Source organism: Hippocampus zosterae, chromosome 18, assembly GCF_025434085.1.
Source record: "Hippocampus zosterae strain Florida chromosome 18, ASM2543408v3, whole genome shotgun sequence".
Taxonomy (NCBI): domain Eukaryota; kingdom Metazoa; phylum Chordata; class Actinopteri; order Syngnathiformes; family Syngnathidae; genus Hippocampus; species Hippocampus zosterae.
This window is the reverse complement of record NC_067468.1, coordinates 8,969,326-9,896,431: the sequence shown is the minus strand read 5'-3', so window position 1 is coordinate 9,896,431 and position 927,106 is coordinate 8,969,326. Positions and strand designations below refer to the sequence as shown.

At 44.8% G+C, this 927,106-nt stretch overlaps 105 protein-coding genes, 13 long non-coding RNA genes and 2 other non-coding genes across 226 annotated transcripts; 50 read left to right on the top strand and 70 right to left on the bottom strand.

Annotated features, from left to right (window-relative positions):
* Nucleotides 1–16,530: 16,530 nt before the first annotated feature.
* LOC127591150 (uncharacterized) lies at nucleotides 16,531–20,082 on the bottom strand. Its single transcript, XR_007959822.1, has 3 exons — nucleotides 19,978–20,082; nucleotides 18,125–18,280; nucleotides 16,531–18,040 (listed from the first exon to the last, which is right to left on the bottom strand). It is a non-coding gene; the product is annotated as an uncharacterized LOC127591150 (long non-coding RNA).
* On the top strand, nucleotides 19,217–22,704 carry abraxas1 (abraxas 1, BRCA1 A complex subunit). Its single transcript, XM_052050823.1, is given in 9 exon segments — nucleotides 19,217–19,254; nucleotides 19,256–19,346; nucleotides 20,434–20,524; nucleotides 20,773–20,809; nucleotides 20,910–21,173; nucleotides 21,237–21,347; nucleotides 21,406–21,490; nucleotides 21,659–21,770; nucleotides 22,058–22,704. Coding segments are annotated over 9 exon segments (1,050 nt in total). The 5' UTR covers nucleotides 19,217–19,231; the 3' UTR covers nucleotides 22,294–22,704.
* mrps18c (mitochondrial ribosomal protein S18C) lies at nucleotides 22,325–23,622 on the bottom strand. Its single transcript, XM_052050959.1, has 6 exons — nucleotides 23,491–23,622; nucleotides 23,368–23,405; nucleotides 23,199–23,282; nucleotides 22,967–23,024; nucleotides 22,817–22,876; nucleotides 22,325–22,460 (listed from the first exon to the last, which is right to left on the bottom strand). Exons 1-6 carry the CDS (start codon nucleotides 23,615–23,617, stop codon nucleotides 22,384–22,386), a joined length of 444 nt encoding a protein of 147 aa, XP_051906919.1. The 5' UTR covers nucleotides 23,618–23,622; the 3' UTR covers nucleotides 22,325–22,383.
* Nucleotides 23,623–23,913: 291 nt separating this feature from the next.
* Nucleotides 23,914–29,903, top strand: helq (helicase, POLQ like). Of its 3 annotated transcripts, none has more exons than XM_052050610.1 (18): nucleotides 23,914–24,440; nucleotides 24,759–25,252; nucleotides 25,663–25,841; nucleotides 25,921–26,121; nucleotides 26,299–26,371; nucleotides 26,457–26,554; nucleotides 26,653–26,751; nucleotides 26,837–26,982; nucleotides 27,053–27,292; nucleotides 27,398–27,539; nucleotides 27,611–27,715; nucleotides 27,914–28,103; nucleotides 28,269–28,426; nucleotides 28,559–28,657; nucleotides 28,899–29,072; nucleotides 29,143–29,256; nucleotides 29,382–29,516; nucleotides 29,589–29,903. In XM_052050610.1, the coding sequence occupies exons 1-18, from the start codon at nucleotides 24,421–24,423 to the stop codon at nucleotides 29,667–29,669; spliced, it is 2,748 nt and encodes a 915-aa protein (XP_051906570.1). In that variant the 5' UTR covers nucleotides 23,914–24,420; the 3' UTR covers nucleotides 29,670–29,903. The 3 variants fall into 3 exon arrangements, with proteins under 3 accessions (XP_051906570.1, XP_051906569.1, XP_051906571.1); XM_052050609.1 differs by having other exon boundaries at nucleotides 24,754–25,252; nucleotides 29,589–29,902; XM_052050611.1 differs by lacking the exons at nucleotides 28,899–29,072; nucleotides 29,143–29,256; nucleotides 29,382–29,516; nucleotides 29,589–29,903 and having other exon boundaries at nucleotides 24,754–25,252; nucleotides 28,269–28,489; nucleotides 28,543–28,675.
* A 398-nt stretch (nucleotides 29,904–30,301) lies between these two features.
* On the top strand, nucleotides 30,302–34,985 carry hpse (heparanase). Its single transcript, XM_052050707.1, has 12 exons — nucleotides 30,302–30,562; nucleotides 30,987–31,099; nucleotides 31,314–31,436; nucleotides 31,515–31,688; nucleotides 31,882–32,053; nucleotides 32,128–32,175; nucleotides 32,515–32,608; nucleotides 32,692–32,798; nucleotides 33,698–33,812; nucleotides 33,901–34,025; nucleotides 34,093–34,242; nucleotides 34,643–34,985. Exons 1-12 carry the CDS (start codon nucleotides 30,366–30,368, stop codon nucleotides 34,800–34,802), a joined length of 1,578 nt encoding a protein of 525 aa, XP_051906667.1. The 5' UTR covers nucleotides 30,302–30,365; the 3' UTR covers nucleotides 34,803–34,985.
* Nucleotides 34,986–35,454: 469 nt separating this feature from the next.
* LOC127591142 (uncharacterized) lies at nucleotides 35,455–37,783 on the bottom strand. The gene is made up of 3 exons (XR_007959812.1): nucleotides 37,673–37,783; nucleotides 36,431–37,575; nucleotides 35,455–35,677 (listed from the first exon to the last, which is right to left on the bottom strand). It is a non-coding gene; the product is annotated as an uncharacterized LOC127591142 (long non-coding RNA).
* LOC127590959 (fibroblast growth factor receptor 1-like) lies at nucleotides 36,787–41,936 on the top strand. Its single transcript, XM_052050637.1, has 16 exons — nucleotides 36,787–36,933; nucleotides 37,303–37,428; nucleotides 37,715–37,896; nucleotides 37,964–38,087; nucleotides 38,179–38,366; nucleotides 38,470–38,602; nucleotides 38,688–38,869; nucleotides 39,048–39,199; nucleotides 39,480–39,601; nucleotides 39,660–39,770; nucleotides 39,928–40,118; nucleotides 40,228–40,350; nucleotides 40,868–40,938; nucleotides 41,052–41,189; nucleotides 41,413–41,518; nucleotides 41,757–41,936. Exons 1-16 carry the CDS (start codon nucleotides 36,831–36,833, stop codon nucleotides 41,829–41,831), a joined length of 2,127 nt encoding a protein of 708 aa, XP_051906597.1. The 5' UTR covers nucleotides 36,787–36,830; the 3' UTR covers nucleotides 41,832–41,936.
* Nucleotides 41,937–42,253: 317 nt separating this feature from the next.
* On the bottom strand, nucleotides 42,254–44,873 carry LOC127591070 (stanniocalcin-like). Its single transcript, XM_052050879.1, has 4 exons — nucleotides 44,283–44,873; nucleotides 44,045–44,187; nucleotides 42,999–43,210; nucleotides 42,254–42,685 (listed from the first exon to the last, which is right to left on the bottom strand). The coding sequence occupies exons 1-4, from the start codon at nucleotides 44,410–44,412 to the stop codon at nucleotides 42,385–42,387; spliced, it is 786 nt and encodes a 261-aa protein (XP_051906839.1). The 5' UTR covers nucleotides 44,413–44,873; the 3' UTR covers nucleotides 42,254–42,384.
* A 701-nt stretch (nucleotides 44,874–45,574) lies between these two features.
* LOC127591132 (multidrug resistance-associated protein 1-like) lies at nucleotides 45,575–57,346 on the bottom strand. The gene is made up of 30 exons (XM_052050975.1): nucleotides 57,101–57,346; nucleotides 56,529–56,654; nucleotides 56,318–56,455; nucleotides 55,546–55,665; nucleotides 55,393–55,454; nucleotides 55,053–55,181; nucleotides 54,183–54,359; nucleotides 53,359–53,536; nucleotides 52,945–53,106; nucleotides 52,736–52,828; nucleotides 52,448–52,651; nucleotides 52,220–52,366; nucleotides 52,059–52,146; nucleotides 51,898–51,980; nucleotides 51,462–51,575; nucleotides 51,172–51,348; nucleotides 50,943–51,110; nucleotides 50,457–50,643; nucleotides 50,306–50,378; nucleotides 50,104–50,209; nucleotides 49,745–49,952; nucleotides 48,596–48,906; nucleotides 48,336–48,535; nucleotides 48,133–48,259; nucleotides 47,946–48,047; nucleotides 47,724–47,870; nucleotides 47,401–47,559; nucleotides 47,024–47,190; nucleotides 46,546–46,740; nucleotides 45,575–46,105 (listed from the first exon to the last, which is right to left on the bottom strand). Exons 1-30 carry the CDS (start codon nucleotides 57,314–57,316, stop codon nucleotides 45,997–45,999), a joined length of 4,473 nt encoding a protein of 1,490 aa, XP_051906935.1. The 5' UTR covers nucleotides 57,317–57,346; the 3' UTR covers nucleotides 45,575–45,996.
* A 1,134-nt stretch (nucleotides 57,347–58,480) lies between these two features.
* Nucleotides 58,481–65,584, bottom strand: ythdc1 (YTH N6-methyladenosine RNA binding protein C1). Its single transcript, XM_052050646.1, has 17 exons — nucleotides 65,386–65,584; nucleotides 64,758–64,859; nucleotides 64,342–64,643; nucleotides 63,747–64,134; nucleotides 63,619–63,666; nucleotides 63,438–63,532; nucleotides 62,781–62,889; nucleotides 62,573–62,690; nucleotides 62,403–62,487; nucleotides 61,947–62,101; nucleotides 60,194–60,270; nucleotides 60,014–60,050; nucleotides 59,888–59,927; nucleotides 59,286–59,348; nucleotides 59,026–59,211; nucleotides 58,785–58,955; nucleotides 58,481–58,668 (listed from the first exon to the last, which is right to left on the bottom strand). Exons 1-16 carry the CDS (start codon nucleotides 65,411–65,413, stop codon nucleotides 58,785–58,787), a joined length of 2,004 nt encoding a protein of 667 aa, XP_051906606.1. The 5' UTR covers nucleotides 65,414–65,584; the 3' UTR covers nucleotides 58,481–58,668.
* A 687-nt stretch (nucleotides 65,585–66,271) lies between these two features.
* ufc1 (ubiquitin-fold modifier conjugating enzyme 1) lies at nucleotides 66,272–67,436 on the top strand. The gene has a single exon (XM_052050940.1). The coding sequence runs from the start codon at nucleotides 66,399–66,401 to the stop codon at nucleotides 66,906–66,908; it is 510 nt and encodes a 169-aa protein (XP_051906900.1). The 5' UTR covers nucleotides 66,272–66,398; the 3' UTR covers nucleotides 66,909–67,436.
* Nucleotides 67,437–67,579: 143 nt separating this feature from the next.
* On the bottom strand, nucleotides 67,580–72,323 carry prpf4 (PRP4 pre-mRNA processing factor 4 homolog (yeast)). 2 transcript variants are annotated; one of them, XM_052050725.1, is made up of 15 exons: nucleotides 72,113–72,323; nucleotides 71,278–71,457; nucleotides 71,017–71,203; nucleotides 70,825–70,912; nucleotides 70,635–70,714; nucleotides 70,439–70,532; nucleotides 70,256–70,350; nucleotides 70,128–70,186; nucleotides 69,802–69,925; nucleotides 69,636–69,725; nucleotides 69,067–69,189; nucleotides 68,754–68,861; nucleotides 68,257–68,375; nucleotides 67,932–68,038; nucleotides 67,580–67,724 (listed from the first exon to the last, which is right to left on the bottom strand). In XM_052050725.1, exons 2-15 carry the CDS (start codon nucleotides 71,447–71,449, stop codon nucleotides 67,638–67,640), a joined length of 1,533 nt encoding a protein of 510 aa, XP_051906685.1. In that variant the 5' UTR covers nucleotides 71,450–71,457; nucleotides 72,113–72,323; the 3' UTR covers nucleotides 67,580–67,637. The 2 variants fall into 2 exon arrangements, with proteins under 2 accessions (XP_051906685.1, XP_051906686.1); XM_052050726.1 differs by having other exon boundaries at nucleotides 72,189–72,323.
* A 26-nt stretch (nucleotides 72,324–72,349) lies between these two features.
* cdc26 (cell division cycle 26 homolog) lies at nucleotides 72,350–73,811 on the top strand. Its single transcript, XM_052050971.1, has 3 exons — nucleotides 72,350–72,399; nucleotides 73,264–73,371; nucleotides 73,457–73,811. Exons 2-3 carry the CDS (start codon nucleotides 73,291–73,293, stop codon nucleotides 73,652–73,654), a joined length of 279 nt encoding a protein of 92 aa, XP_051906931.1. The 5' UTR covers nucleotides 72,350–72,399; nucleotides 73,264–73,290; the 3' UTR covers nucleotides 73,655–73,811.
* fer (fer (fps/fes related) tyrosine kinase) lies at nucleotides 73,734–80,801 on the bottom strand. Of its 2 annotated transcripts, none has more exons than XM_052050623.1 (20): nucleotides 80,633–80,801; nucleotides 79,944–80,066; nucleotides 79,270–79,401; nucleotides 79,010–79,183; nucleotides 78,761–78,860; nucleotides 78,496–78,679; nucleotides 78,210–78,347; nucleotides 78,014–78,133; nucleotides 77,607–77,729; nucleotides 77,324–77,522; nucleotides 77,140–77,238; nucleotides 76,807–77,013; nucleotides 76,612–76,734; nucleotides 76,455–76,511; nucleotides 75,973–76,091; nucleotides 75,547–75,641; nucleotides 75,346–75,469; nucleotides 75,120–75,274; nucleotides 74,569–74,691; nucleotides 73,734–74,511 (listed from the first exon to the last, which is right to left on the bottom strand). In XM_052050623.1, exons 2-20 carry the CDS (start codon nucleotides 80,013–80,015, stop codon nucleotides 74,375–74,377), a joined length of 2,481 nt encoding a protein of 826 aa, XP_051906583.1. In that variant the 5' UTR covers nucleotides 80,016–80,066; nucleotides 80,633–80,801; the 3' UTR covers nucleotides 73,734–74,374. The 2 variants fall into 2 exon arrangements, with proteins under 2 accessions (XP_051906583.1, XP_051906585.1); XM_052050625.1 differs by having other exon boundaries at nucleotides 76,807–77,010.
* A 5,707-nt stretch (nucleotides 80,802–86,508) lies between these two features.
* On the top strand, nucleotides 86,509–88,119 carry rnf224 (ring finger protein 224). The gene is made up of 3 exons (XM_052050948.1): nucleotides 86,509–86,878; nucleotides 87,101–87,268; nucleotides 87,447–88,119. Exons 2-3 carry the CDS (start codon nucleotides 87,101–87,103, stop codon nucleotides 87,768–87,770), a joined length of 492 nt encoding a protein of 163 aa, XP_051906908.1. The 5' UTR covers nucleotides 86,509–86,878; the 3' UTR covers nucleotides 87,771–88,119.
* Nucleotides 88,120–88,914: 795 nt separating this feature from the next.
* Nucleotides 88,915–93,922, bottom strand: pisd (phosphatidylserine decarboxylase). Of its 3 annotated transcripts, XM_052050789.1 has the most exons (9): nucleotides 93,845–93,922; nucleotides 92,943–92,986; nucleotides 92,706–92,839; nucleotides 91,285–91,419; nucleotides 91,048–91,149; nucleotides 90,827–90,950; nucleotides 90,202–90,381; nucleotides 89,975–90,135; nucleotides 88,915–89,291 (listed from the first exon to the last, which is right to left on the bottom strand). In XM_052050789.1, exons 1-9 carry the CDS (start codon nucleotides 93,886–93,888, stop codon nucleotides 89,061–89,063), a joined length of 1,155 nt encoding a protein of 384 aa, XP_051906749.1. In that variant the 5' UTR covers nucleotides 93,889–93,922; the 3' UTR covers nucleotides 88,915–89,060. The 3 variants fall into 3 exon arrangements, with proteins under 3 accessions (XP_051906749.1, XP_051906748.1, XP_051906750.1); XM_052050788.1 differs by lacking the exons at nucleotides 92,706–92,839; nucleotides 92,943–92,986; nucleotides 93,845–93,922 and adding exons at nucleotides 91,507–91,648; nucleotides 92,506–92,696; XM_052050790.1 differs by lacking the exons at nucleotides 92,706–92,839; nucleotides 92,943–92,986; nucleotides 93,845–93,922 and adding an exon at nucleotides 91,507–92,479.
* Nucleotides 93,923–94,332: 410 nt separating this feature from the next.
* On the bottom strand, nucleotides 94,333–100,001 carry wdr36 (WD repeat domain 36). The gene is made up of 22 exons (XM_052050616.1): nucleotides 99,703–100,001; nucleotides 99,410–99,437; nucleotides 99,220–99,320; nucleotides 99,023–99,140; nucleotides 98,732–98,864; nucleotides 98,479–98,533; nucleotides 97,832–97,964; nucleotides 97,584–97,756; nucleotides 97,385–97,505; nucleotides 97,234–97,299; nucleotides 97,068–97,157; nucleotides 96,840–96,982; nucleotides 96,636–96,753; nucleotides 96,395–96,560; nucleotides 96,212–96,320; nucleotides 95,896–95,975; nucleotides 95,716–95,823; nucleotides 95,401–95,641; nucleotides 95,176–95,286; nucleotides 95,021–95,102; nucleotides 94,754–94,941; nucleotides 94,333–94,549 (listed from the first exon to the last, which is right to left on the bottom strand). Exons 1-22 carry the CDS (start codon nucleotides 99,850–99,852, stop codon nucleotides 94,400–94,402), a joined length of 2,664 nt encoding a protein of 887 aa, XP_051906576.1. The 5' UTR covers nucleotides 99,853–100,001; the 3' UTR covers nucleotides 94,333–94,399.
* Nucleotides 100,002–100,294: 293 nt separating this feature from the next.
* Nucleotides 100,295–103,634, bottom strand: LOC127591062 (E3 ubiquitin-protein ligase MARCHF5-like). The gene is made up of 7 exons (XM_052050866.1): nucleotides 103,479–103,634; nucleotides 102,798–102,883; nucleotides 102,171–102,391; nucleotides 101,907–102,037; nucleotides 101,672–101,837; nucleotides 101,433–101,587; nucleotides 100,295–101,141 (listed from the first exon to the last, which is right to left on the bottom strand). The coding sequence occupies exons 2-7, from the start codon at nucleotides 102,839–102,841 to the stop codon at nucleotides 101,013–101,015; spliced, it is 846 nt and encodes a 281-aa protein (XP_051906826.1). The 5' UTR covers nucleotides 102,842–102,883; nucleotides 103,479–103,634; the 3' UTR covers nucleotides 100,295–101,012.
* Nucleotides 103,635–104,595: 961 nt separating this feature from the next.
* Nucleotides 104,596–109,456, top strand: actr1b (actin related protein 1B). Its single transcript, XM_052050809.1, has 11 exons — nucleotides 104,596–104,747; nucleotides 105,864–105,928; nucleotides 106,020–106,095; nucleotides 106,165–106,290; nucleotides 106,367–106,491; nucleotides 106,612–106,828; nucleotides 107,285–107,377; nucleotides 107,451–107,625; nucleotides 107,697–107,758; nucleotides 107,823–107,863; nucleotides 108,409–109,456. The coding sequence occupies exons 1-11, from the start codon at nucleotides 104,700–104,702 to the stop codon at nucleotides 108,509–108,511; spliced, it is 1,131 nt and encodes a 376-aa protein (XP_051906769.1). The 5' UTR covers nucleotides 104,596–104,699; the 3' UTR covers nucleotides 108,512–109,456.
* On the bottom strand, nucleotides 104,636–119,427 carry LOC127591022 (oocyte zinc finger protein XlCOF6.1-like). Its single transcript, XM_052050787.1, has 4 exons — nucleotides 119,055–119,427; nucleotides 116,185–118,068; nucleotides 106,575–106,904; nucleotides 104,636–106,310 (listed from the first exon to the last, which is right to left on the bottom strand). Exons 1-2 carry the CDS (start codon nucleotides 119,125–119,127, stop codon nucleotides 116,894–116,896), a joined length of 1,248 nt encoding a protein of 415 aa, XP_051906747.1. The 5' UTR covers nucleotides 119,128–119,427; the 3' UTR covers nucleotides 104,636–106,310; nucleotides 106,575–106,904; nucleotides 116,185–116,893.
* Nucleotides 111,452–112,657, top strand: LOC127591046 (radial spoke head protein 3 homolog). The gene has a single exon (XM_052050828.1). The coding sequence runs from the start codon at nucleotides 111,529–111,531 to the stop codon at nucleotides 112,525–112,527; it is 999 nt and encodes a 332-aa protein (XP_051906788.1). The 5' UTR covers nucleotides 111,452–111,528; the 3' UTR covers nucleotides 112,528–112,657.
* On the top strand, nucleotides 113,096–115,223 carry LOC127591035 (zinc finger protein 239-like). The gene is made up of 2 exons (XM_052050812.1): nucleotides 113,096–113,478; nucleotides 113,945–115,223. Exons 1-2 carry the CDS (start codon nucleotides 113,376–113,378, stop codon nucleotides 114,961–114,963), a joined length of 1,122 nt encoding a protein of 373 aa, XP_051906772.1. The 5' UTR covers nucleotides 113,096–113,375; the 3' UTR covers nucleotides 114,964–115,223.
* A 631-nt stretch (nucleotides 119,428–120,058) lies between the features above and the next one.
* On the bottom strand, nucleotides 120,059–122,601 carry LOC127591030 (gastrula zinc finger protein XlCGF8.2DB-like). The gene is made up of 2 exons (XM_052050800.1): nucleotides 122,162–122,601; nucleotides 120,059–121,387 (listed from the first exon to the last, which is right to left on the bottom strand). The coding sequence occupies exons 1-2, from the start codon at nucleotides 122,292–122,294 to the stop codon at nucleotides 120,363–120,365; spliced, it is 1,158 nt and encodes a 385-aa protein (XP_051906760.1). The 5' UTR covers nucleotides 122,295–122,601; the 3' UTR covers nucleotides 120,059–120,362.
* Nucleotides 122,602–122,651: 50 nt separating this feature from the next.
* LOC127590993 (gastrula zinc finger protein XlCGF57.1-like) lies at nucleotides 122,652–125,216 on the top strand. Its single transcript, XM_052050724.1, has 2 exons — nucleotides 122,652–123,067; nucleotides 123,356–125,216. Exon 2 carries the CDS (start codon nucleotides 123,358–123,360, stop codon nucleotides 124,891–124,893), a length of 1,536 nt encoding a protein of 511 aa, XP_051906684.1. The 5' UTR covers nucleotides 122,652–123,067; nucleotides 123,356–123,357; the 3' UTR covers nucleotides 124,894–125,216.
* Nucleotides 125,217–127,316: 2,100 nt separating this feature from the next.
* On the top strand, nucleotides 127,317–136,335 carry grk5 (G protein-coupled receptor kinase 5). Its single transcript, XM_052050648.1, has 16 exons — nucleotides 127,317–127,459; nucleotides 128,933–129,022; nucleotides 129,118–129,230; nucleotides 129,671–129,748; nucleotides 129,840–129,937; nucleotides 130,018–130,110; nucleotides 130,193–130,256; nucleotides 130,757–130,897; nucleotides 131,265–131,455; nucleotides 132,847–132,884; nucleotides 133,119–133,208; nucleotides 133,454–133,662; nucleotides 134,959–135,096; nucleotides 135,173–135,310; nucleotides 135,397–135,528; nucleotides 136,013–136,335. The coding sequence occupies exons 1-16, from the start codon at nucleotides 127,408–127,410 to the stop codon at nucleotides 136,097–136,099; spliced, it is 1,752 nt and encodes a 583-aa protein (XP_051906608.1). The 5' UTR covers nucleotides 127,317–127,407; the 3' UTR covers nucleotides 136,100–136,335.
* A 233-nt stretch (nucleotides 136,336–136,568) lies between these two features.
* Nucleotides 136,569–144,882, bottom strand: ash2l (ash2 like, histone lysine methyltransferase complex subunit). Of its 2 annotated transcripts, XM_052050671.1 has the most exons (17): nucleotides 144,732–144,882; nucleotides 144,000–144,066; nucleotides 143,788–143,933; nucleotides 143,567–143,655; nucleotides 143,394–143,488; nucleotides 143,201–143,296; nucleotides 143,005–143,100; nucleotides 142,659–142,734; nucleotides 142,559–142,576; nucleotides 140,627–140,732; nucleotides 139,866–140,083; nucleotides 139,183–139,350; nucleotides 138,845–139,038; nucleotides 138,675–138,767; nucleotides 137,804–137,902; nucleotides 137,320–137,379; nucleotides 136,569–137,257 (listed from the first exon to the last, which is right to left on the bottom strand). In XM_052050671.1, exons 1-17 carry the CDS (start codon nucleotides 144,788–144,790, stop codon nucleotides 137,150–137,152), a joined length of 1,788 nt encoding a protein of 595 aa, XP_051906631.1. In that variant the 5' UTR covers nucleotides 144,791–144,882; the 3' UTR covers nucleotides 136,569–137,149. The 2 variants fall into 2 exon arrangements, with proteins under 2 accessions (XP_051906631.1, XP_051906632.1); XM_052050672.1 differs by lacking the exon at nucleotides 142,559–142,576.
* Nucleotides 144,883–146,873: 1,991 nt separating this feature from the next.
* pnx (posterior neuron-specific homeobox) lies at nucleotides 146,874–148,240 on the top strand. The gene is made up of 2 exons (XM_052050925.1): nucleotides 146,874–147,054; nucleotides 147,596–148,240. The coding sequence occupies exons 1-2, from the start codon at nucleotides 146,928–146,930 to the stop codon at nucleotides 148,030–148,032; spliced, it is 564 nt and encodes a 187-aa protein (XP_051906885.1). The 5' UTR covers nucleotides 146,874–146,927; the 3' UTR covers nucleotides 148,033–148,240.
* Nucleotides 148,241–149,024: 784 nt separating this feature from the next.
* On the top strand, nucleotides 149,025–158,332 carry aebp1a (AE binding protein 1a). The gene is given in 21 exon segments (XM_052050600.1): nucleotides 149,025–149,245; nucleotides 149,247–149,670; nucleotides 150,823–151,056; nucleotides 151,135–151,197; nucleotides 151,446–151,496; nucleotides 151,574–151,633; nucleotides 151,720–151,788; nucleotides 152,021–152,098; nucleotides 152,172–152,281; nucleotides 152,662–152,801; nucleotides 152,954–153,038; nucleotides 153,107–153,251; nucleotides 153,391–153,470; nucleotides 153,650–153,773; nucleotides 153,861–154,057; nucleotides 154,149–154,322; nucleotides 154,461–154,586; nucleotides 155,373–155,619; nucleotides 156,523–156,662; nucleotides 156,912–157,011; nucleotides 157,622–158,332. Coding segments are annotated over 21 exon segments (3,261 nt in total). The 5' UTR covers nucleotides 149,025–149,191; the 3' UTR covers nucleotides 158,182–158,332.
* Nucleotides 158,333–159,237: 905 nt separating this feature from the next.
* Nucleotides 159,238–164,416, bottom strand: ddx56 (DEAD (Asp-Glu-Ala-Asp) box helicase 56). Its single transcript, XM_052050689.1, has 14 exons — nucleotides 164,276–164,416; nucleotides 163,563–163,724; nucleotides 163,331–163,485; nucleotides 162,891–163,061; nucleotides 162,246–162,336; nucleotides 161,552–161,793; nucleotides 161,104–161,229; nucleotides 160,903–161,016; nucleotides 160,743–160,837; nucleotides 160,596–160,669; nucleotides 159,947–160,036; nucleotides 159,747–159,852; nucleotides 159,553–159,659; nucleotides 159,238–159,459 (listed from the first exon to the last, which is right to left on the bottom strand). The coding sequence occupies exons 1-14, from the start codon at nucleotides 164,330–164,332 to the stop codon at nucleotides 159,376–159,378; spliced, it is 1,674 nt and encodes a 557-aa protein (XP_051906649.1). The 5' UTR covers nucleotides 164,333–164,416; the 3' UTR covers nucleotides 159,238–159,375.
* A 175-nt stretch (nucleotides 164,417–164,591) lies between these two features.
* On the top strand, nucleotides 164,592–167,460 carry zcchc9 (zinc finger, CCHC domain containing 9). The gene is made up of 6 exons (XM_052050874.1): nucleotides 164,592–164,726; nucleotides 165,245–165,635; nucleotides 165,962–166,112; nucleotides 166,203–166,295; nucleotides 166,898–166,966; nucleotides 167,246–167,460. The coding sequence occupies exons 2-6, from the start codon at nucleotides 165,270–165,272 to the stop codon at nucleotides 167,356–167,358; spliced, it is 792 nt and encodes a 263-aa protein (XP_051906834.1). The 5' UTR covers nucleotides 164,592–164,726; nucleotides 165,245–165,269; the 3' UTR covers nucleotides 167,359–167,460.
* A 3,559-nt stretch (nucleotides 167,461–171,019) lies between these two features.
* Nucleotides 171,020–179,142, top strand: LOC127591047 (DNA repair protein XRCC4-like). The gene is made up of 8 exons (XM_052050829.1): nucleotides 171,020–171,185; nucleotides 171,869–172,009; nucleotides 172,248–172,438; nucleotides 173,610–173,776; nucleotides 174,388–174,519; nucleotides 174,594–174,724; nucleotides 176,126–176,255; nucleotides 178,356–179,142. The coding sequence occupies exons 2-8, from the start codon at nucleotides 171,871–171,873 to the stop codon at nucleotides 178,453–178,455; spliced, it is 990 nt and encodes a 329-aa protein (XP_051906789.1). The 5' UTR covers nucleotides 171,020–171,185; nucleotides 171,869–171,870; the 3' UTR covers nucleotides 178,456–179,142.
* A 160-nt stretch (nucleotides 179,143–179,302) lies between these two features.
* LOC127590932 (versican core protein-like) lies at nucleotides 179,303–189,558 on the top strand. Its single transcript, XM_052050576.1, has 16 exons — nucleotides 179,303–179,442; nucleotides 180,679–180,762; nucleotides 180,873–181,241; nucleotides 181,421–181,595; nucleotides 181,689–181,816; nucleotides 182,735–183,031; nucleotides 184,733–185,230; nucleotides 185,382–185,548; nucleotides 185,760–186,543; nucleotides 186,804–186,917; nucleotides 187,008–187,121; nucleotides 187,848–188,006; nucleotides 188,075–188,157; nucleotides 188,522–188,666; nucleotides 188,738–188,920; nucleotides 189,069–189,558. The coding sequence occupies exons 2-16, from the start codon at nucleotides 180,690–180,692 to the stop codon at nucleotides 189,203–189,205; spliced, it is 3,426 nt and encodes a 1,141-aa protein (XP_051906536.1). The 5' UTR covers nucleotides 179,303–179,442; nucleotides 180,679–180,689; the 3' UTR covers nucleotides 189,206–189,558.
* Nucleotides 189,559–189,932: 374 nt separating this feature from the next.
* LOC127591040 (hyaluronan and proteoglycan link protein 1-like) lies at nucleotides 189,933–196,695 on the bottom strand. The gene is made up of 6 exons (XM_052050820.1): nucleotides 196,620–196,695; nucleotides 192,565–192,701; nucleotides 191,822–191,985; nucleotides 191,495–191,693; nucleotides 191,075–191,377; nucleotides 189,933–190,905 (listed from the first exon to the last, which is right to left on the bottom strand). Exons 2-6 carry the CDS (start codon nucleotides 192,674–192,676, stop codon nucleotides 190,616–190,618), a joined length of 1,068 nt encoding a protein of 355 aa, XP_051906780.1. The 5' UTR covers nucleotides 192,677–192,701; nucleotides 196,620–196,695; the 3' UTR covers nucleotides 189,933–190,615.
* Nucleotides 196,696–199,763: 3,068 nt separating this feature from the next.
* Nucleotides 199,764–202,434, top strand: cetn3 (centrin 3). 6 transcript variants are annotated; one of them, XM_052050935.1, is made up of 5 exons: nucleotides 199,764–199,931; nucleotides 200,875–201,010; nucleotides 201,225–201,339; nucleotides 201,426–201,617; nucleotides 202,197–202,434. In XM_052050935.1, the coding sequence occupies exons 1-5, from the start codon at nucleotides 199,918–199,920 to the stop codon at nucleotides 202,238–202,240; spliced, it is 501 nt and encodes a 166-aa protein (XP_051906895.1). In that variant the 5' UTR covers nucleotides 199,764–199,917; the 3' UTR covers nucleotides 202,241–202,434. The 6 variants fall into 6 exon arrangements, with proteins under 6 accessions (XP_051906895.1, XP_051906894.1, XP_051906893.1 ...); XM_052050934.1 differs by having other exon boundaries at nucleotides 199,769–199,931; nucleotides 200,872–201,010; XM_052050933.1 differs by having other exon boundaries at nucleotides 199,777–199,931; nucleotides 200,869–201,010.
* Nucleotides 202,435–202,485: 51 nt separating this feature from the next.
* On the top strand, nucleotides 202,486–202,559 carry trnat-agu (transfer RNA threonine (anticodon AGU)). Its single transcript has one exon. It is a non-coding gene; the product is annotated as a tRNA-Thr (tRNA).
* A 2,759-nt stretch (nucleotides 202,560–205,318) lies between these two features.
* LOC127591013 (myocyte-specific enhancer factor 2C-like) lies at nucleotides 205,319–220,347 on the top strand. 6 transcript variants are annotated; one of them, XM_052050763.1, is made up of 13 exons: nucleotides 205,319–205,458; nucleotides 207,486–207,593; nucleotides 207,675–207,867; nucleotides 210,869–211,005; nucleotides 211,834–212,037; nucleotides 215,314–215,457; nucleotides 215,642–215,810; nucleotides 215,989–216,027; nucleotides 216,097–216,254; nucleotides 216,346–216,369; nucleotides 217,291–217,420; nucleotides 217,496–217,646; nucleotides 218,393–220,347. In XM_052050763.1, the coding sequence occupies exons 4-13, from the start codon at nucleotides 210,952–210,954 to the stop codon at nucleotides 218,682–218,684; spliced, it is 1,365 nt and encodes a 454-aa protein (XP_051906723.1). In that variant the 5' UTR covers nucleotides 205,319–205,458; nucleotides 207,486–207,593; nucleotides 207,675–207,867; nucleotides 210,869–210,951; the 3' UTR covers nucleotides 218,685–220,347. The 6 variants fall into 6 exon arrangements, with proteins under 6 accessions (XP_051906723.1, XP_051906726.1, XP_051906722.1 ...); XM_052050766.1 differs by lacking the exon at nucleotides 207,675–207,867 and having other exon boundaries at nucleotides 216,100–216,254; XM_052050762.1 differs by lacking the exon at nucleotides 207,675–207,867.
* A 1,152-nt stretch (nucleotides 220,348–221,499) lies between these two features.
* On the bottom strand, nucleotides 221,500–228,193 carry LOC127591011 (arrestin domain-containing protein 3-like). 3 transcript variants are annotated; one of them, XM_052050760.1, is made up of 8 exons: nucleotides 227,576–228,188; nucleotides 225,233–225,314; nucleotides 224,848–224,995; nucleotides 224,204–224,306; nucleotides 223,697–223,953; nucleotides 222,721–222,874; nucleotides 222,402–222,645; nucleotides 221,500–222,327 (listed from the first exon to the last, which is right to left on the bottom strand). In XM_052050760.1, the coding sequence occupies exons 1-8, from the start codon at nucleotides 227,853–227,855 to the stop codon at nucleotides 222,228–222,230; spliced, it is 1,368 nt and encodes a 455-aa protein (XP_051906720.1). In that variant the 5' UTR covers nucleotides 227,856–228,188; the 3' UTR covers nucleotides 221,500–222,227. The 3 variants fall into 3 exon arrangements, 2 of the variants coding, with proteins under 2 accessions (XP_051906720.1, XP_051906721.1); XM_052050761.1 differs by having other exon boundaries at nucleotides 222,494–222,645; nucleotides 227,576–228,184; XR_007959806.1 differs by lacking the exon at nucleotides 221,500–222,327 and having other exon boundaries at nucleotides 222,494–222,645; nucleotides 223,623–223,953; nucleotides 227,576–228,193.
* A 3,427-nt stretch (nucleotides 228,194–231,620) lies between these two features.
* Nucleotides 231,621–232,563, top strand: LOC127591144 (uncharacterized). Its single transcript, XR_007959814.1, has 4 exons — nucleotides 231,621–231,761; nucleotides 232,193–232,249; nucleotides 232,353–232,432; nucleotides 232,498–232,563. It is a non-coding gene; the product is annotated as an uncharacterized LOC127591144 (long non-coding RNA).
* A 594-nt stretch (nucleotides 232,564–233,157) lies between these two features.
* LOC127591004 (multiple C2 and transmembrane domain-containing protein 1-like) lies at nucleotides 233,158–238,364 on the top strand. Of its 2 annotated transcripts, XM_052050751.1 has the most exons (15): nucleotides 233,158–233,302; nucleotides 233,711–233,845; nucleotides 234,145–234,319; nucleotides 234,387–234,480; nucleotides 234,556–234,658; nucleotides 234,746–234,848; nucleotides 234,924–235,025; nucleotides 235,105–235,179; nucleotides 235,270–235,389; nucleotides 235,454–235,564; nucleotides 236,004–236,045; nucleotides 236,116–236,225; nucleotides 237,147–237,256; nucleotides 237,319–237,416; nucleotides 237,772–238,364. In XM_052050751.1, the coding sequence occupies exons 2-15, from the start codon at nucleotides 233,781–233,783 to the stop codon at nucleotides 237,841–237,843; spliced, it is 1,380 nt and encodes a 459-aa protein (XP_051906711.1). In that variant the 5' UTR covers nucleotides 233,158–233,302; nucleotides 233,711–233,780; the 3' UTR covers nucleotides 237,844–238,364. The 2 variants fall into 2 exon arrangements, with proteins under 2 accessions (XP_051906711.1, XP_051906710.1); XM_052050750.1 differs by having other exon boundaries at nucleotides 234,387–234,658.
* Nucleotides 238,365–238,938: 574 nt separating this feature from the next.
* acads (acyl-CoA dehydrogenase short chain) lies at nucleotides 238,939–242,257 on the bottom strand. Its single transcript, XM_052050793.1, has 10 exons — nucleotides 242,154–242,257; nucleotides 241,174–241,334; nucleotides 240,949–241,098; nucleotides 240,599–240,710; nucleotides 240,369–240,520; nucleotides 240,125–240,295; nucleotides 239,768–239,905; nucleotides 239,565–239,660; nucleotides 239,442–239,498; nucleotides 238,939–239,265 (listed from the first exon to the last, which is right to left on the bottom strand). Exons 1-10 carry the CDS (start codon nucleotides 242,182–242,184, stop codon nucleotides 239,113–239,115), a joined length of 1,221 nt encoding a protein of 406 aa, XP_051906753.1. The 5' UTR covers nucleotides 242,185–242,257; the 3' UTR covers nucleotides 238,939–239,112.
* A 346-nt stretch (nucleotides 242,258–242,603) lies between these two features.
* LOC127591007 (zinc finger protein OZF-like) lies at nucleotides 242,604–245,381 on the top strand. Its single transcript, XM_052050756.1, has one exon. The coding sequence runs from the start codon at nucleotides 243,726–243,728 to the stop codon at nucleotides 245,151–245,153; it is 1,428 nt and encodes a 475-aa protein (XP_051906716.1). The 5' UTR covers nucleotides 242,604–243,725; the 3' UTR covers nucleotides 245,154–245,381.
* A 3,059-nt stretch (nucleotides 245,382–248,440) lies between these two features.
* Nucleotides 248,441–259,539, top strand: LOC127591090 (dual specificity protein phosphatase 26-like). The gene is made up of 4 exons (XM_052050916.1): nucleotides 248,441–248,682; nucleotides 248,934–249,108; nucleotides 256,798–257,009; nucleotides 257,421–259,539. The coding sequence occupies exons 2-4, from the start codon at nucleotides 248,939–248,941 to the stop codon at nucleotides 257,636–257,638; spliced, it is 600 nt and encodes a 199-aa protein (XP_051906876.1). The 5' UTR covers nucleotides 248,441–248,682; nucleotides 248,934–248,938; the 3' UTR covers nucleotides 257,639–259,539.
* A 23-nt stretch (nucleotides 259,540–259,562) lies between these two features.
* Nucleotides 259,563–261,599, bottom strand: ppiab (peptidylprolyl isomerase Ab (cyclophilin A)). The gene is made up of 5 exons (XM_052050946.1): nucleotides 261,443–261,599; nucleotides 261,125–261,155; nucleotides 260,724–260,812; nucleotides 260,297–260,469; nucleotides 259,563–260,015 (listed from the first exon to the last, which is right to left on the bottom strand). The coding sequence occupies exons 1-5, from the start codon at nucleotides 261,509–261,511 to the stop codon at nucleotides 259,880–259,882; spliced, it is 498 nt and encodes a 165-aa protein (XP_051906906.1). The 5' UTR covers nucleotides 261,512–261,599; the 3' UTR covers nucleotides 259,563–259,879.
* zmiz2 (zinc finger, MIZ-type containing 2) lies at nucleotides 261,513–276,494 on the bottom strand. 7 transcript variants are annotated; one of them, XR_007959800.1, is made up of 20 exons: nucleotides 276,155–276,494; nucleotides 274,122–274,203; nucleotides 273,272–273,389; nucleotides 272,726–272,943; nucleotides 271,906–272,062; nucleotides 271,322–271,555; nucleotides 270,928–271,140; nucleotides 270,703–270,786; nucleotides 270,013–270,190; nucleotides 269,726–269,867; nucleotides 269,323–269,533; nucleotides 269,122–269,227; nucleotides 268,206–268,363; nucleotides 267,605–267,672; nucleotides 266,989–267,057; nucleotides 266,671–266,921; nucleotides 265,797–265,912; nucleotides 264,690–264,848; nucleotides 263,504–264,504; nucleotides 261,513–261,692 (listed from the first exon to the last, which is right to left on the bottom strand). XR_007959800.1 is itself a non-coding variant. In XM_052050617.1 (19 exons), the coding sequence occupies exons 2-19, from the start codon at nucleotides 274,169–274,171 to the stop codon at nucleotides 264,397–264,399; spliced, it is 2,640 nt and encodes an 879-aa protein (XP_051906577.1). In that variant the 5' UTR covers nucleotides 274,172–274,203; nucleotides 276,155–276,494; the 3' UTR covers nucleotides 262,213–264,396. The 7 variants fall into 7 exon arrangements, 4 of the variants coding, with proteins under 4 accessions (XP_051906577.1, XP_051906579.1, XP_051906578.1 ...); XR_007959801.1 differs by having other exon boundaries at nucleotides 261,513–261,663; XR_007959802.1 differs by lacking the exon at nucleotides 261,513–261,692 and adding an exon at nucleotides 264,944–264,983 and having other exon boundaries at nucleotides 262,213–264,504.
* Nucleotides 276,495–278,488: 1,994 nt separating this feature from the next.
* Nucleotides 278,489–288,671, bottom strand: ogdhb (oxoglutarate dehydrogenase b). Of its 5 annotated transcripts, none has more exons than XM_052050586.1 (23): nucleotides 288,572–288,671; nucleotides 287,756–288,029; nucleotides 286,227–286,373; nucleotides 286,049–286,142; nucleotides 284,328–284,443; nucleotides 284,096–284,250; nucleotides 283,881–284,027; nucleotides 283,721–283,811; nucleotides 283,465–283,644; nucleotides 283,265–283,393; nucleotides 282,866–283,045; nucleotides 282,635–282,787; nucleotides 282,242–282,344; nucleotides 281,994–282,122; nucleotides 281,526–281,676; nucleotides 281,326–281,453; nucleotides 280,888–281,066; nucleotides 280,732–280,803; nucleotides 280,534–280,659; nucleotides 280,152–280,224; nucleotides 279,626–279,789; nucleotides 279,395–279,549; nucleotides 278,489–279,179 (listed from the first exon to the last, which is right to left on the bottom strand). In XM_052050586.1, exons 2-23 carry the CDS (start codon nucleotides 287,954–287,956, stop codon nucleotides 279,056–279,058), a joined length of 2,997 nt encoding a protein of 998 aa, XP_051906546.1. In that variant the 5' UTR covers nucleotides 287,957–288,029; nucleotides 288,572–288,671; the 3' UTR covers nucleotides 278,489–279,055. The 5 variants fall into 5 exon arrangements, with proteins under 5 accessions (XP_051906546.1, XP_051906547.1, XP_051906548.1 ...); XM_052050587.1 differs by having other exon boundaries at nucleotides 287,756–288,026; nucleotides 288,572–288,610; XM_052050588.1 differs by lacking the exon at nucleotides 288,572–288,671 and adding an exon at nucleotides 288,146–288,507 and having other exon boundaries at nucleotides 287,756–288,022.
* A 2,808-nt stretch (nucleotides 288,672–291,479) lies between these two features.
* Nucleotides 291,480–292,297, top strand: LOC127591149 (uncharacterized). The gene is made up of 2 exons (XR_007959821.1): nucleotides 291,480–291,621; nucleotides 291,964–292,297. It is a non-coding gene; the product is annotated as an uncharacterized LOC127591149 (long non-coding RNA).
* Nucleotides 292,298–292,760: 463 nt separating this feature from the next.
* Nucleotides 292,761–308,941, bottom strand: LOC127590984 (calcium/calmodulin-dependent protein kinase type II subunit beta). Of its 4 annotated transcripts, none has more exons than XM_052050698.1 (21): nucleotides 308,697–308,941; nucleotides 307,452–307,546; nucleotides 306,868–306,927; nucleotides 306,367–306,421; nucleotides 306,007–306,072; nucleotides 304,504–304,576; nucleotides 302,827–302,929; nucleotides 302,670–302,753; nucleotides 302,499–302,593; nucleotides 302,308–302,430; nucleotides 302,071–302,154; nucleotides 301,946–301,988; nucleotides 301,346–301,417; nucleotides 300,421–300,455; nucleotides 298,168–298,245; nucleotides 297,731–297,775; nucleotides 297,463–297,511; nucleotides 296,597–296,672; nucleotides 296,089–296,183; nucleotides 295,044–295,280; nucleotides 292,761–294,203 (listed from the first exon to the last, which is right to left on the bottom strand). In XM_052050698.1, exons 1-20 carry the CDS (start codon nucleotides 308,768–308,770, stop codon nucleotides 295,045–295,047), a joined length of 1,641 nt encoding a protein of 546 aa, XP_051906658.1. In that variant the 5' UTR covers nucleotides 308,771–308,941; the 3' UTR covers nucleotides 292,761–294,203; nucleotide 295,044. The 4 variants fall into 4 exon arrangements, with proteins under 4 accessions (XP_051906658.1, XP_051906657.1, XP_051906660.1 ...); XM_052050697.1 differs by lacking the exon at nucleotides 304,504–304,576 and adding an exon at nucleotides 304,054–304,126 and having other exon boundaries at nucleotides 308,697–308,939; XM_052050700.1 differs by lacking the exons at nucleotides 297,731–297,775; nucleotides 298,168–298,245; nucleotides 304,504–304,576 and adding an exon at nucleotides 304,054–304,126 and having other exon boundaries at nucleotides 308,697–308,939.
* Nucleotides 308,942–309,169: 228 nt separating this feature from the next.
* trnak-cuu (transfer RNA lysine (anticodon CUU)) lies at nucleotides 309,170–309,242 on the bottom strand. Its single transcript has one exon. It is a non-coding gene; the product is annotated as a tRNA-Lys (tRNA).
* A 206-nt stretch (nucleotides 309,243–309,448) lies between these two features.
* nudcd3 (NudC domain containing 3) lies at nucleotides 309,449–312,150 on the bottom strand. The gene is made up of 6 exons (XM_052050825.1): nucleotides 311,765–312,150; nucleotides 311,190–311,437; nucleotides 310,656–310,791; nucleotides 310,443–310,586; nucleotides 310,151–310,339; nucleotides 309,449–309,817 (listed from the first exon to the last, which is right to left on the bottom strand). Exons 1-6 carry the CDS (start codon nucleotides 311,960–311,962, stop codon nucleotides 309,707–309,709), a joined length of 1,026 nt encoding a protein of 341 aa, XP_051906785.1. The 5' UTR covers nucleotides 311,963–312,150; the 3' UTR covers nucleotides 309,449–309,706.
* On the top strand, nucleotides 311,357–313,981 carry mrps24 (mitochondrial ribosomal protein S24). 2 transcript variants are annotated; one of them, XM_052050942.1, is made up of 4 exons: nucleotides 311,357–311,493; nucleotides 313,017–313,082; nucleotides 313,171–313,282; nucleotides 313,549–313,981. In XM_052050942.1, the coding sequence occupies exons 1-4, from the start codon at nucleotides 311,467–311,469 to the stop codon at nucleotides 313,830–313,832; spliced, it is 489 nt and encodes a 162-aa protein (XP_051906902.1). In that variant the 5' UTR covers nucleotides 311,357–311,466; the 3' UTR covers nucleotides 313,833–313,981. The 2 variants fall into 2 exon arrangements, with proteins under 2 accessions (XP_051906902.1, XP_051906901.1); XM_052050941.1 differs by lacking the exon at nucleotides 311,357–311,493 and adding an exon at nucleotides 312,396–312,609.
* Nucleotides 313,982–314,325: 344 nt separating this feature from the next.
* gnsb (glucosamine (N-acetyl)-6-sulfatase (Sanfilippo disease IIID), b) lies at nucleotides 314,326–321,021 on the bottom strand. Its single transcript, XM_052050728.1, has 13 exons — nucleotides 320,629–321,021; nucleotides 319,897–319,956; nucleotides 319,620–319,823; nucleotides 319,212–319,277; nucleotides 319,031–319,129; nucleotides 318,782–318,949; nucleotides 318,629–318,711; nucleotides 317,325–317,443; nucleotides 317,097–317,200; nucleotides 316,813–316,914; nucleotides 316,635–316,745; nucleotides 315,934–316,044; nucleotides 314,326–315,369 (listed from the first exon to the last, which is right to left on the bottom strand). Exons 1-13 carry the CDS (start codon nucleotides 320,764–320,766, stop codon nucleotides 315,217–315,219), a joined length of 1,518 nt encoding a protein of 505 aa, XP_051906688.1. The 5' UTR covers nucleotides 320,767–321,021; the 3' UTR covers nucleotides 314,326–315,216.
* A 986-nt stretch (nucleotides 321,022–322,007) lies between these two features.
* Nucleotides 322,008–324,405, bottom strand: ved (ventrally expressed dharma/bozozok antagonist). Its single transcript, XM_052050870.1, has 3 exons — nucleotides 324,065–324,405; nucleotides 322,941–323,185; nucleotides 322,008–322,516 (listed from the first exon to the last, which is right to left on the bottom strand). The coding sequence occupies exons 1-3, from the start codon at nucleotides 324,276–324,278 to the stop codon at nucleotides 322,163–322,165; spliced, it is 813 nt and encodes a 270-aa protein (XP_051906830.1). The 5' UTR covers nucleotides 324,279–324,405; the 3' UTR covers nucleotides 322,008–322,162.
* A 2,171-nt stretch (nucleotides 324,406–326,576) lies between these two features.
* On the bottom strand, nucleotides 326,577–335,312 carry polm (polymerase (DNA directed), mu). Of its 2 annotated transcripts, XR_007959805.1 has the most exons (12): nucleotides 333,772–335,312; nucleotides 333,288–333,459; nucleotides 333,056–333,157; nucleotides 332,321–332,491; nucleotides 332,163–332,234; nucleotides 331,456–331,576; nucleotides 331,243–331,375; nucleotides 331,067–331,169; nucleotides 330,062–330,322; nucleotides 329,909–329,992; nucleotides 329,332–329,523; nucleotides 326,577–326,839 (listed from the first exon to the last, which is right to left on the bottom strand). XR_007959805.1 is itself a non-coding variant. In XM_052050731.1 (11 exons), exons 1-11 carry the CDS (start codon nucleotides 333,960–333,962, stop codon nucleotides 329,437–329,439), a joined length of 1,497 nt encoding a protein of 498 aa, XP_051906691.1. In that variant the 5' UTR covers nucleotides 333,963–335,312; the 3' UTR covers nucleotides 328,819–329,436. The 2 variants fall into 2 exon arrangements, 1 of the variants encoding a protein (XP_051906691.1); XM_052050731.1 differs by lacking the exon at nucleotides 326,577–326,839 and having other exon boundaries at nucleotides 328,819–329,523.
* An 8-nt stretch (nucleotides 335,313–335,320) lies between these two features.
* Nucleotides 335,321–336,881, top strand: LOC127591056 (transcriptional activator protein Pur-beta-like). Its single transcript, XM_052050856.1, has one exon. It carries the CDS (start codon nucleotides 335,405–335,407, stop codon nucleotides 336,293–336,295), a length of 891 nt encoding a protein of 296 aa, XP_051906816.1. The 5' UTR covers nucleotides 335,321–335,404; the 3' UTR covers nucleotides 336,296–336,881.
* Nucleotides 336,882–340,531: 3,650 nt separating this feature from the next.
* Nucleotides 340,532–348,163, bottom strand: LOC127590957 (metal transporter CNNM3). Of its 2 annotated transcripts, XM_052050634.1 has the most exons (12): nucleotides 347,417–348,143; nucleotides 346,341–346,675; nucleotides 346,072–346,248; nucleotides 344,685–344,842; nucleotides 344,468–344,611; nucleotides 344,230–344,388; nucleotides 343,915–344,084; nucleotides 343,682–343,778; nucleotides 343,420–343,550; nucleotides 343,139–343,280; nucleotides 342,912–342,964; nucleotides 340,532–342,107 (listed from the first exon to the last, which is right to left on the bottom strand). In XM_052050634.1, exons 1-11 carry the CDS (start codon nucleotides 348,110–348,112, stop codon nucleotides 342,921–342,923), a joined length of 2,253 nt encoding a protein of 750 aa, XP_051906594.1. In that variant the 5' UTR covers nucleotides 348,113–348,143; the 3' UTR covers nucleotides 340,532–342,107; nucleotides 342,912–342,920. The 2 variants fall into 2 exon arrangements, with proteins under 2 accessions (XP_051906594.1, XP_051906592.1); XM_052050632.1 differs by lacking the exon at nucleotides 342,912–342,964 and having other exon boundaries at nucleotides 347,417–348,163.
* Nucleotides 348,164–349,587: 1,424 nt separating this feature from the next.
* LOC127590947 (metal transporter CNNM4) lies at nucleotides 349,588–361,778 on the bottom strand. 3 transcript variants are annotated; one of them, XM_052050614.1, is made up of 11 exons: nucleotides 361,184–361,778; nucleotides 359,849–360,404; nucleotides 358,829–359,434; nucleotides 357,980–358,220; nucleotides 357,475–357,618; nucleotides 357,172–357,306; nucleotides 356,308–356,477; nucleotides 356,000–356,096; nucleotides 355,482–355,571; nucleotides 354,145–354,326; nucleotides 349,588–354,071 (listed from the first exon to the last, which is right to left on the bottom strand). In XM_052050614.1, the coding sequence occupies exons 1-11, from the start codon at nucleotides 361,210–361,212 to the stop codon at nucleotides 353,655–353,657; spliced, it is 2,667 nt and encodes an 888-aa protein (XP_051906574.1). In that variant the 5' UTR covers nucleotides 361,213–361,778; the 3' UTR covers nucleotides 349,588–353,654. The 3 variants fall into 3 exon arrangements, with proteins under 3 accessions (XP_051906574.1, XP_051906573.1, XP_051906575.1); XM_052050613.1 differs by lacking the exon at nucleotides 361,184–361,778 and having other exon boundaries at nucleotides 359,849–361,157; XM_052050615.1 differs by lacking the exons at nucleotides 355,482–355,571; nucleotides 361,184–361,778 and having other exon boundaries at nucleotides 359,849–361,158.
* Nucleotides 361,779–361,910: 132 nt separating this feature from the next.
* sec14l7 (SEC14-like lipid binding 7) lies at nucleotides 361,911–366,655 on the bottom strand. 3 transcript variants are annotated; one of them, XM_052050796.1, is made up of 12 exons: nucleotides 366,371–366,655; nucleotides 365,621–365,696; nucleotides 364,679–364,722; nucleotides 364,530–364,592; nucleotides 364,249–364,437; nucleotides 364,038–364,133; nucleotides 363,901–363,961; nucleotides 363,750–363,833; nucleotides 363,123–363,229; nucleotides 362,917–363,056; nucleotides 362,531–362,700; nucleotides 361,911–362,338 (listed from the first exon to the last, which is right to left on the bottom strand). In XM_052050796.1, exons 1-12 carry the CDS (start codon nucleotides 366,422–366,424, stop codon nucleotides 362,253–362,255), a joined length of 1,170 nt encoding a protein of 389 aa, XP_051906756.1. In that variant the 5' UTR covers nucleotides 366,425–366,655; the 3' UTR covers nucleotides 361,911–362,252. The 3 variants fall into 3 exon arrangements, with proteins under 3 accessions (XP_051906756.1, XP_051906757.1, XP_051906758.1); XM_052050797.1 differs by having other exon boundaries at nucleotides 362,531–362,795; nucleotides 366,371–366,580; XM_052050798.1 differs by lacking the exon at nucleotides 366,371–366,655 and having other exon boundaries at nucleotides 364,679–364,718.
* Nucleotides 366,656–366,726: 71 nt separating this feature from the next.
* On the bottom strand, nucleotides 366,727–379,748 carry zfyve16 (zinc finger, FYVE domain containing 16). The gene is made up of 18 exons (XM_052050557.1): nucleotides 379,531–379,748; nucleotides 378,664–378,759; nucleotides 376,609–378,347; nucleotides 375,660–375,756; nucleotides 373,265–373,441; nucleotides 373,040–373,176; nucleotides 372,759–372,966; nucleotides 372,476–372,598; nucleotides 371,886–372,041; nucleotides 371,591–371,815; nucleotides 371,302–371,384; nucleotides 371,113–371,217; nucleotides 370,845–370,995; nucleotides 370,669–370,749; nucleotides 369,735–369,897; nucleotides 369,003–369,108; nucleotides 368,750–368,926; nucleotides 366,727–368,642 (listed from the first exon to the last, which is right to left on the bottom strand). The coding sequence occupies exons 2-18, from the start codon at nucleotides 378,731–378,733 to the stop codon at nucleotides 368,484–368,486; spliced, it is 3,957 nt and encodes a 1,318-aa protein (XP_051906517.1). The 5' UTR covers nucleotides 378,734–378,759; nucleotides 379,531–379,748; the 3' UTR covers nucleotides 366,727–368,483.
* A 192-nt stretch (nucleotides 379,749–379,940) lies between these two features.
* ube2l3a (ubiquitin-conjugating enzyme E2L 3a) lies at nucleotides 379,941–382,535 on the top strand. Of its 2 annotated transcripts, none has more exons than XM_052050956.1 (5): nucleotides 379,941–380,071; nucleotides 380,246–380,338; nucleotides 381,240–381,335; nucleotides 381,416–381,602; nucleotides 382,014–382,535. In XM_052050956.1, exons 2-5 carry the CDS (start codon nucleotides 380,312–380,314, stop codon nucleotides 382,166–382,168), a joined length of 465 nt encoding a protein of 154 aa, XP_051906916.1. In that variant the 5' UTR covers nucleotides 379,941–380,071; nucleotides 380,246–380,311; the 3' UTR covers nucleotides 382,169–382,535. The 2 variants fall into 2 exon arrangements, with proteins under 2 accessions (XP_051906916.1, XP_051906917.1); XM_052050957.1 differs by having other exon boundaries at nucleotides 379,961–380,080.
* Nucleotides 382,536–383,106: 571 nt separating this feature from the next.
* On the bottom strand, nucleotides 383,107–388,590 carry ckmt2a (creatine kinase, mitochondrial 2a (sarcomeric)). 2 transcript variants are annotated; one of them, XM_052050783.1, is made up of 10 exons: nucleotides 388,497–388,590; nucleotides 387,131–387,312; nucleotides 386,502–386,700; nucleotides 385,844–385,939; nucleotides 385,533–385,754; nucleotides 385,085–385,170; nucleotides 384,574–384,697; nucleotides 384,267–384,401; nucleotides 383,723–383,848; nucleotides 383,107–383,272 (listed from the first exon to the last, which is right to left on the bottom strand). In XM_052050783.1, the coding sequence occupies exons 2-10, from the start codon at nucleotides 387,277–387,279 to the stop codon at nucleotides 383,156–383,158; spliced, it is 1,254 nt and encodes a 417-aa protein (XP_051906743.1). In that variant the 5' UTR covers nucleotides 387,280–387,312; nucleotides 388,497–388,590; the 3' UTR covers nucleotides 383,107–383,155. The 2 variants fall into 2 exon arrangements, with proteins under 2 accessions (XP_051906743.1, XP_051906742.1); XM_052050782.1 differs by lacking the exon at nucleotides 385,085–385,170 and adding an exon at nucleotides 384,828–384,913.
* Nucleotides 388,591–388,691: 101 nt separating this feature from the next.
* On the bottom strand, nucleotides 388,692–403,593 carry rasgrf2a (Ras protein-specific guanine nucleotide-releasing factor 2a). Of its 4 annotated transcripts, XM_052050550.1 has the most exons (29): nucleotides 402,863–403,592; nucleotides 401,714–401,820; nucleotides 400,976–401,123; nucleotides 400,608–400,697; nucleotides 400,016–400,269; nucleotides 398,640–398,719; nucleotides 398,378–398,571; nucleotides 397,505–397,614; nucleotides 397,294–397,412; nucleotides 397,041–397,204; nucleotides 396,310–396,376; nucleotides 396,097–396,233; nucleotides 395,942–396,024; nucleotides 395,626–395,874; nucleotides 394,702–394,794; nucleotides 394,148–394,614; nucleotides 393,879–394,019; nucleotides 393,714–393,803; nucleotides 393,338–393,444; nucleotides 392,907–393,019; nucleotides 392,774–392,834; nucleotides 392,652–392,681; nucleotides 392,478–392,581; nucleotides 391,577–391,661; nucleotides 391,275–391,472; nucleotides 390,411–390,490; nucleotides 390,222–390,339; nucleotides 390,077–390,145; nucleotides 388,694–389,973 (listed from the first exon to the last, which is right to left on the bottom strand). In XM_052050550.1, exons 1-29 carry the CDS (start codon nucleotides 403,145–403,147, stop codon nucleotides 389,878–389,880), a joined length of 3,939 nt encoding a protein of 1,312 aa, XP_051906510.1. In that variant the 5' UTR covers nucleotides 403,148–403,592; the 3' UTR covers nucleotides 388,694–389,877. The 4 variants fall into 4 exon arrangements, with proteins under 4 accessions (XP_051906509.1, XP_051906513.1, XP_051906510.1 ...); XM_052050549.1 differs by having other exon boundaries at nucleotides 388,692–389,973; nucleotides 392,774–393,019; nucleotides 402,863–403,593; XM_052050554.1 differs by lacking the exon at nucleotides 394,702–394,794.
* A 1,568-nt stretch (nucleotides 403,594–405,161) lies between these two features.
* Nucleotides 405,162–410,988, bottom strand: oclna (occludin a). Its single transcript, XM_052050735.1, has 9 exons — nucleotides 410,858–410,988; nucleotides 409,901–409,974; nucleotides 409,027–409,681; nucleotides 408,479–408,646; nucleotides 407,505–407,647; nucleotides 407,096–407,248; nucleotides 406,857–407,028; nucleotides 405,887–405,928; nucleotides 405,162–405,672 (listed from the first exon to the last, which is right to left on the bottom strand). Exons 2-9 carry the CDS (start codon nucleotides 409,948–409,950, stop codon nucleotides 405,574–405,576), a joined length of 1,482 nt encoding a protein of 493 aa, XP_051906695.1. The 5' UTR covers nucleotides 409,951–409,974; nucleotides 410,858–410,988; the 3' UTR covers nucleotides 405,162–405,573.
* Nucleotides 410,989–412,158: 1,170 nt separating this feature from the next.
* On the bottom strand, nucleotides 412,159–418,032 carry marveld2a (MARVEL domain containing 2a). 3 transcript variants are annotated; one of them, XM_052050687.1, is made up of 11 exons: nucleotides 417,891–418,032; nucleotides 416,041–416,090; nucleotides 415,850–415,947; nucleotides 415,169–415,404; nucleotides 414,330–415,063; nucleotides 413,439–413,659; nucleotides 413,240–413,275; nucleotides 412,998–413,158; nucleotides 412,714–412,885; nucleotides 412,589–412,639; nucleotides 412,159–412,491 (listed from the first exon to the last, which is right to left on the bottom strand). In XM_052050687.1, exons 4-11 carry the CDS (start codon nucleotides 415,384–415,386, stop codon nucleotides 412,372–412,374), a joined length of 1,713 nt encoding a protein of 570 aa, XP_051906647.1. In that variant the 5' UTR covers nucleotides 415,387–415,404; nucleotides 415,850–415,947; nucleotides 416,041–416,090; nucleotides 417,891–418,032; the 3' UTR covers nucleotides 412,159–412,371. The 3 variants fall into 3 exon arrangements, with proteins under 3 accessions (XP_051906647.1, XP_051906646.1, XP_051906648.1); XM_052050686.1 differs by lacking the exon at nucleotides 415,850–415,947 and having other exon boundaries at nucleotides 416,008–416,090; XM_052050688.1 differs by lacking the exon at nucleotides 415,850–415,947.
* Nucleotides 418,033–419,609: 1,577 nt separating this feature from the next.
* On the bottom strand, nucleotides 419,610–441,383 carry pi4kaa (phosphatidylinositol 4-kinase, catalytic, alpha a). 3 transcript variants are annotated; one of them, XM_052050525.1, is made up of 54 exons: nucleotides 441,181–441,383; nucleotides 440,339–440,455; nucleotides 440,171–440,264; nucleotides 439,972–440,060; nucleotides 439,790–439,862; nucleotides 439,439–439,716; nucleotides 439,127–439,193; nucleotides 438,893–439,041; nucleotides 438,737–438,802; nucleotides 438,320–438,416; nucleotides 437,887–438,078; nucleotides 437,700–437,800; nucleotides 436,728–436,857; nucleotides 436,508–436,640; nucleotides 436,273–436,368; nucleotides 436,003–436,186; nucleotides 435,817–435,917; nucleotides 434,989–435,157; nucleotides 434,776–434,826; nucleotides 433,877–433,985; nucleotides 433,668–433,804; nucleotides 433,451–433,584; nucleotides 432,989–433,071; nucleotides 432,832–432,902; nucleotides 432,592–432,716; nucleotides 432,436–432,517; nucleotides 432,229–432,312; nucleotides 431,480–431,569; nucleotides 431,263–431,382; nucleotides 429,929–430,021; nucleotides 429,694–429,850; nucleotides 429,265–429,392; nucleotides 428,826–428,984; nucleotides 428,587–428,738; nucleotides 428,331–428,438; nucleotides 427,817–428,037; nucleotides 426,128–426,283; nucleotides 425,935–426,014; nucleotides 425,655–425,854; nucleotides 425,106–425,193; nucleotides 424,747–424,914; nucleotides 424,627–424,680; nucleotides 424,109–424,229; nucleotides 423,893–424,022; nucleotides 423,424–423,494; nucleotides 423,253–423,325; nucleotides 422,726–422,906; nucleotides 422,519–422,623; nucleotides 421,993–422,118; nucleotides 421,734–421,854; nucleotides 420,809–420,968; nucleotides 420,640–420,729; nucleotides 420,342–420,425; nucleotides 419,610–420,073 (listed from the first exon to the last, which is right to left on the bottom strand). In XM_052050525.1, the coding sequence occupies exons 1-54, from the start codon at nucleotides 441,277–441,279 to the stop codon at nucleotides 420,022–420,024; spliced, it is 6,399 nt and encodes a 2,132-aa protein (XP_051906485.1). In that variant the 5' UTR covers nucleotides 441,280–441,383; the 3' UTR covers nucleotides 419,610–420,021. The 3 variants fall into 3 exon arrangements, 2 of the variants coding, with proteins under 2 accessions (XP_051906485.1, XP_051906486.1); XM_052050526.1 differs by having other exon boundaries at nucleotides 427,910–428,037; XR_007959797.1 differs by lacking the exons at nucleotides 419,610–420,073; nucleotides 420,342–420,425; nucleotides 420,640–420,729; ... (6 more) ...; nucleotides 423,424–423,494; nucleotides 423,893–424,022 and adding an exon at nucleotides 424,460–424,555.
* A 101-nt stretch (nucleotides 441,384–441,484) lies between these two features.
* slc25a1b (slc25a1 solute carrier family 25 member 1b) lies at nucleotides 441,485–449,878 on the bottom strand. Its single transcript, XM_052050831.1, has 9 exons — nucleotides 449,432–449,878; nucleotides 446,569–446,676; nucleotides 446,368–446,467; nucleotides 445,210–445,348; nucleotides 445,057–445,141; nucleotides 444,760–444,864; nucleotides 443,516–443,631; nucleotides 443,362–443,435; nucleotides 441,485–443,007 (listed from the first exon to the last, which is right to left on the bottom strand). Exons 1-9 carry the CDS (start codon nucleotides 449,547–449,549, stop codon nucleotides 442,893–442,895), a joined length of 960 nt encoding a protein of 319 aa, XP_051906791.1. The 5' UTR covers nucleotides 449,550–449,878; the 3' UTR covers nucleotides 441,485–442,892.
* Nucleotides 449,879–450,859: 981 nt separating this feature from the next.
* On the top strand, nucleotides 450,860–455,004 carry zgc:56235 (Voltage-dependent anion-selective channel protein 2-like). 2 transcript variants are annotated; one of them, XM_052050865.1, is made up of 9 exons: nucleotides 450,860–451,182; nucleotides 451,592–451,662; nucleotides 452,488–452,537; nucleotides 453,035–453,187; nucleotides 453,268–453,320; nucleotides 453,398–453,619; nucleotides 453,969–454,119; nucleotides 454,218–454,275; nucleotides 454,451–455,004. In XM_052050865.1, exons 2-9 carry the CDS (start codon nucleotides 451,596–451,598, stop codon nucleotides 454,540–454,542), a joined length of 846 nt encoding a protein of 281 aa, XP_051906825.1. In that variant the 5' UTR covers nucleotides 450,860–451,182; nucleotides 451,592–451,595; the 3' UTR covers nucleotides 454,543–455,004. The 2 variants fall into 2 exon arrangements, with proteins under 2 accessions (XP_051906825.1, XP_051906824.1); XM_052050864.1 differs by having other exon boundaries at nucleotides 450,866–451,087.
* A 183-nt stretch (nucleotides 455,005–455,187) lies between these two features.
* On the bottom strand, nucleotides 455,188–459,530 carry tor4aa (torsin family 4, member Aa). Of its 13 annotated transcripts, none has more exons than XM_052050737.1 (5): nucleotides 459,181–459,530; nucleotides 459,034–459,076; nucleotides 457,827–457,873; nucleotides 457,273–457,698; nucleotides 455,188–456,759 (listed from the first exon to the last, which is right to left on the bottom strand). In XM_052050737.1, the coding sequence occupies exons 1-5, from the start codon at nucleotides 459,289–459,291 to the stop codon at nucleotides 455,920–455,922; spliced, it is 1,467 nt and encodes a 488-aa protein (XP_051906697.1). In that variant the 5' UTR covers nucleotides 459,292–459,530; the 3' UTR covers nucleotides 455,188–455,919. The 13 variants fall into 13 exon arrangements, with proteins under 13 accessions (XP_051906697.1, XP_051906696.1, XP_051906700.1 ...); XM_052050736.1 differs by having other exon boundaries at nucleotides 457,273–457,702; nucleotides 457,828–457,873; XM_052050740.1 differs by having other exon boundaries at nucleotides 457,273–457,726; nucleotides 459,181–459,279.
* A 3,075-nt stretch (nucleotides 459,531–462,605) lies between these two features.
* On the bottom strand, nucleotides 462,606–468,209 carry brap (BRCA1 associated protein). Of its 2 annotated transcripts, none has more exons than XM_052050673.1 (13): nucleotides 467,860–468,209; nucleotides 467,302–467,463; nucleotides 466,753–466,945; nucleotides 466,314–466,503; nucleotides 465,524–465,637; nucleotides 465,292–465,440; nucleotides 465,136–465,211; nucleotides 464,910–465,048; nucleotides 464,296–464,405; nucleotides 464,124–464,213; nucleotides 463,916–464,019; nucleotides 463,292–463,431; nucleotides 462,606–463,161 (listed from the first exon to the last, which is right to left on the bottom strand). In XM_052050673.1, exons 1-13 carry the CDS (start codon nucleotides 467,936–467,938, stop codon nucleotides 462,923–462,925), a joined length of 1,785 nt encoding a protein of 594 aa, XP_051906633.1. In that variant the 5' UTR covers nucleotides 467,939–468,209; the 3' UTR covers nucleotides 462,606–462,922. The 2 variants fall into 2 exon arrangements, with proteins under 2 accessions (XP_051906633.1, XP_051906635.1); XM_052050675.1 differs by having other exon boundaries at nucleotides 466,753–466,924; nucleotides 467,860–468,208.
* Nucleotides 468,210–469,197: 988 nt separating this feature from the next.
* naa25 (N-alpha-acetyltransferase 25, NatB auxiliary subunit) lies at nucleotides 469,198–481,708 on the bottom strand. Its single transcript, XM_052050606.1, has 23 exons — nucleotides 481,575–481,708; nucleotides 479,389–479,474; nucleotides 479,154–479,292; nucleotides 478,955–479,073; nucleotides 478,675–478,749; nucleotides 478,439–478,546; nucleotides 477,725–477,803; nucleotides 477,537–477,648; nucleotides 476,450–476,539; nucleotides 476,164–476,336; nucleotides 475,707–475,819; nucleotides 475,422–475,629; nucleotides 474,986–475,075; nucleotides 474,636–474,916; nucleotides 474,377–474,528; nucleotides 474,114–474,239; nucleotides 473,483–473,726; nucleotides 473,128–473,251; nucleotides 472,298–472,363; nucleotides 472,118–472,215; nucleotides 471,930–472,040; nucleotides 471,499–471,639; nucleotides 469,198–471,153 (listed from the first exon to the last, which is right to left on the bottom strand). The coding sequence occupies exons 1-23, from the start codon at nucleotides 481,630–481,632 to the stop codon at nucleotides 471,031–471,033; spliced, it is 2,916 nt and encodes a 971-aa protein (XP_051906566.1). The 5' UTR covers nucleotides 481,633–481,708; the 3' UTR covers nucleotides 469,198–471,030.
* Nucleotides 481,709–482,458: 750 nt separating this feature from the next.
* On the bottom strand, nucleotides 482,459–484,851 carry LOC127591139 (uncharacterized). The gene is made up of 2 exons (XR_007959809.1): nucleotides 484,040–484,851; nucleotides 482,459–483,999 (listed from the first exon to the last, which is right to left on the bottom strand). It is a non-coding gene; the product is annotated as an uncharacterized LOC127591139 (long non-coding RNA).
* A 346-nt stretch (nucleotides 484,852–485,197) lies between these two features.
* pitpnb (phosphatidylinositol transfer protein, beta) lies at nucleotides 485,198–492,689 on the bottom strand. Its single transcript, XM_052050981.1, has 11 exons — nucleotides 492,635–492,689; nucleotides 490,318–490,348; nucleotides 489,718–489,863; nucleotides 489,537–489,628; nucleotides 488,550–488,557; nucleotides 488,182–488,256; nucleotides 487,987–488,070; nucleotides 486,839–486,916; nucleotides 486,644–486,748; nucleotides 486,359–486,481; nucleotides 485,198–485,510 (listed from the first exon to the last, which is right to left on the bottom strand). Exons 1-11 carry the CDS (start codon nucleotides 492,658–492,660, stop codon nucleotides 485,460–485,462), a joined length of 819 nt encoding a protein of 272 aa, XP_051906941.1. The 5' UTR covers nucleotides 492,661–492,689; the 3' UTR covers nucleotides 485,198–485,459.
* A 116-nt stretch (nucleotides 492,690–492,805) lies between these two features.
* On the bottom strand, nucleotides 492,806–512,132 carry ttc28 (tetratricopeptide repeat domain 28). Its single transcript, XM_052050506.1, has 32 exons — nucleotides 511,361–512,132; nucleotides 509,750–510,096; nucleotides 506,879–507,026; nucleotides 506,531–506,803; nucleotides 506,083–506,213; nucleotides 505,648–505,869; nucleotides 505,278–505,466; nucleotides 504,806–504,902; nucleotides 504,259–504,455; nucleotides 504,040–504,193; nucleotides 503,791–503,962; nucleotides 503,293–503,461; nucleotides 503,053–503,213; nucleotides 502,479–502,967; nucleotides 502,198–502,390; nucleotides 501,724–502,057; nucleotides 501,433–501,542; nucleotides 501,220–501,349; nucleotides 500,846–501,073; nucleotides 500,619–500,766; nucleotides 499,766–499,906; nucleotides 499,376–499,511; nucleotides 498,591–499,273; nucleotides 498,236–498,483; nucleotides 497,859–497,983; nucleotides 497,682–497,759; nucleotides 497,420–497,573; nucleotides 496,937–497,013; nucleotides 496,373–496,502; nucleotides 496,192–496,299; nucleotides 494,883–495,402; nucleotides 492,806–494,758 (listed from the first exon to the last, which is right to left on the bottom strand). The coding sequence occupies exons 2-32, from the start codon at nucleotides 510,008–510,010 to the stop codon at nucleotides 493,519–493,521; spliced, it is 7,446 nt and encodes a 2,481-aa protein (XP_051906466.1). The 5' UTR covers nucleotides 510,011–510,096; nucleotides 511,361–512,132; the 3' UTR covers nucleotides 492,806–493,518.
* Nucleotides 512,133–512,250: 118 nt separating this feature from the next.
* On the bottom strand, nucleotides 512,251–526,138 carry rph3aa (rabphilin 3A homolog (mouse), a). Of its 2 annotated transcripts, none has more exons than XM_052050696.1 (15): nucleotides 523,183–526,138; nucleotides 517,128–517,268; nucleotides 516,468–516,597; nucleotides 516,208–516,285; nucleotides 515,981–516,122; nucleotides 515,191–515,406; nucleotides 514,951–515,030; nucleotides 514,663–514,737; nucleotides 514,205–514,314; nucleotides 513,890–514,016; nucleotides 513,413–513,466; nucleotides 513,160–513,311; nucleotides 512,791–512,872; nucleotides 512,629–512,725; nucleotides 512,251–512,557 (listed from the first exon to the last, which is right to left on the bottom strand). In XM_052050696.1, exons 2-15 carry the CDS (start codon nucleotides 517,256–517,258, stop codon nucleotides 512,421–512,423), a joined length of 1,611 nt encoding a protein of 536 aa, XP_051906656.1. In that variant the 5' UTR covers nucleotides 517,259–517,268; nucleotides 523,183–526,138; the 3' UTR covers nucleotides 512,251–512,420. The 2 variants fall into 2 exon arrangements, with proteins under 2 accessions (XP_051906656.1, XP_051906655.1); XM_052050695.1 differs by lacking the exon at nucleotides 523,183–526,138 and adding an exon at nucleotides 523,064–523,101.
* A 120-nt stretch (nucleotides 526,139–526,258) lies between these two features.
* Nucleotides 526,259–536,514, bottom strand: ptpn11a (protein tyrosine phosphatase non-receptor type 11a). Its single transcript, XM_052050670.1, has 16 exons — nucleotides 536,123–536,514; nucleotides 535,008–535,130; nucleotides 533,908–534,102; nucleotides 533,250–533,442; nucleotides 532,793–532,912; nucleotides 531,692–531,805; nucleotides 531,499–531,595; nucleotides 531,166–531,263; nucleotides 530,912–531,070; nucleotides 530,157–530,288; nucleotides 529,899–530,053; nucleotides 529,763–529,830; nucleotides 529,525–529,676; nucleotides 529,087–529,205; nucleotides 528,920–529,007; nucleotides 526,259–528,859 (listed from the first exon to the last, which is right to left on the bottom strand). The coding sequence occupies exons 1-15, from the start codon at nucleotides 536,134–536,136 to the stop codon at nucleotides 528,938–528,940; spliced, it is 1,809 nt and encodes a 602-aa protein (XP_051906630.1). The 5' UTR covers nucleotides 536,137–536,514; the 3' UTR covers nucleotides 526,259–528,859; nucleotides 528,920–528,937.
* Nucleotides 536,515–537,396: 882 nt separating this feature from the next.
* Nucleotides 537,397–542,235, top strand: tmed2 (transmembrane p24 trafficking protein 2). The gene is made up of 4 exons (XM_052050915.1): nucleotides 537,397–537,763; nucleotides 540,179–540,371; nucleotides 540,985–541,092; nucleotides 541,240–542,235. The coding sequence occupies exons 1-4, from the start codon at nucleotides 537,584–537,586 to the stop codon at nucleotides 541,362–541,364; spliced, it is 606 nt and encodes a 201-aa protein (XP_051906875.1). The 5' UTR covers nucleotides 537,397–537,583; the 3' UTR covers nucleotides 541,365–542,235.
* A 357-nt stretch (nucleotides 542,236–542,592) lies between these two features.
* On the top strand, nucleotides 542,593–547,498 carry ddx55 (DEAD (Asp-Glu-Ala-Asp) box polypeptide 55). 2 transcript variants are annotated; one of them, XM_052050666.1, is made up of 15 exons: nucleotides 542,593–542,795; nucleotides 542,998–543,106; nucleotides 543,214–543,264; nucleotides 543,528–543,614; nucleotides 543,992–544,083; nucleotides 544,171–544,233; nucleotides 544,383–544,532; nucleotides 545,183–545,372; nucleotides 545,439–545,521; nucleotides 545,773–545,904; nucleotides 545,976–546,068; nucleotides 546,169–546,283; nucleotides 546,622–546,790; nucleotides 546,871–547,169; nucleotides 547,353–547,498. In XM_052050666.1, the coding sequence occupies exons 1-15, from the start codon at nucleotides 542,743–542,745 to the stop codon at nucleotides 547,479–547,481; spliced, it is 1,815 nt and encodes a 604-aa protein (XP_051906626.1). In that variant the 5' UTR covers nucleotides 542,593–542,742; the 3' UTR covers nucleotides 547,482–547,498. The 2 variants fall into 2 exon arrangements, with proteins under 2 accessions (XP_051906626.1, XP_051906627.1); XM_052050667.1 differs by having other exon boundaries at nucleotides 542,615–542,795; nucleotides 542,975–543,106.
* On the bottom strand, nucleotides 547,495–551,862 carry LOC127591054 (translation initiation factor eIF-2B subunit alpha-like). Of its 3 annotated transcripts, none has more exons than XM_052050849.1 (9): nucleotides 551,702–551,862; nucleotides 549,893–549,994; nucleotides 549,676–549,812; nucleotides 549,311–549,427; nucleotides 548,737–548,849; nucleotides 548,592–548,660; nucleotides 548,189–548,264; nucleotides 547,984–548,109; nucleotides 547,495–547,675 (listed from the first exon to the last, which is right to left on the bottom strand). In XM_052050849.1, the coding sequence occupies exons 1-9, from the start codon at nucleotides 551,835–551,837 to the stop codon at nucleotides 547,520–547,522; spliced, it is 1,032 nt and encodes a 343-aa protein (XP_051906809.1). In that variant the 5' UTR covers nucleotides 551,838–551,862; the 3' UTR covers nucleotides 547,495–547,519. The 3 variants fall into 3 exon arrangements, with proteins under 3 accessions (XP_051906809.1, XP_051906807.1, XP_051906808.1); XM_052050847.1 differs by lacking the exon at nucleotides 551,702–551,862 and adding an exon at nucleotides 550,258–550,505; XM_052050848.1 differs by lacking the exons at nucleotides 547,495–547,675; nucleotides 547,984–548,109; nucleotides 548,189–548,264; ... (3 more) ...; nucleotides 549,676–549,812; nucleotides 549,893–549,994 and adding an exon at nucleotides 551,165–551,476 and having other exon boundaries at nucleotides 551,667–551,839.
* Nucleotides 551,863–552,337: 475 nt separating this feature from the next.
* ap3b1a (adaptor related protein complex 3 subunit beta 1a) lies at nucleotides 552,338–580,326 on the top strand. Of its 3 annotated transcripts, none has more exons than XM_052050578.1 (27): nucleotides 552,339–552,679; nucleotides 555,242–555,317; nucleotides 555,401–555,475; nucleotides 555,700–555,795; nucleotides 555,946–556,106; nucleotides 556,481–556,547; nucleotides 559,033–559,215; nucleotides 560,344–560,499; nucleotides 561,260–561,357; nucleotides 561,429–561,483; nucleotides 561,567–561,638; nucleotides 561,707–561,769; nucleotides 561,834–561,966; nucleotides 562,239–562,348; nucleotides 562,431–562,607; nucleotides 562,689–562,875; nucleotides 562,996–563,126; nucleotides 563,908–564,064; nucleotides 564,188–564,383; nucleotides 566,223–566,367; nucleotides 566,471–566,519; nucleotides 566,763–566,869; nucleotides 571,527–571,755; nucleotides 572,817–572,901; nucleotides 573,695–573,792; nucleotides 573,922–574,060; nucleotides 580,003–580,326. In XM_052050578.1, exons 1-27 carry the CDS (start codon nucleotides 552,552–552,554, stop codon nucleotides 580,160–580,162), a joined length of 3,333 nt encoding a protein of 1,110 aa, XP_051906538.1. In that variant the 5' UTR covers nucleotides 552,339–552,551; the 3' UTR covers nucleotides 580,163–580,326. The 3 variants fall into 3 exon arrangements, with proteins under 3 accessions (XP_051906539.1, XP_051906538.1, XP_051906537.1); XM_052050577.1 differs by having other exon boundaries at nucleotides 563,908–564,070; XM_052050579.1 differs by lacking the exons at nucleotides 572,817–572,901; nucleotides 573,695–573,792; nucleotides 573,922–574,060; nucleotides 580,003–580,326 and adding an exon at nucleotides 572,622–572,806 and having other exon boundaries at nucleotides 552,338–552,679; nucleotides 563,908–564,070.
* LOC127591157 (uncharacterized) lies at nucleotides 568,056–568,553 on the bottom strand. The gene is made up of 3 exons (XR_007959829.1): nucleotides 568,470–568,553; nucleotides 568,229–568,331; nucleotides 568,056–568,144 (listed from the first exon to the last, which is right to left on the bottom strand). It is a non-coding gene; the product is annotated as an uncharacterized LOC127591157 (long non-coding RNA).
* A 4,639-nt stretch (nucleotides 580,327–584,965) lies between the features above and the next one.
* LOC127591159 (uncharacterized) lies at nucleotides 584,966–588,707 on the top strand. Its single transcript, XR_007959831.1, has 2 exons — nucleotides 584,966–586,952; nucleotides 587,316–588,707. It is a non-coding gene; the product is annotated as an uncharacterized LOC127591159 (long non-coding RNA).
* A 2,705-nt stretch (nucleotides 588,708–591,412) lies between these two features.
* tbca (tubulin cofactor a) lies at nucleotides 591,413–595,795 on the top strand. Its single transcript, XM_052050967.1, has 4 exons — nucleotides 591,413–591,585; nucleotides 594,120–594,225; nucleotides 595,176–595,262; nucleotides 595,483–595,795. The coding sequence occupies exons 1-4, from the start codon at nucleotides 591,533–591,535 to the stop codon at nucleotides 595,561–595,563; spliced, it is 327 nt and encodes a 108-aa protein (XP_051906927.1). The 5' UTR covers nucleotides 591,413–591,532; the 3' UTR covers nucleotides 595,564–595,795.
* Nucleotides 595,796–597,220: 1,425 nt separating this feature from the next.
* otpa (orthopedia homeobox a) lies at nucleotides 597,221–603,234 on the top strand. Of its 2 annotated transcripts, none has more exons than XM_052050822.1 (3): nucleotides 597,221–597,880; nucleotides 598,714–599,156; nucleotides 601,521–603,234. In XM_052050822.1, the coding sequence occupies exons 1-3, from the start codon at nucleotides 597,844–597,846 to the stop codon at nucleotides 602,055–602,057; spliced, it is 1,017 nt and encodes a 338-aa protein (XP_051906782.1). In that variant the 5' UTR covers nucleotides 597,221–597,843; the 3' UTR covers nucleotides 602,058–603,234. The 2 variants fall into 2 exon arrangements, with proteins under 2 accessions (XP_051906782.1, XP_051906781.1); XM_052050821.1 differs by having other exon boundaries at nucleotides 597,221–597,919.
* Nucleotides 603,235–603,978: 744 nt separating this feature from the next.
* wdr41 (WD repeat domain 41) lies at nucleotides 603,979–611,126 on the top strand. Of its 2 annotated transcripts, XM_052050776.1 has the most exons (15): nucleotides 603,994–604,691; nucleotides 604,838–604,915; nucleotides 605,210–605,325; nucleotides 605,879–605,927; nucleotides 606,275–606,388; nucleotides 606,461–606,523; nucleotides 606,930–607,041; nucleotides 607,122–607,184; nucleotides 607,861–607,962; nucleotides 608,034–608,221; nucleotides 608,309–608,430; nucleotides 608,512–608,597; nucleotides 609,376–609,509; nucleotides 609,654–610,670; nucleotides 610,717–611,126. In XM_052050776.1, exons 2-14 carry the CDS (start codon nucleotides 604,868–604,870, stop codon nucleotides 609,792–609,794), a joined length of 1,338 nt encoding a protein of 445 aa, XP_051906736.1. In that variant the 5' UTR covers nucleotides 603,994–604,691; nucleotides 604,838–604,867; the 3' UTR covers nucleotides 609,795–610,670; nucleotides 610,717–611,126. The 2 variants fall into 2 exon arrangements, with proteins under 2 accessions (XP_051906737.1, XP_051906736.1); XM_052050777.1 differs by lacking the exon at nucleotides 610,717–611,126 and having other exon boundaries at nucleotides 603,979–604,691; nucleotides 608,512–608,661; nucleotides 609,358–609,509; nucleotides 609,654–609,800.
* Nucleotides 611,127–611,307: 181 nt separating this feature from the next.
* LOC127591148 (uncharacterized) lies at nucleotides 611,308–613,856 on the bottom strand. The gene is made up of 4 exons (XR_007959820.1): nucleotides 613,761–613,856; nucleotides 612,664–612,732; nucleotides 611,870–611,938; nucleotides 611,308–611,518 (listed from the first exon to the last, which is right to left on the bottom strand). It is a non-coding gene; the product is annotated as an uncharacterized LOC127591148 (long non-coding RNA).
* Nucleotides 613,857–615,069: 1,213 nt separating this feature from the next.
* Nucleotides 615,070–619,533, bottom strand: plrg1 (pleiotropic regulator 1). Its single transcript, XM_052050723.1, has 15 exons — nucleotides 619,362–619,533; nucleotides 619,078–619,184; nucleotides 618,323–618,459; nucleotides 618,176–618,232; nucleotides 617,787–617,880; nucleotides 617,026–617,116; nucleotides 616,821–616,919; nucleotides 616,649–616,741; nucleotides 616,372–616,521; nucleotides 616,196–616,297; nucleotides 616,010–616,112; nucleotides 615,812–615,920; nucleotides 615,580–615,719; nucleotides 615,296–615,489; nucleotides 615,070–615,168 (listed from the first exon to the last, which is right to left on the bottom strand). Exons 1-15 carry the CDS (start codon nucleotides 619,368–619,370, stop codon nucleotides 615,109–615,111), a joined length of 1,545 nt encoding a protein of 514 aa, XP_051906683.1. The 5' UTR covers nucleotides 619,371–619,533; the 3' UTR covers nucleotides 615,070–615,108.
* A 535-nt stretch (nucleotides 619,534–620,068) lies between these two features.
* Nucleotides 620,069–637,374, bottom strand: setd1ba (SET domain containing 1B, histone lysine methyltransferase a). 6 transcript variants are annotated; one of them, XM_052050539.1, is made up of 19 exons: nucleotides 634,278–636,159; nucleotides 633,909–634,054; nucleotides 633,617–633,715; nucleotides 632,897–633,167; nucleotides 630,846–630,967; nucleotides 629,304–630,398; nucleotides 627,633–628,376; nucleotides 626,970–627,143; nucleotides 626,791–626,884; nucleotides 626,268–626,476; nucleotides 626,082–626,148; nucleotides 625,662–626,000; nucleotides 625,079–625,492; nucleotides 624,279–624,817; nucleotides 623,832–623,999; nucleotides 623,068–623,193; nucleotides 622,863–622,982; nucleotides 622,064–622,201; nucleotides 620,069–621,681 (listed from the first exon to the last, which is right to left on the bottom strand). In XM_052050539.1, the coding sequence occupies exons 1-19, from the start codon at nucleotides 634,336–634,338 to the stop codon at nucleotides 621,508–621,510; spliced, it is 5,100 nt and encodes a 1,699-aa protein (XP_051906499.1). In that variant the 5' UTR covers nucleotides 634,339–636,159; the 3' UTR covers nucleotides 620,069–621,507. The 6 variants fall into 6 exon arrangements, with proteins under 6 accessions (XP_051906499.1, XP_051906496.1, XP_051906497.1 ...); XM_052050536.1 differs by having other exon boundaries at nucleotides 624,279–625,237; nucleotides 625,370–625,492; XM_052050537.1 differs by having other exon boundaries at nucleotides 624,279–625,234; nucleotides 625,370–625,492.
* A 129-nt stretch (nucleotides 637,375–637,503) lies between these two features.
* Nucleotides 637,504–648,505, top strand: rhof (ras homolog family member F). 5 transcript variants are annotated; one of them, XM_052050890.1, is made up of 7 exons: nucleotides 637,504–637,636; nucleotides 641,636–641,774; nucleotides 641,906–641,993; nucleotides 643,556–643,665; nucleotides 646,166–646,300; nucleotides 647,282–648,314; nucleotides 648,345–648,505. In XM_052050890.1, exons 2-6 carry the CDS (start codon nucleotides 641,637–641,639, stop codon nucleotides 647,492–647,494), a joined length of 684 nt encoding a protein of 227 aa, XP_051906850.1. In that variant the 5' UTR covers nucleotides 637,504–637,636; nucleotide 641,636; the 3' UTR covers nucleotides 647,495–648,314; nucleotides 648,345–648,505. The 5 variants fall into 5 exon arrangements, with proteins under 5 accessions (XP_051906850.1, XP_051906851.1, XP_051906848.1 ...); XM_052050891.1 differs by lacking the exon at nucleotides 637,504–637,636 and adding an exon at nucleotides 640,709–640,820; XM_052050888.1 differs by lacking the exon at nucleotides 637,504–637,636 and adding an exon at nucleotides 641,341–641,486.
* On the bottom strand, nucleotides 641,634–645,319 carry LOC127591156 (uncharacterized). The gene is made up of 2 exons (XR_007959828.1): nucleotides 645,194–645,319; nucleotides 641,634–643,872 (listed from the first exon to the last, which is right to left on the bottom strand). It is a non-coding gene; the product is annotated as an uncharacterized LOC127591156 (long non-coding RNA).
* On the bottom strand, nucleotides 646,168–647,330 carry LOC127591158 (uncharacterized). The gene is made up of 2 exons (XR_007959830.1): nucleotides 647,183–647,330; nucleotides 646,168–646,330 (listed from the first exon to the last, which is right to left on the bottom strand). It is a non-coding gene; the product is annotated as an uncharacterized LOC127591158 (long non-coding RNA).
* A 1,189-nt stretch (nucleotides 648,506–649,694) lies between the features above and the next one.
* On the bottom strand, nucleotides 649,695–655,004 carry tmem120b (transmembrane protein 120B). Its single transcript, XM_052050912.1, has 12 exons — nucleotides 654,802–655,004; nucleotides 653,962–654,080; nucleotides 653,748–653,864; nucleotides 652,993–653,052; nucleotides 652,801–652,896; nucleotides 652,354–652,443; nucleotides 652,207–652,272; nucleotides 651,791–651,852; nucleotides 651,370–651,462; nucleotides 651,202–651,266; nucleotides 651,050–651,118; nucleotides 649,695–650,561 (listed from the first exon to the last, which is right to left on the bottom strand). Exons 1-12 carry the CDS (start codon nucleotides 654,991–654,993, stop codon nucleotides 650,445–650,447), a joined length of 1,146 nt encoding a protein of 381 aa, XP_051906872.1. The 5' UTR covers nucleotides 654,994–655,004; the 3' UTR covers nucleotides 649,695–650,444.
* A 223-nt stretch (nucleotides 655,005–655,227) lies between these two features.
* On the top strand, nucleotides 655,228–657,395 carry morn3 (MORN repeat containing 3). Its single transcript, XM_052050898.1, has 6 exons — nucleotides 655,228–655,287; nucleotides 655,897–656,063; nucleotides 656,141–656,298; nucleotides 656,444–656,603; nucleotides 656,939–657,111; nucleotides 657,274–657,395. Exons 2-6 carry the CDS (start codon nucleotides 655,919–655,921, stop codon nucleotides 657,331–657,333), a joined length of 696 nt encoding a protein of 231 aa, XP_051906858.1. The 5' UTR covers nucleotides 655,228–655,287; nucleotides 655,897–655,918; the 3' UTR covers nucleotides 657,334–657,395.
* A 6-nt stretch (nucleotides 657,396–657,401) lies between these two features.
* orai1b (ORAI calcium release-activated calcium modulator 1b) lies at nucleotides 657,402–659,791 on the bottom strand. Of its 2 annotated transcripts, none has more exons than XM_052050899.1 (2): nucleotides 659,322–659,791; nucleotides 657,402–658,918 (listed from the first exon to the last, which is right to left on the bottom strand). In XM_052050899.1, exons 1-2 carry the CDS (start codon nucleotides 659,442–659,444, stop codon nucleotides 658,364–658,366), a joined length of 678 nt encoding a protein of 225 aa, XP_051906859.1. In that variant the 5' UTR covers nucleotides 659,445–659,791; the 3' UTR covers nucleotides 657,402–658,363. The 2 variants fall into 2 exon arrangements, with proteins under 2 accessions (XP_051906859.1, XP_051906860.1); XM_052050900.1 differs by having other exon boundaries at nucleotides 657,402–658,956; nucleotides 659,322–659,453.
* A 283-nt stretch (nucleotides 659,792–660,074) lies between these two features.
* On the bottom strand, nucleotides 660,075–671,538 carry dgcr2 (DiGeorge syndrome critical region gene 2). 2 transcript variants are annotated; one of them, XM_052050701.1, is made up of 11 exons: nucleotides 671,138–671,538; nucleotides 667,403–667,435; nucleotides 665,464–665,586; nucleotides 665,223–665,309; nucleotides 664,910–665,120; nucleotides 664,262–664,338; nucleotides 663,794–663,970; nucleotides 663,460–663,663; nucleotides 663,186–663,338; nucleotides 662,579–662,815; nucleotides 660,075–661,858 (listed from the first exon to the last, which is right to left on the bottom strand). In XM_052050701.1, exons 1-11 carry the CDS (start codon nucleotides 671,217–671,219, stop codon nucleotides 661,614–661,616), a joined length of 1,629 nt encoding a protein of 542 aa, XP_051906661.1. In that variant the 5' UTR covers nucleotides 671,220–671,538; the 3' UTR covers nucleotides 660,075–661,613. The 2 variants fall into 2 exon arrangements, with proteins under 2 accessions (XP_051906661.1, XP_051906663.1); XM_052050703.1 differs by lacking the exon at nucleotides 667,403–667,435.
* Nucleotides 671,539–671,823: 285 nt separating this feature from the next.
* On the bottom strand, nucleotides 671,824–675,976 carry ess2 (ess-2 splicing factor homolog). Its single transcript, XM_052050757.1, has 10 exons — nucleotides 675,600–675,976; nucleotides 675,119–675,281; nucleotides 674,968–675,045; nucleotides 674,716–674,888; nucleotides 674,443–674,560; nucleotides 674,015–674,148; nucleotides 673,347–673,449; nucleotides 673,155–673,264; nucleotides 672,964–673,079; nucleotides 671,824–672,373 (listed from the first exon to the last, which is right to left on the bottom strand). Exons 1-10 carry the CDS (start codon nucleotides 675,744–675,746, stop codon nucleotides 672,094–672,096), a joined length of 1,422 nt encoding a protein of 473 aa, XP_051906717.1. The 5' UTR covers nucleotides 675,747–675,976; the 3' UTR covers nucleotides 671,824–672,093.
* A 385-nt stretch (nucleotides 675,977–676,361) lies between these two features.
* LOC127591095 (homeobox protein goosecoid-2) lies at nucleotides 676,362–678,243 on the bottom strand. 4 transcript variants are annotated; one of them, XM_052050920.1, is made up of 4 exons: nucleotides 678,103–678,243; nucleotides 677,806–677,988; nucleotides 677,405–677,697; nucleotides 676,362–676,634 (listed from the first exon to the last, which is right to left on the bottom strand). In XM_052050920.1, exons 1-4 carry the CDS (start codon nucleotides 678,110–678,112, stop codon nucleotides 676,557–676,559), a joined length of 564 nt encoding a protein of 187 aa, XP_051906880.1. In that variant the 5' UTR covers nucleotides 678,113–678,243; the 3' UTR covers nucleotides 676,362–676,556. The 4 variants fall into 4 exon arrangements, with proteins under 4 accessions (XP_051906880.1, XP_051906882.1, XP_051906884.1 ...); XM_052050922.1 differs by having other exon boundaries at nucleotides 677,405–677,673; XM_052050924.1 differs by having other exon boundaries at nucleotides 677,405–677,613.
* A 1,214-nt stretch (nucleotides 678,244–679,457) lies between these two features.
* Nucleotides 679,458–682,269, bottom strand: rnf185 (ring finger protein 185). Of its 2 annotated transcripts, none has more exons than XM_052050914.1 (6): nucleotides 681,678–682,269; nucleotides 681,013–681,031; nucleotides 680,774–680,886; nucleotides 680,639–680,693; nucleotides 680,174–680,282; nucleotides 679,458–680,103 (listed from the first exon to the last, which is right to left on the bottom strand). In XM_052050914.1, the coding sequence occupies exons 1-6, from the start codon at nucleotides 681,881–681,883 to the stop codon at nucleotides 680,006–680,008; spliced, it is 600 nt and encodes a 199-aa protein (XP_051906874.1). In that variant the 5' UTR covers nucleotides 681,884–682,269; the 3' UTR covers nucleotides 679,458–680,005. The 2 variants fall into 2 exon arrangements, with proteins under 2 accessions (XP_051906874.1, XP_051906873.1); XM_052050913.1 differs by having other exon boundaries at nucleotides 680,174–680,291; nucleotides 681,678–682,268.
* A 798-nt stretch (nucleotides 682,270–683,067) lies between these two features.
* Nucleotides 683,068–685,851, bottom strand: LOC127591045 (chemerin-like receptor 1). The gene is made up of 3 exons (XM_052050827.1): nucleotides 685,695–685,851; nucleotides 684,328–685,032; nucleotides 683,068–683,452 (listed from the first exon to the last, which is right to left on the bottom strand). Exons 2-3 carry the CDS (start codon nucleotides 685,017–685,019, stop codon nucleotides 683,140–683,142), a joined length of 1,005 nt encoding a protein of 334 aa, XP_051906787.1. The 5' UTR covers nucleotides 685,020–685,032; nucleotides 685,695–685,851; the 3' UTR covers nucleotides 683,068–683,139.
* Nucleotides 685,852–686,405: 554 nt separating this feature from the next.
* LOC127591108 (iron-sulfur cluster assembly scaffold protein IscU-like) lies at nucleotides 686,406–689,340 on the top strand. The gene is made up of 5 exons (XM_052050947.1): nucleotides 686,406–686,579; nucleotides 687,864–687,977; nucleotides 688,193–688,303; nucleotides 688,389–688,467; nucleotides 689,024–689,340. Exons 1-5 carry the CDS (start codon nucleotides 686,478–686,480, stop codon nucleotides 689,113–689,115), a joined length of 498 nt encoding a protein of 165 aa, XP_051906907.1. The 5' UTR covers nucleotides 686,406–686,477; the 3' UTR covers nucleotides 689,116–689,340.
* Nucleotides 689,341–690,290: 950 nt separating this feature from the next.
* tmem119b (transmembrane protein 119b) lies at nucleotides 690,291–696,230 on the bottom strand. Its single transcript, XM_052050901.1, has 3 exons — nucleotides 696,129–696,230; nucleotides 692,652–692,869; nucleotides 690,291–691,390 (listed from the first exon to the last, which is right to left on the bottom strand). The coding sequence occupies exon 3, from the start codon at nucleotides 691,375–691,377 to the stop codon at nucleotides 690,715–690,717; it is 663 nt and encodes a 220-aa protein (XP_051906861.1). The 5' UTR covers nucleotides 691,378–691,390; nucleotides 692,652–692,869; nucleotides 696,129–696,230; the 3' UTR covers nucleotides 690,291–690,714.
* selplg (selectin P ligand) lies at nucleotides 694,353–698,473 on the bottom strand. The gene is made up of 2 exons (XM_052050684.1): nucleotides 698,195–698,473; nucleotides 694,353–697,765 (listed from the first exon to the last, which is right to left on the bottom strand). Exons 1-2 carry the CDS (start codon nucleotides 698,285–698,287, stop codon nucleotides 696,119–696,121), a joined length of 1,740 nt encoding a protein of 579 aa, XP_051906644.1. The 5' UTR covers nucleotides 698,288–698,473; the 3' UTR covers nucleotides 694,353–696,118.
* A 405-nt stretch (nucleotides 698,474–698,878) lies between these two features.
* Nucleotides 698,879–709,385, bottom strand: coro1cb (coronin, actin binding protein, 1Cb). Of its 3 annotated transcripts, none has more exons than XM_052050581.1 (11): nucleotides 707,789–709,385; nucleotides 705,015–705,214; nucleotides 704,311–704,433; nucleotides 704,056–704,185; nucleotides 703,314–703,495; nucleotides 702,408–702,527; nucleotides 701,201–701,305; nucleotides 700,969–701,114; nucleotides 700,736–700,793; nucleotides 700,335–700,598; nucleotides 698,879–699,721 (listed from the first exon to the last, which is right to left on the bottom strand). In XM_052050581.1, the coding sequence occupies exons 1-11, from the start codon at nucleotides 709,332–709,334 to the stop codon at nucleotides 699,599–699,601; spliced, it is 2,997 nt and encodes a 998-aa protein (XP_051906541.1). In that variant the 5' UTR covers nucleotides 709,335–709,385; the 3' UTR covers nucleotides 698,879–699,598. The 3 variants fall into 3 exon arrangements, with proteins under 3 accessions (XP_051906541.1, XP_051906542.1, XP_051906543.1); XM_052050582.1 differs by lacking the exon at nucleotides 707,789–709,385 and adding an exon at nucleotides 707,119–707,479; XM_052050583.1 differs by lacking the exon at nucleotides 707,789–709,385 and adding an exon at nucleotides 706,659–706,950.
* A 3,084-nt stretch (nucleotides 709,386–712,469) lies between these two features.
* ssh1b (slingshot protein phosphatase 1b) lies at nucleotides 712,470–721,546 on the bottom strand. Of its 2 annotated transcripts, none has more exons than XM_052050636.1 (15): nucleotides 721,055–721,546; nucleotides 720,054–720,091; nucleotides 719,568–719,732; nucleotides 719,421–719,485; nucleotides 718,743–718,864; nucleotides 718,600–718,662; nucleotides 717,995–718,060; nucleotides 717,552–717,746; nucleotides 717,338–717,431; nucleotides 717,139–717,267; nucleotides 717,002–717,048; nucleotides 716,547–716,693; nucleotides 716,026–716,226; nucleotides 714,549–715,143; nucleotides 712,470–713,783 (listed from the first exon to the last, which is right to left on the bottom strand). In XM_052050636.1, exons 2-15 carry the CDS (start codon nucleotides 720,076–720,078, stop codon nucleotides 713,397–713,399), a joined length of 2,301 nt encoding a protein of 766 aa, XP_051906596.1. In that variant the 5' UTR covers nucleotides 720,079–720,091; nucleotides 721,055–721,546; the 3' UTR covers nucleotides 712,470–713,396. The 2 variants fall into 2 exon arrangements, with proteins under 2 accessions (XP_051906596.1, XP_051906595.1); XM_052050635.1 differs by having other exon boundaries at nucleotides 719,568–719,668; nucleotides 721,055–721,543.
* Nucleotides 721,547–722,254: 708 nt separating this feature from the next.
* On the bottom strand, nucleotides 722,255–733,777 carry LOC127591135 (synaptic vesicle 2-related protein-like). The gene is given in 21 exon segments (XM_052050979.1): nucleotides 722,255–723,153; nucleotides 723,318–723,407; nucleotides 723,481–723,562; nucleotides 723,869–723,980; nucleotides 724,333–724,437; nucleotides 724,514–724,590; nucleotides 724,693–724,769; nucleotides 724,848–724,976; nucleotides 725,839–725,966; nucleotides 726,089–726,195; nucleotides 727,501–727,625; nucleotides 727,729–727,800; nucleotides 728,836–728,934; nucleotides 729,077–729,162; nucleotides 729,301–729,428; nucleotides 729,820–730,007; nucleotides 730,139–730,174; nucleotides 730,176–730,275; nucleotides 730,926–732,299; nucleotides 733,529–733,629; nucleotides 733,731–733,777. Coding segments are annotated over 19 exon segments (2,031 nt in total). The 5' UTR covers nucleotides 731,054–732,299; nucleotides 733,529–733,629; nucleotides 733,731–733,777; the 3' UTR covers nucleotides 722,255–722,991.
* Nucleotides 733,763–744,547, top strand: myo1hb (myosin IHb). Its single transcript, XM_052050976.1, has 31 exons — nucleotides 733,763–733,933; nucleotides 734,706–734,821; nucleotides 734,916–735,114; nucleotides 735,196–735,276; nucleotides 735,958–736,137; nucleotides 736,256–736,354; nucleotides 736,550–736,663; nucleotides 736,742–736,813; nucleotides 736,986–737,105; nucleotides 737,194–737,261; nucleotides 737,714–737,819; nucleotides 737,899–737,979; nucleotides 738,043–738,134; nucleotides 738,223–738,317; nucleotides 738,724–738,770; nucleotides 738,934–739,014; nucleotides 739,084–739,189; nucleotides 739,305–739,422; nucleotides 739,820–739,933; nucleotides 740,007–740,083; nucleotides 740,254–740,322; nucleotides 740,395–740,479; nucleotides 740,899–741,061; nucleotides 741,600–741,683; nucleotides 741,764–741,857; nucleotides 742,160–742,215; nucleotides 742,317–742,452; nucleotides 742,539–742,609; nucleotides 743,706–743,803; nucleotides 744,071–744,170; nucleotides 744,245–744,547. Exons 1-31 carry the CDS (start codon nucleotides 733,763–733,765, stop codon nucleotides 744,269–744,271), a joined length of 3,120 nt encoding a protein of 1,039 aa, XP_051906936.1. The 3' UTR covers nucleotides 744,272–744,547.
* Nucleotides 744,548–745,019: 472 nt separating this feature from the next.
* susd2 (sushi domain containing 2) lies at nucleotides 745,020–753,900 on the top strand. The gene is made up of 16 exons (XM_052050626.1): nucleotides 745,020–745,134; nucleotides 745,210–745,408; nucleotides 745,613–745,764; nucleotides 745,918–746,085; nucleotides 746,749–746,920; nucleotides 747,667–747,868; nucleotides 748,660–748,745; nucleotides 749,062–749,330; nucleotides 751,009–751,143; nucleotides 751,204–751,353; nucleotides 751,699–751,947; nucleotides 752,075–752,258; nucleotides 752,576–752,670; nucleotides 753,109–753,294; nucleotides 753,493–753,592; nucleotides 753,687–753,900. Exons 1-16 carry the CDS (start codon nucleotides 745,080–745,082, stop codon nucleotides 753,715–753,717), a joined length of 2,433 nt encoding a protein of 810 aa, XP_051906586.1. The 5' UTR covers nucleotides 745,020–745,079; the 3' UTR covers nucleotides 753,718–753,900.
* Nucleotides 753,168–755,429, bottom strand: LOC127591140 (uncharacterized). The gene is made up of 3 exons (XR_007959810.1): nucleotides 755,284–755,429; nucleotides 754,965–755,136; nucleotides 753,168–753,235 (listed from the first exon to the last, which is right to left on the bottom strand). It is a non-coding gene; the product is annotated as an uncharacterized LOC127591140 (long non-coding RNA).
* taok3b (TAO kinase 3b) lies at nucleotides 755,300–762,712 on the top strand. The gene is made up of 8 exons (XM_052050778.1): nucleotides 755,300–755,706; nucleotides 756,523–756,759; nucleotides 757,516–757,644; nucleotides 758,142–758,345; nucleotides 758,523–758,762; nucleotides 758,926–759,138; nucleotides 760,016–760,198; nucleotides 760,621–762,712. The coding sequence occupies exons 2-8, from the start codon at nucleotides 756,574–756,576 to the stop codon at nucleotides 760,783–760,785; spliced, it is 1,320 nt and encodes a 439-aa protein (XP_051906738.1). The 5' UTR covers nucleotides 755,300–755,706; nucleotides 756,523–756,573; the 3' UTR covers nucleotides 760,786–762,712.
* A 5,292-nt stretch (nucleotides 762,713–768,004) lies between these two features.
* On the top strand, nucleotides 768,005–769,587 carry m17 (IL-6 subfamily cytokine M17). Its single transcript, XM_052050882.1, has 3 exons — nucleotides 768,005–768,185; nucleotides 768,712–768,854; nucleotides 768,943–769,587. The coding sequence occupies exons 1-3, from the start codon at nucleotides 768,005–768,007 to the stop codon at nucleotides 769,399–769,401; spliced, it is 783 nt and encodes a 260-aa protein (XP_051906842.1). The 3' UTR covers nucleotides 769,402–769,587.
* Nucleotides 769,588–772,988: 3,401 nt separating this feature from the next.
* Nucleotides 772,989–776,365, bottom strand: tescb (tescalcin b). The gene is made up of 8 exons (XM_052050903.1): nucleotides 776,070–776,365; nucleotides 775,157–775,226; nucleotides 774,907–774,987; nucleotides 774,684–774,823; nucleotides 774,544–774,605; nucleotides 774,137–774,244; nucleotides 774,011–774,058; nucleotides 772,989–773,803 (listed from the first exon to the last, which is right to left on the bottom strand). Exons 1-8 carry the CDS (start codon nucleotides 776,131–776,133, stop codon nucleotides 773,726–773,728), a joined length of 651 nt encoding a protein of 216 aa, XP_051906863.1. The 5' UTR covers nucleotides 776,134–776,365; the 3' UTR covers nucleotides 772,989–773,725.
* Nucleotides 776,366–776,623: 258 nt separating this feature from the next.
* cabp7b (calcium binding protein 7b) lies at nucleotides 776,624–815,558 on the top strand. 4 transcript variants are annotated; one of them, XM_052050907.1, is made up of 11 exons: nucleotides 776,624–777,994; nucleotides 784,537–784,627; nucleotides 790,763–790,905; nucleotides 798,968–799,139; nucleotides 799,885–800,034; nucleotides 803,873–803,928; nucleotides 806,963–807,312; nucleotides 814,083–814,226; nucleotides 814,301–814,413; nucleotides 814,515–814,662; nucleotides 814,741–815,558. In XM_052050907.1, exons 7-11 carry the CDS (start codon nucleotides 807,204–807,206, stop codon nucleotides 814,866–814,868), a joined length of 642 nt encoding a protein of 213 aa, XP_051906867.1. In that variant the 5' UTR covers nucleotides 776,624–777,994; nucleotides 784,537–784,627; nucleotides 790,763–790,905; nucleotides 798,968–799,139; nucleotides 799,885–800,034; nucleotides 803,873–803,928; nucleotides 806,963–807,203; the 3' UTR covers nucleotides 814,869–815,558. The 4 variants fall into 4 exon arrangements, with proteins under 4 accessions (XP_051906867.1, XP_051906869.1, XP_051906866.1 ...); XM_052050909.1 differs by lacking the exon at nucleotides 790,763–790,905 and having other exon boundaries at nucleotides 798,968–799,127; XM_052050906.1 differs by lacking the exon at nucleotides 790,763–790,905.
* On the bottom strand, nucleotides 810,356–812,121 carry LOC127591154 (uncharacterized). Its single transcript, XR_007959826.1, has 2 exons — nucleotides 811,772–812,121; nucleotides 810,356–811,516 (listed from the first exon to the last, which is right to left on the bottom strand). It is a non-coding gene; the product is annotated as an uncharacterized LOC127591154 (long non-coding RNA).
* A 1,660-nt stretch (nucleotides 815,559–817,218) lies between the features above and the next one.
* On the bottom strand, nucleotides 817,219–820,018 carry zmat5 (zinc finger, matrin-type 5). 2 transcript variants are annotated; one of them, XM_052050938.1, is made up of 6 exons: nucleotides 819,866–820,018; nucleotides 819,004–819,197; nucleotides 818,841–818,903; nucleotides 818,660–818,740; nucleotides 817,720–817,828; nucleotides 817,219–817,650 (listed from the first exon to the last, which is right to left on the bottom strand). In XM_052050938.1, the coding sequence occupies exons 2-6, from the start codon at nucleotides 819,128–819,130 to the stop codon at nucleotides 817,512–817,514; spliced, it is 519 nt and encodes a 172-aa protein (XP_051906898.1). In that variant the 5' UTR covers nucleotides 819,131–819,197; nucleotides 819,866–820,018; the 3' UTR covers nucleotides 817,219–817,511. The 2 variants fall into 2 exon arrangements, with proteins under 2 accessions (XP_051906898.1, XP_051906899.1); XM_052050939.1 differs by having other exon boundaries at nucleotides 819,004–819,135; nucleotides 819,866–820,014.
* ttc33 (tetratricopeptide repeat domain 33) lies at nucleotides 819,873–825,533 on the top strand. The gene is made up of 4 exons (XM_052050869.1): nucleotides 819,873–820,105; nucleotides 822,185–822,266; nucleotides 822,820–822,951; nucleotides 824,802–825,533. Exons 1-4 carry the CDS (start codon nucleotides 819,873–819,875, stop codon nucleotides 825,168–825,170), a joined length of 816 nt encoding a protein of 271 aa, XP_051906829.1. The 3' UTR covers nucleotides 825,171–825,533.
* Nucleotides 825,534–829,090: 3,557 nt separating this feature from the next.
* ptger4b (prostaglandin E receptor 4 (subtype EP4) b) lies at nucleotides 829,091–832,139 on the bottom strand. Its single transcript, XM_052050769.1, has 2 exons — nucleotides 830,984–832,139; nucleotides 829,091–829,875 (listed from the first exon to the last, which is right to left on the bottom strand). The coding sequence occupies exons 1-2, from the start codon at nucleotides 831,791–831,793 to the stop codon at nucleotides 829,330–829,332; spliced, it is 1,356 nt and encodes a 451-aa protein (XP_051906729.1). The 5' UTR covers nucleotides 831,794–832,139; the 3' UTR covers nucleotides 829,091–829,329.
* A 10,919-nt stretch (nucleotides 832,140–843,058) lies between these two features.
* On the top strand, nucleotides 843,059–856,328 carry map1b (microtubule-associated protein 1B). 2 transcript variants are annotated; one of them, XM_052050528.1, is made up of 7 exons: nucleotides 843,059–843,502; nucleotides 845,028–845,129; nucleotides 847,421–847,503; nucleotides 847,678–847,818; nucleotides 847,893–851,952; nucleotides 852,115–853,298; nucleotides 853,817–856,328. In XM_052050528.1, exons 1-7 carry the CDS (start codon nucleotides 843,292–843,294, stop codon nucleotides 853,970–853,972), a joined length of 5,937 nt encoding a protein of 1,978 aa, XP_051906488.1. In that variant the 5' UTR covers nucleotides 843,059–843,291; the 3' UTR covers nucleotides 853,973–856,328. The 2 variants fall into 2 exon arrangements, with proteins under 2 accessions (XP_051906488.1, XP_051906487.1); XM_052050527.1 differs by having other exon boundaries at nucleotides 847,893–853,298.
* Nucleotides 856,329–858,148: 1,820 nt separating this feature from the next.
* ptcd2 (pentatricopeptide repeat domain 2) lies at nucleotides 858,149–862,041 on the top strand. Its single transcript, XM_052050786.1, is given in 11 exon segments — nucleotides 858,149–858,333; nucleotides 858,335–858,461; nucleotides 858,617–858,709; nucleotides 859,144–859,273; nucleotides 859,349–859,466; nucleotides 859,995–860,073; nucleotides 860,147–860,238; nucleotides 860,895–861,008; nucleotides 861,386–861,460; nucleotides 861,544–861,660; nucleotides 861,738–862,041. Coding segments are annotated over 11 exon segments (1,251 nt in total). The 5' UTR covers nucleotides 858,149–858,249; the 3' UTR covers nucleotides 861,960–862,041.
* A 132-nt stretch (nucleotides 862,042–862,173) lies between these two features.
* Nucleotides 862,174–866,379, top strand: cacfd1 (calcium channel flower domain containing 1). Of its 3 annotated transcripts, none has more exons than XM_052050949.1 (5): nucleotides 862,174–862,890; nucleotides 863,667–863,739; nucleotides 863,916–864,041; nucleotides 864,254–864,361; nucleotides 864,999–866,379. In XM_052050949.1, exons 1-5 carry the CDS (start codon nucleotides 862,788–862,790, stop codon nucleotides 865,075–865,077), a joined length of 489 nt encoding a protein of 162 aa, XP_051906909.1. In that variant the 5' UTR covers nucleotides 862,174–862,787; the 3' UTR covers nucleotides 865,078–866,379. The 3 variants fall into 3 exon arrangements, with proteins under 3 accessions (XP_051906909.1, XP_051906911.1, XP_051906910.1); XM_052050951.1 differs by lacking the exon at nucleotides 864,999–866,379 and adding an exon at nucleotides 864,452–864,820; XM_052050950.1 differs by lacking the exon at nucleotides 864,999–866,379 and adding an exon at nucleotides 864,449–864,820.
* A 139-nt stretch (nucleotides 866,380–866,518) lies between these two features.
* On the top strand, nucleotides 866,519–886,424 carry si:dkey-34e4.1 (carboxyl-terminal PDZ ligand of neuronal nitric oxide synthase protein). 4 transcript variants are annotated; one of them, XM_052050663.1, is made up of 11 exons: nucleotides 866,519–867,249; nucleotides 868,604–868,675; nucleotides 876,244–876,336; nucleotides 876,408–876,466; nucleotides 876,706–876,814; nucleotides 876,894–877,014; nucleotides 877,346–877,521; nucleotides 878,575–878,733; nucleotides 879,845–880,049; nucleotides 880,447–880,699; nucleotides 884,965–886,424. In XM_052050663.1, the coding sequence occupies exons 1-11, from the start codon at nucleotides 867,142–867,144 to the stop codon at nucleotides 885,431–885,433; spliced, it is 1,824 nt and encodes a 607-aa protein (XP_051906623.1). In that variant the 5' UTR covers nucleotides 866,519–867,141; the 3' UTR covers nucleotides 885,434–886,424. The 4 variants fall into 4 exon arrangements, with proteins under 4 accessions (XP_051906623.1, XP_051906622.1, XP_051906625.1 ...); XM_052050662.1 differs by having other exon boundaries at nucleotides 877,343–877,521; XM_052050665.1 differs by lacking the exon at nucleotides 884,965–886,424 and adding an exon at nucleotides 882,587–882,645 and having other exon boundaries at nucleotides 877,343–877,521.
* A 488-nt stretch (nucleotides 886,425–886,912) lies between these two features.
* Nucleotides 886,913–924,947, top strand: garnl3 (GTPase activating Rap/RanGAP domain like 3). 8 transcript variants are annotated; one of them, XM_052050595.1, is made up of 31 exons: nucleotides 886,913–887,283; nucleotides 893,783–893,986; nucleotides 904,987–905,056; nucleotides 910,652–910,726; nucleotides 910,976–911,075; nucleotides 911,397–911,515; nucleotides 912,014–912,078; nucleotides 912,447–912,510; nucleotides 912,791–912,817; nucleotides 912,909–912,984; nucleotides 913,078–913,176; nucleotides 913,563–913,666; nucleotides 914,034–914,142; nucleotides 914,224–914,269; nucleotides 914,346–914,452; nucleotides 915,010–915,125; nucleotides 915,471–915,575; nucleotides 915,688–915,762; nucleotides 915,871–915,985; nucleotides 916,954–917,091; nucleotides 918,259–918,375; nucleotides 918,469–918,626; nucleotides 919,245–919,403; nucleotides 919,711–919,777; nucleotides 920,244–920,351; nucleotides 921,015–921,133; nucleotides 921,716–921,851; nucleotides 922,451–922,510; nucleotides 923,883–924,104; nucleotides 924,279–924,402; nucleotides 924,521–924,947. In XM_052050595.1, the coding sequence occupies exons 1-31, from the start codon at nucleotides 887,279–887,281 to the stop codon at nucleotides 924,675–924,677; spliced, it is 3,246 nt and encodes a 1,081-aa protein (XP_051906555.1). In that variant the 5' UTR covers nucleotides 886,913–887,278; the 3' UTR covers nucleotides 924,678–924,947. The 8 variants fall into 8 exon arrangements, with proteins under 8 accessions (XP_051906555.1, XP_051906553.1, XP_051906554.1 ...); XM_052050593.1 differs by having other exon boundaries at nucleotides 915,453–915,575; XM_052050594.1 differs by having other exon boundaries at nucleotides 910,973–911,075.
* LOC127591143 (uncharacterized) lies at nucleotides 891,875–893,782 on the bottom strand. The gene is made up of 3 exons (XR_007959813.1): nucleotides 893,518–893,782; nucleotides 893,158–893,445; nucleotides 891,875–893,059 (listed from the first exon to the last, which is right to left on the bottom strand). It is a non-coding gene; the product is annotated as an uncharacterized LOC127591143 (long non-coding RNA).
* Nucleotides 924,948–927,106: the final 2,159 nt, after the last annotated feature.

Sequence of the window (927,106 nt, the reverse complement as noted above, 5' to 3'; positions counted from 1 at the left end):
GTTCAGACCTGCATAAAAAAGCATGTTTGCCTCAGTTGAAGAACACGCTTGCGTTCATACTTTTATTTTCGCAGGAAGTCATGTGACCACAACTCATGGTGTCTCCTAATATGTTGATGACACGTTGCCATGGTTACAAGGTGATACATGGTGGCAGTTGGCGTTGCCGCTGAGTGGGGTGGGCTGTAGGGGCGGCTTGACGTGGAGGGCTGAGTGTAGCGAGTAAAAGGATGTCGGGGTTCAGAGGTCACAGCGTGCGTGTGAGTGAAAAAGGCAATGAATAAATGAGTGCTGCTAACAGGTTGTGTGTGTGTGTGTGTGTGTGTTTGAATAGTGGTGGGTGGGTGCTGGTGGGGCGGGACCCGCAGCTGCCTGCACAAAAGAGCAAGCACAGATGGCGGCCGGTGAGTTAAAGGAAGTGGGCGGCGGCTTAGTTAAAGGAAGCCAGTGCGGGAGTTAAGGCAGATGGTCCGGTTGGTCCTTGGTGGTCCCAGCGGTCCCGATGACACGCTCTTCCCGGGGTGGCGGGGCGGGGGTCCGACGTGGCAATGTTTACAAACGAGCCGAGAAGACAAAGTGGTGGAGGCACGTCGCCGTGACAACGTTGCTAATCGAGGCTAATTGAGGCTAATGGATGCTAATTGCGCCGATGTCGCACTCGTCAATCACGTCACATGACTGCCGCCTCCTCTCATTGGCTGATGAGCACTTCTCGTTGTTTTGTACAACAAAAGTAACTTCAATAATTTGTCCTTTATGAGGGGGACACTTAAAAATGATTTTTTTTTTCAGAAGTTTCTTTTTTTAATAACGTTCTCCTTATCTCAAAACTTTTTTAACGTCTTCGTAAGAGTCTGCCTTATTTTTTAGTGTATGTCCATCAGTTGATTAAAAAAAAAAGAAGTTGTGATGTCATCACATGACGTTGGGAATGTTGAAGCTCTGCTAGCGTTAGCATCGCGCTAGCCTTGGAGGACACTCGCTGAAGGTCGGTCGCCACAGACGGAGAAACTGGCGTTAGCGAACTGTTAGCAACGGCACTTTTAAGTCAATTAGCTTGGCGCAATGTGATTAAGAGAAGCCCCCCCCCCCCTAACGACATGCAGAGCGCGGCGTCACTTAGGGATTAGCCACCGTGCGGCGATTGTCATTAGCGTGGCAATTGGATTTGAAAACATTTTGTCCCGGCGTCCTCATTTGCATCCAACATCTGCGTCCGAAGGTTATCTTTGAGGCGACAAATGTTTGTTTGTCGTCCTGTTTTCATCCACTTTCTCTTTCTCAACATCAACACAAGCTACCTCGACTTTGATAGGCTAACATAAAAAGATGCAGTTAAACTTTCAGTGTGTCCCACAAGGTGGCACAATGATGACAAAGTTCCTTTTGATCATATAGCTGTCGTTTCAATATTTGACTTTTTAGATTTCATGTTGACCGCCGAGATCCCCAAGCTAGCTGACTGGACGGCGCACCGTTTGGAAAAAAGCTAACTCAGCATATTTGGTGTGTCCCTAATAAAATTAATCACACAATCATTACTGTATAAACAAAATCGAGAATTATGATGTGACTAAACTCTTGTCTTTCCAAGGCCGGAGCTGCCCAAGCAGGTGCCTGACCTAAAATACAACAACGTGAACCCGAACATGCCCCAAAATAAAATCGATAAGCTTTAAATAAAAAAAATAGAGCCTTTGAAGTGATTGTGTAACGCATGTAGCATGAACGCGTACGCGCTTCGCGCGTTGCATCGCAAACGTACAAAGAGTCGCGAAAAGGCAGCAGGTGTCATTGTTTCGCTAACAGAGCAATCAGATGAGCAAAGGATGGGAGGGGGCTTTGTGATGTGTTGTCTGGGAGACAACCCCCCACCCCCCTTCCCCACTCCCACCCAAACTTTCTCCCCCTCCTCCGCCGGGTCACGAGGAAGCACAGATGGGTCGTCAGTCGGTCTCACGCCTGGCCGACGCTCGCCGATGCGTGCGGCGAGCACGCGCCTCCAATTTGGGCGCCATCTTTTCATTAGCGAGCGCCGCTCGTTCGCCGCCGCTCACTTGATTAAAGATCACATGCCGTGACTGCGGCCACACGCCGACAGGCCCGACACGTCGACGCCGCGTGACCGCCACCGCTATTATTAATGGCCGCACTCGCTAGCGGCACCCTCGTGTCGCTCGCCTGTCAGCGTGGCCATAGTGGAGGGGGCGGGAACCCCCCCGCCCCCCCATTAAGGACCATCCGTCACTGTCAGCCCCCCTAAGTGATGAATGGACCCACCGCGCGCGCGTGTATTTGTGCATGTGCGTCATTGACAGACGTTTCACGCCGGACGAGCGTAGCCCACAGGGGGCAGCACTGGCTCGTACCGCGCCAACGCTTAATTAATCGCCCGGTCGCCACGGCGACGCGCCGATTTATATGCAAACAAAGCATCTGCCCGCAAAGGTGGCGCGTACGCCGTCGGGTCGGAACACACATCGGCGCCTCTTAATTAACACGCCTGTTAAGCGGCACGCGCTAATTAAGGAGCATGTGTTAATGACGGCGTGTTAATGGACGAGTCACCCGAGGCAGACTCAAAAATGTCTTGTCATGAAAAATAACGTCAACTCTTTGGAATGAGATGGATTTTGTAAACGATGCCGAACCGACTAGTTGACGACTCGAAACTCCAAATTGACACGCGCACATTGTCGAATATAGCTTGAAGTCAATTAGTCAACACCACGGATGCTGCTTTGAATTCGACCGGTGGCCGGTCCGTGCGGCGCGGGAACCGACGGGTCGTGATGCCTCAAGCAAGGCGCAATCCACATCGAGGTTTCACAAGGAGTGGGAACTTCGAAAGAGTCTTGCAACAAATCCACGTGGCGACATATTTTGTTGCCAATGTAATTATGATGGAGGGAGGCCTCATGCTTTGGGAGCGCTTTGCTCCCTCAGTGATTGGACGCGTTGCTTTGATTGGTGGGGGACCTGAATTCACGGAGACATTTCAGAACTTTGGCGGACATTTGAAGCTGCCCGTATGCTGTTGGTGGATCGGGGGGCATTTTACGAGCATGTTGCGTTGCGCACCAGGGCGGGACTGAGAGCATAATGTAGGCATTTACACACGTGCGTTGGGGAGCGTGTGGATGTTTACATTTGCATTACGTGCAACATGTTAGCGAGCCATCAAACATTCATGTGACAATCTTCTTCATCATCGCCAAGGCTATGCGTGTGCGTGTGCGTGTGTGTGTGTGTGTGTGTGTGCGCGCGCTCGCTCGCATTTAGATTCCGTCTTTAGTGAAAGTTCAATTATTCATCACACACACACACACATAGGCACGCATGAGCACACATCAGGTTGATGTTCCTCATCACCATAACCTCTGACCTCTGACCCGAGAAGGGTCCTCCTCCTCATCTTCATCATGGAGGGATTGATTTGAATCATACAACTGCAATTCAGTCAAATGTTTGAAGCGTGGTTTTGTTTTTTGTTTTAAATGGAACGAATTATAATTGATAATCGAATTTTTTCAAAAATGTATTTGGTTTATTGTAATTATACAAGTATAATTTACTCAAATTGGTAGTCATATTATTCATGATTGGATTAGTTAAGTAATAAATCTGTTATTTGATTCATAAAATTGCTGATTAAAAATAAAAATATAGGAAAGTTCTTTAAAAAAATAATTTTGTGATGACGCTATTTTTAGTTATCACCTATTACATGAAATTCATCAAATTGCTCCCAATGTGAAAACATGGATGTAAAAATGAAGCGCTGAAGAGAAAGTTGATTCTAACATTGGAATTGTAAATTATTGTAATTGTATCATCCAAAATGATATTTTAATTAAAGAACTAATTATTTCATGAAATAAAAAACAAATTAATATGCAGTGTAGCTAACCATGTTTGTTTTATTATTTGACTAACAATTGAGATCAAGAAATAAGATACAAATAATAAAATACATACATATAAAAAATACATTTTAACTGACCAGTTTTCAGAAAACAAATAAAATGTAACATATATTTATATATACATAGCAATGAAAAATTAATACATTGTACTACATAAAATAGAATGCATAGCTACAGTATGGTATGTCTCAGTCAAAAGTGAGTCTCGGGTGGTGACTTTTTTTTCGGGATGTAGGTCGCGTAGTTTGTGTGATGAATGTGCAATTAAGGAAACGTTGATGTACGTGGCGTGGGTCGCCATGGTAATTGTAAAGGAAGTCATATGCATAAAATTAATTATGCGGTGCAATAAGGCTCATAAATCAGCACGCCGTCAATTCCGGCGGGAAAGCTCAGGGGCGCGGTGCGACATCAAGCGCCGCGTTGGGGGGGGTCCCACTCGCTCGCTTGGGTTCAAGGAAAAACGTGTGGGATTTTTCGCTTTTTTTTCAGGAACCCAACCCAATCAGGAAAGTCATCACTCGTCTTCAAACAGGAAATGATCTTTTCTTCATTTGGATTCATACGTGGCGTCACTTTTCCTGTTTCCTGGTTGCCGCCACGGGACCGCCCGGGCACCAACAATCCGCCGTTGTCGGTGTCACAACGGTGTAACAACTTAATGAAGGTCGTTAGCGCATCGTAAATCCAAGAACGACTCAGCGGCTTTTTCACAGCTGCTCCATAAACATCATCGTTACCTTTTATTTTGGCCAAGACGAGCCTCCGACTTTCCTCGTTAATCTTCAACACGCTGACGCCGCTAACATGCGAGTAGCGCCAGGTCAATGACTTCACGGGCAATTGTAACCTGGCGCATGCAACAGATGCGAAACAACATCAGTGATCAATGATCACGCCACCTTAGCGCAATGCTAACACAACAAGGACAAAACATTCCTATAATGCTAACACAATTTCAACCAGTGCTAGCATAACATTGGCGCAATGATAATTTAACATTGGCACAACGCAAACACAACGTTAGCACAAATCTGTCACATTAGCAAACTGAAAACACACGATTATCAAAATTTTGGCACATCATGAGTAACACGCGCACGCTAAATTAGCACAATACTCATGCGTGCGACATTGCCACGATGCTAACACACTAGTGTCACCATGCTAAAGCAACTTTACGACAATACTTACAATGGCACGTTCAGAAATAGGCTCCAAACGCGCATTTGTTCACTCTGACAATGCCCAAACTCAGTACTTTGCCGTTCGGAAATTCACTATTCATCAAAAAAATGAGTGCCAGGCCCTCCAGATCAAAACAGTTGAAGTTCGGCCGGCTGATTGGTTTAGAACATAGGCTGCGTTCCGAAATTAATGGGAGGGCAGCTCGCTCTGCCTCTCCTCTCTAAGAGTAGTACACGTAATTTCCAAACCTTCCAAACATTAACACAAGGTTGACGCAACATAAGCCAAATGCTAACATATTAGGCGAGGGGCGGACCGGTAGTCCAGTGGTTAGCACGTCGGCTTCACAGTGCAGAGGTACCGGGTTCGATTCCAGCTCCGGCCTCCCTGTGTGGAGTTTGCATGTTCTCCCCGGGCCTGCGTGGGTTTTCTCCGGGTGCTCCGGTTTCCTCCCACATTCCAAAAATATGCATGGCAGGCTGATTGAACACTCTAAATTGTCCCTAGGTGTGAGTGTGAGCGTGGATGGTTGTTCGTCTATGTGTGCCCTGCGATTGGCTGGCAACCGATTCAGGGTGTCCCCCGCCTACTGCCCGGAGACGGCTGGGATGGGCTCCAGCACCCCCCGCGACCCTAGTGAGGATCAAGCGGTACTGAAGATGAATGAATGAATGAATGAATAACATATTAGTATCATGCTAATAGAACACCATCAAAATACTACCAACATACAGTGTTAACAGGACATTGGCACAATACTAGCACAACGGCAGTATAATTGTATCATACCATTAGCCTAATGCTAATGCCATTTTTTGCAAAATTCAACAACGTTAACACAATGCTAAAATGTTATGTTACTATGAGCAAAATGCTAGCCCAATACCTGTTATGCATGATGAGCAGCACAACAGGGGTTTAATTTCAAGTGCAAGGCGACCAATCCTTCTTCAAATATGTAAAAGTTGAACTGAAGAGCGTGTTGTAGCGAGGCTGGGAACCATCCGAAACGTCCTTGTGACCCGCCGCTGACCCACCAAGCGTGACGCGGGCGGCGTGTCGGGAAATGACACGCGTGTAAAGACATGGCCTGCTTGCCCCGACACCCCCCCCCCCCTCACCCTCATTTTGGGTCTTTGATGTCAACACGCTGTGTCACTTCCTGTCTGCGTCTTGCCAAAACTTTGAAAACTTGTCCAAATATTACAATTGGCCTTCAGCGCTGCCATGGGCTTCGACACCATGTGTGCCGCCAAGCTGTGTAAACCGCGCACACACACGCATGCAAAGACACACTCACGCATGCGGACACACAAACACAGTCACACGCACACAACTTCACGCATATACACACGCACACACGCGTGTACGTGGGAAAAGTAGCGAGGCCAACGTGAGAATGCGGCTAACGCGCTTCATGTGCTGAGCGTCATGTGACACGCAGCAACTTTCTCAGCGTCCATCACTATGGACGTGGGAGGTCGCGACCCCCCCGTCGCCCGCCCCCCCGTCGGCTGCCATAAAGCGTGTCATCATCAAACGCTAGCACAACATTCGCGCTAACCACGCTAACACTAGCGCTTGTTGTGGTTTGCACCAAAGACGGCAAGAAGAAAAAAACAAGACGAAACGTTTCGCGGGCAGCTCACAAACACATTTAGCCAACAGCGTGCCAGTGATACTGTGTGTGTGTGTGTGTGTGTGTGTGTGTGTGTGGGGCTTAGTTGTAAGTGCGGTTTGTCGGGTTCGAAACCCGGCTATGACACACACGCACACATAAACGCACACTAGGGTTTTTCATTGCAGTTTAAAATTTTGTTTTGCCTTTTTTTCCCCCGTTCAGTTAGTTCTAATTAATTTTTAGAAAAAAACATTATTTGAATTTGTTTTTCTATTTTTAATTCCTTAGTTTTAGTTTTTTTTTTAATTCATGGACTGTCTGTAGAGTGGAAGATAAACCAAAAAGGTCTTTTGTAATAAACTACAATCCTCCAATTCTGTTAGTTTTCGTTAAGTATAATAACCTTGATATACACACACACATACACACACACACGCACGCACACACACACACACACGCGCACACACACACACTTATGATTGCCGTTGTGTCCTTGACAGAAGTGAGTGTGACTGACAGGCAGGATGCCCCTCCCACTCAATTCTGTAATGTGGGGGGGTGTCAAAGTGTCTCGGGTGGATTGCCTCCCTTGAAGCCCCCATGGGGGCTCGTGAGTAAGACGGACGGCCCCCCCCGGGCGCTCGGCGGCTAATGTACTGAAGGACGGCGGCGATCAGCGGAGGATGCTCACGGCGATTAGTGAGCGCTTTGGCCGTTAACGGACGTTTGGCGACAAGGCTGGGCCGGGAGGTCTCGTGTTTATGATGTCATCGCGCCGCCGGGGGGGGCCATTAGCCCCCAAAGTTGGACGCTTGATGGAGGCCAGACTCTGCGCTTTCTCGCGCCCTTGTTCTCCGAATGGCCGCCGGAGTGCCTCTTTAGAGGCCTTGCTGCCAACGCCACCAATTCTGTCACTTTACCCAAAACCCGCACAAACTTTGTGCGTGCGTGGGACCACGTGCGCGTCCATATGTGTGAATATAGTGAGCGAACATGGTGTGCGCGTGCGCATGTGTAATGTGGGAGTGTATTTGTGCGTGCATGTGTGCACATTTGTGTGTGCTGTGTGATTGCCGTGAAGTACGTTTGTGTGGGCCTGTGACCTTCAGGTGAGCGCGTAGGTCAGAGGTGTGTGTTTGTGACGCACGGTGCCACCATGTGTGATAGTGATTGTGAGTGTGTGTGTGTGTGTGTGTGTGTGATGGCGATGAGAACGGAGCAGGGCTCCCGACGGACGCCAGCCCGATGGGGCCGACCTGTCCAACGCGGTGTCCAAGTTCATTGGCTTGGCAGGAAGCGGCCTCGGTGGGCGCCGGCCCGGCTCGGTGGCCATTAGCGTGAAGACGCCTCATTGATGGCGCCGACCTTCACACGCCAGAACGGGGGGGCGCGACATCAACGCAGCACCGCCTTCCGATTGGCGCTTGGTCACACGACATCGCACCCTGTGACGTTGTGGCGCGGCTCGTGTACCTAATGATTTGTCCATCATGTGTTTCATCCCGGTTAGCATGTGGCCGCTCAAAAGTCATTCAGTGAAGAGACATGTAAGTGATGACGTCGTTGTCAAACAGGGCAGACATGTGACCCCCCCCCCCCACACACACACACACACACAAACACGTGAAGAGAGACAGTTAGATGGCTGTTTAGTATGTGTTGAGGATGCTGTTGAGTGTGTGGGCAATGTGTGCGTGTGTGTAGATGGCGCGTGCGTTTCTCGTGTGTGTATTCCTCGCTGTCGATGGAGTGTGCGAGTCAGAGGTTGCGTGTTGTGTATTCTGTGTAGTCAATAATAAAGTTAACGCTTGTGCTCACAGAAAGTTAATGAGCGACCTTGCAAAGTCGTTAGCATCCACGCGCGCACACATACACACACACACACACACTCACACGCATCCTCACTGTCACCGCAGCTTGGGACCCCAAGGGACTCCTGGAGATCAGGTGACAGCACAAAGCAGCTGACCACAGAGCATCACCCCCCATGTTTTTTCTCTTTACATGATGAACAACTGAATGTACACTTGTGCATGCGCACACACACACACACACACACACACACACACACACAACAGATACAAGCACCGATCCAGCATATGCACATGGACACATTTGCAGAAAATGGACACATATACTGTACAGTGAAATACATTTGTGTGCACACAAACACACATGATGCACACATAAGTACATGTACCCTCAACTACACTTGTATGCGCATCTATGCAAATAACACACACATAGTTACATACACACACACACATTCACCTGCGCACGAATTAACAGCTGGCGAGTGGCTAACATGTTGATGATGAGGATCATTAAAAGCCCGTCACATGACAAACAAACCAACAGGAAGAAAGTACAAGAAGAAGAAGTGCAGGAAGTAGTTGTGTCGAGGAACGAGCGCGCGCGGGTCTCGGCCTGTGCGCGTGTGTTGTGTCGCGTTGTGAAGGAGACAAATGTCGTATTGAAATGGGCCTGGCGCAGATTGTGCAGGAAGTAATGAATTCCTGCGCGGCGGCAGCGGCGGCGCGTGCGTGTGCGAGGAGGCGAGCGAGCGAGCGAGCGAGGATGAAAATGAAATTAAATGTTGCCTTCATCTCCACAACGGCGCATAAATCAAAATGTGGATTAGCATGAGCGCCGACAACACGGCAAGAACACACCAACGCACGCCCCCTAACGGCAGACAAACCCACAAGTAGAAGCACGACATACATGGCGTGTGTGTATGTGTGTGTGTGTGTATAAAATGTTTACTGACATGATTAATGACAATTAATTGACACGCTCAGTATTAATCTTTCATTAATCAATACCCTCAAACGCACGCTCACACGCTGACGCACGTGCAGAAACATGCGCGCAAACATACTCTTCACATTCGTGCACTAATGCAATCGCTCTCACCCCAAAATACACACACGAACGGACACACGCACAGACATGTGCACACACACATGCATGCACCCATGTGCACACATACACTCGCGCGCACACACGCATTCTCACACACAAAACAACAATCACACTTATTTTGACACGCACACACACACCTGTGACCTACACATTTTATATATATCTATATATATGTATATGTACATATTCTACCCAGTATACATCAAAAACAAACTTTTCTAGTATACACGAAGCACTACACTAAATACTACATAGGATTCTATCCTACATACTACATTGAAAATGGCAGCCAGTATATCGGGACACCCTTGCCTAATGGCCAACAATGGACAAGATAACAAAATGTTGCCGAGGTCATCAATCAGTCGTGTTGCCATGTAGTCGCACAAAGACGAACACATGTTGATTGACGGCCCTTTGTCCAGTCAACTCGACCCCCCCCGACCCCACAATAACTTCCCTCCCACAGCAATAAAAATGGCCGTCGACCAACAGTGTCGTTTGTTATCCCGTTAGGGGGCTAATTAGCCGCGACAACAAGTGCATTGTGGGCAAACGGCGGGACACGCCCCCGCTAAACGCCTGCGCAGTGCTGATAAACTTGTTGTTAGTGCGTCGCCACGGTAACAGCGCAGCAACAAGCTTCAACGATGTAGTAGTATTCAAACGGTAGCAATACACACTCGGGTATAACTCAATGTGTTTAATGTGTGTAGTCTTTAGTGTGTATGGAGTGTTTTGTGTCTGTTCAGGGTACAGGTTTGTCCAGAGCACTGGGTGTGTATTCATGTAGTGTTTTGTGTGTGTGTGTGTGTATGTGTGCATGCGTAATTGCTAAATGTGTAGACCATTAATGAGGATCTTAATGGCAGCAGATTGTCCGCCATGACACTTTCTGGATTGAGATAACTTCGGGCCTCGGTGGTGCTGTGCAGATTCCGGGCGATAAAAGGGGCGGGGCCGGGCAGGAGGAGTGGGGGTGGGGCAGAGTGGCAGCAGGCTCGTTAGCAAGCGTACAAACGAGGACGACAAACAGCTGCTGCCAAAAAACAGGAAGCGCTCAAGGCGGCGTAAGCGACGTTTAGCGGGGTTATCTCTCCCATGCGGCGGCGGCAGCAACCCCCCTCCCCCCCCGCCCGCCCACCCACACGGCCATGTCTACATCTTCACATCTCCATGCTGACAATGATGGACGTGTCCTATTAAGCGTCTCTCCAGCTGCTGTTGTGGTCTTCTTCGTTTCATTATTATCACGAGCACAGCATTAAACGCTTGGTCCAGTTTTGTCAAACATTAACACTTGATTTTTTTTGTGTCTTTGTGATCTTTTCACAATTCCGCCGCCACTGCCACGGCCCCAATAGTGCCTCCTAATTCTTTACACATAGCTCACATCACCTTCGAGCAACTGTTGTTTTTACGTCGTGGTAATGCGAACATATCTTGAGCACAACATTAGCTAATGTTGTGCTTTATTAACTTCGCTAATTTGCAAAATGCTAACATTATATTCGGTCCCTGTAAACATAAAGTTCGCACTAATACGAATGCATACTGTATATCGGTATAATGTAAGCCCAATGCAAACATGAAATTAGAACAATGCCAACATAAAATTAGCATATTAAATTGACAGCTATATTTTAGCAAAACATTATCACTATGGTAGCACAGTGGTAACACAACATTAGAACAACAATAAAACCATCAAACTAATAATACAAATGTTTGCACCAAACTCCGGCAATATTAGCACTATGTGAGCATAATAGACAATAACTTTAAAATAATGCTTAGACAGCAGCTCGTGACAAATGTCTAACAACAGGACGGCACCATCACCGCACCGACAGACCGTATCTGCCAGCTAAACATGCTAACATGTAGTCTTGTGCTAATTCTCCTCTGGCATCGTGTTATCATAGGGTGAATATCTTGGTAACGATGCCGATATTGTGCTACTGTAGAGGTAATGTTTTGATGTGTTTAGCATTATATTAACACTGTGCTAATACTGTGTTAGCATTCTGCTAATGTTTTGGTATATGTTGGTAGCAATGCTAGTATCATGCTAGTTTTGTGCAAATGTAATGTTAGCATATTAGCCAATGTGGTGTTAGCATATTGCCAATCTTGTGATAGCATTGGGCTAATTTTATATTAGCATTGTGCTAATGTTGCATTGGACTCTGATTGGCTGGACTGCCCCTTCTTGCTCTGTTCATGTAGTCTGCCAACCCTCCAACACGAAAGGTCGAGTGTGGCGTGGCGTTCGCTTTTAGCAAGCAGATGAAGCAGAAGACGAATTAGCTTTTAAGCTTAGCGCTGTAGTTGCATTAAGGCTCCGTCCATCTTCATTAGCGCTCCACTTGTTCATTAGCTTGTTCATTAGCACCTCCGCGCCGCCCCGTCAAGGTTGAAGTAGACGTGGCGGGACAACCAATCACGGACGACCGTCACGGACGACCATCAGCTCTCGGCGGAGGCGCGCCGCTCCAAGTCGTCGTTGGCGTTAATCGACCTATTAAAGATGAAACATTTCCACGAGTAGGACGTTAACCTTAGGCCACGCCCACTCAACTCTGCTCGTCACCATTAAGCAAAATGGAGCTTGATGACCACCTTGTCACCTTTGATCCCAAGACACCACGTTCTTAAAGGGATAATGCAATCACACGTTGTTATGGCGACTAACACACACACACACTTGTCCTTTTCTTAGTTGGTTTCCTGTTATTTTGAAACAACCACAAATGTAGATGCATGCTAACAAACACTAGCATGTTAGCAACAGAGGCTAATAAAAACATGTCTGACTTCTATTGTGACCATGTGGCCATGATGATGATGAACTGCTCACCAGTCGAGGTCAAAGCACATCCAGAAAAACAATAGACTGGTCGCCATCCAATCATAGGCGACAAAGCCAAATTGCAGATTGCCAGTCAGTGTCCAAGTATATCCTATAAAGACAAACAATTGATTGGTCGTCAATTTATATCAGTGCATGTACAAACAATGGATTGGACATCCAGCCAATCAAAGGCCACAAACAAAAATGACCAGCTGGTCGCCACTTAACGTCAGGGCACATATCGACAAACAAACACGTTTGTTTTTTCCATGTGGAAGAAGAAAAAAAATAACGAGCACACATTAACTATCCAGAGGGCATGTGAAGCTGAGAATCAAACCCAGAACCTCCCGACTGCGAGCCAGTCATGCTCACCACGGGTCACCATGCTTAGTCATAGACAAAGATGGTTTATTTGAGTTTGTGTTCTTGTTAAACACCATCTTACACACAGACACACACTCACACACACACACACAAAAGCATGCGGACACGCACACACACACACACACGCGACACCATAGTGTTGGTCAAATAAACTTCTTTTGTGTCTTTTGCATGTCTGACGTCAAACTTGGCGTGAATGAGCTGAGCAGAGTCAACAGAACACACACATTCGCCGTTGCCCCCCCACCACACACACACACATACACACACACACACACACACACACGCTCGCCGCCCACAAGCACTCGCTCCCATGCTGGCCACCGCCGCTGCCAGTCATGCGCGTCTCAACAGGCCTCATGGAGTGATGGACACGTGTTGTCAAACACACACACACACACACACAGTGTACTCTTTGAGTTCCCATTGGGTTATTGTAGTTTTATGGTAAAAGGACACATTAACAATCTGTCAGAGTCCAGATGGACCAATCATAACACACACGAAGAAAATCAGAGATGTGCCAAAAATCAACACGCGCCCACACACGCGCACACACACACACCTCTGACTTACACACATACTTGAAGGTCACTCGCGCACACACACAGACTCACACCCCTATGATTGCATACACACAATCACGTCGACACAATACGTATTCACATGCATACATACGTCTGTGCACACACCGTATGTATGGACACCCACTCACATTCTCTCACAAACACATTGAAATTGAATATGAACGTAAACATGTAATCTATTCAGTTGCAAATAAATGCAAAAAAATAGGAACATTTTAAACGTTTTTATTTTAATGTTTACATGTTGGAGTATTAGCATATTTTCTGTGTATATTAAGGAAGTGAGATGAGTGTGTATGCATGGCGTGGTCACATCGCAATCGAGGGCGTTGCATTGTGGGTAAGCCAAGCAGGAATGCGAGATGATGTCATGGCGAAGTGGCGGCGCGGCGCTCGTTAGCGGCCATCAATCAATTAAGAAGCACTTAGCGTGATTTAATAACATTTGCCTGCTTGGTTAGCGCTCTAATCTCATTAGCCATTAGCTTCTGGGAAGCTTGGAGGTCGATGCTCACCATTGGCCGACCGCTCACGTGACCTGAGTCGAACTCTCACCTTTGCTGACCTCAAAGATATGCAACACGTAGCGCCGCCCCTTGCTTGGTTGTCCTGGCAACCAGATTGTCCTTTGGCATGCAGACACTCGGCGGTGGCGAACATGGTGCTAATGTTGTATTAGCATTGTGCTATCCATGCTCTAATATTGTGATACAATTGTGCTAACAGTGCTAATGTTGTGTCAGTGTTAGGCTCGTGAATTTTTACTATGCTAACATAGTACTAATGTTGCATCAGCACTGTTATAGCATTTTGCTTTGTGTTAGACTTCATGTAACTGCACTAAACTTAAAAAACTTAAAAATATGTGGTATGTTGCCCTGCCACAGTGCCGGTTGTCCTGGTGACCGAATGATTCAATTAGCCATTGATTAGCCATCACATGAGTGGGCCTGATGATCTATAGTGCGGCTAATGCGAATGTGGCTAATGCTAAACCGCTATGTTTGACAGCAATCAATTAATCAATCAATCAATCATGCATCAATCAATGGGGACACCCGGACCGGGATCCCTATGGAAGGAAGCGTTAGCGTGTTAGCCATCGATTTGAAAGCGGACACACAAGGCTTTTATTGTGGCGATGGGCGGGGGGCAATGATGGGATGACCCAGCGGTGGTCTCGGGGGGCAACATGTCTGCTGGCAGACGCTAAGCGATTAGCGTGCTAGAAAAGCAATAAGGTCATAAAAATTGCATCTCGCTCCGGAACGCTGCCGTAAATCCGCGCCAGGTGGGGCAACTGAGGGGTGGGGGCCTTGGGGGCGGGATGGGGGGTGAGGGGTAGAGGGGGTTAGTCGGAGAAATGACTTTGGAGAGCTCGTCATCTTCAATCTATTTTCCCGCCGCCGCATGTCGCCGCATAGCCGCACTTCATTACGGCCCGCGGGCGGCGTGGCGCGGCGCGGCACGGCCCCGCCCTTGGGCTCCCCCTCGGGCCCCCGGGGGCCCAGGCGGCTTAAGACCTCATCAGAAGCTTCATTGAACGCTCAAGTCTCCTCATCGATCGGCCCTCCAAATTAAAAGCACCATTTGCGCTGATCTGTGCTCTAAATGTGCCGCACTAAGCCCCGCCCCCAAGACATACGCACAAATTAGTTGCACATAATCAGGACATACACACACACAAGATGGGCAAACACACAGTGTCAGATAGAAGAAAGAATAAATATGTTATGAGGGGCTCTGCTCGCGCGCATGAACACACACACACACACACACACACACACACACACAGTTGCAGAGTGATGGAGTGGGTGAGGTGGGGGGGGGGTGTAAAATGAAATGTTCCAGGCTGCATCAAATTCAATTACATGCTGCTCACTCCCAACTACACCGACACCACCGCAGACACACAAGTGCAACAACGACAGTGACATGCCAGCAGCGCAGACACAACGCAACAGCACAACGACGCGTCGACGGCACAGTACGCTTATATGTCACAAAAACACACAACAGACACTGATGCATAAGCAACACAACTACAATCAGCTGTTGGCAGACCCCAAAATATGCACAACCACAAAAGCAGCAAACAACACAACAATTACACTCATATAGCAGCAGAGACAACGCATCAGCCACACTGACTCAAGCGTCGATGCACAAGCACAACACGATTGCTAATATGTTAGCAGACTCGCAACGACACGTCAACAAAATCAAACCAAAAATGAACGACACAGCAACACTGACATGCTGGCAGACATACTACCGTACATAAACACGCTGCTACACCGAGGCCACCACAGGCGCATGACTACACAACTACAACGCAGTCACAACACAATTAGGATGACAGCGACCGCAGTCACAGTGATTCTGTGTGTGTGGTGTTTAATCTTTCTGTGTGCGTGTGTTTTGCAGAAGCAATCTAAAATGTCACCCGAGTGCGGATGGATGCCGTATAGCGGGTGTTTGATGGCAGCGGCCTGGTTGCGTTGGTGGAGCGACAGGCGGGCAGACGGGCAGGCGGCCAGATCCGATCTACAAGGCGCTCCAATTTCCTCCGCCACTTTGTCCACTTGACGTCGGCGGAAGGAAGCATCCGTGAAAGCGTCTCGTCGGCGGGCGAGGTGAGTGTCTTTCCCGCCGTACGCTGACCCCTCCCTTTTTAATATGAGACACCTCGTTTCACTTCCTGTTTGCGCCGCTCTGCTTCCTGTTTTGCGCCGCGTCTCATCCATCACCCCCGCCACGCATTTGAGGTGATTACAGCTACTTGACCCCCAAGGTGTGGCGCTCGTCGAGGAACCAATCGCCGCCGCCATAGGGAGCGATGACGTCATCACTTGTAAACAGACAACACTAGTGAAGTCTAATCATGCCATGAAACTACACATGGCTATTATTACACTGTTACAACACCATAACACTTGTTTCCTTGTTATAATACATTGACACGTATTATACAAATAGTACTTCACACAACACAATTATGACACTTGTTATCTGCATGTATCACTCTGATCATATTTGCTGACCCGAGTCACAACGTTACAACACGCAACAGACTTTTTACATTCTTATTACACGAGAACACTTCTTCCTACATACTGTATGTACTATACTATTCTGCAATCTAAGATGTGTAACCAAGCTGTCACACGCGCAACACTGTTAACTTGCTGCAAACACTTGTAACACTTGTACTCCCCATGTAACACACCAATAACACTGTTACCACATGCTAACAATTATTACATTGGTCCGTCACTCTTAACACAGCCATGTTACTATCAAGTAACAAATGGTACACAGTCATTACATTGTACACAAATACTTGTGACAGTGTTATTAGACGTTAATACTTGTTATATTGCCACTACGTGCAATCAACGTTTCTATGTAATGACACACATATTACACAGTTATTGCAAATGTAATACTCGTAGCCCTGTTACTACATTGTAGCAACAGTAGACAGCTCTACAAGGTTAGCACCTTTTACAGTGTAAATAGGCTGTAACCTTTGTTGCACTGCTATTATATACTAAAATATGGAACTCTCTTACCACACATGTAACTGACGAACTCCACTGTCACAACATGCTAATACCGGTAATGATATTACTACTTAGTAACACTTAACACACTGTTACACACATCTAAACTTGTCACAATGTTAATACATGGTCTAAGCGCTATTCTGTTATGACTCATTAGTACATGCTAACATTTGTTAGACTTTTAAGATTCACTATTACACATGGTATGGTAGACAAATGTAAGATGGTTACACTTTTGCTACTATATTACTACAAGTAACAAATGTAACACTGCTACGCCACTCCAGCAAATGTCACTTTTATGTCGGCTTGACTGGTGTGTGATCAGAAGATGTGGTGTACAGATGAAAGTGAAGCGGGTAACTATGGTTACGGCAATCACTTTTGGTGTGGCCAACGCGCGTCGCGCGCCGTCTTTTGTGTTGTCGTTTTCACCTTCCTGTCCGTAAGTGCGGGTTGTGTCGGGCGGCGCCCCCTAACCCGGCGGCAGTGTGCCAACACGATTGCTTTTGTTCTGTCAAGAATATTTAAAGCGTGTTCATAAAAGGCGAAGCACGGGTCGGGTTCGGGTTAACAAAGCGGGTTAAGCGTCTCGGCGACGAAGCCCCCGTCTTGCCGACCTTACACGCCGGCAGCCGTATAGCGGTGGGTCGCCGGGGTCACGTTCAATTTCCACTCGCGCCGGCGGAAAATGAAAAGTCGTCATTTGCACAAATCTGAATAATTCACTCGGGCCGCTGCTGATGAAAACATGCTGGCCGGGATAAAGGACGCACCACCTCCCCCATAACGCCCCCACTGCACCCCCCGCCCACGGCTAATGATGAATCTGGCGCAAAAATGAAAGAAGCATCCTCCCGGTCACCGCCACTTCCTGCAGACATCTCAAGTGATCACCAATCATTTAAGATGGCCGACAGCGAACGTCTTGTTAGTGTCCGATTGGACCACTTAATTCACCCCGAGGGGCGGCGGTGTCTCACCTGCGGGAAGGGAGGTGGGAGGTTGAGGGGGGCCTTAGGGGAAGGGCGCTCATTATGCAAATGCAGCAAGCAAGTGAAACCAACCAATGAATGAACGAATGAATCCTTTGAGCAGCATTAAAACTTCATCCATCAGAAGGGCCTGTGGGGCCGGGGGGTGGGAGGGGTGTCATGCTGTGAAATGAAAAGACGCCAAAGCTGATGTTTCCTGGGCCGTGACATCACCACACGGCGCCGTGCCTGGAAGACCAGGATGAAAATGAATTGGAGGCAAGATAAAGAAAAACAGCAGACCGGTCGCCAGGCATTGTCAAGGCACACATTGACAAACAATGGAATGGTCACCTGTCAATGTCTCAAAGCCCGTACTGGTAACCATCCGATGCGTAGGAAGGTATAAACACCCAAACAAACACACTCACACTCAAGGACTCTAAATTTTACTCTTCAGTGAAGCCAATTTACTAATATACGTTTTTTCTAGGTACCCCAGCAATCATGTCAAGTCCACACGTTATTGCCATGTAGTAAGTGTGTTATGCCCATAGTAGGAATTGATGATCCAATCACTGCAGAATAGACTCAAAACTTATTCTGGGATGAAAATTCAAGACCGCCACACAATCATTTGTCATGTTCACGCAAGCAGACGTCATGTGACCCATGTGTGGTGTTGTGGCGCCATCTGCTGAACCTAAAGCGCTCAAACGCAGTGAGTTTCAAAGAGAATAATTCTGTATTTTTATGTTATTTTCCTTTTTTTTCGACTGTATTGAGTCATTTTCAGTTTTTCTTTCATTTATATCATTAAATAATTGCTTGGTTGAGTTTTATTTGTACACATACATATTTAATTCGGGAAATTAACAAATATACGGATAGAGGTATTTACTTATTTGACGTTTATATTTTTTACTATTATTTATAGTATTTATATTTTAAAAGTTAGTTTTAACATTGTAATATATTTATGAGTCTATTTCTTGTCGTTCTTTTTTTACGTTAGAGCTGAGGTTACAGCTGCGGTTTTTGTGAACGTGCCGCATGAATAGTGTTGAAGACGTGATTATTTTATTCGAAAAATAAACTTCTTTTATAGAGGGTACACGGCTTCTTCTACGACAGACGGCTTATTTGTAAAAACATACTGTATACGTAGTGCAGCGTTGACTGCGTTTCTCTTGCGGTTCAATGACGCACTTGAATGATCCCAACCCACAAGAAGATGGCGGAGCCCACAGTTCGGATCTCCGGAATAGTTTTGACTTCTTTAATGTTTCAGCACGTCAATAAGGACTCGGACGTGGTGAGTAAACAGCCGAACATTTGTCATCCTAGGGTCGGAGCTTCTCGCAGCGTCCAAGCCGAGATAGCATCAGTGTTTACCCGGTTGGCACCATAGTAGCTAGTTAGCATCAGCATGTTTAATTTCAGTTAGGTTTGCTCTTAAGACTAGTGATGGGAATTCCGGCTCTTTTGGCTCGGCTCACTAAAAAGAGCCGGCTCTTTCGGCTCCCAATTGGCTCCTCAGTTTTTTTTTGTTGCTTAAATTAATCTACGACCAAAAATAATGTAAAATTATGTGTAAAATGAATTACTTATGTAAAAAATATACAGAATATCAAATATTTATTATTTATATGGCTTTATTTATATTCTTCTGAGCATACTCAACATGGAGTGCTACAAAAAATAAATTAGTAAGACCCATCTCAAAACAAGGTCAACAAAAAGTTCCAATCTCTGTGTATATTTATAAGCTTTTAACTATTTACAGTAAAACGACATAAGTAAGCTTTGATTACCACACAACAAATCATAAATTAAAATTTGATATTGGATATTTTAACCTTGTACAGTCTACACGCTGCCTTTGAACTATCAAATAAGTTGAAATTAGTCCAAATTTCACTGCGTTTCCCCATCCATTTTCTCACCTTTCCACTTTCCACTGTGTTGTTTTTTCTCTGTAGCGCAAACGAGCTCTCTCTCGTCTCCCTGTCTCTCCTGTTCGTGTGCTGCTCACAGTGTGCTGCTGTTATGTCTCTTCACTGCAGCGTGTGTGTGTGTGTGTGTGTGTGTGTGTGTGTGTGTGTGTGTGTGTGTAACCCTCCCCTCCCTCTTCTACCACGGATCTTGACCAATCACGTGCGGCTTTAACCGAAAGGGGGGGGAAAAAGTCAGCTCCTATTATGAGCGACTCCCTATTAGGAGCCGGCTCTAGAGCCGGTTCGTTCGCGAACTACACATCACTAGACACAAAGAGCCCCCCCTGGTCCCTCACACTTCATTGCATCTTTACTCGCAATGGCGTGTTTTAATATTGTATATGAAACTGAAGAGCATTTGTTAGCATCGGGGCGAGCTGAATTTGGTGTCGGTCTGTTGAGCAGGAAGGTTTGATCCTGGGCGAGAACCACGTCGAAGAGTACGTGACTATCAGCGACAACCGAGACGACAACGTCCACCTCCGACAAACTTCCAGTAAGCACAACCCCATGAACGCGTGCTGAGCTCTGCTCAGACCACAATGTATTCTTTACGGTCGTGGTAATGCTGCATTTCTTCCAGTAAAATTCAATGCTGCCCTGGCATGTTGTGGCACAAAGTGTTATTGCACTCATTGTGCAAAACTTATTTTTTATGGCTTAAAATGAGTACCGGTACTTTTGAAATCAGAATATATCCACTTTCTCCTCACGTGACGTCATAGTTCATCTGATGTGTTGCAGGCATCCACAAACACGTGTGTTGCCACAAACTCCACACGTGAGTTCTAATTGTCATATCACATGACTGGGGCCAGAAAAAAAACACATGACATGATGAGAGTGTGTGTGTCTTTATATGTGTGTATGCATGCGCATAGCTGGTATGATGCAGCAGGAAGGGTGAACATGGAGGCGATCCACAGGCTCCTGGGGGGCAACAATCCTGAGCGTGTGATTGGCTGGTACCGCCAACGCAGGAACTCGGAGCAGCGAATGACGATGCGCGAGAAGGCGGTGCACGAGAACTTGAAGAAGGCGCTGCGCATGCCACACGCCATCTTCCTGCTGGTGACGCCCGCCGCTCTGACAGAGGCCGGCTCTACCCACCGCACGGAATACGCCGCGTTCCTCTCCGCTGACAGGTGATGATGTCACAGTGGTGTGAAGATGTCATTCTGATGTGATGTCATCATTGTGGCGTGAAGGCAGGTCGCCGTGGTTGTCACCAACATGGCGTCGCTGGACCATCAGGCCTATTGGACGGCCTCCCCACCGTACTCGGCGCCAGGCTACCGGCGTGCTATTGGCCGGCACAGGTAATGCAGGCTCACATACGCTTGCATGCGGAGCTTGTGAGTTTGTTTTCTTTCCAAGTTCTAAGTTGTTGGACGCCAGTGGTCAGTTGGCATACGTGGACGCCGTCAACGCCATGAACAAGTCGCTGCAGGACGAGCTTCAGGTGAGCTGTTGATTTTAGAAAGTAGGTCTGGAGCCACCAGATTAAAATTGACCTCAAACGTTCAGACAAATCCTGACATAGTTAAAACCGAACCAGGAACTATTCCAAAGCTGATTTCTGTCCATCACTTTCTCACCCTCCCACTTCCTTTCTCCCTGGACCAATTAGAGGGCATGTGGTGCCGTGATGGACAGCGAGCACGCCGTGCAGAAGACGCTCGCCGATGTTTGCGCACTCAGGAAGAAGCTCAGCGACAGCAAGTCGGCCATAACCAGCAAAGGTAAATAAATAAAAAAACGAGAGCGGGAAAGATTGCAAAAAAATACTGCATTCCATTCATTTCTGAACGGATGCACCATGTCCCTGCTTGGCGCACGCATCGGCACTCTGAACAACCGAGCGGCACATTTAAACAACCCGTCTGAAAGCCGTGCGCACTCGGAGAATTTATGAAGTCATCCCAAGATCTCATTCGCACCGTTTTCCCCTCAAACCTTAACCTTCATCCTGAATGTGGCGATGAAGAAAATGTGGTCAACGTGAACATGATGCACTTCCTGTCCCCAGCAGAGGGCGAGCCTGTCGTGAAAAGGAATGCCCGCCTCCAGCTGGCCATCCACGCACTCTCGGCCCGCTCGCCGCTCTTCGGCTCCTGCACGTTAACATTGGATGCCTTCCCCGTGCCGGACGCCGCGTGTGCCGAGATGAAGCTCCGCCCTCAGCGACCAATTGCGGCTGGGAAAAGGACAGCCGTCGCGCTGCTGGCCAGCAGGAGGAAGCGGCGCAAGGGTGATGCCACATAATGATGACGTGCCAGCAAGAAAGATGGCACTGTCAGGAGTTTTGGACTTTATTTACATTTATTGGCTAGTGATGGACAAAAGGAGGCGGGGTTAATCCACATGTTTGATGCTGCAGATGTTGGGGTCTCGCATCAAGTCGGGATGTTTGTGTGTCACCGACATGAAACCTAAACACACACACACACACACACACACACTAATTAGAAACCAAATTGCTTTGTTAGGGCCTCTGGTGGTAATCTTGATGCTGAGCAACTATGTTGAAGTGACCTTTGTGTTATGCCTAGGCGCCATCTTGTAGCATTTACACTAGTGCCTTAAGATAAAACTTGAATTCCATCGGTGACTTTCCAGAAAAGAACATGGTGATAGGGTTTTAATGAGAAAATTGCGCTATATATATATATAAAATGACATATTTTGCATCAATTCGATGGAGATTGTGCGCCTTTGCAGTCTTGGGGCTGTCAAGTGCTTTGCAATAAAATTAGTTGTTATACGAAACATTGTGTTGTAGTGTTACCCATCGCGTGCGCCTTCTTGATGGCTTTAGAGATTTCTCTTTGTTTGCGCCCGCACAAGCCTGAAATTAACACATTCGGATGTTGGTTCCTGATCAAATCACATCCAGTCAGATGTTGGTAGGTTCCTGTGACTTGTGGGCGGGGCTTACCTGTGATGTGGCGGCCGTAGATCCTTCCCGTGTGCGGCGAGATGAATTGAGAGAGAAGCTGCACACAAAGGCCACGTTTAGATTTTCGCGGGGAAAATGATGATCATCTACCTTATGCTTTCGGCAGAATACCGATACGAAATATGGATGTGCGTCGCAGGTGCTATTTTTGCCCACTTGGGGTCGCAATACTCACATTCTACACTACACAAGAACCAAATTGAGAACCTACCTGGATGTTCTTGAAGTCAACAGTGACGTTGCAGAGGATGCACCCTTTTTGCGGCTCCTTGTAGGGATTGTCCATCTTGACGAACTACGATAGTAGATGACAAGGGGAGCGTGTTGTCATGTCTCGAATATTGTCGAAAGAGAGACGAAAGAGCCAGTGGGCAACTCACCGGGTCATGTTTGACTTGGTCTTGGCAAATGGTCAAAGCTGCAGCACATAACACGGAAGGTTATCATTAGCATTGGAGCGAACACAACAAACATTGACATTTTCCATGAGTTACAATGCTAACCTGTCGGTTTGGTTGCGTTTCGGAGGCGTGAAAAGAGACTAAATAATGAACGCGATTGCTTTAGATGGAACATTTTGACCGAATGCGACCCGGAAGTTTTACTCATATACTTCCTGTATGGTCCCATTTCAAACTTTTGTTTTTCCTACTAATTAAAAAAATCCTATAGATATGTATTTTACTATCCGATAATGAATTTTTAATGGTCCATCGGATATATTTAAGTCCGTGTTATTTTTTTTCGTTACTTTAGATTTTTTTCAAGTTCCCATCGGATTATTTTTTTCATATTCATACTGGTACTTTTTAGTCCCTGATATTTTACCTCTTTCCTTCTTTTTTTATTTATTATTCTTTCATCATTTATTCGAAATTATTTCTTGAAATATATTTTTCTACCGTCTGGTTTGTCGAGTGAGGCACCACATGACCATCGCGAAACGAGACCGGAAGTGAGCCCTGACTTCATTCATTTGTCAACAATAACTCGATACATTTCACGAAAACCTCCAGTTTACCACCTGCCACGGGAATATGTGCATATTTTACGAAGGTTCTTGCGGCTTTCGGACAGAATTGTGGTGTGGGTGTTTTGTGAGTTCAACAACAGCAAAGTGGTGTTACCTAAGACTCGTTTAAACCCGTGATGGTGTCTTTTTTTAAAATTCAAATTTCAAGATAAAAATTACTAGCTTATCAATTGTGTGTCTGCACGATGTTAGGCTTCGCTGCACAATGAGGTCTAGCACGTATAATGATGGTAACGAATACGTTTCCGCTGACTTTGTAGCATGCGGGTACCGGCGGCTCGCGTGCACAGCAAGAAAACGAAATGATGAACTTAATTTTTGACAAAAACAAATTGAAGAAAGGAAAGACGGCTTTAAAGTAAGAAGGGCTTCATCATCATCATCATCATCATCATCATGGATGACAAGCAACAGCTGGAGGTAATTCTGTTTGGTCTTGAATGAATATCAATGTATTGATCAAATCCTGTATGTCTTAATGGAACAAGTGAGAAGGTTAGTAAACAATAAGAAGGAGACAGGAAAGTAAATGACTGAACTGCAACCACGACAAAAACTTTTGGTCGTTTTCCGCCCCAAAAATCAAACCAGCAGAATCGACAGCTGAGGTAAGTGGATGTCACAAAAAGTGCTTCAGAGAAGATGACAAGACTGCCTGCGCTTCTTGGCATGCTCAGTGTGGGGTGTCCATAAAACTGAAATTGTCTTGACATGTTGTTGTTACGTCCATCAGTACAGCGACAGCGAGGATTTGTTTGGCGACTACGACAGTTTCCTGGACGACGAGTCCCTGCTGGCCAAGCTGGAGCAGGCCGACAAGATGGTGGCTGTTGGACCCGCCGGAGAAGACTGCTTCCTCGCCGCGGACGCGCCGGACACAGACGCGGCGCGGGAGAATTCGCCGCACGGTTGTCAGAAAGCCAAGAGGCGCAAAGTACACGGAAGCTCCACCCCTCACGGAAGCCCAGAGGACAGGAAGCGGCACGGCGGCGCGATGAGGAGAAGCATAAGCGAGCGCGTGAAGATGATGCTGCGAAGCAACGCGACGGCGCCCGCCGGCCCCTCCCGTTCTGCGGCCATGAAGGAGGCGGCGCTGAGTCACGAGATCGGCGGCGCCGTTCGGGCCGTGGAGGCCGCTCGTGCGGACGCCAACGACTTGGGACCTTTTTTTGGACTCCCCGCCAAAGTCAAAGACCTCCTCTTCACGCTCAGGGGAATCCGCAGCCTCTACGGTGACACGGCATTGAGTCACTGCTCGCACCGTGTGTCATGACATCACACAACACATAACCTAATGTCACATCACAACAAATGGCCTGGTGACATCACATCGACGACTGATGACATCGCACCTTGCGCTACGCCGCATGCCATCATCACACATGATGTCACAGGATCATACATCACATGTAGAACATCCGATACGACATCACGCAAAACGGGATTACATTCCGTGACACGACACACTTCACATGACGTGTAAGACAAAAATGAAGTCGCATACTATATCGCATGATGTCATCAAGCACATGACATCATCACCCCACGCGACATGACATCATCGTAAACGACGTGAATGACCGCAATCATTTGTGGAATGATGTCATCGGGCCATAATGTGTATTTGCGTGTGCGTTGGCAGCATGGCAGGAGACGTGTTTGGGTCTGGATTGCGTGTCGGCAAGGAGGAACCTGATCTACACGCTTCCCACCAGCGGCGGCAAAACCTTGGTGGCCGAGCTGCTTATGATCCGCGAGCTGCTGTGCAGGAATAACAACTGCATCTTCGTCCTGCCGTATGTGGCCCTCGTCCAAGAGAAGGTAAAGGTCACAAGCGCAGCTACTGGTTCGGCGGGATGTCTAAAAAAGATCCCGATGTACACGGCCCCGCCCCCTGGAGGTTCGCGGGCTGGCGGGCTTGGGTCTGGAGCTGGACTTCCTGGTGGAGGAGTACGCCGGGAGCAAGGGGAGGTTCCCGCCCGTCAAGAGGAGGGGGAAGCGCTCGCTCTATGTGGCCACCATCGAGAAGGCGCACGCTCTGGTCAATGCGCTCATCGAGGAGGACGCGCTGTCACGCGTCGGCCTCCTGGTGGTGGACGAGGTGAGTTGCGGCCACGTCTTCAAAGCTTGGAAAGAAAGGAGCAAGGTCCTAAATTTTGGGTTTTGAAGGTCCACATACAGTTGATTGTCTGTACTTTTAATTTCACTTGATTGAGATAAATTTTTTTTTTCCAAATGTGTATTTTTGACCCGTCGCACTCCTTTTGTGTCCGTTTAGCTGCACATGCTCGGCGAGGGGAGTCGAGGCGCTTTGCTGGAAATCACCCTGGCCAAAGTGTTGCATCTCAGCCGTAAGTGCGCCATCGCCGCCGTCGCTGCTGCGTCGACGATGACGTCACATAAAAAATTTTTTTTTTTTTGGGGGGGTCACGACAGAAGACACGCAGATCATCGGCATGAGCGCCACCTTGGGGAACATCGCTGAGCTGCAAACCTTCCTCAAGGCTGAAAACTACCACGACGACTTTCGACCTGTGAGTCGATTCCGAAATTTTCTTGAAAGAAAAGAAGTCCAATATCATTTCACTTTTATCGCGCCGATGTCATGCGATGTCTTCCGTGCTGCATTCAGGTGCGTCTGAAAGAGTACGTGAAACTGGGCGACGGCATCTATGAGGTGGACCCCAAGGAGGAGGAGTGTTTCCGCTTGTGTCGTCGTGTGGAGTTGAAGGTATGTGCCGCACGCTTTTGCGTGTTGCTCTCGGGTGTGTAAAAGTTTTCTTTTTGTGTGTGTGTGTGTGTGTGTGTGTACGAAGTACTCGAGCGCCATGCAGAAGGTGGACCCGGACCACATCATCGCGCTTGTGACGGAGGTGATCCCCAAACATTCTTGTCTGGTCTTCTGTCCCACGAAGAAGAACTGCGAGAACGTGGCTGTCATGATTTGCAAATACCTCCGACGGTGAGGCCGCCGCCGCCGCCATCTTTGCCGCCATCTTTGCCGCCTCCGTCATGTCGTCCGTCCCCCACAGGGACTTCCTGCAGCACCGGCAGGAGGACAAGGAAGCGCTCCTGCGCGATCTGAAGGGGTGCGGAAACGGTCAGCTATGCCCGATTCTGAGGAGGACGGTCCCTCTGGGCGTGGCCTACCATCACAGCGGCCTGACGGGCGACGAGAGGAAACTGCTGGAGGACGCCTACTCCGCCGGCGTCCTCTGCCTCATCGCGTGCACGTCCACGCTGGCCGCCGGCATCAACTTGCCTGCGCGAAGGTCAATTTCTGCCCTCCCGATTTCAAACGACGTCCTACTTTTCAATCAAGGGATGGAAATTGTTCCACGCTCATCGCGAAGTGACGACGACGTTGTCGCACGCAGAGTGATCGTACGCTCGCCGCTGGTGGCGCGGGACGCGGTCAAGACCAGTCAGTACAAGCAGATGGCAGGTCGCGCCGGGCGGGCGGGGCTGGACAGCGAGGGCGAAAGCATCCTCATCCTGCAAGAGGCGCAGCGGGAACAGGTTCGCCCGCGGCTTCCCCTCGGGTTGACGTCCTCGTTCCCTGTCACCTCACACTGCGGGTGCGCTTTCAGGCCAAGGCGCTGTTGTGCGCCCCCGTGGAGAATTGTTACAGCTGCCTCCTCGCCGACGACCGCAAAAGCCTGCTCAGCCTCATCCTCTCCCTCGTGGGCTTAAAAGTAACGTCCGCATGTTACGCCTGTGCGTATATATGTGTGTGTGTGTGTGTGTGGGTGGGGGAGTATGCCGTATATTCTGTCGATGTATAAATGCTTAACTCATTCACGCCCAAAGACGTTTTGAAACGTCTTTTCAGACTTGCTCCAGAATTGGCTGGTACTGAATGAGTTTTAAATACAAACGTCCTTGCGCGCCAGGTGGCGTCGCGCGTGGAGGATCTGGAGGACTTTGCGCGCGGGACGCTGCTGTTTGTGCAGCGCGAGCGGGCCGGCCTGTGTCTGGAGGATGTCCTGCGGGAGAGCGTCGACCTTCTCAAGATCAAAGGTCTTCTGCATGTGCAAGGCCACGCCTTACAAGTCACGCATTTGGGCCGGGCCACTTTTAAAGGTTCGTCGTTTTCAGCGGATGCGTCGCACGTGCTCGTGATGCCGTTCGTTAGCCCCTCTATGGCGTTTTGCATTGTGTGTTATCATTAAGCTCAAAGATTTTCTGGCGATGTGGTTCTGTTTGTATGCGTGTATGTGTGCGTGTGGTCTGTATGTGCCCGCTCAGGTTGCGTGGACGTGAGTCACAGTGAAATTCTGTACCAGGACCTCCAGCAAGGCCTGGAGGGCCTTCTGCTCAGCAGTTTTCTTCACCTGATCTTCCTGGTGACCCCGTATGACCTCGCCGCCGCCTGCACACCGGACTGGATGACTTTCTACACGCAGGTCACACACACATGCAAAAAACTTCTAAGGTCACCCAGATGTCGCTTGGAGATTACTTAAATTGTAAATTTCACCAGTGTGGGACGAATAAAGGATACCTTATCTTATCTTAAGAGGCGCTTTGTGTGGCAGATGTCGTTGTTGTCATCGTCGGAGCTGAAAATGTGCGCGATGGTGGGTGTTCCGGAAAGTTTGGTGGCCAGGAAGGCGGCTGGACAAAGCGTCAACAAGGTCAAGTTTGCCAAATGATAGGCATGCAATCACTAACACGGCCAGCAGGAGGCACCCACGTGCATACTGTGATATATGTGTGTGTGGGTGTGTTTTTTTGTGCGTGTTTGTGCATGAATGAATGTGTGTCTATGTATAAGTGTATGTTTTTGCTTTTTTTTGTGTGTGGATGTAAATGTAAGCATGTGTGAGTGTGTTTATAAGTTTCTGTGTATGTATAAGTGTCTTCATTTGTGTACAGAGTGCCAACATGTGGGTGGTGAAGCGCGTGTATTTGTCGTTGGTTCTGATGTCACTGCTGAAGGACGGTGACGTTTGGGGCGTGGCCCAAAAGTTCCAGCTCACTCGCGGCTTCATCCAGTCGCTGCTCAACTCGGCCGCCGCCTTCTGCTCATGCGTGCTGCACTTCACGCAGGTCGAGCGCACACACACACAAACATAGAAACACACTAAAAGCTCACACGCGTGAGTTTCTGTGTGTGTAGGAGCTGGAAACCTTGTGGCCTTACTGTTCCCTGTTGGAAACGCTGACGCGTCGTCTCAGCTACTGCGTGAAGGCGGAGCTTATCCCACTGATGGAGGTGGCGGGGGTCATGGAGGTCATCACACGCTCGGCATACGCACACGACCACAAAAGCCGAAAGCTCTTTTGTCACGTGTGTGTGTGTGTTGTTGCACTGGTGTGTTGTTGTTGGTGCGTGTTTCTGTGAACGTGTGCGGATAGGCTCGCGCCAAGCAGCTCCATGCCGCCGGATACACGACACTGTCGCACTTGGCCAACACCGACGCCACCCTGCTGGTCAGGGCGGTGGAGCGCCTCAGCAGGAAACAGGCCACCCTCATCGTGGCCTCAGCCAAAGTGGGTGTGGCCTGAGCACATGCTTCGGCCTTCATCGGAGGACGACGTGCGTAACCACCGTTTGCGTTTCAGATGTTGCTCATTGAGAAGGCGGCCGCGCTGCAACAAGAAGTGGATCATCTGCTCGCCGCGCCGCCTGACCTGCCTGACTGAACAACATGTTGCAGGACAACCATCGATGTTTACGTCTTCAAGTTAGCTTAGCGTAGCCAATATGTCCTCTTGTCAGGTTAGCGTAGCCACTAATGCACCAAGATTTTCCTACGATTGGAAGAAAACAGCACACCCACAAGTCTTATTTTTTATATTTCACTTTTTTAAAACACATGTACACTTATGAAATATGTCGATGACAAAATAAATGTCTGTTAAAAAAAACTGTGCGTGTGTGTGCGAGCGCAAATGAGAATCTTTTAATCTTGAATCTTTATCTCCTATCACCAGTCCTTGTGTTGCAGGACCAGATACAAAAGAAGCAATCGCACCCCCCCCCCCCCCAAAAAAATTGAGTTTTTATACAATGTAAAGTCATGAAAGAATCGATGAATATATGTTGTTGGGGTCACTTTTGAAATGTAGACCAATTAGTAGTATGTTTGGACCATATTCCCTCAACAAAGCTCTTGCTTTTCTGGGTTTTTTTTCAATTTTTGTTGGAAAAAAGTATGTTCTTTCTTCATGCTTCTCGATGTTAATTTTGTCTATTTGTGAATCGTTAATGAAAAACTGTGGAAGTTGCCTAATTATGTTTGCTGTGTGACGCAAGGGGCGGGGCTATGAGCCTCAGTCAGGCTAACGCGCTCAAAAACATGCCCACACAGATAACAGGCGGGCAGGACGTGAGCAACTATGCCGGAAGTGGCGGCCAACTTGCGACCGTTATGGGCGATGTGTGTGCTATGCACCATTTCGGGTTCCATCGAGGCGCGCGTCCGACTGAGGGGACAAGGACCGGGTCGACTGTTGCACCGAGTGGACCCAAACTTCGTGTCCGTCACTATAGACTCCAGCCTCGCTGAAGACCCGCTGTTCATGCGCATGCTCAGGTCGGAGTAGCCCACGTGACTCGAGCCCACCAATCGTAGCTCGTCTTGTGTTTAGCGCGTTCATTGACGAGGCTTTCTGTTGATGGGGTGTCTCGGTCGTGTTGATAATGTACCCTTTGATCATCAATTATTATTTATTGGCATCTATTGTGGATTTTTGTGCGCAGATTAAAAAATATTTTTGTATAAGCCAATTGATAACACTTGTTATAATAGTTTTGAGTTTTGATGTTTATTACTGTTTTGACTGAGTGTGTGTGTGCGTGTGTGTGTGTGTGTGTGATGGGTAGTGTGCATTCGTTTCTCTCAGTTAGTGATTGTATTGTAGCGGTTGCTGACCTCTGGCGAAGATTGATTCATGTTCATGTTTCTTCGCATGCGTGTTGCTGTGAATGTAGAAAGTAATTGAGTGTTTTTGCCTCAGCTCTCCCAAAGTACGCGTCTTGGCCAAGGCGTTATCTCCGGCGTTCGTCCGCTTCGGAGGAACCCGGCAGGACTTCATGGAGTTCCAGCCCCAGGGCAAATCCAGAGGCCCGAGTGGGTTGAGTCAAAATCAAATTATTCAGTCAGAAGGCATCTGTCAAAGCGACGGAGTTTAGTTGGAAGAGGTTAACATCTATGCTAACATAGGAACAGTTGTTTTCCTTATCATGAAAATTTTCAAAGATTATGCACGTTAGCTTAGTTTAGAAAATGAACAGAAGGTATTTGCTGATGTCATTGCTAGCATGCTATGCTAACTGCGTTACAGAGTCACAGCCCAAACCTCTTTCGGGTTGGTGGGAGGAGCATCTGCTGGCGCTCTGGCGCAAACAGAAACAGCGGCTCACCGAAGAAGACGCCAGCAGGAAGTACCGGCAGGTCAAGTTCACAGGTAGCGTCGGTGGGGGGGCTACTTCTTGTGTGACCAGGCACATCACTTCATGTTGTTGTCGTCGTTTGTGCTGGCCAGAGAGCACGCTGGACGAGCTTTACACCTTCGCCAATGTGTCCGGCTTGGATCTCATCTTCGGCCTCAATGCATTGCTCAGGAACGACGACAACAGCTGGAACAGCAGCAACGCGCAAGCTCTGCTGCGCTACTGCGAGGAACGGCGCTATCGACTCTCATGGGAGCTCGGCAACGGTATAATTCCTGCCGTCGCCACTCATTGCTTCCAGCTCATCCCTTCCTGTTGCTGCTAATAATTTCCCGACCTCACTTTTCTGTACCTGTTCCTCTTGGTACCTGATACAGCAGCCAGTTAGCTTGGCTTATATTAGCACAGGAAGCTAACGAAAAGCCCTTGTGACCTTGTGAACTCACGTGTGACCTTAAGAACCAAACAGCTTTGAGAAGAAGGCGGGGTTTCACGTGAACGGTGACCAGCTGGGTCGGGACTTTACGCGTCTGCGGGAAATTATGTCACAGTCGCCGTGGCACCGCTCCGCTCGCCTCTACGGGCCTGACGTCGGCCAGCCCAGAGGACGTACAGTGGACTTGCTAGATGGGTCAGAACAATTCCAAACTTTGGTGAATCGATTCAATCGACTTGACTTGTCGTGACTCCTTTGCCTCATCGCAGGTTCCTGCACAGCGGGGCCGACGCTATCGACGCCTGCACATGGCACCAGTGAGTATGTGTGACATGTCACGTTACTTGACACACCATGTGACGAATGACATGTTACTCCACCTGTTATATATTACACAAAATGTTAGACTATTAACTCATTCAGTACCAGCCAATTCTAGACCAAGTCTGAAAAGACGTTTAAAAACGTCTTTGGGAGTGAAGGAGTCAAACAACTGCCCATGACAAACAGGTCACATGACATCGACAATGACCCATAATGGGACACGTTACATTTATTCCAAGATGATGCATCACCTGTCCTCTGACATGACATATGATGTGACTCGGCACATAAAATGACGTAACACACCACACACCTGTCGCCGTATGTGCTAGTTACTATGTGAACGGTCGAGACACATCGTTGGACGACTTCTTAGATCCTAAAGTTCTGGATTCACTGGTGGCAAAGACCAAACGAGTCATCAAGGTGAGTTGCTACATGCCACGCGTGTGCGCGCGCGTCGCGTGTACCAACACGTCTTGACGTGCATCATCTTCCCATGTGCACAGGAAGTGAGGACCGTGTCTCCGGGCAAGCCCGTGTGGCTGGGAGAGACCAGCTCAGCGTACGGAGGTGGCGCTGTGGGCCTCTCTGACACCTTTGCGGCAGGATTCATGTGAGTCGCACGCACAAATATGAAATGCAGTCATGCTAATGAGTACCAGAACCAAATGTTTGCCTGAAATTCAGATCATTATTGTTGTAGGCGTTAAGGGACCACGATATAGTATTGTAATCAAGCGGCCAATTCGTTACTGTAATTTTACTCTGCCAAATATCGGCATCAACTTAAAAAACAATCCACCATGTTCATTTAGCCCAAAAAAACTACATGGTCGTTTTTTTGGGCTAAAAATGCCTTACTATACATGGTCGTTTCTTTCGGCTAAAAATGCCTTACTATACATGGTAGTTTTTTTTGGCTAAAAACGCCTCATTATACATGGTCGTTTCTTTCGGCTAAAAACGCCTTACTATACATGGTTGTTTTTTTAGGTTAAAAACGCCTTACTATTCATGGTCGTCTTTTTTGGCTAAAAACGCCTTACTTTACATGGTCGTTTTTTTCTGCCAAAAACGCCTTACTATACTATGTCGTTTTTTTCGGGCCAAAAACGCCTTACTATACATGGTCGTTTTTTTCGGTTAAAAATGCCGTCCTATACATGGTCGTTTTTTGGGGGCTAAAAACGCCTTACTATACATGGTCGTTTTTTTTTCGGGCTAAAACGCCTTCCTATACATGATCGTTTTTTTCCTGCTAAAAACACCTGACAACACATGGTATTTTTTTTCGGCTAAAAACGCCTTATTATACTATGTCGTTTTTTCGGCTCAAAAACGCTTTACTATGTCTTTTTTTCAGGCCAAAAACGCCTTACTATACATGGTCTTTTTTTTTGGACTAAAAACGGCATACTATAAATGGTCGTTTTTTGGGCTAAAAACGCCTTACTATACATGGTCGTTTTTTTCTACACCTGTGGTTTCATATGTCACCCGTCGGTTGGTCAGGTGGTTGGACAAATTAGGAGTGGCGGCCAAAGAAGGCGTGTCCGTGGTGATGCGGCAGGTTCTGATAGGCACAGGAGTGTATCATCTTCTGGACGACCATCTGGATCCTCTTCCTGTAAATGCTCTTCTCCATCGTTGCTCTTTTTGCCTCCGACCCCACTCACCTTGAGCGCCTGCCATCCCTGACCTTGTTTTTTTTTTAGGACTTTTGGCTTACACTACTTTACAAACGTGTGGTGGGCTGCGGCGTCCTTCGCCCCGCTGGCTTTTTGGCACGGGCAGGACGCGGCCGCGTTCGTCTGTACCTGCACTGCGCCAAAGCCCCCAGGTAGCTCGCCTTTGATGGAATGGCGCCATCGCCTCTTCACGCTCAAGTTGTTGTATGTTTCCTCCAGGTACACAGAGGGCGCTGTCACGCTGATTGCCCTCAACCTCAATGAAATACCCGTTAGCGTGAGCATCCCGAGGTGGCTGGCGAGGAGCGGGGACGTCGACGCCTTTGTGCTGCAGTCGGACCAACCGGGCCGGGATGGACTTTTGTCCAGGTGATTTCACGCGAGGGATGCACTCTTGCCGACATGTGCATGCTTTTTTTTTTTTTTTTACTGGTGCACTTGGGGGACAGTTTCGGGCAAACACCTTTTGTTAGAGGGGTTACACTCTCAGAACAGTTGGCTTATTTCATTAGCTGAAATAACCCAAACATAGAAAAAAAAAGCTCAAATGCTCAAATTCACAAGGACAGGAGACTCGTGTTAAGTTCAGGTCAGGTTTAGAGACATTCGTCTGCATAATTGTACATGAAACACTTTTTTGCACTTATCAATCAGTCAAAAGTATGTGTTCGATGAGTCGGTTAGTTCTGCATCAATGATTCTTTTTCCAAGCTCTGTTGTGACTTTATTTTGCAACTTTTTGAGCGTATTTTGTGCTTTGCGTGGGAAGCCGGGTGACGCTGAACGGCGTCCCGCTGAAGCTGTCCGGTTTGAGCCTTCCCGAGCTGGAAGGACGCCCCCTTGTGGCTTCGGAGCGCGTGGACCTTCCCGCCTTCTCGCTCGCCTTCTTCGTCTTCGCGGACGCGCGACAGACCGCTTGCGTCACCTGACCTTTCATCGCCGCCATCATCATCATCAGCAGCAGCAGCAACTCCTGCTTCATGTGATGCAAAGCATCCCAGTTCAAGCTGGAATGGGCGAAACCTGTAATTTGAGATTTGATTGTCTGCACTGCTTTTTTCTTTTTTACATTTGCAAGGCGCCTATTGGAATAAAAGAATCTTTCACAATGATCTATTCTGGGATAGACAACCGCGGTCTGTGTCCATAAAAGCCACGCACGCTAAGAATCCAAGTCACCGTTCTGTCAAATAGTTTGTAATTTATGTCGCTCAGTTCAGCCCCTGGAGTATTTTGTATCCATCCATCCATTATTCAGTGACAAATTTATTTATCGCGTAAGGGATTTGTAGCTTCCCAGGGTGTGTGTGTCATTATGTTTGTCAGAAAAGCACGCACAGACACACTCGGCAGCCTCCTCCCTCCGCGCACTCCCACACCACAAACTTTGGAATGTTATCGCGCACGCGCATGCTGTCTTAATTTGGATTCGGCCACACAAGCACGCGCACACAAAGCTCATGTGATTCTGTAGGGAGTCAATTGATGTTTTCCAGTCGCCCCCCCCCCCCCCCCTATCAGTTTGCGTTTTTTTCATTTCGCCGAGATTGACATTTGGCCGCTCTTTTTTCCTCAAAACGCAAGTCAAGAATTTAGTGGCGAGGCCAAAACAGTACGTGGACTCTCTGGATCAGGAAGAAATGCTCCAACGCTTGCATGCTCTCGAATGAGCTTGGCGGTGAGCAAAACAGGAAGTGTTGGTCAGGGTTTGGTGAGCTGGAATGTTCCAGATGTGTCCACATTGTGGTGCGGGAGTGACCCACCCACCCTTGGCGGTGACGACCTCACGTGCGCGAGCTGTTAACTGCAAAGTCAAGCAAAGGGCATTTAGAATAAAAAAAGAAATTCACAATGTGCCATCACAAGTAAACTATTTCAAAACATTGCTGCAGGCTACTCATTTAGCATGGACGATTTGGGGAAAAAGATCGGGTATGGAAATGAATGGCAATTTTTTTTTCATCGAAAAATGCAGAACCACAACAAAAATCGTAAAAAGCAAAGTGAGACTGCAACAGACTGAGGGGCGGAGCTGGAACAATGTATAAATTGCATCAAGTTGGGGAAAACAATGACAAAAATACATGATTTTTTTTTTCCAAATCGGAGGAAAAAGTAGTTGCGATATCAGAACTCATGAAAAAATATTGGTGCATAGGCGAATAAATAAATGTGTATCAATATTTTTTAACCAATTCTGATTTAGTTTATTAGTCTATACATTTAAAAACTATGTCGAAGGAGTAGAACTAAAAATTGTCATTCCTTGCAACTACTTTTTGCCTGGTTATTCTTTTCTCGTGTCACTTCCACACGTTCGAAATAAATCATTCATTCAAACTTGGATGGTTTGACAGACCGACAGATAGCCCCTCCCCCGAAGATTGGGGGGGGGGCACTCTTGCGCGCCACATGCGCATGCCCGCCGTGTGTGTGTGTGTGTGTGTGTGTGTGTGTGTGTGTGTGTGTCTCTCTCTCTCTCTCTCTCTCTCTCTCTCTGACGATGAGGACGAACCCCGTCCCGCACAAGTGAAGCAAGACGAGAAAAAGAAGAAACCCGAGTGGATGTTTTGTCGTCCGGCGCGCGCTTGGCATCGTGGCAGCTGATTGGACGACGGTCAGGTACGTCTCTGAACCTAAAAATAACTTAAAACGACTAAGAAACAAGATTCAACTGCATTTTTTTTGTTTGGTTTGGCGTGACGTCATCCACGCAGCGAATGTTTAACATTCTTGAGAGTCAAAAAAAATGTGAGGTGCGCGCACATACTTTGGCGTGTGCGCGTCAGTCCTTCGCATCTTGATGTCTCCGCCCACCGCCTTTCTATTGGGTGTTCGGCATGATATGGGCGTGGCCGGACCTGTATTCGTTCTATTTCGTGAAAATGTGAATCTGCTGTCTTGATTTGGAGTTTGTGGGCACGGGAAGTGACAACCGCACGCTGGTTTGACACAAGATGGCGCTGTGGGGCCGCCTGCTGCTGCTGCCGTTGGTGCTCATGGTTCTACTTCCGGTGGCCCGGCCACGCCCCTCCGCCGCTCACCACCGCCCACCCGCAGGTGAGACCACTCCGTTTGGTTCATTGTGGCTTGACACGGATTGGCGGGTAGTCCGTTCTTTACATGACGTGGACAGGTGACCAGTCCATTGTTTGTCTCCACGTGTCCTGGAAAATGTATGGCGACCAATCCAGGGATAGATTGCAGGCCTAGCAAAGAAACTTCTTGAAAGTACTCATAAGAATTCTTTGTCAGTAGGGTGTTGGCCCACTGAGACTTCCTGTCCAGACACATGAACAATGTGCGCGCCGCCGTGTCCATTTTGAAAGCGAAGACGCCTTATGAGCAACGATTGGTCATCACGGTCACATGAGAGAAGCGGACAAACAGCTGGAAACAAGTGCTGACACTTGAATTTTGTCCTCTCAGTCGATCCGGAGACGGTATCGTCTGAGGATGAGGAGGATGATGACGAAGACGAAGATGAGTCGTCATCGGAGGAAAATGAGCACGCCGACGATGTGACAAGCAGCAAGGAAAACTGGCAGCAGCAGTGTGAGTGTTGACACCTGACGTTCCTGTTCCTGTATCTTTTTGCTCATCCTCTTCAAAATCTTCATCTTCGTCCCCGCACATCCGTCAAAATTCTTAACGGCCTCCGTTGGCATTCAAATGTCTTCAATCACTCTTTCAAAAGTGTTGCTAGCGTGAAAAAGTCAAACGAGCCGGTCAACACAAAGATGACGTCACGGCTATTTCAGAACAAACGACGTTGCTTCACTTCAAAAGTCAAACTTACCGCGGCGTGCGCCAAGACGTCCTCTCTGTCCTTTTTCCGTAGCGTCGTCGTTAGCGTCGCCGCCCGGCTGGTCGTCTCCCGGCATGGCGAGGACGATCTACTCCCTTCCCGCCAGCCACGTGGCCAAATTCCGTTGCCGGGCAACGGGAAGCCCCACCCCTACGCTGGACTGGTACAAGAACGGAAAAGATGTCAGACAACTGCAAAGACTCGGCGGCTTCAAGGTGAGTCGACGCGTGCGTGCGGACGTGCGGACGGCTGCCGACTGACTGACTGACGGACTCACCTCAGATCAAACAACGCGCGTGGACACTCACCCTGGAGACGGTGTTGCCCTCAGACGAAGGAAACTACACGTGTGTGGCACACAACACGCATGGACGCATTGAACGGCTCTTCGTGCTGGACGTCGTGGGTAAGATCACATGACCAAGAGGCCGCCTGATCACGTGATCATCTGATGATGAGCGTATCCGAGTAACGCGGTGGCGGCGGTCCGTCCTCAGAGCGCCACGTTCACAGGCCCCTCCTCAAGCCCGGCCTTCCGGCCAATCAGACGGCGGTGGCGGGCGCCCGCGTGGAGTTCGCCTGCAGCGTCTTCAGCGACCTGCAGCCTCACGTGAAGTGGATCAAAGTGGACAACCCGAGCCGCCTCGTCGGACCCCACGAAGCGCCCGATGGCCCCGTCGTCAAGGTGCCGTCCGCGCTGCCGCTCCCTTTCAGTTTTGTCCGTTTCCCTTCAACCTCGTCGTATGACCGACTCGGCTCCGAGGTCAGTTGCGTTTGTGTTCCTTCAGGATGCGTGGGACCAAGACCCGCAGCTCCTGACGCTGACCGAAGTGAGCGCCGCCGACGCCGGCGAGTACGCGTGCGTAGCCGAAAACGACATAGGCATCTCGTACCAGTCGGCCTGGCTCACCGTGCTGGAGAGTAAGCGAAACTCGCCGCCAAAAGCAAGATGGCGCCTCTGGTCTGTCTTCCCTCCAGTGTTTTGATTTATGGCTCTGTTCTCCAGGCCCGCAACTTTCCCACAGCTACGCTCAGATCTTCTTCTACTGCATGGGCTTCTTCATCGCCGTCACGGTGACCTTCACCGCCGTCATCTGCAAGCTGTGCGCCGCCCCGGGGAAGGCCGTCGCCGCTGGCAACCAGCTGGCCGTCCACAAGCTGGCCAAGAGGGTGGCGCTCAAGAGACAGGTGACCGCCGCCGTCGGCGCCAATCACATGCGGGAGTCTCAATTCTGAACTTTCAAGATTCACGAAATTTTAAGCTAGTCTGTGTAAGCTAGCTTTAGCACGAGTCAGACATACTGCAATTGTTCAAAATTAGCCACGTACCCGGCGCCATGCTAACAGCCGAAAACGCTCTTCGCAGGTGTCTCTGGTGTCTTCGTCGTCCATCTGCTCCAAGAAGTCTTCCGTGCGTCCGTCTTGTCCTTCCAGCGGGACCACCACCGCCGGCACGGCCGCCGCGTCCGCCGACTACCAGCTGCCGTACGACCTTCAATGGGAACTTCCTCGTGATAGGTGAGTGACGGGTACGCTGCTTCCTGTGGGCAGTTTGCATGAAATCTTCAGGCACGTTCCAAACACTTGTTGGCATTAGCGCATAAGCTAAATTGAAGATTCTCAATGTGAACACCAGATGGCGCCAAATTGTTACCTATTGCGATTTATGCGTTTCCTACTTGTGAGGAGTCATTCACTTAATTATTAGTCAAACAATTTTCGCTGCAATCAGTAAGAGAATTGTTTTTACCTAAATTTTGGGTGTGGAATCCAAAACTGATCTCGTTCTTGTCCGCAGGCTGACGCTGGGCAAGCCACTGGGCGAGGGTTGCTTCGGCCAGGTGACCTTGGCCGAAGCCATCGGCCTGGACAAGGAACGTCCGACATGTGTCACTAAGGTGGCGGTGAAGATGCTGAAAGGTGAGCGCCGGCCTTACGCTGGTGTGCGTGGTCCCGTCCTGACTTGCGCTTACCACAGCGGACGCCAGCGACAAGGACCTGATGGACCTCATCTCCGAGATGGAGTTGATGAAGATGATCGGTCGCCACAAGAACATCATCAACCTGATTGGCGCCTGCACGCGCGACGGTGAGCCGGTCGTCAAGCCCAACGGCGTTTGGCAGAGACGGGGACACCAAGCGTTGACTGAAGTCCACTTGAGATAACCTGACCGCAAGGGGACTTGTCTTGGGTCTTGGTGGAGATGGGATCAGGTCTGTGTGTTTTGTGGTGTTCCACTGGTCAGGGCCGCTGTACGTGGTGGTGGAGTACGCCGCCCGGGGGAACCTCAGGGAGCATCTCCGCGCACATCGCCCGCCCGATTCCGAGTACTGGCGCCATTCAGCCGAGATGCCGCGGGGTAGCCTGGATCTCCAAGATCTGGTGTCTGCGGCGTACCAGGTGGGCCGCGGAATGGCCTACCTGGCATCAATGAAGGTGATTTGATGACATCATCAATGCAGAGCCAAGAGTGGCAGGAACTGGTTTCATCAGGAACGCTCGCGAAATCAGGAGAGAGATTCAAAAACATAACTTCTTTGTTCAGTGCGTCCACAGAGACTTGGCGGCCCGTAACGTTTTGGTCACGCAAGACCTCGTCATGAAGATCGCAGACTTTGGCCTGGCCAGAGACGTGCACCACTTGGACTACTACAAGAAGACCACCAATGTGAGAAGTCTGCGACACACCAGAACAGAACAGAATAGTCCAGACTACAACAAGCCGAGCCAAGTCAAGACTAGAGCATTCTGAACAAGGACAGTCTAGATGAGACAAGAACAGATCAGAACAATCCAAACCTGAAGAGTCTAGCCACAGCAGACTGATCCAGCACCAGAACGGAAACAATCCAGCACAGACCGGACATGACAGTCATTCCTGGGACAATCCAGATGAAACAAGAGTAGACTAGATCAGTCCAAACTGGAGTAGTCCAGACCAGAACTTAATAAAACAAAACACAAACAGTTTAATCCCGATCAGGTCAGTCAAGTCCATTGCAGACCAGACCAGAACAATGCAAACTTGAACAGTCCAGACAAAACCACTGAGGAGCAGAACCCTCCAGATCAGATAGAACTGCTCCAAAACAGCCAAGAAGAGACCTGCAGAGTCCAACTAAAACCACTCCAGACTCGACCACAACAACCAAAACCAATTTGATTCTTGTGTTTTTGTTGTCCAGGGTCCTTTGCCTGTCAAGTGGATGGCGCCCGAAGCTTTGTTTGACCGCATCTACACGCACCAAAGTGACGTGTGAGTTCAACATTAGCAAGCATGCTAATCAGCCAGCACACGCGAGCATTTCAAAGCTTGGGAGACATGAAGTCGACTGAATGGCGTTCAACTGGGCTTTTCTTGTGGCTCAGGTGGTCTTTCGGCGTCCTGATGTGGGAAATCTTCACGCTGGGAGCGTCTCCGTATCCTGGCGTCCCAGTGGAGGATCTCTTCAAACTTTTGAAGGAAGGCCACCGGATGGACAAGCCAAATGGCTGCACACCACTACTGTGAGTAGCCGCCAGCAAACGTACGCACCTGCTATTTACATGAGATCTTGTCATTAGTGCCTGTGAGAGGTTTCCAGTTGAATCTGAGCGTGTTTAGCTAGGTTCAGTTGCCTGTGTTGAATTTCTGAATACGTCCATGAAGGCCTCTCTCTTCCACGCTCACATAGTTGCTCTCTATTGTATATTAAAACGAGGCTAAAAGCACTTTTTTGTGGTCTGTCAGCTATGAGATGATGCAAGACTGCTGGCACGCAGTCCCCTCCCACCGGCCCACCTTCCCGACACTCGTCCAGCGATTGGACATGGTGCTAACGTCGCTAGCCAAGCAGGTAATTGCCGTCGCTGCCGCGAAGCCCGTGATGCTAGTGTTGCAAGTGGCTAGCACTACTAAGCAACAGCTCATGATGATGGTGCTGATTTAAGAGCTAATGATGCTAACAGCTAGTATTGCTAAGTAACAGCTAATATTGCTAACAGGATCGCAGATGCCCTTCCACTTCTGTTGTTGCATTGCTGGGTAGTTAGTCTTTATCATCATCATGGTGATCAACTTGACTTTTCCCCCAGGACTACCTTGACCTTTCCGCCCCCCGCACGCACAATTCTCTGCTGGTCTCCTGCCCTTCCTGTACCCCCACATAGATGTGCCCCTGGATCATCATCATCATCATCCAGGAGGTGGAGCTTTAAAGCAGGAAGTACTCTGTGCTGTTTTTTGTTGATAACGTGTAAATATTGTCAATACTTAATTAATAAAATATATATATATATATATATATATATATATATATATATATATATATATATATATATATATATATATATATTACTGATCGAATTTTCTTTTGAAATATTTCAAGTTGCAAAGATGCAAATAATCCAACCAAGGAACATTCATTTTCCGCAGGCGGTACAGATGCCTGAGAGACCAATCCACAATTTTTCAGAATGTGCCCAGCCATTGAGCGGTCCCGCCATATTGTGTGATCCATGGATCGCACAATATGTTTGTCACCCTCCGGTGGCTAGTTTGGGTAGTACACCTGCATCACGCCAAGGCCATCTGAATGCGTCAACATTTTTATTTGGCAGACAAAGGTAGCATTACGACGCTTCGTGACCGGCACGAAGACGCTGTCCGATGCATAAATTAGCGGAAAGAGGAAAGGAAATATCAGGCCGTGGGTGGGAGTGTCTACTGGTGGTCTACTGGTGGTACTGCCGCCTCCTGGTCGTCCAGCGAGCGCTTGCGGGCAAAGAGGTGGGTGGGATCGCGACCCCGGAAGCCGGGCTGCACATTGAATACGGGCACGTTCCTCCAGGCGGATGGGTCATCGAATGGGGCGGCGGCCTGCCCCGCGTTGCACTCTTTGGTCTGGACCATCTGCAGGAAGGTCTCCATATCGGGCCCCAAACGACCCAGCAGGCCCGAACGCACCGCCGCCACGGTCTGCTCGTCGCACGCCTGCAGCGTCTGCAGCAGCGTGCTGTAGTACCTGCGTAAAACACACCGATACATTATATTTTATCATCGTAACATACTACAGGCAACGGGGGAAAAAAAATAGCATAAAATTAGTGCACTTGAACGCATCACAAACAAGGGGAAGCTCCCTCCACGCCAGCAGGGGGCGACACACTTTACATCTTGCCATGACGACGTCTGCACAGCAAGATGTGACGGTACGCAGATAACGCTTTGCTTGTCACATTACAGGTTACGAAAAAAACATTTGTGATCACGAGTGACATGGAACAAGAAACGGTTTTACAAGTTATAAGCATGTTAGGTGAAGGAAGCGTGGCAACCTGTTGGGGAAGTGCGTGGGCACTTGCACGACATCTGCGAAGGCCTGCGGGTTTTCACGAGCCACGCTGCATATGTCGTGTGTGATGAAGCATTCCTCCTGCACTTCGGCGATCATCCTCTGGAAGATGTTGCAGCGGCGGATGGTTTGGAAAACTTTACTGCCGATGCCCTGGGCCACGCAGTGCAAACTCTTCTTCACGAACATCTTGCCCTAAACGCCAACAACGCAACAGACGTGTGGCCGTCAGCCACGGACGGCGCTGCTTGCACGACTTGCAGTGTTGCGTTGCGCCGCTCACGAGAGTTAGGCTTTCAATTGAGGGTTTAAAAAGAAAAGGAAAAAAAACTTGGGATAGGGTTTCAAACAGAGGGTGGGGTTTCAAATTAGGGTTTGAGAATTAGGGGAGAGTTTTTAATAGGGGACTGTTGTAAATTAGGGTTGGGAATTCAACGTAGCGTTTTAATTTAGGGTTAAGGTTTCAAATTTAGGGTAGGGTTTCACTTTATGGTTTCAAGTAGGATTTGAAATTTAGGGTAGGGTTTCAAATTAAGTTTAGGGTTTGAACTTTGACTTAGCTTTACAAACCTAACAGTGGCGTTTCAATCCAAGGTTTTAAACGAGGGTTTTGGTTCTGAATTAGGGTTTGAAGGTAGGATTCGTGTTTGAAATTAGGGTTTCAAACTAAGGTTAGGAATTCAAAGTAGGGTTTTGAAATCAGATCTATGGTTTCAAATTCTGGTGCTTCCAAATTCAGGCTAGTGTTTCAAATGGGCGTTCGGGTTTCGAATTCAGAGTAGGATATCGATTCAAATTACGGTTTCAAACTCAGGTTCGGGTTCCAGAGTAGGATTAGTTCTTGAAAGTGGGGTCAGGTTGTCAAAAAAATAATAATTTAGATTTTAATGTAAGATCAAGTTCTCGAAATTGTCAGTTCAATCTATGGTTAGCATTTCAAATGAGGGTTTTTAAAAATCAGGTTAGGGTTTCAAACTTTGCAATTAAGGTTTCAAGGTGGAGTTGGGGCTTGAAATGAGGATTTGTCACCTCGGTGTTGAAGGTGGCGGCGGCCTGCAGGAAAAGCTCGCAGATCTCGTGCATCCCGTCCGTGTCACACGTGGAGTTTTCCAGGCACGAGAAGAAGCCGCAGCCCACCGCCACCGCGCCGTTCAAGCAACGCGCCACCTCCGCTGCCAAACAAAACGCGCCGCACGCCACCTTACTCGCATCAAATCCAAAAAGCAACTCCCCATTCATTCACAGGACACGAGAAGGTGTGGCTCACCGGGGCTGTTGGAGGAGAAGCGGGCGCGGCGCGTCGCCGCCTCTTCGGCCAGCGGCTCCGAGCACCACGCCGAGGTCGCCACCACCGCCACCGTGATCAACAGACGACAACACCACGACGAGTGCCACATTTTCAACCAGGACTGGGACCCGAGACCAGAATGAAGGTTTGCCGGCCACGCGGCCCCTCCCTTTATAGGACGCCGGCTCCAGCCCGGTGACGGACGGCCAAAGGCTCCTTGGTGACGTCGCGGGAAGAATGTTCCGTTGGGTGGCCGTCACATCCCGGCCATTTGCATTCTGCTCACGTTCGTCTCGGGAGAGGGGTGGGGGGTGCGTGGCTTTGGTCCGCTGGAGTGCAACCACATCGGGGGCCTTGCACGCACGCACGTTCTCACACACAATAAAACTCACATATACTGTACATCACTAAAATGATCCACACACACTCCCAACAAAAACAAAATAGTCTTGAAAGACGCACTCACGGTCAAACGACAGGCGTTCATATACCCACAAACGCAAACTGAAACAGTCCCATTCGCCCGTACAAACACACACACACACACACACACACACACACACACACACACGGATATTCATTCATCTTCCTAACCGCTTGATCCTCACTAGGGTCGCGGGGGGTGCTGGAGCCTATCCCAGCTGTCTCCGGGCAGTAGGCGGGGGACACCCTGAATCGGTTGCCAGCCAATCGCAGGGCACACAGAGACGAACAACCATTCGCACTCACACTCACACCTATGGACAATTTAGAGTGTTCAATCAGCACTGCCACGCATGTTTTTGGAATGTGGGAGGAAACCGGAGCACCCGGAGAAAACCCACGCAGGCCCGGGGAGAACATGCAAACTCCACACAGGGAGGCCGGAGCTGGAATCGAACCCGGTACCTCTGCACTGTGAAGCCGACGTGCTAACCACTGGACTACCGGGCCGCCCTTCACACACGGATACATCAACAAAAATACACAAAGGCACTTTTAACGATTTGCTAAAGGCTAAAAAGAAAAATGCACACGACGCAGCAAACGTGCACCCACAAACCAGTGGCGTGCGTTGAGGTTTATGGTGGGTGAGGCACCGACTCCTTTAGTGTCAGATTTACAAATATATAGAGCAAAAAGTGTAGCTCGTTCAATCGGCTAAACATTATATTTGCGACATGCAGATAATACGGCAAGCAACACGAGCCAGTTGCATGTATCGACCCAGTTTGTGAGGATTGCGCAATGCAATGCGCATTCAGAGGTGAGGCTCTGCCTCGCCCGCCTCCCCTGCCACAAACAGTCCTATAGACCTAAACACACACAAAAAGGTGGAGATTCTCTCCCAAATGCATTCACGGCCAAGGCACTTTGGATCTTCACACATTTATCGCTTTATTTTGATCGCTAATAGAGGTTGTTCCGAATATTTTTGACTGATGTAAAAACGATCCACCCAAGGCACGAATCGTCAAGAGAGATCGAGCGTACCTAATGAAGGGGCCGCTGAGAGAACACGCAACAAACGTGGTCAGAGTTCAAGATCGGTCGTGCTCCGTTGTCATGTGAGCGTGGAAAAAGTGCTGTGTCTTATCAGCGGCGCCAACAGGAAGCGGCGACCTGTGCCGGTCAAGGGTCGACGCACCGCGCGCTAACGGCAACGCGCGCTAACGGCAACGCGCGTCTTCACAAGCACACATCTCATGCGCCGTCAGACTAATCCGGCCTGGTGGCACATTTGGTAGAAGTGTCCTTGTTGCTGGATGAGCCGGGCGGGGGCGTCCACCTCCACGATGGCGCCGCGCTCCATCACCATGATCCTACGGTCAGAACGGAGGCTCAACACTCTTCGCTTTGCATAGCACCAAGTCATCACAATGCAGCATTGCTCGGGTAGCAAAACCGTCATGGCTCACCGGTTTTCTGGCTCTGGTCGTGGGACGTTCACAAGCAAGTTCAGCAATTGTTTCGAAAGGGGATTTTTATTTTTATTTTTTTCATGATTTGCAACATTTTCTGAAGACATGAATGGCATTGTTGGATATTCAGAAATGTTCTCCGATTTCCCATGAAAACAAAGCCCAATCCATCTTTGTGTCTTTTTTTTAGTTTTTTTTTGTGGTTTTGTTGGCCATATCACTCAAGCTGTCCGTAGCGTGAAAGCCACCGGAGGAAGTTTTTGCTACCTTGCTGCAATACGCTATTTTTTTTTTCTATCGCATGTTGTCTGTGTCTGCATTTCGGAGTGTCTTCTCCTGACCTGTTGCAGTCCATGACGGTGTTGAGTCGGTGGGCGATGGTGAGGACGGTGCAGTGGTTGAAGTGAGTCCGGATGGTGGACTGGATCAGCTGGTCCATCTCCAGGTCCACAGCGGCCGTGGCTTCGTCCAGGAGGAGGATTTTGCTTTTCCTCAGCAGAGCTCTCGCTAAACACAACAGCTGCCGCTGACCGACACTACCCCCCGCCCCACACACACACATACACACAGTTTGAAAACAATTTTTTAAGCACTCAAAATGGATGCTCTGGTCATTATAATTTTGCAGGTTTTGTCATGGTGTTCGGATAAGAAAGGAGTGCCCATTCCGTTGTTTCTCAATTCATGGATCGATGTCCTTTTAAGACTTTTGAAAGATTGGCAGGAACCTTGGGCAAAGTATCATCAGCTCCGTTGCCGGAGCGCCAGGTTGCCGTTGGGTTTTGGCGTGTTGCGGCCACGGTTACGAACGGTTCGTACCTGAGGTTCTCGCCTCCTTCGCAGCACTGATGCTGCAGCTTGTCGGGTAGCGCCCGCACAAAGGCGCTGAGATGAGCGAGTTCCAACGCTCGCCACAGCTCCTCGTCGGAACAGTCGTCGAAAGGGTCCAGGTTCATCCTGAGGGAGCCGGAAAACAGCACCGGATCCTGGTGAGGGGGGTGTTGGGGGCGGGGTCACAAAAATCAGCGGTCAAGATTCATCAATAGCTTATTGGTATTTTCGTTAGGAGCATGACCACGGAACAAATTGCTCGTATCTCAGGGCCACGAGGCAATAAATGAGGAGCATCAGGGTAAAAAAGTCTTTGGCCGCCGTGAAATTTGCTGGCGAGTTGAGTCGTCCATATGGAGGCTCACCTGAGGAATGATGGTGATCCTGGAGCGAAGATCCCGTAGGCCGAGCTGAGCAATATCCACTTCATCGATGTAGATGCGCCCACTGGCCGCTTCCAGAATACGAAAAATTGCCAAAGCCAAAGACGACTTCCCCGCTCCCGTCCTACCGACGATCCCCACCTTGTCGGCGGCAATGGCAAGAGCATTAGCGTTAGCGTTAGCACTTGAGCCGGGATGACGCCGCCGAAGGAAGCGCCAAATGAACAATCACATTGAACACATTTGACCGGCGATGACGACTCAAGCACATTCCAAAAGTGGTTCGCCGTCTTCCGCTCCGTCACCTTCTCTTTGTCTTGGATATTGACGGAGATCCCCTTCAAGGCCCAGTCCAGACCTTTCCGATACTGCAACCCGTAGTCCTCAAACTGGATGCTCCCCGTCGTCGGCCAATCACCCGTGAGGTGATTGTTCTCCGTCAGCCAAGCTGCCTGAAGAGTCGCAAGCCAGTTGGGGACAGTTTTGGGACCGCATGCGGCGCAGATCGGCGCGGTGCAGAAGCAAACCTCTTTGGGCGTGTTTGCGTACTCCTGGACTCGCTCCACCGACACGATGTTGTTCTCCACGTCAGTCCAGGACCGAACGATCCAGCTCAGGATCCCGGTCACCTGCATCGCAAAAGCAAATGGATAGAAACTTTTGGGGGATTTGGTGAAACGGCGAGTGTCTTATCAAGCAGTTGCGTGTCCGAACCTGAAGCGAGTGAGACAGCGCCAAACCCACCACGCCAGGACTGAGCTCGTCCCGACTTCGCACCGACAAGATAGCGGCAGCCAGAACCAGAAGATTGCCCAGAAACTCCAGATTGACCGCCAGCCATCTGACGGACAGAAATGACTTTTCGGAAAACCAACAGAGTGGACCTTTTTCAAAATGCAAGTTGTAGTGCAATGTACCTGGTCGCCACGAATCGCGGGAAATAAGCTTCTTGGTTCTTGTCGATGCGACGCTGGGCCTGCTGCACAAAACGTTTCTGCTCGCCGAAGGCTCGGATGACACAGACGCCCTGCACCGTTTCGTTGAAGTGACTGTAGATGGGAGAGCGACTGACCGCCTCCAGTCGCCGCAGCTGACAGGACGCCGCCACGTAGAAGCTCTGCAAAGCCGCACAGTGAAAAACGGCGTCCTCCTCGACGAGGCGCGAAAAGAAGGTCACCTGGATGAAGACGTAGAGGCAGGCGAGCGGGAGCAGCACCAGGCCGCTGAAGGGCGTGGCCACCAGGACGATGATGCACACTTCCAGGAGCTTGAACAGGTAGCCCAGCATCATCTTGAGGCCTTCGGGAATCATGCAGTCAATGGCGTCGATCTCCTTGGAGAAGCGGTTGAGGAGGTTCCCGCTGGGCGTCGTCTCAAAAAAGGACATGGGCGAACGCAGGACGTTGTAGAGCAGATCGGCGTGAAGGTGGCGCGAGGCGACGATCCCGCCCAGCGCCACGGCCAGCGTCGTCCCAAACATGGCCAGACCTGAACAACCGGCTGACTGTCAAACTTGGAAATGATGTCAGGAAATTTTCGATTTGCAAACAAAACAGCCATGGCTGATTTTGTGTCTTGAACCCTTTCATGCACCCTGTAACCTGAGATAACACGACAAGCTGTACACTGTACAGTGAAACTCCTCTACAACGAAAACCTACATGGGCGGAAATACCCCCTAGTGTGAAAAAATCTTCATGCATTATTAACACCATTCCCATTTTCATGCCCCCCATACAACGAAAAAAAACCCTGTTGCGCTATACGAAATATTTTTCTCTGCTCTTGCCTCGCGACGAGAATCAATACAACAAAGTGTAATCCAACAGCGTCCTCTACTGCTTCGTTCGGAAACGGCAACAGCAACCACCAGCTAAGAAAAAGAAGAGCTCTGATGATGGAAGAGAGGAGAAAAGTGATCAAAATGAAAGACGGAGTAAGCAAAATATTATTATCCAAGAAATTGATGTCAGTGAAAGTGAATGCTGATCGTAAATTTCGCAATTTCTTCCCCTTTTTTTCTTTCTACACCGACTATATGATGTGTCAAATAATATAACAATAAAATAAAGAGTACACTTAGGTTTGTGTGGGCGTGTACACATACGTGTGTGTGTGTGTTTACATCTGAGATCAAATTTGCTACAGTGAAAAACTCCCTGTTCTGAAAAATTTCTTGCTGCAAACATGATTTTGTTGTAGAGGAGTTTCACTGCAGTAAGCGCTGTGCCTGAAAGTGTTAAGTCAGAAAGGCATTTTTGCCCAATGCTGAGATCTTGCAAACGTTGTTCCTCCCGACATTCTTGAATATGCGACACATCAGAACCTTGAGTCAAGCCCAGAGCTCCAAACACGCCGAGTCTGAGCATATGATCCATCTGGGTGCCGTTGACGGGGCGGTCGTCGGCCCACAGGCTGAGCCAGTAGCTGTACGCCAACGAGGCGGCCTGCTGGAAGGCGCACAGGAAAACGATGGTCATGATGAAGGACAGGCCCACGGTTCGGAAGTAGTCGCCATATACTTGCAGCTTCACCTGACAACAGAAGGCAGACGTGTCCGTTTTGTCGATGTTAACTTCCCATCTGCCTCTTGACGTTTACGCGTGGCTCCTAAATGGTTTAGTGTGCTTTTTTTTTTTTTGCGAATGACAGACGTTGCGCTTTTGTGACTTGAAAACGACTCACTCTCCCAACGTGAGCCTTGTCGGGCTGGGTGAGTTTGCCGGAACAATCCGAAGGCAAGTCTTCGTGGAGTCCCACCACCTGAACGCTGGCGCCGCTCATGTCGCAGCTGAAAGCAGGGCAAGCGTGGGGACGAGTTAGGGACGGACATACAAATGCCATACGCATGTTGTCTAAACTGTAAAAGGATCTAATACGTTGTTACCTGATGAGCTGCTCCTGAGAAAGATCAATCGAGTAGTCGGTGAAACTCAGGCGGGACAACGACTTCCTGCTGACTGCAAAGACAAAAAAAAAAAATTTTTAAGAAGCAGCTCCCTGTTTCACCAAAGCCACGTTCCGTCGTGCTTTCATACCGCGCTTGTAGGCGGAGCTTTCTCTGGGCTGATTCCCGCTAAAATTGTCAATCAATTTGGCAAAAGCTCCTTTGCGTTCCAACAGCTGCGAGTACGAGCCCATCTCGGAGACGCGGCCGTCCTCCATCACCAGCACCAAGTCGGCCCTGGACAACAGGCTGAGGCTGTGGGTGACCAGCACTCGTGTCTAAAGCAAAACAAAAAGGCAAAAACGCTGTTCCCACGTGACGGCTCGAGCCTGCTGGTCCATAAACGTGAATTTCATCTAATTTCACAGACCCTGGTGACCGATTTGTTTCAGCACTTGTTGAGTAATTCAAATCAACAAAACTTGGCTTTTATTTTGCTCTCTCTGACATCACCAAAATGATTGCAGCCATGATTGCGTAACTTAACTACTTTGCCTTCCACTTCCACTTCCAACGGTTGCTTTCTGTTAGAGCGAACGTAAACTCGAGGGTGTGAGTAAATCAGGCCTTGCTCCACCTTGCTCTTCAGAAGTCCTTTGGGTCCAATGACTCGATCGAAGATGTGCTGGCCCACGTGCGCGTCGACGGCGGACAGCGGGTCGTCCAGCAGGTACACGTCGGACTTCCTGTACACTGCTCGGGCCAAGCTTATCCTCTGCTTCTGACCTCCGGACAAGTTCAAGCCCTGCGTCGCGGCTAAAGTGTCATCCTCACCCGTCCTGCGCAGACGCAACGCGGCTTTCTACCTTTTCCCCGATCTCGGTGGCGTCGCCGGCCGGGAGTAGTTCCAGATCCGGCAACAGAGCGCAGGCTTCCAGGACGCGGTGATACCAGCTTTCCTTCCTCTCCAGGCCGAATAAAATGTTCTCCTCCAGCGTGGCGTTTTGAATCCAGGCCTGCTGAGGAACGTACGCCACGGAACCCTGCGGAGACAGCCAAGAGAAAATTGGCCCGATTTTAGACAAACTACAAATGGTGATGCAAGCTCATTCCATAGCACCGCCCACTTTTTTGGGGGGAGGGGGGCAAAACTCACCCTGATCAGGACGGAGCCCCTCCTCCTCGCCATCTCTCCCAAGATGGCCGAGAGCAACGAAGACTTTCCCGATCCCACGTGGCCCACCACGGCCACCAGTGTGTTGCTTTTCACCTTCGTAAAAGATTGAAACATTTCCGGCGACGATGCTTTGGGGGCGAGTTACCCACCGACACACGAGAACGTATATCACGCATGTGCATTGGTGTCCATGTGGCTCATTCACCAAATTCAAACAAATAATAGAACCGGAATGTATTACAATGGTCATCCTTGGGGAAAAACACAAAGTGCCCGAGTACACACAAATTCATCGAAATTGCGTTGACTCACTCGAATAAATCGTGCATATTGATGATGGAAAAAAAGCAAAAGCTGAAAATGTCTGGGTGACCCTCCTCGTGATGGCGGCTTGGAGCAAAGAATGTAAACCAACCTTCAAGTTGATTCCCTGCAAGCACGGCGCTCCGTCATGGCACCAAGCGAAGTGCCCGTCTTGGATCAGAACTGCGTCGCCGTCTGAAGAGGACAAAGTGCGTTTGTGTCGCGGTGAGATCCGAAGACGGGCAAGGAGCAGACGAGCGAGTGGCTCCGTACCGTCGGAAAGGGGAAGTTTTTCCACATTGTCCGAATTCAGTTCGTCTTGGCACAGGAAGTTCCCCAAACGTCGGAGTGAAACGAAAGCCTGATGGCCCCACAGAGTCAGAAACGACTTGGCCGGGGAAGGGGGGGGGGCACTTTTGCGTTTGCCAACTTGCCTGCAATGTGGTGCTCATGGCGAAAGGCAGCTGACTCAAAGGAGTTTTCAGGATATTGATGAGAGCGACCGACACAAAAATCTTCTGCGCGTCCAGAACGTTGCGCTCATCAATCAGCACGTAAACGGCGAACACGGCAAAGGCGATCTTGGAAGAGACGGCAGATTCACCACGACTCCAAAACCAAAAGCCACTTGTCGTCGGACTCATACTGGCAAGGAAGCTCACCAGGAAGGAGGACGAGTTGAAGGAGGCAAGCGAGACCGAATAGAGGACTTGCGACTTCTTCAGGGCCTCCAGTTCGCCGTCTCGCAGGATGCCGACGCGACGCAAGAAGGCGTTCTCCCAGGCGTAGAACTTGAGGATCTTCACCCCGCTCACGATCTCGTTCATCAGCTTGATGCGGCCGTCCATGAAGTCCAACTGCACTTCCTGAGGGCAGCGCTTTCCCGTCAGACTGCGTCGCCGCGGTAATAACGCCCCCCCCCCCCCCCCCCGTCTGCCCGGCGACCTCACCTGCAGCTTGCTCCGCAACTTCGCGATGAGTCCGTTCAGAGGGAAGATCAGGATGACGGCGCCGATGCCGGCCAACGCGGACAAACCCAGCAGCTGCCGATCAGCCGACAAAACTTGTTGGTTCCTCGGATGGGGACTTGTGGCTCGGAAATCTATTTTGACCCCCCCTCCCAATACTGTACAACAACCGCGAGGGCGATTTCGCTTACGTTGGACAGGAAGTAGAAACACAAAGCGATCTCGATGGGCGCCACCCACACACTGTTTACGTAAACCACAAAGTCCATCATCTTCTGGGTGTCCACGGAAATCAGGTTGATGACTTCTCCCACCGTGCACTGCCGGCGAGCGGCGCTGCTCATCACCAGACACTGACGCCACATAAACACATTGCGGCAGTTTGCATCGCTTCCCAAAAGGTCAAAAGGTGTACACAAGGCGCAGAGAATGAATAGAAGCCACAATAGCGGTTGCAGTTGCGTCATGCATCCACTAGATGGAGCTACGCTAAAGGGAATACAATACAATACGGCTTTATTTCTAATGCGGTGCATTCCGTCAACTCACACTCCGGTGGCGCTGGCAGGGTCCTGCCAACTCGAGGCCGATGAGCCGCCGCTTACCTTCCTGTAGACGAGGGCCATGACGGCGCTCTTGAGCCTCATTCCGAGCGTGAAGCATCGGTACATGTACTGATGGTTTAGCAGCGACTGGAGGCAAGACAAGAGGAAGAGCAGGCCGGCGAACAGGAAGCCCTTCCACATGGCCGGGTCCTCGTCCCGCATGAAGCCCAGCAGAAGACTGCGCCCAAATAGCATTAGCATTAGCAATTACGCCGCCTTTCACATTTATTAAACCAGGGGTGTCCAAACTTTTTGCCAAGGGGGCCAGATTTTATGTGGTAAAATGTCGGGGGGCCAACCTTGGCTGACATTCTTTACATTGAACAACAATATTGTTCAACAAATTTTAGTAAGCCAGTCTGTTTCACATTTCCATCTTTATTTTAATTTCAACAATCTTAAGAATTTCTTTTGGTTCATTTGAAACAGGAATTTGAAATATGACATATCAGTCAATATAAACACAGAGTGATGTCTTGTTAACTCGTGAGTGATGCCCTCTAATGTCTAAATGCTATTACTCATTTAGTGAATGCTATTACTCATTTAGCCACTAGAGGGAAGCAGTACTCTATGAAACATCACTCACCAGTCTACGAGACCTCAGTCAATGCAACACGTGTTCCATTGCGCCCAACCTGCGGGCCAGACGGCACTGATTTTATGACAGGGGCCGAGGGCCGGATGAAATTCGACCGCGGGCCGGATTTGGCCCCCGGGCCGGACTTTGGACATGGCTGTATTAAACTGAATGTTACAGCCATGGCAGTAAATTGTCTTATAACTGCTGTAACATTGATATAGATAGATCTCCGCCGACCAACCTGAGCACCTGCGGGACAGCAAACATGAAGGCGTCGTGCAGGAGGAGGCACAAGGTCCCCGTCAGGAAGTAGGGCCCGAAGCTCCGCCCCAGGGCACGCAGGAACGAGGAAATATAGCTGCGCTTTTTGGGGGGCTTCTTCAGCAGCCAGCTTTTCTCCGACGTCGCCGACGGCCTTCTGATGATCATGATGAAAAGCCATTTGACAGGAAAATTGCAAACTGATCCTTGAAGGATGCCAGCAGTTGACTCGTCCGGCAAATTTCATTAACCAAGTAGTTCGTGATATTGAAAAGTGTTACAAACTTATTTGAGGTCAACATTTTTTTTCTCAATTTGAAAGTGGGCGGCCCGGTAGTCCAGTGGTTAGCACGTCGGCTTCACAGTGCAGAGGTACCGGGTTCGATTCCAGCTCCGGCCTCCCTGTGTGGAGTTTGCATGTTCTCCCCGGGCCTGCGTGGGTTTTCTCCGGGTGCTGCGGTTTCCTCCCACATTCCAAAAAAATGCGTGGCAGGCTGATTGAACCCTCTAAATTGTCCCTAGGTGTGAGTGTGAGCGTGGATGGTTGTTCGTCTCTGTGTGCCCTGCGATTGGCTGGCAACCGATTTAGGGTGTCCCCCGCCTACTGCCCGGAGACGGCTGGAATGGGTTCCAGCACCCCCCGCGACCCTAGTGAGGATCAAGCGGCTCGGAAGATGATGAATGAATGAATTTGAAAGTGTACCCTGGGCCGAACTTTGTTCATACTTTCTTCACTCCAAATCATCCCTTTGTTCAACTATTCATTTCAGCAACAATCTGTCAATTCAAATCGTGACTTCCTTTTTTTTTAAGTGCGTGTCAAAGTTAGTTTCAAGAGTTAATTTCTTACCGCTGCTCGGCACGTTTTTGCGTCCAGGCGGCTTCGAGCTCACTCATGATCCGCTCCGACGAGTCCTGGTCACGCAGCGTCCACAAGTCGTCTGCCTGCAGGGGGCGCCGGAAGCCCCGAATCACCAGACTGCTCGGAGGAAAACGATGTTTTTCAGATCGCGCGCAATCATTCGTCAAATTCAATTCGGCATTGGGATACAAGGTTGTGGTGCTAAAGCCATATATTTATTGACATTATTGTTGTCATCCGATTGATGTTTCTAGCACACAAACAAGCATTGGCTTTCACACGGAACACACCCCACGGGAATCGCGACAACCGTCTGTGATTTTCCTACCCGCTGAACCAAAAAAAGAAAAAGTTGGAAAGGAAGGAGGCATCTTCTTCAGGACATGGGTTCTGAAATGAGAAAGCCAAACAAAACTAGAAAACATCAGCGGGAATCTGCCACCAATAGAAATAATAAAAACCCAATCGCCCTTTTAGCTACCTCAACGCGGCGGGCGCCGAGCGGTCGCCGGTCCGAGAAGCCGCTCAGCACCACTTGGATGACTTGAAGGGAAAAACAGATGAAAAAGGCCACAAAACGGACGCCGTCTGACCAAAAGCTCTGAAAAAAAAGAGCGCATGTTAGCATGGCCGAAAGAAATGGCTTCACCAAGATTGAATTTTGATTTCTATTTTGCGAGCATGTGTAGCCACGTGCGTGCCAGACTTGGCAGCCAAATGTCAAGCGCACATGAAGGTTTTCGGAGCCCCGCGTGAAATGAACATGGAAAATTGCCCGTCGGGCTTCTGTGACTTTTGGCAGCTGACAAAAGGGAAAGTCAGCGTATCACAACTGTTGCTATGAATGAGGCACTCCCAGTTGGCAAACGAAACCAAAAACAAAGCGGATTGAACGTAACCACATACAGCTTTGGCAAAAGCCTTTAGCTTGATGCTAACAAACAATGAAAAACATCATAGCCAAGCTAACAAAACTAGCATTGATGTCACAGGAGCTCTCGTTTCGAAGTTAAAAACGAATATTTTAACACAAACTGTCGCAATTGTCAAAATATGTATTTGTCATTTTCTGCACAACAACTCGCTGCGGCTAACTGTAAGTGAATACACGCGCATTGGCACGTCGCAATTATACTGCCCCCTGGAGGTCACGATGCGTACACACAGGAGCAACACATTGTAGATTCAGTTTGTCAAATTAAAGCAAAAAAAAAAAAAAGGGAGAACGTGTCAATTTGAAAACTCTTCCAGACCTGATCAAGAATCTGCTCCACGATAACCTTGAGAGGAGGGACAGTGCAAAGAACCAGAAGAGTCCAGAAGAGGAAAAGCAGGACTGACGAGCGGGTGCCTTTTCTCCTCTCCACGTGGACAACGACGACGGACAGCACCTGGCGCGCACACAACGTTTTCAAATGCCGTTTTGGAGCATGGTGGCGTCGGCCGGCGACGGACGTGACCCACGAAAGTGAAGGATCGGACGAGCGGGCCAAGCAAGAAGACGGCGTGAGTGTGGAGTTCGTCGTTCTTCTTCACCAGGAGGTAGAAAATCTCCAGGAGACTCAACGACGCCAGACTCAAGCTTAGCAGCTGCAAACAGACGTCACGTACTTACGCGGGAAAAATTCATGTGATGGAGCCTTGCGTATTCGCCTAATTGTTGATTTTATTTAATTGTTTTGAACTCATTCAACATTATTCGTGGATTTTTTTTTTCTTACCCAATCGGCCGCCTATTAACTTTTTTCCATTAAAAAAAGATTTCCATTCTGCGGCTATTAGAAGGGTTCATACGTTGTTGTCGGATTGTCAATATCTGTACTTTTTGACCCTGAATCGCTTTCTTGCTTCATGATTTTTTTTTAAAAAGAGGCATTAATTGTTCGGAGATTTTCACCATGCGCGTTCTTTGGGCCCAAACTGACTGTTAATTCAGACGGACACCCCGTCCCCATTTTAGCTACCTATTTACAATACAACATGCCGAAATTTGGAAAGCCCCCACAGCTGCTTTTCAAACTAGGCGGCCATCTTACTGTCTTGGTGCAGCACAGTAATGAGAGCGGGAGGGGCTGTCGCCGGGGTCGAAGATGCAGGTAAAGCAGGTAGAGGGGACAGAAGGTCCACAGGAAAACGCATGGCAAGCAAACCAGGACGGTGTGTTGGAAGCACTGCGTCAGGTCGGGCTTGCTGGTGTACCAAGTCACGTTCCAGTCCTGACAACAAAAACAAAAAAAAGCACCGTTACACATGATTTCACAAACGCTGTTCAAAAAGTATCACCGCAAGTCATGCAAACAAAGAGCGTCACAACTATTGGAAATTACCGAATAAATCTTCCTTTGCAATGGATGATGAAAATCTGCCTGTGAGTAATCTGATGTGTGTCTATGCACTGTTTGTGTTCAAATATCAGTTTCATAGCAACGTCAATGCTAGTTTCGTTAGCCTGTCTATGGCACATTTCATTGCCGTCAGCATTAAGCCAAACTTAAAACGGTGTCAAACTTTTAAGCTTTTTTTTTAAACAATTGTTTACAAGTCTTTGTTGTTCAAATTTACTCTGACCATGACCCCCACATGCCAAAAACTTTTGCCGTGTTTAACTTACCCACAAGGGATCCAAACCGCCCAGCCGACACAAATCCTCCATGACTCTGGTGTCGTCCCAACGGATTCCGCAACAATTTCTCAGCAGCCGCAGCTTCGACTTTTGCTTTTCAGCACTTTTTTTGTCACACCGTCGTGCCAAATAACATGCGTGTGTCACATATGTGACACATGCACGCACACATATATAAACGTACGTGCGCGTGCACCCCCACACGCACTTACCCTAATTTCCTCAGTGTGTTCAGGGAAAAGCAATCAAGTCTTACTATGGCACCATCTTGTGGTGTCTGTCAGCTAATTACATTAAAGTGAGTTACAGGAATTTATTTTAGGGAAAAAAATGACACCATCTGTGATTTGAAGCCATCTTGTGGCATTTGGGTGTCAAGGAACGTTGTTGAAGTGAGTTGAGGGGTTCCAGTTAAGAATGAACGGTGCCTGTGATGGTCTTGAAAGAATTTGTTGCAAAGGAACTGTTGGGAGTGAGTGGAGTTTCAGACAAAATTATTTCACTTTTGAAAATGTTGACTCTCGGGAATTCCAGTGCCGAGGAACTAAGTTGGAGTGAGGAGTTTCAGTCAAACAAAAACGGTGTGTTATGACCATCCGCTGACATCTCAAGTCAAAACTTTTATGGAGAGGGGTGTCGGTTGCTGGTGGATGTTGTCACTTTACACTAAACGTAGACTTTCGAGACTGCAACCACTCCCATTCAAGTCACATGACTTGGTATGGAGCTACGTTTCGCCATAGCGAGGGAGGACTTAAGACGTGTGCTGGAAACAAAGCAAAAGAGCACAATATTTTAATGAAAGAACACAAGTTATTTATTTGGTTTTTGTGGGACATTTCACAAAAAAAAAAAAGTGGAGACTAGTCTATTTCCTGTTGGCCTGAAATACTGACAAACATGTTTTCTGTGGAGAGCAGCAGAGAGGATTCCTGGAAGAGAATGTGCCTCTTTTTTTTTCCTTTCGTGATGTCACTTCTCCTACATGGGATCGTCAAAATAAGAGGGAGGAAATAATCACAATCTATTTCCCACGAAAAGAATAAATGCTGTCGCGGCAGTCAAATAAAAGCCCGAAGAGGAAGCGATGTGCTCACTCATCTGCGGTAGCGCCCCCTCTCCTTCTCCCGGTCTCGGTCCCTGGGCCGCTCTCGTTCTCGTCTCGGTCCGACTCGTTCCCGCTCGCGCTGACGCTCGCGTTCCCGCCGACTGCTCACCACTGCCTGCGTCCGCCGCAGGAAGTCGTCCACGCGCATGTCGTAGTCGTGCTGCCCGAGCAAGTCGACGCCAATCAGTCCTAAAGGTCAGTCCAAGCGTGCCCCCCGCCCCGAGACTCACCGGACTGGACGCGAAGGCGCGATGTGGCGGCGCCGCAACTCGTTGTTTGTCTCTGAAGCGAGGGGGCGGCCCCTCGTGCGGCGGCATAGGATGGTGGTGGTACGCCTGGTGCGGGGGTGGCGGGGGATGGTTGTGGTGGTAGTAGGGAGGGTGGTGGGGCGCCGGCTGCTCCACGGGGTATGCGGCCTGAACACACAGAAACATGATCAGTTCCCGGCGGAGGATTCGAAAGGGGAGCCTGAGGAACAAATGAGGCTTACCAACGTCTGCCAAGGAGGCGGAGGTCCCACGTTGTGGTGATAGTCTCGCATGTAGTCGTAGGACTGGCGAGAAACAGGAAGCCATGATACCGGTCAAGACAAAAAGCAACCAACTTCATTAATAGTACAATTTGTGTCAGAGCTTTTGAGATTGCTCATCGCCAGGAAAAACTGTACTTTTTTTAATATCGTCCTAGGACTGCGACATTTTATCAGTTCTCTGTATCGCCGGTAAAAAGCAGGAAATGATTGGTTCTCAGTATTGGTTGAAATTTCTTCTATCGTGCATTACTTGCTAATGCTCTGCTGACTGCTCGTAACTCATTCAGTCCCAAAGACGTTTTTAGACGTCTTTTCAGACTTGGTCCAGAATGAGTTGTCGCTTATTTCGGACAACAGTAAATGGATTTGAAATTCTGCAGAGGCTTTTTGGGTGGACGGATCCGACTTGGTATACGCAGGCATCAGTTTTGTCCCAAAATGTGGAATTTTTGACTGCCCGTTAAATCTGCCATTCTAAAGGAGTTGCCCATGGCCGCACGGCTCGGCTGACGTGGCTCGCTGTGCGGCGGGAAAGTCTTGCGCCTGAGCGGGATACTCACCCCATTGAGGAAAATGTCCCGTCTCACATTGGAGAAACGCCTGCAAAAGGGCCAAAAAAACAACAGAGAGAAGTGAAATTTTTTCCCCCTCATCATTTGCTATGTTTTTTTTTTTTTGGTCCTCACCTCTCCACCGGCTGGTTACGCAGGTCTGGGATAAAGCCTGCAAAGAAAACCAAATGAGATTGTTCCGTGAGCGCGAGCGCATATGAGCGAGCGTCCCGAGGACATGCTGATGGTCACTGGAAAATCCAAAAAAAAAGACAACATTTGCAGCTTCTTCTCTTGGACTTTCATTTCCACAACCTGATCGTTGGTTGAAGTCCGGACATTCTGCCCGAGGTCGCTTCCTGCCGTGAAGGTCGTACTCTTCGAGACGACGCCTACGTGGACAAGTTGACACGTAAGACAAACGGATGCTCGCTAGTACATGCGAGGCTGGTGGTAGCAGTAACACACTTTAAAAAAAAGAAATACTCAACCTTCAAACCACTTTGACAAGCCTTGGCACGAAAAAGACTTTGTCCAACTGATGCTCAGATCTACAAAATTGGTCGGCCGAGTCACCTCAGTTTGTAATACCCGTCCTCAAGTCTGCTTAGGTGGTCCCACAGTCTCCCATCTGTGTCTCAGTTTTTATTATTTTTTTGCTCAGTCTCTTGAGTTTTATCAATTTGCCCAACTGGTCCTAGTATCTACCAAGATGGTCCAAAAGTCTTTCCAGTTTATCCCACTAGTTCTAAAGTACACCTAGTTAATCCCCGAGATTCCCCCGTTTTTCCTACTTGTCCTAAAATCTACTCGGTCGCTCCTCAAGTCTTTCTGGGCTGTCCCATTGGTCGTGAAGTCCACTTAGTTGGGCTCAAAGTCTCCCTGGTATTTCGTTCTGATGCTTGAGTCAATTTTGTTGGTGCGTGAGTCTTCCTGGTTTGTCCAGTCAGTTCCCAAATCAACTTACTTCATCTCTCCGTTTTCCAGGATTGTTTCACTGTTGCTGAAATCTATTTTGTCGATTGCTAAGTCTTTGTCCCACTTGTCCCTCATGTCTAGCAAGTTGGTCCCACTGGTGCTACATGTCTACTTGGTTGGTCCCTCGGTCGACAATCCAGCGTATGTAAAAGCTTCCAAATTCACGTGATCAAAAAAAAACAAAAAGTAATAGTAGATGTACAAACTTTGAAAGATATCAAAGGCTGGGGGGTCAACATACCGCTTGTGATGTAAAAGTGGACTTTGGATTCTACAAAGTTTGTTTCCACATCTGCGTCCATGATAAAAGGCTTTTTCAAACAAACTCTCTTACTTTGAAAGGGCGGAGGGGTCATGATGGTGCTGGTGGTGCAGTCCTCTCAGTCACCAAAGAAAAGCCCCAACCCCTCCAGACATTTTTTGAGTCCATCAAACACGCACTTAAGAGTTCATTCAAGAGCAACACACACACACACCGCAACAAAACGTCCTCGTTCAGTGCGTGTGTGTCTGTCTCAAGACTTTTTCAAGTGTCCGCCCAAGGGGTGGACGCAGGGTCATTTGATCAGTTCCATCTTTTACCTGATTGGACAAATTGTCCCCCCCGCCACCATTCATGGGACAGTCCAGTGATTTCCCCCCCTCCCCATCAAATGATCACCCTGCACCACCTTGGAAAAAAAAAACAAAAACAAAAGAGTCCATGTGGAGATCACAGTCCCTCTCTCTTTCTTTCTCTCTTTTCCCTTCAAGCTCCCTCGCCCCTTCCTGCTTCCATCAGTCCAGCCAATGCATTTATTTTGAAAAGTCCATCTAGATTTGGCTAGCTTCAACTCGCTACGAGTGAACCTCCTGCAAAGAGAGAAAGTCAAACAAATATGAAACCATGTCAACTCCCCCCCCCCCCCACAGAGCAACCTTCACGGTGGCACTCCAGCGGGAATACTCCAGAGCGAGTGGCAAGAGCAACGACAAGCTCGAGCGGATTAGCCGCGGCGCTCGTTGTCTCAGACGTCCGGCGGCAGGTGGCGCCGCGGTGGGAGCGGAAGAACAACAGGAAGTGGGAGGAGGAGCTTGGCGATTGGCTAACCTTCCCGGTTCGCGCAGCGGCGGACGGCCGCGGGGTCGCGTTTCCGAAGGGGTCTCACGCTTGTGACGAACGCGCCGGGCCACCTGGTGGATGTCCACGCTCTCGTCCAAAGGGAAGAGCGCACAGAGCTGAGCGCCGACATCCGGCTGGATTTCCTGACAAAAGGGCAACCGCACACAAATAGCTCAACACGGAAACGAGCGCAAAATGTGTTTGGCACGGCTCATCTTTTTGCATGACCCACTGCTCAATTCATTCAAGTTTGTAATATTTGAAGTGTGTTTAAAGACTATTAAAAAAATCTAAATAAAATGCCATAAATGCTTTTAGTACATACCTACTGTAGGTTCCATAATTACACACAGGGTTTGCAAGTTCCTACAGCATCGATTTCACCGATTGTGGGTTAAGGTGTCACTTGATTTAAAAAAAAGCAATGTAGAATGAAAATCTCACTTGTCCGTCACGGCCGATCTTGACGGGCTTGTGCTCGTTCCAGGGGTTGGAAAGGTGAGCCGTCTTTGTGAAGGAGAGCTCCCGCCTGCGGAGAGCCATCCAAAGAAGTGAGGTGAAGTGGGTGGCCAACCCGATGTCAGGGGGTTGGGGGGGGGGGGGGGGGGGCTCACCTGCAGAGCCAATCGATTTTGAAAACGCCACCCAGCATCTTGGCGTTCATGCCGGCAGGAAGCACCCAGTGGATGGGAGAGCCGCCGTGAAGAGACTCGGAAGCCAAGCGGGCAAAACCTAGCACAAGTGTGAGGTATGGCTTTAAGTCATGTGGCTGATGAGCAACTTGACCCCCGGCCCCCCGAACCCCTTGCCTCATCCTCTCACCTTGGAATTTCCCGCTCTCCCGGACAGAGAAGACCAGGATGACGCTGCGAGCCGCGCGGAAGGCCGCGTTCAGCTTCTTCTCGTTGACGGGCAGCGTGGACCACACGCCCTGAACGACAACGACGAGGAGATGAGGTGGAGTTCAGCTCAGACCAAGAAAGAAAGAAAGAGAGTAACAAAAGGAAGCAAGGAAAGGACAGAAAGAAAAGAAAGAGCGATATGGCTAAATAGTCGTCAAGGAGGCTTCCTTTCATAACTTCGCAGCTATACATTGGGAATTTTGCCATTTTGAGACGAATAAAGGTATTATTATTATTATTATGGAGCCAAGATATGGCAAAGATATTTAAATTGCTTCTGGGTAACTTGGGTCTTAGTTTTTGGGATGTTGATATTTTTGACAATGCATTAATTGATAGTTAATGTGCTTTGACTTTTTCCAAAATGTTCTTCGATGGTTACTAAAAGTTGTTTGTGCTTTGACCTCACCTGTTCATATTGCCTAACAGGAGGGGAAAGGAAAGAAAGTGGGAAGAAAAGAAAGAAAGGAAGAGAAAAGGGAGGCAGCCGGGCAGGAAGAAGGAATAGAAAAAGGAATGTGCAAGCGAGGAAGGCCAACCTTTGCCTTCCTCGCTTGCCAGCCGGCAGGTGACGTACTTTGGCTTTGGCCAGTGAGACATTCTCGTGGTTGTTGCTCTTAATGACGAAGAAGCGCGACTCGCGCAGGATGTAGCGAAGGTTACTGGTGGGATCTGCAAGAAAAATGGATGCACGGTTGGCCAAAACGAGAAGCGCGGTCGACTGACTGACGTGGCCCAACGGTGGAAGGCGGACTTACTGACGGCTCGCACCGACGACGAAAGCTTCTCCCGCTTCTTCTCGGAACCTGTTTGGACAACAACATGAGGCAGTCACAAGTATGAACTGGCAGCGCCGCCAGGCGACGCAAACGGGAGCAGTTCCTACCCGAGACGTCGGAGCCCGAGGCCGAGTGCGCCGACTCGCCTTCATCTGAGAAACTGACGGAGGAGGCCGAGCGTGAATCTCCCGCCTCGCTGCGCGTGTCGTAGTCATTGCCCTCAACGCGATGCTCGTACTCCTCCTCCTCCTCTTCACCTTCGTCTTCCTTCTCTCCTTCCTCTTCATCTTCTTCTTCCTCCTCCTCCTCCTCACCTTCATCCTCTTCCTCCTCCTCCCCCTCTTCTTCTTCTTCTTCTTCCTCTTCTTGTTGGTCATCATCACGTGAAGCAGCGGGGGAGGAGCTTCCAGAGAGCTGCTCTGACACATACTCTGGCGCTGCGTCCTCGTCTGATTGGTTGTCCTCTCGATGGTGGGAGGGACTGCTCTGCCGTTTCTGCGTGCGCATAAATAAATAAATAGTTGGAAAAAAAACAGTGACACTTTTTGAGTGCATGTTTCATGGTTTTGCCAAAAAAAAAATCCTCATTGCAGCAAACTGAATGAATGTCTGCTTATGGAGAAATAGAATGTCCGCCACCCCACGTCTGCCACGACGCGTTAATGGCAGCGGCGTCATACAAAGCTGTGAAATTTGGCACACCTGCTTGGTGGCGTCGCTGCTCCTGGGAGAGCGTCTCCGTCTGGCTCTTTCGCCTCCACTGCTACGGCCGACGTCTCTCGTCCCCCGGCGGCTCTTTCTTTCATCGTAGTCGTCGCCGCCGCGATAGCTGCTCACGTGGCGTCTGTGAGGACTGGTAGCTGACCTCTTAGAGGACGATGATGACAGGGGGGCGCCTGAGCCTCTCTTATTGGCCGAAGATGATCTAGAAGGGGGGTGACCAGAGGAGCTCCGTAGCCGCTTGCGATCATGGCACTCTGAATGGTCGCTCTTCCGCTTTGTTCCTACCACACAAATATGTCCAAGTGTCTCAAAGAATGTCAGGAAGGTAAAGACAGCAAAGTGAGGAATGGAAAATAAGAAAAGATGGATCGAGGACACAATGTTACAGGTGCTACCTTTCTTATCAATGATGTGTCGCTCCGTCTGAGGATTGTACAGCTCGTCATCCTGATCCGGCGCTTCGGTCAAAATGTCTTCCAGAACGGTGAGTTCGCCATCTATCACATCATAAAATCAACTTGAGCAACATAACCAAGGGATTCTCAGATGAACATGTTAGACAATCCAGGTGACTGGCCGCCATTTTTTCCCAGAGCTCATTTTCGTCGCGTTTCAGATCTCAACACATTGATATCTGTACTCTAATATATAGTTCAATTTGTCCATTAATTATAAGAACATATTAAAGTTACTACGACTACTAATTTATAACTTGTTCGAGTGTGAAATGTTTTTTTCTGAACAGATATATAGGTTTGTTGTATAAACAACAACATCATTAGCACGCATGCTGGTAGGTCCCATCATTCCTTCCTTGAAACGAGTCCAAGTGCGGTTAAGGCAACAAAATTGAGGAAATTGTCCTAATCACCCGCTGCCGTTAGGCTTGGGGACGCGTACCGACGAGCGACCAAGAAGAAATCAATAACCTGATTAGCAAGATTGGCGACACAAAAGGCTCCACATAACAAAGACAAGCTAACTGGCGAACCAAGCTATCGAGCTAGCCAAGCTCACTTGTACCTTTATCCTCGCGACGGTCGGCCGCCATCTTAGCGCCGGGGCGACTGTGCTCCTGACGCGGTCGACGGAGAAAGTGTTTAACTATTGACGAAGATTAGCGATAATGTCAACGATTCACAAAATTGAGAGCAACGACGAGAAGCAAAATATGCTAAGATGGCTGTCTGGACCGGAAGTTCTTCCGGTGTAATGGTGACAGCTTCCGTGAAGTGATAGGCGCTGCTGTGACGTGTTCAATACTTTACTGCTACTGACGTACGTAAAATTGGTACTGTGACGATATTGTTCAAAAACGAAATGTCCCATCAATAATAAACAAATCCGGAAATGTAGACGTTACTCTTTTTCCCCACTTTGTTTTGAAATGAAACGTGGCCTTTCCGACATGTTGGATGTGACAGTAAGGTAATGAATATAAATGGATATTCATTCACATAGTGTACTGTACATCGGAAACGGGCAAACGAAATTACAAATGTTACGTTGCATTTGATGATTATAAATGTTTAAATGATGAGGGTTTTACTTTCAAACATTGTTGGACTTTGAAGTTGAAATTCTTTGAATCGGTCAAAATATATATAGAAATCAAAAAACAAAGTTGCGACAGTTGAATTGGTCAAGAAAATACGTAATTCTGAGCTTTTATTTTGGAAAGTTTTGGAGTCGGATGAGCTGTTTAACGTTGGAATTGTTTGAATCGGTCACACAAGGAGAAAATAAAGCCATTAAATTTAAATTCTTCATTTGGGGTTTTTATTTTGAATCGTGTTGCAGTTAGACTGAGGTGAACGTTTGTCAACTCATAATTACTAGTTTTCAACGCTCTCATTTCATGCACAGCCCTGTCCGGTAGGTGGCGGTAATGCACTCTAAAGCAGCAAGCCAAAGAAGAGAGGGAGAAGCCGGAAGCCCGTCAACGCAGCGGATGTCTGGTCCACGTCAGCAAGTGTCGCCAACGATCGCCCCGTTTCAACTGGCCCACGAGTTTGTCCGCCGGTCCACTCGTCTCGATGGCGGACGAGAGCACGCGCAAAGCGGTGTCTCAGATCCCGCTTCTTAAGACACAGGCCGGTCCGCGGGAGCGAACTCTGTGGCCGCAGCGCCTCAAGGAGGAGTACCTGGCCCTCATCCGCTTCGTGGAGAACAACAAGGCTGCCGACAACGACTGGTTTCGCCTCGAGTCCAACGCGGACGGCACGCGTTGGACCGGCACGTGCTGGTTCGTGCACGAGCTCCTGCGCTACGAGTTCCGCCTGGAGTTCGACATCCCCGTGACGTACCCGGACACGGCGCCGGAAGTGGCACTGCCGGAGCTGGATGGCAAAACGGCTAAGATGTACCGCGGCGGCAAGATCTGCCTGACCGAACACTTCGCGCCGCTGTGGGCCCGGAACGCGCCGCGCTTCGGCCTGGCCCACCTTATGGCGCTCGGGCTCGGCCCTTGGCTCGCCGTCGAGGTCCCGGACCTGATCGATAAAGGTCTCGTGGTACACGTGGAGCAGCAGAAGGCGCCGCAGTAACTCGCGCGCCACTGATGGCGTGTAAACATTTGCATCGCAGGGAGCGCTGCCCTGCAATCATGTTCGCGACTAAAATCAAACCAGGAACTATTCCTCTGTCAATACACGAAAAAAAATGAGTAACACGTATTTTGATGAGTGGAAAAACGCTACTTTATAAAGACATTAACAATTAATCTTTCTTTTTCGACACTTTGTTCTGAAATGCACATTGTGTTGCTCCTTCTGATGGGTTTGCCTCAGTCAACTGTGGGTACTAGACGAATACACTGATCATTGAGTAGCTTATCTGACATCAATATGGCACAAATTAGTCTTTCTCTGCAGAGGATAAAGTATATTTGGGGGCACCTCCAATGAGATGCTAATTGTTAAACCTTGTGGCTATGAAGTTTTCATTTGGTGGGAAATGGAGGGAAACTGAAATCTGAGATGTCCGCTGGGCAGATATTAAGTGAGGTGTATTGCATACATTTTGCTGTCAAGTTATATTCAAAAAAAGTTTAAAGTTCACACTGAAAAACTGGTGATTTGACTTGTTTCTAATTTCCTGATTAACAGCACAAACATGCTCAAACCTAAACCTGGAAGCCCCTTGAATAAACATTGTTAAATGGTCTATAGTCAAAGTCGCCAAATCGTAACGTTAGCAGAGATGCTAATATGAAAACTTTTTGCTAAAAGACCATTTTATTGAATAAAGAATGAGGTGAGCTGAAACAAACCGTCTCATTCCGTCACCCAAAGTTTAAAGGTTCTGTCGTAGGAGCATGTGGCGATGAATTTGCCATCTGGAGACACGTCCACACCCATCACCTGACAACAAAAAAAAAAGGCGTCATGATTTTGGTTTTTTTCCGCTATATGGTGGACCTTGATAGTTCTGCAGAAATCCCAACAGAGTGAACAGGGAATGCTGAAGAAATCATTCGGCATCCCCGAACAAAAGACTTGAATTGAAAACTCGATCATCGCTATGTCCCGATTTGTGCAACTATCAGAAATGTAGAAAAAAAGGTCTACCTTCCCCTCGTGGCCGGCGAGTGTCTTCAGCGGCATCCAGCCAGGGTGACTCCAAACCTTCGCCATGTTGTCGTATGCGCACGTCAACAGGAATTGACCGTCCGTCGCTGTACACGCACAGACATATACGTGCGCGTCGAGTAAATTCAGTCTTGGAATGCCACTGAGCGCAAATACTTCAATAGCGTCATCATGTCTCGGCACACACAGACGAAAAAAAATATTCGCAATCGCACTCGATGAACAAATTAGAGCGTTCCATTAGCCTGTTGTGCGTAATTTTAGGATTAAGAGCTTTTGCAAAAGAAAGGCAAAGCGTGCTTACGTTGGAATCTGACACCTGACAACAGGTTATGGTGGGCGGGGATTGTGTAAAGACACTTCCTGTTCCTCAGCTCCCAAACTTTGCAGGTGTTGTCTCCACTTCCTGTCGCCAGGTGGTAACTGAGTGAGAAAACAATCACAATTTAGGGATTTTTTTGTTTTTTAATGTAGTGGACCTAGACACCCGTGGCTCCTAAAAAAACAATCTAAAAATGGCTTTGTCGTGATTAGGCAAATGGGACTCCTTCTCTTTTCGTCTTTTAATAAGAAAATCAAAAGGTTATGAGGAAAAAGTAGATGTGTTGAAAGATAGAAAACCCATTTTTGAAATTGACGAGATGTCTGTCGACCTCCAGCATCGCAAATTGCTTTTAGCACGTTACCTAAAAACAAGGCATAGGTGACTCCGTGACCTTTTTCCATTTTGTATAAGTGGCACTCAATAGAAGTCTGGACTCGCATCCCGATTCTACAGGTGCTGTCGCGTGACTGACTGACCCGTTAGGTGAGAAATGCACGCTGTAGATCTCCTTCAGGTGTCCTTCCAGGAAGACCACGCAGCGTCCTGTGCGAAGATCCCAAACTCTTCCAAAGGAATCCAGGCCACTGGTTAGTAAGAAAAAGTTCACTTGAGCGTACGGGCGACATATTACAGTGCAACCTCTGTTAGCAAAGTTCAATTGGTTCGCGAAGATCAATTGGTCCCCCAAGCGAAGCAATATTTTCCGCTATGCTTTACTCCAGTGACGACAATGTGTATCGTATTCCAGTGTAGTCGTACGCTGTTGTTTTGTAGCATAGTAGCGCTTACCCAGTGACAGCCAGCGATCCGTCAGGATGAAAATGAAGGTCATGAACACCTTTGCTGTGACCTTCTTGATGTAGAATCTCCTCCTGCACCTCCATGTCCCAAAGACGCCACGAGTGATCGTAGCTACACAGTTTTAGCACACGTGTTATTCGGCGTCACTGGTCTGGGGCCCGACCGATATGGATTTGATGACGGCCATGTCAATTCGGATTTGGCAGAGTAGGATTCCAATCAGCGATCAATTAAAATAAATAAAAAACCTACACAGTTTCAATACCGAAAACAATACAACAATAAAGATAATTATTGGACAAACGTTTGACTGTCTTACAGTACCGAGCAATTAAGGATTCATCTAACATTAATGATAGAGATAAAAATTGCCCCAAAATTATTTTTTTGAAAGGGGTGGGGGGAACTGCAGCAAACATTTGAATGTTATAATCTTTGTCTCATGCTGTAATGCTAATGTGCTAAAAATCAGAGCTAATATTGGCCAATCAATCGGTCGGGCCTCAGTCGATAGCATGTGTGCTAGTTGTGTGTTTTGAGCGTGTGCGCCGGTTTACCATGTAGATCCCAGGAACCTTCCAGACGGATGCCAACAAACACGAGAAACTCGCTCGGTGTGGTCGTCTATGCTCACCACCGGCTCGTCGCTACGACGACCACAAAAAAGGGTTTGTTACTTTTCACTTTGATTGCTCCTCTTTGGCTCCGCCTCCTTTACTATACCTGAGGAGGTTCCAGAGCTTCACGGACCCATCCGCGGCACATGAGGCCAAACTGACGTCCGATTGGTCGAGAGACAAGCCGGCCTGCGGGCGGAAGACCACCGCGCCCACGTTGGTGTTGTGACCTGCAATTCAACAAGCGCCACAGTTTTTTTTCCCCCCTCAATTGGATTTGCGTGTGTTGAAGCCAGGACTTGTCGGCGGTTTGGACATGGCCCTAAAAACTTCAAAGAGAATATTTTTTTTATCCAAAAAGAGAATATTTTTTTTGTCCAACCAGGTGAAGTATCATAAGTCAAGGTACGAGAAATTGAAGGCTCCGCCCACCTCTTAGAGTACGAATCGGGTTGCAGTCGGGAATGGACCACAGCTTACACAAACCGCTCCTGTGGGGTACACGTCACGTTAGTGTCGCACGAGCTGTTTGCACGCTTGCGTTTGTGCGCGAGCATCACCAGGAGGCAGTGGCCAGCATTTTGGAATCGGGGCTGAAGTGGCAGAAGCTGATTGGTCGATCGTCACCGATCTGACTGCAGAAGTTGTTCAAATTCTAAAAGAGGAGGTGTGACACTTTTCTTAAATCATCCAAATCATTTAAAAATAATTTCATCACGCTGCCAATACTAATTTGTGCTCACTCTCAGGCTCTTGTTCAGCTCCTGTTGGCGGATGGTTCTGGTCGCCTCGCAAATTTCCTTTTGAGCCCGGGCTACCTCGAGACGCTTCATCGACCTGACACAGCAATCACAGCACATGGCAGGCGCGCACACACACACCCACTCCGGGTTTCTTGACTTCACATTGGACTCATTGGTCCAGTCGGCGGGCACTCACCTGGGCAGAGAGTAACGGGCCAGCCAGAGACGTGCATCCTTGAGAGAGGTGGGCCCTTCGTGGTACCACGTCTGATGGCACTGTAATTGGTCGGGAAGAAAAAATTAAAATTCAGGCACTTTATCGTCATGTGTAACTACGGAACACATGGACACGCGCGTGTGTGTGTGTTGTCATGCCAATTGCCAACCTCCTCCTGTGAACGCTTTGCTCGCTCTTCATCTCTCCTAGACTTCTTCAGGGCATCTGGACCCACCACGGACAAAATGCCACGCAGCCTGAAAAGTGGACAAGACTGAGGTAAAAGCAGACGAGATAAAAGTAAAAGTAAACAAGACAGAAGTAAAAGAGGACAAGATGAAAATTACAGGGCGCAGCCTACCGCTCTCGCCGATCGGCCGGCCCCTCCCCAAATAAGGTGATTGGCTCCCCGAGCGCTCGCAGCCCCGCCTTGACCTCGGTGTCATCGGTAGACACGGTGATCTGTCGTGCTCGCCGCCTCCTCTCAAATTCGGCGAGCGCTTCCTGTTGCCTCTCGTTTATGTGCTCTTCCAGTTCCAGGGTCTCGGCTGCAAAGTATCGCGGGACATCGGTCAGGTGGCGGGCGTGATGCGGAGCCCGTCTTCAAAAATGTGTCACCCACAAGACGAGATGTTTATGTTTCCTGCTTCGATTCCTGCCTTGACGCCATCACTTCCGAGGGGCAGGCCGCCGGCAATCTCTGCATTGAGGCGCTCGCGCTCTTTTTCTTCCAGGCTTCCATAGAACACGCGACCTTTCTTCGGGGCCGGAGCCAAGTCCTCGTCGTCTGACATCCTGGTACCTGGGCCAACAGGAAGCACTTCACAATAAATTGATTTATACAACCGGGCTAACAGGTCACACTTCACAATGTGTTCTGTAGTATTTTTGTTATTTATGTTATTGATTCTGTAAAATTATTGCGAAAGGATATAAGATGACACTCGTGATGATAATCACACAGATGGATACATAACCTGTCACAAACGAGTCATGTTAAAGCCATGTGATCATTTGTTCGTGATGGATGTTTTTTGATCATGAAAACATAAGGAGCCCTGAACGAAGGTCCCGACATACGAGTAAGTGGAGCAATTTGCTGGTCGTCACACTTAGTCAGTGCGGTATTTACCGTTGATCATTGGATTGTTTTTAATTTTGCATTCCTGTGAATAAAAATACTCAGTGCAAATTTGGCTCGTGTTTAACTATGAACGTATTCCGTTTTGTAGCCGCCGCAGGAACGTAACTCAAACGTAAACCGAGGACCACAGGGTGTATAATCCTAAAAGAAACCCCATCAATAACAAGACTCATATATTTGTAGAGCACCAATGATGGCAATAATGAAACGCGAGTCTACAAATCAAACGTGCCGCCGCTACTATTCGCGGCTAGCGTTTTTATCACAAACGAGCGTCCAGGTAGTAACAAACTATGACTTTGCCACACGTTACATTTCTTTGGGCTTGTAGCCACCAAAACAATGGACGGTAATCGCTATAATGAAGATTTAAAAGTGATAAAACTCACACTGGTACAAGAGCAATTCGGCGATGTTTGAATGAGGAAAAGACCCGGATGTAAAACAACCCGGATGTAAATGACGTTTTCCGCGTACAGGGGTTGTATTTCCTGTCCACTCTGTAACGCCCCGGAACAACTACACTTCGCACTACAGAACAGTCAAAAGACGACAAAACTAATTCCAGAGGACACAACGCAACTTGAAATCAGCTGGCAGGTAAATGTTTGCATATTATTGGCATCTAAGGTGAGAACCTCCATAGAAACATTGATCGCCGTCTTTTTAGTCGCATAGCTTTTAGCATTAGAGTCTTGTTGAATGCACACTTAAACGCTACAAATTGCGCGTTCATTCAAAGCATTACAATATCAGCTACTTACCAAGTCAACAAATCGGTTGACGGTCGGTTACTCAAATAATCGAGTACTAAAAATAAAGTTCAGTAAAGACTGCAGAAAATACTGCCAATATCCATTTCATTGCGTTTCTTTCCTGGCTAAATGACAAGCGTCAAGATTAGACACGTGAATAAGCGCAATATACGTAAAATATATAACGTAAGGATAACGTACACAAATGTATTCAGCCTAACAGATAAATCCCTTGAAATTTCACTCCATCAATGATCATGAGTGGATAAAAACATAGACTGAAACTTGATAATTGATTACTTTTCTGATTAATCGAATAGGCTATGTAAAAAAAACAACCCACCCACCGCTCGTAAAAACAGGAAGCCATTTCAAATTTAGTTTTAGGAAACGAACAAAGGGAAATAACGATTCACTTATTGTTTTGGTAACATATGTCAGAAAACAGGCAAAAAATGTTTCCCCAAAGTAAAAGACGCTTGCACATATTGCAACGATATTCAGTGTGAGAGCATTTCATTTTTGAGAGGGTGAAATTCTGAGGATTTTGACAATTTCAAGTTAAACAAGGTATCTAAACATGACCGTAGTTTTTGTCGATTAAATCGATTGTTGGAAAAGGAAGGTCACTGTAACAAATTGTATTTTTTGGAGGGGTATACTTTTCAACTTGTGCAGAATTTGTGTGTGTGGGGGTATTGTTTTTCAGCCTCTCAGTGAATGTGTCTAAGAGAAGATGTTGAGGAGGAAACCTACTCGTCTGGAGCTGAAGATCGATGACACTGATGAATTTGAAAGCATCAAAAAGGAGCTTGAGGTTATTTTTCAATTTTATCATCTGGCTGTCATTGGGTAAAATACTGGTCCAAGATTTATATTCCCTGGCTCTCGTTTTCTTTCAGGCACGGAAACGTCAACGAGAACAGGTGGAGTCGGGAGGTGGAGACTCTGTGGTCGGCAGCGAAGTGATTGGGGGAGAAACTCTACCCTCATGTTCAACCACTGCGTCGAGGGCGGAGCTTATTAACGAGCGAATCGGCTACAAGCCAAACCCCAAACCTACCACCTTGCCCACACTATTTGGAAGTTTACAATTTTAATAAATTAACTTAATTCATGTGTGTAAAGATGATGGAATCATTTCGTATTAGCAGGGCCTAGCAAATAAATTAGATTAAAAAAAAAAGATTACTTTTGGGGGTTGTCTTCCATAATTCAAAACCAAGCAGTAAATTCCACACAGTCATGACAAGAAAATGTTGTCTGGTGTTTTATTTTCATTATAAATGCATCAACTGTCTTATAAAGGGTTTCATCAATGGTACTATCAAAGTGATTTATGTACAAAAAGGAACCAGCGGGTGGGCCTAAAGAAACTCCACTCACGCAGGCGCATCTTATCTTTCCACAAATAAATAACATTGTTACTGATTGTCTAAAAAAAAAAAAAAACAAGAAAAAAAGTTTATTTTAAGATGCTGGATTTGCTGAGAAATAAAAAGTATAAATACAAATAAAAAGTCAAGCTATAATGTACATATATAAGGATATTAGTCCGGTTGCTATGGTTACGGGATTAGAAGTGAAATCGATGCGTTTCATGTGGGAATAACATACTGGTTCTTTTTTCTTTTTAATTAGTAATGCAAGCATGCACATTTCCTGTTTGACCGCCGTTTTTTACGTTTGCTTGACGCTGAGCTAAGGCAGCGAGCGACGCCAACGCCCTTTTGTGGATGAGTAGCCGCGAGACACGTTTTTAGTGTTCAAATGCCAAGCCCCCAAAAAATTAAATTAAAAAAACCGACCACGCTTCCCCGTCACTTCTTTTTGATGGCGGCGAGGTCTCGCTGCAGTTCGGCAAATTTGGGTCGCTCCTCCGGGCTGTACTGCCAACAGCGCTGCATCACCTTGTACACGTCATCCGGGCAACGTTGAGGACACGCCATCCGGTAACCTAGCAACCACAGCGTCACCGGTTGTCGTGCATGCGTGCGTGGCTGGGCGCGCTTACCTTTCTCCACCTGCTCACGGGCCTGCTGATTGGTCATCCCCGGGTAAGGACACACCCCCAGACTGAAGGTTTCCCACAGCAAGATGCCGTAACTCCACACGTCGCTCTCCGACGTGTATCGACCTGTTAGATGAAAGGAGTGCCACTCACATTTGTTATGTACTCAAGCTCAGAACACTTTTTTTTAAACAAAGTAAAATATAAAAATAAGATAAGATAAGAAACCTTTATTAGTCTCACAATGGAGAAATTCCCAATTCACTACCACTATATATATACATATATAACTACCGGTAACTTAATCTTTTTTTAAATTCAAGATACAACTCCATTGTTGCATCATTTTAAAAGCACTTAAAAGCATTTTAAAAGCTATGGCATGACAAAAAGCACAACACAGATTGCACGTTGAAATAACACATACGGCAAACCGCCACTGCTACTGTGTATTCCGTTCGCTTTTAAACGTGTGTTGTGTATTTATATATGCAACGTGTGTCTATTTTAGAGATTTCAATGACTGTGACAGCAGGCATCTTATTCATCCTTACCGTAGTTGAGAGCTTCTGGAGCGGTCCATTTAATGGGAATCTGCTTGAGTCCGGACGACGAATAAACGCCGTCGTCTTCCTGACGACTCATGCCGAAATCGCTAATCTTCAACAAGCTGCATTCTCCCACCAGGCAGTTCCTGGCTGCCAGGTCCCTGACACACACGTGCACGCAAGCGTGAGCTCGAGCCCGCGGCGACCCGCATAGGTCCTCGCCGCAACTCACCTGTGGATGCAGTTCTTACTCTCCAAGTAGGCCATGCCCGCGGCCGCGTCCACGGCGAAGCGCAGCAGCTGCTTGGTCTTCAGCTCGTCTTTCTTCTTCCTCAGGAAGGACAAGAAGTCGCCGCCTAACGGGTCGGACAGACGCGAGCCAGGCTCAGGAACGACGGGAGTCAACAGAGGCGCGCATGCGGTGCCCGCTTACCGGGAACCAGCTCCATGACGATGTAGATGGGCTGCCTCTGAGTGCACACGCCGATCAGTTTCACGATGTTGGGGTGATCGTACTGTTTCAGGATTCTGAACACACACGTGAATGCTCAGCACATTAGGCCTGCAAAATTAAACTAGGAGGATAAATTAGGAATCCCACAAATTCAAACTTGGGCCTCAGTATTTTTTCTTTAATAACCTAAACTCATTTGATCTGATTTGCAAAATAATTTGGGGTTGGAAATACAGTAGGGACGCCACCTTTTTTCAAGGTTCATTTTATTTGTATTAGGTCAAAATTGCCCTTTATTTTGAAAGGGTAATTTTCTCCGGAATACTGTACGTAATATGTAAATAAATCTTTCGGAAACACCGAGTTGCCTCACCACCAACTGGGGGCAATTATGGCGATGCCCACCTGGCCTCCGAAAGGAAGCGGATCTTGAGTTCTGGAGGCAAATCTTCTTTGCAGGTTTTGACGGCCACCGCTGTTTTGTCTCGCAGCAACGTCCCCTTGAACACCTCGCCAAAGTTGCCCTGGAAGAAGAGGCAGCACAACATGATGAATAGGGCCCGTCCCACTTCATTGTTCAATATTAGGCTTTTGAAAAATGATTCCTTTCATTAAAAGAGGCTTGCGGGCTGATCGGCACGGTGGTCTGACACACGTAAGAGAACGAAGAAGACACTCGAGGGAAAAAGCAAAAATAAATAAATAAAATGTAGCCAAGTCTGTCTATTTAAGTAGAAAGTATTGTAACATGGTAAAATGTTCTGTCTGCAATTCATATTTTTATTGTGGAGGGGACCCCAAAAAAACGAAAATATTTTATTCACAATATATTTTCTTAATTCATCACTTATGGCAATTTTACTCTGACAAACAGGAAGTGAGCTCACCTTGCCCAGCAGCTCGCCCAGCGCCACATCCTCATGGTTGAGGATCCACTTTTTGTCCTGCACACGTGAGGGGAAACACACACACACACACACACACACACACACATGACAGACAGGAAAACTCTGCAACGTCATCAAGCCGTTTGCAATTGCTTGCCTTGACAACGGGGTTGAGGAGCACCACGCCAGACTTTTTCGTGATGAGCTGCTTGGTGGAAAAGTGGTGCTCGATGAGCTGCGGGATGGTGGTGAAGCCCGTCCCCTCGAAGCGGTACTGATTCTAACGGAAGAGAGAGACGGCCGACGTCAAAGGAGGGGCGCGGTGTGCTGTGGTGCGTCCTAGAGCACGTACGTCGGCAAACTGGATGATGAAGTGTCGCCGCTGCTCGTCCGAGAACACGGACAGGACGTATTCGCCCGGTTTGCCGTGACTCTCCCTCACCAGGAAGTCGCCCTGCTGCCGAAGTAGCTCTTGAGCCTCCGTGCGAGGAATGGCACCGTGGTACCACTCCTGGTCTGCCAGAGGGCGCTCCGATGATGGAATGACGTCAAAGAACTGCTGTCAAATTGTTAATTTTGGTCTTTTATTCTGAAAGTTTGGCAACGGGTATTGTGATGACCATTTTCAAGATGTATTGGTCAATCGGTCGAGAAATGTGGAAAAGCCACAGGTGAAACGGCTCACCGAGGACGACGAGCCCAACATGGCTTTTGGCGAGCGGATCATTCCAGCCAGCGAGTGTCGCAGCGTGTCCAAGCGAGAGCTCTTCTCCTTGCCTTTCTCCTGAAAACACAAGACAAAACAGGAAGGGCAGGCTTTTATTTTGATGGGCTCCGCGCCAGCCCAACCCTCCGCCGACAGTTCTTACGGTGGAGCTGACGGAGCGAGTGTCGTCCTCGTAGGGCATCGCAAGCGGCGGTGGCGGGGGAGGCGGAGACGGGGCCTCCGCCATTTTGGTGTCCAACAAGGCTTTCTGGGAGGAGAGGCGAGCCTCGGAGCTGCGCAGGGACTGGACGGTTTGGCGCAGCTCCAGGAGAGACAGTTTCTGACTGAGGAGGAGCACGCAGCTGAGGACAGATGGACAGACAGACTTGGATCAGCGAGACAAATGACGCCGGTAGAGAGACGGAGGCGGAGAGGGCGACACCAACTCGGACTTCCTGTCTGCGTTCTGCTGGCTACTGATGATCTTGGCATCGAGGTCGACCACCAGAGCCTCTTTGGTCCTCAGATTCTGCTGAGTCAGTGCCAACTCCTCTGTGGCCGACGACAACCTGAACATGAGACGATACACAAAATTCTGGATGATTTTTTTTTAAATTGACTGTATAGTCGATTCTAGGTAGGCCTAAAAAGATTAAGTAAAAATTTGCTTATGATTCGACAGTTAGATAAAAGATGATTTTTCCACACGCCTCTGGAGGTGTGAACGATTGATTACGTGGCAGGAATGGCCATTTTCCTCGCAAATGAGTCGGAATGACAGTGAGACCAATCACAGAAGCTTGCTAAGGGGTATATTTGCGCAACAGGTGAGTTCCAGGGGGCGCGTCCTCACATGGCCTGAAGACTGTCGGCCGTCAGCGTGTTCCACAGGATCTCATTGGCCGACAGGTTGTCTGTCTCGTCCAGCAGGGAGGTGTCGAACTCCACGTTGGCCTCGGGGCTCTCCGGAGACCTGCTTCACGCAAATGCAACAAGTCAGCGGACTAACCGGGAAGCCGAAAAAAAACCTCCGCTGTCACCACGGCGACCTGTAGGCGTCGATGAAGTGCTGGTATTCCACCAGCGGGTCGATCTGCTGGACCGCCGCAGAAATCTCTTGATGGACTTTTACCACTTCGTCAGTCAGCAGACTGCTGATCTCGCAGTACTCTTCCAAAATGTTCTTCCTGCACAGACGTAGGCATTGATGAGCAATCGTCCCTCAGCTCTCTTATCCCACGACTAGCATGGCACATTCCCCCCCCCCATTTTTGAATGGATTGGGTCGTGATTATGAGTAATATTTGGGTCAACATTTGTCTCCGCGTTACTCACAGAGCGAGCGTCATGTCCTCCTGCATCCTTTGGAGGGCGTCGAGTAGCGCAGGCGCCGCGCACCGCCGATGTTCTTCCTGCGCGGTCTGCGCTCCGCACACGGCCACCACGTACTGGTTGTGCAGGTTGTGGAGCTTGGCGGTGGCTTTGTCGTAACGTTCGTGAGCGCGCTCGGCCTCACGGCCTGGTGCGTTGCGCGCAAAGTTAGGGAAGGTTTTTAGGGCGGCTGCGATAACTTCTCAACCTGAGGGTGCCCGAGTCAAACCTTTGCTGAGAGCTTCTCGGTATTTGTCCTTGGCGTTGTTGGCGTCGCGGCTCAGCTGGCGATATGTCGACTTCAGCTTGTCCAGGTCACTCCGAGTCACCTAGCAACGAATACAAGGTCAGGGTGACAATAATAATAATAAAAATAATAAGGGTGGTGGTCGACTGGTGAGGACGTTGTGATAATTAGTTAGTTCTATAAATGTAAGTTTCAGTGCGCGCGTGTGCCCATCGCTCGTCAGCAGCAGACCTTGTGCTTGTGGCTCTCCAGCTGCTGATGAAGACTCTGGTAGCTCTTCTTCACCTGCTGCTTGTCTCTGATGAGCGTGGCGAGGCGGTGCAGCGGACCCGAGTTCAGGTCGTCGGCGTGACCCCTCATGACGCGACCAAGCGCCTCCGTCTGACGCACCACCTGCGACCACGACTGACACAACACGCGCGCAAGTGCGGCCATCATGAGAAGAAAGCGCGCTAGCGAGGAGCAACGGCGACGCAAGTGGCAGCGCTCACCTTACTGACGGTGCTGACGTAATCGGCCGCTTCCTGTTTCTCCATCTGCTGCGTCATGTTGAGAAGCAGGGCGGCGTATTCTTTGTCGCTCTTCACGCGCAGTGTCATGAAACGCTTCACAGTCTCCAGCAGCTGCCAGACCCACACAACATTCAGTTGCCATTATTCAGCAGCAACACCAATATGCCAGTGAGGCGCAGGCATAATATTTGTCCAGTAGGGGCCGCCATAATCGCGTTCAGCACTGTAGTAAGCATGACGTTGACTTGGAAATGTCAAAATAAATGATCAGTTATCAAATTAACAACTATTTTGATCATCAGGTCATCATTTAAAAATGTTAGGCCCGACCAATGAGGAGTTTTTTTCGGGTGGTATTTGAAAGAACAAAATTCACACAATCAACCAGACGAAGATTTTTTTTTGTTCAATTAATAAAATACTTTTTTCTTGGGTCCCTCAACACTTAAATGTATTCTCAAGGATTTGTTTTTGTTGGTTTTGGTACATTTCGACGGGCTGAATGCACAATTTTAAAAAAAGTGTGCATTCTTTACACACTTGTTTCCATGCCAGTCTGCAGGAACATTCAGACATTTCGCTTGGATTTGTTGTTGAAATCACAGACCTAATTTCTGCTTCCAAGAAGGAAATGGAGAATGCAAAAGGAGTACCTTTAATTCCCAATCCTGTAGTTTCAGTAATCCCTCATGGGAATTCCTCAGATCCCGACCGAAACCCATCATGTGTCAGGCGGCGTAACGGCGAAGTCGACAGAGGAAAGTTTGCATGATCCACTGTGGAGGAACAGGAGAACAAAAATGAATAACAACAAAAACAATACTCACATTTACTTTACTTTCTGGGCTGTACTTGGAATTGACTTCCAGTGGTTTTGAGGACATGAACACACCCTTCATTCTTCATATATGTGTCAACGTTACGTTTGTGTAAATTGTTATCTAACGTCCAGTTATACAAATTTATAAACCATGCAAAACCAAATTACAAGAAAAACCCTTGGATAAACTCACAATAGCTGCGTGTACAAAGTAACGCTAACATAAAGCAGCCGTAGCCCATTCAAGTAAACGGAAAATCGAAGCTAGCTTGCTAAGAAACATTGGAGCGGACAAAACATCCTAAAGTGCTGCTGGCAAACTCTGGTAAAAGCCAAAAGGCACACGAGCGGTGACCGCCGGAAGTCTTCTTTGGCATGTCCGCACTTTTATCGATTAATTGAGCGCAAATTCAGGCGAGAGAAGAGAAGGCGACCGAGGAGCGAGTGGAGTCCCCGGGTGGGACTGGAGGGTCTTCGAGGATTAACGACGTATTTTGGCTTTTTTGTGCCCCACGAACCCACCCGAGAGGCGACTAGTGGAAACGACACACTCGGTGTCCGGTCACCGCGGTTCTCTATGGTCCATGTCCGCGCTCATTTCGCCCTGGGACCAACTTTTCTACTCCGTTTTCCACTTTCTCCCAGTCCCGTCCTACGGAGAGCTAACAGCTAAGGCTAACAGGGAGGGGCTTTCACCGGAAAAGGAAGCACGATAGGAAGACGCCATTTTGCGTTCTCTGGAGCCGCGAGCAAAAACTTTTAAAAAACAAACACAACTTTAAAAAAAGCTCTTAGACATATTAAGGCCGTACAACACGTAGACACGCCCAGATATAGTGCAGGTAAACGATTGAGAAACGACCTGAAATACAATATTCATGATTGCACCCATACATACGGAGACATCACCACCATATTGAATGTGTCAAGTGAAAGCCTCATTAACCGTTTTATACTCATGTGGTCAACGCAACAATTACTTTTGACTGTAAATAGCCTTTGTAACATACTTTTTACTGTCATTTTGCCAATTTTGTGGGATTTTTTGCAGGTTGTTTGCATAGGCGATAAAAGGCAAAGTTTTGCATCAGACATTCATCACACATCAGGGTGCTTAATGGGCGACTGCAAAGTTGTTCGGTGGGCTTTGAAAAAAAAGGGTTTCCTCCAGCGCAAGCAGGCTGCTGGGGTACAATTCCCACTGAATTTCCAAAACAAGCGACACGGTGGCCGCAAGCCGCAGCCATTTTTGCAGTTACCAATCAGAGGAAAAACGTTTTCCACCTCCAATTAAGGAGAAACAGCCACCCAATCAGAGTGAAGCTTATTTATATATTGCATATTCATGAGTTAAAAATGAAACGCCTATAAGAACAACCGAAAATAGCTTGAACAATGACATTCCGGGCATTTCAAAGCTAAGTTATCTCGTGAACCCGACAAAGGACATTAAATATGATTTTGTGGTCTGGAACCTTGTAATTGTTCATTTTGTCAACATTCCAACTGTTCAACAAAAGGGGGCGGGACCGGAGGGCGTGTCATCCAGTTGAACAGGTTTGGGCAGTCAAGCGAGCTTCAAGAACGCTGAAAAAAAAAGACAGAGAGGGAGAGCAGTTGTGAGTTTTCCATTGTTTTGACCACAGCTCAACTTTTGTCCTCAAGACAAGTTAGCTTCAACAGGCAAGTCACATTTTTCTCCTTCAAATCGCGTCTTTTTCTCAACTGATTTTGAAAAGCGAGGTCACACCACGACTCGGCCAAGCGTACCGTTAGACAACAATGTGCTGATCAAATCTGAGGCCAGATTTGCCCAGTTGTTGTTTGAGCAATGGTATCATGGTGCTTCAGGACCAGGAGGTCACTAATCAGAGACCTCGGCCAAGGCGCAACTTTTACAATTCATTGAGCATTAGTGTATTTGGGTTTGTTTGTTTATCCTTTTGTTTGTTCGTTAACAGACTACTTTCTGATTATTGGGAATAAAATATCCAATTGTAACCGAGTTGCATTCAGTCCACCTTTACCAGACATATATATTTTTTAACGATTCCGGGAATACTGTTATATTCCGCAGGGACGTGCGGTCAGGGGAGGCAGGTGAGGCAGTGCCGCACCTCTCAACGCGCATTGCATTGCGCAATCATCACAAACTGGGTTGATACATGCAACTGGCACGTCCTGCTTGCCGTACATCTGCACATCAGCAATATAACATTTGCAGATACATTTATTTGATCTGCTTTTCCTAAGTCTGGCTAATGTTTTTAAACCATTAAAGTTTAATGTTTTTTTGTGACATATTTAGATTTGCTGATGGGAAATAAAACCGCAGTGAAAAGGCATAGGTTGCGGCAGATCGTTCTCTGCCGCAATTAAGAGGGCGTACGTGAGCAAACAGGTACGTTGCGCTCTTCTTCTGTGCAGAGGCGCCAGGCGAGTCAAGTGCGATCCTTTTTTAAATTTGCTACGTCGGACAGCCAAAATGGAAGAAAAGGATTATATATCGAAGCTTAAAAACTTCTCAAAACTGGACTTTCAGTCAAAAGTGGACGTGATTAACACAGGTAGACCAACGCCGGAGTGAAAAGGTTTGCTTCAAACTACGGGACAGCCCGGACAACTTTTCAAACGGAGTGGTAAAGCCGAAAAGAACGGTGATGTGGCTGTCCTTCGAAAACGCGTCTTTACTGTTTTCCCTGCCTTTTGTTCTCAATTTGTCTCGATATTGTGATATAAAAAGCGCAAGGATCGATTTGGCATTGAACGAACAGTGGAGGTTCAACGTTAGCATCCGCAATGCCAAGGTAAGGGAAAAGCGAGAGATTGTGAAAGACCTCATTCATGCAACCTGCTTTTTCGCTAAACGGGAGTTGGCATTTCGTGGTCACGACGAGAGGGCAAGCTCTTCTAATCGTGGCGATTATGTAGAAGTATCACTTGCTTTTGATGAGAAAGATGAGAGGTTAGCTAGACATTTGGACTCATCCAGTGTGCTTTCTGGCTTGTCCAATAGAATACAGAACGATATAATTGAAGCTTTCGGTGATGTGATAATAAATGATCTAAAAAGGGAGATCAATGCTGCCCCATTTGTTTCCATAGAGTTGGACGAGACTACGGATCTCACAAACAAAGCACAGATCTGTTATTTTGCGCTATGTTGCCAAAAGTGAAGTGGACTGTGGTGGTGGAAGCGTTTTTAGGATTTGATGATGTAAGTGATGATAGGTGAGCCCCTGCTGTAGCTGCGTATGTCTTGGAAGTGTTGGAGAAAACAGCTGTGTTAAAAAACTAGTAGCGCAAACCTATGATCCAGATCGCTGGGACAATGATACTCAAATGATGGTCACTGGATATGATCGATGGCTGTCAGAAGCATCGACATGCTTTTTAATGATGGCATATGAGGGCATTTTCAGTGAAACTGATGCACTTTTTAGAGTGCTGCAAAACAAAGTCATGGACATTGGATATTGTTGTGCGCGACCCACGACACCATCGGAGTTGTTGAACGCATGAGACGGGACTTTAACACACTGTATGAGCGATTTGAGCAGAAATGCAGCACACTTGGCCGAAACAACAGTGGAAGAAATCAGTCGGTCAGAGACGAGAGAAAACTAATGTTCGACAAGATTATGGTCAACATCAGTGTTCAGATGAAAGCTAGGTTTGATCATTTTGTGAGCTAGCTTTCCTCGGTTTGGTCGACTGTACAAAATTTAATGACATGTCACAACATTTTGATGACACCAAACTGCAGAGGCTGTCAAAATCTTATAACAAAATAAATTAGTCTAAGAAAAATACAATAGAATATTGTATTTTTACCCATGGGGTCAAATTTTGGATATGAAATAACCAGTAGCCAATTGAATAAGCTACTGTTTTTGGTTGATACATTTGTAAATCTGACACTAAACGAGTCGGTGCCTCACCAACCATGAACCTCACCGCACGCCACTGATATTCCGGGTATTGTTGTGTAAAAATGAGGAGAGTCGGGAATGGGGATCAAGATTTTAGGCGTAACATTTTTTAAATGTGTATGTTTTAACATTCTTTACATTCTTAATCTCTGATCCTTTATTCCAAAAGTTGGTATCATCAGAGAGGTTTCAAAACACAGAAACCTACTAATGATATTAATTGTTTTCAATGAATTCAGTAGAAAGTTAAATTACAAACACGCAATAAGTTTTTACAATGTTCAACATTTTTGGACTAAACAAATCCAGTAACTGAATCCTGATTGAAATTGAACTGAAAAAAATAATTGCCAGCTTGATTATTAAAATTAGGTATAGCAAGTCCAGATACCAGGTATCGGTGTTAGGCCGATACCGGTCTCATTCCAATGTATCGGTACTCGAAGAGGCTGCCAATACCTGCTGCTGATACTTAAAGCAAAAAAAGAAAAAAATCGGACACTATTAGTCCTCCTCGACAGCAGACATTTTTAAAATTTTCATTCATTGTCTAAACACAAGGAGTTATTATGATCTCATTTACAATTCCATTCATATCACAATTTATGTTTGTGAATGAATCGTTACACCCGTACGAAACCCACTTGAGCTTTATTGAACTTTTTAGCACAATACTCTAAAGAACTGTGATTTTCTGCTGACGTATTGTTTATTACTGACATTTTTCCTCCCTTTTCTGATTGGCCGTCAGATATCCAGGCGGCGCAATGTCGTCCAACATCCACGTGTCGCTGGACAACCCGTACGGTCAGGTGACCATCCCCCGTGCCCACCTGCGTACGTCGACAGACGGCGCCACGGTGATCGCCAATCCGGCGGTAGTCAACGGAAACGACCACAACCCCTATGTGTCTCCGCCGCCGTATTTGGTGAAGGAAGTGGAGGACGAGGGAAGCGGGGGGCGCTGCGCCTGCTGCTACAGATGCAGGAGGAGGAAGTGATGTCACAGCCGGGACACTGCGCCGTGACTGATTGGCTCCGAGAAAGGAAGATGTTGACTGAAGAGAAATGGAATGGAATTGTTAGGGTGACCTTCTCGTAGTTAGCCGCAAGCGACGAGTCGCTAACGGCTAGCCACTAATGACTTGTCACTACGAGCTAGCCGATAACAGCTAGCTACTAACAACTAACCGCTCTCAGCTAGCCACAAGCGACTATCCGCTATCAGCTAGCCTCACACAACCGACAAGCCTCCCGTTTAACACTTGGAAAACTGAAAATGAAAGACTGAAGGTGTCAATTGTTAAAAAAAACCAAAACAACTAATGAAGGAACTTGCCATCTGTGGTTTTCTTTTATTTTGTCAACTGTGAGTGTTTTTATCAGGGCTTGACCGATGAATCGGCGATTGAATTAATATTAGACCTTTTCAAATTGTCCCCACCCCCCGCCCAAAAAAAAGGATGCTTTTTTGGGCTTTTAAAAAAATCTGCCTTCACCACCTCTCCCCCCAAGAAATATGTTTTTGGGCTTAATTTGGGGGGGGGGCAGATTTTTTTTCCGACATTAATACCTCACATCATAACACCAAGATAATGCCATCTGCTGTAAATACTAAAACGCAAAAACATTCTGCAAAAGATAATTGGCGGTTTAATTCATTATTCAAATTAAGGCTAGCGAGTACTGATATCGGGTATTGGTGTTAGACCTTATTTCAGTGAATCAAGTACTTGGATTGGCCTCCAAAAGAGTTCATATCGGTCGTGTCCTCGTTTTTTTTTTTTTTAATCCTTCAAGATGTTGAAACATTCATCAAACTTTGACCCGAACTGCAACAGAGCTGAGGTCAAGCAAGGTTAATGAAGGTCAACGGAGAGTGCAGGAGGCCACGCAAGGCAACAACTAACTAACTTGTTGCGTTTCGAGGAATGTTTTCTATGATCAAACGTTATCTTATAGTCCGTATGGAAAATGACAATATCTGATTTGTACATGAATACAGTTTTTTAACAGCACAAGCCAAATTGTGTTTCTTTCTAATAACCTCTTCTAACACACATCTGTAAACATTTATGTTGACACTGGCATATATAAATACCTGATTAAAATGATTGAATGTTGCCCTTTTCATCACTGGGGTATTACAACTTGGGGGCAGTGTGGCTCAGTGTTCTTCTTCCAACAAAGTTGCAGGTTCCATTCCCAAATGTCCTTGAGCAAGATACTGCGCCGGATGCTGCGTCATCAGGAGATGCATGATGAGATGGTCGGTGTATAAGTCCTGCGATGACCTTGACGGGAGTAAAGATGGAATGGTACCACACGATTTTTAAATGTAAAAAAGCAAAAAATTTATGTGAATAAATTAAACACACACACACACATAATTTGTGAACTATATTTTTCATAAAAAATATGAAACATTATTGAAAAAAAATGTTTTAAATGACACTATTTTAAACTATTTAAAATATCAAATGAAATGTGTAAAAACTAAATAGAAGCCTTTTTTGGGGGGTAAAATGAAGGTGAAAAATGATCAACTTCCACATGAGGCCCGCATGAAAGTGACACTAAACAAAAGCGTCCAATCACCATTGACATCAGCCCAGCGTGGATTCCTGTTGCTAGGCAACCGCCGGTGCAACCTGATCAGCGACAGCGGCAGCCAATAGAAAAAGACGTGTTGAATATTTCATCCAAATCCGACAAAAGTACCTTGAAGGCGAGCAGGAAGTGACGCCGAAGACGACCACAAGCGGCGGGCAACCAAGACGCTGCCGTGGCATAAAGAAGCGCAAAGTCCAAAACAGACAGGATGTGACATCATCAGGTAAGTTTGAAGCAAGCCCCTCCCTCATCGCCGTTTGCTTTTTAATGTTTACTTGGGTTATCTTTGTTTGACGATCATCTTCAGCATTCAAGTGGGGAAACTATGCAAACAAAATTTGAGAAGGGGGAAAATGTTTTTTTTGACGTGGGAATTATTTATTGAGCTTTGTAGGGGACTTTCTCTGCCTCTTGCACTTAATGCCACTGGCTTGTGCGTGTGCAGATGAAAATGTCCCATGAAGCGGAAGCCTCGATGGCGGCGGCATCCCTGCGTTGCATCGTGTGCTTCGGCCGCTACGATCTGGCAGCGCGGTTGCCGCGGCAACTTCACTGCGGCCACACCTTCTGCCAGGCGTGCATCAAGCGACTGGACATCGTCATCAACGAGCAGGTGACCTCCTGACCCCGACATAGGAAGTCGTGCCACCAGCTGGCCACTCGCCCAAGTCAATTCGATTTTATTCGCAGTACACGTACACATACGTGGTTTCATATTTTTGAGATGCTACTTAGTGTGCAAAGAAGGATTGCGTGTCAACCAACCTTACTTCCCGTTTGGTCTTGGTCAGGTGTGGATCCCGTGTCCTCAATGCCGCCAGAACACGCCTCGTCCCCGCGGGGGCGCTGCCGCGCTAGACCTCAACTTGACCTGCTTCTTGGCACTCAAGACGCACGCTGGCTCCGCCCCCTGCATTGCTGAGGCGGGGTCAAACGGCGAGGGGGCAGTGGCCGGGAACGGGAAGAAGACCACATGGGCGACCAAGGACGTGGCCTGTGAGGAAGCGTGGTCGCACGGGGGGCTCGCAGAACCTCGCTTTCATCGCCACGCCAACTGCTGTAAGCCGCTCTCCTATTGGTTGTGTTGCTGCTGTTGCTGCCCGGGGCGGGGATAAAATAAGGGGCGGTGTCTAATCACTATTGAAGCATCAAATAGTTTAAATGGACCTGATATTTTCCCATGGTGCCTTGACCTGAAATCCCGAGTAACCAACTTTCCTCATTGGCACAGAGAAGTCGGGTTTCCATGGAGCCATGTTTAAAATAAAATCCTGCAATAAAAATGTCAAAACAATCGCAACTAGTGCACAATAGATGACTGAGGTCCATCTTTAGAAATCGTGTGACGTTTAAATTAGATCAGAATGGGTCACGACCAAAGATGTCAAGATGTCTCTGCTTAAAGCCAGCTTGTGAAATTCAGTTACAGTGGAGCCCCGCTCTTCGCAGAGGATAAGGACCCGGCTAGCAGCGAAAATCTGCAAATAATTGATGTTCATTGTAATTGGCAATTTCTTAAAGCATTTTCTTGAAATGTTTTTGTGAAATAAAATGAAAAAATAACCATTAAACCAACGGCAATAATCAGGGATGGGAGTGGGCCACTCTCCCCCCAAAAAATCCAAGAATAATTGATGCAATTTGATGTTCATTATTTTTCAAATTGCAAATAAGAAGGGCATTCATTCATTCATTCATCTTCCTAACCGCTTGATCCTCACTAGGGTCGCGGGGAGTGCTTGAGCCCATCCCAGCTGTCTTCGGGCAGTAGGCGGGGGACACCCTGAATCGGTTGCCAGCCAATCGCAGGGCACACAGAGACGAACAACCATACGCACTCACACTCACACCTAGGGACAATTTAGAGTGTTCAATCAGCCTGCCACGCATGTTTTTGGAATGTGGGAGGAAAACGGAGCACCCGGAGAAAACCCACGCAGGCCCGGGGAGAACATGCAAACTCCACACAGGGAGGCCGGAGCTGGAATCGAACCCGGTACCTCTGCACTGTGAAGCCGACGTGCTAACCACTGGACTACCGGGCCACGCAATTAATTTAAAATGCAAACAGGCGAATTTGTTACACACCAAACAACAAAGGGTTTCACCCCCCAAAAATCTGCAAATGTGCGGGGGTCCACTGTACAACTCAAACAAACAGCCGCTGATTATTGGAGTCTTTTAAGGGCGAGGCTTAAATCAGAAACGGTTGAAACATAACTTTCCTCCACCTCTTAAAAAAAACTAAAAAACAAGGACTTGATTTGACATGATTATTTCCAAGATTTCCAATACAGCAGCTGCAAGGCATTGTGGGATATGTCCTCAATGTTTCCCCACGGGCAAGTGTCCCCTCTTGCCCCCCCCCCCCCCAAGTTCAAGTTCAACCCAGCTGGCTCAGCCAATCAGAGGCTGCCCAGCCCCTCGCCCACTCTGACAGTTTGTCCCGGCTTGACGCTGAAGGCAAAACTTTTGGGGGCTTCGAAGAGTACCACCACTGTAGAGCCTAAATTAAACTCGCCCACCGCCTCCCCCCGCTGCAGGGCCACACCCTCTTTGGCCAGCTCCGCCCCCGCAGCATAACGCAGGTCGTGGAAATGGCCTTTTTTGTCGCCCGGCGCGTTCGTCTGCAGCTCCTGAAAGCGGCACCAATAGCACATAGCAAACAACACATTAGCTTTGGGTCTCCCCTATGCTTCTTGTAATTTTTTAGTACGCGTTAGATGTTTGCCTTTAAGGGGCGTGACCTAGCGAGCGACGTACGCAAGTCAAAGCGGTGGCGTTGGGTGTTTACCATGCGGCTAGTTCAGCGTTCAAGTGTATTTATTTTGCATTGGTGTGTTTCAAGAAACGAATGAAAGTGCATGAGCGGCCGTGGCTCTCCTTGCCCACTTGGCAGGGCATTGGAGTGCATTCTATGCATATTTATTTTCCACTGCCCTCGAGCGATGGCATAACTGAAGGAGTCATGACCGGCAACCCTTGGAAAGTATCACCTATTTGATTCATTGTAAGAGTCTTTTTTGGAAACATGTGGGGAGTCAAATTTGATCAGAATCACTTTGGGAGTCGCTGCTGGAGTCACTTTGAAAGAGACTACTGGAGAGACTATTACTGTCAGTTTGAGAAGGTTTCTTGAACTGATAGGAGTCACTGCGGGAGTCACGCCTGGAGTCGATTTGTGAACCATTTTAGGATTTTCTACGAGAGTCACAATTGGAGTTGGGTCACCATTGGAGTCAATGGGAATCACTTCAGGGGTGACTTTGAGAATCATGCGTGTGTATGCGAGTGTGTGTGCGCGCGACCGTCGACTGACTTGGTCAAAGTAGATGCGGATGGATCCCACGTTGGTGGCGCCGACGGCCGTCAATGAAAAGAAGCCATGTCGCCATCGTCCGCTCAGAGCCACGCGCTCATTCAGGCAAAACAGCGCTTTCACCCGGCCCGCTACGCCCGGACTCACCGACAGCAGCGAACCTGACCACCATGCAGTTTCATTTAATTAACGTCGCACACACACAAGTGGTAGCCGTGCGCGCTGACCTGTGAAGTGTCGCCTGAGCGCCACCGTCCAGTCGGCGGGCGAATGGAAGCGATGATAGTCACCGGGGGCTAAGTAAACAACAGCGTGGAACAGGTCGTTGTCGGGATTCGTCAGGAGTCCGTCCCGGAAGGACGACGACGACGATGATGGCGACGACTCTGTGCTCATGGCCGGGGTCACTAAGGGAGTCACATTCGGAGTCAGTTTTAAAGAGTCACTTTGGTAGTCACTTCAGGAGTCATGCTGTGAGTCACTGAATACGTCATTACAGGAATCATTATTGGAGTCAGTTCAAGAGTCACTACTAGAATCATTTTGAAGGTCACTTTTGGCATCACTTGGTCAGTCACTTCCACTTTGGGAGTAACTTCTGCAGTTTCCACGGAAGTCCTTTCACAGGTCACATTGGGAGTCATTTTACGAATCAATACAGGAGTCACGATAGGACTTGTTACTGGAGTCAATTTGGGAGTGAGTTTGAGGGTCACTTTCATTAGACATCCTAAAGTGAATTTTGTAGTCCCAGAGTCAAATTTGTTTTGACAGGAATCGATATGGTGATCTGTTTTGGGAGTCAGAAGTGGAGTGACATGTGTGCTCTGATGCGGGTGTTGTTTTTCTCACGGTCGCCGTGTCCATCTTGCGGCCCCAAGAAGTGTTCCAGACTATACGTGACCCCCTTCACTTGCTCCACCTCTGAACTCAACACGCGACCCAAGTGGACAATCCTGCCATCTGCTGGAGACACCTGACATCACATGTCAACAGTCATTCGCCACAGTGACATCATCATCATATTTATAAGAAAGTGGGGAAAAAGGAGGAGCTTGTTAAGGAAGTCTTACCAGACAGGAGGCGGAGCAAAGCGGCCGCGCCGACTCTTTGAGAGGGCGCCGGAAAAACTCTCCGAGATTGCGGTAGAGACGCAAGTCCTCCACTGCTGCTTCCTATTGGACGAAACAGCACGGTGACCACAAGGTGGCTCCGGTCCAATCAACACAAACTCCCCAAATAACGATGCCGATTTTATAGCGCCGTGAGATATTCGATTGTGTGCGTGTGTGTATGTTCTTTGTCCTGACCTGCATGTTGACTCCAAAGGTCCAGATGTAGAGCGAGTAGACGGGTTTGCGTAGCCATGTCGGAAGCTCCACCCCGTTGACGCGACCCCAAGCTCGAGATAGCAGGCGGGTGGGGAAGGAGCGATATAGCGCCACCTGTGAGACGCACACGACACTGCACGTGAACAGGAGGAGGGCGAGCGGTCAGATGCGGTCTGGCTCCAATAAGAATGAGGCCCTCACGCGATTGGCCAGTGGCTGCAGCGTGCGGACAGGCAGGAAGTAGCAGAGGAATGACATTGGCCAGCGACGCCAAGAGGCGGAGCCACGCACGCGTGCGCTGAGCGCACTCAGATGACGACGCGCCAAATGCGGCAGCTGCAGTCTGATTCGTTCATTCATTTGATGAGGAAGAGGACAGGAAGGAAGCGAAACCTTAGAAAACGTCCAAAAACTACAGTCGTCCCTCGTCACATCGCGGTTCACTTTGGGCGGACAAATGGTACAGCAGATTTTTTTATGTCTGCCTGCCTCATTTCATGTCGCGGATATTTTTTTGCTTCTAAAAATGCATCACAAGCACATTGATGCTCCATTCGCATGGCCGTAACAAAGTCAGTGTGGCTAACGGTTAGTAGCCCCTAGTGCAGGCTCTCATCCGTTGACACCCACGTCACTCACCGCCATTTTAAGCCACAAGCATTCAAAAGCACTGATACTACAGTGTAGAACATGAGGATAGCAACCCAAAGCGGACAAAAATAATAACACCTCACATACTGTATATATTTTGGCTTGGTACAGTATTAAGCATCAAACTTTCAAATAAATTGAAAAATAAAGCTAGATGTCCCAACGTTGAAGAATTTTGTCAATGGCGGGGTGTTCGGTAACCTACATGATAAATGAGGGACTACTGTAATCATCTTATTTACTTAAAAACTAACTCATGAGCTGGTCTCTCACACACCCTCACGCAAACATCCATGAAGGGGATAATTCTGAGGGCGTGTGTGTGTGTGCTAAGTGGGTTAACACAGGATCAAGCAGAATTAGGATCTCATGCTCCAACTGCGCTCGCACACACACACACACACACACACAACGCAAATATCACACACTGTATAGGCAGAATTATTTCACACCCAAAATATGCCAATTACACACCAACCATCTCTCACACACACACACACACACACACACACACACACACACACACACACACACAAGTTTTTATATTACCTGAGTCGAGCTGCTGCTCGCTTCACCCTTCCACCTGCTCCCCCTCTTTCTCCCTCCCTTGTTCTGCCAACACGTCGCAGCGGGTCACGCTTACCACACCCTGCATCACGCCTACTACACACCCCGCGGTGGTGGTGACAAGAGCTGCCGCTCACCATGCGGCCGTTGTTTGATTTCGCTCGCGGGCAGCAACTTCTCACCTGAGTGGGCGTGGCCAGTGCCGGTGGGGTTTCATCTTCCCGGTTCCGCCTCTTGTAATGTTGGTAACCATAGTAACCACCGCCTGTCACCACCAGGAGAGGGAGGGGCCGGGGACGCAAAAGGAAGCCGCGCCCTGACAGAAAGGAGACAGTTGATTGGTCCTCAGTAGGCCCCGCCTCCTTTTAAAGGTTTTCAAATAAAAATAACTTTTTAATACGTTTTTTTTTTCAACTTACCAGAGTTGAAGAAACGTCGCTGGCTACAGTTCACAGGGCGAAATCTGAAACATCCAAATGAATATCAGCACTAGCAAAGTGACACCCACGTTTGTTTGGTACCGATCATTTCTGCTAGCTCGTCTATGGCACTTCCAATTGTATGATGGCTTTAGTGTAGCACAGGAGAAAACAACTTTGTGTTTCATGAGTGATTTGTGTGCGCTCGATGTTGTGAATGAACTAAAACACCCTTCATGGACAGAGGTGTTTTGCAGTTTATTCCCCTTCAGTGCCAAAGTGAAAGATTCGGTGCATTATGATTGGCTATAATTTTTACAGTGGCCACATTGTGTTGTTGCGATTCAAATTTGGTATTTTCAGAAAATTATGAAAGGGAAATTTTATGGCAGAACCCCCGTGCGCTGCTTGAATGTTGAGTAAGAGCTACCAAGAGCACAAAAGAAGGGGTTTGGCCTCTCGTCAGACCGAGCTTGATCACTTAATGCAACAACGTTTAGGATTGCAGCAGAATGAGCTCGTGAGGTTGACGACACCTGTTCACGTAACAATCACAGGAAGTTGAGAGAAGAACCAAACATTTCGAATGTGTAATTACTACTCAAGGTCCCTTCAGTTTTTATGCCATTTTGTCACAAAGTACACTAAGGTAAAGTTCTGACTGTAAATCTGCCGATTGCGGGACAAATAAAGGATATCTTAATCTTAAACAAGCTCTAACGACAATATTGATCGATAGCGTGATCATCATGAAATTGGTCACACTGTGCACGTCATATGTCCACACGTACACAATGGAAGCGTCGCGTTTCAAAAACGTCACAACTTTAATCGCACTGTTGTCATGTTGACACGTGTTTCAAGTTTTCAAAAGTATAAAAATCCCCCGAAATTCAAAATACCTGCAAATCTTCCGGCCGCACACGGTCCACAAGGACGCCGCCATCTTGTGTGTACGGAAATGACGTTTAATGACGTAATGTGTTTGCGTTGTTGTGAACATGTTAAATCAAATACTAACAAATCATTTTCAATTATATCCTCTTCTGAATTTAAAACTTTTATTTCATTCATCGTTCCATGTTGGTTTTTTGGCATACATGATAAAAGTAATTGTCAATCCCCTCGGTTTTCCTTGACGTTTGCCATTGACTGAAGCAAATGAATTCAAAATAAACGTAATGAAAATAGCAATGCTCTTAATGTCTTTCTTCACCTTGTTTCTCCAAAACGCACCATTCTTATGCACTCTTGCTGTCTACTGATTAATGACTTGTCTATAAAAGTTCTTGCACACATTAAACCTCTTGACAATACTCATGCTTGAAGTTCAACATTAGCATAAAGCCATTTGTCAGGTGTTCATGGGGTTTAATAAAATACATTGAAGTCAAAAACAAGCTTTTTTTATTGTGAACAAAGGAAAACATGGACATGTACTATGCCTGAGTGTGTGTTCACAAAAGTGCACTCTTGGCATACGTCAACAAACAAAGCGATTGATTGAAGGATGCCCGGAGATCCGCCCACCCCGCCTCCAGCCGTGAGGAGAGACCGACCAACGCTTCCATAGCGACGGCATCCTGAGCCAGCGAGCGGAGGTGAAGCTGTCAAACAGGAAGTCAAAATGTATCATATCCGATCATCCCTTCCTACATGCCACATAAATATCTATTGTGATTAGGTATGATTCAATTCATCGTTCTGACCTGAGAGTCAACTACATAGTTCGCCGCATCATAATACATATATATGTAGAGTGATTGGGGAGCAGGAAATGAGGGAATGATTCTGAACGCAGTGTCTGTTACCTTGAGAAATAGTGACAGATAGGCATGTGCCAGATCAAAGTCTCGCCCACTGGCCAGCATGCTGTCAATCATGCGAATGAAGGCCAAAAAGAGGCTGCTGGCTCCACCCCCTTCAGGTGACAGACCCGCAAGCTCAACTGACACAGCAGATGGACCGAAACTCTTCAAAAGCTCCATGGGAACTGCGACTGAATGGACCAAACAAAAAAAAAATCTTCATGATGGAATTATAATAGATGTAATCCGGTTTTGAGTGAATGCACTCACACGACCCTGCGTCAAGACCCGCCTCCAGAGCAGAACTGAACTTTGACCTCTGAGAGGGCAGACTGCAGCTCAGCACTTTTGACTGAAACAAACACGCGATTATTAATACGACTGTGATGAATGTAAAGGTGTAAAATGGTGCGATGGATGCTAACCTGCGTTTCATCCTGCGGTAGGGAGAAGCGCGGTGTGAGGCCTGGCACAGTGGGCAGGAAGAAGGGCGCTGACGCTCCTGACACGGGCGGAGTCACTGCTTTGTTCCTCCTCTGAAAATATTCTGCCATCATTTGTTACTTGTTCAACATATGACCACCACCTGATTCACATGAGCGTGTGCTTTTGGTCATGACATCGTGCGTCACATGACACCATCCGTGTACCTTGATGGTGTCCAGGCACAGCAGATGTTTCCATCTCGACTCGGGTAGCTGCGACAGCGTCACAAGCTCCGCCCCCAGCTGCTCTGCCGAGCTGTACGCATCGTCAGGCCCCTCCTCTTCCTCCTCTATCACTTCCTGCTCGGCTTCCAGTGCCCCTCCGCCTGGCAGAGTCTCCGCCTCTGGCTGGTAGTCGGCCGGGAGTGGACGGAGCCCGACAGGCCCGCACAGGCTTTTATTGGTCCTGAGGAGGAGAGCCCGCTTTGTGATTGGCTGCTGTCAATTGCGCAAAGAGAAAGTGAAAATGTGTCGGCTGACCATAAACAAATGCCCAGGCTGTCCACATGTGACGTTGCCAGGAAATCTCCAGTCGGGGACATGGACACACCCACTGGCGTCATGGAAATCAGGAAGCAGTCCACCAGGCTGCACACGCAACAAGATTTTTAGTTTTGTTAGCACTTCTAGTTTTGTAACGGGGAGAAATTAGGCTCTGACCTTCCTGAAGGGAGGTCCCACGTACGAATGGTGCAATCCATCCCAGCGGTGATCAACCAGCGACCGTCTGGGCTGAAAGTCTGACAACAAACAATATCAAAGGATCAATGGAAAGCCCAATGGCTGTTTGAGCACCTTTATTTCTTGTACGAGGCACAATGTACATTATTGCCCATTTGACTTTTTGTTTTGTTGTTGTCAATGCTATGGTTCAAAGGTGAGATCACAAATGACTTGATCTGGTGCTATTTATTTTTTTCCGCCCAAACTTTGAAGGATGTGTACGGGGTTCATCATTTGATCGCAAGTCACTTACCATGTCGTTGGTGTTGCCGTGGTGACCCGCAAACTTGCGGACCACTCGCTTGGTTTCAACGTCAACGATCAGCAGCGTGAAGTCATCCAGAGCCACTGCCAGCATACCGCTGAGAGGAAGACACTTGTAAGTGTGTGTGTGTGTGTGTGTGTGTGGGGCGGGGGGGGGGTTGCATGTGGTTACCTGTCCCTGTGTAGCTTCATGGTCGAGGGCGCCGCACTTAGCTTGATCTGGTCTTCTTGTTTGCGGGTCTTGAAGCGCCAGAACTTGAGCAGGCAATCAGACGCGGTGGTGAAAGTCCGCTGATTGAGGCCATCAGTGGCCACGCCTCGCACTGCGCCGATGTGAGCTTTTGGGAAAAGGCGGAGTTACCGGGAGGGAGACTGGGGGGGGGGGGGGGGGGTTGAAGAGTGGCGGGAATCACCTTTGTGCTCGTCTCCATAACAACCGCGATGAAATCCGGACTGCAAGTTGTAAATGTCAACGCGGCCGCACGAAGACCCCACAATTGCAAAGTTTCCACAGGAAGTGATGTCAACCGCCTGGGATATGACACGGGAAGTGGCGTAAGTGTGCAAAGGCCGGCAGCGCGTCGCTGTTAGGTGAGTGTTGTGAGTGCCGCCATTACCGCGGCGACGGCGTTGCTGCCGCTTTCCGGCGGTCTGAAGTGGTGCGCCCCCATGGTACAGCGCTGGTAGTTCCAAGTGGTGGTTGCCAGGCGACCGCGGTGACATGCTACGATGCCGTCCCAGTCTGATTGGCGGGCTGTAGCTGTCAATAAACATGGCGAACAGCGACGTCACGTCGGCACATCTTGACTCTGAGAGGATTTGTCAATGTGTGTGCGAGCGCCAACCGCAGGAGAAGGCAGTGATTGCGGGCAGCCGCAGTTCCTCATACGACAAGCCCTTCTTCTTCTTCTGCTCTTTCTTTTTACTGATGGAGCCTAAACACACACACGCACATATACATTTGAAGAACCAATCAAGTGATGACAGAGTTATGTGTAATTGGAGTCAGACCGTGTCCAAGGTTCTTGTGGAATCTCTCATGGACGGTGGAAAAGGACTGCAGTGTCCCATCTTGCCCTGAAGGGGGAGACATTTTCTTTTGACCACCAGAATGGAAAACAGAACCTCCTGCCGTCCTGATTCTTCCTCATTTTTTGCTTACCTGCACTGAGGATGTTTTTGCCGTCATTACCATAGTGACAGATGGTGGTGGGTGGAGCACTGTGACCCTGGCGATTTCTCAGCAACCTGGCTCCTCCCCCTTCCTGGTCCAGGATCCAGACCTGAAGAAAAGCCAAACGAAAAGGTGTGAAGCGGTCGGACGTCCGGTTGGCGCTAACCACGGCGGCGGCGGCAGCAACCTTGATCGCGTTGTCGCCGGCGCTGGTGATGAGAAGCGGTTCATTGTGCAGAAAGCTGGCGTTGACCGCTGTCTTGTGGGCGTGTCTTAGCTGAGCCGCCAGCTGCTGCCGCTCCAGGTCCCACAAGGCCACGTGACCTTGAGGGCTTCCCGCCGCTAGTGTGGGTGGCCCATCTGCGGGGGAAGGCAGAGTCCCACGTCACCCAAAAAACAAATTCACATAGAAACCACACACACTCGCACACTCACCTGTCCGGAAAGCCAGCGAGGTGATCGGTCCCCAGTCCTGCATGAAGGACATCAGCGTCTCATCCAGTCGGATGTTGTGAATGACGATGCGGCCCGTTGCCGTGCCTACGCCCACCACATCCACCGCCGGGCTCTGTCCAGTTCAAAATAAACAAGTACAGGGAACCCCCGCTAAGTTGCAGACCTTTTTAATGTAGGATAGTCTGAAAGTCCAGTAGTTGGACTCCTTCAGTGTAGTACCACTTTGAGCCACAAAAGGCAGCACTGAGCACTGAGCTCTTCTTGAAGATAAACTGAAGCAGCAGTTGTTTGAAGGTTTGGAATAACACCAAAAAGCCATGCTCATTTCCCTTAACTTGTCTGTGACATTTGATTGAAACACGAGCAATGAGATAAAAGACCGTTTTGTTTAAACATTTTTAAAGGGGACAAAACATTTTTTTTCAAAAATGTTTAATGAGTTCTTTAAATATGGCAGATTTTCTTGTGGGTCTTGAATGCATCCTGCACAACTTGTGGGGGTTCACTGCATCACTACACAACAACAAGCAGGCCTCTCTCACACACTCACACACATATACACTGTATACAAATATCTAGCACATAGAGTATACACAAATCGCTCACACGCAAACGCACAAACTCACCTGTTGCAGCACAGTGACACCTGCCGACCAGCCGGCAAATGTGTACAACAACTTGCTGGACGCCGCAAGACACAAGTGGAACACAACACAAAAGACACACACACACACAAAAGTTAGCGTGATGATTCAAAAACGTGCAAAGCATCAATATTCATTGCTACATTTTTTTGTGGAGCACACGTTGCAGATTTGTATTTGCAGGTGGTCTCGCCCATCCTCGGTTGGATGGTGGGTTGGCGTGCTCGTAGCTAACCTGGTCTTGAGGTTCCAGAGCTGCAAAGCACCCTGGGAACTTCCCAGCAGGACTTTGTTTAGGTACGTGCTGGGGTGCATCATGGCCGACATGTCGAATGTGGCGGGGTCAAAGTTCAGCTCCACATACACGTCTGCCGGAGGAAGCAGAAAACGTGTCATACAAATCACACCCATGGAAACATACAGAAAGACAAACTAACACGCATGCACATACACACAAGCACAAACACACACCCTTATAAACATAGACACACACATAGGTACACGAAAGATGGACGGAGGACCTCACCACCACAATGAACGTCCCAGACGATGACGAGCCCACTGCCATCAGCAGAGATCAGCTGGTCACCGAAAGGAAGCAGCAGGCGCACTTCGTGTTTGTGTCCACGGTAACACATCACCACCTGTCTCACAGAGAATATTCAAGGCCCCGCCCATCGCATATTCTAAGCTCCACCCTCTCCCACAGCCATGTCATCTGACCTCTTTGTTCTTGGCGAAGGCGTACACAAGCGAGCCCGCGGCGGCGAATGTCAACATCCTGTCTGCCGCCAAGCAAGTGATGTCATCCTGGAGGCTGTTACCTATTTGACCCCATCGCAGATCATCATCAATCGGGGTCCACGGGGCACGCTTCACTTTGTGGTCAAGCAAAACAAAGACAAATACTCACTGACGGCGACGATGCCCAAACGATTGACCTGGAACACAGAAAAAAATGAAAATGATGTCAGTGCACCAATGAGGTCCTTCACGACATTTTTGTTACATTGGAAAGTTGTATAGAGAACGTCCAAGGACAATATGGATTTTTTTTCATACAGTTGTACATACATAACAAACATACAGCCCTACACGTCCAGTTGCAGACAGGATACAATGCAAAATATAGACATTACAAAACGGTCAACTCAGAAACACTTTCTCAATTTGATCAGGGGTAACAGCCAAAGTTTTGTTTCTTACGTTGTACGTGTGCAAACATTTCCCGACTGACGTCACTATGTAGAACTCCCGATGCTTGCGATGATAGCGAAGCACGTGCGGCACATGGTTGCAATAAAGCCCTAAAATCCGGAAGCCGCTAAACAAACAACTTCCGCCTGACCCCGCCATCAACGCCGACAAGATCAGAACTCAAGCCGAAAAAGACGACGACAATGGAAAAGAAGAGACCAAGACAACAAATCGGCCGAGACGGCCGAGACGAGCGAGAGGAAGAGGCAAATTGAGTGGGACGCAACAAAAAGGCTCCGTGTGGAAAACTGCAACACCAAACGAAAGTTCCGCACGCGCAAAAAGAAAACGCTGCCCCCTTCCTTCAAACCTCGCACAATTTTTCTACGGGGGAACGATAGGCACGTATTTTGTCAATTTTTAATACGGACAAAAATTTTGTCCATTTTTAATATTGACAAAATCCCTCACCCCCAGCCCAAAAAAAACACTGAAGTACATTGGGAAAATTGTGTGTGCTTCCGTCCGTTTGCCACAAACAATTGGGATTGCTCCCTCCGTAAAAAACACGACACCAAAACCACGAAAAGAAAGACGCACGAAAGAACAAACCAATTTAATGAAATGAATATTGGAAAATTCCATAGACAGGTTCATCTGTGGTTTTATTGTATAAATCCAACTCAAATAAAACTTTGGAGAAAGGCACAATTCCAAATAGAAGGCACAAAAAAAAGTCCCGTCATATTCATCTACTTTCAACATCAAAGAACAGAAACTATATCTTCAGATGCTGAATAACGATTTCACATTTTGACTTCATGCCTTATTTCATAAAACAAACCTCAAACATGATTTTAAACAAATGTACATTTAACCTGATGTACATCCATTGTTAAATGTATTTTCATGGAATGAAGTTCACCTACAAATGTGCAATTTGGGTCACTCTGAAAATTCCACACCCGACGTTGGGTGAGTAAATCCATACAGCGGAATTTGTATACCAAACCTTTCCTATGATGATTTGAGACAAGTTGGTCCAATCAAATGCTGTTTCAGTTTTTGGAATTCTGACAATAGGCTGACCCGTCTGCTCAATAACAATGTGGCAGCATATGCTGTCAAAAGTCAACTTAAAATGCTGCATAAAAACACTGCCAATTTTGCCGCAACTTGTCTGAGTGTTGCCGAATGGACCGAGAGGCTTGTTATTGCCTTGAGTCGGATTGTGTAATACACCTTTCAGTTTCTTGAACCTGTTTTACGCAACGCAACACGACTTGGGAGGAATTTTCTCATTTCAGTCGGCGGTCTTGTCACGGACTGGTGGCGGTGTCGCGGGTGTCCGGGTAGTTGAGGATGTCTCGCTTGGTATGCGTGACGTGCTGCCGATGTTTGACGTAGACCTTCAGCGACCCCTTCAGCAGCACAAAGGTAGCGCCCCCCTGTGGACGGAGGACAATATACATCTTGTTTCTCTTGCTTGTCCTTGAACGTGTTCAGCAAACGAGGTTTGGAAATTCACAACTTCACCTGTGGTCTTTATTTTGTCAAAAATTGAGGATAAAGCGGTTCAGATAACAGATAAAAACAACAAATAGAGTCACTGAGTCACTATTAGCAGTTGTGCAATTCCTTTTCGTTTGCGTATGACTGTATTATACTGCTTTCGATTCTGTTAGCACTACAGTATATGCTTCTAAGTACTGTCACTGAATCGATCGCAGCGAGCTCACCAGGAGGCTCTGCCTCAGGTTGGAGGACACACGTCGGAAAAGAAGACGTCCCAGCAGGCTGGAGATCCACGGGAGGACCAGAGCGCCGCAGAGGATCCGCGACATTGACACGTGGTTTCCCTCCGCCGGTAGGGGAGGCATGTAGCCTCTCACAGCTAACGACGCACAACAACAACACACCAATGACAACGCAGCCTGACACTGCATGCGCACGTGTATGTATGCATGTGTGCGTGTACCGTATTGGCGCTGGTAGGAATATCGGAACCACAGGCGCACCAGGAAATCTTCCCAGTGGACCATCTTCCCCAAGACCAGGATGACAGGGATGGCAGGGAGACCCATGAGCAGGAAAAGAGGGTTGGTATGTTCCATCATGTTCAGACCCTTCTTGTGTCCGACCACCTGAACGCCACGACATACACACACTGTGAGACCACACACACAAAAGCACACGCACACTTCCTAACTCACCTGCATGACGGCCACGGCGCCGTAGGTGACGGCGGACCAGTATGCTGTGCCCACCAGCACCCCAAAGGCAGCCAGCGGACTGGCCCGAGATAGCACGCGGTCCACCTGCTGCAGAAAGTACACCAGCGGACCTGGCAGAAGATGACAATGAATCAACGCTCATATTTATTACAACAGGCATACTCTGTGAGACAGTTGAAACAATTTGTCCAAAGCGACAGCCGTCTGTCCCTATGTTGTGTGCTGAAAGAAAATTTGTCGTACCCATTTTAGGAAAGACAATGTGGTAGTGCGTGCCGCATTGAGGGCAGCTGACGCCCACGCCGCTCCTATCACCATCGGGCCCGCTTCCTCTCTGCCTCTCGTCCAGCCAGCGCTGGAGACACGACTGATGGATCCATTTGGTGCAGCCTTTACACCGGCATGGACTCAGCCACTGGGCGCTGTGATCGTCGCTCTCCGAGGCAAAACACACCCAGCAGTGCCTGACATACATGCGCACAAACATACACGCAAGCACACATACACACAACATTAAAGCTTGATGTGTAACTTATGGTATTTTATGACAGGCACCTTGTTGGCCAGCTAAGGGGTCTTCAGAAAGATGTGTGGTGATCACTCATGGCATTTATGTTTTTTCTTTACACAGTAATCAATTTAGGATTATTTTCTGATGTAGACAAACTGGAGACAAGTGACTACGTGCCACCACTTTGCTCGGTAAAATGTGTCATTTCCAGTCTGTCAGAACAGTCTGCGGCAAACTTTTAATTGTATATTGCCAACAAGCGCTTTTGATGAGGTACAGTAAAGGGTGGTGGCTCCTGCCAAACTGAAAACATAAAGAAAAATGGAATGGATGTTTGTGGGGGTCGGTGGTGGATTTACTTCTCCGACTGCTCAGGCTGCTCCTCATCCAGTGCGGCGGCCATGATGCCTTCCTTCTTCACATTAGCATGAATCCATCAGAGAATCTGTGGGAACGTCACATTAAGCAGGTGAGGTTACATTAAGCTGGATAAGGTCAGGCCAGCCTAACCAAGGTATCAGTAACCAATGTTTCATGACACTTTCGCGACGTCACACACGCACATTCAGCAGACACTTCATTAAGTAAACCCTTTAGAGACATTAGTTGGAGTAAAGTAAATCAAACCCATAATCAAAACTTGCCTTGACAGAGTTAATAATGTACAATTATAAAAACATCAGTGTCACAGTTTAACTATAACTCTAAAATATTTACTCAATTTTTTGGGGGGGGCGCAGACAAACTAAAAGTGAAACGCTAAGAAATTTCTGAGAAATGAAAGCAAGTGGCTTCATATGTGGCAAAATCCGTAAGTTGATATTAGGTCAAAACTAAGTGACAGCGCGAACAACCATTAACTTTATATGGGCCACAATCACAAGTGGTTTCCCCTCCACAAGTTTTAACTTTCAAGTGCGAACAATTTACAGCTAAGCTATTTTAGCTAGCTCGGGTCAACGACGAGGTCTAAGCAAACTCACAAACAGCACGAATAAAACACAGTCGATGGACAAACACACCCCGACCACAAAACCTACCTTGAAGCAACGATACATTCAGTTCTACACTCTTTGGGTTTTGTTTGTCTATTTATTTATTTGTTTTGTTTGTTTCGAAATCTCCTGAGCTAGTTTTACAGTGTTTGGGCTTGACGGTATCTCTCCTGAGACACGCCCCCTTTTGGAAATCTTACACTGATTGGTCGGCCGGTACATTCAGGACACAAAATGAGTGTGGGAAGTGGGAGCACCGACCACGAGGAACAAAACACTGGGAAATCTAGTTGAGATTTGATTTTAAAAAGTATACATTAATAAATGGATAGAAGAAAACAAAAATAAAAGCAACATTTCCGCCAGTAGCATATAGCAAAGTATTGAACTGTGTCAAGGTTCAAAAAGATGTTATCCGCACAGGTAGAAAACAAAAACAAGGTGGTCAGGCTGTTGAAGGGATCCTGGATGATTTTAGTCACGAAATCAATACAACACAAGGAAAGAATGAAAAAGGAACAGAGCACAAAATGCGTGTCATGATGATATTAACTTGTACCCGCAAAATATCCTATGTGTCACAAATGATGCTTTCATTAGGAATGCTGTATGTGAGTATCCGTTTTGAGTGAACGCTGGCGCGTCTGGCTGCCCCTGCTCACCCGTAATTTTTTGTATCAAATCCAAGACTTCTTATCTGCGGTTTTCTTGTTTTTGTTCTTGATTATAAAGTGTCCTGTAGTGTTTTGAAAGGCGCTTATAAATAAAGCGTATTATTATTATTATTAAATCACTCGTAGTTCGGAGTTAAAGCTACCATACGTTTAAGAAACAAATCTTTATCTCCATTAGGCCTCGAAGAAAAGTACATAGTCAAGTTAAGAACAGACGCCTGAAAAAAAAATCTACTTAACGACAGGAAATTTCCCCCCCCAGTTCCCTGGGCGGAATCCAAACACTGGCTGTAAATTGGACCTAATTCCAATTGGTTCAGACTCCCGTCTGTCATCAAATGCTTTGTTGTGACTCGCCAGAGCAGCTGTCAGCCACCGTGCTGACATATAGCGTGGCCGGAGGGCGGGACGTGACAGGAGAGGCGCGGCGGAGCGGACTGCAGCGGCGGATGCGGTCGCTCTGCTCATCGGCGCAGCGAACGAACGAACGAACGAACCGACGGGCGGACGTCTTTTTCCCCTCACGCCTTGGACGTCATTCAGCACCGAAAGTGGACGCCGACAGACGCGCGCCTCAACATTCTCGTCCGTCATGGAGTCCTATGACATTTTAGCTAATCAGCCCGTAGTGATCGATAACGTGAGTATGTTGACGTCATTCAACCCCACACCCAAACTGAGGCCGTCGCGGACTAGCTCTTAGCTTAGCTGCGCTTTTGTCTTGGTGCTAGTCGCAGCCTTTTGCTTATCCAGACCGCCACCTTATTATTATTTTCAGCTATTATACGTACCGATAACTGACGGCGAACAGAAACGGAAGATCGACGGGGATTTATTTTTTATTCAGCCAGTTAGCATTAATGAGAGCTAGCAACAAATGCTAGCTGACCCGGCTGCTAATGAACCTGCAAAATGACAGATGGCAAATGCTGCCTAGCTGCACACTTACCACTTTAAAAAATATATATATTCAAAATAAAATGTTGAATATATATATTTTTTAATTAGATTCATCATCACAATACTTTGCAGTTGTATATGCCGCTTTTAATTCGCCTACATCAGGGCTGGGCAACCTTAAATGCTCAGAAATGTCGTCTTCCACAATAGGAAAAACATTCCATGGCATGTATCGTTTTTCTTTTAAAACAAAACTAACAACCAAAACCTGGATAAGAAACTAGAGTAGAAAATGTAAGGAATCCAAACAACCCAAAATGTTGTTTCTGCATTTTACAAAAAAAAAAAAAAAATGTTGAACTCTGAAAAAAGTTGCTTGGTTGAAGCTTACTTTCAAATAATTAAGTCGGTGTCTATGAGGAGTGCCCTTAGTCATGAAATTAGAGCCAAATTTACCGTAAGTTATCCACCAACCGCAAACTAAAAACCATCGGTCCGTATATTTATTAAAATAATGGTTGGTTGCAGCCCTATTTCTTATAAATCACACTTGAGTGCCCCTCACACAAAGTGATGAATTGAAATGTAATTGTGGAGGAGAATATTGCAATGTATTTATTTATCAATATTTTTGCACACGCCTTAATATGACGACTGTATGGAATAATCGTGGAGAAGAACCAATCATGTGTATGTGACAATTGCACCGGGGTGGTGATCCAGCACAGATGGCCTGATGTTCGTGAAACAAAGTAGTTGATTGTTGTTTTGCGTGTCCTGAAGCCCCTGTCTCATGAGCTTCCTCAAAACTCTTCATGTTGAATCACGCTGCTGCTTTTTATAATTGTGTGTGCAGGGTTCAGGGGTCATCAAGGCTGGTTTCGCTGGAGACCAGATCCCCAAATATTGTTTTCCCAACTAGTAAGTCGTGCCGGTGGCTCTTCTTCAGGTTTGATCAAAAGCGTGCACTGATTGTGAAGCAACAATTAATATTGTTGTGTGTGTGGTGCAGTGTTGGGCGTCCTAAACATGTGCGTGTCATGGCGGGTGCCTTGGAGGGAGATCTTTTTATCGGGCCCAAAGCAGAGGTAAGCGCCGACGTGAGGGTGTCTTGAGTACATGTACGCATGTTACATATATTTGCTTACGTGTGCCAGGAGCACCGCGGTCTGCTGTCAGTTCGCTACCCGATGGAGCACGGCATCGTGAAGGACTGGAATGACATGGAGAGGATCTGGCAGTACGTTTACTCCAAGGAGCAGCTGCAGACCTTCTCTGAGGAGGTGGGCTCGTCGTGCTCTTCCTGACGAACAAGAAGAAAGTGGCGTTTGTCAAGCGGTTTCTGTTTGTGCTCCTCAGCATCCTGTTCTTCTAACCGAAGCGCCTCTCAACCCCAGCAAGAACCGTGAGAAGGCCGCCGAGGTTTTCTTTGAGACCTTTAACGTTCCCGCGCTCTTCATCTCCATGCAGGCGGTGCTTAGTTTGTAAGTGCGCCATTTAATGCGCTCTTCACTAAATTGAGATGGTCGTAAAGTTCAGCGTGGAGCGGAAAGGATTCGTGGAGTACCTGTGGTGGAGATTGACAGGGTTGTCGTCCTGCTCAGGTACGCCACTGGACGCACCACGGGTGTGGTGCTGGATTCGGGCGACGGCGTGACGCACGTGGTGCCTATCTACGAGGGCTTTGCCATCCCGCACTCCATCATGCGCGTGGACATCGCCGGCAGGGATGTGTCGCGTTACCTGCGCCTGCTCCTGCGCAAGGAAGGCTACAATTTCAACACCTCGGCCGAGTTCGAGGTGGTGCGCACCATCAAGGAGGTGAGGCGGCGTGTTGGTGGCTTGATTGATATTCGGCCCGTTTGTGGTGTCCAAAAATTAAGAACAAGATCATTTTCTGAAAAAACAAACCGTATAGGTATAATTAAATATAATGTGAGCAATTCAACCATTTTGGCAGTAGTCACATGAACATTGTCAGTAAGCTGCAGTAATATTACCTGGTCTTTCCAGAGGATAAAGAATATGTGCTTGACTACAATTACATTATCTGTCAAAAAGTTGGCGCGTCATCAGATCGTCTCTTGAGAAACCCAAAAGATGAGTCACTCGTATCTCAAGGCACCACAGTATGTACATAAACACGTCTTTACAAAAACGTTTTGCAAAACTGCTACTTTAACAATGAAACTTGTCAGAATTTTGAGTTCGACGCAAACAATTGGATAAATAGTAGTCCAATGCCCATGATGACGTAGTGCTCGTGTTCGCCACCAGAGGGCGTGCTACTTGTCGCTGAACCCTCAGAAGGACGAGACTCTGGAGACTGAGAAGGCTCAGTACGTCCTCCCCGACGGGAGCGCCTTAAATGTGAGTAGGCCCCTGTCTGCCGTCGAATCAACGCCCCCTTCCGACGCTTGACCAATCCCGCCGTTGCGTACAGATTGGGCCCGCCCGCTTCCGTGCCCCCGAGCTGCTGTTCCGGCCCGACCTGGTGGGCGACGAGAGCTCGGGCATCCACGAGGTTCTGGCCTACGCCATCCAGAAGTCAGATTTGGATCTGAGGCGCACGCTCTTCTCCACTATCGTGTTGTGCGGGGGGTCCACACTTATCAAAGGTGCGAGCGCTCGCCACCTGTCCGTCTGTCGCCAAACGCCGTGTGACTCACTTTCACCCCCCCACCCGCAGGCTTTGGAGAGCGATTACTGACTGAAGTGAAGAAGCTTGCGCCCAAAGATGTCAAAATCAAGGTTAGACTTCTCCTTCTTCTCCTTCCCTGCTAACGTATTTTGACTAATGCGTGTGTTTGTGCAGATTTCGGCCCCCCAGGAGAGACTGTACTCCACGTGGATCGGGTAATTTTGGTTTATTTCTTGTTCTTTTTAACTCGTGGGCTGCCAGACATTTTCAAAGCAGAGTTCTGTTGGCACTACTCACATCTAGTAACAATACAAATAATATAATTTAAGCTATGGCAAAAGAGTTTATACACACATTTATAAAACGTTGACGTTTTTGTCAATTCATATCATACGTGTGCTTTCGGGGTTAATTTGAAATGCATTTAGTTCTGTAGGTCCAACGGTTGTTTACGTTATTGCACAACACCTGACTTTTTTCTCCATCTTGCACTCAACAAATACGCCACAAATATATATATATTTTTTAAAAATCCCATCTGAAGTGATGCAACACCGCCATCTACTGGCGTTTGCTTGTAAGTACAATCACGTAGAAGCTCGAATTTCTCATACAAACTGAGCAGGACTCTCTTCCTTGGTCTAGCCGCTGAAAAAATGTTCTGGAGGAACATAAACGTGCGCTGTAGTCAATGAGTTAAGATTAGTTGCATTCATGCTGCAAGTAACACACGTGACTGTGTGGCCCCGCACACCCGCAGAGGCTCCATCTTGGCGTCGTTGGACACCTTCAAGAAGATGTGGGTGTCCAAGCGGGAGTATGAGGAAGACAGAGCACGTGCCATCCACAGGAAGACCTTCTAGGACAGCGTCGCCCTAAAAAAACCCAGAACTGCCCCCAGCCCCCACCTTCCCTCCAGCCCCGCACCCTCCGCGCGCTAAGGACTGCTCCCGCCACATGAAGGCGCACATGACATCATGTGTCAATAAAAATCCTTTTTTTTTTATTCGCTACGGTTTCATTCCAAAGTTTTCTATGTCACAAAATGGCTGCCACGACCAGTGCCACTTTTGGCCCACTCGTTCAACCGAAAGATAACTACCAAGGATAGCAATGAAACGGCTGCACAAATGGCCTTAAAGTTGACATCCTTGATACCCAGTTCAAAGTCCATGGACTAGCACTCCCATTGGACTCACTAGTAAGACTCATGAAATTCTCCGCTCCTACAAAAAAGAAAATTAGCGCACTAGTAGAATGACTCGCTTGCTATTCATTTCTTTTTTCTTGTATGGAAAGCATTTGGAGTATTTATTCAACCAGTACGCACTTTATCCGCAGCAGTAGAAAAACGTACTGGTTATTTCTTTCTGATACTAGTCTTTGTTTTTCAACCTACGAGTACAACCTTGATGTTGAATGAGTGCTGCTTAAAGATTGACTGTATTATTGGATGGTCAAGGGGGCCAGAAATGGTACAGATGGGAGCGGGGAAGCAGACACATCAGATGTCCACTGTTAATTACAAAAAAAAAATTCTGAGACAGTTGAAGATTATCGACAGGTCCCTGGCCAATCAAAACAAATAATGCAGCAGTCGTCACCTGTTAGCAATTAGCATTAACTGTCAAGATGGTGGCCAGCGAGGCTTCTGGACCTTTTTGAAATATCGATGACAAAAGATTAACACAAAGAAAAAAAATACTGTTTGTGTTTGCTAACATTTTTGTTGCTCTGGTCGATATCAGCGTTGTTATTATCATAAGAACCCTGATAATTATATGAAATAAATAAGTCTGCTGCTCAAATGCTTCTGTTTTACTTTACTTGTCAGCGTCAACTGATTTTTTGAGAAGAAATATATGCACTCACATGGAGGACTGAGAGTGCCGAGATTAAAGAGTTAAATGTGTCATCAAGAACTATTTCAGAATTAATTTCAATTTTGAAATATTCGATATTAGTTTTATTGCAATGTAACCAATCATTTATGTATTTGTTAATTTGATGCCAAGACCTCCGTGTGGGACAAGTGACCAAAAAAAATAAAAATTAAATATTGAAATACATTGATAATATTGAAATACATGCCAATATAATTCGACACAGACAAGTGAATATTGAAATCAAAAATGTCAACAATAAACAAATAATTCCATACTTACTAAAATAGTTAAAATGCTTAAAAGAGACATTGAATGATTTCGTTTTGGCACTTTTTGCAATCGTTGATTAAAAAAAAAAAAAAAAAAACGATGAAATACTTCATGTTCCAGGTCTGGCCTGCAGAGGGCGCTTATTTCAACTACAGAGCTGTAATTGTTTTTCATCCATTTTGTCTTTTACAGGATTACTCACCCAAAAAGAATGCATCATGATGTAAGACTAACATTACATCATATATTTTTAACACGTCAACATCACAATAACAAAATCACCAATGATTTGGCTTAGCCCACACTGTGGAAGCTAACGACGTTAGTGTTTTGCTTTTACACTACAGTAATGAAGTACTTTTTTTTTTAACTGGTGGTTTGAACATAGGGTCAATGGCAAAAAAAAAAAAATGACCGAGCTCGTTGTTTGGAAATTGTATATGTGACTGATCAGAAATGATGTCACAAGGCCTTGCAGTTTATGACCCTGCTTGCAATCAAATGATGTCACAAGGTTTGGATTAGCGATAACGTCAGTCGCGTAAAAAAGAGCTAATCATCCTCGTGAAGCGTGTTGCTATCAAAGCGTCGGGTTGGGAAGACTACGACCAACTGAGATGAATAGAGCTAAAAGCAAAGCAATTGGGGGATGCTGCCGGTATGTGATGACTATTTTTGAAGTCTTAGGTAGATGAAAACTATACTGATACTGGCTTGTTAGTCATTCGGGTCAAGATAAACTGTCCAAGGTTGAATCAAGGCAACTGGACTGTTTTTTGTTAAAGATGTTTCACCTTTAAATGCAAAAGGCTTTGTCAGTTCTAAATTCGAGATGGGGAGTGTCCCCCGTTAATGCCTCGCCGGACTGGTCAACAAAAGTGTGCATATCAGTCGTCGTTCATTCGTGTTAAGAACCACTCTTTCGATAAAATGAGGTCATCTTTATGTTGAATTTTTTTTAGGCAGACAGAAAATCTAGCCAAATTGATTTATGATAGCCCTTAGTCACAGAAAAGTCCCGCAGGAGGTTCAAGGGAAAAACTCACAAAACCTCACTTGGGGAAAATGAGATAAGCCTTGAGAAGGGGCCACAGGTGGGGCATGCCCCTTCCAGGATGAGCGGGCTCCCATGGAGGCCAAGTGGGCATTATTGAACACAAGATGGCGCTATAAAAAGATAATTAGAATCATGCAAGAGTCCATTTCATAAAATGAACGCTGCGCCATCTTAACACCTCTACCCCAAAAAAGGTATTTTACCGCAAGACAAGTGAACTAAGCGGTATGCCGCACAGTCATTTCACAAAGCACACCGGGCAACAACAACAGATTATTTTTGACCACTGCAAACTGTTGTATACCGAGCATTGGACCAAGTCTTAAGTAATCATTTCTCCTTTGACCGTTTCAGGTACAGCGATTACTACACTGGACATCTTACCGTGTTATCGGGTCAAAGGGGTTGTCAACTCCTGTAAGGAGTTCAAACACAAACTAAAGCTCAAGAAAACGAATGGCGGTGAAGAAGCGTCCAAGACGACTATCTCAGCCTCAAGCAAGCTCCGATCAGAAGCAGAACTTGACCATCGTGATCGTTTGTATTGAATTTGATCGTTCGCCACATTCCATCCCCCGATGAGCCGAGTCCTGGTATGAAAAACTGAGAAAGTCGCCACAAGAACAAAGTGTTAACGCAGATCGGCTAGTGTCCCCCATTTGCCACGATGACTTCAGTCAGTCAACGGGATAAAAATGCAACGTACGTGTTCGCCAGTCGGCCCAGGCCGGTCGAGAGCCGCTCAAAGTTCAGCGGGTCCCCCACGGAAAGTCCCCAGTATGGAAATATTATGTACGACCGACGGGTCATCCGCGGGAACGTTCACGGTCAACACATGTTGCCGGCGAAGACAACGATGCAGGGGGCCGATATTCAACAGCAACACCGATTCCGGAGGAGGTCGGTGGAGTTCATGAGGTCCAGGGACCACGTCTGGTTCAAGACTCACGACAACCTGCCCGGTAGAAAACACATTGACGTGCAAACCGACTCCTATCTGGAGGAGCTGAGTAACATCCTGGTGACGAAAGATATCGACTCGCAAACGGATCGTTTCTTGGACAGGCCGGCAACGCCGCTATTCATCCCCGCCAAATCTGGCGAAGATGTCGCCACGCAAATCGAAGAGGGGGAGTTGTTTGACTTTGACAGGGAGGTGCAACCGGTGTTGGAGGTCCTGGTGGGCAAAACCATCGAGCAGTCTCTCCTGGAGGTGATGGAAGAGGAAGAGCTGGCTTGTTTGCGAGCCCAGCAGAGGGCCTTCGAGCAGCTAAGAAACGCCGAGTTGGCCGAAGTGCAGCGACTGCAGGAGCAGGAGCGCCGCCGCAACGAGGAAAAGGAGTGCCGCATTGCCCAGCAGAAGGAGGCGGTGAGGAAAGAGAAAGAAACGGCCGAGATGATCGCCGCCCAAGCGTGCGCGCAGCAGTTCCTCTCCAAACTTTTCCCCGCCGTCTTCGCCTCGCTGAGGAGACACGGTTACTTCTATGATCCGGTGGAGCGAGATATCGAGGTGAATTTCTTCCAGTGGCTGATGGCCGAGGTGAACAACACCCTGGAGAAGAGGAACTCGGCCAGGCTGCTGCTGGACACCATCATCCACGACATCGCCCTGGAGAGGCGGGATTTCTTCAAGGATTTGGAGGCCGAACTGGTCCAATCGGACTAGGAGAGAAAGTGGCCAGGCTAGTCTGCCGGGTCGGGCCTGCGATTGATTGACCGATCCAATTCAATAACCTTCAGAGTGGGGCCGACTATTTTGTTTTTGGCTCGTCATGTTTTGCTGCCTGCCGCAGCCTGCTTGGGGTTGCTTCATGAGACTCCAGTTTGGACTGGAAAACGGACCAATGGGAAATCAATGGAGACATTTAACAGACTTGGTAAAATTAATAGAAGCATGTATTCTCCCCAGTCTGCGAAAAAAAAGAATCCTATATCGGTTGTTGGTGTGTTTTTGTAAAATAGAGACAACGGATAGTCGTTGTCCATGACTGGAAAAGTAAGTCGCCCCCTCACCCCACGGACAGAACAGACAACATACACAAAAATCTGCACTAGAGCAGACAATGCACGGAAATCCCACATGGGTAATTAAAACGCGAACTGACGCGTAAAAATTCAATAAAATAAGTTTATTGCATTTTTATTTGCTCTTACGCGAATTCATTTAAGTGGTTTTGTTTGACTGTCCTGGCGATTCGCGCGTGGTATTAAATTTGTTCAAATTGTGTTGCCGTAGTTGCCCGCTATCGTTCGACTTTTTTTTTTCCCTTTTCAGGCTCTGCATTGGATTTGCCCCAAATTTGGACCGACCTCGTTGAAACCTCGACATAAGACACCCAGCATTACCGTATCAAACTAAAACGATTTTCGTGTCCGATTAAAGTCATCCCTGGGCACCTGTTGAAGCTTCACGGGCTACTTTAGCTTAGCTCGCTCGCCGCCGACAAAGAGAAGCGGTTGCTCGCGACACGTCGCTCCGTCGACATCGACTATGTGTGAGCCTGAAGTTTCGTGATGATCGCGCGAACGAATATGTACGCAAGTCGGACAGAGTCCGAGGAGGAATTTTGTGGCCCAAAACACAACGAGAAGCTTCGAGATGAGTTACGCACCGCAGGTTTGTTGACGGCCATCCTACTGTTTGTGCCATCAGGAGTGCAACCAGATTTTATTCAGTGGCTTGGCCAAGGTGACAAAACGCCTCGTTGAGGTGTTGACGTGCCTGAGTCCATCATTTTTTGTCATACCATCCACAGTCCACACAGTTCATTAAATAAAATCTATAATTTCGTGAAAGCATGACTGGATGGTATAATAATGACTTCTCAGCCATCGTATTTGGGTGCTGTGGTGTGAAAGTCATGATGACGACTGTCAGAATTGAATCTTGTGTTGTGTACTGAATTATTTGACACTTTTTACGATCATTTACTTGTCAAATTGTCTATTTTCTTATTGATCTTTACCGGCTATTAACTTAATCTGGCCGCCCTCATGACCCTCCATTTATAGACAAACAGCAAAGTTGCGACAGGGGAACCGATTTTACAAAGTCATGTGTTTTGTCTTCTTGTCTATGAAAGGCGCCAGTGAAGACCTTGGTCCCGGGCGACAGGAGGCCCCTCCTATTAAAGAGGAACCCCTTGACAAGAAAGACGAAGAAGAGCTGCCGCATATTAAAGATGAGGAAGAAAAGCTGCCGTGCATTCCGGGGGAAGAGCAGTGCCAACCCCCTCGCATCAAAGAGGAAGATGTGGAGGAGGACATCAAGTCGCCATCCACTGGTGTTCCCCTGAAGAGTGAAGGTTCAAGGTCGGCAAGCGGAAGGGCGGAGCCTCTGAGCAGCAGCCGCAACTCACGTCAACACGTGACAACAGAATGTGATGGACAATCACCAGCAGATAACCTCTTGGCGCCACTCTCGGATAGTGACGACGTGATGTCACAATCTACATGCACTGATGATGATGATGGAGGTCATATTACAGGCCACACAGACGGCAAATGCTGGAAATGTTATCAGTGCGGGAAGACGTTTGCTTTTAAGAGCATTTTAAAATGTCATATGACGACGCACACCGGAGAGAAACCTTTTGCCTGCTCCGATTGCGGTCAACGATTTGGTGACAATACAAAGTTAAGGCGGCACAGCAGGACACACACCGGGGAGAAACCTTTTGCCTGCTCAGTTTGCGGACAAAGATTCTCTCAGCAGGGAGACGTGAAAAGACACACGAGAACACACAATGGAAAGAAGCCCTTTTCCTGCTCCGTTTGTGGTCAGGGATTCTCTCAGAAAGTTCACTTACAAGCACACCTGAGAGCACACACCGGTGAGAAACCTTTTGCCTGCTCGGTGTGTGGTCAAAGTTTCTCTGTGAAGGGAACTTTAATCTATCACACTCGAACGCACACTGGTGAGAAGCCCTTTCTCTGCTCCGTGTGCGGTCGAAGATTCCCGAGGAAGGCCAACTTGAACTTACACACAAGAACGCACACTGGTGAGAAACTGTTCTCCTGCTCAGTGTGTGGCCAAAGATTTTCTCGCAAGGATTATGTCAAGCGGCACAAGTGTGCTGGCGAGAATAGAAACGACCGCTGATGGTTTCGTTGCTCCTCTGAACAGACTTCATGTGGCAATGACAATTATGCCTTCCGAAAGTCCTCCCATTGCAAATGGGAATCTGCTCTCACTACTCTTACCTGGACAAATAACAGCTTGAAAATCCAAACAATCAATGAAATTGCTGAATAACTTTGAGAATGAGTCAGGAAGCTACACGAGCAGCTGACTCAAAGAAGGAATGGTCGTTGTTGGATACTGCCTGTTGCTTCATGGCCAATAAACCTTTTTTTCCACCATTTTGTGTGACCTTAACTCGTGTGTCGAGATTGAATTGTCAATGAAGGGATGTGCTCCATACGCTGCATGCTTTGATTGCGTTTTGACTTATGAATTTATTCAAAACAGTAAATTTTTCAGGCAGTTTATTTCTAGTTTAGAGGGTGTTTTAATTTTTCCAAATTGTTTCATTCTCGTTTGGTTTTCATTCGATTTTGTATTAATTGTAGTCCTTTTGTTTTTTGATGACTTAAAAGTAACCAAGTGTTGTGTAATAAAGTAAACTAGAATTCTCAAAACAGCTGACTTTGTTGGACAACAATTCTTAAATCAATATATTTAAAATCAACTCTGATATTGAGACAAAGACAAAAATGAAAGACATTTTCGCTCCAATTGGTCAGTTTTGTAAACCTAAACTGTAATTTCGTTTAATTTTCATTAAAAAAAGTATTTTCTTTATTTTATTTCATTAACTTTTGTTTTCAGTCTGAGTTATTTCGTTAATTTTAGTTCACTATGATAAGCGTAGTCAAAACGCAAGTCACCCTTAGTCAACCCTTCGCAGGTGAAGTAAATTAACGGCTAAATTCAAACGACGCAAATAAAGCACAGAATGACAAGGAACCAAAGCCAGGGAAAAGGGACCACATAAACAGCGTGTAGGAATATTATATAAATAAAAAAAGACTTCCAGATATACACACTCATGTTATTTTTGTGAGTTTAAAACTGTTTAAATGCGCTTTTCGTAGGTGACTCTCACGCGAGACCCTCTTTCAGCAACATCGCATGAAGTGAGAGGCTAGCAGTTAGCATGCTAATACAAACGCCCCAATTTACTTTTTTTCTCTTCGTCAGTCGTGAGCGGCAACAAAAATGGCAGAGTCGCGTACGAGTTGACACAATTTCAGCGAATGCAGACATTAGGAAGAAAAAAACAAACAATAAAACGCGACATTAAAAAAAATCCCTACATACCTGCGGCCAGCCCCCAAGAGACGCCGGAGGTGAACGGAAATGACGTAACACGTTACCTGCAATGACGTTTGACGCTCCGACGGTAATGTCGCTTTATTTCACACTGTCGTCTGTTTGCCGAGAGGAAGAGATGAAGGGGAATATCGAACACAAAATATTACTAAAGTATTCTAATTATGTACTATAATTAAGTGTTATGTATAATACCGGTACTGGAATACACGCACACACATATTCACACGAATACACTGAGCCTCACTCAAGTTTTATTTTATTCAGGATCCCATTGACACTTTTCCATCTTTCCACCATTTCTTCAGTTTATCTACTTCTTGCACTTCTTTGTTTCGTGATTGTTTTATTCGAAGTTTCATTTATCTGAAGTGTTTTGCCGCAGTTGCCGACATGAGGCTTTGAAGAAAGTCCAGAGACTACAAGAACATATTGGCGATAGGATTACGAGGCTGCTCAGAATCAAATGTCCCCATCGTTAGTTTTACGGTTAAACGTCAATGCCGGAGAATTTGAAGCTCGCTCGGATGAGAGGCAAAACTTTTTTTTCAGAATTTTAAACTTGTACAAAATGTCAGAAAGGGAAAAAAGCAGCGGGGAAAAAAAAGACAGGTCTAATCCATAGTATGTGATTCCTTGTTGTAAATACACCATCCAATGTGAGGGACAGCGGGAACCGAGCAGGCCCCGACGTTCCCTAGCGTGTATGCGTTCTTATGTGGCTTGCCAAATGGTCCCTTCGAGTGAACGTTTGCCCACAATCCGAGCAAGCAAAAGGTCTCTCCCCAGCGTGTATTCTGGTGTGCGTTGTCAAATGGCCCTTGTTTAGGAAACTGTTACCGCAAACTGTGCACGCGTAAGGTTTTTCGCCCGTGTGCGTCCTTGCGTGCTGCTGCAAATCTTCCTCTTGAGAGAATCGTTGACCACAATCTAAGCAGGCAAAAGGCTTCTCTCTTGCATGCATTCTCGTGTGCGTTGTCAAATTTCCCTTATTGAAGAAACCTTTACCGCACACTGTGCACGCGTACGGCTTCTCGCCGGTGTGTGTCGTTGAGTGCTCTCTCAAATATTTGTTGGCGGTAAAACTTTTACCGCAAATGGTGCATAAATATGGTTTCCAATTAACGTGCGTCCTTGTGTGGACTTTTAAATCTTCCTTGCCAGAGAATCTTTGACCACAAACTGAGCAGACAAAAGCGGTCCCGGCGGTGTGTGTTCTCGTGTGCAGTTTTAAGCTTCCCTTCTCAGAAAATCTCTTATTGCAAACCAAGCAGGCAAAGGGTTTCTCACCAGTGTGCGTTCTAGTGTGTATTGTTAAGCCCCCCTTCTGAGAGAACCTTTTCTCGCAAAGTGAACAGGCAAAAGGTTTCTCTCCAGTGTGCATTCTCGTGTGTTGTTTCAAACTGCTCTTAGAGGCATACGTTTTGCCGCACTCTGAACATTTCCAACGTTTGCCGTCTGTGTGAACTGTTGTATGACTGTCATCATCATCATCGTCGTCATCATCATGAGTGTAAGGAGAGCATGACAACGGGTCATCACTGTCTGACAGTGGCGCCAAGAGTCTGTGCGCTGGTGATTGTCCATCGCCTTCTGTTGACACGTGTTGACTTGACTTACAGCTGCCGTGAGGCCCCGCCCCTCCGCTGCCCTCACTTGGACCTTCATCTTCTTCCTCTTCACATTCACTTTTGAGAGGGACGCCAGCGCACGGTGACCTGGTGATGTCCTCCTCTTGCTCTTCCTCCTTAATGTGAAGAGGCCCTTGTTTGTCCTCTTCTTCCTTAATAAGTGAGGGCTCCTGCTCCTCCCGTTCCTCTCGAACGGGAAGGGTCTTTTGGTGGCCAGAATCAGGATATTTTCCACTGATGTCTGCAGGACACACAAAGACAAATACCCGGTTCGCTCAAGTTCATGCTCACATGAAATTGATGTTGTGTGATTTTGTTTCTCTAGTAACAGTTATGGTAGGTATTGTTATGTCGCTGAATCAGAAAATGACAGTTTTCCCTAATTGGCTCTTGCAATTCATTCATTCATTCATCTTCCAAACCACTTTTATCCTCACTCGTTTCGCAGGGGATGCTGGAGCCGATCCCAGCTGTCTTCGGGCAGTAGGCTGGGGACACCCTGAATTGGTTGCCAGCCAATCGCAGGGCACACAGAGACGAACAACCATGAACGCCCACACTCACACCTATGGACAATTTAGAGTGCTCAATCAGCCTGCCATGCATGTTTTTGGAATGTGGGAGGAAACCGGAGCACCCGGAGAAAACCCACGCAGCCCCGGGGAGAACATGCAAACTCCATACAGGGAGGCCGGAGCTGGAATCGAACCCGGTACCTCTGCACTGTGAAGTCAATGTGCTAACCACTGGACGACCGTGCCGCCTTTTTGCAATTCAGATATTCCTTTTGAAAAGGAACGTTATAATAAGACGCAAGCTATGACATCGATGTTGTCTTCATGCTGCAACTTGGATGAGGCTGCAAGTGTCTTTTATCAGCATGTCCATAGAGTATTTCTCTTTTTTTTCCCGATATTGTGAAAGATGGAAAATCGCTCGTCTCGAGAGCCTTTGTGATACAAATGTTTCATGTGAAAAGCAAAAAAACAAAAACAAACAAGCAGTGTAGTGGCTAAATCCAAAATATAGCCACCAAGCGTGAATAGAAATGTATTGACGCGCTTGTGAAATAAGTCCTTCGACATTGCGTTGAAAGTTTAAGTAGCTTTTAAGCGGTGTCTCTCTCACATGTTGTTGCCCTCGTGGCGATAATTATACAACTCGTGAATGAAAACCGAAAGAGAAGCATGTGCGAAAAGAATGAGCTTCAGACAACAATCAACAAACCTGCTGTCTTCTCGGTGTCGGCTTTTTCTCCCCAAAGTTCCTCCTCGCACTCTGCTGTTCTTCTTGCGCACATTTTCACACGACAATCACAACACTTGATCACTCCTGAGCGATCACCAATACCTCTCTTTGTTAGCGGGTATCCAGCTATATTAAGCTAGGCTAGGCTAAAATAAGATAAGGCGCTCACATTAACGTGCAATTCTTAAGCGGACATGAAGACTGAACGAATGAGGTCTTAACGGGCGTCCAGTAACGAGGGTTCGGTACGTCCGCGAAGTAGTCGTTCACCAATTTTACGAAAGTTTGGTGAAGCGTGTGTGGTTTACGAGAAGTTGGTCAGTACACGTCATAACTGCAGTGGACGTTGTACGGCAAAGTCTTTTGGACAAATTTGTTCTGTCAACAAAACGCCATACTACGGTGGCCCATAAGCGCGGAAGAAATTGACGATAAACTAAACACAAAGTCAGAATATGTGACACCATGACAGTCCAAACACATAAGTACAACAAGGGGCTATACGATATATGTTAAGTGGCTTCAATAACGATAATAAACGTCTATTTTTATTAGTAAAGCGAAAGACATCCGTCAAGTACAATGCAGTATAATTTCAGTGTAGGCTTAAAAAATAAATCAGCGGCACTTGCTATGACGTCACTTCAAGGCGACACACGACAAAAGAACTACAATTCCCAAGTGACTTTTGGAACCCGGCTTTGCAGAAAGGCCGATTAGATGTCGTAAAACAGCACAGTCTAGATCAAATTAACCTTTCAAGCTCACGCACGGAAATAATTGACGAAGACTAAAAAGTCCTTTTGGCTATGACAGCAGGATCAAAAGCATGATTTTGATGCCGTATTTTTTAACCATTCCAATCTGGCAGGGTTTTTGCAGTCTTACCGATGAAGTTCCAAATTTAGGAAGACATTTACTTTCACTTTTCAGACACGTTCACAATGTAAGATTACAGTATTAATATAGTGAGTGAGTCCCAATGCGTGAAGAGGTGTATTTTATTCAGGATGACATTCACATCTTGCCACAAAGGGTCCAAATTTCCTGCCGCCTATTGTGTCAATCATCATCCCGTATTTGAAGTGCATTTAATTTGTTTAGTATGAAGCCTTTCACCATGAGTGCTCATTCTCTGCTCTTGTCTGCAGGAAGCTTGGGAGAAGGTCCGGAGAATATAAGAAGTTATCACACTAAGTAGGGCCAAATTTTCTCAAGCGTGTATGTGTGCGTTCTTGTGTGGGTGCCCAAATGGTTTCTTCGAGTGAATGTTTGCTCAGAATCCCATCAGGCAAAAGGTCTCTCCCCGGCGTGTATTCTGGTGTGTGTTGTCAAATTTCCCTTATTAAAGAAACTGTTCCCACAAACTGTGCATGTATAAAGTTTCTCAACAATATGTGTCCTTGTGTGTTGTTTTAAATCTTCCTTTTGAGAGAACCTTTGACCACAATTCGAGCAGCCAAAAGATCTCTCTCTAGTGTGTGTTCTTGTGTGACGTTTTAAGCTTCCCTTCTCAGGAAATCTTTTACCACAAACCGAACAGGGAAACGGTTTCTCTCCCGTGTGCGTTCTCGTGTGTGTTGTCAAGCTTCGCTTGTGAGAGAAACTTTTGCCGCAAAAGGAGCATGCAAAAGGTTTCTCTCCAGTGTGTATTCTGGTGTGACTGCTTAAACTTCCCTTCTGAGAAAATCGTTGCCCGCAGACCGTGCATGCAAAAGGTTTCTCTCCGGTGTGTGTTCTTGTATGTAGTTTCAAGATTCTCGCCTTTGAAAATCTTTTACCACAAACTGCGCACGCATAAGGTTTTTCTCCAGTGTGCGTTCGCATGTGTTGTTTCAAACTTCCCTTATAAGCATATGTTTTCCCACACTCGGAACATTCCCAGCGTTTGTTGTCAGTGTGACATGTCACATGACCTTCAAACTCTTCCTCCTCGTCATCATCTTGATCATGGGTAGAGTTTGCCATTGCGTCGTCATTATCTGACAGTGGCGCCAAGAGTCCATCTGCTGGTGATTGTCCGTCAGCTCCTGTTGTCGTGTGTTGACTTGACTTCCTGCTGCTGGGAGGCTCCGCCTCTCCTCTGGCCTCACTGGGACCGTCCTCTTCATCTTCAGTCTTGAGAGAAATACCAGGGCATGGGAACTTTGTGACGTCCTCTTCTTGCTCTTCCTCCTTCATGTAAGGAGGCCCTGGTTTCTCCTCCTCTTCTTCTTCTTTCACGTGAGGGGACTCCTGCTCCTCTTTTTCACCTCCAATGGGAAAGGGCGGAGTCTCCTGGTGGCTAGGATCAGGGTACTTTTCACCAACGTCTACAGGACACACAAGGAAGAATACAAGTTATGTTGTTACTTTGATGTGGTGTGATTTTAATTATATTGACGTAGGGCTGCATGACATTGGAAAAATAACATTGCACCCCCCCCACCCAATAGCGGCTCGTATTGCAATTTGACAAAAAAAAATACAGGAAAAACACCAGCTCACATTTCTCTTTTGTACTCTCTGGTGATTATTTGGCTATTTGGCTTGAGTGGGAGAAAAAGCATGCACAATAGAATATGCTTTTAAAATCTTAATGAAGTTCAATTTTTACGGAACTTTCGCATGCAATACAGTTTAAATTTAACCATTTAAGTAGTGGGTGTATTTTTAAAGCCTCGTGTTAATGTTATAAACAATTATTAGGGAAAAAAAATCAGGTTTTAGATGAACACTTGGGCCTACTATGTGACTGTATTGTGGTGGTAAATGAACCAAGCACATTTTGATTGGGTACTCGGTGTAAAAAGTCTAGGACCACTACACTCGTGCAAATTGCACGTCGCTCACCCTAACCCGAAACTGATGCCCCTTCGTCAACAATTGGCGACGGACGTGTTCTGAAACATTTTCAAGCAACGGCTGCGGCTGCCCTGTGGATGCCGCAATCCAGGAAGATACTCTGTGCACGTCCGTGTGACAAATAAATTAAGCTGCTTTGCTTTCTTTATTTCCCTAAAAAGACAACAAATAAAAAAATCGTAAACCTAACATTAGAAAGTACCGCAGTTAGTACACACGTGAGAGGAAGAAATGGAGCAAACCTGCTGTACGAAGCACAACTCTCGGATGCTGCGTTTCGCAAACGGCTTCGAGTCGTTTGCAACGTCGTCGCTCCTTGTCGTCTTTTGCCCAACAAAGTTCCTCCTCGTACCCCGCTGTCCGCCCCGCTGACATTTTTACACGATTTTCACTGCTGAGCGATCACAAAGCGTCTCTTTGTTAGCGGCTAGCGAGCCAACCTAGGCTAGGCTAAACCAAGCTAGGCCGACAAGCGTCAAAATGCACCGAGACGACCTCAACCAAAGACGAACCACATTTCCCCAATGCGGTCCAGTCGAGTAGTGATAGTCGTCCCGCGTCCAGATTACACCGCGTTCATTTGACTTCTGAATGAAGGCTCGATAAACTGTCTGCAGCTGTCATGATATCAATTTCTTCATGATCAGGCTCCCTGCTCACTTCTGTATCCCGTCGCCTTATTTATGCGTTGGATAGGTGCATGAGTTTTAAATTTGTCCAAGTGTATTTGCCGTACATTTTATGTGTTTTTTTTCTTTTGACGCAACCGCACACGCTCTACAAATATTTTTTTTTTAATTTTGTGTCGAACGAACGTGTTGAAGACTTGACGCAAATGTCTTCTATCGCCACTTAACTGAACTAAAACGGCATCTAGCAAATCTTGGTGTCTCGGTGCGCCGATGACCCTTCACGGCCTAGCTTAGCCTAGCTTGCCAGCCGCTAAGCACACAGAGACGCGTTTGTAATCGCTCAACGGAAGTCAAATATTAGCGAAAAGTTTGGTGATGATCGTTTGAAAATATTTGCAAGGAGGACAACGGAGTACACTTCGGAACTTCACGGAGCAAAAGACGACAACTAGCGACAACTTCATCAAGTACGCGACGCTGCTTGTGAGAAGCTTCGAGTTTGCTTAAACTCAGCAGGTTTGTTCACTTCTTCCTCTCCCTCGCAGACTCGGTTCGTGTGCTGGATTGTTTTTGTCGCTAAACTGCCAGTGACAGTTGACGTGGGGATCATGGGACTTATGCTGTATAAAGCAAGTCATTATGTTGCGGGAAGGGGCAGACCTTCACGTTACAAATCTATCTTAACTTGTTCTTTGACTATTTTGGCTCGCCCAACCATGTTAAATCGAGGCAGAATTGCAAACGTGGAAGTCACAACCTACTTGATGTGCCCAAAACACACTGTTGTCTTCTTGTGTCTTGCAGACATGAGCAAAACGTACCTTGGTGTCTTCGGGCAGCAGCAGCAGGGGGATGAGAGAGGTGACGGACAAAAAGAGGATGAGCTGGAGCGCCCTTCCATGAAAGAGGAGGAAGAAGAAGAAGAAGCCACTCAGATTCAAGCCAGTGAGATGTCCAAGCATCCGCACATCAAAGAGGAAGAAGATGAAGACATCATCACCTTGCAATTTACAGGTGCTCCTTTGAAAAGTGAAGATTCCGAGGATCAAAGTGAGGCCAGCGAAGGGGTGGAGCGTCCCAGCAGCAACAGCTCAAGTCAGCATGAGACGACAGAAGGTGAAGGACAATCACCGACAGACGGACTCATAGCGCCACTGTCAGATAGTGACGACGCGATGTCATACTCTCCTCACACTGATGATGATGAAGAATACGAAGGTCACGTTGACAACCAACACTGGAAATGCTCTCAATGCGGGAAAACATTTGTCTACAAGTGTCTTTTGAAAAAACACCTGATGACGCACACTGGAGAGAAACCTTTTGCCTGCTCAGTTTGTGGTCAAAGATTCACGCAAGAGGGACATTTAAGAAGACACACAAGAATACACACTGGAGAGAAACCGTTTGTCTGTTCCATTTGTGGCCAGACATTTGCTCAAAGAAATAGTCTGACAACACACACGAGAACACACACTGGAGAGAAGCCGTTTGTCTGCTCGTTTTGCGGCCAGAGATTTGCTCAAAGAAACCATTTGACTGCCCACACTAAAACGCACACTGGAGAGAAACCTTTTGTCTGCTCAGTTTGTGGTCAGAGATTCTCTGAAAAAGGGAGCCTGACGAGTCACACAAGAACGCACACAGGAGATAAACCCTTTTCCTGCTCAGTTTGCGGGAAAAGATTTTCTCAGAAGGGACATTTAGGAATTCACAGAAGAACGCACACTGGTGAGGAACCTTTTTCCTGCTCTGTTTGCGGTAAAAGATTTTCTCAGAAGGGACATTTAGGAATTCATAAAAGAACGCACACTGGCGAAAAGCCTTTTGCCTGCTCAGTGTGTGGTCAAAGATTCTCCGTTAAGGGACATTTGAAAGCACATACAAGAATCCACACTGGGGAGAAGCCTTTTGCCTGTTCAGTTTGTAACCAAAGGTTTACTACGAAGGGATATTTGAAAATACACACAAGAACCCACACTAGCGGGAAAGCTTTTGCCTGCTCAGTTTGTGGCCAGACATTTATTGTGAAGGGGTATTTAAAAATCCACATGAGAATCCACACCGGAGAGAAACCCTTCGCATGCTCAGCTTGCTCGAAAAGATTCGCTACAAAGGAACATTTAAAATCCCACACAAGAACGCACACTGGAGAGAAACCTTTTGCATGCACCGTTTGTGGCCAAGCGTTCTCTCTAAAAGGAAACTTGAGAAGCCACAGCCAAACGCACACCGGAGAAAAACCTTTTGCTTGCTCAGTTTGCGGTCAGAGATTCTCTCGAAAGGGAAACTTAAAGATACATACAAGAACACACAGTGGAGGGAAAGCATTTGCCTGCTGAGTTTTTTTGGCATTGAGCAATAAAGATTGAAAATGAAAGTGTTAAATATTGAAACCAATTTCTGTGGGAGTTGAATTCGTCTGCCTTCTTGTGTTGGATCAACTTTCTGGTATTTCCTGTATATTCGTGCATTCTACTTGATCTCGTGTGGACAAACGATGACAATTAAAGCAAAGCACTGGACCGCTATGTCAAATATTTTATGATGTGCATGTTAAATGAGCGAGTGACCAATTGAAATAGATGGCCCAAAAACTTTTGACCTGCGCCGGTGGAATGGAAACGTCCACACGAGATAGTGAATAAAAGCTGATGGAACCTTGGATGAGTTTGACTGATCTTTTAAAAGCCTCAGATTATTGTGATCGGCTAAACTTACCAAAAGCAAGAGTCGAGTTGGTAAAGGCTTTGGCGAAGCAAAACATTTAGTGGTTGCGGCTGTCCTGTCGCCAATAAATTTGCGTCTTCAATCCCGGGTTACATGTTCCCCGCTGCCGCTCAGCAGTTTGGACGGCTACTCGAAATTCTGTTAAGGTAAAAAAAAAAAAAGAAAAATTAACGTGTTTTGTCTTGGCTAGTGATGTCAAACTCGAGTGCCCATAATTGAACACCATGTTCCCTCTGCCTTTTAACACTTAATTTTAAATCGTAAATTAGTTTCTTGTCTCCGTGTGCTGGGGTGAAAAAAAGAAAAAAAATTCCAATCACCAAAGACGGACTATAGTCGTATTTCGCCAGCAGATGGCGTCCGAAACACTTCCAAAGCGTGGACATGACTCAAGTGTCCGCATGTTTTTCATTGTAACCGCAATCATACAAAATGAAATGACATTTAAACAAAAACGCTTTCCTGTAAATTGCCACAATTACAGCAATCCAGTCGTTGAAACGCGAAGCGACGTTGTGACGTCCGAAAGAGGCGAAAGACGTTCGAGCCTTTTTATACCAGTCTTTGTTCTCGCTTGTAAGACTGAACCTAATTAAAATTAATGAAATTTTCTTTCTGCCGACGTCATAGTCGCGAAGCAAAACTGTGCACTATTTGAACTTTGCACACGAGTATCAAACGCCTGGAATGAACTGTTGGTCAAACGAGAGAATCTTGAAATGACATGAAACGGACAGAAGTGAAATAAATAAATACAAAGACGTAAAAAGATCAAACTTCCTGATACTTGACGGCACGCCCCACTACCTCGAAAGCTTCGACGTTTCATTTACATCCTCGTCTGCATGGATTCAAGGCACGCTGTGCCAGATGTAGCAAAGCAGTCTCAATTTATTTTCATCGTTTCCGACTTTCAGCTAAATTATTTCAGTGAATTGGGGTCTTTTCTTCCTTTAGCGCATTAGCGCATTCCGAGCTACAAATCTGCTGACACCACCAGGTAATAAAATAAACACTCCAGCCCAAAAAAACAAACATTAAAATCGTTTAGTCAAGTTCAGGGACTGACTCCGGTTCTTAAGGGCACCTGTCCTCTCCTCCAACACACCTGATTCAAAATGTTCAGGATTTGAATCAGGTGTGTTGGAGGAGGGAGACACCTAAAACAAACAGTGAACAATTTTGTATCTGTGAAGCACTTGGTAACTGTGTGTTTCAAAAAGTATCACAAAAATAAAAGTTTACTTACTTCATTTTGCACATGCATAGTAGAATCCTACTACAGTACTTGCATTTCACTGGTAGTGACACACACACACACACACACACACACACAAACGCATGAAAAGTTATATAGGTGTGTTGAATTGTCTTACTACCAAGTAGAAAGAGCCGACTAGTATATCACTAATGTGAGGCGAAATCCTCGTACCCTGCAAAATATTCACTTTTCAGGACACCCCCACCAAAAAGTGCAATAACATGTTTGGAAAGCCTTCTCGAACATGCGAATGTGATTTAGAGCACTCTGTTCCCAAGTATCTGTATGTGAGTGGTTCATTTCCAAGTGCCACATTGGCAATTATGAGGGTGTGCGCACTTATGAAACCACGTCACAACATCGCCTTTCTCTCACGAAAATATGCAAATGTTTGTGTACAGGTCAGAGTTCACATTACTGGTGAAAACCTTTTGGGGATGATTCATCTTGGCTTTGTTTTGGGGTTTTTTGGGATGTTGGAAACACTGCATTCGAACAGGGGTGTGTAGACTTTTGATAGCCGACGTTTGTCATCTCCACTTGCCAATCTGTCCCAAGGTGTACAGTACACGATGAGAACAATGGGCTGCGCGTCAAGTGTTGTACAAATTTAAAACAAATAGATGGAAAATCCCACCAGCGTTTCCGGTGGAATGTTCTATAAATAACTCGGAAAGCAAACTCGGAGGTCGCCCGTTTCACACAAGATGAGATAAGAACGACAATGAACAAAACAAGAAAAACATTCCACGGCCGAGGACGGCACGGGGCGGGCGTGGTCTACCTGCACAAACTCCTCCCCTTCCCTGGTGGAGGTATTTCAGTGCGATGTGTATTACATTTTCACGCACACGCATATGCTTTGATGGAGATTGACAGTCTGGTGGCCAACAGGGCTCTTGTGAGGGCCAGAGAAGGTACGCACGTCATTTGGTCGATTGGTCTTCTGGTTGCGATGCTAATGCTAAGCTAAGCTTTACTGGAGGCTTCACAGAACTGTGTGAAGTTCCCCCACGTTTGCGATTGCGTTTGACAAAGAGCGATGAGCGTTTGCCGCCTCGGGGGGTCACGACCTCGCGGGGTCCAGATCTCAGTGACCTTTCACCTTGTTTCGTTTCACACGGTGCTCAAAGGATATATTTGCATTTTAACGTTTGCCAGGAGAGGACGTCAAACGACACTAAAATGTGGTAATGCAGGCTCGACCTGAGAGGCTAAAAATAGGATGGGCACAGCCAAAATTTTGTGTGTGTGTGTCTGTGTGCACTTAAGCGTAGATACTTACACATAAATATGTTAGTGTGTGTGCTTTTATCCTGAGTGTATTCACGTTTGTAATTTAGATTTGATGTGCATTTTTACTGTGTGCACGCGCATTCGTGTCTATTGAAGTGCGTACGTTTACACACACACACGCCTCACAAAATGTTCGGGATATTTGGCTTTCGGATGAAATTTCAGAACTAACCTGAAATGTATTCAAATATTTACAGGTGAACTTAATGTGAGCTTCTCTCAGCTTTTGAATGCACATGTCCAATTGTTAAACGTTTCAGTACATTTTGCACAAGTTGCTGTTCCCCAACGAGGAGCTGGGCGGCAAAACTCACGACACCCTCGAATCGACCAATAAGTGTCGTGGTTCAATTCGAGCTGGTGTTGAACCAGTCGTCCTCATCATGCCGTTTCAATTCTTGATATCATGAGACCAAGACGACGGCTAACGGTGACTCAACATTATGTCGCCATGGCGATGCTTCAAACGGGGACGTTCTCAGACGGAAGCGGGCACTGAGCTTAGGGTGTCGCAGAGTGTCATCGGCGGGTTGCAATAGAGACACAGAGAGACTGGAAGAGTCACAGAAAGATGTAGGAGTGGACGCGCTTTGGCCACATCCCATGCTGATGACCGCTATATTGGGAACAATGCCCCCGAGTAAACGGACGATGAACGCCAATCAACTCCGGGCACGTTGTGAGAGACACAAGTGTCATGTCAGACCAGTCGAAAGAGTTTACATCAGCACGGTCCGAGTGCTCGTCGACCCGGATGTGCAATGACATCATCAGGCAACGGCTGTGGCGGACATTGGTGTACCTCAACCTGCACTTTCTCCAGACCTGAATCCTATTGAAAACTTTTTCGGATCAGCCGAGTCGCCGGGTAGAAAGGCGACTGAAAGCCAAATATCCCTCACATCCGTATACACGTGAGCGCACATGTAGCCATGTCTTTGTGGGCATGTATACATATATAAATACATATGAATACATTTTTGTGTGCATCTGGTTTTGTGTACCAGCGGCGTGAAGTGTGCGCGCACTTCAACTTGTGTGTACGTGTTTCATTATGTTCATAAGGGTGTGTGTGTGTGTGCGTGTCCACGTAGGAGGCGGGACCAAAGGCCGAAGCTGGAAATGGCAAGAGATGCTTCGCTTCCCGCACATCAGCCGATGCAGCAACTTGGCCGCCAACATAGGTGCGTGCGCCTCGGCTGCGTCGGCGTGTGAGAAGTGTGCGTGTGATGTGACCGAGAGACTCTGTGTGTGTGTGTGTGTGTGTGTGTGTGTTCAGTGCGGGACTTCTGGGACATATGCGTGGTGCAGCCCATCGGCCGAAAGCTCTTTGACCAGTTCTGTTACAGCCAAGACAAACTACGAAAGTACGGGGAGCTGCGTCAGGCTCTGGTACCACATATACATGCACGCACGCACAACATTCACACACACTTACTATTCTCACTTCCACAAACAAGGGTTTGAAATCACAATTTTAAACGTCTTAGGATAAGGATTTCAAGCCGAGTTGATTACAATACTGTAGTCGCACTCTAATTTGATTTCAACTTTTATTTTTTGGGGGGGAAAAATGTTCTCCATCCAATTTTCGGCCTGGCGCTGACATTTGTCTGTCGCGTTCCAGTGTGGGCGTGTATACATCGTGTAGAGCACAACACTTTTGTGCTGCCACTTGGACGCGTTTCTAATGATTTGGGCTTGTTACATAATCACACATCAGCAACAAATGATTCTTCTTCATCCTCCTTGGCACCGATTGAATCCCTTTTGTCAAAGCCACACAACAAGTTCCTTGGTGGAGGTAATTTGATATGCTGTTTTGTCTTCAGGACGAATTTGAGATGCAGCGAGATGAGGACAGGCGAGCGGTTGGACTACACATCGTTCAAGAGTTCTTCACCATTAATGTGTGTGTGTGTAAGCGCGTGCACATGGCCTCACTTTGTATGTATGTGTGTGTTTGTGTGTGTGTGTGTCCTCACCTATTTGTGTGTTCAGACGTCACAGTTTATCCCCGAGGTGTCCAAACACAAGCGAGGCTGCATGTGGAGTCTAGATCGCGAACCCTGGACTGATATCTTCAAGAACTGCAGAGAGTACGTTCCAGCATGCACCGCTGCTGCCCAGAGGAGGCGGGGCTTCGGGCTGTGATTGACAGCTGCGTTGTTGTGTTTAGTGATCTTCACACATTCCTCAGCGGAGAACCTTTTGAGCAGTACCAGTGCAGCATGTACTTTGACCGCTTCCTGCAGTGGAAGATGCTAGAAAGGTTAGTGATCGATTTGGTGAATTGATCGATTGACATGTGTCAGTCGCCTGGCTCGTAAACTTCCTCCATATTTGTCCTTCAGGAGGCCGGTCACCAAGAACGAGTTCCGACAATACCGAGTGTTAGGCAAAGGAGGCTTTGGGGAGGTGACTTCATTGTTTTTCCCTTCATTTTCAAAACTCTGCTCAACGTTGGCTGAAAATTAAGCGTCATACTTGGTGATACCAAAAACCCTTAAAAGGTTTTGGGTTTAAAAAAAAGGCCTACAGGTTAGAGTTTGTAGACTGGGTTTTCAAGGAAGGGGTTTGAAGCCAGGTTTAGGCTATAAATACAAAAGGACCAAGAATAGATTCCTGAGGAATCTCAAGAGTCCTGAATCAAAGTCTCGTTGAAGCTTTCAACAACTGTGACCAGAACCTTGAAGAACCATACGAGTCCTTAGTGCGCTTCGTGTAGATAAGCCCAAACGTCGCTGTTTATCAGAACACCCCCACCCTCCCCGATCAAATATTATAGATATATGTAATGTCTTTGGAACCCCCCCCCCCCAAAAAAAAAATCTAACTGTGAAGGACCAAGAACAGAACCCTGAGGATTGCCACACACGTCCTGGGAAGATGTTTCCAATGGTTTGCTTCCCGACCAGGTATGGGCGTGTCAGGTGCGGGCCACGGGGATGATGTACGCCTGCAAGAAGCTGCAGAAGACGCATGTGAAGAAGCGGCGAGGTGAGGAAATGGCGCTCAATGAGAAGGAGATCCTGGAGAGCGTGAACAGTCGCTTTGTGGTGAGAAACCTTTCCCTGTCGCGGACAACATAGTAAAGGTTCGCTTATCACGGAGAAACCACATCTAGGTTCCTTACGTATTGAGCCAAGTTTGTTTCAGTTCAGAATGGGTACAACAGCGGTTCTTCCTTGTTATACGCGAAAACAATGTGAAAAATTATTTGGCTCATGTCTGGTTCCTCGCGGAAAGTTATTAGTTTCTTTTGTTGAAAAACGGTGGCTCGAGCAGTCTGACAAGTTGCTAAATATAGCCCCAGCGAACAGTAAAGTTGTCAACACTGCGTTTGTGTTATCGAACGTATCTCCTGTGCGACAAAGTTAGCGACTTCAAACTTGAGACTCTGACGCAGCTGCTGTCATGCCTTAGGTGAATCTAGCATACGCCTACGAGACCAAACACGACCTGTGCTTGGTTCTCACCATGATGAGCGGGGGAGACCTCAAGTTTCACATTTACAACATGGGCCCGGCCGGATTGGACGATAAACGAGTGCGATTGTACGCCGCCGAGGTCTGTTGCGGTCTCATGCACCTGCACGAGAAGTCTATCATTTACAGGTGAGCCACACCAACATGTCAGACAAAGTCACATTTGTCAGTTGCAGACCTGGTAATAAGCTGGGAGGTGGGTAAGGGGGGTGGAGGGTGAGGGTCTGTTTCCCAAGCTCCTTTTCCAGTTGCCATGGATCATGGACTCGCTAGTTGTAGCTAATATGCCCTTCGGCAGGGAGAGTGGGTGGGTCCGACGGTCAGATCCATCGAGTTCTGTATAGCCAAGTCCCCCCCCCCACCCAGTGTGGCCACCCTGGCATAACACGAAGCCTTTTCGAGGTATGGGAATGTGGTGCCAATATGAGCTAGGTTGTTGTGGCCCTCTCAGAACCGGTTCACGTACTGCATACTGTATATTCGTGGCATAATCTGCTAAATTCCGATAATTATTTCAGATATGGCATCTTCACACTCGTTTTTTGAAGCCTTTGAGAAAATATTACGACAGAATGACACGTAACCTGAAATATCAGGCTTCTGAAATGATCTTCTCTCCTTTCCTCAATCTGCTTCTTCCTTGACAACGGTCCAGTTTAGTGTTTGTGAAGCCTGAAAACCCGAGACTGTGTCACAGTTTTTCCATTGCAGCAAGCCTGCGGATGCGCGGCGCATATTCGCTTGGGGTGTGTTGCAGTCGGCAACCAATTATCATTTTATTGAGGATGGTCCACTTCTGTCGCGTCGCTCGGTGTGTGCGGCGAGCCTAATGTGTATGGAGGATAGCATTGGTTTACAAGCGTGCTTTGAGAGACACGCCCATGGGATTCGGTTGCTCGGCGTGGGGCCACTCCCTAACGACTAGACGCGACTTTGGGAACTGCTCGCACTCATTTCTACAGGTGTTTGGGCACTGCGTATCGCTGGGAAAAAAAAAAAAACATTCAGAGCCTTGCATCAGGGGTGTAACAAAAACAATTCAAATTGGAAAAATCGATTTTCAATTGAACAGAATCAACGATACGACTCACTGTATCCGGGAATATCACACACTGCACAGATCGAGAAACGTATCGAATCTTCTCATCTCTCATCTTTTGTTGATGACTGACTTGACTATATGTAGAACCCGTCTCCTCTGTAAGTGTCATATACTGTTGAGACTACAGTGACCCCCCCCCTCCTTATACACAAAGACTGGGCCAGCCTGCAAAAAGGAAAGATTCGCCAATAATTCACCGTCATTATAACTGAACTGGAAAAAATAAACTGCCTTGGTTTTAATGCATTCATGCACCCTTTAACTTGATAACATTTAATCATGAACACATCGTTACGGGGTCTGGGGGGGAAAAACAAACAACTTTTTTTGGGGGGGGGGACACCCGCCTCCACATCCCCATGACATGCTTATGTCCATTCCACCACTCTCTGACATCAAAGGCCATCTTGTCTTTCAGGGACCTGAAGCCGGAGAACATATTGTTGGACGAACACGGTATGCAAACACAAAACTATTTTTAGCCTCGACGACACAACGGGTTGTGTTGCCTTTTTTTTTTTTTAATTTTAAATCACCGCTTAAATGGTCCAGCCGGGCGTGGTGGCCTACTCTGTTTAATGTGTGAGCTCGAAAACACCCTACACATGAATTCCTGGTTAATTACAGTTTTACGCCCTGTCTCCAAAAAAGAAACCAAAACAAAACGTCTCATGTGTTTTGTTGGCACAGGACACATCAGGATCTCCGACCTGGGCCTCGCCATTCGCGTGTCCGAGAGCGGGGTGGTGCGAGGCCGCGTGGGCACGCTGGGATACATGGGTCAGTATCCAACAAGATCGGAATCCACTTTCTTTCAAGAAGCCTTCTCTCTATCTTCAAACTAACACTAATCCATTTTTTCTTCCTAACACAACTTCAATTCAGGCAAAATAGCTGGTCAACTGAGCGTTTGCACTCGTTGTGAGCGCCTGGTACCAAATGATTATCGGCCTTTTTTTTTTGTGACAGCAGAACCTGATTTTTTTTCTCCCCTCACCAAAATCTTCCTTCGATCCCGTGCACAGCCCCGGAGGTGATCGCCCATGAATATTACGGCGTGAGTGCCGACTGGTGGGGTCTGGGTTGCCTCATCTACGAGATGACGGCGGGCCAGCCCGTCCTCAGAATGAAGGGCGAGCATCCCAAAAAGGTCGACATGGAGGAAAGGATCAAGACCAAGCAAGAGGAGTATGGCGAGCGCTTCACACCACAAGCCAAAGATATCTGCTCGCAGGTTCAAGGCCATCACTCTTGTTCTCATGGGAACCATAGATGCAAAAGTTGAACGGTGGCAAGGGTAGTTGGAAAAAAAATCCTTCTTCAATTTTCAGCTGAAAGGGGACAGTGAGTAAAAATGTGCTCATCTCTTAACATTATTTAATTTCAATAATATGGAGAAAAAAATCTGTTCTGCTACATCAACATAAATGTTGTCATGTAATTATAGGTGACGTAATGGCGAATTATATTCCATAAAATGCGCCTCCCCTACAGGAGGCTGCAATGTTTCGCCGCCATCTTTCTGCTACGGATACCTGACAGAGACAAACTTAGCGAACAGCGTTCCTCGGCATCGTGACTTAGAGCATCACGTAACAGATGCTATGCACGTACTCCGCCACTTGAGGAAATGCAAGAAAGTCGTCTGGGATGACACTTTGCTTGCACCTCTGCTGAAGAAATCGGTATCAAAGTGTGGGCTCTCTGAGGCGCCGTAGTCTGCGTGTTTTAAAATGCGTGCCCTTCATCGCATTCTATTGGCTCGCCACTAGATGGCCCTCAATTCTACACACTGTACTTTTAATCAATATAACTGAACCTAATCAACAATTAACCTATGAATCAAGTGACTAACCAGCTGATTGTATGACCAAAACGCCAAGCAAAGTAACAATTAACCTCCCAACCATTTGACCGATTGACTTACCGACCAATTGACTAATCAACACTATCAAACCATCCTATCAATTTATCAAATTCCCTAACCACACCGCAACCAATCAAATGATCAGCCAACCAATCAACTAACCAACCATGCGACGAACCATCCCACAAAACCAACCAACCAATTGATCACTCAACTAACCAACCGGCCACTCAACTAACCAACCATTCAATTTACCCAACTAGTTAGTTGATTAGTTGAGAGGACGGTTGGTGAGTTGATTGATAGGTTAACCAATTGTCCAATTGATTGGTCAAATGGTTTGATAGGATGTTCAAATGACTGGTTGCTTGATAAGTCAAATAATTAGATTGTTGGTTAGTTGGTTGAGCAACTGGTTGGTTGTTAAGCGTGAATGACAACCGGTTGTTCTGTCCAGTGGCAAAATGACACATTAGCAGCCACTTTTCCCAAAATCTTTGGGGGAGTGCCATCAGGACGTTGTCAGCGACAATATTTGGATTCATGGTGAAACAATCAAGAAGTTCAGTTGCCTCCACTCAACATTTGTGGGTTGCCATGACCTGAATGACTGAATCTTCACAGATGAAACACAAGATGTTGACTTTGATGTCTTGTCAAAAGCTGCTGGTCAAAGACCCCAACAGGAGGCTAGGCTGTCAGACGTCAGGAGGCCGAGACGTTCAGGCACATCCTTTCTTTAAAGAAATCAACTTCCGCATGCTGGAGGCGGGGCTTCTGGGGGCGCCCTTTAAACCTGACGTGAGCCACAATTTTTTTCAAAAATTGTTTAGTTTGTTGCCCAGTTGTGACCGCGTCCGTTTGCGGCGCTGTGCAGCCCAGGCTGGTTTACTGCAGCGACGTTCAGGACATCGAGGAGTTTGCTTCTGTGAAGGGCGTCACCCTCAACCAAGACGACAGCAGCTTCTACGCCAAATTCAACACGGGAAGCGTTCCCATCACCTGGCAGAACGAGGCCAGTCACCTTTGACTCGCGAGCCACACAGCAATCAGTCCAGCCCCACCTAAAGTTTCCTCTTCGTTTTCGGTTTTCTCCTGCAGCTCATTGAGACGGGCTGCTTCAATGAGCTCAACGTTTTTGGACCCAACGGTTCTCGACCTCAAGACCTGCAGTGGATGGAAGCGCCCGAAAGTCCAAAGAACGGCCTGTTTAACAAGATCTTCCGCAGATTTGTGAGTTCATATTTAGTTTTTTTTTTTTATTTAATCAGGCATATTGTAACAATAATGAACGATTTGTATTGTTGAACTATTGTGAGGTTGGACCCGGCCAAGGCTGCCCTTTGCCACTTTTGTGGACAGAATTTCTAGGTGCAGCTCAGGTGTTGAGTGGGGTCCAGTTTGGTGGCCTCAGTCATGCATCTCTGCTTTTTGCAGATGATGTAGTTTTGTTGGGCTTCAGTGATCTCCAACGCACACTGAAGCTGTTCCCAGCCAAATGTAAAGCGGTCGGGACGAGAATTAGCATCTCCAAATCTGTTGGACCCAGGGCATGTTGAATTGTCCAAAAGTGTCCCAAACTCCTTCTCAATTTCTGGAACAGTGTCTTATCAAGATCAGCAATGGTGTTACTGTGTCAATTTGAAAAAAGATTCATGCAGATCGGTACCACGTTGCTTCGTCGCATCCATGCTAAACTTGCGCTCTGGTCCCACAGCACCCCTCTGAGGCGAACGAGGACGGGGGACGGAGCCCCCTGCCCAACAACTTCATCACGTCAGGAATTCTGTCTGCGCCGAACTGAAGACTGCCAATCGCACGCTGTTTTCTGTTTTGTAAATGTACTGTACAGTGAACCCTCCCCGTTCCGCCGGGGGTTAGGGACCAATACCCGCCGCATAAACATTTTTTTGTTGTCATGAATTGCTTACATTCATTTTTAAAACCCTAAGCATACCCAAACTGATCCCCAAACGTTTTGATATCATTTCAATCTCGTCTCACTAAATTACCTTGACAAATAAAGGATTTGGATTCCAAGTGCGAGGACGCTGGCATTTACAATTGTTCACACGTGACTACATTCCTTCCATTTTTGTAAATATTTGATTCATGGTCCAACAGTGAGGAAATGTCTGTCTGCTACAATGTAAAGTAGCCAGTTGAGCAGTTTAATAAAGGCGATGGACTGGCCAAGCATATCTCCAGACCTAAATCCGATTGAGCGTTTGTCATTTGTCGATGATGGCAAGAACAGCCTGATGAACCAAATGTCATCCACGTAGCCTATTTTTATTTCAGTCCGTTAAAAGAAAAATAAACTGTGTACAGGAGACGACGCGGCGGGTGCGGTGGAATGAAGCACCACGTGGCACTCTAATGCGACAAACAAACTGGCGTTCAGAGTGTCGTGCGGTGTCGCCTGTCAATCAATAATCAAAATGATGACAAACGTTGGCCAAATTGAGGAATGCTTGCTCTGCATCATTTGTTTCAAGTTTGAACTGGGATAGAACTCAGTGATGCCCGACCGATGCACTTCGCCCAGGAAGTGTGTGGAAAATGATCCAATTTCACTAAATTGATCTTAAAGTATCAACTACATAAAAAGGGGATCCTTGTTCATTAATCTATGCAAATGACATATAACGATAGGTAGAAAATCTCTTCCATGATAATAATAATAATAATAATAATAATAATAATTAACCCGCTAATTGACTTTTAGTGGACATTGTTGTTAAGATTGGGGGGCACTGACCACTGTTGACTTGATCTTCCCGTGCCCTACCGCGTGTCAAAAGTCCAAATAAAGACAAGAAGCTGCCTGTTTCCACGGATGCATGCGGGCGGCTCATCCCTCCCAGGGCGGGCTGCGGCGTCCGTCCACCTCCGTCTCCACGTGGTACAGTGCGTCAGCCAGCGTATGCTCGATGACGGCACCCCAGCCCATGTCGCTCATCTGCGGACCAACAGCAAGCGTCAAAAAATGCACGACGGCGAGGGCGTCGGCGAGGCGCTTACCGGCTGGAAGGCGACATCCTTGGGGGCGTGTTTGAAGTGTGGCCCGAAGTTAACGGACACCTGGAGGCATGGCAAGGACCACGTGAACGGTCATTTTTATTGACAAAAAATAAACCAAGTATTCCATTTAAGAATGTTTTTGTGTTCTTGGAAAACAATTTGATGGTTTTTACAGCAACAACAAAAAAAAAAAAACCTACAAAAATGTAAAATATTCATTTCAATTGTTTATTTTAGCAATATTTATAAAAATAATATACGACGTAAGTAAGTTAACCGACTGTTTATTGAGATAAATGAACCATTTTAACATACCGGTACCCAATTTTAGGAGAACAAAATCTAATGATGTCAATTAGCGGGCCATACTATGCCCAGGCGTTACTGAAAAGAAGGAAGGAAGGGAGGAAGAAAGGAAGGAAGGAAGGAAGAAAGCGTGTAAAAAGTGAACGCCGGCAGCCGCGGCGGCAGAGGCGGCACTCACCGTGCAGCTCTTGTAGAGGGAGATGGCCGGGAAATAGATTCCTTCAAACAGGTTCTCGAAGGCCACGCCTTGGCTCGCGCCGTTCTTGTAGAACACCATCTACCAGCGGGCACATCAGAAGCATCAGTGAGAGTTCCTCAAACAGATACTGGCTCGCCAATGATAGACGCCGCACCCCGAATATTAGCCGGGTTCTGTCGTCGGCTTACTGTAAATTCAATAGACGGACGGCTATCATTTCTCAAACTTCTTGGAAGTCATTATCTTAGAAATGACACATCATTGGCGTGTACGCCAGACAACACGCGGCCTCAACTATGTCCCTATGGCAGATGTGAAGCTAACATTTTGCGTACGATTAAAAAATATGACCGTATTAAAATGACAGCTCAAAAACATTATTTTTGAACACACTCCATTTTATTCCTCAACAAAATCGACTATTTGGTGAATGAAGAAACATGTTGGATATAACATGAATATGAACATTCTTTGCTTGCCGCTTTGAGTGTGCCTTTCGTTTTTTGCTCCTTCCCCCTTTCTCCTCCTCTTTGCATAGCAGCTCTGCTCTCTCCTCGCGGAGGAGGAGGAAGAGGAAAACAAAGGTGATTGGCGCGATTCATTACAAACTCCGCAGAAGCAGCCAATCATCCTGTGCCCCGCTTCGACGTCCTCTCCAAAAATAGCTCGTTACCGGTGACAGACAGTATTCCTGCTTACTGAAACCTGGACTTTCAGACTTTGGACTTAACCGTCCGCCAAATCGAGGTTCCACTGTGTGTGTTTGCCTTGTGATGAACCGGGTGGACTGAATTCCATCTCCTCACTCCTGTCCATGTGTAATTGCCCATTGTTTCAGGCTCGTTCTCACCCTGCTGGGGCTCATGGTCTTCAGGCTCTTCTCGGCTTTGTCCACATAGTCCTTCTCCTCAAAGTACAAGTAGCTCTTGAACTTGATGAGCGCCTGCAAACAACACCAGCAAGCCGTCAGATTGTAGGTGAGGCGGCCAGGGGGCGCTCCGCTCCGGCTGGGTGCGTCACCTTGTCCTTGTAGGTGTCCGGCAGCGCTCGAGCCGTCTCGGTGCGGTCGGGCAGCTCGATGAGGAAGCCCAGAGTGTCCCCTTGGCCGTAGCCTGTGGAGTAGTGCTTGCCCATGGACTGGTGGAAGCGGGTGCCCTTCTTGCTACGCCACGAGTAGCTGAACTTGTCGTAGCCCAACGGCGCCTGCAGGTTACCTGGAAAGGGCGCACGGGACGCCGCAGCGCAATTCAAAAACACAATTAATACGTTCGCAACTGCCACACCTTATTCCAATGAGGAAATGTTGCACGTTCACAGTAAATGCGTGGTGCTCAAGTTGGCAGAGTGACAAAACTCACCGAGAGGTTGGGACCAGCCGAGCCGGGCGGCCGTGTCGGGAGGCATGTCTTCCACGGAAACCTCAAAGTACCAGCAGCCCTTACGCACGCCGTGGGAGGCGCGCACCATGGAGTAGCCCTTCTCGCCCGTCACCGTCAGACGGTCGTCGGAGATCTTCAGTTGGGGTGCTACGTGCAAGGCGAGTACATGTACACAAAATCAAGTCCCTGCATGACACCCAACAGATAAGAGGGGGAAGAATATACCACACGAGTAGAAATTCGGTCACTGGGTTTTACACTCCGCTAGCCACGGCCGTCGCGTGAATGGAATCTTGGTGACAAAGGAATTGAGTTGAAGTGAATTAGGGAACTTCTTTCAGACAAAAAGTCAGGCTTTGTCGCCATCTTTTGGCATCTTGAGGGCAAAGGAACTACATCAAAGTGGGGTCAAGAGCTTCGCTTGGACAAAAGTAGGACATTGGCAGCTTCATTTTTGACAAAACTAGTGCTTTGCTACCTTCCTGTCGCATCTCGGTGACAAGGAACTATGTTGAAATGAATCGAAGAGTTCCATTTAGACAAAAGCAGTACTTTGTCGGCATCTCGGTGCCAGGCAAACAGACTGAATATTCCAAAAGCATACCGCATGTACATAAAATTGAGTTTTCGTTGTTGTTCTAAGTTGAAGTTTGCATGCCGACCTCGGTCGTGCAGAGCCAGCAGAACGCGCTCGTAGAGACAGGCCCGGTACAAGTCGCCGGGGATGGGCTTGCCGGCCCAGCAATCCAGCTCCAGCTTCTCGGGGTCGGGGGCGTGCGGGTCCGGCTCGGCCAGGATGTAGCGGTAGCCGTCTTTGTTGAAGGGGTGCTCCAGAGGGTAGCCGTGGGGGGGCAGCCGCTGTGCCGAGAACAACGGGTCGCTGCGGTGGGGGGGAGGCACCAAAGTCATGTCACATTCAAAGGGCTACAGTCCACCACCGCAGACTTGCGGTTCAGCACCCATAGACTCACAGATTTTTTTTGGGGGGGGGGGGGGTTGTGCATATTTTCCGGGATATCCCCCAAGTTTGTCATAAAAAAAGTACGCTGAATGTTTGTCATCAATTGCGGCTTGTTTGCCTTATAGTAAATAAGTTGATTCCAATTCTAAATGTTGTTTGTGTATGCAGTTGCCTGACGGAAAATGTTTTTTTTTTTCCTCATTGATTTCGTAATATTCACATACGCCTTTTAATCAAAATAGAATTGAAATGCCAAACATTTTTTACGGTATCATTTTATTTCTTTGATTGATGAGAGAGAAATTAATATAGCCTGGAATTAATCCCAATGCAGTTTAAAAAGTCCTACCTGGGCTCAATTCATCTTTGTAACCTTCATCGCTTCAAAGCATTTTGTGATTTTTTTTTACGCTTCCATTTCTCACGGTAATATCACAAGCTGAAATTTCCACCGCACTGTACCTGCGTGTCCTCTTGGTAGCACCGGCGGTGGCACCCTCTTGCTGTTGCTGCTGCTGCTGCTTACGCTTGGCTCCTCTTCCTTTGCCCGCCACGGGCGCCAGAGCACCTTGGATGGAGGACAGCACAAGTCACAACACTTGCATTTCCAAATGCGGGATTTGCTTCCCCCCCAAAAAAAAGTCATACGTAGGAGGCCTCCGCCATTCACAAATTAATTTTGACTTGATTTGTCAGGATGATTTTCAAGGATCGTGATTTGACGAAAGCAACACTTTCAAATTGTGCCTTAACCTGTGAGTTTTGCCAGGTACAAGTGGATGCTCGGCTGATTATTTTTGTTTTTTTTTGTCTTGCAGTGTGGGCGCTTCAAAGCCCTTCCAGCACACGTCACAACTTCTGGCCATCGTCAATTCACATTGGTTTCCTTGCACACGCACGCAGAGTATAAAGCAGGGTATCGGGCACTATGTGAACAGGGGCGAGGCTCGAACGCGCACGCACGCACAGCGTAAAGCAGGGTATCAGGCATTGTGTGAACAGGGGGCGAGACAGGTAAGAATTAGTCAGTAAAGCATCTTCCAAACGCTACAAGCCTTTCGAGCTCATTATTTGGAACATCAGGAATGCAGCTCAACCAACGAGGCACACGAAGAGGCTGATAGGCGTTGGAGGGCGGCAAACAGGAAGTGCCACGTGAAAAACCATCGCGGCCCGACGTGGACTTTGAAAAGAAAAGGGGTCAAGGGACGCCGTAAGCAGCAGCGGGCCACACAAAAGGAGGCTGAGCGAGCAAAGCTGGACACACACGACAGTGAGCACAATCAAGGAGCGGCCATTTTCTTTCCACTAAGGATGGGCATTGGGCGATGTGGGAACAACGTAGACATAAAACCTGTCTTGCAACCCCTCCACCCCTCAAAATCTAACTCCGACTGTATTTTAACCATGTACCTGTACGTAATTGCACTTTGTGAGTCATCTCTTTATCATTTTTGCTACCTGCGGACTTCAAACAATACCAACACGGGACAATCTCCTGTGGAGCATTTTCTTTTCAAAGTGAGAGCGACTTGGATTCCAATGAATGCAAAGAACTACTAGTTCAATACACACCTAATGTAATCGAGTCATATTTGGCTATGTCGCAGTTCATTTCTACCTGATTTAGTGCCATCCGGATATTTTATTGTTGAGTACACCACAGCACAACTACTCATGTGATACAGATACAGTCAGAAGAGGGTGGAAACAGCCGCGGGTGATTGTTTGCTAATTAAATAAACGTTAACAAACAAAAGCACATTCTTGGCACGGCTATTGATAGCCTCAACTCACACCGTCAATGAACGCCAGAGTGGCTTCAGCTCTAGCCAGGAAAGAGCCTGTGAAAAGTACTGCACATCCTCCTCACTTCCTCGTCAAAAGGCGCTCATAGTCAGCATGACTATCGTTAAGAATATAAACGACAGCGACCCCAAGTGGACAAAAAAATAAAATCTATTGTTCGACCATTGTTGCCATATCATCCAGTCCTCCATTCAATTAACTGAGAATCTGTATTTGTTCTCTGTCTTTTACAAACTCTTTCTTCCTGGCTCACGCTTTTTGCTGCGCCAGTTTAAACCGACATGGCTCAGTGTGGTACAACGAAAAAAAATCGTCAAGATAAAATTAGATATGCAAGATTTTAAAATGGTCGCTCAAGTGAAACCACTTCGAGCGAAGCCTGATATGGCGAGGGACGACGATAGCAAGTCCACATGCGCTTTTTTCCTTATCAAAAATTAATTTTTCATGCCCATCCCTAGTTGGCTTGGAATCGAACTGAAACCAACTTCGATCCAGCCGGTCACATGACACCACCATCCACAACAACAACAACAAGAGCAGCAGCAATAGCAGCTGTCTGCCGCCACAAAAGCGAGTGTTCACCTGAGTAAGAGGATCCACCTGGAAGACACAACGCCAATCACGGTCAACTGCGTCGTCTCGCGTCCGACCTTAAGTGAGCTAAAAGGAAACTTTTACTGACCGTTGAGGCCTCCGGCGGTGGGCGTGACGGCCGACTGCTTTTGGGAGTCGTACGAGGGGCCGATGGTCCCCAGGTCCTGCACAATGATTTGATGTTTTTCATGAAACCACACCGTCGTATACATATCGTACCATTCCAGTGTTTGTGAGTCGCTAAGAAATGAATAATCTTTTTTTTCCTTTTAGGAAAAGCACAGAGTCTTGAATGTTTCTAATTAATTAAATGTTGGATTCTTTGAGGAAGAAAACCCCTGGTGTTGTTCTTCAGACGACCTGGCCCATTTATCAGTTTTCAAAATCAAATGTGACTCTTGTGCGCAAAGGTTTGCCCAGCCCAAGGTTAATACCTGGTCCAGCAGGCCAAACTTGGGGTAGTCCTCCTCAGAGTCTTTGCTGCCGGGGTCGGGGTGTTCCTTCACCAGGAAAACGTCGCGCTCTTTGCTCTGGGAGTAGGTGGGTGAGAGGTAGGGGGCGGGGGGTAGCAGTGTGAGATCACGAAGCAGCCGATGTGGGCTGCGGTGTGTCCGGGTGGCGACGCGCTACCATGGTCTTCACAATGTTGTTGGGCCACGTCAGCTTGCCGGGTCTCTGGCGGGTGGTCATGCACTCCCAGTACTTGTCGATGAATGGAATGATGTCCTGCACCCAAGGAGCCAGACCTCAATTATTTTAATCAATTAATCCATCAATTATTTTGACAATTAATCTGTACCCAGACGTTTGTGTCGCTGCTCACCTTGTCTTTGGAGAACATGGTCTTGGGATGCTCGTCTTGGCTCCTGGATCTCCAGGTTAGGTTCGCCAGCGCTGTCAGACACATCTCTTTCAAGTCTACAATCACAAAACCCAAAAAAACGGATGAGGACAGCATCGAACTGGATTGGAATGCAGCGGCGCATGGACACATACTGGCTTGTTTCCTGAGGAAGTAGGTGTTGCCGCTATGGTGGCAGACATTGCAGTGGAACACGTAGTTGGTCATGAAGGGCAGACAAGTCCTACAGAACAGACAGCGGATCGTAATTTTCAGTCGAGAGCAAGTGTCGGTACAAAACAAAATGGCCGCCCAGCCTGTGAGATAGACATCATTCATATTCCACAAACGCAATGCCGCGCCGTGGTTTACATACGCGGTATTGATGGCAAAGGTGTCAGCGGTGAACCACTTGGTACACAAGGCGCACTGCAGCTCCACCTCACCCAGCTGCCGCCCATTGTCCTCATCCCCGGAGCCGGTCAGCGTGTCGGCAGCTTCCGATGCTTCACCTGCCGCCTCCTGCAGCATCACAGCACTTCATCACGTGACATCATCGCAACACGGTGATCATCGTTCGATACTTGCCAGGCCCTCCTTGCCGCTGGAAGACTCTGTGTCCATGCTGACAGGAAGCTCAGTCAACACCGCCTCGCTACGTAGTAACAGTTTTCATTAAGAGTTGAACAATGAATGAAAATGTATTACTTTGGACATTGTGCAATAATTAACACAAAAAAATCATTAATTTGTACAAAAAGTAGGACAGAAGAACTTCGAAAAATTATCTAATTACAATTTTTCCTCCCTCAATATTGTAAATTATTAGCAATATTTTTAATCAAGGTCCTTGTATTTTTTTAACAAACAATAAATCCATCTGTATTCCAAAAAACAATATTTATTATACATGAATGTTCACGTGATATGAAGAAATATAGTATTTGAGTTTTGCAGAATATTTATTATCGTAATACTACGACTTCAGATTAACTTTTGGTCTTTTTATGTCTATCCTACATTATGCCACAATGATTTACACGTTGAGTTTTGCTAAATCTAGCGTCAACTTTACTAATATTGCCTGAAATATATCTGGCCTCTCAAGACGAATAAATAGGAAACGTGAACGTGTTTGCCGAAAACAAAGCTTGCCCCTTTCTCGCCAACCCTTCTGCACTACGACTGGCTCTACTCGCCAGTTCGCGGGCAGCTTTTGTGGCCAAACAGCGTCGAGCCTGCTTCAGAAGTATACCGTCAGAAAAGTTACATGTTTTCCTCATTAAGAGTGTTCTAATGTGTAAAAACAAGACCACTTACGTTCCGGCTGGGTCTGCTTCAGCCACAACGGTGCTACCCGCCTCTTCTTCTGACGCCATGTTTGAATTCGTTCCAAAGGAAATATCGCGAGAGCCCACCGGGGGACTGGAGCCCCACCCGGCTCCACAGCGACACTGTTGGCACGGAGGCCAACTGACCCTTTTTCTTTTGTCAAAATCTTTATTGAGAATTGATGTAGAACAAAATATGTAAACGTGATTAAACAATAAATAAACAATAAACAAATAAGCAACGCACAACAAAAACAACAAAAAATAGCATAGTAGGCTTTCATTCAAGGTCTATTAGACATAATTTACTAATCCATTGCAACGTACAAATACGTTTCTTGTTCTTTGTTAATTCAAAATTTTAGCATACAGATTAAATTTGACAAGAAATATCTGGAAGAGATTTGGAAAATCTTCACGTTCAAGACACTTAAGAGCATGAAATGGATCACAAAGGAAAAAGACATAATTTTATGCACAAAATGTGTAATTAATGATATCCTTCATCAAAATTGCAATAGTATGACAACTCACGTTTTCATTCCTCGAGGCCTCTAAATGATATCATCATTGTCATCAGAGCCAGTCAATTGTTCGTGTCTTTTGACTGTTAACAACATTGCATGTGCTGCCCAAAATTCACATATTCATCATTATTATCTATACATTTGGCTCTTCCTTAAATTGACTCCTGCATTGTCCTCCTTTGTAGCAGAGTCCATTCTGCTCCGCTGGTCTCCATCTGCTGTCAAACAAAAAGAAATCAACATTTTTAATGGAGAGCTCCTCCATTCTCAGTGACCGTTCAAAATGTCCTCTTTCAATAGCACTGAGATAGAAATGGTCCCCGACTGCAAGCATTTTTTAGGTACTATATATCATTTGACACACACACATAAACACCTTGCTCACACTGCTCAAATCGCAAATTGTTTTTCTTTACAGGAACAAATTGTCCTGAACACATTCTGTAAAACATTTGTTTAAAATGACAATTATGCCAATTTTTGAGGCCGATGACATGATCTATAGGTTTGCATTCAAGTCTCTCCTTCAGCAATTAGATGTCCTGTTTTACATTTTGTGACTACAACTGTCAAAATGTCATCAACAAGCTACTTGCCTGAAAAGCACAAAAGTAAACCATGAAAGGCATCAAACAAATGTGATTGCCATCAATTGATTTTTTAAACATGCTTGATGACTGTGAGTATTGTTCACGACGCGTGCCCGTGCAAGACCACCGGAGCGTCATGCATTTGAAGGGTCTTGCAGGTGCACAAAGGAGCAGGGCAATGAGCAAGACCCCCTGGGGGAGACCATCAATGGCTGAGGGCTATTGTTTAGCCACATAAGAGCGAGACGTTCTCCTCCCCTTCATCTCTGAATGGATGCACATCTGTGACACTCCATCAACAACAAAAAAACTTTACCACCAACTCATCCATCCACCCAAATTCTTTTGGGCTTTGTCGAGTTGAGGCCGAGACTGTGCCAATTCCTGCTGATTTTTTGCTATATCAGAAAAAAAGGCATAAGGAATTGACTTATTTTATTTCATCAAGTGGTTGCACAAAATAAAATCATCTGGATCCAGATACTCATCTACTTAAAATATGCATCTGGATCCAGGTGATATATAATTTTGTGTAACTACTTGACCAAATAAAGTTGAGTAAATCAACACAAACCTTTTTCAATGAGATGCAAAGACATCGCAGTACAGGTGTCACTCCAATGGTTGTTGTTTTTGTTTTTTTTGTTGTTTTTGCCCAATACATCCCTCTCATTATCCTTGATGATTGCTTGGAATGACCTGTGCCCATCAGATGATTGCAGTTAAGTTTTGTGGCAGAAAAGGACAATTGTTTCCCATTTGCAAAGGGACAATGGTGACACACTTTCCCTTTGACGAGTCCATCAATTAGCATTACAAGCTAAGACATTAGCATAAGAAGCGACTAAGAATAGTCGGACGTCAGTCGGGACAAACTGAAGCACAAAACGTGACACGCACTTCAAGAAAAGGCAACATTTCAAGCAGATGTCCCACAATAAATAACTGAGCTCAGCGCCCTCCACGGAGAGGAAGGCTTCTGTGACGTCACGCGCAAACGTAGGGTGGCCTGTTTAAACGGCGGCGGAGGCCGGGAGCGTTCTCAGCCCTCACTTCAGCCCGCACGACATGGAGCCTCCCGCCCGTAGAGTGACGTTCAGCAGCCGCAAAAACGAAAAGGGGAACACCGCCTTCTCCGTGGAGGACATCCTGCACCCCCGAAAGTTCAACGGGGCCGCCGAGAAGGCCGCCGCAGGTCAGTCGCTCCATTAGGGACGCCGTCCCATGACGTCATCGCGCCTACGTATCATCAAGATAATATTCGAGCACCACAATAATACACGTTTGCTTCATTTAATATATTGACAAAAATATTTAGTAGATTGAGGAGTTTTTAGATAACTTCGGGAGTGTCTTCACGTTTTTAAGACTATTTAGTTTACTTTTAATAAGTATTTGAGTACATCTAAGAGTGTTTAGGTGACATTTATGAAACATTTGAGTGCACCTGGTAATCAGGCCACTTGTACTTTAGTAGAGTTAAGAGTATTTAGGTCATTTTTAAGACATTTCAGGAGAGCAAAATATTTCAGTAACTTTTGTGAGTATTTCGGTAGGTTTATAAAACGTTTGGGCAATCTACAAAACATTCCGGTATCTCGAGAATTCCATGTTACTTGTGAGACTTTATGACTTGGTTAATTGTGTATTTGTAACTTTTAGCGAGTTACGTTTCGAGCGTCACTACTTCAATTTCGACATGTGTGACGAGAGTTTTGACTCTTTTCCTTTCCCAGGTCCCAACACGAAGCAATATCTTTCAGCAGGCATCCGTAGACCACTGCCTACAAAGCTGACCAAAAAGCCAGCAAACTCAAAGTGCGGCGTCCGCCGCGTGCGAACAGCCTTCACGCTGGACCAGCTTCGGGTTCTGGAGTTGAGCTTTCATCGCTGCCACTACTTGAGTCCGGTGGAGCGCCACGCCCTTGCCGGCGCACTCTGCCTGACCCACACGCAGGTCAAGATCTGGTTCCAGAACCGGCGCACCAAGTGGAAGAAGGAGGAGGGCATGCGGGTGCAGGAGCACCACATTGCCCACCCCACCCACCGCTCCACCGTGTTCAACGTCTCCACCTGGTGGCCGTCGCCTGCAATCGCCTTCAATCGTCAAATCATCTGCGGGCAATTCCGCCCCTTAGCGTCGCGTATGACACAACCACTTTTTTATCGCTGAAGTCGAGCTGAATAATCGACTAATCAATAGAAAAACTAATCACCCACATGAAGAACAATAATCAAGTGATCACATGGACATGATCGACAAGCTGATCAAGCGACAACCAGGGATGACAACCTGAATGCAGATGTGCAGTCAACAGTTTTAGAACTGTAATGATGTAAAATAAGTTATTTTTAATAAAGAGAAATATTAATATTTTGAACTCTTGCTTGTTTGCCCTTATTGTGCACCACATTTGACTGGCTAACTTGGAAATGATGACTATGCGAGTGTGTGTTATTTTTCTTTTTTTAAAGATAAATAATTTCTAATGGACAACATTTTTAAAACAGGCAAATATTCTACCCGTTAGTCATATTTTTATGAAAGTCAAGGTAGCGCTGTAGTTAAATCCATCCATTCTGAGCTGAGACAAACAGAACCATGACAATTTAGACCTACGTTTTTTTTAAAGCTGCAATTAAAGACTTTAAAATGTGTTGTTATTATGAGAAATAGAATATTTGTGTATGTGCGAGTTGTGCAATGTTGCTCAGATTTTTTTTTTCCTCTGGCATAGTCAGAAAAAGTCTGCAACGAGAAACAGATGAACGCCAAAGTAAACGAAGACGCTGACTGGCTGCAAGACAAGATGTGAGCGGCCAAGAAAAAGGAAAAAAAAAGAAAACGATTGCACGCACAAGTCAAATGTTCACTTTACATTTGCCATTAAAAAAAAATAAAAAGCTTTCTTGTCCTTTCGTTGAGCAGACGTGCACCAATAGAATCCAACAAAAACCATCCCCAGTGTAACACACACATCCATATTTGGGCTAAACCTCATTTCAAACCCTAATCCTAACTTGAAACCCTACCCCGGTCTAAAAAGGCTAACCCAGAGTAGAGACACCTTGCCTCAAAAGCCTAAAATAGGCTTCAAGCCCGAATTTGAAGCCTTAATTTAGAATTGAGGGCATCTTTTTTTAACCTTCACCCTCTTCATTTGTCTGTCTTTTTTTTGTGATGTGCTGTTGAATAATAACAGGAAAACTTCCAGATGAGGCTCGCAGTCCGTTAACGAGAAAAGCTGCTCATCACATAACTCATTGAAAATGGCTTTCCCTTTTCCAGATGACTCAGCAGCTTTTTTTTTTTGTTCTTCTTCCCGGCTGGAATGTCTCATGTGTCTCCACAAGCTCCACCCTTGGCCAGGACAGAGAAAAAAATGTGCTGAAGAACAAGAAGAGGAGGAGGAGGTGGAGGAGGGAGCTCTCAGACTTATAAACAATCAGCAGCAGTCTGGATCCCCCTGCGAGGGCCTCACGTCTGCCTTGTCAGGGGAGCACATCTGGGCCCTGCCTGGGACGCAGTTCGCTCGCTCAGCTTCTTTCTTTGCTTTTCTTCCTGCAGCCATGAGGAGCCTTTTGGTGGCGACCTGCTTGCTTCTGGCGATGTTGGGCATCCTGCTGTGCGGCGCCCAGACCGACGGGGGAAAGGGGGCTCAGGTGAGGGAGGCCCAGGGGCTAGCAGAGCTGTCTGACCCCTGGGGCGACCCCCGGGGAGATCCCCAAGGCCAGGCGGCAGACGATCCGTCAGTGGAGGTGAACAAGCCAAAAGCCAAGAAAAAGAAAACGCCACAGGAGGTGGAGGCAGGTGAGCACCCTCAAGTCCCCAAAATAGGAAGTTAATTTGCATTTTCAAAATAAAAGCCACGCTAGCTCGTGAAGGCTCAACGCAACATGAGCTTTGGCCACAGAACCAACCTGGACTGTCCACCAGTAGGTTGGGAATAGTTTGGCATTTTTCATTAAAGCTTGTTTTGATTTCATTTTGACTTTTTAAAAAATTCAATTAGCTGGAATTCATTTTTAGAGAAAGCAAGTTTAAAATTTCTTCCCCCACAAATGTTAGTTTTAGGTTTTTTTTGTGTCACATATGGATTATTTGTTGTGCTTGAGGGGGAAAGAACTCACTAAGTATTGTGTAATGAACTGGAGTTAAGAAAAATTCTCAAACCATTCACAATCCTTCTTCTGTAGCTACGGAAATAAATTTACACGTTAGGGATTTTGGAGCCAATCATTCATTCATTCATCTTCCGAACCGCTTGATCCTCACAAGGGTCGCGGGGGGTGCTGGAGCCTATCCCAGCTGTCTCCGGGCAGTAGGCGGGGGACACCCTGAATCGGTTGCCAGCCAATCGCAGGGCACACAGAGACGAACAACCATCCACGCTCACATTCACACCTAGGGACAATTTAGAGCGTCCAATCAGCCTACCATGCATGTTTTTGGAACGTGGGAGGAAACCGGAGTACCCGGAGAAAACCCACGCAGGCCCGGGGAGAACATGCAAACTCCACACAGGGAGGCCGGAGCTGGATTCGAACCTGGTACCTCTGCACTGTGAAGCCGACGTGCTAACCACTGGACTACCGGGCCGCCGGAGCCAATCACTGATTAAAAAAAAAAAAAAAAGGCGTTAGGGGAGGCGTTAAGCGCGGGTGAGTGCCAAACACTAAAAGTCCAGATAAGTTTGCTGGCCTGTGAACAGGAGAAAATGTTTGCTTTTCCGCAAGGCGCAGACGGTTTGTGGTTTGCTTGATGGAATAACACTTTCCACTGCATTTGAAACTCGATGTCTGAAGGCCTTACTCTTGCTAAAACCCTTAACCATACCTTGAAACCCTGATTTGAGCAAGCATTGCCAGTGACTTGCTTCTAACAAAAAAATGAACTCCTTACTTCCCAAGTACGTAAGTAGCCCGTTTGACGTGATCGGCCGCGTGTTGTGCTTCTCTCAAGCCAAAGTCAGGAAGGCTGCGGAGAGGGAGGCCAAGGCCAAGAAGCAGAAGATGCCCAGACCCACCAAGAAGCCCAAAGGTCCCAAACCTACCAAGAGGCCCAAACAGCCCAAAGCCACCAAGAAGCCTAAAGCGCCCAAAAAACCGAAAGTCAGCGCCACCCCGACCGCCGCCCCAACCACCACAACACCTTTGCCAGACACCAAAGCGCTGACTCAACCCGCCACAGAGACAAGTGTGTGGTTTTCAATTTGGTTTTTCCATTGAAACGGAGGAGTGGTGACGCGGAACAAAATTCTTCTCGTCTCCATAGCAACCACCTTGCTGCCCAAGTGGGAGGAGCCAGAAGAACCAGACCTGGTCAGAAGGATCCCGGGTCAGTTGGAACATAGTTGTTTCTTCTTTCTACATACATTCTTGCTGCTGGAGGCTGTAAATTTCTCCAGTGTGGGACGAATAAAGGATATCTTATCTTATCTTATCTTATCTTAAGTCAACTGTTTTGCTTTCTAGCAGGACAAATACAAAGATCGATGAAATCGAAGTAAAAAATAAATAAATAGTCCACTCGCTTGTTGTTTTGCGATCCTGAGACATAATTTAGATGTTGTTTGTGAATTTCAGGCATAGACAAAAATCAGCTGACCACTCCGGAGGTGATCATGTACATCCCAGGTATTCCCCGCATCCCGCTCTCACGCCACTTTCTGGACTCGTGGTTCCTTTGGAAGAAACTTTTCCTTATCTCGCAGAGGAGACCACGGACGTCCCCGTCGTGATCCCCTGGTACGAGGAGTACGACTACGACGACCGTACGTCCTGCGCCGGCGCCAGCATGTGTCTGCAAGCGCTGAGGCACAAGTAGACATCATCAGCTTATGGTTTTTTTTTTCTGCAGTTGCCAAAAAGAAGCAAGAGCAAGAGGAGGAGCAAGCGCGAAGAGAAAAGGCAGAAAAGGCGGAAAAAGGTTTGGAACGATCCACCCAAACAGAACCATTTGCGTTTCGTCCTGAAATTTCACATCCCGCGTTTTGTTGAGTCTATGCACCTTGACTCTATCAGAAGTTGGAAAAACTGAAAACACATGGCCTCATCACATGACTCTCACAGATAGAATGCGGCGTGGGTGTTTGTACATCTGAAAGTACTTTGTGGAAACGGTGATGCTGACACGTCTTTGTGTTGTGGTTCCGTCGAAGCCGAGCGTCAGAGGAAGTTATGGGAGGAGGAAGAAGAAGAGAGACTGAAAAACATGGTAGAGCCACCAGAACCCAAAAGTAAGATGACGACACTAAAACACGGTGGTTGTCTTCCGGCGTGGAACTATCTGAAGCGTGTCTTTGCATCCAGAATGTCCTCCACTGGGATTGGAATCTCACCGGGTGCAAGACGACCAGCTGCTGGCCTCGTCGCAGTCCCAACACGGATTCGCGGTTCAGCGGGGAAGACTCAACATGCAGGTAACATTCGCGTCATTATTCGTCATTCCGCACCATCGTACCAAAGTGGAACGGCAGATTACAGCAGACTGGAAGACCACAACCCAATGAACTGCCTGGATCCACACCGGACTTCGATGGACTGAAAAATACTGGACCTCCAGACTATACAAGACTGGATGACCAGATTACGCCAGATAAAACTGGACCTTACTGGATTCAGATGACAGTGGACAACCAGAATCTAGAGGAATGACCGGCGGCCACACTGGACTACAATGGACCGAACCAGACTGGACCACGACACCACATTGGACTTTATTGGAACTTCAGACAACTTTAGACCACCAAAATCCACACTTGACTGCACCAGACTGGACTAACTGTTGTTCTACGTCCAGGGTTCAACCAACGATGAAGATCTGTATGGGGGTGCGTGGTGCGCAGAGCCCGAGGAGACCAACAGCTGGTTTGAGGTGGACGCCAGACGCGAGGTGGAGTTCTCAGGTGTCATCACACAGGGAAGAAACTCCGAACAGATGTGGGTCTCCCAAACATTTTTTTGGAGCCTCAACATCAAAAATAACTCTAAAATTGAGCTCCCGTTTAGCATGGGGATGCATTCCAGATGCAATAAACACAATTTGTTCGTTTTTTATGTTGTACAATTGTTCTATTTGTGTCTTCTTGTAGTGAGGACTTTGTGTCGTCTTACTACGTGGCCTTCAGCAACGACAGCCGCGATTGGACGATTCTTCACGATGGCTATGCCGAGTGGGTGAGTAGTGGGACCTCCAACTCGTACAAAAGTGACACCCAAAAAAACCCCAAAATATTTCCTTCCAGTTGTTCTACGGGAATGTGGATAAAGACACTCCGGTTCTGAACCAGTTTTCTTGGCCAGTAGTGGCGCGCTACATCCGAATCTTGCCGCAAAGCTGGAACGGCAGTTTGTGTCTCCGGGCAGAGATTTTGGCCTGTCAACTTCCCAGTCAGTATGCCAAGAACATTCCCGCACGGCCGCATTTGGGCTTTCCTCCTTACACCGGATCATGATCCAGATGTATTCTCCCAGAATTGAAGGATGTCAGATTTTTTGAAGCTGTAATCCCGTGACTGTCACCTTCCAGGTAGCCACAACGGCGAGAACGAAGTGAAGTCTTCCGATGAGCTCGACTTCCGACATCACAACTACAAGGACATGAGACAGGTCACTTGCTTTGATGTTGTAGCTCAACAGAAAGATCGGAAACACCTGAAACACTGAGCTGTCGGGCATGTTCTTTCAAAATGTTTACAGAAGATCAGATTGAGTTCACTTGAACAGGTTCTACTGCATTCTAAGGCCATTTTGAAAAATAGTTTTCAATATCTTCTCGTCGGCTCCAGATGATGAAGGTGATTAATGAGGAGTGTCCCAACATCACCAGAATCTACAACATCGGTAAAAGCTCTCAGGGTCTGAAGATGTACGCCATGGAGATCTCCGACAACCCTGGGGAACACGAGATGGGTAAGGGAATGCTTTTGAGTTCATCTGTGGTCAAAAAATGTAAACAAATAAATTGATTGAGGTGTGTGGGTTTTTTTTTTCGTCCAGGTGAACCAGAATTCCGATACACGGCAGGTCTCCACGGTAATGAGGTGCTGGGCCGGGAGCTCCTCCTCTTATTGATGCAGTTCCTATGCAAAGAGTACAAGGATGAAAACCCTCGTGTGCGCCGCCTGGTGGACGGAGTGAGGATCCATCTGGTGCCATCCCTCAACCCCGACGCATACGAGCTGGCCTTTGAGGCGGTACGACGTCCAAGAAAAAGCCACCCTGTGCCACTTTTGGGTCAGGTTGAAGATTTGACACCATTGTCTTTCCGTCCTTATTGTCCTTTAGGGGTCTGAGATGGGAAACTGGGTTTTGGGCCACTGGACTGAGGAGGGTTATGACATTTTCCAAAATTTTCCGGATCTCAACAGTATTTTGTGGGGGGCGGAGGACCGTGGCTGGGTGCCACGCTTTGTTCCCAACCATCACATTCCTATGCCGGAGAACTTCCTCAATGGATCCGTGAGTTGGATGCGCTTTCCGTTGCATTTTGGTCAATGGGAATGGACCCGCAAAGATGGCCTTTTGGACACTCACTGCTCACTTCTGCCAACACAAACTACAAAAACTAAAACTCTCTGCTTTCTTTTCGGCCATTAGATGGCTGTGGAGACCAAAGCCATCATATCCTGGATGGAGCGCAACCCTTTTGTGTTGGGAGCGAACTTCCAAGGTGGCGAGAAATTGGTCACGTTCCCTTTCGACATGCAGCGGCCGCAGATTTCGGTAAGGCTGCCCACCGGGAAAGCAGAGACTGGGACTCAAGTCACATGGCTCGACTCAAGACAGTCTAGTGAAGGACTCTAGTTGTCTTTGACTTGATACTCACGAGATTCGACTTGACCTCTACTTGAACTACTTTACTTGACGAGTCTTGCCTGTTTGCGTATTAAATCAGATATTTCAAGGTAGTGTTGTTTTTGAAATCAAATGTATTTAACCCGGGCGGCCCGGTAGTCCAGTGGTTAGCACGTCGGCTTCACAGTGCAGAGGTACCGGGTTCGATTCCAGCTCCGGCCTCCCTGTGTGGAGTTTGCATGTTCTCCCCGGGCCTGCGTGGGTTTTCTCCGGGTGCTCCGGTTTCCTCCCGCATTCCAAAAACATGCGTGGCAGGCTGATTGAACACTCTAAATTGTCCCCTAGGTGTGAGTGTGAGTGCGAATGGACGGTCCCATTTAGCTCACCACGAGATGGTCAATCATGAAATAAGATTCGTGTCGGTCATACGGACAATTGACAAGAACATGTACAGTCATAGAAAGACTTGTTTTGGGACCATTAGAAAACGGCGGGTGCAGTTCACTAGCGAACAAATACTGACTGGAAAGGAGCTCATTTGCTCTCGATATTCTAAATGAGCAAGACTTTGGGTCAACTCTACTTTTTATTGCAATAGTGACTCGGGACTTGCTTGACGGCTAAAACTTGCACATGTGACTTCATCAAAGCTCTATGTCAGGAAAGAGAGCCATATCATGACTTTGGTATCCTGACGGGCTTGTGTTATCCAAGATGAGTGATAACCGCCGCTGGAGGGCCAACGACGAGATGAGTGAGGACACATGGGCGCGCATCCAGCGTCAGAACGAGGGCGCCTTGCGGGAGACGCCTGACGAGGTCATGTTCCGCTGGCTGGCCATGTCGTACGCCCACAGTCACCTGACCATGACCGAGGTCCAGCGCGGATCCTGCCACGGTGACGATGTCACCAGGGGGCAGGGCATCACCAACGGCGCCAGTTGGAAGCCCATGGTGGGAAGTACGTGTCCACGTCGATTTGAATATTACCCTGTGTCCATTCTCAGTCTTGGGAATCCACAAAAATTGAACGAAGAGAATTAGACTTCCTGTTTGTTGAAATACAGCGGTCCCCAACCTTTTTTGCCCCACGGACCGGTTTAATGTCAGACAATATTTTCAGGGACCAGCCTTTAAGGTGTGACGAATAAATACAACAAAATAATATGATGCGACCCGTATGAAAACTGGTATTTTCGAAACATAATCATAAACACAAATCATGACACAAGGAACGTCCTATCTGGCCGCGCTATAGTCACATTTAAACGTGCCTTCAAAATAAGATACACCGTAAATACAAAGTGCATGAAAAATACGACTCACCATCGCCGCATATAATGCAGAGTGGGCTCGGCGCGTGGGAATCTCCCGTTGTGATGAATCCGTATTTTAACTCGGACTCCTGACACTGTCTAGTAAATGTAGTCTTGTTTTTCTTGAAAGTCGTAGGATCTTCTTCCGTCTCCTGGCCGGGCCTTTTTTCTCTTCCCATAGAAACCTTCCAAAGACGCTTGTTTTTTTTTACTAATTTTGCTAGCTCCTGGGTTTCGTTTTCGCGCGAACCTATCATGTGACCGAGAAGTGCTTGCATCAAGAATGACACACTGTAGACGGATGTAAGAGAATCAAGTAATTTTTCAAAATAAAACATCGCTCAGATTTCAAAATAAATAAATGAGGTCAAATGAGGGTGTACAAATTAGAGACGCATAAGGCCGCTGTTTTGAAAGAGGTATGAAAGAAACCATAGATGTCAAATTAGAGAAAACCGAGACTTCTTGCCTGCCGACGTCTTGACACCTTCCCCCACAAGATTGTCTCATTCCAAACCCAGCTGCTTAATGTGACCACTCTTCCGTAGGCATGAATGACTTCAGCTATCTGCACACCAACTGCTTGGAGATCTCCATCTTCCTGGGCTGCGACAAGTTTCCGCACGAGAGCGAACTTCCTCTGGAATGGGAGAACAACCGAGAGGCTCTGCTGTCGTTCATTGAGCAGGTCAGAACCACGGTGACACCTTGAGGCCGCCGATGGACACGCAAATCAGCTTCATCTCTGCCGTGGGCAGCCAGGTCGGCATTGTAAATGACAATCACGACGATAATCACACAGCTCATAACGAGCTGCTCCGAACTGGGAATGTTGGGACTGGAAATCAACGCTGATATATGTTGGCTGAATAAAGTTTGGGAAAGAACTGATCCTCCCGATTGTCATTCCAGTTCTGGTTTCTGTCTTGTGTCCCAGGTGCATCGTGGGATAAAGGGTGTGGTCAAAGACACAGAGGGAAACGCACTGGCCAACGCCACCATATCCGTGGAAGGGATACGCCACGACGTCATCACCGGTAAACAGACACCTGCCGTGAATACTAAAAAAATCATCCGGAATTGACAGTCCCTCCATGATGTTTGGAAATGCCCATATTAACTCTTTCATTCCACAAGACGTATTTGTACGTCATTTTAAAATTAGGCCCCCCCTACCAAGGACGTACTTGTACGTCAAAGCCTTTTTTTTTTTGCATCACAGAGAGGAGGTTCTGATGCAATCTGTGAATGAGAATAAGCCTTTTCCATTGTAAATCATTTTAAAAAGCGACCAGTAGGTGGCAGCGATGCCTCATGTGCTTGAACTGCATGCTTTTACAAAAAGCTCTTTCTCAGTTTTTTGCCCATTGTCATGAAACTTAGCCATTTTGTAATGTAGATTGCTGAAGAATGGAAAAATAAATAGAAGAAGAGAGTCCAAATTTTATTTTGGTAGGCTCCATGTTTATATAATATGAGAACCAAATATTCTGTGGGCCTTGCAAGATCAGTCAAAATCCAGTAAAACGCTGGCATTTAAGGGGTTTCTCCAGTGAAAATGGCTGGGATTGAATGAGTTAATAGTTTCAATGGTAACTACACAGATTGTTTGATTCGGAAAAAAATGCTAAGTGTCTCTATCTGCAGCCTCGGGCGGTGACTATTGGCGCCTTCTGAATCCCGGCGAGTACCGCGTGACGGCTAAGGCCGACGGCTACACGCCGCAGACCCGGCTGTGCATGGTGGGCTACGACTCGGGCGCCACGTCCTGCAGCTTCACCTTGGCCAAGTCCAACTGGGACCGAATTAAGCAGATCATGGCGCTCAATGGCAACCGGCCCATCCGCGTGGTCACCAAGCCCAAAGCCACGCCGCCCGGCGCCACCGCCGCCAGCACCCTCTCCCCGGAAGAGCAGCACGCCGCCGCCCAGCGGGCGGAGCGGCTGCGCCGGTTGAGGATCCTGCGGATGCGCCGGCTGCGTCTTCAGAAGCAACGCGCCGGCCTCAGGACCACACCCGCGACCACCGCCGCCACCACTACGACCACCACCACAGCCACCACCACCACACGGAAACCCCAGACCACCACTTCCTGGTATGACTCCTGGTTCCCTGTGGACAACTTGTCCACCGAGAATCCGTTTGACAGCATCATCTTTGACTCTGTGCCCACTGAGGACTACCCCTTTCACTTCACCATCGACTGACACGTGCAGGAGCATCTAGAGAGAAGGCCAACCACGTGCCCCTTCCAAGGGACAAGATGACCTCTTAAAGAGGAACTTGATGAAAATATGTCATTTGTAATAATGTGTTCTATGTGACACCCCCCACCCCCCGTCCCCACTGCGTTCATGGAATGAGAATGAAGCAGATTTTATCCAAGGAAGGCACTTTGAAGTCAACGGGCGCCCCGTTACCATTTAATGAATGGGACAAAGAGTCAAACACAGAAATACGACACGAGAACACTCACAAGGAGCGGTTGTAGGCCACAACCCACAGCCAGATTCTCACCATCAGACTGACTGACTCCAAGAGGCCACGCATCTCGCACTCAAATATTACACTAGACAGTAATTATATTCATAAAAAAATAAAACGTTTTTTGTAATCTCGTGTTTTATACAAACCAGTGCTATTGTGCATTATTAAAAAAACTAAAACATTGTTGTGCTTTTTTTGGTGGGGGGTTGGAATGGATTAACGGCAATTCAATTCAACGGGAATAATTCTAGATTACAGAGGAATGCCCAATATTTTTGTGTGATATTCGATGATGAAAAATATGTCCGGGTTTCTGTACCAAAAAAAATAAATAAAATAGCCTCATTCCACTCAGAATCAATGCATTTAAACTTTGACTAACAACCTCAAAAATGAGACCTTCAAAATAAAAGCATGCAGTAAAATAAGACATTTTAGCAGTTTCTTCTTATTGAACAGTCACAATCAATGAGCAAGCACAAAATAGTTTGAATCCGACTGCTAAATATAGTATGGTGCAACTCTTTTTTCCTGATTACTGCTTATTAATCAATAACTGTTATTGGTTGTTTAGTGATGAAAAAGACTACTTTAAAACATCCACTGGTACAATTTGGCTTTAGTCTAAAAGCACAATAAAATGTCAAATGTATTCAATTCTGCTGCAGTGCCCAAGTAAAAACAAATTCACAAGGTTGCTAATTGTTTCAGAATGTTCTTTGTGTACAAAGTAAAAGCGCTTCAATTAAAAAATAAATAAATTACAAACAAATTGATTTGGGGAATTGGGTAGAAACATTTTTATTATGAATGGAAATATACAAGAAAAAAAGGCAATGTATGATATTATTGTCTTTTTTGGAGAAGTCGAAGTTAATATAGGTTCATTTTTGATCGCCTTTCATCCAAACTTATTATGAACAGCTTTGCTTTTTGTTGCTTTGCTTTTTGTTCCGGTCCCTTTTTGTGTACTGGAAACTCCTTAACGGATTCTTCCCCTTGAACAAAAACATCATTATGCACTTTTAGTTTAAAAAAGACTTCCTGAGGTTGTGACGTGCCAGGATGGAGCAAACGCGGGTGTGTCTTACCTTGAAGCTGGTTTTGGTGACTCCGTGTGGTTTGGGCTTTTGGTTTGTCCTTTTCAACCTCCTCTTATTGGTCAGCGGGTTGAATCTACCCCTCAGATCTTCAGGGACTGCGCGAGGTCACAAAGTCAACTTTTAGTCAGCGAGAAGAAGTAGATGCTAGAATGCTACAATGCTAACGAGCTAACGTGACTGACTGAGGTAATCTGGGATGTTCTTAAGGTGAGGCTTGATGACGGCAGGGTGAAGGTCTTGGTCATGTCTAAGGAGCTGCAGATCTCTGGGATTGTCCTCAAAGTATGTCTGATTGATAAGCAGAGGCGACCAAACATGACCTTCGCACATTACCTCAAAAAACAAACAAAAAAAATCTCTCGTTGAGCAGGCTGTGGATTACCTTTAGCTTCTCCGAGTTGAGCAGCTCCTGCTTGATCTCCTTCAGTCGGGCTTCTCTCACCGCCTGCTTGGTGACCGATCGCATTGCGTCCTTTGGATGGAGAAAAAAAATCCCCAATTAACAACACTCCAATAACACGGAACAAACAGACGCAGAGCTGCTCTTCATTCAGAAGACACGGCAACAGATTTAAAAAAAAAAAGGTTTTCAAAAGTTGTTTCTTCCATGAAATTTGGAATGTTTTTGTTTGGCTTAAGTTGTGAGGTTCCTCATGCTCATATTACAAGGCCTACGTAGTCTTCTGGCACTTTTGTTGTGCACCAACACAAGCAAAAGACAAAGCATCCATCCACAGTATGAATGGGGTACTTCAGGGATCTCTACCCGGGCCCTGATATTTATTTTTTTGTGGCTTTTTTTTTTACAAAGGATATCATTAATTAATTGAGCCAACTAGTCTTTCTTTCTTTTCTATTTTGTGTATTTTATGCCTTTTTTGCAGGAAGACAAGCATAAAAAATAAAACATCCCTCAAACGTGTCAATGACTTGTGGGGTTCCTGAGTAATACGAGCAGAAAAATCTGTCCCAAGTGTCTATGTGTCGATGTATATTTCAGGCGCTGTTGGGGGGGGAAAAAAAAGACTCACCCTGCACCTGTACCTGAAGCCCTCAATGGTTTCCATCTTGAACTGGTAGGGTTTCAGGGACGATTCCGCATTATCTGCAGATAACAAAGAGATTGTTACACAACCAATCAAACGAGGAAATGTGCACAAGTGATCACTCATCTTGACCTCCTGTCAGCATCTCCTCCACTTCAGAGAGCAAAGCGGTTTCCGTATGAGATACAAAGGACAAAGCCGTGCCCCGTTTGTCAGCTCTCGCCGTCCTAAATGAAACCTAAACATCAACTTTGGGTCCTTGAGACCTCTGGTGTGAAGAGCGTTTGTTTACCTTCCCACCCGATGGATGTACGACTCCACGGTGGCGGGGAAATCAAAGTTGATGACGTTGACAACATCTTGGAAATCCACACCTCTGGAGACGCTGTATTCTTTCTCTTTAGCCCTAGCAACACAGCAAAAGCCCCATTTGATGACATTCGGCCCAGATTCCAAAAGATTGACTTCAAGTCCCGTTTGAATGAGGACTCACTTTCCCCCCTTATTTTTTATTTTTCCTGCAGCCTTCGAAGTGGCGGTGGGGTCGGCCATATTGCACTCGTCCGTGGCGATGATGCAGTCGTAGAATCCCTGATTGAACTGCGTGATGATGTGACTCCTGCAGTAAGAACAACATCGGTCATGGCGACTTGACTTTGGTACCCAAACTTTCGGTATTGTGGAATAGTTTTGTGGTCAATCAGATTCAAACTTAGTAAAATCCGTGTAAAAGCTCTACAAATTTTTTAAAGTGGATCTAATGGCCCTGACAAGGATGTGCCTCAAGGGTCAGTTCTTGGACCCCCTTTGTTTAACTGGTAAATGTTACAATAAGGTCAAATTCCCTAGAAAAGCAGATGACATCAGGTTATATATACCTAAATAGAGTATGTTTTCCTAAAAATGTCACTTGAGAAGGGTGTTGAGGTCTGGAGTCTGACCTGGACTGGATGGGTAGCTCCGAGTTGAGCACGCATGCGGGAATACCGAATTGCTCCAGGAAGAGCTTGAGGCGGTAGCATCGGTCCACGGCTCCCACAAAAATGAGCGTCTTGCCCTTCACCAGCTGCAGCTTTATCAGCGTGTAGATCAGCAGGAATTTGTCCTCCTCCTCGCATTGAATGCTGAACTGATGCAATTGGCTGCTGTCTGGCAGCTGGGAACCTTCTAGCTTCAGCGTCACCTGTGGGGGGGTGGGCACATATGCCATCACAACCACATATTGTGATTTCCGCCACTCCCTGCTTCATCGTTCATTTCTTCGCTATAACAGACTTCTTGGTGAGTGCTTTTTATGGGTTTTAAAAGTAGACAGGCAAGTTCGCATATAGAGTAGCACAACTTCAGTGCACTGCCAAATTGTGCCACAACATGTGGGGCAGCATTGAGATCGACTGATAGACATACAGGGAAATTACAACAAGAAGAAGAGACAAAGAAGATACCGTAATAATTTCTAGTAATATTTGTTGTTCCTCCAGAATGGAAAGAATAAATGCATGTGTTGAACGCTCTGTTTGTATCCATTGTTGCTCCCGGTGTGTTTGCACAGCAGTTGATTGAATTCAAAGGTTTAAATGACTAAAACCATCTACTATAGGTACAACATGGTGAAGGAGGTGCAAAGGACTTTACGGGATTGTGCAGCAGAAGCTCCTTTAAGGCCTGAACGTCATCACTGAGGGTGGCTGACATGAGGAAGGACTGGTAGATCTTTGGCAGGTGGCTGCAGGACGGTCGGATACAAGATTTGCATTTAGCACACGCAACAATACAGTGAAATGATCACAGATGGATATCGCCAGGGCTCGATAATAATAAAAGGGGGGAAAAAAAGCAACTTGCAAAAATCTCAATTTGTAGAAAAATTAAATGACCATAAAACAAAGCAAAATTTTTCTTCTGATATCAAATAATCTTTGAAACTGTTTTTGGGAGCATTTTGCTTTCAATCATTAACATCGACCCAAAAAAAAAATAGAATTTTTTTTTCATTTACAGAATAATTTCAAAGGCGGGGCCTAGCCTTGTGAGAGACGTGGGCATCAGTGTATAAATGTAGACTTGACTGTTGTGAGCTCAGGGTCGCGTCTTGCTGTTAACAGTTTAACCAGTTGGCGTATTGTTAATGCCTGGAGAGGCAGGGTCAAAAAAACACCTCGATCTAAGGAAGCCACTAAAAAAGTTCAAGTTGAAATCAAGTCAAGTCTCTTTGCGTGCGAACAGATTCGTCTGGGAGTCCGGGGGTAACCAACACAAAGCTCTCATGCCCTCTCTCACCATAGCAGATTCTTCAGGTCGTCCTCGAAACCGAAGGAAAAAACCAGGTCGGCCTCGTCCACCACCAGCATCTGCAGTGAGGTTTGCAAGCTCAGGTTGCGCGCGTTGAGGTGGGCCAGCACACGGGACGGCGTGCCCACCACCACGTCTGGTTTCTCCATCAGGATGGGCCTGCGGGCCAAGGAGGAAAGAACCGCTTCAGTCACTCAAAACTACTCATCTTGCACTGGAACACTATTTAGCAACTGCTGGGACACAAAATAAAGACTGAATGCACATCCCACTTTGGACTTTGATTTTTCTTTTACTTTAAATGTAAAACATCCGAAATGTGCAGCAGACAAAATGTTCCTGACTATAATAAGATAAGTATGATAATATCAGAGTACTAAAGCTTCCTAATTCTGAACATGCGCTTCTTTTGAAGACACCAAAGTGACCTCTGTGCAGACACGTCGGCTTTCCCGGAGATGTCCGCCATGCGGACGTCCCTAGAGCAGTACGCAGTCAGCTGCCTCAGCATGGTCTGGACCTGCCGCCCCAGTTCCTTGGTAGGCACCAGTATCAGAGCTCTCACGTCCTGCTCGCTAACACTCTGAAGATGACAACAAGAAACAAGTAGTCACAGCTGTTCTGCTCGGTTATTAGGGGCTGGATGTTTGCATCTGTCACCTGTTTGGAAGCCAGGATGCGTTGGATGACAGGTATGGCGTAAGCGGCAGTTTTTCCAGAGCCGGTCCGGGCTCGAGCCAGGAGGTCTTTGCCCTCCAGAGCCAGGGGGATGGCCTTCTCCTGGATCAAGGTGGGCTGGGACCAACCCAGATCTGCCACCGCCTAAACAGATCATCCATTGTGTGAACTGGGAACACTTCAACCCTCTGAAGACCCTTACCACGGGTGCTTTTTGATAGAACTTGACTAAAAAGCCATTTAACATCAGGTTAGGTGTCATGTAGTAGTTTTATTACACTTGTTTCATATTGTATTTTATTTACAGGTTATCACACGTCATTGAACCTTTTTATGTTGTGTCCGATGTAAACTGTTCCCTATACACTGAAAATGGTCGTGAAAAAATAGAATTGTGCCGAATCTGACGTACTTAGGACAAAGTCTTGCTATTTAATTATGCATTGCCCTAACAAATCAACTTTTTGGACGGGCTGCAACCGTGAAGGTAAATTTCTTGGGTGTTTTACATATTTGGTCAATAAATCCGATTCTGATTGAGGAGGATAAGTAAATCGTCGCGTTATTTTCGTAACACGTTTACGAATGACAAGGGGACCGCGATACACATAGAAAAGTACATTTACATCACTCTGCAGTTTAACTCTTCCGCTTGAGTGTAATACGCACTAAAAGACACCGCGAAGGTTTGTTACCTTTAAAAGACGGTCGTCAAGGCCCATTTGGTGGAATTGAAGCCGCTCGGTCGCCATTTCTACAGCTCCACTACACGCACACGCGCGTCGCACAAACTACACTGTGCTGCGCTCGCGTCGCAGTTTGTTGTCGTCATGCTACGCTAACGTAATTCGTCTCGAGCGACGTAATTGATGAAGACAATTTGAAATGTGGAAAAGGGACATTTTGTTAGGACAATGCGCATATAAAACTGCCATATCCATTTATGAATGGTTTAATTAAAATTAATTCTGAACAATAATTCGCCGATAATCTTTTATTTTATTCGGAGGAAAGTAATCACTGCGCGTAACGTCCCCCGAACCAGAGGGTGGCGATGGAACGCCATTTTTGCCTCTTTTCTTTAAACAAGGAAAAAAAACTTCCGGGAAAGCAGCAACACATGGATGGAGCTTCAACTTTTTAAAGGTAATCTTGTATTTTTTTTTATGCTTGGCCAAAGGATGAATCAAACCGTCAATAATTGGTGTTTAATCTAAAGTAGTTGGTTGTAGTTGACAGCGGGGATGTGTCACGTTGCTGAATTCATGATAATGATGCGCGCTAACCGTCGAGCTAATATGGTAACAAACAGGGAACAGAGGTGGTCAGAATGTTATTTGAAATCGCCGTGAATGTGGTTATAACTTGACAAAACTGCACATTACATCGACAAACCATTCAGTGATTTGAGTAAAAACTTCAAGCACACAAACCTATTCGTACATTTGCTAACTCATTACTTGCCAAATTATCTTAAATTGGCTTGTATCTTAAAATTTAGCTTCCAACTCAAAGTCGGATGTTGGCGTCTCGTAACTCGAAAAAACACAAAGTGCTGCACTCGAACGTCAAGGCACCACTCGTCAAGGCACCACTATATGGGGGTCAGATGAGTTGTGTCAGCACGTCGACTCCTTTAATGAAGTTTGTTCTGTTTTGCTCAGCCCTTGACAGTTTGACGACGTCACCATGACGAGGTGGGCGCGGGCCAACAATGTCCACAAGCACAAGGAGGCCGAGGCCACCCCGTGGAGTCAGCTGAGGGCAGGAGGAAGAGGAGGACGAGGAGGAAGAGGGGGACCACCTCAAAGTAGCCACTCTCGAGGAACCCAACTGGGTGGCTCTGCGGTGAAGAAGGCCAACAGGAAGAAGAAGGAATACACAGACCAAGACGTCAATGGATTCCTCGAATTTCTGCAACAGAGCGGACAAACTCCAGCAACGACGACTTCCGGGCAGCAGGAGCTGCGTCGGGCGGTGGAGGTGGCCTTGAAGAAGGACCACAGGAGAGAAAACAGGAGGGTCAAGAGGCAGACAGATAAGAAGAACAAAATGGTGAGAGAAGTCAGAAAGGAACATGTTTGCATTGTTGTGACTAAAGGGCCTTTACTTCCCAAGATGAAGCACTTTCTGTATTTTCACGTTAGTTGTAAAGAAAATTCTGGAGAAGGAGATGCAAGTTAATGGTGTGAAAAAATTATGTCATGATCATTTGCTTCTTCTATAATAAGCAAAGCAGGTGCGAAATGCTAAAATAGTAAAAAATAAAGATTTTGGTGACGATTTGGAGGGTTTTATTCTACTTTTTACTCTCAGGTCATACCGCCCAGCTTTTTGTAACTCTGTGTTGTTCAATCAAGTTGTTTGATTTTTCTTTGCAGCTGTGCTTCAACTGCAGGAAGCCCGGCCACGGCCTGGCCGACTGTCCCGAAGCCGAGCACGACCATGAGATGGGTCGTGATATCTGCTACCGATGTGGCTCCACCGAGCACGAGATCCAGCGCTGCCGGGCCAAAGTGGACCCCGCCGTTGGTCAGGACACGCCCTCCCCGTCTCCTCCTCTTTCCTCTTAGTCCTCCTTTGGTAAATAACAAAAGTTGAATGCAACTTTTATTTTTGCAGGCGACTACCCCTACGCCAAGTGCTTCATTTGTGGCCAGACAGGACATTTGTCACGCTCCTGCCCTGACAATCCCAAAGGCCTCTACGCCCAAGGTACGGTTTTTACCCCGCTATGTCATGGTTCGACATACTCATCCTCTGTGTAGTGTAGAAGTTTAAGTTATTGTATTTGAGGAGTTTTTATCTGCTAACTGGGACATTGTATTTTTTTGTTGTTGTTGTTACTGTTTATATATATTTTTATTTTGGATGTTATTTCACTGTCAGCCACCAGATGGAAGCACAGTACTACATTAACAGTGGTCATCAACCTTTTAAACACTGAGAGATACTTTGTGGGTACTGATTAAAACGCAAAAGGTTAACGGTTTGATACACTCTGGTGAAATGCGTTCAAATTACCTTGATCGGTCTCGTATTAATAAAGAGTGAAATTCATCTATGTGAAGACACTGCACAAGATAATGATTTCTCAACATAATTACCAAAATGCATTCTGTATTGCATACCTTTGATGCATAACCGAGGTGAATGAAAATTAGTCTGTGACATGGTTGAAATTTGACATCTGTGCACAGTTGCGTTCATGCGATGACCTACATATGACACTCATTCGGTTTTTGAATTCTATCGCAGCTGGCCCTCATCGGGTCTCTGTGCGGACTCCCATTTTGACTTTCTTACTTGGTTCCCAGGTGGTAGCTGTCGAGTCTGCGGATCGGTGGAACATTTCCAGAAGGACTGTCCAGAACATCAAGCTTCCAGTGAGTCCAAAGCCGCCACCTAGTGGACTTTGGAACCTTACACGCTATTGTTCTCTGGGCTGGGGAAAAAGTTTGCTTTCAGGCAAGAGATGGGGGCGGGGTGGAAAGGAAGGAAAAATGGAACATGGGTGCAAGAGAAGAAAAAGGCTTTCATGCATATAGTCTTTTTTTAAACTACGCTACACAGTTTACACACAGTTCAGCAGCATTTAAAAATGCAGCTAGTGTTGAAATGTTGATTTGCAAAAGTGCTTCTCATTAAAATATTTTTTTTTGCAGGTCATACCCTAACTTTGGGCTGGTTGTCCAACAATATGAGCGCCGACCACGAGGACGTCCACGTTCCCATCATCAAGACCAAACCCAAGCAAAGCAAAGTGGTGGTCTTCTGATCATGCCGCCAAGGGAACGCTCCCCTTTTCTTCTCGGCTACTTTTTTCTCCCTCTGTCATTTTCTTTTCTTTGATTATGTGACGTAAATAATCTTTTCAATTAAAAAAAAAACATACGTTGTTTTTCTACCTCCTTTTGTAACGATTGTATTTATTTGATATCCATTGACTTGATCCTTAACTTTGTCTTGCTGTTGTAACATGAGAACTGTGTCACATGGCGGCGCTATCGTGCAGCCTGAAGTGAAAGTACTGAGAATTCAGGTTCAAGGTCATCGGGTGACATTGAAATGACATTAAAGTGTAATTTTAAGGATTAGGATTTAAATTGTGTTAGAGGTATGGTCTTGGATTATAATTAGCATTTAAGAGTAACGTTTTCCCGGGTGTGGACCCTGACGACAGGCCGGAGTTGAAGGCTCCGGGAAGCTTCACCCATCTCTTTTGGGTCAGTGTCAGTTTCAAAAAATTGGAATGGAATTGAAGATTATTATTAACAGTTGGGGTTAACGGCTAGGGTAAGTCTTAAGAATTAGGGTAAAAGGACATGACAGGGATTAGTGTAAGGGTTAGCTAGGCTTTAAGAGTTAAGGTGTGGTGAACTCTTGGTCATGCTACAATTAAGGTTGGGGGTACATGTTGAAGGGTCAGGTAAGGGTTATTTTTAGGTCTTGATGAGTGTCACTTTAAGGTTGAGGGGCACAAACATGCCATGTGTCTAAACACACACCAAGCAGTCCAAACAATGAAGAGTGAGCTGAACACTTTCATTTTCCAGAAATTTCCATGTGTGTTTGTTTGTGTGTGTTAGCATTTCGAAACAGAAGTTGTGACATCATTGATGATATGACGCTCAGACCTCCTGACAAGACTTTCCCAAACATAATTTAGTGCAGACGTTTACGTCTCATGAATGCTCACAAGAACAATAAGAACCTTGTGAAGTCAACTCAGGAAACAAAACTTCAGACTCCTGCTTCCAAATGATTACTGCGTGCGTGCGTGTGTGTGTGTGTGTGTGTGTGTGGTAAGACTAGCACAGAGGCTTCATTCACTGATGCCACCTGGTTGCACTTGGACATAAAAGAGGAAAAATTACCAGAAGAAAAAAAAAATGAGCGATGATGACGAGCATATTTTCTCAATGCAGCTATTGTATCACAATCAATATTGGCAACGCATGTTCAGGGACCCCACGAAGAAATTTGACCCTGATGTCACGTACTCTTGCAGGTAGCAACACTCCTAAACAAACTCTTATGTCACTTGACCTTGGGAGAGCCGTTGAGAAAACTGCGAAAAGGCCTGCAATGGTGACTTTAGCCTTCTTTTCTAGCATGCTCTGAAGTCTCTGCAGAAAGTAAAACATTACTTGAGTTAAATTGGTTCTAAGGGAGACAAAGCCCCGGCCGTTATTTACAAAGTAGAATGTTTAAGGGCATTTCAAAACTATACACGGTTAACATTTTGATGTCAAGGTTGTGACATTTAAACTAAAAAATGAATAAAAAAGACTTATTCTCTGTTACCAGGCAGTCTTGCAGTTTGACTTTCAGGATGATAAATATTTGGTTAAAATAATGTTAGTCGCCGGGGGGAGGGGGGGTGGTCAAATTGGGGAAATGTATGCATTTTCTCAAAGGATCTCAAATGGAAAAAAAATACACATAGACAGACAGTTCAAGAACCACAGCAACCACTTGATGAAATAAATTGGAGTAAATTCGATTAAATCTTTTTCAGGATACGATGGCCTATTTTGGATTTCCTGAAAACTAGGGATTTTGGACATGTGAGGATTTCGCCAACGAAATATGATGAAAACCGTACATTGTGAAAGTTTGTTACCGAAAAGCGATGGTGTAAATTTCCGATTCAATACTTTGCACAGATTAGGAAGAAAGTTGCAATTTCATGCAGACGACATTGCCACGACAACGCAACCTGCCAGTCTCTTTTTGGATTTTGAGAATTCTAATAAAAACACACTCCATGGACACTTTATTAGGTACACACAACTGTTTCTAAGACTTGTATTTTGACCAGCCAGGGGGTCCGAATGAGGAACTTGCCGAGACATGTCATCAGGCTGGGTTCCATAACAAACATCACTTAATCCTCACTCATCAGCAAGACCTCCCCCCAGCTGCAACCCCCAAGCGGTTCATGGACAAAACTAGGCCACCGCTGCTAGTAAACGCCAACATCCACCTTTATGGACTCGACTTTACAGGGAACTTTTCTGCTTTTTCAGCAGCGCTCTGCCAACATGTTGCTCAACTCAGGGAGATGAAAATGGAAAACCTCAGCTACTGACAGAGAGCAGAAACTGAAGGAGGTTCTGTTGGACCCGACAAGGCCTCGCGGGGAACTCCCGAGGTTCTAGTGACATTTCCCAGCTTGGCTTCTGTGTTCCATCATCCAAAGGTTAGAAGCCCAAAGAGAAACACTTTAATAATTGTCTTGCATCATAATAGCAATTGATTTCATTTTTCAATTTGATACTTTTGGGATGGTTAATAATGGACATGTTGGACTTTTTACTTGGGCACTATACTGCTTTTTCTGCGTGATCTATGTGCACTAATAGCCACTCACGGCCAACAACGAGGCGCTCTAGAGTTGCCATGCCAGCCTGAAGCTCATCTACATCTTTGATAATGGCCACAACTTGACCCTGGATCATAGTATTTCTTTTCCCATTATATTTTATAGGGGAAACAAGTTTTGTGATGGAAGCATTTGGACCTTGGAATGCATAGTTTTTATTTCCATTATTTGCTACGGGGGAAATGGTTTTGTAATAAATCAGAGGTTTGTGAACACATTTTTGACTTCTGGTCCCCCGAGTGTCGTCTCTGTGCAGAGTGGGCTTTTCCTTGCAGTCCCTGTCCATCTTTCCCCATTTTTGTGTAAATAATCACAATTTGCTGTCAGATTCTTGGACCCCACCATGAAAATGTGCTGCAATCCATCCGTGCTGTTGACAAGGGGCCTCCTGTGAGTGGCAATCACACATGTATTGCAAATGTGTGTGTTAACTTCATAGAGAGCAATAAAACGCAAGCAAGGATTCCTGGAAGGGACGCGTGTTTGCTCGAGTCTAGTCCCGAGCTGGTCCTGAGCTCATCCTAATCCCTTCATTTCCCTTCACAACGACATGTGGTAGGCAGCTTGTTGCCTTGGCCTCTAGGAGCAGGAAGTGAAACAAAACAACACATAGGAAGAATTCCCATCACTTATCGACTCATCATGTTCAACTTGTACTTCTGAATCACTGCAGTATTTTACGCAATAAGGAGACGTACAAGTAGCTTCTGCTGCTTTGTTTATGATCATGACTTTTGCTTTAGATGATTAATTAACAGAACACTCAAATACATTTAGACTTGTGTTGATGGTAAAAGACAATAGTCCTGTGATCATAACAAACTGAATACTATTTTATTTATTGTTATATTCTTATCTCACATTATGTTATTGTTTTTTTTAAACTTTATTAACAGATTGTACATGCGTATGAGAGAAATACAAATTAGATATCATATTCACCAAAAACATATTTTAAAGAAACATGATAATATGAACTATATTATATTCCTTTTCAAGTGATGTGACATTGCGTTATAGTTGTTGCTGATTTAAAGTATTGATGACGTAATGCGTTGTTTGTCGCTTGGCGATGACGTAATTTTGACTACCACAGCTGCGGAGTTATCGACCAGAAAAGACAAACGCGAAAGTTTTTTTCTCCATATACTGTAGACCAGAAACGTCACTTTTTGCCAGTTGGCAACGCGGAAACACAGACGAGTACGCTATAACAGGTACAAACTATTTAATGATGTGTGTCGGTGTTTTATTCGCTCATCTCACGGCACGCGGGCGTCGAAGCTGGCGGTGTTTACGTCTGCAAGCTAACAGCTTTAGCATCCAGCCAACAGCTGATAAAAGTCATTTTAAACAGCCCACAAACTGCTTCTCGTCAATTAGCAACAAGCTACCCGCTGTCAGCGGTTAGGTAGCGAAGACTCGTGCTAACAGCATAGCCAGGGAAAAGCTAAAGCTCTCCCACGAGTCCAACCGCTGGCGCGCTGGTGTTCTTATAAATACAGTAAATGTCACAAATTTACGCAGTGGAATGTCTCAGCGCGTGTTATGATAACGAGATTAACGTTTTGTCTTTCGCTTGACTGCTGCTGCTGTCATGTTTCCCTCCCTTTTTTCTAACTTGCCAGCTGCCGGATGTGACGTTTCATGAGGCACACGGGAAACAACAAATTTACCTTTAACAGTTTTATGTTATTAATAATCACTGAAAACTGATCGTCTTAATTATTTACCACAATTATTAGGAGACAGATACATATCAATATGCGACAGTTTGTCGAATTGATGATGTGCACTGTCTGATAGGCTGTCCTGACACCATAATAATAACACACACACACAAAAAAAAACAAGTGTTTCGTCTGGAACATGACAAATATATGACATATTCTGCCTACAGTGATGCACTCGACCATTAGGGAAATCCTCGTCTCATCGGAACCAGGCTCGTACTTCCTGCGTGTGGATGGGACTGGGCAGGGTTTGGCGTCTGGGTTCCACCTGCTGCTCAGCGATGGACGACGTGCTTGGAGAGGTGAAGGTAAAAATCATCAGTACTCAAAACGTTCACAAGTCTAGAACCTTATGAATTGTGAACTGTTCTACTCAAAAGCTCCACTGATCTCAAATCCAAAGCGATGCAAAGCTGACATCTGCAGGGATCTGTTAGTCATTACAACACTTTCAAAAGCTCGGTTTCAAGAGACAAGCTGAGCCGGCCTTTTGATAAACTGCAACGAACCGGTTGACGATTTTGACGACGACGGCGTTTGTTGCAGTGAGCGAGGCGTGTGTGTGCCAGGAGGCGGATGAGCTGGAGATGTCCAAGGACGAGTATGTCCACGACCTCCATGAGGCGCTGACGGCGATGGGAAACGCCGACTTGTACCGCTTCGCCCTGGTGCCGGCGTCACCCGATGATGGCGCAGCTCTCACGCTGACCTACGACAAAGTGCAGAAGGACATCTCGGTGAGCCCGGACTCCTGTGAGCGTCTGTGAATAAAGTTAATGAAAACGCTGCACTGGACAAATGGAGATATATATTAAAAAAAAAAGAAGCAAAATACAAACTAATAATGAAGACAGCATCAATCAAAAGTCAGCGTCTGTTTTATGACTGGATGCCATTGGATGGCGTTGCTCATGAGGCACTGGCTGCGTACGAATGGAAACAAGCGAGTTACTCCGTCGTCAGGCGACGTAAAACACAGCTGGGACGGTCTTGCGCTTCAGCGGACATCTGATGACGGACTACAAGTGGATCAAGACGTTACCAATGATTAAGAGGTCGAAGCTCTGTCCTTCCAAGTGACTTGCAACATAATGGAAAGTGCGGAGCGTCTTCTTGCTCCACAACAACAACAACAACAAACCCGTCGAGTCAGTCAGCGGCCGTGACCAAAGGTCTTTAGCAGTTTATGCAGCATTATGTAGGGATTTTTTATTGAAGTACATTATGTATTTGATGATATAAATATCCCTCTTCAATGGTACCATGAGATATGAGTGACCGAACTTTACATCATTCAGCCGATTTTTCAAAATTTAGGTTTTGACTTGCAAGCATAGTTTTTGATGAGCTGTGGCAGTGAATCAATTCACTTTGCAGCAAGCAACAATTCTGCCAAAAGAACTTTCAAGGTGCCGTTTATTTATTTATTTTAATTTTGCTACTCCCAGTAAAAAAGACACAAAGATAGCTCTTCCCTAATTAAGGCACTTTAGCTCAGTGTTAAACAATGCAAACGCTATAGCTGACCTGGCAAAATAACATCTGTGGCACAATACTTTACGCAGTCGACTATTTGACTTTGAATGGTCAGGCGACGTGTCAAGTCAGATGATGTTACAATATTCACATGCATTGATTATTCATCCTCTGCAAAGAACAACCATGATCACTACGAATGGCTACGTTTTGATTGGCAGCCCATTATCTATGCATGTCACGATCAAATATATTTTTTCCCGGATGATGAATTTTCCCAGAAACTATTGTGATCAATACAATACATTACAATATAATTCATCTTTATTTATATCGTGCTTTCACAACAGCCGCAGCTGTAACAAAGCGCTTTAGAGAACAGTTAACATAAAAAAACAAGGTACTAAATGTCTTCCTGTTTCCACGCTCCAGTTCAGGCTGGGCTCGGTGTCGCTGAGGCCTGTCCCGGAGCCGTCGGAGGCCGTCAGGGCTTTGTTGACTCACAGTCTGGAGAGAGGAACTTCTCTGGAGCAGCACAACCAGGAACTCCAGGAGCACAACCAACGGCTCCGACAAGAACATCAACGCATTATCGCAGAGTAAATAGGTGTCTTTGGTCAAACATATTGGACTGTCTCGAATCACCACGATAGTAATGAGCGCGTGAGCTGTTCATAAGCTCTGCAATACACCCGTCCGTGCTTGGGTTACTCACAGAGGACATCACAAGCAAGTGTTTGCCAACTAGGCTAACAAGCCTAGCTACACACGTAGATATAAGGTCATTGTTTTTCCCACGCTGGTTTCAGAAATTTGACACTACTCGGAAGCTAATCTGGCTGGAGGTTTTTTTTGCCACACGTAGATGATGATCTGTCACCAGCGGAATCAAGTGGTGTTAGTTTCAGTTCCTTTTGAAGTTGCAAATGTTGGCCAACAAAGTGACCACGCTAGCGTAACCAGGATGTCCACCTTAGCCGCTCAATGACCTGCTCGCGTCAGCATCACGAGAAACTTGGTGTTTCGTAGCTTAGTATGAAATAGTGAACTCCATCTATTGCGGTTGTGGGAAGTGGGAGTGCGCGTGTGTTCACATATTTTCAAGCTGAAACAATTAACCGCTTAACAACTCGTCAATTAGCAAATAAATCATCAATAAATAATTTTTTCGATTGTGTACTTTATTTATTGCTGATGTTTTGTTTTTCAGGCTAAAGCGCTACGCTAACGGGAAGGAGGACCTGGAGTCGGAGCTTTACTCTCGTTTCGTTCTGGTCCTCAACGAGAAGAAAGCCAAGATCCGCAGCCTACAGGAAACGCTGAAGGAGCTCCAGGAAGTCGGGTATGCTGATCTTTTCAAGTGCTCCGCACATTGTCACGAACAATCAGTGACTTTCGCTTTTGGGGCATGAGCAGTGAGACGCGCAAGAAGAATGACCCAGTCGAAGGAAACGAAGCGACCGAGGTGGAGGAGGAAGACGAGTATGGTGGCAGCACTGATGACGAGGGTGCCACGCCCACCCCGGATACCGTTGCACCTTCTCACGGTACAGTAGCTCAGTATTCATCTGAAGCTTTTCTCTGTTCATTACTACACTTAACTTCAAAATGACAATAATAGTGTTAGCCCGCTCTGGTTCTCAGTGGCACAATTAAAACTGACCATAATGGAGTGAAGGGCTTGGTAAATGTTTGGATGAACAAGTCACTAAATTCAAATCGACATTGCAATGTAGCAGAATGCAATTTTTGGAAAAAAAAAGTTTGCTCCATTGCGGTCACTCGGCCCTGCTTTATTTGTTTATTTTTGCTTGTACATCGTTGTCCACATAGCAAAATTGCTAAAGTCATTTTTCTGTATTTTTGGAAGACAATAATTTTTTTTTTTACAGCATACACTATTTTTTTAAATTAATATTGTAACAAAAACTTAAACGAGATGGGTGAACAAGTAAGAGAAAGGAAAAAGACCTGATTTAAAAAAAAATACTAATGTGTGTTCTAAAAATCTTGTTTTTTCTTGTTTTTCCAAAAATAGCGAGAAATGACGTGTGTGTGTGTGTGTGTGTGTGTGTGCGTGTGTGTGTGTGTGTGTGTGTGTGTGTGTGTGTTGGTGAAAAACAGGCGACATGACATACCTGCGCAATGATGTAAGTCGTCATGGCCGCCGGGCCTTGGCTGTTTACGCTGACGTCACGCCCCATGCAGTTGTAGACATTTTCCCCTTGTTTACCTTGTACGCAAACTTACACAACTCCGGCATACCTGTCATGAGCATGTTGAGCCCCTCCACACTTTTTCCACTTTCTCACACAGCACCCGACCCCCCCCCCCCCCCCCCCCCCCCCCGCCACTTGTCAGCCATGTTGGGCAAGACGTGTTGGTGGTGGAGTTGCCACGGTGACCAGAGCAAGGCCACTCGGACACATAGGAGGACATTTGTTCTTCTTTTTTTTTTTTTTTTTTATTGGTGTGCCAAAGAAAGACATCAGACTAAACATGCCAGACGAGCTGCTGGTGAAGATACACCAAAGATAGGTCGTCCTTAGCAGCCATGTCTGCTCAACGTTTTTTCCACCTGCAAGTTTAAATAAACACATGTATGGCTGGAGACCACCATATCATCATGCTTGAGGTCCAGGATGCTTTTTATTTTTTAATTTTTTATTTTTTTCTGTGATTTGGCTGTTTCTGTACGTCGGTAAAAGTGCCGCATGAAGCTACGAACAGGAAAACTCCTAGTTGGTTTTTCAACAAGAAATGAGGTGAAATGATAAACAGAGATGCATTTGTCAATGCATGGATAAAAGATGCGGTGTCCAACAGCAAAGGGTTTGAAAAATAAAAAAATAAGCACATACTGTGATTCCCAAATGACGCCCCCCCGTTCTCCTTTTCGTGACATGATTGACAGTATAAAAATGTGATGATGTGTCTGCTCTTTTCAGAGGTACGGCCGTGCTCTCCTAGCCCATTGGACGACAGCCTGAGTGACCTCACGGATGTGGCGCCCAGTCGAAAACGGCGTTTGCGTCACCTGGGAGCCTCGGATGCGGCCTTAAAGCGAGCGCACGCAAGGTAGAGGCGTTTTGGGGGGGGGGCTCATAATAAGCAGCTTTTGGCACCAGGTCAACTTGTGCCATTGCACGAGAAGCCTAAGTGTCCTCATCAAACACTTTATGAGGAACGTTTAAATGTAAGGCGATGTGCTCGCTGATCCCTCTGCAACGTTCAACTCAAACGAGGCATTTTACAAGCTTGAAACCTCTCAAATGTGCCTGAAAGCTTTTCTTTGAAAAACATCTGAACCACCGCCATCCAACAGCAGCCCCTAGCAAATAAATTGTCAATCAATTATTCAGCTGTATCATTTTAATCATATGCACAGGAAACACAAAATACCTCAACCAACCCAGATGCTGTTCAGTCCATCTGGTCTGGTTCTGGCTTGTGTCTCTGACCTGTCTGTTGTCCGCTTCAGATGTTATGTAAGACGCTGTCGCGGACCTCCTGATATTCTCATAGAGGAAGCGGCCGTGACAGCCCCTTCAAAGATGGCTTCCGGCCGCGGCAGATAATCACTACAAGACGCGAGAGCTCGCCTTCACCGTGCAAAATCTCTGATTTTGTTACTGGTACGCTGGTGCCATTCTTATATCAAATCAAGTTTCCTCATTTAAATGAATTGAAATGCCATGAGTCCGTTCCAGCCACACGTTCTGTTAGTAATTCTTCGCTACCTGCCGTTTTCAGTGTATATGGACAGCAGTTTTTGAGTATTTTGACTAGAGACTGAAAAAATGTTTGTCTGCAAACCCCACACACACACACACCATCCGATACCGTTTCCAGTGGCAGTATAACACACTTTCAAATTGATCTCTCATCAGCGGTCAGAATTTTAAAAAAGGCCGATGCAAATATGCTTCAAAATAACAACTATAACAAGTGCCCCGGTCGATAATCGGTCCATCCCTAATACACACTACAGCATATTGTGACCAATAGTCATATAGAGAATGAGGGACAAATGGCAAAAACATGCATCTCATTGTCCCCCATTATAATTACATTGGAAATGTGAGCATCTGCACCTTGCCAGCGTTTTCATTTTCGATTGGCGTTTGTCTGTTCTTCACGTTCTGTAACAATTACAAATAACCCATTACTTCATAAAAGGACTTAAGAACGCAGGTTACCGCTTTAGTTCTTCTAGTTTCTTTTCTGGTCAGTTACGTTTGACGCGGAAGAACAAGCCCATCATAACGCTTTTTGTTTGTATTATTATTATTATTAAGTTTTGGAAAGTCTTCCCAAGACTTATTGTGTCAGTGGAAGATCGAGTAAATTGAATACAGTCACACTGCTTTGTGTTGACTTGGATGTGCGTGTGTGTGGTCAATACAGAGAGGGAAAAATGCATTTGGCTTGCAGAACCCTCGGAACCATCCAGATGGTTTCGGTGGGCGGGTGACTGGCTTGAGTTTTTAAGTGCGTAATTGCGCAACGTGGTGGGGGGGCTTCCCAGTGTCCCTGACTGGGCTTAACCTCATCCCTCGCCTGCCCCCCGGTGAACACATCTCCTGTTTCCTGCTAACTGGTCCCAGCAGCGAGCTGATGTTCTGCTTGTTCGACCACACTGCAAGTTGCCACGGCGCTCGATTGCCGATTTTGCTAATCAGCGATGATGTCATCAACTAGCGAGGGACCATGGGGGTTATTGTCATGAGTTTGCAGCCGTCCACTGTGTACTACTTTCTGAGTGTGATACCCTCACATTTGGGAAAGGCGGGCCACAGTCTCCAATGTACTTTTATCAAACGCCACATGAAGACACTTCTTACCCAGCCCTGCTGTCGGCCACAGCTCACCGCCAGACGCTCCCGTGCCCGCTCATCAGTGTCGTGCAGAATGCCACCGGGCCCCCGCCTCTTAGAGGCACATGCATCCTAACTATAGTGTGTTCGCTGAACAAGCGCGCGTAGTGCATTCATCCATCCATCTGCTCCTGGTTCATTAGTCGCTGGCGCACACTCGCCAGGTCTCCAGTTGTCCATGTGTTTGCAGTTTTGCCACTTGTGAACCACATGATCCACTTCCTGTCTCAACAGGAAATGGCTGTTGTAAACTGGACTCATTAGTCCACTGATCTGCTCTCTTTGCGTGTGTGCGTGGCAGGAGTGATTCCCCGGCAGCAACCAATCAGCAAAAGTCGCCACCGCAGCGGCGGCGGGATGTGTCGGCATCGGAAGCCGATGACCTTTTCGAGGACTTCTGACTCCTACAAGATGAAGAAAAAGACACAATTTTGGTGACATCCATCCAGGGCATTGCCCTGCTGTTTGACTAGGGTGGGGCGCGGTTCCACAGAAGATGGGCCCTGGGACTGTGTGGACCAGAGGAAAGGCATCTCCAGCATGCTTGTCCTAACTTCTTCCACCATCCAGGATGATTGCCGCAACATCCACGCTTTAAAACTTGAAGCAACATAATGCCACACGGCTCACGCAGAGTCAAAAAGAGGCGGAGTTTTGTCTTTTTCTCAGACTCTTTGCAACACTTACAACTGATTCATCATGCGTAAAAGTAACAAACGATGTCCGAAATGTGAAGTTGACAAAATTGCCTTTGCAACATTGTTATCAACACGTTTTTTTATCAACACATTTTTGCCAAATTGTGAAGAACAACCCCATTTAGCAAAGAAACACAATAGACACACTGTATTTTAATCCCTTATATTAATCGTTGAAAGTGTATCAACGATGATCCCAAAATGTTGGAACATCATAAAAATTCATCCATTGACATGAAGAAGAAATTATTATCACTTCAACATACTTCCTTGACACCAATTACTACTTTTGTGTTTATCAGGACTTTGGCACCATCTTGGGGCAAAAGAGCAAAATGTGTATTGTATTTTAGTGAACATACATAAACATGATCCTGGATCCCCCTTGAGTGGCTACACAGTAGTGTTTTTTTTTGGGGGGGGGGGGGTTGAACTGTGATGTCTCCATAGTAATAAAATAAAAAGTGGAATGGCCCTTTAACCTGTTTTCATCACCACCCTCTCACTTGTTCGTCCCGCCTCCATTGACTGGGTGGTGCTTGCGTGCTCCTCCTGTGGCTCACTTGTGGTCTTGAAGTTCATTAGGAGTCGCTGCGGCTCTCAGCGGACGAAGACTTGGTCAGCGTCCTCGCTCCTGACCGCATCTACTCTACCACATTGTGGACCAAACTGCTTGTCAACCTCCTGAAGGTGAGTCCGCTTGGGATCCTTCTGCTTTTTTGGAGGCATCCTCAACTGGGCTCCTTTTGGGTCTCCTTTTCAATTGAAGAACTTGAGTATCATTTTTGAGCTGAACCCAACAAATGTGAACATTTAAACAGCAATTTTTTTTCCTACCTTGATTTTGCTTAATGTGTTGTACTGTATTTGGCGGGATGAACTTTTCCAGCCCACATGCAGCAACTCCCCAAAGATGCATTTGGCACCCTAGCAGAACGCAAAAAATTGGCCGGACCAGGAAAACATAGAAAGTGCCAGATGTACGCACTGCAACATGAATTTGGTGCATATTTTTGTAGAATGGCCTGCACTGGAGTCAAGTGTTCCCTCAGATTCTCACCTTCTGAGGACTTGTTCATCCATGAATAATAAAATAATGTTGAGGGAGCTCCCACCTATTCGGCATTCAACTTTTGCAATATTGTTTTTCTTGGGGGGTTGATAACGTGTCTTCCATCATTTGCTGACAACTCACCTTTTCGATGTTTATCTGCTCAGGACAAAGCAATAAAAATAGTAATTTGGTGTTTGGTGTCATGGAACTATGTTGAGGTGAATCAAGGGGGTTAATTTCGATACAAAGTAGGCGGTTTGATACCAGCTTGCAGCAGCTTTGTGCCAAGGAATCGTGTTGACATGAGTTGAGGAGCTTCAATTGGACAAAAATTAATGCTTTGCTACCATCTTGAGGCAGCCTGTTGCTATGGAACTATTTTGGAGTGAGTCCAGTTAATGCTTTTTTTTGCCATCTTGTGGAATCTTGGAGTCCAGTCCAAACTGGTCTTTTGCAACTATTTTCTGGCATCTTGGTGCCAAGGAGTTATGTTTATGTGAATTGAGGCGCTTCAGTTTGTGAAAGTAGAACCTTGCTTTGCTGCCATCTTGCAGCATTATGATGTCCAGGAGCTAAGTTGAAGTTGTTTAATTTAGACAAAAGTAGTTTATTTATTGCAATCTTGTGATTTCTATTATGTGTAGCTAAAAAAGGTTTGTATATATTTATAGATCCCACAAGGTAGGGTTAAGCCCTTTTTTTACATTAAACAAGGCTATGGCCTGACTATATGAAGCTCCTCCACTAACTTCAAAATAGTTCCTGCTCCCCAAGATGGTGGCAATTTTTAAAAATGTATTTATTTTTTACATTAGACCGACCCATCTAGCAACCAAAAGTACAACGTGGTTCTTTCAACTGTGTGTTTTCAGGGTGGTTGGAAATGGTTCTGCGCGCTTCAGTCCTGACCATCCTGCTGCCTCTGTTGTGCGCGTCTTCTGCTTGGCCGCAAGCAGGTGACGTTTGTTTTCATATTAATGGGAACAATAACTGAGTGTGGAAAGTCACTAGCCTTTGTTATTGACGCCACACTAATTCTTAGTAAAAGTGCGTGTTGGCGTTGCAGCGGCTTCCCACGCAGGAATGGACAAGATGGAGGACACCTGGCGGGTGGAAGGCTCATTGGCGGACACGGCCTTGCTGCCCTGCAAATTGCCAATGGCGCTGTCTGCGCCCGCCGCCGATGAGCAGCTGAGGGTAAAGTGGACTCGCGTCGAGGCCGGCACAGAGAAGGTGGTACTGGTGGCCCAAGGCGGCGCCGTCAAGGTGGGCCAGGACTTCATGGGCCGCGTGTCGTTGCCCAGTGATGCGCCTGAGATGGGCGAGGCAGCACTCGCCGTCACTGGGCTGCGGGCGAGTGACGCCGGACGCTACAAATGCGAGGTCACGCAAGGGATGGAGGACAGACGCAGCAGCGCCATCCTCAGCGTCAGAGGTGAGTCTGTGTGACCATCCCAAAGTGTTTCATCCTTGTGATTTGAAAATTACAGTCTACTCCATCCCGATTTTGATCAATTGTTCAGAGTACAATGTATCCATTTTTTAAACTCAAATGTGGGCCTTAGTACAAAAGTGTGCACACCCTTTGGTGTGTGGTTGTGTGGCGTCCATCAGGTGTGGTGTTCCATTACCGGGCCAACACCAGCCGCTATTCCTTGGACTTCTCGGCCGCAGCGGAAGCTTGTCTCTCGGTGGACGCCGCCATCGCCACGCCGGAGCAGCTGACGGCCGCCTTCCACGACGGGCTGGACCACTGCGATGCGGGCTGGCTCGCCGACCGCAGTGTCAGGTGGCCCGCTGATGGCGTGCTGGCAAATTGTTGATGCAAGCGGACCATCTACGATGTAGGCCGCAATATAATGTGCGTGCATTGTTCTTCCAGATATCCAATCACACAACCTCGTCCGGGCTGCGAAGGCGATTTGAAGAGTCGACCCGGCGTGAGGACGTACGGCGTCCAATTAGCCACTGAGAAATATGACGTCTTTTGCTACGTTGAGAAGCTAGACGGTAATGCAACTGAATATGTTTGAAACCCTTTCAAACCTGAGTATTCGTACTAAATGTGGATATATCCCCAGCCGAAGACCATAATCATCTTTGTCATTTTTCAACAGTAGCAACGTCTTGGTAACTCGTAAAGTTATATTTCCAATATAGGTTCAACCAGTTTACGAAATATAAAGTACATTAAAGTACAGTAAATGAGCTCAGCTTCCTGTTGTATTTTTTTCAGGGGTATGTTTTTGAATCAAAACGAGATTTTGCAAACATTCGCTTTTATTTTGAAAAACAATAATCCTCATCTTTGCCCAATTTCTGACGGATGTTGAAAACATGACCAAACCGGTGACTGAATCAAAATCAATTTGTTAATTTAAAATAATTTCCTGAGCTTGAACAAACGGATGGAAATTAAAACGTGTTCTTTTTGGTCCCATTCATGTATTGAAAAAAAAATATTATATTAAAATATTTAATTGTAGCCCTGTTGTATTGAAACAAAAACCCCAACCTAAATCCATTTGATGACTGTACCAAGTAAAAAAATGACAATTTCAGTTCTGTTCAATTGTCAAGCAATAATAAGACTTCCGTCATTTGTTAGTTGTTCTACTTTTCTGTTGTCCACGCAGCGTAACAAAAACCCAAAACTTGCAGCCAAGACGCTCCGTAACGGCATACAAAGATGCTGGATGGAATGGAATGCCAATGGAAATGTATGCCAGCAACGTATTTTCTCAGCATCAATTACTACTTTGGCGGCATTTTGTGGCGTTACAGAAAGAGCGACGCTTCACTCTGTTTATACGTAGCTGAAGTATAGCCGACGTTAATAATCAGCGGATGTTCAAATCCGTAGGTGTAAATGTCACGTTTGATACCTCTTGACTGATCTGGTGTTGTTGGTGTTTACACGACCATCAGGGGAAGTCTTCTACCCGCCGTCCATCAGCGGCAAGCTAACCCTGCAGGAGGCGGCGGCCGAGTGTCGGAAACACGACGCGGTGCTGGCGTCGCCCGGGCAATTGTTCGCCGCTTGGGCGGCGGGGCTGAACCAATGCGACTTCGGCTGGCTGTCGGACGGCAGCGTCCGCTACCCCATCAATACCCCCTTGCCGCAGTGCGGCGGAGGCCAGCTGGGGGTCCGCACGCTCTACAAGTACGAGAACCAGACGGGGTACCCGGACCCAGAGGACAGGCACGGAGGGTACTGCTTCAAAGGTCAGCATTTCACTTCTTTCAGCTCTTCAGCAGATGTCACATTCTCACTTGTTGTCCATTTAGTCTTTTGTGTGTCTAAAGTCGGAATACGCTGCGTCACAACTGGTGAACGTTTTTGCTTTCTCTGTCAAAAAGTTAAAGCATTGAATGCTAAAACGATTTTAGCGTTGTCGCAGATTGGTGTGACAAAACGTGTCGCTTTGTGTGTCAAGTTGTAGCTAAATGGCAGGGTGCGACGTTAATGATGGCCTGATGGCCTAGCGCCGCACGTGACTGCTGATGCCGGTACAACAAATGTCATTAATAAGTGTGATGAAAATATGTTTTTGCTTTTTGAATAACTGATATCCATTTTTTTTTGTTTTATCCCCTTACATCGATCAATCATATTTGCTCTTTTTACCACGCTGTGGACATTCCATGGCAATTGGAAGCTTTGCATGTCGGAAATCAGCTTTGTGTGTCACGAGTCAAAGCAGCTTTGCGCGACACGTTTGCGTAACAAGACAACGCAACATCTGCGCCGCGCGGTTTGAAAGTGACAAAAAAGAGCGAAGAGTAAAAAGGTTAGTGTGTTTGTATGCGCTGGCGGTGTTTGAGAGGGGAAAACCCAAATGTTTCTCGCTAAGACAAACACAACGTGTCTCTAATGGGTCACAGCTGGACGGGGCCCAGACACACAGAGCAGAACGGAATTGGCGCTGCGTCACTGACAAGCTATGAAAGTTGTGACGTCGCAAGTGGTAATTGTAACCAGTCGCTCACATCCAGGACCCGCTGAACCAAGTGACAGGTTCCGCTTCTGGTTCTGGGCCTGAATGCGACGCGGCAACGCGAGAGGAGACTTGGCCTGCCAAACGCATGACATCATAGCTGGGCGGGTCTGCTCGCGACATCCTCGGTCAGCTCAAGAGCAGAATTTGAAGCGCACAGCAGGTCACAAGTCCGAAAGGATCACATGACACAACTCTAAAATCACTCATCACGGCCACCTTTGACCTTTACTCAAATACTACATGACAATGTCGCTCATCAGCAATTCTTTGGATACCCACTTGAACCCTTCCAGGGACGACGGTTATTACAGTGGACAGATTCTCATGTTATCGGGTTACAGGGCGTGCGAAAGCGTTAATTCAACGTAACTCATCTCTATTTAGTTTCACTCAATTTATTTTCATTTCACCTAATGCAAACAGCTTTCCATTTTTGTCCTTTTACGGACCGACTGCAAGCAGCAGCACGGTGACGTTAGCGTTACTAAGAAAGCAACGCTAGTCGTTTTTGTTTTCGCCTTCAGTTTGATATGAGAGTCCTGCGTAAAAGCCAAAACTTGTCAGCCTCGATTCTTAACGGGACCCGTCATGACGTTATTTCTTCCAGCAGAAACATGCGGCCAGCCTGCTGGCAGCCATCTTTGCTATCGTTCATCAACACTGTTAAGGTGAACGTGAGCTAACGTGTCAGGAACATAAACATTCCAGTTGACTTTGACTGATGTCATCGGGGGTTCTGGTCCTGGCCAACGTCACGGCTTTTCAACACCTTTTTCCAATTTCTCTTTTGCGGATATTTTAGTTTTTTTTGTAAATATTTTCGCATGAAATCAAACGATCACTTGGTAAACAAATAAGCGCAGCATACATCACATTTGGGTTTATTTTGAAGTTGCATTCCCCTGTTCCTCTTGCTCTTCTGCAGTCAAGCTTCCAGAAGCGACGCTAACGAGTCCAACCAGCACCGGAGTGGTACTGCAACCCAGCGCTACTAACGCTCAGCACACTTCACCCGCATCCCACCCAGTGACATCCGAGCTTCAAACCAATCCCGTCACTCCTCCAGCGTCGCACGATGATGATGTCATCACAGAGAAGCATCCGACACAGCTGGAGTCGTCGTTTTTCACCACCGCGTCGGCCCTCCACACTACACACGGGATATCGGGCGGCGGCGAGTCTGACAGCAGCGACGAAGACTCGCCGAGCGGCGCCGACCCAGAAGCAAAAGGCGTCACTCCAGCGCCGCTTTTCCCCGACGGGAGCGTCACACATAAAACAGCCTTGGTTTTTAAAGAGGAAGCTTCGCCCGGGAGCTTCAGTGTCGACCAATCGGTGGCTCTACCCGCCGGCGAGGGCGGGTCCACGGCCAGGCCGCCGCTCCACGTCATCATCGTCAACGTGCATGACAAAAATCAATCAGGTACACCTTGATGACTAAACTAATCTTTCTTTTCTTTTTTTTTCGATCAGCAAAGTGGGAAAAATAGATTAGCAGTAAACTAAACAATAACTTTCAATGTCCATGAGCAACATTGGCAACTCAGTTTCCCGGTTTCCTGCTTTCCTTTCAGTCGATCGCATCCTTCAGCTCCTCAACTCGCCCGCGGGCGATGCTGTCGTCTTCCCGCAAATCACCGACCTCACTCAGTCGATCGGCGAGCTAGTCCACGGCAGCGGGGACCCCGATGCCGCAGAAGCGCCGTTGCAGGCCATCAGCTTCATCAACGGGAAACACAAAGTAGGAATGTCACTTGTGTTTTGAGATTTGGCCTTCAAATAAACTCTTTTTGTTCACCCCCACAAAACTTGATTTTAGCCATTTTTTTACCCCCTTTGCGTATTCAAAAATGCAAGTGACAATTACATGTTGGTTTTTCAAGTTTTTTTCCTCCAGGCTCATTTCTTGTCATCACTTGACAGTGTTTTGAAGTCGAGATTTCTTACATCAGGTGACGTTGGACGCGCGGCCGCCGGAGGAGGCGCGAGGGGATCAGTTTGAGACCGCCGCCCCCATTCGGGTGTCGGAGGAAGAGGCAAGCGTGATGCCGTTTGACTACGACGCCTTTGGGGAGGAGCCCGCTGGGGGTCCAGTGACGGACGGTCGCCATCGAGACTTTCTTTCTTACTTCTCAACGCCAGCATCACCGACAAGGACCCCCAGCCCCTCCCCCTCGTCCAGGGACACCACCAGGGAAGACAACGGCCTTGCCGGCACCCTCGACGCGTCGCCCGTCAGTACCAACGAGATGGAACTCGGAGGCTCCGAGGGTCCCTCGTTCGCCTCGGAAACTGAGACACGGGAAGCCAATGTCCCCACAAAGGATGACGAGGGGTCCACATCCGGCCGAGACCACGGCGAGATGGAGGAGGAGCCAGCCGCGCTGGCACCCATGCCCCCCGCCCCTGGCGGCTTGAGTGGCGAGCAGCTGTCAGGAAACGGGGAGGCTCAGCCGAACCCTCAGCCCGCCAACCTGCACCAAGAGGAGTCCACGCCATCCTTTACGGCCCAACAAAAACTCTCCACCGTCACTCCACCCTCGCACACCGTCAGTAACCACGCCGTCCCCCAGTGGGCGCTGAGCCTTGACTCGGCCGCCAACCCAACCCTGCCGGAAGACTTCCTGGACCACGACAGCAAGATGACTCCCCAGCTGGTGGAGTCGCAGCTCCCCTGGCCCGAAGAGACCATGGACCAGCCTGACCTGCTGGAGGCCACTTTTATCAATGTCACAGGTACAGCGACCCTCAATTATTTTAACGCCCCCCATTTCCATGACAGGATTATCATGTCTAAAGAGTCAAAATCTGTAAATAAACTTTTTGGGAGGGCCTCCTTCAAAATAATGTGCCAGTCGAAACTTAGGATGACTTTTTGCAACGGTGCTAAATGTAGCATCAGGAAGAATCGTTCAAATATTTTGTCGTGTCTCCATCGTACCTCGTGGCGATGACATGTCATGATGCCACGTTATGATGATGTCACACAACCACAGACATCCAGCCGTGCTCTGTGAACGTCTGTCAAAATGGCGGCTCCTGCTACCGGAGAGGCTCAGAGAGGGTGTGCGCGTGTGCACCGGGATACACCGGGGGGCGCTGTCAAACAGGTGAGCCTTTTTAACCTGGGGATGACGGGCCGACCCCAAGGCCAATCGGCGGCCTATGGGAATAACAATAATGTTCTTTTTGTCTCTCAGACGTTGACGAGTGCCAGTCCAACCCATGTCTCAACGGCGCCACCTGCCTGGACGCAGTCAACGGCTTCTCCTGCCTGTGCCTGCCAAGCTATACCGGAAAGCTGTGCGAACAAGGTCAGCTCTAGCATTAGCATTAGCATTAGCACGTGAGGACAACAAGGCAGAGCATGTACTGTGTATATGTGTGTGTGGGGGTGGGGGGGGGTATGTATGCATGTGAGAGACAGAGAGATCCTTAGAAAGTATCGTGCTGTACAAGTAGGTGTATGCGTGTGTTCAGCGCAATTGGCGAGGGTCTTGGGGTGTTTTGCTCGTCAGCTGCGGTCAGGCGTGGTCCCCTCGAAGATGGCTCCCGCCTCCATTTTTGGAGTGTGAGTCAACAGCACCGACGTCCTCTCAGGGCTCACGTTTCCCTCTATATGAACTCTAAATATCTGAAGCCCCCGACTCCCAAGAATCCAATCCAATATATCCTGGTTTATGTAGCGCTTTCACAACGGGAAAAGAAGTCGAAACATCGAAAGCCCCCCAACTTCATGTTTAATCAATCGTGACAGTCCTTTGAAGAACTTGTCCAGCTGATTATTGTCTTTCACAGTGATTCACTCTGGTGGAATGCGATGGGAACAAGATAGCTCAAACTTTGTGCGCATGTGACAAACCCTAATTGATCTCGTCTAGATTGCATTTATTCAACGAGAGGTGTTAAATTGAATGGATGCTGGCTTTAAAAGTTAGACAAACACAAACCGGATACTGTGAGCTCAGGGTGCTTGGGTGGCATTGAGGGCGTGAACGTTTCCTCGCGGTTCCTCATCACGTCTTGTCCCGCTCCCGCAGACACGGCGTCGTGCAGCTCAGGCTGGCACAAGTTCCACTCTCACTGCTACAAACATTTCCCCCAACGTCGCACTTGGGACGCGGCCGAGCGGGAGTGCCGCCTTCATGGCGCTCACCTGGCAAGCATCCTGTCACTGGAAGAGCAACTCTTCGTCAATCGTGAGTCACGCCGGCCCACACTAAAACTTTTTACGCTCCGTCCCGGAACTTGGACTTGATGTGTGCAGGTTTGGTCGACGACTACCAGTGGATCGGCCTCAACGACAAAATGTTTGAGGGAGACTTCCGCTGGAGCGACCACAATCCGATGGTGAGTTTCGTCAGCATGTGGCGGCTCCTAGATGGAAATCCGCGGGATAAGTTGCGTTGTTCCTCTTACAAGACGGAGTTGAAACAAAGCAAGTGATGCTCTCATCATGCCTGAATGTCTCACTAGTGCCATCCTATGTTTACTCGGCGTACTGCAAGTTGTCGAGTGACGTTCAAGGTTGCCCACTTTGACTCCAGGTCAAAAATGGATTATCATGCCCTCTGCTTTGATCGGTACCTTAGTTGTCATTCATGTTAAAAACAAGTCATGGTGTGTGAAAGGCTGAATGACGCACATGAAATTATTAGGAACTGCTGAGCAAGGATGACAATGATGCCGATGGCGTTGAACTGTGCGTGCGCAGCAATACGAGCACTGGCGTCCCTACCAGCCCGACAGTTTCTTTGAGAGGGGCGAAGACTGCGTAGTCCTCATCTGGCACGCCGGCGGCCAGTGGAACGACGTCCCGTGCAATTACCACCTGGGCTTCACCTGCAAGAAAGGCACAGGTGGGACGTCTCCGCCTTTCGCTATCCTCCGCCAACCCCGCCTCACCATCTCAATTAACTCTCCCTCGCAGTGTCATGCGGGCCGCCACCAGCCGTGAGGGACGCCCGCGTGTTCGGCGCCCCGCGCTCCCGCTACGAGGTCAACGCCTTGACGCGCTACCACTGCAAGGCGGGCTTCATCCAGAAGCAGACGCCCACCATCCGCTGCCGTCCCGATGGGCGATGGGACGTCCCCAAAGTCATCTGCATCAGCCGTGAGTTACCCCCTCCCCCGCCGACCGCCTTCTCAGCCTGTTTCCTGCCTCAACTTCAAAAAATGCACCCACCTCCACATTTTCGATTTTGGAAATATCCTGCATTCTCGTTGTCTTAGCAACAGCGGTCATTTGTACTTCCTCTTAGCGGCCACCTATCGCTTGCAACTTTCGGCCGTCACCCACCGCCACGTCCACCACGCAACCAGTCACCATGGCGATCGGCGGCAGAACTACGACGGCCAGCAGAGCTTCTTGAACCCTCTGCTGGATCTGGAACGATGACTTTTCACACATGGCTCCTTTGAGAGGCTCGCTCCAGTGCACTTCGGGATGGCGCCTTTTGCGACTTTGATTTTGACTCCCAGGAATCCTGCGAGGCGCGAGACGAGCCACCCGAGGCCCCACGTCAACCAATCAGCCGCCGCCGAGGAGACAGCCCACTCACGCGCCTGCTGTGTAAATTTCATTTGAAAGTTGCCGACAATGTTTTGTTTTGTGATATAAAGGATATGAAGCCATCCAAATTTAACTTATTATGACTGTGACATGTGAATAATGATGCAAGATGTTAACCTTTCACTGAGATGCATGGCTAGAAATCTGCAAGTGCGACGTCAATAAAGTTATAACATGAATTTCTGGCTCTGCTTTTCATTACCACACAAATTGGGAAGAAGAACCGCCATTATCAGAATATTCATAGAATCGGTTATTCTATTGGATAATCACACACCATTTTATTGGGCTTTAAAGGATACTGCAAAGCCATTTTTTCCATGACAATTATTTGTTTTTTTTTGCTATTCTTTTGTAATTTAAAACCATTGTGCAACTAAACAATTGTGCAATATGACATGAGAGGGATAGACTGATGTGCTCACCAAATTGTAATTTGTAAAATATCAGATTCAATGCATAAGTGGCGTTTCGCAGATATCTGACGGGGCTCTAGCGCCCCCTACCATCAGTGTAGCGCCACGCCCGCTACTCAAATGCACACACACTTGAGTCCCGCTTGCATCTTTATTCCGAAGAAAGTCCTAACAGACTTTTGTTCCCTCCGGACGCTTCGTCACAACCCAAAAAATGACAAAAACAGCATATGGACATTAAAACGAAGAAAACATTACTACATTCTAACATGTATCCAAAAAATTAGCATAAATAAGAGAGAAACATGACATCGTTGTACCTGAAGTAACAACAACACACAATGAAAGGGGAAAATAAAGAGAATGTAACTGTTCTTGTGGCATTTGACTCCAAGCAGGTAAGTGCCCAAGAGGAAGAGTTGCGAGAAAGCCAACGTGCTCCTGTTTTGTTTTGTTTTTTGTTTTTTTGTCTCGCACGTGTGTATCTTGTGTCGTGAGAGTGTTGGTCGTTGCTTTTATTTGTGTGTTTACTTTGTGGTTGTTTTGTGTCATATGAGTCATGGCTGCGCGTATATTGTGCTTTTGAGCATGTGAGTTTTGTATACGAGTTTTTTGTAATTCTTTTGTGTGTGTGTGTGTGTGTGTGTGTGTGTAACCCACCCAGGACCAGACATCTTTTGGACATTGGATTTTGGAGCTAAATGTGGCGCGTTCGTTTTAGATTTGCTGTTACACAGAAAATTGTGTTGTGTTTTGGTCGACGAAATAGTCATCGAAAATCGGCTAGTGTTATGTGTGTGTGTTTGCGTTGGATGGGCGCTCAGCGTGCGGGCCCGAAACAGTAAACGCCGTACAATTTGTGCTTCTTGTCTGGGAATCCTAGAAAGCCGACGGCAGGACGGGTGGGGCTGCAGCGTGGGCGGGGCCTAGCGACGGGGTAACGGACGCTGCCGTCGGCCAGCCAGCCGGCGTCGCAGCGGTCATAGCCGGACAACTTCCAGGCGGCGTACATGTGGCCCACCGTGGCCATTCGGGCCCCGTCCCGCTTGCACGCCGCCGCTGCCTCGTCGTACGTCAACTTGGTCACGTGCGGCAGGAAGTAGAAATGACCTGAAGGGCGGGGCCACGGCAAAAAGTTGAGGACAGTACCCCATATGTTTTTCTTCCTCTTTTTCTTTTTTTTAAATTAATTAAACGGAATTTAATTTTAAACATAAAATAAAATAATTAACTAATAATTTAAATGTTTTTTTAAGGTGGGGCGCAATACATATCTCACCATTGTAGTGCGACGTGAAGCAGAAGACGTCGTAGTGGTTCGTGTTTTTGTTCCTCAGGCCGTAGGTGCGCACGCCCGCCGGTGTGTTCTGGCCACCGCAGGGCTCCCTGGGGGAGGTAATGGGGTACTGCACGGAACCGTCGCTCAGCCAGCCGGCGTTGCACCAGTCCATGCCCCCTCGCCAGGCCTCGCGCAGCTGCTGCGGGGACGCCACCACGCCGTCCTGCTCCCGGCAGGCCCGCTCGGCGTCCTGGAAGTTGAAGTTGTAGCGCCCCAAGCGGGGCGAGTACGGGAACACCACCCCTAAAATATGTCAATTTTGTCATTTTCACGACTCTTGAAGAATGTTATGAAAATTCAGCCCCTGAAACTAATTTGACACGGCGACATGTAATTTCACGGCCTACGTGAGCAACTCACCTTCCAGGTCGAGCGACACGACCACCGTGGCGTCCTCCAGGCCGTCGATGACCTCACATTTGTATCTCCCGTAATCATCCAGGGTGATGTCTTCGATAACCAGCGAGGCGTCCGAGGGGGAGGAGCCACACAGGTGCACGCGGCCGTGGTAACTTCCATAGCTTCTCTTGTGATAATCCATGACCGCCAAAACATCCACCTGCCGTCAAACATGTACTAACGGTCACGTGACCGACCGTGACAAGCCACAAACAACGAGAAAATGGGTCGCTACAGAGAGACGGAAGAGTCACGGATAGGCAAAGTGGCATTTGGCAACACATGAACCTCTGTCAGCAAGTCGAAAGTCAGCTTGGTCCACTTGATCCTCATCTTTCGATTGGGCTCCAGCGACTGGTCCCGGTGGATGGTGCAGGGTAAGGTGACGTTGCCGCCGCTCCGCGATAACACTCGGGAAGGATGTGACGTCACTGACAGCCTGTGCCCGTTTTCTACCATGCACAAATATATAATTTGTACACATTCTTGCAAACATGCCACAGTTAGTTCGGTGGCATAATGAAGCCTTAAGTATGCCTTCGCCCCCTGGTGGTTAGCTCGATTGGACTCCCAAATCACGTGATGTAATCATGGTCGCCAAAATCATGATTTCCATCAAATTGAATAATAATAATAATACATTTTATTTATAAGCGCCTTTCAAGACACCCAAAGACAGCCTAGTTTCGTTCCAGTACTCTTTTTCTCGATGTTAAAAAAAAACAAAAAAAAACCTTGTTGCTTTGCACTTTGGCTCTTTCATTTGGTTAGCAATGTTGAAAGAAAAATCATAATTCAGATTCATTCGAGCATCGCCCTTTTATCTGAACAGCAACATGACGCAATTCATCTCTTTTCTCAGGGTAAAGTTAATTTCGGGAGTGTTTGAAATGTTGAACCAGAGCTTCATTTGAGAGATAAGATAAGCGCGCTGGCTCCCCACTTAGCGCGTTTATCGGCATGCCGGCTGATAACGTGCAAACGAAGACATCGCGCAGGAACGTGTCAAAGCCAACTCAGGAATGGCTTACCTGTTTCCTGCAAGTTTCGAGAAACTTCAAGCTCGGAATGAAATGTTTTGAAGCTGTCGGCCGCGTCTAGCGACATCAGGGCGAACATCAGCCCAGGAATCGCACCAAACATCTTTGCCACTTGCAGATTTCGTTAACTGCAAAAATAATCAAGTCAAAGTTTCATGGAGTTAGCTGTGCCCCCCCCCAAAAAACATTTCACTTGTTTTCTGTGACTTGCGAAAACTTTTCCTTTCTGTATTTTTTGTTTTTCACGTGTTCTGTAGGTGGCTGCTGGCGGTCGAGGGCGCACTTGGATTCTAATTGCAAGCTACCACTCTGCGCAAGATGCTTTTCGAGTAAACGGCAAACAGTCCCCCATTCACGTTGAGATTTTAGCCCTTTCGCTTTCCCAAAAACCAGCTGATACGGTTTGTCTCCCCCTTGTGGTCACGCCACACATCACCACAAACACAAATGTGAGAAATCCAAATCAGACGTCCCTGGAGGAACTTCGTCCTCACGTCAAGCCCACAATGATGCAAAGGTGGCACAGACACGCACACATCAAATAACACACAAGAACGCGCTGTGAAAGAGAACACAATTCCAAAATTCAGAAGAGACACACACACACACACAGGCACACACACACGAAAGCACAAAAATGCAAAAACAATCTCCCACACAATTCAAACACACGCAGCAGCACACAAACTCTCACACACACAAAAAAAAACGTGCAACCATGCTAGCACACGAGCGCTTATGAACACCCGCGTTTTATTTTATTTTATTTTTAAATGTCTGCTCTCGTCATGAATATTTGCTACTGATGTTGAGTCATGGTTGAGTTGGATTTATGCACACAAATTACTTTTTGCTGATGTGCTCCTGCTGCTGCCAGTTGGACACACTGACATCAGCACAAACACTGCACTGCGCATTCACGCCCCCCCCGCCCCCCACACACATAATAACAATACTTAGTCATTTTCAGTGTGAACTGAATCTGTCCTTTGAAGAGGTCACAATGTATGGGAAAAGGTTGGCGTGGTGGGGGGTGCAACTATGACATCATCAGTGTGTGCGCGTGACACGCACACACAAGGACTACTCGTTGTCCATCCGTGCAGAGGTAATCTTCACAACCCCGGTGTGTGTGTGTGTGATAGTGCGTGTGTGTGCGTGTCCTTATGTGAGTGTTGAAGGTTGTGTTCATCGGTGTGAAACGCCCTCTGCATGATATCTACACTAACACACTCACGGAGGTCCACTGAAAGATGACACAACTCGTAAGGCAAACCTCACGCAGTAACACGGCAACATTTCCAAGACGCAAGACAATAACCTCGACAACAACCTCTTTAGTGTGACACAACAACGCGATTTGTGCGTTTTTACAGGCTGACAGGAAAAGCGACCGAAGGGTTTCCTCTCCTTATTTGGTTTCTTTTCTTCTTCTTTGCTTTGTTTACTTTAAGGTTTCTTCAAGTCAGCGCTCTTCGTGGCAAACGTAAACTTCCGTCGTTGGCCGTATGTGACTGCGTAAATGTGTGTTAAATATATGTGTGTGTGTGTGTGTGTGGACATTATGTGAATGTGTGTTCGGTAAACATATGTTGTGTATTACACACAGCGTGACACCGACGCCGAGTCAGTGCAAAAGCAGCCGAACAGAAAATTTGTCGCTTCTGTTTGTACGTTAAGACTTTCATTAGAGGCAACGACTTGATTTGGTTGAATATTTTGCCAACAATGACGTAGCACAACAAGGTGGTGATGTCACAGGAAGGCACGGTGGAACACCTGCTCTCAGACCTCAAACTATTTCTACCACATCGGGCACAAATATTCACCAGGGTGTGTGTGTGTGTGTGTGTGTCTGTGTGTGTGTGTGTGCGCGCATATGTGAGTGTGTCCCTTCGATGGTGGCTTCCGAGCGGCAGCCAATTAGGAAGCTACGCCTGGCCTTGGAGTAATGTGACATCGCCAACAAAGAAAGAACGTTAAAGGTGGGAAGAACCTCAGCACAACATTCATGTCAGCGTAATCCACACGCTTTACTCCTCTTCCTGTTTGAACTCACGATGACCTTCAGTCAGACTGGACCAGATTAGGCTGGTTTGAAGAGATCCGAAATGAGCTCGGGGAGGATTGGAATGGAGTGAACTGGATGAGAATGAACTCAATGGGACAAGAAATGAACTTGATCAGACGAAACAAGATGAGGACGGACTAAATTGAAGTGGACTAGACTGGACTGGAGCAAACGAAATGGGACTGCAATGAACTGGATGAGACAGGATTTGACTGGACTAGACTGGATTGAACTAGAATAGACTAGACTGGACTAATTGGAGGTTATTGGACTGAATTCCACCAGAATAGATGCGATTGCAGTAAACTGATCTGGATTTCACTGGACTGGACCGAAAAACTGAATTTGACTAGACTGGATTAAAATAATTCGACTGGACTGAACAGAAGCGAACTCATTTGAACTGGAACGAACTGCACCCATCTGAGTCCACATCTACGACGACACTCCAAAATTGTGACATTAGCATTAGCGTTAGCAAAGGAGGCTAAATCAACTAGCCACCACCTCGACTATTGCTGAACCCTCCCTGCAGCGCCGCCAATGGCTGCCGTCGGTGATGTCATAGTAGTCACGTGACGCAGGCTCAGCCTCTGCGTGCTGACATGTGGAAACAGCTGGAAGAAAGGCCGCGTTGGTTCATGCAAACTGAGCACACACACACACACACAGGTCACACAAGCGTTCTTTGGTGATGTGGATATAACATCTCAATTCTCCAAAGTTCCTCAGAAGAGAAAAAAATCAAACACTTTCCACCTGTTGTTTCCTGCACGCGGCAATTACACAAAGTCAATCGGGCTAGTGTGTGTGTTACGGACGGAAATGGGGTGGGGGCTAGGGTGGAGCCACAAAGTCTCGGGGGCAGTATACAGAGACTTCTTGTTGCCTGTCAAGAACTCTCACTTGACTTCTTTAAGTTTCATGTACCCCCATTGCTACTCTTCCATCTTCTTCCGAAACATTCTCATGTCTAAATGGTGATGATGTCTCCAATTTTACAGTGTTGTCCTGAAACTCAGACGTTGCCAGAAAAGTTGTTTTCCTGAAATTGCAATGTCTCAAAATTCTGACGATCTCTAATTTCCGATAATGAATTTGGATGCCGCCTCAAAAGTGTTTGTTGTTATCTTTGCCTACGATTGATAAATTGCCTGTAAATTCCGATATTCTGTCCAAACGGCCACGCCGTCAAATTCTGACGTTGCCTCTGAATTTTGACATTGCCTCAAAATTGCGACACTATCTACGAATTTCAACATTGTATCTGAATCTCGATATTGTCTGAAAATTTCGATAATCTATCCAAATGCTCAAGTTTTCTCTTATGTTTTGTGAAGCATCTTCCTTCTTTTTCAACCAACTGATCGTGACATTTTTTTTTCTGAAATTCAGATTTTCCTTTTCAATGACGATGATTGCCTTGAGTAGAGATTTAAATCTCGATGTTGCCCCTGACGTTTGACGATGAGACAGCATGACCACGGAAAGCACGGCATTTCCCAAACGCGGTTAATAACAAATGACATCGAAATGATCGTTAGAAAATGTGCATTAGCGGACAAAAAATTTCTTTCAATACTTCTGATACTTCTGAAAACCGCAGTCCAAAAGGGGCCCGCGGCCCCACGAAGCCCCCCACATCTCTATACGCGGCCCTGCACGCGCAAGCCAAACTAGACGACGCACACCAAAAATCGGAATACTTTGCCATTTGATTCATTTTGAGTGACAGCAATCAAAAATACGGAAGCAACGCTTACATGAACTGTCACGACAACTTTGGTTGGAAGGTTTACCGCCATCGTTTAGTTCACGAGTCATCTCTTTGTGACACACGTCGATCAATGCCTTAATGCGCCGGTTCCGTTCTATCTACATCTGTACTCACGCCCACACACACACATTCAGAGGTCGTCGTCAAGTCAGCATCAAATAAAGTAATGAAATCGCCCTTTTTTTTTTTTTTTGTTACCTGGGGAGTGTGTGAAGAACCTGCAGCTTCCTCTGTGGTGGCCAAGACGCGACTGAATGCCAAGCCAGTGAGGCGCAGATGGGAGGGGGAGGAGGAGAAAGAGTTGGAGGAGGAGAGTGAGAGGGTGGGGGTAGCTGCAAACGCAGTGAAGGTGTGCAAATGGACTAAGCATTATGACAGTGGTTTTATTACATTACAAAGAAGTTGACTAATGAGAGTTCTGGCGGTTTCTCATCAAACTTCACCATCCTACTCCGACCACACACGGTAACAAAAACTCCAGAAGTCTTCAATTTATCGTCATCCGCCTCTCTTGTATGTGGTTGACGTTTGGTCCCAATTGCACAAAATCTCTTTTCTTTTTCTATCTTTGATGTTTTTGAAAGTCTACAATCAGCCAATGGGCAGATTGGAAGCAAAATGCCAGATTTTTTTTTTGTAGGTCTTTTAGGGGAAAAGCTTCTTGAAACTTTTTTGGTGCGTCTACACATGTCTACTCATTTTTCATGTTGCTAAGTTACTGGCTTTGGGGATTTTAATTTATTTTTTAATTGTGGGACCAATTCATTTTTGAAGAGCCCCTCGAACTGTCCAAATTGGCCCTAAAATGGCATATTTGATCCAACTTGGGAGACTTCCTGTCTCGTTCTTAGGACAGCGCTTTTTGAAGCTTTGTTTGCGGGTCTACTCATGATCAACATGCCTACCAGTCCTTTCATCACTAAAGAGTGCTGGGGTGGCACTTTAGGGTAGTGCAGTTAAAGGATAAAAAAAATCTGAAGAGCTGTCAACAGGTCCCAAAAAATAAAAATGAAAATAAAAGATTGGGAGGTGTTAACTGTGCGGAAAAGCAGCAATTTGACATATGCATTATAATGATAAAAGCCAAAGAGCCCAAATGAAAAAAAGATAAACATGTCAAGTCGTCGTCGTCGTCCCTGAACAAAATCAACAACGCTGCTATCAGACAAACGTAAAAAACAAATGAGGCCTTGCTTGTGCAGTGACCTTTACAGCAGAAGGTCAAGCCAGCAGTTTTGAAAAAGGTCAGCTATCGGGAGGCCGTCTTGGATTTAACGACGACGAGCCTCGCAAACGAAGGCACGGCGACGCACGTGCACTGCTCGCAACAAGGTCAACCAGGGTGGAGCACCCGATAGAATAAAACAGATCAGGACAACAAGGAACGGAATAAAACAAGGAAAGAATAAAATGAGGGAAGATAAAACAAGATCAAATACGCTTAGAAATGCATATTAAAAAAAAAACGAAGTGAATAGAAGCAGCCATAAGTTCCAAACGGAGCCAAAAGGGCCGCCGATGGAGCACAGTAGAAGTTTGTGGAAGCACAAAGACCACGTTGTCACCTTTCGACACATTTGATTTGTTTTTGTTACGTGCGCGCATGTGTGTGTGTGTGTGTGTGTACAGGGGGTCTTTGTGCACACTCAGGGTGGAGTTTGGTAAGGAAGGATACAAGCGCACACACCCAACAACTAAAAGGTATGTTTCATTTGGGACTAATTGGAATTAGTTTGGATTTTAATCATGTTTGTCATGTTTCTACGTCAAGTGTGAGCATGGGGGGGCGAGTTGTTGGCATGTGATATACGCTAAAATGTGTATAGCACGCATGTAGGTAAAGAACAGCAAGCAGAAAATCATTTGTTGCTACACGCTGAGAAAAGCATTGTGAGCTAACAATGCACGTCAATGCTAAGGACGTTTGGAATGCTAACATTAGCTTCCAATGTTAGCTTCAGGGCATACTTTTGAAATTAGAGTGACAAAACGTATTTAGCCTGGACATGTCCACATGTTTATACCCTATACAGGACGTCCGGACAAGTTTTATAAATTCATGAAAATATTACTGGGATGTGTGACGAAGAAATTGACGGGGGAAGAACCTGGAAAAGAAGGCAGCGGTAGTTAGCTGTAGCTGTTAGCTGTTAGTTAGTTGAAGTCACTGGACAGAATAGTGCGTTAGTGAAGACAGGCCGACTGAAACTAGGCACTGCTGGCTTTATTTTGTTCTTGTTCATTTTCTTGTAAAAAGAACAAAAAAACGAATTAGCATTGTTTTTCAGAAATATGTTTTGGGGCTATGAGATGTTGAGCAACATTTGCGTCACCAAAACACACATGTGCAAAAAGGATCCCACCCCGGGACTTTATAAACCGCTTGAGTGCACCCCAGGGAGCTCATCCTTCATCTTGGGCGTGCGTGTTTTGTGTTACAGTTGTGTACCATTTTTTTAAAAGCCCTGAAATAATCACTTATCGTTTTTATCAATCCTCAACTTTTGAGTTTTATCAGCACAAAGATAGTCTGGGTGCCGCTCTGGAAACAGGAAGTGAGCGACAAGCGGGGAGACTTTGAGGAGTCTTTCCTGAGCTGCCGCTTCCTGCATCTATCTGGTGACACACGCATGCGACGCAGGACGGAGGTGATAAGCGTCAGTGGGAACGTCATCCCAGTGGAAATCCATAACAATGATCGAGATCAATGCAAGGCCGTTCCATCCACGCGTGTGTGTTTGTCCGTGTGTGCGCGCGTAGTGTGTTTGTGTGTGTGTGTGCGCTAGCGCACGCCATGGCCACCTGGGGGCACTATAATACAGACATACTGACTGATAAATATACAGTACACTCATGGCCTTTCAGTAAATTGCAGTAATATTAGTCGTTTCATCAGTCTATAAAGAATATATGGCGGTGAGTTTTGCTACATTACATACAAATTTATATCAACACATACTGGGTGTATTACATCCCCAAATTGAATTGCAACAGTCAGTGACAATAAAGGCTTTCTGTTCAATTATAATTTAGAATTATAGATCACTGTTAATAATTATGTATTCCATAAAATACCAACATCTCTCCACTTTGCACTCATTATAGAAATATTACTGAGGGATAATTGTACAGCATTTTATTGTAGCTGCGTTTGCTTGCTATAAGTCCTTCACAAAAATATAAATACTGTATATCTATTATTTACCCTCTGTTATTATTTATTTTGTTTTAAATGTATTTAAATCCCAACTCAAGGGTAATAATATATCGCGTCATATGCTGTTAATGTAAAAACAACAACAATGCCACCGACCAATCAGATCCCTTCGTATTGTTGCCTAGTGACTTGTCGGCCAATAGGAAGCCTCCAATCGAGCGCGGACAAATGGTTTTCTGGCTCGTCGCTCAATGGCGATGCTTGTGTCGCTTTTTGTTTGTGAGAATGTTTCAAGTTTAAACGCGACGTGGCCTCGCGAGCGTCACCAAAGCCGCCAGCATGAGCGACTCCAGGTAGGTCAACGTGACGCCACATGTTGTGCGGTGACGTTAAGTGAAGCTAAGGTAAGCGCGTCTGTTTGACGCCACTGACGGAAGCTAAAGTTAGCCTAGCCTGCTAGCTCGCGATATCTGGCTGACGTCAGCCACACGTTGCCGGACGAGACAAATGTCTTGTTAATGTCACAATTAAATGGCGTGACGTCGAGGGAAGGGTGGACGATTTGTTGTCGACCTACACCACAAAACAATATTAGAAAACCTCGAAGTTGACTTGTTGGCAGGACGATGAGTGAAGAAAACGAAGACGCAGACATATCGCAAACGTGAGATAAGACTGACAGACAACAAGGCTAAATTATGCTTATGTTGCACACGCACCATTTTTTTATTCGGAACAATTGTCCATTTGGGGCGGATTTGTGTCTTCGTGATGCGGGTCAAATGTTGCAGTACAACTGGAAACTGCCGGGGGCGCTGTTGACGATGCGAAACTTAAAAATCTAATGGACGTGATGGGTTTACAGTGAGCTTGTGATTGGAGCTACATATATTTCCGTGACGTCACTTGTATTTCCCGGTGGCAAAAGCTCGAATATTTTCATAGTAGACAAAATATTTGGATGTCATTTGACGTATTCCTAACTTTGAGCCAAAACCTGTCATGTTACAATTTGGTAAAGTTGGGATTTTTCTCCACAAATCCATGCTATTGGGTCATTAAACACGCGCGTGTGTGTGTGTGTAAAATTATTTTTCGAATTATTGACCAATTTAAAGTGTTGTAAATGGCAGCCTCTGATTGGATTGGTCTTCTCCTTCAGAAATAGTTTAAAATTGATTGTTGCAATTAAATTAGAGGCATGAGAATGGGGCCAGAGAAATGTTTTTTCAAAAGTCTATTTCAATAATATCTGACTGCCAGTTTCAACATATATTTCCTATTGTTTAGCAGCAGCAGTGACGTTTCAGCAGACAAAAGCAAACGGAAGAAGAGGAAGGAGCTGAGCGATGAGCAAAAACACGAAATACGGGAAGCCTTTGAGCTCTTCGACACCGACAAAGACAATGAAATTGACTACCACGAGTTGAAGGTGACTTGACGCCACAAAATTTCATCCTCAAGTAGTGCAGGGGTTGTACTAGTCTCTCAAGTGGGTGATATAATGTTGAAACACACACTTAAAAAAAAAAAGAAAAGATGGTGCAGTGGTTTTGATAATCAGCTCCTAGGGCAAAACATTGATCACTTGTCGACATTCCCTGCTCTGGTGGACTCTCACTGGTTATTATTTGTTTGGTCATCAGGTGGCGATGCGAGCGCTGGGCTTCGAGGTGAAGAAGGTGGACGTCATGCAGATCCTGAAGGACTATGACACACAAGGAACGGGCAAAATAGCCTTTGAGGACTTTAGCGAAGTGGGTGAGTAACCACCAACCATCCCTCAACATGCGTACAAGGGGTACCCACTGACTTGTGACGTTGGGCCGGGGGCACCGTGTGTGCAGTCAGTGATCTGATCCTGGAGCGTGACCCCAAGGAGGAGATCCTGAAGGCTTTCCGGCTCTTTGACGACGACGAGTCGGGAACCATTAGCCTGAGGAACCTGAAGCGCGTGGCCAGGGAGCTCGGCGAGAACACCAGCGACGAAGAACTGCGCAGTATGATTGACGCCTTCGACGGCGATGGAGACGGCGAAAGTAAGTCTCGCCCGTTGCGTTTTCCGCGCATTATTTAGCCGCGTTTGACTGCCTGGTGACTTGGTCTCCTCCCATGTCAACTTTCACAAGCTGGTTAAGCTTTTCATTTCCTACGTCGAGATGAACGAATTGTTGTTTCAGGGTTATTGCGCTCAAGTCTGCATGAAAAATGGAAATACAAATGGCAAGAACACTGACAACATTAAACATCGAAAATCAAGGCTAAATATATTTGGCCCTTAACTCCCGACTAATTTCTTCGTACCGGGCCAGTCCAAGAATATCTCTTCCTTCAGCATGTTTCTGTGTAACTACTTTAAGGTATTATATCTTTTTACTGTGATCGCCAACTGTTTAATTCAAAATAAGGAAGTACCACAATTGTCTATTAACTTGACCAGAGTTCTTACATGGCTACATGAGAGAGTCGATGTTTTCAAACTGACAAGAGTCAAACAAGCGTGCCTTTTTCGCAACTGAACGTGGTTCCATGGTGTACCTAATGATGCGGCCGGCGGGTGTTGCATTGGATGGCAATGAGTTCGAAACAGGAAGTGACGGCGTGCGTTTGTCCAACAGTTAACCAGGAGGAGTTCTTGTCCATCATGAGCGGAGCGTCGTGAAGATGTTATCCGGCCGCAATTCCCCCCTCAAGGTTGCACGCTGATGAACTTTGCATGTGATGATGTCACAAGCCTAACATTGTCATCCTTGTGGGAGGAAATCTTTGTGCGGTTTCGTTTTGTGTGCTCGGACGGTAGTGACTTGTTTTATTTATTGAAGTGAAGTGAATAAATGATCCTTGTCAGTGACTGAACCCACTCTTGAATCGCTGTACCATTCGAATTCGTGCTCCGACTTCACAGGTGGCGCTGTGGCTTAGTTGGTTAAAGCGCCTGTCTAGTAAACAGGAGATCCTGGGTTCGAATCCCAGCAGTGCCTTTTTGTTTTTATTTTTTTTTTAAATAACCACACATAAATATTAATTACAGTCATGTTTAATTCTTAGTGATTCCACAGTAGATGTGAAAAAAGTACTGAAGCATTTAAAACGTTTTTATTTGGGTTTGTGCAGACCAGTTAAACCTGCTGCATCAGAAATGTCATTTTTCATCGTTATTTTAACGTATTCCCGGTGAAATATTAAAAACTAATTCATACCTAAATGAATTGCAACAAGTGTTTGCTTGAGCAGAGTTTCCCAAACTTAATTGAACCAAGGTGCATAAAATTCACAAAAAAACTGGAAATAGTTTTTCATCCAAATTAACCGATAATGGATAATTTGCGTCAAACTGTTATGCCATGGCACACACTGGTTGGGAATCCCTGCTCGAGAGTTTGCCAAAAGCTTGCTTACCATGTTAACCCCCGCCCCACCCAATACACCCATGATAAATGTGAAATTCGGTCCGTGTCCCTGGTGGGGCGCTGTGGAGCCCCCCTCCGTGGCACCTCGCCATGGCAACTAGCCCTTGTGGTGCTGAAGGTCAGCGGCCGTGTTTTGCGTCGGTCGGGACTTGCCCTCACACATGCTCAGCTGTCAGAGGCTAAGGCCAGAAATAAACCCGGCCTTCAGTTCCTCCCCGGCTACGACCTCTAAGAACCCCCCTCAAAGGCCCCCCCCCAACTTTCCACGCAATGACTCCACACACTTGCAAGTTATTTGACCCAGCTTCAGCTTCTTGTACGAGTACGTTCTTTGCCCTCACGAGTAAGAAAATTCAGCACACTGGTGATATTACTTTATTCAAAATAACACGATAAAAATTGTCCTTTCTAAAAACAGAAATAATATAATCCCATAAAATGTAAAAAAAAAAAAACTGTGTATCATGATTTTAATGCTGCAATCCAGCCCGTTGTGCTGCTCCTTCTAAACATATTTAGCCATTTTCAGGCTCAGCTTGCGAATATCACACGAGCCGTGATTGGTTGTTACCTGAGGCCTGAGCACATGTGATTTTGTGCGCGCTAGACGCCACACAAACCATACTAGTGACTCCCTACTAACACAGCCCAAAACAAAATCCGCACAAATGCACGTTGTGGGACACACAGTTTGTATATGTGAGCAGCTGGCAGTAAATAGTTTGAGCTATGCCAAACCATGTGACGACACTTGCCCTTTGACCTTGAGTGGGGCAAACTTGGCGAGGTTGACATCGCCATCAAAGCGAGCCTCGATTGGGGGGGGCGTGGCCTGTGGCATTCTGTTCAGTGACGATTGGCTCATGAGACGAAGGTGACCACAAAGTAGAAGAGAGGCAGCAGACAAATGAGGTAGGCGACGCATCACTTGCAGCCATGTTCAGTGAAGGGCCTGACCCTCTTAAGCTGGCCTCTAACCTCAATATCACTGGCAGTGACATCACATCTCAAGTCTTGTCGAGTTTATTTGTACAGCTCTTAATCACCAAGGAGTCCCAAAGGGCCTCTTAGGGCGCACAGTTGGCACACATTGGTGACGTCCCCGGAGCAAACCCCCAAAAGGGACAGGGAAAAGTTCCAAACCCCATTTGAGGAATTGAGGAAAATTTTAAGAAGTGATGGACGAGCCGCCTTCTTGGATGTAGATGCCTTTGGAAGTGCTTCGTCAGGAGAGGAGGGGGGAGGGAAAGGAGAAGTGACAGTAAACAGGCCTGCAGGTGGTTTGATTATAAGCAAGAGTGTAAAAATAAGTCTTGAGTCAAGATTTAAGCATTTTTTTCCACAGGACATATGCTTAAAATGTCTTCCTGGCAGCTCATCAAAACGTAATGTGTAAATGTGGCTTTAAAAGGAAGCCTGCCGGCTGAGCTTTATTATGAAATGTAGCAAGTGGATCCCATCAAAATAAAAGGCAAGGAAGCCAACTGTGCTTTATTTTGAATGTCTAAAGTGGATTTGTCAGGAAAATTAAAGTCTGCATCGAACTTCAAGAAGTCGGCTGGGCTTTGTTTCATGTTAAACCAAAACAAAAGCAAATGTCGTCCGGCCATTGGCGGCCAAGTCTGAGAGTTTTCGGATTGCCAGCCACGCACGGCACTCGTCCCCCCGTCCAGATTGGTTTACGCCGGACGCGCGGCTGTCAGCGCAACTCGAAACCGTGGACCACATGATTGGTCCAAAAATCCGCAGAATTCTTCTGGTGATAATCCTTCAATCACCCGTTGAAGTGCTGAATGCCATTATAGCCTGCAAAACTTGCTCATGGCTGCCATGTCACTCAAAAGCAACACAACTCTCGAGATTTCCTCTTGTTTTGCCAAATGAGATTTGGGGCTTTGCTGGGTTGGGGGTGGAGTGTCGCGAAACTTTGTGGGCGTGTGAAGCCGTTTGAGATATTTTTGTGATATCAAGGAAAATAAATTGATGTGATTCTCCTGTCCCAAAGCCTTTCAAAATAAAATCGGGCTCTTGCTGGCGTCCAGCTGATCATGATTGATCGCAATGCTCACATTCATTTAAAAAAATTCCTTCGATCTTGGCCACCTCAACTGTTAAAAGTCGTTTAAAATCAACTGAGATTCAACACGCACACACACAGCATCAATGACGACTCAGCTAAATTTAGAAAGAGTGACCACGACAGGTGAGCTTCTGTCAGGGAGGGTGAGGGTTCATGTGTGTGCGGAGGGGTACTTTGGGGTGGGAGGGGTGGGTCACAGGGTGTGTTGTTCAGGGAGGGGCGGCGGGTTTGGACTACATCTGACGACTGGGCTCGGAACGCTGACCACTTGTGCATCGTGCCTCCTCAAGCCAGCTGGTCTGGCTTGCCCACTTGTTTGAGACGAGGAATCGAACAGGGAACCCACAGCTGGACCTGGTGGCACCTCTTCCTGGTGAAGACCACACAGCGGTGAGTCCATGTGCCAAACTCCTCATCTGTACAGGAAGTGACCCAAAAAAAGGTCTTTTAATGTCATCACGATAACATGCTAGCATAGTTAGCAATTAGCCAAAAATGCTCCTAGTGCCAGCTAGTCCGCCATTTTGTGTTACGAACACATACATACAAAGGATGCCATTGTTACAGTTTGACTATATATGGTAACATGATGTCACTCAAGTTTGGATCTGATGTTTTTTTGTTTTTTTTGATGGTGGAAGTGAATTCTGTGGACTGTCTCGTCAACTAGCTTTCTTAAACAAGTATTTGCGATGAACTCTTGCTTTAAGAGAACAGGTTTACTAGTTAACTGCAAGCGACTACTGCACACCGTCTCTTTAAGATGGTTGAGTAAAAGTCATGAGCTACTTAGCTAAATTTCGTATCATATTGTCCATGTAGGAAGACTATTCTCGCAGGTAACGAACAAAGTAATTAGCTGACTTCTTGTGATGACAGCATATATTCTCTGATCATGTCTACTCAAGTTAAACAAAGAGACACGGGTAACTAAACTTTTTATGATTTACCATCTCATTACTCTGCTCAAGATAAATGAGCAAGAAAATTAGCTTACTTCTACCACTTTTGATGTACTTTAATTATTAGTTTCTTTTTTGGATCATTTCCTGTTATTTGGATGGCTGTTTTGGCTAAATGAACAAGCTAACTACAAATGCAGCTCAATGTGATGCACATCAACCCAGATGGGAACACATGGCCAAGGAGTGAGAAGGGGTGGGTATGGCCACCTGTGGCCACCACATACAGTAGTTCCGCCCCTGGAAATGTGAACCTATTTACTGTTGAAAAAGCTGGAATTCTGTGGTATTGTTAATCAAATAAAAATATCCAAATAATTAATCGGTGTTTAATAATTATTATTTAATTAGTTATTGATTCATCGTAGTTGGCATTTCATGTACAGATGTGTGATTCAGTGGGAAGCCCAGAGGCAGATTACATTGACATGGCAACACGTCAAAGCTGCTATCCAATGAGCATTAAATTGAACAGAACACGACGAATGATAATTAGCAAATACTTCAATGATTGGCTTCCAGCCCCTTGGTGTACCTAATGAAATGTCTAGTAAATGCATCTGTGGGTCGAATGTGTCCACTGAGTGGCGCCAGTGCACCAATCAAAAGTGTTGATCACTGACAGTTGACAGTTCACTATCCTTTCACTCCCACATCAATAACATTACCCGGTCCGCTCATTTCCACCTTCGCAATATAAACCGCCTCCGTCCCTCACTCACTCCGCACACCACCGCTATCCTTGTTCACAGTCTCGTCACTTCCCGTATTGACTACTGCAACTCACTCCTCTTCGGTGTCCATCAAAAATTCCTCCATAAACTTCAACTTGTTCAGAATTCAGCAGCCCGGATCATCACGAGAACCCCCTCCTTCCATCATATCACCCCCATCCTCCGACAGCTCCACTGGCTTCCTGTCAAACTTAGAATCAACTTCAAAATACTTCTCTATACATTCAAAGCCATCCATAACCTTGCGCCCCCCTATCTGTCAGATCTTCTTCAAATCTCCATTCCCTCTCGCTCACTCAGGTCCTCATCCTCCCTCCACCTTTTTCTACCCTCTGCCCGTCTCAGTACAATGGGGTGCAGAGCCTTCAGTCGCTCTGCCCCCAAACTCTGGAACTCACTTCCTCCCAACATTCGTAATATTGACTCTCTTTCCTTATTCAAAACCCAGCTCAAAACCCACCTATTCAGACTTGCCTACCCGCCTTAAATCTTTCTTTCTTTATTTATTATTTTATCTGTGTTTTATTATTGGTCTTGGCTGTACAGTGTCCTTGAGTGTTGTGAAAGGCGCTTACAAATGTGATGTATTATTATTATTATTATTATCAGTTTCACTTGTTGAAACTTGTTTTCTCCCGCAACTTGAGTGACGTCCCTGATCTTGTGCGTGCGTGTGCTCATTTCCTGGATGTGTGTGGCCGTGCGTGCGTGTGTTGTCCAGGTGGTTGCGCGCGCGTGTGCCCGGGCTGGATCGCCGCTGGACGGACACTCGGGAACGAGCAAAGACTTGTGGCGGGAAAGTCATGCTGCACTAAAACACGCGTCAGAGGTGAGCCCGTCGAGCGCGTGCACGTGATTATACTCCCACGCGCGCGCCTCATCAAGGCTAATCCGTCGTTGCGTTCGAGAGGTCCGCGAACGCATCGCGTGTTGTGTTGAAGCGCGTCCGTCCGTGGAGCTCATTCGTTTGGTGGAGTGTTGGGACTTTTTGCGTCCCGATTGCGGAGCTCTCCAGCCCGGCTTTGCGCGGACCTACGGCTGGGATCGGAACCCTCGGTTCCGGCACGACTCGGACACATGCCGACCGGAACAAGTTTGACTCGGTGAGTCGACTGCAAGTCAGTTATTCAGGAGACGCAATCATTATCAATAATCAAGTTGAAACAGTTTGCCTGCTTAAAAAAGGAGATATATGTAATGCTATTGTTGATGTTGTCATTTTCAGTAGCGTACTTAAGTGGTTTGGGGAAAACTCGAGCAAGATCCCCCCCGCCCCGCCACCACCACACACACACGTTTGACATTTTTCATGGAATATTAGTGAAGTCCCTCCAAAGGCATTCAAAGCAAAAGTTATTTGGATGATGATTATTATTACTTGCATGTACTGTATATGATGACTGCACTGCTGATGACATGACACTATCTTGTCCTTTCCCTCTATGGTTCACCAAATGTGCTTTACGGGCAACTGAATGACTTCAAAAATGTACATCATCATCATCATCATCATGAAGATGATGAAGAGTACTGGTGTTCAATCAGGCTTGCTGAAGTTGTTAGCGTGGTTAGCCTTTAGCCGGGTATTCCTGAAACACGTGTGTGAGGATGACGCTTGAGGTTGCCAGTCATCTTAGACAGGCACACACACACACACACACACACACACACACACACACGTGTCACTGGTGTCTGTTGTACATGCGGTGTGCACATGTTCCATGGCCGTCACTCTCGTGGTGTCAATCAACTTCTGAGTTGCGCTGACTATTCAGAGAATTTTATTTTTGTAAATTGAGTGACCGTGTGAAAGTGTACGCTTATCATCTGTATGTAACCTGCTATTGAGTGGCGACCAGTCCGTGTGCTCGATGCAATACGCATAGCGGACGGAGTAAAACGAGCAAAGATGAACAACAGTAAAACTCAAAATAGTGAATAGTGGTAGTTCGACTCTTGGCCCAATCGGGTCAGCATCAGTGAACTGCAGGGTGGCCCGACCGTTATGTGGTGGCCCCAGGCCATTGGGCCACCGTTAATGTCAGACCCCGAATGGAGTCCCTGACTCTGACTGGTGACCATCAATTGTCAATATGTATGTTTTCATTGATTGGTGACCAGTCCATGGTGTATTATTCATTTGAATAGGCTATGGCATGCATTGACACAATCTGCAGCTATGTCTGGTCCTCAGATGATGCTGTCATCATCATCAGGAGGTCTGATTGGTGACTGGTCGCCGGGCGAGAGTAAACATGCCACATGTCAGGAATATGTGAAGCATGAGTCCCCTGCGTAAATCAATTGAGCACCACTTGATCATCGTCCATGACAGCCAAGCAAGGCAGCTTGTGAGCTATTTTTAGACACCTCCCGAAATAAAAAGTGAACTTTTTACCCCAAATCACGACGACGCAACAAAGCGTTTTCAAAAGAAAAAAAGAAAAGATTGCCGGTGCTCCTTCCTTGGACATGCCACCTTAATGTGTTTACAAACCATAGAAGACGTCATTTGAGGACACGTGACTGTGTTACGTGTGCTGACACATTCAAGCCAAACAGGAAGTCGATGCAGGCCGCTTGCTCTTTTATCCACAACTACGCCATTGTCATTTAGGCCTGAACTGAACGGTGATTTCAATAATCACTTCATTTGCAGATTGCTATATTGATTTTCCGATGAATGTGGAAAAAAAATGTTAACCCTTTATTTAAAAAACAGGATATTATCTCAAATTTATCATGTAGAAAATGCACAAACTTAAATGTATTAAGTTTTTATCACGGGGTTGGTCTGTAACAGCCATCAGACAATCAGCAAAAATGTTGATTGTTTTTCAAAGTAAAAGTAGATTTTAGACATATTTTGTTTTATTTGTTGAACAACAACAATCTCAGTTTGGGCTATGTTTTAAGTTTTAATTTTCCCAAAACCATCTTTCGCACATTTCACAAAAAATAATAAAAAACCTTGAATTGAAAACCAATTTTCAGATACTGTAGAAGACAAAGAAAATTGATTTGGAGCAAATAACTTGCTTGCATTTTTGTGCACTCTGATTATTGTTGCCATAAATATCAATCATATTGTAAACTTTTCCCAACTGAAACTGCTGTTTTCAGCCCAAAAAGGTTTTGTTTTGTTTTGTTATTCCAGTGGAGGCGCTGAACCACGAGCAGTATTTTATCAAACAAAAAAATATTCTTCAGTCTTTTTTTTTTCCCCTCAACCTGTGCCGACCTTTGCGATAAAACTGAAATTGGAAGAGCTGAAACGTATGAACACGAATGGATGTTTGATACAAATGACAAAAAGTGACGTGAATCCGCAACTTGATTTTGTTGTTGCTTGTTTGTACTTTGGCGAGTTTGGCGAGAAGCAAAGAGGCCAGGTTTGGTGGCGGCTGCCAAGTAAAGCTGCTCCTGCGTGTTTGTGCTGGTGTGTGTACATCCTGTTAACCTGGCGACCGAGCGCTTAAGAGACGTGCATGGACGCCGCTCACATGGCGTGCGCACGCTCAGACGACCATGGAGCTTCATTTCAGTCACGCGTTTATTTTTATTGACAATTTTCAAGATGTAACATTTTTCTGCCTAATTCCTGCGTGGGTTGTCTACGGGTACTCTGGTTTCTTCCCACCTTCCAAAAAACATGCACGGTAGATTCAGGGAACACTCTAAATCACGGGTAGCTGAACTCTGGTGCCATATCCTGCCTGTTTCAGAACTCTCTCTACTTCAACATTAGGTGTATTCCATTTTTCCTCATTTTTTAATAGGACTAAAATGGAATACATTCATTTTTCCCCATCATAATTCTACACACAGCACCCCAAGCAGGAAATCTTCTAAATTTCCTGGTTGAATCTGAATTATTTTCATTCTTTCTGCTGCTACTGTCATATTTTCTGTTTTCCAAACGCCCCCAAAACTGAGGCGTGTCTCTGAAAGTGTGCCAATATAACCTCAGAAGACGATCGGAGGCAGTAAGATGGGGGCGTGTCCCCAGGATGAGTGGCAGCTTGTCCAAGCGTGCGGTGGCAACAGCGTCTTCACTTTTGCCCGGGTGTACTATGATTGTAACTCATGGTTGTTGTGTTTCAGACGTGTGAGGTGGCAGAGTCAAAAGTAAGACGCGACGACAACAAAGAAAGACAAATAGAAGAAGAAGAGAGAAAACACCCAAAATGGGCAGGAAGAAGATTCAGATCGCCCGCATTGTGGACGAACGCAACAGACACGTAAGCACAAACACAACTACCCCACACTGTAGCGTATCTGTGACGCCACACACGCAGTCAAAACAACGCGAGGTAGCGCCACTATCATCGCACAGTAATAAAAAAAAATAACTAGAACGCAACACTCATCACACTTTAACTCAAGACAACTACAATACCCACAATGCTCCAGAATGCCCGCAACCCTTGTGTGTCAGGTTTCAATTAAATAATTACCACTGTCAGATCATACAAGCATTTTCGACACATAGGACAGGATGTTGGGGTTTTATAATCACTGCAAACTTTACCTTAAGTCAATGTAAACTCTTGAATGAGAGTACACGTGTGTGTGTGTGTGTGTGTGCGTGTGTGTGTGTGTGTGTGTGTGTGGTCCCCACAGACATGAGTGACTTCTGGCTGTTGTGAATGGTTTTTCCCTTCCTGTTATGACAGGAAATGCAGGCACATGTGCTTCCTGATGGCGGGGCAGCACTGACCCTGCTGCAACCCCCCCCCCCGCCAACACACACAACATGCCAAGTGTGTGTGTGTGTTTTCCCGACTACGCTTGTCACACGTCAATCAATAGTTTCGTGACTGTCGTTCTAGTCGCTTGATGTACCTTGATGCCCTGGTATATGGGCAAGGAGAGCCAAATAAATGGACACATGCAAAATGGCAACACTCACTATAGGTACTGGTATAGACCACAACTCACACTAAAACGCACACGCGCAGCTCCGCACTAAGCAGGCGTCTAACGGTTATGACTCATGGCCGACCCACCTCCTATATGATTGTTAGCATTAGCCGCAATTCCGCTAACGGCTGCGTCGTTCCTCTCAGGTGACCTTCACCAAGCGCAAGTTCGGTCTGATGAAGAAGGCGTACGAGCTGAGTGTGCTGTGCGACTGCGAGATCGCGCTCATCATCTTCAACAGCACCAACAAACTCTTCCAGTACGCCAGCACCGATATGGACAAAGTGCTGCTCAAGTACACCGAGTACAACGAGCCCCACGAGAGCAGGACCAACGCCGACATCGTCGATGTGAGTCGCACCTTTACGCACGCACGGGGCCCACTTCATTAGGCACACCTGCAGGACAGCGCTGCCATATTCCGATATTCATGTTCTGATGCCGCATCATAACACTCATCTCTGTAAAACGACGCCATAGTATGACACACCAGTCACGCAGCGCTGGAACATAATCATCACAATGTAACACAACATTGTAACACAACAGGCATCACAGAGTAACACAAGTCCAAAATCCAACACACAACATCACGCTGCTTACACGACACCGTAACGTAATACTCAACACAACACGCTGTAACACGTCACAGTATCACACAACACTAACGCCACTCCCATCACGTAGTAATTCAACACAAGCATGTAACACTCACCACGACTGTAACACAACAGCACTCGGGACACTGTAACGCGACACACATGAACACAACAATCGTCACACTCTACCACCACATAGTATTTATTAGACACTAAAATAACAGAGATTGTAAAATAAAACCCATTACTCGTCTTTGCACTGTAACACAACAATCAACTCCTTGCAACAGTAACGCAACAAACACATTGTAACACGATTTTAGGAAAGCACTCGCCGCACTGTAACAACAACACACTGCTACACAACAATGGTCACGTTCGCGTCATGATGACAATTTGACAGTGGTTGTGTGCAGGTTTGGAGTGATTTGACACAATGTTGGGACAATGTGTGTGCACACGTGTCCTATGTGCAGGTGTGTGTTTCCACGCGGCCCACCTCATGGCCCGACACACTTGGGCATCTTTCGGGGGCTGCGTAATCTGCCTTAATTTTGCCTAATCCCGCCTAATCGGGACTAATCTGACGCTATCCGATTGCATCTTGTTAGCGTAATCCGGGATGGGTGCCGCCTCAGGGCCACACTTCCAGACCGCCAGAGTGCACTTCTCCACTTGTCCAGCAAGGCAACGACGTTGCGTTGCCGCGGTTTGGGTTTGGTGCCGTGTTGTATTCTCGTGTGTGTATATTCTCAATTTGCGTTGTGTAGTATTGTCTTGTGTTGTGCGCTTTTCTGTTGTGTTTCTGGCATTGCCTCCCGGTGTGCTGTTTTAAATTGTGTTATTGTATGATGGCTTGTGTTGCGTTGTCTTCTGTTGTGTTATGTTTTGAGTTGTGTTTTCTTCAATCGCGTGCTGTGTTTTTTTTTGGTTCTCGTGTTGTGGTCTGTTGGGTTGTCTGTTATTGTTTTGTTGTCTCGTGTAATCTTAAATGTGCTGTACATTTAAAAGTCGCTGACTGACGACATGAAGCAATGACGGTCAAGAATTTGGTGTGCCTCTTGTTTTGCCTTGTGTGACTCACACACACGCGCACACACACACACACACACACACGCGCCAAGTGTAGCTGGTTTGTGTTGGCGGCGCTCCCTCCCTCCTGCTAAATGGCTGGAAAGCAGCGCACTGCTAAAAATAGAACACAACGCCTAAGAATAGCACTCGTGGCTGTGGCGTCAATGTGTGTGTGTGTGTGTGTGTACATGCCAACGGAAAGAATAAAGACAAGAAACAATGAAGGCGTACCACTTTTCTTTGATTGCTGACCAACCAAAAAATATTTTAGTTCCTTGTAAAGTTCCTGAACTTGTTTCATCTGCACCTAAATTCCGTAATTTTCAACTCTCAGTACTTCCTTTCATATATTCCCAGACATTTTCAAAGCATTATACTTCCGTCACATAAGTTTGTTGTTGTTGTTTTTTCCCTTGATGAATTACTCCAGAACTAACGTGGCCAATAGTTCTTGCAGTCCTTCAAAAGTTTGGAGTTGAACGAACTATTCTAGTTCCCGGCACTTCCTGTTTGTACTTGAAAGTACAACCCCATTTGGAATACCTATTGTTTTCAACCCTGAGAAATGACCCCAGAACTAAATTGAACAGTAGTCCAAACACACAAATGTTCTCCATTAAACTTCTCCTTCGTCATTTATTCAGCGTTCCTTAGTCTTTTTCGGTTGCTCGTGGGTACCGAGCCAGTCTCACGTTATCGCATACAAACCAGCCACCGACCACCAGCGCAAGCGTGTCCTCCATCGACTAAACGACAGCTGCGCATGTCACCCAGGAGTGGCATTACTGTGTGTGCCTGTGTGTGTGTGTGCGTGAGTATTTGTATGCTTTTAAATTCGTCTATGTTGTGTATTTGTGTTTCTATGATCAGTGACCGCCTGATGACATACATGGAAAATTCAATGACTTCATGTGATTTCGTTCAGACAAAAATGTTCCAAAAGCTTCCAAATGAAAAGTAGCGGGGAGGGGGGGGGGTCGTTTGAAGAGTTTATTATGTGTAACGATTGCGCCCTCTCGTGGGCAGACTAGTCATTGGAGCCATATTTTTTATGTTACTTTCAGCCTTATGAAACTTGCATCCACCCATCCAGTATTCGAGTGTGCTAGAGTCACAAATATTTCACACTCATAGTCACATCTATGGACAATTTAGGGTGTTCAATTAATGTACCATCCATGTTCTTCGAATGTGGGAGGAATATGTGAATATATATATTTTTTAACCGTACATTTCAAGTAAAAAATAGACTCATAAGAAAACATTTGAATTTTTTTTTCGAAAAGAAAGTTGGGGTGTATTTTTAACAAAAAAATAGATTTGTGTATTACACTGTATATTGGATAGAAAGTTTTAAAAAAACGATATTTCCAAAAGAGTTGCATATTGTAAGGGGCAAAAAATAAAATGTAATGAAAAAAAATTCTACCCCAAAAATATTTCCAAGAAAAAAATGTTTAGCTGTGGTTCATGAAAAAAGTTTAATATTTTCCTGCAAGGGCGGCCCGGTAGTCCAGTGGTTAGCACGTCGGCTTCACAGTGCAGAGGTACCGGGTTCGATTCCAGCTCCGGCCTCCCTGTGTGGAGTTTGCATGTTCTCCCCGGGCCTGCGTGGGTTTTCTCCGGGTGCTCCGGTTTCCTCCCACATTCCAAAAACATGCATGGCAGGCTGATTGGACGCTCTAAATTGTCCCAAGGTGTGATTGTGAGCGTGGATGGTTGTTCGTCTCTGTGTGCCCTGCGATTGGCTGGCAACTGATCCAGGGTGTCCCCCGCCTACTGCCCGAAGACGGCTGGGATAGGCTCCAGCACCCCCCGCGACCCTAGTGAGGATTAAGCGGTTCAGAAAATGGATGGATGGATGGATGGATTTTCCTGCAAAAAGTTGTGTATTGTCAACGAGCTTGTTGAAGGTGTGATCCTCCAATTTAGTGCATGTGAATGTATTTCCAGACGTTGCGGAAGAAAGGCCTAAGTGGCAGTGAGAGTCCCGACATGGAGGCGGACGACTCTGCCGGTCAGAGCCCCGAGACGGATGACAAGTACCCTAAAATCAGCGACGACATTGACCTGATGCTCAACAGGCAGCGGATCTGCGTGAGTTGCCATCGCCATGACGACAAGCCATCAGTGCTGACAGCAGTTCTCATTTGCCGACAAAAATCCCCCCCTTTTTTTTAAACAAAGAAATTATTTTTCCAAAAATTAACTTGCTTGAAAAAAACCTTCACTAAAGGGCAACTTAAAAAAAAAATGTTACCCCGCCCATCCCGACCTGCAGGGTCTGCCCGCATCCAGCTACGACATCGGCCTGAATGCCTCTCCGCTGCTGTACTCGCACCCTGGCATAGGGGGCGCCGCAGCCAACCACAACCTGCTGCCCATCCACCACGCTTCAATGCAGAGGAACGCCATGTCCCCCCAGCGCCCCCCCAGCGGCGAAGATGCAGGTCTGTGACCGCATGTGAATCATTACCAAAATCCAGGACCACTCCCAAAGCCTATTCGATTTAGCAACATGAAATTTGATTGACATGACTGTCATAAGTAGAGCCACAAAAAAACCTCACAACTTAACCATTTGTTTCAGCAACGTGACATTTTGAAAATTAAAAATTGTATTTTCAGGCCTGTTGGGCTCCGAGCTGACGAGCACTGTTAGTGTGGGTAAGTCGTAATCATCATCATCATCATCACAGTGGAACAACAAACAATGCAAAAATGTTTCCCCTCAAGCAGGAAACGGCGTCTACAGCAACCAGTGCCCCTCTCCTCCCATGATGTCACCGGGGGGTGCGTCTAAGAGCAAAAGTCCGCCAATGATCATGAGCCGCAAGTCCGACCTACGACCCCTGATGCCGCCCGCCAACAAGTGCAGCAACATGCCGACCATCGTGAGTGTTTTGACACATTGCATCCACTGGAGTAAAAGGTGTCTTTAACCGACTAATGCCAGTCTGCACCTGACTTGCTGCTGCCCTCTAGTGTGAGGACTTTGACCTGATGTTGGTAAGTCTCACACGTTGACGTTGTGTTGTTCTTTGTGTGGTAGCTAGTTCTCGGTGACATCCTCACAACTTCAACACTGCATTTAAATCAAGTATCAGGAAATTTTGACCAATGCAAAGAGGTTTATGATTCATTTTTTAACTCTCCAAAATATTCTTGAAATCACCATCAGACTTTGATGCCAAGCTCCGCCCACATTTGGTGGCCTGAGCAATAAAGCTACCAAATTCAGCCTTGTCAATCAAGTATTCCGGCGTCAGAATAGACCACTTCCTCTTCATTTTGATGCTTTTAGTCCTTCAGATGAAAAACTACTTTCTGTGAACTCGCCCGTCATTCTCAAAGTTTTCTAGAAGGATGCTGAAGTACAACTTTATTTCTTGTAAAATGTAGATTTTATTTATTTATTTGGGGGGTAAAAAAAATATATATGTGTACACCCCCCCCAAAAAAGTGTTGTTTTTTTGAAAATATAGCATTTATAAATAAACATGTTTAATACAATATAATGCAAAATAATATAGTATATAAACATTTTATTTTTTAAACTAACCACTCTCCATTGCAGATTCCGGGTTTGCAGTCCTGCTATGTCAGTTTTTTGGGAGGAGGGGGTTTCAGTTCAGTTTCTATTTAGTTCTATCTCTTCTGTTCTGTCTAGTACTGTCTTGTTTTGTGTGTAATTCCACTGTGGGCCAGTAGTGGGTGGCACAGCATTACATTGGACACTGTACATTTGGAAGAGTTAAAAGAGGACATAGTTCAAGTTCACCCTAGTTTTTGCTGAAGATGACTGAATGTCAACTCTTCCTTGCTTCTGCTTTTAACAGCCACAGGACATGTCGGCTTCATTTTTCTAACACTGTGTCCCAGCAATCAGGATGAAGATCGTTTTTTGGGGGGTTTTTTGTGCTTCTCTAGAACGCTCGGATCAATCACTCCCAGACGGCACAGACGCTGTCCAGTCCCTCTGCATGTGTATCCGCCGCCGCATCTCTTCCCAGCTCCGCTATGGGAGGCTACCCATCCTCTCTGAGCTCCTTCAGCACAGGTGAGTCTGCTCATCCTGGACAAGATGGCACCAGCGCGAGCCAAAGCTGAAGCGGAACCTTTGTGTACTCCTCAGAGTTCTCGCTGGGTGGCGAGGTGGCCTCCCTGATGGCTTTCGGGTCAGCCGGGCTGGGCTCCGTTGGTGGCTGGCAGCAGCAGCAGCAGCACCAGCAGCAGCACGTCCACGACTTGCACAACCTGCACAGTGTGCCACTTGCTCACATGGGGTGAGCAAAACTAAAAAGACACTTTATTCTGTTCATACTGCAATTAGTTTCCAGAACAAAATGCCTATTTTTCTACTTATAAGCAGTTTAATCTCGTAGCATTACAATCTTAAGAAACTGGTCAACTTTACTAGCCTTGACAGAACTCATGGAAAGCATTACGGACTGCATAGACTACAAGAATGACAATAGGGCTGTTTATTAACCTGCAAAAAGCATTTGATACTCTAAATCATGACAGATTGGCCAGTGAATATGACTAATTGCCTGAGGAGTTCTTGGAGAAAAAAAAGATAGCAGTTTATAAAGCTGAGTATGTCGAACTGTGATTGCTTGGACATTGTATATGGTGTCCCCCAGGGGTCACTGTTAGAGCCAAAGTCATTTATCCTAAATTAACAACTATTAAGTTTGTGACACAAAAATTCTAGTTTCCGTTGAAAAAAATTGTGTAAATTTTATCACTCCCCCAGAATTAAGGAAGGTAAAAACATAGTTTGATGAAAACAAGTTAGCAATGAAGACATTTTATCTTGATAACTGTAAATGGAAATATCAACCCCCCCCCCAAAAAAAAAGATCGTAGTGATTGTAAATATGTATAGAGAGAGTAAATGAAATCAAGTCTCTTGGGGAAGCACTTGTAAAACCAAATTACAACCATTGTACATACTGCAAAAAAAAGCAATGACAATCGTTCATAATGTCAGATTACATCACCACACATGGTTGTCTGTGTCTTGCAGCAACTTGTGTCAGAACACCAACCTGCACTTCCCATCGGGCCACCAAAACCTCCAGATCAAGTCAGAGCCAGCCTCGCCCCCTCGAGAACGTCCTGGGTCCAGCGTGGTGGGTGCACGTCCGGGCCGCTCGCCCGCCGGCAGCGCCTCCAGCTGCGGGAGCTCATACGACGGCGGTGAGGAGCATGACGCCGCCGGTTGCGGCGACTTCCTCCTGCGGCCGCCGTCCAATCAGGATGAACGCCGGAGCCCATCCGTCAAGCGCATGCGGCTGACGGAGGGCTGGGCCACATGATGCTGAGGGGGCGGGGCTTGTCACACAGGTTACCTTGGAGTGTTTATTCAAGAATCATCTCATTGGCTGTGTTGGGAATGTATCACTGGTCATTACAGGGGATTTTTAGTGGCACTATCTCGGTCTGTTATTTCCAAATCTGTATGCGCTGTAGCGATTAAGGAGTCTGCAGTGAGCAAATGATTGATGATGGAATCTTTCACTTATTCTCGACTCCCTAATCACTACATTTGCATTTCTAGTGGACTTTTTAGGAAATATCTAGGTTCACAACCTAAAGATCCCGTTATAATGATGAGGTCATGAGTAAATTCTAAACACAGTCCATGAGCATATTCCTAATCCCGTTATGCTTTTGTGTTTGTGAGGGTGCCGGTGACAAAACGGCCAACAAGCGGTCAAGCACTTGTGAGTCGAAGCTCATTTGTAAAAATCGACAATCGCTGAGAAGAATGTCCCCCAAAAATGACTGGTTAAGTGCCAGCTGAGTAGAGCTAATGCTTATTTGTAGTGTATGCACCAATCAAAGCAAAATTCCAACAGAGGAACCCCAACCATCAAATGTGACTTTATGAAGGGGAAATTTGAAAACTAATCCCGAGAAGTTATTAATTTATTTATTACACTGTAATTCAAATTCTATACAACAATTTTTTTACAAACAAATTTGGACTCGAAAGACTTTAATCAACCACAATTTAGGACACATTGCCAGAGACAAAAATATATATATACTTTTACTACTTACAATGAACTTATTTTTCTTACCTGATAAATAAGTTCACAATTATTTGGGATCTAATTATATTTCGACTTTCCGATGAGTTTGACGTTTCCACCTCATGCAGATTTGCGGCCATTTTGTGGGTGGTGGTCACATTTAGTTTTGTTTGTTTTTGTTTTAAAACCAACAAATATGAAAACCAAAACGAGGTCCAACTTAGGACATTCGCTACCACTTCATTCATAAAAGTCTATTAAACGTCAATTAAGATGGAACAACGTTGAGACGAGAAGAGAGCGAAGGTCAATGAGCTGACAGGAAGTGAGAGAGTGACAGGAAGAGGAAGCACATTCGGGTTCGCAAGAAGGTTGCCAGGAAAATGGGAAAAAGTGACAAGTGAAGGGGCGGGGCCAGGCTGGATGCAGGAGCCAATGGGCAGCCGGCTGTGTGTGACGGCAGCGTTGCAAGCGAGGCCTATTTATGCAGTGTGTGAGCTTTTAGCTATTAGCTTGTCGTGCATTAGCCTTTAGCTTCGTATAGGAGGACTGCGGGACAGTGACGACTTGAAATGTTTTTTTTTTCTGTGTCCTGGAGTCAGAGCCCACGCGTTTGCCATGGTGACGCCACAAGTAACGCCATTGGGTGAGGTCGTCCTTAATTGATAATTCAAGTGTCCGCGTGCGTATTCATGGTAACTGCAAGAGATTCTGACTCGTGCTTCTGCTTAGCTTTTTGTTTTCTTATTTTGTTTTGTTGAAGCTGAGGGTTGTTGAAATTTGAATATTTTGCTGATCAAAAATGTATATTTGGAGGCCCAACCCTGTTTTCAAGTCGCCAGGACCCGACCGGTTAAGAGGTAGAACCCAACCGCGTTACGGGTCGCAATGTCGCTTGACGTTCAAGAGAAGATTAAGGGCAGAGCCCGCCAGTTTACCCTCCCCCCCTAAAAAAAAAAAGTTGAAAAAAATATGTTTTGGATCAGAACTTGCTGGGATCACACACAGAACAGACGCACACACATGCATACATACGAAAAAATAAAATATTACCGCTCTGCTCAAAATCTTGCTGTTTTGTTTCGTTTGTGCCAACGAGGTCGTCCAGGCAGCTGCAATCAGTCGCCACCAGGTAGAGACAAAGTTCAGCAGTCACGATGCAACATTTTGGACTTCGTGGGTTTCGATCGATTTTTAGGGTCTTTGTTTACCTTAAGGTGACATTTGATGTGTTAATAAACCGCACTTATATGACTTCAAAACAAAGAACTTTGGTGACATTCATGACAACATTTATGACTTTTTATTGTCTTAACATTTAATTGCTTTTGAAGAACTTATATTTTTATGACCGAATTAGCTGTTATGACTTAATGACATCTATTAACGTTTTCGTGATTTCTAAACATTTAATGTACAAATAATTTTTAATCAATTTATCACATTCTAATAACTTGATAAACTTTGCAGGCCACACATAGACATACAATAATTTACACGATTTAGCGTTCGATTAACCTACAGTGCACGAAGGAAACCGGAGTGTCGGACAAAAACGTCACCGTGATGCGGCTTGATGACGTCATAAGCAGTCCACCGTGCCGCCCACGTGACAAAGTTGTCAAATACTGTATATTGCATTTAATCAGAAAAAAACAACATCGTTAAGAGTTTAAAACAACTTTTCTGGCTCTTTAAGACATTTCAAACCACAACAATTTATTATAGTTTTATTCATACTCGTGCCGCCTTATCAGTAATAGATATAAATGTTTTTAGAGCTATCTAAATGTATTTAATGCTTTTAAAACACTTCTGTAATATCTGAAGCATATATTCCAAACACTTTTCAGTATTTATTTCGGAACTGCGAATCTTTGAGGGCCGTCAAGGGAACATCTTACATGTTAGCCGCATTAGTAAAATGCTAATAAACATCTTAGCCGCGCTATTGGAACGCGAATAGGAAGTGTTCCAATGCTGAGGGAAATGCTCATAAACATGTTAACATGTTGGCCGTGCTAGTGAAATGCTAATAGAGAATGTTGGCCACATTTATAAAATGCAAATTGACATAATACACAGGCGAAAGACATTTTTTCTTAAAATAAACTTTTATTTTTCTTTATCAAAAGTTATTCGTGACAGCAAGTAGATCATCATATTATAATCATAACAATAATAAAGCACAAAGATGGAAAGAGCAACAGATATGGAAAAGTCGTGCTCAAAGGACAAATATAAAAATATGAAAAAATATTGCACTTTAGTCATCTTCCAAACATTCAAGGACGTTTGACCAAATTTTCCTGTAAACATTTCTTACATTTTTTTCGTCGTATTTCGGCGTTCTTTGGACATGGAACGCCCTCGTAAAAAAAGTATTCTCATTATTATGAATAATAATATTTAGCTCTGAGCAAACATCAAAACAGGCGACTTGTGGTTCTTTGAAGTTGGTCGTTTGTGCTTTTAGCTCTGCACACACACACACACACACTTTCGCATTCTTGTTTCCCAACACACACACACACACACACTCATGATGAAGTTTAAGTGCTTCGGGTGACATTCCGTCAAGTCTTTTTTCACTGCCAACTTCCAAACTCTCCCACATGTGACTTCACATGTGAGCATGGACATGCGCATATTTGTTTGGTGGTTTCGGGTGGTGTGTTTACAGACGTGTCCAAAAAGTTCGGAGGAAGAAGGAAGGTGGCAAGCGGGTGGCGACGTCTTGTCCCGTCCCAGGAATCTCCACCCATCAATGAAACAAGCGGTCATGTGATCCTGGCTCGGCTGGATATGGGGAGGAGCAGAGTGTCACGTTGGTACAGCAGATGAGCTCCAGGTTTTCACCTTTTCAGCGTGACGGACACGTGTCAGGGCGGCCGGGCTCCACCGGCTCAGGATATGGGTCCACCTGATGAGTGGCGATAAGTTACACACTTGCAACCAAAAACACACTTGAGTTTCCGAACAAGCATGCACACGCACGATATAATTAGTCCGCTGAACAACACGCTGCACAAAAAGTGGAGCATGCCGTCAATCCTTTGAACGGAAGCAGGAAGTGTATTTGTGTTCACCTCGGCGTACAGTGGAGGCGGCAGATATCGGAATTCCGTGATGTACGTGAGCAACGCCGCGCTAGCATGTTCTTGTTCGTGCTCGTGGACGCCGTGCAGGAAGTGGCGGCGGTGCGACTCCGGGATGGCCAGTTCACTGTAGCTGGGCGGAGCTAAAACCATTCAAATAATTAGACATTCAAACGCACATATAAATATACACACACGCACACACATTGCCATCTTACCCTCAGGGTGCTCTGGCACGCCCAGCCAGCCAGCAGCACTGCCATGGCTGCTGATGCTAGAGGTGCGGGAGGCGGCGGTGTGTAGCGGGATGGTCCCGATTACCAAAGGCAACGACAGCGACAAGTTGAGACCGCCGGGAATGTCCACATACACCTAATAGAAGAAAAAAAGCCCTGATATAATTCAAAATTATATTTTCAGCTAATCTATCCCTGTGAGTTTTGTTGTTAGCTCATCTATGGCGTTTCACATTACACTTCAGCAATAAGCTAGCAGACATGCCTACAATACCTCTGATGATCTGTTTGAAATGTTTTGATGTTCAGCTGTATCATGTTTTATTCTTGTTTTACAATCAATTTCAATTAAGAGTGCCAAAAAAAAAAAGCTTACTAAGCTAACATTGCTAACCGATTAGATTCCACTGAATCCTATTTTTTTACACCAGGATTCATATGCTAATAGCTAATAAATGTATGTAATTAGAAGTTAGGCTAAGCTCGTTTACAGGTTTGCACACATTGACGGATGAATTATGACAATGTAAATCTTTCGTCCAAAGACAGCTGGGATAGGCTCCAGCACTCCCGCGACCCTCGTGAGGAGAAGCGGCTTATAAAATTGATGCATCGTAATGGGTCATTTGCGTACGAAGCTAAGGTGACTAGCGGGTTAGCGCACTCATGGCTCAAATCCAAATAGATGTCTGTGATTTGTGACATTGACGTCAACGCGCTCGTCCTACGGACAATGGCGGTGTGTCATTAGCATCCGATGTTAATGTTGCTTATGGGTTATAACGCACTTTGATGGCTGAATTGTAAAACGATTCAAACAAATCATGATGGCGCTGGGTTTACTAATATTACTGATTGACTTGTGAAAAGAGATGGTTTCTGACCTTGACGTCATTAGCGTGCTAATGGGTGGTGGTGGGAGGGGGATTGGGTGGGGGGTGGAGGTTGCGGGGCTCACCACAAGGGCGTACTCCACGCGTATAATGGGGCAGTCGAGGATGGACGGCGACACGGGCGGGATCCTGAGCATCTTGCCCTCCCAGCTTTGACTCTTGCCCTGAGCCAAGGCTTCCCCTCGCAGGTTGGACACCAGCTGCTGGATCTCTTTGCCTTTGCCCTTGGCAAAGAAGGTCTGCGTCTGGTACAGCGCCGCCTTGGGCACCACCACACGGGTGGAGCAGTTCTCCACCTCGGCGAAAATCTGGATGGAGTCGCCTGAGGGAGAGGCAGGAGGCGTCAGTCTGTCAGGAGACCAGGCGGGGGATGAAGAGAGGACAAGCGGACGGGGAAGACGTGAGGTGAGGAAGGCTTAGAGGTCGGGAAGGACGTCGAGTGAGAAGGACGCGAGGATGGGAAGGATGTGAGGGGAGACCCGCTGAGAGGATGCAGAGGAGGTTGGGTGAAGACGTGAAGTGACGAGGACGGAGAGGACGCAAGGTGAGGACGGCCGGGCATCCAGCGCTACCTGGCGTGTAGCCTTTGCGAGCCACTTTGACGCTGAGCGAGATGGGACCGGACGCGCAGAACCAACAGCACAAAGTCTTCTCCTTGCTGCCCGCCTGAGGAGCCTGAAAACACAACCGACACAAACTTGAAACCCTACCCCAGGCTTGAAATAACTTGAAACCCCGACAGTCTTAAAAGCCTACTTCAAAACCATAATGATGGCTTGAAACCCTAATTTCAAACCTACTCTTGAAATCCAAACCCTTCTAACCGTTGCCTGAAATTAAAAATTCAAAACCTCAATCCTTGTTTGAACCCCTAATATGAAAGACTAAACCCCGTTTAAAAACATATCCCAAGATGGAAACCTCAACATGAAACCCGAATCATGGCATGAAACCCCAATACTGCCTTGAAATCCTAACTTGAAACCCTAACCTTAGTTTGAAACCAAAACTCAAAACCCAAACCCTAATATAAAATATAATCTGACCTAACCGACTTTAAAACTCCAACCATTGCTTAAAAACCACTTAAGATGGAGACCCCAACATAAAAAAGCCCCAATTTGTGTAAAGCCCCCAAGACATTACTCAAAATTGAAACCCTATCACTCACTGCGGCAGTGGAAAGTCAAGGTTGGGGGTAGGGGGCGTGGCCTACCAGCAGCAGGGGCGTGTTGATGTCGATGTGCTCGAAGACGACGAACTCCTTCTTAACCTTGACGGGAAGCATCCAAGGTCGCTGGAGCTCCGCCTTCACCCAGTACCTCACGCTGCCGTGTTTGCCCTCGAACGACGTCGCCAACGCCCTGAACGCGCACACCCGCACACAAGCGCACGAGTTAAGTGTCAAATATCAACTCGACGATGGCGAAAATCAAGCAAGTCAAAACGGGCCAGCGGCCTTCCGGTTCATTTTTTATTGATTTGATTGACTATTGATTGACTTTGAGGCCTCTCGACGCGCGATGTGACGTGACAACCAGCGCGGAGTGACGTGATATCACGTGATGTGGCCCGACGTGAGGTGACGCGGCGTGACTCACATCTGCGGCAGGTGGAAGCTGAAGGCAAACTCATGCAAGCCGCTGTGCAGCACGGTGATGCCTTCGTCTGCCATGTCATCATCTGTCAAAAAAAACAAAAACAAAAGACAACTCAAACAGTGAAAACCCGACTCGATACCTAACTTCAGTTTACAACCTTCATTATTTAAGATGGTTTGAAACAAACATTTTAAAAAAGCCTAATTAGAAACCTTAAGTCTTGCTTCAAATTCCAATTAGAAAAATTAACTCTTAAAAAGTTTAAAACCCTACCCTGAATGAAACCCTAATTTGAAACTAGAATGGTGATTGTCTGGGTACTGCAAATTAAATCAGGGTAATTTGAAACTCGAACTTTTGTTATTAAATGCCAACCTGTATCCCCAATTTGAAACCCAAAGTTTGACTTAAAACCCTAATATTGAAAGGTACGACACTACCTCCAAACATTAATTTAAAAACCTTACTACTTGATTAAAACCGTAACCATAGGCAAGAAACCCACATGTAAAATCAAAATGAATTGAACCCCGATTTTGAAACCATGATGACGGACTCCCGAAACACTTTGCTCAGAACCTCAACCGTGGCTTGAAGCCCTCATTTGACGCCATAATCATTTGCGTGAAACGCGAACCCAAGCTTGGAATAGACTTTTAAAACCACCCGATTTCAAGCCCTACCCTTGCCTGCCACATGACCCACAAAACAACTTTCAACCAAATTTCAAACCAGTTCCCCCTTCAAAAGCAACCACTTGTTTACATTTGCTGCCCGTCCCTCTTCCCAAACACGTGCACGCGCGCGACTATGTAACAGGAAGTCTCCGTGAGGGTCACGCGCATCTCTCACACACACACACACACACACACACACACACACACACACACACACACACACTCTCCTTCTTCCTCGAGCAGACCCGTGCGCGCGCACACGCACGCGGCGGGTGCGGCCCAGTCTGCAGTAGACCAGTTTGAACCAGCCGGAGCAGCCTCTCGCCGAACCAGCCAGGTCCCGCCCCCCGCATCGGCAACTCGCCCCGCCGTTGGCTGCGGGGCTGGTAGTGCTCACTCCTGATTGGTGCAAAGCCTTCGAGAGCCCTCCCCCCCACCCTCACGGCCATGTGGCACGAGAAGGAGGAACCCTTGAGTAAACTAAACTCGCTGCCAAAAGTGTCACGCAAGGACGTCCGCTGATAACGCGACACACACAAAAAAAAAAACAACAACCTAAAAAAAGTTATCAAGAAGAACAAGTGAAGACATTGGAACCATAACCTTGCAAGTTTGCCGCCTAAATACGACAAGAAATACTCAAATGTAGCGAACAAGTGTCCTGAGCAAAACAGCCCCCCGCGACATTCTTGTTTTTCATCCAAACAGCGGTTGCTCTCCCATCTCGTCAGCCTCCAAAACGTCGATACGACACGGGCCGAAACAAGGCCAAGCTTGTTTGGAATGTAATATTCCAACATTGGACGCGACATTCTTATTTTTTTGGTCGTGTTTTCTCAGTCTGCCGTTTCTGTTGCACACTTGTCATCAGGAGGGTGCAAATAATGCAGGGGACCTTTCTGACCATCGTCAACCTGTTTGACTAAACGGAGAAAAAACGATAATCCCAAAATATCCCCCGAAATAATGCAATTCAAACGTATAACTAAATGCAGGGAAAGTGTGCGTGCCTGATGCTGACGAGAGGAGCAAATGGAGGACATTGATGATATTTAGCAATATTTCAAATATGTTGGCAAAACGAGTAAGAGGACGATGAGGAGAGTTTTAGCCCACATTCTGCCAGACGTCAACGTTGTTTGTCCTTCACAGCTCGGTAAGCACACATTTCATGCTTAAGACTTTCTAACGTCATTTCTGGCCGTGATTTCTAAAGTTCTGTGTGCTGTTGATACATGTTGCACACGTCGTTCTCACCTTGAAAGGCATCCGCCTGCCAGAAATTCCAAGTTTGTGTCTGCGTGTTAATTTGCGCCAACGTTCGACAATGCAGCCTTTGTGATTTAAAAACACTTTGGAATTCGAGTGAAATGAATTCGTTTTGGTTTTTTTACGAGATTAGCAGCCCCCCCCCCCCCAGTTCCCCCCAGCGTGATCAGGTTTGAACCGCTTCGAGCAGACAAAAGGGAGTTGCTTCCTCCTGCCTTGTTGTTGATGTCATATAACTTGTGTTTGTGGAACGTTTGCGTGGTCCAAAAAGTCGCCTGCAAAGTCGCACGCAACCACTTCGGTTGGCAAAATTTTGGGTGTGACGATGAGGATGTCACATCCCAAGGTAGTTTGTATGCGAGTTGTTTGGTGATGATGATGATGATGACCGCCTCACCTCGCTCTTCGCCGATGAGCGTATCCCGGTGGTGCAGGTACTCAACCTCCTCTGTGTAGTTCTGCGTGTAGGCCGTGTTGGCTCCTGCGTTGCGAGACTCGGTCCAACGGACCTTGGCGACCCCGCGCGCAGTCACGTCCAGGCTGCGGACGCGCACATCCCCGGCCACCTCCACCACCACGCGACCGGACACCAACTCCCCGCCGGAGAACACCGGCAGGTTGCTCTCATTCAGAGTGTCGAAGCACACCGCCAGCGCCCGAACTTTACCCCGAACCATGTCGACGACCGAGACGACGAGCCAAAGTCCCCCGCGGAAGAGTGTTCGCGGCCGGGCATTCAAGAGCGGAGCCGAGTGGCCCCTAGCTCCCGTGTGGCCCGGACGGAGCCCGCCCGCCGTCGGTGCTGGCTCATCGGGGTTTGGGTCCCGCTCGTCTGATGCTCTCGCTCCGGTTCGGTTCGAGCGAGTGCTGCCGCGTGCGGGCTGGCACGCTCGTCTTAAAAGGCTCCGTGCGCAAAAATAACCTCACTGAGCATGTGCGTGCCGCGCGAGAGTGCGTGGGGAGGGGGGGCGTGCGCACTCACGCGGGCAAAGGAGGACGGCTGCGACGCTCCAACGACCAGCCGTCATCAGAGGACCGCTCGACTGTGACGTCACCCGACAAAGACGCGCTTTTCGTTATTCGCGTGCGAATACCCGGAAGTCAACCTTGCGGTGCATTCCACATACACGTACGTGCACACGCGCGAATCAGAATTCAAGAACCGAACAATATCTGGGGGGTCATTGTTAGTACAAAATAACTTATTGCCGCTCATTTCATTTTCCTGCATGAAAACATGTATTTCTTTTATTACATAATAAAAACGTCATTTCTTTAAGAACATGCTAAACATCTCAATAACATCAAAATTGCAGTATTCAACGCCAATATTGAATATCACGTGTTTTCAATATCGTGCAGCCCTAATATTTTTGGATTTCAGCACCAATGCAACAAATTATTCCTCGCTACTGTTCAAAAAAGTGTCATCTTCCGCCAACAAAAGTCTCTGTGTATTTTATCGTTTCATCAGCAACTTGGGGCTGCCTGCCCCCCCCCCCCCCGCCCATGCATATTATACAGTCATAGCGGATACCAGCGTTACCTTCTGTGCTCACCAACTTCTTACCTCTTCATAAGGCATGCAAACTAGCTTCCATTGAAAACACATTAATGGGTAGAGATGTGTTTGTCTATTATGTGTTTCAGTAGCGCGTGATATTTAAATGCCTTAGTCAAATGTGAAATTTCAATAACTCAACAAGCCTCATATTTACTTTAGCGGCAGGCTGGACAAACAGCCGCAGGATCCGTCTGTAGCCTCTCAGTAGGGCTACAACACAGATATAACGCAAGCTTACAGACGCCGCGATGAGCACAGAATCGTACATTGACCTCTTCACCATTTTCGATGTGGCAGGGCGCAGCGATGGGTGGGAAAAGGACAACAAAGTGCCTCATTCATTTGCTGACACCATTTTACACTCAAAGCCAGATCTCGCGGGATTAAGGCTGATTCAGATTCAGAAAACTTTATTTATCCCCGTGGGGCAATTAGAACAATGAGTTAATTGTATTTGGCATTTTTAACATGTTATGATTTGATTTTGCTATATTTGCAGCTAATAATAGGTACTGCGTGTGGATAATACTGTAAATTACTACAGTGACACCAGCTCCTGAAACAAAGAAGTCAAATTTGTGATTGCAGCAGTGTGGTAAACTGGTGGTCGTTAGCAGTACTGCAAGAGCTTTCACTTTTTAAAAGATTGTTGAGCCCTGGCATATATGACATTCAACATTTTTGTTTCCTTTCAGTACTGAAACACATTTCACAGTGTGCACTTTTAAAAAAAGAAACATTTATTTGAGTAGTGTACCAGCGTTTTGATTCTGTACACCTACTTCACTACTGCACTGTAAAAGGGAAAAAAAGGGCGAACTCAAAATTTCAAGGCAACACACTTTGACATATTTTAAGTTGGGCAAGTCCACAAAATATTTTAAAGTTTTGCTGATGTAGAAATTAGCTTTCAACACAGAAATGTGAGTTTACAGAACTAATTATCTCTTCTATTTTCGCCCAGTAGAAAGATAGTTCATAACAACTCAACAAATTCATTTTGGAGATAACAACTCACTTGCTTTTTTTGTGCTAACTAACATTGTTGTCACTAATTTATATTTGAATGTGGTTCTAATTTAAGTTACAGTCTTATCGCTCCCCTCCCCCAACACACAGACCACCAGCCCAACCCTCAAAATACAGGTTTATTTTTTTTCCAATGTAAATATCAGTACTGGTATCAGTCCGAGGCAGGTCAGCCACATCCAATATGGCGGAGGGGGGGCTGACGTATAGCATCAACTGGTCAATCGTCGCTATGTACATATGTCTACGGGTCCCAACGTTGAGTTGGGGAGATAAAATGGTGAGGGGATGATAGGAGGCGTGGTTTACACTTTTCAGCAATCGGTCAAAATGCTGCTAACTTTTGCTAGGCACCGGCTCGAACGAAGAATCTCGTCACGGGCCGCGTCGTGAGCGGATGTGAGACACCGAGAGAGCTGACACTTGGCGTCCGTTCATCCGCTGCATGTTCCGCAGGATTAAGCGGAGGGGAAACCCCGTTTTGGACCGAGTCTTCTCGTCCTCGCAGCCAGACCTCGTCTGCTCCACCCGCCGGGATGAGGAGCCCTCGGCGCGGGCGCGCTGCGCCAAACAGCCCGCTGCCGATGGAGACCACCACGCAGGAGTGGTTCCGACCTATAACAAGAGTTCTTCGCTTGGTTCTGCCGGTCTGGACCCCATGGAGCGAATTTGTGGAAGTGGCGGAGAAGAGCAGGCGAGTAAAATAACTGGAGCACAATTGCATGAGTAATGTGGGCCAGTAAGGATGCTCGTATTGTCGACATCGATCCCAGAAAATTAATCAATCATTTAATGTACAATACATGAAGTTGACTCATCTATCTATCGAGACAGAAAGAGAGAGAGAGAACACATACAAGACTTATTAAAAATAAAATATAAATAAAAATGTAAAAATACTTTCCTAATATATGTTACTAATTTCACCAATGTCGCACTCCTGTACACCAAAATTTCACCCCATTGTATGTAAACATGTATACTTGGGCTGCAACCAGCTATTATTTTAATAATCGATTAATCTGTCAATCATTTTGCCGGATCAAAACCTTTTTTTTTCAATTGTAATTCCCATTCTTTTATTTCTGAAAGGCGAGTTGGCCAATTTGAAATCAAACTATGTCTCGAAACGATTGATCAAAAATGATGTTTGATTCATGCGTGTGTAACATTTTAAAAGAATGATGAAATATTTCTTATTTTAATATTTTGTGTGACCACACGAACGGGAAAAGTTGTCGTACATTTTGGATTAGTTGTGTGGGCATGTGTGAGTGTGTGTGTGTGTGGGTGTGATGGGATTGTGTGTAACCCGATTCAATTTGGACACCGCCGCTTCACTTCCTGTCGCGCAATCTGGTTGACAAATGGACAACAACAGTTGTGTTGTTTCAATACAGCACAACCACATGCCAGTGTTGTTCTCTGGCGTCTGCCGCGTGGCAGCAAGTTAACCTGTGTCATAACATTTCCGTTTCGCCACCGGTTGCGGGTGTTGCACCGACGCTGGTGTGCAACATTTCGCAGTAGCTAGCACGCTAACAGGCTAGTGCAGTGGAGCATCATGGAGCATCATCCCTCCCACGCTTTTGGTGTTATTAATTGGAAAATGCTCCCATCTGGCAGGGTTCGGGCGGAGCACAAGAGCGCGCTGGGAAGTACGAGCTGGAGGTAGAGCTGAAGCGAGGGCGCAACCTGGCGGTCCGAGACAAACGAGGTAGAGTTGTTTCGCTTGCCATTTCTCTGGGCAGGATAACCGGATAAACGATTTCTTTACAGAGGAACAGTACCATGTACGCTGATATTCATTTGTGCGCGTTTTTTTGTTTGCTTGTTCTTTTAAGCGGGAAGCAGCGACCCGTATGTGAGATTCGAGATGGCGGGGAGGGACGTGTTCAGAAGCAGAACCGTACACAAGAACCTCAACCCCGTCTGGAACCACAAGACCACCCTCGTCACGCACAACCTTGGTGAACCGCTCCACGTCAAGGTATGTACACACGTACACACATTTCATAAGATGTAACACTACTGCGGATGATCACAATTGTTTTTGGTAAGCCATGGTGATATCACTCATTTTCCAGAGAGGATAAAGAATACATGCCACTGAGTATAGTTATATTGTCCGTTTGTATTAAGGATATTCATTAACACCAAAGCACTGCTGCTATTTATTTTCTTGGCTATGATGTTTAGCATTGTTTGTTATCATTAAGCTAAGCAGACTCTCATCTAAGTATTCGTCACCAGCTGAAATACTGACAATTTGCCAAACTCGTGCCTTTGAAAAGTGAGTCCGTTTCACATCTTGACCGTCCGCATACAGCGCTCCGATCTAGATTATTGTCAGCCAAAGAAAAAAATTGCATCTCTAGGCGCCGCTGTGTGTTTGGATTGTACTGGTATGTTTAAATTCAGAGTCACATCTTGGTGCCGAGAACTACATCGAACTGAGTCGAGGAGCTTCATGTTCAGGTAGTGCTTTGCCGCTATGGTCCCTTAGAAGTGTAGGGGGACTGCACAAGGCGGCGCGCTCGCGTGTCTTTGATGTGTGCTTGTTGTTGTGGTGTTGTCGTAGGTGTTTGACTACGACTTTGGTCTTCAGGATGACTTCATCGGCTCAGCCGTCCTCCACCTGGACTCTCTGGAGCTACACAGGTACGATCCGCACCTTATTTAGGTCACATGACAGATGCGTTATAATTCGTGCCTTTGCGCGTCAGGCTAACCCTGGTGACCTTGGTTCTGGAGGACCCGCAACACCCCGAGCAGGACCTGGGCTCGCTGGAGCTGAGCGTGAAGCTCACGAACAAAAACCGACCAGCCGAGCAGTGCAGGGACTCGATGGTACGAGGGCATCGTGAGCGTAGAACGCTTTCCAATTTTTTCAGCTTTCCCACTTATTATTAGCAAGCAAGCTAACTTGTTTTTGCTGTTCCTGTCAGTTGTTTTGGTCTTTTAGCATTAGCACACAGGCTAACACTGCTGTGTTGTTGCTTTCATCTGCTTGACGGAAGCTAACTGCTGTGCTCATTTTGTCAGCTAGTTTTCACCGTTTTGCGTGCTACCCCCCCCCCCCCCCCCTCAAGATAAACACATCTTGTGGTCCATCAGGAAGACAAAGTCATGTTCTCTGCTTCATTTTTGGTCCATATTTGTTTCTCAAATTTATAATGTCAAACACAACCATGTGCCACCGCCTACTGTCCAAAGGTGAAATTGCACCCCAAAATAAAAACACATAGGGTTATAGCTGGAGAAAATGTGAAATAGCAGGACCAAGAGCTCTGAACTCGTAATGGAGGAGGATGTGCCAGATCCATCCAAGAACTTTAATCACAAATTCATTCTTTGCCCCAGCACTATTCATCTCCTCATCTGCCCGAGGTCCTGGGGGCGTCCCAGCGGTGGCGGGGTGTCATCAGCGTGGCTCTCATTGAGGGGCGCGACCTGATACCCATGGACCCCAACGGACTGAGCGACCCCTACGTCAAGTTCCGCCTGGGGGCACAGAAGTACCGTAGCAAGGTAACCGACCGACACGTCAGAGCGCCACCGCTATCGCTAACAGCAGGCAAGCACCGAGTCCCATTGACCGCTAGCATTAGCACAGGCGAAGTCTGTCAAACAAAGTATGTCTTGGATTTAAAAGTGTGTGTTTAATGTGACGGTCAACTCTAACAATTTCAAGCTCGCTCAGGTTTATAACGTTTATAAAGTTGTGAAAACCCAGTTTTGAAATCACCAATCGATTTCAATCGATTGCTCAGCCCTGTAGCTAAAACTGCACCAAACTGAATTTGCTCAACGGCGTATTTATAGCTCAAATATCCGGTCGGAAAAAACAGAATTCAAGTCGGAGCCCTCGTAAATCAAGCTAGCTGTGCGTTTCAGAGACAAGCAGGCAGTGAAAACTTTTCATCCCCCGTGGCGCAGACGCTTACAAAGACGCTGAGTCCGCAGTGGCGGGAACAGTTTGTCCTTCAACTGCCGGAGGACACGGCGGATGTGCTGGAGGCCACCGTGTGGGACCACGACACCGGACTCAGGGACGACTTCATTGGGCGGCGAGTACAAACTTTTCCTTCTTGGGAGTCTTGTCGGATCTTGAATAATCTTTCCCAGCAGTGCATTGAGATATGAGCTTCAGTTCTTTCAATTAATTAAAAATTGACGTGAGAAGAAAATGTTAGGCGGGGAAGCTCCTGAAACGTGACGGCGTTGGGTTTTGGGGCTCCATTCAAAATGGCTCCTGTCCCGGTCTGTTAAATCAAGCGTTGACTGCACTGTCCACCAAACGTTTTACCCCATTTCTATCCATAAAAGCGCATCGATTTAGCATGATGCTAATGAAATTGTTTTGGTTTCAGTTGCCAGCTGGACCTGTCCACGCTAACCAAAGAGCAAACTCACCACCTGGAGCTTCCGTTGGAGGAGTCCCGGGGCCACCTGGTGCTGCTGGTCACACTGACGGGCTCCGCGGCCAACCCGACCACCTTGCCGCCTGACGACTTGCAGGACGGTGGCGAGATCCTCAAGAGTTATGTGAGCGCTACGTCAGGGATGAGTTCAGACCCTAACAAGCGAATCGCTAATGAGTGGTGTCCCAAAGGGGGTGCTGAAGTCCTTCTCGGACATGAAGGACGTGGGGGTGGTGCAGGTAAAGGTTCTGCGAGCAGAGGGCCTCATAGCGGCCGACGTGACTGGTGAGAAAGAAACAAGACTCAAATCAAAGAAGGAACGGATGTTAGTATTTTTTACGCGTTTGTTGTCCTGCTCAGGAAAGAGCGACCCCTTTTGTGTGGTGGAGCTCGACAATGAACGCCGACAGACGCAAACTGTCTACAAGAACCTCAACCCACATTGGAACAAAGTCTTCACTTTGTGAGTAGAGCAACTTTTTACGTATAATAGCATGTTATTACATAGTAATACCTGTGTTGTGGTATAACGTGGGTGTGTTGGTGTCAGTCAGGTGAAGGACATTCACTCGGTGTTGGAAGTCACTGTGCTGGACGAGGACAGAGACCGCAGTGCCGACTTCCTGGGAAAAGTTGCCATCCCGTTGTTGCACGTGAGTCTGGCGTGTCGTTCGGAAGGCTCATGACGCCTGGGTCTCGTGTGTCACAGATGTGTGTGCGGGTTATAGGCGCGAGGTGGCGAGCAGAAGAGGTACGTGCTGAAGAACAAAGAGTTGAAAGGTCGCAGTCAAGGAGTCATCTTCCTGGAGGTCTACGTCGTCTTCAACCCCGTGAGTCGGCCATGTTTCTTTGATGTCAAATGGCCCCGTCATCTCTTTGGAGTCACTTGACCCGGTTGTCTGCGGACAGGTGAAGGCGGCGTTGAGGACACTGTTGCCCGCTGAGCAGAAGTTGATCGAAGATGAACCCAAAGTGTCCAAAGATGTACGTCAACATTTGACGGGCCTGATGATGATCGCTTGCATGACCTGGAACATGCTAACGCCCATGTCGTTGTCATACGCGTGCGCTCAGCTGCTGTATCAGAACATCGTCCGCGTGAGGAGATGCGTCACCGTGCTCTTCAACTTCACCTCGTTTATCAATAGCTGCTTCCAGTGGGAATCCACGCAACGTAGCCTCATCGCGTTCCTGGTAAGCGCACGCACAGATGCGCGTACGCTAGCATGATTTGGTGCTCACTCGACCTTGCGTTCAGGTCTTTGTGGCGGTTGTATGGAACTTCCAAGTCTTCATGATACCGCTGGCGCTCCTGCTACTGCTCGTCTGGAATTTATTCCTCTCGCGGACCCGCGAGACTACCGACACGGTGAGACAAAATGTGACATCCATCCATTTTCTTATGTTTATCTGGAGTGGGGTCGTGGTGGCGACAGCTTTAGCAGGGAAGCCCAAATATTCTTCTCTCCACCCACTTCCTCCAGGGGAGGGGGGGGTGAGGGGGCAACCCAAGGCTGAGAGGGGCCGCTTTGAGTGGCAATGACTTGAGTTGATTGTGTTCACACCCACAGTAGCGCAGAATGCCCTCCTGTCGGATCCATGGAATTACCAAAACCCGGCGTTGTCAAGGCGCATAATTGCTGCGCCGGTCGCACCACATTTCACAGCGTACAAGAATCTAAAGTCGCAAATGTCAATCCCAAACGCCACACGTCAAACACGTGACATTCTGCGTGACATCACATCAAACACCTGTCAAGCACTTGAAATCACACTCCGTGTCCGTATACGCTTGTGTCTGCCCGCAGTCGATGGAGGCCATGTTGGAGTGGGACGAGGACGACAAAGAGGTGACGCCGTCACACACTTTGGCTGGAAACGTTGACACATGCAATGATCTGTGTGTTGCGTTCCCGCCAGGAGACGGAGTCCCGTGGCTTTCTCGACAAACTTAACGCCATCCAAGACGTCTTCATCAGCGTGCAGAACGCTTTGGACCAGGTGGCGTCCTACGGCGAGAGGTTGAAAAAGTAAGTGTCGCCTCGGGTGTGGAGGATGCTTAGAGTGGGCCCCGAATTTGTTTGTTTTTTTTTCAAATCAACCAATTTCATGATGCAAATGTTTGTTACCGTGAACAAGTCACCGAGAGTTGTCGAAGAGACACGCAAGCAGGTTCAGTGGAAAAGGGAGGAATTAAGGTACAGTTGTGCTCTGGACCGTGAGCAAGGAGAGCCCCAATTTATTGAACTGAACAGTCAAAACACATAAATGCAAAATGAGAAGACTTGCAAGGGCTGCTGTAGGCCACTAGTCACACCCAGACACTCACGCAGAGAATTACCAGCCATGTTTTTGATTTCATTCACTAAGTCACACCCCTGTACACAAATACTGCTTTATAAAAACAGTATTTCTTAACATTCTCTTATCTTTTTTTTCAAATTCAAGTTTGTGGTATTTTCTGTATTAAAAACAACTGTTGATGTTTTATGGGTGGATTAATGGGATAAATGGTAATGCCTCTCCAGCTGCCCTCCCTCCAAATTTTTATGGGGTTTTAAATGACGACAAAAGTATTCTGTAATATTCTACTTTAGAAACACAAGTAGTAATGACATAATTGAATACAATGGAAAAAACTAAACGTTTTTTGTCACCCTTGTTGCTTCATTTCAATGGACACTGTGCTGCTGCATTTGCTGTATGCACATTGGCCAGCAGGGGGCAGCGTAAAACAGACATAAAGCTTAATGCGCAGATAGCCTCAGTAATCATTTTTGTTCTTTGCAGAGGATGAAGAATATGTAACTTTGAGTAATTTTATATCCGTTATATTTATCAGTCTGCGTGTGCAAACACACCTCTAAAAAAACTTCATAGATCCAGACCTACTCATATCTTCTATCTTTTTCATATCTCGAATGATTTCACTTTTGTTTTTTTTTTCTCAGTGTGCTAAACTGGACAGTGCCTTTCCTGAGCTGCTTGGCCGTGGCCATCTTGTGCCTTCTGGCCTTCCTGCTTTACCTCGTGCCGTTGCGCTACCTCGTGCTTGCTTGGGGTGAGCGCACACAACCGTGCATGCGTGCACACACGGTGTTATACAACTTGATGCCCCTACAGGTATCAACAAGTTCACCAAGAAATTACGCGACCCGTACGCTGTGGACAGCAATGAGCTCGTGAACTTCCTGTCACGCGTGCCGTCCGACATTCAGGTGGTGAGTTGAGTGGCAAATTTTATTAATTCAGAGTTAGAACTGAAGATGATTGGATAACTTATTTAGCATGTGCCTCAAGGCAGGGTCCTGGCTCCCCTCTTTTCTACCTTAACTGTTGATGAAAATCATAAGGAGAAGCTAATTAAGAATAGTACATGTTTCTATATTTTATGTTAAAATAAAATGAGTCCTAATATCATAGCGTAACATTGCACGTTAGCATAACATTGTGCAGGACCAGTTGGACTCAAATTCCTAACGTTTTGTCAACATCGTGTCACATGATGCTATTTGGCACAATCTGCAGGTATGTTGGGTAATGCTAATGCTAGCTTACTGCGCATGTGTGCGGCAGATGCAGTATCGCGAGCTGGTGGTGGACGTGGGTCAAACTCCGAGCAAGCGCAAGAGGACCGACCCCAGCTAGTATTCTAACATGCGACCCAATGCAACAATAACAAAACAAAATCAAAATACTATTTCCAATTGATGACTTTGTTGGCCAAGAACCTTGTTGCTCTGCATCCTGCCTAAGAAAATAGAAGTTACTTTTTTTTTTTTCACTTGATGGATCAATGTATTTGTATGTGCCTAACGGAATATTTTTACTTTCACATTTTTATGTCACTTCATTTTATTCACGTTATATTCCCACGTGAGCATGTGTCAACATGTTAGCTTGCACAAAGAAAGAAACCTTTCCCAGTGTTGTCTTAGCAACCAACCTTCCAGCTGTCAATCACCAGGCAGCTGCTGCTGCTGCTGCTGCTGCGCATGACTGAATTGACATACGTGTGCGATATATGCAGGATATTTATAAAAACGTATACGTGAATACATGTTAACTTTTGTACACGCTTCTCCAAGTCATGTTAGCCCCCCCGTATAAAGTTGCATTTTTGAGATTTTATGACGTAAATATGCATTAAACGTGAGAGAATGTTTTGACGTCGCCGTTCGTCACTTATCCTGTGCTTTACTGTCACCTAGCGGACATATCCGGCACTGCAGACATTCAATTCACTTGTGATGTGCTTTGCTGCTACCTGGCGGACATTTCCGGCACTACAGACATTCAAACAGGCATCCTTTCGGATTCTCGCTTGTAATGTACCACGGGGCCAGCTGTGAATGATGGAAACGCCTGAAGCATCGCGATAAACTTTTTTGTTGTTGTTGGGCGTGATTCTTTCCAGGTGGGCGCGCTGGTGTCTCTCAGCAGCTGTTTGGCTTCGTCATCAACAGTCGATTTCTCGAGCTAGCCTCGGACTCTACCACGCCGTTGACATTCTCCCGACTAGTTTGTACTTTAACATACTCTGTAAGTTTGTTTTTTTCTTCCAAAAATATGCAAGGTAGTTTAATTGAACACTTTAGATTGCTCTTAGGTGTGAATGTGAATGGTTGTTTATCCGTGTGTGCCCTGCGTTGGCTGGCCCCCAGTTCAGGGTGTCACACCTGACCTCCCCAGTCATAATTGGTGTTTCCCCAAAAAGTCAAAAAGAGGCGATTTTCACAAATGTATATTTCTACTTCATTTAATTTTGCACGTTCACAATCATGATTGTGGTTGAGGCACACATCACTTGTCCAAGTGGTCAGGATGAGCAGAGCTTGCATGGTCTCAGTTATGGCAAGTGCTCATGTTTTGTTGCCGTTGTTCATGTTCGAGTCAGCGGCTGGGGTGGGGGCGGGGCTAGGTCGTGTAGTCCTTGAGTAGCTGTCCCGCGATGACCAGTCTCTGGATCTCGCTGGTGCCCTCGTAGATTTCCGTGATACGAGCGTCGCGGTAGTGGCGCTCGGCGGGCATATCCGTTACGTAGCCCATCCCGCCCAGAATCTGGATGGCCTGATGGGCGCCACACCACAATTAAACAATTTGGGGACGTTTACACAGATTTCATGACTAATGATTGCGCTCAAAAAACAGTTGGAACAAACATAATACAAATTGGGTGATTTTTCTTTTTTGTCAGTGACATCAGTCCTGCAAGGAGTTCAACTGCTAAGTTTTAGCGGCCTCACCTGGTGGGAGCAGAAGGTGGCGGCCTCGGAGGCGGCAAGTTTGGCCATTGCGGCTTCCTGGAGACGAGGGTTTTAGTGTGAAAGGGCTCAGGACAGGAAGTTGTAGTGACGGCTTTTGCCTACCTTAGTGAAAGGTCTCTTGGCGTCGCGCAGGAGGGCCGCCTTCCATGTGAGCAGGCGAGCGCTCTCGATGGCTACCGCCATGTCAGCCAGTTTGAACTACGCCACAAACAAATCACGCGAAGCCAAACGCTCAACTGTGAGTGCAACACGTTTTAAAATCGCATTATACTTTTTCACCACTGGGGGCCCCCCAAACCGGTTACCTGTATGGCTTGCAGTTTTCCGATGGGTGCTCCGAAGGCTTCACGCTTGTGCGCGTAATCGGCGGCGCAGTCCAGCGACGCCTGAGCGATACCTAGCGCCTGAGCCGCGATGCCGATGCGCCCACTGTCCAGAGTTTGCTAAGGTGCGCAAACGCCGCGTTAGCTAACCCACAGTCGATTGAGCACACAAGCACACCCCAAAAAACTCCCCACAAAAGTATGATTCTTAAGCAGTTGTTGATATTTTTTTACTGGGCTATGTTCCATTAACCTGTCTTTGGTATTTTGAATGACATGTTAGCATTAAGCTAATGGACTTGATAAAAAGTACACAAGAGATGGTGGCGATCTGGTTACCATAGCAATCTTGAATCCGGCGCCGCGGGGGCCCAGCATGTTTTCTAACGGGATCCTGCAGTCCTCCAGGATGATGTTGGCTGTGGACGACGCCTTGATGCCCAGTTTGTCCTCCTTCTTGCCAAGCGACAGGCCCGGGTGGGGCATGGGCACCACAAAGGCGCTGATGCCCTAAGAGGTGCGACGGAACAGGCTAGCGTTAGCACCACGTGAACCAGCTCCGAAACGAGCGCCGGCCTCTTACCTTGTGTTTGAGCTTCCTGTCAGTGGTGGCGAAGATAACGGCGGCGGCAGCGTCCCAGCTGTTGGTGATCCACGCTTTGGTGCCATTCAGGACCCAATGGTCGCCGTCCTGGTGCGCCACCGTAGACGCGGCACCTGCGTCGCTGCCGTTGCCTGAGGGGCGTAGCCGCGTCACAGGAAGTCAAATCGTCAGGAGGCGGGCTCACGTGTGCAACTGGTGGCTGGCTTTACCTGGCTCGCTTAGGGCGAAGCAGCCCACCTGATGGCCGCTGGTGAAAGGCATGATCCACTTCTGCTTCTGGACCTCGGTACCAAATTTCAGGATCGGACCCAAGTAGAGAGACTAACGCACAGTCGATAAGAGGAAAGACACGTGCGACATATGGACCCATGACCATGACATAGATGAAGAATCATGACGCAAGATTCGACTAGAGTCGTGATACATGACTGGACGAATGTCATGACGAGTCATTTGGTAATTCCGACGAGACATGACACGTATAGCCTAACAGTCATGACGTCATCAAGACAGCATGTTGCGTCTGGTGGGTCCTGCACTAACACAGAAAACGCCTCACGTTATTGACAGAGACGACCACGCCGGTGCTGGCGCAGCCGCGACTGATTTCCTCCATGGCCACACTGTACGCCAAGTAGTCCATTCCGGCGCCGCCCAGCTCCTCGGGGATCTCCATGGCCATCACGCCCATGGCGCCCAGTTCCAAGATCTAAACACGCATGAGCCACCATTGCCAAGATGACCAGTGCGGCGAGCTCACCCGCAGAGTGACCGATCAACATACCTGCTGAGCCGGGTACGTCTGCTCTTTGTCCAGCCGGGCGGCGATGGGTGTGAGTTCCCGGTCGGCAAAGTCGCGACACGTCCGACGCAGCATATCATGAGTTTCCGGAAGCTCGGCCAGCTGAGACAGGCCGCGACAGCCACGCATGCACCCGCCAATGGCTACATGGAAGTCAATGCCAGTCAAAAGGTAATGGTTTGAATGATCCATTTGATGGGAATCATTCCGTCTTATTTGTCAGGACTTATTTTAATCAATTTTTTGAATAGCATCTGTGATGCATTTTTAAAAGTTTGTGGTGGCAGTTGTGTCAGTGTTGCCAAACTTTTGGGGCCGCCCGAGCAACAAATGAGTGGAACTACTTCAACATTGTTGCATTTGACTACAAATGGGAGATTTTATTTGAAGGCTAAAGCACAATCCCAAGTTTTATTAGTAGTACAAATAGTACAGTGACACTGTAAATCTAACGTTGCTTTAGCGTAAGATTGGAGTCTCGTTAGCTAGAAAACCTCAGATTGTGGCCATTAGCTCAACAAATAGCTTCATGCTAACTAGGTGAAAGGTCGAACATGGTCACTTTGGCGAGCCTTAGTATGACACTTGAAATAAATATTACAAATATTCATGCTATGTCATACTAAATACACTTGACGTCACAGTCTCCATTGTAAACTAAGTTTAAAAGTTGAAGCTATGTGACTGCAACAAGGCCAAAATGTGTACACCAATCAGTCAACGCTTGAAACGAGGGATAGGGCCACGAAGGCTTAAGTTGCAGAGAAAGTTGCCTTTTTTTTATTTTGTTAGTTAATAGTTGGACTTAATTGTGAATAAACATGGCCTGGATGTGCGAAGCCTCGCACCTAAACGTGGGCTCGGCTAACAGGCGATAAGTATACCACACATCGTTGAGGCACACCTAACTCGCGAAGTCTTGTTTTCGTTACGGTGAGCCTTGAAGGCGGAATACGGCTCACCTTTGGTCGCTCTGCAGAGAATCGACGCCATATTTGCTTCCACGCTTTGCTGCGTTCAGGCAGCGTCAGAATCGGGAAACACGCCTTACAAAACGCCAATAACTCGGAGAATGACGGGCTGATGAATGCGCTGAATGTGCAACGTGATTTATTTAGGTAGGGTTGCTTTGGGTGTTTACATAATCACTCTTATGATCACAACTTTTGGTTGTAGATTTTAGGTGATTTTTTTAAGCATTTCTAAAGCTTACGAAGCCTTGTGAACATAAACGCAGCGGCCGATTTCTGACGCCGGAAGTGACATTATTTCGTAACTCCTAAATATGATTATGATGAAAATATATATACTGTATATATATTTATAAATTACAAGAAAAAAACAATTGCTAGTAAGCGTGAAAAAAAAATACGAAAAAATATTTAAATATCACATGAAAAACTGATATAACAACTCTCAATTGAATCGATTCTTCAAGCTTGAATGTACTGTATAAGGGTTTTGGCCAGAATGTTTTATTTTTACTTTTTATACTCAATGTCCACGAATAGGTAATTGATCAACATTTTCTTTTCAAATGTTTTATTGCATAAAAATGTTACGTGGCATTCGAACGTCGCCTAACAAAACATATTACATTTGTTAATTCACCAGACGCGCTTTGATGACGTAAAATGAAACGGACGCGCTGTACCATCGACGCATGACGCCCAACACTACTTAACTGGTAATTTTGGGCTTTGGGTGAAGTCGTTTCGGTTCAATTTGACGCTTCCCTCCATAGCCCATCTCATTTTAGCCTAGTTTAACGTAGCCTGGCTTGCTCGCCGCTAACAAAGAAACGCGTTTGTGATCGCTCAGCAATGGAAATGGTGTGAAAATGTGCGCAAGAAGTACAACAGGGTACGAGGAGGAACTTGGGACAAAAGACAACAAAGGGCGACAATGTCACCAACGACTCGACACCGTTTGCGAGATGCAGCAGCCAAGAATTGTGCTTGGCACTGCAGGTTTGCTCACTTTTATCCTCTCACGTGTTTCCTAACTGCACTACTTTCTGTTGTTCGCAATATTCCTGTGTTGTTTTTAATGGGACTGGTCCTCCAGCATTTTTTTTAAAGGCAGCCGGTTTTGTCAAGCGCATTCCAAACGCAAGGTAACGGTTTGAGTTTAGCATGATCACAAACACAACATTTCAAAGGAAAACCAAATGGAAAAAAAGAAAATCCACTTATTTGTTTACGCTGGTAAAATTTTGTAAGCGGAAGTGATTTATTACACAGTATAAATGGAAACCGTGCATGGTCATGGTACATATCGTAACATAGATGTAAGTGCGCAAATGTAATAATGCAAGCCTTTCTGAATGCATTGTATGCCCCTTTAGCAAAACTAAATTATTTTTTAATATTATTTAAAGGTTTTGATGAATGATTGTCAAATTGATAACCCTGACAAATAGAATTTTGAGAGCATTTGCTGTGTGTTGCTCTGATGATACAGAGCTTTATGTTGCAGTGTCTCCTGACGACACTGGGGCTATTGATACCCTTTTAAATTATATTCTTTAAGTCATGCATGGCACAGTATTTCCATCAGCCAAATTCCTCATATGGTTTCTCTATACTTTGCCCCGTCTTTTTAAATATAGTTCATCGGGGTGTGCAGAGGACCAGAAAGATGGGCCTCCTTGCATGAAGGAGGAAGAGCAAGAAGAGAACGTCACCAAGCCGCCATGCGTTCGTGTCCCCCTTAAGAGTGAAGATGAATATGAAGATCCCAGTGGGGCCAGCGGAGGGGCGGAGCCTCCCATCAGCAGGAAGTCAAGCAAACGCATGACAACAGAAGGTGACGGACAATCACCAGCAGGCGGACTACTTGCGCCTCTGTCAGATAATGACGACGCAACGTCACACTCTCCTTGCACTCATGATAATGTAGAGTCTGAAGGCCAAATGACATGTCATGTAGACAGCAAGCACTGTGAACGTTCTCAGAATGGGAAAACTTTTGGGTCCACATCTCGTTTGAAAACGCATCCGATGTTGCTCAACGATGAGAAACCTTACGCATGCACGGTTTGTGATGAAGCGTTTTCTCAGAGCGCAGTCTTATTGATACACAAAAGAATGCACAGTGTAGAGAAACCTTTTACCTGCTCCGTTTGTGGCAAAAGGTTTTCTGTGAGGGAAAAATTAGAACAACACACAAGAACACACAGTGGAGAGACAGCTTTTGTGTGCTCGTATTGTGGACAAAGATTCTCTCAGAAGGCAGATCTAGAACAGCACGCAAGCGCACACACTGGTTCGAAACCCTACTCATGCACATTTTGTGGTAAATTGTTCTCTCACAAGGCAATTTTAACGATACACACACGAACACACACTGGAGAGAAACCGTTTGCATGCTCAGTTTGTGGCAAAAGCTTCACTCAAAAGGGAAACTTAACCGCGCACACAAGGACACACACTGGAGAGAAACCATTTGTCTGCTCGGTCTGTGGTAAAAGGTTTTCAGTGAAAGGAAAATTAGCAATACACACAAGAACACATACTGGAGCTTTTGTCTGCTCATATTGCGGTCAAAAATTCCCTCGCAAGGAAGATTTAAAACTCCACACGATGACCCACGTGGGTTGGAAACCTTATTTGTGTACAGTTTGTGGTAAAAGCTTCACTGCAAACAAATATTTGAGAGAGCACTCCGCAACACACATTGGTGAGAAACCTTATACATGCCTAGTTTGTGGTAAAGGTTTCCTTAATAAGGGAAATTTGACAACGCACACATTTATCCACTCTGGGGAGAGACCTTTTGCCTGCTCAGCATGCGGGCAAACATTCACTCGGCGAGACCATTTGGCAAACCACACAAGGACGCACACTTCTGAGAAACTTTATACGTGCGCAGTTTGTGGTAACCATTTCTTTAATAAAGGACATTTGACAACACACACCAGAATACACGCTGGAGAGAGACCCTTTGCCATGTTAATGTAGACGTTTACATGTCAGGGCGTTGAACTGTAAGTGGATGTTTCTAGGTGTCTTCGAGAAGGGTTTGCCTGAGCACTTGTACTGAAACATGTAAAGCAATGCATCTGTTTTGTGCAATGTTTTCCTTACACGCAAATCAAAAACTTGGACTCTTGATGTCAATGAATAAAATGCAACTCTGTAAACAGTGAGTCACTAATTCGCTGGGCGCCATCTGTTTTGTCAAATAGTTATTCTGTTTGTGTCTATTCTTGAATAGTTTTTGCATGCATACGTTTTCGTCTTGAAAACAGGACACTCTGCTCCATCCAAGTAAAAGTCGTTTTGAACAAGATGTGCTGCTGTCCTTCAAGGAAATAAGAATTTCTAACCATCTCCCCCGTCCATCTCACTAAAAGTTGAATAGAAATGAATTGTACTCGACGTATCTCGTTTGCGTATCTTAAACCCGCAAAAACGTCATAAACAACAATGGTATTTGCCCTCTTCTTTACTTTTGTAAAATTAATGACGTTGTGGCCTGCACTCGAGGGCCACCGTAGAATCGCGCGTTGGTGACCTTATAAAATGTTCCAGTGAATTTGCCGTACATTGTGCGGATCTGTCAACCGCACGCGCTTAACAACCCTTCACGAACGTACCGAAGCCTCAACGGTTGGCGTCCTTTCGGTCTTCGTGACTGCTCAAAGTCGTCTGGGTGCACGTTGGAGCTGCTCGGTTTCGCTTATTTTAGCCTAGCCTAGCTTAGTTTAGCTGGTTCACCGTAACCGCTCAGCAGTGATCCAATGTTGTGATTGGGCGTGTGAAAATGCGTGCAAGAAGTACAGCAAAGTACGAGGAGCAACTTGGTGGAACGAAAGACGACAGCGAGAAGCCACCTCGTAACACAGGTTTGTTTGTTCCATTCCCTACGCTCACTTGTTTGCCACCTGCTTCTCATTTTGATGCTTATTTATGACTTTTTTTTAACTCAGCGGTTGACGACCCCATTACAAAATGAGCCTTATTACTTTATAGTTCTAATAGCCTTAAATGACAACAAGCCTTAAGTTTCAGTCCAAACAATAATATGCAACATGAAAATGGACATGACCAAAGCATGTGCATTTGTTTCCTTGTGTCTTGAAGACATCAATAACGATCTTATTCCTGGGCGGCAGGACACTCCTTCCATGAAAAAGGAAGTGGCTGAGGAAGAGCCCGCCCACAACGACGATGTGGAGGAGCCAGAGCCGCCTCACGTCAAAGAGGAGGAAGAAGAGGTGCCAAGCACGAAAGAGGAGGCGGAGGAGAAAATCATCAAGGTTCCGTTGACTGTTGACTTTCTGAAGAGTGAAGATGAAGGGCGCAGCCTCCCAGCAGCAACACCTTAAATCAAAACACAGCAACAGAAGGTGATGGACCATCATCAGCATACGACTTCTTCGGCCAATGTCTGACAGTGACGACACAATGTCACACTCTCCTCAAATTGATGAAGGTGATAATGATGATGAGGGGGAGGAGTCTGAAGGTGACATGAGATGTCATACTGAAGACAAACGCAGGAAATGTTCCCGGTGTGACAAAACCTTTGGCTACAGTTCCGATTTGAAAAGGCATATGATGATACACACTGGAGAGAAACATTTTGCCTGCTCTGTTTGTTGTAAAAGATTTTCTCAGAAGGGAAACTTAACAAAACACACAAGAACTCACACTGGGGAGAAACCGTTTGCCTGCTCCAATTGTGAGAAAAGGTTCTTCACAAGGGAAAAATTAACCAAACACAAAAGAACTCACACGGGTGAGAAACCATTTGACTGCTCAGTTTGCGGAAAACGATTCTCACAGAAGGGAGACTTAACAAATCACACGAGGACACACACTGTCGATAAACCTTTTGCCTGCACCGTGTGTGGTAAAAGCTTCTCTCAGAAGAGACATTTAAACATTCACACAAGAATACATACTAGCGAGAAACCTTTTGCCTGCTCAGTTTGTGTCCAAAGATTCACTACGAAGGCCTATCTCAACATTCACGCAAGATCACACACTGAGGAGAAACCGTTTGCCTGTTCCAATTGTGGTCGACGATTACTTCAGAAGGGAAGCTTAACAAAACACACCAGAACACACAATAGAGGGGAACTTTTTTCTTGCTTGGTGTGTGATAAAAAATCTCTCATAATCTCTCCTTGAAAATACACAGCAGGGCACACACCGGTGAGACACCTTTTTGCTGCTCGGTTTGCAGTCGACGCTTCTGGGGAGAGACCTTTTGCCTGCTCAGTTTATGACCATAGATTCTCTCATAAAGGAACTTTAATATATCACACAAGAACACACACAGGTGAGAAACCTTTTGTCTGCTCAGTGTGTGGCAGAAGCGTCCCGAAAAAGGCTAATTTAAGTGCGCACACAAGAACCCATACGGGAGAGAAACCTTTTCCTTGCTCAGTCTGTGGTAAAAGATTCTCACGGAAAGACGTGCTCAAGAGACACAAGTGTGCTGGCGAGAGTAGCAATGAGCACTGAAGCTTTCATGTCTCATACGAGCAGGCTTCTTCAATTTGGTGCACCAAATGGGCTGTTCTTGGGAACTTTGTAGTGCAAAAAGAGCGACGAGGAGATCAACTGCTCGACGCTCTCCGCATGACGCAGTCGGCAGGTGGCCTCCCAGTTTCACAGATGAATCAATAAGAGGTCAGACCAACATCAGAAAAATAATTTCAAGTGAGGGCCAAAGCGAAGAATGTTCGTTTCGACGATGTACAATGACTCCACGCACAAACAGAGACACTGAGAACTCGTTTCGACGACTGTTTTTCCATTTCCGAGCTCTTCCGTTGGTCTCGTCGTTTCCTCGATAGTACGCATGCATCATCAGGACCGACGGGGTTGCAAAAAAAAAAAATGTCCGCTCGTGAATGACAGCTATCATAACAGTATTGTTAATCGACGCAACTCCAGTTTGAAGCGTACATTTTGATTTCTATCAGTCCTTATTCTAGTTAGGTAATTAGTGAGTTGCATTGTTATGGTTTCGTAAGGTTTTGTTTTCCTTATCTGTTTTGTTGTTACAGTCGTATTTTTCTTAATATATGTGGTTTTGAAGAATTTGTCTTATTTATTTTTGCTTTTTGTATGTTTTCATCTTCTGTTGGATTTTTTTGTTACTCTATCGTCGTTTTTTTCTTCTCACATTCAGTTTCGTTTTTTCTTTAGCTATTTTTTTTTCAAAAGGATTCGATGCGATTGTTTTTGGTCACTTCTCATAACTGTACGCCAGGGGGAGCCAGCGCGCAGCAAGCCTCCGCCAACGTCATTTATTGCAGATGATGCTGCGCCTCGCCGAACGGAAGCCATATTGTGATGTTGGGAGGACTTGTGGACCAGAAACAGATGAAGATGATGACGCCAATGATGAAGATGATGAACACAAGATGGCGGCAATGTGGATTTGCTAGTGTGGTTTCCGGCCTGCAGGTGTGAATCCGTTCCTGTGACACAACAGGACGACGTCGACGCTAGCTAACAAACGTATATGCAGGTGACACACGCACGCACTCACGCTCACACATCTACATGTACGTGCTCACCCACGCACACGTTCACACATTTATTCGTCCAGATTAGTCGCTAGTAGGGTTATGAAATCAATGCATTTTGTAAACGGTCATTGGGAGGGCCGTCTCTCACCCAGTGGAAGAGACCCCCCCCCCCCCCACACACACACACACGTTCACAGGTACATGCACATTGACTAGTATGTCTGCCATTTTGGCGTGTGCGTGTTCTCAGGCGGGATGGCGTTCATGTGCGGCTTCTCACGCTCGCGCAGCAGCTCGCGTTCGCCTGCTCGCCAGGATTCCCGCGAGCGCGTCAGCGTATCGGAGCTGGAACGACTTTTAAGCAGCGGCAAGACGGCCTGCAACCACGCCGATCAAGTCTGGCCAGGACTCTACATCGGAGACCAGTCAGTTCGCACATGCACACGCATTCACTTCACCCTGAAAACAATGGCTGCATTGTGTGAAGTTTGCTTGTTCTCCCCGTGTCTGTTTGGGTTTTCTCCGGGTACTCTGGTTTCCTCCCACATGCCAAAAACAAGACTCTAAATCAGGGGTGGGCAATCCCAGTCTTGGAGGGCCGCAATCTGCATGTTTTCCAACTCTCCCTGCTGAAACACACCTGATCTAAGTGATCAGCTCATCAACAAACTCTTTTGGCGCCTGATTATCAGGTGTGTTGCAGCAGGGAGACATGGAAAACATGCAGGTACTATACATGACCATGTAGTAAGGCGTTTTTAGCCCCCCAAAAACGACCATGTATAGTAAGCCATTTTTAGCCCAAAAAACAACCATGTATAGTAAGGCGTTATTAGCCTCCAAAAAACGACCATTTATAGTAAGGTGTTTCTAGCCGAAAAAAACCGACCATGTATAGTAAGGCGTTTTTAGCCAGGAAAGAAAACGACCATGGATAGTAAGCCGTTTTCAGCCGAAAAAACCGACCATGTATAGTAAGGCGTTTTTAGCCCCAAAAAAACCGACCATGTAAGGCGTTTTTAGCCGAAAAAACCGACCATGTATAGTAAGGCGTTTTTAGCCCCAAAAAACAACCATGTATAGTAAGGCGTTTTTAGCCCCCTCAAAAAAACGACCCTGTATAGTAAGGCGTTTTTAGCCCCCCCAAAAAACGACCATGTATAGTAAGGCGTTTTTAGCTAAAAAAAAACGACCATGTAAGGCGTTTTTAGCCGAAAAAACCGACCATGTATAGTAAGCCATTTTTAACCGAGAAAAACGACCATATATAGTAAGGCGTTTTTAGCCCCAAAAAACCGACCATGTATAGTAAGGCGTTTTTAGCCCCAAAAAAACCGACCATGTAAGGCGTTTTTAGCCGAAAAAACCGACCATGTATAGTAAGGCGTTTTTAGCCCCAAAAAACAACCATGTATAGTAAGGCGTTTTTAGCCCCCTCAAAAAAACGACCCTGTATAGTAAGGCGTTTTTAGCCCAAAAAAAACCGACCATATAAGGCGTTTTTAGCCGAAAAAACCGACAATGTATAGTAGGGCGTTTTTAGCCCAAAAAAACAACCATGTATAGTAAGGCGTTTTTAGCCCCCCCAAAAAACGACCATGTATAGTAAGGCATTTTTAGCCCAAAAAAAACGACCATGTATAGTGAGGCGTTTTTAGCCCCAAAAAAACGACCATGTATAGTAAGCCGTTTTTAACCGAGAAAAACGACCATATATAGTAAGGCGTTTTTAGACCCCCAAAAAAACGACCATGTATAGTAAGGCGTTTTTAGACCCCAAAAGAACGACCATGTAAGGCGTTTTTAGACCCCCAAAAAACGACCATGTATAGTAAGGCGTTTTTAGCCCCAAAAACGACCATGTATAGTAAGGCATTTTTAGCCCAAAAAAACTGACCATGTATAGTAAGGCGTTTTTAACCGAGAAAAACGACCATATATAGTAAGGCGTTTTTAGACCCCAAAAAAAGACCATGTATAGTAAGGTGTTTTCAGCCCCCCCAAAAAACGACCCTGTAAAGTAAGGCATTTTTAGCCGAAAAAAACGACCATGTATATATAGTAAGGCGTTTTTAGCCGAAAAAAACGACATAGTATAGTAAGGCGTTTTTAGCCGAAAAAAACGACCATGTATATTAAGACGTTTTTAGCCGAAGAAAAAGACCATGTATAGTAAGGCGTTTTTAGTCAAAAAAGACGACCATGTATAGCAAGGCGTTTTTAACCGAAAAAAACCAACCATGTATAGTAAGGCGTTTTTGGCCGAAAAAAACGACCATGTATAGTAAGGCGTTTTTAGCCGAATGAAACGGCCATGTATAGTAAGCCGTTTTTGGCCGAAAGAAACGACCATGTATAGTAAGCCATTTTTAACCGAGAAAAACGACCATATATAGTAAGGCGTTTTTAGCCCCAAAAAACCGACCATGTAAGGCGTTTTTACCCGAAAAAACCGACCATGTATAGTAAGGCGTTTTTAGCCCAAAAAAACAACCATGTATAGTAAGGCGTTTTTAGCCCCCCCCCCCAAAAAACGACCCTGTATAGTAAGGCGTTTTTAGCCCAAAAAACGACCATGTATAGTAAGGCGTTTTTAGCCCAAAAAACAACCATGTATAGTAAGGCGTTTTTAGCCCCCCCCCAAAAAACGACCCTGTATAGTAAGGCGTTTTTAGCCCAAAAAACGACCATGTATAGTAAGGCGTTTTTAGCCCAAAAAACAACCATGTATAGTAAGCCGTTTTTAGCCAAACGAAACGACCATGTATATATAGTAAGGCGTTTTTAGCCCCCCCAAAAAACGACCATGTATAGTAAGGTGTTTTTAGCTAAAAAAAACGACCATGTAAGGCGTTTTTAGCCGAAAAAACCAACCATGTATAGTAAGCCATTTTTAACCGAGAAAAACGACCATATATAGTAAGGCGTTTTTAGCCCAAAAAACGACCATGTATAGTAAGGCGTTTTTAGCCCAAAAAACAACCATGTATAGTAAGGTGTTTTTAGCCGAATGAAACGGCCATGTATAGTAAGCCGTTTTTGGCCGAAAGAAACGACCATGTATAGTAAGCCATTTTTAACCGAGAAAAACGACCATATATAGTAAGGCGTTTTTAGCCCCAAAAAACCGACCATGTAAGGCGTTTTTACCCGAAAAAACCGACCATGTATAGTAAGGCGTTTTTAGCCCAAAAAAACAACCATGTATAGTAAGGCGTTTTTAGCCCCCCCCCCAAAAAACGACCCTGTATAGTAAGGCGTTTTTAGCCCAAAAAACGACCATGTATAGTAAGGCGTTTTTAGCCCAAAAAACAACCATGTATAGTAAGGCGTTTTTAGCCCCCCCCCAAAAAACGACCCTGTATAGTAAGGCGTTTTTAGCCCAAAAAACGACCATGTATAGTAAGGCGTTTTTAGCCCAAAAAACAACCATGTATAGTAAGCCGTTTTTAGCCAAACGAAACGACCATGTATATATAGTAAGGCGTTTTTAGCCCCCCCAAAAAACGACCATGTATAGTAAGGTGTTTTTAGCTAAAAAAAACGACCATGTAAGGCGTTTTTAGCCGAAAAAACCAACCATGTATAGTAAGCCATTTTTAACCGAGAAAAACGACCATATATAGTAAGGCGTTTTTAGCCCAAAAAACGACCATGTATAGTAAGGCGTTTTTAGCCCAAAAAACAACCATGTATAGTAAGGTGTTTTTAGCCCCCAAAAAACGACCATGTATAGTAAGTCGTTTTTAGCCAAAAAAAACGACCATATATAGTAAGGCGTTTTTAGCCCAAAAAAAACGACCATGTATAGTAAGGCGTTTTTAGCCCCAAAAAAACGACCATGTAAGGCGTTTTTAGCCGAAAAAACCGACAATGTATAGTAAGGCGTTTTTAGCCCAAAAAAACAACCATGTATAGTAAGGCGTTTTTAGCCCCCCAAAAAAACGACCATGTATAGTAAGGCGTTTTTAGCCCAAAAAAAACGACCATGTATAGTAAGCCGTTTTTAACCGAGAAAAACGACCATATATAGTAAGGCGTTTTTAGACCCCAAAAGAACGACCATGTAAGGCGTTTTTAGACCCCCAAAAAACGACCATGTATAGTAAGGCGTTTTTAGACCCCCAAAAAACGACCATGTATAGTAAGGTGTTTTCAGCCCCCCCAAAAAACGACCCTGTAAAGTAAGGCATTTTTAGCCGAAAAAACGACCATGTATATATAGTAAGGCGTTTTTATCCGAAAAAAACGACCATGTATATATAGTAAGGCGTTTTTAGCCGAAAAAAACGACATAGTATAGTAAGGCGTTTTTAGCTGAAAAAAACGACCATGTATATTAAGACGTTTTTAGCCGAAAAAAAAGACCATGTATAGTAAGGCGTTTTTAGCCGAATGAAACGGCCATGTATAGTAAGCCGTTTTTGGCCGAAAGAAACGACCATGTATAGTAAGCCGTTTTTAGCCAAACGAAATGACCATGTATATATAGTAAGGCGTTTTTAGCCCCCCCAAAAAACGACCATGTATAGTAAAGCGTTTTTAGCTAAAAAAAACGACCATGTAAGGCGTTTTTAGCCGAAAAAAACGACCATGTATAGTAAACCATTTTTAACCGAGAAAAACGACCATATATAGTAAGGCGTTTTTAGCCCCAAAAAAACGACCATGTATAGTAAGGCGTTTTTCCCCCAAAAAACCGACCATGTAAGGCGTTTTTAGCCGAAAAAACCGACCATGTATAGTAAGGCGTTTTTAGCCCCAAAAAACAACCATGTATAGTAAGGCGTTTTTCGCCCCCTCAAAAAAACGACCCTGTATAGTAAGGCGTTTTTAGCCCAAAAAAAACGACCATGTAAGGCGTTTTTAGCCGAAAAAACCGACAATGTATAGTAGGGCGTTTTTAGCCCAAAAAAACAACCATGTATAGTAAGGCATTTTTAGCCCAAAAAACGACCATGTATAGTAAGGCGTTTTTAGCCCAAAAAACAACCATGTATAGTAAGCCGTTTTTAGCCAAACGAAACGACCATGTATATATAGTAAGGCGTTTTTAGCCCCCCCAAAAAACGACCATGTATAGTAAGGTGTTTTTAGCTAAAAAAAACGACCATGTAAGGCGTTTTTAGCCGAAAAAACCAACCATGTATAGTAAGCCATTTTTAACCGAGAAAAACGACCATATATAGTAAGGCGTTTTTAGCCCAAAAAACGACCATGTATAGTAAGGCGTTTTTAGCCCAAAAAACAACCATGTATAGTAAGGTGTTTTTAGCCCCCAAAAAACGACCATGTATAGTAAGTCGTTTTTAGCCAAAAAAACCGACCATATATAGTAAGGCGTTTTTAGCCCAAAAAAAACGACCATGTATAGTAAGGCGTTTTTAGCCCCAAAAAAACGACCATGTAAGGCGTTTTTAGCCGAAAAAACCGACAATGTATAGTAAGGCGTTTTTAGCCCAAAAAAACAACCATGTATAGTAAGGCGTTTTTAGCCCCCCAAAAAAACGACCATGTATAGTAAGGCGTTTTTAGCCCAAAAAAAACGACCATGTATAGTAAGCCGTTTTTAACCGAGAAAAACGACCATATATAGTAAGGCGTTTTTAGACCCCAAAAGAACGACCATGTAAGGCGTTTTTAGACCCCCAAAAAACGACCATGTATAGTAAGGCGTTTTTAGACCCCCAAAAAACGACCATGTATAGTAAGGTGTTTTCAGCCCCCCCAAAAAACGACCCTGTAAAGTAAGGCGTTTTTAGCCGAAAAAACGACCATGTATATATAGTAAGGCGTTTTTAGCCGAAAAAAACGACCATGTATATATAGTAAGGCGTTTTTAGCCGAAAAAAACGACATAGTATAGTAAGGCGTTTTTAGCTGAAAAAAACGACCATGTATATTAAGACGTTTTTAGCCGAAAAAAAAGACCATGTATAGTAAGGCGTTTTTAGCCGAATGAAACGGCCATGTATAGTAAGCCGTTTTTGGCCGAAAGAAACGACCATGTATAGTAAGCCGTTTTTAGCCAAACGAAATGACCATGTATATATAGTAAGGCGTTTTTAGCCCCCCCAAAAAACGACCATGTATAGTAAAGCGTTTTTAGCTAAAAAAAACGACCATGTAAGGCGTTTTTAGCCGAAAAAAACGACCATGTATAGTAAACCATTTTTAACCGAGAAAAACGACCATATATAGTAAGGCGTTTTTAGCCCCAAAAAAACGACCATGTATAGTAAGGCGTTTTTCCCCCAAAAAACCGACCATGTAAGGCGTTTTTAGCCGAAAAAACCGACCATGTATAGTAAGGCGTTTTTAGCCCCAAAAAACAACCATGTATAGTAAGGCGTTTTTCGCCCCCTCAAAAAAACGACCCTGTATAGTAAGGCGTTTTTAGCCCAAAAAAAAACGACCATGTAAGGCGTTTTTAGCCGAAAAAACCGACAATGTATAGTAGGGCGTTTTTAGCCCAAAAAAACAACCATGTATAGTAAGGCATTTTTAGCCCAAAAAAAACGACCATGTATAGTGAGGCGTTTTTAGCCCCAAAAAAACGACCATGTATAGTAAGCCGTTTTTAACCGAGAAAAACGACCATATATAGTAAGGCGTTTTTAGACCCCCAAAAAACGACCCTGTAAAGTAAGGCGTTTTTAGCCGAAAAAAAACGACATAGAATAGTAAGGCGTTTTTAGCCGAAAAAAACGACCATGTATAGTAAGGCGTTTTTAGCCGAATGAAACGGCCATGTATAGTAAGCCGTTTTTGGCCCGAAAGAAACGACCATGTATAGTAAGCCGTTTTTAGCCAAATGAAACGACCATGTATATATAGTAAGGCGTTTTTACCCGAAAAAAATGACATAGTATAATAAGGCGTTTTTGGCCCGAAAAAAACGACAGTATAGTAAGGCGTTTTTGAGCCGAAAAAAACGACCATGTATAGTAAGCGTTTTTAGCCAAAAAAAACGACCATGTATAGTAAGGCATTTTTAGCCAAAAAAAACGACCATGTATAGTAAGGCGTTTTTAGCCGGAAAAAAAAACGACCATGTATAATAAGGTGTTTTTAGCCAAAAAAAACGACCATGTATATAAAGGCGTTTTTAGCCCAAAAAACGACCATGTATAGTAAGCCGTTTTTAGCCGAGAAAAACGACCATATATAGTAAGGCGTTTTTAGCCGAAAAAAAACGACCGGCACGACATGGTCGTTTTTTTCGGCTAAATACGCCTCACTATACATGGTCGTTTAAAAACGCCTTAATATATATGGTCGTTTTTTTGGGGGTCTAAAAACGCCTTACTATATATGGTCGTTTTTCTCGGCTAAAAACGGCTCACTATACATGGTCGTTTTTTTCGGCTAAAAACGCCTTACTATCCATGGTCGTTTTTTTCACCAAAAAACGCCTTACTACACATGGTCGCTTTTTTTGGGCTAAAAACGGCTTACTACACATGGTCGTTTTTTTGGCTAAAAACGCCTTACTATACATGGTCGTTTTTTTGGGCTAAAAACGCCTTACTATACATGGTCGGTTTTTTTTCGGCTAAAAACGCCTTACTATACATGGTCGTTTTTTTGGGCTAAAAATGCCTTACTATACATGGTCGTTTTTTTGGCTAAAAACGCCTTACTATACATGGTCGTTTTTTTCGGCTAAAAACGCCTTACTATACATGGTTGTTTTTTGGGGCTAAAAACGCCTTACTAAACATGGTCGGTTATTTTCGGCTATAAACCCCTTACTAAAGTCGTCTTTTCATTGTTTTTTATACCAGGTATATAGTCAGTCTTTTTTCTTTTCATGACCAGGTTGTCATGTTTTACATGTTTTAATGAGGTTTAAAGGTATTTTTTTACTGTATATTTGGCTGGCAACCAGTTCAGAAAGTACCCCTGCCTCCTGCCCTCGTGAGGATATGCGGATTTGAAAGTGGACGGATGGATGGAAATTGTAAAGCATCCACTTCAATACTTATCAACAATTTAACCCTTTCATCCACCAACCTTGAAGCAAAAAACATGATAAGCTGTCCACTTCAGTCACTGCTGTCCACTGTAGTCACTGCTGTCCCTGAAAGATTTATACATTTTACCTTTTGTAGAAACATGGCATCGGACCGCAGGGAGCTGGTGCGCGTGGGTATCACTCACATCGTAAACTGCGCGCAGAGCCGGTGGCGCGGCGCCGCCGACTGCTACGCTGGCATGAACGTGACATACCTCGGCATCGAGGCGCACGACTCGCCCGCCTTCGACATGAGCAAAAACTTCTATCCTGCCGCCGAATTCATACACAAAGCGCTCACTGGAGGAGGTATGTAGTTTGTGTGAACTGTGCTTGTGTTTGTGCGTGTGTATTTGTGATCCCCCTATTATTCGTTTTCAAATCTTTAAATGGCCTCACCCAACTTACCTCTCTGAGCCCCTCCGCCACAACGCGTCTGCCTCGGTGCCTCAGGTCTGACCAGACTTTATTAGAAGTACCGAAAACTTAGCGAAGGCTCACAGCGATCGAGCCTTTTTCCATTGCTGGTTCCTTTCTTTGGAATGACCTCCGACGGTGCGTTCGGCAAACCATCTCGCTGCCCATCTTTAAAACGTGTGTTTGTGTGAGTGTGTATACACGTCATGTATGTGTGCCATGTTTATATTGCTACTGTGTGGAGGTGTATGAGTGTGTGTGCGTCGTGACTGACAGTTGTGTTGTGGTTCTGGTGGCGCACAGGTAAGGTTTTGGTCCACTGTGCAGTGGGCCTGAGCCGGTCGGCCACGTTGGTCCTGGCCTACCTGATGATCCGGCAGAACTTAACCCTGGTGGAGGCCATCAAGACCGTCAAGGACCACCGCGGGGTCACACCCAACCGAGGATTCCTACGTCAGCTCAGCGGCCTGGACGGCATCCTGCGTGAGAGCCGTCGCGCGGCCGCCGCGCAGACCGGCTAATGCTAAGATAATTCTAATGGCTAACGTCACAGCATGCATACACACGACTGAAAATGAAACAGCTAAAAACTGCCCAGATGATGACAGTTGAATGACCAAGCTCAGTCAGATTACCGCTAAAGGCTAATGTTAAGGAAAATAAAAGACGCCTGAGCTAATTTTTTTTCATCAGTTCGACAGAAAAATTGATCTCACAATTACCTCCAGGATCATGTTGATAAGACGGTTTTCTATTGTGAGATGCGAACAAACAAAGAGCTGGATTTTTCAAATTTGTCTAGATCATGTTGAATACTAATGTGTCACTGTTTTGGTTCACATGCTATTTTATAAGAAAAAATGTGGGTCAACAAATGTGTCAACAAACAACACGAAAACAAGCAATGTTAAATGTTAGCAGAATAACAAAGTGCTTTGAAGAGGCCTGCAGGTCTGTTCGCGAGGAAATGTTCACAGCTAATTGGTCCGCCGGTTAACGTTGCGACATCAAAATAGACCAGATGAATGAATTAGCCATCATGTAAGCAAATAGCTGGATCTGTACAGTATAATCAATGCTAATAGAGTGAAATCTTCATTTGATTGTTGTTGACCCCCAGAAGATTCACGTGGTCAAGTTCGGCGCCGATGTTTACTCGAACATAGCGCAGCGCAAGCTAACCTTATTTCTTGCTAAAACTTACATTACGTTGTCATTCATTCAGGCGAACGTGTCACAGATATGAACAAATTTAACGTGGAATGCTAGCTCTAAACCTAGCAAGAACCATTCAAGCGTTTTTAAGAGGAAAGAGTAGGGCAAGGCGATAAGGCAAAAATATATTTCCGATACACTTTTGAATATCATTTGAATGCAATTATCAGGTTTTTTTTTTCAATATTGTTCAATTCAGTTAATCTCTATTGAAAACGAAACTGAAGAGTACTTAAACATTTTACTACTACATGAAGCACTGTAAAAAAAAATTCAATTTTTACTCAAGGTTTCATCAGAACAATGACACAAAAGGGTCAAAAAAATATTATGGGGTAATGTCCGACTCGAACCAGCAGGGGTCAGTGTTCAAAAAGTTACGAGAAACCAAAGGAGTAGCTCGCATTCTAAAAGCAAATGTTTGAACAGAGGCGTGAGGGCAAATTTGTTCGAAACAAATTTAACAATTTGGGGGGGAGGGGGGGGGGGTTTACACACTCACATTTCGAGAAATATGCCCATAACTGAAATTCAACGCTATCGCTAATTGCCTGAGGACAGATTGTACGTTAGCAAGTTAACTAGTTAGCTCATTAGCTTTCCTGCTTTATTGGGGAACTTAAAACTGCCGAGATTGATGTTTGTATTAGCTGGCCACTTGGGGACCAACATATGTTCTTTTTGTACACACGAGTAAATGTTCATATTTGTAAAATGAAAATGTGGTGCTCCACTGTGTCACACAGTTTTGTCATGTTTCAACTTTAGCCTGAAAAGCAAATGTGCTTGTCTTGATCTGTGGATGTCAAACGTGTTGTGTTTGGTTCTGTACCGTGATAAAATGTCACTTTAAATCTGATTTCCTTTTTTTTGTTTGTTTGTTTGTTTGTTTCATTTTGATGCTTTTATGGTGAACATTTTTTTTTAATTCCAAACTGCCTGCTGTCAATAAACAGTTCCCGCTCGTCACAAAATGACATTTTGTTGACTCTCTTTTCCATGATGGCAAGTAGGCCGTGTTCGTTTTACAAATAAATATTTTCAATACAATTGTATTTTTATACGATAAATGTCTTGACACTTTTTTGTTGAAAATCCTGACCTTTTGGGGTATAAAATCATGACCTCAAAATTTTGTCTTGACATATATAACTGTCAAGTGGTAGTGAGTTTAAAGTTGTTGTTTTTGTGTGTGCAGATTTTTTTTTTTTAAATCTTCCTAAGGTCCAATTTTGGGGCACCTGAAACTTTTATTTGGCAAGTCATCTCTTTAGAAGGAAATTTTTAAAAATTCCAGTGGAGTCAAAATTTCTTAGCAGAGAAAGAATTTTTTTGAAGGCAATTTTTTTCTGGAAAAAAAATCTTGAACTGAAAAAAAAAAACTCGGCAAAACAACATCCCATTTGCCACCTTTTGGCGAGCATTTTTTTTTGCTTGGCAAGACTGAGGAGAAAAGCATTCCCAAGTCTAGTGGCGAAGAAGACATGATGCAAAAGCGCTGACGTGATTTTGTGGAAACGCAACGGCGGGCAGGGGGCATTCTGGAGCTACTTGAGTTCGCCACACTTATCGATAGCCACCTTGGCTTTGGGGCTTCCGTTTTTGGTGCCTTGCTTCTCCATCGCCTTCAATACGTCGCCGCCTTCCAGAAGCTTCCCAAACACCACATGCTTACCGTTCAGCCTGCACGCAAATTGACACAAAAACATTAGAGTCTTCATTTAGGAGAAAAGTATGCGATTTTGTTTTTCAACAAAAAGCCGGAACTGTGAGGTGGCTTCCAAGGATAGTAATATTTTGTAACCACGTCACATTACAAATAAAGATTGATATAATTTCAGATATGTTTTCTTTGTTCCTAAAAATAGAGATTTTTCCTGAAAAACATTTTAAACAGGAATTTGCCTTTTTTTTTTTCTTTTCGATGGCCTGTGTGTGTACTTGTGTGGGCATCGGATACTCACCAGTCGGTGTCATCTGTGCAGAGGAAGAACTGCGAGCCGTTGGTGTTGGGTCCGGCGTTGGCCATGGAAAGTGTCCCAAAGCCAGAGTGCTTCAGCTTGAAGTTCTCATCATCGAAGGCATCACCATAGATGGACTTCCCTCCCGTCCCGTTGTGTTTGGTAAAGTCGCCGCCCTGCAGCGCCCCAAAATGTTAGCATTAGCCGCATCTTGAAGAGAGGGGCTGCAAACTACATAGGCGCGTCATGAAAAGAGGAACATGCCCTATTAAAAACAAACAAAAACATGAATGTCACATAAGGCGGCATGCACTTTTGAAACACAGGCACAGTAGCGAGCCATGAAAAGAGGGTTACATTTGAAGGCTCCTGTGACAGTCTTCACTCAAGGACCTTTAAATGCAGCCTGAAGTTCCCCAAGAGTGTATACCTGGCACATGAACCCGGGAATGATGCGGTGGAAGCTGGAACCCTCGTACCCGAAACCTTTCTCGCCAGTACACAGGGCCCGGAAGTTCTCTGTCAATCAAAAAGCGTCCATCAACACGGTGGCTATTTTGTGTCTTCATTCTTTTCTGACAGCCCAAACATGGAATCTTGCTCCATGAAATTGTATTAATTTACTCTCAACTTGGCTAAACTGCTTCCACTCTGGTGTGGGTTTTTTTTTCAATCAGATTTGAGCCTCATCGTGTTGCCATGTTTGTCTAATCTGCAGCAACAACATTACAGAATGATGTTAATCGCTAAGGATAGTTCATAGATGGATATTGCCCCCACCCCACCCGTCTTGATTGACAGTCGGTCATGCAGAGGAATACGTTTACCTACCAGCAGTTTTTGGAACTACGTCCGCGAAAAGCTGCAACACAAAACACACAGTCGCTATTATTGTCATTCTTATTGTTGTAACGATCAAAACGTGTTGTTTTTCTTAACGAACATTGTTTTCTTCACTGGGAACACATTACGTCACCTATTCACGTTGATGACACTGAATAAATCTTCTAGATGCTTCCATATTTCTTCCAGCTGCTACATTTTCTGTTTTTTTATCCATTTGATTTACGGTCTGTGCACGACGCTAACACGAGCGACTTTAGACAAACAATCAATAAAATACGTAAGATAATAACTTTAATTAATTACCTCCATTGTGATCCTCCCCGCCTTGGCGTCAGCAATGGTGATGTCGAAGAAAACTACGGGGTTTGGCATCTTTTAATTGGGAAAATAAGATGATTTTATCTTTAATAAATTTGAACCACAACAGACGTCTGATGACAGAATCGATGCAGGACTAATTTTATCCTAACCTGATCAACGTCACTGTCATCAGAGGCCAATCACAGCCGGGTCCTAGGAGAGAACTAACCAATAGCGGCAAGAGATGGGCGGGCTTTAAGGGTAAAAACGTGAAGATGAGATTTGGCAGTCACAGCAATCCGTGCGGGCGGATGCTGGCAACTGCACAGCCTGTTGTCCCATTTGTATTGGCGGCGTCACTAGGTGAATGAATCAAACGTACCCGTTCAAGTTTTAACGTTTTCACTTTAAAAAAAAGGCTAGTGTTGCATTTTATGTTCCGTATTAAAAGGATTTATGGCAAAACAAAGAAACAAAGCTAACTTTTCTTTTTAAGAAGTACAAAACTCAAATGATAAAACATCGGATTCAATTTTGATTATATCTACCTTGATCTCACCAATGTCATAGTCTTTACCTTCTTCAAGCAAGAAACGTAAAAATACGTTAAATGCATTCTCTTTTCTCTCTCTCTCATGCAAACGCGGGCGCGCACACACACACACACACACACTGCAGTGTTGCGCTGGCATCTGTGGTCAAAAGTATTCGCTGTCTTAATGTGCTCTATTCTGATTACTCAAGCGGGCGGTGCAGTCAACAAATATTAGATGTTTGTTGAAATAATGTGGTTTTAATCCTCATCTTCCAGCTCCAGCAAATGAACAAAGCAATCGCAGGTACAATCAATGATAATAATGATTATAAAATAAATAGAAAACAATGGCAATTAAAATGTGTTACAAAATATGTGCAATAGTTTACATCTTAAAAACGTGTTTCCTAGTAAATTTGCAGTTCAATAGTCACTTTTTTTTTAAAACCCCAAATAAAAGCCAACATTTATGTTGCCGTTTTGGGAACCTCAAAGTGTCTGTTAGGGGAATAAAAAATAGATTGGGAGGTTCAACACGGACAATAATGAACAGGAGGAAGAAGAACAAGAGCACACGTAATGCGATGAAAATAGGGAAATATTCACATGAGGCGACATTGCCAAACAGGAATGATGGAATGTGGGCGTTGTCTCAGCGGTTCAACAAGTTCGCCTCCAACATGGGAAGCCGTTTGAGCTTTTTTTTTTTCCTTGGCCATGTACTACCAAGGCTGAATAACTGGAAGGACAACTCCATGTTACTCGTGAGACAAACTGTGCTCTACTTACCTTCTGTACTTGACTAGTACAACCAGTGAAGTGCTGGATGTCACTACTCTACAGTATATAGTACGGAATTTAGAAATGGAAATGTGACGTCACTGGGTGTGCTTGTCGTCTGCAATTGTCAACCGGTGCAGAATTTTGCCTTACTAGAAGCATGTAGTTATCCAACTAGTATGCCAAAGTTGCTCCCCTTGTGAGGACAAACTGCATACTAGTACGTGAACCTTAAGATGGATATCAAGTCATAAATTGTCATACGGCTTTCATGCAACAAATTTGGTACAATGGTAGGACAAGCTACTTCTGACACACAATTGGACATTTCGTTACAGATTTTAGCAAGGATCATGCAAATTGACACATATGATTTCTTTTCGTGGGCCACATAAAATGATCTGGTGGGCCACATCTGGCCCCCGGGCTTTGAGTTTGACACCTGTGCTCTAGCTGGTTACGAGAAGAATTTTCTCATGTTACTAGTAATATTAGAGTGGTGCACTTCAGTGTAGTACTTTGACACATTTGTGCTACATTAACGTAGTTACCGTAAAATTTTCATTAGCTAAAGCATTTTGCATTTTGTTTCATTTCAAAGATCCTTGAAAGCCATTGGAGCACCGAGTCAGTATCGGCGATATCCCAGTTGTGAACTAGTGAACAGTTTTGCCTCACGAGTAACATGCAGCTGTCCTCCCAATGAGCCAAAGTTGTCCTACTTGTGATGACAAAGAGTGTACATGGACCTCAAGATTTCCGCAGCTAACTCGAGGCACAGAAGATTATCGATGACCTTTGGCACGATGGCAATCCAATTTCTTAGGAGATAAAAGTTATTGTGATGGCTATTTTGCTAACCCGGAAGTCAGTCGCCTGGCTCACTGAAACCCCGCCTCTCGCCATGTGGCTGCCCGCCCCTTTCTTAACATTGTCCTTCAACCGGCCCACAAAGCAGGAAATGGTAAGAAAGTCGCCGCGTAGGGCGCCTCGGCTGAAGTGGCTGCTCATAAAGACTCTGCCGGAGACGCTTGTCGGGCGTCTCACTGGCTGCTCGAGAAAGCGAGCATGTGTTTACTCAGCGGGAGTGGTACGGGGGGGGGGGGGGGGGCTCCTTAATCTTATATATACAGGATTGAGGAGCTAACCGTTTTCTTAGATTGGGCGATGCTGAGAGCAGGAACTGCTCAAACATGTGTGAATGGAAGAGAACACCTCTTTAGGGACATTTTTGGGTGAGGAATTATTCGCAATTTAACATGGTGAAAAGATATTTTAACTAAACTGAATTAAATTTAATTGTCCACATCCAGCGAGTAACCCGCCACCTCTTCTGTGGTCCCCGAAGGACCGAGTAGTGTTACTACTGCAGGACAGCGGTTAGTTACTACAACGGTTTCAATGTATATTAGCAGCCCAAAGATGTTACTACGAGTGGAAAATGCTACTCGTAATATAATGGTTGTGCTGCGCAATCTGGACTGGGAACGCCGCAGTCTTCCAATGTTACGTGAAAAATTCGGATTCGAGTGACAAATTGAGAGGGAGGAGACGACGACATCGAAGACAAAACAAAGATGACGACGACAAAGATGACAAAGAAGGAGAAGATGAAGAGGAAGAGGAAGGCGGGGAGAGACGCTCAGTTGTTCTCAAAGAGCGACAAAAGGTCGTCGCTGCTGTTGCTGGGCAGGTCGGGCGGACCCAAGTACGACAACAGCTCATCCGGGTTGGTCAGCTCGGGCAGAAGCTACAACAAATATTTGGGGAAAAAGTCACCCAAAGAAGAAAATAAAAATGCAGTACATCAATCAATCAGTTAATTTGTATTCGAGGACAGCAATTTGTTTCAGATGAGGTTGTTTTTAAAGTGCTCTAGAAAACCAAATTGCGACTCAACCTCATCAATGCATTGAATGAAAAGAAATGGCTCACATCTAGCGAGTGATCGGCCGCCTCTCCCTGGGGGGCCCCCAGACCGAAGGAGCCCTCGGCGTGCAGCCGTGCATTATGGGAAGCGGCCCCGCTCCTCTCCTCGCCGAGGTTCTGGTTGGCGTGCTGCGGGAGCAAGGCATTGTGGGAAGGGTGCGCCGCCTGGCCGTGTGGAAAGAGGAAGCGCAATGAAGGATGGCGGGTGAGAGGAAGCACGACAGTTGGCCAGCAGCTGCGCGCGACAATCGGAAACTCACGAAACGGGGATGAATGCTTGCTTAATGGCTCTCGGCGGCACTAACGAGGCAGCAGGGAGAGACAGTCAGCTGTTCAATTTGTAAGAGAGTCAAATCTCGCTGTAACACAGATTTTGCCGCTTTTTTTAAAAAATAGATTTTTACAGGCGAGTCTGAACTCAGAGCCGCGCGCCTTCAGTGCAATACCATGCCATGAAACAACAACTGCATTAGAATGACGATGCTAATTTCTGTTATCCAGTCTATGGCAATTCACATTTCATGTTAGCATTGAGCTAGCAGAAGTTCATTTTGAAAATTTACAAACTTGTAAAGTGAAAATCCATCCATCCATCCATTCATTCATTTTCTAATCCGCTTATTCTCACGAGGGTCACGGGCATGCTGGAGCCCAACCCAGCTGTCCTCGGGCAGCAGGCGGGGGGGGGGGGGGACACACCCTGAACTGGTTTTCCAGCCAATCACATGGCACACATAGACGAACCATTCGCGCTCACAGTCACACATAGGGAGTGTGTTCCATGAACCTGCCATGCATGTTTTTGGAATGTGGGAGGAAAACAAGGCAGGCACAAGGAGAAAATGCAAATTCCAACCAAGATGGCTGGGAATCAAAGACACTATTTCAATCCGTCTTCACTTAACAGTTCTGAGTGTCCATTTCCTCATAATAATAAGAAAACGCTAATATACGAGCATGCAGGAACGTGTCTGGACCGCTGGCAGTAAAAACCGTGATGGTTACACAACACCGGGCAAGGCTTTTAAGCACTTGGAAGAAAGAGTCCGGCACCGCCCGAAGCGTCAACATTGATGATGTGCGTATTACGTAAGACCGCTTCGTCTGGCTCACCTGCTCGTGCTGGTAAGATAGCGGCGGGCCGGAGGAAGGGTACTCCCCCAGGGTCGGCGTGCCGGGAGTGTTAGGGAATTCGGGGAAACCCGACTGGCTGGCAAAGCCTCGGCTCCCTGAGGAAAAACAGCAACAATGTCAGAAGAAAGAGAAAAGAAGAAAGAAAACGTTCCGGGTCACGTAGCATCAAACGGCGGATCGTGCTACTTAACTTGAAAGCTTCCTTTCTTTTAATTCATCGATGTTCCGACTACATGATGACGCTTGTTCACACATTTTTTCCCCCCAATGTGAAAATAAGCAAATTCTTATGAGAATGAGTTGACTGTTCACAAAAAGATATACTAGTCGAAAAAAAAAAAAAAACTTTTAAAAAATGAGAAAAAATATCTATTAACTCATTCACTCCCAAAGACGTTTTTAACGTCTTTTCAGACTTGGGCCAGAATTGGCTGGTACTAAATGAGTTAAAAGCGTTTTTAAGATTAGTCATCTTTCTCCAGAATAAATAAAAAAATATGCAACAATATACATTTAAAAAATTCCAAGAAAAAGAAATCATTTGTTTCAAGAAAAAAAAAGATTTGATTGTTTTTGTTCTAAAAATATTTAATGGAATTTCCCAAAGAAAAAACATTCTGAAAAGTGTTTTATTTTTACAGCAGTCTTTGAGGGGGAAAAAATATTTTAGTTGCTCGATTTGCCTCGACTTTCACTGAAAACAAATAATGCAAATTAAGGACTTTTATGAGATGGGAGTGGTTTTCTGGCAAAAAGAAAAAAATTCTGAACTACATTTTAAGAAAGCCACAACCCCTCCCACCCAAAAAAAGCGAAAAAAGTGGGTAAAAGCTGCTGGTTGCAGTTCTCTCACCAGGTCTGTTGTAGTCTGGGCTGCCTCTGTTGCCCCCAGCCGGTGCCCCGGCACTGGCGTACGGCGAGGAGGCGGGCCCCAGCGCGGCGATCATCTCCATGACGTTGGGCATCAGCATGTGACTGGGGCTGACGGTGCGACAACGTTTGAGCGCCGGCCCGTCAGATTCCTCCTTCACGTGCAGGTCAGGCTTGACCGGCACCGGCCTCCAGCCGCACAACGGGTCAATGGTGATCTCCTCGTAATCGGAACTGGCGGACCGACATCGCAAATGAGCGCACGGCAAAGCGGCAATCCCGGAGCGGGATGAGGACTTACTTCTGTATATAGACCAGGATCCCCAGCATATACTGGTCTACCTCCAGACCCTCCAGCAGAGCCGTCTTACTGAAAAGACAGCACCGCGCTCCATTACATCATCATCGGTCCGTTCAGTTTTCCTACCGGCTTCACCTAATTCTGGGCCACCTTTGATTTAAAATCTCAGACATTATGGAAAAAAAAATTCCCGGACCCGGCAGATAAATCTGTCAAGCTCTTTTAACGCCTTTCATTCATGCACCCTGCAACCTGATAAGCTGTCCACTGCAGTAACTGCTGTCCCCAAAAGGGTTAAATCCGTTTTGGTTTTTTTGTTTTGCTTGCACATTAAAGCATACGACAAACAATGATGTTCAATCATTACCACAGCCACCTAAAATACGAATTGGTTGATTTTTCTTTTTGTTGTAAAGTTTTGCAGGGTATTGAAAAACAGTCAACCGTTCCACCTGTCACTCCGATTTTTTATTATTGTACGCATTAAGAGATCAAAAAGAAGGTAGTTTAGGCATTATATTTTACCATATCAGTGGGGCACGAACATATTAGCCTCAATTTGAGCCCAGAAAAACCCTGGTCATCATCATCATCATCATGCTCCATGGGCACCTACTTGCAGACGGGACACCTCCACGTTCCTCGTTCACAGTTGAGCTGCAGGTACGACTCCAGGTCAAAACACTACAAAGAAGAGTTTAAAAAACTGAGAATAAATAAATAACCTTGCAATTTTTTCATCTTTAAAGTTGCACTTTTTTCATTCACTGGACACTATACTTCTTCCATGGCCGTATGTAGGCGGTATGATACAAACGAGATGTACTTCACAGCTCCTCATGACGCTGAAGTAATATTTGTTTTTCCACACAGAAGAAAGAATATGCACCGAGGTGTTTTTATTCTCCGTTTACCTGTGTTGCCCCACCGTTTGTGTTCAAATATCCATATCTTAAAAGGTTGTAACACTGCAACACCTCAGCTATTATTTGAACCCATAGGTGGTTTATGCCTTGTTTGCTAGCATTAAGCTAAGTAGACTTGGCTTTTTTTTTTTTTTAAACACAAGATGCAAAATGTTTCATGTGATGTTTAGCTTGATTTCAACTGTTAGTAGTATCAAACGGTTTGTTGCCTAATTTTTTTCAATCATTGTCTCCTATTTGCCAAGCTACGTGTTCGCACGTGTGAATCAGGCATTTGAGCCGTGTCCGAACCTGTATGTGGCGGCAGTCGTGTCCTCGTGCCGGCAGCTGGATGCGCCGGAAAGTGATTGGACACTTGAGCGACACTTTGATGGCCGTTTGCTCCACACCGTCCTCTCCGTTTAGGCCGGGAGTCCCGGGGATGGTGCCACTGCTGAAGTTTCTCTTGACTGAAACATACGAACGACCCCTTCACAATGACATCCGCCATTTTTAATCTGACATTGAACAGAATGCAAAAGAGATCATTTCTGACACTGAGCGCTGGTTGGTACTGTGCCACTCCAGTCCTGTAGGTGGCACTAATGCTCATTTTAACCTTTTACATCATAGGTTAACAAATCAAAAGGGATAGTACTATCTGTAACGAAAAAGTACTTTTTTAATGTAATTGGAAAGACACTGGGATGAACTATAGCCTCCTGGCCTGTAGGTGGCAGTATGAAAAATTGTGAACTTGGGTAGGCCACAGCTAATATTTTAAAGTTAGTTTTTTTCCATCAATCATTGCGAGACAATTTGATTTCTGATGATAAACAAAGTTAAACAAAACATTTTGTGAAGGAAAGCACATTGAAATGAGAGTGAATTGTATTTTCCTGACCTGTAGGTGCCAGCAATAGAAGTTTTAAAAACTTAAAGGACACAGCTACAATTTCATCACAAATATTTACCCCAAAAAAAAATATGCTAGGACAAAAAGCACATTTTCCTCAACAAATGTGCATGAGATGAAAACCAAATATCCGTAGAATTAGTTTGTATTTGACTTAAATATAGAAATATGTATTCTGGCTCTGTTTGTAATGACATTCAAGAAAATCCTGCACTGGTTTAGGACATGAAAACATACCAAAAATGTAATTTTGTCACAACTTCAACTTTAAATTTGGCGGTATATGAATGTAGTGTTGAGTGTGCATCTCACTCTTAGTGATGCAGTGCTCTGCGGGCAGCAGCCGCTTCTTCATGAGTCCTTGCAGCACCGACCTAACGGAGGGCCGATGGACCAGCTGCAGCACGAACAAATGGGACTGCGGAAACAAACGTGCTCTTAGAGAAAATCAACGTGTAGATGATTGAACACGAGTTGAATTGTGATTTGGCGGCGGCGCTTCGACAAACTTACGCAGCAGCAGGCGGTGACGGTGATCTGGACCGTGTTGCGGCCGGGCTGGCACACTTGCTTGAGGTACAAGGCCTTGTGGGAGGTCTTGTTGTCGCCGCGCTCGATGGACAAAGGCGTGGCGTTGACGCTCACCTGCACCGAGGCTGGCCAGTTGGTGTTCATCTGCCGGTCCTCATGGTGGTAGCATTTGAACTGCAGCTCCAGATCGGGCCTGCGTTGGGCGGCGAACACAAAACAGCACTCAAGTCGCACATTGCATCGAATCGGAAATGGAGTCAAACATATTTCCCGTCGAGATGGCAATTCTCTCGCGCAGCAACGTCGGAGAGGGAATCACATCGTATTCGGAGCGTCACGACGGAATGGTGGCATCGGAGTTGAAAAAGTGAATTCGGCGCCTCACCTCATCATGAGCGTTTTGTAGACGGAGTCTCGAAGCTGGAAGGCGTGGTTACTGACCGCCAAGTTGTGCTCCAGTCTGAAAGGCTCCAAAACCACGCCGTCACGCACCGGGAAGGTCAGGCGCAGATCGTCACTAGGGTTACCTTCATCAGGAAGAAACAACGCAAGAACACTTGTTGGTCTGATGACATCTACGCTATTGGAGGGGTGGGGCGGGGGGATAAGTGATGATAATATAATGAAAAATCCCCAACTGCTGCCATGTGCAGGCTAACTGTAACGCCTCACCTGTGGCAGTCTGCGGGCCACCCATGTTGCTTTTTACATCGGGTGGCATGTAGGGAGATTTGGTCTCCTGGCCTGGGGAGAGGTAAGGCGGCATGGAGGTGCCAGGTGTCATGGGAGGTGTGGGATTGCCGCCCATGGGGGAGCTGGGGTACACGGGCATTCCTCCGCCCCGCCCGGGCTGTGAAGTGGAGACAACGGCTGAGAGTTATGGATCAATGACTAGAAAGCGTTCACGTGCAAACATGGCACTCCGGCAGGGCAAGTAAACCATTTCATCTATTAATTTGAGATTTTTTTTGTTCTTCGTTATGAGGCTCTTTTTTTTTTTTTTTTTGTAAACAGAAGTCTGCGGTTAAAAGCATGTCTTATCCTGATGTGCATGATTTACACTAACAACATTGCTGCAAACAGAGGAGTTAGTTTGCAAACTCACAATCACAGTTGGGACTTTGCTGATACATCTTGGAGGGAGGAATAAAAAAAAAACAACTTGGGTGCACTCAAAATATTTAGCTCAGGTAACGAGCTGTTCAGAAGAAGACTACTGGAGGCGCAAAGAGTATAGTACTATGAAGACATTTTTGGGTTGACTACTACTTTAAATTTTTATTTTAGAGCCATATTGCCCAGCCCCCAGGACAGCATCAAGAATTCTTTTGAATTTTGTATTGAGCATTTCGCGCCACTCACCCCGCTGGCCGCTGCTTGAGTGAAGGCGTTGTATCCTCCTGGGCCTGCAGGGGGCAGTCCTGTCTGCCCATTAAACACTTCAGACTGAAGACCAGCCCCCCAAAAAAAGGGTCGTAACATAACCATCAGTATTTATGTATTTTAGTACTTATAAGATTGCTTATTGATCATTCATTTGTTGTCGTGAGCATTGGAAACATTCCTCCATTTTTTTGGGGTGTTTACCTTGTAGTACTGCGGTGGGTTGGGCTGTCCGGCGCCGGCGGGGAACGGCGGCGGGTTGCTGTGTGACCCAGAGGCGTACTGGCCCATGGGGGGCATACGGCCGGCAGAGTACGAGGGCGAGGGGGCGCACCTTTGCGGCGGTCCGGGGGGGTACTGCAGAGGCTGTTGAGGATACGCTGACATGGACGACATCCCACCGCCGTTGCCGCCGAACTGCCCGTCACAAGTCAAAACAAACTTAGGCAGGGGTAGGGCTGCAAACAAGTGTTCAGCTTTGAAACTAGTTTCAAAGTTTACGGTTTCAAATGATACTATGAGGGCAAGATTAAGGGTTTTAGTTGAGGATGTCAAGCCTGTATTAAGTTTTTGAATCAGGTTTTGGTAGGGTTCGTACCTCAGAGTGGAAAGTGCGTTTGAGTCCCTGCGTTCCACCAGGATATCCCCCGCCTGCTCCTCCTCCGCCGTGCATCTTCTGTGTATGTCCAGGGTGAGAGGGGTACAAGCCCCCGCCAGAGGGTGGCACCAGTCCCGACCTGCTTGAGACCATACCTCCTTGGTTCATGGCCGGGGGTCCACGAGGGCCCCCGTGTGACATGAACTGGGGGCTGTACGAGGAGGGTCCGCCCATCTGCCAGGGAAACAACAACAACAGATAAAATAAGTGAAGAACGGTAGCGGGGTCATGCTGCCCTCTGGTGGCCATTACTTGAACAAGGCTTGAGAGCTACCGTCAAGATTAAGGTTTCAAATTAGACTTTCAAGCAAGGGTGACGGTTTTTAACATGGGTTTGGGTTTCACGTTTGATCTGATATCAAGAGTTAGAGTTTCAAATTAGGGCTTAATCTCAGGATTTAAACAAGGTATTCAAAGTACGGCTTCGGGTTAGGGTTTCAACAAATTTGTTATGGTTTTGAACAAGGTTTCAATTTAGGATTTGAAGCACCAGTTTCATATTTTGGCTTGAAGTGTCCGAGTACCTGCGCGTAGCTAATGTCCTGGTGCTGTTTCTCTTGTATGGCCGCCACGGTTGCGGTGGCAGTGGCGGTAGCTGTAGCGGCGGCCACAGCGGCGGCGGCGGCGGTGGTGAAGTCTGAGGGGGGGCGCACACCCATCCCACCGCTGTTACCCGAGTAACTGCACAGAGGGGAAAAGTTATATTTACAGACACAAATCTACTTAAACAACATTAAGCTTACGAAGACTGCAAGTCTCTCATGTTAGCTTCAATGGAAACCTTGCAGGTTAGCTTTTGAAGGCAGCTTCTAACATTTCCTGTGACGTGAGATTGCCGTTATCTTTGCGTGAATTTACAGAATTATCTTCGGACATTAGATTTCACTCTTAACTTCTAAAAATAGCTTCCGACATTACCGCTATTGGATGACCAATATTTGCGTGTGACGTTAGCGTCAACGGTTTTCATAAGAGCTAAAAGAGACTGTTAGCTCCCACTGCTAGCTTACAATGTAAGTTTCAACTTTAGCTAATGAAGTTACCTCCCTATAATAGCTTTTATGTGAGCTTGACGTTGGCTTGGAACATTTTCGCTAACGTTCGCGCAAGGGAAAAACATTTAACATTAGCTTCCAATAATAGCTTCCAATGTTTGCTTTCTAATGAGTCACCTTCTAACATTCGAGCTAAAAGAAGACTTAGCTCGCAGCGTTAGCATCCAATGTCGCCTCCAAACATTATTTTCAGTTAGCTAGTTAGCTTCAACCTTTGTTAAAATTGTGCTTGTAAGACAGCATTCAACCACATTACAGGGAACCCCCCATTTATTGGCAGGAACGGTACCTGCTGCCGTAGGTCGCTGCAGGGTTATACCCTGCATTGGGGCGGCCATACATGAGCGGCTGGCCGTAACCTTTGGATATGGCGTCGCCGTACCCCTGCTGGCTCATGAACTGCGGCCCCATGGCACCAGCCATGCCGGGGCCGCCGCCTCCGCCACCGCCGGGCATCATGTGACCACCAGTGCTGTCACCAGGACCCATGGGTGGCGCTCCGATTACCTGCGCAGAAAACAGGGTTACATTCCCAGGTCACTTTATTACTTTATTAGGTACACATACATTGCAACGACACTTTCGTGGTGTTGGGTAAAAAAAAAAAATGGTGCTCAAGGACATCACTTTCAACGTTGTCCGACATTTGTTTCCAATGCTAGCTTTAAACATTCGCGTCAACATTAGCATTTCTTCACTGGTTTGCCACATTGCTTTCTTTGTAGGAGGCCCACGGGCTCCATTTTGCCAAACTTCATTAGTATATCGTAAAAATGCATTTGGTCGTAGCTTTTCCTTTCCTTTCCTATTTTGATGAAGCGATGCCACATGTTACCTGGCTGTGCGTGGGATTGGTCACGCCCCACACTGTGGTTACTACAGAGAGAGATCCTGCGTGTTGATTGGCTGCTGGTTGCCAGGAGACTGGCTCATGGAGGAAGGCTCCGTCACCGCTGCCGAGGGGGAGAGAAAGAGAGAGAGAGAGAGAGAAAAAAAAAAAAGGGCCATGAAGGTGGCCTTAGTGCTTCTTTCACACCAGGACCTCCTCACAGTTTCCCCACTAGCTGTGTTCAAGTGCAATTATGAAATTATTAATGAACAATCAGCAGCCGGTTATGACCCATTTGTACGGAAACGGGCAGGGGTTGACAGTCATTCTCTCCTTGTAACCATCAACAGGAAATGGACACATCACTTTTTGGGGCGCAATAATAAACAACATTCTTGCTGCTGGAGGCGGTAAATTTCCCCAGTGTGGGACAAATAAAGGATATCTTATTTTATTTTTGTGCCATGTTTATTTCACTTGTTTCAATGAGCATCTGTTTAGCTCTTTCATTGCTAAATGCTAAGCTAATGCTAAGCTACGTCCACCAGCCAGTCACCTTTTTAGACCTCTCATTTTGAAAACGGCCACGTAGCAAATTAACCAAGAGGAAGTCAACACTTCCTTCCTTCTCATGGATGAATAGAATACAATCTTCCTCGGGAAATGGTGCCCCCTGGCGGCTTGGAGTATCAAAGAATGCGCTGAATGAGTTACAATTTGAACCTCTGAACAGTTTTGACAAAAGATTTATGGCCATGTCGAGAAGACCCAATGCCAAAATGAAGGTGTACAAAGTGTTTGTGACCTAAATGAGGATTGTTGCGGGTCGCCTGCGTGTGTGCGCGTGTGCACATACCTTTGAGGAGTGGGATGCGGGGCTCGTTTCATGGAGTTGAGGGGTTTCATTGGAGGAGCATGGGGGTGACTGGGGAGCGCCCCTGAGAGAGACGAACACACAGAGGAAGAAGCTCAGTCAGCCACTTTGGCGTCGCCATGGTCACCGTCGGCTTCAGCGACACCACTGCCTTTCATGTGTGACTGTACGCGGACACGACGAGTGCTCGCCTCCTCACACGGGGACCGCGAGGGCCTGAGGGGAGGTGGGGAGGGGATGATGTATGGAGCTAGATTTATCTTGTTGATTTCAAAAGGAAACACTTTCTGATTTAATGTTGACATTTCTTCCTGTAATTTTTGCAGGGATGCATTCATAGCAATACCAGAATCAATATCCGGGCATCTCGTACTTGAAAAATGCTACAGATACCAGAGAAGACATTTTACCAACCTAATGAACACACCAAACAGACTGGTGGAGTAGAGGCCATGTCTGCCATGTGGAGATATCGAGCAGGCCGCGCTATCGTCACAAACAAAGCAATGATAATATACCACAAAAACACACAGAGGGAACAAGACATTTGTATTCCTTCTTGTGTAGCCATCAGACTCTTCTTCGTCTCTCATTTTAGTACACTTTTTGCATCGTGCCCCTAGTGTTCAATCTGGCATAGCACATAACTGGAGCAGCGTGCGTTATCGACAAGATTTCCATTCACTGACATTCATGGCCAAAAAAAATGTCAAATATGCATTGGAACTGGGTCGGAGTTCAGTGAATGAAGTGAAACGTGCAACGTGAAACGTGCAAGACTATTAGATGTTAAAATGTCAACGTTACTCAAAAAGGTGAAGCGAGAATAAGTTATACCGTGATTAAGGAAAGTTTGTGCTTTGTGTTTTTAACAACACTGAAAATCGAGTGTTGTTAAAAAAACATTTTCGTCACAATTGCAAGATGTAACAGCGCTTCGAAGCATCAAACGATGCCAAGTGTCGCGAACTCGTTTATGGTGGTTTGCATTATATGTTAGCATGACTGGCAGAGTTACCAGGTTTGGTTCAACAATTTGTGTTAAAATAAATAATCATGAATCTCATGTTCTATGCGTGAGTTTTACAATAAACGTCAACTGAGACGACAGAAGACGGCGCCAGCTGTGAGGGCGCGACCGCACAACTTCCAGTTGACACAACTTAGGGTGCCATGCCAAGGTCGGGGTTTCAAGCGCAGGTTAGGATGTCAAAGAAATGTTCAGATATTACAGATTTCAATGCAAAGTTGAAGAACCATGTGAGATAACTATCCTCAGCAGCAGGTGGCGCTCTGCTTTCAAAAAAGAGGAAAACAGAAGCAATTGAATGACCGTGATCATCAATTACAATTAATAGCTCAAAAGTCATATTTGAAATCAACACGGTGGAATATCTTCAGGTGAATGTATGTGCGCGAACCTGCACATGGAAACGAAGCAAAAGTCTACTCCTCACGCGCACAACATCACCCGTGGAAGGCGCTACAGGTGCCGCATGCCAACGCACACAATAAAGAGCCATAAAAAAACAACACAAAGAATTCCCGAAAACAAAAACAACACGAACCTGCTCCACTGACAAACACACTTGTGCACGCGCACGACCCGGCCAGACATGAATCCGTCAGACAATGAGAAAGTGTGTGCACGCGCCTGCTTAGAGCCTATTACCTATGTCTGCGCGTGTGTTTGTGCGTGACGCCCGCGACAACAGTCTGCACAACCCGCACACGCACGCACGCACACCTCCTGGCTTTCCAGCCACGGGCGCTCACGGCTTTCGGCGGCACAACGGAACAAAGCGGCGTGCACGCGACTTTTCGCGACCAACGCAAGAGACGCGTTCGGTACCGCCTACCTGGCTGGTGCGACCGTGCCGTTCGTACGTGCGCGCGACCCCGGTAACGGCGCGTGCATCTGTGCGCGTGTTCGCGCAACGCGCGAACGCGGCGTTGGGTTGAGCGGGGACCCCAATGCCGCCGTGCTCGCGTCGTGACATTCTCACGCATCTTACCTGTCTGTACGCGGGCGTCCAAGTCCCGAAGCCAGACGCCTCGGTGAGCTAGCTTAGCTTAGCTCGGCATAGCAAGATAGCTAGCTCGTGTGGTGTCGCAGTCGGCTAACGCCGGACTAGCTGTCAAGTTTGGCCGTAAAGTCTCCCCTTTCGGCGCTCATTGTGTCCACAAGGAGGAGCCGGGCGGCGCAATCCCAAGTGTTTAAAATCGGGGCGACTTCCGGTCGGCGTCACGTTTAATTACGCTAAGTCGGCGAACCAATTACAGATAGCTCGTCGAGGACGCGGAGCTCACTTTAGTAAAGACAGACCATTGCACAATGACAAGCTATAATGAATTCATGACGTCACCCCCACTCGCCTGCCCCTCCTACTCCAAGCGAGCATGGCGTCACGAGGAAGCGTACAGGTACTGGCCGTGCGTCTTTACGTCCGCCATCTTGGAAAGGTACTGACAGTTTGGGGAAGAGAATAAAAAAATATGTTGAAAATGTTTACGATTCTGTGTGCGTGCGTGCGTATTCTCTAGTCTTTACTTCTAGTCAAGTGTGTGTGTGTGTGTGTTGTAGTACAGTACTCACAAAAATGTGTCTTGTAAAGATGTGTATCGCATGTAGGTTTGCGTTATAGCGTGTTTTGTGTGAGCATTCGTATTGTAGTCCTTACTGTTGTGTGCATGTCCTGTTGTACAGGATTGAGAGTGTTTCCAAGTGTGCGATATACCTGCAAATCAGTCTTGTTGACGTCTGTGTGTGTCGTTACAAATCTGTGTCTTTCGGTCTGTCCTTTGTTGAAGTATGTGTCGCTTGTTTTTGTCCTTACAAGTGTGTCTTGCTTTTGAGGAGTGTCCGTGTAAATGTCTTTGTAAATGTGTGTGTTCTTTAGTCCTTGCAACTGTCATGTTGTTGAAGTGTGTATTTTTGGTGCTCACAAGGGTGTTTGTAGAAGTATGTGTGAAAGTGTGCTTCTTTTTGTGGACGTGTACGTTGTAGTTTGTGCAAGTGTGTGTGTGAGAGAGAGACAAAGAGAGAGAGAGAGAGAGCAATGTCGCAACCCATTGTTTTTTTTCCATAGCCGGGTTGCCGTGGAAACAGGTGCAGAGATTTCCCATTTCTTCATTTTCCTCTCCACACTATCATATCAGCCCCCCACCCCCCAACGACCTGCCGCATAGTGGCGACCTACTGCAGTCATTACACAATGTCACTTACAGCACAACAGCAGTGAGAAAGGGGTGGAGGCGACGGAGGAAGGGGGAGCGACTCATTGGGCTGAACCTCCATCAGGGAAGGGGAGGAGAAAGGTGGAACATTTGGGGGTGGTTTTTCGAAATTTGTCACAACTAAGTACACACACGGCAACTGCGCACACGCGTGAAGCAGCCGGTTGCCATGGTGAGAAGCGCACACGCCTGCTTCCTGAGCTTGAGTGTATGTGCGTGTGTGTGTGTGTCCATGTGTGTGTGCGTGCATTCCAATAGGGAGGCTTTGGCAAGCGCAGGAACATTCCAGGGAAATGGCTGCTGCTCATGACCTAGAATAACACACAACATGACTGACTACGAGTGGAGGGGGGCGGGGGTGCAAAGGATGGGGGAGCGGAGTAAGGGAGCAATAGATTTGGAGTAAGAAAGGTTACAAGGGGGCCAGGTGAGGGAATGAGGAAGCAAGACGGGAGGCTAAAAGGGAAGGAGGCAAGGAAGGATGAAGGGACTGAACTTAATGACCTCTCATGACATCACCACATCAACAAGTGTGTGCATGTGGTCATGAGAGGATATAAAAACCTTAAAAGTAGAGTAAACTATCCTGTGAAATATAAACAAGACAAAAAAAGTAAAGAAATCAAAAGCTTTTATAAAGTGTAACTAAACCAAAATGTATTTGGGTGTGCCTTTAAGGGGTGTGGCCTTGTGAGTGACTTGAACGAGTTTCAGATAAGGCATATCTGGACACTCGATTGTATTCCAATTTTGGCTCGCAACACAAAGAAAAAAACATTTAAAAATCCAGCAAGCGTCTGCCTTTGTGTCATGTTTTCCTGCTACATGCTCAATTGATGAGCCTCAAATTGACGCATGATGCCCTCTAGTGCCAGAAAAAAGAAATTACATCGCTGCGACCTTGAACCATCGCTGGAGTCGATATCCAGGATGATTCTGTGCGAAAAGTGGGGTTCGCCCTGGCATTCACACTTAAAGACAATTTACGTCTTCATTATACAGAAATTGAATTTTGGTGAGCAAACCCTGGACTGATTGGTAGCCAATCACAATTAAGCGCATTAGCATTCACAACATGTACAATGGGCTAGGATCACATCACACCTCTGACATTTATCAATACCATTCTTTAATTAGTGACGCCAAATGTGAAACATTCTAAATAAATACCTGACATTTCAGTTGTCTTTGCATCAAAAGTCAAACTTGTATTTATTTTGCTAATGTATCACAAAATGTCCATCCTATGAGGTAATGACACTTTGGCATCATTAGTCACATCATCAATGGTTAAAAATAAGTTTAAAATCCCTGAGAAATGTCCCTTGGACTACAGTTAAGACTGTGAAAAATGATTTCACTTTCATATTGATCACAAAGTATCAAAATATCTATTGCTAATTTACGCTAGCCCGTTGATGGTGACATTATAGAGTAGCATTAAGATAGCAGCCCTCGTTAGGCTAACTGACATGCTTGGTTGGCAAATTTGGCTTGACTGATTTCTGTTTTGTCGTAACTGTGAGTCACAACCAGCTTCCGTCCCTTTTTTGCCTCATATTTACAGTCTTCTTTAGATTTGGATGAACAGATTTGTGCGTATGGGTTTCCATGTTTACGGCGATGCTACAGGGCCGTGATGGCGGACCCTGTGAGCGGCTCAAGGTCCTTGGAGGTGGTCACCTATGGTTTACTGAAAAAGCGTTGAGGTCAAAGGTGGTGTTGAGGAGGCGTTGCAATTCCGCCAGGTGGGTTTGTTTGTTTCCCGTCGCTGGGGCGGCTGCAGGATCGCGGCCGGCGTACCTGACAGAATACACACAACCAAGCGGTTAGCCTTGGGGTTCCAATTAGGGATTGGGTCAGGTTCAGAGTTAGGTTGCTTACAGGTTGGGATTTAGAGTTATGGTGAGTAGTTAGTGGTATGGATTGGCTTTGGGGTTAATGTTCGGTGTTTGGGGTAAAAGTAAGGGGTTGGGAGAGGGTAACAGATCAGGTTACGGGTTAGGTTGCCCTCTCACCAAATGGGCCGGGCGTGGCCAACAGTGGTCTGGAGGCGGGGCATGACGTAGTCGTAGTAGCCCTGATTCTTGTGCTCTTCCTGACACCAGACCAAATCCGCCTGTGCGTAGCGCTCAGTCTCGGTCCGCACCAGGTCAAACGGAAACGGCGACAGCTGCGATGACCAGTCACGTTAGAAACCCTGACTCGTGAATGGCCGAGGTGACGTGCTAGACCGGGTGCGGCTGTACCTGCTCCACACGGACCAGCGCCACGGTGGTGTCCAGGTCTCGCTTGTTACGCTCGCGATGCAGGTCGTAGTAAATCTTTCCACTGCAGAACACAATTCGCTTCACGCTGGTGGGCTGGGTGGACGCTGGACCTTCATCTGGGATCAAACGCCTGAAGTGCGTTCCTGTGGAAGGGGGCAGAGTAAGGGTCCCTAATCACTCTGCGGGGTTACTGTAAATAGTGGGACTATATAGTTGACGAAATGAAGAAGGGTAGGTGTGAATGATTCTGATCAAGGGACTGCGTTCGGAATGTTTAACTCATTCACATCTCCCGAATTAATACATCGGGATATATTGAACTGTTCAGTCAATTAATCCTTTCAGGTACAGCGATTACTATCGTGCACAGCTTATGTTATCATCTTACAGGATGCATGAAAGTATTAAAAAAAATTTAAAAATGTCACGCCACAGCTCAGTAATTGCTGTCACGACAAAAATCAAACAAAACCCCAGAAACGGAACATTTTGTATTTGTGCTCACCTGGCAGCATGAGGTCAAAACTGGACCGAGCCTCCGGGTGGCGCAGTAGTGACTTGGGAGTGAACACGATCAGCTGTCATGACAGAAGAAGAAGTTGATGTTCCGATAGGGTTTCAGGTTTGGCTATGGATTGATGTTTGGGTTCAGGGGATTATTAATCTGGGGTTACGTTAAGGGTCAGGGTTGGAGGATTATGGTTCATCTTTCAGGGGTAGGTTTAGGAAGTCACAGTTCAGGATTAGGCTTTGGGTAGGGGGTTTGGGTTCAAGGTTAATTTTAGGGTTAGGGAATATGGTTCGCGGGTTGTGGTCCAGGGATCTTCATAGGGTTCCGGGGTTCCTGATTTGGGTTCAAGGTAGAGCAAAGTAACGCAGCCACTGACCGGCTTCCTGAAGGGCAATAGGATCTGTCGGCGAAGAACGTGGAAATAGTTGGCGGGAGTGGAGCAGTTGACTACCATCCAGTTGCAGTCGTACAGCTGCTGAACGGCAAAGTCGTCGTGCTGTTTCTGAGAAGTTAGGCGAGATGAAAACTTGACATTTACTGAAGTCAACGAGGCGACAGCAGGACAGAAACTCACCGGAAACACATCCGGATCATCCTTGCACATCTGAAGGAATCTTTCTGGGCGGGCTGACGAGTGTTCGGGACCCTGAGCCGCCATCATGTCGCATCAAAAAGGATAGTATTCCTTATACCGTACACAAGAGCCGCGAGTTGCGAAATTGGAACGTACCATTCCCTCCATCCCGTGGGGAAGCAGCAACACGATGCCATTCTGTCTGACCCACTTGGCCTGACCCGAGCTGATGAATTGGTCGATGATGCACTGAGCCGTATTGTGGAAGTCTCCAAACTGGGCTTCCCACAGAATCAGCGCGTTGGGGTTGGCCATGGCGAAGCCTAATTCGAAACCTGACCGCATACAGGAGAACAAGGATACAGCGGAGGTTCAGGTCGATTCAATTTTGGAGGATTGCTGTTCAGGGTTCGTTGTTTGTGGTTAGCGATTCGAGTTAGGGCTCAGGGTGATGATTGGGGTTCAGAGTTAATGTGAGTATTGCAGGATGTTGGGTTTGGTTTTAGGTTTAGGGTTAGGTGGTCTGGGTTTTTGTGGATAGAGATTCGAGTTTGGATAAGGCTTGGGTGTTAGGAATATTTGTGCACCGCTTACCCAGGACTCCATATTCTGACAGTGAGCTGTTGCAGACGGTATATGTGGCCTGGTCGCTGGAGATGTGGTTCATGGGGATGCAAACCTTTTTGTCTATGTTTTGGTCGTGAAGAACGTGATGTCGATGGCTGAGATGCAAATGAAACCAGTCAGATGGTGACGGTGGAAACGTTTTTTTGAGATTATGTAGTTACACCGACCTGAAGGTTCCCCTCTCGACGTCCTGACCACTGAGACGAACGTGGACGCCTTGTTTGAGCAGAGAGCCAAAGGCCATGTATTCACCCAGCGACCAGTCGCACACGCGCTGCTTCACCATGTCCGCTCGGCCCTTCAGGATGCGACTCAGACCTGAAACGCCACCAGACTTAAACCTAATACACAACATGACCCAAATCTAAAACATGACAAAACACAAACCTGAAACATGTCAAAACTTGAACCTGAAACACATCCAGACTCAAACCTGAGCCACTTAAACCTGATAAAATACAAACCTGGAACAGGACAAGATGCAAACCTAAAATCACATCAAGGCACAAACCTGGAACATGATCATTCTTATCTAAAATGCAAAAAACTCAAAGCCTGCGAGAGCCAAACCTGAAACCGATTTGAAACATGATCAGAATTAAAATCATGTAAACATTCGAAAAGAAGGCCAATACCTGGATGGATAGTGAAGTCTTCCACAGGGACTGAAGCGGCCACCTGTCCAATGTGGCCAAGCTCGTCCTCAGTCAGGCCAGTGGACTGACAGCTCATCGTTTTGGGACGGCCATCGTCAGTGAAAAAATCTAGCGAGAAGTTGAGAAAACAGCCTCTTGACTTATATGTTGTGAGGGTTAAATAAACATTAATAACAGTCATCGAGGGATGCTGTCGGTGTGAAACCGGTCCTGAATGTTGGTCTCACCAGGCCAGGGCGAGTCCAGCCAGTGTTTGATGTGCAGGATCTTCTCATCTTTTGACCGAGCATAAGCTCGCTCGCAGATGTTGTCGTACTTAGCCACTTCCTCCTGAGACACAAAATGGCCCCTTGTGGGTTAGGTGCTTAACTGGGAAGAGAATAAAGTCATCAAGAGAACACAGACCGGTTTGGGATCGGTAATAGTCAGGTGATTGTGGATGTCACAGAGGTACAGATTTGGATGGTGAATGTGTATGTTGTGATTGAGCAAGATCGTATGACTGCACTCGACCTGCTCGATTTTTGCCACAGGAACACGTAACTGGCTTTAAACCTGAAGGCTAAGACTGGAAACCCGATTCAAAAGTGAAACGTTTACTTTCCGTGGAAGACATTGACCTCGTACTCCTGCACGGTGACCACCCCCTCTCCGATGAGCTTCTGCGCCAATTTGTGCAGGACGCTCTTCTGCTTCTTGATCTGCTTGTACATCAGCGGTTGCGTGAACATGGGCTCGTCCATCTCATTGTGACCGTTCCGCCGGTAGCAAACCTAAAGACACACCGCTTCCAGTATTGAAATCTAAACGTTTTGGACACCGGAGCGATCCGGAGGGCGCGGGTCACCCACCAGGTCCACCACCACGTCTTTGTGGAAGGTGTTCCTCCATTCGGCCGCCACGTTGCACACGTACATGACCGCCTCGGGGTCGTCGGCGTTAACGTGGAAGATGGGAGCGTTGACCACGCGAGCCACGTCTGTGGGATACGCGGACGAGCGAGCCATCCTGGGATCTGTGGTGAAACCGACCTGTGCCGAGACATGCTGGTCAGCTAAAGCGCAGGTTTCTAACGCCTGCGAGCCAGATCCCGCCCTCCGGCTCATTTTATGTCGGTGTAGGAATACAAAAGTCGCATATATTTTGCAGCACTGTCAACTGAACCGTTCCTTTGAATCCGAAACTGGTTTACCACCCTCGAGCTAAGGACTCCCCCAATAAATGTTGGAGGCAAGGCGTGAATCTGGCACCTGGTTGTTGACCACCACGTGCACGGTACCATGCGTGGTGTAAGACGGCAGGTCCGACAAGTGGAAGGTCTCGTAGACGATCCCCTGACCGGCAAATGCGGCGTCGCCATGAATGAGGATGGACATCACCTAAAGGACACGCCAAAGGATAACAAAAAGCCTTGCCGGACGGTGGCGATCACGCATGGGGTGACACTTGCCTTCTTGCCCTCCGTGTCTCCGCTGTAGAACTGCTCGGCTTTGGTCTTGCCCTGGACCACAGGATCCACCGCCTCCAGGTGGGACGGGTTGGCCACGAGAGACAAGGTGACCATCTTGTTGCTGATACGGTTTGTCCTCCTGTGGAACATTCCCAGGTGGTATTTGACGTCACCGGAGCCCTGACAGCAACGCGAGGGGAGGGGTCAATGTCAGTTTGGCGAGAGCATTCACAATGACAACGCTTTGGTCCCAGACCTCATCTGCTGACTCCAATTTGGGATCAAACTGGCAGAAGATCTGGTCCAGTTCCTTGCGAATGACGTTTGCAAGAACATTGAGCCTCCCTCTGGACAAAAACAACAAGCGTCAAAGACCTCATGAAGATCCGATGAAGAATTTTGCCTTCTTTCAGAACCTGTGCGGCATTCCCATGATGACGCTCTCCACGCCACTGGCGCTCGACTTGTCAATGATGGTCTTGAGAGCCGGGATGAGCGACTCGCATCCTTCCAAGCCGAAACGTTTCTCAGACGACCACTTCCTCTGGAGGAACTCTTCAAACCTGTCAAGAGATACAGAAGCTGCATCCTCTGCTTGCGTCATGCTCTCCCGACCTCATCGTCCTCACACCTGGTGGATTGGATCATCCGGGTCAGCATGATCCGCTTCTCCTCCGCGCTAAACTGCAAGATTCCGGGAGTCTCGAACCTTTTTCGGATCCACTGGCACTGCTGCACGTCATTGATGAACATGAACTCCACGCCAATGTGCTGGCAGTATGCCTCCTACACGACGGGGAGGTTTGAAGCTCAGAACCCTGGCGTTGTGGTGCAGGGTCTTATCGGCCGTGTTTATACAGCACCTCGAGGCGTCGAATGATCTCCCTGAGGGGTAACGCATCCTCGTTGCCGCCGATGAAAGTGGTTTTGGGAAGGCGGAACATCTTATCCAAGTCTGAATGATCCAGACCATAAAAACCTGTTGGTGAGAGGCAGGATCATTATAGTGAAATATCCTCCAGGAAAATGAATGAAGATGCCATCCATTTTCTCATTTCCGACCACCAACGTCAAACCACCGAGGAGGCAGTAGGAGATTAACGTGGAGAGTTGGAACCTATGAGGGTGGGATATGTGAAGTCGGTCAACAAAGTTAGGAACCGTATGAAGCAGGGACACGTCTGTTTGTCTGTGTTCTTGCTGGAGGCCAGCTTGCGATTATCACAATGTTGCGTGAGCACCTCAGATAAGAAACTTGCACTGCCAGCACGTGAGGGGGGGATAGTACAATATGGCTGCGTCAACTTGTGTTATTTAAAACGACGTTTAGACTTTAACCCGCGCTTCTCTCATTCCACCCATCCCGCCCCGTCATCATAGAAGCAATGCAATTGCATTACAGTACATCCAAGGAGACGCTGATAAGCAACCTTTGAACCTGATGCTGATTAGGCCTCATGGGGTCCACCTCACATACATACAGTCACAACTCACAGGAAAAGTTATGACTGAATCACAACACAGATAAATGAGACAGTGCAGTCGAGTTGGGACTTAGTCATGTACTGTGCCTGCGAGTCATCTGTCTAAAGTTTTAACTTTCAAGTTTCAAGCATGTCCAAAGTGTCAAGCCAAGAGTCGCCATAAAAATTCAAATCAAGTTGATTTTCTCCCCCCCAAGAACCTCATACTTAAACAGGACTTGAGTCATATAGTTCAAGTGTAAGACATATCGAGTCTTTACGAAGTTTTCACCAAGCAAGTCCCAGGTCCTAAAAGTAATTACTGAAATCAGACATGTCAAGACGTGGTGTTCAGACCACAGTCAGGTGGCTAGCACGCTAATGACTTCAAACATGTCAACTCTTTCGTACTTTCTAAAACTGGTGTGGAAAGTCAATTGTTATCTCTCCCAGGGACACCGTGGTTAACATTCCGCGTTAATCGCATTATTGTGTTGTTATTGTTAGCGTAGCAAAGGGGGCCCCGCCTTTAGTGGCGCTAAGCGCTTTGTGTCTATTGGGGCGCACAAATGCACAATTTGCCCCCAACACTGGAAGGAGTGTTCACATCCAAAAATGTCATATAACATTTCCAGTAGATTAGCTCAACCCACTAGCTTCCCGCTAATTTTGGCTGCCTTGCCGTAACAGCATTACGTTAACTGAATTGAATATAACTTTATTGTCAAATGTGCTGTATGTGTAGCTAGGCACTGATTAGCTACATGGGCTCAAGATTTATTAGTAGGCTAGCTAATAGGAAAGCTAATGGCTGCGTAACGAGGTCATTGAACAGCAAATAGCATGTTTATATTTCATTAGCAAGAATCGCAGTGTTTGGTTAGCAGGCTCAGGCTAGCGGCAGATAAAAATGCAAGTGAGTGGAGAACATGATGTGCGGTTGCACAATGAAAAGTGGACCAATACAATGTTTTTATTCACTTCAATTCAATGATGTAAAGAAGAAACTATGGAAATAGATAGATGAAACTACAAGTATAAAATATAATATGATTACAGGATAAGCGGTGGGTTGCCGAAAACGGATGAATGCCATAAAAACAAGAAAAAAGTTCCCTCACCCACTTTCTGGGAGCCAATGCTACAGGGGGAATCATCCAGGTCCACGCAGCTGATTTCAAGAGGGTCCAACTTGGCAATGTGATGGCCTCGCAGCTGCAACAACATCAAAGACCCATTGTGATCAACACTTAAAAGTCACTGTCCAAGCGAAATATAGCCAAATCGGGCACAGGTTACCTGGTAGGTGCGTATGAGCGTGTGGACCGTCAGATGATCCCGCACCAACTTCTCCACGTCGGGCTCGGTGCTCAGCGGAAGGGTCCCTCGAAGAGGCGGTGGGCTTTGGTGGGCGGCATGCGCGTTACGGAAAAAAACATCCCACGACTGCACGGAGGGGCAAAGGATAGGCTTTCACATACTTTTATGAAAAAAAAAATCAATCTTTGCAAGTTTCTAGAAGATGTATAATCCCGAGGGCCTTCAGAGAACTGCTTTAGAGCGCCTCATTGTCGGTAGTGAGTGTGCGCATGTCAAGGCGGAATGGTAAGAAGCGGTGAGTTTTTAAACATTTTTCTTTTGATGTCCAACATGAGTCTCCAGTGCATGGACAGAGGCTCTACGCTGAATTGGCTGCTTTAGAGCGCCTCGTTGTCACGGCATGGAAAAACCTGACGGGATACTTACCAGCCACCCGAGGCTTTGATTACAGCTGACGTGGCGTGATTTCGGCACATTTAGCAGTCTAGCCCAAAGCATTTCAGAGCAGAAAAATGGCTTCGATTGTCACAATTTTCAAGCCTCATTTTATAGACCTGGGGCGGCTCCGTAGTCCAGTGGTTAGCACGTACACTTCACAGTGCAGAGGTACCGGGTTCAATTCCAGCTCCGCCCTCCCTGTGTGGAGTTTGCATGTTCTCCCCGGGCCTGCGTGGGTTTTCTCTGGGTACTCTGGTTTCCTCCCACATCCCAAAAACATGCATTGGAAGCTAATTGAACACTCCAAATTGTCCCTAGGTGTGACTGTGAGCATGAATGGTTGTTTGTCTCTGTGTGCCCTGCGATTGGCTAGCAACTAGTTCAGGGTGTCCCCTGCCTACTGCCCGAAGACAGCTGGGATGGGCTCCAACACCCTCCGCGACCCTAGTAAGGATATAAGCAGTTAGGAAGATGAATGAATGAATTAATTTTATAGACCTGTCCATTTTAATCAATCAAACTTGGCAGGGTTGTTCATAACACCCTTTTCTATTGTGTCAAATTTACAAGATCTTTTTTTCCACTTTACAAAGACCGTGCTATCTTCTTGTTTTCCACGGGAGAGTGTTTTATTGTCTAACAAGACATGGCAGAGGTTGCTCTTATCAGTTTCAAAGGGCTGATGTTTACAAGGCTTCCATTCATGATTGTCTACTGGGGGGGGGGGGGCATGAGATGGTTGTCTGTGAGGTGGATGCACAAACAAGGGCCAAAATAAACCAGAAAAATTAAAATATATATACATTTATAATTGTGGAAAAGAGTTGACCAAAGAGGCTGATGTGTTATAATGTCAATGCACATCACTGCCACCTGTAGGACTGGAGTGGAAATACATCGACTGCAATTTTGTTGTGAGATTTTTGGTTGATGAAGATTTCAGTAATAATTCATCATGAATAAATGTCAATATTTGTCTACTGCGAGAAGTTGCAATATTGTGTCAGCGGTGGTATTAGAGTTGGAGTAAGTCGGCTAAGTCCCAACGGAACGTGACGAAGTTTGTGTACCTTGTGTACGCTGGCGGGCTCCTGCAGCCACGCCTGGTACATTTCCTCCATGTAGGTTCCATTGGTGCCGTTGACAAAAGTTTCTGCCGCAGCTGCCGACTTTGTCCTGCGTCCTCTCTGGACCGGCCCAAAACAGCACTTCCATGGGGCCACCGTCAAGGGCGGGAGCCTGGCCATCGCTGAACTCATCAAACGATGCATCCTGGCTCCTCCTTTGGATGAAGAATGAGGTGTCAACTGGCGACCAGTCGACTCGCCCTCCAGATGCTGCCTGCTACAAACACAAAAGTTACACTTCCGTAGACGCCGCATGTGGAAATGCCATCGATCGCTATTTATGTAATATCAATATTTAGAGATACATTGAAAAATTAATCATGTTACATGCACTTGCCTGACTCCGCCCTTTAAATGACGTCACACAACTATGGGGTCCGTTCCTGATGACGACTGTAACGAGTTACACCGCCCCTTCCCCAATCTCCGAATACCCCCCCCCCCAACCAAGGCCGGCGGGGCCCTGCGTCACGTGACGTTGAAGGCGCAACGTCCAGGTGGGGAAAATACTCAGTATTTGTAAGCGGAGGGAACGCAAACAAACTTTAAATGTTTCAAAGTTGCCCAAGGCGCGACTAAGACATTCTTTTAACGACACCTACCCACACTGACAACAAACAGGGCGTCCTTAAGTGCACTTAAAATGCATCCACACGTGAGCGGTTCGCTCCACGCACGCACTGTACGTCATCAACATTTTTAGCAACAAGCTAACTGGTCTAGAATGGAAATATTTGAATGGAACGTTCATTGACTTACCTCTGTATCTGTGTGTTTGCGTGAGTCCCGTCGCGTCTGGTGCGTGAGTGTGTGTGCGCGCTCACCGCATGGTTGGGGCGGGGGCGGGGGGGGGGGGGGTTGTTCACGAACGCATGACTGACAACAAAACAAATCGATGATTTGTTGTCAGTCATCCTCCTTTGGGAGGAGTGAGTCAGAGACATTTCAACATTTGTTTTGTATATGGACCATGTCATCAAAATTTAGGATGGATTTTGAAAAATATGTGTGTGGAAAAACTTTGGTCTAATGACGAGTTTTGTACATATCTTTCCAGTCTTTTTCGGCTGTTAACTGGCAAATTTTACTGACACAAAATTAGGATTTCAAATTCTCTTCCAAATATTGAAATATTTCTTGTAGAAAGTTATGGGTTATTTTTTTTCTTTCTTTGATTCGTCTTTTCTTTGTTTTATTCGGGGTTTGGTTACAGTATTTGTTTTTTTCCTAATACAATTTTTTTTTTTTTTTGGCCACGACATTCATCAAGGAGGAGACTCTGTGCTTGGTGGTTGCGCCTTCTCGGCAGCATGGGTATACCAGCACTGTTTTTGACTGGAGGAATGTCGGCGACATTTGACTGTCGTTGCTGGACAGTCCCGGGGCGCTTGTGTCTTGCGCCTGTAATGGGCAGCATTTTTCACAGCCCCGCTTTGTTCAGCGGAGAGATCGGTGCTGTTGAACGGTCTGCGGCTGGATGGATGGAGGTCTTGAGGAGCCGACAATGAGAAGAAAGGAGCGTTGGCGCGGAGTGCCGATGCGGATTTGGAGCTGGGAGTCGCGGCTTGGAGTTTGAAGCGGATTACGTGGGACAGGAGAAGTGAACTAATCTCTTTTCGTCAATGGATGCTACAGCTTTGTGTTTGCTTTCAAAACTTAGCTTGTAGCAGACGTGTGCACATTTTCAGCATGATGTCTCTGATCCACTGGTGAAAGGACACTTTGATCCTCTCCTCTTTCATCTATAACTGCTTCAGACAACAAAGTGTATGCAGAAAAGTGGTGAAGATTGCACGACCGTCTCTGTCCTATGTGTTGTCTTGTGTTATTTTTGTTATTTTTGACTTAAAAATGGCGCCGCGAGAGTGGCTGCCTTTCCAGCAGCTCCTATTTTTTTTGTTGTTCTACTTCTTCCTTTCATAACTTTGCTGCTGTGAATCTGGAATTTCTCCATTGCGAGACTAATAAAGGTTTTCTTAATGACTCTTAACAATATACCTTGAAAAATATTGATGTTCCTGTATTATATACTAACATACAATTTGCAGATTTTCAAGTATGCTCACACCAAAGGCTCATTAAAAGTGTCGGGGGGGGGCAAAAAAAAAAAAAAAACACGAGCAAATACCAAAATTAAAGCATTTGTGGCGCCGACGACGAAGAGAAAGGAGTGTCGGCGCAGAGCGCAGATGCCTTTGTGGAACTGGAAGTCACCGCTCAGAATTGAAGCAGATTTACATGGGACAGGAGATGAGAGCCAATCCCTTTTTTTTTTTTTTGCTTTTCCCCCTCACATTTTGGGTTGAATTTGTCTCACTATGAAATCCCTAGCCTGGAATATGAATTTAAATCGCTTGTTTAAAGTTTGCCAGAATGTGAAAGCCACTTCAAGTATTTCCGCTTGAATCTTTTTTTGTGCTAATGCTGTTAGCTGCCAAGCTAACAAAGTCATTTAAAATATGAACCTGCTGATGAAGCTTTCAATGAGCCTTCAGCCATCCACCTGCAACACTGTGCTTTGAATAATATGTGCCACTTCTGGCATGAACGAGGAGCTGGCATTTTATTTACATGACAACTGGTTGTGCGAGTCCGCTTTTTATGGCAGCTACAGACTTTAACAATGTGGCAATGCCTGTTGTTGCAGTCGAGAAAAGAACATTTCAATCCTGCTAACTCCATGCTAATCTAATTTCTCTCATTATAGTCGTTGACCGTTATGATCGGCGTGTTATTCGTTACGTTCTATGTGACCATTCTCGTGTTATTAGATATACTTGATGACAGCGTGTTTTGAATGTCGCGTTATTTGGTTATTGATTTCTTCTTCCGGTTGTCGAAGCCGTCGACCTTCTTGATCGACGGCTGACTTTTTTTTTTCGTAAACAATGAGCCAACGTGTCGGGTCTGGTCGGACCCATGATGTCACCACACTGACACTTTATTGATCGAATAGCACAGGTTAATATAAGTCCTGTTTTTAATACATATCATTCCTCCGTCATCATTAGTAAACAAAACACTTGGCATACTTCTGGGATGCTTTAGAGTTCATCAACAACATGACATCAAGATGTGTGTGCGTGTCGTACCGTGAAAGTCGCATGTAAATCATTTCAACACAAAATTAGCCAAAGCCATAGGAATATTACATCAAATAAAAGACATTCTGAAGCAGTATTCCCTACAACTGTTATTCAGTTGATTCTTCGTCCCATACACGAGTTAACTTGTAGCAGTCTGGGAACACACTTAAACAATAACAAATGCCATTCTTATGCTACAAAAGAGGGCAATGAGGAGTAATAAACATTTCGTATTATCGTGCACCCATCAATCTATTCGTAAAATCACTTATCTTTAAATTGTACAATCTGGTGGACTTTAAAACTGCTCAGTTCATGTTCAAAGTAAATAACAATATGCTCCCTTACCCCTTTCATGCACCCTGTAACCTGATAACCTGACAAGCTGTCCACTGTGGTAACCGTTGTCCCTGAAAGACACAGTTATAATGAACTGAGAGGAAGATTTGTTTTGGAAAACAAAAAATAAACAGAATTAATGTCAAACAGAGATGTAGCTCAGTAAAAGAAGTCAACTTTTGGGATAACTTGGACTATAAATTGAAAAGGTGTCATTCAATCAAATTATTTCAATACATGTCCAAAAACACATCGACAGTAATCCCTCGTTTATCGTGGGGGTTACATTCCAAAAAAGAACCCGTGATAAGTGAAATCTGCTAAATAATCATCTTTATTATATATACAGTATATATATATATATTTTTAATTATTTCATATAGAGTACTAGCTGGTTCGCCGCCCTCCGGGCGGCTCATCAGCTAGTTCCTGCGGAAGGCTGGTAAGGTGGACCTTTGGCCCACAAAAGTGTTGTTGCTTGGTTCAACTTTTTGTTCATCTTCATTGCTTATCGCGAAAATAAAGAGATGTTTAGCTGTACTAAATAACTAACAATTTCATTGCAATGCTTGTGGGTAGACAACATTTTTTCGCTAAGATGCCCGCGCGATCGTAGTGAGCCACTGCCCTTAGCGGCGCGCACCGGCGCGGTGAAGTAGGTACGTTTTGAAAAGGGACAGACGGAAGGACAGACCGCGAGCGGGACGACGCGCAATATATATATAGAAGATTGTATTGAATGACACCAACGACTAAACTGTTTTTCAGGCATAAAAAAAAAATGCTTTCTTAAAAACAATTTACTCGGTAACTGGTATTGTATTTAGACATACTGTACGTTTCGTCAACATTGCGTGTTTTGTCATGGAGAAAATTTGGCAAGCTCTATAGTGATGCGACGCGAAAACTGTTTAGTCTACACTTTGCCAATCAGGATGCAGAACAAAATGCACTGGCCCCATAAATAAATATATAAATACATAAGAAATAAATTGCAGGAAAAAAATCCTGAAAAGATGAAGCGTGTTATAGCGAGGGATTACTGTCTACTGCAGTTATATATAAAAAAAAAAAACTATAATGACCGTAGCTAAATTATTGATGAAATTATGTGTCTATTAAGTTGTGTAAACATGTATCCATCTATAAAATGTCGAGGAAAAATTGCAGACATTAAATAGATATACTGTATATGGCAATATTTGTAGCATGATATTTTGGTAGTCTGCTCGTTTTAGATTGTGGACATTTTGAGATGGGAGACAGGATAAGATTCTACACCTTTTGTTCTTTGGTTTTTATGTAAACTTTGCATTTTGATTGCTGATTTGATTTAACCCCGCCCCCACCAAAAAAAGACCAATAAAAATAAAAAACAGTATGTTGATTTTGCGTAGGTGGGACATTAGTGACATGAGCGCCCTCTTTGGGGGAATTGGGGGATTATGACTATGTCACTAAACTAAAATTGGAAAAAATATATAATACGTCTCCTTCTTCTTGATCCAAAAGGAAAGAATGACTCAAATGTATTTTTTTTAATACAAACAATGCCAGCGAAGCATTGTGGTCGATGTCGTACTTTTACAGGGATTCTCTGAATGCTGTCTTGTTCTTCAGCTACACAAAATTATCAGCTGCAACTTGCCCCAGAAAAACCTCGACTTAATACACTTCAACTCATTTTCATTCACGCGTGAGCACTCACACACACACACGCGCACACACACACACACACACACACGCACCAACTGTCGTCATGATGACAACACCACACAAGTGTAGAGGAGATGATGACGTCACACAGCAGCCGTGCAGGAAGAGAAGCCATGCTGGTCACAGGAAACACCATAGTGGCTATACGTCAGTGTGTCGGCCATATTGGATGTGGGAAACCTGCTTGTGAACTCATGCAAGTCAGTTGACTGAACTCGTATGTCACTTTTAATCAGATGATTTTAAATAATTTCCGATTATGTTTTTTATATATATATATATATATATATATTATATATACACATACTGTATATAACGGTAATAAACAATGAGAGATGGTTTTAGTCCCAAGATCATGTTCTCGCCCCAAGAGAAGGTTTAGTCTCTGGGGACGTATGAAGGCCCAAGAGAATGGTCTACCTCTGAGGAAAGGTTTTTGTCCTAAGAGGAGTTCCTTGTCCTGAGAGAAGGTTCCAGTTCAGATGGAAGATTTTCATCCAAATGGGAAGGTTCTCGTCCTCTGAGAAATTCTACTCCGAGATAAATTTCTCAACCCAAGAGAAGGTCTCAAGAGAATGGTCATGTCCCAAATGAAGGTCCGGAGAGAAAGTACTCGTCTCTCCTCACAAGGGAAAGTTTTCAACCGAAAAAAAGGTTCTATGATGGAGAGAAGGTTTTAATCTAGAGTGAGGCACGAGTGTCAAGAGAAAGTACTCGTCCCAAGGGAATCATCTAGTCCCAAGAGGAGGTCGTAGTCACAAGAGAAGCTTCAAGAATCCCCTTGTCCCTATAAAGCGAGTTTCCTTTTCTGAGAGAAGGCTATCGTCTCTAGAGAATGTTCGAGTCCCGAGAAAAAGCTCCATACACTAAAGAAGGTTCTCGTCAGAGATAAATCAAGATGTAGTCCCGAGGGAAGGTTCTATTCCAAATTGAAGGTTATATTCTAGGGAGAAGGTTTGAGCGCATAGAGTAAATTCAAGTCCTTCTGATCGCTCCGCTTTTCCACATCCAATATGGTGTCTACGTGGGGATGTAAATGCACAAGAGCACCAAAGAGAGGCGTAAACATCAACAAGTCCGTTGGGGGAGGGGGGGGGGCTGAGACGGGAACAAAACAGACAAGCGGGGGTGGCGAGGTGGGACCGGGGCGGCTCGTCAGTCGGCAGTGTCCCATCCGAGAAAGAAGTCTGGTGGGTGTCGAGAGGTGATTCCAGAGGTACCCCGCCACTCCCCATCTCCAAAATGTGATACTGAGAAGCACAGAAAGGGGAGTGGGGGGGGCACTGTCAGGCCACTTCAGCAGGTGGCGCTATAACCCCAAACTGGAAGACAGTGAGAAGTTGAACACCCCGAGTCTTGCTGGCTACGCCCCTTTTTGAAAGGGACCAACATGCCTCCAATAAAATGTTAACTATGTTACCATGTATGGAATTCTCTCATTGTGCAAAGCCGCAACACGTGTTTCAGTGTCTGTCCCTTCAATTATTTGGTTAACTTGACAACCAAATGAAGAATGTTCAAAAATCAGCTGATTTTCAGGGTTATAATAGTTCTGCATTTCTCATTATAGTTTTTTTTAATTCGATTTTGCTTCGTATTAGTTCCATTCATATTAGATTTAGTATTAGTTTTGGTTTTAATTTAATCTATGGAGATTTTCTTGGGTGCAAGATGTAATTTTTTGTTTTTAAATAGCTAAGTAGTGTGGAGTAAAATTCTCAAATAGCTGAGCATCCTTCTGTAGCTACATATGTAAGCAATACCCAAATAAATAACATGAAATAATGAATGAAAAAAAAGATATTTTGTAATACTTTTAAAATTTTATTATTTCAAAATTTTAAAGCATTTTCATTTATTTTATTTCATGACCAAAAATGTTTTTTACTTTTAGTTATGTTTTTCATAACCCTGCAGATTTTCTTCCCTTTTTTAGGGGTTGAATGCCATTATCTTTATCTTATATCGAAAAGTGTTCATGCGTGAAAAAAAATGATTTTGGCCTATTTCAAAAGCTGGTGTAAACGCAGACAGTGCAAACGGTGTTTGACATGCAGCGTGTGGAAAGGGCGCGGGTGGCGGTGGGATACCTCAAGCCTCCAGGGGTGCAGCGTGCGCTCCGGAGCAGTGGAAGTGAACGTTGTGCCAGCGTCCATCGCGGCGCTGCCACACCCTGGTCTCCTCCGATTGGCTGGAGCGCGGGCGACCGCCGGCGTCCACAAACTGCGTCAGGCGGATATACGCCATGCAGGCTGCGTCTTCGCCCATCATGTGAACGTGTGGGTTGAGGATGGTCGTGTGGATGGGCTTCACGTTCTTTGACAGCACTGTTGGCAGAGGTGCCGGATTGTTATGCTTCGGAGGAACTATCGTTCGTTTCGTTGATGGTTATGAGAGCTGCGATTGTTTCGATTATGGTGGATGTTGCTTGGATAATTCGTGTTTGAGTATGTTTGTTAAAGTAGAAATTGTGACTCTGTATGCTAGTTATGTTTCATTTTTATGATCGTTCTGATCACTGCGTTTGATTGTTATGGGTGCTGTGTTTGAGTTGGATAAGTGCCGTTTCATTGCTATGATCATTTTGTTCGATCGCGGCGATTTATGTATTATTTGATCTCTATGATCGTTCCGTTTGATTGTTAGGATTTTTGCATTTGGTTATTATGATTGTCATGTTTGGTGGTTGCGATTGTTACGTTTAACTGTTTGATGGTTGTAATGAATGTTACAAGCCTATTTTTTGTTTGACTGTCATGTTTGTCAAAGTTGTGTTTCACTGTCATGACGGTTGTGGTTGACTTTTACAAAACTGGTTTCATTATGTTCGTCGTGCTTGATTGTTATGACTGTTGTGTTTGAGTGGTATGATTGTTATGTGTCATTGCTGATTGTTGTTCTCATTGTATTTGGTTATTGTCGTTTGATTTTTATAATTCTTGTTTTATTGTTTAATTGTTGTGTCTGATGTTCCAAGGATAAGATGCGTTTGATTTAGCGGAAGTGGTGTCCGATTGTTACGGTAGTTGTGTTGCATTCTGTGGTCAAATCAGAAGGAGTCGTGTTTGGGAGTTGCGGCTGTGGTTACAAAAGTGCACAGCTGCGTTTGTCCGAACGTAGCCGTTTTCTTCTCACGGTTGTCAAAGTAGAAGCGGTGGAAGTCCATCCCCTCCACCAGGTTGCCGAGGCCCTCGGGCTCGAAGGATGTCAGGCCAGGATCGCAAATCTTTCTGTAGACGCACACACACAAATAACCCAGAAAATGAAGAACAGCAGCAGCAGAAGCATCAACATGGCCGCAAATAAAAAAGCTCAGTCTAATAAGGTTATCGCAAACAACAAGTAAGACGCCACTCGAAATAATACACCCTTTCCATCTGTTGGTGTCTTTTGATGCATTCCAATGTTCACCTTTCATATTTTGACGTGACTTTGTGGGGATTTGTGTGTGACTTTGAACGCAGCACAAAGAACAGGCACACATTCACAAAGCCGGCCTGTAATTACTCCTTAATCTTCTGAGGACAAATACATTTGCACGTCAATCCCGCTAATGCTTCTGCGCTAATGGTGCTCGAATCCCCCTCCCCCGATCGACCCCCGCCCCACACCCCCAACCCAACCCGTCAATCTCACAACTCACGCGTAGGCTTCGAAGTCGCCGTTGTTGACGGCTTCGATGAGCTGCTCCGTCATCTTGATGATCTCCTGCTTGCGAGCTGCAAAAGCACGAGAAAGGTTGCTGAAAATCATGAAGATGAAGTCATGAGGCCATCATACACCATCATTTCGAGGAAACGAAAAGACGCGCTTCTCCAAAATAAGATGCGCGGCGTATTTGCTTTAAGTTGCTCTTTTGTCATCCCTCCGGTGTGTTGCGACGACAAAAACTTGTTCGACTTAAGAGTTGCAAACTGATTTACGATTTGACAAAAGCCACAAAAAAAAACGCGGTGTCAACTCACCCGAGAGCTTGTGAGCCATTTTTACGTTTCAAGTGAGTGACTTGTACCCTCCTCCATGGAAGGACTCCGCTCCCTGCTTCTACACTCAAACGCTCCTCACCCTCATCTTCATCACCCCGCTCGGGTTATCCTGCGCCAGCGCTCGCTCGCATGTGTGGTCGCCATGCCGGCGGAGGAGCCTTCCTGCCTCCTCGCCACTCCCAGGGAGGCTGAGCTCACTCAGCTCCTCCCTCGCAAGGGGCGTGGCCTCCGGGGGGGGGGCGGTACCACCCTTGCATTATCAATCACAGAACTCTTTTGACATGTCGGAAGCATTCAATGACAACCAGAGTGGCTTTCCGAACATCCGTCAATTCAAGATTCATTCATACAGTGTCGCCTTGAGAAAAATGTTCAGAGTGTGTTTTGTAATGAGGAAAACGGCACTCGAGTTTTCGAGGAAAAAAAAAACAACAACTAAATGACATATGGGTAATTACTTTGTACGTCAATGATTATAACATTTTTGCATTTTGGATGTAGCGGTTAGCATAGCATCTCTCACCTTTCACATCTTCATCCTCGATTGTTGTGTTACTGCTGTCTGACGATTCCTGCAAGCAACACACATGTTAACGAGGACAAGAACACCCCCAAACACACCCACACAACATGAGTCTACAACGACAAAGTCTCTCCCAAATCACGACACAGCTGGCAAGCGAGCGAGGAAGGCAGGGCAGAGATCCTGAAAAAAAGTCCTCGCAGACGCACACACAAAAAAAAAAAAAAATGGCAAGCGGCGACTACGACATGGCGGGAAAATGCAGTACCTTGATCCCATCTACCGGATTATGGATTACGGTAGTCTGAGGCTCCTGAAGGAACGATGACCAGGAACAAGATAAGGATGAAAAGGGGAAGAAGAGGAAGAAGATGAGGATGAGCAGTGGAGTGTTGTAATGAATTGGAAAGAGGGAGAAATTTGTGAAAGATTAATTTGGATGAGGAAGAAGCATTGATTAGTCATGCTAATGCTAATGAGCACAAGGTGACTGTATAGGGACTCGTCACATGAGCGAACTGCCGCTCAAATGTTCAAATCAATGATTGACACAATAGATGGGATGTTTAGGAACCGTTTGCAACACCCCCAAAAAAACTCAAGGGCAGTGTCCTCCCAAAATACATGCACGCATTCATACAACACACGCACACGGTCTCCTTATCTCTCTTCTTCCACATACTCTCACACACGCACAGGGCATACCAGTGCAGCAGATGTAACCGAGTTGGTGACTTTGTTTGTGTTGTTGTTGTTGTTCCTGCTGCTGCTGCTGCTGTTGCTCTGCAGGAAACACAAAAAAGTGGCAAAGGGCTTTTTCGACTAACTCGCATCCACGACTGGTCCCGTTCGGTCCCGCCCACTAACTTCCTCACATCAACCCCAGCCATGGTAACAAGGCAGCAGCATCAGGTGTGACACAACAACACACTGAACACGCGCCACGCAAAAACCACAACTCATGCCGAGCGTGCAATATCACTTGTGGAGCAATTTGGAACGCTGTGGCTAACGGGGGAAAAAAAAAACAGGACAGTCTGTGGGTAGTCTACGATTTAAATTAAAAATGTTTTGTGTAGATGCCAAAGTAGTAAAAAAAATAACTAAATAAACCAATCAAAACAAAAATAAACTCGTCTGCCAGGCCACTAGTGAGCGATGTCATACAAATAGTGAGTTAGTCATGTGACATTGAAGTCTGTCTGAAACCAGAGAGCAGCCATCTTGTGTTGCCGCTGATTCCTGAAAACTTTTTTTCCCGCCTTGCTATCAGCGGTGTTTCACGCTAGCATTGCTCTCTAGAGTACCGAGAGACTCTCAAAGTCCATTGAGAGTTTTGTCCTGACAGGTGAAATCAAAGTATAAGTTACACAGGCTTCGCGAGTGGCAACGTAAAATGGCTGCCAGTGGCAAACACAAAGCAGTGTTAGTCCATTCATATATTGCCGTGCCTTTTATTAAAAATCATGAAAACGACAAAAGAGAGGTGTCATCTGCACACCTGGCCACAAATTGCTGGTCATTAAAAAAAGAACACCACATGCTTAATTAATATATTATATACTGTATGTGAGTTGAAGACATGTCACATACTGTGTGGAAGTCATGTGACTTTCAAACAGAGTCCAGCAAAGCAGGACATTCCTGTGTGTGTGCGCGTGCGTGCGTATGTACTGATGACGTAACGTTAGATTAATCATCTGGAGGCAAATAATCTGAGATTAGCACCACTCTCCAAAGGTTGGGTGATGTTGGGGGAATGACTGGGGGTGGGGGGCTGTTTTGGGCTATGATGAGGGGATGAAGTCAAAGCGGGACGAAAGAGAAGAAGGAGGTTAATGAAAGGGAGGCGCAGAATTCCCAACTGGGCGAGGAAAAGTATGTCACCTTAATACAGTACGCTAAAAATAAACTACCTTCAAATTCGAAATGCAACCATGTCATCGTTTGTGTGGCAAAAAGTATGAGTGTCAAAGTTTGTGTGCGTGTGTCGAAAACTTTGAGTCTCTTGTTAAAATGTGTGTGTGTGTCCCTTACAATGCGTGTTTCAAATTGAGTGTGCAAAAATGTAAAAGCGTGACGGTCAAAGTATTTGTGCTTCCAAGAATCATGTGTCAAAATGTGTGTGTGTGTGTGTGTGTGTCGGTGCTCGCGTGCGTGTGTTTAAATAAGTATGTCAAGAAATGTGCATGCTAAAGTGTCTGTCATTTTAAGGGGAACTTTGAGTACCATAAATTTCAAAATTAAAAGGGAGAAATGCCCCCCCGCAAAAAAAAATTATATATGACAAAACAGCAATTACATTTTGTGGCACTGAATAACGAAAATGAAAAATAACCCTTCAACTCGTTTGCATTGAAGACAATGTGCGTGCAATGACAACCATAATGAAAACGACCACAACGAAAACAACAGAACTTTTCACACCAACACACACACACACACACACGGGCGAGGCGATAAATGCGTCGTCGTCATGAAAAGCACATTTTTATTGTCGTTGCTGATTTGCACCGCTGACACTCGCAACATGATTCGTTCATCATTTCCTGCTTGGCACCAATCAAAAAATGATAAAAATAAATAAAGGTGACGAGCAAATACTACTTCTGCAAAGCTTTTGTGTTGAAGGGAAATGAAGCAAATCCCAGAGATGGAACAAAGATCAACTTGCTTGGTTTGTTTTTTTTTTCTTTCCAAGTGTAAATGTTAAAAATGCATTTAACATTTTAATTTTCCAATTTTCTTTTTTTTTTAAGGCCATAGCCCCCAGCCCTGACACAAAAGCACACACACAACTCCAAACTAATTTAATCTAATCTGCCTTCACAGAGGACGCCACGGATGGGAGAGTTCAGTTCAAACGACTCGTCGGCGATCAAATTCATTGCTGATCATTTGATCACCGACGAGTCGTCCATGACGCGCTGCACCTGTAAAAGACGTGTGACGTCCTACCTTGGCGTCGGCCTTCTTGTTGAGGAGGCTCTTGGCTGCTGCGGAGAGGCAAAAAGACACACCCTCAGCTGGGAGCGTGCACATGGCGCAACCTGCTCACACCCTACTCGCTCGGCACACACCAAGTGTCCATCTATGCGCATCGGTGGCGCTCTTTTAAAAGAAAAAAGAAAAAAAAAGAAAAAAGAAATCCCTCCCCCCCCTGATCTCCTCCCTCACATGAAAGTGGCACACGAGCACGCACATGAAAGATCCTTCCATCACATAACGTGAGATCAGCGCCAGGATCAGCAGGAAGTCATTTGCCATATAATCCCAAATAGTGCCGCCGGCGCACTTTACAGTCAAGATGAGATGACAGCGGTCACCCTCATTGGCATTGGACACCGCATAACGGCAAGAATTTGGACACATGGGGGGGGGGGGGGGTGTTTGCCGGTTGTCACACCTGGACGCCCAAAAAGTTTGAATATCTTTTACAAGAGTTTACAAAACTCAAAGTTTGCCTGTAGAAAAACAGACAATTTTTTGTGCTTGTTCAAAGAGATTAAAACACTTTTGTTGCCACAAAAATAGATTTTGATAACAAAGACGGCATGTGAGTTTCTTTAAAAAGAGAGTTTCTTGACAAAAGAGTGGGTTTATTTTACAACAAGTGTTTAAATCATAAAAAGATCATTTTTTGTAAAACCGCTCGTGCACAGAATGACTGTTTCACAATTTGGTCTACAAAAATTGTTTTTTTTCTACTACAATGACTTCATTCCAACTTGTAATACTCGTCATACGGTTGTAGTGAAGGCGAAGGCTGCTTACCTTGGCAAGCGCGGCGGTCATGAAAGGTGGCGGCACAGAAAGAAAGGAGGAGACAAAGGTTAGACGAGGGAGGCCGAGAGCAAGATGGCCACGCAGGCGCCGTCCGGACCTTGTTCTACGATGCCGGCGCCACTTGCTGGCAGGTTGCTAACCGACGCCGGAGCCGTGGTCTGACGGCCAACTGGAAGCACATAAAAAGGTCCAGAACCAGAGTGTTGTGCATCTCATTCATTTGTTAATTGACTTTTTGTCACAAAATGCACAAGTCCATTTTTGTCGTGACGTTATTTCATCAAATAATTGGTTCATTGATTTTCTGTAAATAAAACAACTCAAAAAGTCATTACAAATTAATGGATCAAATGATTTTTTAAGAGTATCATCATATATAAATAATTGTAAAAACATTTAAGTGCGTTTCATGAATTATGCGAATGTCAAAGAACAAAAATGTTCAGTCAAATGGGTGAGCATGCATCGCTCTGATGACGCAATTTATCCTATTAAAAAAACCGGGCCACTTTGAAAATCAATTGTCTCCCTCTGGTGGATAAATGGGAGAGGTACAACAACACGCCAGCTTTTGATCGATTCAAATCAACTTAAATACTGTACAATAATTAAAACACAAATCAACCACAACATTCAGTATATTCAGAGTAAACGATAGATATTCACTGTAAGTATAAATATAAATCTGAGGTCTCACCCGAGAAGTTCCTGGAGACAAGCATGGTGGTCAAGATGGCGCCCTGCCCACGTGGAGGAAGAGGAAGTTGAGAAGATTGCACGCTTACGAGGTTGCAAGGTTAGCGCTGCGTGCTGATCGCTCACCTTCAGCTTCCTCCTGGCGTTGAACTTCTTCAAGCATTCCACCGTCTCCTGCCGGTGCATCATGGACGCCACCGTGGAGCGTTGCTGTTGACACAACGCCAGCGTCAGCGCGCCAAGAACCACATCGTCAGAAAGTCACCAACCACTAACTAGCAACTAGTAGTAGTCGCTCCCAGGAATGGAACTTCATTACGGTCATTGCACGCGTGTACGTGCATGAGTGGGCAGCATACGTACGCAGACCCACGGGTGCTTGAGGGCCTCCTGGGCAGTGATCCTCTTGGCCGGATTGATGGTCAACATCTGGTTGATCAGATTTTTGGCTTCGGGCGTCACCGTGTCCCATTCCGGAGACGGGAACTACGCACACGCACGAGTGTTAGAAGGGCGAGGATGAGGAGGTCACGGGGGTCACGATGAAGGCTCACATCATAGGCTCCTGCTTTGATCTGCTGGTAGAGTTTGTGCTGGTCTTCGTCCCAGAAAGGAGGGTAACCCACCAGGAGGATGTACAGGATCACGCCTATGCAAGCGCACGAACACGTCATGCAGCACGAATGAACCACTCCTGGCCGTGTCGCTGTGAACGCGGCTCTCACCACACGCCCAGATGTCCACCGGCTTCCCGTACGCTTCCTTCCTCAGAACCTCCGGAGACAAATAGCCAGGCGTCCCCGCAAAGCCTAAACACACCCAAAAAAAAAATAAATGTCACAACGCCAACCACAGAACGGCAAACGGACAGGTGCAACGTACCGAACCAGGCCTGCTGGTCTCCTTGGACCTCGATGGCCAGGCCGAAGTCAGCAAGCTTCACAGCCGCGTTTTTACACTTGCTGGCTAGCAGAAGATTCTCAGGCTGCAACAGAAAGAAAGAAAAACACTTTACATCAAATTAAGCTAACAGTAGCGGCTCATTAGTTTTTGTTAGCATTACAAGTTGACGCTAGGAGTGCTACCTCACAACTGTACACGCTACTAATGACACACCACGACAACATTCGAGTAGAACGCTCGTAGAATAGCTCTGTATTGCTGAGCTTTATGATAGAAGCTAATTAGCATGGCTCGTAAAAAATAAACAAACAGAATTTTAATAGTTAATGAAAGCTTCCTATGAAAGGACGCATGAGGGAGATTAAACTGGATACTGTCCATTTATCTTGCTCCAGTTTGGCAAGAAGACACATTTTAAAGACACTTTCCAGCACATGAAGCTAATGCTAGTGGCCCATTAGCCAATGCTAGCGTTAAGACAGTTAGCTCACTAACCAATCGCAAAATCTTCAACGGTGCCCAAAGTTTTGGAACTCTCAAGCTAATGCTAACAGCTTCTTAAGGACTCGGGACTTTGGCAGCTAATTAGCTTCTCATAATATAAAGCAGGGGTGCCCAAACATTTTGGATCGAAGATGTACTTTTTGATCAACTAACCTCATGGGATCTACCCGTACCTGCGCGCGCATGCACACACACACACACACACACACACACACACACAAATTTAAGATTTACCTGCTTTATTTTATTTAATTTTTTTTTGGGTGAAAATGAGACTGATTAGTGTGCAGTGTATATTAACACAAAAATATATTACTAACATGTACAAAGACACAGAAATGGTTGTTCGTTTTTTTTCTTCTCGACACTCCTCGGATCTACTTGGGACCTGTCTTAGATCTACCGGTAGATCAGGATCTACCTAATGGGCACCCCTGATATAAAGAGACACAAACGCTTCCTTAGAATTTCATCATTAATCCGTGTACGATGTTATCAACAGGCGAGCGATATCAGAACTATTGTGTCGGTTTCATACCCCGATAGAGCTTGTTCACACAATAAATTCAACTCATAGATCAAGGAGGCACATTGAAACTCGTGCACGGCCATGCCAAAATGCCGACGACAACCAGGTCCTCACTCACCTGTCGGTCTGTCTGTCTGTCTGCTAATCACCTGACCTGTCAAGTGACAACTCACCTTGAGGTCTCGGTGGACCACACCCATCTGATGGCAGTGAAGCACCGCCTCCAGGATCTGCTGGATGCAATGGCTGCATGCAGACAGCAGGGGGGGGCAGCGGGTTAGTCATGCTTGGGCGCCACCAGCCACTTCTGTGTATATGTGCGTGAGTTTGTGCGTGATTGTGTGTTATGTTTGCTTGGATGTGTGTGTTTTGCATTTGTGTGGTGTGTTAAGGTGTTTTGTGTAACATGTTCACCACTGTGTTGATTTGTGCAGCGTGTTTAAGTGTATGTATGCGTGTTGTGTTTGCTTAAGTGTTTGTGTTGGTTAGCCCACCCCCACCCTCCACCAGTCATTCACATGCTCTCGTTCTCTTTCTGGTGGCAAGCAGGTCCAAAAGTGAAGGGTGACGACGTACAAACACACACATATACGTCAATGTACATATGAGTGACGTGAACACACCTTGAGGTCCCTGTGCACTATGTCATGTTGGTGTGTGTGTGACACGCTGTCTAGAATCTGATGGATACAATCACTGTAGAGACAAGACCGCATGGTGAAGGTGGGGTGGGGTGGGGGCACATTCACATTGGCACACTCCATACTAATAATCCATTGATTGATTTCTACACTGTGATAAAAGTCAATATAGATGCCGCTTAACATGAACCAATAACAACCGTAGTCTACAGCAAACAGTAATAAGAGATGTGATCTATGTACATATATATATATAACAGACATGCCCGGAGCTTTTTTTTTTTTAAATTTCTCAGGAGGTGCGACTGAGTGACCTTTTCAAGTTTTGTATTATCTGAGCCCTAAAAATCCTATTTGAATGTAAAAAAAAAAATCAGCAGAACTGAAGCGCACAGATGGGATAACGAGAGGAAGGTGTCAATGAGAAACACGCACGCGAACTAACACAAATGAGCACAAGCAGTAAATTTATGCACAGACGAACGCAAGAAACGAGGGTCGAAAATGCATTGGAAGCATTTTGGGACATTTACTGATTATTATTTTTTTTCCCCGCCTGCTAATCCGCCATGAATATGGTGGTCAATTCATTAGGTACACCTGCACACTGGCTAACAATGACCTAATTATTAGGAGCAGCCCTCACTGTATTGCAATGCACCACAATGATGACAAGCATATTGTTAAATAAATACCTTTGAATATTATTTTTATTATTACTATTATTTTACTGCAAGATAATTGGATTTTTCTTATGGTGCACCCAAAGAGGGGAAGTTGATTCCTCGCAAATTCTCACAACTCATTGCAGGGTTTATGAAAGTCCATTTAGCTTTACGCCATGAACAGGCTAGCCAATCGCACCGGCGTCACGGTATTGGCAGCAGTGGATATTCTAACACTAACGGTGGTGCAACACATGTAGACAAAACATGATGAATGCATTTATTTTAAGATTTTTTGAGTTATAAGCTTGGTCATGGAACAAATATAACAACGTGCATCTCAAAGGCAACATTGTCGGCAGTTTTCGAAAGATTTATGAATTCGAGCGAATGACCACAACGCCCCCTGTTGGAACAGGGTGCTCAAACAGGGAGAGGGTTAACATCTTGGTGTAATTCGCCTTATGCTTACTGGCCTGCTCCAACAGCTGTCAATCATCCTGGCGCAGATGCGTTTTCAGCCTCGCAGCATTTTTTTTTTTTTTTTTTTTTGCTTCCACCTCCTCTTCTTCCTTCCTGGCTGGCTCGCCAACGCAAACGCAGTCGAATTGATTTACGCGCACCTCCCGGGGGCATCCGTCTCAATGTCTGGACGACGGAAAAAGTCCTCCAACCGCCGCCATGATCATCATTTTCAATTGTATCGCAGAGCAAGTTGTCAATAGAAATTTACAGGAAAACTGCAGAGGCACCCCCGCAAATGCGTGCGCGCGTGTATGTGAAAGGGGAGGGGGGGGGGGCATTGGTGTTGGGGGTATACCTGGCGTCTGCTTCACTGTAGTACTCCCTCGCCACGATGTCCTCAAAGAGCTCACCCCCTGTCACCCTGACAACGCACACACCGAGAGGGTTACATCTGCACCACCCACACGCGCGCACGCACACACACACACAGTGGAGGGGGATGTCCTACTGAGGGGGGAAACCCCGAGCGCACCGCTGAACGGGGCCGTGTTGCCATGGCGACTGACTCCGGCGATGCGGGGGAGTTTATGCTAAAGCGGCAAAGGAGGGATGGAGCGGGTGCAGGGGTGGGAGGGGGTCGTTATGTAATTGAGGGGGGGTGATAAGCAGCGATGCAGACTAACAAATATGGGGTAGAAGGAGAGGAGGAACTCACAGATCAAAAAGGAGGTAGTGGAAGCCCTCCTCCGAGATGCTGTCATGGAGACGCACTGCCGCAGCAGCGCACGCACACACACACACACACACACACACCAACTTTGAGCGCCAAAATGTGACTTTACATTGGAGTGCAGTATTAGAGTCAGTTTGAATGTCATTACACAAGTCACCACACACAAACACAAGCCAATTAACATACATACAGAGACACACACACGATATCACACACGCGTGTACGCGGCAACACAAACAAGCAGACACACAAAGACATAGACGCACAAACAACAGTAGCACAGTCACGGTATAACACGGATGTACAAAAAAAAAAACAGTAAAAACACATGCACGGTAACTCACGAATACACAGCGAAACACACACAAATGGGAAGACAAACAGTAATACACACACACACACACACACACAAGCGCACACACACACACACACACAAACTGGCATGTGATGTCATACGTAATTGCGAATAATGAAACTTCTGACCAATGTTGGAGTGTTTGAGCAGCCGGCAGATGCGAGCCTCCCGCTCCAGCTTCTGGTGATCTGCGCTCACAAACGACAACAACAACATCAACAAAGATAACACTCATCAACAACAATGTCGAGGTCATTCCATCACCATTTTCTGACATCAAATCAGGCCTCCCGGGTAAGAAACGAGCAGAAGAGAGGAAAGGAAGGAAAGAAAGGAGACGAGAAAAAGACAACAAAGGACACGAGGAAGAAGGAAACAAGGAGAGAAAAGAGGAGGCAAGGAACGAATGTAAAAAAGGACACATGATAAGAGGAAAGGAAGCACGTCGATGTGAATACCGAAAGGAACAGTCGAGTGTGGTGGATTTTTGATTGACAACAGTGCTGACATCAAGACTCCTGACCTTTCAACCCAACAACAACACCAAGATTCTGTGTGAGCATATAAAACCTGAACCTTGGCTTGAAAACCAAATTTAAGCCTAACCCTTGTTTGAAGCCTAAATTCTGCTCAAACCAAAGCACGGTTCGAAACCCCAACTTGAAATACGAACGCTGGTTTGAAACCCAACCTCAGGGAGCTTTAGTCTCACCTCTGGCTGACAGCTTCTTGGTGTTGATGATCTTGGCGGCATATTCTTGCCCTGAGCACACTTTGACGCAGCGTCGCACCACTGAAAAGGCTCCCCTGGCGAAGCAAACGGGACAAGAAGACGGCTTAGCTGGCTCAGCATTTCAAGTCAAGTACAACTTTATTGTCAAATGCGCAACATACAGCGCAGATGAAATTTCTTCCCTCTCAACCAGATAACAAAATGGCCGCCCGGGGCTTCCATGTATAGTGATTGAGGAGCCGTGAAGGACGGCAATCATTCACTCATTCCCTACTAAACGATACATTGAGGAGTTTTACATAGCAGACAGTAAAGTTGACGCTTGGGTTGAAACGATTCATTGAATTATCCCCAATCACTCTCACATTCTTGGAAGGTAAAACAAGCTTTTAAAAAAAATCGTATGCAGGAAGTAACTTCATTCAATGCTCTCAAAGCGACGTTACGCAATAAGAGCCTCTCAGCGGTCCTTGAACGCATCACGACAGACACAACGAGTGGGCTTCACTCCCCCTGGGGTCACTTGGGGGGGGGCAACAACTTTATTAGCACACGCACTCGAAAATATCTAAAATTCCTCCATTTGAAACCCAAACGCTGATTTGAAGCCTTTCTTTGAAACCCTAACACTGACTTAAAACCTTCTTTTGAAATCCTACGTCAGATTCGAATCGCAAACTTGAAACCACGATGACATCATCATTGCGAGCCCCAAAGTGGTGAAGTTTGCCAGCTGACTGTCGTTTATCATTTGCTAAACATTCTCGGTGGGGCTGTAGCTTAGTCAGAAATTCGTGTAGCTCCAGTTACGGCCCTCTAGCATTTCATTCAATATATCTACAAATTACTTTCTCACACACCTGACATATCGTCTACCCTTTAGCGCCGGGAGACAAAAAATCCTAGAGCCGTCCCGGAGCCGACATTGTACACTCATTAGGGTAAATACACGATACAGCCCGCCGCACACACACAAAGATGGACACGCTAATCACCAAAGACAAATTTACACCCGCGCGCACTGACGAGGGGGAAGAGTGGGACAGTCACACGTGTTCCCGTGAGGTCCCACACATGCCCACGCACAACCTGGCGTTCACTTTTTCCAGGCCAAAGTGCATGCGCACGTGCGCGTCATTGGGGGGGGGGGGGGGGGGAGAAAGTCCTGACATATTACATCTATACAGCAAGTGTGCCAAAAAAAGACAAAGCGCGTGCACGTACTTGCCCAGCTCCTCGTACAACTGGTACTCGTCGGTGAAGCGCGTGCACGTGGTGGTGGCGGTGGTGGTGGCCATGGTGGGATGTTCAGCTGATGTCTCCGGTTCCGAATGAAGTCAGCGAGCGGCGCGTCGCAGCGGACTGGAGAGGACTTGGAGAGCAAGACTCCGCCCACTGGCGTTTTCCTTGAAACGCGTGCGCGTTTACGCATGCACGCCCGCCCGTGCGCACTCTGTGAGGTTTGTCAGGCAACACCCCCCCGCACGGCTTCTCTAGGGAAGACAGCACAAGCACGCGCACACACACACAACGTTATTTCTTCGATATGACGCTGAAGTGTTTATTTAAAATAAATGTTAGGAAATTCGTAAAGATCTTAGATTTAGCAGCTAGCATGATAGATAATTATTTTCGTCCAGACTTAACTGACGGGTATTGGCCCACAGTATTACAGCAAACTCCGAGCAAAAATATCTCGCCCAACGTGGGGCTCGAACCCACGACCCTGAGATTAAGAGTCTCATGCTCTACCGACTGAGCTAGCCGGGCTTGATACAAAATGTAATTTATGAAGAAAGTATTTATCTGTTTTGTACACAGCGCTAAAATGCAAACCCGAATTTCCTAATTTTTCTTGACATTTTCTTGAAATTTAAAACTGAGTCGGTGCTAACTCCCTGGGATGCTGAAATTGGTAACCAAGATTTTAAGCAACCTTATATGGAATTTATCAGTGAGGACAAAGGACACAAGTGTGAAGTTTAGATTTTATTTAATTTCAGAAAGAAATTTGTCCATCAGGGTACCAGGAGCAGTGTTTGGCTACCAAAACGGACAGAGATAAACAGTGCAGTCTTTTGATTGGTACTTTTTTTTCCATCCACAAGGAAAAAGACATCCTCCGTTTAGTTGAAAGTGTCACCTTTGTACTTCTGCTTGGATTGATTGACGGCACATGATGTTACCAACAAACAGGAAATCGTCGACAAGTTGCAGTGGGTGGCGCTGAAAATTCAAAACTGCACGGCGCTAGGCGGGATGTCGAACATGGACGGGTCAAACTGCTGACCCTTGAACGGCGAGCCCTCCGCCTCCCAACCCTTCTTCAGCATTTCATGCACCTTCTGCGTGGGCGCACGCGTACACACACACACACACACAAACACACACACACGCAAAAACACTCCATTAAAAAAGCAGACACGCAGTGAACAGCTATGAGGTACAATAGCGCCATCCTGTGGCGAATTGACACAAATCACGCAGCCACTTAATTGGGTACAGGACTATCCAATAAAAGCATATTGTGAAAAAAGACTTTACAAAGAGAACAGCGAATTGGGTCATTATTAGGTGTTCCTAATGAAGTGACAAGTAAGTGTGTGAGCCCCTTTCACGCTCTGACAAAGTTTACCCGCCGCCCCGTGTTGCTGTTCTGTGTGAATGTGCACACCAACCATCTCGTGACTCTGTGGCTTTCCCTGCAGCTTCTGGTGGTAGTCGAAGGTGAGGCGGTCAAGGACGGCGTGCTCCTCTTCATCCACGGTGGCCATGGAGCGCTCACGGTTCAGCTTGTCCACGTCGATCTCCTCCTCGCCCTCCAGGATGCACTTCCACCACACCTCTGACGACTTGTTCAGGGACAGCTGAAATAGTAGTGAGAATCTGGAGCCATGAAGAGTTCTGCTGGGCAGGTGAAAAGTTGCAAGGTAAGGCATGAAGTGAATAAGGTCCAAAGTGGTCCGTTACCACAACGCATTTTCCCGGTTCGAGGCTCCAAAGGGAATTCTCCGTGTTGATCTTGTGCGAGAATTTGCCCTCCACCAGCGTCTGCTCTTCAGGGCCCACGCGCACGCAAACCCGCATGCCGCCGCTGTGCAGGCTCACATTCACCTGAGTAGGCGCACGTACACACGTCATTACTGCTGTTGCCACCGCCACTGTCACCGCTGCCGCGCTCACCTGCTTGCCTTTGACCACCTCCTTGGGCACAAAGACCCGCACTTCCACGTCATTGTAGTCCTGAGACCACTGGTACTTATCCCGCACGGCGCCGTTGTAGCTATCTGAGTCCAACGCTGATAGATTTTGGCTTGGCCTGAAATAAAAAAACACCCAAATGTCAAATCCATGCTGCATTCGGGGACACTGGAAACATCAAAAGACCAACGAAGGTCACACAATCCAGTTGAGTTGATCAACATGTTGCATTCAGGGGCAGTGGGAAATGTGGTATCTCGAACTAAAGTCATACAATTCAGTCACAAAATATGTTGTGTTCAGGGATACACGGAAACATCACAACTGTAAATAAAGGCACACAATCACCAACAGATGCTATCATAAATGACGTAAAGAAAAGGCACAACTCCACCCCAAGTCATCCTGTGAACCAACACATGGTGCATTCAGGGACATTGTGAAACATAACTCCAACTAAAGTTGTGCAATCGCAATTCCTATCTTGTCTCTATTCAACTTTGATTAAAAACTGACTTTGCTGGGTGGGATGCTGCAGCTTCCTGGTCGCCTGGCACCATGGCGACATCACTGCCATCAGACTGAGGTTTGGCAGAGGGTTCAGACTCTGCAACGGTATCCGTAGACGGCGAACCGCTTGCCGCCTGCGTGGCTTCCGACGTGACTTCCAGCTCCTGGACCGCCGCGGGAACTGCCGCCATCCCGTCCTGTTGCTTCTGAAGCTCGCGGATCTCCTTGGAATACTTCTCAAACATCTTGAACGTCTGCGCAGGCGAAGAGTTTTAACGACAAAATGCCACAGAGAAACCAACTGACCAAAGTAAATTGCATTTACAAGCAATTTTTAAAAATAACTTCCAAAGTAACAACCTTTGTTTGACTCATTTAACTGTAGAGGCTCGCTTTGTCAAGAAAGTTAGTATGAACGTAATTACAATATTCAAATATCGCCAGAAATATTGATTAAATGTAATAGCTTTGTGACAACATGGAAAACGGAATCACCGGAGCCGAATAGAGAACAAATCGAAAGACATTTATAACAACTTGAAGGCATTACAAAGCTTTTATTGGGTCGAAAGTAGGCGCACCTGTAGGACCATCTTCTCGGCGACACCTGGCGGGAAGCCCATCTTGTCGCCGGGACCGGTGAGGAGTCGATAAAAGTCAGTCTTGCGGTACAAAAAGCCAAAGTAGACTTGCAGAAAGTCCTGAATGTTTCCGACGTGCTGCAGAATGCCAAGCAGCGCGTTGTCATACATTTCCGTCATCTCGAGCGGCGACGACATGGCTATGCTTTCTGCGTTGCTCCTTCAAATATGCTCCTAAGTGCCTTATCAAGCCGTTAGCGTGTATAAAAAAAAACAGAAGCGGACTTTCAGAAGAAAACGATCAATGTTTACGCCAAATACGTTGCATTTCTTTAGTGTGTGTGGTGGTGCTTCCAGAACAAAGCCACGCATCCGGTTAGACACCTTCAAAGTAAGTTGACCTACCGTTGAGTGTAAAAGGAAAAAACTCCAAACTGACACTACAAATCAATTAAAACACATATGAAAAATAGATACGGCGATTATATATTTGACATCTGAATAGCACGTGTTTATTCATCTTTAAAAATATATATAATACTTTATTTTGTAGATATCTGGTTGTTTCATGTATAGTCTTTTCAGGACCGGGAACAAGAGTTCCGGACAGAGAGTTCCGCATCAACTGCTACCTTTAATTACAATATTCTAAATCATAGATCAAATATATTAGTTCTTTTGTTCTATTAAATTACTATATTATTTTTTTTCATTTGTGATTTGAATGCTTTACCATCACGGGGGACCGCAATGAGGACGTAGTGAATATAAATTATGTTTGTGTCGTAAACGGTGAAAGCAAGATGGCGGCGCCCTTGAGCACCACAGGATGCTGGAGGTTCCTCGTGAGTAAAGAGATTTAAACGCATTTCGGCTAACATACAGTATTATTAGGGTTTTTGTATGGAAACAGCCTGTGGCAAACTAACGTGAAGGCAGAAGTTTGGTGCTGGGAGCTGTGGTGCAATTAGTCTCATCTCGAATTAGTTCGTAGTGCTAGCTGTCACTGGCAATATACAAATACAATCGCAAAGAACGTTTTTCAAATATAACAACTGAAAAAAATTTCCAAAATGCTTATTTTTTCATTACCTTTCCTGTCACCTTCATAACTAGATACATCCAGAATGTTACCAGTGCAATTAAGAGGGCTTTTCTTTTATTGGGGTGGCATCTTCCAAAAGGGAAATGTTGCAGGAATTTTGCAACACCGCTGAACTGCTCATAATGAAACGATTTGTTTTGTGTGCAGGCCGCACTGAGCAGGTCAAGTCCGCCCCGAAACAGAGCTCTTCACGTCACTGCAGTTTGCTGTAAGGTCAGGACAGCTGTGACGTCACACCCACTTTTGTCCACGTCCAAGCAACACGATGAACGTTAAAAGTATTTGTTGTTTTACTGGGCAGAACCGAGCCGCTCGCATCAGAGTGGGGAAAGGCGACCGTCCTCTGACCTATGAAGAGGCCCTGAAACCTCACCACATCGGCCACCACAAAGGATGGCTGTCACAGCACACCAGTGAGTCTTGAACCAAGACCTCCGCCAAGGTCACTGTTCATTCCGGGAAGCTGTAAATCGAAAGAACCTGTACCCAAAATCCAACTGTCAACATTCCTAACTGTCGTATGAGTGACAAAAGACATCAATGGGAATTGGTGTAGCACTTGTTATATAGGTGTTATTTTTTCCCCATAATATCACAACTTTATCATACATTTTTGCCTCGTTATACAATGTATGATTTTACATTTTTCAAATTTGGACATTGTCTGCGACTCTGCCAGGTAACCTAAAAGGCGAGCAGGGCGCAGCGGAGCGCGCCATTGAGGACACCTTCATCCGCCGTTTTATGTTCGGCACTTTTCACGGCTGCCTCGCCAATGAGCTGGTGATCAAGCGGACCGGCAATGTGCTGACAGTGTGCGCCCTCATGCTGCAAAAGATGCCGCCGCACAAGTTCTACTTCCTGATTGGATACACAGAGTCGCTGCTGTCTCACTTCTACAAATGTCCCGTCAAGCTTGACGTGCAGACGCTGCAGGAGAAGCAAGTGTATAAATATCTGTGACGGCCAATTCGCCTTCAACTTCCCAGTTTCCTGTCACGGCAGCCCGGCAGTTCCTTTTCTCCAATGTCTTTTTAAAACGGTCGACGAGGGACGCTCACGAGGTTGTTTGCGTTGGCCTACTTGAAAAATAAAGGGAGAAAAAAAATGAAGTTGCTCACTTGCTGATTGTAACCATCAGTATTTTCCCCTTTTCATGTAATCAAATTGAACATATTTGACATGCCGTTCTCCATCTTTTCTTCCAACTGACTTCGGAACCACCCGTCACAACACAAATTTGCTTGAGGCACACAGTTCCAATGTGAGGTTCTGTACTTAGATGAAATCTGCTTACCGGTACTTTAGTTAGCCTGAAGCTAAAATATGTTTCCGGTTCAGCGCCAACATTCCATTTCCTAATCTTCCATTTCCTGCATTCCTGATCAATTGTCGAAAGATTACTTTAGCGCAACGGAAAATGATGGTTCCCCCCACCAACCCCCCCAAAAAAAGATGAGAAAGCTACTATCGATTTATTTTCATTTTTCATAGTGCAAACTTTCACAGTGATGCCGGCAGGCAGTTGCAATACATAACAGCAAAACTATTTAAAATGAGACCGTTTCATCTCTTTGTAAATATTTCATTGAAAATATGATTTAAAAAAAAAAAGCAACCGTGGTATGGAGATGACAAAATCATTTGGAAAAGGAACATTTCATTGCAGTCGACACGCTAAATTAGCTGGCCTAGCATGAAGATGTAATTCAAGTGATTTTGAGAGGTCATCTTCACAAGTTGGATTTCTCATTTGAAAAAAAAAGGCGCAGAGTAATCAATGAAAAGGACTCTAAAGAAGTCTCATTTCGTATGACGACCATTCACAGAGTTGTGAGTGTTGTCCAGAACCCTCCGGCCCCACACGCACATTGGTGATTTATTTTTGGCAGATTTTCTGAGTGAACCTATTCTCCGTTAACTGCTGAAAAACTAATCGATTCTCATTTTTTGTGCTTAGGACGAAACTGTCCCATAAAAAAAAAATAATAATAATAATGCTTTTGGTGACAGGCAACCATATTGAAATGAGAAGCTATCGCTAAGTTTGCTATCTTGTGGGGGTTCATGGTGACAACTTTAATTCTAAATTGTCAAAGAAAAAAAATGGAAAAAAGTGATTTGGGGGGTTTCCATCTTGTGACTAAACAGGAAGTGGAGCACAGGTTTAGACAATGAAACGCAGGAAGTCGGTCTTCGTGGCCGGTGCTAATCAAAATGGCAGCTTTGGTTTCGATGCTTTTCAGGTGGAAAAAAAAAAAAAAAAAAAAAAGAAGAGGCGTCTCACCGACGTGTTCACCGCCGAGTCCAAGCATGACAAGACGGCTTGCTTGGCCGCGAGTGGCCTTCACGTGGACAAGGCGCGGCATCCGGCGCCCTGGCAAGACTGCAGCTTGATGAGCCGCTGGTTCATGGTCTGAAGCACGGCCGGGTCCACCTTCTTCACAATGTTCTCCAGCTGGTGGGGGTCTGAGCCCAGGTTGTACACCTCCACAAATGACTAGGCGGGAGGGGGCAGAAAAAAATAAATAAAGGCGACACGCTTAGCTCACTTCCTGCCTGTGGAGATTTCGTCAACTTTCAGCAAATGAAGAATACATGAGGGGTGCAACAAATATCACCTTCATAGCAACCTGGTGTCAAGGAACTACATTGGAGTGATTTCAGCAGTTTCATCTTCACAAAAGTAGTATTTTGCTCCAATTTTGTGGCATCCTGATGCAACCAAACTATGTTGAAATGCACTGAGGAGCCACATTTAGACAAAAGGTGTGGTTTTCCGCCACTTTGTGGCATCTTGGTGCCAAGGAACTATGCTGAAGTGCGCTGAAGAGCTTCGATTCCACAAAAGTAGCACTGTGCCACTTCTCGTGGCAGGTGTGGGCAATTCTAACCCTTTCTAGGGGTTGTGGCCGAGGAACTCCATAGTCAGCTATTTGGTGTCAGACATGCGACACACAATTTGATGTCTACACGGTAATTCTGATGCTCATCTGCCAAGTAGTGCTAAAGCACATTTGTTGGCTAATTGGTGTGAGAAGTAGGATCCAAGTAAGGAAATTACCTCACTGTCCGCGAACTCGCAGTACTGCATGTTGTCGTGTCCATCCAGCGTCCGGACGCAGGCGTACGTGTTGTTGAAAGAGTCCTCGCACACGCAGTTAGGGAAACATTCCTGACCAACGACAAGCAAGGAAATTCAAACATATCAAATGACAAATTCAAGTAAATATTGGACATATCCATCCATCCATTTTCTAATCCGCTCATCCTCGTGAGGTTTCGCGGCGGGTGCTGGAGCCTATCACAGCTGTCATCGGGCAGGAGGCGGGGTACACCCTGAATTGGTTGCTAGCCAATCACAAGCCACACATAGACAGATCAGCACTCACACTCGCACCTTGGGACAATTTAGAGTGCTCCATTAATCTGCCACGCATGTTTCTGGAATGTGGGAGGAAACCGAAGTACCCGGAGAAAACACAAACAGGCACGGGGGAGAACATGCACACACAGGAAGGCCGGAGCTGGAATCAAACCCTGCGCCACTGCACCGTGAAACCAATGTGCTAAACACTTGACACCGTGCTGCCCACATTGTAACATATAAAACACAAAATGATCAACCAAATCGTATAATTGAATCCTGGAAAGACTCTGCTAGCTTAATGCTAACGCAAAATGGGAAACACCACAGACAGGCTAAAAGAAATTAGCATCAATCTTCAAGTAACCCGACACCCACATGCATATCAGTCTACTCACAGCCAGGCCGGGGCCCGTCTTGGGGCAGCCGGGGTCTCCGCTGGACAGCCCCTCGCCCATGTGCTCCACCAGGAAGTAAGGGCGCGCAGAGCCCTTGCGCAACGCCGGTGCCTGACGCATAACAAAAAAAGATGTTAGCTCACGTTGACGCTTAAGGAGGGCGACGTCGTCAGCGGACCATCAGAGGCAGGAAGGACTGTCCGTCCGCGTTTGCGGCCGACACGTTGATGCCGGCGATGTCCAGAATGGTCGGCGCAAGGTCAATGTTCAGCACGGGAGCCTGAAGAACAACAACAAAATGAAATTGAACATCTTTGATGCGATCAACCGTGGAGCTTTGTTCTTTCCACTTTCAATGAGCTATCGGGAAAGCAGCAAAAGAACCAATCGTTTTTTTCATGCGTTTAGTTTTTCCCGACTGCCAACCCAAAGCGGAAAAAACTTTTGCACTTCTTTTATCACCTTGACCGTGGTGTTGGCTTTCACGCCGGGGCCGCGCACCAGCAGCGGCGTGCGGATGTCAAACTCATACAACTGACGCTTGTCGATCGGCAGAGAGAACTGACCTGCCGGCAAAACAAAAACAAAACCCCACTTGCCGCCGCATTGGGAACCCGCTGGCGTGCTCGGGGGACCGCGCTGAGCAAAGTCCGCAAGTTAGTCGGTGCGGGCGTGTCGAGTCGCGCTGACCTGTGTGGTAGCCGTTGTCTGAGGTGAAGAGCACGTACGTGTTGTTGAGCTCCTTCAGCTCCTCCAGCTTCCTCACAAGTGTCTCCACCAGGTCGTCCACCGACAGCAGCGTTTGCCATCTGGGGTGGGTGGAGAAGGGGGGGGAGGTTCATATCATCGGATTCATCATTGTCGACATCATGCTCGTTTTCACGTCATCATCATCGTCGTAAGCGGCATAATTGTCCTAATAGTCGCCATTGTCATCATTATCATCTTCCTCATCGTCGCCGGCATCGCGGGTGCTGTCGTTATTGTCATCGTCCTTAACCCTCGTAGTGCACCGCTTGCGATAAATGTAAAATAATGTCTTTGAATCAAAGGCAAAGGCATTCAGAAAAACACGAGAGAGCTGAAACTTATGGAGGGATTCTAAAATGGCCTAAATTTCATGACGTCACCGGCTGATCATGATGATTCTCAGGCATTGCAGCAATAATAAAAAAACGTTTTGATAACTTAATCTTCACAATTTACATATTTTGCACCATAGAGACCCATTATAATTCATATTTTTGAATGCATCGTAAACCTAATGTGTAAACATGCATTTCACGTGATTTTTACGTCAATCGCTTTGTTTTCGCTTGGACAGACGTAAGCATGCCACATTGTTGGGTTGAGGTCATTCCAATTTTGCAACTTTAGGTGGCGTCAGAGGATCGCAAATGAGTTTGCCTTTTTGCAGGAGGCTTCAAACCAATGCATTTTACATGAACACGTCCGCTCAGGATTGTTAGTAGGGTTTGGTTGGGACCTCCAGACACAATTTTTTTTTCCCTTTTGCAAAAGATAAAGAATAAAAAATCCCAAAGAACTAATAAAAACTACCGTATATATGTATGGATAGCACAGATGCCTCTGAACATTTTGAGTGTTTGAAAAAAAAAATGTTTTTATAACACAAAATACATAATTACAAAAATTGTAAAATGCGTAAGTTAAGGCCTTTTTAATTTGGAGCACACAAGGGTTAATGTTGTCATCTCTGTCGGAATTTTTCACCACATTCACCAACGTCATCATCAAATTCATCGTTTGCCATCGAGGCCGAAATCCATATCATGCTCATTATTGTTGCCAGAAGCATCATCACGCCTGTCGTCCGAATTATCATTGCGTCATCATCACCTTTATCATAATCATCATTCTCGTTTTCGTCGTGGTGGTTTGTGGTGGTTGGACTCGTTACCGTCATAATGATGGTCACCCTCATTATGGTCAAACCGGTTATCACGCAAACGGCGGCGGCGGCGCCACGTCACCTCTTTCGATACGCATCATCCAGGTAGGCGAGCGAGCTGTTGGGCATGGGGTTGACGGGCTGGCGCAGCAGCCAGTGCTTGTCCTGCAAGGCGGGCAAACGAGGATTAGACGGGGGGGGGGGGGGGTGTCACCCGGCCTCGGTTTCGCCTCACCTTGGCCGACTTGTCGAAGCTTCCATCTCTGGGCGCTTTGACGTCGGCGAAATGGCGGCGGTACTGCGGCGCGGTGGTCCAGGGCGAGTGCGGTGCGGGCGGGGTCAGCATCAGGAAGAACGGACGCTGAGGGCTTCGGTTGGCCAGGAACTGAAGAGAGCGATTGGCCTGCGGGGTGTGTGGGGGGAGGAGCCAAGGCATGTTAGCGTAGCACCAACGAGGCACCGTCAACGCCCACGCGAGACTTACAATGAGGTCGGTGAGGTAGTCTTCCGTGTAGTTGTCGCCATGCTTCTCCTCCACCCCGTTTCTGGACAGGGTGTAGTTGTAGTAGCGGGAGTTGCCCACCTGGACATACGCGGAATGTTGACACGCGAGCGTCAAAAGGAGCCCGCGCACGTGCGCGGGTGCGCGCCCGCGTGCCACTGACCAGCGCGTGCCACTGGTCCCACCCCGGCGGAACGTGGCCGACACCGCCCGCTTTTTGGTCGCCGTACTGTTGACAGACAAAACCGGCATTCAAGTGTACATCCAGGAACGGTCTCGAGATCAGAAGTTCCTTGTTCGATTCCCTGGCGTGTCTGTATTACGGTTCAACATCCACCAGGGATATCGTCCGGCTATGCTAAGTGTTAGCATCCGCTCTGGCCCATGCGATTGTGAAGCTACTTGGTTTTAAATCAAAAATCAAGAGACAGAAACAAAAAAACTAAGCTCAACAGGGGGGGGGGGTGTTGAGAGGGGAAAAAAAAACCAACCCCAGACTAAGCTCTTATCTGGTCATTTTATGGCACGCCTACGCAACGAGTGTGCGCAAGTCGGAGGACGGGATCCCCACCTGGTTGAGGTACTTGCCGGCGAAGAAGGTTTGGTAGCCGCTCTTGCTGAGGAAAACGGGGAAGGCTTCCGACTCGCCTCGGCTCTGCCATGCCGCGCTGGAACAGTTCCCGGACAGCGAGTTGTTCCTGACCAGGTGATTGTGAGGGTAGCGACCGGTCAGGATGCTGCAGCGGCTCGGGCAGCACAGCGGCGTCACCGTAAACTGAGAGAGAGAGAGAGGAAGAAGGAGGTCGCGGCGACCAATCGGCGGAGGAGCCGAGTCACGGAGTGCTCACCGAGTTGATGAAGGTGGCGCCCGCGTCTCCGATCAGTGATTTGGTCTTCTTCATTGGTGTCTGAGGGACAGGAAGTGAAAGTCAAGGAAAGGCAACACTCAAACACGCGCAGAAAATCCATCATGGGATGGTTTTTTGCATTGGCAAATGAAATCCTCAAAATGAACGAGTGCAGTTATCGAATGAGGATGTGACCATTAGAAAAAAGAAAAAAAAAAGAGAATGAGGTTATGAATTAGATGTCAAACGGCAGGCAAGTAGAAGTGCGACTAAATCGAACTGGACCTCGGCAAACCAGCGAAATTTCAATTTGTGTCAAAAGTGCAGATTGGAATACAGCTGAATCATTTATAGAATTCAAATCGACATCAAAGTAGTAAAATGAAATTCCCAAATAGCAAAGTGTGTCATTTGGAAAAAAAAAAACCCAAACTGTTTCACTTTGGCCATTCGGTAGGCAGGTTTTTTTTTTTTGTATATTTTATTTAGTAATTTCGGATTGCAAGGGGGTCAAGTTTCAAACTTTTGAGAGAGTGTTTACAATAAAACAATAGATGCTGATGACGAAAAAAAGACAAACATAAAAGAGTGATATCGAGAATGAGATCAAAGGCAGCAACAAAGACCAACTGCCAAGTGAAATTTCGCTGGGAAAAGTCGCAAACGAGACAAGCGATAGGAACAGTGAGCAAAGTAAATGAGTGCAAAAGTCACGTGAGAGCGTACACTCACCATGCCCCCCAGAATTTCATCTTGGTCGTCGGTGACGATGAGTAGGACGTTGCTGGTGAGCCCCCCGCCGAGTACGCGCCTCGCGCCGCAGGTGAGCAGGGCGGCCAGCGCGAACACGCGCAAGAGTCCCGCGAGCATCACCGCGGCAAAAACTAAAAAAAAAAGATCAAACAATGGACAAAAGTGACAACGACAGTATCCAAAAACAGCACGACAGATAACTCGCAGAGAGGAGACGTTCAAGCGCGTGCTTGCAGCGGTTTGAGGAAGTGTCTCTGGTCACGTGGGTGCCAGTCGGTGGGCGTGAAGAACACGCGGTGTGCCGGGTGGACTTTCAACTAAATATTCACACTAGTCAGCTGATTTTTTTTTTTAACTACCAACAAACGCCATTTTTATACCACCAGTGCCGGTGCGTAGAAATGTTGTATTTAAAAAATAAATAAATAAAATATATATGGATGTATACGGAGCAGTAACGGAATGTCGAATTTTAAGCAACTTAAATACATTTCCGAATGAACCCCCCCCAAAAAAAAATCCGACATGAAAACCTTGCGGACTTTATGACAATTACTTTGGTGCCGTTTGTCCGTGTATGCCTTCCCTTACAAAGATTTTAAACAATGTGTTTTGAATCTAAACATGACAGGGGTGAATGGCAATATTGATTTTACTACAATGATTTCACAACCTGTCAACTCACACGGTTTAGCCATAGTTCAGACGTATTTTGTGTTGAATCTTGCGTATATGGCCGTATCGCACAAATCATACGGATTCTGAAAATTTCCGGTTTTTTTTCACCAACTCCAAATCATTTGGAGATGGTGAAAAAAGTAACGCAGGAAATACAACTCTGAACACAGTAATGCCACTAAGTAGTAATGATGATTAGACATTAACCAGACATTGTATTATGGAGATCTACAATAAATATCATAGAAAATTTCGTGGTTTTTTTTCTGCCGTTATTTTGACATATAAAATGCTTTGGTATGTTATAAGGATTTTTTGCTCTTTATAAGGATTTTTTTTTGGTAGTTTATACCGGTTGGCGCTCCGAAAAGTTGACAGGTAGGCAAGCTGGCCACATTAATAATAATAATTAGGACTGCGGCGAGCAATCATTCAAATACTTTTCATTATATTGTTGAGGAATTGATTGATGACTCACGATGCTCGCAGAAAGTTTGGAAACGATTTATCTTAGTCTTCTTTTCTTTTGAAATCACAAAAACCTGATATTTGAGCATGGGGGGTGGGTAGACTTTTACAGCCACTCCATATGCACCCTTATATTGATTGGTGACCTGTTCATCACTTGTCTTGCAGTGATTGGGCGGCAACCGGTCACCCTAATACGGACAAGCACTAGGAAAAAAATTGATTGGATTTTATTGGAATTAAATGAGAAATACAGAATTTATCATCTCACACACACACGCACTCACACACACAAACCCCCCATTGCACACAAGCCTTCACAGAAACAACGCAAAGATTCAATGAGCAAACCAAGACAGAGTGGCTGTCAGTAGTATTGGGGGTATGCCGGGTAGGCTGCCATTAGAGGAGGAGGGGCAGGGGGAGGCGGCGTGGCGGCGGACAACATAGCTCCAGCCACATTGCCGTATTGGTAGAGCGAGTCCAGAGGCGAGGCGTACTGGAGGTTGTGCGGCGGCTGAGCCAAGGCGGCGGTGGCGCCGCTGGCGTCCTGAAGCGTCAATGGCATCGGGTGGTAGCGTGGGTACGGAGCTGGCCGGTACGCTTGCAGCTCGGGGTAGGGCGCAAAGTGCGACGCGGCGCTGGCTTGGCAGGCATGCGCCAGAGCGTCTTGCACCGTCCGCTTCAGCTTCATGCGCCGGTTTTGGAACCAGTTTCGGATCTGTGCCGTCACGGAGAAGAAGGAAGAGGGGGAATAAAGTGATTTTCAGAAAAAAGTACAAAGTAAAATAAATTTCACTTCAAATTTTGACATTTTTCTTGAAAGATTCGCAGCGTTTTGTGGAAAAAAAGGGGACGGTTGTCATTTAGCAAAAATAAGTCCTGATGTTATTAAAATAGAGTCTGAATTTGAGTAATTTTTCCGAGTATAAATCTGAATTATTGTTGGAATGTGTTTCGATGCCACCAGATGGCAGCAAAGCACTGACAGCATCCTTGTATCAGGCACACAATCATCAGTCCATGTTCCATCAACTCAAGTATTTGATAGTTCAAATCTTGGCCTCCTTCAGGTAAGGCTCATCGCGAGCATAAACTCGCAAACTGGGCTAACTAACACGCTAGTAAACGGAGATGCTAGCGACCTGTTTGTCGGACAAGTTGAGTTTTCGGCAGAGCTGCGCCTTGTCCTGCGTGCCCAGGTAGGCGTTCCTCTTGAAAGCTCGCTCCAGGCTGCCGATTTGCTCCACCGTGAAGGCCGTGCGCGGCCTCCTCCCCGACGGCGGGGTCAGCGGCGAGGCGCACGCGGTGGCGGCGTCATCGGCGGGGCCCAGCGGCGAGAGGGAACGCTCGCTTTCATAGCCCGACGTCTCCTCCTCCGCCTCTGAAGCTGTCGGCACAACAAAAACAATTTTCAGTTGTTGTCAACAATCACATTTGTTCATATTGGAATGATTTGATCATATCAGTTACAGTGTTCATTAAGTTTATAGAATAATTTAATTACATAATTTGATGTTGAAAGTCTTGTGTTATTCATTTCGATAGTTTAAATTTTTTTCCATGTACTTGACATCATTCATTATTTGCTAAAAAAAAAACCTTGAAAATTACCAACACAATTATTTTCAAGTACCGTAATGACATCAATATATATAGTATTTTTTTTCAATGTCCATATTCTATTTGTAATTATAAAATGATTATTAAAGATCTGATGTTGAAGTCCAACAATACGTGATTTTACCAAGCTTTTTTTCATTCATTCATCTTCCGAGCCGCTTGATCCTCACTAGGGTCGCGGGGGGTGCTGGAGCCCATCCCAGCTGTCTTCTGGCAGTAGGCAGGGGACACCCTGAACTACTTGCTAGCCAATCGCAGGGCACACAGAGACAAACAACCATTCGCACTCACACTCACACCTAGGGACAATTTAGAGAGTTCAATCAGCCTGCCATGCATGTTTTTGGAATGTGGGAGGAAACCGGAGCACCCGGAGAAAACCCACGCAGGCCCGGGGAGAACATGCAAACTCCACACAGGGAGGCCGGAGCTGGAATCGAACCCGGTACCTCTGCACTGTGAAGCCGACGTGCTAACCACTGGACTACCGGGCCGCCTTCAAGCTTTTTTTTTCCTTCTAAAAAGATTTAACATTTTAATCATTTGTTAAAATATTTGCTGGTATACGTGAACAATATTCCACTTGTTTTCTGAAATAACAACGTCAGTTATATTTTGTGCGCGCGCGTGTGTGTGTCTGACTCACCAATTTTGCTGTTGTCGCCAGAGTCCATCTTGGGCCTCTTGCCCGGGACTCCTCCACCGTCATGGTCAGGCCTCCGGCAGAATCCTGGCAGGCTCTCTGCGTGGGTGCCGGCAAGCCCGGGCGCCGCCAACCTGGCAGTGCCCCCACCGCTAATGCTAGCGGGCCGCTGCCGGCTGCTTTGCGCCATCCACTCGATGGAAAAGTGTCCCCTCATGACGTCAAACCCGGTTCAGGTAAGTGAGCTTCCTCTGGGTGGGGCGGCGGGGCGGTACGCTCCGCTGTATTTATAGATCGCGGGCCGCCCCTATGCACATCAAAGGGCACACCCCTTCCCACCCCGAACCCCCCCCCCGCACCCTCCCCTTCGCCCTTACAAGTGCAGTCATTAAAGCGTCTCATTCAGTCTCAATGAGGCTGTTACACAGAGGCTCCAGTGAGTCTGCCCCCCCCAAAGCTCCCCCCCAACTACCTTCCTGCTGCCTCCTAAAAGATAATAGACACACCTCAGATACGCACCTCTATGGAAATTATACAGTTCCCACATCATCACACAAAAGCAAACCATCATCACTGCCAAAGAAGAGTTCAGTTATCTTGAACTTTTTCTTTGCTTTACTTTATATGAGCGTCTGTAGCAATTACTAGCTAAATGCATGAACATTCGCAATATTAGGAAGTGAGAAATTAGTTAATGATAACACACAGTGAATTATAGAAAAAAAAATTGACATAGCTCAGTTAGAGTAAACTTTTTTTCCAGTTTTTTTTAAACACTGGGCTCCATAGCTAACGAAAAAGTCTAGTGATTTTTGTGAGTTACATCTTCCATTACGTCAATCCAGAAGCACCAACAGAACACCTCTAGCACGTACACTATCATCAATGCATGTTACATAAACTACAAACTATGAGTATTCACTACAATATTCAGCATAAAGACACACAAAAAGGCCTCCACATGAGGCTCATTGAGAGTACGAGCTGCCATACAAGCCTAAATTACGCGCTAGCACCAACTGTCTTGGGAAACGCCATTCAAACGAGCAACAGCAAAGTGGTAGACGGGAAATGAGAGAATGATTGTGAATGCATCACGACTAAGTGTATTTTTAGTGAGCTTTTATTTCTACTACATAAAAAGTAGCAGCCTAAAAGTGAAATCACAGCCAAATGAAAAATGGACGCCGGGGAGTGAGTCCAGATTTGCGAGTGGGCTAATCCCAGGATGATCCCAGATGAAAGCAATTTAAAGTGGATTAAAAGCATGCCAAACATTCAATCAATAAATGATCAGCAATCATTTACATTCAATGAGGTGTGGGGGAGGGGTGACGCAGAATTAATATAGCTGACTATGCACTTTTAGAGTGCTGTAAGTAATAACCCCTTTTATTGTATATTTTTAAAATTAAAACCACTTCAGAGATTAAGTGATAGTTTCCATTAAATCTTTTATTAACGTTTATAGAATCAACTTACCAACTAAAAAAATTGATGAAGGGATTTCATGTGGTGAAAATTATTTTATAGCCTAAAGAATTATACGACCTTTAAATGACTAAACTTGTTTTTAAAATGAGGACATGTTGAATTGGAGTATAATATCTTGTTAAAATAACCCATCGTGTCATTAAAACTAATTACAAACTACGAAACAATTGTTTCAAGTGACACTGTTCCCCCCACACCCCCCACTCCATCGTGTCCCCAAACGCAAAGCCACCACGTGACCGGAAGTGCAACAATTTCACCCCGTTGGCGGCAAATCATTATAAAAAAGCGGATGAGCGACGACTGGTGTTGTGACGTCACACGCCATCTTTGAAATCGCAAATCGATGAAGACTTGCTGGCGCACACGCACAGCAGACGGGGGGCGTCTGCTTTTTTTTGGGGGGGGGGGGGGTTATCATGGCTTCTTTGTCTTATCAAAGCGAGCGCGCAGCCATTATTTAACCCTTTCAGGGGAGGCCTGCCTTTCTTCCTGAGCGCCATTTGCACACTGAGGCACCTCGTGCGCGTGCACGCCAGCGACTCGACGCTGTCGATACACGCAAAGACAATTTAATGCTGAGATATTATAATGAGGGAAAAAAACAACCCAAAGCATTTATTTCCCAAAAATATAAAATAACTAAATAAGTAAATTACTTTTCAAATGTATCTCCATTTCAATGTTGTAAAATAAGGACTTTAATACTGTATTTTAATTCTCACAATATTTAAATTACTATTTCCAAATTCTAAACAGCTGATGTTAGTCTACTATTTCATTCATCTTATGCAGCACATTAGGATTTTCTTTCAATTCACTCAACATTAATTTCCTAAAAGAATCACGTTTGAGTTTTCACCATAATTTAGTTTCTAAAATAATGACTTTAATAATATTTTAGTTCAATTGTAACAATATTATCCCTCAGTTATCTAATAAAAGTTTTTTTTTAATTACTACTATAAAATATTTTGAACTTTTCTCACCCCCAAAATTACTTTTAAATTTTTGTTTCAAATCTTAACAAACCAAACCGGATCAAATCGAGAAAGATTTTATCAACACATTTCGAAAACCATTTTGTCGGCAGGGCTTGATGTTTCCAATGAGATGATGTGAGAAGCGTACTTCGGACTAATCAATGAACTCTCGTGACATGGCGGACCCCACGTCTGCGTGAAGAAGGCGGGAAACGCCAACGTCACTTTGAACTCCCGCGAGAGAGCAACCGGCCGCCGTCCGTGGCTTCGCTTGGGACAAGTCGGAGCGGCTCGTCTGCTTCTGTGAGGACATCAAAGGACGCTCAATTTTATTGGCTCCATTCGCTCAAGTCACGCTTCTGAATAATGTTTGTCTTGACGAAAACCAATTCACTCGTCTAAACGTTGTTTGTTTTTAATGCTCTACCGGCCCTTTAAATGTGACACTTGGCTCGGTTTCATCTGTTTCTTTACCATCGGCCAATTTGTTCATGTGGTGCAGGAGCATACGGGACCCCTTGCATAGACTAAATTGGCTGCCAAACACACACACACACCCACACACACACACTGAGCCATCCTTTGAGTGGCTCCATTCGGGGTCTTTCATCTCTTAAATGGGCCTGTTTGCTACTCTGTTATGGACACAAACAATAACCCACCCCCAAGTGTCACCATACAGCCACACACAAACACACGCATGCTGATACGCTTACACACAAACTTAGATACACAAAGACACACTCGCACATTCACACACACTCAACGCACGTAGGCATTGACATACATCCAAGCACACAGCCACATGTTTACAAGCAGCAATTCAGGCATGATGATGCACTCGCGGGTGCTCAATCATTGAGTGAGGATAAAAACTAAATCTAATACTAAAGCTAACAAGTCAACTCAAACGAAGCATTTGGAAAAAAAAAACTAAAAACATCCAGACTTGCTCTAAAAACTAAGTGCAACTATCTGGATTTACAAAAATCAAAAGGAAATAAAAACGAACGAGAATAAAAATCCCAAACTATTAACCCTGACTCACGGTCAGTCGGTCAGTCAGTTGAACTTTGCTCGCGTGGTTAATTAAGCTGACATGGGAGCTTTCGTTTGTTGCTAAAACGACAACAGTCGGCGGCACTGATGGTGCCGGGCAGACGCGCGAGAGTGGATTGGGTAACACCGATGATTGGTGTCAATGCGTCCCCCCCCCCCTGCCCCTGCCCCTCCCGCTTGTGGACCAGCTCCCGCCCCGTCTGTAAAGACCTCCGTTAGGAGCGCTTCCCCTCTCCTATTGATCACTATCAGGTCATCAAAGGCTCCCCTGGGCTTTGATGGGGCCGGCGCGACTCGGCGCAATGGACGAACTGGCTCGGCAACCCCCCCCCAATAGACCCCCTGTGTCCCCCCAGTCACTTGTCAGGTCTCCACACTGAACATGGACTTTAGGCAACATCATTTGTGGGGATTTGATTTCATTATGTAGTGATTGCACTCGTTATGTGTGTTGTTAGGCGGTTTCTCAGGCGTAGCAAAAATGTTCCTGGGTCCATTTGACCTTTGACCCTCAACCCAGTTCAACATTTACTCCACAATATAAAAAAGAAAAAAAATTAATTAGAAAGACAGAGGAAGCGTGAACGTATTTTATAATCTTTACTGACATTGACGATTCCTACGTAAAACTGAGTAGACCCCCCGAACTTAAAAAAAAAAAGCGAAATGTTGCCATTAATTGATCACGCTGACTGTTATTATTATTATTATTATGATGAGGGTGTAATGCTAAAATGAAGTTGAGAGCGTGCCACGTACTCGGCGCCGCGTGAAGTCAAAGTCACTCCAATTCCCACATTTAGCCTGCGGACGGGAAAGACGGACGGACGGACAGACAGAAAGACAGAGTGACAGACGCAGAGTCTCCGCCAAGCGTCTGCGTGTGTTGCCACTTTGGGGCGTGAAATGACAAGACGACGGCTGGACGACGTGGGAGCACGCCGTCTCGTCTGCGGTGACGTAGTATCGTGGATGATTTTGGGGTTTGTTTGTTTTTTGGGGAATGTGACAAGTTTCAATTCTGTAGGTAATACTTAAAAAAAAAAGCTGAAAAGTAACATCCTGATGGGAGGACGAGTGGGGCTTGATGCCACTTTGATGTGGAGCTGCAATTTTCAGGTTAATGAGGCCGTTAGCACCAGGGCTTGCAAACCACTCACACTTGACACACACACACTCACACACTCACACAAAACAGCATGCACGCACACACAGGCCAAATCTTTACCCAAAACTTGCAATTTATGGAGTACGAGAGCCACAATTAACAATTATTGTGATAATCAATTCATCTGTCAAATTTTTTTAATCAATTGGATTTTAAAAAATTACAATAATAAATACATTAGATTTTTTCAATTTGCCAGAGTAGAAAATGCACCAAAAAAAAAGAGTAACCGATTTGTTGTTCATTGTTTTTCCAAAGACAAATTAGATGTTTGCAATTTTTTTTTTAATCATTCTGCTATCATGAGGATTGGCAGAAATGAGACAATACGGACTTTTGAGAGGAAGAAATTAGGAGGATTTGAAGATCTACATTGAGCAAGGTCTCCAAACGATCCGTTGATGATCAAAATAGTCAGTGAGTAATATGTTAATGAATTCCGTTGTCGCCGGACTATCAAGTGAACCAGAAACCTTTTCGCTACCATAACTCCAAGTGCATTTCTTTACCCCGGAAGTAGGAACGAACAAATTATAAGGAGCAAAATGTGGAGAAAAAAAAGTCACCTTCATCTGGATGACTTCTTTGCCAGGCCATTCGACCACTTTCTTGACTTTTGTGATTTTTTTTGCCGTCCATGACAGTGCAGTCCGGCAGGCGGCGGTGCTTCTTCAGGCGTTCCTCTGTGAAGGCGGGATGTAGTCCAGTGAGAGATGTGCAAAGATCTCCTCCTCTGTCTCGGCTTTCAGGTATTCACGCTGCGATCAAAAGAAAAAAAACAGTTTTTTCAAAAGGATGGTGTAGAAAATGCACACATCAGTTCGTTCTTGGTTTGGGGTCCGGAACATCAGAAAATAGGCAAACATTTTCATCATTGTTTTCTAAATTAACCCTTTGAGGGACAGCGGTTAAGACAGTGGACAGGTTATCATGTTATCGGGTTAAAGGGTGCATGAACGGCTTAAAAGTTAAAAGTTTGTAAATGAAATAAAACAAACCCCAGAGTGGAAAACCGCCAAAACTTGATTTAATTGATGTCATTTGCTTTTTCTCTCAAGCTATAAAATGGATTCAAGACAAAAATCCGCATATGCACCGTTTTATTTCACGGCGATATGTTGCAGGTGTAGTACTTTGGCGTACCTGTTTGTTGTCGTACAAGGCGTGGCTGCTGAGTGACATGTTCTTCTGCTGAGTGGCCCAGCGTCGCAGCTCGCGCTCAAACAACTGCGTCACAACCAAAAAACACGCGTCAGCCCCACCCCTTGACCACCAGGGGGCCACCGGCATCATTACCTTGGAACCCGTCCAGCCCAGCAGGGCAAACGCAAACTGGCTGAACGGACAGACCACCAAATCCACGCGCACAGCTCGCCACCGCCTGCACTCGCCGCGTCGGAGCGCCGCGTCGTCTTGGCGTGAGTGCGGCTCGCCTCCCTCTGGCATTGGAAGTTTGAAGATGGAGAAACATCTCTCAAAATGATCCATGGTGGAGGCGGGAGTACCGCTGGCCTCCGTGTATGAGTTTCTGTTGCTCTTGTGGTACAACAGGAAGTCCTGATGGATAACAAGGTCATTCCCGACAAACTTTATTGACAACATGAACATTACACACTGTTCAGAACAGCGTCAGTATCTTATTCTGTACTTTTTTATTTATACTGTAAATTTCCCCAGTGTGGGACGAATAAAGGATATCTTATCTTATCTTATTTTCCGCACTAAAAGGCGAACCTAAAAGCCTTCCATTTTCTTGAAAGCTCCCAGCGCGCCTTAAAATCAAATGCGCGTTGTGTTTGGTCATTACGGGAATCATTTATTTAACTCATTCACTCCCAAAGACGTTTTGAAACGTCTTTTCAGACTTGGTCTAGGATTGGCTATTACTGAATGAGCAGTTGAACACGGAAATAGAGCAGCGGGAAGAGAGTTCCATGTTACAACTTATGTTGGTTAAGTGAACTGTGTCGCTTCTTTATTAAATAAGTTTTACTGACATCTAATCGTCGCTATATAAATCAGGGTGTTGTGTTGTGTTTTGTTGGCATTTCCTTGAGCGCAGCTTCATCTAGTGGATGCATTGTAGATTGCGTCTTATAACGCGGTGCGTCCAATATATGAAAAAAATTACAAAATAGGTCATTCATTGAAGGTGCACCTCATAATCCAGTGCGACTTTTAGTGTGGAAAATACGGTAGCGTGAATTTCGGAGCAACAACATCAAGATCACATGGCCAATAAAGCGAGATGCGAGTCGACATTGACAATGTAGTGACAACGTGACGTTTGCTTCGACTCACACGATTCTCCAGGTGCGCCACCACTTTTGGAATCAGACCCTCCTCCCGCCCTTCCTCCGGGTGCGTGATCAGAAAATCAACATCGTGGCCGCTCGGTTTCCCCCTGCAAGAAGCGTCGAGCGGGGATACGCTCACAACCAACTGCGATAGGCCAAACCACAAGTGGTGGATTGTACCTCCTGAAGCCTCCCACCAAGGTGACCCGGGCGCTCGGCAGCTTTGCGCCAACGGCTTCCTCCACAATTTGGCCGATGGTGTCGGCTTCCGCCCTGGTGACGGGCTGTGTCAGGTCATCGTAGTGGGCCAAGCCTGCAAAGACAGATCGGCACGCTCAGTGGAGGTCGTTGGGAGTGACAACATATCCCACCGAGTTTGCAGCCAACACTCACCCGCCTGCTGCGCCCGAGTGAGGACGCGTCCCGATTGACGTAACTGAGGGAGGTTGCGAATGCCTTCTTGGAACCACTGGGCCGCCGTCTTTGCGCCCACGCCAAAGATTCCTGTCAGGAGCTGGAACAAAAAGCACAGGAGATGTGCCGAGGATTTATTGACAAATGTTGTCCAAAAGGGCTGGGAAAGCGTCCACGCTCAATTATCAATTTGGGTTTTGAAAATGGGCAGCTCACTAAATCAGATCAAGTTGTTTTGGTTTTGGTTTTTCCATATGGACCATGCAACCCCACTAATCATCACGGATTGAGGAAGCAGGCCAACCATGTGAAGAGCGAAATTTAGAATTGCAATTTATTTTCTTTTCCACATATCTAGACTATTGGTCTTTCCACGTCTGTTACGTTTCCAAATTATTAAATGTTGAAAATGACTTGCTCACTTTGACAATGCGATGTTAGATATATTTATTTTTTCGACCCCCCCACACCAAAATTCTTCAATACTGTAAGTGGGGATAAAAGGTCAACTTCCCCGCTAAGCATTAATTACTTAATGAGCAAAATGAACACAAAATAATTAGTAATTACATGTTAATGAAACAATTTTAGGAAACACAGGCTAAACGGTGAATGAAACAAGAGAGCGGCCCATTTTTTGGCATACTTTTCCGGTTTGGAATTAGCAGCTTTGAGCCCATTAGGACCTTCATGGCCTTGAAACGCTGAGACTGCCTAGTGGCCTCCACCTCCCGGGATGATCCGTTTTCCAAAATGTCCTGCCAAGACAAAAGTCAGTACTGGTCAACGGAAAAACACTTGGTCACTACGAGACAAAATTTGAGCGCGGGAGCATTTCACCCACCTGGATGACCGACAGCGAGTGTTGGCCAAGGCACGGACATCCTCTGAGCTGCCGGGCGTCTGTCAATGACTCGGGGAAAGCCTTCAGCGTGGCGGCAGCGCGGCGGAACGCCACCGCGCGACCCTCGTCCTGGCTGAGCTCAGCGTTTTCAGCCAACAGCGACAGAGCCTCCTGAACAAGTAAAAACATATTTAGAACAAACTTCCTGCCTGCATGTTTGACTACTGTCCAGTAAAGGAAGACATTGTTTGATCTCCATTATGTGAACCATAATCATAATTAGTCACATGATGAGTATTTTTTTCTTGTTAAATATACAAACATAATACAAATCTAACAATAAAAATGTCAGCAATAAAATTGCCCCCAAAAAAGGACTTACTAACCCTGACTGCTGTGAATAATAACAAAAATAAAAATGTGGAAATTTCAATTCAAAAATAAAATGAAAAGTATAAAATACAAAAACAAAATAAAAAAAGAAATATAAAATATTTTAATTTAATAAACAGAATTAAGAAAATAAATAACAAAAAACAGCAAAAAACAAAAAACCTTTTAAAAATATCCATGGATCCACTTTACCGTAATCGGGTCGAGAGTATAAATACACAGATAAATATTAAATACCACACTCAAAATTTTGTTCTAGAAAAATTAAACACATTCAAAGGATTCCAAAATGTTCTAAATAAAAAGAAACCAACAGCAAGACAAACTGTCTATAACACCCACTGTGAAGACGGCATTGCGGTGGTCCATGGTGGTCCTCCTTTGACAAGCGTAGATGGGCATTGAGAAAGTCGCCGTCTCATCTCCGCTTGATGCCGGCCGCTCCTGCTGAACGAAGACAAATGTTAGAGAAGTGCACAAAGCTGAGCTAAGCTCCAAATTTGCTCTCAACATTGTGGTGCAGCAAGCAATGACAGAAATATCCCGTTTCCAAGGAACACTCGTGTTTTCGTACCATCAGTCGATGTTGCTGCAGGATGTCGAGGGGACATCCGGCACTCAGGCTCTCCGTTAACCAGCTGATGTCCACCAGGTGAGCAGCTGTCTGGTCATGACCCTGTGAACTCAGCCAACTTTTGACCTCGTCACCCGAGTTCTTCTCTGAGATGACGTGTGTGACATTTTCACTGGTGAGACATGAGCACAACGCCTGCCTTCAATTTCCAATGATTTACCCCATAATAAAATGATAACTCTGTCTCACTCAAAAGGGCAATACAACAAATTATAACAATGCATTTAATTGATTCATTATTTTTTACTATTTAGGCTTTGGGTGAGCGAAAAGTGAGCCGAAAAGTGAGCTTTTGTCATCCATGTAATGTAACGTTATGTTTCTTAAGTGACAACGGACAAGTTTGAAATAACACTCTTTTGAGATTTTCTTTCAAATTATAAGTGCTTTGTAAATTAAAGTTTCACTGTAAATGACAACATACGTGAAGGACTCATCGACCCTGAAGCCCTTTTTTCGTCCAAGCTCGGTGAGGAAATGTCTCCGGCTGGTTCCCATCTTCCTCTCCAGGAGGAAGAGGACCACCTGCGGGAACTTGGACGCGTCATCCCAGCTGTCGCTCGTCGAAGCACCGCCGGTCGAGGAGGACACTTTTCTTCGCTTTAGCGGCACCATATTTCACTCTGAGGGGCCCTCAATGGCATATAAGAATACATGATATCTAAACAATGCGTTATTAGCATTTTGGTGACTATGTTAGATGGACCGAATTATTTCCGCATTGTCTTCTTTGAGTATTGTTCGCAAACTTTCAGGAGTCACCGCCACCCGCTGGATGTTATTGGTACTACATGACATTCCATCACAGCCCCAACAAACGTAGTACAGTAGTGATGGGAAGTAGCGAATTATTACTACTTCATAATTGTCCTCAAGTGTATATAGATTTCATGCTGTTTATATTGTATTTTTTTCTGACGATTTTTACTTTGACTGCCTGTATCTGAAAACAGATTTCTATGCTTTTGTCACAGTGCACTTACTTTTTTCAACATCTGCGACCCCACACCTGGAAACCCAAAAATCTCGAATTCATTGATAACAAAAATTCATTTTGGTCTTCAAAATAATCAAAAAGGCCACAGCATATAATAGTGTAATAGACAGTTATAAATTAATTTACTAGAGTACAGCAGTCTCACCAGTCTTTTTTTTTTTTTACACAAGTATCTGTACTATTAAGTATCTGTTCTGTCTGTACAGTGTATGAGTATGTTGAAGCCTCTCATAAATACTGAACGAATTACATATAGATGCTTTATTAACGTACTGTCAATATGATGTAGGTGAGGGGTGTCACACATTTTTGTCGCTGGCCATTGTTTCTCTCGGAGGACCGTTATGACTTTGAACCCACATGAATTTATGATCACCTAATGTTCTTAAGTTTTACACAACAAATTGATGTCAAACTAGTCAAGCCAGTAAATTGTTTGTTCAACTATGTTTCAGTTTAAATGGGGTTATTGGTCACCAAGAAATATTCCAGTATTGTATCTCATGTTAGTGTTGTGAATGCAATTTGCAAGACACATGAAGTCAAAGGACATGATTTATTTCCCTTTGCACGCTGTCGATGTCGAGGGCCACATCTGGCCCTGGGGCCTCGAGTTTGAAACTTGTGATGTAGGTGGAACTCTGGTGTCTGCTGCCCCCTGTAGGCATAAGCATGTTGCTTTTTAAGTGGGAGGAAATAGCAAGCTCGAAGTATGCTTTTGTGCTTTTAACGTCACAGCGTCGTCCGCTTGCAGTTTTCAACGACGCGTCTGTTCGTAACATGACGTCATAGAAATGACGTTTGACACGAGTAGCACAAGAGGCTGAAAATAGTTTGGGAAGAACGCAACCGGAACTTCCTTCTCCACCAATGGCGCGTGAGAGCTTGGCGAAGGGCGTGACTGACAAGGTAAGCGGACCAATGGCAAGGCTGGAACCGCGCTGACGCATCCGAGCGGCAGGCGACTCGGCCAATCGCGAGCCTCTTCGCGAGCGCAGCCCCGGCGAGCGTGAAGGCGGCGCGCGCTGGGTACAGAGGAGGAGATGGGCAGAAACTGAACATGGCGGATGGTGACAGCGGGAGTGAGCGCGGCGGTAGCGGCGGTGGCGGGGGCTTTCAGCGGGACCAGGAGACCCAGGAGCTGGCCTCCAAGCGCCTCGACATCCAGAACAAGCGCTTCTACCTGGACGTCAAGCAGAACAGTAAGGGCCGCTTCATCAAGATCGCCGAGGTCGGGCCCGGAGGCTCCAAAAGTCGGCTGACCCTCTCGCTGTCAGTGGCCGCTGAGGTGCGCGATTACCTCGGGGACTTCATCGAGCACTATGCTCAGCTAGGCCCCAGCAGCCCCGAGCAGATCGCGCAGGCTACCGCCGGCGAGGACGGTGGGCCTCGGCGAGCACTCAAGAGCGAGTTTTTGGTGCGGGAAAACCGCAAGTACTACTTGGACTTGAAAGAGAACCAGCGGGGGAGGTTTCTGCGGATCCGGCAGACAGTCAACCGGGGGCCCGGCTTCGGCATGGGCGGCCCGGTGGGCGGCATGCTGGCCGGCCAGACCATAGCCCTTCCGGCGCAGGGCCTGATCGAGTTCCGAGACGCACTGGCCAAGCTCATCGACGACTACGGCGGCGAAGACGACGAGCTGGCCTGCGGCGGCGCAGGCGGCATGGCGGCGGGGGGCTTCGGTGATCTCCCCGAGGGCACCTCCATCATGGTGGACTCCAAGCGCTTCTTCTTCGACGTGGGCTCTAACAAGTACGGGGTGTTTCTGCGCGTCAGCGAAGTCAAGCCCAGCTACCGGAACTCCATCACGGTACCCTTCAAGGCCTGGGCCAAGTTCGGCGGCGCCTTCAGCCGCTACGCCGACGAGATGAAGGAGATCCAGGAGCGCCACCGGGACAAGATGTACGAGAGGCGGGACGAGTCGGAGGGCGACGACGTGGATGACGACTGAGCGCGCGCACGCACGCCGCCTCCGCCGTACGTGCGCACCGCGCGCACGTACACCCACAGCATTGGAGAAAAAAAGAAGAAAGAGTGAACGAGCGTCCATCAGCCTCGTGGTGCGGTGTCACTTAGCACCCAAGTTGGACTCGGTAGTGTTCGAATCGTGACCTAAGTGCGTGTCGTGGAGGCTGGAAGGCTCCCGGTGTCCTCCTCGTTGTCGTTCACGTTGTGGGATGTTTTGTAGGTTGGCCTCGGAGGAGCAGCTGCCAATCAAAGTCTCACACTCACTCACACACACACACACACACACACTCACACACACATACACACACACACAAAGGATTACTGTCCGCCACATGTTTGACGAGGAGGATGAAGTCAGCCGCAATTACAGCCAGGGCACATTCTTAGCAATACCGGCAGAGGAGTGCAGCGTTTGGGGCTCCCCAGCAGAAACGCTTTTGCCATCGACCTCTCTCTCGCCTCACGCGGGACAAAAAAAATAAAAATAAAAACACGAACATCAGCAAGAGACGCTGCTGGACACCAACTAACACGTCCGTGGATGTTCTTTTTCCTTTTTTTCTTTTCCCCCCCAAAAAAGAACTATATTATTGACATGAGATTCTAGGAAAGTTATAACAAACCAGCAACAAAAAAGATATTTTCAAATACTTATAAAGGAAATTGTATTATGTAAAGAAAATTTCATGGATTACGAATAAAGAAAATGTTAATTTCTTCCAACAAAGTTGACTCCCAACTTTTTTCTTTTCCTTCTGAAAGAAGTTATGTTTTGGTCCAAATCCATAAAAAGGCGTGGCGAGAGGAATGGGCGTTCCACTTGCTTTGAGGCCAGAGAGCAGCGGATCCAGCAGCACATGGCACTGTCAGGAAAACACACTGCACATACCTGCTAACGAATAACAACAGCATGGCAGCAATAAGAGGTTTGACCACAAAAGGTGCAGCAACACATGTAAACCGGTATAAGCACTCATTTGTCTGCTTGACTGCGCTATAGTGCACCACAAAAAGCCGCAACAGATTAATCCTCAGACACAAGCTTGAGTTAATTTAATTCTTTACATTCTATTTTATAACGAAATTGCAATATAATTGTTTTTTTTTCCAGGCCAAAGCAATCCCTCATGTAAAATGGTGCCTTCTGGTGGCATGTTAGTACGAAGTGTGACCATGTTGATCTGAGTGGAGGAGCTTCGATTCGTCAGGCCTTGCCTCGGCGGAAAAAAGTGCTTTGGCGCCATCTTAGGTTTTGATTGGAAATTACAAACCTTTCTGGGTGGGCGTCAATTACACGACTTCCATAGACCAAACAAAATACCGAGCAGATGGAACAACATTGTTTTCCCGCAAATACAACAACTACTCGTACTATAACGACTACTGCAACTTCCACTACTACTAGTATGTCTTCTACTTCACTTGCAATAACTTTCTAGATAATTGCAAGAAGATACAACTATTAGCTGCTACTTGTATTACAATTCCTTAAACTGCTACTTATACAATTAAAACTAATAGAACTTCTTTTACTAAATCTACTACCGTGTACACGACTACACTTGCAACTCCGATTCTGGACAATTGCAACAACAGTTGTACAACGACTGCTCCCACCTGCTACTCGTATTAGAATTTCTAAAACTACTACAACCTCTAGAAGTGCTACTCCGATTTCTACTTTTTCTACCATTAAAAACTCCATGACAACTTTTACCCCGAAAACAATTCCCGAGTCTACTACTCCACTTGCAACGACAGCACTAACACCATTTTATCTGCTTCTACATATGCACATACTTTTTATACAATCACAACCACAGTACTATAGCTCCTACTACTAGTATTGAATAATTTAAGAAATTTGGGGGTTAACCCCCCCCCCCCCCAAACCCCATGGGCGGCGTCCCCGACTTCACGTGTGTGCTCAGCAGCTGCACGTTTCAATGGAGAATGCAACAAAGCCAGAATATGTGAATGTAGGCGGGGCCTACACGCACACATTCCTGCACTGGGAGTCAGCTGGCGCACAAGCATACAATTGTGCCAACCCACGCCACATTCTCATTAGACAAGTATGTACACACCCCCCATGATCCTCCCCCTTACTACTACTACTCGTGCTTCTTACTAAGTGTACATTCAATGTCACATTTGTGACTTACAGGGCCTACAACGCAATACAATCGAATATACACGTACATATTACTGCTTAAACTCCATCAACAATCAACGTATTTAGAAGCAGCAAGAATTGTCAGCAGCGGTATATGTAGGATTAAAAAAAAAGTACCACCTAGGGTTAGACGAATACAGACATACATGGAGACGGTCACAATTTCTCAGAAAGCTGCGGTAATACAAATCATTCTTCACAGAGCATAAAGAATATATCCCACTGAGTTTAGTGATACTGTCTGCCTATCTGTGTTGCTGCACCATTTGTGTTTCAGTATCGCCTCATGGCACAGTTTGCTATTTGCTTTATTATATACTCAATTTATTTGTGTCATCTTGGGCTCTCCAGTTTTGTAGAATTTTCCTTTAGGTTATTCATTAGTTTTGAACGTTTTCGCTCTTTTTTTTGCTGTAAAGTGAAATTAATAACACAATATCTCATCTAATTCCATTCACTGAATTCCATGAACTAAATGTTGTGAATGTCATCACATTTCATGAATCCTGCACATATTGAATTCTCATCACGACGTTGCGTGCTGGAGGCTCGGCGTCCTCCATGACCCCTGGCCAGTGACCGCTGACTAATGAGCGTGCGCACGCAAGCACATGTGCAGTGTGGCACTGGTGCATTGTGGGAGCACAGCACACTAATTCCTCAGCAGGCAGCGAGACAAATCAAGTCTGGCGTGCTCGCATCCCGGATGCGTTCATCCAGTGCCAGAGAAGCTGTCCGTTTGCCTCAAGATCATCACCAGCATTTAAATGCTCAATTCTAATATTGACAATTTTATAATGACATTAAAGTCTTTGGCATTCGTTTTAGAGCTTCTTGGATGTCGGATATTTTTGTCCAATCGGATGTCAACCTAATCTGCCAGGGGCTTTCACCACCTATCAAAAGTATGTTTGCAAAGGGATTGTTTTCATCAACCGGTCAAATTTCAAGGTCAGCCTCACGAGGCCACAACACTGGCCCCTGATGATGTCATAAAAAATTAATAATAACACTGTTATTACTACCCCGACTCCTACTATTTATTACACATGACAATGTAAAATTTTGTTGGGAGATCTTAGAGAGGGTCATGGAAGACAACACAATTTGCTTTTGCGCGCCACAAAAAAAATGTTGTGGGCCAGATATACCCCCCGGCCTTGAGTTTGACACCTCTATACTACTTTATTATTATCTTATTACTATCTTGTTCGACGATAACCTTCAGTAGTCTCGCAATGGGAAAATTGTAATATTCAATCAGCGCTGACACTTTGTTTGTGATGACATTCCAGCTTGAGGTGTGTGCAAGGCAAGGTTGATGGCGTGTGCGTAGCGCATCACATATCATTACAATTGATGAATAATTTCATTGGCTAAAATTGAAACGTGACGAAACAGCCCCCACTGCTAATCTAGTTAATGTTCCATGAGCCGGCACTACTGGTTGCGACAGCAGCTGTGAGATTAGATTGACACGGCAACACATTACAGGCTGATATATGATTGGACAAAAACCAAAGCAAAAAATAAATAAATAGCAATTGAAGGAAGAGGAAGCGGCAGAGAGGAAAGAGAGGCGGCGGAGAGGAGGAGAAGAAGAAACGGTGTCAACATGTTGGGAGTTTCAAAGGAATCCTGATACTGCAGGACGAAGAGGTTATTTTTAGATCCTGTTGCCATGTGCCCGCAATGTGACTGGCAGAGGCAACGCACACTCACACACACTCACACTCACACTCACACACACACACACAAAAGTGCACAAAAGGTCAACGAGTTGCTGGGTGCTCCACAGCCTCATGATGACGTGACAAACGATAACATGACGTGACGAGATGAAATGAAATCCCAACATGCCAACACCACAACACGATATAACAATTTGATCAGATAACTCACGATAATGCAACACAGCGTGACGACACGACAACCTAATATGACAACTCCGAGTGACGACACAGACTGAAAAAGCAAAGGAGGACATTGTTAACAAGAAAATAATCTTTTTGTTTCAATGCTACAACATAGAAAACTAAGATGTATTTAGAACAGGATTGACTTTATTTCCTAGGAAAATTGAATACTTGAAAGTATTAAAGCCAACGTCGCTGCTGCGGATAAAACTATAAAAGTGTAACACAAACAGGAAGTGATTCCACAACTTGAACCTCGTCTACTACTCTCTAATTTATGAACACTCCTCATTGACATTTTTCTTTTTTTACATTCAATTTTCATACCAAAAAAATGTAAAAATGGAACACGTTATTAAAATAGTAAAACTATTTCAACAAATCTTGAAATCAAACAAGATTCTCTGCTGGAAGATGACGGCATATCAAGTTCTAACAGCAACTGATCAGACACGCGTACGGAAAGAGAGAACATGCGTGATACTTCGCTAACTAGCCCGTTGCTAATCACGCTAACGAGAGTATAACGCTGAGCTTTTTATTGGCTTTTAATTACTCTTCTTCATAAAACTACTAAAACAAAAGCCCTCAAAAGATAATCTTATTGAATTGGCTAATCCACCCTCTCAAACATCGATTGTCCAACCGTAGCATTGTTTAGCTTATTTTAGTTTAGCACTGAGCCTGTTAAATACCCAAATTAAAACACAGAGTTTAGGGTGTGCTGAACCAGTAACGCAAAAAGTCGACTCAAAAGGCATTGTCAGCATGACAAACATTAGCTTAGCCTTAGTACCTTTTAGTATTGACCTCCAAGGCAAGGGAGCTAAAGTTAGCGTGTCGGCTTATGTTTCAGGGAATGGCCAAGTAAATTCAAACAACATCCAAGTGACATATTAGCTTCCAGGTAGGTAGATGAGCTAAATGAGCTTTGGCTAAAGTTTTTGCATGCATTTGATAACTAGTGTCAGCTGGTCAAAAAAAAAATCATAAAATAAAATTACTAAGCGATGTGTGCGCGCTACTTCTCCATCCAAGTTGGCATGCTGCTCACTCACACACACATGAAGACAATAGGACAAGATTCAAGGTGCTAGTTTGGGGTTCCAGTTAAGGATGAGTGAAAAAGTCACAAAGATAACTAAAGCATCAATTTATCAACAAAAACCACTAAAGAGACGCCACCTAGCTACCGTGGCTAACTTGAATGTGGAATGCAATTGTTTTTTAAGTGTCGATCAAGATTGAATCAGTTTTTTCTGTGAGACATTTGGCAAAGAAAATTCTTGTGAAGCAAAACTTTCCGCAGTGAGCTCCACCAAAGCCTCAACAACCTCTTGGCGTAACCACGGAAACCAGCCCGAGCGGTCACGTGACCATGCAGCCTAAGGAGGACATGCGTCGCTGTCTGAACGGACGGATGCTCGCACACGCACGATTTGGCACGCAAACAGCAAAAGTGACCAATGGCAATGGTGCACTTGGAAGAAAGGCACCGCCCCAATTCACCAAAACCAAATAATAAAAATCTACACACAGTGTTTATAAAACATATTAATAATAATCTTGACGAAAAATAATAATGATAATTAAAATGACATAAGAGAAATGGAGACCAGTCTTGTCCAGTCAGATGAACGTTTGAGGTTGTCGCTGCGCACGAGCCTCGTCACCTTCTTCGTCGTCGTCGTCTTCTGTCCCATCTGCAGAAGTCGACCAATGAGAGCACAGAACAGTGGAGTGAGGGGGCAGGAACATGGAGGAGCATCTTTTAAATTCAACATTAACAAATAACATCATGCTATACACAACATTAAACAAAATAAAAGAATGTCCAAGCAAATTACATGAAAAGATAAAAATAAATTGCTATGGACTAGATCATAAATTTAGTGCATGTCATGTAATCAAATTTTAAAATGTACCGCTAATCGTAAAACTAATTGTGTCAAGGTTTGAAATATAAAGCAAAAATATGACATTTAAAAAAATTAATAAAATCCTAAAAATTTACATTCATGTTAAGGTAATGTAGAAAAAAATTAAAAATAAATGTTAAAAAAGCATTTGAAAATAAAATGATAATTGAAACTAATTTATTTAAAAAAATAATGCTTAAAATCCTAAATGAATTGAATACATTTTTTAAAACTATTGATGCCAAAAAATGATAAAAGAAGCAATATTGCTGAAATAATAAAAACAGATAAAAAAAGGAAAAAACAGTATTAAATGTTAAAAACAGAATAATGCTAAAATTAACAATTTGAATAAATGTTTAAAAAAATGAAAAGTTAAATGCTCTAAATACAAACGAATTAAATAAAAACCTTATAATGCCGCCATTTAAAATGAACGCTAAAAATATATTCAAATTAGGAATTAAATATGATGCATTGTGTGAACTGATCAATGAAAGCAAAGAACGGTGACAAACACATACACCACGTACACACTAATACAAACACACACGTAAGCCGAGCTGTAACGTGCGCGGTTGCGTTCACCTGCCACACTTAGCAGTAGTTGTCAATGGTGTCAAAGAAAGAGAAGTTCAAGTCTGGAGAAGAAAGTCAGCAAAGAAAAGACAGGAACCATTTTGGGTGTTTTGTTTAGTACAGGAAAAAGGAAACAGGAAGTGGTTAGGCATGAGTGCCACAAGGGTGTGCTCTGGAGGGACCACGAGCAGGTGGTCGGACAAGCGGCCGCGGCCGCCGCCGCCATCTGGTCTAACCTTGAGCGGCCGAGGCCACGTTCCTGTCATTGAGCAGTTTCGTATGACTGTTGGGAAGTATCTTGATCTCCGGCGGGTCTGGGCTAGGGCCGCCGCCGCCCTGTGACGCCATCAGGGCGTTCAGGTACTGCAGTCGGGTCACCTGCACGTGCACACACACACGATGCATGAATGGAAGGACCATCTCGTACCGACTTTAAACATGCAAGGTCACATCCGTAATCTCACACACACTGTCATAGACACACACACACGCACGGTGTGACTTGACAAGTACGTACCCGGATGAGCTGCAGATCGGTGAGCGCTCGGACCGTGTAGTCCGGACAGTAACTGGACGGACTGGTCGCCTCGGCCGCGTCAAACGGATCTCGGGGAGATTGCCGCTGACTCGATACCGGGGACTGATGCACTGTACACGCATACACACATTTACTAACCATCTGAATCAAAATAACAATGAATCATGAAATATCAACATATGAAATCAAACTTGAAGTCCTGACCCATGCTGGTGTGTGTTGTTGCAGTTCCTACGCTAACCTGAGGAGGGCAGTGTGAGTGCCGACACGCCGTAATAGGTGAAGGCGCCGTTGTCAAACTTGAGTCCTTCTTTGCCGATCTCCACCTCCACTCGTCCCTGCCGCCACAATACGTGCACTTACTCTACGTCTCACCTCGCTCTCTCACACTCTCCCACGAACACACGCTTTTGCAAACACACACACACACACACACACAATGTCACAGTCTCTAACACTCACTCACGCACGCACCTGCAGCAGCAGTATGAAGTAGTCCACCGGGTGGTTGCGGGTGTACAGATAGTGGGCGGGGCTGAGGCGATTGCTAGGGTCAAAGTGCACCTCCTGGTTGACACTGGGGTGGCGCAGAAGGTGGAAAAGGATCTTCTCAGACACACGCGCCGGGCTGAAGTGCTCCACCTCTGCGCGACACCAAAGACACGACCACATGCGGACACACTACGAGGACCTTCAATCGGGCCGAGGAGCACGCGCCATTGGGGAAAAAAGCCTTGCGGGGCTCGATTCCAATATGGCCGACGGGAAGCGCTTGGCGACAACACGCACCTCTGGAGAGGAAGCGATGAGTGGCGAGCAGCAGCTGCGGCGACGTCTGGATCTTTGGCTCGCCTTCGGGCATCTTGAAGAGCGAGAACTCATCGGGGGCCCCGCGAGGCACCACGGGGATCTCCAGCGGGGGCAGAGGACGCTTCACCTTCCTGTCCACTGCAAAGGCATGCGAGAAACAGACGGCGGTTAACCCTCAAATCCACACGTCATCACGACTTGCTTTGAGAGAACCTACGGTAACCATCGGACTCGTCCAGGATTTCCGACTTGATGATCTCCTCGATGACGTCCTCCAGGGTGACCAATCCCAGAACCTCGTAGAAGGGGTCACCCTCGCCCTCATTGTTCACCTTCTGCACGATGGCCATGTGAGAGTTGCCTGGACGCAACAAGCTAACGTCAGTGCCGAAGGAAGCAGCAGCGGAACGCGCAAGCGAACCGGCAAGTCTGACCATTCTTGAACTCCTCCAACATGGCGTCCAGCTTGGTGTCGTTGAAGACAAAGTGCAGCGGATGGTTGTAGAACTTGGTGATGGTGGTCATGGGCGTGCAGTCGTCAGGATCCACCAGTGCCAAGTCCTTCACGTACAGGATCTCCACAATGTTGGACCTGCACGCCGTCGCACGGGCAACAATCACTCGCTTGTAAAACCGGCTAGCGTGAACATTTGCTTCATCCTGCATTCGCCAACACTACCGATGGCTGGAAAATAATCAAATTCTGTTTTCATCCCGCAATATCCAGTCGTAATGCACAAATGAAGCTTCATGAAGCACTTGTGATTTTTTTTACTCCTCTGGATGCCATTCTTTATTTAAAGATGCAATGGAAATGTAATATGATTTCATTGCACATTTTTTTAAAGACAAGAGCACAATCTGCAGGGGAAAAAAAAACTATCACCAGTGGTTCCTGAATCGCTTGCCGAGTTCAAAAACAAATTAAAAAAAATAGTACAAACAACCTACATCAATCAGAGTTAAAATGATAAATTCTAAACATTAAATATAATGATAAATCAGAACTAAGTTGATAAATAGAGAAAGGTATTGAAATATCCATTATGAATACAAGAGAAAATTGACACAAGAGTGCCAGGGTGAGGATGTATATAATCCCGATACAAACCAAAAGTTGTAAAAATATCACGGTTAAGAGTAAAGTATGAGCCTTAATGGAGACTTCTTCTTACTTTTTCTTTTCTGATTGATATAAAAATGATTTTGTAGATATAAACAATAACGGGGTAGGACTAGATAAGTTTTTTACTTCATCCTACTCCCTTGAACATAATAACTGTGTTGAATGACTGATTTCTTTCTTTTTACTTTTTTATCTACCTTATTTTCTGTCAAATTATTACTGTATATGTTTTATGTTCAATAAACAAACAAACAAATAAACAAAACAAAAAAACTATCACCAGTGGTTCATGAAGCTTCATTTTCCCTCGCTCTAGTTTAGTCTTGGATCATTTGTCATTTTTTTTCTCTTAACATCAAAACTTCATCATATTCGTTTTTATTTCTTGTAATCATACAACTATGCACATTTTCAAGTTTTTGCTGTACATTTTGGAGTTGATTTTTGGAAGTAGCATCTTTTTTTTTCATTGTAATTTTACAATGATAAGAATAAACCCCCTGTCTGGTTGTTGAAAAACATTTATGCCTGCTACACTCCTGAAATTTCATTTTGAACATTCTAGTGTCAATTATTTTGGGGGGGTCAAATTAAAAAGTAAAATTGTATCAAATGAGCTTTGTCAGCAGGTGGCGCCAAATGACACGAGTGCACACGACGAGCAGTCGAGTCTAAGTTGAAGCGTTATCTCCTACCTCTCCTCTTCATAGATGGGCACACGCGTGTAGCCGCTCTGCATGATGTCCGACATGGTGGAGAAATCCAGAATGGTGGAGCTGGCCAGCATGAAACAGTCCTTGAGGGGCGTCAAGATATCCTCAACCGTCTTGCTGCGCAGCGTCCCACGGCTGAATTTCTCCTTCACAAACTCACTGCGACAAGACACACGCGGGCGTGGCGTGACAATGCAGAAAGTAAATACAATTTTTAAAACATCGCCATTATCGAAGGCGGGAGGCCATACTTGTAGGGGTCGTTGACGCTGGTGCGGATCATCTCCATGGCTCGCTCGCGGATGCAACAGGTGCTGATGTCACGCCTCAGGGCCAGGTCCAGGACCAGACCCAGGGGGCAAGAGAGCGGGCAGGTGAGCACCATGCTCACCTGGGCCAGCCAGGTGAGCCCTGGAGCCAGCTGGAAGCCATAGCCGGAGCAGACCACGTGAGGCAGCAGCTCGGCCAGAAAGAAGAGCATGAAGGCGGCGGCGAAGGCGGCCGACGCCACCGAACCCAACACCCGGAACAGCAGGACCCCCACGGCCGAGTGACCCAGGACGGACAGGAAAAGGAGCGAGCACGCCTGCCAAACACAACGGACGCCAAACCAAAACACAAAAGTCATGGATGCACATGACTCACGTCACCAATTTTCAGACTATGTAGAACTGAATTGTGAAGATCAACAGTTTGTACAGTTTGTACCGTTTCAGTTTTCCTCAGATTTTGGGCGTTGCTTAAAGGAGGCCCCACTTAGAGCACCTTTGTGCTTTTGAGCAGTGATTCACAAACTTTATTGAGGCAAGGCACATTTTTTTAAGTTCTAAAAATCGCATGGCACACCTCCAAATAAAATTGTCACAAAGACAGAATACATTTGTCAACTTCACAATTTTTGCCATTTAAGATTGTCGTTAACTATAAGTTAGTGGTATAGATAGACGGCCAAAGATGCATTATTTTCTATGAATAAATAATCCTCTCACCAATAAAATAAAATGTGATCAATTCCGCTGGAGCTCTCACAGGACATTAATATGCCCCGGCACACTGGTTGGGGGAATCACTGCTTGAGAGCACCTCGTTGTTACAGCGAGTGTTGGCAAGTTAACAAATGACAGAGCAGTGGTGCGAGTTGAAAAAGTTTCCAGACTTTGTTTTCTCATCCTTTGAATTCGCGGAGAGGGTGGCTTAATTTTTTACAACTTTGAAGCTTCATTCCATTTACTTTGAGCTGGCACGCGGTTTCTGGGGCAGAATTTGTCCTTGTCGGTCTTGCGCAATTGACAGCAAAAATGATTATGATGATTATTATTGTTCTTACCATAAAGTTCCCTCTTCTCCTGACAGGCTCCAGACGCTTGGCGGCGCGCTTCTCCTCCTCGGACCCGCAGCTGTGCAGCACGTAAAGCTCGACCGGGTCGAGCCACAGCAGGCTGAGCTGAACCGTCCTCAGTAGCCCGCAGACGAGAACCAGCATCGGCACCAGCACCGCCAGGCCCCACGCAGGAATGTGCTCAGCGGGCAAAGGCTCGTCCGAGCTGACGCGCAGCTTGTCCTCACTCACCGAGGTCCACTTGCCTCCGCTCTTCATGCACACGTGATGCAGGTTCTGATGGAGGTCCCGCTGCTCGCCGCCGCCCCCCGGGTGTACCTCCACCGTCAGCAGTCCGCTGCAATCCTCTTCGGCCGCAAAGGGCTCCTTCACCAGGAAGGCGGCCTGCCGCCGTCTGTCTTCGTCCTCGCATGGGTCCCCGAGCGCCCCCTCGGGCGCGAAGGCCAGCCACGGCCAGGTCCGGTTACTCCGGTCGGGGCCGAAGACCCGCAGCTTGAACGAAGCTCCGCGGGGCGCCGAGATTATCCCTCCTTTCATACACACACGGCCCGCGGGGTCTTCAGGGCGCAGGCGCACGACGGGCGGCGTCGCCTGGCCGCACAAGCCCAACCGGATCCCGCACGACAACAATACCATCAACAATATCATCAACAGCAAACGTAGACCTGCCAAGCTGGCCACCATATTGGAATTGGTCAGGCTGGCTCCTGGGCGGGTCATGTGACTCTACTCCGTGCCATGCCCCGCCCACTCGGAACCTTGCGGCGTTCAAATCATGGGAAAAAGGATAAGACAAACATCTAAAATCGAAGAACTAACATTTGAAGCAGCGTACGTTGTACATACATCGAAGATAAAATTAAAACACCTCCATTGAGTAAACCGCATATAACCGATGAGAATAATGCTAATTTTTGGGCAGGATACGTTTTACTTTAAGATAGGTACGTAATACGAAGTACCACGCCGTATCTACTGACATTTATGTTCAACACATTTCCACTTAAAGCATAAATCCACCACTGAATAACTAACTCGAATCAATGAGTAATAAATGCGACTAAACGACTCGAAACTCAAACTTACTGACACGTAATGCAGCACAAGGTCGCAATCGTGGGGTTTGGGAAACTGCGCGCTTCGGCGGCCATTTTGGCTTCGCTTACACAAGGCTGATCCGATGAGCGGACAATTTGGTACCGGGTTGGTTTGTTTTCATCTCCAAGGGCGCGTGCCACATTAAAATCACGGGAAAGATGAGGGCTTTACGTGTTGAAAACATGCCAATGGGTCAACGTACTTGGACCATACATCGAAAATACAATTAAAACACTTTCATCGAGTCATTCACATAATGCCTAATTTGTGATCACATTTTGTATTGATTTGAAAGAACAAAGAAAGAACTAAGCAGCAGCACGTTTCGTAAACCGACATCCATCCATTAAAAAAAATCTGTTTATCCTTACAAGGGTTGAGGGTGTGCTGGAGCCTACCACAGATGTCTTCAGGCTGTAGCCGGGGGGGGACACTGAACTGGTTGCCAACCAATCGCGGGGAACACAGATAAACAACCATTCGTGGACACAATCACACCTAACGATAATTTGGACTGCTTGATCAATTTGCCATGCATGTTCTTGGAATGTGTGCGAGTAACCGAAGTACCCTAAGAAAACCCATGCAGGCACATGCTGAACATGCGAACTCCACACAGGAAGGCCGGAGCTGGAATTGAACCCTGCACCTCTGCACTGTGAGCCCGACGTGCTAACCAGTTGATCACCGTGCCGTGTAAACCGACATATAAATTAAATATTGTCCGTAATCGCATTTTAAAAGATAACGTGGATGACTCAATGATTAAAACGCAAATCTTTCTGGTAGGCATTGAATTTAACAAGAGCGAGCCGACATGGCATTTATGAAACTGCACGAACATTGGCAGCCATGTTGGCTCTGTTCGAACGTGCCAAAGACATTGACTTTATTGTCAACAGGCTATTGTGTTTATTTGGTAGTATTTCTCCTGCTTCCAAAATATGTATGTACACCACATAGTGTAGCTTCATATTAGTTTAAATACAGATGAGACACAAGGTTGGGAGAGGAACTTCTATTTGATAAGAGTTCAGATGAATGAGCCCACATCACAGGTGTTGTGTAGAGAAATAGAAGTCATGTTTATTCATGAACCCGTGACAGATTCTTCTGATGCCTTTTATAAAACAGGACAGCATATGTACACATTGCACGCACTCCCGGCCATCAAACATTGCATAAGACACGCTAAATATTCACCGGCAAAGTCAAATTTGTTAATAAGTGTCTTTCGAAAAGACCTTTGCATCCAAAACTCGACTTAACTGCACTGTCCAACACAGAATATTCCATTGGTCTTATTATTGTGAATTTGTCAATATTACAAGAAAGCGATGCACAAGGAAGGATGGTGATGTCTATGGAAACCCATTGGAACATTTATTCCATATCCTTGCTATCCATCTTAACGTCTACGAATTAGTTAACTCTTTGTCCTCACAAGTAGCAACTTTGGCATCCTAGTCGCAAGGGGAAAATGAGCAATAGTTTAAAACAGCGTGCTACTAGTGAAGCACTAGATCCAATAAGATACTAGTGCCTACTAGTGTTACTGCTGCAGCACAGCAGTAGTTATATTGCATAACAGTAGACCAAAAGTTACTAGTCAGACACAGTCATTCTGAATTCTTACTAATGAGGACAAAGAGTTTTCAGGTTGGAGTGCTCCCAACATAGCCGCCAAAACGTGCATGAGGAAAGAAGGATCAAGCAAGAAGTTGAATATTTGTGAGGAGAAGGACCGTGAGGAAGACGGCGGCGGAAATCAAAACTTTGGTTGTCAAAATGCTACATAGGATGAGCGGGGAATATGAGGTCAAAGCTTGTGCGCTATTTATTGCTCAGAGAACATCCCATAATAATCTGACATAAAGGTTGATTCTATACAGTGAACCCCCACTATATCGCAGATTTTTGAAGTATTTTTTTTAATGGCTTTTGGGGATATACAGGCATGTCCCAATTAAGAGCGATGAAACCTTTGTGTAGTACCACATTGTGCCAGAAGATGTCGGGCAGCACTGAGCTCAACTGGAAGACAACCAGCATCATTAACAAGAAGAAGAAGACACAGGAAGTAAACTAACCCTGAGCTTCACTACTAGTTATTACTGTTTGTATGTGTAGCTGCTCCGTGTGTTTGTGAAGTAGCAGTTGTTCAAAGATTTACAATTCCGTAATGTCGTTGTTCATTTCATTTTCCCCTTATGTGGGGGTTCAGCATATGGCTAACATTAAGCTAGCAAACTTTCATTTGATGAAATAGTTTGGTTGAACATTTTCGTGTCACAATAAACAATCTTGAATTATTTTTTTTCCGTATCAGTTTGTATGGGCTCCTGCTCCGTGTGCATTAAACTCGCAGTTGTTTGATGGTTTGGAAGTAGCATAACATCAACATGGTGATTATTATATGTTAGCATTAAGCTGGCAGACAATCATGTCTTGATTGAAGATTTGGGTATTTCGATATACAGTACAATGTTTTTGTTTTTTTGTTATGTTATGTGAGAATTATAAAAAGGTAACTTCAACTGGGAGTGGCAAATAAGCAGCTTAAAGCAAACACGCTTGGCTTTTCATTTGGATTTTCACCAGGTATGTCTTCCCCACGATAAACGGGGCTTCACTGTATAGCTTTTCTATACATACTTATATATATTTGAGTATCATCTGCTCAGATATTTACACAAAAAAATAATTTGATTCAGTGCAAACTAACCAAGAATAAATAGAGGACACTAATGTCACTAAAGTATCTTTCTTTTGTTTTTGTTTTTTTACATTTCACAGTAGCCAATTTGCAAAAGCGACACACATGTACCCACAGTCAACCTGCAGGCGGCTTCATTCCGCCACGTACGGTAAAAGGCTACGAGTGCTTCCCAGGGCCCGCCCGATAAAGCCAACAAGAGTAGCAAAGACAACGCTTATTTCCCGAACAGTACAAGAATATTGTGCTTTCATGGTGTTGTGATGTGTTCAAGTACCGTTGTAAAACAACATTCCCACTGACGGATCAAAACATCCTACATGCTTCGGATGGAAAGCGTAGACTTGTGCTTCCCAACCACTGTGGCAATTTCCTAGAATTAGTTGGAAGTGATAATTTCTTTGGAACCAATTATTTCTCTTTGTTGAACGACGGGTAAAACTAAGCGCCAGATGTTACTTATTTACAGTGTGGACACGCATAATTCCCACTAACTCGGCAATTTTCTAGTTGAAAAAAACGTAAGACTGGTCGTAGGCCTCACAAGTGTAAAGTGCTAGCTTATGTATTTTTTTCCATTTTAAATAAATATTTTTCCCTTTACATCATAGTTTCATAAATAAGATTACGTGCTTGAAGTGTTAGCATTTGTTAGCCGATTTGCATTCTTTCCAGTGTTGCTATGAATGTGTGTGTGTATATGTAAATGAATCTACCCTAATGACAGTTTAGCTTAGCATTGAGGCTAAAGGTTGATACGGCATGCGATGGTACGTTTGTCCATTAGTCTTTGTGTGTAAACGTGCTGAATTCCTAACCTCCACAGTTAATAAATACACAGAAAGTGTCTCAAAAGACACAGCCACAAGTTAAACATGAAGCCATGGCTGACATTAGCCGTTTAGCTTAGCATGCTAACTTCGCCAACAAGTTGACATTTGGTCAGAGATACTAAGAGGTACCCTAGTACTGGTCTCAAGTCAATCGCGGGGCACATATAGCATATAGACAAACAACATTCACAATTTATAATAATTTAAAGTCTTCAAAGAAGCTACTGTGTTTCTGGAATGAGGGATTCAAGACCCCACTGGTAGAACACGCTTAGATTGGAACCCTAAACCTCAGCACAATGAGGCGGATGTCCTAACCACTAGTACACCGCCCAACCTGCTAACCTTAGCATTAAAGAAAAATTCCCTTTTAGTGGCTGCACACATATGTGTGCCGATAATGGCGTATGTGACGTTACATTTTCAATTACCACGATGCTCGGCAACGCTGCGCTAGCTGCTGCGTCACATTTAAAGGCGAGCGAAACATAATGCTAATTCGCCACGATCCCTTTTGTATGGAAAAAAAAATGTGGTCAAACATGCTTAAAGTGAGCTTGTGACTCAGCAACATCGACAACCACCTTTTGTTGAAATACGGTGACATCAGTTTTTCAGATCACAGTGATGGAGGAGCTAACGATGCTAACAACATAGCAGCCGGGCCATCAACCTCACGCCCAATATAAAACAAATATCACCAGAGTCCTAAATAAATAAATAAATAAATAAATAAATATTATATAAACACCTTTTGTCAGAATAATGCCCCAAAAGTCAAGTGTCCCGAACCCTGAATGTTCCTGAACGCAGCCCTGCTCTTCTTCTCCGTAACAATCTCAGAATCAATCAAAATCGTGGCAAAGCGCATCAGTACCTTTCTCCCAGGCTAGTGACACCGGAAAAAGTAGCCGGCTTACATGGACAATGTGAAAGGGGTCAGTGGGCCTTCATTCAACTCGGTTATCCGGAAGTTGGGGAGCTCTTTGTTGTTGCTTTTCACAATGAACATCTAACACAAGGAAAGTGTCAGCGTGAAAGGGGGTTAGAGTGTTATTATTCCTCTCTGTCAGATATCACCTGTGAAGCCAGTGTGACTTTCACATCCACTGTACCGTGTTGATGTCTTCACAGTGAACAGCGACAGGAAAAAGACACATGAGATGGACAGCGTGAAAGGGGCTAGATGGTTATCACCCCTCGCCCTCCACCCCACCCTTTGTGACACCCAATATTACTTCTGAAGCCAGAAAATTTGTGGGGCAACGTTGACATGGCCTTTCTGTTTTGGTGCCTCTCAGACAGCAAGAAGTGGAAAAAAAACGATACGATGGACAGTGTCAAAGGGCCTACTGGGTCATTGCTCATCAACGATTGTTACCTCTGGTAAATTCATGGGGTCGACTTCGGGACACCTGGTCCATGTTGGTGGTTTTCTCACAGAAAAGCACCATCGGTGAAACGCCAAGGAAAAAGTAGATGAGAAAGTGGTCATCGGGTCATTATTTATCAATGGCGACATGCAGATCCTTTTCGCTCTTCTTGGGTGGCGTCACGGGGGAACAGGAAGTGATGCGTGTCAAATGGTACTCTCGGTATGCGCGTGTGGGTGGGTGAGGGGCAGGGCGGGCCGCCGGGGGTCCGCGCAGTTACGCTGCTCGCCCAGCAGCGTGGCGGTCTCACCCGGGACGCCCTCCACGTCCCCGGGCGGCGACGCTTGGATGACCTGGTCGCTTGGAGGTGCCGACTGGCTGGGGCGCCGCGCCAAGGCGCCGGCGGCGGTGCCGCTGGGTGGCGGCTGAGCGGTACGGATGGGTTGAGCGTTGGACTGTAGACGCTTGATTGGCGGCGTGGCGAGAGGCAACAGGGGGCGCCCGCCCGACGGCGTGACGGGAGGCACCGCCGTGTCCAGACGCTGTTGACTTCCCTCGGGGGACTGCGGCGTGCTGTCCAGACGCGACGCCAGCACGCCGTTCTGGTACTGCGCTCGCGTGATCTGAGGACCATAAACAGCAAGTTCATTTGACATGCACCCGTTGCGTCCCGTCTCCGATGTTGAAACATTCTACCTTGACAAACTGCAGGTCGCTGAGCGCTCGCACGCAGAAATCCGGCACGTACTGGAAAGGAGTTGCCGCGATTTGACTGTTGCTGCCGCCAATGGAGCCGCTCTCCGCGGCGCCGCCGCGCTCGCTACAGCTGATGGACGCCGAGCGGTTCAGGTTGCCCCCATGCGACGGAGAGCGGAACTCTGGGATTGGATGGCAAGGGTGTGCGTCAAGGTCGTCGTAATTTACGCCCGCGCGGACAAACGGCACGTTACTTGAATGCAAAACACAAAGGTGGGGGGGGGGTGAACGACAAACATGCCGCCGCGCATTGTTTGGCGCAGGACTCTCATTGGCTGAGGTCTGGTGATGTCATCGGTGATGGCATGGAGGGAGTGAGGGGGGTGGGTGGGAGTTTACTTGATGGCAAGGTGAATGGGGGTGAGGGGGGGAGCAGTAATGCGGGGAAGCGTAAAGGAAAGGACAGAAGTTAGCATGCTTAGCTTAGTTAGCACGTGAGAAGAAAGTGGCACGTGTGTCGCTGTCTTTGACGTTTGAAGCGAGCTGTGACTATACGCACCTTTGTCGTGACAGTCTTTGATGTTTGGACATTAAAAAGCGCCTGTGCCTCTTTACTCACATCAGTCGCGTGTGTGCACCTGCACCAATGTCTCCTCTTTCAGTTATTTTGGGTGTTGTGACTGTCTTTGATGTTTCAAGGATTTGTGCCTCTCTACACGCCAGTATCCGTCTTTGATCATGTTTCACATCTCTGTGCGCCCCCGTGTCTGTTGTATAACGACGCTGCGGGTCTTTCTGCGTCCGTCGTCTCTGTCGTTGATGTTTAACGTCATGTTGCCAAAAAAAAATGTAAATGCACTATTATTACAATCACAAGGCTGATTTCCGTAGTTTGCCGTTCAAAAGCGTGCGCCTTAGAATGTCTCGGATGTTGAAGAGCAGTGCATCGCTTCGTTGTTAGCGCTGGTTTTAGCTTTAGCATTCCTGGGCCAAGAATAACTTGGAATGTTGAGCTCATTTTGGATAAAGGGGTGGGGGGGGGGGGATTTATCACCGCGGAAACAGATGCTGGAAGCTGCCGAGTTGTTTGGAATGTTTTCTTAATGTAACTCTCAGCTGCCCTCTGGTGAACAAACTAAGCACTGCAGCTGTCCCCGCTGGAGGATTAAACCACTTAGACTGCTCTTCAATGTCGCCGTTGAGGTCAAACGCTAACAGCTAGCAGTTTGCTGAGCAAAGGCTGAGGTGACGATGATGATGACGGTGATGATGAAGACGAAGGTGAAGGATGAGCGATCCACCCCCCCACCCCCCTCATACACCCCCACCATGTTTACCTGGGAAACGAGAGAACACGGAAAACCTCTTAAGAGAGAGGCGCCTCGGAGGGGGGGACGCCACCGACGGGGACAGAGGGGGGGTCACGGCTGGGGGGGGAGAGGTGAGGGCGGGGCCGCCGGGGGTTGGTGGTAGGAGAAAGACAGAGAGGATTTATTTGTTGTTTGATTGTTTGTTGGACAGCAGACTCCAACGGGGAGCCTCACGAGACACTTGATTCGGCACAACAGCTCATCGCAATCCCGTCTTTAATCAAAGTGCTTCGCCACCTTTGAACTATCTATTTTCAGCGCAGGATTAAGACGAGCACTCCTGTTGACATGTCGGATGAGCGCGTCTACACACACACACACACACACACACACACACACGTAACGTTACATAATCACAAACGACACTTAGCTTAAAAAATACAAAATGGCTTCCTTTAGAAGAAACCGTTCCGTGGAATCAGCGAACACATGGAAACATACGTTCACAAATAGATGTGTTTCTTTGTGTGTGTGTGCAGGCTCACCCAGCGATGGCGTGCTGAGCGCCATGACGCCGTAGTAGGAGAAGGGTCCCGTCTCAAACTTCATATTCTCGTTTCCCGCCTCCACCTCAACTCGACCCTGAAATACACACGTGTGAGCACACAATCACGCATGTATGCACGTACACACACACACGGACACACACGCACGCACACTCAAGTGTGACAGCATCTGTGTATGTGTGTTCTCCAGTGACATCCACATTATTAATATTGTATTAGAGGCTGTGGTGTGGCCTTACTGAAAGCTAATCCGAGGCGGTTTCTGTTCATGTAGTGGTTTTACATACCTGTAGAATAAGCACAAAGTAGTCCACAGGCTTGCCACGCTGGTATAGGAAGTGCTGGGGGGCGCGTTTGTCATTGTCGTCGAATTTCAGCTCCTGCACGACGTCGGGATGCCTCAAGATCCTCAGCAGGACCTTCTCGGTGACATGGAAGCCACCAAACAGGCTCACCTCTAAGAGGCGCAACAGAAGAACACCTCGTACCTCACAAGTCCATTTACATGATTAACAATTTGGTCAGACAAAGGTTTGCTGCCAAAACGGGTTGCTATGAAACATCTAAAAGTGCGTTAGTATGATAAATTATCACTACTAAAGGGTGCAGTAATTTAGAGTACTACTATGTGGTTAAACATTGTAGGCAGCAAGTAATAAAGACGTGAGTTAATCAAGGCCCAAAATGTTGCTGCCTAAACGGGCTGCTGGAGGACCTGAAACAGGAAAAGAGCAAAGTATGCTCACAAAGTTATGTCGTAGCGTCACTGTCCTGAAACAAAGTAGCCCGAAACCCGCAAATGCTGCAGCTAATCACAGCCAGAAGGTTGCCGCCTAAACGGGCTGCTGTGAAATCAAAGGAGGAAGAGGAAGGCGCAAATCATGTAAGCAAAACTTTGTGGTGTAGTCACTGTATAAAATCACTGTAGCCAGTAACAAGCAGAGGGGTGAAATTAATATGATCAAAAAGTTTGCCGCCTAAACGGGCTGCCGTGGTAGTGAAACATTAAGAGATTAAGTTATTTACTGTAGTACTATACGTTCCCAAAAGTTGTGTAGTGTAGTCGCTATATGATGAAGGATGCAACTCACATAAGGAAAACGTTTGCCGCCTAAAGGGGCTGCTGTGAAAGTCGAACAGGAAGCGCCCACCTGTGGCCAGGAAGCGATGCGCGGCCAGCATGAGCTGCGGCGAGATCTTTGTCTTGGCGTCAGCGTCATGCTTGAACGCCGAGAAGTCTCGTTTGTTCTTGTTGGCGTCCACTCGCTTCTTGTTGCGGTTGTCAGCTGCAGGAGGGACAAACGGAAACGGTGTCACAACCAAACCCGTCACGGAACCTCATCTAACTTTAGGAAATCTGATCAAACATGGTACACTAATCCCAAAGCCAATCTGGCCACCAAGTAAAGCTGCTTTTGGTTTCTATATTTGCCCGGCGAGAAATTGTGACTCACTGTAGCGGTCCGACTCGTCTAGGATTTCCGACTTGATGATTTCCTCGATGACGTCCTCCAGGGTGACCAATCCCAGCACCTCGTAGAAGGGGTCGCCCTCGCCCTCGTTGTTCACCTTCTGCACTATGGCCAGGTGGGATTTACCTGACGAGACCGCGTGACAAGCGCTTTGTTCAAATCAACAGAAGCGGACGGCATGGAAATTTAGGGGTCAGATGTTGCTGCCTAAATGGGCTGCGGCAGCAAGTGATTAATGTCCACTATATATTACATATTCAAAATTGTGGCATCCAGACAGATGATCCCAGTTGATAATGTGAGGGCAGAAAAGGGACAAACAACAGACAGGTCGATGATGTGGTCGATCGATCCAAACAGAGCAACGCCCCAGGGGACGCACAACACGGCTTCCTGTGCAAAGGTCAAGATGGGGTCAAAAGACCCACACACACGCACAGACTCGCACGCACAAAGCCAGTCAGGCATTCGGAAGGTGCGAGATTACCTTTCTTGAACTCCTCCAGCATGGTGTCGAGTTTGGTGTCGTGGAAGACGAAGTGAACGGGATGGTTGTAGAACTTGGTGACGGTCTTGAGCGTGGTGCAGTCGTCCGGGTCGACGAAGGCCAGGTCCTTGACGTACAGGATGTCCACGATGTTGCAGCGCTCGTCGTCGTAGACGGGGATGCGCGTGTAGCCGCTCTCCATGATCTCGGACATGGTGTCGAAGTCCAGCACGGCGTCCGCCTGCCGCGCCAAAGCCAATTGAGCGCTTTTGTTTATTGCTACATATGGCGAATTGCTTGGCAACATATTTAGCTAGCTTTCCCGTTTCCTGATTCGGGAGTCGGGAATCCATTTGCAATTCCCGGATCACTAGTAGGCATATATATATATATATATATATATATATATATATTTTTTTTTTGCTTCAGGCTTTTAAGGACCTATCAAGATTCACAATTTGAAAAGTAGCATACAAAAAGTTAAATACAACTGAACTATTCTGACAGTGCATTCAAATTGACGAGGCCAAACGTGAGACTAGTGTTGGACAAATGTAAGTTTAAGATGCTTGTTCAACTTGTCCATGGAAGTGTTTTATAAATGAGTGTACTAGTACACGTAGCTTAAGGAAAATATCAAACAAATTCCCAATTGGCTTTTCATAGCTTTTCTCATATCATATCGGGGGCCGGACCAATTATGATTCAACGAATTTTGTGGTGTCATTTCAGATACAAATAAAGGAACTTCATTAGTCATTTTTTTCCCCACTGCCCATAATATCGTCTGATGACTCGATTTAGCAACCCCCCCCAACCCCCCATCCCGAAGAAGCAGCAAACACAGACCTGGATCATAAAGCAGTCGGCCAGCGGCGTCAAGACATCCTCCACCGTCTTGGTGCGCAGCTCCAGCGCCCCCTGGATCATGTTGAGCTCCTCCTTGACCAAATCGTTGTAGGGCTCGGTCACCTTGAGCATCTCCACCAGCTTCTCGCGGTTGTACACGGTGCCGATCTCCTGACCCAGAAGCACATCCAGCAGCTTGCTGACGGGGAAGCTGAGCGGGAAGGTGAGCAGCATGAAGAACTTTGTCACGCCGATGGTGTTGGCGCCCACCGCCAACCCGTGACGCGAGCACAGCGCCTGCGGCACGATCTCGCCGAAGATGACGATGCCCACGGTGGAGGCCACCACGGCGCCCAGTCCCGAGCCGATTAAGTCGTCCAGCAGGATGGTGAGCGTGGTGTTGACCAGCACGTTGCCCAGCAGCAACGAGCACAGCAGGTAGTTGCCCTTGCTGCGGATGGGCTCGATCTTGCGCGCGTATTTCATCTCCTTGTCCGTGCCGCAGCTCTGCACGATGCGCAACTCCATGGGGTCCAGCGCCATCAGGCCCAGGTTGAGACCGCTGAACATGCCCGACAACACCAGCAGGCACGAGATCAGGATCACCTGTCAAGTACGAAAACTAGTCATTCACTATTTCACAAAGGTCGCTGAGGGAAAAACTAAACGTTTATATTTTTCCTCGGGCATCATAGCTTTCCATTAAATAATGTTCAATTCCCAGGAAATGGCTTTTAAAAATGGTAGTTTGACATTTATCTCCCCAAAATTGGCTAAATGGGTGCGAAAACACCCTAGCAACAAAACACAGTTCACACTAATTGGTCAAATGTAATATAAGTGGAAATATTTGTATTTCGTTACTTCTAATCACTGCCTGCATAGGAGCCTGCTAGAATGCTGGAATGAAAAAAAAACAAGAAAATAAAACAAAAAAAGTTTTATTTTATTTTTTCTAAAACCAGATTCGACATCTGAACATGTTTGGGGGGAGGGGGGGACTCTTGGACCGTCACTGACCTGCAGCCACAGCGGCAGCAGCGACTTCTTCTCCTCCACGACCAGCAGGTGCCCGTCGTGGTCGCCCAGCAGCTGCCAGCGTCCGCCGCGGCGGTGGTCGCCAGCGTCGTCGTCCTCCTGGTTGTCGATGCGCGTACACAGCGCGTATTCGCTGCTTGGCTCGCTCTTGCGCAGCGGCTTGACGTGCACGCGCAGCAGCCCCGACGTCCCCCGGCCGCTCACGTTCATGAAGGTCCCGACCGCGATGTCCTTCGTGAAATCTGAGCAGATACCGCTGTCACCTGCATCCTCCTCCCCGCCCGCGGAAAGCTCCGTGAAGCGAATGAGCGTCCAGGCGCCAGGGTGCAGCCTCAGGCCGTAAAAGCGGAGCTGCACAGTGCTGTCCTCGGTCACCTGCAGGACGCCGTCGTCACCGGTGCTGGCCGGCTTGTCGCTCGTCTCCAGCCGCATCCCGAGCACCTGCGTGCCGCCACCTCCACCGCCGCCGCCTCCTCCTCCCCCGCCGTCGCCGGCTCGTCCCCCGCCGGCCGCCGCCTCCGAGCGAGCTCCGTCCGCGCTGCACAGGAAGAGGAGGACAGTGACGATGTAACCCTGCTGGCCTCTCCATTCTCTCGCCATGTTTGTTTGACTGGCCGCTAGACGTCGGTGACGTCATTTACGCGAGTCCCACAGGCCACGCCCTCCGTCCGCCCAGGTGATCCGCGAGGCCTGGCGCATTCATATGGACATACATAATACATTTAAAGATATTCAGGACGTCCATGTGTGGTGTGTGGCGGAGGCTACCGAGCGCTCCGAGGTCTCATGACCGACACTTTATAAATAAGAAAAAACGGATATAGTATGGTTATCCTTTTCGAACCTTAAATGTATTCTTCATACGCAATACTGTATTCATCCATGACGATGAAAAAAATACCAGCAGTTAACGGTCGCCGGCAATCCTGTTTAAATCTGTTAATACATGAATATGATGTACTGTATTAAAAACTCGCGTTCAAACGGTTGTAATTATCAAACTACATTGTCCTATAAGATAAGATTTGTCCAAATATTGCGCTTCTCTATTTTATATACGTTCTATAGAACAACATTACATTTTTCAAATCACTCAAAGTTGTGTTCTATAATGGTTCTGAAACGGGTGTACTTTTTTGTTTTGTGTACGTCGCATTGCAAGTTTGTTGATACATTTGTATTTGCCACGTTTTACTCTAATGTCTGCAACTAAATCGACGTTGCAAAACAGAATCTGTTCTTCATTGGCCTACCTGGATAAATAAAGGTGAAAGGTTTAATATAAATGGAGCCATTTAAACGTGAAAGAGGACCAACCAGTAAGTTGCGCTAGCAGCGCAGTGCATTGTGGGATAGATGAGTGTCCTGCGACTGGATCGTTGATGTCCACTTCCGGCTGTCGTGACGTAAGTACAAGTTGTAAACAAGACACTGCGTCACCCTCCCTTGCTCGGAAGCTCGACAGCTGTTATGTAAGGTCACGTGCCCCCCTGCCAAAATACGCGGCGTGCAATATGTTCAAATGTATGACATTTGATAATACATTAATTACGTCATACACACTCTTGAGTTGTCGCGGTTGCGCCAAAATCAGCTCTTACGTAATCGTCTGATGCATGTGGCCTTGCCGCTAGCGCCCTCTTCGGGCTCGTTTCGATCACTACCATGCAAGGGGGCTCTTTAATCTTTATTTTTCTCACTGTAACTTTTCTTCACTTTCAATGCCCAAATTTACCTCAACATGTCCCAAATTATATGTCATAGTTTGTAATGTTTATTTCCTTCAATCGCTGATTCCATTTTGGGAACTGTTGGATTTTCTCATGCATGATTGCAGGCAGCAAAATAGGTGTTATTTCTTATTTATGTATGTATACATTTGTGAAAGTGTCTGAAGTTGAGCATGTGTCTGCTGTTATTAGGAATGTATGAATACAAGAGTGAAACGGTTTGGATCATTTACATACATTTCTTGAATAAAAGTTTGTTGTTACAAGTGTCTTCCGTGTTATTCAATTAAGAAGGAAAAAAAAACATGTTAGGATACTTTATCTTTCGGTCCATTTATTGTTTGTGCTCTTATTTTTGATGTCACCTTGTTGTGATAAAAATTCCCGATTGACAGGCGAGAGCAACTCAAATTATGTGCAATGTATACACAACTGCTGCATAAATTAAACGGAGCAGTCGTTGACAATTTTGTGGCATCGCCGTCAGCATCCTAACCAAACGTACGCCTGGAGGCCATTCCATTAGGCACACCTGTGAGCTCAGTTGTCCCTAACAAAGCACGCGACAGGCGACATTCCCAGGCGTCACAATGAAAGTCAGGTGGATGCAAACGTTCCGCGGCGTGTCCCTGTGGTATGGTCCTTGTCCTTGGTTGTCACGGCGACGGAGGAAGCACCTCCACCGTGTAGCTGACCCGCTTGGAGTGCAGCACGCTGTAGCTGTTGTCGAAACACAAAACGTCTGCACGCACACAAAGCAGACACAGCACTTAATCACATTCATTGAATGACTTGTTTTTTTGCATTTTTAAATACTTTTTTTGTGAAAGTGAAATTAACAGGATGCCTAGGCTGCAGTGTACGCTAATGCAAAAATATATAATATTGAAAACACGCACGTCAGACAGACATTTTGCATGCGTGGTGCACTCACACACTCCCGGTTCGGGGCAGGTGATCATATTGTCCTCGGGCACCAGGTGCGCATTGTAACGCTGGCTGGGGACCACCTGCAACATGGCCGCCAACTTCTGCTGGTCACCCGGCGCCGTGCGTCGGTACACCCCAAAGCCGATGTCGGCCCCATCGCTGGTGAACTGCCACCTGTGGCGTGTAACTTACAGAAATATCTTGTATGCTGAGCTTTAATATAAAAGTAGTGCTTTGGTGGCATCTTGTGTTCCCTTGGTGCCAAGGAACTACAGGGGTAAACAAATAGGGAACATCTGGAAGTAATGAACTGAACTCCCAAGGAAGGATTTAAATTCCCAATAAGTGCCACAAGATGGCAGCAAAGCACCACTGCGATTAGTCGCGTACCTGAGCAGGCTGCAAGGGGCAGTGACGTGGTAGTCCAATTGTAAGACGGCGCCGCGGCCGACGGTCACGCTGGTGTCGTACTGGACCTTGATCGAGTTCTGGATGTAGTATGACCGTGGCACCGTGCCGCCGTAGTTGATCTGCAAGATTGTCATCATCGGCATCATCATCACCATCACTCAGATCGTCGTCGGCGTGAGGCTCACCATTGTTCTGCAGCGAGGATCTCCGTCCGGGTCGGTCCGAGTTCCGCCGTACACCACCGGAAGCTGCTCGGCATCCACATGTTTACGAAGCACTTCCTGCCAGTTGCCTGCTCACACGGCAACAATTAGTGGCGCCCAGAGTTGAATGCACATATGGTGAAGTAGCATTTTGCTGTGATCCTGCACGCAACGTGAGTAAGCTGCCAAAAGAAGTGAAGTCAGTTCAGGTTGAAAACTAACCCCCCCCCACTCCAATATCGAATGATTGAGGTCTTTAAAGCTTTTTTAAAAATCCATTTTCAGAAATCTTTTTCTTGGACTCTTATGTTCTGTTAGTCATTTTCGTTGGCTACTTCATTACTACAAGCCTTTAGATCTTTTGTTGTCATGCACTCAAATTATATTAATGATTATTAGATATTGTAACTTGTAATTCATTTCATTTTAGCGTCAACTAGTTCTCCATCAATGGTCTCCAGTTGGTTGAAAAATGCCCTTGCTGGCCTCCTAACTGGAGCTCCTGGAAAGGAGCATAAAACTGCAATTCCGGCCTCCTTTCCTCCAATGAGTTTGAGTCCCATAGAAAATGGTGGAATTTTAGCCCTCCTCCCCCACCAAATGTCTTACTTCCAAGAATGATGAGCTTGCTCCGCGTCTCCTCAGACAGGAAGTGCTTGATCAAACTGTAGGCCATCGGAAATAGTTTGGGAGCTGCAACCAAAAAGAGGGTTCATTGCGACACCATTCGACAAAGTGCTGGCCAGTATGGGAAATCTACCTTTGATGAGAAAGATCCGCTTGAGCACCTCTGGATAGTTGTCCTCAAACATGGTGAGGATCTGTACGGGCCACACACATGGACGGGTTAGACACCGCGCAAAGATAAAATTACCGCCAAGCTGGCGAACCACAAACCTCGCCATATGTCTCGATGGCGGGCTTCCACAGGTGCTTGAAGCCCAGACCCTCGCAGTCGTAAATCAGCGTGACTGACTCCACATTCACACCCAACTGAGAGCACAACAAAAACAAGAGAGAGAGAGAGAAAGAGAAATGATACATGCAGAAAATGAAAAAAAAAAAAGTCACAGGAGTGAAGCAAAAGAAAGGAGACATGATTGCGGACCTTCTCCGACTGCTTTTGACATTCCCTCTGCAGCATTTCCACGTTCCTCATCTTGGTCCTCAGGAAATCCTGCTTGCTGGCCGACATCAGGAGGCCTTTGGGGTCCAGCGGACCCAACACGTCGAACCAGATGGGGTTGCCGTCCTTGTCGTGGCCGCACATGCCGCCCGACACGTAGCGCGCGATCACCTGCGAGGGACCCATCAAAATGCAGGAGACGGTGATGCCGCCGCCGCCGCCGCCGCTAATGATGCAATCGCAGCGGCGGCGCCGTCGCAAACCTCAGGTGGAGTCCAGTCAGAAATGATGGTGTCTGCCTTCATGTTTTTTCGGAATTCCACATGCTACACCCACATAAACACAGAGAAGTTATATTAAAAAAAAGAAAAAAAAAACCAGGGCAAACGGCAAAATGTATGATTCCACTGACCTTCCTGATCATCACTTCAGCTTTGGGGACACTGAAGCTTCTGGCTGGAATAAAGACAAAAAAAAGAATACATGTATATCATAATGACAGAAAGGTGTGACAAAAATATATAAAATAAATTAATATAACGTCTGAAAACAAAAATAAAAACAATATTGTATGAATGTAAAAAAATAAAAATAAATCAATCTCAGGGAGTAAGAATCCAAAATGAATTATTGTGTGAAGTAAAAGAAAAACAATCCAAAGAAATCTTAGACAATGACTAAAAGTCCAACTAAATGACAAGGACGAGTTCAGAAAAGCGCTTCAGCTTTCCAGTGAAACTCGCGGCACGATGCTTTGTGTATCGTCTTCAGTTTCACTTCAATCAGGAACCGCGTGCGGGACTCACGCACGCAACCACGTATGGCGTCAACCGCGCGGACTTTCATCCTCCATTTTGTGGAAATATCGAACGAATAAGAATAATTCACGGAGTGGCCGTGATGTCAAGTTCGGCGAACGTACGCTTTATTTGCGCACGCTGTTTGTTCTTCAAGGGAGGGGTGGGGAGCGGGGCCTCAGACACCCTAACAAGATTGTGCGTTTACAACTCGTGCCACGGTAATCATCCAGCTAGCACAACGTCCCCTGAAGACAAACACGTGTAGGACATGGCGGTCTGATTGATGCGGTCGCGATTGGTCGGTTTTCGGTTTTCTTCGATAGGAATCAAATCAGCACGCCCGCATCCATTTGACGTGTTGACTTGCTTCAGTCACCGGGAAAGTGGCGGTCGAGTTTAATCAAACAAGGAGTGATCGTCTTTCTGATCTTAAATCTGTGCCCTTCTTATCTTATCAACTACTCAAAGTCCGAGCGCGTCAGAGCACGTCCGTCCGTCCGTCCGTCCGTCCGCGTGTGTGTGTGTGTGTGTGTGTGCGTTCCCCTGTGACTGACCTCGCAGCCAGCGTAGCAGGTAGTGGTCGTGTTGTGCCGGAAGTTCAGGAAGGATGTCCCCGATTCGGTCGCGAAACTGCAAGCACATCAAACAAAAGACTTGAGGGAGGAATGAGAAACTAAACAGATGACCCGAGGATGTAAACAATGATCTCAATTCCATTTATGAAGCGCTTTTACAACAGATTACGGTAATCATAACACCATAAAGAAATGTTAAAACTTGGGCAAAGTATCAAACAGCTGGTGAAAGTAACAAGACGTGTTTGACAAAAAACAAGAAATGAAGTTTTTGGAACAATAAATGAAACCATCAAGGATAGCATCGCCACAAAAAACAAAGCACGATGGAAGCAAAAACAATTGACAGTCAAGGGAAACAGAATTTTCTAGCCCCCTCCCCAAAAAAACTAAAACGCAACTAAGAACTGATTCAAATAAATCAGGGTAGCCACAAAAAACACACAAAAGTAACAAATAGCGAGAAATGGTGCGATAAGAACTTTTTAAAAAGCAGCAAAAAAAAATCATGGGGAAAAAAACCCCCAGGAAAAGCTGGAAATGAACAAACAGATGATGACAAATAAATGACATGAATATTCAAATAAGCTGAACAGTCAAGCGTTTTATCGGAACAAATTCCTACTGATGTTACTGCTCAATTGCAATTTTCATCTTCAAAGGTTCCAGTTGGGAAAGCGGCCACAAACAAATACAAATTCACAACAAAAACCTTTGTGCGCTTTTCACCTGCGTGAGCGAATCCGCTTGTTTGGCACTCAATTCTCCAACACGGCCACTCATGTTGCCAGCAAAACTTCCAGCCTGGGACTGAAGGATGAACGCTGGTGCGGAGGCCACAGACCTTCGGGGTGGAGTTGGAAGGGGAGGGAACCAGGGACACGCCCTCCAGATACATGCACACACTTTCACAAGGACATCTGATAAATCAAGCCCAGTGTTTCAGCTGTTCCAAAAGAAAGCACAAACCTGACAAAACTTCACCAACATGACATCTCATCCAAAAAAAAAAAATCAAATAAATCTTAATTCTGCTCATGTTTTTTTTCCCCATCTTCCATATTGAAAAACAACAAAAACAGATCATCTGTTTTATGCATATTTTATTCAACAAAGACTTCAAGATGAAAAGAAACTTTGGCCTCACTACGATGCAGTAAGTGCGAGGGATCCCCCAGAGGTCCGGTTCAGGTCCAAATTTTTTCAGTCGCGCATCTCGGCGAGACTGGGGATGCTGGTGACGATATGACCTTTGAACCCTTACAACTCTCATGATTTTAAAGCTGCTGTGTTGCTACATTCAGAATTACTCATGATCATTAGACCGTCAGCACGGCAGGGGGGCGAGATGTCCAAATGTGACAAAAATCCAATTTTGGTTTGTCTTCACCCCAAACTACTAAAACGTCAAAATTTATCATGGGTGTCTTTTCAAATTCACTTAAAATACAAAAGCAAAATCTGTAATAGAATTCATCCATTTTCCACAGCATTTGCCTTTCCAATCTGACGAGCCAAGAGGCAAACTAGGGATTGGTCGCCAGCCAATCGCAGCGCACCCAGACATAAACGACCATTCACAAGCACACCTAAGGGCAAGTTCATATTTTTGGAAAGCGAGAGGAAAATCCCGCGCAAGTGCTCAGGGAACATACAAACGGATTCAAACCCAGAACGCCCCAAGTGTGAAGCAGACGCGCTAACCACTAGCGCATTGAGCTGATTGCTAACAATTCACACACTTGGTCATCACCACAAATGAATATAATCTCCTGTCATTTATAGATAGGGAACTTTGAAATCTGTGATTGGCTGGCGACCAGTCCAGAATTCACCCTGCCTATCACTCCAAAGTCAGCTGGGCTCGGCGTCCTCTCACAAGCATGCCAAAAAAAAGACACGTGCAGGAGAAAATGGACTGATGTCCAAAATCGACGGAACCAGAAAACAAGAGCGTTTCAATACTGTTAAATTGGGTCAAAAGTAGTGCTTTGCTGCCATCTTGTGGCGCCTGTCGTTATAAGTCATCCCTGAATGTACTGTACTACAAGACAGATCCTTGTTTCTGATCCTCAACCTCATTTTCTTAATTAATAAAAAATCCGTTCACATATGAGAGCAAAAATCCGAAATCGTCTGCCACACACACAAAAAAATCGCCCAAGATGGCCGAAAAGCAAAGCTATGGCCTGACAAACTGAAACAGCGACACATAAGTCAACATGTCTCATCACCAAGGTACCACAAGACGGCGCCAAAGCACTACTTTTGTTCGACCGCAACACTGATTGGTTGAGTTTTTCAGCAACAAACAAAGGCCATAAATTTGCGCGTCAACACTTTGTCTACTTGTTTGTTGCGTGGCGCAAACTTGTACACGATCCAAAATGTTAACGTGAACATGTCGAGCTTGTGATTTTGTTTTTGGGTCATTCTTGGACAAACTGCTCTGCCGAGCCCTCAACATAGTGTCCTCATATTTCAATTCAGAGCTATTAAGTCATTGGTCTTTGAGATGCAGACACACACACACACACAAACATGTCACCTGTCAATCAAATGTCATCCATCACATTCACGTTTTTGAGCCTTTGCCATCCTCCAGGTTTGCTTTTGACACTTTGCTGACAGCAAAATTGAGTCAATGAGAGCAAAAACATCAAGGCGGGCGAGCACCATCCACTCGGCTCCTCAATCTTACATTAGGCCAATCACCGTGTAGTGTTTCGTGTTTACTTGCGGTTCCCTCGCCAGTCCGCCTGAAGGTTTTTCCGACTTCCCGTCGTCCTCTTCTGGCTCCGCCCGCAGTTTGTCTGAGATCCCGCCATAGTGGCGTGCGTGTCTAAATGGCGTGCGTGATGTAGAAAAGCAGCTCCATCTCCGCGGCGGCTGGCGGCACCGCGGTGCCGCCCCCGTGGATGACAGGAATCAGGGCGCTGTCCAGCTCGTTGGTGTAGCGCTGAGGGAGGAGGCGGCCGCCCCAACCGGCCTGGTACTCCACCTGCAACGCACGCCAAACACGCCGTCAGATACGGTGGACACACACACACACACAAACAGAATCATGCACACACGAGGATAATAAATAAATAAACATGCGCCATCTACCATGTCGTTGTGCGTGGACACGCGCAGGCTAAACGAGTTGATGGCACTGGCGGCGAGGGCGGCGAGATGGTGCGTCAAAGCCCCGCAGGCGGCCATGGCGATCTCTTTCTGGAAGACGGCACACGCCGGCAGCACCGACGCCAGGCTGCCCTCGGCGGACGTTAGCCGGTAGAAGACCTGCGAGGACGCCGCCGTAAACCTCAAGAGAACCCTCTGACGGTTGGCCGCGCAAATAATCACATGATGCCGTCACCTCCGAACACCTGATGACGCGCCCGTCGCTCTCAAACTCGGCATCCTGCTGGGTCCTCATGCTGCGCACGCCGTCCAGACTTCGCCCGTCGACGCCGCTCGTCATTCTGACCAAGTTGTCAATCATTAGGGTCCGAATGGTTTTGTGAGGCCAATGCAAGTATTTGGCGAACTACAATTCCGATAAGCCACAGGTGTCTAATTCAAGGCCCCGGGGGCCAGATCTGGCCCGCCACATCATTTGATGTGGCCCGCGAAAGCAAATCAAACATGCTGATTTCTGTGATGCTTGCTAAAATGTTAACCAAAATTTCAAATTCTCATACATAATGTATAAGACAGCTTTTGTAACTTTTCTTGTGAACAAAACCCTCATTACAATAACTTAAACTATAGTTGAATAAACCATATTCTTGACTTCCTTATATGGTTTCACAGTCATAACGTCCCTCCAAGGGAAGCGGTAACTATAATGTGGCCCGCGACAAAAATGAGTTTGACACCCCTGTGATAAGGCATTAACTCACCTATGAATTTTTAAAAATTGTTAATGACTAAAATAATTTTTGAAACGAAAGCATTAAAGATGAATTTCAGGCAGATTTTTTTTCTTAAACAATGTTTTTTTTCTTCAGTATTTAATTTTAGACGACAGAAAATGTTACAAAAATCTGGTGTGTGGCCAGTTTTTGAGGTCTTTAAACTGGAAAGTGTTGTTGAGTTGCGTTGTTACCCGGCGTTGACGGGTGAGGTCCAGTCAACCCAGCGCACAGTGACGTTTTCCCGGACCTCTGTCTCATCCGTCTTCCCGCACGCGATGTTGAAGTCATTCTGCTCGCGCAGGGCCGTGCGCAAGGCGTCCATGGTCTCTGGAGGCATCTGCACCATGAGACCGTCTAAACGTGTGGGGAAAACGTCGCAATTAATTCAGCTCACTCGCTGCTGGGGACAATTCTATTCAACTGCAATCCAACCGTTGACTGCCACCGAAGCGTATTTTCTTCAAGTACCGGTAGTTTTCAACAAGAAGGCATGGACGAGGGATTCGCTTCACCTTGCCCGTTTTATTTTAAGTGTGTGAACTACTGTAGTGATGAACAGATGAGCACAGCATTTAAGAAAGAGTCGGCAAGGAAATCATGGCCGGTCATGTTTGTTATAACGGAGAAAAATGCAAATACTTTTAAAGCTCCATATTCCAACCCTCTATGTACACGTACGGTTTTAAAATATAAATATATAATTTAATCATGATCAAAATTTAGACAGCCATGATTAGAATAACTTGATCGTTGTGTTTAAAATGTGGGCTCTGCATTAAAATAAGGTTAAGAAGTTTCGCAATACAGTACGTAGTAAGTAAACCAACCACCAGGGGGCGACATGATGTTAAATCCTCATTAGGCTTGGCAAGTGGAAGTAAATTTTATTGTTTTTTTTTTTTCTAAAATGATGTTGCATCGTGTTTGTTAAAAAGTAGTTCACCACAAACACGGAACAACGAATAACTGAATAATCATGATGTCATTGGCTGGTATTGTAAACAATTTCATTTTATTGTTATTCTATATTCAAAGGACTGTAAATAGCAGCATTTAAGAAATGTGAAAGGGCGGTTCGTTGAATGTTGATTCGAGTTAAGTGAGCGGGGCGACGCGCACGCTCACCTTCCACGATGCTGGACTTGGCAATGAACCCCGACGAGGCTTTCAGAGCGCCGTTGAAGACCACAAAGCTGGCCCCCGTCACTGCAACAAGCAACGAGAGGTTTCAATGATGCCACTTGGCTTCGCAGCGCCGGTCCTGCCTCGCGCAAAGACGGAGGAGCACTGATGATGTCCACCTGTGCGCGCCTTGCCGGGCATGCTGGTGGCTTGCGTCTGATAGCTGCCGTCCTCGTTCTGGAAGCATACCAAGTGGGAGTCTGCCTGCAGACTCAAGCTGGCGCCGATGCTGATGACGTGCTCGTTGGCGCCGCTCACCACCCTTTGCATCTGAAAAACAACACCTTTTCACATTCCAAGCCGTGTAGTTTCTCCTTCGGTGGTCTCAATTTTTTTCCCCCCGCAAAAATCTTTTGAGACAGGAATTGTCCATCTTGCGCCTCTCACCTCACTGAAGCTGCTTTTGGGGATGTCGATGTAGCTGTGGCCCATCTCCATGTGGATCCTCAGACCCTCTACGGACGCCAGGCTGTACTGGTAGTTCCTGAGGTCCTGCGTTCAAACGGGAGAGCCTTGTGATGCTGATAAAGGCCCCCCTGCAACAACTTGCATTTGCGTTCGTGTTTGAGGACTCACAGCCAGTAGGTTCATGATGGTGTGTCCCGTCTCCCGATACACCGATTCCCGAAAACGCACACTCACGGGCGTGGTGGGGTACACTGCAAAGGCCACAGCGGTCCAAGCACTGAATCACAATTTGCTCATGACATCAGTCACTTATTATATTCTTATAATATTTAAAAAAATATATACATTTGGACATGTGCATTCCAGTACCAGCCAATTGTGGACCAAGTCTGAAAAGACGTTTAAAAACGTCTTTGGGAGTGAATGAGTTAAATGACACGACATCAAATCTACACACCGTTGTACTCGGACCCGAGTCGTAGGAGCAGCCTGAGGGGGAACACCTTGGCCCAGGGGACCTCTAGCTTTTGGATGAGAAGGCCGAAGAGGAAAGGTTGCGAGGGGAGAGTGAGGCCCTCCAGCGGCTGACAGGTGGGAGAGAAGAACAGCATCCCGCCGTGATCTTTGCTGCCCAGGAAGCTGCTGGTGAAGGTCACGTTGTCCAGGTCGTCCACAAACTTGCCTGCGAGAGCGACGACGTGAGCGGGTGCGGTCAAACGCGTGCCGGCCCGAGTCCGGCGAGTGCCACCTGCCTCTTTGGGCGTCCTGCTGGATGCTGAGGTACAGCATGAAAAGGTCTCTGGGGAGAGTTCGGTCTTCTGGGACGCACTCCAGGAGGAAGACCAGCTCTCTCTGGCCCAGAGCCTGCAGCCCGTTGGAGCCAAAGCACCAGCATTGACGCCCGCCGTCTGACCCCAAACAACCGTCCAAAGTCACGAGATGCCATCGGTGATCATTCGCCGCAAGTTGTCAAAAGCATTGGGGCTGACATAAGTCATATATTCTGCGAGCCCATTAATTCATTCGGTACCATGCACTTCTGGACCAAGTCTGAAAAGACGTTTAAAAACGTCTTTGGGAGTGAAGGAGTACAGACTTAAAATAATCGTATCTTAAAATGAAACCTAAAATGGACAGAAAGCCAATGGCTGAAGACCGGAATGGGTTGAGAGGCGAGTGGTGCCATTTTGAGCCAACTGGAGACATTTATGGGAAGGTTGGCTGACTCCAAAACAAAGCTAACAACTTATAAGACAATTCAGTCATGAACATCCCTCTGAGAGAAACTATTATGTGGCCAAAAGGGGGGAAAAAAACAATAAGACCCCCTTGCTTTACTCACATGTGACAATCTTGACATTCACCAGCAGGTTGGCATTGAGGACAAAGGTCAAAGGGCGAGGACCCCCTTCTTCCAAGAGGCGTTGAATTTGGCAAGGGGCGGGGCTTTCCTCCACCAACATGTCTGCAAAACAAACGCAGCAGACACACCCAAAATCTCACTCGAGAGACAGTGGTGACTAAGAGTCAGCGATTGAAAAAGAACAAGAGGGACAGACAGGAAGACAGAGAGACAGACAGTGGGATGAACAGATGAAGGGACAGAGGCAGAAAGACAGACGGACCCGCTGCTGTGTCCTCTCCGGTGATGATGAGGAGAGGCGGAAGTTGGTCTTCACAGTCGGGCAGCAGACTGGAGGCCTTCCTCACCGCAGAACCCAAACCCGCCAGCAGGGCGTAGTGCCAGGGGCCACACGGGGGTAACGAGACCCCCTCTGGAACCTCGGGACTCAAGTGGCCGCCGCTTTCGCCGTCCAAACCCGCAGAGCTCGGCTGATAAAACACAGGAAGGATTCGTCGGATCATCGCCGGCACGCCCCTTGCGAGTTTTCTTCTTCAAGCGTACCGTCATTTCCTCCGGTGCGCCGGCGAGCTCCTGCGAGGTCCGCGAGCCGGGCAGTGACAGCTTGCTGGTGTCGGCCACTTCTCCGTTGGGCAGGATGCCGTCGGCGAACCAAACCCGCTTGTGCTCGCGAGGGCAACCTGCAACAGTGACACAAAAAAAAAAGGGGGGGGGGGGGATGACGTGTGGACGCAAGCTGGCCAAGCGGAGGAAGTGGCGTCGTCGCACCATCGTTGCTTGGGTGTTTGAGCGCCGACACGGGGACCATGACGGTAGGTGGCGGCGAGTTGAGGGTGCCGGCGGCCCGGGCCTGCTGCAGGGGCGGGATGGTGCTGCAGTACTCGGATGGCACGTTGGGGTTGGGACTAGGACCCATGGGGCTCATCATCCGCTCCAGGGCCTGGGCTGCGCGGACCAACAACAACCGAGACACGGGTAAGGCGGATATTGAAACTAATTCATCATTTATCAGGACTTACTGAGATTTCTCAAAACGTTGAATAGAAATAAACCCGGCTGATCATCGGTCTATGCCTAGTTTCATGATTATATGCAGTTTGGCTGAACATTTTGGGGTAGAAACTAAAGCCGGTCAAATTCATTGGCCAATAACGGCCTTTAAAAAATCTGATTTTTTTCCCCCCACTTCTTTTCACACTGCAACACATTTTTTTGGGAAAAGAAAACCCGACAGAGAATAAAACGGGAAATATGACATCTATCCAGTAATAATAATGAATGTTTGTTTTTAACTCATTCACTCCCAAAGACGTTTTTAACCATCTTTTCAGACTTGGTCCAGAATTACCTGGTACTGAATGAGTTAATTTCAGCAGTAGGCCAAAAAATGCCTAACTGGCCATATTGGTTATGTTTGCTTTTGGGAAGTGAACATTTCTTAGCAAGGCCGTTTTGTGGTATTGTATTGTGATTTAAACCACAACTGTGACATTTGCACTTGACTTTCACTCAAGAAATGACATTGCACACATTCAACTTGATGAAGAGGAACTGACATTCAACTTGAAGAGGAAACAGACACAAAACACACACACACACACACACATATATAAACAAGCACGGTTTCCCGATGTTGATTTAACTGACGTGAACTCGCCTTATACTGATTAAAACACCAGTGAGTGAGGGCAGTTTGTCACTCCTACAACATCAACGCAGGGCCACGACAATAAAGACGACACCCACCCCGGGTGGGGGGGGGGGGGGTTACACAATGTCAAAGACACGCTTTAAGTCTTCTCATGAAACAAGAAGTCAAAGTTGCGTTAGTGAAGAGCAGCATGCGTCTCACCTCGCCACACTCATCCACCTTCGAGACACTCCGGTGATTCGCTTCAGTCTTTACAGCACGAGCTTGCTAACCTTAGGGGCAGGGTTCGTGTGTGCATGGATATGTGCGTGCGTGTGTGTGTGTGTGTGTGTGTATGGATGTAGCTTGTGCTAGTCTGCGCACAGCGAGTATATTAGGGAACAGAGGGACGGGAGGGAGGAAAGGGGGTGGGAGGGGCGGATGGCGTCACTTCACTGTAGACTGAGGGCTGCAGAAGAGTACATCGCCTCCGGGTTTTTAAAAATTCCTAATTTAGGCTGCAAGCGTCACAGAGGCGGGACTCCAAAACACACACGCATACACAGACAAAGTTTAAAAAAAAAACACTCATAGTGAGACACCCACACACACACACACACACACACACAAGCACACGACAAAAGTGGACAAATAAATACAGTCAAACCCCATGACAACCTTCCTCGCAATTAGAGACATTTTCCAAACAAATAGTAGACACACACACATACACACACACACATACACACTCGCGCATCCACCCCGCCCCCCCAACTTGATACCCGTTTCGTCCCCTCGCCTCTCAGCATGTTCACACTGCAGCGGAGGGGACGAAAAGGTGAAATCTGCTTTTGAAAGCAGGCAGAGTCAATGGTTCTGTCGGGCGGACTTTTCTGGCTCGCGAGCAGCCTCAGAGAGACTCGCCGTGGGGGCGAGTGCTCTTCAATATTAATATGCTGCAGAATATGGAGCGCGGCGACGCCGCAATGACAGCAGTCCACTTTTAAAAATAACTTCAGTCCAAAAATGTGGAAAATATGCCCTATCTGCCAACCCTTGCAACTGCCCCCCCCATAAGTTTAATCGTCTAAACCAGTGGTTCGCAACTGTTGTCACCCTCTAACTCGCATCTTCCTATTGTTGCAAAGTCGCGACCCACTTTTATATCTGAACAATGAATGTTTTCCTTTCTTTATCAATCACATAGGTGGACTTAAGACGGTATCCTGAGGTGTCCCACTGTGCTCGTCAAGCTTCAGATTTATGTTTCGTTTATACGATGAAACAGTCTAGCAACAATTGTGCAATGGTGCAATACCTCCTCTGAAACGCCATATAGAGTACATTACAATTTTCAACACGGTTTCAAATCGGTTTGACATACCCGCCAAAAGCACACAAACTGTTCACGGCCACCCGTCGAAAATCACGGGTTTAAGCTATGACGACGAGGGAAAGATGGAAATATCCGCAGAGATAGACCCAATGTGTCCCAACATCTCCACCAGGGTCCTGAAGTTTGACTTTGCTTACCTCTTCGCAAGGTGTCGAAGCAGACCACACAAACGCGCGCCTCCTTTTCCAAGTACTTGAGCTTGTACTTCCTGTTGCAGCACGCCGCGCAGTACACCTGTCAACACAAGCGAGGCAACACACCAAAGACGATGAGTGGCAAAAGTGTGTCAGAACAATAGCGCATCCCAAACGGTCCTCTTAATGCTCTTTAATCGGGACTTAAGTGGAGCTCAGCGGAAAAAAGACGCGGGAGAAGTGCTTCCTCATGCTCTCTGCTGCGATCAATCCTCTAGTCTATGTTTAACGGCGGATGCTAAGATAAGCTCTCGTTTCAAAACAACAGCGGAAAGGAGGGGTGGGATGCCTTTGTTTGATCTGATCTCCCCCCCCCGGTGCAGAGGTACCGGGTTCAATTCCAGCTCCGGCCTCCCTGTGTGGAGTATGCATGTTCTCCCCGGGCCGGCGTGGGTTTTTTCTGGGTACTCCGGTTTCCTCCCACATTCCAGAAACATGCATGGCAGGCTGATTGAACACTCGAAATTCTCCCCAAGTGTGATCGCGGATGGCTGTTCGTCTCTGTGTGCCCTGCGATTGGTTGGCAACCGGTTCAGGGCGTCCTCCGCCTACTGCCCGTAAACAGCTGGGATAGGCTCCAGCACCCCCCCCCCCCCCCCCCCCCGTGACATTTGTGAGGATAAGCGGATCGGAAAATGAAAGAATGAATGAATACGGACTGAATGATATCGATCTAAGAAAAAAAGTCAGTACAAAAGTCTTACTTGGGCCCCGTTTTAAGACTGTACTTGCAAATGTGTACAAAGCAGGCAGGAAGGTCAAATTACGACGCATAGCATATTTCCACGGTCTCTCTCTCTCTTGAATTTCCCCAAGTGGGTCGAAACGTACCCCAAAGGACAATTGAAGTTTGAGCAAACCGGATTACCGGCCCGGGTTTCGGCGTACGTACTTTGCCGCATGCGCGACAGTGATGCCGCCTCTTGGTGAAGGTGAACTTGTGCGAGCAGTTCATGCAGTTGGGGGCTTCCGAGTCGGGCACCCAGGCGGGCTGCCAGCTTCCCAGCTCCTCCTCGGCGCCGCCCTTCTTCCAGCTGTTGGGACGAACGTTACCCTCCGCGGCGGAAGGTTCGCCGGGGTAGGGCGGCGGCTCGGAGAGTTCGTCGTAACCCGCCGTGTATTCCGGGGGCTCCGGAGCAGCGTAGACCGGGCTGCTGAGAGAATGAGGGAGGAAGGAGAGGCTTGTGTGTGGACTCTCGTCCTCGTCCTCCAGTTTCGATGAACAAGTGGGCAGCTCGTCATCCACCTCTGCTGATTGGAGATTTTTGGCAGGGGGGGAAAGCAGCTGCTTGGGTCTTGCCCCTCCATAGGCTACCTGCTGCTCCGACTGTAAAGAGTTGCTGGTGGAGAAATGGCTCCCTCTAGAGGAATCTTCCTGACATGGCGAGTCCTGAGCCAGAGATGACGCATGCAAGCTTCTGTCACTTTCTGGAGACGCGAGGCCTTCGACATCTTCTCTGGAGCTCCTCAGCTCCTCGTCCGCAAGCACCTGCTCCGGATTTCTGTTCGGCGAGACCACGTTTTCCGACTGGAGGGCCTCAGACGAGCTGCTGCAGCAGGCGATGCTGCTGGCCTGCTCCGCCTCGCTGTGGGCCTGCAGGAAAGCGTCCAGCTCCTCATCCGTGACCAGCAGCTCGCCCTGGTCGCTCTCTGGGAGATACTCGAAGCCAAACTCCAGAGGATCCACCGGGCTGGGCTCCGAGTGCAGAAGTTCCGCGGGAGGGACGAGGGCAAGAGGTTCTAAAAGGCAATGCTGCTGGGATACGGAGTCGAGGGGTTCCTCAGGGTAGGAATTGTCCAAAGCTGACAGAGAGTCTGCCTCCGTTTCCTCATCTTCATGTTGCTCTTCAGGCTCCAGGAGCTGAGGGCTGCCCGCAGAAGCTTCAGCGTCAGAATCTTTCACAGACTCCTCTTTACTTTGCCCTGATGGTTCGACAATGTCGACTGAGGCGCTTGAGGCTTGAGCACTCGCTTTGGGTGGGTGCTGGTGATCCTGGTTACGCGGTTCTGAGGACGCGTAGTCTTCCTGAGTCTCCTCTTCGTAGCCTTCATCTTGGGCCTCGTCGTCATCTTGCGCTTCATTTTGCACGTCCTCTGCAGGAAATGCAGGAAGAATGATATCCAGAAGACTCAAAGAGGATTCTGCAAGTTGCTGGTGCGAGTTTGAGTTCTGACTGGGCGCGTCTGGATCAGCCAGCGCTAGGTTGCTAAAGTCCAAAAGTAGCTCCTCCTCCTCATTTTCCTCCAATTGATTTTCCTCCAACTGCTTCTCGGCGGCGTCAAGTTCACTGAAGGCATCGTGGCTGTCGGCTCGGACCAGGACCGCCGAGCTGGTGTCGTTGACCAGGTCGCACACGGGTTTGAGGGCCCGGTCGGGGCAGGGAGGCGCCGAGCTTTGAGCAGCGCTGTGATCTACGGAGGAGAGCAGGTCCACGCCGGTCAGAGGCTGAACTTTGGCCTCTCCGTCTTGATCTGCACAGCTACTCCCGCTGCCGCTGCTGCTGGCGACGTCGTAACGGAGAGAACTGAGGTCAGGCGGGTTGGAGGGCACGCCGGACGCCTCGGAGGAGCCCAGAGTGGTGAAGTTGTGTGGTGGAGGCTTGCGGAAGACTGTCTTGCAGTCCACTTCATCTGCAAGCCACCAAAAAACAATTCTGAGTGAAAAGCGTATTTCCTGAAGCTAATTTCAAACTCAAATTTTGGCCAGAGTGAAAAAAACGGATCAATTACAATGACTGTAACGCCCTCCCATGACCGCGATGAGGGATATTATTTTGCATTGATTAGTTTTTTTTTAGGACATAAACACCTTCCATTATTCCCATGCAGAGTTTGTGAATTATGTCGAAACATCACATCAAAGCGTCGTAACAAAAGACATTTAAGATCCGCTCGACGTTATTCATCTTGTAATGGGAATTAAATTCCACTTCTTTCAGTACCTCACCTGCACTCAGCTCAAAATCATCCAGCACTTTGTCCAGGTCACAAACAGCCGCCTTGAAGAAGCTGTCCATGCTGGCTTCACAATCCCTCCTAAAGCCTGAAGAAAAAAAAAAAAGAAAAAAAAAACATCTGATGGATTTGTGTTGCCTGTGAGAGTAAACACAAAAATAATGTACACCAAACGCTCCTCAGTTCCTCATTTTAAATCAAGGGAAAAAAATCGATTGACATCCGTGGGCGTTTGGGCTAATCCTCCATGTCAATATATATGTTCCATCCTTCTTGTCATAGAAACAATAGCAAAATTTGTGCTCTTGTCTAATCCAATAAAAACATAGCAGGTGATTAATCGACTAATCGGTACTGCTGTTATTAATGAATTGAAGAGCACTTTTATTTTATTTTGTTGGTGCGTTTGTTGGGAGATGGGATAGATTAGCCTTTCCATACATTTATTTCATTTCATTTGCATCTTATGTTACAGTAATTGCATGGGATCTTCTGCTTGCGACCATATACTTTAATGGAGTTTTAACGGTCAGAATTTGCACACAATTTTGTTTCAATCCAAGTTCACTGACGTCAAGGCTGATCCTTACATGGACAATGGGGTGGCCGTCAACTGAACTGCAACGTAAAGTCGCAGTTGTGACATCTGGCACGATTTGTTTATGTCTTAAGTTAGCGAGTCCAACTTTTGTGCCCGAAAGCCTTTGGAACGAGTCCACTAAACACGCTACGGCCTTCAGGGGCGCAGGGTGTTGTTTTCTTCAACGTGAACGAGTCAACATTATTCCCTTTGCGTCTCGTTGTGTGCTAAATGTGGCTAGTAGGTTAGCTTCCGGGCCTGGCTCGGTTAGTCTTTTACCTGTTGGGGTTTGCCATCGCTCTGCAGGCGTCGTGCTCGGCGGTCTTGCTGGTGACAAACGTCATCCTCGGCTTGCTGTGCCACAGGAGTGTTGATGTAGGCCGAGGAGAAAGAGTCGTTTTTTTCTCCGCAAGTTTGATTTGATGCTACAAGTCCGAAGTTTCCGCTCTGGCGGCCATCTTGGACACATAAAACTGTTGATCAGCGGACAGAATGATGCGTTCAGGCTCAACTCGCCTCTTTCGAGCCTCTTCAAGCCCACAAGACCGCGACCGAAGTTAATAAATTGTCAACTGTGAGTCAAACATTTAACGTGTTGGGTTTCGCAAGCTAAAAGGTCGTTAAAGGGCTTTCAGACACAGAGAAGTCCACTAATTACAAACCGATCGATGAGATCTGACATCGATGCTAAAGTCTGAACGGCGGTATCGGAATTGTTTTAAAATTACATTATCTTCTAGAATATAATTTAATGTGGATTATATCCAATTAATTTCCAACACAGAGGAGATGCCACTTCCATTTTCTAACATCGCACTACGTAGGCAATGTGGGTAATTTCTTCAAAGCTGAACGGCAACACGCTTGTATGACTTTGAAAAAAACGTAATACATAAAATATACTGCACCAAATTTGACGTGTTTGCTTTTGGACAAGCCCACTAAGCTCCTTGTGTTTTGTGTTTGTTATTCACACGTCACACTGTGCGGCCAGCGGGTGGTGGCCATTCAGCACGACGGCGACGAGCAGAAGACGGACAATCTAAGACGTTCCGTTAGCATGACTTCCACAAGGAGATTATGCAAGGTACATTAAAAAGCACACATACATTATATACGTGTAAATAAATTGGTACGTTATTGTATGCAAGCGAATACAGCCTTCAAGTGCTATGATCATGGCAACAATTTTATATAATTCCAATCACTGAATGTAGCCTACGATGTAACTTCTTCCTACTTGTATGTAACGCTGGTTACTGTGCATAACAAAGCGACCTCAAGATGCCATGCAGATTGATACAGTCAAATACATTTTTTTGATTACTGCCTTCTTTAAATTAGGATTTTCTTCCAATTGTGTCGACACACATCCGAATGCAAGCAACATTAGTGACATCTAGTGGACGAACGAACTCAAGGCAGTCTTTGTCACAAAAAAAAAAGGTTTGGGTCAATTGCCGAACAGGTCGGCTATTAAAAAAAGCTGGTTTCATTCACAAATATGTTGGATATTTGTGCATCTTTATTACGATGTATGTAAAAAAGGACACAGATTGTTAATCATAATTTCTCCATAATAGAAAGGTAGGCAGCCCCTCTTCTTTCCCCATTTTTTTCTCCCTTTAAAATATGCGTTCACATATCACTGACGTCATTTACCGATCGAAACAATCCCTGACTTTTGATCGTAGCTTTTCACTGGTCACTGTTAATAATGCACAAAAACCGCAGATTGTACAATAATTGGGTGGTTATTGCACAAGTTAACGCCAAAGCAACCTGTCAATCCAAAGACAGCCACCAAACCGTGTCCAGACATCAACATGCACGGTAACGTATGGCGCTTTGACTGTCTTTACTCACGAGAATAGAATTATACAAGCGCCAAAGCACCATTTTGAACCAGTGATTCAGGAAGCCTGACACAAGATTCAAGGTTCCAGTTTCATTTGAAATCTCACGCTTTTTGCAAATACACTTTTTAGGAGCTGGAGGAAATCCGCAAATCAGGATTCCGAGAATTCCGCAACATCGAAGTGGACGAATCCAACATTTTAATCTGGCACGGTCTCATTGTGCCTGTAAGTCTACTTCTCTCAAAAGAACTTGTTTCAACCTCCCCCTCCTACTTGTGATTGTTTTTCTTTGTGTTGCTGGCAAGGAAAGCCCCCCGTACGACAAAGGAGCATTTCGGGTGGAGATTAACTTCCCGAACGAGTACCCCTTCAAGCCCCCCCGCATCACTTTCATGACAAAAATCTACCATCCCAACGTAGATGAGAAGGGTCACGTGTGCTTGGCCATAATCAGCTTAGAGAACTGGAAGCCCGCCACCAGAACGTCCCAAGGTCAGCTCAATGTCAACACTGACTTCACGAAAGAGACTTCAAAGTCAACCAAGGCCATACAGTCCTCTTACAGTGGAACCTTGATTTAACTCGGGTGAAATTATTAATTTTGGAAGTAAATATGTCCCTGTAACAGTTTCGGCTCTTTCACAGGAGTCTAAAGTAGTATAATATTCTAAAATTCCTTTCAGAGAGATTTTGGTCTGTCCGAAAATTCAGATTCACCGGTTGCTTTTCCACTCCAATTCCGATTTGAATCGCTGCTGATTCGCGCGCAGCTCTGTCGAATGACTGAAAAACAACTCAAATGATGGTTTGAGAAACTGCGAAACAAGGCAAGGTCCCACTGTACTCACCACCTCAACGCCGGTCCACTAGGTGGCGCAGTTACCATGATGTGTTTGTGCGCAGTCATCCAGTGTCTGATCTCGCTGGTGAACATGCCCCAGCCCGAGCGCCCCCTGCGGGCCGAGCTGGCCAACGAGTATACGGAAGACCGAGCGCAGTTCATGAGAAACGCCGAGGATTTCACCAGGAGGCACGGAGAGACCCGACCCGACGACTGACCGGCCGGAACGCCACAAGAGCCTTCCCCCTCTCATCTCCTTTTCTGCCAAAACTCGTTTTTTGAGTAACTAGTCGGGCTGTGGTGTATCCAGAATGATGTCCTGAAAGATGTTTTTGACAAAATGTGTCAAATGCTTTCTTCATATGTATGTAACTTGTTAATTCTGTTTCTCTGAATTATGCCAAGTAACAAGTGATTATACATATGTGAGACTTATTTTATTTTAGTATCAATGATTGTGTCAGACTAATTCCAACAAGCAACTCGTGACCGCGCAATAGTGCGATTTAATTGGACTTTTCGGCACTATTAAAAAGTTCTGTACACATTTATCCCAAGTAAGAAATAAATATGTAACTGCCTAATTGTGGTTTGAGTTGGAATGACCCCCCCCTGCAGAAATGTGTGATTTAATTGTATAAGGGGGTACCCAACACCAACAAACTAAACTGCAAGTGACGGCTCAAATGAACGACTTTTTCAATTGGCCCCTTAAATTTTCTCAAGCAAGTGACTGGATTTTAGGGCACCATCAATCCTACCCAGCAACAAGTGATTCCACAAGTCCCAAGGTTTTTTTTTTTAAAGGTGGCTTTTGGCAAGGGGTGAATAATTCTGCCTAGCAATAAGTGGCTGCTAAATATTTTGTGCTCCAATGAATTTTGCTTAGCAACATGTGTTTAAAACTTATTTCAATGGTGCGCCTCATGAAAAACTTAACGAGAGCACAAGTTTGACTTTGCGGCACGGATGACTGCCATAAATCTGCCTGGCAACAAGTGACAGGTTGTTAACATGGCATCCGGGAGATTGATTTATATCGATTTTGTGGTCCACAAGCAGACATTCCCAAGAATAGATGTAATCTTTTGCGATCGTGTGACGTGTCTATGCATATGGTGCAGAAATTGAAAAGAGGCATGAGGAAGTCCCAAGCATAATCTAGAGCTTTTACTGGTGTGTGGGTTGCGCTTGCATGTATCCTCTATTTGCGAAACATGGCGATGGGAGGCGGGACTTTGATGTCTTGGCCCTTCTCCAGCCTCTTTTCGCACTCGATCAGGTAGTTGACGCCGTCCACCACCAGCTGCACCAGCTCCACCTACGCGCAGGTCATACACAAGACGCGTTGCGTTGAAATGGGACAGGTCAAAAATGGGTCCGTACGCTAGCGAGAGGAGGTTCAAAAATTGCTAACCAATTTATACACAAAATACAGATCTATGTGAAAATGGCATTTCAAATCTGATTTTAAAAAATACTGAAGTTGTCTATAAAGTTTTTACAAATTATTTTAGTAGTACATTTAAAATAATTTAGATTACAATAAATTATTGGATGAAATACATTTTTTAAATAAAATTAAGTAATAAAAGTATTACTTATACTTTATTTGGAATTATTTGATTTTAAAAAAAAAATCAGCATATGCATTACATTTTTCTGAAATTGTACCTTTTACAATAAATCATTTATTATAAGAGACAGGGAATGGAAAAAATACAATTAGCGAACGGCATACTTGGTGGGATGTCAAGAAATGAAAGCTTACCTCTGACTTGCCCAGACGATCATTGTTGGAGATGTCAAAGGTGTCGCCTGTGGCCGCCGTGTCCACGCCACCCGTACCCCTTTTCTGCAGACGCAAATTGTCCAAGATCTTGGAGAAGCGGGGATCCTATGGGACGGACCATTGCTCACTTACACAGGACCGAGACAATCTCCCAAAATGTCTGATGAAAAGCCGTCTGTATCGAATGGGTGTTGTGTATTTGAAATCTGACTTCACACAATACAAAACGCCACAGACGGGGTAATGAAACCAGCTTTGACGTTTGACCACAAACGGCGCAGCAACACATAGACTGACAATTCAGTGGAGAGACCACGACGGTGGATAATGGATGGATGGGTCATAATACTTAACTATGACTGCTGCTTAGTTGTCTGTTCTTAAGTGTGTATTATATTGCCTCCTAGTGGTCAAGACGAGCACACCGGAAGGAGGCCCATTTCATTAAAGCATAAAATCATGGTGCAGAATTTCTTTTCCATTTTTTCTATTGTTTGTGCGTATGCATGTGCGAGTGTGTTACCTTGCTGAGTTTGGGAAGGCGCACGTGCACGCCCGCCCTGAGCCCCGTGCCCAGGTTGGAGGGGCACGTGAGAATGTAGCCCAGATGTTCGTTCCACATGAACTCCCAGCCCCTCTCCTGGATCAGATGTTCCACCTGTGGATGATGCAGATGCTGGCTTTCAACCTCCAATTGCTACTCAGTAATCCTGCCAAGCAACATCTGAGTACAGAAACTGGATTTTTCAAAAATGGATTCAGAACTTTCTCACGTGTGGATTCTGCCTGGCAACATTTCCAGGAGAATACGCGTTTGTAAAGCCGTGTACCTGCTTAAGTCCTCTGCAGAATCTCTCAAAGACCCTCTTCATGTTGCCCCCCTTCTCCATGGAGATGACTCTGGTGTGGTCCTCTTCATTAATCCAGATCAGGAAGGTCTTCTCGTTGTTGTGCCTGAGGAGGAACAGCGAGGGGGGGGGCTCAACACTTGCTACGTCCGGCCGGCCAATGGAGGCGCGGAAGGCAAACGGGGACTGTGGCAGGTGGATGGGGATGCAGCACACAGCACACATGCGGGGCCTACCAGATGCCCCTGGCGTCAGGCCAGTCTCGCGCCATGAAGGCGCATGTCAGCAGGGGAGACACGGGCTTGTCAAACAGGAAGTGGTCCTACGGGTTTATATCAAGGTGGAAGAAGAAAACACTCAAATGGACAAAAGCAGGAGAACTGGGGAGAGGGATGAAGACACGGTGGGCAGTCCAGTCGTGGGCGACAACGCTGCACGTACCTAAATCCTAAAACTCTCATGTGAGATTTTTTTTTTTCTGGAACCTTCTTACCAGATGCCCCTGGCGTCAGGCCAGTCACGGGCCATGAAAGCCGAGGTAAGTAAAGGAGACACGGGCTTGTCAAACAGGAAGTGGTCCTGATAGGAGTGCGGCGGGATTGGATCAGAACACAAAGAGCAGATCAGATAACCGGGCCCTGTGTATTCTGCCTAGCAACATGTGACTGCAAAAATGGGGCAATTTTGTAAAACAACTCTAGGGTGCTAAAGACTGTGCCGAATGAATTATTTTCTTTAATTCAATGTATTTATTTTGATACTGGGGCACCCTTGGTTGTGCTCCACAAATTCTGCCTAGCGACTAGTGACTGCACAGTTGTTTTTTTTTTAACTACAACTTTGGTGCACTAATGACTGCAGCCCAAGAATTCTGCATGATGACAAGTGTCTTAGGAAAGGTGAGATTTTAATTGTAACTGTGTGGACGATGGCGGTCTTACATCGATGAGCTGCTGCTGCTCACTCTCGGTCATTTCTGCCAGGCTGTAGTAGCGTCCTGCCAGGTCTCCCTTGAGGCCACCCAGCGCCGTGACGGCCACGCGCTCCACCTCGCGACGCTCCGCTCGGCTGCAAGCAGGCGGGAGGCTGAGGCCGCGGATGCTGCGGCCAGTTCGCACGCGAGACGACAGCACGTAGTTCTCGTCAAACATGCCGCTGGTCAACTGTTAAAAAAAAAAAGACGAGGAGACAGCATCGTTTTTGATGAGGAAATGGTTGGCAATATTATGGCGGCGGAGTGACATGTGAGCACCTTGGAGGCATCCAGATCCGTGGGGTGGGTCATGGTTCTGGGGTCATAGCCATTGTGGCGGTCCTTGATGACCGGGTCAAAGAGGTCAGCAAATACCTAGAAGCAAAAAACCAAGTCCAACAATAGCAGGTACTACAGTGTTTACGCCTAATAGCTCGCTGTCTAATTCTGCCTAGCAACAAGTAACTATGAAAATAATCTTTTTTTCTTGGTTCACATTTGGAGCAACAATGGCTGTACACCATTAATTCGGCCTAGCAACAAGCAAGTGATGACAGAAATGCTTTTGGAACTAAATACGGACACCAATGGTTGTTCCACGTGAACGCTGTCTCGCAATAAGTAACTCTCGGGGGTGGCGGGGAAAGTTCTTAACATTGAACTTTGAGGTACAAAAGGTTGTGCTTCTTAAGATCTGCCCATCAACAAACATTTTAAATGAACTATGGCAAGTGGATTAGTTATTTACTTTGTTTAAAATAAAATTCTTGACACCTATAGTTGTGTCCCAAGAATTCTGCCAACAACAGGTGACGATCTAAACGTATTGTCATTTATATACTGTACATTCGGGATGTGTCCCATTAATTCCGCCTAGCAACAAGTGACTGTCTAATTTCTGTATTAAAAAAAACCCATACAACTACCCTCTTCTGACCTCATAGCTCTCCTCATCGCCAGCCACGCAGCCCACGGTCTTGATGAACGGATGCCCGGGGTTGTCCACGCCCGTCTGGATGCACTGGTCCAAAGTCCAATTGTTGGATGTGACCTTGTCCCGCAGTTTGGCGTAAATGGCTGGCGTCAGCGCCGTGGCCATGCAGTTGTTGTGTTTGCGAAGGTCGGGGAAGTCAGAGCTGCGAGGTAGAGAGGTGATATAAAGTGGGAGTGTTGAGGGTCAGGGGGGCGGGGGGCGTAAAGTTTGTTAAGCCGGTCACAAGTGTAGAAGACATTTGAGAAGGTCACTTTAAGTTGATGCCATGTGGTGACTTTCACACTAATGACATGACATCATTCAGACTCGCACACACAACTAATTCAATTCATGAAGTAGTTTACGTGACGTGGTTGCTTTCACTTAACTCTACAGACCATGCGATGCATTTTTACGAACAACGATCGAGACACAATATATTGTTCCAACTCTACCAACCGTGTCCAACATACAACAATAGTAATGGTCATCCCAGATAACTTTACCGAAAATGTCAACGTGACGCAGTGATGCTTAGTAGTAGTAGTGGTAGTAGTAGTAGTAGAAGTAGTATCGTTATCGGCGGTAGTCACCTGGCAGGATAGAGCTTCTTCCTTGCCTCCGCCGCCAAAGAATTCCCTTCGCTCAACAGAAAACCGGCGGACAAGGTGCCCACCCCCATGGTGGCCAGCAGGGCGGCAGTGTTGCGGCCCGACATCAGGCGCGCGAAGGAGTTAGCCATCTTTACCTGAGCTTTCAGTCACACGTGGAGGAGCTACAGAAAAAAATACATGGAATTATTATTTTTTTAATAAATTAAGAGGCTTCGGTTACTATTTTCTGTGTATCGTAAACATCCTTTAATTTCGGTTGTGATCTTGAAGTGTTCTTTCTTTGAAGGATTAAAATAAATTTGCATACATCCCGTCTGCCTTTTTTTTTTTAAATCATGGCTGTTTGAGATTTTTGTGGGTCTATCCATGATAAACGTCTACCAAATTTCTGATTGTTAATTCCAACTGGCTATGGGGGCTAAATTTAATCCTAAGATTTAAAGAAAAAACCCTGGTCACATTAAAATTGCAGATTTTCTGTGTCTTTCAGGCATGGTCTGTTAATACATTTTTTGGTGGATCTACTCGTGATAGACACGTCTACCAAAGTTCATGATGCCAAATATAACCGGACGCGTCTGTGAAAATCTTCTTGTGAGGAGAAGGTCATCGGGTGGTACTTTAGCAGCAGGAACGTACAAACCAGATTTGCGTCTGTCTTCTAACAAGCTTAGTGGAAAATGCCGTTTAGCATCTTATGGCAGTCTGTTGCTAGCTAGCTTAGCCACCTGGACATCGCTTTGGAGAAGGTCGTTTCCCTATGCAGCACTAAATACGCCAGCGTCATCTCCACATCTATATTTATCCATCATATTTTTAGCAGATCACAGGACCATTGTTGCACCGGGATCCCAAGAAAAGAATGGACGTGGGTCACACAGGTCAGATATTTTGGTTACCAGACCGCGTGTGGGGGGCACTACACCAGACCCCAATGAGCGACTTTCCAAGGATGATGGATGTTGGATAACAAAAAGTCAAGACGGTCACAAAAAGGCAAACCAGGAAGAAAAATGGGTTTGACTTTGATTACCAAGTCGACTTAATGGTCTTAACACCTCCCCCTCATTAAAGCCCTTCTTGGCTGGTGAACTTTTACCTCCAGTACATCCAAGTAGAAGCCAAGAAAAACTATCACAGTTTCCTGACTAAACCTTGCAAGATCTGCAAATCAATTGAGAAAAAAAAACCCTGACAGTCTGAAATTGGCATGATATTCATCAAGCCTTGCACGACATCAAACTATAATATCAAACACAAGACAAAATGAATCGAAACAAATAAGAGTAGACTCCACTAAAAAGTGAAAATATTGGTGAAATAAGAGTAAAAGGAGATCCATTACCTGTGCAGACGCTGCTGTGCCTTGAAGCCGACCGTCTTCTCTTAATGAGCCTTACACGCTCCCCTCGTACTAGGCCCCGCCCCATTTAAACCACGTGAAGGCCGATCAGAAGTGGACAGGCTGTCATAAGATCTGTTTGACTTTCACACATGCGCGCACGCCACACATTTACCAGGACTTTTATTGGCGCAGTTTGAATGGAAACCAAAAAAAACAACAACAACAAAAAACTGTACAAAAACATAAGAGGCGCTAATAAGAAAGAAAACCTAAATAAGTATCAACAAGAAATTATTTCTCACAGTCGAACCACAGGGAGATGAAATGACAACATAGTGCAAAGGTGTTAATCTCAAAGAAGACACCCCAGAAAAAACTAAATATAACACAGAGCTAACTTTCAAATATGACTAATAATAAATAATACTGTTGGAACATCACGTATGATTGTCGTTTTATGTAAAAAAACAAAACATTTTTCGGTCAATTCTCTTTTTTAAAAAAAGAGCAAACTTGTCCATTGTTCAAAGGTTTGTGTACAAAAGAGCAGCTAACGAACTTGCCGCGAACAAAACACACACTTGAAATAAGCGTGTGGCATTGACGTACAGGAAGTGATGTCACAGTGTGATCTACTGCTTCCACTTTTCAGGAAAGTGATTTCAAAATATGATCCCGTGGATCCACTCCGTATAGGAAGAGATTTCACGGTGAGATCGAGCGCATTCACTTTTGGATGAAGTCTTCAAAGTGTGATCCGGTGGCTTTTCTGACCACAGGAAGTGATGTCACATTGTCCTATCTAGATCCACTTCGTACAGGAAGTGACATCACAGTATGGTACAGTGGATGCACTGGATACAAAAAATGAGGACACGGTGAACTTTAGTGCACCCAAAACGTATGGAAAGTTTCACAGTGCTCTGAACTGGATTCAAAAGACTGATCCAGTGGATTCACGGAAAACAGGAAGTGACATGGATTAAGAAGACACTCCGTGCAGAAAGTAATGTCAGGACACGATCCAGCGGATCCACTGCATACAGAAATTGCTGTTACACTGTGATCCAGTAGATCCTTACAGCGTGACACTCAAGCTAACATGCTAACCAGTGAGCCTGAACGGCTAACGACATCCCACACCTGAAGTGATGTCACCCGAGTAATCGGTACCCATGTTAACCAGTAGAACTGGATCGGTCCATTCATACACGATCCGAGCCATTTACTTTACTTATTTTTTTTGCATTGATGGAAGGAAATCAGAGGCACAGGACACGAAAGCCTCACCTGATCCAAATTAGCGGGGATTAGCCTGTCTTCTGCTTGTGCTAACAAGCTAGCATAGGAAACGGTCGGAGGCGAGCCAATTAGTGTTAGCTTAGCTCGGCGGTATGCGCGGTTCAATCTTCAGCGAAAGCTCGTACAGCGCATCTTCATCCATCACTTGTGTCTTGTCCAGTAGGAAGTGAGTCACCTGCAGTGGGCGGGGGGTGGGGGGGGGGGATGACCACAAAATGGCTGTCAATCAAACAGATGGCTGTCAATCAGAGGAACGCAAAGAAAGACGCCCAGCTAACCTTGGCCTGGTGCTCAATCCTGTAAGGAGCTTGCTGGAACTGCCGGATCTCTCGGATGATGTGACAGATCTGACGGGGAGACAAAGAGACCTCACGAGTCCTCAAGTTACCTTTGGAGTCAGAGTGGCCGTGTGGTGATATTTACCATCCTCATCTTGGAGAAGTTAACCAGACCTTCCTCTGTGAAGTTGGGCGTCCCCTCCTCGATGAAAGCCAGGTCGGTAAGGTACATGCCAAGGTAGGGCACGCACGGCGGGTTACAGCTGCAAACACACACACACACACACGTGACACATACACTGGTGGAGCGACACGGCAATGAGGCGATGTTTACTTTTTCAGCGTCTCTCGGAGGTTCTTGAAGCGTCCTTCAGACGAGACCGTCCTCTGCAGACGATCCATCAGCGCCTTTGTCTGCAACGCACACACACACATACACACACTTTTTAATGATTTTTTTTTCATCAATTGCTAACAAATGTAAATATAATTTTTTTGGGTGTATTTTATTGTCATTTTAACAATAATTTAAGCCATGACTCAATCAATGACTTTTTTCCCCTCTTCTATGACTTTCCAAATTCAGATTTTTTTAAATCTAAAAACATTTTTTATTGTTGAACAATTCAGCACTTCACTTCCAAAGTTCACTTTTAATGTCGTTAATATTATGGCTGTCGAAAAAATAGGACTTTTTTTTCCCTTGAGTAAAATATGAATGTCTTAATTTCTAAGACTTTTTTTGTCAAAATTGACTGTACTCTTGAAAAATATAACAAAAACATTTTGGGGGACAAAAATATAAAAATATAAATATGTTTTATGAAAAAATGCAAAATGAATACATTCATTTTAATCAATCAATTTTGAGCAGAACAAAATTTTCAAGAAAAATAATGACTACCTGTATTTTCAAATGTTAAAAGTGAACACAAAGAAAAAAAAGTCAACCAATTAGCTCAGAAAAATGCAAAAATAAATCTCTGGAAAGTGCAGTATGTTCTGACTTTTTATAAATGGATAGAAAATTCATGCAAAAATAATGTATGAATATATTTGAGGCAGCAATTTTACGCCGCTGAATAGATTTTCGTCCATTTGCCCAGCGCAGCTGTAACACGCGCTAATTTACATCCTCCATTATTGACAATCGCGCTGAGAACGGCTCCTAATATTCTGACCATGTTAGCGGAAGTACCTGCTTGCAGACTTTGGCCCACGTCTTCTTGAGGCGGAAGACGGCGCTGCGGTTGAGCGCCGAGGTGATCTCCAGGACGCCGTTGTAGTTGTTGAGGCAGCGGCAGATGTCCGCCACAGCCAACCACTTCTCGATGGCACCCGCCCGGGAGGCTACGTCGCCGTGCGTCATGATCTGCGACGCCACCAGGTTGCTCATCTGATCGCCGTGACAACAAAACATGGCATTTGATTTTTCAATGGTGATGTCATCGGCGGGGTGCGGTTTTCTGGATCCTGGATCGCCGCTGAAGGTCAACTTACATTGTTAAAGTGCTGGCTGGTTTTCATGATATAAGGAGTCTTCTCCATCTTGTCCACCTTCATCCAGCCTTGCCCAAGGAACTCCCTGAAACAACATCAATCAATCAACTTTGACTTTTTTTTTCTTGACTAAAACAAGGAAAATAAAATATTTTCATTTTTATATCGGTTTTGTGTCTGATGATATTTTTGGCTTTGTAAAAAAAAAAAAGTTTTTTTTTCTTTGTATAAAAAAAATAATTTTTACCCCCCCCCCCCCCCGAGTCATACTTTTTTAGTCCCAAATGCAATTTTATTCCTATGATATTATGACTGTTGGTGATATTAAGACCATCCATCCATTTTCTGATCCGCTTTATCGTCACCAGGGTTGCGGGGTGTGATGGAGCCTATCCCAGCTGTCTTCGGGCAGTAGGCGGAGGACACCCTGAACCGGTTGCCATCCAATCGCAGGGCACACATACACAAACAACCATCCACAGGGACAATTTGGAATGTTCCATTAACCTGCCATGCATGTTTTTGGAATGTGGGAGGAAACCAGAGTACCCGCAGAAAACCCACGCAGCCCCGTGGAGAACATGTAAACGCCACACAGGAAGGCCCGAGCCGCAATCAAACCCTGCGCCTCTCCACTGTGAGGCCAACATGCTAACCAGTCGACCACCGTGCTGCCTGATATTCAGACAGTATTTAAAAAATAAAAAAAATAAAAATCTTAGAAAAGTAAAAAATAAAATAATTCGAATATAACTCTCAAACTAATCTAATCAAAAATGAAGTTATATTCAGGGAATATTATGAAATGCAACATCCTTACAGCAGACGCATGAGTCAAATTATTTTCATTCATCCCTTAAATTTTTTTTTTTTAAATACTAAGACAAAATATTGCACTGACTCGTAAGGAATGCTCCTGAAAACGATGTGGTCCAGTAGCGTGATCTGCTCGGCCAGCTCCATCGCAGACAAGGACTCTAAACACTCTGCCTTTGGTCCCTCCGCCTACACACACACACGTAAATAGTGATGACTATTTTAACGTCTGTAAGTGAACATGAAGATTCTTTCTTACCGCAATGAAGTGAAGAAGTGGACAACTTTTCTGTTCATCCAAAAAAAATGTAAAAAGATCATTTTCATGATAATTTGGTCAACAACTGTTTATGTATGTTCTTTCGGATGAAAATGGCATACCATTTGCAGAATGTCTTCAATCTTGAGCTGAGCGTTGTCTTGCTCTTCTTGATAAAGAGCGCTGATGACGACAAAGCGGCGCCGGTTAAATTTCGAATCGAGCCAAGTTCGTATGCGCACGTGGCGGGGTAACCTGAGAATGTTGCTGGTGGCTTTCCTCTCCTGAGGCAGAAGGTCCGGATCCCGCAGGACTTCCTCCAGGAGGCTGACCACGCCCACCTTCAGTTCGCTGTTGCTCTCAAAGTCCTGACAAGCGCAAGCGAAAACGCGCCAGCTCACTTCAAGGTTGTTGCTGCTTTATTCTCACCTGAGGGTTTTATTTACTTTCTTTTATTTACTCATTTAAACACACTATAAGTATTTCCTGTAATAATTGGACTGTATGTATCTGAACATGTAAATATTAATTTGTTTTTTCAATTTGAATAAATCTGCAAAATGTGCAAGGTTGGGTGTCAAATGAATGGAATACATTTCGGAATTTATGTCCTTCATAAATAATGACAACAATAAAAATATCACCCCAAAAAAAGATTTTTTTTTTTAAAGAGCTGCTGGGCTAACCTGAGAGTGTTTGGAGACCCAATGTCGCAGCACATTAAGAACTCTGTTGGTGGCGGCTCTGCGGATGATGAACTCTTTGTCGCAGGACTTCTCCGAGGTGCCCAATGCTGCAACAGCAAACACAAAGCACTTTTCTTCCTAGCTTTAGCAAATTTTCCCCACGGTTAGCCACTTTTAGCAACTCATACTGACTCCCATATCACTCACCAGGTCAGGCCCCGCCTTTTAAAGCCACAAACATTCAAAGTCACAGATACAACAACGTAGAATGCAGTGACGGTGACCCCAAGTGGACAGAAGTAAGACCTACACCTGACATGCATATTTTGGATTGGAATAGTGCTACAAAATGGCCGTCTTGGTTCCATGCGCTCACCCTGGGAGCTGCCGTGTCCGGCGGCGGCGGTGGCGATGGCGAAAGCAGACGCAGGCGACACAGCGCACCGGGCGTTCTCGGATGAACACCCTGCCGAGAGACAGCAATAAACGGCGTTGAGCAACATCATCTCGCAAAAATGAGCGTGGCTGCGTGGCGTGATACCTCCTGCCGGGCGGTAGCGCAAGTGTCGCGGCGTGGACGGTGAGCGACACGGGGACACGTCGCCGGACTCGTTGCTGTTGGTGCCGGCGGCGGCGGGAAATTCCGGAATAAATTTGTCCAGAGACACGGTCTCCAGTACGGCTGGCGGGGGAGAGAGAAGGAGGAGCCACAGACGTAACCATGGCGGCAACGCTTGAATGGAGCGTGACTGTTTCAAATGTCAAGGACATTAAGACACATCCACAGTCATTTTCTTTGAACTGGCTCACCTCGGCGGATGCTTCTCCTCAGTTTCCCGCAGAAGGCGTCAATGCGAGGCAGATCGCCACCGACGACGTCCTCGCCACCCGGGCTGAGCTCGGGCGAACTGGGACCTCGACTGAGATCCAACGGGGCCTTGGTAATGGTGGGCGGCGGCGACGACGAGAAGCCAAACAGCGTCCTGCAGGGTGCGGCGGTGTGGGGGGGCGGCGACGACAAAGTGAACAGGCCCGGGCCGTGCGCCGAGGTTGGGGAGCTGGCGGCCGAGGACGACGGCGTGGAGGGGAGGTCCAGGACTTTGGGGCCCACTGGCGAGCTGAGGGACAATTTGCGTACGTGGACGGGCGAGGAAGTGCGAGACGGGAGGGACAAAGGCGGCGGGGATGAGAACTTGCGACACAGGCGCGGGGATTTGTTGTTCAGGGGTTCCATGCCCCATGAGCCCTGGTTGGTGGCGAAGAAAAGCTCCAGAGACCTGTGGACGCAAGACCAGCTGTCACCACAAGGGGGAGGGGCTATGGCGTGATCGACAAGACTATGGGGGTCGTTGATGGGAGTTTACTTGGACTGATCCAGAGCCAGCTGGGTGATCTTCAGAGTGTAGTCGGGACATAGAGACATGATGGACAGACGGTCGCACGAGTGCTGCTCGATCCTGACCGCCAAAATGACGATGAGGACCGTGACGAGATGAGGATGACCAGGATATAATGAAGATGAGGAAGATGAAAATGTGGGCCATGATTCAGTCTCATGAGGATGTTTATTTTTTTTAATAACACTTGACACACCAAAGGCCATGTGTCCATAATATCAAAGATGTGCTCATGTGTGTTTCTCGTTTGTATCGCATCAAAGCTATGCTTCGACTTGGCATCAAAGACACTTCGAAGGTGATGCCCCCCCCCCCCCCCCCATTAGGTATCCAACTATGGGTAATTAAAACAGAAAGTCATCATGGAATTAGTTTCCCTCCATTTGAGGTGGTAAATTTACCATGGACGTGTCTTTGATTTCTATCGCGGGCCACGTTGTAGTCACAGTTTCCCTCGGAGGGCCATTATGACTATGAAATCGTATCACCTCCTCATATTATTACATAAACAGTACACAATTAACAGATAATAAATTTTGAAATCAAAAGTCCTGTTGTTCAAGTTTCTGTCAAAATGTAAAACAAGAAAATCCTTGCAGTAGCGCAACACGATGATTTATTGCATATGACAATTTGAAAATCGGCATAGATTTTAGCATGCGTCATGGAAGTTGACCTGCTTGAATTGCTTTCGCGGGCCATGTAAAATTATGTGGCGGGCCAGATCTGGCCCGCGGGCCTTGTGTTTGACACCTGTGTTGTAAATGATGTTTACCAATGAATATAAAAATCGCCACGTGTGTCTTTGATGTGTTTAGACAATGGGTATGTTCAAACGAAGTCCGAGTCTAGCCGTGTCTTTGAGTGGCAGCTTACAGACGGTTGGGCTACCTGACGGGGATGGAGGTGAAGGGCTGGCGGTAGATGTGCGCCAGCTTGCGGATGACGACGGCGGCCGTGGTGAAAATCCTGTAGGTGTGCAGGAAGGTGTTGAGGAAGTCGATCGAGAGGAAGCGTAGGTCGGTCAGGCGCTCCAGCAGCCGCTCCACGCTGGCGTAGCGGATCTGCGGCACTTTGCACGAGTTGAGCGTCTTGCTGAAGCAGATGTCCACGTCGTCCTTGTGCAGGCGGGCGTCCGACCTGCGGGTTGGACGCCAAGCCGTCACTTTTGTGCCGTGTGTGTTTTTGAGTATGCGTGACGTCTTACTTAATCATGTGCGGCACAGAAACTTTGGAGTTTTCCTCAAAGACGCTGGTCATCAACCCGTTGCAGCGGATGTTATCGATGCACTGGAACGCAAACAAACACGAGACGTGAGACGAAATTTAGGCGACAGTTGTTCGTCCGTGGCTTTCGCCGACCTGGCTGATGTCGCTGGTCCAGGCCGCCTTCTCCTGGCGCGAGGGAGCGAGCAGGACCACCGAAAACGTCTGCCCGTCGGGAGGCTCCACCACCATTTTGAACTCCAAATGGCTGAAGCCTTGACCTGCCGCGTTGTCTGCAAAATAGCGACCGTGTCACGTCTGACGCTTTTGGAAGCGACTGGATTCGAAAGGAAGTCACGGCACGCTCACAGTCCTCGTCGCCGGCGTCCAGTTCCTCGATCAGCGTGCATTCCATCAGCGACAACGTGCCTCCTTGCTGGAGCACAAGCACACAAAAAAAAGAAAAAGCCTAATTATGACCTACATCCTATGCCTTGCTTTCAATAGCAGCCCGACGAGGGAGCAACTTATTTTTAGGCAATGTGTTAAACTTGTCTTGGTTTTTAAAACTGTACCCCCCATCTAGGCAGTACACTAGTTGAGGCTTTTTAAAAATTCTTTGTTTTATTTGAGCTAAAAACTATCCAGAGCCAAATGTGTCTTGTTTTAAACAGCAGCCTATCTAGGCAGCAAATGAGAGGTCAGAATTAACTGTCACCTCTATCCACAATTCCTTTAACTTTTTTTTCTATAAAATGGTCGCTCGCCAAAGCCAACTTGTCTTGTTTTCAACAGCCGCCCATCTAGGCAGCAAACTAATTGGACCTTAATTGTGTCCCATACTTAGTAGTCATTCCTTTGTTACATTTTGGTTCAAAAGGATCCTGAGCCAGACATGTCTTGATTTCATATCTAGGCGGGAATATACTATAGCTATGCCAGAATAACTGCACTCGCTCTTTACAATCATTTCTCTTTTTTTCTTAATTACTTCTACCCAAAACAAACTGATTTAAATTTCAACAGCAGCCTATCTATGCGGCACATGGTGGTTGACCTCATGAAATAGCATGGTTCATTTGCAATGGATTTGTGTGGACCTTCAGCAAGTGCAGCTTCCCTCCGGACGTTCTGGTGCAGATGAGGAAGTGTTTGGTGAACAGGAAGCACTGGCGCTCGCCTTCCTTGCGCAGCGATAGCGAACCCAGACGCACTTTACTCAGCATGCCGCGCTCGCTACTGGACGGTAGCTGGATGAGTGAACCTGTCGGGAAGGAAAGCAGACGTTCGCTTGAGCCTTGACCGGGGTATCTCGATGTGGAAGATGAAGACGGCGTGAAGGGCGCGCCCCACCCTGTCGAACGAAAGTCTGACTGGTGTCCAGCAGGATGTCGCAGCCCTCCACGATCATCCTCTCGATGGCCAGGTTCTTGCGGATGTTCTCCGTGTCGCTCACCTCGTCGTGCATCATCCTGATCGCATATGCGTGCGCACACAATAAAACACACATGTCGTCACTTTGGAGAAGAGCGACGGTACATCAAGTTCAAGATCGAGTTTGTACTTTGAGAGCTCTTCCAGTTTGGACTTGGCAAAGTTTAAACTATTTCTCTCCACGTGTTCGTGCGGCGTGTGCGCGAGCAACTCGTGGAGGGTGATGATGTAACGAGGAATCTGAAAACACACACAGAACGCTGGTCACTTCATTAGGGAGAGATGATCATCACATCTGAATCTGGCAACCATTCTGCCTTTCAAGGCAACTAAATAAGAACTACAACTACCTACATTGACTACTACTAACTGGATAACTAAGCAACTTTTAATAACTAACATTTCCTAAACGGAGAAGTAACCGCTAAATAACTACAGCTGACAATAACAACAACAAAAACTACCAAAGAAAAACTCTTACCAACAGGCTAACTAATTAACCAACTTCTACTCTCTCGCTAGCTAGCGACGAGCTATTAGCTTTGCCCACAACTACTACATTTACCCACCTACTTAGCTGCCTACCTACCTACGTAACCAATTGGAAAATCTGTTTTATAATTATCTGTTTCACTAACCAACAAAAAGTAGCATCATAACTAACAATATCTACAATAATATTAAAATTCTTAAAAAAAAAACACCGAACTAACACTACGACTAGCTAGAACTATTGCTAAATAACCAAACATTGACCTACCTCTCTTTTTACAGTACCTTCCAAGAAAACAAATGACCTGTCTAACTAACAAACAATTCACCTAACAACCTAAATTATCGAGTATTGCTAACTCGATAACTCGTACTCCAAGTAGGTAACTGATTTTGAATTACCAGGTGCGAAAAGTGTGAGTATTGCTATGCGCTATGAGCTGTGCTTTGACTGTTCAAGTGTGTTTGGAACGACGCAAGACTTAAAGAGGCACAATCGTCACTTTGCTACCTGGAACATGGGGTAGGTGAGGAATGTCTCCAGCATGCGGCCCTCACACGCGGCGTTGGCCTCGTATTGCTTGAGCAGCTTGTCGAAGTCTCGGTTCTGCTTGCAGTTGGCTAGAACATTAAGGCTGTACTGGTGGTTGCGCACAAACTCCTGGTAGATGTTCAGCATCGGAAGGAGAATGTCAAAAAGGTCCGCTGTAAGCCAAACACACACAGGTTTCGTGACGACGCCGACAACACGCGAGGCAACACTGATGACTCACCAAGGACCAGCGTAGGCCAGTTGGCCATGCGAGCGTTCAGGCCCTGGTGGAAGATCTGGTGCAGGAACATGATGGTCTCGCTGGTCAAAACAAGGACTACATTAGCTGCACAAAGTCTTGGCTTGGGTCGTCCCGAAAACACCCTGGCAATCATTTGCGAGAAACAAAATCTTAACAAACAAAACTAAGCCAAATGTGCTGAGATGTACAGTAGCTTAAGTGTACTTAAGTGTCCTACTACTTATGCTAACACTTAAGTAGTAGTCTCCCCCAACAACAGGAAAAAATTGTCTAGTTATAGCTCACTATTGTTGATTATAACTTAATTTTGTAATTCATTTTGGGGGGTGTAAATCCACTTTCATCCATTTAGCGGCAACACGGTATGCAGTTGAAAAAAACGGGTGTCGGTCTGATTTTTGTTGAAGAGAAAGATTTCAGAATGTCTCAATCCTCTCCCATCCTGCGTTTTATGCCTACAGAAAGCGATGAGTGTAAGTTCATTATATGATGTGCAGTTTTGCATATGATTACTGATGCATTTGTGAGACGATAAATGATGCTGCAAAAACAAAACGGGATTTGTAAACTTTAAACACATGGATCGGTATGCCATTACACCAGGAGTGTCAAATTCATTTCACATTGTGGGCCACTTACGGACTCAGTAGATGTGAAGTGGGCCGAACCATTAACTTGATACCATACTGTGCTATGAATCACCAAAATCTCATCTCTTTCCTTTGTTTTGGTCTCAAGAAGCATTGATTGGCGCTTTCATATCATTTGCTGCATCTATCTCGGTGACAGACTGCTGTTTTCTTCCCTGATCAAAACAAAGACCTATATTTTGTTGTTCTACTTCTTCCTTTCATTACTTTGCTACTGTAAATTAGGAATTTCTCCATTGCGAGACTAATAAAGGTTTTCTTATCTCATCTTATCTTATCTTATCTTCTACTGTGATCAAAACAGTGTGCCCCCTAGTGGATAATCCACAAATTGCATTTTTATTTAAAATATTCATTCTGTGTCTTTAATGCATTTTTTTCACTTTTAAATTATCCCGCGAGCCGGATCGAACCTCCTTGGGACCTGTTCCGGCCCGCGGGCCGTATGTTTGACACACCTGCATTACACTGTAACATTTTTTCTTATCCCTTGCTCTTCTGGATCCCTCTCAATACATTCAATGTTCTAGATCTAGAATGTCTTTGTATTATTTTTCAAATGTGTTTAAAGATCTTCGAAAAGTAAGTGTCGTAAATGCAATCAAAAAACATACCGAGGGAGGATGATTCATATCGCACATTTCACTCAGGGTGGTCTGTAACACTCGCGTTTCTTCTTTTTTGCCAGACCACTTTTTGTCGCACCTGTTGAGGAAGATGCTGCTGACGTCGTGGTGGCTGACGGGCGGCTTCTTGGAGCTGGCGGCCATGCGCAGCGGACGCAGGAAGCAGTTGACCAGGACGGACAGCTGGTTAACGTACTCCGTCTCGGCCTCCACCATGTTGAAGACGATGTGGTTGCGCTTGCGCATGCTTTCGGCGTGCGGCGAGCAGATGTAGTCCTGAACGATTAGCTTCCACTTCCTCCGGCATAGCCAACCGCGCATGAAGCTCTGCACCTGCGGGCATATGCCACTAAACGAGTCACTCCAAGTCACATGACACGTGCTTCTTAAGTCATCTCTTTACAAGTTAAAACTAAATTCGGAAGTCACTTCACTCACTTAAGTCACAGGAAACCAAACAAGTCGCTTAAAACATTTTGAAAGTCTTTTAACGACACTTAACAAGTCACCTAAGAAGTCAGTAAACAAGTCAAATGACACTTAAGTCACTCAAAAACTCGCATGACAAGTCACTTCAGAAGTCGCGTGACACCGAAGTCACATGGCTCTTAGCTAGCCACTCAACAAGTCTTCCTCCTTCCGGTGTCCCTATTGACCCCAGCGCAACTTACCTTCTTGATCTTTTTGATGTCGGGGTCCTCCTCGTCCAGGGTGTTCTGGTTCGGCGGCGTGCGGTCTTTGGTCCTGTTGAGCAGCACGATCTGGACACCAGACGCGCACAACCGCCGTTAGCTTGAGCACTAACAGCGGCAGTAGCCTTTTACAAATAGCATTCAAACATAGCATTTAGCATCGGACAATTGCATTAGTTTTATTCAGCTTCACATTCAGCTTCAAACATTAACAGATACTAGAATTAGAATTACAGATAGCATTTACCATTAGCATAGTATGAAGAATTATCATGTTGAATTAGCATATGGAATCTAAAATCTAACATTATCATTTAGCATTAGCGCAGTGCTGCAGCGCAGCATACCTCGGCCTTTAGCCTCTCGATCTCGGTGTCCTGGTCCTCCAGTTGCGTGCGTAGCTGATTGGCTGCGATCTTCTCGGTCTCCATGATCTGGACCAGGTGGATGTACTTCTGCATGAGGATCTCCCGCTCCAAGATCAGGTCTGAGTAGCTGAACACACACACACACACACACACACACACAGTCATTTGTACACGCGTACACACAGGCAAACATGTACATTATTTCCAATGGGGATTTTTTTTTAATGCTGTCACATTCTACATGAGCACAACAGTGTTACATATTTGTGTCGTGCGTGCAATCGTGTGTGCGTGTTGGGCTTGCAGCGCTTCACATTTAGGCCATGGTGGTACTTTATGAACTTACATCACACTCTGGCCTTCTCTCTCTCTCTCTCTCTCTTCTATTTTTATCTGCTTCCACAACCTTTTACTTTGCCCTGATCCCACCCAGTCCAAAATCGGACTTCATGTTGTCATAAAACTTGAAATGTTTAAGACTTCACGATTAATATCTCAGCTTCTTCTTACGTGCAGCACAGTAAGCATCCCTTCTTTGGACATGTAGACAAACAAATGGCACAATGTGTCGACTCCAGTAGTTTAACTCATTCACTCCCAAAGACGTTTGTAAACGTCTTTTCAGACTTGGTCCAGAATTGGCTGGTACTGAATGAGTTAAATGAATGAGCCTGTGTATCTCCACATGCATGAGACTGTGTGTGTGTGTGTGTGCACCTAGCCTGTTGTATGCAGTCCACCCATTCGTTGCAGTCGGCTTCCTCTTCAGTACGTAGCTCCAGAGGCTTTTGCCCATCATGGCCGAACATCACCAGGAAGTAGTACTACACGCACACACACACACACATTACTAATGTTACACTTCACTTCTTGTACTTCACCTAACTTCCTGTGTTACACCCAACTTTGTTTATTTAACACTATACAGCCGGTATGCTGCATGTAGAAAGTGTGTGTGTGCGTGCGCCCGCATATGTAGTAATGACATAACATAAGTGGGTGACAGACACTCGCTAGCGTGTGCCGGCGTCCGACCAGCATTAGGCTTAAAGGCTTGTGTGTGTGCACGGAGGTGTGTGTGTGTGTGCATGTGTGTGTTGTTCTTACATAACGAACAAGGCAGCTTGTGCTGCTAATGCGGCTTCCCTGGCAGCCAGATGGATTTAACCCGAACCAAAACAAAGACACACACGCGCGCACGGGTAACGTCGATGAGCCACGCCCCCTCCACTAAGCTCACGTCCTGCCATGAGCACAACTCACATGACACTCAACAAGCATGTCACAAGTCAACAAGTCCAACACTGACTTGAAAACCCAAATTAAGCCCGAAATCTAGCATCGAAACTTTACTGTAAACCCGACCATCGTCGTGAAGCACCCACACTGGTATGAAATCATAATCCTAGCTAGAAACCTTACTTAAAAAAAAAGCCTAACCCTTATTTAAAACCCTATTCCTGGTTTGAAACCCTCATTTGAAACTCAGACCTTGTCTTAAAAGCCTTAAAATCCTGCTTTGAAACCTTAATGCTGGCTTGAAACACTCCTTTGAAAACTTAACCCAGGTTTGAAACCGTGACTGTAATTTGAAACCCTAGCTCCGTCTCACTACACTTCGTCGGAACCCTGAGTCTGACTTGAAACCTTAACTTGAACTCCAAGCCTTACTTTGGAACCCTAATCCTTGCTTGAAACCCCACCTCGAAACCTTGAGACCGACTTGGAACCCTAATCCTGCTTCCAAACCCTACTTTGAAAGCCCAACCATTATTTGAAACAGTCAGAGTAACTTACACCCGTCCTATTTTGAAAGCCGAACCACGTCTTAAAACCGTAACGCAGACTCTTTTCGGGGTCTCGTACCTGCATCTTCTCGGGGGCGTCCCTGCTGCCGCTGACCGAGGCCACTTTGGGGGCGGGGGCGCGCTCGCACGTGCATCCTTCCAGCAGGTACATGCCGGACGGCCGCGCGCTCTGTTCGTTGTCGAAGTAGAAAAGAAGATTCTGGTAGAGCGCGAAGAACTTGTCCGTCCAGCGGACGTTCTCCGAGCTGCGCTTGCCGACCAGGCCCCGCTTGGCACCCTCCTTGCGCGCGGCCAGGGCCAGGTGCAGCGCGTGGCCCTCGTTGTAGCGCACGCTCTTCTGCATCTGGACGCACCTGGACGGGATGGGACGCGACGTGCGCGCGCGCGGCGGCGCGCTTCACTCGCTCGAGCTCGCACGTCGTCCCGGCGAGGGCGCGCAACCGAGGGCGAGAGCGAGGGCGCGCGTCATGACTCCGTCGCGGGAATCCGGGCGACGAGCCGGCCGGGTACCCACCCGACTTTTTTTTGGGGGGGGAGGGTGGTCCGAGTGGGAATGAATACACGGCGAAGGAGAAGAGGGTTCCGTTTGGGAATACAACCAAATGACGCTAAAGGCGGGAGGGCGGGATGAGCGCTAATCGGCTTTGATGTCCTCTTAAAGGGACAGCAGCATCACCGCACGGGCCGCCGTTTCAAAATACGACGGCGATATCCAATTCCGACAATGAAAAACGGGCTTAAAACTCCGGCGTGGATCGGAACACTGCTTTCCAACTTTGAAACTCCCTTGTTGAAACTCTAACGTTGAGTTGAACTGTAAATCCATGATCGCGGCTCAAAATCCAATTTTGAAGTTCTAAACCTTGTTTGAAAACGGAACCCTTAAAAACAGACCCTAACTCTAGCCTTGAAGCCCTAATATGAAAATGTAACTCTTGTTTGAAATCCTAACCCTAAATGTTCAATTTAAACCCCATATTTTAAAAATGTGAACATCTATGCAAAATAAGGCATATTTGGCCTGCCCACAGTCTCTGAACGGCCCTCACATAAACTCAAAACATTGCGGTGGCTTAATTCTGAAAGTTGTACTTTTGTTTGATGTGTACACGGACATGTCACCAGCAAGAGTGTCTCATGCACTTTTCAAGTGTTACCAACTTGGCAACACTGTCATTATATTTCACAACTTTTCCAACCCCTCCGGAAACTATTTTTCCCCGAAAGAAAAAAAAACATAGCAAAAATGAAAACAGTAGTTAAATTTTTAATGTCATATATTGGGTGTATTATTAGTCATCGTTGAATCATAATACATGACTGTCACTAAGAATCTACTTTATTCTTATATAAATATTTGAGAGTTCTGATAAGCAACGGCTAATGTGACTTGCCACTTTGCGCACATTTGACATTTGGCAGGTATGTTTTCAGTTCCGATTTCAAACATCTAAAGATTAAACGAGACACGCCAGCGTCGACAGTCGTTAACAAAAAATAAATTAAAAAAGAATTGAAAGAAGGATTTCATCAGGAAGAGCAGACGAGTCCATTCTGTGGTCATTTCATTAGGTACACGAGATGGACCGTCTCAAACTCATCCAGCCAGAAAGGACAAACCCATGCTCACGTGTATGCGTTTGTGCATGTAGACAGATGTTGTCTGTGTGTGTATGTGTGTGTGTGTGTGTGTGTGTCTCTTCTGGCCTTGGCCTTGATTGGCGGCTGAAGGACGAACCCGCTTTGACCTCAAATTCGCCGTTAAATGAGACACAATGTGATGCGCACACACACACTGTGCTGCTAATCTGTTAGGCTGCTTAGTGATCACCACACACACACAAGTGGTTTGATCGGTGGTAGATGGTTAAGGCCAGCAAGGCGTCCTCTCCTCGCCCAAACGCAATCATCAGCACTGAGCAACATTCGTGTCTCATCATCAGCAACCACAAAAAGAAAAAAAAATAATAAATGAGAAATCCAATTTAAAATCATATCCACTTTTTGGTCGAGAAAATATTCAAATTAATCTGATTTCCTTCCAAAGTTGAATGAGATGGATCATAATACACTGAAACTTTCTGAAAACAATAACATCACCTTGAGCATTTACACTCGCTACTCACTTTATTTTAATGTTTAGTGTCCAATATTTCATCGATCACAATTTGGTCTAGTTTACAAGATAACTCTCGAACAAGAGATCAGATGTTCGCACGATGTGCTGCTGTATTTATTTTATCATGACAAGTAGCATATTTTCTCAACATTTCACCATTAAAATCTTAACATTCCTATTCAGAGCCAACAACCGCCAAATGCTGCTACCTAGCAGGAACAAACTTCAGTAAATAAAGTACATCTAGTGGACATTTTATTGTCATATAAAAAATTAAAAACTAACTCAGAGACCAGAGTAAAAGTACTTAGTTAAAAAAACAGCCCACTTGATACACGTGAACTGAGTTGAGATAAGAAAAAGACCGGGTAAAATTCATGCAAATTATTACAAATAAGCATACACAGTTGAGAAAATACAAATAAAGTATCATGCAAAAAAAAGTTACAAACACTTAAACGTAGCTTGTTGTGCTTTTGGGATAAAAAGAGTTCATAGCAGGCAGTAAGACTTGGGCTGTCGGTTCCGACCACGATCGACAGCTCGCACTCACCATCCAAAATTTTGTTCTGATGACATCACACGGTCGGAGGACGACGACGCCACGGGCTCGGCTGATGGCGACGACGTCCGAAGCGCACCGCCGCATCTCAGGCTCTGCGGTCGTAGTCGCTGACCATTTTTTTGATGTGGTTGAGTTTGGCTTTCAGGTATTTGCTGCGCCTTTTTTTGGCGCGATAATCTGATGACTGCAAACACAACGCAACAAACGCACAAAGAGTCACGGTGTGCTCCTTCTAGTTGTACTTGAAGAAATCGCTCAATTAAATGTTTCAACTGTGACATAATATGGCAGTGGCTTACGTTTTTTTGTGGAATCCAAGACGCCATATTTGTTTTGTACAGTTCAGTTGTATTTAACTTTATGCAACCACTCCTCTAACAGATAAAACACTGACTCACCTTTTTCATGTCCTTGATTCGGTTGTACTCCTCCAGGGCATCCTGCCGTAAAGCACATCATTTTATTATTATTATCATGATATTTCTATGTGCAGGAGTTTGACCTCGAGGATCTCTTGGCCAACATGTAGTCCTCTGAACGGCACCTTGAAATGAGCCTAAAATGGCAGCTTAAAAAAACAAAACGGTCAATTTCTTGTCTCTTTTCGAGCATGCTTTTTTGTGGCTCTCCTCATGATAGACATGTTGACTAAATTTCAGGTTGCGAAGTGAAACTTGTTTTGGGGGCTGAATTTTCAAAATATTCAACAAAAGTCCCCCAAATGACAAAATTGATACGTAAAGGGCAAATTTAAACAACAATTGTAGACTTCCTATTTTTTGTGGGTCTTCTCAAGATAAACATGACAACCAAATTTCATATTGCCAAGTCAAACTGGCTTCCTGAGTCTTTTCGAGCATGGTTTCTTGAGGCTTTTTTGTGGCTCTCTCCTCATGATAGACATATTGACTAAACTTCAGGTTACTAAGCGAAACTGGTTTTGCGGGCTGAATTTCCCAAAATATTCAAAAGAAGTCCCCAAAATGACAGAATTGATACGTAGAGGGTAAATTTAAACTAAATTGTAAACTTCCTATGCCTTTTCAAGCATGGCTTCTTGAGGCTTTTTTGTGGGCCTTCTCAAGATAGACATGACGACTAAATTTCATGTTGCCAAGTCAAACTGGCTCCCCGAGTCTTTTCGAGCATGGTTTCTTGAGGCTTTTTTTGTGGTTCTCCTCCTTGTCTACTGAATTTCATGTTCCGAAGTGAAACCATCTGAGGGCTGAATTTTCAAAGACCCCTGAAAGTGACAAAACTGACAATAAATTGGTCATTTTTGGAAAAAAAATGGCCGAGTTATCGCTGAGGCGTGATTTTTGGCGTGTTCTTTGCGATGAAACGTGGTGAACGGTGTACGATGCTGACCAGGTACTGTGGGCTCCCCTCCCGCAGCTCATCCAGTTCTCGGTTGATGTCGCTGAGTTTTTTGTTGACGGCGTCCAGCTCGGCCTGGAGGTCTTTGTACTCGTTGTGATTGCGGTCGAACTCTCGCTTGTACTCGTTCCGTTCCTGCTCGTTGGGGATGGGCGGGAACTCGCTGAGGAAGACAATTCGCCATTAAAACGTCGCGCCATCCATCTACGCGCGCGATGCCGCGCATCCACCTGTAGAAGTCGGCATCGTCGTCATCCAGCTCGTCTCCCGAAGAGGCGTAATCGGCGTCGGGGTCCCCGCGCCTCCTGTTGGCTCTGCCGGGAACGTCCGAGTTGACGCCGTAAGGAACGCCGTTACGAACCGGCTGCTCGTCCTCCACCGAACTGCCACACGCACAAAATTGCGCACATGATTAGAATAATGACAACGGTGATGATGATGATGATCAATGAACACACACCGTAACGCATTTGTAAAACAATCCCACATGACTTTGTTTTGTCGAGTACGAATGACTCAGCATTGGACGCGTTTCACTCTATGACATCATCATCATTCCAATCAACATCATTGCGAGCGATGTGAAATCACACGTGTGGGTGAACGCGAGCGTGGACGGTTCGTGAAATGCGGACTGACGGTGGCGTGTAGCCGTAGACGGGTTTGCTGTAGTTGGTGCTGCGGTCGTCGTCATTGTCCAGGTGACTCCGCGAGCTGCGTAGCTTCTCCGGTACCTCGACCATGTGAAATTCATTATTGGGTGGCACCGACACGTCGTTCACCTGTCGACAAGGCCTCGCGTTACCACGACAACAAAAAAGCAAAGTCGCTACTTTCTTCGTCAAAAATACTTTTTTTTTTGTTGTTAACTCAAAATATTTTTAAATGACAGTGAAAAGATCATCGAGTTTTGTGTTAAGCTTTTTTTCCCCCCCAGCGGTGTTAAAAATAAATAAATAAATAAAAAGAGGCTTGCCTCGCTAGAATGACAAGCATGCGCGGACCCGTCACGTCAGCTCTTGCGACCTCCAAGAAAACAACTAAACCCGCGTGCCCTTTTTCCAACGTGTGTGTTAGATCCTCTTACGTGCGTGTGTGAGTGAATGACCCCCCCCCCCCTTGAGAATGTGACGTTATGAGAGTGAAACTATTTGTGTCAACACGACGACACGCCTTGAAACCAACACCGGCAGCCTTCCAACCTCCCCCAAACACCCCGTCCCATTCCTGCCCCCCCCCCTCTTCTTAGCACGCCGAGAGCCGCCAAACGGGTCCAACCGCTTCAAAGATCGCTTTACACACACTTTTCTGCACTTCCTCCGCACCATAACACCTCACATTAAAACGATACTTCCACAACTAAACGGGGCGGCCCGCAAACAGAGAAAATCCGCGTATAATTGAAACCCATTAAAATAGCCCTGGGGGGAGAAAAAAAAACAACAATTTTAACCCCTCCCAGAAAAATTCTTGAATATGCGGGGGATATCCCACCAATTTGTGTTTTCCACAAAAGCCTCCCGACTGCATTTAAATGCGTGCCACAGATAAGTGTCATTGTTTTGTTTTGGTCAATGAAATGAATATTAAAGATGATGAAAGATTTTGCTGACCCAGGCCTCGACGTCCTGCGGCGGTTCGGCATCCTCCAGCACCTTGACGCGCTTCCACAAGATGTTGCTTTTGCCAAACTCGCCGATCTTCTTACGCGTCTTCAGAGCAAACACCAGCATGATAATGAGGGCGACCGCCACCAGGAAGCCAAACACCACCGCGATGGCCTGCCGGATACGCACACAAAACGCATGAAGGAAAACCAAAATAAACTGAAAATATGGTTGCACGAGTGTGACCTTTTAGGTGCCTTTCATTTACCTCAAATAAAGTTCTGATGTTTTAGTCGTCTTTTCCTGACATGATTTTTGCGGGCTAGCATATGGCTGAAAGTTTTTGTGTGCAAAGCAACCGTTCAGAACTCCCAGCACCTTGACAAAAGCAGCACTTCGCAAGCCGATTTTTAGATTATACTGGAGTGGTGAGTGCCGTGGGTGCCGTCAAATGACTTATTGGTAAGTATAGTTCCGACTTTGAGAAATTTCGGAAAATCAACTATAAGAGCCCGAAAGCACAAACTACGAAAACAAGAATGAGCGTTACGCACCTCTTGTGGCTCCACAACGCAGTAGTGGTACAGGTACTGGTTGACGAAGGCCCCCGACACCTGCGGCCGCTGGTATTGCGCACACAGACCGGCGATCTGGCTGCCGTAGGCCGAGCCTTGCGACTGTGCCATGGGATTGACGGCCATCAGGTACACAATGGCGGCGATCAGCATCAGCAGGGCCAAGATGGCGCAGATGATGATGACGGCCAGGAAGAACTTCCTGCTCTCAGAGATCCTCTGGTGAGACACCAGGATGATGAAGATGGCCAGCGCGGCGATGAAGGTGATGGCCGCCATGGCGATGATGAAGCCTTTTGCCGAGCGCGGGTCGTTATAGTTGCCGCCGAGGCCGGCGTATCCGTAGTTGTTGCCGGGTCCGTAGGCGCCGCCCCCGAAGGAGCCGTAGTTGCTCCCGCCGCCGTAACTTCCCGGGTAGCTCCCGCCGTAGGAGCCGCCGATGCCGCCGAAGCCTGAGAGCGCCCCCTGGGTATCCCAGGCCAGGGTGGAGGCCACGCAGGCAAAAATGGCCACGCACAGCACTATGACGATGATGGCCATGATCTTCAGCACGCCCGGCGGGGACGTCCAGCGGTAGAAGTGCTGGAACTCGTCATCTGGGTAGTACGAGTACGCCGGCTGGGGCGGCGCGTTGCTGCGGGCAGGAGGATCATTTTGGTTCAACATCTTGGCGTTTCAAAACATCATGTAAGTTTGTTTGACTTGTCGGTTTTACAGTCAAACTCAAATGGGAGTGACACATAAACAGATTTGGGAAGAGAGATTCTTTTTGTTTCCTCAAAGTGACGTTCTTCGGTTCGTCGCCCATTTCGCACATTAGACGAAAATGATTTGTAAAGCGGTTTGGACTTACTAGCCATCGGACTCGTAGGGTGGTGGACTCCCGTTGGGCCTGCTGGACATCGCTGATGCGCTGGACTTTCTGTACTTCAAAATATAATTTAAAAACAATCAAATAGTGTTGATAACATCCCCACAATTCTAAAACTATTGAATTTTAGCTGAAGTAAAGCTAGGCGGCATGTGTTTGAAGCACAATTCAGTTTCCAGTTTCGATGCGATTGTAGCAGGATCAAACGAGACATTATTCAAAACAAGGAGAACAGTTTCAGTACATTTGTTTTCCACAACTGAAACTAGCCCATTGCCATGTTGTTGTTGTAAAGCACAACTCGAAACAGCGTGGGACATTCTAAAATAATAACAATAAAAAAAAGAATAGATCAGAATTTATCATCTCAATTAGGCATACAGCAAAGACTAGATGATTAGTGCCTCTTACAACATCGCCACACAAAAACAAGGTGAGCATCATGCTAACTTTATTAGGTATGTAGAAAATGCCCACAATCAGAAAATGCCCGCAATCACGTCAATCAACAGGCACAGCATTTGAGACTGTATATAAATTAGTGCACAAACACATCTTCAATTAAACAAAACAAAACAAACAAAACATGTATTTGTGTGGGTATTACCAGATATTAAATGAGGTTAATTCGACATGATCAACGACTTAACACCATTTAAAAAACGCTGTAGCTATAGCGAAACAGTCTAAGTGTATATTTTTTCAAGACAATATATTTCACGAAACATATTTGTGCTCATATTAAAACTATTTCCGCAGACAGTCGCATAAATCATACCAGTTCGACAGAAAAAAAAATATCAGTGGAGGCTTTTTGGTCCATCGACTACAACAACACAATTGAAACCGCAAATGTTTACGGCATAAAAACTATACATAAAAGCTTCATTCCAAAGACACCAAAGTGAAAGTAGTGAAGAAAGAGTTCGAGGCGCTCACCTGAAACTTCGTCCGTCGGAGGGTTGATGTTTCCTCGAAGTGAAATACACACAGAGAAAAAAGAAGCCAGCAACCACACCTTGACAGGTAGCAGCCTGGCCACGCCTACTCACAGGTATCAGTTTACCTAATAAGAAATGCTGAGTTCACGGAAAAAAAGGAAATGCCAATTGCGGAAGTAATTTGCTGACAAGAAAATTCTTAAAATCCCTTTTCACACGCGCCTTTAAGTTAAACATGTCGAAAAAGCACAACTTGTTTCTTTTTTTTAAATGACGTGACGCTGTTTTTACTCATTTTAAGACTCAGGAAATTAACAAGTTTATTAGTATTTCCGTGAAAAAAAAAACAAATATGCGATTAAACTGAATCAACATTCAATGATGGAGTTTAGCCACATTGAATATTTTAGCTAGTTAAGGCAATTTACCAAGCGGTAACGACATTAAGAGACGTTTCAAATAAACCACCCTTTATTCTCACAAACAAAATACTTCACTCTCTCAGCTTCTTCGTAGTGTGCTCCCAGTCTCTTACTCATTAGTGCCTTCTACTGGTAGAGGGTGGTACTGACAGTAATGCCCAACACAACACGAATGTAAAACATTCAATAGCAAGATACAATACAATACAATACATGCTGATTTATATAGCGCTTTCACAACAGCGGCAGCTGTAACAAAGCGCTTAACAAAACAGTTAACATGAAGTAAAGATGAATAACTTTTATCGCTAGGGTGCACTTACGTTGCTTATTTCAGCTACGTGAAACGTGTGGTGGATTAATATAGGATTTCTTTTTTCTGGGAAAGTAATATTATTGATAAAACTTCACGTATAAAAGGTAATCTTGCATACTTTACACTCAATATGAACAGCTATGTCGTTCAGTAATATTCTGTATGTCATGAAATGATCAAAACAGACTTGTCTCATTTGGTTTATTCAGTGTTAAGACTCCTTACATCACGTATAAAAAAAAGAAACATTAGCTTCGTATCCAGGACAGAAAAGAATCACATGATGGCATTTGTAGAGTAAGTGATAAAAATTAAAAAAAAAAAACAGCATTTGATGTCATATTAGATATTTCATGAAAGTAAAGTCACTTCATTTCATCATATTTAAATGATTTTAGCATGCTTAAATGAGCGTACCCATCATTTAGTATGTTTTCACAAGTTTATCATTAAAACCATGCGGAATGATGGCGTGCAGCATGATTCAAGTGGCTTTTCCCATCGTTTTAGCCTGTTTTTAATGAGTGGCACGTTTCAAAGGTGTTCACGCAGCATCCCATATGTGAGGACAAAACAAAGCAACACCCGCGTGCATATCAACATGAGCAGACAGCATTACAAACCACTGAGAAATTAAGTGTTTTCAAAGGTGTGAAATGGTAGAACAAAATGTAAAAGACAGGGAACAAGGGGCAACTTGAAGATATTCCAGATGTTTGGTATATTTAGCTCCACCGGACGCTTGCACACCCCCCAAGTGGACTTTTGCATCCTTTAGTCATGGCCGTCGTTCCACTCCATGACTTTGTCGTACTCCTGAATCTTCTGCTTGATGTGCGACAGCTTGTTCTTCAGGTAGTCACAGCGTTCCTTCTTCTCTAGAAACGTCGGGTCCTGTGGGTTCCCCCCATAAAAATAGTCCAATTGCAGCAAAATCCACGAGGCCTCCTCAAGGGGAGGTGACAAGAACACCACAGAAGGACACACTCACGTTTTTCTTCCTCTGGAATTCCTGAAGAATTCTGTTGATGCGATCGGCTTCCTGGAAAGGAGAAGAAAGGAAGAAGTTGGAGGCGTGGCAAAAACAGGAAGTGGAATGACGTCAGGTGAGGTTACCATCTGGCTGCTGGCCTGCTGCGGGAGGTTCCGCATCATGCCGTCCATCTCGTCAAATTTCTTGCAGGCGACCTGCACATCGGCGTGCAGCTCTTTGTACTCGGCGTACTGGTCGTTGAACACGGCGCGGTACTGGTCGCGCTCCTCGTCCGAGCGGATGGTAGGGTACTTCCTGTTTGCAGAGACACACGCGCCGTGGTTAGCATCTTGATAGGGACTCGAAAGTGATCCAAAAATCGTGACGCTTCAGCGGTGAATTGAAATGAGAGTTTCAAAGCACTCACGCAATGTAATCCGGAACAATAACAGGTTTGGGAATGTGCCCGGACGGTATCGCCCCCTGCAGGACTTGGGGGGCAACGGCGATGGGCGCATCCCGGACGGACACCAGGGACGATTCCTGACGGGGGGTTTTGATGCCTGCCGGAGCGCCAGTGGGTACCAGCTATTGAAGAATGATATCAGTGAGATTCAAACGGCCAGACAGAAAGTGGGGTTTCTTCTTGTCGACAAGAGGGACGCTCACCAGTGACTGTGCTGCTCCAAACTCGGACTGCCGCATCTGAAAGATGATTAAAAAAAAAAAAAAGGTGGTTAGCGCTTCACATTTGGGTTTGAAGCAAGGCTGGGGATTTAAAATGAAGGTTTCGAGGTAAGAGTTTGAATCGGGGTTGAAATTGACATTTTGAGAGGCAGGCTAAATTTGGAAATGATGTGGCTGGGACCTCCTGGGCGTTGCTCTGGCGGTATCTGCGCGCCGCTTCGTGGCGCCATAGCTTGAGGCTGACGCCGGCGCTGATCAGGTAGATGACCATGGTGAGGAAAAGGAAGATGATGGCGGCCGTCTGTCCGGCCTCCGTCCTGCAGAAGGCGCCGCTCATGCCGTTGTTGAACACGGGGTAGGAGCACAGGCCCCCGCGGGTGGTATCGCGCACGTAGACGATGCCTGCGCAAAAAAAGAAAAAGACAGTGCCTGCGTGGGTTTTCTCCGGGTACTCTGGTTTCCTCCCACATTCCAAAAACATGCATGGCAAGCAGATTGAACACTCTAAATTGTCCCTGGTTGTGATTATGAGCCATGGATGGTTGTTTGTCTATGTGTGCTCTGCGATTGGCTGGCAACCGGTTCAGGGTGTGCTCTGCCTACTGCCCGAAGACACCCACGATAGGCAGCAGGACGGCCTCGTGAGAATAAGCGTATTAGAAAATGGATGGATGGCTGTTTGATAGTGAAGAGGCAAGTGCGAAACGAGTTGTATACAAAGAGTGCTGTACCATGTTGGGCCACAACACTCCAGGGCAGCACTGAGCTCCATTGGAACATATGCAGCATAACAGCAAGAGATGAGAGTGAGCTTTGTTGGATGCTCCGATTGTATTTTTTGTTTTATTTTTGAGAAAATTAAGTAGCCCGTTTGTGGTAAATTAAAAAAAAATATATATATGTATTTTCTTGCAAAAAAAAAATATATATATGTATATATATATATATTTTTTGCAAGAAAATTTGTTATTCACAGAATGTTACAAAATATACAGCTATATACATTTTAAATGAATCGGCCAATTAATCAGTGATGTGAATTTGGGTTTGAGTTTTTTCACCCGCATCGTACCTGCGGCCATGTAGAGCAAGGCGAGCGCCAAGTTGATGATGAACTCCGTCAGCGGCCACCAGGTGGAGTCCAGCAGGATGGTGCGGTAGTACATGGTCATGCCCAACACCAGCACGATGATGGTCACCAGCCACGCCAGGCCCGCCACCACCAGCACAAAGGGCGTCTTGGGACCCGTGTATGTGGTGGCACCCGTGCCGGCGCCGTAGAAGCCGCCGCCGTAGGCCCCGCCTGGAGACGAGTAGCCGAACATGTTGAACCACTCGTTGTCCTTGTGGATGTAAGCACAGACGCAGGCAAAGACGGCGGCGCCCAGCAGCAGCTCCACGCATCCCAGAATCCTCAGCAGCCCCGCCCAGGACTTCATGTAGGCGTAGCGTTGGTGGTATTCCTCCACACGCTCGCTGTAGGTCAGCCCGGTGCGGTACGTGCGGCCCGAAGCCGACTCGCCAAGGTCCAGAAGCTCCTTGCCCGAATTGTAGCTGCCGGCCGAGCCTCCATAAGGGTCCCGGTAGGACCCGGGGACGGACGGCGTATGGGGGGGCGAGCAGCGCACACCCTCGCTGGTGCTGTTGTTGTTGTTACATGACGCCACAGAGGGGTCGGGCCACGCCCCCTTTTTGCTGCTGCGGTCGCTGGCTCGGAAGAAGTTCTTCCACGAGTCGGGGATGAAGCGGTGCACCGGTTTGATGTCCAGGGCTGGGTCCAGATCCTGCTCAGTCGGGGGGCCCTCACTACGGTTGCAAACAGGAAATTCAAACAACGAGTTTTTATTTACACAAATGATGTCTCTGCTGATTTGGTCAATTCCGGTTTTATTCATTTTATGACGAGCGTACCCGTCGCTGGGGTAGTCGGGTCCGATGGGAGGCTGGTTGGGCAGAGGCGGCGGCGGGAGTGGGTCGGCGCTGCGGGCGAAGTACGTTGCCGGTTGGGAGCTCAGAGGCTGAAGCTCATAGGAGTTGTCGCGGGGCAACGTGCCCGGCGGGACCTGGTCGTAGTGAGGCGCCTGGCGGTCATGCTCAGCCCGGCCCAGGTACTCGTCACCATGGAACATCTGGATAATGGGGGGGCCCTGACACACACACACACACACACACACACACACACACACACACACACACACTTCTTAGTTCACACAAATGAATATTGACACACACATGTGGACGTGCACTAACAAATGTACGCACACAAAAATATGTAAACAAAAAAGTGACGAAAACAAACACCCACAGACACACACGCAAATATACGCACACAGACTAAACGACATTTGCAAGAAATCAGCCAAGTCAAATGTGGTTACACTCATAGACATCAAATAATAATAATAATAATAATACATTTTATTTACAAGTGTTTTTGTTTTTCTTAACAAGGGTGTGTGGACTTTTTATATTAGCCGTATATTCGATGTCTATGTTTGCACTGACGTGGCTGAGCGACACCGCCACCACAAAGCCAAAAGTCGCAGCAGAAGACAACGGGTCAGAATGCACGAGCGAGAAACCAGAAGTTACCCAGAATCCTTCATGCTTTAGCCATCATCCACAGTGCGTCTCCCGGCCAGCAGGTGGCGGCGCGGGGATGCACAGTGATCAGCCAATTAGAAGGGCAGCTAATGAGGAGGAGTTGCAAAAAAAAACAAAAACAAAAAATAGGAAATTCTGTTCAATACCTCGCTGACACGCAGTCACTCGTCACCACTTACATTGACCGCCTGCCGCGGGCCAAGTTCGTTTGCGTGACACCAATTAGCTCCTGAAACACAAACAGCACAACAACAATCAGCACCTCCTGACCCGTCTTGATTGGCTCTCGTGGAGGCTCGTTTTTTTTTTGGAGGGGGGGGGTTGTCGAAGTCGCTAGGGGCCTGGAAAAAGTGTCTAAACAATAAATACAATAACCAAATTAATATCAACAGTGTTGGCCGCCATGTTGTTAGTGTGAGCAGTGTCCATCAGCAGAGACACGCGTTCAACTATGAAAGTGTCAATATTTGAGAAATAAACTTGAATGAATCAATAAAGTCGATTAATTGCTCAGCCCGGGTTTCCAATTTAGTACAAAGTAAATAAAAGCCACTTTAAACGTTTAATAACTAAGAAGACATCATTCACACAACAGTAAGAGGGGCCGTGATTGAAATGGATTTCCATGCGACAGGAGAAGTGAACCAATCTCTTTTTTCGTCAATGGATGCTACAGCTTCTTGTTGACTTTGAAACTTTGCTTGTAGCCGACGTGTGCACATTTTGAGCATGACGTCTCTGATCCACTGGTTAAAGGACACTTTGATTCTCTCCTCTTTCATCTCAAACTGCTTCAAACAACAAAGCGTGTGATGGAAAAGTGGTTAGAACTGCATGACTGTCTGTGTTTTATGTTATGTGTTGTGTTTATTATTTTACTTTATGTTAACTGTTTTGTAAAGCGCTTTGTTACAGCTGCCGCTGTTGTGAAAGCGCTATATAAATCAGCATGTATTGTATGGTATTGTGATTGACTATTGATATATATGGGATTAGTACTAAAATGGTTCATGTTAGTAACATCGTCATAAACATGCTACACAGATACATGGTCAATAAAAACACATCCTCTAAAAAAATAAGAATAAGTTTATTGATGTGAATAAATTAGCATGTAAATTATAAATATTAGCTAGTGCAAGGGATATCACAGTACATTATATACACTACATGAAATAACAGTACTATTAAATGTAAATAAATAAAGTGGTACAGAGACAAAAATGCGGATATACTGTATATTTTAAAAAATAATAATGAGGAAACCAAAATGATTTTTTTAGGATTTCATGTATGAAGGTCAGCAATGTTTACGTGCTTCACAAATGCATAATTTTGAGACCTACGGACGATAAATTATGACGAACGTTGTTTTCACGAGTTACAATTAAGGATTGTAATTCGTGAAAGAATACGTAAAATAGCAAGAATAAAAATATGGATAACGAGGAAGCCATGCCATGATTAAAATACACATATAGCGAGGGGTAAGACTTTTACGACATTTTCAAGAGGTCCCCGAACGCATCCTTTTGAAACATTTGGACGATAAATTATGACAAAATTTACATTCCAAATCTTTTAGAAGAATGTTCATTGAAAAAGTAAAACGTCCGTAATCCAAGGAAAGACCACGATGATTAATAAAGCCAAGTTTAAACATTTGAATGGGTTAAGTATATTGCAACTAAAGTTTAAATTATGTGCACATAATTTATGCAAGGTGTTCACGCGCGACAGAAAAAAACAACAAAGTAGATCAACACAAGTTGTTTGCAGGCCTGATGACGTTACATCAACAAGTTACGTTAACACAATAGAACTGCGTGAAAACATCGCCAAACTTAACGTAAAGTAAAACCACTTGAATGCCGAAGTGGTTCTTTTCGAATCTTGTCCAGTTGGACCGGTTCCCTCGGCTCGAGGTGCACTTCCTGGCTAACTCGGTTCACTTTCGTCGTCAACTTTTGCTTTTCGCTCGATAACGAACCAAAGCTCATCGGTATTCACTGGTCCAAAGTTAGCCTACCGTGTTGTTGTCCTCTTGTCTCCTTTTTCTCCTCCTGCCGCTCTTCTTCATGACAGAAAGTAGACGGCGCAACACCGTAGCTAATTTCCGCCCCCACGCGAAACTACCTGCCCAACCCTGTGACGTCACCACAACCGCGCCGCAGTGTACTTGTTTCATTCACCGGAAATTAGTTTTTCTTTGTTTTATATATAGATCTATATTTGGTTCATTCACTGCACTTTCACAGTTGGTGGTCAGAACAGATAATTTGGGAAAATGTTAAAAAAAAAGTTTCATTCACCAGAAATACCCTTACAAACATACCCAATGCAGTGGTACGAATAACATCCGAGCACAAACAAAATCGATTTAAGTACAGTGACGAAGAGGGTGTGTTTTGTTTATTTACAATACAATATCTGTAAACCAGAAGCTAATCCTGGGATGCTGCCCGAATGTAACTGTGCTTCAGTTTTTTACGTCAAAGTGTTCCGCAACCTGATCAGCATCTTTCGCTGAGCCACTCACTATGGGGGCGGGATTATGTAAATGAGCCATATTGTGTAATCACAGTAGGGCGTTAAATGCGGAAAGGTTCAACTGAGACGTTTTCCCAAACAGTAGGAAGGTGACGTAATCTGTGATCGTCGTAGTATACAACGAAACAAGCTTCTAGAAAGACTTAAATGATGCTTTTTTTACATTTTTATTTTCAAATCAGCAGATGTGTTCTTGACAGCTGGCAGTCGTGGAACTAGCCGACAAACATTGAAAACAAAAGTTCTCGGATGAAATTCATGGTCACAAATACGCACGATTTTACTGAGGGTTTGTTAAAGGTACAATTTGGAAGAGGATGGCTTCAGCGTTAGCGTCTCGCTCGCGTAAAGACACTATTCGTCCCCTTGACAGGTGAAAGCGGACAACCCCGAATTAATTTATGAAGGACACGACAGGGGCTCGCCCGCTATGTTGAGGTTGAGGCGAACACCCCGTGGGGAAATCCCTTCACATCTACACAAATTGCCCCTTAAAGCAGCCTGTTTGCTTGACAGATAAACCAGGAGGGAAGTTACCCCACCCAAAACGACCGAGCTGAAAACACAGCACGTGGATAATTTTTGCATATCGAGAGGCGCTCGCTCGCGTCAAGTAAGACATGGCTTATTTTTGTTTGAAAGGGTCTGAGAAGTCATGTGACGACTTTTCAGACAGACAGACACGGAATGTTTCCAAGCAGGTTCAACACGCACAAACGTTGTGTTCGCTGTGATGTTACGTTTGGTGTGGCAATGACAATGAATAGTGAACAAACGCTCTCCACCAAATACTGCCTTAATTGCCAATGTATAGGATTTAAAAGTTGAATGCAACTGAACTGTACTGGGGTTGGTTAATTTTTTTTAACAAACTGTAGCGTTTTGCACACCACTAAAAGGCCTACTAAACTAAATGCCTTAATAAATATTTGCGACTCACTTTTGCCATTATGTTGCAGAATTTATCCTCAGATATGTAATCTGTGGCTTTCAGCAAATTTTTGTGCTCTTTCTGGAAGTTATTAGTTTTTTTAAGGTCCCATAAAATGGGTTTAAAATGATATTTTTGTCCGTGTTTTGGGATACTTTATGGCATATATATGGTTTGAACTATTAATATGAGGAATTATTATTATTATTAATTCTTTTGGGGGGACTGCTAAATGGATACTAATTAAAAACATTCCAAAAGAGCTAATAAAATGTGAGATTTTCTTATATAACGTGCCTTGGCACAGAAAAGGTTGGGAAACACTGGACTGAAGACATGCACTCACACACACACACACACGCACACACACTTCCCAGAATGCACTAGAGTGCCGCTCTGGATTATAACACTCATCTGTGATGATTTGTCCTCGTGGCCTGATAAATAATACACATATGATATAAGATACACGCTTGAAAACATTTGAAAACACTGCAGACTGTTTGACGTAATCTCGGAATACTGCAAGAAATAAAGTGCACTGGAGTGATGATGATGAGGAGCAGAGTAAACACTTAAAGGGAGATTTCAAATAGCTCTCTTGGTCAAAAACTAAAATATTCAAAGTGTTCCTGTTGTGTTTTAGACTTATTGCTGCCCCGGATGCGCCGTCACCAGCTCAGTAGGGAATTTGGTTCTGGTAGTATTGCAGCATGTCGTATGTCTTGCTCCTGGAAGGGGAAACCCACAAAAAATGGATTTGCACTGGAGCTTTGCATTTTTTTTATATTAAGCAATAAATACAAAAATAACACATTTAAAGAAAGTTAAAAAGCTTGATTTAAAATATGTAAAATAGTAATTTTAAAAAAGCCTTTATCTCACTGAGCTGTACAAACATCTCGCTCTCTAATTTTGTCAAATGAGTATGTGGAGCGGCGTTACAGCCGAACGTGCATCTAGCTTAACGTTACGTGTTAGCATTAGCTGCTCCTTTACCTGCTACTGAGGAAGCAGCTTTGGATGACCTTGATGATGAACGCCGCCGCCTCTTTCTCGCTCATCTGGGGATTAAACCTGCCTCTGATTATGAGGGCAAAAAAAAGAAAAGAAAAAGAAAAAAAACGATTCACTTCAATTCACCCTGCTGATGTGCGCTGCTTACACAAACAACAAAGCTGCCACCAGCTCAGTGCTGACAATTTTCTGACACCTGCGGCTACTATTTCTGGGAGGGAAATCCCATTTCATTTTACGGTGATAACGCCCTGCAGCAATTTGTGTTTCCGTGACTCACTTGAGCAGTTTGATGGTTTGTCCTCGGAAGCACGGCAGTCCCGTGTCCAGCATGAGTGTCACCAGAGATACCACCGCATCCATGTACGGCCTGGAAGGAGACGACCACTTCTTGAGACACAAGACAAGCATTGCGCCGGCCGCCGCCACCTCTGCGCATTTTTTCCTACCGTACGGCCAGGTAGCCTCGCACGCACATCTCCATGAACCACTTGAAGGGGGTGGCCTCCATCTTGCCCCCCATGATCATCACCATCTCGTCCGTCAGCTTGATGTCGGGCTCCCAGCCCAGATTGCCGCCCGGGGAGCTCTCGAACATGAAGCCGAAATCTGGGGGGAGAAAATCAAAAAGTAATACAGAGTCAGGATTTCTTGTGTTGGTTGCGTTTAATCGTCTCAATCAGAAATTGTATACGTGATAGATGTACAGTATTATATTGGCGATTTGTGGTCCTCCCTGTGCTTTACTGCCATCTTGTGGCTGCTATACGTATTTCTTCAGCAGTTCATCTTTTGCGCCCAAGCCACGCGCAAATTTTTAAGCAATCCTTTTTGATCGGTTTTTACAGTACACAGGCAAGTCAGACAGCTAGCATGTTAGCATCAAATCAATCCTCTTTGGAAACGGTAAGCTAACAGGAAGGAAAATGTAAAATCCTCCTCCGTTAGGCTTTCAATTTTCTTGACTCAGGTCGCTATCTGGATTGAGTTTATGTGACCAACTGTTAGCATTAGAGGGGCAAATGGATTGCGAAAAATGCACCCAACCGGAGGCCAAAAAACGTGAAATTTTTTTATCGCTCCAGCTAGGTGTTCTCTCAAGACAGGTTGCAATCTTTTTTGTATGCGTGTTAATATAACAACTGTTAGCATATTAGCAGTTGAGCTATTCTCTTTCTAAATAGTAACCAACCACCAGGAAAAAAAAATAATAACACAGGTTGCTATTTTGTTATACCGTAGCATACTAAGTGTTAGCATTTTAGCAGCAGGTGTTCAAAATCGGACCACTGAACTCTTCATATTTCGTGGAGACCAAATCTGGTTTACAAATAGCTGCCGGGTGCCCCATTTTTTTTAGTTGTTCTTATTTACCGATGTGGATGAGGTGGCCTTTGCTGTCCAGCATGATGTTGCCGTTGTGTCTGTCTTTAATCTGCAGCAAGAAGAGCAACAGGCTGTACGCCGCCATGCTGCGGATGAAGTTGTAGCGAGCCTGTGGAGCAACCACACCATTCAAGGGAGACCAATGATGCTTTCTCAACAATTTAACGGAGATCCCAGGTGTCTTGACAAAATCTTTCCCAACATATCTACTTAAACATAGGACAAAAAAGCAATTCAAGGGGAGCACCTTCTGGAAGGCCAGCGTGGATTCGTCGCCGTATTGGTTGCGGAAGTAGTCGTACATGCCAAAATCAGTCTGTCTGCCTAGCTGGTCGCGGGACTTGCAGTCCGGGATGCACTCGATCACGCCGCACTGAGGAAGAACCGCTCGGTCACTGCTGTCAAATACTTGCAACAACTAGCCACAGCAAAAGATGCAAGTTACCTCCATCTCACAAATGAAAAAAACAAAAACCTGACTGCTGTTTTTTTTTAACCATATAAACATACAGTACCTTAAAAAAAGATGAATGAAACAGTTTGTGCATAAAGATTTCATACCATCGTGGTTGGCCACCAGGAGGCAGTATAATACATGCTATAATACAACAACATCAACGCGCGTTTTGTTAGTCCATCCATGGCGTTTGACATAATCCTAGCATGAAGGTAGTTGAGTTGCTGGACGAAGCAATGTGTGTTTTTGGGTTAGTAATAATTAACGTGTGCTTTGATTTATTTTTAGAAAGGCTGGGAATGCAAGGCCGTCTCACCCCGGGAGCAGTGGCCACCACCCGGTAGGGGAAGACGAAAAGGTCTAGGCCCACCAGCTGGAAGATGTTCTTAAAGAGTCCGATGATCTGCAGCGCCAGCATGTCCTGCAGCAAAAAAAAATAATAATAAAAATCAAAACCCAGATTTTCTTTTAAGGGCACATAGCCCTACAGGAGCATTGGAAGTTTGGGCTAAGCAAGGCTCACCTGCCGACAGTCGTCGCCCACTTTGAAGATGGCCGCCTGCCAGCAGACCCGCCGTGCCCCATCCGGGTTGTCCTCGTCCTCGTCCAGAGAGTCGGACGGGCAGCGTAGGCCCTCACGCTCTAGCTCGCTAACGCCGCAGCGCTTCACCTTGAACTTGGCCAGGTAGGGCGCCTTGGCTGCGCTGTGGGTGGGCACAGGGAGGATGGTGACAGATTGCGGCATAGCACGATTTGAGTCTGAATGCAGCCCCTAAACTCACTTCAACATGATGGTGGTAAAGCGCCATTTTTGTCTAAACGACATTCCTCAACTCATTTCAACATAGTTCCTTGCACATCAAGATGCCATCCAAGAACATGTTTCAAGGTACAATACCATTAAGACAAATCAAATTCTTTGAAACACTAAAATTATTGTTTCAACAAGATTGATTAATTATTCAATCCGCTGTCCGGAAATTGCTGCCCTCCATGAACTGTTTTTTCGTAGATCTTTTTTTCTTTTTCGGATTTTGGGAATGTTGTTACCTCTGCATGGGTGTTCCAGACTTGTAGTCAATGTCCAGAACGATGGCCTCAGGGTTACTGGGCAGGTAGCAGCCTAGCACACATACAGGCCGTGGGGATCCGGAGATTTTTGCATCTTACTGGTTTAAAAAGAAATCATAATGGCTGCATCGATTCTGCCATTTACGTTACCTGGCTGAACTTTGATATCCGACAGAGCCTTCAGACAGCCCCGTTTCCTCTCCTCTCCCTTGGGAATTGGCCTAGAAGACCAGACAAAATGTCCTTTAATAATGTCACCTCTATGTGTATTCTCTTATAATTGCGCTTTAATAAAAATTACACTTTGTGTATACAACCAAAACGGACATCTTTTACTCAGGATACGCCATTAGCTCAATGCTAACACACAATGCAAAACGCCATAGATCAGCTAACACAATTAGTATCAATGTTGTGGTAGTTACTGCCATCTGGTGGCCAAAGCATGCGCACCAAAAAGAGCCCCATTGAACGAAAGGATGACGTCATGATGCAAAGACCGTTTAATTCTTTACATTCTATTCAATGAGGTTTCTACTGCACAATCACGGAGTGCTTTTTAGTGCCTTTCAGTAACATCCTGATCATTTTGTTCATGAAACGCTGGATGCTGGCTTACTTGATAATGGCCGACACGTTGGTGATCTTATTGAAGAAGTCAAACTCTCTCTGGTAGAAATCTTTGGCCGGACCTGACAGCGATCCCGTGATCTCCTCCACCATTTGCTCCAGCAGCTCCCCGATGTCAGCTGACAAAGCCGCGAACCAATGAGACGCTCACGTGAAAAAGCCAGGATGGGAACAAAGTCCTATTAAATTTTTTTTTTAAACCTACGGTCCTTCTGGTGCGCCTCCTCATCCATGAAGATGTTGGTCTTCATATTCCATATGAACTGGTGGGCTAGCAGCTGCGACTTCTGCGCGGCCCACAAGATGTACTCCCTCACGTAACCCATCTGAATTTAACAATGTAGCCAGTCAGTGCGAATAATATTGATGACAATATGTTGACATTTCAAAGGGAAAACAATGAAGTATTATTGCAAGTGTGTTTTAAATTGCTCATACCACAAAGAATTATAGTTTGTACTCCGAGGCAAAAAAGTAGCCATTTTTTGATCACATGGAACGGCCAGCTTGCACACAGCTCAAGCCAGAAACATTGGAATATGGATCCAAGTCTCACCTTTTTGGCTTTAAACATCAAATTGGATGCTTTGGCATTCTAGTACATCTTATTTCATTTAAAATCCATAATGGTGGTGTTCAGAGCCCCGCCCCCCTAAAATGAAAATTGTGTCATCATCTCAATATTTATGGACCCTTACTTTAACAAACTACAAGAATAAATACCTTGTCATAGCGCAGTGCTTGTACAATCTGCGGGATGTAGAACAAGATGGCGTCCTGCAAGGGGGGGAATAAATAAATAAAAGCACCTCACCGATGAGGCAGCAGCCGCAGGCGACTTACCGGAGGGAAGGAGCGCAGCACCTTAACGCCGTACTGTGCGGTGAGCGGGTGCGGCGGGTACATGCTGCTGAAGTAGGACAGGCCTGTTGGCGGGTCGGCGGGTGCCCAGCACAGGATGTGGCTCAGCTCGGGAGAGTCGGCGTCAATGGTGTGCCACGTTACCAGGAACTACCGCAACATAACAAACGCACATTTCAAACCAAAAAGGATTATGGGAGAACTAGTCAATTGTGCTGTGGTTGCTGTTAGGCTTGAAAGGCCTCCACCTCTCACAAGCAATTCAGCTTCTCTGTTGCATTGTGAACCTGGCAGCCATTCTGAAGCTGCCGCACACCCCAAAAATATGGAAATGGTCAGACCTTGACGGCTTCTGGAACGTCACTAACGGCACCGGGGTCCAAACGCACCAGCCGAGTCACTTCCGCTGTGATGGCGTCGTTCTTGAACCTGGTGGGGGAAGGCAGATCTGTTGCATTAATCTTTGCCTCCCCTTAAACTGTTCAATTGAAAAGTAATTTGAGTCATGACATTACTGTTCAACAGTGATGAAACTAATCATGTAGTAAATAGTTAAATACACTTTGATCTCTCCTATTTTCTGCAGTTTGTTCAATTGAGCCCCCCCACCCAAAATTGAATTGTAAAAATAAATTCATTAAAAAAAAAATCTCATTAAGTAATTTGTAACTAATGCAGTTATTGTAACTTAATTGAAATGAAACAAAATGGCACTAAAGTTAATTTGTTCAAAATAATTGTTTAAGTTCAAGTCACATTTTAAATAAAGACAATTCGAATGACATTGTGTAAAACATTGATCTTTTTATTCTGTTTACCACAATGTCCCAACTTCATTCGAATTGGGTTTGTGCAAAAGAATAAACTTTCACGACCCCTTTCAGGCCAACCTGCTGGGCAGTTGCATGGCGAGGTAGGGCGCGATATTCCAGGCCAGGTTGACGTTATCCTTCCATTGCTTCTCGGTCAGGCTGATGTATTTGGACCTCCAGTTGGCGATGCTGGTCTCCACCGACTGCTCGGTGGCGATGGCCAGCTCTTGGGTGCACAGCGGATTGTACCACGTGCTCAGCCGCTCGATCTCGCTCGCCTGGGCAGAAGAAAGAAGACTCTCCATTTAGGTGGGCGGGGAAGAAAAAAAAAAAGATCTGATGGAAAGCAGATGCTCACCAGAAGAGCCAACAAGAGGGTCCTGCGCTTCATGTAGTACTTGTGGAGCTGCGTGCCTCGGTTGCTCTTCTTGGACGCTCCTGAGTGACAAATTTCCAAATTAGGGTTTTAACAAATGCACGACCAATATGGAGGTCTCCATTTAGGGGTTAGGAATAAGGTCAAATGAATGTAGTCTGAAACAAAGCCCTACCCGATTTTTTGGATGCTGTGGACATGCCACTGGAAAGTGGGTACGTATTAATCCATCCCTGGCTGCTCTGCTGCGAGCGACTGCTGGAGTCGACGTTACTGCGCATGTCGGCGGCGTTCATCACCGACAAACTGTTCAGCGACGGGTCCTGGTTGTCTGTCCGAAATTACACAAACGAACATTTAGAACACAACACAATAGCAACGGGAACAGTAATACACTGGCAGCATCCACATGATTGATGATGGAGATGTGGAGGTTTACATGCACGCCCTGAACTGCGAACGTCCTTGGCTTACCAATTGACACTGAAACAGCATTACATAATTGCGACCAAGCAAGGCATTTTTCTGTCCCACACGACAGTTCGGTGTCAGTTTGCGAAGCTTCACGGCTGTCACGTTGGTACAACGTGAGGCATAGTTCATGCTATCCATTGCAAGTTTCTTGAAAAAGGATTTGTTGGTGATGACAAAAATTTGAAGTTGGTACGGGTGTAACGGGCTCCACCTCTTGGTGTGCCACAAGGCTCTGCTCTTGAGCCCTGATCGTTTCTACAGTTCGTGAATTGGTCCTCCCAAGTCTGATTAAAGAAGACAAAATGGACTTTGTAATCGCCGGTGCTACAAATCGTTGCATCTCTGGAATTCTTACACTAATTTACAAATGTAACACGGCAGCTTGATGATGAATTGCTGCCTAATCTGAGTGTTTGAGGCTTTCTACAAACTGTGGCCATTTCATCCTCACAAGGGTCAGGTGAGTACTGAAGCTGATTTTGGGCAGCAGGTGGGGTACACCTTGAACTGGTTGTCAGACAATTGTAGGGAACACATTGACAACCAACCATTCACACCCAAGGACAATAGTTTAGACTTTTCTGAGCCATGTCATGCTACATGAGCAGAGTTTTACATGCACCTCCTCCACACCTGAACTTGGGATGATGACATCCAGGATGGAGGGTTGAGGGACTTTCACAATGACTCTTTCTCACGGCGCCTTAAAAGAAATGATGAGGGGAGTTGTGCTTCCTTGCACATTGGTGGATTAGAGAGAAGGTGGGCGGGGGGGTCTGGCTGGTGAGCTGACATGATGAGGAGTAGTGCATCTCAACGCAAGTGACAAATTTGTGCTTCATTTCCTCACGGCTGCAAGAATATGTTCCTAGATTAATGAGGACGACTTTAAAATAATTTGAAACCCCAACTGAGATCAAACCCAGAAGCCAAAAGAAGGAAAATTAGCTAAATACTGTCAACACTATTGACACCAGTATTTCCCAGACTACAACAAGGCACATTTCTTGAGACAAACCTCAAGATACACCCAAAACAAAAATGTCACAAAAAGACTACATGCAGCACAAAAGTAGTGACCTCATCTCAATTTACTCACAATTTCTGCAGTGTGTAATCTGGATCTGTTTAGTTGAAAACTAGTGTAGAATGAACGGGGGTCTGATCGATCAGTTTTTTTTTTTTTTTGTGGTTAATTCTGATATTTTGAAGAAAAAAAAATCGGATTATTACATTAGCCGAGGCATGTCAGTGGCAGGAAGCGGTGAGGACCCACTGATCGAGACGACGTCGATCTACAAGCAGCATGGTGAGGATTGAGCAAAGCATCAAATTTGCCACGCGTACACGCATGCTCCCACCGTGCGTCGCCAACACCGCTGAGGCTTACTTAAGATGGATATCGGAGAAGTGCTGGACACGATAAGCGATCCAAATATCCCGGCAGAGAGCGTGCTCGGGGCCGAGGTGGTACCAAGCTCACCGGGGGGCACCAGATGGCACGCCGCCAAATACTTCTTGTCCGACAGGATGCTGGCGTAAAAGCGGATCATGACGCTGATGTCCTCGCGCAGGCGTTTGTCACCCTGGGTGGGAAACTTTGGAGACACGCTGCAGACGGAACACAAGCTGAGTTTACTTCAGCTACTCCTCACATATTTCTCCGCTTGCTGATGAGATCAACACGGACGGATCAAGTTTTTGCAGTGGGACCTCATCCGTATGAATTGAACTGCCATTAATCCGTGCCAGCACCACCGAAAAAAAACTTTCTTTGATTAAAAAAAAAAAATCTGTCGTAAATTACATTTTAGTTTGCAAAACAAAGGAAAAAAACGCATGCGGCAGCTCCTTAGTGGAAAAATCAACGTGGTCAGTCAAGCCAGCATTGCATTTGCATGTACCTGAAATAATCGAAGGCTGTGGAGTAGATCTTCTCTCGAAGGACGTTCCTGACGGTGGCGTTGGTGATAACATCGGAGTGGAGCACAGCCAGGCCCAGCGTCAGTAGCCTGCATCAAATACAGGAAATAGAAAAATATATAGATACTGTATATATATATCGCACATCCATGCAAATAGGTAATTCTGCAGGTATGAAATCGCGAGTATGTGGGGGTCCATTATATAATGTGTGGAAAGACAGCTAGTCATGTGCACCTGAAGCGAGGTCCGATGGCAGCCACGTGTCGGTTGAGGTTACTCTTTGCCCCGCCCACATTGAGCGAAAGCGAGCGCTGGAGCAAACTGCAGAAGATCTCCACCTGGTCAGCACTGGAGTACTTGGCGATCTCAAACCTTTGCACCAGAAACTGGATACAAGGTGATGCAACAGCGTGAGGCAGAAGTGACGATGACCCCCCCCCCCCCCAAAAAAAATAAAAGGCTCGCAGGCAGACCTCAATCCAGATGTGGTGTGGAGTGACGTCTGGCGGGCAGGGGACGGGCTGGCTCTCCTCAGACGCCGCCAAGGGGTCGGCCTCCTGTTGCGCGTCGGAGAATAAGCCCATCTTCAGCTCCACGGTCATCTGCCACGCTCCCGCCATCTCACGCATGAACTGCAATCAACAACAATAGTTGTTGTGAAGTGTATTTACTGAATGTGCTGTCGTACTCGTGTGGCTTTAAGGAGCCTGAGTCGCTCAGAGTATGTTCCGATGTTTTATTCATGTAGTTTAATTGACTCCCAAAGACGTATTTAGATGTCTTTTCAGACGACACACATTTACTGTACTTGAAAAGGGTCTGAAAATGGCCATTTTCGCTAGCAGCGACTGAGCTAGCCAAAGGTCGTAAAATGAGGCTAACACAGAATTGTTATCATTTTTTTGTCTTTACCGGAACTTCCACGCCAACACGCGCGGCCAGCAGCCATTCCCAGCACGCGATGGCCGTCTCCATGCCGTGCTCGGTGAACATCTTGAGGGGAGACCAGCACAGGTGGTGCAGCAGCTGAGGGTCGCACTCTACACAAGAAACATAATCGCCACAATGTTTGGAAGGAGCACGTATGGTGTAGTCACAATCATATTGCTTCTAATTGTCTGCATAGCTAAGGCAGGGGAGAATTATGATTTAGACAAAACTAGTGCTTCGCAGGAACTATGTTGAAGTTGAAGAGCTTAGGTTTTCACACAAGTTGTACTTCACAGCTATCGTGTGGCATACATAGGAATGCATAAAACTATCTTGGACCCACTCCCAAATTTTGTGTCGGAGAATCTCGGGTGATTGGTGGCCCCAGTTTGAGAATGATGATCACAGAACCTTTGCTGCTGATGAGCAAGGCGGCAAGCTTGAACATGGCCTCGGTGAAGCTTTCGGGTTGGGCCGAGTCAAGAGCGTCTCCAATCTGCTTGACCATCAGCCGGCCCAGGTCCGGCTGGCCCCGCACCGCCTGGGCGAAGTGGATCATGCCCGACACCTACAAGCAAGAAACGAGGAATGATCCGCCTCGTGTCGGAATGTGAAGGGTGGAGACGGATTGGACGGTCATGCGGACCTCTCCGGCGTAGCGGTTCCTCAGATTGAGGGAGGCCATGAAGTTGGAGTAGTCCTTCTTCACACAGGCCGGCCTCTCGGTCAACTGAGTGGACTGCAAGGCAACGAGAGGGACAATATGAACGCAACTTATTTTTGCCAATTCATGCTCGCTTATCTTCTAGAACCCTCTTCCTCAACTGGCGGACCGCGATCCACGACCGGACCGCCGACCTCCTTTGTCCGGACCCTCGGCAAATTGTATAAAATAATAATTCATAAATAGATTTTTACTATATCTATAATATAATCTGCGCATTACCGTGATAGCTTGTTAAAATTATCCGTTGTATTCTTTGCGTGCACTAACAGATGGGCAATGCAGAGGACCGCGGCAGCGCGACTTTGTGTTTATAATGTTTGACTCACTCAAGACCCTGGCTGAGCAGGGCATGTCGGCGATAACGATGCGCTGATTGGCTCCTCTGAACTTAAGGTGTGTCCATACATAAGCGTCAGCACGCATTCAAAATGGATGAATGCGTCAGGAAACAGACGCATGCGCGAGCCACAGTGTACTCCCAGCTTCAGCACAGGAGAGCCGCACACAGACAATTAGACAAAACGAATCGCGGGAAGTTTCGATTGTGTGCAGTTCTGCTCCCGTCTACCCGGGGATCTTTGCAGCTGTTTAATAGCAGAACACCGCAACATGGTAAATGAACATCACAATGGCGTCCTCAAATAATATTTGCATGCCTCAGACATTGCATTCACCTATAGTAGAAGAAAAACACTGCACATTCCTGTGCTCCCTTGTGTCAGTATTTAAAATGGTTCTTAACTCCACTTCTGATATATTTTTTAAGTTATTTCAGAGGGGGTGTGAAAAGGGGAATTGTACAAATGAAAGGGATATTTTTGTTTCCATGTTTAGTATTTATTTTGGTAAAATTAGTATTTTGTTTTGTTTTTGTTAAATTAAGGGGAAAAAAGACAACTACTGTTTAACAAAGTTAAAGTAAAAATGTCTTTAATTTCCCTAAAAGGGCTATTTCTATTATTAAGCAGGCACAACTTAATAAAATAAAAGAGTTCCTGTGCCTCAACACAATACCTCTCATTATTTGCTGTGTACTGGCAAAGTGAGTAATTGTTATTTTCATGCACCCCACTATTGGTTGGTTGTGAGGAGTGTTGATTTGTATAAGCTTGGCTTGACCATACTAAATGGGCATATAGCCCTGGCTTCCCATGACCGCCATGCATGGGACCGGACCTTGGTCTTATTAAAAAAAAAAAAAAACAATGGCATTCAATATTTGGTCTTCCATCCATCGTGCATTTGTTCCCTACCCCAAGAGTGGTGCTCTGCCGGTTGAAGCCGGCAAAGTGCAGGATGCTCTCCGTGGCCATGGCCAGTCCCGTGTGCTGCGACAGACCCGACACCCAGTTCTGATGTTTGTTCAGGTACTCCTGGAAAAGATAACGTGATGTCTTGAGACCACGCAACCGACAAAATGGACTCCTCACCGCAGGAGAACGAATGATAAGAATCCATCAGTGTAATTACCTGGAGGTGGGATTTAGTGACCGACGGAGCCCATTTCATGGCTTCCTTGAGGATTTCTCCGCAGCGAGCGGCAAAATCCTTCACTATGCTCTATGATCAGAGAGACAAAAACATATGAAAGCAGGACGACACAGAATTTGTGGATGAATAAAGAGGTTGTCGTTTTGTGATGCAGTTCTTGATATACTGTCCATAAACAGACCTGCGCCACATTTTCCCAAAGAAAAAAAGAATACAAAGAAAGCATGTTGTTCCCTAACCATGTTTAAAAAGATGTTCCAAACAAGTGAGTTAAAAAAAAATCTGGCATAAGCAAAACAAGAAAAAAAAAACATGACGACTATGAAGCAGAGTGATATTAGCTTGAAGGTTGTAATTACTTTACATGCTAATAACTAAGACTATGCTGTGTATCATTAGCTCTCATCTCATTTCATTATTTTATGAGTCGAATCTGTACTCAGAATTAGGGGTCGGACCCGGTAGGTTTTTAAATTTTTTTAACTTCTTCCTATTCTGTTTGAAAACGTGCCATTGCCTCGACAGACGGAGAAACTACTGCCGCCTTTTTTTTTAATTTACAAGCTATCTTGTGTTGATTACTTTTGTATTTATTCAATAAATAAATGAAAAAATTAAAAATAAACAACTCCAAATTTGCCCGTTGAAAAGAAACCAAAAAAAAATAAAAAATAATCAAGCTAACAATTGCGCAATAAATAAATAATAATAATAATAATAAAGCTGACCTCTCTGGCTTCGTAGGTATCAGGGACCGTAATCCTGTACGGCGTGTCGGGAATGTCGTAGTACGGTTGGTCCTTGTGGATGTCCTGCATCGTGAACACGGGCACGTTATCAGGTTACAAGTTATCATTATTGGTGCAAAAAAGGGTTTCGATGCGATTCACCGTTGACAGAACCTGAATGTGTTCTGGGCTGCGGCGGTAACTTACAGCGCTAAGCGAGAGCGAGAGCGTTTGCAGGATATCCAGCATGGTTTTCAGCACACGGCCGCTCCAAAGTAAGTGAGGGAAGCTGAGGACGCAGACACACAAGACAGACGTTAGGTCGGCAGGCGAGGCCGGGCCGGCGTATCTGTCCATACTCACGTTTCGGCCAAACCGGACAAATATTTATCGGCCACTCTGCGGATGCGCTTGTGGATGTGATTGAAGTTGACGAGCAGGAACTGGGCGTGACGCTCCAGCTCCTCCTCGTGCGCTTTGGTTTTTGCCTAAAAGAGGAAACGTTTTTTTTTGTCAGGCAGAGTTTGGTGATGGGCAAAGAGGGCATGAATGCGATTCAAGTTGTGCGCTAGGAGGATAAATATCACGTTTGCGTGGTCTTACTTTCTCAATCATCATTTGCAAGAAGACCTCAAAGACTTTGTCACTGACGGCGACGACACACTGCATCATGCCTGTGAGCAGTAAGGACACACTCAAGCAAAAGTTCTCATGTGCACAAATGTTTGCGTAATTTTTTTTCCCATCCAACTCCGCTTACCGGATTTGTCCTTCTGGATGGCTCGGTCCTCAAAGTACCGAAACATGACTTGGAAACGGTCAGAGTCCAGCGAATTTAGCATCCTGGTGGCAAACGACACGACGGGGACTTTCAAGAAGGGCTGATTGGGCAATTAATCGAAATGTCTATTTTGGCTTTTTATGAGTATAAATGTTAAAATTGAAGAAAAATTATTAATGTGTCAAACGGCGTGTTGTGTGTTTGCCAGTTCCAATATTGTCAAAGCAACAGTTTCGACGTTGTGTTAAACATAAATAAAAACAGAATACAATGATTTGCAAATCACGTTCAACCGCCAGCGTTATTATACACAAGTGACATATTACACACAGGATTTTGCGGAAATTAACTATGTGACTCACCTACTTTATTTATGGTTATTTTTTTTCACCATATATTTAAAGTTGAAGTGTGTGAGATGCAAGATGTATGTTGACCCACCTCATGTATTCCAGCCTGTAAACAGACAGCAGATACGTGGACATGGCGAAGTCCAGCTTGTTGATCAGCGCGGCGCCCTCTGGTGGCGGGTCCAAGAGGTTGATGATGGTGCTACGCAGCTCGTTCAGCTCCGCCTGGGACGCGAAGAGGGGCGGTTAAAGCGGTGTCACACGGGAAAACGCGACTTGGTGTGTTTGAAGCGTTTGTGTCGCAATACCGGCGTGACCGTGTCGTTCTTGAGCGCCGAGTTGTACTGCAGCTCGGAGCGGAGAGGCTCGCCGCTCGGGAACGTCAGCAGCGGCGATTTGGTGGCGATCTCGCACACGCCCTCGTACCACTCTTCCGGCCACAGACCTGGATCATCGGAGATGAGACGAAATGTTGATAAGAGAAGAGAAATAAATAGAATGAGGAAAAGAGTCATACCTGATCCTTCCACAGCAAAGCCCATGACCACCGAGTAGAGCCAGAAGTCCCTGAAGAGCTTCTGTAGGCGTGGTTTGGCTTCCTTGATCGGGGGCAACCTTTTAGTCAGCTGACCATCAGAGAGATACATAGTTAAAACTCAAGAGCATTCGGACAAAATGTCCAGTCAATGTTTATTTTTAAAGGATGTTAGGAAATGTTCAAACAGAGAATAGAAGCGACACTCCATCCCAAAATGGCTGACTTCCTGTGTCTTTTCTGGTATGGACTCTTCAGACTTTTTGGTGGGTCTACTCGTGAAAAATAATGCTATAAAATTCCAAATTATAGATTCAAACTGGTTTCAGGGGATGAATTTCCAAAACACTGAGAAAAAAAAACAAACAAACAAACTGAAAAACCCGCGACAGAATTCACACCAAGATGGTCATTTCGGACCAAAATGGGGGATTTTTTGTGGGTTTGCTCATGCCGGAAACAGCAAAGTAGAAATTTGGTAGACAAGTCACATACTGCATGAGCGGAATTTTCAAGACAATCGGAAAAAGCCAGAAAATGACAACATTGATCGTAAATTGGCAAATTCCCACCAAAATAGCGCACACCTCTTGTGCCATATCAAATATGACTTACGACCTTTTTGTCGGTCTACTTATGATATACTTGTCTCCCGACTTTCATGTCACAAAATGAAACTGACTTCCGGGCCGAATTTCCAAAGAATTCTTCGAAATGCTATTAACGGAGTAAGATTTGTGAATTTATGGGGAATTTATTTGGCCTACGCTTACCATCGACACGAAACTATTTCAAGGGGACCATCCTTGCGCTCAAAAACACTGCAGAGACAATGCAGCAGCATTAATTCCTTCCAAGACAAGTCATTAAAAACACCTCACCACTGCAATGACAGGGATGAGCACGCCCAGGTTGCCCGCGCTGCTTGACGCCTGCAGAAAAAGACGCAGAGGAAAATGATTTTTTTTTAAAAAGCCACAAAACATGCATTTAACTCAGACTGACAACTCAAATTAAATGTACATTTCAGGTTTGGAACTACACAAGAACCTAAAAGGGGCATCTTGAGAAGGTGCGATAAAATCAAAACGGACCTTGAGAGCCGGGCCTTTGTCGGCCGCCCGCTCGCTGGCCCTCTTGCCCTCCAGGCCCAGCTGCACGAAGAGCTCCAGCAGGTTGACCAGCAGCTCGTCCACCATCTGCTCAGCCTGCAGGTTGGCCGCGATGTTGCCCAAAGCGTTGATGACAGCCAGAGAGCAGTGCCTACACACACGAGGCGTAAGATCCATTTCATTCGAGCCAACGTCAGAAAGTGGTTGTCACACTGCTCTACAGACCCCAGGGGGTCAGTGAGGCGGAACTTGGAGGGGGGGATAATTGCCAAGGCATTTAGGTGTGCAAAAGGAACAGTAGACCCAAGCGTCAGAAAGAAATTCTGAAATAACCTTGTGAGAAGCAACAATACCGATACCAGCCTTATTTTAAGCTGATGATACCAGCCACCGATACCAGAGACAGAAAAAATTAATCGGACACAAAGTCCTCCTTAGCAGTAGTTGGCGCTATACTGCGGCAGTGTAACGCTGCAGCGAATCATCATCGGCTTCAGAAGGCAAGGTCTTTGCTCACAATTTTTTGTCTCATTGTGTTCAATGAAATATTACATATCAATAATACGAGAGCTATCCGTACTTAGTATGTGTGAGTACTCAAAGAGTGAATAAATACTCATGCAGGTGTCGGTTAGAAAGAAAAAGCAGCACTGAGTATCCCTAATAATTAACATAATGTGATCATCAAGTATCACTAATCAGTATCGGTGTGTATCCTAGTATTTGTACTCACTCTGGGAAAAAAACGAAGGGTTTATATATATATAAATATATATCCCGATAACGTGCAACAATCAAAACTAAGCCAACCTGTATCCATGGTCTTTGTAGTCCTTGGTGGAATAGACCATGGAGCTAGCCTTGACACTGATTTGCTGAAACAAATTCCACACTTCCTGGTAGATGTATTGCTGCAGACACACACACACCAAGACGACATGTTAGCGAAAGAAGCAACCGAAAGCGCCACCGGAGACTTTTAGCGGAGACACTTGCGTTGCCCGTGATGACCATGCAGCCCAGCTGGTCGATGATGAGCACGTCCAGCTGCGACGGCGGCTGACAAAACTTCTGCTGCAGGATCTGCAGGATGGGCTCCATCACGCGGGGGGTGTCCCGAAGCGCCACGGCGATGTGGCCCAGAGCCCGGATGGTGTGGTCCGGGATGAGGTGGGCGTCCCTGAGCGACATCGGACAGAGAGCGTTTTGGATCTTTCGCCAACAGCGCATCAAACAGATCAGATTATTATTATTTTTTTTTTTTACTTGTCATTCTCCTGGGAGATGTAGAGACGATTGGACAGGCTGGCCAGGAAGGCTTCCACGATGACGTTATCCATAGTCAGCCCTGCCTTCAGACACCTGCGGGGGAAATTGTCTTCATTTGCGTGTACTCGCGCACATGATTCGTTATGAAAAATGTGCGAGAATCTCAAGAAATGACAGCGAGCGCCTGCTTTGGACGTGCCAGAGTGTACAGCACGTGTGTTTCCCAACTCACCTGCAGATGTTATCGATGGAGATGTCTCTCAGCTGTTCGTACATGGAAGGCTGGCTCTTCTTGCTTCCCGAGTTGGCGCTGATAGTGGACTGGGAATGCTCGTTGGTCACGTGGATCTTGATCTCGCCGCCTCCTTGAGGAATCAAGACAGAGAGGCGGAACGTCCAGTTTTAGCGGCGAGCCGCAGGAACGTGGCAACGAGGAAGGTGGCGAGGCTCACCGGGAGTGCACTGGCTGTGGTACTTGTATAGCTTGACCAGGACCGGGGAGGGCACCACCAGGAAGTCCCTCAGCGACGTGGTGACCGAGTGGGCGACCACCGGGAAGCGCTCGCACAGGCGACCCAAGCCCTGCAGGCGGAAAAAAACGCCAAGATCACGTCGACGCTGTCAGGCGGAATTCTCGGCTTGCCGAATGACAACTTTACAAGAAATCCAAATAACAGCAACTTGCTCGAGTTCAAAGTTGTGCCAAGGCCCCAAAAAGCTTTTTCATACGTCACAAAACCAAATGCATGTCCATCGTCACCGACATATTACCGTATTGTCCCGAATATAACGCGGTGTTTTTTGCATTGAAATAAGACTGGAAAAGTGGGGTTCGTCTTATATTTGGGGTCTAGACATTATACCCATTCACGACGCTAGATGGCGCCAGATAGCATTGAAGCAAATGCTGAACTTGACTCCCCAGGCCAAAGTGAACCCCTGTCACGAAGAAGAAAAATAAAAAATAGCGTCAAGAAAGAAAAGAGAAGAAAATAACAGAAAATGGAGAAACGTAGCGATAATCTGGAGAATGATGGGTCGAAGATCGGCCAGGTTAACCGGCAGCTGCGGAGAAGTTATGATGTCATTTATATTTCAAAAACCAGAAGCCATTCATTTACAAATGTGATTACACTTTACATATTTAAATGTTCAGATATTAAGATTTGAATGAGGCAAAATAAGATGCCTTTTCTCTCCAATATATTGTTAGAATCATTTGTTTCAGATGTATTGTAATGATTTTCTGTATAAACATTAATTTGGTGTTAAAAAAGGCTTTTTTCAAACTTGAGTCTCGAAAAAGAGGGGGTCGTCTTATAATCAGGGCCGTCTTATATTCGGGCCAATACGGTAAATTCGTAAAATGTCTTAAGCCACGAGCGGCCAAAAAATAAATAGGGGAGTCGGTTGGCGCTCGTTACCTGCAGGCAGCAAATGAGGAGGGGCATATGGGCGATGATGACTTTACTGGAGGTCTTGGACTGCAGCTTCTCCGACAGCTTGCTGCAAAGATTCTCAGCTCCTGCGGGCAGCGTTGAGAGAGAAACAAAATGAGGTCGCGTGCCGCCGCGTTGGCGCGGGGGCCGGCCGGTGACGGAGGCTTCTCACCCTGCTCCTCTGTGACGGCCCACACCATGAGGTCCACGCAGGCGGCGTTGGCCTGGCAGCGCAGCTTGAGCGGGCTCAGCTCACTCTGGAGGTACTCTACGTCGTGCAAGATTCTCTGCAGCTCCGACTGGCTGCTGCTGAATTGCTCCAGCACAAAGTCGTGCACCTCCTTCACGAAATCCGTTTGGAGGTCTACTCGCGGAGGAAGGGGGGGTTGAAGGAAAAGCCAAATGAACAGACAAATAAATAAATAAAGGGTGGGTGGATGGATGAACGAATGAAAAATAAATAAATAAATAAGGAAGGAAGGAAGGAAGGAAGCAAGGAAGGAAGGAAGCAAGGAAGGAAGGAAGCATGGAAGCAAGGAAGCAAGGAAGCAAGGAAGCAAGGAAGCAAGGAAGGAAGGAAGGAAGGAAGGAAAACCAGGACTGACCTTTCAGGTTGTACAGGGTGTCTCGGAGCATTTTGAATATGGCCACATAGAGGGGGTCACTGAAGGTTTTGTAGTACACATGAAGACCAGGATTGGACTGGGAAGAGATCATAAAAGTGATTGCATCGATTCAAACACTGCAGCCTTGCACCCCGAGGTTGACAATCGGCCCGAGAGAGGTTTAACCACTTGAAATGAGACTGCTCCATAATATTGATTGGGATAGAGTGCTAAAATTATGTGTGTGTGCATGTAAGCCAGGTTAGTTGCTTCAGCAGTTGATATGAATCTAGTTGGTGTTTATGATTAAGACAAGGATTTTTAGGGGGCTGTCATGTTTTTTGATCCCCCCCCCGTCCCCTGACGAAGAGCAAGAGCACTGTACTCATGTTTTGAAGAGTGAAGCCACAGTCTTACTTCTAACAGTTCTGCCAAGGTGTCATCCAGAGACTTCAAAAACGACTCTGAGACGATGTCTTCAACCTGTTGAAGACAACAACAGTGTGACGGGTTCAGATGGTGAAAGTGCACGTGTGTGTATGTGTGTGTGTGTGTGTGTGCGGTTTCACGGACCATGCGCAGAAGCTGCCTGAGTGTGTCCAGGGGCACGCAAAACTCCCCGCAGCTGCTGCCGGTGAAGAGAGGTGAAGCGGAGAAGCTAGAGCTGATGGTGGAAAAGTAGTAGTCCGGGTCTACTGAGCTTCCGTCGGGAAGGTACGAGCCTGGACAGCGGTTCCGGTTTTGGGTCAATTACACATGGGCGTGAATTGTATTATGGCGACGACTGGAACAGCGAGCTCCACTTACCTTCAAAGTATGGCGCTGACGGGTCTGCCGGGGAGCTCGGGGTCAGCCTGGTCCTCTCTGGACTGGCCTGAAAACAAACAATTGAATGAGTGCGAGAACATGGCCGCTGTCTTTTATAGCGAGGCCCATGCGACTGACATTGTAAGCTCGCCAGCTTGCTAGCCACCTAGCTAGCCACCTAGCTAGCTATCGTACTTGTTTTAACATATCTTGTCAAGTCAAATTTTCCTGTTTTTTTAGGAAATCATTTTTTCTTGAATCAAGTAACACATTTGTCGTTGAAATGCTTCGTTTCCTTAGCTCAGTGTATACCTGTTGAGATACGGAGGACACGGAGGAGCTCTTGCATCTCAGGGTATCACCCGGGAACACGCTGAGGAAGGAGCTGGGCAGGATGGAGCGGAAGTCGTTGAAGGAGCGTCGCCGGGCGGTGTCGCTGTCGTCCGCCGCCGTCACGGGGGGCGCGGCCGGCCGCGGGAACAGCTTGGACAGCAGCGGCTCGTCCGTGTTGCTGTAGCGGCCGAAAGCACGCGCCACGCCCAGCAGCGCGGGGACCGTGTAGCGGCACGTGTAATCTACGTAGTTGGGACCTGCAAGCAAAATAGAAAGTCAGTTTCATGGAGGCCTGCACCTGGCTGAGGATGGAGGAGGCGCGTGGCCCACCTTTATCGTGAGACTGGGGGTTCTCGCACAGCTCTTGCAGGACTTGCATGACATCCATGATGGTCTCCAGAATCTGATGTAACAGTAACATCTCACGCTGCTTTGACAACACTTGCACACAGGTACACAAATGCTGACACACACACACACACACACACACACACACACACACACACACAGACCTGTCCACGCAACGTTTCATCTCGCTGGGCGACGTCCGACAGCAGCGTCACGAGACAAAAGCTGAAATTCTCGGCAATGGGAAGCGTCCCTATAGGAAATCGTCACGTGGTTAAGCGCAGCCGATATGGAAATGAGGTTGGAACACAACCAAATGTGGGGAAAAAAAGTGCCAGCTCGGGACTACTTTTCTGGTTTTACCTGATCCTTTGCGTTCCGAGCTCTCCTCAATCCATTGAACTCTTGGAAGTCCTCTGAGCAGTCCCAAAAGGTAGGGCACGATGGCATCTTTGTGCTGCAATTGTAGGGCCACTTTTGAGATTCCAAAAAAGTGAGCGGCCATCCTGATAGTGTCAGTGTGGTGCTCACCTGCAGGTTGGATTCCACCAGGAAAATCCCGAGGGCCAGCACGCCGTCCCGCCGCCTCTCGTCTAGCTGGAACACTCCTCGCACGTCCACGGGACACATGCATTGTAACTTCTGCACCTGCCAGTATAACACATAACGCACGGGAGGACATTTAGCACAAGGTGACACGTGCCGGTTCATCATGTAATCTGCAGCGGCTACGTGAATAATTTAAAAAGGACAAAGCAAAATTTGTGATTTGCATCTGTGTTTTGGATCGTTATCCTGATGCAAACATTCATTCTCTTTTGGGCTTCAGGTTCCTCGATGTTGTCTGGTTCTGTGTTAGAAAGCTTTCCAATGATAACGGTGTTATAAAAATAGGACGAAGAAAGTTTGAAACTCGGATTGAACAGAGAAGGTCACACCTACATTCTAATTGACCAGCATTGACGAGACGTTGGGTAGAAATTGCTGCAATTGCTGCAATTTTCACCGGTTTTACAGTCATAACTTTTAAGTATTTCTAACTAGAAAACAAATTCTACACAGCGGAGTCGTCTTTAGAGGATCTGTCTGACAACGCTGGTTATGTCAATCAATCTGGGAGCGTAAAAAGACTGGGAGCGTATGAAGGTGACAGATGTAGGTAGTGGATTATGGACAGTCATTATTCGACTTCAGTTTATGACTACGGCTTCATTCAGTCACCTAAGACCTGACTTGTCTCCAATAAACCTACTCATTAAATGGTCAGAACTTAGTGAGGCAAAATTCACATTTAAAAGAGACAAGTTGAAGTCGGAGCCGCCCTCGAGCCCACTTTGCGTGTAGTTAGCATGGAGGCTAAACGTCGTGCTAACCTTGTCGAGCGGCGCCTGCCGGTGAGCCGCCAGCGAGCGAGCCAGCGACAGGACGGTGTTGAAGTAGAAGCCCCGGCTCCCTTCTCCGCGGAGAGTCATGCTGGCACTCCCCAAGGTTAAATCGGCAGCAACACGAAGGGCAGCGGTAACATCTTTTGCATTTTGGCCCAAGCAAAATGACGCGCCGACAAATACGGCGAACGAGGAGGTTCAAAAAGCGCCAAGCAAGGTCACGCACAAAAACTAAATAAAATAAAATAAACCAACAACAACAAATAATAACAGGCCAACATGAAGCAATGGGTCGAATTTCAGCAGATTTTATTTGTCAACAATCAAAGCATAACCAGTAAAAAGACTTAAGGCACAGGAATGATACTATGATGTCAGCATCTGTTAAGACAGGTGTTCTCAAACTGGGGTGTCTGGACTCCTGGGTGTTCGCAAAAAATTTTGCTTTGCTTGCTAAAAGTTGTTTGTGTTTTTTTAATGTATTCATCAATTCTCAGACATGTTGGTCATGATAATCCACAAAGTGCTGTCATATTTTTTTAAACCATTGCAAGAATGGGCATCCCTACATGAATGATTTTTTAAAGGCATATTGTTAAGAGAATATATTATGGCACAAAATATTTAGAGAGTCTTGGTCACTTTTCCAGAATAAAAGAATACTATGAGAATTAAGTGAATAATTGACACCCCCAAGCAAAACACTTTGGCATTGCCAATCGATCAGGGGTGCACAAGTCCGGTCGTTGAAGTTCTGAGAAACCTAATTATGATCCTGATCATTTGAATGGGGTATGATGGAAGAAGGAAACATTTGAAACAGGCTGGATCGGCATCTCACGGAGCGGACTTGGGCACCCCTGCTCTAGATAGCGGCAAATCAAAGTCTCCTCGCCATAGTTCAAACAAAGCTACCGCAAGATGGCTTCGCTGTCAGGGGTCCCTGGATCCAAAACGTTTAAGAACCCCAGTGTAATGGAATACAGAAGTCATGAGCAAGGCATGTATATGAAGGCCAGGCTGGCGCTGAGATCATCAAGTAAACATCTTAACTAGCAAGTGCACTGCGTGTAAACGCACCGACAACCTCTGATATGGCACATTGGACATCAGGACAGAAAAAGGCAATTAGTATCATAAAGTTAATCTGATATAAACTCTTAAAGGCACCCAGCTTCTGTGGAATGGCATAGAAGGCACTATAAGTGCTTTTTAATTGCTCTGAAAAGGCAAAAAAAAAAAACATTACGCTGACTAGATTCATGTAACTCAGAAAAAAAACTCATAACTGACAACTAATAGGCACTTAAAGGCTGAATCCTATCCATCACATCTCATTTATAAAGAAAATCTATGTCATTGCATATGTAAGAGGACTCTATAATATTCAAGTATCATTTTGTGGTCATTTAATGTGTCACCTTCTTTCCTCTAATTAAGAGAAAGTTGTTGCTGTGCTGTTTTCCGTTCCGACACTTAACCTCCCTTCCTGAGTCACTTCCACATTTCAACATGGTCAGTAAGTTCCTGCCCTTTTCCTGACAACGCTGCTTCTGCTGCACCTCCTTATAGTCTAAATAAAATCACAAAGCCAACTGCGACTTTTCATTTGCACGCCTCTGATAACTCAGAGGTAGACAGGGGAAGAACCAAGAACTGGAGGAAACCGGTTTAGGGCGGTCCAGAAGTGTTCGTCTGTGTCAGTCTGTCTTCCAAACTATGTTGAGAATCTTCACCACCTCCTCGTAGATGATGAAGACGATGGCCACGTCCAAGCACACCCGACCCAGACGAGGTACGGTGCCTTTGTAGAACCTGGACAAGTACAGTAAAAATAGTCAACAATGCCTATGAGCTAATATTTGTGCAATGTATTTGTTTATAAATCACATAGGTGGACCTAAGACAGTATCCTGAGGCGTCCCGCTGTGCTCGTCAGGCTTCAGATTTATGTTTTGTTTTTCAAAAGTAACTACGATTCATATGCTAGTATACCTGAAGTCAACTGTTACTACTTTTTTTCCATAGAAAAATTGCGCCTCATCGTGTCACAGCTTACTCTATTTGCTACCTTTAAAATATAAAACATTTTGATCAGTAAACCCACGGCAAACTCTTAGCTAGCACTAGCATAACTAACTGGTCTAAATGCACAAGTGTCTCACTTACGCCTTGGGCCCCTCATGCTTCATGATTTTGATGGCGCAGTCCAGGGTGCCTTTGTACTTGTGCGCTTCCAGACCCTGTTGACGCACAGTAAGCTCATAGTAACACGTTTACATTTTGCCAAGCGGTCAAGAAGTCAACAAATTCATAAACCCACCTGCATTCGAGTTTTGACCACATCCAGCGGCGTGTTTCCGAACACACTGGCCGCTCCGGCGACCGCTCCGAACATTCCCGTTATAAACGGGTTAATGGATTTGTTTGGGTTGTCGCCTTGATCGTATAAAAGAAAACAATAACAATCAATAACACGAGTTTTGTGATAATACTGTTCATTGGAGCCTTGAGAGTGTTTTGAGATGCGAGCCGTGGTTTGGACAATTTTGAAAAAAAATTGAGATACGAGAACCGTATGGTGGCAGCGAACTCAACTCACTTCACAGCAAGCAACAATGTTCAAGCAGTTTATTGCCACACCAAAATAATTTTCTCTTGGGAATGTCCGTTTAGCTTAATGCTAACAAACAATGTCAAACGGCATACACAAGCTAATGAAACTAGCCTCAGTGCTACAGTAGTTAAAACCCTATAAGCAATGGCTATTTGAACACAAGCTATGGAGCAACCCTTGTAGAAGATACGAATACGTGCTGGCATGTATTCTTTATCCTCCGCAAAAAACAACCAATAGAATTGCAGCATGCTTAGGAGCGGACATCGCCATAAATATGCACCAAAATAAAAATTGGCTGATTTTGTGCCGATTGTAAAAAAGCTAATAGGGTCTGGTTAATGCAGAGGTGTCCAAACTTTTTGCCAAGGGGGCCAGATTTTATGTGGTAAAATGTCGGGGGGCCGACCTTGGCTGACATTCTTTACATTGAACAACAATATTGTTCAACAAATTTTAGTAAGCCAGTCTGTTTCACATTTCCATTTTTATTTTAATTTCAACAATCTTAAGAATTTCTTTTGGTTCATTTGAAACAGGAATTTGAAATATGACATAGTCAATATAAACACGGAGTGATGTCTTGTTAACTCGTGAGTGATGCCCTCTAGTGTCTAAATGCTATTACTCATTTAGTGAATGTTATTACTTATTTAGCCACTAGAGGGAAGCAGTACTCTATGAAACATCACTCGCCAGTCTACGAGACCTCAGTCAATGCAACACGTGTTCCATTGCGCCCAACCTGCGGGCCAGACGGCACTGATTTTATGACGGGGGCCGAGGGCCGGATGAAATTCGACCGCGGGCCGGATTTGGCCCGCGGGCCGGACTTTGGACATGCCTGGGTTAATGGGTTGGACCCTTCTAGCGTGGTCATGAAATGAAGTGACCAACGCATTTGTCTCATTGGTGAAGCAGCATGTGGCTCCAGGATGGGCGATTTATACCTTTGTACCAGTTCCTGAGCGAGGTCATGACATAGAAGCGGATTGCCTGGTTGGAGCCTTGTTTGAGAATGGTGGCCGTCAAACCCTGGTATGTTCCTCCAAGACCTGCGTGGCATCCACAAATGTCAAGCAACAAAGCAGAGGGGGAAAAAAAAGCGTCAACAGCACCTCCAGTCAAGACAGTTTGAATTGCTATTTTCCCCCCTTTCGTATTCACAGTCACATGTATGTTTTGAATCCTTATTTCTGCATTTTTATGAAGCGGTCTTGATTAGTTCAGCTTTGTTGTTCTCTCACCTTGAGTTCTGATGATCTCGCGCACACCATGAAAGAATCCCTTGTACTTGGGATTAGCCGACGTCTGGTCATGGATGAATTTGACCTGAGAGGAAAATGGAAAAATAAGCGTACAGCGCGTGTGCATGAGCGGCACCGCCGGCGATGCGTAACCTTGACGGTCTCCATGGGACACACGATCAGCACGGCCTCGGCCACGCCGGCGCCCAGGCCGCACAGGAAGCCGCGCTTGCTGTCCAGCTTGCCGCTCTGGTCGCGCATCTTGTTGCTCAGGAACTCAAAGACGCCGAACCTGGCGGGAAAATGGACGGCAGGTTCTCCATTTCAGTGCAACTTCAAACGCGCCACGAAACTGGCAGTGTCTGTTTCCACTGCCGTTAAACTTTTGAATTACTGTAAGAGTATGATTAAAATGCATTTTTTAAAATATTTTTAAATTGGTACCGTTTTCTCATGTTGTTATGTCTACTTATCTCATATTCATTTTTCTATTATTCATGTGGGGGTCAACATTTCTTCATTTTTAATTATTTCTTTAGCCATCACATGTATTTGTTTTGATCATTATTCCTGTTATTTTATAATTATTTTTTAACATTATTTCTGTATATATATATATATATATATATATATATATATATAAAATTGACATTTCTATAATTCTTCTCTTTCTCTACTTTCTGCCAGTATTTCCGTGTTAATCCTAATTTCTGTATCCTGAATCATGATTTCTGTATTCCATAATTATTTTTGTCTTTTTAATCTTTATTTCAGTATTTTTGTAATTTTATTTTTGTCATGTCTGTATTTTTATGGGTTTTTTTAAAGAACGACTTCTGTATTTTAATCTCCATTTCTTAAACCTTATTTCTGTGTCTGAATTTCAATCTCTTGTTCTGTATTTCACAATCCTGGAATTTTTAATAATCCTTTCTGTATTTTTTCCCTCGTTATTTTTGTTGTAATCAATGCTGTATTTTAATCATAGTTTCTGTATTTAAAAAAAATATTCCTGTCATTTTGAAATTATTTCTGTATTTCATAATTTTTTGTAACAAATAGCTTTTTTTAAATCAAGAATTAAATTTGTAATGACATGTTCTGTAATATTTTTCCCCTTTTTGGCACACTATCCAATGAAAAGCAGTTTTTAGCCTGGAAAAAAAAAAAAGAACGGAGAAAAAAAAAATGGTTTCATCGGATGATCTTCAGTCACTTCTTCATTTGAGACCAAACGTGTATCCACTTGCCTCAGTTCGCCATGACTGCGCGATGGAGTACTGAACGGACGATTGCCATTTGGACACGTACCTGACGGCGGCTTTGGGAATGGAGCCGTAGAGCAGCGAGCTGAGACCGCGATAAAGACCCCTGACGCCATGTCCGTTGACCGTCTGCTTGACGCAGTCGCCTGAGCCACCAACATGAAAAAAATAAATAAATAATAAAACGGCAAATGCAAGCATTGCCCGGGGAAACAGGAGGCCGGCGTGCAAAAGCGTCTGCGCTGACCGATGCCTTTGTACTTGGGCGGGTTGGCCTTCTCGTCCAGCTGCAGCTGCGTCTTGACGTACTCTGTGGGGAAGGTGATGCAGATCTCGATGCCGCCGGCGATGCCGCCTGCAACGCGGCACAATTATCGACGGAAAAGGGGGGCGAATATGAGAAAGAGTTTCTGAAAAGTCGGTGTAAACATGTCAACATTTCTCCTGATTTTGGTGATCATATTGTGAAAAAGAAGCAATGATGCACTGAAAAAAATGTAAGGAAGAGTTCTGGAGAATGAGTTCTGTATAAGTCTTGGATAAACAAACAGGTTCATGTTTGAATGGTTTTGAAAGGGCCGAGGAATGTGGAAGGAGGCGGTTAAAATATTCTTCCAATTTATTTGTTTGTTTTTTTTATTTTGTGGTGCAAACGTGAAATTGTGGGAAAGCAGATTTTTTGCATTGGGCGAAATACAATCCCAAACCTCGGGAATTTGGGGAACATTTGGAAGTTGGTACGGTTTGAATCGATCAAGAAATGTGGAAAGAAGTAACTGTCAAATGTCTGCAAATGTCACCTTTGGGTGACGAATGTCAAATTCATTTGAGAATTTTAATGTTGAAAAGGTGGGAAGTTTAGTTCATGGGTTGAACCCTTCTAGTGTGTTCACAAAATGAAGTGAGCTGAACTAACCCCCCCCCCCCCCCAAAAAAAAAAATGCTTGAATGGTTTGATTGAAAAATGTGGAAAACCTGAAATAGCAAAAAAATAAAATTAAAAAAAAACATCTGACTTTGAGGTGTAAGGTCCCAACATTCACATAGCGGCTGCACTTATTGACACTTCCTGATATCTGAACTCCCTCGGCCAGTCCGCTGCGGCTTGCCTGCAGCCGATTGGCCGAGCGGCTGGCAGCGTGGTGGCCTGAGGACACGCCCCCTGGTGCCATTCTAGATCAGGGCGGAGCTTTCCCCGCTCAACAACATGCAGCCCACACACGCGACGTGTTGTCGCTGTGCCACACAACTTAATTTCATTTCCTCACCAATGTCAAACACACCAAACCTGTTGTAACATATTTTCTTCCCCACTTCATGAGCCATTTTTGGCCCACTAGTGCTAACGTAAGATGGATGCCAAGCATGTATTCCATATCCTTGATTTCCAGATACAGTAAAAGGTCCACAAACTTTGTCTTCGCTGGTAAGATAAATCAGCGAGTGCACTAGTAGAACAACTCTCAGTGGTAATGTTTATTCTAATAGCAGTGCCATTTTGGGGCTACTCTTGCCAATTTAAGATGGAAGTCAACATGTCCATGCACTAGTTTGCTTGTCTACACAGGAAGAACACGTAGCACACTCCTAGTAAAGTAAAGCAAACGTGTCTCACTAGTAACTTTTTCTCGCAACTACTTGTGCTTTTTTGCCTACTAGTACAACCACTTACTAGATATCAAGAAGACCGATTAAATGCTCAAACGGCTTTCAATTGAGCATTCAATCCATATCCTTGATATCCATTTCAAGGTTGTACTCGTAGGCCAAAAGTGACATTAGTTGCGGAGGGGGGAAAATAGGTTGGATGTTTATACAGCTTAGTGAAAAAAAAGGTTCCTAGGATGACACTTTTGTTCCACTAGTGTGCTGAATTGTCTTACTAGAGAGGGCAAAAAACAGACTCGTACAAGCACCTGAAGATGGACGTCAAGGATATGCAATAAATGCAATTCCCCACGAAGATGGACACACCCGCGTGTCAGCTAGGACCAGGATTCCGTTCTGGACTTCACATTGCTGGCAAATACACACAAGAAGCAGTTTATCTTAAAAGTGGGCCACAAGCCCAAAGGAATGTTTAATGAAAGAAAATAATAAATTCAGCCCCGGCGGCTACTTTGATCTGGCAACATGATTTGGTTGGAAAGTCCATCATAACTTGACGCATTTTAGGCTCATCTGGGACATTTCTTGGCCTCTTTCAGTGGCTAACTTGTATTTAGGCAACAACGCTAGTTGGATTCTCTTCAGCACGCCTGCTGCTACACAAACTGAGTCCCGCTGTGTTGTCAGGGTATTGTGCTTTGTCATTGCAGTGTGTGTGTGTGTTCGAGAGGGCCTCTCGGCACACAGTGCAAAGGTCATGGAGTTTACATACGCAAGTAAAAAGAACTTTTGGACTTTCTGTTTGAGCGAGTGCTCAGTGTCAAAACAAGGTTATAGTAATGACTGTGCTCGATTTGACATCTTCAAACGCATTCAAATTTATGTTTCACGTGTTAAAAGTCGCCTGCAAAACAATCAACAGGTTCTAAAAAGTAATGCTCTTCATTTGCACTGAACAAAAACATTGTTCTACAATTTTCATTTAATAATAAGATACTATAAGATTAAACCATTATGACATTAACATGCAATATTGGAGGTAAACGTGTGTGTGTGTGTGAGAGAGATAATCAGAAATATTTTTAGAAAGTACTATGCTAACATACCTCATTTACATCATTGCCAACGAGTTGGAGAATACACGCACATGAAAAAAAAATGTCTACCTTAAATAACGTCATGGGATATACCGCATTTAGCATTTTTTCTACCCAAGCACAAATAATTATTTTTTTCTTATATTGACGAAAGCCATTTCAAATAATGTCAATACGGAAATTTGTTAAATGGTTTTTCACTTGAATTCATTTCGTAGACGAGGAAACACGGACCAAATCAAAGCCAACAATATTACCAAATTTGCAATGCAGCGTAGTGCCTAACGTTGTTTGCACGTCTTGTTTAGATAGTTTGGGCACGCCTTTTAGAAAGAACTTTGTGTTGACAACACGTGCACAAAGTCATCTTGCCTTGACTGAAGCATGCACAGCCGAATTTGTTACCTGCCAGGATGGCTTTGCCAGGGTGGGTCAGCTTGGCTTTGCCTGCAGGGGCGGCGGCAGCGGCGAGGCTGTGCGTCCTACTGTGAAAGGGGTTCACGAAGCGCGGCTGTCCGGACATGATTGCGGTCGGTACCCCCCGGCTTCACTTGCGTGCTCAATTCGGCGCTCTGGGTGAAAACTTATGCAGACCCGCTGCAGCTTTGTGCACCGGGCGCGGTCCAAAGGGTGGAGTGCGCCCCTGACCATTGGACTTGGGACTGCACGCACTCGCTTCTTTCTTTCGGCCGCGTTAAGTACTTGTGACAGGGAAAACGTTTTCCTCTGCTGTGCCTCCTCGCTGGTAAACGTCGAGTCAGAACTTCCTGCCGGGCGGGGCGAGACCGCGCACACCCCCATCGCATCGCACCCCACCTCCTTTTTAAAGGGTGCCCACGAACACGACCTGCATAGTCATGAATGCAAATGCAAAAAAAATAAATAAAATACACGTCAACACCCATCAACTAGACTTCAAATTATCAAAAGTACACTTTAAGTATAAAGCTCGGGCTTACGTTACGTAGTACGTATACATATAATATTATAGTATAACTGGTTTATCATGAAACTGCATTTGACCCGCTCATGTAGATAAATAACCTGTTATAAACACCTCTCTATATGTCGTGCATACATCATTTCAAACTACAACCGCAATATCAACACATTTTCAAGCGATTGTCTCGCTCTCTTACTTAAAACTAGCGCCGTAGTTAGTTAGTTAGTTAGTTAGTTATGGTAGCTGTGAGGATATCGCTCTTGTCTCACGATTACCTGATTGTGTTGACTTCCGGTGACATATTTCCGGAAACGTTTCACTGTTTTATTTGTCCCGCGGAGATTACTCTCTTGGCTTTAGATAATGGCTCTTTGTTGTAAACGGCATGAACAATGCGTTTTCGTCATTGTTTTTGTTTAATTTACAGTATTTCGGTCATTTTGCAAAATATCACAGAGACGAAGCACAAGTTGTGTGAAAACAAGAGAAAGAAAGAAAAAGGAAAACCACTCATATGACCTGTCATATGAGTGGTTTTCCTTTTTCTTTCTTTCTCTTGTTATCAAATTATTTTTATGCAGTTGTGTGACACAACTGCATAAAAATAATTTGCCAAAATGAGAAAAGGATAAAGCACAATGCTTATGTTATCCTTTATATTACTCTTGATTAACCTGAATTAATTTATTTTATTAGAGTTTTTTTTCTACCCCCCCAGATTTGCTGCTGTAGACTGCAAATTTCCCCAGTGTGGGACAAATAAATAAAAAAAATTAAGGACATCTTATCTTAATCTCTCTTTTAATATAAATTACTGTATTTCAAATCATTTCCAAGCCTGTTTGGGATCGAGAATATTTCTCCTTTGTCTTCCAAAGCTATTTGGCCATTATTTTGGTGACGTGTTTCCCTAAATGGCGGTGGTTTGCTCTTGGCCATGTAGTTGCTCTTTGGAATGAATTGGTCATCGCCGTGGCGCATGTGCAGTGGGTCTCCTTTTCAGTGCCCCCAGTCCTTGCGTCTAGTGACAGCGTCGAAAGTAGCTAGCTGTCAATCTGCTCAGCATCCCAACGCCACCACGAGGACCACGCCGGTTTCGTTGACGCCCTTTTGGATCGGTGAGCAGCATCCACGCGGACCCTTTGGTGTCTTCTTGTCGCCCGCTCTCACACGCTGGACATTTAACCTCACTTTGATCGCGTTTCTGTTCAAGGTTAGCCCCTCGACTAGCGCCTAAAGGAGATTGAGCTGACGTTAGCTGGCATTATGTAATGATGGCGAGCCTGGCATGCATCGTTTAATCCCGTCTTTTATACGCCTCTCTTCAACTTCACCAGGGATCTCATTGCGGCCTGCAGGTTGTGATTTGACATCAGCAAACGGAGGCTCGTTGGTGGGCTAGCTTGTTTGGTGGAGCCCAGCTGTCACCCCCACAAACCTTTTGTCCCTTTGTGTCCTTTGTCCATCAGTAAAGATGCTGCATCGACCATTTGTTCAAACTGCATTACACACACCGGGATTTGCGCGGAATCCTTTTTTTTTCATTTGCCTCCATATCACGCATTGCACAGCGATAAGATTGTGCGTTGTTAAAGATATGTTTGTGGTCTTTTGCGTTGCAGCATCATGGCTGTGCCTCCTTCCTACGCAGACCTGGGCAAAGCTGCCAAGGACATATTCAGCAAAGGCTACGGTGAGTCGGCGCAATTTTGGCCTTGAGTTGTTTGAGCCAGCCGTTGCAGTGTACAGGATAGCAAAGAAGTCAACTGGCTTCAACTCAATACTTACACTGGCATTTGTCACTCGACATCCCGACCAAGTCAGCATTGCTACTCCCGACTAATGCTACTGACTACGTCAATGTGAAACACTGTTCCTACTAGGTTACATCTGACTATGTCAATGTTACTACACATTGGAAGTCTTCTTGTACTACAAATACTGCTACTGGTCACTCTAAAATAGTTCAATGATTTTGTTGTTTACGATGATACTAATGCAGCGTGTTATACCGCAGACAAATTCCTTGTGTGTTCTACGTACTTGGCCAATAAAGACGATTCTGATTCTGAAGTCCCGATATCGCCGCTGACCATATCAAACTCACGCGTTGTTACTATTAACTCAACTTGCTGGTACAATTTTACTCCCAACTAACTCGAATGACCATGTCAACATGTTATATTGTTACTGCTAAGGCGATTATGTCGGTATAATACCTGCGCCAACCGTATGAAGCTCACAATGCTTAAAAAAAAAATTACCTGAAAATATTAAAATAACCTTTAGTGAAACTCATTTTTCTTAATCTTACACTAAAAAAACTAATTCTAACACTAAAACTAATACAAATTCAACAAAAAAAGACTAAAAGTTAACAAACCTGCACCAAAAACGAATTGAAAAACATCCTGTACCAACTCGGTCAACATTAGCACATATGTTAAGCTAACTGCTAACGACTTCCAAGTCATTAAATGCTCCCCTGCCCCTCGGTGATCATTGACCCTTCTTGCAGGCTTTGGATTGGTGAAACTGGACCTGAAGACCAAATCCCAAAGTGGCGTGGTGAGCGTCTCCTCCTACTTCTTTGTTTTTCTCCAGATGCCTCCTAACAAAAGTACTCCGCCCACCAACATGCATGATATCAAGTGTCTGAGGGACTATCTGCTCTCTGTCCCTATACCCTTTGATCTCCCCAATCCTCTCCTTGACTCCGCCCCCTCCTCAACGGACCCTGTGACGTAGATGGTAAGCCAGCCCCCGAGACCGTCATCATCACCGTCATCTTCGTACCATTTGATTCATTTCATCTTGTTTTTCCTTTTTTTTTCCATCATCGCCGCTTGTCTTCATCTGAGCGTCGATTCCGCTTTTTGTTGTTTTTCCTCACATTCTGTTCTCCAGCTTACTAGACGCCTCGCTCTGAAGAACTAAATTTTCTTTTTTCCCCCCCCATATCCTATCACAATTGTGTGACGCAGTATTGTCACAGCAAATTTGCTTAACAGCGTTAGTGATGTCTAAAATAGTGCGATAGCTTTATTTTCCGTATATGCGCGCAGGAATTCAACACGTCCGGATCGAGTAACACGGATTCGGGCAAAGCGTCGGGAAGCCTGGAGACTAAATACAAGATGAAGGAGTTGGGCCTGAGCGTCAACCAGAAGTGGAACACCGACAACACGCTGGCTACCGAGGTCACGCTGGAGGACCAGGTTCGTACCGCCGGATGTCTGCGGACGCGCTCGCGTGTGTGCTTTGATAAAAGTGTCGCCATACTTACGTTTGCCGGCAGTTGACTCAAGGCCTGAAGGTGGCGTTGGACACGTCTTTTGTTCCGAACACTGGGTGAGAGCACGTCAGCTTTGTTTTGTTCTGCCCGTGGTGCTGCCGTGTTGAAAAGCAGGCGTGCTTTTCTATTCCAGGAAGAAGAGCGGCAAGCTGAAGACGGGCTATAAACGCGACTACGTCAACCTAGGCTGCGATGTAGACTTCGAGGGCCCAGTGGTCCACGCCGCAGCTGTGCTGGGCTACGAGGGATGGCTGGCAGGCTACCAGATGGCCTTCGACACGGCCAAGTCCAAACTGGCTCAGAACAATTTTTCGCTGGGCTACAAGGCCGGAGATTTCCAGCTGCACACCAACGTGTGAGTGAGCTGACAAACAACCTCATCACCGCGTGACCATATCATTGTTTGATGTCACTGCATGACATCAGAGGGACATCAAAACATAGCTTAACACGGCACGTAATTGCAACATCACATTGAGATAGTGATGTCAGAGCACAAAAGCATGACATCACAGCATGACGTGATCTAGTGTGGTAGCTCTACGCGACAAAGTGACATCATCACGACACGAAGTCACGGCATGACGAGTAACATGCTAAAGGCATGAAGTCAGAGCCGCGTGTCATTGGTTAGCATAGCGCGTCATCTTAGCACATAACATCAGAGTGAGACAGAGACACGTCTTTTGTCGTTTTTGTTTCAGTAACGACGGCACAGAGTTCGGCGGCTCCATTTACCAGAAAGTCAACGACTCGCTGGAAACGGCCGTCACTTTGGCCTGGACCTCCGGCAGCAACAACACTCGCTTCGGCATTGCCGCCAAGTACAAAGTTGACGGCGACACTTCTGTGTCCGTAAGTTGACGCCGAGTGTGCAACACGCGCATACAAACGGATCCCGTTGCTGCTTTTCTAAGCATGTAGTTGTGACCCCCGCCCCCCCCATCACACAGGCCAAAGTCAACAACGCAAGTCTCATCGGAGTTGGATACACTCAGAGCCTCCGACCAGGTCAGTACATTAACACAAACACAGATGGATGGATAATAAAAGTCTACACACCCTTGCCCAGTTTTTTAAAAAAACAAATACAAGACCATGAGCCTACTTGAACTTGGTCGTGTCACCAGCGCCAAAATGTGTTAGCCTAGCTTGTGGGCTAACACCGTCCCTCTGCCCCTCGCAGGCGTCAAGGTCACGCTGTCGGCGCTCATTGACGGAAAGAACTTCAATGCCGGAGGTCACAAGGTGGGCATGGGTTTTGAGCTGGAGGCGTAGAGGAAGAAAAGAATAAGAAATGAGCACCATCATGTAGCCCCTCCCCCTCCCACAACCCACCAATCACACGCGAGCATGTTGACTGTGGAGATGATGATGATAACGACTGTTGTTGTGTGTGTTGTGGTGCTGCTTTCTCCTCACTGAGGACTTTGACTGACTGTGTGTGTGTGTGAGGTCACTTCCTGTGGAGGGTTGCCATGATGACCGGCTGTAGGACAAAGTGTCGCCACTAAGTGAAAACAAGGCGGTCGAATCTTTTGCTTGTTATGATTACGATTTAGCAAAGATTGCTTTTCTACCAGATAGACGTCGACGTTCTACAAAAACACTTTCCACGGTCTTTGTGGCCCCTCAAAGCGCTCAATTTTTTTTTTTGGTGTGTTGTCATCATTGTCACTTAGACCTCATTTTTCCATGTCAACTAGGGCAATTATCTTATTAAACATATTTAAAGCGGAAGGGCTTCTTTGTGTTGTTTTTTTTTTTTTTAAATGTCCTACACTTGAACGTTTACATATGGCAATCATTTTACAACACTTGAGCACATAAGCAGGTCCTTTAAAACAGGTTTAATGCGCACAAAAGGAATTTCTAATGTGTCACTTTTTTGGCTGCCAATGTAAGAAAATTAGAAACGTAGCATACCGTTGTAGCCTCCTCACGGGAAAGCGTCATTTAATTAACTTCCTGGTTGTCCTTCACTTTGATTTTGAGTCACAACGATTAATGACAATAGGAAGCTTGTGTCCTCCTCAAACATTTTGATATTTCAGAAAATTCTGATACATGACGCTTGAAGCTGACTTCAGTTGTTTGCAATGAACCGACAAAGAACAAGCGGCTCTGTTCCGTCCTATCTTGCTCTACCGTCTCCCATCCTGTCCCATTTACGCACAGCCTCGTCCTCCCTTGTCTCGCTTCATACTGTCCTGCTCTGTCATTATCTGTACTTTCTGAGTCTTGGAATTCCTTTTCCTCTCCAATACTGTCCCCACTGAGCTCTGTACCATTCTTCCTTAATTGTAATGTCCTGTCTGCTTTGTCCTCTCCCATCCTGTCATGCCCAATTCAGCCCTGTTCCACCCCGTTGTGCTCTGTCCTGTTCCATCTTAACCCGTCCTGTCCTGCACTGACACATCCCTTCCTGCCCCAATTGGTCCTCTATAGGCACCTTCCAGTCATGCCCCATCCTGCCAGTCCCGCTGTCCCATCCTGTTCTATTCTATCCTTCTAATTTCTGTACCTTAACCCCATCTGATCCTGACCAGTCCCCTTCCAGTCTTATCCCATTCTGTCCTGTCTTGTGACGTCATCTTGTGTGCCGCTATGTCCTTCCCAGTCATGTCTTCTCGTACCCCATTTCGTCCTGCTCCCTTACAGCAAATTGACCTTCGCCACCACCTGCTTGCATCCGGTGACAGAATACTCCCTCCCCCCTACAGCGGGATAGTACTGGATCTCCGCTGCCAGCCGCTCCATGTGGGCGCGGTTGGGGTAGAATCCCTCTCGGCTCATTTCGTCCATAAAACATTCCATCACGTGACTTCTCTCGAGTAGGCCCAGGGGCACGATGGTCACCTCGGCCCAGAGTGGGTGGCGACCCTCCAGGTAGCGCCGCAGCACAGGCGTCAAGTCCTGCGCCAGCTGCCTGTGTTGGCCGTCGTGATTGGAGACGTTGTGCAGCAGGTGCTTGGTGATGTGCTCGTGTCCCAGGTTGCTGAGGATCACGTAGATGGCATTGAGGAACTGGTTGGGCTGGCCCGACCCCAGCAGGCCCAGCAGGGCGTCGAGGATCTCGCCGTGCATGTGCTCGGCCTCGTCCAACACGAAGAGCGGGATTTTCTCCTCGTGCTCGCCAAGCTCCACCGCCTCGGAGACCAGCGAGACCAGTTGCTCGGCGCAGTGCGGGGCGTCGGCCTCCGGGCGGCAGTGGTGCAGCATGAAGTACTGAAGCACCAGGGGCTCGCCCACCACCGAGCGGAAGTGTCCCGCCAGGAGGCGCCCCAGGTGGCTTTTGCCCACCCCGCTGGGGCCGTGCAGAGACACCACCAGGGGCCTATTGTGCACGTACGTGGATAGGAAGTCCTTCAGGTGCCACATGAGTGTCTCCACCGCCCCCAGCTGGCCAAACACTTCCCTGCGCAGAGTCTTCTCCAGACCCTCCAGGTCATAGCGAATCACGTGGTCATCCAGGTTCTCGATGGCGTTGTACACCTGACGCGCAACAAGTTACTTTATGCGTGATTATTTGTATGACGGCTGGTAAAGACAATATTGAAAATGGATTTTGAAGTCCGTGTAGTGCGTGTGTTGACCCTGTACGGAGAGGATGCTACCGTTGCATACAAAGCAAATAACGGCCGTATTTGTAATAAGTGTCGTGAATGTTGCAGTTATTGTAGTCGGTGTGTTTTGTAGTAAGTCTAATGAGTGTCTTTTATAGTTTGTGTAGTGAGTGAGTTTTGTGTTGAGTGTACTAAATCTGTTTTGCAATTGGAGTAGCGAGTGTGTTTGCGGTTAGCGTAGCCGTTTTGTAGTTAATGGACTGTGTGTCGTAGTGGGCTTTGTAAATAGTTTGGCGAGTGTGTGATGTAGTCTACTCAGTGTAGCGAGTGTGTTTTGAAAAGTGCTTGAGCGCTTACCTGTCCAATGAGTATGGCACTTAGCAAGAAAGCCAATACTGACAAGTGTTTGTAGTTAGTATGGTTTGAAGACGGTGTTGCTCACCTGTACGAAGAGTATGGCGCTGAGGAGGTAGAGACAAAACTCTGTCGGACTGTGCCCCTGTCCGGGGGCTTTCCGGCGTCTCCTGTTGGGGTACAGCACCCTCCTCTTTCTCTTCCTCTTCTTCCTGGGCGGCGAGCAGAACGCCAGTGCAGGGTCGCCGTCGAAAGTGAAGATTTTGGGGCTGGTGCGGGCCGGGGCCCCCGGGAGGGCCGCCGCGGCCAGCGCCATCTCCTGGCGCCGTTTCTTCAGGGCCTGGTACTTGTGCTTGATGCGGATGACGGCGCGTAGCGTGGACGACGCGCCCGAGAGGCTGACGGCCACCGGCGGGGCCGTCCTGGCCTTGCTCTTGTCGTCCTCCTCCACCTCCTCCAGCTCCTCGTCGTCCTCCGTGTGGGAGGTGGACGAGCTGCAGTCCTGATCCGTCATCTGCCGCAGAATTCTGAAATTATTCATACTGGCGAGACAAGTCCAAAATCCCGATGACAAGAATAATCACAATTAGGGAATTTTATTCTCTGCTCAGAAGGGGGCGTAGCCAACATGAGTAAACTCACCTCTGATTGGCCGTCGGGAGATATGAACTTCCGGTGACCCAGTAAACCTGCCAATCACGGATCCTGTAAATCAATGACATTTTTCTGGCATTGTGTGCCCTGTTGTATGTTACTACAACACACATTGCACCCAAAGGGTTAAACAGGATATATACACACACCAAAAATATTTTTTTGGCCTCTCTCCTATGATGACACTGGCCACTTCCTGCAGCGTGACTGACACACACACACACACGCACACACACACACACACACACACACTTTGGGCCTCTCTGCCATGATGACACCGGCCACTTCCTGCTGTGGCACGCGCGCACGCACGCGCACGCACACGCACACACAGCATTCCTGGCATCTGGCCTGTCGGTGCTTCTGTTTGAATCAAAAGTTACACAATTTACAAATCAAGTGTGACAATGTTTAGACCATTTTTACGACTTTGTTTAAATCTTAAAAAGCAGTTAAAACTGTCTTTTTTTTTTTAAAGTCTTCACTTTGGACTGGGTCTGGAAAATGCAAGAAACAGGTGGAGCTCCTTGGAAAACACTTTTGCACAGATGGCTTGTGTTCATTGTGTAAGAAAAAGAAATGTGGGTTTTAATACTGCCATTTGTCTCATATCATTTTTTTGTGCAGGGGGGAGTGAGAGAAATGCCTGATAAACTTTCTCATGGAAGCTTCAGTGTCAAGTAAACACTAACACGGCTAGGGAGGAAAAACACCACGAGACGTGATGCGAAATTCACGCAGCAGTAAATGAAATCAGAAGTCGAGCTAAAAATGAAATACGGAGACTACAGACCAAGAAACACTCAGATGAGATATTGAGCTGTAGGAGATGTGAAAGACGAAGGGAGCTGAAACGTGAGAACCACCCCAGGCTAGGAGAGACTCCTGACACAGCGCATGAGAGTCGGACGAGGAAATGAGATCAAATATATGGAAAACAAAAGTGCATGCAAAAAGTCAAGACGCGTTGCATGAGACACTGAGATATTAAAGACAAAAAAAAAAAAAAAGAACTGAGACCAAAGTGTATGAAGTGAAGTGAAGAAATCCAGACGATGACAAACTGAAGTGAGAGTATATGAGACTCCGGTCCATGAGTGACTGAAGACAAAATTGATGAGAACAATCAAGACGTTGTGCATGAGAAATTCAAGCCATGAGATCACGTCGTTTTCAGGTTGCCGCAAGCACAAACCTGATGAGGCGGCCGCATTCCAAACGTCTCCCGGCTCTCCTTCCTTACTCCTCACACTCACACACACCTTCACCAAACTTTCACACCATCAACACGCCTCCAGAACGTGCCATTCCCCCTCTCAAAAAAAAAAAAAACAGGACTCACCACTGATGTGTTCAACGTGCTCGCAATCCTAAACTTCTGCAATACTAAACTCCATTGTGTGCACCGGCCAACTTTGTGAGAGCGACCTGTTGCCGGCTCCGCCTCCTTCATCCTGCTCTCATATGACAGCACATTGCAACACTTCCTCCTTTTGTTCAACCGAATGGAAAACGCAGCCAGCGCCCCCCCCCCCAAAAAAAATCAACACTGCTATTCCAAGCACTGAACTATGTTATGTCCTACATTTGAAATTTGGTCTCTAAAAATGTATGAATTTATTTCTACCAATCTATTGCACTTATTTTAGCATTTGTCTTGGCTGCGCTGCTTTCAGTCTGTGTTTGTGGATGTTTTTTTTTTGGGGGGGGGGGGGGGTTGTCCAATCAAATTACAGCATTTACCTGGCCAATCTTTGCTCCTGGCCCATGCAACGTTTCTAACAACACCGGTGCCTTAGGATATGAGTGACATGACTGTTTTTTTTCCCTTCTTAATATGCAACTCAGTTTACAACAAGCAGCAGTTTGACATACAAGTCTGATAGCGTAATGCTAACATCATGGGAAACAACATAGGCAGGCCAACCAAACTAGCATTGATGACATCGTTAAGCAAACAGATATTTGAGTACAAAATGGTGGAGCAACATCTATAGACGAACTATAACATATGCACCAATAATTCTGGGCATATATTCTTTATCATCTGCAAAGAATGACTAACGTTACTGTGACTTAGAGTCACATGAGTAAACCTGTTTGTGCCTGCACGATCCACACTATACTGCCCCCTTGTGGCCAGATCACACAAACCAGATGGAACCAAATCGTCGCAATGTTCTAGTATGCAGGAAAGGCTGGAACAGATTGAAAGCATTTCCACTCATTTCAGCGGGACTTTTTTCCTAACCAATCAGATTTCAATTCGCCCTGACAGGGGCCGAAGGGCTGACCCTCGATGACATCAGCACCTTTGATTGGTTGCTTCGTGAGAGCTTGTCCCATTCGAGGACAATCTGCCACACATGCGAATATGTTTGATCATCAGTTTCTCTGGTAAGAAGGCTGATTCGATTTGTTTTGGGCATTTTTCTGAATACATATCGATCGCGACGTGCTTCACACGGCTTACATACGTACACGTTCTTTTGTGTTTTTTTTTTTTGTTAACAAGCTCCGCCGTGAATGAGAGATGTAAATGTGAAGCTGGAGAACATTTGCATGCGCACCACGAAAAGTTGTAAGAGTGCCAAAAGAGGATACGCCTCATGCAGTAATGTAGTTCATCTCAAAAGCAACATCTGTGCAAGTTATTTATTAGACAGGCAGACAAACATTTGCATAGTTGTGAAATCAAAAGTACATTTTTAATGGCCTTATCAAAAGCTAAATTGATCTACTGGAAAACTGAGCCCCATTTTAAGGTTCCCCATTAAACTTGACACTCAACTAAGACATTTTAATGTCATTATGGGATACGGTCGAAGTAAAGTGTTAAATTCTTTGACAAAAGTATTTTCACGGTAAACTGTCAAAATGAGAGCATATAATAATTTAAACTCTTTTACATTTGAATGGTATTAATAAACTCTCGAAGTTGAACAACAAAGAGTATTTGAAATGTAACAACTTTTGACATTTTGCCTGGCACAATTAATCTCTTATGAAAACAAAATTTCAACTTCATTAAGCACATTCTTTAAGCTCCCAAGGAGACATTTAATGGCAATTTTAAACTAATGACATTACTTGACTGTCACTTGGCATTTTAATTCCATCATCACGATCTCCAAATTTACGAATATTACAAAATTCTGCTCCTAAAAATACGAAGAAAGTTAGGAACGTAAGTACTTTGGCATTTTAATGGCATGATTGAACTTTCTATATTTAAAAATGTATTTTCTTTTCATGAAATTATTACTTTGACGATGACATTTTAGGGCAAGATTAAACTCATTTGTTTCTCTTCCCTCTGATGAAAGGATGAATGCACTGCCTATTTCCTGTTTGTTTATTTTTGGGCGTCCGGTGTTTACGAAAACAAGGACCTGTCATCCATCCGCGGAGGCTGGACAAGGTTCGGGTTTGTTTAAACAGCAAACACTTGAGCCTGTAAACACGATGAAGGACGTCAAGACCTCACAATTTGTCTTCTAAACCAAATCAAAGCATCCCAACTTGTCTATTCGCTTCAAATCCGCGGCGCATTTCGTCCTGCCTGAAAAAGCCGCCATTTTCCTTCCTGCTCTGTTTGAAAGGCGGCAACCCAAAATGGCCGTTGATGCCAACAGGAAACAAAACAGTAGATGCTGATGTCATCCGATTTCGGCGGTACGTTGACTTATGTGCAGAAACTTGTGCTCTTCCGTCATGCTTTTGGAGAACAGTCAAATAGCCAAATAGAAAACGAGAATACTCAGGGAGCTGCTGTAGATCATGAGTGACCGCCAGAGGTTCACACACGAGCTAAGGGGGCAAACTTGACTCCGGCTCCTCACGTCACTCACTATATGGAATTGTATCATATGTAACATAGTAACGGTTCAACCATTATCCAACAATTAATCCATCCATCCATTTTCTTTGCGAGAACAATTAATACATTTTAGAAAAAATATATATATAATTTTGCAAAATCGAGCAATCGTGTCGATACCTTTTTTTAAATTAAAAAATTGTCCAAATCTTCAGAATTTCAGCTTCTCAACAGTATACATTCTCTTATTTCTATAGTCCTCCATGACATGATCATCCAGTGGGTTTATTTTTCGAAAACATTTGCTTTGACCATAATTTCCGCACTATAAGGCGCTTCGGAGTATAATGGCCTATTTTAAAACGGTTGAGGCACATAGAAGCAACAATAGTGGCTGCGGTTGCATTATGCATCCACTAGATGAAGCTATGATAAAGGAATACAATATAATACAGTCCAGCTTTAGTTATAAAGAGCTTTCACAACCGCTGCAGCTGTAACGAAGCGCTTTCGAGAACATTTAAAATACTACGTCCAAGAAATCGGAATATTGATAAGGCGCGCGCATCGGACTATAAAGCGCGCAGTCTGCTTTTGAGAAAATTGAATGCTTTTAGGTGCGCCTCATAGTGCGGAAAATATGGTACTTTGGAAAAATTGATCATTATTTTTGCCTATTTTGGTCTGCCAAAGAACTTGAGGTTCCCGGTGCAGGGTGCGCTCGCTTGTTGTTTAAGCAGCTGAATGAAGCCTTGAGCATCCATTCGCCCCCTACTGGTTGGCTGATTACTGCTTGAGGTAGCCGGTGATTAAATATGGAGCAAAGGGCACGTGTGAACAGTAAATATCACCGAAGATCAGGTCAATTTCATCGCTGAGGCCAATTTTGTGCTCACAAACAAAATTCGATTCATCGGCTTGTCCCAGTGGACAGTAATTACGCTGAATTAATTGACATCATCTTTTTATTCAGTTCGAATATGTTGTTACACAATACAGTGCTATTTGTCTTGACTCACAACATGTAGCAAAAAATGTTGTGGTGTCTTTTTGCGGGGTGCTTGAACGGATTCATGTCATTTCAAAGGGCAGCGTGGCTTTGCCGTGTGAAAGCAGTCGAGACAGCATGGCTGCGTGAAAGGCACGGAAGAGGAAAAGCAGGATCCTGCGTCTCTGCGTCAAAGAGGCAAAAGCCTCATAAATAGATTTGGAACAGATATTTACATGCTTGATGCTACAGCGTTTCAAAAGTCTTCAAACGGTTCTACTTCCTCTTCCTGCCACGGCCCCTCCTTGCTCTGATGGCGGCGATGAGGTCGCCGGTCCCGCCGCTGTTGTCGTCGTCGTCGGTCGCCGGTCCCGCCGCAATGTTGATTTGGCCTTCCTGGATTTCGTTGCGCGCCTCGTCGGGAAGATGCTGGATGTGCTGCTGCGTCTCCAGATAGAACATGACGTCACGCAGCTGTTCCTGAAGCTCCGCCATGGCCTGGTCCTTCTGCTCGCCTGAACACGACGGCAAAAACACTTCAACAACACGTGCGCGTTTGCAAAGAATGGATAGACAATTGATCGCTTTGATATATTGATCTCTTCGTTATTGTTGTCAATGAGGGTGTGTGTGCGACGTCATCACCGCTCTCTTTGGCTCTGCGCTCCTCGTCGGCTAGTCGGGTCTGAAGCTGAGTCTGATTGGCCCGCAGGCATTTGTTCATCTCCTGCTCCTCCTTCAGCTCCTGGCTGAGTTTCATCACACGCCCGCTCAGCTGCGTGCACCTACACGACAAGGAATATTTCAAAATCATCATCATCATGCTTTTCTTTGGCCCGTCTTTGTCAACATGCAAATCAAAGCGTGAGCGGCATGTGGTGCCAGCACGCCTTCATTGCCTAAGCTGGTTGGACGGTGGCTGCTGGGAAGCCGTTAGCGACCAGGAAGTGTCGGAAGCGGCCTCGTGGGGTCTAAAATGAACATGACGATTACGTAACTGTGCAATCGCAAAAGAGGACCGGACAAACATGATTTTGACATAATGAAAGAAATGCCAAGACATTTTTGTTGTTCTCCATCTCCCTCTGCTGGACTGGAGGAAAACAGCACTGAGGAATGCCTGAAACCGTGTGATTGATTTCTCACTACAAATTCCGATGAAAGTGCAAATACGCTTTTAAACGCCACCTTTTTGACGATTATGAACGACCTTTACATGAAAAATGTGACATTTATGGGCAGGGTGCTTTGGGTAAGGTCAGACCTTACTTTTTCTCCGTGCTTTGCTTGTCTTTGCTGATTTCTCCCAGTCGGCGTTCCAGGTTGTCGCAGCGCTCCAGAGTCTCCTTGAACTTTGCCTTCATGTTATTGATCTGTCTCTCACACACACAAGCACGCGCACATTAATGCCTGGACAAAAATACAACAACACACAAATCCAAACATATTTGAACATGGGAGTGACCCCCCCAATCACCTCCTGTGCAGTCTCCTTCTCCAGATGAACAATCTTGTTCTCCCAGTAGACTCGCTGCGATTCCAGTTGGCTGGTCAGCAGGTACGAGTACTGCGAGCGAGAAAAGGACAGCGTGGTGCGCCGCGCCTACCTTTTCCCGTGTACGGCGTCAAGAGGAGTAGCCTTACGGTACCTCCAGCTGCAGGGCGTCGATTTTCTCGGCATGGCAGGTGTCCCCTTCACACTCGTACTGAACCATCTTGCCGTCCGTCTTGCTCGCCACGAGACGGTGGACGTAATTGTCTGACGGGAGGCGTGTTACCAACATGCGAGCATTAAAGGTGCGCTCCACAGCTAGCGTGGAGCAGATGTGGGTGCGCTATGGTCACTAAGTATTGTGTCATAAAGTAAACTACAATTCTCGTCCCGTTTATGTAAGGCCGAACTGTAACACCAAATAAATACATTTATGGACATTTTCACTATAGTTACAGCTAAGTTTTATAAAACCAAGATGTATTTTCAGTTAGATTTGGTTTTCTCCATTTTTGTTTTCGGAACATTTTTGTTCTTTGGCTTTTCACTCTGCATTGTTTTGGTGTTTTGTGTTTTTCATTGATTATTTTAACTGTTTATTTCAGATTTTTACTTGATGTCCAGCATCTTGCATGCAAGTGCTCAATAAATTTAAAAAAAGTCGAATTTGAATGTGATTGACCACAACACCCGCTGAGTGTTTTTAATATTTAAAATTCATCGGAGGTAGAAGGGACGTGAGTTAAGGTGTCACTGAACATGTGTCGGTACCTCCGGCGTAGTCCCAGACGCGGTGGTTGGTGAGCTGCATGGCGTAAGTGTGCTGCGTCTCTTCAAAGTGCCTGTAGGCGTGACGGCTGACGTAGCGACCGCACCCGATGTGGCCGCAGATCAGGCAGATCCACAGGTTCTGTCGGGGTGAGGCAAAGCCAACGGGTCAAAGGTTAACGAAAGGCACGGCAAGGATGAAGAGGCGCAGACGAATCATCGGCCTGACCTCCTGCACGCCGCACTCAAAGCATTTGTTTTCTTCCACCGGCTCGGGGGTTTGACAGTAGCGACACACCGGACACCTGCGCGCAGAGAATCGTGAACCGGTACAGCAACATGTGTCATAGTGAGCCATATTTAAAGCAAACGTTTAGCCTCTTACGATGCATCCTCCCATCGTTGTAGACACTGACTGTGGAAGCTGTGGTTACACAGTGTGGTGAGGATGCCGTTGACCGACTCGTCCATGCGCTCCAGACACACGGTGCATTTGGGAAGTTCCGTCAGCTCCATCACGGGCAAACTGGCACCCTGGAGAAAGCACAAGAAGAAGATGGCGGCGGCCTGTCAGCAGGTATGATTGGAAGTGACGCTTCCCGCCGCCCGTCACTCACCTCCTCTGACTTGATGACCTCGGCGCGCTCCACGTAGACCAGCTGACACACTGCCTCCTCAATGGAGTTGAACTGGCGGCCATTACACGTCGCGTAGAAGCTGTCGGCATCCGCCTGAGCCAGGGTTAGAACCGTTTGGGAATTTTCATTGTAGTTGGGTTTTCGTCTGAGGTTTGTTATTCTTTTAAATTCAGCTGATTTAGATTTTATTTTTAGAGCGGATTTTTAAGTTGTGCTTCATTTTTGTTTACTTTTTCTTAGTTTTAGATTTTTATTGTTATACGGACTATTTACCAAGTGCATGCTAAAACAAACAAAAAACAGTTCACTCGGTATTGGATAATAAGGAAAAGTGAAATACAATTGCCAAAAGACTGTTTGACTCTTTTTTACGGCCATAATAATAAAATAAATGCATTTAAAATGAACCTTAAAAGTGTACATATGGAAAGCTTGTTGAAGAATAAACCAAAGGACATTTTCACTATCATTTGTTAGTTTTATAAAAGTAAAGTAATTATATTTAAAAAAGGCGCTGATTTGATTTATTTAAAAAAATATTTTAGCTTAAGTTATTTCATTAGTTCTAACAAGTTTGGCCGAAACACACCCACACATTGATACAGATGCGTGCGCGCACACACACACGACAAACATGTACAAACACAGGTAGAGGGAGAGAGACAGACAGACAGACAGACAGACAGACAGACACACACACACACACACACACACACACACACACACACACACACACACAAAGCCCATGCATTGGTGTAACTGCGGCGACCTGCGTGTTGAACTTGATGAGCACCATATACTGGTTGGGGGTGGAGTCTCGGATGATCTTCATGTGCTCCATGACGTCATTGAATGGCGCCATCAGCTTCATCAGGTCGTGGCTGGTCATGGTGGCTGGAACCGTCAGGATGCACACCATCGCGCTGCGCTCGATATCCTCCGTCAGAGACGTCATCTTGCTGCGGGGGTCGGGAGGGAGAGGAACAGGGGAAGGACAAAGGAAGAGTGGAAGGAGGATAAGGAGAAGAGGAGAAAAAGGAGGTGGTGATGGAAGAAAAAAAATGCAAGAATGAGGAGTGACACAGGAACAGAATGAGAAGAGGAAGAAAAGAGAAGACAAAAAGGACAACGAGGCAAACAACAGAAGAAATAGTTAGTGATTGTGATGCTCGCATTGTCCAACATGACATTGTGTGTGCGGTCGCAACTTGGTCTTGTAGAGGTGCATGATCCCGTGCACGACCTCCACTGACGGGTTGCCGCTGAAGAAGGAGATTTGTTGGGGCAGCTGCTTGGAGGGGGAGTCCGGAGCCTCCGCAGCATCCGCCCGCTTGAACTCCGCGCAACCACCTGGATCGTCTTGGCCACCGCTGTCTTGGTCTTGGCTGCCACTGTCTTGGTCTATACATGCAAAATTCAACAAGCTGACAGAAGCCACATGCTACTTCCTGCCTCACTGTCTAACGTTTGACTCAAAGCTTGCTGTTGGCTAGTGTAATTATGTGAGTGCAACACCTCTTTTTGAGGGTGTTTATGCTCACCCAAGTACATTTTGGGTAAAAAAAACAACAACAAACATTTTAAAACAAAATGCAAGATTTCCTGGAGTCAGCCAGGTTGGCAGGTGATTCTAGTGAGCATCATGTACTTTGACTGCGTTCAATTCGCAGCTGTCCTTGCCCACGTGCCAGGGCATCAACATAAAGCGAGCATCAGAAACAGAGAAACAAAACAATAAAGATGTCGTGACTTGTTACCTGGGCTGGGTTCAAAGGTCTCGATGACCATGTCTCCCATGGATCTGCTGCCCATGTGCTGATGCAACAAGGCGCTCCTCTCCGGCTCCGATTTGCCACTCAGGGCCAGACGAGCCAGGCCCAAAGATTTATCCTGAAGCTGCTCCTCCGACATGTCGCCCACTGAGTGCACAAGCAACACGTGCCAAATGACCAGAATAGAAAAGGGTGGGTAGGAAAAGTTAAAGTTAGCAGCTGATACAGTGGTATGCAAACTTTTGGGCTTGAGTATTAGTTTTCAAAAAGAATAGATGAGAACTTGGTCACATGCGTGGTAACAACAACAAAACAAGATCAAAAATATTAAATTTTCCTATTGGATTACCATTTTTAAAATAAAACCAAAACATTAAGTGGATATCAAAAATCCTTTCATGAATGCGAACAATGTAAATCGTGAACTAAAAGGCAAATAAATGTGATGTGTCGCGACTGTTGTCAGTGACAGCTCGCTAGCTAGCTCGCTCGCTAGCCGGCCGGCTAACAACAACAACGTTCGGCGTGGCCATGCGTACTCACCAGCCGAGTAGCAAAACCCTTGCGGGACTGGAGACTGGTCGGCTATTTCCAAGCGGATGACCACCAGAGACACGCTCATGTGTTTAGCCCTCGGAAAGACACACGCAGATAAAAGCAAAACAAGTGGGGACAGCTAGCGGAACATGTTAGCTGCCTAATTCGCCTTCAAAACTCCAGTCAGCGCACATTGACGTCAGGCCCATAAAAGTAAGACTCGTAGACTCTCGAACGCAAATATATAAAGTATATACACGTCTACATATTTCATAGCCGTGACTTTCAACTTCAGGAAGCTTCTGAAGCCCTTTAACTACAGGTACTACTACTACTACTTCTTCTCGATGGTTGATTGATCATACAAGGCGTTTAAACGCTATCGCCACCTAACGCCTCGAACGTGTATGGCAGTACAGTTTTGCTCCCGCCCCATTTTAAAAATTTTCTCACGTTTTTTGTAACCACAACTTCAATGTAAATATATATATACATTACATTTACATTTTTAATTTAACCATTGAAAGATTCAATGTAAAAAAATTCAATGCTTTAAATGCAGAATCAAAGTCAAATGGCACATAAATACAAGATATATTCATGCAACTGACGTTTAAAGTTGAACTTGAGCTGTTTAACCTCAAATAAAATTCATTTCCGAACCGCTTTTATCCTCACTAGGGTCGCGGGGGTGCTGGAGCCTATCCCAGCTGTCTTCGGGCAGTAGGCGGGGGACACCCTGAACTGGTTGCCAGCCAATCGCAGGGCACACAGAGACGAACAACCATTCGCGCTCACACTCACACCTAGGGACAATTTTGAGTGTTCAAACAGCCTGCCATGCATGTCTTTGGAATGTGGGAGGAAACCGGAGTGCCCGGAGAAAACCCACGCAGGCCCGGGGAGAACATGCAAACTCCACACAGGGAGGCCGGAGCCGGAATCGAACCCACGACCTCTGCACTGTGAGGTCAACGCGCTAACCACTGGACAACCGGGCCACCCCTCAAATAAAATGATAGTTTTATAAATTTATAGTGGAATTATATATATATATATATATATATATATATCCAATGCCAAAAATGTTCATATTAAATTATTTTCTCAAACCCTCCTACGAATCGGTCATGCTGCCTTGGGAGAGAGATAAAAAAATGCTCTCACCCACCGAGCTGGGAAACAGGTAGGTTTTATGTTTTTAACATAATAGTTTTCAGGTTTTTACACAAGTTTCGTGTATTTTTCCCTGTATTGTGGCAGCAATATGCTTCCACCACAGGGATAGACTCCCGTTCATACGCGACCCGAACGAGCAATCATATTTTTCTCGAGCAAAGCAAATCAGTTTTTCACATTTATTTTAAAAAAGCTTTGACATTCCAGTGTTTCTATTTTCCCATTTTCTAACAAAAGAGGATGCTGAGATGGTCACAATCCAGATTGTCAATCATGAGCGCACTTTGTTTTTTTTACACGTCTCGCGGCCAGTCTAAACAGAAAACGGAACTTATTCATGATACTGATATGGACAGGAGGCGGACACGAGACCAACTGCAACTTGATGTGACCTGCCAAACCTTTTCACAATATTTGAGTACATTGAGCTCATTTGTGCGATCGCTTTCATTGTTTTGATCAGGTAACATCAAATACGATACTGTCGTCTTCTAATCGCGAACGGCCAAAAGTAGACACTTGACGCCAGTTTTTTTTCAGGTCAGAGGGAACGACAACAAAAATAGCACAGCAACACCCCCCATCAACTGCAGCAGCCTTCTCTTTCTCTCACACACACACATTCTCTCTAACATACAGTCTCTCTAACATACAGTCTCACACACTTTCTTCCTCCTCACACAACAAAAGCGTTCTCTCTAACATTCTTACATAAGCTCTCATATTTTCACCAACTCACACAAGCTCCCTTCTATACACACACACACACAAATTCTACCTCAGAAACACTTTCACAACACACACAAAAGCCTTCTTTCACACGCAGATAAACGCTCTCTCAGTTTCTCCCTCACATATAAAACTCACTGATAAACAGGATGAAATTAGCACACACTCATTTTCTCAGTCATTTTCTCTCTCTCGCTCTCATTCTCACACACACACACACACTCATCTCACTCACATTTTTTTCTCACACAGATACATTTTCTCTCACGCTTTTTCATGCACAACCAAGGACGTTCTCATACGCGGCAATCCAAATAATGCAAATGTTTTTCAGATTTTTGTAGACTATGCAAATGGTTTTTAACAAACTTTCCAATGACGAGAGCATAAAAAGAATAGTTTTTCAAGGCAGTTTTAAGGTCGTAAAGAAGTGAAAAGTCACTTGAATTAGCGGCATTAGGTGGTTGTATTTGATGCTATTTCAAACTAAAACATGCATTTCTAAAAATCTGGAGAAAAAAAAGCCCAAAACATTTGCATGATTTCAAACGCGGTGCAAACTCCCTCACGATCTCAAATGTGCCCACTCTGACACGAGCTCGAACACGCATGCACTCACGCACACACTTTTCGCTAACTCCCTCACGCACAGCAGCTTCTCGGTTATTTACAATTAGGTCCAAAGTGTGTTCTATTTTAAGTGCCCCGTACACGGGACAGAACTGCATAAAGCCTCAGTGCCTCGCTTTGGGGCGCTCACATTAGTCTCCACGCCAAACAAATGTGCACTCACACACAAGTAGCTTAAAAAAAAAAGTAAATGTTTTGCTGGTTGTTGTGGATGTCACGTGACCTCACCACCGCCGCCATTTCTAGAAGGGAGCTGTTTATGACTGATATTTTTTTGTAATACTGAGACTACAAAGGCGCTTGACTTCCTTCAGAAACAAGATGAACAAAGCATGGAAAAAAGAAAGCCTACACACAAAACGCCGATGGAAGTCTATGTCTGGCGTCTTCGTGCGCCAACAATAAGCGGACGCGAGTGATCGAGCAAAGGAAATAGTGGTTTCTTGGACTCTAACCTAATATGTACAATAATTTACTAATTGGACTAAAAACGAGCATCTGAACGTCACCATGTGACTCCATGATAGGCGCGCACGTGTGTGTGTGTGTCTATGTGGATGCGTTGCGCACGCGCATGGTGAGAGTTGAAAACGTCCCGGAAACGTGCTGATGGCAAACAGACGACGAGCATGAAGACGTTCAGATTTTGAGGTTTTTCAAAGAGTCTGCTCGCTTCTTGAGCAACTCCGCCACCTCCTGGAGCGAACGCAGGTGACTGCTCTGCAGCTTGTCCATGGCCGCCCTCGTAAACGACGACTCCTCCTGAAAGGGCGCAATACGCACGGGAAGGGAAACAGGAAGTGCATGAGAAGTAAGACAGGAAATGGTGGAAGTGTGGATGTATCTAATGCCTCTGCTGCCACAGATGGCACGAAGCTTAATGTTTTGTTTTTTTCCACAGCAGGTTAGCTGGTGGCTAATTGCTAGCATGGTGTTACAACTGCAGATTTGCTACGTGCTCACAAAGCTCCACTGAATAAACTCATTGTTTAACCGAGTCATGTCAAGTGGGAGGAGCAAGGAACAACAATCGGCACCCCCCCCCCCATCCCTTATAAAGGTTTTCTTTCACTGACATCTTCACCAACAACACTGAAAGTGACTGACCTCCGTGGACCCTTCCAGGGACAAATCGGCCAGTTTGAGCGCCGCTATGCCAACTTCCTGTTCCTTAATGTGCTCCAGGGCCCGGGCGAGCACGTCCTGCAAGCTCGCCGTCAGCTCCTGGAAGCCGCACACCACCATCGGCTGTGTGTGTGTTTGGAGGTGGAGGGGGAGAACAAAAACAACAGAACCTTTAGCAGAAGTAGGGGGGCTTGAGTCAAGTCAGACTCAAGTCACCGATGAAGGTTGCATGGGAATGGGGAAAAAGAATTGGAGATTTAAAAAAAAATATGCGGTCACAGTCTGACTGGACAGCGAATGTGTCGTGCGAGTCTTTGGGCCGGTGTGGTCACTTTAGAGCGCAGACGCGTCTCAAAGTCCGCTTTGAAATCCTGCATGTGATTTCCAGAAATAAACAACCAAAAAGTGCACACCTGAACTATGCTCGTGTCCTTTTTCTTCTTCTTCTTTTTCTGTAGGCTGGACTTGAGCGGCTGGAGGACTTTGGTGCAGTAGCCGGCAACCCACAAGACCACGCACACAGTCTGCACACAATCGCAACCGCTCACACTTGACGGACAAGATGCTGGACATCCAGAAGAGGAGCAAGGCAGCAACCCACCTCCACAAAGAAGATGAGGTTTTCTAGTAAAGACGGTCGGATTTTTAATTTGCCCTCCTTCATGTCCAGTAGGTCTCCTTTGCATTTAGTCAGCATTTCTGCAGCAGACACACCAGGAGAAGGAGATGAAACTGAGGACGTCGATGTGGTCACAGAGCAATTGTGTGTCGTGGGTGCCACCTTGAAGCTGAACGGCCAGCGACTTGAAGGCGTTACACATCTGCGTTTGCAGCTCCGACGACTCGTCTGACAGGGGGGGGAAGAAAAAGGTTAAAATAGATCATTTTTGCACACACTGGGCTTTGGAATGAAACTAAGAATCTTTGTTGTTGTTTTTTTAAATCACATAAATCCAACTGCCTCAACTTGCACTGGAAAAAAAGATTGTTTTCTTTACTGATATCAAAATAAGTTTGATCCTTCATAAAATTGTCATTTTAAATGATCAACAATCTCATGCTTTTTTCCCCTCACAGAGATGGTTCATAAAGTCTTACATTTCTTTCTTTCTTTTTCTTTATATACTTTGATTTCAATGAAATATTTCTCCCTTTCTTAAAGAAATATCGACCAGTTTTTGATTTCTTTTTCTCACCTACTCCTAAAAAAAAGCTTCCTACCCATTTCTTTTCCACATTTACCGAGGCTAAAAAATGTGATGGCTTTAGGGAAAACTCGCCATGATTTCCTTTCACCAGGATCCTTTCTTGTCATATACAAAACTGTAAAACGATTCTGCATGTCTGCTTTTTAGTGCCACTTAAAAGTTAAAGGGAAGAGTGGGGAAACGTGGCTTAAATCATTCGTCAAAGCCGTCACTCCTGAATGTGCTCTTTGGAACCGGCTCCCTCCTGTTCACAGCCATGTTGTTCGTGTAAGCAGCGCGCGACAGTGAGAAGCCACTTACAACTGGACAAATGTCCGGAGTTAAATTTGAGTGAACCAATCAAATCGCTTCAACGCCCAGCCCTTAAAAGAACAAGCCTGCGCTGAGGTAATTGGGCACTTACCGAGTCCGACTGCGTCCAGCTGGTGTACGTGGAGCGACAGCTGCAGCGCTGCCGCTTGACACTGGCAGCTGCCACTGGACAGAGCGGCAGCCAGACGGGTGGCGGGCGGTCCCAGGAAGGGATACTGTTCGGAGAACATGGCGCTAGCGTGTTGGTGCCAGAAACCCAATGTTCCATGCACCGTTTGTATGTGTTGCTGCTCCACACGTGGGTTAAACTTGCAGTTGTTTGACGGTTTAGAAGTACTGCACCACCTATGCTAATTTCCATGAGTCTGTCTATGGCGGTTCGCATTATACGTTAGCATTGAGCTAGCAGACATTCAGATGGCGGAGGAAATGATTGTGTTCCACACCTGCGTGCGTCTCTCAGCCATTTGCGTGGCCGTCTGGAGGTTGTGGCCAAGCTGCGCCAGGAGGCCACGAAGCAACGCGGACTTGTCGGCCACGCCGTTCTCGGTGGCCGCCGGGGAGTTCTGCGGCGAGGACTTGTGGCCCAGCGCTGCCACCGCTGCGAGGAGGCGCAGTGTGAGCGACCGTAAGCGCAGCCACACGCACTCTTCCTCCAGGGAACGTCGCCGATGCTCCTCGGTCAACTTCCTGTCAGGTGACCATGGCGAGACCACATGGTTACAACTCAATAGGTGCTGCTCAAACTTTTTCAAGGGCCAAGTTAGATTTTTTTTTCTTTTTGAGGAGGGAGATTAAGTTAATATAAAAAAAGTATGTAAAAGAAGTGAAATAGTTCTGTTCTCGTAATTAAATAATTCATGCTCATTATTTTGATTTTATTTCTTTGGGATGATTTTGCCAATTATGCAATTACATTGATGATTTCTTTCCTACACATACCGCATATTGATAAAAGTTTGCCATTCAACCACTTCTGGAGGATGTTATGCATAATGATGATGTTTCAGTGTGGGGTCTTGGGGGACTAATTCCCACTTGGAGATGAGCGAGCATAACGGGTCGTGTGTTTTGTACCGCTCATTCGGGTCCCAGCAGGTGAACACCGTGAGGTCTCGGTTGTCCCTCATGTTGTCCCAGGGAATGTCATCTTCCTCTGCGGACAAACACATGGACTTCACACTCTCCTCCAGACTCAAGACACTGGAAAAAAACATTTTAGGGGAAGACAGAAAAAAAAAGAGGAAAAAAAAAAAACAGAAGAAGAACACAACGTCGTCACAAAGGTGAGCAGAGGTGAGCAGGCGCGGCGCATTGGTTGATTGGGGGTGTGTGCTCACATGTCGGCCTCTAGAAACAAGTCGAGCAGCATCCTCTCGGTGCGGACCTGGGCGAAATGCAGCGACTGGTTCAGTCTGTTCCTGAGGGTGATGAACTCTGGAATCTTCTCAAAGGCGCCGTATTTGTACGCCTGGATGATGTACTCGGAGGTCTGGGGGCAGGAAGGCAAGAAAATATTTTGACATTTGCTTCTTTATTATTTCTTTTCATTAGGGTTAGAATTACAGAGTGGGAGAATGTACGTGGACGTGGACTCACATCTTTCTGATTGGAGTGGAAAAACCTGAGAGAAAAGTTGCAGGCTTGCGAGGCGGCCGCAAACTGTCCCAAAGACTGAGCGTAGCGTGTTAGGAGGAAGCCGATGGTGTCGTGCTGGACGTGTTTGGCGTCCAGGCTGGCGTAGAGGTCCACCACCGGCTCGAAGGCGCCCAGGCGGCAGTAGAGGAGCAGCAGCAGCAGCTTGAACTGTGCGTTGGACGGGCTGTTGGACAAACCTTCCTGGAGGAGGCCCAGACCGAGCCACGCCATCTTCTCATCTCCTGTGAAGAACCGGAGCACACGTCACATCCAGAGAGACAACGTGAGCGAGCGAAACGGAGACCACTCACCGCTTTCCGTCCACAGGTCAATGTAGACGTGAGCCGCCATCAGGCAATACATGTCGGAAAACTGCAGCTCAGTTTTCAGAGCGTTCTTCCCTGTTGGAGGGCAAACAGAAATGAAAGGTGATCGTATTTTCAGACACAGGTTATCTAGAACTGCGGAAGTCCTATTTTTTTTCAAGAATAAATTTGCATTTCTCAGGAAATAAAAATGTACTTTTTGGTTTAAAAAATATTGTTTGCTGTCCCAGTGCAAAGAGGGGAAAAAAGCCTACTTGAACAGCCAGTCATATTTTTTTTCAAGAATTTGTATTTTTGAGAAAAGTGCAAAAAATGGGGGGGGGGGGGGGGGGACATTGGAAAAATAGCCCATTAAAACAGCTAGATCAAACTGCCGATGACCCTAAAAGGCCAAATACATGCTTGCCTCCGTGCTCCTCACCAAACTTGAGGCCGTGCCGATAGTGCGCCTTGAGCTCCGCGACGAGTCTCAGTTTGGCGGCTTCGTCGAGGGCGTGATGCAGGCCGAGCGCCCGACTCAGTTGACACACGCACAAATGCCTCTGCAGCGCTTTGGTGTCTTCCGGGAAGGCCAAGCCGTCGGGTCCGGGCTGGCCCAGAGGGGCGGCCTCGCTCAGCCGCTTGGCGAACTGAACGCGACAAGATGGAGGCATGCGACTGACGTTGGGCCGTCTGGGCGTGAGATGGCGCCTGCGACGTGGCTCACCTGCTCGTGTTGGTCTGCGGCGAGTAGGTGGAGGTAAATATTGAGGTCTGTGATGCAGCAAGGCTTGTCGCCAAACTTGACGAAAAACTGCACCATCAGCTCCAAAGGCTCTCCTGTGCGCATGGCAAAATAAATATTTCAAACGTCGGGAGGAGGCGACGTAATTGCAACCATCAAGCTTTGCTGCATTTTACTACCCTCTCTGCTTGTGTTCGGCCATTTATAGTCCGTCAAGATTTTTTTTTTTCATCAGTTCTCACCATGAGTTTGGAAGGAAAAAACTACACTTTGTGGGCATCAGGACTGCAAAATTCACAATGACATAATTCAATTCAATGGTTTAATTTCAATAGACTCCATGACACAGAATGTTGAATTGAATTGCATTGCATTTGAATTCAAGATGGTGGAACTGAATTCAAGGGTACCCAGAGTTAGTTTTTTTTTTATTTTTTACCGAGTTGGCCCTCCTGGGGAAGGGCGCGCTGTCGTAGCCGGTGCATGAGCTCCAGACGCGCCAAGTAAGGACCCCGCAGCGAGCGAGCTTCTTTGCCGTCCTCGCCCGCAATCCTCTCCTCCACGAACCTCACCACCTCCGCCACTGTGTGGTGAACCGCGCCTTCCGAGCAGCTGCACACATCGCCGCCATTACATCCAGTGCCATCTGGACTTGGGGGGACGCCCCATTTGACAAATTTTTATGTTGACCACAATTTTGACATGAAACCAACGTCTGGACTCACTGTTCTCCATCCCCCGGTGGACTCCACGACATATCCATGAGGTGAAAAAGCGAGTCGAAGTAGGCCAGGTAGAACTGCCAATCATCAGGACTGCGAGCAGAGCAACATGAGTTAAAGCGCAGTCGTAGATTTTCATTCGGTTGTGTTTCTCACTGCAAATCTATGTGGACATGTACATGTCAATCTAATTTGGCCAGGGTCTCCAACAACAGTCCTGCCGGCCCAAGAATGCAAACTATGCAGTAAACTACAGCCGTGCATATGCGTGGATTCCCCCATTTTTGAATTCACTAATAAGTTTCTTATCGGCAAAAGCAGCACTTTGCTGCCATCATGTGGCAGCTGGAGGCAATAATGATTTTGTTCCCCCACCAACGGGAGAATGGACCAACAGAAAAACTCGAGTACTTTACATGCCAGCAAATGAGTCGTCTAAATGTGAGGGCGACGTTTTAAGTTGCGGCAAACGATGGTGGCCGAGTTCAAAATGAACATTGCTGTCCGCCGCTTTAAGATATCCTTTATTTGTCCCACACTGGGGAAATTTACAGTCTACAGCAGCAAGATTGTGGGTAGAAAGAAGAAAAAAAGTGTTTGAATTCACAAAATAAATGTATACCGTTCAATTAAGCGCAAAATAAATATAGGTAAGGTGGCTGTGCTATTATTTTCTATATAATATATATTATTACCTTGCACCAGATCAGGATGCCGTAAAGGTGAAATTAGCTTCCTTCCTGCATCGCTGAGATTAACTTGAGTAATGGAACAGTTTAACCATCAGGTGTCAAATTCCTCGAGCTGGCACTCCATGTCAGCGTTTTTACCATTTCCTGATTGGTTGGTGATAGCCAAATTTGGTGCAGACGACTTCGCATGAAAACATTTAATAATCAATATGTCTGATGAGTATCTGGATTTGAATGTTTTTATCTTTCTGACTTTTGATGGTGAACTGCTCCAGATGATATGAATGGCACATTTACTTTTTGTATGTTTTGTGTAATTGTTTTCGGCGTGATAGTGTGACGGTAGTGCTGACATGAGGCAAATTTAGTCAGGTAAGTAAACAAAAGATGCGCCTCACTTTTTGAGCAGGAGCTTGTGGGCCAGGGCGTTGCACTCGGGCCAGCGTCTCAGTCGCCGGTACAACATCATGCACTTGCTCTCTCGACTCTGAAGCTCGCTGGTCAGCTTCTCTGCGCAGGGGGTGACATCGCACGGTGAGCAGGTGGAGGCAGAAGATTAAGAGGCTACACTTTGATCAGTACTTACCTCCTAGTGGACCCTTGATCACTTCCAACGCCTCCTCACATTTTCCCAAGCGCTCCAGGATCATGAAGTAGAGCTGCACCTTTAAGCAAAATGGCATTTTTAGGACAAACCATATTACACCTGTCCTTCAACATCTCCACTGGCTCCCCATTTTACACCGCATTCAATATAAAATCCTGCTCCTCACATTCAAATCCATTCATGACCTAGCCCCTCCATACCTATCTGACCTCATCCATATTCTTACGCCTGTCCGCTCTCTTCGTTCCTCCTCCTCTGTCCCCCCTGCTCGCCTCGTCAACATGGGAAATAGAGCCTTCAGTCGCTCTGCTCCCCAGCTATGGAACTCACTCCCCGCTGACCTTCGTAATACAGCCTCATTAACACATTTCAAATCCCGCCTCAAAACACATCTGTTTCGACAAGCCTATTCACTCAGACCATAAAGCCATTATTTTATTTATTTATTTTTGTTGTATTTTTTCTTATCTTATTTGATGTAGTTTTTAACATTGTACTCGTGATTTTAACTGCTTGTTGTAAGGTGTCCTTGAGTTTCTAGAAAGGCGCCCACAAATAAAATGTATTATTATTATTATTATTATTATTAAACCTTTTTGAGCCCTATAGGCTACTGCATTATTATAAGTCGGGCCCGACGGATTAATTGCCCGACATTAGCTCTTTTAAAATCATTACGATCACAATCTTTACCTCTGCTTCTGCTTCAATTTTGTCTTCTTTGACCATCTTCTCCACCATGCGCTCCGCCAGGGGTAGAAACATGGTTTGGGATAGTTTTTCATCTTGTGCCGAGATGGCCTGAGCAACCACAACGCCGCATTAAAAAACAAAAACAAAACACTACAATTTTTTTTAATTATTTTTTTTCAACGTGCATGTATATATGTTTATGACGGAGGTGTTATGAGGATGAACACTCCATGTACCTGCATTACCAGACTCATGACAGACCAGAAGTAATAAGGATTCTTTGGGACGATTTTATATAAGGCCATTCCTGCCTGAAGAGATGAAAGAATAACTTAGATCACAAATCATCAAAGTGACGCACAAACACCAAACGCAGTTGTTTGAAGCTTTGTAACGACTACGACGTCTGTGCTTCTCTGCGTTAGCTCGACGACAGCGCTTCACATTCTCTGCTAGTTGAAGCTAGCAGAAAAAAAACGTGTGCTTTTGTGTGTGTGGGCGCGCGTGTGTCTTCACCTGCTGCATCTTCTTGTACTCGCCGACGCGTGCGTACGCCATGAAGAGGTGCGAGTGGTACTCCTCGCTGAGCGGGACCTTCTTCACCGCCGCCTCGTACAATTTGGTCACCAACTCAGCTGGAAGCGACACACGCGCACGCCAAATTAATACGTCCACTTCCGCCACTTAACATGTGCGCGTTCAGGTCTGCACTCACGCCGATGCATCTCCCTGTAGAGGATGGTGAGCGCTTGTAAAGAGTTGTCATCCGTCGGCTCCAAGGAGGTCACCTCCTGGGCCAGGGAAAAGGCCTCATCTTGCCTGCCAGTCCGCTGCAGGCCGATGGCCTTCAGCACCTGGAGGTTGGAGGTGGGGGATGGTATGAACGGATTTGTTTGTCAAGGCCGATGGGCTGCGACTGGCTGCTTGCTGCGTCAGGCTGACAACAATACCTTGGCGCAGTGCAAGTCTTTGTGCTTCTTCAGCAGCTTGTCGGCCTGTTGGATGGCCATTTTGTTGTTGCCATTGTCAAGGTAGTCTGAGGGGCAAACAAAGAACAATTCAGGTTCCAATGAGGTCGAAACAAAATGTGTCTAAATATGACACAACACAGAGAAAATCGTTAAAAAAAAAAAATTAAGCTATTGTCCCTGCTCTCAAACAGTGTGTCTTACTTGTGCCACCACATAAGTATGTTGTTGGCGGCGGAAATGCATCGGGTTGAACCCTCCGTCAGTCGGTACAAATCCAACTGATGGAGGTCAAAAGTAGTGCGAGAAAAATACAAACCTTTTTACGTAAGATGATGAAATTTTGTGAAAACTAATTACAAAATGAATTTGAACAGTGATAATTAGCATCGTGCAGCCCAACCTGCGCGTACTGAAGGGCAACAATGAGGCACTCTAAAGCAACCTAAATAAATAGTAAAACTGGAACGTGTTTAAAAAATGAAAAAGAAAATCTGGCTATGTCCCCCCACAATTGAATACGACAGACTTCTAACGTTACGCACGTGCAATGTCCTCAGGAGCAAATCTCTTAATTCACTTTGCAGGGTCTTGTTAACGATCATGATGTTACCACGTTACATGTCAGCAACAGCAAACACGCATTATATTGCGATTCAGCTTTTGCGCTACCCATATAGACCTATATTCAAGCAATCGTTTTTCATGATCGTGAATTACACTGCATTGTGCGTGTGCGTGTCTGTGTGCGTGCGCACAAACACAGTTTGGTCTCTCAGGGACAGCTGCCGGCCAAAATTAACCGCAGCAGACAGCGATTGTGTCCCGTCACTCTTCACTCACCACAGAGAAAGCAAAATTATATCGACACTTCAGCGTCGACCGTTTACCTTGCTTACATTGCATTCGTGTCTGCTGTCAATCAAGAAAAGCTTTCAAAAATGAACAGCCTGGCCGTTATCAAACAAAATATTGAATAAATACAACAGCTTCATAGTTGAAACTAGTCTGATTATTATTTATTTGACGGTGATTTACAATACAAGTTAATAATTCTCCCAATGTGATAAATCGACAGGCAACCATTGAAAAAATAATTATGCCAAGCCTACAAAAAAAAGGAAACTTGTGCAAGCACATAATGTTGGTTATTTATTTTTACTGCGCTATACAACTTATTGGTAACATTAACGGTGTAGATTTTTTATCTTGGCCTCATTTTATTTTGAAAGAAAACCAAATCCTGCATTTCAACAGGGGAGTGTAGGCTTTCTATATCTAATGGATTGTTGATGCAAATTAACGCTGGGGCGAGGGCAGGGGGGCAAACAAGTTCAAAGGCGTATGGTATCATAACGGTCGGTGTATGGTATCATAACAAATAAAGCAAAACTTGTTTTGAATGTCACCGTTTTTTGATTTGTGGAAAAAAGTGGAAATCTGGTCTTTGTGGGGAGGGAAAAATCGTGCAACTTTTGTGGCTATATTCCCCAACACTGGTATACATTATTATCGAAGTAATTACGTACGAGTAAATATTGTAGATAGGTGCACGGCTTAAGTTCGAGACCAGTGACAGTTCCACGCTAGCGAGCCGGCTTAGCATGAAGCATTGTCCCCGACAATGCTAACTAGAAGCTAACCACTTAGTCGCTCAACTGCTGACACAAGAGGGACAAAAGATAAAATGCGAGCGCACCCGCAGAAGCTAAACTTGACCGACTGTCAGTCGGTGGCGGCAACCGGCACAAAACAAGCAAGTTCTGCCGGAAAACAGACGTAGAGTCAATGAAAGACTTGCTAACCGACACGTTAGCCTCTGCAGCTAGCTGTCAAATAGCGCCCGTTTGTATCCGAGAAGGAGAAGGAGATACCCGGGAACGCGGTTAAGATTCTTAGACTGTTTTTTTAAAATATTTCACATATGTTCACACCGGGGCGCTACCGGCAGAGAACCGCAGCACACCCCTGGTTCTGGTCGCGTGGGCAAACCAGGGGAAGGTGCACTGTCATAGGGCGCAGCGGGCAGCGGAGCCCGTGGTCGCCGATGAAGGGGCCGCTATAAAGCTACCCCTGCGCGTGGGACTTCGGTGTATAAAGACGGCCTGCACCGACGTTCAAGCGAACACAACGTGCGGGTCGAAACGTGCAGGCTGGACGGAGCTCACCGTATATGGGTCTGAGTCTCCGGTCGTTGGGGTCTTGCACATGGCCTCTCGCCGCCATGGTGGTTTAGTTGAGTTTACCTGCTACTGGGGAAGTGTACACGCATGCGCACTAAACTACAGACGGATGCACGCTACAGTGGCATCCAAAAAGTTTACTTTTAACTTTTCTGTTACATTTTACAACACATTAACATTTTAATTGGACAATGTGTTCAATTGAACTCTCTTAATTTCATTCCCGACAATCCATTGTTCATTTGGATGCATTTATCGATGTCGGTTTCTTTTGTCCAATCAGAGTTCAGCATCTTTTTGTTGCCATGTTAATCTAATCTTATCAGGGGCCTGCGCACTGGCCTTCAATGACATCAGAATTTTTGCATCCTGTAATTGGTTGATCAGAACAAAACTTGAGAACAGGCAACTTGTCAAAGATAAAATATTGAAACTGGAAATATTTTTTAGTTAAACTTGCAATATCAATCACCCAATTAGGAGTATCCATCCATTCAATTTCTATCCGCTTACCAATAGTTGCGAGCGTGCTGGAGCCTATCGTCGCTGTCTTCGGGCAGTAGTACACCGTGAATTGTTTGTCAGCCAATCGCAGGGCACACACAGATAAACCACAATTTGAGCTCACAATCGCACCCAGGGACATTTTGGAGCGCTCAATCAACCTGCCAAGCATGTTTTTGTTAATGTAGGAGGAAACCAGAGTACCCAGATAAAACCCACGCAGGCAGCCAGAGAACATGCAAACTCCATGGAAAAGGCAGGAGCTGGAATCGAAACCTGCGCCTCTGCACTGTGAGGCAGTCGTGCTAACCAGTGCCCAAAATTATGAGCATGCAGTTAAAAAAATAAAATAAAAACAGCACACACATTTTTTTGAAATTTATTAATTGGTTGTGTTCTGTTGTCTAGACCTTCAGTCACAGCTCACCAACTGTGAAAAATAAGACAAAAAAAGAAACTAATTATACATTCACTACTGATACCCCTGAATGTTGCCTTTGCAACCAGTCCTTCCATCCCCAAAAAACAAAACAAAAATGACAGACAATACTTTTTTTCTTTTTGCCACTGCTTGAAATAACAAGTGGTTGCCTATGATTCTAGTCCTTGCCTCACAGACAGCTGGCAAATGTTTTTTCCCCTTCAACAAACACGCACAAACAAAATCAAAACAGCAAACAAACAGCAAAAAGTAGCTGAGAAAACATGTAGTCCATCATTTTGCTGTGTGAGATTAAAACAGGGTGAAGGAAAAAACAAACAGAAAAAAACACCCTGCATTGTTTTGCTGTTAATGCAGCCATCACATGAAAAGCCTTTTGAGCATTTTTTTCCACATACTTGATATCCAGCTTAAGATCAATGTACTACTGTAGTAGCCTCTTTGTCCTTACTAGTAAAAAAATGTTACGCGACAATAAAACTGACACAAGTGACTTATTTTGGCCTTCATCCCGTCTTGAAGTTGTATTAGTCAGCCAAAAGTAGCACTAGTGGCAGGAGGGGGTGGGACTAGTAAGACAGTTATACTAATAGTACACGCAATTGTTTTAGGGCAAAGTACAAGTACATAGACCTTAATGTGGTTTCAAGGGTACGGAACAGCATTTACTCAATATGTTTGATTTTAAATTTGACTAGTAGTGGGTAAAAAATATATAGATTATCACCTTGTGCGCAGAATACTAGTTATGACAAACTGTCTACTAGGTCATAAAACGAAGCTGGATATGAAGGATATAGAATAAACTCTCAAAGGGATTTTCAGAGCTCACTTGAATGGCAGTCGTTCCCACACAATTAGCTTTCCTGTCCGCAGTTAAGTTACGTTTGCGTTACAGTATGACACATGAAAATGCTAGCGACCCCAGAAGTACACTTATGACAAACAGCACAACCTCAAAAGTCTTCCTTTCGTTCGTCGGCGATCCTTGTCCAGAACGTGACAAGCGTTTGACATCTACACACACGCGCTGCGGCTCATCCTTCGAAGGCCGTACTCGCGTGAGGCCAATCCAACCGTGCCTATGGTGGGTTTTTTTGTTGTTGTTGTGTCATCATGACAGAGTCGAGCGATTTCATGAATTCGCTCACTGACGCAAGACGTTTATTTTCGTCAAATGGATGAAAATGTGTTCTTACATGTACAGTATTGTCAAGTACATTTTTCAACGAGTAGGCGTGAAAGGTGGACTCGCTCAGCTCACCTGTGAAATTCTGGTTTGTAAACCACTGTAATGACCGACAGATGCCTGTAGATGGGAGCGTTGCGTTGCTGGGGATTTGATATCAGCACAGCTTTGGAGTAGAAGACAGAGATTAGGGGGTAAATGCTGGCCTGTCACATCGATTATAAGAGCGAGAAATGTCCACATGATGCGAGTCGCAAGTGTTTAGACACCCCACACTTGAGGCGACGATGTTAAAGAGTTGCCAGTTCATGGGACAGATGATAAACGTCATGAAAAAAAAGACACTGATGTTCAATTCTTAGTTGTAGAGCTACGTTTTTTTTAACCGTCAAAAGCCCTTTTTAGTCTTTTTATTTTACAGTTTGAGGATGTCAAAACAGCAACAAATAACCATCAAATTCACTGCTTTCTGGTTGACACGCATTTCACAAAAAGCTCACCCCTCCCGACCCATTTTGGGGGGGAAACCAACACATGTCCTACTGTTGATTACAAACAAATGGAAAAAAAAATAAAAACAACCCCCGCCCAATGGCTAAAGAGCCACGCAAACTCCCTCTCTCGGTTTGGTGCTTTATTTTCACAGAAGACAATATTCTGCGGGTCTAGAAAGATCCGTCCAACTACTCTAAAACCGCTTGCAATGCAGAGCACTCGGAGTTCATTAATGATGCGTAAATTACATGCGGTAGCCGAGCGGTCCGTGAACTTTTTGGTCTTTGCGTATTATTACGAGGATTCATATTGATTTCTATTAAGTAAGGTTCTCCCTGTGGTGGCACGACAGTAATTACAGGCCACGTCTACATCACTTCCTGGAGCAGGCCAAAAGAGAGCGGAGTCTGCCGAAGTGTGCCTACATAACACCATTATACATTTGAGCACTTGTCAAAGGTTTTGGATCGAAGGTGTCAATTGGGCTCAAGCACAGTTCGAATGTGCCTCATGTGAGTACGACTTGAAAATCTGCCGAAATTGCAGCAGAACACTTCAAAAGAGGGCTCGCACGCTTAACGATGCAGTCACACACGGTCCCAGGACATGGGTGCTAACAAAAAAAAAAAAAAATAGTAATGGACATGACATTAGTTGAGGGGTGGAGGTGGTCTCGGGGTAAAGCTAAGTCAGGAGAGCACCCACCCGCCTCAGCAAGGACCCGTTTCGAGCGCAGGCATGCGCGCAGTTGCCAACCGCAAGGAGGGGTGGGGGCTCCCTTCCGATAACACGGAGGCAAATACTGCGTTGAAGAACAGACAAAAACACATAATAACAACAATGGGGGGGAGCTCATCGTAAAAATGGTCCAACGGGTGCGCAAGTTGCCCGATTTTGGTGAGGACCTTGACGTCTAAAAAGCACATTCGTCTCCTAATGGTCAATTTAAAAGGCTCCACGTAAGAGTAAAAACAAAGCCCATCCGTCTGAATCACCAAGTATCATTTACATATCAGGCAAATTACGTCTGTGCAAAGAGGTCTTTTTTTTGTTGTCTCTGTGTATGTGTATATATATTTATATATATGCAAAACCAGGTTGTTGTTGGAGCAGAGTGGGGAGGGGTCTGTACATCAGCGGGGAACCAGGGCCACTTCCTCCTGGTGGTGGCAGCGGTGGTGGTGGTGGAGGTGGTGCGCGTCTCCGATGACATCATCAAGACAGGGTCGGGTGGTTTGGCTCATTGCTCGTGAGCAGCACTGGTGCCTCGAATCGGACCGGTCTTACGCAGCTGGATGAGGTAAACAGCAAAAACAAACAAAAAGGATGAAAAGACACATCGAAATGAAACAGAGGTTATGCTACAAACGGGGCAAAATGTGGGTGAAAGGAGACAGCAACGGCAAAGGAGCTGGAAGAGAAAGCAATGAGAGAAAGCGGATGACAAATAACCGATGACAAGATCAACCACTTTGGTCAAAGTTGAGGCTTCTCACTTCTGGAAAACATAATTAGGACATAATTCAGAGCTAATGATTCATTAGCCATAGTGTCATTTTTTTTCTGAACGTATAAGAAAAGGGGAACTGGAGCTCTTTTATTTTGTAGCCGACTTTCAGAAAGATGACATTGAATGAATGATGTAATTAGTCTACTTTTACACATTTTCAGTGGAAACTGGCCATGAATAAAAGCAAAATCCCAAATGCACTACTTGCTGTCTTCTACAGTTTAAAATCAACTTAGTTCGCATGCTGGTGAATGACTTTCAGCAAAGCTGGCACACTTATTAGTTGAATCCAGTTAAGGCCACCCGCCAAAGAGGTCAAATCTAACAGCGGTGGGATGTGAATAACGATGAAGAGGATGGCGCAGATGAGAGCAAGCACGTTCAAAGCGTGATGAAAGACAAACAAAGAGCACAGAGCTCTCCATGCAGGCGGCAGTGGGCGGCTGGTCTCCATGCGTGACTTACTCGGCCTGCCTCTAGAGTTTGACTACAGCGACGGTGCCTACTCGTCTGTCGCCGAGGTGCCTCGCACGTCGCCCTTCTGACGCATCTAATGCAACATTACAAGGTTAAAAAAAGCGCCACCGGGCCGTTTTTGGGGGTAGAGGAGCCAGGGGGAAGCTCTTTACCTCCTCCAGCTCCCTTTGGGTCTCCTCCTCCATGCGCCTGATGTCTTCCATGGTCAGACCCACCCACTTGTCCACCCAGCAGAACAGCTGGCGGTGGAAATTGGTGAAGATGCGCTTTTCTTGCTGTGGACACAAAACGACTGGAATCATACATTTGTGTCGCAACGGCACGTTGGAGGTTTCGAGGTGCAGCATTTATCTCAACAGACAATCCTCTCAGGTCGCTGTGCTTCACGACAACGGAGGAACATTTGACGTGACAAGAAGCCGAGATGTGGGTCTTACCCTGTGGATGAAGTTCTCCACTCTGGTTTGAAAGCCCCACCACCGGAATTTGACTGAGACCAGCTTGTACGCGCACATGTACGGACAATCCGTCTTGAGCTCGTTCTGCGCGGGAGAAAGATGGAACTTCAACCCCGCCAAAATAAAAAACAACAACACAATAAGGTGGCTCAATTTCTGCTGTGTGTCGCTAACCTTCCACTCGGGGCCGAGGGGGCCTCTTCCGGTTTTCACTGAGTGGAAGAGGGAGGGATCCTCCTCTGCTTTGTAGTCCTGCAATAAAAGACAAATCAAGTGCCGAGTTGAAAATATAAGTAAGCAGATGACAATTACGGAGCCCAACAGACATCTCCAGAACTTTGTCACGTATTCCATAATGGAAATGGACGAACAAACGAGCCTCCACAAAATGTTCACATCGGAGATGTTATGTTCAATAAAAGGAAGTTGGATATTTCCTACAATCACGTGACATATGATTTTTTTTGGGGGTGGGGAGGGGCACAATAGCTTCTTGCTGTAACTATGGGGGCATATCTACTTCAAGTGAAAAAAATGCCTACTTCACATTTGCTAACAGCTGCGCATATGACAAGGTGCACATTTCTGCAATCACATTCTCAGTTGCTTATTTTTACTTTCCTTCACAAAAACATTTTTATTTCCAACTAGGTTTTATAGGTTGTAGGTCACAACAGATTCAGTTTTCAAATAATTTATCGCGGTTTACTTTTTTTTTTTTTAAATATCACCTGGAATTATAAAAGGGATGTGTCAACTGTTTATAGCCACTTAACCTTCAGAAATCGACTATGAGGTTTGCCATCACAGGCGAGAGGCTAAAAAGGGGTTTTGTTGCTCTAGCATGGTGCTGTTTTAATCCGGCAGGTCATCTGGAGGAAAGTGTAGGGAGCGCTCGCGGCAGATGGGACGTACCGCTTAAGCCCCACCTCTGCGCTGATCCCCTTAAGTCATTACGGCACTCGGGCTCGTGTGACAAACTGTAACTCGAAGTGGGAGAAGCGCCCGAACGCCCTGCTCTTTGTGTTAAAAGCAGCGTACACCCGCAGGGGGGCTTAGAAGACAGGCCAATTATCGGTTCCTTAAAGCGTTACAGCACTGCCATGTCCCATTTAATCCTCAATTTACTTTCAATTTGTATTTATATCTGGATTGGTGGTTGAAATGCAACTGATCTTAAGGCGCTCTATAAATACAACAGTGTTGAGTTGATTTGAATAAAAGGACAATGGAAAATTCAAAATTCTGTTGCAGACCAAAAAAAAAAATGGGATGGATGACATTCGCATTCCAGAGTTTATATGAAGCTGTTGAGAACTCACCCCTGCCGCCACTTCCTCTTTGTTGGCGATGTCTATGGGAACCACCTCCACGCTTCTCCACGTCTGCTCGTCCAGGTCATGCACCTGACACATGAGGCAGGACGGGATTACAGTCAGCGGCACAACATCTGCTGGGGGTGCATTACTGGAATGATGGCAAAATGGAGGAGCCGGTGTGCTTTTGCGCAGACTTACATTTTCTACTGTTCCCATGTCGGGCTTGTGCCACGTCTCGATCTTAATCTCAAAGTCATCTTTCATGTATTCATTCTGCGTGGTGGGTAAGTATATCAGTATAAAGTCGGATATTTTTAAACAACAAGACATGATCTTATAAGAATAAAGTTGGTGTGATTAGGCGGTGTTGACAGTTGTAGCTGATCTCAGACTTAGCGAGCGCGCCATGAATGGAGGCCGGGATTTACGGCTAAATCCAATAAACCAATAAGACGTTTAGATGCTGCTTGGAAGTACTGCAGCGTGATGCGCGGCCCAACACTCGCCCGAAGACAGATGGCGCTACACTGCCAACGCGTGCCGATAAAGAAAAGGATGACACTCACCGTCACGACTGCAGTGGTGCGGCGGGAGGAAAGAAAAAAGCTGTTAGTGTCACCAATCGTCACTTTCAAATATACAAACATTTCATTTCAAAGCACACTTTTCACCTACTATCATCACAAACAAAAATTTTAAAACCCCTGATAAATGGGGAAGAAAACAAAACTCTCACCATGACATGGTTCCAGCCAAAGCACATTTTTCTGGTGTTTTGCTACCTTATATTTCACATTAGCTTAGTGATTAGCTTCTCAGTCTTTTGTTAATTGCTCCTTGTCGACCTTCAGCGATAACAACACTTGTCAGAAGTTTAGCTTATTTGCTGCTGTGGAAGCAAGAATGAAAGATTTGCGGGAGCGGGCTCACACCCCCGCTAGCTAGCCAGCCAGCTGCAGCTCCAGGCGGGTGTGGTGCAAGTTAGTCTTGCACTTAGCATTCATAGTTTTGAAATCAATGAATAATCGTTTGATTCATTGTGATTTTAATTTCAATCCAAATTATTGTGATGACTTCTTCCATGATTACCCAACTCTATTTGAGTGACATACTTTGAAGCCCCGTCTTTTTTGGCTTTGATCTTGCCCGCATCCTTTCTGCAGCAACCTGTCTACTCCGACTTGACTTTTACCTTGTTATTGTTAAAAAAATGTATAAAATAAATACGGTACAACATTCTGTACTGTATGACAAAGGCTTACATAGTTCACAATGCACGGCACCCATACATTAAATTGCTCCGTGCGCAGGGCTGAGGGTTTTTTTTTGCGATGGTCCAAGTCGGTTTGGGACGCATTGCATATTTCCAAAGATAAAATGACATACATTTTGCATCTTATTTATGCCATCAAACGATTGTTAATTCAATTAATTGTACATAAAAATATGAGTGAATGACATATTCATCCATCCAACCAACTCCCGATGTTATTCTATGTACATGGAACACAATGTCCACCAATCAATACACTGCAATGTGTCTGGCGCCTTACCGGTGCGACAGTAGGGGTATGCATTCCAGGCCTTTTCATGAAAAACAAACGCTGACTCTGGCGCGAGCATCCTCACGTATGCTGGGACTTTACTGCAAGGGAGCAAAAGACAAAGAGCCCGGTGAGAAGGCAACAGAGCGGCGTCCCTTGTAAATTTCAGAAGTGAGAGTGGCAGACTGGCCTCTTTAGGTGGTAAATTTTGTGTGTGAACTGTCCCTTTTCGCCATCCTCCTCATAGGGTTCGTTCTTAAGCACCTCGATGCCCTCGCCGCCGCCCGTCTCATTCTTGCTGGCCTCGGCAACGGAGTACAGCTGGCCCACTTGATACTGGCGACAGAAAGCACACCCTCAGATGAATCGACTGAACCCCATAAAATGGATTTTATCATTCCAATTGTGTGCGCGTGTGTGTGTGTGAGAGAGAGGGAGAGATTTTTTCACACTTTTTTTTTTTAAATAAATGGTACCAGTTCCACCTTGCCGCCTCCTTTCTCCCAAAACTAATCTTGGTTCTCCGTGTGCTCATTTGAGCTTGTTAGGCCACACTGCTGCACTTGATTTGTCTTAAGGGCATTAGTCAGTACGTGATCGCGAGAAGAAAATAACGTTGAAAATTGAATGAGAGCAACCTCTGCAGAATATGATAGTTATGAATTACTGAATGCAGGCCTGCTTGGTTTGAGGAATTATCCATCTTGGAGGTCAGATCATTGAACATTTGGCATCGTTCATGAACGTAGCGTGACAGTGTAGTATGACTTTTCCATGCAATGACACTCACCTCTTCAACAGAAATGGGCAACACCACACGACTGCAGGCACAAAACAAAAAGAGATGTGATTACGGCGATGTATATTCAAATCATAGCTTCAACTCAAATAAGGGGTGCCCAAATCCGATCCTTGACTGTCCCTAACCATCCTGTTTTACATGTCTCCCTCCTCTAACACACCTGATTCAAATGGGCACCCCGCCAACTGCTCGAAGTCAGCTGGGATAGGCTTCAGCACAACCGCGACCCTTGTCCTAAGCGACTCAGATAATGCATTGATCTATGGAATGTGTCACAGTTACAACTACATTAGGGATATAATGCAATATAAACAGCAGGTAGGATCCACTTATTGTGATATTTGTTGTGCTATTCTGTTCTGTATGTAGTTCTGTCCTGGGTTGCTCCCTTGACACTCTGGAGGAGGTGGGCTACAGAAGGATGCTAACTAAGCTAAAAGCTATGATGGCCAGTCCCTCCCACCCCCTCCAGCCCGCCCTGACAGCACTTGGTAGCTCCTTCAGCCAGAGACTGTTACACCCGCGCTGCAAGAAGGAGAGATACCGGCGCTCGTTCCTACCGACTGCTGTCAGGCTGATGAATAAAAAATAACAATCATAATAATAATAATGATGTGAAGGAAAATTGTAAATAGTACTGCGATTTATCCATTTTTTGTTCATATTGCATTTAATTGAAAGATGTTTGTTGTTTTTTTCTCTTTCTTCTTTCTACATACATTCTTGCTGCTGGAGGCTGTAAATTTCCCCAGTGTGGGACGAATAAAGGATATCTTATCTTATCTATCAGTCCAGTTGAACTCACAAGCCATAAGCCATGGTGACAACTGGCACAATAACCAAATTGTTCGCTAGCTACATAGCAAAAATGTCCGTCATGACTCGAGTTATTAGCCTGGAAGATGGCTCATTAAAACTGATTACACAATTTTAACATGTCAATAAAACACGGATCAGTGACCATTGTGGGCCCCAAACCTTACGTTGAAAAAACGTGAGCGTTCAGTTCTGATTTATTTCCTCTGAATGTGTCACAGTCACAACTACAACAGGGATATGTAGTGTTACACACAACATAATTGTAACCATGTAATATTAAAAGGGAATTTATTATTATCAAGCTACAGGTACGTACAGCGGATTCTTAGCTTTTGAAGTTCCCAGAACAAGTCACGGCTTGAGTCATTAGTTAGCACAATAATAAAAAAAGATGAGAGAATTTTACTGGAACAGTAAAAAATTAAATTAAATTAAAATGACTGGCGACTATTATGTGCCCTGAACCCAAAGTTTGAAAACCTGCTTTAAAAAAAGGAAATCACTCTACCCGATTTCTCAGTTGTCCTTTCCTTCCTCAGAATTGTTATTTATTGTATTTGTCACGGCATTTACAAGGATTCATTCTTTATTGATTTAATGAATTGCTGTTTGAAGTCACGAGCGACAGGTAAATTCACAGGCTTGAAATAGTTAAAATCTCTGGTCATGACTAATGACCAATAACGCTATTAGTTGGTTTATTACCAAGGTAGATACAACGCCGTGGTCGTAGTTTAAACACCGTTTTAAAATCTGAAACCTCGTTGTTTTACAGATCAGCCAAGCTAACAGTTGGCATTTAATCGCCCCATCGAAAAGGGAGCAAGATGACAATGTACAAGCACTTTCCGCATCCTCTTTCTCAACTTAACTCAAATGTATTTATAGAGCACTTTCAAGCAGTCTGGGGGAAAAACATGGGGGAGAGTCGTATAGTCGTTTAAAGTGTTCACAACACTGCCAGATATTGTGACATTTCTCTGTTGATGTGGGCTGCGGGGCTAGGGAAGTGTTCTGGCTAGCAAAGCTCCTAGCCTCGCTTGTTAGCCTTTACGGCTAAATCCGACGGAGTCTTAATCTGTCCCTCAAAAGCTTAACATTACGACACTTTGGGGCTGTAACGAGATGCTAACAGGTTATCCGAAGCTAGTCGGTTTAGCACAAATACGCCCCAATGTTGAACGGGCTAAACGCGACGATCTGTGTGTGCTTTTTTTTATACGACTCATAGTCGGAGGCTAATTGTCCACCCTCGCAGCTAGCGAAAGCTTTTCACGAGCGACGCCTTAAAAAGACCGGTGTCCCGTTAACCGCGTCCGTTATCCTGCCCGCTCTCAATAGGTCTTTTGGAGGGCTACCGACTGACAAACCCGGCGAAATACGCCGCGTGTTCAAGGCTCGGTATAAAGCTCTTAAATGAATGAAAATGCGCCAAAACGATGATTAGGGGGGAAAAAGGGAAAAAAAACCAACACGTCAGACTCACTATTCCTTGATGAGCACCATCTTCATCCGCCGGTCTGCGCCTGCGCAGTGTCGAGGCAAAAACGAGAACGCACGGTCAACAAATTGGCCCCGCCCTCCGGGGGACATCGGATTGGCTGAGCCAATCGATAAATCATTACCGTGAAACCGAACAATCAATCATTAGCCGAGGCATGGTAAACCGCGAATATGCGGGGCTTCCCTTTATTGTAAAAATCTGTGTAAAAATGAACAATTACAAGACAATGACGACATAATGTACTAAAAAATATGGAAAATCATTTCAATTCAATATTTTTATTATACTGTATATGTATGTATTAAAGACGTGTAAATGAAAACATATACTGTATGTGATGTTATTATGTTGAACATAAATAAAAGCAGAATACAATAATTTGCACATCTTCAACCTATATTTCATTGAATGCACTACAAAGTTAAGATATTTAATGTTCAAAGTGATCAACTTTTTTGTTTTGATCAAATCATTAGCTTTGGATTTTATGGTTGCAACACATACCCCAAAAAGGTGGGGAAAGGGTCATGTTTACCACTGTCTGACATAAACTTTTCTTTTCACAACATTCAACAAACGTTTGAAGTGTATTCAAGGGATTGACCATGATTTGCAAATTATTATATTATGTTTTGATTTATTTTTAACAAAAAATCCCTACTTCATTGAAAGACGGGTTTTATCAGCACCGAATCATCTGAACTCATGTCCAATCCTCAATAGTTTTCTTTCTGTCCACCTCACTCACATCAACATTTGTTACCTAGCAACCAACGCCGTCTCATCACATTTCACTGACTTCAACCGTAACCCTCTCAGAACATCAGGTTCACTCAATCTCCAAGGCAGCCTGGAAGGTGCTAATGTCAACATTTAGAGGAATGGAAAAAATGCCCTGCTAGAAATTTGTAGCCAGCAGGAAATTTGGTGCGCTTAGAAGGTTTGGAGGCAGGCGGCGATTTGGGGTCCACACTGCGGAGAAGGTCCAGACTCTCACTGGGCTCATGTCGCGGCGAAAGGTCCAGCAAACCCAGAACGTCCTTCTGCACTGTACTCATTTTCTTTACTGGAAGGAGGCTGGCAGGGGCCACCCCTTCATGTTGGCGAGCTGCCTTGAAGGTTTTGGAGCGAGAAACGGTTGAGGGGTGTAGTGTCAGGGAGGGTTTTAGGTGTGCTTCACTGCTCAGTGGTTTTTGATGGGACTTGCTCCCAGGTGAAGATTTTAGGTGGGACTTAATCTCAAGTGGCAGTTTGAGGTGGGACTCTCGACCAGGTGGTTTGAAATCTGTATTTCTGCCAGATGGTTTCATGTGGGATTTACTGTCAGGTGAACGTTTGAAGTGGGAATCGATATCAGGTGAGGTTTTGCTGTGAGAATCTCTGCCAGCAGGTTTAAGGTGGGACGTTTTGAGATTGGACTCAATGCCAGGCGAAGTTTGGTGGTGGGAAAAAGCCTTGAGGTGGGAGTCGCTGCCAGCTGGTTTGATGTGGGATTCGTTGGCAGGTGACGGTTTAAGACGGGATTCAATTGCAGATGAGGTTTTAAGGCGGGACCCTTTCCCTGGTTGTTTGATGTGGGAATCTCTCCCAGTTGACGCTCTGAGAAAAGACCCGCCTCGAGGCAAAGGTTTGAAGTTGCACTCTCTGTCAGGTAGTTTCAGGTGAAACTCACTGCTCGTTGAACGTTTGTTGAGATCTTTGGGAGATGAGGGCGGAATGAGCTTCTGCAGGGAAGAGGAGCGGCATGGTGGTCTGGGAGAGATAGGACTGAGGGGCACAGCACTGAGACTCGTTCTACTTGGAGGTCTGCTGAAGGCGCTGGTCTCAGACGGCTGAAAAGCACGTGCCCCCCTGCTCAGAATCGGGGTGGTGGGCGTCGAGAGACAACGCCGCCCCGGGACCCTCTGCAGGCTCTCCACAGCTCGCATGTGGCCCTGGGTCTCCTCCAGGATCTTGCGAGCCAGCTCCAGGGGGTCCAGCTGTCCCGCCGGTATGCTCCGCTCCTCCCGGGACTTGATGGTGCTGTCGGTCGCCGTACTTGAGCGGTCTGACTCGAAGTTGCTAATCTTCCCTTTGCCGGTCGTCATGCTCCTCTGAGGAGATGAACTGCGAAAAGGAATATTTGGATCGCAATCAGTGAGTTTTGGAACCAAAGTCAATTATCTCACAACTAAATTCAGACAACCGTTGCCTTAGTACAAAGTGTGTCGTGGCGAAGTAAAAAACTCACATTTTCTGTTTGTAATGCGGCTTAGCAGGAACTTTTGGTGGTGGCGCTTTGTTGCGAGATGCTGCCGGGGAAGCGGTGGCAGACCCTCGTCCAGTGGCCCCCCTGGTGTGGGAGTGTCCTGCAGATGGTGTGTCACGATGTTCTGGCTTCAGAGGCTCACTACTAATGATGGCGTAGCCCTGGTAGTCCTCATCGCCCGCCTCCCCTTTGCCCTGATTGGTCACTCGCCTGGAGCGGCCAGGCGTCATCATCACCTCCTGCGGTTGCGTGCACCGGCTGTCGACATCACTTCCTGCGGGCTCGGGCCGTGACAAGAAGCTGAAGGAGGAGGTGAGCGAGCTGAGGCTATATACGGAGATGGCGTCGCTGGACAATGCATCCGGGCAGATCGCGGGCGGGACGGAAGGACGGGGCGGCGAGGCGGGAAAAGACGGGTGCTGAGGGGCCAACGGGGAGGACGAGAGAGACTCCAGAGAGGAGGAGCTGTACATGCTCACACGCTTGGGAAGATCCGTGGCGTCTGAAACAGGACCGAGAAGAAGCGTGTCACACATGACCAATCCTACACGATTGGTCACCAGTTAATCTGGATTGGTCGTCAGTCAATTTAGCGCATCGTCAGTCAATTTAGGTTTGTTCCCAGTCGATATGGACCAGTTGATTGTTATCTTGGATTGGTCTCTAGTCATCGTACTTAATTCATTCACTCCCAAAGACGTTTTTAAACGTCTTTTCAGACTTGGTCCAGAATTGGCTGGTACGGAATGAGTTTTAATCTGGATAGTTTGCATCTAAATCTGTTTGGTTGCCTGTCACATTGGATTGGTCACCAACCTCAATTGTCACATGGTCTCGTTTAGGGAACCTGCCGGTAAGCACAGAAGCACTTGTGGTTAAAGCCAAACTACTGCAGGGTTTTTACTTTTTGGATTTGCCGCTTCAGTCACTTTAACATCATTTCCTAAGAGAATAAACTGGTCTCCTGTCAACCTGCGTTGACTGTAGTCAACTTTGATTGGTCCCCAGTCAAACTGGACTGGCCAGTCTGGACTAGTTTCTTGTTCCACTGGATTGGTCAGCAATCAACCCTGCATTGGGTGGGTAAAACTAGAAAGTTTTGATGTTAATCTGGATTGCTCACCTATTAACCTGTCAATCAATTTAAATTGTCCGGCAGTCAATCGCTATTGCTTGACGAGCTGGTTTATTCGCCCGTTTATACCCGTTGACTTGACTTGACTTGATTCCACGTGGATACCTTTCACACAGAATAGAAGCGAAGTGGAAACACACAATGAGGTGTTCTCACCAAAGAGCGCCAGGAGTGACCGGAGAGCAAAATTGATGACACGCATGCTGGCCTGCTTCCCCGTCTTCAACAGAACATCCTCCTGACCCACCTCGCATAGGTCAAACCCTGGCAAGAAAACATTAGGATCTGTTGTGATACTCTCTCGGGCTTTCGTTTGCTTCCTTTGTGCTTTTTCTACCGAGCGCGGCGAGGAACTCGTGACAGCCCGGAAGCCTCCATGCCTGCACGCTGAGGGACATTGGAATGGCAGCCGTTGATTGGTCACGCTCGCCGTCAGTTGACTGCAGCTGCAGAAGCACCTGATGGAGCTGCGGAAGGATACACGAGAAAAGTCACTGAGAAGGATACCGTACAAGTTCATTTCAATGTACAGTGATACCTTGGTTTTCGACCATAATCCGTTCCAGAAGGCTGTTCGAAAACCGATTTGTTCGAAAACCGAAACCACGCTCTTAAAAAAAATCTTTATTGAAGACGTCTGCTCACAATAGAATGCTACACAAGGAAGTGACGCTTCCTCGGGTAGACGAGGAAAGTGGGAGGAGTTACGTGGCGCATTCAAGTGCGCTCAGTTTGCTCGAGAATCGATTTTCGGTCGTAATCCGAGGCGTAAAAAACTCGTAATTTTTGGTCGAAAACCGATTTGGTTGAGAACCGAGATGTTCGAAAACCGAGGTTTGACTGTACCTCGTTGACAGCAAAGTCGTTTCAAAGCAAATGTGAGTGGTGTGGAGTCGGTTACCTTGTGTATGAGTTGCTCTCCTGCCTCAGGTGCCGACACCAGTTTGCAAAGAGCCCGAAGAGCAGCAGCACTCAGACCTCAACACACAATGGTCAATGAGCTATTACTTATGAAGTGCTTTCCAATGGCCGATAATTCAGAAACGACATTTCCCGGCATGCCTCAAAACCCCACCAGGTGTGGCCACTTGATTAAAACAGGCAAGGCAGAGCCCAAAAAAGGGAGGAAATAAAGGAATAGAGCCATCTATTTGGACTCCGAATTCTCTGTTCAAGGTTAACATCATCGTTTCTAATGTCAAAAAGTGTTTGTGGCCCCCAGTGTTGTGTTTTCCGTGGAAACCGGGTCAAAATGGCTCTTTGAGTATAAAAGGTTGCCGAACCCTGCCCTAAATAAGCCCTTATTTAAAACTACACTTTCAAATCCTAACCCAGGTTCAAATGTTGAATATGAAACCTTAACTGTGCTTTGAAAGCTCAGTACCGAGTAGGGCTTGCATGGTGAGACTGCACCGTTGCAGCCGTTCTCCAGGGTCCGACGTGGGGAAGAAGACGGCGGCGGGGAGGCCGGATTTGCCTACGTCCAAACGGAAACCCAACGCCGACAACAGGGAGCGCCACCCGGGTACGCCGCCGACCTTTTAACACGTACACAGCAGACAACTGAAGGGTAGCATAGATGTGCACACAATGGGGGAAATACACACTTGCCCCCCAACCCCCCAAAAAAAAAGAAAGCCACACACCTTATTATCCACACTTTGCTGTGATGTATACATGGGGTTCGTGTGGCCAGTGTGAATCCGCTGCAAGGCCTTCTCCACCTGCACACAACACGTATCAGATTATTTTTGTATGATCAGATTATCGCAAAAGAAGCATCGCATATCGATCACGTCACGCCGCGTGTCTTGATTTCTGACCAGGTGCAGAAGAACCCTCAGGGCGTCCCTGGCCCGGTTGGCATGCCGGAGGACCTCTGCCAAGGCCTGTCGCAGCGCAGACTCGGGACCGTTGACCTTAACATCGCTACCGATCAGAAGGTAACCTGTGCGACAACACATAGTGCTTGTTTTGATTTCAAAACACGACATTGTCAAAGAGGGCAAAACGCAAAGGGTTTCCAAACAGGTTTACAGTTTCAAGTTAGGGTTTCAAAGTGAGGATTTAAACACAGGTTTCAAGTCCTCAGTCAGGTTTCAAATGAAAACATGAAGCCAGGGTTAGTGTTTCATTGTTTCAAAAATTGCTGTGCGGGTTTCAACGTCAGGTTTCAAGGAAGGGTTTTGAATGCGGTCACCTGCCCAGTTGGAGGGGTGTGCAAAGTCCTCGCTGTTGTGTAGCGCCCTCATGGCGCCGTTGAGTGCAGCGGTTGAGGGGGCGCCGTTGAGCAGGGCCGAGTAGAAGGTCTGCATGAAGAGTTTGGCGGCAGGCGGCGGCGTGGGCCACAGCGACACGCAGACGCATCGCACGCCTGCCGACAGGAAGGCTCCGGTCAGGCCCAACAAGCCGTCACATGTCAGCCACACACCACACTCCGGGTACAACCTGGGAGATGGCCGGCAGTCTTTGAAACCGTAACGCTGTCCTAAAAGTCTTATATCATTTAGATACCGTTAACGTTAAGAACCTTCGCGGAAACCTTAACCACCGACCTGAGGACCACCAGCTTGACACTCAGGTTGAGTTCCAAGATATCCGCCGCCGTGAGGAGGAAGTCTTGAAGCGGCGGACCGCTGCATGCGCTTTCGATGCTGTCAACGTCCTTGCAACTCCTCTTTCCTCCGACACAGCGGTCCGCGCTTGATGGCAGCGTCCGCCGGCCCCCCTCCTCCTCCTCCTCCTCTTCTTCCTGGCCGGCGGTTCGTTCCCGGCTGGGGGCGAGCACCAGGGCGGCGAGTTTCCAGGAGACATGAGTGGCGAAATGAATGCACTGTGCCTGCGAGAGGGCAGCGACGACGCTCTCTTTTGTGGCGTTGACGCCGGTGAGCAGGCGACACCTAAGCTGCTCCCCCAGACACAGAGCCTCATCCTGGGCCGAAGGCAGCGGCCCCCACATCCAGCGCCGCATCATACCGGGCGGCAGGTGCGGCGCCCCCACTACGGTGGCCGCTGAGCCTGCGTCGAAGCAGGGTGAGGCGACACCGGGGTTAGAATGCTTTTCGGAAACTCGGAGGCTTGCTAATGAGGGCACGCAAAGCAGACTGAACATCTCATAGAGGAACTCGTTTGAGGAGCTGCCTTTGAGCAAGGCGAAAGGCACCAGGTACAAGTCACCCTCCAGGACCAGAACTAGTTGCCGGTGTCGGCCCGTTGGACCACCTCCATGCAGCAGGGCCTGAAATAAAAAACACAAATGAATTGACTTTTCTCAAACCGGGACTTGAAACTCCTACCGCTGCTAAATGGACAGACCACCTTGCTCGTCGTGCGTACGTACCGTTTCCATCGGCCCAATGAGCAAGTCATAGAGAGCACGTAGAGGAGAAGGTTTGATACCCGACCAGCGGGAAGGAGAAGACGAGCCGTCCTTCGCTAAAGAACTGCCGTTGATGCTACGTACACTGCGGCAGCTTCTGTCCACCAAAATGAAGCAGAAAAGCCCTTTCACAGTCCGCAGCTAAGCAAAATTTTTTCTAGCTCATTGTCTTGTGTGTAAGGTACTTATACAGAATGGTCAATGGTCATCTTAGACGTGTGAAGTACAGACCGTTGTAGTAAAACAGCTAATCCCTTCCGCAAGCAATTTCTCTAGCATGCTGAGTTTGTATTGATTGTGCTCGCTTGCTACATTAACATGCTAAACTAGCTGCTTAAAGGGAAGAGTCACCCGTTGAAGATGTTGTTCCTGGACACCATGCGCAGGTAGCCGCTGGGATCGTCATCGGAGTTCATTTTGTCATTGCGCTCGTCAAAGTGTCGCTTCGGAACATCTCCGGTTTCGCTTTCGGTCTCACTGCCCGCGTTAAGCCTACAAGGGAATATAGCTTCAATAAGTCTAAATATAAGATAAGAAATCTTTATTAGTCTCATAATGGAGAAATTCCCAATTCACAGCAGCAAAGTTATGAAAGGAAGAAGTAGAACAACAAAATATAGGAGCTGCTGGAAAGGCAGCCACTCTCGCGGCGCCATTTTGAAGTCAAAATAACAAAAATAACACAACACATAGGACACAGACAGTCGTGCAATCTTCACCAATTTTCTGCATACACTTTGTTGTCTGAAGCAGTTCTAGATGAAAGAGAAGATCAAAGTGTCCTTTCACCAGTGGATCAGATACGTCATGCTGAAAATGTGCACACGTCTGCTACAAGCTAAGTTTTGAAAGCAAACACGAAGCTGTAGCGTCCATTGACGAATAGAGATTAGTTCACTTCTCATGTCCCACGTAGTCCGCTTCAAACTCCAAGCCGCGACTCCCTGTTCCAAATCCGCATCGGCGCTCCGCGCTAACGCTCCATTCTTCTCATCGTCTATGACTTCATTAGATTAGGCTTCTTAAGGTCTGGTTGGGAATACATGCTTCTTACAACTCCAGCACAAGCGGAACCTCCAGAACCACTGAATAGACATTACATGACCTGAAGAATCCTGTGACTAATTTAGGCAATCAAACCACGGCTTAAACACAAGAGTCCTCAAAGTACGTCGTAACGCAGTAAAGTTGTGTCGTGTTTTACCCGCCGAGGTTTCCATCAATTCCCAGAACCTCTCTGGCGTTGCTGATGAACTGCTCCAGCGAGAGCGGACTCGCATCCTGCAAGCTCAAGCTCTCTTGGAACTCCGGCGCGTCAGCTCCGAGACAAGTCTGGTTGAACTTGACGATGCCTGTGCCATCACCATGACAATAGTGGAGAGATGTTTAAAAAGGGAAGCGGAAAACGTTAAGTGTTGTATATTTTACTACCTGAGCCGGGAGCCAGCAGCCAGCTGTACAGGAAGTCTCCCACCACGGAGAAATACAGCACCATGGCCTTCTGGGAGTTGACCGTCTCCAGGATGTGCTCCACCGTAACCGGGGCATACTGGTCTGAGCCTGCTGACTGCTTGTGTACTTTTTGACGTTCCACCAGTAGGTCAGTGAAGGCCCGCGTTCGTCCTCGCTCCGCTATGGCCAGCGCCTCCTCATGGCGGCCTGTGGAAGAACAGGAAACAAATGTTTGTAAATCGACAGTGATGGATGATCGGTGCCAAAACGACTTTGGCTGCTGACCTGGATTTACAAACTAAATTCTAATATTCGTTACATGAAATGCTATTATTGTTGAGTTAATATCCTACCCAGGCTGACGAGGACCCTCTGGAGAGCCTGGTATGAGTCCGTCTGCAGGTCAAATAGGGAGAGCTTGTAGTCCGGGCTGTGCTGCATCTCGCGGCGAATGGTCTCAAAGAGAACTGATGCTCTGTAGAGCTGAAACACGCAGAACAATGAGTTCTCACCATTTCAAATCTATATTTTGTTACACAAACAATTACGCCGTCTAGGCTTCAGACCTGGTATTGGGCCTCCTCCAGGTTTTCAGCAGCCCACAGAGACAAGCCAAGGCGGTGGCGTATCTTAGCCTCGTCTTCTCTCCGAGCCAACTGCTCAGCCAGGCGAAGACCTGAAAGCAATTCAAGGTTGTGTTGGCAATCTTTCAATCGTTCCCGACTGACTATGTATGAATTTTGATATAATGGGCGGTTGAGTTGAGTGAACACATGATTCCAAGCACAGCCCAAAATGAGTTCAGAAAAGCGATGAGAGAGGTGCTGATGTCTTGACGTGGTCGTTAAATTCCTCACCTTCCTGCAGGTACATCACGGCCTGCGTGTAGTTGCCCAGTGCGTGGTGTATCCTCCCCAGACTTCCGTACGCTACCGTTTTGGCCACCAAGTTGTTGGTCTGCGCCGCCATGCTAAGGTGCTGCTCCTGGAAAACCAGAGCCCTCTCGTAGTTGCCCAGAGCCTCATAGGTCGCTCCCAGGTTTCCGTAGGCTCGCGTTTGCTTCTTCACGCAACCCGTCTGCTCCGCCATGTCCAGAGCTCTTTGGTGCCATTGCTGTGCCGTCTCGTAGTCAGCCATCAGCTGGTAAACTCCGCCAACCACGTCGCTGGCCTCTGCTTCCAGGGATTTGTCCTGATGAGAAAAGCGGGTTTGATGTCACTTTCGGAGCCAGGATTTGATTTATGCATAAGCTTTAGATACTGTGGCACTAAGTAGTGAACTTTAGGACATTGAGCCACCATCTATTCGAAAAAAGACGGACCACCGCTCACCCCGGCTGAGCGAGCAATGCTGAGTTGGTGCTCCAGGCAAGACAAGGCCTGCTCGTAGTTTCCCAGGTGGCTGTGCAGGGCACCCAGCTCTCCGTACGCCTGTGCCTTCCCGCCTTCCGGTCCACCAATCTCATGAGCCACCACCAGCCTCTTCTCCAAGCACACCACAGCTTGTTGCAGATTGCCCATCGACCTGCGATAGAAAGGACACATAATCGTTAAAACAGAAGTGTTCTACCACTTTGCAGCCCTACTCCCCCCAAAAATGCCGTTTGAATTACCTGTGAGCATTGCCAAGTCCTCTGTAGGCTTTCTCCTGTTCCTGAACTTGTTTGAGACTCTGAGCCACCGGCAGGGCCTTGTCATAGTACCGAATGGCCTCCTCAAAGTCTCCCAAGGCGTTGTAACAGTCTGCGAGGTTCCCGTAAGCCTTCCCCCGATCCACGATGCCCTCCTTGGAATTCAATTGTTGCAACATGGCCAGCTGCTGCTCCAAGAAACCAATGGCCTCCTCAAAGTGACCCATGTTCATCTTGGTGATGCCCATGTTCCCGTGGACTTGAGACTCCAGGTGGGCGTCGTTGAGCTGTTGCGCCAGGTCCAGCTGAGCCTCGTAGCACTGCAGGGTTGTGTCGTAGTCTCCCAGAGCCATGTGTAAGGCAGCCAGACAACCCAAAGCGTGGCACTCCCCACGATGGTTGCCCAGATCTTTGCGCAGGGTAAGCTCTTGGCTGTGGAAGGACAATGACATGTCCAGCTGGCCAAGCAACCTGACAAAGGTACAGAATTGGAAGTTATACTCTATGGTAGCCAGGGAAAAGGATGGAAGCTGGATGTCTTCACTGAACTTCTTACCTGTGGACTGATCCTAGCGCTGAGTAGGCATCTGCCTCCATCTTATGATCACTGAGCTCATGAGCTAAAGATAACTGCTGCTGGTAGAAGCTGGAGGCTCCCTGAAGATCTTCCTGACAAACGCTGAGATCTCCGAGATTGCCCAAAGCCCTGAAGATTGCCTAGACACACAACATCAGGGACAGTCCGTTAGGTGCACTTCAAAATCTTTTTTGTGAAGACTCCAACATGGACGCTTACCTGTGTATTGTCCAAAGCTTGTGCAATCTGAAGCAGATATTTCTGACATTCTTCTGCTCTGCCAAACTCCCCCAAGGCTTTGTGGGCCAGGCCCAGGTTACAGTAGGCTTTGGCCTGGGCCAACTTATCCTGCCGGTCCTTGGCCAAGGCCAGATCCTGCTTGTAGTATCTAGGAAGTAGAGGAAAGAAGGCTAGGTGTTGTGTGGATCTAATGTACATTTTTATATGACAATTCACCATGACGTCACATGTTCTTCCGGGTCTGAGCACTGCAGTCCACTCAGCTTTTGACTCTAACTAAACTTGCCATACTGAGGAAACCATATCTGATAACATATCACGTTTCTTGCCATGGTTTCAATTTCAGATACCAACAATATATTTGACTCTCCAGAAGATGGCTGGATCTCTTCAGGTCAGTGGTAGTTACTCAATTTTGCCACTCTGAAGTATCCCACTGTCCATCGTAGAAACATTCAGAATAAGCCAAGTTCTCACCTGGCAGCGTCTTGGTACTGCCCCAAGCAAAAGTGGGCATAGGCCAGGTTGTGGCAAACTTTCCCCTCGCCCTCCAGATCATGAAGGCCGGGAGCCAGAAGTAAGTATTGCTGGTAGTGGGGCAACGCCTGCTTGTAGTCACCTCTGCAGCAGTGAAAGTTGCCCAGGTTTGCTGGAAAATAGAGAACAAAATGGAAGTCGAACCAGAAAGTGTCATTTCACGTTCTTTGACGCTCATATCTGGCTTGCCTAAAGCTCTCGCTTCACTTTGAACGTCACCGAGCTCCCGTGAAATGCTCAGGTGGTGCAAGTAGTGTTTGAGGGCCCGGTCCGGTGCACCCAGTGCCTGGTAGGCCACCGCCAGATTGCCATGCGTGGATGCCTGGGATGCTCTGTCATTCACCTAGAACACATGGAGTTGGTTACTGCTCCTCGCCACGGGGAGCGACTCTTTCCAAGGAGCTTCACCTCCAGGGAGATGTTCAGTTCCTGGCGGTGGAACCCCACAGCTTGCTCGTAGAGGCCCAGGGCATGGTAGGCGTTGCCCATGTTGCCGTAGGCCCTTCCCTGTGCGGCGTAGTCACCCAGCTCCTGGGCGCAGGTCAAGTGAGCCTTGTGGAGCTTCAATGCAACCTTGTAGTCACCGCGCAGCTGCTGGACGATGCCTGAGGTGGAGGAAACGCTGAGCTTGAGTAATGGCTTAAAATTTCATGTATTTTATAGCGATCTGTCCTATTTGTTTTGTTTTTGTGCATTGGATTCTTTTTGAAAGCATTTTAGTTGTTCAAATGTAAATGGGTAAGACTGTAATTCGTAAATTTTAGTGATGTTGATTGTCTCTTCGGGATCACAATGACTGCAGAAACTGAAACCTCTATAAATAAAAGATGAGTGCCGATTGGCTGGGGCAGTAGTCATGTGACACAGAACAACCAGTGTGCAATGTGATCTCTGTTTCACCATTTGAAGTCGTCACATCCAAAACTCACCCAAGCCTGAGCAAAGAATCACGTACCCAGGTTGGAAGAGGCTCGGCCTTTAGCCCCGGCGTCCTGCAGCTCCTCTGCAATTTCCAGTTGATGTTGATGATACCGCAGCGCGCCCTCCAGGTCCTGAGCAACACATATACAACTTTATTCTCGACTAGTTATTATTATTATTATTATTATTATTATTATTATTCCAGTAATATGATTTTATTCTTGTAGTATGTATACTGCATTACTTAAAAAAAATAAACTATAGTCTTGTAAGATAACAAATTTTGTCAGAAATAAATATAGTGTGTTGTGATACTTGTAATCTGATTTTAATGTCTTGGAAAATAACAAAATAAAGACTATTTGCGTGACACAATTACTTTTTGGGAGAAAATATAATATGATTTCAATGACCAGGAAGAGGTTACCTCAATTCAACTTTTGCGGATTACCATGACCTGATTCGAACCTACATGAATGCAGCATTCAAACTGTTGTCAGAACAACCTGCATGCATCGGGCGGCATGTCCTAAGCCAGCGAAGGCCCTCATCTCCACGGTACGGTCTCCAAGCTCCTGAGCCAGCTTCAGAACTCGACTATGATATGCCACGGCTTTGTCGTAGTCCCGCTGAGAGTGGTAGGCACTGCCCAGGTTGCTGTATGCCCGAGCCTCCTCGCGTTGGTTCTCTAAAGTCTGACAAAAGAGATAGGTGAGATTCCGATACATGGACATCTCATTGCTGCAATTATGCCATGTCGATATGGAGGCGTGGAGTTAACTTTGTACACTTTGTAGGGTGTCACTTTCTAAAATTCAGTCCGTGCATTTGTTTTCGTGGCAGATCACAGAAGATAATTGTTGGAATGAGTCGCACCTTGGCGATGTCCAAGTGTTGCTGGTGGCACCGCAGGGCGCTGGTGACATCCCCCATGGCGGTGTATACGGCTCCCATGTCGCCCAACTGGCGGGCTTCAGACAGCTGGCAGCCATTTTGTCTGGCCAGTGCAACGCACTGCTTGTGGCTTGCTAGCGCATTGGGGTAGTCGCCGATGGCCGTGTACACGTGACCCAAACCGCTAAGGGCATCGGCCGCTGCCTGCGGTTGGTACACCGGCCACAATTTGCAATTAACATGCGAGTTATAAGTTTCTTTTTAAGTGAGTGGTCCAAAAAAATCTACTAAATACTGAATAAAGTAGCAGCAATCAAATCAAGTGAATTAGCGGCTAAATTAGCAGCATGCTAATAGGCTAACATTCACAATGGTAGTACATGGCGGCCATGTTAATGCTAAAGCGTGTTCACAAACCTCTTTATTTTTAAGCTTCATGGCCAGAATCACTTGTTGCCTGTGATTGGCCAACGCATCTCGGTAACTGCCTTTGGAGAAGAGGGCGGAGCCAAGGTTGCCGTGGGCACGGCATTCACCTGTTTGGTCACCTGCGGACAAAATGAGCAGGCGTCAGTTAACATTCTCCATCTTGTTATGGCTAACGCACACTTAGCGTGCAGGCCACATCCAGGTCCTGGACCAGACACCGATTGTAACCTCACACTGTCATTAGACAGACTAGTACGTGACTCAGAAAATGACCTGAAGCTGCCAATGACCTGACTCTGACCATGACTTGATGCTGATGCCGACTATGACCTGATATTGACTAAGAACTGATGCAAACTACAACTTAACGCATACCTGACACTAATTACAGGCCTGATGCTGACGAGGTTTGACTGTACCAAGCTTTGACATTCACCTAAGGTCCGGGCCACATCCAGGTCCTGCTTCATGAAGTCCAAGCTCTTCTCCGTGTAGCCCAGCGACCAGTATGCCGCACTGAGTGCCGAGAAGATGGAGCCACGCATCTTGAGTGAGCATGTGCCAATCTGCAGTGCCGCTTCTAACGCCTCCGCGGCGGCGGCGTAGAAGCCGTGTGCCAGCAACTCCTGTCCGACCAGCGATACCACCATAAAGGGGCTGCGCTCCAGCTTCATAGCCCGCAGCTTGCGGTAGGTAGGCTCCAGAGAATCTGGAGGTGGGGGAAGCATTAATAAAGTCGCGGTCAATTCGGGTTGTTGAGTGGTCAAATCGGGGATGAACTTACCTCTGAGTGGCGACTTCATGGCAGCTTCCACCATGCCCGACATAAGCTGCAGACTCTTCGGGTCCTGCGCCACGCCCGAGGCGAAGGCCGCCAGGGCGTCTTCATGACGTCCGAGATGCTGCAGCGCCACTGCCTGGCGGAAGTAAGCCTGCAAATGATTCAAATAAAATTAACACGTGCGTACATGTCAAATTCTGGTTGGATAGAAATGAAGCCAAAATGGTGAGTAATGACATCACACAACAGCTGGTGTGCCACCTGACACCCGCTGTTACACTGACTGTGACCTGATACCGACTATTATGTGATGCCGCCCATTACCTGACGACAACTACGATCTGATGCCGATTACGATCTGAGGTCTACGTCACGCTAACTACCACCTGATGGCGACTATGATGCCACTATAACACTGACTGCGATGTGACATGAACTGCGACTGTGACTCGATCTAGACTATGACCTGACCCAACGACAACAATGACTACGACCTGATACAGGGTATGCTCCGACACCAACCTGACGTTAATCTCACTCTGATGCCGACTAAGACTCAACGTTAATTATGACTAGATGCCCAAAACCCCGTCTTCCGGGTTTGGCCACGTGACTTCTTCAATGTGAGCCAAAGGCCAATTTGATGTCAATTTCAGTGAACAGCAGAGGGCAGTACAGAACAAAATTGCAGCACCCTGACAATGACGCAAATAAATCTGCTAAATGATTCTTGCAATATGACTTGGAATATCGTGTGTAGGCCAGCGGAGTTCCTCATGTTCCTGTTAAACGTTTTCTTTTTAGGAAAGTCTTTACAATGACAATAGTTTTTCGTCAGAGGTCAACTCACTCACCTTCCTGCGGGGCTGCCACTTCATCATGTTCGCCCAACAAACGTCACAACAACAAACTTAGCGTCACATGTTCATCTCTCCACCGCATCACCTGCTTGGTCACTCGAAGTCTGCGAGCACTTGATCAAAACTGACTCTGAAACCCTATAGGCTGCGTGGATACTCTGACCCCTCCCCCCATCCTCTCTATTTTATACACATATACACACACACACACACACACACACAAGGTTAGGGGGTCATGTTACAGAACTGTAACACCAGGGGGCACCAGAGGTCAAGTCAATGTCATGTGACGCTATCGCAACCAGCCACAAGTGAGCCGTGATTGGATGATGCTGTCACAAGGGGGCGTCCTGATCTGCAGGAAATCATCAAATTAAAGTGTAAAGAGATCAAAAGACTGTCACCCAGTTTCTTAAGAAAACAAATGGATGAATGAGCTTGAGTGGTATTTGAAATTGTTTGCGTGGTTCCCCTTGCATGAGTCCAAGATGATCCATGTGAGCCAGACTGAGGTCGAGCTGCCTGGACAGGCCTGACGGCGACCCAGACAAATGTTCTAATCTCATGCCAGCCGACGTCCTACATCAGGCTGCCATTGTGGTGCCAGTCCAGAGATAATGACAGGGCAGGCTGGGAGTCGGGGCAGGCCACACCACTCTGTTCCCATGACGAGCTCTGTATGCATTTGTGTGTGAGTGTAAGCAAAGTCAGTGGGAAGAAGTGAAGAGGAAAGAAACTTTTTGTTGATTTATTCTACTTCTGTTTTGACCTCCACTTCGGCTAATCAAAAGGCTGGGCTTCATGCACAGACACTTATACATGCGCGCACACACACACACACAAGGGAACACAAAGCTTCTGTTATTGTCTTTAAGAACCAAGGCCAAGCGCCAGAGCAGAAGAAAAAAAAACATACACTTCCGTCCATTCTCTGTCACAGAGGAAGGAAGTCAAGTTTCTCACACACACGAACACAAACGCACATACTCCCCATTTTGTACACCCTGTGATGTGACTTTTGTGTGTTCCGCACTTTGCTTGTTATTTGATTTCATTATTGTGCTATATTCACCAGCACAATAACATGAAAAGCGTGATTGGACAGCGTACGGATATCAATATCTGGTGATTTTAACATGAATGCTTGACGTGTGAGTGACGACTGGCAACATCCTAACGACGCTAAGTATGAATGAAATAATCCTTAATAGTGAACAATTTTGCAAGAAATAGTGAAGCAGAGTTTTGTTTTGTGGGAACTGTTGCTCAATGAGGCCTTTAATCCGCCATCTTGAATTGAGATATGATATTGTACGGCAGTACAAGATGGTACCATGTATCGCAATATTATATTTTACACCATAATATTGATATTTTGTGGCTACCTAGCGATTGATACCTTGCTACAGAGGCTAATTAGCGTAGCAACAGATGACAGAGCGGCAGCTAGCTTGGGCCAATTGTGTGCCGTTTACGACTTTGTCGGTGCTAATGCTAATGCTATATCAAATACAGTCATGTTTTATTGCCATGTAAGTGGCATCCCACCAAAAAAGGTTTTGAGTAAGGATTCCTAAGGTGTTGAAGATGATGGCAAAGCACTACTTTTGTCTAAATGAAACTCTTCAACTCACTTTAACATGTTGTTGTGGTAAAGTTCTACTTTTGTCGAAGTGAAACTCCCAAACTCACGTCGACATTGCTCATTGGCACCAAGATGGTGACAAAGTTCTATATTTTTCCAAGTTCCTCAAATCACTTTCACAAAGTTCCATGGCAACCAGTTGCTACAACTAGGTTTGTAAAGCACTGCTCTTGTCTAAATAAACTTCTCAATCCACTTCAACAAAGTTCTATGGCACCAAGATGGCACAATATGACAGCAAAGTGCTACTTGTGTCCGAATGAAATGCCTCAATGTGCTTCAATTTGGTAAATGTAAAATAGGATTTGGTTTAAATGGCTCCCATTGTGTCTGTTTGACATCACAGCAGCGGTAAGGACTTGGGAGTACCTGTGTCCACTTGGGATTGATGTCTCGGGCCTTGTTAGCATCGTGTAGGGCCTGATGGTACCGGCCCAAGCTGAGGTGGGCTGCCGAGCGGGTGCTGTACACCACGCAGTTGAGGGGGTCGGCGGCCAGTGCCTCCGTGCAAAGATCCACAGCCAGGGCAAAGTCCCCCCGCTGGCAGGCCTGCTCACAGCCAAGGACGCCATCCAACATGTCGACTTTGCTCAGACCAGTGTCATGTGGTAGTCCCGCCCGTTTGTTCATGCTGACTGAGGATGATGATGATGATGATGATGATGAAGAGGGAAGGCTGGTGGCCGCAAGGAAGAGCAAGAGCCCAGCAAAGACAACTGTGAGGAGGAACAACATGTCATGTTTTAAGATTCTTTTGAACAAAACTGTCAAGAAATCAGCGCATCACCCAAGTGAACTGGAGGACAGACATTCTACTACGAATGTTCACATTTGAAAATGAATGAACTATATTATTACAAATTTATTGAATATGCTGATATACTGTCTCAATTCTTTAACAACTTTATCAAAAATTCCGCCACTGAGTCATTAAGATAAGATATCCTTTATTTGTCTCACACTGGGGACATTTACAAAAGTAAAACAAATCATTTTCTACTTGAAATGCGCATGCACGTGAAAGTTATGCTATATTTGCTTATTCTGTGATACTTGACAGGCCTATGCTGCTTTCCTTCAAATCGTTTGCCAGTCTTTTTTTTTATTTCAGTTGCAGGCATCAAAATACAATTTGGACTAAAATGTAGGTCTGACTTGTTTGGGCCTGTTAATGTATATTTAAATTATTTGTGTTTTGTGTATTTTAATGTGAACTGTATAAGAGTATAATTGAATTGAATACAACTTTATTGTCAAATGTGCTGTATTATATGCAGCACAGATGAAATTTCTTCAATGTCGTTTTAGAATGCACTTTGTAGTTCATGTTCATGATTTGAGGAGGATAAAAAAGATACCTGTACCTAATTAATTAGCGAATAAATAAATAAATAAAAGGCAAAAAAAAAGTTTAAAACAATTTTAACAATGAAAAATAACAAATATGATCATATGCCAATAACACATAACCAGATGTTACCATTCATTAAATATAAAGAAAACATAATTTGGACAATACAATAAATAAATAAATAAATCGGAAATGATTTTCGAATTTAAATTACAAAAAAAACCCATCTGCAATGAAAAACTTGCTATTTGTAAGTGCAGATTATTTGGAATTGATCTGGTAAGACATCGATTTTTAACCTCATCTAAACCGATTTAGTCACTCTTTCTTATTTGCTATGCAAATGTGGTGAGTCACGTGCAGGTTTAAAATTTCTACAACAACAACAAATAGTTTACTGGATTGTGACGTCACAAATCCAGCTTGGGTATACTGTACTGTACATTACACGGCAGGACAGGAAATAATCACCAACGTGAAACAAAAGACAGAAAAAAATACAGAAAATCTCAGTTTTAATAAAATACAGCAAATGAAATAATCTCGAATTTGCGCACGTTGTCTCGATTACTTTTTGTACCAATCAAAACATTTTGACTTTACAAGAAGTCGCGCGTGCACGTTCCCACCTTGTGCTCCCGGTAAATTCGGCAAGTTTCCATCAACCCGCCCTCACCCGGAGCCCCCGAGACCGAGAACAGCCGCCCGAGGTCGCGGTCGAGGTCCGAATCCGCCCCGAGTAAAGTCCAAAAGGAACCAGAACGCCATGTTTGCCGGAGTTCACCTCCTCCTTCCCGTCGTGTGCGTTGGTCCCTGTATGTTTGAGACTTTCTTGCGATTACGTCATTTAAGTGCGTGGAGAAGTGGACGCCGTCTTTGCATTCTACCTCATGTCCACCAGGTGGTGACGTCACTCCGAAGAAGTTTAGAAGTTTTTCAATCAATCACGCGCAATTTATGGCTCCTCGGAAATATTATAAACATAATCAGATACTCCATATTATGACTGTATATTTGTTATTGGATTAAATTATGAAGAACGCAAATTAATTCAGTCGGAGATAACCTTGCTATCTCAGTCATTCAATAAATAATTACCACAGTAAGTCACTAATTTGCAAACAATTTAGCGAATTTGCTAAATTAAGACTTCAAACCAAAATGGCTGACATCCAGTTCAATTTTCTTCTTTCTATTTTGGCAGCAGTGGATGGAACAGGTGTCAAGGGCATGACTGAGAAAATTTGGCCAAAAAAGGCTGATTCAAATGAAAATGGTTCCCCTCTTGTTCAATTTGGGTATGGGTTCTTGGGACTTTTTCATCTGTCCTGTTATGAGTCATGTCCACTCAATTTCATGTAAATCACTGAAACTGGTGATGTCCAGTGGGCGCTACTGATTACATTAGGTGGCGTGGTTCACCTGTAATTTGTCAATGACAGACGTCTGTTATCAAGGTGGGTGAGGGCTCGATCTGACTGGTTAAGTGTTTGATGTCATGAGCACACAGGCAAACGTCTTCAGGTGCATGATTGTTTATTCCTCACAAGACAACATGCATCAAGACCACTGAACACCTGATGGAACCGGTCATGTAAGGCGGAGGCCATTCCCTGGAGGAGGCAAACATAAAACGGCGACGGGAAGACAAGAGCATAGAGTGGACCAGGGTTGAGCTGAGTGTCATTTTCAGTCATCAAAGCGTCCGCTGCTGTTGTCGTTGAGGAGAAGATGCCAGCGTTCAATCTTCTTGTCTTTGTTCTTCAGACATTCGTACCAGTGCTTCAGACACTCGCCTTGAGCCTGGATGCCCAGCTGGCAGCCGCCTGCTCACAAACACGCGTGACATTTAGCTAGGCTTAGCATGTTGGCTAAACATGCTAACGCACAAACTCACCGATGAAATCGTTGGATTTGCCCATGTCGTAATCCCACACGGAAATGTCCAGAGTTTTCTTAGCCAGCTCACCGTGCTTGATCTCATAACTGAACTCCTGGAAAGATGAACTCAGTCACTCATGAATTCATACATTCATTCACTCATAAAGACGTGACTGACCTCCTGGAACTCTGGATTGAGCGTTTTCTTCTTAATCTGTGTCTTGTTCTTGCCTTTCTTTCCCATGTCAGGCTTCAGACACCTGAATGGGACACCGTGAAGGTGAGTGGTTGAATGTGGCAAGGGCATCAAGATGACAGGAAGAAGGTGACGGTGAAGGTGAGAAGATGGAGAATAACAAGAGTAAGGTTTTGATACTGATAAAATATTGCATGGTGGTCCTTTATCAGTCCCACGAGCCAAAAAGAAGTCTGCAGGTTCTAGAGCATTTCTGAGAGGATGAATTAAGTAGTATAGGAAGTTGTCAAATTGGATTTGTATGTGTTAAATGACTACGACGATTGTCTCAGGCATGTGTGTTTGACGTACACTTTGACAAAGGGGTCCGAGTATCCATTGGCGTCCATGGAGGCGAGGTGGGCACATCGGACAACGCCCACAATCAGACGACCCTGCTTGCTGTCGTACCTCAGAGACAGCAGGATGCGACCTCGTTCCTCGCAGTCCTCGCCCTCGTCTACCTAACCACAAACACAAACACATTGTACATACCCTACTTTGTATTGCGAGCAGGGTTAAAACACTTTCTGCTACACACACACACACACACATACACACTTACGTCATCCTCATAGAGCGCCATTCCTCGAGATTGACCTCCAACAACTTTTTTCACCTGGAGAAAAAACGTCAAGATGTGAGATAAGTGCGAAACAGCACCATCTGCTGGTTAAGATGCGAAACTGCGCCTTCGAATGCAGAGTCTCCTCCACATTTGGCTACAGGACAAAAGAAGTTATAAAAGTGAAGATTCCGCGTAGCAGAGCCTGAAGGGATGAGCATGTGTGTATGCATGGGGCAGATGAAGCTGTGCCCCAGAATGATATATTGTAAAACATAAACAATTGCAGATAACATCGAAGTTGCACATCTGAACCACAAAGTCCCTGTTTCCGATCAATTTATTTCCTGTGATTACTTTGAGTTAAAACATAAATCAACAAGCAGAAAGTTTGAGTTTCCCAGCTCTCACCACAGCCGTTGGTCGTTTTCAGAGTAAATCTTTTTAAGGTATTTCTGGTCCGTGACGCAGTCTTACCGGAACGACTCTCTCCAAGCACACATTAAATTTTTTCTTCTGGTTGAACTTGAGTTTCTTGAGTGCCACTCGCGTCTCCCCAATGAACTCGTTGTGTCCAAACTTGTCCTCGTCGCTGACCGACAGTCTGAAGGACAAAGAAGACTCAATTAATGTTAAATGTTACTGCATCTACAAACAGACCTTTCCTAAGTTCAATTTGTTCCGTGACAAAGGAATTAAATTGACTTAATTTTTTTTGATACATAGCCCAATGTAAATAAATAAATAAAATAAAAATCCACACATTTGTGGCTGGAGAAAGTGAAGCCATACCGTAAGGTTTTTCGGGACATTTCGTCATCGGTGATGCCATGATAGACCAGAGTCTCGTTCCAAATCGGATTCAGAGTGTTCTTCAGTGTTTTAGTGCGAAGCTTGTTGGACTGCACCACATGAGACAGACAAAAACTGAACCACTACTCTGAAATCAATAGTACAATCTGGTGGCTGTGATGGGGCACTGCCCCTGCCATGATGATCTGTGGTCCAAAACAGTTCCCTCAAAATTTGTCAAGATGGTTCCTTGTAAGATAATGTACAGAAATTCAGAATGAAGTTAAAAAAATAAAGAAAGAAGCTAGCCTGTCTGAAAAAAAACAGCTTAAGTCACGTAGTGTGTCAGTTCTTAGAGTTCTTTTGTTTCCTCACAAGCTGCAGACACTAAATTACATATGCTATACCACCTAGCAATAAGCATCCCGTGGTTGCCATGGTGATAGATTGGCGAGTACCTTACTAGCACCCGGAAGCAGGTGTAATTTGACGTAAGGGTCCGATAGGCCGTTGGAATCCATCGGCTTTAAGCCCTGACACAAGGAAAAAAAACACACACACACACGAATAAAATATTTGGCTGAATGAAGTACGCACAATTTAAATTAAAGCATCTTTGAATTGAAGAAATAAAAAAGGAACACTTTGAATGAATTGAATGGAAAAATATGACAGCACATTAGAATGAAATGAAAAGAAAGTAAAGTGTTTTTTTTAAAGAAAGTAAAGGTTGCTCCAGCGTGTACCTTGGCCTTGATGACGCAACACTGCAGTTGGTGGCGCTCTTGCTCATAGAGCAGACTGAATTCTAAACATCCCAGCGTTGCTTTCACAATATAAAAAATAAATTAAATAAATTATATGAGACCAAAATCTGAATCAGAAACAGATTCATATTCATTGACCAAGTATGTAAAAAACACACAAGGAATTTGTAGTATGAGCTCCTCTCGTAACATAAAACCGGAGCGAGAAAACGTGCTCACTTGCGTCGTCTGAGTCTTCTTCTTCGTCGTCGTCCTCCCGCGACGTTACATCTGCGTGAGGTCCGGCGAAAAGACGGGGCTCCATTTTGCTTGCGCTTGAAGTCGGGAGCGTTGCAGCCGCTGTTTCCTTTTTTTCCTCCTGAGCGGCGGCCGGTGGCCTTGTGGCGGCGCTTTGGGCTTCACCCGACATCATCGACGGAGGAAGACATTGTTCTTCTGTACTCGCATAACAACAAACAGAAAGGTATACACATGTACAGTTTGTGCATTTTGACTGGGGGGGGGGCGAAAACACTTTTTCATCAGTACCACAAAAAAAAGGCCGTTTTGAATATGGACAAAATATTTGCTCTTCATATTTTTCATTTCTCAATGCACGTACAGTATAAAAGATCCACCACCACAAACCAACAACAAACGTTCTGAAACAAACAACAAAATAACCACATAGAGTACGTGATTCCCCCCGTGGAAAAAAAGGCACGTTGGAATGGATGGCAGCTAAGGACACTTAGCGATGTCTGCCATCTAGTGGTGAATGGTAATAATGCAGATTCAAACTTCAGTTGAACAACGGCCCTCGGGGACGGAACTCCAAAGTGGCCCGAAACAAAAATGAGTTCGAGACCCCTGATCCAGGAGTTTCTTTTAAGTATCACTTTTGAGATTTAATAGTATTTTGTTAATTTTTAGGTAACATTTCCATTTAGGAGGATTTGGGTCGTTACCAGGGAGCATTTGAGTACATTTGATAGGTTAGCACCTAAGCTAATTGGAACTGGCTACGTACCAGTCTGATGAGGTAGCGGCACCTCTACGGTTGCATCGGTGGATCCCGGGCCAGTGAGTGGCGGTTGGGCTAGCGGCAACGGGTCAGGAAGGAGGTAGGGGGCTTGGCCCTTGAAGAACCAAGCTCCGGAACGCTTCTGCACCTGAGCGGAGGGAAGGAGTACGGTTAAGGGCCGTTGAGGCAAATAGGGAGTGAATTCTGCCGGTGTGGCTTGTGCGCTTGCTTACTTCTAGATGTTGTTTGCAGATGGAACACAAGCACGATGATGTCGAGCTATTTTGGGCCGCGCAATCGCTGCATACTTGCTGTAAACAGCACAACAACCACAATATCTTCAACCATGGCATCGATCGCTTGAATCGATTCATTGCAAATGTGTAAAATCAAAATGATGGTTTCAATTTATTTAGTGGGACTAAAAACACAACGTCATGACACGAATGGCTTTCGAATCAATGGATGCAATTAATTAGGATGTCACTCGTACTTTCCTGCAGCGGACGCAAAGGGAGGCCGTAACGCCGCTGCCCCCAAATGCGGCGCCACAAAGCAGACAGGCCGAGCGTCCGTCCCCGCACGCCGTCCTCTGAGCGTCCTCCAGACGGATGGACAGGAGACTGTACACACACACACACACGCAGTGACATCATCAGTGACACGATGGGCAGATCAGTAGATGAATTAATGGATAGGTGATAGATGAATAACTGCATGGTGAATGGACAGACGAATGATGGATGGATGGATGGATGGATGGTAAATGCAGGAATCTGTTAAGATGGATAGATGAATGAGTGAATGAATGGATGTTTGAAAGCATGCATTGATGGATAAATGAATTTATGTATGATGATGGATGGATGAATGGATACATGGATGGATGGACGGAGAAATGGTTGATGGGTGAATGGATAGATGAATGAATGAATGAGAGATAGATGGATGATGAAATATAAATGAATTTATGTTAAATTTGGGATGATGGATGGACGATAGATGGATGGATGGAGGACTGAACTGATGATGGATGGATGATGACTGAATGAATGAATAACTACATCATAAATGGAGAAATGTATTTATGATTGATAATGGATGGATGGATGGATGGATGGATGGATGGATGGATGGATGATGATGGTCTCACTGTATACGTTGCTGCTCCATGGCGTCTATCTTGGCAGCGCGGGCCAACACGTCGTTGATGATCTGCTTTTCCTCTTCCGTCAGCTCCTCACCGGGGTTCAGGGGAGGGAGGGTGTCACACCTGCTCATCATCGTGTCGGACCTTGAAAGCAACACACACACACACAAACTCAAAACAAAAACACACAGGCACGCAATCACACAACTCAAACAAAGACACAAGTTGACAAAATTGCATGCACACAATAAAAAAAAAAATCACGCGCGTGCACACACACACACACGCACACACACACAGAAGCAGACGTGCAAAGTTCAGTGAAAAGGCCATCCTGTCCTATAGCTTTGAGTCACAATAGACACTAACAAGATCTGACCAAACTCGCACACAACCTCTGCAACACCCCTCCTTTCACAAGGAATAAGCTGCTTTGTTCTATGTGAAAGGTAAGCTATGACGCCATTTTGTGGCATCGACATGCATTTGTATTTCTGGGGAGTGGGGGGTGGTCAATTATTGGCATATTTTTGCTTCCCTATCCCCCACCAAATAAAATGGCTTCGAAGTTTATGGTGCAGCAACCCACAACGTCCAGAAGATGGCGCTGTGCGGAGAAGAACTACTGTACCCTTTACCGTGTGTGGTAATTGGCACCACCTACAGGATTTAAATCGAACCACACTTTAAGAAAATCAAATAGAGCCGAGCCCGAAGTCCTTGACACCTCTTGAAAGACGAGCTCGTTAGTGTCTTTTTGTTTTTCTTCTTCCTCCTCTTTCGACACCTGCGTCACCGTCAGAGTGCCGACGGGGCGCCGACGTCTGCTCGTTAACTTTTGACAACGACCTCGTTAAAATCCAGGACCACCTCGCCACCGCTAATTAGAAGTCAATGACGACTAAGCGATTTTCACAAGCCGCTCTACAAGACCTCGAGCGTTGGCTTCGTCATCGGTGTTATAATCGCCACTCATCTTCATTATTATCCTCATCAACATCGTTACCGTTGTTGTCCTTCTCGCCATAGTCATGGTTGTCATAATTGGCGGTGGTAACCACGACGGTGTTGATGCCGATAATGATAATGACAACAATGTTGATGACATCATCAGGGTTGCCCTCTCCATCATGGCAGTCGTCATCGCCGCCACCATCATCATCGCCATACTCATCATATTTGTCATCGATGCCATTGTCATCATCATCAGTGTCATAGTAACAGATGACATTATCAGCATCATCATCATCGTTGTCATGGTCATAGCGGGACCCCCCTGAAACATTTCACCTCTTCGCTTCGTTAACGTTTCGTTGACCTTCATCTTTTCAAGCGTACTCCTTCTCTTCCTCGCGCCGAGAAATGTCAGGGGTTGCCCGGTGCACAATGTGCCACTTTGAATGACAAACGCGAATGCGTGTGTGTGTGTGTGTGTGTGTGTGTGTGTGCGCGTGCGTGTTCCTGGAGGGCTTTGAAGTGGAAGGTGAGATCAGCTACAAAGATGTCACTTTCTCTCTCTCTCTTTCTCTCTCTCTCACACACACACACGCACACACACACACACACGCACACACACACACACACACACACACACACACACACACACGCACACGTGCACTTAAAATGCACACACACATGTAGATGTGTTTCACTTGAGCATGTGAAAGAAAACAATTCGGGAGTGTGTTTCTGAGATAGTGAATTCGATTAAAAAAGCATGTTTTCAGATATAATCATCTAAATGTATCAGTCGGTATGGAATTAATGGATGCATTACACAAGTTGAACTTTTTTAATAGTATGACTGAAATAAATCAACGTTTTCGTGATATAATTTTTTTTTTGTCGAGGATCTGTATGTGTGTGGGTGTGTGTGGTTGTGCGCACGGGTGTGAGATTACAAGTCATTAAATGGCACAGAGAGATGGAGGTGAAATGCAGGTCACTTCGCTAACACCCACTTACACATGTTCTAAATACGTCAGCAATCAGGGGGACATCACTGAACCAACATCATCCGGCATCTTCACTTAACCGCCGTCATCTTGCATTATTGTTTCAGTGTTGCCATCATTTAGCATCGTCATTTTGCTGCGGTCATGCCGCATCATCACTGTCACTTTGCCAGTGTCATCCAGCATCATCAATTAATTGCTATCATCCAGCATCGTCTTTTCACTACTGTCATCCATCATCACAATTTAAGTGCATCACTCAACATCAACGAATCACTTCCATCATTATGAATGATTTGCTTTCATTCAGCATCTTAACTTGAACTCTGTCATCCTGCAACATCACATCATTTTTGCTCTCCAGTGTCTTCACTTCAATATTGTTATCAATTATTTGCTGTCATCCAGCACCATTAGCTATTTTCCGCCATCCAGGATCATCAATTTAGTTTTCATTTGATCACTTTTTCACTTCACTGCTTTCATCCAGCATCTTGACCTAAATGCTGTCATCCTGCATCATCACGCCATTGTTGTCCTGCAGCATCGACACTTCAATATTGTCATCTGGCATCACCAATTTATGGCTCTCATCAGGTCATCAATTAGTTTCGGTCATCAAGCATTATCACTTTATTGCTGTGATCTGGCATCATCATTTCACTGCTTTCATCCAGCATCTTCACGTCAATACTGGCTTCCAGCACATCAATTAACTGATATCACCCATCATTATCAATGCTGTCATCCAGCATCATCATTGCACTGCTGCCATATCATTACACCACAGGATCACTTTATTCCTTGACTGCTATGATTCAGCATTTTCAATTCACTGCTGTCATCCAGCATCGCCACTCCTTCACTTCAAAGCCATCATCCCTTCAATGGCGTCATCCAGCAGCATTCTCTCGCTGCTGTCATCACTTACTCACGTAACCGACATCATCCAGCATAAACAAGAAGGGGGAGCCGGGCATTGGATGCTTGACTGTCAAACACAGTCAAAGCGACATTAATGGAAGTAAAAGGAAACATTTTAGCTTCATGAGGGGCTGACTTAGTGCTGCAGGGCAACACACACACACACACACTGTGTAATGTGGTGAAAGGAGCTTATCCAAGCATTTCTTTTGTGCGTTCTGGCCGACTTCCTCATCGCACGTGGGCGAGCGACAGATTCAAACATCAAGTTTAATAATTTAATCCTTCATTGGCCTTATTAAAGCAAAGACTGGACGAAAAAAAAGTGGTACCGGTACTATTAAAAGGTGCAGTGCTTGAATTTAAAACAACAAATAATTCACAGTTGAGTTGACCGTCTATTGTCTTTGTGCGCATATTGGTCTTATTGATAACGTTTAAGATCGGGACGGTTAATATGAGGTATTGCTCCATGGGGTTTACTGCATAACAAGGTTAGCATTAGCATTATCGCTATGCCAGTCGTTCCCAAGACATCTCATAATTACATCACCTCTAAAATTGCTGAATAGGAAGTTAAAATATGCGTGGAAGACATTCAGGTTCAAAGTTATTGCGGACAGTAACGACCTTTAGGACGCTTATATTGAAGAAATCCAAATTTGGACACTTCACGACATTGAAGAATCGATTAGCTAGCATAGAAGTGAGAAAGAAGAGTTGAGCAACACGGATCGGAACGCTTAATTTGAGGTATTACACCACGAGGTGTATGACCAAATTAGCATTGTTAGCGCTGTCGTTTGACACACCCGAATATATATATTTTTGTTGTTGTGGACAAAGCTATGCGGCCACCCGCAGTCCTTGGAATCCCTGAAAACTGCCGCCTAGGCTCACCTTGAAGCTAGCAAGTTTAGCACAAGGCACAACGCACACACTGTGTACTCGGCAAGTGTGTGTGTGTGTGTGTGTGTGGGGGGGGGGGGCAAAGGGTCAAAAGCAGGATCGTAGGGAGCATGGGAATGAGCAGGAAGATCAATAATGAGAGCAACTCGACTGCCAGGAAAACAAAAACCACGCCAAGTGAAAATTGATCAGTCTTTTTTCCCTCCTCTTTATCATTTGCTTCCTCTTCTGCTCCTCGTCCCTGTCCTCCTTTTCCGCATTTTTCTTCTTCCTCCGCGACCTCTTTATCCTTTTCTTCCTCCTCTCCCTCCTCATTCTCCTCTGTTGCTCTTTATCTTTCTCCTTCTCTTCCTCATTCCTTCTTCTACTTATTCTCTCTTCATCATTTCCCTTTTATGTGTCGCGTCCCGACGAAAAAAAAAGCTTGCCTTTGTTGTTATTCGTGATTACTATTTGTGTGTCTGTGTCATTCAAGAGCAGTCTTTTTGTTTCAAATAAAGAAATAAATAACTCCCCATGTGCCCGTCTTTTTCCTCAGTGCTGCCAAAACTGTTTAGTCTTTACTGTGCAGTTTGCGCTTCTTCCTCGCACAACCATTTTATTTATCTTTTGCCGCGGCCCGCGGCTCTATTCCCTTCGTGGCCCTCGCTTAAATTTTGCCAACAAATGTCTTTGTTGAGTCAGCCGATCACAATTTTTGCTTTCTGAACATTAGCTTAGCCTGAGCACTAAGTGTGGGGTTCGAATGAGGTCACCCACGGAGTCCTTGCATGCACATTCTAACGTTATATAATGAGAGAAATGCCATATAATCAAGAGGAAGTATCAGAACAACACAGTTGCTAGCTTTCAATTTGATGTATGCTTTGTTGGATTTAAGTTAAAATAGCTTAGCATAAAACGATGGTTTCATCAGATGTTACATAACATTAATTAGCCACAGTCGACTGGCCCTATAAAAGTAACAGTTAGTTGCTAGCTTATAACTCGTACGTTTTGTGTAAGTTAGCATAGCTTAGCATGAAGCAGCAGTTGCACTATATGGTATAATCTTAATAATGCCACATATTCAACTGGAACAATAGAAACAATGGTGTCACAAGCTAGCTTTTTACTTCATGTACCGGTATGTTTTGCAGGACCTAAGCTAACATAGCCTAGCATAAAATGATGGTTTCTTCAACTAAGGATATTGATGGAAACCGGCATGAGCACTCTAATGTTATCAAACTTTACGACTGTCTCACAGTTGCCGTGAACGATAGAAGCAACATGCTACCTTTTTATTCTTAATAATATTGTAGATGCTAAATTAGCATTGCTTCGTTAACGCAAAGCAGTGGGGTTGCATCCGTTTAGGTCACTAATGGAACCCGCATGCACACCTTAACGTTATATAACATGAATAATGCTTCGACTGAGACTATAAAAAGTTAACATACCTTGGCTGAAAGAGGTGCTGGAATCGGGTACTGTATTGGTGAAGGTCACTAATGGATTGATGGTAATATTACATAATGGTTATATAATCTTAATAATGCCGCTGCTGTATAAAACCACCGCTACACGCTAGTTATTTTGTGACTAAGAACGAGCCTTATAAATCAAGCGTTGACTAATCAAAACAAAGCACACTGGCATTTCAATATGAGAAAAATCATTTTTACCTTTACTCTTGATGTTGTGTCATAGCGAAATGGTTGTGTATTAAATTATGTTTTCAACAATCATTCAATTGGAATACAGTGTTAACAAATAACATTTTTTCAAAAGTGTATGTTAAATATGAGGCCAATTATTCAGTGCACAACGAAAAAAGGTTTAGTTTTATTCTTGATTTTGACATGCTTTCGCATATATATATCTGTATAGTATATATGACAATTTTTACCAACTCAGTTATATTCAAATAAGCACTTCTTTAGTAATAAACATGTCACTTTGTTGATTTTACAAACTCATGCTTCACTTAGAAATGAAGCATGATGACATGATTTGCATGTCATCAATTTGGTAAAAACAAAAAAACACTTTTATCTTACTATCTACAATAAAATAACCAATTCTTCAATAGAACAACTCAATAAAACGATGAGTCAGCATATTTTTGACAGACCATTTTTAGAAAAAAAAATGTATACTTTTACGAACCCTGGTATATTATATGCATCCATCCATCCATTCCCTCTTATGTAGCTTAAATATAATGCAGTTGAGTTGACATGATGAGGACGACATGATCAGTGAAATTAAATGAAAGCAGCGCTCACCTGTCACAGGCTTCGTTTCATTCAGCGCGATGCTCGGCCGACTGCGGCTGCTGATATGTTCGCCTCTTCGCGCTGTACTTGCATTTTCCTCTTGCTCCTCCTCCTGCAGGTCTCACGCTCACTTTGAGCAAGCCGCGTCCTCTCTCATCTTGTCAACGGGACCCCAAGACGGGCTCCCCCGGGGCCATCGTCAGCCCGTCAACCAGTCCGTTATGTCACCTTGTTATCGAGAAATCTGGGACATTATTTATGAAATATGTCAATGGTCATGAAAAAGGCTCCGAGGATGACTTGACTTACTGGTGACTCGATTTAGTAGGCTAGCGAATGACAATAGAAAATCATTCCTTTTGATTGACAGTGTCAGAAATGTATTTCTGGGTAGTACATACAAATATGCATCGATATTAGCGGTGGAAGGAAAACCTATTGGAATCGGAAAATCGGTTTGGATTTAAAAGATGTGAGTGCAACTGATCGAAAAAGTCTTTTTTTAAAAATCTGATTGTTTTATTGTAAACACAGCCAGGTCCACATTAATAAAATAATGCACACATACTTTCAATCCCTACAAGTTTTTTTCCCCCCTCAATTGAGTTGTACGGGTTATAGCCGTCATCATCCTGTCCTGTTTGCTTTATTTTTTCAGTCTCCAGCTGGAGAGTGGGCGTTCCTTCATGAGCCGCACCTGACACTCATTAGTTAAAGTAAATCTATCACAAATAAAAAGATTCCATTTGTGGATTCATTCCGTTTTAAATTATTTTCACATTATGCTAAATATGTGCTAAATGGTTATGAAAAAAATCATCATACGCTTAAGTTACGTTTGTATTAAATCTTAGCCGTCAAATTCAAAGTGAGCATAAATTTTGCACGCTAGTGTAGTTTGCCGTCCTATAAAAGTAGTTGATAAATGACGTGCATTGACACGAACATCATGAGCCTTCGTGTAGCGCGGCGGCACTTTTGCACCAGGGAAGACTTTTCCATCTATTTTTGTGTGTGTGTGCGCAGCCCGAGGCCAAGCAGCTGCTTGCATTCTGTCAACACAATACGCGTACAATGCAAATCCAATTGACTCGCTACGCTGCAATTAGCTGTGATGTCATCCCACTATTCAGCGCAACGAACTTCACCTGCAGCCATTTGCCATGACGGTCAGCGGACTGACACAAATGAGCATTCGTTCTCTGCGTCACGTGGACGTCTTCAAGGGAAAATAACAATGCTTAAATCACCAAATTTCTGCACGTTTGTTCCTCATGATGGTAATTTTCCAAAATTTGTGATGCCCTAAAATGGCCTTTTCAATCATTTGAAAATTCAGCCCCCAAAGCCAGTTTGACTTAGCAACATAAAATTTGGTAGACCTGTCTATCATGAATAGACCCACAAAATCGGTCGTGCTTTAATTTTATATCGTCAAACTAGATGGTTCACTGCAACGCCCATGATGTAACAAAATCTCTTTCAGGGAATGTGAGAGAACGATTTCCAACAGAGACAGGCTGTGCCGTCACAAAAGTGACATATGAGGGGGATGACTGATGAAGGGTAAATGCCAACTTAATGACGTGTACGTGCATGTGCGCGCGATTGTGTGGACAGGGGCCATGTCAGAAGGTATCACGTCTCGTCTAGGCCGTGGTGTTTGTTGGCATGTTGCCGATATCCTCTGGCAAATCTGTGGGGAAAAAAATCCTAGAGGTCTCTGATGGAAATACAAGACAGAAAAAAAATATCACAGCTTTACGGTGAGACGCATGATGAAAATTTAGTCTGAGTAATTTACAATTTTAACTGGACTGTGGTGTAACAGGGCTAATTTAGATAATCTCGCACCTAGACATTGTGGTGATAAACCAACAAGAGCAGCCCAAATTGCTCAATGGAGGCAAAATTGTTTGGACGGCTACGAAAAACCGTGCAGTGCTAACCGGATTAGCCGCAAGATTGGATTTAGCGCTTCACATTTGCTCTGGTTGGTGTCAATCAATGCGTCAGGTGTTTGGTTTGTCACACTCATTTTGCTTTTTGGAGCTGGCTTAATCTAAAACCCGACTGAAGCTTTTTAAAGGCAACGGGCCTGAAATGCAAAACCTTCACTCATTAGTGCTCCATAGAACTTTTGGGGGGGAAAGTCCCCAAAACCAGTTTCACTGATAGACACAAAAGGTGGACATGTCGGTCACAACGGGACACTGCTTGAAATCAAACGAAGTCAACTGTTTTGCTTTAAAGTGGAGTTATTCCTAATGAGGATAAGCGCATTCGAAAATGGATGCAAGAAAAAGTCTTAACGGCCATAATTGAACAAGGCATCCGCCATTTTGGTTTGGAGGAAGCCAGCAGGGAAAACGAGGCTGTCAGGGCAATTTATGATTATCAATGTTAGTTGAACACCCCCAAAATAAAACATGATTATTTTTGGTCAAATTTGTATTTATTATGACAATAGTAATGAGAAAAGTGCAAAAAACAGAAAAAGAAAAATTCTTTACAAAGTTTTTCAAACAGAACAGTGTTGTTGATGTTGTCAAAGGCATTTTTTTAGTGATCGAATGAGTAAGTGTAATTCTTTTAGAATAATAAGGCCTTCATTTAGGCAAAACAGCTTTTTAAAGGGATCGTATGCAATTCTTTTTACTGTTCATTATATCAAAAACGCAATAATTTCAATAGGCAAAAAAATTTTCTATCACATCAACATCGTTTTAAAATGTGATTGTTGGTGAAGTAATCATTAATACAAGATCAGCCGCACCTCCATGTTTTGCCAGCATCTTTCTGCTACTTGCTTGAGCGAATACTCTGTCAGTTGGGATGACAGTGGTTGCATCTCTGCTGAAGAAATCGGTGGCACACTTGCCCAAGTTTGGTCTCACTGGGGGACCGTAGCGCGGTTTTCAAAATGCGCTACATTCTATTGGTTTACCATTAGATAGCAATAAATCATACACACTGTACCTTTTAGGATCAATAAAATGTACCTTTTTTGGGGTGTAATCTTAGTACATAATTTAGTTTAATCCACTTAATTTTTTTTTAATTCAATAACTCCAAAACACAGCAGTGAAATGCGGCATGAGGTCGCCATTTATTCTTAGTGAGGACGTTAACGTGGTTAACTGCAAATTTTTTAATATTTATAATAAACTCTCTTGTTGGTCGTGTGTGTGTGTCAAGAGAGAACACTATGCATATACATACACTTTATCTTATTGGCAAGTAGATATGTTGCGTCTTTTTTTTTTTGGTAAGTACATTCTGTTCATGTACAATATACACCTTCAAAAATAGAATTTTGTTGAGTCCCCCCCCACCCCCCCTGCCATCAAAGATTCACATACGATTGTTAAAAGAGCATTGCGGTCGCTGTCACGTGACGGCGCAGAAGGCACGTCCATGAGTTGACGCGTGGTACGACGGTGAATGCGGACGGAGACTGGAGCGGCTGTTCGAGGAGAAGCGCCACCGCTCCCTGTTCTCGGCTGCGCGGCGCCGAGGCAGAGTGAGGAAATCTCCAGGCCACATTTGAAATGAGCGGATGACGATACGGACGAGAAGACCGATAAGGCTCGGTAACCTAGCATAACGTGACCAAACCTGCCCCCCTTATGAAAAGAAAAGGATTTCCTTGATATCCCGCTTGAGACCCACGCCGGCTACTTTGGACAGACTAGTAAGACAATTTAGCGCACTAGAACAAGTATTTCTATTGAACCTTTTGCCTATTCAGTTTGTGGGAAAAAAAATATCTACAAATGGACATTTAAGAGCATACATTGGCAAGAAAACTTTTGCCTGCTTAGTTTGTGGAAAAAGTGTCAAGGAAGAATACTGAAGTGAACTGAGGAGCTTCATGAAGACAATGAAAGAGATTTGTTGCCATCTTGGTGCCAAGGGATTAAGTTAAGGTGAATTGAAGGGCCTCATTTGAACAAAAGTAGTGCCACCATCTTCTGGCGAGGAACTATGTTAATAAGCTTGAGTTCGACAAAAGTATTGCTGCCAGCACCATCTTGTGGCATATCTGTGCCAAATAACTATTTGGAAGTGAGTTGAGGAGCTTCATTAAGACAAAAATAGTGCTTTGCCACCACCCAGTAGCATTTGGGGATCTAGGAATGTATGTTAAAGTCAGTTTAGCAGCTTCGTTTAGACAAAAAATAGTACTTTGCTACAAGCAATTATTGAAACAGGTAAGTATAAACTTTTTACGGGATGACGTAAACTCAGTGAATTTTATGTCAACTAGTCCAGTTACGCCGTACTAGTATACAACAACTGCTCTAATGGTGCGGACAAAAAGTGTACCAGTACATAGATCTCAAGCTGGATATTAAATAAATCCTCAAGCAACTTGATGGAAAGCGGTTAGTGCAATGAAAAAAATTATCACGCTAATCAACCAAGTAAAACGACGCGTCTTAACAGTAAGTTTACCATTACTGCATGGCATTTCTGCACACTAGTAGGACAACTACATGTTACAAGAGAGGCAAAACCTCTGAGCGGGCATTCTGGAGCTACCAGTAAATTAAGTCACGGAATGAATTCAAGGTAACGCAGTACTCCATTTTTTCGTTTTTGCCTGAAAATACCTTGTAACACCACCAAGTTCCTCAAGGAGGCAACAGTGAGCCATGGACCAAATATCTTCTTTTTGTGTGCTTCTCTTTGTTTTAGTGTTTCAAGTGTGAACAATAGTGTTACAATGTTGCACATTTTTCTTGGTGGAGTTAGTGTTAGCATGTGGCTGGAGGAATTAGGGCACTCTTGAGCTGCTCAAGTGAAGCAAGGTGAACTATGCTACGCTAAGCTAACGGGCAGCTATATCAGGCTTCTCGTTACCTTTGGCAACCTCCTGGCGGCGGAGTCAATGGTACGCGCAAGGCATTTAGTCATATGGTACATTAATTTGAAACAAGAAAGACAACATACACGAGTCACAAAAGGTTTGGGATATTGCGCTTTGGAATGAAAGTTCAGGATGAGCCTAAAGTGCAGGGGAACTTAATTTGACCTTCTGTAAATTTTTAAATGCACATGTCCAAATGTTTCAGTACTTTTTGCACCGCGTGCTGTTCTCTACTCAGAAGGGGAATGGCAAAATTCGCAACGGGGCATCCTGAAATTTCTTTTCAATGCTCAACATTCCCTAAACGTTGCGACCGGTGTGTAATATGCACTTGAGAAATGAATGTTTCAGCGACATTCCTGAATGGACAATAACTTCGACCAGTCAGACGAGGCTCGCAAATGCCACATGAATGTGAGAGGACACGGGTTTTGACTTAAAGGCAGTTTTGGCGAGGTTAGAGTCCAATCGTCAGCCAATCGCCGGAATGTCTGACGTTTGGCACACGACTTTCTCTGCTAACTCTACAAACAATCGAGTCTTGCTTTAGTTTACAAAAAGAAAAAAAAAAGAGAGAGACGAAAATAGGGGTTGGCTTTGATATTACAAACTGGCTGGGTTTGGTAGGTGGGGATTTGGCGCCGCTCGGTGGTCGGGGTGAGCATCACAGTGGTTGGAGAGTTGGACCTGAGGGCCAAAAAGCTCTCTCCCCGATTTTCTCTCTTTCTTAGTTTTTGTTGTACTGTGGTGGCGGTGTCTCATTGTCGGCGTCGCGGTGAGTCTGGCGAAGAAAATGGTCAGGCATCAGGGGTCCTACGGCAGAAGAGGGTCACTTTGCATATGCATAACCTCTCTTGTGACATCAGGACTCACATGGCATCAAGGCGAGTCTCATCTGAAGCTCTTCTGCTGCTGCATCAGACCGACGTTCTCATAAACTCGCGAGTTGTCCTCACGCATCCTGGCACACGAAATATGCAAGGACACGCCAGTCAGCAACCGCCGGGGAGGAGGAAGGCCCAGAAGGAAGTCAGACTTACTCTGTGCAGGTGGGCGTGGGCAGCGGCGTGTAAGGAGGAAGCGGACTCTGCTCGCCACCCGTTAGGTCCGACAGAGAATATTTGATGTTGGTGTACTCACGACCTTTAATCTTACTTTTCTGGAAAAGACAGTTATAAAAATAAATAAATAAACAAACACATGTAGCAGACACTTGATCATACATTCTACCAACGAGATGATTAATAAGTAGCGTTGTTAGCATGCAGCTGAAAAAAGGGTTCATCTCTTGCGTTGATCTGTTTCATATTCAATTGTTATGCACAGCACATTCTTGCAGCTGCATTGGCTCTTCAAATTGATATACAAGTAAAGTTGAAGTGAATTGATTTGGGGATCACAAGCTGTATTTTAGAACTGTGTCTAGAGGGCGCCAGTGAGTCAGCTATGTGTCGCACAGTACAAGAAGAAGGCAGGACCTGCTCCTCCACGATGCGCCTCTGCAGCGTTTCGATGTAGTGTTGCACGGCCATGTAGATGAAGCGGTACTGGGCTTCCGTCTGAACCATTCCGGAGCGCTGGGAACGGACCATCTGAATGCTCTTGGGAACGTCGATGTCGCAGTCCACACCTGGAACACACACGCACAAAAGTCACACGTGTGCGAGCACGCGCGCACTCACATGCGCGCACTCACACGCGCACATGCACACACACCTTTTTCTCTGATGACGTCGATGAGAATGTCGATGACGATGAAGGTTCCCGTCCGTCCGATCCCTGCACTGCCGACACAAGCGTAGCCGGTTAGCATGCGTGCCTGGCGGCGCCACCTATGTTAAATGATGCATACCTGCAGTGTACAGCAATGGGTCCGGCATCCAGGATGCTCTCCTGCTTCAGGTTCACCTCCTCCAAGAAGTCCAGAACACCGCCAGGGTCCGTGGGGACACCGTGGTCGGGCCAGGCCCTGAAGTGGTACTGCCAAACAGTGCGCTCTGTGTTGCCCTGAAGACAAAAACAAATAAAATTAAATAAAAATAACCCAAACAAAACAAGATTCAACCTGTCAGTTTGAAAGGATGAAGGCAGAAGAAGAATGAAAGATTACCTGTCCCACTTTGGAGAGTTTGAGTTCTCTGAGGATGTAGTCATGTGCCGCCGTCTCACGGACGTTACGAACGCGCATGGCACCGTATTCCTTCAGAGCCGACACGTCGGGCCAGTACTTCACACATTTACTCTGTCAACACACAAAGTGAGCACAGCAAAAATGTTCAAAACAAGAATTTAAGAGGATAGGGAAAATGGAAACCAAAATTCTAATTCAAATAAAATGGTATTAAAAAATGTACAATTTCAAATGATTCCAATAGGAAAAAAAAAACCCAATACACTTAAACAAAAATGTAATTCTAAATAAATAGTATGAACAACATTTTCAACAATAATTCTAATAATTAATCTAAAAAAAGTTAAAAAGTAAAAATTAAATTTCAAATACAATAATAAAAATATAAAAGTACAATTTCAAAGGAAACAGTCACAATAAAGAGTAACAAAAATCAATATGAAGAGAAAATTCAAATTCAAAAAAATAAAGGAGAGCAAAAATTTAGAGGTTAGTTAAAAAAAAACTAGAAAATCAAATTAAATAGGGAGGAAAAAAACATTTGAATAAAACACTAAAAATAGAAAATTTTTATTTTGAAAGGAAACAGTCCGAATCAAAAAACAAAACAAAACAAATATTGGCACAAATACAAAAGGCGTCGAAGTAAAAACGTCCAAATTGAAATGAATTGCTGAAAATTTCCTTGGCCGTGTCATAAAAAGTGTTGAAAAATAAAAAACCCAGGTGTTCACCTTCCCCCTTTCCACCTCCTTGGTGGTCATGACGATGACTCGTGAATTCTCTTGGAACACCATCCTCCAAAAGTCGCTGATTGTGTTCTGCAGGCAGCCCTGCGTTGCGATGTACGACTTCCTCAGCCTGGCGCTGTTGCACTTGTTGTCCTGCTCGGGCTGAATGCGACAAAGCCCAAAAAAAAAAATCACTGGGGCTAACGTGAACGACGGCAACGTGAGCGACGGAGTGAGGAGGAAGGAGGGTCGTTTACCAGGCTAGGGGATACTACCATGATGATGTTGGCGTTGATGTAGTCGGAGCCCGCTTCGTTGGAGTCCCCGTCGGTCAGCACCACCCGCGTGTGGTCGACTGCACGCAGGAAACAAAAACAAAGGTCAGGTTTAAGGAGCAAGTGACTGGAGGCACTCCCAAGTGTGGATGGCTTTGGCACCATACTGCCTCACACAGGTCAGGGTTGGTACTACAACACATACACTTGCCCCTTTTTTTTCTAGTAATGTTTCTGCTCTTTGCTGACATGTACACAAAATGGGTCATCGTGAAGCCCATTAAATCCAAGAGGGCGCCCGTGACTCTTACTTACAAGGCAGAATGTTCTTGTATCGGTTCTTGTTCTTGTTCTCGGCCCTCTGGCCCTCCTTGCGGCTGTACAGCAGCTTGCACTCCTGCTGCTGTAAAGTCTGCGTGGAAGCAAAACCATTTGGGGCGAGATCTTTGGACATTCACAGAATCCTCAAAATGTTGAGATAAGGGATGAAAATCAGTGAAAGCCTCACCTCAAACTCCTCCCAAAAGCCTTGCTTGACTTTGTCCGTGGCCTCCGCCAGCTTGCTCAGTTCCCGTACCCGACTTTCGATTTCAGCTGCGTTGATGCGAGTGGTGTTGAGGGGCTGCGAAAAGGGGTGGAAACGTGAGAAATGACAAAGAAAATGCAAGTAGAGAGCAAGAGAATTGAATGAATACGCAAACAAAGCTACCTGTGGTTTGTTTGCTACCACAAACCACAGCTACCACAGCAAACTGTGGCCTCCCCTCCGTCAGGAGACATATATATGCAACCTGTCATTTAAAGTCGGTATTTTTTCCATCAAAAATGAAAACAGCTAAAATCATTCCAATTTTAAAAGTGGAAAAAGACAATTCTTTACAAATTATAGACTTATATCACCGTTACCACAATTTTCAAAAAAATTAGAAAAAATATTTTCTCGCAGACTCGAAAACTTCATAGATAAACACATGCTATTAAGTGAAAATCAATATGACTTTAGAGAAAAACGGACCACCTTAATGGAAGCAATGGAGTTGGTGGAAGCAATAGCGACTAATATAGATAATAAAGAATACACGGTCAGGATTTTTCTACATCTAAAAAAAGCTTTTGATACTATAGACCATACTATATTATTGAATAAAATAGAGAGGTATGGTATCAGGGGCACAGCATATAAATGGATTGAAAGTTATTTAGAAAACAGATATCAGTATGTGCAGTTCAAAAACAAAACATCTAACTTACTGAAGATTATCCATGGAGTGCCTAAGGGGTCAGTGATTGGACCAAAACTATTCATTTTATATATAAATGATATCTGTAGTGTGTCAAAACAATTCAAATGCGTCCTATTCGCCGATGACGCAACCTTTTACTGCTCTGGAAAAAATATGCAACAACTCCTGAAAACTGTGGAAAATAAATTGACAAAATTAAAAAACTGGTTCGATAGAAATAAACTATTTTTAAATTGAACAAAAACTAAGTTCATTGTTTTTGGCACGAGACCAATCAAAGATCAAGTTAAAATAAAGATAAATTCAATTGAAATAGAACGATTATTGTGTGTACTATATATGCTCAATAAACAAACAAACAAAACCTGCTTGAGCTGCAACACTGTGCCGAGAGTCTCCACCATGGGGTTCTTCTTGTAGTGCTCAACCAGGTCGGTGAGGGAGTCAAACTTCTCGCCACCGCCCACGTCGTACTTCAGGTCGTGCTGAAGAAGGAGTACGCAAAAATCAAACTTCAAAATAAAAGTACGTAATCTCCGTTCGTTAGGCAGAATCGCTTGTGACGAGCGCAAAGTGCGAAACCGCATCAGTGCGCGTATCGCTTTCAGAAAAACCACATGACCCACAAAGCAGATGTTTCACACAGGGGTCGGTGCAGGGTGTGGAACTTGCGGCACATCTGCAATTTGTGTTGAATGGAGGAGAGGAGACTTTGTGTAACCGTTTTTGGATCCCTATTGTCACTTTGTGTCCATTTGTGAATACCATTCCGTATTTTGCTCCGACAACACCAAATAAGGTAAATGTTCTTTCGAGGCTCACCTGGCATCGGATCATGACGTGCGTGACTTTGGGCTTGCTGTCGCTGCTGTCCGTCTTGTCATCGCCCGTGCGCACAGACAGCACGAAGTCTCCGGGGTGACTCTGGCTCTCCCGCACCAGGAAGCTGCCGTTCTTGCCTTTCTCCGTCAGAAGCTTTTCCGCCTCGCGGCCCGACAGGTGCCCGTGGAACCATCTGCCGAGACAATGCCAACAACGATCATCGATATTTTCAATTCTGGTGACATTCAAGATTCCAAAATACAGACTTTTACTGTCAACACTAACACAACCTGAGAGTGTTAATAAAATAAGTCAAATCAAGCTTTATGGTCAAATCAGCGGGAAACGCAAGTAAAAGCGTGGTGTATTTTCACTGGCGGCGGCAATACTTCATCACCAAGCAGCTGAACTCAGGTCCACTTGGATTTGTGCATGTGGCTCTTGCACGGGACAGATTAGCCAAAAATGTTTTGGCTGTACAGGTTGCTTTTTTTTTTTTGATGGCCGATTAAAAAAAACAAAACAAACAAAAAAAAACTCACATCGGTGGAAAACTCCCTTATTTATCAAGGCAAATTATTTAATCGCATACCTAATAAAGTGTCCAGTTGGTCGAAGGCGGTCAAAACGTATATCGGTGTTTGTGTGTTGGGCTCACCTCTCTGACGTCGGGTCGGCGCAGTTGAGCGGATACTTGAGCTCTATGACGTCGCCGTTTTTCTCCTTGAGCTGCCCGTGGTGCTCCATGTAGTACTGCACCAGCTCGGCCAGAGTGGCAAACTTCTCGCCGCCATACAGGTCGTAGTAGTCGCCCGTGTTCTGGATCTTGATGTGGGTGACGGCGCCATTCCGCCTGCGTGGGGAGCACATTTGGTCAGGGATGGGAGAAAAGTGAGAGGATGGTATCGGTATTGGGCCGACACTGGCCTGATTTCAACCTTTCGAATACTCCCGAAGGCTGCCGATACTGGTGGCCGATAGCAGTCACTAGCACCCTCTTGTGGACGTTCTACTATCAGTCCTAGTTTAGACAAAAGGCCCTTTTTTGTTGTTCTCAACAAAACTATCAGTTTCTAAGCGAGTATACACAGATCATTTTTGGCATAGCATTACATCCCAAACAATTACACATTTGTGGCTTGACAATTATAGTCGGCCACTTGAGGATAACCTTTACTACTACTTGGCTTGTGCGGAAAACAAGCTTGATATTCCTGATGTGAGACGTGACAAAATTTCACGCAGTCCGTGGCTGTCAGACTGGTTTGGTGAATAAAACAGTGATGGCACCAAGCTGCATTCAATTAGAATGTAAATATGAAACACTGTGTCTTTTTTTTGTTGTTGTTGCTGAAACAGCTGCTGAGTCACTGTCACTGTGCTGCTGTGTCATCTGGAAAAAAAAAACAGCGGCAAGAAAAGGAGAACTTGCAACCGTTGTGTTCAAATGTGACTCGCCGTTAGTGTTACCACGGATCGGCAGGGGACCCGGATGAACGACTCTGCAACCAAAATCGGCGACCAAAATAAAAACAACTATTGAATATTCTGATAATAGTCGTCTCACTCAATGGGGTCATTATCATTTGGAGTCAAGCCAGTCGTCTGGATGGTTTAAAAACGCTGACACTCACCTCTTAGCTTGAACACGTCCCAATTTTGTAACGGACTGTTACTGTACTCGGATGACACTGTTACACACCTACTATTACAATATGGTAATATGGTGTCACAGGACTGTGCCAAATCCCCACTCACCGCACTGACAGGGTGAAATCTCCAGGGTTACTCTTGCTGGGTCTTGCCAAAAAGCTGCCGTCCACACCGCGAGTCAGCAGCAGATTCTCCGCTTCCACGCCCGTGATGTTGGGGTGGAACCACCTGTAGAAACAAACACAAGTGTGTTATCAGCTGTGGGCTTGGAGTGCAGTCAAACATCAGAACGTTTCTCGGTGTGATTCCGAGACAGTTTTTAATTCTCACTGGGTGAACGAGTAATGACCGCTTTGAAGTTATTTTAGAACGTTATTTTTAATCCCAAACCACTGACCTGCATGCATTAGTTGAACAGGTTTTGTTTTGAAGGTGGCCAGCGCCACTCGCTGGCGGCAGAGCATTAACAATCGCTGTGGCAGATGCCTTGACTTCACTTTGTGTGTGGAGGCTGGCATGACCGCGGTGGCGTTGAGGTGATGGCCATTTTCGGGGCCCATTACTGACAGCTATCAGTTTGAGGCACATTTTGATCCGCCTCACAGATGGGAGGAGGCATCCCATCACACAGAGATGATAAGATAAGAAACGAAAACCTTTATTTGTCTCACAACGGAGACATTCGCAATTAACAGAAAATTTTGGAGGGAAGAAAGTAGAAAAACATTAAGTATTTGTATGCACAAAATAAATGACTTAATTAGGTTTATTTTACGATGTCGTCCACACAGTTGGGCTTTTATGAAACGCCAGTACTGTATTACGCTCGCACTGGTTATCCCAAGTCGTTTTGGACCTTGCCTCGTTGAAGGGCGCTTTTCTTCTTGCACATAAAGGCGCTCACAGTTGCTCTGTGGTTAATGTTGCCACATAACACTGACATCATGAGCCTCCCTTGGACTTGAGAGTAGCGAACAAGAACGTCTCGGGAGCAATAAGAAAGCCTTGACTGTTTGTATTGCATTGTTTATTTACGATGTTGGGGTTGTGGGTAGCGAATATGAAGTCACCGGTGTAAGCTAACGTTACACGGTGAGCTACCAGCTCCTTCTCACACACAAACGTCAGGGACACTGCCTCCAAACCTCTTTTGTGGAGTTAAAGTTAAGATAGCCGGGCTAACACCAACGCCGGACGTTAATTTCCAGCGGAGCGCTTACCTCCGAGATGTCATTTTTTTCCGCTCCTCACTTCCTTCCCCACTTGGCAGCTAACAGTAGCTTTCCAAGAGCTAGGTGGCAAACCTTCACGACCGTTTTCCCTCCAGTCACCGGGAAAGATGTTCATCGGCTCATATCCGGCCTATACGCGTGCCGAAATCACGGCATCGACAAAAAAAAGTCGGAGCAAGTACGACATAAAAAGTGTTTTTAGGCCCGCTCGGGAGACTTCAGCACAAATCGATTGTTGGACGTCACCAAACCTGCGACAAACCAAAGGATACGTTGGATTTAATACCATGGGGCGTCCGTTCAGAGTGTGACACCACCAGTTTTTGTTGAATCAAAAATTCCCTAAATACCGGGGCAACGAGATAACAAAATGAAAGACTCCTCCCGAAGTCCCACTACGCGCATGCGTGGAAAAAAAGTTACTACAGTACTGTATGTTTTACAAGTAGAGCATCATGTGAATGATACGCGTTTGTCAGTTTCGACGAACAAAATACAACGTTTAGATCCTCATTTGTTCCTTGAATTCGGGCAGAATGAAAAACTGGGTTCCATTTCAACACCGCTATGTGTACAAAAACACAGCGTTCAAATGTTTAATAATTAAGGATGGGTGGTATTTCACCCCCCCCCCCCCCATCGCGATTAACCCATGGACGGTAAAACACAGAACTAGCGACTCTCAGTCTCGACTCAAAAGAAGAGCATATGAAAGACTCAGTTTCGTAGAAAACGTTATTGTATGTTTTACAATCTGTGTTGAGATTCAAAATCCACGTATTATACATGGATTGAGAAAAACAATTGACACAAAAGAAAAGTGAATAAGCAGTCATAGGGGGTACTGTGTTTAATTTGATTTATCCATCAATTTTTCCCATTTTTTATGCTTACAAGGGTCGCAAGGGGTGCTGGAGCCGATGCCAGCCGTCTGGCCCGGGGGGGGGGGGGGGGGGGGGACATGCAAACTCACAAAGGGAGGCCGGAGTCGGAATCGAACCCTGCACATCTGCACAGTGAGGTCGCCACGCCTCCCACTGGTCTCCCGATTCAGTTTAAAATATTGGAAAACACCACGTTGGGTTTATTTTGTTCAAGAGTTTTTATGCAATGTCCTTCGTGACCTCCTGACAAAGTGTATTAATGAAGTTATGTTATTATGGTAATTTATAACATATTTGCACCACTCACCCTTATGGTATATTGTAGAACGGCAGGTTGCGAGTCTTTTACACATCGCGCTTTCTCTGGTATGACCCTCGCGACACGCCGTTTAAGCCGTACGTGGCAATCACACGATCGCCGCCGTTTGGCACTTTGGGCTTCTCCTCTCCGGCACTAAATCAGCCACACGAAACTGCACTCCAGAAAGGGAGATCGTGGACCGAGGATAGTATTTACTTGCAATTATATATTTTCGTTATTTCCCCCTCCTAAAGTCCAGGAACAATGTTCACCACGTGGGAAATGGTATTCCTGCTGGCCGTCCTGTCCGCCACAGCGTCCGGCTACTTCGTTAGCATCGACGCCCAAGCCGACGAGTGCTTCTATGAGCGGGTCAACTCCGGCACCAAGATGGGCCTAATGTTCGAGGTCGCCGAGGGAGGCTTCTTGGATATCGATGTGGAGGTAAGACGCCCGATGGAGCGAGCTGGCGCCGAACGTTCGCGACGAAGCAACGCGAATCTGCAGCAAAGGAGGATAAGGCCTAGCGGTGCTGTCATGTCAGTGTAGTCTCTTAGTATTAGCAGCGGTGCAGCTAATTCAGCGCCGCTTTGGTGAAACTTGTTTTTCATGTTTCGATTCTTCAACAAAGTCAGCGTTCATATTTTTTCAAGTTGTTAATCATTATCAGCCCGATATATGCGGTGTTTGGATGATAGGCTTCGGTTTTGACGTGCTAGCGATCTTTTGACCAAGTTATTGTATCGTTGTGTAAATGGTTTTCATTTCACTTTTTGAAAGTGCACATGCGGGGGTTTGTTCCCTAATGTTTGTTAGAATCAAATCTGGATGTTTTTCTTGTTGATGAAAAATTTGCAGGTTTCCATATGTTTCCCAGCAACACAGACGAATTTGTACTTGTGAAATACATGTGTTTGTTGATAAGGAAATAACAAAGATTCTAAAATTGCTTATTTCCGGCTTGTTTATTCAATAGCCGGATGTTTCCGTATGTTGGAAATTTGTTTTCCAACCTTTTTCCCCATGAAAAAGCACACGACCACCTGAAAATGTTCAAAATGAAAAAAAAGACTACACATCGACGATATAAAGTCGTTCTCATCAAAGTGTCTTGAATAGGATTCAAATAAACCCACTTTTGAAATTGTTAATGTTTCAACTCGGTGTGAAACTTGGGCCTGTTTGGATGAACACAGTACTGATATGGTTGCAGGAAAAAGAAAGGCACACATGAAGCTCTTCCTCAACATCTATTAGTATCTTTGGAATTTTCAGAGCAAACAGGCTTGAAAAGCTGTATTGCCTCACGCAAGAGACAATGCTTGAGCTAACAGTCGTAGCCTTCTTTTGACGTGCACTCCTAGTTGGGGCTTTGTCAGGGTCCAGATAAGAGTTTGCATTTCGACTCTTCAAAACCTTACCATCACTTGTCAGCATATGGCCTTGTTAACCACACTGTCACAGTCCCAGCCATCTAATGCACCACTAATTAACTTGTTTTATAATTACAAAGCATTTACTTAGATGCTGTCACATACTGTTTTAGAATAGTATTACATAGTTATGTTGCCAATGACTTGGCAGCACAGACGCTGGACCTCGGTACGTTATTTGTGGATAATTATTTTCTAAAAATATTTTTGATGCAGTTTCGATGAATTTAGATCATTTCCCAGGGCACACTCTACAATATCTCACGGCACCGTGGTGCGGTACTGGATATTGCTATTACATCATGCAATTAATTATGTTGAAATGTGAATAACAAGGGCAGCCCGGTAGTCCAGTGGTTAGCACGTCGGCTTCACAGTGCAGAGGTACCGGGTTCGATTCTAGCTCTGGCCTCCCTGTGTGGAGTTTGCATGTTCTCCCCGGGCCTGCGTGGGTTTTCTCCGGGTGCTCCGGTTTCCTCCCACATTCCAAAAACATGCGTGGCAGGCTGATTGGACGCTCTAAATTGTCCCTAGGTGTGAATGTGAGCGTGGATGCTTGTTCGTCTCTGTGTGCCCTGTGATTGGCTGGCAACCGATTCAGGGTGTCCCCCGCCTACTGCCCGAAGACAGCTGGGATAGGCTCCAGCACCCCCCGCGACCCTAGTGAGGATCAAGCGGCTTGGAAGATGAATGAATGAATGTGAATAACAAGGTATTTCAGGTATGTGGTGTCTCGATATGAACAGTAGGGGGCACTGTTCAACGGAGCACATACAGTAGATGTGACTTGGGCCATTGCCAACCTTAAATACATACTCCCAAAGTGCAAAGACACGGTAGGTTGACACTATAATTACTATATTCCTATCTGACACGGTAGGTTGACACTATAATTACTATATTCCTATCTGCCATTTCGTGACGTCACTGACTTGGTGATGCATAGCTACACTCATCCTCTAAATACATGAATAACAAATGACTTTTGAGCTGTAGTTGGACACTTCCTGTAGCTTACATTGAGCAACTGTTAACTTCTACCCCAGCCAAAAGCCACCCAGACCTCTTATGTGCATCAGCTTGAAATTGACCACGCTGTTGCAATAGCATGCTAAAGGCATAACATGGCAACAAAGCACTTAAAACTGAGAGCATCATAAAGCATCAACACCATGCATATAGTATTTACTCAATCATGAATCCATGTTACATAATCAAATGGTATTGTGGCTGTTCCGCTCAATTCTTTAACATAAACTACTTCACTTGAGGCTCATCATTAGTGAGCATAACTAGCCGAAAATAACATTGCTAGCACAAACAAATGTGACATCACTCAGGGTCCAACAAAGTACGCACGGGACTTGTTGTTATGCATGCCACAGTTTTTGTCCGGAATTATTGTGAATGGCATCACTGCTTCCAGATAACCGGTCCCGACGGCAAGCAGATCTATAAGGGCGACCGGGAGTCGAGTGGCAAGTACTCGGTGGCAGCCCACATGGACGGCACCTACAAGTTCTGCTTCAGCAACAAAATGTCCACTATGACGCCCAAGATCGTCATGTTCACCATTGACATTGGCGAGGCGCCCAAAGGCCAGGATATGGAGACGGAAGGTGACTGAGCCCCATCTTTGCTTTTGCTCCCCCCCCACCCTCCCCTCCCACCCACAAAATGCAGCTCTTTTCGTTTCACTCTCCCTGATTGTGTTTGTTTTTGTTTCACCATCTTGTGGACGCTCTTATCTCCAGGCGGCACATGGGATGGTAGGCGGATAGAATGTGGACTTTTGGTGTACTCGCTAACCCAGTGATTTCCAACCAATGTGCCGTGGCACGTTATCGTTGTGCCAAAGTTAATCTAGTTTTGAACAAACAAAATATGTAAACTATTTGCTTTGGCGCAGTCAAAGTTGGGAAGTACTCCTCTAACCAGAGTTGTGCGTTGTGAAAAGCCACTAATAGTGCACATTGCTGTGTGTGAGGGATTGGAGTGGTTTGACTCATCGCACTGTGAAAACACTGCTTGAAAAAAGTACCGTCAGCCCCCACCAAGCCGTCCGGAGTGCTTTCATTGGTGCTTTGGATTTCAGAGGTTGACGCTTGCCTTGTTTCTGGGCACTCGTGGAGGAAAACGGTGGTGTGCATGTCGTATGCCCCGTTGTGTTGGGGATCTATGGTGTGCGTGCGTGTGTGTGTCTGTGTTTACTTATTTATTTGTTCATGGCAGCGCATCAAAACAAGCTGGAGGAGATGATCAACGAGCTGGCAGTGGCCATGACAGCAGTCAAGCACGAGCAGGAATACATGGAGGTCCGCGAGAGGATACACAGAGCCAGTGAGTGCCCACAAAATATGGCAAACAGCTTAAAGTTTCTTCTTAAAGAAATTGTTATCTGCCAAATCTGCTTTGCCAGTGACACCTGGAAACTTATTTTTAAAAATGCGACTTACAGACATGTCTTTTTCTGCTTTCCCTGTCTAGTCAATGACAACACGAACAGCCGAGTGGTGCTGTGGTCCTTCTTCGAGGCCCTCGTCCTGGTGGCCATGACGCTGGGACAAATTTACTACCTGAAGAGGTTTTTCGAAGTGCGGCGGGTGGTGTAGTGGAACGGCGGCGTGAACATTCGTCCTTCTTGAGACAATTCTTTACACTCTGCAAAGCAGACTGGCAATTTTCACCACTTAAGATTTTCTTTGTTAGGTTGTACAAAACGGCTGCAAGATTAAGGTGGTTCACTTTTTATCAGATTTTTTTTTTTTTTGGTTTTGTCTTATTTAAAAGGTTATCACCCTCCCTCCGATGTGGTTACATTAATTTGCCAGTACTGTTTTGTGACACCAACTGAGCGTTTTAAATCAGACAGAAGGTGCTGGGAATGAAAGCTTGGAGACCATTGGAGTTGGCGTGTGATGATTTGATCTGTTCTGCGGCTGCTTTAAGGGTGTTGTAAAAGGTCAAACGGTCCTTTTCAATTGGCAATTTTTCTAGCATATAGTTGAATCGGGGGGCGGGGAGTTGCGGCATTGTTTGGGGGGTATCCTGATCTACTGACTGCTGTGTGTTTTTTTTGGGGGGGGGGTGGATTTTAAATTGTACTTATGTTGATATGAATTTGGACTCTTGTTGTTTTGGAGCATTTTTGCTGAGATGTCATCTTTGTTGCGCTCAACTCACGATCCTGTTTTAGTTGGTGTTCTTTCAACTCTTTTACAAAACTTCCAAAGTCGCAGTTAGTCTCTCCACCTTGGCGGCTGCGTCCTGTGCGTCACATCTCAACTGGAAATGCTCCCAGTTTTTTGTATTCCCCAAAAAATAAAAAATAAACAACCTCTGTTGTTTGCTCAGGCAGAAAAACTCCTCTGCACTCAGTCTCCCCTTTTCAGACTCCGACACTGATGCATCCATCTGTACAAATGTAGAATGGTTGTTGAAAATAAGCCCCAGGTTTCATAATAAAGAAATTCTAAACCATGACTGGCAGCACATTTTTTATACTGAAAAAAAACCTTATACTTTCAAATGTCCCACAAATACACAAAATCTACGAACTAAATATAGTCTGATAAAATAATATAAATTTACAATTAAAAGAAATGTCATAGTCCATCATGTTTAACCGGACGTTGGTCATTAATTTAAGTACCGTTGTGTATCAATGTAATGTTTTTGAATACCTAATTTTTTTTAATTTTTATTATTGCATTCCAATTCATTTCATCCCATTTAACTGTCGTGGATATTAGTTTAGGAAATCATTTGTAACTTTTCATTGTGGTGTAACGTTAAATTCTTTGTTAACATAAAAGTTGTCTTTTTGCCACACGGAACGTAATCATTGACGCAACCCGGAAGTGTTAGCATGTGGCAAGGTTAGCTTTAGAATGGTTGTGACGGCTACTTCTTTTTGAGCTATTTGCATGGAAAATGTTGTGACCTTAAAAATTAATATTTTTTTTTGAAAATACGCTTTTCCTCACGCTCATGTTCCCACTTGAGAGTGGAGGCGTCGGCGCAACCCAAGTCGGGGAGGAACGGTGGGTTTAATACAGTGGTAGTTATTTTCCAGATTAATTCAGGCAGTATTTTGAATTGATATGAATTGGTTTTAAATCACCACCGTTTACACAATTTCCTCACTCGCATGTTTCCCCCCGACGCAACGCGCAACCCGGAAGTGTTAGTGGCGTAGTTTAGCGTCGGCTAACGTCTACAGCCCTCGCTTGCCACTTTTTCCAGCATGGAGAACACGACCGATGGTACGTGGAAAACGTTGGCTGTTAAATTAAACGACAACATATTAGAGACGCTCCGCGAGCTCAAATTCACGCATATGACGCCCGTCCAGGTATGTTCAATGGACGTAAATCGCACGTACAACTTTAATCAGAATAGTACAATACTGTACACCAGTTTGTGTGCGTGTGTCTTTATTTGTTTCCGTCTTCCCTCCAGGCTGCCTGTATCCCACTTTTTATGAGGAACAAGGATGTGGCAGCTGAGGCGGTGAGTGACAAATTTTACTTATTAAAAAAGTCGAAAGGAGCCACCACTTCATCTGTCTGTCTCTTTCTCTCTCCCCCTCTTTCATTTCCCCTCTATCCATATCTATATTCATACAATACAATATATATAATATAGCGCTTTCACAACAGCGGCAGCTGTAACAAAGCGCTTAACAAAACAGTTAACATAAAGTAAAATAATAAACACAACACATAACATATTTCATATATATTGTCTCTTTCTGATTATGTGTGTGTGTGTAGGTGACTGGGAGTGGGAAGACACTGGCGTTCGTCATTCCCATTCTGGAGGTTCTGCTCAGGAGAGAAGAAAAGCTTAAGAAGATGCAGGTGCATGTGTCTGTGTGGTTAATGTTGAAAAATGCTGTAAAATTTACAAGTTATAAACTTTACTGTTAAAGAGCTGTATCTGAAGCGCTAACTCAAATTTTGGGTGAAGTGGAAAAAAAACCTCACTTATGAATACACCTGAATGCCATCACATGTGGGCAAGGGGAGGTCACTATTTTGCATGGATGTACTGAGTCTTACCAACTCAATAAAGAAACTTTTTTTCCTTGTTTTTTAAAAAGTTTTCAATGTGACGTAGGCTTCTATCCTCTTAGGCTAACAATCTGAAAGCTTTCCGACTCTCAATGGAAAATTTCCGGAAAAATTTATCAGTGTGTTCGTTGGTCGCCTATTCACACGCGTTCATGTTGACGTAGGTGGGCGCACTGGTGGTCACGCCCACGCGTGAGCTGGCCGTGCAAATTAACGAAGTGATCGGACGCTTCCTCCAGAAGTTTCCGCAGTTCACGTAAGTAGAGTCACGAGCCAGATGAAACGGGCCAATGGTAGCAAAGCAAGTCTTTCTAACAAGGGTTCCACTCTTGTTTGTTTCCAGGCAGATGTTGATGATTGGTGGCAACAACCCGATGGAGGATGTTGAAAAGTTCAAGGAACGCGGGTAAAGTCAGATGCTCTACCGAAAGTGTCGTGGAAGTGGGATGGGGTTGGGGCTGAACCGTTCTAAAAAAAATTCCCAGACCCCACCGCCCTCCAACAAAGTAGTCTCCATGGACAATTCCAAAGCAGGGAATGGTTGTCGTGTTGCAGGGCTCACATTGTGGTCGCTACGCCTGGCCGCCTGGAGGACATGTTCCGCAGGAAGGGGGACGGTGTGGACCTGGCCGGCTCGGTCAAGAGTCTGGATGTGCTGGTTCTGGACGAGGCCGACAGACTTCTGGACATGGGCTTTGAGAACAGGTAGGGGCCCAGTCTCCACTCACTTGATTGGAGAGAACGCAAATATCTCAGACAACAGGTTAGGCCGCTTTGAGCGACGGCTTGAATTTGCCCGGTGACCAAGGTCTAAACTAATTTATGTCAAATCAAGATGATAATTTCTGATTTCACTCATTGGGCTATGGCCATTAAAGGCACTTGAAAACAACACATCTAGATTTTGGTTTGACTTGGCTTTCCTAATATGCAGTAATTGGTAACTTTTTTTAGAACTAGTGGTGTCGTGATGAGTGAATTCCATGCTAGCATCTTAGAGCTAAGGAACAATGTTGAAATCAGTTGAGGAGCTCCATTTAGACAAAAGTAGTGATTTAGCACAGTCTTGTGGCGAAGGAATTATGATAAATTGAGGGGAAGACTTACTTGGCCAGGCCACAGCCAGGTCTAATGTAAAATACTTTCAATAATGGATTGATTTATTTTTTATTATTAAAAAAGTTATTGATTCATCTGTCAAATATTTTGTTGATTAATCATTAAATTGGAGGGGGGGTTCCATTCCTTGATGTCACATTAACAGTGCAGATAATGCACGAAAGTTATGATTCGATACCCGTTTTCTTTTTCACGCCGCTAAAGCACAAACACTAACAACGGTGTTTTGTCGGCAGTCTGAACGCCATCTTGAGCTTCCTGCCCAAGCAGCGTCGCACGGGCTTGTTCTCGGCCACACAGACGCAGGAACTGGAGAAGCTAGTCCGAGCCGGACTCAGGAACCCGGTCCGCATCGCCGTCAAGGAGAAGGGCACCGCCGACAGCGTCACCTTCAGGACACCCGCCAGGCTATGCAATTACTACACGGTCAGTCAATCAGTCAGTCATCCACCCACACGCCTGCGTCGGATGCTCACGCTTTTTCTGCTTCAGGTATGTCGTGCTGAGGACAAGTTCAACCAGCTGGTGGCGTTTCTACGGCAACACAAACGTCAGAAGCAGCTCGTCTTCTTCAGGTGCCACATTGTCGTCACACGGCGGACACAACGCCATGTCACATTATTCTATTGTTTTTTCTCCATCTTCACTCTCTTCCTTAACTTATTTCTCATCTTCCTCCTCTGGCTCCACTTAATCTTCACCCCTCCTTTTTTTTCTCCCTCTGCCTCCAATCGCTCCTCTTCGTCTCTCCTTTCCTTTTCATGCTGTTGGTCCACCACTTCTTCCTCATCCATTTCTTCTTCATCCTCGTCTCTCTTCTCCTCAGCACGTGCGCCTGCGTGGAGTACTTTGGCCGTGCTTTGGAAACTCTGGTGAAGAAGGTCCCCATCCACTGCATTCACGGCAAGATGAAACACAAGCGCAACAAAATCTTTGCTGACTTTCGAGCCCTCGAAAGGTGAGCGACCGTTCGCTCACGCGTCCGCCGGTGCTCGCCCCCGCCTCATGCTTGGCGTGGGACCCTTGCAGCGGCATCCTGGTGTGCACGGACGTCATGGCGCGTGGCATCGACATCCCCGACGTCCACTGGGTGCTGCAATACGACCCCCCCAGCAGTGCCAAGTGAGTCGCGCTCCTTAGCGTAGAGAGCCCCAACGGCTGTACCACGTGAACACTTTGTGGCCGCGAGCAAGTCAGCGTAATGAGTGCACCTTCTTCCCAGCGCTTTCGTACACCGCTGCGGTCGCACGGCGCGCATTGGTAACCACGGCAACGCCTTGGTCTTCCTGCTGCCAATGGAGGAGTCCTACGTCAACTTCCTGTCCATCAACCAGAAGGTGACCATCAAAAACCAGATGCATTATTTTGTAACATTAACTAACATAGTTGGTAAGAACAAACAATAGTAACGTGAAGAAATAGAATGTAAGAAATTAAACGATATTCATTATAGCTCAATGAGAAATGTGTGCACCTTAGCCTCCAGGGGGCAGTATGATACACATTATTGTACACAGATTTGTTGATGAAACTATAGATGCCTATTTTCACAACCATACAACAAAGCGGCACATCTCCCATGTTGGTGATGCGGTTGGGCCAGATGTGTTTCTCAGCAATCTTTTTGTTGTGTTTCAAAATGCAAAGTATGCTTGTCCCTCATTCCCTTGTGTAGTGTCCGCTGCGGAAAATGCCGGCTGTGAACGACGTGGTGGATGTGTTGCCCAAAGTAAAGGCGCTGGCACAGGAGGACCGTGCCGTCTTCGAAAAGGGCATGAAGGCCTTCGTGTCGTACGTGCAGGCCTACGCCAAGCACGAGTGTAGCCTCATCTTCAGGGTCAAAGGTCAAGTCTTCAACAATCAGCATTCAAAAGTAATTTTCCCTTCATGTTTTTTTTTTTAAACTCTCCCCTTCTCCCTGTAGATTTGGACTTTTCCTCTGTGGCCCGCGGCTTTGCGCTCCTTCGTCTGCCCAAGATGCCGGAACTGCGCGGGAAAAGCTTCCCCGACTTCCAGCCGGTGGCGTTGGACACTGACACCATTCGTTACAAAGACAAACAGCGTGAGAAACTACGGCAGAAGATGCTGGCGGAGCTCAAGTTGAGGCAGCAGGATGACGACAAGACCAGGACCAAGAAAGCCGTCGGGAACCTTGCCTGGTCCAAACAGAAGGCCAAGAAGAACAAACGCAAAAAGAACGCCGCCAAGAGGAAACGGGCGCAGGTAACACAACCTCTTGGAAATTTCACTAGGATTGTTAGCAGAGGTGCAAAAATTACCCGATTATCAAATTCATATATCATCATTTTTGATAATCGCTCACAGATCTAAATTTGTTCAAATCCTCGGAATGTTAACCTCGAAATATTACTTAGAGAATTTAATTTAATTTAAATTTCTCCTCAGTGCTCCGATGACGAGGACCAAGACATTGAGGAGCTCATGAAGGATACTCGTCTGCTCAAGAAACTGAAGAAAGGGCAAATTTGCGAGGGGGACTTTGAGCGACAGATCACCGGTGGGGCGAATCATTAAAGACACTTTCAGATTTATTTTTTCTTTTTATTGATGTTTCATAAATAGAGCTTGATGAGCTCGTCGCTAACCGCCGACGGCGTGAGGACGCCCAGGTCGGTGAAGAGCAGCGTAATGAGCGAGGGCGGCGTGTAGTCCACCAGGGGGTGCTCCTCCAACAGGTTGGATCTACTCTTCAATGTGTCAGCCTTGTACTGACGCACGCACACACACACACACACACAATTTTGTCTCAAGTGAAGCTCATTAACTCACTTCATCCTAGTTCCTTGGTACCCAGATGCAGCACATTGGCTATAAAGAACTACTTTTGTCTAAATAAATGCCCTCAAATTACTTCAACATAGTTCGTTGGGACCAAAATGCTCAGATAGCAGGATGGTACTGCGATGTCTAAATAAAGATCCTCAACTCGCTTCAAGATAGTTCCTTGGCACCAGGGTACTCTAAAATGAGCTCTTGGGCATTCGCATGCACAGATGTGAAAGTCAGTTCATCTCACCTTGAACTGGTCGGGCACATCCTGCTGGTTGAGCGGGTAGAGGCGTACAAACTTGAAGCTCTCGGCCACCACGTAGAACGCTTTGTTGTGGGCTTTGGCGCACGCCGCCATCTGGTAGGTGCCGATCTGCAGGAAAGAGGCACACCAGAGGTGAGATGGACGAATGATGAAAGAAGCAAAAGGCGCGAAGGGCAAGGTGACAAACCTTGTTGATGATGCCGCCGCTCTCCACCACACCTTCGGCGCCCACGATGACCTGATCCACCTTCTCCAAGATGTACCTGACGCGTGAAAATATGAGGCATTTCCCGGGGGAAAGCTTTCATGTCCAACTATCTTATTTTTGTGACAAAATGTAGTTATTTTCAGCCAAATGATGTCATTCGTGTGCCAAAACAACATTTTGTCTTCAATGTTTAATACAAATATTTTGTCAATATTTCATATAAATGGGAATGTTCTGTACCACTTTTTTTAAAAGACTGATACAGTACAAGTACTCGCTCTTTGACTACTCACCACTACTACTAGTACCTTTGCTACATAAAATCATTTTTTGTATCGGTGGCTGGTATCCGCAGTCTCAAATGACTAAAATGCTTCCTCACCCCACTGCGGCGTCCAGGATGATTGTGACAGGAACATTGAGTTTTCTGAGGTGTTCCGCCATCCGTCGCCTTTATTTTGGACAACAATGAGGGGTGAGAAGAAAAAGTGACACGAGGTACGACACTAGCGGTGGTGGCAACTCACCCAGCGCCGTCGGGCTGCGACTCTGTGACAAAGACAGAGAAGCGTTTCTTCTCCGCCGCCGCCTTCTCCAGTACCTTGAGGACCACCCGCGAGTACGAGTGTGTCAGGATTTTCTGTCGCACAATACACAGGTGGGAGTAAGTCAGACAACCTAGATGACGGGCAGAATCCCTGAAATGTCCAAACTAGTAGCGCAATAATAATTAATTCATGACTAATCGGTTGTCAATAACTTTTGATAACTGATTAATCAGATGGTTATTCACATTTTTACATCCGGCACTAGCATAATCCCCAACATTAGACGTCAGTAATGTAGAAGGCCTAAGTGATCAAAAATGAGATTAACATGCAAGTTTGAACATTAATATGACATTTAAAAATATGTAATTTTTTTTAAATTCATAAATTACTATTCATATATTACATTCAATCAATCAATTTCACCCATTATTTTAAAAAAATCTGAGCAGCTTTTATTTTAGTCCCATGAGGTGCAAGGACCCCAACATGGCCAGGGCTGCACGTGTGCTTTAAAGCTAGTTTTTTGGGGGGGTCAGGGGGTGAGACTTACGGCTCCATCCTTGATGAAGGTGTGACACAGCTTGGCCACTTTGCCCCTGGACATGGAGATCTTGTCCACAAACAGCTGCCCGCGCTCCTCCATCACTTTCTTGCAGCGTGACAATTCCTGCCGGCCATCGACGTGGTGACAAGAAAATAACTACATGAGATGCTGCCACATTGCTGAGGTGACCACAGACTTACAGCCGTTCCTGTCCCCCGCCCCAGTTCAGCTGTGTACAATCAAGTGGTGGTATGATGGAGTGAAAGCAAACAGTAATCTATCTATCTCTGTAGAGTGCAATGGTGTGTTTAAAGCAATATTATACAAAGTGCATCTGCCAGTTGATTTGAGCAGGTTGGCGGCCGTCCCACCTGGTGTTCGAGCGACGTGAGGCTGATAAAGCGTAGAAAGAGCTCGCCTCCTGATGATACGGCCACCGACGAGTCCACGCTGGTCAGGCGGTCGGTGGCCCACGTCAGGTTCTCCCTCAGGCCCAGGAGAGTCTCACCTGAATATCACAACGCCATCGATAATCATAGCAGCAGCACCACGAGTGCACAGACACACATGCAGGCGAAGTTGCGTCACCTTCATCTCGCTTGAGAAATTCGAGCAGCGTGCGGATGGCAGCTACCGCCGAAGCCACGTCCGGGTCCTGCTTCAGCTGGCCGCGGAAGTATTCTAACAGCTCTGCGCCACAAACGCACACCATGAATAGGAAAAACACGAGGCAACAGTCAACACAATCAAACAGGAAACTCAATTTGTCTGCACACCTGGGGCACTTCTAAGATGAGAAGTAAAACGACACAAAATCTACATACACACAAATGCACAATACAAAGCGTTGGCACAAACTCAACATGACAGACAGAAAATAACAGTATAGAACAAACACACAAATAACAGCAGACACGCGATACTCCGAGTCTCTCTCTCATCTCTTGTCTTACCTTCTTCATTCATGCTGGCACTCTTCCGTTGTCAGGTGCCAACAGTTTCTCGTCGTTTTGTTTTTAACTTCGACTGTAGTGCAAACTCTTTCAGGTCAAACCAGAAAAGCGGACACTAAATATTTTCTGCATGTGTTCAAGAAACTGATACGCTTTGTTTGGGAAACTTTTGGTTGTCAGTTCAGACAGCTGGGGCAATTTTCTGCGAGTAGACGCGTCGCGTCGAGATGACGTCAGACAACCGGCTTCTTCCTTGAGCAGCAGTTGATTCAAAACAAGTTTTGTGAGAATGCTTGGAATTACCGCCACCTCTTGGACAGGAAAGGTTTCGTAATTTAAGAACAAAATTGATCTTTTAGGAAGAGTAAGTTTGAATTTGAATTTCTAAATGAAAATTCACCCGAATCATCATCTCTCTCAGTGGAATGAATTAGAATGTTGTAGTATGAAATACATTTTGGCCTCCCCCAAAACTCAACAAATTGTCAGCCGCAAACATTTGACATATGAAACGATAGATGTACTGTATATACAAATATAATATGTAGTTTACCTGTAAAACTGTTGCCTAATGTGTTGAGAGTTGAATGCCATAATACAATGCTAATTTCTCAAGCTTACACTGATGTCAAACAAAAGAAAAAAATAATTTGAATGATGACTTTTGTTTAAAAAAATAGTGTGGATCACTTGAATCTCAAGGGATCACAGGCTTACAATACACACGAAGTGCATTTGAAAGTAAGGTCAGGCGGCAAGATCTTCCTTATTTCCCAATAGTTGTGATGAGATTTTAGGCAGTGTGCACTGATTTTTCCAAGATATGCGGCATGGCTCAACATAGGATGGGAAAGATGGAAATAAGTACAGTAATATTATTGGAAGGAAAAAACAATAGACCAATCCGTTAAGACGTCAACATTTAATTTAATCATTTACAATACGTGAGCGTGACAATAAAGGCAGAACATATGACAGGAATCGGGAGAATGAAATGCCAGGGGTCCACTGCATCACCTTCGCAGGGTCTGGTAAAACTTTGGAGTCAGTGTGAAGCACATCGAGTCCGTCTTTGCTGTTGTTTGTTTCAGTGGGTGAATGAGTGGAGTCCAAACGGGCAGGATGATTGATGACAAGCTTCAACTTGAGCCAGTGGAAACGGTCGTCCCAATTATTCTTCCTTGGTCTCGTAGTTATGTTTGATGTGCTTCCATAATTTCTAACAAAAAAAACACAAGATCAGTTTATTGATGAAAAAATTATACACAATTTGATGACTCTAAGTACCCGGTAGATTCAAATTAGCGGCACCGGCCAAGTTAGCTTAGCTAGCACCGAGAAGTACTTCGCCCTCTGCCTATGCAAGGTCAGGATAGAAGCAGAATTTCCGCATCAATAAAGTGTCTTACCCCGCGATTCATTTGCTCAAAGATCGCGTCGCCACCTTGGTCGAATAGTCGCTCGAAAAAGACAGCCCCAACCATGATGGTTATAGCGAAAGTGGACGTTCTCCTGAAGAGGAGATTGTACACGGACTTCGCAAGCGCCATGTCGAGAGTGGAGTTGGTGCGTATGCGCATGCGCGGTGACTCACTACCACCTCAGTCATCGAGAGGGCCCCGGTGAGTGAAGCCAGAAGGCAGCCCAATTTAGTCAATCTCAATTTAGTCATTCCATTAAAATGTATTTAAATTTCGAGATCCAGTACAGTATTAAACGAAATCTAAATCGAACCAGTTAGGTTTCTTGGAAAGTGAAATATTGTAACCAAGGTTACAACATTTAAAGGGACATCGACTGATTAACAAAAGAGTTTACAGGCATTACGTGTTCCTGTTTGAAGATAGGCTACACTATTTGATAGAAATGTTCATCATGATCTTTTTTTTTATTTTTAAGAACGAAAAGTATTTTCTCAAAGTGAAGATGTGTCACATGCTTCTCCTCGCGGCAGTGTTTTGAGGGAGTAAAGCACACTGAGCATAGAAACACATTTCAAAGAGCGCCTCCAACGCCACAACACAATGGACAACCTGTTCTAATCTACAGTAGTCTATGTTTGCCTCTCTCGATACCTGTCATGTGACACCAGCTGCATACTTCCGGTACTGAATGTTAAAAAAAAGTTGGAGGAAAATCTCAACAGAAGTTTGCCCGCGTCTTATTAAAGTTCTGTGACGGGTGCCACGCCGACAAACACGACACTTTAGTGGGCCTTCGTTGGGGAAAGTGGGAGTTTATTTTTTATTTTAATTCAAATTTTTGTGGGATAAGGAGTGGACAAAGTTTGGAAGATGTCGACGACAGCGTTGTACAACGACCAAGGTGGAGGAGCGGAGACTGCGGTGGAGGCTGGCCAGGAGAGCACGGCCACGGCGGGGGCCGGGGCCGCCTTCGGACTCTTCAGCGCTGACTTTAAAAAGTGAGACCACTTTATTATTATTGTTTCATGACTACTTTGACTAATGCTAAGCTACGTATGCCACGTTGACGTGTCCTCAGTGGAGGCGAACTGTGGTAGCTAGCTACAATGATGGCCAGTGACAGTTAGCCACTAAATTTGGGTCAAAATGTCAGGTTTAGCCACCCCCGTTTCTCGCGGGGGCTGCGGTCCGCTCCCGCCTGCAATCAGCGCCATACAGCACTTTTAAGCATGCCTTTTAAAATTGTAACCGTGAGCAGCTTTTAACTTTTCAAACCACATTTTTTGAAATGACACATAAGGGTTCCAGTGGATCCTTAAAAACACGAAAAGGCATTGAATCATGAATCCAAAAACAAGGCCTCAATTGCCATTACAATGTCTGAAGTTAATCTTTCAAAGTCTTCAAAAATGTGTTCACACGTGCTACGTAGGATTTTCTGACTGTGAACTTGTATTGAGGCGATTTACCTTCTTAATTAAAAATGATTCACAGACTGACTTGTCATCACGCAGTTCCAAATGCAGCACCAACAAAACGTGTCATGGTTTAAGTCGAGACACTTTAAGGGCAATTTTATTGTGCCAGATCATTGGAATGGACACTGGTCTTAAAAAGAACATTGAACTTACTTGTTTCGTCATGGAAAGTCTTGATTTGGGTTAATAAAGGTTGAGAAACACCTGAATGTTGAGAACATTAAATATTTGGGGCGTCATGTCAGCCAGTTTCCAGCAGAGGGTAATGGTCTGCTACTAAGATTTCACCAGTCCACATTACAGCAGCTTCTCGGATCTTGTGTCTAGCTCGAGTTGGGTGGCAGTGAGGAATGTCACACATTGTTGTACACATTGGTGCCTCCAACTGGGAAGTATGTGTCACATTTTCACTTGTTTTAGAAGATTTTCTTAAAATCATTTTGAGGTTGTTTTTCCAGATACACTTAAGAAAGGTTTTTTTCTTTTATTTTTTTTTTTTGCAGATGAGAAAAATGAACAAAATATTTTAGGCAAGATTTTGGGATAGGAAAACAGATCCCGGATGTTTTTTGGATATCGATGGGAACCACAAGGCAAATATTTTTGGATTTTAACTGCAATTGTGAAATGACAGAGAGCAAACAATTTCTATGGCTTCTGGTTATCAGAATTAAAATGGCAGGAGACTTTTTTTTTGGGGGGGGGATGTTTTTCCAGATACCAAAAATGCTAAAACAAATGATTGTTGATGTTTTTCACATATCTGAAACTTAAACGAGTGAACCCAATGAGATGTTTATGGCCATAAGATATTGATTCAGGAGGCAAAGTCACAGAGATCACATGCTCCCGGCTGTTCCCTGACATTCTTCATGTTATCCGTCACGTCAAACACACTGCTAGGTGACTAAAAAAGTTGCCCACCGTCCAGAGCCGGGGAATGAACATGGTGACAGCAGGTGACATGGGGAGGATGGTCCTGGATAAACGTGTCGTCTGTTAGCAGAAGAATGACACGCTGTTAGCGAGCTGACTCAGTCTTGCGACTTAATTTGCCAAAGTCAAGAGGAAGAAGGCAAGCGGCGAGTGTGCAAACAAAGTCGACCGGTCGCCCCAGAGAGCAGCGGCGAGGAGAGCGTCTCGCTATGGACGCACGCTTGTTGACTTTCCGCTCTGAGGCAGCCGTGGCCGTCAGGTCGGCCATGGTGTCGGCTGAGCACCTGCAGCTGTCCTTGAAGTCCGAACTGAGCCAGGAAGAACGAACCCTAACGCTTTCAGCCAACAAGTCGCTTAGAGACTGGTATGATGGCACGGATGAGATCTGAGGACCTTGACTTGTCCGGTCTGGAGTTTAATTTTCATTTTTCATGTAGGGTAGAGTGTCGCCAAAGCTGTTGTTGTTTTTTGGATTGCTGAAATACCAAGGCATTAATTTTGGGGTGTTTTGGGGAGAACTAAAATTAAAAAAACAAATTCTTGATGTTTGCTAACATCAAATTCTTAACAAGTAAAAAAAAAAAAAAATCATTCAAATTATGGAAAATATTTCAAAAAGTTGTCGTGTTTTACAGTTTACCAAAAGATGGAATCAAATGTTGTTTTGTGTATGTTTGTCATCCATCCAAAACCCAAAGATCTGAAAACCGAGACACTAAAGTAACTGTACATATATATTTTTTCTCATATTGCTGAAATGTGAAGAAAATAATTTGGGATATTCTTGAAACATTTTAAATTTTTTTTTTTTTTTTTTTGTACGAAACACAACATTTTAAAATCCCATTTATGAAAACTGTGATTGCTGAATTTTTCGGATTTGGTATTTGGACATTGTGTTGGGAATGTTGAGCACAACAAATGTCTGTGTACTGGTACACAATGCGACTGCAGTTTTTGCATTAGCTCAAGAATGAGCTGCTCCAGCAAGTGAGTGATTAATTCCACTTGTGTTTTTTTTTTCTTTCCAAAGTTGGCCTCTTGACACAAACATCGCCCTTGTGGACCTTTCACACGCGACCTGAATATCTTTAACAAGCCAAAGTGCCGCTGTTATCACAATTCGTCTTGCTTTGTGGCCTTCAGGAATGAAGACCTTAAAGAAATGCTGGAGAGCAACAAGGAGTCGCTCAAACTGGAGGCCATGAAGAGAGTCGTCGGGGTGAGTGTGCAGTGTTCCTGGATTCCATACAGATGTTATTCACTTCATCTTGTGAACACAACTATGTTTTTTTCTCTCCACAGCTGATTGCCAAAGGAAAAAATGCGTCGGAGCTGTTTCCCGCCGTGGTGAAGAACGTGGCGAGTAAGAATATCGAGGTATGACTCGTCGTCTGTTTCCAAGTCTGCGCCAAAAAAAAGGTTGCTTCACAAAGTAGGCTGCTAGTTCTGAAGTCTTCTGGTAGACCTTCACCTTGAGTGCGTTCAGTAGGCAAATTGATCGTTATTCCTCCTGTGCCAGCACCCTCAACATTGTCAGTTTGAGACATGGAGAAAAAAAAAAGTCTTGTTCTCAAGTCGGTTTTGTTTGTGTCATTTGCCAGCTGAAGAAGCTGGTCTACGTGTATTTGGTGAGATACGCGGAAGAGCAGCAGGACCTCGCCCTGCTTTCCATCAGCACCTTCCAGCGAGCCCTCAAGGTAACGCCTTTCAGCATTTGCTCTTTCCGTAATACCCTTAATTGCCACAAGATGGCACCAATGTCACAGCCAATAGGAAAGTAGTATCGGGTTTCCAGTAGAAAAAAAAAAAGACAATTTACAATCAAACGCACACACATTTTGTAACAGGACCCAAACCAACTGATCCGGGCCAGCGCGCTGAGGGTTTTGTCCAGCATCCGCGTCCCCATCATCGTCCCCATCATGATGCTGGCCATTAAGGAGGCGGCGGCCGACCTGTCGCCTTACGTCAGGAAGACGTCTGCCCACGCCATCCAGAAGCTTTACAGGTACCTGCGCGCACTTTTAATGCGACCATCTCGTTGATGTTGGGCCTAATCTTTGCATCTCTAGAGCAGTGTCATGAGTCTGTGCGGAACTTGAGTTTGAGGCTTCCTTTTGCACCGAAGCGTGACAAAGATCCATATTGAACACAATAAGATTACTCAAATGCATCCCAATTCACAGATTTCGCTTGTTATTAGTTAAAAAAAAGCAGTCTTTTTGTCTTAAGGTGGTTTGATGTTGCACGGCTTCCATAGAGTGATGGACGAGGAAAAGCGTGATGTGCATACCTTCCACAAAAAAAACATTGTTGTGGCACTATACTATTTTTGATTATTATTATTTTTTTTAATACCTTTTCCACATTTTTGCTCCTCAGCCTCGATCCCGAGCAGAAGGAGCATTTGATTGAAGTGATCGAGAAGCTCCTGAAGGACAAAAGCACGGTGAGTGCTGCCACCAGAGGGCAACCCAGTGAAGCGATTGCCCCCCCTGGTCCTTTTGTATCCCTGTGCCACAGTTTGTTCTGGCAGTGCCTCACTTTTTTTTTTTGCGGCCACTTAAATCCACACGTCCTCACGTGCTCCTGCTTAAGCTTTCGTTGAGCTTTACACATGTGTCACCCCATTTTACATTCATCACGCTCTGAGGTCTTAAAAAAAAATCAAAATTATTGGAGCTGGTCTCAATGAATGAATGCTTAATTTGTTTGCTTCACTACACTCATGCTCAGAGTTCGGTGATTATGTATTCATAGCATACACTTGTAATTGTACAAACAAATAAAGCAGGTTGGGCCAACTGCTGGGACGGCAAGCTTGGGAGCAGATATATAGCATATTTAGCTGCAGCCCATTAACGAAGACAGATGACTTCTCTGCGCACACGTGAGGCTTGGGAATTGAGCGGGGGGCGACGGGGGTGGGAGACACCATCATCACACAAGTACTAGCTGCTGCTGATTAATGGCGAAACCCCCTCCTGAATATTTAATAGACATCACAAGTGCGTTTTTATGCCCGTGTATGGTTTTAGAAGTGGCATGACATGATGAGACGGTCAACTTGATATGCTGTTCTTTTACAAACAGAGCACGCAACAGTATTCGCAGGCAAGCAAATATTGTGAGTGGAATGGTGTCTACTACCGGAGTTTAGTTGCGGACATTCTCTGCCTCTTCTTGCTTTCAATTACCGTATGCTGCATCTCTTCCTGCTAAACTGAGGCCTGGCGTGTTGTGGCGCAATGTGGTACTACACTGACATTGTGCAGTTTCAAATTGGGACTTGCCCTAAATAAAGAAAAAAAAAAAACAGAAATGCTGTAAAAAATTCTAATAGACATTAGCGCATCGTTCACTTTTATGTGTTTATCAGAAACGCCTGGATATGGTCGTAATTTTAAATGTAAAGGCACACATTTCTCAGCCCATCTACCCACTATTCCCCATCGCCTTTTGTTGTTATTGCAGTTTATTTCCTTCTCAAGAAGTTGAAGCTCTGCGTTGTCTGTGATGAGTTCATTTATAAAAACAACAATAACAAAAAAAAAAACCAAGCCTGTGGACGCAGTTAGGAACGCTATCAGGTGATCGTCAGGAAACCTGAAGTTGCTGTTGCCTTCTGACATTTACATTTCTAAATGTGCCCGCTTGTTTTGGTGGCTGTGACACACATTGGTGAGGGAGCACGGGTGTAGGCATGGGGATTTTGCGGCTGTTTTAAAGACAAAACGGGACAGCGTGATGGGAGTGTCGACGGTGGAGTTCGTGCAGCTGTTTTAGCGTGATGGATCTATTATGTCGCCCATTACAAGATTAAATGATGGATCCCTCCCCATGTTCACCTTCCCAGCCCGCCACTAAATTGAAACCTGAGAAGGAAAGAAGGTGAGGGTTCCTATGATTAGGGACGAGGTGGGACAGCCATTAATTTAAGAAGGAAGGGATGGATTGTCCGACGCCACGATGTACTATCCATCAAAAAAAAAGGGGGGGGAGGGGGCAGTGTTGTCTTTACGTCAGCCTAATTAGAATTCATTGCAAACACAGACTCAAGGACGCACTCCTGACCCTCATATTTTTTGAGGAAATGTTAATAGAAGAGCCATTTGCTAAATGTGTAATTTTTTTTCTTTCCCCTTCCCATTACCACCATATCAACCACACTGACCGTTCTTGACGGCGTGGGAAGTTTACCTTTGAGGTTGGAAGTTGGTACACAGTCAACTGATTGCCAACCAATCGCTGGGCACACAGACAAACAACCATTCACACTCACACATCTAGGGGCAATTTAGAGTGATTCGTCAACCTAGCATGCATCATGTTTTTGGAATGTGGGTGGAAAATGGTGTACCCAGAGAAAACTCAACAAACACAGCACGGGGAAATCATGCAGACGCCACACAAGAGGACCAAAGCCCGGAATTGAATGCCGGTTGGATCTCTGAAATGTGAGGCAGACGTGCTAACAGGTCCCGCTCCGTTTGATATTATACTTAAAAAAAAAAAAAAAAGAAGGAAAAAACCCCATCAGCTACCATCTGTAGAAAACAAATAGAGAAACAATCTAGACCAACAAATGGAGCCAAACAAACTAAATTATAGAGTTGTTCTGCTTCCCGGGGAATTGCACATAAATTGCTTTGATTTGTAGGAAAGGTGTAATTGATGGATTTTCTTCTCAAGCTTGTGAAAATGACTCAATTTAAACTTTGAAACGCTAACATTTTTCACCCCCGCAATGATCAAAGATGGTTGCAATCAAAGTTGAAAATACTTTATTCTTTTTTTCCACTCCTTTTTAGCCTTGCAGGTGTAATGTGGTCAGATTTGTTAACAATTGTTTCTATTTCCCCTGAGTGGCTCGACACACTTTGTTGATTTTGTCTAATTAGGGGCTTTTTTTTTTTTTTCTTGGTCCTGGCCAGCTTGTGGCGGGTAGCGTGGTGATGGCCTTCGAGGAGGTGTGCCCGGATCGCATCGACCTGATCCACAAGAACTACCGCAAGCTGTGCAACCTGTTGGTGGATGTGGAGGAGTGGGGCCAGGTGGTCATCATCTCCATGCTGACGCGTTACGCCCGCACGCAGTTCGTCAGCCCCTGGAAGGAGGTGACTGGTTACACACCATCTGCACCATGACATTATTCTCAGAGATTCAGTCAATTCATCCACAGCGCTGTATATTAAAATTGTGAGAACATATTTTCTTATTGAGAAAAGTGCAACAACAACCAAATGTTTTCTTTTTGGGGAAGTGCATCATCAATAATAGATTGACGTTTGGGGGTTGAGGGATCCGAATAAATAATTTTAGAAAAGTGCAGTAGCAATAGTTTGTTATGGATAATTTTTTAAAGTGCAGCATTACCGGTAATTGTTGTCTGTTTAGAAAAGTGCATAGTTTGTTTTTGTGGGGGAGTGAAACATAGCCGTCTTCTTTTTTGGAAAGTGCGACAGTCAAGCAATATATTGTCTTCATTTTGGGAACGAGCCACATCATGAGTTCGGATTGTTTTTACAGTGGTGCGCCATCAATATCTTTTAAGTGAGTGCAGCAGAGATTATTTCTTTTTTTGTTCTTAGGAAAGTGCAGAATCAATAGTTTTTTGTTGTTGTTTTTCGGAGAGTGGAGTGTTTGATTCATTGTCTTCTTTTCTGGAAAGTGCTACATCACCAATCTGTTTTTGGGAAGTGCAACAAAACAAACAATCGATTTTTTGGGGGAAAGTGCCACATCCGGAGTTATATTATCCGGTTATCCGGAGTCTATTCTTTTTGGGGAAGAGCTACGTTACGAGCTACCAATTGTTTGTCGTTTTACAAAAGTGCAACACGGCATCAAAGAATAATCATGAGTCTTTTGTGGGACTGCCACATCAGATTAGTGTTTTATCAAGAGTTTCTTCTTTTTTGGAATGTGCCAGGGGAAAAAATTGTTTGGAAGCAGTTAAGTTTGACATACTACCGAAAGCACTCTGCTCGCTATGGCATTCATCAGCCTGAGACCGAGATGCACTGTGTATGTTTATAAAAATTTGCATGTGGCGAGGCCCTGAGGCTAGTTCCACTTCCTTGTACACTTATGTTTCTACCTTCGACATTGGAAATGTGTTTTATTGAACCAAGTTTGGACACCTTTTGAAATTCAGTTGCATTCTTTAAACAAAAAGGATTTGTCAGTGACAATTGTTGATATGAAGTGCCTTTGTGTCTTTGACTTGTCACGGCGGCGGCCAGGGTGCATTGTTTGTGGAAAACGACGACAAGACCTTCTACGACTCGGACTCTGAGGAGAAAAAAGATCTGGCGGAAGAAAAACCTTACATGATGGACCCTGACCACCGGCTGCTGCTCCGCAACACCAAGCCGCTGCTGCAGAGCCGCAACACGGCAGTGAGTTGGCAGCCCTTTTTTCGCCAAGCTGTTTCTTTGGCGCTTCCAGATAAAATGTACTGGTAGACAAAAACAAAAGACAAAATAATTCTGTGTTTGAACACCAAAAGGTTCAACCCAAGCAGATTATTTTATCTCAAAAGAAGGTCTGTGAGTTTATTGCTCACATAGCATAAAGACGGAAATTAGCAGAGATGTTAAAAGTCAGTATAAACCTTCAACCAACTGCTACTTCACCACATGGAATACCAACACACACATAGCATGCAACAATACGTATATTCTTCTCTCCACGTAGTGTGAAAACCTCCCCACTAATGTTCGTTTAAAAAAATGCGTGCAAACAATTAACCTGTGACAAAAGCCACCCCACACGACTTGTGCTTCCAAATCCACGCATAGACAAACACACTTCTCAGCAATGATGTATTCCTGGGCTGCCATTTTGTCTAAACACAAAGGCACATGGACAAACCGGTAGCTGTCACGAGATGGCCGCACACGTCGAGCGCTTCTCCATCACGCGGCAGCCTCAAGGTCTCCTCGCCGCTTCCCAATGATTAAAAATGGGACAAGCACTGCGGTTTTCTTTTTTTTTTTCCTCGTTTTTCTTCCCCGGTGCGGCGGTGAAAAAGCAGCCACCTTCTCCATCTTTGTTGATGCCTTTACACGCAAACCCCCACACACGCAGTATGTGCACGTGTATCGTCAAGCACTGCAAACTTACGGACACGGGGCTAAGTGTTTGCTGTGCTTTGAGGTGGTGATGGCAGTGGCTCAGCTTTACTGGCACCTGGCGCCCAAACAGGAAGTCAACATGGTTACTAAGTCTCTGGTGCGCCTGCTGAGGAGCCACAGGTAAACATTTGAGCGCACCCTGTCCGCCCACGATCACCAGTTATTGATCGCCGCTCTGTCGTGTGCCGCAGAGAGGTGCAGTATGTGGTTCTCCAGAACATCGCCACCATGTCAATTCAGAGGAAGGTAAGTGCCATTCAAACCCAAGGCCAGTTACGGCATTTTTTTGTTTGTTTGTTTTTTTTCTACTGATTTTTCAATGCAAACAGGGGATGTTTGAGCCCTTCATGAAGAGCTTCTACGTCCGATCCACAGACACTACGGACATCAAAACACTGAAGGTATGATCCGCATCGGCAATATCTTTATGCAGTGAATGCCGTTGGATCCCAAACTATTGTTTTTGTAGCTGGAGATCCTGACCAACCTGGCGAATGAGGCCAACATCTCCACCATCCTGAGAGAGTTCCAGGTTTGCGCTTCTCGTAGACGTTTTTTGGATGGGCGGCAGACGTTGACTTTGATTGTCTGCGCAGACGTACGTGAAGAGCCAGGACAAAGCCTTTGCGGCAGCCACCATCCATGCCATCGGACGATGCGCCACCAACATCGCAGAGGTGACCGACACCTGCCTCAACGGTCTGGTGCTGCTGCTGTCCAACAGAGATGGTAAAACGGCCGCTGTTGTTCTTCCTCTCATTATTCTCCTCATTCTTACGCTTTCATTTCTTCAGCGGTTTTAGTAGCAACTTGCAAATGTTTCTGATACATAAGGGGTCATACTGCAATTGCAGTTATAATTGACAAAGGTGATTAATTGGTAGGAATTTAGTCATTCTGATTCCAATATTGATTATTGTGAGAACCAAAGGTCGCCGCCTTCAAATTTCTTTGACACGGGAGAAATTATGTTGTCATATTGCCTGCGGGGTTGTGTGCAGAGGGCGTGGTGGCCGAGAGCGTGGTGGTCATCCGGAAGTTGCTGTTGACCCAGCCCACCCAACACAGCGAGATCATCAAGCATATGGCCAAGCTCTTTGACAAAATCACAGTAAGATGCCATTCGGATGTGATTTATTTAATCCATGTGCAATGAGACGTGCTGCTCGATCCTCCCGGCTGGACTCCCGCAGGTGCCCATGGCTCGCGCCAGCATACTGTGGCTCATGGGCGAGTACTGCGAGCGCGTGCCCAAGATTGCGCCCGACGTGCTGCGCAAGATCGCCAAAACATTCACAACGGAGGAGGACATTGTCAAGCTGCAGGCCGTCAACCTGGCGGCCAAACTCTACCTCACCAACTCCAAGCAGGTATGAGGATGTCAAGCACAGAACAAAAGAATGTGTGCCTTTGTAAAAAAAAAAATGGTGGTGGGTGGATTTCTTCTCTAGACCAAGCTGCTGACCCAATACATCCTCAACCTGGGCAAGTACGACCAGAACTACGATATCCGGGATCGCACCCGCTTTATACGACAGCTGATCGTGCCCGGCTGCAAGAGCGGCGCCCTCAACAAGTACGCCCGCCGCATCCTTTTGGCACCCAAGCCCGCCCCCATGCTCCAGTCGGCTTTCAAAGGTACTTTGCACGAGCGGGCACAATAGCCGCAGCCACTTGACCGGATCTGCGTGACGAGTGCTGACCGCACATTTTACAATGATGATTTTGTCTGTTTTTCTTGCGCTGCCACTTTTTCAGATCGAGATCGTTTCCAACTGGGCACGCTCTCTCACAGCCTCAACAGCAAAGCCACCGGATACCAGGAGCTGTCGGACTGGCCCGCAGTGGCACCCGACCAGTCCGTGAGAAACGTGGAGGTCATTGAGCCAGTAAGTTACAGGTCCCACAAATCCCCCCCGCCCCCCCAAAAAAGATTTATATTTCTTTTGTGCAGGAAAATTACCCGTATGACAAAATTAAAGTAATAAATAAACATATTTGGATGAACATTTAATATTATTTTCTCTTCTAATTAAATAATATATTTCAAATTATTCGAATGTAAAAGAAAACTGTTTTGTATTTAAAATCATACATTTACGTACAGGTACATTAGAAATGATTCAATGTACATTTCTCAAGTCACGCAAATTAATTAATTTTTATTGTTCACTGGTTTCAGTTTAATTGCGCTTATAAAAATAAATACAAACTATTCAATATAACAATGAAAATATCCTCTGGCCTCATTTTTCAGTTTTGTTTTCACAGTACATGATAACCTGCTGACACACTTTGATCGCGAATAGTTAAAATCTGTGAATAATTGCCGCTCCTAGTCATTGCCATGTTAAAAATATTGTTGTAAATGCAAAATATCAACTCAATAACCAGAGATGGTTTCAAAAGACAGCCTTGACTTCTATTCTTTCCTTCACCATTACAACATGGGTTCCCCTCCCAAAAACGAAGGAAAATGTTATTTCACAAATGGCGAATCGTGAATGTGCAGGCTTCCCCCCAAAAAATTGTCTTCCTGGATGGTTTCTTCTGGAGCCCGACTCTGCGTCAAACTAATGGGGCCTGGATTACCTGTTCTGCCCCAAATCTTTTCCCATGTTTGTAAGAATGATAAATGGGATCATATGTTCTTCCTTCTGCGATTTTCAGGTGAAGGAATGGGCGCCGCTCGTCGGGAAGACCAAGTCGGCCCAATCGGACGACAAGTTCTACTCTGATGAGGACGAAGACAAAAAGGACGACGCCTCTGGCAGCAGCGACGACGACGACGGCAGCAGCAGCAGTGGCAGCAACAGCAGCAGTGAAGGTTCGTGTCACAACTCGGTTTACTACAATACAAATTATGCGATCTACACTCTTGTTGTTCATAGCTGTTAATGAAACATTTGCGACATGGTGCATATAACGTGGTGATTTTCTGGTTGCACAGCGTCAGAGTCTGGAAGCAGCAGTGACAAAGAGGATGAGAGCAGTGATGAGTCCGATAAGAGCTCCACTGGCTCAGAGAAAAGTTCCAGTGAATCGGAAAAGAGCCCTCACGAATCCGAACAGAAGAAAAAGAAAATGACGAAGAAAAAGTCCAAGAAAGCCCAGGCGGAGAAACGCCAGCAAAACACATCTGACAGGTACTCCAAAAGCCCAAGAGTACTTTAAAATGGGTGGGTGGGTGCGGGGGGGGCTTAGATGTTCCTTTTGCTTCCTTTTCGCCTTCACATTGACTCGGCTTTTGCAAAGAACAAAGAATATATGCCTGCAAGTCGAGCTACATTAGTCTCCTGTGTGTGTTGCATCACTGTTTGTGTTCGTAAATCTGTCGTAACATTGATGCTAAAGCGGCTGCGTGTGAGACAATGTCTGCTGATTGTTGTGAAGTTCACTGTAAACCGAGGTGGGCTGTAAAAATACCCGCTAATCTGTTTCAACTATATGGACACTAAATGAGGATATGAAAGCGACCTGACCGACGTACTTCCAGATTTTTGCCTTCATTACACTAGCGAGTGAACTTTTTTGTTTCAAATTGTTTGCCAGTGTGCGAATGCTGAACTGTGACATAGGGGAGGTCCACTGTATATGTCCCATTGACACAGAATGAAGGTACAAAGACCACCTGGCAATTTCACCGCTCAGTTGGTCAAAACTGAAGCCCCTTTAACACTGTCAAGAAGAAGAAAAAAATGCCCCTACACGAGTCCCATTAAGGAGCTAATCAAGCAGAATGGTCCTCCACCAGCGTGGGCCACGTTTACACGGCTAATGGCTAATGACTCGTGATTGGTCACCTAGCAGCCCGGTGTTAGAAAAACGTTGTAGTCGACTCATTACGGCGCTCTTTTCAAATTCACATCCTTCACACAAAGTGGCAGCCAATGCCCGCGCTCTGCCTGCCCCCGTTTTTGCCATTTGCCGGCGTAATTAGCGCCGCTGCCACACACACGTGATAATTAGCGCCCCCCCCCCCCCCCCCCCCCCCCGTGCCTCCACAAAACAAACACGGCATCATGCCCTCATTACGGCCCAGTCGTTCCGGGCCCAGCCTAATCAGGCCCGCCGTGATTTATATGACTTTTTCCTGTTCGCCTCAAATGGAATCTGTAGGCCAAACGAATACTGGCTTTTCATCATGGCCCAAGTTAGACAGTCGGTTAGCGTCACAATTTCCCCCATTAATTTAACAGCCGAAAGTAGCGGGCGGGCGCAGCGGAGTAAACACTCATTATCGGGACAAATTGAAGAGACACGGAGCCAGCCAATGAGACGGGACGGCGGTGGAGAAATGTAACATTAAATTAGCTTGGCAAAGGCATTGATCGTTTTGTTTTTCTGACCTACTTTGCATCTCGCCGGGAATTCCCGTTTAGTTCATTGCGTCGAGTGCCTACGTTGCGAAGCCGCGCGCAATTGGTGAAAATCCCAGTGTACTGTATCGTCAGTGTAGGCACTCTCGGGATAAGTTTACTGTCAAACTAAAGGTCAAACAAAAGTTGTTTTGAAGCTATTTCATAAAGTCTTTGTAGCCTAATGGTAGTTACAAATGATGCAAAACACCAATCGATGGACTAACAAAAATTAGCATCCATATTGCAGTAACTAAATATCCAGCAAATGATATTCAAGCAACACATGTAGAATATAACACTTGCAAGCATATCTTCACGTTCTGTGAAGAACAATTAGTTATTATTATATATATTTGTATACACAGTTACAGGAAGAATTATATAACGACACTCTGTTTGTTTCTTTATCTTGTTTGTTTTAGTTCCCTGTCCAACTTAAAGGTGAACTATAGTGTGCTATTTTTCTTTGTTTCATTTGCAAGGTTAGAACTGATAAATCCCACCTGCATTGTTTCAATTTTCACTGGCTTTTATTTCTCCATGACACATGCCTTAAAATGTCAGCAATCCGGAAAGATTAGGAAAACTCGATGCCACGTTTGACGCTCTTCTTTTGTCTTCCAGCGACTCTGATAAAGATAGTGACGAGCCCATGCAGGAAGGTAGCAGCTCATCGGACGAAAGCTCCTCGTCAGAGTCTGTTTCGGACTTGGACTCTGTTTCTGCCGCGAAGCAACAGAGGAAGAACAACCTCCAGCCCAAACCCAAGGTAACGCTTTATAGTGATGCCTTTTAGCCTGCAACCACTTATTTTTGACACTGTAACTTTCTATGCTGACTTGGCCAACCTGAGTCTATTCACTCTGGTGTAGGTGGAAAGTACGCCCGAGAAGGAAGTCTCCTTGCTGGATCTCGACGACTGTGAGTTCACTAAGTTGCAGTAAAATGCGCTAAAGTTTCGCAGCTCAAATCTGCTGTTCCAGCCTTCTATTATCACTAGAAAAGCAGTATTCCTTCAAGCTGTTTCTATTCATTCTTGGAATGGTCATAACTAAATGGAGGAAGTGAGCTAGTCTGCTAGCAAAGGGGAGAAAATAGTTACACACAAAAATGTGTGATCTCCCCCAAAACTTAGTAGTCCATGTCATGTGGTTTTTCTTTCAGTTTTCCCAGCGCCCACAAACACAACCAAGTCCACGGTGCTCTCCTCCAGTTTGCGGTCTGACCTGGAAGGACTTTCGCTCTCTGCCGTCTCTGCCACCACCACGCCGGTGAGCGTGTGTGTGTGTGTGTGTGTGTGTGTGTGTGTGTGTGTGTGTGTGTGTGTGTGTGTGTGTGTGTGTGTGTGTGTGTGTGTGTGTGTGTGTGTGTGTGTGTGTGTGTGTGTGTGTGTGTGTGTGTGTGTGTGTGTGTGTGTGTGTGAATTTGCATGTGTGTGTTCGTTTCTTTGTGTGTTGGTGTTTTTTTTTTTCCTGTCCATGTGCATTTTCTGTTTTTACACATTTGATGATGTGCGCGTGCTGGCGCATTATACAAAGTGTCAGGCAGCACTTCCTCCATCAAGGTGCGCTGAGAGTCTGTTGTTCGTGGCGGAGGCAGTGAAATGAGCTTCTCTTTCCCGGCGGAATGTTTTTACTCCCGAAGCCGACGTATTGACCTTTTCTGACGCCTTCTATTTATGGCCCGTCAGGATGCCTCCCTCGCTGCGCCTGTCTCGCCTGCACCCTTGAACTCTATTTCGCTCGGCGGGCCTTCTTCCCGCACGCCACGCCATGCGTTGCCCTCCATCTGTCTGTTGCCCCACCACCACCACCTCCCGCGTGTCCTTTTTGTGTATATGTGATGGTCGACCTTTCCCGCTGTCTCTCGGCCTCCGTGTGTACTTTGTATCCCGTCGCTTGCTCCCGCAAGGGAGGAAACTGTCCAGATCATTCTTCCTATTTCCCAGGCGTCAGCTGTGTGTATTTTCTACCTCAGAGCCTTCCTCCAAACCAGGCTTTCCCCACCTGTAGTGAAAAGGGGTGTTCACACGGCAAGATTTGGTCCGGTGCTACGCCGCGGCTGCCACAGTAGAGCGTTCACACGTGCAAATTGGCTCCGGAGTAGACCCGGAAAACAGCTTACACCGGACCAAATTTGATCCACCTCAGGGAGGTGCTTTAAAAATTTGCTCCAGAGCAAATGATTGTTTGCAAAGCAGCACCGGTGTAAATTTGCACGTGTGAACGCAACTAAAGAGGCACACTACCAAACAAAAATTTTTAAAAAGTGTCCAGTCAATACCACAATGGGCAAGTACTGATACCAGGTATCAGTAATCTTTGTATATTTTAGTGTTGATGAAGTAAATCTGTACAGTGTAACGAAATGGCAAGCGCACTGCAATGTTGTCTTTGTACAGACGAAGTTTATGCTTTAATGACGTGGGCGTGTTCATCCGCGCCGCCTTTCCCAGCTCGCCGGGTGACTCTGACTTTCCCTGCCCGCCCGTCACTCAGCATGATTGACAGCCGCTCTCAGCCTGCCAAGCAGGTGAAGGCCAGCCGCTAGAAATGCAGATTACAACATCTGATTTAGAGGCAATTCTCTGCATAAATACATGATATGCGCAGCGGGGTAAATAAGTTCACCTTTTGATATGTGCTCGCACACAGTGTGGCCCCGGTGTCATTTCTATTTCTGCGCAATCTGCCCACGGAGGCGGCGAGCGAGTCTCAGCTGAGCGCTCGGGTCCTTTTAGAGAATTACTGCATGGTTATCAAAGGCATTTAGATTAACCTCGGTCACTGCCTTTGACCCGTGCCACGCTCCCCCACTCGCTCGCATTCGCCAACTCCCCTCTAATAACATTTTGACATTAGAAACTCTCACCGACGCCTCCTTAAATCCCAAGCGTAGCCGCGGACCTCTTCCAGTGCCGATCCTGATCGTGTTTCATTCATAATTAGCCGGCCGGAGCGACCACTGGGGGGGAAATTGAACTGTCAGTGGCATTTGACCCCATCTCGCCCAGAAGAAGGCCATCATAATTTGTTCATTTGGTGTCCCATCAGGCCACCCTGCCCCCCACCACCCGGCACGGGCGCCCCCAGTTCCCTGCTGACTCGTAATTAGACGTGAGCTCGGAGAGCAAACCTCTCGCCGCCATTCAAACGGCGCCAGATTGACTCTTGCCAAGGATGGGGAGAAAAAATTTTAAATAGCTTATCGGCTGACTTTGAGAAATGTTTGGGTCTTGCATAATTTCTTTTGAAACATTCACAATAAACATACAGTGGTGCCTTCAGATTAGGGTTGCCAAGGTTAGTCAGTTTGTCATGATCAAAACTGCCAAGAATTAATCTTATAATTGACATTGTTGATGATAGAAGCTTTGTTTTCCTTTCAAAAATTGTCTTGCCTCCCACGGCCCGGTTTTCCTTCTCAATGGAAGGCGAGATACAACTAACTTTAGCTTATGCAAAAAGTATGGACCCTATTTTAACCTCTTTTAAAAATCAAATATAAATTTAGTATTTTTTCGTTTTTTAATGGAGGAGAATTTACGTTATGTTGTGGTGTGGGACCACTTTCAACAAGATCGTGGGACCATGAATTCTTTACGATCACATGAATATTGAAAGATATCTCACCATGATGGCCACTTATCAGTGCTTGGGAGACAAAAATGAATAATTTGAGTTTTTCGAAAACTGGGAGCTACTTGTCAATTCTCTTTTTTTGTTTTTTTTAATTTTCTCTCTGAACATGCACATTCATGCGTTCCATCGACTGGGCAGCGTTTGTACGATGGGATCCATCAATTTTATTTTGAGAGGGAAGAAATTTCATCTGTGCTGTATGTTACACATACGTACGGCACATTTGACAAAGTTGTATTCAATTCAATCAAACAGTTTGTGACTGTGAATGATAGGCATACTGTAACTGTTCCTTCGCGTTCGCCATTTATTAGCACGAATGTGTGCTGGTGGCAGTCTTGGTAAGAGTAGCTCATTAGCTAATAAATTGGAATAAATGAAGTAACCTCGCAGCGAGACTCCAACTTACATGAGCGAGTCGGTGCGCTAGGCTATGGCAAACATTTATTTAATTCAATTTGTCACCAAGGTCTTTGCGCCTTCCCTCAATTAATTGTCTTCTCCACACACCGAAGGGGACAATTAGGCCTTAAAGTTCCTGCTTGAGGGCACAACGAGCTGCTTTTTCTTTTTTTTTTTTCGCTCTCCGAAACCAGAAATGGATTTTCAATATAAATCTCCTTCCCTGCATCCCTTTCTTGTAAATGGGCCGTCATGCGCGCGAGGCTACGCCCGGCTCCCGTTAGCCCTTTCGGATATGTCAGCGGGATTTTCAGGTCATTTGCCATGGAGGAATCGGAAGCGCATCCTCGCCGGCCGCCGCTCTGAAGGTGACTGGCGGCGGGCGTCATCCATCACGCCGCCTTCCTTTAAGTTGACGCATAATAGAGCCTCTCAATCAACGTGTTCCCTCGTTGTCACCTACTTTTCCTGCTGTCCGCCGAGAAGATGATGACAGTGACGAGGAGGAGGGAGGATGGGGGGAGTGGAATGCGGCTGACAAGGGAGTCAAGGTTACATCCCTCTTGTTGCCTTTATTTACACTTGAGGTGTTATGGCCTGTGGAACAGGACAAGAGCTCACGTTGGTACTGCTGTCAGACGTTAACTGTCCACTGTGTCAAATGAGTGATAATAAGCCCCCGGAAAGCTTGTCCGGCTTCCAGGAAGACGGCCCGATAAATTTGCCGGTTTGACGGGCGCCCACGCTAACTAATATTTGCTTGGTCTCCTTTTTACACCATGTTGAGGAGATTGTTAGTGGGATGGCGTCAAGGACTCCTGCTGCTGTTGGTGAAGTTTTTAGTGAGGAGGAATGAAGGTTTTGATGTTCCCTTGTCAAGGGAATTCAATCTAGTTTTTAAATTCAGTATACATTTTTAAATTGTTATAAACGTGATAAAGTGTCAAACTTTTTTTCATCATCTCACTTTTCTGTGTTAAGCACTCACCTGGTCCAAAAAGTACATAAAAGTAAGTAAACCTATTGACACCATGTTGTCATAGTCGATTAGCCTAGAAAAGTTTAGAAAATGAATGCAATTAAAAAAAAGATACACACACCCCCTAGGAAGTTTAAAAATGCAATCCAGTTTCAACAATGGTTGGTTATTTCCTCTTTTTTGGGCTCATTAGTCACCCTTCCTTCAAAGTTAAGAAAAAAATCAGTGCCAGAGTCACTGATCAACACGAAATTGAGGGGACATGTCTATCATCATGGGACGCAACAAAAGTTCTCTTGGGTCCTTGGCTGAAATGAAACAGGAAGTTAGCCATTTTGGTTTATTGGTCTTCAAAGGCAAATTAGCTCATCGATGCCCTGTGAATTCTGTACTTGGGGGGGGGGGGGGGGGGGAATCAAATCCCCGCAACAGATTTGCCAATTAGCACAAATTTGTGTTGATGTCCGTCAACAAAAATCTTGAGTTTCGTGATGTATTGGGGGGGAAAAAAATATATACACTTACTTGACAATAAATGTGATCAAGAAGCCAAGTGAAGACGTGAGAAGTCGAGAATGTCTGCGTTCCAAAAAGCATCCCAGCTTGCGGTTTTTAACCTCCGCTTCATGCAATTTCTTGCGACTGTAAGGGTATAAGCGCCTTTTTTGTTTGTTTAAAGAAACCAAGTAGCCTCTCACTGGTGCCTTTGCGAGCCCTTGCCTTTCTATTCTTTACATTCTAGTGAACATCTAGTCCATTTCCCTCTGCCAATGAGGACATTTCTAAATTGGGCCTATGCTTGTTCACAAAGTTTTATTCCAGGAGAAGGGGGGGGGGGCACTCTAATCGGATGCAGTTCTTTTCCGAGTTATGTCCTGACATTTTATGTTTTTTTCCCCTTTACAGGTGACGAGTCCGTCTTTCGGGCCGGTGAAAAGCTACGAGTTGCTTCACCACATGACCGGTAAGGGCCTGTCTGCCAAGTACCACTTCCCCCGCCAGCCCTGCTTGTACGGGCGCAGCATGGTGGCCGTGCAAGTCACGTTGACCAACGGCTGCGAGCGCCCCCTGGAGGAGATCCACGTCGGAGAGCGGAGCCCCGTTGGCCTGAAGATTCACTGTTTTAACACCATCGGTGAGTTCAATCATCTGCTCTCTTGCGAGACCATAAATCATTTGTAATGTCGTTTTGCCCCTCATGAACTCATAAGCAAAAATACCACTGTAGTGTTATTCAAAAAGAAAAAAAAAGATGACGTTATCCTGATGCCTCCAAGTCCATCAATACGGCCTGAGCTAATCCCCGCTAGTTAGCATCGATCACGCTCCGGCCTCATTCTGCCGCATGACTGTTTCCCTGCCGTCAAAGCTCGCACTCGCGCGTGCTCAGCGGCCGATTGCGGCACATTGATCGCGGTCCGAGGAAGTGGCGTGGCCAAACGGCGGGTGATTGGGATCGATGGGCAGAAGTCCGCGGGAAGAAAAGGCGGCATTCACCCAAGCAAATCTTTACTTGCCGCTTCTGTGTCGATGGGGGATGAATGATTATTAGAGCTTCAAGTTTCACGTGCCGAATGTCTTCACAAAAACAAAGCACGTCGTTGCATCATCTTCCCAGAGTCTTACAGCCTTCATACTATTTTCATTTCCCTTTTTTGAAATTGGTCAATTTTACAGTAAACAGCTGAGTGGAAAACGGCTTGAAACAAGCAATCTACATGTCCCCCCCCCTTTTTTTTTGTAGACCTGTGCGTGCCATTCATGTCATCAGTGATGTTGAGACCATTTTCTCCCATTTCTAGTGGTAGAGAGCGCTAAGGAATACAGTACTTTAAAAAGTGTCTTAACACTTTTCAAACAGTGTACGAGGGGTAAAACTGTCTTAAAAACTCTTTTTATATCGTCTCCATATCACAGATTTTAACCTTATGGAGCGTTTTTGTCTTGATTCTATCAACTGTTGTGTGGCACCTCATCTCCTTGACGCTGATGCATCCTAAGATCGTTGTCGTGGAAACGTGCTGCAAGATTGAAGGACGGGCTTCTCATGCGCACACCGTTGGCCTTGACTTGCGAGCTAACGCACGGCTCTACCTGTCTGTTCCACTCTGCCGGCATCCCCCTTCTTTTCCTCCTCGCCACCCTCGTCACTCACAACAAACTCCCCCACTCCTTGTTTGTCTCTCTTCCACACAGAGCGTTTGGATCCGGAGGCCTCTGTGACTGTTTCCATGGGCGTCGACTTCAAGGACTCCACACAGGCGGCCAACTTTCAGCTGTGGTAAAAAGAAAAAAAATCTGACATCATTCCACAAATTCACAAATTCCAAGATTTTCAACTACTAGTTCGACATTCAACAAAACACATTATTCCCATTTGATATTCAACACATGTAGCACATTTAATTCACCTTGGTAACAGATTTCAACATTTTCAGGTCTAATTTCCAGGTCCCTACAAAAATTCACCATTCATTTCCATTCCACGATTTAGTATTGTTTCCTTCATTATCCGAACCGCTTATCCTCTATCATTTAACATAATTCCACATTCTCCCGTATTTTTTTATTCAGCAGTCAGTTACATGCAATTTCTCCCCACATTGCAAATGTCTAGTGTGACAGCCCACTTGCATCAGGGCCAAGTAGTAGCAGTAGCCCGCTGGATCCAGCCACCTACGTGGTTGTACTAGAACAGGATCACTGAGAAAGTCGTGAAAAAAAAAAAGTTTGTCTCACCGCTGTCTACAGGACGAGAGTGGAACAGCTAATCAGACGGATGTTTGTTTACGCCTCCGTTCTCACCTTAATTTCCACTCTGTGCCAGAATTCTCACTTGAGACTGCAGCCACAATTGATTAGCGTTTCTCTGAGATAACAATTATTCTCCCAATAATCGGGCCCTGGCCCGCTTCCGCTCGCTAAACGCCACTCAATAACCTTTTAAGAAAATCTGCCTTGGCACAGAGGAATCTATCCTGCCACAAAACCTCACTCTCAAAATAATTACGTTTGCAATTGAATTTGTTTTCAAATTGAAGCCCATGTGATGTGTGTTTTTTGTGGCGGCTCAGCACCAAAGAGGAGCACTTCGGTGTTTCCATCCAGCCCGCTGTGGGTGAACTGCTGACACCCTACAGCCTCTCGGAGACGGACTTCTGCAAAGAGCAAAGTAAGCCCAAATACGCTATCCAACTCACACCAGCGTAAAAACAAGTTCATCACTCCATAGTATACGACAGTACAGTAAACTGCTGTGTGTCGCAAGGCATAATGTTCCATTCCCAACTCCCTCCAACAGGTAAACTCCGGGGCATGAACGAGACCTCGGCAACTATCGCCATGGCGACAACAGGCATCTCCAATCAAGCCGTCGCCAAGCGAGTCCTGTCGGTGGCCAATGTGGGCATGGTGGCCTCCTCTGAGAGTCATATACACAGGTCAGTCAAAATATGAGCTGTGGCCATGACAACAGCTGTGCTCAAGTCAGGGCAGGGCGCCTTTAGTTCCACAACAACTTTCACACAAGGCAATAACATCCTGCTTTTCACATTTTTTTTCAAGTACTTTTACACATCCCGCATGTTATAAACTCATTTCAACGTAGTTAAAGACATTTTTTAAACTATTCCTTTGCGCCTGTTCTCGCTCTCATTCAAGCACGTGTGTGTGCCCGTGCGTGTTGATATGCCAGGGGAATGCCCCAAGATGGCCGACTGTGTAATTGGGTGTACACAGAGTGTGCTAATGAGCTTCCTCCGCTGTCGCGCGCACCTTGAGAGATAATTGGGACAGCGTTGTGCTTCCTCCATCTGTCTCTCCTCCACTTCCTGGTTGTCACCCTCTCACGTGTGAGCGATTCCTACAGATTGAAAGTGGAGGAGAGAGATGCCGGCAAACGCAAAAGGAGGGTCGAAAAATCAATGTCAATATCCGATAGCGCGTATGTGCTGTGCTCACCAGAAGACGACGCGTGGCCTCGTGATGAACTCTCTCTTCACCACTCAATCATGTTCTCTCGTTGCGAACACGGTGGGACGACGTTTGGAGCGTTGATTCCGTACGCCACCGTGACATGTTACTAACAAGGCAGAACTGTGCACTAGTTGACATCTGCTAGTGACGACGTAGAATGTTCAGTAGACTTTTGTCACGACTAGTAGTTGTGCAGTTTTTTTTTAATTAAATAAAAATAAATTTATTGCCATGTAATTTTAAGAAAAAAATCTATATGAAAATACATTTAAAATCCATGCCCTGTACATTTTTTAAATGAATAAACTACATTGCCTTTACTACAAAATATAACGATGCCTGAAAAATGAAAATAATTAAATTGTTTCCTCTGTTGAACAAGAGGAGGAAAAAGTAACAATTTCTTTTTCAACTAGTTCTTAACATTTTCAACAGTATGTCTAAATGTCCTTTCCCGCAACGTTAAAAAAATACATATAATATCAGTCACTTTTCCCTTGAGTTTTTGAAAATTGAAATTATAATAGATAAACTCACACATTTTCTGTGATGTTAGTTTTAAAAATGTTAATATTTCTATTATTCTCCCTTCTTTTTTTGATTGTCAAAATAGAAATTAATGTTCTTTCCCGTAGTATTAACAGCTGAAGTTCTTGTGTTGAACAGCAGGGTGCAGCACTGCTTCTCCGAGCCCTGCTGGGTGGCTTGGGGGGGGGGCCCGCGTTGATTGTTGATGCTATGGTTGGGTAAGGGGGCTGTGCCTGCCAAAGCGCCCAAATTGATTGCTGTGAGGGAGGATGGCAATAAATCAGGCAGGAAAGCAAATGTAGAAAAGACTGTTCTTGTTTGTGTCCAAACAAGCGGAATAAAATAAATGCGCTCCATTTTTCAGTCCGTTTGAAGGCAAATGTGATGGAGTGTTACCCGGCCCCAGAATACGCCAACACTTTGTTTAGAAAACACAATTCAATTAGGATTTAACCCTCTCTACGCCCACTTGTATCGGTCCCCCCCCCCACCCCCAAGCCACATGTACTTCATCAAGCCAGTGATGGGTGAATAAATACCAAACATCATTACAGTAGTTCCTTGTATTAGACTAAAATGTTAGAGCAGGGGTGCCCGTTAGGTAGATCCTGATCTACCGGTAGATCGAAGACAGGTCCCAAGTAGATCCGAGGAGTGTCGAGAAGAAAAAAAACAAACAACCATTTGTGTGTCTTTGTACATGTTAGTAATATATTTTTTGTGTTAATATACACTGCACACTAATCATCTTATCAGTCTCATTTTCACAAAAAAATAAAAAATAAAAAATAAAATAAAGCAGCTAAATCTTAAATTTGTGTGTGTGTGTGCGTGCGCGCGCCGGTAAGGGTAGATCCCGTGAGGTTAGTTGATCAAAAAGTAGATCTTTGATCCAAAAAGTTTGGATCAAAGGAGAAACAAATGATGTTTTTCCCGAAGTGAGATCCTGACAAGCGACAAAACCGGAAGTGTTACATCACTTTACGACAACAATAGCGGGGCTCACTATGGAAAGCGTACAAAGCCAGTTGGAAAGCGACGTTTCAAATGTATCTGAGGGAATCCAGGTGTGTGAAGCATTGGAGGAAGGGGAGGTTGTTGGCAAGATGTGTGTCAGACCCTACATGTATACCAAGTATATAGGCTGCGGTTTTTAGCCTAGCGTTATTTGTTTCCAATTCGATGCTGTGCCACGCTATAAATTGCGCACAATGTTATTACCTACTCGGTCCATGTATTTATTCCAGCTTGCACTGAGAGCAGTCATAGTGGGTTGGTGTCCTACCTTGTTATTGCTAAGGTAGTTCTGGTGCGTTGTCAGCCACGCCGCACAATATAACGCCAGCATTGTTAGTTGTAAACCATGACAGAGTATTCCATCCATGCACTCATATAGTTGGAAAGTTTTTGTACAGGATTACATCCATGTACACGTATAATACTTTGAATCAAATATTTTCATAAACAACAGCCAGAGTTATTCATTGATTATCACACCTACCTTTTCTTACAATTCCCCGTTGAGAAATCACAGATCTTCTAAGTGCCTGTAACAGAATGCTCGTCGACACCGGCGGGAAATTCATTCGCTTTTGCGAGAATGAAATGGTACCGTTCCAATTTTCTGGTCTATTTACATGGCCTATTCTTTTCTGTTGGCCACTCAAAGAGTTTGCCTGAATGTGAACACTGCATCGCCACACAGCGTCGAGCCATTTCGCCAAATTACTAACAATGGCAAAGAGCAATTGATGGGACAAACGACAATGCGTTTCAATGGCTGACTGGCGACTCGGCATTCTGTAAATGCCTGTATGCAATGTATTTTGCAGGTCTCTGTGGAAAAAGAAATGTGGCTGTACCTGTCTTAAGGGTTTAAATGAAAACATGTGGCTTGACGCAGCTCCAACTTAAAGCTTGGCCCTCGTCCCTTCAGCCTGAAATTTCCCGCATGGCCAAGTTTGGAGGGTTGGCGCTTGTAATCAGGCCATCTGGCCACCGCCGCTGCCCGCCTGGCCGTCCACTCGTTTGAAGGACACTCGTCCATCCCGCCGTCCGTCCGGCTGGAGCGCCGCCACAATGGCGTCCATTTCCTGAGCAGATTGTGTACTTGTGACGGGTTAAGTCGTACCCCCCACCCTTCCACGCTCTCACCGGGAGCCAGTGTAAAGGTGAGGGCGGCTTTATCTCGGGTGAAGGGGAGGCAGATGGCACCTGCGCGGACTCTGTCAAGTAAGGAGAATGGCGGGTAATTGGAGAGCCCCGCCGATCGATGCCAATCTGCCTGCTTGGGCTTGGCTCTGCTTTGCTTTGCTATTCTACGCGCCGCAATTAACGCACCGTTTTAGGCCCCAAACTGAGGCGAGTGCAAGGGAATACTAATGGCCTGTTTAGCGCGCCGCTTGACACCGATTGAATGCGTTCCCGGGTCAGCCGCCCTGACTCGCCATAATAATACGCCTGCGCATCGTATCAAATTTTAATCATGATCACAATTTGGGCTGGCGGGATTTAAAATGTCATCATATGTCCTCACGTAAGGCCATACAAATGTATGGAAAAAAATCGCAACAATATCGTCATCGAAACAATGGCACTTGCAAATATGCATGTTTGAATGCTCTCATATAGAATTGTATGCTTTTACCTGATTTGAACTGATCAGATTGCAACCTTAAACAGTATCCTGGACTATTTTTACAATTAATCAGTAAAAAAGGACCAAAATATATTTTTTAAATTGTTTGGTTGAACATTTTGCTATCTAGTTAAGATAAGAAAAGCTTTATTTGTCACACAATGGAGAAATTTACTGCAGCAAAATTATGAAATAGAGAAAGTAGAAGAATATAATGTTCTTGTTTTATCCCCATAAGTATCTAATAACTATTTATTTATTTATTGGAGAAATGTATTTATTTTACCAAAAAAGAAAAAAAAACTTCTGTATGATCACTGTCATGCTAGTTTCCGTGAGCTAATCTGTGGTGTTTTCACAATATATATTGGCAAAAAAAAAATGGTGACATTTAAACAAAAGATATGGTTTATTGAACACCGCGGACATTGTAAGGAATCTTAAAAAAAAAAAAAGAAAAAGAAATGCAATAAATGCCCATAACTCCATCTGCGACTGAGTAAATAAACTAGCCACTATTTGCGGGAGAACGGTATTTACACTTGAAGCGGTGTCTCCAGAGAGCCGGGATAAAAGCAGCCTTGGGCTGGTGTTAACAGGCCCAGTAAATGTAAGATTTATTTCCGAAATCCATTAGTGGGAGGGGGGAGGCGCCACGCGCGGCGGACGGACGCCTCGGGCCTCGGCGGAAGGAAGTAGAGCGACGGCAAATGCTTTTGAGGCCTGATTTGGCGCGGTGGGGCCTGAAGAGGCGTCAAGACAAGTGGCTAATATTTTAATTAAGGCTGAGAGAGAGCCAAGCGAGAGGCGGATAATAAACTCCCTCTTCTCTGTTGACGCTAATTTAGATATTCCCCAGAGGCCGCCGCAGACACTTTGGGAGCCGGGCACGGTTGCATTGTGTACGGGCAGCCCTTCCCCTCCCGTGCTAATTGGCGAACGCCTGGTCCCGTCCCATCCCGTCCGCGGGGGGGCTTCTCGACAGGCTTTAGTCGGGCCCAAGTGGCCGACGTTGTGGGCTGTTTGTCGGGCTAAATGGAGGCAGATGGCAGGCATGGGCGGGGGACCCCCAAGATGCAGCAGGCGGAAGGGTTGGGGGTTCGCAGCGGGTCGCAGCCTTCTTGTTAGGACCCTCTATGGTGGGGTGTGGACCATGTGCGCTGGGGCCATTTCTATGGAAATTGCGGGCTGGGAATTCCCCTATTGGGACGGAAGGTGGCGGGGGACCCCCTCGTACTCAATAGATAGCCACAGTCCATAAAATGAGTTTTTAAGTTGGGTTTGAGTGGCGACTGGGGCGGGGCCCTCACACCATCAGCTATCTGTCAGTCACCAGGATAATAGACCCGCTCTTCTCCTGTTTCTCTTTCGGTCAAAGAACTAAAATAATCTTGTTTTTTACTAAATATTTCATCTTTTACTTTCATAACAACTACTATTTTTACTCTAATATTTACTTGTACTGTGCAAGAATGTGACCTAAATGAATGATAGATGTTTTTTTTAAATTTTTTTTTTAACATCTGTACCGTATGGAACCTTGAGTCCAGCAAAAGAATCAGGTCCTCTCAAATTTAGTCCGGTTTGATACAATTTAGTAAAAAACTTTGTTGGATGAGGCCTCTGGAACCACATGTTGTTAAATCACATGCTGTACATTAAGTCTGACAGTGTATTTCCTCAGAAATTGACAGTTTTGTCGCTCTTTTGCAGTTGTTATTGTTTGTACTTGACCAAAAAGAAATTTTACGATTCGACATTGTAATTAGCATTGAAAAGAATGTTATCCACGAATCCCCTACCCCTCAAAAATAAAAAAATTGAGCCCACTTTTTTGACATTCTGCTATTTCCACAGTTGATTTAACTCATCCAAACATCAAGATTCACATAACCAAAAAGTCCAATTTTCCCACAATTCCATATTTTCCATGCAAAAAAGGAGACATTCAATGTCATTCGGGGCTGAACGATTTTGAAACATAATCAACTTGCAATTTTTATATTCTTTCAATGTCAGCAATTTAATGTGGGAATTTTGTTTCCCCCCCCCCCCCCCCCCAAGATCTTTATACGTATTTTTTTGAACAGACACAAGCAAAGAATTCATCTGTAAAATTTATTTTTAGATTTTTGTTTTGTTTTCTCCTTGAAGGAAGAACATGACGCCTGACATGCTCAATTTTAAATGGTCATTGTCTTCAACTCATGCGTCTTGATGTTTCCTCTGCGCCCACTGCAGGTTCGCGGGGCGTACGGTGAGCAGCGAAGTCCTGGTTCTGGTTGTTCTGGATCTGAAGGATGAGGCAGGCGACGGCGGCAAGCTGACCGTCAACAGCGAGAAGAGCGTCATGGCGTCCATGTTGCTGCGAGACCTCAAACAGGCCCTCACCCAGGCATAGAGATCAGCTCCGCCATATTTTTTTTCCTCTTAAACCAGTTCCAAGCCACATTACAAAAAAAACATTTGCTAATATTTCGTATGACGTATTAGCATTGTCCGCAAAAGCATTGCAGTAAATGTCCTTGAAAACACACTTTCAACATAAAACTATCTAGCCAAGTGGCTTAAGTTTCATGTTTTCACTTTAATTTCAACTCTGGCTGCAACGAACGAATATTACCAGTAGAATATTGTTTTTCGAAACTCAAAAACACGGCAGAGGCTATAAAAGTGCATCTAGTTTGGCGGTAGCGAGCGTCAGAAAGCATTCGCGGAGCTTCACGTTTTCCCACTTTAATTGATGAGGAAAACTGCCGATATTCCACCAGCCGATCGAATGAAATGCTTGATATGGTGCCAGGCCACAGCGAACAGCTGTAAAGCTCATCTGTCACGCCAACTCTGCTTGCATCCATCACCTCCGCGCTCGTTCCCCAACACAGCTGTTTACTCACACTGATGCTTTCCAAGCACATTTTCCAGGTCCTCTTTTTTTTCACAGCAGCCGTGTGTTGATTTCGTCAAAATAAAACCAACAGTAGCGCACATACGGGGGGAGGGGATGGAAAAAGTCTCGAGACCACAATTTGGATTCATCAAACCATGTTCCTATAGCATTGCTAAGCAACATTATTATAGTTTATGAAAAATAACAAAAACTAAAATTGAAAAAGGATTTTTGTAAACAAAGTAGAAGAAATGGAAAATGCTTTTAAGAAATGGTAGCTAGCTTACAGAGTACATCTTATGTTTATAAAACTAACTCATTCAAGTGAAAATATCCTTCGTTTTCGTCTTTGTCAATGTCACACAGCTTTTGGGCTTCATTTTAAATGTTTTTTTTTTGTTCTCTACATTGATTCACAAGAAATAAGGTCAAACAGTTAGTTGAGAATTGGTGTTTACTTCACTTTATTACTCAATGTGTTACTTTTTTTATATCGCGCTGAAAAAATACAGTATTAAGTGAAAAAATTAAAACTAATACTAAAACTAATAAACTAAAAGCAAATATTTAAAAAAATACAATCCTGCTCTAAAAACTACTTGAAACATTTTTAAAACAAAAGTAAAAACAAAAGGAAAACTATAATGAAAAATCCAAAACTATTATAATCATGTTGCTCATTCCGTGAACTGACTAACAAAAAAAGCTAAATTAATACCACATTCTAACAATCACTGATAAAACACACTTGTATAGCTTTTTTTTCCGTCAAATTTGTGAGCGCCAGTACTTATTCTTGTTGCCCACATCAAAAAATATTCGAGAACTGGGGATGGGAAATAATAAATGTCAAATTTCAAAGAATAAAATTGAGATATTGCGTTAAATATGTCCTACCTTAATGAGAAAAAGTAAAGTTAGAAGACACTCCAAAATTAGACAAAATGTAAGATTTTGAAATTTCAGACGCTTTACACATGTACCTCCTGCTGTTTCAAAACATTCCAATTTAAAAATGTTTCACTTATCTCAGGGAGTATTTTCCACATCCTCAACTTTTCACAATAAAATGACCCAAATCAAGAGATATTTTCAAACATATTTACCTCCTTCCATATTTCTCCCGTTTCAAACCATTTCAACTTCAAATTGTTCGGCTCAGATTTTAATGAACTGGCAATTTTCAAATAAAATTCTGAAACTGAGATGTTTTATGTCATTCAAAACCTTTCCATGTTTTCAAAATAAAAATTCCAAATTCTGAAATATTGAAATTAGCCTTTCACATTTCTCACTCAAGTCAAAGCATTCAAATCTCGAAATATTCAACTCATCTTGGGAATTCCCCCCCGCACAAAAAAGGCAAATTTAACTAAATTTTATTTTGTCAAGTTGTTGTACGAAATAAAATCATCGGGATCCAGCTGTTTTTTTCAGCAAACTATACATCCACTTTTTAAAATGTATCTCGATCTATGTGAACATTTTGCTTTTTGCATCCACTTGAATTTAAATTCCACAGTAAATTCCACAAAACATTTTTTTCCCTGTGTACTAACCACATAACCCTCATTTCAGGAGAAAAATCACAAATCTCAATCTCTAGAAATCTTATATATTGATCTCCTTTGCACATTTTTCATGTATTCAAAACATCCTAACATCAAGTCTGACGCATTTTCACGAATGGCTTCATTCCAACGCTTTTCATTTCAGCGTTAGCTTGTCAGCAATGACATGAATCGTCTTTCTTTGTATTATTATCGTACAGGTATATCTAATATGGATTATTTCTGTGCGTGCGCAGCCGCTCATCTGAATGCTAATTGCCCTTTTAAAAATCCTCTTTGCAGGCCCACGCCGAGACCTTCAATTAACCTATGCTCAGGCTGGTCGTTTATATATTTATTTATTTTTAAGCGGGGGTTGTTAGGGGGAGTGTCTTGGTTCGGGAGTTAAACGCTCCTTTTGTCATCGAGACGGACTAAATGGAGAGTGAAGGCGTTTTTTTTTCTTTTCTTTCACAATGACGGAGGGATTACGTGAATGGACTCCCCGTCGGGACAATTATCACACTAGTTAGCATGTGAAAAGGCCGCACACATGTGGCCAAACGCACGCAGAGGATTACGCCCCCCAGACCATATCATCTCATCCTAATCCCTTGATAATCCTGTTAACAAAACTCGCCGAGTCCATTAAAAGCTCCGTTGATGCTTGAAACCAGTGGCCGCCACACAACCACCCACAGCAACATATCAATACTCATTACACAAACTCAAGTCCGCTAGCTCAATGCCAACATTGTGCCCCAGTTAGCACATGATGTGCCACGTTTCATGTTTTCACTTAAATAACGTGAAGTTTCACGTTCTAATAAAAAGTTGTCACACTATTACAGGATAAGATAAAGGACTTGCGTGGTGTTCCACGATGGCGTTTTAAGGCAGCCGGCATCCGTTGCGTTAGCTTACCGCTATCTGTTGCTTCCTTGGCGCTCTACATATTTGGTCGACACTTCTTTACTTTACAATTCTAGACACAGGTCGCATTCTATCTAAATGTATTTTTTAAATGTATTGCCTTAAAATGCGAAACTTATGGTGTTAAAATATAGAACTTGAAACTGAACAACAAACAAAAACAACGACCAAAGGTGTCAAACTCATTTTTGTCATGGGCCACATTGTCGTTATGTTTTCCCCTCGGAGGGCCGTTATAACTATGAATTTTCTAAAACCACACACCGTAAATGTAAATTTACAGTGAACAACAACTTGATGGATAACTTGTTTTGAAAATCAGACGTCAAGAATAATGGCTTGTTTCAATGTTGTTGTTGGGGATTAGACATGACAGTATGACATTTTGGTTCAGCCTTTAGCAAGCATCATGGAAGTTGACATGCTTGATTTGCTTTCGCGGACCACATAAAATGATGTGACGGGCCAGATCTGGCCCCCGGGCCTTGACTTTAACACCTGTGATTTAAACATTCATTCTCTTTGGAACCATGCCAGACTTTTTCCATTTTGGGTGGGAATGTAAAACTTGTTGGGGTTTTTTTTTTTCACCCATAATTTATACAGTAACTGCGCCATAAATCAAAATTAAGGACGATCACTGAAATATTCATCATACATGCACAGTCACATCTTTCATGTTTTGTGCACTTGATCACAATTTGCCTTTTATTTAAAGTCACTTCTTGGAGGGACCGGGGGTGATTTTATGTGAATGATTTATTTTTTTCCCGCCCAAGTAGTCATTTGGGGATTTTTGTTGTTGTCGTTCTTAAGCAAATCAGATGATGGTGTAGCTGTTTTCAAAAAATTATGTCCGTGTAGCATTTTTTCCCCAATTTTTTTTCTTTTCTCAAAGAAGTCATCAACACCCATGAATGAAGTTGTTTTTTTCTCCAACCCCCCCCAAAAAAAGAAAAAGTCTTACTCTTCCAAAAATGATGCTGCTTTCAAGGACCCACGTTGGTGTTTTCTTTGCTTCGCGACGGTGGTCATCATCTTGAGGCCAGGATGCAATCAACGTATGTCCTATTAGATGTGCTAATTGCTAATGCATACTAATTAGGCTGGCGGGATGATGTGATGGAAGGCGCATGTCCAAAAAGTGCTGGCTCGAAATTGACGCCCCACATTCGATCAGAGTGTAGATGCGAGATGCTTCCACTCCAGCCAAGCCTCATTTTTTTGGAACATATTGAAAATATACCAGAGACACAAAATATTTTATGTAGTTTTACACCTTTTACACATTCAAATCGAAAATTGACTCAAATCAAAACAACATCTATCTTAATCCCAACATATAATGTGATGCATCATAAGCAGGAAAATGAAAATTATCATTGATGTTATGCCGATTGTAAACCTTTAAGCGAGTGTTACTTAAAGCAACAGAAAGGCAGCCATACGCTGGATATCAAACGTCTACACACCCTCCTTCAAATGCCAGGTTTTTGTGGCATGAAAATTCCAAGCACCTCCAAACCCCTCGACTGACTCTGGGACCACCGTGTCACATTTATTTAGCACTCAAAGCTGTTTGATTGGCCGCTACCCTCCATCCGCCAGATAAATAGCTCAGCGCTAACTGTCAAGCTAAACTAGGAAGCGAATAAATTATTCTAAATTCACCCGGGGAGTTTACCCCCTGTAGTAAATAGTGCTTTTTGGTGTGTGTGTGTGCGTGTGCGTGTGTGTGTCTATGCACGTGCATTTGTGGGCTGTCTTATGTCAAGTGTTCTCTCTTAGTGTTCTCGAATGAAGGCTCTTCAGGGAGAGCTGTCCCCCCCCCCCCTTCCCCCACTTCTCAGGTGAATGTATGAATAATGCATTCCGCTTCTTCTTCATGACACACACCCCTACCCCCATCTTCCTCCTCACACATTGACAGCATGGCTGCTAATCAAAAACGACACTTCCCAGTGTCCAGGCGGACAACTCTCTCTCTCACACACACACACACACACACATTTATATGCACTCAGAGATGGATATATGTACATTAATCTACAGAAACATTTTATTTAGGCAAACAAAAAGGATTAAAAATAACAAAAACTTAGAGAAAAGGAGACTTAAAAAATGAAAAAAATTTTTTTAGAGACTCTGATATCTGAAAATGACAAAAACACACAAAAATTGAAAAGTGATCAGAATGGCATTTTAAAAAGGGACATGAAGACCAAAATAATGGGCAAAGTGAGTGAAAAATATCAGGACATCAAAAAGGGAAAAAAATGACATATTGACAAAACCTACAAACAAAGCCAATAATGCCTAAAAAGAAGGAAAGGACTGATTTTCTTAAAAATTAACAAAAGAAAAATGAAAAGCCCAAATTGTCCAAAAATGGACCATATATCTCCAAAATGGAGACAAAAGGATGGTTCAAAACAAGGAATAAAAAGGAAAAAAGTGTGACTTGTTTGGTGCAGAAATCAAACCTGTGATCATTAAAACAATTTAGCGCCTTGTGTACGCTTGTTGAAATTCTCTGTCGGAATGTATTTCAAGTGTGAAAGGAAAAAAAACGCAACTGCAGCCCGTTTTTCCTCTCCCTGTCCCTCTTTGATATCCGAAAACACAGATGGGGTGGGCGCCGAGGAAAGGTCATGTGTGGACACCAGTCCCCGCCCCCACCCTTGACTCCACCCCTTAATAACACCTACATTTTAAGTGTCTGTCCACTGACCCGTTAGTGCTTATGGATGTACCCCTCGGCCGGTGATTTGTTTAAACTGCGGAAATGGCGGTGGCGGTCTGTAAACAAGCCAAGTGCCGAATGAAGGCAACCGCCCAAGCGTGGCGGCGGCTCGGCTATTTATCATCGAGCTTTCATAAAACACCAGCCGATGCCAGCGCTGTGATGACTTCATTCCACGCGGCGGGGCTAAAGTTGGAAAAAGTGCAGCGGATTTCACCGCAATCGCGTCGAAGCGAAGCTAAAAATATATAAAAATCTATAATAATGCACCGAGCCTCTTCTCCCAAGCCACGGAAGACGGCCACGAAGCCCACGGCCAATAAGTGCTAACAACGCCGCCGTTTCACGCAGCATTACGCTAACAACCATCAGAGCGCTGCGCATTTGCATCCTCGCCGCCATCTTTACCTGCCGGTGGTAATTTATGGAGCGAAGGCGAGGAACAACACCAGGCTTACAATTAAGGGCGCGGAGGCAAGATTTATGGCACAAGGCTGAGAGACGTGCGGCCGTTTCAGAGTTAGCGGCTAATGCTAGTTTAAGGTTTCAAACCCAACTGTTTAAGCATTTTCTTGAGCCGTCACCTGACTGTGGTGGAAGGGTTTGCGTGTCCCAGCGACACCAGTAGTTAAGTTGTCTTGGGGTTTACAGTGCCAAACGTCCTTGGTGAGGGAGCATACAAAGCACGGCTTTAAAACCTCACATGATGCAAAACGGTTTTGGACAGAATTTCCTCTGCAGCCAAGTTCAGAGATGGCACTGTGGTGAGCGGCTGCCGACCGGGTCTGCACCCATGGGGTGAGTCAACATTGGTTCTCCTTCCCATGCATGGACTCACCACCAGTGGAAGGAGCCAAGAGTTATGTAGAGTGGGGATGGGCCACTGTTGATCTCGACTTGGGAAGTTGTGAATCGGTGGGGAGAATATTTCAAAGACCCCACTTCTGTCTGGAGTCTGAGGCAGTTATCTCGGGTTGAAGTCAGAGAGGTGCCAAAAAAGTTCCTCCTGGATTGTGAGAGAGTCTTGGTTCACAATTATCTCTCATTGTGTTCATTGGAATCTTAAGTATCAAAAGTACAAGTGGTATCGTATTCCGTATCGGTGACTCGGCCCGGTAGTCCAGTGGTTAGCACGTTGGCTTCACAGTGCAGAGGTACCGTGTTCGATTCCAGCTCCGGCCTCCCTGTGTGGAGTTTGCATGTTCTCACCGGGCCTGCGTGGGTTTTCTCCAGGTGCTCCGGTTTCCTCCCACATTCCAAAAACATGCGTGGCAGGCTGATTGAACACTCTAAATTGTCCCTAGGTGTGAGTGTGAGTGCGAATGGTTGTTCGTTTCTGTGTGCCCTGCGATTGGCTGGCAACCGATTCAGGGTGTCCCCCGCCTACTGCCCGAAGACAGCTGGGATAGGCTCCAGCACCCCCCGCGACTCTAGTGAGGATCAAGCGGCTCGGAAGATGAATGAATGACTAGGCAGAAGTGTATTCATGTACAGGTGTCGGTCGGGGGGGAAAAATAGTGGTATTGCAGATCCCCGAGATGAACAATGGGACTGTTTGTCTAACCAATCAGATTTTAAACTTGTCCTCACAGGGTCAGGGTGCCGGCCTTCGATGATGTCAGCATTTGTCCGTCTTCCGATTGGTTTGTCGGAGCAAACTTTGTTCCTGTTCATTTTGGCTAGCAAATCACGTCTCTGGTGAGTCTAATGTCTTTTGTTGCACGTTGTGATTTTTGGCTCCTCTTTTTAGATATATATTGATTATGAACTCCTCCAGATGTGTGTGTTGTATCCCCTTTTCATATAATTGATGGTTGGTGTAATTGCTTGGGCGTGACAGTGGTGCAAGTAAGAGGTGGGTTGCCAAGTGATTGTGGCGGGACAGAGAAGAGAGGGGAGGGGAGGAAAAAAAAAACACATTTTCCAAATCCAAACGCGGCGGCGGGGAAAAAAAACAACAAGCGTATTTTACGGGTGCAGTTAATGGGAATAAAGCAGGCGGGCAGATGAGTGCAGATGTGTTTGATCCAAATGGTCATTTTCCTATTTGCTGCCTCATTGAGCATGATGAACGACGGCCGTCAGCCGGGCGGCATGATGAATGGCGGCACCTCGGCGCCATTGCATGCCCTATTGATTCGCCTTCTTTATTACTCCCGAAACCCCACGGCCTGCATGGCTGCCTGCGAAAGAGGAGGGCGCACGGCGTTCCCCTCTCACGCCATGACTGACGCCAGTTTGGACCAGTGGACAACACTCACCTGGACAAATTAGGCCCTCGAAAGTGACATTTACAAAATCACCTAAGGACGTCGTTTGTTGCAAAAACAAAACATGACACGTAAAAATGAGAGAGATTCAAATGTGATCTGTGAATTTTTTTAAGGATATGATTTTTTTAAATTATTCAAATTCATTTAAATCTAACTACTTCACCACAAAAAGGCTAAATTTGTTCTATTTTCAGTTCAATTCACAATTTTTTTACATTTATGTATTGAATTTTGTAATCAAAAAAAACATTCATTTGGCCAAAATGTTGTTTTTTATGTAAAATTGTGTAACTGATATGAGAATAATTCAAATTGTAAAAGTCTATGATTACAATGTATTCAATTGTAATCAATTTAAATATTAAATAAAATAAACATTCAACAATTCTTTTTTTTTAAGTTTACTCATAATATAAAAGTTTCACATGTTTTTATATGTGCTTATTTATTTGTTTATATTTTACAATAAATCAAATATACCGGGCAAGCATGAATAAAGAATGCTGAACAATTGACAATTTAGTCAGATTGCACGAAACATCGGCACTGGAGCTGAATGTGGACTCTTTCTTACTTCCTCTTTGGCTCTTTTTGTGCTTTTCTCCCAAATGGAAGCTTTCCGTGTGCTGTCATGGTGACAAAGTGTATGTGTGTACCTGTGTGTATGTGTAGACTCCAAGTGGACCGCGGGGTGCCAAATAGGGATGTTAAGCGTCTCTGGAACATCACAACATTCATCTTGTCAAGGACACGTGGGCCCCCATGGACCACCAGGACCCACCAGCCCTGTCAAAACAAACGTTTATCCAGCCACAAGACAACACGGCAGAAAAGATGCAGGAAGTCAGCCATTTTGGTTTTTAGCAGCATCTTTGGGCAAATTCACTTTATAACCGCTGGAAAGTTCAAAATAAATGGCTCCGGACACCAGTGGGGCATGAAATTTTGTAGACGTGTTTATCATAACAGGACAACTGTTATACCCACTGAGACAAAATTGAGTGGACATGTCTATCATAACAAGTTTCAAAAAAGTTTCACACCCATGACTTAAAATGACCAGAAGTCATCCATTTTGGTTTGAAGCGGCCTTTTTGAGAAATTCACTCATGAGTGGAAAGTTAGAAAAAAAATGTACATGGAATTTGGTCTATCATGAGTTGATTCACAAAAACGTTTCAAGGTTGCATGCCTAAAAACAGGAAGTCTCCCAATGTAGCTTGAAGTGGCCATATTGGCTTTACTCATTAGCCACCCAGGATTTTGTTGGTGTTGTAAAAATGCAACCACGCAAGCCGGTTTAGCCACATAAAATTTGGTAGGCTTGTCTGTCATGACTAAATACACAAAACAAAGTTCCAAGTCTCCAATTCTCCTACAAAGAAGCCTTTTTGGGCTGATTTGGACCCTTTTCAGGGGTTCTTCAAAGACGATGACAGAAATGTCCAATGGCCTGCCATATCGAAATACTGGACAGATGGATGCGGTTAATCAAACATCACACATTTCCTCTCTTTGAAGAATTGGCTGAAGTTTCGCAAGATGTGTTTAGGGTTTGAGGTGCGTGAGCGTGTCGGGTGTTTACATCCCGATACGCTTGGCGACCATGTCGCCCCTCCCCCTACAATTACAAAGGTTGCGTGGGGACATAATGAAGCGGTGCGCCGCACGGGAGCTGAGAGGTAATTACCCAGCAGCCTCGGCGGCGGCTAGGATGTGAGGAGGGGGAAGATGAATAGCCCACGCGCAAAACCAGTGACCCCCTCCAAAGTTTCATTTACCCACCCGTCACTCGTGCGCCCTCTTCATCCCTTCCCTCGCACTGGCCGGAAGCTTGGAAGACGTAATCATGGATGGACACTTCTGCTGACTTGGTGTATGCGTGTGTGTGTACACTTGAGTACACATACATTTATCTGTTCATCTGCACGTATGCACACGCTCATTGAGACACACACACGGCTACCGTTACGCATAGTGGGATGCGGGAAGTGACCAAAAAAAGCGACCTTCAGGTAGAAGGGGAAATGTGAGACGAAGGAAAGGAACAGTGAGGGGAAGGGGGAAATGTAGAACAGGAAAGAGGGAAACTGATTCGCTTTATCACTATGCATTTATGGACGTGCCGCTTGTGTGTGTGTGTGTGGATGAGTTCTCATTCCCTACAAAACACTAATTGAGCAAGGGCCTCCATACACACATTTCTCACTAATTTCGCTTGATTTGCAAACCAGGCAGTGCCCCAAGGAAGCGCGTGCCTCGGAGCCCCGCGTCTCACCCCCTACTGCGCTCCCAGGAAACCCCCACTCCCATTCCATCCAGCCACTACCTAGCCTCGAAATTAGCCGGTTTGTTTGAAAATCCAAACGACTTGCCTCCATTTGTATTTGATTTTACATACACAGCGCACGCACGCCTGTACATATTTATTAGGAAGTGGCATTGCAATATATCAAAGTCGTCCAGTTGGCTCTAATCATGACAATTAGCAGTGAATTATCACTGGACTCTGACAGAAGTTCCTTGTAATTCTCTTTTTTTCCAACCTGCGCTAATCAGCGTCTCTCATTACAAACGCTGATTAAACCGCAAATTAGCCAGTAGTGGTACCCAACCACCCCCACCCTTACTTTCCCCCTCCCTGCGTCAATTAAGTGCAACAGGCCACGTGCATTTGGCAAATGCTTGATCGTCCCACCTATTAGTTAAAATCGGGGGGAAAACAATAATCAACGGACAGCGTGTGAAAGGGGGCAACGGGGAGGGGAGTGTTCCCACGTGACCTTCCATCGCATGCACCGCAAGTCGATTTACATTTCCGTCGTGCATTCAAGCTTGTGCGGGAAAGTTAGTGCAATGACTTCTAATCAGACGTGTGGGGTCGTGTATGATACAATGGAAAACAAACATTACAAATCATGCTCGTATGATCCTTAAGTCTACACCTACCATTTATTGCTTAGCCAATTCCTCAATGACCACTACATTCTAATGCCACACAATCTAACTAAAGATAGATAAGAAGGTTAAAACATGATTAAAATCGTTGTTCCTGTTATTTTGTCAAAAGACATGTACTCGTGGTCCCATCTTTGCTATCGTTGCAGCATGCAATATAGGAAGCAAATAATTAAAAAATTACATTCAATAGTATTTTGAAGCCTTTCATGTCGCATGATGACAATGTAAATCGTTTATTTCACTATTTCGCAGGGATTTGCCACTGAAGCTTCCAAGTTGTTCGTGATTGACTCTGCGCTGTGATCGATTGCGCTGCCATCATCTCGTCACGCCTGCCTTGCGGACCGCCTCCTTCCTGCTAGCTTGACTCGAGCACGCGACAACAGCTCTTTGTCACCAATAAATATCACCACTCGGAGCCATGGCTGACCCAATAATACGGCAGATTAAGATCAAAACCGGCGTTCTGAAGCGGTAAGTTTGCCTAAAAAGGGTTACATCAGGATAATGTGACGCTAACGCAGCTAGCAGGTGAGTTAGCTTAGCCCCGTTTACAGGCATATCTGGTCGAAGATGCGACGGTGCTTCCGGGTAAAGCTTTACGCCACTGGGATGCTTTAGAGCGAGGCGTACCGGCGGGTGTGACACACTGGCACGCTATTTGCTCTGCGTGTCATATATCTTATAAATTTGTTTTCGTCGCTTGTGTTTTTTTCATCCGCATTTGGTGTTTGTTTACAAGTTAGCTGTCGTGTGGCTAACGACAAGCTACGCAGCCTGTATCTATTGTGACTGTCACACTTGACATTTGCGCTGTATTTGAAGTGTTTCACGACATGATTTCAGTTCCATTTGTTCAAAATATGCTCTTAAAGTCGTTCTACGACGTCAACGCCTTACTGTCACGTTAAGTCATGTCAACGTTAAAAAATTAAGCCATAAATACATTTTTTTAGGCAAATCATCTGTCATTTTACCCCTTCATATTCACTAATATTATTTCCAATCTACCGCTTTGTTGATTCCATGATAAGACGTTGCTCCCAAGCCTCTTGGAAAACCTGAAAAATTATTAAATAATTTTCATGAAAGATGGGGGAGGAATGTCCCAGAAAAGCTTGTGTTGTCCTGTAAAAAAAAAATCCTCCCTCTGCCTCGACCTCTCTAGTGGGTGAATCCAAGCGGGTTTTTCAGCCCCTATAAATGGGCAACATTGAACTGTGGCACTTTTTTGCTTCTCGCCAGCAGAGCGCCCTATGCGACAAATCAAATTGCATATTCCCTTATACCACTTCTGCTGCCCGGTGTGACCTTGACCTATGAGTCATCAACTCTTTAGACCCAAGTAAAGATTTATTTACTCCAAGGAAGCGCCAAAACTAATGACTCTGTCTATCTATCTGTCTTCTCTGTTGAGTGCCCGAAAGCTGTAGTGGGTGTACTGTCCCTGGCCACGTTTCACTCAATATTTCATACGTGCCCCATTATCTGACAGTGGAAACAGAAAATATCCATTCCATCCATTTCAACACCTCTTATCCCCAAAGAGGGTTATGGGAGGGTGCTGGAGTCTAACCCAGCTGATTGTAGGCAAAAGGCAGACTACACCCTGAACTTGTCATTTTAAAGTTGTACTTGCCGCCCTTTTAAAATGTGAAGGTTTAAAATGTCTGCTCTATCTCGTTGTCTCCTATTCTGCCATTTGTCTTTACTTTTATCCAAGTGTGTATTCAGGTCTATTTCCTCACACCATCTTTTTTTTTGTCTGGCTACTCTGGTGAGGCGGATGTTCTTAATAAAATGACAACAGTAATTTGCCTTTGTCATTGTCCTCCCGGTCGCCCGCTACACGCCGCCTCAAAGATACAGTGTGGCGGAATATTGGCCTGGCTTTAATCCCCCTACACCACCTTTTTTTTTCCTTCTTCTTCGCCTTTTTCCTATTTTCCAGCGAGCTGCCTTTTCCATCAAGCGGGAGGTGGCAGGTCTATTTAAAAGCTGCCGTGACCCCCGGCGCTCCGACTCTGTGAGAAATAAGAAATTAACATCAGTGCTAGGAAAAAGGGGAGGTGCAGACATTTTATTAGACTGTCCTTCATTTTTATTTAAATGATTCACTTTTTTGAGGGTGGGGCGGGCGGGCGGTATGTGTTCCAAACATGCGAGAGCGCACACTCCGCTCCACTTGCATACGCCTCTTGACGTCCTAGGCGAGGCGCAATTGATGTAAATAAATGACAGAGAGACATTAGCCGGTGAGTAAAACCTTGTGGCTAATGTGGCTTATTATACCCATTCACTGTGCCGTGCCCCTGAAAAAAAAACTATCTCGCCACTTTGGATTGGGATGACGACAATTAGCCGAGTGAATAGCTATCAATGGCAAATATGTGTTATGCAAAGTGGGCTGGGATTGTGTTTAATAGATTTACTTCCATTTGGCTGCCAATTGATAAATAATCCAAATGGATCAATTTGCTCCCACTCCATTTTCACTAACAACCAAGGAAAAGCGGCCCCATTTACCACCTGATTTGCTCTAATTTAGAGGCTAAATTGATGATCAATTAATGCGTGGGGTTGCCTAAACACACCTTTCCAACTTTAAACATCCGTGACCCAAAAAATAAATAAAATCATATCTGGCTCTGCGCAATGATTCACAAGCGTTTGGGGCTCAGTGAAAATACAAGATGAACATATTTTTGCTTCACTTCATTGGGCATTGGGCTGGTGTGTAAGCTGTGACCACCAGGGGGCAGTGTTATAAAGATAAACCGACGGTCAGTACTTAAGCAATAGTAATATTAGTTTTTCTTGCTTCAATTGTAATGCCTGGAAATCGATGCCATTTTTCAGCCTGTAATGGCACTTTTCCCCACAAAGCCCCCGCCCCATCCCCCCGCCCCCAAACAATTGACCAAGTGAAAGTTAAAACTTGAAACCTGGAGTCTACGAAAGTCATGGTGCCGATGTATATTCCTTGAAGAATGCCTTTGTGTCTGCAGTCTGGCCAAAGAGGAGGCGTCATACCGGACAGAGGCAAAGCAGCAGGAAGAGAAGATTGACCAACTGAAAGAGACCGGAGCCGACGCATTCCTCATCAAGCAGCACGTATGTGACAGGGCCTGTGTTCTGAATATCCGATGTGGTGTTTGAGATCGAGACTACACTTAAAAACACATCACATGTTAGTTTGTTTCAATACAGCCGACCCCAAAAATATGTCAGCCAAATTTTAGCCCTGAAATTAGAGGGCTCCAAATCCATCCGATTAATCGATGGAATAACCGGTCCGATAATCGATTCTGAAAAGATTTGCTAGTTTACGGTAACAACTTCAAGTGCGCTTTTTCTCCATTTTTGGTTGTTGTCGTGGTAGTCCGAATTGCCTCGTCTTTTATTCCGCAGATGGCGGCGATGTTTACCGCTAGCATTAAAATTCCAAGCATGCGCGTGTTTGTTTGTTCATTCATAGCGCGGCGGTCGGGGCCCCGAGCAGCGGCACGCTTGGCTGGCGTTAATGGCGAGGCGGGGAGGCCAGATGGATGATGGTTGGAGATGATGCGTCTGAGGCAGAATGGATTAGAGCTTCTTTGTTTTCGTGGAATCAATACGTGGCTAAGTGTCATCTTTTATCCCACCGCTGATGGGATCATTCCACCGCAGCCAGAGGGCGCCGCGACTTTTCTCCGGCACGGCTCGCCAGCGCTTAGCCTCGCGTCGCTGCCGCAGTTGACGGGTCGTGTGCTGTTACTTTCACACCTGTGCTTTGAAACGCTTTTTAAAATTACTTGCTCAGGAAAAAAAGATCCAAGCTGGCTAAAATATGTACAGCAAAACAAGTTGTAGTAATTAAAACAGTGATCATGAAACGTATGATAATCACCCCAGCGAAATGAAGACTCGCTCAGTTCTTCGAATTTGAGGTTTAGTGTAAACAACATCCCAACATCCCAAAATATCCGATGGCTGCTTTTCTCTCTGGTCTGTTCGCGCAGCTTCATTTGGGACCTTCTTTGCTTCTTCTTGCTGCTTGTAATCGGGCTGTTGCTGTTTTTCAGATGGCGAGCTTGCAGGAGACCATCATGATGATCCCGGACACCCGACGGCGCATGACCATCGCCCACGGCGACCTGTCACAGTTGCTGGTCAGTTGTCATTAAAAAAAAAAAAAAAAAAGCTAATCTCTTAGCTCGTAACCCGGCTCCCACATATTCACGATCATCTTTGTCTGTTTTACGTTCTTATAGTCTTTTCACTGCAGTGGCGGTTTTAATTGGCTCGACTCTGGTCACATGAGAGCAGTTGCAATCTTGCTAAAAGAAGCCACCTGAGTGTGTTTTGTTGTGGTTGTTGTCGTCGTTGCAGGAAGCGGAGGAGGAATTATCCGAGTCGGCCGAGTATCAGGAAGCCAAAAGCCTGTTGGACTCCATCAAGTTGGAGGCGTGATTTCTTACCCTGAGCTGGTGTCAAATGTTCATTCCTTTTTTTTTTCCCCCTCCCCATATGGAGACACCACCACATTCACCTCGGCTCTTTCTGATGCCGGCGCTTTTTAAGTGTTTTTTTAAGTGTAACCAATCAATACGACTATTTTATTTTGTTTTGGTTTTTTGCCATCAAATTGTCTTGTTCTCATGATGATGTCATAGAAATACACTGCAGACTGACTGGAACACAATCACGTCTGTCTTCTGTCTTTTTCGGCAACACTGCATTATCTGTTAGCATTAAGCAACCAATTGTTTGTCAAACAATATATAAACTGTAAAACAATGGGACAAGCAACAGTTGGACACTACTCTCTGTATGAAATATATTTTTAGCATCATAGCATCAGTGCTGTATGTTTTGGGTCTCTTCACCAGCATGACCTGCATCACACTAAATGATGTTTCTGCAATTAAAGCAAGAAAACTGCATCCCTGCCTCCCTGTGTCAGGTCTCCCACTAAGGTAGGCAGTGATTTGCTTTTTACAAACGCAGTCTTTCTTATATCTGGTTGATTTTTCTGTTTCGTTCATGTAAGGGTCTTATATGGCTTGCTTGCTTGTTTGTATGCGTGCTTATGTGATAACAGATTGGCTGCTTGAAAAGTAGATCGTTGGGCACTCCTGGACCAGATCCTTATAATTCCACAATTTGGGTTATTTCGATGACAATACTTAGAACACACCGCTACTATAAGAAAACACTGTAATGAAGTGCTCGCACTCGGTAACAGCACCCCGCGCCGTTGCAGCTGCTACGTGACACCCACCCAACATCCGTCCCTTTACGAGAGAATGGCTTTTCAGCGCTGATTATGACATTCGGTGCTGTAATTGTGTTCTTTTCACATAACTCACGGCCTTAATGGAGTCCGCTACGGGGGTGCCGCCTGGGTGGGTCGTTGTGCTAATTGAGCAATGCCTCGTGGCCAACAATCGCATCTGGGGTCATGTTAACAACTTTACACACAGTCTTATGACATAAATAAATCAAATCTACACAAACTGTTTTTGTCCCACTGTTTGTTTCGTTTTCAAGGGACATTGTGCTGCTCATTCTGGTGTGTGTGCCTTGGCCACCTGGAGGCAGTATAAAGCAGAGCTGGTCAAAAGTCCTTATTAAGCTACAGAATGCTACAGGTTAGTCGCTCTTTGTAGAAGATAAAGACTATGCCTGTGAGTATAAATGTATTATCTGGGAGGAAACTGAAGTACCCGGAGAAAACCCACGCGGGCACGGGGGAGAACATGCAAACTCCACACAAGAAGGCCCTGCACCTCTGCACTGTGAGGCAGGCGTGCTAACCAGTTGACGGCCATGCCGCCATTTATTTACCATAAAATATTTATTTGACAAATGCTTGAGCTTCAACCGCTGTTCGACTAAACTTTTTTTTTCCATATCGCAGTTTCTTTTCAACCTTGATGAATGAGCTGAAGATGATGAAAGTGCCTCAATCATGGATTTAAAAAAAAAAACGCGTGTTGATCCAAGTCCCACATCATTATCAGTATTTGGCCAAATGTTAAAATCTGAGGAAAACAAACCTTTCTGTAAAAAAAGTTTAAAGAGAAGCAAGATTTTATTTCAGCTTTAAAATGAACTAAATGTGTCAAGGCTTTATTTAATCGCTAACAAAACTTAGTGTTACCATACTGGAGCTAATATTTGCTAACATGCACCTTCAGTGATATTTTCTGTTTATTAATAATGGAATTATTCTGAATTCGACGAAAAGGGACACGGAGTGTTTTTGAAACCCAAATGGGCCCCCAGTACTTCATTAAAAAAAATCACGAAATAACCCTCATAAAAGTGATTCCCACGATTTGCGCTAACGCAACCGGGGCGTTTAGCTTAGTGCTAGAAGCCGTGAGCATCAGTTGAAGACCTTGTTGGGCTTTAATTTGGGGCACAAATCAAAGCCAATTAAGGGGAATCAAATGCTAGATGGATGGGAGAGAAAGTGTTTTATGGTGTGTACGTGTTCCTGTGGCAGGGGGGAGACGGAGCCTCTTCGCCGGGGTTCCTCCCCCTCTGATTGGTCGTCGCGGTCGGGCGCCTGAGCCTGCACTCGCCCGTTAGGCACCTCCCCGTCCTTCCAAGGTGCATTATAATGCAAGTTGGACATCTTAAGCGCAAAGCGAATTTGCTTTCATTTAAGGACAGTGAGATTTCCTAAATAGTCATACACGTTTTTTTTCCTCGCCTTTTTTGGGGGAGGGGGGCCGGCAGGCGATGCTCTCTCACGCCGACCTCCTGGATGCTCGCCTGGGTGAGTTGTCGTCGCCCAACTCGGCGCTTCAACTCTGCTGTAAGCTCCACACACACACGCGCACGCAGACACACACTCGCACGAATATCACGGTCAATGCACACTGTCTTCGTGTGATTCGCTGCGCTAATTCATTGGAAAAGCAATTATTATTATATTAACTGCGTAATTTGATTTAACAATGGTCGAATGGAGAGTGCCTGGCGAGTATTTCAAAGGCAGTTTATGAAGTGCTTTCTCCTCATATTTCCACAGGTCAATTTGATAAAAATGCGGTTTTAACGTTTGAATTTTTTTTTTCGTTTCATATTTTCCCCCAATTTAATTGAGACAACTGGGTAAACAAAAATAATGTACTGATACAACTTTATAACGTGTCATGCTTAGCTCATTCTTGTTATCATAAGTTATACTCATAAGTTTACATACCCAGGCAGAATTGATAAAATATTGACAATTTTCGTTGTGGAAATACGACTTGAATGAAGTGCGACTATTTTGTGTTTTTTCTCGAGGTTTTCTTTCATAATTCTGCGATTCATTAGTTTTTAATTGGAATTAAAATGTGTGGTTTTCCTGACAGAATTTTTACTCGCATTTCTTCGGGTTGTTTTGATTGGTTACTGTAACTTTTGTTAAATTACTATTTGTTCATTCAGTATAGTCAACAAACGAATATTAGGACCTGAAAATTTCGGCGATAACTGATATATTGATTTTCTATAGATGTCAATCGCTTCGGCTCAAATTGACCTAAAGGGTGAACAAAAATGCGGTTCAATTTCACATTTAGGCTACGTCATATGAAGAGATGTTTTGTTGCACGCGCGCAGGGATGAAAGATGCGGCCGAGCTGCTGGGCCACCGCGAGGCTTTAAAGTGCAGAATAGCCGGAGGTGGATCGGACCCGGGACACTCTGCAGAGCTCGGTCCGGGCCCGGATGGCGTGGACGGCGCCACCATGCTCGCCGCCACCGCCGCCGATGTCGTCATCGCCTCTGGGCCGACCGGGGGAGACCGGGGAGGATCCAACCCGACCCAGGTGATCAAGGAGCAGGATAAGCAGCAAAACGGCGGCGGCCACGGGAGTCAACAGCAGCAGAATTCGAATCAGAACCAGCAGCAGCAGGCCCAGAAACAGAAGCGGCACCGGACCCGCTTCACGCCGGCACAGCTCAACGAGCTGGAGAGGAGCTTCGCCAAGACGCACTACCCGGACATCTTCATGCGGGAGGAGCTGGCCCTAAGAATCGGCCTGACCGAGTCCAGAGTGCAGGTACCGCACCACCGTCGTCATCGTCATCAATAACAGCTTGATATCATTCCGTTTTGAGTAAAAAAATGTTTAGTGTGACAACATTTTGCGGGACAAATAAAGGATATCTTAATCTTAATCTTAAAATAGTTCGTAGCACGCGAATGCATTTAAAGGAGCGCTACAAAAATAATCAGGTTGCCTGAATCGAATAAATATTTTTTTGTTGAATTCTATAATATAGTGACAAACGTAACTCTCAATTTGCAATCTCGTCATTTAGAATAAACACAGCAGAACAGAAACAAAAAAATGGTCCAAACAACAACGAAGTTTCAGTATTTTATTTTTTGTCTCTTCATTTTCTTCCGGGGACGCATTTGTGATCGATATAAATATGAAAAATTCGTTTTCTAATCTGTAAGAGAATCACTTTAAGAAAAGGCACTTTTTTAAAGCACCACGTAAAGAAAGGGACCAAAACGTAAAATCCAATGATGAAATGTAAACATCAGCAAGTGCATTTTAAATGTTGCGTATATGGATAGGTTGCTGTAATACTTGTAATCACGAGAATAATAATACATATGAAAGAGATATTCTTGTTTGATTAAAATATATTTTTTCAAATCCTACAAGATGTTTAATATGCTCCTAAACTCAATTTTGATCCAGCCTACGTGTGCACTCTTGCCCAGGTATTTTTGTTTGTTTCTTTTTGGGGGGGAGGGGGGTCGAATAAAATAAACACCACGTGACTCATACATATTCATGTATGCGTTCATGTTTGTATCCTTATCCAAATATATTGTTATTGCTTTGATTGTTGTCGAGCAATAAATAATAAGAGTGAGTGTCAACATATAAGCCAAGAGGTTCACATAATCGAACCCCAAAGTAAAATGCACAAACAATAGAACAGAAAACCTTAAAGCCAAGCAAAAGGGGCCTCCCCAGTCTGAAATAACCATCAGCATCACTATCATAATCATCATAATAACCATAATCATCATGACTGTTATTGTTCTTATTATGACAGTATGGCCAATTCGATTTCCATTTGCATAAAATTAGAACGACTGATATGATGCTCATCAGACAGAGACGAGCCAAGCTGTCACGTCTTTCTTATTTTTCATCCCATATGTTTTTCTTTTACATATATATACATATATATTTTTGGGGGAATATTTGTTGAGAGAGAAAATTGGGATGCTTTTGCTTTGATTAGAGCAGCTTCGCTTCCTCACGCAAATGTTGACATTCATCATGTGACGAGTCGGGAAATAACATCATCAACATTTGTCACCGGTGCTTTTCCTCCGCATTAACGCGGCACAATATGCCTGACTTTCATTTTTGAAATCATTATCTGCTCTAGGCACGCATTTTTCTCTTATATAATTTCGTGTACAAGAGACCTGTGCCAGCCCCTGGTTTTGTCTTTAGTTGGAAATAAAAATCTGCGACGAGGCCGTGAGGCACATTGTGGACACAACCCGTAAATACATACATTTATGACCGGTGTGATGATTTATAGACTTGTTTTAACAGTTGCCTGTTAAAAAAAAGTACTAAATTGAAGGTCATTCGCGTGTACGTTGAGGACATTTTAAGCGACTGTGCGGTGCACTCGCGTACTTTCGAACACATAAAGAAAATAGTGATCGTAAAAAAATTAAATGATTCGATTAAATGTGGTCACAAGATTTTCAAATAACGAACAAAGTAAAAGATAAAATATTAATGGATCAAAAAAACACGTTGAACAGTAATGGACGAAAGTGCTTTGTTAAAACGAGAGAGCACATTTAAAACAACAGAAAACGACTAAAGTGCGTTTTTGAAATACATTTATGACATCACGTCGGAGCTAACTGGCTAACATTTGCTAACAAACTCCAAAATAGATGAATGAATGTTTAGTTCTGACTAATTATTATTGATGAGGGGACAGTTTTTTAAACGAACCGTGCCCAAGCACAGTTTTTTTTAAAATCACAAATAAAAGCTCATAAACATCACTAAAACAATTTGTGCTAAGGGGGAGCTTGTCCATTATTTGAGGTGTTTTGAGGGATTGAAATAGAAATGTTTGGTGTCACTTTTACAACATTCCTGTATTGGATTACTTACGATTTGTATTTATTTAGAGGCTCTGAGTACAGTACACTTCTACAAAGTATTGTGTCCAATTATACTATGTGTACCCCACAAGGTTTTTTGAAAAAATGTTTTTTTTAAAAGTTATTTATATATCATACCAACTATCCAACTATTTTTCACATAGTAGCAGATTTTTTTTCCCCCACTGAAACGCTCACTCTTCTGTACACTATACATTTTTTCTCCTTTATATTCACGAGTGTGTTGGTACACGTGCAGGTGTGGTTCCAGAACCGCCGTGCCAAATGGAAGAAGCGCAAGAAGAGCACCAACGTCTTCCGCACACCGGGCACACTGCTTCCCACGCACCACGGCTTGCAGCAGTTCACCTCAGCGGCGGCGGCAGCGGCAGCAGCGGCGGCGGCGGCCATGGGCGACGGCCTGTGCTCTTTCCACGCCAATGACGGGCGCTGGGCCCCCGCCAACATGTCCCAGTTGCAGCTGCCTCCCGCCCTGGGCGGCCGCCAGCCGCCCATGGGTCAATCCCTGGCCCACTCCCAGTGCGGCCTCCAGCAGCCTCCGCCGTCCACCTCCATGGGGCTGTCCAACATGTCGGGCGGCGGTGGAGGCGGCGGTAGCGGGCTGCAGTCCCACCTGTACCAGCCCCCCTTCCCCGGCATGGTGCCCCCCACCAACATGAGTGGCTCGCCGCAGCTGTGCTCATCTCCACCGGACAGTGACATGTGGAGGGGCACGAGCATCGCCTCGCTCCGCCGGAAGGCTCTAGAGCACACGGTGTCCATGAGCTTCACTTAATACTGCCTTTTGGCTTTTCTGTTTTGCCTATTCTCCCATCAATGCTGAAGAGGATTCACTCATGTTTTGCACCCCCAAAAAATGTGAGCTATTACTTCTCTACTCAGTTTGCACTTCTACCCCTTCCACGTTTTGCCGGCACGTCAAACTTCCAGATTGTCACAAACTTTAGGAAAGGGACGGAATTGTTTTTCGTGCTGTAAACTTCCCACTTTTGCCACACTTCCACTTTTCTCCTTAAAGGGGAAGTTAAGTCAAAAATGTTGTTTACACTACAGTGTTCTATGTGCCCCCACTGGTCTAAACAAGGCATTCTGATTAATATTGTGTTTGAGGAAGATGAATTAAGCAGCGAAATACACCCATTTTAATCCCATGAATGATTGTCACGTTAAGACTAATGAAGTCTTTAAGAATATTATATTATCAAGAATTTGTTTTACTTGACTTCCCCTTTTAAAAAACGATTAAAGTGAATGAGAACTAATTTCTTTTTTTTTTTAAGTTCTTGAACTGCTAAAATTCCAAAATGATGTTTAGATTTGAGATAAATCTCCATTCAATTCAAACCATTCCAAATTGAAAGCTCATTTGGGGGATCTTGGACACTACTTATGTTCACAGTAAAATAATTCCAAAATGAGAAGCTATTTTACACATTTGCTTCCTCCCTCCATATTTCTGGAGCGATTCAACAACAGTTCAATGTATTGCACATCTTCTCAGTTCCGTTTTAGCTAGTCAGAATTCACATTCAAGATTGTCTGTATTTGTTTTTTCGAGCTTTTTCGAGCTTTTGATTTTCACAGAGCAATCATTTTGGCATGGCGCTTATTTATTTTATTTTTAACTTATTGACTTCAAAGTAGACATTTAACAACATGGAATAAAAGAAAACGACCGGCTGACTGGACATTTGGCATTCGTCACACTTGAATTGCTCAAATGAATTAATTTAAAAATGTACAAAGGTTGTTTCTGTTATCCCTTGGTTTGCTGATTTAATGATTGTGATGATGATGATGATGATAATGACTTTTCAGAATGTCGCAGACATTTTCTTTTTGGTTTTGCTTGTATCATGGACATTTTTCTATCAAATCCATGTCAAAATAATTTCAATAAAAATGTAAATAAGTTCAATGGCCTAACAGAGCCATGATTGGACAGAATTATACCTTACATGTCATGAGTGATTATTTTATTCTGTTTTCTTTTATATTTGTATTTACTAGTGCTTGTACATATTTTCATTTAATTTTTACATGCACATAATGCACATGCTTTTTGCGTTTAAAGCATTAAAATATTTTCAAATATTTTATGAATGTCCATAGTTTACAATCCGCAATAATAATAGATCGTATGTATATAGATAAATGATATAGATATTCAAAATTGGTCCTCCAATTTTGTAGATCTAGCTCTTTTCCTTTTTTTTGTAAATTGCACACTCGAGATGTGTTCTGACGAAAAAAAAGACAAATAAATAACTCAATTCATCTGCTACTATGGTACCTGTATATCGTTAAAATTATTTAAAAAATATTTTTCCGTTGAACGATTGGCAACGTAAGATGGTCGCCAGTGGCATCATCTTGTCTTGTCTGGCAGTGCACGTTAGCTAGCTGGTAGCATGTGGCCCTGCCTACTTTCACGGTCTCTTTATTCTTTCCATTGCAGGTCCACCTTCTCCTCCTCCACGTCCCCTTTTTTTCTTTTTCCTCCGCCCTTGAGCTTTTCTATTAGCGCGTGGAAGGCACCTCGCAAGCCCTGACAAGCGCGGCGGATCGACACTAAATCAGGAATCAGCATCTGAGCCGCCATGAAGGTCACAGGGCCCAGGCTGGGGTGTCATCTCAATCCGCAGAGCCGACCGGCCGCACTACAGACACACCCAGTGTGTCAGCTTGTGTGTCTGTGTGTGTGTGTGAAGTTTATTTTTTTCAAAAGTGAAATTCCGATGTAATGGGGAAAAATCGATTTTACAAGTAATAGTCGTAATTGCACAACATAATTTGTCTAGCTAAAGAAGTGACATTTTTTCCAAATAACAATATTTTTCAGTTGCCATTTCATAAATTTAGAGAAGAAGGCAAAAAGCATTCAGTTGTCCCTCTAGCTCAGCCTTTGGACTTTTTTGTCACTCGGACGTTAGGAAGAAATTCGACGTCTAGGTGAAATTATCTGCATGAAGTATAATTTTGTATTTCAGCAGCCTTTCAGACTTGTAAGATTGGGACATACTGCCACCTGCTGCATAATAGCAGGATGAAAGCCCCACTGCGTTACATTAAAATTGGAATTTTGATATACAGTATCTCACGCTGAAGAATACACTTTTACACCGATTTATTGTAACTGAAAGAAAGAAGCACATACAGTCTTACCTTGTGTGACAATATTTAAAGAATCCCCTCAATTAATGTGTACCGGAGGAACGGTCAAATATTGTCCACCACGGGCTTCCGTTGTCATATCATATGAATATTTGTTGTCGATTCCAAGTTCTCCGATTAAAAGCTTCCTTCCTGTCATACTAACACACCAAATTGTCTAACTGGATGGAATTTATGATGCCAACCTCTCAATAAGCGAGTCACATACACAGCGGACATATTACACCGATGATTGGTAAGCAAAAAAGCCCAGAACGCAACACATTGAGCTAGCATGTGATGTTTTGCTTGAGCTAAACGTTCATGCAAAGCTACGGTACCATGGTTGGATTTAGCCCACAAATATGAGCATATAATACCTCTATTTTCTTGTTCCCGCAGCGAACGACATTCGCTAAAAACGCGGCAGTCATGCTTCGGTGGTTTTTTGGTGGTCGTGAAACTCAAAGCTCCGTGGAGGTGAGATGTTACGTGAACGTCGCACATCGCATAGTTGTGATTATTTTGAATACTGTACCTGAACATGACACGACCGAAATAATATTGAATATTAATAGTTGTGTTTACAAATATAAATAACCTATAGTACCCGCACACACAGGTTTCTTACTCGTTTAGACAATATTATGATATATTTTTTTAGTAAAAATTCAAAAGAAAAAAAATAGAGTCTCAAAGTGGGGGAAGCTTAAAGTGAAGTATCTGCACTTTTCTATTTTCTTGAATTGAAAAAAAAAATCCTTACAATTGCAGAAAAGCGGAGTGTTGTGCATCGGTGAGGAACAGCCCAAAAACTGCTTCACTGAGCTGCAGGTACTGAAAGGACATTTTGACATTGTTCGATTTCTGGTGCAGATTGATGACTTCAGGTAAGCTAGAAGTTCCCCCCCCCCCCCTCCCACACACACACACACACACACACACACACACACACACAAATGCACACCATCAACCCCTCCCCCACTCCATCCCCTACTCTGATTGACAGGAGAGGCTCACTGCATAGATGTAGTAGAGCGTGACAAGAACACCATCAGCTGCAATAGCAGCATCATTGTCCTTGTGCACACACAAGCACGAGAGTGTGTGTGTTTGTCTGTCCGCATGAGTGGTTGTATTGCGATCAACCTAGGGTTTTGCAAGTGTGGTTGCGTGTGCGCGTGTGGTTATATGTTTTTGCTAATGTTTGTGATTGAGGAATGGGAAAGTTGTGGGGTGTTTATTCACGCTTGCCCTCTTGTCGGTAATCATCCTGCAAAATTTCCTCCAGAGATGGCGCTTATGTGTTGTCGTGATCTCTTTTCATCCCATTTGCCTGTCTTATGGGGTCACACTGGTTTTTAGGACCCCTTTGATGGGAACGACCCGACGACAATAATATTGCCCCAGCGGAGATTTTGGATTTCTTTTGTCTTTTGCCAGATGCGCTTCAGCCGGCGACGATGGCCTGGTGCTGGTCTGGAACGTGGAGGTAAGACATTGAATGTAAAGTGAAAGGGGATGGGGATGGAGCCCTGCTTGGAATAGTCAAAATCTACCAATCATTCATACCCCACCCAAAAAGGATTTTAATTGCAAGTAGATGCCAGAAGATAGCAGCAAAGCACTTTTTTTTCTATTGTGCAAAACTATGGCCTGACTAAATAAGATAAGAAAACCTTTATTAGTCTCGCAGTGGAGAAATTCCCAATTCACAGCAGCAAAGTTATGAAAGGAAGAAGTAGAACAACAAAATGAAGCTCCTCCCCATACTTCAACATAGTTCCTTGGCACCGCAATGACGTCAAATAGCAAAGTAACACAGTGGTCCATTTTCAGACAGGCGAACGTGTGCAGGAGCTTCGGGGTCACTCCCAGCAGATCACCGCCATGGCCGTCTTGCGTTGCGGCGATGTCCGCCTCATCACTGCCTCCTCCGACCGTAGCCTCAGCGTATCCTCGTCATCCTCAGGGGGGGGGGGCAAAGATTTTGTGAAGTGTTCTTGACTGTGGAACCCTTGTCAGCTGTGGGACCCCGACACTGGCAACCGACTGCAGACCGTTCTGGACCTTCAGTCATCTGTCAAGGTGGCACAAGCGTCTTAAATCATTTCTGTCATTTATGAGGATCAAAGTCAATATTTTACGATTAAAAAAAAAAAATCTCCCAAAAATTGCTAGGTTTTATCTGAAAAAAGTTTTACTTTTGAGAATCTTATTTTATAAATTGAGATATTCTAATGTAGTGAAATTGTTACAGAAAACAGGTTTTAGAAAAAAAAGAATTTTACTGGGAAAAAAAGTACATTTCTGAGAGAAAAAAGTTGAACGATTATAAGACATAATGGAGAATTTTATGAGCGTGAAACAACAACAAAAAAAGTAATTTTACGAAAACAAAATTGAAATTTAATACAGTACTAAAAAAAACATTTGGTTGGTTTGATTTTGGAATGTGGTGATGAAATATTGTGTGTTTCTGTGTGTGTGTCAGTGCATCCTGGTGCTGGAGTGGCTGAGCGCGTGGATCTCAGGCGGTCAGGAATTATGCGTATGGAGCAAAGATTTCCGTTTGGAGTGTTTGAAAGAGCGCCACAGCGACACAGGCGAGCATCCAAACGGCATTTCGGGCCTTTCCTGTTTGCATCCCTTGTTTACTTTCGGGGTCTTTGCTGCCTTTTGACAGGAATCAGCTCGCTGATCAAGCTGCCCAAGAACTGCGTGGCCGCCGCCGTGGACAAGACTGTCGGTAAACGTTCCCACAAACTCCGTTTGAATTTGTGCTCTGTGTCGCAAGCCAAAGGATGAGCTGCATTTTCCAAGAGACATTCACGGGATTATATGTGAAAAAAAAAAAAGATCGACAAATATATAAAATATCAAGATTTTATGAGCCGTCAGAAAAACTGCAAAAAAATAAAAGTGTCATTTTAAGAGAAAAAAGTTTCAATTTCACCGAAAGAAGTTTTCATTTTACAAGAAAAAAAATGCTGGATTTATTTCGAGTTAAAGAGCCAAAGCCATGAGGAAAAAGGCCCAAAAGTTGCAAATTAAAAAAAATATATACATGATAAAAAGAAATAAATAAACGTATTGGTAATGTTGTTTATGAAAAAAAAAGTTAAACATTTACAAAGACAGGAAATATTTTTGGGAGAACCAAATGTGACATTTTACAACAAAAAAAAAGTCAGAATTTGGTTGATGAAATAAAGTCAACATTTTCCAAGACGCAACAAGATTTTTGACGCTAAATGTTACACAAGAGGTCACAACGTAATGAGGGAAAAGTCAATCGTCTTTCGGGGAAAAAGGTCAACATTTTGACAGTTTTTAGGGACATTTTTACGAGGAAAAAGTTGTCTGGGGGGGCGGGTGTTTAAAAAAACATGTTAAAATATAACCACCGCCTTTGATCCTGTCAGTCATCTACAAGCTGACGGCTAGCGGCGATGCCCTCTCCATCGTGGAGATCTGCTGCCTGGTCGACCACCAGGACCAAATTCGCGCCCTGATCAACGTCAACGGTCAGTGGCAAAATGGCCGCCTCGCTTCACACTCCACCCCCCCGCCTCCCCCTGACTGTGTTTTTCCACAGACGCCATGTTTGCCAGTGGCTCCCACGCCGGCGAGCTGATCGTGTGGGATGCGCTGGACTACAACGTGCTAGCTTATCAGCACATCCTGTGGGAGGAGCCTCAGACCCTCGCCACGCAGTCCAACATCCAAACGGGCGGACCCAAAACCAGCGAGATGTCCATTCAGCACCTGGCCTCCAACGGAAACGTTAGTCACAAATCCGTAAATGTTTTCCACTTGTCGAAACGCACTTTCTTCTTTTGTTGGATTTGCTTTTTCGATGGATGTTCTCAGCTGGTGGCGGCGGCGGTAGGCAGCGGCGTGTACGTGTTCAGCGTGGTGACCAAGGCGGCGGTGACGTACAGGAAGTGCGCCCACGACTCGGACGTGCTGCACGTCGCGCTGCTTTCCGACAGGTCGGCTTGGCCCCAAAGTCACTTACGCAAAATGTGCTTTTTTTTTTGTTTTGTGACTTTGGTGTCCTTTTTTTATTTCAGCGAGCTGATGTCGTGCTCGGAGGACGGCAGCGTGAGGATGTGGGAGATAGGAGAGCTTCCTTTAGCCGGAGAACCCGCCTCTCCAGGTCACTCGCAACACTGCCGCGCTCAAATTTGCGAAAAGTCTAAATTTTTTTGGGGGGGGGGGGGGTGAAAATGCGTCATTGGGGTGTCAAATTTTGGGTGTTTCTCAAGGGGAAAAAAACAAACAAACAAACAAAACCACATAATCGACTTTTTCCTCCTTTATGTTAATTATGTTGCTTTTCGATCATAAATTTCTCATTATATTCCTGAAAAGTGAAACTTCAGTCTTGTTGCAATCTGCTCCCCCCCCCCCCCCCCCGCTCCTAAAGTAATTTTCCTTTTATTCCTTCATCTTTCCCATAAATTTAGGATTTTCCAATTCGGAACTTTTCGGAGTAAGACACTTTTGCTCATGATGTGATGACTCTTCTAGCAATAGTTGCCCCACCCTCTCTAAAATTGACTTATCCTTTATTCTTCCAATTAATTTTTTTTCTCATAAATTGTTTCTTCTTTAAAATTATCACCTTTTTGTGTGTATGTGTGTGTGTGTGTGTGTGTGTAATGTATTTTTACTTTCTTACCATTTTAACCCCTTCCGGGACAGCGGTTACTACAGGTGATCATTATTGGTCCATGAAAGGGTTAATCTTATGCATTAAACTCTTTCTTGTAAAACTTTTTTTTCCATCTAATTTACCTTCTTTTCTGCCAAATGTCATTTTTTTCCACCTCAAAACATTCCCACTAAAATTTGTCATATATATACTGTATTTATCATCCACGTTGTTCTACTCGGACTTTCAGTACTTTACTGAGATGTAATCTATTACTCAGGCTTCTTTGGGATGTGGACCTTGGGGCGCTCCAGTAGGCAAGCGTCTCCCACGTCCAAGCAGGCGTCGGACGCAGCGCCCAACAAAACGCTGGAGTTGACGGGCGACCTCATTGGGCACTCGGGTGCAGTCCAGGTCTGTCTGTCTTGGCGGCCCAACACACGTTTACAGTCAAATAGTTGTTGCTTCATCATTCGTTTCATTCACGTCTACTTTCATTACACAATTGTTCCTGGGGTCTTTTTGCTTCTTTTCTTTTTTTTGGACGTGGTCACTCAGATGTTCGTGGCCTTGCCGGAGAACGGCCTGCTGACGTGCTCGGCCGACCACCAGCTCATCCTTTGGAAGAACGGCGAGAAGCAGTCGTGCCTGCGCAGCCTGGCGCTCTTCCGGAAACTCGAGGAGAACGGCGGACTGTGAAAGGCTTTGACTTTTTTTTTTTTAAACTCGCCCCACCCTCAAACGTCTGCCTTAGCCAAAGATCGACGCTTCAAATGTTGCAACCGTACGGGAAAGAAAGACAGAATGACAGGAGTTATGACACAGATGTTCACGCGACTGGGATACAGGCAAGTCCAAATGTCGCGTTGTACATCTTTGATGTAGTACCACACGGTGCCACAATTTTCCAGGCGGCACTGTATCGCAATTAACAGCAAGAGGAAGAGGCGGAGAAGCTCCCTAACTGAGCTCCAGTCACGGTCGTCGTTCCCGCAGAGCAGAAAAATGATATGCCTGTGAGTATTGTTGCGTGCTGTTTGATATGTGTCAGTGCTCGGGGTGAGTGACATCGGTTGATAATGACTGTAACTTTGATGCTAATTTCCATGAGCTTGTCTAAGGCTTTTCACTTTATATTTTAGCATTAAGCTAGCAGTGGTTTGCTTGAATGTGTTGGTGTTTAAAAACGCAAAGCATCATTGTATTTTGCCATTTGTGCCAGTTTTGAAGCAAACCCAAGCGGATGTGGCAAGTAAATAGCAACCTTGCTTTGCCTCTTATTTGAAGAACTGTATGTCGATTTTATCCCCTCCAATGAAATGTTTATACAACAGGCAACATTTTTATTGACAGAGCAGTTTCCACACAGTGATTGAAATTCAAATTGCATTGCAGATTTAAATCAATGGCTGGTTCTCTTTTTGCCCTGAAGCACAACTGACTTAGAGAAACTTTGGCGAAGCAACCACCTGGATGGGTTGTCGCTACGTCAAATACATTTGGCCACAATTACCATTTCAGATATCTGCAGCGTCATTTGTCCCTGACATTCAGGTAAGCAGGTGCAAAGTGTCTGTCATTATAGATATCTTCTCTCCATTTGGAGATATCTAGATTGAAGTTAAATACAGCAATAATCTAATGGTATACATACATCATAAAGGTACAAATGCGTGGAAATTAGTTTTGCTTCAGGACATCCGAAGACAGAGACATCTGGTTCATTTATTTTGCAGTGTCAAAATCATGGACTTCGTCAGGGTTAGGCAAGGGATGGCGTGCAGTACTACTGCCCCCTAGTGTTCATTCACTTCACCTGTGTGACATTAAAAAAAGGATTTACAATGACTCAACTCGAGTTACATCAAATAATTTTCCATTTTAGTTCAAAGGTCCGTGATTAGCATGGATTCACTTTTTCAATCCTATAATTTAAAACGAAAGAACATATTTGAAACATATGTTTCAATGAGAATCAATATTGAGCTAATCTATTTTGGGTTCATATTTTTATAAATATGGCAAAGGTGATGTGTGTGTATGTATAACTGTACACTGAATATGGATGTGTAATACAAATTGTGTATGTATTTATAATGTGTGTGTGTATCTATCTAGATAAACGACCATTTTTTATTTAAAAATAGGTGTGTATAGTTTTTAAAAACGCCTTACAATGGATAAAAACGCCTTAGTATATATACAGTACATGGTCGTTTTTTTTCAGCTGAAAACGCCTTGGTATACATGGTCGTTTTTTTTCGGCTAAAAACGCCTTACTATACATGGTCGGTTTTTTTGGCTAAAAACGCCTTACTATACATGGTCGTTTCTTTCGGCTAAAAACGCCTTACTATACATGGTCGTTTTTTTTGGCTAAAAACGCCTTACTATACATGGTCGTTTCTTTCGGCTAAAAACGCCTTACTATACATGGTCGTTTTTTTGGGCTAAAAATGCCTCACTAACTATGGTTGTTTTTTTGGGGGGCTAAAAATGGCTTACTATACATGGTCGTTTTTTTGGGCTAAAAATGCCTTACTATACATGGTCGTTTTTTTCGGCTAAAAACGCCTTACTAACAATGGTTGTTTTTTGGGGGGGCTAAAAATGGCTTACTATACATGGTCATTTTTTTTTGGCTAAAAACAGCTTACTATACATCGTTGTTTTTTTTCGGCTAAAAACGCCTTACTAACCATGGTTGTTTTTTGGGGGGGGGCTAAAAAAGGCTTACTATACATGGTCGTTTTTTTTGGCTAAAAACGCCTTACTATACATGGTCGTTTCTTTCGGCTAAAAACGCCTTACTATACATGGTCGTTTTTTTCGGCTAAAAATGCCTCACTAACTATGGTTGTTTTTTTGGGGGGCTAAAAATGGCTTACTATACATGGTCGTTTTTTTTGGGCTAAAAATGCCTTACTATACATGGTCGTTTTTTTTTTTGGCTAAAAACACCTCACTAACCATGGTTGTTTTTTTGGGGGGCTAAAAATGGCTTACTATACATGGTCATTTTTTTTTGGCTAAAAACATCGTTTTTTTTCGGCTAAAAACGCCTTACTAACCATGGTTGTTTTTTGGGGGGGCTAAAAATGGCTTACTATACATGGTCGTTTTTTACGGCTAAAAACGCCTTACTACACATGGTCGTTTTTTTCGGCTAAAACTGCCTTACTATACATGGTCGTTTTTTTCGGCTAAAAACGCCTTACTAACAATGGTTGTTTTTTGGGGGGGCTAAAAATGGCTTACTATACATGGTCATTTTTTTTGGGCTAAAAACAGCTTACTATACATCGTTGTTTTTTTTCGGCTAAAAACGCCTTACTAACCATGGTTGTTTTTTGGGGGGGGGGGCTAAAAAAGGCTTACTATACATGGTGGGTTTTTTCGGCTAAAAACGCCTCATTATACATGGTGGGTTTTTTTCGGCTAAAAACGCCTTACTATACATGGTCGTTTTTTTTTCGGCTAAAAACGCCTTACTGCACATGGTCGTTTTTTTCGGCTAAAAACGCCTTACTATACATGGTCGGTTTTTTTTCGGCTAAAACCGCCTTACTATACATGGTCGTTTTTTTGGGCTAAAAACGCCTTACTATACATGGTCGTTTCTTTCGGCTAAAAACGCCTTCCTATACATGGTCGTTTTTTTCGGCTAAAAATGCCTCACTAACTATGGTTGTTTTTTTGGGGGGCTAAAAATGGCTTACTATACATGGTCGGTTTTTTTTGGGCTAAAAATGCCTTACTATACATGGTTGGTTTTTTTGGCTAAAAACACCTCACTAACTATGGTTGTTTTTTTGGGGGGCTAAAAATGGCTTACTATACATGGTCGTTTTTTACGGCTAAAAACGCCTTACTACACATGGTCGTTTTTTTCGGCTAAAACTGCCTTACTATACATGGTCGTTTTTTTCGGCTAAAAACGCCTTACTAACAATGGTTGTTTTTTGGGGGGGCTAAAAATGGCTTACTATACATGGTCATTTTTTTGGCTAAAAACATCGTTGTTTTTTTCGGCTAAAAACGCCTTACTAACCATGGTTGTTTTTTGGGGGGGCTAAAAATGGATTACTATACATGGTCGTTTTTTACGGCTAAAAACGCCTTACTAACAAAGGTTGTTTTTTGGGGGGGCTAAAAATGGCTTACTATACATGGTCGTTTTTTTTCGGCTAAAAACAGCTTATTATACATGGTGGGTTTTTTCGGCTAAAAACGCCTCATTATACATGGTGGGGTTTTTTTCGGCTAAAAACGCCTTACTGTACATGGTCGTTTTTTTCGGCTAAAAACGCCTTACTAACAATGGTTGTTTTTTGGGGGGGCTAAAAATGGCTTACTATACATGGTCGTTTTTTTTTTCGGCTAAAAACGCCTTACTATACATGGTCGGTTTTTTCAGTCAAAAACGCCTTACGATATACATGGTCATTTTTTTCGGCTAAAAACGCCTTACTATACATGGTCGTTTTTTTTCGGCTAAAAACGCCTTACTATACATGGTCGGGTTTTTTTTCGGCTAAAAACGCCTTACTGCACATGGTTGTTTTTTTGGGGGGCTAAAAATGGCTTACTATACATGGTCATTTTTTTCAGTCAAAAACGCCTTACGATATACATGGTCATTTTTTTCGGCTAAAAACGCCTTACTATACATGGTCGTTTCTTTCGGCTAAAAACGCCTTACTATACATGGTCGTTTTTTTCGGCTAAAAATGCCTCACTAACTATGGTTGTTTTTTTGGGGGGCTAAAAATGGCTTACTATACATGGTCGGTTTTTTTGGGGCTAAAAATGCCTTACTATACATGGTCGTTTTTTTTGGCTAAAAACACCTCACTAACTATGGTTGTTTTTTTGGGGGGCTAAAAATGGCTTACTATACATGGTCGTTTTTTACGGCTAAAAACGCCTCACTAACTATGGTTGTTTTTTTGGGGGGCTAAAAATGGCTTACTATACATGGTCGTTTTTTTCGGCTAAAACTGCCTTACTAACAATGGTTGTTTTTTGGGGGGGCTAAAAAAGGCTTACTATACATGGTCGGTTTTTTTCGGCTAAAAACAGCTTACTATACATGGTGGGTTTTTTCGGCTAAAAACGCCTCATTATACATGGTGGGTTTTTTTCGGCTAAAAACGCCTTACTATACATGGTCGTTTTTTTCGGCTAAAAACGCCTTACTAACAATGGTTGTTTTTTGGGGGGGCTAAAAAAGGCTTACTATACATGGTCATTTTTTTTTGGCTAAAAACAGCTTACTATACATGGTGGGTTTTTTCGGCTAAAAACGCCTCATTATACATGGTGGGGTTTTTTCGGCTAAAAACGCCTTACTATACATGGTCGTTTTTTTTCGGCTAAAAACGCCTTACTGCACATGGTCGTTTTTTTTGGCTAAAAACGCCTTACTATACATGGTCTTTTTTCGGCTAAAAACGCCTTACTAACCATGGTTGTTTTTTTGGGGGGCTAAAAATGGCTTACTATACATGGTCATTTTTTTCAGTCAAAAACGCCTTACGATATACATGGTCATTTTTTTCGGCTAAAAACGCCTTCGTATACATGGTCGTTTTTTTGTGCTAAAAACGCCTTACTTTAGATGGGTTTTTTTCCGGCTAAAAACGGCTTACTGCACATGGTCGTTTTTTTTGGCTAAAAATGCCTTACTATACATGGTAGTTTTTTTCGGTCAAAAACGCCTTACTTTACATGGTGTTTTTTTTCGGCTGAAAACAGCTTACTATACATGGTCGTTTTTTTCGGTTGAAAACGCCTTACTACACATGGTCAACTTCTGAGTCTCTTGGCTATCTCGCATGGAAAGCGACTTCGCATCAGCTACCCCAACGTAGAAAGCGCTTGCATAATGCCGCAGGAAGCTCAAATCCAATTGTTGGCATGTACAATGCAAAATAAGCTTTGCGCAGGAATCCAAGAAAAAAAAACTAACAAGTCAAACAAACAAAGGGATTTAATGTGGTCATAGGGGGAATCAGAATCTTTTTCGTTTCAACATTTCTGGTTTCCAGTTCACTGGATGGCTCTCTTCCGTCTGTAAGACACAAAGAAATGCTCTCATAAGTCAAAGCCATTATAAATGAGAGAAGACGGTTTCCATAGCAACGGCTCGTCGAAGCCTGAGATGAACTGAAATGCAATCCGAAACAATCCATACGTACAGCGGTGTCATCCTCTTTGTACACCTTGATCGTCTTGTCCGCTTCGGCCGTGATCAGACGACTTCCCGAGTTGTCGAACGTGCAGGCGAAGATGCCCGACTCGCTGTCCAGGGAGCCGGGCTGCACGGCGGCGTGGATCCGCTGGAAGTTGTAGCCGGTCCTCCAGTCCCACATGTGGATGGTCCCGTTGTCAGCTAGACGCGGACACAAGACAGACAAGTGAGCGTGAGGGCGCATCTCGCGACACGGGCTCTCAGTGCTAAACAACTGGGCGGGATCAATACCTCCGGAGACAAGAACGCCGTCGGAGTTGACGGCCAGGGTGTTGATGATGGCGTTGTGTCCCGAGAGGTTCTGGATGAATTTGCCATCGGGGAACATCCACTCTTTGATGTTGTCGGCAGAGCCAGAGGAAAACGTGTACCTGGCGGACACAAGAAACACTTCATGTTGACGCAAGGGCGGCCCCGGTGCGCGATTGGCCAAACGCTTTCGGTTTCAGGCCGAATGACTTACTGTCGGGGATGCAGTACGACGCTCCTGACGGACTTCTTGTGGTTTGTCAGCGTCGCTCTGGTTTTGCCGGCAATCAAGTCCCATAACCTGATGGTTGAGTCATGGCTCCCTGTGGGAGGTCACACCAAATTTATCAGGACTAACATCTGTGAGTTCGGAGTATTACCTCCGTCGGCTGTTACTCTAACATTGTCGTACCGGTAATGACTTGCGGCTCTGCAGCTTGGCACTTGACCGTGGCCACCGTGTTGGTATGCCCAGTGAGCGTGTGCGCATTCGCTTTGGACCTAATGTCCCACACCTAAAAAAGGAGGAAAAACGTCGTCAGTGCACATGTCGCAAGCATGATCACGAGAGGGTGGCGGCGGAGGAGGAGGACGTTACCCTGGCCGTGGCGTCTCTGCTGCACGTCACCAGCACGTCGATGGTGGGGTGCAGATCCAGGCCGTAGACGGCGCTCAGGTGGCCGTGGTAGTGGCGGATCACCTGTCGGGTGGGCCGCGGTTACATTCTGACCGTGAGGCGCAATCTGTGCGAGGGTACGCTGGGCGTCAACCCACCTTGTTGTACTCCAAATCCCAGCACTTGACTTGCTTGTCCTCGCCGCAGGAGAACAGGTAGGGGCTGCGACTGCTGACCGCCACGCCGCGCACGGTGCTGATGTGTCCGGTGAGCGACAGCTTCAGCTTCCCGCTCGCCAGGTCCCAGATCTATCCAGACAAAACCGGCACATTTATTGCCTGTCCCAAAAATTGACATTTGCACCCGCGCATATTTGTGCCAAGGGATTCTCATACTGAGAGTTTTTTTTTTCAATATTAAAAAAAAACACATCACCTTTATGGTTCGATCAGCCGAGCCGGTGACAAACCACTGATTGCCGGGCTCCACGGCGATGGAGCGCACCCAGCCGAGGTGACCGCTGATGACCTGCCGTGTCATCAACACACGTTAATAACGGTTGGATAAAAACCTGAAAGAGCGCATTGGTCCCGTGGGAGGCAGTCACCCGAAAGAGTTTCCATGGCGGGTGCCACTGAGGCTTGGGCATGGTGGGGGCTCGCCTCATGAGCGCAGACGTCCTGGTGCCGCCACTTTCCATGACTGACTACAAAAAAACAAAACACACATACAAAAAGAGTCAAAATACTTTAAAAGGGGAGACGGACGGGCGACGGCATGCCAACAAAATTCCAATCAACCTCGGGACATACCAACGCGGTCGAAGGTGGGTGAGATCGCTCGGCGGCCCCGGCGTGCCGATGGATCTCCGGAACGCTGGCGGCGGTGCGGCTGGCATCTTGGCTGCAAGGCGGCAGATTTGATCACAAACGATTCATCTGTAGGGCTGATCCATGAACTGAAAATTGCGATGGCTGATTCCGTGTCTTCCGTAGCTCAACGCACATCCCGGATGACCTGCACCGCGTCCACTAACAACACGGTTGCAAACACAGGGGAGCTCGTTTGCTCATAGTTAGTTGCCAACTGGGGGAATATTTTAAAGCTTTGTGCTTAGAATACCCAGTGTTGTGGAAAAAAGTAAGTGCTGTGACTCCCATTATTTGACGATAAAATACGTGAAGGGTAACAGCATGTCATTAAGTTAATAAATAAATGCTCAGTTTTGTCTCTGGTGTGGTTTTCTTTCCTCCTATTTCTTAATATCAAAATTAGTTTATGCAATATTCTTAAAACCGAATTAAGAAAATTATATATTAACCTCACTGAAAAAAAAAAGTATTTATTTACGAGCAAGCGCTAGGTAGCTGTAGCAAGTATTAGCTAGCGCTCGTGCCGTCGCTAAACGCCGCCAATGGGCACAGTACAAACGCATTGTCAGCTTGATGAATTTTTTTGTCCATGCCCTTAATTGGCGACAGTCTGATAACTGATTTAATTACAAATTTCCAAATAGCAAAATATTGCAGCCTCAGTCATTCTGCTATGTTGGCAACACTAACGCTGGACTCACCTGGCCTGTGATGGCGGCAGCGCCAATGCCATGGAGTGGACGCCGGCCTCGCTGGGGTTCCTGTGTATCTTTGTGTCGGCGGTCAGCGCCACGCCTAATCATTTGAACGGAATTGAGTTTCAGTTAGCGAGAGTTGCAAGAGCCGCAATACAACAACATTCATAAAACAGCGGCGCCTTCACTTATGAGTTGCGTCTGTTCAGGGACCAAGCTTATAACGAGGAATGGAACGTTAATGCCGATATTAAAACCGCCAGGATATTAAAAGCAGAAAAAAACATAATAATAAAATGGATGGCCAGCTTAAACCACACACAGCATTGTGAACTCCATTAAGCAGGATGTTTTGCGCTGCTGAGCCACGCATTTAAAGCTACTTTCGAACTTACCAGGTCCAGAAGGGTAAGCATGTGTTCCAGTGATTGTGTACTCTGGCTCATCAGACACTAGATCAGGGATAAAGTAAGTAAAGTGCTCATTCAAGAAAATACAAACTATCCTCCATAAACGTGCAGTGCTTGTTGATCTGCGCTCACCTGGCTGCGCATAGCCGAGCTGAAGCTGCATGCTGCTGGTGGGCTGAGGGACTCGCTCTTTGACTTCCTTCAAGACGGGCATGTGGAGGACAGCGCCGTAGTCTGCTTTCAATTTCACCGCCATCTTCAGCTTGTGACTGCACTCGCACAACATGATACCGAAAGCAAAGACGATTCCGAGTGCATTTAGCCAAACTGCATCACAGTTGAAACATTCCTTTCTTTCATTCGTTATAACTAATCAGGGTTTGAACTCCAAATCACCAATGACGATTTGAAATGGGCAGTGGTGTGGTAAATAATTACTCCCTCAAAATTGTCATGTAAAACTACAGTACAAAGGACAAAAGTCCATAAGCTAATTCTGCAAAGATTCTCACATTTTTCTTCACGGCCAGTGACACATGTAATAAGCTACGGTAACACAAGGTTGCTTGCCAAATAACTTTTGCAACTAACGATTATTTTAATAATCGATTACTTAGTGAATTGGATGAATTCATTGGAGCGTCTTGAAAGGCGCTTGTAAATAAAATGTATTATTATTATTATATACACAAACATTGACAGTGTAGAAAATGTCCAAACAATTGATTAAGATTCACTTATTAGTTTGATCCCTAACAGAAAATAAGAAAATTGGCAGAAAGCTTGAGTACTGTATTTTTTTTCAACGTAAAAGTAGAAGTTGCACATGTAGAAGTTTTATTTTGAGATTGTTTTTTTTGTGTGTTATTTTAAACGTGGCTTTTTACCTTTGTTCGTCCAATGGAATGTACTTGGCTTGGTCAGACACAAACATGTCATGAGTCCTCTTGAGCGAGCGAAAGACCAGCGTGTGGACCGAGTGCTTCTGGACGTCCTGTGAACACATAAAAAAAGTTGAAATCTTTATCAAAACACAGCAAATATGAAGAGTCCATAAACCGGAAAACGGCTAATAGCGGGCAGTTAATTCTCCCCAGGCATTAGTCGGGTCCCGATTTCTGGACGGGAACGACCCCAAAAAATAAATAAATGTATGAAATGTTCGTTTTACCTCCGTCATTGTCTTAGTAAAAAATGTCGTACAAAAGTATCACTGCGCTAAAATCTGAAAAAGGGGGAAAACAAAGTGTATTATTCGAAGGTCCGAGACGTAATAAGCACGCTCTCGCACCAAACAAGACCACAACAGAACGAGAACCTTTCGTCAACCGGAAGTAATCGGACGCAAAGCACAAGGCTCGGTTTGTTTGTGCGCCACTTAGAGGCAAGGGGTCGCGCTTCACTTCCGCTTTATTTTACTTAACGTTAACAGCCGCAACTGTAACAATGTCGTTCTCTTGTACAAAAGACTGAAAATAACACATTAAAAAGTAAGAAATAAAACAAAATAAGAATTTCATACTTTCATCCTATCTCACCAAGTCACTTCTAAAGACACCTCATCATCTTCATTTTGGTATCTTCCGGCTACAGTCGAACCTCTTTTCAACGTACCCCGCTGACAACGTTTCCACCCCTATTTGTAATTGACGTGTTTATACTGGATTGCATGTTCATATTTTAACATCTGGTTGGTAACTTTATATGAAACTTTTCTATTATTTGCAATAAATTATGCAATGAGAGAAATTGAAACAAAACGTCATTACCAATTACAGAAAGGCTAAATTATTGCTAACAGGATCAGGTTTAAAATGATTAATGACAGAAATGGAACAGACGATTTTAAATGATTAACGACAGAAATGGAACAGACGATTTTTATGGATGTATGCAAAATTGCTTTATTTCCATATTTTTTCCCCAAACATGTTCATACATTTGTCATGTAATAAATAGACATGAGGAACGGGCTGATTGTTCAGTCCTCTTCCTAAACGCTGATTTTTTTTCATCATCCTCAGTATCTCCACACCGCAAAACAACTTTTCATTTCATAGAATTTACAACACAAAAAAGAATACAAAGAAAAGAAAACCAAAGCTTGACACAAGCCGAAATGTGGTGCTACAAGCTCACCAATCGCATATGTTTTCGCAGCTCTCGGAGCTCGGATGGTGTAGCAAATCCTTGGGGAACAAAAAAATATATATATTCATATCATATTCACAGTTAGCTTATGTACATGTTTGAGACAGGCAAGAGGAATGAAGACGTTTCTACAAGAAACAATCTTTCCAAAAAGGGGGCGATGGAAGGTGACTTCCTGTACACAGTGGACCTTTTTTTTCTTCTTGAAATAAACAGCTTGTCATTCCATTTACAGATCCCTGAAAATACTTTTTTTTTTTTAAATAGGCAGTCATTTTCTAGAAAACATCTTAAAAGTGAGACCCCGTGATGAAGTATAAAAAAAGGATGCAGATTTTCTGTACAAGTTTACAATATAAACAGAAAGCAAGTCTCCAGTATTGTGACACCGAGCCAATGAGAAGTTGTGTCTGCCTGGCAAAGCGGAAGTGCATTAAACAATTATTTTTCCTTTTTTGTTGTTGTTGTTGTCGCAGGAACCGTTTGAACACTGACGGAATAATACATGAGCAGCTCGCCGATACCGCAAAAGGACTCAATCAATTCTTAATTGATGTACAGAAGCCTCATGTTGAGACTTTGCAAGTTATTTGGATGTTTCTTTAGCTTTTTTGTGTGTGCAGTGAACATATAAGTCTTACAAGGGCTATACAAAATAAAACGATGGTGAAAAATGCTGTATTATTGTGGTCGTTACAATAGTTTGAGTTTTTTTTTTTTGCAGTATTAGCACTCGTAAGCTACAAGATCTCTATGCCCATTTTGACAAATACTGTTGAAGAGTACACCGTTGTTATGCCAAAAGTGTCAACTTTTGCCAGTGACATGACACGCAATGGGCATCCTTTTTAAAAAGGCCACATTTGTTTGTTACCAACATAACTCTTCGTTGAATTTGGGTGGATTTTTTTTTTAATGAGCCCAAAGAGTGTTAAGAGATGTCCTGATTCCAGTCACGCTTGTTTTCCCATGGCAGGGGTCCTTCTCGCTGATCAGTGTTAATAAAAAATAAAAATAAAATCCTGAAATTTCACCCCAAAGCTTTCCCAAATTGTGTAATTAATCAAGCCGAGAAAACGGGGTGAGTGGGGGACCCAAAAGCGGACAAGTCAAATGGATGGAACAGCACCATAAATCGTAAACCATCAAAACGTTGGCAGTTTTGCTCAGTTGAGCGTCCCCCGGCAGTTCTCGGCGCCGCACAAGCAAGGGATCTTCTCATCCTCAATGGGGAACTTGTAGTCGTACGTGATCTCCTCGTTGACGTTGATGGGCTGCCGTGAGTAGATGACGATCTTCTTCTGCGACTCTACTGTGATCACCTTCGCGTAACAGTTAGGCTGGGGAGGGTAGTGGGGGGGGGGGGGGGGAATCACACAAATAAGAAGATGAACGTCAACAACACATCACATTGACATTGTGCAATATAAAAAGACAGTGGTGCAAAAGTAGGTAGACACTTCTAAAATTAATGTATTCAAGGGATGGATGGAGGTCAGTAAAGTAGAAAGGAAGGAAGAGCGGCCCGTAAAAATGAAGGTGGTGAGAATGGTATGAAAGAAGTTAGGAAGGATGGAAGGAGGAAGGGAAGTTATGAAGAAAGAATGAATGGAAGGAAGGAGAGATATATGGAGGAGGGGTCAAAAGATGGAAGGAAGGTTCTCATCCGGGTCAAGGAGGAAGGGAGTGAGTGAGTGAGGGGATGTAATCTGGGGGCCTTACGTTGCAGCTGTGGTTGATGAAGCGAGCAAAGTTTCCGCACTTGGTGGCGTCAATGATGGTGTCGTGGTCCACGCGGAACATGTAGCTGCTGCCGATGCCCTCATCCTCGTAACGCTTCTCCCGCATGTCCGCGATCACCTATGGACAAAACCCGACGGACACCAAAACACACAACTTGATTGTGGGCCAAAGAAAGAAAAAAAATACATCACAGTTTTGCTAAAAAGGGACAACTCTCAAAAATACCCAACTTGATGGTCACGGTATAACTGGATATATGAATATTAAAATGACAACTTGATTCTTCAAACTAACTTCTACTGAAAGAATTCAAACAAATTTAAAAAATGACTTTCTACCCCCAACCCAATTTTTTTTAAAAAGGGACTATATGACTAATCTAAAAACCGTAAAGGTCCCACAACTTAATTAAAAAAATAAGATAAATCCGAATAAAAAAATAATAGAACCTTAAAAAAAATATGTAACTTTTTAACTTTGAATACAACTTCAATCTCGCAAAACAATCAAAAAATATACACGTCTGATTAAAAAAAAATGCAACCTCATTTGCAGAAAAGTACAATTTTAATGATAAAATACAATATAAAGCCTTTCACTTGAAAATACACTGACATTATCTTTTTCACCACTCTCATTTCAAAAATAAAAACCTTTGCCACAAAACTAGCCAACTTTATTCTCCTAAAAGTAAGACTAACGGCGAAAATGTTTTCCCTCAATCTCCAAATGCACCGTACTTTTGTTGTTTTACAAACAGCTGTTGCCATAGCCTCACCTGTCTGATATTTTGTCCCACGTACTCGATGACCATCTCGTCAGCAGCGATGGGCTCCAAAGCGAACAGACCCCAGTCATGGATGTGCGACTTGCAGAATCGGATTTTCTTCTTACGGAACTGGAAGTGTGCATATTTGTCGGCGGCCGTCAGTCTATTTGGTCCCCCCCCCCCCGAAAGACAAAGCGGGCGCATGCGTGCTCACCTTCAGCTGGTTGAACTTGAGGAGATCGCTGTCACACGCGAACGACGACAACAAGCGGCGCTGCTCAGACCGCCGCTCGGATCCCGCCCTGGTGGAGGCGTGCACTTGCGCAGGAATACTCATCCCCTGAGCGAGAATGAAAGCGATCGAAAACATGCATTTGAGTGTTGTTGTACAGCTTGCTTGCATGCTTTGCTGCTCCATGCATGCTCAAGTCAAAGTTGTTTGGAGGGTTCGAATTACCGGAACGTCTATGAAATTTCACGTTATCCTGCATATGCAGGCACGATAATTTGGCTACTAAAAGTCAGCCGGGCGTAGAGGTGCAATGATTAATCAAAAACTAATTTGACTCTAAAATGACTCCATCAAAATTATGGAGTCATTTTAGAGTCTGATATTTGGAGCAGATATTCATTTGCAGTAAAAGGGAAATTGTTTAGAGGTGATAACAACTACGATCGTTGTGTATGAAATTAGTATTTTGATAATCCATTAATTGTTTACTTTGCTTAAAACTAAAAATTGTCTAAATCCTCAAATTGACAAAGTTCCAGCAATTTCAATGCACACCTTCAATGCAAACCACATTTCAAGTTTTGGCACATACATAGCAACCAGTACAAAACGGCAGTCATTTGTGCATTTTTGGGGAGAAATAATGTTCAGTTTTTAACTGCAGTGATGGATTTTTTTTCCCCAAAGCAGATTTAACGACAAAAGAATCAGCCGAAATTTTAAATAATGGTTCGTGGCCTCCCTACCTGAGTGTCAACGGGCGGCTCCTCCGACTGCAGCCGCGTGCTCAGCAAGTACTTGATCTTGTCCTTCTTGTCAATTTTGTAGTAACCTTCGCTTCGGGCACAGCCGGTCATGTGATCCCTCATGCCGTCATCTCGTCTCTTTTTCTTCACTCGCGGGATGTTGGTTTGTGCAGGGCCGTCAAGGGCGGGAACTATTTGGGCTTTGGAGCTCAGGGAACCAAAATGTTCTCCGTTACTGCCAACAGAGGGCGCTGCTAACTCATAAATTACAGAACTAAGCGAAATATACTATTATGGTATCTGGAAAAACGTAACTTTAAAAATTATCTGGATAAAATACTGTATATTCTAGCGAAATTACTACAGAACGTCCAAAAGTTTTTGGATGTTTGAGGTCGATGCGAGAATGAAAGACCAATGCTTGGCGGTCACGCAAAAAAGGATATGCGGATGATTAACCCAAAGCGTGTCGTTGAGCCAGTCGTTGCCGTTGTCCTGCTGCAGCATCTCGTCGTAGGTGACCTGCAGGAGCCGGATGTCCTCCTCGTCGATGCCCTCGTTCCAGATGTCGTACAAGATGGTCATTTCCTCAAAGTCACTGCGTCTGGAGAAGTAAGCTCGAGGCGGCGTGGTGACAGGGGATAGGCTGTCGAGCAGAAGCTCCTCCCAACCTCGCCGCGCCCGCCGCGGCGGCTTTATGACCACGGGCGTATCCTCTTCGTAGGAAAGGAAGCCATCTTCCGTTTCGGGCAGCAGAGTCTTCTGAGGTTGCGCTGCCCCAAAGTCGGGGCTCGGGACAGAGGACTTGGCAGAGATTTTGCGCGCATCGACATCTCGCAAAGGAGTCGAGTCAGGTGACAGCTCAGAAGACTCTGAGAGGAGGGTAATCTTTTTCCCTTTGCGTCGTGCGGGTTTGCGCTTGGACGGGACGCTGTCTGATTCTTCGGATCTCACGTCACCGGAGAGGCCGGCCGGATGCTCCGTACCTGTTAATGAGGCTTGGTTAGGTAAGGCGCTGACGGGGGGCTCCTTAAACACGGGACGTTCGTCCAGGCTCTCGGAGGAGACCTTCCGATTAAGTGCGGAGGGGTCAGGGAAGACAGGGGTGAAAGTTAAGTCTCGCCCCGGAGTGCGAGGGACTCCGGCGCTGAGGACAGGAGACTGAGCAGGGTAAGAGAAAGGGCTACCGGGAATATGCGGAGAGCTGAGCATCAGGCTGCTGCTCCCCGTGAGCGGAGCGTCACTACCTGGGGTGTTAGGCAACGTGTCCGTGCTTTGGGACTTGCCCAGAAGGCGGGCTCGTTCCGCCAAGTCTCGGCCAGGCGTCCGGGGAATGTCTTCGTCCGTGGGCTGACGAGCCCATTGGGAGGGATCTGAGGGCGGGTGGAGGATGGAGCGACCTTCTACTGTGGGGCGAGGCGGGAGAGGGAGGTGCATTAAGGAGGCGGAAGTGGACGGGGGCGCGCGGCCTTGGGAATGGAGGTGGGGCGAGGCTAATCCACCTGACATCATGGCCGCTCCCTCGGGCTCCGCTTTACCTTTGGCTTTGCTCTCCTGATCACTGTCGGAAGGAAGGGCGCCCGTAGGGGTGGGCGGCCGCAAGTTCTCCCGAGGTTCTGACTTCACAGTGCCGCTTTCATCGCCGCTGACGTCTTCTTTGGCTGCAAAATCACAAGCATTGTCCCCTTGAACATACACAAAAGGCCACATCGGAACTGCATAAATATAACAAATAAGACTCTCGATAATTAAAATGCTCCAGGTAAAACAAAAGAGCGGGCCATCATATTTCCTCTGTGCCAAATGCAATTATCGGTTGAGAGATCCTACCTGGAACAAGTTTGGGCGACGGTGGCTTCACTTCCTCCGTTAGCGCCTCCTCTGGACTTGGAGGTCTGAATTTCGGTTTGCTGCTCAGCTCTTCCGTAACATCCCTGATCGGGACTGGAGAAGGACTGGGTGGCCTGGAGTCTGTCTCTCCCTCTTCATCCGAAGATGAAGATGACGATGACGAAGAGGATGAGGAGGTCCTGGTGGCTTTGCCCGCATCGTTGTCTTCCATCTCCACCTCGGAGACCTCGTCTTCCGAGCTCAACTCGTACTCGGAGGAATCCGAGCTGGCCGATGAGGAGTCCGAGCTGCTCTTGGATGACGCGGAACTCTCCGACTCTGCGGGAGATGACGTCGTGAGATGCCAAACTGCAGCGGACGTCAAGACCTAAACGTGTGGTTCTCATGCAAATAACGTACCGTCGTCGGAAGAATCTGAGGATGCGCTCTCACTGGACGACTCTCTGTCAGCGTCGTCGTCAACACTCTGCCAAAACAAATTACAGGGTGTCCGCAAAGTCTCTTTACAATTTCAAAAGAAATCAACCTATCCCTCTATCCATTAAAAAATGCTTTTAATCATACAGAATAGAAATGTCACTGTACTTTGATCGGCGATAGCCTTTCAGTGGGCGCCGTCTCGTTGGGTTCCTCCTCTCGGTCGCACAGCGACTCCTCCTTCTCCGATGTGTCCGCATCCTCCTCACCCTCGCTGTCCAAGTCAATTGGGCGCGAGTGTCTCCGCTTGGTCGAAATGCCGTCGCCGTCCATTTTGGAGTCGTTCGATGGGAGCTCCGTCAGATCTCGATCGCGCTCTACCCGAGATAAATGATAAGTCATGATCCACATTTTTACATAGTATGATTTCAAAATAATTTACCTGTTATTTCAGAATACATTTTATTTTCGATTTCATTGTGTACAAAATACAAGATAATTCAGTCAGATTTACCATGGTTTTTTTTCTTAATTAAAATGTTTTACATGTATAGAGGAAACTGAAGTTGAAAAGATTATTCTTCACTGAGCAATTTCAGGAATAAAATGTTAGCCGAGACAAACGAATATTACAAGACACTTGAAAATGTAAATGCTCAGCGGGGAAGCGCGTACGAGTCGTTGCCTTTACCTTCATCTTCCAGCTCGTCATCCACGGGAGTCGAGGGCCGCACTCGTTTGTTCTCCCCTGCGGTGATGGCCTCTGGTGGGTCTTTCCTTTTCACCTGAGTGCCACAATCCAACGCTTAACACCAAACGCTGCGGACGAGGTTGGCAATAAGAACAGAAAGGAAAACAAGCTTTTGCTACCTTAAAAGAGGGCAAGCGGATGGCTCCTCGCAAGCCGATTCCGAGCCCCATGCCCTCGTAACCCAGACCCTCGCCTTTGTTCCAGTTCTCAAGCAGACTTGAACCGATGGTCTCTTTTGGTTTAGGTCGCTCGTCTTCCTTACCCTCTGCACCTTTGATTGGAGTCAAGGATGCCTGGCACGAGAACATTTGGAATTTGAACATTTTGGGGGGGCAATGCTACACAAAATGAATCATGCAGGAAATTAAAATACAATTCAGCAAATTGCCCAGAGTTGATTTCAGCAACCGCCAAAGGACCATGTGTCTTTGTTTTTTTTCTTAGGCTTGCTTGCTAATGTTCCATTCTATTGCAATTCATTATGCAACCTCTTTTAATGGGGTTCTACACTATACAGTAGGGAAGGTGCACACAGGAGAAACAGCAGGTATTTGCTTTTTAAATTGCTGTGACTTGAATATATTTTGACTTTAATTTATACCAATTTATTGTCTACCTGTTATATTCAAAGCTGTGTTATGACAATAAGTCTTGTGTTTATTAATCGCGATGGCAGTCTCGGTCAAAACAATTGAGATATTTTTTTCCCCATAATTCCATTGGAGGGATAATACAATACAGAGGAACAAAAGCATATTTGAAAGCGTTAAAAAGCAACGTACCTTTGCCGAGCGTTCCTTCTTCTCCCACCACTCATCAAAGGCCCTAAATGCCACCACTTCCACCATTTTGCGATTAAGGTCCCTCTTCATGATGGCCTTCAGTTCTTTGACGATGACCTGCAGCACACCTTCGATGGTGGCTTTGTGGGGGTCCTCCTTCTTTGTCTCATATCCAGGAGGGGGAACCGTCGGGTTGAACTTGGGCATGCCGGGATGCTGCCACTGTTGCCCCGGCGCCCCCGCACCACTGGCGTGTGTGCCGCCCATGGAGAGATGTTGGTACGGTGCGGCGAACTGCCCGGAGGCGGCACTGTCCAGGAAATGCGGGTAAGGATAAGGGCCACGCGTCTGCGCCATGCGGCTCAGCATCTGCTGCTGCATCTGGAAGGACATGGGAACTGTGCTCCACTGTTGCCACTGCGAACAGTTCATCAGCTCCATTTGGACCATCGGGATCATGCCGGGTCCGTAATGAGCCATGTGGGGCAGCAGGTGCGGGTGCACGGCGGGATGAGCGGCCAGGTGAGTCGGGTGCCCCGGCACGGCGCCAAGGTGGTGGTGGGCCATGGCGAAGCCAGCCTGGTGGGCCAGGTGGGAGAAGCCGGGCGGAGGGAGCGCCAGGGTTTGGATGGGGGACACGGCGGAGTTCACGACGATGCCTTTGCTACAGTCGCCGCCGGCGATTGGCGTGCCGGGCATCTCGTCGTCAGAGATCTCCATGTCTTCTCCGGACGAATGATGACTCTGGAGGGGAATGGAAGAGATGGCATCTCAAACGGGGCTTTCACCATCACAGTGCGGTGGGAGATCATCACGATACACTATATTGGTCCGAAAACATAGAAAAGATTATCCAAAGAATAGACGACTGTGAATATTGTCCTGTGTGTTGTTGATCAGCTTGTGTTATGTAGCAGTTGTTTTGAAGATCTCCAATGAGCATGGCGACCAAGATTAGTTTACTTATTAGCCCATCTATAGCCTCTTTCATTACATGTTAGGATTATGCTAGTACACAGTTGTGATCATATCGTTCTTCTGTAAACTTCAAGTGGGAGTGACAAACAGCTTGAAGCAAGAACGTGTCGACTCTCGTTTGAACTGGACGAGCGAAAGCACTCTTATCGGTTCTTCAAAAAGGATGTCATACGATCGGCTCCCATTTCTTGACAACATGAAGCGTGACGGTGCTACACAAATGATGTATTTGCATTGTAATAACTGAAATGTAAGAACACCTACAGTGGCACAGCCAATCCTGCCTGCCAGGATGGGAGCAAAAGCAGGAAGTGCGCCACTGAATGGGGCCAACAGCCAAACTTGTGTTTTCCTCTTTTTTTCTGCAGTAGTAGTAGTATTATTAAAAAGAGGAAACCAGCCTAGCTTTAAGTGGAGAGTAGAAAGCCCTTTGAGCGAGCACCGAGTTCCACTTACTCGTCCACACACCACATGTAATAATGTAAACACAGCTTTGTTTTGTTGCGAAACCCAAGATTCCGTTACGAGAATCAACAAAGTGTGAAACAAAAAGAAAAGCTTTCGATGAGAACTTGAAACTCGATCTCACTTCCTGCGCTCTGGTTAACAGCTAACACACGAACTCCGTGTACTGGAGGGCATCTGACAGATTCACCGCAACTGAATTCTTGTCATTATAAAGGTGGTGCTTACCGTCTCAATTTTTTCTGTTGCCGTGTGCGCTCGAGAATGTTCCTCATTGACTTTGCTGTTGCTCTCGTGGTCGAGGGGAGAGCTGTTCTTCTTGACCAGCGAGGCTGTTACGGGGATGGGCTCGTCATCCGAGTCCGAGTCCGGCAACGGCGTCGGACTGATGTCCTCCAAGCCTGTGCTACAGGGTCGGGAGTTTGGTGCTCCACCGCCAAGGTACGGCGGTATCGGGGAGAGCTGCGAGGACGAGGAGGAAATGGGACTCCCTTCCATTCGCACCTCAGTGTCCGAGTCTCGCTCCGCCAGGAAAGGCAGTTTAGTCCTCTTCTCCTTGAGCAGCATCTCAATACGCGAGTCCAGGCTATTGCGCTCAGGGTCAGCGGCGGGCGAGCCAGGTGACGGGCAGCGTTCGGGCGTCTTGGGAGGAGGCGTGCTAGGATGGGGTCCCGGTTCCGGCGGAGGCTCGGGGGCGGGAGGGTTTTCCAGTCTATCCTTCAAGGGCAAAAGGTCAGTGGGTGCGGCCAGAGGCGGCTCAGGGGGTCGCTGGCACTCACCCTCCCTTTGGGACGGGTGATGAAATGTTGGTTCCGACGGGGGGAAAGCGGGAGGCAAGGGAGTCTGGTAGGGCGAGAAAGCAGACTTGAAGTTGGGCGTAGCAGGGGGAGGTGCCGTATAGGAGAAGGAGGGGGGCGTAGGTGGGGGTTCAGGAGGAGTGAGGTGATGCTGCTTAAAGGGCGCTTGCTCAGATGTGGTGTTGCGGTACATATTGCTGCGGTACTGAGGCCTCTCCGGTCTACGATTGTAAGCATCCTGGAACTTGCTCTCATGTCTCCGCGACTTGTAGCCTCCGGAACTCTCCACCCGGCTGGTGCCGGACTGGTACGCGGGGGTGGACTGGCGACTGGAGTAGCTGGAGTCTTGGGAGAAGGGGGTGCCCACTTGGCGTGGCGTTCCCTGGGACTGGGGCGTGTCCTGCCTCAGGCTGGAGTAGCCCGTCTCCAGAGACAGCGGTGTGGTAGAGGTGCTGCCGCTCGGCGGGATCGAGCCTGCCGCAGCCGACAAGTTGCTCTCCGACAACCTGCGGATGGGCTCGCACGCCTATGGAAGGGACATGTAATCAATATGTCAAATATTTCAAGAACTGGCACATTTGATCCAGGGCACAGCACTGAACCCAGAAATGCTCACGAAAGAAAAAGGTTCATCTTAATAAAATAGGACATGACAAAAAAGTTCATTCCATGTTGTTGAGTTTGAAAAGTGAAACTCTTTGATTACACAGTTGAACATTTCAGGGGTTTTAGGAGCCAAACCATAAGGAGGATCTCATTTTCTTCTTTATTTATGTACTTGGTCTATGCAATTTTAATCTAATCAGTTTTCAATTTAACTAGTCAAATAAGTTACATTTTATTTGATTATTCTAACGTTGTGGGTTCTAAAGCAAACATCCTTAGTGTAAACTTTAAAGTTTGTATGCTGATCACAGCAATTCTGCGCAAAGTTTAATGCTGCAACAAGGTAACGACACAAGAGTCTCTTTACCAGTAAAGCTTCAGCCAGGCTACGAGGGGAAACTTCTCTCGCTTCCTCCCCGCCAACAGGCAGCGTCCGCGGCGTATAGCTTCCATTCATCAGGAGCTGGAAGTACCTAATGCGATTTTCACCTGAGGAGGAGTTGACACGGGGGGATGTGAGGCCGGGTTCATAAATACAGCAAAAATTGTTACAATTTGTTTGGAACTGTTCATACTATATGCTGACAGCCGAGCACCAAACTCAACCCAATATGGAGGCACTGAGAAGACTTGAAAGCAAGTATGAATTTTGGAACAAATATAGAATATTTATGACTGCCTGTTTTATTATTGAGGATTGTTTTACACTGCAGAGCAACTTTGAAAGGACCCAAAACAAAAATTGCCCGAAACAAAATTGGGTTCATCATTGTATCCCGTTGAGAAATGATGAGTACAAGGACTAAAACGTTTTTTAAATGACACTTCAAGAAAAGACGGGTTGACATTTCGAATCATAAAGTACTGAGTCGTATCCATACATTTAACTACTTTTGTAATTCTGTCCTTGCTCAATACTATTAAAAAAATTATATGTTACTCCTTGGGGCCCCCCTAGTGGATCAAATGTTATATCAGGTATACTTGGTTAAATTAAACAAATCCAACACAAGTTTGTCTTGACAAATACAACAGAGCCCAGGCTGAAACTGTTCAGTGATTTTTTTTTCCTTCACCGATATCAAAGAGCTTTGATTAACTTCAAAGTAACATGAAAGAAGTTCAATAATGGAACACTTATAAACCACCACAGAATTCCATTTCTTTAGAAATTACATGTGACAGCTGAACCTAAACTACCGGTATATTGCCGTGGAATTAATTTCAGTGGCAAAATGGAAATAGTGAGACTTGAATTTGAAATGGTTTACCTCGGTCGACAAATGTGGGAGGAGGTTGTAAATATGCAAACTCTTAATTATGTAATTTTGTCATAATTGGGGGTTTTAGAGAACAGAAATACAGTGGTGACAGATGTGCAATGTTCGAACAAGGGGGGGCTTCAAGCCATCGATTCCTGACCGTATTGGACTTTCTTTGGGCAAGACACTGAACCCTAAACTGCCCCAGTTTGACATTGTAAGCTGTTCTCAAATGCCTCACCCAGTTAAGAAAGAAAATTATTATTATGAAAGAGAATTACACATATAAAGTGTAATTTTATATAATTTTATGTAATTTTATATAGCTAATTGCTAAAGTGCAATGCAAAATCCCATTGAGGAGCTAACGAAACTAGCGTAAATGTTGTAGTATTCGAACCTTTGAAGCAACAGTAATTTTCGGCACAGAAACAATAGATGCAGAGAGACAATATAACATTTGTCTACTCCGTGAAAACCGACTAATAATCAGTTTACTGAGCAGCTGGGACCGTTTTCTTGCGTATGTACTGATCCCTAGTGGCCAACGTGCGAACACCAGGAGTCGCACAACAAATTAGAGCATCAAATCATGATATACAAACTGTTGATTTATATTCTAATTAGGTTACTACTGTATGTTTTTATAAAATGCAATGCTTTAGTGCTTCTTAAAAACACACAACAAATATTGTTGTTAGTGTTTTTTTGAAGGGGGTGGGGGTTCTGTTGCAAATTAATGGCATTCCATTCATTTAAATTGGGAATTTGGCTACAGAATGAATGAAACACACAAGGCAAAACTGTAGTTTCTACGATGTTCTAAATGAGCTGAAACCTATAAAATTATTCAAAACTGTCAAATTCAACCACAGATTTCAAGTAAATGTTGAATCTACCTACAAATGACAGCAGAGTTGATTTGTAGTGGGTGGGGGTGTATTCAGGTCTTTAAGCATTTGTTTACAGGCTGAAATTAGGCTCACTGGGGAGTAGATGGCGCCCTCAGCCAGGGGCTTGTGGGAGCAGGGATTACATTTAATGAAATTCAATTAGCCCTCAGTTCCCAAGCAATGCAGATGATCACGTGACAGCTGTCGCCCCAAGTAAGACAGATATCACAAGTGAAGACATGGCAGCTACTGGATATGTTTACCTTTGGGGTCCAGCTCCACATGGATGATGTTTCCCATCACGGACGTGTTGTGCAGCATCTGCACGGCCATCTTGGCGGCTTTGACACTCTCGAAGACCACCTTGGCAATCCCAAGGTGCTTCTTATTCTTGGGGTTGTAAAGGATCTCCACCTCCTCGATATCACCAAACTTCTTGCACATGTCCGTCAGGAAGCCCTCGCGTATGTTGTCGTTCAAACGTGCAAACGTCACCTCCTTCGGGGGCACGGGGCCAATGTAATACTCGTCGATCTTGGTTGTGCGAGAGGGAGGGGGTAAATTGGAAAGGGGATTTTTAGGGGAATCGTGCATTGAGGCACTTTGCCATGCAAAGCAGTTGCTAAAAACAAAAGCTTGGAGGGGTTGTCTTTACAAAGCCCACAAATGCAGCTAATATGTAGTAGTAATAAACATTTGTTCAACTGATAAGTATAGCATGCCCCTCAGAGCACTTTAAATAGTGTAGTCCACGCATGCAACAGTTGTCCTAGACTCCCTACAAATGCTGCCAATATAAATAAACATTTGCTCAATTAATAGTTGAGAAAGGATTCACAAATAAGATAGCAGTACCCCACTCTTAACACAGCACAACAATTGTCACAGATAGCCGAAAGATGAGCCGGGCTGTGTGTCTCTTTACTTATGACAGCTAATTTACATTTCCCTACCCCAAGGAAAATACTTGCTGTTAAGATTACCTTAAACTTGGGCACTGGTAGGTCCGTTTCTTTGTATTTGGTCCATAGGCGACCGATCCTCGGGTCTCGGACGCTGTCCACCGGTGGCATCCCCGGGTTCTGCGGAGGAGGCGGGAGCACATTGCTGACATCCACCGAAGCACTTTCCCACTCCGACGACAAGTAAAAAAAGTAACGCAAAGTCGCTTGTGCTTTGAGACAACGGCGATGATGGAGGCTGAGTCCGGGGGAGAGTGCTCTCCGTTGTGGGGCTCGCCTCCTCGGGTTCTCTCACCGGCGGCGGTCCACTTACGGGCATGTTGAAAGCATGTCCATCGTAGCGAAACAGCTTGTGCGATCCCTTCTTGAGTGCCGGGTCGATGATCAGCTTGAAACTTCTCCAGTGGTGACTCCGCTTCTCCGCCGAGCCGGGGTGACCGTCCGTGCCGTTGGCCAACGCTGAAAGCACACACACGGGAAGGCGAAGCCGAGCTAACGTGAGGCATCGGTGGCGGCTAAAGCACAGACGCTCGCTCGCTCGCTCGCTCCCGTTACCACCAGTTACCCACCACCAGCACCTTCCAGGTCCGCGACACTTCTACCAAAACGTTCCACATGCGTGACTGTGTGGTGCTCCGCAAGACAATTGACAGAAAGGTAGAGAAGAGAGGGGGAAGCTTACTTGAACTCTGCTTTCTGCCATGGTCCTCGCACAATTTGTTTCTCTCCCCCGGCTTGGACATGATTCGCCCCGATCGAGGGATTCTTTCTTGTTGAATCGGTGAGATAAATGGGGAATCGCTTTTCGCTCCGCTCACTTTACATGATTTCGCTGGATGAAGGGTGTAAGTGGCTCCTTTTTGAGTGAGAGCCCGCACATATTGTGTGGCTGCTGCTCGTGTCTGTGCTGCTGTGTGGAGCTTTGGCAGGGTACGGTAGCTTCTTTCTGTCTGTCGCTCCCACAATACACCGCTTAGCTTAGCTTAGCTTAGGCTTTGGCCGCACATCGAAACGACAGGCGCACTTTCGCCACGACAACTACCAGCTGTTCGTGGAATAAAGACAAAGGCGTCGTATAACGTGATAGGCTAAGAACGCCCCGTTAAAAAAGATATACGGTGCACGTGTACGTAACTTATTTTTGAAAATGTTTCTATATTTTTCCTTGTCGGGTTGACTGTCTCAACACGCTTGTGACGAATCTGCCACTACTCGCATTGACCAAACAGACAAACGTTCGATAAAAACTCATTAGAATCGCAACCGAAATGTGAGCAACATCCAACGGATATTTTTAATAAAGCAACAATAATCTAAAATTTAAATACAAGAGAGATTTGAGCTGGTGGCCGCATCACCGCAAAGAAATACTGTGGTGTTTTTTTCCAATCGCGAACGTCACCTGACGCCGTGTTTACGTTCAATATTAAACATTGTTACTTGCTTTTGGTTGGTTTTAGGGCAAGCAAAGAGTTTTGTTTGACACTGCCTGCCAAACCTCATCAGAATCGCCACTGTAATGTGAATACATACACATGGTAGCCCTTGATGTAGAAAGAAAACAAGTAAAATGTGATTTTAAAACAACAGATTTGAGCTGGCTTAATTTAGAATTCAGAATTACTAAAAAAATAAAAATAAAAACATCTACCTGTCCTTCTATCAATCCATTCAGTTGACATCGAATGTCTACTCGTCTCTGTTTGAATTTCACCATACGAGTTTTTATGCCATATAAAAAAAGACACCAAAATGAATTATTTCAATAAAATAAGTGATATACATAGATAAAATAAGTGATATAACGTGGCTGGGGACGTGTTTGCTTTCAGAATTTACCCAAAAATTAATCCTAAACAGGAGTTAGCACACACCTGCCATCATTTGAACTGCTGCAGTTCAACTCCAAATACAGTCCCGCTGCTCACATTTTTGTCTTTTCTGATTTTTTTCCTGCTCAATCGCAGAACCATAAAGGTGTTTTTGCTAGCACTGACTGCTAATTGGAACTGTTCATAACTAAATCCAACTGGTCTATGGTCCCAATTCTCGTTGAAAAAAAAACAGCACCACAGCTTGACGTTGCCAGTGCCATGCTTCACTTTACAGTGATGAGCGGCATTGCATAGTTTCACTAGACCGTAACATCTTTTCCCACATATTTTGGGAGGTTTCAAGTTTTTTTTCTTTGTCAAGTATGATTCCCGTTTATCCACCTTACCGAACAGCCCACACATACTGTACAAATACAGGTTGTTGCCACACATTAAACAGGCAGCATTTGGAGAAATCCTGCAGGACTTTCAATGTGACTGTTGCCCTCTTGGCCCGCCCACCTGACATCTATTGCAGTTGATATATTTTTGTTGTTGGTTGGTTGTTTTTTGAGTAAGAATGGAGTTTTGTATATATTGCATGATTTTTTCAGTGCTCAAGCAAACCACAAAAATCTGAATGAAAATAGTAGCACTTCACAGAAAGGCAATAACCACCTCATTGTTTTTCAACAAGACAAATACTACGAGTATTCTCATGCAAAACGTGATTTCTTTCATGTAGCTGATGCCTCAAAAATGCACCACTCCCGCTAAACTCAAGAGAGTACTTTGCCCCTCACACGTGACTCTGTGTTTGTATTTAGTTTTACAGCATTTATTTATTTATTTATTTTAAAGTTGTTGTTTTTTAGGGCAAGCAAAAGGTTGACATTGCCTGCTGGGTTTTTTTTCTCCCCAGCGCCTGGGCAATTGGCTGGTTAACAGCAGGCAGCATGGCCAGCCAATCAGCGTGCAGCTGAAAGAGGCGCTGTCTGCTATTAGAGGGAGGCACAAGAAGTCCTTCAACACACAGCAGAGAGAGGGGGCCTGAAAGCTCTCTCTCAGCAGCCATTTTCCTAAAAAAAACACAGGGACTTCATGGCCTACATGGGTTTCCTTTGTTCCAAAAAGGGATCTTACACTCGATTTCCTCACCTCTCATGGACTATGATAAGATCCTATGATTGCTTCCTTTGAAAGGGACTGAGAAGAAGGAAGAGAATGTACTGGATGTAATTACCCTGTGAACATTTTCAGACTTTTTTCCTCTGCTTGGAATCATCCATCTTTGTCTTAAACCAGGCCACGTGGCACACCCAAATAATACTAGTTTTCTCTTTTTGAAATACATGTAAATAAACTGCTTTATGACTTTGAAGAGGGGCAGGAAAACAGTTTAAAAATCTAAATGTGTAGTTGAGGCCTTGTATGAGTAGCCATGAGTAAGTCCAATTTTCTGATAATCTACCATGTTTGTTATGCGAATAAGGCATGCACGTTATTGCTCATTAAACTATTCTTGTCCTAAAACCAAGTAAGCTTTTGTAGCGTCACTAGTCAATATGCTAGCCTCTTCACGAATGCCAACGGTGGTCAATGGTGGCCTTATGATGTTGGTGACAATTTCACCATTTAATTCAGCACCCAACTGCTTTGATTAATGTCTGAACATTTTGTCCCAAAACAGAAACTGATGGGATTTTGGAGGCTGCTCTGGGTAGGATTGCTTTGTGATGCTCCCCTTGGCCATTTAAAACAACCAAATGACCTTGCGGCAAGGGCACATTTAATTTCCCCAAACAGGTCTACTCGTCCCAAGCCAGAGAAGAAGGGACCACGCTTGAAGATATTTACCTCAAATGCTGTGAGCAGGCCTACATGACTCAAGTGCAGGAGGAACGATTTCAGCTCCATCTTCGGATCCTCCAACAATGTCATTAATAAGGGATGGGGAAACGTCTCCTGAAAAGGAAGGAATCCATTAGCACGAAAGACGGAGCTCTTTCAAAAAGAAAAAAGATCAAATGAAATCATGAGTGCTTCTTGCCACTGCCTCCCACCCTTCGAATAACGCATCTTCAACCATCATCTGTTTTAGGCAATATGCAAACCATCTCTCTCTCTCCTTGAAGACAGGACAAGAGCAACCGTAAAAACCTCTTCCACATCCACCACTCACTAAGCATCACCACATTAAAACCACAAGGAAATATTGTTTGTGAAGGTAATTGATTTTTACACTTTTTCACTCACTTTTGCTTGTTTTCTAAAAATGAATCTACATTGAAGGCATTCTCATAAGAGGATGGTGATCACTTGTCAAGTGAGATTCAACAATTTTCCATAGCAATTTACCGTATGTAACATCATACTTTTGTATTTGTCAATATTGTAGACTTACGGCTGGTATTCAAAATATGTAATCCAAGCCTGTAAAAAGGAAACGAGTCTTAATGGGGAGAAATCTTGGGACTTTTCACTTCTTTCCCTTTGTCCAATAGTTATTTAGGTGGCGTGTAGATTTAAAAATGACGAGCAGTTTCTCAGCTGTGCTCGCTCTCAAAATGGCTTCTCGAGCACACGCACACACAATGCAGCGCGCCTGTGCTTTAGATTTGGTGGGTGAGCTCCTCTCTCATTCGGGAGGAAGAAATGGAAATTCTCGACGTTTTCACACTCCAAACGGGGCGTTTTAGCTAAACGTGCCATTTTGACATGAATGGACTTAAACAACCGAAGTAAATTGACGAAGAATCGACGTAAGAGAGAAATAAAAGATGGCGACGGTTGCAGCTCACTGACTCACTCCCAAAACGGAAGGCGGTAATCTGAGATCTGTGGCGGGGGTTGCCATAGCAACACGCGGGCTCAGCAAACCCCCTCTGTGTTTCCATATTAGGTCATGGGAAATCTACAGCGGCTCTGTTGCGGGCCAAGGTGGAAAAAAACAACCTCGAAAATGTCAGCGGAGGCCAGAAAACACAAGTAAAACGCGATTAAAACAAAATGGATGCGCTTGTTTGGCGTGTCTGGGCGCGGCTTAATATTGTCTATTGTATTTGTGTGACTTTGCGAGCATGTGTCAGGGGCCTGTTTTTCCAGCTCGCCGTGTTTATTTTAGGCATTCCGCCATGAAGCAGGTCACGGGGCTGTCGTTTCTCCAAGCTTTGAACGACCCTCCCCCCGTCATCCTTCTTCTCACTTGCGCGCGCGCGCACGCCCACACACTTACACGCACGCACACACGTAACTAGCCAAGAAGAAGCGTGTGTACCCAAGGTGAACGTTTTATTATACGAGCGAGCAGTTAGACGCTTATTGTCTGTAGGCTTTGAAAAAAAAAACGCCCATTAGTGCTGCGCCATTCAACATTGTGGAATGTTCTAGTGCGGATTGGGCTGCAGCCCTGCCCCACTATCTCGACTTGGACAGTTGCCTCCCTGCGCGGTGAACAAAAGCTGGTCTCTGTTCACCATTTTGACAAAAAAAGACCCGTGGACTACCACTCCCTTTTTATCGATAAGTAGTTGGTCACAGAGATGTTATCATTTGTTACCCCCATTCCCCGTTTGATTGTTAAGCCTTTTCGACGGTTTGTCATTTGAATTTCTTAGCCTTAAAATTGCTTTTGAAGAGATGTAAATTGCTATTCTAGTTTGCTTCTTGTAGCTTTTATATGCTAGCTTTTGCGAATGTAATTGTATTGCAGTACTGTATCGGACTGATATTTTAAATAAACTTGTGGGAGGACCAGTAAGTACTCGTTGCTCTTGTTATTCCACTTTTGCTTGTTATGTGCTCCATATGAACATTATGTTCTTTTGCTTGTTATGTGCTCCATATGAACAGACTTCACTAGTGTTCGATCATTTTTAATTTAAACCTACCAAACTGGTTGAATTTCAGTACCTAAGCATGACCGCTAAGGACAAGAAAATAGCTTGTCAATTTCTTCTCTTCCTTAAAGGGACAGTTTAACAAAATATGAGCCCCCCCCCCTTCCTCCCATGGAAAAACCTACTGTGCCACTAGTATTCCAAAAATCTATTCAGATAGCTTGATGGGCCGCCACACAGGTTACATTTTTTTAAACAAGAAAAAGCACAACAAAGTCAATAAGATGTTCAAATGCCTTGATTCGACTTTTCTGGATTACCGTGACCTGGATGATTTGAGAAACAACACTGACATAAAGAAAAAACACGTTTCAGCAAAACAATAGGGTAACGTGACAGTAAATTTTGTCACTTATTCCATTAGAGTCATTTTGTGAAAACTCACAATGTCCAGAGGCAGACAGTGATACGAGCACTGTATTTGGAAGGTCACAATGTACAGTCATTTGGTTTCGCTATCTTATCTGTAAAACACAAACTCAAATTAGCTTTATCTTAAACTTACTCCTCCAGCCGTCTTGCTCCTGTCACAGGCTTTACAAACAGTGCTGACAGGTTAATGTCATCACAACGCTGCTGTTCTCACACACTGCTAAAAAAAGATTACATTAGATGTGCTGGTCATGTCAAATCACGAGACAGAAATTGATTATTTAGATACAGGAGCTGTACAGGAGCTGCATTTCCTCACCATGAGCCCCCCCCATGTACCTTTAAATGGTATGCGCTCACATTACAAAAGCAACATGGAAACATACTGCGAGTGTGTATTTGAACCCAAATTTAGAGGCCACAGATGGTTGCATTTTTGTGCCTTAGGGCCATGTTTCATTTTTAGAAGGGACTTGATGGGTCAGACCTGATGTAAAATGGTTTGTAAAACAGTTAATTTCAACAAAACAATTCATGATCGTTCTAATATTATTGAACTTGCTGTCTTTGCTCACGACTGTTTTTAAAACAACCTCTATTACAAAGCACACAAAAGATCAAATATCAACAGAACTACTGTATTCATATAAATATTGAAAATTAAACATAGGTCACTCAATAAAATCTTCATAAATAAAATGTACTGGAATCATTGCTTTAATCTCTCAAAATAAAAAAGGAACAATTTAATTACTATTAAGTATCTCATTGTGTAATACATTTTTAAAATCTGTTCACTCTTAGGCGGCATGGTGGCCAACTGGTTAGCATGTCTGCGTCGAGGTGCAGGGTTTGATTCCGGTTCCCCCCTTGCCTGTGTGGCTTTTCTCCGGGTACTTTGTTTTCCTCCCACATTCCAAAAACATGCATGGCAGACTAATGGAGCACTCTAAATTATCCCTAGGTGTGATTGTGAGCGCAAATGGTTGTTCGTCTTTTTATGCCCTGCGATTGGCTGGCAACCAGTTCAGGGTGTCCCCCGCCTACTGCTAGGATAGACTCAAGCACGCCCGCGACCCTCGTGAGGATAAGCGGATTAGAAAATGGAAGGATGGATGTTCGCTATGAAGCTTTGTGAGGGTAAGTGGCTTAGATAATGGAGGGATGTAGGCTATTATATCACTATTTCATGAATAGCATCTATCATCACATTATTGACAACAAATAAATGATTTAATGATATAAATTAATCAAAAAATATCAACTTTAGGAGGCAAAAATAGCTAATTAAATGCAAAACCTATTACAGGACTGGAAGAAAGAACGCAGTGGACCATGTGTGGCACACCGGCCCTGTTTGCATTTACACTTTCGCTAATTTCCTTAATTTATGAATGAAAAAAAGATAATAGATTAAGCAAATACACTTAGTGTATAATAACATGTTTTGAGACTTTTCACAAGAGTTGTTTTTACTAAACGCATATGAGGTTGGTTGTGAGCATTATTACAAAAAGCTCAAACAGAGCCAAATGGTTGAATGCAATATAAGATTGTGTTCTTGGGAAACATTGTCGTGTTTCTCGACAGCGTGTAAAAACAGGCATCTGGCAGAAAGTAAGAAACACAACACACAGACACACACACACACACACACACACACACAAAAGGCGTTCCCGCCCATTGCAATCAAGGAAGGAGGCGCAGCGTGCGCTTGCCGGTCATAGGCACAAGTCGCTGTACACCGGCACGCAGGGTAAAATCGCGAGGTGTCATCTGTAGTCGGGTAGACAGGAACGGGAAGTGGTAAGCAGACACACATGCTCAAAGATGAGACTCGCATTGAAATCAAGCCGAGACCTGCCCATGTGTTGATTTCGCAGCCTTTCTTTGCCATGCATGGTTTTGAATGAGGGAGTAGCCAGGTCCTGTGAGACTCTTTTTTTTACAAGCAGAATGACACAAAATAAAGATGCCGGCGGTTGTAACGGCAGCGGCGGGGAGGGCGAGGAACTCAAGATAGTCATTGTGGGAGATGGAGGCTGTGGGAAAACTTCTCTTCTCATGGTGTATGCCAAAGATTACTTTCCGGAGGTAAGAGGCTCATTAACGCGTTTGCCCTTTCTGGTCACTGACAAATAGTGACAATTTTGATCTCATGACGGGCATTTAAATCCCCAAATCTGATCATGATGTCAATAGTAATGGTTCTCCATTTTCAATAGAAATATGCTCCCACGGTGTTTGAAAAATATACCACCTCTGTGGTCCTTCGAGGAAAAGAAGTGAAGCTCACCGTGTGTGACACAGCAGGTAAGACATTTTCAAGACATTTTGGAACACGGTTTCGTTCCCTGGAAAACAGCACTGCGTCATACTGTACATTACAAAAACATACAGTAAAGACATGAATAGAATTTACAATCAATTCAACAGTTTTGACTCTGTTTTTGGCCACCTCAAGAATAACAGACAATAATTGGAGATGGTCACTCCAAAGTAAGATGCAGTAATATGAGTCATTCTTTGCGGTGGATAAAGAATCTATAATTGTACGCATTGTTAAATTATGTCTGCATGTGTTGCTCTTACCCTTTCATGCACCATAACCTCGACCCTGTCCACTGTAGTAACCGCTGTCCCTGAAAGGGTTAAACTATCCACCTATCGTACATAATTATCACGTTGATGCTAATTTCTAGAAGCCTGTCTATAGCGTTTCACAACATATGGTAGCATTTAAGCAAGAAGGCTTTCATTACTCAGCTCAACTTTATTCATACAGCACTTTAAAAACCAACTGCAGCCATGTATCATAAATCTGCTGATTCCCCCGCCCTCCATTTTATAAATGTAAATGCTAATATCGATGGATTAAATTAGCCGGCCAATGAATTAGTTGTCCGATCGCATATAAGGGAGAGAAGTGGCGTCAAAGTTGGCGTCACAGCATCATTTGCGTAATAGGATCAGTTACATCCACTGTGACCTTTTCTGAGCTGAATCATACCAAAATGAAGAAGGGTTTGTCAAAGAAGAAATCTTTTAGGCCAAGATCTTAAAAAAAAAAAGAAGAATTGAAACATTTATAAGACTGAATATAATTATAGTGAAAATATGCTTCGATTTGCCTTTGTCAATTATTTTCCCTACATGAGGTTTTTTTGTAATACATTATTTTTGGTATTACTGTGAAAATAAAATACTAAATTAAAACAAAAGCATTTTCCCCAAAAATAATACATTGAATAAAACTCACAAACTTGCACTGAAAACGAATTGAAAAACTGAATTAAAAAAAAGACAATTCAAGACAAATGAAAAACTCTCTGTAATGTAAAAAAAACTAAAAACTACTTTAACCCTGCTTAGATATAACTCATTCAGTACCAGCCAATTCCGGTCTGAAAAGACGTTTAAAAACGTCTTTGGGAGGGAATGAGTTAACCATTCCCACTCATAGATTCTGTTATGTTGGTCGTCCTGAGAGACACATAGAACAGAAAGAGAAACGAGACGAGATTAGCGCTGTCATTGTTTTGTACGAATCGCCTTTTGGTGACCTTATGTGAAGGTTTATCGGCTTCACACCGTAAAGGCAAATGGGCAATAAAGCTTCAGTCAATTTTCTGTAAGACAATACGAGTGGACATCTTATCTGCCTGTTGTAAATTGTCATACAGAGAGGGCCTTACATCATTGCAAAGAGGAAGTCGAAGCCAGGATGTGGTTTTCGTCCGCATCTATAGTACGTAACGTTCGAACATGTGCTCCCGGCCTGCCTGCCAGTCATCCGATCTCCGCGCGTGGTCTGCTGGTTTCCGAGCTTGCTTGCATACCCTTTAGGCAATTCGCCGTTACGTTTGTGCTTCCAGGCCAGGAGGACTACGACCGTCTGCGACCGCTTTCGTACCAGCAGGCCCATCTCATTCTGGTCTGCTTTGACGTGACCAACCCCACCAGTTTTGACAATGTGACCATCAAGGTAAAAGATGTAAATCACGGCACAACAATGGGAAAAGTATGTTTGCGTGCTTGAGAACTTGCAATTCTCGTTTGAAGAGAATTGCAAGTTTGTAGTGCCACGCATTCTTTTGACTCATGATTAACTTAACGGTGTGCTGCTTTTACTGTGGACTTTGAGCTGAAAACCAGATTGGGAAGCCACTTCCTCCTCTCGTGTCTGTATGCACTGTCGGGAAAAAAAAGGTACTAAATCTGTACCTTTGCTTGTCACCGGGGCTGTGCCTTCAAAGGTTTGTGCTGAATAGAATGATCTCAAATCAGGGGGAGCATTATTCACGTGTATTAATATGACACAAAAAAATGTCACATTGTTTAGAAGCTTACTAGTACGCAGGCACCGCGGCAACAATAGTTCATGCTATGCATCATGCCGCCAATGCATTAAGAAGGCCAACTTCAAAATCAAACATACCCAACCAAATATTTTATGGACATCAATGCTTCGCCAAGCTTTTATTTTGGAGTTGTTCCGAGTAGCGTGTCGCGGCACAACGGCTGACTTGACTCCTCTTCTAAACCCTAAGGCATTCCCATCACAAACTGGCGGTACTTGCGAACAACATGAACCACACGACGGCATTCTGAAATAACGTGCATTTGCTGATTAAGGGCGCAACCCCCCCCCCAAAAAAAGATGTAATTACGCTGCAATTAAGGGTGCCAAAAACCTGATTTAGATTAGCTGACACTGTATTCTACGGCGCCTGTTGCCAGCATTTTGCTACTGTCGCGCTAGCGGCGCTGGGGAGAGCCGTCGGATTACTTTTCAAAGGCAATTTATTCGGCGTGCATGGCTGCGCACTTTGCGGCTAACCAACCGTATGACACAGTTCCCGTTCCTACTGATCACTTTTGAACAAATCTAGCTTACTCAAATGTTCTGTTTTAGCCGATGAAGTCGCTATTGTGATTATGACGTCATTTTGCGAGCAAGTGGCACGATTCCGAGCTCGCACAATGCAGTAGTTAGCTTGGCATGCTCATTTCAACACCTCAACATCAACACTCAACACAATAAAATAAAAGTATTACTGTGCAGCCATACCTATTGGCACCATGCAACTCAGAAATTCATCTCCAGCGGTGCCTTGAGATTTAAATATTTTTTGCGATACAACATGTCTTTCGGATGAGTTATGCTTTGACTTGCGGGCGAAAATTTCCGATACGAGCCCGATTTGTTGGCAGTCCAGGCAACTCAACTCACTTGAACCTCTTCAAAAAAAAGGCTTCAAGATGTTTATTGCCACTCGCAACAGAGGTTTACTGTCAAACTAAACATAAATGAAAGCGAGTTACACTTTTTATTGAAACCAATCCCATAGCGTAACCTTATGTATGTTGCACATTTGACAGTGAAGTGGACTTGACTAAATAAGGCTGTTTAGCTTAATGCTAACAAAATGCCACAGAATGACTTACAAATAACATCGGCATAGGAGCGTTAAAACTATTGAAGCAGGGACAGACAATAGAAGGATACTCACAGGCATATGTTCTTTGTCCTCTGCGAAGAACGTCAAATTACCGCAGCTTATTGAGAAACTGACCGTCTCCGGCCAAGGTGCTCATAGCAGATGGAGCAGGACACTATCAATTGAATCAAAGCAAAAAAAAAAGCATCAAAACTGTTTAATCATTTGCATTCTATTTAGTTATGCCATTATTGTGTGTTTTTATAAAGTACAATTTTAGAACTTACTTACTTGGCACAGAGTGCTATTTTTCTTTAAAAAGACAACACACACACGGAGTCCAAAACCTTTGTCGGATTTTTGAGTAGAGACCGTTGTATTGAGCATACTTTTCTTCCATTCCCTTACAACAGAATGGAAGAACATACCTTAGGCATTACTGCCATCTAGGGGTCATCCTAGCATCCATCACTGCTAATCACTATGGCTCAGTGAACCCGTGTTTATCATGGGGGGATACGTATGTATTTGCAGAGGATAGAGAGGAAGCCCAATTGCGAATGGCGAAAATACGCAAATAATTCACGCTCGCTTATAACTGCCATAATTAACACAATCAAAAATTCTGGTATAACAATTTTTTTTAAACTGTGAATAAGAAGGGTTCCACTGTAAAAACGGATGTGCACTAGCTTAATGCTAACATGTAATGTGAAATGCTAAGGATGGACTAAATCAGCATCACTTTTATGCTCATTTTAAACCTAGCAAAAACAGTGACACAGGAATGCATTTATGCTGACAGTTTCAGTTTCCCAAATATGTTTTAAGTGTGGTTAAGGGGTAAAAAAACATTTTACGGAAAAATACTGTGGGCCTGAAACTCGTTCAATCGCGTTCACTTTGTGCCCCAAAATGAATGTTGGTGTCATTGAAGACTCAAAATTGTGTGCAGGCGTGAATGTGAGTGTCAATCCCAGTTTGTCTACACGCACCCTGTGATTGAGTGGCACCCAAAAAGTCAAAATGTGCAAATGTGCTCAGTGGCACCCGGAGGTGAAGCACTTCTGTCAAGAAGTCCCGGTCATCCTGATTGGCTGCAAGACTGACCTCAGGAAGGACAAAGAGTGCACCAGGAGGCTGAAGGCCGTCAACCAGGCTCCCGTAACGTACACGCAGGTGAGGACCACATGACAGCCAAACATCGGGCTAAATTTACAAGACAAATGACGAAATGTGAAAAGTGAGAGTAGATTGTCAAGCGTCCTGGAATATTTGTTGTATTTTGCCATTTTCGCCCTGAGCTTGGTTCATTCAAGTGCATTTATTTGTTTTTTTTTTTTAATGTCGATTGTAAATAATAAAACAGTAATGGTTAAAAAAAAGTCAAACAATTAACATTTCTGTCATAATTTATTCAGAAACTGGCAAATTAATTCTAAGAAAATGAGTTTGAAATATGCAAATTAAACAGATTTTTTTTTCAAATACATTTTTTATTCATACACAATGAAATAATCGTTTAATGGATTTTAAAAATAATACCAATTTGTACAAGCAATTTTACATTTTTATGATGAATTTGATCATCATAATTGTAATTATATGACAATTAATTATTAATATGAAATCATGTCATTAATATATTTGTATGTATTTTATACAATTATCTAAATAAATTGTTTCATTTGGGGTTTTTTTGTTTAAAAATTAGTAAAATTAACAATTTACCACGGACATTAGACATTATTTTATTAACCAAATTATGAATATATTTGTGATCTTTTAGAACATTAAAAAATGCATTATTTTGTTTAAATGAGTTAGTTTACACATTTAAAATAACGATAAAATTGTTTACTGGATTAATTGTTTAAAAAAATCACTTATACATAAACATTTCATTAATTTAGTATTTATTTGATGAAAGAGTTGGCGATTAAATTATTTCACTGAAATAAAGCGTGAATGATTTCAACCACGTTTGCAATTGAATCCTAACTAAAATACAAATGCAAATGAATGAGCCAAAAATAAATAAAAAAGTGTACGGATTCGAACCTGATCTGAAGGAGGAAGGCCCCTGGTGCCCCCAAGTGACATTGCTTGCCAATCTCCACTGCAATCTCCTCGGTTCTAATTTGGTCCTGTTTGCTGGAGGACGCAGGGCCTGGCCGCCCAGCAGCGGATGAACGCCGAGCTCTACCTGGAATGTTCGGCCAAGTACCAGGAGAACGTGGACGACGTGTTCAGGGAGGCCACCAAGAAGGCTTTGGCCTTCCGCCGCAAGCAAAACCACTACAAACGCAAGAGGAATTGTGCCCTCCTATGACCGCGGCACATTTTGGTTGCTCGGACGTGGTTTTGTCTTAAGATTAAAACTTAACCCTAAATGTACAAATACAACCGAACTGTACATACAAAATGCACTGCGCGACATGTTTGAAAAAATGTTGGAGCCACGTGGTTACGCAGTTGGGAATTGGAATGTTTCTTTTGCATACCACTAGAGGGAGCAGGGTACCACACCGACTATCCCTCGAAGCCTTTGAATCCATCATGTCCGACTGTAATTTAAATATTCGTCTCGGGCTTTATTCTTGGTAAATTACGTCTTTCTTCGTGAAGTATTACCATCTTTCTGGTTTTTGATAAATATTTCAGCCAACAACGCTCTTTAGTATTTGGTACACGGTCTACAAAGTTGAAATTCACCGCCCAATCGTGATCACGCTTGTTGATGGCTTCAAGCTAAGTGCCAAGCTAACGGAGAGGGGCGTGGCCACTGAGCATGCGGTCGCATCATCAGTTGGTTGCTACGACGAAACTGATAGTCAATAGAAATACAGACAATTGGATACTTATAAATCTTCACGGATTGAACACCCTTTGGGAATTTTGCCGCTCAGCTCCTTGTTTTCAAACAGCAAACTGTGATCAAAGTACAATTGAACAGCTGGAAATGTGCAGTCAAAACCACGTCAAATTAAGTTCACCCTAAAATGTTAATGCGCATTTTAGGTTTGTCCTAAAATTTCATCCCAAATCGCGGTATGCTGAACTCGAGTACGGTTGTGTATATGTTGCTTCTCATTATGAAAAATATTTTCATTTTCTGTTTTTTTTAAATTACAAATGATTGTATTTTGACCCTGTTACTGAAGCACAATGCCAAATAGGACTCACATCCTGAGTTTATGTGAGTATATGCTCAATATTCTAGCTGCAAATGACTCAAGAAAGTTTCAAAAGATATTAATGTGAGATGATTATGTCAATAGATCATTCAAAATACCCACCCCCATTTTTTATTACATTTTTTACGATATGCTATCTTTTGCACCATTCTGAGGGGAACTCGATAAGATTGGTTGCATCTGTATTGCGAAAGCACTGAATATTAAAAAATAAATGTTCTAAGAAATATCTTGGGGTTTTTTTTCTTCACTTTTTTGTGCTATCCATCCAAACATTTCTGGGGACATTGTGTATTGGAAAAAACAAGAAAAACTAAAAATACTTAAAGTAATTTCAAACTAAACAAAAATGAAGCATTTTTTGAAGAGCAATCCAAAGTAAAAACGAATGAAATATATTCTGTATCTGGTGGCAAACTGGGAACAACATGGTCTATTACTAACCTATGAAAATTCAGTGGTAAAATCATAATTTCAGTACTTACATACAGGTATTTGTAGCAGTGACCTTTGAGGCCATAAACATGGAAATAAAACAGCAACTCGTGTGAGAAAAGTTGAACACCATCCGTCCTTAATTTCCTCCAATCGTCCAGGGATAGACAACGGACTGGTCGCCAGGCAATGTCTGGGACATAGGGACAAACAAATGAGATCCTGCCAATCAGTCACAAATTAAGAAACACGCATTCACATTCATACCTGAAGAAAATTTCAAGTCTTCAATCCGGTAGGCAAAAATCCACACAGGTAGGCCGCTGTGGAGATTCAAACCCAGAATTTCTGACTGTTGCTGACGTGGTAACCCACTAGGGCAAATGCCACCTCAGTTTGATGATCCCTAAAAGGATGTACTTCATCCCAATAAAAAGAGGTGGATCCTTGAAGTCACTTTTCAGTTAGAAATGTTTAATTTGTTGATTGCAATTAAGATAAACAATCGCGTTGTCCCTTCCTTTTTCCTGGCTGTATGTGACAGCATTTTACAATACTGCCACTACAAGGAGCGGCGTTTGATACCAAAAAGAAAAACAAAACAAATTGTGCAACACGACAAAATAATAATACGTCCAAAGTGGTGAACCCATGTACAGAATTATAACAGAAACACATTAAAGGTAATTCGTGCCAAAAACATTGAATTGTTAAGTCCGAGATCCTTCATTGCGTCAACAGAAATGAGTTTGATGGAAATGTTTATGAACAAGTAGAGTACAGTGAACCTCCAACACATACAAAAAAAAAAAACGACAGCGACTGGCAACCCTGAAAAAGGGTTACAATTACCTACAGATGCCACAAGATGGCGACAGAGCACAGCTTCACTATAAATGACGTTCCTCAACTTCAACATTCAGTGGTGAAGTGGTAAATATTACCCCCCCCCCCCCAAAACGTGGCTGTCTTCGTTGTGGGGGTGGGTCGTGGGGTGAAAGAAATTTAAGGCATTTCTAATTAATTCAATAAGGAAACCTTATCTGAGTATGTTAAAGTGTGAGCAAAACGCGAACTGTATTAATGTGATAACGATTTTTCCGTTGTGGCAGCAATACACTTCTTTATGTAAGAGAGGGAGACCTAGTGCAGAGACAAAAAAAATCCCCAACAAAATTGATAAACAAAAAAACTAACCAAAAAAAAACAACTCATCGAGTAAATTAAAATAAAAAATGTTAAGGGTTATGAGAGTTATGTGCCCGCCCCAAAAAATGGAAATATGTGGGGGTTCACTGTATTCTCTGGGAAGAGACAGTCTAGTAGATCTCGGTCTAGGTGCAAAATCAAGAGCTGCAGTAACACAGGAACGAACCACAAAGAGTGCACATGACAAACTTCGTGCGCGCCAAAGGCAAAGTGGATCCCTCTCATAGTTGCATATGGGTAGATTAGTGCACAACAAACAGTCAGTTGTGTGGTTTGCGCGCACAGGATGAAGCAGCAAAGTGGACGTCAGCGAGAATCTGCGCCTGGGACTCGAAACCTTGCGACGCATGGGCGGGTGCTGCCGTCAACACCTGAGAGAAAGAGCGAGAGAATCCACAGACGCCTGCGTGCTAAATCCGGCCGACAGTTTGTTGACTTCCCAAAAAGACCACCAAAAAAAATCCAAGTGTGGGCAGTGTGTCTCAGTCGCTTCTTTTCACATTGTCCTGCTTGTTGTGCACCTTTTGGTGGACCACTTTTAACGTGGTCAGGAAGTTACCCAGGAACAGGACCAGGAATGTAAGAGCCAGCATGAACACCTGAAACATAAATTCAGGAAGATTGAGGCAAAAACAAAAAACACATTATTTGTGCCCTTTTGTTTGGAGAAACAAATTCGTTGTCCATTGCCTCGACATTGAATTTGGTTCAAATTTCTACTGACACACATACAATACAAATGGATGGACAAGTTCATCCCAAGAAGAAGAATGTAAGAGTCTCAAGGACCCATTGCCCGAAAATTGAACAGGAAGTCGACTATTTTGGTTTGAAGTTAGGAAAATTAGCCCGTCACGGCTGGTTATCCATCGACGCAATATTCGGTCTATCATCAGATGTCGCATGAAAAAAAATCTCAAGTACCCGTCCCAAAAATGAAACAAAGTCCGCCATTTTGGTGTGAAGTAGCCATTTTGGGAAAATTTTTTGCATCCTTGGGCTTTTGACAAACTTGGCATTCGGAATGGTCACAAATGAGCCCCAATTGGAAGCGGGCGTAAGCAGTGAAGCTAAAAGTGAGCCTCACCTGCCACTCCTTGCAGTCGTCATGTCCCGCCAAGGAAAACAAGGTCACCGAATTATACAGCTGCCAAAACTGAAATTGGAAAAAAAAGGTGCAAATGTCATGTCCTTTCAGTCAGGTGATTATGGGATTTAAAAAAAAAAAAGCTGACTCACATGGCCGAAAAAAAGAAAGGGCAAAAGAAAAGTGAGGCCTCTCCACATCCACGACTGAAATCCCTCTGCAGAGACACAAACGATCATTAGTGCTTGTGTTGTAATGTCACCAGTTGCCTAAATCTTCAACCTTTGCTCTATTTCTTTTTGTTTTAAATTACCACTCACCCACTGTGAGGTCCAGCTGATTCCTCTCCCCCAAAGTTCGCAGCCTGTACAAGCAGCCACTCTGATAGTAGTATTGGAGGAACTGCACAAAACCTGCAGCGTTGTACAACGTTGGGTAAATGAATTATGGGATGCGTCCGACGAAAGACCAGTTCAGTGCTGCTATATTGACTTTCATTCTAGAATTGTATTTTGATTTTATGTGCAAAACATTTTAATTGAATGATTACTTGCATACCGTGTTTACTAATACACAGAGCAAAAAGAAAAAAAAAAAAGCAGCACTGTATGGGTTTTTTTTTTTTTTTGCTCCACACAATAACAACAATAGCGGCCAACCAGAGAGGACACTGGACAGAATGCCCTAAAATGTGGTGTTGAATCATTAATGCAGTCAAAAAAACAAAAACACAACACTTACTCTGATAGATGGAGAAAGCCAGGAACTGATTTCGGAACCTCTGATACGTGGGCCCCTCTGGCCTGTGACAAAATGTGATCGCGACAAAGTCAAGTCAACACACATAGTATGCAAAAGACACCTTACCTAATGCTTTGCAAGAAACTCTCTAAGGTTGAACATAATCAATTCTTGGACCTCAGACTTGGATTTCACACACACCTATGCCCCATATGAAATTATGGAAAATGACACTCCGCCTCAAAAAAATTCAAAACCATACAATCAGTATGATTCTTGAAGAGCATTTCGCCCAGTATCTGTTTTATTGTTGTTGTTTACCTTCTTCGGGTAATGTAGTGGTACACACTGATGCCTTGCACGGAAACAAATTGTACGACTTATAGAGGTTGCGCAGTATTGATGCAAATACTCACCAGGTCAGCATGACACCAGACAGAAAAGTGGACACATAATGGTGAGACACCCACCAACCTTTAATCCTGACGCACAAAAACACACCAGTTATATATGCGTATATATCAAGCTGCAAGAACAATCGAGTCGCATGGCATTGAACCAACCTGGACCCGTTGGTCATGAGGATGCTTTCCCTTATCGTCAATGTGCAATAGTACCACACCAGCAAAAAGTTGAAAATTTCATCTGTGACGCTGTCATAATCATTTTTCAAAAACATGTCCATGGAACATGGAAGCACATAGAAATGGATTACAGGCAGAACTTCTTAAATATGTTGTCCGAACGAGAGATAAATTAACAAAATTCAGATGTGGGGGGGGGGTGTTGAATGTCATTATTTCTGTTTTATGTGGTTAAAAAAAAGGCAAAAATCTGCAATAAAATTGGCCATTTTTTTGCTGATGACAAAAAGACAAATTTAGCTGATTAAATTTTTTTAAGATTAAAAAAAAATAATAATAATTGTTGTGTATACCAAGACCATAGCATCATTACCAGTACTCAACATTAATGCTAAATATCGAAAGCATGTCATCCCTTGTACTCACCGATAGTTGAGGAAAAAGAGGCATGTGATGGCCCCCAGCAAGAGGATAATGGTCATGTACAGCTTGAACTTTTCGTACTCGTCCTTGTAGACGAACCTACATGAAATATCAAGGACAAAAGATGATTACGCCAAGCTGCAACATCCAGCCGCGGGGAGCCGGAGAAGCGAGCGGGAGAAGTGAGGTTCGTACTTGGCCTGGTTGCTGAGGAGAGTCACGTTCACGTTGCCCAGGACCAAGTTCAGATACAGTCTGACAGAAAAAAAAAAAAAAGACCGCTTGAGTAACTTGATGGTTATCTCCACCAAAGAGGTTCATCATTATGTGTGAAATATGTATCGCATACAGGAAATGGTATTAGAAGACTAACCAATGGATATCTGAACACAAACGGTGCAGCAACTCATGGCAACACACACCACAAAACCGACAATATTCACTGACATGCTTTTTTTCTCTTCCATAGATATTGCTGTATCTCACCAAGTCTCTTACAGTAGTTGGGAGACTGTTCTTCTTCATTTGTGTCTGCATTAAATACAGCGCCCTGGTGATGTCTAATTACCTGTATGTGATTGCTCTGTGTTTTTATGGAGTACAATATTATAGAGTACTAATTTTCTTCCTAAAAACACAAAATATTTTATTGGTTGATCAAGGCACCGCTGAATGTGAACCTTTTTTTTAAATAGAATTTTATTTTGACTTAAATTCAAGGATCCATCAATCTATTATCCGAGCCACTGATCCTCACGAGTGTCGCGGGCGTGTTGGAGCCTATCGCAGCTGTCGTCGGAGAGTAGGCGGGGTACACCCTGAACTGGTGCCATGTGACAATTTAGGGTGTTCAATTCATAGACGAGGTTGGCATTACCTTTTGTTCCCTTGAATGAATGATGAATGTGAACAAATGTGTAAACCTTGGCAAAGGTCCCGAAGGCACTGACCCGTTTTTCTTTGGTAAATATGCTTCCATGTCAAAGAATATGTTCTTTTTCTCTTTGATCTGGGTTTGGATGTCCGCAACCACTTGCTTCTGTTTTTCATCGCAGCCTTGCACGCATCTGCAACAAATACAGAAACAAACACACACACACACACACAAAATATACATGCGTGGTTTGATGGGCTTTCATTCACCTGGTCAACAAATTTTCTTACTTGGTTAAGCTGCATTGGAGGTCTTTCAGACATTTCCTTTGTTTTCCGATGGCACTGCTGCATGTGAGCTGAAGATTGGTCAGCTCCTCCAGTTTTTGCCTGTACAGTTTGTGAGTTTCCTGTAATTGTACACAACGCACATTGTATTATTTTAAAATGTGGTGGGAAGGACCGTGGAGTTCGAACCCACGACCACTCAGCTGTGATGCAGACCATCCAACCACTTGTTAGATAAAGCCATTTAAAAAGCCGGATGACAAATTGCATTCTGCTTTCCATGAAATGCCAACAAGTCAATATCACTTGCATTCTCATTATGTTAATTGAGACTTTAACAGCTAGCATCCATAGTACACTTGCTGCCAATTAGCAGGCTAACAGGAGCTAGCTTGCGCGTGCTACTGATGCATTCAAAGACCGTGGAAGAATTTAAGCTCGGGAAAGAAACAGGTAGGCTACCATATGTCATAAACTTAAAAAAACGTACAAAATAACTACGACTGATACCATTAAGAAAATTAAAGCGTAATTATGTTGTATCATGCGGTTCTATTAGCATAGGGGCTCAAATAAAAACATTACACCGGCGATTCATTTGGCGGCTGCAATCGTCTGTCATGAAGTAGACAAACACCCGGCGACGATTTCAGCTAATTTCCCCATGAGAACTTGCTCAAAAGTTGCTTCTAATGAGAATGAATGGCGAGCGCCGGCTCAGAATAAGTGAGCACCTCCAGCTCCAGTGCAGTCGTAGCAGTCAGTGTCATCCACCGCACGATTCAGCGACGTCTAACCCCACCGAATAACGATAATATATATATTGAGGAAAAAAAGAGTGACCTGCAATTGTTGATACTCCTCGTCGATTTCCTTCCACTCCGCCTGGAACTTGGCTATGGACATTGTGCTAGTGTCCAGTAAAGAGGATGAGCAGCAGTGAGAAAGAATGGGGGACGAGGGAGGGGAGGGGGGCGAGAGAATGAGAGAGAGAAAGTCCACATAGGATGACTGTCCACTCGGGCGCGCTTTCATTGGACAGTACTGCGCATGCACATATTGCATTGCAAGACGTTTTACGCATGCGCACATCCTCGTGTCACAAGAAACTTGTCATATCAATAAACTCACCTGAACCTGAAAACAATATCGTGACTAAAATACACACACTGACTTTTAAAAAATAGATATGAATATACATATTTTTAAAAACCCATAAAATTAGAACAATCTATTCACGCGATTATGTTGCTAAGATACAATGAATCTCCTCTCGGTTCCAAACAAGCTTGCAGAGATTTTTCAGCGGGGAGAAAAGGGTTTATCAAGGTACAATTTGTTGTTGATTTGACTTATTCGGAGACAAAGAGCAACTGTAGGTGGCGTGGTGAGATAATGATTTGCACATCTGCCTCACATTAATGAAGTTCTGCGTTCAAATTTGTGGAGTTTGCATGTATTTCGTGCACTGTTCTTGAGTGTTGTTTTCTCCGAAAAAAACATGCTTGTTCGGTTCATTGGGGACCAAATTTTTCATCGGTGTGAATGTTGAACTTTATTGGATATTTGATTTTAAAAAGAAACTTGTATGTTTCTTTACTTTATTCTATAAATAACAAAATTAGATTACAAGTTCCAATCGACAGATGCTGACAGTCCTGTTTAACATAAAATTGATTGCAGAGTAACTGCAGTCTGATTACACCACAGAGAAAAGTAACAGATTAATCGTTGCTGTTAAAAATTGAAGTTTTAGAGTATCCGTTACCTTCTGACCCGTTACTGGCGTCATTGCTAATAACCAGTTCGGGGCCAAAATGCATTTATCCTCTTTTGCTTTAGGATCATAGTTGAGTTGAGTAGAGAATATAGACCAAAATAACCGATTTCCGAACAAATCGCACCATTATTATCAGATCAATGATGTTATTTCTGCAGCAAATTCTGTTTTGGTGCGAGGATGCCATTCCTGAAAGCAGCTCGAAGGACTCCGACACGTTCAGCCGTGCTGGAAAATAAATCAAACAAATGCGGAAAACATGCTTCTGTTTTCTCTGCCAACGGAGACGAATATACCGGAGAGTGGCTCAACAACAACAAGCACGGTGGGTGTAACACGTGACAGGAAGAACAAAAAAATAATAATAACAACACGGATGGACATTATTTGCTAATATTCAAGGGAGAGGAATTCAGGTGTGGAAGAAGTCCGGGGCCATTTACAACGGCGAGTGGAAGATGGGAAAACGTGACGGATACGGCACATATAGTGTACTTCTACCTAACACGAAGACGTACGCAAAGAAGTACTGTGGTGAATGGAAAAATGGGAAAAAACATGTACGTAATGCGTACTGTTATGACACAACAACATTATTAAGCCGTCTGTGACATACGGGCAGATGTTTTTTTCCCTCACTTTCAATCCATTAAATTAACTTTTTTTGTGAGTAAGTCCTAAAATACGGCGCTTTTCTTTCCTTAGGGTCACGGGATATACTTTTACAACAGTTGTTCAGCGTATGAGGGTCAGTGGAGCGAGGACCAGCGTAGTGGTTTTGGACGAATGCTCTTTGAAAACGCAGATGTCTACGAGGGAGAGTGGATGAAGGATAACGAGCATGGTCTCGGTCTCCGTCGCTATGGTAACACTGCTTTTGCTTCATTTTTCTTCCATGAAAAAAGTGCAGTGGACCTAGAAAGTGGAACATCCCAAAAGTTGCACAATATAGGGAAGAGGAAAAGTGCGGGGATAACCGTAGAACAAGAAATGGAACAAAATGTGACATTGGCACATTAAAAATATACTCCAGTCGTCAACGCACATTGATACCTGCAATAGCTATATATCACCACAAGGGGACAGTATCAGTCTTGCTGGTTTGTCAGATGGATTGTGTTTCACTTTGGAGGTTCCACTGCACATCCCAAGGTGAAGATCACATCTTTCCAATTTTGACTGCCGTCCGTCTGTCTCAAGCAAACGGGAACTGGTATGAAGGTTCCTGGAGAGACGGCAAGAAATGGGGGAATGGAAACTTTTACTATCGTGACAAAGGGCAGCTGTACGAGGGCCTCTGGGTGCGAGGGGAACCCAAATGCGGAACCCTGGAGGACTGTGGGGGAGACCGCGAACGCTGTCCAATTCCACTGGTACGTTGCGGACAAAAATGTCACAACTGACTTGTAGTATGAACTACTTCTTGATCCAGGGGGTAATTTAACAGTACACTTAGATACAATTGGTGTAATCTTACAAAGTAACATTTAACCCTTGTAATCAATCTGAATGTACACAATTTTTTCCCCTCTTAGGTAATGCTAGTGGATGTGCAGATGGTTCTACAAGAAGCCCAGCTGGTTCACCTTGATTGATGAAGTCTACTCATTTGTATGTCTTCTCGTCTAGTGATAATTATAAAAGCCACCGAAGCCACCAGGCGTGTGCGTACCACGGGTGCTTTATTATTTCTTGGTGCTCAAAATCAACTGTAACATTGACAGTACATTGGTCACACTCACGGTATTACCGTTTCTCATTACAAACTCATACCACTTTCTTTCATCTTGGGTATTAAAAAAATAAATTAAATCTCCCTGCATGCAGGAGTCCAGTGCACAAGGTGGGGCTCACTCCCAAGAGGTAAAGGTACCTTTTTTTTTCAGCTTAACTCGCCAGTTGAGATGCACAAATGCAACGCGTTAAATTCAGTCAAGTGATCAAAATGATGACAGTTTAAATCAAGGTAATTACCACAAATGATAATTGATAAACAGCAGGCAAGACACAAGAGGGCTCAAGTGATGAAAAAAATAAATAAAACATTGACAGTTAAGACTTTTGTGATTTCAAGTTTCATGCGATATGCCGTCTTTACATTGTTGAAATAATAGCAAAATAAACGAAACAATTCACTCGGGAGGTAATGACATTTTTGTTAGAGAGGAACGACAATGTCACGAGTTGGGTACACACATCCTGATCATCGGGCCAAATTTAAGCATTTAAATGGTAAACCTGTTTATTATTTACAATTGCAAATCCTAATGTGTGTTGTCATCGTCAAGTTTAGGGTAGGAGACTCACGAGTGTTACACACCACACACGAGGAGCCAATCGGACCACATTTTAGCCCCCCGCAATTAAATCCAGAAAACGTGGTTTCTCGGAAGTCTGAAAGCAGCCCGATAATCAAGTGTCTCAAAGATGATCCTCAACAATGATTTTGGAAAGACGATCTTTGCCGATTATCTCGTGATGTGAGTTTTTTTGGCGAGTGTGTCAGTCGTGCGCACCACACACGCACGCACACACGATAGGTGCAGTAAAGCACAGCCGGTGCTGATTTTTTTTTTTGTGTGTTATTTTTATCCGTGATCTCCCGACGGCTCTCTCACGTACATCTTAAGGGAAATGTGAGCTTGGCGAATGCAAAATGGACTCGCCTCTATTGTCCAGCTGGTTCTGCAGCCTGGTGAGGTTGGAGAGCTCCTCCAGCTCCTGGAATTGTCTGTCTGTCTTGTGGCTGACCAGCGAGCGGTAGAAATGAACGGCAAACACGATAAACACCAACCCGAAGGGGACCATGATGGACGTGGAGGTGATGGCGGCGGCCACGCCCGCCGACATCGTGTTGTTGCCGGCTTTGCTGGGTTTGACGGGCAAAAACTTGACCCAGCAGAGGAGCACCACCTCAGCCAGGAAGAGGAGTGTCCCGATGACAGTGGAGAAGGCCCAGGCCAACTCGATGTGGCGGTGCATGCGCTCGTGCGGCGACTCGCTCACCGAATTTATGTTGTGCACGTTGCTGACCGCCTCGATGTTGGGCAGGATGCATGTGCTGACCATTAGAGCGAAAAGGTGCACGGCCACCAGAACGGTGGTACACGCGCTGAAGGCGATCAGCAGGGTGGGAGGATAGGGGTAGCTGTTGTCTAGCTGTACCTCCACCATGGCCACCTGAACATGTAGACAGAACCCAAGTGAACCTGGGGAAACTTCAGAATGAGATGCAAATCACATCTGTATTATGATTTTTTTTTTTTAGGGTTGTTAAAAAAATGGTGGGACTCAAAAGTGGGCATGTTACCCACTCCTGGTCTATATACTGTACTCGCAGTGTGTGAAGTAGCTGAAAAGTTTCAATCTTAAATTTACCATCTACATTGGTCTGTTTTCCCTGACATTTTCCAAAAACAGGGGATTTTATAAGATTACTGCAAGGATAAAAGAAACATGAACTATGAACATGCAAATAGAACTGATGCATTTTGTGACTAAGCATGACAATGACATTTTGTTTCATAATTGAATCGGTAAAGAAACACTATTGTGTGATATGTAAGGGATTTTAAGAAATCACCATAGCGAATCCGGAGAGCAGAGCGGAGGTTCGGCTGGAAGCTTTCAGTTTAGCCCGGCTCAGGTAGAGCTTCCTCCAGGACAAAGCTTGCAGGGAATGCTCGCTGATGCTCATATTGCGCATTGAGAACACAGCACACAACCGGCTCGTTACTCTTCCGAACAGCAGTTAACGATGAGCAAACTCCCCGTAGCTGGGACAGAAATAAACATTGGCTAATTGCCTATTACAGGAACGTTGTTTTCTGTCGGCTGTCTCGTGCCGCTCTACAGCCGTATGTTACCCATAAGTCTTTGCGAAAATCGAAGGCGACATCCACGATAGAACTGTCATTTGTAATTTAATTTTTGGGGGTGAATACGGAGGGCCCATTAACAACGTTATTGCTAAACATAATGGAGAAAAGGTTAAGGAAACGGTGAAAAAACAGATTTCTTGTTTTCTGTCAGAGACAATCAGTGTCACCTGACTCTCTCACTCAGCCAATAGGGAGCACGTTTACACTATCCCGGAAGTATCTCCCCACTCAGCCAATAGACCGCTCGCACTATCCCGGAATTATCTCCTACCGCCAGGACATACATACATATATACATACTGTGAGTATATCCATTTTTCGATCCGTTTATCCTCCCTCACAAGGGTCGTGGCATATTTATATGTGCAGTATATATATCGCGAGAGAGAGAGCGAAATTGTGAGAAATTCTTTTGTGCACATTTCATAAGAATAAAGGGAGTCCGAGTCATCCTGCACGGTGTCTCATTTGTCTCATTTATTTGGCATTTGATTAGACGTACAATACATCTAGTTGAGAAAAAACACCTGCTATACAAACAAGAGCATTGCTTCATTTCAAGGCTATCAAAGAATCAAAACAAAATACATTAAAAAAGGAAGAAAAATAAAAACTCAAATAAAAAAAAAAAGGGGGAAAACTACGCTGCTCGCATCCAGAGAAACCAGGGTGGTGTTGGAAAACAGGAAAAACTATCGCAGCATGCCCGCAGAAGTAGCAACACGCGTAACATTGTGGGAGCGCGGGGTTGGAAAAGAAATAGTTTATAATTTATTCACTAAACTCTAATTTGTGGCCACAAATTATCTATAAAGTGCACACAAAATACAAAAGATCTGTAATGATCATTCCTGGACAATTAGGTAAGCAAAATGAGCGCAACCTCATTACAAAGGAGAGGATGTGCAGTTCATAGCCCGGGCACGATCCATTTGTTTACCCAGATATGCCAGTTGCTCATGGGAGTCAAGAAATTTGTATTTTGGGTCCATGATACCTATTCATGATTACAAATTTAAATTTAGGAATTGTATGTGTCCCCCGATTCATGTCTGGGGCCCGGTACAAAAAATGAGACTTCAAAGAACATAAATAAAAAGAAAACACATGCACTCCACTGAGGGATTGTCACGGCCCAAAACTAAATGGTGTGGAAAACAAGCACATCACCAGAAATGGATGATGGGCAGATGATTGTCTACCCCGCCCCCCACCAACCCCCCTAAAAAAGATCAAGCAAGCGAGAGGAAGTTGGGTGGTTAAAAAAAAAAAAAAAAAATCAGATTTGGGGGGAATTAAACATATCGTTTGCACAAAAGTTGGATAATTGCCCGAAAAAGCATTTTTTACCACAAAAATTCATATTATGGGGGGGAAAATACAATTTGATGTGTAAATATTTCTAATGCAGTTGTAATTTCAACACAAAAAAAATTATGGGGAATAAACTTGTGGGAGGAAAATATGATTTTGTATGCTTAACAAAATGATAGTTCATCCCCACAAGAAAAAAATTATAATATATAATAAAAATATTATATGGTAATTCATCATCTATCATTTTTCTATGTGGAAAATAATTCACATTTTTTTCATAATGAAGTTGATGATTTTACATGGGGAACCACAGGGAGATGACATCAGGAAGAAGGTGGGGGAAATTTTGTCTGAATGATGATTTGGGTAGAATTCAATACAGTATTTTCATTTTCACGATGCGTTCAGGTTCCAGCTACATCAACCATTCATTTGTCGAAAACCATAGAAAAGGACGCGTAAATTATACGTACCGTGTTGCAAAATCCATACAGTGTAAGATTGAATGGAGTCGAAGCAGGAGCACGATGGCGTTAGCTCGGGTGAGATGTTCACCTACCCAAGGGACTTATTTACATCCTGGAGGTGGGACATGGGGGTGTGTGGACCAATGAGATCAGTAAAAATGCAGCCTTAAATTAGTGTTCTTTATACACAAAAAGTCCTGTCTGTCTGTCTTAGACGGCCGTGCTGAGGCAGGACGGCGAGGCACAGTCGGACGGCGTTGCGGTGCCAAGGGCGGCCGGGCCGTCCGTGGTGGGGGTGTCGGGTCCCACCAGGAGCGTGCTGCTGTCTACCGAGTCCTCCCGTGCCTGGGAGACCGTCGCAGGGCTTGAGGCGGCAGGGGCGTCGAGGGCCTGCTGTAGCCCGTCCACCGCAGTGGTCACGTGGTGGCCCGGCAACACTGGAATGCCACTGTGTCCTATGGGGGGCAGGCACATGTTAAGGGTGGTCCCCATGGCACCATCTTACGCCTCTTCACTTAATCGTCGACCTGTTTTAACTTGCAAAAATGGCAGAAATTCTTCAAACACCCTTGTTTTGAATACATTCGTATCCTGATGAAAATGTCTTTTGCAATGTCAACAACACAAAACCCCCTAATCTCAACCAGTGGAACCCCATTAAGATCAGAAAATACCTCAGCCTGGATTTGCCCAAAATAGCCAATTATCCTGCTTTTTGATTATAGGCATGTCAATCACTTTTTCGTACATCCTGTTCTGGTACACGTGTCTAAACAAATTTTGTGTTGATTTGTGAAGCTTGTGTCACAGGATAATTCTCAGGAATGGCCAAATGGTAAAAATGGTGCCGAGTGTTATTCAACGGATTTGAGTCAATGACCAAATACAATCTAAAGAAGCAACTTGAAATACAACAGTGGACTTTTTGTTTCATTTCAGTCACGAGTCCTTGAGACATTTTCAAAAATGACACGTGTTGGGGGGCTACCGTAAACACCGGCTAAAACGACCACAAAATGGCCAAATTCCTGGTCAATTTTGAGACTTTTGAAATAATTTCAAGTTGGTATGTCACATTTCGCCCGAGACTACTAATGTAAGACTCCATGCAAAAATGCATGAAGCCAAGTCAACAAGTTTGAGTATGCGACTGTTGCTTGTTTGTGTGGTCTTACTGAGGTCCACGTAGAGGAGGCTGTCGGGGTTGATGGAGGCCTCGTAGGGAGGCGGGGGGTCATCAGGGTGCTGGATGTCAGGGTACTTGTAAGCGGCGTAGGGCGGCGGGGGCTCCTGGAAGTGGAAGGCGCCTCCTTCGCCGTCATCGGACAGATGCAGCGGCGTGAGCCCCGTGCCGAATGCGTCTGGGCCGTAGTCGAAGCCCGGAACGCGTCTGCCCAGGTTGAAATGATGCACTGTCAAACACCCCCCCCCCCCATCACTTATTACATTCAAGCAAAAGTTTATAATGAGCGTAATATGATCACTGCTAATTTCAGCAGGTCTATGGCATTTCACGTTATGTCAGTAACAACAACGCAAATTTCTTCACCCCTCTATAGTGTTTCACATTACGCTGTATGATACACATTAATCAAGACGACTTTTATTCGACAATATTAGACGGTTTTCTTGAATATTTTTGTGTTCAAATATACGTTTGATTTTTTTCCTCTTGTTTCCTGTGTCAGTTTTAGAGGCTTTCCATTTGCTTTGATTAAAATGACCGCAGCGAGCTCTGTGTCAGCATATGCAGGTACTACACATGCATGTTTTAGTGCTCACAGTTTCCTCCGATGAGCGTTTCGATGCGCTCACGTCGTCGCTGTCGAAGGCGATGCACCATGAAGAGCAGCAGGGACAGGATAAGGAAGGACGAGATGCAGCTGACGATCAGACGCATGCCGCTGGCCATAGAATCAAACAGGCTGTTTCCATCTGAGACCAACAGCGAGCATTACAACACAAAAAAATCCTTGCAAGTCTGATTAAGTTATTTTGAAAAAAAAATCAAACAATTATATTGTAACAATGTTTTGCCCAGCTTGTGCTGTGTTACCTGGATCGAGACAGGTGAACTTGCAGCACTCTTTGGGGTCCTTGCGAAAGTGCTGGCACCCCTGCGGCCTCTCGCAGAGCGCGGCCACGCACATCTCAGGCTCGCCGTCATGACACGTGCAGCTCAGGCACGGGTCGTCGCCTTTGGGTGTGAAGTAGTAGCCCTCGCCCACCACGTTATCCTTGATGTCCACGCACGTTTGCTCTGTGGCAAAACAAAAAAAAGTAGTGATGTTAAGAGGCGTGTCCAGGCTTCGTAGCATGTTTCGCATAATGAAGCACTCTGAGCACTCTGCCCATGGTGTTAGTATTTTTTTTTTTGCCAAGTTACGTACTACGTTTGCAGAGGAAGGGAAACTCCTTGTAGCAGTTCTCGGCATGCCAGCTGTGCAGGCCGCGCTCGTTCATGCTCTTCAGCTGGAAACGCTGCAGCTGGGCGCAGAAAACATTGTCCTGATTGGCCTCGCCCAGGTTGGGGAGGCCGTCGGGCGGCAGGAACACCTGCACGGGGCCTGTAAAATCAATCAATCAATCAATAACAAATACACTGGCTTTTGTTAGAAACTGGGCAAAAGAAAGGACCTTCTGTTCAATAGTTCTGGAGAGAAAGTATTTTCATGATAATCAAAATATTTTTGGGAAACTTAATGACGCAAGTAGCTCACTAATTGTAATGTCAATAATTCTCCATAATACCATTTAAGAAAATGAGAGTGAATAATTTCTGTCGGCTTTTTTTAGGGGCCCTGGTCCATGTGTCTGATTTCAAAGTCAAAAGTTGAACAAGAGGGTGTTCCCATTACCGTTATAAACCACCTCCCAGTGGCCCTCCACAGAGTGGTTCTGGTTGGTGATCACATACTGGTAGCCCACCCAGAACCTGCAGGACAAACACAGGCAACTTACGCTTTTGCAACCGACAATTGGTTGGGCTTTTGACATGACGGGGGTATCAAAATGGGTATATGGTGCCAGTACGCCAGTCTCTTTAATTACCTGGCAGAGGCAGCTAATGTTCACAGAAGCGATAGTTGACAAACAAGCAGTGACATGATACAGAGGAAAAGGAAAGCATGGTTGCCCTGGTTAGCATTAGCGCTTCTGTACTCAACTCTGCCTCATTAATAATTGAGAAAAAAAACGAGTGCCTATGAATCAACGGAACAAGTGAACTGAACCGAAAGAGTCGACCCCCCCGCACCCCTCAAAGAAAGTATGTTAGTGTGCGAGTGCCGACTTCCATGGCATTGAATGAGACATTCGGGAGATGGAAGAAGCAGCACGAAAAAATGTTGATGATGCGTGTAACCAAAGATGCATGCAAATGATCATTTATCGGGTCCGGACAAGAAATATCGTGTCCATTTTATTCACAGGACGATAACTGATTGTAGCAATTATCGCGACAGGCCTAATTACAATGACAACATTTTTTCTTGTCCGCCACTCACTTGCACTGGTCTCTGAGCTTGCACACTTCGTCGTCAAAGTCCACCTCGATCTTGAGGATGAACTGCAGCTCCTCGTCGGTGACAAAGGTGGCCAGGGAACCGTCCACCTTCTGACACGTGTCGGCCGCCTGCCAGTAGTTCTCGTTGTGCAAATACACCTTGTAGCAGCTGGCCGTCTTCTCGTAGTGGTGCCACCCGCTCGGGCATTTCTCTGGTCAGACACAAGCGTGTGAGTGAGAAAGTATGTGAGAAGAATGCATTCAGTGATTGGTTGATTTATTTTTTTTTTTAATTTAACAAAAGGGACACTCACTATTGAAGCGCACAGGCTGAGCCACGCCAATGACATCCTCCACGTGGTCGTAACCCCGGCCGAAACGAAACCGTTCTTCCTTTATGGCTGCAAAACAAACAAATTATTTTTTTTCTTCCAATTTAGAGTGTTCAATCAGCCTGCCATGCATAGTTTTGGAATGTAGGAGGAAAACGGAGTACACCAAACAGGGAAACACCAAACCTCACTTGTGAGACAGCGAATGCGAGAAAGTACTCACGGGGACAGTCCATCTCATCGCTCTGGTCCTCACAGGCCGTCCAGCCGTCACACTGCCAGGTTATGGGGATACATTGCACATTCCCACTGAGGCAGGCAAACTGCCCGGGGCTGCAGCGCTGATCTGAAACACACCAAAAAAAAAAAAAAAAAAAAAATCACATGAGCACAACTGAAGGAAATACTCCACTTGAAGACCAGTGGTAGGGAAATTTTGATGCTAAATGCCATGTCGAAATAAAAGTGAAAAGGCAGAATGGAAAAAATAAATTCATTAAAAAATAAATAAATAAACAATCGAGCCTGAAGCAATCATGGGGCTCTCGAGTTCTATGGCGAGTCATCAGACTTTGCTGCCATGCTCCTCCGCCCAGAGCAAATGATCAAAATATGAGTATTTCACAATTTTATGTAATTCATCTCTAAGCGGTTTGTCATTTTAGCACCCATGGATATGGCAAAATGGATTCTTATAAGCAAAATGGCAGACTTCATGTTTTTTTTTTTTTTTGGTGGTCTACACATGATCTTTTGGGGTTCAGGGGTCGCGCCTTAAGTCTTTCTATAACTCAGTGGTGGCCTCGGCCATCCATTATGGCATTGCCTGCTGGTTAGGCAGCAGCCCGCCGGGACAGAAAGAGACTGGAGCGACTGGTCAGGAAGGCCAGTTCTGTCCTGGGCTGCTCCCTTGACACTCTGGAGGAGGTGGGCAACAGAAGGATGCTAACTAAGCTAAAAGCTATGATGGACAGTCCCTCCCACCCCCCTTCCAGCCCGCCCTGAAAGCACTAGGCTCCTTCAGCCAGAGACTGTTACACCCGCGCTGCAAGAAAGAGAGATACCGACGCTCGTTCCTACCGACCGCTGTCAGGCTGCTGAATAAAAATAATAACAATAATAATAATAATAATTAAATTATGTGAAAAACAATTGTAAATAGCCCTGTGATTTATCCATTTTGTATTTATATTGCACTTAATTGAACGGTGTTTGTTGGTTTTTTTCTTCTTTCTTCTTTCTACCCACATTCTTGCTGCTGGAGGCTGTAAATTTCCCCAGTGTGGGACAAATAAAGGATATCTTATCTTATGATCGACACGCCAAGCAAATTTCATGTTGCAACGTGATATTGGCTTCCGGAGCTGATTTTTCAAGGAATTTTAAGAGCCACTATTGAGCCAATTTTCAAAGGGTATGACCATGATGGCAAAAATAAACCCAAAATCAGCACTGCAAAAAAACAGCAGACTTCCTGTGTCTTTTGTTGGGGAAAAGTTTCTTCAGACTTTTTTTTGGTCAGCCTCCTCGTGATAGACAAGCCTATCAAATTTAATTTGATCACGTGACAATGGCTTTGGGGGATACATTTCCAAAGAGCTATCTGGAAAAAAAAATCTCGACAAGTAAGCAGTAAACAGAAAGTAACAGAAACAACAACCATATTTTGACAAGTGCCTCTCCAAGGCTTTTGTGGCGTTATCTCCGCAGCGGTATGGGGGTGGAAGCCGTTGTACAAGGCATGTGGTCAAAAACAAAGCGAGACAACAAACCTGTTGAATAATTTGAACAAGAAGCACCCAAGTGGGAAGCATCAAAATGTGAGCAGAGCTTGCACAGTCGACTCAACTCAAATGTAGTTTTAGGCACTTGAAAGCAACCACCGCTGCAGACAAAACTGCTTATCCTTGGGATATGTTGACAGACGTAGAATCGATTAGTCAAGCAATTTATCCTCCTGGGTCATCGGTTACGATGTATCGGTCGAGGCCGCAAGTTCCCAGAACATTAGTCCATGGAGGAAAGGAACACGACAAAATCTTGTGATAAAACTGAAAAATCGTAACCCTAAATTTAGATCAGACAGTGCGAAACGCCATTTTTACTGACTAAAGGCGACTACGCGCTAACTACGCTAAGTGACGTTTTTTTTGCTTGCTTACCTGACAATAATCTTGCCAGCGCTAGCCGGGCACCTGAAACAAACAGAAACAGTTGAGTCAACTAACAAGCAACTACTTAACACTGACTTACAGTGCGTTGATCGGGTTATTAGTCTACACTCACGATCTCCAGCCACAATAATAAATGAAAGTTAGAAAAGTAAAACTTCCCTGACAGCGCCAAATTAAATTGAGCATTACGACTGCATTGGAAGCGCATATTCGGCTAAGCCAGGGGACATTTTAGCAGCTCCTTTCCACATAATTCCACATAATAAGGGCCAATATTAAGATATACTGTGAAACTCCTCTACAACGAAATCATGATTGCAGCAAGGATTTTTTTACAACAGGGGACTTTTCACTATAGCAAATTAATCTCAGATGTAAAAAGCGTAGGAAAAAAGGGAAAGAAATTGCGAAATTTATGATCAGCATTCACCTTCACTTACATCAATTTCTTGCATTATGTCTTTTACTTGGCTTCCTCCATCTTTCATTTTTATTACTTTTATCCTGTCTTCAAGCGTTAAAGCTTTTCGTTTCTTCACTCCTTGGTCTCAAAGATCTGTTTTGTAGCCATTTTAGCAATGCAACGTTCATGCAGCGTCTGAAACTAACAATAAGAAATACTTCCTGGACTACTGCGCATGTGTAAACCAGTGTGGTGGTTGCTGTTGCCGTTTCCGAACGAAGCAGCATAGGTCGCTGTGGCATGCTGAGGTTGGATTAGACTTTGTTTTCATTGTAGTGAATCTTGTTGCGAGGCAAGGGCAGAGAGAAAGTTTTCATATAACGCAAGGGGGGCTTTTTCGTTGTAGGGGGAGCAGAAAAGTGGGAATGGTTTTAATGCATGAAGATTTTTTCACACTGTGATTGGTCGTTACCTCAATCCTGACGACTGTGACATCATTTTCAGTGGAAAGTCAGTGGCAAAATGGCCGCCCCATGAGATGGGATAAAAACGTCTTGATTTTGTTGCTTAATGCGTCAATGTTAAATTCTCGTTGTTTCAGGTGATAGTTTCGTTTGATTGTAAACCACAACTGGGGAGTTGTGACGAATTGTGGATTCGACTTGTGTCTTGCATAGCTGCTTCGGAGGAGAACAGTTTGCGCCAAACTGTGCCCATGTACTGGTAACCAAAACACAGCATCATTTCATTTCTCAAGCAAGATCTCACAGCAGATCTTTCGCCGGTGCCTTTCAATTGCCTCACTTCCACTGCAGCCAACTTGCCAGCACAAGAAATAAGGTCATCAAAACTCATTCAAAAGTGCGGTTCTCTCTCGCCAGGCGGGTCGAGTTTCATTCTCAGCTTCCTGTGCTCAACCGGAGCTTCTTAACACTTAATGCCCGCCAACACCTCGGGGGTGCCAAAAGACACTTTTGGAGGGTGCGCTAAAGAGCACCCATGCGTCACTGCGGCTTGGTTAGCGCTAAGTGGATTGAGGGTGCATTAGCGAGCAGGCGTCCATTACCTTGGCAAAAAGCTGGTCACCGTAATGAAGAACATTTTGGACCACAGCGGGCTCATAACTATGATGGGAAGAAAAAAAAAGACTAAAAAATCCGAGAATGTTATTTTGTGAATAGGGAACTCACCATTCACAACACAATGTAGTGACTTCTATACAATGGTACCTCAATATAAGAATGAGCCGACAGTATCACAGACCGCCACACGCTTGCCACACAAACAACACGGTGCATTCGGAGTACTTTCACAACTTCCAAGAACTTGCAAATGCACCTCGCAGTTCTGCACATTAAATCGTTTTTCTTCATCTGGAATGTTTTTTATAGGATGATGGGAAACCAAAATTGAAATCATGGTTACATTTCAATACATTGCCCAGCCCTACAATGTGGTAGCACGATTCAGGTGTGAAAATGAAATGCCTGTATGCTGCAAAAACCTATTTAAAAAATAAGAAAAGAGCTAATAAAAACAGTCTATCTCAGAGAGGTGCAAACTGTGAACGATGAACATTGTATATTCATATTCACTGACTCATCGTTTCCACACAAACTAACCCAACCACGACTTAACGAAACCACTTTTGAGCTCATTTTGGAGCTCAAGAGCGCTCCCCACAAATCTCTTCACGACTTCAGATTTAGGCCCAGCAAAGACATCTTTGAGCAACTTTTCCACGACAGTGACTAACAACCTGGCATCAACTCAACTTGCGAATAAAAAAAAGACAGAGGTTTGCAAAACACGGATGTGCAAGGTGGCATGACCCAGATTCAAATCAGAGTGTGACGGACTTGGTGCCAAGGTCGTTGGTTCTCATGAACAAACAAGAAACATTCGCCGGAGCACCCGCAAAACATGACCCAACTATAGATATAGACTTGGAGCGGGCAAACTCAATTTTTGTCATTTTTAAGTTCATTGCAGAACACTGATATAACTGAAGATTGAATTGTGATTGTGACACACAGGGGCAGTCCTGGCTAGCCTAAAATCCGACATTTGGAACCCTCATTCGGTCTTGAAAGCATATTTTGAAACCGTTTTCTCAAGCCTAATCATTGCTAGTCAATAAGACGCATGTGTGTTGCAGTGTTGTGCAAAACGGACTCGTTTTCCGCTATTTTTCCGTTTTTCCTCTTACGTGTGATCACATCACGCAGGTCCGTTTTGCACTCCTTTCAGAAAAAATAGCTGTGCCTTGTCAAAAACATGTTTTCTGCATCTACTTTTAGATACGATGCACGCTGGAATCTCCTCTGTTGCCTTGTTTTCATTTTTCATTCATTTCAGTATTTCGGTGTTGACACGGCGGGATAGTTCATCTTTGGCCACTCCAAAAGTGTTGAAAGCTCGCTGGCGTACTTTTGTCAACCTATGAAAAATACTTTTGAGGGTTTTGAGCATGGGGATGAAGTAACATCAAGAACATGATATGTTGCCCAGATTTGTGCCGCTTAACCGTGAAATGGAGAGGCGCAGGAGGAGCTGCCCACCGGGATAAACCAGCCGTCCGTTGCCAGCGATGGTGCGGGAATCTCCGGTAGCCAAACAAACAACAGGCGGGCGGGGGGTTGGGGGGGGGTTGGCACTGCAGAGATGCCTATTCAGGCAATAATCGTAGCCCTTCTCTATGCAAGCTTAACTCAAAATGCTCTCTTTGCTTCGGTCCCGACAAAGCCGCACATCGCTTCGCACAGACACTCGATCACAGGCCATTCAAATATTTTGAATTAGAAACAAGACGACAAAATCTCAGAACTGCCTTTATGCTTAACATATTGACAAAATGTCAGCCATTTCTGGTAAAATTAATTCTTTCCTAGTGTACAATATTTTTTTTAATCAGTCTTGCCAATATTTACATGCTGGAGGTTGAGATCAAAGGAGATGCAGGCGTTTTGATGCAGTGCCGTGAATCTTCCATGCAAATTAAGAGTTAGCTCAAAGCTACCTCAACAGAGGCTAAAAGTGCTTCACGACATTCGATTCGTACTTGCACAAAAATATTGAGAGATATCATCACGTCCCAATAAAACTGCGATGAAAAGTTGGAAATATAAGAGGAACAAGTGGTCAGACAAACGGTCAGAGAAAAGCCGTTTGCAGTTTAGTCCAGCCACGCCACCACCGCATAGACATCCCGCAGCGGGGTAGAAAAATCACTCGAGCCCGCGGCTCGGAGAGGCCTCCCCGCCGTGAACCAGTTTCTCCCCCTTTTCCACCCGGGTTCAATTTAACTCGAAACCGCTTACCTGGCCGCGGCGGGTCCGTCAACGTGAGGACAAAGAGCAGAGAGAAGAGGACGAAACTGCCGCTGTCAGCCTTTGGCAACATTTATCCTCCATTCATTGTCATTCCTTTAACCAGAAATGTAAACCATATACAGGAGGGAAGAGAGGAGCTGTTGCGGCGGTCGTCGTCCGACCTCGTCCGATATTTATCCAGTTAAACAGTCGCCTCGACGCTGACCCATCTTGGTGGTTTCGCAGTCAAATGGGAGGTGGCGACGAAAGTAAACGTTGAACGACCATAGTCCTTTAAACCGCAGTGAGGTGGAGGGCGGCGAACATTTGCGTTTGGTTTTGTTGCACATCCAGTCGGCCGTCCTCTCATCAAGATGGCCGCCTCATCCCATCACAACAATCCCAAACACGCAGCATCGAGCGGACCTGCCCGGGCCGAGATTCGACTCCGACGTTCAGCTCAGCCGATTCTGCCCCGCCCCCGCCGATGAGAATCAGTTTTGACACACATTTGAATTAATACCAATCAGTATATAAAATTATTAATATTACAAGATGGCACCTTAGCACTACTTTACTTTTCTATTAGCCATCTTGTGACATCTCAGAATGTTGCAGAAAGAGCACAAAAACAGTACATGGGCAAGCTTTGTCATGATTGAGGGGGAGGTTGAAAAATAATGGTAACACTGTACCAACTTTGTCCCACTGTATTTTAATTATAAAAATAATGCCGAAGGAAACAGAGAAAGAAAGTCTCACGTCAGAAAATTTCTGAACTGCAACATTGAGTAACATGATGACGCGCTTTTGATAACAGTGTTTGGATACGTGTTGTACTGGTTATATTTTTGTTTGTGTGAACAACACAAATAAATACAAAATGGTCACCATTGTAAAATGGTGAAACAAAAATGCAAAGCGAATGAATTCCCGACATAGCATGAAGTCCACCAAAAGGTTCTTTAAAAAAAGTCAGAGGCTTTCCGCCTTTTGGGCAGCTCCAGCAGATTGTCAGTGAGGGATGACTCGTCGTGTGCTCCTGGCGTCTTGGCCTTGTCGGGTGTGGGTGTGCCCGAAGGTGTGGACGGCCCGCCGAACGGGGACTTGCAGCCAATGGCGCGGTGCAAGGGCGACGGGGTGTAGCTGGCCCGCAGAGCTTTATCTGTGTACTTGCTGGACGTGCGGTTGACCAGACGTTGCAGGGCTGGCGTCAGGGCTGGACTCAGACCTTTCGGGGTCAGGCTGCCACCCCAAAAAATTATAATTAAATATAATACGATCGATTTTGCGTTACTGCAATTCATCACTTGATCACTTCAAATGAATGGAAACGCCATTAATCCATGGTACCACCCCAAAAACAACCACGGGTTTTGTAGCTTGTCTTTTAATAAGCAAAATGGCACTTTTAAGTGTATTGTACTCCATTTAAACATGCAGGAAATATATCTAAATAGAAAGTAAAGAATAAAACATTTTGTGCTTCATGATCATTAAATGGCCGTTGTGCTGCTCTTTCTAGTATGAGGGCTTTGGCCACTGACTTTTTTTCAACAATACAGCTGTATTCTAGCAAGATTTTATTCTTGATTAAAAAAAAATATATATATATAATATATTAATTATTGTCTTAAACCATGCCTTATATATTCCCTGAAGATTAAAAAAGTTACTTTCTTCTCGGGGGAAAAAAAATAATAAGAAAACTCTTCATCTATTTTTAGCTAAAAAAAAAAACCCAACAATCCTTATACGAAGACTTGTACTTAAAAAAATCATTTCTTTGGTCACTTTCCACGTCTGATGCATTTAAAAAGATGTGTGGTGTTTACCTGGCCAGGTTTTCTGTGACTTTCCTCAGGGCTTCCTGTTTTTTGGCTCGATTTTTGGCGGCCGCTTCGTTGGCCATCTTCAAGCCCAGCCGCTCCCGTCTCCCTGGCTCGGGAATCTGTCCCAACAACACACCGGTAAGTATCCAAATGATCATGCTGCTTTTATAAAACGGCGCTGAATTTTCTGCTACCTTAAACGAGGGGCCGTGGTTCCTCTCGGCGTATGGCGTGTCGGATCCCTCCAAGCGGAACGGGGTGCTCTCGATTTCTCCCCATGTCATTAGCGGTGACTCGGCCATGCCTGAAACAAGAGAACCATAATTAGGAGATCGAGCCCGCATTAAAAACAAACAAACTTTAAGTGTGTTTGTTGTGTTTCTCACCAGGGGCGGGGGAGGGCGTCCTTTCGAAGCCATAACCGTTCACCGTGGGAGAATCGTGCGGGATCAACTCTTTGCCGTCTGGACCCACCTTACCCTGTTTGAACTGGACAACACAAAATCACAGCGGACAACATTACTTATTTTTTTATATAATCACAGGGGACAACATTACTATATATATATAGAGAGAGAGGGAGAGAGAGAGCGAGAGAGAGAGCGAGAGAGAGAGAGTGAGTCAAATGTTGCATCTGTATTTCATATCTTGATAGTCGTTAGCATTATGGGACCAAAAGTTATTTTAGTCATCCATCCATCATCTGTGCCTTGTTATTCTATTCACTGTATACATCAGCCGATACAATCAGCTGATTCATCAGTTATCAGAATTTTACTCTGACAAAAATCTGATTCGGTAATGGCCTAAAACAAAAATCCAAATTGGTCAGGCCCTAAGATTTATTTAGACCAGCATGCGCTTTGCAGCACATAATCCCTTTTTTCTTTTTTAAAAGAAGTTAATTTCAGCAGAGCTTAAATGTGACGATGAAAAATACAACTTGATGTGTTATCAAGAGGCAGGGGGAAGCGTTTTCCACTAGTGGGAAAAGTGCCTAAAAGGTCTCATTTAAAATCCTTTGGCGGTGAGTGCAATGTGTATACATAGTCACCTGTGCGTTGAGCGCTGCAGCCTGCTGGATCTGGCTCTTGTTCAGCGCCTTGCTGAACGGGTCGCCGGTGAAGCGCGTGTTCTTATGAACCACCTCGCGTGGTTTCTTGAAGAGTGCGTCGTCGTCTTTGACGCCTAATGCAAGACGCAAGATGGAAAACGGCCATTGAATACAAAATTTGAATTAAAATCAAATGCCACAAATTAATTCCAGTCTCCCAAATATAGCTCACGGCACTGCTGTAGCTGTCAAAGTATGAAAGTCATGAAGTAAACATTTTGTTAGCAGCCAAGTCCTTCCTTTAAACTAAGATTTTTATTTAATTTTTGTTTACCCAAAATGATGATTGAAATTGGACATAATTGTGAACATTAGAGGTTTTGCAACACGTCATGGCTGGTTCGTTCCTTTTTTAAACTTAATTGTACCTTCTGGATAGTACATCAAGGCGTTCTTTGCTTTATATTCCCACGTTTCCAGGCCAGCTTTTACACACTCAAGAGCGGCCTTCTCTGGTTGTGGTAAGGCAAGATTCTGCTCATGACGCTGGGGAGCAAATACACACAAAAAAAGAATTAAAAAAAACATATCAAATCAGTATCAGCCAGAGTCTTCTTTTCCTTTTCTCACAGTGATGTGATACAATATTCCCAATTCCTGACAGCAAGAAGAGTGAGAACATCAGCGGTTCACTGTATTACCTCTTTGAACTCGGCTTCGGCTTCGTACAGCCACGCATGCTTCATCTTCTCCTTGTCGTCGGCCAGGTCCATGATCTGCTCAAACGAGGCATTGTCCTCGCTGGTGTTTTTGGTCAGGAAGCGATCCAGCGATGGCAGCTCCTTCTCCTCGCGCTTGTCGCCCGCCACGCTTTCTGCACACAAGAAACCATCCAAGACGTCAAATGCCAATTTCATGTAAGAAGAACAGCCATAGAGGTCTGAGCCACTTACCGGCATCTCCGCCTCTGTTGGAGATAGTTGGCGATCCTGCACGGCCCACTGGTGTCTCAAAGCTCGCCGGCGTCACATCTCACACAACAGAAAGTAATTCAGTAATCAGGAAACCAGAGTTTTACAAAACAACCCTAATTGTTCTACTCACAGGGTGCAGAGGGTTGAGGTGTGTTCTTGGACTTTCCGTAGCGGATTGAGATTTCTCTCATGCGCTCCAGGTCTCCAATTTCCTCGGCATCCAGATAGTCTTTCTGGGCCTGCAGTTTGGTCACGTCTGGGAAAAAGTCCCTCTGGATGATCTTCTCCAAGCTCTGTTATAACCCACCAGAAACACTATTATTAAATTTTAAAAAATAATGCAATATTTTATTTCCAAAGTAAAAGCTGATGTTTACAAATGTCTTATTTTGAAGAAAAAAAACAACAAGAAATGTCACTTTGCTTTCATGGACAACTACAGAAATCCGAGAATATTTAAATGTGACAATTTTCAAGTGTCACAAGGTCTGTAAACGTTTAATCAATTATCACAATAATTATTGAAAAAAATAAGTTGCTGATTACTTAAACAATGCGCCTCTAATAAAACGTTTGAACATGACGTCACCGTTGACGTTTACGCGACCTACCTCAATGTAATCCTCCTCGTTCAATACTTTTTTGTGCGGCTTCCCTGCGTCAGCGTCTTTGGACTCCGGCCTAAGGGCGATGGTGGTGAGGGCGGCAGGCACCAGAGTGCCGCACAGGGCTCTCCTGACGCTGGCGCTGCCTTCCATAGCGCTAACACAGGACCCCGAGCCGGAAAGCGAAATGCGGTTAGTCTAACGGCTGTCTCGCGACAGCCAACTTGCAAACGTATCCAGTCGTAGCACAAGTGAATAAATTAGTCGTTAAAATGTCCCCGTGTAATGTAATTGTATCTCTTCGGAGTTAAATGGCGTATTTTCTCAGGCGTTGCGGTGACGAATTCCTCAGATGAGGACCGGAAACGACAATGGCGATAAACAAACTGAAGTGTGACGTCACAGAAACTAGTCTTCTTCTTGAGGAAATGCGCGATATGGACATTCGACTGCCGCGAGCAGGACAATAATAGAATTACCACCGCCGTCCATTATGACTTGCTATTTCATCCCTGAGCCAACAGGTGGTAGTGTTTCGCTATTATTAATTATTCCTCTTCGAAGAGAATTATCGCACATGTGGTTCCACTATTATTTGAAATGTTTATAATCAATGATCGTCTTCATATGATAAGCTAAAACTATTTATAGAGTCAGGAGTATTTATGGAGAGTGCGCCAAAGACAATGGCAATTTACAATGTTTCCAACAATGCGTTCACCCTAATGTCTTTTCTTAATAATGTAATGCATTTTTTTTCAAAACAACTTTATTTGTTCACGACGACGATTTGTTTGTACAAAGCGTGTTGTAACTTGATGCTAAACTACCAAAAGGCATTATTTCCATTCACTCAAACATTCAAAATAATCTACCGGTACATTCTTTCATTCATGTAGTTTGAATGGTCCAAAGTGTTTGTAAATGACTTAGTGACATAACGTGAACTGGATCGATACAAAGTTAGTTTTCTGTATTTCCTGCATTAAAGGAGATTCTTCTCTGGCGCCTCCACTTGGCTCTGCGGTTTTTAAACCAAACCTGAAAACAGAAAAACAGAACAAAGCCAACAAAAAAAACAACAACGTGAATTTATATTTTCATTTGTAAATGAAATAGTAATTATAAATTGTTGCATCACAAAAAGAACGTTTTCCAATTCCAAATTTAGATTTTTTTAAATGCCAAAAAGAATTCAAATATGAGTTAAATACATCTCAATAGCTCCACATTTTTCGGATGATTGTTTTTTAGTGCATAAACAAGAATATTTGTTGCTGTTCAAAACTTTCATCTCTACTAAAAAAAAAATAATTAAACCATTAAAGAAATTCCCAAAGTTCTCTGTTGAACCTCCAAATCAAAATGAATAAATAACAATATAAAAATATCATCTATTGGAATGAAAGAATAAAACATCAAATTTATTAAAAATGATTACCGGTACATTACAAATTTATTTAAAATATTTGTTTCTAAATTTCAAAAACCATCAAATAGGATTCTTTGTGTTAAAAACAGTCGGTTCAGACAGATGTCACATTTTCATCTTACATACAATTTCAACAAAAAGCACCTATTTTGGAAAATTATATTCAGTTAAAAAAAATTATTTTCAAACACAATTAATGGGGTTTTCTCACACTGATCTCTCTAATTTTAGATAATAATTTAAATATTAAAAACAAATTAAATTTTTTACTTTATTACAAACAAACAGAAAAAATATATATACGTTATTGGCGGACATTTTGCTTGAATATTCAACTTTTTAAAAATGTCACTCGCTGGCCACTGTAGCTCCTGCTTACCTCCACCCTTTCTTCTCGGAGCCGAGTGCTCTGCGCTAGCTTTTCCCGAGCGTTGACGTCTGGGTAGTGGTTCTGCAGGAAGAGTTCCTCCAGCGCGTCCAGCTGCTCCTCCGTGAAGATGGTTCGGTGTCGCCGGGTCCTTCTTGGCATCTGGGCCTCCGCCGCAGCTTCCTCTTTTTCTTCTCGAACGCCGGGGTGTGCCCACAAAGCTTGGGAGGGAAGCCCAGAGAGTGGTTGCGGTGTTGGGATGACACAGGAGCAGCGCTTGCCTTGGGGGAGGTCAGTCATCATGTCTCCACGGCAACAACACAAACACAAAACATCGCAAAACTCCCAAAATTTTCTTATGTGCAAAAAAACAACAACATACACAAAATTCAGATCCTGGTCACGGGTCTTACCTCGATGAGGACGATCCGTCCTCCCATCTACGCAACAGCAGCAACAGCAACAGCAACAACATAAACACCACACCGCTGGATTTTCCCGTGCTGCGTCTGGATAATTCCTCAAGATGTCTTCAATGGTGAACGGGAACTTTTGCCTCTCCATGTCGGCAGCCTCCGCAACACTGGAACCGGCTCCTTGCCAAACACCACATGGAAGATTTTAAAAAAAAACTGTAAAAAGGTAAAATCCTCCTTTCCAGACATAAACCAGCTAATCTGGGATAGTTATTGTGAAAAGGTTAATCTCACCTTCTTCCATTCCTTTTCATCAGATTTTGGCTGCATAAAATGAGATGTGGAAAACCGCCAAAGATCCTCATTGTTGGTGGGTTTACAGAGAAAATCTCGGTATTAGGAAGGCGGATTTAGAAGTGGGGTGGAAAAAAAAAGAGGAAAAAGTGTTCACTCATCATCTCTGAGTTCTCCCATATTAACAAATAAACGTGAATTACGATACGATACAGATGGACGATGAAGCCATCTCATCGCATGTTTATGATCCACTTTTTTTTTCATATATTATCAGCATGGCACAGAGTTGATTTCATAGCAGGCTGTCAATAGCAGTAGAATTAATGGATTTCCACAATGTGTCCTAAGCTCCTCACATGCGGCCCTTTTGAGAACAGATCACAATAAACGCCATCTCATCCCTTTCACGCCGGCTTTAATAGCTTGCCAGATGCTATCTGCGCTCATTGTGCGCCTCAAACGGCTCACATTTCATTACAGAGGATTAAGACCCATAAAAAAGATGCCGTTTGCTATGTTGCTCAAGTAATTTGCTCAACGACAGGTTTTTATCGAGATGAAAAAAAAACGGAAAGATGTTTAAACGTCAAATGAGACGGGTGACCTGATTTAAATGTCTTGAGTATGGAGTGAAAATGAACAATTTTTTTTTTTTTCTTCAGCAAATATGCTCTTGTTTTGAATTTGATTCTGGCAACGGGTTCCCAAAAAGGTGGGAAGAGGGAAATTGGATTGAGGCCAAGTGGAAAAATTGTGCTGTGGTCTGACGAGTCCACGTTCAAAATTTGTTTTTGTTAATCATGGACGTTGTGTCTTCCGGGCCTAAGAGTAAATCAACCATGTGGTCTGTTCAGCAAACTAAATTAAGGTTTTGGAGCAACGTCTTTTACAGGGACGTTCCTGCTTATTTCAGTAAGTACTAGACGGGGCTGCCAGCAGTCCAGACCTGTCTCTCATTGACAATATGTGCCCAGCACATTATGAAATGCAAAATAGGACAACCGAGACCCTGGAGTCCATTTTGTATACACACTGTGTAAGTTGTAATGCTTCCGCTTCCAAAAATTAAAACAAGGATATTGCTACTTTTTAAAAAAATCCAAATTAAGTCACTCATTTGCTGCTTTGGAGTGCAGTAGCCATTCCATTTTTTGTTGAAATTTGATTCTTGTCAGGTCCATTTTCAAGTTTTGAGGTAGAATGAAATCCTTTTTACCCAAACTGTATGATTCAAACTGTAAAACAAGCAATTAAAAAAAAATCATTTTACTACCACTACCAACAGTGGCTGCAATATAATTTCATATTGACATCAAGAGCTGATGCTGACAAAAATCAGACAAATAGACACGTTTGGGCTTGCAAAGCAGCAATTTTTTTAATGTGTTTTCTCTTCACCGGAACATTAACACAATTTGATAGTGAGATTTATATATTTTCATCAAACGAACCTTCCTCCTGAATTAGTCAATGTCTAATCACAAGCACACATTTCCATGTTCTGTGAGTATTTTTATTTGCCTTAAAGCTATATTGAAATTTAATTTCAATTTGAATATTTAAAAAAAGTAGGGTAGAAATTCAGCGATTTTCCCTGAAAAGTGACAATGTATTAGTGACATACAGTATAGGGATGAAACAACTCAATGAACAGTCATTACTAAAAAAAGAGTGTGCGCCTGCGAAAATCTGATTAGTCGATGCCCCCTGAAGTATGTTTGACTTGCCAAAAGGTGCCACAAGATGCGCGAGAGCTTTATTATCAATTGTGCTGTTAATTCCGCAGTCAACTCTTATTTCTATTTACACTCAAGGATTCAACGTTGCATGGCTTCCTCTAAAAAGAAAAAAACCAAGAGAAGTCTTATCTTGTCTCTTATGAATAAATCTCATGTTGCCGTCAGGCGATGAGGAGCCAAAACATAATGACCAGCGCCACGAAGAGGAAGAGTCGGGAGAGGAACTGTTCGTCCATGTGCTGCGGGGTTCCTGGGGCAGCTGAGTGAGGGGATTGAGGGGGGAGAAGATTAGGATTGAGAGACGATCGATTCACACGTACGTTGAATACCTGGAGGGGGTCTGCCGTCGTTTATGTTAAACGCGGTGGCAAAAATACCAAAGGGAAAGGCGCCGATTCCAAAGGACATCTGAAAACCTCCATCCCCAAACCCGAACCCCTGGAAGCCCTGTGAAAGGGGAGAATGTCTGAATGTCCAGAAATGTCTGATGCATTATTACGGCAGGACTGGGCATCACTGCCCCCTGGTGGTTAATTACTATAACACACAAACAGATTAATATTTAGGTATTATTGTTTACTTCTGCGTCATTACTGTTGACTGTTACATTATCTAAAACGTCACGATCCATCTAAACTTAGATATGGAATGTATGTCACTCGAAATGTATTGGAAAATAGACGGCATCAAAAGGGAATTGTGCACTTGGACCCACAGTGTAAGTCCAGCCCGTGACACAGCATTTGTGTATTCATGCGGTGTGTTCAATGGCACTTGTTTGCAGTGGTACTCACGCCGCGGTTTTCCGGCTCGGGCCTTTGGCCTTGTGGTCGTGGGGGTGTTTTTTCTCTTGGGAAAGAAAAGTGGCATTGATTTCAGTCAAGTCTCATGATAAACCAGTTGCTGTTCTGTACTGAACAGCTCCCTACCTGGGGTCTTGCTGCCCGGTGCTTCCGCGCCCATATAAGGGGATGACTTTGTCCCTGCTGATGCCGGCTTTACACACTGGGCACACTTGTCTGCTGGGTCTCGTCTCCAACCACTTGGGGAAAAAAAACACCCTTTAATTTGATGAGAGTCACTTTTTATATATTGTATGGAAACTTCTGGTTTCAACTGTAGATGATAGCTCATACTAAAGTGTTTGTAAAAAGAAAGCTGTGCTTACCTGGTGCAAACAGGGCCAGCTGATGGGAAATCAAGATTGAGGAGCGTTGGGAAAGAAAGATGCTACATTAGACACATAAGATAAGGCATCAAAACAATGATATTCAAAAAGGCCTTCGCGCACTCTTTCATTGTGAAACATCCAAATGATCAAACTTTGATGTCGAGGTGGGTCCACATTGGGTATAAGGCAAAAATGCTCGCCGGTTTTACATCGCCCTTCGGTCGAAATCCGATTGATGGTCTTGCGAATGTCACGGCTCACCTGTTTTCTGGATTTGGTCAAATGATGTTCATCAGGTGAGCCCGTGGGCACTCTGATGTCAATTTCAGTCGGCAGTAGGGGGCGGTGTCATATAAAATGTCAGCCTCCTTGGATGGCTGAAAACGAATTAGTCTACTCAATTATACTGCGTTTTGACTCACGGGATGTACTTTTTTTTAACTTGTGCTTAGTTTTTACTCTTAAAAATATAATTGGCATTTTATGTGTGATTATATACTTATGCGAAATACTCGGACTTAGTGTTGTATGGTTTTGCAATTACGTATTTCCTTGGAAGACCATCACAAGAAATGTTAGAATTTGAAATTGGCTGTTTCTCAAATTATGTTGGATTGAGAACGCTGAAAATGTCCACCGGCGTCATGGAGCTTTTTTCCTACCAGAAGAGGTGTCCGCACAGGCTGATGACGGCATCCTTGGCGGTGTCCAGACAAATGTTGCACTCAAACGTGCTGTCCTGGTTGCCACCGTCGCCACCCGCGGTCGAGCTGCTGGATCCCGAGCTCGCGTTCTCGGCGGCGGCGGTTGCTGCTGCTCCAGGGGAGCCACTGGCCGGAGAAGGTGAAGAGGGCGCTGCGTTGGCCATTTCAACTACCGCCTCAGTCGGTTAATAACTATGCACAGCAGGCTGGCGAAGGTCCATCGACATGCAACACGTCAATAGCCGCACACGAAGACACCGGGAAGGGCTTCTTTGCTGTTCGACGTCGAGGATAGAGTACAAGCTAGCAATCTCTACAGCTGTTAGCTTGCTGCCTGGCGCAAAGTCGTCGTCCGGACCCAAGCTAAAAGCTAAGATAGGCGACGGAACGAAGGGGACTAGTCGGCTGTTACTTGAACCAAATATGGCAACGTTTTCAAAAGACGCTTTTGAAAGCGAAAGTCCGAACTTGTTGTTGGAAGTTAGGCAAGTCAGCTACGTCGGTGGCCGTCTTTCTCTTCACCCAAAAAAAACCCGAAAGTCCACAGCGACATCTAGCGTCAGGAGGACTATAGCTGTATTTTGAAAATTCAACTGAGAAAAATTTAGACCAGAAAAACAAACACTTTTGTGACTTAGCTTTCCCAATTCTATATGTTAAATGAAATAAAACAAATAATTTCACGTTTTTAAAAATGTAAACATTACATTACCTGTTTTTACAAGTTTTACCAAGTATGCCATTTTACGTGATGATTTTCACGTTTTTACATCATAGTATTTACATAAGGATCACATTTTTGCATGACGCGTTTTGTGTTTTTTTCCCCCGGTGTGACATATGTGTGAATACACGAATGTAAAAAAAATTCCACTGAATAAAATTAAATGGAACACAAGACAGTGGATGTGGAAGTGGTCAACTGGAGCACAATTTCAAACAAGCTGTTGTTGAAATGAATTTAAAAGATGAAAGACTGCTTCAAATTGAAACAACCAACTTCCTGTTCAATTTGGGTAATGGATTGTGGAGACCTTTTAATGTGTCCTGTTTCCCCCCAAAAAAAGATTGACCCAAATTTGTGAAAATCTGTCAAATAAGTATTTTTATTCTTACTTTTGTACAACGCTTTTTGTGGCACTACTGAGTCAACTGGCCCAAAAAGGCTGCTTCAAACCAAAATGGCCGACTGTGCTCGATTGGAGGTGTCTGTCCCCGTGACTACTTCCTCTATCCTACATTTATGAACATAGACAGAAAATTTGGTTTCAATCGGTGAAAATTATGTGAATAATTGAGGAGTTTGGTGACACATTGATGCCCCCAAAGAAGCAATTAATTCATCCAATTAACAGTGACCACAAGAGATCTTAAGCACATACAGTACACATCGTCATCAACACTCATATGTATTACGGGATCACAGGTTTTGCATGTTTTGCACTGACTGAGAACGTCCTGTCCGGAAATCCTCCGCCACCGCTGACTCCAACTTTTGTGTCAGTGAGTGTCTTAAGATTCGGTTGAAATCATTCCCGATGAAAACATAGAGAATGGGTGACAGACAGCTGTTTGCCGCTGCCAGAGTGCCCCCGAATTTAATCCCGGTGTGAAGACTCTCCAGGCTGAGGTTCTTCACGTCCAACTCCAGGAGAACAAAAGTGTGGTAGGGAACCCAGCAGACAAAGAAGCAGGAGATAAGCGCTGCCATGATTTTGTAGGGCTTGGTGGATCTAAATGAATAAAAGGAAGGCAAATCAAGCGGTGGGGTTACAAGGTGTAGAAGTAGAGAAGGTGCCCAAGTTCAAGCACTTGGGATCAAGTTTGACGTGAATGGGTGAGGACCTAATTAGTCGAACAGTGCAATCAGTCAGCAGACCAAAGACATAAGGGGGATGTTAACATCTGTTTTTTTTAACAGGACCTGGTTTAGCAAGGCTTGGATGACAGCAAGTAGAACAGCTGGGCTAATCCTATATATATATATATATATATATACAAATATATATATATATATATATATATATATATACACATACAGGTATGTATTTTTTTACATCAACATCGGAAACTGAATGGCTTAAGTCGAGTGTGACAAATTTACATAATTCTATCTTTCTTTCCTACACAGGGAGTACCAAAAATCAAGTTTATTTGTTTGGTTTCTGCCTCTGCCACCACACCCCGGTTAAGCTTTTGGGAAACCTTGCATTCACTGTGAAGCTATAAACCAGGGATGTCAAACTCATTTTGTCGTGGGGCACATTATAATTACCGTATCCCTTGGAGGGCCATGATGATTGAAACTGTATAAAAAAAGTCAAGAATAACGTTTTATGCAATTATTGTTTGAGTAACTGTAATGGGGGGTTTGGTAACAAGAAAACGTTTACACTATGTCATTGATTTATTACATACGAAAATTTGAAATTTTGGTACAGATTTTAACAATCATCGTAGAAGTTTACATGTTTGATATACTTTTGCGGGCCACATAAAATGATGTGGCGGGCCAGATTTGGCCCCCGGGCGTCGAGTTTGACACCTGTGCTATAAACCATCAGTCAGCACTTATTTAAACCCAACAGGAAAGAAGAAAATGTGAGACCTGATGCTCATCCCTTGCAGCTTGACAGCTAGCACCGAGCTGCACAACACGATCACCAGAAAAGGAACCAGGAATCCGCAGATAAAGCGGCTTAACGCCACCGCTTTGTGCCTGGATGGGTCCACGTAGCCCGTGTAGCACACGACCACATCTCCTCGGACCACAGTTTGTCTGAAAATGAGCGAGGGGAGGGTGAGGAGCGCGGAGAGAGTCCACATGATCACCACTGCCACTGAGGCCCCGCGAACCGTGCGCTGGTTCCGCGACCACACGGGGAAGGAGGCCACCACGTATCTGTCGGCGCTGATCAGTACTAAAAGGAAGACGCTGCTATACATGTTGAGGAACAGAGCGGACGACGTCAGCTTGCACAGCGCCAGTCCGAAAGGCCAATGTGAGGTGAGCGTGTAGACCACCTCCAGAGGGAGGAGGGCGCAGAACAACAAGTTGGAGATGGCCAGACTCAAGTACCAAGTGGTGATGACCGTTCTTTTCATTTTCCATCCACAGATCCAGATAACCACAGAATTCCCCGCCAGGCCAACCACGCAGACGACCACATTGACGGTCACAAGGAAGATCGTCAAAGACGTGTGGCGACCGCTAACGTTCACCGTGCCGGAGATGCTGACGTTTGCCTCGCTTTCGTTGTCTGCGGTGTAATCTTCAACCTCGATGTAATCCACACTCATTTTGGAAGTTCTCCTGAAATATCACACATAAATTTTAGCTCGATTTAACCCCCAGAAGAAGATGTCACTTGGATGATTTGTTTTGAGTTTTAAATTGAGTTTCGTGTGAGCATCAGGCTCTCCCCATCTCCAATAACGTGGGGGGGGGGGGGGGAGAAGGAGCAATGGCAGTAATGTGGAACTCGGATTTCGTAACAAATCTGTGTGGAAATGTTTTTTTGGGTCAACTATTGCTTGGGTTGATAATGATTCTAGACATCACATATTTCATGTAGATTTTTCTTTTCTGTAAGTTAGCCCTCAATAGCGCTCAATTTACCCGACAGGTATCATATATCTAAGTAAAAATACTTTGGAACTTTCTCATAAAGCAGACACTCCTAGAAAATAACACAATTAAAAAGATTTCAACAGGTGCATTTGAAAGTGGAATGTTCTATCCAAAACATTAACAAAGCCCTTTTCAAAATATTCACTCATTTTGTCTAATGACATTTAGACGAGTTTGCTCTAAGGGCCAACTTTCACTTCTGGAATTTAGTCGTTTATTCTTACACATATCTGCTGAATACTATAAATTCCCAATGCTAAGAATGTAGAGTCCAAATTTTAAAATTCCACTTTTACAACCTGAGTCAATACAAAAAAACCTCCAAACAATTTTGTTGTACTCACTTTCCGTGTTGACTTGGCTTAGAGGGAATCCAGACATGAAATGCATTTCTGCTGACTCCAATGCAACTACGCAACTTCCCATTTTCTTTTTTTTTGGGTTCCTGGCCAGTTCCTGAAAAAAAGTGACACAATATGAAATAGGATTTTTCCCCTTCTAATCATCTTTTTTTTCTCTTGTCAAGCATTCGCTTTATTTTCAAGCAGAACTCACCAGCATGACATTCGGTTGGCGTGTTCTGAAAATAGCTGACATTGTGATTTTCTAGGATTGTTGTTAGAATGATCATTCAAAAATATAAACACTAGTGGTTATTTAGAGAAATAAAGTGCTGTACTGTTGACTTGTTTCTTGCTTTAATTTTTTTATTGTGAGAAATTATTAACAGGATCAGTGCCTTCGCATGCATGAATTTCATTCTTAATAATAAAATCCAACAATTAAAGGTAATTTGAAGGATTTTTGTTACTTCGGAAGCGTGTCTCAAACTGGCAGCCTTTCGCATTAATCATTACCAAAGAGATAGCTCACTGTTTGCAATAGCAACAACTGCATTTTATAACGTCCAAAGACGGATGAAAAACGTGCCATTTTGTTGTTAACAAAACACACAAAAAAAACGATTTGAGCTGCGCAAAAAACGCGCAGTAGTGATTGTCCCCACCCCTTGTGTGACGTAAGGCTCCGTAAACGTTACCCGTTAGCCATTAGCTGGCCTTAAATAGTCGTCCTGTTTGGAAGTGCGTCATTGCGGTTGTGTTGTTGTGGTTCAGCTATCGCGCAGCATGGCGGCCACTTTGGTGAACAAATGTCTCAGTCCTCTCACTTTACTCACTAGGAGACTTTCTGTTCCTGAGTTCTTCTCCCAGTGTTGCTATCACCAGAAGGTAGGAAACCCCTTTTTTACGTTTTTCTTTCTTTATATTCTTCTTCTAAGGACAGAAGCATATACTGTACATATGAGGATAACAAGTGTCACATTAGCTAGTCGATAACCTTCCAAATTAGATATTTGTGGACAAAAAGTAATCCATAAAAAATCTGTATAAACATAATAAAAACTAAGTTCAGCTGCGTCACACCGATTTCATGTGGTCAAATGCGATAGTGTCATAATTATCAGTTTCATAATGAGTAATTTATCTCTTGTTGAAAGTTCATCTTCATTTATAGTTGTTAACCGAGGCTTTACACGATCCAAAGTCTTTTAATATTTGTTGCATTTTTTTAAAGGAAGTTTTGTCTATGTTTAAAATATATTTCAATTTGCATTTTTTCATGCATTTATTTTGTTAAAATATCAAAACAGCTGCTGAACGAAATATTTAGATTTGTTAAAGCAAACCAATGAATAATATATATTACTGTATTTCCATTTGTGATGTTCAAAATGACTTCGATAATTACTGTATAGTAATGACATTTACTATACCACCTTTTAAACGTCATTTAAGAATTACATGGCGCCATTTCTTTTTTTTTTAAAGATTAAATGTGTCTCGCATGCACATTTCTAAAGTTACTTTGGTGTTGTAAAATGGACTACAACAAAACATTCTGAAGTCGCTTTTTGTCCATATCCGGAATATATTTTTGTGTTTAATTTACCATGATGTAATGTTGGCTCGGTCACTGTGACTTGCAGAAACTTGAGGAAGGTGGGAGGGAGTAGAGGGGGGCGGGGGGGTTCAAGTAGAGTTTAGGCTGCAGTGGTCGCCATAGCCAAGAATGATATTCTGTCCTAATGTGTTTATTCTATTGTGGCTCGTGCGTCATAGTCGGATGGAGTCCTTGTGTCACTATGACAAGCAAGTCTCCTTCAGGTATTGGAGGGCTGTTCGATTCTGGGGGGATGGGGGTGGGGGGGGGGGGGTTGGTATCTTGATATGACTCCTTTATCACAGATTAGAGAGCCTTTGAGTATTGCTATATTACCACTGTTTATATCAATATTATTCATTTGTCACTCTACCAGAACTCAACCGCTAATTTTCTCAGAGCCTGTCAATGGGATTTTACATTGAATTCTGCAATAGCACTGTTGATGATTTTTAACTGAAGTACCGTATGTCTTGTTTGTGTGACAATACAAGTCGTAATCTGAGGTCTGAGGAAATGTACTGTACGTCGATGAGCTAACGTGAGTTGTGTTCTTGTGTCCTGCGCGGAAGGTGGTGGATCATTATGAGAACCCGAGAAACGTGGGCGTACTGGACAAACACTCCAAGAAGGTGGGCACAGGCCTGGTGGGCGCTCCGGCGTGCGGTGACGTCATGAAGCTTCAGGTTTGGCGTCACAATCTTGCATTGACCACCTGCACGCATCACATCAGGCTAACATCCATATTTACACCAGACGATTCTTGTTTGACACCCAAAATGCAATTTATATCCTCATTTACAAAATACACTTTTTGTAACCCGGTTGGCAAAAATGCAGAGTTGCAACTAATGATTATTCTAATAATCTGTCGACTATTGACTGTTGAGTGTGGGCCTAGATTGAGGTTGATGACGACGGCAAGATTGTGGACGCCCGCTTCAAGACGTTCGGTTGCGGCTCGGCCATCGCCTCCAGCTCGCTGGCCACTGAGTGGATCAAGGGCAAATCGGTGAGGAGCGAACAAGCGCTTACCCTCGCAGACGGCGGGTTGTCCTTGTGCTCACGGTGTCCCTTTTTTTTTTTCCCTCTTTGAGGTGAGCGAAGCGCGAAACATCAAGAACACGGACATTGCCAAAGAGCTCTGCCTGCCACCTGTAAAACTACACTGCTCCAGTATGTTTGACTCCTCAACAAACGAGAATTCACTTAGCCTCATGCTAAAAGAGAATGCAAAATACAACAAAGAAGCTAACAAAAATTCGCAACGTTTGGCTAATTCCGGATTTGTAACCTCATAACGCGGTAAAATGTCCACTGTAGTAACCGCTGTCCTTGAAAGGGTTAAGTAAAATAATCATGTAAAAAAAACATTTCTACATGGAAAGAAGATTCACATTATATATCTTTTAAAAAATGAAATCAAATTTAGAAGGTTGTAAAAAAATAAAAAAAATCATGAAACATTTTCTAGATTTTTTTTATTATCTTAATTTTAAAAAATGTCTGACTTTTCACTGTTTCTTTGGTAACAAATGACTTTTCTGTGCTTAGGAAAATTAAGATTGACCAAAAAATTAAATCAGGTTTATCGATTAATCGCCTAGTCGTAGCAGAGCAATAAACACCACCAAAGAGATGGTGCCCGTTGCGAAATTTCAAAAAAAGTCATTTATCTACATGCTAATAAAAGCGTTTGCAAGGTGGGTCCCTAACTCGGCATCTCTTCTAGTGCTGGCTGAAGACGCCATCAAGGCGGCGCTGGCTGACTATCAACTCAAGCAGCAGGACGACCAGCAGGTGGTGGTCCAGGCCTCCAATTAAGCGGAGTGTCACTTCCTCTCCCTGATAACCAACCACAGCTTCATCCACGGCACCATGTGGTGTCACGTAAAAGTCGCCTGTCACGCATACGCACAATGTTAACTCTTCGCCCTGTTTCTCATGTTGCCGGCAGGGTTGTGATTTTATGATGTGATCAAGCAACACGATGTGTCGAGTGTAACGATATGTTGAAAAAGATGCAAAATAAAACTACTCCCAAAATGTCTTGAGATGTGTTCTATAAAAGCGGGGCCTGTGATGACATGAGGTCATTTGGAGAGCATTAACATGAAAACACTTAATTGTGTCATGGCTGGTCCAAGTTTTTCAATCAAGTGGATTTATGGGAAAGACCAAAAAGAAAATTAAGGCATGGGATAGGGGGATGCCTAGATAAGCAATCATCAACAACGGACAACACATGCAGTACAATATGAAAGTAAGTGTCCACTTAACTGAGCACTTTGCGTGGAGCTTCGCCCGGGGTCCTGGTATATCGCGCTGGTCCGACTTCAGCGGGGGGAAACGGCACTCCAGCAGTGAAACCTTGATGCCTGGTCCGGTTTGCAGTCCATGTGGAACCGCTCAGCGGCCGCCGGCCGCCCTTTAAATGGCGCCCTTCTTCCTCCGTGAGAGCGTGTCTGATCGATTCAAGATGTCCTCAGGAAGTTGCAATTTTATGAGTCGTTCTTCGCAGAGGTTAAAGAAAATATTCCTGATGATACTGTTAAATTTCCTCTCTACATGTGCTGCTCCGTTTGTGTTCAAATAACTGTCGCTTAAAGGCTCATAACAAGCAACGTCGATGCTAGGTTTGCTAGCTTCTCTAGGCCGTTTTCCATTGTTTGTTAGCATTTAGCTAAACGGGCTTTCCTTGAGAAAAATGATGTGGTTGATTCTATTTTTTTATGTGGTTACTTCAAACCGTACAATGTATATTTCTCGTTGTTTTAAACTTTAAGTGGGAATGGTGATAATTTGATCTTTTTTGAACACTTATCCACAATCTGGCAAAGTGCTACTTGCTGGGACATGAGCTCAATTTTTTTAGCTCACCACCGCCAACATCACGCTGCGCTTGTATCGACCACTTAAAGCTCTTTTTTTTTTAATTTTAGCACCAAATGTTGACCATGTGTGTTTAACTTAACACGAACAAATTTGTGAAAGACTCATAAAGCAAAACATTTTTTAAGTATCAACATCAAAGCACCCCCCCCCCCGACCCCCAACCTCCACCATATGCAATATTCCATGATGTATTAATCATTTCCAGTCCTAGCAACATTTACACAGAATGAACTTGTGATAAAAAGAAAATAAACATTCATGCACTGTTCGCTACCTTAATCACCTTCGGCCCAAAATGAAAAGTGATCAGGATCAGGCTTCAGCAGAGCTCGGTAATAAATTGATCGTTTGAATCAGGTGTGATGCGACAGAGAGACATGGAAAACATGGAGGATAGGTGCCTTCGAGGGCCGGAGTTGATGACCGTCCTATGCTAACCGGTAGTCTCACTGCGCATATTTAAAAAAACAAACAAACTGAAAATGTCCTTAAAGCTTCGAGACTTGTCCGAAGTGTTTGCAGTCCTTTCTAGAAGGCTGTTTTCTCCCCGGCGATGAGCTGCAGAGTGGCTGAGTCGTTGTGAAGATGTAAAGATGGAGGTCGCAGATTCCGGATCGTCGATATCTCCTGGGACTCATCTTGAGGATTCTCTGCCGCAGCGCTCCCTGGTGACGGGCCGCTCACCTCGTCTCCCTTCTCCACAATGGCACTCGGTGGCGACTTATCCAACGTCTCTTTCTTGGAGGCGTTCTCCAGGGTTTTGGTCGGAGTCCTCAGATTCTTCGCCACCCTCATGATGTCTGCCTGGAGTTGCTTGTTCGTATCCGTCAGGTGACTTTCCTGATTGCTCTCAGACGCCGTCTTATTCTCCGAAATTTCCTGAAACCCCCTAGCCCCACCACTCTTGTCCTGCTGGTCCACATACATCTTGGCAGGATACGACGACGGGTAGTAGACATTGAATTTACGCCGCCGGGTCAGGAAGACGGCACCGCACACGGCCAAGAGCGAAATCAGGACCAGGGATGCCGCCACCAGGACTAGGACCATGTGGTCTCGCATGAAGTCCGCCACCTGGCCCAGGAAGTCTGGCGGCGTGGATTGGTGGTCCAAGGGGGCACTGGAGGTCGTGACGTCTGGGTCCTCGAGGTCGGTGCTGCCCTCGGCTGAGTTGTACAAAGCCAATTTCATTGCAGTCCAGGATCTGGAAACAATTAGGTCACATCTTGGACTTCACACATTTCTATGTCTAGATATACTCAACCATCCATCCATTATCTGAACTGCTTCGCCTCATAGATCTTGAAATCGTCTCAAAGGTGACATCGCGGACAGAAAAGCCCTGATGTTGAAATGATTTCGTGACATCACCTCAAAGCAACAATTACTTGCTAATGCTAAGAAGTGACAAAGTACAAATACTTTTCTTGAAAATTCTCCTGTAAAGTCATGTCAACAATTCTGTTGACAATAAAATGTTCTACATGCCCCCACAAGTCTAAACATGGCATTTAGATGAATATTGCATTTGCGGAATTTTAATTAAGCAATTGACCTGTTTTTATCGACTTCAGTGGGCGGCCATTTTGCCACTTGCTGTCAACTGAAAATGACATCACAGTGCCCAAGGGCTCAGTTTGCCAACAAAAACAAGATGACCCATAATTGGTCGTTACCTGAACCCTTTCCTGACCCTCTTGGGGGGGGGGGGGGGGGGCTCAAAATGAATCACTTTTTGTTTAATTTGGGACACGAGACTTTTTGCGTGTCCTGTCATGACAGGCATGTAAGATGCAGTTTCGTGATGATTGACGAAACTGGTGACGGGGACTGATTTTTATTTTATCTGATCGTCTGGAGACCACAAAAATGTGAATCCAACCAAAACAGGTGGACTTCAAAGAAAAATGTCCGACTTCCTCTTGAATTTGGTATTTGTGACATTTTCAGTGGGTGTTGTATGAAGTGTTAATGACAAATGAGGCTGCTCAGGACAATGTGAGCAAATGCAGCTCGGTTCACTTCTCTAGCTTGCTCACATCTTAATTTTACATAGTTTGGGGATCTTTGCCTGTAGTTATTATTTCCGCAGTTTGTGTTCAAGCCAGGCCAAGTGAAATTTTATCTGGCCAAAGGGGCTGAGTTTACTTACCCAGACACACCACATACACACACCACACATACACACGCCTGTGCAGTGGGACACATAAACATTGAAATGGAAAGCATTTTTTTTGTAGTTTTGGCAATGAAATGAACTCAACTCACAAGAACACACATTTACTCCATCTTTCTATTGTAAACGTACTAAAAAGCTCCAATTTCCTCACACTGCAGGCTTCCTTGAAAGCATCGCCGTAAATAGTTGTCGCTCTCCCAAGTTGTGGTGCTGCGTTCAGGGAACTGTTTATTTTCAATTTATCCCGAGAGCTTGTATGACGGATGGAAAAAAAACAAAAACTCACCAGCCACCACCAAGAAGTAGTAGAAGAAGGAGAAGAGTCTCAGCAGGTAAAGAGCTCCAAAGAAGGACAGCAAAGTCCAACTGGTCCACATGGGCGCTTTTCCAGTGCGGGATGGTTGAGACAGACTGCTTTGAAAGGCATGAGCGGACCTCCCCTCCCTCTCTTTTCCTCCCTCCTTCCCTCTTTCCTTCTTCATCGGTACTCCTCCCCCGTCCGGTCTACACAGATTGTTCTTGTTAGCCTGGAGTTTACATTGTGCTGCTGAGGTGGAGGTAGGGGCAAGTAGTGGGCTGGGGTTGGGGTTGGAGTTCGAGTGGGGGGGTTTAGGGGAACACGCGCCTCCCATGAACGACTCATGTGTCTGGTAATTGAAGAGCCCGACCAACATGGATTAAAAAAAAAGATACTGTGAGAATACAATTCCAGTAACCGATTAATTGTCTGATTTAAAAAAAAGTATAATGATTAAAATAACCTTTTGTAATACTTTGTCATTTAGTGTTTGTTTAGCTTTACAACAGAGAAAAATCTGCAAAAAAAAAAAGCTCTGATTTTTTGGGGGGGATGCAATGACTTTTCGATGTCACTTTGCATACCTATGAATACATTTGTCAGCACTGTAAATGTGCCAACCCCCCCAAAAAATAAAATTTAAATATATATATTTATATATGATTGTGAATGATTCGGTTTGATTCGATTCAATGCACTTGCTTCTTTTTAACTCTTTCAGGGAAAGCAGTTTTTACAGAGGACAGCTTATCATGTTATCAGGTTGTGGGATGGACGAAAGGGTTAAATGAAGAAAAAAAAAACATCATCAACATTCATTTTTTGGACGATTTTAAAAGAGCCAATGTCTTCCAGTTGAATAATCAATCAGGCCTTAGTTAATAGTCACAACATATCTCAGCAATTCACACACAGGGTAAATATCTCCCATTGCCACACCTCTCCAAAGCACAACATTCCAAATGACGTCACTATGAAAAACAATCTCAGTGTATCATTTCTTTTGAGCGTGACCGATTTGGTTTTCTTTAGTTTGTTAGCATCACTCAACCAAACCCAGAAAACAGGTGAGCCGTGACATTTGCAATGCGAGCCCGAAGGACACTTTGACATCAATTTCAGTCAACAGCAGAAGGCCCAACAGGACAACATGGCAGTCGCCTGAGATGGATGAAACTAGCTGAGTGAATCAGTTCAATTCTTACTCCACCGACGCAATATTAATCAGAGTACCGTGTTTAAACTGGTGGGAGCACATTGACCATATTAGTATAAAGGCATTTCGCATTTTAAGGCGAATAAAGTTCACGCGCACACGTTCTGAAGCTTTGTTAAGTCGAACATACTGCATGTTAGTTTAATGTTTGAGTAAAAACCTCCAATTGCAATTGTGCTGCCTCAAATAAATGAAAGCAGGTCAGGTCAGGCAGCGGTGGCGGCGGCTAATGCAGGAAGAGGTTAATGTTTCCTGCGTGGCCAGCCTCCAGAATGGGGGGTTGGGGGAGCACAGACTATTGGAAACAATGCAGACTGATTTTTTTCCCCTCCAGCTGCTGAAGTCACACATTTGACACTTTATATGGTCAGCGAGATGCTGATGACTAGTGGTCTGGGATCTGTCGATGGACACCTCCAAAGTTGAGGGCTCATTCCGCCAGTCATGAGCGTTCCGACGGTGTTTCTTTTGGCGGGGGGTAGGGAAGCGAATACAGCATTGAATATGTGATGAGTGATAGCGCGTACAAACGGAACCCTCTTTGATTGTGACGATTCAAAAATAGATTTTGATAGCTTCATTTCCTCTAACGGGACAAGTTGCCATGATGTTGCACATACTCGCTGGTGACAAAACTAACACTTCTATATTAGCACCTCGGCTCAGGAGTGACCCAATTTCTGAGTTTCATGTAAAACTAATCAGAAAAATGCCACCAAATTGCGGCCTAATAAAAGTATGCTAGCTTAATGCTAGCATTGGGAAATGTTAAATATGCGTCCATGACACTATAACCAGAATTGTGTTAGTTCTAGCTGAGAAACCTTCAGAAGTCAAAACGTCAAATAATTTCCCTCCCACAAAATTCTAAACACCACACATCATAAGGACAAGGAATTTTTTTTTGCAAATTTATTGCATATAAAAAGCTAAAAAATAAAATGAATTAAAAAAAATCACTTCCCTTCTATTCAGTAAGGACAGGGAAGTTCGTCAGAGTTGATGGAAAGACGGATGGCGCTAAATATAGTTTAGCAATTATGAATGAATATTTTTGCTGGCTGCAAAAAAAAAAAAAACAAATTTGAGACTAAGAAGGAGATTCATCATCCCGAATTATGGGAGTGAAACCACAAAATTATGACTTGTACACAACAAATTAATAGATTACTAGTTTTGAAATCAGTCAAGTCAATTATAATAGTTTGTTCAATTATTATTCAAGTGAGTGTAAACAGGGTAACAAAATTATTGCAGAATCTCAACTTTACTTATTGCTCGTGACAATTTAACATTTCGGTGCAGTTTTTAGCGAGTTGACATACATGATTTGCTTTCGCGGGCCATATAAAATGACCTGGTGGGCCGGATCTGGCCCCCCTGCCTTGAGTTTGAAACGGCTGGTCTATGGCAAGACTTGAAAACTGGTTTTTAAATTTCTCCATCCAATCGGTCTGAGCTTGAGCTTTTTTTCGCAATGATTGGGAAAATGTTTGTGTCCAGAAAGACAAAGCCGTGAGAGATGTACAGTATGTCCCCCCGCAAAAATTTTTGCAGCCAAACGTTAGACTACAAAGTATTGACAAACGGGGGCAGAATACAAACGCATATCAGATTTTTCAGATTATTTGCTTACTATTTTGAAAAAACCCCCAACTCCGACACATTTCTGTTTGCCTTTACAATCATGTGGTACTTTGCATTGGTGTGGATTACACAACATGTCAATAAAAACATTTCAGTTTGTGGGCATAAAGTTGTGAAAAGATTTATGGGGTCTGAATACTTTTTCAAGGCACTGTATTGAGAAACAATATGAGGCTGTAATTGCCGCCAAATGTAAATCAAAACATTGACCCGAGGCTGCAAATACTTGCATAGGCTAAAATTCAGTTTCCCTTTGACCTCCAAAGATCTTTGACTCTTGGCAAAGATATATGATGTTAACATACTTCCTTGACACCGACTACTACTTTTTCTAGGACATTGGTGCCATCTTAGATCAGTCACTAAAAGAGCACAAAAAACACTATCGGGTCACTTAGGCAAACAAGTTGAGCACCAAACCTGAGAACTGTAAGAGGACATGTGAACCACCCATCCACCCTGCTACCTGAAAAGTTAACACTAAGTAATACAAATATGACGGTAAATTATTTGATCTAATCATGGAAACACCTCTCATGTAGCATCAGTCCTGCAGTCACCATCCAGAAAAAAAAAAGAAAAGTAGACCGTCCTAAACACACCTGTCACTTTCCGGAAGGAAGCTGCTTAGGGTGAGGTTGTCGCTGATGTCCTCGTCACTGTCCCCGGAGCTGTGAATCACCAGGACTCCGTTGGAGACCGGACTGTGCCGTCTTATTCCTGCGTAGTTCCTCTCGGGCATGAGTGTTGACATAAACGTCATCTCCGTCAGGTCCTGTGTCTTCCTCACCTTGTACTTCTTGGTGGAGAGTTTGGCGCAGAGGACAATGGTGGACACCATGAAAATGGTGGCTAGGGCAGCTAGGCAGACGATGGCTATCAGGCAGGGCTTGACCACGCCATGGCGGGAGCATGACTGGTTCTCCGTGATGGGGGGAGTTTTTGCGGTGGCGCAAGGTGCCGCAGTCCGAGTGGTCGAGGAGGTTCCCGTGGTGGGAGTTGCTGAGGAGGAGCTCGAGTTTCTCGTAGCAGAAAGAGATTGAGATGTGAGCTCAGGATCGGTCCTTATGGTCGTTTCAAAAACTTCGGAACTGCTTTGGCTTGTGACTGGACTAGAATTTGGTGGGTCAAGGGGTTCTCGTGTGGAGATCGGTCTGGTAAGATCCGTGTTACCGGTGAAAAATGTCTTTTGGGTTGTCCGAAAACCAGGAGGGCCACTGTGACTTAGGATAACGACAGAAGTAGACTCTGTGATGTTGCTGGAGCTCGTTGTTTCGGCAGGTTCTGGTATGGGGGTAAGACTGGTAAGATTGGAGTTATTAGTCAAAGACGTGATTGCGGGGGACTCGTGACTTTGGATTGGGACTAGAGTAGACTGAATTTTGGTCCTTAGTGGTTCGGGAGTTTCTGGTGTGGAAATGGAACTGATAAGAGTGGCATTACTAGTCAAAAGTGTGTTTCCTGTTGTCCCAAAACCTGAAGGAATGTTGTGGTCTTGGATCGGGACTGGAGTCGAGTCTGGGGCAGAGCTTGAGCTTGACGGTTTAAAAGTCTCTGGTGAGGAGATTGGAATTCTTGTAGCAGACTGATCTAGAAGTCTCAAAGAGCCAGTAGGAGCTGGTGTACCAGTAGTCCCAAAACCTGGAGAAGGGTTACTGTTTTGTATGAAGTTTGGAGTTGAATTTCTTTTTGACCCAGTGATGGAGCTGGTTCTTGGCGTTGCCAAAGGGTCCAGTGTGGAGCTCAGACTGGAAAGATCCAAGTTACCAGTAGAAGACATCTCTCTAGGTGTCTTTTGACTTTGAATTGGGACTAGAGGAGACTGGATGCTGGGCTTTAAGGGTTCAGTAGGCTGTGCTGGTGTCGAGATCAGACTTCTTGAGGCAGATATGAAGGTAGGATCCGAACTATTCAGAAATGTCCTTGTAATTCCAAAACCGGGAGTACCACTGTGGTTCTGGATTGAGAATGGATTAGGATACTTTTTTGTGACCAAGCTAGGGGAAGATGCAGAAGACAGCAAACGCTCCGTGGGTTTAGTTCCTGAGATAGTCAGAACATGAGATGATCTACCTGGACTTGCGACACCCTGACTAACTTCTGAAAAGTCTTCAAAGGCAGTAGTCAACATCGTCTGCATTTCTACAGTAGTGGGGACTCCCAAAGCTCCAAGGACCAAAATAGAAAGCCAGCCAGACAGCCCCCATAAGAAGAACCGGTCCATGCCGAGACCAGTCATCTGAAAGGACAACAAAAGAACAGAGTGGTCAAAAGCAGCAGGACACTAGCCCCATGAGGAACTTTTTTTGTATGTGTTGTGTTGAAATACTATTTCACCAACAGGCTTTTTGCAACAATGTTTTTGACGAGGACAAAGGGTTACTGTGTGACAAACCGAAAGGCTATCACCAAACTTTTAGATCACAAGCGTGCTAATGTTACAACGTGCCTGTTTACATATGAAGATTGACTTTCAAGAGGTGTATGGTATGTTTTTGAACGACAATTTACGGAAAGCTCGGCTTGCATGATCTCTGCAATAATAACTTCAGAATCGCACATACGTGACTTCGTCTCACCTCTGCCAGTTATGAGTAGTAACGTAGTAATACAGTAAACCGACAAAGCGACCGGCGGAATCATCAAGAATGCATTGGAAGCATCTTACCTGCAATCGCCAACAAAACGATGCGTTCAAGTCATCCCAGTCCGTGAAATGGCAGCGACGACGATGACACGCCACATGCTGACTGTGACACATGGCCAATAGAAACAGGAAATGTTCACACTCGTGTAAAAAAAATGTTTTGAGATACACGAGGTACTACCACCCCACGCTCCAGTTTGCAAGGAGGAAGTGGGCCTCAAATGTCACTTGTTGCAAAAGGAAGCAGTCACTCATCCAGTTCTGCAAATGCAAATATGATGCACAAAACCGCACTCGGGCCTCAAAGTTGAATTTTCAAACGGAGCACAACCCATATAAAACGTAAAAATACGTTTTGGGTGGTTTCATTTTCAAAAATTAAGGGCATTGAGCAGTCAGTATCACTGATTTGAGTCTGCTGAATCAGCACGAGATGGCAGGAGTGGTTTTGATCAGATCTGGGTCCATAAATACGTAGTCTGAGTACGGCGATCCTACCTTGTGAGGTGGCGTGCAAAAGCAGTGTGGTGGTGAGAACATGGATACATTCCGGCAGCTAACTCAACAACGGAGCTTTTTCAAATCAAATAAAGATGACTAAGTCCCATTGTAGGCCTTCAAAAAAAGAGTCAAAACGGTCAGAAATGAGAGAGCAAGAGAATATACGAGAGAGGCATTTCAGGAAAACCCCCAAAAGCTTTCATGTCAGTTTTTGAGTGTAAAATCTTTATTATGTGCACAGAACTTATCATCGGCGATGGTGGCGTTAAACACAAGCTGGGGTGTGAGTTGTTCCTCTTCCCAACACCCGAAATTCACTTGACATGGCGGCGTTTTTTTTTTGTTTGTTTTGTTTGTACTTGAAAAACCCTCCACACTGACAAGAGGCACCACTACAATTTACACGACATTTTTTACCGGATATGCAAGTCTGCCGCCCACCTGGCGAACCCCCCCCAAATGTTACATTTCTTACACATTTTAAGGAGTTTTTCCACATTCATCGATGGACAAAAAGGCGAGCGAGGATTGGATTTTGGGGGTGGGGTGTGGAGAAGAAAATTTGCTTTAAAAAAAAATCTACCTGGAATGTACAACAGGACAGGAAATGCAAAAAAAAAATGTGCATGAAACTGCACATGATTAACTCATAGCGTCTTATTTGGCAACACGGAAGATGACAAGAAGTACTGATGCTACACTTGAGAACAAACGTCACATGACTTTTAAAAAAAACATAAGACTGTTTCTTTTCTGTCTGCGAGTCTAAACGCGGAGAGAAAAGAAAAAAGGAGCAACGTGTGGTAAAGGGAGGAAAAAGTTCATCTTGGAATGTTGGCCTGGCGACGGCAAATTGGGTCCAGCGAGGAGGAGGGGAGGGGGGAGGCATTTTTGAACTTGGGTGAGGGGATTTAGGGGGGATGATTATATGGCAACCTTGGAAACCTGCTCTTCCAGTCTGGCGATACGCCGGTCCTGGAGGATGACGCGGTCCCGCAGAGACTTGAACTCTCGGAGAACCTCTTCCAGTTTATCTTCCATCTTTTGCTGGAACAAAACATTCCCAAAACAAGACCGGCTTTAAAGCTGACACCCGCTTTCGCCAAATATGTGCTGATTCGCCACTTTTGCAATTTGTTCCAACCACACAAATTATGGTGCCCACACTACCGATGTCAGCAAAAGACAGAAAGCAAAAACTGATCATGGACTGTTGTATACAGTCCATCCCAGCTGACTTTTGGCAAGAGAACAGGGGTACGCCCACGACTGGTCTTTCCCAACCCCCGTTTCCGTACACCTTTGAGCGCTTTGTACATGACAGTAGCTTGGTGCTAACTGCTAACCAGCAATCGAAGCTTCCTCGGTCATCATGCGAGCCAAGATAAGGCAGGCCAGGGGCGGCGTTACAGGGTGGACAGGGGTGGCCAAGGCCACCCTTTGTTATTCTTAGATTTCTTTCTGCTTTATTATGAGTGTGACTAGCATTGTTTTGGACAATGTGTGAATTTTATTTCATGAAATTAGGACTTTGGATGCTAAAATAGAGAATGACAGATTTTGTGTCACCGCCACAAAAATTATCTACAACCTTGGACAGGCCAAAAGGCTATTCAATGCGCACACACACACACGGATTTGAAAACGAGCTTTGACTCACTGTTGCTGGCTGAGCGGGAGCATGAGATGAAAGGTTCTTCTGGACATTGGAGGTGTTTTCGCCCTTGGCGGCGGCAGAGGGAACTTTGCCCTCCAGGATGTTGGTTTTGACCACTTTGAGGTCTCGGCTCTTAGTGGGCACGTAGCCGTCCTTGAGCGAGATGAGGATCGGGCCTCCGTTCTTGCCAGCGAACCATTCCTCCGCTTCGAGGGCGGGGTCAGGCCCAGCCGTGTCCGGGTATAGGTCGTCCTGGAACAGGTCCGACTAACAGGCGGCAGGTTTCAATGGGTAAGTCACAAATATAATATTCTTGTTAAAAACATTTATACAAATCAATAAACATTGCCTATGTCACACATGGTGGGACCTCACTGCAATTGAGTAAATTAATTTTCCCTCACCTTCCGAGGGACAGTCATGATGACCGGCTCGCATTTTCTCTCCTGTAATTTGTAGAACCTGAAAAGGGGAAATTTGTAATCAATCCAGTGAAGCCAACTCTATTACAGTTCATGTCAAGATACGGTATCGAGTACATTTTGTTCCCCAAAGAAGTTCTAAACCGCGTGAATTATGAGCCCAGTCCCTATCCACCCCAGAAACATGGTGAAAATGCCCCGAAGGGCATCCATACCTGGCAATTTCACATTTGTTGACATCGAGTCCGCGCTTGGGCATGTACCCCATACCCCTCTGCGGCTCCTTGGTGGAGAAGGTGTTGAGGTAGTGGACATACGGAGCCTCGTCCGTGATCTCAAAGTACCGAATGCTGCTGTCGCCCTGAGGAAAGGGGCCGGCGCCCGCACCGTGAGCGATGATGATGATGATGATGGAGGACAGCGGACAGAAGACAAGCCGATGCTCACCTTTCCACACAGGTAGACTATGTTGGTGTCGGGGTCAAAGAAGGGAAGCAGGACACCGTTGCTGGAATCCATCTCTTGAACGCAAATGGGCTCCTCCATGTTGTCCTGCTGGCACAATTTAGTATACTTAGCTAACATGCTGACAACAATGTCATTTTGACATTTACTTTTCACCAATCGGTGTGCTTTTTAACCCTTTCACGCACCCTGAATCCTGAGAACATGACACGCTGTCCACTGTCGTACCCGCTGTCCCTCAAAGAGTTAAATGAATGACACGTGTCATTTTTTTTCACATAACGCGGTGCTGAGAATGGATTATGGCTGAATGTTACGACCCTGGAAAGTGAATTCAGAAAATTGTTTCTCTATCAATACTGTACTGCATACATGTTTGACAATAACGGCTGAAGTAGTGTTGGAACTGCGAACATTGAAACGGTTTGCGACCATTTCGGTCTTATGCGACTTGGGATGTAGTTGGCGTACACTTTTGTCTACCGGACGCGCTTCCTGAAAACCACACACCCATTCATCCGGCACTGGACAACTTCAAAGGCTCCAAGTCGGTGGGGGCTTGGGGGTGGGCGCAGATGATCCTGTCTCCGATATGAACCCCATGCTGGCCACTATATATATATATATATATATATATATATAAAATATACCGTATATATTTTATGTTATATTTAAAAATATTTGTGTGACTAATCAACAATTTAATAAAATAATTGCTCAATGTAAATTTATTCCAATGTATTTATTCCCTTTTTAAAAAATTCATTTTTCAATAAATAATCCAGCACCCCCCGCGACCCTAGTGAGGATCAAGCAGCTCGGAAGATGAATGAATGAATGAATAAACCATTTTTTTGAATGAGATAAATACAATACAAAATACCCAAAAAAATACAAAATACATCAAAAAATGAAGTATACATTTAAATGAACCTTATTTTGCTGGGGAAACCTCCCGGCCGAATTACTGCAACAAATACTGAAATTTTTTTTGGGGTAATAATGTTAATGCAGGATGGGTCGGATTAATGTGCCCCCCGCCTGCCCTCAGGCCATAGTTTGCCCACCCGCCCTGACAGAAGGATACCAATGATTGGTGAGCTACAGCGCAGGCTCCATTTTGCACTACGGCGCACCCCAGTGGAGCTCCCCAACGTGACTGAATCAGATTCCAGGAAAGGTGACCTACGGTTTTCCATAATGCTAGCTGGCGCTCGCTCATGCGGCTGAATCCAGTGGTGAAGATCTTTCCGTCTGTTAGGAAGATTGCTCGCATTGGCCGAGCTCCCTCGTGGGCCTTGTCCTTCTCCTGAAAACCACAAAGGCACTTGTCACACTGAGGCCGGCATAGCGGGGCACCGGTTTTGTTTAAAACTGTCGGCCAACGTCTGGCGACTGTTTGGCGAACATCTGCAATCTTGAACGAACCCTGATGGAAATGCGTGACATAAAAGAGCTACTCCACGTGTTTATCCGAACAAGTGAGTCGCCGGCCATGTTGACTGTACACTAAAGTTAAAAAAAAAAAAACGCCCAAGGCTATCGGGACTGGAACCAATCAAAGGAGGGCCCCTCTTTTCACTCTCTGATTGGCTGAGACCATGATGTTAGTGTTCATTGAGTGACACTTTAAAATCAAGGAGACTTTTTCGATTCTCTAACGGCAGGTTGCAGATAGGGCAAAGATATTTGCAGTCTCCATAAAATGCCATTGTACAGCTTATTTTCGAGTTATTCGTCACTGTTTCAAAGCATATTAACACCATCTAGTGGTGGAGAGTCATTACTGCAGTCAAGCAACACAATCCGATTACTCAATAATTCGAGTGAAAACGATTCTAAGACGATTTGATACCGATGCCAGTGCAAAATGCGCAAGGGTGCTTTGTCACCATTTTGCGACATTTTGTCGCCAATGAACTGTGTCGAAGTGAGTAGAAGGGCTTCATTTAGTCAGGCCACAGGGAATGAAGATGGAAACAAGCCAGAAAACTATAATCGAGGGCACAGCACCTTTACTTTCGATGAAACGTTTACGGTTTTCAGAACACGCCCCCCGCCCACCGACAGTTGAAGTGGTTGTCATTCCACTCACCGCCACAATCTTCTTTTTGCGGGGGTCCACCACGCGGACCTTTTTGTCCTTGCAGGCGGTGCACAGGAGGCTGCCGTTGCGGCTCCAGCTGACACTGAAGATCACGTCAGGATGCATGTCATCCAGGGTGATCATCGCTTCGCCCGTGCCTACGTTCCAGATGACCACCTGGTTGTCGCACCCTAAAACGGGGCACACAAAGACCGTTCATCAGGACAAATGTCGTCATTTACTACCATTTGATCGAAGTCTGCACAAGTGCGATTATCAGATGTCTTGAAAGAACAGACATACGGATAATCGGGCCGCATTTTGTCCCATTTCCGTTTAAAGTCAACAAGGTTTGATTGTTGAATGTCTCTAAAATATCATCCTGAGTTATTATCCCGTGGTGTGGGGTGTTGTCAAAGTGATTTTTCCTCTTCAAGATGCTCGGAAAGCGGTTGTGGTCCAACAATAGTAAATGTACAGAAAATAAACTTAGAAAATGCTCGGGATGAGAATCGTGCCCTGTGGCACGCAGTGTGCTCTCATCTCAAGTACACCACCCACGATAAGAGCTTTGGAAAGCATTTTCTTTCATGAGTGGAGTCTCTCACATTTAAAAAAAATCATCTAAGATGTGATAATCGACTATGTCTTTACCACACGGGACCAAATAAAACGGCTGAGTTTATTTGGGGCTTTAGGGCCCAGCTGTGCAAAGCTAGCAAAATGAGACAAAGTAAAAACAAAAGCATACCGGCGCTGAGGAGAACGTTGCGAGCGGTGGGGTGCCAGGACACGATGCCCACCCGCTTGGAGTGACCCTCCAGAACCACCACGGCCTCAGAGAGGGGAGACTCCAGGCCGTTCTCTGGGATCTGCCAAACCTGGAACGTGCAAAAATAATAATAAATGAAAAGCTTAATGTGAAAACGATGACAGCTCACGATAAACGAAGATGTTTATTGCACAAATCATGCGACTAATTCAAGACCAAAAAGGGCATTCTTACCATAACGGTGCAGTCCTCGGAGCCGCTGGCTATGACGAGGTCATTGTGAGGACACCAGTCAATATCCAGCACAGGACCCGTGTGTCCGCACACCGTCGGGAACACTTTGTCGATGCGCCCCGTCTACGAGAGACACCAGGGGAGTGAGCCTTCATTATTAAGTCGATTGGGTATTGATCTCATACTGAGCGTGGTTTTTCCTTTGTCATATAGTAGCAACTCCCCATTGATTCAATATTTTTTTTGAAATCCAATGTGAAAAATGCAATAACGTGAAAGAAATGAACACCATTCAACATATTCACTCAAATGATTGATTATAAAAACCGGAAAGTATCTATCTCAGTCAAAGAGTCCTATTGATCCATATTCATACTGTAACCAGAGGAATTTTATTCAGCTGTGCCTGTGAAAGATGAGGCCGCCTCAGATTATGGCGATGCCACGGCTCATTAAGTCCAAGTGATGACACGGAAAGCATCATGAGCCCAGTAGTCAAACTTTATGTCTCCCTGCCTCCATTGAGAGTATCAAATGTCCGTTGGTGTAACTGGAACACAACACTGCAGACATTGATTATCTGCATTTTTATGGCTCTGGCATTGAATAAGCATGCGTTCTAAAAGCTAACAAACCCATATGATATGATCGGGGCCTCACTGTATTCTCTGTCCATTTCTTGGGTTGGGTTTTTAATTGCTGACCTTGTGCAAAGGCAGGACCAGGAAGGCACCGCCGCCGCTGGCCTCGATGATGATGGCGACGAACTTAGGGTTAACGGCGCAGAAGGAGCTATCCCATGTGACTCGGGAGACGCGGATGTCATCATAGCATTGGTCGTTTCTCACCGCCTGGCCGAAGACGTGGCGGAACTTGCTCTGTCGCACAACTCGCCGCAACATGTCTGCAAAAGGGTCCCCAACAGACGAAGCGTCAGTGGATGCAACATGCCACATGGACACCATGTGTATACAATCTACTTTTTTTTCATAGATTCTACTGTACAATGCCAATTTTTGAAAGTAGGAATGCCCAAACCTTTTCCAATGAGAGCCACATACAAAAAAAAAAACCCAACAACAATAACAACTAAGATGCGAAAACAAGGCTGTGGCCACCATATCGAAAGCAGATGGGATGTTTTGTTCCAGTGCTTATTCAGGTTCAAATATAGAAATTGCATCGACAGAAAAATGTCAAAAAAGGTGAATTCATTCGCTGCCTTCGGCTGCCACAAAACAGTCTTATTTCATCATTCACCCGTGCCAATTTAGGAAAATGAATGTTTGCCAAGGATTACAACAGAGGGAGGTTGTGGCTTTCACAAATCAGCAGAACACTTTGTTGAAGGTAAGCTTTTGTGCTGATCAGTGTTAGAAAACACATTACACACCGCATACAGAGTACACACGTCAAATGTCAATGTGTACTGTATATTTGTGTTTATTAACACAGACTTAGGCTTCTGTCTGTGACTGCATTGAGAGAGATGTTTACTTTGTGCAGGCCTCGCAATATTTTATGACAGCCAGTTTGTCAACATTTTGTCAATTTATGATTTAAGATGACTAGACACATGATACCATAGCTAATTTTAACTGATTACGGTGACACAGAAAAAAAAATCAAACAAATGTAATAGGGCAGGGGTAGTGAGCCACGGAGTACAATGTCATGTGAAGAAAGCATGTAATGGGTAGTAAATAGGACAGGATGAGATGGGGCAGGGCAGAACAGGGTGGGATAGGACAAGGATAGTGTGTGGTATTCGGTAATGCAGATCTACAGAAATCCCCAAATTCTGCCGATATTAAAATTACTAGTATGGATCATTATGACAAAGGGGCTCAATTACACAATATCACCATTACTCGTGTGGACAACTCCAAATATGTGGGATGTTTTAATCCCCCACGTTTTACTTTATTCCAGTGCGTCTTGTTACTTCTGACTTTTTTTAACACAATGTCTCTGCCGACAGATGTGAAGCATTATGGAGGCAACATCTGCACCGGGCTAACGAAAACAATGGTGGCTAGCCGACAGCGTTAGCCACCACCAAAGCGAGACTCGTGTTCGTCATTTTAATCGATTTGCTTACACTTTACGGACGATAAACCTGTCTGGGGTCGGTTTGAAACTATGTAGTGTGTATATGAATCCGTTTAAATGACACAGGACGTGTTTATTAGAGAGCTGGCTAGCATACCCAAGCTAACATTCTCGTAAAACCTATTGAACGGGATCCGGTGGATGTCGAGGAAGATACCCAGATCCTTGCCCAAAAGATTTTGTTGTTCTTCAACACGTTTATCAGAATATTTAATGCCATTAAGATGAAATATTACGTTAAATCCGGATTTTGGACATGTTAAGTACTCCAGCGGTAAACCGCTTCGCTACGTCCGACCGACTGGCAGCTGCTCGCTGGCTCCTTCCGGGGCAAACGTGGAACAAGAAATTGCCATTTCACGTCAAATGATATGTTGTTTGAATATAAATGACAAAGCGAGAGAGTGATATTTTGGTGTGTCAACTACAAAAAGAAAGACATTTTGGTCGGGCTGCCGCCCCCTGTGTTGGGCATCTGGCGGGCTAGCCTCGCCTAGCTTAGCCTAGCCTAGCAGCCTAGCTGCTAGCCGCGGTGGACCGCCGCCAGCTGACGCAAGTGCAGATATTTCCACCCAGCCCAGCCCAGCCTACGAGCTAACGGGTGTTGCGGAGCCCCCCAACCGACACGTAAAACACCCCCCTCCCCCCAAAAAGCTCCAAAGCAAAGTAAAAACCACACATCGTTGCTGTTCTTACCTCCAAAATCGATGCAACTCTTTCCCGAGGACAGTCAATCACGACACATGAATGTGTGGAGTTTTTAGGCGCGCCCTTATCCTGCAGGACGTTCCTCCAGTATCCCTTGTCTCCACACACACACGCACACAAAACGCCTGATATTTGTCCTTAAAATCCCTCCTTCCTCGTCTTATGATTGCCCGTGTGTCAGGATGCAGGGTATGGAATTTCGCATCCCCTTTGCTCTCATCACCTGCATGAAAGTGTCGCTTGTCCTTCTTCCCCCCCAAAAGCACGGTTATTACATTCAATGGGGTTTGGCGATGGGCTACTGCACATGCGCTCACGGAGCCGCTAGCCACGAATGTGTGAATGGACACGAGAGGGGAGGGGGAAAGCCAAAGCCGGGAAGAGGGTGGTGGCTTCGGGTAGGAAGATGGGTGGATGCTGAGGGAAACTAGATCAAAAGATATATAGGGACAACTGGATCAATAGAAGAACACATCTGTCATTGTCAAATATAAAGCACATAACACCCATCTATCCATTATCCATACCACTTATGGTCATCTGGGTCATGGGCAACTAGGGCCTATCCTAGCTGAGAGCAGACAAGAAGCACCCAACACCATGGACTGTTTGCCAGTCAGGTTTTCTAGCTGCCGACACTTGGAGGAGAACATCCTACCTTTCTTTGGAGACGGCTGGCTTTCTTGCGGCCTCTCTTTGGATTTCTTTGGGACATCAAAGGCATTCTTCATCTGGGATACCTTGACGCCAGAGTTCTGCACTGCTACTCTCGCCTCGGTTTTGGCCCCTTCCGGTCTATCCCAGTCCTGACTTCTGTTTCTAGTTTCTTTGACCAGTTCTGACACTGGCTTGTAGGAATCTGCGTCTCGATTCAGTTTGCGGTCGGTAGCATTGTCCGGTGGGTTTGCCCTTTCAGGGAGAAGCGCTCGTCTCAAAGGCTGTTGGGTTTCGTGGTCTAACTCGACCTCTGAGACAAACGGATTTTGGGGCTTTTTCGCAACCGGTGGCGGCGGTGAGACTTTTTTATATCGATTCCGTCTTTCCAGGAATACTCTCCTCTGCAACATGTCCAAGTCCACGGGATCCTCATCCGGAGACAATTGCGCTACTCGGGCGCAGTAGTCAAAGTCGACCAATCCTCTGTAGTCATTGTCCAGGCGGTCCACCGGCAAACGCTCCCAGGGACTGATTTCCACCGACAGGCGACGCCCGTAGCCGCTCCTCTCGTCCCACGACGTGCACATGTCCTGATTGGTCGGGCCGCTATTTAGGAAGCCTTTGTGAACATTGACAGTGTGTCTCCTTCTCACCTTTTCTTCAGAACGGAGGTGATCTTTGCCTCGTCTCTCACCGGACATTATCTGAGCCGTTTTGAGCTTGATGAATGGGTTTTTGGGTTTTTTGGCAACTGGTGGAGGTGGACCTTTGGCTTTTGGCTTCTCCTCTGCTGTGACATCGGGTAACATCTGGACACTTGGTAATTCATTCTCGGGCATGAGATGAGTTAAAGGTGGAGGGGTGACCACCGCGGCAAAACAACGCGGGTCTGCCTCTTTTGTAAGCTGTGCAAAATGTGACCTATCTTCACAGCCTTTCGGGGGAATGGAATCGCTCAGGTCCAGAGACTGTCTTGAACAAGGTATCTGGGTTTCGCAGGTAGACTCTCCGGAAAAGGTTTGGCTAGCCTCACTCGTGACTGCTTTCACCCTCTCTGAGGGTGCACCGGCAAACCTGTCCTGATGTGTCCCAACAACGTCCCCTTGGGTTTTGTGTACCGACCCTAGATTGCCCAACATCTCTGAGGAGGTTTCACAACTCCACCGGTCTGCCTCCCGAACTCTATCAACATCCGTCTTTAACGACGTCCTTGCCGCCTCGTTGTGGCTTGTTGCTCCCACGTGCTGCATGTCGCCTTTCCTGGTTTTCTCAGTATGACTCAGTCCGCCATCTATCACGTCCACCAAACGTTGACCCAGAATCCTCTCCGGCAGGCATCCCTCGGATGGTTGCGTGGCATCTACCTCGACTCCATTCCCGACGGCTGATTGACGATCATCTTGTGTTTTGGTCTCACGGCTAAAACAGATGGCGCTTTCTCCAGCAGGCGACACGCGAGCGTCATCTTGTTCTAGAAGCACAAAGTCCTGCTCGTTTGGAAGTTCGCATGTATCTCTTCTGTCCGATCCACTTCCGCCGGCCTCCATCGCCGCAGACCTTTTACGGGCTACGGTCCTTTTCTGAGGCTCCAAAGTTTGTCCGGTCTCGCTGAAGTCCAGACCACATTTTGAGTCCTCAGCGGTACCAGTGTCATGCCGACCCTCCCTCTCCCCACCCACCGCCTCTTCTATTGTAGTCACAGGTCCATCCCTCACGCCCAGATGCCCGATTGGCTGCTCAATTTGGCGATCCGTATGCTTCTCTGTCCGCTCTGACCAGGGGGAACCTCCTTCACCCTCCAGGCTTCCTGCCTCCCCGTTTTGCTCCCGGCCATCGGACGACTCCTCGTCCTTGTCTTGCATCTTGTCCACCTTCTGACCCATCGGTTGCAGTCCTGCCTTACAATCAGAAACACACCAGTCAAAGACACGGGCGGCGGATGTATTAATAGTGGCGTAACAAGAGTGACATCACATAACAGGCATCGCCGTCTATCTTTAAACCATTCCTGAAACCCCTCTCCTCTATTTTGGTGTATTCCTCACACCCTCCCGAAGGACTTCCTATCTATCTTCTGCCATTCCGCGTGGCAGGAATGCGCTGGCGGTTATAATTAGGCAGCTCGCATGCAGCCAGTGAGTCAGGAGGCCAATAAAGGCAACTGGACACGTGAGATTAAGAGCCGTCGTTGTTGACAAGGTCACTTGGAAATTTAGGGGAAGTCCGATTTATGGGAAAAGCACTTTGAGAAGCATCGCAACCTTCTGGAGCGGTTCAGGTGTCCCTTCAGAGGCATCACATTGCAATGTGAAGTCGTATGCGGTGGGGCGGGAAGTACTAATAATTAAGTGGATTTTTCTGGTTGTCCGTACTTTTACGAGTATTCATTTTTCTGTCGGATTTTTACTTTGACTCCTTACATTTAAACACAGACATCTGTACTTAATGCTGATTACTTTTTCAAAATATCCTCGGAACTTTTTACGACTTTCTCGGATTATATCACAACATTAAAAAATGTAAAAGGCAAATGAAAATCGGCAAAGTCAACGACGGCGGAGATCTTATTGACTGATTCATTGAGATCTTGCGGAGTTTTTAAAGTGTAAAAAAAGGAACACACACACACACGTACAAGTATCTGTACTTCCATAGAGTGTGACGAAATTTGCCACCTGTGCCGCTTTGGACACATGCCTTTGTTTGTTCCGTCGATTGTTTTGGTTACGCCGTCCCATGCAAAGGTCAACCAGAATTCACGGCTCGAATCACACGCGGCTTGACGCCTGCCCTCAACCGTTTGTTTGGGGTTTGACGGATGATGGATGGTGAAGGATAGGAGAGATTATTGCAAAACGGCGGGGATAAAGATCAGCTGAGTTAAATGCCACGTAGAGGACGGAATGGTTATTTTAAGGCCTGGAAGCAAACGCTACATATGCAAAACAACAGGTTGGATTTTGAAACGGAGGGTTGCTAAACACAAAACAGTCATCACTAAACATTAGAGCAGGTGTCACCAACATTTTTGAGGGTGAGAGCAACTTCATGTGTACCGATTGTGTGAAGGGCTACCAAATTGATACACGTCTGAAATAACATATTTGTCCAAAATACCTTCAATAATATGAGGATGTGTTATTTTTAATACTTGATGATTTAAATTGTCAGACTTTGATCGTGTTTCGAAATGTCTCACAGTACTGCCAATGTTTGCATTTTTAAATCATAATTTCTACTAGCAAATCACAATGTCCAGGCACTGGCGGGCTACTCAAGTGGTCTTCACGGGCTACCTGGTGCCCGCGGGCACCATGTTGGTGACCACTGCATTAGAGAATGACACGTATCAATTGCGCTGACTCGTTGAAATTGAAATTTCATCTGTGCTGTATGGTGACAATAAAGTTGTATTCAATTCAATATTCATCAAGTACTTTTGCAAATGTAAAGGAAGAAATACAGTGTTTAAAAAAATTTTTTGGGGGGGGAAATCTGCTTCTAAAGTCTCATCAAATCGCCATCAAAACTAAATGAGCGCCATTCGGAAGCAACCATTTTAGGCTGGATTCACTATTTATGGTTCAAATGACAGAATAATAATATTGTGAAATCATAATATGCGTCATGGCGGTGTAAGGAAAAAAAATAATAAACAGAAGAGAATTGAGCATCTTCTGATCAGAATCCGTCCCTTTTTAAAAATCTGATACGGATTAAAATATGTTCTGCACAAATACAATGTAACCGTCCGACTGGTGATGTATACACACAAACGGAAAAAAAATCAAATTAAATTAAACCATTAAATAATTGCGTAAATCTGCTCCATTAGAGGAGCGTGGAACATTTAATACGATGGACTAAACGATGTCGTATTTGTTATCTATTCATGTTATCATGTACTTGTGTGCCATCACAGCCTTCCCAACATTAGTTTTGAACTTGTTGAACAAAATACGAATGTTGACATGTTACTTAAGTGCCGCTAACGTTTATTTCTTGACATCAGTTTTTTTTTTGGTCTTGTTTTCAACCACAGATTGTACACCGCACGTCTATTCTAGCGAAGGGAGACTAGTTCCCCCGCCTGCTTTGTTTTCGCTCGCTCATCCGCTAGCACAGCGTTTTATCGAAGACTTGTGACTTGGAGCGCACAACCTATTACCCTGCTTTGCATTTTTATTTATTTATTTATTTATTTTTAATTCTTCTTTTTAGTGAATATAAAACATTTATTTTGACATTTGTAAACACTTCCCCATAGGATCGACCTAGCACGGACACCGAGGATGAAAGCGGGGTAGAAATGTCATTAAAATGTATAAAGAGTATGCAATTTGAGAAGGGTAATACAGTTCTTTTTTTTTTAATATCGTCGTTTCTAGAATTTACGGTAAATTGTAGCGTCGGACACGGTAAACGTTGAAGATTTTCCATTTCAATTGTCTTCGATGAAACGTGTTTAAATTAACATATTCAGTAGGAACAACACATGACACGTACTGTATGTAAATATACCAGGTACAAAAATGCTAAATATAAGCAATGGGAATTTCGGGAATACTTACTGTGCAAATCGCTTGAAAAAAACCCCAAACGTGACGCTCTTTCTGGCTGTTTTCCTCTAAAGAGTCTTTAAGTGAATAACTTAATTAAGAGTCCCAAGGGGGAGGCACAAGAAGAGATTCGGCTGTTATTTATTTTTTGAGAGGGGGGGGGGGTGTCACACTTTCCATGCTTTTATTTTTTTAAAAAAAACTGAAGACTGTAAAATAAAGTCCAGTGAAACAATTAGCAATGTTACAGTACTGAAGGTTGGTAGGGTGCATTTGACCGTCATTCATTTTTGGGAGCAGACTTTTATCAGATAGCGCACTGACTGCGTGTTCTTTAACCACCACGTGGGACATTTTGTGTGTGGATTTTTTAAAGACAAACTGCAATACTTCCTCTTGTACCTTAGCTAATGTTTACTGGATCCCAAGGAGCTGCCAGCTTGCTCCACTAGTTAGATTTCAATAATTAGGTTTTGCCTTTACTCTGGATTTGACCCATTGTGTAGGCATCTGTGTGTGTGTGTGTGTGTGTGTGAGAAAGAGTGAATGTAAGAGTGTGAGCACACCAAAAACAGGAACTTCGGCCAAACAAACACTGTAAACAATGTCTTTGGAGAGGCTACAGTTCAACAAAAACAAGAAAGCTGTGACGGAGCTGTTTTTTGGGGGGTGTTCCCCCAGATCCTCAAAATGAACTTAGATGCCAGGTTACATCCAAATCAGATGAATTATAGCAACAAAAAAAGCCATTTGTGTAATTTACCCGCTTCCAACAGGGTGTCATTAGGGAAAATTCATAAATAGGAGACGGTGAAAGTACAACAATTTGCTCCTTTCGTGCGTCCTCTTATGAAAGAAACGTCCACCCACTCGTGTCATTTGGTGAAAATGGTGTCAACGGAGTATTTTTACACATTTTCTAGGATGCACCAAAGACTCAATTTGCCACTTCAAACACAAATTGCTAAATTCTTGTTTAATTTATGTTTTGGGGTTGATTTCACAAGTCCATAATACTTTGTGTCTTGTTTTGATTCACTCAATTTCCGACTAAGCCTGAGAACTGCTCTGTCCTTTGACCTCTGGTTCGTCCATAACTTCTACGTCTGCCGAGTTGCAAGCATGTGTGGGGTCTTCACAACTCATGGGCGAGACCAGTTTCTGGCGTAGAAGTGGGACCTCGGCGGAGGAGCAGGACTGGGCCGAGACCGGCGGGGAAGGATCCGGTAGAGACTGTGAAATGAAAATGGTCCCGGGGGGGTCGATGCAGATGGTGGGGAGGGTGCAGTGTCGAGTTGGGTGAGAGGGGTTGAGGCGGTGGGACCGCGTCCCGGACGGGCGGTCGCAGCGCCGACCCTGCGGTAGACGAAGGCAGCAGTCTTTGCAGGACTGGTAGGAGGGTTTGACTTTTAAAGGGTTGCCCGTGCTAGCACTGTCCTGCAAGGAGAAAATGGTAAAAGACTCGATAAGACGACAATGTCATCAGTAATACTAAAAGTGTTGAAATGTTGAAAACGTGAACATTAGAGTTATTCCTAAATTTGAGAAAAAAAATTGTGAGGCAGATTTTGGACCCACAAAAACAAGTGATACTTCAATTCTAGCAAAAACACAGAGTTGTGCGAAATTTGAGAAATTAAAAAAAAATGGCACTGTGACTTTATTCAGAATCATTCCTAAGTCCCTACTCCGGAACAATTATACCTTGCATGTTCAGTATTTGCCTATTCATGGATTTCTCTTTCCAACCGGGCCTGCATTATTCGGTGATTTTGTAGGTTCATTTGGACAAAAGTATCACTTTGCTGGTTTCTTGTGGAATCGCGGTGCCAAAGACATTTGTTGAAGTCATGTGCGTTTGTGGGCCGTATATGGCAATCCCGAACCTTTTGCCCCACCAAAAAATCCCAATCGTCCCCGTTGGTGTTCCTCAAGTTGGAACATGTGTGATGTCACGTCAACTTGTGCTAATGGATCATTTAGGCTAAGGTGCTAGCTAACACCATTGCTGAGCGATGGTTTCTTTGTGTGTAGTAATTTCACTACTGAATACGACTGCACATGCTAGATACATGGTGTTGATGCTTTATGATCATCTTGTTTTTAAGCGCTTGGCCGCCATCTTATGGCATCCGACAATCACAAACCCCACGTAGGGTGGGTGTCAATGATTCATGGTTTTCGCGATTCTACTCTACTCACGTCAAACGCAGCCGGGCAGCTCCGCTTGGCGGCCAGCCGGTTGCTGTTGTTGGTGTTCAAGTTGGCCAGCCCGAGACGGCTTTCCTCCGCGTGCTTCTTCCCCTCCAAGGCGGCCATCTCGGCCTCCTCCTTCTTGGCTTCCTCCTCGTCTTCCTCCTCCAGTGTGCTGAACTCCAGCCTCAGCCTCATGTCCTCCAGGGGGTCCAGACGCCCACAGGTCTGCGCCCCCGTCCCCCCGCCGCCGCCACTTGGCAACGCCAGGTGGGCCACGGGGAAGCCCTCGTCCTCCAGGAGGGCGTCTCGCTCCACGTCCTCAATCTCGATGAAGACCCTTTCCATGCCCAGCAGGGGGGGTCCTCGTACTGGCGTAGAGGGCTCGCTGTCCAGCGCCGAGTCGGACAACCGTCGAAAGTAGTAGTTGTAGTTGAGAGAGTCCAGGGGCTCCATCTCCAGACCCAGGCAGGGAGACGCCCCGCAGACCCCCCAGGCCTCCTCTTTGTCCTCATTGCGCTCTGAACACTCGCTTGAGGCTGGCAAATCGTCCGAGACTTCCTCCTCCACGCCGGGTCTCCACAGCTTGTTGTAATGCTGGTTGCTTTTTTAAAAAAAAGGCCATGGAAATGGATCGACACGGATAATTGAGAATCAACGACGCGAATACCTAAAACAGGACACATTTAAGCATTTTCCTTCCTTCTGTTCAGAATTAGCAAAGGTCAACATAGGGGATGTCTGTAAAGATTATCTTGAGCGATGATGGGTGTCACGAGGTAGAATTTTTTTTGTGTGCTCTAGTAGTTCATTCATTCATTCATTCATCTTCCAAGCCGCTTGATCCTCACTAGGGTCACGGGGCGTGCTGGAGCCTATCCCAGCTGTCTCCGGGCAGTAGGCAGGGGACACCCTGAACTAGTTGCTAGCCAATCGCAGGGCACACAGAGACGAACAACCATTCGCACTCACACTCACACCTAGGGACAATTTAGAGTGTTCAATCAGCCTGCCACGCATGTTTTTGGAATGTGGGAGGAAACCGCAGCACCCGGAGAAAACCCACGCAGGCCCGGGGAGAACATGCAAACTCCACACAGGGAGGCCGGAGCTGGAATCGAACCCAGTACCTCTGCACTGTGAAGCCGACGTGTTAACCACTGGGCTACCGGGCCGCACTGCTCTAGTAGTTGTTTGAGAAACTGGAATTGCTGTCCCACCGTTACCCGCCTATGGCGTTTCGCATGAAAATGTTAGCAGTACGCTAGCAGACGTGGAATTGCTGTCACACCGTTAGCCGCCTGTAGCATTTCGCATTACAATGTTAACAGAATGTTAGCGGATGTTTGTTTCTATGTTTTGCTTGAAACTTAAAAAAAAAAAAATATATATATATATATATATATATGGTTGCTCTTCAGTGCAAATTTTCCCCTATAGCGCAGGGGTCTGGAACGCATCCCGTGCGTGATTGTATGTGCGTTACCTGGCATCCAAGACGCCCTGGTATTCCGCCAGCTGCCTCATGAATCCGGCGTTGGGCTGAGCGACGCTGCGCTTCTGCTTGACAAAGTTGTAAGCTTTCTCCAGGGGCCATCCGTACTCCTTCATGGCGTATGCCATCACCGTGGAGGCCGAGCGGCTGACGCCCATCTTGCAGTGTACCAGGCACTTGGAGCTGTTCTTCCTGTAGGGCGTGGGGGGAGGGGGGGGGGGTAAAAAACACACTGAGAATCCCGTGGAACGTCATCAGTACGGGAGTCTCACACTGACCTATATTTACAACCCAAATTTGATTTTTTTTCACATTTTAGATTTTTCTGTTGTCATCTGCTGTAACCATTTCAGGCACCCTGTAACCTGATCACATGATGAGCTGTCCACTGTAGTAACCGCTGTCACCTGAAAGGGTATTTGGCTTTTGGGTGGAGTACCTAATGAAGTGTCTGATGAGCGAATATTCCTCCGAGTGCAAAAACATGAAGTTCCAATCGTAAATGGCGTCACCTGGCTTTCACAATAAAGTTGTAGGTGTCGTTCCAGTGGGCCAGCAGGTCGCTGGCGTCCTCGTCGTAAACGCGTACGTTGTGATAGGAAAAGATGCCCGGGAAGAAGTTGTCAACCTCTCTCGTCACGTTCAGGATGTAACCGACGCTGAAAAACAACAAGCCAAAGATCTTCTCTTTTATTCCGTGTAATTCTTAAGCCGCTTTCACTCTTGATTCTGCACAATAAGAATGTCATCTAAAATCTGAAGGCAGTTGTTAGCACTGGATTTTAGAGTAAAGAGGGCGGAAGACCCTATAATTTTTCTTGTAAACATGCTGCATTTTAAAACCCTGTAAGATACTCCTTGAAAACATGAAATTTCGCTCAAGTTCATTTTCGATTGCCATGACCATATATGGCGTGATCAGCCAATTGGGAAGCATTCTTTGGCATATTGATATGACTCATCTCACCCACAATCACGAAGTTCCTCTAGGTTGGAAGCGTTCCATTCCGAGCCCTACAGGACGAGAAATATTGTCATTTAAATCCTTGACAGTTTGTGTGTATGTGTGTAGGCTGAATTACTATAAAGTCGGTGGTGGCTCACCAAGTAGACGTGGTCAAAGATGGGCGTGGCCTTGTCCATCTGACCCAGGATGAGCAGCATTTCGTTGTCGATGAACTCCTTAAATGTTTTCAGGTTGCAGCTCATGTGTTGCTCCAGCTCGTTGCGGATCTGGCCCCAGCAAACAAACAAAAAGTTGGAGTAATTGTATGTAGCGTGGTGGCCACTTGTGGGGACACACCTCCTTGGAAGTGATGTTCTCCAAGTCTTGGAACATCATGATGCCACGTAGCTTGGCTTTAATGAGATTCTCCGTTCGCTCCCTTTCAGTTGGCCTATGGGAGGGGACACATCAGAAAATCATGTGACCCGATTCTCCCGTCTGTGCTAATAAGTAACATAAGTCATATGTCGACGTATGCCCATATGCAGAAGACAAAAGACTTTGGACTCACTGGTCCCCAAAGATGGCAGGTGAGTCGGGGCGAGTGCTCTCCACGTCTGTCATGGCGTTCCACTCGTTGACGCAGCTCTGCTCGGACGACATGCGACTTTCGTAGAAGGCCATCCATGCGAAGGACGGGCCGCCGGGGAAGTAGCTGAAGCGGCGAGACACCTCGCACGCCTTGTGCACCACCTGAAGGGCGAACCTAAGCAGCACAGGGGGGCAACAATAACCTGAGATTGATATATAAATCCAATAATATACTGTAAGGTGGGATGGACAGAAGAAGATCGATCCCAAAGTCGGGAAATATATTGGATATAGCATCCGATGCAGGGGAAAAAAATGTTATTTTATAAATAGGAATGTAGATATCTATCTAATCATACTGCATATAAGGATGAATTGAAATTGGACCACGTATCAGTACTTATGGCACCTATGACAACTCACCACATGGCCTGCACGGACACGGGCTTGAAGGCATGAGAGCGCCCCGCCGTCTTCACACTGAAGCCTCTGAAAGATGGAAAAACATCACGAAGAACAAGATAAAGTATAAGAAGAAAAAGATGACAAGGAGAACAGTTGTGGGACGTACACACAAACATGACCACACAATGTAGTTGCATGGGGGGTTGGGGGTTGATTGGTGTGAACGTTTAGGACCCGTGGAAATTTCCTACAGCTTTTTACGCGCACACAATGGTAGCAGGTTAATGCTAGAAACAAACACAATGTGACGACGTCAACAACAACTCCAAAATATCTAAATAATAATAGTGGTAATTCACTGCGTCGCCACTGGAGGTCAGTAAAATTAACCTGTACACACAAACACAGTGTGACTACGTCAACAACTCCTCTCACACCGCCCCCCCAACCTAAAAATAAAAAGAATAATAGTGGTAATTCACTGCTTCCCCACTGTGCAGTAAATTCCCAGTCAAAGGTTTGAGAATATTAAAAAAAAACTGCAACCCCCCCCAACCAAATAAACAAAAACGGAAATAACAAAACCAGGTTCAGCCTAGTTGTAAGTATAAATATCATCTTACCCGTCTCCATCCAAGTGTATGTTGGTATCGCTCCACAGTGGCAGCACCATCCCGATGGAGCAGCTTTTTCGAGAGGGGCATGGCCATGATTAAAAAAAAAAAAGTAAGAATTGGATGACACGCTTATAGTAGAGATGGTCAACCTGTCTTGGTGGGCCAAGTCCACCCCGAGGATGACGTTCTCCTCCGTGTCCTGATGGCCGCTTGTATACACCACCAGCATGTATCGCACACGCTCCGACCAGCCGCTCTCCAGTCTCACCGCCTGACAAACACCAGGAAGTCATTTCAGGATTTAGTTAACTACAGACACGAGATGCTTAGAATTGCTTAAAATATATAATTTGGGTTATAGTCAATTATTTATATCATTTAACATCAATATATTAAAATTATTATGATATACTGCATATTTGCTGCATTGGATATAGGCAATAAAAAATTCACCCATTGTGAACTTAATTGTCTTTTGCAGAGTGACTGCTCTCCCTTTTCCCAGAAATAAACAAAATGTCTTTCATGAAAATTATCTGACATTAGTTCAAAAGGAATTTTATGCATCAAGAGTACAAGTGGTATCGGTTACTTAATATCACATAGTTCTGAAAAGTTGAGTTCTCGTACCAGTATCGGTCTGACAAGTAAATTACACGTTGATGGTCAAAATACATATTATTATCTAATAATACAAAAACTAAGATAAAATTTCATAAGAGACCAAAACAAACTTGACTGACTGCAACCATCTTTTTCATTAGCATTACGATTCACACATGTTTTGCAAAAGCTTGACGAAAACGTAAGAAAAATTAAATATGTACCAGCTTAATGCGATCTTCCGAGCGGAGTATCTTAAACATGACCTGCAGGTGTTGAGGCAAGTCTCCTGTAAAAGAAAAAACAAACACATTGCCAACGTGGACTTGATTTTATTTTCCCCAGTTTTTTTGTTGTAAGTTTGGGTGAACCTGCGTGTTTGTGCTGAGTGGGCATGTCGGGTGGCTCTGTGCTGCCGCCCTGCTGGAGGAAGAGGCCGGCTCCCTTCACTATGAAGAAGCTCTCGCTGAGGCTGACAACGACACACAAGACAGGATTGGTCATGCCACAACATAGATTGTCATGACACACAGTTACTGGAAGAGTAACAGAAAGGTAGACAAGTGCACATTTAGCTTCTGAAAAAAATATTTCCATGTACGCAGGGTACATGAGACAAATGAGCATTTACACTCCCATTTCCACAGATGACGGACTTAAGAGTTTTTGGGCGAGAGAAGCGTGGTACAAGCCTGGACTGGTGGCAGTCGTTTGCAGCGCACTTATCACGTAGAGACAAAAAAAGCATCCGCATTTAAAGACGATGCAGTCTTCTTTTAGGTAAAAATGACTTAATGCGAGAGAAGTGGGTGACACCATCAAAAACCATATGTACAGCAAAAAGAGGACAAACCCACCATTGATTATTTTTGCGATCCTCATCACTTCCAAAGTCCTGGAAGAGATTAAAAAAACAAGGCAAAGCTTTGAAAAATTGAATACATCACATTGAGGATAAATCCTGAAGAGGCAAACCAAAGATTTTCATTCTGAGTGACGAATTTTTTTGGTGCAGTTAGCTGGCGACCAGTCGAGGGTAGCTGCAAACATTCTCAGAACGTAATACGCTGCCATGGAAAAGGCTAACTTCAAAAGAAAGGTTTTCGAATAATACTGTACATTGACGCCAAAACAATAGCCACAGGAGCCTTTTATTTTGAAGTTGGCCTGCATGGTGGTGGTGAGTCGGACTTTTACAACTTAGAATTAAAAAAAAATGTTATTATTTACTTCCTATGGACAGTATATGAATAATTAACTGAGTAATTAATTAAGTCACAATGATTTGTAGCTACACTGCCTAATTTACCTGGCAACAGTCGAAAAAGGGGAGTATCGGCACTTAAAAGTCAGTGTGGTTTCTTTTTTTTCAAAAACCTAAAAAAATCTTCAAGCGCAGAGGAACATTCCATATACATATTCCATAAACAAAATAGGTTAAAAACCCTGGTGGGAGGTAAAGTAGCAGAAAAAAAAGTTTCATGCTCAAAGCAAGTTACAGTAGTCACTTAAGCAAGGCCTTTGTGGGGATATGCTGCCCTCTGCTGCTCGAGGGCTGAACAAACCAAACATTCACTCACTCCCATTCAAACCCATGGACATGATTTTGTGAGGGGTGTTCCTAAAATTTTGGCCTTCTGCATAAGCCCAAATATAAGGAACACTTTTCAGCAAAACAAAACTGATCCTCGTCGCTTTTATACGGACAAGTGTGCCTCATAAAGTGACCAAAGGAGGACTTTGTTGCTGTGCTGACTCAAGTCAAAGCGACTGCCAGTGCCTCTACTCTTCCCTCCCCACCGACCCACGCCTTATTTATGAAATCACATTTATTTTAGTTCCATGTATTTCTCCGTACCTCCACCGCACTGCTGGCCGAGGATGCTGCACCCGGGCTGGGGCAGCGATGCAGAGTCATCAGGGCCATGGCGGGAGGGAGGCGAAGAGGAGGAGGAGGATTTGGGAAGATGCGACGAGTTGGCCTCCGCTGTCACCGGGGAGAAAACGCCGAGTCAGGCCGGGCAACCCGGCTCCTGGGGAGGCTGCTGCTTGATCAGCGCTCCTTGCACAACTCGGACAAGGAACACAAGCATGGTAGTGACGCTCCTCATGTCACTTGCGTGCGCATGGATGGCGAGAGAAAAAAAAAACAGAATATACGTGCCCGCGTGAGTGCATGTGCGCGCGATGCGCAGCTTTGTGGGGGCCGCCTCTGATTGGCTGGCCTAGTTCGCGTGTGCGCTGTCATTGGGCCAATGTTGTCAAGGTGACTGGACAGACTCGGACCAAATACCACCCCATCAAAATAAATGGAGACGGGGGGTAAAAAATAAAGATGGTGCTTGAAATAATATCATTTCAAAAATCTAATACCCAACAGGACAATAATTAGTCTTTACGTTTCCTTTTTATTTTCTCTCTCTCTCTATATATATAATAAATAAAAAGGAAAAAATATATATATTTTAACGGCATTTTGTTTTATTTAAATCTAGAAGCCTTCGAGATAAATAATTTTAAAAACTCAAAGAATCTAAAATATGCGTCTCGCAACATTGCTTCTACATGTAAAATGTCATTCTTGTGTTAATTTTAAAAAATGTAACCGTCAGTGACGAGACAAATAATAATGTATAAAGACAGAAAAATAAACTAAAAACACCGATGATGGCATGTTAGTACCATGCTAGATATAATAATAAAGCATATCATATTACAAGGCTATTATAATGCAATCCCAGCCCAAGTCTTTTTTCATGACTTCATTCCCTTCAATTAGAACCATAATCATGTGACTATTACTACTAGTATTTTTAAATGCAAACATTATTCTTGGAAGACAAGAGAATATTAGATAAGAAGTGCCAATTTTTGAGGATCTCTTGTCTAAAAAACGCATAATGTATTTCAATAATGGTGTAATGTAAGTAAAGAGAGGAACCTAAACAAGGTGTCAAATTTGTTTAAAAAAAATTGAGTTGAGTATGAACTCTCCCTAATAGTGGTCATGTTAGCACAGGAACTCTGGTATAAAAAAATAAATAAAAGGCCAGGAAAATCTGAGAACATCTGAATTTTATTTAACATTATTTGGAGACACTTTAAATAGTGGCAGGTGTGTGCTGACTGCCATTTAACATGAATGTTACAAAATTAAATATTTGGCCTAAAAAAAGTAATTTAAAAAATCGCTTTTTTTGTGGGAGTAGTCCATGTCCTGTGAAAAACAAGAACGGATTTTGCAATGAAAAGTAATTTAAGAAAAATAGTCTTTTTTTTCCCAACGATCAATTTCAAAATTACTGTAAACCATCGCACGTTTGCAGCTCAGCATTCACAAATTCACCCATGGAAGATTTTTTGGGGGGAACCTCGATTCTGTTTTTCAGCGTTTGTGCTCAGGACAAAGCTCAATAAAGTTTTTTGGCACCACCTAGTGGCAATTTATTGAACCGAGCGAGGCGCCACATTTAAGCAGTCCCTTTTGCAAAGAAAAAATGTGCTAATGTGCTTTGCTCCCGTCTTGTCTGGTTTACAGGCAATTAAGAACAACCATTCCATGCTTAGGAACATCGGGGAACTCTGTAAACAGCAAAGTCCAACAACATGGTGTCTATGGGGCTCAACGGACATGACGGATAAAGCTCGATATAAACCCTCCAAGGCAATGTAACAGTGCTCCAAACTACCAATGAAACCACTTCCACCTTAACGACACCCGTCTTGACTCATCGCCTTTGCCAAAGTGTCCATCTCTGACAATAGGCAACAGCTTCAATGCCTGCCGTGGGACTTTTAGGTAAGCCTTCTCGCAGAACCTAGCGTGGACATCTGCTCAGACTCATGGAGGGCCCTTCCCGATGTCTCGATGGGCAGTAGCAGGCACAGGAAGCCGGCCAGCAAAGAGCAGAGGCAATACACGGCCAGCGTCAAGGATACAGAATGTCGGAGCAGCACCTTTGATCAAAACACTGGAACTGTTAACAAAAAGCAACATGGTGCCGTTCTGGGCACCTTTTCTTTTTTGTATGCACCTAGATATTTATATTGTATGTATATAATTTAAAAATATACAGTATATTTATACATTTTAAAATCATTTTCCCTGGACAGAGTCTTACCTGTGCCACAAAGGGTGTGATGAGGGCGCCCAACTTTGAGATGGCATTGCAAGTGCCAATGGCCATGGCCCTGGTCTCGGTCGGAAAGACCTGACGAAGCACAGCGGAGACTTTGACCCGACGCCTTTGAACATATTTATCGTTTATAAAAACACTGTCATACCTCGGGCGTGTACACAAAAACAACTTGGTATCCCGCCGAGATGAAGGCTCTGCCGATGAAGATGAAAATGGTGAGCGCCGTCCTGTGAGAGGAAAGGCACAAAGTTAAAGGAGACGTTTTACGCATGCGCCCCCACTGCGACATAATTTTAAACCCATCCCAGGTGTCTCAATAAAATGTCAGTGATTAAGAACTGTGGCCATGTATGCCCTTCTTTAATCGGGTCCGGCGAGCATTTAATATTCATCAAGAATCCCGTGATCATAGTTGCATTCAATCGTTTACTTTTTTCCCCCATATAAAATGTGGTCATTAAAATGTATCCATTCATATTTAGTTCATTTTGACATGCAAATTACACGATTACACGCACACACATGGGCATTACCTCCCAATACAGGCGTACAAGGGCAGAAGGCTCAGAGTGAAGATGAAGAAGGGCAAGGCCATGCTTTTTTTCCTGCCCAGACAGTCCACCATACCCAGAACCACCACCAGGCCTGCCAGAAAAAAAACACACCGTCAACCAACATTATGTCGTCATATTCTCGTTCAACTGCAAGTAGCCTTGGGGATATGTTGAATGTTGACTTAGCAACAGTTATCACCTCCAAACCCAATAAAAATGTCCCGCTAAATAATTCCCTATTTATTCTGTCTGGCACATCACATGTTGCAATGAAAATTAAACACGCCGTTGAAGCCTTTGTACACAACTTAGCACATGCTTCGGATGAACAACCAAAATCTTGACCAAAAAAAAACTAATCATACAAAACGCAGACATACAAAAATCATACTGGAATTCTTCGGGGCTTTTGCATCCAACACAGTCAATAGGCAATATTTCACCTGGAAATTCAGCCAAGGTGGTCCATAACAAGTCTCTGTAGTCGTCTGATGTCAGTAATTTGCATTCCAGACTACACTCCGGTTCAATTTTGGCCCCCTGGGTGACTGTCATTCATATTGGGGTTTTGTTGATTACACAGGATGGAGAAAAGTGACAAACAGGCAAAACGATGCCACTTACCCCCACACGAATGTCCAGCTTGGAACAGCTCAGTGGTCAAAAGGATGATTCCAAAATAAGTAAAGGCAAAGGAAAACCTTGAGGCAACATCAAATCATGAATTTAAGAATTTACACACAACACTAAACTAGTCCTGAGATATCAGAAAATAGGAAATGAGGAATGTTTGTAGAGCCTACCAAATGAACCAGAGGAGAAGAGTGGTTTTGTAATACTGTTGTGTAAAAAGATCCCGGAGATGCCCGCGGCGATTTCGCTGCATCAAAATCAGAAGAAAAATGTCAGTCGCAAACGTCAAACGACATCTTTGTGGTGGAAAGACGGATGGCGCCACCTGTATGTTGCACAGGATCCTTCCGTGAGGTAAGGCTTTGCCGTTGTCTTTCGCGATGCTTGCCAACAACGCCATGACTTTGGCACTGTTGCCGTTCAGCAGGTCGAAACGAGGACTCTCGGGCAGACACTGTGTACAAAACAAACAAAAAAACCATTTCAAATGAGGTTATTTAAAAAAAAAACATTTCAAATGAACTGACCTTTTCTGGCTGATTACATTTTTATTTCAATTTCATTTAAAATGTTCATATCAATTCATATAGAGAGGGACTGAAGGACTCATAGAAAGACACGGAAGTGCGACTAAGTACTTGTCCTCATTCGAGTTGAGCAAAATTGTTCCCTCTGGAGCAATATTCGAACTTTCTTGTACAGTCAAACCTCGATTTTATAACATCTCCGTTCTCGATCAATTCGGTTTTCGACCAAAAATTTCGAGTTTTTTATGCCTCGGATGACGAACAAATTTCGGTTCTCGAACAAACTGAGCGCACTTGCATGCACCGCTTGACTCCTTTCGCCTTCCTTACACGAGGAAGTGAAGCTTCCTCGTGTCGCTTTCCATTGTGAGCAGACGTGTTCAATAATTGTTTTTTTTTAAGTGCATGGTTTCGGTTTTTGAACGATTCGGTTTTCAAACAGCCTTCTGTAACGGATTATGGACGAAAACAGAGGTTTGACTGTATTTGGTTAAGCCACACCTAGCATGCAACAACTTTATAGCACCCGACGTCTGGATTTTAGCCTGTTTTACAACCGCTTCTCCTCACTCGCCCTCTTTTGCTGCTTGCAGAAGGCGTTAGATTCTGACTAAACCCCATTCCCCAGAGGCTTCAGTCTACCGATCTTCATGACGGAGGTCCCTTCTCAAAGTTTATTTCATTTTTCTCTTTGCCCGGATGGTGGTCTTGACCAAATTTGTTAGATTGTACTTAATGAAACTAACGAAAGTTGACTCTGTGCCGTGCTGCCACTGCCAACAACCTTACCAAGCAAAAGCAGAGAAAGATGCCCAATGGTATGGCGGACATGCATACTAGCCATCGCCAGCCGAGGGTGGGCATAACCAACACGGCCAGGAGGACCTCAAACACCACGCCGGCAGTCCAAAATACCTGAAATATACAAAAAAATTAAATTAAAAAAAAAAAAACAGATTTACTCCATTGAGTAATCGAATGGATTTGCAAGAGGTCACAAAGTCCCAGCAAAGCTTGAAGGCCAAAATTTGACCAAAAATATCATTTGCATTGTTCAGTGAAAGTGATGCACGTGTAACAACCGACATCAGGACGATGGAGAAGCCCCTCGACTTGCGTGGAACGAATTCCGAGTACAGGGTCACCCTGGAAGTGAGCATACGGTCATATCACGTTAGTTTCATAATCAGCAAACTGATATTTTTCATAAAAATCTGATTTGGAATTTGTATTGACATTTTCCCCATTTGTACATCGAAAAGGCAAAGGAAAACGAGTATGACGTTTTGCTTTTTTTTCCTGCTGCCATTTGCTAAATTGAATTTACCAATTGATACCAAGCACTGTATCCATCCATCCATTTTCTAATCGGCTTATCCTCACAAGGGTCGTGGAGGGTGCTGGAGCCTATCCCAACCTTTCTTCGGGCAGTAGGTGGCGGACACCCTGAACTGGTTGCCAGCCAATCGCAGGGCACACAGACACAAACAACCATTCGTGCTCACAATCACACTTCGGAACAATTTAGAGTGTTCCATTAACCTGCCATGCATGTTTTTTGGTATGCGGGAGGAAACCCACCCAAGCACGGGGAGAACATGTAAATTGCACACAGGAAGGTCGGAGCCGGAATCGAACCCAGCACCTCTGCACTGTGAGGCTGACGTGCTAATCAGTTGGCCACCATGCCGCCCTAAAACACTATCTGTCTATCGACACATATTTACACTACCCCCAGGCATATAAATAAAATTTGCCTTGAATGCAAATAAATTAGACATTCATTCTCTCTCTCGCTCTTTCAATAAAAAAGTATAAAAATTAGCTGTTAATAATACTGTTATGTCTTGTAATAATGCTGAAAATATGTTGTGATGCAAAAAAATATTCTTCAAAAACAGAAACTTTGCTTAAACATGACAAGTTTGACGCACAAAGTAAATACAACACTGTCTCGAATAACAACCAACTTTCACGGTAGCGCAAGGTACTTCAATGACGTCACGTTTCAATGTGAACACTAGAGGGCACTATGTTTACCAAGATGCACATAGATAAAAGCCAAAGAAGAAAAAAAATCATTTCATTCATTCATTCACTTTGCTTAAACATGACAAGTTTGACACACAAAGTAAATACAACACTGTCTCGAATAACAACCAACTTTCACGGTAGCGCAAGGTACTTCAATGACGTCACGTTTCAATGTGAACACTAGAGGGCACTATGTTTACCAAGATGCACATAGATAAAAGCCAAAGAAGAAAAAAAATCATTTCATTCATTCATTCATCTTCCTGCTTTTTGAAAATAACAGAAGGTAGAAAATTAAACTACCTTCCTCCAGGATTACAAAAAAAAAAAGCTCTAAACTTGCTTTAATCGTTCAAACAGATTCATCGCCCAGCCCGAAATGGAAAACAAAAACCAAACAACAAAAACAGATCTCACGATTGATGAACTCCTCCAATGCCTACGCCCACCATGCCTCGCAGCAGCAACATCCAAAAAAAATTTGGCGCCAGGGCGCTCAACATGCTGTAGTAAAAACTCCAGCAGATACAAATGGTCAGGCCCTGCGTTGACATTCAATGTGACCAAAAAAAAAAAGACAGCGGTTAGTCATGCGACAGTATCACTGCATGGCTTGAAAAATGGTAAAAGCGAAACTGTGCTGACCTTTTTCCTCCCGTACCTGTCCGACAAGTTGCCCCATAGTGACGAACTGAAGCTCATCCCGGCGAACACCACCTCAGGGTTGGGGATAATAAAAAGGATAAAAATAAGGCTAGAAATAAGGCACAATTCCCATTTAATGCCTACGTTGACATGTATATGGCTACGCGAGTGTCTTGTTGCCATGCCAGAAAACAAAAAGTTCAGCGTCGCATTCAAAAGGTGATAAAGGTCGTCATTTTCATGGGTGAACCTTGTAGACGTTATGTTTTAACGAGGCGATAATTTGCGCGCGTTAAAATCATTAGCATGTTCATGTTTTAACATGATATTTTTCGCATGTCAGCGCGATAAGTTTGACGTTTCGGCGCGATGCGTTTCACGCCCAAACAGCATCATTTTTCACGAACAACGTACTAAGTTTCACCGTTTAGTCGTGATGGGTTTTACATTTAAATGTGCAGGATTTCACATTTGAACATGATAATTCAGCGCGCAGTATTTCCTAATCAACGTCTAAATGATATGTTTACGGTGTTATAATTTGACGTGTGTTAATTATTACATTTTACCGCGAGAACAATTTTCACGTTTGTAACGTTCTAATTTTCTTTTCTGATCAAAAGGTTTTGTGTTCAAGTGTCATAACTTTCACATTTCAGTGTGCTAAGTTTCATGTTAGCGTAATGAGCTCCACGTTTCGCCGTGATCAAATATGACTATCGTCACATGATAATTCTGACCTTGTGCCAAGTTTCAAGTAGTATTTTTTTTCTCCTTATAAGGTGAAAATAATCATATGATGAAGAGGTGTCTTAATTCTTTACAACATTAAGAGGTTTTAACATGACTCGCGTTTCAGCTCACTGGCGGAGTACTTTTTGTGTCTAATGAATAAACGTTACTAGCGATGGAATTAGGTCGCTCTTACATAGTACTGAAAAAAAAAAACAAGCAAGGCTGACTGGGTGAAAAGATTCATGTAACACTGAACTTCTTCATTCTGGTGCATCAGCTTTACGCTTCAGTACATTGCAAATAATGCATTTGAAGTTATTTCTTCCATTGAGGACAAAAAGACAAAAAACAAAAACAAAACGGGACCCTTACTGAGGTTATGAGAGCCACTTTGTAGCCTTCCAAGTTCCACTCGCAGTGCAGCTGCGGGCCAAGGATGCTGAGGATCATCATCTCCATGGCATCTGCCACCTGAAATTTCAGACGCAATGCTTGTTTACGCGTCCCCTCCAGCTCTCGCTAAATGTCAGTTCAACTAGGTTCCAGTTCCCCCGCAACCAAAATGGGTATGAATATTTTTTTTAATGGATGCAGCTATCAAGGGATTTCTTACCCAGGAAAAGCCAATGATTAATAGCAATTTCAACTGGAACCTCCCAAATCCGAGAGCATCCAGTGCGTCATCGAGAGTGAAGGTTTCTGCAAAGGCCAAGACAGAACATAACTGCTTCAAATACCAAATGTAGATCTGGATCATATTAAGCACCCCCCCCCCCCCTAAAAAAGGCCAGATTTTGTGTTTTGTTTGAGGAATATAATCACTAATAGCGTACAAACCATGTTTGGGATCAACCGCCGGTGAAGACTTTCTGCACTCTAGTTCGATGCCTCCGATGATGACACGGCCGTCATCCTTGATTGAACCTGCGCGCTCGCCATTCTGATCCACTGGGGTTCCCTCCATGCTAAACACAAGAACACCAAAATCAGAGTGGAAATAAAAAAGACAACATTATTAAACAGACGTCTCTTCTGTCAATGAAACCTTCGGATGTCCATTGACACACTCGGACACACAGGTCCAGATACAGATACAGTACACACAAATATGGCCCAGCATGGACATAGACATGAATGAGCGCGCGCGCGCGCGCACACACACACACACACCAGCAGAGTCACCAAAACACTATAGACACGGATGAACATACACAGGGAAATACTTTCTCACACGCACACAAACAAGACTAGGCAACAAACACACTCTTTGACACACGCACGCATGGGCGGTTGGAATAAATAGTTACCGACCTCGCACGCGCGTAGAGAGAGAGCGAGTAGATGAGTTGTTCGTACCTCTGATCGGTGTTTCTCCACCGTACGTAAGTGACTGAGGCGGAGTTCCACTTGCTCATTTTGTCGGCGTTCACAAGACGGACGACACACAACAAACACTTGCAGTGGCACGTGGCGGCGGAGTTTGCGACCGACCCACTTTTCTGAGAAGAACCCGGTCGACCGCGAAAAGACGACAACGAGTGTACCTGAAAAGGAGGAGGGCGCGGTTCTACGTACCCGGAAGTAAAAGCGATAATGGCTATAAAAACGTATTTGAGTGTTTCATTCAAACGACAAACATGTAAAAAGAGAATTAAATTTATCGTCACTTTTATACCTCGGTGACTCTTGCATTTGAGGAAGATGGGAAGTTTTACCGCCCTGTGTCTGGGAAAAGTACAGGAACATTGGAACGCCCCTTTAAACTGTGAGGTCCGAGTTGAGAACTCGGCAACCGACTTCACTCTGACGTCACTGGACAATGGCGAAACAGGCCGGGAATTTCAAGACGTATAGTAATTTGCAAAATTATAAACTTATATTTAGCTCTCATTATTTATGACATTAATATCGTTATTGAAATTTAAATGTGTTTGTCAAGACTGCGTGAAGATACTGTATGCGGTTATGTCTGCATGACGTTTAGTAGCTGAAGTGTTTGAAATGCTTATGAGGTAGGATATTTTTATTTAGGTGAACAAAACAAAACAAAAAAAAAAAACAAGGAAGGTTTGCTGTAACATTGAACGATGCATTCGAATGTTTCCAGAAGGTCAAACTAAGGTCATCTGCAAATGTGATACATCCCTAACCTTTTCTGAGTAGTGTTTATGTGGACATGGTATATTTCTGGGCCACTTGATAAATTTTAGATCCCACAGAAACATTGTTATGATAGCCATGCTCACACAATGCAATATATTCTGGTCAAAACAGCATTATCAGCAATAAAGGCCGAACTAGCTGAGTTGCAAATCTGGGCCAGAGTATTAACGGCTATGTTACGGGTGTCATGTTTTAAATGAATGAAAAAAAACTGGTGGGACGCTCATAAATAAAGATGGATTAAACAATTCAGTATATATATATATATATACAGCCACCTTCAGCTTGTTTGAACTCACCAAAAGAGCAGAGGAAGCCAAAGCAGAGCATCTCTCATTTGCTCCGGCATGGACACAAAGGTAAGGATATGATTAGAAAACATAACATTGCTGTTGTTGATTGACAGTTGTTGCTTTGTAAGTGACATGTTGCCACTATGTTTTAAGGGAGTAGCCTTGTGTGTATTTTTATATTCATTTCATATTTTGCCACTTTCTTGTGTCATTGTATCGGATGTAAATGCCAATACAGCATGCTCATAATTGTAATTAGAGTAAATGAGACTGTGGTCAATATGCGACTAAGGGAGTGTTAAAAGGTCTCTATATAGCCAATTTCCACAAATTGTGAGAGACCTCCGACGACACGGGATTTCACTTTCCAGTACAGTGCAATTATCCTTTCTATACAGTACATGACATAACGGGGCTCGAGTGCCGTTTGTAAGCAGTTTGAAATCCATCCGTTTAATCAAAGATCAGTAATCAAATACCTGTGCTTTAATTTTATGTCTGAGCCCGCTAAGGATGGGACCCTGGAAGGATAGGGTTTCTCCCTCTTTGTATTACAGTGTAACACACACACATGGAAGCACAGAAAGACCGTTTGCTGCCTGAGCCCCATGAATGTTTAAGTATTTCTGCTGGGCCTTCGAGACCCACACAAGTCAGACACGAGTGAGGAAGGAGCAGTCCTAGCTTCCTCCTGTTAGTGGCTGAAGCGAAGACACCAGCGATAGGAGATGAACCCTGACATATATCTCTGTTGACCTGCTGGAGTTCCACCATGGGTGTACCTTGGGGCTCTTGGAATTGCCACTGAGGACTTTTTTTTTATCTGAATGAGGAGCTGTCCAGCATTGGAGTAGAAGAGCATTTGGACTTACCAGGTTCAAGCTACAAGACCGATTCAGCCATGACTCACATGTCTTTGGAAGGGAAGGAGGTAACGAGACAAACTTTTCCTAATCTTGGATATAAAAGTTGTTACTCATGCCGTTACCCCACCCAAAAAAAAAAACGTTTTTATGAACAACACTTCTCTGTAGTAACTGAGCCTGACTTCTCGTGCTGCATTTTCCGTTCTTTGGAACTTTGAAACCCCCTAAGTCACGACCGTCCGAAACCGAGGACCCCCTGCAGTGTGTTTGGAGTGTAAATCATAGCAACAAGGGGCTAATGTAGCAGTGTGTCAGGTTTCCTTCAACGTCTGCGGAGCCCCCTGATATCCCCCCTCGCATGTTGTCCCGTGCGATATGTGCGCGTAACAGGATCTCTCACCGTACTGGAAGGACTGCCAAGACAATGGAGCGGCCTCTGGGTCAGTTAGACTTTCCTCTTCTTCTGCTGCCCTGACATCAAAAATTGATGTTTACTCTTGTTTATTTTGGATGCCTGCGGAAAAGGGTTGTCATGATCAGGATCGTTACCAGGCTTGCCGATGAGCTGGATCATTTGGATCAGTTAGAAGAGGCAAACATCTAAAACATGGCCAATGGGCTTTCACTTGTATTGCGCTTTTCTACATTCCAGACTTAATTCACGATATGTGAAAAGCCGCAATAAAACGTTTGATCAAAACACACTTTCAACGTATTGCTTTGTGCCTCTTCTCGCTCCGTACATGTATTAAGACCACCTACTGGACTGGAGTGGAATGGCAGGTCAGGATTTTTACACCAACGGAGTCAAAAGAACATTTTAAGTTAGAGTTGAAGCTCAGGCTCTCGAGGAATGTTTTTGCGTCCTCTCTTGCACGTTGACGTCCATATTGATGGTTTCCTATTGAAGGAAGTCGAAAGTGTAATCTGTGGGGTTGTTTCCTCCCGCGCTATTGCGGCCCACCCATTGAGCTGAATCACATTTAATTTGGCACAGAGGCGCATCAGGGGCCTTCGGCGTACGGTAGGTGATTTTCTTTTTCGAGTCCGACTTCTGACTGATTGTTTTTGGAGTGTTCAATCAATGCGAGTCGAAGGAGATGCAGTTGGCGCGACAGCTGACTGATCGGTAAGTGTCGGGTACTTGGAGATGAGAGCCAAATGACCGCAACGTAATACGATTCAGCCCTTTGTAGCCTTGTAATTAAAGTGCATCGCTGTCGGTCAAGCGTGTTCGCCCCCGCCCCCCCATCTAGACTTGATAAATTTTGCGGTGATATGCGTAACTTAAATCAAAGCCATTTTCAATAGAACTGTTTTTCATCGCGGGCAATGTTGCAATTGTGGCTGCCCTCAACGGGTTATGACGGTGAAACCTGGTGAATGTATAATTATTTAGTGTAATGATATGACAAAAAATAAGGGTTGTTTGCCTTGCTTTTAATGTTCATGGTTCAGTTTACATCATATAAGGAGTTGAACTACTAAAGTGTTGAAGCTTTTTGTAATTGACAATCCTGGAATGTGATCAAAATCAAGTCAATGTCTTTTTTTTTTTGCACAGTATAGTGGTCCAAAACCTTTTTTTTTTTTTGCACCACAGACACAGATTAAGATACATGTCGACAGAAAAGTGCGGCGACGAATAAAAACAACTAGAAATATGACTCACTTTTATTCCTATAAAAAGGCATTCGCACTTTAAATACAAATAGAAATAGAAACAAAATACTCACGCCTTACCATGAGCGGGTTGGGAATGGAGTCGATTAGATAGCTTTGTCTGAACATTGAGTCATCGCGAGCAGAGAGGATGCAACCAAGGTCCCAGCAGCTGATTTTGACTTGAATTCACAAAAATAAGATAAGGAGCAGATATACGGTTGCATTTCTGGAAAGCTGTCTGAGCATTTTAATCCATATCCTTGACATGAGGTCCGTGTACTTTTCCTCTCTTTGTCCAAAATATTTTCTTGAATGGCTCAGAGCCTGGAGGAGCGTTGCAACCGCATTCTGAGGAACATGGAGGCCTCCCTTACCGCCCGGGATCGTGTGGGGATCCAGGATTTTGTTCTGTTGGACGCCTACACCAGCGAGACGGCCTTCCTGGACAACCTGAGGAAACGCTTCCGTGAGAATCTCATTTATGTGAGTTGCTTCCTTCTAACAGTTCCCTGCAGCCTCTTTCAGTGATTTTATTGAACTCTTCACAAAAGCAAATGACAGTGGTTATATCATCTTCCCCCAAATTTTTTTTTTCAAACGTCTTGGACCCACAAATGAGGCAATAAATGACACGATGAGCTGACTAAGCATTGTGAGTGCAAATTTACCTTCATGGCGAACTAGTTCCTTCTGTCCGAAAACATTACAGCGATGAATTTTAATAAACTGGTTTACTCCCACGAAAATAACGTAACATTTTCTCTTTCAATCGTGAAAAACAAAAAAGCAAACAAACACCCAGACTTTAAATCTTGACGCCACATAATGCTGCGCGGCTCCAATCATAACAGACAGTTATGATTGTAGCACACATGTCAATTGAAGTTAAATCGCTGATGTGACATGCTAATGTGTCGTGTAAAGTTTTCATTTGGAATTTTTGTGGTGACAATTCAAAAGTAGAGTGCCAGTTTCCACTTTGTCCTGGCTGCCGACATGCCGCCTTTACTTTGCTGCTTAATCAGGTAACTGGTCTTGCTGAAACGGCAAACCCCACAAGGGTCAATGCTGTCCTCAAGGGGGCAGGGGGAGGGTGGCGGGGCTGTCCTTCAAAAAGTGATTTAGCAAACTTATTGCTCTTGAGCAGGACAACATTGCTCATACGGAGGGCACCTTTCTCAATGTGACTCGCGTTTAATGAACTCAGACGTACGAGATCCAAGAGGTGATGACCGTGACCTCGCTGTCTCTGCAGACCTATATCGGGACTCTGCTGGTCTCGCTCAACCCGTATAAGGAGTTGGACATCTACAGCAAGAAGCAAATGGACACATACATGGGCGTCAACTTCTTTGAGCTCCCGCCTCACATGTAAGATGGACAGCTGCTCTCTTTTCAATGCGCAAAAGCCACAATATGACGTCCTGAGATGCCCCAACAACCTCCCCGTCTACGTTCTGCTTAGCTACGCCTTGGCCGACAACGTGTTCCGCACCATGATGTCGGAGTTCAACAACCACTTCATCCTAATCTCGGGCGAGAGCGGCGCAGGCAAGACGGAGGCCTCCAAGAAAATTCTTCATTTTTACGCCGTTAGCTGTCCCAGTACCAAAATACTGAATAATGTCAGAGACAGGCTGCTGCTGTCCAACCCCGTTCTTGAGGTCAGTGATTGGAGTTGTGATTCTCCTTCCTGAGTTTCAATTTTTTTCCCCCCCTTAAAATGAGCTCGGTTTGTTATTTAGGCGTTCGGAAATGCCAAAACCCTGAAGAACGACAACTCCAGCCGTTTTGGGAAGTACATGGACATCCAGTTTGACCACCAGGTAGACTCCAAGCACCTCAAAGTAATGTTTCAAACACATTTCAGCAAAGGATGTTCCAATCACATTCTTTGTACCTGAGCCCGAGTCAATTGATTTTGAGCATCTGCCGCAACTGAGTCTGCATCCAAAAAAAGAGCATCGGAATTGTCTCAATTACAATTAAAAAAAAAAATTGTGACTGAAAGCATACCAACTTGATAGCTTCCGTGCAACAATGGTTCAAAACCAAGCAAGTAAATACAATTTTCTTTCAGCATATCCGCGGTGCAGATGAAAATAGTGACGCCCATTAATGAAATTGACAAAATAACTATGAAGATACTATATTAAAAAAAAAAATCCTAGCTTTTTAACCAGGTACAGATCAAATGAAACTGCGCTTGCAAGTTTTACAAATAAGATGCAAGTTTTTTTGTCAATGGTTAAGATGACTATAAAACAAAATCAAATATTTACAAACAAATTTGCACTTAGCTTAATGCTAACAAGTGATGTTGTAAACAAGGTCAGGGAAATTCGCATCGATTCGTTTCCACAATAGCAGCCCTTCAAACACCGACTAATCGCTAATTTGAGATGGACCGGCTGCACATACAAATAGAGCACATAACAAATCCTCACAGGACTGAATATAACGAATTCTCACTGGGAACGTGAACTGAGAGACGTTTGGTGTTGCAGGGTGGGGCGGTAGGCGGCCACATCCTAAGCTACCTGTTGGAGAAGTCACGCGTGGTCCATCAGAACCACGGCGAGCGAAACTTTCACATTTTCTACCAGCTGGTGGACGGCGGGGATGAGGAACTGCTCCGCTGGCTGGGCCTGCGGAGGGACTGCCAGCATTACAACTACCTGGTTCAGGTCAGGGACGGCAGGAAACCCCGTTATGGGGGGTGCGGCTTGGGGGTGGGGGGACCGAGCTGTGCTGCGACTTGCGAAAAAAACACAAGTAACTCGCCAACTGCGCATCTCCCGACAGGGTGACTGTGCCAAAGTTAGCTCCGTCAACGACAGAAGCGACTGGAGGACGGTGTGCAAAGCTCTCTCAGTCGTGAACATCAGCGAGAGTGATGTTGAGGTAGGGGAAAAAATAAAAATCTAGATTAAGGGTGTGCATTCGCTCCCATAAAACTAAAAGATAATTTGAGACATTTTTTTTAATACACTTCCGATGTAAGGACGGTCCGTTTTAAATTGGAGGGATTCAAGTCGATGCGCTCATGTCTTCTTTTTTTTTTTGTCCCGGTTGTGCTCTCCGGATCCGAACCTGCAGCACTTGTTTGAAATCGTCGCCAGCGTGCTCCACTTGGGCAACCTCAAGTTTGAGGCGGACACTCGAGGATACGCCGCTCTCCACAACAGCCAGGAAATGCACTGGCTGTCCAAGGTTCGACACAGAACCAAAACATATTCATTTCCAGCCGGGCGAATAATAAATACTTGTAATGGCATGTTTGTCCTCCAGCTGCTTGGGATTCCCGCTCAGGTGTTGGAACAGGCCTTAACCCACCGCAAGATTGAAGCCAAAACAGAGGAGGTGACTACAATCTGAAACAATCTCACGAGATCTAACATGGGAGAAAATCTGCACTGACAAAAATAATCATGCTCACTTTTGATTGATACTGTTGGTGAGGTACTCATTGTCTAATGGGTGTTATTTTGATGACATTTCTCTTGGGGGTGGGGGGGGGCGGGTTGGGGAGAAGGTATTCAGTCCCTTTTCGGTGGATCACGCTGTATATGCCAGGGATGCCCTTGCCAAAGCTGTCTACGGGCGCACTTTCAACTGGCTGGTCAACAAGATCAATGAGTCATTAGCTAACGTGGTGAGCAACAAAGAATCGCCTAAAAGTTCTCTCGAAATACATCTCATCCAATGATGTGAATCTTTTAAATGATGGGAAACATTTCTAGGATTCTTCCAGAAAAACCGTCATTGGCCTTTTGGACATTTATGGATTTGAGGTGTTCACCGTCAACAGGTGAGATCACTTCAAATTTTTTTTGGGGGGAAGGGAGCGAGAGGGTGGGTGTTATATACATTTACATATCTATAAACAAGTATTTTAATGAAAGAAAAAAAAGATGGCACGTTACTGCATTTCATTGGTTCATGAAAAAATGCTGATAGTGTAACATTCCTGATGTTCTTCTTTGTCTCATCTTTATCTAAATAAATGTATGAGCTCATTTTATATAGCGCCCCTAGTGTTCGGACTGAGACACTACATGACTGAAAAGCTAACACAAAAAGCTACGTTGAAGGCGAATGCATGGCGGCACGCTAAGAAAAACTTGAAGTTGGATGTTAAAATAGCAGTCATGGCAAATTGCCACGCCCAAAAATATTCTGGGTGAATCTTGTGGCATGTTCAAGAATGTGTTTTGTAACCGAAGAAATCCCATTCGGCCTGAAAACTTTTTTTTCTTCAAGTTTTGAACAGTTTTGCATCAACTACTGCAACGAGAAGCTACAGCAGCTTTTCATCCAGCTCACCCTCAAGTCGGAGCAGGCCGAGTACGAGATGGAAGGCGTCGAGGTCCGTCTCGGCACTTGATTGCAACGGCAGCTCTCCGGACAACCCGAGTGACATCCTCTTTCTTGTTTTGAATACGCAGTGGGAGCCCGTGCCATATTTCAACAATAAGATCATCTGCGACCTCGTGGAGGAGAAACACAGAGGGATCATCTCATTATTGGTGAAGATGAGGATGAAGATTTGATTCCAAAAGCATTTTTAATGCTTGTCTCCTTTTGTTAAGGATGAGGAATGTTTACGTCCCGGAGAAGCCACGGACTTCACTCTTTTGGAAAAAATGGAGGAAATAATCGGCGGCCATCCTCATTTTGTCACGTAAAGAAAGCTCTTTCTTTCCGAGGGTTACACGGATCGGGAGTGAAAAGGCAAAATTTGCCGACTGACCCTCAATTATCTTCGGCAGACACAAACTGGCAGACCAGAAAACGAGGAAAAGTCTGGCGAGGGGAGACTTTCGCCTCTTGCACTACGCTGGAGAAGTTACGTACAGTGTCATAGGTGCGAAATCTGCTTTGCCTAATAAGGGTCCACTGTTGTGTTTGAGGGCATTTTTTTCCCACTATAGTTTTTTTTTCCCAAACACATTACAACAAAAGACAAAGATAATAATACACAACCCCAAGCAAAAATAAATAAATAAATTGGCAAACAAAATTATTGCAGACTTTTCTCTATGCTCTGCCTGTGTTCATATATTCGTTGCTGGAAGTGATAAGGAACAAAAAAAAATATTAATTAGTTTTAGTTTTTTTGTCTAATTATTAGGAATAATTAGTTATTTTATTCCTCATGTGTTATTGTTATTTTTTGTAAATTAACAAACATCAGACTTGGCATCAGCTCAAAAAAAAAAACAATTGTAGTCCTTGTAACTTTTCATTTCTAACCTCTGATCAATTTTCAGGATTTCTGGACAAAAACAACGACCTGCTGTACAGAAATGGAAAAGAGGTAAAGTTGTCCGACACCGATTTTGTGTCACGCTACCACAAGTCAGTTGTGAAGGGGCCACCCCCTCGCTCGTGTAAACTTAGCCACTTCTCATCACTCCCCCTCTGCCGCGAGGCCAATGTCAGATTTTGTTTTCAAATCCAGATTTTTTTTTCCACTCAAGGTAATGCAACAGTCCAAAAATTTAATCATCAAACACTGCTTCCCTCCGAGTGAGCCGGACCATAAGAAGAGGCCCGAAACTGTAAATTTTACGACTTTGTTTTCGTTTTTTTTTTTTTTTTGGCCTTATCGAGCTATTTTATTGGTGAAGGTAGTGACGCAGTTCAAAAGCAGCCTGGTGGGCTTGATAGAGATCCTCGGGACCAAAGAGCCATGGTATGTCCGATGCATCAAACCCAATGAAGCCAAAGAGCCAGGTGAGCACTTTTCTTCGCAACCATAAATCAAATCTCAAATTTCACGTTTCAGTCACATATAATGATTAAGTTGTAGCCGCGCGGACATTTACACAACGACCGAATTCACCGATAGGACGCTTCGATGATGTCCTGGTGAGACATCAGGTGAAGTACTTGGGTCTGATGGAACACTTGAGGGTACGGCGGGCGGGGTTCGCCTACCGTCGCAAATACGAGATCTTCCTCCAGAGGTAAGCGCAGAAGTGGGAGTGAAAAACAACTTGATGGATAACTTTTTTTTTTTTAAATCTGATGTCAAGAGTAATGGCTTGATTCAATATTGTTGTTGGGGATTAGATATGACGGTTTGAAATTTCGGTTCAGCCTTTAGCAAGCATCGTGGAAGTTGACATGCTTGATTTGCTTTCGCGGGCCACTTAAAATGACATGGCGGGGCCAGATCTGGCCCCCGGGCCTTGACTTTGACACCTCCAACGTAAGTTCGGTGCAGATTCATTTCTGTCTGTGTTGATGCACAATAGTATCAAGACAATAATACGATATACAACGTTAAATTAAAAAAAAAACGGGTTTAGTAAAAGGTTCTGTCAACTCTTACAGTATTTTGTCATCCGCTTCCATCGTCAGGTACAAGCCTCTTTGTCCGGACACGTGGCCCAGCTGGAAAGGCACGGCGGCAGAAGGTGTGCAAGTGCTGATCAAGCATCTGCGCTACCAACCTGACGAGTACAAGATGGGCCGGTAAGAAAAATTCCCATCAAAGTCTCCTTTGGGAATCCGAGTGTCATTCTTTGTCACCTTTGTTCGCCTCAAGGACCAAGATCTTCATTCGCCATCCAAGAACTCTGTTTGCCACCGAAGACGCCTTTCAAGTTTGCAAACATAAGCTGGGTGAGACAAAGTGGAAAATAGTCAACGTTTGGTGATATCCACTTGTTTTTTTTCCTGGCACAGAAATTATGAATTGCAAAATACATCCTGTAATAGTACATGACTCAATTTTTTGAGGGCTCTTTCTGTAATGCCCAAAATTGACTCGTATGCCTGTGCGTGTGCTGCAGCGACAAAAATTCAGGCCAAGTACAAAGGCTACAGAGTGAAAGGCGACTACCAGAAGCAGAAAGAAGCTGGTTTGTATTTTTCGGTCTTATTCTTTGACGCTGCGATGACAAAATGCTACAAGTGACTCGCGTGTGCCGCAGCCACCAAGATCGAGAACTGCTGGCGAGGCCTGGTGGCCAGAAAGGAGCGAGAAAAGAGGGAATGGGCTGTCGCGATCATCAAGAGGTACAGTCACCCCCTCCCCCGCTACGTCACTGTCAAGAATCGTATGACTTGACTTTGGTGAAAAGAAGACACTCTTGATTCCGTTTTTTTGAAATAAGATACCCAGTGTGCTTGCTTCAAGCGGTTTTATTGTGATTCTCAGTTGAGGTTTACTATAAAACGGACTCAAAAAGGCAGAATTTAAATATAAATGAATGACATAAGATTGAAATATATTTTTAAAAATGTTGGGGGACAAAAAAACCCAAATCTATAGATAGAAAATTAGCACCCATTGTTTAAACTTTCTTTTTGTTTGTTTGTTTTATAATTTTCCATTCTTATTTTTTTTATTTTGAGGGGAAGGGGTTTTCTCCTATAATCATCCACCAAGGATGCCGACTGACGTGACCCGTTTGTGTTGTCATCGTGCGCCGCAGGTTCATCAAAGGTTTCATGACCCGAAACGAGCCGAGCGGCGCCGACAACCGAGAGTACCTGTCCTACGTGCGGCACAGCTACCTGACACGCCTGAGGGAAAACCTCCCCAAAACGCTTCTGCACAAGGACTCGTGGCTCACCCCCCCACCCATCTTGAAAGAGGTCTGCTAGGAATTTTGACGAGCCGTTGCCCGTGTGCGGAAATCACGCACATTTTTAAATTATGCAAAATGTTTGACTTTTTAAAAATCCGGTACAGAATATTTTTCAAGTAAATTTGGTTGTATTGAACTTTTTCCCCATGTAGATTTTAGAGTTTTTAGGTAACTTAAATATTTCACGATATCTATGAGTACTTCAATTACTTTTAGGGAGTATTTCAGTAGATTTAACAGTATGTAACTTTGAAGTACATCTAAGAATATTTTAATTACTTTTTGGGATTATTTCAGTAGATTTACAATTTTTTGGGGGGCATTTAGGTAATTTAGAGTACCTGTATATGTGAGTACAGCTAGGAGTATTTAGATTACTCTTAGGGAGTGTTTCAGTAGATTTCGGATATTTTCGGGAACTTTTATGCATTTTTGTCAGGAGATTTAACAGTATGTGGGTTATTTTAGGGAACGTTTGTGTGCATACAAGAGTATTTAGATAACTTTCAAAACTGATTCCCCCCCCAACCCATCCTACTTTGCAGACGTCACTGTTCCTGAAGCAACTCTTCATTCGCCACATGGTGCGCAAATACGTGCAAGGAATTACTGAGGAGCGAAAGGCACTAGTGTGTTTTACACATACACGCACGCACACGCACGCAAACACAAGCGGCGGTGATATTTCATAACTTTGGCTTGTTTGCAGCTTCTGTTGAAAGTGCAGACCAGTTTCATGTTCAAAGGGAAAAAGGAGAGCTACCCGCTCAGTGTGTGCACACCCTTCCTCGACACCAGGATAGGCAAGTCCAACGTGTTTTCGTAGATATCATTTCAAATTATTCAAAAAATTGTCCTGATAATTGCTTTTATTTGATGATATATTTATTCTATTTTTTAACAGTTTTTATAATGCTTTCTTTGGCTACCGGTACATTTTTTTAATTTGATTTTTTTTCTTTATTGTTCAAAATTGTTTTGTTATGGTTTTATTCTTCAATTATTTAAGCACACAAAGTGCATTGTTTACACATGATATTTATTTCCCAATTCTTACATTTTATTTATGAAATCACTCATCGGCTTTTACCTCCAATGAATCCAGATATCGGAGACATGAATATGAAAGCGTTGCGAATGATTCAACATGAGAATGTCAAGGTAAACTACTAACGTTTGCGGTATTAATTTTTCAGATGATTGCCATTGTACTGTAAAGCAGGGTGATTTGAATCAAGTTTGTGCATTTTCCCGCTTGGCAGTATAGCGTCCCGGTGGTGAAGTACGACCGCAACGGTTTTCGCCCTCGTCCTCGGCAGCTCGTCTTCACCCGAGACGCCGCCTATCTGCTGGACGAGGCCAAGATCAAGCAGAGGATCCGTTATGGCTCGCTGAAAGGTCAACCTCAACCGGAGACGAGTTAAGGAATCACAACTCTGGTAGGCAACGTCTCAAAATGTGTCTGTCTGTGTTTTTGGCTACAGGAGTTTCTGTGAGCAACCTGAGTGACAACTTCCTGATTCTCCATGTCACCTGCGATGACGTCAAGCAGAAGGTACAGCTGGGAATGGACTTGATTTTTCAGAAAAAAAACAATCTTACTTGTTTCTGGGCTTCTCATTATTTTGCCCAGGAAATTAGGAAAAAAATAATAGCAGACACCAATTTCTAGGGGTGTCCCGATCTGATATTGTAATCGGATATCGGTCTGATATCAGCCAAAAAAAAACAAAACAAAGAACCCAAAGAACAATTGTATCCACTGATCAACTCTCACCTGACATCCATCCATCAATCAGAATTGATATCGGTAACGGATAGTCTGCAATATAGTATCATAAAAGGACTCCCGAAAAAGTCTCAAGGGCTCATTTCCAAAACTGACCAGGAAGATGGCCATTTTGGTTTAAAGTGGCCATGCCAAAAAAATATCATTCAATAGTGAGCCATGAAAAGTCAGAAAAAAAATTGCCCCACCCAGCAATATTTTCACCAATCAACATGAAATTTGACATTCATGTCTATCATAACAGGACAAACAAAAAAAAAGACTTCCACATTAAGTGAACAGGAAGTCTTCTAATTTGGTTTGAAATGATCTGCTCTGGTAAATTCTCTCCTTAGCGGGGACACTAAGGAGTGAATTTACCAGTTTCACTGGTTCAAGATGAAATTCGGTGGAGGTCTCAGAACAGGATGCACAAAAAAAAGTCACAATGACATATGCCCGGAATAGAATAGGAAGTCAGCCATTTTGGTTTGAAGTATCCCTCTTTGGTCCCCCTGAAAAGTGAGGGGAAAAAAACTGCCTCCCAACACCAATTTCAGATATCAACATGAAATTGGACGGGTGTGTCCATCAGAACAGGAAGTAACAAAAAAAGTATCAAGGACCCATCCCGTGAAAGTGAACAATAAGGCTGCCATTTTGGTTTGTAGCGATCTGTTTGGACAAATTCTCTCATTTGTGTCCTCTGGAAACTCGGGAAAAACATACAAAAAAATGGAAATAATACAATCAATGGAAAAGGACCAATAACACGAGACCTATTGCGACTTCCTGTTTACTCTGCTTGGCAAAGGCCTCCAATGTAAAACCGAATAACTAACTGTAAACACCTCCTCATGAGTTGTAATATTTTCTGTCGCAGGGCGATCTTGTTTTGGAATGTGACTTCCTTTTTGAGGCCTTGACCAAGCTGAGCGTCATTGTCGACAAGTGCGACTTTATCCAGGTGGTCCAGGACAGGTACGCGGGCGGCACGTCTGTGTGGTATCAACAAAACTCTAATGCAGTGAACCGCCGAGGCTAATGTGATCTCGCCTACGGGAAATTAGTATCGCTAGTACGATAATTCCAAACAACTGTTACTTAATAAACACACGCATCAGCAGCACATCGGTAAATGTTGGTATGTTAGTACGACAAAACGGTGCCATAGTGGGTCCTACCGGGGTTTCACTGGAATCCTAATCCAATCTCATTTGAAATGAAACATGCATCTGTTATGACCAGTGTGCGATTCGACATCCAGCCTGGCAGAGAAGGCGTTGTTGATTTCAGGAGCGGTCAGGAGTCGGTGGTCTACAGGGCCAAAAATGGACATTTGACTGTGGTAATTATGATTTTTATTTCCTAAATGACCTCTCTGTTTGGAAAAAAGCACCGATCATTCAATGTCCCCTTTAGGAATCCACAAGCACCAAATCCAGATGAGTTGGGACGACGTCACCCCCTGTCGACAAACGCAACACTTGCTCAAAAAAAAAAACAAAAGAAGCTCAAATTGACTTTTTTGGGGCAACTTGATGACGTCACGTAACAGCATAAACTGTTACTGTACTATGCCAATATGTTACTCAAGGACCAAGTAGTTAATCCCCAGAAGATAAACATGCATACAAAATAATCACTTAGAAACAGAAATGTCTACGTTGCAATGGAAATTATCATCACTATGTTTATGACATTAAAATAAAGATGGCAATAAAAGCAGATGTATCAAGAGATTATTTGGTAATCACGGAAGGTTGAGCGCTGCCTCCTAGTGGATGTCTGCTGACCTTACACGTCCCCGTTGAAGGTTCTCTAACTTTTTAGATGAATTACCACCTAATAAAAAATACCTGCCGAAGGCTTCATCAAAAACAAGCCGGGGTTTAATTCCTTACTCCATTTAAAAGTAATTTATTTATGTCATGAATTTGTTTCTTTATCACCATGGCCACACAATATACAGTATACGTCTCCACCTTAATAAAAGCTCAAATAAAACTGAGTGGTGTCAAAGGTGGTCATTTGAGCAGTAAAACACACCAGTGCCAATGTCGTTTGCCTGTTTTTTTCCCGGACTGTGTAGAGTGAAAATAAAACAGGTCCAAAGTCCGACAACAACCCCACACTCCAATGAGCCTCCAATGAAATTATCACGACGAGGTTTGGTTGAGGATTGCATATCGCCCGGAGTGGGCAAGCAAAGGTTTAGTGTGAGCCACGACTTCGCAGCTCACACAAAGCGAAGAAGATGGAAACGGCTGTCACCTTAATTTTTCTCCTCTCAGGCATCATCGGGGCATTAAGTAAGTGCCTTGAAGATTTTTTTTTAAATATACATTTCTATCAACTATACACTAAAATTCATTTCCGTGGTTGAGGTGAGTCGTGCGAGGGCGAATGCGGGCAATCGTTGAGCTCCTGCTCGTGCCACCCGACGTGTGCGTCTTTAAAGAGCTGCTGTCCTGACTACAAGGAATTCTGCGTGGAATTTTCTCCACAATCGGGATCCATTTTGGGCGGGACCGATTTCCTCCTGCTCCATGTGACTTTTAACCAAAGTTCTCAAATTGTGTGCAGGTATGACTTTCCTTCTTCATATGGATGTCATTTTTTTTTCTTTTGTGTTTGGCGTCATACACGACAGGAACATAAATGGAGTTGTGGTGTCTCACCTACACACACACACACGTAGCTTCACATGTAGTCATTAATGTTCTGAACCACTGGCAACAAAAGTGAGCAGACCCCAAGGTGAAAATGTGGCATTTGCTATTCCTTCAGGTTCAATAATGACATCAGGACGGAGGGTTACGTGGACGACAGTGACCGAGGACACTGCATCTCGCCCCTGCTCTATCAAACCGGCTGGGTTTCTGTTGAAATCTCCTCCAACTACGGCATCACATTCAACAGAGTGGGCTCCTGGCTCGCAGGTACCCCACAACATTCCGGTGTCAAAAGTTGAGATGTGATGGAAAAATTTCACTTTTGATACTTCATCATTTTTTTTAAGCCATTTGAATATTTTAGTGAAAAACGAATGTTGCAACCTGTCCTCGCATCTCACCTTTCAATGTTTTGCGCAGTGCATACTGGCAAGTTGGACTCCAAATTCAAGGCGGTTTTGGTGAACTCCACCAAGTGGCAGTATTATGGCACACCTCAAGTGGGCGGCCCTCTGCAGATGACCTGGAACACGTCCCTGGTCCGAGCCCCGAGGATCAACATCGAGCTGTGGGGCTACAGGGAGACGGGTGAGGACGCAGCTGGTTTGACAACGTCTAATTGAAGTGCTGGGGCCGAACCCATTATTTGTACGTCTACTACTTGAGTACATTTTCAGGTACTGCACTTTACATGAGTAATTATTTTTTCGGACAACTCAGAGGCAGGCGTTCATTTAAAAGTAAGGGCTCTCCTTGCCCGCTTGTGAAGGCATCACACACCTTAATCTCCTTGTTTTTTTCCACTTCACTGCAAACTCAAGTTAGCATATTGCTAAAATCGATTTTTCTCAACTATATTTAAATTCCTTCTTATTCCTGGTTATTCATTATAATTTTGTTATCAAGAGCTAATTTAACTTTTTTTTCAGTTCACACTGTTAACAATGCTATGCGAAGATGTGAAAGCATCAGTCAAACCAATGCTAACTTGCTTTAAAAAAAGGTTTGTTATTGCCTATATATGCCACAAGATGGCGACAAGACAATACTGTACTTTTCTATTACCTCGTGCAAATAACGCAGGATTGCAAAAAAAAAAAGAATATGCAAATCCACAATTATATAGGGTTGCTATTAACTTATACTGAATTAAAGCGTTGAATCAGTAGTTTTCTGAAAGTTTTTTTCTACAAGAGTATTTGTAGAGGAGTGTCTAATAAAGAGATGCGTTTCTGAATGCCTCCCCTCTAGGAAGGCCTTATTCGGACCAGTGGCGTGCCCAGTGGCGGTATCTTTACTCTCTTGCTACGAATAGTGCGAACAACGGCAGCTTCACTTTTGTGCCTCAACCGTCTCCCGAGTTCTCAAGCTGGGAACTCGGAGCACTCCGGGTCAGCTCCAATGAACACCCGAACGGCCTGATGTACGTAGAATTTTCTTACGTAGAATTGTCTTATTATTTTCTTTCTGTGAACATGAAGCACATATGACAGGACAATCAGACTAGCACAAAACACTAAGGGACGAGGAGCAATTACTATAATGTTATAAAGACATTATAGATATATTATGCACCGTTACGGACACATTACATTAGAATTTATGAGCCATATGCCCTCACTGTTCAAATGTGACTGCAGAGTAATGGACTATATTATTTATATTAAGTGACCACATAACCTCAACCATTAGCATAACATCTTTAATTGCCCGCAAGTTTCTATGTGCAATAGAACTATTACCTTCTTTCTTCTCTCTATCTATTCATCCCGCTCGCTAGCTATCTAGCTTACTAGCTAGCTATGTTGCGAGCTATCTATTGTGGTAGTTAGCTTTCGATCTATCTAACTAGCGTACTAGCTAGCTATGTTGCTAGCCATCGATTGTGGTAGCTTTCTATCATCTATCAATCTATCCACAACATATTCAACAAAAAATGAAGAGCCCAGTTACCTGCATACGACTTCAGCGGATTACGATAACTCGAATGACTGATGATCTACCCTTGCATAATGGAAACGCATAATTTTAGAAATGTTTCCATTTTAAACGGACATTATGACAATAAGTTAAAAAAACAACAAAGGCAATTGTGCTACTGTTACTACAAATCGCCAAGATTTTGTTGTATTATCTCATCGAGTTCCAATGCGTACATTACCGGCGTAGGAATGTGGAAGCGGCGTGGACAGAGGATCACGCCCTGGCCTGGCACCTGGACCAGAAGTTCCGTGAGAACTCTCAGGCCTGGGCGCTGGACAAATGTTTAGCGTGGGACCGGCTGGAAAACGACCTGCCCAACTTTCTCAGCGAAATTATCGACTGTCCCTGCACCCTGGCGCAGGCCCGAGCTGACACAGGCAGATTCCACGTAAGCGGACGATATTCCAACATTTGAATAAAATTCAAAATAATTGTCCCACGATATCAGCGTACTCACATTTTTTTTTTTTATTATGGGTTTTTACAGTGATATAGGCCAATCCGAATTGAAAGTTGCGCCCCTTCAGTGTAGTACCACACTGTGCCAAAACATGCTGAGCAGTACTGAGCTCAACTGGAAGAGCTTCAACTTGATTAATAGTGTGAAGAAAAGGCAGAGACGATCCTCTACTGAGCTGCAGTAATAGTCGTTCCCTCCGAACGGAGAGTATTGTGTGTAAATGTTGCCGCTACGTGTGCTTTAAGTAGCAGTTGCTTTAAGGTGTAAAATGACCCTAATATCTGCGCTAATTTATCATAAAGCTAGCATTTTAGTTAGATGAAAGTTAATGGTTTGGTTGGGCATTTTAGCAAGCACATTGGTATCGTTTATTCATTTGGTAACAATAAGTTAAAAGGACATAGGCAGTTATGCTATTAGCATGACAATTTGGAGAACTGTGCGAGCTGGTCTTCTTTTTGTTACGGTAATTTCTTCACAGTCAGCAAGGGACAGTAGGCACTAACCAAGGCTTGAGATGGTTTCTTTTAATACCTTGAAATGTGTTTAAAACTAGTGGAAGTGGTCAAACAATGTCAAAATGGTTTTAAATGGTCTCTCTATTATTTTCACCGATCGCGCTCTTGACACCCACATCCCTTCTTAAAAAAAAACAGACTCAACATAGATTGTAATGCGTTGTTTTTTTGTAATTTTTTTATCTCATGTTTCATATTTAGACGGATTACGGCTGCGATATGGAGAAAGGCAGCGTGTGCACGTACCACCCAGGTAGCATTCACTGTGTGAGGGCCATACAAGCCAGGTAAGTAACGTAACTTAGCGTTGCTTAACCGATTGAAACCATTTGGTGAATTCCAGATTTAAACTCCCAAACGAATGGAGAAAATGATCAAAACCACCTCAAATTCAACATTTCAAATCTTCCAACTTTTTGATGTATTCCAAATTGAAATGACACAATGAATGGAGAGATGTCACAAAATCAGCTCCGTTTCAAGAATTTCTCACCCAATTGAAGCCATTTAAGTTTTTGAGAAATTCCAAATTTTTCATGAAAATTGTCAAATGAATGGATAGATTCCATCCAAGTCGTCTCAGATTCAACATTGTGTCCGCAGTCCCAGGTACGGGGCAGGTCAGCAGTGTTGCTACGACAGCAGCGGCGCTCAGGTCCTGACGGCCGACTCTATCGGAGGGAGCACCCCAGACCGTGCCCACGACTGGGGCTCACCCCCGTACCGCGACCCCCCCAGAGTCCCCGGCCTATCCCATTGGGTGTACGATGTACTCAGCTTCTACTACTGCTGCCTTTGGTCAGACAACTGCCACTACTACTTCAAACACAGACCCTCAAGCGACTGCAGGAGATATCAGCCTCCCGCTTCAGGTCAGTTCTCATTTAAAGTCGCTCTTTGGCATTTGAGTGATTAACATGCAGATTTTCGCCAATCTAGTCCTTCCACATTTCTTCACCGATTCAAACCAATTTCAAATTATTCAGCTCATTCAGGACATCTTGAGAATTATTTTACATATTGTCCAGATTCTCCTATTTTTATATTATTCCACGTTTTCCAAGACATCATTCCAAAATTATTGCGGGCATGGAGCATATTTGCGTACGCCTTGCACATGACTACATGGATTCAAGCTAATACACTTCAATTTGCCAATTCAGGGCATTTTCGCCGTTTCAGAATAAAGTCCCCAAATGTATTGAAATTTTACATATTTTTCCACCAAATCTAAACAGGGTTATTGATATTTTGGAATCTTTATCGGTTCGATATAGTTAGTTTTAATTTCAGTTTTTGTATTTTAAAATGAGTTTGCATTAATTAGTTTGCAGAGTAGCTTTGTTCATTTTTATCATAGTTGATTCAAAATTGCTTGGTTTAATCTAGTTTTCAATCATGTTCATTTTTTGTTTATTTTTAATAAAATGTGTATGATTTGTATGCAAAATAAAAAATACCCCAGAATGGTTAATACTATGGAATAACAATTACAAGAAGTTTGTTTAAAAACATTTTTCAAACAGTTATCCACCCACAAATAAAACACAGATAGTGTCTTACAGTCCACAGACTTTGAATTACAATTAGTTTCATCCATAATACCGCTGCTGTTAAAGGTAAGAAGCATCATATCAGCTTGGATGTCTTGTTTGTAAAGTTGCCTGCTTCCTATAGTGTATTTGTGGCTTGAATTCCTGTTGAAAAATCTTAAATGCATACTGCATATTGATAAAGATGTATGAACCAAAAAAGAAAAACACTTCTTACCTAGCGTCGCGTTTCGAGCTGAAAATGTCAAACAAATGGCACCACTCCAGCCATAACAAACACGCAAACTCGTCGCCTGCGTGACGTCATCCGACAACACTTTTTAATTGGCTAATGCTGGCTGACGTTTATATAAGCGACACATTAACAGGACTACAACCCCCAGACAATTATTCGACAGTCCTTTTCCCTGTTGACAGTGTGCTGTAATACCGAAATAAATGCATTTAAAGTGTATCCCAAATGATCATGTATTAAATTAATTGTCAGAGGAAAACGAATGACATTTTGTTCTAATCACGGTTAATTTTAATTAATTGTGCGAACGTAAAATGTAGTTTGAGTTAGTTTCCAAACGTTATTTTTGTAAAAACAAAAAACATTTTTACGCATTTTATATTTTTTTAAAAAATCACAAAATTAATGGAGGAATTGAACATTTCAAAAATATTAAATGCTAACCTATTTTAAAGATAAATACGACCTAGCCAAAATCATGTCGATCAAGATGTCGCCGCCGTTGGACAGTCTGCATTGATGCGGGTGGATGGCTGGCTGCCGGAGCTGAGGATGAGGAGGAAGGAGCATGTTGTGAAAGCAGCTGCTGTGAAAGCGGTATAAAAATAAAGATGTATTGCATCGTATTGTATGTACTAAATAAACTTTCAGCCACTGTAACAAGGGGCACAGTGTCAACACTTAATTGATTCTGTCACGCATCACAAAAAAGCGCTCCCATACCATATATTGCGACTCACTCATCTCTGTTTCTGTCCTCAGCTGTCGTGTTTGGCGATCCACATTTCATAACGTTTGATGGCATCCGCTACTCTTTCAATGGCAAAGGCGAATACAATTTGTTGATCGCTCCCGGGAAGGATCTGACAATCCAAGGCAGAACCGAGCAGGTCAACGGTGAGCTAGATACGTAGATGATTGTGTTGTAGTTTGATAACATTGTTTTTCGCCTCACAGGAAGTGCAACGAAGCTGTCTTCGGTGGTCATGAAAGAGGCCTACTCAGACATCATTGAGGTGCGTCTGTTCGCCGGTGCTGACAACCTGCAAGTGCTCCAAAATGAAAAGCAACTTCTGTTCAATGAGCAAACCTGGATGGACCTGAGCGGTGAGGAGAAACTGACCAAAGATACAGTAGGTTTGCTAAAAAAAAAAGAGAAAAAAAAATCATGTTTGTTACTAAAATTCTGCACAAAGCATGCCAAAATGATGCCATGAAAACAGTGGACACCGCATACTTGTGTTTCAGTATGTGTGGATTTACATTTTCCCAATTTTAAGATCCATCCATCCATTTTCTAATCCGTTGACCGTCACGAGGGTCGCAGACGTTCTAGAGTCTTTTATATATAAATATATCCACATATATTAAAAAACTATAATGTGGAAAAAAACATCTTTTTAGAGAGTTAATTTGCAAATGCTAAATTGTGTCTTGAATGTGTCATGTTAGGTGTGTTTGTGTTTTCACCTTCCGGCACAAACGTGACGGTGATGTTCCCCAGCGGCGCAGGCGTGGAGGTGCGTCTCCGCAGCAATGCCATTACAGCAACGGTGCTCCTCCCGGAAGAATTCTACAACTCCACACAGGGCTTGTTGGGCAACATGAATGGCGTGCCTGGCGATGACCTGCTTGCCCCCCACGGCACAGTGGCGGTCAATGGCAGTAACGCCGAGGAGGTTTTCAGCTTTGGGGCCAGCTGTGAGCATTTTATAAATGCAATAATTAAATTATAAATATTAAAAAAACATTGTGATATTTTTTTACTTAAATAAGCCATTGTCCACATTACTTTCATATAATTTTGGAAATATTTTCTTTTTTCTAGGGGCTGTTTCCAACACATCCGCTTTGTTCACGTACGATTCAAAATACCTTTTGGACACGTTTTACAATTCTTCAAGACACGACCCCGATTTTATTCCAGAGTTTTCAATCCCGGAGATCCCTGATGACCCGTTCTATAATATCACTTCAGACATTTGCTCTGGAGATGACTCTCATTTCTGCAGGTAGGAAATGCAAAACACGACATAACGAGACAATGGAGTTGAAGAAGGTCAGTAAAAATAAACAACAAAATACAGGTCGGCATGGTCTCACGATCATACAACAAGTGCACTGTGTGATCTCATTGGTGTTGGTTGACTGTGCCTGGATTTCGTTTTTGTTTTCAAACAAACAGGAGTTAGCATCAGTGTATTGGTAATCATAAACCTTCAAACAACTGCTACTTTAACACACACAGAGCAGCAATACATACAAATAGGCTATATATTACACTGAAGTTTTTGTTGCTGTTTTTAACTGAACATGTTGATTTTTGCAGGTATGATATTTTGGTAGGTCGTAGTCCAGAGCTGGGAAAGGCCACCAAAGTCTCGTTCCGCAGTCACATGTCTCTAGTGGAGGACTTGAAGCCTGGTGAGTTTTTGGCCTGGATAATGTGGTTATTAGCATTGGAAAAAATATAACATTTATACTGTAGATATGTTTTGGAAAGTAGTTTGAGTTATTGATATCAATTTCAGCTTCATTTTTAATTTTTAGCATGTGAAGTTAATTGCTAAGATAACTTCCTGACCTGGAAGTTATAGCATCATCAATTTGACCTATTGGTGACTTGATAGGAGCGGCACGGTATAAGTATTTCAAAATCTTTAGCATTGCAAGCTAGCATGAGCAAGAAAGCATTTTAGCATGTGAAGATAATTGCTAAGCTATTCCGGGCTAATATGCCATCAGAAGCATTGTATGCTAGCATTAGCATGTCACAATCGTTACAATTGTTACAATTGTCACAATTGTTAGTTAATTTAGTTTTATTTCTACGTGTAATATGGACTCCCTGTTCGTGTGTAGTGATTTCCTGCGGTTGGCTGGCACCGCCAATCGACGGCAAGAAGGAGGGCACCACCTACCTACAGGGGGCCACGGTACGCCTGCTTTGTGACGAGGGCTTCGTGCTGCAAGGATCGGCCGAGCGCACCTGCCAAGCAGATGGCACCTGGTCAGGAGGCGACACATTGTGTGTCGTTCACAGTTCCGGTACGTCGACTTGGAGTATGAATTTTAGACCATAGCTAATACTACTACTACTACTACTATCAGCACTAGTACCACTACTACTTTTTGCACCATTATTATGTATTATGTATTACTAGTTCCTACTCCTCTCATGACGATCATGACTGAACAGCTTTTCACATTTTGCTTCTTTGTTTTGTTTGGTTTTATTTTTGTCAGATAACAACACGGCCATTATCGCTGGTTCCGTGGTCGGCGCTCTACTGGGGATTGCGCTAATAACAATAGGCCTCGTGTTCTGGGCCAAAAAACGTGACAGGTCAGGTAGTATCATTCAGATGTCATGATATCGTCTTGTTTCCAATCGGATGAAATGATGCAATGATCGATGTGCCGTTTTCATGTGTTTGCAGGTTGAGGAGATCTTCAGCAAGATTAGTGTAAATCTTTAACAGAGTCCAGTTCACAGTGGAGTTGACCCATCTGTATGGAAACTCAGGCAGTAATACACTCTTTGTCTTCACTAGTATGACAATTCAGTGTTACTAGATACATTCTAGTACAACGAATGTATAAGATTAATAAAATTTTTCACAACCAGTGCTGCATTTAGTCAGCTGAATATTGTATAAAATAAGATTAGAAAACCTTTATTAGTCTCACAATGGAGAAATTCCCAATTCACAGCATGAATACTCAAACAGCTTTCTAAATACCGAACAGTGTTGATTGACCGGACTGGTGACGAAGTGCTGCTTCCACGAGTGAAAATAGACTGTTCCATTGTATTTTGTCGATGTTGCACAATTACTTCCAACTGTGAGAATAAAGCTAACTCCGCCTTGAAGTAGATCCTCAGCAAAAGGTCATTGGTGACTCTTTCTTTTCTTCAGTGCAGTTTTAATTTTGGGCATTGAGCTTTGAACACTATTGCCTGGTGAGTATCGGAATACATTTTTGGGGGGCGGGTGAGGGGGGGGGGAGTATTGTACAAGCACTAACTGTGCAGGTCAAATTTTTATGAGAGTCTATCGCCATGTTTGTGTGCCCTGACCTGGAAGTTATAGCATCATCAATTTGACCTATTGGTGACTTGATAGGAGCGGCACGGTATCCGACTGCTTAGCACATCTGCCTTAGCACAGAGATCAAGGGTTCGAACACGGACCCCGGCCTTCCTGTATTGAGTTTGCATGTTCATGGGATTTCTCCGGGTACTGCGGTTTCCTCCGCTAGTTCCAAAACGTGAATGTTACATTAATTGAACTCTTGAAGTTGTCCTCAGGTGATTTATGATTGTGTAGTTGTTCGTCGATGTGTGCCCTCCTGTTGGTGTTATCAGATTAATCTAAAAATATAAGTTTTTATTATATTATTATTTTTATGACAGTATTTCATTTTTTCCACTGTAGTCCTCCCATCGAGTTGGCTATTTATCTATACCGACGACCCATCTTCACATCTGCTTGTCTATAGTGACGTGCGTAATATAGTAAATTGAGCGTGCGTAGTATTGCAGTGTCTCTTTAAGGGAAGGGGGAGTGTATGGAGAAGCGGTACCAAAAAAAGAAGAGAGAGAGAGAGAGAGAGAGAGAGAGAGAGAGAGAGAGAGAGAGAGAGAGAGAGAGAGAGAGAGAGAGAGAGAGAGAGAGAAGAAGAAGAGATGAATAGAAGACACGAGAGGCACCTACCATGACCAAGTGCGCTGTAAATGTAGGACACACATCCGAGCCTCCGAGCGGCGTCACATCGGGACGCTTGGGCACCATGTCCGGACTTGCCTTTCGCCACCGGGCTGCCGCCATCCTCCAGCCGAGCATGGCTGCCGTCACCCGGGGAAAGCCTGTCTCCTCTCCGGTGCCACTAAATTACATCACATCTTTCCGCGATTATCAATGGTAGGCATTGCGTAATTGCCACCCCCTCCCCCTTCTCCTTATTATTTTTATTTGTCAACCCCCCCCCCCCCCCCCAACCGACCCCCCCGCGCTCCTCACCCCACCTACTCACCGCTTGAGGAGAATCACCCCATACGGAGGTGCTCGGTTTTGCATTGATTGGCTGGAGGATGCCCTTTTCCCGGCCAAAAGGGACTCGCAGCCCGCATTGAGCGGAGCTGCAGGATGCGCGTGAGGCCGGCGGCGGACGTGTGCTGCATTCGCGGACGTCGGACACAACAAGAGCGGGCCTGCTACGCGGATCGGCAAGTAGCCGGTGGGCGCCTCCAGCACCAGCAGAAGCGCGGCTCTTCCTCTGCTCCTCGTCCCTCCTCCGCGCTGAAGAAGCATGCTGCCGGCGTGAAGAAGGGATGAGGCCGCCTACAGGGACTCCAGCGGGCCACAGCTGCGGCCTCCTTCTTACCAAAACCGGCGGCGGCGACGCCGCTACGGGACCCGCGAACGCAACACCGTCACCGTCACATCAGCATCTTTGGTACTTGTCACTGTCGTCCGTCGATTGCATGAAGTGTAAGAACAAGAAGGGAAAAAAGGGTAATGCGCGTGTGTGAAATGGGGGGGGGGGCGGCGGGGGGGATTGGAGGGGGCGCACACTCGCGCTATGCTATGACTACATCCATCCGTAGTCATGGCAACCACATCCTGTTAATGGATGTCATTTTCCTCCACCTGCTCTTTCCTCTTCATCACCTTAAAAAAATCTACTCACGCCGTTCATATGCTTTTGTGATTTAAAAAATGACACAGAAAAAAAAGTCTAACACAACTGAATAAAAAGATCATAAGGGGAAGTCGTAACTATCTATCTATCTATCTATCTATCTATCTATCTATCTATCTATCTATCTATCTATCTATCTATCTATCTATCTATCTATCTGATGTGTTTGCAAAAGTGTGCACACCCTCAAACTAACTTGGACTTAATTGGAAATCAGCACACATCATTCCTCAGTTCAAGTGATTAAAGTTCATGTTTTAGTATGCTTTTCCCAGCATTTTTTTGCTGAAGGTTTTTAAGCTAACACAGAAATGGAACTGAAAAAAAATGTGAGGAAAAGCTTGCTAGAACTTCTGAACTTAATCACTGCAAACAGTGCGTTGACTGTCTCAGAATGAGTCGAAATGTGATTGCTCGATTCTGATCAACACACATCGTCGTTCATAAGCGGGTGTGCGCACATGTGCAACCACCTGATCTCAGTCGGTTGTTTGTTCTCTACCTCCTTTTTGTTTTTCATTTTAGTTGCCCAGGTTGTACACTTTACCAATGTCGCTGCGTGTTTTGCAGGTCATCAGGGAGATCCAGGAGCATGAGCAGAACTTTGAGCTGCGGGAGCAGATGTCTGGCTACAAGCGCATGCGGCGGCAGCACCAGAAGCAGCTGATCGCCCTGGAGAACAGGCTCAAGGCCGAGATGGACGAGCACAGGCTGAGGCTGCACAAGGAGCTGGAGACGCAGGCCAACAACACTTATGCCGAGCTGGAGCGGCTGGCCAAGCGCCACGCCGCTCAGACTGACAAAGAGGTACGCGGAGTTGCTGGGGGAACGGTTTACGAAAGGCATGCTAGTGCGCATGTGCGTCTTTTGGCTGTTGGCAATTTGCATTGATTGATAGTGGCATTAGATTTGTTGCTAGTAAAGAGACAAGCGCACATGATGGGGACATGTTGGGGACCTTCTCTGCCTTATCTTCTTGCCAAACTGAGAGTTGCCCGCATCCTGTATGAACCCCTGAAAATATTGGCTTGAAATTGTTATTGTGGCTGGGAAAAACACCGTGATCTGATGATTATAAAAATGTGGATGTTGATGATTGCGATGATCATGCTGATGACAATAATTATGATGATTGTGATGATGATCATGATAATGACAGGAAAAAAAAACAATGATGAATATGCTCAACGGAATGACGATGATTATTGTGATAATGATGATTGTGAGGATCGTGATTGAAATCATGACGACAAGGACGATAGTTATGATGACAATGACAATGAAGATGATGCTTATGACGATTACAAGGACGGTGTTGAAGACAATTGTGATGACGATCATGACAACAATCCTGATGATGTTGATTGTGATCACGCAGATGACGACAATAATCACGATGACGGCGACCCCGATGATTGTTTTGATGACAATAATGACGATGGTCGTTATGAAGCGGGTAATGACGGGGGCGATGACAATGGCAAATGACGCCGATGATATTGATTGTAATGATGATGACGACACGGATACCGACAATTATGATGATCATGCCGATCCTCACAGATGAAGTCGGTGGCCACGGAGGAGCGGCGCATCCAGCAGCAGATCACGGCTCAGCAGAAGAAGGAGCTGACGTCCTTCTTGGAGAGCCAGAAGAGAGAGTACCGACTTTGCAAGGACAAAATCAAAGAAGTAAAAAGACACCAAACACACAAAACCAAATCCGACACACCCAGAGTACGTTTTCTTATGTTACTGCCTTTTTCCCCAAAAATGTTTTCCTCAAAATATACAACAGTCAGAAATTACATGGATCTTCATTTTTTTTCATTTGGTTACTATGCTTTTATATTTGCATTTCTTTTTTGCTATTTTATTTACAGCGACTTACTTTTATCATTGTGTACCATTCAGCAAAGTGGCAAAAAATTTTTTTTTCCTCAGCGGAGAAATTAGGATCAAAATCAACCGATATTGTCTCAAAAATGTTTAGATTCCGTAAAACAAATCAAGTTTTAAAAACAATTAGCTGAGAATTAAAACTCATTTTCCTAATCAGCGATGCAAAATTGGCCTAAATCAATTGGAGAAAAAAAAGTGTGATCATCGCTACTCTCTCTTACCACTAGAGGGCGCCTACAAATCACCAATGGATTTTCTTTTTGTATTTTGGTGCGCGTGTTTTCCAGGAGATGAGCGAGGACCCCTGCACCCCGAAGGAGGAAAAACAAGAGCGTCTGTCGCGGCACAAGGAGACCATTCAGCGTTCTCAGGCGGACGAGGAAGCCAACCTGCTGGCGCAGCAGCGGCTCGTCTACGAGCGAAGCTGCCGGGCTCTCAAACGCCGAAGTTTGCTCAGGAAGCACGACTTCGAACAGGAGCAACTCAGAGAGGTGTGTGTGCGCATCTTCCTATTGGCAAACACATTGGGGGCGGCGTAGATTTTTTTTGGGGGGGTTTGTTTTTAATTTACAACATGCCCTTGCGATTGTCCAGCGACCTCACCTGGGTGTATGCCGCTTCTCTCGCCTTGCCGCCGATGTGACGTCTCTCTGGCCAACTGTCCCTAGGAGCTGAACAAGAAGAGGAGCCAGAAAGAGATGGAGCACGCCCTGATGATCCGCCAGGACGAGGCCACGCAGGACCTGGAGCAGAGGCAGCTTCACGTGCTCCACAAGCTGCGTGTGGAACTCATGCGGATGCAGCACCAGACCGAGCTGGAAAACCAGGAGGAGTACAACAATCGCAGGCAGCGTGAGCTCTTGCGCAAACATACCCTGGAGCACAGGCAGCAGCCAAGAGACCTCAAGGTGAGCCTGGTACACCTTCACAGATTGGACCCCCCCCCCCCGCACACAAACCCAACCCATAAAAGACTGTTTGCAATTTGAAAACTGACTCCATTCATTTCAAGTGAAATGTGGAATCATGACCGACATGAAAAATGTGGCTAATGACTTGGTTCGTCGTTAGACGCTGGAGCTGCAGATCAAGAAGCAGTTCCAGGACACGTGCAAGGTTCAGAACAAGCAGTACAAAGCCCTGCGCAACCATCAGCTGGAGGTTTCGCCCAAAGGGGAGCACAAGAGTCTCCTGAAGGGGCTGAAGGAGGAGCAAACCCGCAAGCTGGCCGTGCTGGCCGAGCAGTACGAGCACTCCATCAACCAGATGATGGCCTCGCAAGCGGTACGCCCAACAAACTCCACTTGCAGTGGTCATTTTTTTTCTCTGAATTGTGAGTAGGGCGTGGTTAGCACGTCGGCTTCACAGTGCAGAGGTACCGGGTTTGATTCCAGCTCCGGCCTCCCTGTGTGGAGTTTGCATGTTCTCCCCGGGCCTGCGTGGGTTTTCTCCGGGTGCTCCGGTTTCCTCCCACATTCCAAAAACATGCGTGGCAGGCTGATTGAACACTCTAAATTGTCCCTAGGTGAGAGTGTGAGCGTGAATGGTTGTTCGTTTGTGTGTGCCCTGTGATTGGCTGGAAACCGATTCAGGGTGTCCCCCGCCTCCTGCCCGAAGACTGCTGGGATAGGCTCCAGCACCCCCCGCGACCCTAGTGAGGATCAAGCGGCTCGGAAGATGAATGAATGAATGTGAGTAGGGCTGCACGATTATGACCAAAATCATAATCATCATCAGGGAAATTTTGCTTAGCTTGATGCTAAACCACTATGAAAAACACAACTGATAGGCTAATTAAACAAGCATCAATCTTGCCGTTTTATAAACTTTTAAACAGCAAATATGAAAAGGCAAAGAGAGGCGTAGACAAATATCACAATACTCACGCAGTATGTATTCTTTATCTTCTGCAAAGAACGACAAATATTACAGCAGCTTCCTTTACAGCTGTACTGCCCCCAGGTGGCCAAGGCACACACATCAGAAGGCGCAGCACAATTTTCCTTGAATTGAAGCTAAAATGCGGCAGAAAAAAATGGTTGAATATCTATCTAATTAAATCTCATATTCGATCGAACGGTGTCATCGGAGAAACTTCCTGTCACCACGATTTACTGGGAGGAGGCCGAAGACTTTGCATGCGCTGCTGTGTCCACACCAGATGCGGTTGGAGGCGGAGCAAGAGGCAGAGTGCGAGGCCCTGAAGCAGCAGCTGAAGCAGGAAATGGAGCTGCTGGACGCCTACCAGAGGAAGACCAAATCCCAGATGGAGACCCAACACGAGCGAGAGCTGCAGAAGCTCGAGCAGAAGATCTCCATACGCAGGGCCCACCTGGAACAGAAGGTAGGTACTCGTCACCTGTTGCTAGGCAGGTTATATAAAGGGGGTGGGGGGCATGATTTGACATGCTCCAAACAAAAGCACGAGGTCAAGACAGTTTTAATGAGTTATGCGTTTAGAAGATAAAAGATTTGCAACAAACCAGAGGACCTGCGTAGCAGGTAAAGGACAGGGAGGGGCGGCAGGTACAGAAAGTCAGACAGGAAATAAATAGTCCTCATGATTCATTGTTTAATTTAACAAAGTTTTAAACAATTTAATTTAAGATTTTTATTTTCTTCCATTGTTAAATTAAACATGCTTTCAAAAAAGTTTAAGTTTCAAGTCAGGTTTGCGCTGTCACTTGTTCCTAGGCAGATGCTATAGGGCACAAGTAATTGTGCCCGAAAAACAGAACGTGTGTGTGTGTGTGTATGTGCACGCAGATGGAGGAGGAGCTTTCGGCTCTGCAGAAGGATCGCAGCGAAAGGATCAAAACTCTGCTGGAGCGTCAGGAGCGAGAGATTTTGTGTTTCGACAGCGAAACTCGCATTCTGGGCTTTGGCAGTCTGGGATCTCTGGACTTGTTCCTCAAGGACGACAACAGATGAAAGTGGACCGGCGGCCACATTTTCTTTCCTTATCTTCGTTGGACATTTCCGGCAACGGCGGACAACTCATTTCAAAGCGACAAAATGCCAGAATCTGTGCGGATCCTGTCAGTCGCCGTGTTGGGATTATTCCTCCTCCTCGTCTCGATTTTTGGTATGAAGTGAATAATTCAGGAAATTTTTTGCTAAAATGGGCACTTTGCCATGTTTCAGTAGAACTCCATTGTAAGTGTGTGTGTGTGTGTGTGTGTGTGTGTGTGTAGAGCAGGGGTGGGCAAAGTATGGCCCGGGGGTCATCTGAGCTCAATCTGTTCTTTTATCCGACCCGTAGAACAAGAGTGCTGGAATATTTGGTCCATTAATTTATCCAATTTGGGTAATTAGCATACATTGATTCATTACCATACATTTTGTATTAATTTTTCTTCCTCATTTAATCATTATTTTCTTTTTTTGCCAAAAAGTGATTATTTTACACCGATAGTAAAATCAACAAATTATATATTTGTATATTTACATTTTTTGGGGCAGATTTTTTACTTTTCAGGAACGCGAATAACGGGGGTGGGGCCCCATTTTAAAGCCATAAATTATGACAGCAGTAATATAATTTTGGAGAAAAAAAATAACCAATTATTTAGTTAAATAAATACTGTACATAATTATCACATAAATGTCAAGAAATCAATAAATCCATTCAGCAAGAATTGATCTAATTAAGCGGGTTCGCATAAAATATTTCCAAGTACATGTCAAAATGTCTAAATATTGAAAACATTTCTGAGTGGTTGAAGCCAAATTATGGATTTTAATTCTTGACACTCTATGGAATTAAGTCAATATAACGGAGTGATGTTTTTCTCACTACACGTTACAATTATTTGTTTGGGCGCAAGGCGAAAGTTAGCAATGAGGTCAATTTGACATCCACATTTGATTTTTGATCTCATCTCTGATTGAGTCGATGATGTTCCAAAATCCTAACGCGGCCCTCGAGCACAAAATGTTTGCCCACCCCTGATGTCCAGGACATTGTGGAATGTGAGCTTGGGACCCCCTCTCTCCTTAGTCTTCTTCTTCTGGCTCTTCTTTTTCAGCCCCTGGTTCTTTTTCTTCTTCTCATCCTTTTCATTTGTCTTGTCCTTCCTTCTTCACTTTCTGGTTCTTTTTGTCGTTCCTCAATATCATGAATGCAGAGTACGGTTTCATGAACTCGGCGAATACCCTCTCAAAAATCCCCCCCAGCCCCTAGCTCTGATGTTTTCCCGTAAGATGATAAAAACGGGGGAACAAAATCCAAATGTGAAGGTTCTCTTCTGCCGTCAGTTCAGCCATTTTAATATCAGCACAAAATACATCTCGGGATACAGTATTTCCTTGCCAAGTCTTCACAAGTCACCAACCGAAGCATCCTTGGTTGAAAGGGGAAGTCGACCCCAAAATGTTCTTTCCAAGAATATGTTCTATGCAGCCCCACAAGACTAAACACGGCATTCTGAGTAAAAATCCACCCGTTTGTGTCCATCTCAGCGGGCGGCCATTTTGTCAGTTGACTGAAAATTGACATCACAGTTGTTTGGGTTTCATGTACTGACCAATCATGGCTCACGTTCAGAAAACAGATGAGCCGTCATTGGTCGTTACTTGGGCCCTAAGCAATTGTGATGTCATTTTTCATTGACAACAATTTTTAAAATTGTCACCCCCTCAGAGATGGCTAAAAGCGGGTGGATTTTGCTGCGCAAACTCATATTCTACAAATGCAATATTAATCAGAATGCCACGATTAGACGACTAAAAGTACATAGACCATATTCTTGTGAAGAAAATGTTTTGGTTGATTTGCAAGCAGACGAGAACAAAATCCGGGTCTTTATGTTTATGTGACTTTTCAGTTGGAACAGGACTCAAGACGTTTTTTTCCAAATTAAGAAACTGCTCGTCTTTCTTGTTCTTCACATGTTTCTTCAACTTCTGGTCCTTCTTGTCTTCTTCAGTTCCTTCTTCCTCATCTTCATTCTTCTGGTTCCAGTTCTTGTCTTTCTTCAATTGGTTCTTCTAGTCTTCTTCTGGTCGTTCTTCATCTTGGATGTCTTTGTGTCTTTCTTCTTCCAATTCTTCTGGTATATCTTCCTCTGGTTCTTTCTTTTGTACACCGTCTTGTTCTTCTTCTTCTGGCCCTTCTTTGTCTCAAGCTACTTTCTTGTTGATTTATGTATTGATTTATTTTTGCCTAGTTGTTGTTTTTCTGGAATGTGAACGTAAGCGTCGCGGCGGCAGGCTTTTCTCATTGCATGCACTTTATTAGGGACACATGACGCATGGCTCTGTAAATAAATTGGTCATCAGCATTTTAGGTTGCAACCCCCCCCCCCCCCAAAAAAAACGAGCTATGACAGATTCACATATGCCTTTCTTTCAGTTGTCGTGCCTTTTTTTTGGTAAATGTATTTATTTAAATATTTTTTCCATTTGCTCATCAAACTAGTTGTACATGACCAATGGTGAGAATTGTGCTGTTTTTTGGTATGAATATTTGTACTTGAGCATATAGCAAGAACATGCCCACCAACACCCGTCTATGTACTCACTTGACGGATCTTACAAGTTTTTTTTTTCTTTCGATAGTGTAGAGATTGTATCATAATGGTGGACAGACTCTCTCTCACACAAACACAAACACACACACACACACACACACATACACACACATACACACACACGCGACTTTTTAGTGGCTTTGACAACTTGGACACTTTTCATGGGAACTCAAACTTGAGATAAAATGCGCTGAAATACAGAATTTGTTTTATGTTTGGAACAGTTCCACATTTAAAAAACAAAACAAAACTTTTTTCATCATGCGTTGAACCCTGTAAAAAAAAATTTAAGAATGGTAAAAAGGCCAAATTTAATTTGAGCTACCAAAAAAAAAAATCCGAGTTGATATTGGATATTTTATTTTGAAATATCACCAGGTTTGAGAGCCCGTATTTTAGCACCGATATGGATATACTTGAAAATTATGACATTATTGTATTTTTTTAAATGAGAAAGAGATCATTTATTTTAATTAACTATGTAAAATCTCCGTAATTATTCATATCTGTATCCTTTCATTGAATCAAATTATCAAAGCAGAACATAATATAATGTACTTACTTATTAATCGGACATATTGTATATTTACCCATTGTCATCATAAATTATACTAGGAGGAAAATTCTCAGAAAAAAATAATAAAACCAAAACAAAAATGTAAATTAAATTCAATTTTTTTAAAATGGACAGAGTTATAATGGCAGAAGAAATTTAATTAAAAAAATTATGATTAAAATAACACCGAACAATCATGTGAAAAAAAACATTGTATATATTTTGGGACCCGGATATTTTATTTTTTCAAGTCCTTTATTTGCTGATGGCCTGAAGCAAAAATGTGACTCCATCAATAGAGGCTCCAAAAGGACAAATATGTCTGTATTTTCAGTTACAGACATATTTCAATTCAGAATAGAGAAATAGGTCCAAATGTATTCCATATTGAAAAATATCTGTAAAGGAAAACATAGTACTGTATACAGTAAATGCACAGTACAATATACAATACATTTGATTAGAAGTGTTGATTTATTCCATGCAAAGTGTCCAAGCAGGATGTTGCAACCCTGGAGGTTACATGTTGGGCGGGGGACAGACAAGGTCAGCTTTCCGCATTAATTGTGACCTAAGGGTTGGACTGACACAATATTTGCCATGACGTTCGTTGAACAGATTGCACAATTGTAATTTTTTTTGACCGAATGGAAGAACAAATCGTTTGGTGCTTCATTTCTTACACCAATTTTAGCCTTGTACCCCCTCTTTGCCCCTCTCACAGTCAACAGCACTCAGTCAAATGAAGCCCACGCTAAGATTGACTTTTCTTTCGCCAAAATGAGTCTCTTGCAGCTGCAGTGGGCTGACTCCCTTTTCGGTGGTTTTGCAGAAGGCAGTTTTTGATCTGCAACTAAAATCGGAGGACTTTATCGCACATCTTGGTGATTTTTGATGCCGATGATGATTGCTTTTACGGAAGTTGTGGCTTTCCTCTGATTTTGACAAATACAAATGACTTTTGGACTTGGACCATATTGAATACATACAATGGATGGTATCACTTGCACTTTTGTCTTGTCTTCATCTTCAGCTCTGTTGTCAAGGTTGCCTAAAACTGGAGAAACAATTTGGAATTAGAGAGAAAAAAAAACTTAGTGCAAGAGTGGCCCAAGTCCAAACATCTCTTGCACTTTTATCTAGGGATGGGAAAATACCAATAACAGGTTTTGGTATCAGGCCAATACTGCCCTCATTTTATTTTATTTTTTTTACGTATGCAGGCTGCTAATAACAGACTCCGATACTTAAGGCAAAGGAAATCTTACATCAACTAAGGCTATGTTCAGATTGCTGGTATTATTGCTCAATTTAGATTAAAAAAATGTTTTTTGCTTATTTTCTCCGTCATCAGCCATGACTGGATGGTGGTGACGTCTGTCGCTTTTCAATTTAGATAAAGTCGGATACTGGCGACCTATTTATTCAGACTGAGGTCACATTGCAAAGAAACGGATATGTATCCGATTTAGGATCACATATGGAAGTGACCCAGGTCGAATTAAGAAAAGAAAAATTCTGAATTGAGGCATTAGACCGGGGCTGTCAAACTCATTTTTTGTCGTGGGCCACTTCAGAGTTACGGCTTCCATCTGAGGGCCGATGTAAAATTTCAACGTTATTTATTCCCCATCACAATTTGGCATTTTGGTAAAGATTTAAGCAAGAATCATGAAAATTGACACACATGATTTGCTCCGGTGGGCCACATAAAATGATGTGGCGGGCTGGATCTGGCCCCCAGGCCTTGTCTTGGACACCTGTGCATTAGAATGTCATTAAAAAAAATCTGAATCAGGTCACATATGGGCAAAAAAAATAAATAAATCCAATATGGGTCACAGTCTGAACGTAGCCTTTTCCCTCCTAGGCAGTAGATGGCGCTATATTGCGGCAGTTTGACACGTCGATAAATCACCATCCGTCAGAAAGACAATTTGTGGTTCACAATGTTTTGTTATGGTGTTAAATGAAATTTTCGATACCAAAAGTACGAAAGCAGAGGTGGGGAACTCGTTGCCGAGAGATTTGAAAGAGTTTCAGAACGGTTGAATAATAAAAAGAATTTTTCAGAATCCTGAAGGCAATAGAAACTGAGCACAAAACGGCTCCATGATTGAACATTTTTTTTTAAAAAATTCACTATACGATGATGATGTTCCTTGTATGCAGTAAGGCCTTTTTATGTGTGCAAGTGAAGCCTTCACAAGTCTAAAAAGTGCTGCAAGGCTCACTCTCAGTCTTCAAATTACTCAACAAGACACCAACACACACAAAAAAAATGGCTTTCCCAACTTGGCCAATTGTTGCGCGAGATGATTTGGAGGATGATTATGATGATTTTCATGATAAAGATGATTTAGGTTTTGACGCCGCGACTTTTTCGAGACATGTGTTTAGTTAGAACATAAATATGAGGTGACACGGTATACAAAAATGATTGGGTGGATGAAGGGGAACTCTCCTAAACGACCCTGGTCACCATTCTCTTTGTGGTTCTGACACAAAATAAATGACTATGTTGAAAAACAACTTGATTGCTTCTTTTTTTCGGGTTGTATTTGTCATAAAACAAGCCCCCGAAAGATATATTCAGTATATATATAAAAAAAATATCCTATTTCTTTCAAACAAAAATTATAAATTACTAGGGAATGAGATAAATTGGTCAATAAAAGCAAATTAAACAATAAAAATGTCAGACAGCTAATCACATTCATTTAATTTGAATTCAAGTTAAAATGAATATTTAAAAAAATATATATAATTTAGATGTAAAATATTAGCAAAGTTGAATTACTTGTTTAGTGAATGTAAAAGATGTCAAATAGAACCATAAAACAGCATAAAATATTTCCTTATCTTACAATGAATACAAAATACAAAAATATTAGCAAAGTTAATTTAAATCAAAAATGTAAAAATAAATCAGTTTAGAATGTCTTTAATTATTAAAATGGAACAAAATTATTATTGTGATTCCTAAAATAAAAATTATAATTTAACTAGTTATTTTTTATAAATACAAAAAAATTATATTTAATAAATACAATTACAATGCAGTTTAGATTCTCAATGTAACAACATGTAAATTATGAATAAAAAACATGACATTATTATTGCCTCTCTGATGTTGCGTAACATGGGAACCAAAATACATTAAACCACACAACACGCAAATTAATGATGAATGTAATCCTTCATCATAAGTGCACGTGATTAGTCATTTAACACCCCCCGCCCCCACCCACCGCCCTTTCATGTGTCAACCACCATTAGCGAGGGTTGAATTTACGTCATCAGGTGCCCCCAAGCGGAAGTGGCCGGCACGATAATGAGGCGGTGGCCAACCAACAGGATTACACATTTATATTGCTTCCAAAAAAAAAAAAAAAAAGACCAAAAAATTATTGCGCTGCCATCTTTCCAGGGCGCTTCCTCATTGCCCGACTAATGATGCAACAACGGCGCCCGAATGTGACCTCAGCATGACTGGGCTATGCAGGCCCTCGGACCAACACCACTCCCCCCAACCCCTGCCCCCTCCTACACTACATTTTTGCGCACAAAGAAGTAGATTGAGAAAGAAGGCTTCCGCTGCTTCCTGTTGAAAATGCTCACATACAGTCAAAAATAAAAATACAAGGAACTTGTCCTTAGATTTGGCCTCCACCACACCTGCCCGCCATTAATAAACATTTCTGAATCATTTCTGAGTGTTTGAACACAATCAACACATCACTGTTTCATGATAAATCAAAAGACATACCGTAACTCATAATTTTTTTTTTGCATTCAATTATTTACAAATCATCCATTAACTAATTATTGAATTTGAATGGTCATTTCCTCTCATTTCAACAAACGAGGCCATGCTGGGCAAACGCCTCAACGTGACCCGATGGGCATGTTCGGGCATTGTCCCTCGCCATGGCTCTTGCCAATAAAGTTGCATATATAGTCACGGGCAAAAGGCCGCATCAGCACCAAGCAAAAGGAGGAAATTCTGGGAAATTTGGTTGCCTCACAAAAACCTTTCACGTCACTTCCCGAGATGACAAATATGCGGTTTGCGAGCACTTTAAAAAAACACAAGCTGGCCGGGGTGCAACATGAAGAGACGCAAGGGACGCTGGCAAGACCGCCAAGACAGAACTCAAGAGTGACAAAAGTGACGCTTGTTGCTACCTGGAAGAGAATGATTGGACGCCCGCTTTGGACTCAGTGGATGAGCACACCAACAAGTAAGTGAGGAGGGAAAACTTCCATTTGGCATTGTGAGAACAATCGTTGACATCAAGATGAAAAGACAGACAGAAAGCTTGACAGGTTGATTGGCTGACAGTATAGACAGACAATCAATAAAACTGACAGAGAGACCATACCGGCAGATAGAGACAGCCAGACAGACAGATAGCTTGAGACAGACAGCTATACAGACACACAAATACAGACAAACAACAGACAGATAATTACTGTAGCTTGATATACAATGACTAGACAGCCAGCAACAGACAGACAGCTAGCCTGAGACAGACGGACAGCTCACCAGAGACAGACAGATAAACACAAATAGATAACAAGAGAGAGACAGACAGTGACTGTAGCTTGACATACAATGATTAGAGACAGCCAGACAGACATATCGATATAAATAGACAGAAAGACAGAGAGAGCGAGACAGAGCGGAAGACGGCCAGAGACAGACAGATATGCTGAGTCGCATATCCAGTTGATGACCACTGTGTTCCTTTGTACCTGTCTCTCCAGCGTTGCTTGCTCTCCTGCTGCTCCTGCTCTCCACGAATTGGGTGTCCTCCATGAGGACTCGTCAGTGTCCCGAGTCCCTCCAGCGGCTTTTGAGGCTGACCAGACTGGCACAGAAAGAATCTACGGACCTCGTCAAAACTTACGTGAGTCTAGACTCTCCCGGAGGTTTATTGTTGTCACACCCCTTAGGATGGGTCTTAAATTTTTCCAACGGTGTCTCTCTCACTCCAGAAAGCCTCACAGGGGGAAATGTCGGATGTCTTCTGTCGGGCGTCCCTACAAGACATCCCCGAGCCCGGCATCTCCGGCCTGGAACCTTCCGAGCGGATGGAGAGCATCCTGGACCACCTGCAGGAATTCCTACCCCACCTGAGGCGCATCTACGAACAGCAGAAAGATCTCCAAGCCCCCGATAGTCCGGTTCTGGTCCAGCTGGGGCATGTGAGCCAACGAGGCCGGGACTTGGGAGCACTGGTGCGGGCTTTCTTCTGGAACACCTTCCCCAACCTTCAGGAACCGGCTGAGGGGCCCACAGTCCTGGAACCACCGCCCCAGAACATCTTCCAGCAGAAGGTCTACGGATGCGTGGTGGTCAAGACTTACAAGGAGTTCCTGAGCAACGTGGCCCGAGAATTCAGGAGCCTCAAGGGCAAAGTATGCAGAGGGAGGAGGCGTCTCAGATCCATGTGACACCAGGAAGACTTCAGAGGGACTAACTTGACATCAGGCCTATTTATAATATTTATATTTAATATTTATTACACAAATGCTGAGAAACGTGCTATATTTTTGCATTGGGACGAGGGAATGGACTTCTAGAAGCATGGATGTACTAACGTGACCCAGCAGCTCAATAAAAAAAATAAGGGAAAAAAATGAATAGCTCACTTTGTTCATTTTATTATATCATGACTGCTATTTACGAGGGCCGGTGGTCGACTGGTTAGCGTGTAAGCCTCACAGTGCAGAGGTACCGGGTTTGATTCCAGCTATGGCCTTCCTGTGTGGAGTTTGCATGTTCTCCCCGTGCCTGCGTGGGTTTCCTCCCACATTCCAAAAAACATGCATGGCAGGCTGATTGAACACTCACGATTGTTCCTAGATGTGAGCGGGGATGGTTGTTCATCTGTGTGTGCCCTGTCAACCGGTCCAGGGTGTCCCCGCCTACTGCCCAAAAACACCTGAGAAAGGCTCCAGCACGACCCATATGAGGATAAAGTGGATCAGAAAATGGATGGTTGGATGGAAGCTTTTTAAAACTGCTGGGTTATGTCACTTCTAAGGGTTTTGTCACTTTGTTACGTCAGTTGCGGGTTGGTCAAGCATTCCCTTCCGGCAACAGCAGTTTGTCGCTTGAGTGGGTCACTCATTGGTCAGTCTCTTGGGCTAGACAATAACTGCTAGTCATTGGCCTTTCAATTACATTGACTGCTCGTTTGTCACTTTTTGAGCCTCCGATTCCGTCTGTCATCGGTCCCTGTGCTAGGTTTGAAACTTATGCTATTCATTGTTTGATTTATTAGGACAGACACTGACTGTGAGTCACTGGTCAGTTTATTAGGTTAGTCTGCTTGCATTATATTCGGTCGGTCACTGGTTGCTTCATTCCAGGGTGACAAACTAATTTTTGTCGCCGGCCACTTTTGAACGTTGAATCGCACCTATCACATTATTACTTTAATGGGTAACAAAAGTATTGTAAAATCTTAAAGTCATTTATTACTTATTACAATTTGACATTTCAGTGCATTTTTTCGCAAGGATCATGGAAGTTGACACACATGATTTTCTTTCAGGGGCCTACATAAAATCATGTGGGGGGCTGTATCTGGCCCCCGGGCCTTGAGTTTGACACCCATGCTTTATTCGGGTGGGCACTTTCAGCATGCTAGTGATTGGTTGCTTTTTGTTTTTTCTTGGTCAGACTCTTACTGCTGGTCACTAGTCGCTTTCTTAGGTCAGTCAGTGGTCACGTGATATCGTGTAGTAAGTCATTGCTGGCTTCATTAGGTCAGACACTGACTGCCGGTCACTGGTCACTGTATCTAGTAAAACACTGACTTGTTGTCACCATTCACTTTATGAGGTCAAAGAGTGGCTGTTTGTCACTTGTGCTTATTAATATGATCGTTATTATGATGTGAACGTGGCCCAAATGGATTCGAGTGAGCCGGCAGCCGAATAAAAATCCGCAAAGAAGAATTTTTTGTTGTGTCGGAGGCGTCATGCGTTGCACCTGACCTTGTCCAAAAGAAAATCAGGAAGCATCCCGAGACATCTGACTGCATGGCGACACGCGTGGCACACAAGGAAGCGCGTCTGAGCGCTCGCTCACTGCCGTCGAGACGCGACGCGATGTCTCGCCGCTATTTGAGAGGAATCAGACAAATTATTGCGCATGCGTCAAAGGACACTTGATTAGGTACAGCAGCTGTGGTTGGCCATCTCTGATGTAGGTCATAGATTGTTGGCATGACATAAGAGGGCCCGGGCAGGTCATTTTCAGATCACAAGCTGTCTGGAAACTGGAAGTTGGCTGAATCAAGTTCCCTTTAAGAACCGCTCGGTGTTATTTAAAGATACAAGAGCTAGAGGAGACGAGAGTCAGTTTCAGCTTCTCACTTGAATCTGGAGAAAAGAAGCACAAAAATAGAAATTAGAAAATGCAATTTGTGTTCAAACAAATGCCAAGCATCTTTAAAATAATAAATAAATAACTACCCCAATGATCAACATTAAAATACTGTTGCGTGTCAATGACAAATAGGAGAAAGGTTTTAAATATGAATTCAAATGGAATTTACTGCACATAAATGGAATAAATACGAGACCAAACGCTTCCTTATGATTACTGTAAATGCAAATGAATGAGACTTAAATACAGGAGTTAAATACAACTGACCTGTACTTAAGCACTGACTCATTAGCGTATCGAGAAGGACTTCAAATACATGTCGAGGATAAGATTTTGAAGATTGCAAACATGTATATTTTGGAGGTAAAGATATAAATTTTCTCTGAGTGGAATTCTTAAAAAGAAACATTTTTAATGAACATTTTGACATTAGAATGGTTTGAATTGTTTAGAAAATTTGAATCTGCGGTTAATATTTCTTGATGGAAAATGTGGATCAAAAGCTTACCAACAAATTGGAAATTTTCTCATGGAAAATGTGGATTTTTTTTCAAGATTTTCTTTTTAATATTTTGAAGTTGGAATGCTTGAATTGGTTTAGGCATTGTCAATCTGAGATAAAAATTTCTTGATAGAAAATACCTCCCAATCGAATCGAGAATTTTTTTTGTTTCCCCAAAGTAGAATTTTTTTTTAATGCTGAAAATTTCAAAGTTAGCAGTTTGAATTAGTCGAGAGATTTGTCGATTTGTAAAATGTACCAAATATATTTGGGAATTTTATCTTTAATCTTTTAAAGGAATGCTGCAATTTTTAAGTTCAATACTTTGAATCGCTTCCGAAATGAATTAATGAAAAAATTTTAAATTTAAGGTGACTTTTCCAAATCTCCCCATCAATTCTACAGTTGGTTTTTATGGTTCTTGCACTCCAGGTGTTACCAATGAGTAGCATGTGCAATTAATGTTTATTTCCAGCAGAGAGCGGCAGAGAACTAGTCCTCCCCGATACAGGTGGCGATTCGGTTAGTATTTCAGTCGTGAGGGTTTCTAACCAGGGTTAGGATTTTAAATCCAGGACTTGTTTTTTTGTATGTGTGTGTATGTGCTTGAGGAAGATATTTAAAGCTTTGATGAGCCCTTCCGAGTTTCCCTTGTGCTTGCTTGCTTCTTTCCATCCATGCAACTCAGTCTTTCCTCTCTTCCTTTCATACACCCCGTGTTCATTTCTTCCATGCTACCGGCCTTGTGTCTGTACCTATTCAAACACTATTCTTTACTTCCTTACCTCCCCACTACTTTTCATACCAGCTTTCCTCCCAGATTCTTCTTTTCGTCCCTCCTTCTGTTTCCTTTTATCACATCCATTGCTCCTCTCTCCCATCCTTCTTTCCTTGAACCCTTTTCTTTTAAAACATCCTTGTTTCTTTCCCTCAACACCCCCCCTTCCTGAAATAATTTAAAAAGTGGAGACGCGCTTTTGAACAACTTGAGCAATTTACATAATCACATGACCACGGCTAATGAGATAATAATGAGGTGAAGCACAATTAACGCAACTGAAAAAAAATAAGCAAAAAAAAAGGTTGACCAAAAAAGAAAAAAACATTTGCTGCGATTTATGTATTGAAGAGAAACACAACTTCTTGAAAGTGTATTTTATTATGGAAAAATGATTACATGCCCAAAGTGGATTTAAGTGCTGAAGCCGTTTTGGCAGCCACAATATTAGGGACACCCACATGATCTTTTTCCGATTCAAATCATTGTTTTTTATTTTTTTGAGAAACAAAACACAATAAACAATATTATTTTATACAGCTCATATTGGATACGAATAGCGTGTGCAGCTGTACCTAATGTTGTGGCCACTCAGTGTCCTTTGAAGACAAGCATGTAATCCCTGAAGAGAATAATTAATGGATCCCATTAACAGTCTTAATTCTTTATCGTTTTGTAATTTGCATATAACCACAACACGCACATTAGTGGATTATTGTTTTAAGAGGCTGATCCACCCACCTACTACTGACACCAGACAATGTGAGAATACACATTTGGTATGAATTTGCATAGTCTTTCAAATGCAGTTAAGAGTATACATTGAAACCGTGTGATTTGTCGCCGATTTTGAGAGAGTTATTTTTTTCCCCCAATAGAATACTGTTTTCATCCCATTCGGTAATTGAGTTAATATAAATATATATTTGCAAGTGTTATCAGTGATCACTAAGTGTCCGCCATCCTCAATTTCTACATTATTGTAACTGTAACTTCGACTGTGGAACATATGCCGCAATGAACAGAGGTTCACTGTATACATGTGTTTTTATGAAAACAACAAACCATTTTTTTGATTCCCGTTCTCCTCATTCAGATGTTAATAACAAACAGTGGACGGATTCAGATTCAAAAAACGAACGTTCATCTTGGCTTCAATCTCGAAGCTGTTCAGCAGCTGATAAAAGAGCACAAACAACGATTTTTGGACACTTAACATTGTTCAGTAAGTTTCTGTACTTTTGTGATTGATCGTAATACAGGTATTGTATTTTTTTTTTCAGTCGCACTCGAGTGAGGAATTTTTAACATACTAAGACAATAGAGATGATTCTGATTGTTATGTTGACGTTATTGTTATGACAGAATCACGGCGGGTACACACCTTGAGGAAGTGCTCGAACGTGATGCCCTCGTAGAACTCGTCAGGCTCCTGCGAGTAGCAGGTGGAAAATTGATGACCACATAAGGCATGTCACAACTAGCGCAACGAGTCCTGAATGTACAGTACCATGTGACCCATGGATATGCCCGCCACCTCCAGCATGGCAGCGTCCGCGATGCTGACGGCCGTTTCCTTGCTGATGTGCACGCTGCGAGAGAGGAGCTCCTCCACCACCTGCCCACACATAGAGAATATGTTATTCACATTCAAGAGGCACACTAAGGACGTAGCAAACATCGCTCACTTTTTCTTTGGCTTTTTGGAGAGTTTTTGAAAAGATGCAAGAAGACATGAGCTGCTATTTAAAATTCATAAAAAGGACTTTGGACAGACCGTCAAGGATCGATTTGTGAAAAAATATTGAAATTAACCATGTATGGACATATGGGGTTCCTGCCGAACAGCAAGCATAAAGGGTGTTGTGCTCTTATTCAGAACTGGTGCTATGAAAAAACACACTTGGGCTGACTCACATGTCTGTACTCCGCCAGTGTAATGGTTCCATCATTGTCCGAGTCGTGCATGTTGAATAAAACTGCCCACAAAAAGACACAGCAGGCAATTTATTTTTAAAAAAAGCATTGAAAAATCCCCCCAAAAACAGTCAGCCTACATCTTAGCTTCTCTCTGCGGACGCTGTCACGCTCCTCATCTGTCATGCTGAGCGACGGTGGCTTGAAGTGGGACATGACCACCACAAACTCCTCCAGGTGGATCTCCTCCAGTGAGCCCTCTTCGGGTGGGATTAGGTTCCTGTAAACATTTGGGGGGGGGGGGGGGGGTGTCAGCTGAACAACATATTTATGCATGTGTGATGAAGAATCACGGCCTGGCACCTCCTGTCAAAGAAAGCCTCAATAATTTGCGCTCGGATGGGATTCCAGGCGAGGTCGTGGATGGCGTAGAAGTCTTCTCTCCTGGAGTAGACAACACACAAACACACACAAAAGAAAAATATTGAGCGTCAGTCGCCATTTCCAACAAGGCCTCGCTGCTGTCACTCAGATGCTCGGTGACAGCTGCAGCCCGTTGGACAGGTTTTAAACTTCCATCTACATCCGGATCGCATAAAAGAATTCAAAGTACCGCAGGGTGTCTTCATTGTGGCTCAAGTGCTTGAATCTATTGTGGAGAACCCCAATCTGCTCACAGGTGACTGCAAACATCAAAGCACATCGTTGAGATCCCTATATAGTTCTGTGTTAAGAAATAAAAACACACTTAACCCCCCCTGCACCCCCCCAAAAAAAATGATTGGATTAAAAACGTGCATGCATGGATGTGTGTGTGCGTGTATAAGTGTGTGTGCGCGTTATACTATCCCCTGGTGGCGAAGGCGCACAAACCTGAAGGAGCCGCACAACGACTGATAGCATGAAATATGATATTTCATGCTATCAGTCGTTGGCAACCCTGTACATAATATAGAAGTTATTTTCTGTTGTGTCTTATGTTTCATTGAATGCAGCAGAATATTAAATTATTTACAAGTAAAACCCGAGCTGGCACATCCCCATATGACTTCCACGCACAGAAGTACATACTCACTGGATGCTTCATTCGGTAAGCTTGCACACCTAAATACACTGAAGAAATAATGTTTACGGTATTTATTTGTGTATTTTTAAACAGTAGACAAAAGTTGGACATTTTTAACCACCAAAAACTGTTGTGGAACAAACATATCGTAGAAACAAATGGAGAAAAACATACAAAACTAAAAGAATATACAGTATTAAAAATATGAACCAATATCAAAGCATATTTAATTCAATTATATTTGGCGAAGAATTACGTTGCATCACAGTGAAACCTGTTTCTAATATTTTGAGAGGTGGACAAATGATTAAGCACGCCTCCGTCAATACCCGGCATGGTTCTCTCTTTTTAACCTAATAACTTTGTGCAGCTGTACCTAATTAAGTGGCGAGCGAGTGTAAATGTAACATTGCACAATTCCACAAACTACTACAATGTCGCAAGCACCCAAAATACTCACAGCCCGTCTTTTCTGCCAGTTGTCTGTACTCTGTAGGACCAGATAGTGACTGCCAAATGCCCATCTCGTTCACAGACTATGTATTAAAATAATAATAAAAAAATTAAATGTCCAAAACGGGACCAGGACATGTGGTATTGGTCGTATTCGTGGTGGTAGACGCCTCGTCAGCAATCTTGAAGCAAGCCTAACTTCGAGGGAACATGTTTGATAAGCACTCGCGTTCACCTAACTGCGTTGACACAAACACGACAGGCTTCATCCCGAGAAGAGCAAGCATTACTTCCGCAATCAATACACATGACGTCACACGGCAGGGTTCTCCTACTTCAACGTTTTTAAAAAAATCATCTCTATTTTTTAGTCATATATTAAGTCATATGAGTATAGTAAAGCGTCTATGCCTTTTATATCTCACTCTCTTTTAATTTTCAATGACTGTTGGAGTTTTGTTTTTTTGTTTTTGGTCGTTTGTTCCTGTATGTTGTTTTGGATGGCGTCGTAATGAGCCGATTAGAAACAGGTGTGCCCAGTAGTGGTAGAAAGACTCCCGATTGGCTGACAACCCGGAAAAAGGGAAATGAGGAAGATGTTTTGGGCCGGAATGAGACGCCAATGGGCGAAGAGGAAATAAGATAAGATAAGCGAAACTGCTGTTTGTATGCTTCCCTCTTGTTTTGTTCTTATTTCACACATGCCTGACCTTTTACTCAGTTGATTACAGAGAGAATGAAAGCCCCAAATACCATACAAAACTCATGTCAAATATTAACAAGGCAACTGGATGGTGTGCACAATCACATCACGATACAGGTACAGTGCTGCACTATAAAATGGCTGCTGTTATTCTTATTGGATATTGGGGAGAGCAATCATTCCCATCCGGTGTGTTATGCGAACTCGTCCAATTCGCTTAATTAAATGCTCTTTCATAACATGGAAGTAGGTATTGTACATACATAATTCGTTTTGTTGCGATTCATACAACAGATTACACCAAGAGTAAGTAAATGTGTGATGAATTGAAATAAGATCATTATCATTGACGCCCATGCTGAGCCGAGAAATGACATTACATGGCTGTTTCCTGTATTCTCTGTGTGTTCAAGTTGCTGTTGGTTGAGGGTAAATTCTTATCATAACCTTGATGTCACTCTCCTTCCCTGTAGACTGCACTTGGTCCTTGCAGGTTGGGAAACATTTGTGCATAGAGGATCAGTGTGTGTGTGTGCGTGTGTGTAAATCATGCAACCCAATCTGCGCAACCGTGTGTAAATCATGCAGCCCAATCTGCTGCTCTTGGCCCTGCGGCAAAATATCTTCTGTGAACTAGGTGTGGACTTGTAACAGCCATCCTATCACTTTGCAACAGGTTCCAACAATATCCGCATTTTAAAAAAAGCAACACAAAGAACCAGGGATCAAGCGTTGTCAAGTGAGGACTTGTTGGGTGCACGCCACAAGGTGGTAGTATTCCACCAAGCAGTCCAACAAGTGCCAGTTCTAGTCGGTTGCTTTAGAGCTGGGGTCAGGGAGGGCTATTGTGGTCAAGGTTGTATACTTTGATTGTGTTGACTAGTAATTTTGTCGCAAAGGTATGTTTTGGGGATAAAATCCAGTCTTTGTTGTGGTTGATGTGACTGCTTACAATACATTGTATTTGAAAACTACTATCGTAATGCATAGAATGTTTTTGCTTTTTGGGTGGGGGTGCCGCTTCCTCATCTGATCACTGACTCATTGCCTGATCTCGCCCCCCCCCTTCTTCCCCTGGCTACAGCCTGATGCAAGTCTCTCCAGCGCTGCATTGATCCTCATTTGCCAACCGCCATCTGCCCTTAAACTTCCTGCCTTGCCAGTCTCCCAGGACTCCACTCACTCACCGTGGCCATTTGGTGATCTGTTACAACCAATGACAACAAAGTGTGAGTTTCTTTTTTTTCCCCCATCCCATCCTGCTGTGGATTTCAGAGCATTACACGATCTGGCTCCAAACCCTTTCCCAATCTCCAGAGGCTCTTTATCTGGAGTTTGACGTTAAATGCGTTACTGAACTTGTTGCAGCAATTAAAAAAATCAATTCCACCTATTGCTGTTGTTCGGTGTACTGCAATTCAGTTTGATGAGGCAGTCTGCCTCTCATGCCGCATTAAAATTAATGCTCTTGTTCAATTCTGTCCAATGCCATGTTGAATAGGTCGAAAGAATTAAGAGTAGTTTGATGTTAAGGAGCGATCTCAATAAGAATGTACTTATTATTGGGAAAGGTGTGCTCCAATCTTATTTTTGTTAAGCACAAAGTGCTTTTCGCTAACAATCACAACGCATGAAGTAGGATAATTACATTTGTTTCAACTAAAAGTGAGTGAATTATTTCATCAAAAAAGAATTTTACATTTTCATTTCTTTCTACAACTAACTTCAAATTAAACAGAAAGCCTTAAAGCACAAATGTTTGGCTACCCCTGGGATGGCACATAGCCTACGATATATTGATGGCTTTGTTTAACAAATGCACAGTCGCCACTAAATGTGTAGTCTGTACAATGGATTAAATTTAATAAAGCATTCAACTGGAGCCGGGAAAGCTAAAAACAAACTTCTTTACTCTAGCTTTGTCTTTCTCATCATATGGGTTTATTTTTGTTGGTAGACTGTAACCAATCAAATCCTAGAAGGCAGATTGCTTCACAGCTGTTTTGCAGTGCTGCCAAACGCTTGTAACGATCGCAGCCTAAGCCTTCGCCACCTCCGCCGCAGACTTCGCCGCCGTCGCCACCGCCCTCAACCAGCAGCTGTCACTCGCGGTGGTGAATCGGGAACTGTGACCGTGTCATTAGCATTCCAGAACTGATATACCGCCACTGATTATAGCTTGATGTCCTACTTGGAGTAGTGTGGACCGTTGTCTTCATCGAAATTTGAATTGCAGGTAAATGACCTAGCAACGTGGCAGCTGTAAAGGCCAATCAACGTAGTATAGTATCAAGTGCTGTTTCACAAGAAAGAGTGAGTTTCCCGCTCACCCGAGCGAGATCCATTTCAATTGTCCCGTTTGGCCATGTCGCCCGGTGTGCGGCTGGCCTTGGCGGTGTGCGTAACCGACACAAAAAGAAATGAGCTGTCTACGGCAAGAACAACAGGCAATTGTGAAGCTGATTGAAGACATGCTTGGATGCTGAAATTCAGATTGAGGTTTTGCCCCCGCGAAAACACCATTTATACCAGTCACGGGTGAAACGAACATGTGAGCATCTATTATCTACATATATACCTCTATATGTAATTTTTTTTTCTGCCCTGAATTGCGAGGTGAGGAAAACGCCACCATAGCAAGGATTGATGCAATTGCTTCTATACCATCAATCTCTCCTCAAAAAGGAAAAAACAACACCCCCCCGCCCACTCCCCCACCCCACCCCCATCTCTACGAGCCCATGTCCTTGATGCGTTCTCCCCCGCGATACCGCAATGACCTTAGCGCGTTTTGTCTGACGGCAGCGCGTACGTGAGCACGCGGCACTGGTGGCGGCTGTGGAATTGATTTGAATAAAGAAGGCATGGAGAAAATGATGTTTGCGCCTCGAAATGGGAGAAGGGCTGGTCAAGGAACACAGGGCAGCTGGTGCCTGATTGGCATGCGCACGGGGGGCTTCTAAGGGGAGGCCGAGAAGTTGACAGGGCGCCGCACTACTGCCTTGGACGACATCTGCTCACAGAGAAGAAGAGAAGATGAAGAAAAGATGTCCTGAGGGTGCTGGGCCTTTTTGATTCTCCTCCCTTGCTTTCTGCTTCACTGAGTAGCGGCCAGCTCGAAGCATGTCCGACACATTTTGACATCCTTTACACTAGCATGCAAACAAAACCACTGGGCACAACACAACCGTATGGACAATTACCACCCGGCTACCACGGTGAACTCTCAGGCGCAAGGTCCCGATGCAATTAACGGCAGGTTTGCCGTTTCCCAAATCCAAACAGTGACTTCAATCCTTGAATGTTTCTTTTTGTGACACTTAAACGTATCAAGAAAAATGAGACTCAGGAAGGGCTTTAAATGGCAACGTTAGAATTGATTTACCTGTGTACAGTATAACGAGAGGCTAGATCATATCACTCTAAAGTAGCTGGGTAAGGAAGACTTGTTGCGCACTTCTCCAAATAAAATCCCCAATCGTGCTTGCTTCAAGCTGTTAATTTGTAACCGTCGTAATACTAAAAAAAAACAACCCTATTTTTGTTTCAAGTCATCACGATTCATTAACATGATTTGTCATGGCGTTAAAAACCTTCGATTTATTCAACAAAATGTTCCAAGTTAAATTATAACTTGAAAGAACAACCCGACACATCTCCGCACAGTAATCGTTTTTTCTGTGATTATAATCAGAATCGAAATGGCTTTGTTGTTATTGTCCCGCAGGGTGCAATGAAACGGAACAGATACAACCTGTCCGAGAAAGAGAAAAACCATGAACACAAGGGGGATCTAGAATAATAATCCGTCGGGTCGCTTACAGCGCCCTGTCTTTGCAGTTGAAAACATAAGAGGTGGGTGGGGGGTAAATCAAAACAACCCTGGACCGACCTCCTGTGAAGGAGTGCACGGTACGGATTTCGCGGGTGGTGGGGGTGAAGTCAGCAAACAGGCATATAGGACACACAGTTGGGGTGGGTGCGAGTGGTTTGCCGCAACATTACAGTCCAACCTGCAGAGGGCAGTCTTCACAGCCGACAGCACCGCCACCACTTCCCATTCTGCAGGTGCACCATAATAGGATCGACCGTGACGTGTATTGCATTTGTGTGATCACGAGTGTGTATTCATGAGTCCCTGTAATACGATCATCATCGTGAAGCTCTTAAAACTGAAATCGCCATCAACTTTCAATCAATTGCCCAAACCCTGGTTGTACCTAATGAAGTGTCCAGCGGGTGCATCTTAATGCCCCCGCGAGCAGCAGGTGGACCACACGGTGTTTGGCCTCTGCCATGAAGAGTTGCACGTCTGTCTCCGTCGGCAAGGAAAAACACTCATAAATCAGCCGCTCGAAGACGAGGGAAGCGCTCGTGAAGAAGAATCACGGCCCATTTAATGGCAATAAAACGCCGCTTCCTCCTTTGTGCGCTGCGCTGACAGGAAAGTTGAGCCTTTGTATGCAATTATTCATTGGGAGTGCCGTATGATCTACCTTCACCGTAACTTACGTGACAAGTGACGCCTTTTTAATGCTGCTCTGCCTTTGTTGGATGTAACGAGGCTTTTGTTTTTAAAGCCAAGGAGAAGTGTCGGCATGCCACTTTTTCTCTCTTTGCCCGTTAAAACTTGAGTCGCGCTAATTAAGCCAAGTGTGGGTATTTATGAATTGGTCGTTCGCTCGTTACAAGCCCTAAAGGAGGAATTTGTGTCATTGCACTGGGCTAAGGTAATAATCTTAATGACTGGCATCGTTTTGGAGGTGACCCCCTTTCTCGAATAAAGGTAGAAGCACGAAAAGAAGTTCTTGCCCAAATCTGATCTGTGCTCTGCATCCGTGAGTGTTTTATGTAACGTATTGGGATGACATCTCTATTTGTTGCCCTTGGCGTGTCGCACGGGCCATGTAGGCCACAGCGAGGACCAGAACTGAGCGCCGAAGACAGTTTGCAGCACATCACGTGATGATAGTCATAAACTGTCAGTGCAGTGGGTGTTTTTGAGCAGAAGCCTGGATTACTGTTCGTAATTCACCGTGTCTAACGCGGCAAATACAGTTCAGATGTTCTAGTCGGCTTTTTGATTTCCGAAGATAAGCCTAAGGTTTTCGTGCTGACAGCTATTTGGAACTGTTCGTAATTCCTTGCACCATGTCAAAAGACCGAAATAAAGTTCAGCTGTTCTAGTAGGTTACCTAACTAAGGTTGAAAATAATCTTCAGATTTTCTGTTAGGCTTTTCCAGGCTTTTTTTGTTTTGTTTATTTTCTTGTCGAACTCCGAAGGCTTAATGCTAATGCTGACTACTATTGGAACTGTTCATAATTCCCTCCACGTTGTTTACGGCCCCAGGTCCAGTCAAGGCCACCGCTTTGCTTCACTCTACAGTAGTCATGGTGATCTAACAGTGATGAGTAGCTTTGTATTTGCACCAAACATCCCAAAAACCTGAACCTCGGTTTCATCAGACCCTAACAAAATCTCGAAAACACATTTTGATAAACGTGCTTGGATAATAAATGAGTTTGACCAAAGAACGTCAGGTTGTAATTGTTAGTCCTCTCATGCAGCGTGCTATTGTGTTGGCCACCCGTGCGTCAGTGTCTGGCCTAGTTTGCCCTTAAAATGGACTGACCGTACTGGCTGCACTGAAGGGCACGCGGGCCTTGTTAAGCAAATGGATCCAACCAGAGGGGGGGCGTGAACGTTCTGCTTCATGCCACACTTTGCCCCGCTGTCATTTCCCATTTCTCAGAGGAATTATCTAAATACCGATTCCAAATTTTTAAAAATGGCGACTTTTAAACTGATGTCGTGATGACGATTGTAAAGGTCACGGGCAGGAAAAGAGAGAGGAAAAAAAAGAAACTCTCCAGGCCTGAATCTTATTTCGGATATGACTCACTGGATGCTGTAAATCAAGGGTGTCAAATTTGTGAGCTCAAAAATTCCACCGTTTTTGAAATGGGCCAGCAAATTGTAGATGACATAAAGCTTACATGTAAGATTGTTTATTTTCGTAGTGATTTTTTTTCCCGTGATTTATACTTTTCAGTTTTGGTGTATTAAAAAATAGGAAGACATAAAACGTTTAGCTCCATACAGTACATTACATAACATACAATAGCGGAGTGGGCCAAATGTGGCCCGTGGGCCTTACTTTGCCCACATCTGCTCCCTGCAGCCCTCATCGTGGAAAACATACATTCCAATTGTGCAGTCATTTTTCCAACTACTATGTAAATATTCCACTCGACGATTACGTGACGTGCATACGCATTAAGTGGGAACATCTGTTTGAAGCCCACGAGCCTTCCAGAAAGACGTGCGGGGTGTCGTCGAGGTGATTGGCTCCTCCTGCGGCAGAATACCAAATGATTGGCACAAGAACATGGAGCCGCAAGGAAGGCCTGCGGTCGTTCCCTCTGGGTAGCGTTGTCCCAGCACCCCAAATTGACCTCGTATTCATTTTTAATTTTTAGTGTGTTCCAACAGCAGAAAGTGACTGAAATCAATATTCCTAGCCCGGCACGGCCACCTTTGTTGTGACCTTAAAAAGTCGATGCCGCACCAAACAAACAAAACAAAGTCATTCATTTTGTAGCATCAATTCAAAGCACAATCAGGAACATTGTTAGGTAAGCAAAATGGACAGGTTTTCTAGCACTTACTGTGTTATGCTGTTCTGCATGACAAACGGTTGATGTAGTGACAAGTACGCGGTAATGTTAGCTAATGAACATCATGTCGAAAACTGTGTTGGGACTGCAAGTCATGGTTCATGCTAATGAAGCACTCTAAAGGGGACGTCAACCCCCAAATTTTCATTACCAGATGTTCTATGTAGCCTCACTAGTGTAACCACGACATTCGGATTCATGTTGTCTTTTTGGAAAGTCCAATCCGTTTGTGCCCAGATCAGAGGACGGACATTTTGACGATTGCCATTGACTCAAAATGACATCACGCGTCTTTTCCCAGTAAACAGTCAAAAGTGGTTTTCTCCCCTCTTTGTTGTTGTGACCAGCATCACCTCTCTTAATAATTGATTTGTAGTGTTGACACATGGGCTGTATTCTGTTTTCTCTGCAGGCTTTTTTTTTTCATTTTTCTGTGCGTTCATCTAGTGTCATCTTGATACGAGCCGTCATCTTTATCGCCAAGGTCAACCAATTGCTGATGGCCGTTTTCATGACTGGCAGGCCCGGGTCCTTGGACCCGCTACGCCGAGTGGGATTGATGAGGATTTAGTGGTCGTGGAGGGCACGGGGGTGATAAACTTGACAGGGTGGCGGCATCTTGCTGAACATTTGCTTTCATTCTGAACAAAATGTCAGAATGAAAGGTTATGCTTTGACAACTGGTTTTAAATAAGATGTACAGCAACAAGTCGATGCAAAGCTAGCAACTTTATTGAATCATTCTATGAAGTGACCAGAACCGTAATGTTTGCACAAACTCCATTTGGATTAATATATGCTATGGATATAAAAAGTCTACACACCCCTGTTGTAATGTGAGTTTATATTTTTAAAAAAAGGATGAATCATTTGAAAACTTTTTCCATCATTGTGACTTATAATCTGTACAATCAGATGGAAGAGTAAAAAAAACTCACGAGGTTGCACAAGTGTGCACACCCTCTTCCAAGTGGGAGCTGCCTGTGTTCACAATCAACCAATCACACAAGCGTCTCATATTAACTGCAAATGAATTCTAGATGCTCTAGTAGGCTTTTCCTGACTTTTGGTGTTGTTTTGCTTCCTTTACAGAAGCCTGGATGTTATATGGCCTTGATGTTACACCTCAGTGATGCCGTGCTGTGTCCTCCCATGCTGTTCTGTCCATTTACATGTGGGGGAGGTAGCTATCAAAATCTTGACTTGAGACCTCTTTGTGGCAAGGTAGCCACATATACTGTGTGACACTGTCCGTTGCCTGACCTCTTTGCAAACAAGGTCCCTTGCACAATCTTTCTTCCACAGCATTTTTAGAACTAGGCGGAGACACTTGGTTTAGTTTTACATTTGATGTGTGTGGGCAGACACTCCACACACCCAACTGCAACGCTACCTTCACTTACGCATGCTCCAAATTACAAGCCATAAATTGCCTATAAAACTGCAAAGCCCAAGCTGTCGATTGCTGATGGCCACACGTTTGTCCAAATGATCCCTAAAACGAAAAAGGAAATGTATAGTGACTTTTCACTCCCCTCCCCCCCATAGTTCTCTGACGTGCACTATATTTTCATTCCATCATACCATCGTAAACCTTTAAAGCCCCTTTTAACCTTGACTGTCATTGCTTTGTGCGAGATTTGTGGTTTTCGTTCTAATTGTTTATCAGGGTGCTTCTCATTCAGCCAGAGCCGTAGATCCATAACAGCGTAAAGCCGCAGTCATCCGTCAACCCAAATGACGTCTCGACGCCCAACAAGCATACGAGTCACATGCAGATCTGTGCTTCGAGCTTTGCTCAGTGAATGAGGAAATGGCAGAGGAATAAAAACACGAGGCTCCCTTTTTTTTTTTAATGCAGCATTAAACCCCAGCCGATTAGATTTGGACCGCAGACTTCTTGTCCAGACTGCAGCACTTTCTATATTCGAGCTCTGACATCCCTGCTTAAATCTATTGGCCATCTAATTCTTATTTTAGCTCAATCATCCAGTAAAGTCACAGAAAATGAACATCCTTTTTTTCTTTTTATACTTCTTTCATAATAGTTCCAATACAATGCGGTTTTATTTTGCTGGAACCTTTTCATTGGTTGGACTGACCCCTTGCCTCACACAAAATCTTAATAATTCATCTTTTGTGGGAATTCCTTTGGGTGAAATTATTTTCCGACACAAAGCGCGGCCCATTAAAAAAAAGCTTGACTAAGTTTATTGTGCATCAACCGCATCGAGAATGAATTAGGTGGAGAACTCCTAAAGTCAGTTGTACTGTTAGAATTCGACCATTTTTCGGAAAAAAATCCACCTTTTGTGTCCAAACTGCCGTCACAATGCCACCTTTTTGCCTTTTTGTAGTTTGCCTCAATGTCATTAAGAGAAAAGTGAGAAACTCACTGGTATGGAAAGTCGTATGAACATTTTCTTCCACCCCCCCAATATCCAGTGTATCTTGTAAGACAATTAAGCACATGACTGCATCTTGCAAGTGAAGTATTTTTTTTCTCCCCCTCCCACGAGCAGTGCTACTTTTGGCCTACTAGTTCAGATAGTACAGAAAAATGTCAAGGGTAGCGAAAAATGCTATTGGTTTCCATAGACTCGATTGCCCCAATATGCCAAAAATGTTTGAATCAGATTTTGGGTATGATGTTCCACTTCGGTGACCGTGAAGGAGTTAGGGCGTTTCGACACAGCGAGCGGCTACTCACTACTGCGACTTTGTCTCTAATTTTCGAACCCTTCAAGTTTTTTATTTTTAAGGGCTATCCCAAATTTCCGTTAGCTCATCTCTTTCGTTTGACATCAAATTTTAACCTTATGCGAATGGGACCTTTTGTTGATGAAATCATGCGCTTTGTTTGGTCAGCATCATGAAATACGGCACCTTTATTGAAGCAAACGTGGAAGTTCAAGTTTGACTTGGACAAGCATTATCATAAAGCCACATCCCCTCCCCCCACCCAAAAGTAATCATTGAAGTGACGACGGCTGAAGCACACAGAGATATAGATTTTTAAAATTCTACTCCTGTCAGGTTATTTATGACTGCTAGATATGCGAGCGTAAAAAAGAAAAAGAAGGGGAAAAAAACTCACACTGTACGACTTTTCCAATAAGCTGTCTTCTTACTTGATATCATTAGAGTTTGTTTCGACTGGCGGGCACTTCCCACGTGGTCCCGTTTCTTATCTGAGGGCGGCAGCTTGAATGTTTGATCCCTCTGATGTTCTATCACCTTCAAGGCAAGTCGACAAAAAAGAACGACAGCGGTTTACAAATTTCCCAAATGATGACACCGCGCGTCCTCCGGCCTCTTCTCCAAATCTCCAAAAGTGCGGAGAACCACACCGAGAGTGTCCCTTAGTGGTGTATTTGATGTGAGTGACTCATGAATAATTTGCCGTTTTGAAAACGAGATGAAGAGTGTCTGTCAGACAAACCAACAGGAGAAAAAAAATAAATCTACCTCATCTGAATTGGGATTTTTTGCGGCATGTCATCTTTGCTCAAAGCAGCGTGGGTGCCGCTTTTTGGGAACCGTTGCAAGCAGGGGGATTTTTTTTTTCTCAGTGTTTCAAAAAGCGCGGCGCACGGACCTGATGGTGTCCCAGCACATCATGGAGGGAAATGACTCTTAAAAACACCCGGCACACCCGGATAATTGGCCAGCATCCGGATAATTGCCCAGCACAATCTCTGTCAAGACATCCGAAAATTTGGCTTTTGCTAACTGTTTTCCTGACAGATTAATTGTGGAAAAATCACACACCTCGCCACAGATCAAAGTATAATTACTCCGAATAATCTTTTAAGAGACATCCGACGATTGACCTTTGATCCGGACGGATTTTAGCCCCATAGAGTCTCTTGCTCAAAGTTGGCGCTGACCACAGATGACGATTTACCAATCGTGAATGTTGAAAATATTTAAAATTTAAAACTGTTAGGTTGACTATTTTGTGAGCCATTTGCGGTGGATAAAAATCGCTCTTAATATAGGATAATCACTCCGGATAATCTTTTCCAGAAAACCGATAATTGGACCTTTGCTGACTTGGATCGAAGGAGGAGTAAAATGGATAAATTCTGACGGATTATCCGTATGTGTGAACTAGAGATGCAATGATTAATCGACATCTCATCGATTATCAAATTAATTTATTAATAAATATCTGATTTCTGGAGAACGAAAATATTTCCTTGGACTGCAGAAGATGCTGACTAACATTTTTGCCAAATTTTCTGACATGTTGCGGACTAAATTCGTAACCGGTTAATTCATTTATATTTGTGCAATTTCTAAATTTCAATCCAAAATAATGTTTTGCTTTTGGTTAAAGGGAAGTAAATCAACATGTAAAAACTAAATCTTATTAATCAGCAAAATAATCAGGATAATCTTTTACAGACACGTGATAAGTGGTTGGATGACTTTGACCGAAACGGAAGAACAAAAACGCTCCCATTGGGTGCATCTGGATGACAAGAAGCTGGTATTGTTGGCTTCCATCCTATCTGCGCGTTCACGCTTGCACTCGCATTGTCAGATAATCCGATGCAAATCCAATTTTTATTTGGAAAAGGCCTTATTCTGATCCAAAGATATCAAAATTTTCTCTTTGCGGTTCCACGAGCCATATCCTAATTGTGCCACTGCAGAAGGAACAAAAATTTGGAATTGTGTCACTTGTAGGATGCAGTATAAATCCAGCCAAATCTAATCCCGAATTCTGGACTGTCACCGTGCCACCTGGGGGGCGCAACCTGAAAATTCTTCATTATCACATCCCCCCCCCCCCCCCCAAAAAAATGTGTCGCCATTCTTGGATGGCCATTATTTTCTCAAATGAAGTACATGACAATGCGCCTTGTCGAAGCGAGCTGGTAAAGCGACGTGGCAAGATTGCATAAGCAGTCATGCCCCACAAACTAATCTGGCAGTTTGATATCCACCATGATGCTCCAGTGGAGGAGATTAATATTCCTCCTGCTCCCACACAATAGCGGACGTAAGGGAAGTGCGTTAATGGGTGCCAACCATCTCAATCACGGCTGCGGCATCAATCTCACTCTTACCACCTCGACGTCTTAATTGGCACGCAATCACGTGCGGCTTGGATAACAAAAACATTGTGGGATCCGCGAAGGGAAACAAGCGGGTATACGAATGCAAATGTGTTTAAAAAAAAGATGCCGACGCTAAGCGAAAATGAAATTCTAAACAGATGTAATGCTCGATCCCAAATGGAATTTCTGCATTGTTATTCATTGAAGGCGTGCCCGGATTAAGTGAGTAGCCTCTCCCGCAAACTCACAAAAGCCAACAGCGATATATTGCCACTTAAGCCAATGAAGGTGCAATGATGTCGGCTGGGTTTTATTTCTGCAGATGGACACCCAACATACACGCGCACCTCAGACTATCCTCATATTTAATAACTCGGATAGCACCAAGGACATGATTACTTAAGCCTTGTTGTCGTTTGAAGAATTTACCAAATCAAAACATCAATGGAGTCTGCTGTCAAACTAAACATCAAACCAAGAGAATGACTTGTTTTGTCTTTCAAACAACCTCGAAATTATGCCAGCTGCTTGCTTAATATCATCAAGCAATGCAAAACACCATCGATGGGTTAACATTTCCTAAAGCAACCAATTTTTTTAAAAACACAGTGCATATCAACGCCGTCCTGTGAAAATTGCGCATGTCCATTTTTGTCATTTTTTTCGCTAATGCGATGTCCGCATTTGGTTGTAATACGTTTGGATGGCTGTTGGGCACACGCCGCTGATTAATGGTGACAACTCAGGCAGGATGCACCACAGCTCCCGGGCCAGAATCCAACACGTCTCCTGGTTTCATGCCCGGTGTTCAACTGGGGACCTCGTAATGTCTCTGCCTTCCAGCTCAACTGGGCTGCTTTGAGACTTAGTCTGCAATACTGAAAGGACTAAAAATGTACACCTCCACGTACAACATTTACACTTGGTACAAGTAATAAACTAGTGGCTGATTAATTCCTCTTTTGAACCAATCAGATCTGAGACTTGCGACCCTGAGCCTTCGTGAAATGTTGTTGGCGTTTTTCGGTCCTCTGATTGGTTGAGCTAATGGACTTCTGTCTTCACCACTCTGGTTGATCTTGATATGGGCACCAGAAATTGTTCACAGGGGAGGACAATGTTGGAAATTAAAAATTAAAAATATGTTTTCAGCGCACGTTTTAAATGAGAAAGTGGACATTGTGAGGATATGTCAACCAAAACAGTTTTTGGCTGACTTATTTGCTGTCACTGGGCCCGAACCTCCGCTTGCTTGCTCTCGCTCGGTGGGTGGTTTTTTTTGCCACTGGTGGTTCTAGCTGCTCGTGTCGACCGCCGCTTGTGTTCCAACAGTGGAGGCCTGTGGTTTGTCGTCGCTGGGGCGGCCGAAACTCTGATCGTTTGCTCGTCAGTGTGGCTCACTCACGCTCGCTCTCTTGCTCGTCCGAATGCTAATGTCAATCGGGAAACATATTTTTGGGACACCTTGAGGGTGCCACGTATGATCGCTACTGCTATACAGCAGCAAATGACGCAACAGCATCTCTGCTGAGCACAAATTATTTTAGTTATATTTTTATGTTGTAGTCCAAAAGTGAGGACTCTTGTTTTATTCTGGATGGAGGGAAATGGTCCAGTGCCGCATCTAGATAATCTTCTTCACCGAGCCCCCCCCCCCCTCCCCCTGTTTGTTGAGGACCCGATGGCTGCTTTCCTATCAGGATCAATGTCTTGTTCCAGAGATAACAGGCCCGCAGTAGAGTGGGGCCAATAAGATACCAAGGGGAAGTGAATCAAAATAACCAGTATGATCCAGAAGACCCCTTTCGAATTATTTAACAGCATATGTTTCCAACTATTATCCAATATTATTTTTCTTATTGTGGCCTGCGGATAGTTCATTTGTCGTCAAGAGATTGCCTTCATATGTTTTTTTTATTGAAATTAAGAAACGCGACATCCTTCATGTACAACCTTAACCCTTTCATACACTCTGTAACCTGATAAGCTGTCCACTGTAGTAACCGCTGTCTCTGAAAGGGTGAATGTGGCCAATCAGCCTATCAGACGGTCTTCCATTCTTTATAGTACGGACATACACTTTTGTGGAGATGAAAAGAAAACGTCAGTTCTACCCATGAGGAGAGAAAGAGAAAATATTTGATTGATTGACAGTGTCCCAACCATAATATCCTTGCTTTCCCACCCGGAAGATGAGGCCACTTCATCTCCCGTGTGTCCACTAAAACCTTGAGCCATCCGCCTCGCAGGTCCTCAACTTGGTGGAATGGTTTTGCCGGCAGCACCGCGTGAGGCCGACTCCACTCTAATGGCTTTGCTATAAAAAAAAAAAAAAAAGAACATCATCACATCATCAACACAGTAGCAAAAAAGAACGACGGAAAGCAAAACGGTCAGTGTGCTTGCTTGCTTGCTTGCAGTGGGGTTCCGAGTTTTGTTGCATCACAGTCAGGAAAAGCATAAATATTGCAAAATGCTAATGACAAGCAACAATGAGAATTATGCAAATGTTTCCCTGTCGTTTGGCTCCCAGGAACGGCTGATATTGTTCGCGCTGGATGAGACGAGTGGTGTCACGTTTGAGTCATGGAGAGTCATAAACGAGAGTGGCAGGCGGACCAGCGCAGTCCCCTACCGAGGTTCAGCAAATTTATTCCCGGCGTACAACGTAAAAGCTGCATGGCTAATGACCACAATTGTTTATGTTGCTGCGATGTTCAAACGCCGATATGTAGAAGCGCAAAAGCCATCATTTTAATCCGAAAATACATTTGTAATCATTATTATCTATGAATGTCACTTGAATATTTTCCAAATGAATTTATAATTTGTTTAATTTTAAAATTGCAAATCAAGATTATTCTGCTGACCCCACAATATGGCGTCTTTTTAAGTGAGTAATTAAAAAAAAATCTTTCATTATAGAAGCAAGCCAATAGTTTTAGAGATGTGTATTACAGTCCTGCCTTTTGCCATTTTAATATTCGTCGTGCAGAGAGAATATATGCCAGCGGGGATTATTTTATGATCTGTTTGTATGTGTTTCTGCTCCATTTGTGTTGAGACGCAGTTGTTTGAAGGTTAATTGGTGTGACAGCCATGGTAATTTGTTAGCTCGGGCATCAATACGTTAGCATTTAGAAACTTGTGCTAGACCAAATGTCATGTTTTAAATTAGGGTTGTTGTGATTAAATACAAGTGTCAGTTTTAAATTTTGAGTGGGAGAGACTAACTGCTTGTTAGTTAATTTTTGTTAGTTAAATGTACATACAATTGAGTCTTGGCCTCTGTACATACAATTGAGTCTTGGCAATAGTCTCATTTGTCGACCGCGAGAGTGTGAGATCAGGCGTTTCGAAATACGCAGAAACGATAAACTAATTTCCATGAGCAATTTCTGTGTCATTTTCCATTGTTAGCATCAAGCTAGCAGACATTCCGGCAGACGAAACGACGTTGCATTTGAATATTTTCGTGTGTCGATTTATAATGTTTAATCCTCTCGTTTTATGTGTCGGTTTTACAGTAAACTTCAACTTGTAGCAACAAACGACTTGAAGCACCTTTTGCCTTTTGTTGGCAAAGCTGCGCGAGCCAGACAGTTTTCATCTTTTCCTCAGTGATGTTATATGGCGGTCCCCCTGTGTCTTGAGTACCTTTATGAAAGTGCGTAGTAAAGCTTAACCAGTTCGTGTGGGTCTGGAGCGTATCCCTTACGATAAACAAGTGGTTCACTGTGTGTGGTTGGACTGGTGCATGCTGCTCAAAGTGCGATTGTAACTTTAACCAGACATTCCATCACCGTGACCTTCCAGCAGGTCATTAGCACAAATATACTGACATGTACGGGAGGCGGGGGAAGGGGAGGAGGGGCTTGCAGAAGGCGGTGACCGTCAATCAGGACATGAGGCGGAGGCGTACAGACAGATTCTTGATGGGTGTCGGCTCGAAGGAAGCTGTCATTTCGGGCCGAGAACCGAAGCCCGTCTGGTGGAGAGCTTGGTTAACGGCACACGAGCGTCCTCGGGCGCTATCGCGTCGCTCCCTGATGGAATTCTTGGCGGGGAAATGTATTCGCCTGTTTGGCCGCTTCATACACTCGGCATTCCCGAAGAGGGAGATTGCATTCCTGCTGATAAAATATTACTATCCAGGAGAGGCTCTTGAATGGTCTTATAAGGTCAGAGTTGCATTAAAGGAGCCCCAGGCTGGTCATTAAATGTAACCAAAAAAAAAAAAAAAGCCTACATTTTCCATGTGTAGCCAAGGTCAGGGGTAATTGTTTTTTATGTTGCCTCACTCTATTCAAACATGGATCATTCCAGCACTAGAGGACAACTTCAGCCTCTAAATGATTTTCACAGATTGGAGTTTTTAGGGCAAATAATGCCGTTTGAAATGTCACGGTAATGTTGACGCGTCGACTCGGGGGAAGCTTCAGGCCATACGAGGTTGTTGGTGGATATTTTCAACGGAAAATTGTCAGCTGATCAGGGAAATTTCTCCGGAGCCCGTCATCCAATTTTCACAATTCTACAGCTACAGTTTTATTTTGTCTCAGAACAAGTACGCCCGTCTATATTTTTAACTCGGATTGATGGAAAATGCCCTCCAATTCTACAATGCCCCACACATGGACAACGACCACCTCATATCGCATTCCTTCGCGCCCCAAACCATGACCTTCAGGTCTAACCGGCAGTCCAAGGCGACGTTGTCCTGCGCTTAAGTGAAATACGTTGCAGTAATGCATTCCGTTAGGCAGCGTTCGCCGGACAATCTGTCATTGTCTATTTGAGCTCGTCGCACTTGGCTCATGAATCCTCATCCCATCACTTTACGAATCCAGGTGAAAGATTCCATGTAAGGAGTTACGCCAAGGTCTTGGGGGGCCCCCGGGCCTGTATATATTTTACAATTGCAAGACACAAGCACAATACCGACACAAGCACAATCGCCCGTCTTTGGAGAGCATCCCCGCACTCATGGTCTTCATGAATAAACTATGACATTTGTATCGTTTACGAGCCGAAGGATCATACTTGCGTGCAAAGACTATAGAGTCCTGTAATGGGATTTCAACTTGAACCTAAGCTTCATATGAGGAATAGTAATAACAAATATGGAGGACGTTTGCGAGGGGCCATTTATGAGTCCAGTCACAGCGGCGGATCAATACCATTCATCTGACCAGTTTTTGTTTCATTCCAGCGGCGTACAAAAAAAAAAGTTTTGCTCGCAGATTTTTCAGCCTGTTCTGTACTCCATCTGACCGGTGTCATCTCCAAAGTAGTCTTTGCAAACAAATGCTGCATGAATCAGCATGGTCTGTCTTTCTTAACAGATGGGCGGCTTGTGCGGGGGTCCTCCCCTTTGCTCTCGGGTAGCTCTCGGCTGGCGTCAGCGGACAGCCCATCGCTGCAGAGACGCTTCAAGTTGCCCTTGGAAAAAGAGCGTAAATGAGCGTCAGGTAACGTACGCAGTGATCTGAGGTTGCGATGGCAGCACAGTTGTTGGACACAGCAGGGTAGTTCCTGGGAACGTCAACAGATTGTTGACATTACCTTCAGATCATGTCGTTGTAAGACTTTGAACATAAAACCGTGGTCACATAGACAGATTAACCTTGGTAACAGAAGACCCTTGGGACATGGGAATCGTGGGCCTTAGGGAACATAAAAAGTTGGCCCCATAGAGCATTGCTTATTTTTGGAGGACCAGATGATCCTGCGGGTCTTGGTCAGCAAAAGATGTGGTAGAGGGGGCATTCAACCTCGGGCACACGCAGAACTCTGGGAGTTGTTCCACTCCCAAAGAAATCTGGGAGTGGAACAAGATCCTTGGGAGTATAGAACCATGGGAACTATCAAGTACTAGGAAAGCAAAACAATCTGGTCAAATAGAAACTTGTTTGACAAAAGATCATGTGAACTTTGATGGAGAAAAAAACCCAGCCTCTACTATATAACTGCTGCGTCATTTAGAACCTTGGGGAGAATACCGTATTTTTGGACTATGAGACGCTTTTGGAATATAATGGCCTATTTTAAAACTCTTTTCATATATGTATGTTTCATTTTAAGGCGCATAGAATAGAAGCCACAATAGTGGCTGCGGTTGCGTTATGCATCCACTAGATGGAGCTACGCTGAAGGGAATACAATACAATACAATATAGCTTTATTTATACGGAGCCTTCACAACCGCTTTAAATCCTGTGAAAACGTCACACCCTGGAGTCAAAGACGCCAGGGAAGGTTCAACTCTCTTCATTCCGTTGAAATCATTAGGAAATTCCCATGCTGCTTCCAAAAGCCACATTTTCAAGACATGAGTCCAAATGTGCTTCTCGGGAATGATATCCTTTTTAAATGCTCCTTCTTTGTAAAACGTTCAGCTGCTTTTCCGTATTGTGTGAAGTCCCTCCGGCACTGCATCGCAATATGTCAGGCAAGGACGTTCCCGACTATTTATCTCTTATCACAGTCGGTAATCACATCCTCTTGATGCACATCATCAAACAAAAGAGCAAAAACACACTTTGGAGGACACGGACTCGACAACTTTACCACCTGGCGGCGACAAATGGCACCGAGGTAGCCGTAAAACTTTGCTCGCCTGTATTTCTTGTATGTTAAAAAGAGCAAATAAAGTAGCGGCTGCATGGTCTCGAAGACGATCATTTTTGAGAAAAGGGATAAAAAGCCCCTTTGAAGTTGCCGAATGACCTTTCCAATTCCCGTCAGTTCCTGTGCTGTGGCCGTTTAATTGCATTCTTTGACTTCCTTTTATTGGGCTCTCCGAAACTGTTTTCCGTCTCATCCCACTTGCCATTGTCTTTGACCAAGGGAGATTTAATTGGAAAATGAAACATTGTTTGGATTCAAACGTCTGGCTCCTGCACAAGGGCACGTTTTGTGTGCGTTTTTTTTTTCTTGGTCTTATCACTCTTTCAGTCAGCGCTCGCCGTCTTCTGACCTGTCAGCCGTGTTCGGTTCTGAATCAAGTATTCTGCCCCTGCAAAGATAAAAATGCTTGCCAGAAAAAAAAGTGCTGTTAATTTTGGACCGACCAAGACGGATTTCTTGGGGGAGACTGATGACAATTTTGATATTTGTCTAAATTATAGATAACTGATTAATCGGCCAAATAACTATGAAAATAGTCAATGGACAAAACAGCTTGCAACGATCAAGATATGAATTGCAGGTAGAATATTTTGACTGTTTTGCAATACTTGGCAAGAATCAATGAAATTACCCCGGGGGGGGGACACCTTATATTCCTCTTCTTCATGCTCAAAATCATGCTGCGTGTGTTCCAGTAGATCTCAATCTGAGCTGGTTGCAAAATGGTACTACAACTCAAAATTGACACTTGCCTGTGTGCTCTGGAAAACACACACAATTACAAATCTGCGGCATTACCTGGGTGACCCGTACTGAGAAGCTGTACCGCATCAATGGGAGATGTTCCTCCCATTTCGCCCCCCTCCCACCACAGAAAACGAAAGTCAGCATTTCACAATGGGATAAACCGGGAATGACAAAACACGTGCGGCACATTACAGGCCATTCTGTCTCTCCCGCTGCCTTTCAGTTAAAACTTATAGTGGTGACCTACATTATGGGTGGTGGGGATACACTGAAATGTATATTTGGAGAAGTAGGTCAAGAAATGCTTGTCTTTGCCAAGATTTAACAAAAAAAACATCTGAGGAGCCAAGTGAGTCAAATCGAGGCGTTTCATAATGCTGTCGGAACAGGCAAGGCGATAGAAGGGCTCGGTCGTCTGTGTGTATTTAGCGCTCTAATGTTGATTAAAACTATTAAGGAGCCGCTCCCCTCCACAACCTTCCCTCCTCTCCCAAGAGGATGAGTGTGATTCATCACTGTACAATTGGATTAAGTCTCCAAATCCGGCAAGGGTGAATCCTTGTCATGTGGTCGGCGCTGGTGTTTTGATATTAATATCGTGACCACGAGCAGGTTTGACGTCCTACGCCTCAGCGTTTCCGTATATCTGAGGCGCCCGACTGACACACGCCCAATTTCATGGAAATGAAAGGGATTGCAGCCTTTTGAAATGTAAATTCAGACTGATGAGGGGTGCTGGTGGTGGTGGGGGGTTATGCAGTACAGTTTGATCGTGAATATGAATGGGAATGGATCGCCCCGGTTGACGCAGTGAAATAAGATTTGCACCACCCTCTGCGTGCATATGCGTGAGTGAATGTCGCTGTGTGTGCGAAACGGTGCGTGAGAATCCTGTCACTTCCCAGCTGGAGACCCTTCCGCCATAATTAATCATTCATTAGCTTCACGAGTGCATCAGGATCACCACACCAATGTGGCCCCCCCATAGGACCTTAGGAGTCTCCGGGTCCACAAGTCAGCCTCCCTGTGGATTCATGCCCCAAAGCGAGAAATTAATCACTCCTTGTGGTGTCTAAAGAGAAGTTGGGATGTCATAAAGCTCTGGGAGGCCTGTCGGGTTTTCAGAAAATGGGTCAGGTGAAAGCCATCTCTGTACTAATGAAGTCCCGGAGCACTGAGCATCACACCTGCACACTTTCAATTAGCGCACAGGACCGCAATACGGAAACCGGGATGCGGCAGTCGGGTGTGGGAGTACCCGCCGAGACTCAACAGCTTCCACTGCTCCTCTCCTGCACTGCTCATTTATTTGGATGTATTACAGGGCCTTGCTGCATTGACATTTTCAGCCAAATATTTGATTTCAGCTCAGTTCACCGTGGTGCTCTATCGTCGTTTTGCCAGCAAGCAGTGGTGGGAAGTCATCAAATACAAATTCTTAAACTACCGGCAATGGGCACTTTGACCCTATTTTGCCGATTTGTCTTCCATCCGCGACCTGGGTACGCTTCCGTCATCGGCCCTCCATTCTTATTCGTTCATATAAAAATCAGTCCTCGTCCTCTTCTTAGAGGCGCTCACTGCAAACCTTACGTCACTTCACAAGAGAAACGCCTCGTCCATTAAATACGAAACCCATGAAATGTCTTGCCAACTTTACACAATGCCAAACTCTGGAAAAATGTGCAGGACTCTCGAATGCAAACAATGACGTATTCATCACGTATACGCCTGCGTACCGAACCAGTAGCGCCGTCATTGGCTGTTGCAGATAAGACTGGCCATCAATCAAACAAAAAACATAACATGGCTGTTTCTTTATATTTTGAATGTCTAAGTGATAAGCACCTCAACATTAGTATTTCACAACATAAATATAGCTAATCTGATAAAATATCCAGACATCCATCCGTCCGTTTTCCGATCTGCTTATCCTCACAAGGGTCGCGTTGGGTGCTGGAGCCTATCCCAGCCGTCTTCGGGCAGTAGGCGGGGGACATCGTGAGCAAAGTTGCCAGCCAATGGCAGGGCACACAGAGACGAACAACCATTAGACAAAAACCCTTTTCCATCCTTGCCAAGTCCGTGTCCTTTTTGACAACACCCCCCCCCCCAAAAAAAAAAAACCACAAACTTTGTCTTCCAAAACGGGCGTTGGTTCCGTCCGTCCGTCCCAGGGACGGAATTTACATCTCTGTAAAGTACCATACTCCATCAATCACATATTTGCCTATTTTCTTGACTGCTGACAAGCTTATGCTTTTTTTTATCATTGTCATTCTTCCACTGTGGTGAACGCAGCAGGAAGTTCGAAAAGGAATTTGCGGATCACTGACAAGATCGGAAGTATGCCACCAACTTGGTGCAAGTAGTCCACCTGCCCAGTTGGAAGCAGCTATACCAGACAAATGGGAGAGCCGAAAATATATTTTTGGAGCTTGCTGTCAGTGTGTCATTTGGAGCAAACAAATCATCCCCTGGTACCAGTTTCACTGATCCACATGAAACTGGGCGGACATGTCGATCATAACAGGACGCATGAAAAAGGATCCATGCTTGAAATGCAACTGAAAAGCCGTCAGTTTGGTTCAGAGTGACCATTTTTGAGCAAATTCTATGACTCAAAATCCTACCAGGGGATTCACCCAAATGAGTCCCAATGGAAAAGTTCGGAAAGTACATCAGCCACTGGTTTGACGTTTCCACACCAAATTAGGTTGATGTCTATCGTAACAGAACGCACGACAAAGTCTCAAGGACGCATGCCTGAAATTGAAATTTTCATACAAGGGTATTTGCCCAAACTAGCCTCAGTCGCAAGAACACATCCTTAAACAGAGGCTAAATTACGTTTTTTTTTTTGTGTGCGTGTCACATAATTATTGTTGATCTTCAATTTTAGGCGATAACGTTGTTTAACAGCGACCGAAGACAGTATTCGTAAAACCCTTCCCCCTTTATATTATTCAGGTCTAATAAAAGATTGCCATTAAGGGACGATATATGACACTTTGAAGTCAATGCGCCTCAGAGAAATAAATAATTAACACAACACAAGTCTTTTGGTGTGCCTGCAGGACTTTTATCGACCACAATCGTCCCCTGGGAGTGCGAGCAGCTCTCCTAAACCTTTTTTTAATGTCTGCTGGAGGGGATGGAGGAGGCAGCCACGTTGTCCTGATGGTGAGATTAAACGGATAAAGTAAAAGGACATCATGCTGCAGATGACATCACACGGTCAGACCAAAGGTCCAAATTTCATTCATTGGAATTTTGGGGGGGATTCCGCTTGTTGGACTTTTGTCACTGTAACTTTGGACTAGTTTGTGTGCCTCGACTTATACGCTGTATGGAGGCATCAAAATCATTTTTTACCCCTTTTGCAACAAGCAGCAGTTTGGCAGAACAGTTCTTCACGAAAGAGACTTCAAGCTATTTATTGCCATTCCCAGTTGAAGTTGACTGTCAAACTAAACATCAAATAAAGAGAATTACACGTTGTGTAGTTGAAACAACCACATAGCTGAGACTTAAAGTCAGCCGACTAAATGCTAACGTTATAAGACAAATTGTCAAAGGCAGTCGAACAACACTAGCATAGATGTCGCACTACTCTATAAAATTATCATGTCGACATGTGTGTGTGCTATTTGTGTTATTTAAAAACACACACACACACACACACAAAATGGGGTAAGAAACGGACGGCATACAGCAAATACTCAATGGCATTTACGACCTGCACAGCTCAGTGCTGCCAGGCATGTTGTGGCACAGTATGGTACTACACAAACGACATTCAACTCTAAATTCCATCTTGCCTGAATACTGTAAATACCCTTACAAAATGGTGTCTGAAAAATGTCAAAGCGAAGAGTTTCCTATATGTCTTGTCGTGACTTTTAACAGCAAGTCTCCGGCTTTTCTATTGATTGTCTTGTCGTGCTTATGTTTGGGAGTGAGCGGAAGTGTTGACACTTTGATGTCTTTTTAGTTTACAGCACTCTCCTCGCAGATGGGCAGTGAGGGCCGCCCTCTCTTCCGTCCAAAACAGCCATCAGCTGATGAAGCCTGTGGATTTTCCGCGGGCTCGCATCGTCAATTGTTCCTCCTGGCGCACCTACTCTGTCCTCCGCTGCACCTGGTAAGCCTGCCAAATCACGGGCCTCATTATGTTTTAATACATCAATCGGATGTGCGATGATGTTTCCACATTCAAAAGGCGTGAGGAGATTATATCGCTATTGGTTGGCCCGTCCTGGGATGAATAATTCATGGGGGCGCGGCGTTAATGACAAAGCGTGCCATCTGCCAGAGCCACAGATAATGGAGGAAATCCATCATAATGGCTTGTTACAGATGTCCACTGGATACAGTAACGTACAACCCCGATTTTTTCCTCAAAAATGTCTTCCAGAAGAATCAATAGTTCCACTCGGTGGGATCCGGCTTCCTGCAAAATGAAATTCAATTCATGAATAAAAGAACTGGCAGCTGCCTTTTTAATTGCATCTTGTTCAAAAAAAATATATATACAGAATTCATTGATCAATATACAGTATACAGTACATGCATACATATCTGACAAGTAAGTTTTTCTTGTTTGTATTGATATTTATTCATTGAGCCTTTGGGATAATTCATATTTTAGGGTTTAAAAAAATTATTATCTCGAAGTTTCGAATCCCATTTTTATTTGAGCGTCACGCGTGACGTAATGCCATCCTGACCTCCGTCAAAGTTCTATACGTAGACTGGGGGCAAGGATGAACCTCCCCTTTCATGTGAATGTGAACGTCTGTAAAAGCATCAAATATTCATGAATCCCGACACATTCCAGGAACGTGTTGCACGCCAATGTCTAATTGGCAATTAAACCCGCCGCTTCAGGGGCGCAATGGTGAAGAGGATACAGCACCACAGTGAATGAGGAGCAGGAGAAGTAGCCTTTAAGTAGGACACAATAACAGCAACTTCTCGAATGAACGCACCGCTTGCAGACATTCAGCATATCTGAGCCAAACACAAATTAAACAGTTAGCGTTGAGAATGTCTTGAAGGAGGAACTTTATGGAAAGCATGTGGATGCAAATCAGGGCTGCGGCATGAACGCATAGCATGGAGCAATACAGTTCCTCGAGCTTGTTACACCTGTCAAATCCCCCCTGGCAAGTCTGAATTTTGCAAGTATTATGGTGCGTTTTTGTTGTGTGTCCTTGTGTGTGTTAAAAAACCTTATTTGAAGGTTTATGACATTCGCATCAATGCTAATTTGTGTTAGCATTAAGCTAGCAGACATGTTAGCCAAAGTGATATGGTTTGTTGAACATGTTGGTGTTTAAACATCAGCTACAATGTTTAGTTCTCTTGTTTTAAAGTAAACAAACTGCTGCAATCTGTTTAAAAAGCCTTTTAAGAGAGTGTTTTTAAAGAAGTTTAAATTGGTTTAAAAAAGTTACAAAGCAAACGAGGCCCCTGTGACTTAGCAGCCTGTTACACAAGCGATGCTAACTTTATTTATTTACACTTTTCCACCCTATTTTAAAAATCATTTCCTATTCAGTTTGCATTATGCTAAACCATTCGGAACTATTTACATTGTTTTAGGCAAAACCTGGCAAGTTCACCCCGACATGAAACTGTTTCCTGAAATGGACTAGTCACTAGGAGATTTAAACCATTCCTTCTGTATGTGTTTTATTCTGCAACGGATGAACTAAAGGCCCTAACCAGCGCTCATGCTGGTCTGTTTTGATAGGCCGGCTGCTTATTTTGTCACAGAATGTAATATTCTCCTTCGAAATACCCGAAATAGCAGTGAATGGGTTCATGTGATATTTCGACTTTATTCTCATAATATTTTGACTTGTACTTGTGTAATATTATCGCGATCGAAGGGTCTTCTGTGTATGTCGTTTTCCCCAACGAAATCTCAGAATAAAGCAGGACTGGACGTTTGCTGTAGTTCAGGTAATGTAAAAGTAGAGCTTGTCGCTAAGCTATTAGCAACCCGCTCACGCCTTACGTCGCCTGTTGCGGTGACCTCATATTTTCTGTTACCAAAAGGTCCTTCAGTGAATTACCAACACAATCAATAATCACAAATGAAACCTTGACGCTACAATGTTTAGATGTTGGTACTGCTGATGAGATTTTATTTTGGTGGGGGGGGTGGTTCCCCGCCTTCAACTTGTTTCTGCACTGTTAGCTTGAAGGATTCGATTGCATTTGTGGTTGGTGCAAATTGTTTGTTTTCAAAAGGACCCACCTGATCCCGGGAGATAGAAACTGCCAAACATGGTCCTCGTCCTTCTCCGTGGAGTGAATAATGAGCATATGTAACAGTGGATGAATGGCAATGCAAGTGTCTCCCATTGACAGCCGACGCTGGCGGATGCACGTGTTCTTACTCTACACTCAAATAGTCACAGTATAATGAGGTCCGCTACGAGCTCATTAACTTAACATGCATGAGCTAAGGAAGAAGCCATTAAGCGTCAGTGTCATTTTCTATTTTTTTTCTTTCTGTCATTTGAATCGATATGGAGTATTGGTTCCAGTCTGACACAGAATGAAAATGAACCCGTCGATCAATTTGTTTTGCCTTACCGACCTCATTAGCAAACTGATGTGGTATGTTGACTAAAGTTTGGTTTGTGACCATACTGGTCACTAAAATTTGCTTTTGAAGCGTATGGAAATGTAATGAGTGTTTTAGTAGCATGCCACTGTACATTGCTATACACTGAAGAAAAAAATAACTTTTTCCAAACTTATTCTTCACAATTTTTTTTTCTCGCTAGGCTCACCTATATTTTTCTCAGATTTCATGTTTTAATTGGATGGCTACAATCCGCTTGAAAAATTCTTTGGCACAATCGGTGGACAAAAAGTGTGTGCAACAGTGCGAGAGTATGCTGTGAGTGTGAGAGAGAAACAGAGAGAGAGAGAGTTCGATCACTTCAGCGTCAGTTTGCATGCAAGAGAGAGGGTGTGTGTGTGAGAGAGCGTGAATGTGAGTTTGTACAAGAGAAGTGGGTGTGCGCGGGGGCTTGAGTGAGAGTGTGAGAGAGGGAGAAACGGTGTGTGAGATAAAGGTTTGTATGTGTGAATCAGTGAGAGAGTATGTGATAGCTCAGGGGGGGGGTGAGAGACAGTTTGTGTGAGTGTAAAAGACAGTACGTTTGAGGGAGTTGTGACAAAGTGTGTGTTAGTTTGTGAAAAGGGTATTTTTGAGAGAAAGTGGGTGAGAGAGCGTTTTAGTGACAGAGGAAAAAGTTTGTGTGCATGAGAGAGTTGTAAAAGAAAGTTTTTGCATGTGTGATTGAGAGACAGAGTTTGTGTGAGACAATGGGCGAGAGAGATTTGGGCGAGAGAGTCTGTGTCTGAAGGAGCCGTGTGAAAATGTGTGAGTGAGCATTTGTCAAAGAGAAAGTGTGAATGTGTGTGTGTTTGTGACCACATATCTGTGTGTGTGTGCGGGTGCGTGCGATCTCCGAGCTTTCAGGTCCACCGCTTCGGTGGCCTTGGTGGCACATTGCGCCCCTCAGGCTTCATTTGATTTTGATTGGACGCATGATGGATGTGACATTGTGCGGGCAGTCGCCCCCCGCAGTCTGCTCGGTCCCCGTGGGGGTATCGCGGCGGTGTTCACCTTTTCCCACTGCTGGAGTCTTAATTAACTTTACAGTAATGACTGCGGAGAGAGTCCGGCTGACGTGGATCTTGCCGTTTTGTAAAGATCGAGTTCATCGTGCAGGGTGGAGATTTTTGTGTGCTGGAAGTCACGGATAATGTAAAACTACTTCATTTGCTTTCCTGGGCCACAAAAAAATGTCTACCTGTATTTGTGTGTGTGTGTGTGTGTGTGTGTGTGTGTGTGTGTGCACCCTAGAGCTTGGGCTCAACTCAGCTGCCATTGATATTCAGTGTAATCGTTCCTCTTGCTTCTTTTCGCACCTTTCGCTCCAAACTATGACCAGATTGGATCTGAATCTCCCCGAAAGAACCAATGACAACAGAGTACATTGGAGAGCAGGTAAACATTGATTCCTTTTGTTTGTTGAATCAAAATGCTAATTTACTTTTGTGCCTCAAACCCTTTCAGTTGTGTTTCAATGAAACAAGTGACGCGCACACACACACACACACTCACACACACATGGTTGAAAAGTAATTTTCTGGGGCAATATGATAAGACAATGAAATGATACCTCTTGTCATGCCTTGGGAAAAAAGAAACATACAATTTATGAGTGTCTTTAAAATGTCCATCCATCTAAAGATTGAACATTACGTCCAATTACAAACAAGCTGAAAGTGCTTCGCATAATCACATCATCCCCATCAGGAGATGCGAACAAAGGCTCAGCTCGTAAAATGAGAATAATAATACTAATAACAACAATAATAAAAAGTGATGGGAGGCACAAATCATGAGTGGAGGGCAAACAGACATAATTAAAAGGTTACCAATTAAAACTGTATGAGATTAGTTCAAAAAGCAGCAGTTGTTACCCTAGCGTGTGGCCTCAAGACGTCACTGAGGCAGGATCGTAAAGTATTTTGACATACTATATATATCTATATATATGGATATATATATATATCCATCCATCCATCCATTTTCCGAACCGCTTGATCCTCACTAGGGTCGCGGGGGGTGCTGGAGCCTATCCCAGCCGTCTTCGGGCAGTAGGCGGGGGACACCCTGAATCAGTTGCCAGCCAATCGCAGGGCACACAGAGACAAACAACCACTCGCACTCACACCCACACCTAGGGACAATCTAGAGCGTCCAATCAGCCTGCCATGCATGTTTTTGGAAAGTGGGAGGAAACCGGAGCACCCGGAGAAAGCCCACGCAGGCCCGGGGAGAACATGCAAACTCCACACAGGGAGGCCGGAGCTGGAATCGAACCCGGTACCTCTGCACTGTGAAGCCGACGTGCTAACCACTGGACTACCGGGCCGCCCAATTTTTTAGTATATATATATATATATATATATATATATATATGGAGCTACAATCAGTCACCTCCTCTACATGGATGACATAAAGCTGTATGCTAAGAGCGAAAGGGACATTGACTCCCTGATCCACACAACCAGGATCTACAGCAGCGACATCGGGATGTCATTCGGGCTTGAGAAATGTAGTCGCATGGTCACTAAGAGAGGAAAGGTAGTCCGCACTGAAGGGGTCTCACTCCCTGAAGGAACAATAGCAGACATTGAGGACAGCTACAAGTACCTTGGTATACCACAAGCCAATGGCAACCTCGAACTGGCAACAAGGATAGCGGCTACGGCCAAATACCTCCAGCGAGTCAGGCAAGTCCTAAAAAGCCAGCTCAATGGCAAGAATAAGACCCGGGCAATAAACAGCTATGCCCTGCCAGTGATCAGATACCCTGCAGGAATAATAAGGTGGCCAAAGGAAGAGATTCAGACCACGGACGTTAAGACCCGAAAGCTCCTAACCATGCATGGAGGGTTCCATCCCAAATCCAGCACCCTGAGACTGTACGCAAGCCGAAAGGAAGGAGGCCGGGGACTAGTGAGTGTGAGAGCCACTGTCCAGGATGAAACACCCAAGCGCCATGAATACATCAAAGAGAAGGCTCCAACGGATGACGTACTCAGAGAATGTCTCAGACAATGGGGAACAGAGGATGAGGAGCTGGAAGAGGGACCATCATGGGACGACAAGCCCCTACACGGGAAGTAGCACCGGACCATAACTGAAGTGGCCGATCTCAAGAAGTCCTATCAGTGGCTAGAGAGAGCTGGCCTGAAGGACAGCACAGAGGCACTCATCCTGGCTGCTCAGGAGCAGGCCCTGAGCACCAGAGCCATAGAGGCCCAGATATACCACACCAGACAAGACCCAAGGTGTAGGTTGTGCAAAGAGGCACCTGAGACGATCCAACACATAACTGCAGGGTGTAAGATGCTGGCAGGGAAAGCCTACATGGAACGCCATAACCAGGTGGCTGGCATAGTCTACCGAAACATCTGTGCGGAGTATGGACTGGGAACCCCAAGGTCAAAATGGGAAACACCTCCGAAGGTGGTGGAGAATGACAGAGCAAAGATCCTGTGGGACTTCCAGATCCAGACTGACAAGATGGTAATGGCGAACCAACCACATATCGTGATCATAGATAAAGGGCAGAGGAAAGCCGTTGTAGTGGATGTAGCGGTCCCAAGTGATGGAAACATCAGGAAGAAGGAACATGAGAAACTCGAGAAATACCAAGGGCTCAGAGAGGAGCTGGAGAGAGCCTGGAAGGTAAAGGTGACAGTCGTGCCTGTGGTGGTCGGAGCACTCGGGCAGTGACCCCCAAACTAGATAAGTGGTTGCAACAGATCAACATCGGACATCTCAGTCCAGAAATGTGCAGTGCTGGGAACAGCAAGGATACTGCGCAGAACCCTCAAGCCTCCTGGCCTCTGGTAGAGGACCCGAGCTGAATGAGGGACGGACACCACCTAAGTGGTGAGACGAGGATTTTTATATATATATATACACACACACACATGCAGTATATATTTAATGTATGTGTGTTGTCATCGGTGTTTGTGTGTTTAAGTGTGTGTCATAGTATGTATGCGTATGATGCATATGTATGTGGTTCAGCGCGTGCATGTTTGTGGTAGTGAGTGTGTTTATAAATGTGTGTTTTGTGGATATCAGTTTGCGTGTTTGTGTGTGTGTGTGTAAAGGGAGAGAGAGAGTGAGAAAGAGAGAGAGTGGGTGGGTGAGTGGCACTCAGTGACTCTGTGCGCAGAGAAGAGAAGAGAAGGGGGTCACCCAGGAATCCCTGGAAACGTCTCAAGATGCTGCTTCCTTTCTTCCTGCCTCTCTTGCGAATCATTCTCTCCTCACCGTGACCATTTCAAGGAGCGTTCATGCCGCACCAAGGAGACGGAAAGTAGTTGGCACGCCAAGCAAAAAGCAGCGTGCACCGCAAAAAAGAAGAACAAAAAAAAGAAGACGCTCACAATGTGAGCGTCTTCTTTTTTTTTTTGTTCCCCCCCAGCCCCCCGTCGTCGTCGTGTTTTTGCAGACATACACCAAGGCTGCGGTGTTGCACCAGCTGATCGTTTCATCAAATACTCTGCAACAAGAAATCATGCAAGAGGAGCGCTGAAGTTGCACTAGGAGAAAAACGGGGGAAAGAAAAGGAGGATTTTCTTCGGGTTTGGACGTGGAGAACCCAGGAAGGGTTCGGGGGAAGAAGAGCTTTGGGCTGCGGGGCTGCATGAGGATCTTCACCCGGCGGTCAGCTCGGTCTCCTCGACGCAGAGATGCCAGTGCGCGCCGTGACCACCAGGTTCATGTACAAGGGGCTGTGCACCATCCCGGATGTCCTCACCTACCGGACCCCCGTAAGTCTCCCTGAGGATGAGCTGGAGGGTGAGTCCAAAAGTAGTCTCGTATTATTCAACAACAATATTATTCAGAGTCAGGATCAGAAGTGGCAAAAGTTTGCACATTGAGCACAGATACTTCTACTACTTGGAAAAAAATACTCTGCTAAAAAGAGAAATAACTGATTCAACCGTAGTCTTGTAAGCAAAAAAAAGTAACACATTGGCTCCACGTGTCAATTATTTTGAACTTCTGTTTGAATTGGCTACATTGAAATGATACTGAATGTAATTGGCCACAGCATTAGGTAGACTGGCACATCTCTTGCCAGGCACGTGCAAGCATAGACCCCAAGTCGTGTTCAAGCACCTGCTCTTTTGCCACAGATGAAATAATAGCCCTGAATGCTACAGCTCTTTTTTAATCTTCATTCAAATATAAAAAAAATAATTCTCTGTCATCAGCTCCAACCATAGTGTTTTAATTTATTTGGAGTTAATCCAAGGCACTTTAAATGACAGTTGTGTTTTGACCACCGTTTGAAGAAGAAACGATGATGCCTATGTACAATCACAGTTCACAAACAGACGAACGAGCATTTGCACTTTTGTTTGTGTGTCTGCTCCATGAGTGTCCAAAGTTTTGTCATTCCCCTTAAATTCGATGCTAATTTTTACTAGCCCGTCTATGGCATTTCACATTATATAATAGCATCAAGCTAAACAACATTATTTGTTTTGGTTGAACATTTTGGAATTGAGATAGCTTAATTTGATAAACGGTATTGTTGACTGTGCTGGTGTATCGAATGATCACATATTGAGAGCAGTGTGCTCATATGAATTGGGACGAACCCGTGTGACACGAGCAAGCATCTATGGCAGGTGTGGGCAAACTTTTTGGCTCGGGGGCCACATTGACTTTTAAAATTTGACAGAAGGGCCGGGTCAGCACGAGCTATGGTACATTTAAAAAACTCTGCATTTGTTGACAGTCCATATCAAACATCAACAGAACAAAAGCATGAAAGTACTGCATTAATATACTTTTTTTTAAATGACGACAGTGCTGTTGATTACCTATTTTAGCCTGTGCATTTCTGCAGATGGGTTGTGATCAGACCAGTAGAAGTTGAGCGATACAGAGGTCCTAAGTGGTCGAAAAGATCCCGCCCCCCCACCCCTCTTCTGCAACTTCAAGTCAATGCGCCACCTGGCGGTGAAATGCATGTCATTACAAATCCAATTGAAATGAATGCAATCATTCACATCGAACCTTAATTGTGGACCAACCTTCGGCGGGCCGGATTAAAAAGACCAACGGGCCGGATTCGGCCCGCGAGCCGTAGTTTGCCCACCTCTGATCTATAGAGTAAGTACATCATATGTATGAACGGCATGGTACCCTGGGCTGTGAAGTGATGCATGTTGCTACGAATACCAAAGCGTATAGAATTGCTGGTGGTGGCGAGTGACATTTAGTTTGACTCCTCTATCATGTTAATGCGCTGCAATGATAGCTCGCCACAGTTGTTCGTACCGCACCGGGGGCCTCGCGTCTCCCCCAAAAAAGTGAAGCAAATTGTAAGGTTTTGAGGCGTCAAAATACTTCAACAGGATGTTTCATCATAAGACGAATTGCTATTAAATCCACTCCTCTCTGCCACACTTGTAATGTATTTGTTTTTGGGGAGGTAGTTTTTTTTCTTTTTTTAAACTATTGATGCATTGTGTTTTCTATGGCGAATGGCCAAAAAGGAACAATGCAGTAAGATTTGTACGACAATTCTTCTTGCTGGAGTGAAGGAGAAAGTGCAGATGGCGAAGATTTTTGGAGAGAAGCCAGCAGACTGGGGGGGAGGAACTGACCTGAAATCAGATTTATCCTTTGATGTGAAGGGCTTTTGCATTTCTTCTTCTTGTGTGGAGCTGGGCTGCGTCGGCATTAAATGACATCTGCTCTCTGCAGCAGCGACACACATTCACCGCGAAAAGAAAATTGTGCAGTTTGAGGCAATAATTGATCATTTGTACACCGACTAAAAAAACTCCAAAGAGGACCAGGGATATTTTTTTATTGTTGTAGTCATAGTGTTAACACACACGGAGCAGTTAACAAACAAAGTGAGCAGACAACAATAGTCACCCATGGGTGCAAACTATACAGTGGACAGATTGCTATGCGTTTTTTTAAACAATTTTTAACACCTATCAATATGGATCGCAATTTGGCAGCAAATGGAAAAGGCCATTCCCGTGGTGACAAGCAGCGTATTAGCTCATTAACAGTCATCAAAGAGTCTGACTAAAATGAGGCTTGGTGGTGACGTGCTTTATTTGATGACATCATGCATTTTTAACACATTCAGCTGTTTTATTTCACTCCACCAGGCATTCAAAGGTGACATTTCGGAATTTATTGTAACCGACCTTGGCAGATGTTGACATGAAGCGTCATGGTGGGTGAACTATAGTCCTACGTGTCCTCGGCCCTAATGTCAGCTGGATCTCACGTGGAAGGTCAGAAGTCTTTCAAGTCCTGGTTCAGATGTCACCTTCCGGACCTGTGTGAGGATGAGAAATAAAAGCACTCGCACGGAAGTTATCGCGACAAATAAGCTAAAACAAACACAAGCCATGTTGGCTTTGCAGGATGTTATCCACACCATCAGTCTGCTGGGAAATAGGCAGTAAATATTTGAGTTTCTTATGAATAACAAAGTGTGATAAATGACCTGCGCCGCTGTCGCCGCTGCTGCTGCAGAGGCTTTGGGAACAAAACACAAAAGATGCCTTAATGGATTATGACATTCTATTACATATGTATTTTTGCAGAAACCGAAAACAGAGCCATAAATCAAATGTAAACGCACGACAGTTCGAAAACTAGCTTTGCAAGTCACTTGAAACTTGCTTCAAATAAATGGTAATATATTCTTTATCCTCTGAGAGGAGCATTTCATATTTTGAAAGACGGTTGAAGCTGCATTCAAATGGACACAAATCTAGACAGAGTGAGAGACCTGGCTACTCTGTATTAAGTAGAAAAAAAGTAATCACTGTGTCCTGGATTTTTGCTTGTCTTACAGCAAAAAATAAAAATAAAAAATATTTTTTTTAAATTAGAATCAGGTGCAGGTCTACTTAACATTGTGACCCATGACAGTTTTTTCTTTGCTTCTAGCGAGTGTCATCTTTTATTTGTTCAAGACGATGCATTTTCTAGCCACCCTTATCTGCGTTCCTCAGCGTATTTCTGGCTCACATTCCTTATTGTTAACCTTCTTTTGTCCTCTGTTGGTTTTGATTTGGGGGATGGCGTCTCTTGTTTTGTTTCATGTAAATTGAGTTGATTGCAATCTCAGTGCTTATCTTTTCACTAAATGGCATCCATGTACATTGCGTTCGCTTTGCGAGAGTGTATTTAGTACGTCACACCACATTACTAATTGTTCTTTTTTTCCCCCCTATTAGATCCTGGTTTACCTCTACAAATTCTTCCCGTTTTATTTGTGATTCTGTCCTCTGCCCTTGTGTCTGACCCTGCTCGGTCAGTCTGAATAACAGTAGTCCAATCCCGTCTGTCGTTGGTTGCGCCCGGAACTCCTCCCCGTCGTTTCCCCTGTGTCCTACCCAGCTGTACCTCGTAATTAGTCTGAGTGTGTTTGGCACCCTTGTTTTGGAACCTTTTGTCCTTCTGTTGTTCTTTTGTTGTTCGCCTCCATTGTCCCGCTAGCTTAGCATTAGCATTTACAGTTTCAAAAGCAAGATATTAGCAAGGAACTCCGCAAGTAGGACTCTGAGCATAATCGCATGCATACTGCGACATCAATCAATAAAAACCGTCCGTTATTGTCTAGATCAGGAAGCGACTGTACATTGCGGTTTCAGCTCTTTTCTTAAATATTCACTCCTCTCAGCTCCCCAAAATAAAACCAATCAGAAATCCGGCGGGCGCCACAGAGTGTTCTGAGTGGATTTATTTGGTTACTGGCACTAGGTCATGACATTGAATCAAGGGTGGTGCTCAAAGCAGATAACAACACTCCAGCCATGCCGCCAGCTGTAATGTAGACAGATGCACTTTGTGTGTTTGTGTGTGCGAACAGAATATGCCTGTGCGTAATGTTGCTTGTTGGCTCTATTAGACAGAGTCTAATTGTACAGTATGTGACGCTGTTCCGTGTGTTCAAGTAGCAGTCGTTTGATGCTTTGCAATTACCGTACATTCAATTCCACCTTTCATTAGCCTGAACCTCCCACTGAACATTCGGCAAGCCTCCTCGCTGCCCATCTTTAAAGCCCTCCTCAAAACTCACTTGTATTCTTTGGCGTTCGACTCAGCATGATTTGTCCTTGATTTTACTGTTTGGTGCTTTCCACCGCCTTCATTACCGATTCGTCTTACTGTCTATTGTGTATGTTAAATCGCTCCATGTACAGCACTTTGTATGCAGCGATGGCTGTTCGAAAGTGCTCTATAAATACTGTTGACTTGACTTGACTTGTCTAAGGCATGTCCCAGGATACGTTAGCAATAAGATAACTGATGTTCAAAAATACAAAACTACTGTATGTATTTTGTTTTGAACATTTTGCTAGTGAAATGCGCCATGTTTGATTCAAATTCAATGTAAAATAGTAACGCAGAACACAAACATGTAGAATGCCATCATTTGGTCACAAATAGCTCGCAGGCGGCCAGTTTGAAAAGCGAACGTATCGGTCAGCTTCTTAAACTCGGCCTGCCGTTTTGCCGAACAGCATGAAAAAAAATACATTTACAAATCGGTCCTCTGTTGACAAAACGTTGCTCAACTTTCCTCATCTTTTACAAAAAGAGAGTACAACACTAGCCAGTTTAGCAGCTAGCTCAAGAAGCTAATGTAGCAGTGTGCATCCTCCCTTTTTGAAATTTTTGAAAACAGCACCAACGGATGATCCAAATCAATCATTTATTCACAAAAAACTGGTGGACTTTGTTCAACTTTTAAACGCATACCGTTTGATAACAAAGAGCCATCTGGCAGCTAACGAGGCAAGCTAGGTAGACGTCCTACATTTTCACTCAGTGCTTCTTTTTGTCACAAACGCCTGACAACGTCCAACTCAGCACTTTGTTCATCAAAAGTTGGTCATCTTTCTTTAATTACACAATCACATTGCATATTACCTTGTGATCACAATAAGCTAGCAGACAGCTCTTGCGAGACACTGTTAGCAAGCAGCCTGTGACGTCACTCAGTTCCCCTTTCTGTCAAAAAGCACATATAAATTACCTTTGGGGACAAAAAGTTGGTCGTCTTACTTCCTTTAGACAACCACACGACATTTTGCCTTTTGATGCACAAATAGCTAACTGACGGCTAGGTGCAGTAGCTAACAAAGAAGTATACTGTACATGTTAATTAATTGCTCCTTCACAGACCCACATTAGTTCTTTCTTGATTAAAAGTTGGTCAACTTTCTTGTATACAAACACATGGTAGCATTCTTAAATTTTGATCACAAATAGTGACCCGCCAGATAGAGCGACAAGGTAACATAGCAGTTTTTCACCCGCTTCTCCTTCTTGTCAGAAGCAAACACACAGCCAACGACACTTAAATCAAAAAGACTGCCCGCCTTTTTACGCTGGAAGCTCTTTGTTTTCACTTCAAAGAGAAAATTGAGATGCAGGTCGTTGGCGCTGCGCAGCCAACAGGAGCGCTTGCCAAAAGGCACTTAATGAAACGCCCACACTGTCGGCCGGCCCTTCCGTCGTAAGCAATTGTGCTTAGAGCGTCCTTGTCTGGCAGCTTTTTGGCTTCTTGGCCGTGATATGTGCGCCTGCTACAACGTGCTGAGATCAAACATGAGCTTCTCTTTTACACAAACAAAAAAACTTGATACAATGGAAAGCCATTTCGGGTCGATGTCTTGCTGTGTGCTAGCGTAGCAGCATTTATCATAGTCGCATTTTGGCAACTCTCATTTGACATAGTACACAACAAAAATGAAGAATGCTTGTAAAGCTGTCATCGTGCCTTTTCTCTTTTCAGCTTGTTTTTCTGTTTTAGCATGGCAACCATTAGCATTTTACCTCTCAAGTCTTTTTTAAACATTGTTGACACGTGTCCTATTGTTTACACACATGGCAATGGTTGCATATGTGTGATGTTGTTTACACACATTGTTTACACAGGTATCGCTGTTTACGCAAGTGTCTTATTTACATGTATTGTGTGGTGTACGCATGAGTGTTATTGTTTACACACATTGATTTTGCAAATGTTTACATGTTTGTAGTTTACACACGTTATGTTTTGTTCACACAAACCATTGTTTACATCCAAGGTCTTTTTTGTTGTTGTTTTTTTAAGCATGTGTGGTATTGTTTACACACGAGGTATTGTTTGCACGTGTGGTGTTCATACGAGCGGTATTGTTGACGCATGTATCGTATTTTACACATTAGTTTCTGCTTTTTTTATGTTTAAAACATGCGCTATCGATTATACATTTATGGGATTGTGTACACAGGTGTCATTGTTTACATGACACAGTTCTTATCATTTACATGTGTTGTTTACACATGAGTGGTATTGTTTACACGTGTGATATTGTTCATGCATGTGTCATGTTTACACACCCAATATTTACACGTGTGATATTGTTTCCGTGTTGTTTACACATTATTAGTATTTTTTTGGAGCACGTGTTTTTGAAGCATTTGCTATTTTCTACATATGTGTAATTGTTTACAGGTGGTATTGTTTACACACATGCCGTACTGTTTACACACATGTAGCAATCTTTGGGGTTTTTTTTCGTCAGAAATCCGAGAGGCGTTCAAAGTGTTTGACCGAGATGGCAACGGCTTCATCTCCAAACAGGAGCTGGGCATGGCCATGCGTTCCCTGGGCTACATGCCTAATGAGGTGGAGCTGGAGGTCATCATCCAGAGACTGGACATGGATGGTGAGGCTCCCTCACAGTCTTCCTAGAATTCTACATATAGTCACGTCATGTCCTTTGCACGTGTGTGGTCTCAGGAGACGGTCAGGTGGACTTTGACGAGTTTGTCACGTTGCTCGGTCCCAAGCTATCTACGGCCGGAATGCCGGATAAGTTCCATGGAGCAGACTTCGATTCTGTCTTCTGGAAGGTCAGTCAAGTGCACAACAAGAGACACGGTCCAAACACAAGCTTGCATACTTGTTCTCCATGCAATTAAGGAAGCAAATGTGTTTTGGTCCCTGCAATCAGTGTGACATGCAGAAGCTGACGGTGGACGAGCTCAAGCGTCTTCTATACGACACCTTCCGGGACCACCTCACTATGAAGGACATCGAGAACATCATCATGACCGAGGAAAACCATCTCAACAGCCCCGAGTCACACGTGGACATCGACAGTGCGTACATGCACACATGCACACTCACATAACTACCAGCTGTAAAAGTGCCTGAAAAGTGTCTGGATGTTCCCACAGCGAGCCCCACGCAACAGGAGAAGCACACGTGTGTGCGCAAGAGCCTGATCTGTGCCTTCGCCATCGCGTTCATCATCAGCGTCATGCTCATCGCCGCCAATCAAATGCTGCGCAGAGGAATGAAGTAGCCCACCTGTGAACCAAATTTTCTTTCTTCACATTTTCACCAGCTTGTGCAATCGAACGAATGATGTCGACGACGCTGGCTTCCACCGGACATGATGAAATATTGTGTTGATAATCAATACCACTTTACAATAAGGGCACCGCTTCAAAGGGTTTAATTCCTGCTTGCTAAATTGCTTACAAAGCTGTTGTTGGCACTTTCTAATGACATCACAATCCGATATAAAACGATGGGAGTTACATCGGGCTGCTAAATAGTGAGACTCATTTCATTCTACTGCTTTGTCGCTTTGTAAATACTGTTCATTAATTAGCTCACCCCAATGTTCAAATAACTTTGATTTAGCCTATGACTCAAACCTGCCGTAGATCAATTCAAACTTTTCATTCATCATGAATGAAGCGTGGAAACCCCATTTAAACCCAAGGCCAAAAAAAAAACATTTAAACTTATTTATTGGTGATATTTATTACTGTTTATATATGACATTGACATTTTTAAACACAGTTAACGCGATTTATGAACAAACTCCTTATTTGAAAAAAGTACACTAAAAGTAATGTATTTAAAACTATGAAGGATTTTAATTATGGAAGCATTTCAATGCAATCTATGCGCAACCACGTAAAAGGATTTACAACACGGTCACTGATCGATTGATTTTGTTCTATCCGTTCATCCATCCATTTTCTAATCCGTTTATTCTCACAAGGGTCGCGGGTGTGCTGGAGCTTATCCCAGCAACCGTCGGGCAGTTGGCAGGGGACACCCTGAACCGGTTGCTAGCCAGTCACAGGGCAAACACTCATCCGCGCTCTCACTCACAGCTAGGGACATTTTGAAATATTCCATTAACCTGCCATGCATGTCTTTGGAATGTAGAAGGAAACCGGAGTACCCGGAGAAAACCCACCCAAGTACAGGGGAGAACATGCAAACTCCACACAGGAAGGCTAGAATCGAACCCTGCACCTCTGCATTGTGAGGCGGACGGGCTAAACAGCCGTTCACTGTTCCGCCCCAATATTGTAATTTAGAATGAGCACACATTTCACGACGTACCCGTGCCACTCGTCATCTCTCTTTAAGCGCACCCTTATTGCAACGTGCCACTACCTTTCAACACAATCTTTTCATCATGACATCCTCGAAACAAACCTCAAAAGGAAGCAGGCCCTTACAAGAAATTAATAGCATATTGTGTAAAAAAAAAAAAAAAAAAATCCTGGCAACAAAACCGTGCAATATCATAGACACAGATTGCAATCAAACAGCAACCTAAGCGGTGTGTGTGTCTGTGTGTGTGTGTGTGTGTGTGTGTTTGTGTGTGTGTGAGAGAGAGACAAATTATGCAACGACATCAAAAACAACTTTGATGTTCTGATCATTTCTCCACAAGGATCACTTGAACTCGTGAACTATCATTTATTGACATATCATGAACGGAAATGACTTCACGTACGCCACGCTTATATTTTCTTACTGGAGAAAGTGACGCCGTATCTCCGAGGCGGATTATTTTATAACAAAAAAAAAAGTAAAGACGGGAGATTTTAAAAAAACTGTAGAAACATTTATTTAGATGAGATGAAAGCTGTTTACGCGATATACTTGATATCCAGCTTGAGCGCCATGTACTAGCATCTTCTTTTTTTCGCACTAGTAAGACAATTCCATGCTACTAGTGAGACACGGATGGACCACTTGTGCGCTAATTAGTAATGAGGACAAAGATTATACTGTGCAGTACTAGTAGATTGACCTTAAGATTGATATCAGGGATACGCTGAAAGGTTTTCCAGTTGTTATGTAATATAACGATCATGCACTTTTCAGACTTGAATCTATTTTTTTCCCAGTCTTAGTTTGAACTTCAACTTGCAATAAATGTGTACATATGATGATGAAGATTGTAGAACGTGACATGCCATTCGCCATTACCTCCTCATGAAGACATATCATGTAAAGTAGCAGGTTTGATGTGAATGTACATACAGAAATAATCGCGATTGTAGCAAAAGATATTATTGTGAATGTCGACGTGTATTTAAATGTTTTTTTGTCTGAAATTGAAAAGGTGGATGTATAATTTCTGTCAGGTGCCTTTTGTCACAAAATATCGTATATAATGTGAAAAGTGTGGAGCACTTTTGAAGAAAAAAAGTAGTTTTAATGCTGGATCTATTGCAAAATTATCAGCAATATATGAATGTGTGTGTGTGTGTGTGTATTGTGTGTGTGAGTGCGTGTGTGTTTGTTCTGACTTGTGTTAAATTGTAACAAGTGTACACAGATGTAATGTAAATGTTGTCTGAATGCACGACATCCAAGTAAAAAAAAAAATTAAAATCCACTGTGATGACAATTTTATCCGTTGCCTTGATTGGTCAAAAGAAGTTTGGTAGGCGTGTACAAGTCGCACTTCGCCCAATCAGCACAAAGAAAAAATTAATTGTACTGAATGTCTCGCCTTTACCAAGCAGATCACATTGGAGCACGTTGTGTAACTTTACAATATATAGAAATATTGACAAAAATCAGCAGATTGAGTATTTTTTAATGTTGTAAAATGTAAAAAAAAAAAAGAAAATTTAAATGCACGATTTTGATCCAGCTAATATTGTCAACTCAATAATCCAATCAATCATCCCCATTTCGCATTGCTGTCCATTTTCCAGCCACCTGGAGGAGGCGGCACCAGTGAGGGTGGCAGGTCCGGAATGGAGAAGATCTGCGGCGGAATGTCACTCTGCGTCAGGTCCTCCTCCCGCTCGTCTTGCACACTGCGCAGATGAATAATTCAACTCGCGGCCCATTAGGCGTGCGCAGGCGGCCGTGCGTGTGGTTCGTACCCTTTGCTGGCCCGGCCGCTTCTCCTCTTCTCCCTGGTGGACAACCACACATCCAGGCTGGGCTCGGCCTCGCTCGGGTCCTCCCAGCCCTCCAAGCGCCGTCTCTCATCTGCGAGACAGAGTCATAACTTATTTACGGATGTCTGGACCTGAGTCCAAACACGCCGCGGGTAATGGTACAATTCCACCTCACTCTTCGTTGAAATTACCATTTATTTATTTACCACAAATACTGAGTGAGATTAAAAGAGCCAACAAAAAAGCACATTTATTTTAGCAATGTTTTTTTTTAAACAATTAACCTCTGATTTGACCTGTTGCCATTCACACAACTGAAACACAGCCAAGTGTTTGACTAAACATGCTCAAAATTCCCACTGAGTAATACGTGCCTTGCCTCAACAAAGGTTGGGACATGCTGCTTTAGACAACCAAAAAGGCAAAGCGCCGGCGACATCACTTATTTACAAACGTCTAGACGGTATTTGTCTCACGTCCTTTTGATTTGACAAGCAACACGTGGTCTGCGAGTCGACTCATGCTTTTCTAATCAAGTAATAAATCTTCAAACGTCTCCTTTTATGGTAAAAATACATCAAGAGACAATGTGTTGCACTCCCAAATTTACTGCGTTGGCTCGCCGAGGGGAGAAAAAGAAGCGGTTAATCATGTGTGCTTCTGTCTACAAGCACAAATATTTACTAGCGACGCTTTCAATGAGAGGACAGGACAAATTTTGAATAGCCAAGCACTTGTTCATTTTTCTTTTGTTATTTCATTTGGAGAAAAATAACATTTTTAAAACAGATTGTTTGGATGGACGAACAGAGACTGTTGGACAGTTGACAGTGAACAGATATGATGGGCGCATAGAATAAGTGTGGCCATTGTTTTTCTTTTTTCCAATATCAAAAGCGCCCTCATGTGGCGAGCCGCCTACCTTGCATCTTCCTTCGCAAATTGAACATCTCTGCCTCGGACATGTGAGAAAACCTGCAGCTGGGGCCAAAATCGCAAATGCCTGAAATATAATTGACACGTTTTATCACTCACCTGCAAACATATTGTAAACATTTTCAGCGCCGCTTTCGCTGACTGCGAGAATGGTGTTTTGTTGTTACCTCTTTGGAGGAACTTCCTGCAGGGTTTCTTTGCCTGTTCGTCTTTTAAAATATCTTCATAGCCTGGGAAAAAAATAGGAATTTGAGTTTAAGACAATAAAATGGACGAAAAGGCAGTGCAATAAAAACTGGGCCAAATCGTTAAGTTACTGATTTAGCTTACCTCTGAAATGGTCGAACCAGGCCTTTTTAGCTCTTTGGTGCTGCACGCCAAAAAGATGCTTTTTCCTGTTGTGCATGTTGTCCTGGAAGGAACGCTCACAGTAGTCGCAGTAGTATCTTTTTCCCATGGTCTCTGCGGTTTTTTTAAATCCCAGAATCACAGCTGTCAGTTGCCTTTTACCTTACAAATAGCCCCTGTATCACACAGAAATAAAATGAACGTCGTTTTCTTTCATATTTATCCAAGTTTGAACAATGTAGTGGGGAGACCACATGCGAGTCAATGCTGCATATCTCGGCGAAACCCGGGCTTTACCAAATAAATCTTATTTTTAAATGGTAAATGAAATTTTTGTTTTTAATAAAAAGCAGAACCACAACGTAAAGAAAATACGGTGGCCGTGGGAGGTCATAAGATAATACAGCACAGTATTTATAAACAGAAGGGAGACTGCGCAAGATGGTTATCAAAGTTCAATTTCCGTTGTCAACATTTTCAGACAGTGTCAGGTCTTCATTTTTTATTTCAGTAAATAAGAAGGAATTGTAGCACTCCAAATATGTATAAAGCAAAAAAAATACAAATAATATTTTCCTCAACGTAACAGCGGTCGCCTCTTGATTACGCCACAACTTTCTCCAGACATGACTAGTCGACGTCTGCTTCATCCGACTCTTCCATGAATATTTACTGGATGTTATGATTACTCCTGCATTTGGCGAGTGTTTCCATCGTGTGTGTTGACGTTTATCAATATACATTGCCGTACCATGTGTAGGCGGCTAAATATTTAATAATTGTCTATTTTCAGTGGGGTTGAGAGGAGTTTTGGCTGTTAAACCGACCACAATCTGACTCTCACCAGCAACATGGCGTCCTTTGGCTGGAAGAGGAAAGCGGGCGAGAAGGTGTCCAAGTCGGCGGCTCAGCAGTTCGAGGAAAAGGACGACAGCGAGGCCGCAGACCCGCAGAGGCGTGACGGGGACGGCCAAGTGGACTGGCAGCAGGCCGTCAAACGCCGCCGGGAGACCCTGTTGGAGGATTGCGCTGCCAAGAGCAAGACACTGAAGGAGGAGGGCGCCTTGCTGGCCGAGCAAAACAGGTTCGCTTGTTCGGAGGGTTGTTGTTGTTCGAGCCTGCGCTGCTGTAAAGCGGTCAGTAGGAGGCGCCGTCGCAAAGGAAAACGTCCATAAGCCATACGGGGAGGACAGTTGTGTCTGGACTTACGAGCAATTAAATTCGTTCCGTGGCTAGGCTCGCATCTCAAGTCATCCGTCACCGCTTGATATGAGTGGAAATGTCATTAATCCTTTTCAGACCCACGAATTACATCTGCAAAAAATGTTACAACATGTTTCTAATAGAAAAGATTCTCTGTGGTTATACTTTAAAAAGCCACACCGTAATTCAATCATTTTGGATTTCAAGACCAACTTGTACGAGAAACTTGATGTGATTGCTAACAAATTTGAAGCACATCTACTTAGACACATTAGTGACACAAAATTAAAACTTATTTGAGTTTTAGTCACTACAAATGGCTTGATGGTGGCGCTCATGTTTGATGATTCTTGAACTCAGCGCCCAAAGCCAGTTTGACCTAACGACATGAATTTTGGTAAACATGTTGATGAGATGACCCACTATCATCCCATTTCCAAGTGCCCTCAAACAAACTCGTCGAGATGTAGTCCGTTTTCGCTAGTTCGGGACTCCTCACAGCTACATGACATAATTTCTTCTGGGAACTGTTATCTGATCTTTGCAGGAGGGTAGTGGACCCTTGATAACCAAATTCTATTTACTCAGCCAATAGCCCCCTGTGCACTCCATGACATCGAATGCTGTCTGTTGCCACAGGCGACTCCTCGTAATCACATTTACATGGAAATGATACCAGTTAAGGGCACTCTGGGGTTTTAGTTGTGATCCGAGTGCGGTCGGATGGGTCGACCGTTTTCACCTCCTTGAACTATTTTGACGCACTGAAGTTTGTGACCCGTCGCTATATCACGGGTCGTCAAGCATTTGCCTGTATTTTAATTGCAAGTCAAAACTGAAAAACCGCAAAAGTTTAGAGTATCATATTGTTTATTATTATAAATTATTCATTTATTGCATGTGGTTGTTTAAAAAAATCATAACCGGGAAGAGTTTCTTTAAAAAAAAAAAGCATGTTAAATCACAATATTGGTGAGGAAAAAAAATTGCAAAATTGTTCCGCCCTACTCGAAACGGAAATGGTCCCTGAAGGGGGAAAATGGTCAAATGTCCGTTCGTGGTTGGTAAACAAGGGCTGACGACCCTCTTGTTTAAATTGTGCTGATGAACCTTTTGACTTGTTGTAGTATTTGATGCCCTGTTTGTCCTCACTGTCAATTCTGTCCACAATAACCTGTTTTTAGCGCAGACCTTTGACACAGGCTATACCGAGTACACACGTATTGCTTCATTTCCTCTGATGGTGCTCTGGTGGTTTGCTGACAGTTTCAACACTTCCATTTCCTTCCTCGTTGCCTCGTCTTTCTCCCTATGCCACTTCGGTCAACGGTTTTCACGGATCTACGCTGCGGTTTGTCTTCGCACACAGCGGATTCACATCTTGGCCAAATTTGAAGGCTACAAGACAGCAGCGAATGGCTGTTGGAAGACAGGAAGCCATTTTGACAATTTTTTTTGTGTCCCTCAAGATCAAGTTGTCATATGCAACTTGTCCAATTGAAACAAACAAACAAAAAAAGCTAACGACATTTTGGAAAATTCAGCCCCTGAAATAAGTTGTCTGGCATGTCTGCCATGAATAGACACCAAAAAAAGTTTCCAAAAGCCAGGCTGATGAAGACACAGGAAGTCTGCCATTTTGCTTTTAAGTGGCCGTTTTAGTTATTTGCACAGTCCCAAGGTTGTTTTAACTCTTACCTGTGGTTGGGGATTGTATATTGTGTACATGACATTATGCAAGATTGATCTGTCAATAACACGCGATATCATGCAAGGCGTCACTGAATAAACTTGGCCCTTTTGTTAGCTTACATAATACAAGTCAAACATACATGCAGAGACACATGCTTTCGTTGCAAATTCTAAAACGTTCAGAGTCCTCCTCAAGCCCAACAATCACAATCCTACTAGGCAAAGACAAGACATTAAAGTTTGGTGCTTTTTTTTCCCCTTTCCCCAGGCACAGAGATGCTGTTAAGAAGTGGGACGAAGCCATTCAGCTGACTCCAGACGACCCACTGCTGTATGAGATGAAGGCCCAGGCAAGAACTAGCAGACGTGTCTTCACTCGGCTTTGCACAATCATGATTTTGGAGCCAATCGCTGATTAGCAACTTAAAAAAAAACCAACAATATACCAGCCCAGCCTATGAAGAGCCGGAATTCGCATTTTATTAGAAATGCATTTGGGGAAAAATATTTAAACCCTAAAAAGTCTCCCACAAACACTGATAAACATTCAGTACATGCAAAATAGATGGCGGGAGGAATGCTGTTTTATTTTACATATTTTGTGGATCCACTCAATGTTGTCATTGATTGACTGGCAAATTACGACATTACAACCGATCATCGATTTTGCATAAAAGGATCCGATCCAGCCGATCACATGTGTCAGGTCTACTGTCTGACAATTCACATCACAACAAAAGAAATTTCTACCCGGTGGCGAAAGTCAAAGGTTTTCTCCAGTGGCACCGAAACTAAACAAACCCTTTCATGTCATTTGACCAAGACGGAGCTATTGAGGAAAAAAAAGCTTCAATGAAGAATTCTTTGGCGTGATTTGTTTTCCCGCTCGGTGTTGGGCCGCAGGTGCTGACGACACTGCAGGAGGTCTTCCCCGCCGTCAAGGCGGCAGAAATGGCGGTGAAGCTGCGGAACATGTGGTGGGAAGGCTGGCAGACTCTGGGCCGCGCCCAACTGAGCATGGGAGAGGTCGACCTGGTAAGTCACAATCGCCTGAGCTCTAAAGTTTTCGCTCCAGCCAAAACGACCACTGCCTATTGTTATTAACATACAGTATGTCGACAATAGCTGGCGTCGGTATGGTTAAGAGACCAGACGTGCAATTATTTGTGATAGCAGCCTAGTATATATTTATTTTTGTGACTTAGGGTGAAAAAATCCAATACAGCGGTGTCGTCACCAATAAGTGGCCTCAACTTCTGTCATTTTTGGTCAATATGATCAGCGGTTCGGAAAATGGATGGATATCAAAATCTGACATAATTGGTCACAAAAGAAACGGTATCCACCTGTTTTAAAATTCTCAAAATCATTTGCAGTAGGAAAGCGGCATTCTGCCATTGAAAATAATAAAAATTTTCATGACGTCTGAGAAAAATCCTGTTTGTTTTTTTATTTTATGTAACTGAAATGCTGCCATCGGTTAAGGTGGAAATGACAATGTTTTCAGCCAAAATAAGGGGAGAGTTAAAAAACAAACAAAAGATCCCCAAACAAAGAGGAACATTGTGCCACCTTCAAATTGGACAAAGCTGACGTAAATCGCTTCTTGACAAGCCGTTAAGATCAATCGCTTGCGCCTGTTTACTACAAACATCCCAAACGCGCCCAGCGCCTGCGGCAGCACCCGATATTGCCGCTAAACATGTCACGTCTTGAATATGTTGGGCGCGTGTGTGTGCATCTGTGAAAGAGAAGTTGCAGAAGTACTCTTACTCTGTGCACAAGTAGAAGTCCAGAAACCAAGGTAAAAAATATATATATATAGATATATAGTAAAGGGATGCATTTTTCCTGGTACTTAACTGCAAAAGTAAAAATCCTTTGGAATGGTGCCTTGACTTACGAGTGACCCAACCAACAAATATTTGGGGATACGAGCCATTTTTGGAATGCATGTATGCATATTTATATATTTTTTGCTTTGATTTGCAAGCAAACCAGTGGTATGATCCCTGTGCAGCGAACAGTAAAAAGGAGGAAGAATGGACATTTGAACACAAACAGTGGCGCAGCACACGTAGACCTACAATGTAAGACGTTACATGCATATATTCTTTATTCTTTACATTGTACTTATGCTATTTGTATAGTTTAACAGCAGAAGTACAATGTATTATCATCTAGTGCAATTTTCCTGATTTAACACTGATAATTAAAAAAATTTAAATCTGTTATTTTTTGGGGGGTGGGGTGAGACTGGAATGGATTTTGGTATTTCCATTCAATTCTAAAGGGGAAAGATATGATTGCTTTTAAGTGTGTGTGTGTTGGGGTGTGGGGTGGACTTGTATCTCAAGGCGTGGTGCGTGTTTGGTTACTCCCCAGCCCCCCATTGCTTGTTATAACTCACCACGATCAGTGTCGAGCTAAACGCAATGATGAAATGACGCACCCCTTCTGTTCTTCTCGTGCGAGTTGTCTTACGGCCAAGACAATAGGAAGTGGTGAAAGTCAAACACAGACACACCTCACACACATTGCTCCAACTGGCAAGGTGGGTGGGGGGGTGCGAGAACATCTATTTTTAACACAGGCACATCCAGTCGCATTTCAGAGTTTTGTAGACTATGACACGTTTGAGTGGAATCGTTCCGCTTTGCGTCACTTTTGACCATTTTTTTGCCTTATTATTATACCTCTGCGCCGTTGATGCTATATTCATTAGCTTGTCTATGGAGTTTGCATTGTGTGTTAGCATCAAGCTAGCACACAGGAACCACTGTCCTGTAGTAACCACTGTCCTTGAAAGGGTTAAAGCCACAACATAGAATTGTTTTTGTTGAGTTTGGATCTTTCTGAGAACAGCCTGTATTTTATACGTGCAGGCGCTACGGTCGTTCCAGGTGGCCGTCCACCTTCGCCCGTGGGAGCGCGCCTTGTGGCAGGACGACCTAGCGTGGGCGCGGACGCTGCGCCGGCAGAAGGCGGCCGCAAGGGAGAGCCTCGGCCTCCAAGAGGAGGCTGACCGGCGGCTCTTGGATGCCCCGGAACTCCAAAGGGACTTTGACTTTGAGTCGGACGAGGTGGTAGCTGCGTGCGAGGCCGTCGCCCAGCGCCAGGCACGCTACCGCAGCCTCGGCGCGGGCGCCCTGGTGGTGGACGCTGCGGGGAATGTGCTGGAATCGCGGGAGGGAGCGTCAGGAGATGCGGCGGAGCCCTTGCGAGAAGACTTTGTCAAAATGAGAAGACTCTGAACAGGTATGCATGACGAAATAGGTCAAATCATTGAATGTGTGTGCATAAATAACATATCTTGCCGTAGAACTGTTTCCCAACCAAGGCATGTATTTTACATAAAATAAATATCTTATGACACGCTATAAAAAAACATTACAAGAAAGTATGTGCTGATGATCTGATCCCAATTTTGTCAAAGATTTTATGACTCAGAAAGCTATTTTGCTGTTGCATGAATGGCAGCAGGTGTCGACACAGGTTATTTTGACCTTCTGCCATCTAGTGGAAGAGCATGTCATTGTTCTTCCTGTCATTATACATCCATTGCATAGATAGAGCAACAATGATACCTGATTTGAATTAAAGACCCACTAAAGTGAGTTTGGAGATTTCTTTCTGAATACATGTTTGAAAATAAGAGCTGAAAATGTGCAGACTGAGAACTATGTTGGAGTGAATTGTGGCAATCGAGCATTTGGCTGTTTATCCCATATCAGTGTACCGATATATTTATGAGTAGTGAGCTAGCCAGCGATTCCTACGCGTTTGGACCAGAGTAGATCAATTTTTAGGGCTCAAACATTTCATCCTGTTTCATCATCAGAAGGATGCTAGACAAAGTCGTATCCTTTTCCCAGGTCATAGTCATGGTATTTGATTGACAGTCGAGCGAGGCTTGGTTTCAGTGCAGTCAGCGGACACACCCACGGCGTTCGGGAGCCGAGACAAGGGGTTCATTTTTTGCGATTTTGAAGGTCGTTTTATGCCGATTTGTGTAATCATTAAAATTTTGGAGGGTTTGTTAACGAGGGACAAACCGCATTTGTTTTCACTTTAGAGGGACTTTAATAAATCAGTCGTAGTCCGTCCAAAATAGATAAAATTGGTGCCATTGGTTCCTGTCACATTTTTATGTCATTGTAAAAGTCCAAATGAAATAAATGCACTGAAATCAAAATGTAACGGTCCCTTTTTGTATGGTTATGAGAAAAGTACAGTTGTCACGTTCTCTTTTGAGACACACCATTGTGTTTTCTTTTTTCTTTTTTTTCCCATGTTGCATATCAAGAAGATGAATTGAAGTCAGTTTTTTGTGTGCCGAGTGTGATTGGGGTGAATGGAGTAGCGCCTGGGCGTACACTGCAAATTTTAGATCATTTTCATAAAACTAATAACCCTTTAAAAATGGCGCTTAAATCTGCCATTGAAAGATTGAAGACTCAACATCGAAATGAAACTCCTTGCAAAGGATTTGACAAAAACTCAAGTTTCTGTAGTGGTATGAAAATTGTAATAATTCGGTTGCGGTCTTTCTTTTAAATTTCCCAAGTGAAGCCTAAACTAAACATTTGTAAACTGTTTGTTTTAAATGGGAATGGGCAAGTACCAATACAAAGTATTGGTATCGGTTAAGAGATCGGGTCCTATTGTATGCTGCCCATACCAGCCATCGATACATCAAGCAAAAAGAAAATCAGATTATAAGTCCTTCTCGGCACTAGTTGGCGCTATACTTTGGTAGTTTGACAGATCCCCGAATCATCGGCTGTGAAAGAACTTTTTTGGGGGGCCGTGTTAAAGTGTTAAGTATGAGAGTTATCAATATTCTGCATCGGTGAGTACTCAAAGAGTGACGAGTACTGGTATCAGTCTGGTAAAAATATCGACCATCCCTAATCTTAAATGAGATCAAAGTGGTGCGTAGCCTTGACAATTTACTCAATCTTGTTTTGTTAATCCACTTCAGGGCAACATCGCCTATTTCACGGCTTGGCCAAAGAGAATTTAGAAGGGAAAATCAATGCTGGCCGTGAAATAAACCCAATCTCAACATTTAGTTGTGTTTTATTTTTTTTATTAATTTTATTTCTCAAAGGCGTTTTGCTCCACAGCTTCAGGACAAGGGCCATCTTGAGTAGCAAGTCAATAGAAAGTGCCTGCGGAGCGAATGGCGGCTGGTTATAAAAAGAGATGAGAGCAATAAAACGCAATCTGACATTCCACGTCAAGATCATACTGAGGTCAAGACGACAGAGGCGAGAGAGGTTTTTGGGGAGGTGTTTGAATGTCATCTTTGTTTTATTTTCACATGTGTTGACTTAACAGATCTCTGTAGATAGCGCCACTGTGTGGCTTTAGATTTGAGCTCCGTCTTAAATGTATCAGGTCTTCGATGTCCTGCCGACGTCTTTTATGAAGTCACTATCGCTGCAACAACAAAATAAAAATACAATATAGAAAAAGAAGACTCTTGGCACCGTTTTCCAACTTTATTGTTGCTATAATTCGGTACAGGGGCAAGAGTGTTTGAATTTTCCTGTGCTTTCTTTCAAAATGTCCATTTTCTACAACGACAATGGCGTTAAGCGAAGAAATACAACACATATCGGATGAATCAAAGCAACGCATGCGCTGGTAAAATGGGATTACATAAATCACAAAAACAAAACAACTTTTGAGATCTCGCCCAACTGCCTTTCGTCGTGAGAGGATTTCATGAACATTGCGAGTCCTCAGCCCCGAAAGCCGTACTACGAGGACCTCAGAATCGCTGCACCTTCTCACGGAGAAGACCATAACATGCACGTTTTCATACGCAAAATAAATTAGCTTCTTGCAATGGCATCATTCACATTTTCATAGCTTACACGTCACGTAGCACGAGGCTAACGCTCTCAGAAAATAAATTGGGACTTTTAGGAAATTGGGATAGCATGACATTTGTTTTCAGCGAACCCCTGTGGTATTGCAGATTTTCAAATTATTTTTACTCCATGCATTTATTTTTTACAGCGTACAATCAAGTCTAAATTTTGCGTTACAGGCCTTCAGTGTAGTCTCATGCTGTGCCACAACATGGTAGGCAGCACTGAGCTCTACACAAGACGATGCAGTGTAGTTAGGAAAAAGAAGAAGAGCCAGACAAGGTAAGATATGAAGCTGCCGTAATAGTCCTTGTTTGAAGGTTCAGAAGTCACTTACTAGCGATGCTCATTTCTGCCAGCGTTGTCGACGCACTTCACATGATATGTCGGCACGAGACTCACAGCCTTATACAGTTTTGTTGAACTTTGGTGTTGGAATATTCAGTGTTTGATTTACTTTTTGTTTCATGTGTCAGTTATACTGTATAGTCAACATCAGATGGGAGTGACAAACGGCTCGAAGCAAGCACGCGTCTCCTCTCATTTGGAGAACTATGCGAGCGAGAGAGCAATAAACAGGCGCTAAGGAATGCAGTGACGTGAACGTAAAGCAAAGGTAGGCTTAAAAAAAAAGTACAAGACTAACAGACACATTTGGATGACCAAATTAATATTACACAGAAAAGCCCCGCCTCTTTTCAGGGGAAAGGGACTGTGCGTCATTGTCACCTTCACAGAAAGCTTTATAATTGCCATTAATTCCACATGATGGTGACAAAGCACTACTTTTGTCTGAATGAAGCTCCTGATTATATCTCAACATAGTTCCTTAGCTCCAAGATGTCACATAATTAATAATTTGTATTTTGGGGGTTCGACAATAAAAGGGACGGTGATTTCTGTAGACTCATATCTTTGCCAAAAGGAAAAGCTAATTTTCACTTTAGCAAACCACATTAGCAAAACGTATAATATTTTGTGGAATTGACCAACTTAAAATGTTCTCAAAGTTTCTTGCCTTGAAATATTTTGCTCACCCATTTTTATTTTTCAAAACCGTGTCTTTAATTTATCTGGACATACAGTAGTTCTTCGGCACGAAGATGCCCCTAGTACTACGAATGTCCAAATGAAGCGCCTCCATTATCTCAACATAGTTCCTTGGCACCAAAATGTGAATTTTATTTTATTTATTATTTTTTTAACTCTGCTTGTGTCGGCATTCACTGTACTTGAAAAAGTACGGTGTTTACCGTGTATGGAAAGGTTAAAAGTTTTTTTGGGGTGGGGGGTTTTGGTATGCGATTATTCTACATTGTGGATTCTCACCTATTATAGATGCGTCTTGAACAACGCGATAAATGGGGGATCACTGTAAATCCAGTCCAAACAAACCCAGAGGCGTCAATGATGAGTGGTCATAAGACCTGCGGTGTATTTAATTCAGTCTTGGTGGCCATTTGAAGCGATGGAAAATATTTACACCTAACAAGATGAACTGAAACCTTCCGTCAGTTTGCAAAGTCTTTGCTTAGATGCTTCTCTCCTGGACATTTGCCGTCCCATCCGTAAGCGACACTTGCAAAGCCGGCTTGGAGATATCCGGCCGCTCCCCCTCCGCGGGCCACTTGGGTGCCTCTGTCCGAGTTGCGCTGAACTCCCTCGGGGTCAGTAACATTTGTTCGCCCGGTGATCCGGAACCGCCGTCCGCCCCTTCTCGAAAGGAGCTCGTCCCGCCCTCGGTCGGGTACAGGAAGGTCTGCGAAGTGCACGCCGTCCCTTGGCGTCCCCGCGACACCAGAGACGGCGAGTCCCGCGACACGATGGACGACGAGGACAGGCGGACGCCGGCGCAGCGGAACTGGCCGCCGCCCCCTGTCCGGCCCCGTCCCATCTTGCAGAAGAGACATTTGATCTTCTCCATGAGCGTGAGGACCACCGTTTTCCGGAGCAGGATGTACACCCACGGGTCCAGGATGGGGTTGACGGAGGCCATGCGGATAGCCAGCAGGTCTTTGTTTAGCCCCGTCGACTCTTCATTTTGGTTGCTGTACAGCTGGTTCACAAAGATCCTCAGCTGGAGACCAAAAGTGGGAAAACAAAGTGCGTTGATTAGTCCAACAGACAAAAAGAAACACGTCCCGGGTCCGTTTTTCCAAGTTAGGGTCCCCCGGCACCAAATCTCCTCTTGAATTCAACAGTTAAGTCGTGTCATCATTTTCCGTGACTTCTAATTTCAAATGCAGTCAAATCCCCGGGCCAGGTGTGCGCATGCAAGAAATGATTTTCAGTCATAGACGGCTTGCAGAAATGAACGACGACACCAATGTGTTGATATCAGATAATTGCACAAATTGTCACACTTTTCACATGGAAACAGCCAAAACAGAGCAGAAACAGAAAGTTGAGCGGTAGTGAGGACAAGGCAGCCAGCCAAGCAAAACGGCTCCTTTTCAAACAATCATTCATCACCATTGCCTTGATCTAAAATGACCCCGTCACTGTGTTAAAAACCCCCTTAACTGCAAACAGCGGTGTCTATAAGCCTACTGGAACCTACAAAAGGATTATAAGGAAGGAACACAAGAACTTTAAGAGACTGCTCATATGCGTCGGAGAGATTCTGCTGACAACTGAGCTGAACTTTTATCTGTTAAGTTAAAGTTCATGTTCCATGGCTTTTTTTTCTATGAAGAACCCACAGAGAGTTATTTAGTTATAATTTATTTCCAGTTTTTTTCTGTGAAGAACTCAGAGAGGCTTATTTAGTTATTATGTATTTCATTAATAGTGTTATTATAAGATAAGATAAGATATCCTTTATTCGTGCCACACTGGGGAAATTTACAGCCTCCAGCAGCAAGAATGTATGTAGAAAGAAGAAAGAGAAAAAAAACATCTTTCAATTAAATGCAATATGAACACAAAATGGATAAATCGCAGTACTATTTACAATTTTCCTTCACAACACGTTATTTGTTTCCTAATGTTTTTTCTGTCAAGAACCTGGAAAGGGTTATTTGGTTATGTGTGGCTTTCTGGAAAATTTTTTAAGCTCCCCTACGATCGTCACACTTTTTCTGTTACAAACTGACACCGGCCCCCCCATCGGAGAAGGGAAAAGTTATGTGGCCCTCACAGGAAAAAGTTCGGGGACCCCTGCTGTACCGGATAAAGCGACTCACCACTAAGGGGATGGAGCAAACGAGCACCACGGCCGAGGTGGCGATGAGCAGGATGACCATCTGGATCTCGGCCCCGGCCAGCCGCCCCAGGCTCCTCCGTCGGCCGAGCTGCGCGCGGGCGGCCGCCCGCCGGCCGCGCTCTTGCGCCGCTCCGAGCGACGTGCGCCGGACGAACCGGCGGTGCATGAGGATGAGCGCGCCGCACACCATGACGTTGCACGCCACCGTGGCCACCACAACGGCCGCGTTGACGCCGGCGTACATGAGGTTGAAGGCGGCCACCGACGTGCGGTTGCCGCTCCCGTGCCAGTTGATGAAGCACCAGCTGCCCGGCCGCTGCAGCTTGACCTCCCCCAAGCCCATACCCGGCAGCGCGCACAGTACGGCGTTGCTGACGTAGATGGCGAGCAGCGCCAGCGCCGCCAGCCGCTGATTGACGTACTCGTTATAGAAGTAGGCGTGGTTGATGGCCAGGTAGCGCTCCACGGACATGGCGCACAGGATGCAAAGCTGCGCCAGGAAGAAGAAGAGCAGGATGAAGCCCGAGTACTGGCACAGCGGCTCGGCGCCGGGCCACTCGCCGCGCATGTACGTGGCGATGGTGACCGGGCTGGCGAGCAACGTGCCCAGCAGGTCGGTGACGGCCAGGCCGCACACCAGCGTGTAGAAGGTGGTCTCCTTTTGCTCCTTGCGCGAGATGCGCAGCACCACGATGGCCGTGACGTTCCCCACCACCCCGAAGATGAACATGATGACCGGGATGGTGGGCGGCTGGAAGGTCCGAGGCGGCGCATCGGCGGTGGCGTTCATCTTTCACCTCAATCTTGAATGTGCATCCTCCGCAAAGGAAAAGTCACATCCCAGTTACTTTTTTTTCTTTTTCCCCCCTCCCCCGCGGGTGAAATGAAGCGCAAAATCCTACATGCACGCAGAAAAGTTTCGGATGCTGCGACACACTCGCTGTGCTGTGAGACTTCTGACGACAAGTGGCTGCGGGGCGGTTGTTCGCTTCGAGCAGCTCCTCCTCCGTCTCCTCCTAGAATGAAGCAACAGCACACTTTGTGTTGGAAGTTGCACTTTCTACTTCACTTCTGCTTTTTGAAAAGTAAATATATCCATACTTTTCCAAAGAAAAATGTCCACATATGTGATGCAAGTTATTTTAGCTCTCTTTGCAAATGGCTAAGAACGCCGCTTCAAACCAAAATTGTACAACAGCTTTTTCTTTTCAGGCAATGTTTTTTTAATGTTTTTTTTGTGGGTCTGCTCGTAATAGACCCATTGCTTCCAAATTTCACGTTGCTTCGTCAAACTGGCTTCTTATTGTTGTTTTTTTACTTAAATTCCCAAGCGAGGATGTGATGCTAGCTGTTGGCTAGCACTGTTAGCAAGGATAGCCCTACGACAACCCAGTGGGATATATTCCAACCACTGTAGGATTTTGATATATGTAGAAATGTGTCGGTGTAAGAAAGTTATTAGAAATATCGTCATTTTCAGAAAGTTAATAGAAATATCGTAATTTTCAGACTATAAAGCCCACCAGATTACAAGGTCTCAATGATCCGTTCAATTTTGGAAAATTTCTATAAATACGGCGCATCGGGTTATAAGGTACATGAATGCAAATTAAAAGGAAACGAACCAGTATAGCGAAGGAGTCAAACTTTATTTAACTTCAATTCACCCTATATAAGGGGCACATGATTAAAAGGCGCACTCTCGATTTTTGAGAAAATCAAAATTTGAAGTGCGCCTGATAGTCCGAAAAATACTGTCGAATCTAATTCTCGTCTTCTTTTTAACACAGATTTTCATCACGACGGATGGATCTGGAACTCTCGTTAAAGTTGATCATACCCATGACTCGCCCACTCAATCAACTAAAAGCTGCTGGAATGTCCTGGCAGCAAACACGAATGCCTCAACGCCCCAGGGTGCGAGCCTGTGCTGCCTCGGGGACTCATCGCCCCCAATATTTGAGGTTAGTTTTATTTCATGCGGGTATATTGACGTATGTCGTCAAAATGTTGACCGTGTGCAACCGCTGCGGAAAGGCACTTAGACCGATTCGCGTCCCATCCTGGGAACGCCGGAGTTCTCCATTTGCACTCGCCGGGATCGGGTCATGTGACAAAAAGGCCTCTCCGGGGAGCCGATCAAAACACCCTATGTTGAAATTTACGGCCTCCCGAAACGCACTTGCACCTCCGTCCTGCGCAGTGACTTTTCCCATTGCCTGAGAAAGTTGTTTGTTTATGTACCCCCGTTATAGGGCCTCAATTTTTTTATTTTTTTTTGTGGCTTCATTACCCCCGCCTGTGACCAAAAGTTAGCTGTGACGAATTTTAATGAGGACAGGAGATGCATGGATCGTTATGGGGGGAGAAAAGCACAGAAAATATGAATCCAATACATTTCCAACAAGGATGCTGAAGTGCACCCGCCCCCCGTGTCCCCTCTCCCTGCCCCTCCCCCCCCCGCTCTCTTCCAAATCCAAATAAGACAGCCAGCCACGAGAAAGACAAGTCTCGATGTGTCGACGCCGCTTGCCAAGTCGAGCAAGATTCTCTCAAAACAAAATGATGGATGTTATAAATGATGGTGAATTTCCAGCTCGTCATTTGTTTCCCATGATGTCGGTATGGGTTGACCACCCCCCGGCCGGCCCCGTAACCCCCCACCCTCCCGTCCCTGCGGAGTCAGGTTACTCTGCCCCACAGTGCTGGGTTAAAGGTGGAACTCGAAGGAAGGCGATGCGTCCAGGATTTAACACCAGTAAACATTTTTTAATGTCATGTCAGGAGAAATGTGTCGAACTTGAAAGAATCGGATGACTACTAGTGGGATGTTGAGTCGTTGGGGTATCTCTGTTTTTCTTTTTTTTCAGATGCGGTTTAACTTCTACGCTCTACATTCGAAAAGCGATAATTGTGCTTTACTTTTGTTTAAAAAATAAAAAAAATACTTCATGCCCCACCATGGCCCTATCTGTTGCATTGAAGAAGCGCTACTGCACCTGTTTAGCGTATAACAGTCGAGGTTTGTGTGCCTCACGATCACACAACCAAAAAGAATGAAGCAATTCATCATCCATATTTTTGAAACATTTTTATTATAAATATTCATATTTAATCATTTTAGGGACAGCAGTTACTACAGTGGGCGGCACGGTAGTCCAGTGGTTAGCACGTCGGCTTCACAGTGCAGAGGTACCGGGTTCGATTCCAGCTCCGGCCTCCCTGTGTGGAGTTTGCATGTTCTCCCCGGGCCTGCGTGGGTTTTCTCCGGGTGCTCCGGTTTCCTCCCACATTCCAAAAACATGCGTGGCAGGCTGATTGAACACTCTAAATTGTCCCTAGGTGTGAGTGCGAATGGTTGTTCATTTCTGTGTGCCCTGCGATTGGCTGGCAACCGATTCAGGGTGTCCCCCGCCTACTGCCCGAAGACAGCTGGGATAGGCTCCAGCACCCCCCGCGACCCTAGTGAGGATCAAGCGGCTCGGAAGACGAGTTACTACAGTGTCAAGTCAAGTCAAGTCAACAGTATTTATAGAGCACTTTCAAACAGCCATCGCTGCATACAAAGTGCTGTAGATGGAGCGATTTAACATACACAATAAACAATAAGACGAATCGGTAATAAAGGCGGTAGAAAGCACCAAGCAGTAAAATCAAGAACAAATCGAAGTCATGCTGAGTCGAACGCAGAAGAATACAAGTGAGTTTTGAGGAGGGCTTTAAAGATGGGCAGCGGACAGCTTATCATGTGATCAGGTTACAGGGTGCATGAAAGGGTTAACATGACGTTTAAAAAAAAACATTTATGGACAGAAGTCAAACGGCGGATGAGATCTTGCAAAGATGTGAAAAATTGATCAAGTCAAGTACTTTATTGTCAAATGTGCTGTATGTGCAATATTTCATTTCTGAAATGTTGCCGGTAAATTTCCACAAATCAGCAAAATTCGACATTAGAGCCGATCGCAAAATTTGCATAAAGTACAAAATAGCCGCCGATCCAACGTAACCGAGCACATGGGTGGAACATCCAGTTTGATGTCCTCTTCAGTCAATTGTTTTGAATTGCGAGTAGCTGCTTCGAACTGCTTTTGTGAAAAATTGACTTCAGTAAGAACGAGCACAACATATCTTGTCTAAATACTGCTTAATCCTTGCTGGACTCATAAAATCTGATTCATACTTTACCCGCATTGTTGGATTCAAAGAGTGACGATCTCTGCTCATTAATTTCCATGCCTTCAAATCTGCACACGCTCAATTTGCATGGCCCGAGGGTCTTTCACGCTTCATTTCTTAGTCGGCATGATACTTGATTTTTACGGCATTGTTATGGAAAAAGGGCGGCGCGGCGCTTAGTGGTTGGTACATCTGCCTCGCAGTCAAGAGGATCCCAGGTTTGAATCTAGCTCAAGCGTCTCCTCTGCTCTGACTTATTGTCAGGAGTGACCTTCGAACAAAAAGTAAGACAGGGATGAAATGAACATTTTTAGCGACGTTCGGGCCTCAATTTGTTATGAAATGTAACCTCTCTGTCTGTCCTCCACTAACTTTATCCACCCAAAAGCAGTACATTATCCAAACGCCCCCCCCCCCCCTCACAAAGGACTTTTAACATTTCTCAATGCTGACTCAGCGCCTGTTGATGAAGCGTACGGGCCGTCTCGCTATCTGTAACACTCCAGCTTAAAATGGAAAGCATATCTCGTCCTGCTGCATTGTCCGCCGCTGTTTCATATTCAGACACTCAGCCCCTCGGTTGCATTTGTTCTCTCAGTATTTCGGGAACGCCACAAAGGACACGTGACAACATACAGTACATTCATCGCCGGCCATTTTGGAGTATATGACCAATCTTTCAATACTCACACAGACTACTGTATTGTATCAAGATTTTTCCATTCTTTCGTCATCAGCATTAGAACATGGGTTTGGTTTCACCAAAACGTTTGTGACTACAAAGCAGAGAAAATATTTTGGGGTGAAAAGAAACATTTTAAGCACAAACAGTGATTTGGACGCCCATTTCTTTGTCTTTTTGTGACATCTCAAACTGTAAAATAACAACACCGAGGAAAAACGTTTGATCGGAGATCGTTTATTTGCAGACTATGAAGCGAGCTGACTCACCACGTGGCTCGAGCTGCATCTTAACTCGCCCTCACAAGTCACGACACTAACTTTCTAGTACATAACGCAACATACTAAGTTTCCACCACACATACACTGTTCAAGTGTGAGGCACCGCTTGCCCAACTTCAAGCCAGCATCTTTTCTCTCCCTCATAACAAATGTGACACACCAAGTCTGACCACCTAATCTTTATTTTCTACTCAAAAGCTGTGCTGATCTCAAATCAAAAGTAATGGAAGACCTCCATCTGCATCGATCCAGCTGATGAATATCAATGTCAGTCAACAACGTTTCCATTGCTTTGCTAACATTGTGAAGTGACAGACAAACACCCACCCCACCCCACCCCCGCTAGATTAGCTAATGCTAACAACTGACAACGTACGCCTTACTTGTGAGTCCATGTTGATTTCTTTTCCAGATGAGAGAGATTTGTTTTGAACACCAGAGGCTGTTGTTTTTTTTTTAGGCTGGCACAAGACAACCCACCGTTCTTGCAGCCCACCAATCTCGCCTGAAAAATGTACTTGAGTCCAGTACGGAAGTAATATTACTTGGTTACTTCCTAATCAATGGCAATTTTTTTCCCCTGCGGCCACAGCTATAATTACCCTCATCGTCTCCGCATTCGGCTGCAGTTTTTAGCATAAGCTTTGGAGGAACAAGTCCTGACACTTGCAAACTATTTCCCCTTCGGGAGAGCAAAGAAGCACATACCGAACGTCCCGCAGCGTGTGTGAGTTTGTTCATGCGTTCGTGTGTGTGTATGTGTGTGTGTATACAAGAGGGAAAATGAGGTAACTTATTTTTCATATAAAGACTGTATTATGGCACATGCCAAAAGTTTGGAATGCGCGTGGAACAAACATGCCTATTCTTCTTTAACTGCTTTGTGAGCCACCGTTTACACTAAAGCATTTTGTTAGTGTAAACTCTTAACGCTTAATTTGGGGGTGGGGGGTAAATGGATTTATAAGCATTTGGGGGGCACAATTTCTGGGTTCCTGATGACCCTCCCTGGAACAGGACGTCATTCCCTGACAAGTATGCACCTCCTTGAAATAATCGTTTTCCTTTTCCAATGTGGGGCGGGGAGGGCGGGGGGAACGAATTTCATGTTAAAGAGGAGTCAAACCACAGGGTTAGGGTTCAGCTGTTCTTTTTGCAATATATTTTTGCACTTTCTTGCAGACAACAGAATGTTTCTGCAAAACAGCCCCGAAGCATGATGCCGCCACCGGTGTCGGTGTGCTGTTCTTTTCGTGATGAGCAGTGTTGTGTTTGTGCTAAACATACCTTTTGGTGGGGGAAAAAAGCCATGAAAAGCCTACAAGACCATTTAAGCTTTCTTTCGGGTTAATTTGAGGCACTTTGAAAGGTGGCAGGTGTGTGCTTATTTCCATTTAACATGTGTTTGTGATTGGTTAATTCTGAACATAGCCACATCCCCTAGCTAAGAGGGTGTGCATACTTATGCAACCAAAAGCATTAAAGCTTGAAAAGCATAGCAAAAACTTCAACGGAGTTGTACCGTGCACACGATAAATCTTAAAATAATAAATCTTGGTCTCGTTTTTTTTTCCCGCCACAAGTCACAAAAAAATGGCACTTGAATGGGGGGGTGTAGACTTTTTATAGCCACTGCATATTTTTTAAGTTGGAATCAAACTTTAAATATGTTTGTTTTCGACTACTTTGTTGTTTTCTTCATATTGATAATTGTGTTGTCATTGTTGAGTGCACCCCACATGTCCTTTTTTTTAATGTTTATTTATTATTATTTTTTTTTTTTATTAATGGTACTTTCCACCATCTTGCCCGGCGGGCGTGCCGTAGCTCTCAAAACAAAGTGCGAAGCAGTGCAGCGACCTGCAGGGGATTCAATAGAATCTTTTATTCCGAAGCTTGTCCAGATTCCAGCGACATAATCACTTTAATTCCGCAGCCGCCTTCCTCGGGGCGCTTGTCTTTTCACACATCAGTCAGCGTGAAAAGAAAAATCATACCCTGTCCGCACCTTAACATAAAAGCTTCGCTTTTTTTTTTCCAGCGCGCTTGTGGTTTTTCACCTCTGTTCAGCTAGAAAATGAATGGTGACTCTTGCCAGCGTGTAAAAGAAATCCACCACCGCCCCCCACTTCACCCCTCCCAAAAAAAATATCAGCAATTGAAACATAAATGTTTCACAGTTTAGCACAGTCTCGTCGTCAAGTATACAAAAATCTAATTTGGTAGCAATCCCCCCCAAAAATTGCCAGGATCAGTTTATCTTTTGAACGAGCCCTGAATGAACTTTAACCCTTTCATTGCGCCCTGTAACCTGATAACATGTCCACTGTCGTAACCGTTGTCCCTGAAAGGCTTAAATTTCCGCAAAATGGCGGAAATGTCTTTTTTTTTTTTTTGGTCTTTTCAGGCATAGCTTCTTCAGACTTTTATTTTTTATTTATGTATGTATGCATTTATTTATTTTTATGCATCTACTCATGAAAGACTCTGGAAATGGATGAACCGGCCTCGGCACGACAATGTCCGCTCCGACCGAAAATGTCAGGCTTCCTTTTCGGCGTAGCTTTTTGAGCTTTTTTAAATTTGTTATCTATTTATTTTTTGTGCGTCGACTCGTGAGAGACATGTCTACAAAATGGGATTTTGCTCTCCATGAACCTGCCTCAAGGGGCTAAATTCTCCAAGAAATGTTGGTGGCCGCAACTGAGCACCGCCAAATTACTTGTGTTATTCTTTATGACGAGTCATCGAAAATTGCCGCTTTGCTTCACCCACACCCGAAATTAAATTCTTGGAAATTTAGTGGCATCACTTTTTCAAGAACAAATATTTTGCTACCGTTGCCAATTGTGTGTGCGTGCAAGTACTTCTGCCAGCTGCGTTTTTGCCCTGGCTCGGATGTCCTGTAACAATTGGTCCTGAGGTCCAAGTTTGATTCTGGCATGTTAAAAAAACAAAAAAAAAAAACACAACAACAACAAAAATTTTCTTCCCCTCCTTTTTAGTTTGGGGCCCTCTGTTTTGACCAACAATATTGATTCTCATTCATTATTGAATTCCCCTGTGACAAACGCTCACATGAGCACAAATTTATCCTTCACTGAATCAAAACTGCATATTTTTGGAGTATGCGAAAAAGAGCAGAGTCCAAGTCTGAGACGAAAGACGCCCCGAATTTTGAAGACAAATGTCTCCCTCCCAACATTTATCTTAATTTCATGAAAGGCAAAAAGAGAGAGGAGAATAATTCACATCTACAACATTCCTTGTCCTGTGAGGCGTTTGAGACTGCTAAGGAATTTAGAAAAATAGCAGAGTTCCAAAGAGTTCCAGTCACATGTAAACAAAGGGCAGAGGGTGGTGCTTGTGATGTTTGTTTGTTTGTTTGTTTTTTAACCAAGTGCAGAAATTGAAAAGAGTTTCATCTTTAAGTTGAATACTGATCAAAATGAAGGTTTGGTTCCAATCATCACACATAATGGGGCAGCCCATTATTGCACTCAGCAATTTTTTCACACTTGTGTGCCAGTGCATCTGCATGCGATATAAGCGATTGTTAGTTATCTTCATATCGTCACCGGGAATTCCCCCAGAGTTTTATTTTGGAGGTTAAACGTGACGTCACTGGAGGGGTTTTGTTCGGGTCGATGATCTGGCGCCCTCCAGTTGACCCAACCAGACCCCCCCCTACGACTCCGCTATGTCGGGAAATCGTAATACTGAACTGGAGCTGCGTCCGTGAGATCCCAGAAAACTGTGTTCCCATGAAAAGGGGAGACGTTTTAATGCGTAAGTCCACCGGGGGTTGGAATATTTGCGGCTCAATCTGATAACGCAGCCAATTTAGATTTTTGCATTTGTTTCATGGAGTTTCAAGCAACGTGACTTTCTTTTTTTAAATTCTTGGACCATTATGTTTGCTTTTGGCCTCTCAATGAAGACAAACTGAGCAGAAAAGTCCCATGTCATTGAAGAACATCTTCAAGTGGCCCAAAGGAACACCCAAAACATTCCCAAAGATGCTCTCTCTTTATACTCTGTTGATGAAGGCCATCGATTGTGGGAGGAAGAGGTGGCCCAAAAAACCCAACAACAACAACAATGCGGACACAAAAGGAATTCTCATAAATATGCTAATATGATCCGAACACCGCGGTCCACCATGCTGCCCCTCTTTCCCGTAGTAATCCAGTAAAATTCACCTGCTGTGTATATAAAAACAAAAGCTTGAGAGACCCTAGAACAGAGCTTTGAGGGACACCCGTGTTCAGTTATTCAAACAAATTCGTTTAAAAAAAATGAACATTTGTATCTTCAGACACCAAAATGTTCAGCCAACCTCTATAGTTTTGACTAACTGAAGTCAACTACCTCAATGGTAACATATAATGCCAAATAGCATTGATAAGCTCACAGTATTTAGCTTAGCATTCATGTTAAGCCCAGTATTGCCGAACATTTAGTGGCACGGCGTTCTACTACGCTGTTGGTGGGCAACCTTAAAATTGGGTCTTCTCTGGAAAACTCTACACCCCAATTTTTAAAAAAAGCTTCAAAATCTTCAATTCAGTGGCGGTTCACCGCACGTGCCCCGTGCTTGACTGGCAACCAGTCCTCAGTATGCCACCGCTCTCTCTTGCCCAAAGTAAGTCATGAAACACAATGGAAATGTCGTGTTGATTTTCTCCACACGCGTTTGGACTTTGATGTTGCAGTTGAGAATGTGGCGTGCAGGAGGCAAGTTAGGATTAGGTTGATTGCTCAGGTCTGTTTCAGGTTAAGTTGACTAAAAAGATAACAAAATAATGTCAGTCATATGTGTGTGTGTGTGTGTGTGTGCGTGTGTGTGTGTGTGTGTGTGTGTGTGTGTGTGTGTGTGCGTGTGTGTGTTGGGGGGGGGGGTCTTTCAAGGCACATGAAAGTAGCCTTCAGATCAGTACATAGCAGAACGGAACATACCTGATTGGAAGGTTTCATTTTTCACTCATTTGATGTTTTTCTTTGTTTGTTTCTTTGTTTGTTTGTTTATTGAGCATAAAACATATACATTAATAATTTCACAGAAAATAAGGTAGATAAAAAAGTAAAAAGAAAGAAATTAGTCTTCATTCAACACAGTTATTATGTTCAAGGGAGTAGGATGAAGTAAAAAACGTATCTAGTCCTACCCCGTTATGTGTTTATATCTACTAAATCATTTTTATATCAATCAGATGATGTGCTTTGTGGAGCAGTACATACTCCACATTACTGGCTTTGTTATTTAAAGGTAGAGCAACACATGCTGGAAATCAGGCATGCTAACATTTTCCATGCCGATTTAGCGTCCGTAAGGTTGCGGGTGAGCATTAGCCAATGCCAGCTAATTTTTGGTGCCGAATGTGTGACGCCAGGATCCGGGTTGGCTAGTTCGTCTGCATGTTAGAGGGTGTGTGTTGTGTCCCATAGCAGCGTTTGCGAGTGTTGTCATTTCATATTTGCGCATTTAAACGCCTGTCTCGTTCAATAAATGCGCCTGCGGCTCTCCTTACCCACATGCCTGGGCATTACAATATTGTCCTTTTTTGTTGTTTGTTTGTTTTTGTCACTTCACCCCAAGTTTGAGCTTAATTTTGGGGGGGTCTTTTATTTTGTCCCAGAATTCGCCTAAAACTAAATTCTTCTTGAACTGCATGCAATTTAAGGATCCATGCAGCTCTTGTGACGCAACAGCATGTGTCACCCACCCATAACGGGAATCAAACAACAAAGTGCTCAAAAATGTGATGAGCTCACATATGACCCTCTTTCACCTTGCTGCTGAATTCTGAAAAAGCATCGCATGTGCTTGGATAATCTAGACTACCTTGTTGCTCTTCATAGCATTTAATAATATTGATGAATAGCGACACAGTTTTCCCCCAATTATCTACATCAATAAATCGCAAAATATCCCATTGCCAAGATAATGCACAAACCCTGCTGCCTTTTGCAATTATCGCCAGTAGATGGTGCTATCAGAGCAAGAATCAACAGCTGATTATGTATTGTTAAATTGAAAATTAATGTTAGCAGTATTGTTTAGTTTTCTGTGCTAATCTCTTCGTTCGGCATTTTGAATGATATATTAATATTATTTATTCCAATTGTATATGTGACCGAGCGAGAGAGAATGCAACTCGCTATTTGGAATTGGGCGAATTGTGAATCCTCAAAGGGGGAAAGTCCACTCATTTGAAAAACGTTTTTTGATGCTGACTGTCATGCTAGCTTAGCATCCACGCGCCCTCAAACGCTACACTTCCTCTCTGATCCCGCCGCTGTTTGATATTGATTGATTGGTCTTTTAACGTTTGTTTTCAAGCTTCCTGCAGGCACGGTTCCTCTTTTGTTTTGTTAAAAGGAAATCCCTTTGAGATGGCGTGCACTGAATAATTGAATGCAAATAGACACCTCGTTATCCCCATCAGGTGACCGTGCGCTTTTATTTATAAATCTTTAAATATTTCTGATTTCATTACTTCTTAGTCATAGATAAAATCGTATTATTATTTTAATCATGTCAATATTTTGGTTTGTCATTTTTGGGATTGTTATTGATGACCTCGCATCTAATAAATGTCTCACACTCTCTGCAATTACGAAAAGAAAAAAAGTAGTCAGGGCGGCAACGAGCAGCATGTGGCCCCCACACTCTGAGTTGCACCTCCATTATATATATATACACACAGTCTATACAACCACCAAATATATATATATATATATATATATATATATATATATATATATATATATATATATATATATATATATATATATGTATGTATGTGTGTGTGTGTATACAACCACCAAATTTCCCACTGCATCTCAAATTTCCCACTGCATGTCAATTGGCGTATGTAGATAGAATAGAAAGATAGATTGATAGATGTACACAGAAAATTCTCATCCTCCTCATCCTCCCGGTGTCTTCCGGAAGGGTGCGTTTGATTCGTTGCCAGTGACATCAGCTGTGCCGTGAGTGAGCAAAAAAAAAAAGGAGGTGGGGGTGCTTGCAGGCAGCCGGGGCCACTCCTTGTCCTCACTCGTGCGCTGACTACAGCGCAAGCAGCATCGCAAGAAGGAAAAAAAGAAAGAGGACGAAGAGGAGGGAGGGGACCGCCAACTATGTCCGCCCTGTTGCAACAGAGCGCCGTGGCTGCCGACGCGATGCCGACGATGGAGCCGGCGACCATGACGCCCGGCCCGGCCGCGGGGGTTCCTGCGGCCTGTAGCCCCGCGCGCCACTTCGTCGACTCCAAATTCTACCTGCTGGTGGTCCTCGGCGAGGTGGTCGCGGAGGAGAACCTCAAGTGCGCCGTGGCTGACATCGAGAAGGGTAAGCCGGTGTGCGAGGGAAGAAACGGGGCGAGGGGGGTGGGGGGGGTACCGTGACCCTCCCGTTTGATCCATTTATGGGATTATTCGTGGCATTCTCCAGCACTAAACTGATTGATCCCCCATCCCGTGGGAGCATCCCTCCCCCGTTATCCTCCTCCTGCATCTAGCACTCTCATCCCACACCGGCCGGTAGGCGTGGCCCGGGCCGCACTGCGGTCCCTACGGGAAACCACGAGGACCAGTTTGTAAAGCCGTTCCTTTTTTTCTTATTGCTTAGTAAAATGTAATTAGCAACAGGAAATTTCTCTGTTTGCTTTTTTATATATTATCCTTTTTTGTTGAAGATTTAAACCCATTCTATTTTGGGGCACTACTATGTACTATGACATATAATATCTCATCTTCATTATATTAACATAAGAACGTAGGACCAAAAGTATTCGGACAGTGACGCTTGACTTTTTCTCCTCTTCCGCATTATCATCATCACATTCGAGAGTGTCTTGGGGGAGGGCGGGGTTGATCAGTTGCCAATAGGTTCTTGCTGTCGTTTTTGTCATGTACGTCAATCTTTATATGAAAGAAATTGAATATCCTGAACATCTTATAAGTCCAAAAGAAGGATGGCATTGTTTTTTTTTACAGCATAAAATTATTAAGAGTGAGAAATTGGGCCTTCAAGGATTTGGACGATGACACCTGCGTTTTCATGACAATGAAATAAGATTAAAATTTATAGTCAGCATATCTCTACATTTAGGGGCCAAATCCACCAGTCAAGTTGCCAGTTCATTTGACCCAATTTCTATGACAAAAAAATCTTTTTTTACTAACCTTATGAATGTCCTATATTTGAAAAACAAAAACATGCGATTATATTTCTTGATGACTAAAACACAGACATTAAGCAAACCAACAAGAAGAGGATTTGAAAATTCAGCCCATCTCTGGATGGATCTGACTTTGTGGCAATTTATCATTTCTCTTCAATCATTGTCCCGCTATGTGAATTTGGCTCTTGCATTGGCGTCAAAGCACATGTTGTGCCCCACCCCGATTGCTTTGTTTTGAGGAGAAATGCCTTATAGTGACCACGACAGAGGTTTCATTGTGTGAGCTGACGGAGCCGTGACTCAGCTCACTCTAATGTGATCAAGCTCATCCTGCCAACGTCATTTTCATTTTATCATCTCCCACAGACCATTGTTACATCAAATGTCTTATTTGCGCATCATATTATAGCCATGGCATTTCATTGTGATTGTAAAGCTTTAAAAAATATACATTAATTAACAAACCACTGCGGTTTATTCGATTTTCCTGAAAATGTTGAGTGTGCATACAATACAATACAATACAATAGGTAAAAATAGGGAAGGAGTAAAAATGTACTTGTATGTTGAATCGACTGGACTGTACTGTCCACAAAAGTTAAATTTAAAAAATATTGGGAAACATTAAAAAAGTATTATATACTTTAACTACAATATACATTTATGAATTTTCTATATATTTTTTTTCAGGTATCCGCTCGTGGGACGCCAATCTGATGGACTGTAACCTGGACCAGGAGCTCAAACTCTTTGTATCCCGACACTCGGCGCGATTCTCCGCTGATGTCAAAGGTAAAATATCCCTTTCATACTCCAGTGGCTTCTAAATAGTGTTTTGGATGTTAGTCAACTGCAGAGGGTTCTGGCTGTCCACCAGGGGTTGATTTGTATTAGAGGGAAGGCTTTTTATTTTTTTCAAAAATGATATTTATAGTCATAATATTGTCTTACTTGCAGCAAGTGACTTGGGGCAATTATTTACTCCACTGTTAAAAGTATTGGGTGTCTAAGTATGTATTAGAGGGAAGGCCTTTATTTGTACAAATACGTTCATACTATATATCGGTATTGATGTATTTCCTCAAATCATGGTCATCCTTCCATTTGATGCAGCGTAAAATAATCACATAAACGTTTCCCATTTCCAGTTGCAACTGTAATCACCTCAGTTCGCAAGATTGACTCATTTCCTGCGGCACACCTGATCTTGGGTATATTAGCATGCGGCATTTCTTCACCCAAGCCCAAGCGAAATTGTTCAGCAACGATCGAGCGGTGGCAACTATTTGAAGAACTGCGGCGGATCACGTGACACAAATGAAAGTGGAGACGATGCGGCAGCACATCGAAATCCTTTCAGAAGGGTCAGGGAGTGATCAAACATGGCTGCCGTCCAAAATACGCTCCGAGGAACGGGCAAACCCCCTCCGCCTTGCGATTACATGCGAAATTTTCCACATCCATTCGACATCATTTAAACAGATTTTGCGGAGCTTTGATTTCCTTTCATGCCATCGTCTTCCGCTTAACAACAGCATAGCTTTGCTACAATCAAGTCTGATTAGCCTTACGTTAACACGCAATGCAAAAAGCCTCACCCTTTTGTCCTTTCCTCTCCTGGTGGCTAGCGACTCTCTTCTCTAGCTGCTCTGCAACAAAGCAGCAAACTGCACAGCTAATTTCGGAATTGGTAATTAACAGTGTGACATCTCCGGTTCGCAGATGATGCGGCATTGATGTCCAGCTCGATGATGGTTAGGACATTAGGTCAGGATGAAAGTACTGGGACAAGAGGCTAATGAAGGACCCCTAGAAAGAGGCTAATCAAGCTGTGTGCTTCTTCTGTTAGTTCTAAAAAAAAAAAGCAGCAGGTGTTTTGTTTTGTTGTTTTGTTTTGTCACATAGGCAGGAATAACGAGGAGAAGGAAGGAAAATTAGAATTTTTTTTTGTAATTTGTAATAGTATTTGAGTCTCAACTCATTCATGTCATTATCTTAACTTTGGTTAAAGGAATCAACGCTCACCTGTTTTCTGGGTGTTGGCATGTGACATTCGTAAGCTGAGCCCCTTGTCACTGTGATGTCATTTTCAGTGGACACCAAGAGTCAAAATGGCTGCCAACAGAGATGGGTCAATGTGGGCGGATTTTTCTGCTTAATTCCTGATCCACAAATGCAATATTAATCAAAATGCCACATTTTGACTCGTTGGGGGCACATAGAACATATTATCAAGAAAATTTTAAAGCCCGTGGTGAGCGGTAGAGCTATTAGAAACAATATTTTGAAGACACATTTTTGCTCATTCCCTTTGTTGTCCACCTGAGGATTTGGTGGCACACTGTTTTATCGTCATTACACAAGCTGTTTTATTATTTATTTGTTTTTTTTTTTTCTTAAAGCAAAACGGGGAATGCTCATCTCTGCAGTTGTTCCATTGATCTATTTTTGGTCTGGTGCCTTCCAGATCAATTTCCTCCTGTGTCCTCGGTTGTGTGACAGTCCGTCTCCACCAGGAAGCCAATGGGGCAGGACTGAGGTGGAGGGGTTGGGGGTGACGACTTTCGCTGGTTAATTGCAGGGGTCACGGCTGCTCCAACGCGTTGACACTTTGTCATGCGACGGCAGTGCTAACGCCAGCTGGTGGCTGACGCCCACTCCCATGAGACAAAGGGAGAGAAAATGAAAGATGTGGACTTTGTTGCCTGTTAGGATGCTGTCACTTTAAGGATCAAGCATGTCATGGTGTGGACTTGGGTGTGTCTGGCACACACACATGCATACATCACATGTGCGAGAGCTCACACATACACAGATCATACCAAATAAAAGAAAATCAATTTATACAGCATAATTTTAATTAATTATACTGTAATTCAATAACCGTAAAATCCCATGCATAGTATGCATACCCCCCCTCAAAAAAAGATTCCAAATTGGTGGGAGGAGGTGTAGTATTATTCATGTGTGTTATTCTGATAAAAATGTCACCTTATTTAGAGGTTTACCAGTGCAGCATATCGGATGATGAATTGAGAGCCCAAGGCAAATGTGACATTTTTGCATTTCGTTCCTTTTCGCAGGCCAGAGAATTCTTCATCACAAAAGTAACGTGCTGGAGACAGTGGTGCTCATCAACCCCTCAGACGACACTGTGAGCACCGAGGTAAACCTGAGCTACTATAGCGATATCCTGCCTTTTACACACCTGATTCCTCAACAGGTTTATAAGGAAACATGGTGGGCACCTACAGGACACATTATATCATTATTCTCATTAAGGCCTGCTGAAAGTTTCCACCAGTATATGTCGTATAATTCTCACCACCTTTCTTTTTAGGTTCGATTGATGATCTCAGATTCTGCCAGACAAAAACTTCTGGTCCTGTCGGGCCAGTGCACCGAAAGCACTGGTGAGCTCCTACTTCAGTCTGGATCCTTTTCCTTCTCCAGATTCATCGACATCTTCACTGACCAAGAGGTCTGTTCACAGTTTCTTCCTTCTCCCAAATGTTTGAATACTCCAGTATTCAATTTTTATTTTATTGCCTTTAGATTGGTGAACTGCTGAGTACCATTCACCCGGAAAACAAAGCCAACCTGACGCTCTTCTGCCCTGATCAAGGAGACTGGAAGAATTCCAACCTGGACAAACACAACCTGCAAGACTTCATCAACATGAAGCTGAACTCAACACTCATCCTCCCTGAAATGGAGGGACTCTCCGAGTTCACCGAGTATTTGTCCGAATCCATCGAAATCCTGACACCTTTCGACATGCTGGAACCGCCGGCCTCTGGTGGTTTCCTTAAACTCTCTAAGCCGTGTTGCTACATCTTCCCCGGCGGTCACGGCGACTCCGCTCTCTTTGCCGTCAATGGCTTCAACATGCTCATCAACGGCGGATCCGACAGGAAGTCATGCTTCTGGAAGCTGGTGAGACACTTAGACCGCGTGGACTCCATCTTGCTGACTCACATCGGCGATGATAACTTGCCCGGCATCAATAGCATGTTGCGACGAAAGATCGCGGAGCTGGAGGAGGAGCAGTCGCAGGGTTCAACGGCAAACGGCGAGTGGGTGAAGAACATGATCTCGCCGGATATCGGCGTTGTATTTGTGAACCTTCCGGAAAATTTGGAAAGCCCTGAACCTAATTACAGAGTACGCAAGAATCTCGAGGAGGCGGCGGCCACTCAACAGTTCCTTGCAAAGCTGAACCTGAGAACTGAGCCACTGCAGCGGCCTGTTGGAAACACCATTGAACCCATCATACTTTTTCAGAAGATGGGCGTGGGGAAGCTCGAGATGTACGTACTCAATCCGGCAAAGAACAGCAAAGAGATGCAACATTTTATGAAGCAGTGGACTGGAAACGAAAAGGATACCGCTTCTATCCTGCTGCCGAACGGGAAAGAGTCAGAGTTCCCTGTATCTTACTTGACATCTGTCAGCTCTCTCATCGTGTGGCACCCTGCGAACCCCTCAGAGAAAATCATACGTGTTCTCTTTCCGGGAAATGCCACCCAGCATCACATCTTTGAAGGTTTGGAAAAACTGAAGCACCTGGACTTCTTGAAGCAGGCAGTTGTCACTCAAAAACCGATGCCTATCGAAGTGCCATCAACACCGACTCTGAAGCAAGCCAAGATGAAAAACAGAACGGACAGCAAAGAGAGCCTGAAGTCGAATCCAAAGTCTTCGCCAAGCAAAGGTGTCAGGAAAGAATCCAAGGAGGAGCTGGCGGAGAAAGCCAAGGCAGATGCAGACGAACTGTCTCGTGAAACACAACCAAAGGCAGAGAAAAAAGAAAAACCCTTGGTGAAAAAGGAACGAGCAAAGGTTCCAGAGAAAGAATCAAAGGCAAACGTAGACCAAACTTCCCAGAAAGAAACACCAGAAAAAAAGCCATCTCAGATCAAAGTGAAACCCGAAAAGGAGCGGATTGCCAAGAAAGACATTAAAATATCTGTGGAGAAGAAAAAGGTGGTTAAAAAAGACGTCGCCAAAAAGGAGGACTTGCCTAAAAAAGAGATCAAGAAAGATGAAAGGATGAAGAAAGAAGATGCAAAGAAAAGGGATGTGAAAAGGGACATCAGGAAAGATTCTCCTATCAAGGAGAAAAAGGATGAAAAGAGGGAACAGAAGAAGGATGTTAAAAAGCTGTCAAAAGACACCAAAAAGGTATTTTCCTCTGGAGATGACAAAAACCTGTCTCCCAAACCAAAGACCCTAAAAAAAGATGTGTCAAAGAAAGATGCAGGCACGCCCTCAAAACTGAAAGCCAAAGCAGGGTCAAAAGTGACAAAGGTGGATGCAAAGATCGATGCCGCCAAAAGTGCATCTGCTGCTTCGACTATTATGATGGACCTGGATGCAGAAAGGGCTATTATGTCTTCCCCAGAAGACCTCACAAAGGAATTTGAAGACCTCAGAGCTGAAGATCTGGTGGAGGATATGGCAGTTGTACAAGAAACTGGAGAAAAAGAGGCTACAATAATCACCCACTGTACAGACCCGATGGAGACCAAAGAGTCCCCCGAAGCACCGGAGTCTGTCGATGAGGGAATCGCCACAACAGAGGCTGAAGGGGAAAATGGAGCGACTCCAGACGAACAAGCTCTCAAGGGTAAACTCAACGGCAACATGAGTGAAAAGTACGACGATGAGGGCACTGTGATGGAGGAAGTCTCAGACGGAGCCGATTACGAAGAGAGAGGGGAAACCGAGGAGGTTTATGAGTCACGGAGAGTGCTATCGAATCACAAAGAGTCCTGCGAAACTCTTGATGCTCATGATCACACAGATGCTCAACACATGGGTGAAAGCAAATGCGAGAAAACAGAACTGATCGTTTCAGCCTCACCCAAAGTGTCATCACCCGTTTCCCCCGCCGGATCCATCCACGATGAAATATTACCGGCCGGCGTTGAGAGCTCAACCGCCTCAGACGAAACAGCCGAGGAATTTGCCGTCACCTCTGGCCTCATGCAGTCCACCCTTGTGATCTCCAGTGCGATGACTCTGACACCTAATGATGGGACCAACTCTCCGTCGCCGGAGTTTGGCAGATTAGGTACAATGGAATCTGGAGAGTGTGAGAAGAGCAAACTACCCTTACTTCAGACTAAACCTCGTTCTGACTACTCCGGGAGCGATGCAACCGAGGGCCAAGACTACAACCACACAGCCTCGACAATATCTCCCCCGTCGTTATTAGAAGAGGACAAATTTCCTTGTGATGGGAAAATAGAAGACTTTACCCCACTTGAAGAATCATTTGAAAAGCAGGACACAGTCTCGGCAAGGCTGACTTCAACCGCACCCTTTGTGCTATCTCCCTCAAGTAATCAAAAATATAACTTTGATTCATCGTCAAAGTTTGGCACCCCAATTGAACTGTCCACTACCTTAGCAGGGTACACCAGAGCAATGGGTGATTCCACCCTCAGCCCAGAAGACAAGACATTGGAAGGAGCGAGCTCCCCCCAGTCATCAGGCCATACACCCTATTATCAGTCCCCAGTAGAAGAAAAAGCAGGAACTCTGCCACCCATGTCAGACAATGAAAACCAGGGTCCGATTATTGTGGAGGTCACAAGTGACAAAGAGGAGTCTTCGAACAGAGATACACCCGAGCCTGATGAGAAAGAGTGTTTGTCCTCTATGGATAAGTTTGCTTCCTCTCCAAAAACCCCACCTTCAACGGACCTGGACTCCCCTCTACAGAAGGAACTGGATGACATCAACAGATCAGTCTTTTCCTCAACGACGCTTGTGAAGCAAGAATCGGATGCTCATTCCATCGCGGCTTTCAAAGAAGAGAGTAAAATGTCCATTTCTGAAGGCAGCACATCAGACAAGTCAGGCACACCGCTAGAGGAAGTGGTAGCAGAGGATGTGTTTTCGCATTTAGCCTCAGCGTCCACTGCCTCGCTTGCTACCAGCTCTCTGCCCGAGCCCACCACCGAATCACCTTCCCTCCACGCTGAGGTTGGCTCTCCTCACTCGACGGAAGTAGACGACTCTTTATCCGTTTCCGTAGGTCAGACCCTGACTACCTTCCATGAGGCAGAGGTGGCATCCCCATCCAAGGAAGACTGCCCTCGGCCCATGTCCATCTCCCCAGACATCTCACCAAAGACCAAATCCAATTCAAAGATCCATGACGCAAAGTCACCTGAACATTCTACCATGTCATTGGAATTTGGCCAGGAGTCTCCGGACCACTCCTTAGCCCTTGACTTCAGCAAGCAATCTCCCGAGCACCCATCTGCAGGAAGCAACTCACGTGCCACAGAGAACGGCCCAACTGAGATTGACGACAGTCCTTCGCACGTTGAGAGAGCATCCGAGGACCAGACCTCTTCAGGGGAGAAGCCTTTGCTTTTTGAAGATGCAGATTCAGCCCGTGAGGCTTCTGTCACACCATCAGACGCATCACAGTCCACTCCCTCCGCCACAACCCCATGCCAAATGACAGAGTTGCCCCTAATGGCTGAACAGACGGACAGATCTCCTGTCACGCCGAAAGCAGTCTCTCTAACCCACTCTGCCCCCCATTCCCCCTATTCCAGTGAGGAATCCCCAGTTTCAGGAGGTCCCGTGGAAAGAGGTATCAGACCCATTTCACCGTCTGTGGAGCACAAGTCTCCCGGACAAGAGAAACTTGACAAACCTTCTGAAATGACAACGGCGACCTCTCATACCCACTCGCCCCCTCATTCCTGCCATTCTAGTGAGGCCTCCCCGGTTTCAGGAGGTCCACTGGAAAGAGACATCAGCCCCATTTCTCCGTCTGCGCAGCACAAGTGTGACGAACAAGAGAAACATGACAAACCCTCTGACATGACTTCCCTGTCATCATCTGCATTATGGTTTTCAGACAAAGGAAAACCTTTGCCAGAAAAGGAGACCAACCCGTTTATATGTGACGATTCAACACTTGGAGTGAAATCTCCCGTGAGCCCCAAAGTCTCTTCCCCGTCACATCTACCTCTGTCCTCACATGCATCTACTTATAACACAGCTTTCAGCTGCAGGGAGCCTGACCCTTCCAAGATCAGTCCATCCATTTCCAAGACTGAGGTCGACCTCTGTTTAGTACCTTCATGTGAATACCGTCATCCCAAGACTGAACTTTCGCCTTCTTTCATCAACCCCAACCCTCTTGAATATTTCCTCAATGAAGAGAGAACTCTGGAGGAAGAGAAGCCTCTTGAGATGGTGGGAGGTGGGCCTCCGCCTTCAGGGGGTAAGCTTCCTACCAAGCAATGTGAGGAGACTCCTCCCACGTCTATCAGCGAATCTGCCCCCTCTCAGACCGATTCTGATGTTCCGCCGGGGACAGAGGAGTGCCCCTCGATTACGGCAGATGCTAACATTGATTCAGAGGATGACTCGGAGACTTTGCCCACCGATAGAACCCTCACCTACAGGCATGCCGATCCTCCTCCAGTAGCGCTCATGGACTCGGCTCCAACTGCGGGCCCCCATGATGTCTGCATGGTCGATCCAGAAGCCCTCAAGGCTGAGGAAAACCGCCACAATGCTAACACAGAAGCCGCGGAAAAGCCCAAGAAGAAAAAGCTAACCAAAAAGGCCTCTTCGCCAGCTCGGAAAACTGGTCTGTCAAAAGTGAAGGACTCAAAGACCGCCTCTCCCAAGAAGAGTCTTGGAGAGGGGAAAGATGCCAAAAATGCAACCAATACGTCGGCGTCTCGAAGTACCGGCGAGAAGGTGTCAAGTGTGGCATCTCTACCCAACTGTCCTCCAATGTACATGGATTTGGTTTACATCCCGAATCACTGCAGTGCTAAGAATGTGGATTCCGAATTCTTCCAACGGGTGCGCTCCTCGTACTATGTGGTCAGCGGCAATGACCAGACGTCTGAAGAACCCAGTCGGGCTGTGCTCGATGCTCTGCTGGAAGGGAAAGCCCGGTGGGAAAACAATATGCAGGTATGTCACTTATGTGATCTGTATATATGTTTTTAAAACAGAAGTTCCCAAACTTATGTATCAGTAAATAAAAACAAGTCAATAAAAATAAAATTCATCACAATTAATGCAGTTGGGAGACCTGCACTTGTTTCTGTTCAACAAGCCGGTCCTATCATGAGGTTCTGGGAGACGTTGACACCCAAAATGTTGTACAAATGTCCAGTCTACGCCATAGTTTTATTCTGATTAATGACTTTGCAGAGAATCCCACTTCACAAAGACAGGATGTCGGAAATGAACGTTAGGTGTTTAGTAGGGCTTTTTTAAGGCTGATTTAAACGCTTCATTGCCTCACTTGTGAGCCTGTCATCACATATTAGGCAGAACAAGCTTGTTCTCTATTTCTTTTAAGTTGTAGGCTCTTCTTCTTTTTGTCTTATCATTTGGCTTCTCCCCTTTTGAAGAAGCTCTCCAAAGACATTTGTTTGATGGTATCAGCCCTAAACGGTCAATTCCCTCATTCTCCCGCCCATCAGGTCACGCTGATACCGACCCATGACACGGATGTGATGCGGGAGTGGTACCAGGACAGCCACGATAAGCAACAGGAGCTGAACATCATGGTCCTGGCGAGCAGCAGCACGGTGGTCATGCAGGACGAGTCCTTTCCAGCATGTAAGATAGAAATGTAGGACGAAGTCATTCATGAGCGAATGTAACTGAGCAACGTCACCTGAAAACAGTCACTCCTACTTTCACACACGTCAAATTAACTTCCACGATGCACTTCTGAATATCAAGCCACGACTTTTCCAAGGAACTGCTGGTAAAATAAGAAAAAATATGTCATTGATTTTGACTCCCTTCACCCACCTTTCCAGTTCAACACATTGTGTTTTAATCTTGCCGAATGGATAAAGAAACAACAGATCTTTGCCTTACTGGGATGTTGAGTAATGAATGTATCCGTTAAACAGAACGCTAATGGACAAAACATCCTCAAATGGTCACACAGTTGGTAACACAAAGGCCAAAGCCCTGTGCTTAGGGACTGTAAAATATTTATGAATAGCTCTGTGCATGAATTAGCCTTAGCTTTGTACTTAAATGAGTTTTTTTTCCTTAACCGTTGGGGCGAGTGAGCTTGATAAATGATAGTTGAGCGAATTGTGATGTTGAGCACAGATTTGCTGCTGAATGACCTTTCACATAGCCACACCTCCAAAATGCAGACCGACCAATCACTTAATGCTATGTTGTCATCTCTGTCGTCATTTGAATCCCTCAAAAGTTAGCTTTGTTTGCAGCGATCTAATAATGCACTTGTATTATTCGAGCAAGATTGCTACGGCATTGTTAGCTTGTTGACCAAAATGCTAGGCTACTAATCTGCGGCTTGGTTACCATGCATGGCACTCGCAAAATTTGTGCAACTCGGCTAACGAGTTTAGCTACTTTGCTCATTTACCAAAACACAATGTCTGGTCAGTTAGGCTTCCCTGAAACAAGCTTAGCGGTGTTAATATCATTGTTTTTAGCTTGTTAACCAAAATGCTACACTGCTAACACAGGACTTGGTTACGATGCGACATGAGCTCAGATGAGCTACGCTAGTAAAGCTAGCTACTTTGATTTTTAACCCAAAAAATGCTCCACCTATATTACTCAAAGGACTAGTTCTGATCCGTGACGCGAACGAGATTTGCCGGGTAAGCTAACAGGCTACCTTTAACATAATGCCCGCCATCCAAACATTAGCTAGTACACTTTGGACTTGGTGATGGTACCTTTTTAGTGGAAGTTCAATTAACAAGGGATTTTTGACACATGCCAGCAATTAGCACCTAGATGCTAAATTATTTAGCCTCAACGTAGCCAGCATCCCTGTGAATGAGAGCGAATTATGTTATGCAACACCAAAAACGGACACAAGACATGAACCGCTGTCCAGTGAACCTCTGTTTAGCGTGGTTGACCCACCACCTTCCAGATCCACTCATGATTGGTAAAAATTCTGTACCATGGAGACCGTATAAAAACATTTTCTTATATCTTATTCTCCCACATTTTAAAGACACTAACTTAATAACCCACACCATTAATAAGAGAAAGAGGGTACTTGCTTGTTTAGTGTATTGGCATTTCTTTTTAAACCCACACATTTTTTTTCTCAATTTTTCTTTTCTCATTTTTTTTCTTCCTCACTTACAGATTTTCACAATTTACAGACAGGCTTAGCGCCCTATCACCCGCAAATAGTGGTAGGCCACTGTTTATTTAAACACCATACCAGATTATTACAAAGGTCTGCTAGCATGAAGCTCACATTTAAGGTGAAATACCATAGCGAGGGAAACAGTTATTGACATAGTTGTTCCTGTAACTATTAACTTTCAAAACAACTTCTACTTTAACATATACAGAGCGACAACACACACAAACAGAGCATACATATAACAATACTCACGAGCATATATTCTCACTGCTTGTGGTACTATTAATGAGATCTCTGCCTCTTCTTCTTCTTGTAAATTATGCTACATTTCTTCCAGTAGAGCTCAGTGCTGCATGCCATGTTGTTTCACAATGTGGTGCAGCCTAAATTCGGACTTGTCCGTACTGAAAAAAAAAAAAAAAAAAAACTAAGCGTGATTTGGTGGAGTTTTACTTTACTGGACTATTAGCAACCGCTGGGCTATTGTAACTCACCTGATATGTCTTAAATGTCAGTGCTTGATTGCAACTAAAGACCAACTTTGAATGACAATACAGCCAACTTTCTCTTCTTCTCCTTCTACTCTGTTAAATTATCTACCTTTTTCCTCCCGTCAACAATGTTAATCTGTGTCTTGTGCTCTCAACATCGCCCCTGCACCCTCCTCTACAAACTCATACTGTACGTGAGCTATGGCCATTTGTTTCAAGTGAGAGTAGTTGTGCGCGCTTTCTGACTGTGTGCCGTGTGTAACACAAGAGCAACCACCACTGCTGAATGATTCCAAATGCAAAACACAAAAATAAAAGGAAGTATGTTGATGAAAACACAAATGAGTGTTCCCTTTTATCTTTTTCAAGGAACTTTTGTCATAATTTTTTTCCAATTATACTAATGAGAAAGTAAACTTGTTCAGGAGAGCAAAGATGTGCTTTATTAAATGAATCCACAGCAATCTCTTTCTGTAGGCATAAGAAGCAGGACTAAAGAGGATTTGACAATCAATCATCAGCAAAAACTAGGCTGAACTTGAAATATTTCCGGTTTCCCCTCTTCTTCTATCCATATACAGTGTCAAGCACAATAGTGTACTGCCTTCTAACGGCTGACAGCGGAATTACTCCCCCGGAAGAAAAAAAACGTTTTGACACATTAAAGCATATCATTTGATCCTTTCTCAGCCATTCTATGTTAAATGTGCGCTTCACAGTCTGATGAATGGCAGCTTTGTCTCTCTGGGACCCTTCGGGCGTTTTCCACAACAAGAGCCAAAGTCAAATTCACGGCGGGAGAAAATCAAAGGAAAAATGTAACAAGCCAACATGTGGCTGCTTGTCGCAGGGAAATCAAAAGCGTGTAAATTATCTTGTTGTGATGATGAGCAGATTGGCGAACATACCCACAGTCAAGTACAGCTACTTGCATGTTGAAAAAAAAACAATAAAACGAACCAATGTATAGCATGTAGGTAACTGTTAGAACCAGCATATGTAGATAGACACAATGACAATAATTAGAGGCATTGGCATATTTTTAATCAATGACGAAGAATAACTAATATACCTCCATGTCAGTCTATTTTTGCATTATAGTGACCCGTAAAAGGCCAATGTACACCAGAAGGAGCCACACTATGCCCATAGAATTCACCATGAATTAACTTTGTCTGCTCAGAGCAAAATAAAACTAAAAAGTAGTCAGAAAAATATTTAGTTAAGGTACCAGGAAAAAGCACTTAGTAACCAAGTATTGCCACCATTGATGATGAGCAATACAAAGAGTGCATCAGTTTTCCCTGATATCGTATGCAAGAGAGAAGCTGTCACCATGCACGCACATTACAGGAAGCCATCAATTATCCAACGAGGCCTGCGTCCGATTGGCTGCGCAAGCAATCTCAGGCAGCGCGGCCTGAGGTCTTGTTGCTCATGGCGACAACAGGGAGCATCCCTTTGCTCTGCTTTGCTTCCGCTCTATGTAACAGTATATTATGGTGTGCACTTGAAGGTACTCTGCAATACGTTTTTTATTTTTTTTACTGTGAATCGTTGTAAATTGGGTTTACGTGGGAAAATAATGCCTGTAATGGTCGTGGAAAAGTAAAAACACTTGACTTGATATAGTTTCAGTAAGCCTAGTACATCATTATTCTATATATAAAAAGGGACGTTCATAATCTATTGAAGAGTACACGGGTATGCATCAGCAAAAAATAAAAAATAAAATAAAGCAACAGCACCACCAGCTGGTTGATTCTTTTTTGTGCATGTCCTTCATTAAAGACAAGACAAAATTAATTGGCATTAAAAAGAAAATACAATGTAAACATTTTCACAGCCCGCCCAAGTGTCCATTTCAGCTAAATACATCTTTATTTTATTGTTGATATTGTCATGTTTCATGTTTCATGTTTCATGTTGTCATCTTTTCTGCTCCCTTGACACAACTTTATATATTTAAAATAATTTATTTTGTGGCCATTTTTATTTTCAGAGCAGAGGTTTATGATAAGTAGCACATATTAAATGCATATTTGAAAAATGTACGTTATATCTTTCGCTTTTTTATGTCCCGGTATGGCAGCAATCAGCTCCCGTAGTTTAGTTCCACAGAGAAAAAGACTGGTTCGGACGCCGCCATGTTGGAATGTACCACATTCCTATCACGTATAAACAAACGCAAAATAGAATATTCACACAAAAGCAACACATTTATTGCATATAGGTGTGTTTATAAGTGTTACAATTATAATGAATGCGACGTGATGAAAAATTACGTAGGTTAACGCTGTGTGGTTGTCATTCACGTCCCCTTTGTTTACGTGGGGTTGGTACAGTTTTTTGACATAATGGCGCTGCGCAGCCTTGCGGCTGTATGTTGTCGTTCGTTTCGACGCGAACACATTTCTACTAGAGTGACACTTTCTGCTTTGCAACAGCCAGGCTGGATTGTATCACGTTTAGGAGGTAAATTCTAAACATTTGCTGTTTTGTTTGTCGGCAACTTGGAGTAATTCGTCCATCAGTACTCTGGTGGATTATGTGTGCAGAGGTGACTGCTTGCACGCATGCGTTAATTCCTTTGCTTTTGCTTAAAATAATTTTATGTATCAAATCTGCAGCTAAAAGGCATCTGCTGTCAGAGGATGTCGTCAAACTTGAAGACTTCCAGCGAAGGAAGCTGGCAGTCGCGCACCTCATTACCGGATCAGAGGGTAACGTATAGCGGACATGTCCAATATAATTTACTTTTATTTAGAAAAAAAAATAGTGATTGTAAGTTTTTTCTGTGCTTTTTGTCAAATAGTTGGAGGCAACCGCGCAACTAAAACTACTTAAATAACTATTCAGTCAAAATTTATCGCACATCAACCTTTAAACTTGTACTACAATGTAGTATAAGAGCAAACGGTTCTGAAAGGTTAAATGCAAACATGTTGTACTCAAAAAAGTGAGATACAATTGAGCTGTGCTTGAAAATTAATTCAAAAAAGTACCGTTCAGATTTTTTAATGCAATTTTGACGTATTAGTATTTAATTCAATGCATCTTTTGCGTACCTTGGCAGGGCGTCAACGTACCAAATTTTGGGAATCACCACTCTATCAAAATAGGTTGTGTTTACCCATTTTTTCCCCCATATTGGCAGGAAATTTTATTGAGCTCTTTGGCCACAAACTACAGAGGAACAGCCTGGTTTTGCGAGATGAGCTCAAGCTGCTGCTTCACTTGTGTCAGTCTCCTGAGGACATGAAGACCGCCCGAGATGCCATTTATAGGTATGGTCCGGTATGATACATTTAACACCAAATTCCACAGCACTCCACATGAAATACACCATCTCCTGTTACCAGGTACCATGCAGAAAACAGGAACATAGCGCATGGGGAGTTCAAATTTGGCCCAGTCTTCATGAGACTATGCTATGAATTGGGACTGGAGAAGATGGCCGCCGCTACGCTTACCGATCAGGTGCACATCATTGGTGGCAAAAGTACTTGCACGATGTTCTAAAGTAGAAGCACAGATACTTGTCTAAAAAAAGTGTCAGGTAAAAGTATAAGAATAGTAGAGTGTAGCGTTAAATCGAATGCACAAAGTTGGCTGGGAAAGGCTCCAGCATGTATGGCTCTCCTGTTGTGTGTACGCGTGCCACTCGGGAGCAGCACATATAAATACAGTTTTTGTTTCAAGGTCCTCTTCCCCAAGTATTTGTTTTTAAAAAAAATAAACACAAGCAATAAATTAATCAGCTTTACAGTGAAAATTGTGAGTTTTAGTAGACATAAATGTTTTGGATTTATGGGTTCGATTTATGATGAAATAAATATAAAATAAACCAACCTCAACTTTTCACATCTATTTTGAATTTGATTCATTGTTCAGCCCTAGTACAGAAAACGAAATGTGAACTCAGTTGTTTTCCACCGCTGGTGCACATTTGCACCATCAAGCCTGTACTCTGTGTGTGTGCCATTGATCTTTTGTCATCCTGGATAGGAAATGAGAGGCTTTTTTGGCGACCCCACCTCCTTCAACATTGCCATTGACATGTTATTTGTTAAGGGCTATCATGAAGGTGAGTAAATAATTCAGTAAATAGGCTGTCTGCCTATATACTGTTGTGTTTCAAAATGACAAATGTGTTGCAGATGCTCTCGAAGTGTTGCGGTCCATGAAAAGCCAAAGTGTGCCTTTCAACAAAGACACATTGACGCTGGCATCTGCTGTCTGCTACAAACTGGTAACTGAAAACACATCGTTGTTTATGTTGCGTTAAAAAAAAAAAATTCAGTCACAGCCAGTAGGAGGAAAATGTTTTCAGCGCGTGACTAATGTTACTGGGTCATGCACATGTGACCTTTCCCCGATTTAATCCACCTCTCAATGCTATCATGACACAATAATAGTAACCATCAGCCCGATAAAAATAAATTACTTGGAGCACTTCACAATCAATATTCATTAACATAAAAAAATGCAAATAAAATAACTTATCATCACCACAGATGCTGCTTATTCAATGTTATCACGTGTGCATGCTTGCCAAAGTTACCTATAACACGTTTTGATCTGACCAATCAGATGGTGGAAAATTGCTGATGTCATAATTTGATTGCAGAAAGTTCTGCTGTTAATCCAGATAAAGTCACATAGTCCAACGACAACGAACGCCTCCCTCAAAGCGACACTGCCCGTTGTAAATTTAACCACTTAGCCAAGCATGTAAAGAGGTTTTGCGGAAAGAAAATGGTAAAGGTCAACGTTACAGATGGCACTGTTTAAAAAAAATAGATGAGAAAGGAGGTTTGTTTTGGTGTTTATGATTTGTGTGAACTTGTGTGCTGTTCTGTTTTTTTATTGTTGTTTTTTTTTTTCATTTTTGATTTCGGGCATCAGAACACAACAGGGTCGCACGCGATCTGCACGTCCCTCATCGAGGAGGCTCAGGCCAAAGGCTATTTAGTCCCCAGGCACGCTTACTGCTTCGCTGTGGCATTAGCCCTCAACCAGGTGAGTTTGTGCTGAAAAATGTCACAGAGAATACCCTCCACACACAGTCGGTTAAAATACAGGATCAAAAGACACCATATAATTGGTATTCCATCCCATATTTTCTCCCAGTGGGAACAATGACATTTATTGCAGCTTAGTTGGGGTCCCTCTCTGCCTCTTGATGTTGTTCATTGCCATGTGGCATCTCTTCCAGTAGGTCTCAGAGCTGCCAAGCTTGTTGTGCCGCAACCTGGTACTACACTCAAGTACGCAATCTGAAATTAGGATTTGCCTGTATATTGTAAAAACTCCCAAAAAAGATCGCTACAAATATGCACAAGCGATGAATCACAATCGCAGAGTTTCACTGTATCACGTGTTGTTTTGCTCCTCAGAATGACCATGAAAAGGCACAACTGATGTTTTCACAAATCATGAGCACAGACAGCCGACTGTGCCAAAACATAAAGGTGAGCCTGCAACAAAATAACTTGGTGCAAGTTATTCTACGATTAAATCCCCCCCACCCCCTTCTCATCACGTGAATTATTAGATTTTGTTACTGGCGATGTCCGGACAGACAAAAGAGGCCGTCACGGTCCTTTTATCAGCGGTCAAATTTTCCAAAAGCCCGTCCTTTGTCAGGAAGCCAGAATTTTCTCAAGAGGTGGTAAGTGAGAGCATCTTGTCACACATTTGATACCCTGTGAAAATAGCGTCCTTGACATTTCCTTCATTCACTCCCAGCTGGATCAGCTGCGTCTTCATACTGACGGTGAAGAGCAAGCGGCTGAAGTGGAGCAGGTCATTTCCCAGCTGGAGCGTGCCGGTCAGGTGAGGCAGCAGACGCTTGATGACATGCTGTGCCACACGCCCGCCCCCAAGAGAAAAATAGCCCCCATCACGGAGGAGAGGTGGACCAGGAGGAGGACATTAAAGCCACTTCCCTCAACGCTGCTGTCTGAGTGATGCGCTCAGCTTACTATAGTACATGAATCCTCATGGTGTGTTCCCCTGTATATTAAAAAATATATTTAATAAGAAAATTAAACATGGGCCTCTTGATTACTGATCATTATCAAAATGTGGTATTTTGTTAATATTTTAACCTCTTTTTTAAGGATGTATGGTAAATGCAACAATGTTCTGTGTAATTTTGTCCATCACAAAGATATGATGGAAAAAATTTATTTTTCTTCTTTTTTTACATTAACCAAGCTCAAAACTACGGATAAAATAGCCTCTGAAAGTCATACATGATCTGATTGATTAGCGGGGCAGACATCCCGCCCACCTACCGCGATGAGTCAGTTTAATTGGTTGAAATTAGCTCACATGTCATGAAAGAATTTAAATAATTTGAAATATATTTTTTCTGAATAAATTAAGTGCTCACATGTTATTTCATTTTTATTCAATAGAACTGTCTAAAAATAAAAACACGAATCTGCTGATTGTGAAAGTCAATATGACTTTAAATGCCTTCCCACGATGCACTGCGGTTGCAGCAAACCGGAAAAGGAAACCTATACTTTCTTGTCGTTGTATTTCCTTTTACATTAGCAACATTGTAATTATTGTTGTCACAATTAAATCATTACACAGTTTTGATTTTTCCACGAGGAAGTCAGGAGTGACGTCCATGTTTTGATCGGCGCTTGTTAGCATTAGTCGCTAGCAACGCCAGGCTCCATTTCGGCTCCACGGTACGGCTGGCGACGGCGCCCGGAGCCGTTGTGACGCCACTAACAAGTCTTTAATAGAAATCGAGATTTGCTGTAGCTTTCGATCGAAAGGATGAACTCCGAAGAGACCAGCAAAACCTCCCCTCCGGAGGACGATGGCATGACGTGGTGGTACCGGTGGCTTTGCAAAATAGCCGGTGTGCTGGGAGGAATATGTAAGTTGATTACTTTTTAAAAATTCAAATTATGGGTATAGTTTTTAATGTCACGCTTGTTTAGGTCGTAAAAAGTGACCCGGTTTACACGAAAGCTGTGTTTTGTACAATAACAGACGTTCATCCACGTGCTTGGTGGCAAAGCGTCTCATTATAAACCCGTCGTGTACCAGCTGATTCACCTATTCGCAGATCCTTTTTTCAATGGTTTTTCGGGGGGAGGGTATTTAATGTTTTCATGTTTGGGGGGGCCATTCAACCCCCATTCTTCATGGAAAATTGATACTGCACTGAAGATTTCTCTGGGGTTTTGGAATAATTTAATTAATGGGGCGTTTCAAAATTATAAATATTTTATTTCCAGGTGCATTTGAACTGGCGTCAATTATACGCGGATTTTTGCTATTGCAGACCGGCACAGTCCCCCCAACCCCCTTTACTGAGTGGTGAGGTACAACTCAACAAAAAACCGTCACCCACTTGCAGTAGCTTGTCCACCTGCTTTTTGCGCCCCGCCTGTACGAGCAGAGAGCCTGGATTTCATCAAAAGAAAAAAGCATCATCAGCAACACTTGACACCGCAGACTAAAAAGTGCCCGTGTCACACTAACCACAGCTGCATATTCCATGAGCTCTGTATTATTAAGCAGGGTGGAAATACGTGCATAGAGTGTCAGTCAACACGTGTCAATACATATGTATTTTTATTGACATTGTTGTATCTATATTATTTAAGTGTTTTGTTTTTTGTGTACTAATTTTTGTGCCTTTTGTAGCCTGTGCCATCGCAGGAGTATGGAACTGTGTCACTGTAAACCCTTTAAACATCGCCGCCGGAGTGTGGATGGTGTAAGTCATTGACTTAGTAGGCATTTCCTATTTAGACTGTGTCACTCCTGTTTCATTTAACCTGTAAGAGCTCCAAAGGACATTTTATGTCATTTGGTTAAAAGCATTTTGGCTGAGTTACCCTAAAATAAACCCACAAATTTACAATGATGTTGTTGATGTGCTGCTGCGTCCAGGTTGAATGCCTTCGTTTTATTCCTGTGCGAGGTGCCCTTCTGCTGCCAGTTCATTGAGTTCGCCAACGCCGTAGCGGCCCGCGCTGACCGCTTCCGACCCTGGCAGAAATCCTTCTTCTACTGCGGGTGAGGCATCGTCGACACCGCCTTAGTTTTGTTTAAACCACGAGACGAATTTTGCAGCATTGCATTTAACTTCATTGATGAATATCTATTGAATACAGGATATTAGAGCTCAGTGACAGAATGGATTCATGTTGCAAGTCAAGATCCGACTCATTTGTGTCTAGTGGGCAAATGATGACCCAGACTTATCGACTGACTTGTGTTGGGCTCAGGATGGCGCTGTTTCCCATCTTCCTGAGTTTTTCCTTCACCACGCTGTTCGGGAATGCCATTGCCTTCGCCACCGGGGTCTTGTATGGTCTGGCATCTCTAGGGAAAAAGTAAGAGCACTCTTAAAGCATTTTTTGAGCCCAAAAAACAAAAAAAGTTCTGACTGTCTCTCTGTCTGTCAAACACCCACTAACAAGCAGTCGAATCTCATTTTAAAAAAAGGCTTATTTTTCCTTTTCTTAATCTTAATACCCTGACATGAGTTTATATTTAATATGAGGCACTTTTGGTTGCTCATTCAAGGTTTCTTAATTTATTTTTTAATTATTTTGTATTTCGCAGAAAGCTGATAATGCGTATATTCCTGGTTTGGCATTTGCGAATTTGCAGATTTTTAAAAAATATACTGTATATAATGGACCGGATCACATCATTATTACAAATACTAATTATTAATGAATATTTTTTTCTGCCCCTGAAACACTAAACGGTTACTTACTTGCTGTTAAAATCCCTTTACAGTGATGACGATAAAGTTGGGGACTGATAAATGAGGGGGATAAAGAAAAGGTTAAATACAACTCAAGGGTTCTGACCCAGTCATGCTTTCATTTGGCTGTGTTCAGAATACTTGTCTCATTCCATATGTCCTAACATCCATACGGGGCGCCATTTTGATCGCCGCTAAACAAACTCCTTCCCGGTGCCCGTGCTACGCTAACGCCTTAATGGCCACTCACCTATCAGGGGGGATGCAGTGACGTACGCCCGTCTGCAGCATCACAAGCAAGGCGACGAGGAGAGGATGACCGGCACCACGGAGTGAGAGCCGTCATCTTGGCCCCCCTGGTGACGCCCCCGCTTGTATTTATTTATTTATTCTTGTAATCGACTTGCAACCTCTGTTTGAATTGTGTGAACGTTTATATATTTTTGTAATTGTTCCTTTTAATGGTTTGCGTGCTCTTGGCTGCTTGCTTGTTGGGTGTGAAGCCTTGAACTCAGAAGTAGGGCGTCCATTTTGTGATTGCTCCCTTTCAGGACCTTAACCGTCGTATCGATTGTATTATGTACTTACACGACAAGATTTATTTTGGGTTTACCGCACCGATTTAAGTCCGAGCCTTTGCCTTTCCTGATCCACAACTTGGAATGTATTTTGTTTCTTCTTAACTTCAAAGATTCAAACTGTGTTTTATTTTTGCTTTGTTGATGTTACCTAGCACAACGTTTGCTCGCTTGCAGTTTTAGCGGAATGAAAAATGAGTTGTGATTGACCCCGTTTTCCTCTTACAGTGCCCAAGGAACGTTTATTGAGTCAACTGTTGAGAGTACCGTGCATCTCTATCAGGGTAAAGTGTTAATTATTTTCTTTGGGTGAGTATAGAAAAGTTAAACCATTTAGAATATTCTAGCCATTATCCGATTGATTAATCAGAAACGTATTGTAAACAATAATTTGCATGAAAGCTTTTTTTTTGTTCACTTGGGACCATCCTCATATCCTACGAAGTAACTGTGACTTTGAGTGTGTACGGCTATAAAAAGGCGGGACCAGGCTTGATGAGTGACATGAGCATCAACGAATAAAAGTGTAGAGTTGGCTCACCGCTGTTTTGGACGTTAAGAAGAAATTAACTCGCCAAACTGTCAGCTGTTCAGCAAATTGACTGTGTGAGTCGTGGCCATCGTAAGCGCATGGTAACCCATTAAACATTTATTTGGGTGCTGCTTTTAATAATTCAAATGGACAATGCACTCTTAAAAAGGGATGCCACTATTTGAGGAAATACTATTTTACAAGCTGTTACTGAACTCTGTCCAGCAAAATCCATTCCCGATTCAATTAAAAAGGGACTAATTGATTGTGTGTGTTTGCGATGTGTTATTTGTATCTTTGTTGTCCCAAATGTTTACAACGTAGCAGCAATTTTGTCAGCTAACGTCGCCTTCGGCTCTCAGGTACGTGGGCACCAGGAAACGCGCACGCACTCATTGTTAAAGCCATGTTAACTGCAGTTGGAACAAGATAACGTGAAACCTTTTTTGTTGTTTTGAAATCTGGGCCGTATGGACATTGTGTACTCATGAATCCTCTTATTGATCAATTAAACAATTGTTTTACTGCTGTCGGCCTTTTTCTTACACGAACAACATCGGTAACGTGCAACTGTATAGAAGCCTCAGCATTAGTTTGGCCTTGTTCCTTCACTGAAATATTGCGTTCAAGGACGACGACTGTTACCTGGAAATTAAAACAACACTACAAATAATAATGTGATTAATCGTTAGTCAAAAGTGACTCAAGTGCTGAGTAAAGGTGGTAGAGTAGATTTTGGTTTTCCTGGTTACTTCCCCAGTCGTTGCTCAAGCCCTTGACAGCTTTTGACACGTTTTTTATTTGATTACGTAATTTATGTTGATTACGTTCAGTTTAAAAATATTAATTATTTTAACACTTCGTATAATTCGTAACGTGACATTCAAGACATTCGAAGCTGCAACTTGCGTCTCGCAAGCGTCTCCACATTTGGCCTCCAGGGGGAGCTCGAGTGTGGGCAGAATGCGCGCATGCCTCCCAACTGAAGGATTCGGTGGAACTTTGCCCCATTGAAAGCTTTGCTTTGTGCGGGAAGCCAAGACAAGTGCAGCCAGCCGCCAACCAGCCCGACTTGCTTGCCTTGTGTTGCAGCACGACCCCCCTCCCCTCCCCGCAGCCCACCACTACGGACGCCATCACCCAGCCTAATTTACGAGCACCGCATTGACGCTTCTCCTTCTCTCCTTCCGGTTCGGAGCGACCGCGATGCTCAGTAGCCGCCGGGGCGAGGAGGAGCGCCGACCCGGACCCTTGTTGTGAGGTCCGCGCCGCGGCTGCGGGGGCTGCGCCATGCCGGCCAGGAGGAACCGCTACAACCTGGTGAACGACGTGACCGACGCCAGGCTGCCTCTGCACAACGAGGAAGCTTACCAGCATGGCATCTCCTTCCAAGCCAAGGTACGCGCACGCTACACACACTACAGACGTGGCTGGAGTCGGCCAAATTTGTACTCAAGGAACGATTCTCAGACTGTAGAATATGATGACTCATGTAAAAGTGAAAAGTCGTCTAAAAATAACCACTTGAGCAAGTATTCGCCGGAAAATAACCCCGACTCTAATTGGTAAATAGCGATGAAGAGAGTAGACAAAACTTTTCAGGTAGTGTTGCTTTTGAACATGATGACTCAATTAAAGGTGAAACGTAGTCTTAAAAAAAACTTGAGGAAAAAAAATTACTGTAGCGCTCAACTGTAAAGCACAGGTGGGTAGAGTATCCAAAAATTGTACTTAAGCAAGAGTACTTTTACAGTAATATAACCCAAGCAAGAGCCAACATAGTTCTCAAAATATTGAAGTTAAAGTCAGTAATTTATTGGGTGAAAATAATACTCAAGTACTGAGTATCAGGTGAGTACAGGTGGAAAGAGTAAACAATTGTTGTACTTAATTAATAGTAGTGTTTAATTATATGAATAAAGTAAAAAAAATAAAACACTATTCCCCTCAATGAAAGAAAAATATGAGTCAGGAACTAAGTAACTGGTGAGAAGCGTACCCCCAAAAATCTATTTACGAAATTTGCCCCGCCTCCCCACCACAAAAACAAACCCAATGGGGAAATGAATTGAAATTTATATTTGGAATAAAAATAGAACTGCTCTGAAAAGTACAATTAATCCCAAAGGTTACTGAAGTAAGTGCATTAAATGCATTAAAATTGATTGTGCCTATTTGCGGCAGGATAAGAGGAGTTTGTGGGCAAAAGATTGCTTGAAGACTTTGCTTTCAACTCGCTGTGTATATGCCATCAATTATTAAGCTCTCAGCAAAACAGAATTCAGCTTTTAGAGGACCCGAGTATACTTTGTAATTACCTTCAATATGAGATTGGATTGCTTGTCTTACTTACTTAGGGTGCTTAACCCATTGACGAGACCACCTGCCATCATGTCGTGCTTCAAAGCAGGATTTTTTTAACCCGTGATTTGACCATTTTCAAAATACCGATAAGGAAAACTAACACTGACGCAGTCCAACTCACGATTTTTCTTTGAAATTCAACTACCGGTACATCTTTTTTACTCGTATACTCTAAAGTTTTGGAAATTTTAAGGACACTAGAAGGGAGCCTTGAGGTACAGAGAGAATATGCAATGTCCTCATAGGAATCCAGCCAGGACGTTTCTTCCCCCCACCCCAAACTTCCACATGTGTGCTACAGAGTATTTTATTTATTTATTTATTGGGGGGGGGGGGGGGGGTATAATGAAAAATGGTCATTTGATACAATGTGATGCGTGTGTTGCAGTATGTGGGGAGCCTGGACGTGTCGCGGCCCAACAGTCGCATGGAGATTGTGGCGGCCATGAGGAGGATCCGGGTAAGGAGATGACCTGATAAGACACCAAACATACAGACTCACACGTGGTTATTATTTCCCGCTGTCCGTGTCCCGGTGGGGCCGTCGCTCCTCCCTTGCCCCCCTCCTCCTCCCCAGCCCCTCCACCGCGGTCCCCCAGAGACGGTGCGCACAGCTGCATGAGGCGAGCGGGTTGTCATCTAAGTGAGCCTGGCGAGTCTCCGACACGACAAGGCTCTTAAGCACGACTGAGCGAGCTGGCGCCCAACGTGCCACTCGGTAATTGAGAGATGCCGGCTGGCAAGGCCAAAATGTGCGCTTATCCCCTGAAACATGCATGAGCGTCGCATCACTCCCCAACTTAGTGGGGAATCATCTAGATTCATCTGGGAGCTTTTTGGGCATGTTTGCAAGGTGGCAAGCAACGAGTTTGAATGTGAGCTTTTTGCGCCTAGCCTATCAATTGCATTTGGCGCTCTCGAAAACACATGGAGTCGCAATCTCAGCAGGCCATGAACAGGGATTCCTAAACTCTTGAGACCAAAAGGAATCACTTAGCTTGTTTGTGAAATTCAGGTTTGCAAACCGTTTCTTAATGATGGTCACTGTACCTGGACGATCTGGACGATCACTGGACGATCACTGTAGATGCTGGTGTTGAGTCGCTTTGGATCTGTGACTTGCACTGCTTTTGAGTCCAAGATAAAGATTAGGCGGTGAATCCTGTTGAGAGTGACTGAGAGAAATGTGAGAGCTCAGACAAGTTGAGGCATCTCACACCCCAACAGTTTGTGTATGCAGGGTAGAAAGAACGAGAAGCAGAGTATGTGTTGTGGTGGCTAGTAGAGTTGTGATCAAGCGAAAAGATGACAGGTCATGGAGTGAATACCGTACAGCATATCAAAAAAGTACACAACACAAAAATATATTAACTTCAAAGTCACTCTTCTGCTTGATATGTTTCTTGATATGTTTTTTTTTCTTTGCTTTTTGGTCAGAAGCCGTTGTTTTTTCTCCCCCCCAAATCTTTCGGGATGACAAGACATCAACAGTCCTTGAACTTGTGCCATTTGCTGAAGCAATAGGAGAAGTGGCAGTAAAACAGGCCAACATCTAGATGAAAAGGGGAAAGATATGGTTTAACCAAATGCGAGAGTGTAAATTAAAGTCTTCATTTCTGTTGTGCCGTGTTCCGGGGTGCGCCACCTCCCTTAGTGTTACAAAACACGTGATTGAATAAGTCTTCTCTGCCAAATGTTTTTTTTTTTTAGTTAATCTCTTGATTCTGATTGGCCGGCTCAGCTGCGCACCTGCCGTTCACACGGCGAGTCACAATGTCCCGCACCCCCCGCCGATCCTTTCAGACGCGTGTGAGGCCGCTCTCCATTGTGGCCCACTCGGCTACTTTCCTCAGCGAGGAGTTTTGTTGCTTTCTCTTTGCCTAGCAGCGTAGAAAGCGCCTTTGAATGCCCCGTGCTTGTGTCGCTGTCCACTTTTCATTTGGATTTACGGGAAGATCTCAAATGGAAAGACTCCCCGTCCCCTCACTCTTCTCCCACCAAAATAGCGCCACCTCCATTTAGCCCATCGCTGGCTATCTGCTCAGCGTGGACAGGAATAGATCGAGGCGAAGGGCCAAACAGGCGCTTCCCCCTTTGAATTCCCCTTGGCCCCTAATGGGATTTTTTTTAGGCCTCCTTTCTCTCCGACTGCCAAGAGTCTCTCAGGGAATTTCATTCTTCATTTTTTTTTTTTTTACCCTTCAGTCCGCCTGGATCACCTTTTGTTGAGAGCACAAGCGGCATTGCGGCAGCGAGTGATGCGTTTGGTCAGGGTCATTTGGGCGTGGTGTTGGGGGGAGGTGGGTGTATAATGTTTTCTGTAGTGGATAAAAAAATGACTCCAGATATCCACGAATTATTACTCTTGAGAGGCTGAAATCAGTGGTTTAGGGCAATATCAAGTTAAACGGTGCCAGTGAACAATTACTCGATGATTCAAATAGTTGTCGATTAATCTGATGATCGATTAGTTCTCGATTAATCGATTCGTTTTGACTCTCATTAAATGAGCCCGTGCCAACCGCAGACATTCACGTCATTCCAGTTGATTTTCTTTTTACGCGGCAACCCGCCGGAGCTGAAATGCCATTGGATTGAATACACTCGCCCACCAGAGGGATTGACTTTTTCCCACCTCATTGTGTGTCGGGGACACAACAGCGGGAACCCGCGTCGTGCATTTCATTGACAAAATGTAGGACAGTGAGCACAACATGTTGGACAATCCTGTCAACAAAACACTTTAGCATGTCTCAGACAACAAGACGGGAGACGGCAGATTGGTGGAAAGTGGGGGAGGGGGGGCGGTGCGGGGGGCCGCTACCTTTTGTTCTATGTGCACTCAAATGTTACGCACACCGGATATGTATTAGGGTTTTTTTTCCCCCCTTGGTAGGCGGGGGTAGGGCTTTCCATAACGAGGGTCATTGTTTTCACCGGTTCAGGCTTTAATGGCAGATGTACGCTAGCATAGTGGCTGACCTAGAAGTGCAGTGGATAAGCTTCAAATGTTAAGAAGCCTTTTGTCTCTCTGATGGGCAAGGATAAAGCCTGACTCAAATGCCACTTCATGTATGCGGCTCGGATGTTTTTCATCCTTCAGTCGCACAGCAGACAATTGAAGGTTGTTGTCACGTGTTGGGCACAGCCAATACTTACCAGAAATTCCTCAATCTTCGAGGTTTCAGTTGAGCACAACTGTATCGCTGAAGCATTTCGTCGAATAACTTCAGCAATGGCAAAGAGCAGTTAACAGGACAATCGACAACGCTTGGACGGACAAGCGGGTGGCGAATGGTCGCTGCCTCCTCTCGCAGCATCATGTCACACGCACACACAAACACACTCTTATCTTCCGACCTGGGGCTGCGCCGCCGATATCTAATGCGCTCACTCCAGCCCAAACAAAAGATTTTTCTCAAAAACTCAAGGCAAAAGGTCATGGTCATGAAATTCCTGCATTGTTGCTCACCTGAGCTTTGACTTTTTTTTTTCAATTTTGATTTTGAAATGCTGTCCAGTGTAATGCGCATGTCAGGCTACTAATTGGTATTGTAATATTTTTTTTAATATATAATTAACGTCAACTTAAGATGAATGATAAATGTGGGTGATTGTTGTCACGTCTATGACTAAGCCACAAGTTGCTAGAAATTCAAAGTTGAGCTGGTTTCGACCCCGCCCCTCAGCCCAGACATATTTACAATACCAGCAATGTATTGTGTAATTGCCATTACATTACAAAATGTAATGGCCATTACATTTCGGACACCGTCAGTGCTTGCCAGAAATTCCTGCAGGTACGACTTCCATAATGTTTTTTTAAAAAACATATAGCATGTTTTTCATGCTCCACCCACGGCAACATCAACCGGTAGAATACTGGAGATTGTTGTCACATGTAAGTAAAAGCCGGCAATTGCCAACCATTTCTGCTGTTCGAAGGTTTCGGATCTTTGCAAAAGTAGCTGCCGTTGGATGTTTTACCGCACAGGCCAGACGTATGAAGAATCCCGGAGATTGTTGTGATGTGTAGGACACAGCCGGCACTTTCCAGAAATTCCTGCACCTAGTAATCTCTTTAATGTTTTTACAAAACTGAACAGGCTAAGACATTTTTCACCCTACCACCACTGCCCATGCGTCTGCAGAGTACTAGAATTGTTGTCATGCTGAGGACAGAGCGGGTACTTGCCAGAAATTCCTGCAGCTCCTCATTCCGAAAGGTTGAAAAACACTCCAGCTTCCTTTATCCGACTCAAGTTGGTACGACTCAGCTGCTTTTGACGGGAAGGTCGTTGTCAAAGCAACTGATCGGAGTGGACATTTTTGAGTAGATCAGCACAATCAATCATTTGGTCTGTTTGTTCAGCAAGTCTGACTTTATGTGACCATGCAAGTCCCACTGCTGTTAAGAAAAAAATCTTAAGTGTTAGCCAGTGTGAGCTGCAGTTTTTTGCTGAGTGTATGTTTCACCCGTGACAGGTGAATTTCTGAAAGCACAGGCCTGCGCTAACCTGGCTTGCCTTGTTGCGTGAACTGATGAAGCCTGCCTGGACTTAAAAAAAAATAGGAATGCTTATTTGTTGGGCCCTACTTTTCCTCTGTTGGTGTCAAATTTCAAAGACTATCACAGAAACTTTAATGCTGCAGACAAGATCGGTCCAAATAAATTGTCAGGCTTCCCCATAAACTAAATATTGGGCGGAGTGGACTCTGCGCAGAGAATGGCTCCATGCCTCAGTGCTTCTTTGACAGGTGCCGTGAAAGGACAGGCCGTCCCTCGGGCACCCGGGGGGGGTGGAGCGGGGCTTTAAAGGAGGCTTTTGAGGGGGTGGTTGCAGAGGCAAAACAAAGGAGCAATCTTAGCATGCCAAACATTAAACCTATTGTAGCCTCTGCACATGGAGCCTTGTAAAAGTGCACTCTGAGAAACACAGATTTTGTGGCCCGGAAAGGACGCATCGTCGCCCACGGGCACTCTCATCATGCAAGTGCCACAAAATGTGGCAAATTGCAAAGCCTCCCGGTGCAATTAAAGGGTTCCCATTTGTGTGCATTTGTTGCTAAATGCCAGCACTGTTAATAATGCATGACGCTTCGGGGCAACATTGATTTTTCTGCCTGCATCTTGCATGTGAAATAAATTTTTGCTCGCCGTGTGCCTGTGTGTATGTGTAAGATCCAGCTCTCATCTCACGCCCTCATATGAGAGATTTATAGGTGACACTTAACACTCACATTAGTTTAGTTTTATATGGTCAGCCGTGAAATTTCATCAGTGTGTTCGGTCTTGGACTCCACAACAAAAACAAAAAAAATATCTGTAAATTTGTGCTTTCCGTCTCTTAAGAAAATGTGCGACAAATTTTTGGTTAGTTCAGTTTTGAGGCGCCACTGGAAATGACAAAATGACCTTGAAATGCTGGCTTGAAAGCAAAATAGCCAATTTCTTGTGTGTTTTGGTGCACGGCTTCTTGAGACTTTTTTTGTCGGTCTCCTCATTCATGCTAAACGTGCCTCATGTTGCTACTGGAAGTGAAACTGGCTCCAGGGACTGAATTTTCAAAACTTTGGCCAAGTTTCTTTTTTTATGGCAAGTCATCAAAGTGTGCTGCTTTGCTACACCCAACATCCAAATGTCAAAGATTTAGTGCCGCTCATAAGTCTAGTATACACGGCTAAAATTCGGTAGCAATCGGAATCTCTTGCAAGGGGGAGTTTAACTTTCAACAACCTCTGTAATTTGGCCAAAGGAGCCGAAGACGGCTGCTTCTCATCAAAACGGCAAACTTCCTGTGTCTTTTTGGGCATGGCTTTTTGAGGCTTTTTTGTGGGTCTACTCATGATAGACGTGCATTCCAAATTTCATGTAGCCAAGTGAAACTGGCTTGAGGTGTTGAATTAAAAAAAAAAAAAACATAAGTGCAGTATTTGCACAGGAATTTATTAAGTGTGCATTTTTGGAGCTGTTTATTCCAAGAAGCCAGTCCTCTCGGGGGTCCATTGTACTCTTGGGCCCACCCTTTCTCCCAACAGTCATCTCTTTGTAACCGCCCCTCCTCCCCCAACCAAAAAAAGGGCCAAAATTCCAGGGAAGTCCCCAAATCCTGTGAATTGTAATTAAGCGGTTGCTAGGATTCAGCAATCTACAGGATCTTTTGTGGGCTCCGGCGCAGCTTCAATGGCTCAAGTGGTTTTGTGAAGTGACTGAATTGTACGCTGCCTCAAGGAAGTGGAAAGGAAGGTTGCGCCACATTACTTCATCTGTTTTGAACCTTGATATCTCTGTACAGGCGCACTCTGATGAAAGCAGAATGAAAGACTCTCGCTTGCTCAATTCTCCAAATCAGAGATGAGGCACGTTTTTTTTATCACTGCCGGTTGAAGTTGGTGTCACATACAACAAAACAGATGTAAACACAATTTTAAACCACCAAAATGTTCTAAACAAAAATATAATTTGCTCAAAGAAAAACCAGCAATGCTAGTTAAATGCTAACCTGTAATGCGAAATGTAAACCAAGGGCTCATAGAAATTAGCATAGAGTTTACACAAATTTATGTTAGCAGACCAAAAAAAAAAATCCTTTCAACACTAAAAACAAACTATTGATACTTTGTGTTGATACAATTGTGATACCTTTAGTTTATGACGCATTAAAGAAGCAAAATTAGTACATTCATGCCACGCTAATTTCACTACCCAGTGTTTTTAGCTAACCAGCCGTTCTTTAATTGGTTGGTGCGTGAAATTAGCACGTTTGAGTGGCACACTGTCTTTATTATTAGATATTTTTTTGTGTGTTTTCCATGAATTACACCCTTTTAAAACGGCGGTGAACACGTCCAGTTAAACAAACCCAAAAACAGAAAGTCAGTTGCCCCGACGCGCTGCTCTCCAGCAATGGCCGACAGAAATCGGGCGATACAAATCTCGCACGCTCGTTGAAACGAGCGCAACCTTGGCACGGCAGCTCACTTGGCATCATTAGTTACGTGCGGGTTTCACACTCACTACACCCCCCCCCCCCCCCCCCCCCCCGAAGCGAAGGAAGCACATCGCGTCGCCTCGCCGCGGATCGAACGTGGCACGCTGACATCTGGAGCTTCTAATTGTTTGTTCCAGCATCCATGACTGCGACGCGTTCCAAGCATAAATATTTCAAAACACTCACTGAGCAGCGTGGGGTGAGGGGGAAAAAAAGAAAGCAATTATTAAAATTTCATACTTTGGATGTGAGGCTGCAAAATCCGACTTTGGTGGTGTTGAGAGTGTGAATTATAAAGAGGCTTCCTGCAGGCGACGTCTTGTTGTTGGGTGAAACTTTGATGCATTGTTTGGATTTTGAAAGAAAAAAAATTCTGAGTGATGAGTTAATGCTTGCAAAATTATTGATTATCCTCATGAAAATTCCAACTGTTCTCACTATTGCATTTTCATAAATTAAAACATATTATGACTTATTTGTATATAATTAATAAATAAAAATGTTTTAAATAAAATATTTTATTTAAAAAAAAAAAGAAGAAAATCAGTGTGACACAGATTGATGTATATCCTGTCGTCCATCTGCAAAGCTGTTCTCTGTTTCATCAGCTCTCCCGGGGACTGGCTTCTGTATAATTTAGAGGGCTGAGACTTTAATCACAGGGGGGGGGGGGGGGGGGCAGCGGGTGGCAAAGCGGGTCACTTAGTGTTGAAAATTGCATGCTAGAAAATTAGCATGTAAGTGGCACAGTGTCATTTGGGCGGGGAAGGCAGCAAGAATAAAACAAAAGCTTTTTGGGGAAGGTTTATAGATTTGAGGAAATACTTAGAGGTCATGTTCTAATTTATTCATATATTTGTTGTTATTCTTCTTGTTTTATTTTTTTAATGAGACAGCAAAGGACGCGTTTATGTATAGATGAATTACTTTTGTTAACTGTCAATTCCATCCATTTTGTCCAAATTCCTGCTAAGCGTCCCAGTTAGCTTTTTGTAACCGTGCCTATTTTTTTTTTTCTCCATATTTTCTCATCCAGTACGAATTCAAGGCCAAGAACATCAAGAAGAAGAAAGTCAACCTGGTGGTGTCGGTGGACGGCGTCAAGGTGCTGCTGCGCAAGAAACAGAAGGTGACTCGCCGATGTGAGCGGACCGAGAACTGCGGCTAATGCTAACGCGCTAACGCCATTTCTGCCCGCAGAGGAAAGAGTGGACGTGGCATGAGAGCAAGATGCTCATCATGCACGACCCTATTTACAGGTTCGTAATTCCTTGATGAACCTTTTAATTTTTTTTTTACATTTTTGTTAATTTTCGCACTTTTTAAAAAATTTTTTATTCTTACTTTTTGGAGGTGCACATTTCTGGTTTTCAATGTAGATTTATTTGTATCTTTTTTTTTTTTTATGTTCCGTGTTTGGACATGTATTTTTGATTTCCAGACGTACACTTGGAGTTTGACAGTTTTTGAAAGTTTGCCAATTGTCTTTACCTTGCAGGATTTTCTACGTATCGCATGACTCCCAAGACCTGAAGATCTTCAGCTATATCGCCAGAGACGGCTCCAGCAATTCGTTCCGCTGCAATGTCTTCAAATCCAAAAAGAAGGTCAGGTTGAAGCCTCGCTCACGGGAAGCTGGCTCAGTTCCGGCTGAAGTCATTCCGTCCGGCTTTCCGATGAGTACAGGCGCAGGCCATTCGCATCGTGCGGACGGTGGGTCAGGCCTTTGAGGTGTGCCACAAGCTGAGTCTGCAGCACGCCGAGCAGGACGCCGATGGGCAGAGCGACAAGTCGGCCGACGAGTCTGGTAGGCGTTTGACATGTATTATTTTACAGATTAAAAAAAAAGATCACTGTAGACCCATACAAAAATACATGTAAACCGTTAGCCAATCTATGGCGCTTTGCATTGTTTGTTAGCATTCAGCTAATCAGACTTTATGACGGCAAAGTCATGTGGTTGTTTTAAGTAGACAATGTGTCATTTTCTTTGTTTTATTTAAAATGTGAACAGGAAATGTCAGCTGGAATGGCTCGTATCTGTATTGCACAAAACATTCACCGTAATGGTCATGTGAGTGCAATACTCGGATTTTCAGCCATTTGGTTTCCATTCGGGCGCTTTGACCCGCCAGCAGGTCGGAGGACTTTGACGGGCGCCGAGCAAAAGGAGGAGGATGGTCAAGGAGCACGAGGCGACGAGGAGGAGGACAAGGACGCTACAACCGGCACGTCATTATGTGAAAAGACAGTCGGGGATATTCTGCATAGTCTGGCTGAGCTTAGCGTCGTCAAACCGGGCCACACCATCATGGTGAGATACACGCACACACACACACACACACACTCACACAAGCGTGCGCGCCTGCCATCGATATGTAGCAGCTTTCCATTTGAGTGATGCAAGTGCTACACTGAGCAGTTTCTTGCTTAGTGTCAAACGTTCGACATGAGCTCGCTCTTAGTGGACTCTTGATTAGGTACACCCTCAGCGGTTGAACTTCATCAAACCGAGTCGTTCCTACTATTTGGATTGAGTCGATGGATTGTTGGGGTTGATTGGTTGATTTGATGAAGACTTAATTTGTCTTGAAGACTGACTCTTTTTTTTTCTTTTTTTCATATTTCCATTTCTTGTTTTATTTATTCATTTTATTTTAAAAATCTCAATTTTTTGCATTATTTTTATCTGCTTTTTAATTTGTATTTCTTTTTTGGCATGGTATTTTGGGTGGATTTTAATGTTTTAATTGTACTTTTTGACATGTGCATATGTTCCATTTTCACAGGAAAACATGTCCTGTACTTTTTTCTTTCCTACATTTTTTAAATTTCACATATTTTCCATGTTTTGTTTTTCTTTTCACAGTTTTACAAAGCATTTCCCCACATGTTGTGCACTTGAAAGCTTCTTTGTCCATTAAAAACAGACATTTATCTAACGTATTTTAGATTGAATCACATATTTTACATTTTCTGTTTTCATTTTTTAAATTTTATCCATGGACTTCTACTTATCCCCCCCCCCACAAGATTTTTTCCTTACACTTTCCATAATTATTTTTTACTTTTTTCAATTTGGTTATAGATCTAGTCATTTTTATTTTTCAAATTCACAATATTTGCTTGTCATCATCGTGTTGCACATAGTGTGTGCGAACAGCAAGACGATTCAATATTTGCCTTACCCAGACAAAATTCGCATTTGTTTTCAACTGCCCTCTAGCGGCAAGCCACCGTAGGTGCAACAACTTTGGCCATTAAACATGACACAAGTCGGTTGTTTTCCCTTATTTATTTACAGAGCGAAATATATGTAAGCACACCATGAAAGCAAACCAATAATGTGTTGTTTGTGTGCGGTCAGGACTTTTCCGGAAAGTCCTTGTTCACAGTGACATCCCAGGGCGTGTCTCCGAGCACCCCGGGCTCGACGGCAAGCTCTCTTGCAACGTGCCACTATTTGCAGCTCCTTCAGCGACAGTTGCAGCAACAGCAGCAGCACACGCAGGTGGCTGTCGCTCAGGTGAGGGAACCGCCTATTTTAAGACAAGCCTCACTAACTAAATGAAGCAATTTTAAAAAACGCTTTGGCGCCATCTTGTGGCATCTTGCTACCAGAGGTCCGTATTGAAGGAAGATCGAGGAGCTTTGTTTTGACAGCTCTGCTGCAATCTTGCGATGTCTTTGGTTGAAGAGAGTTAAGGCGCTTCATTGGGGGGTAGAATTGTGTTTCAATTTGTGGAAGGAGTCAATTCTTTTGAATTCTCTGGCGGGTTAGACACCAAGGATGTTGCTGACATGCCTGTGTTCTGCCACTAGGTGGCAGCACTAGCTCAGGTGTGACAAGCAGCAAATAGGAAACAAACGAGAGGCCTGAATCCAAGTCAGTCCCTGTTACAGCCAAAAAGTGCTTCCCAACCTTTATGGAGACGAGGCACATAATATATAACCTCCAAAAGAAAGTGTCACAATGTATAATTCTGTGAAAACAACGAAAACTTCCACTTTACCGTCTTTCTGTGAAATATGGGCCTGTTTATTTGAGCACGTTCCTCTTATTATGCGAATGCCATCAGGTGGCTTCAATGGACCTTCTCTCTTCTAGTGGCAAGCAATTTAATTGTTCTGCCTGTCACTCTATTGCTTGTTGATGGAAAGATGCTAAAGTTGTCCGAAATAATAATTGAACAAAGTAATGACTGAGCCTTGTTTCCAAAACATATCTTCATGTAATTAATGCCCTAGCAAAAAAGTTGAGTTTCCAATAAATGCCACAAGATGGCGACATTATACCACTTAAAGCCCCGACGAAATGAAGTTTCGTTTCCTTGCCTTCCTTCAACACAGTTCAGGGCCACCAAGATGACACCAAAGCACTGGTTTTACATTAGACAGGGCTATATCCTGGCTAAAAGAAGTTCCTCTCTTCACCCCAATATCATTTTTTTTGGCACCAAGATGACCCCTTAGTCACAGCTTCCACCCGAGCACAAAAACATCATATTGCAAGCTTTTCAGCAAATAAGAGAAGGTTGATCTCTTTGTCGGGTTTCATTGGTGTAAATTGCGAGTAGTCTATTTATTTGTATATTTCCTCTTTGCACTGATTGCGAATTTGTTTCCGTGCGCGGCAGGTGCAGCTGCTGAAGGATCAGATGGCGGCCGAGAGCGCGGCCCGCATGGAGGCGCAGGCGCGCTCGCACCAGCTGCTCCTGCAAAACCGTGACCTGTTGCAACACCTGGCCCTGCTGGTGCAGCAGCTCCGGCAGCTGGAGGCCGGATCTGCCGGCGGCCAAGAGGCGGAGCTTCAGCTGCGGGAGACGCCGCTCAACGGATGCGGTGAGTGAGTTGCCCGGCCGCTCGTTCGCCTCCTTTTTCCTGACAAGATAAAAATGGCAACCAAAATAACAGCATGTAACCAGCCAGATGAATTGAAATGTAATTTATTATTCTGTAATTTATTATTGCCAATTGCTACCACAAGATGGTGGCAAATAACTACTTTTCTTTTACCTTGTCCTAAATATAAATAAATACATATGATTTGTAATAATGTAAAGTGGAGGAGTAATTAATTGTTCTGTGTGTCCATATATGTCACTTTCATAGATGGTAATCAATAAGTCATCATTTTCGGAACAATTATTTAAAACTGGACACACTTGATCTAATGGCAGAGAAACAGCGCTTTAAGGAACAGACCCTCACATGCGGACTCTGAAATGTCGTCTGACAGCACTTTCCACTTCGACGAGGCCGCTCTCTCTCGATCTGAAGAAGTGCTGCGGCGACGCCCTGGAGCAGATCATCACCTCCACGCCCAGACAGGAGCCGCGCGCCTCCTCGGACGCGGGCGGCTTCGATTCCTTCCTACCAGGCCTGGGAGACGGCTGCCTTCCCTTCGTCCAGGCGGCCGATGTTGTGGAAGGCGACGCGTCAAAGGAGCTTGTCCCCGTCACAAGCAGGAGAGCGTCCACCGTGGAGGAAAAGTAAGACTAGTCGTAGTATTCCAACGCATCTGTTGGCATCATCATCACCTCATAGAGTAGTCAGCACAAGAAAAATGACATAAATGTAACGTGTCTACTTGAGTTTGTGCAAGAAACATGAAGTATGAATGCTTGCGTTTCATAAGGGTTCATAAAAGGTTGCAAAAATGTTGCAAATTGTCTCTAAGCTTCGGCCAATGTCGCTAATGACAGAGGCAACCCCCTGATTTTTGTCAGAACAGTTGGCGCAGCCAAAATTTGCTACTTTGGCAAGCATTTGCCACTCACCGAGAAACCAGCTTTATAATGGGCTACACAGAATGACATGGCGGGCCAAGTTTGGCCCACCCCCACCCGGTCCTTGCATCCCGACATATGGCCAAGTGCAATTGCTCATTAAGCTTCACTAGCGTCATCCGTTCAATCGGTTTTGAACTCAACAGTCACATTCATATTTACGATATGAGACGTCAGCCAGCTTGGGGCGCTGGAATGTTGTGCCCCACCGTGGGCCTATCATTGAAGAGCACACATGCATAACACATTTAATGAGAGTCATTGGGTCAAGATTTGTCCCCCCCCTGCCCCCTGCCATTTAAATATATTATCTTAAAAACGGAAACAAGTCTGTCTCACAGTCACAAAATCTGGGTTTGAATCCCTATTTGAGTTTCGTGTGTGCAAGTTGTATGATTGCTTTGGGGACGCAAAAGTGGAAGTGATGATGGCTTATTTATTAGGTTTTTTTTGGGGGGGTGGGGGATTAAAAAAAGAGAAAAAATCAAGCAGCACTTGTGATTGGTCGTATCCTGGCGCCTATTGCAAACATTCTAAAACGCTCGATGCGAAACGAAAGGATGGATGCAAACATGACGTTTTCCATAAAAGAAAGCCTTGAGTCAACATTTAATCTCCATAAATTGCCCCTCGACGCTCAATTCTGATGTTTTCTCCGCCGCGACACCAACATCAAACGCATAATTACTTTTTAATGAGCTTTTAATCCCCTTAAAGCCGAAACCACCAATGAGGGAAAACATTCCCTTACTACCACCCCCACTTTTTTCGGCCCCCCCCCTCCTCGCTTAATGTTTTTCCCTTACAAATGTGAAGTCCCAGCGCGATAAAGCAGATTGCTACACCAGGAGAAGCCAGTCGGATTGCGTCCGTTCAAGCGTCTACTTCCACTCAAAATGTTGTGCTTTCTTATCAGCTGCAGACCGACCAAAAAAAAAAATGTTATCAAGAAAGCATAAGGAATCGTTTAAGAAGAGGGCAAATCTCCAAGCCTTTATTAACGTTTTAAATTTCATCATGGATTGTAAAAATGTACCACAAATAAAATCTTTTTTATTTACTATTACGGTAGATTTTTAGGTTTATTGTCAACCTTCACGCAACTTGGCACCCGTAGAGCAGCAACGCATAAAAACAGTTACGCTCAGTGCTGCCTGGCACGCTGCGTACGTTGTCTATATTTCCGATCGCTCTCTTTCATGCCAAACTAAAACATCCTCTTTGTGTTGTTGTTGTTGTTTGTGGTTACGTAACAACTCTCATTCTTGTCATGCCGCTCAATCAAGAAGCGGCTGCCTGTGCTCCATACCACACATCTTCACAAGATTGTAAGCTTTGTAAAATGACTCTTGATCCGGCGGGCCAAGCCGCAGTCATTGCGACACCCGCAAAAAATAAATAAATAGTTAAAATAACTTCGCTCTTCATGTATAATGGACTTGTCATAGATGAATGACGGGGCCCAAAAACACAAACGCTGATCAATTTTGGGACAGGTGGTCGTGTTTGTGTTTACGTTGTAGTGCTGTTAGCCCAGTAAGGTAGAAAGTGGTAGCTGGTTGTGGTCTAACTGTCGCCTCTTTTTGTCAGGTGCGAGGATCCCGTCCTGCTCATCCTCTTGCTCCTCTAATCAAATCAAAAACATGCCCCCAACCCCCCAACCCCAAAAAAACCCTCCACCCGCCCACCTTCGCCTTGCTCCTCTTCCTCTTTCCTCATCTTCCTCTTCTCCGTCTCCCCCTCTTCCTCTTCCTCCTCCTCCATATGTGAGTATCATGAGCAAGCAAGCAGCATGCAACTTTACATTCGCATTCCAAATAGGGGTGGCGAGGTCATCGTGCTGGAAATACTTTGCCGTTAAAAAAAAAAAAATTCTTTTTACCACCTGCACGTTCTGCTTTGCCGACATAAGAAGTTATAATAAAGTCACCTTCGGCCTTTAAGGCATTAGAGACCCTCACTGTCGCGTGTTGAAACAGCAGCCGAGATATTAAAATATACTCATTTAATATCCTGGCTGGCTGGCAATAACATCACTCCTCGTATTTGTGTTTTCATGACGAGCAAAAACTTAATGAAAGACCAACAGTAGTGTACAATCGCAAGCCAGTAATCAAATTCAATGGTGAGAAGTACACCTATTGAATAAAAAGGTTGGAGGGATACAAAAAACAAAACAAGAAAGGGAAAAAAAGGACGGGAGTGAACGATTGGAGCAAACGATTCTTTCAAAAAGAAGTGCCTAGCTTTTGATCGAAGTTTATGGTCAAATAAACAAAGACAATGACACAAAACGAACACTTAGCTTTGTCTGTTTAGCTTAATGCCAACAAACCCCCTTTGGCAAAAGATTTTTGAGCACAAGAGGTGCGGCAACATAAGTCAATGTAATACCAACTGACATATATTCTTGATCATCTGCGAAGAACATCTAAATTTATTGTGGCTTCTTGAGACGTAACCATGCCCATGTATATTCACATATCTACCATACTGCCCCCGGGCGGCCGATGTCCATTTAACTGAAGCAGAAATTGTGGCAAAAAGTGTTTAATTTGTTTACATACGTGACATAATGCATTTATCAATTATAATATTATTGAGTACTCTTTTTTCTCATGGGAAAAAAGTCTGGTTTAATTATTTATTTAATTATTAAGAGGCTGAAATAGCTTTTCGAGTCAGTTCATTCCCAAATTTGGACATTCATGGATTTTTGGGTCAAACATATTCTCCATTCACCCAAAAACCCAAAAGCAATACTAGTGTCACTTTGATGCCATCTTGTAGAATTTTAATGTTGTGGTTTAAGCCATTGATGTGTTGTTTCTCTAACCCACCCCCACTATCCACCTCAACTGTTTTGATGGTGGGACAGTTCAAAACTAAAAGTATACTTTTGTTGGTCCAAATACATTTACGGCACATGACTTCATGATTGTGTATGTGCTTGATCCACCGTGTTGATACTTTATGATCTTCTCAAATTTAAATTCTTTGCCGCCATCTTCTGGCGTCCGCATGGAATTACAATCCCGTTTTAGCCAATAGTCCAACTCTGTACTCCTTTTATGTCCATTTTGTAACAGTCTCAATCCTGTCCCTGTCCGAGGACTGCTCCATTCTCCATCCCTATCATTCTTGTGAACGCAGTGCCCAGGGGAATTAAAAAAAAAAGCGAATGAAATCTTAATGACCTGACCTCCCTCAAAGAGGTTTGCACGTTAGACTTCCTTGGCCTGCATAGCCATTAGCGCGCTTGTTAGTGTTTCCTCCGCTTTCTTTGTTCAACAGACAGAATGGGATCGTACCAGCGTAGCGTTCGCACCCGCCCATGTGATGCTGAGGCAGGAAAACGAGGCTCGTTAGCCTCTGTCAAGCCAGGTTATTTGCGATTTTGTGCGTCTTTGCACACCGTTCATAACATTTGACTTCACTGGAGAGTCTACGAGGAAGCCCCCGTTTAAAGAGCCTCTCGCTATCGGTGAAAATCTGTGATATGGAGCTGGGATATGCTGTCAGGAAGTGTGTAAGCGTTATAGCGGCAGTTCTCCAAGTCAGAGGCAAAATATTTCATTGTTACGACCAGTCCAAGTTTAATGGACAATTGACACATCAGAGGAAACATTTTACTGTATTTAATCACCAAAGTTTCTAACTAAACCTTGTAAATTTTATTGAACAAACATCTGCTAGCATAATGCTAACATGAGCTAATGTAAGTTAGCATTGATGTTACTATCATTATAAATTGAAGTGCCAGTGCACAAAGTCGTAGTAGTGCACTGAATGCGCTCAAGTAATTTGTGATTTGCCTATACATTGTGAAAGCCCATAATTTCAAAATATTGTTCAAAAATTCCATATAGTGTTAAATAAGGGCTTTTTGGGGAGACAAAAAAGTGGAATACTTCCCTGTAGAATGTATGAATATTGCACTGCAACGTGACATAATCTCTGGTTGGCAGGTATCAAGCGCCCGTCCCAAAGCTGGAGCCCCCTCCTCCGTCCCTGAACCGGAAACGAGCCAGCCGGACATTGTCCCCGGGCTCAACCCAGGACCCCGGCCCGGACCATCCGGGCCCAAGCCCGCCCGGCCGCAACAGCCTCCTTTTCTCCTTCCCGGATGTGACGCCCGGCTCGTTGTCGTCGGCCGATTTCCACTCGCTCAGCAGCTCTTGCTCGGCCAGCGACGACTCTGGCGTGCGCTCCGAGACCAAGTCGCTGCTCTCGCCTTTGCAGGACGACGGCGCCCTTGCGGACCGCGGGACTTTTGGGACTGCGGTCTGCAATGGGCGTGACGAGAATCTGGATTTATCTCAAGGCCAGTCCCCCGCCTCGTCCCCCGTGAACGATACCTGCCTTCACATCAGCTTCTCCGATGACGAGCTTCTGGAAAATTGCCAGGATGAGCACTCCATCCCGCAACGGAGTTAAGGGAACACGCTTCACGCTTTTCTGAGTTATTCCAGCATTTGTTCCACGACACAGACAGTCGTCTGTTGTTCACATCATTCGTCCATGAACAAATTTAGTATTTTTATAAGGAAAATCAACACTATTGAAGGTACTTTTTCGGGATTAGAAGAAGCCCATGTAGCAGTTCTTTGCACTACATTCACCCATTCGGAAATTGACAAGGGTTGACTATATGCCTGAACAAACCAGAATTTTTTTTTTTCTTGTTTTTGTTTTTTAAGATAGTGTTAACGTTCTCGTTGATTGTTCATCCCAAGAGCAGCAATCTTGGGAGGCTGCCAAGCACCTGGTTGGATGAGCGATAGAAGGACTAAGGAAGTCAGACGAAGGAAAATCAACACCAAACATATGCTCGAAGTCAGCAGATTTAGTTCTGCTTCCACAATTTACAGTTGTAAAACTGTAAACGCACACCAAAAAAAAAAAAAATAAAAGTCCTTTCTCTATTTAAGAAAATTCAGAATTGGTACATGAAAAAGTCCACATTTCCAAGCAAAAAGTCAGAATGTTACAAGAAAAACATTTTTGAAAAAAAGTATTTGTACAGAGGCCAAAAGTCCGAATGTTACAAGAAGAAATTTGTAATGTCAGAGTGAAGTTTAAATTTCAAGGATATGTGTAACGTGAAGAGTCAAGTCAGAATGTGAAAAGAATGACTTTTTCAAACCTGCAACTTTTTTCCTGAAGCTCTAAAATTCCCATACAAATCCTGAAACTTTGTGACTTTATCGATAGAAATGCTTGACCCTTTTTTCCCTAAAGTTTGATATTTTTCTGAAAGCAAAAAAAAAGCATCTGTAAGATGACCTTTTGTTCCGCTGAAAAATTAGATATTGTGACTTTATCTTGGAATGTTAAGACTGATGTGAAGGGGAGAGCAGTGATGGAGTAGTTGCAGGTGTAAAATGTCAGGCAAGGCGAAAATAAAGCAATAATAATAATAATGAATCAATGAACTTGTGTGTGGGTTTCATATTCATTTTGTTCAAAATATTTGCACAGGATTTGTCACTGTGTTGGTATTTTGTTGACACTCCACAAAAGTAGGGGGCGCTCTATACTCTTCGGTCACTGCTTTGGAACATTAATGAAAGAAGTATAACATGATTTAATTTTTTTTAAAGCCTCCTATATTCAGTTGTTGACTGTGTGTGTGTTTTGGAACTAAAAAAAAATCATTTAGCTTCGTGACACTGACTACCTTGAATCCCCGCAGTTAAAATGCCATCAGGAATTGCATTTCTTGAAAGAGTCTTCGACTAACTTGCTTTACAGCTAGCTATGCTAACTGTCTCAATTCCCAGCCATCAGCTAGCATAAAGCATTTTTTAAAACGTCATTTTCACATCTTCCTTGAAAGTAGCAGTTTATCCTGGAGTAAAAAAAAAAGTTAAACATGTTGAGTAGCAACGCCAAGCTAAAATGCTATCAGTAGCTCTATGGTGCATTTATTTAAAAGTTGACCCATTCTCTTGTCTACTTATTAAATATCCTTCTCAGAATGTGTGATGGGAAGCTTCCACCCAGCCTGCTTTGCAGCTAGCTATGCTAACTGTGCTAACCGTCTTGATTCCCAGCGGCCAGCTAACTCATGGATTCAAGCCCATTCTCTGTTCAGACTTGCAACCTTCCTAAAAAGGAAGAGTCTGAAAGCAAAGGTGGCTCTTGTTTGGAGCTAAATATAGCATAAAGAGATGACCAGTGATGTTTGCTTTGGTTTTCCCTTCAACCCAGAGAAAGGAACACCTGCTGTGAGGTTCTTGTCCACGATGCACCGCCGCAGGCGCTGAGGACTGAAGTTCAATGAGGTGAGTAAGGCGCTACAAATAAACGTGTTACGTGTTCACAGGATCGATAAATCATCCACCCATGTGTTTATTACATTCAAAATAATCTTGACATGCTTTTAAACATAACTTTTGCTTTCATTGCCTATAATTTTTTTAATGATCTTAAATAGGTCTTAAATTTAACCCGAAGAAATCTGTGGTGATCCCTGCCTCCTAAATTCTCGTTGAAGTCACATCTTGCCCTGAGCTGCAACCATAGTGTCACCCTTGCAGTGTGAGTCTTCGTTTGTGTCATTAGTGGGTCCACTCAATGAAATTTAAATCCCCCTTCCATCCCCTGTGGTGGCCGTTAAACACCAAAGAACGCCGTTCAGCGCGAAGTGTACATCGACTTTCTCTTTCCGTCTTGCTGTTCACACAAAAGATTACATTTTGCCTGCCAGGGGAATGAGCATGCTTGCCGCCTCCCACACACACACACATTCACACATGCTGAATAAAGGAACTAAAGATGACATTCGTTTTACACAATTGGCACCTTATATCCAGTATGACTCATCTTTGTGTCGTGAGTTTAAAAATGACCAGTGGTGGGAAGTAACAGTACACACAAGCAGGGGTGTAAGTCAATATTTATTTGTTGAAATAACTGCCAAATAAAACGAGAGGGAAATAATTTCATTTCCGTCAAGCTTGCGAGTAGGGGGCCCTAGAAGGGACATTCCCCAATTGTGTGAGACTTCGTTGCAGTGTTCGCGTGCCTTTAAAAAAAAGTAGAGGTGCAATGATCAATCGATTATTTAGAACGTGCTACGGACCAAACCAGTAATGGAATAATTAAAAAGAAAACATCTGTTAGTGCATTTTCTGCACTGTCAATTTGGGGGGAAATGTTTTTGGATTTTGAATAAAGGGATGGAAATCGACAGATTAATCAATTATTCAAAATAATTGTTAAGCAAGGAATATTTTTCCAATCAAAGATATCCTTTCACCCCCTATCACACTACGTGTAATCTGGAAGTGTGAGTTTGTGCGAGTGTGTGCATGTCTGAGACATTATTAATATAAGTGACACGGAGCGGTAAGTCAGCCGGAACGAGATGTCAGCTTTGTCATCTTGGCCGCTTTCAAAGTCACTTCATTTGCTGGCGAGAGAACATCTTGAACTCCAATCCAATTTGCGAAATTAAAGAGAGAGAGAACATTGCAACAAGCCAATCAAATAAAAGAACATTAAAAAAATAATAATAATACCTTGACTAATTGCAGCCCAATATTGGGTGCATGTTTGTCGATGTGGAAAATTGGACGTCAATTAGTGAATGAATTGTTATTTTTAGCACATTTGAATGGGATGGGAGAATCTCGGAATGAGTGTGTTCTTTAAACAAACCACTAGAGGGCGATACCTGCATGAGACGACCAATTGCCCGCCGCCACAAAACCGGCTAATTTCAGCTTTCCGATGTCAAGCAAGCATTACAGGGAGATTTGAAGCACCGAACACCAGAATGTAAACCATTCATGTTAACCCCTAGTCCAATATGCAGCCATCATTTTCAAACGGCTTCCTTTGACATCACTTTTTCACAAGATTCAGCCCTGCACCGAAGGTAATACTAAGCTACATGAAGTTCAGCAAACTAGTCAGGCATGAACAAACATTCCCAAAAGCCTCAAGAAAGCCAAATCAAAAAGTGCTCAAGAAGTTGGCCACTTTGCTTTCGAAGCCACAGCCGTCATTAAAGTATTCTTTCGCAGATGCGCTTTATCTGTTGACTGTCCGCACCGTCTCACTTGCGTTGCATATGAAACGTTTTCCGCCCGGCTGGAGGGAAATGTGATTGTTATTCCCTCTCGGTGTTGGTGGCTGATGAATTGATTGGCGGGAAGCTGACGCTGCATGCACAAAACATGGCGGACCATTTGCGGCCGTCAATCTTGTCCACGCGCACGCACGTACATAAGTACATGGACCTGAGTGGAGGAGCAATGATTGATTACCTCTTGTACAGCTGATTTATGACTTTTAATTTACCCTCTCCATTTTTCGCAAGCAGGCGTGATTCCGTTTTTTTTTTTTTTTTTTTTTTTTAAAGTAGCTGCGTCACGATGCCTGAGGGCTTCATCTATGGTTCCATCTTCCTATAATTTCCTTCTCCCTGAGTCGTTATCTGCTGAGAGATGAGCGCTGGCTTTGGCAGCAGCCGCGACCTTGGCGATAATCGCTCGTCCTTCCCGCTTTTCGCCTGGATGGCAACGACGCGCTGATTAGCTCAGGTGTTGGACAAACATACTTTATGTCACAAATTTTTGCACTTGGGAATTTTACGCATTGCCGCTAAAGTGATCCAGCTCTCGATCGCTCCTTACCTTGCTATCTCTCTATCAATATCTCCATCCATCCAATAACAGACAAACAGTGACGCAAACCGCGACTTCCTTTGTGGTGCTAATTACAATTTGCAGTTAGCTGAGTTCCTCTTCCATCCATCTGCAATGGCAACCTTGCCCTTGATGAGATAAAAGGCCTCGATTGTCTCTTTTGTTGTGCCTTGCCCAGGGTTTTTGATTTACTTTCTCTCTGATGCGCTCTCACTATCTTTTTTTTTTTTTTTGGCCACAAATGTAACATGCTAATAGCTCTGTGCAGATTAGACGGGAATGGACGGAGGCAGATGTATCCTGGAAGGCACAGTAATTGGTTTAACTAGTAATCAGCTTGAATCAACAGTGCGCACAAACACACCCTTGGACACAAAAGCATCAGCGATTGCTTGGAAAAATACTGTAGAGCACTTTCTAATACTTTGCGTGCCACATTTAGAATTTGATGCAACCTGAATTAAAAAAAAGATTCCCGTACCAGATGTGTGATTCCCACAGTGTGGCACTGGATTAAATGTTCAAACGATGCCAGAATGTTACGGTGGCTTTGACTTTATAAAAAAAAAAAAAAATCCAGTACACAGAGCATTTGTTCAATAGTGTTAGGCAGCCATGTTTCAATACTCGAAATGGTAGCTATTTTTGCGTACTCCAAAATGGCGGCCATTTTGGAGTTCTTGAAATGGCAGCCATTGTTGAGTACTCCAAAATGGCGGCCATTTTTAAGTACTCCGAAAAGGCGGCCATTTTTGAGTATTCAAAATGGCAGTGGTTTCTGAGTACTCGAAATGGCAGCCATTTTTGAGTACTCCGAAATGGCGGCCATTTTTTAGTAGTGTACTCGAAATGGCGGCCATTTTTTAGTAGTGTACTCGAAATGGCGGCCATTTTTGAGTACTCCAAATGGCGGCCATTTTTGCGTTCTCCAAATGGCAGCCATTTTTGAGTTCTGCAAATGGCTGCCATTCTCAAGTAGCATGTTGCTTGGTAACACGTTACCGGCGTCACCTCAGCCCTGGGTCATTCACTTGCCGTTTTTACAGTAAACTTCATGTGGGAGTGACAAATAACTTTACTTGTGCAAACGAGCGTGTCGCCTCCCTTTACAACAAAATATTTTGCTGCAGCAGACCGTGTCCAAGTGACGCAGCATTTGATGTAACCCAACTTGCGTTATTATTGTTATTTTCCTTATTGGCAATCTAAGCAGGCCAGTGTAATGAGACAAGCCCTAATGGCAGGGCGTGCTCTTGGGGGTGACACTACGCAGGTGCCTGTGACATCCACTTTCAGTTAAAGTCCTCATCAGCAGCAGGATGGAGAGGGGGAGCCGAGCAATTACCGCCCGATGGTCTGTCGGTGTTATGACCGCGCGTGTGTTATTATGGACAAACAAAAGCCACTGCAGATGTTTGCATCCTGACTCACTGCCTATTATGTAGACAAGACTCTCCAAAATTAGGGCTATTTGTCTTCAGGGTGAAGTTTTGAGGTGAACCTAAAATGCACTTTAACATTGACGGGTCAACATGACCTTCACTCAACCTTTGGATGGCAAACTGTTCAATGTTTCTGTACTTTTGGCAAAACTTGCTATTCTTTAGCATGTGGTTGAGCAATGGAATATTCCGAGGATGTGTATCTCTAACTATGTAGTAGTATTTATAGTACATGAGTCGATGACAAGTATGGATGTTCAATACCTTTTTTTTTTTTTTTTCACGGCAGAGCATTGCTGCACCATAATACACCAATTTAAAAGCCAAAATGACCCGGCAACATCCTGTAACTTGAAAAAGTACACGTGAATCAAATTGTGCTGAATTTTCATGGTTCCAGTGTGTCTGTCACAAAAGAAGCGGCTGCTGTGAAATTCTTTGGACTAATGAATAGTATTGCAACCAAGTTATTCATTTTGTGCCAAGATGATTTTTTTCTTCTATTGTTGCTTTTTGCACACGAAGCACTTATTTACTATTATTGAGAGGCTGGCAGAGAAATGTGACGAGGGGGCAGCCGGCATCTGCTCTTTACGCAATGGCACTCGGAGGCTATTGAAAGCTTTTTCTCTTCTGTAGTAATTAGCAACGGAGCAATGGCTCGGTTTTACTAGTAGCAGCGGCTTCTGAGCAAAAAGCAGAGAAACGAGCCATTTGTGAACGCAAAGCCTTTGACTCTTAACATGTTTTCACTTTTTTGTCACTTCAAAAACAAGACAGAGAAAGCTTTTGACGTCAAAATCATTTATTTACAGACATACGACAATGAAACTGACTCACGTCACACACTTTCCACGTCAACACATACTCTGTTTATATCATACATAAACGTACTCTGTTTGAGTGTGAGGTGCCTAAAATTATCCGGCTTCCAATGTATTGGCATTTCTCTCTCTCATAATCGCACGTCAAGTCAAATTTCACTACCTAATCTTGATCTTCTACTCAAAATCTGTTCTGATCTCAAATCCAAAGTCACGTGATGCCACCATCTCCAGGCATCTGTCAGTCATTGCGGTTGTTAAAAAGAATTTTTTTTACCGGTCAGCTCGGTGAGACCCCTACTTGATGAATGCATTTTTGTGTGTTAATTTTTGTTGCTATATTTGCTGTGTTAATGATGTTGCTCCTCCATTTGAGCTCAGTGCTGCCAGGAGTGTTGTGGCGCTACGTGGTACTACACCAAAGGCAGTTTACTCTAAATTCAGACTTTCTGGGAAATGTAAAAATTGAACTCTTGCCTTGAAAGTTGAATATTTCAATAACATGGCAACAAAATGTCACTAAATTCTTATGAGAAGAAGGCTATGGAATTGACTTGAAACTCATCACAAAAGTAAATATTTAGACTTTCGAGTCTCCCTCACCCCGATCGAGTCAACATGAAACAGCCATTCCAAGTGTGTTTGCGTTCTGGCGACGTCTCTGCCGTAATTCCACCGAAATAGCTGTCAGCCAGTTGATAAGACCCCGGGGAGCCTTGCTTCAGATGTAGTCGACTCTCTTCATGTTTCATCAAACGCAAGTCAAATAACAGCCAAGATGGACAAAGGCAGCGCCACCCAAGCTGATGCCGTTTAGGTAAACATTGGAGATGAATGGTCGCTCACGGCTCCTTCAAATCACGTTCATTTCATTCCGGATGCGTCACGGTGGGAGAATTCCTCCTCAAACCAGCAGTACGATAAACATGCAAGAACAGTTGTGTGTGTGGCTGCTCAAAATGGGAACAAACATCAGAAAGGGCTTGAAAATGGGAAGAGCTCGAAACTCCAATGGTCAATTGGAGTCAATTGTCAAGAACCCGAGCACATGAAGGTTTACAAAATTTGAAAAACTAGAACCGTAAACGGTTGTGACTAACACGAGAACCTTAAAATGTACAAAATATGAAAAACTGGAACCTCAAAAGTTAAAAATTGTCAAGAAAGCTAAAATAGCAAAAGGCACAAACTGTTAAAAAAATGAACTTCAAAAGGTACAAAATATGAGAAACTAGAACCTCAAAAGTTAACAGTTGTCAAGAAAACGAGAACAGTAAAAAGCACAAAATGTTAAAAAAAAAAGTTTGATCATCAAAAGATACGAAATATGAAACACTAGAACCTCATAAGTTTAAAATTGTCAAGAAAACTTATATAAAAAGAACATCAAACGGTAAAAAGGAATTAGCCTTGGCCACCCCATGCCCCGCTTAAAGTCTAGCTCCGCCCCTGAGCGCAACATCCATTGAACTGAAACAAAACATTTGTCCAAAACTGCTTCATGAAATATGTCATTACTGTACGTTCTTGCTGCTGGAGGCTGTAAATTTCCCCAGTGTGGGACGAATAAAGGATATCTTACTTACTTACTTACTTACTTTATACAATACAAATATTATAGACTGACATGACAATTTTTTATTTTTTTTGGGGGGGGGGGCAGAAATAATGAATGGCATTTACATTCATTTTAATGGCGACTAAACTCAATTACAACACTGTATGACTAATTCTAATAATAATAATTATTATTTATAATCACCACTGAGCCCGATTTCGATTGTGATCCTAATAAAGTGGCCACTCTCTCTCTCTCTCTTTCTCTCTCTCTCCCTCTCCCTCTCCCTCTCACTCTCGTCACAGAGTACAGAGTCAGCCAGGGAGCAGCTTGCCCTCCGCCACACGAGAAATCCCGCAACCGTCGGCTGGACGCGTCTGGAAAGCCCAGCAGCCACCCCCCAACCACCAACATCCCCAGCCCGCCCCGCCCCGACTCCTCAGTTTCCCGAAGCCCGCATGGAGGCGCCGACTACCCGGCGACGGTGTGCGCTCGTCGGCTCTCTCACGGTACCTTTTTGTCCAGTCTGAAGAAGAAGAAGGAGGGAGGAGGACGGACGAAGGAGGAGAAAGTGGGGGGGCTGGTGGAGGTGGAAACAAGTCTGCAAGATCACTTTCGGCCGGAAAGGATTTTTTTTTTTTTTTTTTTGGAGGTACTTTTTGAAAGGGGAAAGGAGTTCACCGAGTGCACGCTCATGAATTCGGATAAAAATGTTTACCTCGGCAGAGACAAAGGCATCATGCGGAAGAGAGCTCTGCTCCTTCGCAAGGGCTGCAGCTTCGAGATTACCAGGTAGGCTGATCTTTTGCTGCTTGCTTTCAAGGAGGAGGAGGAGGACTGTTAAGTTTTCCATGTAGCACCAAATATGGAGCATTTCGCTCGCCACTTCTTAGGGGGATTCGCTCCCCCAAACATCCAATTATCGCGGTTGTTGCGCACCTGACTGCAGCAAAGCGGATGTCAAGTCATGCTTCTTTTTTTTTTTTTCAAAAGGGAGACTGGGGCGAGGGGGGTTACCTGCCTACCCAATCAGGGATGAGATGATGCTGGCTAGAGTATTCAACCGTGAACCACGCAGGGATACTGAGTGCGTTTCCAGGCATCCCAAAAGGAAGCAGGAGGGTAGAGAGAGGATGTAATTGCCTGCATCATTATTGTACCAAGCCCTGCTACAAGTAATTGCCCCCTCCCCCCCAAAAATACAATTTAAAAGGGATTTTTAATGGCATATAGATGCCACAAGATGGCGGCAAAACGTTTAAAACGGCGAACTCACAAACCCTCACCGCGCGCATTTGGCATGTAAACAATCATGAACACATATGACATAAACGACTATAAGTAGTTGTTTGTTGAGATAAAGCAAACAAAACGCCGTCACAGGAAGCTAGCTTGTCAATTGAAATTGCAAGCAGATTAGCCTGAATGCCACTCTAGCTTCAACGGACGGGCAAGATGTTTTTTTTTTTAGCTAAGAACGAAGCATATGTTAAAAATAAAGGAAAAGTGTGTATTAGTTGCTGTAAACGAGAATGTGGGAGTTCGGACTACTTTAAGTTGAACAACGGGGTTCTCGAGGGGGCTTTGGGAGTTTTTTAGGGGAAGGTTTTTAGCGAAAGGTGACGGGTCTTTTCGTGGAGGGACTGGGTTCTTCTTCGGAGTAGGTTGGAGGGGGTTTTTTTGAGTCAATGTTTGGGTGTGTTTTTGGCAAAAGTTGGGGTCGTTTAAGAGTTGATGGGGTCCTTTTTAGGGGAAGATTGGGTGTCTTTTGAGGTTAGGGGCTTTTTTTAAGGAGAAATCTTCGATCCGGATTAGTGCCTGGCGATTGCCACGGAGTGCATTAGTGAGTCAAGTTTGATGCTAATTTCGAGTTTAGCTGTCAAGGCGGATCGTGATCCTGAATGATTATCCCGCTCTTCCTCAGCACCCCTCATTTCCCGCTATTTCGGGCAGGCGTACGGAGGCGTTCGGAGGAGCAAATTTACCGATGAGTCTCGCTTCTAGCTGATGACTTGAATAACTGCGTGGGGTGTGTACGCGTGTGTCCCTTCCACTTTGCTGGTTGTTGAGCTCTACGCCCGAGTGAGTCATGTGACCTGCCAGGTTTCCAGGTCTAGTGGGCCATCAATCAGAACAGCAAGCGGGGGGGGGGGGGGGGGGGGGGGGCACAATCAAATGAGCATCTCCCTAGCGCCGGCGTGTCAAAGAGACTCCAGCCGAGGGCTTTGTGTGCTGTTGAGTGTCATGGTGCTGTGTGTTGTTTCCTGAATAAGCAAAACCTATGTTAAGGGTTGGACGGTGTACAGTCAAGTCTGAATAACTAAACATGTTGACACATATAGAATTTTATGTTTTTTTAAAAATTGTCTTATTTCAATGCATATTGGATACTTGTGAAGGCTGCCGATACCGGCTACCGACACTGGCAGGGCATGGCCGATTTTTCTGTATGATTTACGTCCTTCACCATTGTCTCATATTTGCGATGAAGATCCATTTCTATCTATTTCGATACGGTTTAATGCAGAGAGTGCATTGTTAGCGTATTGCTACCAAAACGTATGTTTTTGTTCGCCTCTTCAAGCAAGCCTACAAGAGCGCCTTCAGCACGAAGGGAGAAACAAAACCAACTCCTTGCTTGTCTTGATTGTGGTTTCCCGCTGAAGCTTTTTTTTTTCTTTCCTCTGCTTCAAAGCATTGTGGGGCAATGAGAAACACGTTTCCAAATAGCAACCATCATTTTTGTTATTGTTTTTGTTGTATGTGGCGATAGAATGCAGTCAAAAGCTCTTCGCATAACTCGAATAATTCCATGAGGAATAAGATTTCAATAAGATGTCATTTATATTAGCCGATTATTGGATGAATCTACGGAACGAGCAGTAAAATAAGGCAATGGGTTTTGGGAATTAATGATTAAAAACGCAGTCGGTGATCCTCCACTCACTTCCACCTAGTTCCTTTGTACCACGATGCAACAAGGCGGCGCGATAGTGCCTCTTTTATATGAAGCCGGGCTGTTGCCTGTCTAATAGAAGCCCCTCCCCTCATTACGACATAATTGCTTAGCACCTGGATGCCACGGGACATTTAACCCCCAAAATTAGATCAAATGAATAACCCATAACCCCCCCCCCCCCCAAAAAAAAATGAAGCAATGTTTTGCGTGTTATTGATTTGACTCACAAAGTTGGATTGATCCCTTTTTAACTGAATTTGGATGATTTTTTTTTACCTAACTCTTATTCAAGTGTTGGCACCAAGAAGCCACAAGCTGGCGGCAAAGCATTATTTTTTGTCTTAGACATCAAGCACTGACTAAATGAAGCTCCTCCTCTCACTTCTAGATAGTTCCAAGTAATTAAGATGGTGCTGAAGCACTACTTTTCTTTTCGACCTGGCTTTTGCTTGAGCGCAGAAACAGTCAGAAGGCAAATTTTCCGTAAATAACAGAGGATAAAATAGTCCATTTGTGAGTCGTGAATTTCTCACACTTTAAACCCTTCACGAATGAACCGGAAGGTTCCAAATCGGCGTCGGCACGTGCATAGCATGCATCTCTCTTTCCCCTGTGCAGCTGGGACGTCGCAGAAGTGAGCCTGAGCCGCTTGGCTCGGTCCCCTCTCGAGGCCCGATAAACGGCCGGGTGCGTAATGGCTCCCATATGCAGCAGCGTAGCTCGCTCGGCGTAGCCTTGCAATGCTCACTTTTAGCCAGAAAAAAAACCCCATCCAAATTACATGGAGAGAAAAACAGAAGGACACAAAAAAAAAAAACTAACAACAACAATAAAGAGCCCAAACAGGTTTGATTGGAGCGCCGTATCAACTTTTACTAGTCGTCCTCAACATCTGCTTTCATTTAGGCCCGGGCTCCATATGAAAAAGAACTCCGGGAAGGCTGGAAAAACATTTCCCATTATAGTCGGCTGGAGCAAGGCCAGCGTACAGTTGGAGCCTTTTTGGATGTTTTTCAACCGCGGATGACGCAAAGAGGGCGAGCGAGTGAGTGGAGGGTTTGTGTGACACCACCCTCGTGTCCCCGCCTTCACCCGCCAGTGGAAGCAAATGACAAGTGTACTGTCGGCTTGGGACTTGAGGTCAACACTTCTGAGCTGACTTGACTCGTGTGTGTGATGTGTGGAGGGGGAAAAGCCAAAGTTGGCGTATGTTTTGCTTCAAGGTTGCCGGTCTCCTCCGAGTCGCCATAGCAACATTTTCATTATCGTCCAAGTTTTCACTTGGTTTTGACTTTCCAGTTCGTTTTAAATAGTTTTCAGAGCAGGTTTTCTCAGCTTTCATTATTTATAGTACAAGTTGTTTTTTTTAATAATATATTTTTTAATATGTAATATTTATCAAGTGCAAGATTACAAAAAAGGTCAATTAAGTTTTGTGTGATAAAGTTAGGTGATCAACACGATTGCTTAACAAGCCTTCAATTAAGTGTTAATTTTTTTTCACAGAAAAGAGATTGTTTTGGGGAGCGTGGCTTAGTTTATTTTAGTTACGCAGTATACATTTCATATAGTTGTATTGTAGCTTTACCTTTTTACATACATTTAACTTTTTCCACATTTAACTTAAAAAAGTCATTTTTTACTTTAAAAAAACCTTAGTTTAATTAAAAAATTAAATCAGTTTCAGTTTTCAGGATAAGTTTTCAAGTAATTTAATGTATTTATGTATGTTTTTATTTATTTATTGTTGTACAACTTTTAAAACAAAATGAACCGGAACGATTTGCTTGTAATGTACATTTTTAACCACAAGAGGGCAGGCTCTTTCCATATAGTTGACTAATGGCGTCCAGAGAGACGAACCAAAGGGGAATAATCAGATTTTGAGACTCTGTTATAAATCATAATAATTATATAGGAATTAGCAAACCTAATCTACACTTGTACACACACATAAATTCAACATTTTCAACCTACTGAAACTTTTACTGACCACACGCAAGAAGTACGGTGGTCTTGTAGGGGCATAAATCAAAATCTTGTCAAAGTTCTTCATTCAACTTCAACTTTGCCTAACTTAAGCGATAGATACGGTGGCCATCGAAGACCAAAAGCCCCCATTTTGCCAAATCTCTCTCACCAAGTCCGACTTTTTCATCTCACTTCACCTTTTTACTAAACAGATGTCATCGGTATCTTGGCCTTATGGGAGCAGACAGGCAACATTTTGGCAGAACGTTCTTAAATTTGCCTACCTTGAGTGAGAGATATGGTGGCCTGAAAGAACCGGTAGTCAACGTTTGGCAAACATAAAGGCATTTTTTTTTTTCAAAGCTCTCCATTAATGACTGATTGACGTCAAGTACCCGTGCACGGCTGGTGAATTTGTACTCTGTAATGCTTCTGCCGACACGCTGCTTGCGTCTGGGGATCAACAAACCTGTATGTGTTTGTGAAGGTTATTTTCGAAATGTCAGCCTCAACTTGAAAGGTGAAAGCACTCAATTGATCTGCGAAACAAAGCCCCCTGGTGGTGGATTTGACCATTGTCAGCAGCTATCTATCGATGAAGACGTAGCGTAAACTCACATCGCGCCGAATAACATTTAAAACATTTTTTTTCCCTTCACTAATGAATTGCGAAAGACAATTTTAGAACAGCGTTGGACGTTTTTGCGTTTCTGTTAATATCTAAATTGAAAGTCAAAGGTTGCTATCATAACCCTGGTGTCATTTGGCTCAATTTGCATTTACCACATTTTAACGATAAATTATGGTGCCCTTAAAATGTTAAAAGTCAATGTTTTTGAAAAAGTGGTCCATTCATAACTTACCTAACAAATAGGGTGGCTTCAAAGAACCAACAAGGCAATGTTTTGTCAAAACACTTAGATCGAAACTGACTTCTGCGCTTTTCGGAATACAAGTGGCAAGTATGAGCCCTTTTAAAAACAAAAACTCAACATTTTGTCAATGTTCTCCATTAAATATGTAACGTGTTTAGCTTTTCTGAACATGAACGTTAAGTACGTTAGCCATTTTAGGGATTGAAAAGTCAAGGTTTTGTCAACGCTGGCCATTGGAAACGCTTACATTTTTGCCTTTTACGGTGCGGAGAGATTAAGGACGGTGGCCTTTAGGATCAAAAGTCTGGTTTGCACAAACTCCTGCTCTGCACCAAGATGCTACCGCCATAGTATGCCAGTATGTTTTTCTTTCAATTCATTATTATTACTTGATTGATACAAAGCGTTACCTTAGCGACGTTGCCATGAGAAAGAAATTGTTGCCACGGCGAAGTATCCAAATTTGAAAAGCTCACGTGACCTGCTTGTTTATTCCACGACGACGCAAAGGGTCATGATGGCACGCACGTTGCGCCGTAATCGTGTGTGTATGAGATCCGATTCTAATTAGAGTTTCGGGGGCGGGGGGGGTTGACCTTCTCAGGTGGGCTGCTTGTAAACGCATTCCAATGCCAGGAAAAGAAAAGGTGCCAATTTCTGCATCCTTACTATTGATGCACTTGAGGTGTCATGAAAAAGAGAAAGAAGTCATGTGTTGCTTGGGTTCCTCTAGGTGTTTTACAGACACACACACACTGAGATGGGGGTGACGGGATTTTGTTGATGAAATATTGATGACCAGCCCAGTGGAGTTTATCCTCAACTGAAAATTCCTTTTTGTGCTCACCTCTACTCAGTGTGTGTGTGTGTGTGTGCGTGCGTGCGTGCGTGTGTGTGCGTGCGTGTGTGAAAATGAAGTGCTTTAGGGAGATGTTTTTTTTAATACGTCTTTTTTTTCTTAGATTTTTGTATTTAGACATTTTTGGGGGTTAATTTGTTGGGATTGTTTTCCCTTTCAGATTGACAAGCTTTGTCATTTCAAATACCGTCGAAAAAAATGTGCAGTGAGTGAATGAATGAGCAAATATTTTTTCCGACAGATGAATTTAATCCTTTCATTCCCCAATAATGATAACCTGTAACCTGATAACATCTTCGGCTGTCCACTGTAGTGACCGCTGTCCCCGGAAGGGTTAATTAAGGAAACGGTGACAATGAGGGAGTGAATGAGTGAGTCCATTTTTGTAGTTAGGATGGATTGAAGGATGCATTATAATAATAATAATACATCACATTTGTAAGCGCCTTTCACAACACTCAAGGACAGTGTACAGCCAAGACCAATAGTAAAACACAGATAAAATAATAAAGAAAGAAAGAAAGAAAGATTTAAGGCGGGTAGGCAAGTCTGAATAGGTGGGTTTTGAGCTGGGTTTTGAATAAGGAAAGAGAGTCAATATTACGAATGTTGGGAGGAAGTGAGTTCCAGAGTTTGGGGGCAGAGCGACTGAAGGCTCTGCACCCCATTGTACTGAGAAGGGCAGAGGGTAGAAAAAGGTGGAGGGCGCATGAGGACCTGAGTGAGCGAGAGGGAATGGAGATTTGAAGAAGATCTGACAGATAGGGGGGGTGCAAGGTTATGGATGGCTTTGAATGTATAGAGAAGTATTTTGAAGTTGATTCCAAGTTTGACAGGAAGCCAGTGGAGCTGTCGGAGGATGGGGGTGATATGATGGAAGGAGGGGGTTCTCGTGATGATCCGGGCTGCTGAATTCTGAACAAGTTGAAGTTTATGGAGGAATTTTTGATGGACACCGGAGAGGAGTGAGTTGCAGTAGTCACTCACTCACTCACAATGCGAGTGAGTGAGTGAGTGAGTGAGTGAGTGAGTGAGTGAGTGAGTGAGTGAGTGAGTGGGGGAATTGCAACTGAATAACTAATTCAAATTCTGGAACATATTTAACCACCCCCCCCATTAAAAAATGGTTGTGATTATGATTATATATTTTTTTATTATTGTCATTGTAGTTGTTATTTATTCCACTGCCGAGTCACTCTGCTCCGCCGCCTGTTCCGGATGCCGGGATGTGATTGCGTTATCCAGCATCCTGACATCACTTTGGGCTCCCGGCGAGTGTTAAGTGCAAAGAGAAAAAGCCTGGCGTGGTTGACGGTGACGTCACAGGAGCGGGTGGGTAAGGTGGGGGGGGGGGTGCTTCTGCTGTGGAGTGGGTGGCTTTTCCACTCCCGCAGAGCCTCCAGCCCCCCTAGCCCCCGCTGAAAAAAAAAAGTGTCACGTTCACTCACGCACTGTTGATGCATGGAGGGGGGGGGGCGAGGGGAGGGAGGAACGGGAGGGAGGTTGGGTCAGAGGGAGGGCGGCATGCGGCACTAAACACACACTCCTCCGGCGGTGCGAGCCACCAATTTGGGCAGTCTTGGTTTTTTGTTGTTGTTTTTGTTTTGTTGTTTTTTTGGGGGGGGGGGGGTTTATCCGCTGGTGTCGACGCCGCAGTGTGTGAAGATGATAAGGATGAGGATGCTGCTCGCTTAGCTGCACGCTGGGAGAACTAGAAGAAGAGGAGGAGAGGAGGAGGTTGTTTGCATGGAGGAGTAGGGGGTCCAGGGGGGGGTCTTTCTTTTTTTCCTTTTCCACCAGTTTGTTGGATTAGACATGAACAGCGTGGATCCAGCGTCCAGTAAACTGTTGACTTTCAATCAGCGGTAAAAAGCCACAGGCTTTATAAATTCTGCATGCTCCCCCCCCCCATCACCCTCCCCCCACCCCTCTTCCTCCCCGCTGTTGTTTGTTGTTTTTGTACCTTGCATCTGTTGCATGCATGCGCCTCCTTCTCTTCCCCCCCTCACCCCCTCCTCTTCTTCCTCGGTGCTCCTCCAACACCTGCACGCGAGGTGTGCGTTACACTCATTAAAGTTCATTCGAATCGGCGATGTGCTGCCGGAGGTTGTCGGGCTTAAGTCTGGGGCACCTTTTTACGCGGGTGAATATGAAGCTAGTATGTGCCCTTTTGACGATTGTTTTTGCCCGCATCCATGTGTTGGAAAGCTGTTTTGATTCTCCGTGCACTCGTCGAACAAATGTGTCCTCCTAGTCATGTTCTTTTTGATGATGCGTAATGCACCCATGCAATTAAAATAAACTATTGTGCCGCATTAGTAAGCATGTGTCATGCACTAGTAACCTGGACAGTACGAGTTGTGACAACATGCCTTCCAATAATAGTCGTCCTAGTGTGCACTAGGAACAACCGTGAGTAGAGTAAAAAGACTAGTAAAACACTTATTTTACTGGAGGGCAAAGCCTGTACAAGTAGATAGTTGATCTTGCATTCTCGGCACAATGTGGAACTAGACTCAAGTCGGACTTCTGGAAGTACAACAAAATGTTTGAACAAACACAGAAGCTTTCGTAGGTATGAACATATCAATGCGCCGCTGTTTTGGTGAGCGACAGAGTTGCAATTGCGTCAGCAGTGCCGCCTTAAACGTGAAACCAAAGTACATTGCTAAAAGCGTTCCAGGAATGATGTTACGGCTTTTGGAGGTGCATGTGTGTTGCGTACGATTTGAATTTCCCAACTTTTACCCAATGGCATTGTTGTGTATTTTTTGCTCCCTAGTACAGGACAGTGAACCTGTTTGTCATGAGAGATACGTTCCAGGCCCACCTGCATTAAATGAAAATCTGCACTAGAGAGAAACCACATAAAAACATTTTTGATGTACTTTTGGACATGCTTTAACCCTTTCATGCACCAATAATGATAAACCTGTGGGCTGATACCATGATAAGCTGTCCACTGTAGTAAACGCTGTCCCCAAACGGATTAAACACATTTAAACTTTTTGAAACATACCCCCCCCCCCCCCCGACCCCAAAGTATTCATTCGCATCTGTTATCACTCACAAACTGTCAAAGAATATCGGTGGCTAACATATAACAACACCGTGGAAACAAAAAGAAGATTCGCTGGCATGACGGACTGTTTAAACGAAAATATAATTTCACCGAACCAAAGTCTGCTAATATGTAAGCGAAACGCCACAGAGGGTTTAGCATAAATGAGCATTCCGCTCTTTATCAAAACACTTTTAAAAGCATTCATTCACGTCTTTTCTTACCGTATCGTTGGCAAGAGGTGCGAGACTGTTGTATAACTTGACTTTAAGTCAACAGAGAACACTCTCTTGCGCACATAGTTTTGAAAATAAGAGCCAGAGCGCGATTGCTTTAAGCTGTTGATTCGTCACTTACAGTTGAAATTCACTGAACTATTGACACAAAACAAAAGAAAATGGAACTTGGTCTATTTAAACAGCAAAATGTTTAACCGGACGTGTCATTTAGTCTAACCAAAGTCCACTAGCTTCATGCTAGCTTCATGCTAACATGTAATTGAAAATGCCATACACTGGCTATTGGAAATTGGCCATTGACGTGAAGCTAATTGTAAATCTTCCTACTTTTAACGCACGCAGAGGAGAAACGCAATACGAACGAGGAAAATCATATCTCATCATCAATCATAGATTTTCTTTGCAACATAGCGAGGGAGCGCTAATGATTCACTGCATCTTTGTGGGAAAGAGGCTACAATCGACTGCTGCAATGGCAGACGTTCAGTCTTTTTCATTAGTGAGGCTGTCCCGTGTCGTTTCATCATGTCTCTCGAAAAAGGAAAAGGAGGAAGAACAAGGAGATGGAGTGGGAGCTCCGGTGAAAGGTTAGCTTGAGGAGTAGCTGGGTCCGACCCGCCCACTGAATGTGAGCGGAAGGCTGATGGCAGGATGCGCTTGAAAAGACTCCAAGCGTGCATTAGATGGAAACGCCTCCATCTCCAGGAGGAACCAGAACACCCCCCCCCCGCTTCAGAATGGCGGAACGATTGTCATCGCTTCCATGCACACATTGAAAATTAGCAGCAACGTGACCGCCCACCTGTAGGCAAGGTTGTGATAGTTTTCTGAAAAGGAAGAAAATAACTGAAACTAAAATTGAAAAAAAAAAGGAACAAATTCAATCCAAAACAAAAATGCTTTCACCCTTTCATGAACCCTGTAAAGAAAACTCACTGAAACTGCGTCTTAGCTTAAGAAAACTAAAACTATAATTCGAGGGGGCAATGGCCTTTGTTTCCATCTTTGTCAAAAAATCTCATACAAGAGCTTACAGGGTTGATTTTAAAATGTCTTTTTTTCGGTGTTGCTGAGAGCTACATCAAAAGAAAAAAAGAATTGTTTAAAAATTTTAGTTTATTACCCAGTGGTCAGTAATTTATATATATATTTTTTTATCTTGCACTTGACAAATTCTCCATTAATTAAAAAACTAAAACTCATCATAAAACTAAACTAAAACAAAGTATTTACATAAAAAACTAACATTCTGAACATTATTTTTCTTTATTTTTATATATTATCCATACATAAAAAAATGCTAAGCTAACACACATTAATGACATAAAACACTGTTTGCATTGTATACATCATGTGTATACAATGTATATTGCGCTGTGTCATGACATTTTTTTTTCTTTTTTTTTACTGTCGCAGACTTGTTTCCGAGATAAAACAAGTCTAGGTCCCTGTGCTTTTTTTTCTGTTTAAAGAAGCATTAAGGAATTGCTGTCTGTGTTTGTACCAAGAGATTTGATGTTTACCCAGCGTGTGTTTCTATTGCAGCTCAGCCTCGGAGGACCTGGGCTGCCGGCGTGGAGACTTCAGCAGGAAGCACTATGGATCTGTGGAGCTGGTGAGTCATGCCTCCCACACGTGTGTGTGCATAAACACACACACACACACACACACACACACACATATATATATATATATATATATATATATATATATATATATATATATATATATATATATATATATATATATATGCACACACGTGTCCACTGCGACCCTTGTGAGGGTAAAGCGGGTCAGAAAATGGATGGATGGATGAACAATAGCAAGGTATGATTGACCCGTTATTAGGTGTCTTCTTGGTCTCATGATGTCAAAATGTGAAGAACATGACGAGGGTCGACTGTTTAAACACCAGCTCGAAGTGAACCAGGACATTTATTGGTCAATTCAGAAATCAAGCGCCAGTTGTGAATTTTGCCCTAAAGCACCTCGTTGGAGAAAAGCGACTTGCGCAAAAAGTACTGAAGCATTGACCAGTTGGACATGTGCATCCAAAAGCTTAGAGAAGGTCACACAAAGTTCACATGGAAAGGTTTGAATGTTTTTGATCATCATTGGTGTCGTATTGTATAGCGTCGTGTCGCTGTTGGACTCTTGAATCTGACTGCAGTGTATTTATCGTATCGCCTCTGGAGTCAATCGCGTTTGTATTGTAATTGGCATGATCGTACCGTAGTTAGGTGAAGCTTTTTATACATCGATGTGTCCCACTGCAATTGGAGTGACATGGTAAGGCTTTCTGCCAAAGGGAACCCCAATGAACATTTTTTTATATCGGGCAAACCGACCCCACACCCCACCAGGATGACCCTTCATAACGATTATTTAGCGGGGCCAAGATTTTGTCAGGAGTAGCTTCGTTGCTCTCCATCTTTGTCTTGCTCTCCTTCACCGAACGGCAGTGGGAGAGGACCGGCTCATGTGGCGGTGGGTAGATGAGTCACCGTGCTCTGGGTGTGGTCCAGCGTTGCACACGCGCCCACTGTTGCCGCCACCGCCTCCTCCATCTCTTCTTCTTCTTCCTCCGCACTTCATTCGTTTTGTTGTTGTGACGGCGCCGGCGTGTAAGAACGCCGTTGCAGCGTCCTCCTAAACCATTGAGTCATTGTTGCTTCTTGCGGGGGAGGGTGTTAAGCATCGCAATCACACTTCCTTGGACCAAGCTCATTTCTGGGCCAGATTAGCGTGGAGGGGAAAGCACATGCCGCCAATCAGCACCAACAGACTGCCACCTCACTGTGGGTGTGTGTGTGTGTGTGTGTGCGCGAGTGTTTGACAAAGTGCTGCGTTAAGAGTCAAGATGAGGTCACTCACAGAAAAAAAAAAGTTCATCTGTCAGTCTTTCGATTACTTTTGTGGCGTCCCGCACTTGTCGCTGGAAACGACATAACTGTGACAGTAGAAGATATTTAAGATTTTTATTTTTTGTCCGGGTTAACTTTGTGTGTGAGTGTGTTTTTGTATTCTGAATATGAAATCGATTTTTTTTCTCCTTTAAAACGTTGGTGAAAGAGTTCATATCGGCGAATTGTTCAGGCTTAATAAACATGATTTTAATCCTGATTATTTATCAAGGACAGAGGATGAAGCGGGCGCGTATGTTTGTATGTCTTGTGAGACTTCTCCTGTCAGAAAAAGAGGCGGTGAGCAGAAAACGCCGCTGTCATCTGCTGCCCGCCACCGTCACCGACTTTGCCCCTGAGGCTTTTTGTCTGTTTTGTCACTTGAGAAGAATCCCCAGTTGAATTGTGCGTGTGTGTGTGTGTACACACAGTGTGTGTATGCATGTCGGACACTCGACGCCGCCTGCTGAGTTAAGTCGCAACAGGCGTTCTGTTTCCGCGTGTTCAGAAGAAATTCACCTCTGCGGGGTCACACTTGCCGGTGCACTTGTTGCTCAAGGCATCGTGGGTAGCCACGACCTTGAGCTAATGACAAAAAGTGGCACCTGCAGGCTGTTGAGTTGTGAGATGCTTCCTTGCCTCCTTGCTGAGATCGATATGCATTTGTTTCAACGCTCTGTATATCTGTGATTTTACTTCATCTTGTGGCATTGTTCACTATTTTTGATTTGATTTACTATATTGGAAAGAATAGAAAAAAGAGAGACATCAAGCGTTTTGGACGGAAGGGTTTTGCTTCCACATCAGAAAAACGAAAGTTTAACACGCTCAGTGTTTGACTTCCACATTCGGAAAAACTAAACAAAGCAATTCCGTCAAGTTCAGGTCAAGTCTTTTTTTTTTTGGTCTCATAAATTAAAGTTACTAGCTACCAAACTGCACCGCTCTTCTAGAATACTTCCATCCATCCGTCCATTTTCCCATCCGCTTATCCCCACAAGGGCCACGGCGGGTGCTGGAGCCTATCCCAGCCGTCTTCGGGCGGTAGGCAGGGGACACCCTCAATTGGTTGCTAGCCAATCACAGTGCACACACAGACGAACAACCATCCATGTTCACACTCACTCCTAGGGACAATCTTGAGTGTTCAATCAGCCTGCCATGCATGTTTTTGGAATGTGGGAGGAAACCGGAGCACCCGGAGAAAACCCACGCAAGTATGGGGGTGAGAACATGCAAACTCCACACAGGGAGGCCGGAGCTGGAATTGAACCCGGTACCTCGGCACTGTGAAGTCGACGCGCTAACCATTTGCTCACCGAGCCGCCCCTTCTTGTACTGTAAAAATGGGTGGAAAACATGAGGTGAAGTGTTTATCAATATGTAAGATTTTAAAATAAGGCCAAGATATGGCCCAGTGTTTTCCTTTCTGAACTCCGACTGTAAATTTCCCCATTGCGGAACAAATAAATGATATTTTAATATGTTAACGCCAGGATTTTTTATTTTTTGCTGGACGCAGAAGTCAAACAAATGCTTCTTTTGCTGCAGATTAAAAAAGAACAGAAAAAGCTCAAAATCCACATTTGCCTTTCCCATAAAAGGCCATTAAATGAATGAGGTAACGAGGGCAGGGGAGGAAAGAGGGGTGTGTGGGCTCACTGAATCGGCCCCCGGCTGCGATCCATAAATCATCTGGTAAAGCAGATGATGCCCGGCGCCATGCTGCGACACATCTGACCCCCCCGATCCCCCTGAGGGCCGTCGGCATGGCCACTGATGATGTCACGTCATTCATCCCACCTCGCCCCCATCCCCGCGGGGGATCGTGAGTCTGCATCCACATCGTCGCTGATCAGACCAAATATCAATAACAAGTCGTCAAATGTATTGATTTAGCTCACCTTTGTCACGGCCCTACCCCCCGCGCAAAATTCAATCAGGGGTGACGCAAAGTATAAACACCAAAATGTTCAACTCAGCCTTATGCTAGATTTCGTCTCACAACTTATTAGCTGAATGCTAGCATATAATGAAAAACACCATTGGCCGGTTAATGGATGCTAGCACTGATGTTACAGTTCTATAAACATTCAAAAGTCCTGTTCACTTCTACTAATTTTTTGTCAATATATTTTTTTTGGAGAGGGTGGGGGGTTGGGGCAGGGTTTCTTGGATTTTTTGGAGGGAGAACCAACACTCTTTTTCCATGGAAAAAATCATGATCAATGTTGATCAAATTTTTGTGAAGAATACATTTTTTCCCCGTGTATTTTTGCTTTTCACAGGCTGACCCGATCTCTATCCTTGCTGTTAGGGCGTGTTCGTCACATTTTTGCTCTTTTTATTTTTTTATTTTTAATAATTTATTTATTTATTTCAATTTAGCATCACTTTTTTTCCCTTCTAATTTTTTTCCCGTTTTTATTGATCGGCGTTTTTTTTTTGGAATTGTTTTTTTTTTTTTTAGATTAAAAAAAAACTGCCCATGCATTTCAATTGCCATCAATTTTCGCTGCTTGTGGGCCAGCACAGACTAAAATTTTTAACCACACAACCGTCAGGAATAAAAGAAATATATCGTCATCGCTTGGCCGGAACGGATTATCTGCATTTCCATTGCTCACAATGGGAATCGTGACTTTTTTTTCGTCAACAGTTCATCTTGAGAGAACGGCTTCACGAAGCAGATTTCGTTTGTAACCCAGGGTTCTGCTCTAATGGGGGAAGACTGCATATTAGTTTTCATTTCCCTCCGCCTTCTACTCTGTGGAACGTAGCATATTCACTTCGTTTCTACTCTCCCTGAACCGAGGGAAGGCTGGGAGTGGCATCTCCACTCTTGTGATGCATAATTCAAAGACTTAATTTGTGTCTGTCTCCCTCGTTAAAAAAAAATGTTCAATGGCCCTTATCAAAGGAGATGGATTTGACATTGAACGCGGATCGTCCGTATGTCTCTCGTTTTGTCGTGCACCTCCGCGGTGTGACACGGAGCAAGGAGGAATCACTCAGTCAGCTTCCCCACCATTATCCTGCGATTAGATGCTTCATGTTGCAAGAGCGAGGAAGGAAGATGGGCGTTGGGGCTCTGGTGTGTGGGGCCGAGGTGGCAATGTACAGCTTCCTCGTGCACTTTACAGTTTGGAATGGAATGGCAGCGTTGGCTGGGGGGTTGGGGTGTAGACACACTCTGCTTTTTTTTTTTTTTGCTTTCCAAGCCGATTAATATGGATGTTGCATATTCGACAGACAGTTGTTTTCAGCCAAGCGGGCCACCTGGTCGCCTGCATTGACAAGACTGTGTCACAATGAAGCAGACTGAATGCATGACGGCTTTTAGAGAAGCGTGAAATTGAGCTACATTGCTTTTATGGATGCGCGGTACTCGTATTATCGAGCGAAATCGGGCTATGCAAGCTGCGGCTCCAGAGCCGCATGTGGCTCTTTCAGGTCGACGGCTGTTTTCGTGCTACAAACAGGATAAAACGATGGCGCAATAGTTGCGGTTTGCACTTTTTTAGCAAAGTTTGGCAGTTGACTTTTTTTTTTTAATATGCTCACTTTATTTTAACCTAGATGAATTTTAGCATTAGGGTTTTTTTATATATAGAGTATTTGTTGAGTGCAAGATAATTTTTTAAAAAGTCACTTAGCATTGTTTTAGAAAGTTCAATTTGTACTGGAAAACATGGAACCCGGAAAAATAATTCCCGAGGCTGCATCATATCGACCTGCTTCCCCGCCATCTGTTGCACGGGCGCGACATGTCGCCTTCGCTCGCCATGTCTCCCTTGTCGCATCTTCACAATGACCTCCATCAGTGGGGGAGGGAGGGGGCGTGGGCGATTACGGTCAAATGGCAGAAGTGATACGCCCGGTTTCCTAGCGACCAAACATGCTCCGCAATTGTGATGATGATCCGCCGTACTTCGTCCTCCTCTTACGTGTTTGTGAGCCTCCGCATTACCCCTCGTGTGTGTGTGTGTGTGTGCTTGAGGGGCCATCAGAAGCGTAATTGCGGATTACCTATCATATCCAACACTGAAATAAATATTTTAGTAGCTTCTGAGCATACCTCAGTATGTTATGCAGTTTCTTCAGTAGTGTCTGGAAGTGAAAAAAATGGATGTGTGTGTGTGGCGGTGGAATAGTTAGTGAGAGCATTTCAATTGTGTATGTGAGCCAAAAAAAACGTAGCATTGTATATGAGTATTTTTTTTTTTAATTGTGTTTGTGAAAGTGTGTGAGCACATTTTAGCAGAATATGTGAGTGTGTGTAATTTGATGCATTTGATCCTTGGCAGCTGATATCCAGCGATGCAGACGGGGCCATTCAGAGAGCAGGACGCTTCCGCGTGGAGAATGGCTCCACGGATGAGGTACTGACTAGAATGGAATTCATGCGATTACAACAAATAAATGCCTTTCCTCAAATAAAACTTACTTCCCCAAATAAAATAAAAAATCAATTTCCCTGCTCCACTTTGAGAACTTGAACACCTCCTGTCTAATTGGTGCGTCCACTGGCAAAAAAAAAAAAAAGAAAATCGATCATAAAATTGAACATAATGTAACTGCATCAATTTTATTTCCGAACAAAAAATGTGCCTCATTTATGTGATAAGCAGAATTTGGATTACGCTCCTGGAACCTGGAGGAGAACCGACGTGCACTTGGAAAATCCAGAGTACCACACCAGATGGTTCTTTAAATACTTCCTCGGGAAAGGTCAGTTCAACAAAATGTCACACGAGCCAACAGCAGCATCACAAACAATCGGGTAAGACTCCAAACAGTTGTGCACTCAACTGCATGTTCAAACGCGAGGCTCATAACATATCACAGAAAAACATTTATTATAAAAGTCACGACATGGGATTTGCTCGTTTTAGTTTTACCCAAACCCACTAAAAAAGTTGTGGCAAACACAAATTCAGACAATTGTGCACATTGAAAAAGTCTTCAATTGTGACGACGGGAGCATAACCAAATCTGCCGTTCCAATTCTTATTATTAAGTGTCAGAAGTTCCATAATGGTTTTCTTTCAGTGCACCAAAACTATGTGGGCACGGATGCCGAGAAGAACCCTTTCTACCTGTCGGTGGTCCTGTCTGACCAGAACAACCAGCGTGTTCCGCAGTATCGAGCCATCTTGTGGAGGAAAACGGTATCAACTCTTTTGATCCACCGTGGCCACTGTACTTCTTGCCGGGATGCAGCCAAAAACTAATTACGATCACTTCCTGTTTAAGTGCAACCAAGTCAATCTTGTCATTAATAATTGTTGGATATTCCAACACCAAACTATTCAACAAAAACAAATCATTTCATCTGACGGAAGTCCGCTAGCTCAATGCTAGCATTCAATGTAAAACACCATAGACATGCTAATGTAAATTGGCGTGTATGTTAGGGTAATTGGAAACCTTCAAACAACTGCTAGTCACACACACGAGGGGGGAGTGTGTGAGACAATGTGGCTCTTGAGTCATCGTCATCGATGTACACGTGTACACATGAATATCGGCACGGTGGCACGACATGACTCAGCATTTTGGCCAAGGTGGCAACATTTCGAAAGTCATTTGTCACGTTTTGTTTGCGATGAATTAAATGGAACTAAGATGAAAGTCTTCTTCACATGTTTTTTTTTTTGTCTGCGCAGGGGACCCTGAAGATCAGCCTCCCTTACAGCCCCACTAAAACACTATCGGTCAAGTCCATCCTCAGGTGAGGAGACCCTCATTCACTCTCACTTAAAGTAAGACAGTAAGGTCATAAAAAAAAAGAAATGAATAAATAATCAAACCGATATTGGAATGCGTGCAAACAACAAACATGTTTCTACCTGCTTTCTAAAAAAAAAAACATGTCCTTTCGACTAGCTATGTTACGAATGTTAACTCATTCACTCCCAAAGGCGTTTTTAAACGTCTTTTCAAACTTGGTCTAGAATTGGCAGGTACTGAATGAGTTAAAGGCTGTGTGACTTAGCATTTTCATCCGCCGCCTACCTTGAGGCTATTTGCCCCGGCTCGGTCCCCACCGAGCTTCTCTCATCTCTTCATGTCATTATCTCCACATGTGCGCCGTGCCAGCGCGATGAACATGGACAGGTTTGAGAGAGGCCCGCGGGAGATCCTCAACCCTGACATTCAGAAGGTGAGCGAGTATCTAATGCACCTCTGTAACGTAATGTCAAGTCATGTCACGTCATGGAAAGTCACAAAACATGACACAAAATCTACCAAATTCCAATGTAAAAGCAATGTAATGTACTGTACCATAAGATAGGGTAACGCAGTGTCACCTAATGTATCATAAAGCAATGTCAAAGCAGGGTCAGGTAATCAAACTGTTACATAAAGTAACATGACGCGTAACGCAATGCCACTTAGCATACCCTCAGTCCATGCTAACTTTTGTCTTCTCTTGCCTTCAGGATCTGCTCGTCTTGGAGGAACAGGAGGTACAAGACGGTGCTTACCGTGATTTGTATCTATATTTTTTAAAATATATTTTTAATCTTCACAGCCATCATGAGCATAACCTTTCCACAGGGGTCCGTCAACTTTAAATTTGGCGTCCTGTTTGCCAAAGATGGACAGCTCACAGACGATGAGATGTTCAGCAATGGTAAAATATAAACTGGTCTGCCCCCCCCAACTCCCGCTCCCCCCACAGCATTATCTGGGTGCCATTTGTCTGGTTTTGTTTTTTCTGTTACAGAAATGGGGAGCGAGAGCTTCGACAAGTTTCTCAAGCTGCTGGGAGACAGCATAACCTTGCAGGGATGGGCGGGTTATCGTGGAGGCCTTGACACCAAGAGTAAGAAGTCCCAAAACAAAACATTTTTGCTTGGATTCTGCCACCATTTTAAAACGGTTTATAATCCAAGCAAAATTTATAAGGCCAGATGTGTGCACCTGGTACGACATTTGCATTTTGAAGAACTACCTTACAGCATGGCAGCATTATTTACAATACAACAAAAGTCGGCTAGCTTAATTTATGTATCTTGAATAAAGCTTAGCAACGTCATCGCGTTTGTATAATCTATTGCTTTTTATTTAGCTGCGCTGTGATTGGCCAGACTGCATTTTGTCAACTGAACTTGGTGACAGGTCACCATATTAACCACTAGGTAACTTAGCCTCCTGTCGAGCTGGCCTTAACTCACAAACTTTGTCCTGGTTTTTCGCTACTTTTTCCAGACGACACTACAGGGATCAAGTCCATCTACACGGTGTATCAGGGCCATGAGCTCATGTTCCACGTGTCCACCATGTTGCCCTATTCCAAAGAGAACAAACAACAGGTGTGCGTCAACTCCCGGTTCTACTTTTGTGACGTTGGCAAGCCCTTTGAGCATTTATGACTTGACCATCCCAAAGCAAACATTTTCTTTGGAGTTTGAGATGCTATGTTTCCACTTGTCTAAACACGCTATTCAGATGAATATTGTGTTTGTGAAATAAGGATTCAGAAGATTATCCCATCCATTTTCATCCATCTCAGGGTGTCATAGGTCGGGAGGGATCTAAAACGGGCAGGTTTTGACTCGCAAAGAACTGGAGTTCCCCACCCCACAGGAACCTTTAGCTGGATGTCGGGTGGATTGAATGAATGTCGTTACATCTTGCGCGTAAAATTTCTCCCCGCCGCTTTTGTCGCCCCCTCTGCAGGTGGAGCGCAAGCGTCACATCGGAAACGACATCGTCACCATCGTATTCCAGGAGGGCGATGATGCATCGTCATCCTTCAAGCCCTCCATGATCCGCTCGCACTTCACCCGTATCCTTACAAGAGAAACGACAAGCGCGACTGCTGTGTCATCTTTAGTCTGGCGTGCGCTTCCTTAGCTCACATGTGCAGATATTTTTGCATTAGTTCGATATAATTGCCAGACTGACAGTTACAGGTGAGCGTATCTGTAAATGGAGGGATGAGTTACTGATTATTTATTTTGGGGCTATTCATGTTCTTTCTTTTCGCAGGTTGAAGTTTTTTTCCGAGGAGAGTGTGCCACTGTTTGGACCGCCTCTGCCGTCGCCGCCAGTCTTTACCGATCACCAGGAATTCAGGGACTTTTTATTAGTCAAATGTACGATTGATTTATTTACTGTCATTGGACTTTTTTGGGGAAACTGAGACAGTTTATTTGTCAGTGATACTGTTTGTAGTCACAAATGTTCTTACAAGTACAGTTGACCCTCATGTTGCATAGGGGGAGCAATGATCTTTATACAATTGACAATCATTGAATTAATCATTATTTTTATTATTTTTTTTTAAACTCCAAAATTTCATTAAAAAATTGAAAAAAAACAACAGTGATAAACAGTCACATGAAAAACAGAACTACTTCGAAAAAAATGTTATAATATTGAAAACTGTCGCTTTCTGTAGGCATAAAAAGTAGGATCGAAGAGGATTTGACATGTAATAATCTTCATCAAAGAGGAGGCTGATCTGAATACGTCCTCTTTTAATTCTTTTAGTCCAAATATTGCGTCAAACTAAATAGTGTGCCACCCTCTAACGGCCAATGGTGGAATTACACCCCAAATTAATGGCACACAAAACAAAACGGAGTAAAAAAATGGTGCCCGAAAAAAAGCCAGATTTAGGGACATCAACGAATGTACTTTCTTCACGCAGTAATCAATGGAGAGAAAGCCACACTAGAGACGCCAACTTTTGCCCAGAAGCGTCAGCGGACCTTGGACATGTTGATCCGCTCGCTCTACCAGGACCTCATGCCTGACCTGCACAAGGTACCAGCAAGTCTTGGATAAAACCCCAAATTTTTGGCTGACCCTCCATCCCCCGCCTCCTCCTCCATGTCACCACACACACACTGATTCCACTGCAGTGCTGCCTTTTTTTTCTTGCTCCCTGTCATTCGTGTTTCCTCCCATCTGACTCTCGCTGTCACTCTCAAGCAGAGGTGGCAAAAGTACTCACACCCTGTGCTCAAGTAGAAGAACAGATACTTTATACATAAAAAATATACAATGATATGATGTAAATATAACTAGATGCTTTCTTTCTCCCCGTCTCTTTCACCTCCATCGTGCCTGTGTGTTTGCGCCACATATTAGGTCCCTTTTTCTCCGCAGAACATGTTGAACCGCCGCTCTTTCAGCGACGTGCTGCCCGAGTCGCCAAAGTCAGCGCGGAAGAAGGAAGAGGCGCGCCAGGCCGAATTCGTCAGGATAGGCCAGGTAAAATGAATATACCGCAGCTAGGATAAGGGCAGGGGCTTGGGTGGTCACAGGGAGTTTCGGGTAGCGTGAGGTGGGGGTTCATCGTGTACAAATGCTTTGCACCATTTAGGCTCTAAAGCTGAAGACCATTGTGAGAGGCGACGCCCCCACCAGCCTGGTCACCACCGGCTTGTGCAGAAAAGAGGTGACAGCTTTCAGCTCATCAATGCAAATAGCAACACTGCCTTTTGCTTGACGTGTGTGTGTGTGTGTGTGCGTGCGCGCTCGTGTGTGTGTGTTGCTTGTGTGGCAGCCGTGGGAGTCGCAGTCGTTCTGCAGCACGTTCCCTCATGAGGTGGTGTGCGCCGACTCATGGGGCCAGTCGCTGCTGGTAGCCACCGACGCAGCGGGGGTCTTGCTGCTGGATGGTGAGCCGAGATTAATTGCAACTGACTGTCCTGCCGGGGGGGTCACCACACATGTCCTCTCCATCAAAGCCAGATGTGCTCAATCAATCCGTCAATCGTTTGTCCTTCCCGTTTTCAACTGGCATTAAAAAAACAAACAAACAAACAAACAAACAAAGTGGCTAATTAATATTAACTGTCCTTATTTTTTTTTTCAGTTTTGGGATGTTTTATTTTCAGTATATGGTCTGCAGCGTTCCCCGACTATTCGCGATTATGCTCTGTGAGTAATTGACACCCTCCCAAAAAAGGTTTACCATGGCCTACTTATAACACCGGATTGCCACAAAGAACTACTTTTGTCTTTATGAAGCTCTTCAAAACATTTTCTTTGGTACCAGCATGCCAGAAGATGGCAGAAAAGTAAGATTTCTGCCAAAAGAAAGCTCCTCAATTGGCTTTAACATAGTTCCTTGGAACAAAAATGACACAAGATTGTGGTTAAGCACCGCTTTTGTCTAAATGAAGGCCCTCAATTGGATTTAAAACATTTCCTTGGCACCAAGACGCCACAAAATGGTGGCCAGTCACTGCTTTTGTCAAAGTAAATCTCTTCAAATCATTTCAACCTAGTTCCTTGGCACCAAGAAAGCACTACTCTTGTCTGAATAAAACTCTGCAACTCACTTCAACATTCTTTCATGGCACTAAGATACCACATGATGGCAGCAAAGCATTCCTTTTAAATCCAATTCAGTCCTGCGGTCTGGGTTTTTTTTTCATATTGTCGATCTGTGGCTATAATTGAATTGTGATTAAAAAAAAGTGTTTGTTTTTTTAAACTGGTTTCAAAATTAATCATACATGTTTGAATTTCGTGATTTTCAATTGCTAACCGAAAATGGAAAGAAGAAATGCTACAGGTTCTCTATGCCATTCAAATGTTAATGCTGTGGGCTACTTTGCCTATCTGTTTTTTTTTTCTCCAGCCTCTGATCCACCTTCCTCCAGCACAGGTGAGGCTCAGGCTCTCTCGCCACCGTTGCAGGTGTTTGACAAGACGCTGCTAGTGAAGCAGATGCACATACTTGAGCCTCAGGACTTGCTCATCACTCGAGCAGACAAAGGTGAAGGCAGTTTCTTTCTTCTCTATGCAGTTCTTCTTTTCATATCATCCTATTTTTTAATAGTACAAATACTTGGTGTGTATACTCGGCTAGCCAGGTACTAAGCTGGCCGAGGTACCTCCACTGTGTAGCATTAGTTATTTTGCCTGGTCTGCTCTCAAATTTCACTCATTAAATCGAGTACGCTGCCTCCTTTTCTCATTTTCTCCATTGAGCATATCGATCTGGTGTCAGTACTGTGCTGTCTTTCGTGTCTGTTTATCCAAAGAAGCTCAAGGGAATGTGTCCAAAGTACGCTCATATATGCACGCAGCCAGGCTCCAAATGCCGCAAGCAGGAAAACAAAATGGCTGCAAATGAAAAGCATGTCATCAATTTTCCCGCTCACCCTCATACTGACAAATGTGATTAGCTCGCCTTTGATGGCACGACACGCCTTTGATGGCATGACACCACGGCAGCCCCGCATTTACCCCGACACTTTACGGCTTCTTGCTTCGGCTTATCCCAGGAAATCCGCATCTTGAAGGATGACGAGGCCGTATGTTGTGATATCAATATTTTGTCGCAGCCTGAACAGTGGCAGTAGCAACGTTGTGAGAAAATATCCATATTGCCATACCTCACATTTGTATCCAGATACTGTACATCATAGGTATCAAATTCAGGTCCTGGAGGGCCGCTGCCCTGCATGTTTTCCAAGTCTCCCTGTTGCAACACACCTGATTCAAATGATGAGATCATCAGCAAGCTCTGCCGAAGGTTAAAATGTTGATATCGCAATTATCGTCTCTCTAGCTACGGTATCACCACACCTACATCAGATATCAATGCTGTATCTTGTAGTGCCTGGACAGATATCAATATTGCAATTCATCATTTTTGGCCTCTATTGATGATAATCTATCAAAACATCAATATCACATAGCACTGTATTGTCACATCAGTAACCCATCAATACCAATACTGCAAAACAATCGATACTGTCAGAGCAGAGATGCGATTAAATATTGCTCTCGGGATATCGATATACAGTACAGTATGGATTTGTTGTCTTCAAAGACCGATTATCACTATTTTTCCGGACATTTTGTGGCTAGTTATGCTCACGTAGCGTAAAAAATGAAGGCTCATGCTATAGCAAGCCACCCGACCTGTCTCTCCCAGGAAAGGACGCTCGGCTGTACGTGTTCCGACTGAGCACTCTCAAGAGAGGCCTAGAGGAGCAGCAGCAAGCCCGCGGCAAGTGCGACAGCCGGGAGAATAAACTGGAGAAAACTAAAGGTGGACCATAATCATCATCTTTGCACAGTGGGCTTTTCTTGACATTTTGTAGTCACCACGAGTTTGATACCCTCGGCCTTGCCCTCTCACCAGGTTGCCATTTGTACTCCATCAACACACACCACGGCTCGGAGCTGAGGATCGTGGCGGCCATCCGGAACAAGCTGCTGCTCATCACCCGGAAACGCTTCGAAGGCTTTAGCGCTGTCGGGGGGACCGACTCGCCGGTGGAGGAGTTTCAGTACATACGGGTGCGTCACGTTCATGGGGTCAAACCACAGGATATCAAAGTAAATCATTGGTAATAAAACTAATTCGCTGCAACACTTAAAGCCACATAGGATTATCATTGTACAATGAGGTCTAAATATATTTGGGATTATAAAATCATTCTGCCAATAGAATTTTACATTACTGCATAATAAGGACAAAGATAGGACATAATTGTGCGTACTTTGTTTTACTGCTGGGCAATTACAAGCTAGCATTAGCACAGCGTAAGCTAGCGTTGAAGTTAGCTAGCAAGCTAGGTGTTATGTTCTGCTAACTTAAACACAACCCAACCAAACATTTCATGAATACATTTGATAAATACCTTCTGGAAACCCAATGACGGAGATTTTGTTTCCGATGTGTGCTTTGAGAAGTGGTTTTTAAGTCACCAGGCAGTTTTGCTATTTCGCCTCCTGATTTACTGGTTATGCTGGATTCATTTAAATTTTTTTGAGGTGCACTGCCAAACACATCCTGTTTTTGTCATGGTTTCAGTTCAGTTTAGTGGTAGTCGGTGACAAACAATATGAAAATGTCCACTAGGGTAATGTGGGACGATGGCTGATCATGTAACATGGGCGCGCTCCTTCCACCAGGAGATCTGTTTGTGCGACCCACCCGCCGTGATGGCACTGGTGGACGGGCCGACGGGCGAGAACGACAACATGATATGCGTGGGCTACAAACATCAGTTTGATCTGATCAACGAGAGCACAGGCGACGCCTACCGGCTGCACCACGTCGATGCCAACAGGGTGAGGCGCACCTACCAAACCTTTATATCACGACACAACACCATATAAAACATCATAAAAATTTAATACATTTATCCCCCATTTATTTCAGGAATACCTTTCAGACACACCTCAAATACGAAAAACAAAAACATTCAACCAAACAATACATCTATCCAAAGTGTGCTAGCCTAATGCTAACATATAATGTGAGATGCCATCGATGAAATTAGCATGGATGTTACATTCTCTTTTCCTTGCCATTCTTTTTCTTTCAATGAGGAACTGCGATACAACAGGCCTTCCCTTTTTCCCTCTCTGTCCACAGGTCAATTTTGTGGCGGCTATGGACGTGTATGAGGATGGCGAGGCTGGTCTACTCTTGTGTTACAATTGTGGGTACACAAACATAACTTTCTCTACACACTTATAATCTTAACACTAACACACCTACTACTACCACAACTGTGACTGTATGGAAAACAGTGTGAGCATTTATTCCACATCCTTGAAATCAAGCTGTACTGGACCAATTTCTGTCCTCCATAGAAAGACAATTCAACATACTAGTGGAATGTCTCTCTCTCAAAAAGAGCGCTAAATCATGAAGGCAGCATCTGCTGATTTTTGCCTGCAGGAATTTGTGTGATTTAATTGATCCATTAACCACAGCAAACATCTATGTCCTGACGTAACAAAGCAGCCCCAGACCATTGTACTCACTCCTACTAGCATGTTTGACTGTAAGCCTGATGTTCACACAAAATCTTTAGTCAATTTTTTTTTGTTTAATAGCATAATTTTTGGACTATTAATAGCCAACAGCCATACATTTTCTTTTCTAATTCCTTCCTTTGGCAGATATTTGCTCGTACAAGAAAGTGTGTCCGTTCAACGGCTCCACGCCCATGATCCAGTCCAACACGTCCGACTTCCACTTCAGCTGGAACCAGATGCCCAACGCTATTGGTTCGTAGCAATGGCAATGCGGCAAGCTCTGCGGTCACCATGGAGCGCCATACCATATGTCACACTCGTCCACTCATTAGTGACATCTTTGTGTGTGTGTGTGTGAGTGTGTGTGTGTGTGTGTGTGTGTGTAGGTCTCCACTTTTCGCACAAACACACCACACAAATATATACATTCAAGCAACTGCTTTGTTTTCCGTATTATATTCTAGCAACTAATGTTGCATGTAATTAATATTTTTTGATCCAGTAGGGGGCAGCATACCGCCACACACTTGGTGCAGCTGCCCGAGTAAGATATAATATTAATAAATATAAATATTTATATAAATAATGTTAAAAATATAAATATTAATACATACAATATAATATTATAAATATATAAATAAAAAGTAAGATAATTCTTACTTTGAACATATAGTATCAATACTGTCGCTGTTTGTCATATCGTGTCAACCGTACACCAACATTTCGAGTAGGCATAAAAAACAGGATTGAAGTGGATTTGACATTCAGTTTTCTGTGTGCCGCCAGCTAAGGGTGGACAGTGGAAATACATCCAAATTAAATGGGAGGCAGAACAAAATAAAGTTATGAACTTCAAAGGGGCCATTTTTGTTATGTGGTACGGTATCATCCTTACGCTGGTGTTTTTCTCCTCAGTGTGCGCCTTCCCGTACATCCTGGCTTTCACCACAGACTCCATTGAGATCCGCCTTGTTGTCAATGGCAACCTGGTGTACACTGCGGTGGTCCCGGAACTGCAGCTTGCCGCTTCACGGGTCAGTACTAAATGTTTTGCTAGAACATGTCTATGATGGTCTGAAGTATTTGCTTCCCTCCATCCTGTTGTCCGTACAGCAAAATTCATTGTTCCATTAACAACAGGAAGTTGTCCAAGTGCTGAATTAGCAAGCAGCCCCAGACCTACATTGTGCTATACAGTAACAGTACAATAATGTTTAACTGTATGTGCAATGTTTTTATCATCATATTTGGGAGTAATTTGGGTTGGCTGACTATTCCTGCGAAGGTTCACCAATGATCCCAGTTTTCTCCATTTGTGGATCAAGATGCCAACAGTGGTTCATCAGAGTCCCAAAACCTTTAAAATGTCTTTGTAAGAGCAATCAAAAATGAGGACGCCGGCAAATACATTTTCTTTCTCCTCACTGGAGGAAGACTCCTTTCAGCATTAGCACAAAATGCTGTCTCGGCTTACTCATTTCACTCCGTTTTATGAGTCCACGGGGAAACAACATGGCGTTCGATCTGGATGGTTATCGAGCAATAACAACGCCCTCGTATTTCATACACACAAGTGCTGCAAAGTGAAGTCTTGTCTCCGATCCAAACCTTCGCAGTCGGACATCTACTTTGTGTCGTCGGCTCCGGTGAGCTCGGCCTCCAACTGCAGTTCCAGGGACACCAGCTCGCAGAGTTCCCCGCAGACGCCCACCAGCTACGAGATGCCTGTTTTCCCCTCACCCCTCGGGGATGGTAAGCAAAAGGCACTTTTCCATCCCAAATAAGGAAAGCAGAGAACGAGTCAGAGCAAAGCTTGTTTACATATTAAATATTTTTGAATGTGAATGAGGAAACGACTCGTTCAAAATTATGGACAAAAGAAAGTATAATTCTTATAATGCATTGACAGACAATTTCCCTTTCCTTCTAGTTTGAATCCTTCCCAAAAGAAGTGTATCGTTCTTCTATTGATAAATTATGCTGTGTCATGTCAGTCAGGTGAAGCGGCATGTGGTATACTACAAATGGGTCAATTTTGACACTCTGTTCCAAGTGACAATCACTGGGCAATTCTGTGTTTAATTTAGTAAAGCGTAACGATAAACAACTGTTTTTTTCTGTTCACAAGCAATGTTATTATGTCAGCGTAACAGCCGGTACCATGTTATGTCGAAATTACTGCACTCGCTGCCATGCATTTACTTTGCGCAATTTCTCTTTCTTGCAATGCAACAGTTTGTCCCATTTTTTTTGGTAGGGGGGGTGGAAAAAATGTTAACCCACTTTGTTGTGTTGTTTTTCGTGTGTGTGCGTATGTGTGTGCTTTCCCCTCTTCTTGGTTCTTGGTTCAGATTCTATACGGATCCCCTACGGTACCAAGCTTTCGCTGTACACGTCTAAGGACGCCGAAGGTACCGTGAATGATTTCACTGGAATGTTAAATGAACGTCATGTGTTTTCCACGCCGCTCATCAAATGGTTGGCAATTCTTAAAACAGGGGCGTCAAACTCATTTTTATCGCAGGCCACTTTGGGGTTACGTCTTCCCTCGGAGGGTCGTTACGACATTGAAACTAAATAAATGTTTATATATTATTACTTGGACATAGCAAATCGATGGATTACCGGTTTTGAAATCAGTCAAATCAACTGTAATAGTTTGTTAATTATTGTATGAATGAGTGTTATTGATTATTGCAAAATCTCAATGTTATTTATTACACATGACAATTTGACATTTCGGTACAGATTTTAGCATGGAAGTTGACACACATGATTTGCTTTCGCGGGTCACATAAAATGACATGGTGGGCCAGATCTGGCCCCCAGGCCTTGAGTTTGACACCTATGCCTTAAACCATCAACCGAAACCCTAATTTAAGCATAAACCCCAATTAAAGGATTGAAACCCCACATTTGTGTTGTCATGTTAAAACAACAACACCAAAAAGATTTCCTGAAACGATTCACTTCAGGATGAGGAGTGAAAAGGTTCTCCAAAGTGTGGTGTAATTGGTGCCTGAAAGCTGATGAGGCCGCCATAAGGGAGGGAGGAAGGGGGTGAAGGACGTGATCTGCAGATTGCCCTGTCTCCATGGAGACTTTTGTCCGCCCAGGTCCAAATAACAGCACCACAAAGAGGGAGGAGTAATTGGGTGTTGAATTGGGAGGGGTTGTAGCGCTCCTTGGCGGAGGTGCCGGTGGAGTCAAGGGATGTCACTGCAACAATTAGCGCTAAAGCGTTCTTTAAAAAAATCCCACTTGATTTGACAGCCTGACTCGCGCATATCGTGAAATGTTGCCAAATGACGCCGATCGCCCAACTGACCTGCGTAACCCGCCATGGCGCATTTTATTAGATGGCTCTGATGAGCCGCAACAGTGCCCTCCAGTGGCCAAGATGATAACTGCCAAGGAGTGTTTGGGCTCCACTCCAAAGAATTCAAATGTGGAAAAATACAGAATTCTGCAACTGGTACAAGAACGTCTGCAAACGTTCACTAGATTATTTTTTTAATGACAAAAAGTCCACTATCCATCCCTAACTTGAAAACCTTTGAAATACTACCGCTAATTTAAAACCATCCACTCGATTTGAAGCCCCAATGTGAAACCCTAACCAAAATTTAACACCCTCTTTTAAAATTACTCCTATTGCCCTAATTCTTGTTAGTCTTAGGCTGGTCGTTTTGCGATTTAATAAGCACAAACATTACAACACCAGAGTATCTTTGTGTGGCTATGTGCTAAAGCAGTCAAGCTCATCTGTGGCCTCTTTCCCAGGTGAGTCAGCGTGCAAGCACATCTTCAAGATCCCTTTGTGCAACCTGGTGGGCCGCAGCATCGAGAGACCCCTCAAGTCGCCGCTGGTCAACAAGGTATTGGCGGCGGCGACCCCCGCCGCAGTGGCGTGCGCCGCCCCTCTGGTCTCGGCTACGCACTCGCTGTCGCTATCGCGCATGGAAATCAAAGAGATAGCCAGCCGCACGCGCAAAGAGCTGCTCGGTAAACTTAATTTCCCCTTTCATCAAATGTGTTTGTGTGTGTATACATATTTTTTTCATTCTGTATATTAAAATATTTTTTCAATTAAATTAAAAAACGTTCTTAACTATAGCTAGTTGACTCAGATTTTTAAAAATTATTTATCTTTTTTTTTTTAACACATCGTTTTAACAGGCCTTACAGAAGAACCGAGCAGTAAATCGGACAGCGGTGCGTCCAAAGCGAGGAAAGCGAGCAAGAAGAACACGGCGGCAGAGGAGCCCAGAGCACGAGCACTCACGTCCACCAACAGTGACAGGTCAGACAAAGATTATGCACGTTGGGAAAAACACAAAGCCCTTATATGAAACACTAACTGTAGTTTAACACCCTATTCCAACACCAGAACCTCTCCAATTTTTTTTTTCTCCCATCAGGTTAGACTCTGAGGCCTGCGATGCCGACTTGGACGTTGCATCCATTTTGGAGGCCGAGCCAGAGACTTTGGTGCTTCGGGCCGACAGTCCGCCACCGCTCGCCAGCGCCTTCGCCCTTGCCGCATCCTTCGAGGAAGATGTCCTTGATCTCAAGTGAAGACAATCCCGTTGTGCACTTCTCTCAAACAACCACTCCTGTACCCTTTTTACGCTGCTTTTTTTGGGTGAAATTACAGGATGAGTCTAAAATACACCAAACATATTAAAAGCACTTTTTTTTAACCCTTTCAGGGTCAGCGGTTACTACACGGCTTATGTTATCAGGTTACAGGTTATGGTTATTGGTGCACGAAAGGGTTAAAGTATATTATTTCAATAGTTCATGAGGGGAAAAAATTGCATAAATTGTGACGTCATGATAAAAACATGAATCAAAATTTTCATCATCAAAAAGTTGCAACTTTATTGAGAATAAGTGCTAATGAAAGTCTATTAGCTTAATGCTAACATGTATTACGCCATCGAGGGCCTTATGTAAATTAGCATGGATGTTACGGTAATTCTAAATCTTCAAACTGCTCCTGTAACACACACAAAGGAGCAACGCATACAAGTAAAAAGTACTGAAACATTCAACAAACGAATAAAAGTTGAAAGAGTTCACCGGTAAAAGTTATTGTGAATTAATCCTGAAATTTCACCCGAAAGCTTGATTTCCCATTTTTTTTTGTGAATAGTCCATCTACTTTTTTGGGGGGTTTTGCTTGCTATGCTTAAACATTTTGTTTTCCACTTTTTTTTGTTTGTTTGTTTTTGCATTCCTTCACTTTCCCTTTCAAATGGCTGCTGTGTCAAATGGATGTGTCAGTATGTACGTGGTTGTAATCAAAACACAGAGTGGCGACCGGTGCCAGATTCTATTCGCGGCCATTTTGAGTTCCGACCGCAAACTTGAACTAACGGAGTCACATTAAATCCAAATTTATTCATTTAAGTGTTGTATCATAAGATGTGATTATTATTTTCCGGAAAAATATCATACAAAATACGCTTCTAGAAATCTGTTTATACACAAAGTAGCGCAATGTCTGGGATGCATATTTATATATATATTATATCAAAACAAATTATTTTATTCTCTTCTTGAAGTAATGACAACAACAAAAAAGGGTACGAACTTGTGAGCGCTCTTCTCTGGCCGTTTCCCCTTTTATTGAGTGTACACAGGTTAAAAACAGGGCTGGAGGTCTTTCCCAAGTGCCATTTACCAGCAGCTAGCGCGGAACTGCGTCACTTCCTTCTGGGGTTAGCAGTAGCAGCCATGATTGTAGTTCTTTTCTAGGTAACCAGAGTCCTAATTAGTTATAAGAAATACACACAAGAGGGTCTTTCCCGAACATCTCCAAACCAAATTTAAACAAAATAGCGTAAACGTTCAAGATCCACTTGTAAACCCAGATTTTATAGTTTCATGCGAAGCCCCATATACAGTCACGGTAATTATAGGTTTTTACACACACGGAGTAGCAACACATATAAATAAAGTGTACAACAAAAGGCAAATAATTATTGAGGAACCAAAACATAGAATTTCCTCTCACAAATCAGCCCGCTTAATGCTAGCATACATCTGAAACTCCATTGATGAGCTAAAAACAGCTAGCATAAATGTGTCGGTGATTACAAACCTTTCAAAGAACTGCAGTGAGACAGACAAACAGCGGACAACAAACAATTGTTTCCTTAAACCGCAAACTAGTCAACTATTAAGTTTGATAGCTGAAGGCTAACATACAATGTAAAACACCATAGATAAGCTAATGAAAATTAGCATAGCTGTCACGGTCATTATAAACCTTCTAAAAAATTGCTACTTTAACACACATAGCAGACAAAAAAATATTACCAAGATCTTCAACCAAACCAGATTAATTTTGATCCAACAAAATGCCTGGTTGAAGAAAAATAACATTATTCTTTTCAATGTAAACTTGCTGATGACCAGTGTAATGGGCATCAGATATTTGCCTCTATTGTAAAAACAAAATTTCAAAAAGGTTTAAAAATCTCAGAGTGTGAATGATGAACCACAATAGAGCAAGGGGTTCGCCGTATTTATATACTGACATTTTTCGCCCAAATCCTTTCAAACGGTCTCTAACCATCCTGAGGTCCTGTGTTGTATTGCGAGCGTTTACATTTAGTCAAGTGTGTTTAATGTCCACTTTGCAGTTAAAAAACCACCACCACCAACAACAAATGTTAATTAAATTTATCATCTAAAGTTAAATCCATAATCAAAATAAGCTTTTTGACAGACCAGGCCCCGCAGCAGCCTTCTAAAACTTGCATGATCTCTTCACTTCCTCAAACCAGGAAATGTTAAAACACACACACACACACACATGCACACAAATGGTATGAAATGTTTACAAATGTCCTCCATTCTCCTGTTTATTATGACGGCCGGGTTGCCATTTGTTTTCCTTTGTCTACCTCCCCTTGGCTCTTATTTTTGTGAGTGCTGTTGTCGTTGTTGTTTGGACTGTTGCTGAACCTCTCTGTGCTATCCAATGAAAAACAATT

Bases quoted from the DNA above. Each gene is read 5' to 3' on its own strand.
- mrps18c (XM_052050959.1), bottom strand. From the start codon at position 23,617: ATGGGACCATACAGGAAGTATATGAGTAAAACTTCCGGGTCGCATTCG. The intron at 23,406-23,490 runs GTTAGCATTGTA...TATGTGCTGCAG, and splicing joins AAACGCAACCAAACCGACAG to CTTTGACCATTTGCCAAGAC. The intron at 22,877-22,966 runs GTAAGCCCCGCC...TGTTAATTTCAG, and splicing joins CTACGGCCGCCACATCACAG to GCTTGTGCGGGCGCAAACAA.
- helq (XM_052050609.1), top strand. From the start codon at position 24,417: ATGGATGACAAGCAACAGCTGGAG. The intron at 25,253-25,662 runs GTGACACGGCAT...GTGCGTTGGCAG, and splicing joins GGGAATCCGCAGCCTCTACG to CATGGCAGGAGACGTGTTTG. The intron at 29,517-29,588 runs GTGGGTGTGGCC...TTTGCGTTTCAG, and splicing joins TCATCGTGGCCTCAGCCAAA to ATGTTGCTCATTGAGAAGGC.
- hpse (XM_052050707.1), top strand. From the start codon at position 30,366: ATGCCGGAAGTGGCGGCCAACTTGCGACCGTTATGGGCGATGTGTGTG. The intron at 32,054-32,127 runs GTCAGAACAATT...GCCTCATCGCAG, and splicing joins ACAGTGGACTTGCTAGATGG to GTTCCTGCACAGCGGGGCCG. The intron at 32,609-32,691 runs GTGAGTTGCTAC...CCATGTGCACAG, and splicing joins AGACCAAACGAGTCATCAAG to GAAGTGAGGACCGTGTCTCC.
- LOC127590959 (XM_052050637.1), top strand. From the start codon at position 36,831: ATGGCGCTGTGGGGCCGCCTGCTGCTGCTGCCGTTGGTGCTCATGGTT. The intron at 37,897-37,963 runs GTGAGTCGACGC...GACTCACCTCAG, and splicing joins AAAGACTCGGCGGCTTCAAG to ATCAAACAACGCGCGTGGAC. The intron at 39,771-39,927 runs GTGAGCCGGTCG...TCCACTGGTCAG, and splicing joins TGGCGCCTGCACGCGCGACG to GGCCGCTGTACGTGGTGGTG.
- LOC127591070 (XM_052050879.1), bottom strand. From the start codon at position 44,412: ATGTGGCACTCGTCGTGGTGTTGTCGTCTGTTGATCACGGTGGCGGTG. The intron at 44,188-44,282 runs GTGAGCCACACC...TTTGTTTGGCAG, and splicing joins CTTCTCCTCCAACAGCCCCG to CGGAGGTGGCGCGTTGCTTG. The intron at 42,686-42,998 runs GTTGCCACGCTT...TGTTTTACGCAG, and splicing joins CCCACGCACTTCCCCAACAG to GTACTACAGCACGCTGCTGC.
- LOC127591132 (XM_052050975.1), bottom strand. From the start codon at position 57,316: ATGTGTAACGGTGCTTTTTTTTGTTTTTGTTGTCAGGACTGGAACGTG. The intron at 55,455-55,545 runs GTAGCTAAAAGG...TTCTCATTTCAG, and splicing joins TCGGCGCCCGCCGCGTTGAG to AACCCATGTCCTGAAGAAGA. The intron at 53,107-53,358 runs GTAAGCGGCGGC...ATGTGGCGTCAG, and splicing joins TGGCCCTCGTCTACAGGAAG to TGTCTGGTGATGAGCAGCGC.
- ythdc1 (XM_052050646.1), bottom strand. From the start codon at position 65,413: ATGGCGGCCGACCGTCGCGAGGATAAAG. The intron at 63,667-63,746 runs GTAGGAACTGCT...TTGTCCAAACAG, and splicing joins CTCGGGCTCCGACGTCTCGG to GTTCCGAGAAGAAGCGGGAG. The intron at 62,102-62,402 runs GTGAGATTTTCA...CCCTTTTGTCAG, and splicing joins AGATCGGCCGTGACGGACAA to GAAATCCAGCCGGATGTCGG.
- ufc1 (XM_052050940.1), top strand. From the start codon at position 66,399: ATGGCGGACGAGAGCACGCGCAAAGCGGTGTCTCAGATCCCGCTTCTT.
- prpf4 (XM_052050725.1), bottom strand. From the start codon at position 71,449: ATGTCAGACGACGAGGACTTGGCTCCGGCCCCGAAGAAAGGTCGCGTG. The intron at 70,187-70,255 runs GTGATGCTCGCG...TGTACCCCACAG, and splicing joins ATGCTGGCCACTGCCTCCTG to GAGCGGTTTGTGTAAGCTGT. The intron at 68,862-69,066 runs GTAAGCGCTACT...CTTACTAACCAG, and splicing joins GGATCGCTGGCTGTCACTGG to TGGCCTGGATTCCTTTGGAA.
- cdc26 (XM_052050971.1), top strand. From the start codon at position 73,291: ATGTTGAGGAGGAAACCTACTCGTCTGGAGCTGAAGATCGATGACACT. The intron at 73,372-73,456 runs GTTATTTTTCAA...GTTTTCTTTCAG, and splicing joins GCATCAAAAAGGAGCTTGAG to GCACGGAAACGTCAACGAGA.
- fer (XM_052050623.1), bottom strand. From the start codon at position 80,015: ATGATGGGTTTCGGTCGGGATCTGAGGAATTCCCATGAGGGATTACTG. The intron at 75,470-75,546 runs GTAAGCGGGCAC...CCGACCCGTTAG, and splicing joins CGTCATGGAGCTGGTTCCCG to GCGGCGACTTCTTGTCCTTC. The intron at 75,275-75,345 runs GTGAGTTGCGGC...CGTGTGTGTCAG, and splicing joins AGTAAGAACTGCATCCACAG to GGACCTGGCAGCCAGGAACT.
- rnf224 (XM_052050948.1), top strand. From the start codon at position 87,101: ATGAAAATGTCCCATGAAGCGGAAGCCTCGATGGCGGCGGCATCCCTG. The intron at 87,269-87,446 runs GTGACCTCCTGA...GGTCTTGGTCAG, and splicing joins ACATCGTCATCAACGAGCAG to GTGTGGATCCCGTGTCCTCA.
- pisd (XM_052050788.1), bottom strand. From the start codon at position 92,663: ATGGTGAGCGGCAGCTCTTGTCACCACCACCGCGGGGTGTGTAGTAGG. The intron at 91,150-91,284 runs GTCAGGACAAAG...TTCGTCCAATAG, and splicing joins CCTTTGGAGTCAACATGCAG to GAAGCAGCAGTGGAGGACTT. The intron at 90,136-90,201 runs GTCAGCGCGCAC...CATGGTGGTCAG, and splicing joins GCTCAGGCGACACTTCACAG to GTTCGCTGCTGTCGGTGAGT.
- wdr36 (XM_052050616.1), bottom strand. From the start codon at position 99,852: ATGGCGGGGTCAGGCGGAAGTTGTTTGTTTAGCGGCTTCCGGATTTTA. The intron at 97,965-98,478 runs GTGAGTTTGTGC...TGAACTGGACAG, and splicing joins GTGTCACTGTGCTGCAACAG to AGCCCGGCGGTGGATGTGGT. The intron at 97,506-97,583 runs GTTGCTGCCGCC...GCTTTTCTTCAG, and splicing joins CCGGCGACAACGCGATCAAG to GTCTGGATCCTGGACCAGGA.
- LOC127591062 (XM_052050866.1), bottom strand. From the start codon at position 102,841: ATGGCCGCCGCACTGGATGAGGAGCAGCCTGAGCAGTCGGAGAA. The intron at 102,038-102,170 runs GTACGACAAATT...ATCTTCTGCCAG, and splicing joins CATTGTCTTTCCTAAAATGG to GTCCGCTGGTGTACTTTCTG. The intron at 101,142-101,432 runs GTGAGCTCGCTG...CTCCGTCCACAG, and splicing joins ACCTGAGGCAGAGCCTCCTG to GGGGGCGCTACCTTTGTGCT.
- actr1b (XM_052050809.1), top strand. From the start codon at position 104,700: ATGGAGTCCTATGACATTTTAGCTAATCAGCCCGTAGTGATCGATAAC. The intron at 105,929-106,019 runs GTAAGTCGTGCC...TGTGTGGTGCAG, and splicing joins AAATATTGTTTTCCCAACTA to TGTTGGGCGTCCTAAACATG. The intron at 106,492-106,611 runs GTAAGTGCGCCA...CGTCCTGCTCAG, and splicing joins ATGCAGGCGGTGCTTAGTTT to GTACGCCACTGGACGCACCA.
- LOC127591046 (XM_052050828.1), top strand. From the start codon at position 111,529: ATGACTTCAGTCAGTCAACGGGATAAAAATGCAACGTACGTGTTCGCC.
- LOC127591035 (XM_052050812.1), top strand. From the start codon at position 113,376: ATGATCGCGCGAACGAATATGTACGCAAGTCGGACAGAGTCCGAGGAG. The intron at 113,479-113,944 runs GTTTGTTGACGG...TGTCTATGAAAG, and splicing joins AGATGAGTTACGCACCGCAG to GCGCCAGTGAAGACCTTGGT.
- LOC127591022 (XM_052050787.1), bottom strand. From the start codon at position 119,127: ATGTGCGCAAGAAGAACAGCAGAGTGCGAGGAGGAACTTTGGGGAGAA. The intron at 118,069-119,054 runs GTTTGTTGATTG...TGTGTCCTGCAG, and splicing joins CGACACCGAGAAGACAGCAG to ACATCAGTGGAAAATATCCT.
- LOC127591030 (XM_052050800.1), bottom strand. From the start codon at position 122,294: ATGTCAGCGGGGCGGACAGCGGGGTACGAGGAGGAACTTTGTTGGGCA. The intron at 121,388-122,161 runs GTTTGCTCCATT...TGTGTCCTGTAG, and splicing joins AGTTGTGCTTCGTACAGCAG to ACGTTGGTGAAAAGTACCCT.
- LOC127590993 (XM_052050724.1), top strand. From the start codon at position 123,358: ATGAGCAAAACGTACCTTGGTGTCTTCGGGCAGCAGCAGCAGGGGGAT.
- grk5 (XM_052050648.1), top strand. From the start codon at position 127,408: ATGGAGATTGACAGTCTGGTGGCCAACAGGGCTCTTGTGAGGGCCAGA. The intron at 127,460-128,932 runs GTACGCACGTCA...GTGTCCACGTAG, and splicing joins TCTTGTGAGGGCCAGAGAAG to GAGGCGGGACCAAAGGCCGA. The intron at 135,097-135,172 runs GTGAGCCACAAT...GGCGCTGTGCAG, and splicing joins GGGCGCCCTTTAAACCTGAC to CCCAGGCTGGTTTACTGCAG.
- ash2l (XM_052050671.1), bottom strand. From the start codon at position 144,790: ATGGCGTCAGAAGAAGAGGCGGGTAGCACCGTTGTGGCTGAAGCAGAC. The intron at 143,489-143,566 runs GTATGTGTCCAT...TTGTGATTGTAG, and splicing joins CTTCCTCAGGAAACAAGCCA to ACTTGAAAGAGATGTGTCTG. The intron at 137,258-137,319 runs GTAAGCGCCTCG...GTTGGTCCGCAG, and splicing joins AGGATGTCGCCTTCCAGCCG to ATGAGCGACATGGGCTGGGG.
- pnx (XM_052050925.1), top strand. From the start codon at position 146,928: ATGGAGCCTCCCGCCCGTAGAGTGACGTTCAGCAGCCGCAAAAACGAA. The intron at 147,055-147,595 runs GTCAGTCGCTCC...TTCCTTTCCCAG, and splicing joins CGCCGAGAAGGCCGCCGCAG to GTCCCAACACGAAGCAATAT.
- ddx56 (XM_052050689.1), bottom strand. From the start codon at position 164,332: ATGGCGACCGAGCGGCTTCAATTCCACCAAATGGGCCTTGACGACCGT. The intron at 161,794-162,245 runs GTAAAGTCCTTT...ACCCCCCCACAG, and splicing joins AGCTTCTGCTGCACAATCCC to GTGACGCTGAAGCTAGAAGG. The intron at 160,838-160,902 runs GTAAACAAACGC...GGTTTCATTTAG, and splicing joins TACATCCATCGGGTGGGAAG to GACGGCGAGAGCTGACAAAC.
- zcchc9 (XM_052050874.1), top strand. From the start codon at position 165,270: ATGACGAGGTGGGCGCGGGCCAACAATGTCCACAAGCACAAGGAGGCC. The intron at 166,296-166,897 runs GTACGGTTTTTA...CTTGGTTCCCAG, and splicing joins CAAAGGCCTCTACGCCCAAG to GTGGTAGCTGTCGAGTCTGC. The intron at 166,967-167,245 runs GTGAGTCCAAAG...TTTTTTTTGCAG, and splicing joins TCCAGAACATCAAGCTTCCA to GTCATACCCTAACTTTGGGC.
- LOC127591047 (XM_052050829.1), top strand. From the start codon at position 171,871: ATGCACTCGACCATTAGGGAAATCCTCGTCTCATCGGAACCAGGCTCG. The intron at 172,010-172,247 runs GTAAAAATCATC...CGTTTGTTGCAG, and splicing joins ACGTGCTTGGAGAGGTGAAG to TGAGCGAGGCGTGTGTGTGC. The intron at 174,520-174,593 runs GTATGCTGATCT...GGGCATGAGCAG, and splicing joins AAGGAGCTCCAGGAAGTCGG to TGAGACGCGCAAGAAGAATG.
- LOC127590932 (XM_052050576.1), top strand. From the start codon at position 180,690: ATGGTTCTGCGCGCTTCAGTCCTGACCATCCTGCTGCCTCTGTTGTGC. The intron at 186,918-187,007 runs GTGAGCCTTTTT...TTTGTCTCTCAG, and splicing joins CGGGGGGCGCTGTCAAACAG to ACGTTGACGAGTGCCAGTCC. The intron at 188,921-189,068 runs GTGAGTTACCCC...ACTTCCTCTTAG, and splicing joins CAAAGTCATCTGCATCAGCC to CGGCCACCTATCGCTTGCAA.
- LOC127591040 (XM_052050820.1), bottom strand. From the start codon at position 192,676: ATGTTTGGTGCGATTCCTGGGCTGATGTTCGCCCTGATGTCGCTAGAC. The intron at 191,986-192,564 runs GTAAGCCATTCC...TGTGCATGGTAG, and splicing joins TCGAAACTTGCAGGAAACAG to AAAACGGGCACAGGCTGTCA. The intron at 191,378-191,494 runs GTGAGTTGCTCA...GACATATTTTAG, and splicing joins CGTGTCGCTCGACCTGGAAG to GGGTGGTGTTCCCGTACTCG.
- cetn3 (XM_052050930.1), top strand. From the start codon at position 200,205: ATGAGTGAAGAAAACGAAGACGCAGACATATCGCAAAC. The intron at 201,340-201,425 runs GTGAGTAACCAC...CCGTGTGTGCAG, and splicing joins TGAGGACTTTAGCGAAGTGG to TCAGTGATCTGATCCTGGAG. The intron at 201,618-202,196 runs GTAAGTCTCGCC...TTTGTCCAACAG, and splicing joins CGGCGATGGAGACGGCGAAA to TTAACCAGGAGGAGTTCTTG.
- LOC127591013 (XM_052050762.1), top strand. From the start codon at position 210,952: ATGGGCAGGAAGAAGATTCAGATCGCCCGCATTGTGGACGAACGCAAC. The intron at 215,811-215,988 runs GTCTGTGACCGC...TTGTATTTTCAG, and splicing joins CCCCAGCGGCGAAGATGCAG to GCCTGTTGGGCTCCGAGCTG. The intron at 216,028-216,096 runs GTAAGTCGTAAT...TTTCCCCTCAAG, and splicing joins GACGAGCACTGTTAGTGTGG to CAGGAAACGGCGTCTACAGC.
- LOC127591011 (XM_052050760.1), bottom strand. From the start codon at position 227,855: ATGGTTCGGGGTAAAGTTCGGGCGCTGGCGGTGTGCTTCGACACTCTG. The intron at 223,954-224,203 runs GTAGCGCTGGAT...CCTCTCCCTCAG, and splicing joins TCGCAAAGGCTACACGCCAG to GCGACTCCATCCAGATTTTC. The intron at 222,328-222,401 runs GTGCGTGTGCAT...GCCACTCATCAG, and splicing joins TTCAGCGGACTAATTATATC to GTGGACCCATATCCTGAGCC.
- LOC127591004 (XM_052050750.1), top strand. From the start codon at position 233,781: ATGTGCTGGAGGCCACCGTGTGGGACCACGACACCGGACTCAGGGACG. The intron at 235,565-236,003 runs GTGAGACAAAAT...GTCTGCCCGCAG, and splicing joins CCCGCGAGACTACCGACACG to TCGATGGAGGCCATGTTGGA. The intron at 236,226-237,146 runs GTAAGTGTCGCC...TTTTTTTCTCAG, and splicing joins TACGGCGAGAGGTTGAAAAA to TGTGCTAAACTGGACAGTGC.
- acads (XM_052050793.1), bottom strand. From the start codon at position 242,184: ATGGCGTCGATTCTCTGCAGAGCGACCAAAG. The intron at 239,661-239,767 runs GTAACCGGTTTG...TTTGTGGCGTAG, and splicing joins GAAAACTGCAAGCCATACAG to TTCAAACTGGCTGACATGGC. The intron at 239,499-239,564 runs GTAGGCAAAAGC...CCTCGTCTCCAG, and splicing joins CCAAGAGACCTTTCACTAAG to GAAGCCGCAATGGCCAAACT.
- LOC127591007 (XM_052050756.1), top strand. From the start codon at position 243,726: ATGCATGGCACAGTATTTCCATCAGCCAAATTCCTCATATGGTTTCTC.
- LOC127591090 (XM_052050916.1), top strand. From the start codon at position 248,939: ATGGCGTTCATGTGCGGCTTCTCACGCTCGCGCAGCAGCTCGCGTTCG. The intron at 249,109-256,797 runs GTCAGTTCGCAC...TACCTTTTGTAG, and splicing joins GGACTCTACATCGGAGACCA to AAACATGGCATCGGACCGCA. The intron at 257,010-257,420 runs GTATGTAGTTTG...GGTGGCGCACAG, and splicing joins CAAAGCGCTCACTGGAGGAG to GTAAGGTTTTGGTCCACTGT.
- ppiab (XM_052050946.1), bottom strand. From the start codon at position 261,511: ATGCCAAACCCCGTAGTTTTCTTCGACATCACCATTGCTGACGCCAAG. The intron at 261,156-261,442 runs GTAATTAATTAA...TTTGTGTTGCAG, and splicing joins CGGGGAGGATCACAATGGAG to CTTTTCGCGGACGTAGTTCC. The intron at 260,813-261,124 runs GTAGGTAAACGT...TTTGATTGACAG, and splicing joins CGTAGTTCCAAAAACTGCTG to AGAACTTCCGGGCCCTGTGT.
- zmiz2 (XM_052050617.1), bottom strand. From the start codon at position 274,171: ATGAAACCCCTCAACTCCATGAAACGAGCCCCGCATCCCACTCCTCAA. The intron at 272,063-272,725 runs GTACCGTTCCTG...CCCTCTGTGCAG, and splicing joins GCAGCGACCTACGGCAGCAG to TTACTCGGGTAACAGCGGTG. The intron at 264,849-265,796 runs GTGAGCCAGACG...CCACACGGCCAG, and splicing joins TATCTTACCAGCACGAGCAG to GCGGCGCACCCTTCCCACAA.
- ogdhb (XM_052050586.1), bottom strand. From the start codon at position 287,956: ATGCATCGTTTGATGAGTTCAGCGATGGCCAGGCTCCCGCCCTTGACG. The intron at 283,812-283,880 runs GTTCTGAAAGAA...GTTTTTGTCCAG, and splicing joins ATCATGGGAATGCCGCACAG to AGGGAGGCTCAATGTTCTTG. The intron at 281,454-281,525 runs GTCGGTGTAACT...TTTGCATCTCAG, and splicing joins GTCGAGAGGGGAACCTTCAG to CCATCGACATCACGTTCTTC.
- LOC127590984 (XM_052050698.1), bottom strand. From the start codon at position 308,770: ATGGCCACCACCACCGCCACCACCACGTGCACGCGCTTCACCGACGAG. The intron at 297,776-298,167 runs GTATGCCCTGTG...TCGTTCCTTCAG, and splicing joins CGGTTACATCTGCTGCACTG to GAGCCTCAGACTACCGTAAT. The intron at 295,281-296,088 runs GTGAGAAGAAAA...CTCTGCCAACAG, and splicing joins CCGCTTCTACTTTGACAACC to TGCTGTCAAAGAACGTGAAG.
- nudcd3 (XM_052050825.1), bottom strand. From the start codon at position 311,962: ATGTCGTCGCCGCTCGAGATGACGGAAATGTATGACAACGCGCTGCTT. The intron at 311,438-311,764 runs GTGCGCCTACTT...TCGCCTGCGCAG, and splicing joins CCGAGAAGATGGTCCTACAG to ACGTTCAAGATGTTTGAGAA. The intron at 309,818-310,150 runs GTTGGTGTGCAC...GCGCCCACGCAG, and splicing joins AGCCACAGAGTCACGAGATG to AAGGTGCATGAAATGCTGAA.
- mrps24 (XM_052050941.1), top strand. From the start codon at position 312,568: ATGGCGGCGCCCTTGAGCACCACAGGATGCTGGAGGTTCCTC. The intron at 313,083-313,170 runs GTCAGGACAGCT...TTTACTGGGCAG, and splicing joins TCACTGCAGTTTGCTGTAAG to AACCGAGCCGCTCGCATCAG. The intron at 313,283-313,548 runs GTGAGTCTTGAA...CGACTCTGCCAG, and splicing joins ATGGCTGTCACAGCACACCA to GTAACCTAAAAGGCGAGCAG.
- gnsb (XM_052050728.1), bottom strand. From the start codon at position 320,766: ATGCTCGCGGGACTCTTGCGCGTGTTCGCGCTGGCCGCCCTGCTCACC. The intron at 316,915-317,096 runs GTGATAAAAGAA...GTTGTTCTTCAG, and splicing joins AAGCCAACACCACGGTCAAG to GCTCCCGTGCTGAACATTGA. The intron at 316,045-316,634 runs GTGAGTAGACTG...GTCGTTGGTCAG, and splicing joins AGACGGGCCCCGGCCTGGCT to GAATGTTTCCCTAACTGCGT.
- ved (XM_052050870.1), bottom strand. From the start codon at position 324,278: ATGAGGGGACACTTTTCCATCGAGTGGATGGCGCAAAGCAGCCGGCAG. The intron at 323,186-324,064 runs GTGAGTCAGACA...TTGTGCCGACAG, and splicing joins TGGCGACAACAGCAAAATTG to CTTCAGAGGCGGAGGAGGAG. The intron at 322,517-322,940 runs GTCGCTAGCATC...GTGACGGCACAG, and splicing joins TCAACTTGTCCGACAAACAG to ATCCGAAACTGGTTCCAAAA.
- polm (XM_052050731.1), bottom strand. From the start codon at position 333,962: ATGGTGCCGCTAAAGCGAAGAAAAGTGTCCTCCTCGACCGGCGGTGCT. The intron at 331,376-331,455 runs GTGAGTGTTGGC...CTGTCTTTGCAG, and splicing joins CACTCGGGCGCAGCAGGCGG to GCTTGGCCCACTACGATGAC. The intron at 331,170-331,242 runs GTACAATCCACC...CGCTTCTTGCAG, and splicing joins TTGGTGGGAGGCTTCAGGAG to GGGGAAACCGAGCGGCCACG.
- LOC127591056 (XM_052050856.1), top strand. From the start codon at position 335,405: ATGGCGGATGGTGACAGCGGGAGTGAGCGCGGCGGTAGCGGCGGTGGC.
- LOC127590957 (XM_052050632.1), bottom strand. From the start codon at position 348,148: ATGACCCGCCCAGGAGCCAGCCTGACCAATTCCAATATGGTGGCCAGC. The intron at 346,676-347,416 runs GTAAGAACAATA...TGTGTTTGGCAG, and splicing joins GGAGAAGAGGGAACTTTATG to GCGTGCTCGCTCCTTTTCCT. The intron at 344,389-344,467 runs GTAGGTTCTCTC...ATGCCTTTGCAG, and splicing joins GGACGAGTCCGATGGTTACC to TGGACAGGAAGGTGAAGCGT.
- LOC127590947 (XM_052050613.1), bottom strand. From the start codon at position 360,466: ATGGCGAGAGAATGGAGAGGCCAGCAGGGTTACATCGTCACTGTCCTC. The intron at 357,619-357,979 runs GTAATCTCGCAC...CGGTCTCGTCAG, and splicing joins GCTGGAGGAGTTCAAGAAAG to GTAAATCCCACCTGGCCATA. The intron at 355,572-355,999 runs GTGAGCCTGCAC...CTCCCCCCCCAG, and splicing joins GCTCAGCACGCCATCGCTGG to CCGTGACCCCCCCTCTGTCC.
- sec14l7 (XM_052050796.1), bottom strand. From the start codon at position 366,424: ATGAGTGGCCGTGTTGGAGAATTGAGTGCCAAACAAGCGGATTCGCTC. The intron at 363,834-363,900 runs GTAGATTTCCCA...TTTTGGTTGCAG, and splicing joins GCGGATCTTTCTCATCAAAG to CTCCCAAACTATTTCCGATG. The intron at 363,230-363,749 runs GTAAGACATTTG...CCGTGTGAGCAG, and splicing joins CAAGCTCATCATTCTTGGAA to GCAACTGGCAGGAAGTGCTT.
- zfyve16 (XM_052050557.1), bottom strand. From the start codon at position 378,733: ATGGACAGCTTCTTCAAGGCGGCTGTTTGTGACCTGGACAAAGTGCTG. The intron at 372,599-372,758 runs GTCCGTCTGTCT...TTTGTTTTGCAG, and splicing joins CGGAGAGGACACAGCAGCGG to ACATGTTGGTGGAGGAAAGC. The intron at 371,816-371,885 runs GCAGGTGGCACT...TCGCTCTCGCAG, and splicing joins CCAGCAGGACGCCCAAAGAG to GCAAGTTTGTGGACGACCTG.
- ube2l3a (XM_052050956.1), top strand. From the start codon at position 380,312: ATGACTTCCACAAGGAGATTATGCAAG. The intron at 380,339-381,239 runs GTACATTAAAAA...TACACTTTTTAG, and splicing joins CCACAAGGAGATTATGCAAG to GAGCTGGAGGAAATCCGCAA. The intron at 381,336-381,415 runs GTAAGTCTACTT...GTTGCTGGCAAG, and splicing joins GGCACGGTCTCATTGTGCCT to GAAAGCCCCCCGTACGACAA.
- ckmt2a (XM_052050783.1), bottom strand. From the start codon at position 387,279: ATGGCTAACTCCTTCGCGCGCCTGATGTCGGGCCGCAACACTGCCGCC. The intron at 385,755-385,843 runs GTGCTCACATGT...TTTTTTTAACAG, and splicing joins CGGATCTGGATGCCTCCAAG to TTGACCAGCGGCATGTTTGA. The intron at 383,273-383,722 runs GTAAGCTTTCAT...ACCTGCGCGTAG, and splicing joins ATCGTCTGGGCAAGTCAGAG to GTGGAGCTGGTGCAGCTGGT.
- rasgrf2a (XM_052050549.1), bottom strand. From the start codon at position 403,147: ATGCAGAAGAGCGTGCGCTACAACGAGGGCCACGCGCTGCACCTGGCC. The intron at 397,205-397,293 runs GTGGGGCGCGCC...CCTTCCCGACAG, and splicing joins TCAGACTTTCGTTCGACAGG to GTTCACTCATCCAGCTACCG. The intron at 394,795-395,625 runs GTAGCCCAACCG...TTTGGCGGTCAG, and splicing joins TTCACCTCCATCCCCGTCAG to GATCGAGCAGCACTCGTGCG.
- oclna (XM_052050735.1), bottom strand. From the start codon at position 409,950: ATGTCCAGCAGGCCCAACGGGAGTCCACCACCCTACGAGTCCGATGGC. The intron at 407,249-407,504 runs GTCAGTCCGCAT...TGCGTGTGGCAG, and splicing joins GTCTACGGCTACACGCCACC to TTCGGTGGAGGACGAGCAGC. The intron at 405,929-406,856 runs GTCAGCATCGTA...GCTTTACGGCAG, and splicing joins AGGGGAGCCCACAGTACCTG to GATGCCCTGGAGGAGTACAA.
- marveld2a (XM_052050686.1), bottom strand. From the start codon at position 415,386: ATGTTCCATGGTGACGAGTACCTGGGCCGGGCTGAGCATGACCGCCAG. The intron at 415,064-415,168 runs GTACGCTCGTCA...TTGCAACCGTAG, and splicing joins CCCGACTACCCCAGCGACGG to TGAGGGCCCCCCGACTGAGC. The intron at 412,640-412,713 runs GTAACCTCACCT...TCTCCTTTCCAG, and splicing joins AGCAGGCCAGCAGCCAGATG to GAAGCCGATCGCATCAACAG.
- pi4kaa (XM_052050525.1), bottom strand. From the start codon at position 441,279: ATGACTCTCCGCGGAGAAGGGAGCCGGGGCTTCTACTTCAACACCGTC. The intron at 439,863-439,971 runs GTCTGTGTGTGT...CTGTTACATCAG, and splicing joins ATGAAACGTTGCGTGGACAG to ATTCTGGAGACCATCATGGA. The intron at 437,801-437,886 runs GTGAGAAGCCTC...CGCTGCCCGCAG, and splicing joins GGCCGTCACAGAGGAGCAGG to GAGCTGAGAATCTTTGCAGC.
- slc25a1b (XM_052050831.1), bottom strand. From the start codon at position 449,549: ATGTCCGGACAGCCGCGCTTCGTGAACCCCTTTCACAGTAGGACGCAC. The intron at 444,865-445,056 runs GTGAGAGAACAA...GATGCCACGCAG, and splicing joins CGAGATCATCAGAACTCAAG to GTCTTGGAGGAACATACCAG. The intron at 443,008-443,361 runs GTAAGTGAGACA...GTACTTGTCCAG, and splicing joins AAGCATGAGGGGCCCAAGGC to GTTCTACAAAGGCACCGTAC.
- zgc:56235 (XM_052050865.1), top strand. From the start codon at position 451,596: ATGGCTGTGCCTCCTTCCTACGCAGACCTGGGCAAAGCTGCCAAGGAC. The intron at 454,120-454,217 runs GTAAGTTGACGC...CCCATCACACAG, and splicing joins ACGGCGACACTTCTGTGTCC to GCCAAAGTCAACAACGCAAG. The intron at 454,276-454,450 runs GTCAGTACATTA...TGCCCCTCGCAG, and splicing joins CACTCAGAGCCTCCGACCAG to GCGTCAAGGTCACGCTGTCG.
- tor4aa (XM_052050736.1), bottom strand. From the start codon at position 459,291: ATGAAGGAGGCGGAGCCGGCAACAGGTCGCTCTCACAAAGTTGGCCGG. The intron at 459,077-459,180 runs GTGAGTCCTGTT...GTGAGGAGTAAG, and splicing joins GCACGTTGAACACATCAGTG to GAAGGAGAGCCGGGAGACGT. The intron at 456,760-457,272 runs GTGAGCAACACC...GTTGCGCGTCAG, and splicing joins GCGCCATACTCTTCGTACAG to GTGTACAACGCCATCGAGAA.
- brap (XM_052050673.1), bottom strand. From the start codon at position 467,938: ATGAGCGTGTCTCTGGTGGTCATCCGCTTGGAAATAGCCGACCAGTCT. The intron at 466,504-466,752 runs GTTGCGACCGCA...CGACCCCCGCAG, and splicing joins ATGCACCTCTACAAGACCAA to CAAGATGACGTCTCTGACGG. The intron at 465,441-465,523 runs GTGAGTGACGGG...TGCTTTCTCCAG, and splicing joins AGGTCATCAAGTCAGAGGAG to GGTGCCAGTTTGCCCGTGAT.
- naa25 (XM_052050606.1), bottom strand. From the start codon at position 481,632: ATGGCGGCGAGAGGCCATGTGCAAGACCCCAACGACCGGAGACTCAGA. The intron at 477,804-478,438 runs GTAAAGATTGTG...TTTTGCTTAAAG, and splicing joins AAATTGAAGCAGAAGCAGAG to GTGCAGCTCTACTTCATGAT. The intron at 472,041-472,117 runs GTGGGTTGCTGC...GATTGTGTGCAG, and splicing joins ACCTCATCTTCTTTGTGGAG to ACTGTGTGCGTGGTCTTGTG.
- pitpnb (XM_052050981.1), bottom strand. From the start codon at position 492,660: ATGAAGATGGTGCTCATCAAGGAATA. The intron at 489,629-489,717 runs GCCAGTCTGCCA...GCTCCCTTGCAG, and splicing joins AAAATTTACCACCTAAAGAG to TAAAGTCCCAGCATACGTGA. The intron at 485,511-486,358 runs GTAAAGAGCTTC...TACCTCATCCAG, and splicing joins CCCAAAGGGAGCTGGAGGAG to CTGCGTAAGACCGGTCCGAT.
- ttc28 (XM_052050506.1), bottom strand. From the start codon at position 510,010: ATGAACAAACGGGCGGGACTACCACATGACACTGGTCTGAGCAAAGTC. The intron at 501,543-501,723 runs GTGAGGAATTTA...AATTGCTTTCAG, and splicing joins CGTGATGTACCTGCAGGAAG to GTCTTCGCCTGGCTGAGCAG. The intron at 501,074-501,219 runs GTAGGATATTAA...GTTCTTCCACAG, and splicing joins GAGGGTCCTCGTCAGCCTGG to GCCGCCATGAGGAGGCGCTG.
- rph3aa (XM_052050695.1), bottom strand. From the start codon at position 523,086: ATGGATGCATATAATATACCAGG. The intron at 515,407-515,980 runs GTACGTAGCCAG...ATGCGAGTACAG, and splicing joins GCCGCTACCTCATCAGACTG to AAGAACAATGTCTTCCTCCG. The intron at 512,873-513,159 runs GTACGTCAAACA...TGTCCCATTCAG, and splicing joins TCGGACCCCTTTGTCAAAGT to GTGTCTGAAGCCTGACATGG.
- ptpn11a (XM_052050670.1), bottom strand. The intron at 530,054-530,156 runs GTAATCTTTCAT...TTTTGTCTTCAG, and splicing joins AACTCTCCAAAGTGGGACAG to GGCAACACAGAGCGCACTGT. The intron at 529,008-529,086 runs GTAAGTCTGACT...TTCGTGTGCCAG, and splicing joins CCCACGCCCACCTGCACAGA to GATGCGTGAGGACAACTCGC.
- tmed2 (XM_052050915.1), top strand. From the start codon at position 537,584: ATGTTCACCACGTGGGAAATGGTATTCCTGCTGGCCGTCCTGTCCGCC. The intron at 537,764-540,178 runs GTAAGACGCCCG...CACTGCTTCCAG, and splicing joins TCTTGGATATCGATGTGGAG to ATAACCGGTCCCGACGGCAA. The intron at 540,372-540,984 runs GTGACTGAGCCC...TGTTCATGGCAG, and splicing joins CCAGGATATGGAGACGGAAG to CGCATCAAAACAAGCTGGAG.
- ddx55 (XM_052050666.1), top strand. From the start codon at position 542,743: ATGTTCCCACTTGAGAGTGGAGGCGTCGGCGCAACCCAAGTCGGGGAG. The intron at 543,265-543,527 runs GTGAGTGACAAA...GTGTGTGTGTAG, and splicing joins AGGATGTGGCAGCTGAGGCG to GTGACTGGGAGTGGGAAGAC. The intron at 544,234-544,382 runs GTAAAGTCAGAT...GTCGTGTTGCAG, and splicing joins GAAAAGTTCAAGGAACGCGG to GGCTCACATTGTGGTCGCTA.
- LOC127591054 (XM_052050849.1), bottom strand. From the start codon at position 551,837: ATGCGCATACGCACCAACTCCACTCTCGACATGGCGCTTGCGAAGTCC. The intron at 548,850-549,310 runs GTAAGTCTCACC...ATTGTGCGACAG, and splicing joins CCTTCATCAAGGATGGAGCC to AAAATCCTGACACACTCGTA. The intron at 548,110-548,188 runs GTTTGTCACCTT...TCTTTCCTGCAG, and splicing joins GCGGCGGCATCATCAACAAG to ATCGGCACCTACCAGATGGC.
- ap3b1a (XM_052050577.1), top strand. From the start codon at position 552,552: ATGTCGACGACAGCGTTGTACAACGACCAAGGTGGAGGAGCGGAGACT. The intron at 552,680-555,241 runs GTGAGACCACTT...TGTGGCCTTCAG, and splicing joins TTCAGCGCTGACTTTAAAAA to GAATGAAGACCTTAAAGAAA. The intron at 560,500-561,259 runs GTGAGTTGGCAG...CTGTGCTTTGAG, and splicing joins TGCAGAGCCGCAACACGGCA to GTGGTGATGGCAGTGGCTCA.
- tbca (XM_052050967.1), top strand. From the start codon at position 591,533: ATGGCTGACCCAATAATACGGCAGATTAAGATCAAAACCGGCGTTCTG. The intron at 591,586-594,119 runs GTAAGTTTGCCT...TTGTGTCTGCAG, and splicing joins AAAACCGGCGTTCTGAAGCG to TCTGGCCAAAGAGGAGGCGT. The intron at 595,263-595,482 runs GTCAGTTGTCAT...TCGTCGTTGCAG, and splicing joins GCGACCTGTCACAGTTGCTG to GAAGCGGAGGAGGAATTATC.
- otpa (XM_052050821.1), top strand. From the start codon at position 597,844: ATGCTCTCTCACGCCGACCTCCTGGATGCTCGCCTGGGTGAGTTGTCG. The intron at 597,920-598,713 runs GTAAGCTCCACA...GCACGCGCGCAG, and splicing joins CTCGGCGCTTCAACTCTGCT to GGATGAAAGATGCGGCCGAG. The intron at 599,157-601,520 runs GTACCGCACCAC...GTACACGTGCAG, and splicing joins TGACCGAGTCCAGAGTGCAG to GTGTGGTTCCAGAACCGCCG.
- wdr41 (XM_052050776.1), top strand. From the start codon at position 604,868: ATGCTTCGGTGGTTTTTTGGTGGTCGTGAAACTCAAAGCTCCGTGGAG. The intron at 606,524-606,929 runs GTGGCACAAGCG...TGTGTGTGTCAG, and splicing joins ACCTTCAGTCATCTGTCAAG to TGCATCCTGGTGCTGGAGTG. The intron at 607,185-607,860 runs GTAAACGTTCCC...TGATCCTGTCAG, and splicing joins CGCCGTGGACAAGACTGTCG to TCATCTACAAGCTGACGGCT.
- plrg1 (XM_052050723.1), bottom strand. The intron at 618,460-619,077 runs GTAAAAAGCCAC...GTGCGAGTGCAG, and splicing joins ATTCCATTGGACGAACAAAG to TCACAAGCTGAAGATGGCGG. The intron at 615,921-616,009 runs GTACGACAATGT...GACCTCCCACAG, and splicing joins AGAGCCGCAAGTCATTACCG to GGAGCCATGACTCAACCATC.
- setd1ba (XM_052050535.1), bottom strand. From the start codon at position 634,338: ATGTCCAAGCCGGGGGAGAGAAACAAATTGTGCGAGGACCATGGCAGA. The intron at 625,493-625,661 runs GTAGGATCTCTC...GTGATTTTGCAG, and splicing joins GTCGCCCAAACTTGTTCCAG to CCAAAGAAGACGTCAGCGGC. The intron at 622,202-622,862 runs GTGAGGCTATGG...TTTTGTCCATAG, and splicing joins TGGGACAAAATATCAGACAG to GTGATCGCGGACATGCGGGA.
- rhof (XM_052050886.1), top strand. From the start codon at position 641,580: ATGGTTTTGAATGAGGGAGTAGCCAGGTCCTGTGAGACTCTTTTTTTT. The intron at 641,994-643,555 runs GTAAGACATTTT...TTGTGCTTCCAG, and splicing joins CACCGTGTGTGACACAGCAG to GCCAGGAGGACTACGACCGT. The intron at 646,301-647,281 runs GTGAGGACCACA...TGTTTGCTGGAG, and splicing joins CTCCCGTAACGTACACGCAG to GACGCAGGGCCTGGCCGCCC.
- tmem120b (XM_052050912.1), bottom strand. From the start codon at position 654,993: ATGAAAGCGCGCCCGAGTGGACAGTCATCCTATGTGGACTTTCTCTCT. The intron at 653,865-653,961 runs GTAAGAAAATTT...TATTTGTTGCAG, and splicing joins CTCCAATGCAGCTTAACCAA to ATGCGTGCAAGGCTGCGATG. The intron at 653,053-653,747 runs GTCAGTGCCTTC...TTTTTCTGTCAG, and splicing joins TATTTACCAAAGAAAAACGG to ACTGTATCTGAACTTGGTCC.
- morn3 (XM_052050898.1), top strand. From the start codon at position 655,919: ATGCCATTCCTGAAAGCAGCTCGAAGGACTCCGACACGTTCAGCCGTG. The intron at 656,064-656,140 runs GTGGGTGTAACA...CTAATATTCAAG, and splicing joins GCTCAACAACAACAAGCACG to GGAGAGGAATTCAGGTGTGG. The intron at 656,604-656,938 runs GTAACACTGCTT...GTCTGTCTCAAG, and splicing joins TCTCGGTCTCCGTCGCTATG to CAAACGGGAACTGGTATGAA.
- orai1b (XM_052050899.1), bottom strand. From the start codon at position 659,444: ATGCGCAATATGAGCATCAGCGAGCATTCCCTGCAAGCTTTGTCCTGG. The intron at 658,919-659,321 runs GTGATTTCTTAA...CTACATGTTCAG, and splicing joins TGCTCTCCGGATTCGCTATG to GTGGCCATGGTGGAGGTACA.
- dgcr2 (XM_052050701.1), bottom strand. From the start codon at position 671,219: ATGTTGCCAAAGGCTGACAGCGGCAGTTTCGTCCTCTTCTCTCTGCTC. The intron at 665,587-667,402 runs GTAAGCAAGCAA...GGTGTGTTTCAG, and splicing joins GCTGGCAAGATTATTGTCAG to ATCAGCGCTGCAGCCCCGGG. The intron at 665,121-665,222 runs GTGAGTGTCCCT...GTGTCTGACCAG, and splicing joins TCAGCCTGTGCGCTTCAATA to AGAAATGCCCGAGCGGGTGG.
- ess2 (XM_052050757.1), bottom strand. From the start codon at position 675,746: ATGGAAGGCAGCGCCAGCGTCAGGAGAGCCCTGTGCGGCACTCTGGTG. The intron at 675,282-675,599 runs GTAGGTCGCGTA...GGGTTATAACAG, and splicing joins ACGAGGAGGATTACATTGAG to AGCTTGGAGAAGATCATCCA. The intron at 674,149-674,442 runs GTACAATTAAGT...GTCTTGCATTAG, and splicing joins CTTGATGTACTATCCAGAAG to GCGTCAAAGACGACGACGCA.
- LOC127591095 (XM_052050920.1), bottom strand. The intron at 677,698-677,805 runs GTAAGACCCGTG...GTTGCCGTGGAG, and splicing joins GACGGATCGTCCTCATCGAG to ACATGATGACTGACCTCCCC. The intron at 676,635-677,404 runs GTAAGCAGGAGC...TTCTGTTTTCAG, and splicing joins TCCGAGAAGAAAGGGTGGAG to GTTTGGTTTAAAAACCGCAG.
- rnf185 (XM_052050913.1), bottom strand. From the start codon at position 681,883: ATGGCCAACGCAGCGCCCTCTTCACCTTCTCCGGCCAGTGGCTCCCCT. The intron at 680,292-680,638 runs GTGAGTACCACT...CCCCTTTCACAG, and splicing joins CCGAGCCGGAAAACCGCGGC to GGCTTCCAGGGGTTCGGGTT. The intron at 680,104-680,173 runs GTATTCAACGTA...CCCCTCACTCAG, and splicing joins CGACGGCAGACCCCCTCCAG to CTGCCCCAGGAACCCCGCAG.
- LOC127591045 (XM_052050827.1), bottom strand. From the start codon at position 685,019: ATGAGTGTGGATTACATCGAGGTTGAAGATTACACCGCAGACAACGAA. The intron at 683,453-684,327 runs GTCTCACATTTT...TTATTCATTTAG, and splicing joins CTGCAAGGGATGAGCATCAG to ATCCACCAAGCCCTACAAAA.
- LOC127591108 (XM_052050947.1), top strand. From the start codon at position 686,478: ATGGCGGCCACTTTGGTGAACAAATGTCTCAGTCCTCTCACTTTACTC. The intron at 688,304-688,388 runs GTGAGGAGCGAA...TCCCTCTTTGAG, and splicing joins AGTGGATCAAGGGCAAATCG to GTGAGCGAAGCGCGAAACAT. The intron at 688,468-689,023 runs GTATGTTTGACT...CATCTCTTCTAG, and splicing joins TGTAAAACTACACTGCTCCA to TGCTGGCTGAAGACGCCATC.
- tmem119b (XM_052050901.1), bottom strand. From the start codon at position 691,377: ATGAAATTGGCTTTGTACAACTCAGCCGAGGGCAGCACCGACCTCGAG.
- selplg (XM_052050684.1), bottom strand. From the start codon at position 698,287: ATGTGTCACAGTCAGCATGTGGCGTGTCATCGTCGTCGCTGCCATTTC. The intron at 697,766-698,194 runs GTAAGATGCTTC...TTGTCCTTTCAG, and splicing joins CGTTTTGTTGGCGATTGCAG to ATGACTGGTCTCGGCATGGA.
- coro1cb (XM_052050581.1), bottom strand. From the start codon at position 709,334: ATGGAGGCCGGCGGAAGTGGATCGGACAGAAGAGATACATGCGAACTT. The intron at 702,528-703,313 runs GTGAGTGGAATG...TGTGGTTTTCAG, and splicing joins GCAAAAAGAAGATTGTGGCG to GAGAAGGACAAGGCCCACGA. The intron at 701,306-702,407 runs GTAGGTCACCTT...TTGTGCCAGCAG, and splicing joins AGCTAGCATTATGGAAAACC to GACAACATGGAGGAGCCCAT.
- ssh1b (XM_052050635.1), bottom strand. From the start codon at position 721,123: ATGGCCCTGATGACTCTGCATCGCTGCCCCAGCCCGGGTGCAGCATCC. The intron at 718,061-718,599 runs GTAAGATGATAT...TCCATCTTTCAG, and splicing joins ATACACTTGGATGGAGACGG to AGGCTTCAGTGTGAAGACGG. The intron at 717,432-717,551 runs GTGAGTCCAAAG...CCCCTCCCATAG, and splicing joins CCTGCCATCTTTGGGGACCA to GCCAACTGAAAGGGAGCGAA.
- myo1hb (XM_052050976.1), top strand. From the start codon at position 733,763: ATGGCTCAGAGCCTGGAGGAGCGTTGCAACCGCATTCTGAGGAACATG. The intron at 738,135-738,222 runs GTAAAGAAAGCT...TATCTTCGGCAG, and splicing joins GGCCATCCTCATTTTGTCAC to ACACAAACTGGCAGACCAGA. The intron at 742,453-742,538 runs GTCAACCTCAAC...TTTTGGCTACAG, and splicing joins CCGTTATGGCTCGCTGAAAG to GAGTTTCTGTGAGCAACCTG.
- susd2 (XM_052050626.1), top strand. From the start codon at position 745,080: ATGGAAACGGCTGTCACCTTAATTTTTCTCCTCTCAGGCATCATCGGG. The intron at 749,331-751,008 runs GTCAGTTCTCAT...TTCTGTCCTCAG, and splicing joins ATATCAGCCTCCCGCTTCAG to CTGTCGTGTTTGGCGATCCA. The intron at 751,144-751,203 runs GTGAGCTAGATA...TTCGCCTCACAG, and splicing joins CAGAACCGAGCAGGTCAACG to GAAGTGCAACGAAGCTGTCT.
- taok3b (XM_052050778.1), top strand. From the start codon at position 756,574: ATGTCTGGCTACAAGCGCATGCGGCGGCAGCACCAGAAGCAGCTGATC. The intron at 758,346-758,522 runs GTGTGTGTGCGC...AACTGTCCCTAG, and splicing joins AACAGGAGCAACTCAGAGAG to GAGCTGAACAAGAAGAGGAG. The intron at 758,763-758,925 runs GTGAGCCTGGTA...GTTCGTCGTTAG, and splicing joins AGCAGCCAAGAGACCTCAAG to ACGCTGGAGCTGCAGATCAA.
- m17 (XM_052050882.1), top strand. From the start codon at position 768,005: ATGCGGTTTGCGAGCACTTTAAAAAAACACAAGCTGGCCGGGGTGCAA. The intron at 768,186-768,711 runs GTAAGTGAGGAG...CTGTCTCTCCAG, and splicing joins GTGGATGAGCACACCAACAA to CGTTGCTTGCTCTCCTGCTG. The intron at 768,855-768,942 runs GTGAGTCTAGAC...CTCTCACTCCAG, and splicing joins CGGACCTCGTCAAAACTTAC to AAAGCCTCACAGGGGGAAAT.
- tescb (XM_052050903.1), bottom strand. From the start codon at position 776,133: ATGGGCATTTGGCAGTCACTATCTGGTCCTACAGAGTACAGACAACTG. The intron at 774,245-774,543 runs GTGAGTCAGCCC...ATGTGTGGGCAG, and splicing joins CACTGGCGGAGTACAGACAT to GTGGTGGAGGAGCTCCTCTC. The intron at 774,059-774,136 runs GTACTGTACATT...TGCTACTCGCAG, and splicing joins GCATATCCATGGGTCACATG to GAGCCTGACGAGTTCTACGA.
- cabp7b (XM_052050909.1), top strand. From the start codon at position 807,204: ATGCCAGTGCGCGCCGTGACCACCAGGTTCATGTACAAGGGGCTGTGC. The intron at 814,227-814,300 runs GTGAGGCTCCCT...GTGTGGTCTCAG, and splicing joins CCAGAGACTGGACATGGATG to GAGACGGTCAGGTGGACTTT. The intron at 814,414-814,514 runs GTCAGTCAAGTG...CCCTGCAATCAG, and splicing joins TCGATTCTGTCTTCTGGAAG to TGTGACATGCAGAAGCTGAC.
- zmat5 (XM_052050938.1), bottom strand. From the start codon at position 819,130: ATGGGAAAAAGATACTACTGCGACTACTGTGAGCGTTCCTTCCAGGAC. The intron at 817,829-818,659 runs GTAGGCGGCTCG...TCTGTCTCGCAG, and splicing joins TTTGCGAAGGAAGATGCAAG to ATGAGAGACGGCGCTTGGAG. The intron at 817,651-817,719 runs GTACGAACCACA...TCATCTGCGCAG, and splicing joins AGCGGCCGGGCCAGCAAAGG to TGTGCAAGACGAGCGGGAGG.
- ttc33 (XM_052050869.1), top strand. From the start codon at position 819,873: ATGGCGTCCTTTGGCTGGAAGAGGAAAGCGGGCGAGAAGGTGTCCAAG. The intron at 820,106-822,184 runs GTTCGCTTGTTC...CCCTTTCCCCAG, and splicing joins TTGCTGGCCGAGCAAAACAG to GCACAGAGATGCTGTTAAGA. The intron at 822,267-822,819 runs GCAAGAACTAGC...GTTGGGCCGCAG, and splicing joins TGTATGAGATGAAGGCCCAG to GTGCTGACGACACTGCAGGA.
- ptger4b (XM_052050769.1), bottom strand. From the start codon at position 831,793: ATGAACGCCACCGCCGATGCGCCGCCTCGGACCTTCCAGCCGCCCACC. The intron at 829,876-830,983 runs GTGAGTCGCTTT...TTTGGTCTCCAG, and splicing joins TTTGCTCCATCCCCTTAGTG to CTGAGGATCTTTGTGAACCA.
- map1b (XM_052050527.1), top strand. From the start codon at position 843,292: ATGTCCGCCCTGTTGCAACAGAGCGCCGTGGCTGCCGACGCGATGCCG. The intron at 845,130-847,420 runs GTAAAATATCCC...TCCTTTTCGCAG, and splicing joins ATTCTCCGCTGATGTCAAAG to GCCAGAGAATTCTTCATCAC. The intron at 847,504-847,677 runs GTAAACCTGAGC...CTTTCTTTTTAG, and splicing joins ACGACACTGTGAGCACCGAG to GTTCGATTGATGATCTCAGA.
- cacfd1 (XM_052050949.1), top strand. From the start codon at position 862,788: ATGAACTCCGAAGAGACCAGCAAAACCTCCCCTCCGGAGGACGATGGC. The intron at 863,740-863,915 runs GTAAGTCATTGA...TGCTGCGTCCAG, and splicing joins GCCGCCGGAGTGTGGATGGT to GTTGAATGCCTTCGTTTTAT. The intron at 864,362-864,998 runs GTAAGAGCACTC...CTCACCTATCAG, and splicing joins CTGGCATCTCTAGGGAAAAA to GGGGGATGCAGTGACGTACG.
- si:dkey-34e4.1 (XM_052050662.1), top strand. From the start codon at position 867,142: ATGCCGGCCAGGAGGAACCGCTACAACCTGGTGAACGACGTGACCGAC. The intron at 877,015-877,342 runs GTAGGCGTTTGA...TTGACCCGCCAG, and splicing joins CAAGTCGGCCGACGAGTCTG to CAGGTCGGAGGACTTTGACG. The intron at 878,734-879,844 runs GTGAGGGAACCG...CGTGCGCGGCAG, and splicing joins CGCAGGTGGCTGTCGCTCAG to GTGCAGCTGCTGAAGGATCA.
- garnl3 (XM_052050592.1), top strand. The intron at 910,727-910,972 runs GTACTGACTAGA...TTATGTGATAAG, and splicing joins AGAATGGCTCCACGGATGAG to CAGAATTTGGATTACGCTCC. The intron at 915,576-915,687 runs GTAAAATGAATA...TGCACCATTTAG, and splicing joins AATTCGTCAGGATAGGCCAG to GCTCTAAAGCTGAAGACCAT.